This window comes from Schistocerca serialis, chromosome 5, assembly GCF_023864345.2.
Source record: "Schistocerca serialis cubense isolate TAMUIC-IGC-003099 chromosome 5, iqSchSeri2.2, whole genome shotgun sequence".
In the NCBI taxonomy this organism is placed as follows: Eukaryota; Metazoa; Arthropoda; class Insecta; order Orthoptera; family Acrididae; genus Schistocerca; species Schistocerca serialis.
The window spans coordinates 170221577-171375009 of NC_064642.1; the positions used below are offsets into that span (position 1 = coordinate 170221577).

At 42.3% G+C, this 1153433-nt stretch overlaps 1 protein-coding gene and 1 non-coding gene across 2 annotated transcripts; one reads left to right on the top strand and one right to left on the bottom strand.

Moving 5' to 3' along the window:
• Window positions 1-79985: 79985 nt before the first annotated feature.
• Window positions 79986-80062, bottom strand: Trnas-cga (transfer RNA serine (anticodon CGA)). Its single transcript has one exon. It is a non-coding gene; the product is annotated as a tRNA-Ser (tRNA).
• Window positions 80063-176990: 96928 nt separating this feature from the next.
• On the top strand, window positions 176991-705033 carry LOC126481823 (uncharacterized). The gene is made up of 7 exons (XM_050105782.1): window positions 176991-177033; window positions 180295-180666; window positions 445311-445437; window positions 526473-526657; window positions 620351-620371; window positions 660403-660506; window positions 703469-705033. The coding sequence occupies exons 1-6, from the start codon at window positions 176991-176993 to the stop codon at window positions 660483-660485; spliced, it is 831 nt and encodes a 276-aa protein (XP_049961739.1). The 3' UTR covers window positions 660486-660506; window positions 703469-705033.
• Window positions 705034-1153433: the final 448400 nt, after the last annotated feature.

Here is a 1153433-nt window from a genome sequence, read left to right on the forward strand (position 1 = left end):
AATGGGTAGCTTTGAGGGATGAAGTAGTGAAGGCAGCAGAGGATCAAGTAGGTAAAAAGACGAGGGCTAGTAGAAATCCTTGGGTAACAGAAGAAATATTGAATTTAATTGATGAAAGGAGAAAATATAAAAATGCAGTAAGTGAAACAGGCAAAAAGGAATACAAACGTCTCAAAAATGAGATCGACAGGAAGTGCAAAATGGCTAAGCAGGGATGGCTAGAGGACAAATGTAAGGATGTAGAGGCCTATCTCACTAGGGGTAAGATAGATACCGCGTACAGGAAAATTAAAGAGACCTTTGGAGATAAGAGAACGACTTGTATGAATATCAAGAGCTCAGATGGAAACCCAGTTCTAAGCAAAGAAGGGAAAGCAGAAAGGTGGAAGGAGTATATAGAGGGTCTATACAAGGGCGATGTACTTGAGGACAATATTATGGAAATGGAAGAGGATGTAGATGAAGATGAAATGGGAGATATGATACTGCGTGAAGAGTTTGACAGAGCACTGAAAGACCTGAGTCGAAACAAGGCCCCCGGAGTAGACAATATTCCATTGGAACTACTGACGGCCGGGGGAGAGCCAGTCCTGACAAAACTCTACCATCTGGTGAGCAAGATGTATGAAACAGGCGAAATACCCTCAGACTTCAAGAAGAATATAATAATTCCAATCCCAAAGAAAGCAGGTGTTGACAGATGTGAAAATTACCGAACTATCAGCTTAATAAGTCACAGCTGCAAAATACTAACACGAATTCTTTACAGACGAATGGAAAAACTAGTAGAAGCCAACCTCGGGGAAGATCAGTTTGGATTCCGTAGAAACGCTGGAACACGTGAGGCAATACTGACCTTACGACTTATCTTAGAAGAAAGATTAAGGAAAGGCAAACCTACGTTTCTAGCATTTGTAGACTTAGAGAAAGCTTTTGACAATGTTGACTGGAATACTCTCTTTCAAATTCTAAAGGTGGCAGGGGTAAAATACAGGGAGCGAAAGGCTATTTACAATTTGTACAGAAACCAGATGGCAGTTATAAGAGTCGAGGGACATGAAAGGGAAGCAGTGGTTGGGAAGGGAGTAAGACAGGGGTGTAGCCTCTCCCCGATGTTGTTCAATCTGTATATTGAGCAAGCAGTAAAGGAAACAAAAGAAAAATTCGGAGTAGGTATTAAAATTCATGGAGAAGAAATAAAAACTTTGAGGTTCGCCGATGACATTGTAATTCTGTCAGAGACAGCAAAGGACTTGGAAGAGCAGTTGAATGGAATGAACAGTGTCTTGAAAGGAGGATATAAGATGAACATCAACAAAAGCAAAACAAGGATAATGGAATGTAGTCTAATTAAGTCGGGTGATGCTGAGGGAATTAGATTTGGAAATGAGGCACTTAAAGTAGTAAAGGAGTTTTGCTATTTGGGGAGCAAAATAACTGATGATGGTCGAAGTAGAGAGGATATAAAATGTAGGCTGGCAATGGCAAGGAAAGCGTTTCTGAAGAAGAGAAATTTGTTAACATCCAGTATAGATTTAAGCGTCAGGAAGTCATTTCTGAAAGTATTCGTATGGAGTGTAGCCATGTATGGAAGTGAAACATGGACGATAACTAGTTTGGACAAGAAGAGAATAGAAGCTTTCGAAATGTGGTGCTACAGAAGAATGCTGAAGATTAGATGGGTAGATCACATAACTAATGAGGAAGTATTGAATAGGATTGGGGAGAAGAGAAGTTTGTGGCACAACTTGACCAGAAGAAGGGATCGGTTGGTAGGACATGTTCTGAGGCATCAAGGGATCACCAATTTAGTATTGGAGGGCAGCGTGGAGGGTAAAAATCGTAGAGGGAGACCAAGAGATGAATACACTAAGCAGATTCAGAAGGATGTAGGTTGCAGTAGGTACTGGGAGATGAAAAAGCTTGCACAGGATAGAGTAGCATGGAGAGCTGCATCAAACCAGTCTCAGGACTGAAGACCACAACAACAACCCTTTCATCAATTCAATTCAATATCTCTTCTGTTACCAAAGCATTTCTACTAGTCTTCGTCTTTTTTACCTACTTGATCCTCTGCTGCCTTCACTATTTCATCTCTCGAAGTTACCCATCCTTTTTTCTGTATTTCTTGCCCCCATACCTGACAATCGTTCCCTAATCCTCTCCCTGAAACTCTCTACAACCTCTGGTTCTGTCAGTTTATCCAGGTCCTATCTCCTTAAATTCCCACATTTTTGCATTTTCTTTATTTTTAATCACAGTTCATAACCAATAGATTGTTGTCAGAGTCTACATCTACTGTTGAAATGTCTTACAATTTAAAACCTGGTTCCTAAATCTCTGTCTTTCCATTTTATAAACTGGGTGAAACCTTCCAGTGTCTCCAGGCCATTTCCATGGTTCTTGAACCAAGTGTTAGCTATGATTAAGTTATACTCATGTGCAAATTTCTACCAGGTGGCTTCCTTCTTCATTTCTTACCCCCGTTCCATATTCACCTAGTACGTTTCCTTCTCTCCCTTTTATCACTATCGAATTCCAGTCACTCATGTCTTTTAATTTTCGTCTCCTTCACTATCTGAATAATTTCGTTTTATCTCATCCTATTCCTTTATTCATTATTAAATCTACTCCTGCATTACCCCTATTTGATTTTTTATCTATAACCCCGTATTCGCCTGTTCAGAAGTCTTGTTCCTCCTGCCATTGAGGCCGGCCAAAGTGGCCGTGCGGTTAAAGGCGCTGCAGTCTGGAACCGCAAGACCGCTATGGTCGCAGGTTCGAATCCTGCCTCGGGCATGGCTGTTTGTGTTGTCCTTAGGTTAGTTAGGTTTAACTAGTTCTAAGTTCTAGGGACTAATGACCTCAGAAGTTGAGTCCCATAGTGCTCAGAGCCCATTTGAACCAACCTGCCATAGAACTTCACTAATTGGCAGTATATCTAATTTTAACCTATCCATTTCCCTTTTTAAATTTTCTAACCTCCCTGCCCGATTTGGGGATTTGACATTCCACGCTCCGATCCGTAAAACCTCAGTTTTCTTTCTCCTGATATCGAGGTCCTCCTGAGCAGTCCCCGCCCGGAGATCCGAATGGGGGACTATTTTACCTCCGCAATATTTTACGCAAGAGGACGCCATCATTTAACCATTACAGAAAAGCTGCATGTCCTCGGACGAATTACGGCCGTAGTTTCCCCTTTGCATTCAGCCGTTCACAGTACCAGCACTGCAAGGCCGTCTTGATTAGTGTTACAAGGCAGATCAGTCTATCATTCAGATTGTTGTGCCTGAAACTACTGAAAAGGCTACTGCCCCTCTTCAAGAACCACACATTTGTTTGGCCTCTCTACAGATATCCCGCTTTTGTGGTTGCACCTACGGTTCGCACCAACGGCCAAAGACCGCGGTTCATGGGAGGGGGGGGGGGGGGGGGAGGGGGGGCTTTCGACAAACAGCTTTCAAATTTAAAGTTAAATCATTTGTTTTGGGTAATTTAATCACTCTTGTCATCAATGGTGCTACATAGTTTCCATGTGTTCCAAACTGGCATTTAATAAGGCAGACTGTGTCAAGCGCGGTAGTAAACACAGCTGTTTCACCCTTTAAACGGGCGGACTACGGGTCCGGTCGTCTAGTAATCATTGTCATATTGTTTGCTGTTTTGCAATCCAGCACTTCAGTTTTCTTTTGCAAAGATGAAAAGCCTATTCAACTTTAGGTTTAAGGTCAAAAGAATTTTGCAAATTTGTTCACTTTGTTAAAAAAAATTTTATGGTTAAATGCTTCGATTATCTGTAAAACACAGTACATACACACACACACACACACACACACACACACACATGTACATATATATATATATATATATATATATATATATATATATATATATATGTGTGTGTGTGTGTGTGTGTTGTTGTTGTTGAGGTCTTCAGTCCTGAGACGGGTTTGATGCAGCTCTCCATGATACTCTATCCTGTGCAAGCTTCTTCATCTCCCAGTACCTACTGCAACCTACATCCTCCTGAATCTGCTTAGTGTAATCATCTCTTGGTCTCCCTCTACGATTTTTACCCTTCACGATGCCCTCCAATACTGAATTGGTGATCCCTTGTCGCCTCAGAACAATTTTTAACGTCCAAGCTGCCCTCCAATGCTAAATTGATGACCCCTTGATACCTCAGAACATGTTCTACAACCGATCCCTTCTTGTAGTCAAGTTGTACTGCAAATTTCTCCCTAATTCTATTCAGTACCTCCTCATTAGTTATGTGAACCACCCATCTGATCTTCATCATTCATCTGTAGCACCACCATTTCGAAAGCTTCCATTCTCTTCTTGTCCAAACTATTTATCGTCCATGTTTCACTTTCATACATGGCTACACTCCATACAAATACTTTCAGGAACAGCTTCCTGACGCTTAAATCAATACTCGATGTTAACAAATTTCTCTTCTTCAGGAATACTTTCCTTGCCATTGCCAGTCTACATTTTATATCCTCACTACTTCGACCATCATCAGTTATTTTGCTCCCCAAATAGCAAAACTCCTTTACTACTTTAAGTGTCTCATTTCCTAATCTAATTCCCTCACCATCACCCGACTTAAGTCGACTACATTCCATTATCCTTGTTTTGCTTTTGTTGATGTTCATCTTATATCCTCCTTTCAAGACATTATCCATTCCGTTCAACTGCTCTTGTAAGTCCTTTGCTATCTCTGACAGAATTACAAATATCATCGGCGAACCTCAAAGCTTTTATTTCTTCTCCATGGCTTTAATACCTGCTCCAAATTTTCTTTTGTTTCCTTCACTGCTTGCTCAATATAGAGGTTGAATAACATCGAGGAGAGGCTACAACCGTGTCTCACTTCCTTCCCAACCACTGCTTCCCTTTCATGTCCCTCGACTCTTATAACTGCCATCTGGTTTCTGTACAAATTGTAAATAGCTTTTCGCTCCCTCTATTTTACCCCTCCAACCTTCAGAATTTGAAAGAGAGTATTCCAGTCAAAATTGTTAAAAGGCTTTCTCTAAGTCTACAAAAGCCAGAAATGTAGGTTTGCCTTTCCTTAATCTAGCTTCTAAGATAAGTCGTTAGGGTCAGTATTGCCTCAACGTGTTTCAATATTTCTACGGATCCAAACTGATCTTCGCGAGGTCGGCTTCTACTAGTTTTTCCATTCGTCTGTAAAGAATTCGAGTTAGTATTTTGCAGCCGTGACTTATTAAACTGATAGTTCGGTAATTTTCACATCTGTCAACGCCAGCTTTCTTTGGGATTGGAATTATTATAATCTTCTTCAAATGTGAGGGGTATATCGCCTGTCTCATACGTCTTGCTCACCAGATGGTAGAGGTTTTGTCAGGACTGGCTCTCCCAAGGCTGTCAGTAGTTCTAACTGAATGTTGTCTACTCCCGGGCCCTTGTTTCGACTCAGGTCTTTCAGTGCTCTGTCAAACTCTTCACGCAGTATTGTATCTCCTATTTCATCTTCATCTACATCCTCTTCCATTTCCACAATATTGTCCTCAAGTACATCGCCCTTGTATAGACCCTCTATATACTCCTTCCACATTTCTGCTTTCCATTCTTTGCTTAGAACTGGCTTTCCATCAAAGCTCTTGATATTCATGCAAGTGGTCTCTTTTCTCCAAAGGTCTCTTTAATTTTCCTGTAGGCGGTATCTATCTTACCCCTAGTGAGATAAGCCTCTACATCCTTACATTTGCCCTCTAGCCATCGCTGGTTAGCCAATTTGCACTTCCTGTCGATCTCATTTTTGAGACGTTTGTATTCCTATTTGCTGCTTCATTTACTGCATTTTATATTCTTCCCTTTCATCAATTCAATTCAATATCTCGTCTGTTACCCAAGGATTTCTACCAGTCTTCGTCTTTTTTACCTACTTGATCCTCTGCTGCCTTCACTATTTCATCCCTCGAAGCTACTCATCCTTTTTTCTGTATTTCTTGCCCCCATTCCTGTCATTCGTTCCCTAATCCTCTCCCTGAAACTCTCTACAACCTCTGGTTCTGCCACTTTATCCAGGTCCTATTTCCTTAAATTCCCACCTTGTTGCAGTTTCTTTTTGCAGTTATATATATATATATATATATATATATATATATATATATATATATATATATATATTGTTAAATATGTATATATTGTTAAATAAACAGGTTGTGTGAAAAGGGAGTTATATTGATGGGTCCTCCCTTCCACGATTCCCTTAATTCCAGTAAGTGCCACCTATCAGTATCTCTACACAATACATTACATATCGTATTTTCTAACAAAGTCAAACAAATGTCACGTTTATTTCCTTATTGTTACGTAATTGTATCTAGTGCAATTTATCTTGCCTTACACCAATAAATTTACCAAAATTATAATATGACAACAATAAAATGTCTGCATATATCACCAAACCAAAATTTTCTTAAGACTACTAAAATTAGTCAAGGCTACATAGGAACGCTTATAAAGAAACTTGGAAAAGTTTCCTTTGAGCTGGTTCCAAAAACCTTAACAAAACTTCTTGAAAAGCGATATTTCAACTATCGACTGTATAAACTGAGTATTTTTCACTATTGAGCAATGTCGAATAATACGTCATTTTCGCGCAGTGATTGATGTGCATAACTTCAGGACACCAAGTTGTTCAGCCGAAATCATGTGGTGGACAAACATGATAGTTTTCGATAAACATTCATGCGTGCAAATGTGATGACAACAACATGAAAGAAGTAGCAGAAACGAGAAACGCTGTCCAGTACAACTGCAGATAAATAAACTGTTATAAAACTGACCATTGTTAAAGAGGTGTACAGGGTTCTACTTTTATCTTCACAATCACAAATAGCTTTGGCTCCTGAAGCAAAATAAAAGGAAAGTATGAAGCTAGTGTTTTATGTACATAGGGGACATTAAGCATCCTTATAGACTTTATTGTGCTATCTTTGTTGAACATATGAAAGGCAGAATCCCTTTTTTAAACAACAGACTTGTTTTTGTTCGATGCTATCCTTACGGCCTGTTCGGAAATGTACCGCCGCGTACATAAATATGATGTTATTAGAAAACATTACACAATACTGGCTTCGACAGGTCCATTCCAAAGGTTTCAAATATGCTAAATCTCATGTTAGTATACTGTCAAAGCGTCTGTAGCAAGATCCCCGAGTTAATCTCAGAAATAAACAGTAGTAATTGCCGATATTGTATTAGGTACCGGAAGCTGGTGGAAACCAGACATAAACAGCAGTGCAGTTTTGAACTCGGATTGGACAATGTTTACAAAGGATAGGACTGATGCTATCGGAGGTGGTGTGTTCGTTGCAGTTAAAAAGCTGTTTAAACGCAGCTGAGATCGATACTGGGTCGGGACTGTGAAATAGTCTGGATAAAGCTGTCAATCAGACAGGGGAGTGACCATAGTGTTTAGGATGTTTTTATAGACCACCAGTATCCGCAACAAACGTCACAGATCGTTTCAGGGAATATCGTGGGGTGCAAAGGAAATAAATACTCAAAATTATCCATTAGTTGTAGGTGGAGGCTTTTAATCTGGCGTCAATTGACTGGGAAAATTTACACGTTTATCACAGGGTGCAGAAGCAAAGGACTCGTGTGAAGTTATTCTGGGAGCGCTCTCAACATACAAGACTGAGCAATTGCTTAGAAAACCAGCTCCAGATGGGAACATATTAAATATCTTGTTGACAAACACAGCTGTTCTTTTTGAGGAAGTTTCATCTAGAAGAAGGTAATTAGCGACCCATAATGTCGCAGTGGCTTTCTATGTCAATGGAAGTAGCAAAAGGAACCCAAAGAAACAGCATAGAGTTTTTCTTGTTTTGGAAAGCAAATAAATTTCACTAATGAATATATTCACAGTCAGCTCCAAGCATTCACCGCGGGACACAAATATATTGAGAATCTTTCGTCGGAATTTACAGGTATTGTGCACCACGTGCTAGAGAAATATGTGCCTAGCACAAATATAGGGGAGGGATAGGATCCACCTTGGTTCAACAAACATATTAGGAAGTTGCCCGAGAAAGCAAGAGAATTTTACACAGTCGTTTTAAACTGCCCCTGTTGACAAACAGAAATTATACGAAATGAAAGTAGCTGTCAAAAGGTCAATGAGAGATTCTTTCAACGAATTTGAAAGCAGTATTTTATCTGCAGATTCTAAAAATAGCCCCAAAAATTTCGGTCCGAGGTAAAATCTATGAACGCTACAAATAAATCAATAGCTTCTCTTGCTGACAGTACGGGTAATGTAACGAATGATGATAAACAGAAGAAAGAACTTCTAAATCTAGCTTTCAAAAAACTCGTTTGCGGTTGAGAACTGGAGCACCATTCCCCCTTCCAATTATCGAACAAATGCAAGGATGGCTGACATTGTGTTTAGTGTATCAGGTATTGTAAAACAGTTAAGATCCTTAGACGCCGAGAAGGCATCTGGCCCAGACGGTATCCCCGTAAGATTTTATGTTGACTATGCTACAAATATAGCAACATTCTTATCCATCATCTGTCACAGATCATTGGAACAGCGGAAAGTTCCACGGGAGTCGAAGAAGGCCCAGGTAATAGCAATCTATAAAAAGGGTAGAAAATCGGATGTAAATAATTACTGGTCAATTTCAATGACATCGATTTGTTGTAGAATCATGGAACGTATTTTGTGTTCGGACGTAATGACCTTTCTAGACTCTGAGAAGCTCATCTGCAAAACCAGCACGGTTTTAGGAATTTAGCTGTCATGCGAGGGACCACAGCTGGCCCTCTTTGTGCATTGATATACAACAACCTCTAGATACCGGCTCCCAGGTTGATGCCATATTTTCTCGGACTTTCGAAAGGCACTCGACTCAGTTCCACAACAGTAGCTTGCTCCAAAAAGTGCGCGCTTACTGTCCTATCCGATGACATATGGCGCTTCGATAGAAAGTTTTCTAACAGACAGAGAGCAGTAAGTCGGCCTAATGGGGTGACTTCAACAGAAGCAAGCGTATGTTCAGGTAGGCGTAATAGGTCCGCTGCTCTTTTACGATTTACATAAACGATCTAGTTGATGGTGTTCACAGCGGCATTAGACTGTTTGATGATGATTCTGTAGTCTACAGGAAAGTAGTATCACTCGAAACTTATGAACAAATCAATGAGGATTTGCAGAAAATAAATGCGTGGTGTAATGACTGGCAGTTTTCTCTCAATATTAGTAAGTGTAAACTACTGCGAATAACAAAGCGGAAATCCGCATTAATTTACGAGTATAAAATAAATGCCCCAGTCTTTGAAAGCGGTAACATCCGTCCCTGTATCTGGGGTGGTGGACCTATTGGAAATGATCTTAAAACTTGTTCAAATGGCTCTAAGCACTATGGGACTTAACGTCTGATGTCTTCCGTCCGCTAGACTAAGAACTACTTAAACCTAAATAAACTAGGGACAGTAACACACATCCATCTCCGAGGAATGATTCGAACCTGCGACCGTAGCAGCAGCGCGGTTCCAGACTGAAACGCCTAGAACCGTTCGGCCACAGCGGCCGGCGAAATGATCCCAAATGGAGGGATCATATTACACAAGTAACCGGTAAATCGAACTGTAGATTGCGGTTTATTGGTAGAATCCCGAAGCGATACAGTCCTTCAACAAAGGAAATTGCTAACAATATGTTACTTCGTCCAGTCTTAGAGTATTGTTCGTCTGTATGGGGACCCTTACCAGTAGGGTCTGATAAGAGATTGAAAAGGTCCAAAGAAGATCGGCAAGATTCGTGACTGGTACATTCAGCCATCGCGGGAGTGTTACAAATGTCGTAGAAAGTTTGCAGTGGGACACACTTGCAGATAGGACGACGCGCTAAAACGGAAGGGGCCGGTCACTAAATTCCAAAATTCGATATTCGCTGAGGATGTATAGTATATATTATTACCACCAACTTTCAAATCGCGCAATGATCACCATTAGAGCTCGTACTGAGGCGTTCAGTCGTTTTTTTCCCTCGCTCGATACGCGATTGACACAGAGGGGGGGGGGGGATATGACTTTGGCGCGAATAGTGCCCTTCCCCACGCACTGCTTGGTGGATAGCGGAGTGTATATATGTAGATGTAGACTCGCATACAGTGCTGATACCCAGGCTAACGTAAACTCGTCCAGTTGCTGAAGTTAACAATAAACAAGTGGAAAACCCAAGGAAAATGGCGCTGGGTCTTTCAGTCGAACGTCTTCAGTTAGAAATTTATGTCAGTACAATTTACACCAACGATGAGATGGTAAAAAATGCTGCTCACCTGTAGAGAACGTAAGTTAGCAAAACAGTAACTGCAATTATGTCTCATTTAGGTTATGAGTACATGTAATAACTGTAGTGTAGTATGCTAAGCTGGTTTGTTGTGCTCTGCAAAGACTGTAAAGATCCTCATTTTTGTTCATATTAATTTAAAAACAGTTCTCATTTATTATTCAGTCTAGCTGCACATTTTTAATTACGTGATATGTTTCGGTCTCTCTGGACGGTTGTCAGATCTCAGTAGTTGCGTCGTACTTGGTTGGTGGATACTATGAATCGCACTCTCTTCAAAAAAGGAGAGACTCTCCACTAAAATTTTATGTGATGGCAGTACCAGTTCTACGGTGTGAGTCAGAGACTTTGACCCTAATCCTCTGTTAACGGAAGAGGACTTAAGTGTCATAGATGCGACCTCTAAGACAAGTAGCTTGTTACAATCTCATAGATCAAAAAAATAATACTGCAATTAGAAATGAGCTGGGCATCACAGGCGTACTTCAGAAAACGTAATAACATAAAAAAAAGCGTGAACACATTCAAAGGATGATAGAGGAAAGAGTATGCAAAATAATATACAAATATACACATGAAGGGAAATGAAATGTTGGCTGTCCAAGGAGGAGATGGAAAAGTTAGTCTCAGATTACTTGAAATTGGAACAGAAAAGTGTGCCTCGACAAAAACGGTTTATGATGAATAAGTTGAATGATGTGTTTACGTGAGCATGTTTTTGAACATCTCATGAGAAGAGCAATTGGTTTACCGGATAAGCAATACAGGATGCTATTTAAAAACACAGATGGTCTAGATGTAGCAATTTAGACTTGTAATCAAGAAGACATGAGGACCGCGTTAAATTCCTGACACTGTTTAAGTTTTCAATAGAACTCAGCAACAAAGGCGCCCGAATTCTTCATACATCAGGCATCCCCGAAAAGATATAATCAGCAAAGAACAACAGCATGAGGATGCGGGAGGCAATGGAAAACATTGCAGTTGACACACACAAGTTCTATTCACAGGACATGTCGACTATTATTAAGAAACGTTTCTGATTACCTCTCCATTGGCAAAAGATTCCGGAACCCACTTGGATCTCCGGCTGGGGCTGCTAAGTGGCAGGTGAGAATGAGGGAAAGACTGTTTAACCGAAGAAAGCTTAACACTTTACGATTCGGATCGTGGAATGTGAGAAGTTGGAACCAGGTAGGGACCAAAGGAAATTGAAGAAAATGCTAAGACCACATCCAGACGCATCAGGTGTCAGTCACATGAAATGGAAAGAAGATAAGGAATTTTGAGGAGAGGAAAACAGGGAAATATTAACAACAGCAGAAAATGGTATAAGAGGAATCTTTATTAATAGGAAGGGAGGAAGACGGTGAGCTATTATGATTCAGGGATAGGGAGGCTCTAATCAGAACCAACGGCGATTAGTCAGATGTACATGCCAACGTCACAAGCAGAAGATGATGCCGATAAAATATACGAATATATTATGTGGGTGCTTCAGTAAGAGAAGGAGGTGATGATGTAGTAGTAATGGGGCACTGGAACGAGCTGTTATAAGTAAAGAAGAAAGAGCTACTGGAGTATATGGGCTTGACAGTAGGTATGAGAGAGTAGGAAGACCAATTGCGCACTGCAATATATTTCAGATGTTGTAACGGGCGTTTCTATTTGAGGGCGTTGCTGCAGCATAAATGCAACGTAGCGCGACTACAATGCGAGTATGTAACTATTGACAGGTAGTCAAGGAATTAGTGTGGCACTCGTGTCTATCCGATGCGCTGGTGGTAAATGTGGAAAAGTGAAGTACAGCTACATTACTACCAGATCGGTCCAAACAGGACGTGCTGTTATCGTTTTCTTGGCTGCCGAAGGACAATCACCAGCAGACATCCATCGTAGAATGAAGAATATGCATGGGACAGCATGTCCGTCGAAAACTTCCGTTATGAAATGGTGTGACAAGTTCCGTGCTTGTCCCGATTCGACCCAAGATCGGAGAGGCCAGGCTCATTCAACTCAAGTGGGAGACATTCGAGCACCCACCCTACAGCCTTGATCTCTTTCCATTCGGAACCCTAAAAACGCCTTGAAGGGTCGACGAGGATGTGTGGCAGGTAGTTACAGATTTCTTCACGCAGCATGACTTGGTGTTTTATCCAATGGGTGATTCCAACATGATACTTCGGTGGGATCATTACCTCAATGCTCACGGCTATTTTGCCTGATTGGTATATCGGTTCTGGACTTTCTGATCGTCCCTTACAATAGTGAATACACCAGAAAGCACAAGGAGAGGAGCTTACTTGGAAAAGACCAGAAGACACGGAAACACTCCAACACTCTTACATCATCGTCAGACAGAGATTCCGAAAGCAGACATTGTACCTTGAATCTTCAGTTTCTCCCGACAGTTAAATATTTATGTACCATGAGGGAATTCAGAGGGTGATGTTTCCAGGAACCGTCTAGATATCGACAGGCGCACATAATGTCATTTTCTAAGCACAACTGCAGAGAGAAACCCCGCCTACGAAAGTTTAAAAACTAAGTATGCAGATGATGTGTGGAAAGATAACACACACAAGCGCTAGTACCAACTGTGTGGCCGGCCGCGGTGGTCTAGCGGTTCTAGGCGCGCAGTCCGGAACCGCGCGACTGCTACGGTCGCAGGTTCGAATCCTGCCTCGGGCATGGATGCGTGTGATGTCCTTAGATTAATTAGGTTTAAGTAGTTCTAAGTTCTAGGGGACTGATGACCACAGATGTTAAGTCCCATAGTGCTCAGAGCCATTTTTGAACCAACTGTGTGTGTGTGTGTGTGTGTGTGTGTGTGTGTGTGTGTGTGTGTGCGTGTGCGTGTGTGTCTGTTATCTTTCCGCACTTTATAACACTGTATTGTGGACAACCGGTTTCGGTAGAACTATGTCGCCATCATCAGATTTTAGTACAGGTTACTATAAACATCTTCTACCAGATGCAGACAAAAGCTTTCCATGAAATCTCCAGATGCACAACATATGACATGAATGATGTGTTGGCACGTCAAAAGTAAAAGTTAAAAGTACTGTGTACACAAGTCGTCATATCATTGCATCCGTATGATTACACGTCATTCCTACTAGGGCCCCACAAGACTGTGATCGTATGGATGCGATGAGGAAGTTCTCCGCACAACCGGCTAAGAAAGGAACAAAAGGAAAACACTGATTGTAAGAAGGGATGATATGTTATGTTATGTTATGTTAACCGAGGACCTAGAAACGACGAAGAGGCTCAGTCCCTGTCGCAGCCGCAGTGGTCCGCAACCCCAAGACGACTACCGCAGTCCGCGTCACCCTTCCGCCGCCCCACACCGAACCCAGGGTTATTGTGCGGTTCGGCCCCTCGTGGACCCCCCAGGGAAAGTCTCACACCAGACGAGTGTAACCCCTATGTTTGGGTGGTAGAGTAACGGTGGTGTGCGCGTACGTGGAGAACTTGTTTGCGCAGCAATCGCCGAGGCGGAATAAGGGGAACCAGCCCGCATTCGCCAAGGCAGATGGAAAACCGCCTAAAAACCATCCACAGACTGGCCGACACACCGGTCCTCGACATAAATCCGCCGGGCGGATTCGTGTCAGGGACCGGCGCTCCTTCCTGCCCATAAAGTAAGAAGGGATAGATTGATAGGGCTTGTGTTCAGATATCATGAAATATTCACCAAGGTACTACAGGGATCTGCAGAGGATAAAAAGTTTAGGGGAACACAGAGACTGGAATATAACAAACGGATAACTGAGTTCGTAGAGTGGTAGTGCACTGAGAAATGAAGTGGTTGACACAATGGAGAAATTTGTGACGGGCCCCTGCAAACTAATCAGAAGATTGATGACTAAAAAACAAAACAAGAATTCAAAGTACTGTTGCTCTTGTCTACTAAACGAAGAAAGTTGCAAGAAAGGGAATCGTCCTAGTTTATGTCGCCCTGGTACGCAAACAATTGACTAACACATGTTTTATTTTGCCTTTGGACGACAGTTAATTAAGTTGAGCGAGATAAACGGAACACCTTTAATTGTTAATTCATGTGCCACTTCTAAATGAGAGCCGGCCACTGTGGCCGAGCGGTTCTAGGCGCTTCAGTCTGGAAACGCGCGACTGCTAAGGTCGCAGGTTCGAATGCTGCCTCAGGCATGGATGTGTGTGATGCCCTTAGGTTACTTAGGTTTAAGTAGCTCTAAGTTCTAGGGGACTGGTGACCTCAGATGTTAAGACCCATAGTGCTCAGAGCCATTTGAACCATTTGATTTTGTAAATGAGATAATAGCCGAAATCGACCAATAATGGAAGGTAAACAAATTTTACAGTCTAGAGCATAGATGTCGCACCGGTGAGTCCGTGCGTACTGACTTTTACCGTACGGTTTGCAACGGTAGGAGTTCGGGTACACGTGCTCAATATTTACAGTGTTTTAAAAGCGACACAACAAACTTTCTGGGGTTATACAATAGGCAGCCTCACTGACTGCTTGCACTGTGCGTGAACTAGACTTGCCACGCCCCCGGTGGTTTCGGTGGCCGCCTGTACAGGCCGCGGAACTTGGGCCACGTTCGCTCGCAGGCAGACGCACGAACACACGCATACGCGCTCGCAGACGCACGCCTTCGCACAGGCGGCTGCCGGCGCCTCAATAATACAGGCCGGCGTGTGGCGGCATCGATCAGCGACCACAGACCGCCCCTCTGACACGTGCCCTTGGACCTCATATCGGCTTGTTTCGCTCGCGATGTTGTGTGTGTCGCTTTCCACAGCCAGTTTTCCGGCTGCAGGCAACGGAAACGTATGCAGTATTCTTCAGCGTGCACCGAGATCTCGTAATGCAGCATTCACTAAAATAAAAGTACAGGAAAAAGCAACGAAGCAAAACTTTCACCTGCCGCTAAAATTTGTAAATACATGTCTATACAGATTTCGGCGGAATTCCTGTTTATGACCTCTAGATGTTGTAGCGGATTATGTTAGATCATTACGGAATATACTTAATTTTGGAGATTACTTGTGTTTCTTGTATTCGTTTGACCGTATCTTATGGCAACATATTCTATGGTAACTTCCCATCGAGGAAGATAGTATCTTGGATGAAATAAAGTTCCCGCAGTGGCTGTCACTATTACATAGCAGAAACCACGTAATTGTATCAAACTGATATCATTGAAGAAATTTATCATGGCTGTGGACGCCATTGCGACAAAAGTATTGGAGAAAGAAAGCTGTTTTTGCACAAAAACGTGCAGTAAAAATAGTATGGAGTGCCCACTGTAGACCCAATGTGGACAGCTCTTCAAAGAGTATTCTCGGTGACTTTCGCTGTATGTGCATTAGAGCGTCGACTGAGGAATGTTTCTGCGACTAAAGTTTCACCTTCTAATGCTAAAGATATCCTCAGAGGCTCAAACTAACATTTTTAAGTTTAAACGAACTCACCAAATCGAATTGTTTATACATAACCGCGCAACAGTCTGGTCGCGCCGTTACCCGAGCGTTGACTAACGATGTTGGTGTGTCAACTCTGTCAGTCGTATTTGGGTGAAACATACGTCCTTGGCTTGTTGTCTGTCGCAGACTCCAATGGTGAGGAAATCAGTAGTTTTGAAATCATGTTATGTACTTCGATAAGAGTAGAAACTGAAAAAAGGAATTAAAATTTGTTTCAAGGCCGGGACTTTTACAGTGTCTCCTGCTCACTATGCAATACGCTATCTACCCTGCCATTGTGGCTGACACAGTTGCCGAAACTACCCTGGTCCAACGGAATGACTAAAAAACTTCAATTCACGCCTCACTCCATCACCATTTTCCCCTTCTTAAATCGTCAGTATTACCAATGATCTCCAATACTGGAATAATACCACTGGTTTTTATGCAAAGGGGAAAATCCTGCCTGTATCTCAGGTTTACGTCATCTGTTGATCTGGCGGAATTACGTTTTTCTGGAAGCAAATTGAGTCTCAAATTCATCTTCGGTAAGGACGGAAGCTGTATTAATGAACTAAAATTTTAATACATTATTTCAGTTTCTATCCTTATCGACGATAAATTTGAGACCAAATATGTCTCCAGGAAAATGAAATTCTACATCACATCCTTCTAGCAATCGACTATCTACTACTTGTTTTTCGCAAACGTTTGCGTTTGAGGTCGTTGCTGCCTCGCGGGATTAGCCGAGCGGTCTCAGGCGCTGCGGTCATGTACTGGCCGGCTGATCCTAGCGGCGGTTCGAGTCCTCCCTCGCGCATGGGTGTGTGTGTTTGTCCTGAGGATAATTTAGGTTAAGTAGTGTGTAAGCTTATGGACTGATGACCTTAGCAGTTATGTCCCATAAGATTTCACACACATTAGAATATTTTTTGAGGTCGTTGATGCAGCGTATAAGCAACATAGCGCGACTCCGATGCGGGTATATAAGGCACGATATGTAGACAATGGATCAGCATCACATTAGTGTTTTCCCTATGTGCATGCGCTACGTTCGCAGATTCGAATCCTGCCTCGGGCATGGATGTGTGTATTGTCCTTAGGTTAGTTAGGTTTAAGTGGTTCTACGTTCTAGGGGACTGATGACCTCAACAGTTGAGTCCCATAGTGCTCAGAGCCTATGTGCATGCTATAAATGCGGAAACGTGAACTATGACGACGCTATTACCAGATGCGTCCAAAGGGAGCGCGGTGTTGTTATTCTTTTCTTTTCTTTGGTGCCGAAGGACAAAGAAAGAGAACGAAGAATTTGTATGAGACAGCATGTTTATCGAAAACCACCATTATGGAATGGTGCACCAAGTTTCGCGCTGCTGCTTCATGATAATGGACGTCCCCTTATCGCACATGTCGTAACGCGGAAGTGAGGCAAATCAAGTAGGCGACACTCAGGCGTTGGTCGCTGTGGCCGGGCGGTTTTAGGCGCTTCAGTCGGCAACTGCGCTGCTGCTACGATCGCAGGTTCGAACCTGCCTAGGCCATGGATGTGTGTGATGTCTTTAGGTTAGTTAGGTTTAAGTAGTTCTAAGTCTATGGGACTGATGACCGCAGATGTTAAGTCCCATAGTGCTTAGAGCCATTTGAACCATTTGATACGCAGGCACCAACCCTAGAGTCCTGATCTCTCCCAATGTGATTGTCGCGCCTTTGGTCCCTTAAAGAAGGCGCGAAATGGTCGAAGATTCTTGTCGGATCACAATGTGCAGTTCGTAGTTGTAGACGTTTTCAGGCAGGGGAACAAGGGTTTTTACCAATTATCTTCAGCCAGTGGGTGACAGACTCAATGCTCACGGCGATTTTGCCTGATTGGCATACCGACTATGGACTGAACCGCGTTCGAACGGAAACTTCCTCATCGCCACTTATACGTTAAGGTGTCAGTAGCCGTCCCCGACTCAACACTACTGCATTCCAAATCCCTTGTGATTGATCCTTGTCATTTCGATAATACCTTTCGGGAGTATGCTCTCTTATACTATTTCTTTTTACCGGTTAAACATCATTGTACACTATTGGTGAAATATGAAACGTAATATTTAGAGAAATTGTTTGGATTCAGTTTTGGAGAGTAAATATCTTAGACGGTTTGAACGAGATGAGATACATTGTTAAGACATCAGGAGATAACTTCCATGGTACTAGAGGGAGCTATAGAGCGTAAAAAGTAAGGGGGAACACATAGATTAAATTGTTTGGTCATCAGGCTACTGCTGCAATGTGGCCAGCCACTGTTTCCTTCCCCATGTCAATCTGTTTATCTCAGAGTGCGATTTGCATTCAACAATATTCCATTCTCTGCCTCCCTCTTTAATTTTTACCTTCTACAGATCCTTTTTGTACTACAGAAGTTATTTGCTGATATCGATATACATGACCCATTATCCATTTCCTAAGTGTTGTCACTTTTCTACACATGTTCTTCTCCTCTTCCTATTACGAGGAGGAACTCCTCATTCCACAGCTTACCCATTCACCTAGTTTTAAATATCCCTCTCTAGCGCCACATTACAAATACTTCCACTCTACTTCTACTTCGGTTTTCCAACAGTGATTCACTACCACACAATGGTGTGCGCCAGACATACATTTTATGAAACCTCTTCCTCGGGTAAAGTGCAATTTTTGATGTTGGTATACTTATTGTAGCCAGGAAAGCCCTCTGCGCTTGTGACAGTCTCTTTTTTATGCGCTTCTTGCTTCGTCCGTCATGTGTTATTGTGGTTCCAAGGCAGCAGAATTCCATGAATTTGCCGTCATTAATCTTATTTATTCTACAGCTCGTTACTTTTATCTTTCTTTGGTTTCCTCTCAAGTCATAGTGTGTTCCATGCAACGGGTCCTGTAATTCTTCCTCACTCTCGCTGCTGAGAGCAATCTCAGCAGCGAATTTTGTCACTGATATTCGGTCACACTTAATATTAACCCTACTTGCGATCCTTCTTTTTATATCTGTCATTCCCTCTTCGATGTATAGATTCAACAGTAGAGACGAAAGACTATGTAACTGGTGATTGCAACCATTGCATGCAGGGGAACAGCGACCGTAAGAAATTGAAATTGCAGAGTAGCCACAAGTCGCTACTATGAGCACTATGGGACTTAACTTCTGAGGTCATCAGCCCCCTAGAACTTAGAACTACTTAAACCTAACCAACCTAAGGACATAATACACATCCATGCCCGAGGCAGGATTCGAACCTGCTACCGTAGCTGTCGAACGGTTGCAGACTGTAGCGCCTAAAACCGCTCCGCCACTCAGGCCGGCTCACATGTTTCATTTGATTAACTCAAGCATTTTCAAAAGTGTGGAAATAAAGGGTGTTACACCACAACAAATAAATGACCCCACAATTCCTGTACATTCTAAACAGAGACCCCCACGTTACAAATATCTGGCTTTGTGCAGTGATATCGTCATTAATTTTCGGATATTGCTCATTTATATTTCAGTTTTAGAGGCACACTTTCAATTTGATTACATGTTTAGATCACTTTGGACCATCTTAAGAGTTACGTACACTACTGGCCATTAAAATTGCTACACCAAGAAGAAATGCAGATGACGAACGGGTATTCATTGGATAAATATATTATACTAGAACTGACATGTGATTACATTTTCACGCAATTCGGGTGCATAGATCTTGAGAAATCAGTACTCAGAACAACCACATCTCGCCGTAATAACGGCCTTCATACGCCTGGGCATTGAGTCAAACAGAGCTTGGATGGTGTGCACAGGTACAGCTGCGCATGCAGCTTCAACACGATAGCACAGTTTATCAAGAGTAGTGACTGGCGTATTGTGACGAGCCAGTAGCTCGGCCACAATTGACCAGACGTTTTCAGTTGGTGAGGGATCTGGGGAATGTGCTGGCCAGGGCAGCAGTCGAACATTATACTGCTGAAATGTAGGGTTTCGCAGGGATAGAATGAATGGTAGAGTCACGGGTTGTACACATCTGAAATGTAACGTCCACTGTTCAAAGTGCCGTCAATGCGAACAAGAGGTGACCGAGACGTGTAACCAATGGCACCCCATTCCATCACGCCGGGTTTACGCCAGTATGGCGATGACGAATACGCGTTTCCAATTTGTGTTCACCAGGATGTCGCCAAACACGGATGTGACCATCATGATGCTCTAAACAGAACCTGGATCCATTTGAAGAAATGACGTTTTGCCATTCGAGCACCCATGTTCGTCGTTGAGTACACCATCGCAGGCGCTCCTGTCTGTGATGCAGCGTCAATGGTAACCGTAGCCATGGTCTCCGAGCTGATAGTCCATGCTGCTGCAAACGTCGTAGAACTCTTCGTGCAGATGGTTGTTGTCTTACAAACGGCCCCATCTGTTGACTCATGGATCGAGACGTTGCTGCACGATCCGCTACAGCCATGCGGATGAGATGCCTGTCACCTCGACTGCTAGTGATGCAAGACCGTTGGGATCCAGCACGGCGTTCCGTATTACCCTCCTGAACCCACCGATTCCATAATCTGGTAGCAGTCATTGTATCTCGACCAACGCGAACAGCAATGTCGCGATTCGAAAAAACCCCAGTCGCGGTAGGCTACAATCCGACCTTTATCAAAGTCGGAAACGTGACGGTACGCATTTCTCCTCCTTACACGAGGCATCACAACAACGTTTCACCAGGCAACGCCGGTCAACTGCTGTTTGTGTATGAGAAATCGGTTGGGATCTTTCGTCATGTCAACACGTTGTAGGTGTCGCCACCGGCGCCAACCTTGTATGAATGCTCTTAAAAGCGTAACATTTTCATATCACAGCATCTTCTTCCTGTCGTTTAAAAATTTCGCCTCTGTAGCACGTCATCTTCGTGGTGTAGCAGTTCTAATGGCCAGTAGTGTAGTTGCTGACATGTGGTTCTCAAAAGAGAATAACTGTTGCTGATGCAACTAGTTAGCTCTGAAGATGATCCTGAGTGACCGAAACATGTAATCCAATTAAAAATCTGCAACTGAACTAAACAATAGAAAAGAAATATCGAAAATATCATTTCAGTTTTGACTCTCACCCGAAAAACTTGTCGTTAATGGAAGTGGAGTAAGTTTGTTGTACAGCTAATGTAAACTCTCTGGTCAAGTACATTATAAAATTAAACAGCTTGACGTTGAGGGAGTCGAAGCCCTATCGATATGTACTTTGAATGAAGCTTCCTGATGAAGGTGTATGTACTACAAACCATTGTCACGAAAAATAATTGTGTTACTATTTACTCTTAGAATCTTAACATTGCGTTACCAACTTTCCCTACTTCATCTGTGTCGGTGGCACTATACACATTCCTCATCTGCGTAATGTAAGATGTGACGTAAACTAAATTTATGAGATAATTTTCTTATAGGAATGTGTAACATATTGTATTACCACAGTTCTGAAGCCGATCACGTTGTTCAGGTGAAACAGGGCGAAGTAAAGAAACGTTAGATGTGACTTGGGCTTCTCTGTAATTTTAATTCACTGATTGATTGTCTTATACCATTTCTTTTTCGAGTCATGAGTCTTTCGACAGGTTTGATGCGGCCCGCCGCGAATTTCTCTCCTGTGGCAACCTCTTCATCTCAGAGTAGCACTTGCATCCTAAGCCCTCGATTATTTTCTCTTCCCCACCCCATGAATATTATGACTTCTGATGACTTATAATTAGGAAATGAGTGCCAATGTTCTCTGTAAAACACCACATGAATATAATGACTTCTCATGATTTGTAATTAGGAAATGAGTACCAATGTTCTCTGTAAAGCACCACATGAATATAATGACTTCTGATGATTTGTAATTAGGAAATGAGTGCCAATGTTCTCTGTAAAACACCATATGAATATTATGACTTCTGATGAACTATAATTAGGCAATGAGTGCCAATGTTCTGTGTAAAACGCCAATTTATGAACATTATTTTGTAATACTACATACATGGTACAGAAATGTTCAATAACTGGGCAATGAATGCCGCAAACTACTAATGTAATTCTCAGTGAAGACTAGTATGTGACTTAATGTCCTTCACCTTCTGGCCTAACTACCCTGAATTACTGCAATATCCGTTTATCCTGTATATCCTCTTGATCATGGAGCACTATATTTGGTTTTTGCACTAATTCTACGTTGGTGTACCTTACAAGAACGTGGTGTTGACACGACATGCTGTCCACCACCTTGAGCGATGGAGATGTTATTATGGTCCCACTGTTTGGTGTACCTAATGCACTGCTAGAATGATAACATGGAATATTACCACGACATTTCAGTGTTTTGGCTACGCTGATAAATACTTCTGGGAAAAGAACTTCAGATTGTTTCACTTGGTGTTGTGCCACAGTAGAAAGATATGGACTTTCAGTGCAGCTGCGTGCAACCTACAGTGCTATCCTAATTCTTGTAAAATAGTGAAAATCATTTTTTTGCTAATATGATTTGTATTGATGACCAATACATTTTTTGATTTACTGATATATTCTGAATTATAGTGCGTGTGCACTTTTGTCAATTTCTAACATGATTTATACTCATTGTATGTACATTTTTTTCATTTGCTGATATGTTCTGAACTACAGTAGATGTGTACTTATGTCATTTGTCAATGAGATTTGTACTCATTATGTCTATTTGTTGTGAAGACCTTGAAGAATTTTTCAGTGCATGTGCACTTATGTCATTTGTTAATATGTTTTGTACTCACATTTTGTTATTGCCTAATATGTTTTGTACTCGGTGCATGTGCACCATATTTACTTCATGTTCTATATCTGTATATTCTCTGTTTGTAAAGTTAATTAGTTAAGAAAAAATTTGTTGGTCATGGCAAGTCCAAATGACTCACCATCGCTGCCAAATTTTTGTCCCCCCCCCCCCCCCCCCCCCCCCCCCCCCCAGTGGAGGGTTATGAAACACGTATGTATTCAGTGTATTCATTAACAGCGATGGCGAGGCATGACAGAATCTCTGACCAGAGAGTTATTTATCGTTGCTAGTCTGCGCTTGACCGCGCGAGTGTTCAGTTGTGAGTTGGACTCAGTCAGTAGTTGTGTGTGAGGAGTCGGCAGAGCGAGTCGAATAGACGGTTGTACCGAACGGGCGTCGACATGGGTCTCTGGTCACAGGTATATTGTTATCGAAGGTAATGAAGCAGCATTGCGCTCAGCTAATAACATATGTTAATTGCAATTAATTTGTTCAAGAATTGGCCCAATAATAATTTTTCTACAAAGTAACCTTTTTAAAGAAAAAGATTCATTTCAAGTTAAATAATATTTCCTATGCATTCCCTTCAAGAATCAAAATTAAACATGGGCCAGCATTGCACGAAGCTGTGCCATAAAATAAGAGCAGATATAGATGCAGTTTACTGAGGTAAGAATTTTGGTTTTTGTGTTCAGGTTTAATTATTGCACAGGGCCGAAGGTCAGCGCAGCTGCCCTTATAAAATTTGTCAGGTTCATCTTAACGTTAATTTTGTGGGGACTTAACGTTTTTATTATCATTGAGTTTTATTACTGTGAGAAGCCAACATTTGGCTCTATTTGCATTTGCATTCAATTCTTTTCTTTTAAAAATACTTGTGGGGAGTTTACATTTGGGCCATTATTATTCTTTAATTTTACAAGGAGGTTACGCTTGGTTCATTTTTAATTATTCAGTTTTGTGGGAAGACAACATTTGGCTCAATTTCATTATCATTGTCTTCATATTCTTGCTGGGAGGTTACGATTTCACAAACATTGACATTTAAAATTTTGCGGGGAGGTTACAACTGTAGATCCTAGAACCTCTCGGCCACTCCGGCCGGCCTAATTATACGTCCCTCCCTAAAGCTTACCCCTATTTTTCTCAGGGTTTCGAACACCTTGCACCATTTTACATTGTCGAAAGCTTCTTCCAGGTCGACATAGCCTATGAACGTGTTTGATTTTTCTGTAATCTTGCTTCCATTATCAATCACAAAGTCAGAATTGTGTGTCTGGTGCCTTTACCTCTCCTGAAGCCAAATTGACCGTCATCTAACTCATCCTCAACTTTTTCATTCTTCTGACTGTGAAATAATTATCTCACTTGTCAGCTCTCGCGGTCTACGGAATTGTATGGATAAATAGTTTTCCGAAAGTCAGTTGGTATGTCGCCAGACTCATACATTACACGCACCAAAGTGGAGAGCCACTTTCTTGCCACTTACTGCTGGTATTTTAGAAATTCTGATGGAATGTTATGCATACCTTCTGTTTTACTTGATTGTTAGTCCTCCAAAGATCTCTAAAATCAGATTCTAATACTGGATCCCTTATCTCTTCTAAGTCCACTTCTGTTTCTTCTAACCCACCAGACAAATCTTTCCCCTCATAGAGACCTCCAGTGTATTCTTTCCACCTATCCACTGTCTTCTCTGCATTTAACTGTGGAATTCCCGTTGCACTCTTGCCTTTAATTTCACTGAAGATCATTTTGAATTTCACATGTGCTGAATCACTCCTTCTGACAATCATTTCTTTTTCGATTTCTTCACATTTTTCATGCAACCATTTCGACTTAGCTTCCCTGCACTTCCTATTTAGTATATTCCTTAGCCAGTTGTATTTCCGTATTCCTGAATTTCCCTGAACATTTTTTATTTCCTTCTTCCATCGATCAGCTAAAGTATTTCTTCTGTCACTCATGGTTTCTTCGCAGTTACCTTCTTTCTACCTACATTTTACTTTCCACCTTCTGCAATGGCCTTCTTAGAGATGTCCATTCCTCTTCAACCAAACCGCTTACGGAACTATTCCTCACTGCTGTATCTACAGCATTAGAGTATTTCAAGGATGTCTCGTCACACCTTAGTATTTCCGTATCCCACTTGCTTGTGTATTATTTCTTCCTGGCTAGTCTTTTGAACTTCAAGGTACTCTTCGCCACTACTAGATTGTAATCTGAATCTACATCCCCTTCTGTGTACATCTTACAATCCAGTATCCTATTTCGGAATCTCTGCCTGTCTATAACGAAATGTTACTGAAATCTACCCATATTACCCTGCCTTTTCCAAGTGTACCTCCTCGTTATTCTTAAACAGGGTATTCGCAATTAATAGCTGAAATTTATAACAGAACTCAATTAGTCTTCCTCCCCTCTCATTACTTCTCGCAACTCTTCTCCTGTAAACTTTTCTTCTACTACTTCCCCTACAACTGCGTTCTAGTCCCCCATGACTATCTCCGCTTGCGCACTGTATTATCCTTTCAATATCCTCATATACCAGGAGAAACAAAACTCGCTTTCTGCGGATCGGAGCGGGCAATGTCAGATCCCTTAATCGGGAAAGTACGTCAGAAAATTTTAAAAGGGAAACAGATAGATTAAATTTAGATATAATGAGAATTAGTGAAGTTCGGTGGCAGGAGAAACAAGACTTCTGGTCAGGGGAATACAGCGTTATAAATACAAAATCGAATAGGTATAATACAGGACTAGGTGTAATAGTGAATAAGAGAAATACGAACGCGGGTAAGTTACTACGAACGGCATAGTGAACGCATTATTGTAGCCAAGGTAGACACGGAGCCAACGCCTACCACAGTTGTACAGGTACATATGTCAACTAGCTTTGCAAATGACGAAGAGATTGGCGAGCTAAAAGAAATTATTCAGGTAGTGAAGGGAGTCGAAAATTTAATAGTCATGGGGGACTGGAATTCAATAGTAGGAAAAGGAAGAGAAGGAAAAGTAATAGGTGAATATGGAATGTGGGGAAGGAAAGAAAGAGGTAACCGCCTGTTAGAATTTAGCCCAAAGTGTAACTTCATCACAGCTAACAAGTTGCTTAAGAATCAGGAGAGAAGGTTGTATACTTGGAAGAGGCCTGGAGACAGTAGAAGGTTTCAGATACATTATATAATGGCAAGACAGAGAATTAGGAACCAGGTTTTAAATTGTATGGCATTCCCAGGGGCAGATGTGGACTCTGACCACAATCTATTGGTTATGAACTATAGATTAAAACTGAAGAAACTGCAAAAACTCGGGAATTTTGAGGAAATGGGATCTGGATAAACTGGAAGAACCAGAGTTTGCAGAGAGTATGAGTGTCTCATATGTTTGTAAACACTATATATCTGTCAAAAGATGCGGTGCGTGTTAGAAGTCTGTTCCGTGACTAAGCTGAAGTGCTCAGTGATACAAATTAACGTGTGCAACGACAGAAATGTGGTGAAAATGCATTCAGTGACAAATCTTAAGCCCTCAATTATGCAAGAATATGTGTGCAATTATGTGAATGCGGCGAAAACTACAAACGTTGTCTGCTGGACGAAAACTATGAAAACAAGTGCTCCAAACCGATATTTCACCATAACTAATCAGTAAAGAAACACAACACACGTTGTAATGAAAGCATGAAAGCCGTTCGACGATGAATCGTAGTGATTCGAAACCGGTAACGGTACCTTTTGAATAAAGGAACTTAAGATAAATTTGTGGCTGGTTGCTGTCTCAACACCATCAACATTTGTCTTGAAATAACAGCCACTGTCTCCAACCATGTCATCATACGACAAAATCACACTGAAGATTAGATAGGTTGATCACGTAACTAATGAAGAGGTACTTCAAAAATGGTTCAAATGGCTCTGAGCGCTATGGGACTTAACATCCGAGGTCATCAGTCCCCTAGAACTTAGAACTACTTAAAACTAGCTAACCTAAGGACATCACACACATCCATGCCCGAGGTAGGATTCGGACCTGCGACCGTAGCAGTCGCGCGGTTCCGGTCTGAAGTGCCTAGAACCGCTCAGTCACAGCGGCCGGCGAAGAGGTACTGAATAGAACTGGGAGAAGAGGGATTTGTGACACAACTTGACCAGATGAAGGAACCGGTTGGTATGACATGTTTTGAGGCATTAAGGGCTCACCAATTTAGTACTGGAGAGCAGCGTGGAGGGTAAAAGTCGTAGAGGGAGAGCAAGAGATGAATACAATAAGCAGATTCAGAATGATGTGGGTTGCAGTAGGTACTGGGAGATGAAGACGCTCGCACAGGATAGAGTAGCATGGAGAGCTGCATCAAACCAGTCTCAGGACTGAAGACCACAACAACAGTCCTCCTATACTTTCTCTGTCACTTCGTCTTCAACTTGCGACGTCGGCACGTATATCTGTAGTATCGTTGTCAGTGTTAGTTTTCTCTCGATTCTGATGAGAAGAACTCTATCACTGAACTGCTCAGAGTAACATATTCTCAGCCCTACCTTCCTATTCATAATGAATCCTACTCTCGTTATACCATTTTCTGCTGCTGTTGATATTACCCTATACTCATCCGACCAGAAATCCTTGTCTTCTTTCCATTTCAATTCACTGACCTCTCCTATACCTAGCCAGAGACTTTTCATTCCCCTTTTCAGATTTTATGTCTTTCCTACCACGTTCCAGCTACTGACATTCCACGCCCTGACTAGTAGAACGTTATGCATTCGTTGATTATTCAGTCTTTTTCTCATGGTTATCTCACCCATGGCAGCCCTTCTCTGAGATCCGAATATGGGAGTATTCCGGAATATTTTGACAATGGAGAGATCATCGTGACACTTTTCCATTTACAGCCTCCATGTCCGGTGAATATACATTATATGTCTTTAATGCAGTGGTTTCCATTGCTTTCTGCGTCATCATGCCTTTGATGCTTTCGCCTTGATGGTCAGTTCCCCACTCCAGGGACCAGAGAGTGCCCTGAACTTCCGTCTGCTGTTCCGCCCTATTTCACAAGGCCTTTGGCTGAACGACGGTGACTTCTCATGACGGAAGTCTTCGGCCGCTAATGCTGATTATTTATCAAAATTTTAGCGATTGTGGATTTCGAACCCGGGACCAAGGACGCTTTCATTACTGATCAAAGATGTTACCCCTAGACCATGGTTCCATCTTCAATTTTTTAACAGAATACTGTGTTCTTGCTTTACATTTTTCTTGTTCCTTGCTGTTGAACATATTTTATATTGCACGCCAATGCCTGTAGCTTAGACCTATTTTCCTGAGAATATCTTCCATCTTGCAATACATTGAACAAGTAATTGAGGACTTTGGGTGTAAACGCCACTTTCAGATGAAGAGGTTTGCGTTGGAAAGATGTCGTTGTTGGCTGCTTCAAACGAGAGAGAAGGCTGATGAGAAGAAAGTGCTTCACTTAACTGAAATACGTGTTGTGGAAACAGATTTCCCTCTTTTAATTTCAACACAGAGTCTAATCGTGACGGCCGACTGCCACTGCTGACCGGTTCGTGTGTGGTAGCGCGTCACGCCTCATATCGGAAAGCCGGTTCCGCATCTGGCGGAGTGGCGGAGCGCGGAACACTGCAGAGGCGGCGCGAGGGGACGTGTCGAGAAAGCAATTTGGGGAGGCTGCGGCTTCTCGGTGGCGGCGGGGACGGTGGGGGAGCAGCGGGGCGGCCGCGACGGCTTTGCGGAGGATTGCCGCCGCCGCTGCCGGCCGTCCCAGGCCGCAATACGGCCCAGATTGTGGGAACGGCGGCCAGGGGCGGCGGGCGGGCGGCGACTGCCGGTCACGCACAGGGGGCGGCCGCGAGCGCCGGCGATTTTGATGTCAACGAGTCTTCAACATTGCTGCTCGCAAATAACGTGATATTGTTGTGTTGGCAGAAGACCCAACACCGTGTTGCAACTGGAGACCGAAATGCACGCGTTTTAGCTCACGCAGGCTGGCGTGAGGAGGGAAGAACTATACTGGCGTGAGGTCTGGAACGTGATAAGAAATTAGAATTCAAAAAGCGGACGTAATTAGTTTGATACTTAACTTTAATCCATTAATGATGAACGTCGTTCTTGACGGTACATGATTCACAATATTATCTGTTAGTAACTGAATATGGCGCCTTGCTAGGTCGTAGCAAATGACGTACCTCAAGGCTATGCTAAACTGTCTTATCCGCAAATGAGAGCGTAAGTAGACAGTGAACTTATCTAGCAAAGTCGGCTGTACAACTGGGCGACTGCTAGGGAGTCTCTCTAGACTAGACCTGCCGTGTGGCGGCGCTCGGTCTGCAATCACTGATAGTGGCGACACGCGGGTCCGACGTATACTAACGGACCGTGGCCGATTTAAAGGCTACCACCTAGCAAGTGTGGTGTCTGGCGGTGACACCACAGATATGTCTGCCACATCAAACTGACAAGTTCGTTCTGAACCTGTGAAACATTTTCTTATTAACTTACGTCAGCAACTGAGCTGAACATTCATTCAGGTATACCGTAATCATCATCATCTTCACTTTCAAGAGAAACCTTCCCGTCTCCTCTACATCTCTTTTGTTACGCAACCTTCCCTTCTACAATAACCTATGAAACTTTCCCTTAGGATTTCTATCTCTTGCTTAATAATAACAAATGAAATCTTACCTTTGAAATTAATTCTCTTTCTCAATCTTCGCATACAAATTTAAATGCTGCATATTAAAAGTGATTTTCTCATATACTTACTCTGTTTTACTACACTCTATTAACTGCTGTTGGACTGTCATAATAAGTGGCTGTATTTATTACCAAAGCTGACGTTATTCTTTAATAGCCAAGCTGACGTTATTCTTTAATTAATTTGACTGAACTAACGTAATTCGTAGTTAAACTTCTTCTTGACAACAATAAAATTTTGCAGAGTTTTGCGTTGATCGTTTTTGGGATTGATTATAATCAGTATTGCTGGCAAAAATTAATTATATTCTGAATGAAATGATATTACAAACGTTCAAATAGGACTTACTTTTTATAATAATCTTACAACTAGCATTGTGCAAACATACCTTCAGTAGTCTTGAGTTTCTCAAAAAATAATTCAATAATATTAGTTCCTCTTATGATAATAGTTAGCTGATGTCTCTGTACGTCCGTTTGTAATCTCTTGTAAATCATAGTTGGTGGCTGGCAGGCACACCGCTCCTCTCAACCTCTCGCTTCAGACCTGCTATCGACTCGCTTCACATCTCGCTTACTACTGACTTCCTACGAACGCTAAAGTGCGTTCTCTCCCGCCAACAATGCTTTCTCGTGCTGACAATCCCTGCTACCATTACAAAATGTATCAATCTCTCCCACCCTTTTTAAAATTATATCAGTGTGCGTTCCCTCCTGCCAACAATACTTTGGTGCAGACATTCCCCGCTACCACAATTATTTCCAACATGACAAATATTAATTATTCTTACTTAATCCTATTAATAAAATATATTAACATCTTTCATAAATTATGGTTTGACAATAGAAATATACACGTCTTGCCCAAGTACGGATTCACGTCTTCGTGGGGCGGCCTTCTTGGCTCCTCCAAGACTTCTTTTTCCATGTGGTACGTACACTGCTTGACAATTTCTAAGGAACAACTGACGCTTGCTAAGGAAAAACCCCCAATAGCTACGAAAAAACCGACACTTGCTGTGGAACACCCATGCAATGATAGTAGGATGGAATGTGGATGCAGGAACGTGTTAACTGTGAAGCGTGTATGTATTCAGCAGTTCGTGAAGCACGGTGTTCGACGAAAGTTTTTGTGCAGCCTATTGGTGCGACATTCCGTAATATAGGGCAACATCTATGCAGGATATCATTTCACTGCTCACGATGGAGGACGAGCAACTGGACAGCTCGAAGCCGGTCAAAGTGTCACTATTGTAGCCACAGTAATGGGTGTGCTCTAAAGTGTTATCTCACAATTAAAAAAAGGCCCCTGAAGATGGAAATGCAATGCGAAAGCCTGACGGTGGTCATAAACAAACCACCACAACGCAAAAGGACCGATACGTAGCTCTAGTGGCGGAAAGGAGTAGACATCTCTCTCCTAGGCAGATCGCTGCATGCCTTGCAACCGATACTGGTACCTGCGTGTCTGCCAAAACCATTTCCCAGTGATTAAATCAGTCTGGTTTGTATACTCAGGAGCCTGTTAAATACATCCCACTTCAAGCACACCATAGTCGAGAAAGAGGTCGTTGGTGTAGGGAGCTCGATAGGTTGGGAAAAGCACCAATGACCCATGGTGATTTGCTCCGACGGATACCGCTCCACTTTGCCAAGTGATTCTGGCCACCGCGTAGTGTGGACAGAAAGGGAACACGTTACACACCACTGAAAGGTCATGAACGTCATCGCTATGGCCTACGGCTACTGCTGTGGACGGGCATTATGCACAATGGCCGAACACCGCTTGCGCGAGGTACCGTTATAGCACAACAATATTTGAGGAAGATTATTCTGCGTCAAGTCCGTCCATTTATGTTTGCGATACATCCCAACTTTCTGTTTATGGACAACAACGCACACCCACACAGGACCGCTGAAATGTCGGACAGACTGGAAAGGAAAAATGTTGATTGTATGGAATAGGCTGAGTACTCCGCGGACCTAAACCTTAGAAAACGTGCCTGGAATGCTGGTGCAAAGGACTCCTCAAGAGTCTGGTACAAAATGTACATTAATGACTGAGGAGGACGTATTCCTCACTGAGAGTCCGATATCAACCTTCACTACACCAACAATCCCCTTCCCACAGTGCGAGGTGCGGTCGCTATTGGCCACGTCAAGCATATCCCTCTCAGGCCACAAATGCTCAGTGATTCCACCTCATCCTCAGCGTCGTGTTGTGAGTCTGATCTGTGTCAAACATGAACGTATAGTCATGAATTCTTCACCATTTTCCGTTATAATTATACCACTCCACCTAGTGAGATGAATGGGGAATCTTCCTGGCAACAAAACGGGCTTCAAATGAGGGAATCCATAGACATAAGCGAGTGATAGAGGGAAGATTGTTATGCAACGAATCCTGAGCACGAGGATCTCGGTAACAGCGAAGCTGGTCGGTTCCTTGTGCTACTATCTTGAGCTGCTATGGAAACTGAAACTTCCTGGCTGATTAAAACTCTGTACCAGACCGGGACTCGAGCCTAGGACCTGCAAACTTAGAGCACTACTCCACGAAAGTCAAAGGTCCGAGGCTCGAGTTCCGGTCTGGTACATACTTACAATCTGTCAACAACTTTGAAATCATTTCAGACTCCACTATAGTGAAAATTCATATTCGACTCATGGACAGTGACTGATGGACGGTGGATCTACTAGTACTAGACAAGATGTCGTACGTTCGTGCCTCGTCACAGCGTGCGCACTCTGTAAAGGAGGATGGGCAGCGATTTGTGGGAGATCTGACGACAGAGTACAATGAACAAGTGTATCGAAGCACACCGTTCAGAGCACAACGTCCAACGTCCAACGTCTACGCGTGCCTATGATGACGTAGCGACATCATCGTTTACGTTTGTAGCTGGTATGGGATCATGGAGAGTGGACTGTGGATCATACTAACATGTCTGGTGGCATAAATCACGTTTCTTGTTACCATAGCTTGGTGATCGTGTCAGGAAAGTCATCCAGATGAATAGCTAGTCGAGGCATGCACTGCTCCACGGACGATGTCCCCGTTAGGTGCAGTATTATACTATGAGGAACATTGACATGGGGTTCTTTGAGACATGTGGTAGTAATGGAAGCCACCACGACAGCATTGGAGTACATGAACCTCACTACGGAGCACTTATGTCCCATTACGCTTGATGTATTCCCCTACAGGACTGGTATCCTCCAGTAGCATAAATTCCGTGTCATGAGAACAGAATAGTGCTAAACTCGTTTCAAGAACGTAACAGTGAACTCACGTTGATGTCTTGATCACCAAATTTGCCTGGTCTGAACTCGATACAACACGTCAGGAACACTTTCGGGAGCAAACTCCGTACCTACAGACCACCTGCCTGCATTTTGCGGGAATTGCATCACCTTTGCGTAGACAGCCTGTGCCAGATGCCTCCGGAAACCAACCAATAACTAGCCGTGTCTCACAGAATCGCTGCTGCATTGTTTTGCAAATGTGGAACAATAAATTGTTATGTTTATGGCGATAATGTTTAGGCTCATCAGTATATTTCAAGAATTGTAGTGGCAATCGCCGCTCTGACATTCTTTCGACTTTGGCCTTCCACATTTCTAGGTATTCTTCTACTATATCATATACTGGTTCCACTCTTAATTCTTTTCTACTATATTAATTTTCATCTTATCAAATTCCGTACGTTCTTTTATGTCTCTTAAGAATCTCATTTCAAGCTCTTGAACCTTCTTTATCCGTCGCCTCGTGAGGATCCTTTCAACGCTGAAATCCAATTGTTGGTTCAGAATCCACGTTTAATTGTGGGTCCACCTGTAACTCTCTACATAAATCTGTTGAAAGGTCGGAATAAACCAATGGGATACCATCTCCATTAGCAAAATAGCAGAAGAGGCAGTGTAGACGCACTGATTAGACACGTGACTCCATTTCTGAGGGCCGGCAGCTAAAATCAACTTACGCGTATCTCAGAATTTACGTTTTATTTATCTGGAGGCATTCGAAACTGTTATCACTGATGTTACAATCTTCTGAGTTGTTAGGCCACCTCATATTCCCCTGAAAATGTTGAAATAGTGATACGAGGCGGACTAACAACTCAGAAAGTTGTACCAGTAAGGTATAGGATTTTCGTGGTTTTCCCAGGTCGCTAGAGCCCTTCAGCTGCTGGGAAAGTTATTTGCAAAGGATGCTGTTGCTTTCTTTCCCCATTCTTCCCCAGTACAAGCTTTTGCTCTGACATGACTTACAAGTCTAGTCTTCCTCCCGTTCTAGCAGCAGCGTTGTGCTTTTTAAGCTAGCATACGAGTTGAGGACAGAATTATCCGTAGCTCACTTTCGAACATATACGGCACTGAAATGTATGCGTTATCGTTATTTTGTAAATTATGCAGAATTATAGAATTCAGTGTTATATTCGGTAGCTTGTAGGCGTACAGGCATGTAAAGCGTTTTGTCTGTACTGTGAGGTGCTGTTCAACCTAACCTTCTGGATTACGACCGAGCCATTGTACTCAGTATAAAAATAATTGTACTGTTAATTCAGTTAATACTACACCTGTTGAGGTGACTTTAAAATATAATATGTGAGATAGGAATTAAAACAATTACCTTGGACATAAGCGGCTAAAAATAAAAGGCTGTGTAGGAAGAAAATATTAGTCTGCATAGTTCACTTGGACTCTCCTGACCCTTAAGTTTCTGAATAAATCTAACATTTTCCAATTTCTCACAAAATGGATAGATTAAGGCGAGTGACTTTCTCTGAAATACCATATGACCAAACGCGAAACTTCCTAATATTTACCGAACAGGAATGTACCTTGACATGCAGGAGTTAGAAAATGGTGTTCACATTCATATCTACAAATGTATTCCCCAAGTTTCTGGAAAGTGCATGACAGAAAGTACATCATACTAATGCTTACCAATCATTTACCTTTCGTGTTCGCGTATGAATGGAGTGACGTCCGTACGCCAAAAACGCTCATTTCTTATTCTCATTATCTACAACACGAGTAGTCACAATTGTTGGAATGTGACTCGAACACAGGTTTCCTAAATGTATCAAATATCCTCACCAGAAGAAGAGAGAAGATACTGAGGAATGTGTTACGGTATCCAGCAAAAGTTTCTATTGAGCTTTCTCAACATGTGTAGGAAGCGTGAAGCGGACTTTCAATGTATTCTGAAGGCTAAAAGAGCCACTCACATTTTGAATAAGAAAATGCAATCTGACATTGAAATCAACGTAAAAGATTGGGTCGCCGCCAACTCTAGTTACACGACAAAAATATAAAAGGTTGCATTGAGTCCGAAAATTACAAAATTTATCCATAAGAAAAACTCACAAAAGAACAATCATTGTAAAGTCACTGATAAAGAATGGGATGTAATTATTAATATGATCCAGGAATTGTTCACGTGAATCAAATGTTGAATAAAGTAAAGAGTGCGTGAACACTGTGCATAAGTGCAACTTGCAGCAACATTCCTGGAAATAAGATGTATTCCAAAGTATTTGTCTTAAATAAAAAAGGGACACCAATTATTGGACCTGTGCACATGGAAACACTATGGATGGGCTAGTAAGGACAACTAAAAGGTAAATGGCGCAGGTAACGGTGATGTAACATCGGTACACTGGATGAGATTGGAGGCAAAATTATTTATTCCTTAAAACATTGATGTATCTATAGACTGCTGTTACCTGGTAACTAAGTACAATTGCTTGTGAAACGCTATACGTTTCACAACAGACTCGTATACCCACGTGGTTCACGGAGACACAATTTATAAGTACCGTGGCCAAATTTTAGTAACATCAAAGCAAGCAGTTGCGAATAGTTAACATTTTACAGACGACACATTTGAATAGACAAAGGATAATGACAGAGGGCCAACAAATTCTAATGTTAACCCATGTAGATGGTTTCCATCGGACATAAAGTGATGGCACAAAGAAAATTCACAAAGGAGCAAAAATTACCAAAACTTGGAAAAGATTAGAATGCATGGACACGCAGTTGCAGGCACACAAATATTCTCACTAAACCGAGGGCGCTTCAACGTATGCAACACCGTTGTGCTACGTTCATCTTACGCATCAAAGTCAAGTCACCATTAGGAATCAAACTCAAAATCTGCAAAAGCCTTGCATTCCTTGCTGGACCCAGCAAATCAATCTTTATAAGATGAAACGCGAGGCCAAAAGAAAAAAGCTCCCCTCTTGCTATGAGACAAAGCGCCACGCGGTTAAGTCAACTCACCCTTCTTCGAAGAGACTTGGCTGCAGACCCTCGGCGAACTGGAAGCAGACTGACCGTCTCACACACTCCAACGTCTCCCACGCGACCCCGTGGCTAGGAAAACCCAGAGATGAGGCTTCCGCCACCAACCTAACACCGGTAACTTTCACACAAGGGGAGCAAACCTCTTTGCCTACCTGAAAACTACAAGGGTTGGCCATTCTGTATGACTACCGCTGATTCTCTGCAGCAGACTAAACCACCGTATAGCAACATGAAACACACCACATTCATTCACTCACGCTTGCCAGAAAGTTCAGTATCATTCGGAAGGAAATAAAATGATAATGAAAGGGGACTACAGGATCCTTTCAAGTACATCATACTAATGCTTATCAATCATTTCCTGTTGTGTTCGCTTATGAATGGATGGACGTCCGTACGCCACAAAACACTCATTTCTTATTCTCATTATTTACAACACGAGTAGTCACAATTGCTGGAGTCTGACTCAAACATTGGTTTCCTAAATGTATGAAATATCCTCACCAGAAGAAGAGACAAGAAACCATGATATCTGTTACGGTATACAGAAAAACGTTTATTGAGTTATCTCAACATTTCCCCTTACATTTTCTATCGTAGCAAACGTGTATCAAGTACTGTTTCAACGTTCTCCGGACGGAATCACTAAACCACCGTTTATTATACACCCTAGTATGCTCGCCTGACGGTATACATCAGACTCCTTTTAATAAGTGGTTTCTAAGATGGATGATTTTCGTATGAGAATATCAGATTACTCCTATACGAAAAAGAACTATTGCACATGTACTCACCACGTCTGATCTATCAAGGTCAGGTCTGCAGACGTTTATCTTCAAAAGCAATATTAAGAGCCGGCAGCTGGACTCGTCACAGAATCAACAAATCTTCCGGTTCAGAGCACTCGGCTCTAGACGACGTTACCCCTGTTAGACCTTCGGACCGCGCTGGAAATTGACGGATGTTGCGACGCATACACGAAATAAACTACTTCCTTTTACTACTTTCATCATTAACAGGAATTCACTATGAGTTAACAGTGGACTGTTTGCATTCAAGTGATGTTGTTGCTCCACGTGCTTATACGTGAACTTTCTGCAACTGCTCTACCATCCACCACGGTGTTCCTTCAGACTTTGGTGTAGAAGAAGGCGACGTTTGAGCAGGAGAAGTGTACCCCACCTCTCTCTACATTATAATAGCCTTCCTGCAGTATTCGGAAATTTTACAGCTTATTTTTTGTCCGCTTCATGCAGCCTGATTAACTTGATATCCCATTAAAGTCTAAAAAGGCCGACATCTTCTTCCATTTGAATCGAAAAAGAAAGTATAGTAAACGTTTGTACTTCAAACTGTTGATTACAGAGATGCTATTCTCCAATACGTTTCTCAGGAAAACTCACGGGGTATGAAACCGATAATGAATGCTTACGTTGATATATTTGTGACATTTGGATTTTTTGATCATCTGTGATTACTTCACGCGTAGTTCTTACGACTAGGTGTAAATATGCGTGGATATTTCCACACGTTTCTTCTACTCTACGTTTTTATGCAGTGCATCATATTTCTCTGTTTACACCAGAGAAGAAATTGGAAATTTGTGGTATCTTCTATGGGACCAAACTGCTGAGGTCAGCAGTCCCTAAGCTTACACACTACTTAATATAACTTAAACTAACTTACGCTAACCACAACACACACACCCATGCCCGAGTGAGGACTCGAACCTCCGACGGGTTGAGCCGTGCGAACCGTGAGAAAGCGCCAAGACCACGCGGCTACCCCGCGCGGCAGAGAAAAATGCTTCCACTCTGGAATGGACCCCCTCATTGTGTCAGGCAACTGAATAAGTCCTGCTGTTTCGAAAGAGAGTTAAAGACATATCTACTAAACCCGTTGTCCATGGACGCACTCGTTAACCTTTTAAATAGTATCCCTATTATCGTCCGCAGCTCGTGGTCGTGTGGTGGCGTTCTCGCTTCCCACGCCCGGGTTCCCGGGTTCGATTCCCGGCGGGGTCAGGGATTTTCTCTGCCTCGTGATGACTGGATGTTGTGTGTTGTCCTTAGGTTAGTTAGATTTAATTAGTTCTAAGTTCTAGGGGACTGATGACCATAGATGTTAAGTCCCATAGTGCTGAGAACCATTCGAACCATTTTTATCCCTGTTATCAAACAAATCTTCCCCAATTTCCAAACTCTTAGCTGATCCAGTGAGCCTAAATCTCAATGCCCCAGAACTCGCTGTTTCGGAAAAAAGTCTTTATACCCCAATAAATACAGTTTTTATCTGCTACTATTACTTTTGTAATTTTTTGATTGGTTTCACCTACTAAGGACCACCTTTCTTTTCTTATTTCTTTCTTTCCCGTAGTTTTTCAGTCTTTCCCTACGTTTTTCTCTTCTTTCTTCTGTTCACCTTGCGTCTGTTTTTCTCGTTGTTTGCAACTGGAAGCCTGTTTCTCTTAACTTTTCTCTTTCTGCTGTTTCTTTCTCATTTCCATTTCTCTCAGGTCTGGTTTAAGTTATTTGATCCACGTCATTGATGTTCTGGTACTTCTGCCCAATTTTTTTCTTTTTGTAATCCTCTTTTCATCTAGCTTTCTTAGGTCTCAATAGAATACACCTTCTCTCTTCCTCACTATATCCAACATTTTATTTATTGTTTCATCAACTTAATTATTACTTCTTAATTTCCATTTCCCATTATCGTAGTTTGGTTCCAAGACTTCCTTGATTATTTTTCTTTACTTCTTTCCAGTTCACCTAATTCCTTAACTGTATTATTCAATGAAAATCATTCTGAAGTGTAAAGATTTAATATTATGACGCCAAACAAGAAATTAATGTTTTTAAGCTGCTAATATTAATCTCGTTGTTATTGGGACTACTAGTGTGCGTAGTGTCCCTGTTTGTATGTCTGTGAAGGATGATATCAAAATCCAGAGCGGCGTCGACTACTCCCACAACGTACGTACTTTCGTACACGTAGACACTGTCGTGGTGTAGAAATAGCTGCCGACTCTGATGGTCGCCTGTAAAAGTATTGAAACGTAAGAGAAAGACAACTTCTGTAGGATTTTCTCGAACTGGGATACTGCCATTCGCATTTGGTCATTCGATGATTGTGTGCGAGTGAGATCGTTTTAGCAGAGAAAACTTTTTCTATGCTCTTGACCGTGTTGTTGAAACAGGTTGTACAACAAGTATTGACCACCAAATGTTCGAAGTCCTATACAAGCTTGTCGTACATTACGGTTCGTCACAGAATCCTTTGATCAGAAACAAATACAAAGAATTTCCTTTGAAATCCACAAGACTGCATTATGGCTGTTGCTAAAATCCATATTCACGTTAAATATCGCTTGTTAATGTCAAAAGGCACAAATTATAGGATAGGGTGGCTAACAATGACTGTTTCATTGCACGTACTTCATAAATGTCTTCTTATTATCCTCTCTCAAAAGTCCCGTCCCATACCGATTTTCTTACATTACTTCGCTCGTCATGGAGCAACGATCAGTAAAGGAATAAATATTTAGCTCGTGCAGGCGAAACGTGCCACGTCGTGGTACATATTAACTTTAAACCAAAATCAATTGGAAGGTCGTTAAAGTTATAAGCTGATTGATTCACTGAGCCAAATCGCTAGTGCGGGCCAAGGGACTGTAGTGGCAGAGGCCTGTATTGAAGGTAAGAGATTCCTTGATATACAGGCTGTTTGTTGGTTGAAAATCCAGCTCCACTTCCCTTGTCTTCCTGAGTTAATTTCTGTTTTCAAAGCATTTAGTTATATTACTTCCCTTAGGTATCTAAATTTTGTAATCTTTTTTATTCATCCTTGTGTTTGTGTGCCTCCTTTGCTACTGTCACATACTGTTTTTTTTTCAGAAGATATGCACAGGCCTGCTTTTAAAGCTGTGCCTTGTAGGACATTGGTCTACATTGTTGCTTCTCCTTTAGATCTTGTTTAATTATAGTTTTCCAAACAAAGCATGCAAGCTTGAACCTATTGAGACCACGGATGGGTCATGTAAAAAATAGAAACCTGTCCCAAAATAGCAATTCGTCCAACTCTGTCAAGGTGGACTGAGGATTGATAAGAAGAAGGGTAGTGGAGGGCTTGGGGACACCAAAGGCAAGGTGGGAGTTAGCTGGGGACAGATGTTGAATTATTGGAAGAGGGGTGGGGGAGAGCGGCAGGGGAAGTGTGTAGGAAAAAATGCAGAAGTTGGGAAGGGTGGAGAACTGAGAAACTGACGGAGGGGGTAGCATGAAGGAAAAGAAGAATGAAGGGCGCGAGGGGGGAAGGGAGGATATAACAAACATAATGACATTAAAATTACATTGCTAAATTTATTACGATAGCTTTCTTTCAGTACATCATTGTCTTTCAAAGCAGATAGTTATGCTGAAACCTGTTGAATATTTTTACAAATATTAACAAAGCCTTCAAAGCTTATTACTGGGTGGAAGGGGAGGAGGGACGGAAGAGGTGGAAGAAGGAGTGGAAAGTGCAATATGGAGAACATAACATTATTCAAATACAACATGCCACTCTGTAACATTACTCCAATAAAAAACATCTGGAGATGAAATATTGTCTGCATAACGCACATATAACAGGGAAGAAATGTACACGTATTTTAGTTTGAATTAAATTGTAAAATGAATTGCAAACCTAACACCTACTGGCACCAAAGGTGGGTCACGTCTAAAGGACAGGACATCATAAATAACGAATTTTCCAAATGTGTTGGGGAGGGGGCACGTAGCGGAGGATGGATATGTGTAGGGGGGTGAGAGAGAGCACTAAGGGCAGGGAAGGGGGCAGGGAAGGGGGTAGGGAAGGGGGACAGGTGATTCGGATGTTGAATTAGTTGAGAGGAGTCTTAAAACAGGCAGAACGGAGAGGAGGCCCAAGGAAATGGAGTGAAGGTTCTACATGTATGTGTCAGAGCATGTTACTAGGAGGGGGTTGGGGAAGGGAAGGAGAGGAGAGAAGAAAAGTTAATTGAGCAATATAGAAACACATGAGAATCAAATACAACAAGAACTACATAGCATTAATATACATACGCGCTGTTTACAGAGGAACATTTTGTGCATGATCCATGTGTAATAGAAAAGAAATTTACACGTGTTTTAAATAGAAATAACGTTTTTTTATAAAATGGAATGATAAACTGGGACATCATGAATATTTTTAAATATATGAAAACGTCATTAGCCATACTACAGAGGCCTTGCGGGGGGGGGGGGTCATCGATAAAACAAATAAAGCAAGGGACCATTAGTGCAAATTACACAAGCAGATTTAGAAATTAAAAAAAACTAGGGATCGTAGGTACAATGGTGTCACTGAATAAACCAGAGACTAATGGGGTATTGGGGGGGGGGGGGGGGGGGAGGGGGGAGGGAAGAGGTGGGAAGAAAAGCGCAACAGGTTAAAAGTGACAAGTGCATGTGAAGCAAAAGTCGTTCAATGCAACTGAAGACCATGAGCTACTTAAACTCTTTCAATGTAACCTCAACTAACTGAAAATACCAGTTTCTAATAAACACCTCTGCCTCATTCAACATATGGTGGGTTTCACAAATCTTGTGTGAATGGATCTCAAATTGCTCCATGGTACATAAAAATGGACCACCTGGAGCTCACTGCAATACCTCAATACACTCGTGGATCAGACGCCATTTGTTGCCTCCTTTCGCGTACGCTGCACCAACACCCTGGCATTGTTAGCATAGCCGTGCTCCAGGTATCGTGTGTAGAAGGCCCTTCCCGTCTTTCCGATATAATACATATCGTATTCTCCACACTGTCTGTTACGAAACCCCAGATTTTTTTAGTAACTCCCTCCCTTTATATCCGACATCGTGCCTCAATCTGTCGTTTGTATTAACTTACGTTTTAAAAGCCACTTTGGTATTTACCTTTTTTAAATATTAGCTATTCTTCCACAATGCGGTCGATTGTACGTGTGGGTTACGTATTTACTATTGGTCTCCTAAGCTTTAGCTTGCTTCTTACTTTTTATAGATTTGAACATCTAACGGATGCTGCGCCCTGAATATCCTTTAGCAAATCCTACTTCAACAATTGTCTGAAGTTCCCTTTCGCTATCCTCATTTCTCATTTCATTTTCAACCACCTGTGATCAATGAGCGAGAATAAACCCATTTATAAGTCCGTGGATGGCGTGAATGGGTACTAGTTGTTTTCCTAAGAGGAAGAAAAATGGACGTCTAGCCTCGCAGTTGTAAGATCAAGATTATAATTTATTGCACTTTCTGTTCAATTGTGAAACTACTATCTGGATGAAGGCCCTAAAGGGATCATTGATATTTGCTAGTTCAGCCTCAGTCCTATAAAAAATTATCAAAATATCGTCCACATAAAGAAAATATGCTATAATTTTTGGTACCAGGGATGCGTCAGGGGCTAAAAATCCACATTCCAAATTATTTATAAATGTAATGTGGTAGGAATATTTACGTTGTTTTGTATATTATAGAAGCTATGTCTTGGTTTGTCTCGATATTTGACATCTACACCATATGACGCAAAGTCAATTAATACGGTCCTCTAGTCTGCTATCTTCAGTCTGGCATGCGAAGTCTCCAAATAACATCTTATGCAAATATCGCCTAACGGAAATTGCGTATGAGATTGCAAGTTGTTCTTGGATTGCTCACTTATATGAGCTTTCCTAAGGATATTGTAAGTACTTGTACCTAGTATGTACTTCCGTTTCCTAATGTTACTTTGACCTTTTAATTATTATATATTAGCTTTTCTAATCTGTCTTTTGTGAAAACTTTGCGACAGTTATCTAATGATGATGATGATGACTAGAAACGGGTTATTAACTTTTTAGCGATCAAATGTTTCCGTGGAGTTATTGCATGCAAATGTATCATCAGTGACTTAATAGTTACTTTAGCCTGTCCAGCCAAACCAGAGTTTCTTGCCATGCATCCATTGGTTATTATACATATTTTCATTGCACTTACAATACTTTTTCTGGTTGTCTTGTTTTTCATGCTTTGTTTTTCGTTTACTAAATGTTTTGAAACACTTCGCTGGAAGGATGGTACTAATGTTAGATTTATGGTACGAGATCTCTAGCATTTTCTATTGACTAACTGTTTCTTTCGATAGGTAGTCGAAAAATTCTGTTACCTCGAGAAAATCAAGCTCTGACCATCAAATTCTGTTGTATTATCAGACCTCTTCGTATACGTCTTCCAGTGTGTGTGTGAAATCTTATGGGACTTAAATGCTAAGGTCATCAGTCCCTAAGCTTACACACTACTTAACTTAAATTATTCTAAGGACAAACACACACACCCATGCCCGAGGGAGGACTCGAACCTCCGCTGGGATCAGCCGCATAGTCCATGACTGCAGCGCCCTAGACCGCTCGGCTAATCCTGCGCGGCCGTCCTCCAGTGAATCACATTTTTCTAACTGCGGACGACTTGGTGGAGACGTTGGTTAAAATTTATAAGCCTACATTTTAACTGTTCGAGAAACGTTCTACCTCGAAAACCACCGCGTCAGGACTCTGGAAGTATCTGCCACGCAGTTGCCTCTTCATCTGAGGAAAGTAGAAGAGCTCACATGGTGCCATGTACAAGGATATTGCTGTGTGAATGACTCCTGTGCGGAATGAGCTGTCGTGGAGCAAAAACTTGCTCTTGGCTAGATTCCTGTGATGATTCTTCTTAACAGCCACTCAAAACCGTTTCCTGTGACGGTTTGCCCCTTACGTGAATAATACGTTAGCACTACACGATGACAATCCCAGAAACACACAGAATCACTGTACCCGATGATGCTGAATATGCTGGCGAAGAATCTACACATTTCCTCTGCTCACTTTGCTCCTCTTTGTCGGCATCGTAGTGATACATGTTGTAGTCGTCCACTGTGACTGCGGAGCCGAAGAAGCCATATTGAGGGACCTCGCACAGCTAGAATATTTCCATAGCTGTATCGGTTTGGACAGCTATTTTAATAGGTGCGATCAGTTGTAAAAAATTGTGGGTACATTGAAAAATACATAAGACACTGGCAACAGTTTTCGAGTTTTGACGTCGTCTACTAGGTTACTTGTTTATTTTACTAAGCTTATAGTCCCCCCAAAACATTACTCAGTCCGTACACATACGCTTGGAGCAACTACAAAAAAAATTTGTACACCTACAACTACCTATAAGAGAAAATACTGTGGCACTCGAACACCCCAAATAATATTGAGTGTGGGGATGGGAGTAGAGGAGGACAGGCGTGACATGTAATCATTACCGTGGAACCGGGAGCAACTGCAGTCGAACTTGGCAGGAATGTGACACTATCTGGAAAAGTTTTCCTTGATCTCTCAATGACTTTATCACAAGGAAGCTGAGAAGCAGATAGAGATTCAATGCACCATCGTATCTTTGGAGTGAGAAACTGTCTCACAAAGGCGGAAGAATTAGCAAAGATGTACGGCATGAAATTTTAGAAGGAAATGGAAACAACTGCATTAAGGATACAATGTATTCACAGGGCATACACTCCTGTGAAATAATCTCATGATGACTGCTACCTTTGGGAAGAAAAATTATGAGGTATATTATTCGTCCCCTCCCTCCCACCCCCTGCCCTTCCATTAATATCCGAATGCGATTGTTCGGGAAGGTGTTGTCAGAAAGAATTTAAGAAACAGCCTAATATTATCGAATCACACTGGGGAATGTTCGAGGTTTGAATATTGACGGGGAAATAAAGAACTGAAAAAGACAGATGAGCAGGTTAGATGTGGCACTATATGGTGATGTAAATAGTAGTGACGAATAGCTATCTGATATTCCAGAGTCTAAGGAAAAATTAATATACTCTGCAGTGGGCTACTGAAAATTTAGAATAGAATCAGACGAAGTGCAATGTCTATGGCGCAATGACCAATGGCCTTAGTTAAGTAACGAGAGTAGTTCAACTAAATATCAGTGGATTGTATAAAAAACCGAAATAATAAAGGCCAGATAGGAAATTGTAGGTGCAAGGAAAGCTGAGACGAAAGAGCCATGGAGGACGCAATGCAAGCTCGACTGAATGGATGCAATAGGAAATATAAAGTGACCGATGATGTTACTAAGAAGTGCAAACAAGTTAAGTGAGAATGGATTAGAGAAACACGTAAAATACTTTACGAAATATTGATCCGTATACAGGAATAGTAAAGGTAGTTTTAAAACCGTAGACAGATGACAGAATTATATTGTCGACCTGCCAAATCACATAGTTTAAGGGAGATATTTGTCAAGTTGTGGCTCGAACTATATTTTGAGAAGGAATCTTTTTGTTTTATAATCCTTGCCACTGTGTGAAATATCACTTTATTTATTTATCTATATACATATTGATATTCAGTTTCCTTACACCATCACTGCCCCCAACTGAAATTAATTTGGTCGCCAGCCTCACTATTAAAGTTCCGTCCCGTGAGAAAAGGTAATTTCCTAAATAGCCTCGAAGACCCAGTATCTACTCACAGGATCGGCAGACTACAGTGATATTAGCTTTAGAAGATTTAAAATAATAAAGAAAATTGACGAATCCATGTTCCCGTCACTTACGTCTACCACGCAAAGACAGATTACGATGTACGCAAAAAAAAAAAAAAAAAAAAAAAAAAAAAGCTACAGCGAAGATACCTGAAGACCTTTAAACTGAAAGTTTACCTCAGGTAGTAAAGTCTCCAACCCCCCATACACTTTTAAATGTGACGATTAGCTTAAAATCAATGACATCCTAAGAAATTCCATCTTAAATGCTAATTAGAGTAACAGAAAAGTACATGACCTCTTGTCTTCTACCAAGCAGAAATCTTTCCTCCCATCCGTAGATAATACGCAGTGAGTCCCTTTCGAGACTTTACATTTTTTCTGAGAATATTATGTCTTCCTGCTTTACGCTCCCCCAGACAGAGTTCCCAGAACCTTCCTTCCTGTTGATCACAATCACCTTTCGCCGCAATCTGCACTTATTAGCTACACCTATGGTGGTCCACACCACTCTAAAACCGCTCGTTCTCCGTACATGCTCCCATACCTACCACACTTCTTGCCATCTCACTATTCTGACTTGTTGTCTCAAAAAAATCCACAAAACCTAGCTTCCATTGGTGACTTGGCTCCTGCGCATATCTGTCTGCCGCTATAGGTCCTCCTAGACATACAAGAACTTTCGACGTATCCGTCGTCCGCAAAATACAGATACTAATTTACGAAAGGAAAGCCACTTTTTTCAGTAAAGAACTCACATCCATCAGGGTTCCAAATAAAAGCCGCTACGGTTCTATAACAACCGAAACAGAAATTCTGTGGACGGGTATACTTTACTGCGTCTGGCGATCGCGTACAATACACACCCCTCTTACCATCGACCATTAGCCGGAGAGATTTTATTCTTGCTGCGGGTAAGGTTCGACGGCCGGCCATGGCAGATTTGCCCCAATGAACTTTAACCTAAGAATACCCGCCCGGTTAGCCTTGCGATCTAACGCACTGCTTTCCGGGAGGGAAGGCGAGCCGGTACCCGGCACGAATTTTCTCGTCGGATTAGTGTCGAGGTCCGGTATGCCCGCCAGCCTGTGGATGGTTGTTAAGGCGGTTTTCCATCGGCCTCGACGAATGCGGGCTGGTTCCCCTTATTCCACTTCAGTTACACTATGTCGGCGATTGCTGTGCAAACACTTTCTCCACTTAAGCGTACACCATAATTACTCTACCACGCAAACACTGAGGTTACACTCGTCAGGTGTGAGACGTCCCCAGGGGTCCACTGGGGACCGAGCTGGGTTCGGTGTGGGGCTGCAGTGGGGTGAGTGGACTGCTGTAGCCTGTTGTGGGGTCGTGAACCACTGAGGGCTACGGCGGGGCGAAGCGTCTCCGTCGTTTCTAAGTCTCCAGCTCCATGCAATTCAACCTACGACTGATAGTGAGTTAAGCACTTCGATCAAGATCCCCCCTAAATGAGCCGTCTCAACATCGTATGACAGAAATGATGAGTGCAAACATTAAGGTGCCCTTTCAGTGTAGTTGCCTAAGTCCTAGTGGTCCATTTCAATCGTATCGCAGAAAAAGAAGTGGTGAAAGGTGAGGAACCACCACAGATGAGTTTGCAGGACGCCCGATCAGCTAGGAGCAGTTTCAAGCCTATCTAATGAAGAGCCAAAGAAACTGATACACCTGCCTAAAATGGTCTAGGGCACCGTGAGCGTGCAGAGGTGCCACAACAGGTGGCATTAATGCGACTAAAGTGTGAAGTAGTGCTTGAGGGAACTGACACCATGAGTCCTGCAGTGCTGTCCATAAATCCGTAAGAGTATGAGTGGGTGCAGACCTATTCCGAATAGCACGTTGCAAGGCATCCCAGATACGAGATTTTCACTCTGCAGCGGAGTGTGCGCTGATATGAAACTTCCTGGCAGATTAAAACTGTGTGCCGGGCCGAGATTCGAACTCGGAACCTTTGCCTTTCGCGGGAAAGTGCTCTACCAACTGAGCTACCCAAGCACGACTCACGCCCCGTCCTCACAGTTTTACTTCTGCCAGTACCTCGTCCCCTACTTTCCGAACTTTACAGAAGCTCTTCGCAGAGTGAAAATCTCATTCTGGAAACATTCCCCAGGCTGTGGCTAAGCCATGTCTCCGCCATTTCCTTTCTTTCAGGAGTGCTAGTTCTGCAAGGTTCACAGAAGAGCTTCTGTAAAGTTTCGAAAGTAGGAGACGAGGTACTGGCAGAATTAGAACTGTGACGACGGGGCGTGAGTCGTGCTTGGGTAGCTCAGTTGGTAGAGCACTTTCCCGAGAAAGGCAAAGGTTCCGAGTTCGAGTCTCGGCCCGGCACAATTTTAATATGCCAGGAAGTTTCATCACATATATGTTCAATAATGTTCATGTCTGGGGAGTTTGGTGGCCAGCAGGAATGTATAAACTCAGAAGAGTGTTCCTGAAGCCACTCTATAGCAATTCTGGTCGTGTGAGGTGTCGCATTGTCCTGCTGTAATTGCCCATGTCCGTCGGGATGCACAATGGTCAAGAATAGACGCTGGTGACCAGACAGGGTACTTACGTACGTGTCCTATGTCAGTGTCGTATTTAGACGTATGAGGGATCCCATATCACTCCAACTGCAGAGCCCCCACACCATTACAGAGCCTCCAGCAGCTTGAACAGTCACCTGGTGACATGCAGGGTCCATGGAGGTTGTCTCCATACCTGTACACGTCCATCCGTTCGATACAATCTGAATGGAGACTCGTTCGACCAGGAAACATTTTTCCAGTCATGAACAGTCCAATTTCAGTGCTGATGGGCCTTGGCGAGGCGTAAAGCTTTGATCGCGCAGTCATCAAGGTAGCAAGGATCAGAAAGCCCATATCGATGATGTTTCGTTGAATGGTTCGCACGCTGACACTTGTTGATGGCCCTGGATTGAAATCTGCAGCAATTTGCGGAAGGGTGCACTTCTGTCACGTGGAACGATTCTCTTCAGTCGTCGTCGGTCCCGTTCTTGCAGGATCTTTTTGGGGCTACATTGATGTTGGAGAGTTGACGTTTTACTGATTTCCTGATATTCACGATACACTCGTGAAATGGTCGTACGGGAAAATCCCCACCTCATAGCTACCTCGCAGATGCTGTTTCCCAATACTCGTACGCCGACTATAACACACGTTTAAATTCACTTAAATCTTGATACCTGCCACTGTAGCAGCAGTTATCGATCTAACTGCGACGGACGCTTGTTGCCTTATATAGGAGTTTCCGACCGCAGCGCCTTATTCTTCCTGTTTACATACCTCTGTATTTGAAAACGCATGCCTATACCAGTTTCCTTAGCGCTTCAGTGCATAACAAAATACATATCACTTTATGAGATTAGATTAGGGTGGAACTGATAATGAAGAGAAATATGCATAACTGTGTAGCACCTATAGATACTGCAAGCATTCTCGGACAAAATGCTGTGGATAAATCTCTACTAGCGGCTGAGTTAAGGATGGGAAGTGTGTGAGTTGTAAAGTGATTGAAAACAAATGATTTCCTTTCCTAGTACGAATGAATCTTTCAGCTGTATTTATAAAGTTATTGATATATTTACTATGGACTTCAGTGTTTGTTTCAAATGGCTCTGAGCACTATGGGACTTAAATTATGAAGACATCAGTCCCCTGGAACTTAGAACTACGTAAACCTAACTAACCTAAGGACATCACACACATCCATGCCCGAGGCAGGATTCGAACCTGCGACCGTAGCGGTCGCGCGGTTCCATATTGTAGCGCCTAGAGCCGCTCGGCCGACCTGGCCGGCGGATTTCAGTGCTATAATGAACCATTTTTAGGTCCTTGAATACAGCAAAAAAATTTTGTGATACCACACAAGAAATCGAGTTTTCAGTTTTCAGGGTTCTGAAGGGGCTCAAGGATACACTTAAAAATGGGTATTCTGTAGGGCGGTCAGAAGAAGTCTTTAAACCTTTAAGAGTTTTGCAGGGTATGTTGTGCTGCGAAATACTTGCTCCGTTTCAGAGTTAATTAGCGTTGAAGTTAACCAGTCATGCCGTTGTGCATAGTAATTGAAGCTGACCGCCATAGAGGAGTCACCAAATTTGTTCTTCTTTTCATTTTCAAAAATCGAAAAAGAGAGCGGTAAAAATTTTACATGGGACAGTAGTAGGGATCGAACACGAGCCCAAAGATGAGTACTCTCGTGCACTATCATCTACACTATGAGAACAACTGACAGTATGACACTAATCGTACGCGGCGTACCGCTTGAATCTACGCGGGAAGCTACCTGATTGGCTAACTTCATCGCTAATTAATTTGAAAACGCTGCAACGTATCAAACAATTATTTGTCAGCACAACCTACACTGAACTCCCTTACAAGCTTTCTAGACTGTTTACAACGACCTTTACAGTCTCTACCGCTCAGCTTTAGAATCCAAAAGATTATTTTTGAAAGATAAATAGTAGTACTGTACACTACTTCACCTACCGCATAAGCATTTATAGCACTGTCACCATAACCGTAAAATCCTAAACAACGGCATCAAGCGAGGCAGCGTGGTGGTTAACACACTGCGCTCGAATTCGGGAGGATGGCGGTTGAAGTCCCCGTTCGGCCATCCAAACTTAGGTTTTCCATTATTTCCCTAAACCGCTCATAGCAGCTGTCTGTGTGGTTCCTTTGACAGGGTACGGCTGAACGTCTTCCCCCTTCCTTTCCCAATCTGGACTTATGGTCCGTCTCTCATGACCTCGATGTCGACAGGACGTTAAACACTAATCTTCCTTTCCAAACAACTGCGGCAGATGTAACCCGCAGCATGGGGACTGACACTCATTAAGGGAATTCTCTGGGGCGTACAATACCGCGAAGTATTTCCTGTAACTGTCGGTTGTAATGAGTCTGTTGCAGATTCGCAAATGTATAATGAGCCAAGACGTTTCCACTCGTAATACAACTATGTAGGGAAATTTCGTACCTGTCTCAAAACTGCTTTCACAACACGAGCAATTCAGGTGCAGTCGCTTGGATTTTTTTAATGACCTTTCCTCAGTAACTTTTATTTCTCGTACCCACATACGTCTTGCAAACGGAATTTAAAGAAATATAATAGGAGAACATTTTGTAAAAAGTTCTCTTTCAGTGGTTTCCTGATTTTTGTTACTGTTGTTTTCTGCAGTAATATTGTCAAGTGAATGTCAGCAATGAACATTGTATCTCCACAATGCGTATTGTCAAGTCACCGTTGTTGCATCTCAGTCGATTCGAAAACAGATATAGTCTTTTCGTACATACAGGGTGAGTCACCTAACGTTACCGCTGGATATATTTCGTAAACCACATCAAATACTGACGAACCGATTCCACAGACCGAACGTGAGGAGAGGGGCTAATGTAACTGTTTAATACAAACCATACAAAAGTGCACGGAAGTATGTTTTTTAACACAGACCTACGTTTTTTTAAATGGAACCACGTTAGTTTTGTTAGCACATCTGAACATATAAACAAATACGTAATCAGTGCCGTTTGTTGCATTGTAAAATGCTAATTACATCCGGAGATATTGTAACCTAAAGTTGACGCTTGAAACCTCCGACGTTCAGTTGCGTGTTGTAACAAACACGGGCCACGGTCGGCGAGCAGCATCTGCAGGGACATGTTTACGATGACGACCGTGTTTACGAGTGTGGCTGTAGTGCACTGTTGTGGTTTGGTCTAGCTGTCGCAGTGTCCGCATGTAGCGCTTGCTGCTATTGTTATTCTGCATTCGTCTCCGCACGCAGACCAACTGTAGTACACCACGTTACCAGACGTCTGTGATAGTGTAGTGTTGTAGAAACTGTGACCATGGTGTATTCGAACTCTGAAAAGGCGGAGATGATACTCATCTATGGCGAGTGTCGACGAAATGCAGCTGAAGCCTGCAGGTGTATGCAGAATGGTACCCGGACAGAGAGCATCCAACATGCCGCACATTGCAAAACATCTACTGCCAACTATATGCAACAGGTATGGTCGTAGCACGCAAATGGGTCCGTCACAGGCCCGTCACAAGAGAAGCGGGTGCACTTGGTGTGTTAGCTGCTGTTGCCATGAACCCACACATGAGTACATGGGACATTGCGAGAGCCGGTGGACTGAGTCAAAGTAGTGTCATGCGCATACTGCATCGTCACCGCTTTCACCCGTTTCATGTGTCGCTACATCAGCAATTACATGGTGATGACTTTAATCATCGAGTGCAATTCTGTCAATGGGCATTAACAGAGAATGCGTAGCAGTTCTATCTGTTTACCGATGAAGCGGGTTTCACAAACCACGGGGCAGTGAATCTACGGAACGTGCATTACTGGTCCGTGGACAGTCCTCGCTGGCTCAGACAGGTAGAGCGACAGCGACCGTGGACTGTAAATGTATGGTGCGGAATCATTGGCGACCACCTCATTGGTCCTCACTTCATTGCAGGGGCCCAAACAGCTGCAACATACATCGCGTTTCTACAGAATGATCTGCCAACGTTGCTCGAAAATGTCCCACTGGAAACGCGTCGACGTATATGGTATCAGCATGATGGTGCACTTGCACATTCCGCAATTAACGCTAGGCTGACCCTTGACAGCATGTTCGACGGGCGTTTCGTAGGACGTGGAGGACGCATAAATTGGCCAGCCCGTTCTCCTGATCTTACACCTCCGGACTTCTTTCTGTGGGGTACGTTAAAGGAGAATGTGTACCGTGGTGTACCTACAACCCCTGAGGATATGAAACAATGTATTGTGGCAGCCTGCGGCGACATTATACCAGATGTACTGCGGCGTGTACGACATTCATTACGCCAGAGGTTGCAATTGTGTGCAGCAAATGATGACCACCACATTGAACATCTATTGGCCTGACATGTCGGGACACACTCAATTCCACTCCGTAATTGAAAACGGAAACCACGTGTGTACGTGTACCTCACCCCTCATGGTAATGTACATGTGCGTCAGTGAAAAAGACCAATAAAAAGGTGTTAGCATGTGGACCTAATGTGCTGTTCCAGTCTCTTCTGTAGCTAAGGTCCATCACCGTTCCCTTTGGATCCCTACGTAATTCGGTGCTCTCCGATACACACGATCGAACAGCGGAGGAGTGGTACTCAAGCGTCAACTATAGGTTACAATATCTCCGGATGTAATTAACATTTTACAATGCAACAAACGGCACTGATTACGTATTTGTTTATATGTTCAGATGTGCTAACAAAACTAACGGGGTTCCATTTAAAAAAACATAGGTTTGTGTTAAAAAACATACTTCCGTGCATTTTTCTGTGGTTTGTATTAACCAGTTACAGTAGCCCCTCTCCTCACGTTCGGCCTGTGGAATAGATTCGTCAGTGTTTGATGTGGTTTACGAAATATATCCAGCGGTAATGTTAGGTGACTCACCCTGTATATGAATTTAGTAACTGAACTCGAAGGAACAGATACCACTGATGACAGTGCAGCTTCTATAGAATAAATGATAATTCATTGAAACCCTCAGCTGCCGACAGGTGTTGTTGATATACCTCGATGGGTACAGCTGAAAATGTGTGCCCTGACCGGGACTCGAACCCGGTATCTGGCTTCTGTGGCACCTCAGGAGGAATCTCAGTAACGGTTGCATCTACCTGATCAGACGACGTCAACGGAGTACGAAGACCCTGTGTAGAGGTGATACCTTCCTGGGCAACCTTGGCATATGTGACAGGGATCTGAGTGATCACCTCTGGGGACGCTTCCTCGCCGATCGGCGTCTGGATCAGGCGGCGTCGCATGCAGGCGGATCTGACGTTGCCTTCTTGTCCACAACCCACACATGTTCGGGATTTGCCGTCGTACATTACAATGGCTCGCACCCCGCCAATTGTCAGGTATGATGGTATATGTTTTTTCAGTTCAATTTTGACCTGACGCACCCCATTAAGCACATGGTAGGTCGTGAAAGTTTGCCCATTTTTCCTCTACGTAACCGATGATGTTACCGTATGGTTGTAACGCAGAGACAACTTTGTCCTTCGGCACTTCAAAAGGTAGTTCAAACACCCTAATCGTTCGTTGACCGTACTCTGCGAGTTCAAGTGTTACAGCTCCGACGTGACCATCAGAGTATTTGAACTTAAGTCCATTGGCATGTCGGCGAAAAACATCTTCACACAAGTCGGTGTTTGTTCAAAAATGGTTCAAATGGCTCTGAGCACTATAGGACTTAACATCTATGGTCATCAGTCCCCTAGAACTTAGAACTACTTAAACCTAACTAACCTAAGGACATCACACAACACCCAGTCATCCCGAGGCAGAGAAAATCCCTGACCACGCCGGGAATCGAACCCGGGTGCGGGAAGCGAGAACACTACCGCACGACCAAGAGCTGCGGACTCGGTGTTTGTCATTTTAATATAAAGGACACTACTCGTGATCGAAAAATGGATTCCGAGAACGTGGTTAGGATCCAAACGAACTTCTTCGCGTAGGAACGTTTCCACTTTATGTGCACGTGGTCTCGCACGTTCAGCCGGGAGGGAAACTTTAAGGGTCGCATGGCAGTAAGCGCTCGACATGTTGTTCACGGTGGACGGACACAAGCTTTAAAGCTACGAGGCGGAAGTAAACAACGCCGGCAGCGAAGCACTGGCCGGCGCGCCGGGCCGTCCGCACGCTGCCACGGCTGAGAGCCGACTGACCATCTGAGCCACCGAGGACACAGATGAATAGCGCCGCTGCAGAGACCCACATCCCCATAAAAAATGGAGTGGATGTGCAAATATCTATTACGTACACTACGTATGTAGATTGTGGACAGTTGGGAATGTGGGTCTCACGGGAAGCGTGCAAGGGATAAGTCCCTGCAGTGGCGTTGTTAATCTGTGTCCTCCGTGGCTCAGATGGATCAGCCGGCACGGTAGGTCAACGTGTTCGGTCAGAGAGCTGGTTGGCCTCTGTAATAAAACACTGAGTGGAAGGATCAAGAAAACGAACTTGACAGGATGTCATGTGAAGTCCGCAACGACGAAACACATCGATCAACAATAAACAAAATGCAAAAAAAAAAAAAAAAAAAAAGATGGATAGAGCGTCAGCCACATAAGCAGAAGATCGCGGGTTCGAGTCTTGGTCTGGGTACACATTTTCAGCTGTCTCCATCGAGGTATATCAACAACATCTCTCGGCAACTGAGGGTTTCAATTAATTATCAAAGTCTTTTCGAGTTGCGACGGCGTGTGATTAAGCATGTCGGGACCCCACAACGATATTTGCTGTTGCTGGTTTGGAACACACGCCAAAACATCAGTCGTAGACATTTAGTCTATAGATTCGATCAGTCAGGAATAGTAGCCGGAGGAATCGGTTGCTTGCTAGTCGAACAGTGTAATGATTTTTACGGTTGTCTTTTGGGTGAAGTGTAATAAGATTACTGAACAGTAATTCGCTAATAACGTATGTCGTACAGGATTGAAGCATTCACGAATGTTGAAGTTTTATTCGAGTCTCGTGGCTTAATTTTGTCACAATAATTTTAGGAATAATCAGTCATCAGCTGCATAAATCTATATTAATTAACTTCTGACTATTTTCGCCAAAGTAATTTACCATCCTCAGAACATCATATAATTACGCTTACATAGTAAAGCAATCGTCAAGCAAACTCTGGACGATGGAGTTCAGAGTTTGCTTGAGAAAATGCTTCCGGATGTCAAACGTATTTCCTGTCACGGCAATTAGCCGCGGAATATAGTAACTATTGATTATCATTAAATTACCGTAATAACAATATTCAAGCAAGCACAGTGACAAGGCATGTTTGAAATATGTAATAACAGACCTCGTTAAAACTCTCAAATCAGACATACAAACAAGGAGAGAGTTTTAAATATTTCTTCCGTGGAACGACATTTTCAGCTGGGCGTAGTAGCCCGATGTTAAAGTGGCTTCCGTTGAATCCAAACGTAGTGTTATAGATTTTCTTTGTCACACGATATAGATATATATGAAGTGGTGAACAGAGACAGAAAGCCCTTCTAATCATTTAAAAAGTTCTTCAACCAGATGATGCCCCAGTCAGTCATAGATTTTATAGTAATGAACAATGAACTTCGCTTTATGAATATACAGTATCCTTAATATCGTAATAAATGAAAACATATTCACCAGTCTAAATGACTTATTCCGAAAAAGGGAGCTTTTTCAGCCTATCCGTGGATGATACTGTCGTACATAGCAGACTCGTAACACCTCACAAATTTGCAAGAAGTCTTGCAGAAGATCGACATTTGGTGTGAGGACCATCAAACATCAACGACAGCACATTTAACTCATTGCGCGTAAAGGGGGAGAAATACCTTGATTGATTACAGCAGTCTATTAATAAATTCAGAACCGTAGCTTATCTGAAAGTTGTGTCCAGGGTGATTTAATTTGGTATAAAGACGTAAAATTAACCCCAGGGAAGCCAGATGGAACACTGAAATGCATTGGAAGAATCGTAAAGAAATGCATTTCAATCTAATCGATACCAGAGTACCGTTCGTCAGTTTAACACTCGTTCCAAGAGGGTTTATTGGAGCGGTCAAAACTGGCGGCAAGGAACATCTCAGTAACCTTGATAGACTGCTAGGAGATGATGCTATCGTTCCCCGTCTAGTAAAGCCACCAGAACATCAGAACGATTTCGAAAATGGTGCATACAATATAACGCCATGGCGTGAAATGCGAAGATTGTAGCTAATGAATAAAAGTTGGGAGTTGCTGCACATGAATATTTAAAAAAATTCTATTGAACTGAAGGAACACAACAAATCACATAAATTTAAAGGTTGTCGATTCAACGAAATACCTGTGTACGTATTACAGTTACGAACAAGAATTGGAACCATTGTATAGGAAAGAAAATCTAATGGGGGAAGGCGAACCAGAGACTGCACTTAGCTGTTAGAACATTTAGAAGATGCCACAAACCTACTAAAGAGGGTGTCTGCACTCCTCTTGTCTGTCCATTTCTAGAGTCTTCCTGCGCCTGATGAAAGGCCTATCAGACTGGGTTGACGGAGGGTATCTGAAAAGTTCAAAGAGGTGCAGCTCATTTTTTACGGTCGCGAAACAGAGGAGACTGACATAGGTATGATAAGCAATATGGGATGATAATCATTTTAAAAAATGCGTTTCTCATTGCTCGAGATCTCTTCAAGAAATTACAGTTTCTAACTTACCCGAATGTCAAAAGATTTTCTGGACTCCCACCCGCAGTGGCAAAAATCTCCATCGTAATAAGACAAATCAATGCTCACACGGTAGGATTTAGGTGCTAATCTTTTTCACTTGCCATTCGACTGTGGAACGCTCGACAAATTATCTATGGTTGTAGGAACCCTTTGCCAAACATCTGACTGCAATCTTCAGAGCAGTCATGCAGATCTGGATGGAGGGTTGTCCTATTTGAAGATGAGCCATGTACAGCGTCCGAAGCCCGCAGCTGAATGTGTCATACAGCGTGATTGTAGGCGTCATATGCAAGCAGTCTGTTACACACAGGTTTGTGGTCAAAATGAAAGCACACAATCGCTGCCAAGGGCTTGGATCATAGCAAATCAGAGACTAAAGAATAATTCGGGTTTCCGAGGGCAACATTTTCTATGGCGGATCTTCAGTATCGCAAAGGTAATATTTGTAGGAGCGGAAACCATAGTGGAGGTAGACCACAAATGTTCGTCGAATGCACGTCATGTCACCCTCGCAGAGGCTTGTGGAGCAAATCGACGATCGACCGTGAGTCAAATCGTCACCGGCCTAAATTCCGGATGTCAGGAACACTTTTCTAATTGGATTTTACGGAGACGAATACAACATATAGCCTTTGTAATACTTAAGTCGATATTACCTATACACATCTCGAGTAATTTCTTTGTCTGCCTTTACTTACTGTGACATCTGAGCCACTATGTTCTTTGGTGCAAATGTTTTGTTCGTATTTCACGTCAGTTTGTATCATTTTCGCTGACGTATTAAGTAATTTAAAAAGTAATATTCCGCCAGAGTACTGAAATGTTAAAAACAATAATGTAGAAGCGATTCGTGAATAAGTGAAGTAGTATTGTACTGATATAAGACCTGGAGCGAAGTATCTCCGAGACGAAACTCGCTTCACGGGAATAGAAAAGGTGGGTTTCGTGCTCGGACCTCAAGACGTGTTTGTGGCAGTTAGGTGGAGTGGATGGTTAGCATGTAAAATCAGGCAAGGAAAGCTGCTATATTGAGCAATAATGCCTCGTATGTGGAAGAAATTTCGCTAATTATTCATGGCATTTATTGGTTGGCTCTGAATCAGAAACTTCTGGTTCCAAGAAGACAACTTCCATAGTCTTTTGTGCATCAAGAGCCACGAGTACGTTTGCAACCTCTATCTTAGCCGCAGAAGATGGTCACAGCCGCCACTTTCGTCTCATGTTTACTTGCTTCATTTGCAAATAACAGCTGATTTCCATTTAAGTTTCCATTTCTGTTGAGAACCTTATGTTAAATCTAGGCCATGTTACCTAGTCAGGAACATCTTTATAGTGATGCAATATATCCGAGTGTCCTATTTAATTGAACTCTAAAACCACGCAAATCCCTTAAGTGTGCAGTTAGTTTTATTGCTGAAAACTCTCTATACATTTTCATAAGTGAAGAGCAAAGGCTCTACTAAAGTGTAGTTACAAGGAAAAGAATTGTTTTCTTTACATAGCAATACTTCTTTCAGACGATGGGTTCATTAATGCAAGCAACTGCATAAAACGGTGATCGTAATACGCGACTATTGATCACCGCAGTTTAAGGTTCAAAAATGGTTCAAATGGTTCTAAGCGCTATGGGACTTAACATCTGAGGTCGTTCCCTAGACTTAGAACAACTCAAACCTAACTAACCTACGGACATCACGCGCATCCATGCCCGAGGCAGGATTCGAACCTGCGACTGTAGTGTTTTCGCGGTTCCGGACAGAAGTGACTAGAACTGCTCGGCCACAGCGACCATTTCAGTTTAAGGGACAACTGAATGAATGCCTGCTTTTCAGTTTTGGTAAAGTGTGTTCTTTGACGTATTTGTATTTCGAAGTGTTTCCTCATTGTGCATTGCCAGAAGTGCTCTGTTATGATCTTAGTCAGATGCTGGAATCGTTTCTGAGTCATCATGCTAGAGGCTGAGTCAGGATTACAAACTTACTGCAGTACAAGTGGTGCAGCTGTCGTGCAATAGCTTTTGTGTTCTTTAAAGATTAATTGGTTGCGGCTGTTCAGGTTATAACAGATTCAGGAACTCCATGTTTCTTAAATCCGCTGCTTAATTTAATGCAAAGAAGTAAATACGACTAAAGAAAACAGACATTAAGAACATCAGTTAACATAACCATTTAAAGTTCATTTCTATGTTAGCGATTTCCAGACTTAATGTGTAAATACTCCCCATGTCCCAATCAGTTGTGTTCCTCGTTCATGTGTTATTACTGTGTAACGCACATTAGAATTCTTGCACTAAATACTATACTAATAGAAAGAGTAGTAGAACTGGGTTGAGCTGTAAGCGGTTCTTGCCCCTTGCTAAAATTATTTTTATTTTCTCTAAACAAGCTCTCAACCTTCATTGGCTCAGTAAAATTTTTTGCGCATTTAAGGCCATTTCATCTTCCAGAAGAAGAACTAGTTCAGCAAGAAATAACGAGTCAGCTGTGTAGCGGGTGAATAGAAAAAAAATTATAGAAACTACAAGATTCCCAAGAAAAAAAATGTTTCAAATGGCTCTAAGCACTATGAGACTCAACATCTGAGGTCATCAGTCCCCTAGACTTAGAACTACTTAAACCTAACTAACCTAAGGACATCACACACACCCACGTCCGTGGCAGGATTCGAACCTGCGACCGTAGCAACACCGCATTTCCGGACTGAAGCGCCTAGAACCGCTTTTTTTAACTCATTTTGTTCGTTATTGTTCGCTGTATTTATTCGAGGCGGACGTCCCATGACACCCTCTCAATTTGATCACTTTTCCGTTCACTCAGTTTTTATATTACAGAGGGCAGTGAACCCTCTGACCCAACACGCTGAGCTACCCTGACGCCAATAAGAAATGATTCAAATGGCTGTAAGCAGTATGGGACTTCACATCTGAGGTGATCATTCCCCTAGTCTTAGAACTACTTAAACCCAAGTAACCTAAGGACATCACTCACATCCAAGCCCGATGCAGGATTCGAACCTGCGACCGTAGCAGCAGTGTGGTTCAGGAACCATGGCGGCCAGTGATGCCCAAGAAATAGTGTACTAATCGCATGCTGTTACTACCGTACACGAAACATCAGTCCTGCTTTGCAGTTAAAACACTTAAATTGTTCACAAATTGTCAGTAATTTTTATCAAACACTAAAACCAGTAGGCAAAGTGACAAATTCTACTTCAGATCTTAAAAGTAAATACACCCTAAATAAGGAGTAAGTTGGTTACAGAACCACAGATGAAAGCTGAAAATGACTAGGCAAACAGGCATCTGACCAATTTAACAATATATAGAAGGAATTCTGAGACGCGACCCCAAGTCATACAGTGAGTATTGTTAATGTACAGTGTGCTGATCAGGCTGAGTTACGCACAGTACACAGAGCAGTCATCCAACCATCAGATAACAGCGCTGTCTTGCTACACACACACACACACACACACACACACACACAGACACAGACACACACACACACACACAGTGGAAAAGTCAGTCTCCAGGTTCTGCTTCGGAAACAAGCAGCCCGATAGCCCTGAAGCAAACTGCTCCCAGCCTTGCGTGTCACAAATATCCGGCCAGCGAACTCTTCCTTGTTGCTACTGTACCATCACGGCGGCACGGCGTGCAGTCAGATCCAACGGCCGTTTCCTCTCCTGGTATCTGCCCGCTGCTCGTTGCTCGCTCACTCTCGAATAACAAGACCCCACTCTGGTTTCCTCTCCTTCAGAAGGTCGTCGCAGTGGCACTCCTGTGGCCATGGACGTGGCGCCACTGAGTTTCTCGAAGCATGTACCACAAATGTGGCGCAGATTCTAAAGGTCTGCGGCTGCGTGACGTCTTGTGACTGCACAAATAAAGAAAGTATGGGTTAGTGAGAAACAGTTTATTGCAAAAACAATTTTAGTTTACAGCTGTGTTGCTCATGATAAACTACTGTTCGAATAGTCATTGCATTATGCTACTATTCGTGTCCTATTTATAAAACACAGCTTAGCACCGAGTACCTGTACAATAGTTAAATTTGATTGATGGGCAGTATAACCATTTGGCATCATTCTGCCTACTTAAGCTGGCGACCAATTTCCTTTTAGTAATTGCAGTTTACTTCATAACCAATGGAATGTTGCTTCGATTCTCGACAGTTCAGCTATTGCTCCCAATTGAACAGAAAATTTTGGATACTATTCTATTAGCACATAGTCGAGATCAAATTAAATTCCTTTCACACGAGCCACATTATCGGCAATTTGCTCTTGTAGTGTTAATGAGAAGTGTTGTACTTGTCTTTATGCGCAACAGGAGCTCTCGTGACCGGTAATGTTGGAACTTCAGCTGGTTTTTACCTTCAAATGTCTTCTGGCCACTCAGATTAAAATAAGAGATACGACTTTCGTAATATAATTTGTCTCTTACAGTCAGCCTGGCGGCCGATCCATCGCCTCGGGTAGTTGACGTTCAGCTAGTTACGGACAGATAAGTGCCAATGTGGTGGCGCTCCATCCTGCTGAAATATGAATTGTTGTGCTTCTTGTTCGAGCTGAGGGAACAGCCAATTCTCTAACATCTCCAGAGTCCAGTTACAGTAGCACCTTCGAAGAAAAAGGGACCAAAAACTTTATTGGCTGAAATGGCACAGAAAACGTTCACCTTAGGCGAGTCACGTTCATACTGATTTGTTTCCCGCGGATTCTCAGTGCCCCATATACAGACATTGTGACGGTTGACTTTCCCGTTAGTGTGGAAAGTTGCTTCATCACTAAACACAATCTTTTATACGAAAGATTCATCTGTTTCCATTTGAGCAAGGATAAAATCACAGAAATCGATTCTTTTAATCTTATCAGCTGCAGACAGTGCTTGAACCAATTTCAGACGATAAGGTTTCATAACTAACCTTTTTCGTAGGACTCTCCATACAGTTGATTGTGGAATTTGCAGCTCTCTGCTGGCTCTGCGAGTCGATTTTCCTGGGCTGCGAACAAATGCTTGCTGGATGCGTGCTACATTTTCATCACTCGTTCTCGGCCGTCCAGAACTTTTCCCTTTGCACAAACACCCATTCTCTGTAAACTGTTTATACCAACGTTTAATACACCACCTATCAGGAGGGTTAACACCATACTTCGTTCGAAATGCACGCTGAACAACTGTCGTCGATTCACTTCTGCCGTACTCAATAACACAAAAAGCTTTCTGTTGAGCGGTCGCCATCTTAACACCAACTGACGCTGACGCCTAGTCAACAGCGCCTCAAGCGAACAAATGTACAACTAATGAAACTTTATAGCTCCCTTAATTCGCCGACAGATAGTGCTTAGCTCTGCCTTTTGTCGTTGCAGAGTTTTAAATTCCTAAAGTTGTGGTATTCTTTTTGAATCACCCTGTATTGTGGTGTAGCACAGAGTACATCTACAACCACCGTTCTTCCCTGAAGTACGTCAGCACACAGCACAGCTAACGGCAACGTTACGTATAAGCTGCTTCGGGATTATAAGTAGACTTATTAGGCGTACATCCGTGTGGTGATGTGCTGGAGGAATGAGCGGTATTTATAGAGGTACCCTATGCCCCACCAAAATATATGTCGCGTTAATGTCATCGCCATTAGAGATGAACTACTAGGTCAGTTGGGGCAGCATAGAACAAGATATATGTCATGAGCTCTTTAAGTAGTTTAAATTGAAGATAACAGTCTTAATCGCAAGAAACCTTTATTTTTGAGGTTACCGGTTTCGGTCAGTTACTGACCATCTTCATACCTCATGCCATGGTGGCAGGCGGTGGCAACTGCTGGAGTTCGTAACGCCTGCTCCATTCTCTGCCACCGCCTACCATTGTGGTGTGACGTCTGCTCAGTAACTGACCGAAACTCTTAACCATAATAATAAATGTTTCTTGCGGTTGTCAAAAATTACTCTTTAAGAAGCATTCCCAAGATCCACCCCAAACATTTTAGCGGAACCGCAGATACTCTCATAGTATATTGCTTACAGTAGATTCCTAAAAAAGATTCGTATTCATTACATCATATTGGTCAGTTGAACCACACTTGGTCACGTTTCGCTGTTATTATCATGTGTCGATGGGTAACTGACGATGGTGAAGAGACGAAGCCATGATAAAATGTTGGAGAATAATGGTTTTTCGAACTACTTTAGTGATAGGTCAGCTTTCTAAAGCAGAGTCGGGGACAACATAAAACACATTTCTAGAAAACACACAATCCACATCAACATCTGCTTACATATTCTGCAAGCCACTTCACAGTTGATGGAGGAATGTGTTTCGAACCAATATTAGCAGTTTCCTGCTATATTTCATTAGCGTTTTATCGAAGGTCAGTTGTTGAGGTTCCTCGTTTGTTTGTTTGGGAATCATTATCAAATCGTTCAAATGGCTCTGAGCACTATGGGACTTAACTACTGTGGTCATGAGTCCCTTGAACTTAGAACTACTTAAACCTAACCAACCTAAGGACATCACACACATCCATGCCCGAGGCAGGATTCGAACCTGCGAACGTAGCAGTCGCGCGGTTCCGGACAGCGCGCCTAGAACCGCTAGACCACCGCGGCCGGCGGAATCATTATAACTAACAAACAGAATAAGCAGAGGTGAAGTAATAAGAAGAATTGGTCAACCAGACTGAGCCTTCAAAAAAAGAAGAAGATATTAACCTGAAAAGTAACACTCTACAAATCACGAAAAGTTTTCTGAAGGAATGTGCTTGTACTGTGGTTTCGAGGTTTGAACTCTGGGGGGAGAGGAATGATAGATGTGGTGTCACATCCTGAAAATCAGTGAAGAAATGATAGCATGAGATGAAGTGCTTAAATGAGTAGGAGAGAAATGCAGTTTTGGAATCGCCATTGTAGAAATGTATGTCAGTCTAAATCTAAGTAGTAGAGGACCTCGACTGGAGAACGTAGATCAAATCATCAATAGGTCAACAACTGCTGAAAATTTCTTGGAGGTCGTTTTTCTGTGTAGAATGTTCTTTTCAAAAATGGTTCAAATGGCTCTGAGCACTATGGGACTTAACATCTGACGTCATCAGTCCCCTAGAACTTAGAACTACTTAAACCTAACTAACCTAAGGACATCACATACATCCATGCCCGGGGCAGGATTCGAACCTGCGAACGTAGCGGTCGCGCGGTTCCAAAGTGTAGCGCCTAGAATGTTCTTTTCCTTTCAGAAAAAAAAACTGTTTGATTATTGAGCAATTAGCAAATTTCGCCCCGTTGGGTGTTGCAGCATGTCATATTTCTCTCATGAGTGTGGAGAAAAGCGTTCAATAGGGTTCTTAATAAGTTTTGCATGATCACAGTACGTACGGCCACAACTATCACAGATGAGAAATCCATGCCTAAATGTAAAACGTTACATAATCCATTAAGACTGGCTCTTTTCCCATTTTACATGTGGACTAAATATCTGTGTTATTTGTATCCATACTTACTGAGGTTGTGTGAAATTCCTGCTACGTAAGGCACCAGATGTTGCTTTTCCTCTCGCTGATGTTTGCTATGTAACATACGGCAAGCATACGAATTTTTATTGTGATGCTACCTGATAATATCCAAGGTGGTGTAACTAGCTGGCTGCGAAATAATGAAATTAAGTGTTGGTTTCAAAACGAAAAAAAAGTTATGTAAGAAAATTACTTCCTGCAATAAATTATAAAGACGTCCACTGTAAATCTGACTCGGTTTCACCTTCCTCTTTAAAACTGACTCACTCTCGACACAGCAACGCGAACCTGCTAACATATATATAATCGTCAGCCCCAAAGTCTTACTTACCAAGTGACGTGAATTTCAACTTCATCACGCCACCGGAAATTTCGCCCATGCGCATGGCGGTGGACTTTGGAAATGAATCTCGTATTCTTGTAATAAAAACAATAATAGTCATTATTACAATACAAAGGACTCTATTTAAGAAAATTCATGTAAATATTCAAATAGGGTTAGTCTGGAATAACGGACATTTTCAATAAGGAATCCTTCTTAGAAAACATTACAATTTTTTTACTTGTTTTGTTACTTTACTGATTCGAGTTTGTACACATGTAGTCACGTAAATGTCGCCATAATTATAAATACGAGAAAAACAGTTTTCAATAGCCAGTTATTTGTAATATCATTAACACTTATTTTGTGGCTTCTATTCTTAGTATTGGCAGTTAGGACCCAAGAAGAGGCCATGTGTTTCGTAAACATGTTTATTACATTCCCCACTCAATAGCTGTGTATATTGTCATTGCGTTATGGACACAGCTTATAGCATGTTCGTTTAGTAGGTTTTCTTGTTGTCACTGATTTTGACACACTTGCCACATCTTCAGCGTATGAATGCATTCAAAGAAAATTTTCCGTTCTTCCAAAACGCTTTGTTAATGCAACGTTTTCTGCTACCAGTGACTTCGCAAGTTAGGCCATCGGCATACTGACTCTCAGTATTTGGCATTTATATTACTTCATTTTGAAGCATTAACCAAAACACCATTTCAAGTGAACCTGTTATGTCGCTTAAGCTGCTGCTTATATATCTGACTGATAACTCTTTAGGTACTGTTGACGACATGATATTTATGTGTCATCAATCTTCTAACGGGTTTGATTCGGCCGCCCACGAATTTCTCTCTTGTGCCAACCTTTTCATCTCAGAATAGCACTTACAATTATTTGCTGGAAGCATTCCAATCTCTGTCTCCCTCTAGAGGTTTTACCATCTAGGCTCTCTCTAATACCATGGAATTTATTATCTGATGTCTCAACAGATGTCCTACCATCCTGTCCCTTGTTCTTGTCAATATTTTCCGTATGTTCCGTTTTTCCTCGTCGACACTGCGGAGAACCTCCTCGTTCCGTATCACTCCACCTTCTGTCGCACCACATCTCAAATGCTTCGATTCTCATCTGTTCCAGTTTCCCCACAGTCCATGTGTCACTACCGTAACCAACTGTGCTCCAAACGCACATTCTCGCAAATTTCTTCCTCAGATTAAAGTGTACGTTCAATACTAGGAGACTTCTCTTTGCCGAGGAATGTCCTTTTTACCAGTGCTAGTCTGCTGTTGATGTTCTCCTTACTCCGTCCGTCTTGGGTAATTTTGCTGCCTCGGTAGAAGAATTCCTTAACTTGATCTGGTTCGTAATAACCAATCCTGATTTTAAGTTTCTTGTTGTTCTCATTTCCGCTACTTTTTATTCCTTTCGTCTTTGTTCGATTCACTCTCAGACCATATTCTGCAGTCATTAGACTGTCCATTCCATCCAGCAGAATCTGTAATTCTTATTCACTTTCACTGAGGATAGCAGTGTCATCAGCGAATGATATCACTGATGTCCTAAACCCCAAAAATTTAATCCTACTCCATTTTTTTTTTTTTTTTTTTTTTTTTGTGTTGCATCCATTATCAACCACAACGTCAGAAACGCCTCCCTCGTGCCTTTGCCTTTCGTAGAGCCGAACCGATCGTCATATAACACATTCTCAATTTGCTTTTCCATTTTTCTGTAAATTTTTCTACTCAGTAGCTTGTATGCATGAGCTGTTAAGATGATTGTGCGATCATTCTCGCACCTGTCAGATCTTGCATTTTTCGGAATTATGTATACGCTGTTAGCCCGAACGTCAGATGGTATGTCACCAGATTTGTACATTCTACCCAAAAGCATGAATAGTTGATTTGTTGTCATTCCCCCAACGATTTTAGAAATTCTGATAGAGTATTATCTGTCCCTTCTGCCGTGTCTGATCTTAAGTCTTCCAGATCTCTTTTAAATCCTTATTCTAATAGTGGATCCCCTATCTCTTCTATAACCACTTTTATTTCTTCTTGTATCAAATCAAACAAATCTTTCCCCTAAGAGAGGTTTCAGTGTATTATTTCCACCTATCCGCATTCTCCTTTCTTTTTAGCAGTGGAATTCCCGCTGCACTCTTAATGTTACCAACCTTGCTTTTAATTTCACAGGAGGTTGTTTTGACTTCCCCATATGCTGGGTTAATCCTTTTGACTATCGTTTCTTTTTCGTTTTCTTCACATTTCTCATGCAGCCATTTCGTTTAGCTTCCCTGAAATTCCTATTTATTTCATTCCTAAGTGATTTATATTTCTGAATTCCTGAATTTCCCTGAACCTTTCTTGTATTTCTTTCTTTCATCGACTAACTGAAGTATGCCTTCTTTTATCCGTGCCTCCTTCGCAGTTGCTTTCCTATACCTAAGGTTTCTTTTCCAGCTTCGTTACTTGCCCTTTTTAGAGATGTTCATTCCTCTTCAGCTGTACTGCCTACTGAGATATTCCTCGTTGTAATATCCACAGTTTTAGAGAACTTCAAGCGTTTCTCTTTATTCTTTATTAATTCCATATCCCACTTCTATGCGCATTGACTTTTCCTGACTTTTCTCATAAACTCCAGCCTACACTTCGTCACTACTAAATTGCAATCTGAGTTTCTGTCTGCTCCTAGCTATGCCTTACAGTCCAGTATCTAATTTCGGAATCTCTGCCTATCCGTAACGTAATCTGAAATCTTCCTTTATCTCCAGGCTTTTCCAGGCACACCTCTTCTTCCTCTGATTCTTGAATAGAGTATTCGCTATTGCAAGCTGAAATTTATTGCGGAGTTCGTCTCTCTACACTCGCATTTCTAATACCTAGGCCATATTGTCCAGTAACCCTTTCTTCTACTCCTTTCCTTACAATCGCGTTCCAATCCCCCTTGACTATTAGATTATCATCTCAACTTTACGCACTGAATTACCCATTCAATATCCTGATACACTTTCTCTACTTTTTCATCTTCCATTTGCTACGTAGGCATGTATAGCTAAACTATCGACATCGGCGATGGCTTGCTGTAGAATCTGATGAGAACAACCCTACCACTGAGCTGTTCGCAGCAACTCACCCTCTGCCCTACCTTCCTATTCATAACGAATCCTGCTCCCGTTGTACCATTTTCTGCTGCTGCTGATATTACCCTATAGTCATTTGCTAAGAAAACCCTGTCGTATTTCTATTTCACTTCAATGACTACATTGTATCTGGAGTGTTCCTTATCATTTACCTTTACCGATTTTCTAGTTTCCCTATCACGTTCAAATTTCTGACATTTCACACCCCGACGCGTAGAACGTTATCCTTTCGTTGGTTGTTCACTCTTTTTCTCATGATAACCTCCCCCATTCGCGGTCATCCCCCCCACCACCGCCTACCGGAGATCTGAATTCGTGACTATTCCAGAAGATTTGCAAAAGGAGAGATCATCATGACACTTCTACAATTACAGGCCGCATGTCCTGTGGATACGCGTTACGTGTCTTTAATGCAGTGGTTTCCATTGCCTTCTGCATCCTCCTGTTGTTGGTCATGAGTGATTCTTCCTGCATGAAGTGGAGTTTCCCATTCAAAGGGCGAGAGAGTGCCATTCCTTCAACATCTTCGACACGGTCGTTGGCAGAATGAGAGTAACTTCTTGTATTTGAAATATTCAGCCACCATCACTGATGATTTTTATTCAGAATTTAAGCAGTGATATAGTTCAAACCCAGAACCAAGGTCTTTTTGATTAGTAATCTAATAACTTTAGAATCTTGTAACGTATAAATTTTGTGGTTTTGTAGTGACTGCAGTTTTGATACAGGGTTTTTCTTCTCATAATTCAGCAGTTGAGTATGAATGTAGGTTGATAGTTGCAATTTAGCAGAGTAAGGGGTGAGTCCATCTAAAACTAGAAACATGAGAAAATTGGCTGTAATTCACATTTTTAATATTTCCATAACACGTTTAAAAATGTCTGTCATAAATCAGATATCAGAACCTGGTGTATGTACAGACATTTAGAAGCCAGTTGATACATTGATGAAAAATTACCTGTGCAGTTTATTCATTCATCTGTCTATCTAGAGATAAGAGCTGACAATGATTTGTCTTCCTATTATAGTGAAAACAATTAGCTTAATTACACACACACACACACACACACACACTGTATTTTGAGGACTGGATTAGTGTGGATATAAAACTTTCCTATTTACTTTTGGATTCTCTTGTTTCTAGTGTTACCTGTAGAATACTAAATCATGTAATGGTTGAATTGAACACGAGATAATGTTAAAATATTAGCTCCTTTGAAACACGCTCCTTCTGTATAACTGCCTTACCATACACGAAATTACTCTTAATTTTTGCCAATTTAAAGAATTGGTGCTCGTTGAAGCTGCAAATCCATTGTGAGCAATATGTGAATGTTTGGCTCTACTGAGCTTTGAAGCAGATAATATGGGTATTGTTTCATAACTTTGACAGTGGAACTCTGGCTGTGTGACAAATGTATTGGATTCTCATATTTGGAAGGAGTTGATACCACGTTGGACCGTGGGAGCAACGCAACTGCTAATCTATATAACCCATATTAAGAAAGACTGTACTCTCTTCACTGTCATCAAAACACTTTGAAAGTCTTCTTTCATTTGTCCTTCATCGCTGAGGAATTAACTAATTCTCCAACTCAACATCAGTAGTTTAATTGTAATCGTGTCACAATTCAAAAGGAGCTGAAATAGTAAAGAATCAAATGCACCGACGAAAAAAATGCGACATCAAAATATAATTAGTGTAGAATAATCAAATTTCGAGAATACGGCTGTCTTGTTAATGTAGTTAAGCGATTAACATTGCAGTATCACAGGCTACTGTAGCCACGAGATACGCCATTTGCAATTGTGAAATGCTGATACATTTATAATCGGCTTAACAGCCTGAATGTTGAGTACAAGTATGCAGACGTGCATGCATTGTGTTGTACGGGTGCCGGATGTCAGTATTTGATATGGAGTTTCACCCATGTTGTACTAGGCCAGTCAGTACAGGTTAGGTTAATGCTGCTTGTGGATGACACTACAATTGTCGTCCGATGATATCCCATATGTGCTCGATTGGAGACTGAATGAGCAAGTCAAGACAACATGTCGACATTCTGCAGAGCATATTGGATGACATCAACGGTTCGTGGGTTAGCGTTGTCCAGTTGTAAATCACCCCATGGAATGTTGTTCATGGACGGCAGCACAACAGGTCGAATCACCAGACTGAGGTACAAATCTTCAGTCAGGGCACATGGCATAACCACGAGAGTACTCCTGCTGTCATATGAAATAACACGCCATACCATAGCTCTATTTATAGACCCAGTGTGTCAGCACGCAGACAGGTTTGTTGTAGGACCTCAGCAGCCCTCCTTTTAACCAACTCTATACCATCACTGGCACCAAGACAGAAACAGCTTTCACTGTGAAACACAACAGACCTCCACCCTGCCCTGCAATGAGCTCTCGCCTGACACTGCTGAAGTTGCAATTGGAGTTGTTTTGGGATCAGTGGAACGTACGCAACAGGGAGTCTGGCTCGGAGCTGCCGTTCAAGTAACGGATTTGTAACAGTTCGTTGTGTCATTGTGGTGCCAGCTTCTGCTCAAATTGCAGCTGTAGATGTAGTACGCCCAGCACCGTGATCTTCCCTCTCGGTAGTGCCACGTGGCCGTTTGGAGCACAGTCTTATTGCAACCGTACATTCTCGTTACTACCGCTGCCAGCAGTCACATACAGTGGCTACATTCCTTCCAAGCCTTTGTGCAGTATCGCACAAGGCACACCTAGCTTCTCGCAGCCGTATTACACGACCTCGTTGAAACTGAGTTAGTTGACAGTGGTGCCTTCATCGCCTTAAAGGCATTCTTGAGAAACGTCAACTCAGCAATCTCAAAGGTAACTAACGCTCACGACCCTTGTGGCCTGTATTTAAAGCAAACTGGAGATGCATACTCAAAGTGGTGCTATCATCGACACTGTTACGCGACTGATGCTAAATCTGAGTAGGCATTATCTTTCAGATGTAGAAACACGCCTACAGACTTTCGTTTGCCGCGAGGAATTAGCCGAGCTGTCTGAGGTGCTGCAGTCATGGACTGCGCGGCTGGTCCCGGCGGAGGTTCGAGTCCTCCCTCGGGCATGGGTGTGCGTGTTCGTCGTTAGGATAATTTAGGTTAAGTAGTGTGTAAGCTTAGGGACTGATGACCTTAGCAGTTAAGTCCCATAAGATTTCACACACATTTGAACAGTTTTTGACTTTCGTTTAGGTTGCACTACTTTATTCTCCGAAAATTATGTGGAAATTGGAAAGGGGTATACGAAACACATAGAAGCTTTGCCGAGAGGGGGTGTGGCCCCCTTGGATGCCTGCCTGCCGTGGGCTGTGGTAAGGATGGGAAAAACCGGACCTTTGAAACCGATACGTGTATTTTAATTCTGACTAATGGGTATTTGTTTGGTGTCGGTTATAATAGGTGATTTTTATTTTTTACTAATAACCGAATAAGAAACCGAATTATCTGTTAGCCTTATCGTCAGTGCTAGAATGTTCAGTTCTTAGAAAAACCTTTTTTAAATCAGGAGTAATTTTTATTCGTATTAATTAGGTTGGATTGAAATATTGCGTTATTATACAACATGTCTGGCAAAAACGATTAGTGCTACTTTAATAGCAACAAAAATATGACATAAGAATTTATACAGCATTGGCTGAGACAATAAAGTACCTGTTGCCGTGTGTCGTGGCCTACGGTACGCGCTTACGTGTAGTGTGCAACACTTGGCTCCCACATGATCTGTACAGCAGTTTCTTACTATATTCGCCGGATAATCGTCGTGCTGAAGAATGGCACAACCGTAATGTGTAAATAGCTTTACGAAGTGACATACAATGAAGTTCAGTGCTTCATTTTGCTTTGAAAGATTAAAGATTTTTCTGCCATTTCTATGAAACAATAAAAGGAGAAGGAAATTATAGTGACAGTAATAGAGTAAAAACTCAAGAAGAGTTCATTCATAGTATAGAATAAAGGCAGAAAGAGGCTGATCTGCTGCCTGTCTCTGCTTGGATCCCTCGAAAACGGACAAATTAACATTAAAAGTAGGCTCCTCCAACTACAATTTTCACACTTTACCACTGACTATATTTTGTAATGTCCAAGTAGTCGATAGATACCCATTTATAACATGATTTTTGAACAGAATTTCAAAAATTGAGATCGTTATTGTTGTTTTTTTTTGTAGTATTCAATCACTTATCACTTTTCGAGAAAATCAGCGAACCGTGCACGGACGAATCTTTCTATTATTTGGCTATTTAGTTTAATAGTTGTTATGGCGTAAAGTCAGCATCGACGCGTCGGTCGGGAACGAAAGAGAAGAGACGGCTGTCAGAAGAGATCAACCAATCGCACTCTCACCGAACCTCCCTCCAGGACGGCAACGCGACATCAGTGGCCCCTATGTGATGAGCACATAAACGCCCCCACCGACTGGTGACAACCCAGTTCGATAGCAGCTTTAAGGGTAGCCACCTGGATAGCAGCGTCAACGATAGAGACTTTGATGGCATATATGAAGATAATAACTGTACTCGAAAGAACAGATACCATTGATGAGCGGCAGCTTCTCTAGAATAAATGATAATTAATTGAAACCATTAGCTGCCGACCGGTGTTTCTGACATACCTTGATGGGGACAGCTGAAGATGTGTGCCCCGAACGGAACTCGAGCCCGGGATCTCTGGCTTACATGGCAGACACTCTATCCATCTGAGTCACCAAGGACACAGATGAATAGAGCGACTGCAGGGACTTATCCCTTGCACGCTTCCCGTGAGACCCACATTCCAAACTGTCCACAATCTACATACGTAATGTTCCTAATAGGTACTTTGCACATCCACTCATTACTCGCGCCTACTAATGTGACGATTCCCTTAAGAGTTTGGGAAACCTGTGCGCATTCGCACAGATGAAGGTCAATGGCCGGGTAGCCATTTAACTATACATCAAGATAGAAACTGTTCTCGAAAGAACAGATACCATTGATGACCCTGCAGCTTCTCTAGAATAAATGATAATTAACTGAAACCCTCAGCTGCCGACAGGTGTTGTGGACATACCTTGATGGGGACAGCTGAAAATGTGTGCTCCGACCAGGACTCGAGCCCGGGCTCTCCTGCTTACATGGCAGATACTCTATCCATCTGGACCATGGAGGACACAGATCAATAGCGCGACTGCAGGGACTTCTCCCTTGCACGCTTCCCGTGAGACACACATTCCCAACTGTCCACAATCTACATACATCATGTCCTAATAGACGGGAAGCGTGCAAGGAGGAAGTCCTCACAGTCGCGCTATTCACCTGTGTCCTCGGTGGTTCAGATGGATAGAGGGTCTGCCATGTAAGCAGGAGATCCTGGGCTCGAGTCCCGGGCGGAGCACACATTTCCAGGCCTGCCGGGGTGGCCGAGCTATTCTAGGCGCGACAGCCTGGAACCACGCGACCGCTACGGTGGCAGGTTCGAACCCTGCCTCGGGCATGGATGTGTGTGATGTCCTTAGGTTAGTTAGGTTGAAGTAGCTCTAAGTTCTAGGGGACTGATGACCTTAGAAGTTAAGTCCCATAGTGCTCAGAGCCATTTGAACTCACACATTTTCAGCTCTCCTCATCAACGTATGTCAACAACGCCTGTCGGCAGCTGCGGGATTCAATTAATTACGATTTACTTCGATATCAGTTCAGGAAAGACTTTTGTCAACTAGAGATCAACAATCACTGCCAAGACTCATTATTTCGTATGTCGACCTTTGCTTGTGACACATCTGCGTAAATGCCAAAGTTAGGTGTGGTAATTTTCTTATTGTAATAAAACTCTTTAGTACGACTTGTCTGACTGTTTGTCTAGCGAACCGATTATGCAGAATTCCTAGGCGCAAAGAGATTGTTGACGAGGCTGGACAAAACAGTAGTTTTATTACATGTATCTTGAAACTGAGGAAGTCAAAATGACTCAACTACTTGTTCGATTTCTACGTGTACTACCGGAAATAGTGCGAATGACACCGGAACATCTACACTACTGGCCATTAAAATTGCTGCAGCAAGAAGAAATGCAGATGACAAACGGGTATGCATTAGACAAATATATTATACTAGAACTGACATGTGATTACATTTTCACGCAATTTGGGTGCAAAGATCCTGAGAAATCAGTACCCAGAACAACCACATCTGGCCCTAATAACGGCCTTGATACGCCTGGGCATTGAGTCAAACAAAGCTTGGATGGCGTGTACAGATACAGCTGCCCCTGTAGCTTCAAGACGATACCACAGTTCATCAAGAGTAGTGACTGGCTTATTGTGACGAGCCAGTTGCTCGGCCACCATTGATCAGACGTTTTCAGTTGGTGAGAGATCTGGAGACTGTGTTGGCCAGGGCAGCAGTTGAACATTTTCTGTATCCAGAATGGCCCGCACAGGACCTGCAACATGCGATCGTGCATTATCCTACTGAAATGTAGGGTTTCGCAGGGATCGAATGAAGGGTAGAGCCGCGGGTCGTAACACATCTGAAATGTAACGTCCACTACTCAAAGAGCCGCCAATGCGAACAAGAGGTGACCGAGACGTGTAACCAGTGGCACCCCATACCATCACGTCGGGTGATACGCCAGTATGGCGATGACGAATACACGCTTCCGATGAGCACTCACCGCGATGTCGTCAAACACGGATGTGACCATCATGATGCTGTAAACAGAATCTGGATTCATCCGAAAAAATGACGTTTCGCCATTCGTGCACCCAGGTTTGTCGTTGAGTACACCATCGCAGGCAATCCTGTCTGTAATGTAGCGTCAAGGGTAACCGCAGCCATGGTCTCCGAGCTGATAGTCCATGCTGCTGCAAACGTCGTCGAACTGTTCGTGCAGATGGTTGTTGTCTTGCAAACGTCCCCATCTGTCGACTCAGGGATCGAGACATGGCTGCACGATCCGTTAGAGCCATGCGGATAAGATGCCTGTCATCTCGACTGCTAGTGATACGAGGCCGTTGGGATCCAGCACGGCGTTCCGTATTACCCTCCTGAACCCACCGATTCCATATTCTGCTAACAGTCATTGGATCTCGACTAACGCGAACAGCAATGTCGCGCATTTGATAAACCGGAATCGCGATAGGCTACAATCCGACCTTTATCAAAGTCGGATACGTGATGGTACGCATTTCTCGTCCTTACACGAGGCATCACAACAACGTTTCACCAGGCAACGCCGGTCAACTGCTGTTTGTGTATGAGAAATCGGTTGGAAACTTTCCTCACGTCAGCACGTTGTAGGTGTCGTCACCGGCGCCTACCTTGCGTGAATGCTCTGAAAAGCTAATCATTTGCGTAACACAGCATCTTCGTACTGTCGGATAAATTTGGCGTCTGTAGCACGTCATCTTCGTGGTATAGCAATTTTAATGGCCAGTAGTGTATTATTTCAAGTACTGGTTATTTTGAACGGTTTCCGTCGTCAGGTTGTGAAGTGAACCAGGTGTAACCGAAAACCGGTGGTTCCAGCGAGAACCGCCACTGCTAGGCTGTGGACGTGGTGTGGCTGGAGGAGCGCCGAGCGCGCTGCGTCGCCATGGCCCGTCGTGGAGTGTCATGTCCTGGCCCACAAGCGCCGCTGGGACATTTGTCGCGCCGCAGAGATGAGATACACATTGTGGGCAAACAGCCGGACGGGCGGGCTGATCGATGCGGCCGGCGATGGCTGGCCTGGGAGACGGCTGCCCGTGCAAAAACCGCCGCCGTCACTGTGCGCCCAACACCCCAGGGGCGCCCGCGACAAACAGGCCAGCGGGCAGCGGGCTGCGCTGCTGCCTCCAATATCTGCACTCCCCCCCCCCCTCTCTCTCTCTCTCTCTCTACTTCCCTCCCTCTCTGTCTCGCTTCATCGGACCGCATTGGGGCGCTTCGCAAACTTTCATTTAGCTGTGGAAAACAGGACAGCAAAAGCAACACAAAATTTCCTGTTCGCTATATAGAAATTTGTGACAGGTTTACCAACGAAAGTGCTACGACGTTTAATTTTCAGACCGTCATGTACAATGATGTCTAGGTCCTATGGACGCTCGAGTAAGGGAAATCTGCCATGTCCGTATTCCGAATTGTCAAATACTAAAAATTCAGTGATCTTTTCTGAAAAACTACGGTTGTATTTTGCATGTTTAATTAGCGATTACAAATCTAATGAAGCAATCACAAAAGCATTAAGCTGCGGGTGAAGAAGTTAGATATAGCGGAACCAGGGAAGACTACGAACTGTGACAGTGTGCCTGTTTCCGGTCCCATGTCGCTGTTTCGATCTTTTGAGTAGTTTGTAGGACTTGTCAGGCAAATTTAATAAACCACCTAATATGTAGAGCCATTCGAATCCTACAATACCTTGAACTTCCTCCAAATCATCAATTCACAAACAACTTCTTTCCCATTCATACAGCCGTTGGAGTTGGACGGGCGTTTAACAAAACCATACGTCATTCATCCCCATTACGGTCGGAGGAAGGCAATGGCAAACCACCTCCACTAGAACCTTGCCTAGTACGGCGGTGCAGGTCTCTCGCATCGTTCCCCTACGCTCCATCGCGGAGTATGGGACTTCATCATCATCATCATCATCATCGTCATCATCATCATCACGTCACGTCCATACTTTGTCTGGTCTATAGTGTCACAGCGAAAATACAAGAAACTTGCCATTTTAATATGATTGTTTTTATTATCATTATTTTTTGGTTTTTAAAATGGCTCTGAGCACTATGGGACTTAACATCCATGGTCATCAGTCCCCTAGACTTAGAAAAAAATGGTTCAAATGGCTCTGAGCACTATGGGACTTAACATCTGTGGTCATCAGTCCCCTAGAACTTAGAACTACTTAAACCTAACTAACCTAAGGACATCACACACATCCATGCCCGAGGCAGGATTCGAACCTGCGACCGTAGCAGTCCCGCGGTTCCGGACTGAGCGCCTAGAACCGCTAGACCACCGCGGCCGGCTAGACTTAGAACTACTTAATCCTAGCTAGCCTAAGGACATCACACAACACCCAGTCATCACGAGGCAGAGAAATTTTTGGTTTTACGGAAGGCGTAAATGAACACTTCCCCAAAGCAAAGCACTGTCATTTCATATTGTTCTACATGCCTGTTACTAATAGGCTTCCTGCTGGGCGTACAGACAGATAAGAATGACAGCATCAATCGCAGGTACGTTTATATGTGGTTAAAGGCAAGGTAATGCATGTAATAAAGGGAATGGAACCTCATGGTATCTCATTAGAAGGTTAGTGGTGAACACCTTGAGCACTTTGCAGGGTCTTTACACATAATAACAACAAGTGATATGAAATGTGACGATAAAGTCTGGAGTATGGATGGGATGGGTCTGATGGAAGGCTTCTCGCAAATTGTACACCATATGAAGGGCTTATTTCAGTAGCGGTACAAGTCCATTACCTCCAATTTTCTGTCTATAATGCTTCTGAAATTAATGAGCCAAACAAACAGAAATAAAGGTTCATCTCTAGCAAGAAATCCTATGCTTGAATATTTCTGGTATCTCAACTGCAGATTTTTCAGCGCTCAGTTAATTTTAGGACTCTGTAACAATTCCAAAGAAGAAAAGTACTGACGGGTGTATTACCAAATCATCTCTTCTGCATGTCAGATTTGTAAAATCCTGAGACTAATTATTTATGGAAGATTGGAAGAAGTGGTAGGAAGATATCCCAGCGAAGGCCAGTTTGGGTTCTGGAGAAACTCGTGGTGTCCATAAAGTCCTTCCAAGAATTCAAAATTTTATAATACAAGTTAATCAGAATTCAAATATGTGAAATTAAGTGAAAAATGGGACTTCAATATTTTCGAATGTATTTGTCCCAATCAATTTACCTCTGAAATGGCACTGTGAGTTGCACAAAGGGCCTTAAGACGCTACTCGAATTGTTGCCATGTTTACTGTGTCAGATCCTCGTCCTCTAAGGCCAACGATGTCCCGTACTTTTGTTCAATACACAATACATTTTTAAATAACCTCTTAGAAATCGAGGGAATTGATGTATAGTAATCTAGGTGGCCAGTGAAGTGGGTCGGCCCTGTCAGTCCCTCCTTAGGGAAATTTTTCATCTAAGAATTTATGTACAAGCAGTCTCCAGTGTAACTGGGCACAAACTTGCTGGAAAATCATGGTTGGTGGAAGTCTGTGTCGTTTTAATGCCGCTCATTCCACCCAAAAGTCCAGGTAAACATCTACAGTTACTGATTTCAGGTCGAAGATAAACGGGCAAATCATTACAGAATATTAGGAACCACATACTTATCTTCGGACTACCTAGCTGAAGTTCCCTAGTTCCACTGGGGTTTTCTGGAAGCACGCCATTAATCTAAACACTCAATGTGGCTTTTCTTGAGAGGTAGATCGTTCTTATAGAGCTTGGTTCACAGTATTTCAACCTTTAATAGGGCACCTCTAAATCATAGATATTACTATAAACTTTATTACTCGCTGACGGCGTAGTACAGTTCTGATGAAAGTATTGCATTAATGCCCTTTGCAATAAATTTGGGAAATTATAAAGCGATTTTATCCATTGCTGTATCGCGACAGTGTAGACACTACCACTCATCTTAGAAGATATATTAAAAAAAGGCCTACCTTCCTAGAATTTGTAGATTTAGAAGAGTTTGACTGAAATATTTTGTTTGCGATGTTGAAGTTATAACGGTTATCGCTATCAAAAACTTCTGCAGACCCCAGTATAGGACATGAAAGGAAGACTGTAATTGAGAAGTAAGCGATACAGGGCTATAATTCCTCATGTTATTCACATCGAACACTGAGAAAACTGCAAAGGAAATCAAAGAGGCACTTGAAAACAGAATTTAAGACCAGAAAACTTTGCAGTTTGCCGACGAGATTGTAATTCTGTCAGAGATAGCAATGGGCTTGGACGAAGAATTGAAGGGACTGGATACTACTTAAATGGGTCAATAAGGTGAACACCAACAAAAGTAAACAAAAGGTAATGAAGTGTATTAAACATTTAAGTCAGACGATGCAGAGAGAATTGGAGCAGATAAAGAGACGCTGAAAGTCGTAGATGAGTTTTTATATTTGAGGAGCAAAACAAACTGATATGGAAGAAAGATTGACGTTAGCAAGAAAAACATTCTAGAAAAAAGAAACTTTTTAAGGGCGGTAGGACGTCAAACGGGCCGACTTGGAGCAGGAGAGGCACCACAGGACATTTTAATTTCCACTGTCTATACTTTTACAAATAAATTCATAAAACTTTGTCAGCATGACCAGGAAGGATTCGGGATTCACACTCATAGCAATGGAAGTTCAAAAACATAACAAAATAAATTGTTTTACATGTGAAATTTCATCATTTTTTCGCTTCCTATTGGCTGCATTTGTTGCTATAGGTATATTTTTCTTCACAAGTAAGAGAGATTCATTGATGAATTTTGCACAGCATACAAACCATACTTACAGGTGTATGAAACTCCAGAATTTTCCAAACCTATTAAAAAGTGTGGTAAAAATTGAGATAATTAACTACAAAATTTGATTTTTTTCTAAACAAAAAGTTTAAAACGTAAAAGCTCATACATTTTTCCATAAATTAAATTAACACTATAAGCAAATTTAAATATTTGCTGAAAGTACTTACTTAGGTGGTAGCTTTGAAGTTGACTATAAACACTGTAGACATAAAGAGAATAGTGGCTTTCGACATATGGTCGTACAGCGCAGTTATGAAGATTAGTTTGGTAACCTTACAACGAAGAGGCATTGGATCGGTTCGTGGAGAACAGACGTTCGTGGCATATCTTCACTAAATGGGGTATTAGGTGGCTAGGACACGTCGTGAGTCATCAAAGAATAGTGACTCCAGTAATGGGGAGAAGTATAGGGGATGGAAATTGTTGGAGGGGAACAGGGCTTGTCTACAATAAATGGGTTCCAATTGATATATTATTCGACCAAAATATTATTACTGCATCTGGGAATGAGGGTGCTTCGATCAGCTCGTGCGTTTATCTGTGCGCTTGAAGCCCACTAGTGTAGGCTCTACCGCTTTAATCAACGGACAAGTTGCTCGTGGATCCATTAATACTTCCACAGCATACACAACAGTCGAAAAAATGAATGTGGCTTTTGTTTAATGTAAGGTCACCACGCATTTGCAATAACGGTCACAGGAAGGTAAGGGCAATAATATTTGGGTTGGGAAGTAGATTGCAGTAATTTTGCAAAGATGAAGAGGCTTGCTCAGGACTGAGTGACGTGGGCAACATCAAATCAGTCTTCAGACAGAAACGCCAACAGCAATAATAACAAGAAGAACACTAACAACAACAACACTAGACAGTATAAACAAACCTTTCCCAGCTCAATAAGTGATAATAGAAGAACAAACACCTAAAAGAAAACACCGTGAGGACAAGCTCTGCTCAAGTGCAAAGAAATTAACTTTAAAAGTTTTTTGGTCACAAATTGAGAAGCAACTGGAATGAAATTTTCACTCTACAGCGGAGTGTGCGCTGACATGAAACTTCCTGGAAGATTAAAACTGCGTGTCGGACCGAGACTCGAACTCGGGACCTTTGCCTTTCGCGGGCAAGTGCTCTACCGACTGAGCTACCCAAGCACGACTCACGCACCGTCCTCACAGCTTGCCGCGAAAGGCAAAGGTCCCGAGTTCGAGTCTCGGTCCGGCACACAGTTTTAATCTGCCAGGACGTTTGAGAAGCAACTGAATTACTATGAATATTGCGTTGAAAGTTCAAAGAAATCTCAGCGCGGGCGATGGTTTACGAACTTGTGTAATCGGTTTCCGTGTCTGCCTAATCATGTTGATCCGATTCGGATGCAGAATATCGTTTTTTGTTTAGCGACAGCTTTGGCCAATTAGCCATTTTTAAGCAGTAAAAATAATCACAGGCGTGTCGTTCCAATCAACCTTTCCAGCCTGTGTCAATGTCATTTAAGCTTGCGTGTTACTTAAGATCCGTATAAGGATTTGCGAGCCCAGCGCACCGTCCTATGAAACATCACTGTGTAATAAATGCTTCACAGGTCACAATTAGAGTTAAATAAATGGTGAGGAGTGGGGGGCGTGTGTATAAATGGCGTAAAATATCCTGCTGACAGCATCCCGAACCTATTGATGACGTAACGCGTTGCGTGCCAGCTACTGCACGTCATAGTGAGGGCAGTTACTGGTCACCTGTGGTGTGCAGAACACATGTGCATGGAGGTGAGGGTATGAAAGAGCGCACACCAAGACCATCTGCGATTCGAGGAATACTACCGTGAAATGTGTTTTCCAGATCGAGTACCACGAGATACTATAATGCGCGGATGAGACTAGCGTGCTGCGTAATCTTGTCTTTACGGGATAATTTCGCCTGGAGGAACTATTGCAATCAGCAATATGTCATCAGCAGATGAGGTGCTGTTCGACAGACGTGCTTACTGCTACAGCTCAGTTCAAGGTTTTCTGGTTTTAAAATTTTTATCCCCTATATTTTGTACCTTCAGAGCACTCTTTCAACTTCAACCATTTGTCTAGGTATGTCTTTGATAACCCAAACCACTCAGTTCTTCTTTTCGTCATTGCAACTGTCCTTTTTCCCGTTTTGTTATATAAGTCTCCGAATTATTTCTCAACAGTCAAACTTGTTTAGTAATTCTTACGAATTTCCTGCTTTTCCTTCTTTCTACTTTCGAAGCTCATTCTCGAAGCCTTGTACATCAAATTGAACATATGATCATATGACCGTAATAACTTCTTTGCATCGTCGTGGTTACTGCATGAATCAAAGGTCTCCACGTAGCCTTGTTTCTGCCTGTTTCGGGAAGAAACCATAATATTTTACGCTATGAGAGGTACCCTCTGCCGTGAAATTCTCGGAGAAAGTAAATGTAGATAATGTCATCATCGCTCAGTGACTCTGCCGGAAAAGTTTGAGATAAGAATTCACGGATGTGAACGTGATGCTGCGCCCCCATAACACATCCAATCTTATTCTTTTGAACAGATTATGGACACGTGTGAGCAAATTATGTGCGCCGTGAAAGCAGCTCCCATCAATCTCCGATCACATAAACACTTACCCTTCAGTTGTATTTGTTGATCTCAAATTACTATTTGCGAATGACTTTGGTACTTCCCTATGCTTCATTATCCGGAAACGCGTATCAGTCCCATGATTAGTTACGTCTTCTATACATCATTTGAACGATTCTGTCCAAATGATGTGAATGAGTCAGTTTACAGGATATGCATAATAATTACTGTTAACATTAAACAACACTTTTTTACTCCAACTCATACAAGTGTAGTTAAAAGGAAATTCTTCCTTATTTTCTCTACTACCGGCTACCAGTTTTTGAAATGGGAATTCGTTCATGCAATAGAAGGAGTTGTGCAGGAAAAAGAATTTTACGTTAGATTTAAAACATGCTTTGCTCTTTGCTACCTCTCAGACATTTTATGTTTTTGGGCAACTGATCAAAAAATTTTCTTGCTGCGTATTAAGCTGCTGTGAATGAGGAACTGAACTTGATAATCCCGCCTAATAGTATCAGTAATTTTCATTGAAATTGTTCGTGACTCGGAAAGGACAGTGGGTCATGGATTTGTGAGTCATGATTCAATCCTTACATATGTGAATGGCCTTCCACTTAACTTTCAGCAAGCAGAATTGGTACCTTTCGCACTAGTGCTATAAAAATTCCAGTAGAGATAAAGCAACATAAGAGACTGTAAATGTTTTTCAAATAATTATTATTAATTGGTTCTCAGATTAGCATATGAGCAGGAGTGAGTAAATTTTTTGGTGTCCATACTGCTGAATATTTGAAATGGAAGATGCATAGTACTGACATTCTCAGAAAATTAATTTCTGATACTTTCGCTCTTGGTATTACTGCTAATATTGGAAACAAACGATTGAATCTCCTGATATACAGACAGATCCACAAAAATGTAGACCTCTTTGATAGTTGATATCTTTGGAATCAAATGACATACCGTTGTAATTTTGCGCGGTAGTGTAGTCTATTGTTTTCTCAACAGATATTTTGGAGCATTTTATAGCAGATGACAGTGTAGTAATGAATGAAGTAAGATTGTCGTTTGAGCAACGCAAGGCGGTATTGAAGTGGTACTGGAAGTACGAAAACATGATGGAGGTACACCAGCAACGGCATAAGTCATCAGTCTTCTGACTGGTATGATTTCGCGCGCTACGAAATCCTCTCCTGTGTCAAACTCTTCATTTCAGAGTAGCACTTGCAAGTTACGTCCTCAATTATTTGCTGGATGTATTCAATCTATCACTTCCTCTATAGTTTTTACCCTCTATACCTCCCTCTATTACCGTGGAAGTCATTCCCTGATGTCTTAACAGATGTCCTATTATCCTGTCCCTTCTTCTTGTCAGTGTTTTCCACATATTCGTTTCCTCTCCGATTCTGCGCAGAATCTCCTCATTCCTTACCTTATAACTCCTCCAAATTTTCGACATTCGTCTGTAGCACCATATCTCAAATACTTCGATTCTCTTCTGTTCCGGTATTTATCGTATTGTGGATAAACTTGAAGCCGACGGTACTGTTCAGGATGTGGATAAGGAGAGGTCTGGCCGACCAAAAACATGAACGAATCCAGCTTCCAGCGCTACTGTGTTGCAACATTTTAATAGGTCACCTCAAGAATCGGTGACGCAGGCTGCGTGTGGAATCGGGGTAATCCGATCAAGCGTATGACGAATTCTGAAGACTGGAAAGTAGGAAGGAGAAATGGATTGGAGGGATGGTTATCTGGTCTGACGAGACGCAATTCAAACTGAACGGAACTCTAAACCGCCACAACTGCTTGTACTGGGCTCCTGAAAATTCTCACGTTCATGTGAACAAACATGTTAACCTACAGCGTGTTAATGTGTGGTGTGGTCTGTCATTGTGCGGTTTGTTTGGCCCATTCTTCTTTGAAGGTACCGTAACTCGTGAAGTGTATCTTCAGATGCTGCAAAGATCGAATTTTACCTGCCATCCAAGGGGTGTTTGGAATGGAAGATTTTGACCTACAAGAAGAGGCGCTCCGCCTCACTACTACTTACACTTCTTCACTTCTGCCTATGGGGAACCTTCAAAAATGAAGTTTATCAACAGAAGCCACCTACACTGAACGGACCTACAAGAAACCATCGAGGCGTCCTGTGCGGCTATCACACCGGCAACAATGACAGCCGCAGTGCGGTCAACAATTCAGCGGCATTGACGCTGTTTGGTTGCTAGTGGGGGTCACTTTGAACACATAAATTAACATCCCCCCCCCCCTCCCTGTGTAGGAATTGTAATGAAATGTCATTTTGTATCACTAATATTGTCTATCAAGGAGTGTCTACATTTTTCTGGACCTCTGTGTATTTTGCTTATCTCCACTGAATATGAAATTCTCTGGGGTTACTCATCACTTATGAAGAATTTATTGATTATACAAAAGCGTGCAGTAAGAATTATATGTGGTGTTCATCCGCGAGCGACATATAATTACGTCTTCAAGGAGTTTGGCATTTTAGCTGCATCGTCACACATACATACGCCATTGATATTCGTGTTAAAGCTCGAGAATAATGACCATGTCCACACCCATAGCACTAGAGGATAAAATGACCTTTATTGCCCATTCCAGTCTTGCTTTGGCCGTCAGTGCATACTCGATCTCTTTTTCATTGCTAGCAATTCTTATGTTGTAATGTGGTAGTGTACTGGAACTGAATAGATCGCATAAAAAATCATACAGCCGGTAAAAATTGACTTTACTTCTCAAATTGCTCACTTGACGTGTTTCGGATTTGTTTCCATCATCAGACATCTAAAAGATAAGATGAGAACAGATTTGTACATACAATAAGAAAAAAATATAGCTATCACTAACAAGGTACAAAGTGCAATACATGAAAGCCTATCCATGTACACAGAGGGTCAAAGTATACGAATGTTACTATACGTATATGTAACAGATGCTGACGAACTACTATCTGGTGTAAGGAGACGAGGGGGGGGGGGGGGGGGGGGGGAGAAAGCAACAATATAATATAGACCAGAGGGCAGGGTTACATGGTGGCACCATGGTCGTAATATGTGACGTTTCGTACGAAAAAGTATCAAACTGTTTTCTTGGATGACAAGGTTTACATATCATACTTAAAAATCATGAAAAAATCCTAAAATCCATAAAGAAAATATGCAGGTGGCGTACAAATACATAGTATATAGAAAAATGAATGGCGTCAATTATTACAAACACTGCCGTGGTTCATTGTTGACTGGTATCTGTAATCTTTACAAGGTAATTTATTCACAAAAGTCAGCATCAAATGAAATAAAAAGAGTTTATACGCTTCCAGGTGAAGGTGCTACACGAGCAGGTCACATATTTTTAGTAACAATAATTAAATTATGTCCCATGGTCAACGCGTCTGGTGAAGAATAAAAAAGTCAAAGGGTAATTCTCTGTAATGACACAGTTTAACAAAATAATTTATTGTGAGACGTGAAGGTAATAGGAGGTCATAGCGAGCAGGTAAGATATAGGGAGGTATGAGACTGATGAGGGAGAATGGGGAAGTAGGTGAAAGGGGAAATAGAAAATCCAGTTCTTCGAATACTTTTATACGGTCTACAACCTTTCTAAAACAGTACTACATTTTTGTACACGAAACGTCATATATTACGCCCATGGCGCCACCCTGTAACTCCTGCCCTCTGCGGGGGGGGGGGGGGGGCAAACTTGTCTTCCTTCCCCATGTGTCTCAGAACGATAGCTAATAGTCTGTAAACTTGCGAGTATATTACATTTATATCCATAAAGCTCGCATCCTGTGATCCTCTGTGCTCTTGGGTAAGTATACGTGTGTTGCATGTTGTACTTCATTAATTCCCATTACATTTTTTTCATATTCTACGTACAAATTGGTTCTCATCTTACTTTTGAGATAGATAATGACGGAAATAAACCCGAAACACGTCAAGCGAGAAATTTTACTAATAAAGTCATTTTTCACAGGGTGTATGTCTTTTTTTGAAGCGACGTAGTCGTCCAGTACACCACTGCATTATACACTCCTGGAAATGGAAAAAAGAACACATTGACACCGGTGTGTCAGACCCACCATACTTGCTCCGGACACTGCGAGAGGGCTGTACAAGCAATGATCACACGCACGGCACAGCGGACACACCAGGAACCGCGGTGTTGGCCGTCGAATGGCGCTAGCTGCGCAGCATTTGTGCACCGCCGCCGTCAGTGTCAGCCAGTTTGCAGTGGCATACGGAGCTCCATCGCAGTCTTGAACACTGGTAGCATGCCGCGACAGCGTGGACGTGAACCGTATGTGCAGTTGACGGACTTTGAGCGAGGGCGTATAGTGGGCATGCGGGAGGCCGGGTGGACGTACCGCCGAATTGCTCAACACGTGGGGCGTGAGGTCTCCACAGTACATCGATGTTGTCGCCAGTGATCGGCGGAAGGTGCACGTGCCCGTCGACCTGGGACCGGACCGCAGCGACGCACGGATGCACGCCAAGACCGTAGGATCCTACGCAGTGCCGTAGGGGACCGCACCGCCACTTCCCAGCAAATTAGGGACACTGTTGCTCCTGGGGTATCGGCGAGGACCATTCGCAACCGTCTCCATGAAGCTGGGCTACGGTCCCGCACACCGTTAGGCTGTCTTCCGCTCACGCCCCAACATCGTGCAGCCCGCCTCCAGTGGTGTCGCGACAGGCGTGAATGGAGGGACGAATGGAGACGTGTCGTCTTCAGCGATGAGAGTCGCTTCTGCCTTGGTGCCAATGATGGTCGTATGCGTGTTTGGCGCCGTGCAGGTGAGCGCCACAATCAGGACTGTATACGACCGAGGCACACAGGGCCAACACCCGGCATCATGGTGTGGGGAGCGATCTCCTACACTGGCCGTACACCACTGGTGATCGTCGAGGGGACACTGAATAGTGCACGGTACATCCAAACCGTCATCGAACCCATCGTTCTACCATTCCTAGACCGGCAAGGGAACTTGCTGTTCCAACAGGACAATGCACGTCCGCATGTATCCCGTGCCACCCAACGTGCTCTAGAAGGTGTAAGTCAACTACCCTGGCCAGCAAGATCTCCGGATCTGTCCCCCATTGAGCATGTTTGGGACTGGATGAAGCGTCGTCTCACGCGGTCTGCACGTCCAGCACGAACGCTGGTCCACCTGAGGCGCCAGGTGGAATTGGCATGGCAAGCCGTTCCACAGGACTACATCCAGCATCTCTACGATCGTCTCCATGGGAGAATAGCAGCCTGCATTGCTGCGAAAGGTGGATATACACTGTACTAGTGCCGACATTGTGCATGCTCTGTTGCCTGTGTCTATGTGCCTGTGGTTCTGTCAGTGTGATCATGTGATGTATCTGACCCCAGGAATGTGTCAATAAAGTTTCCCCTTCCTGGGACAATGAATTCACGGTGTTCTTATTTCAATTTCCAGGAGTGTAATATAACCATGGTTGCCTGCCTCCTACAAGATTTCAGTATCAACTATATATAAATTTTTATGACCGTAACGACGATTCCTTCCTTGTAGAGACACATCATTTCACGTCCTCTACGAAGAACACACTTGAACGGGGGATACGGCTTCAAAAGTCCAATCCACACCTGAGATGTGTATTGACTGAAGAGAACTCGTCTTCGCGTGGTCCAACGCAGAGGCGTGACGTTACGTGCTTCGAACGCAATTACCCGATGTCGGTTGTTGTCTCAAGACCATCTACGTTAAAGGGAACTATCAGTTATTCGAATAAATTGACGGCCTGTTCCTAGGTAGCCCCTTAATCTCAGTGTTAGCGAATTTTTTCAATTGAAGGTTCTAAGAGCAGGTACTTGAAACTATAAACTAAAAGCGACAATTGTCTTCTTTACGTTGACAAAACGTTAGTGTTGTGGAGACATGTCAAAGAGCATGAAAGTCGTATTCATGAAGAACTCAACAATAACTACAGAGGAGAAGGAAGATGGCTGATTACAATTTCTGAATTTGCTGAAGAACGAATGTAATAGGTTGGGCCAGACGGTGTACCGCAATACCACCCCCATAGATTGTTACCTACACAAGGCGTCAAATCAAAATTCAAAATAAGAGCTCAATGTCGTGAAAACGCTAACGGATAGAGCGAGGTGTATTTTTCAATGAAGCTATTCTGTGCAGAGTAGAGAGATATGGCTAATGTGATGCTGAAGAATGCGTATTCAGCCAGCCAACATAGGTTCTGAAAACTATGATCGTTTGAAACCCAGCACTTTCTGCTCATCCACGAGACTCATAAAGCAGAACCCAGGTAGATTCCGTCTTCCTCCACTGGTGGAAGGCATTCGATAGAGTTCTGCATAACCGCCTAATGAACGAAGCACGAGCATACGGAACATCAAAGCAACTGTGTGATTGGATTGAAGAATTTCTAGCAACCCGAATACAGAATGACATTACGAACGGAGAGACGACTTCAGGGGTAAAAGTAACTTCAGGCCCGCCTCAGCGGAGTGTTACAGGACTATTATGTTTCACAATATACACTCCAGGAAATTGAAATAAGAACACCGTGAATTCATTGTCCCAGGAAGGGGAAACTTTATTGACACATTCCTGGGGTCAGATACATCACATGATCACACTGACAGAACCACAGGCACATAGACACAGGCAACAGAGCATGCACAATGTCGGCACTAGTACAGTGTATATCCACCTTTCGCAGCAATGTACGCTGCTATTCTCCCATGGAGACGATCGTAGAGATGCTGGATGTAGTCCTGTGGAACGGCTTGCCATGCCATTTCCACCTGGCGCCTCAGTTGCACCAGCGTTCGTGCTGGACGTGCAGACCGCGTGAGACGACGCTTCATCCAGTCCCAAACATGCTCAATGGGGGACAGATCCGGAGATCTTGCTGGCCAGGGTAGTTGACTTACACCTTCTAGAGCACGTTGGGTGGCACGGGATACATGCGGATGTGCATTGTCCTGTTGGAACAGCAAGTTCCCTTGCCGGTCTAGGAATGGTAGAACGATGGGTTCGATGACGGTTTGGATGTACCGTGCACTATTCAGTGTCCCCTCGACGATCACCAGTGGTGTACGGCCAGTGTAGGAGATCGCTCCCCACACCATGATGCCGGGTGTTGGCCCTGTGTGCCTCGGTCGTATACAGTCCTGATTGTGGCGCTCACCTGCACGGCGCCAAGCACGCATAAGACCATCATTGGCACCAAGGCAGAAGCGACTCTCATCGCTGAAGACGACACATCTCCATTCGTCCCTCCATTCACGCCTTTCGCGACACCACTGGAGGCGGGCTGCACGATGTTGGGGCGTGAGCGGAAGACGGCCTAACGGTGTGCGGGACCGTAGCCCAGCTTCATGGAGACGGTTGCGAATGGTCCTCGCCGATACCCCAGGAGCAACAGTGTCCCTAATTTGCTGGGAAGTGGCGGTGCGGTCCCCTACGGCACTGCGTAGGATCCTACGGTCTTGGCGTGCATCCTTGCGTCGCTGCGGTCCGGTCCCAGGTCGACAGGCACGTGCACCTTCCGCCGACCACTGGCGACAACATCGATGTACTGTGGAGACCTCACGCCCCACGTGTTGAGCAATTCGGCGGTACGTCCACCCGGCCTCCCGCATGCCCACTATACGCCCTCGCTCAAAGTCCGTCAACTGCACATACGGTTCACGTCCACGCTGTCGCGGCATGCTACCAGTGTTAAAGACTGCGATGGAGCTCCGTATGCCACGGCAAACTGGCTGACACTGACGGCGGCGTAGCACAAATGCTGCGCAGCTAGCGCCATTCGACGGCCAACACCACGGTTCCTGGTGTGTCCGCTGTGTCGTGCGTGTGATCATTGCTTGTACAGCCCTCTCGCAGTGTCCGGAGCATTATGGTGGGTCTGACACACCGGTGTCAATGTGTTATTTTTTCCATTTCCAGGAGTGTATGTAAATGACTTCCTATATAATGTTTGAATATGCACGAGGTTTCTCGCGGTTGATGCTGTTGCATACACTGAAATCGCGAAGCTAGAAATGCTTGAAGACCTGCTGACAATCGACGCTTTGTGCAGGTAGTGACAATTAACCTTCAACATAAAAATGAAACGTGCTGCGAATACGTAGATAGTAAGATCATTTATTGTATGATTACAAAATTGCAAAACTATCACTGGAAGAAGTTACTTTTTAAAATCCACTACTGGCCATTAAAATTGCTACACCAAGAAGAAATGCAGATGATAAAAGGGTATTCATTGGAAAAATATATTATGCTAGAACTGACATTTGATTACATTTTCTCGCAATTTAGATGCACAGATCCTGAAAAATCAATACCCAGAACAACCACCTCTGGCCGTAATAACGTCCTTGATACGCCTGGCCGTCGCGAGTAGTGAGTGGCGTACTGTGAAGAGCCAGTTGCTCGGCCACCTTTGACCAGTCGTTTTCAGTTGGTGAGAGATCTGGAGAATGTGTTGGCCAGGGTAGCAGTCGAACATTTTCTGTACCCAGAAAGGCCCGTACAGGACCTGCAAAACTGCGGTCGTGCATTGTCCTGCTGAAATGTAGGGTTTCGCAGGGATCGAATGAAGGGTAGAGCCATGGGTCGTAACACATCTGAAATGTAACGTCCACTGTTCAAAGTGCTGTCAATGCGAACAAGAGGTGACCGAGACGTGTAACCAATGGCACCACATATCATCACGCCGGGTGATACGCCAGTATGGCGATGACGAATACACGCTTCCAATGTGCGTTCTCCGCGATGTCGCCAAACACGGATGCGACCATCATCATGCTGTAAACAGAACCTGGATTCATCCCAAAAAATGACGTTTTGCTATTCGTTCACCCAGGTTCGTCGTTAAGTACACCATCGCAGGCGATCCTGTCAGTAATGCAGCGTCAAGGGTGACCACAGCCATGGCCTCCGAGCTCATAGTCCACGCTGCTGCAAACATCTTCGAACTGTTAGTGCAGATGGTTGTTGTCTTGCAAATGTCCCTATCTGTTGACTCAGGGATCGAGACGTGGCTGCACGATCCGTTACAGCCATGCGGATAAAATGCCTGTCATCTCGACTGCTAGTGATACGAGGCCGCTGGGATCCAGCACGGCGTTCCGTATTACCTTCCTGAACCCACCGATTCCATATTCTGCTAACAGTCATTGAATCTCGACCAACGCGAGCGGCAATGTCGCGATACGATAAACCGGAATCGTGATAGGCTATGTTGCCCCGTTTCTGAGTTATTTAGCTTTGAAGTTGTCCAATCACATCGTCGTGCGAGGAGATTCAAGCTGCTTCCAGAGGCAGTGTCGCCAAACATGTTAATCACTCGGTTTCTTCAAACCGAAAAGACGTATCTATAACTTACCTTGCTTACAAGAATCACTTCCGAAAAAGGCGCATGGTAACTGGCAACTTACGGACGCACAGATGTCTGCTCAATTCCGCATTTTAGAGCGTGAAACTTCTTGAACATGTGTTTACAACTACCAGACTGGGTAACTTCAGTGATAAATAATTTGAAAACGGTGCGATGTATCGAATTCTTCCCTTCATTACTATTTCTCAACACGGCCCACCCTGCAACGCCTTTTCAACCTTTTCAGATTTTCTCTGAGCACCCTGTAGACGTCGGGAGAGGTCAGCATTAGGTACGATAGTCTCAAAATCAGTAGAGCGACTGATGACTTACAAAAATGTCTATTTGCAGGACATTTTATTTGCCAACGAACATAGGTTGTTATTAATCAATTGGAAATAGATTATAGAAAGTGCATGTGATGTAAATACTCTTCGAGATTCCATGAGTGACCACCGAAAGACAGTACCACAGGTTGCCGAAATGTCGAACACACAAGTCATCCATAGCTTATTAACTGGCATAAATCCACCTGATGATGTAATCCTCCGAATGCATACTGTGAAGAATAATATGTGTAAGTGGTTACAATAATTTGTATTTAGAAATGATAATCGAATCAGTCGCTGTCAATCATAGACATTTTCACAATTGTATCTTTGATTCAGTATTGATTAAATGCTTGTATTTCGAGATGTTTGTCGGCTGAGTCCATTTATTTCAAAACTATATGTATTACAGAGCCTGAGACAGTGCTGGCATTGAACATTTATGGCCTGCACTCTCCCCGTCTGTAAACACAAGCTGCGTTCTGCTACGGCGTACCCCCTGCGAGGTAGGCAACCGTGCGCGTCCGGTGGCCAGTAGCAGGCACGGGCTCTGCACAGTGGGCGGCCCGGCGCTCTGCGCGGTAACAGACGGCTGCTCGTGGCAGCGGTGCTGCTGATAGCGGGCAGGTAGCAGGTAGCAGATGGTAGCATGCAGTAGCCGGCCACTAGCCACTGCAAAGCGCCCCTTCCGTCACCACCAGGCCACCGCAGGTAATTGCTCCCCGCGGCTCGGCCAGTCCCAGTGCAGTCTGGGCTGGATCCTGGGGCATACATATTCAGTCAGAACCACTACCTCAGTGTTAACAGTAGTCCCCTTTACGTAGTAACATTCGGCACCACTTACCTCACTGTTTACATTATTCAACGCAGGTTAGCAACAGCGTTAAGGTAATACGAGGGCTATCCACAAAGTACATTACGTTTTGGAATTAAAAATAAATAAAGTATTGGAAATTTTTTTATTATATACAGATGAATGCCACACTTAAATACTACTAGTCTACATAGTTGCCATTTAAATAAAGGCACTTATCGTAGCGATGGACGAGCTTGGAAATTCCTTCGTCGTAAAATTCGGCCGCCTGCACCTTCAACCACGTGGTTACCTCTTGTTGAAGCTGTGCGTCGTCATCAAAACGCTACATAGCCAACCACTTCTTCATTACTGGGAATAAGTGGAAGTCGCTCGGTGCCAGGTCGGGACTGTACGGCGGATGAGGAAACAACTCCCACTTAAAAGATTCGAGAACTTCACGAGTGGCATTTGCCGTGTGGGCCCGGGCGTTGTCGTGAAACAGCAAGATCTTTGAGCCCAACTTTCCCCTGCGCTTGTTTTGTATTGCTCTTCTGAGGTTGTGCAGAGTTTGGCAATACCTTTGAGAGTTTATTGTAGTTTATTTCCAGGAAATCCACAAAAATCACACCTTATCTGTCCCAAAAGACAGTCGCCATCACCTTCCTTGCCGATATCGTCTGCATGCATTTCTTGGGTATTTGGGGGGAATTTGTGTGCCCCCACTGCATTGACTGCAATTTTGCCTCGCAGTTCACATGCTTAACCCATGTTTGGTCATCAGTAACGATGCGATCGAGTAATGAGTCGCCATCTTTCTCGTAAGCGTCCAAAAACGTTAACGCTGCAGCCATTCGATGATTTTTGTGAATCTCTGTCAAGATTTTCGGTATCCATGTTGCACAAATCTTCTGGTAACCAAGCTTTTCGGTAATGATTTCGTGCAACAAACTTCGTGAAATTTGCGGAAAACTCATAGAGAGTTCCGTTATTGTGAAATTATGGTTTTCACGGACCGCGGCATCGACTTTTTCGACAAGTTCGGCAGTCACTATGCTGGGTCTTCCACTTCGCTCTTCGTCGTGAACGTTAGTTCGGCCATTTTTAAATTTTATGACCCATTGACGCACTCCACTTTCAGTGATTATGTTGTCCCCATACACTTCACAAAGCTGCCGATAGATTTCTATCGGAGTAGAGTTTTTTGCAGTCAGAAACCTTGTTACAGCACGCACCTCACACGTCGCGACATTTTCAATTAACGCTGACATTTCAAACTGTCGCAGTAACTCAACGGAGTACAGCACAAACCTCTCACTAGCACGGCAGGATGCCGACTGAGTGGCGGAATGGCATGACACCAAGATGGCCGCGCTAGCCCCGCCCCAAACGGACACAAACGAAAACGTAATGTACTTTGTGGTTAGCCCTCGTACAACAATGAAGCGATTTTTGGTGCTGGAAACTTGCTGTAATGACCAGAAAACAGTGAAACGTAAACTTTCACTGCCGGAAACGTAACTCTCATTAAAATAATCCAGGCTGTTATGTTGGGGTCTGCTGACTTACTTTGATCTCTTGGTTATTTTCGGGAGTATCATCTTTTACTTTTACACCGATTACTCCCCAACTGCGGAGCACGTCCTTAAGAGGTACCGTAGTTACTATAAAGATTCTCGATCGCTACTCACTCAGGCAATATCCCGGTTCCGCGCGTTCCTGCTCGGAAGCGTTACTCACATGTTTTCCATACTCAAGCACTAATGGCTGTCGGTTGCTGCTGTCTGCTATTTCTATCACTCCATCATGGAAGACTCCCTCCTTCTGTCCGTTAAAATTATTGTGGCGTTTAATAATCTCTAACTCCTCCTGTCAGCCTTGATCAGGGTGTTATCGTATCGAATTGATCTCCTAACTGCAGGCGCCTTCTACAACAGGTGATCTATATCCCGCCTTTCTACAATTGTCCTTAAGTTTATCTAGTAATTCTTTCAGCGTTGTTCCTATATTAACCATATACTCAGATACACAGCTAAAAATTTTTTCCAGTGCTGTTCTCATGACCTACAAGAGGGGTAGTACACGAAGGTCGTATTCCACCGTTGAAGATCTTTTCCTACGCGATCAGTAACGTCTTTAATGTAGAGCCGGAAAATCTGTGATTTTTCTGGCAGCCGCGTATCACTGTGTTCTTTACGTGGTATGGTTAAGCCCTCCTACCGTGTGTATTGGAGTGTATTTTGAGTACCAGTGTCGCTTCCCGCATTTCCTGTTCCAGTCACTTACGGTTCGCCGGACGATCGATTACTGGTAAACTTCAGTTGCTCTCGAATCTCTATAATTTTATTATGATGGCCTTTTCGTAAGACATACGTAGGAGGAATTCTATAGAATTATTTCTCAGCACAATCTGTCCTGCATTATCAGAATGTTTCTGACCAGCCTGTATAATTTCTCTTCATACGATGGTATCTGTCTGCCCCATTATATTCTCCACAGCTCTTCCAAGCTCAAGGTTAACCATTCCCGAATATTGCATCAGATTGTTACTATCCAGTCCTTTCTCCTCATTTATTCGTTTCGTAATTTATCCACCCACCTAACTTTTGTTATTCCCCGTATTACTTAAATAAAGCTGAGTTCCAGCTGTAATTTAATTTCTCATTTCCATATAGATATTTCATACCAATAGCGCTACTTCATTGAAGAATTCGCTTTTGATTTCTTACTTGTTTTAGCCCCTACTCGATGAGCATTACGTTCAATTATGTTTGTCTGGCACCATTGGAGGCAAGTCTTTACTCTCCTTTCCACCATTCGTCGCCTCTTTCACCATTTCTCCGCCATATTCCTTGCTAAATATGTTTTCCATTCCTTTCAGTGGCTCTTCTTAGTGTTCTTCATATCCTCAATCGGCTTTCATAGACGACGCACGTAGATATCAAGACTGTTTTTTCTGTACCTTGTTGCTTCTTTCACTTCTGACTAAGATAGCCGTGCGAAGTGGCCGAGCGGTCTTAGGCGCAATGTCACGGATTGTGCGGCCCCTCCCGCCGGAGGTGAGGTTCGAGTCCTCTCTCGGGCATGAGTGCGTGTGTGTTGTTCTTAGCATAAATTAGTTTATATAGTGTGTAAATATAGGGACCGATGACCTCAGTAGTTTGGTCCCTTAGGAATTCAAACACAAATACCATGCACTATGCTGCTTCGGAACCGTTTTTAACCTATAGGTCCTCACACACCTGGCTGGCTAAGTCAGTTCGAAAGTTAGAGAAAGACAAGGACATGATTCTTCAAGCATCAGTACCCGTAGAGCACTGAGATGTTCAAACGACCTTTCCAGCCGAGGCGGCTTTACACCTTATTCGCAGATAGTGATATCTACTAGCAGTAGTATGAAGTTCATTTTCTGCATGATACAAGGACCAGTTTATCAGACGACCAAGAACTAAAATCTTCATAGGCTCTGTCGTCTGGCGTCACAAATGTTAATGGATCTTATGAGCGTAGCGTTGGATACTTCCTCTGAATCACTGCATTATTTCTGCGGAACATTTACACATCAACTTAAGGAAACAAAGGAAAAAGCGGGAGGTTTTGGTAGGACTGTCTACTCACTTCCGATTGCCTTTTGTTACTTTTCTAACTTCTTCCGAGTACCTCAACAATACTCTTATTATTCAAAAACTGCATGTGGCGTTTACTATTCGGCAAGAAATATTCATATAATTTTTTTCTTTCCTTTTTTGTCATCAGTCATCTGCATCTTCCCACGACTTCCTTTTATTTGAACCACATAATAACAAAAGCTTTCGATTATTTGTTCGATATTTTCCAATCTCTACTTTTCCCTACAGTTTTACAATCTGCCTATTCTTCCCGGTACCATGGAAGTTATCCCCCGATGCCTTACACAAGTCCTGTCAATTTGTGTATCCTCCTAGTCAGTTTTTCACATATTCTATTCCTTGTTAATAATGCAGATGATCTTTACGTTCCTTATATTATCGGTTCATTTACTTATCATTTTTATGTATTAAATGTATCTTTTCGATTCCCACATTTTGTTATTCGCTTCCTCAATACAATGTACTCCAGATGCACTTTCTTTTTGCTTCATTTTTCATATGGTATTTTATTTCCAAGAATCGGAATACCTTCAATTCATAAAATACGTAAACCGAAATTTTGATGTTACGTTTATCGCTAAATTACTTTCATGCTACTCCTCACAACATTCTTTCTTTCGTTTATTCTCTGTCCATTTTACGCGCTCGCTGTACTGTTACTACCGTGCAAACCTGCAAAAAGGACAGAAATATCCTTAAGAATTACATAAATAATATCATTTCTTACTGAATTTTAACCCGACTCCAGTACCTTTCATTTCCGTCATCACTTGTTCGATGCACAGATTAAACAGTAGGCGAGGTTGACTACATTCCTTCATTAAGCCCTTTTTATTCCAAACATGTGTCTCTCGGTCTCTCATTCTTACATTTACTCGTTCTTCTCGGTGCGTATATCTATTTTTCTGTGATCTGCAAATATTTTTCACCATTTTACGTCGTCAAAATCTTACTGGGGAAGACATATCCGATGAAACTGTCTTGAATTTTCGTCGATGTTATCGACATTGTCAAGCGCAACGTCCGAACTGATATCTAAGTCTTTTCTGAAGCCAAACCGACTGTCAGTTAATAATCCTCAGTTTCTTTGTTCAGTTGAGCATGAGCTGTTAATCTCCATCCATTATCGCCTCTAACTCCCAAGACTGGTTGGAGCTACGTCCCAGACGCGAACATCTCGCCCGCTGGCTTCTGGGATGTTCTCTATAGGATTGTGGTCAGGCGACCTGGGGATCTCGGAAGCACTATGCTGTCCTCCGAGGATTCCACTTTGGCGCAGTACGGGTGAGATGAGATGGTGTGGATCGGCTGCAGGGTGCTGTGGTAAAACAAATGACTGCACAAGTTTCTGCGTTGTCCACGGGTGATAGACGACGCAAAATGTATAAGATGCTTCATTTTATTCCACGTGATAATGCATCATATAAGAATACATTTCTGAAAGACGTCCTATAGGCAATCTGGATGCACCCTACTGCTTGGTTTTCGACATATTCGATCCTTGATAGTGGCTTTTACTAACGAGAACGGTGACTCCTATCCGGCAGACATTCTCCCATGCTTCGAGACTTCAAAGGAGGCATTCTTGTACCCCTAATAATCCTTGTATCGTGTGAGGTGCGGTGAGCAAACGTATTTAGCTTGTAAGTTCTCTGCCGCATTTTAGGAGATGTGGAATCAGTAATGAGGACTTTTCTCACTACTTAAGGTCAGTGTGATAATATGCTCTGGATTACAAACGTATGGTTAGTACTCCTACCAATATTAGTAGCACTTGTGTTAATCTGAGTTACCACACGTGTACTGATTCTGCTGTATTGCGTTTTCCTTATTGTATATGAGTTTTCAAAAAAGAAGAAGAAAGTCATCAAAGGTATTCCTACTCAATTTTTATTTTTTGAGTCACCAGTCTTCTGACAGGATTGATGCAGCCCAGAGTAGCACTTGCACGTTCCGTCCTTCATTAGTAGTTGGATGCTTTCCAATCACCGTCCGTCCCTGCAGTTTATGCCCTCTACAACTCCCTCTAGTACCATGGAAGTTATTCTGTAATCTCTTAACACATATCTTATTATCCTGCCCCTTCTTCTTGTCCGTGTTTTACATCTGTTCTTGTTTTCGTCAGTTGTGAGGAGTACCTTCTCATTCGTTATCTTAGAAGACCACCTAGCTTTAAATATCTTTGACTACCTTTGCGTCTCAAATTCTCTTCTGTTCCTATTATCATGCAATCTGTGATTCAATACCACAGTGTTCTGTGCTCCAAACGTACATTCTCAGAAATATCTTTCTCACATTAAGGCCGAATTTTAATACTGGTCACTCGTGTTGCCCAGAATTGCCGTCTTTGCCTGCGATTGCCTTCTTTTTATGTCGTCCTCGCTTCGTTCCTCATGTGTTATTTCGCTTCCAGGGTAATATAATTCCTTCAGTTAATCGATTCCCTGCTCGTATCCGACGGTGATTGAGACTAGTTCGAGTACCGACATGTCTCACGCCCGCGCCAGGCAGCCGCTGCGGCGAGCACGTGAGGTGACAGCGCCGTCTGACGAACGCGGGTCTCCTGCTCAATTGGTAGATGCTCCGATTATCAACTCACCGGGCCACAGTTGCCATCGCCATTGCACGGACTATCCTAGCGCGCCTCCCGACACATCCAAATCCTCAACTTATCCACACACTACTGACGTCGTGCCCCTCCCCATTGTTCTCATTACTCGCGGCCGTACGCCGATGTCCTGAAGGACAGACAACCACTATATACCGCAGCCCGGCCAAGGCGGCTAGGCTCTCGCTAGTTACTGAAACCTTATGTGGCCACTGAATAGTAGAGTTTTGTCCTTGCCAGGGTTACGTTTGCGATCTGAATTTCGTCTGGATTGTTGTATATGCATAAGACGAGTTCGCTATGCTCTAGAGTTGTGTTGGGTTATTTGTTCACATGGTTATGTCCACTGTGCTTCACCTCCGAGACAACCTTTCTGATGCCGACGGCCTTTAAGTTACCCCAAGTGCTAGTTGCATTAAACTGCATTATCCCTACGCAGAGTACGATATAAGCTCCTTGGATCCCACTGATCTCATATCTAATACACCCGATTTCCTTAGCCTTTCTACAGCCTCAATCCTTATTCTGTCCGCAGCAGACGGTTCATTCCATTCAACAGGTCCTGTAATTCTCCTCGATTTCACAGAGGATAGCTCTTCCTTGTACAGATTGAGCAGTTAGGGCTAAAGACTGCAACCCAATCTTATACCCTTTTTTATTGGAGCACTTCGTTTTTGGTCTTCCATTGCTGATGTTCCCTCTTAGGCCAACTACATATTGTACGTACCTTTCTTTTCCTATAGGTTTAGTTCTATTTTACGCAGAATTTCAAACATCTTGCACCCCGTTATCGAACGCTTCTTCTGCGTCGACAAATACAATGAAAGTTTCTTGATTCTTCATAAGCCTTGCTTTCATTCTTAACCGTCAAGTGTGAACAACCTCTCTGGTGTGTTTACTTTCTTACAGGGAAATCGATTGTTATCTAACGGGTCCTCAGTTATCTTCTCCATTCTTGTGTATATTATTCTTGTCAGCAGTCTGGATGAATGGGTTGCTAAGCTATGCAGTAGTTCTTGCGTTTATCAGCTCTTGCTATCTTTGGGATGCACAACTCATACTTTGTCACAATGTAACAGTTTTCCTGAGTGCAGCTCGTGTGAAGGAGATGTCTTAGAATTCAACCTGAAATAAACAGTTCCTCGAATCGATAGGTATTTGGCCGAGTCGGCTGCTTTAAGTTTGTATAACATACAGACCGAAAGTTGACTGTATTTGTTTTAGTACTCGTGTAAAAGGAATAAGACGTTTTATTGTTCGGTATCAACTGCCAATTTTCGCACCATGAATACATCTTGTCTAAATCATCTTTCATGCATTTCAATCTTCTGACTACTGTACTAGACGCTTAAACGACAGAATCAAGTGTTAGCAAACTAAGAGGACTGCTCAGAATGTCTGTTAATTCGTTTCTACAAATTAAGAACAGCAGAGTACCTATTATACTTTCTTGGGTAACCCTAGTAATAATTTCGGTTTCAGTAGATGTTACCACACACTGTGACCTTTACGACAGGAAATCACACTAATTAAACACAGAATAAAATGGGCTTAAAGTAGCTCGATCAGTATACCGAAGAAGCACTGACAGAACTTAAAGAAAGGTTCAGAAGTGCGATTAAAATCCAGAATGAAAGGAATCTAATGACAAAATTCGCAGACGACACTGCCACCTCCAGCTAATACGAGGCACGTCCTTGGTTTGTGTCTCACGATAGTGACTGAAAGTTCGAATAACGTCACGGTGACCTATTCAAATTCTGTGGGCTTCTTCCCGTGCTGAGAACGCCACTTGCCGCAAAGCGAGAAAATTTACATTACTTGACTACCATTAATATTACCTTCGATGAAATAGGGGCCTATAATTCTCTCCTCCAGAATCCCACACCATACATTCACCGACTACGGTGTTTGGCGGCAACTTTCCGCAGCCAACATGGATTTTCAGTTGCCCAATAATGAATATTATGCAAAGTAGCATTTCCATGGTTCGTGAATTTAGCCTCGTCTGTAAATATAAACAAATTAATAAATGTGTCATCCCTATGAATCTGAAGTTGAGCCTATCGGCAGTATTCAGTGCGACGCAAACAATCTGTGCCAATTAATTCTTGGTGGAGACTGAAATGGTAAGCATAATATTTATGGCGATGCTGAACACGACCAACACTACTCAGGCTCCTGCCAGATTCCATTGCGAACTAACACAAGGATCTCGAACCACAGTGGCACGAGTACCAATTTCCATTTCCTCATTAGTAACTTTCCTTTGCCGGATATGTTTCCGGTGCTTTAATGATCCAGTTGTTCTCAGTTTATCATACACACATTCAAATGTACGATGTGTAGGGTGAGTAAGTTGAGGATGTCTTTCAGCGTATAAGCCCCTAGCTCTCACTGAATTTCGTTGGCATTCTCCGTAAATAAGAAGCATATCGAGTTGTTCTTCGAAGGGATACATAATTCAGACTCGCTTGATTCGACGAAACTAGTTTTACCGTTCCTATTAGTGTCGTATTGCGAAACCGTCGAATGGTGTTTATATGTCAATGGCACGTTAGATGGATACGCCGTATTCGGCGAATATTTACTATTTGCACGATGTACGAGAGAGAATTTATCGCGGTATTCGAAATTGAGAGTTTTGTTAAGTTCTATAGATGTAATGATTAATCAAAAAATAAATACCGAAAACTGCAATATTATTTACTCTGTTAAATATTGTGGGCTAGCATGAGACTCTGAAATGCCACAATATAACATACGATATAACATACGTACGGACATCGGCTGTTCCGAAGTGCGCACGAAATAATATTTTATACACAGCGCACGACTCACGGTCTTCTAACAGATAGTCACGTGAGCGCTGCTATTATGGAGAGAAAACAGGGTGCTTTTACGCAAAATACAGCGATTAATTTGGTTCTCAGGAGCTACTGGTCATTTATACACCAACTTTCACAAAGAAACTGAGATATTTTTTATACTTGTTAAACGGAATATTTTTCTGTATTTACTGTTCATTATCTGCAAGGCAAAAACTGAGGAGAATCTCATCTGCCGTTAAGCGGCCAATCTTAAACATACTGAACTCATTAAGTGCGCAAACATTAATGGATGGAATTTGTCTTTACTTTACTGGGTTTGAAATTATTAAAAGATAAAAATAGAGAAGTCTCCTGCATTTACATTTAATATTACAGACTGAATTTCTAACTAAAAAATATTGTCAGCGTATTGGCCGGCCAGATGCTGCTGGGGAAAGAGAGCTCGCCGCAACACTAAGTTCCGCAATAGAGTTATTAATTACAATCAATGGTGGCTATTGTGGAAGTTGCTCACTACTTCAGTAATCAACATTTCCTAATAACAATTGGACATTTATTCTGATAACTTACAGACATACTTACTTTAAATATAAGACTGTGATACAATGGCGGCCTTCCGCTAGACGAAACGAGTAGGAACAAAAAAATGTAACCCCAAAAGTTATCTCTGTTCTTCTTCATCTACATTGCACAGTTACTATAAACAATAGGCTATTTGTAAAACGTATAGCTGTTTGTGAGCTTTACAGATAATAATCTACACTTTTTAATATTTGATATTCATCGCGCACACCGACGCAGTCTTTCAATAATTTATAGTTCACACGTCACTATTTTTGAACACACAAAAAAACTCTTTTAATTTTCCTCCAAATGTCAATTTATGTGACGTTCAGCTACAAATTGTCAGAGCATGTGCTTCGATAAGTGCCGAAGTGATACGGAATACCACTCAGTCCATGATAAGAAGATTGCAGCACTGCATTGATACCAATGGTCATCACTTCGAACACCTTCTGTATTGCATTCGTCTCGATAGCCGCTATCAGAAAATAAGTACCAGACTACAGCATCCTATTATTAAAAACAAAAAACAAAAAAACGAAGTTGACCTCCATATCTCCTACGCGACTCTACCTAGCAACAAAAACCAACGTCATAATATGGCCCCCGCTGCCTCAAGCAGTGTTTGTCCTACATACTTTTCAGCTACTATCATACTTTCGGAGTTATTCTAGGTGGCAATAGTTAGTGACTCACCCTGTGTATTTCCGCGTGGCACTGTTAGCAGGGAGGCCCAGTCCGGGGAATTGCCGCGGCCGGGTGCAAATCGTGTTTCAGGCGACTTGCGCATCGGTGATGACGAGATAATGACAACACAACACCCAGTCAACGGGCGGGAAAAATCCCCAACCCGGCCAAGAATAGAGCCCGGCCCCGTTTCAGAGTATTCGAGCTTGTCACCACACAGCTAAACAGGTGGATTCCACTCTATAAAGATGCCCGTCGATGTTTTGAATATAATACGCTCTATTGCGTTATACTGTTTGTTATCACGGTCCGCCGTCACCAACGACTCTGAACCTTACAACTACAAAATCAGGTAAGGAAAAATTCCAGTTGACCAGCAGTAAGAACTGAACTGTTTGCACTATATCTATCCATGTTCTGCTCCTGCAGTTTGTAATGGTACTTGAATTACGCAACCATTACGGCGCCTCAACTCAACCTCTCGATACCAGCAATATTCTACCGTGTTTCTGTAAAGTAGTTGACATATTTCTGAAACATTAATGTAGAGGTACTTTGATACATCGATGTGTTTATATTGCAACGATATTATTCGTATGTGTATTCTTTCTTTTATCACTATGATCTCTGACGTACTTGTAACTCTCGATTTTTGGGCGCGTAAGCGATTATTAGTTAGTTGTTAGAGAGTCGGACCTTGAAAAAGTCAAGTCTTGGACGTCATGTTGGAAAGATGCATATTGTAGTCAGCTTATAAAATGTGAACTTTAAGAGTGAGGAAGATGTTTTCAAGTATGTTTTGTATTGTGAAGTGATGTTTTGTGTGTTACGTGATACTGCAACAAAAGCAATAAAAACGAAGTGTAACTTAAATTCGGAGTGCTGATTACTTTTTTACATCACCATTGTGCTAACTTTCAAAGGTTTAATCTTCAAGAATGGTTTGTGAAACACATCTACAAAACTTTTGAATATCGCAGAATAAAACCCAGGCCTCTTTGCATCCGAGCTTGGAATCATCACACCTAGATTTTCGACGATTGAGCCATGATTTTACAACGAGACCAGCGTGGGAAACACGAAAAGATGAGTGCCTAGTTTATTCATTATTACAAGAAATGACTTTATTAACTGTGCTCTAATGACACCTGCCACATAATAACTAGGCTGTTGCCCGAAAATGCAGTATTAACCAGCGTGAGCAACACCACAGTCATTGTTAAAGTTTGACCTTTGTTGTGGTAGGGTTGTTAGAAATTGTCACTTTGATGTACCCACTTCACAACAATTAGCCTTTGGAAGAATGAAACATTAGCATTTGAAGTCAGTTACGTTTCTCTTTTTGTTTTTTAGTGTATGGGATACGTTACAGTATATCATTAGACTTCGTAGCCAAACTGCTTTAATCGTGCAAATGAATCTAGGCCATCCATTGGCTTTACCCTTTGAATGTATCGACCTGATTGGCGGGGGGTGGGGGGGGGGGGGGAGCGTTAGAGTGATTGTAATGTCATATGATGTAGAATCGCTCATTACGTAAATTATGTGGCCTGAGGCTAACGGAGCCCGATGTGTCCAAGTGTTGGAAACTGGACTGGTTGCTACGCACGCACCACGGGCCAGAGTCAGCGTCGGAGGTGGCTTCGGCGTTGAGAGCGGCGGCGCCGGCGTCGGGTGCGGCTTCAGGGGCGGCGTCGGTGCCGAGGGAGGCGTCGGCGCCGGCGTCGGCGGTGGCGTCGGCTCGGGAGTCCCTCTAATCAGCGGGAGGCGGTCGGCACGCAGAGGCGGGCGCCGCTAATTGAATTCCGGCTGCCAAGTCACGCACTCGGCCAAATAAAGAACGCCGCCGCCGACGGCCCGCTAACTGGTTTTAAAGCTGGCAGCAGCGGCCAGCGGGCGTACGGTCACGCCACCTGGCGCGCGCTTCAAAGTGACGCCGAGCCGCTGCGGCCTGCGGGCGCCGGTATTCCATTAAGCGGAACTGCAGCAGCAGCAGCCGGCGCTGTTCCGCAGAGTGGCTATATTTGCCTCTCGCGGGCACCGCCCGGTTACACTCGTCCGCGAAACGGCTCAGCCGCGCTCGTTCCATTTCAGGCGGAGGTTTTTATGGTGCGAATGTGGATTTCCGGCTCTTACACAAAGGTGCCTCCATTTTCGTTGCTAATACACAGCAAGAACCACAATCTAGGCAGCTTTTTGGAATAAGGACTACTCTATTCTTATTTCTTCCTCATTGAGCTGTATACTATCGAGTTTTCATTATGTCGCTTTGTCTGCTCTGCACAGATTTTGCAACTGATTTTAAACTAACTTCTCGATGGGCTGAAGGCTTGAAATTTTAAATATATGTGATCCACCTTGCTCCCGTAGGGTTGGGGGGTGGGGAGATATAGTAACGCCTTACACCTCGGTTGCCCCGCAGGTCAGGCATGTTGTACAGGAAGTAACGGTATGCTTTCCAGGCAATATGTGTGGAATTCTATGATGGCCACTAGGCAGCATTGTATCGCCTCTGAACTACTGGCTTCGTGATGACGCAGAGCCACACTCATCTTATCGGGAAATTAGTGCTCGTGGCCCAACCACAAAGCTAGCGGCACCACGATTCTGTCTTCAATTGTGTGTTCTATGCATTATCGTAGCATTGTCATTATACAACATTGGTTTCGTCGCAGGTTTCGCTGTGCCTTAGGTTTTTTCACTTTTGAATTACTCGTTCGCACTTCGTTATTCAGCGATGGAGTCTCCACTTCTGTTTTCCTGTTGTTGTCCTCCTGTTTACAGCTGTGTAACTGCTGTTGACGGTTTCTGGCTGGTCGCCCACTCTGCTGGTTCTTTGTGACATGAACAATTCTTGTCAGATTTCAGTCACAACAGTTTGCAACAAAAATCTTTTACGACAAAGGAAGTTTCCGGAAAAGAACTGTTACACAGATTGATATATTATTAAAAGGTACAGGTAACACTATTCTATTTCACGTATGAGAAGGCGAAAGTATTCGGAAATAAACCTGACGTCTGTATCTCTTATAAAATCATCAAAAGGGTTAAAGTCCATTGAGAAATTTCACATGCGCAGAAGACGGAAGGGCAGAAAATATTCATCTAAAGAAAAAAAAATTGAAATATATCCAGTTTTGAAATCTGGTGAAAAGTAAAAAAAATTCTCCTAAGCGCATACAGATTTCTAATCCCTTACAGATAGTTCTGAGTGTTTGTGATTGTCAGTTTTTAATACCTATGGAAATACTTGAAAAACTTGCAATGAAAAATGTGTGGTACATGCGGTGCATCTAAATCTACACATCTACGTGATTACTCTGCTATTCACAATAAATCGCTTGGCAGAGGGTTCTATGAACCACTTTCAAGCTGTCCCTCTACCGTTCCACTCTCGAACGGCACGCGAGAAAAACGAGCACTTAAATTTTTCCGTGCGAGCCCTGATTTGTCTTATTTTATCGTGATGATCATTTCTCCCTATGTGAGTGGGTGGCAACAGAATCTTTTGACGCATGCTTATTTCACATCCTAAATTTTGTCTATTGCATGCGCCCAACATTTTGGTTTTGAAGTCTTACAATTATTTTCGAGCTAGTAAAAATTCAAAATCACAATTTTTCAAAGCTGTCTGTTTGGGGCTAGTTACCTGTATCAACTGAACTCCTCCGGAACAGGCCATGAAGGCCCAACAGTACTGACCGGCCGCCGTGTCATCCTCACATCATAGGCGTCACTGGATGCGGATATGGAGGGGCATGGGGTCAGCACACCGCTCTCCCGGTCGTACGGCGTTTTCCGAGACCGGAGCCACTACGTCTCAATCAAGTAGTTCATCAGTTTGCATCACAAGGGCTGAGTGCACCCCACTTGCCAACAGCGCTCGGCAAACCGGATGGTGACCCACGCATGTGTTAGCCCAGCCTGATAGTGCTTAACTTCGGTGATCTGAAGGGTACCGGCGTTACCACTGCGGCACGCCCGTGGTCAGTTACCTGTATGGTACTTGGAGAAATTATTTTATGCTTTGTAATACGATTCAAAACGTGTTAAAATAACACTTTTTATATAAATATATTTATTTTTTTACTATCGAAACGTTCAGTAATATCGCACTGTTGCCATCTTGATACACCACCGGTATTTTAAGTTTACAGTGCAAAAGTATTGAAGATCCGGCCATAGCTTCCTCATAATCGATAGTCAATACCTGTACGTAAGCTTCTATTACTTCTGGTCTATTTTACCTGCGTAGTTACACAAAATGGACCATGCCCCGTCGTCTGTTTGTTTCTCATAAATTGTTCTGTTGTTTTGTAGTCAATCTACTGATGCCCTAAAAGGGCGAGGCGATTTTTGATGTGAAATTGTAACTAAGACTGCACTTATTTTAAAAAATTGTGTGAAAGAAATCTCTTCTACTGCTAGCTCTTTGCTTTCCATGCTTTGAGAAGTGGTAGTAAGTAACAAAGCGAGAAAAAATTGTTAGTAAACATGGGCTCTAAAATGCACCCTTTAATAGTACGAGCACTTGTTTAGTCGAAGAGATGTGTTTCACAGTACCGAAGATTAACAAGTGCTCATAGGTTGACATGCACTTTAGTGTCCAAGTTTCCTGGAAAATTTTTATCTATACCTTTGAAATTATGGGGAGCCGGGTGCAGAAGAGATTTGTTCAATAACATCGGAGATGAAGAAGTCTTAATAACTCTTAGTGTTTGCTTTTAGAGCCCATGTTTAAAAGACAATTTTGCTTCGAGTGTTCTTTCTTATCATATGCCTGAATACTGACCACTCCTTATGGGACACACTGTATAGAGAATTCATTCATATAAGAGTATGTAGCAATTCCCAGAACACATGAAAAATAAACAAAGATTCAGTAAAAAGAACAACACTGACTCAACATAAAAACAACGTGTTCGGAACAAATCCGCAGTTGTAACAATAGTTTAAATTACATTTGACTTTTGCACAACCACGGACATTGAGCGTACTGATATGAATCGGCTTTCTAACACGCCCCGCGTGTAGTATCTATACCACATACAGCCACAACAAGCCGTAATTAAGCGCTCACAACTTACGGATTAAGTGAGTTGTAGTTGACTTCACTTAATGCGCCTGTTGGCAAAATGGGTGCAGTCAGCCCTTGCGAAGCCAATTGAGGACCAACTTGACTGAAAAGTAGCGGGTCCGGTCACGAAAGCTAACAACCCCCGGAACAGCTGTGTCCTGACCACTTGCCCCTCCATATACGTACCCAGTGACGCCTGCCTGAGGATGACGTGGCTGTCGATAGGTATCGTTAGGCCTTCCGATGCCTGTCTCGACCTAGTTAAAAGCACCTTTGCATATAACATTGCGAACACAGCATCGGGATACCAACAATAACTGAAAAGCGCTTTGATTGTGCTACTAGCGATTTGCTGAAGCCGTTTCTCGCCTTCCTGCAGAGCCATGTATACATCTGAAGAAAACATCTTCTGCTCCAGCAGACTGTTGCCCAGCATCGCCGGTGCTGACCGTGTCCATCCAATATCTATGGATACGCCGACGCGATGTGGCTCTTGGCTCTTGGAAGGGGATAGAAAGCCTTAGCAGATGCATTATTTCAGAATTTTCTTCTCTTCTGCGAAATTGACAGTAACACAATATTATACGTGCATCATGTTGCCAGTTTTGTACCTCATGGTCGAGTTCTGCCCAAAAACGATCATACATAGTGTCTCCGCCGATACGATGAATATACAGGGTGGTCCATTGATAGTGACCGGGCCAAATATCTCACGAAATAAGCATCATACGAAAAACCTACAATGAACGAAACTCATCTAGCTTGAAGAGGGAAACCAGATGGCGCTATGGTTGGCCCGCAAGATGGCGCTGCCATAGGTCAAACGGATATCAACTGTTTTTTTTATATATAAACCCCCATTTTTTATTAAATATTCCTGTAGTACGTAAAGAAATATGAATGTTTTAGTTGGACCACTTTTTTCACTTTGTGATAGATGGCGCTGTAATAGTCACAAACATTTGGCTCACAATTTTAGACGAAAAGTTAGTAACAGGTAGGTTTTTAAATTAAAATGCAGAACATAGGTACGAATGAACATTTTACTTCGGTTGCTCCAATGTGATGCATGTACCTTTGTGAACTTATCACTTCTGAGAACGCATGCTGTTACAGCGTGATTACCTGTAAATACCACATTAACGCAATAAATGCTCAAAATGATTTCCGTCAACCTCAGTGCATTTCGCAATACGTGTAACGACATTCCTCTCAACAGCGATTAGCTCGTCTTCCGTAATGTTCGCACATGTATTGACAATGCGCTGACACACGTTGTTAAGCGTTGTCGGTGGATCACGATAGCAAATATCCTTCAACCTTCCCCACAGAAATAAATCCGGGGACGTCAGATCCGGTGAACGTGAGGGCCATGGTATGTATGGTGCTTCGACGACCAACCCACCTGTCATGAAATACGCTATTCAGTACCGCTTCAACTGCACGCGAGCTATGTGCCGGACATCCATCATGTTGGAAGTACATCGCCTTTCTGTCATGCAGTGAAACATCTTGTAGTAACATCGGTAGAACATTACGTAGGAACTCGGCATACATTGCACCATTTACATTGCCATCGATAAAATGGGGGCCAATTGTCCATCCTCCCATAATGTATCCTCCCATAATGCATAAAACCATACATAACCCGCCAAGGTCGCTGATGTTCCATTTGTCGCAGCCATCGTGGATTTCCGTTGCCCAATAGTGCATATTATGCCAGTTTACGTTACCTCTGTTGGTGAATGACGCTTCGTCGCTAAATAGAGAACGCCCCGTAATTTCTCTTGTGCCCAGCGGCAGAACTGTACACGACGTTCATAGTCGTCGCCATGCAGTTCCTAGTGAATAGAAATATGGTACGGGTGCAATCGATGTTGATGTAGCATTCTCAACACCACGTTTTTGAGATTCACGATTCTCGTGCAATTTGTCTGCTACTGATGTGCGGATTAGCCGCGGCAGCAGCTAATACACCTATTTCGCCATCATCACTTGTTGCAGGTCGTGGTTGACGTTCCGCATGTGGCTGAACACTTCCTGTTTCTTTAAATAACGCAATTATCAGGCGAACGGTCCGGACACTTGGATGATGTCGTCCAGGATAGCGAGCAGCATACATAGCACATTTTGATCACAATAGCCATACATCAACACGAGATCGACCTTTTCCGCGATTGGTAAACGGCCCATTTTAACACGGGTAATGTGTCACGAAGCAAATACCGTCCGCACTGGAAGAATGTTACGTGATACCATGCACTTACATGTTTGTGACTATTACAGCGCCATCTATCACAAAGCGAAAAAAGTGGTCGAACCAAAAGATTCGTATTTCTTTACGTATAACACGAATATGTAAAAAAAAATGGGGGTTCCTAATTTAAAGAAACGCGGTCGATATGCGTTTGACCTATGGCAGCGCCATCTAGCTGGCCAACCATAGCTCCGTCTAGTTTCCCCATTCAAGATTGACAAGTTTCGTCCTTTTTTAGTATTTTCGTTTGACGCTTATTTCGTGAGATATTTGGTCCGGTAACTATCAATGGACCAACCTGTATAAGCAATGACACGAAATGCGTAACATATAAGCTTTACTCGGGTGTGAAAGCGGTCACCGTTTTCCAAAATTAAGTACCTGGTTAATAAATCTCTCTAGTCCGTGAATGGATTCATAGTAAAATAAATATTTCCAGTATCGCTGTGGAACCTTATTGCCAATATGTCGCAACTCGTAAATCTAGTGCCAAGCCAAGCATATTACAAAATCGAAAGATTTTTTTGTATGTTAAAGCATAACTTTAACACAGAGGAAACGCACAGATAACAAGCAATGCCGTTTGTCTAATGTAACACCACATTATGCTAAGTTGAAACCAGATATCAGTCAAACATTGCACGTAGTTTAAGTTGAACTGAGTCCGAATGCAAATCCGGGACCCTCACATGCACGATCGAGTCAGATTAATGTGAACACCATTAAAAGCTTGAATAATCAGATTTTGCAGGACGAAATTCTGGAATGTATCGAAAGGGAGCCATGCCGACTCCAGTGACGTGGTCAGCTGTGCTACGGTTGTCGGTTGCGGATCCAAGGCGCGAAGAGTCCGATCGAGGTTGTCCCGCAGAGAAATCCAGGGAGTTTTGTGAGCAGAGGAGTGTGGTAAACTCATCCTGTTGGACGCTGAAAAGCTCACGTACACTGGGAGCCGTGTGACACGATGCATTGTCCTGCTAGCAGATGCTATCGTGCCGAGGAGTAAGTCTGCACGTAGGGGTGGACATGGTCCCGAAGGATAGATGCATACTTGTGCTGATGCATTGTCTTCCAAAGTGAAGGGAAAACCCAGGTCAGGGGAAGTCACGGAACATAACCAAGACCATAACCCTCCCTCCTGATTGCAGGGTGTTCTTACATGTCTCACGCAGTACAAGCCAACCGCCATCTGTCGGATGGAGCATAAAACATGATTCATCTGAAAAGGCTACTGTCTCTACACAGTGGACGTTCATGTGCGGCACTGATGTGCGAATTCCATACTTCGTCGCCAGTGATCAGCAGTCAGCAAGGGTGCATAAATCATGCGCCTGCTGCAGAGGTTCTTACACCGCAACGATCACTGAACGGTCGTTGAGATAATGGTTCATCTGGGCGGTCATGTTCGAAGGGAACACTCGAATAATGAACATTTGATTGTGTATACATGAAGTACATATGGGGCCTGAAGAAGGCATTATTGAGAGGCCGAAACTTGTTATCTAAATAAAATAACTTCTTGGAACATACGGCTGTTTGGCGATTTTCCTTGGTAATTGTCTCCCACTATCAGAATTGTTTCATATTTGAGCCAATGGATAATAGCTGCAAGTACACACTCGCGTGTATTTGTCTTTACTGCAAAAACAATTTTAGTAAACGGTATCAGGGCTCCCTTACAAAATTTAAACATCAGATGCTTCTGACCTCTTTTGGGTCCCACAGATTCTTCTGGCTATGAATGTCTCGTGTTTTCCCATCCAGTTGTAGATCTTTATCAATGATCAGCAGTCAGCAAGGGTGCATAAATCAGGCAACTACTGCAGAGGTTCTTACACCGCAACGTTCGCTGAACGGTCGTTGAGATAATGGTTCATCGGGGTGGTCATTTACTGAATAGTTGCACGTCTATTCACATGGAAACATCTCGGCATGCATCAAATTCAGAGACGAGCATCAGGGACCTTTAGACTGCCCACCTCGTGTGGCTATGGGAATGTGATGGAATAAATTAAAGCGCGTACAGAAGCATACACACAGCCACTTTCCTCTCAGCGATTTTGGGAATGAAATCGGCCAGGATTTCACTAATACTGCAGAGAATTACAAGGTCTCTATAATTTAAATGAAAATTGAATTCATTCTGGTAGAGTGCTGTTATCGTCTTCTACAGCTGCGTTGTTTTACAAAACTTTTCTTCTTATCTGAAGACGATTATTAAGTGAACGATGCTTGTTACCAATTGTGACATATTACTTACAAGTAACAAAGTAAAAGCAAACCGGATCGTTATAGTACTAACAATAATTATTTTTATGTTGCATGTTTTTTGTTCTACGAAAGATGGAAAGGAGAGAGGGGAAAGAAAATAACATTCTTTGATTACAGACTCTGCACAAAACTAAGTTTCTATTAATGCTCGCAACCGTGCTCCTAGTTAGACCAGGGCGTTCATCACACATTCCGCCCGTGCTGCGTACTCTGTACGGTCACTGAATAATGGTGTCTTTCAAAGTAAGTAGTCTAATTAAAAAATTCTTCAGGCAGGCGCCCCATTGTCAAACGCCATTCTTCGCCGCTGACCCGGCAGCCTGCCTGCAGAGCTGTCTGTAGCGCAAACCAGGATGCGACATTTAGTCTTCTCGCCAGGTGGTCCGCCGGCAGGAAGGCAACGCAATGTCGAAGTTCGCATTCACTGAGACGACTGTGTTGCTCCGTCGACACAGAAATTAAATGTCTCTGGGCTCGCAGGATAGAAACTTTATTCACTCGACTGCTGGCTCGAAGCTATACAGGATGTCCATGAATTACCTCTACAACTTAAAACTTTAATACCCTTAAAACAATACTAGTTATGAAGAAACTCTTTACAACATGTGGTAAGTCATAAAGCTTTTGTTCCTCATTTAAATTCATGAACTTGTCTACTTTTAGTGGCACGGATAACGCCAAGTCGGAATTCCACCTCTCTCCACGTACAGCTCACGGTGGTGTGTTCAAATGGGTTGCGAGTACGTGCCTTCAGGTCCTGTAGATCTCTAACCTTGGTCTGGTACATAAAGTCCCTTAGAAAACCCCACAGAAGGAGGTCCAGTGGTGCGAGGTCAGGGGATCATGGCTGCCATCGAATTGGACCATCTCGTCCGATCCACCTTTCCGGAAACTTTTCATCTAGGAACTGATGTACATTAGGGACCAGTGGGGTAGTGCCCCAACCTACTGGAATACCACATCAGTTTACAGGTGCTACAAATTGTGGCACAGAAAAGTCTTCTAACATGTCCAGAAAAGACTACTATTGACGGCAGATTCGATGGGTGAGAATACGCCAACGATGCAGTTATGCATCAGTCCGCAACAGACATTGTCCTTGGAACTGTCTCTTTCCATTTCTGAGTAACATGAGATTGCTGCGAATCCCATGCACGAAAGTTGTGACGGTTCAGTTTCTCGGATACATGAAACGTTATCTCTTCGGAGAAACAAATCTCTTCCAAAAACTCGTTGTTTGCTTCAGTTTTACCTAGCATATCCACCACAAAGTGGTCGAACTGAGGTCTGTCAGTAGGCTTTAATGCCTGAGCAGCAGCACCATGTAGAGATAAACCTACAAGCTCTTACGCAAGATAATTTTTGAGAACGTGTCTCTCAGGGGTACGGCGGTTTATTTAGTATTTAAAATTGAATGTACACAGTCACAACAGCAATAAACTTATTTATATAATGTTATCTGTTTCGGTCTGTTTTAGATCATCTTCAGACCCACACCATGACGGTAGATGGTAGCTGTGAATGTAACAGACGCTACACCTCCACGATCGCTAACTCTTATGCAAGACATTCTGCACTGTTGATCGTCTAGTTCCTAACTCTCTAGCCGCCGTACGCAGGGATTTTGCCGGACTCCTTGCAAACGCCTACCGCAGCTTGTCCAAGTTGGCGTCTGGAACAGATGGGCACACCGCGTCATTTTTAAGGATAACACTACCTGTTTCCATAAATGACGAATGGCAATCCCGAATAGTTGGTAGGGACGGTGGATTGCCTTCCATGCGCTGTCCGAAAATTTCGTTGGACTTGGGTATCGGATGTCGTCTGTATGAACCAGGCCACACACTGAGCTTTCTCGTCTGGCGTCCACGTTTTATTTGTTTTCAAGTTACGTTTTGCGTAGAAATTCCGTCTCCTGGAAGGTAAAAAGCTTTCTGAGTTGTCGTATCACTAGTTGAAAACAGTTTGTTAATATCTAATACAGTTTTAAAGTTATTAAGATATTAAGCTGCGAAGGTAATTTATACACACCCTGATACCGTTAAAGTTAATATTTTTAAGAATCCTTGTTATTAAATTAGTCTCCCGCCGCGTTGTTCTGTCTGTAAGTGAAGATTTATCTCAGGATTTACTATAGGCGTTTTTATACAATTTTCACTAATAGGTATACCGATTCATGATGAATGTTTATGTAGCCCATATCATGTATTTCTTTCTTCATTATCATTTATTACTTTCCTTCTTTCTTTCTCCATAATTCTTACCCTGCCCCCAAAGGCCTTGAGCCGGTGGGAAAACAGATTATTTTTCGTCTCGTAAACAAAACGTCCTCAGTTGTTATATATGTTCTAACCTTTGGCTTCAGCCGCATTTTTTGCCCTCGTTATCTCCATCTGCAACCGTGTATATTATTTTCTAATTTATTAACAGGCGTGCTGTAGTACAGGTCCTTCTTCCATTTGTCGATTACATAATTTTAGATATTCTTCTTTGACACCATACGTGAAATCTTGTATTCTTTTCCATAGTCCGTGACACAATACTATGCAACCATTGCAGACACACTTTCTCAGACAGAGGGAGGTGGCGCAGTGGTTAGCAGACTGGGCTCTCGATCGGGAGGACGACGGATGAACCTGATCTAGGTTTCCTGTGATTTCCCTATTTCGCTTCAGACAAATGTCGGGACGGTTTCTTTGAAGGGGCACAGCCAACTTCTTTCCCCATCCTTGCCTAGTCTGTTGGGACCGATGACCTCGCTGTTTGGCCCCCTCCCCCAAATCAAGCAACCATTCATACGTTCCCAGAGCTTCTCAAACTAATTTCTGTAATTTCTGACAGCAGACATCTTTTGGTGAGAAATGGTCTTTTGCCTAATCTAGTTTGCTCTTTACATTATCATTGCATTGTCAGCCACTAGCAGCTTTGTCTTCATTGTACTAGATATGCAGAAAACCAGGACGGTGATGTCACTTACACAACAATAATGAACCAACGGTTCATATTTTACGACTAACTATTCTTTAATTTCTATCATTTCATACAATTACGTCACACTGAAAGAGAAGAAACTACATTTGTCAGTAATTGTGTACGACGTAACGTGTTCGCACCTCAGTCTTCTGTAAGGAATTTGAAGGATAACGCTTCTTGTTCAGTTTGTTGCTTACTTCGCTCGGTGTCTATAAATATGTTTCATTTTTAGCATCTGTATGTCAGCATCTTCTTCTTCCGGGTGCAGTAATTGAAATTTTATCGTTCGGTTGCTTGCGTACATCTGCGCTACGGCTGCTGGAGATCCGACTGGCGGATCGGGCAGGCTAAATACGGATGCGAGTCAAGTCATTAGTGGGTTTATTTCATCACTACCTCGGCATTTCAGCGATACACTAGCCACAATGCTACCTAATAAACGTGACAGTGGGGTGATCCAATACAGATGGATAAAATGAAGAACGACAAACGCGTAAAAGAACTACACAAATAATATTTCAGCGTCCACGGAAACAAGAGTATTCCGTAACAGAGATAGACAAGACTTTACCTTTGAACAAAATCTCCTAAACTTGAAGTTTCGTCATCAGAAAGGGTGCAATGGTGAGGTATGATTGCCTTGCAGGAGACAGTCATCGCTACACAATACACACATATGTCTGCTTTGCTGTAATCGAAAGCCACTGCACATTGGCTATGGATTACTCACACTTTGCTTATTTGTTAACTTGCAGCTTCCTTGCTCAGAAGACGGGGAAGGTGAGTAACGCCGAACAATTTGACAGAAATTCTCGGCCCTCCTATAGTTCAGATGATGTGACGTAAGAGACATTCTTCCCTGATTCCAGGCAGGAAACGTTCTGGCATGGTTTCCCAAAGGGGCCGGTCGTAGGTTGCACAACGCAGTCCGCACTATGTTGTCACAAGATTTGTAACTGTCGTCAATCGAGCTAAGCTACGTATTTTTTTAACGTAATTCAATCAGTTTTGCACTTGAATCGCATCCTGTTGAAATCTTATTGTGCTTTGTGTATCGCAAACTCAGACCACTTTATGGCTTGTGTCCTTGAATGTTCTGGTTTCTGTACCTGTTTTGTCGATGATTCTAACCAGTACAATTCGATTCAAAGTCATCTCTACACGTACGAGCCTTATTTCTTCCAGTTGGTCGTATCTTTTGTGATCATTGTGATACTGATATTGCGGTTGAGCATTAGGCCTGTGATCCTAATAAAATATGAACGCAGCGTCGTATACTGTGAACACACCGCATCCCATTAGACTATTTTAAATGTTAAAATAAAGTTTTGTAACGGAAACTATTGAACATCTGAATTTAAACAGAGGTGGCCCATTTAAACGTGAGATGTGATTACATAGTTCGTTTAAATATAATGAGAAAGGGTTTCGTCGAATAGTGGAATGATACTAAAGGTCACAATACAATCCTGCTTATTACTAAGATGCATTAACTTGGTTCCAGTCGCAGAGTAGGCAAAACAGATAATTATAAAATGCACGAAGTTTCAAACGCATCGTTAAACATACACGGTAATACTCTGAGGTGGGTGGAACTGACATTGAAATAATAGGATTAGTTTGACCAATAAATCGCCAATGAGTGCTGAATTAGTCGACTGATTAGAGAGAGGACCCAGAAAATTACATATGAGGGAGACACCCCATGTCTAATTGTGTATTGAGTTCAGCTGGCTGATTGTGAATAAATTCAAAAAATCGAAACTCTAACGCAAAACAAACGACTTCGTCACGACGTATGCAAACGGTGCTCATGCATTTCATCGTTCTGAATCTCAGGTGCAGATAACGGACGCATTGGTAGCTGAGAATAACAAATGCAGCTCGGGCATCTACGATGAAGCCCTCTAGGATGAAGCAGTTGTAAGGTGAAGACTTTTCTCCCTTTGATGATCCAAGACAAAGTGTCTGTCTGCTCTCCTTATCAAAATCTTACTGGTTCTCCCAGCTCAAGATCCTCGTTGCTGTAGACCATCCGAGCTACGACCAATTAAAAATGTATAAAAATAGCCAAAGTTTCCCTTCCCCTAAAGAATCTGCGGTGATTAAACAGTAATACTTATTTCCGTCTTAGAGCGGGTCGGAAAGCAAAAATTCTATCTTTGTTGATCCATTGTCGATGCCGTACAGCGGCCGGTTAAATATTTATCAAGGAGAATCGCCAAACACCTGCACATGTTGAGAAGTTATTTTACGTAGCCAACCAGTTTCGGCATCTCAAAAGTTCCATCTTCAGGCCCTGTATGCACTACATGCATAGACAATAAGGTGTATCGATACTAGCTTATTGTAGCCTTAAGTATCTGGATATTATGAATTGTTTATTTGAATATTGTCATGTCTTCGAAGGGAACACTCGAATAATGAACATTTGATTGTGTATTCATGAAGTACATATGGGGCCTGAAGATGGCATTATTGACAGGCCGAAACTTGTTATCTAAATAAAATATCTTCTCAAAACATACGGCTGTTTGGCGATTTTCCTTGGTAATTGTCTCCCACTATCAGGATGGTTTCATATTTCAGCAGATTGATAGTAGCTGCACGTACACACTCCCGTGTCTTTGTCTTCACTACAAAAACAACTTTAGTGAACCGCATCAGGGCTCCCTTACAAAATTTAAACATCAGATGCTTCTGACATCTTTTGGGTCCAACAGATTATTCTGGCTTTGAGTGCTTCGTGTTTTTCCATCCAGTTATAGATCTTTATCTTTTTAGAAAGCGTTCTTTACATTGCTTCTCACATAAAGGTTTACGGCCTGCTGAACGCCGCCCCCTGCCCTCTGCGAAGCTATTCTCGGTACATTGGATACATTGTCAGACAGCGCCCGTCTCTTCAGTGGGTAAGTGGCTTGGATTCTGCGTTTCAGCAAGGAACAGTTTTACGACCCTCCTCAAAATGTACCCCTCAGGTCCTCCCACTCCAATAGTGAACCAGTAACCCCAGCTTACAGAGAAACATTACATATATGCTTCATGGAAATGGAATGAACTACTTATCAGATTTGCAAAAAATGGTTCAAATGGCTCTAAGCACTATGGGACGTAACATCTGAGGTCGTCAGTCCCCTAGGCTTAGAACTACGTAAACCTGGCTAACCTAAGGACATCACACACCTCCATGACCGAGGCAGGATTCGAATCTGCGACCGCAGCAGCCGCGTGGTTCCGTACTGAAGCGCCTAGAACAGCTCGGCCACCGCGGCCGGCTCAGATTTGCAATTATTGGTGTATGTTTGAGTTATATCCGTACTTTAATGGATCAATAATAATCTGAATTTATTTGGTAGTAGTACAGGCTTATTAATTAAGTTATGGAACAAGTTTTGAAAAAAAATTGTACAATAATATCATGTTATTCTGCACTGCGTATGAGCGATTGAATACTCTCAGTGTTTGGTTACATATCTCAAACTTAGTTCATATAGTTTCATACAGTCATTGAAACTGATATGTGAATACTTGTATGACCGATCAATGTGAGTCGATAGAAACTGTCCACCAGGGTCTAAATTTTGTCATATCCATCTTTAGTTGGAAGTTCTGTACGTAAAAATGCTTTTCCTGACTCAGATAATAATGCTTCGAGAGTTTCACCCTTTCTTTTTCCATTGTTTCGTCGTCTCTTTTATGTAAAACTATAATTTGTGATATATGCACACTTGTATTTCTGCGCTTTTACAGCAAGGCATTACAGCTGTCATAGACCATTGCCGATGGATACGTTTTGTAACTTCTGACTTTCAATTAATCGGTGCAAAGTTTCATTCTCATAATAAAGGGGTACGTGATGGAGTTCAAGTGAAACTGCTTTCGTGCTTGTGTGAATATAATGCGTCCTGTTTGGGATATTCTAGAGAAAGTTAGTATGTTTTATTCTAATATCTACTTATTGTCTTACGGCAATGCAGAATGGACTTTATAGGCCACTGTTGTATGCTGGCTGCAAGTGAAGATAGTTGCTCTAGCAAGTTGCCAATTTAGTGACCAGTCTTCATGATTAAGTACCCAAATGCAAACTAACCATGTCAGTGTGCTCACGTCTTAATGCACATATGGACTTTGCACATGGTCATTCAGGCATACATCTTGCCCACGGCCATTAGTGAAGTAGCAATAGTAGTAAATAAAAGAAAGGAAAGGCAGCATTATATGACTAACTACACACTGAGAGTTATTCTGAAACTGGTTGCCGATTTATTTTCTTGGAAACTGCAATAAATACAAGAAGTACAGTAACACAGTTGAACGGCGCACGATTTCAACAGCATACAGCCATTTGTCCAAATAGTCGCCATCATTCATTATCCAATTACAACGATGAAAAAGACAATGAGTGTCGTGCACATTAAAACGTTACGTACCTTAGACTAAACACACTCCACAGCTCTGTCGATAGCAACTGAGTCTGTAAAATTTAGACCACTTACTCTATTTTTCACAGACCAAAATAAAAGAAAAACCTTCACCCGTGGTCTTCGGATAGCGTCATTGGTTATCAAAATATCCTCGGACCTGGTTTCGAATCTCGTCACCCCTTGAACTGTGATTAATAAACAACATTGCGGCCGAAGACTTCCGGCATAAGAAGTCACCCTCAATCTGCCAACGGCCTTGGCAAAAACGGCGGAAGGTCCAGGGTACTTTCTTGTCCTTGGGATGGTAAACTATCCCCAAAGGCGGAAGAATCAACAATGAATAACGGCATGAGGATACTGAAGGCAATGGAAACCACTACATTCATCACACATATCATGTATCCGTGGAACATGTGTAACTGAAGTTACAGGAATAGCCCCCATTCGGGTCTCCGGGAGCGGACTGCCAAAGGGGAGATGACCATGAGAAAAGATAGAACAATCAACGAAAGGATAACGTTCTGCGAGGCGGAGAGTGGAATGTCAGACGCTTGATCGTGATAGGGAAGCTAGAAAATATGAAAAGGGGAATGCAAAGGCTCAGAGAATCGGAACAGAAAGAAGACAATGTTTTCTGGTTAATGAGTATAGGGTAAAATAAATACCAGCAGAAAATGTTGTATCGAGAGAAGGATTAGTTACTGATAGGAAGGTAGGGCACAGAGAGTGTTACTGTGAACAGATCAGTGATAGTTCTTATCCGATTCAATGGCAAACCAACGCCGACAACGATAGTTCAGGTAATCATGCATACGTTGCAAGCTGAATATGAAGAAGTAGATGATGAACGTGAGGATATTAAAAGGGTAATAGAGTACGTAAAAGGAAATTAAAGTCTGATAGGCATGGGGGGCTGGAATGCAGCTGTAGGGGAAGGAGCAGAAGAAAAGCTAAGACGTGAATAGAGGCTTGGGAAAGGAATGAGAGAAGAGAAAGACTGAGTTCTGCAAAAAAATTCAGCTAATAATAGCGAATACTCGGTTCAAAAATCAAAAGAGGAGGAGGTGGTACACTATGAGATCAAAAGTATCCGGACACCTACAAAATTATACGTTTTTCATATTAGGTTCATTGTGCTGCCAGGTAATCCATATCAGCGACCTCAGTACTCATTAGACATCTTGAGAGAGCAGAATGGGGCGATCCGCGGAACTAACGGTCTTAGAACGTGGTCAGGTGATGGGGTGTCATTTGTGGTATACGTCACACATGAATTCCAAACAGCATCAGCATCCACTGCAGGCACTGTGGCAGTTAGGCGGGATGTGAGAAAACTGGGATTTCATAGTGCAACGGCTGCTCATAAGGCACACATCACGCCAGTAAATGCCAAACGACGCCTCGCTTGGTGTAAGGAGAGTAAACATAGGACGATTGAACAGTAGAAAAACGTTGTGTGGAGCGACGGATCCCAGTACACAATGTGGCGATCCGATGGCAGGGTTTGGGTATAGCGAATGCAAGGTAACGTCATCTGCCAACGTGTGTAGTGCCAACAGTAAAATTCGGAGGCGGTAGTGTTATGGTGTGGTGGTGGTTTTCGTGGAGCAGGCTTGCACCCCTTCTTGATTTGCTTGGCACTATCAAAAAATGTGTGTGAAATCTTATGAGGCTTAACTGCTAAGGTCATCAGTTCCTAAGCTTACACATTACTTAACCTAAATTATCCTAAGGACAAACACACACACCCATGCCCGAGGGAGGACTCGAACCTCCGCCGGGACCAGCCGCACATTCCATGACAGCAGCGCCTAAGACCGCTCGGCTAATCCCGAACGGCTTGGCACTGTCACAGTACAGGCCTACACTGATGTTTTAAGTACCTTCTTGGTTCCCACTGCTGAAGAGCAATTCGAGGATAGCGATTGCATCTTTCAACATGATCGAACACTTCTTCATAATGCACGGCCTGTGGCGGAGTGGTTACACGACAGTAACATCCGTGTTACTGTCCTGCACAGAGTTATGGCCTGAATCTTAATGAACACCTTTGGGATGTTTTGGAGCGCCGACTTCGTGCTAGGCCTCACTGGCCGACTTCGATACCTCTCCTCAGTGCAGCACTCCATGAAGAATAGGCTGCCATTCCCTAAAAACCTTCTAGCACCTGACAGAACGAATGCCGCCGAGAGCATAAGCTGTCGTCAAGGGAAAGGGCGAGCCAACACCATACTGAATTACAGCATTACCGATGGAGTGCACCACGAACTTGTAAGTCATTTTCAGCCAGGTGTCCAGATACTTTTGATTATAAACTATATATTTGTAAAAGGCCGGGAAATATGGGAAGATTTCTGTTGGATACATCGTCGTCAGACAGAGATTTCGATATCAGATACTAGATTGTTAGGCGTATCAATGAGCATATATAGACTCAGATCACAATGTAGTAGTGATGAAGAGTAGGTTGGAGTTTAAGAGATTAGTGAGGTAGAATCTATAAGCAAAGAAGAGGGCTGCAGCTGTACTAAGGAATGACGAGATAAACTTGAAGTTCTCTAAGGCTATAGATACAACCATGAGAATAGCTCAGTAGGCTGTGCAGTTGAAGAGCAAAGGACATCTCTAAATAGGGAAATCACGGAAGTTGGAAAGAAAATCGTAGGTACCAAGAAGGTGTCTGGGATGAAACCAACAGAAGAAATACATCAGTTGATCGATGATAGGTGGAAGTACAAAAATGGTCCTTGAAACTCAGGAATACAGAAATACAAGCCGCTGGAGAATGAGATAAATAGGAAGTGCAGGGAAGTTAAAACTAAATAGCTACAGGAAAAATGTGAAGAAAACGAGAAAGAAATGATTGTCGGAGAGACTGACTCAGCATGTAGATAAGTCAAATCAATTTCCTTTAAATTAAGGACAAGGCTAGTAACATTAAGTGCACATCGGTAATTAAGCTCTGAAATGCAGAGAAGAGAGCGATTAGGTGCAGAGCGTATACTGAAGGCCTCCACGAGAGTGAAGATTTGTCTGACGTGGTTTAAGAAGAAATAAGACTCGATTTAGAAGAGATGGGGGATCCAGTATTAGAATCAGAATTTAAAAGAGCTTTGGAAGACTTAAGACCAAATAAGGTGGAAGGGATGGACTACGTGACTCTGGCGACATACCACCTGACATTCGAAAAAGCATCATCCACAGAACTCTGAAGTTTACCAAGGCTGAGAAGTGTGAGAGTTATCACATAATCAGCTTTACGGCTCATGCACCCAAGTTGCTTACAAGCAGAATACACGGAAGAATGGAAAATAAAATTGAGTTTGTGTTAGATGACGATCAGCTGGGCCTCAGGAACGGTAAAGGCACCATAGAAACAATTATGACGTTGCGGTTGATAGTGGAAGCAAGGCTAAAGAAAAATCACGAAACATTCATAGGATTTGTCAATATGGAAAAAGCTTTCGACAGTGTAAAACATTGCAAGAGGCTCGAAATTCTGAGAAAAATAGGGGTAAGTTATAGGAAGAGACGGGTAATATACAATATGTACAAGAGCCAGGATGGAATAATAACACTGGACGGCCAAGAACGAAGTGCTCGGATTGAAAAGGGTGTAAGATGGGGATGTAGTCTTTCGGCCCTCCTGTTGAATCTGTACATTGAGTGAAAGTGAAGGAAAATTACATATGTGTTGAATGGGACGAACCATCTAATGTGTACAGAATATGCATTAAGAGTAAATCGAAGAAAAACAAAAGTAATGAGAGGTAGCAGAAACGAGAACAGCAGGAAACCTAACATAAGGACTGACGGTCACGAAGCACATGAAGTTAAGGAATTCCACTACCTAGGCAGTAAAATAACCAGGGACGAACGGAGCAAGGAGGGTATCAAAAGCAGACAAACAGTGGGAAAGATGTTTACTGGTATCAAACATATACGTTAATTTGAGGAAGAAATTTCTGAGAATGTATACGGACTTCGGGAAAATAGGAACAGAAGAGAATCGAAGCATTTGAGATGTTGTGCTACAGACGAATGTTGAAAATGTTGTGGACTGATAAGTAAGGAATGAGGAGCTTCTGCGCAGAATCGGAGAGGAAAGGAATATGTGGAAAACACTACAACGTGAAGGGACACGACGAAAGGACATCTGTTAAGACACCAGGGAATGAGTTTCATTGTACTAGAGGGATCTGTAGAGGGCAAAAACTGTAGAGGAAGACAGAGGTTGGAATACATCCAGGAAGTAATTGAGGACGTAGGTTGCAAGTGCCACTCTGAGATGAAGAGGTTTCTCACAGGAGAGGCCGCATGAAGCCAGTCAGAAAACTGGAAAAATGAAACAGTTGAACATTTTATGATGCTAAACCAAAATTGTAAGGCGGATGCGGTAGAACAATCCAGTCATGGTTGATGATGACTATAATGGCCATAAAAGTGTTACGAGGCCTGAAGTTATTTTCTTTTCTAGTCTAACTCGAAATTCCAGATTTCAGCCTAGTCAGTGTCGTCCAACAGTGCCCAGATCCGGTAGTTGCTTTGTGTGAAGCTCCAACAAAACCGTGTGTTTACCTCCTTCCTTAAGAATTTGCATTTCGTCAGCTTCTCCATGGAGGGTGTAGCGGTGACACGTGGTGTCATTTCTGGTGAGGTTGGCGTTCAGAAAAGTGTTACTTTCAGCCGCTTGTTGATCCACCAGGTCCCGATAAATGTCCACCCGGCAGGTTTCATGGTCTTGTGTAACCTTTTGCAGGATCTCTCATACATTCAGTGGTAAACAAGGCTGCATAATATATTTCCGAAGGCGTTACAGCCGAAGTTCACTTTTGCTCACTGCACACGATTTCTTGGTACTAATCCACAAACCATGAGTTGATCGAGACCCTGCTCAAAACGGAGGATTGCAGATGTGCAGGAAGCGGCAAGTCAGAACCCAGAACATAACGTAATTCAGACGTCCAAAGTCAATGAAAACTCCTCCAGCCCTCCCCCCTCACACACACACACACACACACACACACACACACACACACACACACATATATATATATATATATATATATATATATATATATATATATATATATATATATCAGGGTAGTCCATTGATAGTGACCAGGCCAAATATCTCAAGAAATAAGCATCAAACGAAAAAACTACAAAGAACGAAACTCGTCTACATTGAAGGGGGAAACCAGATGGCGCTATGGTTGGCTCACTAGATGGCGCTAATATAGGCCACAAGGATATCAACTGCGTTTTTTTAAAATAGGAACCCCAATTTTTTATTACATATTTGTGATAGATGGCGCTGTAATAGTCACAAACGTATAACTACGTGGTATCACGTAACATTCCGACAGTGCGGACGGTATTTGCTTCGTGATACATTACCCGTGTTAAAATAGACCATTTACCAATTGCGGAAAAGGTCGATATCGTGTTGATGTATGGCTATTGTGATCAAAATCGCCAACGGGCGTGTGCTATGTATGCTGCTCGGTATCCTGGACGACATTGTCCAAGTGTCGGGAGCGTTCGCCGGATAGTTACGTTATTTAAGGAAACAGGAAGTGTTCTGCCACATATGAAACGTCAACCACGACCTGCAACAAATGATGATGCCCAAGTAGGTGTTTTAGCTGCTGTCGATGATAATCCGCACATCAGTAGCAGATAAACTGTGCGATAATCGGGAATCTCAAAAACGTCGGTGTTGAGAATGCTACATCAAAATCGACTGCACCCGCACCATATTTCTATGCACCAGGAATTGCATGGCGACGACTTTGAACGTCGTGTACAGTTCTGCCACTGGGCACAAGAGAAATTACAGGACGATGACAGATTTTTTTCACGCGTTCTATTTAGTGACGAAGCGTCGTTCACCAACAGCGGCAACGTAAACCGGCATAATATGCACTACTGGGCAACGGAAAATCCACGATGGCTGCACAAGTGGAACATCAGCGAACTTGGCGGGTTAATGAATGGTGCGGTGTTATGGGAGGAGGGATAATTGGCCCCCATTTTATCGATGGCAATCTAAATGGTGCAATGTATGCTGATTTGCTACGTAATGTTCTAACGATGTTACTACAAGATGTTTCACGGCATGACAGAATGGTTATGTACTTCCAACACAATGGATGTCCGGCACATAGCTCGTGTGCGGTTGAAGCGGTATTGAATACCATATTTCATGACAGGTGGATTGCTCATCGAAGCACCTTACCATGGCCTGCACGTTCACCGGATCTGACGTCCCTGGATTTATTTCTGTGGGGAAATTTGAAGGATATTTGCTATCGTGATCCACCGACAACGCCTGACAACATGCGTCAGCGTATTTTCAATGCATTTGCGACCATTACGGAAGGTGAACTACTCACTGTTTAGAGGAATGTCGTTACACGTACTGCCAAACGCACTGAGGTTGACGGACATCATTTTGAGCACTTATTGTATTAATGTGGTATTTACAGGTAACCACGCTGTAACATCATGCGTTCTTAGAAAATATAAGTTCACAAAGGTACATGTATCAGCTTGGAACTACCTAAATAAAATGTTCAAACGTACCTACATTCTTTATTTTAATTTAAAAAACCTACCTGATACCAACTGTTCGTCTAAAAGTGCGAGCCTTATGTTTGTGACTGTTACAGCGCCATCTGCCACAAAGCGAAAAAAGTGGTCCAACTAAAACATTCACATTTCTTTACGTACTACACGAATACGTAATAAAAAATAAGGGTTCCTATTTAAAAAGCGCAGTTGATATCCGTTTAACCTACGGCAGCGCCATCTAGCGGGCCAGCCATAGCGTCATCCGGTTTCCCCCTTCATGCTAGACAAGTTTTGTTCTCTGTAGTTTTTTCGTTTGACGCTTATTTCGTGAGATATTGGCTTTGGCCCGGTCACGTTCAATGGACCACACTGCATATATATATCTGCGTGTGTTAAATATATATATATATATATATATATATATATATATATATATATATATATATATATATATATATATATATATGTGTGTGTGTGTGTGTGTGTGTGTGTGTGTGTGTGTGTGTGTGTGTGTGTGTGAAGAGAGAGTGCTGCATGAAGGACCGTCTCTAGTATAGTTTTTCCGAAGTTGCTTCAGCCGCACTCCAAGATTATTAATAAGGTATTCGAAATAGCGACACCTTTGCCAATGCGATCAGAGAAGTAGGAAACGACATACACAAAAACGATTAGCATAATGGCGTGCAAACTATCTCGTTTACAAATAATGCCCTGTATATCGGTGATTCACTTATTTTTTCTCATTTTTTTAATCTCATTTTTACAAATATTGTGTTTCGACTGCTACCATAGTCAGTTGTCGACCTGATTCACCATAGGTTTTACTGTGCAGTATAAATTAACTTTGATTAGGAAATTATAAGTTTCAGGCTAACGACAGCTGTAATGTTGTAAATTTTACAGAAGTCATTAACCTGACAAGAGAGCATTATTAGTATAGATCTTAACAATCGTGATCTTATATTGGGAATTTTTTCTTTATTAGTAAGTGATACACTTACGCTAAGATCAAACTACGACTGACATATTCTCGAAGATACGATGTCCCATTCAGCGTACGGTATCTGCGCTGGAAACAGGGCCGCAGTAAAGCAGCTGAAGGTAACAAGAAAATGTGAGGCGCCGCAGTGATTCATGGCACAGGTGCGGAAGTTAAAAAAGTTGTGACACCCCTGCCTGGCCCACACCCAGAGCACAATGATGAATGTATGAACGCCGTACCCTAACTTTTCGCTGCCTCTCTCACTTCGACACGCTCCTTTCAGGTACAAAATAATTCGTCATTTTGTTCCCATCTTCGTTATTGCTTCATTTTAGATATCACAGACAAGTTTTTCATTACGATCTTTGTGTCTTGGCGTGTGTGCGTCTGTTTAATTATCTGTTTCTGCCGACCAGCTTACTCGAGTGCTTCCAGGCGGTTCACCATCTCTTCCTTTGACTGTTTGAAATTTTCTTAATCGATGCCGTCGGCATTCTGTGATACATGGTCTTAGTCAGATTCTAATGCAGCAAGTATGCGTAAATTCTGCGTACTTCGATTTGTATGCGGGAGGATACGGCTTCTAATATCTATCTTGAGAGGCAGAGTAAGTTTTTCCGTAACTTTCATGAACCATTTCCTGCCGATGTTGCAGCGGGCCCTTCAGTAAGGTCCACATACTTTACAGTACAACTAATGATCACGGCCGGGCGGTGTGGCCGAGCGGTTCTAGGTGCTTCAGGGTCGCAGGATCGAATCCCGCCTCTGACGTGGATGTGTGTGATGTCCTTCCCATAGTGTTCAGAACCTTTTGAATTAATGATCTTCTAGGCGCTACAGTCTGGAACCGCGCGACCGCTACGGTCGCAGGTTCGAATCCTGCCTCGGGCATGGATGTGAGTGATGTCCTTAGTTTACTTAGGTTTAAGTAGTTCTAAGTTCTAGGGGACTGCTGACCTCAGAAGTTAAGTCTCATAGTCCTCAGAGCCATTTGAACCAATTTATGATCACGATATCGGCGACATGTTGAACTCTATCCTTCCAGCACCAATGATAAGTTAATAATTCATTAGCGCTGTGATCCGTGTACAATTTTCCACCTACTTGTAGTAGGAATATTTTACTCCCACTTCTTTTCACACTTGCTGGTTATTGTAAATTTATGTATAACTTATTTTAGTCATCGCTTCAGGCTCTGCCAGTTTTAGTGCTGCAGGTTTTTCTTTCTACTGATTTTCCAGTGTATCCACCTCATTTCCATATAATTCTGTAGAGAATTTGTGGACTGGAGGTAATAAACTGAAAGTAATCAACAACGCTGTTACACCTGTATAATATGATAGCAGAAAATTGTGCTGATAAATTGGAAGGAGGCCCAAATAATATCACTGTACAGAAAGGATGTAAAGAGATGAGTGTAACACTACATAGGAAGAAGTGTGATTAGTGCTTATAGCAAACTGTATCCCAGAGGCCTTCCAAGAATAGAGGTAACAATAATAGAATACATACTTATAGGAAAACAAATTCGTTTTATACCACATAGTTCCACTGCTGACTCACTATTCCTTTTACGTGAACTTTCTGAAGTTTATTTGGAATTTTGCTGAGAAAACACTTCCCTTCCATAGATTCTGAGTACGTTTTTCATGGAATACAATGAAACACAGCTGGTACAAATGCGAAACAGTTAAATGTGATTATGAAAACTGAGTCGTGGTAGACATTCATACAATTAGCAGAACCTGTACCAGCAAATAATTTTCTGTGTTGACAATGTAGTTGATCTCCGATGTTAATTGATTTTGTGTGAATTACGCTATATAGACATGAAATGACTCATAGCTGATGTATTCACTTACTGATGTTTTTTTACATAAAAGTGTCACCTACAAAGAGCAAAGGTAAATTTCACAGTGTGGTGAATATAATAACAGTATCAGCTCATGAGACCAAACGTATCGTGAAACATCCATTGTAAACGAAATTTGTTGTGAATGATAGAAAACTGAACCAAATAAACTATGTTAATTCATAATGACTCGCCCTGTGACTGTAATGACTATATGCAGAATAAAGTGAATACCCAGAGAATTTCAAATAAATTATTATAAGTCAGTTGCTTTCCCAATATTGCTTTACGGAAGTGAGTAATTAATTTTTAGCGCGGCACACGAAAGAAATGTTCATTCAACGAGAAGAAACAAAAATTTTAAGAGTTCCAAAACGAGAAAATGGACGGAAGAATGGAAAACAAAACACTAGCAAAGAAATTATGACAAATAGTTTACAAGAAAATTAGAAGAAGACACAAGAATGAGGAAGTTTTATCATCTACATACTACAGATCCAGAATGACTAGCAACGAGGCTAAAAAAAATTTCAATCAAAACTGACAAGTAATGTTCGCTGACCAAACAATCAAATGTGGAAATTCTAATACGCAATGAATGAGAAGTGAAGATGACGAAGAAGATCCTGTGCTGAAGACGTGTGTCGTACTATTATTTCGTGTCAGTGATTATTTGATATTAAGAGCTTTCATTTGTGTGTGGATGCGTTCCTGATTAGTAGCAATCAACCTTTGACGTGTTTATTCCCCTTCTTCCATTTGTCATTACTATGACGAACTGGCGAGGATCAAGGCTGTAAACCAATACAACCTAAACAATACGTTAAATGAGTCACTATTTAATTCAGTTTTAAAATCCACAATGCATTCTGCAGATTAATTTCATTCAGGCGAAACATCGCAATGTACGATAAGTTCATTTTGTTGATTTCTGTCACAACAGTTAAGTACAAATTACATTTTAATGTTGTGAAATACTACTTGATCAAACTGATTACCTCTGAGACCAAATTTAATGAGCATATGGCAACAGATTAGCACTGAGAAAAAGATTAATCCACAATATAACGGAGTATTAAGTTCCTAAAAATTGCGTAAGAAACGTACAAAATACGCTCAGTCCCATTTCGAAAATGCTATTACAAATTAGGAAGCTATCAGAAAGCTATTAATCACATCTGTCATAGTTATTGCAGCAGTTCTGCTATTCCTTACGAAAATTCACTACACTGCTGTTTTACCGCCCTGCTCTCATTGTATCTTTTGTCACACAGCAGCCATTTACATTTTGGTTGATAAAAGGTGTAATCTTCGTATGTGCGGGTCTTCAGACACTGCAAGTGTGGACACCATACTAAAGAGCAGATACATGTTATAGCTGCTATTACTACAAAAAGTTATACTGAATTGTTCCACTTTCTCTTTTTATTGTTTAATTTGTCTGTCTTATCTCTCTTGGCTCTCCCATGCACCGTACTGTTGATCTGAGATACAAGAGGAAATTTATCCTTTGTAATTTTTTTCCATTTATAATCTATGTTTCGCAGACACTTGTCATCTTCAGGTGAATAGCAAGATCATCTTTTAATGGTTTTAAAGATAAGCTGGTTTTATATCTGAGCAAGATGAGGTATGGGCGCAATATGGAATGCTAAAAGAAATGTATATCAGGGATTAACGACGTTTTTGCCGTAATTCATACATTTGGTAGACGATAAATAGAGGTTCATCGTATTTTGTAGTAGGCGCTGTCATGTGGCAATGAATCATTTGAAGCCCGTCCTTTTTTCATAACAGTGTACTCTTTTATTAAACGTTTGGCGTTTCGGATAATCGGATTACGGCAGTGTAATCACCACAGCTAGATGGAAAGAGGTGAGCAAATATGCCAAAGCGAAGCAAGAGAATTCCCCCAGCGAACGCTTCCCACGAGAGGCAAGCGATTGCAGCTACTTAAGACCTCTATACAGGTTTCTCTCTGCCTTTTAATAATTTCTGCCTGAGAGAGGAGACCATCTCTGGAATCGACGCTACGGCAAAAATACGACTGCTACCAAATTGAGAAAAAAGATTATTTTATTTGTTTATTTATTTATTTATTTCGGGTTCTGGGGAAAGGAAATTTAAAGAGACTACACCAGCTAACAATACTGGGAAATCAGGAAAATCTGGCTGGAAAGAAGGGTTTACAAGGATAAAGAATGCATACAGAGTCAATAATAGCCATTATTGTTGCTTCAGTAGATATGTCATTAACTGTCTTTCTCTGTGTACTTGATACTGGAGCTCATACAGCTGCTGAAGTGAACTAACAAAAATGGAGAGATGAGCATATCATACTGGTACAGTTCTGCCTCAATTTATTCATGCGTTTACCATAAATACAGGAAAAGAGGAATAAAATATGATTTGATTGTTCGAACAGTTTCTCATAGACGACAGTAGGGCTTCGAAACTGTAGCTTCTACGATATTAACAAACCCAAGTGAATTGGTTTAATCGTGTTTACTGTAAGATTAATCCACAATATAACGGCGTATTAAGTTCCTAAAAGTGGGGTAAGAAACGCACAAATTACGCTCAGTCCCATGTCGAAAATGCTACTAGAAATTAGGAAGCTATTAGAAAGCTATTAATCACATCTGTCATAGGTAATGCTGCAGTTCTGTCATTCCTTACGAAAATTTGCTGTTGCTGTTGTGGTCTTCAGTACTGAGACTGGTTTGATGCAGCTCTCCATGCTACTCTATCCTGTGCAAGCTTCTTCGTCTCCCAGTACTTACTGCAACCTACATCCTTCTGAATCTGCTTAGTGTATTCATCTCTTGGTCTCCCTCTACGATTTTTACCCTCCACGCTGCCCTCCAATGCTATATTTGTGATCCCTTGATGCCTCATAACATGCCCTACCAACCAGTCCCTTCTTCTTGTCAAGTTGTGCCACAAACTCCTCTTCTCCCCTATTCTATTCAATACCTCCTCATTAGTTACGTGATCTACCCATCTAATCTTCAACATTCTTCTGTAGCACCACATTTCGAAAGATTCTATTCTCTTCTTGTCCAAACTATTTATCGTCCATGTTTCACTTCCATACATGGCTACACTCCATACTAATACTTTCAGAAACGACTTCCTGACACTTAAATCTATACTCGATGTTAGCAAATTCCTCTTCTTCAGAAACTCTTTCCTTGCCATTGCCAGTCTACGTTTTATATCCTCTCTACTTCGACCATCATCGGTTATTTTGCTCCCCAACTAGCAAAACTCCTTTACGACTTTAAGTGTCTCATTTCCTAATCTAATTCCCTCGCCATCACCCGACTTAATTCGACTACATTGCATTATCTTTGTTTTGCTTTTGTTGATGTTCATATTATATCCTCCTTTCAAGACACTGTCCATTCCGTTCAATTGCTCTTCCAAGTCCTTTGCTGTCTCTGACAGAATTACAGTGTCATCGGCGAACCTAAAAGTTTTTATTTCTTCTCCATGGATTTTAATAACGACGTCCTCCTCAGTAATCCCCGCCCGAAGATCCGAATGGGGGACTATTTGACCTCCGGAATATTTTACCCAAGAGGACGCCATCATCATTTAACCATACAGTAAAGCTCATGCCCTCGGGAAAAATTACGGCTGTAGTTTCCCCTTGCTTTCAGCCGTTCGCAGTACCAGCAGAGCAAGGCCGTTTTGGTTAGTGTTACACGGACAGATCAGTCAATCATCCAGTCTGTTGCCCCTCCAACTACTGAAAAGGCTGCTGTCCCTTTTCAGGAACCACACGTTTGTCTGGCCCCTCAACAGATACCCCTCCGTTGTGGTTGCACTTACGGTAAGGGCATCTGTATCGCTGAGGCACGCAAGCCTCCCCGCCAACGGCAAGGTCCATGGTTCATTGGTTCATTTGCTACACTGCTGTTTTACCGCCCTGCTCTCAATGTATCTATTGTCACACAGTAGCATTTACATTGCGGGTCTTCAGAAACTGCAAGTGTGGATACCATACTAAAGAGCAGATACGTGTTAATAACTGCTTTTACTACAGAAGGTTATACTGAGTTGTTCCACTTCTTCTTATTGTTTCATTTGTCCACTTTATCTCTCTTGGATCTCCCACGTAGCGTACTGTTGATCTGAGTTACCAGAGGACATGTATCCTTTGTAGTTGGTTTTCATTGATAATCTACGTTTTGCAGACACTTATCATCTTTTAATGGTTTTAAAGATAAGCTGGTTTTACAGGAACCGAACGAGATGAGGTATGGGCGCAATATGGAATGCTAAAAGAAATATATATTAAGGATTTACGATGTTTTTGCCACAATTCATCCATTTGGTACACGATAAGTTGAGGTTCATCGTATTTTGTAGTAGGCGTTGCGATGTGACAAGGAATCATTTGAAGCCCTTCCTTTTTTCGTAACGGGATACTCTTTTATTAATAGTTTGGCGTTTCCGATAATCGGATTACGGTAGTGTAATCACCACAGCTAGATGTAAAGAGGTGAGCAAATATGCCGAAGCGAAGCAAGAGCATTCCCCCAGCCACAGCCTCCTTCAAGAGAAATAATACTAGTTGTGTTAAGAGAGTATTAAATCTGGTTCTGTACTGCAAAGTTCGTATAGCAGGTTGTGTTCAGTTCATAGTTTTGACCTATTCTGTTGACTTTCAGCACTTCATTCTGGTCTTACATCTACGACAGCGTGCTGGAAAGCAATGCCTCTGAATTTTTGATCGTGAAAAATCTTAAAGCCTTTTAAATAAAACAAACGTTAATAACATAACAAATCGTTATTCTTCATGCCTATATGTTTGAAGCCCCTCTGCCAATAGAGGGCTCCGAATTGTAGAGTTTAACATGGCGGTATGTAATCGAACTTTGTCGGTGCTTGAGAAACAGAGAGCTGTAATGGAGTTTCGGATTCGAAGAGCTCGTCCACGCGTGGAGCGCACGCTCCTTGAGCATGACAATGCGAGGTCACACACGAGGGCGGCGATGTCTCCAACAATGCGACTCCTTGGATATACTGTCATCAATAGTCCTCCACATACCGTCCCGACAAGGCCCCCGTCTGATTTTCACCCTTTAACAAGACTTGAAGAACGCCTTCGAGGACTTCATTACGATAATGATGAAGCGGTGTCAGAAGTGATGTTTTGACTCCGTCAACAATGTAAAACATTTTACAGTGATGGTAACAAGTATCTGGTCTGTGGTTTGGAGAACTGTGTTCATCGCCAGGGAGAATGTGTTGAGAAATAAGTATGGAGACACGAAGAAGAAGATGTGGAATGTCAGCAATGTTTGTTTTATTTAAAAAAGTTTAAGACCTTTTACATAAAAAATTCGGAGAGATTACTTGTTATTACGTTGCATACGTACACCGCAAACCACTACAGGTTCTCTTGTGCCTGTGAGCTACACTTTCTTTGATTTTCCTAATAAAGTCGATAATACTCCTTCCCTATAAGCTACTGTAAGTGCTCGTTCGGTTTCATGTCACACTGCAGCTTTAGGCGTACTTATTTTATTGACGCCACCGATCCAGCAGCACAACTAATATATCTTATTTCTCACTGTAACACCATACTACACTGTTCTGCAAGATTTCAATATATTTAAGCCAGCAAAAAATATGCAGACATGAAGAAAATAAAGTCATTTCTTTCCTAAGACCAAATGACGCATGATAGGAGGCTTGCAATCCAAGAAACAAACGATCTAAAATGAAACAACATACACATTCCACCAGCAATAAAAATCATAGTAACTAGTCAAGGCGACTACCGCCAGTCTAAATGCATGTATTACTACGATGCAAGAAAGATACCGCTTGGTATCAGATTTCCTGACGGTTGTTGTGCAATGGGACCCTACAATCAGTTACACTTAAATTGAAATTGGTCTTATACGACGACGACTTCATGTAACTCAACACGAAAATTGGTTTGAAACAACAGTCTATATCGCAATAATATTTTGTCGATAACCGGTTTCGACTTAATGTAGAAATCATCTTCAGAAAATGAGCACCATCTAGTTTCTGCTGGTGGCTTCTCGGATGCTCACACGGGGACACGATCGTAAACTGTTGAGCGATACTATGTTGTTTGACAAGGTAAGGAGGAAAATACTACGAGAATCACTTAGGGAATTGGAAGGCCCAGCACATCTGATTACGGTAATTCAGTTATTGCATAAAAATAATGAATTAATGATCCGTACTTTAAGGAACGGGGCAGAAAGTCTTGATATCAGTCAAGTAGTTAGACAAGGCTGCCCACTGTCCCCCGCCTGTTTTAATGTTTACATTGACGATATGACTCGTAAATGGTTGATTTTATTAAATGGTGCATTAAGAAGCGATCAATTTGATTTTATGACGATGCTGGTTGCTGCTGTTCAGTTTCTAATAGGAGAAGCTGAAGAAGAGATTCAAATTGCAGTACACAAATTGATTCAAACTGCCTCTAAATACGAAATGAGAATATCAGTAGATAAAACAAAATGATAGTAGTTCAGGTACTGGCACCCCTAAGAACCAAAATTGTAATAGGTAGACACATAATTGAACAAGTAAAAGAGTTTAAATATTTTGGGAGCAGTTTTAAGTTTTCCAAGTCAGATCATATAGATCTAAAATTGGCCACCTAGAGATATTTCTGTGGAACTATACAGTGTACATTAAAAAATAAAATAGCCTGCTGTATGGTATCGAATGTTGGACCCTAATATTAGATGAATTACGACGAATCGAATAATCACAGATGAGGCTCTTTCGTTTTGTTGTGGGACATTGATTCATGGATCATAAATGAATTACCGGTATTATTCAAGGACTAAATGTTAAAGCTACAGAAAATATAATTTAAAGATACCGAGCGAACTGGAAAGACCACGTCCAACGCATGTCTAATGATAGAATAACTAAAGCGTCAATAGAATATAATCCAACCGGCAAGGGGAAGTTGAAGATACCTTAAAGAGATGGCGTGAACAAATTCTGCGGTGGAAAAGGCCAAAAGATCTCATCCCTCAAGTTGATGATGATGATGACGATGATGATGACGATGATGAAAAATACATAGGCTTCAGATCTTTCTATTGCACATGTGCTCCGACAGGATTTCCTCTTCCAGTCCAACGATGAATGAATCTGGTGTTCAGATGCCCACGGACATGAATATCAATGGCCGGTGAGGCACTACACTGTTTAAATCCCATTTCTCATGGGCTCAAAATAACATGACAACACTTCCCGAAAGAAGACCAATAGCTTGCACCCCGTTCGGCAAGCAAGCCCATATTAGTTGACCCTGTACAGTTACAGCCAACAAGTTTGTAGTAGGTTAGACGTATGAATTTTCATCACTGTAGAGTTGACTGTTGCGGGATTCTACCAGGTGAAATTGTTTTCATGTTCCCCTACGTAAGTTAGTATAAGGGACGATCAAAAGGTTTCCGTTCGAAGGTCACGCTAACCGCTTGCCTTCATGTCGGTGCTTATACGGTATAACAGCATAGGAACCGCAATGTGCTGTATTATCCTTGCAGCAATGCGCGCAAATGGAAGCTTTCTTATCTTCCCCTATAATATATCGCTGTGTTACAGGTGCAAGAATGCGCTGCGTGGTCGATTATCCATGTGGTGGCTGATTTCTTGGGCGCAGGAAATGGCGTAAAATCTATTGCTATGAGTGTTGTTGCACCAAAATCGTTTGGCGCGATTCTGTTGAACAGGTTGTCAAGTGGCTTGCCACACAGCTACCAGTGTTACACAACGTGCTTCAGTGCGTGGTTCACTGCACGTGTAACAGGCTTCTCTTCGAATCAGGTGCGCACCGGCCAGCTTTTGAATGGTCGATATCGTCCTGTTAACAGTCTTGTACCACGTGCTGCAGTACTAAGACGCGTCACGCGACGTTTCGCCATTCGATGTTCCAACGGGACTGTGTGTATTTCGATTCCATGGTATTCTTCAGTGGATTGCCTGTGACAGCGTCTTACAGTTGGCTTGTAGTCTTCTCTCTGTGACTGAGGGCACTTCCTTTTATGTACACTACTGGCCATTAAAATTGCTACACCAAGAAGAAATGCAGATGATAAACGGGTATTCATTGGACAAATATATTATAATAAAACTGACATGTAATTACATTTTCACGCAATTTGGGTGCATATCCTGAGAAAGCAGTTCCCAGAACAACCACCTTTGGCCGTATTAACGGCCTTGATACGCATGGGCATTAAGTCAAACAGAGCTTGGATCGCCTGTACAGGTACAGCTGCCCATGCAGCTTCAACCCGATACCACAGTTCATCAAGAGTAGTGACTGGCGTATTGTGACGAGCCAGTTGCTCGGACACCATTGACCAGACGTTTTCAATTGGTGAGGGATCTGGAGAATGTGCTGACCAGGGCAGCAGTCGACCATTTTCTGTATCCAGAAAGGCCCGTACAGGAGCTACAACATGCGATCGTTCATTATCCTGCTGAAATGTAGAGTTTCGCGGGGATCGAATGAAGGGTAGAGCCACGGGTCGTAACACATCTGAAATGTAACGTCCACTGTTCAAAGTGCCGTCAATGCGAACAAGAGGTGACCGAGACGTGTAACCAATGGCACCCCACACCATCACGCCGGGTGATACGCCAGTATGGCGATGACGAATACACGCCTCCAATGTGCGTTCACCGAGATGTCACCAAACACGGGTGCGACCATCACAATGCTGTAAACAGAACCTGGATTCATCCGAAAAAATGACGTTGTGCCATCCGTGCACCCAGGTTCGTCGTTGAGTACACAATCGCAGGCGCTCCTGTCTGTGATGCAGCGTTAAGAGTAACCGCAGCCACGGTCTCCGAGCTGATAGTCCATGCTGCTGCAAACGTCGTCCAATTTTCCGTGCAGATGGTTGTTGTCTTGCAAACGTCCCCATCTGTTGACTCAGGGATCGAGACGTGGCTGCACGATCCGTTACAGCCATGCGGATAAGATGCCTGTCATCTCGACTGTTAATGATACGAGGCCGTTGGGATCCACCACGGCGTTCCGTATTACCTTCCTGAACCCACCGATTCTATATTCTGCTAACAACCATTGGATTTCGACCAACCTGAGCAGAAATGTCACGATACGATAAACCGCAATCGCGATAGGCTACAATCCGACCTTCATCAAAGTCGGAAACGTGATGGTACGCATTTGTCCTCCTTACACGAGGCATCACAACAACGTTTCACCAGGCAACACCGGTCAACTGGTGTTTGGCTATGAGAAATCGGTTGGAAACTTTTCTCATGTCAGCACGTTGTAGGTGTCGCCACTGGCGCCAACCTTGTGTGAATGCTCTGGAAAGCTAATCATTTGCATATCACAGCATCTTCTTCCCGTCGATTAAATTTCGCGTCTGTATCGCGTCATCTTCGTGGTACAGCAATTTTAATGGCCAGTAGTGTAGAACTTCTGCACATCGTCAACGTCGATGCGATACGGAATTGTTTGTTGTGAAACACATACAATTGACAAACATATTACTCTTTCAAGACTAAATACTGCCATGCATATACATGATCAACCAATGAATCGTTATTTTAATTAGTTTTAGGTCTTCTATTTTCTTTGTAATTGTGATCCAAATGGTTTGAGAAATGCTTTATGTACTTTTCACTGTGACAAAAGGGCACAACTATTCCCTGAAATATGTTCACGTCAAATAAGAAATAGAAATCACAGAAAGTACTGTAAATAGAATTTACCACAGTATACAACATATAACAAAAGTAGCATGTGTAAAATATCCGGAAGGTATATACTGAAAAATTACATTGTTTCATATAACATGAGAAAAAATTCTGCTTATTGTTACAGATGTGTAGAAATCGTTCCAAATCGCGCCGAGAACCGAAGGGGACAAATGAGATCAACACTGAATGTAAAGCTACACGTTTAGACAAACACGGTATCAATAAAATAATACATAGGAGATTCAATAAAATCTTTTTGTAGGGTGTATGCGACAAGTATGGACACTAAAGGTAACCATTTATTAATAAAGGAAATCAATTTCTGACGTGAGAACGCGATCAATTTTAACTTGATCAGTAATCTAATTTGCTAAATGGTTTTTCCTGTGAACTTGATACCTAAAGGCTTCAGAAATAACTGCAACACGGCGTAAGTTGTGATAGTAGCATTTTTATTTTACCATTATCGCTTTTGAGTGGCCTAATGACTCATGATCAGATGGTACACAAGTCGAAGTGATTGTTTATGGTGTTGTGGGTATCGGTCCCAACCTTTTAAAACTAACACTTATTCTGCTACTAAATTCGTCGTTCTAGTGCCAGCTTTCGCTAGCACGCACGCCCAGATCCAGGTCCACACACACACACACACACACACACACACACACACACACACACTCAACTTCTTCAACTCTTCCGCACAGCTTAGATTTTCAGTAAGTGAAGCCTTCAACCTGGTAAACTGCGATGTACAGTTCATAATTCATATCTAATAAGCAAGAATGAACCTGATGAATGTAATTACACTACAAGAAATATCGAAAAAAGCAACATTTTAACTCTAGTTTCATAGGAATTTTAAACAACAGATATTAATTTTGTAACATTTAATTAATTTATATCCATATATATTTCAAGATCAGTGCGCAAGTTTTCAAAATTTTGCTGCCAAGATCTTTGAAAATTGGCTTAGATCACACACTTTGGTTTGTTAGCATTCACTAAAGCACATAGGAGCTGTTACCTGCGGCAAAGGTTGTATAGTGCTGCCTCATTAACGTTACTTATTGGAAATACAATATATTTCCAAAGTGATTTGTATACCAGGAGTAATCCCATGGTTTCAAACAAGTGTTATTAATGCCAGCAGTGCATACTTGTTTAGCCGGCAGCTGTGGCCGAATGGTTCTAGGCGTTTCAGTCCGCAACCACGCTGCTGCTACGGTCGCAGGTTCGAATCCTGCTTCGGACATGCATGTGTATGATGTCCTTGGGTTAATTAGGTTTAGCTTGCTCTAAGTCTAGGGGACTGATGACCTCAGACGTTAAGTCCCGTAATGCTTAGAGCCATTTGAACCATACTTGTTTTTATTTTTCCCTGTCTTGTCACAGCTACACGACGAACCCAATATCTTATAAATAATCACTAAGTATTGTGTACCATCTGATGATGAGGCACTGGATGATTTGACAGCACTAATTGTAAAATAAATGTTCTACCGACACAGAAGGTGTCTGGTTGCAGTTACTTCCGAAACCTTTGTCACAGTCACAGCGTTTTACACCAAAAACGATAAAAGTTTTAATTTCATACCTTGCTGCGGACTAATATTTAATGTACAGAGCATGAACTATTTTCATACGTTTTATGTCTGGTATCACTGATGGCATGAGTAGAAATTCATGACGTGAAATTAATAAATAAAGATACGTCATTTTTTCTTTTTTTTATGAAAGACATTGTCTTTCCGCTGTAGAGTGTAATGGTTTATTATACTACACACGATTTCAGTTTTGGCACTTACACAACTGTGGAGTGCTCAGAACGATGCCTTGCCATAAATCAAAAATATCCTGTCATTATCTTGATTTCATTTTACACAATGGCTGGATAATTTTGACTTACCCTGAGCACTGTGTTAAGTTCTTAACTGTGCCCTAAAAGCTGGAGTTTGTAACATCCATGAGAAGAGATAAATTTTAGCTAGTTTAATAAACATTAATTCAAATTCCAATCCCGTTAAAAGGAAATTTGTCCTAACAATAGAAAGTCTCTGTCAATTGTCTGCCACCACCTTAACAATTATCTCAGCAGCAAATTCAAATTACGCAACTCTGCAGACATAAATGCCGAAGGTAATGAAAGTGTGTATAAATAAATGTGCACCGGTGGTCCCGTACTCATTTTAATGAAAATAATCGGAATCAGATTGGTTCTTTAAAAACAGTGCTCATAGCACGATCCATATAACAAAGTTTTTCTTGCTGATGTGTGGAGCCGAAATTAATTACTCACGAGTCGCGAAGAATATTGCTCCAGGTAACATACGTCAAAGTTGTGCGCGGCTGATATTCGATGGTTTCAATGATCATTTGGCTGAAGATAACTGTTTCCATCATAATCAATAGTTGTATAGAATCTGTTGTATGAACTGCGATTTAGTGACACTTACACAATTTACGGAAAACACTTTAAAACAGCGTTAACTTAGCTTTCTTTAGCAGCTTGACCAAATCTTTAGCCAGGAGAAAAAATTGTTTTGTAATTACTCACTGTAATGAAATAACATTATCATTTTCATTTACAAATTAGTTAAATATCAAACCACTGAATAACACAGTGACCGCCACGAGTTATAATCATGTATTGAAATATAAAACTATATGATTATATGATTGTGTGGTGTAATGTCGGGAAGAACAGACACAATGCAGAATCCGCACCCGTCACACATTATATGTAAATTGAAGGTGGAGAGGGGAAGAAAGGGAAGGAAGAGGATCACTCCTGTCACCTGCACTGGGACATGGCGCGAAACGTCCGAAAGAACAGACACCTCTCTTTTATGTAATTTGTTAGGCCTAACTGGGCATTGGATTCACCATCATCAGTGTGGATGCGAACATACGTCTGTCCTCCAGTGGGAACCTCAGAGAGCGTCATACAAGAAATGGACAAGAACTGTAGACAGGTGGCGCGCTCGGTGGGAGTGTAGATCAGTCGGGAGGCGCACCGAGGTAGTCCATGCAGTTGCGTTAATACTGTGTGTTGGATGGCGCAGTGGTTACCGCACCTGCCTAGAAAGCAAGATATCTCGGGTTCTAATCCCGTTCCTGCGTACATTTTCTCTCGTTGCCGCTGTTTCTGCGCAATGTGCCGATGCTGCTGACACCAGTGGCTGATACAGAAAAATTTCAAGGAGGGGGCGTTAAAGATATATTGAGCTACCTTTACTTTTACCGTAGTAAAAAATAATCAAGTCACATGCAAAGTTTAAGAAAGTTTTATTTAAACTAATTATACACTTGTACAAGACAGTGCCATATTATGATATAAAAACGTCACAACTGTGTTTCTCTTCCTTAAGTGATGAATTCGAAGCTTCTATTCTTCCTGGCAAACTGGTTAATTATATCGTCAATATGACAATCAATGTCGGGGTGAGTGTTCAACAGAGCTAAGCTATTAAGTCGATCCTCTTTCATTGTCGACCTCAGCCATGTCTTTGTACGGCACAATGTTGAAAAACTTCTTCCTACTGTAGCAATAACGGCCTTGCCGCAGTGGATACACCGGTTCCCGTGAAATCACAGAAGTTAAGCGCAGTCGGGTGTGGTCGGCACTTGGATGGATCATCCATGCCGCCATGCGCTGTTGCCATTTTTCGGGGTGCATTTAGCCTCGTGATGCCAATTGAGGAGATACTCGACCGAATAGTCGCGGCTTCGGTCAAGAATACCATCATAACGACCGGGAGAGCGGTGTGCTGACCCCACGCCCCTCCTATCTGCATCATCCTCTTAGGATGACACGGCGGTCGGATTGTCCCGGCAGGCCGCTCGTGGCCTGAAGACGGAGTGCTACTGTAGCAATAGATGCAGGTAGACAAGCAAGTATTTTGTACAACGAGTACAAAGTAGGATAAACAGACCACGCCTACGTAACAGAATCACGAGCATTAAGAGAATTTATGCTCGCTTACTTGTATTGAAGAATCTCTCCCATAAGTCTTTTCCTAATCATAAACAGTGATTCTTCATCAAAGAAAGATATTTCAGTTAAGCACTGATTCAATTTATGTGCCTGATCATTACCTTCATGCTTCAGTAGTTGTGAGGGCAAATGTATGTTGCATTTTAAATGGTAAATATTTTCTTCAGCAAAACGTTCTCTCATGTCAGTCGTAACGAGGTCCAGTGTTGGAGTGAAAACAGTTCTTTTCCACTATGTCATAGCATCATCATTATCATCGCAGTTTTCCCTTTGTCTTCGTCTGCCTGTAAGATGAGGAACACTCATCTCCATGTTTAGCTCTTCCGTAACTTCCTTCGCCTCTTCAACAATATGAGCAAAGTAGCTATCACCATTACCTCTTATGCCGCCATACACCTTGAGCGTCGAATCTAATTTTGCTTTTGCCACCGCGACGTCCAAGCTAGGGTATTGTAATATTTTGATGACTGGATACGTTATGCTCATAATGTCACTCAGCGTAAACTGAGTGATAATAAACTCGTAATTAGAGAGAGCTCGAAGGATAATATTGGCTTTGGCAGCCATTGATCCCTCCAACACTGTACCTCTTTAAGAATTTTGTAAACTGGTGGGGGGCGTCACGGGAGGCAATGCGGGTGGCCCCCCATATGTATCCGCCACTGGCTGACACCTATAGTTCCTTTCCGTTTCGTTCTTCCCCTCACTACCTGCAATTTACATGTAATGAAATATAAAACGTTGCATTAAGCGGCAGATGATGTCCTTCAAACCATTAATTACGGACCTCAAGACCAGAAGCTAACGTATACGGTATTGTTTGTAAATCAGTGCGTTACGACTATTTGGAAGTTTATGAAGACTCAAAGACCAGAGGTAGCAGTGTGTTGATGAAGGAAGATCGTATTAAGATCACTGTACTGCTATTACAAACGTCTCTGTTTTTATTCACTCATATCACGCAGAGCGGATTCCAAGTTATTTCAACCAACACCCAAGAAGAACAATTGTCAGATGAAACTGAGAGCATGGTCACATTTTATTCTCTCTCTTCTAGCCTCTTCAAATACAGACTGCACTGTATTAAAATGTGATATACAGTGATGCGTTCAAGTCTTAACCTACCATTAAATTTCCTTAACCTACCTGAGTAATTCTGCCATGGATATGAGGCCTACAATTTGTAGTAGAATCCAAAGTACGTATTGTCCCTGGCGAATTTTCATGACAGAGAGCGATGAAGGCTAGGTTAAAGGCATATTACGTGGTCTGAATTATCACACGGCCGTTTTTGTTGCAGGCACGCGCTTTACAACTAAACCTCTACCCCCGACAGCCATTTGATTATGAACACCACTCTATGCAGAGACACGTTGGAAGTAGTTTTTCCCCTCCAAAAGCATTCACATGAGGCACGCCACGACTGGACTGGTTCTTATTGTCTGTCAACGCCAGCCATCCTCATTCCACAGCTACCCAGCTCTTTCAAAAATGGCTCCGAGCACTATGGGACTTAACGTCTGAGGTCATCAGTCCCCTAGAACTTCGAACTACTTAAACCTAACTAACCTAAGGACATCACACACATCCATGCCCGAGGCAGGATTCGAACCTGTGACCGTAGCGGTCGCGCGCTTCCAGACTGTAGCGCCTAGAACCCCTTGGTCAACACAGCCGTCCAGCTCTTTCATTCAACACCGATATGGCAAGGCACAGTGTACCCTACATGTATCCTTGGCTGAAGTGGCCAGACGTCCCGTATTTTACGGGGTCGTCCCTTATTTAGCTTCAGTGTCCAGTTATCCCAAGAAAACGCATACGGGACGTAGATTGTCACATTTTTCATTAACGGTTCCCTATATTTTGAAATACCTAGGTATTACAATTACGAACATCTTAAATTGGAAAGAACACATAGAAAATGTTGTGGTGAAGGCTAACCAAAGGCTGCATTTTATTGGCAGGACACTTAGAAAATGTAACAACCTACTAAGGAGACTGCCTACACTACGCTTGTCCGTCCTCTTTAAGAATACTGCTGCGCGGTGTGGGATCCTTGCCAAATAGGACTGACGGAGTACATCGAAAAAGTTCAAAGAAAGGCAGCACGTTTTGTATTATCGCGAAATATGGGAGAGAATGTCACAGAAATGATACAGGATTTGGGCTGGAAATCATTAAAAGAAATGCGTTTTTCGTTGCGACCGAATCTTCTCAGGAAATTCCAATCACCAACTTCCTCCTCCGAATGCGAAAATATTTTGTTGACACCGACCTACATAGGGCGGAACGATCACCACGATAAAATAAGAACTCGTACGGGAAGACTGTTCATTCTTTCCGCGCTATACGAGACTGGAATAATAGAGAATGAACCCTCTGCCAGGCACTTAAATGTGATTTTCAGAGTATCCATGTAGATATAGATGTAGAGGTAACGTGTGGCGTAGGAAATTGGAGAAGGAAAGTGGTCACACTCATAGAATAAAGAAAAAAACACTCTTTGATTAAATTCTACTGAGCGTAGTAAATTTTTTAAAGTTCTTTGGTTATTAATACGTAATACTATCACATGACGAGCAGTTTGTCACTTCCGCCTTATGCGTGCATTGCCTATTGCTTCAGGTCCCCTCATTTTGAAGTGTGGTTTTAGACCGTTAGACGTTCAGCTTACGTTACCTCGTATAATATATTGCAAACTTTTCACAGAAATGTCAAAGAGGAAGTGTGTATTTACTGACGTAATTAAAGCTCAATTTACATTTCTGAAAATATACAGCAAACCGAGGATTTATTTTTCATGTTGTGTAAAGGTACTTTTTCTATCGCCCGTGGACGTATATGTATGTGACAATAGTGCCATTGTAAATGATACAGAAAAGCGATTGTTGCTAAGGAAGGTTTCCTAGATTTCCATGCAAAGAGAAGTAACCATATCTTCAGCTCAATCGATTTGACTGCAGCGATCAGCTGAAAGCCGTCTGAGAAGAAATTTTACTTGCTCCAGAGCAAATTGTCCATCTATAGTAGTAAATTTGTTGGCTCTATATGCATTGTATCTTATTTGTGTAGTGGTGAAATGTGCGAAGTGCATTTCAGTTAGCTGCTGCAGAAAGAGTTTTCTCTGTTACAAATGGTTTATGGATTGATAAATAATTGATGAATAAGTTTAGCGCGCAAACTGTTAACTCACTAATTATAACTAAGTGTAATTTTCATGTCTCTTTCATAAAACTGTATTTGAAAATACCAAATTCCTGTATTATACACACTCTTCTGCAAGATAGATTTTTGAGAAACTGCCCACAGAGAAACTATCACGAAATGAGGAATAAGTAACATATGAACTGATAACGGTTATCTACCTTAGTCAAGGACCCTCTTACATTAAAATGATATATTCTGTTTCAAAGGGGCCACAGCAAAATATTTACTCGTTCAGTAATGCAAGGTATTTTGATCTTTTTTTTAGTGCGTCTCTTAACAAAAAATTACTATGATATACGCGGTTGTAGCACTGGTATTTTATAAGTGAACTATTAATGAAAAATTCCGCAAATAGGGAATTCATTTCGATTTCTAATTTTGTGTCCCTTGTCTTGATTTTGGAAACCTGGCAACTGTATCCTTAGCTGCTGTATCATTCGTCTTATCCTGATGTTTAGTGGTAACAGGGATCATGTGGATCAGGCTATAATTAAATTGTGCAGCACTTAGGTGCTTACCTCGGTCTCCCTCAGCCACAGTGGGCTCTCGCTGCGGTCGCCTTATCCGTTCAGGGCCCATTTGCGACCCCTGTTGGGGGCAGTGGTCAGCTGGCTGCACAAGTGTGGCGAAGGCCGGCCGTCGCCAATTAATTCCTGTTGCGGCCGCCCACAGTGCTGCCCTCTGTCGGCCACATCCTCTTCGGTAGGGGAATCCCCCACTACCCGGGGACCACACGGGACGCGACACAAATTAAGTGCCGGCGCCGCGTTAATTACGTTTTAATTATAAATCCAATTATTTACCGACACTGCTGCTGGTGCAATTACTCACCAGCGATGGTAGAGGAGAGGGGTTGGGGGGGGGGGGCAACCGGGAGGGGGAGAGATATTTTCGGTGTTTTCGTAGATAAGAGTTTGCAGGGGGAATCCGGTCTGCTGGCAGGAGCTTAGCGAGGTAACTTGCCTCGGGGCTGCGCCGCAGAGATTTGGCCAACTTAACTGCGACCGCGACCGCACGGTGTCACGGGGTCTGCGACTTGCTGCGGCTTAACCGCAACCGGGGTCCCTGGTGGACACATTATGCAGGACGGATGAAATCTCCTCCCGGCATACTGCTTTTGCATTAAGTGATTCTGTCAAACAGACTCATCACATGTGGGAGCATTTTCAGCTTAAGCCTCGTTTAGGGAACCCAGGTTTTTTTTATTTGGACTCATTACTGCTTTAAGAGTGGGGAACACTTTCCCCTTCTTGAAATCTCGGGAACCTTTTATTCACTGCCGGATTTCCACAAATGATTGTGGGTCTAGTAAACTGAAGATTTAGCACTGCTGAGTGCAGTGCGAATCAAGTAGCCTTAGCAAGTAGTAGATTCGTTTGGCTGTAAGGGTACTTTCGTCAAATTATACATTTTCTGATTGCTGTGGTGGTTTATCCGATGTTTTGAAGTGAAGACCGTCATGAACGTTACAGTACATTGACGAAAATATCTCCAGTCTTTTCTTTGTCACTTCCTCATGCAATCTTTCTTGAGCGCTACAGATAGAGGTATCCTATCGTCCAGCACAGTATAAACATTGCTGCATTATATCAGCCTAAAACTCTCCTTCGCCAGCCTCACTGTCTGTCAGTAGGCGCCGGCCTGGGTGACCGAGGGGTTCTAGGCGCTATAGTCTGGAACCGCGCGACCGCTACGGTCGCAGGTTCGAATCCTGCCTCGGCCATGGATGTGTGTGATGTCCTTAGATTAGTTAGGTTTAAGTAGTTCTAAGTTCTAGGATGTAGATGAAGATGAAATGGGAGATACGATACTGCGTGAAGAGTTTGACAGAGCACTGAAAGACCTGAGTCGAAACAAGGCCCCCGGAGTAGACAATATTCCATTGGAACTACTGACGGCCGTGGGAGAGCCAGTCCTGACAAAACTCTACCATCTGGTGAGCAAGATGTATGAAACAGGTGAAGTACCCTCAGACTTCAAGAAGAATATAATAATTCCAATCCCAAAGAAAGCAGGTGTTGACAGATGTGAAAATTACCGAACTATCAGCTTAATAAGTCACAGCTGCAAAATACTAACACGAATTCTTTACAGACGAATGGAAAAACTAGTAGAAGCCAACCTCGGGGAAGATCAGTTTGGATTCCGTAGAAACACTGGAACACGTGAGGCAATACTGACCTTACGACTTATCTTAGAAGAAAGATTAAGGAAAGGCAAACCTACGTTTCTAGCATTTGTAGACTTAGAGAAAGCTTTTGACAATGTTGACTGGAATACTCTCTTTCAAATTCTAAAGGTGGCAGGGGTAAAATACAGGGAGCGAAAGGCTATTTACAATTTGTACAGAAACCAGATGGCAGTTATAAGAGTCGAGGGACATGAAAGGGAAGCAGTGGTTGGGAAGGGAGTAAGACAGGGTTGTAGCCTCTCCCCGATGTTGTTCAATCTGTATATTGAGCAAGCAGTAAAGGAAACAAAAGAAAAATTCGGAGTAGGTATTAAAATTCATGGAGAAGAAATAAAAACTTTGAGGTTCGCCGATGACATTGTAATTCTGTCAGAGACAGCAAAGGACTTGGAAGAGCAGTTGAATGGAATGGACAGTGTCTTGAAAGGAGGGTATAAGATGAACATGAACAAAAGCAAAACAAGGATAATGGAATGTAGTCTAATTAAGTCGGGTGATGCTGAGGGAATTAGATTAGGAAATGAGGCACTTAAAGTAGTAAAGGAGTTTTGCTATTTGGGGAGCAAAATAACTGATGATGGTCGAAGTAGAGAGGATATAAAATGTAGGCTGGCAATGGCAAGGAAAGCGTTTCTGAAGAAGAGAAATTTGTTAACATCCAGTATTGATTTAAGTGTCAGGAAGTCATTTCTGAAAGTATTTGTATGGAGTGTAGCCATGTATGGAAGTGAAACATGGACGATAAATAGTTTGGACAAGAAGAGAATAGAAGCTTTCGAAATGTGGTGCTACAGAAGAATGCTGAAGATTAGATGGGTAGATCACATAACTAATGAGGAAGTATTGAATAGGATTGGGGAGAAGAGAAGTTTGTGGCACAACTTGACCAGAAGAAGGGATCGGTTGGTAGGACATGTTCTGAGGCATCAAGGGATCACCAATTTAGTATTGGAGGGCAGCGTGGAGGGTAAAAATCGTAGAGGGAGACCAAGAGATGAATACACTAAGCAGATTCAGAAGGATGTTGGTTGCAGTAGGTACTGGGAGATGAAAAAGCTTGCACAGGATAGAGTAGCATGGAGAGCTGCATCAAACCAGTCTCAGTACTGAAGACCACAACAACAACAACAAATTCTAGGTGACTGATGACCTTAGAAGTTAAGTCCCATTGTGCTCAGAACCAGTTTTTGTCAGCAGGCTACGATTGGTGTGTTGACAAACAAGCCTCGTCAAGGCTTGGTGTGGTGGTACCCAGTGTTATACACATAGTGACGACAGTAGAGGCTGAAAAAGTCGGGCAGCCTACACTTCGGGATTGTTCTTCCACGTATCATTCATGGGGACTAACGTACCAGTCAAAAAGAAGAAACCCTTTATGCGCTAGAAGTCAGTACAGAAACTGAAAAATTCAAAAGTTAAAAGATGCACTCGCAAGACTCTTTAAACTGCATTGGGTGCTTGACTCATTTAGACTTAGTTCCTTCAGTGCTAGGTAGTATGTCTGGCAACAGAGCAACAGACGATTAAATTAAAGTTGCCAGGTAATGCAAGAGAATACGCACGTAATTACCTGCGGTTGTAAAAATAACTAGCACTTATCATCTCATCGCTGTCTGTGGCGAGGGGAAATGTGTAATTTTTCTGTCAAGTTGAGTGCGCCAGGGAAGTGTTAGTGCTGAAAGCCAGGGCCTGTGGCAAGGATACTCTGACCTGCGCCAACTGTATTAGGCTGTCATTCCGCGCCACGGTGTGGCGGACAGCGGAAGATCAGGGGCCGAGCACTGTCTGTTGTAAAACTCTATTCAGAAAAGCAAAGGGACGATTTAGACAAGAGGAGACCTGCTAATGGAGCAGGCCACACACCACACTCCGAGGAGCTCAATTTTGCGCTAAGGTCCCGCCAAGCATTTAGTTAATCGATACATATTATACAAGCAAGTGTAGAATGTGCCTGCCGCTAAAACGATCGAGCGAGTTATATGGTGTGGTAACCCTCTATCCCGCATCCATGAAGAAGGTTCCTGTTTTAACCTGAAAGGCGTGCTTTTCAAGATATAAGGGAAGTTTCGTCCCCTAGAAATTTCTAAAACATTCGGGATTATTCGAGAGCATTCCACAACGTTTCAAAATATTCCGGAATGTTGCAGAATGATCCGGGATGTTGTGGAATGTTCGCGAATAGTCTGAAACATTCGGTAAGATTACGGAATATTCGGGAACATCCAGGAACTTCCAGATCATTGTTTAACATTCCAGAACACTCTCGAATTTGTGGAAAATTCTGCAACATTGTGGGCCATTCGAACCCTTTTTGGTATGTTCTGGAATTGGCCATAGGTGGGGCTGTCCACTGGTGGAGGTATATAAAGTAAGACCCGTTGTTGGTTCGCACGTCAGTTTCCTATCAGTGGCGAAGGGAGGAACTGACAAAGTAGTGCTGTGAGCGAATAAAAACAAACAGTGAAGTGTGAGTTGTCAGAGTTACACAATGACTGAATATAAAACGAAAATAAAGTGCGATAAGTGCGTAAAGTGTACTTATTGTATCTATTAAAAAAAAGTTGATTTGGTTTACATTTTATACGATGCCCAAACGTAAGAGACCAGCAGATCTTGCAGTTCTCAAGCAAAACGACAAAAACAAAAGGAACAGCAAAAAAACGAAATACACTCCTGGAAATGGAAAAAAGAACACATTGACACCGGTGTGTCAGACCCACCATACTTGCTCAGGACACTGCGAGAGGGCTGTACAAGCAATGATCACACGCACGGCACAGCGGACACACCAGGAACCGCGGTGTTGGCCGTCGAATGGCGCTAGCTGCGCAGCATTTGTGCACCGTCGCCGTCAGTGTCAGCCAGTTTGCCGTGGCATACGGAGCTCCATCGCAGTCTTTAACACTGGTAGCATGCCGCGACAGCGTGGACGTGAACCGTATGTGCAGTTGACGGACTTTGAGCGAGGGCGTATAGTGAGCATGCGGGAGGCCGGGTGGACTTACCGCCGAATTGCTCAACACGTGGGGCGTGAGGTCTCCACAGTACATCGATGTTGTCGCCAGTGGTCGGCGGAAGGTGCACGTGCCCGTCGACCTGGGACCGTACCGCAGCGACGCACGGATGCACGCCAAGACCGTAGGATCCTACGCAGTGCCGTAGGGGACCGCACCGCCACTTCCCAGCAAATGAGGGACACTGTTGCTCCTGGGGTATCGGCGAGGACCATTCGCAACCGTCTCCATGAAACTGGGCTACGGTCCCGCACACCGTTAGGCCGTCTTCCGCTCACGCCCCAACATCGTGCAGCCCGCCTCCAGTGGTGTCGCGACAGGCGTGAATGGAGGGACGAATGGAGACGTGTCGTCTTCAGCGATGAGAGTCGCTTCTGCCTTGGTGCCAATGATGGTCGTATGCGTGTTTGGCGCCGTGCAGGTGAGCGCCACAATCAGGACTGCATACGACCGAGGCACACAGGGCCAACACCCGGCATCATGGTGTGGGGAGCGATCTCCTACACTGGCCGTACACCACTGGTGATCGTCGAGGGGACACTGAATAGTGCACGGTACATCCAAACCGTCATCGAACCCATCGTTCTACCATTCCTAGACCGGCAAGGGAACTTGCTGTTCCAACAGGACAATGCACGTCCGCATGTATCCCGTGCCACCCAACGTGCTCTAGAAGGTGTAAGTCAACTACCCTGGCCAGCAAGATCTCCGGATCTGTCCCCCATTGAGCATGTTTGGGACTGGATGAAGTGTCGTCTCACGCGGTCTGCACGTCCAGCACGAACGCTGGTCCAACTGAGGCGCCAGGTGGAAATGGCATGGCAAGCCGTTCCACAGGACTACATCCAGCATCTCTACGATCGTCTCCATGGGAGAATAGCAGCCTGCATTGCTGCGAAAGGTGGATATACACTGTACTAGTGCCGACATTGTGCATGCCCTGTTGCCTGTGTCTATGTGCCTCTGGTTCTGTCAGTGTGATCATGTGATGTATCTGACCCCAGGAATGTGTCAATAAAGTTTCCCCTTCCTGGGACAATGAATTCACGATGTTCTTATTTCAATTTCCAGGAGTGCAGATGAAGAGTACAAAGCACGTTTAAGTTCACAACGATGGCGAACTAGCACTGTGAGATGCATAGAAACCGAAGAACAATGAAATGACAAGATTGAGGATTCAAGAATCCCTTTATTCCAACTAAAACACAATCTCATATCAACTCCCTGAGCGAAGCCGGACACCCCAGCTAGTGCCTTATATTTTTGTAGGAGCAGACGTGACTGGCTTGCCAAAATAAGAGACAAGTCGGAGAATTGAATAAGAAGTGCGCATGTGCAGGATGTCGCATTGATGGAGACACGAGAAGAGGCAAGGAGTGGGAGTAATTTTCTCGTCGATTCTCAGCCCCAGTAGTGAAATGGTTAGCGTTAGATAAATTCTATGTGGGAAGGAGGATGCTGGCTCACTACGAAAGTTCCAATTAGTTGGCGCTCACGAGAACTGCTGCCATTTGGTAATCTTTTCTTAAGCAAAAAGGGGGAAAACGAGAAGAAAGGGGACTAGAAGAAAAGAGATGATCTGGCCAGGAGCAGGAAAATAGAGTTCTTCTTCTTAGGACGGGAGAGAGAACATTTCATTCCAGGTCAGCTGCGTGGTGATCAAAGACGGTCATCCCCACTCTGATTTTCAACTAACGCTGCAGTCATTCTCTGCCTCTGATTGTGCAATGCATGGTAAGCACGTGCAGTACTGGCTAACGATGTTTTGCGCCGACCACGAAGCCCTTTGATTGTTAGCTTTTGGTATTCTAAACTCATCTATGCTATCACTATGCTCAACTCAACGTGCGCTTAGGCTAGAGAACTGATGGGAATTTGTTCTTTTAAGAGTTTGATACTTCATTCTTACAGTTAATTCAGCAGTCACTCATGGTTCACGTGCATATAGTTAATTTCTCTCCTTCTCGTCATTTCCATGCTAAATTTATCCGCCTTTGTCAAAGTATTGTTGTATTGGGAAGCTAATATGCAACCTTATGAACCTAATAGTTAATTGTCTTAACCATTCAATGTTCAAAAGAGAGATCCATGCATTTTAGTAATAAACCGGACCTTCTGTGACTTCTTCTTTCATTCTGTATCTACGAGGTGCATTCAAGTTCTAAGGCCTCCGATTTTTTTTCTAATTAACTACTCACCCGAAATCGATGAAACCGGCCTTACTTCTCGACGTAATCGCCCTGCAGACGCACACATTTTTCACAACACTGGCGCCATGATTCCATGGCAGCGGCGAAGGCTTCTTTAGGAGTCTGTTTTGGCCACTGGAAAATCGCTGAGGCAATTGCAGCACGGCTGGTGAATGTAAGGCCACGGAGAGTGTCTTTCATTGTTGGAAAAAGTCAAAAGTCACTAGGAGCCAGGTCAGGTGAGTAGGGAGCATGAGGAATCACTTCAAAGTTGTTATCACGATGAAACTGTTGCGTAACGTTAGCTCGATGTGCGGGTGTGTTGTCTTGGTGAAACAGCACACGTGCAGCCTTTCCCGGACTTTTTGTTGCAGTCAGGAAGGAATTTGTTCTTCAAAACGTTTTCGTAGGATGCACCTGTTACCGTAGTGCCCTTTGGAAAGCAATGGGTAAGGATTACGCCCTCGCTGTCCCAGAACATGGACACCATCATTTTTTCAGCACTGGCGGTTACCCGAAATTTTTTTGGTGGCGGTGAATCTGTGTGCTTCCATTGAGCTGACTGGCGCTTTGTTTCTGGATTGAAAAATGGTATCCACGTCTCATCCATTGTCACAACTGACGAAATGAAAGTCCCAATCATGCTGTCGTTGAGCATCAACATTGCTTGGCAACATGCCACACGGGCAGCCATGCGGTCGTCCGCCAGCATTCGTGGCACCCACCAGGATGACGCTTTCGCATTTTCAGGTCGTCATACAGGATTGTGTGCACAGAACCCACAGAAATGCCAACTCTGGAGGCGATCTGTTTAACAGTCATTCGGCGATCCCCCAAAACAATTCTCTCCACTTTCTCGATCATGTCTCAGACCGGCTTGTGCGAGCCCGAGGTTGTTTCGGTTTGTTGTCACTCGATGTTCTGCCTTCATTAAACTGTCGCATCCACGAACACACTTTCGACACATCCATAACTCCATCACCACATGTCTACTTCAACTGTCGATGAATTTCAATAGGTTTCACACCACGCAAATTCAGAAAACGAATGACTGCACGCTGTTCCAGTAAGGAAAACGTCGCCATATTAACTATTTGAAACAGTTCTCATTCTCGCCGATGGCGATACAATTCCATCTGCCGTGCGGTGCTGCCATCTCTGGGACGTATTGACAATGAACGCGGCCTCATTTTAAAACAGTGCGCATGTTTCTATCTCTTTCCAGTCCGGAGAAAAAAAAATCGGAGGCCTTAGAACTTGAATGCAGCTCGTAGATGAGACCATTCTCGTTATATTTTTCTGAGGTATGGTGCTCAAATTTCGCGTATGGCTGGGCCACACCTGTTTACCACCAGGTGTCTCATAGAATTACCCGTTGCGCAACTTTTGTTTGATAACTTACATTATCTTGTTAGGAGCTATCTCTTCACCGCATAGGTCACCGGGTTCAGGTGTTAACAGCAGTACAGGGGCGTAATTGAAGCTCAGTTTCATCCAACCACGATCCGCTGCCAGGTTTTCTGCTTCCTCCCAGTTCATCTACATGGACTGTAGATCCTTCGTAAAAGTTCGTTCGTTAGTTTCCAGGTGTCCTCTACATTTTAATCTACTCTTTTGCTTCTACAACAGCGCTGATTGGGGGATTCCTCCATTTTTCATTTGGAGAACGTGTCCCACGTTCTTCAGTGTTCCTTCGGCAACGATTTTGTGCAGGCTGCGTAGACCGTTTTTTCTCAGCGCCATTTGAAACGTGGTCGCAAAAACTGAACTTCAAAATTCGTCTCCTTGGTTATGAACATTGAGTTTGGGTGCTGATTGTAGACTTTATCAGTTGTTAAATGGGTTTGTGTCCATCGGTAGCGTGATGGTAATACAGCCGAAGTAATATGTCAAAAATCCGACTCATTTGCGAGATGTTACTGGTCTTTATCCAGGTTTCAGCTAGAGTAATGTAGCCTTCTTCAGAAGCATAAAATAAACTAATACATTCCAGAATAATGCACGGTCAAACATAAAAAGCGTGCCTTATTCTGGCATGCTTTAGTTTATTCTACGCTTCTGAAGAAGGCTAGATTACTCTAGCTGAAACCTGGGTAATGACCAGTAACACCTCACAACTCAGATGGATCTTCGACATATTAATTTATCACAGTTGCTGACAGGGCTGCAACATGTTAAAAATTCTTATACAGCTGAAACCTTGCGGACATAATTGTAGGGCCTAATTGCCATATTGGCGGCATTCGTTGGAGGATGCATTAAGTTACGCATTTGTGCTGCTGATGTCTATTGAATAGATATAATCCCACTTATTGTGAACATTGTATTTTTCTACTCGCCATTTCTCTTTAGTACTACAGAATTGGCTGTTCCACCCGGCTTAGTAATCATTAGTTAAAAACTTAGTGATATTTTTGCCAGAAGGATGTCCTGTGCTAAATCCAGTCACGTAAGCCCTGACTAATCATTGCAACATATTCCCATGTTGGTGTTGTCGGACACACTGATGACACTGCCCTCCTCAGTGAAAGTGTAGAAGAATTACTGGATGTGTTGAATGAAATGAAGTCTAATGAGTACAGAATCTGGACTGAGAACAAACAGAAGAAGGACGAACGTAACGAAAAGTTGCAGAAACGAGAACAGCCAGCAGTACGTATAAAGGTATCTGTGGTCAAAAGAAGTCCGCAACTATCAAACACAGATCTCAATTTGAGAAACAAATTTCAGAGAATGTACGTTTGGAGCACAGCAGTGTATGGTAATGAGATATGGACTGTGGGAAAACCAGAATAGAAGAGAATCGAAGAATTTGTGATGTGATGCTACAGAAGTGTGTGGATAATTAGGTGGGCTGATAAGGAAAAAAAAATGAGGATGTTCTCCGCAAAAGCCCGCATCTCGTGGTCGTGCGGTAGCGTTCTCGCTTCCCACGCCCGGGTCCCCGGGTTCGATTCCCGGCGGGGTCAGGGATTTTCTCTGCCTCGTGATGGCTGGGTGTTGTGTGATGTCCTTAGGTTAGTTAGGTTTAAGTAGTTCTAAGTTCTAGGGGACTGATGACCATAGATGTTAAGTCCCATAGTGCTCAGAGCCATTTGAATCTCCGCAAAATCGGCGTGCAAAGGAAGATATGGAAAATACCGACAAGAAGAACGGACATGATGATTGGACATCTGTTAAGACATGAGGGAATAACGTCGTTGGAACAAGACGGAATTGTAGAGGGCAAAAAGTATTGAGGAACACAAAGATTGGAATACATTCAGCAAACAATTGAGTAGGTTCGTTGTAAGTGCTACTCTGAGAGATGAGGTAAAGAATTCGCACTTGGGAGGAATTCGTTGCGGGCCGCATCAAAACTGTCAGAAGACTGATGATGACTCGAAAAAACAAGTGGTTTGAGAAATTTAGTTGCCTAACTTGTTATTATTCCTTGGTGTTTAACTTATCAACCCTCCAATGTCTACCAATTTCGGAACTAAAGAATGCAGATAAGAAAAAAACATCCAGAATGCAACTGGTAATTGAACTCAAGTTCTCCGCTCCGCAGTCAGATATATTGTTACTACAGCTATGACGCTTTAATTAATAGCACATGCTTAGCGGTACATAGCCGGCAATTGAAAAAGTTTCTTTCCTCGATTTGTACGAAAATATGCGTTTGCAGGCCAATTATATCCTCAATTTTCTATTATCTTCCGATCCGGTCAATTGTAAGTCGATTGCGCGTCATAACTGTAGGGGTAGTTATCCTAGAAGCAGCGGGTTGTTGAGCCGAAATATCTTAGGTTTAAATGTAGATCGTACGTAATCGACCCTCTAAATGAGCCGAACCGGTTGGCCTTGTAAGATGTCTTCCTCTTCTAACACCCAAATTAATAACCAATGTAAAACATTGTTGACTATAACTTTAAAGAACACAAAACAGTAAACTGAAACTTATAGGTTGAAATTCGGAAACTGTATGTAACAAAATCACCCTACTTACGAATGTTTCCTTTTACCAATATTGTATATCTTGAACACTTTAGCAGCAATATGAACTTTAATTTTTATGGTCCTACAAGAACACAGCGTCTCAGTGTAGTAGTGGCAATGTGAAAGCAAGTGCTCTAAATTCCGACTGTAGTGTCGCCAATGTATTCTGACCTAGAATAGATTTCGGTATTCTACTCTACAACGGTGTAAATTGCAATCGATATGTTTCATGCGAATTACTCTAATCTGAATATGACAATCTGTAAATGATACTGGCCGGCCGTAGTGGCTGTGCGGTTCTAGACGCTACAGTCTGGAACCGAGCGACCGCTGCAATCGCAGGTTCGAATCCTGCCTCGGGCATGGATGTGTGTGATGTCCTTAGGTTAGTTAGGTTTAATTAGTTCTAAGTTCTAGGCGACTGATGACCTCAGAAGATAAGTCGCATAGTGCTCAGAGCCATTTGAACCATTTTGTAAATGATACTGAATACAAAGAATGGCGGTCAATAACACTCATGTATTCCTCATCAAACTGTTATAACACGTCGGCTACCTGCAGAGTACTGAATCTGTCTCTTGTTAGAAAAATGTCACTTTTGAATTATACGCAAAATTTACGAATGGACAGTTGCCTAACATTAGTTCATTTTGGCCGTACAGCAGATTGTTACTCGCGCAACGGACAACTCCCCCTGCTCTGTTCTGTTTCACAGCGTAATATAAATACTGCACTTAATGTTCCTAAAAGAAATCACTACGCAAATGTTTGCCTTATTGTTTACTTTAAGCCTCTTCCAAATGAGACCTTTGATGCCTTTCCAAAAATGCAGTTAGCTATCCAAGCAATAGTACAAGAGTGGAAGCACAGTCGTGACAACATTTATATCAGTTGTAAGGTAAAAGATAATAGAGCTAACGGCAAACGAATAAAAAGTTTGTTTCGAATTGTAATGGTATTCAAACATTTTTAATAACTCAGAAATGAAATGCACTGAAATGGAACTATTATCTTTCCTTAGCTTCGTCAGAAACAGCGTAGACTGATTCAGATGAACACTAAGTTACGTGAAATTTATCCTTTTGCTTCTCTTATGATATACAGTTTATTGGCTATGAACTGTAGATTAAAAGTGAAGGAATTTCAGAAAGGTAAGAGATTCAGGAGAGGGGACCAGGATAACTGAAAGAACCAGAGGTTGTTGAGAGTTTCAGAGAGAGCAGCAGGGAACTATTGACCAGAACAGGGGAGAGGAATACAGCAGAGGAATGGATAGCTTTGTAGGATGAAGTAGTGAAGGCAGCACAGAATCGAATAGGCAAAAAGACAAGGCCTAGTAGAAATCCTTGGATGACACAGGAGATATTGGACTAACTGATGAAAGGAGAAAATATAAAAATGAAGCCAATGAAGCAGGTGAAAGTGAATATAAGGATCTAAAAATGGAAGCGGGAAATGGCAAAGCAGGAATACCTAGAAGACAACAGTAAAAACTGAGAAACGTGTGTCACTAGCGGGTAGGGAAATACTGCCTACAGGAAAATTAAAGAGTCCTTTGGGAGGAAGAGAAGCAACTCTATGAGCGTCAAGAGCTCAGACGGAAAACCAGAAGCAAGCAAGAAAGGAAAAGCTGAAAGGTGCGAGGAGGATACAGGGGATCTATACAATGGGAATGAACTTGAAGGCAATATTATAGGACTGGAGGAGGACGTGGATGAAGGTGACATGGGAGTTACGAAACTGCGAGAAGGATTTGAAACGACAGTGAAACGCTTAAATCCAATCAAGGCCCCGGGAGTAGTATACATTCCGTCAGAAATGCCTTGGCAGAGCCATTCATGACAAAACTCTTGCATCGGGTGCGCAAGATGTATAAGACATGCCAAATATCCTCGCACTTCAAGGAGAATGTAATAATACAATTCCAAAGGAAGCAGGTATTTACAGGTGTGAATATTACCCAACTATCAGTTTCATAAGTCACGGTTGCGAAATAGTAACACGAATTCTTTGCAGAAGAGAGGAAAAACTGGTAAAAGGCGAAATAGGGGAAATTAGTTCGGATTCCGGACAGATGTTGGAAGTTGCGAGGCAATGCTGCCCCCAAGACTTACCTTAGAAGATACGTTAAGGAAAAGCAAACCTACGTTTATAGCATTTGTACACTTACAGAAAGATGTTGACAATGTTGACTGGAATACTTTATTTCAAATTATTGAGGGAGCATGGGTAAAATACACGGAGCGAAAGGTTATTTGCAACTTATACGGAAACCAGATGGCAGTTGCAAGACTCGAGGGACATGAAAGGGAGCAGTGGTTGAGAAAGGAGTGAGAGTCGCAGCATATAGCCGATTTTATTCACTCTGTATGTTGTACAAGCAGTAAACGAAAGAAAAGAAAAATTGGGAGTAGGAACTAAATATCAGGTAGAAGAAATAAATCTTTGAGGTTTGCCAGTGACATCGTACCTCTGTCGGGGACAGCACAGGGCTTGGAAGAGCAGTTGAGTGGGGTGGACAGTGTGTTGAAATAAGGACGTAAGACGAACATCAACGAAAGCAAAACGAGGATAGTGGAATGTATTCGAATTAAATCACTTGACGCTGAAGGAATTAAATTAGGAAACGATATACTTAAAGTAGTTGATGACTTTTGCTATTTGGCCAGCAAATTAACTGGTGATGGACAAAGCAGAGAGGATACAAAATGTTGGCTGACAAAGGCAAGAAAAGCGTTTCTGAAAAAGAGAAATTTGTTATCATCGAATATAGATTTAAGTGTTTCGAAGTCTTTTCTAAAAGGATTTGTATGGGGTGTAGCCATGAATTGAAGAGAAACATAGACGATAAACGGTTTAGACAAGAACAGAAGAGAAGCTTTCGAAAGGTGGCTATACAGAAGAATGCTGAAGATTAGATGGGTAGATCACTTAACTAATGAGGAGGTACTGAACAGAACTGGGAAGAAAAGAAATTTGTAGCACATTCTGACTAAAAGATGTGAGGGATTGGTGGGACACATTCTGAGACATCAAGGGATCACCAGCTTAGTACTGGAGGGAAGCGTGAGGCGTAAAAATTGCGGAGGGAGACCAAGATAAGACTATAGTCAGTAGATTCAGGATATAAGTTGGCAGTAGTTATTCGGAGACGAAGAGACTTGCACAGGACAGAGCAGCATGGAGATCTGCAGAAAACTGGTATTCAGACTGAGGAGCACCGCAGCAAGAATGAAGTACTTTTAACTGATAGTGAAGGGTGAAGAACCGTTATTAAAATCTCCGAAGACATGACCAATAATTTGCCCCAGATAACAAAATGTAGATATTGGTGATCAAAACAAAATCTCTGCATTACAATAACAGACGGTTAGTGACTGCAGCAAGCTTTTTACTTTTCCTCTTTCCAAATGTAGAGTCACTTCGTGAAAGCACTCAAACACCATCCTATTTCCCCAGCCCCACTGAAGAGCCTCTCAAATATAAATCATGCTCTATTCATCACGTTAGTCATCTGTATACCTCACTCACCGGCCGTTAATAAGCAAATGTTCTGTGGTTTGTGTGAGCGGCCACTGTATCTTGTCCGATACACTCCCGGAGAACGACCATGCTGCTAGGTGACGATCTCAGAACAGGCGTTGGTGGATTAGTTACAAGTAACAAATGAGGATAGGTTCTCGAAGGAAAATACACCACTGTTGCTTCCGTTCAATTTCCTTCCAAAGAAATTCTGAAATTTTATTAGAAGTTTCCTGATTTTATTCTATCGATTAATGTGGAATTAAAGTGCCTATATCTCATGGTAATTGAATTTTCTTAGATACGCTGTATCTCTTTTCCATTAAGTAGTTCCAATAATATTTTGTTCGGTACTACATTATAAAAAACTGACACTGGAAAGAGCAACCTGATCAAAGAGAAGTGAAGACAAAAGGAGCAGAGTATCAATTCAACCACTGCTCCCACTGCCCAAAAGATATAAATAAGTCCTGTGCTGGTCAGAGAAGATGATTGAAAAATGGCTGAAGCTACACTGCAGTGGGTTGTTCGACCCTGAGATACGCAACATATTCTGAATGTAAGTCGTTCTTTTTCATCTCCTCGGAAAGAAATTGTTGTTCATAAAACATAACTATTTTGTATTTTTAAGGTTTTATCCTCCCCCATGAACCATGGACCTTGCCGTTGGTGGGGAGGCTTGCGTGCCTCAGCGATACAGATGGCCGTACCGTAGGTGCAACCACAACGGAGGGGTATCTGTTGAGAGGCCAGACAAACGTATGGTTCCTGAAGAGGGGCAGCAGCCTTTTCAGTAGTTGCAGGGGCAACAGTCTGGATGATTGACTGATCTGGCTTTGTAACAATAACCAAAACGGCCTTGCTGTGCTGGTACTGCGAACGGCTGAAAGCAAGGGGAAACTACAGCCATAATTTTTCCCGAGGGCATGCACCTTTACTGTATGGTTCAATGATGATGGCGTCCTCTTGGGTAAAATATTCCGGATGTAAAATAGTCCCCCATTCGGATCTCCGGGCGGGGACTACTCAAGAGGACGTAGTTATGGAGAAAGAAAACTGGCGTTTACGGATCGGAGCGTGGAATGTCAGATCCCGTAATCGAGCAGGTAGGTTAGAAAATTTAAAAAGGGAAATGGATAGGTTAAAGTTAGATATAGTGGGAATTAGTGAAGTTCGGTGGCAGGAGGAACAAGACTTTTGGTCAGGTGAGTAAAGGGTTATAAATACAAAATCGAATAGAGGTAATGCAGGAGTAGGTATAATAAGGAATAAAAAAATAGACGTGCGGGCAAGCTACTACGAACAACATAGTGAACGCATTATTGTGGCCAAGATAGACACGAAGCCCACGCCTCCTACAGTAGTACAAGTTTATATACCAACTAGCTCTGCAGATGATGAAGAAATTGATGAAATGTATGATGAGATAAAAGAAATTATTCAGGTAGTGAAGGGAGACGAAAATTTAATAGTCATGGGTGAGTGGAATTCAAGTGTAGGAAAAGGGAGAGAAGGAAACATAGTAGGTGAATATGGATATGAAAGAGGAAGCCGTCTGGTAGTATTTTGCACAGCGCATAACTTAATCATAGCTAACACTTGGTTCAAGAATCATAAAAGAAGGTTGTATACATGGATGAATCCCGGAGATACTAAAAGGTATCAGATAGATTATATAATGGTAAGACAGAGATTTAGGAACCAGGTTTTAAATTGTAAGACATTTCCAGTGGCAGATGTGGACTCTGACCACAATCTATTGGTTATGAACTGCAGATTAAAATTGAAGAAACTGCAAAAAGGTGGGAATTTAAGGAGGTGGGACCTGGATAAGCTGACTAAACCAGAGGTTGTACAGAGTTTCAGGGAGAGCATAAGGGAACAATTGACAGTAGTGGGGGAAAGAAGTACAGTAGAAGAAGAATGGGTAGCTTTGAGGGATGAAGTGGTGAAGGCAGCAGAGGATCATGTAGGTAAAAAGACGAGGGCTAGTAGAAATCCTTGGGTAACAGGTGAGATATTGAATTTAATTGATGAAAGGAGAAAATATAAAAATGCAGTAAATGAAGCAGAAAAAAAGGAATACAAAAGTCTCAAAAATGAGATCGACAGGAAGTGCAAATTGGCTAAGCAGGGATGGCTAGAGGACAAATGTAAGAATGTAGAATGTTATCTCACTAGGGGTAAGATAGATACTGCCTACAGGAAAATTAAAGAGACCTTCGGAGAAAAGAGAACCACTTGTATGAATATCAAGAGCTCAGATGGAAACCCAGTTCTAACCAAAGAAGGGAAAGCAAAAGATGGAAGGAGTATATAAAGGGTCTATACAAGGGCGATGTACTTGAGGACAATATTATTGAAATGGAAGAGAATGTAAATGAAGATGAAATGGGAGATGCGATACTGCGTGAAGAGTTTGACAGAGCATTGAAAGACCTGAGCCGAAACAAGGCCCCGGGAATAGACAACATTCCATTAGAACTACTGACGGCCTTGGGAGAGTCAGTCCTGACAAAACTCTACCCTCTGGTGAGCAAGATGTATGAGACAGGTAAAATACCCTCAGACTTCAAGAAGAATATAATAATTCCAATCCCAAAGAAAGCAGGTGTTGACAGATGTGAAAATTACCGACCTATCAGTTTAATAAGTCACGGCTGCAAAATACTAACGCGAATTCTATACATACGAATGAAAAACCTGGTAGAAGCCGACCTCGGGGAAGATCAGTTTGGATTTCGTAGAAGTATTGGAACACGTGAGGCAATACTGACCTTACGACTTATCTTAGAAGAAAGATTAAGGAAAGGCAAACCTACGTTTCTAGCAATTGTAGACTTAGAGAAAGCTTTTGACAATGTTGACTGGAATACTCTCTTCCAAATTCTAAAGGTGGCAGGGGTAAAATACAGGGAGCGAAAGGCTATTTACAATTTGTACGGAAACCAGATGGCAGTTATAAGAGTCGAGGGGCATGAAAGGGAAGCAGTGGTTGGAAAGGGAATTAGACAGGGTTGTAGCCTCTAAAAAAAATGGTTGAAATGGCTCTGAGCACTATGGGACTTAACTACTGGGGTCATTAGTCCCCTAGAACTTAGAACTACTTAAACCTAACTAACCTAAGGACATCACACAAATCCATGCCCGAGGCAGGATTCGAAGCTGCGACCATAGCGGTCACGCGGTTCCAAACTGACGCGCTTTTAACCGCACGGCCACACCGGCCGGCTTGTAGCCTCTCCCCGATGTTATTCAATCTGTATATTGAGCAAGCAGTAAAGGGAACAAAAGAAAAATTCGGAATAGGTATTAAAATCCATGGAGAAGAAATAAAAACTTTGGGGTTCGCCGATGACATTGTAGTTCTGTCAGAGACAGAAAAGGACCTGGAAGAGCAGCTGCACGGAATGGACCGTGTCTTGAAAGGAGGATATAAGATGAATATCAACAAAAGCAAAACGAGAATAATGGAACGTAAATTAAATCGGGTGTTGCTGAGGTAATTAGATTAGGAAATGAGACACTTAAAGTAGTAAAGGAGTTTTGCTATTTGGGGAGCAAAATAACTGATGATGGCCGAAGTAGAGAGGATATAAATTGTAGACTGGCAATGGCAAGGAAAGCGTTTCTGAAGATGAGAAATTTGTTAACATCGAGTATTGATTTAAGTGTCAGGATGTCGCATCTGAAAATATTTGTATGGAGTGTAGCCATGTATTGAAGTGAAACATGGACGATAAATAGTTTGGACAAGAAGAGAATAGAAGCTTTCGAAATGTGGTGCTACAGAAGAATGTTGAAGATTAGATTGGTAGGTGACGTAACTAATGAGGAGGTATTAAATAGAATAGGTGAGAAAAGGAGTTTGTGGCACAACTTGACAAGAAGAAGGGACTGGTTGGAAGGACATGTTCTGAGGCATCAAGGGATCACAAATTTAGCATTGGAGGGCAGCGTGGAGGGTAAAAATCGTAGAGGAAGACCAAGAGATGAATACACTAAGCAGATTCAGAAGGATGTAGGTTCCAGTAGGTACTGGGAGATGAAGAAACTTGCACAGGATAGGGTAGCATGGAGAGCTGCATCAAACCAGTCTCAGGACTGAAGACCACAACAACAACAACAAGGTTTTAATGTGATTTCTCGTAATTTGTGTACTTTGGAATGTGTTTAAATCCGCTCAAAAATACAGTTATCTTTCGTATTTTGCAACATGCAAGGAAGTTGTTATTACGAGGGTATAAAACAAATTAGTATTTAGTTTTAGCCATGGGATCATCTTGTTTCGCTAGAAACACATGTCGAACACGATACATGGCTTCCAAGAATGCGAAAGCATCTGAAAATATTAGTAGAACGCACTAACTAACTAACGGTTGTGCGCTTCAGTTTATCTTTCAAATATGAGTTCGGGTCCCCATAGAATAAACTCAGACTTCGGGTTAAGAAAGAATGTAGAAAGAGGACAAAACTGAAAAGATGTCGAAAGAAAAAATTTAAAACTAGCAAGTCAGTGAAAACGAATGTGGGAGGGCTGAAACTACCTAATGTGTGCATTACATGCCATGAAGAGGTTCCGCACGAAACCCATACTACTTCATTATGTACGTTGCGCGCTGTTTGACTGGATCGTAATATCAGATTGTCGGTGTCTGTTTTGGTAGGATTGCTTGTTTGCAATGAGTTGCTTTTAATGACCAGTTAGTCTTCCGTTAGTTACTATTTTTATACACTGTATGCATTAAATTATTTTATTGTATCATAGTGAAGCGTTAATAAACATCTCCGTATAGCGGTTATTTTCTTATTGTTTCTTTAGCTAGAAGTGATAACATACTTTCATAAAAAGGTTTAGAAGCGTCCCCACGTTATAAAATTTAGAATTACTGTCACAAATTTTAATGTGTTGTTCGATTGGTGATGACAAATGTTTGTCGTTGATACCTTTGTTTTGAAGATGATTGTTGTACTCCAAGAACTATTTTAAATCGGTCAGGTACATTACAAAGGAACAACAAGCTTTTGTGACGAACTTTTCTTCTGTTGTCAATATTGTATTTATACCGCATGAGCAAGCCATTTTTCAACGATTATGGGTTTGTGTTACACTTTCTGGTCTTTAAGCATCAGCTTTTGTCTTTATAAATATCCTTCCGCTATGATACTGCTTTAAATTACCACTATAAATATTTTTGTCATACCACTTTTGATCTTTGAGAAATAGTTTTAGACTCCTAAATTCAATTTAAATTTAACGAGAACTTTTACATTTTCCTTTATAGCCTAAAAGTCGGCTACTGTTAACGCTATCGCGGAGCGAGACTGGATAAATTTCTACCAAAATAGGGCTCATCTTCAGGATAAGGATCTTCTCAATACTTTTGGCAGCCAATGGCCTTATCACATTGGTAACACCGGTTATCTCCCGGTCACCGAAGCTAAGCATCGACGGACCAGGTTAGTAATTTGGTGGGCGCCGTCCTGGGAAAACGGGGTGCTGTCGGCTGAAGGACACACAAGGTGCCGAAATGGCTTCCAATTGAAAGACTTCAACCATGTCGGTGTCCCATAAACATTATTTTCTTCTTTTGGTCTGTTTTCTTTTATTAAAACATCAAGTTGTAACTGAACCATATGATACCAGCTGAGGTGAAACCTTTGTTGCTCTGTGGATCCATCTGAATTTTCGTATACCAGAGGGCTGTGTAACAAAGTGAACATTGTCCGGTCCGACTTCTGCTGTTGTCAGGTTATATAGGCTACGCAGGTACATTGAATAATTACCGTTCATTTCTGATTTCCTTCTCTGAGTTTAGTTACTTCCGACTGTACTTTATTTCTTTGCGTCGAACTCGGGGAGATCACTTCCAGAATGTATGAACTTGCTTTCCAGTGAGGCCTTAAATTTTTGCTACCTTTTTTGATTTAATGCTTAGAATTTCATAAAAAGGGGTTGGCCCAAAATATTATTTAACTGTTAAGTAAAATACCAACTATTTATCTATGCACAACGGATAACGAATGGGGGAGGGGGTTTCAAGCTACCAGGAAAGTTAGCCGATATTTGTCTAACAGACACGATCTATCTTTAATTGACTTCAGCATAATTATTCAATGATTGATTATAATTGATCAATTGGGATAACTAATCAAGATTCCTATCATTACTGATTTTGTGGCTGAAATTATTAGACTACGAATCCAAAGATTCTCTGTTACATATGCAATTTATTGTGATACGCAAGCCATGACTCTTTTAAAAACAGTCCTTTACTTATTGTCTTCTTTCGCGCTGATGTTGGCTATCTCTGACGTAGCGGTCTCGTAATTTAAAATATACACAGGAACAGGGAAGGAATATTGCATTGCTACTGTTCTTTCTGCAGCTCTCACATGACCAGCCCAGTCCTCATTCATTCTCATTCTAATGGCAATGTTCTGAATTAAATATCAACTGAGCCTCGTTACTGGCTCTATTTGATTTTGACGGGAACACGCGATGATATACCATACTTTGCGACATGGTCCTAAGCAGACAAGAATATACTTAAATTAGGCATATATAAAATTTATTACATCCTACTAAATTCTTCATATGTACGTATTTGTCCTAACATGAATTTCAACGAGGACGATCATTTTGCAGTGCCTATGCAGCCAGCACTATGTTGGAAGTCAAAGCAGTTTGCTGGAACTCACCTTAATCGATCGTTCGTGGAACATAATCAAAACATCACACGAGACACACGCAAGCCCTAGACTGAATTACCGCAACAACATCCTATGCTCATTGATTTGTGCACCCAATTCCACATAGGCAGTCGGAAATCAGTGGCACTTATACTTAATCATCCATTTGGAACGTTATCAATTTTAATACAAAATTCTCAAGTAGTAGCTATTTCAACCTAATTTAGGATGCAAGTGGTCAAGTCGCCTTGCAGAACGACACACGTGGCAGGGTGGAGACAATGAGTAGCAGATCAGTAATAAAAAAATTCACACGCAAACTGCCTTACCAGAAATCGTACTATAATCTCTACTATCTTTTGTTGTAGAGTGGCGACTACTTGGTAGTATCGACCAAGGTGGGTGAGGCCAACACTACAAATAAAATTAGTTTGATACTTGGCAAATTAATTTACGTTAATTATTAAAGGCTAGAAATTGATGACAGAATTCAAGTAAAACCAAACGTGCTGAAGGCACATCAAGATTTACTTTGTGCTACAAGACCCTGTTGCGCTCCATGCTGTTGACAAAATATAATAGTTCTAACCATTGAAGTTATTGTAAAATTACTACAAAAGACGGTCGGCACAAAACCTTGACTATAATTTTGCTGAAACAAAGCAATAACATACCTCATACTCGTCAAAGTTTGGAAACTAAATGACGGAGCCCATCACAGCTTCCGTCCACCTTCTAACCAGACGAGATTCGGAATGCCAATAAATGGAAAATGGCGGAGTGCTCCTAGCGGTCGCACTGCTCTTCCCTATGGAGAAGTGGGAGGCGGATTCTACGAATCTTCGAAGACTCTACTGCTACAGGTGCACCTTTGTCATTTCCCCCACAAGAGGCTATTGTCAGTTTACTATTTATGTTCTATTTTGTAAGCTTACAAATGGCACTATAAAAATAACAGCAGTAGGTTGAGAACAGATTCTAAGTAAAGCATGCATCTCTGTCCTACAGCTGTTCTTCAGAGGAACCCACAATCATAACAAACACTCATTCTATAATTTTTAGCAGCATAATAAGGATAAGGGAAAAATGTGAATAATGAAACAATTAAATAAATAAGCACAGTGGTGTCCATCCCTTTTCCAAAGGTTCTCTGTACCATACTACACTTTCTAGAATGACTAATGGGTCGCACAGTATCACTGTCACAGGGTACAATGTGACACAGTTATGAGGCGGAAACACTAGTTCCGCCTCAGCGCAACTTTGTCTTATTCCTGGCGTCTCAGTTAAGCTAGTTTTTACAACTCTCTAGATGGTCTCCTTTCCACTATCATTCAGTAAGCATAATGTGAACGGAACTACAGGGTTTGTTATATCTTTATTATATTAACCAGTCTCAGTCACATTTAATGTTGGTGTTGTTAACACTTTTCGGTCAGCAGGCCATCATTTTGATGAGACCACGGTGCGGCAGACACCATCTGGTATTACTTCGAATCCCGTGTCGCTACTGCCTTGAATGTTGTCTAATGATGTTCTACTAACCAAAAGCGCTAAAAGCATTAACGTTAAATAAATACAACAGAGGTTTTTTTTGCGAAAATCTCTCATTTGTGGCCAGACTAATTCGTGTTTGGCCTGTTCCCAAACGTCTGCCGATCCCGCGGTCTGATATAGCTGTTCAGTATATCTGCGATCCGTAAATTACTTGTAGCTAACTCATCCAGTTTTCCTCGAAGACGTGTCCTTTAACACTTTGACTATATACCTACTGTCGATATTCTTTCCTCTCCCGATGTGGTTTCCAATGCTAACGCTATGGTCACAGGACGGAACGGAACATTACTTTCAGCAAGAACACAGCACACTTACCCCACATAACTTGTCACAAGAGAATCAATCTCCAATGCAGCGCCTTTAAGAAAAGCGTAGGTGACCTGAAAATAATACTTGATACATATATACATAAGCTTACAGAACTGACAGAATAAAAGAAAACTATATTGGTCACTATGGTGTAAGTTTAGTACGTTTGTAGAATTTATAGTAGAACTGACAGTTTCTTTCTCTCCGTGATTAATTTCTCATCCACTAAATCAGTAAAATAAATTTAATTGTTTCGGTAGTTGAATAGTTAAATGCAGCTGTACGAATTTCATCTGTTTCTAAAGTTTAGTTTTACTTCTTGAACAAAAGACTTCTTATGGAATATTATCAGAAGGCTAAGCTATTTTGTCTATCACTGTTATCAAGTAAATCACTCACACAACAGCATCCGTAAGAAAGACTCTTATACTGACTGGGGCAGTGACAAGACAAGTACTCGAGTACAATCTGCATGTGTATTCTTATGCAATGAACACTCCTGGTGATTCACGTTAATCTTCATAGCGAGGTTTCACTAATCTTTTAGCCAATTAATGGCAACCCATTTTTCCATTTACATGACTCTCTTCGTTTCATTGGATGTTCTGTGCGTATTACAGTTTTGTTAACACAATGAAAACATCGGCCACCTTACAATGTGTGATAACGCGTTTCTTGCGGTACTGCTACCTACTTGTGGCCGCAGAAGTGTTGTCCAACTATGTTATTCGTAACCGTATTTTCAGTACGTTACAAATACCGGCTGTTATTGAACATAGCTGCTGTCATCTGGTATTGCGGTCGACAAATATTTTTGCCAAACGAAGTCTCGAAGTATGAAACATAGTTCTTAGTTTGAAGAGGAAATTTCTGAAATGGTACATATGGAGCACAGCATTGTATGGAAGGAACTAAGAAAGAGGCAGGGACAGGATCATAAATTGGGTTAAGACATCAAGGAATAACATCCATGGTACCAAAGCAAGTTGCAGATGGCAAAACATGTAGGCAAAAACAGAGATTAGAGTGCATCCAACAAACAACTGAAGACGTACGCACAGTATAAGAAATCTTGGTTTGGCGCATCAAACCAACCAGCCACAAGACTGTTGGAAAGAAAACTTATTTTCTGCAGACAATGAATGACGCTGTTATCTAAACAGAAAACAATCCAGTAGAATTCGAGTTCAGGATGATTTCTGCCGGCTGGAGTGGCCGTGCGGTTCTGGGCGCTACAGTCTGGAACCGAGCGACCGCTACGGTTGTAGGTTCGAATCCTGCCTCGGGCATGGATGTGTGTGATGTCCTTAGGTTAGTTAGGTTTAATTAGTTCTAAGTTCTAGGCGACTGATGACCTCAGAATTTGAGTGGCATAGTTATTAAGAAAAAAGAAAGAAAAAGGATGATTTCTGTATAAATCTGTGTTACAACACATGGTACATACACGTCTTCTTCCTCGAAGTAGTGAGGTTTTGCACAATACCAGACATTTCATTTCTAATCTGAGTTCCCCTACAGATAACTCACTGTCTGCTATTTTTATCATCCTTTCCTAAACCCTACTCTTCTACTACGTATTGAAAGTTACACTACAGTACATAAGGCAACAATTTATTTTTGTCCTCAGTCTTCTGATTGGTTTGATGCGGCCCACCACGAATTCCTCTCCTGTGTTAACCTCTTCATCTCAGAGTAGCACTTGCAACCTACGTCCTCAATTATTTGCTGTATTCCTGTCTATGTCTTCCTCTACAGTCTTTGCCCTCTACAGCTCCCTCTGGTGCCATGGAAGTCATTCCCTCATGTCTTAAGGGATGTCCTATCATCCTGTCCCTTCTCCTTATCATTTTTTCCACACATTCCTTTCCTCTCCGATTCTGCGCGGAACCTACTCATTCCTTACCTTACAAGTCCCCCTAATTTTCAACATTCGTCTGTAGCACCACATTCAAAATGCTTCGATTCTCTTATTTTCCGGTTTTCTACAATCCATGTTTCACTATCATACAATGCTGTACTCCTGACGTACATTCTCAGAAATTTCTTCCTCAAATTAAGGCTGATATTTGATATTAGTAGACTTCTCTTGGCCAGGAATGCCCTTTTTGCCGTTGATAGTATGCTTTTGATGTGCTACTTATTTCGTCCGTCATTCGTTTTTTACTGCCTAGATAACGGAATTCCTTGACTTCATTTACTTCGTGACCATCAATCCTGATGTTAACTTTCGCGCTGTTCTCATTTCTGTTACCTGTCATTACCTTCGTCTTTCTTCGATTTACTTTCAATCAATACTCTGTACTCATTAGACTGTTCATTCCGTTCAGCAGCTCATGTAATTCTTCTTCTCTTTCACTCAGGATAGCAATGTCATCAGCGAATCGTATCATTGATATCCTTTCACCTTGTATTTTAATTCCACTCATGAACCTTTCCTTTATTTCCATCAATGCTTCCTCGATGTACAGATTGAACATTAGGGGCGAAAGTCTACATCCTTAGCTTACACCGTTTTCAATACGAGCACTTCGTTCTTGGACGTCCACTATTATTATTCTCTCTTGGCTGTTTTACATATTGCGTATGACCCGTCTTTCCCTACAGCTACCCCTATTTTTCTCAGAATTTCGAACATCTTGCACTATTTTACATTGTCGAACGCTTTTTCCGTGTCTACAAATCCTACGAACGTGTATTGATTTTTCTTTAGTCTCGCTTTCATTATTAACCGCAATGTCAGAATTCCCTCTCTCGTACCTTTACGGCAGCTGTTTACATTTAAGGCGCGTATCGTCTTTCTCGTTCCCATCACTAACTTCAACTCCCTATCCCTCGCTTCCGCATTCAACACAGATGCTACACATAACTCAATAACTTTTTCGCGCATCGCTCATTAATATCTATACATTACAATTCTAAATTCCATATAAAATTGATGGATGCGGCGAAAGCTTTTCTATAGCCGTAAATGGTAAATAATACCTTCATAACTAGTGATATTAGTATTGAAGTCGAATATGAAATAATTTGGATGAGATTAAGTGATAAAGATGGTTAAAATATCGTAATCGCGTGTATTTATTGACCCACTGACTCTGGACCCATAGGGACGTAAAATTTCAGAAAACATTTTGTGACGTGTATGAATTTCCTGATCGCATTATGGTATTAGGGGAGACCCACCCCGAGAGGCATGTTTCTTAAGGCACTGCTTCCCGGTAGGAGAGGTGCGCCAGCCCTGGATTAACGACGAGGGTCGGTGTGCCTGTCTGCCTGGATGTGTATTTTAGACGGTTTTCCACATCCCACTAGTTGAATCCGTGCTGATACCCAAGTCTTGTCTCAGGTAAACCATTCTCAAATATTTAGAAAATTTATGCACACTGTCACATGAATAACATATACTATGTGATCGAAAGTATCTGGACACCTGGCTGAAAATGACTTAAAAGTTCGTGGTGCCCTCCATCGCTAATGCTGGAATTCAGTACGGTGTTGGCCCACCCTTAGCCTTGATGACACCTTCCACTTTCGCAGGCATACGTTCAGTCAGGTGCTGGAAGGTTTCTTTGGGAATGGCAGCCCATTCTTCACGGAGTGCTGCACTGAGGAGAGGTATTGATGTTGGTCGGTGAGGCCTGGCACGAAATCGGCGTTCGAAAACATCCCAAAAGTGTTCTGTATGATTCAGGTCAGGACTCTTTGCAGGCCAGTCCATTACAGAGACGTGAATTATGAGCAGATGCTCAATCGTGTCGAAAGACGCCATCTCCGAGTTGCTCTTCTACAGTGTGAAGCAAGAAGATGCTTCAAACATCAATGTAGGCCTGTGCTGTATAGTGCCACGCAAAAAAGAAAGAGGTGCAAGCTCCCTCCGTGAGAAACACGACCACACCATAACACCACAGCCTCCGAATTTTACTGTTGCTACTATACACGCCGGCAGATGACGTTCACCGGGCATTCGCCATACTCAAACCCTGCCATCGGATCGCTACATTGTGTACTGTGATTCGTCACTCTACATAACGTTTTTCGACCGTTCAATCGTTCAGTGTTTACGCACTTTACACCAAGCAAGGAGTCGTTTGGCATTTACCGGCGTGATGCGCGGCTTATGAGCAGCCGCTCGACCAAGAAATCCAAGTTTTCTCACCACCCGCCTAACTGTCATATACTTGCAGTGGATACTGATGCAGCTTGAAAGTCCTTTGTGATGATCTGGATAGATGCCTGCCTATTACACATTAGGAGCCTCTTTAACTGTAGGCGGTCTCTGTCAGTCAACAGACGAGGTCGGCCTGTACGCTTTTGTGCTGTACGTGACCCTTCAAGTTTCCAATTCACTATCACATCGGAAACAGTGGACCTAGGGATGTTTAAGAGTGTAGAAATCTCGCTTACAGTCGTTACACCCAGTCACCTGACTACGTTCGAAGTCCATGAGTTCTGCTCTCTCACGATGTCTAATGACTTCTGAGGTCGCTGATACGGAGTACCTGGCAGCAGGTGGCAGTACAATGCACCTAATATGAAAAACGTATCTTTTTGGGGGTGTCCAGATGCGTTTGATCACACAGTGTACTAGCAGGTATCTGGAGTGCACATACTTCATCTCTGATGGTAACGGTGTGGCGAGAGGAAGAACATCCGGCCACCCCTTGAACTAAGCGTGCCCAATCTGTTCATAACCATATAGAATCTGCCCCGATCCCGGACTAGGGCACATAAAAAGATTTACTGTTTGGAGAGTGGGAGGAAGGGTAGATTACAACTTATCAGCTACAATCTGGGATTAGGGCAAGAGGCTCGGCAGGCTACAGCCCATTAATTTCATAATTACTGTGCGGATAATTAAAAGTGATAGTTCCAGGCGGAGGTAGGGGTAATAGGGGAAACCGAACTATGTTTGCGTACAAGACAAGCAGATGCCAGATCTATAGTACTTCGTTAAGACACTGCCAAACTAAACTTTTCTTTGTTCTGCATTACTCCTTGTTTTACTATTTTGAAAGTACTGAAAACACAAATCCCGGTCTATCATGGGTTTCAACTCCAAATATACCAGAAATGATCGGCCATCCGTATCACCATAAGTCAGTTCTGCCCTCGCACAGTGTTGTGACGTGTGGGTCAGAGCCTAGATACATTTATACTCATTGATAGAACCAGTCTAATACTTTTGCTGAAACAGACTGTTGTTGATATACAACTCGTAGCACTGTTTAATACAAACTCTGTCTTTTTTCACTGTTCAGAGACTTAAGTTCACTATCATATGTAGGGACTTGCAGCTTAACTTGAAGAGCCTAACTGATTGTCTCTCTTTTGGCGCCGGACACGGTACTTTTCTCGGTACTTGCTTTGGACTAGGCGCTCACTAGAAAGTAACCTGGCGTAGAATTCCTCTCGTATCCGTGTGTCGGTCTATTTCAAGACAACACTGGACTCGCATTCTGGAGGACGACGGTTCAAACTTCCGTCCGGCCACCCAAATTTAGATTTTCCGTCATTTCCTTATATCACTCCACGCAGCTACCGGGATGGTTCCTTTGAAAGGGAATGGCCGATTTCCTTCACCATTCTTGACACAATCCGAGCCAGTGCTCCGTCTCTAATGACCTCTACGTCGACGGGACGTTAAACCCAATCATCCTTCCTTCCTTCCTTATTTCAAGGAAGGCTGCCAACGATGGCGCGGAGAACTTTTAGTGAGCTTTTTTGCTACTTCCGTCTCATTGGTGTGGTCCGCAACGCTCTAATAGGAAAGAGGATGTTTGTCGTGTCGATAGCAGCCGCCAGCCCTATGACTATCAACTGCACCACCCACAGAGCTCGAGTTTACATTGGCAGACCTGTCAAGGCTTGATCCCCAAATCGCTCCACTCTCTGTGGCTGCCTTCATCCGTATTTGCTTACGCTTGCAGCCGATTGCCATTTTAAAGTGCCCAAACCATACAAACAGGCTTTAAACTTAGCGTAGAGCAGTGAATTAGTGATAGTGAGGCCTTCTAGGCATCGCTGACAACAGTTGTCAGTAGGAATGTTAAAAAAAATAGAAAAGAAAAAAAACGTAGGAAGAGTTTCTGCTTAGTAAGTACGACAAGAAACAGATTTCATATTTCCTGAGCAACCTTCGACAGTGAAAATCCTGAGTGTGAATTGAGAAATTCAAGAGTACTGTAGATTTTGAGTAAAGCTGGTATGTACTGAAAAGGTTGTGCGAAATTAGAAACACTTTCTGTTGTTTACAAGCCGTGTTACGAAGCTGCTCCGAGAACAAGAGGCGATCGCCAGAGATTAAAACGTAGCCAAAGCTTGCACGAGATTTCGTTGCACACAGTTCAGTGCTCCCTGTCAACAGCAAATGGCGTGGCTGTGTACTAGTGTTTGTACTCCGCCGAAAATATTGCCTACAGTTCTCGAGCCCGGGCAACCACGGACTGCCCATGAAACTGACTGTATCCCAAACCGGTACAATTAAGGTTGTAAATATTTTAACTGAGAATGGCTGCCACTCGAAACGTCGTAGTACGCGAAATAAAGGCAAAATGGAAACGATGCAAGGAACCTATCTCCTTGAATAAGTTTATCATGGGTGTGGACTGCCTTGCAACAAAATCAAGATCTCTCGCGGTATAGAAATTCAACCAAAATCACTCTACGGAGGGAGGGCAGTTACACATGTGGGAAATATGTGAAGGAATTATTCCTGTTCTGTTAATAGACGCGGAAGGGAATATATGTTCCGAAGTGAGTGAAACTTCCGTTTCCTATTAGAACTGCCGAAGTGATGCACATAACTAAAGGCCTCTATACGTGACATCGACATGTTGTAGAATTTTTTAATACTTTTTATGGTCACTTACTACGACCTTTCGGGAATCCCACAACCTTCAAAACCTCCTCCGTGTAATTCAACATAATATCTGCAAACAACTATCTCGTGGAACCCATCTTACTCTGTTCATCCACGAAACCCAGAAGATGGCAGTTATTAGTTACTGGGTAACAGGTCAACACCGTCTGTGTCCTTTGACTTCAGAAAGATGCTCGATTCAATTCCGAAATGTCACCTAGTGACCAAGTACGAGTGTGTGGAAAAACGCACCAACTTTTGATTGGACTGAAGAAATACTAGCAAATATAAAACAGCATGTCCTTTTTAACGTAGATGCAGTTGTATACTGTTTAGAGAGTTCGCAACGCTAGGGACTGTTACGCAACGCAGGATGACCTGCAGAGCATCGACGCTTGGTACTTCACTCTCAATATAATGTAAAGTAAGGAACTGCACTGAATTAAAAACATCCTTTATTGTTTGATTACACGATTGTTGAACAATCATTGGAAACAGACACCTCGATTAAATGATTTTTAGTGTGTACACAGAGCTAATTAAAATTGTTTGTGGTCCACAAATCTAATCGTAAAAAGGCCAACTCCCACTCAGCGAGGAAACATCGTGTAAATCTATCCACCAACGAAGGATATACTACGATACCCTAGACCGAAATTTGTTCTTCGCATCAGTTACTCTAGTTGCGCTACTACCCGCATACTACGTACACACACTGGTTACTAAAGTTGTCTGCAGCTGGCACAGTAACCAATGGGATGGTGCCACGTGTCGTGGCTAATGTGCTGACCCGGTGCAAACGCTCCAATTTTGACACAATGATGGAGACAGCCTACATACGTACACGTGTTAGTTGTACCGCTTTTGTTTCCACCATCAACATTCATGTAAAAGGCTGACGCAGGGAAAGCAGCAGCTGCCAGTGTTACCATAATTAATTTGCACCACAAAATGACAGGCTGAAATCACCGATGACAGGTGGCGGGTTGTTTGCACGCAGCTCGTGGCTAGAGCGTAGGCGTGTTACAACACGTCGTTAAACACTGTTTTGATAACGCTCAATGGCAACGAAAATATAAAAATGTCACGAATTAATATGTTTCTGAAATGAGATACAATAAATTATTTACCTCACTTTACGGAAAAATGAACGAGACCAATAATATTTATAGCCTAACACTAAAGGTGGAATAATAAAAATCGTTAAATTCTTAAAACGACAGACGCCCTTTCCACTTACACTCCGTCGATGATTTGGAGTGACGAGAGGCGTTGTATAACTGCCTGAGGGATTATTTCCGTGGAAGATACGCATATGTAAGATGCCCAGAAAAGGAAATGATGAAGATCAAACGAAAGGTCGTCCGCAGCTATCACTTCGTTCAAAATGGCTCAGAGGACAATGGGACTTAGCTCCTGAAGTCATCAGTCCCCTAGAGCTTAGAACTACCTAAACCTAACTAACCTAAGGACATTACACACATCCATTCCCGAGGCAGGATTCGAACCTGTGAACGTAGCGGTCACACGGTTCCAGACTATAGCGCCTAGAACCGCTCGGCCATTCCGGCGGGCCTGTCAGTTTGTGCACCATTGTTTTGGGGTGCAGCATTTTAGCCCATACATGTTTCATGACGGAAGGAACGTATACGGATTGATAGCACGTGAAGACGACTAGATGTGCTTCGTAAGCACTGAGCCGAGAAGAATAATAGAAGGTAAATTTAATCCTGCGATACATGAACTTGAAGGGTGATGTCAAACTGTCAACGTGTCGTTTGCACCTCAGAAAATTACATGACTCCTGCTGAAAGTGAACCTAGAAAGAAATACGAAAATAAATTTAAACGTAACAATCAGAAGAAGTGTACAACATGCCTAGAGATATCCCTGGATGGGCATCAAAATCTGAAGCACTGTAGACGAAGCGGGCACGTAAAGTACAAACGCAATACCCAATGTTAGAATGATTGAAAACATACATATTCTCCTTAGCTATAAAACAGCTAAGTTTATATTAGCGCCAGTTGTAGGACGCGTGCAAGCATAATTGAGGTACGAATGCACCTGGAGCATTTGGGTGATTCCGTAGTCACACATACAGAGATGAAGAGATGGCAAATGAAGCCGGGAAATACTGAACAGAATTGTTTTCAAGAGTATTCAGTGAGTTAGTGAAAATGATTCGGGAAAGATGGATTGTTAGAAGTTACAGTGAATCGTGGAATCGAATCGAATCTATTATCACAGTAGAAACGCTCTACGTCTAATGAATCCAGCAGACAATGGTTGTTGATCGGGGTAGTTTACGGACAGGCCCAGCAGAGGAAAGAATTTTGTGTAGATTAGATGTACCCTCGGGATTAAACAGAGTGTACTGAATTTGCTCACAGAATCTGTAGTTATCAATAATAGTATCAGTATTTATGTTCTTTTCTTCCTTTTCCTGGCGTTTATCTCCTATTATCTTCACGGAGTTGGCGTATCCATTATAGCATTTGGCAATTTTAGTGGTAGAGGGTGGCCGGATACTCGATCCAAGAACGATTTTCGCACCTGTTTCATACTCCAGAGCTTTGGAAACAGCTTAGCAACTGTCATGACTTTTAAAAAATCACACTGAGAAAAAACTTTTTGACGTCAGTAGTGATGGCTCTTCAAAGTATCATCAGGAGTAGACGTCTCGAAATTACTGCGTAATATACTGAGGTGATAAAAGTCATGGGACACCTCCTAATATGGTGTCGGACCTCTTTTTGCCCGGTGTAGTGCTGCACCTCTGCATGATATGGATTCAACGAGTCGATGGAAGTCCCTCTACACCCGGCTATGACTGCGAAAATGTTGCCGGCTTAGGACGGTATGCGTTAACTGATCTTTCAGTTATGTTCCATAAATGTTCGATACGGTTCCTGTCGTGCGATGCAGGTGGCAAAATCTTTCTCTCGAACTGTCCAGAATGTTCGTCTAACCAGTCGCGAACAATTCCTGTCCCAGTAACAATTCTATCATTGTTTTGAAACAACAAATAAAATTAGAGCAATTGCACGCGAAAGGCAAAGGTCCCGAGTTCGAGTCTCGGTCCGGCACACAGTTTTAATCTGCCAGGATCTTTTATATCACAGCACACTCCGCTGCAGAGTGAAAATCTCATTCCGGAAACAAGTCCACAAATGGCTGTAGATGGTTTCAAAGTAGCCGCAAACAACCATTTCTAGTTGCACCAGAGGACCCAGACATTCAATGTTAACACAGCCCACACTATTATTTAGGCACCACCAGCTTCCACAGAGCTTGTTGACGGGGCAATGGCTTCATGATGTCTGCACCACAGTCGAACCCAACCATCTTTTCTTATCAACTGCAATCGGGACTCTTCCGACCAGTCACGGTTCTTCAGTCGTCTGGGATCCAACTAATACGGTCACGAGCTCTGGAAAGGCACTGCGGCTGATGTCGTGCTGTTAGCAACGGCACTTGCGCCGATCATCTGCTGCCACAGCCCATTAACGTCAACTTCCAAGCACTATCATAACGGGTAGGTTCCGGCCGGAGTGGCCGAGCGGTTCTAGGCGCTTCAGTCTGGAACCGCGCGACCGCTACGGTCGCAGGTTCGAATCCAGCCTCGGGCGTGGATGTGTGTGTCGTTCTTAGGTTAGTTAGGTTTCAGTAGTTCTAAGTTCTAGGGGACTGATGACCTCAGATGTTGAGTCCCATAGTGCTCAGAGCCATTTGAACGGGTAGGTTCATCACTTGTCTCACATTGATTTCCGTGGTAATTTTACATGGTGCTGCTTGCCTGGTAGCACTGACAGCTCCACGCTAACACCGCTTCTCTCGGTCGTTAAGTGAACGTCGTCGGCCACTGCAGTGTCCGCGGTGAGAGGTAATGTCTGAAATTTGGTATTTTCGGAACCCTCTTGACACTGTAGATCTCTGAATTTTGCATTCCTTGACGATTTTCGAAATGGAATGTCCCATGCGTCTAGCTCCAACTGCCTTTCCGCGTTCAAAGTCTGTTGAATCCCATCGCACGCCCATAATCACTATGAAAACGGTTTACCATGAATCGCTTGTGTACAAATGACAACTCATTTTTATACCTTGTTATGTGATACTATCGCCATCTGTATATGTGCGTATTGCTATCCCAAACTTTTGTCACCTCAGTGTAAATTAGACATCGTATTCTGCACAGCTGTCTGCCACTTGTCATGTAACTGTTTCGGTGCCCGCCCATCACTGCAGCTGAACCCCCTTGCTTTATCTGTGCAGGCGCAGCGGGGGTGCAGATAACCGACCTGAAGGTGCCGGCCGCAGTCCGGAACGGTTCGTCGTCGGCGGTGCTCGACTGCGAGTACTCGCTCAAGCCGGAGGACCAGGACAACAACTCAGGCCTGGTGGTCAAGTGGTTCTTCAACAACAGTCCGGAGGCCGTGTACCAGTGGATCCCCGACCAGAAGCCGCAGGACCTGGGCGCCCTCAAAGGGCGGCTCAACCTAGACTACCTGGCGTCGGACAACAAGTACACCAAGCACCGCGCCCTCAGCATCTCCAACCCCACCACAGACCTCACCGGCGACTACCGCTGCTCCGTGTCCACCTTCAAGGATGAGGACTTCATGAACAAGAAGATGGTCGTCTTCGGTAAGTGCAATTGTTCTCATTATTGTTTTCTGACAGAAATTCTAAGCTGTGACGCTTGTGTTTCTTACTGTTTACGGTGGCGCGCTATCTTGGTGCCTCAAATACCTGGTTAATATCTTCAGATTTGTTCCGTGCTCTAGGCCGACGGACAATTTAAGTGATCCAGGATATTTTCTAAGGATTAACTGACCGGGCGTAACCCTTAACAGCTATTATCTGTTAATCTGCTGCATGTTCGTGTTACACTTCCGGTCTGGGTTACTAACTAAAATGTCAAAAACATTTCCATCAAGTAATTACTACATAGCGGGTATACTTTTAGAGCGCACATTTTCGTTAAAAAGGTCAGTGTATTATAGTTTAATTTACTATTTGGTTCACTCAAACTGCACAGTCTAACTAACATTCATCATCTTTACTGACCCAACAACCTTCCGATAAGTAACCACAACAAAAAACTGTTAAGAGTCTAATGTTCAGTTAGCTTTCAGTGACTACATTTCTTTGTTTAAATGTTATACACTTCTTTATTTTCAGCAAGTTATCATCCAAGCAAATGCTGTATATTTCGTGAGCGATTTGCCTTGTGTAGGAAATGTGGACAAACGAAACTCCTAGGATAATCTTTCAAATCTGATAGTGGTGATCAAGTTCCCTTCATTCTATCTTCTACCATACCGTAACTCACTAAGATATGAGTACACTACTGAACACTTTACTAAACATCTTGAGAGTATTTATTTATTTGCTGCTATCATTTTTGAATGGCTTGCCACCTAGTTGCTACGACAGGTCGTATTTATATAACATGAAGTTGTACACGCACAGAATGTGGAACTTACTTGATATTTTTTATTAGTATTAGGGATTAACAATATTGCACTTTTAAATACTTATATTCTTAATAGTAACTAAAAATAAAGATCTTAAAATTAACGATTTGTGAACAAGTGATAGAAATTGAGGAAGACGGAAAGACGTTATGACATACTATCACTTTATGACATAATATAAATTCGCAGAAATTTTCTTAAATAACAAAAATGTTGCGTTTAACAATGATGAATAAAAGATAATAGTTAGTAGATTTGTGTTAGAGATCCCGCCACACAGCTATCTCGGTTGTGAGAGCTCAGCAAATCACACGGCCTGTCACATTCGGGACAGCGTTTAAATTGTGTCTCTAATTCTCATTTAATAATTTATATGTACAGACGTGTGTTGCATTATTCTTATATTACATCATTACATCGTTTTCGTCGAAGAAATTATTTTATCTAAGCGTAATCAATTATTATCACTTAAATTAAATTACTCAAAACGTTTCAGTTTTTAGAGTGCGTCCTTCGTGGATGAAAACCCAGCTTTCTCGTTAATCAGTTCGCGCAATCAATTCATCGTCTCCACAACGTAATTCCATGCTCTTTGTGATTGTCTGAGACAAATAGTGCCCAGTAACAGTTGTCTCCCTTCATTAATTAGGTTCTTCTTCTGCTCGACTGATCATAAGACTTTAAATAATTTCAGTACCCTGCCTGATTATGAGTTTGAAGAAAGACAAACAAACTTTAAATAACAACATATTTCCGTGTCGGAAGGAATGAAATAAAAGCATTTTTCCCTACGTAAATATTGACTCAGTTGCTAAATGTCTTCCATTTAGTGCAAGCAATAGACTTCACCACTGCACGATATCGTACACATGCACGTACGCACGGTGATTCAGTTGCTCCTACCTGTTGGTTTTATGCAACCAGAAATGCCTTCAAATACCACGCACAAAATTTTCAACTTTCATACTCTCACGCTCACTACTCGTAAATTATTAATCCTGCAGAAAACTGAATAGTCCTTTTTGTAGGAAATTTAATGTAGTTGAATTTTAACTGAGAACGTTTCCGCTAGACGCGGAGGTTTACTTCATTAAATTTCCACAAAAAGATCCTATTCGTTGTTTCTTTAGAGCTAAAAGGTTGTCCATAGAGGGCGAGAGACTATGACAGCCTGGTGTTGTGTTTGGAGGCGTTGTGGGTTACATAAAACCTAACGTTTGAGGCATCTGAGTTATCCTGTGTATTTATTTACTGTTTTAAGATTCCTTCTTCACACTCAATCTCCATTCACTTCTTCACAAAGCATGATAAGAAGAAAAAACTGTTATTGTTAATCAAAATCAGCTCGAAACGAAAACCGTTCCAAGAACCGCCATGATCTTGTTTGGTGGGCAGAACACACTCTTGATATTGTGATTTTTCAGTATTCTGCTGATATTAGCAGATAAAGATCCTGCATACTGTAGAAAGGCTACCCTCCTGGTATTTTCTTCTTGTTCTTCTCCCTCAGTATCAGGTCGTCTGGAGGGATATAGCGCTTTGCGGATGTTCCTTGTTGAGTATCCGTTGTCTGCGAACACTTGCTGTAAATGTTCTAACTCTGCTGCTAAGCTGTCTGAGTGGAACAGTATTTTGGCACGGTGAACAAGTGTTCTCAGCACCCCATTCTTCTGTACCGGATGATGGCAGCTTTCCAAGGAGCGCCAGCTTCTACGCTGTCAATGCTTCACCTCTGTGTCAACGTAGCTCCATTACTGACAAAATTGATGACTGACTTTTTGAAAACATAAGTCGATTGCAGAAAAACCGTTGGAAAAAAATACTTTCATAGAATAGCTGGGAGCTGCGTACTGAGCGGTTCGCAGTGGAACAAATTAATCGCGGTTAAGGTAGATGCCAGACTGAGATTCAATGGAAGAGTCCTCACTAAACGTATTCCATCAAGAAAGGAGGTAACTTACAAGACACTCGTTCGGCAAATACTTGACTATTGAAATAAATTATTGTAGATACGTCTTAACTTGCATAGAAAAGTACCTTCTTTTCATTTCTTGATGTTGACTAATTTCGGACATCTGTGTCCATTCTCAAACCATCCGTTCTGTAAGTGTGACTCTTTAGAGTTCTCTAATATCTTTAGAGTTCTCTAATATCCGCCCAGTGTGGTGTAACTTGTTGTCCTTAATTCGCCCATATACCGCTTTGATTACAGCAGGGAAGTTTCTGTGCACGGACTATCGCTGTATTTGTTAAAGTTTGAGCACGGATGGTTCGAAAATGGGCACAGGTGTCCAAAACAAGTCACCATCAACAAATAAAAAAATAGATACTTCTCAATACAGCTTGAGACGAGGCTACAACCATTTATTTCAATTATAATACAAGTTGCAGAACTATATCTCACACACAGCATGCTGCAAATTCGTAAAATTGACTATCTCTTGTCAGTCTGAGATCCTCACCAGACAGGCTTGATAGAGAAAATACAGAAGACGAGTAGCGCATTTCGTTGCAGGTTCATTTAGCACACTCGAGAGCGTTACGAACATGGTCGATCAAATCTACTGGCAGACTCTTCTAGAGAGGTGCTCTGCGTCTTGCTATGTTTTACTGTTAAATTTCACAGAGCGTACGTTCCTGGAAGTGTCGATCAATGTATTACTTCCTCGTACGTATGTCTCGCGAAAAAGTCATGAACATAAAATCAGAGTGCCCATACAGGGGCTTACCGGCAATCGTTCTTCACGCGAACTGTTCTCGACTGGTACAACGAAAGGGGGTGGAGTGGGAGGGGAGGGGGCAGCCATTCACAAAGTACCATCCCTTACACAGCGTGATGTAGCTTAGGGAATACGGGTGCAGATGTACATATATATAGGGCGACAATTATTGAACTACGTGAAATAAAATCGCCATAACTTTTGAACGGTTTGCATCAGGACGTTCAGAATTCACTGCTGGCCGCAGACGCTGCATGGTTTGGTTTAGCGACGAAGGCCACTTTCATTTTGATGGGTTTGTCAATAAGCAAAAATTGGCGCATTTGGGGGATTGATATTCCGCATTTCGTGATCGAGAAGTCTCTTCACCCTCAACGGGTGACTGTTTGGTGTGCAGTATCCAGTCACGGAGTAATCGCTGCGACATTCTATGATGGCACAGTAACTACTGATCTGTACGTAAAGGTTTTGGTAGATGATCCCATCCCCATTATCGAAAGTGACTCTGATTTAGACAAGATGTGGTTCATGCGAGACTGAGCTCGACCCCATCGAAGCAGAAGAGTGTTTGATGACCTGAAGTGATTGGGGACCGCATTCTGGCTCTGGGGTACCAAGAGGCCACTAGCATGGGACTCGATTGCCCACCATATTCTCCAGATCTGAGCACACGCGATCCTTTTTCGAAGGGCTATATTAAAGACAAAGTGTACAGCAGTAACCCCAAAACCATTGCTGAGCTGAAAACAGCCATTCAGGAGATCATCGACAGAGTCGATGTTCCGACACTTCAGCGGCACTTCGCTATTCGTCTACGCCACATCATGCCAATGATGGCGGGCCTATCGAACATTTCATAACCTATATCCGAATATCTGAAGTGGTGTTTACATATTCAATCAAGTGTATGCACACCGTAGTTTGTAAAGAATTTACGTTTTTTTTCATATAGTCTGTCCGCTGTAGGTGCTGATGCTGAAGGTATCCAAAATACTCGCTCACACTACTAGAAGCTGGTCTAGGATAGTCACAACTGAGAAAAGCTTTCACGAACCATATCTCTCTCTCGGCCGTAAAATATTTTTGGAAGTTTAATCAGTAAGTGTTTACAATGAAATAGACCAAATGACCACGATATTCCTATTATTTTCACCAAGTGGGAGCAGTAGGGTAACCACTATTTCAGGTGTTTTCTGTTGCTCGAATTACCGAAAAGATGAACTGACAGTAGCCCAACATCGCAGACGCTGACTTGTGCAGTGGTCTCGGATTTATTAGAAATTATTGAAGCTCGAGTTGAAAACTGAATGCACCGTATTATGGGCCTATAAAATATACGGCTATTGGAGAAAATAATTTTCCTTTTCGCGATATATTCGTCGGGCTTGTGCCACACGAAAAATTGTTGTGAGACACGGGAAGGGAAAGTTTGACCTGCGTTGTGCTTAGCGGTTAAAGTTGGAAACATAACACAGCGATATTCAGCTGTACGCGGGCGTATCTGAATGGGTTAAACACTGAGCACAAATAAAAACTCTGAAGAAAGCGTTTAAACATGGTAGGAAAACGTAGTATAACACAAAAATGTCACTGAGTGAGCTAGATTACTGCAAACACTAATTCAAACAAACAGTTGTCAGATTCTATTGCCCGACTGTTTCGCTTAGCAGCTTATGTTGTTTGATGTACGGTTACATAAACAAACGAATTTGAGAGATGCTTTGTTATCAGTTATCAGTTCCTGTCACAATTGTGTATTATGTAACTGGTCAGAGCGGAACAGGTGATGAAAGTAAGTCTCCTGTGCTCGTTTGCAGTATGTGAATTAATGAAGTGGAAATGGAGCAACGTATTTTTGAAACGTTCGAAAATACAATTTCACGTAAATGATCTTTTATTTTCAGAGCTTTAAACAATCGCGCTCATGTAGTTCTAAATAGCATTATTTTTAATACAGTATTGCAAACAGTTTTCCCCGAAAAACTGGGTAGTGGATTGCTGAAGGTCCCCCAAAAACATAGGCCCCTAAATATGTGCTATGTGAAGGAACCGCTTTTGACATTGAGAGGTTATGCGTGAGTGCCTTACGCTCTGGTAACCTCGCGTTAAGCACGTTAAACACATGGTGCAAGCGTCAGACAACTTACGAAGTAAGGGCAGGATACGTACGAGCTGAACGTTCCGAAGACGCTCACAAGGCAACAAAGTAGCCTTTTGTAGTTAACAGTCTTAATAACGTGAAGAAGATAGATATGTATGCGTTGACTCCTCAAGATGAGTACCAGTGCCTCGAAATTCGTTACAAAATAATTAAAGTTAAAATCTGATATAAGGCCAGTATCGTTCAGCCATTTTGATTGGTTGCGGTACATAAAAATTATCTGTATTTTCTCCCTTAAGACCTTGGTCGAATACGGTGCATCGCACATGTTATCAATTTTTACTGGAATCTGGATATGGAACCTTTACTGTTTGACTCCGAGAAGCGTCATTCGAAGCATTCACTTTGTATTGTAGTTTCGAATGACGGTTTTGGATCTGAGATCTCCTTAAGTCATCATGTGTTAAGTCACCACCTGCACTTTCCAAGGAGCGCCAGCTTCTACGCTGTCAATGCTTCACCTCTGTGTCAACGTAGCTCCATTACTGACAAAATTGATGACTGACTTTTTGAAAACATAGGTGATATCTCACAGGCACTTAGATCGACTCCTGTGGAAAATGCGGTTGCAAAACACCTTTGATGTTGCAGCCCATAGTTCAGGCTATAGGGCGGAACTGTAGAAAGCAATATTAGACACGTCTGTGGGATGAACTCAGCGACTACTATGAGAAAGTAGATTCTGTAAAATTACCTTCCTGTGAATTCATAGCCCGTCAAAAGACTTTGAGGCATTTGGACGACGAATTTCTTCATTGGAAATATCCTGCTATGTTTCATTTTTATATCTTCCATTCTCAGCTGGCCATGAATGATGTATGTCGATCTGTTACCGAAGACACTGTATTTAATTTTGATTTGTAAATAGCAGTCGTTAACGTATACGAGTCTTTCACTGTGCACAGCCGATAACTTGTTCCACATGTCGAGCAGTGTACCCATCGTTGCTTCTGACAGCTGAGCACACTGAACCACTGAACCACCGAAACTGGCTCCGCGAAAGACAGATGGAACAGAGTGGATGATGGAAACGTTTTGGATACGTCTGCTAAGGGCTCCCTGAGTTCTTCCAATCAACAACGAATAATTTTTCTTTTAAGTGCATCAATAGCATATTTAACGACTCAAAATTAAAACTCTGCACTTTGGAAAGAATGTGTGTCCTAAATGGTTAGTGTTAATATAATACAAATAGGTCCTAGGCTGAGAACTCTTAGATAAGGAACTAATGGTCTGATATGAATATTTGCTTTATAATTGACACAAACATCTTACAGCAACAACAATGTGACCAGTGCCAGTCTGTTGTCTGTTGAAGGCACAGGCATCTAGTATCAAAACGGACAGCCCCACTTGTTTCTACAGGGGTTTCAAGAACCAACGACTACACGAACATCATACGACAAAAACGATGAAGGTATCTCTTGTGCAAATTCACTCGGACATTAATACTGAAGTGGGTTGATGCACTGTCATTTTGAAATCACTTGCTGTATCGAAGAAGAGGTGCAGCCGACCTCGAATGAACTCCAGGCGATGTACATAACTCAAACTCTATGGCAGAACATACGGTTTTCTTAGTTTATCTTATTAAAAGACAGTTCGCACGTTAATGAGGAATTGCTGATGGTAATAACTTCAGACACGAATAGTGCGGTAGTTGACACTTACACAGCTGAACGAAGCATCAGTCAACAACACGAAGTCTAGACAGCTCGGTGCTGTAAATTGCCTGTTTAAGGCCAAAGCGACAAAATAGACGGCTTGGGGAACCAAGATGAGAGGACACCAAAGCGCAAAATTTGTGTACAATTTATATCGTAATAAGTAGCTTTAACTAACACTGGTGGAAGCGTGATATAATAAAGGTAAAAGTTCGAGCAAACGGGTGGCAGACAAGCCATTCGCAAAACAATTGCGAGAGTGTGGTTACGAGTTGCCACTGTATCAAATATTGTCCTATTTGGAACTGGAGCCCAACTGGATACTATATCGAACAAGGGGTGCAGCCGACCTCGAATGAACTCCAGGCGATGTACATAACTCAAACTCTATGGCAGAACATGATTATTTTCAACAAACCATAAGGAAGTTGGTACTTTATACTTCGTATTTGGAGCATGAGCAGGAATAGTAGGAACATCAATAAGAATACTTATTCGTGCTGAACTTGGTCAACCAGGGCTGTACGGTCCAGGCCTACTTTGACAGAAATCATTTATATAGCTTGGTGAACAACTGCAATCATAGGACGTCTCAGTTTTTACAAGTAGAGCCATGTGGCCAAAAATTACTTCTAAGTTACCTTGTTTTGTGACAAAAAGAGGCCGTATGGGAATGCTATATGAGGGGCAGTGAGTGATAGATAAGGATTTCAATACTCTGTGAGAAGTGTCTCTGCTGCATTGTGAATAGAAATTTTTCTCTCATTCCAAAGTTAATGGCTGACTTAATGTCTGCCTTTTCGTGGGATGCATAATACTAGGCTAAAATGTTGTAAGAGTTCTCCACATCGGCTAATCTAAGAAAGTGTATAATTGGTGAAGTCAAGGTCCCGGTTCTTGAGAAGTGCGGACGAGGAGGCGGACGTAACATGTTTAGCTCAAGAGTGGGAAAGTAACTCAAAATTGTTTAACAACTGCTTGCTTGGATGTGTAACAATTTGTTAACGCTATAAAGGTTTTGTGAGGAGTGAGATACTTGTCTTGCTAACAAAAATATCACTGGCCAGCATTTTGCAGAGAAGTTGCCTACGTAAACAACACGCATATCCCCTTTAAGCGCTGCTCCATCGCCAACCCTTAGAGGAAATATCGACAGTGCTCCTCGATGCCAAAAACGTACATTGCACCAAAGCATAACAGAACTAACGATTGGATAGGCTGGGAGGAAGGGCGCGTGACATTCTACTGAACAACTATTTATTACAATTGTAAATACAGCAAACATTTTTAAATCGCAACATCATTAGTAAGAGAAATAATATAATCTTGGACACTATAAACGATAATGATACTAATAATGACACACAATTTCAAACAGTTGGTTCCAATCACTTTGGGCAGTTGAACGTATAACTGAACGAGCTGGACGCCCCAACTACACTACTGGCCGTTAAAATTGCTACACCAAGAAGAAATGCAGATGATAAACGGGTATTCATTGGACAAATATATTATACTAGAACTGACATGTGATTACATTTTCACGCAATTTGGGTGCATAGATCCTGAGAAATAAGAACCCAGAACAACCATCTCTGACCGTAATAACGGCCTTGATACGCCTGGGCATTCAGTCAAACAAAGCTTGGATGGCGTGTACAGGTACAGCTGCCCATGCAGCTCCAACACGATACCACAGTTCATCAAGAGTAGTGACTGGAGTATTGTGACGAGCGAGTTGCTCGGCCACCATTGACAAGACGTTTTCAGTTGGTGAGGGATCTGGAGAATGTGCTGGCCAGGACAGCGGTCGAAAAATATCTCTATCCAGAAAGGCCCGTACAGGACCTGCAACATGCGGTCGTTCATTATCCTGCTGAAATGTACGGTTTCGCAGGGATCGAATGAAGGGTAAAGCCACGGGTTGTAACACATATGAAATCTAACGACAACTGTTCAAAGTGCTGTCAATGCGAACAAAAGGTGACTGAAACGTGTAACCAATGGCACCCTATACCATCAGGCCGGGTGATACGCCAGTACGGCGATGACGAATACACGCTTCCAATGTGCGTTCACCGGGATCTCGCCAAACACGGATGCGACCATCATGATGCTGTAAACCGAACCTGGATTCATCCGAAAAAATGACGTTTTGCCATTCGGGCACCCAGGTTCGTCGTTGAGTACACCATAGCAGGCGCTCCAGCCTGTGATGCAGCGTGAAGGGTAACCGCAGCCATGGTCTCCGAGTTGATAGTCTATGCTGCTGCACACGTTGTCGAACTGTTCGTGCAGATGGTTGTTGTCTTGCAAACGTCCCCATCTGTTGACTCAGGGATCGAGACGTGGCTGTACGATCCGTTACAGCCATGGGGATAAGATGCCCGTCATCTCGACTGCTAGTGATACGAGGTCGTTAGGATCCAGCACGGCGTTCCGTATTACCCTCCTGAACCCACCGGTTCCATATTCTGCTAACAGTCAATGGATCTCGACCAACGCGAGCAGCAATGTCGCCATACGATAAACCGCAATCGCGATAGGCTACAATCCGACATTTATCGTAGTCGGAAACGTGATGGTACGCATTTGTACTCCTTACACGAGGAATTACAGAACGTTTCACCACGAAACGCCCGTCAACTGCTGTTTGTGTATGAGAAATCGGTTGGAAACTTTCCTCATGTCAGCACGTTGTAGGTGTCGCAACCGGCGCCAACCTTGTGTGAATGCTCTGAATACCTAATCATTTGAATATCACAGCATCTGCTTCCTGTCGGTTAAATTTCGCGTCTGTAGCACGTCATCTTCGTGGTGTAGCAATTCTAATGGCCAGTAGTGTAGTACACAGATAAATGGTTTTGAGAATGAACCAGCTTAAATCACGAAAAATTTTTACACTCCATTCATGCACAAGACTGCCACAAAAGTTCTATGCGCAAGGCAGCCACACTACCTGTCTGTTTACCAAAAGAACAAATGTGCTTGCATCAAATAGCATCGGTACAACAACGAGACCCAGCTCCAGCTAAATTACATCAGCCAAGTCTTTCAGCAGCGCCCAGCAGGTTCCACTGCCAGCAGGACGTCTTTCTTAACCACTTGTAAAAATACAAAGATCAATGGCAGCGGCACGGACACCTGTACCGACCAAAATGTTAACGCGACGGTGCGGCGAGCGGCGCGCTGCAGGAAGGCGAGCCGACTAATCGACCCTCGCAGACGGACAGCTGGATCACAGGAGAAGTCGCGATGTGGCCGGCAGAGGATTGACTGCAGCAGACGGTGCCACACTCGCACCGACCGCGCCGCAGCAAGTCCCGACGAGGCGCCGCTGGAATTCAAGTCGCCGCAACTCTCGACGACTTAATGTCGGCACGTCATTGATGCGCAAGAACTGATGGACTGGTAGAGTGGAGAAGGATCATTAGTCGCTAGACAATGCGCTATACAAGATATGAAGGAGAGCACTTTGTCTGGTGACTTTGTCTGGGGACCCATTAGAGCTGATCGGTCACAGTCTGTGGCAGATCACAGTGCCCACTATGCTCCATGCGTCGTTTCAGGTGATAGTTCACTCATCCGTGACTCAGTTAGCAATATCAGACGCATGAGTAGTTTCTCGTACTTTGGGCGAATTCGGACCACTGTGGATTTATCTTCCCATGATTTACGTGTACATTCCGGTTTGGTCCCGTCCAACCACAATATGTGTCGGAATATTCACGTGTTAGATTAGTACAGTTGTATGCCAATAACTGTTAATTATCTTATTCTCTGCATTATTTGTGATCGAAAAAAACCTGTAACAGTTTGTAATTCATGAATGCCAGCAGGTAACTTCGTAGTAAACGGGTATGAACATGGATCACTGTTTCATTTCATAGCTAGATGAATATGGATGAACACGCTGTTTGTTATCTTCTGTGGAACACCCCTGTCCTGTCAGTTATCCATTGGTTATCCGACAACGCCCTTTTCATTACGTTTCTATGAGTCCATGGGGAGCTTTCTGACTATCGGCCAGTCTCACGCGGTTCATTCGCATCCACAGGCGTACGTCATTGCCTCAGCGGCTACCTCACACACAAGGAATAGTTCTTTCCACTCTCCATACGCTAATGGGACACTAAGAATAATATTTGGTACAATGGGAAGTAGCACCTCTCACGCATTTAACAGTATATGCTAGAGTGCAGATGTAGATGCAGATTTACGTATGTATCGTAATTAAGAGCGAAAACTGACACCGGTCAAAGTATATGGTAACAGAAACAAAGACTTCTGAGTAAACATGGATCCACACTCTAGCCATGTGCGAGTTAATTACGAATTTACGTTTATGAGCTTTCTCTTACTTCAGTAAGAATTATTTTCCTAGTTGGCACAAATGTGTTTGAAATGTTAGTTTTTGATTAAGTAATGCTCTAATTGGGTTCGAATTTCAGCCATGATCTGCTTAAATACTATTTTAGCACGTAACATTTTACAACGCACTGCTCACTTGCACTGTACCTGTTTGAGGACGCATTCCACGTGGCGTCTTCAAGTTCAGATGCAATACCGCGTTCATCTCTGCACTAAGTTGCAAATTCTTTCAAATACCCTCCCCACCCCATGTTCTCCACATCTCATAGAACTCAAAATTCTGCTTCCCCAGTTCCTCATTCGTCAACATTCTCATTGAGAGTGCTATGCACTTCCGTTTTGGCATAACTTCACAACAATGCAGAGCTTTAAGGGCAAGTGATCCGGAGGCAAAGGTAAAGGCTTAACCTATCCATTGTGGAAAATTTTGACGCGTTACACGTCGCCTTCCATTGGCAGCAAAATGTTTCGGTGGTGCATCAAGCAAGTACCACATACACCGACCAGGAGCTATTGGTACGATTTGTCCGTAACTGGACGGGAATAATCAAAATTATATATATATATATATATATATATATATATATATATATATATATGTGTGTGTGTGTGTGTGTGTGTGTGTGTGTGTGTGTGTGTGTGTGTGTATGTGTGTGTGTATGTGTATGTGTGTGTGTGTGTGTGTGTGTGTGTGTGTGTGTGTGCGTGTGTGTATGTGCACGCGCGTGTGTGCGTGTGGTGTCTATTTTCTGGACATGTCAGAAAGAACAGACTCAATTTTTGGACTGAGGAGACACTGCGAATTAAAACACGAAGGAATTGGAAACGTTGCCTGCAAGCAGGCATTGAATGAAATCAATCGGGAAAGTTGAAGATTTATTCCGGACCGACATTCGAACCCGGGTCTCCTGCCTACTAGATAGAGGCTCTAACCACTGAGCCATCCACATACAGTGGTCATTTCAGGTGCACGGGCTACCCTAGCACATCTCCTGTCAGATTCAAATTCTCAACTCGTTCACACACAACAAATGTAGTGCCCCTTGCCTATTATCTTTATTACTTGCGGTATTTCACCGATACCCATGCAGCTGCAATGACCACTGTATCCGGATGGCACAGTGGTCAGAGCAACTACCTAGTGAGCAGGAGAACTGGGTTCGAATCCCGATCCGGCAAGGAGTTTCAATTTTACCACTGATTTCAACCAATGCCCTGTCGCCGCCAGTCTTCGTAATTCCTTTGTGTCTTAATCGTAAAGTTTGCATTTCAAATACTTCTGCACTAAATAGGTCAGTGCCTCACAGTGAAATCACAGGCGGCTTGTAACCACACCTACGCAGTTTTTCGCAGGTCTCTCATTTGGGAGCCCATGTTACCTGATGTGTTTTCTTTTTTTAAATACTTTAACCAGTTCAGTTTGTAACTGGCCTACGTGTTAATCGACCTGAGTGCGTACAGTAAATTGCCCTAGTTAAAATTCACTTTTGTATAAGTGAACATTGACCTCTTTTATGAACAATTTAACACAAGAATCACTTACTTCGCACAGCGGTTAAATTTAGCATGAAAATGTTTCGTTCACTCTAATTATGTGGCTTCCTAATAAAAGAACTGTTATTCGACCTTGGTAAAGTTCAATATTTTTTCCCTCATACATAAAATGTGAGCAGTGAGCATGCTTGGCTCGTAATTTTCTACAAAAGAACTTGAAAGTAATGAACAATAGAAAACATTGCATGGAACTCTGTACAGTATTTGCTCCGAAGATCTCGATAGGAACTGATCTTCTGGAACCTATAAGAATCCTACGAAAAACACTGCTAGGAATCTTACGCTGACTGAATGAATGCACTGCACGTAAAACATTTTGGTCGTCCCAACGCCCACCACAGCGAACGCAGATAAGAAAAACTAGCATAGCTGAGATCAGTGAGCCAAGGCTATCATACTAAAATTTCTCGGAACTTAACACATGCGTAAAACAGTGAGAAACTGAAGTTTATAATTATAGTAGCTAACAGGCAACTTTTAAATTTTCGCTGTTAAGGGCGTTTGCAGGTCCTATGCGGTCAATATTAAATAAGCCAAGTTTCTCTACCTTTATCTCTGAAACCAATTAAAATATGCGTCTAAAAATTTTACCGATATTTTATCCTTTTTATTCATGTCTACTGAAGCATAATTAAAAGATACGATACCAAAGAATTGAGATATACTTTTTCCAAACTTTTGTCATTTTTATGGTGAATATTTGTACATCCAAGCCCCTACATTCATACCTACTCAAATCATTAACATGATTGTGCTTCAGTAGGTACAATAAGTTATAATAAAATAGATCGTGAAGTTTAACTATTACAAGCAGTTTTTGATATATACCTACATAAAGTCTAAAAAATGTCATTTCGATAAAATCACGTTTAAAGTTTAAAACGATAAAAAATTCATTTGTTTTTATATTAACACTCAAAAGCACCCAACTGCATAGACACCATCATCTTATTTGCCTCTCACCTTCGCTGAAGCTTCTCCTTTGAAGTTGACCTTGATTCTTTGATGGCGCCTCGGCAGTTTTCAACTTGTCTAATAAATCCAACGTTTTTAAAGTATGACAGCCTGGGGTGATGATACGATGGCTAGAACTCTTATTCTCCCAATACATCCCCTATTAACGTTATTAAACGTTAATACAGCACCAATAACTCCCCATTTCGGTCTGCCTAACAGCAAACATATATCGGGTGATCAAAAAGTCAGTATAAATTTGAAAACTAAATAAATCACGGAATAATGTAGATAGAGAGGTACAAATTGACACACATGCTTGGAATGGCATGGGATTTTGTTAGAACCAAAAAAATACAAACGTTCAAAAATGTCCGAAAGATGGCGCTTCATCTGATCGCAATAGCAATAATTAGCATAACAAAGTAAGACAGAGCAAAGATGATGTTCTTTACAGGAAATGCTCACTATGTTCACCATTATTCCTCAACAATAGCTGTAGTCGAGGAATAATGTTGTGAACAGCACTGTAAAACATGTCCGGAGTTATGGTGAGGCATTGGCGTCGGTTGTTGTCTTTCAGCATCCCTAGAGATGTCTGTCGATCACGATACACTTACGACTTCAGGTAACCCCAAAGCCAATAATAGCACGGACTGAGGTCTGGGGACCTGGGAGGGCAAGCATGACGAAAGTGGCGGCTGAGCACACGATTATCATCAAACGACGCGTGGAAGAGATCTTTCACGGGTCTAGCAATATGAGGTGTTTTTTTTTGTTGTTGTTCTAATAAAATCCCATGTCATTCCAAACATGTGTGTCAATTTTTACCTCTCTATCTACATTACTCCGTGGTTTATTAAGTTTTCAAATTTATACCGACTTTTTGATCATCCAGTATTTGAGCTCTCTTATCGGGGTGACATTATTGAAAGACTCATTGGGATTCTGAGTCCGCCCATGAACACACTTTCGGAGGAGGTCTGGATGACCTAGGCTCCTATAAATTCGCTTGGTGGCTTCCTTAACAGCTGTAGGACTAGAGTTCTTGTGTTCATAATAAATTTCCTTCCAGAATTTACATTATGATTCACGTCCAGGTGGACAATGTGAACGTTTCAGTTTTTTGTCAGTTGAGAGTTTGTGAACTTATGAAGGCAATACTGCTTACTTCATATAATCTAAATCACTTCCGTTTTTGTTACTTATAATCCGTTTTGATTGCAAAATGTTTTTATTCATGTGACCGGTTTCGGTTCATTCAGAACCATCTTCAGATCTTATATTTCAGTTACAGGGTCCAAATCCAGGAGCTTTCACATGCTGTGAAAGTTGCTGGATTTGGACGAGTTACTCCTGTAACTGAAATATCAGATCTGAAGATGGTTCTGAATGAACCGAAACCGGTCACATGAATAAAAACATTTTGCAATCAAGACGGATTCACATGCTGTGAAAGTTGCTGGATATGGACGGGTTACTCCTGTAACTGAAATATCAGATCTGAAGATGGTTCTGAATGAACCGAAACCGGTCATATGAATAAAAACATTTTGCAATCAAGACGGATTATAAGTAACATTATACAATCACTGATTGCTGCTTTCCCATCAGACATTATGTCCGTTTTTGCAAAACTTCCGTTATTCCTGATGGCCATTGCGTAATACTGCTGAGACTGATCTGTTTCCATGTTTTCTTAGGGACATTATAGGCTTCAAAATGGCATATAAAGAGATGCATGTCCGAAATTAAGTAGTTTCGGAGATACGCAAGTAGTGTGACAAAATTAAATGTGAGTACTTTTATAACAATAAAATACTTCTAAACTTAACACAAAGATAAGTTTTTTCAGCATTTTGTTCGGGAAGAGTGAAGAATATTGTAGAGCTTGTTGTGTAAAGTGTCAAAAATTTTGACTTTTTTTGCCTGCAAACTCCCCTTAATAACACTACACCCAGTAGGTATCAGAGTAGCCAGGTAATGATCGTCTCGCCGTCGACATAACTTTGAATTGAATGTATGTGTGTGTGTTTGGGGGGGGGGCTCCGATATGGGGGGCGGGGGGTGGCGGGAGGAAGGGGAGTAGGGATGCAGCCTTCATAAAAGAATGTGCCGGAAGCCACGTGATAGCTTGTACGGCCTGATCTCGACATCAGCGGAGCTCCCACACGCCGCCTCCCGCAGCCGAAGCCGCACGCTGGCTGCAGGTGGGCCCAGCCCTACGCCCTAGGCCCTAGGCCCTAGGTTACTCGTGGCGGCCGCTAATGGTCGCCCCGCAGGGCTCAACTTTGACAGAGGTGCGGCCCCCTCGAGGAGCCGCGGCCACGACCACGACCGCGACCGTGACCACCAGCCAAGTCTTAGCGGAACTTGCACATCCAACGGCTACACACACTTGAGAGGCAGACCCTGAGGCCTCTCGTACGAAGCGTGGAATCCTTCTACAAGGTAGCATTCCACTCGATACCTGATTTCACGGTGTGCTGTTACGTTTAGATTACGCTCACACCATTGTGTATTGCATTTCCGACACCCATTTATGCTTCAAATTACCGATGTGGAACATCTTAACGTTTGAAACTTTCTAGGCGGTTGAAAAGGAATTAGACTAGGCCCAAAAACTAAAGTTTTCCCTTATCGATTGAGCTACCCAGGCTACTTATCTACATCTACGCTCCTCAAGCTATCTGACGGTGTGTGGCGGATGGCGCTTTGTGTTCCAATTTTCCTTTTCCACTCTAGTACGATTCGCGAGAGGGCGATTGCTGGTGAACTTCGGTGTGGGATACAATCCCTCAATTTTTATCTTCATACTCTTTTCGCTAGGAGGAAGCAAAGTATTGGTTGATTCTTCTATGAATGTATGCTCCCTTTGACAGTAGTCCAGAACGTGATGCTGAGCGCCTGTCTTTTAACGTCTGTCACTGGAGTTGCCCGAGAATCTCCGTGTCGTTTTCGTACCGACTAAATGAAGCCGTAACGAAACTTGCTGCTTTTCTTTGGATCTCCTCTATTTCCTCTTTCTGTCCTCTATTGTACAGGTCCCACGAGCAGTACTCACGTTTTGGTCGAACGAGTGTTTTGTAAGTTACTTCCTTTGTTGATGGACTAAATCTGCTGAGGATTCTTCCAATGAATCTCAGTCTGGAATCTGCCTTTCTTGCGATAGATTTTATGCAGTCATTTCTGTTCAAATCGCTCTGTACCTTTACTTCTAAATTCTTTTGGAGGTAACTACTTCCAGTGATTGTACTGCGATTGTGTGATAATGCAATAAAAGGTCTCTCTCTCTCTCTCTCTCTCTCTATACTCCAAATAGGTTACATTTACGTTGAGGGTCAATTTTCATTCCCAGCACCAAGCGTCTAATATCTCCTGGTCTTCCTGCATTTCCCTACAATTTTGTAGCATCGCGACTTCTCTGTATACAACAGCATCATCCGCGAAAAGCATCATGGAAGTTCCGACGCTATCTACGAAGTCGTTTATATATATTGTGAAAAATAACGCTCCTTTAATGCAACCACTGGGAAACGCCCGAAGTTACTTTCACGTTTGTAGTCTGCTCTTCATTGAGAATGGCAAGCAGAGTTTTGTTCGCTTCAGTCCAGTCACTCAATCTCACAAATTTTCTTCCACATTGCTTGCCAACTTTTCAAACTTCACTGAAGATCTGCGTTCTTTGCGCGACTAGCAATCTGGAAAGCAGGATTTACGAAGTGGCAGAAGTGAAGGTGAAAACAGTTTGTTGTCCGACATAATCATAACAATTTCGGTGCGAAATTATTGGTTTCGGCGTCACCGGTCATCATCAAGTCATAAGGCAGACGCCGTGGCTCAATGCCGGTACTACGGAAATACCATTTTCAATGACACTGATATGGACAGTGTTGTTTCCGCAGTGATGCTGAAACATAGTCTCGTGCTGAAATTATTGTAATTATGATGGATACTGAGTTATTTTGAAAACTAGCAATCACTGGAATCTCCAGTTCGACTGAAATGTCGTTCTTTTCAAGAATTGAAGCTGTTAGCAAGAGTAGATCACCTATAGCTCGGTTGCTAAGAGAGGTGCCGAGAGAAAGTAACGTTTTAGGTTCGAAACCTACTGCGGTACGTAAGTTTAATTTGCCAGGAAATTTCAAAACAGCGCAGATTACACTTCAGGCGGAAAGAGCCATTACTGAAGTACTTTGGGACAAATTATTGACGAATTGAAGCTCATCACTACCTACCCCTCTAGTCGAAAAGGTTTTGTGACTGACAAACATTAACATAGACTGTCTCCACTTCAGGACTTCGCTTGAATGTCGGTTATGTCATTGAGTTGTTGACCCTGCATATGAATTTCTGGTATTCGTTGTAGGTTTGTATTTATGACACTAAGTCACATCCCCTGTGTTTTATTTTATTTTATTTTATCTTTATTATTTTTTTCTTTTCAGGAAAGAACCGACTGCGTGTTGCATTTCAGTCAAGTTGTGGCTTGTGTCTACGTATCGTCGTTATTGTGCGGGAGTCAAGGTGTGATAGGAAAACTTTGTACACATTTGTCATCTTTCAACAAACATTCTGAAGACTGTCTTGAACGCTTGATTTAGAAATGTTCCACCTTCACGGCTTGTAATACAACAACACTGACAGACTGTGGTTGCTCGTCTACTATTTAACTCTGATTGCTCACAGCTGACTGGCCGAATGTATATCTGTTGTTTACAGTTTTGGTTCAGGCTTCTACCGTACTTACTGTGATAACGTCGCATACACGGTGGGAGCAGGATCAGTCGCGGAATTCTTAGACGGGCGAAGTATACCTAACATGCACTCGTCTCCTATTTTCTGCCGCTTTGGAAGATATTCCAAACTGCGTTTCTGTATTGTGTAATTAGAGCCAGTAAAAAAAGCAAAAACAAAGAAATGCTCGTGAACTGTTTCATGGAAGATCCAGCGCCAACGTACACTGAAGAGCCAAACAAAATGGTACACCTGCCTAATATCGTGTAGGGTCCCCGCGAGCACGCAAAATAAGTGCCGCAACACGAAGTGCCATGGACTCGACTGATGTCTGAAATAGTGCTGGCCCTCCATGAACCCTGCAGGGTTGTTCATAAATCCGTAAGTGTACGAGGGGGTGGAAATGTCTTCTGAACAGCTTGTTGAAAGCCATCCCAGATATGCTCGATAATGTTTACTTCTTGGGAGTTTGGTGGGCAGCGTAAGTGCTTAAACTTCGAAGGCAGTTCCTGGAGCCACTCTGTAGCAATTCTGGGCGTGTGGGGTGTCCGATCGTCCTGCTGGAATTGCCCACAATGGATGTGAGTGGATGTAGGTGATTAGACAGAATGCTTACGCACGTGTCACCTGTCAGAGTCGTTTATAGACGCATCAGGGGACCCATATCTCTCCAACTCCACACGCGCCACACCATTACAGAGCCTCCACCAGCTCGCACAGTCCCATGATGACATGCAGGGTCCGTGGATTCATGAAGTTGTTTCCATACTCGTACACGTCCATCCGCTCGATACGATTTGAAACGAAACTCGTCCGACCAGGCAACGTGTTTACAGTCATCAACAGTCCATTGTCGGTGTTGATGGGCCCAGGCGAGACGTAAAGCCTTGTGTCGTGCAGTTGTCAAGGGTACAAAGTGGGCCTTCGGCTCCGAAAGACCATATCGATGACGTCTCATAGAATGGTTCGCTCTTTGACATTTATTGTTGGCCCAGCACAGAAATCTGCAGCAATTTGCGGAAATACTGCACTTCTGTCGCACTGAACGGTTGTCTACAGTCATCGTTGGTCCCGTTCTTGCAGGATCTTTTTCCGGTCGCAGCGATGTCGGAGATTTGACGGTTTGCCGGATTTCTGATATTCACGGTAAACTCGTGAAATGGTCATAATGTAAATTCCCCACTTCAGCCACCGCGTAGACGCTGTGTCCCACCGCTCGTGCGCAGTCAATAACACCGCGTTCAAACTCAAATCTTGATAATGTGCCACTGTCGCAGCAGTAACCGATCTAACAACTGTGCCACACATTTGCTATCGCATATAGGCGTTGCCGACCGCAGTGCCTCATTTTGCCTGTCTACATGCCTCTGTATTTGAATACTCATGCCTATACCATTTTATGGCGCCTCAGAGTATTACGTAGGTTTGTTCCTCACAACGCGTTAAATATTTTTAATGCCATTTGATGTGACGTTTCGATAGATTGGGTCCAGTTTAGCCTAATACGATATACTCTTTAGGTTAACAGTGAGTACTCGGACAGAGACTGCGTAGCGCTGTTGAATCTCGGTAGCAGGCGATAGACATATATTGTGGATCAGACCGTCGCGTGAGACAGGGAAATCGAGCAACAAAGACCTGCAGACTAGTATTACTGTCATGTTAAGTGCTCAGGACACATCGTTAAACCGAATATCGTATTAGACTAATTTCAAAGAACTCTTTCGAATGGACAAATAACATTCCACTTTCAGAAATATTCTGTTTCAACTGAAGGGACATTTTCTGTCTGAAAAGGGCGTCTCATGTAACACGTAACGCGTAGTATTTGTCTGAGCTGAGTCCATGAACATATCGTAAAAAAATAAACTGCCTTTTTACTGCCAACGAAACAATTGTTAGATTGAAAATGACTTACAAGAAACTGTCTTTAATCTAAGTAAAACTGCTAGAGAATACAATCTGAACATCTGCATCAAAAAGATAAAACAATGACATTTTTAGGACACTGGTCTATGCGATGTAATACTGAAACTGACAAGTGGATCATAGAGCAGGTTAATACACTTAAATATTTAGGGCACAGTACTCCACACAGGGCCAACAATAAATTACAAAATAGGTCAGGCCTACTTAACCATTCCTGTAAAGTTTTCATGCAGAACACTGGGAAAGGAAGTCCATAGAAATTACTTAAGTTCTATAAGGTTTTTGGTACACAGGCACTGCGCTCTGTGTATGAAAACAGGATCTTAAGAAGAGAAACAGAAACATTGTGAAATGAACTTCCTTAGATACGTGACTGGATCTTCTTTCATGGATAAAAAGGGAACTGATGACATTTGGGTTGAAACGAATAAGGAGAGCATAATACGAGATAATAAAACAGTTTCATTTAAGATGGAAAGAACATATAGACCTTATATCAGATGCAAGAATCACTAATGCCATAAAACAACTTGAACCAAGAAGCAAAAGATCTTTAGGAATACTAATGAACGAGGCGGAACATACTAAAAGGCCAAACCTTTGATGTAGATTATGACGACGAAGTCTGACTAACCATCTTAAAAACTGATGACATTTTATTCTTTTTTGACGGCTAGTTGTCTTCGGTCATGGTGTTTGAGATACTGAATATACGCTGATGAAACTTATAAAGGAATATGCAAGTTAGAGTCTGGAAATAAACATGGAAAAAGAAAAATATTTTATGATTGGTGACGTGGAAAAAATTTTATGATGGTAATAGAGGCAATGAAAAATGTTCGGTCACTCTAACTGAAGAAAAAGATGTATTTCCTAAAGAAATTGGAAGAATTATAACGAGGCAGCTGAACTCTGTCTTGTGGAACAGTAATATCACTAGTTAACAATTTTAAACTTTTCTTCTGCATCTGGTTTGTAAATGGGTGGATTTACCTAATTTTCGGGTGCTAAATATACTGGTAAAATCAGTTTTTCTCTATGACGTCACATTTCCTAGATACACAGCAGAATAAAAAATGGTGATAGAGAAAATTGACAGAATTATGTCCAACAAAAATACACATTCAGAACGTTTTGAATCAATACTTCTTTGTATGTATATATGGGCATGATGCCAATAAAACGTCCAAATTAGTTCAGAAGATATTTTCGCCTTTAATCGTCTTTGGTTTTTGAAAAATGCTACGACGAAGCTCTTCTTTTGTTTGCCTTTTCATCACCTTTCCTAACAATACCCCAGCAGTAGTCATTCATCATCGAATGGTTCCATGGTAAGAATGTCTCGTTGAAAGGGTTTACCACGCTTATCGCTTACGACTCCCAAATTTTCCGGTAAGAAATCAAGGTGAGAAAGTAAAATGTGAATTTTAAGCGACGTTCTTCCACCCAATGTTCTTATAGTAGTCCAACAGATCATTCGCTATGGTAACTTAGTTTTTCTCTTTTCTGTAATCCAAAAAGCCCTTCAGAATTGCTTTTAAAGAAGACCAAACAGCTAATTGGATATCTGTGAGTTTGATATCAAAGACTGGATCTTTCACAATTTTCTTATGTCTGGTCCAACAAATATATCCTCTTTCAGCTTTGCCTCACTAAATTTGGGAAACTTTTAAATGATGAAGGCTTCAGCTTCTTTATCCAGAGCTTTTACAAAGTTCCTGATAAAGGCCAGTTTGATATGAAGGGTAGGAAAAATGATTTTATCGGTCTCAACCAATGGGGTATTATTGCTCAGACTTACGTTTCCAGGAACATATGATTTCGTTATAGGACATTCCTTGACTATATAGTGTTTCTTGGTGTCACGGCTGTCCCAGATGCACAAAAAGCAGCAGTATTTCGCAAATCCAGCCTGTCAACCCGTAAGGAAAGCAACAACTTTTAAACCACAGCAAAGCTGCCATTCATGATCCTTATAATTGACTGCCTCTAGCAGCAAAGCCATGGTTTTATAAGTTTCTTTCACGTCTACTGCGTAAGTCAAAGATACCGATGGAAATGCACTGCCATTACGCAGTAGTACTGCTTTCAGGCTGTTTTTACTGGAGGCAATAAATGTCACTCCTGTGGATTATGTTGTACACCCAGTTGCGTCATCAGACCATTGACATCTCTACATGCACACATTGAATTCTGCATATCGAAATGCTGAGCGAAGGAAGCACGTCTTGATCTGAAACACGAAATTTTCGTCCCTGCAGCTAGAAGGTTCCGTGGTTGCAGTCTCGACCCCAAGTGTTCAGCTTGCTGTTTCGAAAGTTTTAGATTTCGAACCAAATCATTCAGTTCCTTTTGATTAAAGAGCTGAGGCGAATTGTCATGATATAGAGGCAGTACTCTTCTATATTTTCAATACTTTACGATTCACTTGACATGGTGTCTGGTTCCGTGGCTTTCAAGTTACAGACTGGAACAGAAAACCCCTCATCATGAAGCACAGGCAAATGCACTGAAGATACGTTTGGATACTTTATTTTATGTCTAATTTTGCTTCAATGTCCATAAATATTTGTAAGACAGAAGTGACAGTCTGAATAATGGTCATTAGGCTCACCCCACACCACTGGAACAGCGAATGGCATGGCTCGGTGTGTTCCTTTCAACCACTCGGTTAAGGTTGTAGCACAGGTGACGCAGGAAATATGAGGTGCAAAATTTTTATGTTGATCACTAACAGGGAAATTAAAATACAATTTATATGCATTCTTAATCAAATCAGTGATTGGTTTTCTATGGGCTTTTGGAGTGAATTTCGCACACATATGACAAACCTGGACGGGGTGGTTTAGACAGCAACGAGATTTACTAGTTGCCATTTTTCTTAGTGTAAGTTTTAAACACAAAAAGTTTGCACTATCTTTCACAGGAAACACTCACTGAGGATCTCTATCACACCACTGTATTACCAAACCAACCATTTACCGATGAACTTTAGATCTTGTAGCTCTCCTCTGCAAATCAAAAACAAACAATTAACCATCAAAACAGAAGAACAGCAAAAAGCGAAATACTGAATACGAAAAACAACGAACCTTTAAAAACTCAAAAATTGTACGCACAAGAATATTTTGAAAGGTGTATTCGGATTCTACACGCCAAAATACGTACTAGTTGATGCATCACACCCCAGATGTAAAATGGCTGTTGAATAGCTGTTGACTAGTGTATCAGGACAAACACTAATACGCAGTGATAATTTTCCCATTGTTGGGAGTCATGGTCATGTAGAATTATCTAGATGACAACCTGTACACCATTTGACTGTATTTTATTTCGTTTTGGAGAGCATCCCACTTTGTCTGTATAGCTATTAATAAGTGACTCATTATTATCCTATGGTATCAGACACATTGCATGCCACAGAATCCGTCGGCAACATTACATGCGATATTTGTGTCTCTATCGAAAATCATGTCAGTTCCACCAATTGAACCGGTAAATAATCCAGGTTTGATATAACAAGTTAAGTAGCGGAAATACTGTCAGCATAGGGAAAGAGATTCCTTACACATTGCTTGCGTGGTGCAGCCTAGAATATTGCTCAAGGAAGTGACACCGTACCAATTAAGAGTAATTGTGATATTAAGCGTATACGAAGAGGGTCAACTGAAACAATCACTCATTTTCTTAGCTCACAGCGAATCTACGCAGAAGTGCTGAGAAACAAGAACGCTTGAATGGTGTATATACGTCCTCGCCGAAGTAAGTATAATTCGTTATTATTATTCATACTCAATTTGTTTCTTTATTTACTGTTATCGATATTAAAGGTACCTTTTTCTCAATTTCAGTATCATATTTCATACAAAAAACTATTTAACACACACACACACACACACACACACACACACACACACACACACACACACACACACAACAAACACAGTCACTCATATAATACTGTCTTTTAGTTTAGTTCTGATATTTTATGTATCATTCCCTTTACGCTTATTTATTGCTTATCGTCAAAATTTTGATTTAAGTCACTATTACACTATAAAATATGACATATACACTTAATTTTTCATCCCATGCTCCAAGTGTAACATTTGTTCCACTGTGATAAACAGTTCTGCAGTCTCTTAAATTACAAAATTTACCGCGAGCCTGGCCTTATACTTCGAAACTCAGTTAACTACTTAAATCAATAACACAGAAAATTCAGAAACGTGTACTTCATTTATAATTATGAAGCTGTTCTACCAAGCAGTAGCAGAAGAATCAGCTAACTCGCTTGAATATTGACATAAACTAATCTGCAAAAGCTTACTTATAAAATTTTGAAAATCTGTGTTAACTAAGGGATCTAGGAATATGCTGCAGCTCTTTGCACATCTCTCCCTAGGGCCTGTGTAGACATAAATGGGTTAATTACAGCAGGTGAAGAGGCAATTAAGGAAACATTCGCCCTCCTTGTACACGTGGAACGGCAAGACATCCCATTACGTGCTACAATGCAAACTATCGTCTGCTCTTCACTTCATAGTGATTTAGACGGTATGGATGTAGATGTAAAAGCAGGTGTAGATGTAAAGCTGTTACAGTCAGTAGTTCGTTCCTCACACCAAAAGTTGCAAACTTATTTTATATATACACTTTTGAATATGACATCCGAGTGATACCAAAGTTGTTGATATATACGAGTAGGAGGTATAGTACAGAAACTTTCGATACATTGAACATTCTATGTGACAAAATGCTTTCTTATTTATTAAAATTGTTGATTATGAAACAGAAATCTGTTACTACATAAATTTGTTGTAAGAGCGGACTGTCATTGTGAATTTATACTAACAATGAATCATGAAATTTATTTTCTTCTTATAAAAATACATTACAGCATTGTGTTGTTTTTAAATGAAAGACAAAAATTATGAAGATCGTTAGTTAAATTAGTTATTCACCAAAATAAGTGTTGACTCAGGAAGAAAGGTACATTTTCGAGGGTTGATAGTATTAGTGATTTAGAACAGAAACACTTCAAACGGACATATGCCTTGTTCCGAATTATTTCAGAGACAGACCACTTTTAATGTACTTCGTTATTTATTTTTTGTTGTATTCAAACATCCTCCTTGTTTACAAGGTGCAACAATAGTGTACAGCAAGCTCAAGTGAACAATTTGATACAGGACACTTTCGGTCTATTAAGTCGGCAAACTACCTCCATCTGACCTACAAAAGCTACATAAGCAACAGGGCATGTGCGACGCTAGAGATTTTCAATGTTCTCGCGCTCTCTTCGCACAAAATATTACTCCTAGAGAAAATATGACTCGGACCTTTTATGTAGTAAATTTAAATTACTTGATTTTACATTCTGGCCCTTTTTCACTCGAGGGAGAGATTTTCGAGTTATTCAGGAAAATAAGCTCCATAGAAATCAGCATGTACGGACACTCAGTTTTAGAAAGACGCTTGCTGATCAAAATGTTTAACGAAAATAATTCCATCATCGTATTTTTGAAGCGAGTGTGATTTTTCCTTACATAATTCCTCTAATTTTCCGCTCTTGACTAATATCAACACTTGTATTTACTGGGCGCCTTATGAATTTATGGCAACGTCTTTCATTTTCTCTATGAAGTGTCGTATATCAATGTGATACAAAAAGTAAGTTATAGGCCACAGGCTAATGCCCATAAAACTAAAATCACCAATGAAACTTTCGTTAAGTTCCTTTGTCAGGATGTGTGAGCAGAAATACTCATACCCAACACCCAGAAGAAACGTATCGAAATTACAGTTACGAAATCCAAGGATACTGGGGAAAGATGTGCATATCGTCGATGTATTTACAGCGTAAGATCAACGTAAGTCCCCCATTCGGATCGCCGGGAGGGGACTGCCCAGGGAGATGTGATCTTCAGAAAGAGACTGAAAATGCCGGCCGGTGTGGCCGAGCGGTTCTAGGCGCTTCAGTTTGGAACCGCGCGACCGCTACGGTCCCAGGTTCGAATCCTGCCTCGGGCATGGATGTGTGTGATGTCCAGGTTACTTAGGTTTAAGTAGTTCTACGTTTTAGGGGACTGATGACCTCAGATGTTAAGTCCCATAGTGCTCAGAGCCATTTGAACCGTTTAGACTGAATAATGAACGATAGGATAACGTCCTACGAGTCTGGGCGTTGAAGGTCACAAGTTTAAAAGTGGTAGGGAATCTAGAAAATCTGAAAAGGGAAATGCTAAGGCTCAGTCTAGATAGTGGGGGATCAGTTAAACGAAATGTTGAGATTGGAGTAGGGTAATATCAACAGCAGCAGAAAACGGTGTAACGGTAGCAGGATTCGTTATGAACTGTTCAGTGGCGGGGATGTTCTCATCAGAATCGACAGCGAAGCATCACCGACAGGGATAGTTCAGGTGTACGTGCCGACGTCGCAAGCCGAAGATGAAGTGACAGAGAAAACATATGAAGATACTGATTGGATAATTGAGTACGTACATGGAGATGAAAACCCGATAGCCGTGGGCGATTGGAATGCAGTTGTAGGTGAACGAGTAGAAGAAAAGTTTACGGGAGAATACGGGCTTGCCTCTAGGAATCACAGAGGAGAAACGCTGGTGGAGTTGTGCAATAAATTTCAGCTAGCGATAGCAAATAGTCTGTTCAGGAATCACAAGAGGATGCGGTGTACTAGGAAAAGGCACGGAGATAAGGCAAGATTTCAGTTAGATTAGATGATAGTCAGGCGGAGATCCGAAATCAGATACTGGATTGTAAGGTGTATGCAGAAGCAGGTATAGAGTCCGATCACAATCTAGTAATAATGTAGCGTAGGCTGACGTTCAAGAGTCTGGTCAAGAAAAGTAAATGCCCAAAGAACTGGGATACAGCAGTACTAAAGAATGAGGACATACGACTGAAGTTCTCTGAGGCTACATACAGTGCGAGAGGGATTGCTCAGTAAACAGTTAAGAAGGAACTGACATCTCTAAAAAGGGCAATCACAGAATTTGGAAAGGAAAACATAGATAAGATACAAAGAAGGTAACTGCGAAAAAACCATAGGTAACACAGGGAATATTCCAGATAATCGATGAAAGAAGGAAGCACAAAAACATTCAGAGAAATTCAGGAATACAGACATACAACGCACTCAGGAATGAAATAAATAGGAAGTGCGGGGGAACCAAGGCGAAATTCCTGCAGGAAAAATGTGAAGAAATCGGAAAAAGACTGTTTGTCGGAAGGACTGATTCAGCATATAGGAAAGTCAAAACAAGCTTAGTGAAGTTACAAGTAAGGACTGTAATATCATGAGTGAAGTGGGAATCCCGTTGTTACATGCAGAGAAGAGAGCAGATACGTGGAAACTGTTCATTGAAGACATCTATGAGGGAGAAGACTTGTCTGGTGTGGTAGGAGAAGAAGCAGGATTAGATATAGGGGATCCAGTCATAGAATCAGAATTTAAAAGAGCTGTGGAAGACTTATGTTCTAAAAAGGCAGAAAGGACAGATAACATTCCATCAGAATTTCTAAAATCATTCAGCGAAGTGGTAACAAAGCGACTACTCACGTTGGTATGTAAAACGTATGACTGGTGATATACCATTTGACTTAAGGAGAAACATCATCCACTTAATTCTGACGGATGCAAGAGCCGACAAGTGCGAGAATAATCGCACAATTAGCTTAACAACTCGCCCATCCAATTTGTTGTTGTTGTGGTCTTCAGTCTTGAGACTGGCTTGATGCAGCTCTCCATGCTACTCTATCCTGTGCAAGCTTTTTCATCTCCCAGTACCTACAGCAACCTACATCCTTCTGAATCCGCTTAGTGTATTCATCTCTTGGTCTCCCTCTACGATTTTTACCCTCCACGCTGCCCTCCAATACTAAATTGGTGATCCCTTGATGCCTCAGAACATGTCCTACCAACCGATCCCTTCTTCTGGTCAAGTTGTGCCACAAACTTCTCTCCTCCCCGATCCTATTCAATACCTCCTCATTAGTTATGTTATCTACCCATCTAATCTTCAGCATTCTTCTGTAGCACCACATTTCGAAAGCTTCTATTCTCTTCTTGTCCAAACTATATATCGTCCATGTTTCACTTCCATACATGGCTACACTCCATACGAATACTTTCAGAAATGACTTCCTGACACTTAAATCAATACTGGATGTTAACAAATTTCTCTTCTTCAGAAACGCTTTCCTTGCCATTGCCAGCCTACATTTTATATCCTCTCTACTTCGACCATCATCAGTTATTTTGCTCCCCAAATAGCAAAACTCCTTTACTACTTTAAGTGCCTCATTTCCTAATCTAATTCCCTCAGCATCACCCGACTTAATTAGACTACATTCCATTATCCTTGTTTTGCTTTTGTTGATGTTCATCTTATATCCTCTTTTCAAGACACTGTCCATTCCATTCAACTGCTCTCCCAAGTCCTTTGCTGTCTCTGACAGAACTACAATGCCATCGGCGAACCTCAAAGTTTTTATTTCTTCTCCATGAATTTTAATACCTACACCGAATTTTTCTTTTGTTTCCTTTACTGCTTGCTCAATATACAGATTGAACAACATCGGGGAGAGGCTACGACCCTGTCTTACTCCCTTCCCAACCACTGCTTCCCTTTCAAGTCCCTCGACTCTTATAACTGCCATCTGGTTTCTGTACAAATTGTAAATAGCCTTTCGCTCCCTGTATTTTACCCCTGCCACCTTTAGAATTTGAAAGAGAGTATTCCAGTCAACATTGTCAAAAGCTTTCTCTAAGTCTACAAATGCTAGAAACGTAGGTTTGCCTTTCCTTAATCTTTCTTCTGAGATAAGTCGTAAGGTCAGTATTGCCTCATGTGTTCCAGTGTTTCATCCAAGTTATTGACAAGAATAATATGCAGACTGGAAAATAAAATCGAAGATCTGTTGTATGACAATCAGTTTTAATTTAGAAAAGAGAAAGGTACCAGAGAAGCAATTCTGACGTTTCCGTTGATAATGGAAGCAAGACTGAAGATAAGTCGACAGTCTCATAGGATTTTTCGACGTGGAAAAAGCGTTTGGCAATGTACAATAGTGCAAGATATTAAAAATTCTGAGAAAAGGAAACTGTAGTGAAAGGGAGGGAAATATACAATACGTACATGAACCAAGGTGGAACGATAAGAGTGGGAGACGAAGAACGAAGTGCTCGGATTAAAAAAGGGTGTAAGACAAGGATGTAGTCTTTCGCCCCTACTGTTCAAAATGAAATAAGCAATGACGGACGTAAACGATAGGTTAAGAGTGGAATTAAAATTCAGGTTGAAAGGGTATCGATGATAAGAATCGCTGATGACATTGCTGTCCTTAGCAAAAGTGATAAAGTACTACAGGATCTGCTGAATGGAATGAACGGTCTAACATGTACAGAATATAGATTCAGAGTAAATCGAAGGAAAGCGAAAGTAATGAAAAGCAGCAGAAATGAGAACAGCGAAAAACTGATTAGTGACTACTAAGTAGACTGGGTTAAGGAGTTCCGCAATCAACAAAGTAACCCATGACTGTCGGGTCAAGGAGGACATAAAAAGCACTCTAGCACTGGCAAGAACGGCGTTCCTGTCCAAGAAAAATCTACTAGTATTAAACATAGGCCTTAATTTGGGGAAGAGATATCTGAGAATGTACGTTGATGAGAGGCCTGCATTGCATGATACTGAACATGGACTGTGGGAAAACCGGAACAGAAGAGAATCGAAGCATTTGAGATGTGGTGCTTCAGACGAATGTTGAGAATTATGTGGAATGACAAGGTAAGGGATGAGAAGGTTCTGCCCAGAATCGGAGAGGAAAGGGATATATGAAAATCACTGACAAGATGAAGGGACAGGATGATAAGACGCCTGTTACGATAACTTGCATGGTACTAGAGGGAGATGTAGACGTAAGAACTGTAGAGGAAGAGGGAGAGTGGGATACACCAAGGAAATAACTGAGGACATAGATTGCACGTGGTACCCTGAGATGAAGATGTTGGCACAGGAGTTTCATGGCGAACGGCGTCAAACCAGTCAGAAGAATGATGACTCAGAATAAAACGATGTCTCAGTAAATATTGTGGCGTTGCATCCAGTCTCAGCACTGAGAGGATGACGGTAGAGGTTTCTCAAAGGTGTCACATTAGTTTAACAATCTGTAAGTGAAGCAGTTCAGTACAGTATGACATTCGCGACGTTGCGGCAACTGACACTGAGAATGACTAGTTTGTGCATAAATGGCACGCTACATTGAAGTATGTCGGCGTTTCTATAATTGTGATAAATTTATTACCTTACTGAAGCCCATCCTCGTATTGTCTCATTTTTTAATTTTTTTAATACCAGGTCAGTTTGGCAGGCGTCATTCTTCGAAAACGGTACCCGATCAAAACCGCATAATTCTCGATATAAAATATTGCGTGGAGCAGAAAGAAAGTAATCAGATTAAGAATATCAGGGGCTTCTGTCTCTTAACAGAAATTTACGAAAGAACAACAAAAGTATCGGATCGTTTATGTGACGGAAAAATCCATCCCCAAGCTCTCCTGCTATTTCCCTAGAACATACGTAAATCACAACGCAAATGGAATAAATGATTAGGAGAGAAGCTGGTGGCTTGAGTAAATGATGAAGACGACACAATAGGCAAATTTATATATCATGTAGCAACCAGATATTTAACAACAATAGAACTTAACAGCCTCTCAGGTTGAGATCCCAAAAACAAGAGATAATTTTGTAGGACGCTGACAAAATGTAGCTCTTAACTCTTCTTTCGCCTTTTCCTTATCATTCATAGCTTAAACAACTTCTTGAAGTACTGACGTCCCTAACACATTGAGGTGACCAAAGTCATGGGATAGCTCCTAATATCGCTTCGCACTTCGTTTTGCACGGTGTAGTGCAATAATTCGATGTGGGAAGGACTCAAACCAGTCGAGAACTACTGTGACCCGGCGAGATGTCGCATTGTCATCCATAAAAATTCCATCATTGTTTGGGAACATGAACAACGTTAATGGCTACAAATGGTCTTGAAGTAGCCGAACATAACCGTTTATAGACGGGTTCAGCTGGACCAGAGGACACACTTGATTCCATGTAAACACATCCCACATCATTATAGAGCCACCACCAGCCTGCACAGTGCTTTGTTGACAACTTTGGTCCACATCTTCGTAGGGTCTGCGCCGCACTCGAACCTTACCATCAGCTCTTACCAACTGAAATCGTTTTCACGTCTAGGGTCCAACCAGTATGGTCAAGAGCCCAGGAGAGGAGCTGCAAGCGATGTCGAGCTATTAGCAAAGGCACTAACGTCGGTCGTCTGCTGCCATAGCCCACTATAATTAGGCTGTTTAGGTTTTTATGTTGGTGACGCCATGTAGCGCTCTGTATCAAAATCACTGACTGTGTGGTGTGCAATCTGTGGCTGGTTGGCATTTTTGGAATATTCGTTATTGTAGTGTTGGGCAGTTGGATGTGAACAACGCGTAGTGTTGTGCAGTGGGAGGTGGCCCGCCAGCAGTGGTGGATGTGGGGAGAGATATGGCAGAATTTCGAGAGCGGACGATCTGGACGTGTGTCCATCAAAAAGAGTAAATTTGTAATACTGTACATCATGAACTGATATATATATATATATATGATGACTTCTGAATATCATTAACGTAAATACATTGTTTGTTCTCTATCAAAATCTCTTATTTGCTAACTATGCCTATCAGTAGTTTGTGCCTTCAGTAGTTACAACCTTTTATTTAGCTGACAGTATTGGCGCTCGCTGTATTGCAGTAGTTCGAGTAACGAAAATTTTTGTGGGGTAAGTGATTCATGAAAGGTATAGGTTGTTATTAGTCAAGGCCATTCTTTTGTAGGGATTATTGAGAGTCAGATTGCGTTACGCTAAAAATATTGTGTGTCTGTTTAGTGATGATCAGAATGAGTAAAGAGAGAAATGTATGAGTACGTTCAGTTCTGCTCAGCTGTTTGAAAATCAAATAACGTAAGAGGTTTATCAGCACAGTAATTCATTAATTTTTGTAAGGGGATGTTTCACCACTAACGCCAAATTTCGCCGCATCACCCTAACGAATTTTGATTTCTGCGATTATTTCACGCAGTGGTGCTCATCTGTTACCACTGACAGCTCTACGCAAACACCACTGCTCTCTATCGTTAAATGAAGATCGTCGGCCACTAAGTTCTCCCTGGTGAGCGGTAATACCTGATATCTGATGGTCTGGGCACACTCTTAAAACTGTGAATCTCCGAAAATTGACTTCCCTAATGATTTCTGAAATGTAATGTGGCATGCTTCTAGTCTCAACTGACATTTCACGTCCAGAGTCTGTTAATTCCCACTGTACGGCCATAGACACGTCGGAAACCTTTACACATAAATGACAGCTTCGTCAATGCACAGCACTTTTATACATTGTGTACACAGTACTACCCCCACCTGCATATGTGCATGTAGCTATTCCATGAATTTTGTCAGCTCAGTGAAAATTCTCTAGATAGCTTCCTTGCCTTATAAACAGATATACTTCCTCTTATTGTACATTATGACATCGTTAGTTAACTGATTTTTTATTCTCAGCCATTCGCTGTGCAATAGTTTGCAGAGTATAGAGGCAGATGTAGAACCCCTTTACGGTAGCTCTGGTACTTCACTGTACAATAATTTAAGCATCAGGCCGACATGTCACTAAATTTTCGAGGGTCTGTTGTCGCAACACAGGCGGCAGTTTCTTATTGCGCTGAGAACTACCGCGTTAGGGCCGGAGCGAGAACGGATAAGATAAATTGTTCGAGGCGGAGCCTATGGCAACGCGTGGTCGTACCGGCACGGCACACACTAGCAAAGATACACGACCGTAATTGGCCATTACGGGTAATAGGCGAATCTGAGCACGCCGCAGTGTGCTATAAATAACGCACATCTGGCGCCGAGACCTTCAAGGATTAATGAAGTGCTGGCCCGGCTGGCGGCTGCACACACAGCGTCGCCGCATCGCACACACTGCCTAGCCCGTGTAGCACATCGCATGGCGGCGCGCCGTGGCGAGGCTAAATAGACCGCTAATTACGAGGGGGGGGGGGGGAGGGGTATGTGGTGGGCCCGCGACCACCGATACTGCTGGTCGCAGTTTATGGCAATGCAACGCACACACCGTGGCGGTGCAGTATTTCTGCGTTGGGAAGATTTCGGCTCTCATGTAGAGAGGTTTAAAAAAATATGTGAAGACTTGGGGCAGCGTTGGAAATGTTCACATGATTATACGCAGTGAACCATTATATGTCTGAACTGAAAACTACAGGGTCTTTCATATACTATAGAATTTTTAAATTCAGTTGTAAAATTTTGTTTTCTAGTTTACTTCACTGTATTATTACTTTTAATATCGGCGGTCATTGCGATTACTACTTGATCAAGCAATGTTTGATGTTGCTGAGCAACAGTGATACAATGTTTTGTTAAAGGAACACACCACCATTTGACTGCTGTTTTTGTTTTTTTATGCCATTTTCAAGTATTTAATTCTGTTTCTTTAACATACATTGCACGATACAACATTTAAGTGTCCTGAAATATATGTTAAAGACGTAAAATCAAATACTAGAAAATGGCATAAAACGTCGAAAACTTGGCTGTACTTAAATATCTGGGCTGTACTTAAACAACAAAATTTGATCAAGCGTTGTTTGTCTATTTCGGGATCTCAGTTGCCACGGAAACCATTACAGAATCGGCGTGTCCTATGCAGACTTCGCGGAATCTTCGGACGTCATCATTCTCTTACAGCATCAACAGTTTAGCGGTTGATAAACAATTTCGAGGAAACCGGGTCTTTTGTAGCTCGGACGAAAGCGTACGATTCAAAATACTGCATTAGTGCACGACAGTATGGCTGCGAGCCAAGTCACTTCAACGTCGTTCTCAGCAAATGGGAATTCTGACAGTACCAGTACAAAGAATTTTGAAAAAATATCTTCATAAGCACACATACAAAACGCTGTTGACGCAATATCTTAAACCTACAGATTATCTGAAATGGAGAAATTTGCCGAGTGGATTCCCACAACACAAGAACAGGAAAACAGTACTGCAAAAAGAATAGTCAGTTACGAGGCACATTTTCGCCTGTGTGTCTTCGTTATGCGACAAAATTGCCGTATTTGGGGCACGAAAACCCTAGGGTAATCCCAGAAAGCCACATGTATCCACTGCGAACCACTATTTGGTGTGGCTTATAGGCAGCTGATGTGGCCGGCCACTTTACTTCTTTTTTTTCCTTTCTTTAAGATTTCGACGGTAATGTAACAATTAGTGGTGAGCGTTATCGTGAAATGGTCAGAAACAACTTCTGGTTTGCTCTGGATGAACTATATTCCACCAATATGCGGTTTCTGCAGGGCAGAACTAAGCGCCACACCTTCCGCTGGGCAATAACCCTATTCCATGAAAAATTCCCTCAGCCTGTCATCTCATTTCGTCGCGACTTGGAATGGCCTACCAGATTTCGTGACTTTGCTCCATGTGACTTCTTTTTATTGAATTACCTCAAGTCCAAGGTCTACGAGATCAAACCACAAAAGTAATCCAGTTTGAGGCAGGAATTCAACTTGTCATCAACCACATCAACACAGGTGACTGCAAAAAGGTCATCACGAACTTCATAGACCGAGTAAATGCCTGTCGTGACAGTGAAGGTGGACATACGCCTCATATAATTCTCCTCACTTAAATGAAAGTGTATCTCGATGGAAACAGAAAAAGAATTTTTCATTTCGATGTAATTTTCACTTAATTATTGTACTTTTTAAAATTTCGCATTACATGAAAGACGCTGTAGCTTGGCGACGGCTTATTCGCTACCTTAGACTGTAAGGTCTGCGCAGATTTCTTTTGTTTTCCTTTAATGAATTTTGATGCTAATTAATGGCACAGAACTATGCCCTTTTCGAATACTTTTGTGACCATAAATCGATTACGGTAGCTGAAACCCAGGGTTTCTGCTAATTATGCCCTTTGCATTCTTGTGGAGATATTTCCACAGAAACTTTCATCCCCTAAAACTTATTTCTTTATATGTAACTAAGAAATAAAATACGAATTTTCATGACTTATTTTTAATTTTTCTAACATAACGAAATATTTTCTTAAAACTTTTCATGTCGCATTTCACGCCCGTAGGGGCTGAATTTTCAAAAACAGTGAAACAGGTAAATTTTTAATTTCAAACCTAGAAGTCGAATACCAATTTTCATAGCTGTATCTTTAAAAAGGCTTTAGTAGTTCCTTAATAATTATTTATTTTCCAAGATATCCTCTCCCACTATTTTCCACTTTAGTGGTTGAATTTTCAAAAATGCTGAAACTCGTATTTGCTTTACTTGTGACTGAGAAACGAAATACCAATATTCGCAGTTCTACCATCAATATAACCTTAATGGCGACACATTTTCTAAAAGCCTTTCATCCACTATTTCACACCATTAGGAGTGTAATTTCGAACAATACCTTCTTAAACGATGCCTACATGATAAGATTCACACCCTTTCCAAATTTCAAGTTTTTCTTTTAGCAGTTTGGGCTGTGCGATGATGAGTCGATGCATCAGTCTAAAAAATGAAACGAATATTTTCTCATTTCTTACTGAGAACCTAGTAACGAATTTTCAAGGATTTAGTTTCAAACATGTTTTCACAATAATTACATAGAATATTTCACCCACTATCTCACTCCCTTAGGAGTTGAATTTCCAAAAAGAGTGGACTGCGTCTTTTTTATTTTTAACAGAGGAACAAAATGCAAACTTTCATAGATTTAGCTTCAAAAATACTTGCGTAATAAAAAATCACCATATGAACTTCCATCCCTCATATCACCTCCATAGGACTTAAGTTTCCGAACATAGCCAAACAAGTTATAACTGTTGTTGCGGTCTTCAGTCCATAGACTGGTTTGATGCAGTTCTCCGTGCTATTATATCCTGTGCAAGCCTTTTCATCTCCAAGTGCCTGCTGCAACCTACATTCCTCTGAATCTGCTTAGTGTATTCATCTCTTGGTCTCCCTCAACGATTTTTCCCCTCCACGCTGCCGTCCAGTTCTAAATTGGTGATCCCTTGATGCCTCAGAACATGTCCTACCAACCGATGCCTCCTTATAGTCAATTTGTGCCACAAATTCCTCTTCACCCCATTTCTGTTCAGTACTTCCTAATTACTTACGTGATCTACCCAACAAATCTTCAGCATTCTTCTGTAGCACCACATTTCGAAAGCTTCTATTCTCTTCTTATCTTCACTATTTATCGTCCATGTTTCACTTCCATATCGGTCTACATTCCATACAAATACTTTCAGAAAAGACTTCCTGAAACTTAAATCTACATTCGATGTTAGCAAATTTCTCTTCTTCAGAAGAAACGTAGGTTTGCCTTTCCTTAATCTATCTTCTAAGGCAAGTCGTAGGTTCAGTGTTGCCTCACATGTTCCAACATTTCTACGAAATCCGAACTGATCCTCCCCGAGGTCGGCTTCCATTGGTCTGTAAAGAATTCGTTTTAGTATTTGCAGCCATGACTTATTAAACTGATAGTTCGGTAATTTTCACACCTGTCACCACCTGCTTTCTTTGGCAGTGGAATTATTATATTAATTTTGAAGTCTGAAGGTATTTCATCTGTTTCAAACATCTTGCTCATCAGATGGAAGAGTTTTGTCTTCACTGGCTCTCCCAAGGCTATGAATAGCTCTAATGGAATGTTGTCTACTCCCGCGGCCTTGTTTCGGCTTACGTCATTCAGTGCTCTCTCATATTCTTCACGCAGTATTATATCTCCAATTTCATCTTCATCTACGTTCTCTTCCATTTCCATAATAATGCCCTGAAGTACATTCCCTTGTACAGACCCTGTGTATACTCCTTCCAGCTTCCTGCTTTTCCTTCTTTGCTTAGGATTGATTTTTCATCTGAGCTTTTCATATTCATACTGGTAGTTCTCTTTACTCCAAAGATCTCACTAATTTTCCTATAGGCAGTATCTGTCTTACCCCTAGTGATACATGCTTCTACATGCTGATATTTCTCCTCTATCCAGTCCTCCTTAGCCATTTTGTACTTTCTGTCGATCTCATTATTGAAACGTTTCTATTTCTTGACGCCTGCTTCATTTACTTAATTTTTATATATTTTCCTTTCTTCAATTAAATTCAATATCTCTTATGTTACCCAAGGATTTCTATTGGCCCTCGTCTTTTTACCTACTTGATCCTCTGCTGCCTAAACTCATTTCGTCTCTCAAAGCTACCCATTCTTCTTCTACTGTATCTCTTTCCCCCATTCCTGTCAATCGTTCCCTAATGCTCTCTCTGAAACTCTCTACAATCTCCGGTTGTTTCAGTTTATCCAGGTCTCATCTCCTTAAATTCTCACCTTTCCGCAGTTTCTTCAGTTTTAGTCTACAGTTCATAGCCAATAAATTGTGGTCAGAGTTTACATCCGCGCTTGAAAATGTCCTACAGTTTAAAACCTGGTTCCTAAATCCCTGTTTTACCACTATATGACCTATCTGAAACCTTCCTGTGTCTCCAGGCCTTTCCACGTATAAAACCTTCTTTCGTGATTCTTAAACTAAGTATTAACTATGATTAAGTTATGCTCTGTGCAAAATTCTATCAGGCGGCTTCCTCTTTTATTCCTTACCCACATTCCATATTCACATACTAGTTTTCCTTCTCTTCCTTTTCCTTCAATCGAATTGCAATTCACCACTTTCGTCTCCCTTCACTACCTGTAAAATTTCTTTTATCTCCTCATACATTTATTCGATCTCTTCGTTATCGGCGGAGCTAGTTGGCATATAAACTTGTACTACTGTGGTAGGCGTGGGCTTCGTGTCTCTCTTGTCTACAACAATGCGTTCACTACGCTGTTCGTAGTAGCTTCCCCGCGTTCCTATTTTTTTAAATTCATTATTAAACCTACTCCTGTTTGATTTAGTATTTATAACCCTGTATTCACCTGACCAGAAGTCTTGTTCCTCCTGCCACCGAATTTAACAAATTCCCACGACATCTAATTTTAACCTATTCATTTCCCTTTTTAAATTTTCTAACTACCTGCCCGATTAAGGGATGTGACATTCTCGGTTCCGATCCGTTGAACGCCAGTTTTCTTTCTCCTGACAACGACGAACGACGTCTTACTGAGTGGTCCCGGCCCGGAGACCCGAATGGGGCACTATTTGCCTCCGGGAAATTTTACTCAACAGGACGCCATCATCTTATAACCATACAGTAAAGCTGCGTGCCCTCAGGAAACATTATGGCTGTAGTTTCCCCTTGCTTTCAGCCGTTTGCAGTACCAGCATAGAAAGGCCGTTTTGGTTAATTTTACAAGGTCAGATCAGTCAATCATCGAGACTGTTGCCCTGCAACTACTGAAAAGGCTGTTGACCCTCTTCGGGAACCACACGTTATCTGGCCTCTCAACAGATACGCCTCCGTTGTGGTTGCACCTATGGTACGGGTATCTGTATGGCTGAGACACGCAAGCCCCCCCCCCCCCCCCCCCCAATGGCAAAGCCCACGATTCAAGAAAGCAAATATCAGTTTCCATATATGTAGCTTTAGAAATGCGTTCCTAACGAAATGTTTTCATAAAACGTTTCATACCCTATTTCACTCTCATAGCGGTTAAATTTCCAAAAACACTGAAGCGTATATCTCTTTATTTCCGAGAGAGGAACGAAATGCCAATTTTTGCAGGTCTAGCTCATAATTTGCGTTAATAGCGATGTATTTTAAGAAATGTTTCCTCCTCTATTTCTCCCCCTTAGGGCTGTAATTTTGAAAAATCCCCTTTAACTACGCCTACAGTATCAGATAAACACCCTCTGTAGATTTTAAGTTTCTACCCTTAAAGATTTCGGCTGGGTGAAGCTGAATCAGTCAGTCAGAGCACTGCCCTTTAAGTACAGGGCGATTATAATTTAAGTTAAACTCTAAAACCAGTGTAGAAATAATAACACTGGTCACAATGGCATCAAATTGCAACGGAATATTATCGGAGGAGGGGAAAACGTGTGGCAGAAGAAATAAAAAATGTTCCAATAGACGGCGCTGTAAGCATCATAATTTAATAGTGATCGACTACAAATGACAAATGAATCATACAACAACGCCTAAGGTGTACGTTAAACAAACTGTACTACTAGGTGTGCACAGGTGTACAGGACTGATTCTGTTAGTTACGTAAGCCCATCCACCACGGTAAGGTCATATCTATCACATTGGATGCGAAAAATTTGTTTTTAATTGTCCTGAGGCCAAAACCGCATAAAAAGCACCACTCACATCGGTTTTTAATTATCCTGAGGCCAAAAGCCGCATAATAAGCATGAGTCATAATCAAATCGAATTATTGGTTTCCGCGTGACTGGCGCAACACATGTTCGATATGCTGTCCACTGCTTTCTGCAACAAGTTGAAATCGAGAAACAGCATGTTCCACAAATGATCGAAGTGTTTATGGGGTTACATTCAGAATGTGTTGAACAATGCATGCTTTCAATACAGGTAAGTCTGCAATCGGAACACTGAACACAACATCTTTGAGACAGCCCCACATCCATAAGTTCATCAGGTGATGGGACGACCAAGCTGTAGGGAAATGGCGACTGATAATTCTAGCATTTGCGAAATGGCGCTTCAGCAGCTGCTTAACTGGATTTCCAATGTGCGGAGGTGTGCCATCTTGCATAAAAATGATCCCATCGGCACATCCACGCTGTTGAAGAGCTGGAATGACGTGGTTGCGCAAAAGACACTCATAGCGCTTACCAGTACCAGTACAGGTAACAGGAATGGAAGGACCTGTCTCTTCGAAAGAATATGGCCCTCTGATAGGTGATGCCGTAAACCCGTACCACACAGTGACCTTTTCAGGATGAAGTGGTACTGGTTGATTTGCGTGTGAATTTTCCGTTGTCCATATTCGATAATTCTGTGTATTGACATATCCTGTCAGATGGAAGTCGGCTTCGTCTGTCCACAAGATCTTCTACGGCCAATCATTGTCCACATCCATACGAGCAAAAAATTCTGAAGCAAAGGTCTCTCTTGCTGGCAGGTCAATAGGTGGCAACTCGTGCACACGGGTAATTTTGAATGGATGGCAAAGAAGGATGTTTCGTAAAATTCTACGCACCGTGCTCATAGGTATGTCCAGAAGTGTTCGAGCAGTTTTCCGTGCAGTACACATTCGCTGTGGCCTCTGCTTCCACTGACGTCCAATCAGTTCGTTTCCTCCCTCTAACAAGTTGCACACTGAAAGAACCCGTCTTTTCAAAATTCCGAATCATTTTTTGCAGACCCACTGCAGTCATCGGATCAACGACATTTTTCAAACCCCTCAGTGTTCGGAACTTCTGCAGAGCGACGTGTGCACAGTCATCATTCTTGTGATACTGCTTTACGAGCAGAGTGCAATCCTGTATTGAGACAATAATGGTGAACGTCGCAGACACGACAGGAGGAAATGCCGTGTACCCGGCGTGTTTATACTAATTTCAATGGGTCATGCGCCATGACAGATGTTTTCATTTACGTATTCTGTTACATACTGCGCCATCTATTGATCAATTTTCACACTACTTTTTTTCTTCTCCCATATGTTTTCCCCCTTCTCCGCTAATATTCCGTTGCAATTTGACATCATTCTGACCAGAGGTGTTATTTCTGCAGCGTTTTGAAAGTTTAACTTTAATTATAATCACCCTGTATTTTTTTCAAAAGCATACTGTATTATTAAAGAAAACAACAGAACTGAAAATAGATCCATCACACTGGGAGCACAATGTCAAAAAAGTTGAAGGACCAGTGAAGCATCATAGATGTCTGCAGCTGGTAAAGACGTGCCTGAAAGATCTATATCAAATGTGGTATGTTCAGCAATGTTTTATATCACTATAACGTAAAAATTGTACACATGAATAATTTGTTTGTTCTTGCCGTTGGCCTGGGTAAAACGATGACGGGGCAATGATACCTTTCTACAACTACCATGTTCCGACATTATGTTTTACAGCAGTAGGGCAAATGTTTATCTGTTCAGGACATGGCGCTCTTCCCTGGCGCCGTAATTTAGCATTCATTGGAAATAAAATAAGAGTAATCTATGTCACGATTACCTGCGAGTGGAATTATATAACACTGTGAAGCTTGTGTAACTACACCTATGAAGGACGAGAGCCAGAATGAATTTGTTGCTGAAAATGTTCTTGAAGGTTTAATGAAGTCTGGCCCAGCTCGAAAATTACTAGTTAGATGGTTGAATATCAATGCAGATTATCCCGCTGCAATCTGCCGCTTGGTCTAACATCATTCAACCCACAGTACGTTATTTTCTGCTAAAAACGAGAGAAAATCAATCTCATGTCAACGTACCTATAGTCGTTATGAGGTTTCCATTCATTTATAAAGAGTTTCTTCCTCTATCGGCAGAGAAAATCAGGGACTTCTCTGATACACGTAAATATTCTGATGTGGAATGCAAAGGGTTTTAAGTAAACCTATCTCCTAAGTGAACAGTTCAATTTATTTTTCTTCTGTTTTATTTTATTTTGTTTTTGTTTCTTGTCCTATATAGAACTGGATTTTCCCTTAGTTTGGAAGTGTATTATCGCAGCATGTTAATAATATATTGTGTCAATACTTCCTGTTATGTCTGCATTGTAAGAGATATTTAATATTTTTATATACAACGTAATTCCGCAATGTATTACTTTGGTGCATAAATTAGCATCGTTTCTCCGTAAGTTTAATAAACACAACAATACACATAACAGAGGATTTAGTCGTCAATAATATATTCTTCTTCACTATTTACAACAACCGCCAACACTGGGGAAACTTTTCGATTCCGTAACTGTAGAAATCACGTCGTTTTTTAGCCGAAGGACTCGTCGAGCGATGTTCGGAGCGCATTTTCATCCAGAAAGGAAGTTCCTTAAAGTTTGTTCGATGGAGCGGAAAATGTGGAAATCTGAAAGCAAAAAATCAGGTGAATAAAATGGATGTGAAATGACTTACCAACCCATCTCTTGTATAGTGCTCTTTGTGAGTCTAGCAGAATGCGGGCGAACATTATCATGGAGTAGCATCACTCCATTGAGTCTTCCTGGTCGTTGTTCTTGGACTGCGTCTGCAAGACGCCTAAGTTGTTGACAACGAATGTCTGCAGTGATGGTTACATCTCGGGGAAACAATCCCTAGTACACCACACTGTCGCTTTTCTACCAGGTGCGAACGTTATTTTTTGTGTGTGCGCACAGGTCTTTGTTTGGGGAGCTGCTACTTTGTTTGGGCTCAGCTATTCCTTTCTTTCCCTTATGCCAACATAAGGACAACATTTCTCGCACCAGTAAGGATACAGGGTAGAAATGATTGGTGTTGTTCATAAGCCAATTGATGACGAGCAAGCGGAGATGCACATACGACCTCCCGCAGATTTTTGTGATGTTGGCTTGGAGCGTGGTGTACTCATTTATCCGATTTTTGAACCTTCACCATAGTGTGCAAATGTGGTACCATGATGGAATGATCACAGTTCATCACATCTGCCAGTTCTCGTGTGCAGTGACGTGTATCATTGTGGATTAATGCGTTCGATCGATCTTCATCAAACCCCTAAGGCTTTCCTGATTGTGGAGAGTCACTAATGTCAAAACGATCCTCCTTAAAAAGAAAAGAAAAAGAAAACATTTACTTGCGGTGCTCTGTCCAGTGGCATTATCCTCATATACGGCACAAATGTTTCTGGCTGCCTCGACTGCTGTCACCCCTCTACTGAACTCAAACAGAAACTATGACCGAAAAGTTCCGATTTCTCCACTTGGAACTCCACTGTCTAGCGTCCACAACTCCACTTTTAACGACAAAATGAAGATTTATTTAAAATCAAATGGCACAGTGAACTACAAATCAAAAATGACAATCGACAAATAACTCATACCAACCGGACAACCAATATACAAAACAAAAATGCTACGAACTTACGCGTCAACCTAATAGTTTTACTGGATTATGCAACTTCCTTACACAGAAAGCTGCATAAAAAATTAGATAAATTTCTAAAACTTGTAAAATATATTAAAAACATGTTGCTGTTCTGTAATACATACTGCGTCAACTGACCATACATAATAAAACGTACAAGTAAATAGGACTAACGGAAAATAACAATTACTTATACTTCCTAAAAATTACGAAAATAAAATAGGTACACCTTGTTGGCGTTCTAGATCTACATCTACAACCACACTCCGCAAGCCACCTGACGGTGTGTGGCTGAGGGTACTTTGAGTACCTCTATCGGTTCCTCCTTCTACTTCAGTCACGTATTGTTCGTGGAAAGAAAGATTGTCAGCATGCCCCTGCGTGGGCACTAATCTCTCTGATTTTATCCTCATGGTCTCTTCGCGAGATATACGTAGGAGAGTGCAATATACTGCTTGACTCCTTGTTGAAGGTATGTTCTCGAAACTTCAACAATGCCCGTAGCGAGCTACTGAGCGTCTCTCTTGTAGAGTCTTCCACTGGAATTTGTCTATGATCTCCGTAACGATTTCACGATTACTAAATGACCCTGTAACGAAGCGCGCTGCTCTCCGTTGGATCTTCTCTATACCTTGTATCAACCCTATCTGATATGAATCCCACATCCGTGATCAGTATTCAAGCAGTGGGCGAACAAGTGTACTGTAACCTACTTCCCTTGTTATTGGACTGCATTTTCTTAGCATTCTTCCAGTGAATCTCAGTCTGGCATCTGCTTTACCGACGATTAATTTTATATGGTCATTCCATTTTAAATCACTCCTAAAGCCTACTCCCAGATAATTTAAGGAATTAACTACTTCCAATTGGTGACCTGCTATATTGTAGCTAAATGATAAAGGATCTTTCTCTCCTGTATTCGCAGCACATTACACTTGTCTACATTGAGATTCCATTGCCATTCGCTGTACCATGCGTTAATACGTTGCAGATCCTCCTGTATTTCAGTACAGTTTTCCATTGTTACAACCTCTCGATATACTACAGCATCATCCGCAAAAAGCCTCAGTGAACTTCCGATGCCATCCACAAGGTCAGTTATATATATTGTGAATAGCAACGGTTCTACCTGAAATCACTCTTATTTTGGAAGACTTCTCTCCATTGAGAATGACATGCTGCGTTCTGTTATCTAGGATCTGTTCAATCTAATCACATAAGTGGTCTGATAGTCCACATGCTCTTACTTTGTTCATTAAACGACTGTGGGGAACTGTATCAAATGCCTTGCGGAAGTCAAGAAACACCTGGGAACCCGTGTCTATGGCCCTCTGAGTCTCGTGGACGAATAGCGCGAGCTGGGTTTCATACGATCGTCTTTTTCGAAACCCATGCTGATTCCTACAGAGTAGATTTTTAGTCACCAAAAAAGTTATTATATTCGAACATAATATGTGTTCCAAAATTCTACAGCTGATCGACGTTAGAGATATAGGTCTATAGTTCTGCACATCTGTTCGACGTCCCCTCTTGAAAACGGGGATGGTCTGAGCCCTTTTCCAATCTTTTGGAACGCTACGCTCTTCCAGAAACCTACGGTACACCGCTGCAAGTAGGGGGGCAAGTTCCTTCGCGTACTCTGTGGAAAATCGAACTGGTATCCCATCAGGTCCAGAAGGGTTTCTTCTTTTGAGCGATTTAAATTGTTTTTCTATCCCGTTGGAGGGGATCATAACGCAAAAACAAAGTTTGTGAAGTTGAATTCCAGCCACGTACAGGTCTGGGATTTAACGGGGTTCTCGCGTATCGGAATGCTTCGTGAGCGTGGACTGAAACCATTTGACCTCTGGTCTGATACACTTTTAAAGTGATAATCCTCATATGTCAGGGTAGTTGACTGTTCCATGGAAACCCTCTTAAATGGTTAATTATGCCGTTTTATGCTCATAGCGTGCTTTTATCCCATGGATTTCCGTGTTCAAAAATCAAATGAAAATGAAATTAAAATAATTTGAAAGCCTGCTGAAGCACTTTATTTGAGTCATGTGATGCCTGTGAGTTCACTGGCTAGCACGCTACTCCCACTTCCGTGAAGCTCATCCACAGCGATGTCTTGTTTTCGAATATACATTTCGGAAAATCTGCTACAAATGGTCTGTAGTACCACATTGTACAAATACGTATGTAAAAGCTCCTGAAGAATTGTTTTTCAATATTCCAAAGAACGAGAAGCAGCTTAAAATATGGTTGCAACTCCGCTTATAGAGATCCAAATGAGACAGTGGTGACGAGCACGTTGTTGCTTGTAGCCCTAGAAGTAGTGTGCTGAACCTCTAATGCCATGTTTACAAGATCGAATCTCACTGACAGCATTTTTCCTTTTTCTTTCCTGTCCCTTTTTTTATTTTATTCACAATACAGTTGCGTAAGAGCTTTAAATTGTATATCATATTACTTTTTAATATCCGTTTTCATTTATTAGCTTCCTTTTTCACCTGATCAGCTTGGGATGAATCACCCGGTGGTGTTGAGAAACTGTATTTCATGCCTGATGTAGCTCTTATTCTGAAGAATCTGAGAAAGCATTTAAATATTTCCGACTCCGTTATTCTTCCCAAATAAGTCGTTGAAGGAAATAACTGGCCAGTTCCTACTATCTCCACTGAGCCTCTTGTAAAGCTATATGATTTTGACAAAGAGGCAAACTGAACATTGCTTGAAACTTACGACGAAATTTAATAAGGCCAGGTCACTACGATAAAATGAAAGCGGTCCTGCTTCAGTACTTTTAAATCACAGTTTTTCAGCAGCAGCTAAGTATGCAGTAGAAAAACAAATATTTTAACATCCTGCTGCAGTAAATTTTATAGACGTAATTTTCCGGTGGTTTAAATTAATGACCTAGAAGAACAGAAAAACTGTAATGCGTAAAGCTGTTGAAGGCAGATACGATGATGCTGTGCAGTTCCCTCTGAGCGTTATTACCGAGTCTGAAAATGTGAAATTGGGGAAAGCAGTAGCTGAAAACAGTCGTAATACTGACAATAACCACGGCAATTAACAGTCAGAGTTATCTTCTGAATGAAAAACTCATCGACTTATTGCTGTGTCTCAGTATTTCCGTCCCAGAATGCAGTTTTCACTTTTTTTTTGGTATCATAAAAATATGTATTTTTGAAAGACGAAGAGACCATAAATGCATCAAATTTCGGAAGATTTCACAGTCGTATTTTCCATTGTTACTTAAAAGTTGTAAATGCGTTTTCCATCACTAAATAACTAAACCGTTTTCAGGGAAAGTACGGAAAAACATCAATAACATCGGCTGACACTCCTATAACACGTGTAGCTTCGTCATGATCCTAGTCTGTGATGGCAACAGAGCTGCAACCAATATACAGCGTTTTTGATCACGTGACTAATTATCGAAAATTAATGATTTATTAGGTTTAAATACATAAAAGCAACAGATATTTTGTGGGAGTATTGGCCAAAAATGCTACTTCAGTGTTATAATCGCTCAGAATAACAACGTCCGCAGTTCGTGGTCTTGCGGTAGCGTTCTCGCTTCACTCGCACGGGGTTCCGGGTTCGATTCCCGGCGCGGTCAGGGATTTTATCTGCTCGAGATGACTGGGTGTTGTGTGTGTCTTTCATCATCATTTCATCATCATTGACTCGCAAGTCGCCGAAGTGGCGTCAGCTAAAAAGGACTTGCAATTTCGGCTGCCGAACACCCCCCATGGGGTCTCCTGGCCAACAATGCCGTACGATCGTTTCATAACAACAACAAACCATATCGTATTTTTAACATATAGCCTCTTGCTTATGTGAGGCGTTTCGCATTTCAGGGGAACGCTGGGTTAAGCTCTAATATTAATAAAAGAAATCAAAAAGTTAAATAAACCTACCTATGCAAAAACTATGTTGTTCAAACTATCGTTAATATGTTGATATACTCCCTCCGAAAGCTTATATGTCTAGCTAGAAGAAGTTGTAACATTCATCAATACAATCACTATTCGTACTGACCGATTAGTGCTAATCTTTCACTTTTCTCTGCCAATAGGCATTTCAAGATACTACAATGTAAGTTTTCGGAGCCGGCTTTCATATATTTGATAAAAATTGTTTTATGGGCGTTAGGCTTTGGTGTAAGAGCTTTCTGTGCCAAACATTTCCTCTATAACTACGGAAGACATACTCAGACGCTATGAAGAGATAGTTAATGACTTTTCATACTTAATCGTCTTCCAAAACAAGGCTCACTGCACTATTAACAAAAGACATAGTTAATCAATTTTCAAACTTAATCGACTGTTGCATTATTAACAACTGTGCGCATTGTATCACTTTAATGAATGCCAACGTTCAAAACTAGTCACCAGTACGAGTTACACGTAACTGTAAAAGAAATTTGAGCAAAGAATTACCCAATCTTGCTTATGACTCCGAAACAAAGTGTTGTAGCTCCATAAGTAACTGCCTGTATTTCTTACTAGAAGTTATTTTCCAGCGCTGACTGTTGAAATAAACGCTTCATTTTATTCTTTAGATACTAGTTAGTTATGCCCCTTAGACATAACAAGCTACATAACAATACAAATTGTTGTGGTTACATGTTATAAGCCGCACATCAGCATAAGAAAAAATGTAATGTGATAGCGTTCCTTATAAGAATTTCTCACAGCCATGGTGGGTGTAGGGGAAGCTATCACAGATGTGAGCTCCAGAAGTACAGTGGAAAAACTGCAAATCACATGCAGCTTTTGTACTGTCAGCGTAGGTAGCAGAAGTGGGTAAGGAACCTTCTATGCCGTAATGTTAAATTATGCTTAATATAGGACATATTTTCTCACAAACTACTGGGGCTGGAGAGAAAAAATTTTATCGTGTGTGCGTTGATATGTTTTAATAATACTAAAACCACAGTTTTTTGTCAAAATAATTACTTACAGAGATATTTTATATCTACTTCACAGCAAAGTTTTCCATCACTTTTCGCTACATTATATCCTCTAAACCTTTGTAATTCAAAACCCATTCTTTCAGTATGTACAAGAAACCAATATGACTATGTCATAAACATTTAAGGCTTCTAATTTCAATAGCAGCTGAGATAAAGTTCCTAGAAGTGAAAATTGAACTTACAGGAAACAGAGAAAGAAAATTAAAACATTCCTGATCCGTAGTTAATACCTCCCTCATAGTCTTCATAATCATCTTATAGTCTCTTTTTCCCACCCAATTGCACCTGCCTTGATTTTTTCACTAATGTCTTGAGTATATTACCTGCATGCGTTAGTCTGTGCCACTTTAAAGTCAACATAGCGCAACATATTTCGGGAACCAATATGCAAACCCAACTTTGCAGGGACCTGGCATTTAGTAATATTCTCAAGATTGTAGGTTGCCACAGCACCATACACTTCAAAAGGCAGTATATTAATACCAACAAATACTGTTTTTGGGAGGCGATACTATGTCACACTAATCAAGCACTCGTTGGTGTTCTCCGCTCTTCCATCTAGGCATCTCATCAGAAGACTTGTATCAGCCAGATCTCTGAAGTTGGCCTATTTTTTCTTTCATGATGGCTGCTGCTAGACTGCGGTGATGACTGTATTTCTCTCCGGTTATTGGTCCTCTATTATATTTGCACCAGTTCTTTCCACCGTTTGGGGGAACAACCGTGTTCCAGATGCTCATCTGTGGATGCGGCGTGGAAATAAAAAGCCCATATAGCTTTCCTCATTCCTTCAAGATTGCCTACATTTTGCCTGATTGTTAGGCCACAGCAATTCTGAATGTGGTCTATCAAGGGATCAGTCAGTCTTCCTTTCTCAACCAGGATTTTCCCATCATCTACGTTTTTCCTTCGATAATTGATTTCAATCTTCTCAAACTGTCATCCATTCTCTTCTGCACTTGTCCTACACTTTATAAATTTGCTTATATTTACGCTGTTCCATATGGTTTGATTTCCAAAACTTCTTTGAATGTTTTAAAGTCACCGTCTCCCAGATACTGGTTATAGTGAATATTATGCCACTCAGAAGAGCGATGAATTTCTTTTTCACCCAACAAACCTCCAAGTTACCATTGCTAACATATTAATTAGCAACAAAATCACCACCATGTTAATTTTTCAGCCTATCGATGCATCTACAGTACTTTGACATTATTGCGACTTCAGTAACCTTTGCAGTTTCAACACTAGTAGGTGTGACAATACCATTGCTGGAGGTGTGGCCCCTTTATTGCCACGTGCCACCAAAGGTAAAGACCGTCATCATTTTCTTTCACTGCTCCTTCCAAAGCTTCCTGCATTGACTTCCATGCTACAACTTCAACTGCAGATCCAAGTACATAGTCGTAAGTACCAAACTTTGAAGGTACACTACAAAGATTTAGAACATCCACATAGCATGTCACCTGCTTTTTTGATCTTATCAGTAGCTCGCAACGGATAGACTAACCTAATATGTACACTATGAAGTTCAGTTTTCTTGTATCCATTATTTACAGTTACCGAATTAGAGCATGGAAACTTATAGCTGTATTTACAAACACTGCATATTAAATTAAACGGGGCAGACAGGCCAACAGGCTATTCTACTTTAAGAGAAACGTTTCCTTGATATTTTCTGCAGCACACACCGTTTGCAAGAGCTTCGCGCAATGTATTCATATCAATGAGTTTAAAAACTTTCTTCCCTTCATCAAATAAATTATATTTCTATTCCAGATCCGATTTTTTTTTTTATGAGAATCACTGTTTTCTTTTGGGGTAAGTTCGTTCTGCAAATCGGAAGTAAATAGACTCACTTTCTTCAGCGATGATGAAGGAATTCTTCGCTTTGCTAGTGAATCATCGTTTCTTTTCTTTTGCCGTTACACACTCTTTTGAACACTTTTGCTCTAGCTCTAGGCGTTTCCACTGCGGAAAATGAAACAATAAATACGAAAAAACTTGACAACAACAACTTTCGTGTAGCACACTGTATGCAGACAATCCAAAGTCAAAAAATCAAAGAGTAACTTCATGAAATCAGAGACAAACAATTTCGGACAAATAGTTTATAAAGAGTCGCTGGGAAACGGAATATTTGAATTCATGTCATGTGAATCTACTGCAAAAAGTTTATGATCAGCTATGAAGGAATTGTGTTACAAAAGCGCAGTACCGAATCGCACAAATCTATAAAGATAATAGGGCCATAGTTGATATGTCATTTTAAAGGGGAAACTTGGGGGAATCTAATAATCCAATAAAACGAAAATCGATATTTCCACCCTAAATCCGATTCCGTATCCCCTTATAATGTGAACTCCAGAAGTACAGTGGAAAACCTGCAACTCATACGCGGGTTTTGCCACTGTCAGCATAGGCAGCAGATTAAAATACGTTAGCATAACTATTAAAGTGGAAATAGACATGGCGTGATAAAAGCCTTGAAATTAAAGAGGGTGCATTTCAACGGTCATGACAGCGCAACTGCGTCATAAGCTAATGCAGTCTATCAATTCCAAAACTACCGCACTTTTTGTTGTTTATCATGGAACTTTTGAGTTTTCACGGTTCCCCAACGCTCTCTAAAATCACGGAGTAGTAACAAAGTGTGTTGCGGAGCTTCTACATGAGAAGAGTTAGTGGTGTTTGCTTTATTTGGAACTACGACTCACGCCTTACCTTGTTTCAGTCGTTTTTTTATATTAAGATGTCACTGTGTTTCAAATTTTTATGGTCTCTCCGTACATTTTGGCATGATAACGACTGCATGATGGCATCGGAGAATCGAATTTGGCAGTTTTCTTATCCCAGTACGTGAACTGTTACTGCCAATTTATTCATGTTACCCTTGTCTCCTTTAATCCAGGTGTTTATCTTCTTTTAGTAGTTCCTACGCACACTTGACGCATGCGCATAAGATTTTTGTAAAGTGCCCTGGAAAAGCAATGTGCGTAAGTACTTCGTATCAGTCAATTATGCAAGCATCTTTATTGTCGGTTTGTGCACTGTGTCAACACTGTATATACGTTGCTGGCTGCACATGGAATCTGTGATTTTACGAATTAGATGAGAATCTCCCCTTTAGCGGATTATTTTCCTCCAGAATTTCAATTTCTTTTATGATGTAGTGCCGTATTTGTTTCAGTAAACAAACAAGGCGTAACATAAAAAGTGGAAGAAGTTATTCGATGTAATCCTGAACTGAATAATCTCATTTAATTGCCATATACTGAAATGGTATAAGGATACGGGCATTCGGTAGTGCCAAACTAATGTGGGTCCTGACTGAGCAGAGAGATTAAACCATTTTATTTCAGTACATTAAATTTACATCACTCACACTGGTAGCCAGAGGACCTTTATTAAAATAAAACAATTATTGCACTGTGACGCCCCTAAAGCAGAAATGTTACAAACGCACCGATCGGGGACAAAATATGGAATAATTTACACGCGCTCAATAGATTAGACCAGTTGTCAGAATTATTTTATACATAAGCAGTGCAAGATAAATTCAGAAGTGCCAACAAACGATGGCATTTAAAAAGGATTAAAATAGTTTCGAAGACACCAGCAATTAACAATGCAAAAGAATTATTTAAATACGGACATAACTGATTAGACCGCTTATCAAAAGTATTTTAAAAACACAAATAATGCAAAGTAGTTTCAGAGGCCCCAATAACATCACCCAGAACTATTCAAATGCGCACCAAAAGACAGCTCAGACCACTTATTGGGAATCATTTTGAGATACCAGCAAAGCAAAATAGTAACATTACAATCGACGGTTCACCGGCGAAGAAAGCTGAAACCGGCGTGAAAAACATGCTAAATCCGGTATTTACATTCGGCATCTGGAGCGAGACGCCGTGCCCACCAATTTACATGGGTAGAATACAGCTACGTTGTAGAGGTCTAAAACAGGAAGGCAACCAGGTTACCGCAAGTAAAACAGCATCTTAAATAAATGCGTATATTTGAAATCTTCGAAAATGTACAGTTTAAAACGTGTTTCCAATTACGACTCCTTTCCATTTATCATTCAAGAAGGCAAATGCCGAAAAGTGCCAAATTCGGGTTCAAGTCCCGGTCCGGCATAAATTTTCGCTGTCGTCATTCCATCATACAGATGATGGTTGTCCATAATAGCAAGTGCGAATACGTTTCATGTATTTCATAAAGGCTATAGTCGCCGAAGTGCCTGTTCTTTCGGACATGACTGCAAGCCCAGAGGAACACTGCGTCGTAATTTTGAACAACACAGGCTCTGCAATATCGAATTAAGTTCGTTCATTTCGTTGGCCCACTAGTATGAAATACGGCAGACGGGAGCTCACCAATAACTTCCTTTATACGAAGGTGATAACTATCACACAGACTCGCGCGTAGGTAAACTTCAGTGAAGTACATTCGTGGCGGAATTAAACGTGACTCCCCCACATCCGACGTTCTTCAACAGGTTTGGAGGTGACGACCTCCGGTTTGGAGGTGACGACTATACATATGGCTACCCACAAAATAGCCACCTCCTAACAGTAAAAGCTGCCACCTTCAAAAATCATTACACTCCACGATCCTGGGCCACCTTCACGTCTCGCTGACTACTAGCGACCCTTCCCCGTTTACTGCCCAAGTCTTTTTTCCATTCTCGGACAGGCGTGGCGTATGGCCACCGACCGGCAGCAACAGCGCGTGCTGAAGAGTTTCAAGTTTAAAGCACTGCCGCCAGCTTAATCATTACAGATCGATACAGACATATCATATATGTACTTTATACATGATGAAATTATTCGTCAAGGGCACTATAGTGCGTAACAGAACGTCAGCTGATTTCTAAAAGCAAAAGTACGGGGAAAGACAAGGTTGTAATTATAACGTCAAGAAAATCAAGCTGCGAGATGGCGCAGTGGTTAGCAAGCTTGACACGCGTTTGGGGGGACGACGGTTCAAACCCGCATCCGGCTATGATGATTTAGGTTTTCCGTGGTTTCTACATCTACATCACGTTTAAGTTCCTGGCAGAGGGTTCACCGAACCACCTTCACAATTCTGTATTATTCCAATGTCGTATAGCGCGCAGAAAGAATGAACACATATACCTTTCCATACGAGCTCTGATTTACCTTATTTTATCGTGGTGATCGTTGCTCCCTATGTTTGTCGGTGTCAAAAAAATATTTTCGTATTCGCAGGAGAAAGTTGGTGACTGGAATTTCGTGAGAAGATTCCGTCGCAACGAAACACGCCTTTCTTTTAATAGTGTCCATCCAAAATACTGTATCATTTCTGTGACACTCTCTGCCACATTTCGTGATCATACAAAACGTGCTGCATTTCTTTGAACTTTTTCGATGTCTTCCGTCAGTCCCATCTGGTAAAGATCCCACACCGCGCAACAGTATTCTAAAAGAGGACGGACAAGCGTAGTGTAGGCAGTATCGTTAGTAGTTCTTTTACATTTTCTAAGTGTCCTGCCAATAAAACGCAGTCTTTGGTTAGCCTTCCCCACAACATTTTCTGTTTATCCTTCCAGTTTAACTTGTTCGTAATTGTAATACCTAGGTATTTAGTTGAATTTACGGCTTTTAGATTAGACTGATTTATCGTGTAACCGAAGTTTAATGAATTTCTTTTAGCACTTATGTGGCTGACCTCACACTTTTCGTTATTTAGGGTCAACTGCCACTTTTCGCACCATTCAGATATCTTTTCTAAATCGTTTTGCAATTTGTTTCGATCTTCTGATGACTTTATTAGTCGCTAAACGACAGCGTCATCTGCAAACAACCTAAGACGCCTGCTCAGATTGTCTCTCAAATCGTTTATATAGATAAGGGACAGCAAAGAGTCCATAACAGTACCTTGGGGAACGCTTCAGGCAAATTCCGCGATGGTTCCTTTGATTGTCACGGCCAACTTTCTTCCCCATTCTTCCCTAATCCGTTGGGATCGATGATCTCACTGTTTGGTCCCCTTCCTCCAAACCAACCAACTAAACAACTCAAGCTGCTAGTATGACACTCTTCTACATATTTCTGTTTCACTGGGACACATACACGGACTGTGTCCACAACCTACGTGCGACGTAAACGTGCAATAACCATTAACAGGCAACAGGTGGCAGTACTAGCGGTTGAAGGTACATAAAGATCGTCTGCGGGACATAGCAAACAGTGCAGTCGTGGTCGTAATATGGAAGCAGAGCGCTTCATCTGACGTCCGAAAGGACGTTATCGTTGGCTTTTGGGCCAGCGACGGAAATATTTTCGTAACGGCTAAGTTTGTTAACCGTTCGCTAGTGGTTACCACAAGTGTCTTCTCAACAACCGTTCAAGGAACGTTGCTGCGAATGTGTGTCTATAGCAGGCAACTGGTTCACGCCCACATACTGACTGCCGTTCAGCGGCGACCAACGCTGGGCTTTGCACGCCAATTCCGCAACCGTACGTCCGCTGAGTGGCGACAGATGGTCTTTTCAGATGCTCCATCGGCATGAAAAGTCGGAAAGCAAACACCCACCAATGGTGATAGGAATGAGACCGGCTGTAAAAAGGGAAATGATTTCGTGGCATTCCCTGAAATATCTCGTGATTCTAGAAGGCGCAGAGGATTGAGACAGGTGTGTATCTATCCGTATGGACCATGTCCACCTCACATGCAATTCGTTTTTCCTCGGCATTATGTCAGCTACCAGCACGACACTGCAACGTCCCACACAACTAGCAGTGTACACGTTTTTGTACAGGAGCAACAAGATTAGTTTACAGTACACCCCTAGCCTCAGATCTAAACGCAATAGAGAATCTATTTGATCTCCTGGATCAGACTGCTCGGGCCATGGATCCGCAACCGAGAAAAATAGCGCAGCTCGCCACGGCAATGTAGTCGGCATGACTCTACCGTCGGTAGCTTCCAGAACCTCAATGACTCTCTTCCTGCACGTCTCGCACGGGGTAGACACTGCAAAAGATGGTTATTGAAGCGACTGACAGTAACTGGACGATATTTATCCCAACGATGTGTGACTATGAGTCCAAGGCTGTAGATGTTTGAAACTTCCTGTCAGATTAAAACTGTGTGCCGGACCGAGACTCGAACTCGGGACATTTGCCTTTCGCGGGGAAGTGCTCTACCAACTGAGCTACCCAAGCACGAATCACGCCCCGTCCTCATAGCTTCACTTCTGCCAGTACCTCGTCTCCTACCTTCCACACTTTACAGAAGCTCTCCTGCGAAGGTCTCTTCGGTCCGGCACACAGTTTTAATATGCCAGGAAGTTTCATATCAGCGCACACTCGGCTGCAAAGTGAAAATCACATTCTGGCTGTAGAGGTGAGGCATAATTTGATATCCCAAGAAGAAGCATGCGAGACTGTTAGCTGGCGTTTTGTCGCGGAGACTCCTGCGGTACTACGTCTTGAGAGCCTATAGTAACCTCATAAGGAGTTTTAGGTAAAATTATTTTGTGACGGTTTGTCCCTCACGAGCACACCCTGTTAGGAACACATTATACTGATTCCGACAAACTCTCAGCAACACATCGGCAGATGATTGTTGAGACTTAGCTATTGTCGGTGGTAGAGAATCTGTTTGTATTCACTGCTTGCTTTGCTCTTAGCTTCGGGGTCATAGCGACACGCCTAGCACTCGTTACTGGTGACTTTATGGCTAATGAAATCTAGATATGTCTAGCAAAGCTGTAACATTTAGGCCCCTACCTCTTCTTGTCAGTCGCGGAACCTACCGGGTGGTGACGTTTGTCACGTTCCAAATGCTGTTCAGGACGTTGCAAGCCAATGCATGACATATTTTAACTTTTCACACTATCGCCCAGAATGTCGTAGGTTGGTGTTCGAGTACCAGGGCCCCCAGTTCTCTAGCGATTCGCGGTTCATGCCACTCCCTGTTTGTTGTGGAGACTTGTTTGGCAACACTGGAACCTTACCACTGTGTCACGTAATGGTGCATTATTGCTACATACTTCCATGAACTCAGCATAGTTCCCCTTCATAAACAGAAAAGTAATAAAAGGACAACTATTCACCTTATTGATCGGCTGCAGCATTTTGTAGTGTCTCCTCTGGCAGTACGCTAAGGTACTATGGAGCGAGGACTTCATTCCGCACAGGGACTGGAGGCCTACGTGGAAACAAACTATAAATTCATTTCGTAGCTTTTTCGAGCTGATAGTTAAAAATGTATAGATATTCGTCGTATAATCGGTGAGAGGTAGTAGTGATGAGTCATCACAAAACAGACGCATGGCCTTGCTGCCGCGGCCGCACAGTGCTGGAGGTGGAGCTGCCTCGTCGGCAGGCTCCAGGGGCTGCGGCTGGCGGCTGGCCTTCCCCCAGGATTTATGCCCCGCCCTACACCACAATAAATCTACGTCTGCCTGGAAAATGCGGCTCCGGAGCTGTGGGTCTTCCGCGCAAGGGTTCTCCAAATTAACACCACTCGACGTCACGCGCGCTGTGAACGAACTACCGTCACCAGATTAGATTCTCTATACATGTGTTACTGAAGACTGCGTCACTTAGAATTCAATCCCGAACAGTAAAACGGCGAGAAAATAAGATACTGAGAAAATTTCAGCGTGGTGCTAGGAAGCGACGTTTATTTACGGACAGATAACACTTCTGCTGAGGTGACATAAGTCATTCATAGTGATATGCACATGTATAAATGGCGGTATTATCGCGTAAACAAGGTGTAAAAGGACAGTGCTTAGGCGGAGCTGTCGTTTGATCTCAATTGATTCATGTGGAAAGGTATTCGACGTCATTGTGGCCGAGCAACGGGAATTAACAGAAATAGGAATGGTAGTTGAAGCTAGATGCATGGGACATTCCATTTCGAAATCGTTGGTGAATACAGTATTTCGAGATCCACAGAGTGTGCAGAGAATGCTAAATTTCAGGCATTACCTCTCATGGTGAAAAACACATTGACCGACGGTTTTCACCTAACGACCGAGAACAGCGGCATTTGAGCTGAGTTGTCAACGCTGACAGACAAGCAAATACAGATTGAAATAACCGCAAAAATCTGTGTGAGACGTGCGACCAGCGTATGCGTTAGGACAGGCTGTGAAATTTGGTGTTAAGGAGCTGTGGCAGCAGACGACGGACGTGGTGCCTTTGCTAAGAGGACGACACCGCATGCAACACTTCTCCTGGGTTCGTGACCACATCGATGGGAGCCTATACGGCTGGAAAACCGTTGCCTTGTCTGATGTATCCCTATTGGAGTTGGTAAGAGGAGATTGTAGGGTTCGAATATGGCACAGCCCTCAGGTAATCAGGGACCAAGCTCGTCAACAAGGCACTGTACAAACTGCTGGTGGCTCTGTAATGTTGTGGGCTGAGTTTACATGGAGTGAACTGATTCCTCTGGTCAAACTGAACCTATCATTGACTGAAAAAGGTTATGTTCGGCTACTTGGAGACCATTTGCAGCCATTCATGGGCTTCATTTTTATAGAAGACAAAGCGCCATGTCACCAGGCCACAACTGTTCGCGGCTGGTTTGAAAAACATTCTGGATAGTTCGAAAGATCATTTGTCCACAAAGATCGCCCGACGTGAATCCCATCGAGCGTTTGTGGAACATAATCGAGAGGACAGTTAGTGTACTACGGTCGCAGGTTCGAATCCTGCCTCGGGCATGGATGTGTGTGATGTCCTTACGTTAGTTAGGTTTAAGTAGTTCTAAGTTCTAGGGGACTGATGACCACAGAAGTTGAGTCCCATAGTGCTCAGAGCCATTTGAACCATTTTTTAACAGTTAGTGTAAAAAATCCTGCACCAGCAACACTTTCGAAATTATGGAGAGCTATAGAGGTAGTATGACTCAATATGTCAGCTGGGATCTTCCATGCCAAGCCGAATGACTGCACTATTCCAGAAAAACTGAGGTCCGACACGACATTAGGAGGTATCTTATGACTTTTGTCACCTCGGTGTGTCAATTCAAAAGGAATTTAAAAACATGTCTCGTTAATCACCTGTGTAGCTTACCTGATTATCAACATCCAAGAATTGAAAATTTGTGTTAGCGGCACGGTGTGCACACATCTGGCTATTAAAAGTGCAGCATCATGCCAAATGCCTGCAACAATGTCAAACTGCCATGAAGCGCACTATGTTTTAATGACTACCATTTCAGTACATCCATTGTATACAAGGAAATCGGTTTTCTCATTCCGAAATCGGATTTGAATATTGTTTGTTTGTGAGAAGATAATATTGTGCCCTGTTAAGAAGCATGCGTCTGAAATCCACTTTGGCTGGATAGCGGCTTCACGATATTGTTGCTAATGTTGATTAGGATCCCACGACTGTCATATGATGAGGCATCTATGGGTTTACGGAAGCCATGCAGAACCTTAACCATCCCACGTAACTAGGGCCAGAGAGGACAGATATGCTGTTCACCTGCAGATGCACTACCTGACTGACCCCAAGTAACTAGTACCAGTGGGGACAGGTGTATTCTTGGCTCTGTCATGTAGGATCATAAAGCCATGTCACCTAGACTGAGGTAAGTTCCAGCGAGACAGATATCACCATGGACAGTGCGATGACGCCTGCAGCACCCTGGACTGTCAGCATGAGGACCATTGTTGCGCCTTCTCTTGATGCAGCAGAGAAAGGCTTGCCAACATTGGTGCGCGCAACGACAAAACTGCACACAATGGTGCACCACGTCATTATTTTAGATGAGTTACGGTCCTGCCTACAGCAGGAGCGACCAAGATACCGCCTTGTGAGGTGTGCCCTGTCTCGAGCGCTGTAGCGCGTGGCCTTGGCGCACGCTGCGCCCACCTCACGGCAAGTTCTCTGAGACAGGGAGGGGGGAAACTGTGAATGCACCACATATGAATCACAGTGCAGTGCCACTGCATACGACTGGGTTTAATATTTCACATTTCTCAAAGGCACAGATCACAAACAAAACAAATTTTCAGCATTACGTAATTGTTTTTGACACACTGAGGGCATAAGGAGGTGGCTGCGTTGTGGGTAGCCACATGTATACACGTAATTTTTGTATGGTACAGACTGTCTGAATACGGACAGACGGGGCAGATTTTCACGCTCTGGTTACCTCATCATCGTGACTTATTTAGTTTCATAACCGAAAAAAGGTATTTCACACACTTACACTGATGAAATATTGTAGCACTTTTGCAACCTTGTTAGAGTGACATATAGACACTAATTGAGGAAAACTACATAGACGTCATGAACAATTTTAATATGAAAGAATTTGTCTTTTGAATCGGGATTACTTAGCAGATCAGTTACATCTGCACACGCACTGGTGTATTTTCAACAAATGGCGAATGGAAAACATATGTAACATTGGCATTATCATGAAGACCTTTAGAAAACTATCCTTGCAGGTCTTTCAGATTCACAATAAATTCCTCAAACCTTGTATTTTATTTACCTTCAATGAGATTAGGGAACTGGACTGTGTTTATCAGAAGCTGTCCCTTCTATTGTGCCCTTTTCTTTTTAAATGCGTCCCAGTCAAATCAGAACTAAATTGTTTTACACTTTGCAATGTCTTACTGTGGACAATATACTGTGAAGTCTAATTAAAATACAAGGTCTGCAATCCGTTCCTGATGTTGTACTTTTTGTTCCTGAGCTTCTTTTCCTCCATAAATTCAATTATAGCGGGTTTTAAATCGAAAAATCATTCCAGGCATAGCGCCAGGATTAAATGAAATTACTTTGCAAAAGACACAGTGGATGGGAAAAATCGAAACACCAAAAACAATCTAGAGCAATGAAATTTCGGGAATGCGTTTGTATGGATAGAATTTGTAAACGAGTTACCCTGCAACATCACTGGCTAATGCAAGAGCGAGATAAGCCATTGCAAATGTGAAATGCTGTTACATTAATAACCGGTGGTATCGGAAGAATGTTGAATGTAAGCATGCAAACGTACATGCGTTGTGTTGCACAGGTGGCGGATGTCAGTTTGTGGGATGGAGTTCCATGCCTGTTGGACTTGATCGGCCGATACAGGGACGGTTAATGTTGGTTGCGGATGACGCTGGAGTTGTTGTCCAATGATGTCCAAGTTGTGTTCGACTGGAGACAGATCTGGTGATCGAGCACGTCAACGCGACATGCCGGCACTCTATAAAGCATGGCCAGCGGCTGTGACCGAGTGGTTCTAGGCGCTTCAGTCCGGAACCGCGCTGCTGCTGCGGTCGCAGGTTTGCATCCTGCCTCGGGCATTGATGCGTGTGATGTCCTTATGTTTGTTAGGTTTACGTAGTTCTAAGTCTAGGGGACTGATGACCTCAGATGTTAAGTCCCATAGTGCTTAGAGCAATTGGAACCATTTTTGTAAAGCGTGTTGGTCTACAACAACGGTTTGTCGGCAATAATTATCTTGTCAGAAAACACTCCCTGTTCATGAATGGCAGCGCAACAGGTCGAATCATCAGTCTGACGTACAAATTTGCAGTAGGGGTTGGGGTGACCACGAAAGTACTCTTGGTATCGCACGTGGAACATAGCTCCAGGTGTAGGTCCAGTGTGTCTAGCACGCAGACAGATTGATTGTAGGCCCTCAATTGGACTCTTCCTAACCAGCACATGGGCATCACTATCACCGAGGCAAAACATGCTTTCATCGGAAAATATGATAGACCTCGTCCCTGCCCTCCAGTGAGCTCTTATTTGACGCCAGTGAATTCGAAAATGGCGGTAGTTTGAAATCACTGAATGCACAATACAGGGCGTCTGATTCGGAGCTTTCCTTGAAGTAACCGATTCGAAACGGATCATTATGGTGCCACAAGCTGCTCAGACTGCTGCTGCAGATTCAGTACGATGCGCCAGAGCCATTCACAAACACGATGGTCATCCCTCTCCGTTACTGCTACTTGGCCGTCCGGAGCCTGGTCTTCTTTCGACCATACATTTTCGTGACCACCGCTGCCTACAATCATGTACATTGTCTGCGTTCTCGTCATGTCTATCTGAAATTTTGCAGAAAGAACATCCAGTTTGTGGTAGCCCTAACGCTCGTCGTCGTTTAAAGTCTCTGAGTTGTTGCCTTAAAGACCTTCTTGACTGACAACTCACCACGTCCAGTGCCAAAGATACTAACGTTAAAGAGTGTATTTAAGGCAAACCTCATTTTCATCCTCAGGTGACGTCACTCCTATGCGACTGGAGCGAAATTTGAATAGACCATCTTTCAGATGGGGAGACATGCCTATGAACTTACGTTTATGTCACACAGTTCCAAGATTTTCTTTCCCGTCATTTTATAATTCGTTGATAATTTATTTTCTGTCTCGCTAAACGTTCATTCCAACACAGGAAAATTACTAAGCAGGTTCATGAACATCAAGACTTTGACGGCTGCTGTATATTTTGCCTGGAGTGCGCTGCCTCATAGACGTGAGAACTCGACAGTGGGTAATGTGATGTAATGGTTGTCTAGCGTGAACTTAGTAGCCGCTAACGGTAACAAGAGTAAATGATGACTGACTGAAACCCTCAGCTGCCGACAGGTGTTGTTGATATACGTCGATGTGGACAGCTGAAAATGTGTGCCCCGACCGGGACTCAAACCCGGGATCTCCTGCTTACATGGCATACGCTCTATCCATCTTTTTTTTTTTTAATTACAGAGGGCAGTTAACCCTCTTTTTTTTCATTTTGTTCGATATAGTTCGTTGCGTTTGGTCTGGACGGACGTCATAAGATATACGTTCAGGTTGATCGTTGATTCCTTGACTCAGGTTTTTTTTATTACAGAGAGCACACAGCCCTCTGACCGACCACAATGAGCTACCGTGCCGGCACCCATCTGAGCCACCGAGGACACAGATGAATAGCGCGACTGTAGGGACTTAGCCCTTGCACGCTTCCCGTGAGACTCACATTCCCAACTGTCCACAATTCTACCGATGTAATGTACCTTATAGACATTTGCCCATTCACAATTGTGGACAGTTGGGGATGTGAGTCTCACGGGAAGCGTGCAAGGGATAAGTCCCAGCAGTCGCGCTGTTTATCTGTGTCCTCGGTGGCTCAGATGGATAGAGCGTCTGCCATGTAAGCTGGAGATCCCGGGTTCGAGTCCCAGTCAGGGCACACATTTTCAGCTGTCCACATCGAGGTATATCAACAACACCTGTCGGTAGCTGAGGGTTTCAGTCAGTCATCATTTATTACAGGGAATAGCTGCACGGTCATCTACAGTATCTGTTCTTTCGGAAACAGTTACTGTCGTCATTATATATATATATATATATATATATATATATATATACTTAACAAGAATGCCAGTGCGTTTCTCGCATTTTTCAGCTATCCTCGGCTGTCAAAGTCAGATGGCTCACCGACATGTCTTCCTTTCATTGTCTCTACAACCACTAAAGTAAATGGTACATTAATCGATGAACACTCCCTAATACTCTACACTACATTACTCGTGCAGTCTACAAACTAACTCGCAATATACACTGTACCTTAACATCCAACACAAACCATGTCCGCCAGGCACGAGGATTTGTGACTCATTAACATAATAGTGGCGCTGCCTCAGCGGCGGATAGGCAGTAATCAATCCAGACCTCCAGTCTGATATGTGTCAGTAAATGCGGTCGGTAGAAACACCCTGGAGAAGAAAGCTGCAACTAGTTCAGGGTCTGAAAGGAAATAAACAAATTAAGAATACGGAAAGTAGGTAAATTTGCAAGCTATCACTAGATGATGGATATTTTGGTGGATAAAATACTAAATAAAAGAATTATATCCTGGGAACATTTTATCAAAAGTACGCAGTCAGTGGGATACAAACATTAGGAAGTGATGAAAAATGACGCAGGAAACAAAATAAAATAATGCAATACTTACCGTACACAATATCATGACGATGAAGAAGTAGTAGAACGAAGGAAGAAGCGACAAGGTATCGAATACATTTATGATGATGGATTCAAGAAACAAGAAGATAAAAGGTATCACAGGACAGTTTGCAGGAGACTAAATGCTAGCAGAACAGTCTGAATGCAAGTGTTTTAGCACTCTGAAGTACCGGCAGAAATCACTAGTGCACATAGGGCTTAACAGACTTTGGGTCACTTGTTACGACACATGGACACATCACTAGTTACGACACATGGACACGGGACACAGGACACAGGACACAATTCCCGAATAGTGTTTAGTGGCGCAGTTGTGTTGCGGTTGGTATGCTGGTGGAGGCGACAGGTGGCAGAATCGACCCGTAGCAGAGGGTCGCGCAGAGGTCACAAAGCCAGGGCCCACCGCCACCTCTTATCGCTGGTTTGCAGCTGCTGCGTGGCAGGTATGTGGCCTCCCTATCTCCCATCCCGTGATGTCACAAAGGGGACTGTAATGCCACCCAGTCATTGTCACAAAAGGTACGCCCCTTATCTCCTTAGGGTCAGAGCAAGTGTAGCAATGTTACAAATATCAGGAAGTGTTGGATATAACCACGTACAGACTGCGAACTGAATCTCAGATTCCTTATGTTCTATCACTAACCATGGCTACGCATATTACTAGTCAGACCTAAGTTTTGCCATTGGAGTGTTTGCTTGGCTTGTTAAGTATCATTGGTTGCTGATGTGGTAAATATGAGACAACAGTATATTCTCAGAAATCTGTGGAATATTGTCTCAGAAGAGAAAAGATTTTCACGTAACTGTACGAGAGTTTGCTTAGGTGCTGAAACAGTGTATGGTAGTTTACTGGCGGTCATCAATTACCCATGAAATGAGCTATTTCGTTGTATCAGAATACAGGGTGGTCAGAAACAGTCTCAAAAGCTTGTAAGGGTATTGCAAGGTAGGATGGGCTGAGAAATAACTATTAAGAAAAAAAAACTTGATACACTGCGCCGTTTCCGATTTACTTATCATGGATTTTAGCCTATCAGCTAGTTGCACGTGCAAACTTAAGTAAATGGACGCGCTAAAGAGCGGTGGTGCACAGGCATCTGTGGCCGGTGAGTTACCACTTGTTGAAATCTCATTACCAATTAAAATTTGAGGAAACTAGGCGAAATACACGTCTGGCGACACTCTCTCTGGCAGGATACTTGAGCTTAAGCGCGCAACGACCTGACTGGCTAACTTCAGTGCTAATTACATCGGAAACAGCGCAACCTATCGAGATTTTTTCTTAACAATTATTTCTCAGATTAGCTTACTCTGCAGCACCCTTAACAACTTCTTCAGAGATCTTTCACGCAACAAATACATTGAGACAGCTTACCTCCGAAACGCCATCATCAACATCGATTTAGAGATGAAAAACAGTTCCACGGTATTTTACTAGTTTTTCTAGCGGCGCACTATATTTTTGTATTATTCCCACAATGTCCAACAAATCCTCAGCTATTTTACTTACAAATACAAACGATTCTGTTACTACATATTTCCCAGTCCGCCTAGTGTCATACCGCATGTGTCAGATCTGACCAATTTGAGTTTTGTGTGGCACACACGTATTGGAGAACAATGTATCCTGAGTACCCTAGGGCTAAATATATAGTGGAAGACTTTATAAAAATCCTTTAGGTAACAGTCGACACTTTTTTCCACCAACCCGTAATTTCGCCAGTGTTTGTGTAATGATAACGCGCTGTAATAATTATGTAGCGCATATGGAAGGCGCGCCGCATAAATATGGTAGAAAGAGTCTGTTTGCAGACTCTTAAGACAGTTACATACGGTATGAAAATAGACATTTGTTTCCGAACAGCAATTATGTGTGCTAATCTTCTGAATGTGAATATTTACTATCAAAAACAGTCTTTATCACAAATTATTTATTCCGGTGACCAGTTTGTAGCACAACTGTGCTCATCTTCTGAAGATGACCACAGTTGTGGTCGAAACCGGTCACCGGAATAGATCATTTATGATCAAGACTGTTTTTGATAGTAAATATTTGTAATAACATTGATCACTATCTGCTCCCGGTTAGCACACTGGACTCGCATTCAGGAGGATGACGGTTCAATCCCGTCTCCGGCCATCCTGATTTAGGTTTTCCGTGATTTTCCTAAGTCGCTTCAGGCAAATGCCGGGATGGTTCCTTTGAAAGGGCACGGCCGATTTCCTTCCCCATCCTTCCCTCACCCGAGCTTGCGCTCCTTCTCTAATGACCTCGTTGTCGACGGGACGTTAAACACTAATATCCTCTTCCACTATCTGCTCCCACAATGTAATCAAAAGTAATTCTGAATATGAGTTATATGTGTATTCAATATATTAAGTTTACAGCCAACCTGCTGCAAAAGTTTAACGTAAAAAACCTTAACCATATTTCGATATCACTAAGAATATTTTCTTCAAGCGCAGTTCCATAAATTACATGATATTAAAATTCTTTAGGAGTGATAATTGTATATACAGATATATTTCCAGTTTAACGTCATGTAATTTATGTGACCACCTTCTGAAAAAGATACCCTTAGTGGTAGCGAGATATCGTTAAGGTTTTTACATTAAACTTATGAATAAGATTTGCTGTAAACTTTATAAACTGAAAATTTGCTTACCGTCGCTGCTGTCAGTTATGTTTAAAATTGCGGGTTATGTGCGTCTCAATAGAAGTTTGTCCACCAAACACTGGTTGTATACTTAGTGAACAGACTGCTTTTAGCTGGTAATGAAAAGTATTTGTCGTGCCATGGTTCATTTTAAATGCGAGCATTTCAGATTACGTGTGGCCGTGATTGTTATGGACACAAATTTGAAAATACAAAGTACTCTAATAAATCGCATTTATTTATCGTCGAACCATGCCTTTGGGAGTATTTTACCTCCATCATCAATTGACTTTATATCACTTAAGAACGCGTACTTTTGTGTGACGCGTTTTGCATCATATCTGCCAGAAGATATCACCCACATATAATTGCAAGGAGAGCAGTAATTTAAATGTAAATTTATTACAGTGGTGACAGGCTCCTTTTCTAGACTGCTTACGTCCTAGACTTTCTATGAAGTGAACTAACAAGTGTACATAACATGTAAAGATTATTGTTTCCAACTGTGGTAAATATATGTAATACTCTTAAATATTATTGTTATATTAAAGTGATAATGTGGGTTGGGGAGTGAGAGAGAAAGGGAGTTTATAGAAAATTTGTGGTGGTTGTCTCACGGCCATGCTGGTAGATTATCTTCTGCGGGCTTCCTGGTACATAATAAAAGTATCCATTCAGCAGTAATAATGCTAAGTAGGTAACCGAACATACTGAAGCAGCCTTCTCGACGTTCTTGAATTTCTTACGTTCAACGCGTTTCTTATTATGGCCATTTTCGCAGAGGCTGTGTGCAAACTGAAGTAACTTGAAAGAGAAATGTCTTTTTCATGCTGCATATTGCTTTTCTTATTTTACCTCGGCACCGGGACGGGTTTCGCCTTATTTACAGGGCATGTTCACTTGGTGGCCTGAAATACTGCACGATTTTTTTCATTTGCTTACATAGGTAAAGCAGTTCATGGCAGTTTTTACAATAAAACGGAAAGATATTTACAGATCAGCGTCTAATTCATTATTTGTAAGCCAAACATATTTCTCATAAGTCATAAGTGGAAAACCCGTTGAAAGTTTGCAGTAACGCTGTTTTCGAAGGATAGCACTGTAATTGCATTTTCTGTGTACAGAATACCATTTGTTCGTGTTAGTGTTGCCAATTTTTCTAGTTTTTGCTTTCAGTTGTTTACTGTTTCTCTGTATGTGTGTTTATATATATATATATATATATATATATATATATATATATATATATATATATATATATATATATATATAGGGCCATTACAAATGATTGAAGTGACTTCATAAATTCACTGTAGCTTCATTCATTGACATATGGTCACGACACACTACAGATACGTAGAAAAACTCATAAAGTTTTGTCCGGCTGAAGCCGCACTTCAGGTTTCTGCCGCCAGAGCGCTCGAGAGCGCAGTGAGACAAAATGGCGACAGGAGCCGAGAAAGCGTATGTCGTGCTTCAAATGCACTCTCATCAGTCAGTCATAACAGTGCAACCATACTTCAGGACGAAGTTCAACAAAGATCCACCAACTGCTAACTCCATTCGGCGATGGTATGCGCAGTTTAAAGCTTCTGGATGCCTCTGTAAGGGGAAATCAACGGGTCGGCCTGCAGTAAGCGAAGAAACGGTTGAACGTGTGCGGGCAAGTTTCACGCGTAGCCCGCGGAAGTCGACGAATAAAGCAAGCAGGGAGCTAAATGTACCACAGCCGACGGTTTGGAAAATCTTACGGAAAAGGCTAAAGCAGAAGCCTTACCGTTTACAGTTGCTACAAGCCCTGACACCCGATGACAAAGTCAAACGCTTTGAATTTTCGGCGCGGTTGCAACAGCTCATGGAAGAGGATGCGTTCAGTGCGAACCTTGCTGGACTAAGGGATTCAGAATTGGATTAAAAAGTCATTATTAAAATACGTCAGTGACAAAATTCACTGATGCCACTGCTATCCTCACAGAAAGTGAGGTTTAACTATACAACCTGTTGAATAGAACACTCTGCTGAGCACAGAATGTCAGTCGAAAGTAATAGGATTAACAGAGTACATCGATAAAGTTCAAAGAAGGGTATCACTTGTGTATTATCGAGAAATGGGGCAGGGGAGTGTCATCGATATGATACAGGATTTCGGGTGGATATCAAGGCGTTCGTAGTTGCTGCGGGATCTTCTCACGGGATTTCAATCACCAATTTTCTCCTTCGAATGCGAAAATGTTTTTTTGACGCCGATGTACACGGGAAGAAACGATCACCATAATAAAATAAAGGGAAATCACAGCTCCCATGGAAAGATATAGGTGTTCGTTTTGCCACGCGCTGTTCCGAAGTGAAATAATATAGAATTATTGTGAAGCTGGTTCGTCGAACCCTCTGCCAGGCAATTAAGCCTAATTTGCAGAGTATCCACGTAGATTTGGATGACGTAAATGAGGCTTGAAGTGCCCAATAAATGCAAACAGCGTGCCATAAAGCTTTATTGGTGATAAAATGGTGACTAAAACATTGTGACCCCAGATTTCTTCCGAAGTCACTAGAACTCTTTCCATGCGTTCAGTACGTCAGTTAAAACTTCGTTTACGCCTCAGATCGAATATTACGTTCGCCATATTTTACGTGTGTATGTACGGCCAGTTTGAACATCTGGATCTCCGTAAAGGCTAATGATATCGAAAGAAATGTCAAGATTCCTCGAGATCTTCATCTTAAGAAGATATGGAAACTCTTTCGACGATCGGAATATAAATAATAGAAACGGGCATCCCCAGAGTTGGTAATCTTGGTACTCAAAAAACATGATTTTACGTGTGTATCTTGATAACGGATACAGATTTTCGGAAACGGGAATAAGGGTTTCCTAGATGAATGTCAAAGGAGTATAGAGTTTTGAGCCATTTATTATGACTAGGTATTTAGATAAGTGCGGTCCACTGCGCAATAAAGGCTAAAAACCGGCTTTGCAGTTTTCTGGATAAGTGTAATTCTGTACCTCTGGAATTCGGTAACGGATAATGATATTGAAAAAAGTGTAGAAGTTACCCGACAATATCATATTAAGAACACATGGTAAAATTTTCGATGATGTGTCGTGAATAGAAAGCGCAGAACAGCCACTTTTCGTATCGAACAATCATGGTTTTTCGGGGTTTTCCGAGGAATCACCCATGAAGGGAAGATGCTTCTATAAACAGCCTAAGAACCATCCTAGACCACACCTAATACAAAAGAACCAACCGATTTCATCAAATTTGCCTTGGCTGGAGGAAGTGTGCAATGTTTAATTTTCGACCCTTTACTGTAGCAAGTCTACAACATGTCTTTTCTTTCGATAGGCATAAAAATGGACGCTAGGCCAAGGGTTATCCAAAACATTTCATCCTCTACGTAAGTGAACAACAGAACCCAAGATATGAGCCCGCTGAAAAATCGCACTGTCTCGCGCACCTTTTTGTAACATACTGGTACCGTGCACTGTCGTGCGCAGAAAGATTTACAGATTTCTGCTGCATCTCCTGATACTGCTTTGTACGATAATTAACACGTAACTAGGAACTTGGGTGGGGCAGTTTGGGATTGGGTCACCGTCCTGGAAGGACTAGGGTCCCCACATAACTGCTTCAGCGTTCATCATCTTTAATATATAACTGGCCTTTATTAAAATCAAACGAGTTGTAAAAACAATCGACGGTAAAAGCGACTGAGCAGACTTTGCAAAAATAACTTTTAAACATCTGCCGCTAATTATGATCCATCAGCGATTAACTATACATCAGAACTACACAATTTTAAAACACACTTAACTACAGTTAGCGAAAAACACTGAGTAGTTTTGTAATTAAATTAATTTTGAACAGTTGTCATTATACATGAACCCATTTCACTCAATAGACAGCCAAGGTAAAAAATCTTAAAAACAATCAACTGTCAGTGAATAGTTAGCTACAGTTAATCAGACTTCACTGATCAGATTTTAAGGAAATGACTCATAAGCAGCTGCCATTAATTATGAATCCACTGCCATTCAGGACACATAAAAGGTACAGAATTTTAAAACTATAAAGAGTCGCTGAATAGACGGCTATGGCTAACCAAAAATCACTGAAGAGGTGTTACGCAGATTGTTGTTAAACAGCTGGTATTAATTATAAGCTGATTGTCATTCTGTAGACAACAAAATACAGAAATAGAAAGAAAAATTATCACTGAATAGGTAGTTACACGTAGTCAGAATTCACTGATCAGTTTTTAACCAAATGACTTAAATAGCTACTATTAATTATAAGTGATGATTGCATAAACCTCACCCGGTGGGCCGTGGTATTGGGGGGGGAGGGGGGGGAGGGGAATGGTAAGAGCGAGTGGTGAGGACATACACAGCAGTTACTTAACTTGGCCAGGACGGCTTCCACCTATCCACTCCTTAAGCCTGCAAGAGAGTGGACCACCTTCACTAGTGCCGAACTGGCCAAATAACCTCCAAGTCGCTAGTGTTTTTTCCAAAATATCAGTGGCACCCACGGAAAGTGCTTTGCAGGGCAGGTGATAATTGACAGCCAAAACTAGTCGCAGCCTCTTCTCCCCTCACAGGAGCCATTTGGTTCTCGCTGCTCGCTGCAAATTCATGCACTTTTCAACCACGCTCTGCTAGCATTTGACAACTGGGAGTTTGGGTGGAAGGAGGTGGGACTCGGTCAGTCTGATGGAAGGAGCAGAGTCGCCACGTAACTGCTTCAGCGTTCATCATTTTTAGTATGTACCTTGCCTTTATTAAAGTCACACGAGTTCTAGAAGCAATCATCAGTAACACTGACTGAAAGACTACAGAAAAAATGACCCTTAAACACTTGCCATTTCTCATGAAGCCGTTGTTACTCAACAGATAGCATAGGTACAGAATTTAAAAAAAATTTAACATTCACTGTATAGATACCTAAGTTAACCAAACCTCTCTGATCGGATTTTAAGCAAATGATTTTTAAATAGCTGCCTCTAATTTTGAGCCAGCAGCTGTTAACTACACACCAAAAACATTGATTTTTAAATTTTTAATACAATTAACAACGGTTAGAAAACTTCACAGAAAACAATTTTTTAACTAAATGACCTTCAAAAAGATATTTGTAACTCTTAACCCGCTGTTAGTAGGCAGCAAAAGTATAGAATTTTAAAACCAATGACAATCACTGAATTGTTAGCCACCGTCAACGAAAATTCCCTGAGCAGATTTTAACAAATGATTTTTAATCAGTGGTTATTAATAATAAACCCAATGTCATTCAGCAGACAGAAAATTACAGACTTTGAAAAACAACAGTTTCTGAATAAAGAGCTACAGTTAGCCAAAATTTACAGATCAAATTTTAAGCAAATGTTTTTCAAACAGCTGCCTTTAATTACTAGTGCACTGTCATGCAATAAACATGAAAATACAGAATTACAAAACAATTAACAGTCACCGAATAATCAGTTACAGCTAGCCACAATTCACTGACAAGATTTTGAGCAAATGACTTATAAACATCTCTACTAATTATGAATCTACGGTGAGTCAACACGCACACAAAGTACAGAAATAGAACAACAATTAAAAGTATCCAAATAGGCAGCAACAGTTAACCAAATTAACGACTTAAGCTAATGATGCTTAAACAGCTGCTGTTAATAATAAACCAAATTCCATTCAGTAGTCAGCTAAATGCAGAATTTGTTAGACATTTACCAGTCACTCAGTAAGCACCTATATTTGGCCAAAATCCACTGATCAGATTTTAAGCAAATGATTTTTAACAGTGGTTATTATTTATAACCACACTGTCACTCGGTAGACTGTTCAAGAAAGAACTTTAGAAATAATTAACAGTCACTGAATAAGCAGCTGCAGATAGCCGACATTCACGGATAATATTTTACGGAAATGACTTATAAATAGCTACCACTAATTATAAACGCACTGTCATTCAGCAAACAGAAAAATACAGAATTTTTAAATGATTAACAGTCACTAAAAGAAAAGCTACAGCGAAATAATCAGATTTTAATCGGAAGACTTACAGACAGCTGCCATTAAATATGAACCCACTTTCATTCAGTACAAACGCAATGCACAGAATTGTAAAAGCTTTAACTGTCACTGAATGGCAGCTACAGTTAATTAAAATTCATCGGACACATTTTAAGCGAATGATTTGTAAACCACCGCTGTCAATTTTGTGTGGTGGTTGCATAAACTCTTCGGGTGTGTGTGTTTGTGGGGGGGGGGGGGGGGTTAAGGAAGGGAAGAGCGATAGAGATAAGGGCATACATCTAAGTTACTTAACGTGGGCGGGTTGGGTACCATCCTTAAACTCCTTGAGCATGCAAAAGACAGCGCCGAATTCACTGGCGTAGAACTGGCCAAATAACCTTCAAGCCGCTGGTGTGTTTTCCAAAGTACGAGTATTATGCCCGCTGACGGAAACCGTTTTGCCGAGCAGGCGATAACAGAAAGCGAAAATCAGAATCGGCGTACCTCCACAGTTATCCAGACAAAGATAATAAACATGGGGCAAAATCGATAGAAGTCCGAGTCCACATGGATCCACCTCCTCCACTAAAACTCAAAGATGCTCCACCGAGGGTCGGCACCGGGGACAGAAGGTAAAGATGGGGCTATTAGCTACCCTCCTTAACCTAACATGAATTCTAAAGGTCCTCCTGTTCAGGTCTTTACGGACCAAAAATTTAACTGGTCTCAGGAATTTTAAACGTTTACAGCCAGTTTATTAGAAGGGCTTGCTCTAACCTTCTCTCCGATGTCAAACCTACGCAGAAACACACGGTCTCCGACTTCCCCCTGAACGCCTCCCGCAATTGTACCTTTGGTCCTGACGCCTATTCATGAGCTCTCTGTGGCATTTCGCTCTCTCCTTCTTATGTTAAATGGTTTGGCGACGACTCGATCAGGGAGCAGCTCTTCAGTGGTCCTAAGATTACTCTAGAGAGATTTAATCGTATAGAGACCACAGTGACCTTAATGACCTCATGCTGAGCAGTATTAAAACCAACATTTAATCATGGGACAGGAAGGTTCCAGCGTTTCAGGGACCCAGCATTAAATATTATCAACACGGCTTTCAAATTCCCATTCAAGCGCTCAGCAAACGATGAATGGGGATAGTAGGAGTAGTGGTAACATACCTAACACCATGATCAACACAAACCCTCCAAAATTCCCTACATGTAAATCCTGGAGCATTGTTATTTACTACTGTGCTCAGTGCTCCAAAGAAGGCAAAGATTTTGGTAAGATGCTGTACAGATTGGCCACTAGTGACCACACGGCTCGGCATTATCCAGCTTAAGTGGGAAAACCAGTCCATCACCACCAAGATGTAACTGTTCTCCCCATGGGTACGTTGAAGGTGTCCTACATAGTTCACAAGGAGACGGTGCGAAGTCTGTCTCACAAGTACACTCGAGAAGGACCTTGCGTCTGGAATTCGGTTTCCCTTGTTTGCATAACTAACACCCTCACACTAACCAAAGTATATCCTTTCACATAGACGGCCAAACCACATTTTGTCTAATTTAAACCAAGATGAAAATAACAAAAACCTGTGGGAACGACTAACTGAGCAAACAAATTTTGAATGTTTCGTCTTCCTTCGTCTTTTGACATATAATACAATACCGTTAATAAGAACGTACTCGTCTATGTGCTCGACATTTAAAAGTATTGTTTATGTTTTTAAAATACCAGAGTTGTCTTCCTGTCTCCCCTTGAGGTCACAAAAAGTATATATATGATGAACTTGAAAACGTAATGCGGAGATGCGGACTGTCCAACGAGCAACCTACGAGTTTTTCTGGAGTGGATCAATACCCAACTCAACTCTTGAGAAGCAGTCTCGAGCACAAATTCCCTATGCTCTAGGTTGAACTTCTCCAAGGCGAAGATAACTGCTGAATCTTCCCCCTGATACACTGAATATTTTAATTCAGCGCCAGATAAGTAACGCGATGCGAAGGTGGCGGGACACCGCTCCTCCTGGTGTTCTCGGAGGAGCACTGCCGCTATCCCAGAATTGGTGGCATCGTTCTGGACAATAAAGGGTTTGCCGAAATCCGAGAAAACTAACACAGACGTAATGTCTAATGGCATACCGCAGTCTATAGTTATACAATGTTACTTATAATGCGTCTTGATTGCAAATTGTTTATACACACGAGCGGTTTCGGTTCCTCTAGAACCATCTTCACATCTGCAATTTCCGTTATAGGAGCACTCCTGTAACCGAAATTGCAGATCTGATGATGGTTCTAGAAGAACCGAAAGCGCTCATGTGGATCAACATTTTTGCAATCAAGACGGATTATAAGTAACATTGTAACACAAGAGAGCTGCTGAGTTCAGCTTTAATTGCCTCAAAGATAGCGTGATGACTCTCCGTCCTAAGGAAGGACTCGTCTCTCCTACCGCCAACTGGGAGAAATTAGGAAGAAATTTCCTACAGAAATTCACCATTCCAGTAAGTCTGTCCATTCCGTCGTTGCTCTTATGGGAAAGGGGGATGGGGGTGAATCACGCAAGGAACGTCTCCTCTCGTGATCAGTGCTGACGCCTTGAGCCGAAACCAGGTGACCCAAAAAGGATTTACAAGGGTGAGCTAAAGTAATCTCAGAACGCTTGACAGTAAGCCCTGCCTCCTTAAGACGTAAGAAAACTTCTTCGATGTGGTCCAAATGATCTGCGAACTGGCACTGTAAACCACCACATCATCAAGATAGTTACCAAAGGATTTCACTACGGTCGCAGGTTCGAATCCTGCCTCAGGCATAGATGTGTGTGATGTCCTTAGGTTGGTTAGGTTTAAGTAGTTCGAAATTCTAGGGGACTGATGACTTCAGATGTTAAGTCCCATAGTGGTCATAGCCATTTTGAAAAGGATTTCAACGTAAGATCTCGTAAAATATGGTCCAAAAGACGAGACAACACGGCCGCAACTGTAGACAGTCAGAAACGAACCCAATTATACTCATAAATGTTCCAATCAGTAGAAAGGATAGTTACTGGTTTATAATCTTCGGTCAAGTATATTTGGTGGTAGGCGAAATAGGTGAAGCAATTGTGAAGGTCGGGCAACGGAATTGATTCAAAGACGACCTTCTAGTTGAGTGCCTTATGATCGACTGGCCTATAACCGCCACTGTTTCCTTCAGGAGCGCGAAAGGAAGGGTAGGGAGAAATCTAAGGTCTAATGGCAACATCCCGGAACTTGTTATTAATTAGCCTGATCAAAATCTTCACGGTGCCTGATGAACAAGAATATTTTCAACCAAGCGAATTTTGTGTCGAATATTACTAGTGACGCCCAATTTATTAGGAAAACGGTAAATCGAGATAACACGCTCAACAGTTGCCTAGCCTCACCAGGATTCAAATGATGAGTATCAAAATACAGGTGACCTCGAATGCACATTAATAATAGGTTGAGAGCGCCAACATGAACACAACGCTATCCTTTCATTATGGCGAAAATTGAAATAAAAGGCGCGAACTTGATATCAAGAACCGGACCGATATGCTGTATGAAATCACACCTCAGTATTAAGTTAATTCTTAGCAACGCCTGTGATGACAGGCCATGTAAAATCCAGTATGCCTAACTTGCCCCGAAACTCCCCTACCAGAGGTAACTTCCATCCATTAATGACACGCCATCTCTGAGATGGGCAGCATTGTACACAAATTCCGAAATTCGAGGAACCAATTGTAATCAAGTAGTGAAACAGAACTTGCACAATCCCAAATAGCGGATACAGGCTCATTATTCAAAAGGGCACACACATGAGGAAGCATCAGATTTCGCACTGCTCTAATGTGGCATCAGTTCTTAACAGGAAAACGGATATCTCTTCCCCCGGTGTCCTATAGCGTGAAATGTTCGGACGCGGGCACCCTTAGCCAGGCATCACCGCTCAAATGTCTACTAACACCACATCTGAAAGAGACCATAGGTTAAACCCTACTGAACGCAAAGCCCACGGTCCCTTGCAGGTTGCCCTCAGATGAATTAATTAGGCGATTGCTGGCCTCCAGTAGTTCATCAGTTATTCTTAATCTTTCGATCGCGGCAACCAAGGTATCAAATTTCAAATTACTAAATATAGAATTTAGAAACAATTAACACTCGCTTTTTAGGCAGCTATGTAGGCAGCTACAATTAACGAGAGTTCACTGACCAGATTTCAAGCAAATGATTTTTTAACAGCTGTTGTTAAATATGCACCCACTGTCATTTAGTAGACAGCAAAATAAAGAATTTTAATGAATTTTGAAAACAAGTAACAGTCGCTGAATAAGCAGGTGTAGTCAGCCAAAATTCACTGATCAGATATCAATCAAATGACTTATAAACAGCTGCTAGTAATTATTGATATATCACTGCCATTCAGTAGACAGCAAAATACAGAATTTTATAGGATTTTAAAAACAATTAAGAGTAGGCTAACTGAATAAGCAGCTGCAACTAACCAGAAGTCACTGATCGGATATTAAGTAAATAAGCTGCTGTTAATTGTGAACCCAGTCTCATTCAGGACACACAAACAATGCACAGAATTTCAAAACATCAGTCACTGCATAGGCAGGTACAGTTAACCAAAATTCACTTGTCACTTTTTAAGGAAATGGTTATTAAATAGCTGCTACTAATCATGAACCCACTGACATTCAGTAGACATCAAAATAAAGAATTAAAAAAAAGAAATTGCTGTGAGTGTGCAGTAAAGCAAAAGAGGAAGGAAAGCAGCAACTACTTGCTACTACTTAGGATGGCATTCGAGTCTTGAAATGGTAGTGCACATCTGCAAACGATTATTGCATAGCATTTTTTTCCAGAATTCTGGAACATCCAGTTAATACGGACGCAAAATCAGAAGGTATTTTATTTTGCGTTCATGTGACAACTCGGGGGTGCCACGTCACAGTTACGGAAGAAATAAGGTGGAACGATGTTTGGTCAGCGCGCTTTCTCTGCTGCAGTTCGACATACAGATTATACAGAGCTTACTAAGGCTAGCCGACAAGCAGTCACATACAAACACGCGCACACACACGCATACACACACACACACACACACACACACACACACACACACAGAATACACACAAAAGGGCGCTCACTTGCATACTGTCAGCAAAACTGAGCAAAGAATTCATTATTGAACTTAAGCTTTTATCACGTACAGGCCGACTGTGCAATGCGTACTATTTGTTGTTGCATTGGATAGTAATTGATTTAAGAAATTCATCCGCAGTAATTTTCCATTGAAGCGGATCAGCGACCAGTTAAAAGAAAAAAGTTCATTCATTGGTTGCAATTAAAATACTCAGGTTTTGCTACCAAACAAATTTAGAAATGTGCGAGTACGTGACAATAAAAACAGTTTTAGGAAGATAAACCAAATAAATTACGAGGTGCTGATGTGTTCACAAAACCAAATTCACATTAATATAATTTAGTTGCAGACGAGAAGCTACAAGTATTCGATAATGTAAGATGATCCTGCGCTACAATACAACGTTAATAAATCTAGGTAATAACAACGAGAAGCAAAAACTACCAAAGGTTTAATTTTGGTAGATTAATTATCAATTAAAAGTCGTAAATATTTAAGTTTTTTAAATGAAAAATCGCTATGAAGATGGCACAAAGGTGCAGAAAAATTTTCGAGCCTCTATGAGAAAACAGTATTTTTCAGAATAGGTGGACTTTGTATACAGTAATAATAATAAGGTAATTGTTTATTCAGGCATTTGGACACTGCTAGTGGTAACGAAAACTTACCTCTCCTGGGAGTAAGATGTGACCGTGCTGCAAACCAGGTTAGTGTCGAAGTGTGGCTTACTGAACAGTCAAAAGAACTGTGAACGTCTAGCGTGAGAGCCATCAGCGACGCCTAACAGTGCACGTGAGATATTTGTGTCGCACTTAAAGAGCTGTTTCCTTCTGTTTCTACACGTAGAAACGCCCTGTAGATTTTAATGTAGTGGTTTTCTGTCTTCTCTTTTGTCCGTTCATCATAAATGGTCGTCGCCCGTCTAACAGATGCTCAGACAGAAAATTACTACATTAGATCAACAGATTGTATCATAATTAATGACGAAAAAGAATACAGTTGAAAGTACACAAATTACGTGGTGCGTTCTATAAGTAATGCAACACTTTTTTCTCGTCGAATTGCGGTTGAAAAAAATGCGGAATTAGTTGCGGGACGTAGTCGATGATTCCCGCTGCAACCACTATAGTTTCATGAAATTCCGATACGTGGCAGCGCTATACAGAAACGGAGATGCGTTCTTAGCAGAGAGCTGTCATTGAGTTTCCTTTGGCGGAAAACTAGTGTGTAGTAGCTATTCATAGGCGCCTGCAGAATGTCAACGGAGACATCACAGTGAAAAAAAGCACGATGAGTCGTTGGGCGAGGCGTCTGTCATCATTGCAGGAAAGTCGCGCAAACCCGTCTGATCGCCATCGTGCCGGCCAGCCGCACGCAGCTGTGGAAAGTTAGGACATACTCCTTCGACGTGACCGGCGGATCACAATCAAATACCCTGCGGCATGACTGGACTTCTTTGTTGCTAACGCTGACGCACTCGACCGTCAGTTGGGGGTACTCAAAACCTTGTGCCCGCTGGATTTATCGCCGTGCAAGAGAAGATTTTAAAGAGCAACGAAGGACCATCTCTGGGGAACTGCTTGCGCATCACGAGGCGTGGTGGAAAACGATCCGATCAGAAGTTTCTCTCTCATCTACCATACAGCGCAGATCTCGCACCTTCCGAATTCATCTGTTCGGCCAAGCGAAGGATGTACTCCGAGGGAAGCAGTACGTGGATGATTAAGCGAGAGGTTTGCTACGACGTCTACCAGCAGAGTGGTACCAAGCGGCTGGCCAGAGTGGCCGAGTGGTTAAAGGCGCTACAGTCTGGAACCACACGACCGCTACGGTCGCAGGTTCGAATCCTGCCTCGGGCATGGATGTGTGTGATGTCCTTAGGTTTAAGTAGTTCTCAGTTCTAGGCGACTTATGACCACAGCAGTTGAGTCCCATAGTGCTCAGAGCCATTTGAACCATTTTTTTGGTACCAAGCGGGCATAAGGCACTGAACGGAGATTGTGATGAAAAACAGGGTTTTGTGGTCAAATAAGTTGAGAACAATATTGTCTACAGGAATACTGAATAAAACAAGCCTACTATCAGAAAAAAAATGTATTTCATAACGTATTGGTCGCCCCTCCTAGAAGCAAAAATGTCTTAGTAAACATAGTCTCTAGAACACATATCTGAGCTACGAGCACTTCTTATTTTTAGATACCGTAAAACAAATCTCGTCTAGTACATGCTCTCTGCTTTCCACATTGTGAAAAGTGGCAGTATCGACATAAAAAGAAGGAACGAGCGGTAAACATGACCTCAAAGAGCATACCTTAATAGAGATGGTTGTTCAGTTAAAGAAACATGTTTCACACTAGCAAAAATGTAGAAGTGGTAATAGCTCTTGATGAATGGACTTCAGAGCCAATGTTTACTGGGAATTTTTCTTGCTTGTCCAGTACTGCATCTGTTTACACCATTTATTATAATACACCAAGTATATGTTTCCACGTATAGCCATTTTGGCCTGATGATGAGTCATATCCTTAAATATTTGCAATATAAACTAATTTAAGGAAATGAACAAAGAACTGTGTATGTTAGTGGTCTTCCAGAAACCAATTTATAAAGGAATTTAACTGTTGCGGAAGCAAAAATTTGATTTGAAAATACGAGGGTGGTTTGATAAGTCTGGTAAAAAAGCAAGAAAAAATGTATGTTTCTTAAACAACTCACCTTAAGTCTCGACATAGTCTCTTTTGAGGAGTATATACTTGGCCCAGCGATCCTCCACCTTTGTCATCCCATCGGAAAAGTAGGCTCTGTCAAACTTTGTAAAATACTCGCTCACTGCAGCTACCACTTCCTCACTCTATGAAAATTTCCTTCCAGCAAACCAACGTTTTAAGTCTGGGAAGAGGAAGAAATCACTAGGACTATGCCGGCTGAACAGGGTGGGTGAGGAAGCAATTGAAAGTCCAAGTCGGGCACTTCTTGCATTGTTATCGCTGATGTGTCGGAGGAGCACATTTTTGCATGACAAGATTGGTCTTTTTTCATCCAAGTTTCAAATGATCCACCAATGAAGCATAAATTAGTACCAGTTTACATTCTGCCCTTTTCCAAGTAATCTATGACGATTTTTCCTTTGGAATCTCAAAAAATAGTGGCCACCATCTTGCCAACGAAATGGTCTTTTCCTTCTTCGGTGGACTTTCACCGTCCTTTATCTATTGTTCTGACTGCTTTTTTAACTCCAGCGTGTAATAATGGATACAGGCTTCGTCAAGTCATAAAGCGGCGCAAAAAATCTTGCGAATAGTGGTTAAACAACGCCAGACATAGCGTTGAAGAGTTGTGGTGGATCCGCTTTTGGTCGACTGTGGGCAATCGCTTCATCCACCTCGCTCATCGCTTCATCACAGCCAATTCTCCATGCAGGATATTATGCACTCGCTCAGTTGAGAGACCTACAGTCTTAGCAACACCATGAATCTTTACTCAGTGATCTTGGACTATGATATCATGGCTGTTGTCAAGGAATTCCTTAGTGGTGGCCTCCACTGGAAGGCAGGAGCGCACTTCTTCTTCGGTGATTAATCAAGCTGACAGTAAATGGTCCTCCATGATGGTGCAGAGTCCACGTGAATTTCGTACAAATTGATATGTGTTGCAGTCCAGCCCTTCAAATTAAAATGCTTAACAACAGTACCAAACCCAGTTTTCTCCGTTTTCAATTGCCGTCAACACACTGACGAATTCAGAAGGCTGACAAAAATGAAATATACGATCCTTGCTGTGTTCAATCCTACCAACCATAAAAGCGCAACAAAAATGTTCCATTCTTCCATCGAAAATTACCAGACTTATCAGGCCCCGAATTAAATCCGGTGATGCTGAGGGAATTAGATTAGGAAATGAGATACTTAAAGTAGTAAACGAGTTTTTCTGTTTGGGGAGCAAAAAAAATGATGATGGTCAAATAAGAGAGGATATAAAATGTAGACTGGCAAAGGCAAGGAAAGCGTTTCTGAAGAAGAGAAATCTGTTAACATCGAGTATAGATTTAAATGTCAGGAAGTCGTTTCTGATAGTATTTGTATGGAGTGTAGCCATGTATGGAAGTGAAACATGGACGATATATAGTTTAAACAAGAAGAGAATAGAAGTTTTTTAAATGTGGTGCTACAGAAAAGTGCTGCAGATTAGATGGGTAGACCACATAACTAATGAGGAGGTATTGAATGGAATTGTGGAGAAGAGAATTTTGTGGCGCAACTTAATCAGAAGAAGGGATCGGTTGGTAGGACATGTTCTGAGGCATCAAGGGATCACCAAATTAGTATTGGAGGGCAGCGTGGAGGGTAAAAATCTTAGAGGGAGACCAAGAGATGAATACACTAAGCAGATTCAGAAGGATGTAGGTTGCAGTAGGTAGTGGGAGATCAAGCAGCTTGCGCAGGATAGAGTAGAATGGAGAGCTGCATCAAACCAGTCTCTGGACTGAAGACCACAACAGCAACAATCAGGCCCCGATTCCAGGCTGTTATCAATCTCTTCAGAATAGATCATGACTGTTCAGTGGTGGAAATATTTTGTGTAAAAACGAATCGCCAATTCAGCTACAAAACCAGAAGTTCAAAAATCGTAGCGTGATATTTGTACAGCCCGCATTCTCGAGGGCGATACAGTGAATAAATGCTGCAGCAACAAAAATAAAGTGTAGACTAAAGACGAGAGTATTTCAGCAGTTGACAAGGGGAAAGCCGCGAGTAGAGCAGAAATATGGCGGCCCGGGGGGTGGATGTATGTGCCGCGCCGCGCTCTAACGAGCCACGGAAATTCGTGACGGCCAGAGTGCCAGGCGGCCGGAAGTGTGTGAGGAATGGCCGCCTGGTGGCGGCAGCGCCACCCAGCCTGGCCAGGTCGCCGGCCCCCGCCGCCCCCGCCGCCCCAACCGCCCCCGCGGGCTTGGGTCGCCGCCAGACGCGCAAACCGCACGCCTGCCCCACACCCCGCCCTGTTTTTGCAGACGCGCCGATCCGGAGAGCGTATTTTCTGGAGCGTCAGACGGGGGTCGCAGGAAACGGCCGCCACATTTCAGTGATGGACCCCTTAATGAGCGGCGCGCAGCGGCAAAACAAAAGGACGCTGCGTGTCGCAGTCCCTGCCGTCGCTGCCTTATTTGTGACGTCCGCGGACGGGCAAGTTGCAGTCGGGAAACTTTCGCACTGTCACAGTAGAGCGGAAAGAGAAACGATTATCGTTCTGGCTGCAGCCAACATATATCTGTGAATAACGAAACGAGGCCAGTAAAACTAACTCAGCCTTCTGGCTCTTCGCCAGATCGATAGTATATGCCGGCGGGATTAAGAGGGCTGCCACTCTTCGTCAAGGTCGGTTTCAGGCTTTCAGTGCTCTGCCCCCTTTAGTTTCCTAAGTAATCCTGATGAATGGGTTCGTGATACTACTCGACGGAAAAAAATATTACACCCTTTCAGAGGTGTCCAATTCCTTCAAGATTTATTGTTGCATCAGTGCATATGGAGTACATGACCTGGCTACGTTTACGGATCAATAGCACAAGAGGTTCTGCCGTACAGGCGGTTCTGGGTACCAGGTACCGACCCGTGCTAAAACAATGGGGTGTAGCCTACAAGGGCGGCTATGCAGCCGCTGACTCTGGAATCCAGTCGATCGTACCGATATCGAATACTGTCGTGGGATACGTTATGCCACGCATCCTCGACCCGTTCACGTGGTTCTGTAAGGCTTGCTGGCTCACGAGTGGCACGAGTCTCTTCTCGTCCCCTCATATCCCACACGTCCGGAGATGATTCTGGTCAGGGAATTTGCTGCACATCTTGCAGAGCGCGTTGAATTTCACGGGCAGTGTGTGGGAGAGGATTATCCTGTTGTAACAACACATCACCTTCTCGTTGCAAGAACGACAAAGGAATGGGTCTAACAACTATTTTTCTAACCCAGTTCTGTTGTCTTCCTTTCTGGCCAAGCTCTGCTCATACCAGAAATTTGGACAATATCGTTGATGACGAGTAGGCGTGGTTCCCTTGTTAGTTCTATTCGAAGTCTAGCTAGTTAGTGTCATCTCCAGAAACACCAAAGGTGAACGAGACCTGTAGATCATCGCACCCCAGATATAAGGCCATTGACAGAGCCAGTGTGTTTTGGAGAAATATACTGTAAGAGACAGAACTTACCAGGCCTTCGTATGTGCAAACGACTTTCACTTGCATGCAGGTAGAATCTTCACTAATCGCTGAAGACCACGACGCTACGTTCCATCTTCCAAGTTATCCTATGACGGCACAGGTTGAGCCGCGCTTGTCGGTAGTATGGCATAAGTGGATGACGGGCTAGGGATGTGCGTACCCGAAGTCTCACTATTAATAACCAGTTCGCAGCTCTTCCTGTTGACACGCCTGTGTTCACAAGCCCTATTATGTGGGTTGTGGTAGCTGTACGATATGCCACTGCTACCCTTACAATACGACTATTCTGGCGGCCGTCTGTACCTCGTGAACGTCCAGAACCTCGTCTACAGACGTAAGAATATTCACGTGACCACTAATACCAACATCATTGCACAGTTGATGCAGCACGTCCGACTTGCGTGGCAATTTTCCGAGACGACCATCCCGCCACGTAGAGGACCACAATTTGATCCCTATCGAACTGTCGCAGTTGGTTTTAGGGAGCACGAGTGGTCTCCGTCCTATGTTTCCCTGTTTTCTTCACACGTTTGCACCACACTGAGCCTTCAGGCTGCGTGCATTCTCTGTTAAAGGGTATACACAAATGTCGCTCTCGTAGCTATGCCAGTACGCTCTCTTTCGGTAGGCGACGTTAAGACCACTGTCAATACATCTAATATCCCCCAGGCAACCAATTAAAACTCTGGCAATGGAAAAGTCTTCGTCGACAGTACAGATAAAAAGTGGAGGCGAGTTTACGATTAAGTTACTGATTACCTGGCTCTGTGCAAATGAAGAGGGTCATTTCAAGCCTCTCTGTATCTGCACGGCAGATAATCGCATAAAGACTAGCACTGCGTTGAGACCCGCAGCCCCCACCGCCATGTCATTTCCTGATGAGGTAAGGACGCTGTCATTAGCTTTCCAGACTTGTGAGCCGGTACCAAGAACTAAAAAAAAAAAAAAAAAAAATAATAAAAAAAAATTTAAAAAAATGAACGTAATACCAAACAGCTGGAATAAACAAACGCAAGAAGAACCTAATGAAGAAGCTTTCATTGGATAATGCAAACAAACCGAAATGATAACATGTAAGGTAATGCCCTCTAATACATAAAAAAACGCAAAATGCTCTCTAAAACCTGGTATACAAATAGCGTTGAAGTCACAAAGAAAAATGTAAACACATACACCACTGATATTAGTTTACAGCACCCCAGTCATTTCCTCTAAAGTACACGACCATACCACCATAGCAAATGTGTGACATGTGTAAATAACAAACCCTAAACGCAATATCGCCAATGTAACAACGAAACTAGTCACCATTATTTCTACTAATTACAGAAAAGGTACTGGACGTAAAATAATGTTTACAACATTAGCAACACTGACCATCAATAGATAACGGCAGGATTAAAAGTAACATACATGACACATGCAGACTAACAATTGCAAAAGAAAAACTCGTGTGTGGAAAATCCTCTATCTATATGTAAAATTAGCCTATAAAATAACCAAGTAGGAATCAATCAGTAAAACTAGTAGCCATATATGTGTAACATACTCATACGGGATCATGAAGTTAGAAACGTCATATGGAAATCCAGGGCAATAAAACCAAGCACACGTACGTATTAACGTACAAGACCAAGACAAAATACTCGGAAGATTCCAGAAGACGGGGAACCCGGAAAATAACATACACACGCGTGACAAACGCCAAGCACATCCTTGTATGAACTCACTAACTGAAAAGTGTGGTACCATCTATCGCATACCCAGTCGCAATCTACTTGAAATAATATCAGATGAAAAGAGTAATTAAAGTATTAAAACACCGTACACATAAAATACGCTGCGATATCGGAACACCAGTGAAAACCAAATTGTGCGTCCAAAAGGCGCTTTTGTTTTGGGTCGTCAGTCTTCTGACTGCTTTGATGCGGCCGGCCGCGAATTCTTGCACCATTTTACATTGTCGAACGTTTTTTCCAGATCGACAGAACGTATGAATGTGTCTTTTTCATCACTACAACATTGTGATCTGTGTCTATATCTGCTCCTGGGGACGCGAGTATCTGATTTCGGAATCTCTGTCTGACAATGATCTAATCTAACTGAAATCGCAATACCCCGCCTTCTCCAAGTATAATTCCTCCTCTTGTGACTGTTGAACTGAGTATTCGCTATCACTAGCAGAAATTTCTCACACAACTCAATTAGTCTTTATCCTCCCTCATTCCCTGTCCGAAGTCCATTTTAACCTGTATCTTTCACTTCTGCTCCTTCCCCTACAACTGCATTCGAGTTCCCCATGACTATTAGATTTTCATCTTCCTTTACGTGCAGTATTACAATTTTCGGTATCCTCGTATACTTTCTCCAACTCTTCATCTTCAGCTTGCGACGTCGGCATGTGCACCTGAACTACCGTTGTCCTTGTTTGTTTGTTGTCGATTCTGATAAGAACAAACGTATCACTGTATTGTTCACAGTAACACCCCCTTTGCCCTACCTTGCTATTCATAACGAATCCTACTCCTCTTGTATTATTTTCTGCTGCTGTTGCTATTACCCTATGATCATCTGACCAGAAATCTTGTCTTCTTCCTATTTCTCTGCACTGACACCTACTATATTCTGACTGAGCTTTTGCATTTCCCATTTAAGATTTTCTAACTTTCCTACTACATTGAAACTTCTGACATTCCACGTTCCGACTCGGAGAACGTTATCCTTTCGTTGGTTATTCAGTCATTTTCTCATCATCACTTTCCTCTTGTCAGTCCCCCCTGGAGAAGAGAATGGGGGACTATTCCGGAATCTTTTGCATATGGGGAGGTTACCATGACACTTTTTCAATTACAGGCCATATGTCCTGTGGATACACGTTACGTGTGTTTAACACAGTGGTTTCCATTGTCTTCCGCATCCTCATGCCGTTGATTATTGCTGATTCTTCCGCCTTTCGGGTCAGTTCCCCACATCAAGGAGAAGAGACTACACTTAACCTCTAACAGCTCGTCCGCCCTCAACCCACTCGCAGTTGCTTATGAACAAGTTTGAGTCACATATTTTAAACAAAAAAGAAAATGGCAGCTGAAATCATTCATTATATAGCACATCAATTGCAACAAAGCGATAACCGAATACCGCACAGGCGCACACAAAGTATGTAGTAATAGGGCAAACAACGACACGCCCACACATCTTATGGATAGAAAGTGGCATACACATAATCAACCGAAGCAATAACACGAAAGTACATGCTGAAGGTTAATTGACACCATATAGTACTAGGAACCATTCACAACACGATACGTCGTGGCAGACCAACTGTACTACCACCAACGCAGAAGCGTACGAAGTTGACAGACCAACACCATGGGCCGTGACTTGGTTCAGCGCAGCAAACCAGAATGCCACAAGTGCTACACATGCTACCTATGACTCGGGAACCCCCCCCCCCCCACTCAAAACTATAGTAATAACCGCTATTGGGACAACTATAAAATACTGTAGAAGTGACAGCCGTAGACGTTATGCTAAATAGTGCAAAAAAGTACTATTCGCAACCGTAACGCCCTAAAAAAACTGCCGTCATATGTGCAAAACTGTTAAAAGTTGATGAAACAGAGAATATTACGTCATCTTTACAAACGTACCACTACTGCAGGATCAATATAGACGACCACCTGTCGAATGAGCCAATGAAATTCAGGAAAACCACTGCGTTCATACTACCAGGAAGCATGTGCAACCCCGCCAATGATCGACAATAAGCGGTGGCAAATTCAACAGCCTCGGTACCCCGTGGAAAGCAAGAATAGGCAGTGGCATCCACAAGGAACCCACATCAGCCTTACAATAAAGTAACTATAGGACAATCGAGATCGTCCTACATAATCCGCAGATAAAAATTGTGGGCGTGAAACACGCATTATACAGTGTACGTTAGATGGAAAAATGAAGTAATTCAGTGTAAAGCGGTCCTGTTACAGTGTAGCCACGCAAAATCTTTTTACAGAGAGGACGCATAACGCTGAAGGACACGCTGAAACTCCACAGCAGAAATATTAATCACAGATAACGTACAATAAAGAGATATGTACACAGCAAGCGTAAATTGCCATTAAAGTGCGAACCACGGTGACAAAGGCCAACGCAGTGTTGAACTGGAAACAGTACAACTTATCAAGCAAACTCAGTTGGTCTTTCTGTCCTGTATGATTTCACTATTTTCTTCAGAGTTATGTGTCCTCACTTTAGACAGGGTTTGCATGACATATATACCAGGTGTTCTTTACCATTAGTTACGACGTTTTCAAAAAACGACCTTGTATTATAACACAGCTGCTGGTTTCAGTTACATTATTCAAGTACTGCTCTATTTCTTTTTCTTCCTCTCTGATATACATTATGACCAGTGCTCACGAGTAAATTAAATGCTGACTGGTGACGTTGCATGGAAGACGAGCTGAGGGAAGGGGATAAGCGGAGCAGAGGCGACTGGGAAATTAAAAAAAATTGTACAGCCTTTACTTTCCACTCTCATTGCATGTACGATGGCGTGCTGAAACGTAATGCCTCTGAATTTTTTATATGATAACTCTTAAAGCTTTTTAAATAGAATAAACTTTGTTTACATTCTACGTCTTTATTCTTCATGTCTACATATTTGCAACCCTAGAGGTCTCCAAATTGTAGCGTGCAACATGGCGATATGTAACGTAACTATATCGATGCCGAGAAACCGCATACTTTAAAAGAGTTTCAAATTTTAAGAGTTAGTCTGCGCGTGGAGCACCCTCTTCTGCATGGCAGTGACAGACCACAGGGGTGCGCTGCGACATCTGGAAGAATCCAGCGCCTAGAGTTGACTCGTTTATCCTTTATTTAGTCTCGACCTCGCCCCATCTGATTTTCCTCTGCTTCCGGAACTTAAAGAACATTTAAGAGGACTTTCCGTCGATAGTGATGACGTGGTCCAAACAGAAGTGAGGGTGCGGCTCCGTCGACAAAGTTAAACATTCTAAAGCTGCGGTATCAACGAACTGTCGCTCGTTGGGAGACGTGTATTCATCCTCAGTCTGACTCTGTTGAGAAGTAAATATGTAGACATGAAGTATAAAGGTATGTTAAGCTAAAAGGGTTTGTTTAATTTAAAAATTTTTTAAGAGATCTTACATAAGAAATTTGGGAGCATTACATTGAAACACGCCCTTTTATATACAGTATGGCTAGTGTCGATTTCCCTGTATCAGCTTAGATCTACGTTGTTGCGTCAAATACCTGTCCAGTTGTACTGTGAGGTTAAGAAACGAAGATGAATTCTCTCCGCTGTACGAAGTGGGAGTTATTCAAAAGATGATATTGGCCGCAAATTGTAAAATATACTGACATAAGGGTCTTTGACATAGGGTAGATGATTACGGCCAGGGCCCTGGGAACTAGCTTCTTCAAAGCGGCAAAGCTGGCCATCTGTTCGTGTTCCACTGTCATGATCATCTAGAAAAAGCGATGTCTTCCCCAGGTAGCTGAGTGGTCAGCGCGATAGAATGTCAATCCTAAGGACCCGGGTTCGATTCCCGGATGGATCATTTTCTCCAATCAGGGACTGGGTGTTGTGTTGTCCTAATCATCACCATTTCATCCCCATCGACGTGCAAGTCGCCAAAGTGGCGTCAAATCGAAAATCTGGCACCCGGTGAACGGTCCATCCGACGGGAGGCCCTAGTCACACGACGTTTTCATTTTAGGAGACGCGGTTGGAAGACAGGGAGACCAGGAGTAGGCGACAAGATGTTGAAAGTACTCACCACATGCCACAACGTGGAGATCGGAGGCTTTACCGCTCTTTAAAGCAGAATAGACACGCCTTCTGTGCCAGATATGACAACTAAACAGTGCTGGTGGAGACATAAATGTTTCGGCGAACACCGTTTAGAGTATAAGGGGAATTCAAAAAGAAACGAACCTGAGTCTGGAATGCGCAAACCGGTGACAGGAGGGTAATATCGTGGCATGTGTTACGAGGTGTGGTTGCGACGCGAGCGTGGAAATTCACAGCCTATCGCCAAAAGGCACGGGTGCACGTCACGTGACTATACAGCAGCGTGCATTAATCTTCCAACGCTGCCAGTCGCATTGTATGCTGACGTTCTTCTTTGACCAAAACGGCCCCCTTCTGATTCACGTCCTGCAGCTCGGGACAACTGTGAATGCCCAGCGTTACTCACAAACCTTGAAAACCCTTCGCCAGGCGATCAAATCAAAATGACCATGCAGTCTCACCCTTGTGGTCATTCTGCTCCACGACAATGCAAAGCTTCAGACAGCCAACACAGTCGCAGCATTCCTGCAGAAATTCAAATGGGAGTTTCTCGGCCACCCTCCATACAGCCCGGACCTCTCTGCTTATGATTACGCCATTTTTGGTCCCCTCAAAAACGCTCTGAGGGGCAGACGATTCACCTCGGACGACTACGTCCAACTGTACGTATGGAACTGGTTTAACATCGCAGCCCCGGGAATTTTATGAGACAGCCATTCACCGCCTTGTGTCACAGTGGGACAAGTGTCTGAACAGCCAGAGTAAATACTTCTAACATACAGGTACCGGTCTCTGTAATTATTCCTCCGGCTCGCTTCTTTTTGAAGGCCCCTTATACATTGAAGACTACCACTACGTTTTCCCACATTCACCTGACTATATCAACAGTTACGACTGCAATCGGAATGAGACCAAGGAGGCTGGATCGTGGAACGGTGGCAACTCGTCACCTGCTCGGATAAATCACGTTTATTGTTACACCACCTCGATGTTAGTGACCGGATTCGCCGTATGCAGACGAACAAATGCTCGGAACATGTGGCACACTACAGATAAAGGCCTTACTGCTCTGTATGGGAGAATCACGTAGTCGTCCATGGGCACCACGACAGCTGCTGACAATGTAAACATTTCCCGATTTGCGATATAGTGGCGTAATAAATCCACAATAATTCAGGATATGTGTTTTTTTATTTTTGTTCCTTTTATGGACCATCATACTTCACATCAAGTTATTAATTACGGTCTCTGATGACCGTTTTCAGACCCAAACACAAGTTTTTGAGTATAACGAGCCAACATATGTAAATACTGCACAGTCAAATTAATAAGTAAAACAAGCTTTGTGCTGGTTATGGACATATGGTACGGCAGTAGTAAAAAGCCAAGCGAGCTCCCGTCGCGTTTATGTAAACCTTTTTGCACATAAAAATGACGAAGTTTGTTTGGCTTATTATTTTGACTGTACTCTATCCACATATAAACAATAAAGCTTGTTTGGTTTGTTGAGTTGACTGTACCATACAATATTTATATATGCTGGCTCGCTGTGATCTAAAAACTGTTTGTACTCAGATTTGAATGTGGTCATCACAGACTTAAATTAACATCTTGAATTAAAATATGGTGGTATGTAACTAAAATTAATATAAAAGCTATGTGAACATTATTATGAACTTTCTATATCCCTTCACGCATGAGGACATTCCTGACTGCTGTGGATCTTACAACGAAGTAACTTCTTCATGTCACAGACCAGAAACATACTACAACGATTTGTGGGGCATGACTGTGAACTCATTTGAAGTTTTCACTTCAAATTTGCCTCATCCGCTCCCGTTAGAACACGCCTGGGATTTGATCGGCCCCAGCACCACACCCACGAAAGGAAAACCCCAAAATTTATGGGAATTAAGTGACCTGTTCTAAATAACTGCTGAAACAGCCAAGGACTTGCCGAATCTATGCGACACAGACTGTTATGTTCCAAATGTGGACCAACATGCTACTGAGCGGGTACTCATCTTGTTTTGTCTCATCAGTGGTGAAAATGAACGACCTTACCCTAAAATCTTCTGTATTTCGGTATCTCCTTCCATTCCGTCATTGATAATTAGCACAATGTGGCCCAAATAGAGGCAGAAAATTACCTCGTGAATGTGTAACTAATACCACAATGCCAGACAACGGAAAAGATTTCATTCCATTCCATGTTCACAAACGAGTTCTACGAACATACGAATGCAATGTTAAGTTTCGTTTATTTTTTGTGAATCTGTTTTTTATTAATAGCCTCTTCTCCAGTAGCCATACCGCTCCTAAGATCAAACGATTCCTGCCTTTCTATTCTTCATTGAAAGATTGTAGTCAATGTTTTTGACACATGTAGTACTAGGCTGACTGAGCGCCGATTTTCACTTCTATTCACTCTTGCTCCCTTCGATAACATATTTAATTACATACCGTTGAAAATGTAGTGGAGCTTTTCCAAGTTATTAAAATATGAATCAAGATATTTCTTACAAGTAGTGTAACTTTCTAAAAGTCGGAGATAAGGACTGAATCTCTCCTTTCAGGTCCTCGTAGTGAGAGGAAACTAGATTAAGAATTAACGTTTCTCAAGGTCATCGCAAGTCAAGGAGACGCTTGTGTGGTGCGAAATACAGACTGTGGTTGTGCACAAGCAACCACTCTAGACTTATTTAGCAAAATGGAACTAAATTCTCGAAAGAAATAAGTTTCCAGCATCGGCTGTTATCCACTTTCATTTTATTCTAATTTTATTTTTTCGGTTCTGTAGCCATTCTCAAGTAAGTGCATACATATGAGAAAAATGTAATTAAAATACGAATCAGCCACTGGGTATTTTCACCAGAAAAATCTCAGACCAAAAAGAGAATAAAAAAAAACACAGTGTCTAAGCCTTTAACTACATATATTTGGGCTACAGTCATTTTCATGAGTAGTTCGTGGTTGTCCTGATACACAATAAAGAAATTGAAAAACGCTATGAAGGTGTAAGTAAAAATAGAAAATAGACAGTAATTGAAAACGTCACATCATACAACGGTTCACCTAATCACAAGACTTGAGGGCTGTGGCCATGGCGTACAGTACTGTCTGATGAGTAGGCACAGCCACGCTGTTTTTTGTTCGCTGGAAGCACTCATTTGTGCACAGCAACACATCATGTGAGAAAAGTCAAAGATAAACCAGTGTGGACAGGCACACGCTATATCTAAGGTACTAACATGAACGTTATGTAAAGAAGAATGAAATCATTACTTTCTCCTCATTGAGTGCTCGAGAATCGTAACTGATACAGTCAAAATATAAGTAGTAGCAATAATACCACTTTAAAAATAGACTTTTTATGTATTACACCACTTAATTCATTGTCTTGTTTTCAGATTTTGTCTCTGTTGTCTTGAAACGTCCCCTTAAAAAAATTATAAGTGACTGTGTTTAAACTGACACACAATATTTTTTAGCCCAACGCAATCTGACTTTCAAAAATCCCTACAAAGGAATGGCCCTGACTAACAATAACCTATACCTTTCATGAATCACTTACCTCACAAAAATCTTCGTTACTCGAACTACTGCAATACAGCGAGCGCCACTACTGCCAGCTAAATAATAGATCCTAACTACTGAAGGCACTAACTACTGATAGGCATAGTTAGCAAATGAAAGATTTTGATAGAGAACAAACAATGTATTTACCTTAATAGTGTTCAAAAGTCATTTTATATATATATATATATATATATATATATATACATATATATATATATATATATATATATATATATATATATATATATAATATCAGTTTATGATATCCAATATTACAAATTTTCTGTCTCTGATGGACACACGTCCAGATCATCCGCTCTCAAAACTCCGCCATCTCTCTCCCCACATCCACCACCGCTGGCGGCTCACCTCCAACTGCGCAACGCTACGCGCTGTTAACATCCAGCTGCTCAACACTACAATAGCAAACAACAATGCAAACCAGCCACAGACTGCACACAGCACAGCCAGAGATTTTCATACAGAGCGCTACGTGGCGTTACCAATAAGAAAACCTAAACCGCCTACTTACAGTCTTCCACGCACTCCCATGCTTTGTGGTCCAATGTAAGCATTGTTTTCCTTTCTTAAAAATACTCCTTCCCCAAACGAAAAATATGAATGCTGACTCTACGCCTCTCCTTCTTGTTGTATGGCAACTTTTTTTATCGCAGGTAGTTGCCCTGCAACCACCCAAAGCACGTCGTTTACGTATCTTGTTTTGCATTATCAACTAACTATATCCGACGTCGGTTCCACTACCCACATCTGCTTTTAGTTCAGTAGATTAGTTCGAACTATCGTGCTTACCGTTTCATGTTTATTACATTTTTTTAGAACATAACGTCACCAATAAGGCTAGCAATTCGCTCCAGAGGTAATTACCAAACAGTTATCATTTTTATAGTGGTCATGTAATTCTCATTATGTCTTTCACCCTCAGGCCTTTTGGGTGCTCTTATTGAGTGGTGACCAGTGTTACTGTTCTGATTCCATACAACCGACTGGCGCACACTCACAACTTGACTGTCACGATTTACTCCTGGTACGTCTACAACATGTTTATCACCCCAAATGAACCTGTGTGCTCTTTTGTTGGGGCGGCCAACATTTTGACAATATTTTTTAGCCCAACGCAATCTGACTTTCAAAAATCATATTGAGAACGGAATAATAAATTCGGAGGCGTTACATTTAAGCACATCCCCATAAGTCTCAATATAAGAGCAGTTACTAATGAGGACTGTGATCTTCAAACCAAGGAACGCGGGCACCAATAACAAAACACGATACCAAAACTACACCCAAGTCGTAACTCCTACACTTTGCAAAGGAAAGGTGCCGTGACGTGCGAAGGAGGAAGTTTTCCAAATGAGCCCAATTAGTCTTCTCCTACATAAATGCCGCTCGACTCTACTCCTCTCTCTTTGTCTCTCTCTCTATCACTATGCCAATCTTGGTATTTGTCTCTCCCTGCCGAGTCCGCAGCTCCTAGTCTAGTGGCTAGCGTTGCTGCCTCTGGATAGCGGGGTCCCGGCTTCGATTCCCGGCCTGGTTGGGGATTTTCTCTGCCGGGGACTGGGTGTTTGCGTTTCCCTAGTCATTTCATCATTATCTTGGTGATTCGTGGCAGTGGCTATGATTGGACGGTGAAAATAATTGGACTGTGAAAAGATTGGAATTTTGTAAGGGAGCTGATGACCGCGCAGTTGAGCACCCCCCAAACCAAACACCATCACCATCATCTCCCAGCTCCACCCCCCCCCCCCCCCCCCATCTTTCTCTCTCAACAAGAAAACATATCTCGCGCAGTTGAGCACCCCCCAAACCAAACACCATCACCATCATCTCCCAGCTCCACCCCCCCCCCCCCCCATCTTTCTCTCTCAACAAGAAAACATATCTGTCCTCCAGATGTTTCAGCGTTAGGGAAACTGAGTGAATTATTCGAACATCAAACCTGTTCAGAAGTTTCAGCACGCTCTGTCTTCCGCCTGTTGCGTCATCGTTATGTCCAACTAGTTTATAACTGCCGTGGGCGGTTGCATCGTTTTTCCGTTAATAAATATTCTCATTGAAAAATCATTAGACAGTTTGCTTTTACGCGTAAGGTAAATACGAGGGATTGCTGAAAATTAATGCCTCCGAAAATTTTATGTCAAAAGTCTTAAAGCTTTTTAAATAAAATAAACTATATTAACATTCTACATCTTTATGCTTTACGTATTTATTTCTCAATACAGTCATCCTGTCACTGTAGAGTTTTTGAATTTGTTGGCGAAGCCAAAATCTCACCTCTGATTGCACCACTTCTTCACTATCAGAGAGAAGTCCTCGAAGATATTCTTTAACTTTTGGAAACATATGAAAATCGGATGGAGCCAAGCCAAAACTGTATGGAGGATGGTCGACGACAGTGAACCCCAGGCGTCGAGTTGTTGCAGACTTCACAGGGCTCTTGTGTCGTCTGGCATGTGATGTTGAAGGAGAAGGTGTTCCAGGTGTAATGTGTGGGCGAGGTCTTCTGCGGTTAGAAACTCGATTACAGCACGCTGTTTCTTATGCAACGACATGGTTACGTTACACGTTAGAGTTCGGTGACTTTTCCCGTCAAAGGGTTGCAACTTGCGTCAGCAAAGTTGCAAAATCGACCGAATAATATTCATGCCATGTAACAGTTCAGACGATATTGAGAACGGAATAATAAATTCGGAGGCGTTACATTTAAGCACATCCCCATAAGTCTCAATATAAGAGCAGTTACTAATGAGGACTGTGATCTTCAAACCAAGGACCGCGGGCACCAACCGAAACCATTTCGTACATCATTCACAGCCCCATTTATTTCCGTCATGATACATGGGACAATAATATCAGGCATTTTTTATGTATTCAATGGAAGAAGAAAATATTTCGGTACCAGAAATGAGAAACCGACAGTTCCAGCAAGGTCAGTGGATATCATTGATAACGAATATACCACAGACATCTTCGATCGCGACACAGAACTGGAATATCATCTTTGTCGTGACCAACGCAGTGGGACGACTGTAAATTGTTACATCTCTGATACTGTTCAGAAGGTCTAGGTGCCTCTTTAATAAGAAAGTTTCCTGGCAGAGCAAACTGAGACTCAACTACTGGCACTGCATCATGTTCAAAACATCACAAATATTTTTGTCAAAGAAACAGCTTACAGGTTTTCTTAAAGATATTTTAGAGTTATTTGGAGGAACTCAGACTGCCTTTGACTCTGAAATCTCTTATCTATGAAATCTAGTTTTGCAATTTCTGTCGTTTGGCCGTATTCAAGTAGAGTGCAGCAAAATATTTTTGTATCAGTGCATGTAAAATTTAAAAAAAAAATAATGTGACACACAAGCATTATGCAATCTTCTCACTGGTTTGATCAGGCTCACCATGAATTCATCTCCTACGCTATGTCCTCAATTACTTGTTGAATGTGTTTGTCTTCCCCTACAGCTTTTACGTTCTACATCTCACCCTAGTGCCACGGAGATTATCCCATAAAGTCTTAACACATGTCCTATCATATCCTATTATGCTGCCCTTCTTCTTGCCAATGTTCATCATACGTCCGTTTCTTCGCCGAATCGGGGGAGAAATCCCTCGTACTTTATCTTACCAGTCCACCTTGTCAGCTACTTTTCAGCACTTTTCTGTAGCACTGCATACCGATTCTCTTCTGTTTCGATTTTTGCACTGTCCGAGATTCCCTTCCACAAAATGCTAAACTACAAACGTACATTTCCAGAAATTTCTTCGCCTAACTAAGTCCTATTTTTCATAGCTGTGGCCTTTGCATGGCCAGGAATGGCCTCTGTCGGTGCTAATCTGCCTTTTACGTCCTACTGCCTTCTTACTTTATAGATTGTTCTTCTTTCAAATTTGCAGTGTTCCACGACTTCATCTGCTTCTTGATCACCAATTTTGATGTAAGTTTCTCGTTATTCTCATTTATGCTACTTCTGGTTACCTCTGCCTTTTTCCGGTTTGCTCTCATTCCTTGTACTGTACTCATTTGACTTTTCACTCCAGTCAACAGATCATGTAATTCCCATTTACTTTACTTGAGGATACAAGTACCACCAGCGAATCTCACCACTTATATCCTTCCACCCTGAATTTCAATCCCAGAACCTTTCTTCGATTTTCATCTTTGCTTCTTCGATGTATAAATAGAACAGAAGGGCAAAAGACGACTTCACTGTCTTTCACCCTCTTTCATCTCAACCAATCTTACTTTGCCTTCGAGTCTTATTGCACCCTCCTGGTTCTTGTACATATTGTGTATTACCCATCTTTCCGTGCAGTATACTCCAATTTTTCCCAAAATTTAGAACATACTGCCCCATTTTACACTGTTGAACACATTTTCTAGGTCGACTAACCCTATGAATGTTTATTGCTTTTTCTTCAGTCCTGCTTCCATTACCAAGCCCAATGTCAGAACTGCCTCTGCCGGTTTTATATTCCCAAAGCCAGACAGAAGGTCACGTAACGCATCCTCAATATTCTTTTCCATTCGTCTCTTTGTTATAGTTGTCAGCAGCTTGGATGCATGAGATGTTAAGCTGATTGTGCTATAATTGTTGCACTTATCTGTCCTAGCTATCTCCTAGCCCTAGACCACCTGTGTATTTTTGCCAAAGTGTGATAGTAGGCCGCCAGTCTCAGGGATTCTGCTCACCAACTTGAATAGTCGTTTGGTTATCACTCCCCCCCTCCCCCAATGATTTTAGCAGTTCCAAGCCAATTTCATGTACCCCTCCTTCTTCTTTTGAGCCCAAGTCTTCCAGGCCTTTTTTAAATGCTGACTCCAATACCGGATCCCCATGCCTTCCACTCGACACTCGTTTCTTCTGTTACGTCATGAGACAAGTCCTCCACATAGAGGCCTTCACTGTATTCTTTCAGCCTAGCTTCTGGTTACATACATAAGTAAACAAAATTTTTTCTACAAGAGAATCAATCACGCATTCCATAGAAAATATGTCGTTTTTTCTAAAAACGTCGTAGTTTGTTTCAACTTTTCTATAGCCTTAGTCCTCTCCACGAACATTTCGTTTTTGATTTCTTCACATCTGCCCTTCGACCATTTCGTCTTGACTGCCCTGCACTTTCCATTTACATGCAACATACTACCGAAAATAAGGTTGAAGTTCCATGGATTTCAGTTTGCCGCTAGTTGATGACTGCAAACGTTCAGATGGTGCGCCTATGCAAAGCGACAATGATCACTACTCACTCATTACGTACTCCTCATTTACAGCTCACAGAGATATGAGGTTACAAACCTATTTTTAGTAGGACTAATTCCCTGAGGACTTCGCATGCTATCACTCGCTCATAGTGGAGTATTTTCCCAAGGCGACCGCAGTCGCCACCGTCCCACGTGTCTCAACGGTCAACGAACAAGAGTGTAATTTCTGAACGTTACAACGCAATTAGACTCTAGTCTCACATACCTTTCCTGACATAATGAAGTGTGTATTATATGGATAAAATTCAAGAAATGAAGAATTAATATTTTAGAATATTTTCCCTTTTAACTGATTAATCGCCGGTTGATAGTGTGGCAACTAGAACTTCATACTACTTTCACGACGAAAAATTTCTTTTACCAGTGCTTGCACAAAGATTGTCACCCTCAAATTGTTAATCGCAACATAATAAACCAACATATCTGCACCTACTGCGTATTACGTATTTTCTCTCTTTGTCATCTGTTCTTTAATTAACTTAATGAAGACTTTTGCAGCTGTTATGTACAATGAAATTCGATAGGGAAAGAAGAAGCAGAATGAAATGGAAAAAAACTCACTTTGCTACGGGAACGAACACATGACCCGTAGATTCCGCTCTCGGATCTTATCTTCCCGTCTGTCGCCATGTTTCCAAAATCGATGCAGTTTTAAAGGAAGATACATTCATCTCACCCGATTTTCGAGTACGTTTTCTGCTGAACGACAGTCAGCCAGACAGCAGGTACAAAAGTCTTATAACAGGGAAAGCAAGCAGAGAATGGAGTGAGGCAGGGCTGTAACTTATTCCCAATGAGTAAGTTGTGAAGAAGTTCAGCAGTAAGAATTTACAACTTTGAGGCTCGCCGCTGACATTGCAATTCCGTCAGAGACTGTAAAAAGCTTGGAAGAGTATTTGAGCGGAATTGATAGCGTCTTGGAAACAGTTTTCAAAGTAAACACCATGAAAAGAGAAACATAAATAATGAAAGGAAACAAAATTAAATCGGGCGATTTTGAAGACATTAGATTTCCAAATGAGACACTAAATGCTGTAGATGGGTTTTGCTATTTAGGCTGATAACTAAATGTCGATGGCCGAAGTAGAGGGGATTAAAATGCAGATTGGCAGCAGCAAGGAACGTAATTTTGATTAAATTAAATAGGTTAACATTGCATGTAACACCGGAAATATTTTCTGAAGTGACAAGAATGTTACTTGAATGTTGCAACCACAACACTATCTGCTTTCTTCCAGGTCTACAAATTTTATGAAAATCTTTCGATTTTCCTTCAGTCTTTCTTCCATTATCAAGTCAAACTGATCGTCATCCAACAAATCCTCAATTTGCTTTTCCTTTCTTCTGTATATCATTCTTGTTAGCGTGGATGCGTGAGTTGTTAAGCTGACTGTACGATTATTCTCGCACTTGTCGTCTCCTGCAGTCTTCGGAATTGTGTGGGTGATGTTCTGAAAGTCTGATGGTATATTTCAGGTCTCATACATCCTAACGTGAATAGTCATTTTGGTGCTACTTCCCCAAATAATTCGGACTGAATGTTATTTATTCCTTTTGCCTTATTTGATTTTAAGTCTCCCAGAGCTCTTTTAAATCTGATCCTAATACTGGATCCCTTACCTCTTCCCTGCAGACTCCAGTTTCTTCTTCTATCACGGCATCAGACAAGTCGTTCCCTCACAGAGGCCTCCAAAGCACGTTCTCTACCTATATGCTCTATCCTCTTCATTTAACAGAGAAATTCCCAATGCACTCTTAATGTTACCACCTTTGCTTTTTATTTCACAGAAGGTTGTTTTAACTTTTCTATATGCTCAGTTTGTAAAATATTCTGCAAATAGTTGAGGACGATAGCCTCAAGCGCTACTACGAAATGAAGAGCACAGGAGAGGAATTCGTGACGGGCTGCATCAAACCAGTAGGAAAACTGAAAAAAAAAAATAAAATAAAATGCTGAGTCCATCCTTCCAACGATCACCTATTTCTCGATTTCTTCACATTTTGCATGCAGTCATTTTGCCTTGACTTCCCAGTATTTCCTATTTATTTCGTTCGTAATTGACTTGTACTTATGTATCTCTGATTTCCTTGAACAACTTAGTACCGTTTTCTCTCACTGATCAGCTAAAGTTGTATCAGTTTTCCATGGTTACCTGACAACTGTCTTCCTTGTACTACGGTTTTTTTCCAGTTTCTGCAATAGCCCCTCTTAGAGATGTCGATTCCTCTTCATCTGTACTCCCTGCTGCGGTATGCATTATTGCATTATCTACAGCCATAAGGAACTTCATACGTGTCTCTTCGTTCCTTAGTACTTCCGTGTCACACTTTTCTGCACACTGCCTAGTCTCTTTAACTTCTGCCTACCCTTCATCATTAATAAACTATGATCTGAGTCTATTAGGTGCGACAATATAGTAATGAGTTGGATGTGAAAAAAATGTTGCTTACCGTTTTAGTCAAGTTTAGTGTTGTCTCCTTCAAAGTAATTCCGTTCTGATTGCACACACATTTTACAGCGCTTCTGCTATTGATGGTAACATTTCCAGATCTCATCTTCTGTAATATCCTCCAACACCCTCGTCACAGCTTTTTTGACATCTTGCGTTGTTTGAAAATGGTGTCCCCTGACCACCGTTTTGGTTCTTACAAATAGAAAAAATTCGCACGCAGTGATATCTAGTGAATAAGGTGTCTGTGGTAGTACTGAAATTTGTTTTGAGGTTAAAAATTGCTGCACTGACTGCGCAGTATGGGATGGCGCATTATCGTGATGCAGAATCAAATTATCAGCAATGTTGGCACGGACACGAAGAACTCTTTTACGAAGTCTTTCTAAAATTTCTTTGTAATAATATTCGTTAACTGTTTGTCCAGGAGGCATCCACTCTATATGAATAATTCCCTTAGGGTCAAAGAAGCACACAAGCATGCATTTCAGTTTTGACTTTGACATGCGAGATTCATTTGGTCTGGGTGATCCCTTTGAGCACCATTCGAACTTGGGCGTTTGGTCTCTGGATCGTACTGAAAAAATCAACTTTCATCACCAGTGATTTTTTTTTGGTCATCAGTCTACTGACTGGTTTGACGCGGCCCGCCACGAATTCCTTTCCTGTGCTAACCGCTTCATCTCAGAGTAGCACTTGCAACCTACGTCCTCAATTATTTGCTTGACGTATTCAAATCTCTGTCTTCCTCTACAGTTTATGCCCTCTACAGCTCCCTCTAGTACCATGGAAGTCATTCCCTCATGTCTTAGCAGATGTCCTATCATCCTGTCCCTTCTCCTTATCAGTGTTTTCCACATACTCCTTTCCTCTCCGATTCTGCGTAGAACCGCCTCATTCCTTACCTTATCAGTGCACCTAATTTTCAACATGCGTCTATAGCAACACATCTCAAATGCTTCGATTCTCTTCTGTTCCGGTTTTCCCACAGCCCATGTTTCACTACCATACAATGCTGTACTCCAGAAGCAGATCCTCAGAAATTTCTTCCTCAAATTAAGGCCGGTATTTGATATTAGTAGACTTCTCTTGGCCAGAAATGCCTTTTTTGCCATAGCGAGTCTGCTTTTGATGTCCTCCTTGCTCCGTCCGTCATTGGTTATTTTACTGCCTAGGTAGCAGAATTCCTTAACTTCATTGACTTCTTGACCATCAATCCGGTTCTCATTTCTACTACTTCTCATTACCTTCGTCATTCTCCGATTTACTCTCAAACCATACTGTGTACTCATTAGACTGTACATTCCGTACAGCAGATCATTTAATTCTTCTTCAGTTTCACTCAGGATAGAACTGTCATCAGCGAATCGTATCATTGATATCCTTTCACTTTGTATTTTAATTCCACTCCTGAACCTTTCTTTTATTTCCATCATTGCTTCCTCGATGTACAGATTGAAGAGTAGGGGCGAAAGGCTGCAGCCTTGTCTTACACCCTTCCTAATACGAGCACTTCGTTCTTGATCGTCCACTCTCATTATTCCCTCTTGGTTGTTGTACATATTGTATATGACCCGTCTCTCCCTAAAGCTTACCCTTACTTTTTTCGGAATCTCGAACAGCTTGCACCATTTTATATCGTCGAACGCTTTTTCCAGGTCGACAAATCCTATGAATGTGTCTTGATTTTTCTTTAGCCTTGCTTCCATTATTAGCCGTAACGTCAGAATTGCCTCTCTCGTCCCTTTCCTTTTCCTAAAGCCAAACTGATCGTCACCTAGCGCACTCTCAATTTTCTTTTCCATTCTTCAGTATATAATTCTTGTAAGCAGCTTCGATGCATGAGCTGTTAAGCTGATTGTGCGATAATTCTCGCACTTGTCAGCTCTTTCCGTCTTCGGAATTGTGTGGATGATGCTTTTCCGAAAGTCAGATGGTATATCGCCAGACTCATTTATTCTACACACCAACGTGAATAGTCGTTTTGTTGCCACTTCCCCCAATGATTTTAGAAATTTTGATGGAATGTTATCTATCCCTTCTGCCTTATTTGTCCGTAAGTCCTCCAAAGCTCTTTTAAATTCCGATTCCAATACTGCATCCCCTATCTCTTTTAAATCGACTCGTGTTTCTTCTTCTATCACTTCAGACAAATCTTAACCCTCATAGGGGCTTTCAACGTGTTCTTTCCACCTATCTGCTCTCTCCTCTTCATTTAACAGTGAAATTCCCGTTGGACTCTTAATGTTACCACCGTTGCTTTTAATGTCACCAAAGGTTGTTTTGACTTTCCTGAATGCTGAGTCTGTCCTTCCGACAACCATATCTTTTTCGATGTCTTCACATTTTTCCTGCAGCCATTTCGTCTTAGCTTCCCTGCACTTCCTATTTATTTCATTCCTCAGCGACTTGTATTTCTGTATTCCTGATTTTCCCGGAACCTGTTTGTACTTCCTCCTTTCATCAATCAACTGAAGTGTTTCTTCTGTTACCCGTGGTTTCTTCGCAGCTACCTTCTTTGTACCTATGTTTTCCTCCCCAACTTCCGTGATGGCCCTTTTTAGAGATGTCCATTCCTCTTCAACTGTACTGCCTACTGCGCTATTCCTTATTGCTGTATCTATAGCGTTAGAGAACTTCAAACGTATCTCGTCATTCCTTAGTACTTCCGTATCCCACTTATTTGCGTATTGATTCTTCCTGACTAATGTCTTGAACTTCAGCCTACTCTTCATCACTACTATATTGTGATCCGAGTCTATATATGCTCCTGAGTACGCCTTACAATCCAGTATCTGATTTCGGAATCTCTGTCTGACCATGATGTAATCTAATTGAAATCTTCCCGTATCTCCCGGCCTTTTCCAAGTATACCTCCTCCTCTTGTGATTCTTGAACAGGGTATTCGCTATTACTAGCTGAAACTTGTTACAGAACTCAATTAGTCTTTCTCCTCTTTCATTCCTTGTCCCAAGCCCATATTCTCCTGTAACCTTTTCTTCTACTCCTTCCCCTACAACTGTATTCCAGTCGCTCATGGCTATTAGATTTTCGTCCCCCTTTACATACTGCATTACCCTTTCAATATCCTCATACACTTTCTCTATTTGTTCATCTTTAGCTTCCGACGTCGGCATGTATACCTGAACTATCGTTGTCGGTGTTGGTCTGCTGTCGATTCTGATTAGAACAACCCGGTCACTGAACTGTTCACAGTAACACACCCTCTAACCTACCTTCGTATTCATAACGAATCCTACACCTGTTATACCATTTTCTGCTGCTGTTGATGTTATCCGATACTCATCTGACCAGAAATCCTTGTCTTCCTTCCACTTCACTTCACTGACCCCTACTGTATCTAGATTGAGCCTTTGCATTTCCCTTTTCAGATTTTCTAGTTTCCCTACCACGTTCAAGCTTCTGACATTACACCCCCCGACTCGTAGAACGTTATCCTTTCGTTGATTATTCAATCTTTTTCTCATGGTAACCTCCCCCTTGGCAGTCCCCTCCCGGAGATCCGAATGGGGGACTATTCCGGAATCTTTTGCCAATGGAGAGATCATCACGACACTTCTTCAAATACAGGCCACATATCCTGTGGATACACGTTACGTGTCTTTAATGCAGTGGTTTCCATTGCCTTCTGCATCCTCATGTCGTTGATCATTGCTGATTCTTCCGCCTTTAGGGGCAATTTCCCACCCCTAGAACAAGAGAGTGCCCTGAACCTCTATCCGCTCCTCCGCCCTCTTTGACAAGGCCGTTGGCAGAATGAGGCTGACTTCTTATGCCGGAAATCATCGGCCGCCAATGCTGATTATTTATCAAAATTTAGGCAGTGGCGGGGATCGAACCCGGGACCGAAGACGTTTTGATTATGAATCAAAGACGCTACCCCTAGACCACGGGTACAAAACCACGAATGATTGCTCAAAAATTCTGAACTGATTTCCGTTTGCTCTAACAGATCGGCTGCCACATTTTTCCGTGTTTCTCGCTGTTGTGGTGTGAGATTTTTGGGGACCATTTTTGCACAAATCTTTCTCATACCAAGATCTTCAGTTATTATTAGACGAACAGTTTCTCGATTGATGTTCAGTTCTTCCGCAATCATTTTCATGGATAATCTTCGATCAGATCGCACTAGTTCACGCACCCTGGCCGAGTTGAATCCGTCCGTGAGGATGGTAGTTCACTGCTGTCTTCATCTTCAACATTCGCTCTGCCTTCACTAAACATTTTATGCCAACGAAAACCTTGAGCTCTTGACATAACCTCCTCGCCAAAAGCCTTCTGAAGGTTACCGTAAGTTTTCGTCGCGTTTTCACCCAATTTAACGCAAAAAGAAATGGGATACCGCTGCGCAATGTTATGCGGTTCCATTTCCGTGACAAGAGATATAAACACGTGTTAACTTATTACAGCACAACTCACGACTGTGCAGTTGCATCGGTGTGCCACTTGGACTGGAAGCAGCTTATAGTCCATGGTCAAAGATATTGTGCCTACGCAAGCCTGCAGGGTTGACACATCTTGCAAAGAAAATCAGTCTCATTACTTTATCGTTGCACCTCGTATGTCCGCTCTTGGATACACCTTAAAATCCACTATTTGATTTCGGAATCTGATGTAGTCTAACTGAAAACTTTTGTACGTATCTCTCAGTTTTCTCTAAGTATCCCCCCTCCTCTTATGATTCTCGAACAGAGTATTCGCTATGCTGATATCTGCTGCAGAGCTCAATTATTCTCCCTCCTCTCCTAGTTCCTACTACCAAGTTCATATTCTCCCGCAACCCTTTCTTCTGCTCCTTTTCCTACGACCGCATTCCAGTCCCTAATGAATTTAAATTTTGACCTAACTTTACATACTGAATTACCCATTCAATATACTCATATTTTATCTCTCCATCTTCCACTTGTGACGTCGGCATGTATACCTGAACTACTGTACCCTATTTCTTTGCTGTCGATTCAAGACCAGCCCTATTAATGAACTGTTCACAGGAACTCACTCTCTGCTCTACCATCACATTGATAATGAATCCTACATTATTAAACTATTTTCTGAAACCATTTTACACTCGTCTGACCAGAAAGCCTTGTCTTCTTTCCATTTCGCTACAGTGACCACCACTACATCAAAATTAATTCTTTGAATTTCCATTTTCAGATTTTCTAGGTTTCCCACCACGTTCAAACTTGTAACATTCCACGCCCCAATTCGTAGAACGTTACTGTTTCGTTGGTTATTTAATCATTTTCTCATAGTCATCTCCGCCTTATCGGACCCCTCTCGCAGATCCGATTCGGTACTAAACTTCCTGGCAGATTAAAACTGTGTGCCCGACCGAGACTCGAACTCGGGACCTTTGCCTTTCGCGGGCAAGTGCTCTACCAACTGAGCTACCGAAGCACGACTAACGCCCGGTACCCACAGTTTTACTTCTGCCAGTACCTCGTCTCCTACCTTCCAAACTTCTCGGTCGGGCACACAGTTTAATCTGCCAGGAAGTTTCATATCAGCGCACACTCCGCTGCAGAGTGAAAATCTCATTCTCGATTCGGTACTAGTTTGGAATCTTTCGATCCATGTGGAAGGGCTTCCGATATCATTCTGGCCACACGACGATAATTAACAGACTTTTAACGCATAAAGGCAGTTGCAGGTAAAGGCATGGGACATTCCATTTCGGAAATCGTTAGGGAATTCAGTACTCCGATATCAAGAATGTGCCGAGAATAAAATATTTCAGGCGTTACCTCTTATCAAGGACAACGCAGTGGCCAATGGCATTCACCTAACGATTGTGAGCAGCGATGTTTGCGTGGAGTTGTCATTGCTAACAGACGAGCAGCACTGCTCGATATAACAGCAGAAATCAGTATGAGACGTACGACGAACGTATCCGCTAGGACAGTGCGGCAAAATTTGGCATTAATGGCCTATGGCAGCAGACGACCGATGTGAGTGCCTTTGCCAACAGCACGACATCGCCTGCAGCGTCTCTCCTGGCAACTCATGTGTTGGAACCTATACGACTGGAAGCTGTGGACTGATGAGATGAGCCCCGATTTCAACTTGTAAGAGCGAGTGTGGAGCAGACCCCACGAAGCCATGCACCTGGCAACAAAGCACTGTGCAAGCTGGTGGTGGCTCCAAAATGGTGTGGGCTGTGTTTACATGGATCGTCAACTGGAAGTGCTTAAGTTCGGTGCTTGGAGACCATTGGCAGCCACAATTGGACGTCATGTTTCAAAGTGACTGTGGATTTTTTTTTTTTTTTTTTTTGTTGAATATAGGCCGTGTCACCGGACAACATTAGTTTGCGATAGGTTTGAAGAACATTCTGGGCAATTTGGCCAGCCACACCGTCCGACATGAATACCATCCAACATTAACGCCACATAATCGAGAGTTCAGTTCGTGTACAAAATCCTACATCGGAAACACTTTCGAAGTTATGGACGGCTATAGAGGCCGTATGGTTCAACATTCCTGTAAGGTATTTCCACGGACTTGTTGAGTCTACGCCACGTAGAGTAGCTGCACTACACCGGACAAAATGAGTCCGCACCAGATATGACATTTGACACTTCAGAATATACACTACTGACCATTAAAATTGCTACACCAAGAAGAAATGCAGATGATAAACGGGTATTCATTGGACAAATATATTATACTAGAACTGACGTGTGATTACATTTTCACGCAATTTGGGTGCACAGATCCTGAGAAAGCAGTACCCAGAACAACCACCTCTGGCCGTAATAACGGCCTTGATACTCCTGGGCATTGAGTCAAACAGAGCTTGGATGGCGTGTACAGGTACAGCTGCCCATGCAGCTTCAACACGATACCACACTTCATAAGAGTAGTTACTGTCGTATTGCGACGAGCCACCATTGACCAGACGTTTTCAATTGGTGAGAGATCTGGAGAATGTGCTGGCCAGGCCAGCAGTCGAACATTTTCTGTATCCAGAAAGGCCAATACAGGACCTGCAACATGCGGTCGTGCATTATCCTGCTGGAATGTAGGGTTTCGCAGGGATCGAATGAAGGGTAGAGCCACGGGTCGTAACACATCTGAAATGTAACGTCCACAGTTTAAAGTGCCGTCAATGCGAACAAGAGGTGACCGAGACGTGTAACCAATGGCACCCCATTCCATCTTGCCTGGTGATACGCCAGTATGGCGATGACGAATACACGCTTCCAATGTGCGTTCACCGCGATGTCGCCAAACACGGATGCGACCATCATGATGCTGTAAACAGAACCTGGATTCATCCGAAAAAATGACGTTCTGCAATTCGTGCACTCAGGTTAGCCGTTGAGTACACAATCGCAGGCGCTCCTGTCTGTGATGCAGCGTCAAGGGTAACCGCAGCCATTATTTCCGAACTGATAGTCCATGTTGCTGCAAACGTCGTAGAGTTGTTCGTGCAGATGGTTGGTGTCTTGCAAACGTCCCCATCTGTTGACTCAGGGATCGAGACGTGGCTGTACGATCCATCACAGCAATGCGGATAAAACGCCTGTCATCTTGACTGCTAGTGATACGAGGCCGTTCGGATCCAGCACGGCGTTCCGTATTACCCTCCATTCTGCTAAATGCCTCGACCAACGCGAGCAGCAATGTCGCGACACGATAAACCTAAATCGCGATAGGCTATAATCCGACATTTATCAAAGTCGGAAACGTAATGGTACGCATATCTCCTCCTTACGCGAGGCATCACAACAACGTTTCACCAGGCAACGACGGTCAACTGCTGTTTGTGTATGAGAAATCGGTTGGAAAGTTTCCCCATGGCAGCACGTTGTAGGTGTCGCCACCGTCGCCAACCTTCTGTGAATGCTCTGTAAAGCTAATCATATGCGTATCACAGCATCTTATTCCTGTCTGTTAAATTTCGCGTCTGTAGCACGTCATCTTCGTGGTGTAGCAATTTTAATGTCCAGTAGTGTATTCATAAGTTCTTTTTTTGGCACTTTGAGCTCCATACTCGTAATGTTACGTTGCCTTCAGTATTATACAGAATCCCACGCCCGTAATATTTCCGGTACAACATCTTAGTGAGCACTTCCATATTATTGGCGTGGCAGTGCTGCGCATGAAAAAAGTAAGGGGGAGAGAAATTTCTCAAGTCCGAACAGAATGGCATCGCTCAAGCAGACAGAAGCGTCTACACAAGGCAGCCGCTAGTCGGTCACTGGACTGCGACATCAACATTTCTCAGTATGAATGCGAGCGAGCTCAGCGGAAAATTGTTAGACGAGTCAGAACAACATGCTTCGGTTACTCTCTTAACATTATGCAAGAAACGCTAGAGAGGACGCAGTAGCGGATATCAGGTGTCTGACAGAGGAGTTAAGGAACTGAAACAAAATGGTTAAGCAAAGTAGCAGAGTGTTAAGACCACTGGCAGCCCGTAAAGAGGAGATCGGATTTGGTCATGACGAGTGACGTCCAAAAGCAGAACCTCTCCTCGACGCCAAAATTCTCCACCTCATTAGCCTAGTCAGTCGATCAGTAGTATCGATGGCCTTGATGTCGTTTTCACACGATTCTCTGATTATTGTATGACAACATCTTGTGCATGATGTTGTACTAGTACCGGTCTTACTCCTGCCGCCTTACGAAATAACCAGTGATCAGTATTCACTGTATCAACCACCAGTGGTGGTTAGTCCAGGGGCCTAGCAACACCACTGAAACCTGGGGTACAAAATGCAGCGTCACTTGAGGCAGACTGCCTACTGAACGGGAGTGGTGTGGAGGGGGAAGGGGGGGGGGGGAGGAGGGCAGGATTAGCATTCACTATTATCTCAGACATCCGAAATCGGGGTCCATCCGATGGGACAAAATGGGCAGTAAACTGGAAGGGACAGGGTGCTACCAGAACGGGTAGTAACACACAACACACCTGTCGTGACCACCACTATCTCTGCGCAGAGCTTTCAACAGGGCGTGCCCTCCACACGTCGGACGGTATCCCGCTTGTTAGAAGTCAACGGACTGATGCCTGAGCCGACCGCTGGATTCAGCGGATCGTTAGCCGCCTTCCCAAGCAACCAGCCGCCACATAAGATACGGCAGCAAGGTGTGCACAGAGAAATAAAACAAATAATATTTTATTCTGTTTTATTGTGTGTAACGACGCACCACAACCCTGGCGAAACAGTGGAAGTCTCCAACCCGGATTTGGGCACCCCCTACAAATTTCTTTCAAGCACTGAAGGCAATTTTACGGGCATGGCACTCGGAGTGTTCAAGTGTCTATTTCATCTAACTTAATGCAGAAATAAGATGCTTGATTTCCCAGTATTTACTATCAAAACTCTCCAAAGGAGGGATGGCAAGCAGTGCCCTCTGTCCCTTTGTAACGTTCCTGGCTCTTCCAGGCGGCCAGTGACGTCGCTCAAAAGTACATCTACATCCATACTCCGCACCTGACGGTGTGTGGCGGAGGGTACCTTGAGTACCTCTATCGGTTCTCCCTTCTATTCCAGTCTCGTATTGTTCGTGGAAAGAAAGATTTTCAGTATGCCTCTGTGTGGGCTCTCTTCGCGCGATATACGTAGGAGGGAGCAATATACTGCTTGACTTCTCGGTGAAAGTATGTTCACGAAACTTCAACAAAAACCCGTACCCAGCTACTGAGCGTCTCTCTTGCAGAGTCTTCCGATGGAGTTTATCTATCATCTCCGTAACTAACGCTTTCACGATTACTAAATTATCCTGTAACGAAGCGAGCTGCTCTCCATCGGATCTTCTGTATCTCTTCTATCAACCCTATCTGGCACGGATCCCACATCGGTGAGCAGTATTCAAGCAGTGGGCGAACAAGTGTGCTGTAATCTACTTCCTTTGTTTTCGGACTGCATTTCTTAGGATTCTTCCAATGAATCTGTTTGACATTTGATTTACCGACGATTACTTTTATATGGTCATTCCATTTTAAATCTCTCCTAATGCTACTCCCAGATAATTTATGTAATTAACTGCTTCCAGTTGCTGACCTGCTATACTGTAGCTAAATGATAAAGGATCTTTCTTTCTATGTATTCGCAGCACATTAGACTTGTCTACATTGAGGAATAATACTTGTTTTGTAAATAAAACCGCTTGATTTTATACGGATTGTCTGGCATGTGGATTATAGACCGTGAGCACTCAGCTTTGTGATACTGGTTTTGTTGTCCTATCGAAAACCCAATCGTGAATTCGTAATTTGCATCCCTCGTATGACTTCGGCTGTGCGACGTAACAGTCTGCCTAAGCCCGAATATCCGAGTCACTTGTGGTAGAAATCTATTTCAGGGAGCAGTATATGATCAAGGTTTTGCCTGGAAGAAACTACTTAGGGTGAAGATACCAGTGTAGTTCAACTTACGGAACTTAGACGATGCGTCGTGACTCAAATGTGACCCTCACAGTGACTGCAGTCTCAGTACCGTGGATTCAGTGGTAGGGAGTTGTAGGGGGAGGATTACCTCTTGCAGCGTAGACGGTCGCACGGAGTGGCGTCCGCCGGCGCTACCCCAGGAGTCGCCCCCAGAACGATTAGCCGGACGAGTCGGCCGCGCTGTTTGGGAGCGGCGGCTGGAGTACACGGCAACTGCCGCTCTGTGCCCGGCGGCCGGGCCGGTTAGCCGGCCATTACAGAGACGTTTCCGGAGCGCGGCCGCCCATCGGCCCCCACCGCCCCCGCCACCTTCGCCACCCCTGCCACCATCCGCTGCAGATCGATACGCCGCCTCGGCCACACAACACGCCAGCGGCGGAGGCGGCAGCGCCGGCAGAGGGCGAAGCACAGAAATCTGAAACCCTTCCACCTCTCGCACGCTCTCCGACCGAGGTATTTCCAGCGTGCTGCCGCCTCCTGTGGCGGTCGACGCCGCAACGTCTCCCTCACCGAGACTGCTCTAAGGAGAACTGGCTTCAGTAATACGGAAGCAGGAAGAGTCACAGCGGTCAGATCACAACGGGGCGGCCCTTCGTTATTGACTTTGAAGTGGATCCTGTGCGCAGATTGAGGAGTTCTTGGAACGAGACGACATTCGGCGAATTGGTGGCAAGCCTTTTCTCCAGACGTAAATCCCATCGAGCATGGGTGAAATGCGTTGTGGAGACGTAGCTCGTTCACATGCACCAACGACCGTCCAGCAATTGTTAACCGTGCTGGAGGAGAAATAAAGCGTCCTACCCCAAGAACTTCTTACCAACCCTGAGGCTGCCACAAGTGTATGTTGCGGAGCTAACACTGCAATCCGTAGTAATTACAAATCACATTAAGAGCCATATCTCGTCTTCTCTAATTGTAGAGGACCATCATAAAACGCGGTGACTTCAGCGTAATTATTGTCTTTGAATAAAAATTTCATTTCTGTTCGTCTCATTAATTAATTCTTTCAGTTACTTCTGTTCACACTGTTGTAGTTCTATATATACTCTTAGGTTTCACAGAGCTACGTCACTTGGCAGCGACAAATCACGCGAAAGCTACTTTCGTCGTTAAGTTCTGCGCACTATAGCGGAATAGACAATATCATCCACACAATCCCAGAACACCAAGTGTGAAAGCTATCCCCCCATAGAGTTATCAAGTCTTGTATTCATATTTCTGACAAGAATAATATGCAGGACAACGGAAAAGAAAACAGAGGATATGTTAAACGCCAATCAATTAAGTTTCTTGATAATGGAAGTAGACACCTGCATAATACACTCCTGGAAATGGAAAAAAGAACACATTGACACCGGTGTGTCAGACCAACCATACTTGCTCCGGACACTGTGAGAGGGCTGAACAAGCAATGATCACACGCACGGCACAGCGGACACACCAGGAACCGCGGTGTTGGCCGTGGAATGGCGCTAGCTGCGCAGCATTTGTGCACCGCCGCCGTCAGTGTCAGCCAGTTTGCCGTGGCATACGGAGCTCCATCGCAGTCTTTAACACTGGTAGCATGCCGCGACAGCGTGGACGTGAACCGTATGTGCAGTTGACGGACTTTGAGCGAAGGCGTATAGTGGGCATGCGGGAGGCCGGGTGGACGTACCGCCGAATTGCTCAACACGTGGGGCGTGAGGTCTCCACAGTACATCGATGTTGTCGCCAGTGGTCGACGGAAGGTGCACGTGCCCGTCGACCTGGCACCGGACCGCAGCGACGCACGGATGCACGCCAAGACCGTAGGATCCTACGCAGTGCCGTAGGGGACCGCACCGCCACTTCCCAGCAAATTAGGGACACTGTTGCACCTGGGGTATCGGCGAGGACCATTCGCAACCGTCTCCATGAAGCTGGGCTACGGTCCCGCACACCGTTAGGCCGTCTTCCGCTCACGCCCCAACATCGTGCAGCCCGCCTCCAGTGGTGTCGCGACAGGCGTGAATGGAGGGACGAATGGAGACGTGTCGTCTTCAGCGATGAGAGTCGTTTCTGCCTTGGTGCCAATGATGGTCGTATGCGTGTTTGGCGCCGTGCAGGTGAGCGCCACAATCAGGACTGCATACGACCGAGGCACACAGGGCCAACACCCGGCATCATGGTGTGGGGAGCGATCTCCTACACTGGCCGTACACCACTGGTGATCGTCGAGGGGACACTGAATAGTGCACGGTACATCCAAACCGTCATCGAACCCATCGTTCTACCATTCCTAGACCGGCAAGGGAACTTGCTGTTCCAACAGGACAATGCACGTCCGCATGTATCCCGTGCCACCCAACGTGCTCTAGAAGGTGTAAGTCAACTACCCTGGCCAGAAAGATCTCCGGATCTGTCCCCCATTGAGCATGTTTGGGACCGGATGAAGCGTCGTCTCACGCGGTCTGCACGTCCATCACGAACGCTGGTCCAACTGAGGCGCCAGGTGGAAATGGCATGGCAAGCCGTTCCACAGGACTACATCCAGCATCTCTACGATCGTCTCCATGGGAGAATAGCAGCCTGCATTGCTGCGAAAGGTGGATATACACTGTACTAGTGCCGACATTGTGCATGCTCTGTTGCCTGTGTCTATGTGCCTGTGGTTCTGTCAGTGTGATCATGTGATGTATCTGACCCCAGGAATGTGTCAATAAAGTTTCCCCTTCCTGGGACAATGAATTCACGGTGTTCTTATTTCAATTTCCAGGAGTGTATTTGTCTAAAATGTATTATACAATGCAAAATGGTACAGGGTAGTTGAAATCGGGGAAAAAATAATTGTACCCTAAGGGAAAAGACGTTAATGGAAAATTTCTGCAATAACCAAGACGGACCAAGAAGTAGGAATACCGAGAACGCAGTGCTCTGATTGGTAGGTGTATAGCAGGGATGCAGTCTTTCACCCTTACTGTTCAAGCTGTACACCAAAAAAGCAGTGAAAGAAAGAATAGGAAGATTAAATAGTGGGACTAAGATCCAGAGTGAAAAGATATGAAAGACTCTTGGTTATTTTACCACCGTCTTTGAAAGTGGAGAAGAATTAAAGGAAATCTTCACTGAAATGAGCAGTCTAATGAGTACAGAATATGATCTGAGAAAAGGGTAAGGAAGATGAAAACAATGAGTAATAGAAGAAACAGGACTAGCGATAAACTTAACATCTAAATTACTGGCTGTGAAGTAGACGAAATAAAGGAATTCTGCTTGGCAGCAAAATAACAAAAAAGGCCGAAGCATGACATTAAAAGCAGATCAGCACGGGCAAAGAGGGTATACCTGGCCAAGAGAAGTCTGCTGCTATCATACATCGGTCTGAGTCTGAGGCTCCAAAATGCTATGAACAAGATTTGATATACAGTGCATTTCACAATTAGTAGGGTTATGGTTCAAAGTTTGCAACGAAAAAGGAGGGGAGGGTGGGTGCCAAATGATAAATCACTCGTGTGGCAAAATGTTCTCGAACCGGCTCCTCTGCACTTACTGCTCGTGTTGCTCCAGTCAGTCGGTCGAAAGAATGTTTCCCAGATTTTGCCTGAAACAAAACTACTAGATCTCATATCGTCGTACTGGTATGGTACGGCAACTTGGTAATGCTCTAACGAACGAAACCGGTCGTGACACAACAAGTGTCTATCAACACAGCTGTGGTGAGTCTCATTAATCAGTAGTATTACGGTCAATCAGCTGTGATCTCTTAATGAGAACTGCATACTTGTGTAACAACACTGTTGGCCGGTGTGGCCTTGCGGTTCTGTGCGCTTCAGTTTGGAACTGCGTGATCGCTACGGTCGCAGGCTCGAATCCTGCCTCGGGCCTGGATGTGTGTGATGTCCTTAGGTTAGTTAAGTTTAAGTAGCTCGGGATTCACTAGTCATGGCCTGCATCTCAGTACGTATGGGGAGTGGAGGCAAAGCTTATAGGTGACAGCGTAGTGAGTGCTAGTGGGCTCACTCATTACCAAATTCCTGTAGTAATTGGTGTTAGAGCTGCACCTTTTTTAGATTGAAGTCAGCTTGTAGCTATTTCCGCTTAAAGAAAGCCTCTCTAACAAGGAATCGCCTTTAAAGGAGGTCAGGTATCCAACTAATGAAGAGATTAGCACATATAATCAAAATACAAGAGATATCAGAGATAAAGTTAGTGAACTGCTAACAGATGTTAACTGTGACATTATTTGTATATCTGAGCATGACATAAATAATTTGTCAATTCAGAGGCTTCCTTTACCAGGATACTAATTATCTGGCTGTTTTTCATGGAGTTTATTGTGAAGTTCGAGAGTGGCCATGTTCGTAAAAAACAGTATTCCATTTGAGCCTGTAGACATACTACAGCATTGCATTGAACAGTTATTTGAATGTTGTGCAGCGGCTGCTGAAATTAGTGCACCTAAACTTCTCGTTGTTGTTATTTATAAGTCCCTAACTCTGAATTCAGAACACTTCTGCTCAAGCTATAGAGGGTCCTTCGTTCACTTTATAGGAGGTACCAAAAATTAGTTATATGTGGTTACTTCAATATTAATATTGTGTGTGATTGTGGAAGAAGAGCCGGCCGGGCTGGCCGAGTGGTTCTGGGCGCTACAGTGTGGAACCGCGCCACAGCTACGGTCGCAGTTCTAGAGGACTCATGTGTGTTACGCATTTTTCATGGCTTCGGTGATGATGATAACGTGTTCTGTCCCTTTAGCGTATCCAGCACTGCAAATTCAGCACTCAGCAGCCTTACCAGTTTTTGTCATCCTCTTCGTAGTTGCGTATGATGCATTTTCACTGATGTAGTCTATTGTTTGGTTTCTTTTCCTTCCCTGTCCCAATTTCTCTTCCTGCTCTTAATTCTCTCCAATATTTGACTTTTCCCATTCACTTTGTGCAACACAATGTTATTTTTTATGTTATCTGTACATTTCAAACCCTTAATTATTCTCCAAATTCACATCTCGAAAACCTCTATTTATTTCTTCTCCATTACAATGGCTATGTTTTGATTCCGTACAAAACATGCCAGTAATCTTACCCTTAATTGTTTATTTAATGATCGACAGAAAACACTTCATCAGCCATCTTCGTTTTTATTTTACATCTAGGTGCCTGTAGCTGTTAACTCGTTCTACAACCTCTACGCAAATTTTCACTTCTGCATTCCTTGATTGCTTTGTAAAAGCGATTGTGCTTGTCTTCTTGACATTTACTTTATTCCAGGACTCATGACCTTAGATGTTAAGTCCCATAGTGCTCAGAGTCATTTCAACCATTTTTTTGTGCAAGAAAAAGGATGTTGGAAAGTCTTCTACATTCATATGACATGATGTAGACTCTGCTTTTTTCAACCATGGTGCAGGGTAACAGTAGTACAGGCACTGACAAAATTCTTATTCATTCCTCATTACTAGATGGGCTTTCGGTCATTAAAAGGGTGAATGACATTTCAGGCGACTATGCACAAATTTTAACACTAAAAGATTTTTTTGCTCAAATAAATGTTGTATACAATTAAAAACTATGTAGAAAAGCTAATCCAATGGCAACAGAGGGTTTTTAAACTTCGTTAAGGAACAAGAGTGGCAGGATGTTTATAGCTTCGGTAAGAAGATTACAAATATAATGTTTTCCTTAACACAATTCTCGTGTTCTAAACAGGGTACTAGCAATAAAAGGCAGCCATGGTGGCTGACGAGTGGGAAAGAATATCATATAGAATAAAGTGGGAATTATATGAAAATGTTGGAAGTAGTTACAGTTGAACTACAGTTGCCCATTACAAACAGGTGCTTAAGATGTTATTAGGAAGGCAAAGAGTATGTGGTACGGAAATAGAATAGCTAATTCACAGGATAAAAATAAAACCATATGGTCAGTCATGAACAAAGTACCTTGTCAGCGGCATCCGATAAACGATATAAAATCAGTTAATAGTAAAAATATTCTGTTACTGATAAGTCAGATATATGTACAGTACTTAACGATCACTTTCTAGGGATTGCTGGTGAATTAAGTAAAAACTTAGTTTCTACAGGGAAGGGTATAACTTTTTTAGAAAATGCCTTTCTGTGACTGATGTCTGAAAACCTGCTCTGTGATACTGACAAGGGGGAGATTGAGTCAATAATTAAATCACTGAAGACTAAGGACTCTCCTACATGATGGAGTACGTAGCATAATATTATAGTACAGTGCTGCATCTGTTAGCGCTGTGCTTAACCATATTTGCAATTTTTACTTCAGGAATGGTCAGTATCCTCAGTAGTAAAGCTGCTTTGTAAAAAGGGAGGAAGGGATAATGTGGACAGTTGTGACCTATTTCTGCGCCACCAGTGTTACGTAAAGTAATTGTAAAGGCTGTATGTGTAAGGATACTTGATCATTTTATTTCACATAATTTGTTATCAAATGAACAGTTCGGGTTTTGAATTGGTTTAACAACTGAAAATGCTATATTGCCTTTCCTCTGTGAGGTACTGAGCGGATTAAACATCTTTCTTGAATTAACTGCCGGCCGAGGTGACCGAGCGGTTCTAGGCGCTACAGTCTGGAACCGCGCGATCGCTACGGTCGCAGGTTCGAATCCTGCCTCGGGCATGGGTGTGTGTGATGTCCTTAGGTTAGTTAAGTTTAAGTAGTTCTACGTTCTAGGGGACTGATGACCTTAGAAGTTAAGTCCCATAGTGCTCAGAGCCATTTGAACCATTTGATTTGACTAAGGCGTTTGATTGTGTTGATCACAAAATATTGCTCCAGAAGTTGGACCATTACAGAATACGGGGAGTGGCTCACAATTTGTTCACCTCTTACTTTAACGACGGACGGAAGAAGGTCATTACTCACAGTGTTGAGCATGGCTGTGATATGAATGGCGGATGGTTAAATGTGGGGTGCCCCAGGAATCAGTGCAAGGGCCACACCTGCTCCTTGCCCTCCAATTTTACAGGTGATTGTAAAATATTTCTGTTTGCTCATTAGTAGTAAAGGATGTTGCGTGCAATGCTGGCATTGCTTCAAATAGTGCAGTTCATGACATAAGTTCGTGGCTTGTAGGAAATAAACTAACGCTAAATCACTGTAAGACGCAGTTTTTATAGTTTCTAACACACAAGTCAACAAAACCTGACGTTTTAATTTCAGCGAATGGGCATATGATTAGTGAATCTAAGCAGTTCGGATTTCTAGGTGTTCAGATAGATAGTAAACTGTATTGGAAAGCCCACATTCAGGGCCGTGTTCAAAGATTTAATGCTGCTATTTTTACTATTCGCATGGTATCTGAAGTGAGTAGTAGTTCGACATGAAAACCAGTTTATCTTGCTTATTCTCATTCGCTGATGACGTTTGGTATTATGTTTTAGGATAACTCTTCCCATTCTCAAAGGATATTTTTGGCTCAGAAACGGGCGGTTCGGGCAATAAGTGATGTAAGTTCGGGAACTTCATATCGACCCCTGTTCTTTAGCCTGGGTATTCTGACATTGGCATCTCAGTATAAATATATTGTTTACCTTCTTTTCGCGTTACAGTCTGGGACCGAGCGAGCGCTACGGTCGCAGGTTCGAATCCTGCCTCGGGCATGGATGTGGGTGATGTCCTTAGGTTAGTTAGACTTAATTAGTTCTGAGTTCTTGGCGACTGATGACCTCAGAAGTTAAGTCGCATAGTGCTCAGAGCCATTTGAACCATTTTGAACCATTTGAACCAAACCCTCTTTTCTTGTTAACAATATCAGCATATTCTCTAAAATCAATAGCTTTCATTCAATTAATACTAGGCAGAAATCCAATCTGCATTTGGATGGCACTTCCTTGACTCTTGTGAAAAAGTTGTGCAGCATACTGCTGCAACCATTTTCAACCAGCTACAACAAGAATTCAAAAATCTTAGGGGTAATCGACACGCTTTGAAATCGAAACTGAAGAGTTTCCTTATGGTTCACTCTTTCTATTCTGTCGAGGACTTCCTTGAAAAATTAAGCTAATTACTGTATTACACTGCGGAATATATTTACATGAACTTAAGGCTTGTCTGTTTTGGGTTCATAAAGATTGTATTTTATTTGATATTACTTTTATGTTGTAATTTCATGCACTGACACGTTCCACGACCTTGGAAATTTGCTCCTCAGTTTGATCCTATGTAACAAAGTGCGTAAAACAAAAAAATAAAAATCTTTCCCTGCGTAGCTGGGAGATTAAACTATTGTTAAAAGATATAGCCACAATGAAAGAAACCATAGTTCTCTTGCCCTCGCGTCCATCCACCCGGTGGCACATCACTGATGTCAAATTGATTGACTAATTATTTAAATTGATCATTAGAGTACCTTTGAGTAATCTTTTTTCTCCAATGGGATTACATTCGCCAGGTAACCTTTATTGACACTTCTGTGACATCTGAGGGCTTTTCTCACGCTAGGTATTCATTTCCTGTAATACCAAAGTGGGTGGTAACGATCGTCAAATAACTGAATTTATCCATCGCTAATTACATTCTGTCTGTCAGGTGACTTCTCAAGCTGATGGAAGTAAGTCACTTACAATTCTGGTGTACTGCTCCCGAACTAGTACGGCTGGGACCTGCTGGTCTACTTGGGCAGTAGGATATTCAACTTACTTCTCTACCCACGGTACACCCCTGCCCCCATCCACAACACCGCCACAAGCTCTCATGCGAACAGTAGTCTCCACCACCCCGCTGCCATCTACGTCTACATCTACACCTACATCCGTACTCTGCAAGCCATCTGACGGTGTGTGGCAGAGGGTACCTTGAGTACCTCTATCGGTTCTCCCTTCTATTCCAGTCACGTATTGCTCGCGGAAAGAAAGATCATCGGTATGCCTCTGTGTGGGCTCTAATCTCTCTGATTTTATCCTCATGGTCTCTTCGCGAGATATAGGTAGGAGGGAGCAATATACTGCTGGACTCATCGGTGAAGGTATGTTCTCGAAACTTCAACAAAAGCCCGTACCGAGCTACTGAGAGTCTCTCCTGCAGTCTTCCACTGGAGTTTATCATCTCCGTAACGCTTTCGCGATTACTAAATGATCCTGTAACGAAGCGTGCTGCTCGCCATCAGATCTTCTGTATCTCTTCTATCAACACTATCTGATATGGATCCCACACCAGTGAGCAGTATTCAAGCAGTGGGCGAACGAGTGTACTGTAACCTACTTCCTTTGTTTTCAGACTGTATTTCCTTATGATTCTTCCAATGAATCTCAACCTGGCATCTGCTTTACCGACGATTAATTTTATATGGTCATTCCATTTTAAATCATTCCTAATGCCTACTCCCAGATGATATATGGAATTAACTGCTTCCAGTTCCTGACCTGCTGTATTGTACTAAATGATAAAGGATCTTGCTTTCTATGTATTCGCAGCACATTACACTTGTCTACATTGAGATTGAATTGCCATTCCCTGCACCATGCATCAATTCGTTGCAGATCCCCCTGCATTTCAATACAATTCTCTATTGTTACATCCTCTCTATATACTACAGCATCATCCGCAAAAAGTCCCAGTAAACTTCCGATGTTATCCACAAAGTCATTTATTTACACTGTGAATAACAACGGTCCTACGACACTCCCCTGCGGCACACCTAAAATCACTCTCACTTCGGAAGACTTCTCTCCACTGACATGCTGCATTCTGCTATCTAGGAACTCTTCAATCCAATCACGCAATTGGTATGGTAGTCCATATGCTCTTACTTTGTTCATTAAACGACTGTGGCGAACTGTTTCTAACGCATTGCGGAAGTCAAGAAACACAGCTTCTACCCGTGTCTATGGCCCTCTGAGTCTCGTGGACGAATAGTGCGAGCTGGGTTCAACACGATAGTCTTTTTCGAAACCCATGCTGATTCCTACAGAGTAGAGTTCTACTCTCCGGAAAAGTCATTATACTCGAACATAATACGTGTTCCAAAATTCTACAAATGATCGACGTTAGAGATATCGGTCTATAGTTCAGCACATCTGTTCGACGGCCCTTCTTGAAAACGGGGATGACCTGTGCCCTTTTCAAACTTTTGGAACGCTACGCTCTTCTAGATACTTACGGCACACCGCTGCAAGAAGGGGGGCAAGTTCCTTCGCGTACTCAGTGTAGAATCGAACTGGTTTCCCATTAGGTCCAGTGGCCTTTCCTCTTTTGAGCGATTTTAATTGTATTTCTATCCCTTTGTCATCTATTCCGATATCTATCATTTTGTCATCAGTGCGACTATCTAGAGGAGGAACTACAGTGCAGTCTTCCTCTGTGAAACAGCTTTGGAAAAAGACATTTCGTATTTCGGCTCCTAGTCTGTCATCCTCTGTTTCAGTACCATTTCGGTCACAGAGTGTCTGGACACTTTATTTTGATCCACCTACCGTTTTGACGTAAGAGCAAAATTTCTTAGGATTTCTGCCAAGTCAGTGCATAGAACCTTAGTTTCGAAATCGTTGAACGCCTCTCGCATAGCCCTTCTCACACTACATTTCGCTTAGTGTAATTTTTTTTCTGCAAGGCTTTGACTATGTTTATGTTTGCTGTGGAGTTCACTTTGCTTCCATAGCAGTTTTCTGACTCGGTTGTTATACCACGGTGGCTCTTTTCTGTCTCTTACGATCTAGCTTGACACATACTCTTGTAATGCATGTTGTACGATTTTTTTGAACTTTGTCCACTGGTCCCCAACACAATCTGTACTTAAGATAAAACTTTTGTGTTGAGCCGTCAAGTACTCTGAAATCTGCTTTCTGTCACTTTTGCTAAACAGAAAAATATTCCTACCTTTTTTTAATATTTCTATTTACGGCTGAAATCACCGATGCTTTAACCGCTTTGTGATCGCTGATTCCCTGTTCTGTGTTAACTGTTTCAAATAGTTCGGGTCTGTTTGTCACCAGTCGGTTCTCTGTTTAACTGCTCATGGTAGTTTTCAGATAATACACTTAAAAAACTTTCACATGATTCTGTGTCCCTGCCACCCGTTGTAAACGCTTGAGTGTCCTAATATATATCTGGTAAATTAAAATCTCCACCCAAACTATAACATGGTCAGGAAATGTACTCGAAATATTTTCCAAATTTTCCTTCAGGTGTTCTGCCACAACAGCTGCTGAGCCAGGGGACCTATAGACATCCAACTACATGTTTGAGCCTGCTTTAACCGTGACTTTCACCCAAATTATCTCACGTTTTGGATCTCCGTCAATTTCCTTCGATACTATTGCACTTTATATCGCTATAAACACGCCTTCCCCTTTCACTGTCAAGCCTGTCTCTGCGGTATACATTCCAATCTGAGTTTAGAATTTCATTACTGTTTACCTCTGGTTTCAGCCAACTTTCCGTTCCTAGTGCTATGTGGGCATTGTGACCGTTTATTAATGAGAGAAGTTCTGGGACCTTTCAATTCACTCTCCTGCAGTTTACTATTAAGACATTAATATTGTCATTCCTCGTTGCGTTTTGCCTACTGCTACCTTGTCGCGTCTCAGGAGGCGTCTTGTCAGGCCTGGGGAGGGAATTCTCTAACCTAAGAAACCAACATGTGTACTCCACACGTACTCCGCTACCCTTGTAGCCGCTTCCTGCGTGTAGTGCACGGCTGACCTATACAGGGGACCCTACTTTTCTCTACCCGATAGCGGAGGTCGAGAAATTTACACCTCAGATCTCCGCAGAATCTACTGAGCCTCTGATTTAAGCCTTCCACTCAGCTCCAAACCAGAGGACCGCAATCGGTTCTGGAAGCGACACTACAAATAGGTAACTCAGATTCCACCCCGCGAGCGAGTCTTTCCACCTTCACCAACTCCACCAACCGCCTGTATGAAATGAGGGTGACCTCTGAACCCAGACGGCAGGAGTCATTGGTGCCGACATGAGCAACACTTTGCAGTCGGGTGCACCCAGTGAACACTGGCCTTCTTCGTCGACCTTTCCTCTATTTCCCTAAGGGGCTCCAACACCCGCCTAACGTTGGAGCTCCCAATCACTAATAAACCCCTACCCCCTTGTGCCTGCTCGGACCTTGCTGAAGGAGTGACTACATGTCCGCTCACAGGCAGAGCGGGCGATGCCACACGGCCAGCTTCCACATTGACCCTCCGCCTCGTGCGACGCGAACGCCACTCCCCTTGGGAGGCAACCGCGCCCGGTACCCGCGAAGATGTCACGACAGCAGGTACCGTGACTGAAGTATGTAACACGTGGGGTGTACCATGCGACGCACTAGACTCCCCACTGCCGCTACACTCCGAGGCAGCAGCCTGAAGATGGCTGGCTGCAGCCATCAGCATGCTCAGCTGTTCGCGAACAGTGGCCAGCCCCTCCTGCGTCCATACACAGTAGTCACACATCCTATCCATCCTAAGAAATCAACAATTTACTGTAGAGATTTAAGTAATCAACTTTTTACTAGACTGCTAATTGACTGAAAGCATCTGATAGCTGACGAAACTGTGGTTACTAGACACTTCTTGTTGGTTATAATGAAAATAAGCACCAACTGTCTCTGGACTGTATTCAAAACAAATACGAAATCTATGGAACGCTATTACTAGTACTCGAAAATTAAAGCATCCTAAAAGCTAAAACAGAGGGAAAAAGAAGTGACAAGTAATAAAAGCACATTTAATACTTAAATTTACGTAGCTTGCTGCACACGAGATGTGAAGCAGACAGCATTTACGACGACACTGATGTATGAGCCGGCAGACTTGGGTTCCCCTCAGAATACAACGCTGTTGAAGAATTACTGTTGGCACCCCGAGAATTAGTGGCTGGACGCTTAGACAACTCAAATGGGAATTCCTGGAAGGAAGGCGACGTTCTTCTTCAGGAACGCTATTGAGAAAATTTAGAAAACCGACATTTGTAGCTGACTGTTGAAGGATTCTGCTGCCACTAAGGATCACAAAGCTAATATACGAGAAATTGGCGGTCATACAGAGGCATACAGACAATATTCTTTCCTCGCTCTGTTCGCGAGCGAAATAGAAAGGAAATAACTAGTAGTGGTACAGGGTACACGCCACCACACACCATACGATCGCTTTCGAAGTAAGCATATACACCCGTAGGTGTGAATTTGGTCTGCCTATTGAGACGTCACTCCACCCATTTATAAATCACACAAAACTCACGGAACAATGTTGTCTCTCTTTTTATCGAGAAAAGGAAAGATGGATCTGCTGCTGCTAATTGCCTTTCGGTAAAATCTTCATATTAGCTGCTATCTTTCTGATGCAGTCACTTCCCTAATCGTATCTGAGAGGTTTTAATATGTTTCCCCAGAACACCTAGAAGAAGCGGTAGAGATGACACTCTCAGCTCCTCTTCCGTCAGAGTGTCGCTTATCTGTCGTATTCTTACAAATATTCCAGTCTTCGATGTATAGCATTTGACTCCACGTGATTTCAATGAATGATAGATGTCCCACTCCACGTCCCAAACATACGTTAATTCTCTCTAAATCTCATTACGTACCGACAGCACAATACCATTAGAAGTTTATCTAGTCCTCCCCCCATCACTGACTATGTAGAGACCTGTCAGAACGAGAAAAATAACATAGTAACGTACAAGAGGAAAGTGACAACCACGCATAGTGTACGTGGACCGCAACAAAGAAATTCAGAAGCATAATACCAACAATTTATTGATAGTGGATGATTGTCTATGAACATCATTTTTCAAGTGCATTACTTTCCTTTATCGTATTCCTGTGATTACTACGCTATAAATACAAAAGTGTATGGTATCAGAGTCGTCAGTGATGGCATGGCTTTTCGTGAGACGTATATCACCTTTTTTCAGACGGATCACATCTCCATAATACGAATCTAACAGTATCACAGTATCACTCATTCAACTATTGTACATAGAGAGCCAAGTAACCAACGAATACAAGCAAAACCAAATCAATTTCATTGTTTCCTCCAGAAAGATCACTCATCATAGTACCTCTTACATCTCGATCCAAAATGTATTGAAATATCTGTAGGTGACATACCAACGGAATTTTTGGTCACTCGCCTAGTACGACGAAACATCTTAATGGGTGGATCACACCTCCTTAAAAATCCATGCAGATGAATTGGATGATACTTTAACTCACTTACTCGTCAGTTCATAGCGTTTGGATTATTCATGTAAGATGGCAACAAATTGATCTAAGTCAGACATACGCATTCTACTTCAGCCCGCTCGATGTACTTATTGCCAGGCATTTTATAGCAATTGACTCTTCTGATCACTGTGTACAGGATATTAGTACTGTTAATGTGCAATAGATTTAGCTGCGTTCAGGTCAACTACCAACCCCACCACATGTATCTGCACACGTCTGCAGACATTTCCATCACTTACGAACATTCCACATCTAAAACAAATACGTTGCAAGTGATTGTGCAGTGCATGGAGAAAGGTTCATTACACCAGTATTATCTGTCACCCATATTTCCCAGTCTCACAATCTGAGCGAGTAAAATGTTTTCTATATTTTTCCATACATATCCTAATCAACCCTATCTTTCCAGGAGAAAAATATTGTATTTCCCAGAAATTGTATTCCCGTCACATGTTCAAATGCACCAACCCATGCAGTCCAAGCAAAACGTGCTTTTGCTTCAAAGATCAGCCATATAAAAAGAATTAGTAGACAGTGATCGTGTAGTGTCGAGTGTTGAAGCGATAGTACTGTTCACCTGTATATATCATTTAATCACAAACTGGTCTACGCATGTTAATGTTGTGACAGCAGCTGACAGTGACCTCAAAGTTATAGTGGAAATTGTGAATGTGTTGTGAGGTGCGAAGTGGGGCTCATTCAAATAGAATGGGAGAAGCCATGCAGGAAACAGAGATATACATCAATGGACAGTTGATGGCTAAGTATGACGCATTCTGTATCAGCATCCTCATCTTCGGCAGTAGCCGTGCTACAGGATCGATCCTCATTGTGTCTAGGGTTGCTACATTAAAATTAATAGCTCGAGAGTCACCACAGGACATATTTCTAAAGCAACAAAGTGTTCTGATCTCACATGGTCTGCAGGAAGTGGCATGTGCAACAGTGGAGGGGGAGTACATGTGTGGTACTGGTTTGCTAACATAGCAGAAGCACAGAGATTTGCTGATGTGCTGTTCGTGATTTCGGTCACTCAGCCATTCTAAGTTAAACGAAAGTTGATTGTAGGATGATATACTTACTCCAGTTGGTTTTGAATGCAACAAATGTGGAATTCAAAGCATACAGAAAACCATTATTTGTGGAATACTGTTACAGAGTTCAAAATGACAGTCAGCGTTATTTGAGTACAATGATACTGTGTGAAGTAGACCATCAGCGGCAGATTTACGTGCCATATATCTGATTATAGATTTCATCTAAAGTTTGAAATGTAATTAGTTTCGATGAAAATACATCCATTCCAACATAGCGGTGGAGTCAGATGTCTGTTTAAATAAACATATATTGCGTGTGGTGCTCCCTCCCACCATTAATATAAGTGCTACTAGAACTACAGTATTCTATTCCATATACATGTATGGAGATCCCCTTATCATTTCAAATGCAATTTTCTTAGGAAGAGAAAAAGTACCCAGTAATCTAGCGGTGCAATGGAAGGAGATGCATGTGTCTTAATTTCCAAAAGTCCATCATGGATATTTAAGTACCATGATGCTAACTGTGGTACTCCCTCCTGCGACTAACAAATTTTCCATTATTCTGAAGTCTTCCATGTTATATACATTCGTATAGACTGCATTCTAATTTTGAAATGTAATTTGCATACAAAGACAAAAATACCCAGTAATTCTTTGGCACATTTGAATCACATGCATGAAACATAGGTCCAAAACGACTATCATGGCTTTTTAAATGCGATACTCTCTTCCAAAATTGACAGATGTCCCATTAAAACTACAATCTTCTGCTCCAGGTACATCCCAAACTAAGATCTACTTTCAAATCACTGGCAATTACACAGAATCAGACTCAAACAGTCTGTTTACATAGTTATAAGTCAGAGCTCAAAAACAAGGTTCTTTTCTGGTGGAACAATCTTCCTATCATATACCTACAGAAGCTTAAAAAGTGTTACCTGGTGAGTGTAACCTGACTGCATGAAAAAATTACTCACCACGCAAAGGCACCTTCATCAGCAACTGAATTAATCAGCCAATCAATTTTAAATCTATGGCATGCTACAGGGCAGGTGGAAGTGAGGGTGAGAGTACCACAAATATGATTTGCAACTTGGGGAGATAATAAGACATGCAGTGAGACGTTTTAATGAACTTCCAAGCTCCCACCTAGTTAGGGACAGATAACCATCATAATAAAATGAGCTGCATTATCTAGTTTATAAAGCGATACAAGGTATTAACCTGATATTTACTGCTCCTCTGTGCTGCTGCCTTAAGATACTTTCAAGGTGATGAGAGATCTGGGTACTTTAAGAAAGTGAGAAGGCGTCCGCAGCAGAGGTGTGGGCCTCTAGTCCTCTCCCAGCCAGCATGGGTGCGGCTATAGCCAGTAGAAAGTATGCAATTGTGGCAGTGCTCCCTTTGTCAGTTGACAGGAAAGCAGTTTTCTGGGGATTGATGAAAACCTCCATACGCATGTTTGGAACATTGGTTCACGCATGTGCTCACAGAAACAGGATGTAACGACTTGAGAGACAAAGAGACAGGAAATGAATATGGAGTTTCCCGATCAAAGGAATGCTACCACCTGACGCTCTGTTTGGAGGCCGAGAGATCAAGTTTCCTTGAATGGATAGGCACATCATCTTGGTCTTGAGGCTCAGGTGTTACAACAGGGTATAGCTATTGAGAGAGTGTGGAAGTGAATTCTCAGGTACTGAATATCAAAGGACGCTGGCTTCCGGTCCATGGACAGTGCTGGTTTGAGTCATGATCTGTAATTAAGAAATTGTGTGATTTTCCACCTCTGTGGCATGCAGATGACAGCTGGCACTCTGCCCAATGCCCAGCAGTGCCCACACAACAGACATGTACTGCCACACCTTTCATGGTAACACTGAAGGACATATTGAACATCAGTGTTCTAAGATTTATGATGGTTACAGTGGAGGTATGGAGAGTGATGGAGCTCTAAAATATTCCCGTTTATAATGTTAGATATATGAAGTACCTAGACGATGGGGACTCTAAATCTTTCAATAAAATTAATGAGTTCAATGTTTATGGTGACAGCTTGGTACAAAACTGGAGTTTTGTGGACATGTGCAAAACAGGATGGGTGCTAGATTGAGGAAGCTACGAAGAGACATGAAAGTAAAGTTGCTATCTGATGCAAAATCTCTGTCTGGATGAGGCAGATTGACAGAAACTGAAATGGAACTTCTTCAGAGCTATTATGGACTGGCCATTAGACGAACTGAACTTCTGAATGACGTTACAGCAATGAGAAAAGCTGTATGGGCCACCGACTTTCGTAACTTATGCACAGATAGCCACCTCGTTAACGGACTTCGCCCTAAAGGAGCAGGTTCTTGATGTGGTTACCAAAAAGCAAAGAAAGTGGTCAAATATACCATTATAAGCATTGTCTCCCTGAGCCTGTTGTGAATGAAATAAAACCAATTTTTAAAGACCTGTGTGACCCTGTTTTGCTTAGTAAACGTCTTCATGGGGGCACTCACAATACAAATGAAAGTTTCAACCATTGTATAAGGGAAAGATTAACCAAGAATACCTCTGTCGGACTAAATACATTAAACGTTGGTGTACTAGATGCTGTGATACGTTTCAATGATGGAGTGATGGGAAGGTTGGCAGCCCTGAGCAATTGAGGCAAAAAATGTGCCTCTAATATGGAAGATCAGTTGCTTACGTGTGACAGACAACGGGTGCATGAAGCTGAAAGATTCGCTCATCAAGTTACCAAAGAAGCAGGAAGTGCTAAAAGGAATGCGAAGAGGAAGCTTGAAGACGGAGAAATGCTGCAGGATGAAGACTATGCTTCAGGAATTTTCTGAGGCACAGTTTATTTGAACTGATATCTTCATTCGAAATTTCCTGCAAGTTGTAGTTTTCGGAATTCAGGTGCAAATATTTATTAAAGCTTATAAAGCATTGTTCTAATTGTTTTCTGTAGCTTGCAATAGTCCATACTTATATAGTAGACCTAAGCTTTATCGCAGAATCAACTAAATTATAGAAAAAGTAACATTTTTGTTAGGAACAAACTATAAAAATTGAAATGTAAGATGTGATATATGTTTGCCCTTGTTATATACATAGTAGGTGGAATTAAACATGTCTGGTACCTCAGCCATCATGTCATGCATCTTTGGTAAAAATATGGTCTCTTGTAACATTGGGTTAAATGGTACCTTAATCTGAGGAAACATTTTGGAAAAAAACTTGCATCAGTTTTTTCGTAATTTTTTTGAATTGCCCTAAGCACCTTCAAAAATATTCAAAATACTTCTAATTTGTTTAGAAAGTGTGCTGCATTACCTGATATCAACAAAATATCTGTAAAATATACACATTATAAAAAGTGCCTGAAAGAAACAGGTGTTGATTTTTACATAATATTGAGCCAGAAAAGTACTCTGCATCAATAAGGGAGGCGAGATAATTTGCCCTAGAATACAAGCCTGTCCTTGCATGCCGGCCGGTATGGCCGAGCGGTTATAGGCGCCTCAGTCTGGAACCGCGCGACCGCTACGGTCGCAGGTTCGAATCCTGCCTCGGGCATGTATTTGTGTGATGTCCCTAGGTTAGTTATGTTTAAGTAGTTCTAAGTTATAGGGGACTGATGACCTCAGATATTAAGTCCCATAGTGCCCAGAGCCATTTGAACCATTTGAACCTCCCCTTGACTGTAAGCAAAATGCACAAACAAAATGCATCAGTTCTGACTTTTTCCCGTTACTCATGGAGTCTAACAAAAATGTAGTATTCTTCATTCGAAAGCATGACGAACTTTTTAAATCTAAGGACGTTTGTGGTGGAAACCAAAAAACAGTGAATGAGAAAGCAACTGAGACTTCTTACGTAGTCGACTACAAGATAATACGGTGAAACCCACTCACTTACTTAAAATTTGATTGAGCCTTCGCATATGGGGATGGTAAAAGTCATGACAGGTGGATAAATTAATCTCACTTTTGAATGACACGCTGGATTAGCGCATAAGAAATTTACAAATCCTTGTAATGAGTGAATCTACTTTTGATTTAAATCATGCTGTTTTATTAAATATGGTGGTACCTATCGATGTAGATGGATTCACAGTATTGGCTCGAATAGGTATCAGCATTAAAAAGCATTACAAGAGGATCTTCTTTAAAGAAAATCTCTGCGAGCAAGTACTACAATAGTTGAAATACTTTGTCTCTTAAACTGTTTTCTTGTTGGGAATAAAATACCTTGGGTCAACTGCATACATGTCTTGGGCGATGGAGCAAACGCATCATGAATGGAGCTCTGTTGCTCATTAAAAGTATCTCCCACATCTTTTCAAGTAGCGAACGCATGTTCCATAGGCAGGCACATTCAGGAAAAGAAAATAGCGCAGTTGTAAGAATGTTCTTGATGCGGCCATCAGGATCATTGACTTCATAATATCTCTGCCACAAGAGTAAGATGATGGTATGCCATTACTGAGTGGGAAGGGAGTCTCCTCCGAGGTTGCTGGACCCCTTGGTTTAAGCCTTTCTGTCTGACCCCACTTCAGCGACTTGTGCGTCTTTGTAATGAAGATGAGACTCGAAATAACCGTTAATTCTAAACTCTGTGTCAAGGCACAGTAACGGTACATACACTTTTCACGTGCTGAAGTCAGATGGTTATCTTGAGGAGTGATAATGAACCATATTTTTCGACCGAGGAATGAGGTGCGCCCTTCATTTTCAGAAAACCATTTCGAACTTTTCGAATGGAAAGGTCGTTTATTTAGTAGAAACTAGCTGAATCAAATTACTTATTGAACCGATATTTTTACAAACGTCAACGATAATTTGACCCTTAAAAGCAAGTGAATAAATGATATTACTAATTACAAAAAGTCCGTACTTTCAAGAAAAAAGGAGAAAAAAAGCAATTGATTGATAAAGATATTCACTGCCTGAAAGATTTGAATGGAGCTATTAAACATTTTCAAAATGAACAGCAGGGTAAATATCAAAACAAATTTTGCATTACAAACCCATGCACATACCAGTTCACTGTCATTAACCATGTCAGTACAGCAATGTCAAATTTATAATTAACCAACAAGTGGTTCATCATTAAAGGAACAACTTAAATTGATGCCACTTTTGGGATTCTAGTACCGTTTGAAATATGAATATCCTCAACTGTTGCAAATACCGTGTTGGTACTTTTATTGTTTGGAGTTCCAGAAAAGTGCAAAGCAGACATGATGCCGAAACTGTGATGAGTATTGAACTGGCATCCATAAAGCCTAATATCAACTACCAGTAAATCCCTTATCCTCTAAAAAATTGAACTCTAATGAACAGAAAAGTGTCAACATTCTGACTGTTCTACAAATTACGTTAAGTATGCAAGGGCGAAAAAGTTAGGTACGGGTTTTAAATTATGTTTAAAGTTTGTTGGAAGCCACTAAATGTTCGTGTGGATTATTTGCGCTCCATTTTAAGTGACAGCAAGTTTTTGGTCCAACTAAGTGTTTATGATGTCATATCATCTGAAATATATGTTGTACAATGATACAATTTGGCATGTACATTCAGCGGTACATGTGGATACCATATGTAAAATGTGTTGCGAATAGAGTTAGTAGTAAACAAGTAATAAATTAAAACATAACGCCTGATGCTGAAGCGAAAATTTAGTAGACGGTAAACAATTTTCCTTTCAGTACTTTGTGGAGTGTGTCACCGGGAAAAAGTTTCGTATAGGTTTCAAATTATGTGTAAAGTTTTGTTGGACATGATTGAAAGTTAATTCACTCTCAAATACTGGATGAATATAGACTGGATATCTGCGCATGGAGAGTTCCGTTTCCTCAAGACGTATACACAGTTTCTAACTGTAGTACATATCTTGTTGTGTTAAACTTAAATCTAAGATCATACCTCTTAATTAGTAGATAATGACACAAGAGTAAATTTTCCCTATAATTATATGAAATACTGAAATCCCATTTTGATTGTTCCCGTTTTGGTTTTCTTGGAACTATTCCTGGGTTTGTTGTTTAGTAGCAAATATATTAGCCAAAATAATACACAGTACCACCCATCTGGTTTAAATTTAAATTTAAATCTTCCGACTGATTATGGTACTTTAAATTTTAAGCTATTTTAAGGGCCTTACGGCAAAATTTAAAATTAATTTTTGCAGCAAAAAATTATACTTAATGTTATGTTGATTTTTGCTCCTAATATACCATTTATAGAGTACCACATTAAAGGTATGTTACAGCAACCAACCGGAGGTCTCACGACAAAAGTGTACATTAAAAAGTGTTTGAACTATCGAAAAATTAAGAAGCGCTGCAGACGTCAATACCTTCAATTGGTAACAAGGATCCTGTCTGCTAAAGCCATTTGCCTGATAAAGGCACATGTTGACGCATTTGGCAACGTGTAAAATGCCAAAACACATCTTATGGGATGTAACTGAACTTTCAGATAGTCAAATACCTGACGACACTGATAACAGATTCGCTGTCATCCGTAGTATGAAAAACACGAGCTACGTCTGCATCTCATTACTGATTATGAACTGCAACTTTTAGCCTCGACCGGAGGCCGCCGGCAATTTATGAGTACAGAATGCAGCGATCAAGGTGCTATTCTATCAGACTACCGAGACCACAAGAACACCGCTGCAGTTCATTACGATAGTGAAGACAGTGTCTCCTCGAAATTAACGGTAGCCTCTGAAGTCATGCTGTTGTTTTTATCGTTGTGTTACAACTAAATTTTGAATAGGCAAAATTTTCGTTTAATTGTTTTCTGGTATGGAAGAAAGAAATAACTGAGGTGGAAGATGCACACAGTCATAAGCTTGTTCACCTAACTTCCAGAAAATGACGCCATGTGAAAAGAAAAGCCATTGCTAATAATATATTTTCGTACCGAATAATATCTACCCTTGATCAGAATCATCTAAGAATATCGCCATATAAAAAAAAATATAGTCAGTATTTCAATATTTTTACGCCGAGAAGTACATTTAAAAAGATATTGCTATATTACGGTATTTCCTTGCCGATAAAATACGTGGCGTCACATCAAGAGACTGAAATGGAGCCATCTTAATTAAGATTGAGAATATTACGGTATTTACAGATCGTAAGCGTCTACTGAAATGTACGAAACAGTGCCATCCTCAAAGATAATTGCCAATAGTATGGTATAACCAAAACATACCTAAGCTTCGCTTGAATTCCATTACATCGCACCCAGTTAAGAAAATAGCGAGTACTACATTATCTCCATATCAAGAAATATGTGAGTTTCATGTGTATTGTGTACACTGACACCATTTAAAAAAACGATGTTGCTAATATTAGAGTATTTTCCAAAAATTTTGTGTTTCTTGACATGAGCTGTGTGAATTGGCTTTATTCATCTCTCTCTCTCTCTCTCTCTCTCTCTCTCTCTCAAGCACACACACACACACACACACACACATACACACACACACACACACACACACACACACACACACACACATACACATACACACACACCTCTCAAGAATGTGTTATGCGCGCATCTCCCGACTTTATTGCGGATACTGGCTGGATGGCAAAGCGTCACAGATAACTGGTATCTCTGCGGAAGAGCTTGGTACCTCAGCGGTAGAGTGTTTGGTTTCATGGCCCAGGTGCTGGGCGACACATGAAGAAACGCACCTCTAGCTATCCTCTGCAGGCTCTTCTCCACAGAGTGAAAGAAAGCGCCGGCCTCACAGTGTTTGACACTTACACTGGATTATGACTCATGATCTTCATTAGGAATTCGTCTGCACTTTGAAAAATACCCTCATTCCCACAATCTTCTGGTAGTGGAAACAATAGAGCGATTAGCATTTCCCGATGTCAGAATGACATTCAGATCATACATACAGTTAAAGATATGAACACTAGCTTAACATTTTAATTATGTATAATATTCAGATGCTTCGTGTCGCATTGTGTAATGTTTGAGTCTCTTCTGCTAATAAACTGTCAAGTGGTGACTTTCAGCTGCTGATCCATGTGAGAAAAAACTACATTGTTTTCAATTATGGAATTTAATGTTTAGTGTAAGTATAGTGAGACCATGACAATCTGGTACTCGATAATCCGGCAGATCCTATAGTTCGGCGCACACGAAAAATTTTCTCATATTTTTAGTTCGGCGCTATTCCACCCTAACGGGAGCTGAGAAAAAGAGCGCAAAAGATTTTTAGGAGAATAAACACGAAATAAGTGCCTGGCAATGCTTCAGACGATCATTACCTGCCTTTTATATGCTTGGGAAATACCAAAACCCTAGATCACTAAGAACCGCGAGACATAAACCGATTGCTTATATGTACAGACTAATGCTTGAGTGAAAGCAAAGTTGCTCAAAGAAAGGTTCTTTTGCCATTTCATTCCAGCTGTGAAAGAAAACTTCGAAAAAATAGGACTACCTGCAAATTCTAAGGCGGCTCTCAACCTTGATAATTTCCGAGCTCACCCTCCAGAATCTGAGCTTGTGCCAGGTAAAACTTTTTGCACATATCTTTCTGCCAAGGTTACGTCAGTAATTCAACCAATGGAAAGCGGGTGCACAAAAAATTTCGAGTGATGGAACAGAGGAAAGCTGCTAAGCTCAGAGTGCAGAGATCCAACGCAGTTTTAACGTTAAAGACGCTATTTTCCCTGCTGCACTTGCTTTGATTCCTGTGAAAAATACAGCTTTGCACAGAGCCTGAAGAAAACTACGGCAGAAACTGGTTGGAAAGCCGAAATGGAAACCGATATAAATAATGCGTCGACAACTGATCGCTCTAAAATTGTACGAGTGAAAAGTTCTGCATGCGCTGTGAACTGCGGCGTTTTGCAGCAGACGAATTTGATGAATGGATCTACAAAGTCAAAAAATTAGACACTGAAGAAGAACTGACTGACGATGTGATACTTCAAAGAGGTCTGAACCCACAGGAGGCACCAGAAACTGAAAGTGACGAACAAGAAAGGCTTACAAAAAACGTCTCTTGTGCTGAGGCTCCAGAAGCCTTAACCACTTATATAAAATTTGCTGAACGTAGCAAACCATACAACACTTCTGAAATTGCAAATTTGCACATCATAAAAATAAGTTAAGCTCAATCAAAGGGACAAGTTACATTTCTGTAATGTTTCACAGAGATCGGAAGAAGATTTCAGAAAAACCATCAGTAGTAAATACCAGTCTGATAAATTTCACGCCCTCGACAATGTCAGATATCTGTGCGGTTCCTATAGACCATTAACTGTACCAAACTCTTCGTAACAATTTTTATTAATTATCTACTGCTTGATAATTTCAAATCACTGGTGGCTATTTTACTTCGTAATCAGCGTACGAAAATCATTATGTGCACTGAACGTTTCTAAAATGTTCAGTCGTAAACTGATTAAATAGAGTAACACATATTTCTACCTCTAATTGAATTTTGTTGTTAAATAAAAGTAATGTGTATTTTTATTTTTAATACTATAATCTCTCTCACCCTCTATACATTCCTTCCACCTTTCGGCTTTCCCTTCTTTGCTTAGGACTGGTCTCCCATCTAAGCTCTTGATATTCGTACAAGTGATTCTCTTTTCTCTGAAGGTCTCTTTAATTTTCCTGTAGCCGGTACCTATCTTGGTTCAAATGGCTCTGAGCTCTATGGGACTCAACTGCTGTGGTCATAAGTCCCCTAGAACTTAGAACTACTTAAACCTAACTAACCTAAGGACATCACACACATCCATGCCCGAGGCAGGATTCGAACCTGCGACCGTAGCGGTCGTGCGGTTCCAGACTGTAGCGCCTTTAACCGCTCGGCCACTCCTGCCGGCCAGTACCTATCTCAACGCTGTGATATATGCTTCTGCATCTTTACATATGTCCTCTAACCATTCCTGCTTGGCCATTTTGCACTTCCTGTCAATTCCATTTTTTAGACGTTTGCATTCCCTTTCGTCCGTTTCATTTATTGCATTTCTTAATTTTCTCCGTTCATGGACTAAATTCAATATCTCTTATGTTACCCAAGGATTTCTACTAGTCCTCGACTTTTTACCTACATGATCCTCTGCTGGCTTCACTATTTCATCTCTCAAAATACCCATTCTTCTTCTACTGCAGTCCTTTCCCCTGTTCTTATCCGTTGTTCTTTAATGCTCCCTCTGAAACCCTCCACAACCTCTGGTTCTTCCAGTTTATCCAGGGCCCACCTCCTTAAATTCCTACCTTTTCGTTGTTTCTTCAGTTTTAATCCGTAGTTCATACCAAATTAATTGTGGTCAGGGTCACAGCTGCTCCTGGAAATACCTTACATTTTAAAATCTGGTTCCAAAGTGTCTGTCTAACTATTGTATAATAAATCTAAACCTTCCGGTGTCTTCAGGTCTCTTCCATGTATACAGCCTTCTCTCATGATTCTGAAACCAGGTGCTAGCTATGATTAAATTATGGAGCAAAATTCTAACAGGCGGTTTCCTCTTTCACTCCTTTCCCCCAAGTCCATATTTTGCTTCTCTTCCTTTCCCTGCTATCGAATTCGAGTCCCCCGTCAAAATTAATTTTTCAGCTCCCTTAACTAACGGAATAATTTCTTTTATTTCACCATACACTTCCTCATTTTCCTCCGTATCTGCGGCGCTAGCTGGCGTATAAACTTGTACCATTTCGGTGCATGTGAGATTCGTATCCATCTAGGCTACAATAATGCGTTCACTGTGCTATTCATGGTAGCTTATCCGTGTTCCTATTTTTTTCTCTCATCAACATCGACATTGAACTGTTGATGACTGGAAACATGTTGTCGGGATGGACAAGTCTCGTTTAAAATTGTATCGAGCGGATAGACGTATATGGGTATGGAGACAACCTCGCTGATCCATGGACCCAGCAGGTCAGCAGGGGACTGTCATCTGGTGGAGGCTCTGTAATGGTGTGTTTCGTGTGCAGTAGGTGTGATTGGGACGCCTGAAACGTCTAGATACGACTCTGACAGGTGACACGTACCTAAGCATTCAGTCTGATCACCTACATCCATTCTTGTCCACTGTGAATTCTGAGGGGCTTGGGCAATTCCATCAAGACAATGCGACACCATGCAAGTCCTGAATTGCTAGAGAGTGGTTCCAGGAACATTGTTCTGAGTTTAAACATTTCCGCTGGCTACCAAATTCACAGACATGAATATTATTGAACATATCTGCGATGTCTTGCAACGTCGTGTTCACTAGAGGTTTCCTCTCCCTCGTACTAATACGGATTTACGGACAGCCCTGCAAGATTCCTAGTGTCGGTTCCCTGCAGTACCTATTCAGACATTAACCGAGACCATGCCACTTCGAGTTGCGGCACTTCTGCGTGCTCGCCGGGGTCCTAAACGATATTATGCAATTGTACCAGTTTCTTTGACCCTAGACAGTATATGGGCAACGAATCTTTTTGACTCTGGTGTAATTTGCTTGCAGTTGCGAAGTTTAAAAGCCTACTGAAAGGTAAAATGATAACAGAAGGCGAATACCAAAGATCTTGTTGTGTGTGGTGTGTATTAAAGTGTAAGGTACTAGTTGACTATCTCTCTATATATATCTTAAACTTGAGGTGCTTCTGACCATTGACATGTTCAAAATTTCCACGGTTTCTGTCTTGAAAGATATGATCTAGATCCTGGCCGTCACATTAGTTCAAGTCGCCTCGAACAGGCTGCTGTGTTGAAAATTTCTAGAGCAGAAACTTAATTATACATCTTGATGTGAACTGCATTTATACCTGGCGAATGTCGCAGTATCTTCCAGTGTCCTATTTTGCGTCACTTTCTCCGGTGTTGATATTTTAGGTGTGGAGAACGTGCCTGAAGATTCTGACATAGCGTATATTTTACAACTGGATCTTGAGTATCCTGATAGTATCCACGAAATTCGTTTAGAATTGACGAAACGTCCATCAATAATACCGCAATCACCCGAAAGTAACAAACCAAAGAATTTGGTCCATATATAATAAAAACTACGTATGTTATTCATTACAGATATCTGAAATAATGTTAGTATTATAAACTGTTTATTAAAAAAAGTTTCACTCAATTTTATCATTTAAAAAAGCTCCTTGAAATAAACCGTACATATAAACAAAAGTGCAAAGACAATGAGTGCAAGCAATGAATTCAAGAATATATGTTTCAGACTTATAAATAATAGTGTGTTTGGTAATGCCATGCAAAATACACAAAGTATGCGAGGCATACAACTGACATCCGAAGAAGGTAGATATGGAGTATCATCGATTACCAAACTGAATTTCCAAGGAAGTTTACATGTACCGAAAATTTAGTTGGCATTGAGTTGAACAGGCTAAATGTAATTTATGATAAATCCATTGCATTAGGAATAGATATTTTGAATATTTAAAAAGCCCTCTTCACAGAAATTTGGGATATGTACTAACCAAATTTCAGGGAGAGCATATAAAACGGTATGGCACATACACAAGTAACTTGATTTACTAAATTAAATCTTAAAATATTTGTGAGAATACCAGAAATGATTTCCATGCGTCGTTCGTGGTTTAGGTAGTCCTGAAAATAAGAGATACAGTATTTCACTGCTAAATAAAAGAAACTTGAATTAATGAAAGACGAATTAAATAGTGGGCGTTTCACGGAATTTGTCATTCTATGATCAAAAATGCATGCACTTGTGACCAAATCAGGATGCATAATTGGCAAAGCAAAAGGTGTAAAATATCTTCTGTTAATCAGTTGATAGTTTATGGTTACAGGCAATGTCCATTGGATTTTGAAGTTAAAACAACAGTACAATATCTGATTCAAGAAAAGTTCCATGCAGTTTGTAGTGTTGAACAACAGAAGCTGGGTTTCTCAGCACAGGATGATAAAAGTTTTACACTTCTTCTACATCTACATGGATATTCTGCAAATCACAGTTAAGTGATTGGCAGAGGGTTCATTCAACTACCTTCACAGTTCTCTATTATTCCAACCTCGATTAGCGCGCGGAAAGAATTAACATCTATATCTTTACGTACTAGCTCTGATTTCCCTTATTTTATCTTGGTGATCGTTCCGCCCTATGTAGGTCGGTGTCAACAAAATACACTCCTGGAAATGGAAAAAAGAACACACTCACACCGGTGTGTCAGCCCCACCATACTTGCTCCGGACACTGCGAGAGGGCTGTACAAGCAATGATCACACGCACGGCACAGCGGACACACCAGGAACCGCGGTGTTGGCCGTCGAATGGCGCTAGCTGCGCAGCATTTGTGCACCGCCGCCGTCAGTGTCAGCCAGTTTGCCGTGGCATACGGAGCTCCATCGCAGTCTTTAACACTAGTAGCATGCCGCGACAGCGTGGACGTGAACCGTATGTGCAGTTGACGGACTTTGAGCGAGGGCGTATAGTGGGCATGCGGGAGGCCGGGTGGACGTACCGCCGAATTGCTCAACACGTGGGGCGTGAGGTCTCCACAGTACATCGATGTTGTCGCCAATGGTCGGCGGAAGGTGCACGTGCCCGTCGACCTGGGACCGGACCGCAGCGACGCACGGATGCACGCCAAGACCGTAGGATCCTACGCAGTGCCGTAGGGGACCGCACCGCCACTTCCCAGCAAATTAGGGACACTGATGCTCCTGGGGTATCGGCGAGGACCATTCGCAACCGTCTCCATGAAGCTGGGCTACGGTCCCGCACACCGTTAGGCCGTCTTCCGCTCACGCCCCAACATCGTGCAGCCCGCCTCCAGTGGTGTCGCGACAGGCGTGAATGGAGGGACGAATGGAGACGTGTCGTCTTCAGCGATGAGAGTCGCTTCTGCCTTGGTGCCAATGATGGTCGTATGCGTGTTTGGCGCCGTGCAGGTGAGCGCCACAATCAGGACTGCATACGACCGAGGCACACAGGGCCAACACCCGGCATCATGGTGTGGGGAGCGATCTCCTACACTGGCCGTACACCACTGGTGATCGTCGAGGGGACACTGAATAGTGCACGGCACATCCAAACCGTCATCGAACCCATCGTTCTACCATTCCTAGACCGGCAAGGGAACTTGCTGTTCCAACAGGACAATGCACGTCCGCATGTATCCCGTGCCACCCAACGTGCTCTAGAAGGTGTAAGTCAACTACCCTGTCCAGCAAGATCTCCGGATCTGTCACCCATTGAGCATGTTTGGGACTGGATGAAGCGTCGTCTGACGCGGTCTGCACGTCTAGCACGAACGCTGGTCGAACAGAGGCGCCTGGTGGCAATGGCATGGCAAACCGTTCCACAGGACTACATCCAGCATCTCTACGATCGTCTCCATGGGAGAATAGCAGCCTGCATTGCTGCGAAAGGTGGATATACACTGTACTAGTGCCGACATTGTGCATGCTCTGTTGCCTGTGTCTATGTGCCTGTGGTTCTGTCAGTGTGATCATGTGATGTATCTGACTCCAGGAATGTGTCAATAAAGTTTCCCCTTCCTGGGACAATGAATTCACGGTGTTCCTATTTCAATTTCCAGGAGTATTTTCGCATTCGGAGGAGAAAGTTGGTGATTGGAATTTCGTGAGAAGATTCCGTCGCAGCGATAAACGCCTTTCTTTTTTAGATGTACTCCGTCAGTCCTATATGATAAAGATCCCACACCACGCAGCAGAATTCTAAAAGAGGACGGACAAGCGTAGTGTAGGCAGTCTCCTTAGCAGGTCTGTTACATTTTTTAGCTGGTGGATACGTTAGCTTGGATGATAATTACTAAATTTATTGTGTGTGTGTGTGTGTGTGTGTGTGTGTTTGTGAAAAAGTTGAAGTTGCAATTGTAATTGTAAATTGTAAGTTTAATTGTGGATTCGGATCAGTATACCCCCCCCCCCCCCACCCAAAAAAAAGAACACATTAAATGTTGTTTTTCAGCTACGTGAATTAACATACTCATACGGAAAAACTGCTTTCTGACTGGCTAGATCACAAGATCACCCAGAAAACATGTCTTAAATATCTAATTTCAAGTATCAGGAACATTCTTCGATACATCAAAAATATTGCACCTCCTCTCTTCGCGCGTTACTGCAATGCTCTACACAAACGGTTTATATATATTGTTTATATTCGGTGGCAGCACAGAAACGAGACCTGGATTCAGTTTAAAGTCTTCATATCAGTTGTCATCATTTTATCACATGCGTTAATGAACAGGAAATGGCCGTTATAATCACCCAAATCGTGAAGTAGGAATGGCAATGTATAGTGAGGCCTATAGTGTGAAAATATGAAAAATAATAAATGTGATACATAGCTGATTTTTGTATGTATGTGAGAAATGTTAAAATATTAAAAGTAATGTACCTGAAGTGAATAGCTTAGCCTGGGTTATGTTACGACTTGAACTTAACAATTCTTTTTTGTATATGTGTCAAAAATGTAAAATGCGTAAACGTTGCTCAGTGAAAACTCTGGCTGTATCTCATCATCGCTATATGCGATAATCTGTTATGAAATGTGTACGTTAATATGTACAGTTAACCAAGTATTCGTCTAACTTTTCTTCGGAGCGCAGTCTCTTTTACTATAACTTTTGTTTGGAATTTTCGTCCTGTTTCTCTGTAATATATTGTTTGTTTTTCAAAACGAGTAAGCATTACAAAAGAGAGAGAGAGAGAGAGAGAGAGAGAGAGAGAGAGAGAGATACGGAAGCTGGGAATATCAGGCATATCCCTTAGCCCCACTGCTCACATGAGAAAGTCAATCGAGTAAGGTAATATTTTCTCATACGCGTTAGTGAGCATTATATATATATATATATATATATATATATATATATATATATATATATATATATATATATGTCTGTGTGTGTGTGTGTGTGTGTGTGTGTGTGTGTGTGTGTGTGTGCGCGCGCGCGCGCTTGCTCCCTTGTCTGTGTATAAGACGAGGATATATTATAAGTTACACCATTATTGTCATTATCTTTGTGTTTTTGAGCACAGGGAAAAAAAGTCTTATCTCGTGGATACTTTTGAAATTCTGGTGTATGTATGGAAGGGAGACGAATATCGTCAATTTAAGCAATTCACATATATAAGTATATTTTTTTTTGTAGAATATAATTTTTTGAACATGGCACCAGTTTAGACAATTCAGGACAAGATTACATATTTTTCAACAATGCCAATACTGTAGTATCGGCATTAACTTTAACATGGCACCAGTTCGCTCTAATCAAGTGAAGATTGCATAATACTTGGAAACAGAGTAACATTGGCTAGTATCTTTTAACTTCGGACAGTTTTATGCAAATCAGTTGAATCTTACATACTTTTCAACAATGAAAATAGTATAGTATAGCCAATATTATTTTCAACATGGAGGCATTTAACACAATTGAGGTGAAGCTTATGTATTTATCGACATGGAAGCCCTATAGTATCTGCACTCTAAGGTCAATGAACTATTTTATATTTACGTGACAAACCCTAATTCTAGGGCTATATTTCATTTTTGACAAATGTATGTATGCCTACAATTGTAAAAACGGCGATGGTTCATTAGTCCTTACTAATGTAAAATTGCTACCTTCTGAAGAAGACAAATTTATATTTGTCGAAACCTAGGTAAAGAATTTCATGGAACCGACTTGGTTGTGAGCTCTGCAAGATCCATGAACTGTTTTATATTTGCGTGACAAACCCTAATTCTAGCGCTATATTTCATTTTTGACAAATGGATCTATGCCGACAGTTGTAAAAACGGCGATGGTACATTAGTCCTTACTAATGTAGAATTGCTAACTTCTGAAGAAGACAAATTTATATTTGTCGAAGCCTAGGTAAAGAATTTCTTTATCCATTGCAGCTGGTCGGCTGTTTATAATTTCATTACGTGAAACCGTTGCTGTTGTGCAGCTATGTTTAAAATGTAATACAGATTGTTTGGATACTTTCTAAAGTTGCGCCGTAGTGATTGCTAGCACAATTGGAATAGTTCCACCGTCTTGGAATCTTTTAATATCCCACCAACGCCATCCGGTACCTTTTTTTCCAGTTTACCGCCACCGCCACCGCCACCGCCACCTAAGATTTTTAAACTTCACGCCCCTGCCATTTTGCATGTTTGAATTTCCTGCTAGTGTCATCTTGCATTTCTGAATTTCTCGCCAGCGCCATCTTGGAATTCTCGACGTCTCTGCAGTTGACTAGTAACAGCCGCTAGATAGTTGTTAACTATACAAATTCTTGATGTGTAGGAAAGGCTTTTTACAGTAAGATAACGAAACTAGGCTTGCATGAGGAGGGAATTTTAATTAGCGTTATCCGACAGCTCAGGAGCTATTGGACGATCAATTGGTAGTGTTCGATCATGCTGATCGGAATAGTAACAGTAGTACGGAAGATTCCAAGTAAGAGTTTGAGATTCACTCTCCAAGCGTAAGACAAAAGCTTGAGGAAAATGGGGACATGAGTTCGCTGCCCCCTTCCCCCTGCCCCCGTTGACCGGGTACAGTTGCCGCAGGTGTGTGCCCCTGGCGAACGAGTGTCGGCAGCATCGAACGCTACGGTGTGCTGTGCCGCGCGGCGCGTAGCTCATGAATTATGTAAGAGCCCGGAAATTAGAAATGACACGGCGCGGAGCCCTTTCATAGCGGCGGCCTTACGTGCCGCTCGCTCGCGAAACCCAATCCCCATCGCGGCCTACTGTCGTCCGGGCCTCGCGGCGCTTCCGGATTTCTTGTCAGGTTTTGTGTTTTATAACCTCGGCAAGATCACTCCCTGCGCTGCGCATATTTGCTTGCGGTTCACTAGGGCTCCTGTTCCTCCCATACTAAGCGGGCGCGGTACGCACTGGAATTAAACGTACGCGAGAGTAGGCTTACACAGGCACGGTCAGCTTAAACATGACTTTTTCGAGTATTTGAGCGCCTCGACCCGTTGTCACATAGGTGAATATTTTGGTAACTCCAGCACGTAACCTTTACAGCATGGCGTATTTCTTGTTAATTATTGCTGTTTCGTCCGGATCCCACAGACTTCATTCAACCAGTAACTGCCTCCAGCAGACTTGTAATACCGTCGTAGGCTGCTCTGAAAATCGTAACCAAACTTACACTACTGTAGTTTCCCTAGTAGCTTTGGTCACCGCTGTACGTTTGGTGTGGTTACCGTATTTAGATCGCTTTGTCTGTATATGCAATCAGAGGCTTAGTAGATTCCGCTAGAGACCGGAAGCGGTGAACCGTCTAGATCAGGGTTTCCCAACCTTTTCAGCTGGCGGACCCCTTCTTCAGTCGAAAATCCATGGCGGACCCCTAGTAATTCAACAGCACAGTAACTTTAAATTTCAGAACGAAACCCATGGGAAATGAAAGCTTCTTACTGCAAGTGCCATGTTCCCAATGATCGTAACAACGCGGCTTTATGAGATTTTCTGCAATGGTATGAGTTTTCCCTGATTTTGCCATTCGATAACTAACCAAGGAAGAAGCTTTTAATGAATTTTCATTAATTGTTTTTGCATGAGTTTTCTTGCAATGCTGAGAAGCAGCTATTCAGCACTCTTCCTTTTGAAAAGATCGATGTCTTTAGCCTGGAAATCAGGTGGAGAACCTTCAAAATGACGGTGCAATTTAACTGGAACCATTGAACTGCTGAGAAGGACTCGCGCACAAATTACACACTGAGCTTTACCCTCCTTTGTCTCCATAAAGCCCATTTCTAAATAGCTTTCGTTGTACTTACGCTTCTTGGTATTCCACTTCCAGAGGATATTGCTACCAATGGAGTACTTGCAGCGTTTTCACATAATAAATCCGGCTGTGGAGCTTATTGCGATTGTTCTTCCTTTCGTTGTCCTCCATCCTCATTCATTTCAACTGGAAACTTCCCTTGTTGTGAAGGCGATGGAGAAACTGTACCCTTCTTCAATGATCCTGACTTCAGCCACCGATCCATGCTAGAAGTAATAAACTGGTCAAAAAACGACTTATGAAATAGGTAGTGCACTGACAAAGCAAGTTTAACATTTAATGTCGCCAGGGGCCGCAGCAAGCGCTGTGATTGGTCGACAAAGCTCGCTCGGCGCATGCGTAAAACGTTTCAGCCCGTCTAGCGCCCTGATCCGGCGCACAAACGACCCCCGTATTATTGCGAAACAGTCCATTAGAGAAGCCGCATTCTCCGGCACTAAAGTGTGTATGCGTTCTCACTTAGGAACCGCAAAGGCTGCTTGGGAATGCGACCTGAAGTAAAAGTACACATGTTTTTCACACTTTTGCGTTTGTCCCCTTTACTGTATTACTAGGATAGTTGTTACTTTTGAATGCGCAGATCACGCTTTGAATGTCAGTATTTACTTTAGATTTTATCTTGTTGACTTGTTTGCCTTCTATGGGTGCATTACCTACTCATATAATTTCGCACTATATAGAATCGTTACTTGTCGTTGATAGGAATGATTTAAGTAGATTTAATTTTTCCATAATGAAGTAGGAATGACATCCATTACATAACCACAAATTTCATTTAACTACAAATATTGCTGTTGAGGATAAACATTTTTGAAATCACTATTATTTTAAAGAACATAACTGGACACGGAATGGCCAATTCCTGGGTCATGAATTTTTACGTATGGAGATGATACTAATCGGATCGTTTATGAATCAGAGGCCGATGATTTATGACCCAAAGTGGTAAAATGTTAAAGTTATTCAACTCAGCTGCCGTTGGTGTTTTCAACATGACTTCTTCAGTTTGAAATTACTTTTCGATTCAAAACTGTCATGTAGCAAGACGTGCTGAGTGTAGCTGACCTAACATTGCTAACCTTAGCTATCTTTCTTATCTCTTTGGTTTTGTGGGGAAATATCAATACGCATGCTTATTCCTCGTTCTGCTGGTGGTAAAAATGTGGGACCGATCGAGGCGGCGCATTGATTAGCACACTGAACTCTCATTCGGGAGGACGACCGTTCAGTCCCGCGTCCGGCCATCCTGATTTAGGTTTTCCGCGATTTACATAAATCGCTCCAGGCAAATCCGGAGATGGTTCCTGTGAAAGGGCATGGCCGATTTCCTTCCCATCCTTCCCTAACTAAAACTTCTGCTCCTTCTGTAATGACCTCGTTGTCGACCTCCAAAAAGGTAGTGTCAAGTGTTATGGGTAACCCTTGGGCTAGGAACCATTTGTTTTCACAACAGAAGGATTGTCTGTATTCTTCATCGAGAAAGACGTCAAAAAACCTTTTTTCTGTGTACTAAAATCACGCCGCGGATATCGGGAAGACTATGTCCAGCGAATGGCTGTAATTTTTAGATGAATTCCTAAGATCCCGACCTCAAATAACCTTCAAAATTTCTTTCATATACGTTAAAAGCTACCCGCAAAATACATACGTAAAATCCGGTGTGAGGTAAAATATGCTGACAAGTGTCTCCTTATCATCTGGAAACGCCATGTTGTAGTACTGAAGCATAAGCAGTCTACTTTTTGCATGTAAAATCCTGTCTGAGGTGTAAAATTAACACTAAATTACTTCAGTTTCACATAAGTAAACTATCTGAATTTTATTGGCCAATACATTTCTTTTCATATGAGCTACATGCGCAGCTGCAGCAGGGGAAAGAAGGAAAACGGAAAATACTCCTACAGGAGTGCAAAAAATGTCGTTATGTTCCTGTTTATATAACAGACTGAGTCGTGGGATACCAGCTGCCTCATGCCACCTTCCTCATATCCTTCACAGATATTTCGAAAAAATTTTGTCATGTGAACATATTCGCACTTTTTTATAATGAGAGAGGAGACGACAGTAGCAATGACAAGAAGTCGGGAAAGTAATAATTTTTGGAAGACGAAGGACAGTGGTTGTATTTAGAATGATCTAAGGAGACAATGGTAGTATGAGAGGAACAGAGGGAAAAATTTGTGGTAAGTTCTATGGGACCAAACTGCTGAGGTCATCGGTCCCTAGACTTACACACTATTTAATATAACGTACGCTAAGGAAAACACACACGCCCATGCCCCCATGCCCAAGGGAGGACTCGAACCCCCGACGGGGGGGGGGGGGGGGGATGGGTCGCGAACAGTAACAGTGATAGGATAGTGCCAGGAAAAGAGTGAAGGAAACACTGCAATTTGGGAGGAAGGTGGGGGAATGTATAAAGAGAAACAGAATGTAGAATTGGCTGAGATGCAGTGATAATGAAACGAGATATGACAACGAAAACGAGGCAGAGAGTGATAGTGACAGGAAAAAGAGACAGCAGCAGTAAGAAGGAAAGAATGAGGCTATGAGTAAAAGAGAGCGAGAGAGAGAGAGAGAGAAGACACTGAGTGGTGACTGTGGTAGTAGGACAAGAGAGAGGGGACTGCGGCTGTGACACAGGAGACGATGACAAGGAGACAGAAAGAGGTAATGTAAATGCGTTGGGCTGAGTGAGTGAGTGTGAGAAGGTAACTGGGAGTAGAGGTAAATGAGAGACTTACAGCGCTGGACTGGTTGATGTTAGTGAGCTACACTTAGGGGAGCGTATGGGAGTTTGAGGTGAGTTGCTTATAAAGAAAATATCGAATATGTTCGTATGTCAAAAGTTTTGTGAAAATTTTTAGGGGTACTGAGGAAGGTAGAATGAGGTATCTGGTACCCCACGTTTCAGTCAGAGTGTCTCAAATAAACAGGAATGTATTCGCTTTTTTTGTGCTCAGATAAGGCATTTTTTCCGCCTGTGAAGAGTTGTCTTGGAGATAGATTCGATAAGTAGCTCCTGAAGTAGCGAAAAACTGAAAAACTTCTTGCGAGTTGGGAATCACACATAATTTATTTTGTGGATGGGACTCTATTCGTTAGAGAATCCAAATGTCTTTAAATGTGGAGCACTAGAGTAGCGGGACAGAGCCCTGTCACTCGTTTTGGGTTTGATACCCGCGGTCCCTGGTTAAGCACGTAAGACTCTCTCAACAAATGAGAGCGGAACCTCTGTTACAGAGGAGAGGTACGGAGCGCAGAACACGATGAAGTTCCTTCGCTGTGCGACGTGACTTATGCACGATGCAGCCATTAGTCAGGCCTTATCGGACGTTCTGAAACAGTAATAAATTCCACACAGAGGATTGTGCTCGCATTCAGTACCACAGATACGCCGAGAGCCGATGCCTTCGCTACGGAGTGTTCAAATATGGATACAGATTGGGAACGGCTGCAGCGAGCGTGCACTCTCCTATGATGGTGAAATACTGAGCTACAGCAAATGTTTACTGCTGCGGAAAATGAATATCTATTTCAGTTCAGCGTTGTATACGCAAGACAAACTTACCGAGGGTATTTACGTAACAAAGTGTTTCATGTTTACCCCGAAGCATATGTCGCCAATAATTCGAAATACGGCGCTGTAAAAACGTGGTGACTTATCATAGATTAAATTTTATTTTAACACAAGTTTTTTGTTGCACTATTTTTTATTTAGTAGTTATACAAGATACACGATGAGTATTTTTGACGCTTTGCCATTCTCATGTGTACCTTTGAAGATTTTGTAATAGATATGAGAGTGTTCCTTACGTCTATGTTGGTCTGTGTCTACATATGACGCCTTATGCTTACGTTTTACATGGTACATATGCCATCTTGGAGCATAAATGTCGGTTGTCTTTTGTTATGATACAATCACCTAATTTATATGTTTACTTTTTATCTCTGTGATTTTGTACAGTTATTTTTGAAGGCTTTTTTGACAACGGCTTCAGCGTTTCTATATGTTCATTACGGAATTCCTGTTTCGCAGAAAGTCTGTGATTACGTTTAATTTTTGAGAGATAGTATTTTTGTGGTTATTATGTAAAAGATAAGTGATCTGTTTTTTGGTGTTTATCGCGATAATTTACCCCGTTCGTTTTATAATATCTATAAAATTTTCGAGGTATTTTTCTATATTTAAAATCTGTTGGTTCGTTGAGGATGCCTTCTGAGTATTTTTCTGTGTGAGTGCAAATTTGTATTTCCTTTAGAAGATCACGCAAATAAAAATTAAACTTGTAAACAATGTGTTCATATGATAACAAGTATGCCATGTGGAAAATTTCGTAATAGCCAACGCAAAACGTAATCATAAGATACCATTGACTAATATCGACGTAAGGAACAGTCTTATACCTATTATCTTCACAGGTATAGCAGGTACAGCTGACAATGGCCTAGAGCTCGTCGTGTAACTTGTATCACTACTGGTAAATAAATAAATAAATACGCTAAACTCCGTCCGAAGAGGCCCTGACGGCCTCATAGTACCGACCGACCGCTGTGTCATCCTAGGCCCATAGGCGTCACTCGATACGGTTATGAGGGGTATCTGGGCAGTACGTCGTTCTTCCAGCCGTCATCACTTTACGAGACGGAAGCCGCGCTACTTCTTAGCCAAGTAGCTACTCAATTTGCCTCACAAGGTGTGAGAGCATCTCGGTTGCCAATAGCGCTCGTCAGACACGGAGGTCATCCACCCAAACGGTAGCCAAACGTGACAGAGCTTAACTTTGATGATCTCGAGAGAACTGGTTTTACCACAGCGGAAAGGTTGTTGACAAGTAAATAAATAGTGCAGCAAGAACTTGTACCTGAAATAAAATTTTTGCTGCTGATCTGAAGATGGTCATTATAGACCGAAACCGGTAGTCTGATGATAAAAATTTGTGACCATAGACGTGAAGTAAAAAGAAGCTTAGAATAAATACGTCGTTCTACTACCTCCAACAAGCGGAAAGCTCACTGGGGAGGAAACAATTGAATATAAACTAAATGTTTCAAAATTTAGAATCATGCCACATTCATTTTCTCATTTCGTTATCAGCATAAAGAAAAGTCGGGACTGGTTAGCCTATCAGGTGGAAGGTTTTACTGTAATATTTTCCCCTTTAAATCAACCAGCAACAATTTTTATGTCCGCCTAGTGGGAATAATATTGCAGACAAAAACACACTCTCATGTGTTGAAAAACGTTGCCCGTGAGCTGGTAAGACAACCCTAATAGTTTATTCATCTTGCTGGTGTGGTGCTGCTGTGTCCGCAGCTGAATAAACATCAGATTTCTGAATAATCTATCCAGCAGTTACTATCTTCTTACTTTAGTATGACCAATTTAAAAATACAAAATTTCAGTTCCAAATACAGACCATCACATGTTTACCGAAGCAAGGGCAGGCATGCCGGTAATGATTTATCTCTGAGTGTTCGACATACAGTTTTGGCTACGGTAAACACTTAATGATACAAAGATATATGGATATGGTTTGAAAGTGATAGTGCTTCGAGGAAGGAGTAAATACAGTGCTTATGATGGGGATTTTCTGCATATTGTACTATAAATGAACATTGTAATGATGCTTAGTATTACGAGCATTTGATTAGGTCACTTACTAATATGCTTTTCTTCACATTAACTGAAAAGAAACACTGATAAAAATGTTGTTACAAAAAGTTTATAACGCCAAACTTACAAAAGAAACACTTATAATCCATCAAAAAAAAAAAAAAAAATGCAAATAAGCAGAAAGTGTGAATGTATCTAAAGTGAATACTAACTTCAAGCTAAAGGTGAAAGGAAATGGGCGCCTTCGAATGTTAGTAATGCAGTAATGCGGTCAAACACTAGGTGTAAATTATAGCATCAAATTAGCTTCATCTAATGCTTAAAAAAGAGAAGAAAAACGGTTAAAAACATTAATTTTCGCGGCATGGATTAAAGAAATCTTTGTGGAACAATTCTGACGCATGACTGCTTATTCGCACTGAAAGCCACAAGTATCGGAGAACGGTAGCGAAGTACAGACCGTGCACATCTAGCTCGATGAAATCTCTTGTTAACTCCTCAATATTATAGTGTGGAGGACGAAGGAGAGGAGACACTCCTCGTGATGATTGAGTCTTTGTCAAATGTTATGACGTAGTAAGATGACGACAGAGTGGTGTACACTTCTTGCTGAAGGTAACGGTGTAGTAGGTTCGTTCTTCGCTTAATGATAAAAAATGTGCTGAAAGCTCCAGACCAAAAAGTGTGAACATTCTCCACAAGAAGAACACTATACTTTCGGCTAGCGAGACCCATCGTTCATGTGTTTCTCGATGTGATCATAGCCTGCCATCAATGTGTACCAGCCTGCGATGTGTGTGAACAGAATAAATGATGCCCTCCATGTTTCGAATGTCCACTGACGGTGAGTCTGCAGCAGCGGTAATCTCTGTGCTCTCTTATGTTTGGTCAAAAGTCGGTCTTTTGTACCCATCAGGGAAAATCGTACAGGTGCTCATCGGCTGTTGTGCGTCATGGCACTGATAAGTAATGTGCTTACGTGTGGGCCGATTATTCGAAGCCGCGGTACTATTTCTAATATAGTACTTTGTATTCAACACTTCACATGAAATAATTTTAAGTTTATCAAATTCTAGATAACACTATCCTATTACTTATCAAAAATATACGTAACTCTGCATTCAAGCCACAAGGACCACACATGCTGACCGACCGCCATGTGATCATTTGTCATATGACGTTATTAGGATGGCGCTACACAGGGGCCTGAGGTCAGCCTACTGCTCTCCTGACCTTTGTAGACTTTCCGGATCTTGGACCTTGCGGCCGCTGCGTCTCATGCAAGTTCAAATGGCTCTGAGCACTGTGGGACTTAACAGCTCGGGTCATCAGCCCCTAGAACTTAGAAGTCTTAAACGTAACTAGGCAGGATTCGAACCTGCAACCGTAGCGGTCGCGTGGTTCCAGACTGAAGCGTCGAGAACCGCTCGGTCACTCTGGCCGGTCTCATGCAAGTACTTCTTCAATTGGCATCACGAGGCTTAATATTCTTTACAATTCTCACAGTAATGAAAAATTTCTGGCGATACTGAGAACCGAAACCGACCCCAACGTGGCAGTTACACAAGCTGACCAAACTTTTATTGAGGCAGGTCATATTCACTACTAGCAAAGTATTGCTCGGAAATTCTTCTGTTCCTGTTCGCAATCCACGCAGTGTAATAGAATGAGCTGCGGAGGAACGTGTCTCATTTCTCATTCTTCCTAATTACACCTAGCGCCCTGCTCTTATAATCGACAGATCATTAAACCTTAATGCTCCTTCCTTTTCTCCTTGGTTTCTTTCTTTATACACTGAAGCGCCAAAGAAACTGGTATAGGCATGCGTATGCAAACACAATGTAAACAGCCAGAATACGGCGCAGCGGTCGCTTCGCGTGTATAAGACAACAAGTGTCTGGGGCAATTGTTGGATCGGTTGCTGCTCAAAAATGTTCGAATGTGTGTGAAATCTTATGAGACTTAACTGCTAAGGTCATCAGTCTCTAAGCTTACACACTACTTAACCTAAATTAACCTAAGGACAAACACACACACCCATGCCCGAGGGAGGACTCGAATCTCCGGCGGGATCAGCCCCACAGTCCATGACTGCAGCGCCTAAGACCGCTCGGCTACTGCTGCTGAAATGGCAGGTTATCAGCATATACGTGAGTTTGAACGCGATGCTATAGTCGGCGCACGAGCGATATGACACAGCATCGCCGAGGTAGCGATGAAGTCGGGATTTTCCCGTACGACCACTTCATGAGTGTACTGTGATCGGTAAAAAATCAAATTGCGACATCGCTACGGGCGGAAAAGATCCTGCGAGAACTGGACCAAAGACGACTGAAGAGAATCGTTCAGCGTGACAACGCGCAACCCTTCTGGAAATTGCTGCAGATTTCAATGCTGGGCTATCAACAAGCATCAGTGTGCGAACCATTAAACGAAATAACATTGATACGGGCTTTCGGAGCCGAAGGCCCACTTGTGTACCCTTGGTTCAAAAATGGTTCAAATGGCTCTGAGCACTATGGGACTTAACATCTGAGTTCATCAGTCCCCGAGAACTTAGAACAACTTAAACCTAACTAACCTAAGGATATCACACACACATCCATGCCTGAGGCAGGATTCGAACCTGCGACTGTAGTGATCACGCGGTTCCAGACTGAAGCGCCTAGAACCGCTCGGCCACTGCGGCCAGCTGTACCCTTGGTGACTGCACGACACAGAGCACTATGTCTGGGTTGGGCCAGTCAACACCGACATTGGGTTGTAGATTATTGGAAACATGTTGCTTGGTCGGTCGAGTGTAGTTTCAAATTGTATGGAGCGGCTGGATATGTACGAATAGGGAGACAATCTCACGAATCCACGGACTCTGCATGTCTGCAGGGGACTTTTCAAGCTGGTAGAGGCTCTGTAATGGTGTGGAGCGTGTGCAGTTGGAGTGGTACAGGACTCCAGATACCTCTAGATATGACAGGTGACACGTACGTAAGCATCCTGTCCAATCATCTGCATCCATTCATGTCCATTGTGCATCCCAACCGACGTGGGCAATTCCAGCAGGACAATGAGACAACGTAGACGTTCAGAAATGCTACAGAGTGCCTCCAGTAACACTTTTCTGTTTTTAAATACTTCCGCTGGCCACCAGACTCCCCAGACTTGGGCATTATTGATCATAGTCGGGATGCCTTGCATCGTGCTGTTGAGAAGAAATCTCCACCCCCTCGTACTCTTGCGGATTGATGGACAGCCCTGCAGAATTCATGGCGTCCTTAGTCCAGTCCGTGCCACGTCGTGTTGCGGCATTTCTGCGTGCTCGCGGGGGCCCTACACGATATTAGGCAGGCGTGCCAGATTCTTTGGCTCTACACGCCATCAGTATTCTTGTACTACCTACCCAAGGCACACATAATTTACTGAGCCATTTAAGAAATCGTCACAGCAATCCTGACTACGCTGAGTAGCCCATTTAAGTTAGGTTCAGCTAGGTTACGTTAACTCACAACCCTCGCTTAACTTAAATAGTGTGACGAGTATATGGTTAAGGAGTGCTTAGCTGGGTTTATTTGACTGACACTGTTAAGCTGAACTTTCTTTATTCAAATTTCGTAAGAACAGTTGAATGTACGTCGGAGCTTCTGAAACATCTTCTCAGTAACGAGGGTGTAACAGCATCATATGAAGTCAGATGTCATAGACTTTCGCGAATATGACCATCAGTTTATTCTGAAACCGAGGTCCATATAAGAAGCAGGAGTTTAACTGGCAGCGCCGGCAACAGTCTATCTCCTGGCGCATGCTGCAAAAGAAAGAAAGAAAAAAACAAATACGTAGCGCCGTTTCCGAGTTATTCAGCATTGAAGGTAGCCAATCAGGTCGTCTCACGCGCTAATTCAAATTTCAAATAAGCAAACAAAGTATTAATTGAAACTTCCTGGCAGATTAAAACTGTGTGCCCGACCGGGACTCGAACTCGGGACCTTTGCTTTTCGCGGGCAACTGGTAGAGCACTTGCCCGCGAAAGGCAAAGGTCCCGTGTTCGAGTCTCGGTCGGGCACACAGTTTTAATCTGCCAGGAAGTTTCATATCAGCGCACACTCCGCTGGAGAGTGAAAATCTCATTCTGGAAAGTATTAATTGGTTGTAACACCCCCTTACCCCACCCCTTCCTGGCAGGCTGCATGAATGTGAGCTTGCGACGCCCCGATTGGCAGATTTCGTACTAAATAACTCGGAAACGGACCAACATATCGAAATTTTTTCTTAACATTTATGTCTCAGTACAACGTGCGCTGCAATATCCCTACAAGCGTTTCAACCATTTTCTGACCTCACTGTACATCACAGGTTGAAAATACCCCTTCAATTGTAAAGTTCTTTTATTATCACACGACCGGTTTCGGGCTCTTCAGGTGTCGTAACTTTGTGCTATGACCCCTGATCTCCTTGTAGCTCATAGCAGGAAACACGAAGCTGGTACTTTATTATATGTAATCAAATCGACAGCCTTAAACGCGGCAACTAGCGCCAGGCAGCTCTGAGAACATAAACCGAAGTTCCAGCACACCCTCAGAGTTGCCTCTCCACAATAACGGCCACCACTGTTTTCTGCTTACAGACGTCTTAACAAATTTCACCCACACGCAACCGATATTGACTTGAATCTTTAAACATGAACACGGCAGGTTAAGTCACTCACTGTTCACCAAACTAACTAGCGCAGGCAGTTCGCTTCAACATCCCACTAGGAACGACTGAATTGAAGCCACTAACACAGGAGCAACCTAAAAGTGACTGCCTACTGCCTAGTAGCCAGGTTCGCAAAACTATTGAGGAGCACCAGAAAATTGCTTACTCGGTGCTCAGGCAAAGTAGCGTGGGGAAACGCTCTATATGAACGACATCACGTAGTATGTTTGTATCCGGATCCTGCTCCAGCTATTGCCGGGTCTGGGTGTTGACGAGTCCTCCCCATTTGGTTCGGTCCTCCCACCACTTTTCTTCCTCCACTTGCTGCCAGGTCACACCTCTCCTTTCCACAGATATTCTCACTCCCGTTTACCACCGTGTCCTTGGGTGCCCTTTAGGTCTTTCTCCATCCATCCTTAGTTCTTCCATAATTTTGGGAAGTCTCTGCCCACGGATTCTCTTAACATGCTCGTGCCATTTTAACCTCTTTTTTGATTTCTTCTCTCATTCTTTCTTGTTTAAGGTCCTTTCCAATATCTCCATTCCTTACTCTCTCCATTCTTGTTTTTCCCTTAACTGTCCTGAGAAATTTCATTTCCTCTGCTTGCAGTCTGCTCCAGTTCCTTTCTGTCATTGTCCATGTGTCTCCTCCGTATGTGACAATAGGGAAGTAAAAACCCTTATACATAAGGAGCTTTGCTTTTTCTGAAACTTCCTTATTCCAAATCAGGTGTTTTATTGTTTGGTAGAATTTGTCTCCCTTCTGTTACTTCCTATTTATTTCGTTGGTTACTCTTCCATCACTAGATATTTCACTCCCCAAATAAGGAAACTGTCTACCTCTTTGAGGGGTTCTCCACTCAAAGTAATGTTGCCGTTGATCCCTTTGTCTCTTCCAAATAGCATTATTTCTATCTCATCTATATTTATTTTTAATCCATACCTTTTCATTATTTCCTTCCACACATGAAGTTGTAACTGTACATCCACCTCTTTATCGCCCTATATCATCTGCAAAAATCATCTTTGTTTGTTTTCATTTTACTATAACTTTAGCAGCCCTATATGTTCCCGCCATCACAACATTAAAAAGTTGTTTAAGTGCTTGTCTTATTTCGAAGTATTCAGAGTTCCCCAATAGTGTTCTAATTCTACAATTGTGTCCTCTGTACATTGTCTTTATTACATTAATTTATCACAACATAAGGTTTGAATTACCTAGTAATACTACGTGAAGTATCAGTGGACATCACGTAGTCTTACTAAATAATTCACAACCTTATGTGAGCCACCCGAGCCCAGTGGGAATTACACATTTAATCACAATCACTTCAGTCCGTGGTTATATTGCTGTAGGAAACATCATTAGCAAACCCATCGTTCGAAACAAAATAACACCATCTTGTAGTAGAAATCTTCCGGCACGCACAACAAACTACTTAAGCAACAATCAAATAAGCAAGTGCCCAAAGCAACTGCGCAACGCAGAAACATCTTCAGCACGTCATACACGAATCAGGACGAACAGACGTGATGCTTGACGCGAGCGCGTATGCACTGAACCGGAGCATCGACTCAGATCCCAGTTCAACGTTTTAATAAGGACAATAGCAACCTACACAGGCCAAGGTGCAAGACAATCAACATAAAGCAACAGTCACGATTCAATTTCTCTGCTTGCTCTATTATTCAATGAAGTCACTGCAAGAACTAGGTTGTTCCACAACCGCAAGAATCCCACGGCCTATGCGACATCCGAACTGGGAAGACCTACTGATCCAATGAAGCCACCTACGGCATTCAGTACCATAAAACCGTCGTTGTTCCGCAGGAGATGCGCACCCTGTCAAACAACGCTACCAAGACACACTGGCGTACCGGCCGAAGTCGACTCCTCACTGTGGGGCACTAACGTGACAGCACAGAACCTTCCCGCGCAAGGGGACACCACACAAACGGTACCGCGCCCCATGAACGCGGCGATTCAAATTGCCGGACAGATGAAAACCCGGTACAACAACCATTCTTACTTCAGCGTATTACAAACTTATTCAACGAATGATTATAGAGGTGGTCCTAAGAGGAATGGTCATGTGTTCAGGGAATATCACAGGAACGATCATACGATGCAAAGAAGTGAACACGGCACTTCTTCATATTCGATTCTGTGAAACTAGTCTCTTTTACTGCAAACTCTTTGCCTCCCATATCTTGGTAGGAAGTAGTACGCACAAAAACAATGAGCAGTTGTCTTAAACATAGGCCCTAAAATGCATACCTTAAGAGCTGTGAGCAGTAGAAGAGCTGTGTTTCACAGTAGCGAAAATGGACATAGCCTAAGAGACCATGTTTACTGGACTATTTTTCTTATTTTGGTCCGTACTACCACTTCTCAAAATATAAAAAAAGAGAGTATGGCTAGAAGAGATGTGTTTCAAAGTATTGAAGATAATGAAATGCTTATATCTCCCAGGGCATGCATTTTAGAGCCCATGTTTGCTGGACATTTTTGCTTCAAATGATCGTTCCTCTTCTGACACACCTGTATATTCTTTTTTCGATTGGTGCTAACTGTTTTTTGTTACGAAAAAATATTTTTGGCCGCAGTAACTTTCAATGTTAAAAGTAACCGAACGACCTGAATTGCGTTCCGCCTGTTTGTCATGCAGCTCACATAACATAACTTTCTTGCACGTCCTCGAATCGTTTCAAGATTGTTGTCAAGAGATAGGTGAGAGTGTTGTACATAGAAGATAGTGTAACTAGAAACACATGATGCTCCCTGGCCCGTGTTTCAGTCTAATGATCTGCATCTACATTTGCATCTACAAGGATACTATGCAAATCACATTTAAGTGCCTGGCAGAGGGTTTATCGACCATCTATTATTCCAATGTCGTACAAAGCGCGGAAAGAACGAACACCGAAATCTTTCCGTACGAGCTCCGATTTCCTTTATTTTATCATGGGGATCGTGTCCGCCCCGGTAGCTGAGTGGTCAGCGTGACAGACTGTCAATCCTAAGGGCCCGGGTTCGATTCCCCGCTGGGTCGGAAATTTTCTCCGCTCAGGGACTGGGTGTTGTGTTGTCCTAATCTTCATCATTTCATCCCCATCGACACGCAGGTCGCCGAAGTGGCGTCAAATCGAAAGACCTGCACCAGGCGAACGGTCTACCCGATGGGAGGCCCTAGCCACACGACATTTCCATTTATGGGGATCGTTTCTCCCTATGTAGATCGCCGTCAGCAAAATATTTCGAATTCCAAGGAGAAAGTTATTGACTGGAAGTTCGTGAGAATATTCCTCCGCAATGGAAAACGACTTTGTTTTAATGATGGCATCGCAAATCCTGTATCATTTGTATAATTTCAGTGACACACTCTCCTCTATTTCGCGATAATACAAAAAGTGCTGCCCTTCTTTGAATTTTTTTCGATTTACCTTGCAGATCCTATCTGGTAAGGATCCCACACCGCGCTGCGGTATTCCAAAAGAGGACGGACAAGCGTAGTGTAGGCAGTGTCCTTAGTAGATCTGTTATATTTTCTAATTGTCCTGCCAATAAAATGCTGACATTGGTTAGCCTTCCCCACAACATTTTCTATGTGTTCCTTCCAATTTAAGATGTTCGTAATTGTAATTCCTAGTTATTTTGTTGAAGTTATGGCCTTTAGATTCCATTGGTTTATCGTGAATTCGAGGTTTAACGGATCCCTTTTAGCACTCACGTGGATGACCAAACACGCGTTTCTTTATTTACAGTCAATTACTAATTTTCGCACAATACAAATATCTTTTCTAAGTCTTTTTATAATTTATTCTGATCTTCTGATGACTTTATTAGTCGATAAATGATAGCGTCATCTGCAAACAACCGAAGGCAGATGCTCAGATGATCTCCCAAATCGTTTATACAGATAAGGGTCAGCAAAGGGCCTATAACACTACCTTGGGGAACACTAGACATAATTTCTCTCTTACTTGGTGACTTGGTGATTCAAAAGTCTGCGCACAAACTGAAGGAGCTGATAGAGGAGTTGAAATATAACAGCTTCGGGGCAGGAACTTACGCTTTTGGAAGTATTTCTGAGACAGGTAACGTCAGAAACAACAAGGGAATTCAATGCACATTCGCATTACGTTGAGCAAGAACAAGCGGTTCTCATGTAGTAGTATGCCGTACCATATGTTTCAAAATGCCTGGCACAAAAACGAAATTTTTCTTGTGCACATACCTCGGGTTCTATTGGTGAGAAAGTTAGGGTCAAGTGTTACGGATAGCCCTTGGTCTAGGGACCATTTATATACCCAGCAGAAGTATCGTGTTACCGTAATTATCATATAGTACAGGATCAAAATTTGATTATAACACACTTCATCCAGCTAAGGCAACTGGCGAATTCGGTTGGTTCTTTTTGCATTAAATGTGGTCTACCGTGCGCCTTAAGGTATTTATGACGGGGCCATTTTGATCATTAATGGTTCCTGAGAAAACCCGAAAAAAGCGTTTCCCACCAAATTTTTGCAGTTATCAGCGAATATCCAAATAAATAACCGCAGCAAACTGCTCAAATATTTACACTATATTCTCTAGGCATTTATCTAGAAGTAAGATCTTCCCGTTTTCGAGAATCATTATCAATTGTCGAGAAATGCAATAAAAAATTTGTTTTTGACTACCAAAACTGTGCTTCGTATTGCAAGATGGATATGCACAGCAAATGACTGTAATTTTTACGCTATCTTCCTAAGATCGCGAACAATCTTAAAATTTTCTTTACATTTTTATTCGGTTACAAGATTCGTAGTTTCAAATTCACGCTACGTGTATACATAAAATATGCACGTAAACTACGCTGTGAGGCGGAAACGTTGTTTATTAAGTGCCGTAGGACGGAGAAATATGCTGAAAAGTGTTTCCGTTATCATAAAAGGGGTTCTGGGAAACCCATGTTGTAGTACTGAAACACAGGCAGTGTTTTTGTGCATATAACATTCGGTCTGTGATGTAAAATTATTTTTGCTTTATTTCAGTTTCACATAAGTAAGCTATTAAAATTGTAATGACCCATATAGTTCTTTTAATATGATGACACAAGGGAACCAGCGGAAAACTAACGGAAAATGCTCCAATCTGAGTACAAAAAAGGCGAATGTGTCCCTGTTTAAAAGTATCCGACTGAAAGTTACGGTACCAGCTGCCTCTTTCTACCTTCCTTAGCAACATTAAAAATTTTCACAAAAACTTTTGGATGCGAACATATTTACGCTATTTTATGCTGAGAGAATCAGACAGTGGCAGTGGGAAAGAGACGAAAAAGTTATGGATACTGGTAGATAGTAGACTGTGATTGTGATGTGGAACGAGCGATGGAGACAACTGCAGTGTGAGAGAAAATAGGGACACAGTGCGAGTGGAACATAATTCACAGTGACAGAACAGTGCTAGGAAAACAGCGAACGAGACAGTACCAGTGGGAGAGGAATAAAGATCAAGAAGAAAATGGAAGTGGGTGATAGCCAGTGAGACAGACTTTATGACAATGGCAAGGAGGAAGAGAGACAGTGAGAAGAGACGGCTGTAGTGGGGAGGAATGAATCAGACAGTAGCTGTAAGAGAGAGCAAGAGGGAGACAATGACAGCAACAGAAGAGAATAGTGGTAGGATGGAAGAGAGACTGTGGCTTTGAGACAGGAGATAGTGACCGTTAGAGAGACGCAAGGAGGTAATGACAATGAACTGAGCTGAATGAGTGGGTGAGGACAGGCAAATGGGAGTGGATGGGTATGAGCTATTTGCGGCGATTGAGCTCGTGAGTGTGAGAGGTGAGCTGTATGTTAAAAAAAGTGCGAATGCCTTTGCATGCCAAAAGTTTTGGGAATATCCTTAGAGGTCCTGAGGAAGTAAGAATGAGGCAGCTGGTAATCTACTTTTAAATTACAGTTGTTCTAAAAGGAGCATATTTGCGTTTTTTGTGCTCAAACAGTAGCGCTTGTCCGCTGGTGTCCTGTTTACTCAACAACGTTGTACCTAGGTACTTAAGATGGTCAAAATCGCAACCACCACACTCAAAACAGGCACAATAATTTCGTGGGAAATTCTGGTGCACTCTGCTGGATACGTCACACATTTTATGAAGCTCAACATACTCTGCAAATATCCCTGCGAGAAGCGTTTCTTCGTCAGAAACTGGTTTCGTGTACTCTAAGTTATAAACATCCACCACATCCCCCTCTCCCCCCCCCCTCCCACAACTCAGGAACACACAAATCAAGAAGCATCAGATTATGGGAGGGAGGTGACAATGGAAAGTTACATATCCCAGTCGTTGGATCAGAAGGGATGTTCCAGTTGCATACCCAAGTCGCTTCCTGGCCTGACATCTCTTGCTTTTTCTTTGCATTTGTGGGGGCATATCAGACCACTCGTGTACACGACATTGTTTCCCGACGAAGAGCCACTTCTCGCCAGTACATTTGCAGCGTCTGATGAAATTCGTGTGAGGTCTGCTTACCCGGTAGAGTACGCCAGAATTTTCTTCGAAAATGTTATCTCTCTATGGTATGTGGTGGAGGCGATATTGAACAAGTTCTGTAATGTACAACATTCCTAAGCAAACTGTACACTGTCTTTCCTGAATTTAAGGATCGTGTGCATTGATTTCTTGCTGTTTCTGTCATTCCAAAGCTTTTACTGGCTCAGGTTTACTACCAAGACCTATCCCAAAGTTTTAAGCATTTCCACTCTTCTATCAGTTCCTTCAGTTTGTGCGCAACCCTGAATCACACTACATAAACCAACGTGTTAACGTTTGTAAGCGAACTGTAGTACTGATCACAGTTTTCTCAGCTGAAGAAACGCGATAAGAAAGTGGAGTACACTGGTGCGGCAAAAGGAGACTTTCAATCCGTACACACCGAATGTCTGCAGTAACTGCAAATAAAACAAGTTATCTGGGATCATATAAATAATATAAACAAATATAAAATAAATAAATGCACTCATTGAATGAAAACAATGATATTCAATTTCTAAACCAAAACTTAAATATGTTCGACTTTTTTCGTACTCAAGTGATAAGGTCCTGTAAAGTTTACACCAATGGTCACTAAAATTGCTACACCACGAAGATGACGTGCTACAGACGCCAAATTTAACCGACACGAAGAAGATGCTGTGATATCCAAAATGATTAGCTTTTCAGAGCATTCACATTAGGTTGGCCCCGGTGGCGACACCTACAACGTGCTAACATGAGGAAAGTTTCCAACCGATTTCTCATACACGTACAGCAGTTGACCGGCGTTGCCTGGTGAAACGTTGTTGTGATGCCTCGTGTAAGGAGGAGAAATACGTACCATCACGTTTCCGACTTTGATAAAGGTCGGATTGTAGCCTATCGCGATTGCAGTTTATCGTATCGCGACATTGCTACTCGCGTTGGTCGGGATCCAATGACTGTAGCAGAATATGGAATCGGTGGGTTCAGGAGGGTAATACGGAACGCCGTACTGGATCCGAATGGCCTCGTATCACTAGCAGTAGAGATGACAGGCATCTTATCCGCATGGCTGTAACGGATCGTACAGCCACGTCTCCATCCCTGAGTCAACAGATGGCGACGTTTGCAAGACAACTACCATCTGCACGAACAGTTCGACTATGTTTGCACCAGCATGGACTATCAGCTCGGAAACCATGGCTGCGGCTACCCTTGATGCTGCATCACAGACAGGAGCGCCTGCAGTGGTGTACTTAATGACGAACCTGGGTGCACGAATGGCAAAACGTCATATTTTCGGATGAATCCAGGTTCTGTTTACAGCATCATAATGGTCGCATCTGTGTTTGTCGATATCGCGGTGAGCACACATTGGAAGCGTGTATTCGTCATCGCCATACTGGGGTATCACCCGTCGTGATGGTATGGGGTGCCATAGGTTAGACGTCTCTGACACTTCTTGTTCGCTTTGACGGCACTTTGAACAGTGACGTTACAATTCACATGTGTTACGCCCCGTGGCTCTACCGTTCATTCGATCCCTGCGATACCCTACATTTCAGCAATATAATGCAACTGCATGTCGCAGGTCCTGTACGGGCAGACAGAAAATGTTCGACTGCTGCTCTGGCCAGCACATTCTCCAGATCTCTCACCAATTAAAAACGTCTGGTCAATGGTAGCCGAGCAACTGGCTCGTTACAATACGCCAGTCTCTACTCTTTATGAACTGTGGTATCGTGTTGAAGCTGCATGGGCAAGCTGTACCTGTACACGCCATCCAAGCTCTGTTTGGCTCAATGCCCAAGCAGAACAAGGCCGTTATTACGGCCAGAGATGGTTGTTCGGGGTACTGATTTCTCAGGATCTACGCACCCAAATTGCGTGAAAGTGTGATCACATGTCATTTCTAGTATAATATATTTGTCCAACGAATACCCGTTTATCGTCTACATTTCTTCTTGGTGTAGCAATTTTAACGGCGAGTAGTGTATGAGCCAGTCCGAGGCATTCCTGTGGTGGCTTTCCAGCTGTGTGTTCCACGTCCATGTTAATTTGATGGGAGAACAGATGACGATAGCAGGTTGCACCGGTGTCCGTGTCACAGCCGCAGGTGGCGCTGATTAGCGGACAGTCCGCCACGATCAATCTCCGTCTGCCCCGTGTCCTGTCCCTTTGTATCTGGAACAAGCAAATGGCGCACAAAGCTGCGTGCTTCAAGATAAACTTGCATCTACTCTACTACGAATATCTCAGGGCAGCTGTTTTGCATGTGCTTTCAAGATGGCTGAAAAATAATTGAAAATTATGTTCCCTTAGTGCTTTAAAGATATGGTCTATCACTAAGGAAAGAAGTAATTCCAGGGTGGAAGTTTCAGAGAATCATTTTTGCACATGCTCGTACAGTATACCATTTAATCTCTTAATGATCTGTTGGGGTGATGAGAAACAAATTCTAAAGAAACGTCTTATAAGAATGAGATGAAATAGAAATTAGAAATATAAGCAAATGAAAGCAACATATCTGTTTTTGAACATGACATTAATGCGTTCTGTTGGCCCAAATGATGCTTGAAAAGATTGAAAATTGCGTACGGTTACCGTTCATGAAAGTCTGAAATTTAATGCGTATGTACTCGTCTTTGTACGCGACGAAACGGGGAAACTATCACCTTTCAGTACAGATATTTCTTTGCCTCAACAAATAAACACTTCCCGCAACCCATCTAACAATAACAGCCACACTTTTATCCACACGAATTATCTGCACATCGGTTGGGAGCAGCTTAGTATCGAAGCGCTTCTTCCAGTAGGCCTAAAATTCGTGAAGCTCATGAGGTAAAACTAACATAATATTTATTTTCCTCTCCCTCCTAGTAATTACAACATGCATCCTTCCACTGTTAGACAATAAAATCTCATCAAAATATCCACGGGTATGCTGCCGGTCTATAGTGTCCAACGGGCACAATATTTCGGCGATCATACATGTCGCCATCATCAGGTGAACTGAGGGACTGAGCTGTGAACGTGCCGGCACGGAGATCCGTTCGCTATGGCTGCTCAGAGGGAACTGTTCCCTCTGAGCAGCCATAGCGTACGGATCTCCGTGCCGGCACGTTCACAGGAGCTCAGTCCGTCAGTTCACCTGACGATGGCGACATGTATGATCGCCGAAATATTGTGCCCGTTGGACACTATAGACCGGCAGCATACCCATGGATATTTTGATTATAAAATACGCCGGGAGAGACTCAAGAATCACAAGAAAATCTCAGTTTTTGAATGGTATTGACATATAATGACTATCTGCAGCCATATGTAAAAATTGAGACACCGTTATTCTAATCTGGTCGTTTGGCTCAGATTTGAAAAAAAAACTTTTGAAAACTCTTCTCAGACTACCACATCTATTCCCGAACATTTGTACTTTCAGCCGTTGACTTCGACATCGCTATATACAGGAATTTATCAATAAATTGCATGAGCTCACTTATAGTTTGTTATTTTCACACGTGAGAGGACTACATAAGTGTTATTACAAATGATTCTTAGTCCAAACTGAAACTTCATTTTTAATATCTTACATTCGGTGTTCATGTGTAGTGGAGAGTTGTGAACGTTGAAGATAGTGTACCTAGAAACTCAATATTTCCTGCTCGGTGTGTAAGTGCAGTGACCGATTTTACGATAACGCGATGGAGCGCGCTCTACAGAAACCACTAATAATTTCTGATATTTTCTACTGATTTTTCTTGGTTTAAGACACGATATTGTGTTACCAAATACTTTCACGTATACACATTTACATAACGTATAATACATTAAATATGTTTGGAAGATATCATTAATATTTCAGTTAAAATTTATATCATTTTAAAACTGGTTACACAACGTATGGACAATTGTGCACGATCTTGCACCTTGAAACAGAAGCTCTCCTACAACGCAAACTGGGATAACTGCAGATTAACTGAGGGTCTAATGTCTAAATAGTTTTACCTGCCTTGAAATAAAAACTGAAGTTAGATCTCAATAGTTCTATTTAAAAACGATTTTAACCCGAAAGTGATTTTTTACAGATCTATTTAATTTCATTAACCTACTGATCACTGGTGTGTAGTAGAGGAGTAATGTAACAGGTAGACTTAAATACAGTATTGACAAGATTTTCTCCTCTGAAACATTTTTAAATTGCAGTAGACTGTTGGTTCTTAGGTTCTTGGGGGATTTTTCGCGTTTGAAAAACCTTAATTTTCAGGAGTAAATTTCGTAATTTCAGAAAAACTGGCACGCAAAAAGTGAATGCCATAATTTAAAACTGAATAAGGAAACATATTAAACTTCTGTTCTAAAATATAATTCTCTTCCCAACTACAAGCAAGCTGTAGACCATTATCCGTATGATGTAGGTTGCTCGAGTATGTGCTTATCTTTTTCCTTTTTTCCCGGTTTAGGGAACTGTATACTTAGTTTAGGACTGCTGATGATATTTTTGATGTTATGGATTCCCGTTGCCTGACTTCTGTTTCAGTTCTGGATTTCTCACTATCATGAAATAGAAACTATACTTTTATTAGAGTACTAACAAAGGCTCAACAATTGTATTGTTTGAGAAAGCCTGTTGGTAAATGTGTTTTCAAAACAAAGGCTTACGGAAGCTTTCTAAAAACTACGTTTCAGTGACAAAACTGTAATTCTTCTTCCTGGATTCTAGTCTCATTCAAGATCTGAAAAGATCTGTTGCACTGTGTCGACCTATTAATTCAGTTTTTCCTTTGCATTTTTTTTGCTTGTTTTTCCACCAGCTAAGAACAAAGTAACAATTTTAATTCCATCCTATTTGGTCTTACCTTTTCCTCTCACATTCTACACCGAGCGAGCTGGCGCAGTGGTTAGTACATTGGACTCGCATTATGAGGACGGCGGTTCAAAAGATGCGTCCGGCCATCCTGATTTGTGTTTTCTGTGATTTCCCTAAAGCGATTGAGGCAAACGCCGGAATGGGAGGCAAATGCCGGAATGGCTCATTTAAAAGGGAATGGCCGACTTCCTTCCCTAATCCAATGAGACTAGTGTGCTTGCTGTTTGGTCTTCTCCCCCAAATCAACCAACCAAGACTTAATACTCTTGTTCCCGAAATATCTCTTTCTACATTTACGATTGTATTTTTTCAGTACATTTTAACTTCTCGGGCCCAGCTTGTTGTTTTCCTTTATCAGATTCACTTGATTTGTATTGTCATTCACCACGCGGAAAATCCGTAAAAATATGTCTTTAATTTTGTCTGTATTCTGAAATACACTAAGTGATCAAAATTATCCTTGACACCTGACTGAAAATGACTTACAAGTTTGTGGCGAGCTACATCGGTAATGCTGGAATTCAATATGGTGTTGCTCTTGATGACAGCATCCACTCTTGCAGGCATTTGTTCAATCAGGTGCTGGAAGTTCCTTGGGGAATGGTAGCCCAATTCCAAGGAGTGCTCCACTGAGGAGATGTAACGATGTCAGTCAGTGAGGCCTGGCACGAATTCGGCGTTCCAAAACATGCCAAAGTTCTATATGATTCAGATCAGGACTCTGTGTAGGCCAGCCCATTACAGGGATGTTATTGTCGTGTAACCACTCCACCACATGCTGTGCATTATGAACAGGTGCTCGATCGTGTTCAAAGATGCAATCGCCATCCCCTAATTGCTGTTAAACAGTATTAAGCCAGAAGGTGCTTAAAACATCAATGTAGGCCTGTGCTGTGATAGTGCCACCCAAAACAAAAAGGGGCGCAAGCCGCCTCAATGAAAAACACGACCACACCATAAAACCACCTCCTCCGAATATTACTTTTGGAACTTCACACGCTGGAAGATACCCGGCATTCGCCATGCCCACAACCTGCCATTGGATCGCCACATTGTGTACCGCGATTCGTCACTCCACATAACTTTTTTCCACTGTTCAATCGTCCAATGTTTAAGCTCCTTACACCAAGAGAAGCGTCGTTTGTCATTAATCAGCATGAAGTGTGGCTTTTGAGCAGCCGCTCGACCATGAAATCCAAGTTTTCTCATCTCCTGCCTAACTGTCATAGTGCTTACAGTGGATCCTGATGGAGTTTAGTATTCCTGTGTGTTGGTCCGGATAGATGTCTGCCAATTAGACATTACGACCTCTGCAACTGTCCGGGGTCTCTGTCAGTCCTCAGACGAGGTCGGCCTGTACGTTGTTGTACTGCACGTATCCCTTCACGTTTCCACTTCATTATCACATCGGTAACAATGGACCTAGGGATATTAAGAGTGTGAAAATCTCGCGTCCAGAGGTATGACAAGTGACACCCAATCACCTGACCACGTTTGAAGTGAAATCCGTGAGTTCCACGGAGCGCCCCATTCTGCTCTCACGATGTCTAATGACTACTGAGGTCGCTGATATGGAGTTTCTGGCAGTAGGTGGCAGCACAAAGCACCTAATGTGAAAAACATGTTTTTGAGGGTGTCCGGATAATTTTGATCATATACTGTAATTCATCATTGCTTAATTTCCTGGCCCTTGACCTGAAAATTGGAACTAAAATTTTTATCATCATTTTTCTTATTTATAATTTTTAATTGTTAATAATTGCAGAGTGGCACTGTGGTTACACCATCCTGTTGTAATGCTGTAATGCATTTTTTCTTCTTCTTTCTTTGCATTTCATTCGTGACAATAAATACAGTGCCTGGTAATTTTAGTAAAAACTCTGTACATTACAGAAAGGTGGTTCATAAAACCTTTTTTCTTGTCTTTGTCCTCCCTTGTGAAGTAGAATAATTGTAGCATTAGTTCTGTGTATTGTAATTTAAATCGCCTTATCTTGTTAACTGTTGTGTATGTTAATTGTAAAATAAAAATGCTTCACTAGTGGTATCAATCTTGTAGGCTCATAGACAACATACAAAAGAGAAGAACAGTCGATCGCGTACTATACTGTGATTGTGTAAGACAGTTTGTTTGTTTAAAATTGACTATACAGTGAATGAGCCAATCTAAACTTAAAGAGCTTATTGCATAGTAGCGATTAATTTTATTAAACATGAATAATACATTTGCGCTACATAGCTAACAGTTATCTCCTTTCATTACAAATATTTATGTCTCTCTTTTGAGACACAGGAATTCTGGTATTTGAGTGTAAGTCGGATTTACTCAGATCAAATTAATAGACAATTCACTGAAGTTATCTGTTTTATACACATACTAAAACTTGTATGTCTGCTTGAAAGCACACAATTTTTATCGTTACTTTCACTGTTATCCTTTGCTACACTGTTGGTGAAATCGTTGTCTATAAGGTACAGGGTGATCAAAAAGTCAGTATAAATTTGAAAACTGAATAAATCATGTAATAATGTAGATAGAGAGGTACAAATTGATACACATGCTTGGAATGACGTAGGGTTTTATTAGAATCAAAAACAATACGAAAGATCAGAAAATGTGCGACAGATGGCGCTTCATCTGATCAGAATAGCAATAATTAGCATAACAAAGTAAGACAAAGCAAAGATGTTCTTTACAGAAAATGCTCAATATGTCCTTCATTCCTAGACAATAGCTGTAGTCGAGGAATAATGTTGTGAAGAGCACTGTAAAGAATGTCCGGAGTTATGGTGAGGCATTGACGTCGGATGTTGTCTTTCAGCATCCCTAGAGATGTCGGTCGATCACGATACACTTGCGACTTCAGGTAACCCCAAAGCCAAGAATCACGCGGACTGAGGTCTGGGGACCTGGGAAGCCAAGCATGTCGAAAGTGGCGGCTGACACTCGATCATCACAAAACGACACGCGCAAGAGATCTTTCACTCGTTTAGCAATATGGGGGTGGGGCGCCATCCTGCAGAAACATTGTACGTTCCAGCAGGTGTTTATCAACCAGTCTAGGGATGATGCCATTCTGTAACATATCGGCGTACCTCTTACCCGTCACGGTAGCAGTTACCTGCTGTCCAGCGTCATCAGTTGGACATTTTGTGAACTTTTTTTTTTTTTTAGTTTTAATAAAACCCCATGTCATTCCAAGCATGTGTATCAATTTTTACCTTTATCTACATTATTCCGTAGTTTCTTAAGATTTCAAATTTAGACTGACTTTTTGATCACCCGGTATTTAAAAGTCTGCATTGAGCAGTCGTATAGCGATGAGCGAAATAAATACTGATAGAATGACCTAGTCGCATATATACGAAGAAACAGACGTAATAATAAGGACGTTTTGATCATTATATCGTACATTGTCAACATGCGTCATTTGTTACTCATATTTCTGCTTCTGCCAAGACACCATCTACCCATTTTATCGCGAATCCACCTGCAGTCGACTCTTGATTGTGAAAAGCCAGGATGTGAAACATCTGCTTGTGGTGGAGGGGTTTCAACAAGAAAACATGCAGTAATGCAATGTGTAAGATACGACGCGGAGGAAACAGAGCTGTGGATGGAAAGTGGTTTACAGCAAGCACATACTGACAGACGTATAGTAGCCAGTTGCGTACATCCTCTGACACTCTGAAGGCCTGTATCCGTAGTCGAGCATCTCCGCAAGCGCTGCAGCGCCCGGTGCTTGGCATGAGACCCAGCAAATATTTGCCGCCGGCATAAATCGATTTGTTGAGCCTAACGCTATATCACTGCTGTCTATTGACTGTGGAAACACTTGTTCGATCCGCGCCTGTTTACAGTGCTGTAGACGTGGGCTCCTGTTTACCTGCCTGCAATCGAACCGGAGGCTGAGTGTTACCAACCGACGCATGAAAAATCGGGAAACTGTGTACCGTGCGACACAGCCTCAAGGGAACTCCTACTGGAAACACTTTACAAAACGAGCGAACGGGAGCGTTTTCGCGTATCGTAAAGTGTGTAATATATGCCTGAACAGGATATCACAAATTGAAATATGAATGAAAAATATTGAATAAGTTCCATAACCATAAAGTATTTTAGTGAGCAGAAACTCCAATACATTTTGTTGCCTTGTGAGGTGAGATACATTGCTATGGAAAACCAGCATATCAATGCCCTTTATCGGAGCTCGATTTTCTCGTGGTTGACGAATAGCAAACAACAACTAAAAAATCTTGCTTTTCAAAGATACACACACATATATATTTTCGTTCCATTCCGCCAGTTTCGTCTAGTGTCTTTTGTTTCGTGAAAATGAACTTACAAAAGAACAGTTGATTCCAAAGGGAAAGATGTATTTTTTTCTCCATTTAAACGGTGTGCTGAAAATTTCTTCAGTTTTACGTTCTTTCTCTGCGAAATAAAGCTAATTATTATTCTGTAATAATAATTTTACTGGATTGAATAAAAAGAAAATTATAGTGTATCATTAGTAAAACAAGAACGCAATTCCATTGTGTTTGGATGTCAAGATTTAAAAACATGTGTCATGTGAAGGAAAATACTGTTTTTCGCTGAATAAACTGTATCTTCCCAAAAATTTCTTCAGTTCGTACCTGTCATTGCAGACTAAAGTATAAAATCTCAATGGCAGGGAGGAACTGGATCATTTTCACAAACATGCGAACGGGATCAATCCGAAGACTCAGTTTACCAAGGAGCAGGAAGCAGGCGGAAACTTTCTTGAGTGCTAGCTTTAAAGAAAGAAGATGGTAGCTTGGGCCACACGGCTCACAGAAAAATAGGTTCAAATGGCTCTAAGCACTACGAGACTTAACGTCTGAGGTCATTGGTCCCCTAGACTTAGGACTACTTAAACTTAACTAACCTAATGGCATCACACACAGCCGTACCCGAGGCAGGATTCGAATCTGCGACCGTAGCAAGCGCGGGGTTCCGGGCTGAAGCGCCTAGAACCGCTCGGCCACATCGGCCACCGGTCTACAAAAAAACCCACGCACATAGACCGTTATCTACACTAGGATTCGAACCAACAGACAGAACAAAATCGAGGCATCATAAAAACTGTGACGGATAGAGCATGGAAAATCTGAACCAGAGCTGCTTGATGCGGAATTAAAAAATCTCACCAATGCATTACTCAAGAAAGTGTATTTCTTAGCTGAGGTGAAAAGAGCGTTAATACCACCACACAGAAATCATAGTGATGCTCAAGCGCCGGTGAAATCGAAAGATTTCCTGCCATTCACTGAGGACGTGGCTGAACTAATAGGAAAACTCTTGACAAAGCGGAATGTATAGGTAATTTTCACACCCATACGGAAGATAAAAAAAATGGTTCAAATGGCTCTGAGCACTATGGGACTTAACTGCTGAGGTCATCAGTCCCCTAGAACTTAGAACTACTTAAACCTAACTAACCTAAGGACATCACACACATCCATGCCTGAGGCAGGATTCGAACCTGCGACCGTTGCGGTCGCGCGGTTCCAGACTGTAGCGCCTAGAACCGCTCGGCCAGTCCGGCCGGCGGAAGATAAAAGATCACCTTAAATAGGAGACGGATGCTTGCCAAACGCTGGAAGAAGCTGGAATTCATAGGATTCCGTGTAGTTGTGGAGAGGCGTACGGGGGTACTAAAAAAAAAAGTGTCAAAAAACTACTCGAAGAGCACAAGGGCAATTGAAGTTCAGCTGTTGTGGAACATGCTTTACAACCAGGGCACCACCTCATTCATGTTGATAGGACTCAAGTACTGGCAACCACAAGCGGATAACACGAAAGGCTATACAGAGGTCATAGAGATTGTGATACACTGCAGGAATTTCAATAGGAAGGAGAAGGGCGTGAAGTTGGATGAAATTTGGATTCCGGTGCTGAAGAAGATGTACACCAGTCTTCCATCATGGGATGAACATCGGACGACTGCAGTCGACAACGGCCAATTGCGCTCATGTATTCAAAACATGTGACGTCACGCCACTGAGTGAAAGCTCGCGGAAGCGGCATTTTGCTGTAGTCAGTAGCGAGCCAGAGTGTCAGTCGGACATTCAACGGAACTACGGCCCCACTTGAAAATGTCCTCTGCAGTTGAGGACGAAACGTCGGGTTTTAAAGTGAAATCCCTTCGACCACGGCATGATAGCCCTGAATACTTCATTAACTGTGGCAAATCCGGCCTTGAAAGTTTACATTTTACAATGAATAAACAAACATTATGAGATTATTATTTCAATTCATCTTGTAGCGTCACATCCTGTCTGTCAGTGAGGTATTCAGCGGAAAGATTTCTCAAAGGGGCGACATAATTTTTAGCTAATAAGATATGTGACTTTTCGTTACTCAGTAGGCGCGTCATGGAGGTAGTCAACGTTGATGATGGTCACACTCTGTAGTTAGCGTAACGCAGTGCAGCTCATTAAAACTTTTCTCGCATTAAGTGAAACATAGTCGCGCCGTGGAGGCAACGAACAACGATGTTGCCGAAATACTACCTGCTGACGGGTCGTGGCGGGGAGCCAGGGTAGAACTGGGGCGTAGGTTCATCTCGTCTCAATCAGCATAATGGCCTGAAGGCGTCTGAGTGACAGGAGTGGCAGCTGAGGTTTAGGCTTTCAATCAAAGTTGATGGAGCCAACAACAAGAGGTGGTGCGCCGAGGAACCGAGATCGGGGCTACACTACCGGGTGGCGCGGAGTGTCGCCGCTGTATGTGAACGCAAACAACCCGGCAGTTAAAAAAAAAATGTTCAAATTTGTGTAAAATCTTATGGGACGTAACTGCTAAGGTCATCACTCCCTAAGCTTACACACTACTTAACCTAAATTATCCTAAGGACAAACACACACACCCATGCCCGAGGGAGGACTCTAACCTCCGCCGGGATCAGCCCCACAGTCCATGACTGCAGCGTGCTAGACCGCTCGGCTAATCCCGCGTGGCGCCGGCAGTTCGATTGGTGTTTTTACACGGGCGAGAGGAAACCGAGACAAGGTTTTCGACGTTACCGGAGAAGCACTAAGAGGGTACTTTGGTCACCAGAGGTGATACTTTAATCGGGTGAATGGTGTACGTTAGTGTAAGGGGAAAAACAAAGGCTGCACACTGAGTGTGACGAATTATCAATAGTATACCACACAAAAATCCGTGTGCACAGTGTGGTGTGTCGAGGTTATTGTGTTTGCTGGCACGTTGCGTATGTGGGTGTTTTCTCAAAGTGGGAGCCATACTGATCTGCATATTACACTACTAAGATGTGAGGATAACAGATACGGCGTTGCCATTGCACAGAAAATGGAAACTGCTAAATCTAGGTAGAGAGTATTTTAGTTGATAGCAGCTTTGCTTTATTGCGTAGCCACTGACGGGAGTGGTAGTAGATAGAGATTTAGTTGAGTGGTGATGTAAGTAAGCCTTTCCAAACTGGAGGGCTGTTTTCTGGTTTCTTGCTTCTAGTACTAGAGGAAGACTTGTTCATTTGCCATTATTGTATTTGCGAACGAGAGCCATGATTTGTGAACTGTTGTGTTGTTGTTGGGAGCCCAATTTTACTATTATCGTGAGGAAGCTTGATGTAAAGTTAGAAAATCAAATCCAGATTGCCGTTGGGCCTTCATGGCCTGTTCGGGAGGAGTTTAGTTTACTTTAGTTTTAGATTGCTGCTGTAGTAGTTTAATGAGGTATCTATTGTGATGGATTCATTTCGGCTGCACTGAAAACTCAGATATTGTCCACATGTCGTCAGTGGTTGTTCTCACTCTGTACTGTCTTACAACCTGGTATAGGTTTAGGACTGTTACGGTATAAGCTATTTGGTAGTTTGCTCCTATTGCTAATGGTCCATTCTTGTAATTTTTGTAATTTATCAGATTTAGTTTCGGTCAATGACCATTATCAAGTTTAACGGGCATAAACGTTCGGAAAGTTATACCATAATTTCTTCAAACTTTTCTGCCGTGTGTGCTAGCTAAGCTTGATAATGTTCATTGATCGAAACTGATAGCGAATTGTGCAAAATATATGACAGCTGAAGGTTTCACCACGAATTTTAACAAACTGGGTTTTATACTATTACATAATATCTCTGAGATCTTCTACTCTGCGGTCCCATTCGATCACAAATAACCTAAAGGTGTTCTCATTCTGCAGAAGTAGTTTTAATCTCTTGTTCTTTTTGTACTGGTAGCTAGGAGAGCTTGGCTGTGGAAGTGGAAGGGTAGCCCACAACATAGACAGACAACAGTATTCACAATTACAAGCACCCAAGCTTTAATGATCTTCCTGCAATAAAAGCTCTTAACAAATCTCAATTAAGCAAGGACATAAACTTGGTTACAAACACATGTTAACCTTCAACCAGTGAATAACCCCAATAAAGAATTACCAATCAATAAAACGTAGATAAAGGACTGCTTTGCAAGAATGCTTAAATTAAGTAAAATCATGAAAGCTAAGTTACTAATTTTATGTTAAGCTTCAACAGGTGAATAATACCAATGAAGAATTCTCATTTAAATAAAACAGATAGGAAAAAGCCTTACCAAAATGCTTGAGTTGTGTAAAATCATGAAAAGCTGAGTTCTAACTTTTCTCACAAATTACTTAGTAATTTACAGCAAATAAACAAGTTTGATCTGTTTAAGGTAACTGCCAAGTCCAAGCGACCGAAGCCACTCAGAGCGGACGACCGCCCCAACGCTGGTCATCAACCGACATCGTCACGGCCCTGTGGCCACCGTGCTAAAACAGACTAACGTTTCGGTAAGCGACCGACAGCAACACATGAGTAACTGTGACTGAAAGTCGGCGTACGCCTTACGAAACACGGCACACCCTGAAGCGGGGGCAGGCACAGCTGACTAGCGGCCATACAATCGTGAGCCAACAAATCTCACGCCGCCCGTACTAACGCGGGAAATCATAGCGAGCGACAAGACGCCACGCGCAAAGCAGCAACCGTGCCTACCCCTCGACCACAGAATGTGCCCTGTCTCCTTGTCTACGGTAGTAGAATTTATAGCACACAAGAAACGATTTAATAATGGCATTAGTTCAACGGAAGATCAGTTAACAGTTAGGTCCAGTAAAGATTTACCAACGGATTTACCTTCAAACCAACTCCCGGACCACAGGCGTAAATTAGTAAACTTGGCATAAGTTTTCACCAGACCGATAAACAAGAAATCAGATTAAACGCAAGCCCTTCAAGACCTTGCTATCTTACTCACAGTTATCATTAACGGCGAAACATACACAACTGAATGACAAGAAATTCACCATTGAATGCAAAAAAAAAAAACACACCACAAAGGTTAAATTAAATAATATGCAGACGAGCCAGTCACTGAAGGCTCAGTTCCACAAGATTAGGACTAACCTCACTCGGCAGCAATACATTTGTGTGCGTGATAACTGGGTTGCCCAAACACGACTCCAAAACCCAAAACAACAGGTCACACGTTTGCTGTCTTGTTCTCGAATACTAGGCACCACCGGGCTAAGACAATCGCGACGAAAAAAAATATCTGAAATTACAGCTGCCTGCAGCAAAACAAATGAGTCGGGGCGCATGAACGTAAAGCACAAGCCACTGTTCCAGCCGGAGCGTAACCTTTGCAATGCACATACGGACAGAACAACACACGTGGGCGTAAAGGGAGCAGCAGATGCGTACCAAGCAAACTATACTGCGCCAAAATACGACCCACGTCAAGTCCACAAACCGAAGCACTGCTCCCGGAGCTGGTGTCTGCTCGCTGGACTGCCGCAACTCTCTGTCCCCCGGAAAGCGATGCTGACTGCCGCCTTGCTCAACGCTCCCTTCTCGGCCGTACACAACTACTCTTCTCTTGTCGCCTCAGAGTGCGGCCGCAATGCCCTTTCTCCCCTGCTGTCCGCCCCAGACTCCCGTACTCGCACTCACTCCCTCGTTAGCACCCGCTCCGACAGGAGGCGCTCGCGATCGCACATAGTGCCAACCTCAACCAGAGGAGTAATCGATAGCGTCTTGCGCTCGAGAGCCACGCCATGGCTCACTTTTGCTTCTATGAACTGATGTTGTTGTTGTTGTGGTCTTCAGTCCTGAGACTGGTTTGATGCAGCTCTCCATGCTACTCTATCCTGTGCAAGCTTTTTCATCTGCCAGTACCTACTGCAACCTACATCCTTCTGAATCTGCTTAGTGTATTCATCTCTTGGTCTCCCCCTACGATTTTTACCCTCCACGCTGCCCTCCAATGCAAAATTTGTGATCCCTTGATGCCTCAGGACATGTCCTACCAACCGATCCTTTCTTCTAGTCAAGTTGTGCCACAAACTTCTCTTCTCCCCAATCCTATTCAGTACCTTCTCATTAGTTACGTGATCTACCCACCTTATCTTCAGCATTCTTCTGTAGCACCACATTTCGAAAGCTTCTATTCTCTTCTTGTCCAAACTATTTATCGTCCATGTTTCACTTCCATACATGGCTACACTCCATACAAATACTTTCAGAAATGACTTCCTGACACTTAAATCTATACTCGATGTTAACAAATTTCTCTTCTTCAGAAACGATTTCCTTGCCATTGCCAGCCTACATTTTATGTCCTCTCTACTTCGAGCATCATCAGTTATTTTGCTCCCCAACTAGCAAAACTCCTTTACTACTTTAAGTGTCTCATTTCCTAATCTAATTCCCTCAGCATCACCCGACTTAATTAGACTACATTCCATTATCCTTGTTTTGCTTTTGTTGATGTTCATCTTATACCCTCCTTTCAAGACACTGTCCATTCCATTCCACTGCTCTTCCAAGTCCTTTGCTGTCTCTGACAGAATTACAATGTCATCGGCGAACCTCAAAGTTTTTATTTCTTCTCCATGAATTTTAATACCTACTCCGAATTTTTCTTTTGTTTCCTTTACTGCTTGCTCAATATACAGATTGAACAACATCGGGGAGAGGCTACAACCCTGTCTTACTCCCTTCCCAACCAATGCTTCCCTTTCATCTCCCTCGACTCTTATAACTGCCATCTGGTTTCTGTACAAATTGTAAATAGCCTTTCGCTCCTTGTATTTTACCCCTGCCACCTTTAGAATTTGAAAGAGAGTATTCCAGTCAACATTGTCAAAAGCTTTCTCTAAGTCTACAAATGCTAGAAACGTAGGTTTGCCTTTCCTTAATCTTTCTTCTAAGATAAGTCGTAAGGTCAGTATTGCCTCACGTGTTCCAGTGTTTCTACGGAATCCAAACTGATCTTCCCCGAGGTTGGCTTCTACTAGTTTTTCCATTCGTCTGTAAAGAATTCGTGTTAGTATTTTGCAGCTGTGACTTATTAAACTGATAGTTCGGTAATTTTCACATCTGTCAACACCTGCTTTCTTTGGGATTGGAATTATTATATTCTTCTTGAAGTCTGAGGGTATTTCGCCTGTTTCATACATCTTGCTCACCAGATGGTAGAGTTTTGTCAGGACTGGCTCTCCCACGGCCGTCAGTAGTTCCAATGGAATATTGTCTACTCCGGGGGCCTTGTTTCGACTCAGGTCTTTCAGTGCTCTGTCAAACTCTTCACGCAGTATCGTATCTCCCATTTCATCTTCATCTACATCCTCTTCCATTTCCATAATATTGTCCTCAAGTACATCGCCCTTGTATAGACCCTCTATATACTCCTTCCACCTTTCTGCTTTCCCTTCTTTGCTTAGAACTGGGTTTCCATCTGAGCTCTTGATATTCATACAAGTCGTTCTCTTATCTCCAAAGGTCTCTTTAATTTTCCTGTAGGCGGTATCTATCTTACCCCTAGTGAGATAGGCCTCTACATCCTTACATTTGTCCTCTAGCCATCCCTGCTTAGCCATTTTGCACTTCCTGTCGATCTCGTTTTTGAGACGTTTGTATTCCTTTTTGCCTGTTTCACTTACTGCATTTTTATATTTTCTCCTTTCATCAATTAAATTCAATATTTCTTCTGTTACCCAAGGATTTCTACTAGCCCTCGTCTTTTTACCTACTTGATCCTCTGCTGCCTTCACTACTTCATCCCTCAAAGCTACCCATTCTTCTTCTACTGTATTTATTTCCCCCATTCCTGTCAATTGCTCCCTTATGCTCTCCCTGAATCTCTGTACAACCTCTGGTTCTTTTAGTTTATCCAGGTCCCATCTCCTTAAATTCCCACCTTTTTGAAGTTTCTTCAGTTTTAATCTACAGGTCATAACCAATAGATTGTGGTCAGAGTCCACATCTGCCCCTGTAAATGTCTTACAATTTAAAACCTGGTTCCTAAATCTCTGTCTTACCATTATATAATCTATCTGATACCTTTTAGTATCTCCAGGGTTCTTCCATGTATACAACCTTCTTTCATGATTCTTAAACCAAGTGTTAGTTATGATTATGTTGTGCTCTGTGCAAAATTCTACCAGGCGGCTTCCTCTTTCATTTCTGTCCCCCAATCCATATTCACCTACTATGTTTCCTTCTCTCCCTTTTCCTACACTCGAATTCCAGTCACCCATGACTATTAAATTTTCGTCTCCCTTCACAATCTGAATAATTTCTTTTATTTCATCATACATTTCTTCAATTTCTTCGTCATCTGCAGAGCTAGTTGGCATATAAACTTGTACTACTGTAGTAGGCGTGGGCTTCGTATCTATCTTGGCCACAATAATGCGTTCACTATGCTGTTTGTAGTAGCTTACCCGCATTCCTATTTTCCTATTCATTATTAAACCTACTCCTGCATTACCCCTATTTTATTTTGTGTTTATAACCCTGTAGTCACCTGACCAGAAGTCTTGTTCCTCCTGCCACCGAACTTCACTAATTCCCACTATATCTAACGTTAACCTATCCATTTCCCTTTTTAAATTTTCTAACCTACCTGCCCGATTAAGGGATCTGACATTCCACGCTCCGATCCGTAGAACGCCAGTTTTCTTTCTCCTGATAATGACATCCTCTTGAGTAGTCCCCGCCCGGAGATCCGAATGGGGGACTATTTTACCTCCGGAATATTTTACCCAAGAGGACGCCATCATCATGTAATCATACAGTAAAGCTGCATGCCCTCGGGAAAAATTACGGCTGTAGTTTCCCCTTGCTTTCAGCCGTTCGCAGTACCAGCACAGCAAGGCCGTTTTGGTTATTGTTACAAGGCCAGATCAGTCAATCATCCAGACTGTTGCCCTTGCAACTACTGAAAAGGCTGCTGCCCCTCTTCAGGAACCACACGTTTGTCTGGCCTCTCAACAGATACCCCTCCGTTGTGGTTGCACCTACGGTACTGCTATCTGTATCGCTGAGGCACGCAAGCCTCCCCACCAACGGCAAGGTCCATGGTTCATTGGGGGGATATCAGGAAGTATTACTATTCGCCAATTATCAAGAAGGTGCGGCGGCGTGGTTCTTTCCGTCCCTTTTACGACGGACCTGCACCTACCAGTGAACATTGTCTCACCAGATCATCAGTAGGAAAGCCGAGTGAAACCTACTGTACTTCGACGTGAACCAGGCTGCAATTTAAGTCACTAATCTACGTTTCGGGAGAAAGTCACTCATAATCCCTTTCACTCATGTTAGCAAGTTTATGGTGTTACATTTCCCGAAAACGTAATAGCTACGAAAATACTGATTATTTTTGATTGGTAATGCTCGCCAAATATAAAGTCTGTCGGTAACAAATGCCACCGACCTGCTCAATACGTCACGCGGTGTATATGTCTTTTCTAGTCACAAAATTCACTTAAAAATTCCGAAATTTCTACACACACATCGGAATAATTATGCCGTCACTTTCCAACACTTTTGATGTATGAAACACTGCTAGATCCGGCAACTTATCGTTTCCATCGGAACTACTGCTACTACTACACACGTCCGATCTGTTTCATGGCTACACTTCGATCCTTTTCTAGAATACCCTAAGTCTTCTCTAGCAGCAGAGAAAGGCGCGCGAAGAATATTGCTTTACCATTGGTCAGTTTACTTAACAGCCAATAGCAAAACGACATTCTCCCGCGTCATTTCGCGCTTTTCATCGATAACCAATCGCAAAATAGTAAACCTCACGACTGCACTTTTTACCGACGTAATTATCTAATATGCTGAAGTTTTGTTTATGCATAAATTTATCTTCTATTGTTATTTGTACCTGAATTAACTTTCCCTTTACCATAAACGTACTTTACAAACTATTCCACAAAAATCTCCTTTTTCCATATCCATACTTCTTCGAAATGTTCCCACACTAAATCCTACAACTGGTTAAACAATTATCTTCATATTAACCTTAAACCACACTCACGCATCATTCACACTGCTAAAACACATTTATAACATTTTACATACACAAAAAGACACAATAACACTTTATGAAAATGCTAGAACAGTTTATTAAAAACATTCTATTACTTTAGTGCACTCTAGTGGTCACAATCGAAATTAAAATCACAGTTTCCGTATCCAATATTGTCCTGTATCGGCTGATACATAAGCTACGCGCGCGTCCAGTCTCGCGTCACCATCTGTCACTATCCAGCTCTGAGACACATCTCCCACTTAACCGCCTCCAAGGCAGGATCGCTATACGGCGCTACGCCTCAAAGGCCGGCAGTTGTGTAGGCGTTGGCTTACTATTACATACAAATTTAGCAAACATAAGTTTGCTAAATTTGTATGTAATAGTAAGCCAACGCCTACACAACTGCCGGCCCCAACCTCACGCCATCTAAAACCTGCGCTACATGGTATGAGGGACACGTGGTTCTCAGTGACTCGTTAGAGAGTAATTTCGTTTGAGTTCTTACTCCCAGTTACCTGTGTATATGTATTTCACAGAATCTACAGGGTGAACGTTATTGAACTATATCAAATAAAGTCAGCACAACATCTGAACAGTTTGCGGTAGGACGTTCAAACTGCACTGTTCGCCGCGGGGCATAATGGGAATTAGTATGTACGTGCATGATTTGATTTAGTGGCGAAGTTCACTTTCACTTTGATGGGTTCGTCAGTAAGAAAAATTGGCGCATCTGGGCATTTCGCAATCGAGAAGTCTCTTCATCCTCAACGGGTGACTGCGAGGTGTGCAATGTGCAGTCACGGAATAATCGGTGCGATATTCCTTGAAGGCACGGTGACGACCGATCGGTACGTGAAGGTTTCAGAAGATGGTTTCATCAACATTATCCAAAGTGACCCTGATTTCGGTAAGATATGGTTCGTGCGGAACTGAGCTCGACCTCATCGAAAGAGAAGTGTGTTTGATGTCCCGGAAGATCACTTTGGGGACCACATTCTGAGTCTGGGGTACCCAGAGGCCACTGGCATTGGGCCATATTCTGCAGATCTGAACACATGCGACTCCTTTTTGTAGGGCTACATTAAAGGCAAGGTGTACACAAATAACCCCAAAACCATTACTGAGCTGAAAGCAGCCATTCAGGAGGTCATCGACAGCTGGTCACGCAGAATTTTGCTATTCGTCTGCACCACATCATCGCCAGTGATGGCAGGCGTATCGAATATGTCGTACTCTAAATCCGAATATCTGTAATGACGTTTATGTGGTGTCACCGCCAGACACCACACTTGCTAGGTGGTAGCTTAAATCGGCCGCAGTCCATTTAGTATATGTCGGACCTGCATGTCGCCACTGTGTGATCGCAGACCGAGCACCACCACAAGGCAGGTCTCGAGATACGATATAGCACTCGCCCCAGTTGTACGACGACTTTGCTAGCGACTACACTGACGAAGCCTTTCTCTCATTTGCCGAGAGACAGTTAGAATAGCCTACAGCTAAGTCCATGGCTACGACCTAGCAAGGCGCCATTAGCCTTACATAGTTTGATAGTTATCGTATGAAATGTCTCATCAAGAATGCTGTATTCACAGCAAGGATAAATAAAAGTTAAGTATTCGAGGAGCTGCATACTTTTCTTATTAGAATTCACTACTTATCCTGTTCCAGAATTCACGCCCGTCTGCGTTAGATAGCGTGCATTTCGGCCTCCTCTATCTACAAGGTGTTGGCACATTTACCAACACATCAGTTTACATGTTGAATAAAGTGTGTGAGCGCCGTAGTTTGTAATTAATTTACGTTTTTCTCATGTATTTCAATAATTGTCACGCTGTATCTGCACGACAATATAAACGTCGTAAGCATGCGCTGCGTGGTCTGTTAGGAAAAGCACTTCTTCCATTTACTGACGTTACATGCTGTTAACAACAGTAAGCTTGCATTTATTATTGCGCCATCCTGTCTCCGGTTTTTACTTCCGGTAGTACTAGCTGTGCGTCAGCAGTGGTACACAGGTGTATGGATAGGCTTACTGATGAAGAGATGACCGATGTACAACTCTTACATGGCATCACTGAACGCAATAATAGAGCGGCAACACAACCTCGCCGTGTGCTGCTTCTGCAGCGACGGGGACTTCATCACGGTACTTCTGCATATGTGCATAGGCACTACGAGAAACCAGGTCCTTCCGTGTTAGAATTATTGCATACAATAGACTTCTTCACTGGTGTGAAGCGTTTTCGCAGAAAAAAGGTTGTTTGGGTAAGAAATCGAATTAATCATAATTACACGAGTACTCTTTAAATATCCACGGTGAATTCGGAATGAAAGTTAAAGCAATTACAGCCCTCGGTCACAAAATTTAATTCCCTTGACAAGGCTGCAACACTTCTATGAGTGCCTTCATCAGAAATTAAATTTTCAATTTGGCCTATAACATAAGTACAGATTTATGGGAAAAACTTTTTATGAAAAAGTGTAAGTACTGACTAACAGTACAAGAAAGAAACGGTGCTTACATGTCACGCATAACATAAATATCAAGCGAGAAAGGCTTTAGTCACAAAAATTTAAAAAGAATACATGGAAGGCGAGCCATTATGGTTTGCTCATACCTATAAAGCCACAGGTAGCAACAGACAGAGGCGTCCGCGTTAGCACGTGCGGGCAGATAAACATTACACCAAGAGTACCATCTAGCAGCAGTAAACATAAGTTGGCTACTTAACATTTAAAATACAGACAGCTGACTATTAAGGTGAACAGTATTTAGTACATGAACTTACAGGCAAAGTTTTATTTGACAACAGCAGACATGTTAAGTTTTTAATGGGTACAATTAAAATCAATCTTGATCACAAATTTATTTGTTCTGGTACATCTACAGCTACATCTACATGACTACTCAGCAATTCACATTTATGTGCTTGGCAGAGGGTTCATCGAACCACAATCATACTATCTCTCTGCCATTCCACTCCCGAATAGCGCGCGGGAGAAACGAACACCTAAACTTTTCTGTTCGAGCTCTGATTTCTCTTATTTTATTTTGATGATCATTCCTACCTATATAGGTTGGGCTCAACAAAATATTTTCGCATTCGGAAGAAAAAGTTGGTGACTTAAATTTCGTAAATAGATCTCGCTGCGACGAAAAACGTCTTTGCTTTAATGACTTTCATCCCAACTCGCGTATCATATCTGCCACACTCTCTCCCCTATTACGTGATAATACAAAACGAGCTGCCCTTTTTTGCACCCTTTCTATGTCCTCCGTCAATCCCACCTGGTAAGGATCCCACACCGATCAGCAATATTCTAACAGAGGACGAACGAGTGTAGTGCAAGCTGTCTCTTTAGTGGACTTGTTGCATTTCCTAAGTGTCCTGCGAATGAAAGGCATCTTCAGACCTACAAATCAAATACAAAGTCTGATCAGAGGGCTACATACATTAAAGAAAATTATATAAAACTACAAAGTTATAAACCGATGAATTACCAAAATGCTGTATGAGGAGGGGCCTCCTTCTGGTGGTAAATCACTGCTAGATAGAGCAGTGCGCGCCTTACTTATTTACTGGTTTTTTTCCTTTATTGTGATTTTCAAACCTTTACATGAAGGTACACCGGCAGTGGCCTATTTGTGTCGCTCTTCGGCTGTAGGAAGACATACATTAAGCAGGAAGACATAAAAACAAACATGCATGGAGGATAAAAAGAGGAGACATACATATTAAAATAAAGGAAGGCGTTCACGGACACACTGGTGGTATAAAAGAAGATCACAGAGTTGCACACGTGAACGTAAGAGCACTGAAGGAGAGGCAGTGATGAAATGATGGGAAGAGAAACACTAGCACAGTGGCGACGAACATCGGCGCACTAAAACATACTGTTTGCACGGAAAAGCTGGGGGCCTGCCATGCGGAAGAGGGAAGGGGAGTATATACTGGAGGCTCCGCCCGATTTTGACAGAATAATGTCACCGCTAACCAGTGGGCAAAAAGTCAAATAACAACCTAAAATATCTTCAGTAAAAGAACTACGACAAGAATGAAAAATAAAATACATGGAACTTAGCTGGTTCAACAGCTATTGTGAGATAAAATATGTAAGAATATTAAACATGTGAGATAAATAAAAATCGTTCCGAACAGTACATTGGTTGCCCTCTCTGGTCCTGTTGGAGAACCATTTAGAGGCTACTGGTTGCCATGGTAAGTATAGACGCCTTTCCAAAGATGTGGCAGCAGGCTACTCTCCAACGAGGTTGTTGTGGTATCGATAGGCGAACACTGTCACGACCGACGACGTACCATGCACAGCAGCATGTTGTTACGGAAACGATAGACGCACTACCAGAGCGCTTTCCAATGGTAACTGTTTGTTTATGTAAAAGCTCAAAAATACAATTTGAGGACTGAAAACTGATTAACAGTACAAAAATAAGCAGTACTTACGCGTCACGTATAAAATAAATACTAAGCGAAACAGCTTTAGTCGCCATTTTCAAAGTAGAATGCGTGTAAAGCAAGCCACTACGGGCTGCTCGCATATGTCGAGCTACAGGTAGCATCAGACTCTGTTATTACAGGCAAAGCGTCGCTGCTACACAAGGGCTACATTCCATCAAGCTGATAGAAAAGGAATGTTTGAAGTAAACATCAGTAGACGACGAGGTCACTAGAGACGCAGCTCACGCTTCGAATGGGGAAGGAAATCGGCAATGTCCCACCAAATATCCTAAGTGGGCCAGGAAAACCGCGTAAAACTACAGACAGCAGAATGGGTATATCAACTGAAAGAAGGAGATATAGTTTAGCTGACGGTAAGTATTCACGAGGTGTAACCGTTTCTTGACTTGATTGCGGGTATGTGGTCCACCCTAACCACAAATATAGTTGTACTTGGTCCAGTTACATTAGAAACCACGTGTCAAAAGCCCGAATAACTAAAGTGCGCGTCATTTATGACGGCGGCCGAGTTTAGGTTCGTTCTGCGCATCTGACGTCACAAAACACAGTCAGCCAATGAACAGAGAACGACGTTGCCAGATCTCGACTGCAGTGCAGAGCACAGACGAGTGCCTTCAGTTTTAGAAATGTTCAGACATAAATAAAGTAATTGAAGAAAAGCAATGTCTTCATAGCAGACTTTCATTTATAGAAAGTATGGAAAAGCATTCTTTATACCAATTGCTTCATATTCTATTAATGAATTAAATCAAACAAGGAATAAGCTTCTTAATTCAGGCGATAGCAAGGAAATGTGTTTCTATCATTCTCACAAACCGCTTTTTCGCAATAAAGAACAGCGATAATTGTTTATTTCCTATTGTACTTAGACGAAACGTGAGTAATTCATAATCATATAAACAGTGTTTGTCGTTATTTTGCGTGATATTTTAAAGTCCTCCGGAAGATATATTGAATGATGAGCTGAGTTAGCATAATGGTTAAAGTGTATGGCTGCTAAGCAAAAGGCTTTGAGTTCGAACCTTCATTGGTACTTAATATTTCCTTTATTTTAAAAACAATATCGAAGTGTCTTACTTAATGAATTTTATTCGTTTAAATGTAATTTTTTTAAATTTATAGTGGCAACTAAAATCGACCATACGGAAAGTATACGCTATGGAATTTTACCTCTGCAAACTCTTCAAAATTTCGTTCAATGGTTTACTACATCTAATGCTGCACAATAACTGCGTTGAACATCGAAACAGAATTAAGTCATTTATGGGGGTAAGGTATCAGTAGAGAAGATGTTTGAAAATCAAATTTTTGGGCCAAATAGTTTTTGTGAAATCGAATGATAAAGAGTGTCAAAGCAGTCCAAACACTGTGTGTCTGCACTGGCGAGCAGTGCAATGATGACAAAATCGCGCACATCGAGGAATGCGGGGAGCACGTCTCTGTAGCAGCGAAAGGGTTAATGCGGCCTTGGTGGCTTTACTTTATAAACTGCGTGCTTCCCCCCTAAACGTAAGTTTGCGAACTATACTATGGCGCTGCTTCTCTTGGCGCATACAACTGGCAACGCAGCAGTCTCCCGCGTCTGGGCGGGCATGCGCGAACCGCCAATATAAAAGAACTGAACTATACCTTTCGCAGCGTGTAAGTGGAAGAAGAGAGTCAGTGAGATTCTGGCAGGTATCGAAGGGCACGTGGAGCATGCCGACTCCAGCATCATGGCCAGCTGCGCTTTGTTTTACGGTTGAGGATCCACGGCGCGAACAGCCCCAATGGAGTGATCCCATAGAGTCTCAATTCAAATCTGTGAGGTTTGCTGGCCAGGGGAGTATGGTCAACTCGTCCTGCTAGGCTTTGAACCACGCATGTACACTGGGGGCTGTGTGACACATTACATTGTCCTGTTGGCAGATGCCATTGCGCCGAAGAAAAACAATACAGAGGTGGATAGGTCTCCCAAGAATAGACGGATACCTATGTTGATCCATCGTGCCTTTCAGAATGACGGTATCACACAGGGAATGGCACAAAAACATTCTCCAGACCATAACGCCCCCTCCAACGGCCTGGACCCTTCAGAGGATTGCAGGGCTGTACTTGACAAAGTCCATTAGTACGATGGAGCATTAAACATGATCCATCTGAAGAGGCCACCAGCCGACACTCAGTGGACGCCAGTTGCGTTACTGGCCAACGAATAACAGGCAGCCAGCCGTTGTCGCCGACCGGTTCTAGGCGCTTCAGTCTGCAACAGAGCGACCACTACGGTTGCAGGTTCGAATCCTCCCTCCGGCATGGATGTGTGTGATGTGCTTAGGTTAATTAGGTTTAAGTAGTTCTAAGTTCTGGGGGACTGATGACCTCAGATGTTAAGTCCCATAGTGCTCAGAGCCAATAACACTCAGTATTGGTGCATAAACCAGGCACCCGCAGTGCAAGCACATATGTAGCAACGATCGCCGAACGATCGTTGAAAAGGCTCAGTTGTTTGCCCATCGGTTCCTCTAGGCTGTCAGGTGCCCAACAGTTGCGTGTTTGTTGGCCCGCACACATCTCGGCAGCCGGCGATTACTCCTGGTATCGGCGGCCGGTGTGGCCGAGCGGTTCTAGGCCCTTCAGTCTGGTACCGCATGACCGCTACGGTCGCAGGTTCGAATCCTGCCTCGGGCATGGATGTGTGTCATGTCCTTAGGTTAGTTAGACTTAAGTAGTTCTAAGTTCTAAGGGACTGATGACCTCAGATGTTAAGTCCCATAGTGCTCAGAGCCATTTTTGAGCTCCTGTCGGTTTTAGATAGTGTTATTTTGCCATGCAGGGAATACTTTAGCCACTGCAGGACGCATACATACTAAGCAGTTACAAAAATGCTTCCGTTCTTGCCCCAAATGCCAAAGGTCGTGCCCTTTTGCACGTCAGATAAACCGCTCCGCTTCCGCATTACGAAAAACGACTGCACTGTTTTCCGTCTCCCAACGACATGCTTTATACATCGTCCAATGCTAGCGCTGACATATGCTGTCTATAAGTGGTTGTAGCACGTTAACGTCGGACATAGGCGGTGGTCACATTTATGTTACTGGGCCGTATATTTCCTTCCATGTTGAGTACCGTGGTGTTCTCGTTCTGCACAATACACGTGGTATCTCCCAGACAAAGGAACGGCGAGAGAGAGATGCAGAGCAAGCGCTAATGCACCACCATTCTCCAGACATGTTTACATACGAACTACAGTAGATAGTTCCATTTACGTGATGTCCTACTGCAACATTGTATTCAGAACGAAGCACTGGAGCACGGGGAATTTTACCCAACTTATACCTAACTGCATACTTTTCGTCTCACCCTTAAGTCCACTATGAAGCTAAAGCAGATGCCTTTTTCCTACTTGGACAACAGCTAATCGACATATTGTAATTAAATAAACTGACCCTACGAATTATTTTCTTGGTTCTAATGGTTGCCCTAAATTCAAACATACAGAGGCCTACATACATACAGTGCAAGCTAACATACTGCGGAATGAAACCAAACTCTATCGAGAAACTTCAGGTAAAAATAAACTTGTTCGTTGAACATTTTGATACTGACAGCGCTTGCTCTGCACAAATGTCTGTACAGGGAAAAAAATAAATTGTTAACTTGTGGAACTTTGTTTGGAAGAATGTAAATCCTTTTTCAGCAGTAACTTGTCATTTTCACCATTTAGTGGAACATCCAACCTGTTTCTCTACTCATATTCGTGTTTCTCGAGTCCGTAATCCCTTTTTAGTACGATAACGTACAGACACTTTACCATGAAATGAGGTTCATTTCAACTGATGTACTTCTTTAGTAAGAAGAAACAATCATGGCAGAAAAATATCATTCATTTTAAATGACCGGTTTGGCCACACTCATTAGGCCATCTTCAAATTAACTGCACTGTTTGCTGGAGCTGGAAACGTGGTGAGCAGCTGCGTGTTGTCAAGACGATAACTGGTTGCCATCTTTATCGTCTTGACAACGCGCAGCAGTTCAGCACGTCGCCAGCTTCAGCAAAAGGTGCAGTCAAACTGACGATGGCATACTGTACCCGCTGAAACCGGTCATTTTAAATAAATGATATTTTGCGGCTGTGGCTGTTTTTTCATAATTAATTATCATAAGTAATATCGCTGACGTCCCCAACCATATTGGTTAAAATCATGACGTACGTCTTCTGCAGTCTCAATTCCCTACCCAGTGTGGCAGAACGGGAAATCTTTTCAGGCAAATCGTAGATGAGGGAAGGAAAAAGGGGTTTCCTGCTTGTACTGTTTCAGATGATACTACAGTTCCAACATTTTCCTGACGTATAAATGAAAGCTACCGCAAAGCTCGGCTGGAGCTATGAAATGAGAAATAAAGAAAAGTCACTTCCAGCATTGATCTAGAGTGGGGCAGAGGTGTCCCCATTTCAGAATATTTTGGGAGAGATTATGGGTTCTGATATTTGTCACAAGACCAAAGATTCTTGTAGAAAGACTTGATCAAGGTGTTCTTATCCTTTTTCTCCAATTCTAATTACTTGAGCTGAAGTGCACATCGGACTATCTCACACACCATTGAAGAACTCGATAATGGGACGTGGAGTGCTCTCACCTGTATATTGTAGGGGATTGTAATGTCCAGCACTCGCCTTAAAACCAAGGGAATCATGAAAACTTGGGGCACAAGTATAGAATTTTTCTTTTGATTCCAAGAAAATTTAACCCAGATCATTTTGTTTAATGTCTTGGATATGAATCAGTGCCTAAAGTGAAAGTAACATATTAAATCGATGACTTTGTGTTCATGCATTTAAGTCTACCTCTTTGTTGTCAGTCATTTGCAATAAAATGTCCTCTCATTCATAAGAATTGTTAAACATTCTTCGCAAGCTTATTCCTTAATAATACCGACGCATCGTGAACTCCAAAATAGTCTCTGTAGATGGAGTAGCAAAACAGCAATGTCAAATTTCCGTGGGATGTAAACTCTGTCTTGAGGAGTAAATGGCGTACAGGAAGCCGTACCAAGAAATGTCGTAGAAAAACGCCATAAAGCGCCTTTTTCTGTTCCCCTCCCTATTCCCGCTTTCCCCTTTCGAAACAAACGTTGAGTTCGTACACTGCTGCGCCGCTAGCGGAACTTCTTGCAATGACCTGGCAGCATTCACGACGTAAGATGACGTCGAATCACAATTGTTTTTTTTTTTGAGTCGTCCATCTTCTGGCTGGTTTGATGCAGCGCGCCACGAATTCCTCTCCTGTGCCAACCTCTTCATCTCAGAGTAGCACTTGCTACCTACGTCCTCAATCATTTGCTGGAAGTATTCCAGTCACTGTCTTCCTCTACAGTTTTTGCCCTCTACAGCTCCCTCAAGTAGCATGGAAGGAATTGTCTTAACAGATGTCCTAACATCCTGTCCCTTCTCCTTGTCTGTGTCTTCCAAATATTTCTTTCATCTCCAATTCTGCGGAGAACCTCCTTATTCCTCACCATATCAGTCCTCCTCATTTTCAACATTCGTCTGTAGCACCATATCTCAAATTCTTCGATTCTCTTCTGTTCCGGTTTTCCCACAGTTCATGTTTCACTACCATACAATGCTGTGCTAAAATTAAGACCTATGTTTCATACCAGTAGACTTCTCCTGAGCAGGAGTGCTCTTTTTGCCGATGCTAGTCTGCTTTTGATGGCCTCCTCGCTCCGTCCGCCATTGGTTATTTTGTTGCCCAGGTAGCAGAGTTCCTTAACTTCATCTACTTCATGACCATCCATTCTGATGTTAAGTTTCTCGCTGTTCTCATTACTTCCGTCTTCTTTCGTCCACATCTTTACAGAAATTGCATAGTCCTTAAGCGCCATTGTGGCCGAATCGTACAATTTCAAGTTAGTTACCGAATTTGTATAGCAAGCGGTATTCGTTTGCCGGCACAAGTTTTTATCCTCAGTTTACCCCTCAAGACACCCTCTAGAAAGCCTACAGGTTTGTCCGTATCGTTTCTTTAGACCATATACATATAATTTCAGCCTCTATTTGCGTAAGCCATTGTAATTTGAGGATTCGATGTGTCACATCATGTTTTATTACGTTGAGGACGTGCTGCTACAGATCGAACGAAGAACTAATTATGTACAAGTACTAATGATCACGATAACATGCCAAGGATGTCGATTCTCTGTACATTATGGCAGCATCATACACGAACGGGCTCAGAAAGTGTCCCAGATTAGTTAATATGACGTTTGCACGACAAGAAGCTGTCGGACTAGAGCAGACGTAAGGCCGGTATCAAAGAATGGTGCTTGGGTAAATTCACTACAATCATATAATTTCACCACCGATTAGGTATAATTGGATTAAGTTCCGTTTATATGACCTTTCAAAGGATGATGTGATGCGTTTGTTTGTTCAAATATGATGGGTGTATTCGTTCACATAGTTAAACTGATTAAAGCCTTTACATACCAGGTGATCAAAAAGTCGGTATAAATTTGAAAACTGAATAAATCACGGAATAATGTGGATAGAGAGGTACAAATTCACTCTCATGCTTGGAATGACGTGGGGTTTTATTAGAACCAAAAGAAATACAAAAGTTCAAATAATGTCCGACAGATGGCGCTTCATCTGATCAGAATAGCAATAATTAGCATAACAAAGTAAGACAAAGTAAAGATGATGTTCTTTACAGAAAATGCTCAATATGTCTACCATCATTCCTCAACAATAGCTGTATTCGAGGAATAATGTTGTGAACAGCACTGTAAAGCATGTCCGGAGTTATGGTGAGGCATTGGCGTCGGATGTTGCCTTTCAGCATCCCTAGACATGTCGGTCGATCACGATACACTTGCGACTTCAGGTAATCCCAAAGCCAATAATCGCACGGACTGAGATCTGGGGACCTGGGAGGCCAAGCATGACGGAAGTGGCGGCTGAGCACACGATCATCACCAAACGACGCGCATCTGTCGGACATTTTGTGAACTTTATTTTTCGGTTCTAATAAAACCCCATGTCATTCCAAGCATGTGTGTCAATTTTTACCTCTCTATCTACATTATTCCGTGGTTTATTAAGTTTTAAATTTTATACTGACTTTTTGATCACCCGGTATTATGATCTGCCACAGACGGAATACGTTAGGTAGATCATTCACATGCAGTGTCATAATTATGTCTACAAATGAGTAAAAAATGTATTATTTTACAATTTTCTTACTCCAGAGGAAAAGTAATCTCATTGAGTAAATTATTATTTATCCCATGAAAAACGCCAACTGTTCACTTTGGAGCGTCATTCTACCACAGGGGAAGGTGCGCCTACGTAGAGTTCATATAAATGGCAGGAAGGAGCAGTCACGTTTGACGTGCACATGACTGCATATTGAATGGTGTTCTCCGTTTTGTTGAGGTATCAACAGAAACATCAATTTGTAGCATCTGCTGTGTTGAGATATGTCTATGTTGGTTTTCAACGTTAAGCATGCCATAATTGCAGTAGTTCTACGCGCGTCTGGCCATCCTGATTTAGGTTCTTCGTGATTTTCCTAAATCGCTTCAGGTAAATGTCGGAATGATTCCTGTGAAAGGGCACGGCCGACCACCTTCCCCGGCCTTCCCTAATCCGATGGGACCAATGTCCTCGATGTTTGGTTTCCTCACCAGAATCAGTAGCGTCATAAGGAGCTATACTATCGGTCAGTCGGACCAATATCGGCGCAATCCCGAAGACCGCAACCAGCTTTGACGGTGCGTGCGTTAAGCTGTAGCCTGTAAAAAGATACAGAAGAACTGAAAAGAAAGTTGAGGATGTGTTACATAACGATCAAGCTGGCTATAGGAAATGTAAAGATACCAGAGGGACATTCCTGATGTTGCCTTTGATGACAGAGGTAAGAAGTAACAAAAATCAAGACATTTTTACAAGATTAGTCGAGCCCCAAAGAGCTGTAGAATCTGGTGCAAGAGGTTAGAAATTCTGATAAAAATAGGCATAAGCCGTAGGGAATGACGGGTACTGAATAATATGTACAAGAAGCAAGAGGGAACAATACAAATGGAAGACGAAGAGAGAACTGTGCAGATTAAATAGGGCGAAAGAAAAGGATGCATTACCCACTACTGTTCAAACTATAAATCAAAGAACCATTGACGGATGTGGAATAAAGGTTCAAAACTATGACTGAAATTCAAAGTGCAAGAATATGAATAAATTGATCCACTGATGACACCGAAAACGAGGAAACATTAGAGGGTCTGCTGAGTGGAACGGTATAATGAAAACAGAGTTGGTAGTGGGAGGAAATCCAAGAAAGTGTAAAGTAATCAGGAGATTAACTACACAGTCCGCCCCGCTAGCTGAGTGGCAAGTGTGACGGATTGCCGTCCTACGGGCCCGGGTTCGATTCTCGGCTGGGTCGGGGATTTTCTCCGCTCAGGGACTGGGTGTTGTGCTGCCTTCATCCCCATCCGGCGCGCAGGTCGCCCAATGTGGCGTCGAATGTAATAAGACCTGCACCAAGGCGGCCGGACCTGCCCTGCAATGGGCTCCCGGCCAATGATGCCAAACGCTCATTTCCACTAACTGCACATTTCCCATTAAAACTGGCGATTAACATTAAAACTGACGACCACAAAATTAACGAAAGAAGGAAGAAAAATCACGAATGACTAAGCCGGGTGTATATAAGAAGCGTATCACTACAGGGAAAGTGAACATGGCGTTTCACCAGAAACCTACGAGTATTAAAAACAGGTGTTAGTTTAAGGAACAAATTTCTAATAAAGTACATCTGGGGCGTGGCAATGTATTGAAGTAAATTACTGACTTTGAGAAAATCCCATAAAGAAGAGATTCGAAGTGTCTTAGACATGGTGCTACAAAAGGTTGCGCCGGCCGATGTGGCCGTGCGGTTAAAGGCGCTTCAGTCTGGAACCGCGTGACCGCTACGGTCGCAGGTTCGAATCCTGCCTCGGGCATGGATGTGTGTGATGTCCTTAGGTTAGTTAGGTTTAATTAGTTCTAAGTTCTAGGCGACTGATGACCTCAGAAGTTAAGTCGCATAGTGCTCAGAGCCATTTGAACCATTTGAACCATTCAAAAGGTTGCTGCCAATTACGTGGACTGGTAAGGTATAAAATGAGGAATCTCTTCGGTGAAAAGTAGAGGAATTGATTATATGAAAAGTACTGACAACAAAGAAGGGTATACACTAAACAGTAGAGGGTAAAAACTGTAGCGGTGCACGAATGAAATCCAACAAGTATTAAAAGACACTGGATGAGTGTGTTAGTCAGAAGAAGAAGTTGGCACAGGAGGTGAAGTTTCGGTGAGCCTAAAAAACGTTGATGAAGAAATAAAAAGAGGGACGCATAACGTACCAACCAAAAATGAAAAAAAATCTGTGTGCCACTTCTATGCTTTCAAGCCGTCTACCTAGCGCAGCTACTGTTCGCTTCGCCAGTTGCAAGCATCACAGGTCGCTACAGAGTCAGTTTGTCACCAATCGATATGTCCGATTCCCCAATTAATGTCGACTGTCGAATGTCTACCCGTTTCATACATCCAATTACGGAGACCCGTAAAGTACACAGAGCCCCGGATGACGTTACCGGAGCAAACTGAATGCCGCGTGTAACTCGGGACCCAGGTGATTAGCTTCGACCGGACTCGACCACCATTATTACCGCCCTGTTAAAGATGAAACGCGATCCGGTTTCCCCAGCGATTTCCGATCCTCTCACTCAGTGCGACGAACGTCACATTCAAGTTTTCATGCCGTCAGGCAGGAGGGCATGTAGGCTACATTTCTAATGACCCCACTGAACTGAAACTCGTCCGATTTGTCGTGTATCGTTCCCAGTTCATGAAGATTTAACTGAAACGTGCAGTCGGCTATTCTGAATACTGTCACTGTGTCAATCTAGTTCGTTATATCCGATAAATATTCTGATGACGCAGTACCGCCACTGCGTTCTCTCAGTGTGAGACAGCACTGACAATTGAACGTTAACAGCCCCATTACAGTTTAATATGACAATGAAGCCAGTCCGTTATCTTTCTTTTGTTATTTACAGACGCAATACTCTGATTTCTTCCATAGTTTCGTCACGACGTCGTAGGGAACTTTTCGACTTTCCAGGTGTCACACAATAGGCAATCCGTTAACGTTCAGCAAAGGGCTAACTCTTTCAAAACGGATCCACAGCTTACATCGAAATTTTGTTAATATTTGCAGACAATCTGTCTCGGTTGCTTCTCCGATTGTGCTTGTTTATCGTGTAGGTAAGAACAGTTCCGTCTTCTTTAACTGAATATTTATTTAATTTTCAACCAAAATACTTCGGTTATTCATTCTCATGGTCTATAATAAAAATAAAATTATTTGTTTACATATATTATTGTTAGGAGGTAGATATTGTTTCCTGGCAGCTAATCTGGATTTTCTAGCTATTCATAAATGGATGTGATATCGTAATTCTCTTGATGTGTCCATTGGCTCTTCTGTAGGCAACTGATATGCATAGTACTGGTTTCTAACTGATATGTCACTACACATTACCGTTCCTGTTACACAGTACACATTATCTTGCTCAATTCTCTCTCGCTATCTGCAGCTCCCATCATCCCTTAGTCAACTGTATTGCCACACCTGGTAACCCGAGCGGTCTTGGGCGCCTTGCCACGGTCTGCGCGGCTTCCCCCGTCGGAGGTTCGAGTGAATCCTCCCTCGTGCATGGGTGTATGTGTAGTCCTTCGCGTAAGTTACTTTAAGTTAGATTAAGTACTTTGTAAGCTTAGGGACTGATGACCTCAGCAGTTTGGTCCCATAAGACCTTATCACAAATTTCCAAATTTTCAACTGTATTATCACACTCAGTTAAAAAAGAGACCATCCTCGGATATAAACGAAGAGCATTAATTATAGCACATGCTTCCAGTGCTGATCATTTGTATTTAGATCAAAGATACACATAGTAGTTTTTTCTGTCCTCTCTATTTGATGGTAAATACTGCACTTCCATCCTACGTTCTACTCCAGACGTATAATCCAGGAACATTTTCCTGAATTCCATAACAGTACTTGACACCAGTAGCGCACTATAATTGAAGTGAGTTACTTGTTGTTGTCGTGATCGTCAGTCAGAACACTTGTTTGACTCAGTTCTCCAAGTTACTCTTCCTGTGCCTCATCATCTTTGCATAACTACTGCAACCAAGGTACTTCTGTATCTGCTTAAAGTTTTCATCTCTTAGTTTCCCTTTACAATTTTTAATCTTAAAATTTACCATACTAAATTGATGATCCACTGATGTCTCCGAAAGTGTCCTTCTAGTTTGGTTGTGCAGTAAACTTCGTTTCTTCCTAATTCTATTTAATACCTCCTCACTCGTTACGCGGCCTGCCCGCGTAATCTTCAGCATTCTGCTATTGTACCACATTTCAAAAGCTTCTATTACCTTACTTTCTAAACTGTTCATCATCCATTTTGAACTTCCGTATATTTAAAACTAATATTACTGAAATCGATGACATGATTATCCTCCAGAAATTTGTCTTCACAATACTAAGTAGGACTTAAGCATATCGATACAGAAAGGGCCGTATAGGTGATACTAGATTTACACAAATGTAGAAATTACCAGGTTCTCCTCTTCTGAATAGCGTAATATCAAAAAGGCATAATCCTGCCTCAGATCCAGGTTTCTGCGGCGTACGGGATACCACTATTCGAAGATACTGATGACCTGTAGACTGATTTTGTTCTTTCCGTGAGGTTATCACGTCACTAATAATCACTATCTTTTTTCTCCCGTTTTTTCCCTAAGAATACCGTAAAACGACCTCTGATCTCGAAAAGGCTTCACCATACAAATTGCAACAATATTTTTAGCTGTCGGCTGCAGATGACAATGGTTTGCCAAAGTGTTACAGTGTTTATTTTGGAGCACAGTCACAATTTTCTTTTCAAATTACCAGTTACGATAAACGGCCATCTATTTATCTAAAATGAAAGACCGCCTATAGACTTAGTTCCCCCAGTGCTAGGTAGCATATCGGGCAAAATGTTTACTCCAGCGTACTCGATAATATAATGCCATCCGAGAAAATCATCCACCACCACCTTGATGCACACGTGGGACAATGTGTTGGAGGTATTCGATACTACTGGGTTGCCTCCAAACACGATTATCACGGTAGAAACAGATCGGAGATTCGCCGGTAAGCAACATCCGACGCCAGTACTGGAGAGTCCATTCTCCATGATTTGTTGCCCATCTGTAACAGAGTCCAAGGTGTTGTGGCGTATACTTAGTATTCGTCGTTGGGAATGGAGATCTGCTTCATCCAATCGTCTCCTACGAGTTTGATGCGACACATGACGCCCTGGAGCCTCTCTGAACGCCGAATTCAGTTCAAAAGCACTCAACCCACTTTTTCTGTGACTTAAAAGCCATAGATACCGATCATCTTGTGTATCTGTTATCTTGAACGTATACGGACTGTGCTTTGAAAGTCCCCAACACTACCTGTCAACTGGAACCAATTCTATGACCGGGCCACATTACTTTCGTACACACGTCGGGAAACTTCCCCTGTATACAAGCTTTCTGCAGGTAACTTTACGACCCTGACTTGGTAACTGGTCACGACTGACCTCCTCTAAATCGTCGGTAACAGTGCTTTCCTTTCAACTGAAATGCTGCAACACATTTACGTGCGGCGTTTCATCTGCAGGTTGCGCTCACACTAATTCTCAAGGGGGACCTACCAACAGTTACAGGAACAATCACAATAGCGACAAACTTGTACGAGATATTGGGATGTTTTGTGTACGCTTATCACCCAGAACATTATGATGACTTACCTAATAGCCGGTATGTTCACCTCTGGCACGGATAACAGCGGCGATGCATCTTACCATGGAAGCGGTAAGGCCTTGGTAGGTTGCTGGAGGCAGTTTGCACTACATCTGCATATCAGAAGAGTTGGGGGGCCAGCACATCAATTGAAACTCACCACTTTGTTCCTCGAACCACTCTGTCATACTCCTGCTCTTGTGAAATGGCGCATTATCTTGCTGAAAAATGCCACTGCCATCGGGAAACATGATCGTCATGAAAGTGTGTACGTGGTCTGCAACCAGTGTACGATACTCCTTGGCAGTCATGGTACCTTTCACGATCTCCACTGGACCCAAGAGTGCCCGTGTGATCGTTCCCCCGCAGCATAACGAAGCAGCCGCCAGCTTGTCTTTCTCTGGGACACGACGGGTCCCTCCCTCCCATTGGCCTGATGAAGAAGGTGTCGGATTCATCAGACTATGCTACGCTTTGCACACAGCGCCAAAGTCCAGTGCCGATGGCCGCTTATACATTTCGGTCATAGTTGCCGATGTCGGATGTCGTAGTGTTAACACTGACACATGCATGTTCGACGGCTGCGGAGGCCCATCGTCAGGAGTGTTCAGTTCACTGTGTGTTCAGACACATTTGTACTCAGACCAGCATTAAAGTCTGATGTTAGTTCCGCCACAGATCGTCCCCTGTCCTGTTATACCAGTCTGCCCAGCCTACGACGTCTAGCATCTGTAATGAGGGGTGGCCGCCCAAACCTACGATGTGTGGACGTGGATTAACCTTCGTTTCCCCACGTTTTGAAGACACTCATCACAGTACTCCGAACTAGTCGTGCCAAGCCTTCGCGCCATCACCATCTCCCCTTCATAAAACTCAGATACATGGCACGCCTTCGCCACTCTACACACGGACAGCGCGCTCACTGATACTATATGCATCCTGCGTGTGTCTGAGTAGCAGTCGTTCCTCGCCAGGTGACGCCGCTGTCGCCTGGACGGGTTTATACCGATGGTCGTAATGTTCTGGCCAATCACTGTATATATGTGTTATAAAACGTGAGTAGCGTCAGCCATTCTCAGTCTTACGTATCTCATTTTATTCCATGAATTCCATGAATCAGAGTTACAGTAATGTTTCTAGCAATCTATTTATGCTGGTTGTCAATAACTGTAACGATAATATTTGTAAGGATCAAGCCATGTGATGCGTGCCCGGTCATCAGTGGTTGCACGGAGAGTCGAAAGGGGAATAGGAAACTGTCCATCATTCGTAGCAATAAAACAATAATTTACTCATCTCCAGCAACTGGAGCTAAATGTGTAGAAACAATCAGCAACCAGTTGCTTAAAAGAAATTTAATTTCTTATCGAGTTTCAGGCACTTAGTGCCTTTCTTCAGAAGGCTCTACGGGAAAATACACCACAAATAAGTAGGAACAGGATAAGAATATAAAAATCATGGATGAAAATTAAAAAAAAAATATCTAAAGATATAAAATGGTACATACTTACAACTATTCCATTATTTGCAGGTGTCAACAATGAGATGCTTGCCCTGCCATCCACCCCCCTTCCCCCCCCCCCCCCACCTCCCGCACCCTATTTCCTCATTTCCTGCCTCCCTCACGTTTTTCTTATTATTGGTCTATTACGAATCCAGTGGCGTACAATTAACCTCTGGTATATAATTGAATTTCCTAGGTGCAGACAGTCAATTAAGTGAACCTATTAATTTCCTTAGGTAGGATATTGTCATTTGATAACAGTTGCTACTACAACTGGTTCTTTGCAGTCATATTTAGTAAGATGTAATCAGCAGGTCTCGATCAGTAAACTAGTTTCAATAGTATGCAGTAAGAGGCTACACTCGTATGATCACTAATTTACTATTTGTAGCCAGTAAATTTTTAGTAATATAGTTTGACCATACAATGATGTATTTAGCCGATCTTGGCTATATACTCACATTCAAACAGCTGCTCACAGCTTCAATTCATCCACTTTTTACGACTGGTACACATACTACAGGTAGTTAGTTAAGGTTGTAGGTAGTGACTAGCCACTTACATTATCAGATAGTTAACAATTTATTATTGCAGATACTAAAAAATATACAACCTGCAGGTGGCGATTTAGTTTTGATACAGGTGCTTACATCTGCGTAAACAGTAACCTACAATCTTGTCTTAATGCTACAGATGCTCTACTCTAAAGTTACAAGTAATGTTTACCGTCAATAAGAACGTTTAGTCTTCCTTAGTGAGGTAGTCGAACGTGTAGTAATTATTTCATACTTATTATGTGAATGACGCTAGTTATATTTATCTCATAAAGCGTAATTAGGACATGTATACAGTTTGAGCTGCCATAGCATAGTTAGCTCTGGGGTTCTGTGCAGCTACTGTGACAGATATTTACGTTGAGGGTGATGTAGTGGCATGGGAATCTGGAAAGAAAATCCGTCTTTTCCATGGTATTACAAAGTATGTTGGAAGGGTAGGAAACTAGCTGAACAGGAAGGGAGGATTAGACCCCCTAAGGCTGAACTGGATATTGCGATGGAGGAGCTGATGAGGTTAAGGAGGGAGAAGTGTAAAGACAGGTGAGAAGTGGAAGCAAGAAACTGTGACCACAGAAGGAAAACATTATCTTATAGTTTCATCATTGGCATAAACAATAGATTTGCTTTGGTACCTTAGGCAGCTAAGGAGGAGGCTCAGGTAGACGTAAGTGTACTTAATACTCAACAGACTTTCACCAGGAAACCAACTGTTTCAAATGGGTCAAATGGTTCTGAGCACTATGGGACTTAGCAGCTGTGGTCATCAGTCCCCTAGAACTTAGAACTACTTAAACCTAACTAACCAAAGGACATCACACACATCCATGCCCGAGGCAGGATTTGAACCTGCGACCGTAGCAGTCGCGCGGTTCCGGACTGCGCGCCTAGAACCGCGAGACCACCGCGGCCGGCAAACCAACTGTTTCAAAAAAAGTAGGAAGCAAGAGGAAAGTTCTGTTGTTAGGCAGTAGCCATGGAAAAGATGTGGGCCAGATCTTGGAGGAAAAATTAGGTGACGGGTACAAGGTTACAAGTGTTTTCAAGCCCAGTGCACGTCTTTGCCAAGCGATAGAGGATGTAAGATCATTGTGCAGGGGTTTTACAAGGCAGGATCATGTTGCGATAGTGGATCGAGCCGGAAACAGTATCGATAGGGATAAGGGCTACGATATTGAATGTGACCTGGTAAAAATAGCATCTGCAACGAAACATACAAATGTTGGCTTGGTTACTGCTTTCATGCGGAATGATGGGCCTCAATTGAACAGCTCTGTCAGAGGGACAATGTGGAATTAGATCAGCTGCTTCAGCGGCTGCTTTGTCCTGTTGATGCTGTTGGTAGATGGGTCTTTACAAGCCATGACCTGCGTCTCAGTAGGAAAGGGAAGGATAAACTGGCCGGGATGATAGCAAAATCGTTAGGGGGGCACTGGAAATCATGGGAGTTATTTGAGTATTTGTGAGTATATTTCAAAACAGTTTCCCTAAGAAAACAGTGAAACATTATTGTAAGAAACCATCTAAACAGTCATAGGTTACTATAGGGATAAAAATATCTTGTAAAGAGGAAAGGAAAATGTATCTTATGGTTAGAAGGAGTAATGATCCAGAAACAAGCTATTAAACAGTCGAGAAGCATGTACATTATGTCTGAGATTAGCACCTCTGATAATGAAATTAAAAAAATTTGGAATATTGTTAAAAGGGAAACAGAGCAACGGAGAGCACAGAAATACTGTATTTCTATCAAACTCAATGAAAAGTTTGTTAACGTAAAGTCAGAAGTAGAAAATAATTTTCATGTTATTTTCGAAGTCTTGCAGAGAAAATAAGACCCAGCTATTCGTTAGGAAATTCCTGCTACTCACCAGACCCACTAAGCTGCATTTCGTCTGTGCTGTAATTTATGTCGTGTTACGGTCTATCGGGACTGCCTTCCGACAGATGAAGCAATCCCGTTTGCGTTTAACAGCTGCTCCCCTTGCAGGTGCTTTCCATCCTCCCACCTCTACAATCAAATACCGGGTGCCCAACTATGCAATACGCATAGCACTCTGGTTGCTTACAATTCTTCCTTACATGTCCTTCCCCATAAAATCTATAACACTTGACTTCAGTCAGCCCGCATCTCGTGGTCGTGCGGTAGCGTTCTCGCTTCCCACGCCCGGGTTCCCGGGTTCGATTCCCGGCGGGGTCAGGGATTTTCTCTGCCTCGTGATGGCTGGGTGTTGTGTGCTGTCCTTAGGTTAGTTAGGTTTAAGTAGTTCTAAGTTCTAGGGGACTGATAACCGTAGCAGTTAAGTCCCATAGTGCTCAGAGCCATTTGAACTTGACTTCAGAAGCGAATATGCGGTGTTCCACTCTTTTCTTTGTGGCCATATCCACCTCCTCCACAACTGTTGTGATCGTAATAGCTGACTAAGTCCTCCGAGCTCTCCATCCGTACCCTCCTTGACATTTCAGGCGATATACCACGCAAAAAAAAATCCACCACTCTATTCTCTTCCTCCTGTATGAGTACCCTATTAGCTTCTGTATTCTGGATCTGTACAAGTGTCTTTTCACTTGGCTTGCGGATTCTATCCTAGAACTATTCCACAGACTCGATACGCTACATCGACAAACGTACTTAATTTCTCCCGAAAAAATCGCGGCCTGTTCTGCTTTTGGTACTGCTGACACAATCCAGTGGCCCACTCCTGGAACGTATGTGCTTTGCTCAATGCCTCGCGGTAGACAACATATGCTTTTGCATCAACAGTCAACGCATAACTGGGTTATTTCATTTGACCACCCAGGTGCTTCCGCAGCGTCCCTAACATGAAAACTGCCGCGTCCTCCGATGCCTTGCCCGAGAATGGATTAATCAGTGCAACCGCTGTCGGGTCATGTGAAACAGAAGACTCTCAGTCGAGATTTACTCTCTCATGATTCTGATAGCGACTGATCGTGAATCTCTTTACGAGCCTCTAGCTCACGATTAAGTTCGAAATTACTCTGTTTCATGCCCTCAGACTGCTCTGTTAACACTTGCCCTTGCCGAGTTAAAGCAGCAGCTGCACATGTGGCAGTAGCACGTGTTCCCACCATTTTGTGTGCTCCACTTTCATCTTAAATTGATTAATTTTATTAAAAAAAGGAGACAAAACACAAAGTCCTATTTAACCCTACAAGAAAAATGTAAACACAAATTAATTCCTCCGACCAATCATCGCCCATCTGCACCCAGTACAACAACTCGACAGATGACCAATACAGAACATACAAACAGCTGCCACAGCTCTGGTACACAACTCGTTCAAAAATGGTTCAAATGGCTCTCAGCACTATGGGACTTAACATCTAAGGTCATCAGTCCCCTAGAACTTAGAACTACTTAAACCTAACTAACCTAAGGACATCACACACATCCAAGCCCGAGGCAGGATTCGAACCTGTGACCGTAGCGGTCGGGCGGTTCCAGACTGGAACCGCTCGGCCACCCCACACAACTCGTGCCCAGATAAATTGCAAAATGAACTCCTCACTGGCACCAAATTTTAATGTCCACCATTACCTCTGAACACGGATCCAAGGGGGCCTATGGCTTCACAATAGTAACTCTGAACATCCTGTACCGCATCACACGCAACTGACTGACAAATAGAGCAAACATCAAAAATAACGTAAATAAAAAACTCGCTGCACCACACTGCGCTGAGGTACCTACGTCAAGTGCCACTTCCTCACTCACCAATCACCAAAACCTACTCTCTCTCCAAAAAGCAGAAATGGACGTGTACGAACACTTTCCGACACAACGTATTGTGTTGGAAAGCCAAACGACCACATTCTTCTTGCAACCCCCCCCCCCCCCCCCCAGCTCAGGGGTTTCAGGGGTTGTACCCATCAGAACGATCGAGAAGTATGTTTTGGAAGAAAGGGGTGACTCACGCCGAAGGGTGCAGAGAAACACCGGCAAGCGTGTCATGGACTGAATTGTATCGAAGATGCACAGCTAACCTTCCGCTGATCCTCGTGATGACGTCGCGCAGCGTACTTGCATTGGCTGCGCCGGGAACTAGGTACACGAATGACTGCTCCCTCGTGGACTCACGTAGAGCACCGAAGGGAAACAGCTGTCTGCCCGCGTTATAGTGAGCCTTAGCAGGAGAGCTCTCCACCTTGGAAGCCGCGAGTTCGCGCCCCAGCTTGCAGTCTGCCGGACGATGTCGGCCAAAGAGCGGAGGCCAGCAGCCCTCTGGCTCCTCTCGCCGTTGCAGCTCCAAGGTGCGGCGCGACCCGTCACAACAATGACGCGTTCGTGCAGCGGAGGTTCGTGGAAGTTTTAGAGGATTAGTTGGCTCCGGTATCTATCACCAGGGTCGCCGTGGTTTGACCTGCAACTCAAACAGTCGTTATCCTCTCCGGTTCTAGATGGGGACCGAATGGCGACACGATTGCCTGATTTGAGCCTTCGGACTCACTTATTTCTACATCTTTCCTATACGTGTCTCACGTAGTTCCTCTGGAGAGGACAAGTGGAGTGCTCTTTAATACTTACGTCAGGTTTCCTCAGCCCGGTTCGGCCCCTACACACAGGTCACAACGTGCTTCCATAACAGAAACATATGGGTTCTTCCCAGCACGTCAGTGCCTTGTGCTGCCCTGATTATATCACACTTGTACATAGTGCCTGCTTGTATATAGTGCTCACCTACATAGAATCGTTTGCGAAATGTCAAAATTGCCATCGTCTTCCTTCCTGCCGTTTGTATTTAAGCTCAGTACCAGTCATTCACCAGGAGAAACACCAGAAAATCACTAGAAAACTAGAAAGGTAACCAGGATATTCGAATCCATAACGCTTGTTCATCAGATTTAAAATTTCTGTCTGAAGCTGGAGATAGGTGATCGATGTACAATTCACAGTCCTGAGGCAAGATGGATTCGCAAGCCAAGTTTGCTTCCTCCAGAAATTGGATTGTGTGACAGTAATGTAGCCTTTACTACGTGAGCATACCACATCCTTCCACACTAATTCTTCCGGGCGATCCTCTTAAACTTCATCATTATTATATCACGATTTGAGTCTGGTCCTGGGTACGCCTTGCATCCATATCAAATTTCGGTACCTCTGTCTCACCATGATGTAAGCCACCTCGAACATTCCTGTATATACCTATTTCTTTAGTGATTATTGAATAAATTACTCGCTATTACCATGTGAAATATATTGCAGAACTAAATTAGTCGTGCACCACGCTCATTCCCACTTCCTAGGGTTGGGTTTTTTGGGGGTAGAGACCAAACAGCGAGGTCATCGGTCTCTGCGCATTAGGGAAAGACGGGGGAGGACGTCGGTCGTGCCCTTTCAGACGAACCATACCGGTATTTGCTTGGAGCAATTCAGGGAAATCACGGATAAGCTAAATCAGGATGCCCGTACGCGGGGTTATCGGTCGTCCTCCCGAATGCGAGTCCAGTGTGCTAACCACAGCGCCACCTCGCTCGGTCCCCACTTCCTAGTCCGTATTCCTTCTACTCCTTACTCTACAAACAGTGTTTCAATCCCCCATGATTATTAGATTGCCGTATTCCTTTACGTATTGAACTACACGTTTAATAACCTCATATACTTTCTCTATACGTTTATATTCTGCTTGCGACGTCGACACGCTATACCTAAGCTATTGTTGCGGCGTTGGTTATCTGTCGAACATGCTGAAAACAATTGTATCACTAATTTGTTCATACTGACTCACTCTCTGCCTTGCTTTCCTATTGATAACAAATCTTACTCCCGTTACATCAGTTTATGCTGATGTTGACATTACCGCGGTGTGGCAGAGCGGTTCTAGGCGCTACAGTCCGGAACCGTGCTGCTGCTACGGTCGCAGGTTCGAATCCTGCCTCGGGCATGGATGTGTGTGATGTCCGTAGGTTAGTTAGGTTTAAGTAGTTCTAAGTTCTAGGGGACTTATGACCTCTGCAGTTAAGTCCCATAGTGCTCAGAACCATTTGAACCATTTTTTGACATTACCGTATATTCGTCTGTCCGGATATCGCTCTCTTCCTTCTTTATCACTTCACTAAACCCCACTGTATCTAGATTGAGCCTTAGTATTTCCCTTTTCATACTGTCTAGATTTCCTACTGTTTTCAAACGTTTGACACTGCGTGCTCCGACTCGTAGAATATTGTCCCTTCATTGGATGTTTCATCTTTATTCAGTGTCACCTCCCTCTTGGAAGTTCCCTCAGAGAGATATCATCATGACACTATTTCGTTGTAGGCCATATGTCTTGCAGGTATACATTGGGTATCTCCAATGCAGTGGGTTCCATTACCTTCTGCAGTCTCATGTCGTTGATCATTGCTGATTATTCCGATTGTTTCGAGGAGCTTCCCATCCCAGGGACAAGTGAGTGACCTGAACCTCTATCCGCTCTTCGAGAAGGTCGTTGGCAGAGTGACTGTGACATCTTACGCCGGAAGTCTTCGGTCGTCATCGCTACGGGGTATTTGTTCTAGATTTAAGCATTAGCTGGGTTCGTCCCGAGATTCATGACACTTTGGTAACTAATCAAACACGCTACCTCTAGACCATAGGTGAGTTTTAATAATAACAAAAATAAAGATAACAATAATAATAATAGTAATTCAACTAAAACTCTTCGTTTTGTTTTAACTAAGAATAACTTGGAAAATTAGTGCCCAAAAATTGTGCTGCCTACTTGCCTTGATAGTGAACCTGTGCATTGTTCCGATATGAAATCGTAAGCTACCTAAGCAAACGTCACTTTTGCATCCAGCAAAGGGCAGGTGTTCCTGAGAAGCACGTTTCTCACATTTGGTGGAAGGCGGCCTTGCAACTTGGTCGGTTATTCTTGTCTTCAGGGCCACGGAAAAGTGGAATTACTGAGGAATAAGTACACGTTCGGTGATTTCCTTTGTGTAGATACTTTATGAGATGCTGTTCTGAGATACCCGTTGTGCTGTAGGTCTCTTTATACCATGTGTTCTAGATCGAAATTAACCCCTAGGTTTATTTAAAGAATATACCGGTTAGGCTAGCTTACATCTGTAAAACTCGTTACGTCACTGTTATATCTGCCTACCAAGTTCGAGCCTGGTTCATAATTTATACGCATGTGACAGCATGCGCTACCGACATGTTCGAAAACACCGCTCATAAAAAAAGGATTGTTTCGGGGCTCATGCCTCGGGTTGTACTGGAGAAAGAAATGTAGGTTCAAGTATTTTGAACTGCTCTTGGGCCAGCGACCGTCTTACTGTAACTACTATACACATTTCCAGCTTAGGCAAATGGAACAAATCAATTGGATCTTTTAGCGTTAGATGTAATAGACGGTGGGAATTAAAGGGCTTAAGAAGGCACCATGTAGCTAATGGGAGGCTCTTGAGAAAATCCGGAAAAAGTGTTCCTCACAATTTTTTCTTCGTCAGCAGCAAATATCCAAATAACTAACTGCTTCAAAGTGCTAAAATTTTGATGGCATATTCTCTACATGTTTATCTAGAAGGGCTATCTTCCCCTTTCCAAAATTATATATTTTTTACGAAAGACTTCTGAAAAACATGTTTTTTTTTGGTACCAAGACCGAGCCGCAGATTCCAAGACGGCTATGCACAGCAAATGGAATAATTTTTACGACGTATTTTTAAGATCTCGATCTCGAACAAACTTAAAAGTCTTTTCAGGCCTTTAGCAGTCCCGAGAGTCAAGGGTTCAAACTTACCCTGATTGTACACGTACAAACGCACCTACAATCCGGCATGAGACGAAAGCGTAGTTTATAAATTGATGAAGAGCGGAAAAATATGATGTAAAGAGTGTCCGCTATCATGAAAAGGTTTCTGCGAACCCCAAGTGGTAGTACTGAAACGCATGCAAAATTTTTGGGCATGTAAAATCCGGTCTGAGTCGTATCAATAGTTTTGAGTTATTTCAGGTTCACATAGGTAAATTATCAAAATTTTACTGACCTATGAAGATCATTTCACGTCAGTGAAAAGATGGTAACCAGTGAAACAATGTTCCTATCGCAACACACAGAAGGCCAATATGCTCCGTTTTGGAAGACTCCGACTGTAAAGTAGGGTACCAACTGCCTCATTCTACCTGTCTCATCACCTTTCAAATTTTTCCCATACTTGTAAATACATTCAGGATGTTTTGTGCTGAGAGAGGAGTTGGTGGCAGTGGGAAACATACGGAAAACAAACAAGTAATGGGAGACAGTAAATAGTGGTCGTGGTATAGAAAGATCGAAGGAGACAGTGGCATTGTGAAGAAAGGAAGGGAAACCGTGACAGTGGAACATATTTGGCAGGGACAGAACAGTGGCAGGAAAAGAGTGAACGAGACAGTGCATGTGGGAGACAAATGAAGATACGGAGAAAGCAGAAGTGAATGAGAGCCAGCGATAGTGACAGTGTCGATGACAATGACAACGAAGAAGCGAGAAACAGTGGTAGTAAGAAGAGACAGCAGTAGTGGGAAGGAATGATTGAGATAGTGGCTGTAAGGGAGAGTAAGACGGAGACAATGCCGGCGGGGGTGGTCGAGCGATTCTAGGCGCTACAGTCTGGAACCGTGCGACCGCTACCGTCGCCGATTCGAATCCTGCCTCGGGCATGAATGTGTGTGATGTCCTTAGGTTAGTTAGGTTTAAGTAGTTCTAAGTTCTAGGGGACTGATGACCTCAGAAGTTAAGTCCTATAGTTCTCAGAGCCGTTTGAGCCATTTTTGAACGGAGACAACAACAGTGAGAAAAGACAGCTGTAGTAGGACATATAATTAAGAAGACTGGCTGTGAGATAGTACACACTGGCAGAGAGACACGAAGTGATAATGACAATGTGCTGGGCTGAGTGAGTGAGTGAGCAAGAAGGAGTGGATTAAAATCAAGCTATGTACATTGCTACCTGTTCTTTGGCTGAAATTCGCACTTTACGTGATTATTTAAAAGCGCTTATCTAATATTTCTGCGGTTTATGTTTCAGTGTTTTGTAGTCGTCCAGACCCCTTTCTGGTTTCCATGGTTTCCACAAGTGTTAACTGACGGTTACGTAAACTTTATATGCGAAATGTACATTTTGCCAACACGTGTTAATTAAAAATATTTTTGTCTGTTTTTATACTCGCGTAAGTCTTACCGTGCTTTGTTCAGTTTACATGGGAGAACCATCTGAGTGAGGTCAACGCTTAGGCTATCTCAGCCTTTCTAAATTCAGCTTAAAATGAAATGTTTATTATTTATTGATATTCCTTGCATTATCTAAGCTTGTTGATTTCACATGTTAAAAGATATATATAAAATATTAGAAAACCCTTTATTTAATAAATTTTTCTATTCTGGATAAAGATTTATGTATAGGAAATGTATACACAGTTCCCAATATGCACCACCTTCGGATGTGTATTAGAATGACAACAGGGAAAACTTGTGCCGAGCAGGACTCGAACCTGAGTATCCCGTTCTACGCTAGTTGTCAACCTCAATCGCTCCAACTGTCAGTGCACTACTCCCGGCTAGACACAAAGTGCCATATGTTGCCATCACTAAATCCTGGTGACACAACCTGTACTCTACGTTAGTATTTTACCGTCCAGGAAACATATTCATTATTGAGAGTTCAAGGGCCTCGTATTGGTAAATAAATTCGAAGTTGAGCCGTGTTGCGGCTCGCGTGGGTGCCGTTGGTAGGTTGGCATCGTGTAACAGGTATAGTGCCGTCTTGTTTTCCTCTTGTGCTTACAGGCGCCACTACGGTTGCTAGCGTTGTCTGTCCGCGAGTGGCAGCTGCAGCGGTTATCGATATCTAGCACGGTGGTACTACCTTTGGAAGGACGTCAAGTGTTTCCACATAGGAGTGTGTCGGGGAGTTCGGTTGGGACGGAGCAGCTGGGAGGTTCGGCAGTGGGAGAACAGGCCGGGACTGCTGGCGGCATGCAGGCACTGCCAGATCGAGGGTCTGTGGTTGCGAGGGCCACAACCTCGTTGTCCACCGGACCCAGAACGTTTGAGTTGAGTGAACATTAACCCAGTGGTGAAACCTCCACTATTTTGAGATCACGCCGTTTGTTCGAGCGTTGTTGCTCGCAGGGTCGCTGAGACGAAGAGTAACGAGTGGAGTGTTTGGGGTTGGCGAAATTAATTAGCCATACTGGGCTTCTTATTATTAATCATTAAATTCCTTGTGTGTATTGGTGAAGTTCAACTAGCGGCATTTTTCTGCCAAATGGCCGCTAACGCCCCAGTTACATCCCCTGGAGGTTATCGTATTTTCGCGACAGTGTACCTTTCCTCGCCTTGCCGCTGCTGTCTGGTAAGGCGTGTAGTTCGACAGCCTCCTTGACTGTGGTCCGGATATGTTGTTTCTTTTGGACTGCTTTGGTCATAGTGGTCCCTTCTGCTTCTGGATGTTCTAAATACCCGATTTTCAAGACTCAGTAGTGTCCGCCGGTTCCGCCTTGCCTGGGTCATTCCATCGTTGTTTTGGTTATCAGACGTTAGGTAGATTTTGCAAGAGTGTTGGTCTGCATTTAAACTGTCACTAGTTTGACTTGCCATCCAGTTAAGTGAGTACAACTCTTGGCTGGCTGCATCATCGGTTACGAAGTTTTGCGACCTTCCCAGGCCGATCCTTGGAGCACTGTCTGAGGCCCTCTTCTCTCTTGGTTTCATCAGATTGTGATGATTGCTTAAAAAAAAAAGTTTTAATTTTGAGTTATTACTTTTGGGGCCTTCAGCCACATAGTAATTTGAATTTCTTGTCAATAAGGCATTCAGCTGTTGTTGTCGTTGTGGTCTTCAGTCCAGAGATTGGTTTGATGCAGCTCTCCATGCTACTCTATCCGGAGGAAGCTTCTTCATCTCCCAGTACCTACTGCAACCTACATCCTTCTGAATCTGCTTAGTGTATTTATCTCTTGGTCTCCCTCTACGATTTTTACCTCCACGCTGCCCTCCGGTGCTAAATTTGTGATCCCTTGATGCCTCAGAAGATGTCCTACCAACTGGTCCATTCTTCTTGTCAAGTTGCGCCACAAACTCCTCTTCTCCCCAATTCTATTCAATACCTTCATTAGTTATGTGATCTACCCATCTAATCTTCGATATTCTTCTGTAACACCACATTTCGAAAGCTTCTATTCTGTTCTAGTCTAAACTATTTATCGTTCACGTTTCTCTTCCAAACATGGCTACACCCCATACAAATACTTTCAGAAACGACTTCCCGACACTTAAATCTATACTTGATGCTAACAAATATCTCTTCTTCAGAAACGCTTTCCTTGCCATTGCCAGACTACATTTTATAACCTCTCTACTTCGACCATCATCAGCTTTTTTGCTCCCCAAATAGCAAAACTCCTTTACTACTTTAAGCGTTTCATTTCCTAATCTAATTCCCGCCGCATCACCCGGTTTAATTCGACTACATTCCATTATCCTCGTTTTGCTTTTGTTGATGTTCAACTATATCCTCCTTACAAGACACTGTCCATTCCGTTCAACTGCTCTTCCAAGTCCTTTGCTGTCTCTGACAGAATTACAATGTCATCGGCGAACCTCAAAGTTTTCATTTCTTCTCTATGGATTTGAATACCTACTCAGAATATTTCTTTTGTTTCCTACATTGCTTGCTCAATATACAGATTGAATAACATCGGGGAGAGGCTACAACCCTGTCTCACTCCCTTCCCAACCACTGCTTCCCTTTCATGCACTTCTACTCTTACAACTGCCATCTGGTTTCTGTACAAATTGTAAATAGCCTTTCGTTCCCTGTATTTTACCCCTGCCACCTTTAGAATTTGAAAGAGAGTATTCCAGTCAACATTGTCAAAAGCTTTCTCTAAGTCTACAAATGCTAGAAACGTAGGTTTGCTTTTCCTTAATCTTTCTTCTAAGATAAGTCGTAAGGTCAGTATTGCCTTATGTGTTCCAACGTTTCTACGTAATCCAAACTGATCTTCCCCGAGGTCGGCTTCTACCAGTTTTTCCAGTTGCGGTATTAGCGTGCAAATTTCTGCCATCGTCGCTGATGGACTACGCTCAGCATGAGTCCATGAACCGGGCACCAGCTGCAGAGACCCGTACGTAGCAAAGCTCGATGAACGGTCGTTGAGAAGGCACTGTTGGTAGCCCGTTGATTCATCTGGACCATCAGTTGCACAACAGTTGCATGTCCATTCGCCCATATACATCTTCACAACCGTCGCTCATCCCTGTTATCTACGGCCCATGGTGAACACAGACGCCTTGGCGCCAGTTTTGGATACAGTCGTTCAGTCGTGTACGGTTTACTTTAAAGAAGGCGGCTTAGCCGTTTCTGAAATACTTGCACCGTTGGTCGGAAAGCCAATGACATGCCATTTTGAACCTCAGGAAAAGCACTCCGATTCCGCATTACGACAGCGTCTGTACTGTTCCACGCCCCCCGCCCCCCGACACGCCTTACACAGGGTGTTACAAAAAGGTACGGCCAAACTTTCAGAAAACATTCCTCACACACAAAGAAAGAAAATATGTTATGCGGACATATGTCCGGAAACGCATACTTTCCATGTTAGAGCTCTTTTTATTACTTCTCTTCAAATCACATTAATCATGGAATGGAAACACACAGCAACAGAACGTACCAGCGTGACTTCAAACACTTTGTTACAGGAAATGTTCAAAATGTCCTCCGTTAGCGAGGATACATGCATCCACCCTCCGTCGCATGGAATCCCTGATGCGCTGATACAGCCCTGTAGAATGGCGTATTGTATCACAGCCGTCCACAATATGAGCACGAAGAGTCTCTACATTTGGTACCCGGGTTGCGTAGACAAGAGTTTTCAAATGCCCCATAAATGAAAGTCAAGAGGGTTGAGGTCAGGAGAGCGTGGAAGCCGTGGAATTGGTCCGCCTCTACCAATCCATAGGTCACCGAATCTGTTGTTGAGAAGCGTACGAACACTTCGACTGAAATGTGCAGCAGCTCCATCGTGCATGAACCACATGTTGTGTCGTACTTGTAAAGGCACATGTTCTAGCAGCACAGGTACAGTACCCCGTATGAAATCATGGCGGTGAATCGAGGAAGTACAGTACATACTGACGAAACTAAAATGAGCTCTAACATGGAAATCAAGCGTTTCCGGACACATGTCCACATAACATCTTTTCTTTATTTGTGTGTGAGGAATGTCTCCTGAAAGTTTGGCCGCACCTTTTTGTATCACTCTGTATACCTCCCACTGCTAGTAATGCCACCTGCTGTCAGTAATTATCACATGGTGACGTCGAACATAGGCGGTGATCACATTAATGTGACTGGACAGTGTGGAGCGACGACCCTGATAATTGGTGCTAGACCGGGAATGGAATCTGGATTTCCCACTTTACGCGAGCAATCGCACTAACCACTTTGGCTACCTGTGCACACACTGTTTCAGGATTGTGTCACAATGGCTATTGCAAGGTACGTTCGTGAAAATGGTATTGTGTTTTGGCAAGAGATACACAATTAAAACTGTCAAATACAGGCTTTACTCATAAATGATGATGCTCCTTTAAATCAGAAAACGTTAATAATTGCCGCTCGGGATAGGCCGAGCGGTCTGGGGCGCTGCATTTATGGACTGTGCGGCTGGTCCCGGCGGAGGTTCGAGCCCTCCCTCGGGCATGGTGTGTGTGTCTTTCCTTAGTATGATTTAGGTTAAGTAGTGAGTATGCTTACGGACTGCTGACTTTAGCAGTTAAGTCCCATAAGATTTCACACACATTTGAACATTTTTTTTAATAATGTGCACACATTTCAAACGCAGCCTTTCAGCATGAGCGTTTGTCAATGTGAAGCAAAACTGCGATCGGCACAAACTTTTTCAAGATCTCTTATCAGCAAAAAACTTCTGCTAATTATATATATATATATATATATATATATATATATATATATATATATATGTATATATATATACTCCTGGAAATTGAAATAAGAACACCGTGAATTCATTGTCCCAGGAAGGGGAAACTTTATTGACACATTCCTGGGGTCAGATACATCACATGATCACACTGACAGAACCACAGGCACATAGACACAGGCAACAGAGCATGCACAATGTCGGCACGAGTACAGTGTATATCCACCTTTCGCAGCAATGCAGGCTGCTATTCTCCCATGGAGACGATCGTAGAGATGCTGGATGTAGTCCTGTAGAACGGCTTGCCATGCCATTTCCACCTGGCGCCTCACTTGGACCAGCGTTCGTGCTGGACGTGCAGACCGCGTGAGACGACGCTTCATCCAGTCCCAAACATGCTCAATGGGGGACAGATCCGGAGATCTTGCTGTCCAGGGTAGTTGACTTACACCTTCTAGAGCACGTTGGGTGGCACGGGATACATGCGGACGTGCATTGTCCTGTTGGAACAGCAAGTTCCCTTGCCGGTCTAGGAATGGTAGAACGATGGGTTCGATGACGGTTTGGATGTACCGTGCACTATTCAGTGTCCCCTCGACGATCACCAGTGGTGTACGGCCAGTGTAGGAGATCGCTCCCCACACCATGATGCCGGGTGTTGGCCCTGTGTGCCTCGGTCGTATGCAGTCCTGATTGTGGCGCTCACCTGCACGGCGCCAAACACGCATACGACCATCATTGGCACCAAGGCAGAAGCGACTCGCATCGCTGAAGACGACACGTCTCCATTCGTCCCTCCATTCACGCCTGTCGCGACACCACTGGAGGCGGGCTGCACGATGTTGGGGCGTGAGCGGAAGACGGCCTAACGGTGTGCGGGACCGTAGCCCAGCTTCATGGAGACGGTTGCGAATGGTCCTCGCCGATACCCCAGGAGCAACAGTGTCCCTAATTTGCTGGGAAGTGGCGGTGCGGTCCCCTACGGCACTGCGTAGGATCCTACGGTCTTGGCGTGCATCCGTGCGTCGCTGCGGTCCGGTCCCAGGTCGACGGGCACGTGCACCTTCCGCCGACCACTGGCGACAACATCGATGTATTGTGGAGACCTCACGCCCCACGTGTTGAGCAATTCGGCGGTACGTCCACCCGGTCTCCCGCATGCCCACTATACGCCCTCGCTCAAAGTCCGTCGACTGCACATACGGTTCACGTCCACGCTGTCGCGGCATGCTACCAGTGTTAAAGACTGCGATGGAGCTCCGTATGCCACGGCAAACTGGCTGACACTGACGGCGGCGGTGCACAAATGCTGCGCAGCTAGCGGCATTCGACGGCCAACACCGCGGTTCCTGGTGTGTCCGCTGTGCCGTGCGTGTGATCATTGCTTGTACAGCCCTCTCGCAGTGTCCGGAGCAAGTATGGTGGGTCTGACACACCGGTGTCAATGTGTTCTTTTTTCCATTTCCAGGAGTGTATATATATATATATATATATATATATATATATATATATATATATATATATATATATATATTTGAGGTTTATGTGGATATGTGTAGGCTGTTAGACTGGGCTACTCATGCTCATCAGCTCATTGTTACAAGGAGCGCCCACCGCTGTGGCCGAGCGGTTCTAGCCGCCTCAGTCCCGAACCGTGCGACTGCTACGGCCGCAGGTTCGAATCCTACCTTGGCCACGGATGTGTGTGATGTCCTTAGGTTAGTTAGGTTTAAGCAGTTCTAAGTTATAGAGGACTGATGACCTCAGATGTTAAGTCCTGTAGTGCTCAGAGCCATATTTTGTTACAAGGAAGACCATTTACACGCTCAAAGGAACAGATTATGAACCCTCTAGACCTAACTGTGACCATAAATGTAGGTCCGTTCTTCATTTTTCGTTTTCAATTCTTTCCGTTGAGCACTGAGTGTACTCTACACTACTTTTCATTATTTACGAAATGTGGTCAGATTTAGTTATAAATTGATTCTTGGGTCAACATTATGTGAAAGAAGGGGCCCATATTCTTGGCATTTTTCTGAAGACGTTCTTTCATGTAATCCGGACATTACAACAAGCGAAGTGCAAGGATCTTGCCAGTTGTTGCTTGGAATTTAAAACCATAATTTCTGTAAGCACAAGGAACAGCAGCATGGACGGACAGCCGTCTGAGGTTGCTGAAGATGGGACATGCAGCTGGGAGTGACCAAGTGCTCGTGACGAACGTTATTAGTTTTATCTGGCGCAGCGGTGGGCACAGAATTACGAGGGAACTGTCGCGGGCAGCAATTACCGACGCCGGCACATACGAATTCATTTCCATCCGGATGCAATTGTTTATTGGCCATATCACGAAGTACGCAACCAGTTACAACGCTGACAAGTGCTCGACACTCGAACGAAATTTATCTCCCCTCGAGTTACGATCCCCTATAATTCGGCAGACAGCACGTTAATAGCGGGGAAAACTGATAACTGCAATATTCGTGTTTGACTGCAGAATCCTAAATGCAAATCCTTCTCAGACTGAGAGAGACGGGGTACCGGCTGTCCTGGAAACTTCAGTTTTATATAAATTGTACATCTTCCGTGAAATTACAGAAGAATAAATTAGTCCTCCACGTTTTTTTAGGTTTGCCCGTGCGCTGCGGTCTTTTCTTGTTTATAAACTTCCTCTTATCAGGCGAATTACATTTCTGGTGACTTCTTCTTAATTTTTTACTGTCTTTCATGTGCGGTAGGAGTCGAAGTGGGGTCTCTTATAATTCGTTTCCCACTCACCTAATCAGTTACTGCGTAAGCTCGCGACAATTTAAAATACTAATACGATGGATGCTTTCGCGATTGGTGTTTACTTCTGTTAAAATTTCGGGGTTTGGCTACATCGGATCTGAAGTTCGTACACGATGTCTAAATTTACTGGCGTTTTATTCCCTTCTGCGTGAGACTTCTTCAGACTGACTGAAGTAACAACTTCGAACTATTTGTGGAAGAACTGTTTGGGTATTTGCCTTCTGTTGACTACTTTGTAGACATGAGAGTTACCAACCTGTGTGGTCTTTCCTTTTGTGTGCTTAATGTTTCTCATTCTGTCTGTCTCTCTCTTTGTGTGTGTGTGTGTGTGTGTGTGTGTGTGTGTGTGTGTGTGTGTGTGTGTGTGTGTTTGTGTGTGTGTGTGTGTGTGTGTGTGTGTGTGTATGTGTGTGTGTGTGTGTGTGTGTGTGTATAAGGGAGAGAGCGAGAGCGAGAGGGAGGGAGCGAGAGCGAGCGAGAGCGAGAGGTAGGGGAGAGGGTGAGGTGGTGAGAGTGTTTTTCAGGTTTATATGTGCATGCCTGTGAGCAACATTTTTTTAATGGCGCTACTGGGGATTTGTAGGGTACTTACTATACTGATATTAACATTATGTTAAGACATTTGGAGTGGTGTTGTGGGTTTTAGAGGAGGGAAGTTATAGAATGTTGGATGTTTATAGCTGTGGGAAAGTGGAAAAAAGGGGCAGGCGTTGGAGATGACACAGTTGGATGTGCGGGGTGACTCAATCGTCCGTTAACTTCTATAAGTGCACTAATTCACGGACCTCAGATGTTAAGTCCCATACTGCTCAGAGCCATATGAACCCTTTTGAACGGAGGAACTGAATCACATGCTTCAAATGACATGAGGTTTCACTGAAACCAAAAACGAGTGGAAAAACCGGCCAACAGGTGGCGCTGGACGTCAATGACGCCGTATGAGAATCGTGTATAAAACGAGCTGTAGAAGGGAAGGGAGTCAGATGTGCCAGCAGTCGCGGCATGTTGACTTTACCAGAAAAAGCACTGTAAGGGGATCTTTACTATCAGAATGGAGAATGTGCTCCTGCAGCCTTTCGATCTTATCGCCATAATAAGGGCCTTCTAACAAGTAGACAATGGTCATGAAGACAATGATCATAAAGACAACGGTCATGAAGTTCAAAGCCCTGGGTTATTCGTACGATTGGCCCCTTAGTGGGCGACCGGGCACAAGCACTACTGCTGTTCGAACAGTTGAGAAAGAAAGAGAGACTTTGCCAGGTTCAACTCCACATTGTGAAGTCGCATGTCGCACCAACATTCCACAAACTAATGTTTCGAGAGCACTAAAAGCGTACATTCCAATGATGCTACCCAAAATCCAGAGTCATCATGAACTGTTAGCCAGAGATTTTTTGATGCGGAGAGCATTTGCTATGTGGGCACGTCAAAAGGTGAAGAATGATGACCATTGGCTACCTAACGTGTTGTGGACCAAGGATGCCCATTTCACACTCCGAGTGTCTGTCAACACCCACAAATGCAGAATTTTATCTACTGGGAATCCTAGAACTACCCCATAACACGACAAAAAACTCAGTGTGGTGTGAAATCACTACATGAGTTGTAATCGGACCCTGTTTTCTTCGAGGAAATGCGAGGTCCTGCTTTTCAGACTGTCAGCGTGATGGGTGCCGAGTACGCCGGTATTTTAACAGAATCGCATCATCCCTAGCCTGGCTGTTGAATAGCTGCTCGAAGGTACGACTTCCATGCAGGATGGTGATCGTTTCAATATTGCTACAAGTGTGAAAGGTCTCATGCGTACATCGTTTGGTAAGGATCGCTTGCTGAGTCGCCATTTCCGCCATGCTTGGCCTCACAGGTCCCCAGCCCTCAATCTGAATGACTATTGAGAGTGTGGTAACCTGAAGTCACAACTACACAGCGATCGGCCGATCTCATTAGGGTTGCTGAAAGACAGCATCTTACGGTAATTTCTCACCACACCTACCGATTTGCTGTACAATTCTAATCAAAATACTCTTAATGAGTGACGGCCGACATGTTCAGAATTTATTATAAAGAACATCTTCTTTGCTAAAAATCAATTCTTATGTTCATTATTGCGTTTGTTGGTCACTTTTGTCCTTTTTTTGTTTCAATAAAACCCCATATCGTTTAGAGCATATGTGGCAATTGTTACATCTCTACTTATATTACTTCGTGAAGTATTGAATTTTCAAATGTTACCGGGCTTTTGGGTGACCCTGTATGTTTTCGAGGCTACACGAAGATGATCAGGAAAGAATGAAGGGAAAGAGAATAGCGTGTCAGTATTCTGGTGCTTATTTTTTTAGAAGTTCTACTACTGTTTTCTCTAATGATGTAAAAGGTGAAACGTCTGCGAAAATTAAATACTCTTGCCTGAAGCAAGAGAAATGTTTTGAATGTATAAAACTAATAATTATATACTTACAGCGGAAAATAGCCAACAAACTTGTTTCAGATCAAACCATTCAGCGCTTTGTGGAAATTTGACTCTTTTCTAGCCTCTTATTTCTTATTTATTGATTTGCGATGTTTCACTTTCTCTTGGGCTTTCTACATTATTCTCTGGAATTACCACTTACGTATAATTACTGTTACCATAGACTATAGATAGCATAGGCTGCCCATGACGTCATTTTACTGAAACCATTTGAGTCACTTGAATCGGGGCACGAAACCGATCATATTATTACGCATTTAAAGTGCTCAATTTATGACATTTTTGTTACACATCAAATGTTAGGCTTTTTGCTAGGTACAGAAGTAAAGACCTTCACATATGCCACGATTAGTCTTGTTTTGTATCCTACAGATTAGATAAAGTGAGGAAAACCTCAGCTGTGTAAGCGAATTACTTTCAAACACTTGCATAGGTATTTCCATAAGTTGAAAGTTAGGATGGATGTTGATCCTTAGATGTAAGACTATGTGAATGACTAAGATTTTGGGACGACATATAGTTAATATCTAGCTCACTACACCAATATAATCAACGTTTTGTAATATATTACGCTTCCTATCTTGATATCGTTTCGATACTAGTACTGCATTAAGCAAAAGTCAGAGAAAATACATGCTTATTTTATGTAAATACCTGACAGTTTGCAAATAAAAGAATTTCCTTTCCTACAAAAGCTTACTAAAGCATTTGACACAAGTTCTTGTTAAATCGTCAGAAAACTAACGCAGTGTTCGAAATTGTTATTTTGCCTTCCACTCCTGTGGAAGGGGTGAACTACAAGAATTCATAGCGCAAAAATAGCATTCACTAAAGAACAGTCATTCTGTCGCTTGTTAAAAAACTGTCAACGCATTTCAACTTGTCCACATGTAAAAACCGTAACCACTGCTTTATTATGAGGAGTTTCGGAGAAAGTAGGTTAACTGCACTACTACATGTGTAAGAGTTGTAGTACACTTCACTGAATTGTCAAAATCAATGCTTGGTTTCAGCTATTAACGAGAGAAACTGTAACTGTCAGTTCCACTTCACAAGACGCGTAATGACAGGAACTCTGCTTTCTGCCCCGAGTCACGTGACTTAGATGCTGGTTTCCAGCGTTAACACTGCAGAGATAGGGTCTATGACTGTTACTCTGCTATGTGAACACTTATCGCTGCCTGGATAAATATCCCAGCCCAATATATTACCTAATAGGAACCACATATTATTAACGTCATGTCTCGTAGTTTTTTTTCCAAATATTGCTTCACACGATATTTTGATCAACACTATTGCTTCGGGTAACTGAAATATATACAAAATTTTTGAAGGATTGTTCTCTTCTTATGTGCTTGAGTGAAACTGTGTACTGTTGTAGACTGTTACTTTCTTTATGCACATAAATGTTTGGTTAAGTTTACCCTTGATGTCATTCTCGACAGAAACAATGTACGTACCACTGTTGTCGAGCTCGCAGTCACATCTTGTAATAACAGGAAAATCATGAACGTATGTAGTCATTTGTTTGTCCGTGGTACATAGCTGGCTGGATGAGTCACTACCATCAATTTGAGTTTTCAAGTTCAGAAAGAACTTTCAAACGAATGATCGCTATTTTCGACAGATCTTTGTTCATGAGTAGCCAATAATCCCGAAACTGTTTCTGTAACGAAAACGCAAGAAACAATAGTCTCTTAAATTTAAAAGGTCTTCATCGTTCTTAATGGTAACAGTTTAAAATACTTACTGGACCAATACCGCAGAGAATACAGGGGAGATCGGGTACTATCGGCGACGTAAGATTTTACGAATACACTTTTTTAAAAAAAAGTATGTATTGAAACGTTATTTACGCTCAACGATACCTAATAGAATTTTAAGAGTCGATGTCAAGACAATATACGTTAGTTGATTTTTCGTGTTCTACCATCATTTTCATTGTGGTCGTTTAAATTTTTGGCGTTCTGTACCGGACATTACGTTTGAATTCGAAAAAAAAATATCATTTTTGTTGAAAAAAGTCGTAATTTGATCGTAAATGACTAAGTGTTCGTTGCTAAAACCTGCTGCTTGCTACAAACTCGCCATTTAAGATGTTCTCAGGGTTTGGTATTCATCTCTTTTTACAATCTCATTGTACGTGTCTTCACCCGCTTTAATTTTTGCCTTGTTAAATCGAAGCTTGATTTTCAGTTTCTCTACACATTTGCGTTCAGAATTTAAGAACTTACCTTTACTCAGACGCATAACCTTGCAATTCGTATTTTTGATGAGACAGTGTACTAGTGTATTCTGTTCATAACCAACAGTTCACGGAAAACTGGTTATTTTCTGAAACAGATTCGATGGTCAGCTCTTAATTTTCTCGTCCATGCTTAAGTCTGGCACATAGTGCTTGCCTTGGAACTGAATGTTTCTCACTCGTTTCCCTGATTATCATTCGAAGAAGTCTGACTATTTATAGGGCTTGTGTTTTTTATCACATTTAGGTCTTTATTTCTCCATCTTTGTTTGTTAAAGGGGAAAATTACAGAACTTTAAAAATTATGATATATTTTTATGTGGTGAACCCGAAACTGTTTTGTCCGATGGAACCAGAACGTTAGCGGTAGGGTAGTTTAACACTATCATTGTTATTACGTGAGCTACAAGTTGTCACAGCCTGCACTGTAGAGAATAACATTACTTGTAGAAAGATGCAATAAAATTTTAATGTCATTCATAAGTCCTCCCACTTTATGGCCATTGTGCAGCAACAGTCATATATTTTCAGTAGTCTACTTTGCAAAAACAACATAAGTTTTAGTGACACGTTTCGCCTATTTTGAAACATCTTCAAAATTCATACAGTAACTGCTGGTAACGCATGAGTCGTAAGTGGTCGAAATTTTGGTGTGCATCTTCGGCGGTGGTATGCAGTTGTATTTACGGCCACACTTTCAGCCTCGGTATTCAGACATTGGCATACCAAATACTGGTATACCAATATTTGTATCAAGATCAGAAGCGTGACCCTATCTAAGCATAACTGCGTGCCTTCACCTAAGATGCACACCAGAATTTCGACTACTTATGACTGAAACGCTACCAACAGTTCCTATATGATTTCTCAATATGCCTCAAAAAGGCGAAATGCGTCAACTAAGATTATGTTGTTTCTGCACACTAGACTGTTTTTACAAACTGTTAATGTCATTTACTTGTAAGCAATACATAACACGCCAAAGTTCAGTTCGTACACCAAAAAACTCACTAGGAACAGTTAACATGTCTCCTCTCCTAAACGAACTATCGTTTTAATTAAAATTCGCCTGATATCCTAGTTCGTAGTTCTCCCTATTAGGACAAAGGGAGCAATAACTGTGATTCAGATACTGTCAGTTACTGACTCCGCCCGAGAAACTCACCACTGTTATAACAGATATGTCGTGCCTGTCAGTCACAACTATTCCGTTTAACTGTCCTTTAAAAGTCAAGGAGTTTCTCTCTCTTGCTCTACTGACGTTGGAAAGGAGCTTCCTCTACCATTTCAGTGTCGCTCATGTTGTGTCGTCGACTAATTGGAACCAAACAGTCAAATCTGTTAGGCAGACTGTATGGCTGGCTCACGCTGTACATAATGAATCAAAGTCGTACCTCTCTATACCTGAAACCGGAACAAAACTCGCCGGTGATACCAGGGCTTAGAGCGCCGCAGTGGAAGGGGTGTGGTCGAAGCCATTTGTGCTGCAAAGGAGCATCCTTTTGAGCACCTGTCCACTGGGTGGGACACCCGACCGCTAGTAATTGCACGCAGCAGTCAGCTCGCGAAAGTTGCGCGAATAACGTCCGTCCCTTTGACAGTCCGCCAATGCTCCCGCTAAAGTCTCGACCGCCGCCCCTGTGATAGAGGCGAATTCCTCGAATCAAGCAGCGCCGATTCGACGTTACTCGGGCAGCGGTGGTCACTCAGCTCGGTTGTGAGGAGATCTCGAGGGGATGGATGGGGGTGTGAGGACTGTGGCTGGACGAAAGGCCGAGGGGGAGCTATGGGGGACGGGATGGGTGGGTAGGGGTGGGTGGAAGGCGCTTGGCGGCGTCATTCGTCCGGCCGGCGGCGGCAGCGGCAGCGGCAGCGGCGGTTATTACAGCGATAATGGCTGGAGGCTGTTCACTTCTGCTGCTGCTGGTACCTGCTTTGACGTCTTCTGGTAGGCAGACTGCACCCAGCTTTTATGAGTTTCCTCTGCGGCTGTCAAAGTGGTTGCGCTCTGCCAGAGAACTGAAGCGGAGCGCACCTTAAGCTATTCAAGACGACGGCTTGCTGAGAACCGACTTTTGCAGTTTCTCAGTTGTGATAACCATCCACACAAAATATGACTCTTTGAGGGCCCGGTCTAGCTGCTTTTCTGACGAGAGAAACAATAAATAAAAAGAATATCCTCAGTGTGCATATCGTTTACTTAATGGCGACTCTCATATCCTTCCTATTCTTTAATAGATTAATAGCGTTTCGACAAAATGGAACTAATGACACCGCCTACGTACTAAATATGTATTAACCCCAAGTGTTGTGTGGAAAGGAACCTCAGTTTGGTTAAAAATGGAAATTATTTCTATATTTCTTCCTATCTTTGAATTAATTTCCTGCGCTTATAGACCACTAGTATATAGCAAGGGCTCCTTGCTGGGACTATAGTGGAGGCCTCAACGGTAGTGAAGGTGGAGAGAATAGTTCTCGGTACGGTGGAACTAGTGGAAGAGGCAACCAAAGAAAAAAAAATCCACTTGGCGTTTGTCTTGAAACAAGACGCTAAGTGGCCACCATCTGCCCACCAGTGGGGCGGCTGAAAACCGTTCCCCAGAGCTAACAACCTGGAGTAGAATCCTTAGGAGACTTGTTCCCATAAACCAACAAACGGTTCAAATGGCTCTGAGCACTATGGGACTTAACATCTATGGTCATCAGTCCCCTAGAACTTAGAACTAATTAAACCTAACTAACCTAAGGACATCACACAACACCCAGTCATCACGAGGCAGAGAAAATCCCTGACCCCGCCGGGAATCTAACCCGGGAACCCGGGCGCGGGAAGCAAGAACGCTACCGCACGACCACGAGCTGCGGACCATAAACCAACAAACAATCAACAATGGATACGCACCTTGTAAGAGATTTTACCCCAGGGACCAACCAATTTCCCATTTCTAAGGAAATTAAAAGCAGGCATTCGGATTCTTAGGGCCTACACCAATGTGCAAAGGATGAGTCGGAGCATCCTGAAACCTGCCTTAAGCAAGCAACAAATAAAATTAAACCCAAATATAAACTATTTGGCAACTTTCAACGTAAACTCACTTCTAAAAACAGGAAAACTTAAAACGTTAATAAAGTTTATAAAACAGAAAAATATAATGATAACAGCACTCCAAGAAAAAAGCTATACTGATGAACATTTATTTGATTCAGAGGGTTTCAGAATCTTCAAAGAGAAGCCGGGAAAAAGAGTAATGAAGAATGTACCCCATTTGGCACAGGATTCATTGTAAACCAAAATATATTAAACTCAATACTACAATTTAAATCTATCAATGAAAGACATGCAACATTATTCTTCAAATCAGTAAACAAACTGTATACCATTGTAAATACACATGCACTAGCAAATGAGAAAAACACAACACAACAAGAACAAATAGAATTATTTTGGCAGGAACTGTCGCATACCTTAGACCAGATTTCATCCAAAAACACAGTAATATTGCTGGGAGACTTACATGCCCAAATCACCAAACCATAGTAGGCAAAGTCCCTGCACATAAAAGAACCAATGTAAATGGAGAAATACTTATTAGTTTATGCAGAGAACATGACATAGTTCTAAAATCTACATTTTTCAACAAACTCCCTAGGAAACAAACTGCATGGGTATCCCCGAATCCAGTCTCTGGGGAGAAACAACTTGACCATGTTGCTAGAAGCACACGGTTCAAAATGGCTCTGAGCACTATGGGACTTAACATCTGAGGTCATCAGTCCCATAGAACTTAGAACTACCTAAACCTAACTAATCTAAGGACATCACACACATCCATATCCGAGGCAGGATTCGAACCTGCGACCGTAGCGGTCGCGCGGTTCCAGACTGTAGCGCCTAGAACCGCTCGGCCACTCCGGCCGGCTAAGCAGACAGTCTACATCAGAGACACTCAATGTAAAAGTTGCTAAGATTGCATATTTAGATTCAGATCACTATCTATCTACACTCCTGGAAATGGAAAAAAGAACACATTGACACCGGTGTGTCAGACCCACCATACTTGCTCCGGACACTGCGAGAGGGCTGTACAAGCAATGATCACACGCGCGGCACAGCGGACACACCAGGAACCGCGGTGTTGGCCGTCGAATGGCGCTAGCTGCGCAGCATTTGTGCACCGCCGCCGTCAGTGTCAGCCAGTTTGCCGTGGCATACGGAGCTCCATCGCAGTCTTTAACACTGGTAGCATGCCGCGACAGCGTGGACGTGAACCGTATGTGCAGTTGACGGACTTTGAGCGAGGGCGTATAGTGGGCATGCGGGAGGCCGGGTGGACGTACCGCCGAATTGCTCAACACGTGGGGCGTGAGGTCTCCACAGTACATCGATGTTGTCGCCAGTGGGAAGGTGCACGTGCCCGTCGACCTGGGACCGGACCGCAGCGTCGCACGGATGCACGCCAAGACCGTAGGATCCTACGCAGTGCCGTAGGGGACCGCACCGCCACTTCCCAGCAAATTAGGGACACTGTTGCTCCTGGGGTATCGGCGAGGACCATTCGCAACCGTCTCCATCGTGCAGCCCGCCTCCAGTGGTGTCGCGACATGCGTGAATGGAGGGACGAATGGAGACGTGTCGTCTTCAGCGATGATAGTCGCTTCTGCCTTGGTGCCAATGATGGTCGTATGCGTGTTTGGCGCCGTGCAGGTGAGCGCCACAATCAGGACTGCATACGACCGAGGCACACAGGGCCAACACCCGGCATCATGGTGTGGGGAGCGATCTCCTACACTGGCCGTACACCACTGGTGATCGTCGAGGGGACACTGAATAGTGCACGGTACATCCAAACCGTCATCGAACCCATCGTTCTACCATTCCTAGACCGGCAAGGGAACTTGCTGTTCCAACAGGACAATGCACGTCCGCATGTATCCCGTGCCACCCAACGTGCTCTAGAAGGTGTAAGTCAACTACCTTGGCCAGCAAGATCTCCGGATCTGTCCCCCATTGAGCATGTTTGGGACTGGATGAAGCGTCGTCTCACGCGGTCTGCACGTCCAGCACGAACGCTGGTCCAACTGAGGCGCCAGGTGGAAATGGCATGGCAAGCCGTTCCACAGGACTACATCCAGCATCTCTACGATCGTCTCCATGGGAGAATAGCAGCCTGCATTGCTGCGAAAGGTGGATATACACTGTACTAGTGTCGACATTGTGCATGCTCTGTTGCCTGTGTCTATGTGCCTGTGGTTCTGTCAGTGTGATCATGTGATGTATCTGACCCCAGGAATGTGTCAATAGAGTTTCCCCTTCCTGGGACAATGAATTCACGGTGTTCTTATTTCATTTTCCAGGAGTGTATCTTAAATTCAAAATTAGGCCAACGTATAAAATAAAGTGCCAATATCAACCTGAAAAGTCTGGCACTCAGAAATTAACTAAGAAAGATATTTTCAGGACACTTTTGGAAAAGAGAACACCTAAAATATGGAAACAATTTCAAGAAGACATAGTACAGACAACAGAAGAAACTACTCTCCTTACCAAAAAATGGAAACATGCCTGTTGGAACGATGAGTGTGACGAACTAATCCTGACAAGACAAGGAACTTCGAGCGTATGAAATGCAAATAAAAAAAAATAGGAACTCCCTAAAAGGAGCCCAGAAGCAAGCATCAAAAGGCCTTAAAAAGATCAAAGTAAAATGCATGAATGACCAACTAGCATCAATAGACTCCAACTTCAAACAGAATAATGCTAGGGACTTTTGCTAAACCTTCAGAAGTATCCTAAAAAATACAGTCTCCTAATCTAATTTCTACGGACGCAAAAATGCAGGAAACGAAATATAATTGCACAGAGAACTGTAGAATAATTGCCGAATACATAACTGTGATCCAACGTAAGAAAAATTTAATTTCGATATTGTAAACCCAACTCCACCGGAATCAAAGCCGTCAGCCACAGAAGAAATAAGAGAAATCATAAAACACCTTAAAAATAAGAAAACACCTGGAGAGGATAATATAGTTGCTGAACTGTGGAAGTACTCTAGTGACAACATGATACAATGTCTAACAGAAATACTCAATAGAAATCTGGACAACACACAGCTTACCACCATAATAAACATCTGCACTAATACATCCACTACATAAAAAAGGGGAGAAAACAGACTCTAGCAATTACAGGGGAATCTCCCTCTCACCAGTGACCTATAAGATCTTGTCTAAGGCGCTTTTAAAAAGAGCAGAAGAAATATTTGACAAACAACTAGGAGAGTATCAGACTGGATTCAGAAAGGGAAGATCACGTGCAGAACAAATAGTAAACTTAAAGAACATGATAGAAATGAGGAAAATCAGGAACTTAAAATATGTAATTACTTTTGTAGGTTTTAAAAAAGCCTATGCTTCAATTGACAGACATACACTGCTTTATATCTAAACCAACTGAAGTAATTAAAGCAACATCGACAAATACAAAATCGAAAGTAAAATTCTGGGGAGAGCTCTGAAAATGGTTTGAAATAAAGTCACGTGTCCGACAGGGAAATGGTCTTTCACCTCTGCTTTTCAATCGTGTGTTAGATAAGCTAGTTCGAGGATGTTGGATGGCCATCAATACTAAAGGGATTTCAACTAGGAAGAAATCTAAACAAGACCACTGTCGACTGTTTAGCCTTCGCAGATGAACTGGCATTGCTTACAGATTCGCTAAATAATGCCCAAAAACAAATAAGATGTCAGGAAAAACAAGCAGCCAAAGTAGGACTACAAATATTCATTGAAAAAACAGACTTCATGGCAAACATCTGTGATGCTCCTCAAAATATTGCAGTTGACAACAAAACAATACACGAAACAGATTCCTTTAAATACCTAGGAGAGAGGATTGCATAAAATTCAAAAGAATTGCACAAAGTGGAAAGAGTGCTTCATATGACCAAAATCGTTTACAACAAAAAATCCTTGTCCTGGAATACGAAATTAAGACACTACCAAACAGTGGCCGGATCTGAAGCTCTGTATGTAGTAGAAACATTTAAACCAACAATAAATGGAGATCTTGAGAAACTAGAGAAGGTCGAAAGAAGAATTTTAAGGAAAATACTGGGAGCTAAAAGACACGATAATGCTGAATACAGGTTAAGACCAAAGAACTATACTCGAAAACTGAAAAACTAACTGATGTTATGGGGGAGAGAAGACCACAGCTTTTTGGACATATATTGAGACTACATAAGAACAGACTAACCACGCGGATATTCACATTACTCAGTAGCTACAAATCCAAGCCCGCATGATTCATAGTGACTGAAAAGGACATGGAAACGCAGGAATTACAATAGAAACAATAGAAAACAGAACACATTTAAGAAAGGCAGTTCAAAAGGCAGAATTTCAGGAGAGAAAGAATCAACTAGACGAAAGTGGACACAAGAAGAAAGGGAACAGTCCTCTAAAAGGATGAAGGAAATTTAGAAACTAATGTGTGTGTGTGTGTGTGTGTGTGTGTGTGTGTGTGTGTGACATCTTATGAGACTTAACTGCTAAGGTCATCAGTTCCGAAACTTACACACTACTTAACCTAAATTATCCTAAGGATAAATACACACACCCATGCTCGAGGGAGGACTCGAACCTCCGCCGGGAACAGCCACACAGTCCATGACTGCAGCGCTTGAGACCGCTCAGCTAATCGCGCGCGGCCTTGGAAACTAAGGAAATCTAATACAATGAAGAGTAGCCAAAGTTGATTCACTGTACCCTCCGAATGGGTGATGCGAAAGAAGAAGAAAACTGCTATCGAACACGGAAATGTCCGCAGCTGCTAAATACGTTTGGGATATATTTTGTGATGACCTTTTCCCTCATCCCACCCCCTCGCTCAGTGCATCTCCTCCTCACCCGATATCTGCACATCTCTCCTTACGCTCACTTCTCTCCAACTTCTCCTCTTCCCTCTGTGTGTCCATCTCCTTTGTCCCTCTGTGTCTATTTCATGCCTCTTCCTTTCTGTCCATCACACCTCTCCCCCCCCCCCCCCCACCCAGTCTCTCTCTTACACTGAGCCTTCCATATTGTTGTTGCCAACAAAACCTTGATAGGTAAACTGGTATACGGCAGTCGCTGGCAAACTGCGGCTCGGAAGCCATGTGCGTCTCTTTGGTCCGTTCAGTGTGGCTCTTCAAAAACAAGAGTTGCCATTCTGTGCTAAAACAAAGGTGCAACTGATAGAAAGTACTCTAATATAACTAACCAGTTAGTCGAAAATATTAAATTGTTTTTAGCTTTATCAACAGAACTTTACCAGTCTTGCGAAAAATGACACAGTGCAAGTTGCGCTATTTGCAAGATTCTGAAGAACTTTTGGCATTATAGGCACTCAAACGTCAAACACATGGGGAGGATATAGCAAATTCTGTAGTTGAGTCCATTGAAAATGTCAATCCTAGTCCACTCAGAAGAACTCTTTCGGTTTCAACAGATGGGGTAAAAAGTGTAGCCGGCGTAAAAAACAGATTTGTCTCTTTTTGAAAGAGGAAATCAATCACAAGATAATTACTAACCACAGCATTATTTATCAAGAAGAGCTTTGTGTGTAGACGTTTCCCGAAAAAGAAATTGCGAATTCATGAAGTTGATGGTTAATATTATCAACTTCATTATAGCTAAAGCTTGTAACCACCACCAGTTTAAAAAATTCTTACCTAAAATAGAACGCTGATTTTATGTTGCATAACAGGATACGTTGTATATCAAGAAGGAAAATTTTGAAACGTTTCGCCTCCTTATTAACAAAAATCAGGGCATTTTTGCTTGGTATGTCTGTTCACCGTCCAGAAATAAAGGCTGATCACTGGATTACAAAAATCGTTTCATGATAAACGTCACATCTCATCCTAATACTCTTAATCAAATCAATGTAATCGTAGACTACAGGGGAATGGAATACTATTTCTTCTGTGTTACAAGAAGTTATTTTATTCGAAAATATGTTCTCTTTTTCTTCAACAAGCCTGTTGAAACACTGCCGAGAAAATAATTCTGATACTGACATTCACAGTTCGAAGAAACACTTTTAATTAAAAAAAAAACTGGCCAACAAATATATCAAAGTTTTCTCTGTCCTTTACAAAAATAGTCAATTTCAACCAAACTGAGGTCGATGAAGAAGAAAATGTCACTAGAAATTTTTCATTAGCGTTATATATATGTATATATATATATATATATATATATATATATATATATATATATATATATATATATATATATGGAATATCTTCCTTCGGTTTCTTACCTGTTTGATTATTCACGTGAGGGTTTCAATTTTCTTTCCTTTTCATTTATAATCCACTTCATGGGCGTCTCATATGACATTCCAACAATAGTCTGCAAGCATAGACGAGTTCTGCTTGCCCTGACGCCTTCTTTCCGTTGCTAAAACGTCTTGGTGCAAGCGCTCTCCGCGTTCGTCACTCACAGTTTTACAATTGCTTGGAAGAACGCCAAGGTGTGACTCCAAGTGAGCCCTGAGCGATATGTTGTTACAACCGATCTCTTGTTATGTTCGCAGAAGTTCATTAACACCTAAATTTTAATGGTCACGCGAAATGCGAGTGGTTTTGACTTTACTGTTTCGTTTAGTCAACAAAGGAGATTTACTGCACGTGTGTTGGGGGGATATATTTGGTGCTCAAGATTTATCTTCATCTATTTTGCGGCCGAAGTAGTGATAATATGTTCTTTTTAATAATGGAGTCAATTCACATTTCTGGAAAGCAAAAGTCACTTCATTCACACATAGCAGAAGTTATTCACACCATTAACACATTTACGTGGCACTTCAAAGTTGAATTAATCAGAAATTCAAACAAAATAAATTAGTTTCAGAAAATTTAAATTATGTCTTTTTCCGTCGTCAAAATAAAGATTTGCGATTGATTTCTTACCGACCTGTGAAAATTTAACTTCAAATACAGACGATTATTGAGAAAGAAGAGGAGATTCGTCCTCTAAGCACAACAAATTGAATTTATGCAACCACAGTTGTTTCCCTAGGAACAAAGTATGGCATACTCGGACTCATATGAATGCGTGATGTTTGCTCTTTTGGACATAACCGAAACAACAGACACCACGTAGAATCCGCAGCTGTGAAACATTAACTGTAAATTGAAGGTGATCATTGCTGTCAGTTGCAGCGGGATATTACACGGAATCAGCGGTGACGAATGAAAATGTGTACCGGACGGGGATACGAATCCGAGATCTCGTGATTACTAGGCAGGTGCGTTAACCATTGCGTCATCGCAGATACAGCGTTCTCGCAAATGTGTGGACTATATAGGCACGCTTCACGGGCGATCCATATTCCCACCGAGCGCCAACTGTCCACAGTATCCCATTTACTACTCCGAGATTCCCACAGGATGCCAGACGAATTTGTCCATCCGCATTGAAGAAGGTGGATCCATTGACTATCTAGGCATATCAATTATGTGAATTCGTGGTTTCTGTCCTTTCGGATACCACACATTCATATAACTGATATACGAAGCTGGGCAATGAATCCTCCTCCTTCAGCTGACATAAGTATTGCCTTTCATTTTATAATTAATGTTCCACAGCTGCGGATTCTACATGCCGTCTGTTCTTTTGGGCCTATCCGAAAGAACGGGCACTATGCATTCATATACTGAAGTGCCAAAGAAACTTGTATATGCATGCATATTCAAATACAGGACTATGTAAACAGGAAGAATACGGCGTTTCGGTCGCCAACGCCTATTAAGATAACACATAGCTGGCGAAGTTGTTACATCGGTTGCGATGGGAAGTAATCAAGATTTATGTGAGTTTGAACATGGGGCCGCGCGGGATTAGCCGAGCGGTCTTAGGCGCTGCAGTCATGGACTGTGCGGCTGGTACCGGCGAAGGTTCGAGTCCTCCCTCGGGCATGGATGTGTGTGTTTGTCCTTCGGATAATTTAGGTTAAGTAGTGTGTAAGATTAGGGACTGATGTCCTTAGCAATTAAGTCCCATAAGATTTCATACACATTTGAACTTCTTCTTTTAACATAGTCAGCGCACGAGCGATGGGACACAGCGTCTCCCAGGTAGTGATGAAGGGGGGATTTTCGTGCACGACCATTTCACTAGTGTACAGTAAATATCTGGAATCCGGTAAAACATTAAATCCCCGACATCGCTGGGGCCGGGAAAGATCCTACTGGAACGAGACCAACAACGACTCAAGAGAATCGACCAACTTGAGAGAAGGGCAACCCTTCCGCAAATTGCTGCAGATTTCAATGCTGAGTCATCAACAAGGTCGGCGTGTGAAGCATTCAACGAAATATCATCGATATGGGCTTTCGTAGCCTAAGACCCAATCGTGTACCCTTGATGACTTGGACGAGCGGTTGTACGCGGTTCAGTCCGGAACCGCGTGACTGCTACGGTCAAGGGTTCGAATTTTGCCTCGGGCATGGATGTGTGTGATGTCCTTAGGTTAGTTAGGTTTAAGTAGTTCTAAGTTCTAGGGGACTGATGATCGCAGATGTTAAGTCCCATAGTGTTCAGAGTCATTTGAAACTTCATGACTGCATGAGACAAAGCTTTACACCTTCCCTTGGCCCATCAACACTGACATTGGACTGCTGACAACTGGAAACATGTTGCCTGGTCGGACAAATCTCGTTTCACGTTGTACGAGGTGCATTCAAGTTCTAAGGCCTCCGATTTTTTTTCTCCGGACTGGAGAGAGATAGAAACATGCGCATTGTTTTAAAATGAGGCCGCGTTCATTGTCAATACGTCCCAGAGATGGCAGCACCGTACAGCAGATGGAATTTTACCGCTAGTGGCGAGAATGAGAACCGTTTTAAATACTTAAAATGGCGATATTTTCCTTACTTGAACAGCGTGCAACCATGCGTTTTCTGAATTTGCGTGGTGTGAAACCAATTGAAATTCATTGACAGTTGAAGGAGACATGTGGTGATGGAGTTATGGATGTGTCGAAAGTGCGTTCATGGGTGCGACAGTTTAATGAAGGCAGAACATCGTGTGACAAACCGAAACAACCTCGGGTTCGCACAAGCCGGTCTGACGACATGATCGAGAAAGTGGAGAGAATTGTTTTGGGGGATCGCCTCTAGAGTTGGCATTTCTGTGGTTTCTGTGCACACAATCCTGCATGACGACCTGAAAATGCGAAAAGTGTCATCCAGGTGGGTGCCACGAATGCTGACGGACGACCACATGGCTGCCCGTGTGGCATGTTGCCAAGCAATGTTGACGCGCAACGACAGCATGAATGGGACTTTCTTTTCGTCGGTTGTGACAATGGATGAGACGTGGATGCCATTTTTCAATCCAGAAACAAAGGCCAGTCAGCTCAATGGAAGCACACAGATTCACCGCCACCAAAAAAATTTCGGGTAACCGCCAGTGCTGAAAAAATGATGGTGTCCATGTTCTGGGACAGCGAGGGCGTAATCCTTACCCATTGCGTTCCAAAGGGCAATACGGTAACAGGTGCATCCTACGAAAATGTTTTGAAGAACAAATTCGTTCCTGCACTGAAACAAAAACGTACTGGAAAGGCTGCGCTTGTGCTGTTTCACCAAGACAACGCACCCGCACATCGAGCTAACGTTACGCAACAGTTTTTTCGTGATAACAACTTTGAAGTGATGCCTCATGCTCCCTACTCACCTGACCTGGCTCCTAGTGACTTTTGGCTTTTTCCAACAATGAAAGACACTCTCCGTGGCCGAACATTCACCAGCCGTGCTGCTATTGCCTCGGCGATTTTCCAGTGGTCAAAACAGACTCCTAAAGAAGCCTTCGCCGCTGCCATGGAATCATAGCGTCAGCGTTGTGAAAAATGTGTACGTCTGCAGGGCGATTACGTCGAGAAGTAACGCCAGTTTCATCGATTTCGGGTGAGTAGTTAATTAGAAAAAAAAATCGGAGGCATTAGAACTTGAATGCACCTCGTATTGAGTGGATGGACGTGTATGGGTATGGCTACAACACCTTGAATCCATGGACCCTGCATGTTTACATCTACATCTATACTCCGCAAGCCACCTGACGATGTGTGGTGGAGGATACTTTGAGTACCTCTATCGGTTCTCCCTTCTATTCCAGCTTCGTAATGTTCGTGGAAAGAAAGATTGTCGGTATGCCTCTGTGTGAGCTCTAAACTCTCTGATTTTATCCTCATGGTCCTTTCGCGAGGTATACATAGGAAGGAGCAATGTACTGCTTGACTCCTCTGTCATGGTATGTTTTCGAAACTTCAACAAAAGCCCGTACCGAGCTACTGAGAGTCTCTCCTGCAGAGTCTTCCACTGGAGTCTATCAATCATCTCCGTAACGCTTTCGCGATTACTAAAAGATCCTGTAACGAAGCGCGCTGCTCTCCGTTGGATTTTCTCTATCTCTTTTATCAACCCTATCTGATACGGATCCCACACTGGTGAGCAATATTCAAGCAATGGGCGAACAAGTGTACTGTAACCTACTTCCTTTGTTTTCTGATTGCATTTCCTTAGGATTCTTCCAATGAATCACAGTCTGGCATCTGCTTTACCGACGATCAACTTTACATGATCGCACCATTTTAAATCACTCCCAATGTCTACTTCCAGATAATTTGTGGAATTAACTGCTTCCAGTTGCTGACCTGCTATATTGCAGCTACATGATAAAGGATCCTTCTTTCTATGTACTCGCAGCACATTACACTTGTCAACATTGAGATTCAATTGACATTCCCTGCACCATGCGTCAATTTGTTGCAGATCCTCCTGCATTTCAGTACAATTTTCGATTGTTACAACCTCTCGATATACTACAGCAGGGGACTGTTGAATCTGGTGGGACTCTGCAATGGTTTAACCAAGACCTAAGACTTAAGTTCATTAACTTAATATTAGCGAACATTGTGGAGTGAAACAAGACGTAACGTCGAGTATTGAGAAAGACATGTCGATATGGTTTCGACATACAGAGAGGATTAACGGAAGGACATAGACGAAACAATTCTACAAGGTGAGTGGGATGGGAAAATTAGAAGGGATCGACTTCAGCGAACGTACCTCTGTTTGCTGGAGGACTTTTTAGTAAAAGCCAGATTAGAAACACACTAATTAATTTATAACAATGTACTGAACTATACAGGTTAAAGAACTTGTCTCTCAAAAGAAATTTAAATCGTTGTAATTTGCCTCTGTTGACCAAAGGTATACGGGATATGAGAAACATATTAGAGACTTGGCCTGCTGCTACATTTGTGAACATAGTAGCCTCAATGACAGTATTTAGCATAGTTTTATCTACGAACACGTTCGCTTGCTAAGTTTCGGACAGTTCAGTTTCCGTACTAGCATTCTAATTGTGGTTTGCGTACTGTAAGACCTTCGGTACACACACCATCAGATTATTTGACTTGTCGCTCTAGCGAAGTAGGCGAGTGTCAGCAATGTGGTCTTATCGTGGCGTGTTTATCTGCTGCCGTTAGGTCAGACGATAGAAATGCCACTTGCACGCTTAGAGTAGCAGATTGACGGTGACCAACTTTAAACAGAACTTGATTAATTTTCACACACGTTTATTACAATAATAATAATCATAAACCTTACTTAACTCGATTCTGGATGCTATTTACAATTGACAGTCTGAAGTTCCTTTGGTCTTGGTACGTTAATCTTATTCTCACATATCTCTGATTATTAACAAAGTGTCTATTTATTTATCTTCATGGCTATGTACAGGAATATGGTAATCTTATTAGGCGCAGACTGAAACTTGACTACAGACTAATGCAGACTGACTGATTGGAGGCCTGTACACTCATTATAATACCTCGAGCGTTCAGGTATGACTGCGCGAGCGTGATCCGCGAGGAGAAAAGGTTCTGAGTTAGCAGCAATCTCATTGGCTGCATTACATATTAATACGCAGATCGGCGGAAGCAGAATTTGGTCCGTCTCTAAGGCAGCGCCATCTCATAGTGCGGAGACAAACGAGCGCTGCGCCCACGCTGTTGTGCTTAGCGGGGAGCGCTCTAGTGGGAAAGTTGTGTACACGCTGACTACGCGGAACTATGTACACAACACTAATCATAAGCCGGTAAGCCATCAATAAGTGTTCCCTTTTTTCTGCGAGGTAGAAAACAAAACAGTACATGGTTGTGTATACAATTTTTGTTTAAAGTATGTGTAAGAAGAAAGAATAGAAATGGCTTAAATGTCCTTCTATCGTAGTTAATACTAACTTCGAAAAAGAAAAGCAAACCACACTTTTTTAAGCGCAGCATAGTACAACATTTCCTTTCTCGCTGTAGTTTTCAACCGAAGACCTGTATATTGTTGTTCAAAAAATATGTGGCTGTCCATGCGACGTTCTGAATAATACAGAAAACTATACTTATATGCTATGATTAGTAAGACATAATGTGAATAGATTACATGCATTTTCATTAAACGTTAATGGAATACAGACTGGTTTTCATCCCTATGCTATTTAGGGAGGATGTAGAAATGTAAACGACACACACATCCCACGCAAACAACTGTGTGGTGCACACTCGCTTCTCATTTTATGTCATTTCGGTTTCAGCTTTAGACGTATGCTTGAAACGTGATGCCTTTCCTTAACAATGCAAAGATTATTTGCAAAGCAGTCACTCAATTACTAGCAAGCAAGCAAAGAATATTTGTGGAAAGTAACAAGTTAATAACAGAAAGAGCACTTTATAAGAGTGCACTTCCTAACTGATGCCTACAAACTGTCAAACAGACGACTTTTTACAGTGGAAGCAACTTACTTTTAAATTCTGACCAAATCATAAGACCATTAGAGGGAATATTATATTCGTGGTTCAGTACAATTTAGAAGTTATTTCAGTATATAAATAGGAGGAGGTGAGGGAGGGGTGGGGGGAGGAAGACATTTCCTCCGTATGAGATTTTAAATTTATTTGAGACTGCCATTAAAAACAACTCACTTCCAGAATAAATTAATGTAAGTAAAATGGGGTTATTGTGACCAATTTTTCTCTACAGTCAAAGGGACATCAGCTGAAATGGTTTTATGGCTACTTTCAATTGGTCACAGAGACTATGTTGAGGTGAAGTGATTGTGTGAATGAGTACACTACTGGCCATTATAATTGCTACACCAAGAAAAAATGCAGATGATAGATGGGTATTCATCGGACATATATATTATACTAGAACTGACATGTGGTTATGTTTTCACGCAATTTGCGTGCATAGATCCTGAGAAATCAGTACCCAGAACAACCACCTCTGGCCGTAATATAGGTATTGATACGCCTGGGCATTGAGTCAAACAGAGCTTGGATGGCGTGTACAGGTACAGCTGCCCATGCAGCTTCAACACGATACCACAGTTCATCAAGAGTAGTGACTGGCGTATTGTAACGAGCCAGTTGCTTGGCCATCACTGACCAGACGTTTTCAGTTGGTGAGCCATCTGGAGAATGTGCTGGCCAGGGCAGCAGTCGAACATTTTCTGTATCCAGAAAGGTCCTTACAGGACCTGGAACTTGCGGCTGTGCATTATGCTGCTGAAATGTAGGGTTTCACAGGGATCGAATGAAGGGTAGAGCTACGGGTCGCAACACATCTGAAATTTAATGTCCACTGTTCAAAGTGCCGTCAGTGCGAACAAGAGGTGACCGAGACGTGTAACCAATGGCACCCCATACCATCACGCCGGGTGATACGCCAGTATGGCGATGACGAATACACGCTCGCAATGTGCGTTCACCGCGATGTCGCCAAACATGGATGCGACCATCATGAGGCTGTAAACAGAGCCTGGATTCATCCGAATAAATGACGTTTTGCCATTCGTGCACCTAGGTTCTTCGTTGAGTACACCATCGCAGGCGCTCCTGTCTGTGACGCTGCGTCAAGGGCAACCGTTGGCATGGTCTTCGATCTGATAGTCCATGCTGCTTCAAACGTCGTCGAGTTGTTCGTGCAGATGATTGTTGTCTTGCAAACGTCCCCATCTGTTGACTCAGGGATCGAGACGTGGCTGTACGATCCGCTACAGCCATGCGGATAAGATGCCTGTCATCTCGACTGCTAGTGATACGAGGCCGTTGGGATTGAGCACGGCGTTCCGTATTACCCTCCTGAACGCACCGATTCCATATTCTGCTAACAGTCATTGGATCTCGACCAACGCGAGCAGCAATGTCGCGATACGATAAACCGCAATTGTGATAGACTACAACCCGACCATTATCAAAGTCGGAAACGTGATGGTAAGCATTTCTTCTCCATACAGGAGGCATCACAACAACGTTTCACCTGTCAACGCCGGTTTATGTGTGAGAAATCGATTGGAAACTTTCCTCATGTCAGCACGTTGGAGATGTTGCCACCCGCGCCAACCATCGGAATGCTCTGAAAAGCTAATCATTTGCATATCACAGCATCTTCTTCCTGTCGGTTAAATTTCGCGTCTGTAGCACGTTATCTTCGTGGTGTAGCAATTTTAATGGCCAGTAGAGTATTTCCAGTTCTTTAGGATGGTCTATTATCTCGTTTTAGGGAATATTGTAATCGGAACAAAAATTGATATGCAGATGACTTATTCTCATACTGGACACCAAAGTGTAATAAATTCAGATTGTTGTGCAGGTGAAGTCGTCCCAACGTGAGTGCCAAAATGTAATGATATAAAACTGATGTGCAAATGGCAGCGGATGAGTTGAGAGAGTACAAAAAATGATTTGAGTGCCATGGCGTCAGTGTCTGCGTGAGTCCCTAGTACTCCTCTCCGTCCCCCCCCCCCCCCCTTCCGCCCATAATCTCCCCTCACCGCACCCTTTCCATCTCTCGCGGAGCCCTAAAGTCGAAAGTTTGTTGGTTTGCTCTTGGGCGTGGTTAATTTGTTAAAAGGCAATTGTTCTATTGAACTAACACCAACAAGTCTACGTCAGTTTCAGCAGGGGAAAGTAGCGCAAATGAACTAGCAACAGTGTAAGTATACGTAGACTGTGGGTTCGATTCTTGTCAAATTTATTTTTCTTAAATTTCATATGTGAGCTATAGTTTGATAAATGTGTGTGAGCTATCTGATAATCGTAGAAATGTTTGTCAAAGGAAAAATACTGTTGTTAATGACTGACTTTGGGGAGATAACTACAAGTTTCAGCAGTCGGCGTAGGAATATATTCTACATGTGTGTGATAGAACTGTCGTACGCCCTTTCAGGTAATAATAATCCCACTAAGCACGTAACAGCTCTGGCTAATAATTCTGTAATCACTGAAATAACAGCATATCCTCTCAATCCACGAATATTCATTTCTTTTCCTCCTCCCCTTCTGGACGTTTTGATTTTTCTCTCTTTTTTCTTTTTTGTCAGGCAGTGTATATATGTTTGTGTCGAACTATATGACTGCTTGGAACTGACGCTATGAATGCTAAAAGAACTGTTGGTCTACAGAGTCCACATTATGCACAGATATATACATTGAGTTGACAAAAGCCATGGGACGACGATATCCATATGTACTCATGGCGACAGAATCGCGTACACAGGGTATAAAACGGCAGTGCATTGGCATAGCAATTATTTGTACTCAGATGACATGTGAAAAAGTTAACGAAATAATTATGGCCTCACGACAGCAATTAAGAGATTTTGAACGCGTTATGTAGTTGGAACTAGATGCATGGAACGTTCCATTTCGGAAATTGTTAGAGAATTCAGTATTGTGAGGTCCACAGTGTCAAGAGCATGTCGAGAACACCAAATCTGAGACATTACCGCTCACCACGGACAACGCAGTGGCTGAGCGGCTTCACTTAACGAGAGAGAGTAACGACGTTGGCGTAGATTTGTCAGTGCAACTTTAAGAGAAGAGCTCGATGCACAGAGTTCTAATTTAGGTAGAGAAATAGACACAGTGAATACTCAAATAATAAATTGGGTGTTCATAATAGAACTTTTGGATTGTTAAATGCTAAGGTAGATTCATGAAGTAAAGACTTCAGTAATTTATGTGAAGCTATGGTAAATTTGAAGACTGAATTTGACACTTTAACTACTAACATAGAGAATTTTAAAATAGATTTGAAAGAGGAATTAACTAGTTTGTTAAGCAGTCATGTAAAGACACAGAGTAACCAATTTCAGGACTTAGCTGAAAAGTTAGAATGTGATATTGAGTATTAATTTGATAATGCATAATCTGAATTTAGTGAGAAGTTAGGATCATATCAGAATGTATGTAATGTTACATTTGATGCTGTAAAGCAAAGACTGCTTGAGAAAAGAGCAGCAATCGATGTGGGGCGTACGACGAATGTATCAGTTAGTGCAGTGTGGCAAAATGTTGCGTTAATAGGCTGTGGTAGCACACCGACTGCAGCCCCTGTACTGGGCTCGTGTCGGTTGCACTCTAGATGAATGGAAAAACATGGCCTGGTCAGATGAGTCCAGATTTCAGTAGGCAAGAGCTGATTAAAGGGTTCGAGTATGGTGCAGGCCCCTCGAAACCGTGGGCCAAAGTAGTCAATAAGGCACTGTGAAAACTGGTGGTAGCTCCATAATGGTGTACACAGTGCTTACATGGAATGGACTGAATCCTCTGGTTCAACTGAATCGATCATTGACAGGAAGTGTTTAATTTCGGATACTTTAATAGAATTTTCATCCATTCATGGATCTCATGTTCACAAACAACAATGGAATTTTTATAGATGACAATGCGCCATCTCACTGGGCCACAATTGATCGCGATTGGTTTGAAGAACTTTCAGCGCAATTCGAGCGAATGATCTGGCTATGAAGATCGCTCTACATTTATGAGGCATAACGGAGAGGTCAAATGGTTCAAATGGCTCTGAGCACTATGGGACTTAACTACTGTGGTCATCAGTCCCCTAGAACTTAGAACTACTTAAACCTAACTAACCTAAGGACATCACACACATCCATGCCCGGTGGAGAGGTCAGTTCGTGCACAAAACCCTGCACCGGTAACAGTTTCGTAATTATGGAAGGCTGTAGAGACAGCATGGCTTAATATTTCTGCAAGGGACTTCCAACCATTTGTTGATTCCATGCCATGCCGAACTACGCCATGCGAAAGGAGGTCCGACACGACGTTAGGAGGTATCGCATGACTTCTGTCACCTCAGTGAATTGTATTTTCACAAAGATACATAATGCTTATGCTAAGTTTTTATTGCTGCTGGTCACCTTAGTAAGAGAGAGAGAGAGAGGGTGTGAGAGAGAGGGTGGGTAAGGGGGGGGGGGGGTGCGGCAACTCTCAGGTAAAATTCTTCATGATGTGCTCGTCCACTTCTGCAGCGTGTTTACATTGAGTATGTTTCACTGGTCAGCCGTTACACATGATCACTTAAAGAAGTCAGTTTTACATAAAAGTGTGTTCGGCAATAGCAATGTTGGCACGGTACGTCGTCACAACTCGTAAAAGGGGTGGTTGTGCACCTTCCGTATTCCCTGCACTGGTGCTTGGAGATAAAGCCCTTGGTGGCTTCAGTTGTTTCTTCTTCCACAATGGCGGTCTTAATCTTCCAGGTAGAGCGTGGTCCGGCGTCTGGCGTGATGTTACCGCGCTATCGCTCTCGCCGACTACTGTCTGCGGTTACTATGTTGCAGAGGTGGTGACAGTATAGTATTTGGAGGCTGACAGGCAGGGAAGTGGAGTTGAACGCTTACAGATTCGAGCATTGAACCAGAAGTAACGCCCATTCGACGCGGAATGGAATTGAGTATGTCACTAAGTGATGATAACTGGAAAGAAGGCAGGGATCTGACTAAGAGTCTGAGTCGACAATAGGTTGTTCTGCCTCCGGAAGGCAAACACTGTCTCCTCCTCTCCGATTTCTCTCTGACTGCACTGCACTGGCTAATTGATCATCTCTGACTCAATACAATGACTCATCTCTCTGACTGATTCATTGCATTGACTCGTGTTAATGACTATTGCGCGGCTGCTCTTGTTTGCTAGTTCCGTTAAATCGTCCTCCACTCTGTCAACCAAGGCGCTGAGTTTCTGTCGTTTCATATTTTACTTTGGTGCATTAATTTTGCAGTCCCATCCACTGAAGTACCGACACCGTGTAACCACGCTTCCAAATTTCATATAGAATGAAAATTTTCAACGTTACGGCGGCTGACTTGTAACCTGAGAACGCCTGCATCGCTCTCAGGTGTTCTTCATTGTCAGACATCCAAGTACTGGTTGCTGGATTTCTAGTAAGTTCCACATTTCTAGGATTTACCTCAAGTGTTCACCTGCATTCGTGAACCTATCCGGATAGCTGTACTTGTTAAAGCGCCGCTTTGGGGATGTGGAGTAGCACTGGCTCCGGATTAAATCTGGCCTGCTGATTAAAGACGAGGGTCTGTCTGCCGACCTTCCACATCCCACTAGGTGAGTAACGTGTTGGTACCCGAGTCTCGCCTCAGTTACACGATACGGAAACATCTGGAGAACTCTTGTTCAGTTTCACATGGATAACACTGCACGTAGACTTTTTGGGGTACTGATGACACAGTGACCTAACGCATGGGACAGTCTAGCAGTAGCAGCGGATCCCCACACTACTAATCATGCTAAATTAAATACAAAGCTACTTTCCATATAGCTCTCGTTTTTTGGTTCGTATATTATTTCTACATCTACATCTACATTTATACTCCGCAAGCCACCCAACGGTGTGTGGAGGAGGGCACTTTACGTGCCACTGTCATTACCTCCCTCTCCTGTTCCAGTCGCGTGTGGTTCGCGGGAAGAACGACTGTCTGAAAGCCTCCGTGCGCGCTCTAATCTCTCTAATTTTACATTCGTGATCTCCTTGGGAGGTATAAGTAGGGGGAAGCAATATATTCGATACCTCATCCAGAAACGCACCCTCTCGAAACCTGGCGAGCAAGCTACACCGCGATGCAGAGCGCCTCTCTTGCAGAGTCTGCCACTTGAGTTTATTAAACATCTCCGTAACGCTATCACGGTTACCAAATAACCTAGTGACGAAACGCGCCGCTCTTCTTTGGATCTTCTCTATCTCCTCCGTCAGACCGATCTGGTACGGATCCCACACTGATGAGCAATACTCAAGTATAGGTCGAACGAGTGTTTTGTAAGCCACCTCCTTTGTTGATGGACTACATTTTCTAAGCACTCTCCCAATGAATCTCAACCTGGTACCCGCCTTACCAACAATTAATTTTATATGATCATTCCACTTCAAATCGTTCCGCACGCATACTCCCAGATATTTTACAGAAGTAACTGCTACCAGTGTTTGTTCCGCTATCATATAATCATACAATAAAGGATCGTTCTTTCTATGTATTCGCAATACATAACATTTGTCTATGTTAAGGGTCAGTTGCCATTCCCTGCACCAAGTGCCTATCCGCTGCAGATCTTCCTGCATTTCGCTACAATTTTCTAATGCTGCAACTTCTCTGTATACTACAGCATCATCCGCGAAAAGCCGCATGGAACTTCCGACACTATCTACTAGGTCATTTATATATATTGTGAAAAGCAATGGTCCCATAACACTCCCCTGTGGCACGCCAGAGGTTACTTTAACGTCTGTAGACGTCTCTCCACTGATAACAAGTTTAAGTGAGTCAATCCTTAGCAAAATCACTGTCGTTGGCTGTAAGCATAATGACGTAGCACCATCTGAATTACATAGAGATACATCCACTAGGGCAGTCAAGACTATGTTTTCAGAGGCTAGGCCACAACTGTAGATTATTAGATGTATAATTAAGAAACTGCAGGTAGCGTGCAAGACAAGATGTAATTCTGAGGCAATATTTTCCCGACCGCTGTGTTCGAAAACGACTTAGTGTCCCTACGACTATCTTCTTTCCTTACACTATTGTTTTTCGTTTCTTTATTTTATTCTCAATCAATGGTAACAGAAACGTAGTGAACTCGGGGGACAGCTAAGAAACAACACACAAGCTCTTACTTTCGCTCATTAGAGACGAACCATTATATCCCATATATATTTCAAACTAATGTCATTAATAAATGTGTGTTTTCTAAGGGTCAGTAAACAAGGCAGGGTTATCGAAGCGATCTCGCTGATGAAGGAAAGCAGAGACAAACAAAAGATCATCCTGCAGGACCAGAGTGAACTGGTGTGGCAACACGGTCCTCATACGGCAGAGTTTTCGGGGAAAAGAAGAGTATGGTCGCGTATGTGCTCCCCGCTTTCGTACCTCTGGCCCACGGCTCGCCACACCGTCATAATTATGCGAAATTCAGCTCTCGTCGGTTCATTATTTATTACCGCGCCAGAACGTGAATTATTAACCGCACATTTCGCCCCCCCCAACCCCCCCCCCCCCCAAAAAAAGGTCCAACTCACTCTTTCATTTGCACAAAACCTCACACACGTGCGAGCCTAGAATAGCATTAGATTAATAAATTATAGTGCTTCGCACACATGACGCTACTAAATTAAATTGTTAAAGTACTCATAAATATTTCAAGCTATACAACAGGGAAACCCTCAGAACGGAATACACTAGGATGGTGAATGAAAATCGTTTTATTTTACCGGCCATATAATTCTACAAAAGACCTTTGCCCAATCCAACGGATTTTTTAACAAAATTGTTACCGATGGAATTAAATTGCAAATATAAAAAAAAAATATCTGTATGTTCGGCTCTAAAAACGTCAAAGGCCAGTCTGTATTGCATGTGCACACATGCACCCATTCAAACAGCGCGGGATTATCAACGGGACGCTCATACTGCATTGAACCGGCCACCGATTTTCTGCTAGATTCCACCGTTCCTAAGAAGCAGTGTTTTTTGAACACCATTTACTAATCTACTGCAGGAGGGATAATTTTCATTTACAACAACTTAAGGCATAGTACAGCACCTATAGATGAAGTATAATAAAAACCAGAAATTTGGTTGAGCGTTCTTTATCCAGGTATCTCTACCTCACTTCCCTGTTTTACTGAACAAAAGAAGTGAACGAAAAGGAAATCTTCACACATTCCGCAGCAGCTCCTCTTCTTGTGGTGTGAGCGTGAAAAATATAACTGTATTGCATGGCTAATGCGGAACAATAATCAAAAAGTCGATCGTTTCGCTGTAGTCCAACAACATATTACTGAAAACCAATATATGATGACATACCAGAACAGCGTTTGTTAGTCATACTACCATGTCACACTACAGACAAATACGTTCAAGCTTTTATAGTAAAATGAAATCAATTAATGTTTCAGTCCTTAACCCAAGCAATAATATGGCATTTTCCACAATGCGCATTAACAAGGGGAAGGGGTTGGATGGGGGGATGTGGTGTATCTTATCTCCACCAGAAAAAAAATACTGATATTTACGAAATGTCCAGAACCTAGCAAAATATCAATTAACTTACAATAACGTGTACTTTAGACGTCATTATCACCACAACAAAAATTTGAAAAATGAAATGACTTTTATTGTTGTTGGAACGTCCCCTTTGAACAATTATACAAGACTGTGCTTAAACTGACACACAATATTTTTTGTACCACAAAGCAATCTGACTTTCAATAATCCCTACAAAATAATGGCCCTGACTAACATTAACCTATACCTCTCACAAATCAATTACCTCACAAAAATCTTCGTTACTCGAACTACTGCAATACAGCGAGCGCCACTACTGCCAGCTAAATAAAAGATTCAAACTACGGAAGGCACTATCTACTGATAGGCATAGTTATCAAATGAAAGATTTTAATAGAGAACAAACAATGTATTTACGTTAATAGTGTTGAAAAATGATAATATACATAGCAGTTCATGACATCCAGTCTTACAAGTTTCAAAACTCCGCCATTTCTCTCCCCACATCCACCACTGCTGGCGGCTCACCTCCAACTGCGCAACGCTACGCACTGTTAACATCCAGCTGCCCAACACTACAAAGGCAGATATTCCAACAACAATGCAAACCAGTCACAGACTGCACACAGCACATACAGAGCGCTACGTGGCGTTACCAATATAAAAACTTAAACAGCCTACTTACATAGCCCCCATGCCCCCCACAAAAAATTTTACAAATTGTTTTGGGCAGTGGCCAATACAGATTTGAAAAATTTTTTCGTAATTACAATAACAAAGAAATCAAATGCACACACTTATTGATACAATGTTGGTCAAAAGCTAAAATTTTCTCACAGTCCATAAAGACAGTCCTGATCGTTCATCATAGTAAAATAGCAGGGTTTTTCTCAAAGTCTGAGCAGTAGAAGAAAACGCACACGGAAGTAGTGGATTTCCATGCAGTCTTGAAGAAGTAGTGTTGTCCTTCCAACGAAAAGACAGTGCTGACTCTTGACATGCAGACAGGTAATGAGCCACAACAGAGCAAACCCACCGCAGAGTCAGTCGAAGTTTTGAAGAATATTGGTAGGTAGGTCATCACAGAGTAGACCCACTGTAGTCCTTGTAGAGATGGCCAGCAGCCATCTGCTGCTACTGTGCAAGTGCACAATCACCATCGAAGAGTCTTGTGGAGAATATAGCAAGTCCATAAACCACCACTTGTGCACTCACACAGTTTTTGGAATTGTCCTTAGAACCAGCAATGCTGTTATCCAGTCCCTTGCTGAATTATTAACACACGTGCAAACACTAACAGTCCCTACTTCTCACATATTGTCCATATACTATGACCAACAGAAACGTGTGCAGTGAAATGTAACTTACAAGTTACTTAATTTGATGAACTGGTGTCAGTTACAATTTTATAACATAAGAATACAATAACAAAGGTACAAATTCATCATTAAAAAACGTAATAGTACAGATAACATTTGTAGTAAAACAGGCTTTACAAAAGAATAGAAATAAACATGCACATTAGTGTTACAAGAGTTATGACATAAGTACATACATAAAGATCAGAATAACTTTTGAAACATCAACTTCACATATGAGCAACAAAACAGAACAGATAAATAATGTCTAAACATCTTTACAAAGTAAATAACATAGTATTAGAAAAATTCTACAACGTAACTCATATCAGCTAAACACATAAAGACAGGAAAAACATAGATATACAAGAGTACACAAACACATAGCAGAATAACACAAGAGGAAAGGGCAGGGTTTGTTTTCAGTGTAACATTTGGTACTGCAGTCCAACCTAAAACTTCATTCCATAGATCTTTCGTCTTATTTCAACATTTGTTTCCACCAAAAAAATTCTATCCAAGCATGGTTTCTGTATTTATATGTTCACATATTTCTTACCTCATTATTTATTTTCCATTATCTTACCTCATCATTTATTTCCAAGAAAATCCTACGTAAACCTGTCGTCCCTAAACCCTCCTTTTTTGCTCATATCCTCTTTCAAATTACTTTTTAGGCCAAACCATTTTCTTATAGCTTCTCAATGCATTTCTTCCAATTCATCACAACTCGTTCTCTCATATAGCCTACCCCATCTTAAGCTAACTTAAATCTACTGAGCTCAGATAAACTAAGGAATGAGGCAATGCAGCAGCACAAAACAATTAACAAAAACAGCAATGATAAAGAATACAAATGTCAAAGCAAGCAGCATAAATTAGCAAAGCAAATGCAATATTACAGCTAATATATGGCAATGTGCAGCAAACAAGAAAAATAAATCAGTAGTAAAACTAGATTAACAGAGTAATACAAAGTGAAATTTAATAACACTATGCCTGGCAAACAGCAGCAGCAAATGCAATAACTTATATCTAATCATGAAAAAGTTCAAGCAGAAAAAATATTACAGTAAAGATGGCCATGTGTAATACATATGTCACATCTTTACACTAGAGTGATGCATCACTGTAACTTGCTCTAGCAGTCAAGTTATCAAGTCACTGACAAAAATTATGTATGCAATTCCTGTGAAGTGGAAATAACTTTTTGTACTCCCTCATTTTTTTTGGAGTACATCCATCATAAACTTATTTTTTACTGGATCTGTAGGCATAAAATATTTATATTAGTACATCTAAAAAATTTTATTTTAACGAATGCTGCAGTGCAGCTAGGAACTAGATATTAAGCAAAATAGGCAAAGCAAGGCGTGAAACGTCATTCACTAGCCATATGGCATTTCATAATGCAGTAAACAATCTTTCAACTAGCAAGACAATAGACATGAAATGTTTCTCATAATTTCATTTCAGTAAATATCATAAATTAAGAACTCTACAGTGTAATCATGTTTTCAAGTTTGTGGGTGTCGTATTTACGATGCTTTCTACAAAGGAATGTCAATAGTGAGAATAGTGAGGATGATGGCCTCCCTCTTTTTTTTTTTTTTTTTTTTTTTAGCTGTTCATGACATCCAGTCTTACAAGTTTCAAAACTCCGCCATTTCTCTCCCCACATCCACCACTGCTAGCGGCTCACCTCCAACTGCGCAACGCTACGTGCTGTTAACATCCAGCTGCCCAACACTACAATGGCAGTTATTCAAACAACAATGCAAACCAGCCACAAACTGCACACAGCTCATACAGACCGCTACATGGCGTTACCAATATGAAAACTGAAACAGCCTACTTACATTGTTGCTTTTACTTCCAACATACTTTTTAAAGAGATAATGACGTGTGACACAATGAACCTCTAAATTTTGAATACAATATTCACTGGGGAAAGTGGCACACGCTACTGAGAGTTAAATTTTTTGAGTTAAGTTTAACTGAAAAATTTGGTAGAAGAATTCGTTACAAACAATAAACATTTTTCTCAAATATTTGAAATTTAGACCAACTGACCAGATAACAATTCCTGCAAAATTTGGGCATCACGTAAAGGGTGCGGCGCTTAATACGGAAAAATATCAGTTTGAATTTCCCGTCATATTGTAGTCCCTCCGGAGGTCACGATTGGCGTTCTTGAAAGCCACAGACATTCAGTTAACAGTCAGAACCTCGAAAATGGCCTAGATGTTAGGAACACGTGAGGAGTACACCCGAAACGCCGTGATTATCGAAAGTCTTCGCGCTGGGCATTCGCCCACTGGAATAGTTCAATTCTTCAGGTACCTGAGATCAACTGTTTACGATATTGCCCAAGTATAATGCTTCGGAGAAGTAAAGGGAAAGTTCAGTTAACCCGGCGAGGGAACCTCATTCGAGGAAACTCGTGTCACGAACTGAGGCAGTAATCGAAAAGGCTCAGGCGCTGATTTCGGAGGACCCGGGGTGATCTCTGAGGAAATTGGCGTCAGTATTGAATGTCAGTGAGCAACAACGCGTCGGATGGCAGAGGAGGACCTCATATGAGTCATTTAGTCCAAAACAGGCTCTCGGATAACGTTGACACGCTCAAGTCAAAGGATTCTCACCCTCGAATAGCTCGGACTTGAAACCCCTCGGCTAATATATTTGGGGCATATACGAAAAAGTTATGAATAAGACGAGGCATCCTAATGTCGCATCTTCACGCACCGCTATCGAAGCAGCATTCGCGATTACGGACAGTTCTGCTTTAAAGAGTGCGTGCGATCGCTTCCGCGCAAGACCCAAGGCAGTCATTGCGAATGAAGGGGATTATATCGAGTAAATTCACCCTTCAAACATACCACTACTTACATATAAAAGGATTTTAATTTTCATTTGTATTTTGTTTTCGTAAACTTACTTTTAAAAGGAAGTTCCATTTGCCCGGATTTAATCGCCACACCTTTCATATGCTACTCTCCTTTGTTTTTGCAGGGTTTAATACCACAGGCGGTTGAGAAGAATTCTTTAGAAAAAGAATACAAAATAAATGTTTTGTTCAGTATCTGTACAAAACTAGTAACCACTTAACCTCTGATTCTTTAGGGAACAGTTTCAGTCTTATTACATTTTAAATGCGTTAATTTATTACATTTTGACGTTAAGCATGTTAAACGTCAATGGTTGAAGAAGTAGTAACTTATGTCCCAAGATATATAGACTGTTTCTTAATTTGATTGACTTATTGTGTTAAACCTGTAACTTAACACTACATCTCTTCAAGAGTGTACCACGATAGTATTTTGAATTTTTTAATTGCTCACTACTTACTTGAAATACTCTGAATCAAATTTTCACTGTCCTTGGTTGGCAGCAGCTAGACAGGAAAGCCGCAAATGGAATTGGGCGTTTTATGGCCGTTTAGTAATACGAGCATGCAGCGTGTTACAAAATGGTACTAAGAAACTTTGAGCAGTTGTAGAGGTTACCTTGAGAAAGAAGATTAGGAAAAGAACCCGTGTCTGGAAATATCATCCAACGACGCAATCTAGCGTCTCAGTTACAGGCGCCGGCGCCTGCCGCTAGGCTATCGCTTCAGCAGCATACGTGATTTTATACGGTGAAAATACGCAGACGGAACGGCTACCAATAGCCCTAATAGCGTTCTCGACGCTAGATGGCGCCAAACGCGTCAACGGCTGGCACAACACCACTGTAGAGATTGCTAAAAGCAGTGGTGCCATAAGGAAGAAAATATACATGGTGGAAACACAGTGCTCATTCGAAGATTTTCGCGTGCTGTATTGCCGCATCATGGAGAACTTCACATCAACAAAAGTTTTGCATCACCTCGGTTCCGAGGGTTCGGGAACCAATACAGAAAATCGGAATAGCCCATCATAATACAGCGAGACCTTCAGAGGTGGTGGTCCAGACTGCTGTACACACCGGTATCTCTAATACCCAGTAACACGTCCTCTGGCAAGGGTGTATACTATCAGGAAGTTCATCAAGGCACTGTTGGTTCAAATTAGCCCACTCCTCAACGGCGATTCGGGGTACATCCCTCAGAGTGGTTGGTGGGTCTCGTCATCCATAAACACCCTCTTCAGGCATGTTCCATAGGGTTCAAATATGGAGAACCCGCTGGCCACTCTAGTCGAGCGATCTAGTTAACCTGAAGGAAGTCATTCACAAGATATGCTCAATGAGGGCGCCAATTGTCGTCCATGAACACGAATGACTCGTCAATATGTTGCCGATAGGGTTTGCACTATCGGTCGGAGGATGGCATTCACGTATCGTACAGCCATTACGGCGCCTTCTTTGACCACCAGCGACGTACGTCGGCCCCACGTGATGCAAACCCAAAACAGCAGGGAAGTTCCACCTTGCTGCACGCGCTGGACAGTGTGTCTAAGGCATTCAGCCTGACCGGGTTGCCTCTAAACACGTCTCCCACATCTTCGATGCCAATCCAGAGAGTTCCATTCGGCTTGTTCTTGGAACCATTTGTACCGTGCTGCATGGTGTCATGGTTTCAAAAATTGACCTCGCCATGGACGTCGGGAGTGAAGTTGCGCATCATGCAGCCTATTCCCACATGTAACACGACGTCCTGTGGCTACACGAAAAGCGTTATTCAACATGGTGGCGTCGCTGTCAGGGCTCCTTCCAGCCATAATCCGTAGGTAGCGGTCATCCACTGCAGCAGTAGCGCCTTGGGCGGCCTGTACGGGGAATGTAATCGACAGCTCCGGTCTCTCTGGATCTCCTACATGTTCGAACAACATCGCTTTGGTTCAGCCCGAGACGCCTGGACACTTCCCTTGTAGAGAGCTGTTCCTTGCACAAAGTAACAATGCGGGCGAGATCGAACCCTCACGTCACCCGCGAACGATGTCATCGAGGATAGTAAATTTACAGGGTGACATGGTACATGACTACGTGATTGGACCCTAAATGGTTCCTTCTCGAGTCACAGGTGTTTGCTATATGACGTTCACTCGAGAAATGCTGCCGGAATTGATTGTCGAGGTGCCACAGTCGATCGACGTATGTGGTTTCACACATTTCAGTGCAGCTGCCAGAACTCAGATCGGACAGATGTTTGGGGACTGGTGGACTGCTCGAAGTGTCATGTGACTGGCCACCTCACTCACCTAACCTCGACCGACTGGACTTTATCTTTTGAGTTCATCTGAAGACTGTGACGTATGAGACCCCAGTAGAGTCAGTGGCCAACTTAGTTGCAAGGATACATGCAGCGTTGGAAAATGTTCGCTGTATGCCCGGTATCTCTGAGTATCAGTGAATGGTAGACGGATGTCAGGCATGCTGCAACGGTGGAGAAAGGCATTTTGAACACCTTATCCAATTTTACATGATTTGTTGTAAGAGTAAAGTAAATAGTGATATACTGATATTTTTGTTTTGAAGAAACTTCCAAACTAGGAATTCCATTGTTCAGATCGCAGCTGATACATATCTTGACTACAAGATTCAGCAGAGTTATACAGCCATCTTTAGGTCAACGGATACGTCAATTATACAGTCACTACTGCGTACAATTCAGGTATCCCATGATCTGAAGATGGCAATATAACTTTTCTGAAACTAGCAATCAGGATATGTGCCAACTGCGATAAGGGCAATATAATTTCTATTCTGCCAGCTTTTATGAATTGTGACAGAGATCGCTCCCCTTCCGACAATGTCAGGTAATTGAAGTTTTTTGTTTTTTGCACACTGAATACTTTTATGTTTCCTCCTGTCTCCTCTGCCTTTATATCACCTTTCTCTTAACTTAAATAATAGCGCCGAATTCTCGGAAAATCTGCCGTTATTCATTGAACGCAGCTGCTTGCCACACTTCCAGTGGAGTAGGTGCAGATAGATGCTGTGTAAGCAGACGTTAGCCACTGTAATTTTGGCGCTGTCGGTATCTCCCTGTTGTATCATGTACGCCGAAAAACACTGGCCGTTTTACAGGGTTCTAAGACATAAGTAAACTGCGCATGGAAACCCGTGTCTGAAACCTCATCCAGGAAGGCAACAGAGCATTGAATTCATACGGTACAACGTCTGCCTACACAGTAGCTAGCTCCAACTTGTCCACTGGCATTCGTGTTTCAAATGGCTCTGAGCACTATGGGACTTAACATCTTAGGTCATCAGTCCCCTAGAACTTAGAACTAGTTAAATCTAACTAACCTAAGGACATCACATACAACCATGCCCGAGGCAGGATTCGAACCTGCGACCGTAGCGGTCACGCGGTTCCAGACTGAAGCGCCTAGAACCGCACGGCCACACCGGCCGGCTGGCATTCGTGGCAATCGGTCGCCATCACTAAATAACCTACAACACAGGTCTATTGCAAGACGTTCCGCCTCCTGTCCGTGAAAGTACAAGGTCGCGTTTGCTGCCAAAGGGGTATGTTAACGGCAGACGCCGGTGGCTATAACTTCGCCGCTTGGTAGCGTCGTTGGATGACATATCCGGACACGGGTTCCTATGCTCAATTTGTTCCTCAAGACACCCACTGCAGCCCCTCGAAGCTTTTCGGTGTAGTTGTGTAACACACTCTGACAAGGAGTATGTATATCGGTACTGTTGTTGCTAAGATTGTTGGGTAGGCGACTTTCAGAGATTGTATTATGTCCCAAAACAAAACAAAATGTACGGTAAACATAAGCTTGAAATGCCGGCCGCAGTGGCGGAGCGGTTCTAGGCACTTCAGTCCCAGACCTCGCTGCTACTACGGTCACAGGTTCGAATCCTGCCTCGGGCATGGATGTGTGTGATGTCCTTAGGTTAGTTAGTTTTAAGTAGTTCTTAGTCTAGGGGCTGATGACCTCAGATGTTAAGTCCCAGTGCTTAGAGACTTTGAACTCTGGGCTTTAAAATGAATACTTAAAGAGCTATAAGCACTTGTTAATATTCGGTACTGTGAAATACATCTCTTCTACTCCAACCTCTCTGGTTTCCATATTTTTTATGGAGGTAGTAAGGGGCCCAAAACAAGAAAGAAATGCCCCATAAATATGGGCTCTGAAATCCATACCTAGAGTACGGGCCCTTGCCTAGTAGAAGATTTGCGTTTCATGGCAGCGAAGATGACGGTAAGTCTACAATTTCATAGATTCTTAACACTAACTCCTATAATCGTTTGCTTGTCGCTTCTCTCAACGATTTCAAAAAATTCCAAAGCAATATTATCTATTACCACTTCCTCATTTAATATCAAGTGTCCCAAAACACCTTCAGACTCTAATGTTTTATTCGCCTGAGTATAAGTGTGATTCGGTGTGAAATACTTAGCGGATGACGTATCTGTTAACACGTTGCCGTCCGCGCGCCTCGTACAAATTTATTCGCTTGACGGGGGCCGGCAGCGCAAATTCGGGTTACTTGGCTTGTCGCTGGCCGTTCTTGACATTATCGAGAAATTATAAATTGTTACCTTTTACTAATCTCATCTTTGGTTCTCATAAGATCTCAACCTTGTTTCCTTACTTTCACGATATTTCGAAGATATACATACTTAAATAAATACAAAACTTGTTTGTTTCATATATTTGTTTATTTGAATTGTCTTTGGTACTTAGTATTTCTCTTTCATATGATATGCAGCAAAACAGTCTCCAAGATTTAACGCAACTCCACAAGACTAGCACATTAAGTTTGTTGTTCTTTTTTTTGTTTTTGGAACATATATGGCAGTTTCTTCGTTTTCGTTTATCGCTTCGGAAATACGTAAGCCTATTAGTTGGTACTGCTTTATGTGACCGGAAACTCTGTCAACCGAATCATGATGAGACGTATGCGATGTAGTGGCAACTTCTAAGGTATGCTCCGCGCATTCATCGAAAATAATCGTATCGTCTCTTTCGTCTGCCACGATGAAAGGGCACAAGTACTTATAAGAACAAAAAATCTTGTTGACGTGTGTAACTTATTGTTGCGTAAACAAAACACCAACAGAATGCAAAAAATACTAAAGTGCTGTCGCCGGCCACTGCGCGATATGCTCACGACACCACTGTGGTGTCTCCGGCCACTGAGCGACACCATGCAAACGACATGACTGCGGTATCGCCCTCCCTTGACAGCGTTTCGCGCACGACACCACTGTTGTGTCGCCGGACGGCAGAGTGTTAAGACTTCGTACTATACTTCAGTACAAGCGAGTTTATATAGACGTCTGTTCAGTCATGAATGCTTCCCGCAGCTAACCTGCATCATTTCCCGTGTGTCGGAATGCGCGATGTGACAGTAGGGCTACTGCCCATTAAAGTGGCGATCGCTATTTCGAGTCCTGCATCGGCCAGAAGTTTTCATCTCAAATGTGCTACTCAGCACAGCGAACGTCGAGAGTTAAAAAATTGGTTCAAATGGCTCTGAGCACTACGGAACTTAAGTTCTGAGGTCACCAGTCCGCTAGAACTTTAACGTAACTAACCTAAGGACATCACACACATCCATTCCCGAGGCAGGATTCGAACCTGCGACCGTAGCGGCCGCGCGGTTCCAGACTCAAGCTCCTAGATCCACTCGGCCACACCGGCTGGCGTCGGGAATCAGGGAGGGCAAGTAGTGCTATCGTACAAACCAGTGTTCTTACGAGTACAGAGTTCACGCACTCCACGTCTATCCCTAAACCCATAAGCTGGGAAGTACAAAAATTACACATTCAGCTTCAAGTTTGTTTGACAACACTATTCGCCCACATTCACTGTGACAACGTTTATCACAGTGTAATATGTTTGAATTTATGTTTCCTCTGAATAAATCACTGGCCGTTTTGATCCTCATGCCTCATTTATCGGTAAAAATTTAATGTAGTATGCCTGTTGCCAAGCTACGTTCGTAGGTTCTAACTTACTCTGGGATATTTCTAAGCCAAATCACGTAGACACAACAATTTTTCTGTTTCTTTGCCAGCCTTGAAGTACATTCCCGTGAGATGGAAGCTGTAAAGACCTCGCACAGTTTGTATACAGATGTATTGCTCCTAATGTCATTGAAACGTTTAATTAATGACTCATTTAACCATACCTTCAATGGTATATTTAACAGGTGCTCTTCTCTTCTTTGGGGCAAATACTTGAATCCTATTCCGTTCACATTTCTGTTCCTCAGCTCTAATTTTCACACCACAGTCTCAACCAACTTTAACATTTATTTGCACACTTCTTCACCCTTTCCATTAGCACTGCCATTTCTTTCTCCACCTAATCGTTGCGAATTCTTCATTTGTGTGGCCACACAAAACCCCATAACAGCAAACACATTCACACACACAGTTTATATCGTAGAGTGATCAATCTTACGGGTATAACACTAGAGAAGAACGAAAAATAGGTCTTAAATAAAGGTCTAAAATACAATGTTGACTCACCAGCAAATGAACAACAGATATAAGATCTCATTATAGAATGTGAATATATTCTCACTATAGAAAAAAAAAATTAAAACAGTAATTTAAACTCAGTGCTAACTAGGTAGTTAATAAAAGAAGAAATTAAAAACATAGCAACACAGATTAAAAAAGAAAACAAAAAATTCGAAAATAATTGTGATGAAACACAGCTTAAAAATCTAAAGAAAAAACTACAAGCATAAAATGTTATTATAACAAAATCAGATAAAGGTAATAGTGTTGTCCTCATGAAAACAAAAGAAACGTAGAAAAAAGGGAAGAATCCATCATCAAAAACAACATAAAAACTTAAAATCAAACCCAAATAACAGATTTCAAACACATGTTAAAAATACACTCAAAAACATAGAATATACATTTACAGAGAGAGAGAAACCATCAAGCCCCCTACATGAGATGTCAACCAAAGGTCCATAAAGAAAATTATCCAGCCTGTCCAATAGTAAATTTCAGAGCAGCTCCTACATACCTGTTATCAAAACAAATGCAGTCACAGCTCACCCAATAGTATAAACTAGTTTTGACATAACCATAATAAAAGACAATAATAAACAGACATTTGACATACACAGAAAAACCCACAAGAAGTGACATTATCTTAAATGCAACATCAAACCACCCACAGAACCAGAAACAAGCAGCAATTACATACATGTTAAACAGGCTGAACAGGATCCCCCCGAACACTTCTAATTACCAAAAAGAGTTAGCCATTAGGAAACAAACAGCATTAAAAATAGAGACAAGGAAACAATGGTAGAGAAACTAAACAATAAATAATGAGACAAATAATGAAAAAAACTTTCTCATAAAATAGGCAACATATTCAAAAACCAAGGCATAAACATTGCTTACAAAACAAACAATTCTATACAAAAGCATGTCCCAAAACTAAAATTAAAACCAGACAGATACCAACAATGTGGTATCTATCAGTTCAGTTGCAGAGACTGTGAGAAAGTGTACATTGGAATGACTGGTAGGACATTCGAAACAAGATATAAAGAACTCATCAGAGCAATTAAATACCGAACACATCATTCAACATTTGCATATCATCTAAAAAAAGAACACCATAGATCAAACAATATTGAAAACGACACGAATATCAAAAAAATCAGTAAAGACAAACACCTCCTCCCTCTCCAAGACAATTTGCACGTACAAAAAGCATTAACACAAAATAAACAGTTGCTCAATGACCGGATAAATATTGGAAACCAGAATATGTACAGAATAATTGATGAAATTATATGAAAAAGAAAAGAGCCCTTTCCATGATTCACCTCCTTCCACTCTCCCACAAACCCCCTCCCCCTCCCATTCATAGTTTCACTTAAGTTCTCGCTCCTAACCTTGTCGTCTAACTCACACTCCATCAAACTGCTGTATACTTGTGTCCACTCATCATGGTTTCACCCTCCCCTAAGAAAAATCCCTCCATCGCTATTCCTCCTCTTCTCTTATGCAGTACATAATAGACAGAAACATACTTAAATAGAATTGCACACATACAATAATCTAATTTTAAATATGTCGTTGGTCAAATACAAAGGAGTGGAAAAGTTATGTTGGCGACACTACAAAACACAAACAACAACGCATACTTGAGGTACAAAAACAAACAGAATACAGTGGTGTGCATAAAACTGTGTTGTGAAAAACATAAGAAATGCATAGTGTTGCAGAACATCTAAAAATTAGACCAAAACTATCAGTGACTAACACAGAAAAACAACGATGTGCTATTAGACAGCATTTCCCGCTGTAAGCGAGAAATCAGCAGAAAAATCACTGTAAGTACAAATCAACCTATTCTTAACGAACAGTTTTTCGATCTAATAGCAAATCAAAATCTAAATAACTTAATTGTAGCCTACTGATGATTTACCGCATTAAACCGAAACGCGTCTGGTGAAAAAATTAAGCATTTTTGTAGTTGCAACGACAGAACAAAAATACCCTCAAGAATAATCGTAATGAATTTAAGGACACTTACAATAACACGTCGTGGCTGCCGGGTAAATTCATTTTCTGGAATAACTTACCGTGCTATCTCTGCGACGTAAAAGTGCTCACTACTGTGGGTAGGAATGAGGCTGTAGGCACTCACGAGGTCAAGATAGTTTTTACTACAGCCATGTCTTCAATTCGCGTAGTCGAACAGCCCTATTATACAGGTTTCGCCGTACCTTTTTATTTATTTTTATTCTATGCGGAATGCGAACCACGAGGACATTACCATGCATTTGTCTCGTAAAAAATATGTAGTTAATTATCAATTAGTTTTCTCATTACAGTGAAAATTGGAATGTCAGAAATAATATATAAAATTCAAGAGAACTATAAGTAAGACGTGAAGTAAAAGCTAACAAAAAATATATTTAAAATACATTCTAAAAGTAAACTATTATATCATCTGCTGGAGATCACGGAATATTACTATTTAATTAGTATAAAACCAGTTACTAAAATTAACTGCAACTTCCAAATGCGGGGTGGCTAAGATTTCGGCTAACGGGATGCCTGAGCACAAGTTCTGAAGGGCTCAGCTTGGCTTCGACCTAATCTACATCTACATCATACTCCGCAAGCCACCTAATAGTGTATGACGGAGGGTACTTTCGGTACCACTACCTGATGCCTCCAACCCTGTTCCACTCACGAATAGTGCGTGGGAAGAATGATTGTCGGTAAGCCTCTGCACTGGCTCTAATTTCTCGAATTTCCTCCTCGTGCTCAACACGCGAAATGTATGTGGAGGGAAGTAACATGTTGCCTGACTCCTCCAGAAAAGTACTGTCCCTAAATTTCAATAGTAAATGCACAACGCCTCTCTTGTAACGTCTGCCAGTGGAGTTTGTTTAGCATCTTTCCCATCACCACGCCATGCTGTCTGATCGCGAAGGAGGGGGGGGGGGGGGGGGATGAGTGGAAAATTGTGAACGCGCCGCTTTTAATGGCAATGCAGTTGCATTGCATACAACGTCGTTCTATATTTAGAATTTCTCAACGATATAGCTAACAAACGAAACAAATTTTCAGTACTATTTAATTTTTCAATTATTTTGGCACATTGAAGACATAACACAATTTTTATCTGGTACAATATGTCGACATACAAACAGACGCAGACAATTTTCACAGAGATTCACAGTGAGGATGCCTCGTAACCGTGACTTACTTAATTGCATAATCGATAAAAGTCTTTCACACAAATACGTGGATCGCTATATTGTAGCACTTCTATAACCTCATTATGCTGACTTGTAAACTCTACCTCAGGAAAATACAGGCGTACAGGAGAGTTTTAGCGTAGAATGACTTGTCATTAAAACTGGAATTAACTTGCAGGTACTCAGCTACATCAGCACGTGCACACGTTCGCTTTCAACTAAAACGGTAAACGGCCTGAAAAACAGCATGGAAACGGACGTAAAATTGACACTGTCCTGAAAATCTTTGTAAAACTACCCTTCTAATTTTTTCAAGGCCGCAATGAATTTTACAGACCTCGCGTTTTCTTTAAGAGCAGTGTTTTGTTTAAAATGCATCCCTATTTAATGAGAAAGAAGTTCTCTTGCGATATCTTACTACGAGCAGTAAAGCAGACTTAAAATGCGGAGTCTGCAATCTAGTTCAGATGATCTAATTTTCGTCCCCGCACTCGTTTTCTCTTCACAAATTCAACTATAGCCAGTTTTGAATCGAAAAGTCCTTTCAGGCATGCCCCTTAACTTAACCAACGTACTTTGAAATAGTACGTGAAGTCCCGATACTCTTCGTTCAGTTCCACTGAAAACGGTTTCAACTTACACTGAAATAATGCGTGCGACTTCAGAAAGTTTATTAATCGTATGTCACATTTCTTCACGCGATCCAGACATGAAAAATTTAGCACAAAAAGCTATTTGATCTACAACACAATGAATATCATCTGTCTGCACTTTTAATTTTTTGCTGTTTCAGCGTCAACTATATCTTTAAATTCCTTTTGCATGGTATTATAATGTCATTTCATAGGAAACATGCAGTACCTGACGTTATGCGAAATGAGAAGACTCATTCCTCTCTTCTGTCACTCCCATTCATTTCAAAGGAGAGTGACGATGGATCGCTAGACTGCCTCTTTTTGTGCAAACGGCCACTGGACCTGCGAACGTCCTTCACACCATGAACAAACAGCACTGACTGCACGATTATGCAAAACTCAGAGAGCACTGTCGACCAAAAACTGCCGCACGGCAATACTCAATGAAATGTCACAGTGTTGCGGATACTTCCGAGAAGTACCGAGCAATGCCGACTGACAGGCCGGTTTTTGGCCAGCCCACGGTCCACACACGCTGCACGTTGAACGTCGTCACGCCGTGTCCACTCCTGTTCTAAATAGCTAAGGAAGACGACTTTGTTCGAGACTAAATGCATACTTGACTTGAGGAACCTTAAAGAATGATCCGAGCAGTTGTCCTAAGACATCTAAGGAAACTACAGAATAGAGAAATCTGGAAGTCCGGAAGGGATTTGAATCGCCGCTAGTCCATTTGCTTATAAGCGAACTTGTTTAGTTAGTCTCACTCAGAAAGTATTAAGTAAAAAAAATCTAGCAATAGTTATACACCGAGTAAATCGTCAAAAAAAAAGATGAAAAATTAAAAAATTAGTCAAAACTATTCATGCATTGCAACAAATAATAGAGTACTTAAAATTCCTGTCAGCTGAGTAGACGGTTCTCAGGGACTACACTTTTATTAAATCCTTCTGTAAGTATTACTGAATTGGCAGTGAATGAATGCTACGGTTATGTTCTGATGAATCAAAGAATGGATCGTTGCTCCATTTTCACAAGCGGTCAGTGTTTCTGTCCTGCTCATCTTTACGAGCACCTTCCATCAAACAGTCTTAACAAAAGGACCACGAGGGGTAGCCGCGCGATCTAGAGCGCTTTTCCACGGTTCGCGTGCGTCCTCCCGTCGGAGGTTCGAGTCCTCCCTCGGGCATGGGTATGTAAGTTGTCCTTAGCGTGAATTAGATTAAGTGGTGTGTAAGCCTAGAGATCGATGAACTCAGCAGTTTTGTCCCATAGGAACATACCACAAATTTACGAGGTTTTTTCTTAAAACAGTAAGGAAGGAACGTTAGGTTTTAACGTCCATTCAACCACCAGATAATTAGAGACGGAGAATAGTCTCAGAATGTTTCGAGGTTCGGGAAGAAAATCTGCCGTAACCTTTCAGAGGAACTGTACCTGCATTTGTCTGGACCGATTTAGGCAAATCACTGCAAACCTAAATCAGGATTAGCTGATCCGTCGATCCGTCATTGAAGTGGACGTGGTACCGTATCTGGTCATCAATATGTGGAAATACTGAACACTAACTGCTATACTTATGATATAAGACGTAATTACGCAGCTGTTTCCAAACATTAGTTTCATCTTCAGGGAATTATGCAAACTGAATAATGATATACATCCCTCGGTGCATTAGAACAGTTGCCACCTGCATACACTGGTATCGTGGATTTCTATTTACAGCATGTACGCACTCGAGCCATTTAACAACAACAGCCATAGCATTTCGTAAGGATGTTCGGACGCGATTTCGAACCGTCTTCTTCCCGAATGCGAGTCCAGTGTGCTAAACGGCGCCAACTCACTCGTTCCGCACAGTCTTATCGACTATGTTACTCCCTTCGTAATCTGTCAGGAAACTGTCAATACGGGGTGTAAGGTGTATTTCTATTGGTGACGGAAGCCGGCGTAATGAACAACATTACATCGGTATTTACGACAGTTGTGGACAAATAATTATAGGTATTACCAGTCATTGTTATAGGTTGGTTAGTACATCCAAGTACATGCGGGAATAGCAAGCCATTATGCTTATATTCCCCTGCGCATAGGGTCAGGTGCTGCAGTGTGGACGTGTGGGCGCAGAATGGTTAGTCCATACTGACAGGCATAGTCCACATAGCTGTGTTCTTACGGCTACGAAGAATACATCAGGTCATAAAGTTCTGGACGTGTTTGAGAGAAGACTATTCGAAGTAGAGAAACAACAGATCAACATACTGATGTGTGTGATTTCTCTAAGATTTGGGCAGATCTCTGTACAGAGTGTTCCTTTTGACATTGGTTTACTTCTGTGGAGAAAATCATTGCACTCTCTTGCGAAGTGTTTGAATTTTCTCGAGCGGCTGATCTTGTCTATTTACATATTAAGGTACCACATATAAAACTGTCTGTACTTATACCCGATACAACCTCTATGGCAAAGAAGGTCACCTCCTTCTTTCGTCGTACTACCGCAGAGGAGTCGAACGTACTTCACTGGTCATGAGAACACAATAATTAGTAGACGTGTTGTAACCCTCTCACACACTGCCTTTTGTCCATCTTTTCTGTTTGTAGTACTAGTAAATGGGACGTACGTGTGATGTTCATTTTCTTGACATTTCCTACTTCTTTATTATTCACAACTGTAGATCCCCAAGATACATGTTCTCTTAAGAATTTCTAAAAATTTAGTAATATCCTCTCGTTCTTGCTCAATAATAAATATGCTTACAAGGAAGAGAAAAATACTGAGCAACATCTCCAGTTTTGACACTCACTTCGTGAATCACCCTATCGTTGCTTCAGATATGACACGTGCGTCTAGTGACATGGAGGAGAACTTAGTTCTGAATGTATCTGAAATCCAAAGTTCAGTTCATCTTTATGTTACTGGATTTAACTGCATTATTAACGCAAAATGTCAGTGAATTAGAGAATAGGTTGAGAAACTGAAAACAGAACGTTACGTGGTCAACATTTCGAGAGCGTTGGTTATGATTACATAAGTTGTATGATTTACTCCTTAAGAGCCCTAGTTCACTATATGCAAGAGCACTTTGGGATACAAGTGTTTTTCACACCGCGCTCATTATCTTACCGACATAGCTGTGACTTTTTCCAGGATTTCCACCGCGCTCGTCGCGTTCTCATACCAGCCGTTTCTTGTCTCTTGCAGAGCCTGGACGAGAGCTCGACTTTCGACGAGCCAAGCCGACAGACGACTCCGTCAACGTGACGTGCGTCGCACGCTCGGTTTTTCCGGAGCCAAAACTTCACTTATTTGCGGAGAAGTCCAAGGACAGGTGAGTCTCTTCCGCTTTCACTCCTTGATCATAAATTATATTTCTGCACATGTGTACAAGGTTTAACAGAACTAGAGAGATCCTGGCCAGAAGTGACATGATACTCGGAAAAACATAACCTAGTGACTTGTGACTCGGCTCACCATAAATTTCACAACGCCATTAGTCTCCCTTAGTGTCAGTTCCGCCGTACAGGGTGCAGTACTGCCTTCATCAACTTTGTGATCATACGCCCTTTCTTTGGCGACAGTCAATAGTTTAAACTAAGAGAGGGGATTGCTATGCAGCATCTTTCCGTGAAATGCGTAACCTATGTTCTGTGTTTTAACGTATCTCAACTGACAAAATAGTTTTCTGAGTATCGTACCGCGTCTTAATGTAAAAAACTATGCTATGGTTTCTCCATCATAGTTTCGTACCATATTTCGTTGTACGATACCAGAAATTTTTAAAGTCAGCTGACTCTGGCCGCGGAAGCCTACAGAGTTATGTGATTTCAGCTGCTCTGAAGTTGTATTTTCTGAGGTGAAGGAGTGTAACAACGTTGAATTTGCATAAACATACTTGGAAAACCGTCTAAAAAGCACACACTGCCTGCAGTACCAGACCAACGGTCCATCGATTTGGAACTGCGACTAAGTGATTTGAGGATGTCAAATTAAATATCTTTCAGCCGTCAGTTTTCAATCTTGCTACATTTGGCAACCAATTTCAGCGTTTTACTACGCCATCTTCAGGACCCTGTCCGACGTGTAGGAAGAATCTACCTCGGTTGTGTTCAAAACAGGGGCCAGCAGTACTGGTATTAGTATTTATTTGCTGCACTGATGGCTTCAACCATCACCTGCCGACAGTTGGATAAACATGGGAATGTCTACCTGTAGGCAGCTGATGGCTGAAGCGATCAGTGTAAAAATGGTTCAAATGGCTCTGAGCACTATCGGACTCAACTGCTGTGGTCGTAAGTCCCCTAGAACTTAGAACTACTTAAACCCAACTAACCTAAGGACATCACACACATCCATGCCCGAGGCAGGATTCGAACCTGCGACCGTAGCGGTCGTGCGGGTCCAGACTGTAGCGCCTTTAACCGCTCGGCCACTCCGGCCGGCGCCATCAGTGTAGCAAATATATGCTAATACCAGTATTTGACATCCTGTATCGAGCAGCCCAGTCCCGCAACCATTTCTAAACAGATGGACATACAGAGAAAGTGATTTGAGGTCCATTCTATTGAATTGAGGGTGCAGGTTTTCTCTAGCTTCGCAGATCCTGAGCTCAGTCCTATTGGGTACATCATGGATACCATGAAGCGAAATACGCGAAACTTGGCCTAAACTTTGACCTAGATCCATGACTTTGGGTCACCGTTGTGCTGTCATGGACCCCGACGCTTCGGAAAGAAGGAAGGAAGGCTGGGTTTAACGCCTCGTCAACGCTGAGGTCATTAGAGGCGGGACACAGGCTCAGATGGTGTCTAGGATGGTGAAGGAAATTAGCTGTGCTCTTTCATAGGAACCATCACGGCATTTGCCGGGTGTGATATAGGGAAAGCATGGAAAACCTACACCAGGATGGCTGGACACGGCTTTGAGCTGTTGTCCTCCAGAAAGCGACTCCAGTACGGGAACCACTGCGCCACGTTGCTCGATCCGACCCCTCGGCAAGGCTCTCCGTGTATTGTGGTGCCCGCAGTAAATCGCAATGCTTCCGTCGTGAAGACGAAAACCTTTGCTACACGTCACAGATCTACTCGGTGAGGGGCAGGGAGGACAGCTGCCCAAAGCACTCCACTTGAAAAATAAATATTGTCAACCTGAATCCGCGTTCTACCCTGTAAAATAAACGGACGTAGCAGTTTAGTATTAATTCTGTTGGCAGAAGAGCCAACACCGTGTTACTAGAGGAGACCGAAGTGCACGCGTTTTAGCTCACGCAGGCTGGCGTGAGGAGGGATGAACTATCCTGACGTGAGCTCTGGAACATGACAAGGAATTAGAGTTCAGAAGGCGGACGTAATTAGTTGGATACTTAACTTTAATCCATTAATGATGAACGTCGCTCTTGACGGTACATGATTCACAATATTATCTGTTCAGGATACATAGTAACTGAATATGGCGCCTTGCTAGGTCGTAGCAAATGACGTAGCTGAAGGCCATGCTAAACTGTCGTCTCTGCAATTGAGAGCGTCTCTAGCCAGTGAACCATCGTTAGCAAAGTCGGCTGTACAACTGGGGCGAGTGCTAGGGAGTCTCTCTAGACCTGCCGTGTGGCGGCGCTCGGTCTGCAATCACTGATAGTGGCGATACGCGGGTCCGACGTATACTAACGGACAGCGGACGTTTTAAAGGCTACCTGCTAGCAAGTGTGGTGTCTGGCGGTGACACCACAGTACTAGTTTGAAGAAAGCTGGAATATGCAATGGATATTTATGAGGAAAAGTTTTGAAAATTTCGTGATATCACCAGCAGGTGTCGGCGCTAGCGCAACGAGACATCTGCATAATAATACCTAATCCCTTATAAGTAAACGGGTGACACATCAGTGCTCTGGGTAGAGATCTGTTGTGCGGACGTCTCTTTTCTTTTCCCCCTGTACTAATTTGTGTAGATGGAATAAAAATCGAAATTCCATGAATGGTTTGTCGGCCGCGGTGACCAAGCGGTTCTAGGCGCTCCAGTCCGGAACCGCGCGACTGCTACGGTCGCAGGTTCGAATCCTGCCTAGGACATGGATGTGTGTGATGTCCTTAGGTTGGTTAGGTTTAAGTAGTTCTAAGTCTAGGGGACTAATGACCTCAGATGTTAGGTCCCATAGTACACAGAGCCATTGAGCCATCAGTGGTTTAGTACTTCTCAAGAAAGGTACGAAAGCAAAAGAAATTAATGCTATCCTTCACAAGACACTGTAGGTCTCTGCTCCTTCACATCCACCTGTTACAGAGTGGGAAAACGAGTTTAAATTTGATGGGGACAGCTTAGATGATAATCCGCTTAGTGGTCGGCCAAAATGCGCCACCAATCCCGAAATTATTGCAGAACCGCACGAAATCATCCTCGAGGATCAAGCTGTAGGGATGTCATCTGAACAGCCCTATATCACGTTGTAACAGTGGAAGTGAATGCGAGAAAATTATCTGCCAGGTGGGTGCAGCGACTTTTAAAACAGGATCAGAAACGCACAAAAATGGAAATGTTTGACCCGCTTTCTGAGCAACCAATAAGATTCCTTGCACCGGTTCGTGATTAGAGAGAAAACGTCAATCAAAGTAGTGGAACAACAAAGGAAACAAAGGCAATACAGTCGGCCGGAAAGAACATGGCGTCAGCTTTCTGGGATGCGAGAGAGGCGCTGCCCAGAGGTCATCTTCCCACTGATCAAACAACTACAGGATAACACTACGGTAACCACCTGTACCAACTACAACAAAAGAGAAAAGAAGAAAGGCCATGTTTGGCAAGGAAGAAAATTATCTTTCATCAAGAGAATACATGCCCACACACATGTGTCACTGCCGTGGAAAAATTTATGAACTAAGGTACGAATTGTTGCCACATCCGCTTTATTCGCCTGATTTGGTTCCGTTAGACTTCCATTTCTTCCCAAAGCACAAAACTTTCCTCGGTGGACGGGCTTTCTTTTTAATCGAAGAACTGACAGCCGAAGTTGACCGGTGTTTTACAGCCCAAGAAGAATACAATTTTCGAGAAGGGGTCAAGACACCGGGACGTCGCTAGATCAAGTCCATTAGTGCAAAGACTAAGTGGTAAAATAAAAATAAGGCACGGAGGTAAGTCGTTTCTTTCTATCACATTTGAAGAACGTTTCAAACTAACCTCTTACTAGCGGCATACACTGATGAGCCAAAACGACGTTAGATGCCGCCTGGCGGCGTTGCGAGCAGGTGATGCGATAACAAAGTATTTAAAAGGAGCAGACACGGACGGGGTATCACCCTACCGAAGCTTTGGGCTGCAAATGGGGAAATGCGTTGAGATAAGCGGCTGTAACAAAGGACTCATTATTATTACGCCAAGTCTCCGACCGAGTATCTCGAAAAAGGAGAAGATGGTCGAATGATCACTTGCTACTGTAGTGATCATCTACCGAACGAGGTAGGACAGCGAAACTTCCGCTAGGCGCTAAATGGTGGGACGTCCACAAATCTTCACAGAACGTGTGGTTATGATGCTTCTCTTCTCTGCAAAGTAGGATAGATGGCAGTCTGTGGCCTCTCTGGCGAAATAGCACTGTGCTGGTGCAGCGGTAAGTGTTCCGGAGCACACCGTTTATCGTACATTGTTGAACACAGAGCTCTGCAGCAGACCACACCTACGTGTTGAACCAACGACATCGTCAGTTACGATTATAGTGGGCACGGAACCATCGGTATTCGACCATCGACCAGAGAAAACCTGTCAGTTCTTCGGGTGAATCATATTTTTGCTATAGTAGGTCGATCGCCGTCTCCACAGTCATCGAGGTGAACGGCGGCTCGAACGTACAGCGCGCCACTGACATAGGCTGGTGGCAGCAATATAATGCTGTGGGAGACATTCTCCTTAGCTTCCATGGGAACCGTGGTAGTAATCGAAGACACGCTGACAATTGCGAACTACCTGCATCCCTTCATGCTGGATGTCTTCCCCGAAGGAGGTGTCATCTTCCAGCAGTGTAATGTCCGTGTCTCGAAGTCAGAGCCGTGCTACAGTGGTTTGAGGAGCATTATAGTGAACTCACGTTGATGTCTCGGTGAGCCAATTCGTAGAATGTCCTATGGAACCGATCTGGGACGTAATCAGTCGTCATCAACGAGTAGGCAAATCAGCGTCCCGTTACTTACGCGAATTACATGACGTGAACGTAGACATCTAGTGCCGTATACCTCCATAATCCTACCAATAAACTGTTAGATCCCTGATACGCAGGATCAGTCATGTTTTTCGTTCCAAGCACGGACAAACAAGCTATTAAGCAGGTGGTCATAATTTTTTGGCTCTTCATGTTATATATCCAGAGAAACTAGTAACGAGATCTCCGAATTATTGCATCATTCTTCGTGAAGATAACATTAATATCCCACTTTTTCTAACTCAGTTGCTGTTCATTCAGATTTTCATACGTGTATAATTACACTGTGTCTGTTGCTCCTTAAAATGGAAAGACTCTATTACGAACATGTCTTTTAAGGCGTAAACTGGTTAAGTACGTAAATATATGCGAAAAATAAATATTTTTAATTTCAAGCTTTTCATTGTCAAATGTAAAGTTGGTTTTTTTCCTTTCTTTTAAAAAAAAGGGGTGAAGGAAAGTTGTCTTAATGCGACATATGTATTATTTCTTGAATGTCAAGTGATTTCATATTAAGGTTAGCGTTAAAGGGTACAAATTCCTGAGATTCCTAATAAGTGTGTTGTCACATTCTACAACTGAGCTGTATTCATAATGTGTGGGTCACACGTTTGGTACAACAACATTGGTTCTTTTGGTTCTTTTGCTTGCTATACGGTGATGGGGGCACCTCTGCCGGTGTGCGTATGACGCGCGGTACAGAGCTTATAGAGTGATGTAAGGCGCCGGCCGGTGTGGCAGAGCGGTTCTAGGCGCTTCAGTCTGGAACTGCGCTACCGATACGATCGCAGGTTTGAACCCTGCCTCGGGCATGGATGTGTGTGATGTCCTTAGGTTAGTTAGGTTTAAGTAGTTCTATGTTCTAGGCGACTGTTGATCTCAGATGTTAAGTCCCATAGTGGTCAGAGCCGTTTGAACCACTTAGATGTAAGGCACTGGACTCGTAACCGTAAGGCTGACTGTTCAGATCTCCATCCAGACAATTATAGGTTTCCTGTGCTTTACCGAAGTCTCTGAAGACAAATGCCGGGATAGTTCGTTTGATAAGACCAGTCCTATTTGTTTCTCCATCTTCACCCTAATTCGAAATTGATCTCTATAAGGAACAGATGAACTGCTGAGAATCGTATGGCTTATGACTGAGTTGGCGTGCTACTGAATTTTGGGTTTCTCTGATTTTGGTCACTAAGCCATAGAACTGGTGATTGAGTCAGTGTATTTAAGGAAACGTCTTCTTGACTTTCTTGTGTACTTCCAAAATCCGGGTATACAAACGTAAGCATTCATTTATCCCGATCCACTTAAAGACGTGTACTGGATGGTCATTCAAGAGTCCGTGGAATAAGGTGGGTCTCATCAGTTGGCATGTGAGATACACAGATAAGGGTGTATTTTATTCTAATGCATACTTTCTGATTTGGTTTCTTTTGAGGTGACTTTGATTCGCTGTCATTATATGAATTATTCGCGACCCTGCGATTTCAGACAAAAATTTTAGGCTGTTTTACTGCAGAAGCCCACAAAATAAGGATACCAATGACATGACATCATCTACAATACACTTCATTCTCGGCACCTTGAGCGAGCAATGCCACATTGTGAAGCAGGCGAGTACCTGTCGCCCTGTTCCATACAACAGCGTTTTTTGGGCTATTATCAAACGTATAACAAAAGTGCTGTGTACCGCGAACGATGTCTGATATAGTGAGTCGCTGGTGCGTACGCTGCTGGTGGTGGTAACGACCACCTTCAGAGACTCATCTCAAGAACAGCTGCTCCTGCTTACAACTGATAGATTTCCTTCCATGGTTCGATGGATTTTCACCCAATTTTTTTCCCTTCTTTATCTGCCGTTTTCACACTTCCTGGACTGTAGTGAGATGGAGCAAGTCGGATGTATACCAGCACACTTTCGGCCGAAAACGAAGCCTTCCGTAGCCTATGCTGAGTGCCGCTGTGTATCAGTACACCTTCTGTTTTACCACCGTGCAAAGGTCGTTCAGGTATGTTTTACGAGACTGGCTTATGCACTGCATGGTGAGTAGCATATGAGATCTCCTTTACATCACGTTTCATAGGACAAAGAATGGAAGACTTAGAACACCTACTGAAAGGACTGGAGAGCATACACCGCACTGAATATCGCTTAGTGATATACAAATCAAACAGAAAGGTTATGAAGTGCTATACAACAGAAAATAATGACTGGATTACATCAAAGCTGGGAACAATACAATAGTGCAATATGTAAAAGAAATTTCGTAACTAAAATGCGAGATATGGAGACATTAGTGCATTGCACAAGCAGGAGAGAAACTATACGTAGGCTGGCTAAGCTGAAGGGAGATTACTTCATTATAAAAGCTCCACACTTTTCAGTTAGAGGAACGAGAGAACCAACATCAGCACAACGTCATATGCTGTACAAAAGGTTAGAAGTAAAGATAAATATAATTTTTGATAACATTATTGGAAACACAGCGATCTACAGCTAAGTTAAAAAAGAGCGATCTTTATCTCAAAAATACCTTTAAAATATTTTAATTTAATGTAACCGGTTTCAGTCTAAACTATTCTCATCAGACCAAGTCTCTGAAAAGAAAATAACATTTTCCTTAGAGGCAACCAGGAAGAAAAAAGACATAAATGACAGTAATATGTGCACTAAATGTGCTTTTATTCCACGTACTATTATCACTGTTTGCTTTTCGTTCCTGATTCACGATTATTTTTATCTCAGAGTCTTTTAATGGGTTGAAGATGATCGTGAAGACTGAAAATGGTTACCATTAAAATAAAAAATTAAATTCGGAGCATTTATTGAGCTAGAAACAGCATTTGATATGGTTGACTGAAAGTCACTATTTAAAGCAATGGGTGAAGAAGGACTTGGCTGTAAGGACAGGTGAATTAGAATAGGAGTAAGACAAGAGTGACTTTTCTCACCTTACTTATATAATATGCTCATCGAGGATGCAATAGAAACAATGAATGAAAAGAGGAACGCAGATAATCGGACACTTAATTAGAGATGATTTTCATCTATGAAGTATTTTCGAAAAAGATCGTAGGGAAGAAAACTAGGAACATCCTATTTAAAAAAATATGGTAAGTGAGAGAGAGTTCTTCACACATGGAGATGAAGAAGATAGCTGAAGAAAGGAAGCCAGGGCAGCAGAGACAAGAAGGAGAGAGAAGCTAGTATCATACAGTGACTTGGAAGGGAGGAATATGTTCTTGAAAGTGTAAATCTGTAGCACAGCATTGCACAAAGCTGACTCGTAGACCCTAAGAAATCCACGGATAAAGAAGGTGGAAGCTTTTGAAATGTAGAGCTGTGCGAATGTTAAAATTTGAGTGGACAGATAAAATACGAAATCCAGAAGTACTAAACAGAATAAAACGTGGATTAACAGAGAAAGGCCGCAGGTTAACAAGACCATTTATTAATCAGTTACTTCAGACGTCTGTGCATGTCTGAAGGAATAGATTTTGTCAACGATCTGCATCTGTAAAAATACTTAGAAATTTGGTCGAAATGGTGACTAATTTTGACATCAGCTGCACTAGGAATGGAAATAGCACCTATTGGGGACATATGAAAATTTGTGCGGGCCGGTACAAATTTTCATGCTCCACCGATAGGTATGACTTTCACGCTTGACACAACTCATTCCAAAAGTAGTGGGAATTGCGATAAATTTTAGGAAGGTTACTAAGACATCATCTACAACATCCAGCAATATTGAGGTTTGAAAAAGCTGTAGAGGGGGGAAAAATAGTAGATGCAGACGGAGTGTAGAGTGTAGAAAACAGAATGTTGTAGTGTGTGTGTGGGGGGGAGGGGGAGGAGGGGGGGGGGAGGGGGAAGGAAGTAGCAACAGAGAGAGACTAGACTGTGTAGCTACTACTTTCAGCTAAGTTACATTGCCATCACATATCAGATGATCTGAAGGTGGCAATACAGCGTTGCTGAAACTAATAATCAGGATATCCATTAACTGGGATCACGGCAATAAAACTTCGATTTTGGAATATTTTTTATACTAATATAGAGATCGCTTTCCTTACGACATGGTCAGATAAATACGAAACTAATAGGGTTTCAAGAAAAGGTATTTCGGTCCATATGGTATGCATTTACACAATTAGTGCACTACTGAATGTAGTGCGAGTGTTTCAGTATGCTGCTTTAAATTTTGTAAAAGTTCCTACGAAATGAAGGCTTTCCTATCTCTATTATCGTTTTAGTATTTATCATCATTGGAACATCTGCAGGCGAGATTGCTCAGTTTGAGAATAGACCTCGTGTAGTTTTTGTATTGTAGTTTTTGTAATGTAGTTTTTGTAAAGTAGTTTTTGTAATGGTATCCATAACACCATAGACTTTCCTTTCTATTACTGGGTTTGTGTGTAACAATAAAAATGATTATCTGAAATGAGACCATTTGATACATAAACGGTGGTTTATTGAGTTTCAGCCACAAATACCCACCTAACAGCGTAAAACACATTTACTCTCCATTCCGTTGGCTCATGTAATTTATTTTCAGTAGCTACAGTTCGAGAAATTCAGTAGCACAGTCACCGAAATAAAAGTAATCTAACACGTTACATACAGTAATAATGGATGTGAGATTCTTTCACTTAGTGTAGATCATTTACTGTAGAACAGACGAGTCACGCTCAGTTTGTAATTAACTTCCACGAACAAAGTACAGTACCCAGCCCTTCATACTTGTATAGCCTGTAGTGCTGACACCCCTACTCGCAAGCAAATAAACTCCTACTGCTTGACCCAGGGTATTGCTGCCTGCTAATATACTGCAGGCAGCTTCTGTTGTAGACGCCATTCGTCAATTTGGAAATGAACAACAGAGCTTAGTGATTGAGAAATTTTATAGAAAAATTATAGAGAAGAAATATATATGGAGGAGCATAGCGTACTATGCATTTGGCTAACATCAAATCTAAATGGCCACCTAATTTAGGTATAATGCTGTTTGTTGACATGTTTGTACTGAGCTAAGACAAACTTTAATGGTGTACTTATTAAGCCAGTTTTTACACATTTATCTAAATTCTGAATAACTGTTGTTACTGATGTTGCAAATCGAATAACGTTAAAACAGGAAAGGCTACATTTAATAGGGAGGTATCACAAAAATTAATTCCACTAAGTTATCTGAAAGAAGCAATTTATTTGTTTATTAATATAGAGACACAGAGTAATAGAGAGATAATATCGTATGGATAATTTACTTGACTTTATGGCCATATATTTACGAGGAAAGTGCTTGATGAAACTGGTGGTATGGCAATGTGGGGCCGTTGAATCCTTTCAGTATTCACACACTGAAGCTGTTTCCACATGCACAGTCTGAATCATTATCTTCGGGTTACACAGATCATCATACATTTCGTTAACTGTATTGAAACCACAGTTCGAAACCTTTAGAACCTGTTCGTATTTCGTGGCTACTATATATTTACGGTTAGTAATTTAATTTCTGAAAATGAAATTAATAACATTAAACATATGCCACTATTAAAAAATAAATAAAATACTTCCTTCAAAGAAAACTTTAGCACGTGATAGATCGTTAATTTCCTGCACATCACAGCTCCAGATTCGAGGTATTTTGGCAGCGCTTTTATTTTGGTGTACTACGAAATTATTTGACAATACTGGCGTACCAAAATTTATTATAACACAGACATGGCACTAACAACAATTACAGAGTAAGACCTAAAAAGTAGTGGCGGATGTCCCTTCTTCCTACAGAAAGAACAGTTAGCGATACCAGCCTTGTTACATTTCCCTCCATACAAATAAACTGCTCTCGCAGCTCCTTTCAAACCTTTAAAGCAAAGTCTGGAGAATGTAGGAAAACGTGACCAGTGCTGACCATAGGACTTACTTTACAAAATAAGTTAAAGAAAGTCAAACTTACTTTTATAGCGTTTGTTGACTTAGATAAAACTTTTGATGATTTTGACTGGAACACATTCAGAAATTCAGAATGTGTAGGGGTGAATTCAGGGCTCATTTACAACTTGAACAGAAACTAGACAGCAGTTATAAAACTCGAAGGACATGGAAGGGAAGCCGTCGTTGAGAGGGGAGTCCTACAGGGTTGTAACCTGTCCTCCGTGCTATTCGATCTGTACATTAAGCAAGCACTAAAGGAAGCCAATGAATGGTCTGGAGAAGAAATTAAAGTTGTGGGGGAGAAATAAAAACTTTTAGATTTGCCGATGACATTACACTTCTGCCCAAGACACGAATGGACTTCGAAGGGCAAAGAGAAGGAATGTAACTACTGCATGTCTTAGAAAAGGATTAGAGGATGACCATAATTAAAACAAATATAACAAAATGTAATCAAAGTAAATCAGGCTATACTGAGAGAATTAGATGAGGAAATGAGACAGAAAAAGTGCTGGATGAGTTTTGTTGTTTGGGCAGCAAAGTAACTGAAACTAGACGAGGTACAGAGAACATAAAATGCAAACTGGCAGTAATAGGAGAAATTTGTTAACATCTATAAATTGTTGAAAAGTATTTTAAGAAAGTATTTTTTTGGAATGTAGCGATGTGAAACATGCACCATTGGAAGTTTCCTCAAGAATAGAATTCAAACATTTAAATAAGGCTCTATAGAAGAATGTCGAAGATTTGATGGATAGGATGCGTTACTAATGAAGAAGCACTGAACAGAAATGGGGAGGAAAGAAAGTTGTGGTGCAACTTGACTAGAAGAAGAGCTACATTAATGGGACACATCCTGAGATATGAAGAAATCGTCAATAAACTTTTGAGGGAGCTGTTGGGGATAATGTGGAGGTAGACCAAGGGGTGGATACAGTGAGGACGTTTGAATGAATGTAGGCTGCAGTAGTTATTCGGAAGCTTACAAACGGTAAACTAGCGAGGAGAACTGCATCATATTACCAACAACAACAACCTGACTTCAGTGTAGGTAATGAATGCAAGTAACTGAGATGCATATGAAACGTGTGTACAAAACGCTAGGTACTTTAGAACGTGACTTGTCTGCACTAACGATATAATGACATTCAAAATATGCACAGTGCTTACACACAAGCATTACGCAGCACCATAATCACGTGACCTTTAGAGACTGTCTGTTAACGCAAAAATACTATTTTACAGCTCTGAATAATCACTCCTTAGACATTCCTGCTCTAGGAGAAAAAACTATTGATATTCGTGATGACGCGATTCCACTTCAAGCAGCAACAAGTATCGAGCTCCGATGCCTTTACAGTGGGTACTAATCTTTAACTTTAAATTTCTGGTTTCTTTTATATCTTCACCTATATTAGAACTGATTGGTGGAAGGACTGACTCAGCATACAGATTACTGAAAACAACTTTCGGTGAATTTAAAAGCAATGGTAGTAATATTAAGTGTGCAAGGAGAATTACATTGTTAAATGCGGCGGAGAGAGAAGACCAACAAGAGTCGTTAGGGAAAGGCAGGGTATCCCGTATTAGAAGCAGAATTTAAAAGAACTTACGTAGACTTAAGATTGAATAAGGCAGAGCAGATAGATAACATTCCATGATAATTTCTAAAATCATAAGGGGGAAGTGTCAACAAAAAGACTATTCAAGTAAGTCAGTAGACGGTATGAGACTAGCGATATACCACTTGACGTTCGGAAAACATCACTCACTCAATTCTGAAGGTTGCAAGGTACGACAAGTGCGAGACTATTTATATTAAGTGTTCACATGTCCCAATGGAATGACATGTGTGTTTCATCACGTCGTTAAATATGATAAAAAATTGTTAGTCTGTACCCTCTCAAATTTTTTTTATAACACGTAATGAGTAGCATGGTATTTTAACCTATATTGTGATATACATTGTATAATTGCCACTATTTCTGTATTTTACTTCTTGGTTTCAGTGCAATATTTTACGTAAATTAAGAACTTTGTATCTCTGACTCCCTACGCCAGATGGCGATTACTGTGTTATAACAAACTCTATCATATTTGATGCCACGTTATTTGTATATTTTTCTTCTTTTCTAGTCCTGTAACCTGACACTTCACCTATTGATTTTTATTCTGTCACGTTTTTTTAAGTTATTTGAAAGTAGCACGCCAGCGTATGTTGGCAAGATGTGCATTTACCCCCTGTGTTTTTTGCTATGCGTTTTTAATGTACAATTTTAAAATTTAAATATTCAATTAATGATTTGCAAGTGCACTTTGGTATTTTGTGGTAATCTCTTGGCAAATAAAGAATTGTTAAGTCTTCACGTGACACACGCCACATAGAGGGCGATCCAAGACAATGTCACACCGAGGTCTGCTGTATAGGTGAATGTAAACAGCGGCTTCAGTTATTGTGATCGCTTCTCAGTTTTGGTTACTGATAACTTGATACCAGTGTCTATGAGTTTAATCTGTACACCACAGGCATGTTCTTTCCAACAGGTGGTTTATACTCAGGTGTATTCGTGGTTTTTTGTTTTCATTCACTGATCGCTATGTGAAATTTTTAACTTCGAGCACTGAAGATGATCACCATGTGATTGAAAATCGATTTTGCTATCAATAAATCATCAATATTACAGCCAACGCTGACCTTCCATTTAATTTTAATATCACATAAGCTTAACATGTTATGCATCCAAGTTACTGACAAGAGTAACAAAAGGCAGAATGGTAAAGAAAATTGAGGATGTGTTAGATGACTACTAGCTTGGTTTTAGGGAAGGTATAGGCACCAGAGAGGCAATTCTGACGTTGTAGTTGATAGTGGGGGCGAAAGTAAAAAAAATTAAGACACGTTGATATGATTTGTGACCTGAGAAAAGCGTTCAACAGAGTCAAGTGGTACAAGAAGTTCAAAATTCTGAGGAAAATAGAGGTAAGCAATAGGAGAAGGCGGGTAATATACGGTATGTACTAGGGCCCTGAGAGAACAAAAATAATGTAAGACGAATTACTTAGTGATCAGATTAAAAAGAATGTAAGACTAGGATGTAGTCTTTCACTCCTACTGCTCAATCTGTACGCAAATAAAAGAACGGCCCAAGAGGGAAAAAATTCGAGGTGAAAGGATATCAGTGAAATGTTTCCACACCGCTATCGCCAGCGAAAGTAAGAAGAATTTTAGGATCAGTTGAATTTAATGAAGAGTCTAATGAGCACAGAATACAGATTGAGAGTAAATCGAAGGAAAACGAAAGAAATAAGAAGTAGCAGAAATCAGAACAGCGTGAAACTTAACATCAGAATTTGGGATCACGAATTAGACGAAGGCAAGGAATTCTGCCACGTATGTAGCAAAACAACACATGACGGATGCAGCAAGTAGAACATAAAAAGAGTATTCCTGGCCATGGGAAGTCTCTAGCAACGAACACAGGCATTAACTTCAGAAACAAATTAATGAGAATGTACGTTTCGGGGCAGAAACTATTGTATGGCATTGAAACATGGTCTGTGGTAAAGGCGGAGCAGAACATAATTGAAGAGTTACAGATGTGGGCTACAGAAGAATATTGAAAATTAGGTGGACTAATAGGTAATGAACGAGGAAGTTCTCTGAAGAACCGGCGAGGAAATAAATTTGTGGGAAACACGTACAAGAAGTAGGGATAGGAGAGCAGTACATCTGTTACAGCGTTACGCGGTAACTTCTTTGGTACCAGATGTAGCGATATGGGGTGAAAGCTGAACAGGAAGACGGATATTGGGATCCATCCAGCAAATAATGGAGGCTTTAGGTTGCAAGTGCTACTCTGAGAAAGAGAAGTTGGCACGGGAGAGGGATTCACGGCGGGCCGCGTCAAAACAGTCAGAGGACTGATGACAAAGTACTGGCAGCTGATAACGTGTATCTTCATAGACAACGAGTTGCCACTACCACGAACAATATACTATCCCTCGAGTGTGCCTGAACCTCTTTGTGAAATGTTATCTTTTAGATAAATTGTATTTGTGCTTTTCCCTAGACCGTCGGCAGGCTCTTTAATAACGTACAGAAGATTTCTTGTTTGTTTTTAAATTCACGACTCGACACGATCTATCGTCAGTTACATGTGAGAATAAAAATTCGTAAGTAGTGTACATGTAACCAGTAGCGCTCCGCCTTGACACTTCTCCTCCATCTAACAAAATACCGATTGTCGACGTGAATACTACGTACAATAATTCACGATACAGCATTGATTTCCTGGAAGTAACTGCTAATTGTTCATTAGGAATAACGAGCAACTCAAACACACGTATCCGTCTGATTCTAAACCCGAGTAAACTACTACGAACATTGTCTGAAACCAGGGCAGGAAGACCAGCTTAATTCAACGTTAGCCCTTAGCTGGCTTAATCAACATCAATTTCCGTGCTGAAACACTACAACAAACTTAATGAGGACCTCGTAAAGGCTGATGATATCATTTCTGCTTCGGGCAAAGCTCCGAATACTCTACCTCATTAAGCTTCTAGTTTGTATAAGGATTGGAATTTCGCAATTATGTACATCATATCGCAAGCAACGAGATTTGATTCCAATGTGCAGTTGTGTAATTAGCGTTATTGTTACTGCTCTGGCGAGTTTGTTACTTACATCACTATTTTTGTTTCAAACGAACTGACCACATTACCTCTAAGCGGTGTCCCCGTCTCGCATCATATTATCTCATGGATAAATATAATTCGTCTATCAATGTTACAAAACACAACTGTTTAATATACGGTGTGGTGTAACGTTATTATGTAAACACACATACGAAGAATAGACCCTCCACGTTTCCTGCACGGTAATTGTTAATTCCTCTTCATTATGCTGGATAGTATTTAATTTTCGTTATCATTTCCGTCAGAAAGTTGTTTGCCTCTGTAAATTTATTCTGGTGATATGCTCGCTGAATAAAAGTAACGCTTGTGTGTACAATAATGAGTGCGTTTCTTGGCTCACACGTGTCAACATATTTAAATTTCCGAGGGTGTATTGGAGTTGTACGCAACTAATTGTTCATTATAAATAACGAGCAACTCATATACACCTATCCGTCTGATTCTAAATTTAGGTACTGGTCTTTATGTCCCTGACACTAATAAGTATGGAAGTTAATTAGAAGTTTTCTCGTAAATTACCAAATGAACCTTAGGCGGATATTGAAGCTGTTCGTTACTTATTGAGATATATCCTGTACTGAGATTAGCATAGAATGTTTCATGACATTAAAAATTATAATTTACAATACTGGTACAACAGTAAGCACATCCTGGATTCAATGCATGACTCAATTGCTATTCACAATTACATATTATGCTCTTACTAGAACTAAAAATTAAGAGCCACACGTTGAGAAAAACAGTATCATCGCCTGAGCACACGTTTTCAGTGTACTTACAGCTACAAAACCTTATGTTCATTTCTATATTTGCAGTGCCTAATTGTGAAGAGAAAAGTACCCTATTTTCACGAATACATTAACTATAGACAGCTGAAAGATCTGTTCTTCTGTCCCTGCATTTGAAACACAACTATTGAATACTGTTGGGCTATTTATGAGGTTCACTATGAAATGATGTTCTGTCTGGAAAATAATGTTCGTGAACGATGCAAGCCGTATTTCAAATCGCTTTCTACCGCATTTTGGTGACTGTATAGGTAATCTGACGAATACATTCCGTTTGTACATAAAATCATCTATTTGATCAAAGTGAGAAAGTCTAGTACATATCAGTTTTCGGGTGAAACGATTTCAGAGGCTGTATCGTCAAGGAGCTTACTTATTTATTTATCAGAGCTTTATAAAGTAAGCAACAACAGTTTCATGTAACAGTTTGTCAGTGTAGTTTATGTCCACTTTTGCAGCAAGGATTATCGGAGTAGTTTAAAACAGCTCCACACACTATTTTACAAAACGGTATTTGCATCATCACCGAGAGCATGAGAAAGACTTCTCTTTATCTAGTCAAAAGCAAATACTGAGATATAGCTGCAAAATTTGTTGTAAGACAGAACGTGTTGGAGGAATTTGTTGCGCGTGAAACTGAAAATTTTTCTTCAATGGGACGAGGAACAATTATGTCAGACTGACACATTTTACAACATTCGGATCCGTAGCTTATTATTAACAAGAAAAGTACGCCAAAAATGGTGATATAAAAGAAATCTCGAAAGTTTTCGAACTGGGACTCGAACTTGGGACATTTGCCTTCCCCGTCCAAGTGCTCTTCTGACAGTGCTTTTTCTTTTGCTTTTTCCTTTTCATTCCTCCATACCATCCCCACTTATACCTTCAACATTAAACTTCTCCGAATTATATAAAAAAAATATGAATCCCACTAAGTAGTGTCGGTACTTTTCCTTCCAGTTATATGTTTCCCTTTAGCAATTAAACTATTAATGAAAAGAAATAGTTATCTAATATTTTGAAGGATCAGCCTCAGTTGCGCAAATTATCTGGTTTCGGCTAAAGTAATCTAGCCTTCTTCAAAAGCATAAAATTACTATAACATGGCAGAGTAAGGCACAGTCAACATTAAAATTAAACCAACGTAGTTGCCGCAGCCAACCGACCGCGTGGTAACGAGATGCCGGGGCTGGACTTCAGTTAGTAGTTTTAATTCGAAATGGTACTATAGGATTTAATTTTAATATTGACTGTGCCTTACTCTGGCATGTTATAATAATTTTATGTTTCTGAAGAAGGCTAGATTAAATTAGTCGAAACCTAATAAAGACTAGAAAATTTGCGCAGCTGAGGCTGATCCTTCAAAATATTAGTCTTTCACAGTTGCTGACGGGGCTGCAATATGCTAAAAATTCTTAGGAATAGTGATCGTCAAAATTTCAGGAGTGTAGCCGTATAAATTCGACTACTTCTAATATTCCGGCTGCGTACCGTCCAGCCATCTTCAGGGTGAGCCGAGGTGACTGACGCTCCAGCACTTGCTCCGTCCTTTTACACCCGTGAACCGCCCCACCACGCGTGCGGCCACAGACACAAAAGGCGCCAGAGACGTTAAACGGCTGCAAAGAGGTATGGCACATGCATGGAAATAGATCTATGGCTGGTCGATCCACACGGTAATATCAGTGTATCACTGCGAGCTCCACCGTCGTGACGTCTTTGTGATTTTATTACTGAAATTGCCGGATTCCATGATTTGCCCAAGCTGAAGCCGCTATCTCTATTAATTAAATTCGTCGCCAACTGAATTTCAATTGCATCCTTCACTACTGAGTCCCAGAAAGATGAAGTCGAGGCTAAAATGTCGACGTTATCGTACACCATAGAGTGCCCAGTGTCAATACAATGCTCCTTCACCACAGATTTATTAGGTAATAAGAGTCCGGTGTACCTGCGATGCATCTTTCCTGGACAGTACGTGTCGTCTTTCCCATGTATGAACGTCCGCACTCACAGCGGATGTTGTAACCCCAGGCTTCCGAAGTACCAAGTTATCTGTAACGGAACTCAGGAGTGCTGCTGTTTTTGGTGGAGGACGAAAAATCACTTTCACTTTACGCTTACTGAGGATCCGCCCTATTTTTGACGATAGGCTTCCCACATATGGCAGAAAATTTGTCGATTTAAAACTTTCCTTGTCTTCTTCTGTATTTGTATACCCACAGTTGGTTTCACTTGTAACGCCTTACTTATCTGCTGTGGAGAGTACCCGCTGGCTTCAAAAACTCTTCTCAGGTATCCTCCAGACTGCTCTCGTCACCAATGACATGTGCTCTGCGTACTAGAGTTCTGAGTACACTCGTCGTCTGTGAAGGATGGTGGCAGCTATTTGCACGTAAATATAAATCCGTGTGGGTTGGTTTTCGATATTCTGCGTGTCCCAAAATGCCATCATCTTTGCGCTGTACCATCACATCCAAAAATGGAAGGCATCCACCTTTTCCGATTCCATTGTGAACTGAATTTGTCTGTGGATGTAATTCCGATGATATAAAAATTCTTTTAACTAGTCTTCACCATGGGGCCACACTACAAACGTGTCGTCAACGTACCTCCAAAACACTGTGGGCTTCAAACTAGCAGATTCTAGTGCCTTCTCCTCGAAGTCCTCCATAAAAAAGTTGACCACCAAATGCGAAATGCGACAAAGGACTTCCCATGGCGACACAGTCAGTCTGTTCATAAAATTCGATACTGACTAAAAAATATGTAGAGTTCAAAACATATTTAAACAAAGTTGTCACCACGGTTGACACTGAAGATGGCTGGACGGTATTCAGCTGAAATTTTAGAAGAAGTCGAATTTATACGCTGCACTCCCGAAATTTTATCGATCAGTCTTTGGGCAGCGAAAATATGAAGATGCACAAAAGAAATTGCTTTTGTGAAGTAAATGAAGTGTAGTATATATTGATAAAAGTACAGTAAATTCTTCTTGTCAGACTTACAGCTTTATCACGATGTGTAATAAATTTCACTTATTCATAGCTAAAGGTTTTTAATGTTTCTCTCCTCCATTAATATAAATAACATTCTCTAAAGGGAAAAAATTAAAAGGAAGAAAACCTAAAAATGACATCCGACCTCTTGAAAATCTGAGTTTTATACTTAAAGCTTTGGATATAATATTTTGTGGAGATGATTGTAACATTAGGAAAATGGAAACTGTAAAAGACTACTGGGTTCTTTGACGTATGTATGAATTTTAACTTCAAATTTTTGCAATTTTGAATTGCTAACCTGAAATTCCTTTTGTAGTTAGGATAGCTTTAAGTATGTATTGCAAGTGAAACACTATCATTTTACAAAGGAATTGAAAAAAGATTTCTTTAGAATACTGGGATTACCACTGATATTTTTCTCTGTTATTGGTTCTCTATGGTCCTATATAGTCTCATGTATGTATAGTTTATATTTTGTTTCCAGTTACGGACTTGCTAGTAGCCTCCATCCCTCTTCCACTAGGCGGAACCATGATATGCTAGTAAAAATATACCACGTATCACTTTAATACACGGAAAGGTTCAAAAGTCTTAATAAATCTGCTTCCAGTTCGATACATCTTCTGTTTGCTCATCAGCAATTTCCGCAATGTTGTTTTATTCATTTCTAAACGTCCATGTTTTGTGAATATCCACCCGTTCTGTGTAGCTGTGTTTGTCATACTGCAGTAATCGAAGTATGGGTTCTGCTATTGATGGGTCATATGTCCTCGCCCTGCACTAGCTGAAAGATCGTAGACTAAGGCTATGCGTCACCTCATAAATCCGATAGAAAAGTTTTTTGGTGTGTTCTTCAGGTGCAAATTCTGTATTTAAAATGTTGTGCGCTGCGCCGCTCCATTGTCTTAATTTCGGTGTTACTTTTTGTGTTGTGATTGCTTCCTTTTTGCGTTATCCCCACAGTATGGTGCTCACTAGCTTGGTGTTGGTTCTCGTAGCCCAGTTTCTCCAGACGTACCCAAGGTTCCCCTGAAAAATTTTGCCTTGTCCACAGAGCCCGTGGAGTACGTTTTTCACAAAGATCGCTCTTGATGTGCATTCGAAAGCTGCCGAGTGTAGACCTGCCCTTCCCAATCCCCCTTCTTCGTTCATTGGCAGCGTGAATCGTACTCTGATCATGCGGAAGAGCATGTCTCTCCATACGACCCCTCCTGTTCGTTTTTATCCGGGCAGTAAATTCATGTTTAATGGAATTTTATCATACTTATGACAGCGCGTAACTGTTAACGTATTAGAAGCGTAATTTTATATCAAGCTGTCTTTGCTGGAATCGTATCAACGTTCCATTTATGTTCTACAGAATATATTTTGCGTTATCGATGGGTTTCCCAACGAAACTCATCGTATCGTTTTCTATATCGGAAGCCGAGTATTCTTATTTCGTCACTTTCTCCGAAGGGATGAGTGCTTCAGTGTATGTGATTATTGTCCAGAGTAGTTTACTTTCTCTGATGTTAACGAGTGCTCGACATACTAACCCGCCAATTTCCAAAATACGGTTTCTTTGTACTACGTCAGTATTATTTATCGCTACTATGGTCAAAAAATCTACTTATGAATTGACTGCCTGAAGCTGATGTTTCAGATCTTTTTACCTTCATTTTGGCTATCCTGTGTACTAAGGATTGTAAACTAAATAAAAGACAATGGACAGCGTAATCTGACGAGTCTTTGCGCTGGAACTCCTGTTAGGTAACAGTTCACTTGGACCTTTGAAATCATTCGTGCATTTACTGGTATTTATGTTTCATTGATTCCGTTAATCTAATATCACTTCTCTCAAAATTCGTGGCTCACTTTGTCAAAGGGACGAACTACATCAACGCTGAGATAAACAGAACTTTTCTAATTCGTGTGTGCTTGTAAAATGTAGTCTCCCATTATTCTGACTACATCGGGAATGTTTCTTCATGGAACGCTACATGTCTTGTAATTTCTTGCCGTGCTCGCTGTATTTTGCACTTTTATTTTGCAGTCTGTACCAAACAATGTGATTGGACGATAAAAGGATATTGTGCTCGCTTTGAGTGTTTCGGTGCAGGTACTATTTATCGTTCCTAGATCTGTTGCCACGTATAGTTTCTGTTTTTGATCTTAGCCTTCGTGACTTCGAAAACTTCATCACTTATTATATTCCAATGAAATGATAATTAAATCAAGACCATAAGATGTCGACAGGCGTTGATATACATCAACGGCGACAGCTGAAAACGTGTGCCCCGACCGGGACCTCCTGCTTACATGGCAGACGCTCTATCCATCTACATCTACATCTATACTCCGCGAGCCACCTTACGGTGTGTGGCGGAGGGTACTTATTGTACCACTATCTGATCCCCCCTTCCCTGTTCCATTCACGAATTGTGCGTGGGAAGAACGACTGCTTGTAAGTCTCCGTATTTGCTCTAATTTCTCGGATCTTTTCGTTGTGATCATTACGCGAGATATATGTGGGCGGTAGTAATATGTTGCCCATCTCTTCCCGGAATGTACTCTCTCGTAATTTCGATAATAAACCTCTCCGTATTGCGTAACGCCTTTCTTGAAGTGTCCGCCACTGGAGCTTGTTCAGCATCTCCGTAACGCTCTCGCGCTGACTAAATGTCCCCATGACGAATCGCGCTGCTTTTCGCTGGATCATGTCTATCTCTTCTATTAATCCAACCTGGTAAGGGTCCCATACTGATGAACAATACTCAAGAATCGGACGAACAAGCGTTTTGTAAGCTACTTCTTTCGTCGATGAGTCACATTTTCTTAGAATTCTTCCTATGAATCTCAACCTGGCGCCTGCTTTTCCCACTATTTGTTTTATGTGATCATTCCACTTCAGATCGCTCCGGATAGTAACTCCTAAGTATTTTACGGTCGTTACCGCTTCCAATGATTTACCACCTATGGCATAATCGTACTGGAATGGATTTCTGCCCCTATGTATGCGCATTATATTACATTTATCTACGTTTAGGGAAAGCTGCCAGCTGTCGCACCATGCATTAATCCTCTGCAGGTCCTCCTGGAGTACGTACGAGTCTTCTGATGTTGCTACTTTCTTGTAGACAACCGTGTCATCTGCAAATAGCCTCACGGAGCTACCGATGTTGTCAACTAAGTCATTTATGTATATTGTAAACAATAAAGGTCCTATCACGCTTCCCTGCGGTACTTCCGAAATTACCTCTACATCTGCAGATTTTGAACCGTTAAGAATGACATGTTGTGTTCTTTCTTCTAGGAAATCCTGAATCCAATCACAAACCTGGTCCGATATTCCGTAAGCTCGTATTTTTTTCACTAAACGTAAGTGCGGAACCGTATCAGATGCCTTCCTGAAGTCCAGGAATACGGCATCAATCTGCTCGCCAGTTTATACGGCACTGTGAATTTCTTGGGCAAATAGGGCGAGCTGAGTTTCACATGATCTCTGTTTGCGGAATCCATGTTGGTTATGATGAAGGAGATTTGTATTATCTAAGAACGTCATAATACGAGAACACAAAACATGTTCCATTATTCTACAACACATTGACGTAAGCGAAATAGGCCTATAATTATTCGCATATGATTTATGACCATTCTTGAAAATGGGAACGACCTGCGCTTTCTTCCAGTCGCTAGGTACTTTACGTTCTTCCAGCGATCTACGATAAATTGCTGATAGAAAGGGGGCAAGTTCTTTAGCATAATCACTGTAGAATCTTAAGGGTATCTCGTCTGGTCCGGATGCTTTTCCGCTACTAAGTGATAGCAGTTGTTTTTCAATTCCGATATCGTTTATTTCAATATTTTCCATTTTGGCGTCCGTGCGACGGCTGAAGTCAGGGACCGTGTTACGATTTTCCGCAGTGAAACAGTTTCGGAACAATGAATTCAGTATTTCTGCCTTTCTTCGGTCGTCCTCTGTTTCGGTGCCATCTGAGCCACCGAGGGCACAGAGGAGAGTGCGACTGCAGGGACTTATACCTTGCAAGCTCCACATGAGACCCACATTCGCATCTTAATGTCCACACACTACATTCGTAGTGCCCCTGCCCACTACACTCATTACTCGCGGCAGACATTCGTGCCGAGTCCCGTAAGAGTTCGGGCAATGCGTGTGCATCCAGCACAGAAGAAGAAGGTCAATGGCCGATTAGCCTTAACTATACGAACATGGTATGTGTTGTTTCGGACATGTCCGAAAGAACAGATACCATCTTTATATTAAATGCCAATGTTTTTGGTAAAATTCGTTTGGGAACATATCAACGCCTGGGCTTCTGTTTGCTGACCATCTTTTGATCGTGATTTCAAATTCATCGTCTATCACTGGTTCTGTTAACGAATTTCCGTTTTTCTACCTTAAATCCCATTTACAACTGTTTAAGAATGGAGTTATTTTAGTATTTCCTATTCAGTGGTGGCTCTAAATAGCCCTGAAATTGTTTCTTCTTGCTGGAAGTTCTGGCCAATTGTTTGCCTTTGTGTGGTTACTGGCTGTAATGTTTCCGACAATTCTTCCCTTTATCCTTCTTTGTTTTCTCGCTAATTGGTAGAGAGCATTTTTCATCAGAGAGATCTGTGTGGTCCAATGGTCGAACAAAATTCTCTTTCAACCTGACTGCTTATAACTGGAAAAAAAAAAAAAATATATATATATATATATATATATATATATATATATATATATATATATATATATATATATATATATATATTTGTTTTTGAAAGTCTTCATTTCCTTTACTCTGTCATCGACGCCTTGTGTTTGCTTTTGTAATTCCCGTAAGGCACTGTAGTAAAATTCGACACCATTTTGTGCTTCCCTATGAAGCATTTAAAGACATCGTATAATATCTGACTTCGTTACATTTTCCCACTATTCACTGCGACTTCTATTAAATAGTTTCTTTATTTTGCAGTTTCAGAGTTAAACGCTGAATTTTCCTTCAACATGTTTGTCATTCCAGTTTTTAGTTTACAGTACTTACATGCGATACTAAGCTCGTTAATCTTTTGACTTTATTTACAAGAGCGTTGTGATACGTTATGCTGAGTAGTGTACATCGAAATTTTTCAAAACTTGAAACCTGTCCAGTCGGGACTGTACATTTAGGTAGGCGTATTGAGCTGTCTGGGTATTAATGTTTTCGACTTCGACTGTTGCAGCGGCAACAGTTGCTACATCTCGTAGGTGCTAATTATTTTCGAAGTGCCATTGGTATCCGTGGCTCGTAGCACACAATTTAACTTTCTCCCCCCCCCCCCCCTTCACCCCTGCAGACTGAAATATCGTTGTTAAAAGAAATATTTGCTCTGAAAATAATAATATTCTTCAGTGGACATCTTCGTTCGCAGATGAAGAAACTGACGATCGCTGTGATTAGTGTGAATATGTTCCATGAGCCTAGCAAAACTGGGAGGGATTTTGCAAGCCTCGTTTCCAGATTAACGAAAAACAATGTAGCTTTCATTGTATCCAATTACCACTATCAGCCATTTAACACTGACTATAGGATAATGATCTCGACTTCTCCAAACATTGCATTCTTCGCTATTGGCTTCTCCGTACAGACTTTGTGCTGCTGAAGTCATCCACCTATCTTCAATAAGGTAGTCGTCTCGTCTTTTCCCTTTTTGTTAGATTATACAAAATTATCCATTCGCTCGGTGACATGTCCAGACCTACCCATTTCATCTGCTGTCACAGTTAGGACTTCCACCACATTCTGCTCCCTGACGCATTTGTTTATCTACCTCTCGGTGAAATCCCCAACATACGCCTCTCCACCGCTCAACTTTCTTTTCTGTCACGCTCTAAGAGAACGTCATATCGTCAGATTCGGTCAGTCCTGGCGCAAGTTGAGCTCTGTTTCTTTCTTTGGGTTATATTCTCCTGAATGAATTCCTCTCCTGTGCCAAACTTTTCATCCCTAATTGGCACTAATCCGATCGTCCTGGATTATTTGTTAGATATAAGCAATATCTGAATTTCCTATGGTTACGTCCAGTTCCATGAAAATTATTCTCTGATATCTTAACCTACATGCTATTATCCTGTCCGTGACTCAGTGTTTTCCAAATTCCCTATTCATCGTCGATTCTACGGACGTCCTAGTCATTTATCATCTTACAGACCTCATTTTCGACGTCCTTCTGCAAAACCACGTCTCAGCCTACATTTAAAAAAAAACTTCTGCACTTTTTTTTATTTTCGTCATTTCTTTTTTTATGCACAGGATGACTAGTAGCAAAAGACTGTAGGTCTGCTTTACGCGCTTACTAATCCGAGGACTTGGTTGTTGGTCTTCCAACAGTGCTGTTTTTTGTATGTGATGTAAATTACCCGTCTGCCTAAGTGTCGGTGTTACTATTACAGACCAGACTAACTCAGTTATATATAAAATTCTTATCCTCTGTACTAGTAAAAATTTTAATTCCCCATGCAATGTGAGAACGTTCGAGTTGGGGTAAACTGGAGCACAAGCCTACTGAAAATAATCCTTCAGTTGTGGCGTATGAACTCCACAATATTATTTTAATTTTAAAAAGTCCTTATCACATTTACAAATTAAATGAAGCCGGTTCTGGCATCGTAGATTGCGTCTATCCCTCTTGGGCAACAAACCTTTATAGTTAAAATGGGTCGATTGATTGGATGAGTGACCTGTTTGCCCTATATAAGCACAAAACATGACGAAATATGATAAAAAATATGACTTAAGTCTTAAGTCTAGAGAGTCATAGACACACGATCAGCAACAGAAAAAAAATTCTGTCTTCACCTAGCAGGAGTGACACCTGTGTCCAACATATGGCAGTTATGGCATGTTTACTTTCACTCGCAAAAACGATTATTGGGCACTGACACTGGATTTTTTGTGGAGGCAAAAGGTTCAGTTTAAGGATAGGGTTGATTCTCACTGCGCGTCGTCAGCTGTATTCCTCAAATCTAGTCATCTTGGCAGCATGGACGTTGCGAAGACAGTCTTGCTTCAAGGAATTTTTAGGTTTCCCCCAACTTTTATGTCGACAGCTGGGGAAGCAAGGGTCGCAAAGGTAGTGATACCAGTTTTTATTTTTCTTTTCTTCGCCTGAATGTCTCAGCCAGGACTTACTTACTAGCATATTATTGTCCCTTGTGTACTCTGACATTCTTTCACCTGTTAGGGTTTGTGTGCACGCAAGATGCAGAAAGGTTCAAAAGAGAAAAAAAATATCATGAGAAAAAGTCTTAGAGCGTAGAATTGCTATCCAAATATAGACTATGTGATCAAAAGTATCCGGACACCCCAAGAACATACGCTTCTCATATTAGGTGCATTGTGCTGCCACCTACTGCCAGGTACTCCATATCAGCGGTCTCAGTAGTCATTAGGCGCCGTGAGGGAGCAGAATCGGGCGCTCCGAGAACTCACCGACTTCGAGTATAGTCAGGTGATTGGGTGTCACTTGTTTCATACGTCTGTAAGCGAGATTTCCACACTCCCAAACATCCGTAGGTCCACTGTTCCCAATGTGACAGCAAAGTATTAACGTGAAGGGACACGTAGAACATAAAAGCGTACAGGCCGACCTCGTCTGTTGACTGACAGAGACCGCCGACACCTGAAGAGGGTCGAAATGTGTAATAGGCAGACATCTATACAGACCATCAGACAGAAATTCCAGACTGCATCAGGATCCACTGCAAGTACTATTACAGTTAGGCGGGAGGTGAGAAAACTTGAATCTCATGGTCGAGCGGCTGCTCATAAGCCACACATCACGCCGGAAAATGACAAAAGACGCATCGCTTTGTGTAAGGGGCGTAAACGCAAGACGATTGAACATTGGAAAAACGTTGTGTGGAGTCGCGAATCACGGTACACAACGTGGCGATCCGATGGCAGGTTGTGCGTGTGGCGAAAGCCCGGTGAAAGTTATTTGCCAACGTGTGTAGCGCCAACAGTAAAATTCGGAGGCGGTGTTATGGTGTGGTCGTGTTATTCATGGAGGGGGCTTGCACCCCTTGTTGTTTTGCATGGCATTATCACAGCACTGACCTACATTGATGTTTTAAGCACCTACTTGCTTCCCGCAGTTGAAGAGCAATTCGGGGTTGGCGACTGCGTATTTTAACACGATCGAGCACCTGTTCATAACGCACGGCTTTTGGTGGAGTGGTTACACGACAATAACATCCCTGTAATCGACTGGCCTGCACAGAGTCCTGACCTGAATGCTATAGAACACCTTTTGGATGTTTTAGAACGCCAACTTCGTGCCAGGCCTCACCGACCGACATCGATACCGCTCCTCAGTTCAGCAGTCCGTGAAGAATGGGCTGCCATTCCCCAAGAATCCTTCCAGAATCTGATTGAACGTATGCCTGCCAGAGTGAAATTTGTCATCAAGGCTAAGGGTGGGCCAACACCATATGGAATTCCAACATTACCTATGGAGGGCGTCACGAACTTTAAGTCATTTTCAGGCAGATGTCCGGATACTTTTGATCACATAGTGTACCTACGACAAAATATTAGTTGCTGTTCAAAACAACATGGCATAGTTGAAAGAAGGGGACTGCTTCCCACTAGGAGAAAACTGAATTGCGCATGTATGTGTCCCTTGGCACAGTACTAATATTGGTCGTAGTTTGGTTAGGATGATATTCTCCAAATTCCCCGAGGCGTTCCTAAATATGTACCTGCAGAGCAATAACCTTGTACTGCACTTCCCTGGAGGAGTGCTGTCTAGTCAGGACACGTGCCAATACCTGTGCTGTGACGCGGCCACATATTTCCCCAGCTCATTGAACGACACTGTCGCGCCCCGGTCTGGTCCCTAGGGAGCGCCCCGTTCTCCGTGTTGTGGCACAGCCATAACTGATGGACTCTAGTTTTGTGCCGAACATAGCACACCTGAATGGTCTCATTGCCCTGCTCACAGAGCCCTTACAGTGGGCGGGTGCCCTGCTGTCAGGCCATCAGCTGTCACTCGCTTCGCCTCAGCACGTCCTGTGTGTGTCTCCCACACGTGTCTGCCACTGCGATGCTGTCTCGTGCCGTCCATTGGTCACTTCCACCAACTAGTATCTGGACAGAATTCAAATTTTGCTTCTTTATCCCTGGACGGCTATTCTAATACCTCAGTCGCTAAACAAATTTCCTGGTTAGATACACATATTTTGTATTCAGAAAGATGCGTTCATTTATACTCTGTATTTTTCGTTTTATCACCCACATTATATCACAGTGACTAGGTTACACACAATTTTCTAAATGATATTATATTTATTTAGTCAACTGCACACTTTTTCAGTATTAGCAGATTAGTAATTAGTATTGTTGTTCAAAAAAAGGTTCAATGGACTTAACTTCTGAGGTCATCAGTCCCTAGAACTACTTACACCCAACTAAACTAAGGACATCACACACATCCATGCCCGAGGCAGGATTCTAACCTGCGACCGTAGCGGTCACGCGGTTCCAGACTGTAGCGCCTAGAACCGCTCGGCCACGCCGGCCGGCTAGTATCGTTGTTATTGGTTACTTGACCATGCAGTTGTACAACCCATCTTTGATGTACATGCCACATCACTTCGGTGCTTCGCAGGTTAATACCTCTAGATAGCTACATTTTCTATAATTGTTACTTATTCAGATAGAGAGTAAGTTTGGTATTTGGCCACATAGGCCAAAAAAAAAAAAATAGTAGAGTTCTTAGAACATCTGAACTCCATCCATGAAAATATTAAATTTATCTTGGAAACAGAAAAAGATGAAAACTTCCGTTTCTCGATGTTCAGCGTAGCACCGACGGCTCGCTCACCCAAAGTGTTTACCGCAAGCCAACTCATATAGATTTATATCTACACGCCTCCAGATGTAACGATCCACTGCAAAAAAATAGCGTGCTCAGGGCACACAGTATTTCAGATGAACGAAGTCTGAATCCAGAGCTGCAACACCTGGAGTATGGGTACAACGGCCAACAGGTTTGGACGGCCATACAACGAAAAAATCCCAGGAAAGCCACGGAAGACGAAAAACCGGAAGGAGAAAAAAATTAGAAAAACCGCCAAGAATAACACTCTCATACCATTTGCTTGCAACGTATCATCCGAAATTGTCAGACTACTGCGGAAACATAAAATAAAGCCAGCGTACCGCCCTCCGGCGAAAACACGAGCATTGTTAGAGTCGGTCAAAGACGATCAGCATCTCAAGAAAGAGGGGCTGTCGAAGTCTCGTGTGAATGCGATAAAACCTACTTTGGTCAAACGATCCACACTATTGAGGATCCCTGCAAAGAACACGAGCGCCACACTCTCTTACTGCATCCCAGCAAGTCGGCAATAGGCAGAACATTGCACTGAGAATGAACGTTCAATGAATTATCACCAAACGAAATTCTTGGCCAACGCGAACATATTTTGGGACTCCATTTTTAAAGAAGCCGTTAAAATACGTTTTATGGATAATTTAATAAACCGGGAAACGGGTTTTCAACTAAGCAAGGCGTGGGAGCCGGTACTTTGGTCTGTCAAAGAAAATCGTAACATCCGCATGCGCGATGCAACGTGGACGGTGGCCGGCAGACAATGGCGGCTCTCCCTCCCGCCGCCCCATCGCCACTCGTCTACCGGCAGCCGAGCACGGTCAGGAGTCAGCGAGGCCACAACTCTGGGCCCACAGGTATGTACCGGGTGATCAAAAAGTCCGTATCAAATTGAAAACTGAATAAATCACGGAATAGTGTAGATAGAGAAATACAAATTGACACACATGCTTGGAATGACATGGTGTTTTATTAGAACAAAAAAAAAAAATTCAAAAGTTCATAAAATGTCCGACAGATGACGCTTCATCTGATCAGAATAGCAATAATTAGCATAACAAAGTAAGACAAAGCAAAGATGATGTTCTTTACAGGAAATGCTCAATACGTCCATCATCATTTCTCAACAATAGCTGTAGTAGAGGAATAATGTTGTGAACAGACTGTAAAGCTTGTTCGGAGTTATGGTGAGGCATTGGCGGATGTTCGTCATTCAGCATCCCTCGAGATGTCGGTCGATCACGATACACTTGCGACTTCAGGTAACCCCAAAGCACGGACTGAGGTCTAGGGACAAGGGTGGCCAAGCATGACAAAAGTGGCGGCTGAGCACACGATCACCACCAAACGACGCGCGCAAGAGATCTTTCACGTGTCTAGCAATATGGGGTGGAGCGCCATCCTGCAAAAACATTGTACGTTCCTGCAGGTGTTTATCAGCCAGGCTGGGGATGATGCGATTCTGTAACATATCGGCGTACCTCTCACCCGTCACGGTAGCAGTTACAAAACCAGAATCTCGCATTTCCTCGAAGAAAAAAGGCCCGATAACGGTAAATGTGGTAAATCCAACCCGTACTGTGGCTTTCTCGTCGTGCAATGGAGTTTTCACGACAGTTCTAGGATTTTAGGTAGCCCAAATTCTCCCGTTGTGGGCGTTGACAGGCCCTCGGAGCGTGAAATGAGCCTCGTGGGTCCACAACAGGTTACTCAACCAATCGTCATCTTCCGACATCTTTTGAAACGCCCACACCGCAAATGCCCTCCGCTTCACTAAATCGCCAGGTAACAAACAGTTCATGATGCCGATGGATTTTGTACGGATAGCATCGGAGGGTACGCCTGAGTGCCAACCAAACAGTACTGTATGGAATGCTGGGGCGACGTGTGACTGCCCGAGCGCTGACTTCCCCGTGCATAGACGAACCCGCCACAGTCTCCATTTCTTCCTGAACTGTCTCATCAGCATTACGCCTGGTGCTCAGTCGGCCACTACGGGGTCCATCGTCTAAACAACCCGTGGCTTCGAACTTCGAAATCATTCTCGCTATAGCTGCATTTGTCAACGGTCCTTTACCCGTTCGAATCCCATTCCTATGGCGATAGGATCGTAACACTGAACTAGCACATTCCCCATTCTGATAATACAGCTTCACCAAAAGCGCCTTTTCAATTAACGTCAACATGGTGCGACTGCTGGCGCATCTGATTCTCTCTCTCATTACAGCTCCTTTTATACACGATTGTCATGCGGAGTCACTGACGTTTGGCTGTCCAGCGCCATCTGTCGAACATTGTGTGAACTTTTTTTTGTTCTAATAAAACCCCATGTCATTCCAATCATGTGTGTCAATTTTTACCTCTCTATCTACATTATTCCGTGTTATATTAAGTTTTCAAATTTATACTGACTCTTTGATCGCCCGGTATACTGGGAGCGCAACAGCAGACCCCCAATTCCACCAGTAGCAACTGATAATCGAGGAACAGTTGTTGCCGAAGTATCGTGGACCTTCGACAATTGCATCTGACACTGCACTCGACAGCCATGGAAGCAACAAAAGATTTAATGTTATCCTACCCTATTACATCATTTCTTCTCAGCCTGAAGGCTTTGCGTCATTCTAATATGGGTTTTCTTCCATATTTGCATGAACAGTGTAACCCCACCTGTTGCATCACTTCCTCCTGTTCCATAATTTGTCTACTAATTTCAACTTCTATTTCCCAGTGGTCATGTCGAAAGGATGCTTCACTATCTCTTCGTCCTCTTTTTAATCCTACTGCTAGGTTCTCTGACTCCCCATTACAGTCTCAGACAGGTCTGCTTTAGCGCTTCTCAAATGTTTTGCTCTTGAAAGTGTATGCAGATTTCCGCGTCCTTGTGCAAAATTATTTTTCTACCTGAGTCCATCACCACGTAATATGCTTAAATGAAGTTCATCTCTATCATCACTGACATACAAAAGTTCAGCATAATTAAGAAAGTCTACTCAAGGACATTCGCTTGACACATAAACTCGAAATGTACTTGGTGGCGTACATCTGTGTTCTTTTCCGTTGAGGCACCCTTTACTTTTGTTTTATATCAACTCTGTACTGACCAGCCGTTTTCTTGCATACGTACGTGAAATATCATCAGAACTTGTCGAAACTGGCCTGCCACTGGCTAGAAAGGCTTCAAAGACTATTTATGCTTCCAGTATATTCGCTACAGGGTGTGAATTTGGCATCCAGGTAATCTCTTTCTTCTCTAATAGTACTTCTTGTAAATCTACTTGCAAAATGTGACTGACACTGTCTTTTCCGAGTTCATTCATGTGTCTCGTATTATTTATGCAATGAAATTCTCAAGTCGTTGTTGTGATGATGCCCCAAAATTGGGTATGTATGGATGGTGAAGGAAACTAAATACACTTTTTTTTTTTCACGCGGCGCGATTAGAGGAGCCATGTCTCTAATTGCGCGGCCCCTCCCGCCGGAGGTCCGAGTAGTCCCTCGGGCTTGGGTGTGTGTTCTGTCTTTAGCGTAAGTTAGTTTAAGTAGTGTGTAAGCTTAGGGACCGATGACCTTAGCAGTTTGGTCCCTTCGAAATTAACACACATTTGAACATTTGTACATGTTTTTGACGGACAGTCGTATCTTCTGAGTCGGGACGTCTGGTTACGGCAGTTTAGAAAATCGTACTTGAACATCCAACTGGAAAATAGATACTGATAAGAATTCGTTTTTAAAGCTGTTCACCAAGTGATGGATGGAAATGATAAAGAAAGAAACGAAAAGAAAGTGAAATATGGGAAACTTATTAATATCAGTACAAGGAGGACCTTTACCGCCAAGACATTTTGGACTCCCTAAGTTCCACAAAGATGTGGTGTGGTACGCCCCATTGTTAGCCATATTATAGCTCCTACACTTTAGCTGACAGACATACTGTTTATGTGGGTAAATGGCCACGGCACATACGATATTCTGTAGATTTTGTGAAATGCCTCAGAAACTTCAGGCTTAAGGACTCAGGTATCACGGGGATCTTTGATGCTGTTTCGTTATTCATGCCAGTACGTGAGTCACTATAATTCGTTGGTCAGATTATCTATTAAATGGTGAATAATATGAACAAACGGAGATAATCGGAATGGGTAGCCCACTCTCGCCAGTGATTGCGAATTTCTATATGGAAGACTTCGAGGAAGAGGCCCTGACGCCACCCAAACGGAAACCCATCTACTTTTCCCGTTATGTGGATGACATATTCGTCATCTGGACCCATGACTTCCATTTGCATCTGAAATGCTTACATCCCAACACCATATTCGCTATGGAGACCAAAGATGAAGGAAGACAACCATTCCAGGATGTCACCATTAACAGAACTGCTGATGGCGCCCTGGGCTACGGTGTGTATCGAAAGAAAAAGCGTAGTAAACTGTGTTTGCACGCAGATGGCTGCCACCACCCAGCGCTGAGGAACGGGGTACTGGAAACACTAGTGCACAGGGAGTAAACCACCTCAAAAGCAGAGTATTTGTCCCAGCACTTGGAGCACCCGATAACTTTGTTCCGGAAAAACGGAAACACAGAACGGCAGAGTAAGGTCGCACTTCGCCACCACTACAGTACAACATGTAGAGACGGAAGAAATCACGGAGAAGGAGGTAGTCGCAGTCTTTATAACGTACACCGGCGAGCCGTCCGGAAAATTCGGGCACATACTGAAAGAGCACCGCTTGAATATAGTCTTTTCCCCCACTCCCCTCCCCCCAACTACACAAAACCCGGGCATTACTGGAGCGTATCAAAGATGACGTCGGCTTGCGAAAGGCCGACGTACAACAGATTCCAAGCCAGTGTGGCAAGACGTGTATACAGGACGGACCGTGCGCACCATCGAAAAACGATGCCGAGAACACTCGACTAATGCAGCCCAACACGTAGCCGGTTATTGAACACTGACAGTGAATAATGCGATGGAATACGAACGCTCCAGGATTTTAGTGCAAACTTTCAACTACCGCAGTGTCGTAAGTGAAACCATCTAAATTAGTACCAGGGATAATCTTACCAATCGGAACTGCTACTACACTACTGGCCATTAAAATTGCCACACCACGAAGATGACGTGCTACAGACGCTAAATTTAACCAACAGGAAGGAGATGCTGTGATATGCAAATGATTAGCTTTTAAGAGCATTCGAACAAGGTTGGCGACGTTGGCGACACCTACAACGTGCTGTCATGAGGAAAGTTTCCAACCGATTTAACACACAAAAACAGCAGTTGACCGTCTTTGCCTGGTGAAACGTTGTTGTGATGCCTCCTGTAAGGAGGAGAAATGCGTACCGTTTTCGACTTTGTTAAAGGTCGGATTGTAGCCTATCGCGATTGTGGTTTATCGTATCGCGCCACTGCTGCTCTCATTGGTCGAGATCCAATGACTGTTAGCAGAATATGGAATCGGTGGGTTCAAGAGGGTAATACGGAACGCCGTGCTGGATCCCAACGGCCTCGTATCACTAGGAGTCGAGATGACAGGCATCTTATCCGCATGGCTATAACGGATCGTGCAGCCAAGTCTCGATCCCTGAGTCAATAAATGGGGATGTTTGCAAGACAATAACCATCTGCTCGAACTGTTCGACGACGTTTGCAGCAGCATGAACTATCAGCTCGGAGACCATGGCTGCGGTTACTCTTGACGCTGACAGGAGCGCCTGAGATGGTGTACTCAACGACGAACCTGGGTGCACGAATGGCAAAACGTCATTTTTTCGGATGAATCCAGGTTCTGCTTACAGCATCATGGTGGTCGCATAGGTGTCTGGCGACATCGCGGTGAACGCACATTGGAAGCGTGTAGTCTTTATCGCCATACTGGCGTATCGGCCGGCGTGATGGTATGGGGTGCCATTAGTTACTACCCGTGACTCTACCCTTCATTCGATCCCTGCGAAACCCTACATTTCAGCAGGATAATGCACGACCGCAAGTTGCAGGTCCTGTACGGGCCTTTCTGGATACAGAAAGTGTTCGACTGCAGTCCTGGCCAGCACATTCTCCAGATCTCTCACCAACTGAAATCGTCTGGTCAATGGTGGCCGAGCAACTGGCTCGTCACAACACACCAGTCACTACTCTTGATGAACTGTGGTATCGTGTTGAAGCTGCATGGGCAGCTGTACCTTTACGCGCCACCCATGCTCTGACTCAATGCCCAGGCGTATCAAGGCTGTTATTATGGCCATTGGTGGTTGTTCTGGGTACTGATTTCTCAGGATCTATACACCCAAATAGCGTGAAAATGTAATCACATGTCAGTTCTAGCATAATACATTTGTCGAATGAATTCCCGTTTATAATCTGCATTTCTTCTTGGTGTAGCAATTTTAATGGCCAGTAGTTTATAATTGCAGCAAGGCTTTGGGACATGCACTGAGTCTAATTCAGAAGACGCTCAGCAAATACAACGACCTGGCGACCAGTGTGGAGAGAGCAGCTTCATCGACGCGACGCGACTACGCGAATGCCGACTCGCGTCTTCTGGCGCTGACATTGGAGGGGATATACGAGTATGTCGGCCGCGCCCCTGAAGAGCTCAGTTCGTCAACGCTCCTTCCGATGTTGTCTTGTTTGATCGCCGAAACATTGTACCCCTTGGACACTATGAACCGGCAGTACACCCGTGGACTATTCGATCAACAAATACACCCGGAGAAAATATATACACATCATCACAAAGGCCCTATAGAATGAACCCTATAGAATGAACCCCATCTCCACCAACTAAGTTTCGGAACATATTCAGGGATATTTGCACAGTATTTTAATACAAGGGATTCATGGTAGCTAGTGGCTCATTGTCGTATAACAACGTAGCAGTTTGTTACGCAGTTATTTTTTCTGTCAAATAACATCAGCAAAGCACAAAGTAATTCAACAAAACTCAGAAGCATAAGTACTGTAATGTGGTTGCCATCTGTGGGGGAATATCTGAGGAGAATAGTGTCTTTGTGACGCTCTGCCATTACATTCACTGAACCTATACACGAGATTCATGTCACTGTTAACGTAAGACTAATACTGCTGGAGAAACAAACCCGAGAAAGAATTGTACCGTGCTGAACAAAAGCTCCAGGGTGAAGAGTGAGCTGGACGTCACTGTTGGTAGCAGGAAGTGTTGCAAGCAAATGGAAGAAGTACGTTTCCAAACAAAGCATACAGCATTTACTATCGGCATTTGTGTTGTTGTGTATATATTTTGAGACGTCAGATAGTAAAATAAGAAGTGATAAGGAATTAAAAGAAATGCAAATGTCACTGGCGAGCGTGTGTCTCTTTTAACAAAATACTCCGATGTTACCTGTGAGCAACTTCTCAGTGGATCTCCGCTTCTCCCGCATACGAATATGATAAGTTGTTATGAGGAAACACACCGTAATTTAATTCATGAGAAAAGAAGGAAAGTTTCCAGAGCGAACTTCTCACTCTGCAGTGGAGTGTGCGCTGACACTCTTCCAGGAGTGCTAGTCCTTGAAGTCTCGCAAGAGAACTTGAGTAACTTCGGAAGTTATGAGACCAGGTACTGGCGACCGCATATTAAGACTTCCAGTAAAATTGTCCTAAACTCTCTGATATGATGTTCGATTTTTAATTGCGCCATGAATTGGGATATTATTAAAAGTGAATACACCTAATTGGTGAAAATATATTGGCAACTTGTTTACGATTTACGGAATTCGATGTCCTTAGGTTAGTTAGATTTAAGTAATTCTAAGTTCTAGGGGACTGATGACCATAGATGTTAAGTCCCATAGTGCTCAGATCTATTTGAACCATTTGAAAGGAATTCGAAACACATCAGACTTCGTATTGAGTAAATAGGAACTGTGCTGACTTTTCTTTGGGGTTAGCATCACAAATAACACATCTGGTCACTTGAGAGAGGAACGAAAACTGTGTAAAAATATCGAAATAAACACGAATGAAATCAGGATTTTCCCGGAAAAAATAATCAGCTGACATGTCTATGGAAATATGTTTCCTGACGAAAGAACAGATTTATATGTCCTTTTATTAAGCATTAACGATGAAGCGGAGGGGTATTCAAAGGGGAACAGTTCCATGGTGCAAGTTCTAGAATACATCTTACAGAAACACAAGCATTCTAGGTCTAACGTTTATCCGAAATGAAAAGATTACGAAAGGCCCAAAATAAAATGTGACAGTATCACTCCATTCTGTAATACTGCTGACTTACAACAACGCGAATTTATAACACCATGCATTCCTACAGTGCAATAGGAATAAAGAATACTACGATTTCTGACAACAGTATGTTATAACTGGAAGTGGACCATCATTTAATGAAGTTCGTTGAATGAACTAGTAATCAGAATGAGTTCCACAAACGTCAAGCTTCCGAAATACATCTGAGTTGGCAATTGCCAGGATAATTCTTCGAAAACAGTCGTGCCAAAGCTACAGAAAAACTTAGACGTTGACACTACTTATATTACGGCGGCTGAAGCCATGATAGCTATAAGGCAGGGTCATATTCTGTTTCATTTGGGAATAATAAGAATGTGTCAGAAGGTGTTTGAAACCATATGTTGATGTTTATCAACATGTGACTACTGAATACACGTAATATGTAATAGAGGACGAGGAATTTTCAACCGAAACTAAAGCAATGTTCATTTTCCGTCAAGACTTAATAACACCGCAACATACTGAGGTGACAAAAGCAATGGGATACTTCCAAATATCGTGTCGGATCTTCTTTTGCCCGGCGTAGTACAGCAAGTCGACGTGGAATGGACTCTATAGCCGCCTACTATTGCGAAAGTCTAGCCGATGTCGGATTTTGTGCACGAACTCACCTCTTCATTATGTCTCATAAATGTTCATGTTTATTAAATAAATCGTGAGCAACTGGGGACCGGTGACATTGCGCATTGTCATCCATAAAAGTTTCGTCGCTTTTTTTGAGCATGCAGTCTATGAATGGCTCAGATGGTCTCCAAGAGGCCGTACATGAACTTTTCCAGTCAATGGTTGGTGCAGTAGGACCAGAGCATCTAGTCCATTCCATGTAAACTCAGGCCACACCATTATGGAGCCACCACTAGCCTCCAGAGTTTCTGGTTGGTAACGTGCGTTTCCAGTTGTCCATGGTCCAACCAATATGGTCATGAGCCCATGAGAGGCGCTACTGGCAACGTCGTGTTGTCGTTGGTCGTCTGTTGCATAGCCCATAAAGGCCAAATTTCCCCGCAGTGTCCTAACGGATACATTCATTGTACGTCACACATTGTTTCTGTGGTTTTTTCCCATGTTTGTTTCACACACTGCCGCTTGTCTGTTAGCACTGACAGCTCTACACAAACACCACTGTGTAACCTCCCTCTTACTAATTGGCCTATCCTGCTTGAGATATAACATATGACCGTGGGTGACGTGTATGCCTAATGGATTTTTTCGAATTGTATAAGGCTATCTTTCTTGAAGAAGTGATACCGATAAGTAGGAGGGAAGTGTACAACCGACCCTTCTGATGGAAAGTCTACTAAAAATATAAGTAATTAAACCGAATAGGGCTAAAATTTCGAAAATGAAAGTTATTTTGTGAATTCACTCACAAACAAGAAAGGGGTACCACTGACCATGAATCCAAAGGTTACACTAATGAACGAAAAGAAAGTAATTAATGGTGGCCAGCCCGCTAGGGCAATTTACATCCAAAATCCTGTACAATATGATGGGAAAGAAAAACATGTATTATTAAACACTGACGTGGCATCTAAATGTTGTCACGTTTTTCTTTCTTTCTTTTTGACACTAATTTTAATTGAGTATGTAATGATAAAGAAAAATGAGAACTCATTCTTACGTGATGTTTGTCACTAAATTTTGAAAAAGGCAATCGATTAATGATTTGAAAATATGCAATTAAACTTTATGTTAGTACTGAACTTCGTTACGTGAACAATGACTTTCAGTGACCTCAGCATAAAGTCATCAAAGAAATTTAGAAAAAAAGCAAGCACTTTTTACTTTGCCGTCACTTATTTTGCAAATTGGATTTCATATTATGGTCCGAACAACTGAGCCTTTTTTACTCACTTGAATAGAATTAAATACTAGAATACGTACCAAACCAAACAGCCATGTGCTCCAAGCTATATCTAAAATAAATAAAACTTTCGCACTCTTAATTTGTGCATTTCTTTAGATTTGGATTTTTCCAGTGATTGATTCTTAAAGTTAAAAATGAAATTGCTTTACTTTAGTCATATAGTGAAGCCTCTGTTGTACAACAGTTAATTGAAAGTAGACTGAGGCTAAAATTCTTAAAAGTGAAATTATTCATTAATAAACTGGTTGTAACCATTCAATTTGTTCTTTATGACGCTCGGTTAGCATATTAGGGATAAAAACAACAAGGACCCTGCTTGGTAACGATGTCTGGGGGCAATGAGGACGCAATCGCCCTGAGTTTAACTGATTATTATTGAAATAAATGTTATCAATCAAATCACATACAGTTGTGCTGCTGAGTTAGCCGTTAATACTTTTTACCAATTATTTGTCTTGCTTCAGTGCTGTGCATACGACGAAACTCGGAGCCGACGACGAAACTGTGTTTCTGGAACGGCTGCTGTTTTTGAAGACGGTAGCATATTGTGGAGCCATGGGTAATTATAGGAACGGGCAATCGTAATTAATACAGCCTCTTCCGCCCGTCCACTGTCCATACTCCTGCTACTACACTCCTGGAAATGGAAAAAAGAACACATTGACACCGGTGTGTCAGACCCACCATACTTGCTCCGGACACTGCGAGAGGGCTGTACAAGCAATGATCACACGCACGGCACAGCGGACACACCAGGAACCGCGGTGTTGGCCGTCGAATGGCGCTAGCTGCGCAGCATTTGTGCACCGCCGCCGTCAGTGTCAGCAAGTTTGCCGTGGCATACGGAGCTCCATCGCAGTCTTTAACACTGGTAGCATGCCGCGACAGCGTGGACGTGAACCGTATGTGCAGTTGATGGACTTTGAGCGAGGGCGTATAGTGGGCATACGGGAGGCCGGGTGGACGTACCGCCGAATTGCTCAACACGTGGGGCGTGAGGTCTCCACAGTACATCGATGTTGTCGCCAGTGGTCGGCGGAAGGTGCACGTGCCCGTCGACCTGGGACCGGACCGCAGCGACGCACGGATGCACGCCAAGACCGTAGGATCCTACGCAGTGCCGTAGGGGACCGCACCGCCGCTTCCCAGCAAATTAGGGACACTGTTGCTCCTGGGGTATCGGCGAGGACCATTCGCAACCGTCTCCATGAAGCTGGGCTACGGTCCCGCACACCGTTAGGCCGTCTTCCGCTCACGCCCCAACATCGTGCAGCCCGCCTCCAGTGGTGTCGCGACAGGCGTGAATGGAGGGACGAATGGAGACGTGTCGTCTTCAGCGATGAGAGTCGCTTCTGCCTTGGTGCCAATGATGGTCGTATGCGTGTTTGGCGCCGTGCAGGTGAGCGCCACAATCAGGACTGCATACGACCGAGGCACACAGCGCCAACACCCGGCATCATGGTGTGGGGAGCGATCTCCTACACTGACCGTACACCACTGGTGATCGTCGAGGGGACACTGAATAGTGCACGGTACATCCAAACCGTCATCGAACCCATCGTTCTACCATTCCTAGACCGGCAAGGGAACTTGCTGTTCCAACAGGACAATGCACGTCCGCATGTATCCCGTGCCACCCAAGGTGCTCTAGAAGGTGTAAGTCAACTACCCTGGCCAGCAAGATCTCCGGATCTGTCCCCCATTGAGCATGTTTGGGACTGGATGAAGCGTCGTCTCACGCGGTCTGCACGTCCAGCACGAACGCTGGTCCAACTGAGGCGCCAGGTGGAAATGGCATGGCAAGTCGTTCCACAGGACTACATCCAGCATCTCTACGATCGTCTCCATGGGAGAATAGCAGCCTGCATTGCTGCGAAAGGTGGATATACACTGTACTAGTGCCGACATTGTGCATGCTCTGTTGCCTGTGTCTATGTGCCTGTGGTTCTGTCAGTGTGATCATGTGATATATCTGACCCCAGGAATGTGTCAATAAAGTTTCCCCTTCCTGGGACAATGAATTCACGGTGTTCTTATTTCAATTTCCAGGAGTGTATACATCCGGTCGGCGCGCGTACATGATGCAGCCGAAAATGGTATTCTGTACTGCGAGAGCGTTAACACCACACTTCCGCACACTACAAGCGCTGGAACCCGTCTCTCCTCTCTCCGATCTCTCTGCGCAACAACTCCCAACCCAGAGATTTTACAACGCACAAGCACTGCTATTATCGTTGCTAGTCGATGTAAATAACAATTCCTTCGGCTTTTTCCCAGAGCTTATAAGGTTTACAGTAAAACACAGATAAATACAATGAAACGTCAACAGACTTCTACCGAAATGTACACATACAGTGAAGCAATGTCCTTACTTATTAAAAGAAAGCATTTAAATTACAAATATTTACATACAATTCATAAAAAAACTATATATGGGTAGCAGGTGCCACGCATCCTGCATTTTCGGTGTTACAACTGCTCTTGGTCGTTACATGAAGGTCACTGCTTTGTCTGTGGTATTGTCAGAAATTTGGTTTTCTTGGCTCACTCTTTACAGTATGGATCTCGGAATATTGAATTCTCGACGATTTTCGAAGTGGAATGCCCCAAGCGCGTCTGGCTACTATTCCTCGTTCAATGTCTGTCAATTTGCGTCGTGCGGCCATAATCACTTCGGACACGTTGCCTGGCGAATCACACACGTACCAATGACTGCTCCGCCACTACGGTGACATTTTATACCTTGTGTAGGCGATACTACCGCTATTTGTATATGTGGATATAACTATCCGATGAATTTTACCATCTCAATTTCAGTCTCAATACATATTTTTAACCACAAAAGGTAATTCTACAGCAGATTTACTGTTGACTGTTAGCTAAAGGTGTTATTTCCTTCAGGATTTGAAGGACATTCAGAAACGATGAACGACGTGAAACATTACCATAATTTACATTTCAACCAACGACAATTTTTCGTACTGAAGTCAGGAACAGCTCGTAGCCACAGATTACACAAATGTCTAGTGAATGGCTTGTTTGCGCTTCCATGTTTACTAGTGTTTTTATGCCCCCTTTGACATGTACGAGGGTAATCCCAAAAGTAACGTCTCCTATTTTTTTGTAAGTACAGAGACCATTTATTTCTACAACCGTTTATTTCTACAACGGTTTACATCAGTTTACAGCTTGAACATTTAGCTATTTTTCGACATAATCACCATATCTGTCGATGAATTTTTTGTAGCTGAAATGAAATGTCATGTGCTAGGGCCTCCCGTCGGGTAGACCGTTCGCCTGGTGCAGGTCTTTCGAGTTGACGCCACTTCGGCGACTTGCGCGTCGACGGTTATGAAATGATGATGATTAGGACAGCACAACACCCAGTCTCTGAGCAGAGAAAATCTCCGACCCAGGCGGGAATCGAACCCGGGACCTTCAGGAGCGACAGTCTGTCACGCTGACCACTCAGCTACCGGGGCCGGACGTTTTGTAGATGCTGTGGCAGTTTTTGTATGCCCATGTCATACCAGCTCGCTGCCATGCTGTTCACAAACTAATGAACCTCTTCTTCCCCGTCGTCGTCGGAGCTGAATAGCTTTCCAGCCAATCGTTCTTTTAACCTAAGGAACAGGTCCTAGTCACTGGGCGCCAAGTCAGGACTACAGGGTGGGTGGGTGATTATGCTCCACTGAAACTGTTGCAGGAGAGCCACGGTTTGCCGAGCGATATGTGGGCGAGCGTTGTCATGGAGAATGTGTACGCCCTTGCTCAACATTCCTCTTCTACGGTTCTGAATTGTGATTTGAGTTTTTACAGAGTCTCACAGTACCTTTCTGCCTTAATTGTGGTCCTAACGATTCAGCTCCGACGACGAGGTGAAAGAAGAGGTTCATAGCTTTCTGAACAGCTTGGCGGCCACTTGGTATAACATGGGCATACAAAAACTGCCACAGCATCTAAAAAACATGTGTCGACAGGAATGGTGATTATGTCGAAAAATAGCTAAATGTTCAAGCTGTAAACTGATGTTAACCATTGTAGAAATAAATAGGTCTTTGTACTTATAAGAAAATAGGAGACCTTACTTTTGGGATTACCCTCGCATATTCACCCGTGTTAGATTTCTCTGCTAATTACGATACACCGTGTATATGATGAGATTCAGAACAGCTGTATTAGATACAAAGCCTCTGAATACGGCAGGAGGGTATTTTACGGTCAGCCGTCTCACGTAGCGCCGTAAATCGCCAACGTTCCCGCGCCACTGTGCTGGCGACATTGACTGCCGAAGCAGCCGTGCAGTCCCGCCGAGCACCGTCCATCTTTTTTGGTTGCGCGTCGCTTTTGTTTGGGGCGGCGGCCCGTGACGGCCGCGCGCTGGTGGCTGTCGGACGCGCCAGCAGTCAGTCAGTCAGCCAGCCAGCCAGCCAGCCAGTCAGTCAGGCAGCGAGTCATCCGGTCACGGAGCCAGGCCGGCAGCGGCGGTGCTGCTGTAATATCCGCCCGCGCGCCGACCGCTCGCAAATTGCGCGCGCGAACCAAATGGCGCGTCAGGACAGTGACGGACGCTCCGCCGAGCTCCGGGTGGTACGCACTGCGCATGCCCGGCTCCGGGCAGCACGTCCCGAAAACAAACGTCCCGGAAGCGGGCGGCGCGTTGAATTTCCATCCCACCACTGTTGACGCTAATCGCATCGAAAAAGCGATCAAAACTGCGGTCCCCAGAACGTGTGGCAATTACTGGCCGAATGAAAGGCAAACATGGGGATCCAGGAATCCTGTTTTTCTAATAAAACTGCTTTCGGTCAAAGAGATAACCACCGTATGTACGAGCTTTCTCTCAGTCGCCGCGTATTTTTCCGAAAGTGATACAAACTATAAATAATAAAAGGGAATGGAAGCAATCGCGACACCGCTAATTCTGTGCACCCTCCAGTTCGTTTCTGTCCATAGAGACGGGATTACGAGTACAAGGTAAACATATCTCTGCTTATCAAAATATCCGCGGGTATGCTGCCGGTCTATAGTGTCCAACGGGCACAATATTTCGGCGATCATACATGTCGCCATCATCAGGTGAACTGACGGACTGAGCTCCTGCGAACGTGCCGGCACGGAGATCCGTACGCTATGGCTGCTCAGAGGGAACTGGTTTCGGTCGCGGCGGCGTCCGATTTAAATACCCTCCGCCGTCCGCGACCCGCGCCACGGTCGCGCGGTGGAACAGATTGCGACGGCGTCTGAGATGACGTCGGTGTGATGGTTCTGTCCGCCGTGGTCGTCACAACTATACGTTTGCTCGATTTACTCTTGATTAACCCGATCTCTGGTTCCCAAGCCTTGCTAAGATTATAGCCACAGTCACGGTTTATGAGGTCGTCATTGGTGCGAATTTCGATGGCCTCTCTAACAACGCTGTCCCAGTATCTCGACGTCTGTAACAGAATCCTCATGCGGTCGTACTCCATGGCGTGATTTTCCTACAAACAATGTTCAGCGACCGCCGACTTGCTCGGATACATCAGTCGAGTGTGCCTCTGGTGTTCACGGCATCGATCCTCGACGGTACGCATCGTCTGACCAATATACGACTTGCCACATTGACACGGAATCTGGTACACCCTGGCCTTCCTCAAACCCAGGTCATCTTTGGCGCTCCCCACCAGTGCACGAGTTTTATTTGGAGGACAACGGCGAAGGGAGCGCGCCGCGGGCGGAGGGTATTTAAATCGGCCGCCGCCGCGACGGAACGCAGTTCCCTCTGAGCAGCCATAGCGTACGGATCTCCGTGCCGGCACGTTCACAGGAGCTCAGTCCGTCAGTTCACCTGATGATGGCGACATGTATGATCGCCGAAATATTGTGCCCGTTGGACACTATAGACCGGCAGCACACCCGTGGATATTATGATTATCAAATACGCCGGGAGAAACTCAAGAATCACATATCTCTGCTTGGCAGCTACATATTATAATCTTAGGTGAAAATAATTCTTTATTCCTTCACATACTTCTTTCCAAGAAAAACCCTTGGATAATTTTCTTTTTAATGGGATATTCGATCACGGTATCTGTAATATCTGAAAAATATCCAGCTACGGCCTTTGTGACGATTTCGATGGCTCAAGATACATTGCAGCAAAACTTTTTTATTTATATGGATCGGTCGTCACAATTTTTTTGTGGGGGATGGTGGAGGAGGCGTTCTAGCAGTCTTCTGATTCATATGATGTTGCCCACCACGGATTTCTCTTCTCTGTCAACCTCTTCATCTGATGGTAGAACTTGCATCCAATATACTCAATTATTTATAGCTATAGTACAGTCTCTGGCTTCCTATACAATTTTTATTCTCTACAGCTCCCTCTAGTGCCATGGAAGGTATTCCCTGATGTCTTAACTCGCGTCTGTCATCGTTTTCCTTCTTCGTAACAGTGTTTCCCACGTATTTATTTCCTCGCGAAATTTGGAAGAACATCCTTGTCTTTTATATCTCTACCTAATTTTCAGTGTTCTTCTGTTGCGCTAAATTTCAAAAGCTTCGATTATCACAATGTGCTGTTTACCCACTGCTCATGATTCACTGTCATAGTATGCTGTTCACTGAGTGCACGTTCTCAGATATTCCGTCCCCAAAGTAAGCTCAGTCTTTGTTATCAGTGGCATAAGTGTCCTCCTTAGCTGTGCTTCGTACTTAAACGTTATTTTGCCTCTAATCTAAAAGAATTTGGTCACCATGTCTATCTCAAGGTTCCCAGTTTTGATGTTAACTTTATCACCAACCTCATTTCTGTTTTCGCAAGCTGCGACACTGTCGCGAATAAAGGAGTGACGCGTATATAGAATAAATTTCCTTTAATTTACGTCTATGGTCACAAACCTTTTGTTCACAGATTACCGGTTTCGGTCTATAATGCCCATCTTCAGATCTCGGTACTGATTTGCTGCTTCAGTTTACAGAGACGTTTGAGTCTGTCGTAAGCCAGACATGTAACTAGTTTCACAGGCTGCGACATTGTCGCGAATAAAACAGTGACCCGTATATAGAACAAATTTCTTTTAATTTACGTCTATGGTCACGACAACGTAGCAGCTTGTGAAACTATTGCCATGTCTGGCTCACCACAGAGTCAAAAGGCTCTGTAAACTGAAGCAGCCAAATGTTTGTGACCATAGACGTAAATTAAAGGACATTTATTCTATATTCGGGTCACTGTTTTATTCGCGACCATGTAGCGGCTTGTGAAACTAGTGTCTGGCTTATGACAGAGTCAAAAGACTGTTTCAACTGAAGCAGTAAATGTTGTGGCGTAGTAAGACAGCCACGCCACTCGGAAGTAGCCGAAAGGCACGCGTTAAACTCACGCAGGCTAGAGATAGGTCTGAAACAGGATACGTAATGAATGCTATAAAGAAAAGTACGTAGCTGCTGGAATACTTAACTTTAATCCATCCTTATTGTACATCGCTATTGACGATACAAGTGAGACTCTATAGATACTAATGGCGCCTTGCTAGGTCGTAGCCATTGACTTAGCTGAAGGCTATTCTAACTATCTGCTCTGCAAATGAGCGAGGCTGCGTCAGTGTGCATCGTCCGTACAACTGGGGCGAGTGCTAGTACGTCTCTCGAGACCTGCCGTGTGGTGGCGCTCGGTCTGCGATCACTGACAGTGGCGACACGCGGGTCCGACATGTACTAATGGACCGCGGCCGATTTAAAGCTACCACCTAGCAAGTGTGGTGTCTGGCGGTGACACCACAGTAAATCAGCACCGAGATCGGAAGATGGTCATTATAGACCGAAACTAGTAATCTGTGAACAAAGAGTTTGTGACCAAAGACGTAAATTAAAGGAAATTTACTCGTTTCTGTTACTTCTTATTACTTTCGTCTTTCTTCGGTTGACACTCAATCTATATTCTATCCTCAGTAGAGCGTTTATTCCACTCAACAGGTGCCATACTGCTAATTCCACTAAAAAGGTGTCATACTTTTTTTCTCATTTTCATTGAGCCTGTCAATGTCATCAGCTATTTTTCTTGTTGATATACTTTCACCCTGAAATTTAATTCCACTTCAGAACCTATCTGATGTGTCAGCACAGCATGGAATTCAACCTTTTACACAACGACACAAGCTCAGCACAATAGGCTGGGGGGTGGTAGGACTGGACCCAGAGACTCATGAGGCAATCACCATCGACAGTTGCACTGAACATTTATTTGGCACATTTAAACAAGTCAAATAACTAATAAAATTATCAACACATTTTTAAAATTAACACATATCTTCAAAATTTGAAGATTCATAAACCACGGTACTTACGGCCTATTACACATTTAGTGAAATGAGATAAAAATTATTAACTCAAACACTATGATCAGTCTGAACAACAATTTACTAAAATTTAACGAGAAAATGTAGTCTTTCATTACTTCAGTGATTGGTATTGTTGTTGTTGTTGTTGTGGTCTTCAGTCCTGAGACTGGTTTGATGCAGCTCTCCATGCTACTCTACCCTGTGCAAGCTTTTTCATCTCCCAGTACCTACTGCAAACTACATCCTTCTGAATCTGCTTAGTGTATTCATCTCTTGGTCTCCCTCTACGATTTTTACCCTCCACGCTGCCCTCCAATACTAAATTGGTGATCCCTTGATGCCTCAGAACATGTCCTACCAACCGATCCCGTCTTCTGGTCAAGTTGTGCCACAAACTTCTCTTCTCCCCAATCCTATTCAATACTTCCTCATTAGTTATGTGATCTACCCATCTAATCTTCAGCATTCTTCTGTAGCACCACATTTCGAAAGCTTCTATTCTCTTCTTGTCCAAACTATTTATCGTCCATGTTTCACTTCCATACATGGCTACACTCCATACGAATACTTTCAGAAATGACTTCCTGACACTTAAATCAATACTGGATGTTAACAAATTTCCCTTCTTCAGAAACGCTTTCCTTGCCATTGCCAGCCTACATTTTATATCCTCTCTACTTCGACCATCATCAGTTATTTTGCTCCCCAAATAGCAAAACTCCTTTACTACTTTAAGTGCCTCATTTCCTAATCTAATTCCCTCAGCATCACCCGACTTAATTAGACTACATTCCATTATCCTTGATTTGCTTTTGTTGATGTTCATCTTATATCCTCCTTTCAAGACACTGTCCCTTCCATTCAACTGCTCTTCCAAGTCCTTTGCTGTCACTGACAGAATTACAATGTCATCGGCGAACCTCAAAGTTTTTATTTCTTCTCCATGAATTTTAATACCTACTCCGAATTTTTCTTTTGTTTCCTTTACTGCTTGCTCAATATACAGATTGAACAACATCGGGGAGAGGCTACAACCCTGTCTTACTCCCTTCCCAACCACTGCTTCCCTTTCATGTCCCTCGACTCTTATAACTGCCATCTGGTTTCTGTACAAATTGTAAATAGCCTTTCGCTCCCTGTATTATATCCCTGTTACCTTTAGAATTTGAAAGAGAGTATTCCAGTCAACATTGTCAAAAGCTTTTTCTAAGTCTACAAATGCTAGAAACGTAGGTTTGCCTTTCCTTAATCTAAGTATTGCCTGACGTGTTCCAGTGTTTCTACGGAATCCAAACTGATCTTCCCCGAGGTTGGCTTCTACTAGTTTTTCCATTCGTCTGTAAAGAATTCGTGTTAGTATTTTGCAGCTGTGACTTATTAAACTGATAGTTCGGTAATTTTCACATCTGTCAACTCCTGCTTTCTTTGGGATTGGAATTATTAGATTCTTCTTGAAGTCTGAGGGTATTTCTCCTGTTTCATACATCTTGCTCACCAGATGGTAGAGTTTTGTCAGGACTGGCTCTCCCAAGGCCGTCAGTAGTTCCAATGGAATGTTGTCTACTCCGGGGGCCTTGTTTCGACTCAGGTCTTTCAGTGCTCTGTCAAACTCTTCACGCAGTATCATATCTCCCATTTCATCTTCATCTACATTCTCTTCCATTTCCATAATATTATCCTCAAGTACATCGCCCTTGTATAGACCCTCTATATACTCCTTCCACCTTTCTGCTTTCCCTTCTTTGCTTAGAACTGGGTTTCCATTTGAGCTCTTGATATTCATACAAGTCGTTCTCTTATCTCCAAAGGTCTCTTTAATTTTCCTGTAGGCAGTATCTATCTTACCCCTAGTGAGATAGGCCTCTACATCCTTACATTTGTCCTCTAGCCATCCCTGCTTAGCCATTTTGCACTTCCTGCCGATCTCATTTTTTAGACGTTTGTATTCCTTTTTGCCTGCTTCATTTACTGCATTTTTATATTTTCTCCTTTCATCAATTAAATTCAATATTTCTTCTGTTACCCAAGGATTTCTACTAGCCCTCGTCTTTTTACCTACTTGATCCTCTGCTGCCTTCGCTACTTCATCCCTCAAAGCTACCCATTCTACTTCTACTGTATTTCTTTCCCCCATTCCTGCCAATTGTTCCCTTATGCTCTCCCTGAAACTCTGTACAACCTGTGGTTCTTTCAGTTTATCCAGGTCCCATCTCCTTAAATCCCCACCTTTTTGCAGTTTCTTCAGTTTTAATCTACAGGTCATAACCAATAGATTGTGGTCAGAGTCCTCATCTGCCACTGGAAATGTCTTACAATTTAAAATCTGGTTCCTAAATCTCTGTCTTACCATTATATAATCTATCTGATACCTTTTAGTATCTCCAGGGTTCTTCCATGTATACAACCTTCTTTCATGATTCTTAAACCAAGTGTTAGTTATGATTATGTTGTGCTCTGTGCAAAATTCTACCAGGCGGCTTCCTCTTTCATTTCTTAGCCCCAACCCATATTCACCTACTATGTTTCCTTCTCTTCCTTTTCCTACACTCGAATTCCAGTCACCCATGACTATTAAATTTTCGTCTCCCTTCACTACCTGAATAATTTCTTTTATCTCGTCATACATTTCATATATTTCTTCATCATCTGCAGAGCTAGTTGGCATATAAACTTGTACTACTGTAGTAGGTGTGGGCTTCGTATCTATCTTGGCCACAATAATGCGTTCACTATGCTGTTTGTAGTAGCTTACCCGCATTCCTATTTTCCTATTCATTATTAAACCTACTCCTGCATTACCCCTATTTGATTTTGTGTTTATAACCCTGTAGTCACCTGACTAGAAGTCTTGTTCCTCCTGCCATCGAACTTCACTAATTCCCACTATATCTAACTTCAACCTATCCATTTCCCTTTTTAAATTTTCTAACCTACCTGCCCGATTAGGGGATCTGACATTCCACGCTCCGATCCGTAGAACGCCAGTTTACTTTCTCCTGATAACGACATCCTCTTGAGTAGTCCCCGCCCGGAGATCCGAATGGGGGACTATTTTACCTCCGGAATATTTTACCCAAGAGAACGCCATCATCATTTAATCATACAGTAAAGCTGCATGCCCTCGGGAAAAATTACGGCTGTAGCTTCCCCTTGCTTTCAGCCGTTCGCAGTACCAGCACAGCTAGGCCGTTTTGGTTATTGTTACAAGGCCAGATCAGTCAATCATCCAGACTGTTGCCCTTGCAACTACTGAAAAGGCTGCTGCCCCTCTTCAGGAACCACACGTTTGTCTGGCCTCTCAACAGATACCCCTCCGTTGTGGTTGCACCTACGGTACGGCTATCTGTATCGCTGAGGCACGCAAGCCTCCCCACCAACGTCAAGGTCCATGGTTCATGGGGGGGGGGGGGGGGGGGGGATGATTGGTATTACCAAAGCAATTTAAAAAAATGGTTCTAATGGCTTTGAGCACGATGGGACTTAACATCTTAGGTCATCAGTCCCCTAGAACTTAGAACTACTTAAACCTAACTAATCTAAAAACATCACATACATCCATGCCCGGGACAGGATTCGAACCTCAGACCGTAGCAGTCCAACGGTTCCGGACTGCAGCGCCTAGAACCGCACGGCCACCGCTGCCGGCCCAAAGCAATTAAGAGTACAGGCTACAACAAATCAGATACCATGGCACACAACCACGTTTCTTAAATGACAGGCACCCTACAATGTAGGATATAAAGTGTAAAATTTCATGTGACCAAGCAACCTCGTGGGATTCAACAAACTACACCCAGAAGCGGACGCCCGCTCACTCAGCTGTTCCCAACACAGGCTCGGCATGGACCCTGAAACGGAAGCAGCAACGCTCACGAATAGGGACGAAAAATCCCAGAACTAGACGATTCTGCCGTAAGTAACTAGAAACACAATAATTTAATGAACATCAGCTAAGCAGTACAAATCTATTATCTTATGTGCGTAAGGCCAATTATACATTAAGCCACGAGCGAACTAGATACACGGCCAGCCGGCACGCTCGAGCAAAGTTGGCGGAAAATACACAACGGCACAAGCAGGACGCAACCCAGGACCCCACACCCGCTACCAAGACAAACAGCAGACGTCCCGATAAAACGAAATCAAAATGCAAGTAACTAGCGTGCAGGCTAATGGTATATCGAATTCGCCCCCGACGCAGAACACAAAGCGCCTTATAGCAAATAGCCACACTTAAATTTGTGATTAAATCAGAATTAATTACAATATCCACATACTATCATTGAAGGAAATCTTGTACTTTCATTAATAGAATCAGTTTCAAACTATTTAAACACACAATAACAACTAACCTCTGAGTAACTCGTAAGAATTTATTAAACTACTCATTTAGAATTAGACACGTGTCTCTCAGACATACTATTACTTCAGATAGAAACCTAACAGTAATTTTATTGCAACTCACAGCAAAATATATCTAGGGCAAATTTTATCCATGTATATCTATGGCAATTGGCCAGGTTCATTCCGTCGTGTGATATAAATCCAATAACCAGGGGGCACTTAGACAAGGACCAGCCAAATTGTTTTCAAAGGCGGTTAAAAACTGACTGTAGCAATCTACAGACAGAATGTATGAGCGCTCGAGGCCCTAGTAAATGTTAATCATCATATCACATACTGCTCTCACTAAAACATTGCGTACTAAACAAGTGGAAATTAACACGTTCAAGGACAGACTCAGTAGGAACAGCAACAGCTGGCTGAGAAAATGAAGTCAACAGCATTGAACCCAGTAGTCGATTCCGGCCACAATTTACAGCACAAGCAAGGCCCTCCCCCTCTCGCTTTTTCGACGAAGCCAGCTGCCGCAGATCCCGGTGCCAGGAGACATGCAGGAAGCGAAATACATCAACGGCTTGACAGTAACGTGACTGCTCCCACGCTGGCGATATTTGCTAGTGCGTCGTCACTCGGGGAAAGAGCTCCTTTTAGATGTGCTCTTCCTGCTGCCTCGCACGGCACCTGTACTATCCGCCAGACTTCCCAAACGACGTTACTGCTAGGCGTCCCAAGGCAAAATCCTCGCTCCCCGATCGGCCCGGTAGGTGGCACCACCGCACACTCTGCACACGCCACCGGAAAGATGACCCATAAGGGCGGCGGGAATATCGCTGATCGAGCCACACGGCTCACTATCTTTCATATCATCATTGCTTCCTCTATTTAAAGAGTGAACAGGGAAAGACAGCATTTCCTTCTTACGCCCATTTCTTGCGAGCTCTTCGTTCTTGGTTTTCCATTCTTACTGTTCCTTCTTGGTTCTTATAAATGTTCCATATTTCCCGCCACATCCTACGGATTACCCTTATTTTCTTGAAATTTTCGAATGTGTTGTATCATTTTAAACTATCGAAGGCTTTTTCTAGATCAATACATGCTATGAATGTGACTTGATTTTACTTAAGGTCCTGCTTCCACTACCATGCGCAACGTCAGAACTTCCTCTCTGACTTCTCTACCTTTTCTAAAGCCAAACTCGTCGTCACCAAAGAGATCCTCATCCGTACGTTATTCTTGTCATACACTTTGATTCATTTGTTGTTAAGCTGATAATTCTAGCATTTACCTGCCATTGCCATTTTCGAGATTTTATGGATGGTTTTCTGGGTGTATGCCTCATGGTATATCTCCAGTCTGACACCTACTACAAACCAACTTGAACAATAGTTTGGTTGCTACTTCAGCGATTTTAGAAAGTCGGAAATAAAGTTGTCTATGGCTTTCGCATTTCTTGATCTCAAATTTTCCTGATTTCTGTTAAATTCTGATTCCAGTTCTGGGTCCCTTAAGTCTTCCACACTCTTCTATCAAGTCATCAGACAGTTACGTCCCCTCGTAGATGCCTTCTGTGCACGCTTTCCAAATATCCTCTCTGTCCACTGCGTTTGAGATATTCCTCTTGCACTGTTCTTGTTGATGCTTTTGCTTGAAAATTCATCGAAAGTGGTTTTGAGTTTTCATTACACCGAGTCAGTCCTTCTGTGACCATTTCTTTCTTAACTTCTTCACATTTTCCCTGCAGTTATTTTGCTTAGCCTTCCCTGCGCTTTCTATTTATTTCACTCCTAAGTCATTGTAGTTCTGTATTCCTGTCTCTTTGTATTTTCTTCTTTCATCAATCAATTGAAGAATTTCTTCTGTTACCCAAAGTTTCTTCTGTGAGTGCCCTTTTCAGAGATTTCCATTCCTCTTCAACTTAACCGGCTACTGTAGTATCCATTATCACAGTGTCTACAGCTCTAGAGAAAAGCAGTCATCATTCAGTAGTTCAGGACACCACTTCCTTCCACATGGATTCTTCTGAACGATTCTCTTAAGCTTCAACTGGATCTTCGAAACTGTTTCTGCTCCTGGAATCGTCTTAAAATTTGTTATCCCGTTTCAGATTCTCCTTCTCACCGTGATCGACCTGGAATTTTCCCGCGCCTTCTGACAGTTTCCATGCCGTTTTTTTCTTATATCCATTCTCCTCCATTCCCCCATGATTATTACATCATCTGCCTTTACACCCTTTACACGTACTATTGCACTCTTAGTGCCCTCTTATACCTTGTCTCTCTCTTAATCTTTCTTGTGATTTCGACATGAATATTTGTACAATTGTAACGGTCCAAATAGTGTATCAACTGACGTTTTCTGTTGCGTTTTCACGTTTTTCCCAGAATTTAGCACATATTGCATCATTTTACGTCGTCAATCGCTATTTACAGGTCGACGAAGTCTATGAAGAAGTCCTGATTTATTAGATCCTGCACCTATTATCATTCGTAATATCAGTGCCTCTCTGATGCCTTTGCTTTTACTTAAGCAATACTGATCGACGTGTAACGCATCCTCAGTTTTCTTTTCCATTCTTCTGTATATTATTCTCGTCAGTAACTTGGATGCGTGAGCTGTTAAGACGATTGTGCGATAATACTCGAACATGTAGGCCCTTGCAACCTTCGGAATCGTGTGAATGATGTTTTCCCGAAACTCAGATGGTGTATCACCAGTCTCATACATTCTGGTCACTAACACGAATAGTAATTTTGTTGCCACTTCCCCTAATGATTTTAGAAATTCTCATGGAATGTTATCTATCCCTTCGGTCTCATTTGTTCTTAAGTCTTCCAATACTCTTTTACATTCTGATTATGGTACTGCGTCCATTATCTCTTACGTGTCCTGATTCTCCTTCCATCACGTCATCAAGCTAGTCTTCCTCCTCACAGAGGCCTTCATTGTACTCTTTCCACAATCTACTCTGCATTTAACTGTGGACTCACCACTAAACTTTTAATGTTATGGCCGTTGCTTTTAATATGGGGAAGTAGTCAGTTAAAACTGTATAAGTTGTTAGTTGATCAGCACCTCTAGTCCAATAATCAGCGCTTCAGAGCAAAGCGTTTCGTTTGTGAGTTCCACGTTTGAATCACGATTTGTGCTGTAGTTCCTCCACTCGTATTGAGGCTGTTGCCAATGGGCATCGCTGTGGGGAGCTGGACGTGCGGATACAAGGTACATCCAGCACGTCCCTCGTGTACCACCCGCTTTGAGGATGACCCCTCACCTGCGGCCGAGTAGGAGGACTTTTCATGGTGTGGCAGGCAGCAAAAGACTTTCCAGGGAACCGATAGAAGGGCCTCCCCGATTCATCCGACAAACCGGTTTCGGGTGCTATCTGTGGCTGACGAAGACCCTGAGCCACATGCAGTCATTTTCCCTGTTCCAGAGAAATCACCTCGGATGCAAGAGCTGACAGAGGGTGGATTTACTGATACTTAGGAGCTCCAATATATGACGCATAATGGGGCCGCTTAGGGATGTGTCTGCGAAGGAGGGGAAAAAATCCTGTGTGCATACCGGGAGGAGCCACAGCTCACCTTTGGTAGCATCGTCGACTGAACAGACTGCGTGCTGAAACACCCCCGTTTAATTCATTATTGGGTTTCATGTAATTTATCGACGCCGCCAAACAGTTAATTATTATGATTATATGATCGTGTGCTTAATGGATGAAAGGCTATCGGTTTTTCTGCTGTGGTTTCGGGGGTATTTCAACCGAGTGTGGCAGTTTTGCAACTGAATAGTCGAATGAATGAATGTTTGTCTATTGTTAAGGACTACAAAGGTTGCGATGTACAAACTGTATTGTATTTTCTACGAACACACAAATTCTGAGGCAGTTGCTACCTTCGCCTTACACGTCTAATTACGGTTATATCTTTTTATTGGTTGCTGATTTTCAGTACTTCGTCACGTGCGATGATGATGGTTAACATTCACAACAATCCTCACTGCAATCCATGGTTGTTGCTGGCCGACGCTGTTAACGCGAAACACGTAATTCGGTACTTGTCACTTTCTGTTTCATATCACTCGCGAATCGGGGTATCGATGAGGGTTCACCCCACGACTATCAGGGGGACGCGCTCACACGTCATACTCCGGTGAATTTACTCGATCGCCATTCTATCCCCATCTCTCCAGCACTACCGCTCACTCGACACTCTCTAGTACTACTGCGCACTCGACACTCGTCTCACTGCCTCCTGTAGCGCTTGACAATCGACTCCTGTCTACTATCGACCTGGGCGTCGGATACTAGCATCTATGTTCGTGGGATCACGGATCCCTTACAGTACCTTTCGTAGAAAGCCGAGTGAAGGGTCTGAATCAGAGGCTGACGATTCTGCGACTGTCTAGGTTGCAGATTTCTCGATTTGCGCCTTGGGAGTGCGGCGTTTCGCGTTCCACTTAGTCTTTCTGGTGCTCAGTACACACAGGAGGTTGCTACACGGGTAGTGGGGGCTGTGTGGTATGGACTGTTTTTTTTTTTTTTTTTTTTAGGTTAGAGAGTCTCGGGAAAGTGCAGAAAGGGCTTCAGCTTCAAACTGTGCAGAACGTGCACAGAAAGAGAGGGCTAACATAGCAACAATCGCTATCGTAATTGTACACTGTTGTAGCTGTGCTGGGGAAGACTCAGAGCTCCAAGTGCTAATAGAAAGCACTGAAGCTCGAATCGTTATAGATACCGAAAGCTAGCTAAAGCTGAAGTTAAGTGCAGCTAAAAATTTTTGCAAACGACCTAACACCGTTAGAAAGGATGTAAAATACAGTTGGTGGTTGCGTTTTTGTTGCTGTTGGAAGTAGTTTATCTTGTAGCGGAACTGAAGTAGGTAGTTGGAAAGGTAGGAACCTAAGGAAATGGGACCCGCATAAACTCAAATAACCAGAGATTGTTGAGAGGCTCACAGGGAGTATTAGGCAACAGCTTACTAGAACAGGGAAAGGAGTACAATAGAAGGTGAGTGGTTAGCTGTGAGAGATAGTGAAGGCAGCAGATGTTGAGATAGGCAAAAATACACTCCTGGAAATTGAAATAAGAACACCGTGAATTCATTGTCCCAGGAAGGGGAAACTTTATTGACACATTCCTGTGGTCAGATACATCACATGATCACACTGACAGAACCACAGGCACATAGACACAGGCAACAGAGCATGCACAATGTCGGCACTAGTACAGTGTATATCCACCTTTCGCAGCAATGCAGGCTGCTATTCTCCCATGGAGACGATCGTAGAGATGCTGGATGTAGTCCTGTGGAACGGCTTGCCATGCCATTTCCACCTGGCGCCTCAGTTGGACCAGCGTTCGTGCTGGACGTGCAGACCGCGTGAGACGACGCTTCATCCAGTCCCAAACATGCTCAATGGGGGACAGATCCGGAGATCTTGCTGGCCAGGGTAGTTGACTTACACCTTCTAGAGCACGTTGGGTGGCACAGGATAGATACATGCGGACGTGCATTGTCCTGTTGGAACAGCAAGTTCCCTTGCCGGTCTAGGAATGGTAGAACGATGGGTTCGATGACGGTTTGGATGTACCGTGCACTATTCAGTGTCCCCTCGACGATCACCAGTGGTGTACGGCCAGTGTAGGAGATCGCTCCCCACACCATGATGCCGGGTATTGGCCCTGTGTGCCTCGGTCGTATGCAGTCCTGATTGTGGCGCTCACCTGCAAGGCGCCAAACACGCATACGAGCATCATTGGCACCAAGGCAGAAGCGACTCTCATCGCTGAAGACGACACGTCTCCATTCGTCCCTCCATTCACGCCTGTCGCGACACCACTGGAGGCGGGCTGCACGATGTTGGGGCGTGAGCGGAAGACGGCCTAACGGTGTGCGGAACCGTAGCCCAGCTTCATGGAGACGGTTGCGAATGGTCCTCGCCGGTACCCCAGGATCAACAAATTTGCTGGGAAGTGGCGGTGCGGTCCCCTACGGCACTGCGTAGGATCCTACGGTCTTGGCGTGCATCTGTGCGTCGCTGCGGTCCGGTCCCAGGTCGACGGGCACGTGCACCGTCCGCCGACCACTGGCGACAACATCGATGTACTGTGGAGACCTCACGCCCCACGTGTTGAGCAATTCGGCGGTACGTCCACCCGGCCTCCCGCATGCCCACTATACGCCCTCGCTCAAAGTCCGTCAACTGCACATACGGTTCACGTCCACGCTGTCGCGGCATGCTACCAGTGAAAGACTGCGATGGAGCTGCGTATGCGACGGCAAACTGGCTGACACTGACGGCGGCGGTGCACAAATGCTGCGCAGCTAGCGCCATTCGACGGCCAACACCGCGGTTCCTGGTGTGTCCGCTGTGCCGTGCGTGTGATCATTGCTTGTACAGCCCTCTCGCAGTGTCCGGAGCAAGTATGGTGGGTCTGACACACCGGTGTCAATGTGTTCTTTTTTCCATTTCCAGGAGTGTATAAAGCCAATTAGAAATCCTTGGAGATACTGAATTTAACTGATGAAACTAGAAGATACAAAAATACACCAAATAAAGCGGGCTAAAGGGAACATAAAGATCCAAAAATGAGATTCACGGGAAATGTGTAATAGCCAAGCAGGATAGGGGACAAAAATTGGGTATTTAGAAGCATATTTCACAAGGGGAATGATAGACAGGGCGTACAGGAAAATTAAAGAAGCCTTTGGGGAAAAGAGAAACAGCTGTATGAATATCAAGAGTTGAGATGGAAAACCAGTAGAGAAGCGAAAGCTGATAGTGGGATGGAGTACAAAGCGTATGATGAACTTGAAGACAGTGTTACAGAAAAGAAGAGGACATGGAGGAAGATGAGATGGGAGATTTGAAATTACGACAGGAATCTGACAGACCTCTGAAATATCTTAGTCGTAACAAGGCACCGTTAATAGACGATATTCCGTGAGAACTACCGATAGCCTTTGGAGAGCAAGCCATGACAAAATTCATCCATCTGGTGTGGAAAATGTATAAGAGAGTCGAAATAACCTCAGACTTCAATGTAATATTCTCAGTTCCAAAGAAAGCAGTTGCTGACAGGTGTGAAAATTACCGAACTATCAGTTTAATAAGTCATAGTTGCGAAATACTAACACGAATTCTTTGTAGAGGAACGGAAAAACTGGCTGAAGCCGACATCAGGGCAGATCAGTTTGGATTCCAGAGAAGTGTAGGAACACGCGAGGCAATACTGAACCCACTGTTTATCTTAGAAGACAGATGTAGGAAACGCAAACATACATTTATACCATTTGTAGACTTAGTAAAAGCTTTTCATATTGTAGAATGGAGTAGTCTCTTTGAGGGGTAAAATACAGGGAGCGAAGGGCTATTTACAACTTGCACAGAAACCAGATGATAATTATAAAAGTCGAATGGATTGAAAGGGAAGCAGTGATTGAGAAGGGAGGGAGATGAGGTTTTAGCCTATCCCGATGTTAGTCAGTCTGTACACTGAGGAACCAGTAAAGGAAACAAAAGAAAAATTTTGAATAGAAACTAAAATTCAGGGAGAAGGAATAAAAACTTGAAGTTTTACAGCTGACATTGTAATTCTGTCAGAGACAGCAAAGGACTTGGAGGAGTAGTTGAACGGAACTGACGGTGTCTTTGGAGGAGGACATAAAACGGATGTTAACAAACACAAATCAAGCATAATAGAATGTAGTCGAATTAAATAAGGTGATGCTAAGGGAATTAGATTAGGAAACGAGACACTTAACGTTGTAGACGAGTTTTGCTATTTGGGCAGCAAAGTAACTGATGATGGCCAAAGTAGTGAGGACATAAAATGCAGACTGGCATTTCTCAAGAAGAGAAATTTATTAATATGGAATCCAGATTTACGTGTCTTTCCTGGAGGTATCCGTCTGGAGTGAAGCCATGCATGGAAATGAAACACAGACGATACACAGTTGATATGGAAAAAGAACTTAAGATTTGGAATGTAATGCTACAGAAATATGTCGGAGTTCAGGTGGGTAGATCATTTAACTAATTAAGAGGTACTGAATAGAACTGGTGAGACAAGAAATTTGTGGTGCAGCTCGATCAAAAGAAGAGATCGGTTGGTAGGACACATTCTGAGACAAAGGGATTACCAGTTTTCTACTAAAGATGACTACAGTAAGGAAACTCCGAAGGATGTAGGTTTGCAATAGTTAATCGGGATGGTAGAGGCTCGCACAATAGCAACAGTTACTGTGAATTGATAACCGGAATAAATGAATAATTGGTTCCTTTCGCCCCCCTCCCCCACCCAAACTCGTACGATACAATTGTTATACAATTCAAAGAAAATTTGAATCTCATCGCAAACAGGTACTCGACTCATACAAAAATTGTTGGTGGTAGGTCAATCTGCCCTCGATCTGTTGACGAAAATATCTGTTTAAAGCTGGTGGTAGGTATCGTCTGAAATTATACTCGATGATTTCTGAGAAAATTCTTTTAAGCAACTAGTTCTGGAGAGCAATCTAAGTGATAAAGACTGCGAAAACATGTTTGGCCAGTTAGCAAAAAATAATCCTGAGCAAATAAGGAGTAAAATGACGGATGCAGGTATTAGTGACCACAAGATGATTGTAGCAAAACTGACCACCAAAACATACAAATCCACCAAATGTAAGCGCAATATATATCTGTTTAAAATAGCAAATAAGAATTCCCTTGAAGCCGTCGTTAGAGACAGCCTCCACCACTTCCGAACGAACTACGTAAATGTAGACGAGATGTGGTTTATATTCAAGTAAATAGTACCTGATAGGTTTATACAAAATAGGTTAATAACAGATGGTGTTGGTCCCCAAAAGTACACAATATAGGTCAGAATACTATAGCAGAAGCATCGAGAAAATCATGTCAAATATAAAAGAACACGAAATCTCTAAGATTGGCTATGTGTTACTGAAGCTCGAAACTTGTCACGGACTAAATGCGAGATGCTTTTAGTAGCTTTCAGAATGACATTACGTCTCTAAATCTGACTGAAAACCAAAAGAAAAAATCCAGCAGCAATACACAGTGCATTCATTGAGTGATACCAGTGGTAACGTAACCGATGACAGCACCACTGGAACGGAGTTATTAAGCACAGTTTTCTGAAGTTCCTTCACCAAAGGAGACGAAATAAATATTCCAAAATTCTATTCGAAAACAACTTTCAGCACTAGTACTTTTAAGCAGAAACTCTCGACTTAGGGAAGCAGCTTAAAGCATTTATTAAAGACATGTTTTCGAAACCAGACAGTATACCAGTAAGCTTTCTTTCAGAGTATGCTGATACAATGGCGCCATTTTTAAGCAATCATATACAACCACTAGTTTAAGAGAAGATCCTCAGCAAAAGACTGGAGAACTGCAAAAGCCACACCAATACTCAAGAAATTAAATAAGGATAATTTTCTGCATTACAGACTCATAAATCTAACGTCGACTTGCAGCAGGATATTGGAACATATCCTGTGTTCAAACTTTATAAATTACTTCGAAGGTAACGATCTATTGGCACATAGTCAGCACTGATTCCCAAAATATGGTTCTTTTTCTAGATTTCCATAATGCTTTTGACACCGTTCAGAAGAGACTTCTAATATCTTGTATTCTTATTGAGTATGGCTTCAATTTTTTGATTGGATACGTAATTTGCTCTCAGAAGGGCTACACTAAGTATTAAATGCCGAGGAAAACAAAAGATTTCCGGCGTTCCCAAAGGAAGTGTTATGGGACCTCTGTCGTTTCTAAACTACATAATTAATTTAGGAGATAATCTGAGCAGCCTTCTTAGACTGTTGGCAGGTGAGCCTGTCATTTTACCGCCTAGTAAAGTCACCAGAAGATCAAAATAAGTTGAAAAACGACGTAGACACGATATCTGAATGTGCGAAAAGTAGCAGTTGTCTATCAGTAAGGCGAAGTATGACGTCATCAACATGAGTACAAGAAGACATCCGTTAAATTTAAGTTATATCAATCATACAAATTTACAGGCTGCCAATTTGACTACATACTAGGGAATTTCAACCTCCATGAACCATGGACCTTGCCGTTGGTGGGGAGGCTTGCGTGCCTCAGCGATACAGATAGCCGTACCATAGGTGCAACCACAACGGAGGGGTATCTGTTGAGAGGCCAGACAAACGTGTGGTTCCTGAAGAGGGGCAGCAGCCTTTTCAGTAGTTGCAAGGGCAACAGTCTGGACGATTGACTGAGCTGGCCTTGTAACAATAACCAAAACGGCATTGCCGTGCCGGTACTGCGAACGGCTGAAAGCAAGGGGAAACTACAGCCGTAATTTTTCCCGAGGGCATGCAGCTTTACTGTATGATTACATGATGATGGCGTCCTCTTGGGTAAAATATTCCGGAGGTAAAATAGTCCCCCATTCGGATCTCCGGGCGGGGACTACTCAAGAGGATGTCGTTATCAGGAGAAAGAAAACTGGTGTTCTACGGATCGGAGCGTGGAATGTCAGATCCCTTAATCGGGCAGGTAGGTTAGAAAATTTAAAAAGGGAAATGGATAGGTTGAAGTTAGATATAGTGGGAATTAGTGAAGTTCGGTGGCAGGAGGAACAAGACTTCTGGTCAGGTGACTACAGGGTTATAAACACAAAATCAAATAGGGGTAATGCAGGAGTAGGTTTAATAATGAATAGGAAAATAGGAATGCGGGTAAGCTACTACAAACAGCATAGTGAACGCATTATTGTGGCCAAGATAGATACAAAGCCCACACCTACTACAGTAGTACAAGTTTATATGCCAACTAGCTCTGCAGATGACGAAGAAATTGAAGAAATGTATGATGAAATAAAAGAAATTATTCAGATTGTGAAGGGAGACGAAAATTTAATAGTCATGGGTGACTGGAATTCGAGTGTAGGAAAAGGGAGAGAAGGAAACATAGTAGGTGAATATGGATTGGGGGACAGAAATGAAAGAGGAAGCCGCCTGATAGAATTTTGCATAGAGCACAACATAATCATAACCAACACTTGGTTTAAGAATCATGAAAGAAGGTTGTATACATGGAAGAACCCTGGAGATACTAAAAGGTATCAGATAGATTATATAATGGTAAGACAGAGACTTAGGAACCAGGTTTTAAATTGTAAGACATTTCCAGGGGCAGATGTGGACTCTGACCACAATCTATTGGTTATGACCTGTAGATTAAAACTGAAGAAACTGCAAAAAGGTGGGAATTTAAGGAAATGGGACCTGGATAAACTAACAGAACCAGAGGTTGTACAGAGATTCAGGGAGAGCATAAGGGAGCAATTGACAGGAATGGGGGAAATAAATACAGTAGAAGAAGAATGGGTAGCTTTGAGGGATGAAGTAGTGAAGGCAGCAGAGGATCAAGTAGGTAAAAAGACGAGGGCTAGTAGAAATCCTTGGGTAACAGAAGAAATATTGAATTTAATTGATGAAAGGAGAAAATATAAAAATGCAGTAAGTGAAACAGGCAAAAAGGAATACAAACGTCTCAAAAATGAGATCGACAGGAAGTGCAAAATGGCTAAGCAGGGATGGCTAGAGGACAAATGTAAGGATGTAGAGGCCTATCTCACTAGGGGTAAGATAGATACCGCCTACAGGAAAATTAAAGAGACCTTTGGAGATAAGAGAACGACTTGTATGAATATCAAGAGCTCAGATGGAAACCCAGTTCTAAGCAAAGAAGGGAAAGCAGAAAGGTGGAAGGAGTATATAGAGGGTTTATACAAGGGCGATGTACTTGAGGACAATATTATGGAAATGGAAGAGGATGTAGATGAAGATGAAATGGGAGATATGATTCTGCGTGAAGAGTTTGACAGAGCACTGAAAGACCTGAGTCGAAACAAAGCCCCCGGAGTAGACAATATTCCATTGGAACTACTGACGGCCGTGGGAGAGCCAGTCCTGACAAAACTCTACCATCTGGTGAGGAAGATGTATGAGACAGGCGAAATACCCTCAGACTTCAAGAAGAATATAATAATTCCAATCCCAAAGAAAGCAGGTGTTGACAGATGTGAAAATTACCGAACTATCAGCTTAATAAGTCACAGCTGCAAAATACTAACACGAATTCTTTACAAACGAATGGAAAAACTAGTAGAAGCCAACCTCGGGGAAGATCAGTTTGCATTCCGTAGAAACACTGGAACACGTGAGGCAATACTGACCTTACGACTTATCTTAGAAGAAAGATTAAGGAAAGGCAAACCTACGTTTCTAGCATTTGTAGACTTAGAGAAAGCTTTTGACAATGTTGACTGGAATACTCTCTTTCAAATTCTAAAGGTGGCAGGGGTAAAATACAGGGAGCGAAAGGCTATTTACAATTTGTACAGAAACCAGATGGCAGTTATAAGAGTCGAGGAACATGAAAGGGAAGCAGTGGTTGGGAAGGGAGTAAGACAGGGTTGTAGCCTCTCCCCGATGTTGTTCAATCTGTATATTGAGCAAGCAGTAAAGGAAACAAAAGAAAAATTCGGAGTAGGTATTAAAATTCATGGAGTAGAAATAAAAACTTTGAGGTTCGCCGATGACATTGTAATTCTGTCAGAGACAGCAAAGGACTTGGAAGAGCAGTTGAATGGAATGGACAGTGTCTTGAAAGGAGGATATAAGATGAACATCAACAAAAGCAAAACAAGGATAATGGAATGTAGTCTAATTAAGTCGGGCGATGCTGAGGGTATTAGATTAGGAAATGAAGCACTAAAAGTAGTAAAGGAGTTTTGCTATTTGGGGAGCAAAATAACTGATGATGGTCGAAGTAGAGAGGATATAAAATGTAGGCTGGCAATGGCAAGGAAAGCGTTTCTGAAGAAGAGAAATTTGTTAACATCCAGTATTGATTTAAGTGTCAGGAAGTCATTTCTGAAAGTATTTGTATGGAGTGTAGCCATGTATGGAAGTGAAACATGGACGATAAATAGTTTGGACAAGAAGAGAATAGAAGCTTTCGAAATGTGGTGCTACAGAAGAATGCTGAAGATTAGATGGGTAGATCACATAACTAATGAGGAAGTATTGAATAGGATTGGGGAGAAGAGAAGTTTGTGGCGCAACTTGACCAGAAGAAGGGATCGGTTGGTAGGACATGTTTTGAGGCATCAAGGGATCACCAATTTAGTATTGGAGGGCAGCGTGGAGGGTAAAAATCGTAGAGGGAGACCAAGAGATGAATACACTAAGCAGATTCAGAAGGATGTAGGTTGCAGTAGGTACTGGGAGATGAAAAAGCTTGCACAGGATAGAGTAGCATGGAGAGCTGCATCAAACCAGTCTCAGTACTGAAGACCACAACAACAACAACAACTAGGGAATTACAAATACGAACAACTTTAAAGAAGGTACCACGACTAAGTTTTATTGGCAGGACAGTGAGTAGATGCAACAGGTCTACTACAGAGACTGCCTGCTCCACGCTTGTTCGTCTTCCGCTAGAGTATTGCTGCGCTGTGAGGAGTCCTTTGCAGGTACGATTGACGGAGGAAATCGAAAGATTCAAGGAAGAGCAGCTCGTTTTGTACTGTCACGAAACAAGGGGGGAGAGTGTCACGGGCATGAAAAGCGAGTTGGGATGGCATTAATGAAAACAAAGGGTGATTTTCGTTGCGGCGAGATTTTTCATGAAATGTTAGTCATATTTTCCTCTGAATGTGCAAATGTTTCACTGTTGCCAATCTACTTAGGAAGAAATGATCAACATAGCAAAATAAGTCAGATCTGGTACAGAAAGATTTAAGGTTCAATTTTCCCCACGCGGTGTTTGAATGTGAAGCGGCAGATAAATAGTCTGAGGGTGGTTCGAAGAGCTCTACGCCAGGCACTTAATTGGAAACTGAAGAGTGCTCATGTAGATATAGATGCAGATACCTTCTCCTGTCGGTGTGGAAGCTATCTGATATACTATTAATTGTCTTATTTTACCAAATACCGCGTTTTATCGATGTTTTCATCTGTTGTTGCAGTTTTCGAAAAACTCTAAAATAAACGATTGTCTGTTTACAGTAACGTAGTCCAGTTTAAGGCCACTGACATGAGCAAAATGTAATTTCTTATTGATCTGGAAGAAATTTTAATTTTCAGAAGAAAAGTGCCTGGCCATCAGAATAATAAGAAGTATTAGAAATGAAGTTACAGGGCTCAGTACGTTACCGGCGAACAGTTCGTTTCGGTCGTATTTCGTTACAAGCATTTTTTTCCCATTCACACTGAAACAAACGAAGGGTATTGATGGAAGTCCTGAACGAGAATGGTATTTAATTGTCATAAAATGTCATAAGCGCTTCAAAAAAGGTCGCTTTATGTCAGATTTTCAATGTTGTGAAAGAGAAAAAACAGAAATTACGAAGCAGCTGTAGGTAATCAAAACATGTCAGCAACTATAACTGTTTTACTAATTTAAGATAAAACACATCATCGGCAGCAAAACAAGTCATTCTGGAAGGTATTAAACATCTATCACCACTCAGTACAGCAATTTCATACATATATTCCATAATATGTTTGTCTGCCTTCTTGAAACGTAATTCCAACTGAGTTAAGAGTATTTGAAACTAAACAAAGGACTATACCTTCACTGATAATTGTTACCTTATAATATAGGAACCAGGAAGGAGGGTGATATCACACGAAACTGAAAATAAAGTTTTTAAAACTATCTTTATCTACCTATTAAGAGATTAGACAGAGACTGACGCAATTTGTGGAAGTTCAAGTTTTCGTTTAAAGTTCTTTTTCCACATCACTGTACCACGCAAATAAGAAGAGCTTGCCAGTCTGAAGTTCGATTCACGTGTCTACACTAATGCTTTTGATCACTCTCTTTCTGGTATTAAGTAGGGATTGATGTGACACACAGTAAGCTGACTTTTGAAGTATAAACGGAGATGAGTGAGAAATGGGTTATTTGAACTGGTGTAATATGCATCCTTTACCGAAGAAGGCAAAAGGAAATAAACGCAATTTTTTTTCTTTTTTTAGTCATCAGTCTTCTGACTGGTCTGGTGTGGCACGCGCCAATTCCTCTCCTATGTCAACCTCTTCATCTCAGAGTATACTTCCAACCTACGTCCATAATTATTTGTTGGATGCATTCCAATTTCTGACTTCCTCTACAGTTTTTGCCCTCTACAGCTCCTTCTTGTACCACGGAAGTCATTCCCTGATGTCTTAAGAGATGTTCTATCATCCTAGTCTTTCTCCTTGTCAGTGTTTTCCACATGCTCCTTTTCTCTCCGATTCTGTGCAGTATCTCATTCCTTACCTTATCAATCCACTTAATTTTCAACATTCGTCTGTAGCTCCACATCTCAAATGCCTCGATTCTCTTCTGTTTTGGTTTTCCCACAGTCCATGTTTCATAACTATGTAACGCTGTGCTACAAACGTACATTCTCAGAAATTTCCTCCTCAAATGAAGGCCTATATTTGCTACTAGTAGACTTACCTTGGTCAGGAATGCTCTTTCTGTCAGTGATAGTCGCTTTTCATGTCCTCCTTGCTCCGTCCGTCATAGGTTATTTCTCTGCCTAGGTAGAAGAAATCCTTCATCTACTTCGTGACCCTCAATCTTGATGTTAAGTTTCTCGCTATTCTCATCTCTGCTGCTTCTCATTACTTTAGCCTTTCTTCGATTTACTCTCAGTCCATATTCTGCACTCATTAGACTGTTCATTCCATTCAGGAGATCACGTAGTTCTTCCTCACTTTCACTCAGGATAGCAATGTCATCAGCGAATCGTATCATTGATATCCTTTCACCATGAATTTTATTTCCGCCTTTGAACCTTTCTTTTATTTGTGTCATTGCTTCTTCGATTTACAGATTAAACAGTAAGAGACAAGGACTACGTCCCTGTCTTACACCCTTTTTAATCTGAGCATTTGATTCTTAGTCATCCACTCTTATTATTCCCTCTTGTCTCTTGTACATATTGTACATTAACCGTTCCTCCCTACAGCTTTCTGATTTTTCTCAGAATTTCGAACATCTTGCATCATTTTACTCTGTCGAACGCTTTTTCCATGTCGACAAATCCTATGAATGTGAACTGATTTTTCTTTAGTCTTGCTTCCATTACCATCCGCAACGTCAGATTTGCCTCTCTGGTGCTTTTACCTTTCCTAAAGCCAAACTGATCGTCATCTAACACATCCTCAATTTTCTTTTCTATTCTTCTGTGTATTATTCTTGTCAGCAACTTAAAATCGTGAACTGTTAAACTGATTGTTCGATAGTTCTCTTAGTTGTCAGATCTTGCAGTCGTCGGAATTGTGTGGATGATACTTTTGCGAAAGTCAGATGGTATGTCACCAGACACATATATTGTCCACATCAACGTCAAAAGTAATTTTGTTGCCACCTCCACCAACGATTTTAGAAACTCTGATGGAATGTTATCTACCCCTTCTGCCTTATTTGATCTTAATTCCTCCAAAGCTGTTTTGAATGATGATTCTAATAATAGATAAACTATCTCTTCCAATTCGAGTTTTGTTTCCTCTTCTATCGCATCAAACAAATTCTCCCTCAGTTTACTCTTTCCACCTATCCGTTCTCTGCTTTGTATTTAGCAGTGGAATTCCCGTTGCCCTCTTCATGTTACCACCCTTGCTTTTAATTTCACCGATGGTTGTTTTGACTTTCCTGTATGCTGAGTCAGTCCTTCCGACAATCATTTCTTTCTCGATCTCTTCACATTTTTCGTTGAGCTATTTCGTGTTAATTTCCCCTACACTTCCTATTTATTTCATTCCTCTGTGACTCGTTTTTCTGTGTTGCTGAATTACCCTGAACATTTTTTTACTTCCCGCTTTCATCGAGCAACTGAAGGTTTCTTCCTTTTCCCCATGGTTTCTTCACAGTTACCTTCTTTGTGACTATGTTTTTCTTTCCATCTTCTACGACAGCCCTTTTTAGAGACGTCCATTCATCTTCAAGTCTACTGCGTATTGAGCTATTCTTTACTGTTGTATCTATAGCCTCAAAGAAGCCTATCTTGTCATTCCTTCGTACTTCTATACCTGACTTCTTTGAGTACTGATTCTTTCTGACTAGTTTCTTAAACGTCAGCCTGTTCTTTATCACTACTACGTTGTGATCTGAGTCTGTATCTGCTCATGCCTACGCTTACAATCCACCATCTCATTTTGGAATCTCTGCGTGACTATGTAATAATGTAACTGATATCTTCCGTGTCACCTGGCTTTTTCCAAATATACCTCCTCCTCTTGTGATTCTTCAACAGAATTTTCGTTATTACCAGCTGAAATTTCCTACAGAACTCAATTAGTCTGTTACCTCTCATTCCTTGTCCCAAGGGCATATTCTCCAGTAATCATTTCTTGTACTGCTTCCCCTACAGCTGTACTGCAGTCCCCCATGACTATCAGGTTTTCATCTCCCTTTACACACTGTATTACGCTTTCAATATACTCATGTACTTTCTCAATATCTTCATCTACCCTCATATAGTTTCTCAATCTCTTCATCTTTAAGTTGCGACGTCAGTATGCGTACCTGAACTATCGTCGGTGTTGGATTGCTGTCGATTCTGGTAAGAACAATCCTATCACTGAACCGTTCACAGCAACACTTTCTCTACCCTACCTTCCTATTCATAATGAATGCTACTGCTGTTATACCATTTTCTACTGCTGTTGATACTACCTTATACTCATGTGACCAGAAATCTGTCTTTTTTCCATTAGACTTCACTGACCGCTACTATATCTAGACTGAGCGTTTACATTTCACTCTTCAGATTTTCTAGCTTCCTTATGATGTTCGAGCTTCTGACATTCCACGCCCCGACTCGTAGAACGTTATCTTTTCGCTGGTTATTCAATCTTTTTTCCTTGCAAAAACTGTTGGGCTATTTTTGAAACATGTCAGGCACGAAAAGTGCACCCAACTAGTTTCTGTAAATCTTGAAAAAACCCGCTATAATGCGAGATGGTATTAGACATTCCCGATCCTGATATAAGACGGCGAAATAAAAGACATAGAGGTGAGTAATGTATATCATGTACAAATAACAAGAGTGGGTAATAAAAGAGGAAGACTGGGAAGAGATAGTTTCTTGTTAAAAAGGATACAACACAGGTGTACATAGTTTACCGTAGAACAAACATCGAAGGATGTGATTTAAGAGGAATGAAGCTGCAAGATGAACAGATATCAGTGCTGTTATTGAAATGCGAACTTAGTTATAGGACATCTAACTTGCAATAGTCTATGCTTCGTTGTGTGAGTCCCGCACTCAGCCAGCAGCCGTAATTCCCTCCTCAAATGTCCTTCCACAAGGGGGCCACCAAGTCATTGTAGCTCGAAATTCTTACCTCAGTATCCGCATATACGCACAATTCACTCGATCCAATGAGAGTCCGCTGCAGTTCATTTTTCTTGGAATTGCTTTCTGTGTCGGAAGATGACAGGACACGATGCACAGTACTTTGCAATTGAAGCCCAGGCTTGGGTGATGTCCTTGTGTGTGCAATCCACACAGGAGGATGATTACGACAGTGTTCTAAGATTAATTAACTACAGCAGTGCCCTTTACCATGGATTATATAAGCCGCTTCACTATTCTCGAGGTGCAGGATGGTTTTCATTTTATCTGGTACCACAGTAAAAAGGCTGTCACACAGATTGTTGAGGCTGTTAATAATAATCTGAAACCTGTAGTTAAAAATATTTATTTTAGCAGCGGATCTTAGCTGTTGTGAAATAGTGACTTTCCTTTCAAATCTCTCCCTTGGTCGGAGCACCTCCGGCCGAACTACAACCACTATTTAATACGACGCCCTGCGCTGTGGTGCCGCTTGAGCATATCGCCTTAAGGTTTAACTGGAAAATGTGAAGTTCGTGGAACTTTATTGCGCCTGACACCGGGGTTTTGGCAGCGCCAACCTGCTCTCTTTCCACAACGTTACTAGCGTACGGTATGACTGTGCCTCCAGATGAATTTGACAAGTAGCATGTCGGGACGTAAAATATCAGTAGCCTGAAGTACAGACAAACTGTTCTCAGCCTGAAATTCAAAGATTGTCGGGAAATAGCTACTCGTGATGCCGGTATGCCCTGTAGACATTTGTCTTGCATACATCACATTATTTCTTCGTACAGTTAATGTCGGTCTTTTGACTCTCACCGATGAATATTTCTTGTATTTTAGAGCGGTCAGAAAAGCACTTCATATGACACATGCTGGTACATCGAGCGCGGCTAAGAACGTTTTCATACGTGTACATAAAATGTCATCATGGAAATTTATGACGTCATAAGATGTAACTTCACGTTTCACTGCATTTTTGAATGTGAGAATGTAGCTCACGTCCAATGTTCGCAAAAAGCAATGGAACATGAAACAAGGCGACGTCAGATCGTTTTGTAAGTCGCGAACTGAAACGAGAGCATGACATATTGGGATACAGCTCTAAAAAGCGACATTGTTCTTAGGCGGTTATTAACTAGAAATTGCGTCATATGAACACATGCAAGTGAAAGGCAGTCTGACGGCAAAAATATAGAAAACACACATACTTTGGGTATGATTCAATACAGTAAATTATACATCATAGGTGGAAAGGGCAATAATTCATCTAAGTGAAAAGGCATAGACAGCTATGTGTAAAGACGGGTATTTCACGTTTCAGTCGATCATAGTCTGCGCCGATTACATTGAGATGAGAACACTGTCGTGATCTTCTTGAAAAAACAAAAGGAAGGAAACATTTCTGAAATACAAATTATGAGGGCGAATTTACTATACATTTGGCACGGAGAAAACATTCTGGAAAAAGAAACTAAAATCAATCTATGTCGATTAAAAGTTTTTGTGGATACAAAATTAGACTGCACTTGTCACTTTTTTAAGTCTTTGCTTAATGTAAACAACTTTAAGGAAGTGTTGATAATCGTTGTATATTATTGTACACTCTAAGAGCCCAGGATGGCTTGCTATGAAGGGCAACAAAACAGGGCGTAGAGTATCGTCGATGCACAGCTGTGCTGTAACAATGCCGCGAATGACAATCAAAAGGACCTTGCTATGAAAACAAATGGCCATCACTCCTGGTTGCCGGACCCTATAGAGGCTACAGTCAAGGTGGTATCCCACCACTGTCCAAGACGTCTCTCGAAAAATCTTCGCTGGTCATCCGGACTCAGTTCGAAAAGGGACTCATCACTGAAGAGGTGTTTGGGGACGATCCAGACAGTGGTGGATACCGCCTTAGGGCCCGACAGATAGGAGTAACGCTCTAGGGTGCCTTTTCATTTCATAGCAGGGCACCTTTGGTTATCATCTTCGTCCCCCTTACAGCACAGCGCTACGTCGGTCATACTCTACACACCGTTTTGTTGTCCTTCATGGCAAGCAATTCTCGGCTTTCATTTCAGCAAGATAAAGGCCATCAGCGCATGGCGAATGTTTTTACCGCTTATCTTCGTGGTTTCAAAGCCGTACATTGGCCAGAAAGTTCGCCGAAGTGCTTGGAGAGAATATTTGGAGCATTATGGCATGATCCAGTTGGATCCGATCTCAGGACATACAAAAACCCCTGTCAATCAATGCCAAGCCGAATAACTACTTGCATAAGCACCGGAGTTGGACCAAATAATTTATTGATTTACTCAATTTGTTAAGCTCTCCCTCCTGAATAAATCATCGAGTTTTTCTAAAATTATTATCATTTGTGGATTTCCATCCAGTTCGGAAAATTCCTGTGTGGAGAGTAATTTTTTTCTGTCTGAGAGTGTATTTCACACAATAAAATACTTCCTTAAAAATAAATCACTTTTGGTACAGCGCTGATTTAAAAATTTGCGGATGTACGATCGATCATGGCTGGACGTAAATTTTTAGCTCCTGACTATCGTTTCGAAGCTAAGTTGACTGGTTCAAATAAGTATAAATTTCATTGACAGGTAAAGCAGTAATGTGGTTTAAACCCGACACAGCTGCAACACGTCGGCTGTTGCCGAAAAGCCGGCCGGTGTGGCCGTGCTGTTAAAGGCGCTTGAGTCTGGAACCGCGTGACCGCTACGGTCGCTGGTTCGAATCCTGCCTCGGGCATGGATGTGTGTGATGTCCTTAGGTTAGTTAGGTTTAATTAATTCTAAGTTCTAGGCGACTGATGACCTCAGAAGTTAAGTCGCATAGTGCTCAGAGCCATTTTGCTGCCGAAAACGAATCACGGTGCGACACTTCACCTGCAGCCTTTGGTTTTGGTTCCCCTAGTGGCTTGCTACGGTACTGTGGTGCTGGAATTCGATGTCTATAAGGAATGAAAACGTGGATCTCCATGGAAAAAAAAGAAAAAAAAGGAAGAAACAAATAACGAACTTTATTCTTCGACGTAGTGGCTAAAATTTTATGACTCTCCGTCATAAATACATATTTGAAACATGTTTGACGATAAACCTTGAAATTAAAGAGCAAACTGACTCTACTTACACGACATCCACTTACCATCTATGGACGCAAGCTGCACTTGTCATTCTTGTTTCGTGACATATTTTACATCCATGAGGATTTCTGTACTGTGCAACCAAGGAGCACAAATTATACCTAACCTCCCCGAAATTTGAGGAATCTGTTTATAGTATTAGGGTAAAAATTCGGTCTCTGTGGGATCAGGTTGTACAGAGTTCAGGGTACCCGCAACTAAAGTACAGTGCATACTAATCACTGAATCGCTTGCGTATTTACAGGAGGGAGCACTCTTTTCTTTTCCACCCAACGATTTCAGATACAAAGGTATTACAGACACTGCCTGCGAATGGGCATTGATTAAATCAGTAGGGGCAGTTCCAAATTGGTGCCACTGGGATTCGAACCCGGGCCTCCTGCATACTTGGCAGATACGCTGACCACAGCGCCATCTGGACGCAGTGGTCATCGCCGCTGGACGGACTACCTTAGCACGCCTCCCTTCACACTGATATTTTCAATTTATCTCAACTTATGTAGAGGTCCTTTCCCATGATACTTGCAGCATTTCGTAAGAGTTCGAGCTTGTTGTGCATCCGCGCTGAAATGATCACTGGCCGTCCTCGTGTCTGTTCCTTCACACATGTCACAAAGAAGGGATATCACATATACAGAATGACTCCATTTTGTGGTGAAATCTTATCAGCCTTTCCACTTCCTTTTTTTCCCCAGTTATTCGTAATTTATGGCTGCCGCTTTACGCGGGCAATGAAGGGAGACGAACGTATCGGACAGCTGTAATAGCAACCACGCATTGGTCACGTAGTGGTCCAGTGATCGAAGTGCTGGGAAGCCTACATTGGTCACTAGGTGAACCTCTGTCAGAATAGGTTTGGTTGAATGTGTAATGAGTGCTCTACAGTTAACACGTAAGACCAGACTCAGACATATATTGCTAGTGGGAGGTGACTGAGATTACAGCACGACGCATATGTTGCACATGCGTCGTGCAGGTCCTGCGCATTTTTTGGCGTGCAAGTTGGCTACACGCTGCGCTGGCTGAATTCATGCGTGAGCCCTATCATCTTCAAATGGTTCAAATGGCTCTGAGCACTATGGGATCCAACATCTGAGGTCATCAGTCCCCTAGAACTTACAACTACTTGAACCTACCTAACCTAGGGACCTCATACACATTCATGCCCGAGGCAGGATTCGAACCTGCGACTGTAGCAGTCGCTCGGTTCCGGACGTAGGACCACTCGGCCACTGCGGCCGCCTCCTATGATCTTCCTCAAAAGACTTTGAAAGTTATCCGTTTAACTTTATTTTAATGAAAGTGGATCTGCAATGTTGATTGTGTTTCTAATGTAAAATTTTCTGTAGGATGCTACAGTTTGGGTTTATTATTTTGACTGGTACCAGTATCATACCTTTAGGCTGATAGTTTTTGTAACTGGTGACAAAATTCAACTGCTAGAATGCTTAGAGAAATCTAACAGCGAGAATTCTAAGAAAATTGTAGCGTGTCTGAAACTTATTTTATCCCAAAATCTGACTGTAAGCTTTGATGAAAACCTGATTACTTTGAAACTAAATTTAGTCCCTGTGAAATTTAATTAAAGAAACATGCTGTTGTTTACACTATTTGGATTACCCGAGTCGCAGTGAATAATACAGTACAAACTGTTCTCGTAGTTACAGCACGTCTCCATAACAGAGCCGCAAAATCTAACTACTGAGAAACGCAAAGGTGCAATGCGTTCTCTGAAAACATTGTTATAATTCTTAGTTCATCATTTTTTACGTCCGCCTGCTTAGCTGGGTGGTAACGTGCTCGCTTCCTTTACGAGTGGGCCCGGGTTCGATTCTCGGCTGGATTGGAGATTTTCTCCACTTGGGGACTGGGTGTTGTGTGGTCCTCATAATCATTTCATTGTCATCACCGGCGCGCAAATCGTCCACTGTTGCTTCGGCTGAAGTAAGACTTGCACGTGGCGGCCGAACTTCCCCGCATGGGGCGTCCCGCTCAACGATGCCATACGCTCATTCCATTTTATCATGTTTGATAATGGGATTAAACAAATTGAAACGTAATTGACTCTTGGGCTGTGGATAATTGCGTTCAATTAACTGAATAACAATGACATATAATTTGACTTAGTAACATCTAGTGACACTTCAATAATAATTAAGCTTTACCTGAAATCATGTAACTGTAATACAAGAATTACAAAAATTTAACTTCATAAGTATAATCTTTCCTTTAACAAAATTCCAAAATCTTATTCTTAAATCAATTTCTTTCACAATGATCAATAAATACTAACAAAAAAAAAAAAAAAAGGAAAGGAAAAAGGTTCCTGATCTTAATGTCTGACGAACCAAGAATGGTGCATTATCAAAGCGCTGCCGCAAATAAAACAAATATAAATACTAACGGTAATCCATCATTCACAAATAGTACAAACCTACCAGTGTAAAAAACAGTTGATTTTCTCTTCACAGTTCTTCTTCTATTAGTCCACAATATAATTCCCAAAAACCTCCATTGTTTGCTGCTTACTGCTACTGAACCCAAACTCAAATATTCACTTACAACAGCAAAGCTCAACTGTCTGTCTCCTCTATTCTCCTCGCGATCAACATGTAAAGCCGGCCGAAGTGGCCGTGCGGTTCTAGGCGCTGGAGTCTGGAACCGCCAGACCACTACGGTCGCAGGTTCGAATCCTGCCTCGGGCATGGATGTGTGTGATGTCCTTAGGTTAGTTAGGTTTAACTAGTTCTAAGTTCTAGGGGACTAATGACCTCAGAAGTTGAGTCCCATAGTGCTCAGAGCCATTTTTCAACATGTAAATCTAGCGCGCACCTTCGCCGAGTAAAGAGCACCTATACTAATTTCTGTGTTGCGTATCTCTCTACCGACGCTGTGCAACGTGTCTAAGCAATTCAAACCCTATGAGCACAATTCTTAACATTCAAGACAAGAAAAACTCCTACGAAAATTTACTCACACACCTTTCACTTTTACAGGAGCTATCACACAAACAAAAGATTTTTACTTGAACTGTCAGCTTAATGCTGAAGTGCCCTTCCTCTCCCTAATGGTCGTACGTATTGTGATATTCGCATTTCAGTAACACAAGTCAGAAATTGGGTAAGTTTGCAGTGAAAAATAGGAATCCCTTTGATTTTCAATTTGGTGCATATTACACCGTATGTTAAGGCATGTGATATTTATTTTTGTCTTTAGACTTTGAAGGAGCCAGCCTCGAGAAAATGGATATTATGTATCGCGTTCACTTCCGATCGCATCCACGCGAGAACGAAATATTCACAACAACTTTCATAGCTGCTAAACCGCTGCGATATCGAAAGTAGACTTTGGCAAATGGTAGAACGCAGGAAAGAGAATATTCTTCCTAATTATTGACGTACGGAAGTTCCTTATCCACGGCGGTAACAGGAGCATTAGGTTTTTTTTTGGCCCAGTAATGTCATTTTTTAAAAGTCATCAACGGCTAGCGGAAAGAGAATTTCCTAGTACGAAAATAAACGTAAATTTCTTCTCTTACGTTACTGAAAGCCGATACAAAGAGGTTTCCCGTAAATTATTGAACTCACTGGTCGCCAGTTACTTGTTTAATGACTCACTCCGTTTCAGGATTGTGTCACAATGGCTACTGAAAGCTAAGTTCGTGAAAATTATATTGTGTTTTGGCAAAAGGTACACAATTAAAACCGTTAAATACAGGCGGTACTCATAAATGATGATGCTTCTTCAAATCAGAAAAGGTTAACAATTAACAGAAATATAAATCGCCAATTCTGTAGTAATTCTAGCGGAATCACAGTAACCCATCGTATTTTTAATACTGAAGGAGTGCAATGGAAACTTACCAAAGGTTTTTTTCCAATTTTTCAACTGCGAAATATGAAAATAATGACGAGTGTCCTCTTCAGGTATAGTGACGCACATAGGACGGATAATGGTTACTCACCTGACCATGTGAGATTCACGGGTGAAAGAGTTATTACTGAGAAGAGTAAACAAGTAATCCAATCAACAAAATGGTCAGTGTACTGTCAGCAACTGAGAATAATTCTGATACTTTCGTTATAATACCGACCACAGTCTTTATTTTTGTAGACTGTTGTGTGATTAGTTTATTGGTGCTGATACTATTCATGCAGCCACTACAACACTTTATCTTATCACTATGCACCAATTAAAAAAAATTGTCATTCGTAGAGATTTCTCGACTGGTTCTAGCTTTCAGTAAAAATGCGATGTCTCACATTATATTCATATAAAGTAACCACAGTGAAACTTACATACTTTAGAACTAGTACGCTTTCTACCAGGAGCACAAAGAGGATACTGCCTTGGAAATTTCCACCTGCCATTGAATTGCGTATTGTTCTTGAGAAAATAAAACAATAACGCAATGAAAAATCAAAACAATACTGATATAAGTAACTGAAAAATATAATGTGCTAATAAAGAAGGACAGAGAGCTTAAAGGGCGAAGAACGGGTAACTATTCTGTGATAATAAGGTGTAGTGGTAAGGCAATATTTTTCTGATGGCCTATACTAGTACTGCCGATATCCACGGTGACGAAGGAGGCGTATGTGAGAGGTCTGCTTTCCCGCTCCCCGCCTCACCTCTCCCATATTGTTAGCGTGGCGTGTTGTGCGAGAAAATGCGACACAGCCACAACGCCAAGCGACCAGGCGCAGGCGGGAGTAGCACCATCACCTCGTCGTATACCAATTTGAGCGGTCCCAGTTCCACCTGTTATGGCCGGACATTCACGAAAAACGCACGCCATATAATAGATGCACCACGTTCACAATTCTGAAGATACACAAGTAAAGGTTTGTACCATGTTTTACATGAAATTAAGACATTTATTGTCAAGTTTCTTCAGCTACACTGAAGCGCCATACAAAATGGTACAGGCATGCTTATTCAAATACATAGAGGTGGAAACAGGCAGAATACGGCGCTGCGGTCAACAACGCCTATATAAGACTTCAACTGTCTGTCGCAGCTGTTAGATCGGTTACTGCTGCTACAATGGCAGGTTATCAAGATGTAAGTGGCTTTGAATGTGGTGTTATAGTCGGCGCATGAGCGATGGTATACAGCACCTCCGAGGTAGCGATGAAGTGGAGATTTTCTCATAGACCATTTCACGGGTGTACCGTGAATATCAGGAGTCCGGTAAAACATGAAGTCTGCGACATCGCTGCGGCCGAAAAAAGACCCTACAAGAGTGGGACCAACCACTTCTACGTGACAGAAGTGCAACCCTTCCGCAGACTGCTGCAGATTTCAATGCTGAGCCATCAAAAAGTGTCAGCGTGCGAACTGTTCATCGAAACATCATCCATATGGGCTTTCAGAGCCGACGTCCCACTCGTGTACCCTTGACGACTATACGACACAAAGCTTTACTCCTCGCCTGGGCCCATCAGCACCGACATTGGACCGTCGACGACTGGAAACTCGGTCGGACAAGTGTCCTTTCAAATTGTATGGAGAGGATGGACATGTACGGTCATAGAGACAACCGCATGAATCCATGGACCCTGAAAGTCAATAGGGGTTTGTTAAAGCTGGTGGAGGCCCTGTAATGGTTTGGGGCGCGAGCATTTGGACTGTTATGGGACCCCTGATAGGGGACCTGACAGGTAAGCATCCTGTCTGACAACCTGCATCCATTCATGTCCATTGTGCATCCGAACGACTTGGGCAGTTCTCGCAGGACAATGCGACATTCCACACGTCCGGAATTGCTACAGATTGGCTCCAGGAACACTCATCTGATTTTCAACGCATCTGATGGCCACCAAACTCCCCAGACATGAACATTATTGGGCGTATCTGTGATGCCTTGCAACGTGCTGTTCAGAAGAAATCTCCACCCCCTACTATTTTTATGGATTTATGGACAGCCCTGCAGGATGCATGGAGTGAGTTCCCTTCAGCACTGCTTCAGACATTAGTCGAGTCCAGCCCACATCGTGTTGCAGCACTTCTAACTGCTCACGGGGGCCAATACACGATATTAGGCAGGTGTATCATTTTCTTTGGCTCTTCACTGTATACAGTTAACTTGAAAACATAATTCTGTACCTATTTGTCGAGGGCTATTCAAAAGATGTAAACAAAATGTTCGATGTTTAATTTCATTCCTTTTGTAAGTCTCTTTCATGAGGGTTTTTGAATATATCCAACAGGAAAATCTGCCTCATATCTCATCTTACAGTAAGAATTTCTAAATTTACTCTTAAGGGAGCAGTTATTCGGCTTGTAGAAATAAGTGTACAAAATTTCCTGATTCTGGCATTCAAAGATTGTGAGAAAGAAGCACAATATCTCCAAATAACTTAATTTTCAGGAAACGCAATTGAAAGTTCAGCATAAAGTATATTATTGTGTCACCTCTTCAGAAGGCCCCAGATTCGTCTCAGGGTCCTCTTTGCCTCCTAGGCTTCTCTTCTGGGTTTCTTGTTTTCTGTCTTCTTTCCTTCATCAGGCCTTCAACCTCTTCATCTGCACAGAGGCGCTGTAAATATAATTTTCTCAAGATGCCTTGAGCGAAATTTCCTATTTTAATGCCCATTCTCTGTAATTAAATACAAGAACTGCGTCGTAAGCTGTAATTCTGAAAACTGCAGCAGATAAAAATGTTTTTTTAGGGCATCGTTTCCATGAGAGTGACTGGGTGTCGTGTGATGTCCTTAGGTTAGTTAGGTTTAAGTAGTTCTAAGTTCTAGGGGACTGATGACCATAGATGTTAAGTCCCATAGTGCTCAGAGCCATTTGAACCATTTTTTTGTTTCCATGAGAGTGATTTTAGAGATTCATTTAGATTCTAGTGTTTGCCGTGAACACACTTCTTTATAAGTTCCGTATCGATCAGAAACCTCTATGTGGGCTTGGTAACATCCAGGATACAATTTGGAAGTCTCCCCTTGTGAATGACGGGGTTATTATCCCACTGAGCCTGTACACATTTACACCAGCTAGTGTGTCATAGGCGATGAATGGGATGTTCATCCGTTGACACCATGTGGAAATGTTTATCCCCTAGTGCACTTTTCGCGTCAGTTAAAATGTCTGATAGCCCTGTCATCGGCATAAGTAGCAAAAGGCAAAGCAAAAATTGCTTTTCCACAAACAAAACAGGTCCTTTGTCATCATTTCTAAGATATGGAACAGAGTGACAGATGATAAATAAAACCAGGGATAATACATCATAGCCTTTTAGATATATTGCATGCAAGTTTGCTTGAAATTAATCCACGGAATCCTTGCTCAGCGAGCAAGTATTGAAATATTTCTTCAAAAAGTGAGCGTGGCAGGAAGGTCGAGTCACATATTTATTTTTCAGTCACTTTGGGTGTGATTTCGTCACTGAAACTTTGGGAACTCATTGTTCATTAGTTCTAGCAATAAATTAAATAAATAGAGATTGACGTTTCCTGTCAATTTCATGAACGTCCACCCTTAAGTTACAAAAATGCGTGCTGCTCTGCCCCGTCCTATGCGCTCCTCAATTGGCGTCTAGCCTAAGCCTACCTCACCGTTGCGTTCCCGCAGGTGGACGCTGCCCGACCTGGTGATCAATTCGTCGGCGACGCCTGGTGTGGGTGGCGCAGCTTACGAGGTTCGAGCCTCTGCCCACGTGGAGGATTCCAACCTCGAATCTCCCACCATATTCGGCTGTGAGATGCACATTCCGGGAACCACGTACGTCACGAGAAAGACCTTGGTCTACTACCCGGGTAAGCACAATCCTTCAAATGTAGCTTATTAGCATTTAGGTGTCTCATCGAAAATAAGTCAAACTAGCGTTACTGTATGTCTTAATGCACAGGTGCCAAAAGTTTCACACAACTTCTTTATGTATAATAAGTTTTCTCGTCACATACAGACAGTGCGGAAGCTTTCGCACCAGCTCGAAGTAACTTGGGTCTTTTACTGCTCAATCTATAGTGGCCATTCGTATCATCTTTGTGATGTTAAATATATTGCTGGCAAGAAACCAAATTAACAAGTTTTTACAGTAACATCTTAGATCTTGTCAGAATCACATGTTGTGGAGTAAGGGCGTTTAAATCCCCGGCAGGCCATACATAAACTACTGGCCATTAAAATTGCTACAGCAAGAATGAAAGAAGATGATAAACGGGTATTCATTGGACAAATATATTATACTAGAACTGACATGTGATTACATTTTCATGCAATTTGGGTGCATAGATCCTGAGAAACCCCAGTACCCAGACCGCATCTCGTGGTCGTGCGGTAGCGTTCTCGCTTCCCACGCCCGGGTTCCCGGGTTCGATTCCCGGCGGGGTCAGGGATTTTCTCTGCCTCGTGATGGCTGGGTGTTGTGTGATGTCCTTAGGTTAGTTAGGTTTAAGTAGTTCTAAGTTCTAGGGGACTGATGACCATAGATGTTAAGTCCCATAGTGCTCAGAGCCCAGTACCCAGAACAACCACCTCTGGCCGTAATAACGGCCTTGATACGCCTGCGAATTGAGTCAAACTGAGCTTGTATGGCGTGTACAACAGGTACAGCTGCCCATGCAGCTTCAACACGATACCACAGTTCATCAAGAGTAGTGACTGGCGTATTGTGACGAGCCAGGTGCTCGGCCACCATTGCCCAGACGTTTTCAGTTGGTGAGAGATCTGGATAATGTGCTGGCCAGGGCAGCAGTCGAACATTTTCTGTATCCAGAAAGGCCCGTACAGGACCTGCAACAAGCGGTCGTGCATTGTCCTGCTGAAATGTAGGGTTTCGCAGGAATCGAATGAAGGGTAGAGCCACGGGTCGTAACACATATGAAGTGTAACGTCCACTGTTGAAAGTGCCGTCAATGCGAACAAGAGGTGACTGAGACGTGTAACCAGTGGCATCCCATACCATCACGCTGGGCGATACGCCAGTATGGCGATGACGAAACACGCTTCCAATGCGCGTTCACCGCGATGTCGCCAAACACGGATGCGACCATCATGATGCTGTAAACAGAACCTGGATTCATCCGAAAAAATGACGTTTTGCCATTCGTGCACCCAGGTTTGTCGTTGAGTACACCATCGCAGGCGCTCCTGCCTGTGATGCACTGTCATGGATAACCGCAGCCATGGTCTCCGAGCTGATAGTCCATCCTCCTCCAAACGTCGTCGAACTGTTCGTGCAGATGGTTGTTGTCTTGCAAACGTCCCATCTGTTGACTCGGGGATCGAGACGTGGCTGCACGATCATCCGTTACAGCCATGCGAATAAGATGCCTGTCATCTAGACTGCTAGAGATACGAGGCCGTTGGGATCCAGCACGGCGTTCCGTATTACCCTCCTGAACCCACCGATTCCATATTCTGCTTACAGTCATTGGATCTCGACCAACCCGAACAGCTATGTCGCCATACGATAAACCGCAATCGCAATAGGCTACAACCCGACCTTTATCAAAGTCGGAAACATGATGGTACGCATTTCTCCTCCTTACGCGAGGCATCACAACAATGTTTCACCAGGCAACGCTGGTCAACTGCTGTTTGTGTATGGGAAATCGGTTGGAAACTTTCCTCGTGTCAGCACGTCGTAGGTGTCGCCACCGGCGCCAACTTTGTGTGAATGCTCTGAAAAGCTAATCATTTGTATATCACAGCATCTTCTTCCTGTCGGTTAAATTTCACGTCTGTAGCACGTCATCTTCGTGGTGTAGCAATTTTAATGGACAGTAGTGTAATTAGTTTTTTATATTATTCCGTACATTGCTGAAGGTGGATGCCGCGATAGATCGTTGGTGCGGATTTATCGTCTCGTCGTCCGTCGTCAACCGAATCATACGTGTCGTCTGTAATTACCTCATCTGAAAATAAAATCTCTCTTCTTCCCCTTGCCTCTACTTGCAGTTTATATTCTACAAACATGATATATATGTTAAGAGAGTGTGAGGGCGAGAGTAGCAAAGAAGATGTGTGTGTGTGTGTGTGTGTGTGTGTGTGTGTGTGTGGGTGGGTGGGTGGTTGGGTGGGTTGGTGGGTGGGTGTGTGGTTGAGACAGAAAGAGAGAGAAGAGGAGAGAGACAGAACCGAGGCGGGCATTGAACGACAGGGAGAAGATAAGATCGTATGCGTTTCCAGACTATAACATAATGGCTGTTTAGAGGCAGTATTCGCCAGAATGAGGTAATCATTGTACGAACAGTTCAGAACGCCGACCGCGTGAAACACCATGGTTCCGAATAAAAATTCTGGTGTAACGATTTCGAAGAGACAGTAATTATGTACAAGGTCGTACAGATTTCGTTCAAAGAGTAACGCGACAAACAACGGAAAACCGGCAAGGTATGACGAACGACAAATTCCAGGTAACAGGAACGAAATTTGACATTCCCTGTTCTCGAATAAAAACATGGTGATTCTAAAGGCAACGGCTGACTGATACTGCCTGTACGGTTTATTCCTTGAAATGTGTCTCAAATTCCTTTGAACTGTTGTCATACGGTGATAGCAGGATCGTCTACACTTTTGATAACTTGGGGAACATTAATTCTTATTTTAGCGTCACCATTCTTTTGAGAGTTTTGATGCGACCCACCACTAATTCTTCTTCTGCGCCAACCTCTTTATCTCGGAGTAGCCTTTACCCCCATATTCTTGATGACTTTTACTCTCTATGGCTTAATGTAATATTCACTAATTAATTAATTATTCACTAATGTCTTAATAAGTTCCCTGTCATGCAGTAGCTTCTAACTTATGCATCCCTATCTTACATCCTTTGTAATGCGAGACCTTCATTCTGACCTTCCAATTTGTGTATTGCATATCACCCGTCTGACCCTGTAGCTTACTTGTAGTTTTCTCAGTGCTTCACACATGTTGCAACGTTTCACACTGTCGAACGCGTTTCCTAGACAAATCCTGCGAACGAGTGTTGATTTTTCTTTAGTCTTGCTTCCATTATCGAGGGCAAGATCAGAACTGCCTCTGGTGTGCTTTTACCATTCCAAAAGCAAAACTTATCGACACGTAACATATTCACAGTTCACTTTTCTACTCTTCTGTATACAATTCTTGTGAGCAACTTGGTTGCATGATCTGTTAAGCTGATTGTGCGACAATCCTCTAACTTGTCGGCTCTTGCGATCTTTGAAATTGATGCCTTTCTGAAATTCCCAAGTCTAACATTCTACACACCAACTTGAATACCTGTTTTCTTGCCATTTCACCCAATGATTTTAGAAATTCCGATGTAATGTTATCTATCCCTTCTGCCTTATTTGATCTTATGTCTTCCAAAGCCCTTTTAAATTCTGGTTCTAAAGCTGGTTTACCTATCTCGTCCCTACCGACTGCTGCATCTTGTTCTACTTCGTCATTAGACAAGTTCCCTCAAAGAGGCCTTAAATGTACTTAAATGTATTCCCACCTCTGCGTTTAACAGTGGAATTCCCATCGCAGTGTTAATTTTACCACACTTGCTTTCAATATCAGCGAAGGTTGTTTTGACTTTTCTATATGCCGAATCAGTCCATATAACAATCACTTTCTCCGATTTCTTCACATTCTCACGCACCAGTTTCGTGTCAGTTACTCTGCACTTCTTAATTATTTCATTCTTAAGTGAAACGCATTTATGTGTTTCTGTATTCCCGAGACATTTTTGCACTTCGTTTCTTCGTCGATCAAATGAAGTATTTATTTTGTTACCTATAATTTCCTCGCTGTTAACTTCCTTGTACCAATAGTTACCTTTCCAACTTGGGTGATTGCCGTTTTTCTGACATTCATTCCTCTTCAACTGATCTGCCTACTGAGGTATTCATTACCGCAGTATGTAGAGCTTCAAAGAACTTCACACGTTTCTCTTTATTCCTTAGTACTCCCGTAGTCATCTTCTATGTGCACTGACTCTGACTGACTAGACTCTTAAACGTAAGCTTGACCTTTATCGTAACGAGCTTGTGATCTGATCTGTATCTACTCCTGAATAGCTTACAATACAACATGTGATTTCCGAATCTCTATTTTACCTTCATGTGATTCAGCTGGAATCTTCCCGTGTCTCCCGGTCATTCCCAGGACTACGTCCTTCTCTTACGATTTTTGAATGGAGCATTCGTATTACTCTATGAATTTTATCGTAGAATAGTCTTCCTCCTTTCTCATTCCTAATGCCTAAGCTAAATTCGTCTGTAAACGTAGCTTCAACTCCTTCGCCAATCGCCTGTGATTATAAGATTTTCATCCCATTTTCCTTCACATGCTGCATTACCCCTTCAGTATCTTCATATAATCCATGTCTTCATTTCCTGCTTGCGACGATGGCATGCATACCTCAACCACGTTTGTCACGTTGCTTTGCTGTCCAAATTGATGACAACAACCGTATCACTGAACGTTCACGAGAGCAGAATCTTTTCCCTTCTTCTCTGTTCATAACGAATCGTACTCCCATTACACTTCATTTTGTTGCTGATGATATTACCCTATATTCATCTGACAGAAATCTTTGTCTTCTTTCCATTTCACTTTACGGACCCTGCTATATACAGTGAGCTTTCGTATTTTCCTTCTCAGATTTTCTTGCTTTCCCTTCTACGTTCAAACTTCTGTCATTCCATGTCCCGACTTGGAGAATGTTGTCCCTTTGTTGGTTATTCAGTCATTTTTCTCATGGTGAGCTTCTCCATGGATTCACGAAGAACACTTCATTTCTTATGTTACCACTCTAGAAATTTCTCCCTTAGATTAAGTCCCTTGCTTGACACTGTGAGACTTGTTTTAGCAACGAGCGCCATCTATTGTGTCTTATGTGCTCCTCTTCCTGCTACCCTTCGCTTTCGACTAAGTAGAATTCCTTCACTTAATCTATTACATCATCCCCAGTTTTGACGTTAAGTTTATCACAAATCTGATCTCTACTACCACCATTCCTTTAGATTTTCCTTGGTTTACTTTCAGTCCACATTCTTTGCTAATTCGAGTGTTCACCCCCATCAACAGGTTCTGTAATTCTTCCTTACATTCACTAAGGTTTACCAGTGCCATTAGTGACATCACTAACAACTTTCCTGGCTAACTTTTAATGGCATTCCTGTAATTTTCTGTTATTTGGGTCATTGCTTCTTCGATGCACACTGTGGAGAGCTGGGGAGAAAACATGTATCAAGATCCTACCGCCCTTTCAAATCCGATCGCTTTTCACTTACTCTTATTCCTAACGACATTCTCATTAAAATTGTTCTTGACGTGCTCAGCATCTTCTTATAAAATACTCGTATCCACAGACAAGGTCGGTAACACACACCTGTGCGGTAGCGCTTGGCCCTAAGCTAAACCGATAAGAACCCTTGTAGTGAACGAAATTTCCATTCCCTGTATTTTGTAGGCGAGGGGAGGAGAGGTGATGGCGTAGAGTTCCTGATCACCAGAATGCATATCAATGTCTTTTGTTACATCCCAAACCTATCCACAGTGCCTCGAAAGGTGAGGACATGTGACAATGTTGATTCTCATCCGTATGTTATCCTTTGGGGACGTAAAGCCCAATGGTTACCTTCGTGCTATTCGAGAGGCGTAAGCTGTGGATCGGGACCTGGATCCATCTCTTTTCATCATCAATACGCAATACAAACATAGCATTCACCTAAACTCAACAAATATACCTAACACACAACTCTCACATACCTGCAAGAAAAGGGGCCGGTGTACACATAGGAAGAAAAGCCTTCCCGATTCTGCAGCTGAATCCGTCCCTTGTGGTTGCACAGCCAACAGTGCCGTACGCCATTACCTTATAAAATACTAAAATAAGAGACGTTCAGGACGTGTTGCTGTAGCCTTTTATTGCCTGAAACTTTTAACGGCTTGACGTGGTTATTTTATACCGGGCAACCGAAAGGTTTTAGTTTGAGGGCGTTGCTACAATGTATCTGCACTTCAGCGCGATTCCGATGATGATATACGGGGTGAATCACCTACAACTTGCGCCGCAAATATTGCGTAAATGAAAAGTTGTATTGATGCGCGGATTTCATAAAATGGACTAGTAGTCTGGGGCTCATATTTTTAGCGAATAAGCCGGCCGCTGTGGCCGAGTGGTTCTACGCGCTTCAGTACGGAGCTGCGCTGCTGCTACGGTCGCAGGAATGGATGTGTGTGATGTCCTTAGGTTAGTTAGGTTTAAGTAGTTCTAAGTCTAGAGGATGACCTCAGATGATGAGTCACATAGTGCTTAGAGCCATTTGAACCATCTGTTAGCCAATAAACAGATTGTAACAATACTTAGAAAGTGTATATTTTGTGCAAACATACACTTTTTAAATGGAACAATGCTTGTTGACGTTAAAAAACTAAAAGGAGGGTAAATTACAATGCCAGTGCTTGTTTCAAGAATCTAGTGCTAGTGATCGAATGATTTACGAGATTTCGTATGTGCAACGTTTGCGCCATTCAGCTTGCGTAGTTGCTAGGTACAATGTTTTTATGTTTGCTTACAGTGTGCTTATGAGTTCCTTAAGTGCGTTACGACTTGCTAGTCAATTATTGTGGGACAGTCCAAGCAGGAAGTCGTGAGTGGACGATGTGATTTACCAATCCTACACATTCGCCATCGACGTAGATTCAATCCCTATCACATCTGTGTCCATCAAGAGCTGCATGGAAATGATTGCGAGAATCGTGTTAGCTTGTGTACCTGAGCATTAATACAGGATACTCCAGATGTATCATGTTTAGTGATGAAGCCACATTTACCAAATATGGCCAGGTAAACGGCCGAAACATGATCCCGTTGGCCTCATCAGATGGAGTGTCAGCATCCATGCAGTGTAAACGTGTGGTGTGAACCATGAGCTTATATGCCCGTTTTTTATAGACGGAACACTGAAGATGCACAAGCATCATAGGCTCCTGGTAGACCATCTTCCACGGATGCTAGAACACCTTCCTTTACAGACTAGGAGGAAACTGCAGTACCAACATCGTAGCTGTCCGGCTGATAGTGCAAAAACTACTACAACATGTCTTCATGAATTGTTTCCAAATCGTTATACTGGCCGGTTCGTCCACTCCCCCCCCCCCCCCCCCCCTCCCGCCTTATTTGACGCTAGTTTTTTTCTGTTGGGAAAGCCGAAATACGGTGACTACGAGGACATACCAACTACACCCTAGGTATTACTGCAGTTTGCTCGCTCGGACATCTCCGCTGAAATACCAGCTTGTTTGCAGCAGTCGTTCCATACCAGACTGGAAGCGTGTATTGCCGCTTCCGGTGGTTAGTTTTGACATAACCTGTGATGGTTAGGTGCCTCGTTACTGCTCTGAATCCACATGACTACTTTATAGTCTTGTGTTGTTCTTTAGTGCGTGCTGCCACAGGTATTCTACAAGTGTTGGTATACGAACTTTTCAAAATATTATATCTCGTAAACGACTCACACTAGAATCCTGCAATAAACACCACTGAAGTTCTAAATTGCCGTACTTTTATTTTTATTTTGTCAGTAGGCGATGTTCCATTTAAAAACGTGTACATTTGCACAAATATTACGCATTCTAAATAGTATTACGATCTGCTGATTGGCTAACAGTACCAGACCTTGAATGCCAATCCATTCTGTGAAAACCGCACATCAATAGCACTTATTTCCGCAGTATCTGTAGTGTAAGTTTTGGATGAGTCACCCTGTGTAAGGATGGACTTGCAGGCAAGGGATTAGAATGGCAACACTATCCTTCCGACGCGGGTGCGGTAAATGTGGAAACTTGAACTATGGTGACATTATTACCAGATGCGTCCAACCGGGACTAACATGCTGTTCGCCTTTTCTTAGCTGCTGGAGGACAAACACCGGTAGATATCCATCGTAGAATAAAGAATTTTTATGGGGCTCCAACTTCCGTGCTGGTAGCGATTCGACACAAGACGCCAGTCCATCCGGGAGGCCAGCCACATCCATTATGGGCAACAGCCAGTGGAGACTGATGGTGCGATTAGCGCACACCAGTGCATAACCATTTGTATGCCAGCTAAGGATCTTTACATTAGATTTGGTAGCGTTCAACACGTTATCCACCATGAATTATGCTGCCGTAAAGTCTGCAGCCCGTGGATGAACCGGGTGTTGAATGTTGAACATAAACTAAACCAGATGTCTGTTTGCCTTAAGTCACTGATGCATTTCAATAATGAACGCAACACGTTCCTTGAGCACTTCCTTGCTACCAACAAAACCTTGTGCCCCCACTAAGAACAGAAGTCGAAATCGTCGATGAGGCAGTGGTATCATCCATCGTCCGCTCTTCCCGAGAAGTTCAAGAGTCAGCCATCTGCTGGAAAAGTGATGTTCACCCTGTTCCTTCAATGTCGGGTCCCATAGCGTACTGATTTTCACTACTGAGAAACTGTTTTGCTCAGCGATGTAGAAATTACGGCGCGAAGTACTCCTGAGAAAATAGCTTCTGTGGCTGCTGCAGCTTCATGATAACCTATGCCCCCCATATTAGGAATGTCTTAATGGAGAAGTTACGCGAACTCAAATAGAAGACTCCCCAGCACCCACCCTACAGTCCACATGTCTCCTTACAGGATTGTCATACCATCAGTCTCTTAAAAAAGGCCTTGAAGGTTCAACGATTCCTGCTGGATGAGTAGCAGGCAGTTACATACTTTCTTATACACCAAGACACGGTGTTTTGACCAAAGGGGTTCTTCAGCCTGGTGCGTTGGTGGGATGAGAGCCTCATGCTTGCTCACAGCGAATTTGCCTTTTTGGCTTACCACACCGATTCTGGACTGTACGATCTTCGAACTTTTTCATCTCTCTTTATAGATAAGCTAGCCGACGGCCTTGCCGCATTGGTTACACCAGTTCTCATCAGATCACCAAAGTTAAGCGCTGTCAGGCTGGGCTAGCACTTTGATGGGTCGCTGCCCGGGTCTGCCGAGCGCTGTTGACAAGTGGGGAGCACTCAGCCCTTATGAGACCAATTGAGGAGCAGCTTGATTGATTATAGCAGCACCACTCATGAAAACTGACAACAGACGGGAGAGTGGTGTGGTTGATTGGTTTGAGGGTTTGAGGAAGGAGACCAGACAGCGTGGTCATCGGTCTCATCGGATTAGGGAAGGATTGGGAAGGAAGTCGGCCGTGCCCTTTCAGAGGAACCATCCCGGCATTTGCCTGGAGTGATTTAGGGAAATCACGGAAAACCTAAATCAGGATGGCCGGACGCGGGATTGAACCGTCGTCCTCCCGAATGCGAGTCCAGTGTCTAACCACTGCGCCACCCCGCTCGGTAGAGTGGTGTGCTGCGCCTCCGTATCAACAACCGATGATGTATAATGACGAGGATGACACGGCAGCTGGTCGGTACCGCTGGGCCTTCAAGGCCTATTCGGGTGGTGTTTTTATACATAAGCTGTATACACGCATAAATACACATATATCCACACATACATTTCGTATATCACAAGTACATGAGACAAATATGTTATGAAAATTAACTGTTAGCATATCATTCACAGTGAACACATGTAGAAGTCAGCGAATAATGCTGTTTGTGTACCACATCACAATGTAATTAAGATTTTATTCGGTTTAATGTATCCTGTATGAGAATAGTTAAAGAAAGACTTAATTTTTTCAATGTGATAATCCGCATTTCAACAAAAATTTCTAACTTCAGAATCGTCTTCACCGAACTGAATTTGGGAATCGATACATAAAATTTTATAAGCCAGGTGTTTATGTTTTCATTGTATCTGAACAAATACGACGAAGTTAGAAGTAAGGCACTCATGCTCATTAATGTTCCTAGGTAGCTAACCAATATTTGCATGTTACATTTTTTATTTTACTTCTGAATTATTTTCAGTAGTGAAGATAGTAGTGGCAAACTGTATACCGAATTGCATCAGGGAACTTTTTCTTTTTTAATATTTCCCGGTGGATCGAATATTCCATCATTTCCCGTAAATTCATCCAGATTATTGCTATCTCTGGAGCCAATATTTTGGTCGACCATCTTCCAGAGGTGTGTCAGTTTTACGATTTTTAAAGTACTTCACATTGTACAAAGACATAACTGCTCGTAACAAGAGCTTCAATCACAGATAAAACTGTACGCCTCTGAGAGTAAACAGAGCAAACATGGTATCAACTAATCTACAGTGCCAGAATGAGATTTCCACTCTACAGCGGACTGTGCGCTGATATGAAACTTCCTGGCAGATTAAAACTGTGTGCCGGACCGAGAATCGAATTCGGGACCTTTGCCTTTCGCGGCAAGTGCTCTACCAACTGAGCTACCCAAGCACGACTCACGCCCCGTCCTCACAGCTTTACTTCTGCCAGTACCTCGTCTCCTTCCTTCCAAATTTTACAGAAGCTCTTCTGCGAACCTTGCAGAACTAGCACTCCTGAAAGAAAGGATATTGCGGAGACATGGCTTAGCCACAGCCTGGGGGATGTTTCCAGAATGAGATTTCCACTCTGCAGCGGAGTGTGCGCTGATATGAAACTTCCTGGCAGGTCCTGAGTTCGAGTCTCGGTCCGGCACACAGTTTTAATCTGCCAGGAAGTAATCTACAGTGTTTACAAAATATTCCGTTGTTGATTGTGTATGTTTTCCACACTGTCATCTTTGACGCATGCGCGTTTACTCCACAGTGTAGTTGCTTTAAAAATCTTACAAGCGACTCATTTTGAGAAAGTCTTGATGGTTATCAACCTGAATATCGGTATCAGAGTTAATGCACTCCAGAAAATGGATGGAATATCAGGAGACATCTATGCATATTGGGAGCGCCCTCCTACCTGTTAGCAATCTATTTGCACCGGTTTATTAACCCGTGCTGAAATAGGTAATAGACTGTTTTGCACTTCCAGTATGGCAGAGGGCCTTGAAATTAGGATTCTATGTTGATCACATCTTTTATTTTGTCCAAACGAATAATTTGGAGCTGTTTTCTTAGTTTCACGCAGAGGCCCAAGTATGGCTAGTAGAAATGTGAGCTGGATAGTATTTATTGAAACCCGAAGAGTAACGCAATACCTGAACTATAACTTCTTCCGTGGAACGAATCACAGATTCCTTCATTTCCAGCAAAGTTCATTTCCTAAACTCCGACATGACTATTATATTTTGCCGCATACCATGTAAGAGATGTTGGTCTATAACTGAAAGTGTTTGACGTGTTTCTGCTGTACAGTATGCTCGTGTTACATGCTTCATTTTGAAATAGCTCTAGTGGGCTGGGGTTCGCAGCACCTCTAGCGCTAAAACTTTGTGCAAGCAAAATGAAGCCGTCACGCAGCCGAGTAAGTCACAGGAAGAACTTGGGAACGCGAACACTGTGCTCGCTGTGTCGCCGCGGCGTGGCCCTTAATCCGCACCGCAGATGCCCGCGCGCTGTCGCAGCTGAAGTGCAGTAATTGTGGCGGCCTCCGCGCCCGAAATGGAGCGCTGTTCTGCGCCGTTCCGCGCTGTGACGGGTCGGCCGCGCCTGATGAGCCGCTTTGTGCTGCGCTAGCTCGCATTGTGGGTTGCCTCATACAGGCGCTGCACAGTGGATTCTGTTCTCCCAGTGTGGTGCAGCCGCTGTGTTCTTTAAAAAGCGGACTTCTGTGCGTCCTCTCAGGGCAACTCGTTATTGTCAACCAGTTTATCTTTACATCTCACGTACATCTACGTGGGTTCTGCACAATGCCAATGCAGACTGTAATATAGGATGGCTTAATGTAGTTGCTATATTTACTCTCAACCTAATTTATACCCTGTTCCGTCTCCTCAGGAGTACTGTTAACCATGAAAATGGTAATATAGTTTACAGTGTACCACAGTGGCTTAGAGGAAGTCCAGAGGAACAACTGAATATAGGAGACTTGTGGTCCACCAAGCTCGAATGCTAGCAGGAACTGATCTACAAAAACCACCCAAGCCAAACCTAAGCTACAGCACAAGTATAATGTGTGAGATTTTCTGTACTCTAACACACTCCGCGTGCAAAGTATTGGTCCTAGAGTGAAAATTAGTAGAACCCTTTTTGTTGGTAATTTAATGTAATTTAACTTTATAATGAAACACGTTTTTGCTGGAGGCAGCGGGTTTCGAGAAAAACAAAACTATCCTTCAAAACAGGCCCACCCCCAAATAAACTTCCCCCTTCCACCCGCACCAATAGGCAGGATTTTTAGTATATTGTTCATGGTACTTCCTCCCACCACTTTAATAAATTTGCGGCTACAGGAATTATTTCCCATTCGCCCTTTTGGGAATTCATTGACAGGGCAATCGCATCACAGTCTTAATGAGCTTATCCGTTAACATTATTAATGCAAACTTTCGCATGAGAATATTGATAGGAAAATACTTACGTAAACGTTATGCACAAACTAATTACGTTTACAGTTTCATCTAACGTAGGCCATACGAGCACAGTAGTGCCATATTAAGAATCCCAGACTAACGATTTAATTGTTAAATGTATGCTGTTGAAATACACATTGTAAGGTAAAATCTACACAAACATCAAATGTGTACAACTAAGCAGGTGGCGTAATAAAAGTCCAGTCAACGAAAACCAAAATGTTTGAACATGGAAAATGAGAAAAGGTGGATATGGGACCTGAGTCATGGAGTCACATTTTTGCACAGTGGTAGGAGTGAATGTCCTGAGCGAAATACTAAAGTCCTTACTGGTGAGGTCATCTTTGGAAATTTTTCTTGAATAACTGGAAAACCGCTGCCGCTAATCAAGAGGTATCCCAGTATAACTTTGAACTACAATAAATATCCTGCCAAAACGCTTAATTTTTTCTCAAGGAGAAGAGAATGTTCAAAATCTCGCTCAGCACGCCAGAACTGCAGCTTAGGTGTGTTTTTGAGCCCAGTCTGTAGTAGTTCCCGAACTTGATAGACCACAAGTGCCGTATATGAAATAGTCCATTTCGATATTCTATTACTACATTGTCAACAATTATCGTTTAATCACATGATATAAGCAGACTGTATCTTGTACATGAATTAAAATGTAAAGTTGAAGTTAAGTTTAGCTTGTCCACTTAGCGCTAGTTGTAAGTTGGTGCTTCCTGTGTTGCCAATAGCTGTCTCCTTGGTGCAGTTACCTTGGTTGTTCGGTTGCAGGAATCACACACCTAGATACCTTGGAGGTCTGTATTTTTTTTTTTTTTTTTGCAAACTTTCGAGAACATGCTGAAAATATTTGCCAGTTGGCTCTCACAAGCAAGGCCATATCTCAACGAGTGCTACCTCAACTATGGATCGCCTGTAAGGGGCAGACAGGTGGCTCGTTACAGCATTGGCCTCCTGCGGTCACCTTCACTTACAGTGTGTTCGCCGCCTTTTCTGTCATCTTCAGGTGGACCGAGACGCCATACAGCAACAGCACTGAATGCCGTAAGTTGTAATATTCTCCCGAAAGAACGAGGGGAGTTTAAATATTGTACCGAGAGGTGGCTAACCGATCTGAGGAGACACATCTCATCAATGTAAGCGGTGATGGAACGGATTAGTAAGTTAACGACGGTTAAATACGCCAAATGCACTAACAGCCTTAAGGAGTTGGTGCAGTAGTAAGTCTCTGTGGTTTTCTATCCTGATGGAATTCCATACATGCCATATAAAGTTACGTAGAGGTCAGGAGTTGGCAAGCTCTAGGGAAAGTGAAGGACCGTCACGGTGGTTGTTCAATTGGGACACAGGAGGCAGTGTACTTTACAAGCTGGACAACAGACGCTCGGCCAAAAGAAAACAGAAGAACGGGGCTTTGTGCAGGCGGTTGGGCAGTCACCACAACAGCGCCTCGTCGCAGACTGCTTCGGAGACGGCAATACGGCGGAACACCCAGTCTAACCTGCGTGCCGCGCGGTATAACGCTCCCTCAGCTTAACGAGGAAAACTTTCCCTGCGATCTGTGGCATTTCACAGAAACACTATTCTGAGTACGCAAAGGCGTGGACTCTGGTCTCGGATAACATCTTCACGAAGCGTACCAGAAACAGCACCAACTGTGATTTTATTGCGTTGTTGGTGGCCCACCAAGGCGATACCGAGAGAAATTTCCTTTTTTGTTTCCCGCAGTTGCGAAACGACACTGGAGGGAAAAGCAGTTTTATTTATTTATTTTTTGTACACAAGCTGAGATATATGTCCTGGGTTACATGTTTTGGACAGAAGGGTGGTTAAGGTATTGACTGGGAGAGGAGTTTTTACAAAGTCTCTGGAGGGAGAACGAAAGACATTAGAAAATTGTGTCACTGGCCGGTGTTAGTGCCAAAGAGGGTGACTGGCCAGTAATTTTAAGTGCGCGAGAAACTGTCGCCAGCAGCGGAGGGATGCATTTTTGGACATTTGCGAACTTTCGGGCATGTAGCGCAGAATAGGACATTCGCATAAGTTTGGTCTTGTAGTCTGTAACGTAATTCATTCAGGCCAGACTTCTGGACCGATTAGAAGATGGATGGACTCATAGGAGTGCATGCCTGACTGGCACAGATATAGAGCCCCCTCTAGTTATGCCTCTATGGTTCGTCACCTACCACCTCTCCTTACGTAAGATTGCATTGCAGCACCAGCATGATAAGGACGGATAGTCAAGATAACTTGTTGAGGTCTATAGAAGTGCCGAAATAATTATTGATCGCTCTGCCCCAGTAAGATGCATGTCCTCGTTTCCTGTTACCCTTACATTTCGGAAACTTAAGAGTTTGGTAACAATGACAATGAATCTTTGCAACCAAAGTACCAGCCGAGTCCTTCTCAAAACATTACCAACATTACCTATATGGCAACAGTGATGTCAGTAAGTAGTACTTACTGACATCAGTGTTGCCATATAAGTACTACTTGAATTGACACTGTTAGCAGTGACTGTTTAAATCAATACTTAATTGTCAATTCTGTGGTAAATTGTAAATTTTATTTTATTTTATTTTACACGTCTAGTTCCGAAGGGCCTTATGGAGGAGCTACTCTCCAAGGTCATGGAACGTGCCAGTATATTAAATTGTTAAATAAAAATAATAACAGATAAAACAAAATGTTTATGAACGCAAAAAAAAAAACAAGCTACAAGTTTAAGTAAACGTAATCAACAATATAACATAGGAATCAGCTTAATTTTTCAAGGAACTCCTCGAGAGTATAGAAGGAGTAATCTATTCAGTTTGGATTTGAAAGCCCGTGGATTACTGCTAAGATTTTTGAATCCTTGCGGTGGTTTATTGAAAATGGATGCAGCAGTATACTATACAACTTCATGCAAAAGACTCAATGAAGTGCGATCCAAATGCAGATTGAATTTCTGCCAAGTATTAACTGAGTGAAAGTCGCTAATTCTTGGAAATAAGCCAATATTGTTAACAAGAAACGACAGTAAAGAATATATATATTGAGAGACCAATGTCAGAATACCCAGACCAGTGAACAGTGGTCGACAAGAGTTTCACGAATTCACACTACTTATTGTCCGACCTGCCCGTTTCTGAACCAAAAATATCCTTTGAGAATGGGAAGAGCTACCCCAAAATGTAATACCATACGACATAAGCTAATGAAAATAAACAAAGTAGACCAATGTTAGTGTCGAGCGATCACTTACTTCAGGTACCGTTCGAGTAGTAAAAATGGCAGCATTAAGTCTTTGAACAATATCCTGAATGTGGACTTTCCACGACTTTTTAATATCTGCCTGAACACCTGGAAATTTTAACTGATCAGTTCCACTATTCATATGCTATTCTGTGAAATTAAAAGGCAGGGTTTTGTTGAATTCTGTGTCAGAAGCTGAAGGAACGGACTCTTACTGTGATTTAGCATTAGTTTATTTTCTACAAGCCAAGAACTTATGTCATGAACTGTGCTATTTGAAACGGAGCCAATGTTACACACAATACTCTTTACTGTCAACCTAGTGTCGTCAGTATACAGAAATATTTTATAATTACCTGTAATACTGGAGGGCATAGCATTTATATAAATAAGGAACAGGAGTGGCCCCAGCACTGATCGCATTCGGGAGGACGACGGTTCAATCCCGCGTCCGGCCAGCCTGATTTAGGTTTTCCGTGATTTCCCTAAATCGCTCCAGGCAAATGCTGGGATGTTTCCTTTGAAAGGGCACGGCCGACTTCCTTCCCCATCCTTCCCTAATCCGGTGAGACTGATGACCCGGTCTCTTCCCCCAAACAATCCAATTCCAGCACTGATCCCTGCGACACTCCCATCACAGCCATTCTCAACAGTGTGAATTATGGCCTTTTGCTGTCTGTTGTTAATGTAAGATGTGAACCAATTGTGAGCTACATCTCATATTTCATATGGTCCGAATTCTGGAGCAATATTTTGTGATCAACACAATCAAAAGCTTTAATTAAATCAAAAAAGATGCCTTGCGTTCGAAATCTCTTGTTTAATCCATCCAGTACCTCAGAGAGGAAAGAGAGTATATCATTTCCAGTTGTTAAAACAACTTCTAAATCCGATCTGTACATTTTATAACAAATCAATTACCCTTCCATACACAACAGCCTTTTCCATAAAATTTGTAAACGCTGATGGCATAGAAATAGATCTAAAATTGTCTATATTATACCTTTCTCCCTTTTTATAAAGCGGCTTTACTGCTGTAATCGCTCAGGAATCTGACCATGCTTAAAGGAAAAATTACAAATATGGCTAATAACAGGGCTAATATGTGCAGCACAGTGCTTGAATATTATGCTAGGCACTCCATCATATCCGTGAAAGTCCTTAGTCTCCACCGATTTTATTATTGACTCAGTCTCCCCTTTGACAGTATCACAGAAGATTATTTCAGACATCAGTCTCACAGGGCAATTTCTAAGAGAGTTACGTTATTCCCTGTAGAAACTAAAATTTTATTTAATTCACCAGCAACGCTGAAAAAGCTGTTGTACAGTAATTAACTGTACATATATCTGACTTACCAGTAACAGAAATATTTTTACTACGAACTGAATTTATATTGTCAACCTTGTGCTGCTGACTAGACACTTCCTTCACAACTGGCTATATGGTTGTAATTTTATCCTGCGAATTAACTATTCTATTTGCGTACCACATACTCTTTGCTTTCCTAATAACATTTTAGGTAGTCTACCTTACAGTACTGTTTGTAATGGGCTAGTGTAGCTTGTTTGTGACCACTTTTAATATTTTGATACAATTCCCATTTAATTATACATGATATTCATATCCACTAGTCAGCCAACCAGGCTGCCTCTTACTGCTAGTATCCTGTTTAGAAAGTTCTCTTGGAAAGCAACTCTCTATGAGGTTCAAATGGCTCTGAGCACAATGGGACTCAACTGCTGAGGTCATTAGTCCCCTAGAACTTAGAACTAGTTAAACCTAACTAACCTAAGGACATCACAAACATCCATGCCCGAGGCAGGATTCGAACCTGCGACCGTAGCGGTCTTGCGGTTCCAGACTGCAGCGCCTTTAACCGCACGGCCACTTCGGCCGGCCTCTCGATGAGCATGTTGTTCAAATGTGTGTGAAATCTTATGCTAAGGTCATCAGTCCCTAAGGTTACACACTACTTAACTTAAATTATCCTAAGGACAAACACACACACCCATGCCCGAGGGAGGACTCGAACCTCCTCCAGGACCAGCCGCACAGTCCGTGACTGCAGCGCCTGAGACCGCTCGGCTAATCCCGCGCGGCTCGAAGAGCATGAGAAATGTGTTAAGGAAAGCATTATATTTGTCACCTAGGTTATCGGCACTATAAACGTCCTGCCACTCTAGTTCCTTAACGAGTTTTAAAAAACTCTCTACTGCCGTTCGATTAGCTTTTGTGCATACACACATCAAAAAACGTTTTGCATCTCCTCGGTTCCGAGAGTTCCGGAACCTGTACAGAAAACTGGAATAGAGATAAAGATTAACATCATTTCTGCCTTTTTGTATTGCTCATAAAAACCACACATTGCATGTTGTACTACCATACAGCGAGACCTTCAGAGGTGGTGTACCCATCGTTACATGTAATACCCAGTACCACGTTTTCTTGCAGTGATACATGCCTATATTCTTTGTTGCATACTGTCCACGAGTTCATCAAGGCACTGTTGGTCCAGATTGCCCCACTCCTCAATGGCGATTCGGCGTAGATCCCTCAGAGTTGTTGGTGGTTCACGTCGTCCATAAACAGACCTTTTAAATCTATTCCAGGAATATTCGATAGGGTTATGTAGAACATGCTGGCCACTCTAGTCGTGCGATGACCAGAAGGAAGTCATTCACAAGATGTGCACGATAAGGTCGCAAATTGTCGACCATGATGAAGAATGCCTCGCCAATATACTTCCGGTATGGTTGCACTATCGGTCGGAGGATGGCATTCACGTATCTTATAGCCGTTACGGCGACTTCCATGACCACCAGCGTTGTTCGTCGGCACCACATAATGCCACCCCAAAACAGGACGGAACCTCCACTTTGCAGCTTACGCTGGACACTGTGTCTAATGCTGTCAGCCTGGCCTTGTTGTCTCCAAACACGTCCCCGACGATGGTCTGGTTGAAGGCATATGCGACAGTCCTCGGTGAAGAGAGCGTGATGCCATTCCTGATCGGTCCACCTGGCATGTCACTGGGCCCATCTGTACCGCGCTGCATGGTGTCGTGGTTGCAAAGATGGACATCGCCATGGACGTCGAGAGTGAAGTTGAACATCATGCAGCATATTGCGCACAGTTTGAGTCATTATAACTCAACGTCCTTGTGACAGCACGAAAAGCATTTATCAATATTGTGGCGTAGCTGTCAGGGTTCCTCCGAGCCATAATCCGTACGTAGCGGGCATCCACTGCAGTAGTAGCCCTTGGGCAGCCTGAGCAAGACATGTCATCGACAGATCCTGTCTCTCTGTATCTCCTGCATGCCAGAACAACATTTCTTTGGTTCACTCCGAGACGCCTGGACACGTCCCGTGTTGAGAGATCTTCCTGGCACAAAGTAACAATGTGGACGTGATCGAACCGCAATATTGCCCGTATAGGTATGGTTGAACTACAGACAACACGAGCCGTGTATCTCCTTCCTGGTTGAATGACTGGAACTGATCGGCTGTAGGACCCCCTCCGTCTAATAGGCGCTGCTCATGCGTGGTTGTTTACATCTTTGGACAGGTTTAGTGACATCTTTGAACAGTCAAAGGGACTGTGTCTGTGGTACAATATCCACAGTCAACGTCTATCTTCAGGAATTCTGGGAACCGGGGTGATGGAAAACTTTTTTTAATGTGTATAGTTTGTAACTACATGTAACATTTGTTGGGGTACAAAAACTTTTTAGTGTTAAAATTTGTGCATCGTGGTCTGAAATGCCATTCACCCTATTAGTAATAGAATGCCCATCCAATGAGGAAGAATAAATAAAAATATTGTCTGCGGCTGTGCTACTGTTCCCCTGCGCCCTGGTTGGAAAATACATAGTCTTCATCAAATCATATGTGTTTAGGAGATCTTCCAATATCTTTATTCTTGCACAATCACATTAAAAATTAATATTGAAGTCACCACAAATTTTTCGTACTTCCTATTATGTGAACCAAGAATGTAGCTTGAGCAGAAATGCTCTGAAGTCAGAGTTAGGAGACCTATAAACAACAACTATTAGAAATTTATTTTGACTAAATTCAACTTCCCTTGTACGACATTAAAATACCTGTTCAGTGCAGTGCCGTGATGCGTCTACGGACTCAAATGGAATACTGATTTTACGTACGTGGCAACTCCCACATTCCGCAAAGAAATCCTTGAAAAACAGCCAGCTAATCTGTAACGTGGTAAAGGAAGCCTCTGAATTGTTAAATTATTTAAGTGGTTCTCAGATATGCTGATAACGTCAGAGTCAACTTCTACAACCAGTTCACTGATTTCATCTCTCATGCCTCTTATATTTTGATGAAATATTCTAATTCCTTCTCTACTTGATAGCCTGACCTCCACTGAAGATGATTCATTTGTTAGAAGGACTTCCTTTAAGCAAGTATACCTGTCAGCTGACTTCAGTCTAGAAAAGGCGCAGTTCTACATTACACATTGTTTTTTCTTTCAAAATATTAGGTCTACAACTTTCCTTCCGCCGTTTTGCAATAGACGACAGTAACGGCAAGTGGGGTTCCGGTGGTTAGTCGTAGGTGTAATACAGTAAACTTAGGCCTCTGTAAACATTATGCCATAAAAATATTTGTCGATTTGTGATTGCATCATAAGGTTAGTCTCGATTAAGTACGTCAACTTACGTACCCAATTCTCGCCATTTGCAGGAAGTTTTAATTTTCTGCTTTAACATGAAGAAATCTGCGGCTGTGGCTCTTAAAATGCCGGGTCGGGGAACTATTAGGGAAGAACGTGCAGAGAATGTTTTCAACGCCTTAAGAACGGTGATTTTGATGTCGAAGGCCGGCATGCCGGTGGAAGACCGAACGTTTTCGTAGCTACTGAAACAGACGAAGACAGTCACAGGACATTATTATCGAAAGAAACTGATGCGTTTGATCCCAGTACTGAAACACAAACGGCCAAAATACAGCGATAGACACGTAAAGGTAATTTTGCAGCAGGTCAGTGTTCTACCCCATGCCGCAAAACACTTCAAAATATACATGGAAATGTTCGAATGAGAAGTCCTGTCCCTCACGCCGTATCCTCCATACGTTGCTCTCACTGTCTACCACCTTTTTCGATCAGTGGCATACAGTATGGCTGACCAGCACTTCCGATCATATGAACAAGTGCAAAATTGAATCGATTCATGGATCACCACAAAAGACGCCCAGTTTTTCCGCCACGGGATTCGTATGCTATCCGAAAGATGGGAGAATGTAGTGGCCAGCGATTGGCAATACTATGAATGATAATCATAGAGAAAACATCAGCTCGTCAATAAGTATTTTACCTAATCTTAGATTTAATTATGCAATTTATTTTATTTAACGTATGGCTAATACAGACATATCATGAAATTACATATACATATGTACATATTGACATACAAGAAACTTAAGTTTGTCTTTACAACTGAATATCCATTAACAAGAAACATTAATTGTGCAATAATCGATTTGAATAACTACAGATTGTATCTGCTGAGTGTGACAAGACAGCAAGAAACCAAAGAAACAAAGCTGACTGGTTTCTCTGAAAACTGCTCAGAAGAGGTACATCGGAAGTCTTCTCGTGACGGAAACGTATTAGATCTTACGGAAACAAATAGAGCTGACACCATTGTGGATGTCCACATTGATACTGATGTGATAACGCGATAGTTGTAGAAACAATGTTTGTCAAGGTGCAAAGGAATACTAAGAAAACTAGAAAGTTCAGTAAACCATATACAGTTTAATTGCAGTTATATTACAAGGTGGAACTTGAAACATGTAGCTCTAGGCGGGAGTTCATATAGGAAATGTAGCTCAACTGCAGAGAGATAGTTGAGCAAGCACTGTAAGCACACATACCTATCACAAAAGTTCATAACGTGAAAGATCCTCCACGCTGTACAGTCCCTCGAAAGAAAATTCTAAAGAAACAGCGACTATTGCACAATAAGTGTTAAAAATCAAATATATAGGCTGCAGATAGGGGGTTGCTAAATGGACATGGATTAGGACCCAAACAGCGATACTTTACAAGGTCCCGATCATACCGGTGCGGCTTATCCATGCATAGTCTGTCGAATTTTGAAAGAAAAGTGAAGGATGAAGTATTCTGTTATAATTAGAACGAATATTTTCATTTGAGATACACAATTATGTATGTAATTAGGTTTTAGCTCATGAAGCGATCCCATGATCGGACTGACCATTATTTTATTACTTCTCATTTCATATAGAGTTACTTGCAGAGACCATATATGTTTACTTTGCCTTTGCCGGAGAGCTAATGTTAGTAAAGCGTTAGTACTTCAGCAGTCTTACATATGTGATAAGTGCGACGTTTTGCAAGTACCGAAGTAGAATTTTGTAGAACAGTGGAGTAGGTTTAGGATTATACGAGTTTTTCGATTATACGTTCAGCTCTGAGGCCGCATTAATACGGACAATCGGAAGTTTTTCAATAATAAAGGCTTGACTGTCGAGATCAACTTGGAATGTCCTCAGAATAAATCATTCACTCTGTAGCGGAGTGTGGGCTGTTTTGAAACTTCTTGCCAGATTAGTAACCTTGCCTTCCGAGGACGTGATTGCTGGTTCCAGGCCTTTCCAGCACACTGTTTTGATCTGCCAGGAAGTTTACACTTTAGTGTATTTGCTGCAAATATGATTCTCTACCGAACGACTAGTATGTGGTTAACTAACTATTTCTTTCTGATAGTGAAATCGAGTTTCACAGGTTTGGCAGTGATGTATGGTTAAGCAAAATGCTGGCGAAGTTCACGATCATTATACTCCATGAACCACACAAACTGATGTACACTGAAGTGTTTTCAACGTGTCTAAATCCGTTCATAGGTCATTCTCACATAATAATCAAGGGAAAGTTTTTTTTAGCGTTACAGTGATTGCTAGACATCCCTAATTTCTCTTTAAGGACAGGAAAAGAACAGAGGCTTTTTTAACAGCACGTCACTTCTAAGCACGAAAGTTTAAAGTTGTGGATACTGCTGACGACCATCATTCTCGAAAGGTCCATTTGTAACATTATATGGTAAATGTACTGAAGCGAAAGTTTAGGGATGCCTATGTAACGTGCAGTATATCTCACTTGAAATACGTATTTGAACTGTTGTTGGAATATATTAGAATAGTTAATTATGAAGACTTGTATGTTTTTGCTCTTTTGGAATTTTCTGTGTAAACTCAGACTAAAAAAAATACCAAATGTAAAACATTAAACCACAGATTAAGCTATATTTGCAAAATTCGTATTCCGTCGTAAAAGTTACCAAAGTTTTTGCATTTTCACCACTTTGAGGCGGACGTTGAAAGTACATTTCGAGTGTGATTGCTTTAGTCGTGCGTTCGTAAGATTAAAGCTTAATTGAAATTCTCTTACTGCAATACCTCGGAACCGTGCAATAACCGTGCTCATTGAGATGCAAGGTCACGTGTGAATGTTCACCGCTTTAATCACGAACGAGCGAAATTGGCAATACATTTTAAAGCCGGTCACCGAAATTCCCCTTACTGCTTATTGAATTGTACCACGGGAAACTTATTGGACTCTTAAGTCTAAAGTGAACTTTACAATATTTGCAAAAGCATGCCTGTAAAAACTATTCACTTGTAAGCCAACTAAAACAATAATTAATTTCTTTTTAATAGAGAAATACATAGATCGTGAAATTGAATTGCTCACCTTGCTCCAAAAGATCATCACGATAAAATAAAAGAAATCAGTGCTCGCACAGAAAAATTTAAGTGCTCGTTTTTACCTCGCGCAGTTCGAAAGTGGAACGGTAGAGAGACAGCTTAAAGGTGATTTATTGAACCCTATGCCAGGCACTTTATTGTGAATAGCAGAGTAATCGCATACATGGAGATGCATATTACGTGTCGTAATATTTACCATCTGCTGTCGTTCTTTAGTTGCTTCAAAATTCATGGATGTATGTTCCTTCTTTGCAGCTAAATGACAGGTGGTTTGTTTTTTTGCCACACGCGTTTCGCTTCTTTTACTTATGAAGCATGTTCAGTGGCCTGTAACACATAACTGTTTCTTATGTGTAATAAATGCATTATACAGATGAATTTTATTTTAGTAGCAGTAGCACCTACAACCTATGTCCTCAGTAATTTGCTTGATGATTGCAATCTCAGTCTTCCTCTACAATTTTTACCGTCTGCAGCTTCCCCTAGTACCATGGAAGCTATTCCCTGATGTTTTAACAGATGTTCTGTAATCCTGTTCCGTCTTCTTATCTGTATTTTCCACAAATTCCTTTCCTTTCCGATTCTGTCTAGAACCTCCTCATTCCTTACCTTATCAGCCCACCTAATTTTCATCATTCGTCTGTAACACCACATCTCAAACGAGTCTATTCACTTCTGTTCCGGTTTTCCATACTCCTTGTTTCACTACCATACGATGCTGTGCTCCAAACGTACATTCCCAGAAAATATTTTCCTCTTTGATACTTGAATACTTGTCTTGGCGACGAATGTCTTTGTGAGAGTTAGTATGCTTTTGATGTCGTCGTTGTTCCGTCTGTCTCGGGCTATTTGGCAGTCTAGGTAGCAAAAAATGGTTCAAATGGCTCTGAGCACTATGGGACTTAACATCTGTGGTCATCAGTCCCCTAGAACTTAGAACTACTTAAACCTAACTAACCTAAGGACATCACACGCATCCATGACCGAGGCAGGATTCAAACCTGTGACCGTAGCGGTCGCGCGGTTCCAGACTGTAGCACCTAGAACCGCTCGGCCACTCCGGCCGGCTGAGACATAGGGATTACCAGCTTGGTACTTCAGGGAAGTGGGAAGTGGGGGGGGGGGGGAGTGTGTAAAATCATGGAGGTGGAGCAAAGGACGACTACAATAAGCAAATTCCGAAGGATGTAAGCTGCAATAGTTAATTGGGAAGGTACAGGCTCGCATAATAGCAAAGAAAATTTAAATCTCCTCACATAGAGGTACTCGACTCATACAATAATGGTTGATGGTAGGCCAATCTGCTCTAAATCTGTTAATGAAAATATCTGTTTAAAGCTGGTGGCAGGTAAAATAACATAGTCAGAAAATGTACTCGATAGTTTTTGCGAAAATTCTTTTGAGCAGTAAGTTTAGGAGCGCAGTCGAAATGAAAATGGCTGCGAAAACATGCTTGGCCAGTTAGCAGCAAGTAATCCTTAGCAAATACGGAGTAACAAGACGGATGCAGGTATTAGTGACCACAAGATCATTGTAGTGAAACTAACCACCAAAACGTACAAATCCACCAAATGTAAACGCAATATTTATCTATTTAAAATAGCAAATAAAAATTCCCTTGAAACCGTCGTTAGAGACAGCCTCCACTCCTCCCTAACGATATAAATGTAGACGAGGTGTGGTTTATATTCAAAGAAATAGTATCTGAGGAATGAGAGAATAGTACCTCAGGAAAGAAGGAAATCAAAGCATTTGACATATGGTGTAACAGAAGAATGTTGAAAATTAAGTGGACTGATAAGTTAAGGAATGAAGCAGTTCTTCGCAGATTCGGCGAGGAAAGAAATATATGGAAAACACTGACAAAAAACGGTTCAAATGGCTCTAAGCACTATGGGACTTAACATCTAAGGTCATCAGTCCCCTAGACATAGAACTAATTAAAACTAACTAAAACTAACCTAAAGACAACACACACATCCATGCCCAAGGCAGGATTCGAACCTGCGACCGTAGCGGTTACGCGGTTCCAGACTGAAGCGCCTAGAACCGCACGGCCACACCGGCCGGCCCTAGGTAGCAAAATCCGTAACTTCATCTGCTTTGTGACCATCAAACACGATGATACTTTCTCGCTGTTCTCATTTCTGCTACATCTCATTGCTTTTTTCTCTCTTCGATTTACTCTCAGGCTATAGTCTATAATCATCAGGCTTTTCATTCCATTCAACAGAGTTCTTGTTCACTTTCACAGAGGATAGAAATGTCATCAGTTTTCACCCTCGACTTTAATTTCACTCTTAAACCTTGAACGAGTATGAGAAACCATAACATATTACCGTACTCATAACTACTATACAGTGCATTTACTGCATACAAAACAATAAACACGTACTTCAAGCCACAGAAGATGCTTCATAAATAAAACAAGCGAAAAGCATATGAAAAAAACTGCCTTTCATTTAATTGTAAAGATGGAACATGCCTTCAGGAATATATTATGTGGTTCAGACACCGTCCAGTGAAGCGTACATTCATGTGTACAGCTGTTACCATACTCAGATATACAATATTTACTTTTTACAGTAATGTTTTGAATAAAAATGTGGAGTCCTGTGGGCATGGAGAAGCAGAACAAATCCTATTAAAAGAATGTTGCAGCAGATAACATGGTTTTCGGAATTAGAGACAACACCATCAGCGTTTGGCATTGTACGCGTTAATTCTGCGCTGCGGCTGTAGTAACGGATTTTAGTGGTCCTGTACTTTCAGCAGCAAATCTAGCTTCAAGCTTTGCAAAAAGCCTAACAAAGACCGTTATTGCTTTGCAGACAAAAATATGTCCCTTTGCGGTCAGTTTCCATCAAAAACGATCATGAAGTCCGTAAGAGTATAGTTGTCACTGTTTTCTCGTTTCTTGTTGAACCACTGCTAACAGAAGAGGACACCTGCTTAACAAGCTGCGCATATATGTCAGTCGAGTACATCGTACAACACTGTTCTGAAAACTATGTTAACCTACGTTCGTTGTTTACAGGTCAAAGGACGCGCCAGCCGAATATAGTAGTTGTAAAGTTTGTTAGGAACGATCTGCAAAGCCATAAAGGAAAAAAAAATAGCCTCCCACTTCCAAATAAATTTCGGTCTTGAATTAAGTCATTCGAAAAAACGTGTAAAAACATATTAGAATCACAGTTCCTTTCATATCAACGCAATATATGTGCCATTACAAGATATTATCGCCTGCCGCCTTTAGTATATACACTACTGGCCATTAAAATTGCTACACCAAGAAGAAATGCACATGATCAACGGGTATTCCTGTGACAAATATATTATACTAGAACTGACATGTGATTACATTTTCACGCTAATTTGGGTGTAGAGATACTGTGAAATCAGTACTCACCTCTGGCCGTAATAACGGCCTTGATACGCCTGGGCATTGAGTCAAACGGAGCTTGGATGGAGCGTACAGGTTCAGCTGCCCATGTAGCTTCAACATGATACCACAGTTCATCAAAAGTACTGACTGGCGTATTGTGACGAGCCAGTTGCTCGACCACCATTGACGAGACGTTTTCAGTTAGTGAGAGATCTGGAGAATGTGCTGGCCAGGGTAGCAGTCGAACATTTTCTGTATCCAGAAAGGTCCGTACAGGACCTACAACATGCATTCGTGCATTATCCTGCTCAAGTGTAGGATTTCGCAGGGATCGAATGAAGGGTAGAGCCACGGGTCGTAACACATCTGAAATGTAACGACCACTGTTCAAAGTGCAGTCAGTGCGAACAAGAGGTGACCGAGACTAGTAGCCAATGGCACCCCATACCATCACGCCGGTGATAACGCCAGTATGGCGATGACGAATACACGCTTCCAATGTGCGTTCACCAATGTGCGTGTATGAGAAAGCGGTTGGAATCTTTCCTCATGTCAGCACGTTGTAGGTGTCGACACCGGCGCCAGTCTTGTGTGAATGCTCTGAAAAGCTAATCATTTGCTTATCACAGCACGTTCTTCCTGTCGGTTAAATTTCACGTCTGTAGCACGATATCTTCGTGGTATAGTAATTTTAATGGCCTGTAGTGTAAGTGTTACGCTGACACTGGATCAACTGGAAACAGGGAATGAGTATTTCCCGTAACATTGAATCTACGAAAGGTGTTGCGAAACCTTTTCGTTGCATTTAAACTTGATGCACTTAACAGCTACATATACATATTTTCTTAAATTGTGCGGATTTAAAAATTTAGAATCTGTCGATGTATTTGTTGAATATGGGGTCTAGGAAACCTACTTACTCGGATCGCTAGACAAACAATTCAAACAATTGGTATCAATGAGTTTTACTACGAAATGAACAATGACAATACTTACCTTTGACAATAACACAGATGTGTCGCAAGCAAAGGGTGACAAACAAAATAAGAAATCTCTTCAGTATAACAATTGTAAGATTGAGCTACACAGAATGTACGAGAAAAGTAATGAGCTTTGGTGCTTCTGTCCTAGTTGCTAGTCTTGACGCTGCTGTAGATCTGGGCCGTGCCCAGTCGGGAGCGCTGCTTATGTTAGTTACACTTAGGCCCCGCAGCTGTAGCATTGTCATCCTGGAGAGGGTCAGTCAGTGTGCAATTGGCTGCCGTCGTGTCACAGCTCTCTCTGGTCTACAGTTCCCAACTGGCGTGCCGGCGATTGGCTTTGCACCGTAACGATAGGAATATCATAGACAAAAGAATGAGGTGTAGTTAAGGTAGTGGAGCTTGTGGCTGAATATGTACGGTCCATTCCTCTCTACATAAAACGAAAAAATCGTTATCTCTTACATCATTCCAACATTATTCAAGCTATCGGTTCACAACTACCCGAACACCCCTGCGTTATGCAGAATTGCCACCTAGATGTCAAGAGGAACGATCCCTCCATTACGAAAGGAGGTAGGGAGTATTTTGGTGTCAGTAGAGAAACAGTAAAGGCTCAATGGACTGCTCAGGTAAGCTCAGTGACTTCGAACGTTAGTTAGTTGTTGCATGTCACACGAGTAACAAGACCATTTCAACCCTTCTAAGGCAGCCCGAATCGAATGTTGATGATTCTATTGTATAGTAGAAATAGGAATGAACAACCACAGCCAAATCAAGACTAGGTAGACCATCGAGAGTTGCGGAATGTGGTTATAGAAAATCGCATTAACTCAGTGGGAGGGATGAGTCGTGAGTTCCAAGGTGCTACCAACAACCCATCTAGTGTAGTGATTGTGCGTAAGGAGTTAAAAGCAGTAGGGTACAACGGTCGAGCAGTTCTTAAAAAGCACATTTCTGTAGTCACTGTTAAGCGACGGTAGTTGAAACTAGATGGTTAACGAGTGGTTTGGATTCATGAAGCTACAACCTTTGGTAGTCAGACTGAACGGTTTGGATTTGGCAAAAGCCTGGAGGACGTAGTCTGCCATTATGTACAGTACCAACAGTGTAGTACGGAGGAGTTAGAGTTACGATATGGCTTATTCTTCGTGGTTCAGGGGTGGTCTGCTTATTGCACTCAGGGAAACGATAAATGCGCTTGTATACGAACACATTTTAAATCATTGTGTACTACGTACAATAGTGGAAGAATTCGGAGACGATGATCACAATGGCTTGCGGACAATAACGTTCCTGAAATGGCCTGACTTGCCCAAAGTCCCGGCCTGAACCCAATGGAACACCAGATCCCAGCGCCCAACACTACCGTCTTCTCTGATATCGTCTCTTGAGGTACAATGTGCGGCCATTCCTCGAGAGACATTCTGGCACCTCATTGAAAACGTCCGCAGAGGTGTTCAAGCCATCAAAAAGCCGAAGGGTTGACACACCTAATGTTAAAGTCCAGTAATAGGTGTCCGGGTACTTGTGATCAGGTAGCTTAGGTGTAAGAAACCAGGAATTTGTTGCAGAAATAGGAAATAAAAAAGAATGAGGAACAGTGACTTGAAAGAAAAATGTTAAACGTGTTTAAGAGACGTAATCAGAAATATGAGCATAAGAAATAAAATGGGACCTACATCCACATCTGCGTAGATACTCTCCAAGCCACCGTACGGTGCGTGGCGGAGGGCACCCTGCACAACTACTTGTCATCTCCTTTCCTGTTCCACTCGCAAACTGAGCGAGGGAAAGACGACCTATATGCCTCCGCATGAGCCCTAATTTCTCGTATCTTCGTGGCCCTTTGCGGCAGTAGAACCGTTCGGCTGTCAGCTTCAAATGCAGGTACTCTAAATTTTCACAGTGGAGTTTCTCGAGAAGAAAGTCGCCTTCCCTCCAGGGATTCCCATTTTAGTACCAAAAGCACCTTCGTAGCACCTACGTGTTGTTCTAATCCACCAGTAACAGATATAGTAGCCCGACCTTGAATCACTTCGATGTCTTCCTTCAGTCCGGCCTGGTACGGAACCCAGACACTCGAGTGGTACTCAAATCAGGTAGGACCACCATCTTATATGCGGTCTCCTTTACATGTAAACCACTCTTTCCTAAAATTCTCCCAAGAATTCTAAGATGATTGACTAAAATCCTAGATGACAATAGGTGTAATACACTTACGCTCAGAAAAAACTGAACACCTTGGACGACTAGAGATATTCGCTGGACATGTGCTTTAGTATGTTCTGCAGAAATGATTAGCATTTGAACCATGTCGGTTCTCGATTTCGGGGTCAACATCGATATCGAGGCGCAGCACCAACCGGTTAAGTGTGCCTGCAGTTCTCGTTTCCGCTATAAACCGAAGGTAATGAGTGTGACTTTAGCAGACATGCAGGATGCCTCGCAGACGTATGCACGCACTGTCAAATAACTGAGTCTGAAAGAGGGCTCATTATTGGCGTGAGAGAATGTGATGCATCCATCCAGGCAACTGATGCTCTTGTGGGATCATGTGGGTGTGTGCAGAATGGTTCACGGGAGACTGAAGAACATGACGAGATGGATCAGGCTGCACCACTAAGACCACCGGCCGAGAAGACCGACACCTCATCCGAATGACACTGCAAGCCATATCTGCGTTCTTCTCGGCTCTGGCGTAACAGTGGAACACATCGTACACCATCAGGGGTAATAAACAGTCCGTCGCCGTTTATTACGGCATTGGCTACGTGCGCGGCGTCCACTTCTCCACCTATCTTTGACGAATGTGCAGAAACATGGTAGTCGGCAATGGTGTTGGGGACAGAAATCGCATCAAATAGTGTTTTCGGACGTATCCAGGTTCTGTTTACTCGAGAATGATACCCGCATTCTAGTTGGCCGCAATCAAAGGGAGCGTCATCAAAGTGACCTCATTCGCACAAGACGTACAGCACCAGCACTAGGCCTTACAGTGTGGGATGGTATTGGGTACAATCACAAATAACAGTTTGTGCGTGTCCAGCGAACTGTGAGCAGTGTGACCTGCATGAATGACATCCTGCGACCCGTAGCCATACCCTTTCTGCACAACACCCCAACCGCCATTTTCCAGGTAGACTATGCACGACCTCTGCCTTCTTGGAGTCACAGGATGTCAGCCTTTTGCCCTCCAACCACCACAGATGACCCTTGGATCCAAGTGAACGCGGCATAGATGTCTGTACCACAGGACGCCCAGCGCGCCTTGTAAGCTTGGATCCATGACGCATGGAATAAGTTGTCGGGCCCATGACGGGCACATGCTGAACCGGAGTGACTGAAATGCTAATCATTTCTTCTGGACATAATAACGTACATGTGGTGCGAATATGAACGACCCTTCTGTAGTCGTTCAAGGTATTCTCTTTTTACTCAACATGAGTGTACGAGAAAAGCAGTTGACACACTGAGCAAACGTACGTCACAATAGATTCCCATAGAAGAAAAGAGGAGAAAGTGGGGTAAAAACAAAATAGCGTGACGAACTGAGAACGTGTGGAGGTAAGCGAGGTAAGTGCCAACGCGAAACAGGAAAGGGAACAATATGCAATGGACTCCAATATGTAACAAGACAATGATGGCTATTTGTCACCAACACGGCACATCAGAGTAGAAATCTGCGCCTCATTCGGCTTCGTACATAAAGGAAAACTGCCTTTTTTTTTCGCTGCAGAAATCAGGTAAGCTTTGTGAACTATTCAGTTTTCATACGCTAAATTTTAATATGAAACAAGACGGACAATATCTGGAAGCAGCTTCCGCAAGTTTAGACCGAGTAAAACTCAAGAGATCTGTTAGGCAAAGAAAAGAATCATTCTTCAAATTATTAAAGCATTCATGAGTTCGAAATGATTACACTTCTGGTTTAATTTGTGTGTCACACATAAAACATTTTTATAACCGCACACATCAGTGAATGGAGAAGAATTTTAATACCTTGCATCGCTGTATAATCTTAATGAGCGTGGTAAGTTACAGTTTATATCAGGACTGAATTGTTTGATTTTATTTTCGATAGGAGCACACGAGCCGCAATGCTGTTAACGTCTTCGAAACGAACCTTTTTACAAGTAAGGCACTAACGTTGGTTAATGTTGTCCTGGTACCTAAGCAACATTTGCTTCCTACATTTTTTTATTTTGCTTCTGGATAAAAAGTTATTTACAAACAGGGATCCAGTATTAGCACCGGAATTTAAAAGAGCTTTGGAGGACTTACGGTCAAATAAGGCAGAAGGGATAGATAACATTCCTACAGAATTTCTAAAATCATTGGGGGAAGTGGCAACAAAACGACTATTCACGTTGGTGTGTAGAATATATGAGTCTGGTGACACACCATCTGACTTTCGGAAAAGCATCATCCACACAATTCCGAAGACGGCAAGAGCTGACAAGTGCGAGAATTATCGCACAATCAGCTTAGCATCTCATGCATCGAAGCTGCTTACAACAATAATATACAGAAGAACGGAAAATAAAATTGAGAATGCGCTAGGTGACGATCAGTTTGGCTTTAGGAAAAGTAAAGGGACGAGAGAGGCAATTCTGACATTACGGCTAATAATGGAAGCAAGGCTAAAGAAAAATCAAGACACTTTCATAGGATCTGTCGACCTGGAAAATGCGTTCGACAATATAAAATGGTGCAAGCTGTTCGAGATTCTGAAAAAAGTAGGGGTAAGCTATAGGGAGAGACGGGTCATACACAATATGTACAACAACCAAGAGGGAATACTAAGAGTGGACGATCAAGAACGAAGTGCTCGTATTAAGAAGGGTGTAAGACAAGGCTGTAGCCTTTCGCCCCTACTCTTCAATCTGTACATCGAGGAAGCAATGATGGAAATAAAAGAAAGGTTCAGGAGTGGAATTAAAATACAAGGTGAATGGTTATCTATGATACGATTCGCTGATGACATTGCTATCTTGAGTGAAAGTGAAGAAGAATTAAATGGTCTGCCGAACGGAATGAACAGTCTAATGAGTACACAGTATGGTTGGAGAGTAAATCGGAGAAAGACGAAGGTAATGAGAAGTAGTAGAAATGAGAACAGCGAGAAACTTAACATCAGGATTGATGGTCACGAAGTCAATGAAGTTAACGAATTCTGCTACCTAGGCAGTATAATAACCAATGACGGACGAAGCGAGGAGGACATCAAAAGCAGACTCGCTATGGCAAAAAAGGCATTTCTGGCCAAGAGAAGTCTACTAATATCAAATACCGGCCTTAATTTGAGGAAGAAATTTCTGAGGATGTACGTCTTGAGTACAGCATTGTATGGTAGTGAAACATGGACTGTGGGAAAACCGGAACAGAAGAGAATCGAAGCATTTGAGATGTGGTACTATAGACGAATGTTGAAAATTAGGTGGACTGATAAGGTAAGGAATGAGGAGGTTCTACGCAGAATCGGAGAGGAAAGGAATATGTGGAAAACACTGATAAGGAGAAGGGACAGGATGATGGGACATCTGCAAAGACATGAGGGAATGACTTCCATGGTACTAGAGGGAGCTGTAGAAGGCAAAAACTGTAGAGGAAGACAGAGATTGGAATACGTCAAGCAAATAATTGAGGACGTAGGTTGCAAGTGCTACTCTGAGATGAAGAGGTTAGCACAGGAAAGGAATTTTTGGCGAGCCGCATCAAACCAGTCAGTAGACTGATGACCAAAAAAAAAGAAAAAAAAACATCTGGGGCAGACTGTATGTCCCTTGTAGTAGTATAACTCCTCGCTGTAAACATTCCTTAAACAAGAGCGAAGCAAATGCCTTTGATAAAGAAAGATTAGTGAGACCAAATTTAACAACAGATATTGTACCCTGTTAACGGAAGGAACAGGGATATAAACTAATCAGTGCTGTCGAAAGATATTACATTTCTTTTCTTCAAGCTGTATTTACTGGTGTTAATGTTACACGCTATCAACTTTGAAGCTTGATATTCTCATCTTCAAGCGAAGTGTTAAGACGTACGGATGGATCGAGACCTAAAAAATAAAACAAATTCAATCGAATCAGGAATTTACATGTAACAACTTTATTTGAAACTCACATAAAATGAAAAATGCCGATTATCTAAACCAAACAATGTTCTCTTGCTGAAGGGAAAAAAATGAAATATTATTTGTCTTTAGCGGCTCGTTTCACAACGACTGTGTCATAGGTGGTGTCTGTACGTAAAATAAAAAAAAGGGGATATATTACTATTTTCTGAGTGTCTTAGACTTCCGGCATACTACTGGATCTTTATTGCTGCTATTCTATTCATGATATGATAGAAGGAGAGACAGGAGTCAACCCGGAAGAGGGAAGGGATTCAGTATTAAAGTCACGATTTAAAAGCGTTTTGGACGACTGAATATGAAAGAAGGCCATGTATCGGAATTTATAAAACCATGGGGGAAGTGACAACAAAATGACTACTTACGGTCGTGTGTAAAATGTATGAGACTGGCGTTATACCATCAGACTTTCGGAGAAACGTTATCCACTTAATTCCTAAAACAGGAAAAAAAAGTGTGAGAATTATCTCACAGTCAGCTTAACAGCTAATGCATCCATGTTGCTGATAAGGATAATATACACGAGAATCGAAAAGAAAGCTGAGGGTTTATTAGATGTCGATCAATTTGGCTTTAGGAACGGTAAAAGCACCAGAGAGGTAATTCTGACGTTGCGGTTGATAACGGAGAAAGACCGAAGAAAAATAGATATGTTCATAGGCTCTGTCGACTAGGAAAAAGCTTTCGACAATGTCAAATAGTGCAAGGTGTTAAAAATTCTGAGGGAAATAGGTGTAAGCTATAGGGAAAGACGGGTAATATATATCTCCATATATTCTCGGCGCAATGACTGATCCATAAAATTTAGGGCGTGCAGAAGCAAAAAGTGGACTTCTTCTTCTAATATTTCGGCTTTTTCTAATATTTCAGCCGAAATATTAGAAGTAGTTGAATTCATGTGGCTGCACGCCCAAAATTTTATGGATTGGGTAATTGCTAATCATAACAATAAGCCTGGAAGACAAAGAACAAAGTGCTCGGATTAAAAAGGTTGTAAGACAGGTATTCAATCTTTCAACTCTACTGGTCAATCTATACATCGAAGAAGGAATGACGGAAATAAAAGAAAGGTTCAAAACTTGAGTTACAATTGAAAATGGAAGGATACCAATAATAAAATTCGCTGATGGCGTTGGTATCCACAGGGAAAGTGAAGCAGAATTACAGGGCATGTTGAATGGAATGAACAGTCTAATAAGGACAGATATGGATTGAGAGTAAACAGACGGAGGAGAAAAGTAAGTAATGAGAAGTACCAGATATTAGAACAGCCAGAAGGTTAACTTCAGAATTGGAGATCGCGTGGTAGATGACGTTAAGGAATTCTGCTACCTAGGCATCAAAATAACCTGTAATAAACGGAACAAAACTACCACTGGTAAAAACTCCATTCTGACCAAAGTAAGTCTACTAGTACTTACATAGGCCTTAAATTGAGGAAGAAATTTCTAAAATGTACGTTTTGAGCACAGCATTGTATGGTAGCGAAACGTGGACTGTGGAGAAATCAGGAAAGAAGGGAGTCCAAGCATTTGACATAAGGTGTTACAGAAGAATGTTAAAAATTAAGTGAACTGATAAGGTAAGGAATGAAGAAGTTCTTCGCAGAATCGGCGAGGAAAGAAATATATGGAAAACACTGACAATAAAACGGGATCGGATGATAGAACATCAATTAAGACCTCATGAAATAACTTCCATGGTACAAATGGGCTGCTGTAGAGGGTAAAAGTCGCAGGGGAAAACAGAGATTGGAATACAGCCAGTAAATAATTGAGGATATAGGTGGAAATTACCACTCTGAAATGAATCGTTTGCACAGGAGAGGAATTCGTGGCAGGCCGCATCAACCTAATCAGAAGACTGATGACTCCAAAAAAATGTCTATGCATGAAATGCGAGGTTGTACCCAAACGTTTATTTCCTTAAAATTTAATTTACTGCAGTAATTGTGACATTTTTTATAATAAAATCAAATTTTTCGAATTCATTTTATGCAGAGTGTCAAACAGTACTGTAGCAATGAGATACTGATTTCCATTCCATCGTAATATACATTGTAATTCAGCGTTCACGCTAATAGCAACGGTTTCTTTTCAGTTACAGTTTAATATGTAATGAAATTAATCCGCGTCGTCTTTCGGAAGCTGCTAATTAATACAGAATTTACGGTACAGTTTTTTCCCCACACGTTGTGAAAATGCCAAAAAGATGCAGAACTTAACGTACGGATTCCGATATTTCGTGTCTTTTAGGAATATGCAGACGGTACGTTTGAGAACGTCGAGGAAACAGAATAGTTTCTAGAAAGGGAAGAAGTATGAGTCGTAAACGCCTGGAACGCTATACAAGAGGTGATAGCATTATCGCAGAATGTGGGCGAGACGGAGGAAACGTGAGAAAGTATTGTTCGACTTTTGTGGGAAGAAAAGAAAGAGAAACGGCAAATTATTTTCTCGGAGTCTAAGATTCTTTTCAGACAGCGACGTGCACCAGACATAAGCTCACTTGAGGCCACGTTTGGTACAGAGGAACGTAAGAGCTAGATTTTATTACAGTATGAACAGGTGGCCCATAAATTGTAAAGGAAATCAGTAAAGGTTATGTGAAAGGGTGTTATGTATAATGAAAGTAGGACGTGAATTTAAATTTATAATTTCGGTAGTCCTCATCTTCAAGGCAGGAGACATACCTCACAATTCTTTCCGAATGTGTGTTATGTACATGATTATGACACTGTCGATAATACTGTTTTTGGAATGAAATTTTCACTCTACAGCGGAGTGTGCGCTGATATGAAACTTCCTGGCAGATTAAAACTGTGTGCCGGATCGAGACTCGAACTCGGGACCTTTGCCTTTCATGGGCAAGTGCACTTGCCCGCGAAAGGCAAAGGTCCCGAGTTCGAGTCTCGGGCCGGCACACAGTTTTTATCTGCCAGGAAGTTTTTTAATACTGTTTTTGTTTACTCAGATTGTTGTACTTCCGAGTCTTGGCTTTAGCTTCTTCTGCAGAACAATGACACCGACCTTTTCGCAGGTGGCTTAACTGAGCATTTGTCACTTCTTTGATTTTCATTTGTAGAACGCTTTCCACTGATCGAACAGTTAAGTTAGATAACCCTCTTACAATAGAATTTCTTTTTGCTACCTGTGGTCTCACTAGTTCCAACCCAGCTTGTAGAAAAGAAAATTTTTATTTGTTGTCCTTATACCAACTTGGATGTTGCTGGAAGAATATGGTGGTTGCATTGATAGCACAGATAACGATGAAAGAGCAACGTACTGATAGAGGGAATTTTCTTTGTTCCCCTATTGCAGGTGTACGTACGAAACATTTGCTCAATGGTATCAGTTCCACGTTCAGTGGAAGTACGGCATGTATTTATGTGGGTTTTATTCATCTCTCAGCATTCAGTTCCTTCATCTTGGTGCATTGTTGACAAAATCAGCGAGCTTTTACTTAATTTTGCTTTTACTATGTTCGGAGTCAAAGTAACTGGTGGTCTCATTGATGTTGGGCCTGCGAACAAGAACATTGAGAGAAACAATTCTAGATTTGATTTGGTCTTCATTATGTGTGCAATGTGCTTCCTGTTTGACTGGAGAGTTCCTACCGTAGTTATACAGTAGTCTTGGTAAACCCTTCCGCCAAATCCACCGATGTGTAGTACAGGTATGTAGTAATATTTTGACAGTATTTTGCACAGACATTGCCAGACGTTTAACGACAGCTGCTGAAATACGTTCCTCTCTGAACAAATTTTGTATTTCACCTGCTTAGGGCTCCAAATTCATGATGTATCTGTCTATTGCGCCTGACACCATTCGTATAAGGATTCCATACTTACCCTGTTTCCCCTTCAAAAATACCGTGAAGGGTCAGGGTCCTCTAAGAAAGCTAAGCATCTGATCAATGGTGAGGCAGTTGAAACATATCGGTCACTTTTTTAGACAATTCACGAATTGCTGTGAACTTGTCTGCTTATTCTCTTTGCTGGCGGTTAGTTTTTTCATCAAAGATAATGGTTCTAATGGCTTCCTCGAAACGTTGTCTTGCCATAATTCTCCTGACCAAAGATAGTGTACACTGACAGAATTGTCTTTATTGGGCACTCATAAGTGTTAGTATTCCTTTAAGGGCATACAGGTCTTTCTCATTAGTATAACTAACATTTAGACTGAACGCCTCTTCATTTGAATGTTTGACTATAAGATCCGTGCAGTCAGGTGTAAAAACTAAGATCAATGCTTCTTCAGAAAAAGGAGAAACACCAGCTGCAGTTACTCTAGCCTGGTCCCTTAATATATTGCGAGAGACCTCCTAGGTATTACGGGCTGTGTGATTAGATACCTACTTCCACACTTGTCTACAGTCACATCCTGATGGTCACTAACTGGAGCTGCTGGAGCTGCGTGATCTTCATCATCTATAATGTCCGCATCACTTTCCCGGTCTTCTCCATCCTCAAATGCCCTAAGATAGAAACTTCATCTAAAATTTCATTCAGAACTCTTTCTAAGGATGATACACGTATTTTTTTAGACAATTCAGAGCCTCGATGTGAACAGCAGGTCCATGACCATGACTGTCATCAACACTCATTCCCTCTGAAAATAGACAAATTGTTGAGAATAATAAGAGTGACAACCAACGATAAACGCAACTTCCATTTCTGTAGAGATGGGAAATAAAAAATCTTACACCCCACCCCCTGCACCACCCTTAGACGTCCGAGCGTTAAGTGAACCACAAAAACTTTCTGCAGAATGAAGAAATTCGTGAAGGTACGGGAATCAGAAGTACGCCGAGAGTATTTGATCATTTGCGAAAAAACTCAAAACTGTTGGCTGGATCTTCACCTATGACTGCACAAGAAATGCTTAGTTCCACGCTTGCGAGGTTTGGAACTTCCAGAGCATAATTCGCGGTATGGCTCTTAGTCGTTTATATTTTCCTTAGCTATCATCTACCGGTGCTGAGAAATAGTTTCACGTTCAGGAAATGAACCAATTACCTTTCTATAAAGAAATATCATCATTGGATAGTCGCGCGGAACAGCAGAAAGACTTGTAGAAAAATTCGTGATATCTGTAATGAACGGCAGTTCTGTTTAGATGTGGATAGGTAAGAAATAAGGCTTATAAAAAAAGCTAAAGAATCCGACGCTACCGATTACAAAATTGTTGGCGAACGTCTGTAGCACATCAAGTAATATAGGTAAGACAATGCTGAGAAATGATATGAAATAAAGAAGTGGATATCTATAATCTGCAATAGGAGAGATTAAAGGCGGACAATTCTTGCAGGGGTTTTGGAAATTGCAGTTCACCTCAAAGAATATAGTATACAAGACGCCAGTATAAACAGCTCTAGGGCACTACTCTACAGTTTGGTGATCTTATCAAATAGGTGGTATAACAGAAATCGAGCGATTTCGTAGATGTACAGGTGGGATGGTATCTGATCAGCGAGACACTTAGAAAGAGTAATAGGACAGACATTCTCAAATTTGTAAGGAACTACGTTACGCCAGGGACAACAAAGTAGCTTTGGGAATGTAGGTTAGCCTACCGACCTAATTGTTGAGGTTTCGCGTTGCTGTTTACTGTTGTTAACTGCAAGTTTAAGATGGACACGGCCAGTGCGTTGATAGTCGCTTGAAGAAGTATTTAAAGTGTTCAACGGTCAAGATTGTAAATTTAAAACTAGGTGTAATTCACCACACGGCTCATACCGCAGTTTTCGAGATGAATATGTATTATCTGGATATGCTATTACGAATTCTGAATCCGTGAGCGGGAAACGGAATTCGTTCGCCATCTGTCATAGTGCCAAATTACTGAATTTTGTTGCAGGCTGCAAGGGGGGCCGTCCAGTCTTTGAGTCTGCCGGAAGAGCACTCCTCAAGGCGCAAGCTTGGCCCTAAAAGAGGCATTTAAAATTCCACGCGAGCCGCCAGTCTAGCTTTTACCCCGGGCAAGGTGGCGCGGGGAAGTATGGGAGACAGAAATGAGTTTTGTGTCGGCTCTCAACCAGGGCCCCCGCCCACACCACCCCACCTCGACCACCCTCCCTCCCAAATCCCCACCCCTCCCCCGTTCTTTAGCAGCGGCTCACATCGCTTCGGCCACTTTTCATCACGTTTAGTCCCGCGGTCCACCAAGTCACAAACAAATTCCATCTCGCCCTGCGCCCCTCCCTCAGTTTTGACGACGCCGAAAGTCCGGCACCCCCACTCCGCCTATCCACACACCCACTCCATTAACAATTCAAGTTACATGCTAACGAATGCAAGCCTAAAAAATGAACCTCTCGGCAACAGCAAACTCCGACCTCCAACATTAAGCTCCTCTACGCTACTGGAACGACATGAAAAATTGGCAGATGCGGAAAGATAGAGACGGAAGAGTGTTGCCCGCCAATCTTCGCATGCAACGTTATTTATTGCTTGCGAGACAGGGAAGCGAGTCAGACCAGGATCTAACCCCCACTGCAGATTCAAGACCGTAGGTGTGCTACACTGTTCAGCCTACGTGTTATTTCAGTTAAAGAACAAGATAATTATCCCAACACTTTTTTTCCTAAAAAAGTTTGGTTATATTCAGGATTCCAGTACACCGTACTATTTCCCACTCTCTTGCTTACGAAACTCTGTTTTTCGACATAATCTCCGTTCAATGCGTCGATTTTACGCCACCTCACTGAGATGACTTGCCTGCCCGGATGGTACGATTCTACAGATCGACGTCGGAGCCATTGTCTGTCCATAACCTCCACATCATCCGTGTACTGCATCCTTCACTAACAGGTGGAAGTCGAAAGGTGCGAGATCCCGGCTTCAAGTTGCATGAGGAAGAACAGCCCAGTGAAGTTTTGTTAGCTGTTCTCGAGTGCGGAGACTTGGGTGGGGCCTTGTGGTGTCATGGAGAAGCAGACGTTCTTTTGCATCTGTCAATCACATCGAAAAAAAATGCTTGCACGTTACAACATTGCAGGAGTCACAGCTGTGTACAGCTGGGCGGCACGGCCAGAGATCTGACAGTTTGCGCTACGAAATTCCAATGATGAAAGACACCTCGCCCAACGATTAATCGTGCTTTTACACTACTAGCCATTATAATTGCTACAACAAGAAGAATTGCATATGATAAACGAATATTCATTGGACAAATATATTATGCTAGAATTGACATGTGATTACATTTTCACGCAATTTGGGTGCATACCCGGCCGAAGTGTCCGATCGGTTCTAGGCGCTACAGTCTGGAACCGCGCCACCGCTACGGTCGCCGGTTCGAATCCTGCCTCGGGCATGGATGTGTGTGATGTCCTTAGGTTGGTTAGGTTTAAGTAGTTCTACGTTCTGATGACCGCAGCAGTTAAGTCCCATAGTGCTCACAGCCATTTTCTGGGTGCATAGATCCTGAGAATTCAGTACCCACAACAGCCAACTCTGGCCCTAATAACGGCCTTGATACGCCTGGGCATTGAGTCAAACAGAGCTTGGATGGCGTTTACAGGTACAGCTGCCCATGCAGCTTCAACACGATACCACAGTTCATCAAGAGTAGTGACTGGCGTATTGTGACGTGCCAGTGGCTCAGCCACCATTGACCAGACGTTTTGAGTTGGTGAGAGATTGTGCTGGTCAGGGCAGCAGTCGAACATTTTGTGTATACAGAAAGGCCCGTACAGGACCTGCAAAATGCGGTCGTGCATTATCCTGCTGAAATGTAGGGTTTCGCAGGGATCGAATGAAGGGTAGAACCACGGGTCGTAAAACACATGAAATGTAACGTTCACTGTTCAAAGTGGCGTCAATGCGAACAAGAGGTGACCGAGACGCGTAACCAATGACACCCCATACCATCACGCCCGGTGATACGCGTATGGCGATGACGAATACACGCTTCCAATGTGCAGTCACCACGATGTCGCCAAACACGGATGTGACCATCATGATGCCGTAAACAGAACCTGGATTCATCGGAAAAAATGTCGTTTTGCCATTCGTGCACCCAGGTTCGTCGTTGAGTACACCATCACAGGCGCTCCTGTCTGTGATGCAGCGACAAGGGTAACCGCAGCCATGGTCTCCGTGCTGATAGTCCATGCTGCTGCAAACGTCGTCGACCTGTTCATGCCGATGGTTGTTGTCCTGCAAACGTCCCCATCTGTTGACTCAGGAATCGAGACATGGCTGCACGATCCGTGTGATGGTACGCATTTCTCCTCCTTAGACGAGGCATTACAACAACGTTTCATCAGGCAACGCCGGTCAACTGCTGTTTGTGTATGAGAAATAGATTGGAAATTTTCCTCATGTCAGCACGTTGTAGGTGTCGCCACCGGCGCCGACCTTGTATGAATGCTCTGAAAAGCTAATCATTTGCATATCACAGCATCTTCTTCCTGTCGGTTAAATTTCGCGTCTGTAGCACGTCATCTTCGTGGTGTAGCAATTATAATGGGCGGTAGTGTATTCACTGTCAGGTCTCCGTAGACATTCTCAAGAGCCTATGAATATCTGCGATGCTCTGGTTTTCCATCAAAAGAAATTCAATGATAGCTCTTTGCTCGGAGCCTCCTCAATTAGAGAAACCATTTTGAAGGCTACTTCTTGCGCCGACACATACAGTATCTTCATGAAATTAGAGTGGCTGATCCACAAAAAGTCTGCATTTTTTCAACTGGAATTGGCCTGAGAAAAAATGTGTTGGACTACTTGCTCCACGACCCTCGTACTAAACACGCATAAAAAAGTTTACACAGTCGATAAATGCCGTACACGACTTCCTCTCCTTAGGTTCCCTGACGACTGCGTCTACCGGAACAGCACCGAACTACAAAGTTACACAAAATGAAATTGACAAATAATTAAACAGCAGATCACGTACCTTGGGATAAACGCTAGGAAACAATTACAGCAAGAAATAGTGTACAAGAAGTTGTAAGACTGTTCACAGATGATGCGAATGTCTGTAACAAAGCAGCAACGCCAGAAGACGATATTGATTTGCCGAATGACCTGCACAAGAATGATGAATGATGCAGGCTCTTGCAGTTCATCCTGAACGTAAATAAATGTATCATATTTGGCATACACAGGAAAATAGCTCCACTACTGCACAACGTACGCCGTTGATGAAAAATTGCAGGAAACAGTATCTACCACAAAATATCTAGGAGTAACTATCCACAGCGATCTCAAGTGGAATGAACATATAAAGCAAATAGTAGGAAAAGCAGGTGGCAGGTTGAGCTTCATAGAAAGCTTAAGCAAATGTAACTCATCCCCGAAGGCGATAGTACACGATAAGCTTGTTCGACAGATTCTTGAATACTTTTCCTCTAACTGAGATCCTTACTAGATAGGACTGATAGGAAAGATAAACTAACCTCCGTCCGAACAGATCTCGGAAGTTTCCAGAATGAGATGTTCACTCTGCAGCGTAGTGTGCGCTGATATGAAACTTCCTGACAGATTAAACTGCGTGCCGGACCGAGACTCGAACTCGGGACCCTTGCCTTTGGCGGGTAAGTGCTCTACCAACTTCTTTTTTTCCCTCATTTTTTTTCGTTGTTGATCGTTGTGTTTGTTCGTTGTGGACGTCACATGACGTCCGTCCAAGTTCGTTTGTCGATCCTTTCACTCAGGGTTTTTTTTTTAAATTTTTATTACAGAGGCCAACCGGCTCTCTGACCGAACACGCTGAGCTACCGTGCCGGCAATTATGTGCCCGACCGGTATTCGATGCCAGGATCCCCTGCTTGGACCAACGGAACTACCCAAGCACAAGTCACGCCCCGTCCTCACAGCTATTCTTCTACCAGTACCTCGTCTCCTACCTTCCAAATTTCGCAGAAGCTCTTCTGCAAACCATGCAGAACTAGCACTCCTGGAAGAAAGGATACTGCGGATACATGGCTTGGCCACAGCGTAGGGGATGTTTCCAGAGGAGCTTCTGTGAAGTTTGGAAGGTAGGAGGCGAGGTACTGGCAGAATTGAAGCTGTGGAGACGAGTCGTGAGTCTTGCTTGGGTAGCTCAGTTGGTATAGCACTTGCCCGCGAAAATCAAAGGTCCCGAGTTCAAGTCGTGGTCCGTGACACAGTTTTAATCTGTCAGGAAATTCCAGACCTCGGAAGATCGTAACAGCACTCACCGACCTCCTCAGCCAATAGGCATCCCTGAATGAGCATGTGGAGGGCTGACTGGTCAGCAGACTGCTGTCTCGGCCGTTGTCACTTTTCCTGACAGTATAGATCCAAAGAAGAGCGGCGCCTTTCCTCTTGGCAGCGCTAGTGATCATCGTCCCTACCACCCACTAGCGGGTGTTCCAGCTTCCTTGATGGGTGGTAGGCGGTAGAGGTTTTCAGAACATTTACATTTGTATTTATTAAAATTTTCACTTGAAGCATTTGACAGTTGTTATTATTGCTATAATTGGCTTTAATTCTGACTTATAAATATTGTAGATTAAAGTTACTTCCCTTCTTCACCATTATTGCCGAATTGGTGGGTGGTTAGAAAATTTTACTTTTAATAAAGAGTGGGCTTTAGGCGAAAGAGGTCCATTACCTCTGCGTCGCGGGATCGTTTGGTCGGCGCGAGAGCATTGCGGAGAAGTTCAACAAACTCCAGTGGTACACATTGTAAGAGAGGCATTGTGCATTACGGAGAGATTTACTATTGTAATTTCGAGAGAGCACGTTTCGGACAACATATTACATCCTCCAACATACATGTCACGAAATGACCAGGGTGAAAAAATTCGAGAAAATAGAGCGTATACAGAGGCTTACCAACAATCATCCTTCCTATGTTCCTTTCGCGTGTGGAAAAGGGAACGGAGCATTCAGTTAGTGGTACCTGAAGCACCCTTCGCCGAACACTTTAGGTAACTTGCAAAATATGAGGTATAAGTAGTTGTTATTACCTCTGATTAGAAACATAGATCCATGAGTATTTCGATAAGACCCTGGTCTATAAAGCTATGCCCAGAATTTTGAATGTTGATTCCTGTGGATGCAACGGAAAACGCGATCTAGTAATTAAGAAAATTGTCATTGTAACGCCAACAGAAATATCCGTAATGGTAAATGAATTTGCATAGCTGTGTTCTTATCTGCAAAATGTGGTACAATGAAGCGCCAAAGAAACCGGTATAGGCGTGCGTATTCAGATACAGAGATATGTAAACAAGCAGAATACGACACTGCGGTCAGAAATGCCTATATAACAAGTGTCAGGAGCAGTTGTTAGATCGGTTACTGCTGCTACATTGGCTGGTTATCAAGATGTAGTGAGTTTCAACGTGGTGTTACAGTCAGCGCCCGAACGATGGGTAGCGATGAAGTCGGAATTTTCCCGTACGACAATTTCAGGAGTGTACTGTGAATATAAGGGATGCGGTAAAACATCAAATCTCCGACGTCGCTGTGGCCGGGGAAAGGTCCTGCAAGAACAGGGCCAGCGACGACTGAAAAAAATTGTTCGACGTGACAGAAGTGCAACACTTCCGCAGATTGCTGCACAGCCGAAGGCCCACTCGCGTACCCTCGATGATTGCACGACACAAAGCTTTACGCTTCTCCTGGGCCCGTCAAAAACAACAGTGGAGAGTTGATGGGTGGAAACATGTTGCCTTGTCGGACAAGAATCTTTTCAAATTGTATCCAGCGTATGGAAATGTGCGGGTATGGGGACAGTTTCATGAATCCATGGTCCCTGCGTGTCAATAGGGGACTGTTCAAGCTGGTGGAGGCTCTGTAATGGTGTGGAGCGTGTGCAGTTGGAGTGATATGGGACCCCTGATACGTCTAGATACCTCTCTAACAGGTGACACGTACGTAAGCATCCCGTCGGATCACTTGCATTCATTCATATCCATTTTGCATTCCGAAGGAGTTGGACAATTCCAGCAGGACAGTGCGACACCCCACACGTCCAGAATTGCTATAGAGTGGCTCCAGGAATACTCTTCTGAGTTTAAACATTTCCGCTGGGCACCAAACTCCCCAGACATGAACATTATTTAGGATGCCTTGCAACGTGCTGTTCAGAAGAGATCTACACTCCCTCGTACTCTTACGGATTTATTGACAGCTCTGCAGGGTTCATGTTGTCTCCCCTCCAGCACTATTTCAGACATTAGTCGAGTCCATGCCACGTCGTGTTGCGGCGCCTCTGTCTGCTCTCGGAGGCACTACACGACATTAGGCAGATGTACCAGTTTCTTCCGCTCTTCAGTATGTATCATCAATAGGAAGCAAAGCCTCATTAATTCTCACCCAAATAATCATATAATGCGAACATTTACAGCTTATAATAAGAAGTAGTTCTATGACAATATTCCTCGTGACTGAAGTTGCTGAACATCTACTCGAAAACATTTATCTGTGAGAAACTTCGTCACACCATTAGGTAGATGAAGTAATTCAAATGCAAAATCTTTACACACTACTGGAACGGGAGATGCTTCACTATCACGTACTACTCAGAATCCCTCCCCTTTGCCTGGACCCGTCAGCACCGACATTGGACTGTTGATGACTGGAAACATGTTGCCTCGTCTGAGGAGTCTCGTTTGAAATTGTATAGAGCGGATGGAGGTCTACTGATACGGAGACAGCATCATGAATCCCTCTGCAATGGTGTGGGGTGTGTGCAGTTGGAGTGATATGGGACCCTTGATACGTGTAGATACGAGTCTGACAGGTCACGCGCGTAAGCATCCTGTCTGATCACATCCATACACTGAATAATCTCCCACAGCAATCTGCGTTTCCCAATGTGAGGCACTCCAGAGTACCACGCCTTGTTCTCAGCATAGCAGTGCCCTTACACTACGGTCAGTACAGTGTCAAGCGTGCAACAGCTCACCCCGTTTCGAGACCTCAGCTACAGCAGTCAACATCGTCGTGTAGGACAGTGGCAATGAAAGTGTCTCATGAAACGAACTTTCGTAAATGTTGCATTTTGTACTGCGAGAGAACAGTTTGTTAATAAGTGCGTCAAGTGATGCTTTGATAGTTACTGACATTCCTAAATTATACAGGTTCAAATGGTTCAAATGGCTCTGAGCACTATGGGACTTAACATCTATGGTCATCAGTCCCCTAGAACTTAGAACTACTTAAACCTAACTAACCTAAGGACATCACACAACGCCCAGCCATCACGAGGCAGAGAAAATCCGTGACCCCGCCGGGAATCGAACCCGGGAACCCGGGCGTGGGATGCGAGAACGCTACCGCACGACCACGAGATGCGGGCAAAATTATACAGGAATCCTGTGGCAAAGAAATGTGTCAGAGTTAAATGAAGCTTTAATTCGTTTATGTAATAAAGTGAACTAATATTTCATGTGTTTTAATTTTATGAGCCTTCTCCTAGAGAACAAAAAAGCCACAGCTATGGCAGAACGGAAGAAGTTTCGTCTGGTCACAAGAGAAATAGGATTGTACAACTGAATTATTCAATTACGCACACACTGACTAATCATTGGAGATACAAAGATTTTAGCAGTTCGTGTTGACAAGACAGCTGCAATTCAGCATGTGTCTTTCTTATGTTCAGGTAGAAATGAACAGTTTAGAAGGGCAAAACAATTAAAAGGAATACTGAATACAGTGGCTACATTTTTCTCAAACTGTGGAGACAGATAACAAAACCTGCATGAGTTCTCTGTACATATAACATGAATTAAGTACGAATATACAGAGTGTTCAAAATTAGTGTCTAATAGCCGGCCAGAGTGACCGAGCGGTTCTAGGCGCTTCAGTCTGGAACCGCGCGACCGCTGCCTCCTGCCTCGGGCACGAGTGTGTGTGATGTCCTTAGGTCAGTTGGGTTTAAGTAGTTCTAAGTTCTAGGTGACTGATGACCCAAGAAGTTAAGTCCCATAGTGCTCAGAGCTACTTGAACCATTTTAGTGTCTAATACTTTGTAGGGTTGTAGTAATCAAAAAAAGAAAACTAAGTCCAGAAAATTTGGGTCTGGAAATTCATACTTTCTGAGATAAACAGGTATTTCAGGAGGTGTTCAGCGTGACGTCCGTTCATGACACTGCATCCTTCTGCCCTCCTGCTTAAGCAAACACGCATCCTTTGAAGTATACCCTGTTGTTATCGTACCTGCTGGCACGCATTGAAGACTCGACCCTGTAGTGCCCATAAGCCTAAGTCTAGGGGACTGAGGTATGGGGTATGAGCAGACAAATCCAGAGGTCCTGAAATGTCTACGTCAGATGTTCGCGCACATGGTGCGCCATCATGCATGAACCACATCTGTATTCGTTGCTGCAATGGCACAGCTTCCATCAAGGTGAGAAAGTCCAAAGAATGCGTTTCGGTTAACCTTTGTGGTAACACGAATGGCCTTATTAATCTGTCACCGTGTACAAGTACACCTGCGCATACGTTGATTGAGAATCGGTGTTGATGACCTCTTTCCTGAATTGCTTGGGGATTTACATCTACCTATACATGCTGGTTAAGGAAATGCACAACGCCATCCCCTGTGAACCCTCTCTCATCGGTAAATAAAATCTTGGATCTGAATGGTGGATCTGTGGCACACTTCTGTAACACCCATTGACAGAACCGGCGTCTGCCACAAGTGGCCTAAGGGCCAGCAACTGTTTAGAGGACGAACCCTCCACCCCCCCCCCCCACCCCTACCCCCTCTAGAGAATAATGAGGCACGCCTTCCGTTGCTAATCGTCGCACACCAGTCCTAGAGTCCTAGGGGTTTCTTCCACCGAGCGCGACACGCGCTTCAAAAAAAATGGTTCAAATGGCTCTGAGCACTATGGGACTTAACATCTATGGTCATCAGTCCCCTAGAACTTAGATCTACTTAAACCTAACTAACCTAAGGACATAACACAACACCCAGCCATCACGAGGCAGAGAAAATCCGTGACCCCGCCGGGAATCGAACCTGGGAACCCGGGCGTGGGAAGCGAGAACGCTACCGCACGACCACGAGATGCGGGCGACACGCGCTTCACCAAGTCAATTCTGCGGACTGTTTGGGGCATTCCACTGCAGTATTCCGAGGTTCAATGGTACTTGCGTCTTCAGACGCTGGAAAAGTCTGCCGAACTGTTTATCCAGTGGACACACTGCGCTGTTGGTATTTTTCAGCGTAGTGGGCATGGGCTCGCAGACAACGGGCACTTGCTAAATCATAGCAGAATATCATATCCGCCATTTCACTTGTCGAATAGCAGGCTTCCATTGCTAACAAATGATGGAAGAGAAAAAATGTAAATATGCTACACCATTTGAATGTACAAAAAGTGCAATAATAGTAAGCACATAAGTGAATCCACCTTTGGAAGAGGGTAAAACACCATGATACGTACGGTGGGTTGAGAGGACTGTACAATAAGACACATAAACACGACAAAAACTAACGTAGCCTATAACACGACTGGAACAACTCAACTGCCTGCAGACCATCTGATGGTAGGTAGAATACTGTGAGTAAGACATCACAGCACCCTGCTGCCACATTTGACGGAGTGCCACGGCAACGACTGTGATAATATTTGCAACCAAGCGTCGCACAGCCCTTCCTATAAACACGCGTCTATCTAGGAAAGTATGCGTTTCCGGGCGGGCCAATTTATTTTTCTTGTTTCGATGAGTACTACCACCTCTCAAAGTATTCGCCACTTTCTCTTGAGCACCCTGTATATTCTAGATACGTTTCCCTGAAAGATGAAAAAACCACTCATAATGCAGGAGAAATTGGTAAGACTGAGTACACAATGTAATGCATTGAACAGATATTACTCGATCCCGTAAGCCACCTTCCAGCTTACAAGAAACGAGCGACGTGAGCCTTTGTGATGCTACACACTAGAGTAACAATTCACGTTGCAACTCACTGCAAGTTCTGCAGCAGAATGGTTACGAAATAACCATACCATGCGAATATTAAATCACACAACTGAAATGACCTACACGTTGGCTATTAACTACCTTGGAATGTAATTGGAAATACCACATCCAAAATCTACAAAAATATAGAACTGCGAGGCGCCTCGCTCTGGCTCCAGATCATGCAGTGCAGTTCAATGGCCATCAAGTAAACACTGCTTCGTGTCCCCGGCAACCGCCAGCGTTTCTCGTGGGCTGAAGGCCTGAGCAGCGCACTAAATATGCAAATTCACTTAGTGGTGTTACAACCTCGTCGTAACTCAATGAACTTGCTCGACTAATCGAAGCTGACCGTTGGATATCCTTGCAGAACTTCGCAAAGATTATGTAGAGATTTTAGAAAGTAAACAAATCATGGGCAATAAGGAAAAAGCAATTTAACAAACAAATTTCAAGCTTGAGTAATTTTATGATACACTCCTGGAAATTGAAATAAGAACACCGTGAATTCATTGTCCCAGGAAGGGGAAACTTTATTGACACATTCCTGGGGTCAGATACATCACATGATTACACTGACAGAACCACAGGCACATAGACACAGGTAACAGAGCATGCACAATGTCGGCACTAGTACAGTGTATATCCACCTTTCGCAGCAATGCAGGCTGCTATTCTCCCATGGAGACGATCGTAGAGATGCTGGATGTAGTCCTGTGGAACGGCTTGCTATGCCATTTCCACCTGGCGCCTCAGTTGGACCAGCGTTCGTGCTGGACGTGCAGACCGCGTGAGACGACGCTTCATCCAGTCCCAAACATGCTCAATGGGGGACAGATCCGGAGATCTTGCTGGCCAGGGTAGTTGACTTACACCTTCTAGAGCACGTTGGGTGGCACGGGATACATGCGGACGTGCATTGTCCTGTTGGAACAGCAAGTTCCCTTGCCGGTCTAGGAATGGTAGAACGATGGGTTCGATGACGGTTTGGATGTACCGTGCACTATTCAGTGTCCCCTCGACGATCACCAGTGGTGTACGGCCAGTGTAGGAGATCGCTCCCCACACCATGATGCCGGGTGTTGGCCCTGTGTGCCTCGGTCGTATGCAGTCCTGATTGTGGCGCTCACCTGCACGGCGCCAAACACGCATACGACCATCATTGGCACCAAGGCAGAAGCGACTCTCATCGCTGAAGACGACACGTCTCCATTCGTCCCTCCATTCACGCCTGTCGCGACACCACTGGAGGCGGGCTGCACGATGTTGGGGCGTGAGCGGAAGACGGCCTAACGGTGTGCGGGACCGTAGCCCAGCTTCATGGAGACGGTTGCGAATGGTCCTCGCCGATACCCCAGGAGCAACAGTGTCCCTAATTTGCTGGGAAGTGGCGGTGCGGTCCCCTACGGCACTGCGTAGGATCCTACGGTCTTGGCGTGCATCCGTGCGTCGCTTCGGTCCGGTCCCAGGTCGACGGGCACGTGCACCTTCCGCCGACCACTGGCGACAACATCGATGTACTGTGGAGACCTCACGCCCCACGTGTTGAGCAATTCGGCGGTACGTCCACCCGGCCTCCCGCATGCCCACTATACGCCCTCGCTCAATGTCCGTCAACTGCACATACGGTTCACGTCCACGCTGTCGCGGCATGCTACCAGTGTTAAAGACTGAGATGGAGCTCCGTATGCCACGGCAAACTGGCTGACACTGACGGCGGCGGTGCACAAATGCTGCGCAGCTAGCGTCATTCGACGGCCAACACCGCGGTTCCTGGTGTGTCTGCTGTGCCGTGCGTGTGATCATTGCTTGTACAGCCCTCTCGCAGTGTCCGGAGCAAGTATGGTGGGTCTGACACACCGGTGTCAATGTGTTCTTTTTTCCATTTCCAGGAGTGTATTATTCTACCAGAGTCACAACCTTCTCCACCACAAGCAGTAGATCCGTTATGACAAAGTGTACCGGATTTTGAGAGCTGATTGATATATGTCATTCTGATTGAGGTTCTCTACATCTGGCAGCTTCTGGAATACCCTATCTAACTAGAATACCCCTGGCTTTGTCTCTCTCCTAATGTACTCCCTAGGCGCTCTAGCCATACTGATGTCCTGAAGAAATTTCTTTAGCAAGTCTCCTTCATTTCCTCACATTTCTTACAGTTCCTTGCCATTCATTCATATGAGCTCTGATTATGCAAGATTGTCAGCATTTTTCATAAAGACGCTCCTCCTTGTCCAAAGCCTTAACTTCCAGATTGTGTGTAGACTTCCTTTCCACTTCAGTACAGCCCTTTCCTTCTCATGTTTAGTGGAGAGATTCCTCCTGTGAGTTAGTTCTTCGTGTTAGGTTTGTTTGTGAGAACGTGTGATAATCTTCTAAAATGCTAGTCACGCACCAAAGCAGCGTACATGAGGCGTGCATGAATTACACACCGTAATATCTGAAATCAGAATGGTTGTGGCTCATGCTCCCGATGACGAAATGACAATTTCATGAAATGAAATCTTTCCCGCCAAAACTATCTAGGTCTTTGCAGTCTTCATTGTAGGTGACGACTTATCAACGTTAACATTAGTTCACTTAATTTGTAGGCATGTTCGGCCGCCAGTGTTTATCTTTAAACGTTACGAATACAACATTGCGTTTGAGATGCTGTCATTACACTTATCGAGACAATGTACATTCGCGGATGACTGGGAATAATTTTACAGAAGTACAGGTGGATTTCTCTTACCAAAACAAAAAAATAATTCCAAATTAACATGTGCTCCAAAGTACCGTTTCTCAGTTATTAATGAAAGAACATCATACAGAATTATAAGTTATCAAGACAGAAAATGCTACACATTAAAAAAAAAAAAAAGTCTACACAAGCATACACATTCATAATTTTCGTGGATTAAATTCAATCTAGCCCCTAAAAGTTATTTAGTATGTTGGCTGGAATTGTAGGCGACTTCTACTGATACTTCCTGCCAGATTAAAAATCGTGGGTCGTATCAGGACTCAAAACTGTAACCTTTTCTTTTGCGGTCATTGCTCTTACCGACTGAGCTATCCAAACATACGTCGTACCAGGTCGTCACACGTTTCCTCCTGGCAATACCTCTCTCCCGCTTCCCAAAATTTCACACACGCTCTCTAGCACACCATGGTGAACTAATAGTCGCGGAATAAAATATATTGTGGAGAAACAGCCACAGCCATTTTGTATTGTCTCCTGAATAAATCATTTGTTCTGAAGCGGGGTGAGTCGGAATGGAACCAGAATGTGGGCCATCACACGTACCAGGATGGCTCCTTCGAATAGGGCAATGCTCTCGGAAGGCCTGGGTTTTAGTTCCAAAACAGCACATGGTTTTAAGTTGCCAAGGAGTTTCAACACATCGCATGTTTTGATGCATGTTCCGACTGTTCTCCCATCATGTCTTGAAGATTATTTCTGCAATGAGGCTATTCAGAACACCGCAATGTTTGCGCTGCATACATGCCCCTGCAGACTGATTGATCATGTGGTCCATACTTGACAGGATTGCGGAAATTTTGAACACAACAATACTGCCAGAGGAACGACCACAACAAGCATTATAGTAGAGGTGGAAACTACAGCTTCAGTTGTAAGTAGTTTAAGCAACGAAAAATGAAGAAATCTTACAACTGAAGTGGTAAGTTTAACCTCTGCTTTTAATAACATAGTTAGATGTGCGCTGGATGAGATCTGCCGTCACTGACGTAAGAGAAGACCATTTACAAGGTCTGCATTCTCCTATGAAGGGAATTTGTTGAGCATTCATGTGCCCCTGTCACAGCGATTAACCGCAAATTACTGACGAAGCAGCAACCTCTTCTCAGTATATTTCCACGTATCTCAATAACCCTACTTCATAACGATCTCAAGTTCACGGATAATGATAGTAAACAGTTAGAATGTTACTTGTATAAGAGACCAACGTGTGATGACCTTTCTTTCAAATTGCATTATACCCTATAATTTAATTTATGTTATATAGTGAATCTGATAACCATTACAAAAGGCTACCCAACTGAAGTAGTAATTCTAATCACAAAAGCACCTAAAATATTAAATTTAATTTCAGTGAAGATAGTACTCGATTGGGTAAAAAGAGTTGCTCATCAGACTGTCTTTAATTCAGTTTTAAACTTCACCAAGCAATCCACATTACGTTTAATGTACTGTGATGAGTTGTCAAATCCATGCTTACCCCTCCATCTGTGCGTCTATGTACTGACGTTAATCCTTTGAAGAAGTTATTTTACCTCTAGTTTATATCCATGCTTCTCTCAATTTTTTTTTTTGAGAAAAGAGCAATGTATGTCATGAATGTACATACCTTTCTCTATACTGCAGCAGATGTATTTGAACTAACTGATAGTTACTGCGACAGTATACAGCCGAATGTGATTGTTTCGAGAGTGAAGATGTTGGTGAGAATGTTGTGGTGGATGAAATAACACAGGATGATATCCAAAGTGGTCTGGAACTTTATTCCGCAGTTACTGGTAAAACCATGGATGCTTCAGTAGTTGAATGCTTGTCAGTGGATGATGAGGCGTTGGTGTTCGAAGCATATACCGACGAATCTATCATCAAAGAGGTAAAGGCTAAATCGCCTGTTGAAGATTCTGTCGATGAAAGTGATGTGATAAGGGCGAATCCCCCTCCTCTGATGGAGCTAATAGGTCAGCTGGAAACGATTCAGCAAGTAGCATCTTTATTCCCCAGTGTTTCAGCGCAGCAATTGATTGCGTTAGAGGAGATAAAGACGATATACACAACAGAATCTTTAAGAAAAAAGAAACAAAGTGAAATACGTGAATTTTTCGGTACATAAAAGTAAGATATTCTACACGTGCACTATTAATAAATGAAGTGGACAAAATGTTTCACCATTTGTCTTTTAATGCTATTTTTCATCAGAAAAGTACTGCAGCAATGTACTTCTCAGCCATGAAAACGGCTCCTTGCTCCGAGTCACGATAACAAATCCTCATTACTGTATAACAATAAACCGGGTACAACAATATAATTTGCATAGTCCATGAAATTCGTTATATCGAGGTTTGACTGTATACAGAACGTAAGGAAACATCTTTCCTGACGCCGTTATAGTACACTGTGCTGTAAAAGAATGGCTAATTTGTTCAAATGTTTTTAGTTCACACCAGCAGTTTTCGCTCCTTATTCCGCAAAGGATCTATTGCACGCCAATTTGTTCCGGCAGCCGGCTTGATCTGTATGAATTACATGATCGAGGTCAAAATTTAAGGATGCGTACTTTCGTCTGTGGAATCCTTCCGCGGCTATTAATACTTCATTCATCGTTGTGCACTCCATATAACCGTCCAAATATTTGGAATTTTAACTACGAACCACAAACGGAACAAACATTTGAAGAGAGTATGCTGTAATGATTGATTTAGTAATCAAATTTTGCGGAAATGACTGTTTTTAAGTAATTTCGCATTGCACATACTATTTAATGGAGTTCCTTACAGTAAAATTGAAGAAAATAAATAACACGTGCAGTATTTGAACCAACACTACCAACATGGTAGCCTGGAACCACAGCCCCTGCATTACGCTCGATTGAGCGAAACATGAGTAACGTTACAGGGGTAAGGGGTACTTGATTTTCTGGGAAACTAGCGCCCGTTGCACGAAAAGCAACATACCTAAGACTCATCAAAATGCGTGAATAACAGATCTGATGGCCTTCTTGTGAATGGCCGTCGTGCTGCATCCATTTATGGCCTTTAATGTCTAGACTAACATTTTCAAGGAGAGGAGTGCTTGTGAAGTATGGATTGATGTTTTCATCTTTAGAGATTCCACAGCACATTTTAACGCACTCCTTCGATGATCAGCGTGACACACACACACAGAGGATTTTCGTGGCCCTGTACCACATATTATGAGGGCTTACTGCACCTTAATTTATAAATATGGATTCACAAGAGAACATAACACTTTGTAAGGCACTCAAAGTGAACGTACGCATGACCCATTCTGAAAAAGTAATTCTTCTATTGAAGTCGTTTCCATTTAGCTCTTGTGTCGGTGACGGGTTATACGGAAGAAATTTCTGACAGTGTTCTGTTTGCCGCACAGATGTAAGGCTGCTATGAGTGACTGCAGCAAATCTCGTAAGCTGACGCGAGGATCGTGGTATATTGCACCTAAAAGAAACATATATCGTCGGTTTTTATTATAGCTTCGTCCATTACTATCGCATCTTCTCAACTGTGTAGCCGTTGTTCAGCAAGTAAGAACGTAATGGCTGATGGAGCTCTTCTACAGGAAACTTCACGACATAAGCCATGGTTGTTTCATTGTCATCACGTCGGAATTTGCGGAGCTTCAGTAACAAACCAACGTATTCGTTGGATACGTCTGTCATGTTCGTTCCATGCCAGTATCCGTGGCGTAACGAATCATTGAATAACAATTTATTAAGTCAACGATCGCTGAGATATGTAAAATACAATCTGTTTAAGGTGTACGTTACGAAAAAAAAGTATTAGAAAATTCTATCGAAGTCAGCAACAGGAATATTTGCTAGCGTATATGGGAAGCAAAATTTATAAAACCCCATAAACTAATGAAATCCTTAAACAGAGAGGCAGGTAGTGCAGAACTTAATATAATCACCGAAGATCAGTGGAAACAATTTTATAAAAACTGTGGCAAATAGAAAAATCTGACTTACGTACTGGTGGCTCTCAAAGATAATTCTACTCTCCCGCTCTCGATGCTACTCATTGTAAGCAGTCTTGGGAAGCAACAAATCAACCAAGTAATATCATAATGAAAAATGGTGCGGCAGCAAATCACACGGACCTACCGTGATAAATAAAATATAATTCAGAAGCGCAGTGTCTTCCAATAAAACACATGGTACAACAACAAGGGATTGCTGTTACAGTAATGTTTGGCACCTGTAGTTAACCCGAAAGCACACAAATGACAGAGTATCAAGCAAACGTCTTTCCTTACGCGTCTTATGATACCACATATTTCATTTATGCTCATAAATTATCTTCACAATGAATCAGGCTGTATCCTTCAGAACAATTCGATATACATCAGCCCCTTCTAAAACAATCTGTCTTGTCTTTGCGTACACTGAATTTAGATACCAGTTTGAATCAGAGTTAAATAATTAATTTTGCACTATCACGCGGGATTTCTACTGCTGCAATACAACAAACATTTGCTCCCATCAACATTATCACATTACACATTGAATTTAGATTCGTTTAACTGCACTCGACTCTGTGGCCATCTTGCATACAGTAAAATACTGAAGACTTATTGGAAATTCAGACAGAGCTGAGCCATGCAAAAAATCACGTACCCTTTATGATGAAATTGCATCTTGATTGCTGCACACGGCTCTACTGTTACTCTAAAGTTCATGACAATTCCAATGAGACTTCGTATCATACAATCAATATCACAGCTGTGCGCACGCTTTTACTGGCGTATTAAATTACAGACTAACCCATCTAAATTACTCTGAGCACTATGGGACTTAACATCTGAGGCCTAAAACTTAGAACTACTTAAACCTAACTAACCTAGGGACGTAACACACATCCATGCCCGAAGCATAGTTCGAAACTGCGACCGTAGCATTCTCAATCCCGCGCGTTTCCTGATAGCAGAACGGTATTACTATGCTGAACTGTTCTAGAAGGTACTAGAAACCTATCTTTATCAGTTCAACGGGTACTCCCATCTACATCCGGCCATGTCAACCAGTGTACCTTTCCGCTTGAGATGACTCAGAGCCTTCTATACCGATCGTTCGATGTATGCCTGCACACTGCCTTCTGCATGCTCTCATTTACATTTACTTTGCTTAATAACTAAAATTTATTAATTCACATCATCTTATGTGTGCTGTGAATTACTTTGGTTTATATTCAGGTGAAGCCCTTATGTTATTATAATAATAATAATAATTATTATTATTAAACCTACTATGGAAGCCTTTAAATAAAACTGCAAAATAGAGTGGGTATACTTATACAGTACTACGTAACGTAGTTGCTACGTTACAACACTCACAGTGTTCAGCAACAAAGAGTACAGAGATTTTAGCTCTACGATCTGGCCAGCCCTCGGTAGATAACATATTATAATTTAGTCATTTGGACATAGTGAGTAGAGCTGTGGACGCTAGAAAATGGAGTGTCAGTTGGAGGTATCGGGAAGCTTCCGACGTATCCTACGGTGTGAGTTCAGTAGAAGGGTGACAGGAGCGGAGGCAGCCAGAAACATTTGCGCCATATGTGGGGATAACGCCACTGGACAGAGCACGGCAAGAAAACGGTTTTCTCGTTCCAGGGAGCGTAGTTTCGGCATTAACGACTCTCCACGTTTAGGAAGATGTTCGGAACTCAATGAAGATCGCTTAAACGCATTAATCCCCAATGATCCACGCCAGTGTACTCGGGAACTGGCAGATGTGATGAACCGTCATCATTCCATCATCGTGCGACATTTGCATGCAACGGGGTAGGTTCAAAAATCGGATATGTGAGTATCGCATGCTGTAAGCCAAAATTACAAATGTCAAATCTCTGCTTGTTCGTCATTGGCTGGTGAACAACACCGACCTTACGTATACTACATCGTTACTTGAGACGAGAAATGGTGTCTTTATGCAAACAGGAGGAGAATAAAGAAATGGTTGAGTTAAATCAAAGCAGCGTGCCTGCACAAAAGACAATTTTACGCATTAGGTGGAAAATCGAGGGTGTGATGTACTACGAATTGCTTCCCTGAAGTGTAGCCATGACTGTTGACATACGTCATACAGCATGCGTGAACAACAAGACTGCGTGCAGTGATGCTACTCCACAATAACTTCCAACAGCATTCTCCTAGACTGACAAAAAACACTATATAGGAGCTGGTTTCGGAAGTCATTCAACACCCACGTTGTTCACCTGATCTAGCGCCCTCAGATTTTCACCTTTCCGTCTCTCTATTGAACATTCTTCAAGGAACTTTCTTTCTATATGAATATGCACTCCCAACATGGTTTGACGAGTTGTTCACCTCAGAAGCACGTGATTTCTACATTCGCAGAACCAAAAACGTACCCCAGCGTTGGCAGATAGTTGCAAATAGTGAAAGAAAATATATATTTCCTTGTGTTTACTGAACTTAAGGAGCGCTTCGAAGTTATGCACCAAACCAAAGATTTCTTCTGATCAGTACCACCTAACATTGGATATACAGTACGGAAATTTTATACATAACCATTGCGTATGGCAACCGTCTACAGAATGGAACATAATCTCAACATACAAATTCGTGGCAGCAATGCTAATTACGGCACTGTGGCGCACTATGGACTTAAATTTGAGTAAGGAAACAGGAACGTATGATTAGACTCAACAGTGTAATCTAACAGCACTCATAATGGATCGATAGCCGCAAAAACTGTTTAAAATTCTAAGAAACTGTTGGCTCTTTTCGCCTATGAGCAGTCTATCATCTTATGCAACGTTTATACCGCGATTCTGGGCTCTATGGCCTTGCAAGAGCTTTTAATTTATGAAATAAAGTTCAATGTATGGCTCTGTGGCCTCATAAAAATTAACATTTTAAGAACGAGGGCTCTTAGGCCTTTAAGTGTGACTTTATTTAGGTTAAAATGAGGTGATACAAGTCATGACGTACCTCCTAATATCGTGTCGAAGCTCCTTTTCACCGACGTATGTAGCAACTTCACGTGGCATGGACTCAACAAGTCTTTGCAAGTCCCCGGCTGAAATAGTGGGTCGAACTGCCTCTTTAGCCGTCTATAATTGCGGTAGTTTTAACGGTGCAAGATTTTGTGCACGAACTGACTTCTCAATTACGTCCCATAAATGTTCGATGGGATTCATGTTGGACGATATGGTTGGGCAAATCATTCACTCGAACTGTCCAGAATGTTCCTGAAACCAATCGCGGACAATTGTGGTCCAGTGACGTGTTTGGGAGTATGAGGTCAATTAATATCAGCAAATTGTCTCAAAGTAGCCGACCATAACCATTTTCTGTTAGTGATCGGTTCAGTTGGACCAGAGGACTCATTCCATTCCATCTGAACACAGCTCACACCGGTATGAAACAGCATGCACAGTGTTTTGCTGACAACCTCAGTCCATGGCTTCTTTGGGTCTGTGCTACAGTCGAACCCTACCATGAGTTCTTACCAACTGAAATTGGGACTCCTGGGACCAGGACACGGTTTTCCAGTCGCCTAGCGTGCAACTGATACTGTCACGAGCCCAAGAGGGGTGCTGCAGGCGATGTCGCGCTGTTAGTAAAGGCACTCGCGTCGGTCGTCTGCTGCCATGGCCTATTAACGCCAGATTTCACCGCACTGTCCTAACACATAAGTCCGAAGTACGTTCCACATCGGTTTCTACGTTTATTTCAGGCAGCGTTGCTTGTCTGTTAGCACTGACAACTCTGCGTAAACGCCGCTGCTCTCGGTCGTTACGTGATGGCCGTCGGCCGTGGTGAGGGATAATACCTGAAATTCTGTATTCTCGGCACACTATTGACGGTGTGGATAACGGAATGCTGAATTCCTTAATGATTTTCGAAACAGAATGTCTCCTGCGTCTAGCTCCAACTACGATTCAGCGTTCGAAGTCTGTTGATTCGCCTCAGGTGCCATAGTAACGTCGGAAACATTTTTACATGACTACATATGAAGCTCCGCCAATGCACTGCCCTTTTATATCTTGTGTACGTGATACTAACACCATCTACCGGTGTGTATATCGCTGTCCCATGCCATCTGTCATCTCAGCGTATCACACAGGATAATTGCACAGATAATTTTATTACAAAAAAGCAAGAGCCATTACGATTAAATTCACTACGAGAGGAACTTGCATTATTGCCGACAGTCACAAGTAGTAGAAAAGTAAATAATCGTGAGTAGCATACAGTTTCGTTCAACTGTTACTTGCGAGCCCCTACAATGAACTACGGTGGTAGTAGTGGGAGTCCTTATTCTCCCTGATTCACGGGATAGGTCATCATCCCACATTCTCTTTTTCCTTTCTCTCCACTTTAAAATATTCCTTTTTAATAAAAAAATGTTTTCATTGGACCGTGCTGAAAATTACAGTGATCGAAAACGTAACATACCTTTTACGACTTAATAAAGCGTAAGATTTCTTTTTTCTAATTTAACTCATCAAAATTTAAAGTTAAACACGAACATTTCATTTTCAAACCTCTTCTGGATTCCACTTCATCCCTGTACTTATGTTACGAATTCTTTCGTGTGTGGACGCTATTATTTCTGCAATAACTCTTTAATTATTGTGGTTCAAACTTCCATCGGACGATCGTCGAAAACCCTGCGACTAGTGTATTCGAGCAACACACTCAAATGCTTTCTGATTCCTTGGACGCTCATACCCTTTCGTGACGTAGTGCGTTACAGAACTTCTCTTCAGTAAACAGTCGCACAAGTCGGTGATTTTCCGCGTCCGGCAACAAAACTTCGGCGCTCGCTGGCTACCGGTAATAGTGGCTCAGTTCATCCCGCTACTGACGTTAAACATTAATAGTAACCCGGAATGCCTCCTCATTTCGTAGATAAAACCAGTTTCTTGTAATGTGCGCTCGTTACTGCTACAGCGGTTAAATCTCCCTGAAAAGTCGTCCACATAATTGTTTCTCTCTTTTTCTTACCATCGCCCAAGGCTACGAACGTGTTTTTTACTGAAAGAATCTCTTGAGGTGCGAAATGCGTCGTCTACCTTTAGATTTTCTACTTTTAGCTATCTCAGTTCCACAACGTAATCGTAGATAATTTTTAAGCCTCAGTATGGCCCACAATATACTTAAATAAATGTATAGCTGACAAGCCTACGTTTTTGTGACCTTCACCCTTAGTTTTCAGTAACAAAAACAAATATTTGCTCATGCTTTGCTCTACCACTTTCACATACATAGCGCATCCACTCATTCGTAGCCAGCATATGTGTAAAACTGCAAGATTTTAGTCATGGCTCTCACTTTTGGAATGCTGACTCATTACTACACAGTTCACGGAAAGTCAGTAATCTGAATTTCGATATCACCACACTCAGCACGTCATGCGAAAGTTTTAAGCCGACTGGAAGAAAGTCAGAAAATTCTCCGAAGTTCCAGAAACATTGTGTATGCAAGCTTCGAATTACTTTCCGAAACACCGCTGCTTAAGCAAAACAAATTTCACCATTTTTCCTCGAACGTCTAAACAGTTCTACGTGCAACTAGAGATGAATTACGACTCCTCGAGGCGACGAGCGCACACAAATCCGTCTCTCGTGTAGAACGAGCGAACTTTCTCTATTGTGAGTGCCTGGAACATAACGCGGCCAATCAACTTCGTAGCTGTTTGCGGACAAACCCGGTAATTTGCCTCCTTGACGAATCGCCAATACGAAAATTACTTTAATCGTTTCCAAAATTGGTATTTTCCAAAAAGTAAATCAACTGAAAATAATTTTGTCGTTGTTTTAAGGACAGAAGTAAAGATTTAACTTCTGAAATTCTTACACTGGTACTTAACATTAAGCACGTCATAACGTGTATTCAACTCAGCGCTCGATTACGCAACATGATCAACACGATTGTTCATTTTAAGTAATAACGAATTTCAAGATTCTTACATCACGTACATGCTGCTTACACCCTCTCACTCACTCTGACTATACAGCACACGAAACAATAATGCCAAACACTGAAAATAATAACTACTGTTTGAAAACTGGAACGCTGCACAGCATACTGCTATAAGCAAAATAGTGATGTATTTAAAAATATATGCATATTAATGTAGCAGACCGTCACTTTTAATAGAAAGTCATAAAGTTTACGTTTTTATATAATCTTAAATGTTACCAAAAGTATTTAAAATATGGGACCGATACTTGCACAGCAGTTAATCGTTGTTCTTCTGAAAAGCTGTATCAAACGTCTTCGCTATTGCTTTACGGTGACTGACTTTATTAATTAAAAGATTGGAATGTAACTGAAACCATCTGCGAAACATACTGGCGTGCCTAGGCTAGCAACCAGCAATCGATCACAGGGACGACATTCAGGAGACAGTTTCGTCAACGTGTAAGCGAGTTCTATAAACCACTGCACGGCAGAAAGAACAAAATTACAGCTTTTCAGCCGTCACTCAATATTGCTAAGCCACAACTGGTTGATCGCCAAAAGTGTAACCCAACAGCCAAAGGGTCTCTCCGTCTATGTACGCGCTACCAGTTTATGTGCTAATTTCTGATCCTCCACAGGTTTTCTATTATTTCGCCTCAATGTTTAGACGTAGCGTACTTGTTATAGATAACAGCATCATCTACAGGATTCCTCATGAGGTTTTCGACGTGATCCACCACATCATATAGTCTACTGTCTATACCTGGTGGTTATAAAGTGCAGGCACTCGCGGAGATAGAGTGTATACTGTACTTATCGTAAGGCAGCGAAACTTGGTAGATACACTAATGCATTAACGTGGGACCGATTTACTCTGGGGAACTAATATAGTTCCAATTTTGGCCACCAGTTGTAAATCTGGCGCTGTACACTGTTTGTATGACGGTATGAGATCTACACTATCACTCGACAAGCAATAACGTGAGGGAACAGTAAGGCTATCGAGAAGAAAGACCGTGCCTTGTTAGTGAAATTGTTTTATGTGAGAGGGAGCAATTACATCGCTGTGTTGGGAAAGCATCACGAACTGGAAGGTCTGAGGAGAGGGCTGATGTCATTCAGTGGTTTAATGAAGACGACAGTGTAATTCGAAAACACTGGTGAGCTTGACGTGGAACGTCAAAGAGGAAGGCGTCTTATCCTGGTGAAAGTTGTTGACGAGTTTCCTTCTGCTGTAACTAACTATGCAGTACATGTCCCGGGTAATGCTAGTACCCGTGTGGCGTCACGTGAATTGTCCATCCCATGGTCAACAGTATGGAATGTTATGCTGTCTATATTACAGTGTACCAGTACAAGATACAGACGTTGTAGCAACTGAAACCTCATGCACCGCAACAATGTTCTGAATTTGCCCTTCGGTTTCTAGTGCAGATTGAAGTTGACGACATGTGGGTGGGCAGTATTCTGTGGAGGCACCATTTTTACCCTACAGGGTGCGGTGAATAAACAGAACTGCCGAATCTGGGGTACTTTTAAACGACATGTTGAGTACGAAGAGCCATTGCACTCGCCGTACGTCACTGAGTGGTGTGGATTTACAGGCACTCTCCATCCGTTCTCCTTCGGAGAGAATACACCTAGAGTGTCGGTCAGGTCTACCCTGACATCTGCACTTTGCCGAGACCTCATTGTACAGCACGCGATTGCTGCTTTGTAAACACAACTGTGTGGGAACCAGTGTTTTCATGCAATAAAGAGCAGCAGCACATGTCGCTCGCCCAGTGAAGGATCTGCTAAATGCAAGCCTCGCGAAAGTGTTACCTGCAGGGGTTTTCCAGATGCACGGCCTGGAGTTCACCTGATCTGTTTCCATGTGACTTTTGACTCTGAGGATATATAAAAGAACGCATTTACCAGGGACACGTTCGGTCTCTACTTGTCTGTCTGATCTGAAGGCCAGTACACAGGTGCACGCTGCAGTGAGCAAAAGTTGATCCCGTCGTTTTATGAATACTACATCTCATCTACGTCTCCGGTGCTCTCTATCTCTCTCCTGTACCAACATCTTCATCTCAGAGTAGCATTTGCAACCTTCGAATCTTCGTCCCCATATTAAAAAATGTTTGTAAGCGGCAGTTAACAATAAAATCGGCATTATGCCCTTCTCACTTGTTTGACCTTTTCTGCCCATTTTCCGTTCCTAATCCGTTACATATAGTAGCATCTCTACACGTGTTTCTTACATTTCTAGCGCCAGGTTTGCACCGATTGCTGAAAACTGAAAGTAATTTTTCTCCAGCGTAAATCGGTTTTGAATTAAAGATTAAAATATCTATCGAGTTTCGCTGCCATACTGTAATTGCAGACCACACCGGACCTCCGTGAGTAGCGGATCTGCAGTAATAAAGCTAATGGCCTATAACATTCCCTTCGGCTACCCTTGAAACTAACATCTGTTGACTCTGTCCCGTTAGGAACGACGTGTTGAAGTCTTTTTGCTAGAAAGTACTGAATCCCGTTGTAACCCTTGTCCAGTACTCACGATCAGTAAGCTCGTGTTTTGTTCACCAAACGACAGCGTGGAACTGTATCGAGTGCTTTTACGGTAGACAAGGTACACGATGTCAACCTGGGAAACTTTGTCTATGGTACTCTGGTTCCATTGGTGAACGGATCTCTAACTATGCAATCAAAGTTCATTTTTGTAGAGCAGATTTACGTTCTCTGACAATGTAATAATGCCTGAGAAGAAAACAAGTTCCTCTATCGAGGCAGATCTCCTAACGACTTCTTTCTCTGGGTTCCACTTTTGTTTGCAGACAGGCCCTCGGCTTCGTTTGAGTCTCCCGCACAGTTCTCGCAGAGTGCTCACCCTTTTTCCAATATCTCCGCCGCGCTGTAATACTACGGACCTCACTCTCATACGATACCGAAGCCGGTACGGTCTACGCGACCTCTACTTGTTCAGTGCCGACTCGAAATTCCGTGCACGTCCTCCGCTGCCGTCCTAATTTTGAATAAAATCGCGCCTTCTCTCCCGTGTGGCCCATTCCGAAAGCGCTCACTCGACGTAGCAGGAAGAAGACCCTTAATTATCATTTCCCTTATCTCTTTTGCCCCCTTTCATCCATTCTTTTCCGTTGTCGCTTCTTGCTACGGTTCCACCACTGCCAGCAAGGTTTTAATTAACCAGAGACGAAACTGTGTCCTCCGTAATTACGGCGTCGGAAGTGTTCGCCGCAGGCTCGACGAAGTATGTACAGTTTTTTCCTCCACGATTTTCCACACTCAAAGCAGGGCAGTACAAACAGAGGGCACCGTAACATGATCGAACACAGTGCTTCTCTTTTTAAACACGAAAGGAGATTTGCTCCGTTGAAAACTTTTCTGTTAATCTTTGAGTTAGTCACGCAGCGATAGGGACTACGGAGTGCCAGTGAAAATTTGAAATCTATTATTCTTGCTAATACTGTAAAGATGTGACAGTAACGAATGCAGCATACAGTTGTGTCATACCATACTGGTCGCACTTCCGTTTGTTTTACACACCGAACATCAGAGCTTCAATTTCAAGACATAAGTATAACTCAGGAAGGTTATAACAGACATGTCATGATTCCGAACAAGTGTGGAATTCACAGCGAGTCCACGTTCAGTGAAGCCCGTCCCGCTACAGACAATCCTCAAAATATGATCAATTTCTCAAAGAAAGAGATAAGATTCTCACTAAACGTTACTTTTCTTCAGGCAGATGCCAAAGTCATAAAAAAAATTCTTAAATGACAGCATTTCCGCCATCAGCTATATTCACTATTTATTTTCTGTTACTGACAAACTTCGATAGCTAGCCTGTTGAAAGTAGCACAATAACTGAAACTGTCTAATAATAGAAAACAAACAATAATTACAGTCAATGGTGGAAATGTTACTGTTTCAGATTCTCGGAAGAAATTTAAGGTTTCGCCAATCTTATTAAAAAAGAAAAAATCCTAGTATGATTCGGCAGTTATTATGCATCTTAGAGGTAATTTTGTCTACATCGAGTAGTACATTTTTCTATTTACTGTTTCATTTCCTGTTACCTGTTGCTACCATTGCCATCTCCATATCAAAGTTTAGATCGTTACGTTTCCAAAGACGCAATGAAATGCTTTCGTCATTATAGAGTCAAAAATATATACTTAATATGAAGAGCAGTACAAATACAAATAATTGTGTTGTAACTGTTAATTTGCGCACTATAATACACATCTATTTTTGACATAGTTTTTTTGTTTTCAGAAATATCAGTTTGACTATCTGTTGAAACTGGATCCCGCTGTAACTGTTAATTTGTACATCATATTACATATGTATTTTGGACATGGTTTCTGTATTTTCAGAAATACTATTTTGACTACCTGTTACGATGATTTGAAACTGGTTCCCGGCCAGAAGCTAGTCATCGGGTAAAGAAAAAAAAATGAAATTTTCAATTTCGCTGGTTTTTCGTTGTACTGATTATCAGAAATTATTGGCCTACAATTATCCCAGGATGCTGGAAGCTCTTTTGAAAATATTTTGTTGGCGGCCCCATACTTACGGGAAAGTGATCGTCGTGATAAAATAACAGAAATCACAGCTCGCATGGAACAATGTAAGAGTTCGTTTTTCCTGTGCACTGTTTGAGAGTGGAATTATAGAAAAGTAGCTTAAAGGTGGTTCGATCAACCATCTGGCAGGAACTTCATTGTGAACTGCAGAGTAGTCATGTAGATGTAAGTGTAGATGAATATCTGCACTGTAGTGGATTTGAAGTACTTTAACCAGAGTTACGCCCGTATAGATAGCAGGACGAAAGGTGGAAAGAGCTCCGACATATTCCCTTCAAAGAATTTACCGTTCATAAAGCGCGAGAAAATAGTTTCATTACTAATATTTGGAAGGTTATTGTTTTGTGGATAATGAGGTTTTTTGTGAGACAATAGCACTGGTGCCGTGGAACAGCTGCTCCGGCCTGGAGAGAGAGAACACCCCGGAGAGGAGGAAGACTGGAGGGAAGATCTGTAGGCGGAGTCGTTTAGCGGCAAAGTGCTGCCGCCCGCTGGGAGTCAGTGCGCGTTAAGGAACCCTTTTAGCAGCGAGGCAGTAGCTCGGAAAAATTCCCGAGCCCGTATTCTCTCTGGGCCGCGATCCTCGGAGGGCGAGCGCGCTAACGCCGCAAGACACTGCGAGGGCGGCCCTTAACAGCGGTAGGGACCGAGGCGCTTAGCGCTCCGCGAAATAACGAGCGAGCCGCGCCGGGCCTCGCTGCACAGTGCCAACAAATGACGGCGCGATACCAGCTATCGCACTGCGCCTGACAGCTCTCACCGCCGCAGCGTTGGCAGCCATGCGCCGCTGCCGAAAGGTGGCTCTGCATTTTGCGGGCACCGACCTGCTGACACTGTCTCGATGACCCAGCCATCCGCTAATCTCTCAACCTACTCCGTTCCCAGTTCACTGCGCGTGCAGTATTCACCAGCCAGCTACCCGAATGATTCTACAGGGTTTCCGAAAAGTCTTTCCCGGATTACATAAATTGATAACTCAGGCTAAAAGTAAGATACAAGTATGAAACTGGTGTCTAATTGTTTACAAACTATCAAAGTTTTCTTCACACATCAGTAAAATTCCACATGAGCACCGTTGGGAGCACGTAGCACATCTAGGCGATATTCAGTTTCCGTCCACACATTAGCCAACATCACTGGAGGGATCGATTCAACGATTGTGGTTATCCGTTGCCGCAGGGTTTAATGATCTGGTACACGTGTTGACGGGGATCCTTGACATAACCCCATAAAAAGAAGTCTAATGGGGTTATGTCAGGAGAGCGTGGAGGCCAAGCCGTTGGCCCATCACGACCAATCCATGGCCAAGGAAGGTCATATCGAGATAGGCACCGACGTCCAATCCCCAATGAGGAGGTGCACCGTCTTGCTGAAACAAGACATCGGTCTGATACTGAAGCAGCTGAGGAACAGCATACAGTTGCAACATGTCCAGATACACTGCAGATGTGATGGTAGCCTCAGCGAAGAAGAATGGCCCGATAATTCGATCATGCAATAGCGCGCACCAAGCATTCACCTTTGGACTGCCTCTGGTGCACTCCATGATCTCGCCAGGGGGTTGTGAACCCCAAATGCGCACATTATGGCGATTCACTACTCCACTGACAAAAAAGGTCGCTTCGTTGGAAAAGGCAATTCGTCTGAGATAACCATCATAGTCCTCAATACGTGATAGCATTTCGACCGCAAAGTCATATCGATGTGTACTGTCATTGGGCAACAAGGCCTGAACGATTTGCACTTTGTATGCACGAAACAATAAACGTTTGTGTAAAATGTCATGGAGAGAGCTTTTTGGCGCCTGTAATTCACGTGAGGCCCTGCGCACCGATTTCTTCGGAATTCGCAGGAAAGACTGCCTTACAGCTTACATCCTGTCTGCTGAGGTTCGTGGTCGACCAGACCTCGGAAGGTCAGCAGCCGACCCTGCGTTCTTGAATTTCTCATACCGGGCTTTAATGCTCTTGACATCAGGTGTATTCCTTCCAAATGTTGTCTGGAAGTGTCTCTGCACTGGGGTTGGTGATCGTGTCTCATGGTACCACAGGACACACTGTGCCTTCTCCTGATTGGTTAACATGGCTTCTTGCGCAGTGCACCTCATCCACTGCTTACGTACTGCGGACCTAAAACAGAAAAAAACTTTGATTTTTTTTTAAACAATTCGTCAGAAGTTTCATATTTGTATGTTACTTCTACCCTGAGTTATCAATTTATGTAATCAGGGAAAGACTTTTCGCACACACTGTACATTCAGCAGCTTGTTAATCAAGAGCATAGCCGCGAACGTAGATGAGGAATACGGGCGGGGCCGGTAGCTTTTTTCAGTTTAGTGGTAAGAGGAAAGGTGCATGAAACGAAACACAATTTCATACGAAATAAAAATTAAAAATAAGGAATAACTACGTTTTAACACAGAACAAACTAATGTGAAACTTTTCTACATTCCATCTCTCTGTATGTGTAATTTAGAGTGTAAGTGCACGAAACTAATTACTGAAAAAGGTGATACTGAAGCCTCGTAATGCGCAGTCGAGAGGAGAGTAGTGTGTTGCCTGACGCAACAGTAGACAGTTCTCAACATCTCAAAAATACGCCAACGTAAAACCAATAAAAATTACGCATCAAAGTACTACTAAATTTTATCTGAATGAAATATCGAAACTGCTTCAATTAAAGTCCATTGAAAATTTACGTGCCTAGCTTGGAAAAATAAAATCAGGTTGCGAGAAACGTTTCACGCACCGATGTATGACAATGTTCACTGAAATTTACATTGTATAACAAGAAAATAAGTTCCAAACTGAATGTAAGCTGAAACTTCCTGGCACATTAAAACTGTGTGCCGGACCGAGACCCGAACTGGGGACTTTTGCCTTTCGCGGGCATGTGCTCTTGCCCGCGAAAGGCAAAGGTCCCGAGTTCGAGTCTCGGTCCGGCACACAGTTTTAATCTGCCAGGAAGTTTCATATCAGCGCACACTCCGCTGCAGAGTGAAAATCTCATTCTGGAAACATCCCCCAGGCTGTGGCTAAACCATGTCTCCGCAATATCTTCCGAGGTCTGGAACTTCCTGACAGGTTAAAACTGTGTCACGGACCACGACTTGAACTCGGGACCTTTGCTTTTCGCGGGCAAGTGCTATACCAACTGAGCTACCCAAGCAAGACTCAAGACTCGTCTCCACAGCTTCAGTTCTGCCAGTACCACGCCTCCTACCTTCCAAACTTCACAGAAACTCCTCTGGAAACATCCCCTAGGCCGTGGCCAAGCCATGAATCCGCAGTATCCTTTCTTCCAGGAGTGCTAGTTCTGCAAAGTTCGCAGAAGAGCTTCTGTGAAATTTGGAAGGCAGGAGACGAGATACTGGCAGAAGTAAAGCTGTGAGGACGGGGCGTGAGTCGTACTTGGGTAGCTCAGTTGTTGATACTTTTCTTATCCCTAGGACAGCACAACTGTACATCCCCAACTGTCCACAATTCTAATTGTGGACAGTTGGGAATGTGAGTCTCACGGGAAGCGTGTAAGGGATAAGTCCCTGCAGTCGCGCTGTTCATCTGTGTCCTCGGTGGCTCAGATGGATAGAGCGTCTGCCATGTAAACAGGAGATCCCGGGTTCGAGTCCCGGTCGGGGCACACATTTTCAGCTGTCCACATCGATGTATATCAACAACACCTGTCGGCAGCTGAGGATTTCAGTTAGTTATCATTTAAAAGAAAAGAAGACATTAAACTCTTCCTTGTGCCACGCATACTTCGAGATACTAATCAACCTAAACTCATTCAACTCGTAATATTTATAATTATTTGATGTTTTTCAGAAGAAATAACTGCATTCAGGCACCTAGCACTCTGTACATGGCAAATCTATGTTGTGTGCACCTGTACAGGTTTGTGTAAAATTACGAGACTACAGATAAGCACTTGAAAATTGTACATTGCCGAAACAATAGTTAGGAATTACTGTGATCATAAAACCGCCTAGACGGAAATTAGACTTGTCTTGCAGCACACAGAGCTCGCGCTTCTGGATGCAAGAATTGTTTCGACCCATTCTGCCATGGAGTCGAGCTCAGATTGGATAACATAGGTCGGTGCCTCATACTATAATACTCAACTCTGTTACGCTTAATCATAGTGGCTGGCGAGTGGTGACACTGCAGTATCTCGGTACAGTTATGATGACGACGAACGAGTCGTCACCAGTGTTGACTGGTGGCCAATGCTAAACAGAAAAGTATAAATCACAGCAGGTTTGTCAGTAACGTCGATAAGGTGCTGGCTGCATGGTCTGGATCTGCAACGACTAAAAGAATTAGAAGTCGTTGGTAAAAAATTATATATTGTACTCAACTGGTTGTACAGAGCTCTTCTTGGCTGCATACATATAACTATAAACAGATAGCTATTGAGCCCTCACTTAAGTCATGCGTTACTAAGCGTCTTGTTAGAGGTTGCTTCCTATCAACAAAAGCTACAAGAATGGTTGCCATGCTAACAATCGGTGGTGCGTCAGACGTACGGTGTGTAAACTTTTAAGTTGGCAACCATTCCCCAGCTAAATCGGTAAATGCCGGTGAAAGTCGGGCGGCCTCGGCCAATTCGCCGTTTAAACCATGGAGGTAAGAATAAGGGGAAATGGCGCTATGTATCCCAGCCGTACTACGTTTTGAAGCCATGGGGGCGTGGCTCGCTGCCACGACACACTGACCAAAACATTGCCAGTGTGCTATAGCGCTGCGTGTATTACAGTCGCTAATTGCACCATATACGCATGCAACGTCATCAGATTGGTTGTTTCAAAGTTTTTGTTTAAAATAAAATCTCGTAAAGGCGAAATTCCGCGTTTCTTCTGATTAAAAATAGTTTTTAATGTAATATTACGAATAGCTAGCCTTCAATGTAAACGATACAATTTTGTTAATTCAGTAATAAACGTGTGTCACAAACTAAATAATAGAGACTGAAAACTAAGTTAGCTATACCCTCCCTCCAAAGCCCCATAAATACATCTTGTTTGTAATACGTACTGGGACATTTCTGTTACGTTACACTACTGGGAAACACTGTTCATTACCACCAATATTGACTGAAATACGGTACATGGAATGGCAAATGTACACAGTATCCTGTTTAGGCCTATACTTTACGCCAGTTAATGTAGTGTTAGCTTTTAATTTGTCACATGATGAAGACGAAGTGAATTACTCAACACTTCGATTATCGACGATACGTACGTATTATACTGAAACGTGAACTTGAAAACTAAGAATTTAATTCTTTGAATTAACATACCTTTTGCAAATGTTTTGGGTGTGTAGGGAAAACTGATGGTACAGCATTTTCTCGGAGCCTTTCTGTTGAAAGGGAAGTTCGGTCTATGTCCTCTTCTCGGAAATGCTGAGAACATATAGTGCTCCATTTAGACGCACGCCAATTCTTCCTCCTCACGGCATTCTCCCACAGAGCTTTCCGACTTTCATTTTTACGAAATCTAAAATCATACAGGAGAAAAACACGCTATAGTAAAGTACCGATGTAGCACACGTTCATTCACAATGAAGTTGTAAAATCACACTTAACGAGACAACTTACACATGAAACGTTATTCCCTTCGATTTCGCATCACAATCAGAACGATTCGTACATCCGAACACCACACAAGTCACCATAATAGTGCAAAATCCTTCCAAAAGCGAGCGACAAGCCTATGCACACAAGCTTACAGCAGCAATGTTTTGGTCGGATTGAGATGGCTACCCTCGGCTTCACATAGCTTCACAGCTGTGACGTCACGGCGTATCCCTCTATTCTTACCTCCATGGTTTAAACAGACGACACTAGCGCTCAAGCGTCAAACACCCGAAAGACGGTTTCCTGGGCCAGGTTGGTTAAGCTCACGTTAGGTGTGTTCCACGTGTATGCGTTTTTCTTCTTTTTTTAAAAAAAAACACACGATAAAGGAATTATCCTAATGAGACGGAGATCGGTAGACATGCATGTATAGTTAAACAAATGCTTACAATTTCAGAAAAAAACTGGGTGTTTTATTCAAGAGAAGCAGCTTCACAAATTGCACAAAATAAGCAAGTGAACAAACATTTGGTCCATGTCTTGCCCTTATACCTGCAGTTATTCGCCTTGGCATTTAAGGATAGAGTTATTGTATGTCCTGAGGGATCTCGTGTCACATCCTGTTCAGTTGGCGCTTTAGATCTTCAGAGTTCCGAGGTGGCTGGAGGTCTCTGCCCACAATGCTCCAAACCACGGTAAGGGTGCCCCGCATGAGATCCAAAACGCATCTATGAAAGTAAATAGCACCTCAGGCCATCACTCCTGTTTAGTTGGCCATAAGGTGGGCTACTATTAATTTGGTATCCCACTGCTGTGTGGGGTGTCTCCAGACCCGTCTTCGATGGTCATCGGGACCTTGAACCTCAATACCCCTCACAGCACAGCGATACGTCGACGGTATTCGACGACCCGTTTTGTTGGTCTTCATGGCAAGCCATCCTGGGCTAACATTTCAGCAAGATAACGCTCAACTGGATACGACGGGAGTTTTAAGTGCTTTCCAAACCTTAACTTGAACAGCAAGGTCACCAGGTATTTCCCAATTGGGTTCAAAATGGCTCTGAGCACTATGGGACTCAACTGCTGAGGTCATTAGTCCCCTAGAACTTAGAACTAGTTAAACCTAACTAACCTAAGGACATCACAAACATCCATGCCCGAGGCAGGATTCGAACCTGCGACCGTAGCGGTCTTGCGGTTCCAGACTGCAGCGCCTTTCCCAATTGGGGCATTATGATCGGGGCCACCTAACCGCCTCTCGACTTTGACGACCTAACGAGCCAGTTGTAGAAAATATTTCACCCTATCCCTCAGGAAGACATCCAGCTATATTATTGAATGCGAAGCCGAATAACTGCTTGCATAAGGCCAATTTGTGAAGCTCTGTCTCTTGAATAAATCATCCAGCTTTTCTGAATTGTCATGAACGTGGCCCCACTAGAGGTGATGTTGGCGCCACTGATAAGTGTACAGTTTTCCTCAAACCCGCCGGTAAACGGTATTATTGACAAGCTGCTGGTGCCTGTCGGATTAAGCAACCCGTCGAATCTGGCTGTGTTGCAGATGGGTCGACACCCCAGGATACTACAATTATGAAACTTTTCTTCCGAAATTTTTAACACAATTACATCCTTGCCGTATCCAGCCGTGTTCACTGCTTACCTTTACTTAATTTTAGATGTTTATACAGGGTCGTCAGAAAATTTGAAACGATGTGTCGTTTTCGAGTTATTTAGCATTGGAGTTAATCGATCAGGTAGTTGTGTTCACAAATTCAAGCACCTGCATACACTGAAATACCGTAATGCGCAGATATCTGTGTATCCACGAGGTACCACTTGTTCATATTCTCATTACCACTTAAAACGTACATTTTCGGAAGTGATAAATTTAAGTTGAATGAGAAAAATGTACGTTTGTGTGGTTTGAGGATACCAAACGGAGAACGAGTCTGGCGACACCCTCAGGCAAACTGCTTGAATTTGCGTGCTCGACTACTTGACTGGCTAACTTTGCTCCTAAATAAGTCGAAAAGGACGCAGCGTTTTGACTTCTTTTCTTAACATTTGTGTCTCAGTGTAATCTTTCCTGCAACAGCCTTATAAGCTTTTCAGAATGTTTGTGATCACTTTGTATAATACTTCATTTCGTCAAGATTGCTCAACGTTCACATTATCGGATTCGACAGTTTGTCATCATCTTCAGATGTGATTAAAATATCAGGTTTCTCATGATGTACAAAAAATGCAAGTTTTGCACCACAAACATCACGAAGTTGTATAAAAATGTCAATGAACTATACATCGACCATCAGATAATAAAAGAGATAAATATCAATCTGAAGACAGCAATAAATTGATGAAACCACCGATGTGAACACTATAGTTATCAAGCGACCTAGACGTAATAAATTGCTATATAAATATTTCTAAAGTCGCAAACTTTGACATTTGAGTTCATCTGTTTCTATTCGTCACACTGTTCGTATTCCTTAAATACTTCACTACAGATAGTTCGCTTTGCATCTGTAACGTCCACATGCAGCGCCGTATGGGCCTTGGAAGTCTGCGCGCAAGTGCACACCGCCACTGCCAAACGTCTTTTTCTGCTAATAAGTCGTACCTGTGGCACACAGTAGCTGTACTTTGGTGATACCTACAAGTTTCGTCTGGTTTGAAACTTCCTGGTAGATTAAAACTGTGTACCGGACCGAGACTTGAACTCATGACCCTTGCCTTTCGCGTGCAGGAGCTCTACCAACTGAGCTACCCAAGAACGACTCACGCCCCGTCCTCACAGCTTTACTTCTGCCAGTACCTCGTCTCCTACCTTCCAAAATTTACAGAAGCTCTCCTGCGAACCTTACAGAACTTGCACTCCTGAAGTAAAGGATATTGCGGAGACATGGCTTATCCACAGCCTGAGGGATGTTTCCAGAATGAGATTTTCACTCTTCAGCGGATGGTATGGGGTGCCATTGGTTACACGTCTCGGTCACTTCTTGTTCGCATTGACGGCACTTTAAGCAGATGACGTTACATTTCAGATGTGTTACGACCCGTGGCTCTACCCTTCATTCGATCCCTGTGAAACCGAACATTTCAGCAGGATAATACACGACCGCACGTTGCAGGTCCTGTACGGGCCTTTCTGGATACAGAAAATGTTCGACTGCTGCCCTGGCCAGCACATTATTCAGATCTCTGACCAATTGAAAACGTCTGATCAATGGTGGCCGAGCAACTGCCTCGTCACAATATACACCAGTCACTACTCTTGATGAACTGTGGTATCGTGTTGAAGCTGCATGGGCAGCTGTACCTGTACACGCCATCCAAGCTCTGTTTGACTCAATGCCCAGGCGTATCAAGGCCGTTATTACGGCCAGAGGTGGTTGTTCTGTGTACTGATTTCTCAGGATCTTTGCACTCAAATTGTGTGAAAATGTAATCACATGTCCGTACTAGTATAATATATTTTTCCAATGAATACCACTTTATCATCTGCGTTTTTTCTTGGTGTAGCAATTTTAATGGCCAGTAGTGTACTAACGCGAATTCTATACATACGAGTGGAAAAACTGGTAGAAGGCGACCTCGGGGAAGAGCAGTTTAGATTCCGCAGAAATGTTGGAGCACGTGAGGCAATACTGATCCTACGACTTATTTAGAAGATAGATTAAGGAAAGGCAAACCTACGTTTCTAGCATTTGTAGACCTAGAGAAATCATTTGACAATGTTGACTGAAGTACACTCTTTCAATTTCTAAAGGTAGCAGGGGTAAAATACAGGGAGTGAAAGGCTATTTACAATTTGTACAGAGACCAGATGGTAGTTATAAGAGTCGAGGGGCATTAAAGGGAAGCAGTGGTTGGGAAGGGAGAGAGACACTGTTGTAGCCTCTCCCCGATGTTATTCAATCTATATGTTGAACAAGCAATAACGGAAACAAAAGAATAATTCCGAGAAGGAATTAAAATCCATGGAGAAGAAATAAAAACTTTGAGGTTCGCCGATGACATTTTAGTTCTGTCACAGGCAGCAAAGGACATGGAAGAGCAGTTGAATGGAATGGACAGTGTCTTGAAAGGAGGGTTTAAGATGAACATCAACAAAAGCAAAACGAGGACAATGGAATGTGGTCGAATTAAACCGTGTGATGTTGTGGGAATTAGATTAGGAAATGAGTCGCTTAAAGTAGTAAAGGAGTTTTGCTATTTAGGGAGCAAAATAACTGATGGCGATCGAAGCAGGAAGGATATAAAATGTAGACTAGCAATGGCTAAGAAAGTGTTTCTGAGGAAGAGAAATTTTTTTAACGTCGAGTATAGATTTAAGTGTCAGGAAGTCGTTTCTGAAAGTATTTGTATGGAGTGTAGCCATGTATGGAAGTGAAACATGGACGATAAATAGTTTGGACAAGAAGAGAACAGAAGCTTTCGAAATGTGGTGCTACAGAAGAATGCTGAAGATTAGATGGGTAGATCACATAACTAATGCGGAAGTATTGAATAGAACTGGGGAGAAGAGGAACTTGTTGCACAACTTGATTGGAAGAAGGGATCGGTTGGTAGGACATGTTCTGACGCATCAAGGGATCACCAATTTTGTATTGAATGGCAGCGAAGGTTAAAAATCGTAGAGGGAGACCAAGAGACGAATACACTAAGCAGATTCAGAAGGATTTTGGTTGCAGTAGGTACTGGGAGATAAAGAAGCTTGCACAGGATAAAGTAGCAGGGAGAGCTGCATCAAATCAGTCTCTAGACTGAAGACCACTTCAACAATAACAACAATTGTAAACCGTCAAACACAGACACCATGTTTCATCGTTCTTCAAATCATCCCATGAAATATAAAAAAGCTGCGTTTCGTTCGCTTCTCTACCGCCTCCATCAAGTCCCTCTAAGCTCCCAGGCATTCAAGTAGGAATACCAGGTTGTGCAAAGTATTGCACTTGCTAATGGTTACGATATGTATTTTGTTCACAAAATCAATACGCAAATCTTGAACAATACAAGTTCTTCCAATAATCATTCCACGATTGCTACCTCTTTCTCAAGAGTTAGGCGGAGCAATAAGCATTCCTTGCTGAGGTAATTACTCAGAGAGAATAGGTAAACATTTAAAAAAAGAATAACACAAATTTTGCGTTTTTTAGCCTACAGAATGTAGTTGCCAGGTACAGATACAGGGAACTTTCAATCAGCAACCCACATAAAAACATAGAGATTTATACAATTTTCTGTAATAACTGTTCTGAAAAGTACAATGGGCAAACGGGGAGAGGTCTGCTTGAGCATTTCTAAATCCTCGCTAACATCTCACTTACTTGACAATCAACATTCTTTTTCAGATCTCCACAATAACATGGAGATTCTACATTCAGATAGAAATGAGATTTTCTTAAACGCACACGAGGAGATAGATATAATTAAGTCCATGAGACGTCCCCTGATAATACTGTCGACGATGAAACGGAGTTAAGGCAAAGAACTTCAGTAGCCAATTTTTACTATTTGAATTTTTGAAGCTAGGGGTCTCATGATCTAACCAGATGGTTATTAACCTATTACAGGTTTTTTTACGTTTTAATATTCATGTTTACTCCTACTACCCGCCCACATGTAGGTCATCTGACTCACTTAATGATAAACTGTTTTAATAGTTCAGAAATAAGTAGTTCACCTTAGTAACAATATAATATTATTATTACCAGATTGAGTTCCATGTAACACAGAAAGTCGAGTCTAATAGTTCCCATGGTGACCGCAACTCTTCAGCCGAGCAGCAGCGTTGCTCTCCTCTTATCTTCCGTGTTGTCCGTGTTATTTCAATTACCTTCACCGTCTCAGTAGCCGGACGGCAGCCACCGTACACCCTTCGATAACACACACCCGTGTTGTCAGCAGCTATATTGGTGACAAACACTCATGAGCATATTGGCTTTCGGTAAGTTTGACCGACGTCATAAGCTTCGTCCTTTCGGTCATTTCTGGCCCTCAAATCAGTCAAAATAATTGTCAGTAAATTTAAATACATTAATTTTCTTAATTTTTATCGTTAATATTACGTCAGTACCTTTCCTGACAGTTGTTCCACTTTACATGGGGACGGTCCCCATCTCCTTTTGATTTGAGTTACTGCTTTACTGTTTGTAAATCAAGGATCAGTTTCTGATTCCTGATTCTGTTGTTCAGTGTTTTAGACATGACATTCATCATTGATGGTTTTCATTAACTGAGGAGGGCTGAGAACTTTGCCTAGGTACGCCAACTGTTACTCTGCGGCATTCTGTAACTACTTCCATACCACATGACATAAAATTTGTATTCGTTCACTTCATTAAGATACCTCAGATAACTGCAATTCCTAGTTATCAAAGCATTAATTTAAAACAATTTGTGTACTGATATACACCAGAAGATGCGACTGAAAAGTTGCGAAACCGGGTATGCCGGTCTCTAATCGACTTAAACAAATATAGTTACAATAGACTACTAGACTTTTGATTAAGTTTTATATTTTAATAGTTTTAACACCTGTATTTGAACAACTGTTTATTGTATGAATTGCCAATCAATCCATGATGTCTTGCCACTAAGCCACCGCACACCGATTTCATTGTACTGCGCTTACGTAGTACGTACGCCCTTGAATCGTATCCAAACCCCGTAGAAACCATTCCGCTGGACACATTTATTATCACAATGTAATTTAATGTCCTGATCCCGAAGAAACCGGTGCCAAAATAACCGACGAATGCAAGGACATAACACAAGGGTACGAAGGAAAGAATACTTGCTTTGTTCACACAAGATTTGTCACAAACAAGAGAGGTACGTCAAGGAATAGATTCCGTCTTCAAAGCGGCATTCGACGCTGTATTACTAACATGTTTCTGGCTCACACAACGGTTAATAATAGTATTAACAATAAATCATATAGCCTCAGGGTGCAGTTGTCGTCTTAAAAGTCTCACGTTCAGGTTTATTTTAGTGCAGATATAATCGACTTTAGGCATAAATTTACCAGGTAGGAGCAGATTGTTAACCGCAATACCGGTAATTACATACCACATCTGCAAAACCATACAACCGACACTTTCCCATTGTAATGCACAACGAACTTGTTGTTAGCAAACGTGTAAGTACGTGGTATCACGTAACATTCCGCCAGTGCGGACGGTATTTGTTTCGTGATACATTACCCGTGTTAAAATGGACCGTTTACCAATTGCGGAAAAGGTCGATATCGTGTTAATGTATGGCTATTGTGATCAAAATGCCCAACGGGAGTGTGCTATGTATGCTGCTCGGTATCCTGGACGACATCATCCAAGTGTCAGGACCGTTCACCGGATAGTTACGTTATTTAAGGAAACAGGAAGGGTTCAGCCACATGTGAAATGTCAACCACGACCTGCAACAAATGATGATGCTCAAGTAGGTGTTTTAGCTGCTGTCGCGGCTAATCCACACAATAGTAGCAGACAAACTGCGCGAGAATCGGGAATCGCAAAAACGTCGGTTTTGAGAATGCCACATCAACATCGATTGCACCCGTACTATATTTCTATGCCGCAGAAATTGCATGGTGTACAGTTCAGGACACGAGAGAAATTACTTGACTATGAAAGATTTCTATTTAGCAACGAAGCGTCATTCACCAACAGCGGTGACGTAAACCGGCATAATATGCACTATTGTGCAACGGAAAATCCACGGTGGCTACGACAAGTGGAACATCAGCGACCTTGGCAGGTTAGTGTATGGTGCGGCATTACGGGAGGAAGGATAATTGGCCCCCATTTTACCGATGGCAATCTAAATGGTGCAATGTATACTGATTTCCTTCGTAATGTTTTACCGATGTTAGTACAAGATGTTTCACTGCATGACAAAATGGCGATGTACCTCCAACATGATGGATGTCCGGTACATAGCTCCCTTGCTGTTGAAGCGGTATTGAATGCCATATTTGATGACAGGTGGATTGGTCGTCGAAGCACCATGAAAATGCCCAACGGGCGTGTGGTATGTATGCGGCTCGGTATCCTGGACGACATCATCCCGCACGTTCACCGGATCTGACGTCCCCAGATTTCTTTCTGTGAGGAAAGTTGAAGGATATTTGCTATCGTGATCCACCGACAACTCCTGACAACATGCGTCAGTGCATTGTCAATGCATGGACGAACATTACGGAAGGCGAACTACTCGCTGTTGAGACGAATGTCGTTACACGTATTGCCAAATGCATTGAGGTTGACGGACATCATTTTGAGTATTTATTGCATTAATGTGGTATTTACAGGTAATCACGCTGTAACAGCATGCGTTCTCAGAAATGATAAGTTCACAAATGTACATGTATCACATTGGAACAACTGCAATAAAATGTTCGAACTTACCTACGTTCTGTATTTTAATTTAAAAAATCTACCTGTTACCAACTGTTTGTCTAAAATTGTGAGCCATATGTTTGTGACTATTACAGCGCCATCTATCACAAAGCGAAAAAAGTGGTCCAACTAAAACATTCATATTTCTTTACGTGCTACACGAATATGTAAGAAAAACAGGGGTTGCTATTTAAAAAAAAAGCAGTTGATATCCGTTTGACCTATGGCAGCGCCATCTAGCGGGGCAACGATAGCGCGATCTGGTTTCCCCTTCAAGCTAGACGAGTTTCGTTCCTTGCAGTTTTTTCGTTTGACGCTTATTTCGAGAGATATTTAGCCCGATATGTACAGGGTATTACAAAAAGGTACGGCCAAACTTTCAGGAAACATTTCTCACACACAAATAAAGAAAAGATGCTATGAGGACATGTGTCCGGAAACGCTTAATTTCCATGTTAGAGCTCATTTTAGTTTCGTCAGTATGTACTGTACTTCCTCGATTCACCGCCAGTTGGCCCAATTGAAGGAAGGTAATGTTGACTTCGGTGCTTGTGTTGACATGCGACTCGTTGCCCTAGAGTACTAGCATCAAGGACATCAGTACGTAGCATCAACAGGTTAGTGTTCATCACGAACGTGGTTTTGCAGTCAGTGCAATGTTTACAAATGCGGAGTTGGCAGATGCCCATTTGATGCGTGGATTAGCCGGGGGTAATAGGCGTGGCGCGGTACGTTTGTATCGAGACAGATTTCCAGAAAGAAGGTGTCCCGACAGGAAGACGTTCGAAGCAATTGTTCGGCGTCTTAGGGAGCACGGAACATTCCAGCCTATGACTCGCTACTGGGGAAGACCTAGAACGACGAGGACACCTGCAATGGACGAGGCAATTCTTCGTGCAGTTGACGATAACCTGAATGTCAGCGTCAGAGAAGTTGCTGACAGAGTTACATCAAATTTTTATATCATACAACTGCGGAATTATGTAAAGTGCTATAGATGTGCGATTTTCTCAGACTGAATTGGTAATAAAAGTTAGACAGTGTTTTTTTTTGTTCAAACATACCCTTTAAAAAAATTGCCTCTTGACATTAACAGATTAAAAATAGGACAGCGTAGAATGTCTGTGATGTTTGTTGTAGGATTCATGTGCTAGTAATTTTCGAGATATCGTATTTTGAAAATTGCCCAAGCCGACACTTGTAGAATACCTGCCGTCGCACACAAAAGCATAGTAGTATATAGATAGATATATTTCACTTAGTGATGGTTGCCCAAAACAGAATTACACTTACACTGATCAGCCAGAATGCTATGACAACCGAACTAGTCGGACACACGCACGGTCCATTTAGTATCAATGAGTGAGCTGTCCTCGTATAGAATGGGGAATGCTGTCCTCGTGTAGAATGGGGAAGGACGGCGACCTGAGTTTGGCCGAGGACAGATTGTGTTGGCCACGAGGCTCTTCACTAGCTTCTCAGAAACTGCACGACTTGTCGGGTGTTCGAGGAGTACTGTGGTGACTGTTTTAAGCAAGTAGTGAAACCGATGTGAAAGCACGTCCAGACGTCGTGGGGTTGGGCTGCGATCCCTCATTATAGAGGTCGTACGTCATCAGCTGGGCAGACTGGTAAAACAAGTAGGCGCCGAACTGTGGCGGAACTAACATCAGACTTTAATGCCGGGTGGTGTACAAATGTGTCTGAATACACGGAGCACCGAATACTCCTAACGATGTGTCTCCGCTGCCGACGATCCATGCATGTGCCAACTTTAACACTACCACATCAGCAACTACGACTAAATTGGCCACGTGACCATTGGCAATGAAAGTTGGCGCAGTGTAAGAACTTCTCATGGTCTGATGAATCTCCTGTTCCCCTCGAGGAAAAAAAATCAACTCTCTCAGAAATCAAATACCCCCAGGAACAAAGCATGCCCCAGAAATTTTATCCCTAAATATCTCTTTTAGCTCTTACATGTATGCTATGCAGATTTAATATCTTATGTAATGTTCACTATGGCTGGTGAACCCTTGTTTTTTGGTCACAGGATAAGTGACTTCAGCCTATAAATTTCTAGATAATGGTGTGACAACATCTTGCAGGTAGGGTGGCTCACTGCGCTTGGAAAGCAGGGTTAACTCGTAAAAGAAGTGCGAATACGTCAAGATGTTTTGATTAAAATGCCTTTGAAGCTACTTGATAAATCGAAAGCTAGTTCCCTTCTTTTACGTTCCTAACTCTGCTCAGAACACATTCCCCTTCGTAAGTGCTATGATAGGAGCATTTGTAATTGTGATTTCCCACTTTTACTCTATCGTAATTCTGACACTAGACCGCCACAGCCTGGCAACAGATGTAAATTCTTGATGACTCGGGCGACTCCTGTCCTTCGAACCATGTTACTTATGGTATATCATGGCAAATAATATAATTTTCGCAAAACAGTGATAACATGTATTTGTCTACTTTCCTACAAAAGTTGAACCGATTTATTCAATTTTAAACACAAGAGCGGTACGCGAAAAAACAACTGACAGAAAACCTGTTTTTTGGACGTGAAATTCGAATGAAGGTTTAAATTTTACCGTAAGAATGAATTTTTTGTCGCTACACGCTTGCAGTTCACATAAGAACGAATTTACCAGCTACATTCAGCTTGACGTTAAACCATCGTGTTTCGAGAACGGAATAATGTTATTGGATTAAGAAATTTTGTTTTGGCTTTATTCGTTTATCTCTCTTCGTGCAAATTTCGAACGGATTCGTGCAAGTTTAAAGTACAGAAGTAGCGCGCTACAAACTCCTCGCCAAAAACGGGCTTTTTCCACGTAAAGTCCCAACGAAGAAAGATTTTTTTCAAACAATTTTAATTTCTTTTAGACCAAGGTCCGATAATCTGGTAATCTGAACCATCAGTCTTTCTCCAGTGCGGAGCTATTTAAGGGGGACTGTTTTTGCACGTAAGATCCGTACAGGGATGTACGTCTTTGCCCGTAAAATCCGAACGGTGCACCTACAAATGGTGGCATTAGTTGAGCATTAATTTACTCCCAATTAACATCTTTTTCAACGGGAATTAATTGATTCGAACAATTTGCCTAGGCGTCACCTACTGTTTGTCGTTCTAACCTTGTTTAATACTCTGTGACATAGCTGCAGTAAGATACATGTTACTTGTCACGAAACTGAAGTAGATACTTCCTGTGAGTTGTTAGTATGGGCAAAGATCATTGTTAGCAACCGGAATAAAATAATGATTGGATCGTTTTACCGACCTCCCAATTCAGATGATAGAGTTCCTGATAGGTTGAAAGAAAACTTGAGTTTGATTTCAAACACGCAACAGGCTCATACGATAATAGTTGGTGATGACTTTAATTTACCCTCGATATGTTGGCGAAAATACATGTCTAATTCCGGAGGTATACATAACAAATCATCCAAAATTGTGCGAAACGCATCCTATGAAAATTATTTCGAGCAGTTAGTTCATGAGCCCACGCGATTAGTAAACGTTTGTGAAAACATACTTGACCTCTTAGCAACATATAATCCTGAGTTAATAACGAGCATTAAAACCGATTCTGGGATTAGTGAACACAGGGTTGTCATAGCGAGACTGAATATTGTAATCCCTAAATACTCGAAAAATAAGCGAAAAATATACCTACTCAAAAAAGCAGATAAAAATTCTCTTGACGCCTTCCAAATTAATAATATAAGTGTAGACCGGATGTGGCTTGAATTCAAAGAAATAGTATCGGCAGGAATTGAGAGATTTCTACCAAATTAATTAACAAACGACGGAGCTGATCCTCCTTGGTACACAAAACGGGTTAGAACACTGTTGTAGAAACAACGAAACAAAAATGCCAAATTCATACAGACGTAAAATCCCCAAGATTGGCGATCTTTTACATGAGCTCGAAATTTAGAGCGGAATTCAATGCTACATGCTTATAACAGTTTCCACAACGAAACTTTGTCTCGAAACCTGGCAGTAAATCCAAAGAGATTCTGGTCGTATGTGAAGTATGTTAGCGGCAAGAAACAATCAATGCCTTCTCTGCGCGATAGCGATGGAGATACTATCGAAGACAGTGCTGTAGAAGCCTAGTTACTAAACACAGCCTAGACGAAGTAAATATTCCAGAATTCGAATCGAGAATAGCTCCCAACATGAGTAACGTAGAAGTAAATATCCTCGAAGTAGTGAAGCAACTTAAATCACTTAATAAAAGCAAGTCTTCTGGTCCAGGCTATATACAAATTAGGTTCCTTGCGGAGCATGCGGATGCCATAGCTCCATACTTAAGAATCATATACAACCGTCCGCTAACGAAAAAATGGTTCACATGGCTCTGAGCACTATGGGACTTAACTTCTGAGGTCATCAGTCCCTAGAACTTAGAACTACTTAAACCTAACTAACCTAAGGACAGCACACACATCCATGCCCGAGGTAGGATTCGAACCTACGATCGTAGCGGTCGCGCAGTTCCAGATTGTAGCGCCTAGAACCGCTCGGGATCGACGAAAGATCCGTACCCAGAGACTGGAAAGTTGCACAGGTCACACCAATATTCAAGAAAGGTAGTAGGAGTAATCCATTACATTACAGGTCCATATCCTTAAGGTCGATATGCAACAGGATTTAGGAGCATAAATTGTGTTCTAACATTATGAATTACCTCAAAGAAAACTGTCTGTTAACACATAGTCAACATGGGTTTAGAAAACATCGTTCCTGTGAAACACAACTAGCTCTTTATTCACATGAATCTTGAGTGCTATTGACAAGGGATTTCAGATCGATTCTGTATTTATGAATTTCCGGAAAGCTTTTGACACCGTTCCACACAAGCGGCGCATAGTGAAATTGCGTGCTTATGGAATATCGTCTCAGTTATGTGACTGGATATGTAATTTCCCGTCAGAGAGATCACAGTTCGTAGTAATTGACGGAAAGTCATCGAGTAAAACAGAAGTGATTTCTGGCGTTCCCCAAGGTAGTGTTACAGGCCCATTGCTTTTCATTATCTATGTAAACGATTTGGGAGACTACCTGAGCAGCCGTCTTCGGTTGTTTGCAGATGACGCTGTCGTTTATCGACTAATAAAGTCATCAGAAGATCAAAAAAACTGCAAAACGATTTAGAAAAGATATCTGAATGGTGCTAAAAGTGGCAATTGACCCGAAATAACGAAAAGTGTAAGGTTATCCACATGAGTGCTAAAAGGAACTCGTTAAAATTCGATTACACGATAAATCAATCTAATCTAAAAGCCGTAAGTTCAATTAAATAACTCGGTATTACAATTACGAACAACTTAAATTGGAAAGAACACATAGAAAATGTCGTGTGGAAGGCTAACCAAAGACTACGTTTTATTGGCAGGACACTTAGTAAATGTAACAGATCTAAAAAGGAGACAGCCTATACTACGCTTGTCCGTCCTCTTTTAGAATGCTGCGCGGTGTGGGATCCTTACTAGATAGGACTGGCAGAGTACATCGAAAAAGTTCATAGAAAGGCAGCACGTTTTGTATTATCGCGAAGTATGGGAGAGACTGTCACAGAAATGATAAAGGATATGGGCTGAACATCATTAAATCATAGGCGTTTATCGTTGCGACGGAATCATCTCACGAAATTCCAATCGCCAACTTTCTACTCAGAATGCGAAAATATTTTGTTGACATCGACCTACATATGGAGGAATGATCACCACTATTAAGTAAGGGAAACCAGAGCTCGTACGGGAAGATATAGGTTCATTCTTTCCGCACTCTATACGAGATTGGAATAATAGAGAATTGTGAAGGTGGTTCGATGAACCCTCTGCCCGGCACTGAAACGTGATTTGCAGAGTATCCATGTAGATGTAGATGCACCTAAATGGGAGGCTGAAATGTATACCGCCCATAAGATGACACGAACAGAAGTGTTCCGCGAATTGTCAGAATAGTAACTCGGGTGTTGGGACTGTTTGTCGCATTCACATAACGCGTCCGTTACAGACTACCCTCTGCCCCAGTGTCACCGTGAAGCAGTGCAGTGCGCCGACGCTTGGTCGACTGTTGGCGGTACCATTAATTATGTAGCGCTTGGGAAGTTAGAGGACAACAGGGCGCGGTAAAGCCAAAGCTGCGCTGCATTTCCTCTGGCCACGGCAGTGTGGCTGCGAGGTTCGTTAAGCGTGCAGACGCGAGCGGCGAGCGGTCATGCGGTTCAGTCCGCTGGGTCCTCGACGGCTTGCTTGTACCAGTATTGTTCTAGAGACGGTCGCAGATGTTATCCAGTTGTCTCTCGTAGTGGCGGCAGGTTTCTATCGCCTTACGAGTTACCATAGCAACCATGGGCTACTCATGCATACTCCACTTCCTACTTCCTTTGAAAATGTACAAGCCACAAAATTCCTTGGATTGTATGTGCAACACGCTCTAACACGTAACAAGCATGCGCAATATCTGGATTGCTAATTAAATTTCATTTGCTACTGCACGAAAATTCTTTTCAAGTAGACAGAAAATAAGATGTCAAAGATAGCGTACTTTGCCCACACAAATTCGCTGCTGCGATATGTGTCATTCTCTGGGAAGAGTCATATGATCTCAAAATCAATTTTAAAACACAAAAATAAATTTAAAATCAAAGCCTCTTACAAGCTTTTGTATAGAAACCTAAATATTTTTCGAGTTCCTTGTTTGAATATTCTAGAAGTAATGTTGATCACCAGGAGAAAGTTAGATGGAAGAAAAACATTCAGCGCACAAAAAACACGCTCACAATATTGACGCAAAACGGGTTTCTATATAAAGAGCAAAGGCTTATTCTGAATTACCACACAGTATAAAGAAAAAAAAGATGAAAAAGACCATGAAAAATTTTAAATTACAGTGAAGAGCATACCCTTAAGAAAAATACTTCAACCATGTAAAGGATTTCCTAGCAATTCAATGATAAGAAATTAAATTTCAGGTAATTTAAGCTTAAACACAGTGGAAAATTGTTGAACAAAATAGAAATCATGTCTTCAGTAATATCCGACACAGGTTTTGTTTTCCTTGCAAATACACACATCAAAAAAAGTTTAGCAACACCTCGGTTCAGAGAGTTTCGGAACCTGTACAGAAAATTGTATTAGAGATCAACATAAAAACCATTTCCGCCCTTTTTATTGCTCATTGCACACATTGCATGTTGTACCACCAGACAATGAGATCTTTTGCAGTGGTGATCTAGATTGCTGTACACACCGGTATCTCTAACACCCGGTAGCACATCCTCTTGCATTGATATTGATGCATGTCGCTATTCGTCGTGGTGTACTGTCCACAAGTACATCAAGGCACTGTTGGTCCACATTGTCCCACTCCTCAACGGCGGTTCGGCGTAGATCCCTTAGAGTGGGTCGCATCGTCCATAAACAGCCCTTTTCAGTCTGTACCAGGCATGATCGATAGGGTTAACGTCAGGAGATCATGCTGGCCACTATATTCAAGCGATGTCTTTATCCTGAAGGAGGTCATTCACAATATGTGCGCGAATTGTCATCCATGAAGATGAGTGCCTTGCCAATATGCTTCCAATACGGTTGCACTATCGGTCGGAGGATGGCATTCACGTATTGTACAGCCGTTACGGCGCCTTCCATGACCACCAGCGGCGTACGTCGGCCCCACATAACGCCACCCCAAAACAGCAGGGAGCCTCCAACTTGTTGCACTCGCTGTACAGCGTGTCTAAGGCTTTCAGGCTGACCGGGTTGCCTCAAATGTCGCCAACAATTGTCTGGTTGAAGACATACGCGACACTCATCGGTGAAGAGAAGGTGACACTAATCCTGAGCAGTCCGTTCGGCATGTTGTTGGGCCCATCTCTACCGCGCTGCATGGTGTCTTGGTTGCAAAGATGGACCTCGCCAGGGACGTCGGGAGTGAAGTTGCGCATCATGCAGCCAGCTGCGCACGGTTTGAGTAGTAACACGTCGTCCTGTGGCTGCAAGAAAAGCATTCAACATGGTGGCGTTGCTTTCAGGGCACCTCCCAGCCATAATCCGTAGGTAGCGTTCATCCACTGCAGTAGCAGCTGTTGGACGGCATGAGCGAGGCATGTCATCGACAGTTCCTGTCTCTCTGTATCTCCTCCATGTCCGAACAACATCGCTTTGGTTTACTCCTAGACGCCTGGACACTTCCAAATGGTTCAAATGGCTTTGAGCACTATGGGACTTTACTGCTGAGGTCATGAGTCCCCTAGAAGTTAGAACTACTTAAACCTAACTAACCTAAGGACATCACACATATCCATGCCCGGGGCAGGATTCGAACCTGCGACTGTAACGGTCGCGCGTTTCCAGACTGAAGCGCCTAGAACTGCTCGGCCTCAGCGACCGGCAAATGACGTCATCAATCCTATGTTGAGGAAATAACGCCATTCCCCTTGACGATCTGCTCGCAAACCTTGGAGAGCGGTTGGTGGAAGCTGACGTGGTGCAACACATCTCCCTGGGCATTCCAGACATGCTCTTTGACATTCAAATCGGGAGAGTGAGCAGACCACGCCATGGGTTCAGTATATTCCGTTCCCAAGAGGACATCAACCACCTGTGCTCTACGCAGTCGTGCATTATCGTCCGTCAATTCGAAATCTGGGCCCACAGCATCTCGCAACAACCGTACGTAAGGTCCCACGACCTCGTCACGATACGTGACAGCTGTTAAACCATGCCGGTTGACCTTTAGAATTTCGTGAAGAAGTGTTCGTGTGGTTACCATACACACCAACAGCGATCCTTCTCGATATCGATCTCTTTCCACGATGTTTGGGTCCCAAAATCGAGTTCCACGTTGCCTCCGTCGAGAATCACTCCCCCGATCAAATGGGGACTCATCTTTGAAAAGAACATTGGCCCAGCGTTCGACCGTCGAGGTGGCATGCCGACGACTCCACGCTAGACGTTCCATTGTGTGAAGATGCATCAGAGGTACACAAACAGCTGGTCTCCAACAGTAAACGCCTCTCTGCCGAAGCCTTCTGTACACCGTTCGCCTCGGTGCAACACGTCTAGTGGCTGCTGCGAGGTCAGATGCCGGCTGTCACGCAGTAATAAGACGATACCATCGTGCCCTTAGATCTAAATAACGCCCCTCTGTTTCTGATGTCACAAATGGTCAGCCCTGTCCTGGTCTTCGGGATGCAATTTCGACCTCTATAAACTGTCGCCACATCCGAGAAAACAGAACGATATACATTAAGCCATCAGGCCACATTATAACCCTAAGACTATTATTGTAATTTAATATGCTTTTACCTAAATAACAGAAAACCCAGACTCCATGTTGTCACGTATACTAGACCCCAACAGAACAAAGATTCTGTTATAGGAAAAGCTCCTACTAAAATCTAGTGTAGTTTCCCAATAAAGTACGAGGGTAACTCCAAAAGAAATGCACACTATTTTTGTAAAAATACAGTTTTTATTCTGCATGTGTGAAAGTTTTACAGTGGGTAGATTCATCCTTCCCGTTTGTTTTCAAACTTAGTTCCTGTTCCCGTGAGTGGCACCGTCTCAGCATGTCTTCAAGATGGCTGCTATACTTGACGTTCGTCAGAAGCAACATGCTGTCATAGAATTCCTGTGCTGTGAAAACGAGGCAGTGGGGAACATCCACAAGAGATTGAAAAAGGTATATGGAGATGCAGCTGTCTTTCGCAGCACAGTTAGTCGGTGGGCAATCAGGTTACGTGACGAAAGCTGGCACGCCAATATTGAGGATTGTCCTTCCAGCGGCAGACCTCGTACTGCACACACTCCAGACAATGTGCAGAGAGTAAAAGAATTGGTGACTGCTGACAGACGCATCACAGTGAACGAATTGTGACGCTACGTTGGGATAGGGGAAGGAAGTGTTTGCAGAATACTGAAAGTGTTGCCGTTAAAAAAGGTGCACGGCTACATGTCAATCAAAAAACCATGGAAGCGATCAAAAAACTGGACAACACTGAAACACCCACCATACAGTCCTGACCTGGCTCCATGTGACTATCATCTCGTTGGGAAACTGAGAGACTCTCTTCAAGGAACAAGGTTTGAAGACGATGACTCCCTTGTGCACGCTGCCAAACAGTGGCTCCAACAGGTTGGTCCACAATTTTACCTTGTGGGTATACAGGCTCTGGTTTCAAGATGGCGTAAGGCAGTTGAGAGGGATGGAAATTATGTGGAGAAACGAAAACATTGTTCCTAAAGGATGTATCTACACACTGTAAAACTTTCAAACATGTAGAATAAAAGATGGATTTAAAAAAAATTGTGTGCATTTCTTTTGGAGTGTCCCTCGTACATCATGGGAGGATAGTCCTGTTAATAGGAAAGGCTAATCAATAGAGCTACCCGTTTTGCTGGATTTTACCGTGTGTTGTGTCTAATGGACAAGTAAATCAGACTATTCAGTTCTTTCCCTAGGATTTTACCCAGAAGTTAAATAGAAACGCAATATGAATAATATTATACTGAAGCTGGGACAACTCAGTTCCAGGTTTATTTAGTGGTTCAAAACATGTACTAATGGTCTCCAGCCAATCCTTGGTAATGAAAAAATGAAGTACTGGAAAAGTAGAAGTATGAATTTTGCCACCTTTCTTCCAGCTGCTTAATTTGGTTCATCAAATTAATATTACTCCACGTAAACGATATAGGTGCAGATACTGGAATTTCTTCTTGACTACTACACCTTTATACATTACGTTTATAAAAGAGAAAAAGCCTAGTAGATAAAGAAGTTAAAAAAAATTGGCCAGGGTGATCTATAGAAAAGCATTTACAATAATAAACAACCTCAGTGCTAAAATCCTTAGGTAGTGAAGCATATACTTTTTATACTGATCATTTCATTTCAAGAAACCCCTTTCTAACTGGAATTTATTTTCAAAAGCTATTATTCTATGAACAGTTCTCTGTATAGTGATTTACCAGATTGTAATAACTTGGTTACACTCTGATTGAATTTTACTTAAGCAAACACTTACTATAAAACTTTTCAATTGCTAAGAAAACACAAAAACAGTTCGAATGGTATCTCATTAAGTTAGCTTTGCACTTAGTAAGTTTGTAAAATAGGATATTCGGATTCATCAAACACTAGAAAGGAACCCTATATGGGTGTTGATTAGGATGAGATAACGGGGTGAATCACTTTCTTTAAAGTTCAAAAAAGATTATTAGACACAGTTTAAATGAACGGTTTACGCTGTACAGAATTAAATTTACTATAAAAATCTTATCTGGTGGCTGTGGGCTTGGGTATGGCGAACAATTATGGCGGCTTCGCTACCCACAGTACGGCCTGCACGTCTCTTGCTGTATGGGCTCAATTTCTCTTCTTGGCGTCAGTCAATTCTACTTGCGGTAGCTCAACAACTCCCAGCTACGCAGTAAGCCATTTTCAGTCTCCATCCGTGGCATTTTGTGCGAATATTCGGCAAAGCTTCTCCTGCTCCACAAATGTGTTGCCTTAGTTTGCTTGTCGTACTGCAGTAGATCTCACGATGCACGCATCTCGATATAAGAGCACACATCTGGCTACGGCATATACACTTAATTGGACTACAAATTCTGACAGTATTGTTAATGCTGAACACTTCCAATTGCATTCAAGTAAACGTAAAACTTGTCTAAGGCAGACAAAATTTTAACAAACGGCGGCTCCAAAGAGTGGCATTTTCAGTTCTGAAGCTATAATAGTTCCTCGTAATGATTTATTGTGGAAATCTTGTCAGAGGAACGAGTGCTAGAAGTAAACAATAGTCATTGAAATGTTAAGCCAATGACGTTAGCAATATTTCACAGTTGGCAGAGAGGAGGATGGTTTCGATATCCATAACTAAGATTTCTTATCAATTAAAACTTTGACTTATTGTTGGGAGTATCCATTACTCTACTTACTGACGTGAATCTTTTAACTATTGCACTACATAGCTCTGCATGTAAGTCTTGGTATTTCTCCACCGTCTCAGGTTCATTTAGAGTGTCAGGTTTTATACTGAAGTTAGTGGATAGTTCTTCATTTTAAATTAGAGAAAAGGAAAAAGAACTGTATAACACAAAATGTATTCGAGAAAGTTTCTTCCTGCATTATGAAGAACTACAGAAGTATTTCACTTGAGAAGGAAACGTAGGTTCTTTCAAAATGTAAAGAAATAGTTTGTAAAGACAACCAAAATATTCAGCATAATACTGAGACATTTTTGTTTGGTAATAATTCTTTTTCACACTGTTCGAACTGACCCGGTTTTCTTTATTTCATTCTGTTCATTTTGGGGCAAACATTACTGCTGACTATCTTCACGTGATGACAAATTTCTAATCTAATGAGGTTCGGTCTCTCTTTTGCAGGTCTTCTGCAGCCGCCCAACGGTGAGTCCACGAATATGTTTTGCTTTTACTATATTCTTCAAATTATCGATTGTATCAGTTCATTTTTATATTTTCAGTTATTGTTGTACAGTAACAAAAATTCTGTAATACAGTTAAATATGATTTGAATTGAGATTAAATTTAACTGTTATTACAATAAATAATTGGAAATTCCAGAGAATCAGTTTGCGCATTCGTTAGGTATATACACGAAAATTAATAGAGTTAGAGTACACATTAATACTCTGCTTATCAGTGACAGTCTAATCATCATGTGTAGCGTTTCTTGTTGCTTTCTACTAGCTCCTTATCCTGAAGAAATTGAATGAATGAATTCCTTTCTGAGCTCAATAACGTATCTTTGATCTAAACAGATAAAGTAACAAGTAGTCCTTAGCTCCGAAGGTAGCTAGAATGCTCATTATCTTCCTATGTTATTTATTATTAACATTCCAGCCTTAATACTTTACAACATAAGGCACTTTTTGGATGAGCTCTACAGTAAGTTTCAAGGCAAGTACACATAAGCAAATCACCTATTAAAACAGATTTAAATCTGTGATTACTAATACCGGCGAGTCTTTGACTGAGGTGAGACTTATAAATTAACCCAATTTGCATTCAATTAGTGACGACGAAAAGTTCTCGCCTGCAATCGGAGTTGTTCTTTAATTACAGAGATAAGGGACGCCGGGCCCTCGCGCGACTTCATCCAATCGCCGAGGCCCATCTTGAGTCAGCAATCAGCGAACTTCTTAAATCTTTCGGCAGACAATAATCCAGAAAAGAGAAGAAAACTTGGAGCGCGCGCTCTAATTGAAGTATTTCCGCCATTTCTGTCATCTAGTTTTAGAGATAACGCTTAGCCTTAATCCAGCGCTTTGAAGCCACAGGCAGAAAGGTCTTGTTACACTCTCGCTGAGACATAATGACTGTCCCCGCGAAAACAAGAGTTCTTCCGTTTGCTGTCTCTCTCTCTCTCCCTCTCTGTTTCCCCATGTTCTCTTGCTCACGCGTTCTTAATACGTAAGTAAATGTTCTCGTGGTCCAACTAAATTTCCTCTCGGCCCCAGTAATTGAGGCACTGAGGACCCAAAGCACAGATATGAAATTTTCAGGAAAATAGATATTTGCAAAAACTAATTTCTAACTAAACCATCAATCTTGCAGATATGAATCGTTCTTAACCAAGACTCAATATCCTACATTTCCTGTAAAAAATAATGCACCCACTTTGTGTTATGAAATTTTAATTAAGATTTGGGATTATTATTATTATTAAAGTTAACCCACAAAATATTCATGAGTAAGGTATCGGCAATAACGCCTTTTTGACTGTTGTGCAGTTAGTAATTATTGTGAAACTAGAATCAAAATCTAAAGAACAGATATTAAAATCACCTCACATACAATTATGACCTTCCCAATGCTTTATCGTCCTTGTTGTCAACACTGTCATTAAGCACATTCTCTGGCTTGAAGTTTGGATAATACTATCACTTCAGGCATAAAATCTAATAGCTTTGTTAAGTCTATGTTTTTTCAGTTTGATGTAGTAATAGTATTAAGTCTTGTGCCTTAAGGTTTATATGTGTCTTTTGCAGACTTATTGGACTGCTAGTTTATGCAAAGCATCTACAAACCGTGGAGCAGTGGCAAATTGTGGTCTCTGAAGGCGTGATTTGAAGAAAACGATGGCCTATCACTACTCCATTGTAGAATATGGTACTTTAAACAACAGTTCACGGAAACCTGCTGAAAATTTCATCATTGCAAAATTTCAAAAGTGTACATTGCAACCATGAACAACAGCTTTTGTTTTGGTAGGGAGGTCAATAAAACACTCTTTAAAGTTCTGAAATACCCAGCGTTCATTTTACAGACTAGAATGCTGAAACCATGGAACGTAATGCTATGGTGGAGCATTCCTTTATGATCTTCCTGCTTTTATGAAGATAGACATCTGTGCAGCCAGTGAGCGTTATTACAGCAATGACAATTTGTGCTTTGGGTCGTAATGGAAGTGAATATCAGAGAATTCCCAAATCCGAAATATCATGCCGACCCAGTGAAGACGCTGGATAAAAAGCCAGGAGAAAGTAGAATTGTCGTCAAGCCCTGTCATATCTCTACAATTTTTCACCACGGTACCCCATTTTCCCTCATTACATATTAATTATTAGTTGATGACTAGGAATATATTTTACCAGCCTCTCTGTTCTTTTAGTCAATTTGTGCAATAAATTTATTTTCTCCGCCAGATTAATTGAGTACGTTTTTTATGTAAAGATTCTTTCAAGGCTCTTTCTCCCCAAATCGACACAGTGCCACTTCTTTACTTATATGATCTACACATATAATCTTCAGCATTCTCCTGTCACCACGTATCGTAAAAACTATATCCTTCTTGCATATATTGTTCGTCTGCCTGTTTATAACGCCACTGTCATACCATAAAAAATAATTAAAAATCAAAATAAATAAAATACAGTACCTACAACTGAAATTTACGTTCAATATCAACTTCTTCCCCTTCTTCCTAAACTATCGCCGGCCGTAGTGGCCGCACGGTTCTAGGCGCTGCAGTCTGGAACCGCGAGACCGCTGCGGTCCCAGATTCGAATCCTGCCTCGGGCATGGATGTGTGTGATGTCCTTAGGTTAGTTTGGTTTAACTGGTTCTAAGTTCTAGGGGACTAATGACCTCAGAAGTTGAGTCCCATAGTGCTCAGAGCCATTTGAGCCTAAACTATCTTGCTGCTACAGTCTATGTATATTTTATATTCTCAATACTCTTCCCGCCACCAAAACTGTTCCACTAGTTACTCATTTACTAATATAATTTCCCCTGAATGGGCTGAATGATAATTCAACTACACTCCATTATTTACGTTTTATTTTTACTGGTCTTCACGTTAAAAAATGTTTTAAAGACGTAGTTCATTTCGTTTAAATGATATCCGGGTTCTTTACCATATACGACAGAATTACGAAACCTCTCTACACTTTACAGCTGCAGTTTTTATTTCTTCTCTCTAATTTCCTTTCAGTTTTTCCCCTACTGTTGGTTTACTGCTGGCTGTATATTCAGACTGAATAATATCGAAGATGTTCTACAATCCTGTCTTACTCCGTACTCGATATTTGTCTGTTTTTCATGGCTTTCGATTCCCAGGTTCGATGTCCAATTCCTGTAGAACTTGTCGAACACAATTCGCTCCCTTTGTTTTATATTAACATCAACGATTCGATTATTAGGAAATTCCTTTGCTTAACCTGTAAATACTATAAATGAAAACTTGTGTTCGAACAAGTCATTAGTGCGTCGACGAAACGCAACGCATCCCAAATGCGCATCGTATAACCCAATACTATACCAATAAAATTTGAAGACATGCATACAGCGAACGTACGTACGAATTTGAAACATGGCTGAAAGTACGAACTTCCAGCATCCTGGAGTAGCCTGGGTCAGCAACTTCTGTCAAACAATAGAACGAAAAACCAATCCAAGTTGCAAATTATTACTTTTTATTCTGGCCCAGACACATTTTCAGTTCATGATAACAAAGTCGAGTTATCTGTATGCACTGTAAACGCTTGCTGCCTAGTTTTGACATCTTTGGAAATACCATTTTCGACTTTGTTATGATGATCTGAAAATGGTTAAAATGGCTCTGAGCACACTGGGACTTAACATCTGAGGTCATTAGTCCCCTAGAAGTTAGAACTACTTAAACCTAACTAACCTAAGGACATCACACACATCCATGCCAGAGGCAGCATTCGAACCTGCGACAGTAGCGGTCGTGCGGATCCAGACTGACGCGCCTACAACCGCTCGGCCACTGAGGCCGGCTCTGAAAATGGTTCTCGGCCAGAAACTAGTTATCGAATGAATAAAAAGTAGTAAGTGGCAACTTGGAGACACTTAAAGTAGTAAAGCAGTTTTGCTATTTTGGGAGCAAAATAACTGATGATGGTCGAAGTAGAGAGGATATAAAATGTAGACTGGCAATGGGAAGGAAAGCGTTTCTGAAGAAGAGAAATTTGTTAACATCGAATATAGATTCAAATGTCGGGAAGTCATTTCTAAGTGTGGCCATGTATGGAAGTGAAACAGTCGGCCGAAGTGGCCGTGCGGTTAAAGGCGCTGCAGTCTGGAACCGCAAGACCGCTACGGTCGCAGGTTCGAATCCTGCCTCGGGCATGGATGTTTGTGATGTCCTTAGGTTAGTTAGGTTTAACTAGTTCTAAGTTCTAGGGGACTAATGACCTCAGCAGTTGAGTCCCATAGTGCTCAGAGCCATTTGAACCATTTGAAGTGAAACATGGACGATAAATAGTTTGGACCAGAAGAGAATAGAAGATTTCGAAATGTGGTGCTACAGAAGAATGCTGAGGATTAGATGGGTAGATCACATAACTAATGAGGAGGTAATGAATAGGAATGGGGAGAAGAGAAGTTTGTGGCACAACTTGACTAGAAGAAGGGATCGGTTAGTAGGACATGTTCTGAGGCATCAAGGGATCACCAATTAGGATTGGAGGGCAGCGTGGAAGGTAAAAATCGTAGAGGGAGACCAAGAGATGAATACACTGAGCAGGTTCAAAAGGATGTAGGTTGCAGTAGGTACTGGGAGATGAAGAATCTTGCACAGGATAGAGTAGCAGGGAGAGCTGCATCAAACCAGTCTCAGGACTGAAGACCACAACAACAACATTACTACCAGAAGTAGTATTCAAAATACGCCGATATTACACGGCCCAGTCACATTAATGTAACCACCTCGTGTGTTCGAAGTCCACGTTCAATAACCAATAACAGAGGGCAAGTGGCAGCACTGGCAGTGGAGGGTATATAAAGCGTGAGGATAGGGGGTTAGGCGGGGCGACTCATAAAACAGTACGGTCGCAGTCGTATTGTGAAAACGGAGCGATTTATCCGACGTCGAAAACGGAATGGATTTCAGGCTACGGCTAGAAACAGTACCGAAAAGGCCAAGTGAAAACTGCATACCACCGTAGGTAAAGTATACTGTGCATGGCAAAATGGCACAATCCGAAAGCGTAGCCGAGTCAACAGTGGTGCTCCTTGGGCCGTAGATAAGAAGGGTGAACGGCGGCTGTGGACAAATTAACGGACGCATAGACGCGCAGCTTTTGAGCAACTGACCGACCAGAGGAACCGAGAGCCTAAGAACACTGTGTCCTCTACTACCGTTCAGCGGCCGTTTCTGTGTATGGACCTTCGCAACGGGCGCCTGGTTCAAGCGCCCATGCTGACTGCTGTTCATCAGCGACGAAGGCTGCAATTCGCACGTCAGTAACACAACTGGTCGTCCACTGAGTGCCGACAGGTGGCCTTTACAAATGAATCACTTTTCATACTCCATTGGACTGAGAGCAAACACCTTGCAACAATCGTCGGATGGTTCCAGGCCGGAAGATGAAGCCTAATGGTCTGGGGAATGTTTTCGTGGCATACACTCGGTGATCCGTCATCCTGGAAGGCACAGTGGATCAACACAAATTTTCATCCATCCCCTTGTACCATGTGCACCCCAACATGCAATGTGTTTTTTCCTAGCCGCGATGGCATCTACCAGCAGAACAATGCAACATGTAACACAGATTGTGCTGTACATGCCTGGTTCGAAGAGCACCAGGATGAGATTACTGTACCGTCTGACCATCAAACTCCCCATATTTAAACCTGATCGAGAATCTGTGGGACAATCTTGATCGGCTGTTTGCGCCACGGATCCTGAACCGAGAAATCCAGTCCAGCTGGCCATAGCGCTGGTGTCGACTTGACTCGACATCCTTGTCGGTGCCTCGCACATCTCGCAGCTGTTTGCGCTGCAAAAGGTGGTTTTTCAAGCCACTGGCAGGTGGTCACATTAATGCGACTGTGTTTTTATGGTGATATCGAAGATGTCCACAAGATGTATAAGACATTCTGTTCGCCTTGTTTCCCTAAGGGGTAGAAGTCTGGGTGGAATATGTTGGCCAGCAAGATACTTCCTGAGACATATTCAACGATATTCTGCTTGACATGTGACTATCTGCTTGCCGTTGAGTTTCTTCACCCAAAAGAAGAGGTACTCCAGTAGCTGCTGTGGTGGCAGTTTGGGGATCTCATACTTTCACCCGTCAATTGACCCCAGCTGTATGTCTGAGAGAAACCCAGGATGTACACTGGTCCCACAGTATATCGTGTAAAGCAGCGAACATAAAGGTACCACATGTGTAGCATATACAGGGTGGTCCATTGATAGCGACGGGGCCAAATATCTCACGAAATAAGCATCAAACGAAAAAACTGCAAAGAACGAAACTCGTTTATCTTGAAGGGGGAAACCAGATGGCGCTACTGTTGGCCCTCTAGATGGCACTGTCATAGGTCAAACGGATATCAACTGCGTTTTTTTTTAAAATAGAAACATCCATTTCTTTATTACATATTCGTGAAGTACGTAAAGCAATATGAATGTTTAGTTGGACCACATTTTTCGCTATGTGATAGATGGTGCTGTAATAGTCACAAACGTATAAGCACTTGGTATTACGTAGCATTCCGCCAGTGCGGACGGAATTTGCTTCGTGATACATCACCCGTGTTAAAATGGACCTTTAACCAATTGCGGAACAGGTCGATATCGTGTTCATGGATGGCTATTGTGATCAATATGTACAACAGGCGTGTGCTATGTATGCTGCTCGGTATCCTGGACGACATCATCCAAGTGTCCGGACCGTTCGCCGGATAGTTCGTTATTTAAGGAAACAGGAAGTGTTCAGCCACATGTGAAACGTCAACCACGACCTGAACAAATGATGATGTCCAAGTAGGTGTTTTAGCTGCTGTCGTGGCTAATCCGCCCATCAGTAGCAGACAAATTGCGCGAGAATCGGGACTCTCAAAAACGTCGGTGTTGAGAATGCTACATCAACATCGATTACACCCGTACCATATTTCTGTGCACCAGGAATTGCATGGCGACGACATTGCGCGTCGTGTACAGTTCTGCCACTGGGCACAAGAGAAATTACGGGACCATGACAGATTTTTGCATGCGTTCTATTTAGCGACCAAGCGCCATTCACTAACAGCGGTAACCTAACCCGTCATAATATGCACTATTCGGCAAAGGAAAATCCACGACGGCTGTGACAAGTGGAACATCAGGGACCTTCGCGGGTTAATGTATGGTGCGGCATTATTGGAGGAAGGATAATTGGCCCCCATTTTATCGATGGCAATCCAAATGGTGCACTGTATGCTGATTTGCTACGTAACGTTTTACCGATGTTACAACAAGATGTTTCACTGCATGACAGAATGGCGATGTACTTCCAACACGATGGATATCCGGCACATAGCTCGCGTGCGGTTGAAGCGATATTGAATAGCATATTTAATGATAGGTGGATTGGTCGTCGAAGTACCATACCATGGCCCGCACGTTCACCGAATCTGACGTCCCTAGATTTCTTTCTGTGGGGAAAGCTAAGGATATTTGCTATCGTGATCCACGGACAACGCCTGACAATATGCCTCATCGCATTGTCAGTGCATGTGCGAACATTACGGAAGGCGAACTAGTCGCTGTTGAGAAGAATGTCGTTACACGTATTTCCAAATGAATTGAGGTTGACGAACATCATTTTGAGCATTTGCTGCATTAATGTGGTATTTACAGGTAATCACGCTGTAAGAGCATGTGTGCTCTGAAATGATAATTTCGCGAAGGTACATGTATCACAGTGGAACAATGGAAATAAAATGTTCAAACGTACCTACGTTCTGTATTTTAATTTAAAAAATCTATCTGGTACCAACTGTTCGTCTAAAATTGTGATGCATATGTTTGTGACTATTACAGCGCCATCTGTCACAAATCGAAAAATGTGGTCCAACTAAAACATTCGTTTTTATTTACGTACTACGTGAATATGTAATAAAAATTGGGGTTCCTATTTTAAAAAACGCAGTTGATGTCCGTTTGACCTATGGCCAACTAGGGTGCCATCTGGTTTCCCCCTTCACGCTAGACAAGTTTCGTTCTTTGTAGAGTTTTCGTTTGACGCTTATTTCGTGAGATATTTGGCCCGGTCACGATCAATGGACCACCCTGTCTACCACACTCGCTCATTTTGAAGCTCCGCTCACCTCTTCGTGTTACAAATACGTGAGTTTTGAAGGCAGATCAGGCATTGGCGATTGTGGCTTATTTTCGACATCGTGACTTTTTTCTTTATTCTTGGTATTGGTGAATCTCTTTCACGTCAGTGTCATTTTCTAGGATGTAACAGACACACAAACCTCATTTGGGGATCGGATTAAAATTTTAATATTCTCAAAAATGTTCCTGTAATACTGGGAAAGATACTGCGCAACAGAATTAAACGATCACTCTTTCTAATCCTCGTAATTACGGCTCAGAAGTCTGGAATTTGGTTCAAAGGTATTTACAACTTTCTTTGCAGTGGTGCAAAAGCTTGACGCCCAGCGACGTCACTCAAGGGGCTCGAGGACGCTTCAAGCAGCTGGGTGTCGACTGATGACAAGAAAAACCCAAAGCTCAGATGTTCACGTGATTTGCAAGGTGGCTTAATAGTGTAACATTGGCACTAAATTTGACCTCAGTTCTGTCGATTGCCATCGTGGACGTGCGAGACGATGGGAAGGTCGTCACACCCACTTTTACCCACATTTGACCTCTTCTTTCGATGCCTCTGCAATGGATGTCAGAACGGTGACACCAACTTAGAATTCATGTGGTGTTCTTATGGATGGCCGAGGAGGGGATATGAGGCTCACCCTAAGAAGCGACACGAAGAGGCCTCAGGGGAGGGACGAAGTGCGTCAATGAAACCACAGCTTGCCTTTGGACGATGATTGAAGCATATTTCGCGTTGGTAAACGATGGTTCTCTGTGTGATGAGCAAAAGGGCGACATTCTTTGACGCTGCTGACAGTCTCAGACTTTTCAGTCCCTCTCTAAGAACATTTTGGGGCTGCGTTCCCATTGAACGTGATCGTACCCGTTCGGAGTGCAGCACGACGGCAACTTTTGCTCTCGAGTACAGGTTCGAACCATTAGGGAGAGTCCAAGACGTTTCAAAGGAATTATAACGTGACTGGAAGCGGCAAAGGCTGCTCATGCTTTTTCAGCTCTCTAGTTTCACGGCCTCCAGTGCAGTGATCACAGAGGGATGCGATATAGACACATATGCGAATATTCGTACAACGACAAAAGGTAACTCTAAGACGCCCCAGTTTGGTAATATTTTTGGTGACACCCGCCAATGTTTATTAAGAATTTTAAAAATGCGTCTTTACAGAGGAAACCTACAAAGTCACCCTAGATTCCAGCAGTCAGGCAACTGGCATCGTAGTGGTGTCAAGTGGTTTTCTGTCTGTAGTTACCTAGGGTTACTTAGCATGTTTTCTCTATAAAGTTACATTTTAAAAATAAATGTGGGCATGTACCACCAAGGTATTGTCCAACTGGGGGTCTTAAAGGGACCTTTTGTCGTAGTATTCAGGCGTGTGTCAATCTCTCATGCCTCTGTGGTTTAAGACGATCCCTTGGACCGCTAATTAGGCGGCAATCATCACCCCAAGGAAAGGAGTTGTGTCATTGACGCCTTCTACGCCACTGTGTGAGGCATTTTTGTGTCGATTCTGAGAAATATTTTCCGCGGCCATCTATAAAGAACTGTGTGATTTCAGTGCTTGGTGTCGCCGTTATTACTTCCATCGCAGAGGCGTCGAAAGAAGGTGTCACATGTCGCTTAAGACTTGATGTGACGGCCTTCCCATAGTGTAACACGTCCGGGGTGGCGTTGGGCACAATTACGGTGAAATCGTAACCCACTTCGCACGTCACATGAACTTCTGAGCTCTAGCCTATTTTCGCATGTGTCGACACTTCTCTGATTGAAGCGCCTGGTCTGCCCCGTTAGCTGAATGGTCAGCGCGTTGGAATGACACGAACGGGGGCACTGCCACTTGGCGGCCGAAGTTCCCGCCTGGGAACTCCCGGCCACTGACGCCCCATACGCTCATTTCCATTTTCCATGTTTGAAGCGCCGTCGAGCCCTAGAGTGACGTTGCAGGGTGCAACGCTTTTTCACTTTCACAGTCGAAAGTCGTAGGCACCTCTGAGCCAAGTTTTCAAACATAAGCGTCGCAATGGGAGGACATTAAAAATTTTCCTAAAAGTGATCCTTCAATTTTGTTGCGCAATGTGAGTGTTTGTTTTACTGTATGAGTGTAAATGAGTAGCAATAAGGGAAAAGTTTCTCAAAACAATTACTAACTAATTTCACACTCAGAAATCATACCGCTTTGCGCCTGTATGATCATACACAGAAGCTGCCTCTGCTCGCGCCCGCCGCAGTCAACTTCCATTGATGTAGACGTTAGCGCCCACCGTTAGACGTGCCACACACAATCGGGAGGAGACATTGCGTTCATGGCCTTTAATGGGTTGTAACTGAGACACATCGCAGAAGATAATGGTCCTCGATTGATGATGAATGTTCACGTGAGCACAGAGTTTGCGTTCATACCGCCTTTTTGAAGTGCCAAGTGCACGAACTGGACCACAGAAGACAGCAGTGCATTAAAGGCCTGAGCGATTAAGAGGAACTGTCGGGACAGTTGATAGGAGGACGGAGCTGATGTGGAAGAAATAGGTAATCCAGCAATCCCGTCACAATTTGGCAGACAATAAATGCAAGTCAAAAAAGGATAGTCCATCCAAGTTACTGAATTTTGTAAGAGGTATACAACTGGCAGTTTATTAGACATGTTACCAAAAATTTGAGGAATGTCTGACTTCGTCAGATTTCCAGAACATTATCATCGTAACAGTACCCAAGGAATACATCTGCAAACGAATATGAATGCTGTTGGGCGATTTCTCTGGAAAGCCACGCTAGTGAAATGGTGAGCAGAATAACATGCAGAATAACACAAAAAATTAGGTCTTACTGGATGAAGATTATTTAGGTCCCGCAAAAGAAGAGAAAATTCAACGTAGAAGCAACTGCTCAAATTGTTCAAATGGCTCTGAGCACTATGGGACTTAACATCTGAAGTCATCAGTCCCCTAGAACTTAGAACTACTTAAACCTAATGAACCTACGAACATCACACACATCCATGCCCGAGGCAGGATTCCAACCTGTGACCGTAGAGGTCGCGCGGTTCCCGGCTGAAGCGCCTAGAACCGCTCTGCCACACCGGCCAACCAGAAGCAACTGCGCTTCATATTGGCGGGAAGTTTGAAGAAGGAGCTTTCAGAGGTATTTGAAACCTGGGCGACTTTGGGATGTTCATCTATGGAGTCATAAAGGTATACATACTTCAGGGTATGGTGCAGTCGTAGGATCAGCCATTTCTTAGTTTCAGTTTTCGGCAAAGATTATTGGTGGCCACCTACTTGGACCATCTGTTTCGCCACTACGTATTAATGAACACATGTAAGGCGAAGTCTTGCAGAAACTGCCTTTCTTACTCGGTAAGGTGCACTGAGCAATACGGCAATATCCTGATACATCCTGGAGCTCCAGCTCACTTCCGTATCATTGTTCATCAGCAGCTCAACATTTTCCTCAGCTGGTGGAAAGAGCTAGATAGCCTGTCCACTCGTAAACTGAATCTCCTCCCTGCCGGCGAGGAGTGCTTCGCAGCAATACAAAGTCGTACCCGAAGATGACCCACAACGAAAGTCAAAACCGGCAACCTTAATACACTTAGAAAGTTACATATACAGTGCTTTTTTCATTATAATTTCATACAGTAGTAACACTTCCGCCAACGTAACGCTTGTTCCTCTCAGTAGTCCAGTACTATATACTTCCATGTGACAGAAATTGTGGATTTGCTTTAACGGAGATTTCTAGTAGCGATACTGTACTGATAATAAAATGGTAGATGTAGCTTCGCCCTGTCCTTAAACCCATCATCCGTTAAGTATAATTCAAATCCTTACTCAAAACCAGTCAACAGAATTTTACAGTTTAGAGTAAACGCTAGAGAAAACGTTTCTTTAGAAACTTTTGCCTGATGTTTCCGCTTCATCCCACATTCTCCGAAAAGTGAGCGAGACACTGGAGCGCATCGCAGTTAATACCGCTGCAAGCTCGCCCGGCTTAGGGCGTACTTGTGCTAATGAGGAGCACGGAATTTAGCTGCGTTTTGCTCAAACACCCAAGTCCGTCCTCTAGCTGCGCGCACTGTGGATGAGCGAGTACTCCACTTACTTTCGTGCAGACTCGCCTTCCTCGTATACAAGCCGCGGGCTGTTTAGCGCTGCCGAGCCCCTTTTGAGATAATTTAACCTTCAAAGAGATGTTGCTCCCAGAGTGCGGAGTTCGGCCGACGCACATGTGCCGTGCTGAATTTAGATGCTAACTAAGACTATGTAAATTCCTTTCACGGCACGTGGCTCATTAAGTAAATTGTTGATCACAAAGCGGCACGCTGCGAAGCGATCAGAGACGTTGACTACGAGAAACTCCCGTATATGGGACGCAAGTAAGAAATGTGATGACACAGCATCTGTGCAACATTGCAACTTCTAGACAATACTTTCACATGTTTATGAATGTTATACTTTGTTAATGGAGTGCTCATTACAGATTGTAGTAGGCGACGGAGCTATGTAATAGCCTAGTCACAGAAACAGCAGGGTAAATATTTCAGTGTGTGGCAGAGGGTGCCTTCCACAATCAATTGTGTGTCCTGCGCTCGATCCCGGAACCTTGTCGACCGGAAACACTGGTCTTATCCTCTGAGCTAGCAATGTAGGAGATTTTTCATACATTCTCTTTATCACTACCTCCTCCTGCTCTTATAAGATTACCTGTGATCGGTATAGGTTCAGGTTCGATGCATAGATTTAGTCTATCAGAAAGATCACAGTCACCATTGATGCTCTGCCACTACACTCTAAAGCCGTCGGCACACGGACCGTGCATCCGAACATTGAGCGTTGAGCGTGCCGAGTTTCTGACGTCATAGCGTGGAACAGAACGTTTGGGAGTCTTTCCGAACGAGCAGAGCAGTATCTGGTATGTCAGATATTCTGAGCGTGCGTTTGAGCGTTGGCCAATCAGATGGCACAACGCCACCTACGTCACACGCACGCCGTCTCCCTTCAGTACAGACTTGTGAGGCGTCATATTGGCATTAATTTCAAGCCTATATGTATATATGCCGTTCCTGAGCACCAACAAATTAAGAATCACTGGAAAACCCATTGTTAGCTGTGTGATTCGTTCCAATAAAATAATGAGAAACATCATATTCGTGGCAAAAGAATTATTGTAACTTGCGTATTATGAGAGTAGGCTATATGAAGGCAGCGACACACTGAAGATCGACCTAAAATGCAATGTTCTCGGTACAATGTGTTGTTTCAACTACTAACATATCTACGATTAAGGTTTTCAGCAAGGGGTAACATAATGTGATTAGATTCAACGGGTGTGTTGTTGATTTAGCGTAATGAGTAGCGTCGCTGTCCTCTCATGAATAACTTAGTAGGGTGGGGGTTCGCGTCTTGACATTTCCAGATTTGTTTTTCCCTAACATTCTCGTTTTTATTAGGTTCTGATACTTTATTATTAGTTTAATATGAGTATATACCAATATAAATTCACCTTTTTTTTTGAAAGGTGACTTTGATTGGCTTAATCTACTTGTATAAAGATAGTTTGCTCCTTTTTCTTTTACGCTTCGTAATTTACATGTTGCAAAGACTCTGCTACAGGGTAGGAACAGTGATCAAGCAAACTGACCTTGGGGGTTTTACTAAAATGTGCGAATGATGAAATAATGTTCATCTTATGCGGAGAAGTATTCCAAATTTATACCACACTGTTTGTAATGTAACTTTTATAAGCCTGTGTCCTTATTAATTGGACATGGTTCTTTCCTTTCCGTGGAGGATGGAGGAAATGTGCGTTTTAATAGAGCCAACTTGGGAACTTTACGCGCACCCGTTAAGTAAAAGGTGTGATTTACGAACTAGAAACATTCCTCAACTGCCGCTGGAGTGCGTTGCGATGGCGTGTACCACGTTAGGGCCCACGTACCACATGCACAAGTCACATCGTTCCTGAGCGTTCAGCAGCACGTTGAAATTGGAGCGCTCAACGTTAACGTTCGACAGCACGGTTCGTGTGCCGACGGCTTCTAGTTTACATGACGACACTAGGTTGCAGGCAACTGCGCTACCGGCCACTGCGCATGCGCGCCGCGCTTTTTGCGTAACTCGGTGGTGAAACTAAACACTTTCGGCGTATTCCAACTTTGGCGACACTAGTTGCATGAGTTTTGAGGTTATGTGTATTCCTAGAGCGTAGACAAACTGAAATATGAAGTGGGGAACAGAGACAAATGATAGCTTTTTGGATATCTATGCTTTGCATATGTGTTTGTGGGATTTCTGTGATGCTGATTACGAAACAAGCAACATATTGCTGCCGCTGAGACCGTCATGTGCGAACAGAACAATGATAGTTTGACAATATCTGAGCTGCAGGGCAACATTTATTGAGTTAGGAGCACATATACAACTGAATTAATAAAAACACAAGCAAGTATAAATATAGCTGTGGCAAAGCTCTCGTCTACAAGACTAAAATCCCATCTTTCGAGTTGGCCGACTCTTTGTTAAGGAATATCGTTGACAGGAGGCAAGGCTATAGAAATTTAAGAAGCTGCACTGTTGCTGTTGTGGTCTTCAGTCCTGAGACTGGTTTGATGCAGCTCTCCATTCTAATCTATCCTGTGCAAGCTTCTTCATCTCCCAGGTACCTACTGCAACCTACATCCTTCTGAATCTGCTTAGTGTATTCATCCCTTGGTCTCCCTTTACGATTTTTACCCTCCACGCTGCCCTCCAATGCTAAATTGGTGATCCCTTGATGCCTCAGAACATGTCCTACCAACCGATCCCTTCTTCTAGTTATGTTGTGCCACAAAATTCTCTTCTCCCCAATCCTATTCAATACTTCCTCATCAGTTATATGATCTACCCATCCAATCTTCAGCATTCTTCTGTAGCAAAACATTTCGAAAGTTTCTATTCTCTTCTTGTCCAAACTATTTATCGTCCATGTTTCACTTCCATACATGGCTACGCTCCAAACAAATACTTTCAGAAACGACTTCCTGACACTTAAATCTATACTCGATGTTAACAAATATCTCTTCTTCAGAAACGCTTTCCTTCCCATTGCCAGTCTACATTTTATATCCTCTCTACTTCGACCATCATCAGTTATTTTGCTCCCCAAATAGCAAAACCCCTTTACTACTTTAAGTGTCTCACTTCCTAATCTAATTCCCTCAGCATCACCCGACTTAATTCGACTACATTCCATTATCCTCGTTTTGCTTTTGTTGATGTTCATTTTATATCCTCTTTTCATGACACTGTCCATTCCGTTCAACTGCTCTTCTAAATCCTTTGCTGTCTCTGATAGAATTACAATGTCATCGGCGAACCTCAAAGTTTTTATTTCTTCTCCATGGATTTTGATACCTACTCTGAATTTTTCTTTTGTTTCCTTTACTGCTTAATCAACATACTGATTGAATAACATCGGGGAGAGGCTAAAACCCTGTCTCACTCCCTTCCAAACCACTGCTTCCCTTTCATGCCCCTCGACTCTTATAACTGCCATCTGGTTTCTGTGCAAATTGTAAATAGCCTTTCGCTCCCTGTATTTTACCCCTGCCACCTTTAGAATTTGAAAGAGAGTATTCCAGTCAACATTGTTAAAAGCTTTCTCTAAGTCCACAAAAGGCTAGAAACGTAGGTTTGCCTTTCCTTAATCTAGCTTCTAAGATAAGTCGTAGGGTCAGTATTGCCTGGCGTGTTCCAATATTTCTACGGAATCCAAACTGATCTTCCCCGAGGTCAGCTACTACCAGTTTTTCCATTCGTCTGTAGGGAATACGCGTTAGTATTTTCCATCCGTGACTTATTAAACTGATTGTTCGGTAATTTTCACATCTGTCAGCACCTGCTTTCTTTGGGATCGGAATTATTATATTCTTCTTGAAGTCTGAGGGTATTTCGCCTGTCTCATACATCTTGCTCACCAGATGGTAGAGTTTTGTCAGGACTGGCTCTCCCAAGGCCGTCAGTAGTTCTAATGGAAGGTTGTCTACTCCCGGGGCCTTGTTTCGACTCAGGTCTTTCAGTGCTCTGTCAAACCCTTCACGCAGTCTCGTATCTCCCATTTCATCTTCATCTACATCCTCTTCCATTTCCATAATATTGTCCTCAATTACATTGCCCTTGTATAGGCCCTCTATATACTCCCTCCACCTTTCTGCTTTCCCTTCTTTGCTTAGAACTGGGTTTCCATCTGAGCTCTTGATATTCATACAAGTGGTTCTCTTCTCTCCAAAGGTCTCTTTAATTTTCCTGTAGGCAGTATCTATTTTACCCCTAGTGAAATAACGCTCTACATCCTTACATATGTCCTCTAACCATCCCTGCTTAGCCATTTTGCATTTCCTGTCGATCTCGTTTTTGAGACGTTTGTATTCCTTTTTGCCTGCTTCATTTACTGCATTTTTCTATTTTCTCCTTTCATCAGTTAAATTCAGTATTTCTTCTGTTACCCAAGGATTTCTATTAGCCCTCGTCTTTTTACCTACTAGGTCCTCTGCTGCCTTCACTACTTCATCTCTCAAAGCTACCCATTCTTCTTCTACTGTATTTCTTTCCCCCATTCCTGTCAATTGTCCCTTATACTCTCCCTGAAACTCTGTACAACCTCTGGTTCTTTCAGTTTATCCAGGTCCCATCTCCTTAAATTCCCGCCTTTTTGCAGTTTCTTCAGTTTTAATCTACAGTACATAACCAGTAGATTGTGGTCAGAGTCCACATCTGCTCCTGGAAATGTCTTACAATTTAAAACCTGGTTCCTAAATCTCTGTCTTACAATTATATAATCTATCTGATACCTTTTAGTATATCCAGGATTCTTCCATGTATACAACCTTCTTTTATGATTCTTGAACCAAGTGTTAGCTATGATTAACTTATGCTCTGCGCAAAATTCTACCAGGCGGCTTCCTCTTTCATTTCTTAGCCCCAATCCATATTCACCTACCACGTTTCCTTCTCTCCCTTTTCCTACTACCGAATTCCAGTCACCCATGACTATTAAATTTTTGTCTGCCTTCACTATCTGAATAATCTCTTTTATTTCATCATACATTTCTTCAATTTCTTCGTCATCTGCAGAGCTAGTTGGCATATAAACTTGTACTACTGTAGTAGGCGCGGGCTTCGTGTCTATCTTTTCCACAATAATGCGTTCACTATGCTGTTCGTAGTAGCTTACCCGCATTCCTATTTTCCTATTCATTATCAAACCTAGTCCTGCATTACCCCTATTTGATTTTGTGTTTATAACCCTGTAGTCACCTGACCAGAAGTCTTGTTCCTCCTGCCACCGAACTTCACTAATTCCCACTATATCTAACTTAAACCTATCCATTTCCCTTTTTAAATTTTCTAACCTACCAGCCCGATTAAGGGATCTGACATTCCACTCTCCGATCCGTAGAATGCCAGTTTTCTGTCTCCTGACAACGACGTCCTCTTGAGTAGTCCCCGCCCGGAGATCCGAATGGGGGACTATTTTACCTCCGGAATATTTTACCCAAGAGGACGCAATCATCATTTAATCATACAGTAAAGCTGCATGCCCTCGGGAAAAATTACGGCCGTAGTTTCCCCTTGCTTTCAGCCATTCGCAGTATCAGCACAGCAAGGCCGTTTTGGTTAGTGTTACAAGGCCAGATCAGTCAATCATCCAGACTGTTGCCCTTGCAACTACTGAAAAGGCTGCTGCCCCTCTTCAGGAACCACACGTTTGTCTGACCTCTCAACAGATACCCTTCCGTTGTGGTTGCACCTACGGTACGGCTATCTGTATCGCTGAGGCACGCAAGCCTCGCCACCAACGGCAAGGTCCAAGGTTCTTGGGGGGGAAGAAGCTGCATTCTCTATTCAATATTCGTCTATTTAAAACGTCTCTGCAGTGCTCCCCATTCACGTATGTTAGAATTTTGAAATATTGCCACGGTAAGGATCTCTCTTCAAGAGAGTAGTTTGCAAACCATTCTCTTCTTAATGCGGCCTGCTTCGAGTAATTGTTGTTGCTAATGTTAATAATTATTACTGTAAATGTTAATAATTATTGGTGTTAACGAAATAGCGTCATCAGCAACTAAAACCGTATCTTATAGCATACCGAGTGTTGTCGATTGTAATGCCCGCGATATGGTACGTTATTTCAGTTCCAGCGCCAGTGCTTCATGCATTACAGTACCTTTATACCATATCGCATAATTAACTCTTTTTAGAAGAAACGTTAACAGTTGTGGTGACATTCTAAGAAAATTAAAAGAACTCCTTGGATGTTCCGTTATAAATTATTTCAGCAAGGATGCTTAGCAACCGAGCTGAAGTGTTTCATCCAATCACGAATCGAAACACGTTCCTTATTTTTTTCTTATGCAGCGACTCCACGCAACAAGCTGTAACTCCATCACAACTCGTGCGACGTGCAGCTGCCAGAACTTTCATTTCAGACTCGATTCAGGGACCCACAAAACGAAACTGAAGTGTATACTGGTGTCGCCGTGTCTACAGTCATATATGGAACCACTTGCATGCAACTCATTCCACGCAACAAGTGGCGCAACCCAATGTTGTCGTGTAAACTAGGTTTACGACAAAAAGCGACTCGCGAGGAAGGAATTATCCGTATGGTATGGAAATCAATAGACGTAACGTAAATGTACAGACAAATTATTATAATTTCAGAAAAGGTGGATGATCTATTCAAGAGAAAGAGCTTCACAAATTCAACAAATCAAAAGCGTATTTTTCAACTCTGGCCTTTAGGTTAACAGTCATTCGGCTTGGCACTGATTGACTGAGTTGTTGGATGTCCTCCACATTTTGTCCAATTGGAACCTTAAATCGTGAAAGTGTCGAGCTGGTTGGAGGGCCCAGCTCAAAATGTTCTAAACTTTCCGACCTGTGGAGGTGTCTGGCGACTTTGATGGCCGAAGTAGCGTTTTGCAAGCACGAAACCAAGCAGTAGAAACTCTTGCCATGTGTGAAATGGCTGAAATATAACACCAGAGGAACAAAACGGGGCGTCCAAATCGTAGACGTAAACCCCTTTACTGTAAGGCTGACACGAATGACAGCATAGGAGTCGTGCTGTGAAATGGAACAGCTAAAATCAAAGCGGGTCTCATAACTGTGGACAATTCTTTTGCAGTCAGTGAAATACCAGGACACGGTGACTACCGGAGAAGTGTCTGGAGACACTCCAGACTGTGGTGGAATACCAACCTGAGAGTCGCCTGCCGTATGACCCGACGACCAGAAATAATGGAAATGAGCGCTTGGCGTCATTGGCCGGGAGGCCCCTTGCGCGGCAGGTCTTATTACATTCGACGCCACACTGGGCAACCTGCGCGCCGGATGGGGATGAAATGATGGTGAAGACAACACAATACCCAGTCCCTGAGCGGAGAAAATCTCCGACCCAGCCGGGAATCGAACGCAGGCCCGCAGGCCCATAGGACGGCAATCCGACACACTGACCACTCAGCTATCGGGGTGGACACGACTAGAAGTGATGTTCGGGGATGCCTTTTCATTTCATAGCAGAACACTTTGGTTGTCATCCGCAGCACCCTTGGAGCATAGCGATACTTCGACGATATTCTGCTCCACATTTTATTTCCCTTCATGGCAAGCCATCCTGGACACATTTCAGGAAGATAATGCCCACCCGCTCACGGCGCGAGTTTGTACTCCTTTTCTTCGTGGTTACACATTGCACCTCTTGCCCTTCAGGAACTAGAGCAACATACACAACTCCATCCGAAAGCTCAGTCGGTCAGTGCCAAATCTAGTGAGTGCTTGCATAAGGGACGGAGCTTGAACAACGCTTTATTGCCTTGCTCAATTTGTGAAGCTCTTTCTCTTGAATAAACTATCCATTTGCTCTGAAACCGTAATTTGTTTGTCTGTACAAGTAAGTCACATCTACCGATTTCCAAACCAATCGGATAATTCCATAGTTGCACACCTCTTTTTGTCTTAGAGGTTATTAATACTTGTAAACGTGTCAAAATACTATTTCGGGTTGGTGTAGTTTCTCTTTACAAACCAAGAGATCCGAAATCCACCTATTCACTGAAGTGAACACATTGAAGAAATGTGTCCGTTCTTTATTGAAAACCTATATGGTTTAAAGTCTTATCCTTTAAATATCCTGTCAAAATAAATGACGTATAATGAAGTTACTGGTTGATATGTAGAAGGCATCTTTTGGGAGGTCCATATCTTTATAGCTCACCAGCCATTTTACCTCTACAACCACTCTAATGTTTCTTACCTTGTTATTATGATCCTTCCAAAATTCATTTCATATTTCGGTTGCAGTGGTCAACAGTAGGAGCAAGGTGGCCCTCTGTAAGGGAACATCGTGGTAATACAGACACGTGCCCAATCTGTGAATGATTTCATTTCTATTGGTGTCTTGTATTAGTTCTAAGGCGTGGATTCTTAGTTTCTCAGAACGTCCGTCACAGAAACCAGAAGATCTTACGATTCTGAAATCAATCGTAGAAGGATCTGAAAAGAGTGATAAGTAATGCAGCTAAGAGAAACTAATATACTTGACATAATAAAAAAAAGGTCCTATTGCATGATCGATGGAACTAATAAACTTTCAGAATCGTTGTAGTATTATCTTGCTGACAGACATGGAAGTTTACAAAATTACTAGCGTGTCGCATTCTTCGATCTTCCGAAGTAATCCAAGCAGGTGAAGCAGTAGAACAAACATTATTCAAGAATAAACTGAGCATGTGAATTGTACTCCGTCTTTTTTATCTGCTGCTCTACACATTCACACTTTTTCCGAACAAATCTAAGTAGTTTATCTCCTATTCTTACAAAATTTCAGAGGCTAACGTTTGTAGAAAATTGCAATAGTGAGAGACACAGATGTGAAAAGGTTATAAACAGCACGTAATCCATGAGTGAATTTTTCTGGATGGGAAGCACACTCATAGTCTCCAATCAAAGTCAGTAAACATGATATCTTGGTATCAGAATGTCCTGTTAGAAACTCTTGGGGTTTTTGGCATTTAAATATCTTCAACATTTCGCAGTCCTGTCAGCAACTGCATAAATATTAATTTTAAATTTAATAATCAACAGCCTCAGTTGCACCGTTAACCTAGAATTTACCTAGGTTTCAGTCGGGATAACCCAACCTTCTTCAGAATAACAGTAGCTACCGTTTGTCCATAGTGGGCACAATCAAGCTAAAGCTACTGCTCCAGTATAACACTCGTGGCTGCCGCATCGCGGTCGCGAAATGGGGCCGAGGCAGTTTCAGATACATTTTTACAGTCTGACGATAATTTATGGATTTGTAGTTTTAGCTTGACGGTGTCCACTATGGACGAGCGGTAGTTACTGTTGTTCTGAAGAAGTTTGGATTATCCCGACGGAAACCTACGTAAATTCTAGGTAAACGGTGCAACTGGGGCTGTTGATTATTAAATTTTTAAAAAATAGGTTTTGTCATTCCTTAAATGAGCACACCGCTGGGGTAAGTCATGGCAGTGAAGTGGTGCGTATGTGCCACTCACAGTGAAAGGCGACAGAATGGAAGATAGGAGACACAGTGCTTGGAGATACCAGTAACCAGACGGTGAATAAGGTTCCCTAAACGTTGGTGAATCAAGGAGGAATATCTGACGTTTCCACAAGGAACGATGTACCACTCGCTGTAGCGTAAAATGACATACGTGCAGAAGTCGTGGAAAGACCTTAGTCGGCAGGGACTGGGGATGCAGGCCCACATGTACCAGTTTCCGCTCGAACATTGCGAATCTGACTGCAAGCATTGGCCGTTAATAATATGTACATCGTAAAATCCCACTTCTGACAGCGGCACTTGACTGTTCGTCTTTCATGGCCAAAACTACATGAAATCTGACTGGTAATTGGCTGGTGGCTTGTAACACGGTCCAACGGATCACGTGTTTAACTCATTTAAATTGATTCAGCGTACCGAGTGCACCGAAGCCTCAACCAGATTCTTACTCAGGACCGCATGGATGGTGTAGTTCAGCCCGGACGTGTTTTTTTTATGTTTTGGGGGTATTTTAAATTCCGCGAGTTAGAGCCACTCATTCACGTTACCATGAACACTAACCAGTACGCGTGTTTCAACGTTCTCAGTGGCCAAGCGTTGGCCCTAATTCTACATGTTCATGATGAGTACGCTATTGGCACTGCAGTCTTCCATCATGACAACAACCGTAACCCCCGATCTTGTATATCTTTGTAGTTTGTCGAATACTTAGGATCTCGTCACACGTCGAGTGGCCAGCTTAATCATCCGATCTGAATGGTATAAAAAATTTCTTGGACTGCTGAGCAACAAATTTTTATTCAATGTCCGTCAGTTATTTAATTTGGAATTTCCACATTTATTTAGACATAATGCGATTTAAATAGCCATAAAGGAATTCCTTTGATTTAGCTTAGAAATACGGGTCTTTTTCTAGTGTTCCATACGTCAGTAGTTAAGACTGTTACCCTTATAGCAAAGCATTGTTGTCCATCTATCTGACTTTCTGTCCAACGGTTAAGAACCCTTTTTCTCAGGGACCGGTAGAAGCACCTACTTGACACTTATGTCACAAACTAAGGTATACGGTTCATTGGCACGTCACTGCAAAATATTTAAGCTTCGAACTTAATGCAATCAAAAGAGACGGCCATCTATGCCACATATTTTGATTCTCCTAAACTCACTTATAATAACCTATACTGTACTTCCCTTTGGCCTGCAGTCACGAAATTTGGCAAGAAGCAAAATTTCACACTACAAGTAAAGAAGAAAGTTGTAATTATCTCACACGAATTTTTTTTGTCATTTGATATCCGACTGTCTGTCGCTCCGTCTGCTACTACCCGCTTCTCTCAATAACAGGTTGACGAATCAAGTCGAAATGCTAATGCCGCATATGAAGGTGTTGATTCCATTGACGCTCTATATACGTTAAGTTTCTATGTTACCGGAATCAAAATATACGACTGTTTATGTCATACCTTTTGACTCTCGCAAACTCACTCATCAAATCCTACAGGTACTTCCCGTTGCCCAAGACCATTAAATTTGCAAGAAGCAAGGTTTCACAGTACAAGTAAAGGAAAAAAATCCTGACAGTGTTAATTTGCAATTATATCATACACAAAAACATTTGTCATTTCTTATCCGATTTCTACCTTAAAATTAAAACACAGTCGAGCCTCTTTCCAGTACCAATGTAGTTAACGGAAAAAATTGTCGATAATTTCGATTTCAGGGACTGATGAACTGCCTAATATACGTAATTAAATTTACACGAAACCCTCAGAACGCGAGCCCAATTCTCATCTGCAAAATATTTTAGTCCCGCTAACATACACATAAGACGAAAAATACCAAAGAATCATTTACTATAAAAATTTGTTAATAATACGAATCCCAAAGGTGATAAATCTTTCAAATATACGAAATCACTTACACTGATTAAAATCAAGAAACAACCACTTCCCTGTATATCTCTCCTCCATGTACACTCGCCACATTCGTCAAAAATTGCTCCACAGTATTCAGGGAAGAAGTCAAAGAAGTGTGTTTTCAGAGACAAGTAACAGACAAGCTTATTACAATTACTTAGCAGTTCACGCATAACGTTATTATAATTCTGGCTCTCTTATTTCCTAAGAAATTGTAACAAACATTCTACATCTTACTGACGCATTCTTCTCATCGCCGTACAACGTTTCATCAAATTGCATTGCTCTCGGAGATACCTTCCTTGACTTTCCATTCATTTAATACTGGGTATTTTTTTTTTCCTCAGGTGCTTACAGGTTCAAATGGTTCAAATGGTTCTGAGCATTATGGGACTCAATTTCTGAGGCCATCAGTCCCCTAGAACTTAGAACTACTTAAACCTAACTAACCTAAGGACATCACACACATCAATGCCCGAGGCAGGATTCGAACCTGCAATCGTAGCGGCCGCTCGGTTCCAGACTGTAGCGCCCAGAACCTCACGGCCACCCCGGCCGGCAGGTGCTTACAGGTCTCGCCTTCGTGGTACATTTTACTTACAGATTTTTCTATGAAACAGAACTATGTGTAAAAGAAAATATAAAACCATTATTGGATTCAAGTAACGGTCGTGTAGGTATTCTTCTTGCCTAGCTGTAGGGTACTCAGTTTTGCTATTGTGAGAAGCGGAAGCCCTACCGTCTCATTCACGGGCAATACTTAATGTAATTTGATTGAATGATAGGTGAAAGTGGAACAACCTTAGCGTCATCTGTAATATGCCACTGAATTTCACTGTATATGATGGCTTGAAAGAACATATTCTGTCTGCCTAAGATTTTTTCATGCCAACCGCGCACTCATTCAAATATGGTTCAAATGGCTCTGAGCACTATGGGACTTAACTTCTGAGGTCATCAGTCCCATAGAACTTAGAACTACTTAAATCTGACTAACCTAAGGACGTCACACATATCCATGCCCGAGGCAGGATTCGAACCTGCTACCGTAGCGGTCGCGCGGTTCCAGACTGTAGCGCCTAGAAGCACTCAGCCACACCGGCCTGCGCGCAGTCATTCAGAATGGAATGAAGCTCATTAACAAACGGAGAACTACAGCTTTCAAACTGTACCAAGAACGGAAGTCTCCACTCTTCAATATTATTTCCATTAGCTTGCATTAAGCGTTTCACATTGGCCTGCGTTATAAAAAGAAAGTGGGTACTTCTTCTCTCTATTCCGATAAATTTAAACGTTTACATTTGATGATATGACATATATTCTTATAGGCGCTACACTAGAAGCACAGTTTGTTTTTTTAAAAATCCAAATTTGTAGTCAGATCACTAAAATGACTTTGTGTTACCTTGTTTGAATGTCATAAGAAACTTCAGTAAAATCCCTTGAAGTGCTAGGCTCAACAGAATTAGCTTCTTCAATTAGATAACCTATATCTTCTTCTTATGAAACTGGACGCACGACAGACGGAATATTACGGCTGGTTATTAGTAGTTCATTTTAGCTTCATTTTCCACTATAATAGCAGGAATTTTGCAGGAAAAACCGTCTATTATGTGATTTCTGAGCTCCTTGAACCTCTTTTGCCCCTAATTCAAATGTCGGAAATAGCATACAACATATGGGATCCATATTCGATTATACTGTCAAAATATCTGTGATAGTTTTTTTTCAGTAATTGCTGTATTCTATTTCTTACGAAGAATGTGTCAGTTCTCCACAGACTTAGCAAATCTTGTCCGCACTCTTAACTTAATTTTGTGGGATTTACTTTTTTTCTACACAAATTAATTACGGCTACATAATAACGGTGATTTCGAAAATCATCACACAAGCTCGTTTCAAATTCATCTCACACAAAATAGATATGTAAAACTCGCTTTAGGACAAAATATAAGGTCGAATTACGATCACTACAACCTACAGTATTAAATGAAGTAAGGTTTTAAGCTTGTGCGAAGTGAGCATTGATTAGTATTATTATTGCATTGCTTTACTCTGGCCATATATAACAAAATTGTTCAAATGTTTGTGAAATCTCATGGGACTTAAGTGCTAAGGTTATCAGTCCCTAAGCTTACACACTATTTAACCTAAATTATCCTAAGGACAAACATACAGACCCAAGCCCAAGGGAGGACTCGAGCCTCCGCCGGGACCAGCAGCCGTATATAGAACTTATACCTGTTTTGCCACTAAGTTTCATCTTCCTTTATCGATGAGAACACCTGTGAAACGAAAACCAGAGCGAATTTTCCATTTTCTTTCGTTATCATCGGGATGAACTAATAACACATGGCTGGTTTAATGCAGTTTACATTTTCACTGTTGCGCGATGCTACTTGAAATTTCGGGTGAAATATACTAACCTGTAGGTGCGCAATTTGGTAGCTCTGTCATATGTAATCCTGGCTTACTACCCTCAACGTGATATAGCATACATGAAGAAACTTGTCGACGCTCTGCTTTGTTCAACTGACGTCCTATTCAAAGCTACCCGCGGTGTTACATGATGTCTCATGGGTCTCATGGAGGTGATAAAGAATACAGTTGTTAGGTGAGCCCATGAAGCAAGTGGTTGCTAAAAGACAAAAGAAAATGATGAGCGAACGCAGACCAGCAGTATCGCAGACAGCTAGACAACTTCAATTGACGACATGTCAGGTGAACATGTACAACGTAGAAGCAGTGAACTTATTCTACGAAGAAGGCACATATCCTGTTTTGTACACACGATCCAAAACATTACGACAACCTGCTTAATAGCTCGTCTGTCCATCTTTGGAACGAAATACATCACCGATTCTGCGTATCACTGACCCGATAGTTTGTTTCGTAGGTTTGTGGAGGTATGTGGCATTAGAAATCTAGGCACAGGTCATGTAATACCCGTAAATAACTGGGCGCTGGTTTGCATACGCGGTTATAGCGCCCCATAACGATCCAGATGCGTTCTTTAGGATTTACGTTACGTCAATTTACCAGCTGAGCCATCAGCGTGAGTTAACTACGTGCTCCTAAGACCACTGTACAGCGGTTCTGGTTTCGAGATATGGAGAATTATACAGCCGAAAGGTGACATCGCCGTCGGGGAAGACATCAAGAGTGAAGGAATGCAGGTTGGTTTGCAGCTGTCGGTGTGCCTTCGATTAATACCACAGGTCCCATGAAAGCGCGTGAGAATGTCTCCGATAACATAATACTGCTCTCACCAACCTGCGTCCGTGGCGCACTGCACACTTCGAGTCGCCGTTCACCTCGATGACTGCGTCTACGGAGACGACCAACGACCTCGTGCGGCAAAAACGTTTTTCACCCAAAGAGCCAACACGTTTCCATTGATCGATGCCGGGAAATTTCCAAGAATAATTGCCTATTGAAGTCGCGGGGTCAAAACGATACATATGGAACATGATACCGTAAATCGACCATGCGACTCTGGTGGCGGGAGTTATGAGTACGTTTATAGTGGTCACTAAAGCAACGACAAAATAAGAGCATTACGAAAATACGTGTAATTACAAGACAGACGACTTACCTTACTCGTCGTCGGTGTTGTGATGTGAAAGTCCATGTGATGTGTACGCTACGGGAACAATTTCCTTTTTGCCATGGTCTGGGTAAACTCTGCCAATATCATGCGGGAATATGGGTAGAGTGTCACATGCGTTAACATTTCCCTGCAAACGCAAGTTGTGGAAACAGAGGTGCTGAAACAAGTATAGTTCTCTCTTTCTCCTGGACGCCCTTCTCTTTTAACTGAACACTTCTCAGATTTCCATAGCCGCTCGATGTTCTGCGTGTGCGCACTGGGGTCATCCGAAGACACGTACTCTATAGAGTGGTTGACAAACTCGTGGTCCAATCCTTCTGCTTTGAGTGTCTTGTAGGACTGAAACCTGTCTGTAATGATTTTACTACGAGGCAGTATGAAGTGCTTTATCAGACGTCCTAAAGTGACCTGGTCTCAGGGCAACACTCTCACAACGAATCACTTCCGGAACTCTCGTTCTATACGGCCGAACACCCAAATATGATCGATTTCGATCTTTTAAGATCGTCCTTCTGGTTCTTCCTTCTTGCTACGTGCGATTAGTCCACTTCCACAACTTTACTCGGTTTAGCGATCGGTACACTGTCGCTCGTCACTACCACATAAAACACTTCTCTGCAAAACCCGATTTCTCTGCCTCGTGATGGCTGGGTGTTGTGTGCTGTCCTTAGGTTAGTTAGGTTTAAGTAGTTCTAAGTTCTAGGGGACTGATGACCATAGATGTTAAGTCCCATACTGCTCAGAGCCATTTGAACCATTTTTGCAAAACCCGAAATACTAGCACACAGTATTAACAGGGAAGTCAGTTTCCGATGCTGTTACTTGCAAGGTGTAATCTCGAATCCAGCAAGAGAGAAGAATTACGCTGGTCTGGATGGATAATTTGGAAAAGTCGAACCACGTATTCTTCCTGATACTCGTTCGTTTTTCGCACTATCCGCAATGAAATTGTAACGGTATATCAGCATCTAAACTCTTCTTACGAAGTTTTACACACTTCGCACCACCTCAGTTTACACTGTCCCTCCTTTTCTCGGCCGGTAGTACTCCATACTGTCGACAAAAAGTCAAACAATTTTCTACGCTGGATAAGCATGGAACTATATTTTTCTCTGTGAGAGAATCCGCCTAAGAACCGTCAATAACACCAGACATCCCATTCGCTACCGACAGAAATTGTCTGGGTTTCCCTGCCAACTTACAAACAATCCACGGAGGTATGTAATTTACAACAACTAAGGGAACGACAGAAAACAAATAAAAATTACGATCACAAATAATTGATCACCAGACTCGCATGATCAATTTACAATCGCACATTCGATATGTAGGACTCTGCCACATCGATAGGCAGTCATCTTGGAAATTACCGACGGTCGAAACAAAATGGCTCTGTGCCCACTGTAAATCGTAACTGACGATGTCGTTCGGTCAACATGTGAACACGAAGGGGTGGTGTGCTGCGGAGTTCCGTGTTCAACAATATACAGTGTGTTCCGTGACACATGTGGGTGCGTCTGCATTGTGCTCATTCGGCAGACATGCCATAGGTCTTTTGTACTTTACAGAGCAGGCAAGCCTCCGAGCCGCACGTACTCTGAATAGTCGTGGACGTCCAAACATTTAGCGGCTAGTGGTAGTTTCACTGTCCTTCTCTCTCTTTCTGTAGATGCTCACGAGAGTAGAACGTGAACATTCTACCAGCTTCGCCGTTTTCCAAATGCCCGTTCAGAGGCTCTGCGTAATAATATTCTGCCCTTTGTCAAAGTCACTTATCTCAATGGGTTTCCCCATTTGTAGCCCATATCTCGCTAGGCTGATCCCCCGTCCGCGTCCGCTCCGCTTACATACTGTTGCTATCGAGTCACGTGCCCGAAACGCCATCAGGCGGCACTCAATGTCGCGAAGGGCAGTGGTCATAATGCTTTGGCTGATCAGTGTAGCGGCTCGTTGTCCTGCTGCACCACGACGTAAGAAATCCGTATAAGGAGAGTTCTACCTTAAACTCTGCTCTGAGTACCCTCGGTATAAAATATGTTGAGGAGCGAATTATCCAAAACCCTACATTTTGGTAACTGCTAGCCATGATGTCCCAGTTTCATTCCAGTCTGAGAGACGACTTTCAATTGTCCATTTCAGTATGAAAATATCGTTCAAGTGTCCAGTGCAGTCTTATCGACGACATTTCCACTGTCCATAACATAAGAGAGTTTGTGATTTCTGTGCAGTTAATACGAGGCAAACATATGCATGCAAAGAGCGTGTCACTCAACGGATGAAACTGAAAGATCCACACAGACAAGTGCACAGCCATTTCAGTGCTCCAGCGTCTATTAGACATAGCAGACGATTCCTTATGGACGTCCAACAAAGTGAGGACTATCCTATGCCGTAGTCTAACTGTGTGGTCCAGTATTTCCTGGATGTCGCGTGCTATTTACCGCCAACACTTTCGTAGCAAAATGCTATGTGGGAACTGATGTGAAGCGATAAAAAATCCGTTTCCCAGGAAACTATCATACTGCCCCCTCAATGTATTAAACTGTATGTTCGTTTTGTTTGTTTTATGATTTGGTCTGAAACTCATTTGATTCAGTCCTAGATATTTCCTAATTTTGTGGTAGTCTTTTCATCGCCGAGTAACTGTTACACTTTTTCAACAGTCTGTTAACATATTCTTGTCTTTCTCTGACCCTACTACTTTTCCTGTTCGAACTACGTTCCTTTCAGCTATAAGTTAACAATTTCTGGATGGCTTAGTAAGCGTTCGCCTAACCTGTCCATTAATCTCGTAAGGATCTCAATCATATTTCTTTCGTGTATTCATTTTAGCACATCTTCGTTTCGCACTCCTCCACATTAAATTCTTTAATAAATCCGGTACTTCATCTCCAGATGTCTGATTATTCACGTTTCACTTTGTAACCTGCCCCTTCCTAGTCGGCCTACTGTACTGTGATGTAAATGACCGTGCTTGTGTATGCCCAGTGAAATTTTACGGAGCGTAATGCTATCGTTACCGAAGAAAAATAATGCTAGGTAAAAGGAGGAAAGTGTGCAACAGACCTTTCTGAAAAGAGAATCTATTCTAAACCTAATCTAAATACTGATGATAATTTTAAAACGGATTGAATTAGGTGTGATCGCTCAAAAACCACATTCGGGGGGGGGGGGGGGGGGATGCCACGTAATATTTAATACAAAAAATACTAATTAGCCAAAAAAACGATAACTAAACGGTCGGCAGCTCACTAGGGCAACGAATATCCAGGTTCCTAAGAAAGGAAATGGCAAAGAAAATCAAGCAAATAATCACTGGCGTGGCAGCAGAAGCTTGTCACACTTTTCCACAACACAACAGTAAAAGAGACAATAAATGAATCAGAAAGAAATGAGTTTTCAGTTACTTAATCTGAAATACTAAATTTTGAAAGTAAAGTTAAATAAAGTACTCAATGTAACTGGAACTTTGTTAAGTAAAAAATGGCTTTCAGTTTCATCAGCATAACGTAATGCAAAATTTGGGAAAAGGCAAGCAATTTACTTTTAATTAGTGAAAGACTGTATTGGATTCGCTTTAAGCAAATGAGCAAATCACATTACATTAACATAAGAACAATAAAGTACGTACCAAGCTATCAAAAGTCTCTTGCCCCGCTAAATACAGAAAAAGTGAAATTGTGCTCAAATTATATTGAGCGGATGGACGTGTACGGGTATGGAGACAACCTTCTAAATCCATGAACCCAGCATGTCAGCAGGGGATTGTTCAAGCTGGTGGAGGCTCCGTAATTGTGTGAGGTGTGTGCAATATGAGTGATATGGGACGCCTGATACGTCCAGATACGACTCTGGCAGGTGACACGTACGTAAGCATTTTGTCTGATCACCAGTATTAATTCATGCCCATTGTGCATTTCGACGGACTTGGCCAATTCCAGCAGGACAATGTGACACCCCACACATTCAAAGATTGCTACAGAGTGGCTCCAGGAACACTCTTCTGAATTTACACACTTCGGCTGGCCACCAAACCCCCAGACATGAACATTATCGAGCATATCTGGGACGCCTTGCAGCTTGCTGTTCAGACGAGACTTCCACTCCCTCGTACTCTTACGGATTTATAGACCCCCCTGCAGGATTCATGGTGTGATTTCCCTCCAGCACTACTTCAGACATTAGTCGAGTTCATGCCACGTCGTGTTGCGGCACTTAAGCGTGCTCGCTGGAGCCCCATACGATGTGAGGCAGGTTTACCAGTTTTGTGGCTCTTCGGTGCACTTTCTGTAATAAAGCTTACAGATTTAGAGTTAGAAGCACGTTACCCGTTAACAATGGTATTAAACGGCGAAAAATGTTACATGGCGCAGAAGATATTTTATCTGAATTTTCAGTGTTACAATTTCCATATCATGTTGAGCTACTCATGTAGACATTTGGGAGCTATTGCGTTTCATCAGTCCTCATTTTTTAAGAAAGCTGTGTTTGTCCGTGTCAGTCTGCTTCTGATATCCTCCTTGCTTCAACCAACAGGTGTAATCGTCTTCACTGAATAGGGGTATTCTCTCAACTTTTCCGCTACTCTGTCATTCACTGTTTTAGAAGGAAGCAAGTCGCTGTTCTCCTTATCATTACTCTTTCGTCTATGCTGTATTCGTTCTTCAGTCATAATCCACCCTCATTATGCTGACCATTTATGGTGGTGGTTTTGCCATTTAGTTTAGATTCGAAATTCGAAGAAATTCTCTTTACGTTTGTAAATGTGATTCGTTATTTTCTGGGTTACTGCATAAATTGTCTTCTTCGAAGGACGCCTGAATACTTGGAGGTGTTGTATTAATTCAGAAGTCCAATTTCAGATCCATCCTCATCTTGAACCCAATAGCTTTGACCTGTTGTTGTGGTCTTCAGTCCATAAACTGGTTTGATGCAGCCGTCCATGCTACTCTATCCTGTGCAAGCTTCTTTATTCCAAATAACTACTGCAACTTACATCCTTCTGACCGAGCGAGGTGGCGCAGTGGTTAGACACTGGACTCGCATTCGGGAGGACGACTGTTCAATCCCGCGTTCGGCCATCCTGATTTAGGTTTTCCGTGATTTCCCTAAGTCACTCCAGGAAAATGCCGGGATGGTTCCTTTTAAAGGGCACGGCCGACTTCCTTTCCCTTATTCACCAAATCCAATGAGACCGATGACCTTGCTGTCTGGTCTCCATCCCCAAACAACCGAACTCAACCCATCCTTCTGAATCTGCTTAATGTATTCATGTCATGGTGTCCCTCTACTATTTTTACCCTCCACACTGCCCTACAACACTAAATTGGTGATCCCTTGATGCCTCGGAATATGTCCTACCAACTGAACCCTTCTTCTAGTCAAGTAGTGACACAAATTCCTCTTCTCTCCCATTCTGTTCAGTACCTCCTCATTAGTTACGTGATCTACCCATCTAATCTTCAGTATTTTTCTGTAGCACCACATGTCGAAAGCATCTGTTCTCTTATTGTCTAAACTAATTATCGTCTATGTTTCACTTCTATACATGGTACACTCCACACAAATACTTTCAGAAAAGACTTTCTGACACTTAAATCTATACTCGATGTTAACAAATTCCTCTTCTCCAGAAACGTTTTCCTTGCCATTCCCAGTCTACATATTATATCATCTCTGCTTCGACCTTCATCTGTTATTTTGCTCCCCCAAACAGGAAAACTCGTGTACTACTTTAAGTGTCTCATTTCCTAATCTAATTCCCGCAGCATCACCTGACTTAATTCGACTAAATTTCACTATCCTCGTTTTTCTTTTCTTGATGTTGATCTTATATCCTCCTTTCAAGACACTGTCCATTCCGTTCAACAGCTCTTCCTGGTCCTTTGCTGTCTCTGACATAATTACAATGTCATCGGCAAACCTCAAAGTTTTTATTCCTTCTCCATGGATTTTATTTCCTACTCCAAATTTCTCTTTTGTTTCATTTACTGTTTGCTCAATATACAGACAGAATAACATCGGGTATAGGCTACAACCCTGTCTCACTCCCTTCCCAACCACTGCTTCCCTCTCATGATCCACGACTCAGGTGACTGCCATCTGGTTTCTGTATAAATTGTATATAGCCTTTCGCTCCCTGTATTTGGCCCTGCCACCTATAGAATTTGAAAGAGAATATTCCATTCAACATTGCCAAAAGCCTTCAATAAGTCTACAAATGCTAGAAACGTAGGTTTTCCTTTCCTTAATCTATCTTCTAAGATAAGTCGTAGGGTCAGTATTGCCTCACGTATTCCAACATTTCTACGGAATCCAAAGTGATCCTCCACCATGTCGGATTCTACCAGTTTTTCCAATCGTCTGTAAAGAAACCCGTGTTAGTATTTTAGAGCCATGAATTATTAAACTGATAGTTCGGTAATTTTCACACATGATAAACCGTCTATGTTGGCTAAAAATTTCTTGTTTTCAATAGGGGCCAGAAATAAGTACGGTTTTGTGTCTAGTGTGTATTAGAATCATCACGGTTCAGTCACATTAATGTGACGACCATCGCTGTTCGAAGTTAAGGTGTGATAACCACGGCAGGTAGCAGCACTAGCAATGGATGGTATAAAAAGCGTGTCGGGGTACGCGGAAAACAGTGCAGTCGTTGTAGTAATGCGCGAACGCAGCTATTTATCTGGCGTCCAAAAGGGCATGATAATTGGTTAAAGTATGCCGTGCATAGGAAAATGGCAGTATCCAAAACCTGCGCCGAGGCAGGTGTGGTCCACCTTAGGCCATATGAGATAGGGGTGAACGCTTTAACTATGGTTGCAGAGACGTGTTTGGACGAGTGCAGCTGGGAGCAGCTGACCGACCGAATGAACGAAGGAGTCACCAACAGTGTCATCTCAACGATCGTTCATCGAACGATCCTGCATAATGACCTCAGCGTACGGTCTGGTTCATGCACACATGGGACTGCTGTTCGTCAACGACGAATGCTGGAATTTGCATGCCAGTACCGCAGCATCGCGTCCACTGAGTGGGCGACAGGTGGCCTTTGCAGATGAATAACTTTTTATGCTCCATCGGACAGATGGCTGCTGGCGTGTATGGCGTGAAATGTATGAAAGGTCCAGCCGATGCAGGAAGCCTCATGGTCTGGGGAATTCTTTCGTGCCATTCCGTGGGTGCTCTCGTCATTCTGGAAGGCACGATGGGTCAACACAAGTGTGCATCTACCCTAGGGAATCATGTGCACCCCTACATGCTGTTTTTCCTCGGCGCAATGACATCCACCATCATGTCACACAGCTCCCATTTTACTTATATGTGCATGGTTCAAAGGCTACAAGGATGAGTTTACCCTGTTCTGTAGGCCACTAAAGTCGCCAGCCTTAACCCCATCAAGAAATTGTGGGACTACCTGGGTCGGGCTGTTGGTGTCATCCATTCTCAACCGAGAAACCAAGGGCAGGTGGCCATGGTACTTGAGTGGTACGGCTCCACATCCCTGTCGGTAACGTCTGACAACACACTGACTCCGAAAAATGCTGCAAACGATGGTTATTCAGTCTTCTGACAGGTGGCCACTTCAATGTGACTGGACAGGGTATGAAGAGCTGAAATTTCTTTGTGCATGCTTGCTTTTCTTCTGATGATATTTTTCATCAAGTGTGTACACAAAATTTTGCTTTGTGTGTGTGTGATGTGAACACTTCACATGTGACACGGAGGTAACTAGAAAAGTATTGATTTCCATCTTTTGGTAAAATGTATGTTACGCCCTGAATTACGTATTTTGGGATCTGGTTATTCAATAAAGGTATTGAAAAACTTGAGATGAGCTAAATCAAAGCCAGAAATATGCTATGTGAAATGGTTCTGATGGTTTACAATTCCAATCTTGATGCATTCGCAACAAGATCTCTCCTGTACTGATGATACGGTTTTCGAATTTCGCGTATATTTTGTTATCTTGCCTCTCATATCCAAGAGATATAAAAGCCCATTTCCGTTCTTGTGTCAAATGGAAGATGACAGAAGTTAGATTTCTTGTAGGTTAGGGAAGTTATGCTTCTGATTTAATTGGGACCCCACCACTTGGAAGTTTGACGAATAACTTTTTTTTGTGTCTACGGAAAACGAAACGTTGTGCACAGAGCTACCACCTCTGGCAACAACAACGGCCATAAGCTGGGAGGGCATCGATTTGTACTGAGGTTGTATGACTCATGCGGGTACGTCATTCTGTCACTCTGTGTTATGTCAACTGAATGCCGCGAGTGGGAGCGTGGATATCGGAACCCAAGAGCTGACGGTTTCAATCGATGAGAGATCTCGACATCATGCTGGCCAGAGCAGCTGCCGAACGCCGTCTGTACCAGAACAGCACTTGACAGCACGGGCTACCGTGGTCTGCAGTTAACTCGTTGATGGATGCCGTCACGGACACCTCGAAGACAGGATACAATCATCGTTCTAAACTCGTCAGAAATGTTAGACTTTCAATCAAATTGTCAGAATCTGTCTATAATTATCTTGCTCGCGTATTTAAATAAATGTAGATTGACAGAATCTTCTCCTGATGCTCTACTATTTTTCGTTTCTTTAATATTTCTTGATGTTCACACTTACTGTTCCGTCCCGTTTGGTTTATCTGCGTAGATGTTACCACCCTAACGAATTCTATGCTGAAAATAACCTCTATTCATTTCTGTTATGTTTGTATCCACATATACATACATACACACACACACACACACACACACACACACACACACACACATATATATATATATATATATATATATATATATATATATATATATATGTGTGTGTGTGTGTGTGTGTGTGTGTGAGAGAGAGAGAGAGAGAGAGAGAGAGAGAGTGAGAGAGAGAGAGAGAGAGAGAGAGGGAGAGAAAGATGGTCCAAATGGCTCTGAGCACTATGGGACTTCGCATCTGAGGTCATCAATCCCCTGGATCTTATAGCTACTTAAACCTAACTAACCTAAGGGCATCACACACATCATGCCCAAGGCAGGGTTCGAACCTGCGACCGTAGCGGTCGGTCCGGATCCAGACTGAAGCGCCTAGAACCGCTCAGCCACAGCGGCCGGCCAGGGAGAGAGAGAGAGAGAGAGAGAGAAGGGGGGGGGTGGTTATACAGTGACAGTTGTAGAATGTTGAATATCAGTCTGATAGCTGTCAGAGAATTGTTGGAACTTCCGGTGCTCAGCTGATGTGAGTTTTGGGTTAAATTCTTGTGGAGAGGTTTATGGACAAGTAAGTAAGAAAGGATATGGGTGGTATTATTATTGTAATTGTAATACTATTATGGTAAAAATCCTCTGTTCTAATGTTATTCTATTATTTTGTCTGTTAGTGTAAACAATGTATTGTTTCCAATGTGTACTTGATCAGTCAACAAGAATTTCTTTTCTCTTTTGGGCTTTCTGTGTGTGGTGATTTTATTGCAAGGTTAGTAGGTGCTTTCAATGTTGATTCTAATTACTTTCATGTTTTCTTCTCTAGTGGTCGGTTTGTGATTGTGTTCTCTGAGGCGTTCTGCAAATGCGCATTGGCTTGTTCCTTACTTCCAGGCACTCAGGTGTTCTTAGTATCTGATATCAAATGTTCTGCCTATTTGTCCTACGTATCTGCCATCACAAGTGCTACACTGTAATTGATGAACATCTGCTTTCTGATATATTTCTTTGGTTTCTGTCAGTTTTGGTTTGTATTTTTTGATAGAATTCTCTGTTGTATATTCTGTGTTTATTTTCTGTTTATCGAAAAATTTGGTGATTTTGTGCGTGAGTGTACCTTTTTATTTCACTGTGTACGAACTTTAGTTTTCTCATACATTTTGCTGATTATTCTGTGTACTTGTTATGAAAGTGGGTGTTTTGCAATGTGTTCTGTTGTGATGTTGTCAATGATTCTATGCTTCCTGCTGTTATTTTATTTTTGATTTTCTTGATTAGCGACTCACAAAATAACAATCTGACAAAATCTAATCCAAAAATGATTCCAGATAAAAGTAAAAAACCCTCTGAAAAATATAGATATCACACAGGACAACACAAAAGTGAAAGCTGACATAAATTAATCCCACTGCACCTGTCCCTTCAAGACAAAGATCTACAAACCGATTCTACCTGTAAGTCCAATACTGGATTTCAGAAAGTCCCTCACATAAAAGCTTGCACGATACATGTTAAAATTAATGCCTGAAGACTTAATAGTACAAGAAGACAGAAGCATTAAACACACTACACAGCTGATTCAAGAAATAAAAGTTATAAAAATCCCAGATACTGCAATACTTATCTCTTTTAATATAGAAAGCATGCATTCGAACATCCCACTGCCAGAAACTATAGAAATCATAGACATGTACTTGAAAACATACAGTGAACTTCCTGAAGAAAGGATTAATGATACACATTAACAAAGTTCTCAATAGAACAAAGTTACTTCCAGCGCAATAATGAATTTTATTCACAAGAGGATGGATTCCCAATGGAGTCCCCAGTGGCAGGAACCTTAGCAAGTATTTCTATAAATGACAGTGAAGAGATAATTTTGACAAAAATAGTCGCAAAAGATCAAAAAATACTACATTTATTTTGATGTATGAATGACATCCTCTGCTTGAAGGATGAACTACAAACAAAAATTGAAAAATTAGATATTGATGTCAATAATGTACATAAATACGTAAAATTAACAATATACATGGAATACAACAACCATATTACCTTTCTAGATGTAACAATGAAATAGCATAACATCAGGAATATGCTTCCAATTTACCATAAAACCACAGCAACTGATGTTATCATTTCCCAATGCTCGAACCACCCACACTCATATAGGCAAGCAGCATTTCAACACATTCCATAGACTCAACACAGTGCCACTCAACGAAGAAACGTACCAGAAACAACTTGACATAATAATGCAGGTAGATCAAAGCAAAGGTTACAATAGTAACTCAGTCTCAACGCTAATCAAGAAAATTAAAAGTAAAATAAAAAGCAGAAAGCACAGAACTATTGACAACATCACAACAGAATCAAACACAGTGAAAAATACCCAGTTCCATAACAATACACAGAATAATCAGCAAAATGAAAGAAAAGACTCAAGTTGGTGTACAGTGACATACAAAGGTACACTCACACATAAAATCACCAACTTTTTCAATAGACAGGAAATAAACATAGCATATACAACAGAGAATTCTATCAAAAAATACAGCCCAAAACTGACAAAAACCAAAGAAATATATCACAAAGTAGATGTTTACCAATTACAGTGTAACACTTGTGATGGCATATACGTAGGACAAACAGGCAGAACATTTGATATCAGATACTAAGAACACCTGAGCGCCTGGAAGTAAGGAACAAGCCACTGTGTATTTACAGAACACCTCAGAGAACACAATCACAAACCGACCATTAGAGAAGAAAACATGAAAGTAATTAGAATCAACAATAAAAGTACCTAATAACCTTGCAATAAAATTCCTGTTGAATAGTCACGTCCACATTGCAAAGAATGCATTGTTTATACTAATAGATGATATAATAGAGTGACACTACAACAAAGGATTATTACCATAATAGTATTTTAATAACAATAATAATACCACTCATGTCCTTCTACTCACTTGTCAATAAACCTCTCCACATTCTCTGGCAGCTATTACATTCATATTCAACATTCTACAACTGACACTGAATAACCACCAACACCCTCACTCCACAAAAGGTAAAAAGAACATGTGTGTATACTCTGTCTCGTGCTCTCTCTCTCTGTCTGTCTCTCTCTCTCTCTCTCTCTCTCTCTCTCTCTCTTTCTCTCATACACACACACCAACAAACACACAAACAAACACAGAGATAAACATAATAGATACGAATAGGCGTCACTTTCAGCATAGACTTCATTAGATTGGCAATATGTACGTAAACAATCGAAAGAGTGTGAGACATATAGTTAACTGACTATAGTTACGTCATGAAATCACAGTTTTCGATCAAATATCTATAATTAGTGACAGAAGACTGATATTGCATCATAATAATAACGGTAAATAAGCTGAAAAATTAGAAGAAAAGAGTTCAGAACTTAAAAACATGCTTATGTGTCGTATATAGAGCTGTAGTGTGACCTCTAGCATGTGACCAGAAGAGAGGAAACACTGACGGCAACCAAACACGCGAAGAACTCTAAGTAATCGCTTATTTAGTGCAAAATGGGACCTGAACTGTATTAAAATCTACTAATAACACATATAAATACAAAATTGTGTCATTCTAGATCCCGAAGGTGGTCCTTTTAGATAAAAAACGCGAAACTCGTCTGGATGAAATAAAATACAGCGCAGCAAGGAATGGCTCTGTTTGTTTACAAAACGAATATATAATTAATTTCTTGTTTATTCACCATATCATCATAGAGTATAATAAAGTGAAATAACAGACAATGAAATAAATTTACGCAGAAGACTCGTCGAAACAAGAAAAAAAAATGGGGTTCTACATTTTACGGCATTAAAAAATAAAACCCCATAGTATCGGTGGAGGTTATTGGCAAACACATCAGTAGCATACTCTAAAGTGGAGACTGATAGGAAAGAAACTGATCTCTAAAAATTATAATAATAGTAATAATATCGTGCAAATTTTGCAGTCTGTCTCACTCTGTAGTGAAGCATCATAAATCATCGTGCCGTGTGTTGTGTTACAGGCGGCCCGGCGACCTGGCGACCGCGGCAAGTTCTCCCAAGCTCCGCCATGGCGCTGCTGCTGCTTGCGGCGACCTGCTGCTGAGGAACGGCCTAATACGCCGCGGTCAGTATTACTTGTAATGGTAGCGGCAGTTGTAGAGATTTATTTATCTTCACTTCACATAAGAATAACATAACTTGTTGAAAATATGTTTCAAAGTTATCATTTGTACATTGATACCATCAGCCGCTGGTAATTTTACCAAAACTAATGCTTACAGGCTTTCTTTCGTATCTCACCGCGAGTCACTGCACTCATTGCTCGTTTGTATGCACTATATGTCTAAGTCGGAATGTCTCTCACCCCCTATGTCTCTCCCCCTTTGCCATTTCCTGCAGATAATTTTTTTATGGAATGTGTATATCCTGCAGTTGTTCACAATCCGACATTCCATTGATGTCATTAGTCTCCTTAGACAGCTTATGTCATATATATATATATATATATATATATATATATATATATATATTTTTTTTTTTTTTTTTTTTTTTTGTGCCCACATTGCTGTTTTAAGTTCCTCGTTGATTCTGTCTGAGTAAATGTTAAGTTAGTTCAGCTCATATTTCTTGATTATGAAAGTTTCAATTACGCTACTGCTGCTACTATTCTTATTTCAATATTTCACACACATTTTGATACAATATGATGTGAACACAAAGTGTTTAATATTCATGAACACCAAGAGTTTAATATTCATTATTTTACCGATTACCCTTCTTAACAAGCACTCCTAGAGATTTCTCTATAAATTGAAATCCGAGCGGACAATTTATGTATTTTAGCTGTCCCCCTCCCATAGAAAATTGCGAAGCTAAGGATTTACAGGGTGGCGCAAAAAAGGCACAAAGAAAGTTTTTGCGTACTACAACGTAATATGGAATGATACATTCTTGTTTCCATATTTATGTTGTAGCAGACAGCATAAAATTTAATACATATGGTTTTCAAAGTTGTTTATTTCTGCAACAGATTCTTGAAATGAATTCCGTAATCACTTTGTGAACAACATCATCTTAGGCTGGAGGAACCTCTATGGAAATTTCAGTACTAGTGTCCTGGAGTGTTGCAGGAACATTTTTGAAGACTCAGTCTTTTAAAAATTCCGTCAGAAATATTACACGCATTATAACAGAGCCATTCCACATAAAGTCCAATGAAAACTAAGGTGTCTAGATCGTCGATCCGATGTTTGAATATCGAATTAAGGACATGGAAGACGTCTGCAGGATGGTACGGACGTGTTCTATCCTGTACGACTGCATGAACCAGTTGTTTCTGAGCATTCGGTAGAAATTCATTTTGCAAGACTAGTCTGTATTTATCTTCTGTGACAGATTCCACAATAGAAACGGGTCCAGTAATGCATTGTACACTGGTTGCTCACCAAAAAGTGACTTTTTTTCGATGAAGTGGAGCACCAGTAGCTTGAACGTGTGGATTCACAGAACCCTCATTCGGTGATAATGCTGCCAGACTGAAATGTGAACTGAGACTTCAGTCAGTGAGCTGCAGAACTTCAGAGCTACAATACAGCAATATCTCAAGGAGAACCATTTACATCACATGGTCAAATCGCAGTAGACAAACACCACCGTATGATACACAGGGGAATAACAAATACCTTTAAACGTTCGAAAAGGACGGAAGCTGAAGTAATGAATTAAAATTTGTGCCACAGCCGGTGCTTTTAATTCATTGTTTCAGCTTCAGTCCTTATCTAAGATAAAGTTGAGACTTATAAGTCTCCGGAAAAATCAATACCCTTAAATATGTTACTCGCAAATTACAGAACTGCAAAGGTGCTACTTTCTGACGACGTACTCTTTGCTAGTTGCTTTGTAGTTAAGCTCACTTTCACTGGATGTCAATATTCAACTGCAGAAATTGTTTGTACACATTCTCCGCAATAAGCATGTACACTCCTGGAAATGGAAAAAAGAACACATTGACACCGGTGTGTCAGACCCACCATACTTGCTCCGGACACTGCAAGAGGGCTGTACAAGCAATGATCACACGCACGGCACAGCGGACACACCAGGAACCGCGGTGTTGGCCGTCGAATGGCGCTAGCTGCGCAGCATTTGTGCACCGCCGCCGTCAGTGTCAGCCAGTTTGCCGTGGCATACGGAGCTCCATCGCAGTCTTTAACACTGGTAGCATGCCGCGACAGCGTGGACGTGAACCGTATGTGCAGTTGACGGACTTTGAGCGAGGGCGTATAGTGGGCATGCGGGAGGCCGGGTGGACGTACCGCCGAATTGCTCAACACGTGGGGCGTGAGGTCTCCACAGTACATCGATGTTGTCGCCAGTGGTCGGCGGAAGGTGCACGTGCCCGTCGACCTGGGACCGGACCGCCGCGACGCACGGATGCACGCCAAGACCGTAGGATCCTACGCAGTGCCGTAGGGGACCGCACCGCCACTTCCCAGCAAATTAGGGACACTGTTGCTCCTGGGGTATCAGCGAGGACTATTCGCAACCGTCTCCATGAAGCTGGGCTACGGTCCCGCACACCGTTAGGCCGTCTTCCGCTCACGCCCCAACATCGTGCAGCCCGCCTCCAGTGGTGTCGCGACAGGCGTGAATGGAGGGACGAATGGAGACGTGTCGTCTTCAGCGATGAGAGTCACTTCTGCCTTGGTGCCAATGATGGTCGTATGCGTGTTTGGCGCCGTGCAGGTGAGCGCCACAATGAGGACTGCATACGACCGAGGCACACAGGGCCAACACCCGGCATCATGGTGTGGGGAGCGATCTCCTACACTGGCCGTACACCACTGGTGATCGTCGAGGGGACACTGAATGGTGCACGGTACATCCAAACCGTCATCGAACCCATCGTTCTACCGTTCCTAGACCGGCAAGGGAACTTGCTGTTCCAACAGGACAATGCACGTCCGCATGTATCCCGTGCCAGCCAACGTGCTCTAGAAGGTGTAAGTCAACTACCCTGGCCAGCAAGATCTCCAGATCTGTCCCCCATTGAGCATGTTTGGGACTGGATGAAGCGTGTCTCACGCGGTCTGCACGTCCAGCACGAACGCTGGTCCAACTGAGGCGCCAGGTGGAAATGGCATGGCAAGCCGTTCCACAGGACTACATCCAGCATCTCTACGATCGTCTCCATGGGAGAATAGCAGCCTACATTGCTGCGAAAGGTGGATATACAGTGTTCTAGTGCCGACATTGTGCATGCTCTGTTGCCTGTGTCTATGTGCCTGTGGTTCTGTCAGTGTGATCATGTGATGTATCTGACCCCAGGAATGTGTCAATAAAGTTTCCCCTTCCTGGGACAATGAATTCACGGTGTTCTTATTTCAATTTCCAGGAGTGTATTTATAATCCAACAATGTTGATTTCTCTCTCTAAACTAGCACTCCCATGTTTTGTTTCTTTGCGTTCAGTAACTGTAGAGTATTGTAGTTACTCACCGGTTGTAACTATATTTATCTGTTTCTTCTGCTTTCTTTGCCAGGAGCTCTCGCATTTTTTTGTAACTAAAGTGTTTAGCGTTATCAGCCAGGAGAATATTTCCTCTTCGTGGTCGACGAACTCATTGAAATATGATGCTACCCTAAGAAAGCTCCTGTATGTACTCATTTTACATATGACAATTTCAAGTTTTTATTTATTAGCATCGAGTGCTTCAACTGCTTACACGTTCTGTTTTCCAGAGTATTAGTGAAATTATGCAGTGTACTTTCTGGCCCTTTTTACCTGTTGTTCCCAGTCCGTTTCTGTTCCTCTGTGCTGGTGTTAGGAACATAAATGCAAGACACATAAAAGCTGATTTCTCATCTTAATGTCGCATAATATGCAGCCGCTAATATAATTAATGTGTTTCAACCTTTCATTTTTCATACAGTTAATGCATATCTGCATCTACATCTACACGACTATTCGGCAGCTCACTCATAAATACTTGGCAAAGGGTTCATCGAACCAACTTCACACAGTAGCTCAACCGTTCCACTCCAGAACAGTGCGCGGAGCTCTGATTTCTATTATTTTATTACGATGATCACCTCAGCCTATGGAGGGTGGCGTAAATAAAATAGTTGTGCATTCAGAGTCTTGTAACAGTGACGGGAACGGTCGCGGGTTTGCCGCTAACACAGATGCGGCGGGACCGAAGGGGAGTGGCCTGCCAACAAAGAAGATGGACGAACGGGAAATGAAGGACAAGCACAGTGACGGACAACCTAGCAAGACAGCAAGATCAACAACAAAGTATTAAGCAATGGGGTCACAAGACAGAAACCAAAACAACGTCCACTCATAAATGGGAAGCAAGCACACGCAACATAAACACGATGTCTGTAAGCGAAATGTCAACCGACTCAGCGCGAATACCAGACTGCCTTGCGGAGTTTTTTTTTTTTTTTTCTTTATTGTGATTTCATTCCCCTGCCCCATATGGGCAGGGGAGGGCTGTCAGCGGCACAATCCGCCACTCTTCAGCCGAGTGACATAACAACTTAAAATAAGAATAAAATGTTACATACATAAGGCAAGAAAGGGGAACTTAAAACAGAATAATGGGAGAAAATGGAGGTAAAAATAGATTAACACTAGACGTTCATGGAGGACAGTTAAAAGTCACCAGAAAGTTAAAAAAACACAGTTGGCGAGTCTTAAAACTCAGAGAAGACACTGAATGGACATGCACACATTAAAAGTCGGCCACAGTAGTAAAAACACTCTGGGACAACACACTTGAAACCCACTTGGAGCACACACGACGAAGAATAAAGGTGCCAGGCGGGACCTGCCGAGGGAAAGGGCAGAGAGGATGGAAAAGGAGGGGAGAGCATGGGGCAGCAGGGGGAGCGGCGGGATGAAGAGAGGGGGGGGCATCAGTAGGTTCACGAAGAGGCAGGAGACACGTGGGGTGGGAGAGGAAGAGGGAAGACAGGGCAGAAGGGAGTGCAGAGACACTGAAAGGAGGCACAAGAGATGGAGGGGGAGTAGGAGGGGAAAGCCGCTCAGGAGGAGGGAGGGGGAGGAGAGGGAGCCCTGAGGAGGAGGCAGGAAGATGGGGTTAGAGTTGGTAGGAAGGGTAGATGTCAGGGCGAAGCTCATCATCCGGGAGGGGTAGACGGTGGAAGTTGTGTTGGGAAAGGAGATCGAGGGTGTGGAGATGAAGAGAGGGTGGAACACTACGGTAAAGACGCGGTAATGGGTTGGGGGTGGAGAGGAAGGGAGACACCAGGGGGTGAGGGGGATCAAGGTGGTGGACAATATATAGTGTGTGGAAGGTGGGGGAAGGGAACAAGGTCATAGAGTATGCACGTGGGGGACGGAAGGTGGATGCGGAAGGCGAGGCAGAGCGCAAGGCGTTCGAGGATTTGGAGGACTTTATAGAACTGGGGAGGGGCGGAAATCCAAGCGACGCTGGCATAACAGAGGATGGGGTGGATGAAGGATTTGTAGGTGTGAAGGATGGTGGAAGGATGCAGACCCCACGTCCGGCCGGACAGGAGTTTCAGGAGGCGGAGGCGGTCCTTGCGGAGTGAGAGGCAGCCGCCTAAATACACAACAGGGTATGTCGTTATTGGCCTCTGGGACCACGTGCCCCACAGTGGCGCCCTCACGTTAGACTCGGGGCTAGGAGGGCGCGCAGCCACGGTGTACGCCGTGACAGCTGCAAAGACCTCGAGTGGTCATCGAGTTCCATGCCACCTGGCGCGGATTCGAAACCGTTGGCGCTCGGTACCAGACAGAGGACGTAGCTGTTGATTGACATTTAATGAGAAGATCCCCCCGTAGCCCTTCCAACTCTCGTGTCATATCTGTGACACTTTCTTCCCGTATTTCATGTTATATGGAACTAGCTGCCCTTTTTTGAACGTTTTAGACGTCATTTATCAGTGCTATCTGATACGAATCTCATATCATGCAGCCAAACTCCAGAAGGGGACGGACATGCATAGTGTAGGCAGTCTGTTTAGTACAAATATTGCATGTTGTAAGTGTTCCGCCAATAAAATGCAGTCTCTGGGTCAGCTTCCCCATAGCATAATCTACTTGGTCATTCCAGTGACAGTTATTCGGAATGGTGCTTCCTAGGAATCTAGCTGAATATACAACCTTTAGGTTTGTATGATCTATTTAACTCATTCATTTTTCTTTCCTATTTCTCTCTTGGATGACCACACACTTTCATTATTTGGAGTCAGTTGCCTCTTTTCGCACCGTATAAATATCTTGGAACGAGTTTTGTTTTTCTGGTTATCTTACTAGACGGTGAATGCAGCATCATCTGCAAACAAGCTAAGAGGTTTGCTCAAATTGTCCCATAACTCGTATGTGTAGATTAGGAACACCAGAGGGGGTATAATATTTCTCTAGGGACAGCCAGAATCGCTTTCGTTTTCCTCAATGACGTTCTGCTACCACGAACTGTGACCTTCCTGACAGGAAACCACGAATCCAGCTGCACAATTCAGACAACAAATATCGACCTGTTACTTCAGCACACTCTGAAACGAACCTAACTAGTACATAGTCTTGACCGCAAGACTTGCCTATATTAAGCTTCTCGAGTTGTTTCGCTACACCGAGGTTATCTGCTAATAAGTTACTCATGCTAGCAGCTAATCTTGATTCGAATTCTGGAATATTTACTTCGTCTTCTTTGGTGAAGGAAGTACGGAAAATAGTATTTATTTCCGGCGCTTAAGAACCACTGTCATCCGTAGAATCATCATTGTTATAGCCCTCTGAAGAATTGATGATGTCTTGCCGCAGGTGTACTTCAGATACGACCAGAACTTATTTAGATTCTCAGCCAGATTTCGAGTCACAGTTTTATTTTCGAAACTGTGAAAAGTATCTCGGATTGAAATCCGCTCTTAGCTTCGAGCTTCTGTTAAAATCGCCAACCCTGGAGATTTTGCGTTGTTTTAAGTTTGGAACACTCTTTTCGTTGCTTCAGGAACATTTTCACTTACATGTTTTCTATACCATGGAGTGTCAGTACCATCTCTTATCAATTTATGTGGTATGTACCACTCAGTTGCCATATATATATACTATGTCATCAAAAGTATCCGGACACCTGCCTCAAAATGACTTACAAGTCCTCAGCGCCCTCCACCCGTAATGCTGGAATTCAGTATGGTGTTGGCCCACCCTTAGCCTTGACGATAGCTTCCATTCTCGTTGGCATACGTTCAATGAGGTGCTGGAAGGTTTCTTGGAGATTGGCAGCCTATTCTTCACGGAGTGCTTCACTAAGGAGAGGTATCGATGTCCGTCGGTGAGGTCTGGCACAAAGTCGGCGTTCCAAAACATCCCAAGGGTGTTCTATAGGACTCAGGCCAGGACTTTGTGCAGGCCAGTCCATTACAGGGATGTTATTCTCGTTAACCACTCCGCCACAAGCTGTGCATTATGATCAGGTGCTCCATGGTGTTGAAAGAAGCAATCACCATCCCCGAATTGCTCTTTAACAGTGGGAAGCAAGAAGATGCTTTAAACATCAATGTAGGCCTGTGGTGTGATAGTGCCACGCAAAGTACCACGGGGTGCAAGCCCTCACCAAGAAAAACACGACCACACCATAACACAACCGCCTTCGACTTTTACTGTTGGCACTACACGCGCTGGCAGATGACGTTCACCGGCCATTTGACATACCCACACCCCGCCATCGGATCGCCACATTGTGTACCGTGATTCGTCACTGAAGCATTGCTGTGAAACAGTGTATAGGTAGTGTGTTACAATCATCGTATTTATACAACATTAATCCATAAGAGTAGCTGAGCATAGTTAATACAGTAGACTGCTTCTTAAATCAAAATTATTTCTGCTTTCAAGGGAGCTGTTATATGCAAGTAGATGGTGTGGCAAGGGCTCACTGTTGTCCTCCTTGCTAGAACAAATGTTCATGAGCAAGACTAAACCACTGTAAAAACATGTCATGTATTGGTACAGATATGTCGAAGATAATCTCTGTGTGTGGAAAGATTCCATTAGGCAGCTCCAGACGTTCTTAGACAAATAAGAACCAGTGGTATACTAACATAAAGGTCAGTATGAAATTAATAGTTTACACAACGATGCTTTCTCATGGTGCATTATCTTGCCAGGACAGTAAGGCAAATTTACGTCACAGAGTAAGAGTGGGAAACCAGGCGTACGAGAACTACAGCATGGTATGAGCACTCCTTTATGCCAGTAGTTGGTCAAAACAGCTTTTTTGCTTGATTAGTGACCTGCGTAGTAAGAAAATCACGCTATTAGAGCAAACCACGCCTCTTGAAAAGTGTGTGACATTGCAGTTCATACCACCAGGAACCACTGGAAAAATTCAACCTGTGAATGTTTATTTTTTCCTTTCCTATATAACATATTATCACATTACAGCTACGCCTTAAAGGATAGCCAGTTTCTCGATAATCTCCACGACAGAGTGTTCCGCATTCGATTACATGCCATCACATTCCATCAGTTCTCTTCATCCCATTACACCAATCTGATTTTATACATATTCTTTAACAGTGGATTCCTACCCGAACTTCGGGCACGACATTTAACACTAAAGGAGCTTGCCTTCGATCTTGATGGTACGAACCTTTATGATCACTGGGGCATGCCATTATTCATTTTGTATTCATGTTACAACTTAATGTGACAACTTTTGTGACGGCTCCCAAACCCAAGGTGGTCGGCTGTACTTTTGGGGCAGCCACCACAAATTGTATAAAGCGTGGGTAGTGACCTGGACGTAGCTATGTCTGTTGGCCGAAAAATAATTAATGACAAGAATTGCGCCAGCTAGAATGAAGAGATAACTTATCTTTATTTCTGACGAAACGTGCACCAGCAATACAAGTCCAAGTAATATCCAAGAGTAATCCTTGTACTGAGCCTAGTCCAATACAGTAGCAAATATCACACTGCAATGGCTCCGCTATAAACTCCACGAAAGGCTAGCGATAGACAATCGACAATAGACTGTCCGTCTCGGTGCCAGCGCTCCTCCTCATATGCAAAAGGCAGAGAGCGCTGCGGACCCGAGCTCAGCCACGGCGCGACCTCTTCCGTCGGCGGTCACGCCCTGAGACGCCGTCGGCCGCGACAGGAACTGTGGCCAGCGATGTCACGGTCAGGGCGCGCGTGCGCTAGTTGGTTGGTTGGTTGGGTCCGTGGATACAACAACAACTTAATGGATCGCTATGAACATTTCTTGAATGCCGACGATACTCATTTTCTAAGGTACAGTACATACATTCCGTGGAAGATTGATCCTTAACCTCCCAGACATTCATTTTTTGTCGCCCTCCTGACGCGCATAATGAATCATTAGCAGCTAATATGTTTCCTGTCAAAAATGTTAACACAACACTTTCCAATGAGCGTACTAAAGACTGAACATGTGACTTCGCACTCAATGGGCTACTAGTTAGCCACAGTCTAGAGGAATTTTTCCGGAATAAATTTTCACTCTGTCGTGGTATGCACACATACTTTTAATCTGCTAGGAAGTTTTAAATCAGCACACAATCCACTGCGGAGTGACAATCCATTCTGAAAACCGAAGGGATTGTTTCCAAACTGATTCTTACACTCTGCGACGGTATTTGCGCTAGAAACTTCCTGACAGATTAACTCGGTTCTAATCGATCCCTGCACGAGTGTGACGTCACACACGCGCTTCTACTTCACGGGGAGACAGACGGCATATGGTATCGGCAGGTTCAACGCCCACCCTCCCCTCACGAAGTGGCTGTTTGGGGTGCGACGCCCAGACGGCTCAGTCTGCGGTCTCGTTAGGCCTGTAGCAGACATCGACGCCGCCACCGACGCCGACGCCGACGTGGACTGAAGCCGGCGGATAATGGGCGGCGGCTGCCACGCCCTCAAAGCGCTCTGGAGGTGTCGGCCTGACGATTTGCATAGCGGCCGCTAATGGGAACATCAAAGACGGACCGCCAGCCGGCATAATTAGCTGGAAGGCCGGCTAATCCGGACACGCCGCGCCCCCGCCGCCCCCGCCGCCCCCGCCCACTGGTCGGCCGCCACACCCTGACGCCGCTCGCAGCCGAGGGGCGCCAGCCTGCCTGCATCTCAATCACTGCCGTCTGGCCCACCCAGACCTCCCTGTGGTCGGGCTCCTCAGGGGCCGGCTGAACTCCTCCGGCAACTTCCGCGCCGTCGCAGCCACCAATGGCGGGCTCCCATTATCTCGCAGCCAGCCCAACCTCTACCGACGCCATCGAGACGCGCTCGTGATAGGAGTGTATTTCCAAATTCCGGCAAATTTGCACTGGTAATTGGCCGCGGTCTGCATTAGGGATGTGGTGTTATCGGGTTGAAAGTCAAAGTAGCTGGTTAGTGTGATGTACCTCCTTATTCACTCAACGTGAGGAGATGCGACTCGAAACGATGTTCGTTCCCGTCGGTATGACGTGGAACAGCACCTGTAACTCTCGTAAGAACACAGCTCCTCGCGTGGCTTGGAAATATTCTGTTGTCTGTCCGCAACAGTCTTCGCAGCTTGTGCGAATTAGTAAACTGCAATCGTTTATTTTTATTTTATGCCCGGTTAATTCCATGGTGAAATAAAATCTTGATACTTGATTTCATCACTACGGTCGTTTTTCACATCAAACATAGCGAATATGAAATTTTGCTGTCTGCTATTCCGTTGCTATGCCGTTGCTAAGTCCAGCTATTAACAACGGCCCGACGTAACTCCAGAGATAACTTATGTTGGAGTAAATGTTTCTTTAATACGCCGTAATACTGGTTTAAACTAATCACTCTTCACTGTCCATTATTCATGTACTCACTTTGTCACTTAAAATGTTTCAAGAGTCAATCAACTTGCATTAATACACGTTGTATTGTCCGTTAAATGAGTTAGGCGACACGTAAGATTTACCTTATCACTCAGATTTTATTGTTCTTTCTGTAATTAATTGTTTGTCCCTACAACACACGCACACCGATATGTCATTCAAGATTAACATCTGTTCAGTTCAGTAATCGTGACGCTGACGACAACTTTTGAGTAATTGGCGTACTTGTCTTTCTTCGTGTCTTCGTTTAATCGTGTCCTATTCAAGATTACGAATTGTACGAATTGTTTTTCTGTCGTTGATCCATTGCTCTCAAGGTTTGTAACTGTTCATCAGTACGAAGGCTAAGTCCGATAAACCAATATCACTCAATTGAAGTCTAACACTCGTCTTACTATACCGTCGCGTTGAGAACGGTAAAGATTAACTTTCTTCAGTTGAATGACTGAGCAATACTTCAATTTCTATCTCACAAACGGAAACAATGTAATAGCGTTTACATCCAGTCAACTGTCTCAAAAGTACTCTAGAGCGACTCAAGAGCTACTACCTAACTGAACTTTTCCATATCCGAGTTGCATTGTAGTTACATTGAATTTCCTTTTCGATGCGGCTACAACTCTCTTCCATGGTAAATGTTATCTTTGACTGAATGACTTTCGTTCATATGATTTTGAATTTATTCTATAGATGTCTGATAGAGAATCTGTAATAATTTTTCCCTTTTATCTCCCCTTTTTGTATGCTATTCTCAGTATTTGAACGATATAGGTGTTAATCAAAATATTACCAGTGTAGATTTTATCGTCAATAGGTGCCGTCACTGTCAAGATGACTCACTTCCCTGCTTTAAGTTTCCACCAAGATTGTTAACTGGGGTTTTCTGTCCTTGGAGCTTTACATTAGATAGGTTGTTACGTCATCATCACTTCTGGATGATAACAGCATGTTTTTCAGCGAAAACGTTTTGAAGATTGTTTGAGCAAGGCCATATGAAGTTAACTGAATGGATGTCCATTCCCAGAGTGAGATTTTGGGGATGATACTGCTAACAGCGAGAGGTATATTTTCTTAAGTTGCAACAAATATGATAAATGCTGTTTTGTTGATAGCTGGCATGTCGAGACCGTGGCTACATACAAAATACAGGTTGACTATTTCAATCCAGCCGCTGTTGATAATGCTATTTATTTACGTAAATAGCGCCGTGCTCGGTTTCGAACCGACAGATTCATAAACATACGAGTTTTCACATCAATATACACATTCGTTGACGTTTATATAAGTTTTTGGCTCTTTATTCCCGCTTGTGACGAAACATTCAAGAGATGGTAGTGCCCTACAGTAAACAAAACACCTATTTAAATGTAGCTATTCTTTATAACGATCGAACACAATGTAAACCATTCTTTAAGACTGAGTAGCTGTAGGTGTATTTTACTTACGCCAAAAATCTTGCGTCAGTTTCTGCGAACGATGTTGCTTTGTATTCACTCATCTACTTTCCAGTTTAAAACGTATATAACCACTACCCTTTTTGACAACAACCACGCAGTCAGTAATCAAATATAAACGCTACAATAGAATATAGCAGTGTGTTTAGTCATATATTAATACAACTGTTAATTTTAAGTTTCAACTAGCAATCATATGTTAATTTAATTTCTTCTGTCGTAATATTTATTTGTTTTTCACCACTTGTTTAGTTCCTTGTGTATACCAAAATATTTATGTTCCATTTAAGCCACATTTAGTACAAAACTGGTTGCTACATCCATTGACTTTATTTGTAATTAATGCTTATTGAATGTTAACTACGTATAATGTAACGTTTTTTCCTTGTTATTCTGTATGAACAGAGAGGAGACAAGAGTGACTGCAACAGTTACCGAGGCATTTCACTGCTAAGTGTAGTCGGAATGGCGTATGCAAGAGTCATCCTAATGTCATTACAAATCCTAGCTTCCAGAATCTGCCTAGAATATCAATGCATCTTCAGACCAGGCTGAGCAATATGGATACCGTCTTTGTCTATGACAGCTGCAAGTGAAGTGCCATGAACATCAGAGGAAACTTTGTATTGCTTTTACTGACCCCGTTGAAGCACTTGATTTACTCAGCAGAAATGGGTTTTTCAAGTTTCTACAGAAGATTACATACCCACCTAAACTACTACAAATATCTCTTTCTACCAGAAAACGCAATCAATAATCTGCTCCTACTCTACCTCGGATCTTGTATTCCCTTCTCCTGAGATTTGCCTTTGAAGTTCGTGAGGAGGGAGTATATTTACACACTAGATCCGTTGGAAATCTCAACATTGATCCCCTCAAGCCAATGACCAAAGTAAAAACAATTTTTATTCGTGAGTTATATGGAGACGATGCAGCTCTGGCAACACACAGAGAACGTGAGCTGCAGTATTTAATTAACAAATTATCACTGCTTGAAAAAAAAGTTTAGTCTTACCATCAGCCTCCAAAAGACTATGATCATGGTGCAGTGCATCAACAGCCTTCCATCTAAAAACACTGACAGCAATTCTCTCTGGAAAGTTGACCACTTTACCTACTTCGGATCGATGCAACTCAAGAGCCATCGATGTCTAAGGTGGCTGGGACATATAAGGCGCATGGATCCTGAGTGAATACCGAAGAAAAATGCTGCATCAATAATTTCAGGAGGATGTAAAGCCTGTGTGAAGTCAACATCTTCGCTCCAAGGATGTCTGCAAGAGACACCCGAGCAAGGCCAACATTAACCCAAGTCGCTGGGAAAGTACAGCTGATCACCGTGTCAAATGATGACTTCCTGTGCCGTATGGGGTCAAGCTTGCAGATGATGAAAGCAAACGAGAACAAGACAGGAAGAGGACAAGACGGAAAGGAAGAGCGGCTTGTGTTCGAAGTACCTCACGTGTCATGTACCCAAACTGCAGCATCACTGACTGCCACTCTCGACTGGGACTTTTCATCCACAGCTAACTTACGCAGACTCTGAACCAAGAAAGCTACACCCTCGTCCTTCGAGGATGGACGGATGCCACTTTCCTCGTAAATTTACTATCGTCAGTTCGATGTATATTCTGTAATATCTCTGAGAAAGAAGTTATTTGGCGCTCTTGTGTGTGTGATATCACCATCTTTGTGTACCTCGACCACGTGGCGAAAGCTTTTGTGTGTGTATGTGCGTGTTGCGTTACGCATTGTGATTATACGCAAATCGTGTAAATGCTGCACATACTGTACAATATTTCATGAATACAAACCAACATCTTGCGACAAATATACGCGGTACTTTCGGCAGCACTACCATCCCAAAAAAATTTCACCACGAGGGGCAATTAAGAGCCCAAACTTTACGTAAAGTTCAACAAATTTGCAGCTTGATGTGAACAGACATGTGAAGATGAACCTGTCGGTTCGAAATAGGCTGCGTAGATATTTCCATAAATCAACAGCGTTATCAACAGTGGTTGGTAGTTGTCTTCGTCTTTGAAAGAATCAACTAATTATGAAATAGGTTGTACTTTTGGTCAGGAATCAAAAATTATGGTAGAAAGAAAAGAAAACAATGACAAGTACGCCAGACGCCGAAACTGAAAGATATAACGAATGAAAATTTGATGTTTTTTATTTAGACACTTTAATTTCAGTAGACAAGCCACATAGCTTCTTCGTCTTTCTCTTGGCCTTTATCCCGTATCTTCACGGTGTCGTTATGTTAATATCCGTATTCGGCGTTGTTAATGGTGGAGGGTGGCCCGATACCATTCCTCCTCTCGCCATGCTACTCCAATCCAGTCATCCATACTTCCGGATGGAATGTACGTACCCCAACGGTGAACGTTTTGTAAACGTTTGCCAATCGTGTAAAACAGGTGAGACTTTGGTACCAGCCTGGTATTCACCTATTTGGATGTGGGAAGTCACGTAAAAACCACAGACAAGCTGGCCAGCACACTGGCCCTCCACATTTATTCGCCAAGTGGATTCTATCTGAGGCTGGCGGGCATTCCCGCATGCCGGAAGCTGTTTTAATGTGCGGAGTTACACGGGAAGATGACAAGGGGAGTATTGTATGTAAATCAGAAAAATTAATGCAACGCAAATTGTGCTTTTGGTGAAAGAAGACAACTGTCAGTGAACTAGATAGTTTAGGAAAGAAAAGTATCATTTTGACAAGATTTTCGTCTAAAGTATGATTCATACACAATGTGTTGCTATACCCATGTCCCTGAAAACTGGACACCACTGCTGACAGGCAGGAAACGCTTACAAGCGATAGACATATGGCTCTGGAGAAGCCTAACGAATACCAACTGGACTGTGGACTGAAACAAAATAAAATCAAGGTGTTTTGCAAAATATCGTTTAGCAGGGAAATCTCATATCAGCTATCCAAAGAAAAGGGAAAATGAATTTTTTGGACATTTATTTAGGCAATACACGTTTTTAACAAATACGTTCATTGAAAGAAATTGAGTGGTAGCCCAAAAGGAAAACATAGATCTATGAGAGGTAACAAGGTATGAAAACTGGCAGGAAATGAGGAGCACAGAACCAAGTAGAGATGAGTGGTTTCAGCGACATAGCATACAGGGCATAGATCACGTGTAAACTCGTCGGTTCTTATATTTCATAATTTCTTAGGCTTCCACGGTCAGAGTCAGATGAAAGAAAACTTTTCTGCGTATCGAACGGCGTCACAATGTAAAAACAGTTATATGAAGAAACCAACGTTTCGAACACAGTTAAAATTAGCCTTCTTCTGGAACTACTGGTCATCCCACAAGAAGGTCACCGTAACTGTGGCAGAAACGTTGGTTTCTGCCGTGTAGCTTTTTTTACACTGCAACGTGTTACGATACTCAGAAAACTTTTATGTTTAGTTACAGTTTTGCCGGAAGCTACTAAGCTATTCACTGTAAAGATATAATACAAGTACCTACGTGGAAAAAAAAAGCACGGCGGAGGTTCGAGTCCTTCCTCGGGTATGGGTGTGTGTGTTTGTCCTTAGGATAATTTAAGTAGTGTGTAAGCTTAGGGACTGATGACCTTAGCAGTTAAGTCCCATAAGATTTCACACACATCTGTACATCTGAACATCATCTGAAAAAAGCAACAATGAAATGACACTTCACTATGGGCTTGTTGACTGCATTAATCGTTAAATACAAGGTCGTACTGGAAACAGACCAATAGGTCTCACTTTATTTAAGGGTTCGCCTTGTTACACTTCTGATTCTCATCAAAGATTATTGATTTGTTGTAGCATGGCAACAACGAAGGATGATGGAGTAGCTCTTATAAAATTTTCAGGTTTCCTCCGGTCGTCATTTTAATCAGTGTTTAAAAATTTGTAAATATCCTTCTAAAGAGGTAAGAGCATCTTGTTCTCTTAGGTGATATTTGGCGCAAAGTTTGCACTTCGCTTTGTTGGGTTAGCTTTCCTGAAGCAGTTCCAGATCACACTTGTCTTACATTTCATTATAATACATTAGAGGATCAGGAGTGGGTGATAAATGAAAACTGCCACAAACACAGAGTACTGCGTAGCACATAAAATACTGCACGTGTATTTTAAAAACTTAGTACCCTAATCCTAAAACCATTTCTTGTGTGCTTCACGCTTCGAAAACCCGAATACCCCTCTCTGTTACAGAAGTTTCTTACAAAATTAGACTCGTAATCCCCATAGATGACACACGTGAGGCGATTTGTAAACAGCGGCATTCCTCGTGGGCCGAAGCATCTATGTATGCTGACAGCAATACACTTCGACCAGCCATGGAATGCCACTGGCAACATTTATTTTTCTTTTTCTTTCTTTAAAAAGAAATAAAAACGTTAGAAATTAGTTATGACTTTCGCTTCAAAGCCATTTGATCTGGGTGTCTAATTTCAGACGGAAAGTTCGACTCCTCTAAGTTTATTATCTTCGTAGTCTAGTGACATCACTTGCATAGTATTCCGAGAGTATTCGAGTTTCTCACCGTACGCTATGTAGCATACAGCGTTAGAATTCTTAGGTGATTTCGTGTACTGAAAAAATGATGGTCAATGCAAACAGTGTCGATGTGTCTATGGATAGATTTAAGTTATGAAACGGCCCATTAGCAAAATTTATACATGACTGTGCTGATAAATCTCATACGTTATTTTATTTTCAAACAGCTGAGCAGAACTGAACGTACTCAGACATATCTCACATTACTTATTCTGATCAACAGTAAACTGACATACAATATTTTTTAGCGCAACGCAGTCTGACTTTCAATAATCCCTACAAAAGAATGGCCCTGACTAACTTTAACCTATAGCTTTCACAAATCACTTACCTTACAAAAATCTTCGTTACTCTAACTACTGCAATACAGCGAGCGCCACTACTGCCAGCTAAGTAAAAGATTCAAACTACTGAAGGCACTAAATACTGATAGGCATAGTTAGCAAATGAAAGATTTTGATAGAGAACAAACAATGTATTTACCTTAATAGTGTTCAAAAGTCATAATATATATGTAGCAGTTCATGACATCCGGTCTTACAAATTTCAAAACTCCGCCATTTCTCTCCCCACATCCACCACTGCTGGCGGCTCAACTCTAACTGTGCAACGCTACGCGTTGTTAACAGCCAACAGCCCAACACTACAATAGCCAACAACAATGCAAATCAGCCACAGACTGCACACAGCACAGCCAGTGATTTTCATACAGAGCGCTACGTGGCGTTACCAATATAGAAACCTAAACAGCCTATTTACAAAGTGAGTCTGATTCGGGAACAACTGTTTTTGGCTGTAACTCTCTGAACCGACGGGCGGTAGTATCACGTACACAAGGTATAAAAGGGCAATACATTGGTGGAATGTCATTTTTATTCAGGTGATCAATGTGAAAAGGTGTCGGACATGATTATGGCCTCACAATGGGATTTAAATGAATTAACGTGGGGTGGTAGTTGGACCTAGAAGCACGGGACATTTTACTCAGGAAATCATTATGGAATTCATTATTCCGAGACCCACAATTTCAAGAGTGCGCCGAAAGTAGAAAGTTTCAGGCATTGCCTCTCACTACGGATATCGCAGTGGCCGATGGCTTTCACCTAACGACCGAGAGCAGCTGCGTACGCTTAGAGGTGTCAGTGCTAACAGACAAGCAGCACTTCGTGAAATAACCGTCAAAATCAGTGGGACGTACAACGAACTTATCCCTTAGGACAGTGCGGCATAATTTTGCGTTAATGGAGTATGGGAGCAAATGACCGACGCGAATATCTGCTAACAGCATGATATCGCCCGCAGCGCGTCTCCTCGGCTCGTGACCATATAGATTGGACCCTAAACGACTGGAAAACAGTGGCCTGGTCAGATAAGTCCGTATTTCACTTGGTAACAGCTGATGATAGGCTTCGAGTGTGGTACAGACTCCACGAAGCCATTGACCCAAGTTGTCAACGAGGTGCTGTGAAAGCTGGTGGCGGCTCCATAATGGTGTGGGCTGTGATTGCATGAACTGGAATGGGTCCTCCGGTCCAAATGAACCGACCATTAACTGTTAATCATTATGTTCGGGTACATGGAGACCATTTGCAGCCATTCATGGACTTCATGTTCCCAAACAACGATATATGTCACCGGTCCACTGCTGTTCGTGACTGGTTTGAAAACCATTCTGGTACCCAGATTGCCCGACATCAATCGCATCGAACATTTATGGCACATAATCGAGAGATCAGTCCATGCAAACAATCTGCACCTACAACACTTTCGCAATTAATGATGGTGATAGAGAGAGCATGGTTCAGTGTTTCTGTAGGGGACTTCCAACGGCTTGTTGAGTCCATGCCACATCGAGCTGCAGCGCTAGGTCGGGAAGATAAGGTCCGACACCGTATTAGGAGGTATCCCACGATTTTTGTCACTTCAGTGTAGTTACTGAAGTGAAGTCTCCCGTTGCCAGTTATTTTGTAATCTTATTCACACTTATCACTTATCTCTTAAGAGTATATGAAGTGTTTATGCAGATCGCAGCACTGTCACGTAATAAAATACAGGGGTACCATAGAAGACACATTCGTTCTCAAAGCAATGTGTTTCCCAAAGCATTACATGTACAAGAAAGACTGATGCAAGAGCAGAATGTAAACATACCGAGATGGCATTATGCTTACCAGCTGGTGTTAGGACACCAGTGCTTGACAAAATGGCAACAAAACAAAAAATGGCCTAGCAGTAGTGGACAACAAAAGATCCTGAGGAAGATTCCAGCAGAGGGGTCGCAACTTCGAACACTTTAGAGGAAACATGACGTGGCCTAACAACCCAGAAGATTTTAACTTCAGTGACAACGGCCACGAAAGCCTGCAGACTTACATAAAACAAAAGCATTATTTTATTTGTTGGAAGAAACCTTCTGTTTATCTGGACGGGTTAATCGGCACATTGTGAGATTGTGGGCCACTGAAAATTGTCACGAAATTGTGGCACTTGAACGAGATTCACCGAAAGTTAACGTTTTCTGTTCATTGTCACAGACGAAGATACTTTGAAAGGTGCCTCTTCCCTTTATAAGTGACAGTTGTGATTTTTCCAAAACTGACTCCTGATTCCGGAAATTTTATCTTCCTACAATACGGGGTAGCCCTTCATTGGAGCACCGATATTCATCGCTATCTAAACGACGAACTTTCACATTCCTGGATTGGTTGTAATGGTGAACACCAAATGAATCTGTTTCTTGCCCCCTTCCTTCCCTCCCCCCCCCTCCCCCTACGGCCACAGGATCAACTGACCTAACGCCTTGTGACGTTTCGCTTTCGGGGGCTTATTAAGGACCGAGTTTGCGTTGCCCCACTGCCAAGAAAACTGAAACAGCTCGGAGAAAGTATCAGCTCCACTGTGATGATGATTGACAGGACATTGTTTAATAATATATCCAACGAACTCGATTACCACTTGGACGTGTGTCGTGTGACCAGAGGGGCGCTCATAGCACATTTGTAGAGTACAAAACGCAAATTTGGTGAATTTACTGTTCAATTTATTCAGCAGTCATAAATTGACGGAAAAAATCGCAGCACCAAGAACGAGTTGTGCGACATAAACGAAAGTTAGGAATCGTGTTTCTACATCTGAAATATAATGTATATTCGAATTTCGTACTAGTCGCGTAAAAGTGGCACTAGTAACACCACCACGAGGATGATAATCGGGTTGCTTTAAATACATGTTGTGACTGTCGTGAGCGTTAGTTACTTTCGAGATTTCGAGATTCGGCGTGGTGAACTGATGTCAGTGAAGAATGTCTTTAAAGCAACAAAAAAACCATTATCAACTCCTCACTGAGTTTAATTGAAGTCGTGTTATAGGGTTGCAAGAAGCTGGATGTTCCTTCTGCGATACACCAGAGTGATTTGGCAGGAAGGTAGCCACTGTACATGATTACTGGTAGCGGTGGTCACGTGAGTGCACAGGTGTAAGAAGACTGGATTCCAGACACCCAGGTAGAACCACCGAGAGGAAAGACCATTGTGTTAGATTATGTCTGGCGCTTCTTAGTGAATCTGCAACAGCTACTTGAGCAGCAGTTGGCACCACAGCGGCGCAAAGAACTAATACGAACGGATTTCTTCAAGGATAGCTCGGAGACAGACGCCCTGCAGCGTGCGTCACACTGACCCCAAGATACCGCCATTTGCGACTTCAGTGAAGTCAAGCGAGAGCTCATTGGACGGCGAAATGGAGATCTGTTGTGCGAAATGGAGATCTGAAAGTTGGTTCTACCTCGGTGCCAGTGATGGTCGTATGTTGGTTAAAAGGAGATCATTTGAGGGCCTGCAACCAACCTGTCTGCAAGCTAGACAAACTGGACGTACTCTTTCGTATGACGGTAGGAGTACTGTCGTGGATGTTCCACACACCCTGACTGAAAAACTGTACGTCAGTCTGGTGATTCGACCGGTTGTGCTGACACTCATGATCGGTATTCCAGGAGGTGTTTTCCAACAGTATAACGTTCCTAGAATGAAATATTCGTTATACATTGGAGTATGCGCTGATATGAAACTTCCTGGCAGATTAAAACTCTGTGCCGCACCGAGACTAGAACTCGGGACCTTGGCCCTTCGCGGGTAAGTGCTCTACCAACTGAGCTCCCCAAGTACGACTCACGCCCCGTCCTCACAGCTATTAATTAAAAGCTGTGAGGATGGAGCGTGGGTCATGCATCGTATGACCTATGTTTTTCGTCCGTCGTCCTTCCGAGGTAACAGAATTCCATCACGTCGTCTTCTGCGTAATCCTCAATTTTGAAGAACGCCTCTAATCTACACCTTGTAGCGACTGTAGTTTCTGTCACTTGGTCGTAACGGTGTTTGACGGTGACTGTGTCTGTCATCATGTCAGCGGCGACCGAGATTAAAAGCATGAAGGATGGCTTGATACCTTTCCTCTATTAGAAAGTGAGACTGTCACTCAACTGCTGATCTTCCGTCCATGAAATACGAAAGCATTTGTCACCTTAACATACCTGCAGGTTTCTGCTACCAAGTCGGTGATAAAACTAATTAAATAAGAGACAGGGTAAAGCTATAGTGAGCGAAAGACCTTCAACGAAGTTAAAATGGAAGTATAGTGGAAATCAAATCAACATAATTCGAGATAGCAATGTCACACAATTATATTTGTCCACACATCATTTCAGAACGATTTGTTGAGCTGCCTTTTTGCTCTAAGACCCGAATTACACATGATAAACACATCAAGCAGCTCGATAAGGCAATAAAATGTACCTGGAGCAACATGCGGAAGTTGATCCTCGAAAATGAGAAATGCAGGAAAAGGACGATGCGTTTGCAGGAACTGGGCCGATGAAGCTTACTACATTACTGATGATAGACTCACCGTGCCGAAAGCGAGCGAAACATTTGGTATGACTGCCCGACAGCAGTTAACGTAACTGCTGCGAGCTCCGGACCGCCTGTCATATTACTCGAGTACTATCTGCTGCCCCAAGGGGGTGAAGCGACAGCCATGTTCTAAGCAGGCATTAACTTCGACGTTGGGGCTACTCACGAAGTGACATGTCTAGCACCTTCAAGCGATTGCAAACAGCTGAGGGCAGCATATCGTGTCTCGATGCTTTTGATAACTCGGGTGCCATCTCAAAACACCCTTCCGCGGGAGCAGGAGCGGTGCCCGTCGCCAGTACGACTATGGGAGGAGGCGCTAAGGGTTTCGATCACCTCGATCGACAGGTCATGTCGCTCGGCCGTTTGAAGTTTAGGTTGGATGACCCGTTTCGGAGCCATCTCTTCGAACATCTTACAATTGGTGTCTGTACGCGCCTGCCTGCTCTCTGGCAAAGTTCGAAAGAAAACTCGCCATCTTGAGCACACTGTAACATCATCTGAATGGTTACCTAGAAAAATGTTAGCATCCTCCAGCCTTTAATCCGCCTTGCAGGCATGACAATGGTGATGTTTGGTGGCCGGAGAAAATTAGTTTCATACTCTGATTTGATTAGCGAGCGTTTTACTTACACTGTTGACACGTTGACGTTTGGTTCCAATGTACTCGTCATCTCGTCACTGTAAAGAATCTATAATCAGATTTTCTTTATCCATTTCATTTCGCTTTCCCTCTATCTTCTCTAACACCACCTAGAGCATTCTGGGCAACTTCGCCTCCTGCTGTGTCTATCCACGAAAAATCTCTGGGTTAAAACATCATTAATTTCGTTTTTCTTTGGTTTACTCTCAGTCCATATTCGGTCTTACGACGGCATGCCGAAAAGTAATGCCTCCTAATTTCGTACATGAAAGCTCTTAAAGCTTTTAAAATAAAACAAACGTTAACAATCTAAATCTGTATACTTCAAGTATACATATTTATTTCTCAAAATAGTCATCTTGGCAACGAACACATTTCTCCCAACGAGAGACCAGTTTGTAGATACCGTCACTATAGACTGTTGGACTATTTTGACGCAGCAGCAAACTCACCCCTGCTTTTACCTCTTCATCACTATCAAGGTCAAGCTAAGTAATATTTAAGTTTTGGAAACAGATGAAATTCCAAACAGATGAAAATCGAATGAGGCCAAGTCGGGACTGTATGGGGGATTATCGATGACGGAAAACCGAAGGCGTCTGATTTTTGCAGTTGTCGCAGCCCTAGTGTGCGCTGTGGCATCATTATGCTGAAGGTGAGGGTGCTACTTGTTTCAACGAACTCTTGTTTGTATGTTTGTTTCCTGTTTTTCCCTTCAGCTTACATTTATTTTTGTGACAATTTTTGTCATCTTGCACGATATTTCGCTGTCGAACGCATGAAGAACGTATTCGACAAAATAACACGTACGCTTTGTTTTGTAACAAGCAGTCACGGGTTTAAGTCACATTATTACGAAATTATTTCAGTTCGGCTTCCTGTATCACACTATTTCTGTTTGCATTGGGATAAAATAAGTCTTTAGTAATTGATGCCGGTGACAATTTGTAACACCAACTGCTCTGTTAGGAGGAATAAATCCAAAGCGTTCAGCACCGCGAATGGAAATATCACTGACACTGGATAGCAATTCGCAATAATGTCCTGATGCTGAAAGTTAGAGCGACTGTGACTAGTACTTAAGATATCACGGAGATGTATGTGTGGTGTAAATAATGTTTAGAAATATGGTAAAACCCAATCCCAGCCTACAAACTGTTGCGCTTAAACAATTTTTAGTTGTAGCCAACCTCGACATCCCTATCCTACGAGCGGATTACCACCTACAGTGTCTCACATCTCCACTCAACAGGAAGCTGAGAAAAGGTTCACTGTTTCACAAAGAATGTTGTGGCACAACTCTTCACCCCTTATCCGTGAACTGTTGGCGATGAAAATGTCGAACACGACATTTCGTTAGATAGTAGGAAATGGACCAACTTGAGAAACATACACTTATCCAGAAAATGCCATAGTTGAGTGACTGTTGGTCTGAGTGTCATTTTTAGGTATTTTTGAAAATAATTTATCTAAATGTCGGTCTGGTTACCCATGTCTACACCTGACCACAAACAAATCGTTGCAGTAAGAATAGACGTATACCAAAGCTTACACGAGCCACTGACTGATGGCGCTCAAGGAGTTCTTCGCTTGTGGCATCTGTGGCGGCAGAATGAGCATCAGTCACAGAATTAAATTTACGTAATTATAATCGGGAATTTACGAACGAAATTAGCGAATGAATCAGTGAGTATGGACTGTCAGTGTGTTTGGGGATCTTAGATTCTCAAAAAGCTTTTGCTACTCTTTCAACAAAATCTCCACTACCGGTCACTGAAAAACATGACACTGATTCAAACTGCTTTGTTACAGGGCAAAATACGTACATAAACTCAATTTCCATTTGGATATAAACTATGAACTGAAAGAGGAAGCAGGCAAGCAGATTCTGCATCTAAATAAACATCCATATTCACACAGATACTCTAAAGCGACCGCACAGTGCGCGGCTGAGTGTACCCCGTACCATTACTAATCATTTCCTTTCCCGTTCCACTCGCAAACAGAGCAAGGGAAAAACGATTATCTACATGCCTCCGTATGAGCCCAAATTTCTCGTAACTTTTCGTCGTGGTCCTTAAGCGCAATGTATGTTGGTGGCAGTAGAATCGTTTGGCAGCCATCTTCAAGTGCCGGGCCTCCAAATTTTCTCAATGGTGTTACACGAAAAGAACGTCGCCTTCTCTCCAGGGATTCCTATCTGAGTTCCTGAAGCATCTCCGTAACACTTACATGTTGTTCAAACATTCCGGTAACAGATCTATCAGCTCTCTCTGAACTGCTTGATGCCTTCCTTCAATACGACCTGATACAGATCTCAAACACTCGGGCAATACTCAAGAAAAGGTCGTAGCAGCGTCCTGTATGCGGTCTCTTTTACAGGTCATCACTCTTTCCTAACATTTTCCCAAAAACCGAAGTCGACCGTTCGCCTTCCAAACACAGTTCTCACATGTTATAGCCATTTCATATCGCTTTGTAACGTTACGCCCAGATATCTGAACAACTTGACTGTACCAAGCACGTCACTAGTAAAACTGTGTCTTACCACTACAGGTTTCTCATCCAAATTAACTTACATTTTTCCACATTTAGAGCTAACGGTCATTCCTCACCACAATTACTCTCGGTGGTCGAAAAGCAATGATGTTGTAAGGTACCCCTTATTAGCAGATAAGAGAACAATTTACTTTATTTCCAATTTTGCTATTTCACGTACGTGAAGTGAAAGTATCAGAGCTACAGTATGTACGGAGTAAGGAGCGAGCGGATGGCTCCGACGCTGTCTACCAGAGGTGGTTGACCGTCTGGCTCTTACAGAGCTAGTGGGATGAGGTGCCAATGCATAAAACGCTAGTGACGCCAGCAAATAGTTACGTAGGGAAGGTACATTTATTCTGACGCGAATCAAGTAATTGTTATTAACAAATATTTGCTAAAAATGTTGCCCTTGGCCACGCTGACATTAGGAGCAGTTTATGGGTCATAAATACTATGTTCCAGTGATTTTACAGTGCTAGAAAACGTTGATATTAATAAATAAATGAATAACTTTGGCATGACCAAAGATGTACGATCTCATGTGAACCTACCGATGCTAGGCTCCAGCTACAGACTTTGTGCAATAGTCTGCAGTGGCCGGTAGGATGACTTTCGGTCTAATCGTGCGGTTGACCACCGTACCTTTAATAGTTAGCTTCTAATAAGTGTGAACAAGTTCATTTTACGGAGTTTCTTCAGTAAACACATCGTAAATGGCACCACTTGTAAAAATTATTCGCACAAGAAAACTTCTTCCCGCTCCATTACGTAAAACATAGACGGTAGTATTGCACTTTCGGGATCCGATGGCTCAGCTGTGGCTCTGCAAGGGGACTTAAAACTACGAGAGCATCTACACGTAACAGGTAGGAAGAATTCCTAAGCGGCGACTCACTGCGTCAGTTCAAGAACGGACAGGCTTAATTATCACAAAACTCGGCTTGGAAATAGTGTGCAGTTTTGCTGTACACCCCTTATACGCCATCTACCGACTCACCGTCTTCACTGAGATATTTCTGGAATCTAGTAGAAGTGCCGGGAGGAGGAGGGGGAGGGAGTTTCTTGCAACGCTTAGTCTGAAACTGAAAAAAAGGAAGGAAAAAGTGCCACTGGAAAGCATGTAAATTATACTCATTATTCTGAATGATGTTGTTCAATGTGTTCTAGTGGAAAATAGTACGGGTTGACAGTGGAATTACGGTGCCAATTGATCATATTTTGTATTTTGGGCAAAGAAAACCAACAAAAGGGAAGCAAAAGATATAAAGAGAAGATTAAAAATTGTATCACGTACCCTAAATAAACTAGACGTTTAGTAACTAAGTTTCTGAATTGGAAAGTGAGTTACCAGATTTGACCTAAGAGGGCGTTACGTGGAATATTTAAGTGAAAAGCATTCTGCGTTGATCAGCGAGCAATTAAATGGCGAACTTCGTCGTGGAGAACACTAGAAGAGATAGAAAACCATTCAAGTTAATAGAAGAAAAGGCTGCAGCATTTGAAGATGTAGTCGTGCCTGCAATAAAATGAAATGGAAGCTGACACTGCACGCAGCAATGCTACTGTATAGTAGATTCCCAAGCAAGAAGATAAGGCCGATATTTTGACCTAAATGCAAGGTTTTCCAACTATCAGATGATTATAATTAAAGTGCAACTACTCACAGAAGTCCAGTGATCGCTGTAACTGTCGTGTGCTAGTGAAACTTGGTACATATGCTAATGCGTCAGTTCGGAACCAATTTCCGTTGGAAAAAAAATTGTTCCACTTGTAACCACAAGATGCAAATCTGGAGCTGTACGTCGTTTACGTAACGGTATGAGATCTTGGCTGTCATTTGACAAGCCATAACATGAGTGAACAGTGTGGATATCGAGAAGAGAGACCTTGCGCCGTTATTGAAACAGTTTTATGTGAGTGGCAGCACTTAGAGAGCTGCAATGAGAGAGTATCGCCGACTACAAGGTCTAAGCAGAAGACTGATGTCATTAAATGGTATAAAGAAGACAATAATTAAATTCGAATACACTGGTGTGCTTGGCGTAGCACCTGGATAAGGGAGGCGTCCTACCTCTGTGGAAGTCATTGACGAGGTTGCCGTTGATGCAAACTGACCATGCAGTACGTGCCACGCGTTGTGTTAATGTCTGTGGGAGTGTCACGAGAATTGCCCATCACGGAGTCAACAACACAGAAAGATTAGTTGCCTGTTTCATAGTGGTACCCCTACAAGATCCAAACGATGCAGCAACTGAAATCTCACGATCCGTAATAACTTTCAGAATTTGCTCTTCGGTTTCTGCCACGGATCGAAGTTGATGACATTTTATAGGGCAACACTGTATGCAGGAACGAGCAAAATTTTACACTCTAGAACGCAGTGAATACACAGAACCGTCGGATTTGTGGTACTGTTAAATAGTGTGTTGTCCACAAAGAACCACTGCATTCGACATATGTGATTTCGTATTGTCGATTCATAAGCACATTCATTCTCGGTGCGTTCTTCTTCGAGAAGAATACACCAACAGGGCCTGACAGCTGTACAATGGCGTCTGCGCGTTATCGAAACCTCTTTGTACAGCATGTGATTCCTGCTTTGGAAGAGCGCAACCGAATGGAAGCTACTGTTTTCATGCAGAATGGGGAAACATCTCGTGTCGCTCGTCCATTGAAAGATCTGCTTAATGCAACCTTTCACGAAAGTGTTATCTCTAGAAGTTTCCCAGATACATTGCTTGCAAGATTACTTGATCTGGATCCATGTAGCCTTTTGCTCTAGGGATATCTTAAAGAACACATTTATCAGAGCCACATTCGGTCTCACCTAATCTGAAGATGAGTAGGCAGGAAAACGTTGCTCAGATTCCATGGGAATCTGCAGCTAGCAACAGTTATGTAACTGGCGGTTAATAATAAAGTCAACATCATGCCTTTCTCACTTGTTTGACCTTCCCTGGTCAGGTCCCGTTCCTAATATATTACATACGGAAATATTTATGTACGACTTCCTTGCATTCACAGCTCCAGATTTCCACCTAGCGACCAAAATTACAACTAATTTGTTTCAGCCTAAATCAGTTCCGAATTAACGCATTAACACAGCTTCTAAGCTACGCTGCCATATGTAAATTACAGCACATACTGGACATTTGTGAGGAGCTGCGCCTTAATTATAACCAGATGGTACGTGAAAATGCAGGATTAACACACACTCACTTACCTGTATACGTCAAATGGTCGTTCCTTATGAATTTCTTAATCTTATGTGGAAGGACTGGTTAGGGAAAATGTGAAGTCTATTCTATAACGAACAAAATACCATCAGGCTACCGAGCACATTTGGCTTCTTTTGGACTCTAGAAAGGCTGTCGCATGCTGCTGAAGCCGTTGTAACCTCGCCACTTCGCTCTCTAAGGCATAGTATTACTGGTCAGGGGTTTGAACGTTGATGAACTTTGGAGCTGGAGGGAGGGAGAGTAGGCAGGCACTGATGACCAGATGGAGATCTCAATTCTGGGCGACGTATCCTGGCAATCATCTGGTCTGGCTGTCGGCTACTCTGTCGCAGAATGAACGCTAATTTTCTGTGTGGAGATTCAAATGCTGAAACAGGAGCGAGTCAGAGACAGGATTACTGTCAGTCCCACAGTTTACAGGCAGCCGTAGAATCTGCTATTTAAACCTGAGAGCGCCCGCGCTGTTTCTGAGCGCGTACTCCCTCGGCTCTTACATGTAACATGTGTGTGTACATGTGTGTGTGTGTGTGTGTGTGTGTGTATTGTGGAGGTGGTGTGCTACGGGAACCTTATGTAAATACAGCGAGCTGTTACCAGTTTCTTGTTTGCAGGCAGACAAGCCTTAAGTTTAACGAGATTACTATGCATGACACTGGCATTTAAATATCGATCCCGCCTCCAGCGTCAGGTCGCCTAACGAGAAAGCGGCGCTAGCGCTGGAACAGGCACTGCATCTGCGAGCGACGCTCAGCCGTCCCTGGAGGCTGACTCGCAGAAGGTGCGCAAGGGATGGGGAAGTCCTCCTCGTGTTTCTCGGAGTCCCTGGAGTCTACAGATACAAGAGTTCATAAGGCACCACACTTCAGCCCCCAGCGGAACTACACAACTATACTCTGGAGCCCGTGTGATAGTTCGGCGTTCCACGTCAGTAAAACCTTAACGAAGGGCAGTTCGTTCTGTATTATCACGGAAGACGAGTGTAACTGATTTGATACGCGCGCTGCGGTGGTAATCATTAAAATAAAGATGTTTTTCGTAGCAGTGAGGTCTTATCACGAAAATCAATGCAAACTTTCTCGTCCGAATATGCTGATTCCTCAGGAATAAATGATCATTGTGATAAAATAAGAGAAATAAGGGCACGAACGGAGACACGTAAGTGTTCTTTTTCCCCGCGTGCTCTTCGAGAGAAGTAATATGAAGGACGTTCAGAAATGGTACAAATGGCTCTGGGCACTATGGGACATAACTTATGTGGTCATCAGTCCCCTAGAACTTAGAACTACTTTAACCTAACTAACCTAAGGACAGAACACACATCCATGCCCGAGGCAGAATTCGAACATGTGACCGTAGCGGTCGCGTGGTTCCAGACTGTAGCGCCTAGAACCACTCGGCCACTCCGGCCGGCGATGGAGGTTCGATGAACCCTGTGCCAAGTGCTTAAGTGTGATTTGCAGAGTAGTCATGTGGATGCAGATGGAGATGTTCGGAACTTGCTTCCATTTCTACAACTGATCACTGCCTAGATCTTCATCTACATATACTGCGTGATGCAGCTAACACAGGTCACTCCAATCATAATTACGAGTAATAGCGGAAAGTGGTAGAGGTGAAAGTATGTTTATGATAACAGAAGAAAACCTATCATTAAGCATGGGATCGGAAACTAAATACTTTCGATTGAGTGATACCGAGCCATATAATCTTCTTTTCTTTCCTTTTTCTTTTTTATGTTCTATTAGTTTTGTCAGTTAATTATTTTTGCTTTTTATGGTGATGTAGCCTTTGTTTTTCTAGACTGAGACTGGGAAAATTCTTGCCACATTCGCAAATCTCAGAACCGAAATCTTATTATTGAAGATTGCACGTAGTGGCAGATTATACTTTCCAGATTTTTGCTGATGGCGGCTTATCTGTCGGAATGGCGTAGTGGAGGTAACTACGTTTGTTTATTGTCTCCATCATTCAAAAAGAGAGACACAAAGGAAATGAATCCTCAGATGAGTTGTTACTACTATTACTGTTATTATTATTATTATTATTATTATTACTAATATTATTTGTAGCCTACTTAATTCTAAGTTGTATTTATTCACTGATAATAGCTTTATTTAGTTAATCTCTTTTGAGCCATCATCCTTCTGATTGCTTTCATGCGACCCTTCACGAATTCATCTCTTATTCAAACCTCTTCATTTCGGAGTAGCACTTGCACCATACGTCCTCAAAGTATTTTGAATATATCCAGTTTCTGTCATCCCACGCAGTTTCTACCGTCTACAGCTCCCTATACTACCACGGACGTTAGTCCATGATGTCTTTACATATATCCTACCATCCCACCCCTTCTTCTTTTCGGTATTTTCCTTTCTTTGAAGATTCTTCAGAGACCTTCCTCATTCCTTATGAGCCCACCTAATTTCCGACGTCTTTCTACACCACCACATCACAAGTAATTCGAATCTTTTCTTTTACTGTTTTCCACAGTCAATGAATCCCTACCATACAGCGTCGTTCTCGAAACGCTTTATATACACTCCTGGAAATGGAAAAAAGAACACATTGACACCGGTGTGTCAGACCCACCATACTTGCTCCGGACACTGCGAGAGGGCTGTACAAGCAATGACCACACGCACGGCACAGCGGACACACCAGGAACCGCGGTGTTGGCCGTCGAATGGCGCTAGCTGCGCAGCATTTGTGCACCGCCGCCGTCAGTGTCAGCCAGTTTGCCGTGGCATACGGAGCTCCATCGCAGTCTTTAACACTGGTAGCATGCCGCGACAGCGTGGACGTGAACCGTATCTGCAGTTGACGGACTTTGAGCGAGGGCGTATAGTGGGCATGCGGGAGGCCGGGTGGACGTACCGCCGAATTGCTCAACACGTGGGGCGTGAGGTCTCCACAGTACATCGATGTTGTCGCCAGTGGTCGGCGGAAGGTGCACGTGCCCGTCGACCTGGGACCGGACCGCAGCGACGCACGGATGCACGCCAAGACCGTAGGATCCTACGCAGTGCCGTAGGGGACCGCACCGCCACTTCCCAGCAAATTAGGGCACTGTTGCTCCTGGGGTATCGGCGAGGACCATTCGCAACCGTCTCCATGAAGCTGGGCTACGGTCCCGCGCACCGTTAGGCCGTCTTCCGCTCACGCCCCAACATCGTGCAGCCCGCCTCCAGTGGTGTCGCGACAGGCGTGAATGGAGGGACGAATGGAGACGTGTCGTCTTCAGCGATGAGAGTCGCTTCTGGCTTGGTGTCAATGATGGTAGTATGCGTGTTTGGCGCCGTGCAGGTGAGCGCTACAATCAGGACTGCATACGACCGAGGCACACAGGGCCAACACCCGGCATCATGGTGTGGGGAGCGATCTCCTACACTGGCCGTACACCACTGGTGATCGTCGAGGGGACACTGAATAGTGCACGGTGCATCCAAACCGTCATCGAACCCATCGTTCTACCATTCCTAGACCGGCAAGGGAACTTGCTGTTCCAACAGGACAATGCGCGTCCGCAAGTATCCCGTGCCACCCAACGTGCTCTAGAAGGTGTAAGTCAACTACCCTGGCCAGCAAGATCTCCGGATCTGTCCCCCATTGAGCATGTTTGGGACTGGATGAAGCGTCGTCTCACGCGGTCTGCACGTCCAGCACGAACGCTGGTCCAACTGAGGCGCCAGGTGGAAATGGCACGGCAAGCCGTTCCACAGGACTACATCCAGCATCTCTACGATCGTCTCCATGGGAGAATAGCAGCCTGCATTGCTGCGAAAGGTGGATATACACTGTACTAGTGCCGACATTGTGCATGCTCTGTTGCCTGTGTCTATGTGCCTGTGGTTCTGTCAGTGTGATCATGTGATGTATCTGACCCCAGGAATGTGTCAATAAAGTTTCCCCTTCCTGGGACAATGAATTCACGGTGTTCTTATTTCAATTTCCAGGAGTGTACAACCACATCACAAATAATTCAAATCTCTTCTTTTACTGTTTTCCCACAGTCCATGATTCCCTACCATACAATGCCCTTCTCCAAAGGTACAGTCTCAGAAATTTCGTTCTTACATTGAGTCCGATCTTTGATACCTGACCAAGAATGTCATCTGTTCCTGTGAGAATCTGCTTAATATGGTCTCCTTCCTTCGTCCGTCATGTGTTGTTATGCTTTTAAGGTATCAGAATCTCGTAGCTCCATCTACTTCGTATAAAGAATTTGGATTATAAGTTTCTCGCTATTCTTCTTTCAGCTACTTTTAATTACTTTTCTCTTTCCTCGGTTTATTCTCAGTCATTTTCGTTGACATGTATGCCTACGTTTCACTCTTCTCTCTTTACAATTTGGTCATTTACTCTGATTTTGGGGTTAGAAAATGCTTCTTTTAGTAATATACAAACCGTCTTGCTTTGCTATTTCGAATGCATTTTCAAAACACTAATTAAGAAACGTTTAAGGAACTTTCCTATCGTTTTCCTATGATTTAGCCCATGTGTTGGCAGTTGCTGCAGTTAGCAGATCGTCTGCCTAGGTGTTGCAGCCTGTAGTATTTGTCATTGCGGACACACAAAGAGAATACTACAGGCGGTCTTTGGTGATGTTTTTCACTACTTTCTTCCTGAAGCATTCCAGGTTCACCTGCCTGTCTGTGCTACTTGAAAGACACCCGGATCTGTCATTACACTTCAGTGTTTTGAACAGGGCAGGTCGCCAATCATTATCGAATGCCCATAACGTACTTGTCGTTCGAGTGTTCACAGTGTGCTCTGCGTCATTTTCTGCATCGTCGGTTGTTTTTCCTTTTCTGGAACCGTACTGCAGGGGGCTCATGTCAATTACCTGCCTGTGATCCCTCAGGCACAGCGGCTTGTACCATATTTTGGCTACAGAATTTACTAAACTAACCGGCTGTAAGGTTTCCGTTCACTCAGGCGTTTGTCTTCCACAATTTTTAGTACAATGGAAGGAAATAACGCACAATAATTTTATTCCCAAAAAGTTAAATAGGTAACAAATCACAAATGAATTTACATTTTTACCCACATTTGGACATCTTAACCAACGTTCTCAACACATTTCTTCCATCGTGGTACCATTTTCTATATGCCGTGTTTGTAGAAGTTCATTTGAGTGGAGTATATCCATCTGCGAACCCCTGATTTCACCTCCGTATCTGTCGCAAAGCGTATGCCGGCCAAGAATTTCTTCACGGGACCAAACAGATGCAAGTCCGACGGGGCAAGATCCGGACCGCATAGTGCATGGTGGAGCACCTTCCACATTAACTTGGCGATTTTCTCACGAACGGGAGCAGCAAGACCGTCAGAATGAATGTTGTGTCGCTTTTTACGAAGGGCGCGACGTAACCAAACTTTTAATGTAGGCTGCCGCATTGACAGTGGTTCCTTGTTCACCAATGACACATCATGCATATCCCAAAACACTGTTATAAATACTTTCCTAAAACATTGAATCAATGAATTTTCTTCGTGCTGGGAAACAAGCTCCATAGAAGCCTACTTGGTTTGGAGCGTGTAGTGTAAGCTCACAGCTCACCCTCCAGGGACGGTTGATTCCAGAAAGTCATGCCGTTCTACGGCGTAACACGCTGATGGACCCAAGCTCGTCATTATTCACTGGTCCTTTTGGTTGTCTGTCAGGTTCGTAAGCATCCAGCAAGCACTAACCCTAAGAAATTTCAACGTGTCATGAACAATATCGTACACTTCGCCCGTAGCGTAGTGAATCACTAAGGTTAACACGTCCCTTTTGGAAGAAAGCACACCACCTGGAGACTTTTCTACGGTCGATAACATCGTCCCATACAGGCTACGCAAGTTCCTCTGAATTTCAATCGTTTAATGCGCTTTGGCACATAAATATCGAATTACACTTCGCTTTTTTTCAATAATTGAAGACAGTTACATGCACGCTATTTTAGTTTCTAGGTCAGGCTTCTCTCGCTAGAGCTGTACATGAAAACAAAATACCATCTGTGGCTCAAAATTCGAACTATTTCGTAGTGAAATTTCACCATGCCAGCTGCAGTACCAGGAGAGAATGAAATTATTATGCATTACTTTCCGATCCTCCCTCGCATAGTGACATCCGAGATTTTCTAGATTCTGGGCATCCGTCTTAGCAAGACACATTCGTTTAACAACACTGTTGACTAAGGAACAATGTGGTCTACTAACTGATGCAACATTTCCTCCGTAGTTCTACCTATGGAATCACAGTTTTGTTATTCACATATTGCTCTACTAATTCCGAGCGCAGACACTCATCGTACTCTGTGTCTTCCATCGTATCGGCAACAGTGTTCTCAGTAGGTACTGTATTGATGTTTGTCGTCATCATGCCATCGGATCGTCTCAGTGTCGGTAATACTACATCTACATCTACATCTACATTGATACTCCGCAAGCCACCCAACGGTGTGTGGCGGAGGGCACTTTACGTGCCACTGTCATTACCTCCCTTTCCTGTTCCAGTCGCGTATGGTTCGCGGGAAGAACGACTGTCTGAAAGCCTCCGTGCGCGCTCTAATCTCTCTAATTTTACATTCGTGATCTCCTCGGGAAGTATAAGTAGGGGGAAGCAATATATTCGATACCTCATCCAGAAACGCACCCTCTCGAAACCTGGCGAGCAATCTACACCGCGATGCAGAGCGCCTCTCTTGCAGAGTCTGCCACTTGAGTTTATTAAACATCTCCGTAACGCTATCACGGTTACCAAATAACTCAGTGACGAAACGCGCCGCTCTTCTTTGGATCTTCTCTATCTCCTCCGTCAACCCGACCTGGTACGGATCCCACACTGATGAGCAATACTCAAGTATAGGTCGAACGAGTGTTTTGTAAGCCACCTCCTTTGTTGATGGACTACATTTTCTAAGCACTCTCCCAATGAATCTCAACCTGGTACCCGCCTTACCAACAATTAGTTTTATATGATCATTCCACTTCAAATCGTTCCGTACGCATACTCCCAGATATTTTACAGAAGTAACTGCTACCAGTGTTTGTTCCGCTATCATATAATCATACAATAAAGGATCCTTCTTTCTATGTATTCGCAATACATTACATTTGTCTATGTTAAGGGTCAGTTGCCACTCCCTGCACCAAGTGCCTATCCGCTGCAGATCTTCCTGTATTTCGCTACAATTTTCTAATGCAGCAACTTCTCTGTATACTACAGCATCATCCGCGAAAAGCCGCATGGAACTTCCGACACTATCTACTAGGTCATTTATATATATTGTGAAAAGCAATGGTCCCATAACACTCCCCTGTGGCACGCCAGAGGTTACTTTAACGTCTGTAGACGTCTCTCCATTGATAACAACATGCTGTGTTCTGTTTGCTAAAAACTCTTCAATCCAGCCACACAGCTGGTCTGATATTCCGTAGGCTCTTACTTTGTTTATCAGGCGACAGTGCGGAACTGTATCGAACGCCTTCCGGAAGTCAAGAAAAATAGCATCTACCTGGGAGCCTGTATCTAATATTTTCTGGGTCTCATGAACAAATAAGGCGAGTTGGGTCTCACACGATCGCTGTTTCCGGAATCCATGTTGATTCCCACATAGTAGATTCTGGGTTTCCAGAAATGACATGATACGCGAGCAAAAAACATGTTCTAAAATTCTACAAGAGATCGACGTAAGAGATATAGGTCTATAGTTTTGCGCATCTGCTCGACGACCCTTCTTGAAGACTGGGACTATTTGTGCTCTTTTCCAATCATTTGGAACCTTCCGTTCCTCTAGAGACTTGCGGTACACGGCTGTTAGAAGGGGGGCAAGTTCTTTCGCGTACTCTGTGTAGAATCGAATTGGTATCCCGTCAGGTCCAGTGGACTTTCCTCTATTGAGTGATTCCAGTTGCTTTTCTATTCCTTGGACACTTATTTCGATGTCAGCCATTTTTTCGTTTGTGCGAGGATTTAGAGAAGGAACTGCAGTGCGGTCTTCCTCTGTGAAACAGCTTTGGAAAAAGGTGTTTAGTATTTCAGCTTTACGCGTGTCATCCTCTGTTTCAATGCCATCATCATCCCGTAGTGTCTGGATATGCTGTTTCGAGCCACTTACTGATTTAACGTAAGACCAGAACTTCCTAGGATTTTCTGTCAAGTCGGTACATAGAATTTTACTTTCGAATTCAATGAACGCTTCACGCATAGCCCTCCTTACGCTAACTTTGACATCGTTTAGCTTCTGTTTGTCTGAGAGGTTTTGGCTGCGTTTAAACTTGGAGTGGAGCTCTCTTTGATTTCGCAGTAGTTTCCTAACTTTGTTGTTGTACCACGGTGGGTTTTTCCCGTCCCTCACAGTTTACTCGGCACGTACCTGTCTAAAACGCATTTTACGATTGCCTTGAACTTTTTCCATAAACACTCAACATTGTCAGTGTCGGAACAGAAATTTTCGTTTTGATCTGTTAGGTAGTCTGAAATCTGCCTTCTATTACTCTTGCTAAACAGATAAACCTTCCTCCCTTTTTTTATATTCCTATTAACTTCCATATTCAGGGATGCTGCAACGGCCTTATGATCACTGATTCCCTGTTCTGTACATACAGATTCGAAAAGTTCGGGTCTGTTTGTTATCAGTAGGTCCAATATGTTATCTCCACGAGTCGGTTCTCTGTTTAATTGCTCGAGGTAATTTTCGGATAGTGCACTCAGTATAATGTCACTCGATGCTCTGTCCCTACCACCCGTCCTAAACATCTGAGTGTCCCAGTCTATATCTGGTAAATTGAAATCTCCACCTAAGACTATAACATGCTGAGAAAATTTATGTGAAATGTATTCCAAATTTTCTCTCAGTTGTGTGGGTGATCGAACCTCCTTTGTTGCAAGTTTTTATGGAAAACTACGAACATGTGCTACCATTTAGTCCTTGACATAAGCCTACCTTTTTTCTAATCTTGTTTTGTTCTTTCTATTGTAGTTCGATTGCTCGACAGAAACACAGTCTTCTTTGCTTTTCTATTATTTCTGAAAGATTTTTGGTTTGTCTTCTCGACGGTCGTGCTGTGCGTCTTAAAGACTGTAGGAAGGGACAAATGGTTCAAATGGCTCTGAGCACCATGGGACTTTACATCTGAGGTCATCAGTCCCCTAGAACTTAGAACTACTTAAATCTAACTAACCTAAGGACATCACACACACATCCATGCCCGAGACAGAATTCGAACGTGCGACCATAGCAGCATCGCGGTTTCGGACTGAAGCGCCTAGAACCCCTCGGCCACAGCGGCAGGCTAGGGAGGGACAATACGGAGTTTCTAACACTTTTATCTTTCCAACATTTGTATCTCACTAACACTTTTAACTTTCTAACACTTTTAACTTTCGAACACTTTTAACTTTCGAACACTATTCTCGGTAGTAAACTGCGCCCAAAGCGAAACGTTCGCAATGGGCAGGCTGTGATGTCAGAATCAACCGAGGAACAAGATAGTCCTTCAGATATACGACGAGAAGATTGAAGGGCTCAAGACGCCCCGGACAACCAAGAACAGATGGCAAGATGAGGTGACAGACAGCAGAGTGCTGTGTATAACTGAATGGAAGAAGGCGTCGCAATACAGGGAGATGGTGAGAGCGGCATGGGATCGTCCCGTTTCGAAGAAGCCAATGGAGTGAGTGCACTGATGTTGGTATCGTCTTGTCTTGCGCCCTCTGCAACCCTCGCTCCTATTCGTTGGCTTGAACGTATGCTAAACTCTCTTTAAAAGTTCACAATTTAATTTGCGTAGCCGCGCGAGATTAGCTGAGCGGTCTAAGGCGCTGCAGTCGTGGACTGTGCGGCTGGTCCCGGTGGAAGTTCGAGTCCTCCCTCGGGCATGGGTGTGTGTGTCTTTGTCCTTAGGATAATTTAGGTTAAGTAGCGTGTAAGCTTAGGGACTGATGACATTAGCAATGAAGTCCCATAAGATTTAACTCACATTTGTACATCTTTTTTCTCGATTTGCCTAAATTCTATACGAGATCGACTGGTTATTAAGGTATTATCTGCATCTGTAACTGTGAAATAAATCAGATTATGGTCGCCTGTTGTAAGTTCGTCTCAGACCATCCAGCTTGCAGTTTGCCTGTATGAATGTATGTATGTATGTGTGTGTGTGTGTGTGTGTGTGTGTGTGTGTGTGTGTGTGTGTTGCTGCACTGCAGAATTTTGGAAAGTAGGCGTGTTGAGTCTACTACTCGTGAGATGAAGCCCAAGTTGTTGTTCTGCGCCCTGAGGGCAGATCGTTTTTGATCGATTACTCCTCTATGCAGGAATATCGATTTAGCATTTGCGTCTATTACGAAAATGTGTATGTCGAAAAGAACCAGTATTGCTGCTCTTTTCTAAGGTTCCAGTATGTCGTTGTATCCTCTGAGTGTACTGAAAATATTGATGGGTCATGTAAGTTTTTCATATGGCTATCATTATTTCTATTATGTGTAGGTCCATCTTTTCTAACCCTTTTTCCCAGTTCTAACATCATCATGAAACTGCACATCACGTTTATCTGTCCGATTTCAGTTATTTGTCTATGTTCCATTACCATTAACATAAGAGTAGATTGCATCTGAATGTTACGAGATTCTAGTGAGCAAATATTGATGGGGCTATTCTAATATGTTATTATGAACAATTCGGTCTTGTGTCATCGTATGTGTACAGATTATTGATATCGAGTGTCTCCTGGCTCCTGTTAAAGACGTCGTGAAGTAGGATCTGCAGGTCCTAATCAGGTGTCATATTGCTCTGGTTAACAAGTGTCTACGCCCCATTTTAGCAAGTCTCATTGCGTTTTCACACATTTCTAAAACAGGCAGTGAATCGTGTCTTTCTCGCGTGGTGAGATATTTCAAGAATAGCTTCTCAATAAGTGGCATTAGAAAACATTGCGAAGAATATATGTAACATTACATAATTCAATAATCGCGTCGAGACTGCACGACCAAATGACAATGGCGTAAATTTCTCTTTTGAGAGACAGCGATCGATGCAAACCAGTTGATCTGCCTTTTGTTGAAGAGTTGACGGGAGAAAACGAATAGAGTTCGGTCGTTTCATGATCGAACAATCCGCCTCAAACTCCTTGAATTTCACACCTTTAAATAATTAAACACAATAAAAATTACTTCCATGACAAGGAATGCGATTAATCTTTGAATAATTAACACGATTGTGTGTAATAAATGGCGTTAATTGCCTGCAGGCACAGCGACCAAAACTTACGTCTGATATATGAGAGTACACCTAGATGAAAGGTGCAGATGTAATTATATGGTAATTGAGGAGAAATCCCTTCATTTGTTAGCAGCAATATCAAATAGGTGTTCAACATACTTGCAGAATCTTCACCTTCAATAATATGCTTTCTGTGATAGCAGGAGAAAGGGATCTCTAATTTTCTAGCAAAATTCTTTACAGGAACTACCCACAGGATAGATTACAACTACACTTAAAAAAATAAAAAATAAAAAGTGAAATAACGCTCCAGCAGCCGGTCCGACCAGAAAACTTCTTCCATTTCTCATATCACGTCCGTCACTCTTTCTATTCTCTGAGTAGTTCCTCTTGTCATTTTTAGGTTCTCCTATAACCTGAGATTTTCATAATCTTCCCCTACTCCTTCCTGCGTGCTATCTCGCTCCATTATTGCGTGTTGTCACATCCTGCATTCGTTGCATTTTCAACTTGTTCTGAATTTGAGTGCTTGTTCCTCTGTAGGTCTTCCTTGTCCGTAGATAGACAAGCTGTTCGTTTCTTGTTTTCCTTCCTTCTTACCCACTTCTGGAAACCCCATTCCTTCTCCACATTGTAATTAGCGTTTTTATTCTCATTATCGCGCTTGACTGTACCGTCAGGTACGTTTTCCGTTCTGTGTGGCTGTCTCTTCTCGCTCTACACATCACACTGGACCAGAATCTTTTGAGTCTCCCTGCATCCCGCGTTCTCGCGAAGATGATAGGCAATTTTAGGTAGTCCTGTACAGCGGTTGAGAGGTATCGAATTGACATACTCTTTCGTATAACTGTGTCTTGCCTTTTGGATTTACTTCCAGCACGTTATGTATTGTCAGTTTTGCTAGCTTATGGTCCCTGATCCAGCCACACTCTCACGGGCTGTATAACTTTATGAAATAATTTCAAGAGGCTGCAAGAATAAAGTACGCTTGAAAATACCGGCAGCTGTGGGATAAATGCTGCTACCTTTTTAGCAGATACATTGACTAGCAGGAAATTCCCATGTCACTATGAAGCAGCTCGAAGTTGCGACAGTTACAACCCGAAGTATTGTTCTGTGAATAAAACATTCTAGCGTATTTCAAGCTTGATTCATTTCGCTGACACAGTACTTTCACGGGAACGACTTTGAAAATCTGTTACAGTTCACCGAATGGCTTCTACGAAAAGTGTTAGGTAAAAGATTTTGCTTATGGAGGAAATATCGTTTACAATCGTGAGGAAGTCAAACTTCGCCAGGCTGTACCGATGAGCTGAATACCATCCTGGATTAAAGAAGTCGGTAAACAACGACCCTGGTCTGTTAACGTGTGGAGCGGGCTTTTCTAAAACTGTACCCACATTCTTGTTGCCCGTTTCTGTTGACGACACAGCAGAGCACAAATGTGTTCAGTTAGAAGTAGATACGTTGCTGTAGTTCTTGGAAATATGCCCCTCTGCATAAGGCAAGGTACCAACATGACTGACGTCCCACTCATTCCGCATAGATAATTACAAACAGCCGGCCGCAGAGGCCGATCGGTTCTGGGCGCTCCAGTCTGGAACCACGCGACCGCTACCGTCGCAGGTTCGAATCCTGCCCCGGGCATGGATGTATCTGATGTCCTTAGGTTAGTTAGGTTTAAGTAGTTCTAAGTTCTAGGGGACTGATGACCTCTGATGTTAAGACCCATAGTTTTCAGAGCCATTTGAACCATTTAATTACAAAACATTTTAACACAACATTTGGAGATCGTTGTACCTGTCGAAATGGCCTTCAAGTTTATACGAATCACTCCACAATCTCCCTCGGAAATTAGCTTCCTGACATCAGAAGTAGATTATCATGGTCATCGAAAGCTTTCTTTCGTAAAGGACCTGACCTGATATCACGTACCACGTCTGCAGACGTATTTGGAAAACACTTACACCTATTATTACTTGGGCTTGATAACCGAATGTTTATGATTATTTCTCGAAGTGAATCTCGTTTTTGTGATATAACTTTTCAACACGTGAGGCTATCACAATTTGTCCTTTTCCATATCCTCGTAAATATATTGATTTCCTAATTATATGCGGACATTATAGGCCAGAAAGTTTCCACGTACAAGGTATGATCAAAAACTAACGGGAATTTATGTTTTTCTTAAAGAATCTTCATTCATCAACATCAACTCTGTCCCCTTCTGACTAATTCCCCTTCAGAAGCCGGCCGCGGTGGCCATGCGCTTCTAGGCGCTTCAGTCCGGAACCGCGGGACTGCTACGGTCGCAGGTTCGAATCCTGCCTCGGGCATGGATGTGTGTGATGTCCTTAGGTTAGTTATGTTTAAGTAGTTCTAATTTCTACGGGACTGATGACCTAAGATGCTAATCCCATAGTGCTCAGAGCCATTTGAACCATTTTTGAACCCCCTCAGATATAATAAAAGTGCGCCAGCGCTTTTTCCAATCTTGAAAGCACTTCTGGAACTGAATTTTCCTTATGGTGTTCAGCTCCTTTAGTGATTCTATTTTTAACTCATCTTATTGGCAAAACGACGACCTTTCATGGTTCTCTTCAGCTTCGGGAATAGAAAGAAGTCGCAGGAGCTATGTCTGGCGATTACGGTGGCTGCGGCGACATAACAGTTTTTTTTTTTTTTTTTTTTACCAAGAAACACGAACAAGCGTTAAGGTGTAAGCATTATTTGATGCCATTTTCACTAGTGGTTTCGCCAGAATTCTGGTCGTTTTCCTCGTATTCTTCATACATACGGCACATAACATCCAGGTAGTTTTCCTTATTGACGGTACGATCGTATTGTCCAATTTTAATCGAAGAAAACACTGAGAAGAACCTTCCCATGCGATCGAACTTTTTTTCGGTCTTGTCTCTTCAGGAAGTTCCCATTGGGATGACTGGCCGTTGGTTTCGACGTCATACCGATATTCCCATGTTTTGTCACCCGTTATAACCTTCTCTAGAAATTCTGGACCGTTGTCTCCATCAATTTCCTAGTGATGTAAACATGACCTCATTTCTGGTCGAAATTCAACGATTTCGCAATAAACTTTGTTGTTATAAGTATCATGCCCAAAACATCCGGAAACTGCTTGGCATGATCCAGAATCTGTATCGTCATCATAAGCAAGCTTTCTGATAGAGTCTCTTTACTTCTTACTTATTATCGTCAGTAATTGATGTGCTAGGGCGCCCAGAGCGAAAAGTTGTCTTCAACGCCCTCTCGACGCTCTTTGAACCGCTTACACCACTCGTAAACTCTTGTCTTACTGATAGTAGGTTCGTCAAAAGCCACAGTCAACATTTTTAAGCAAAATTTAATGCAAAGTCTTTGTTCTATCGCTTTAGAAAGTAATAATCCACCGAGCACTGGAAAACACGTATAACCGTTTCTACTGTCAAAAATAAACCAAACACGAAAAACAGCTGAAAATTAGAACACGTCAGGAACATGTTTACTAAAATGATAAAAAATAGTTGAAAATCACATGTATACAGCCCGAGAAATTAAAATATTTCCTTTACATTTTGTTCACACTTCTTATTTCACTTCAAAAATAAAAAATTCACTTACTCTCTTCACGTCAGTGGTGGTTACTCACAGCCTCCCATCTTGTTGCAGTTGCAGAACGCGGCCCGATAAGTGGCAGAAACGCCGTTTGGACCTTCGAGACAAGCGGTCGCCATCTCGCAACGTGCCATGGCCCGAAGACCCCGGCACCGGCGAGAAACTGCAGCTACTGGGGGCTTGCTTTTGTCTGGTAGCGGCAGCGGTGCGCTGTTTCCCAAGGGCTCTCGGCGTGGCTTGCAGACTTGCAGGCAAAAGCCTTCGAGAACGGCGCAAAAAAATGTACTCGAAACTTGATGAACAGGGTAACAGCCTTTAAAGACTGGTGGCCAAAAGAAAGGAAAAGAAGGGTGTACGGACAGATGAGCTATTTTACTTCGCCGTAACAAACTTCGTTCCATATATTGTGTTTCTGAATTAAATGTTCTCTCACATTTAATGGAAAATACATTGTATATAAATATATTCTGTTATTGGTGTGCTACGGTACGAAATGTTCAAATATTAAATGTTCACTAACCTTCATTACAAAGTAACTGATTTTTACCTAATTAATGTTTCAGCTATAATGAGTGTTGCAATTATATTAAGAGATATTTCTATACGTGAAACAGCAGTGCATATACGAGCCTACTACCTTGTTCCAAGGGTACTTCATTCAGATAACCATCTCAAAGGGAACAACGGCTCTGTGGGATCACATCTGTTATTGGAAAACTTGTTCATCATTTCTCTGGCGTGATTTACTAACTACAGTTCGAGAACACAAGTAATTAACATCCAGTACAATTTAGTTATATTGAAAATCTTACAATAGCCAAAATTATCTATCATATATCATTCGTTTCTACTCAAGTGGAATTTCCTCGACGTATTTTACGAACTGCAGTTCGACAGCACAGGTGATACACTTTCAGAACTATTCAGTATCACTGACATTCTTACAAGATCCCAAAGCCAGTACAGTACGATAGTTTTTTCTTCCTTTTCCACTCATGTGACTGTTCATAATTTACAACAAACGAACACAGTGCGCTGTTTGGATCCACGGTTTCTAACTAAATTTACATGTCCCATTAAGGCAGCACTTTGTCCATCATATTCTTTCCTCAATGAATTGAAGAATTACTTTCAGATGTGCTGTTTATTTAGAAAGAGTTTCTGAAGTATCCATTTGTGATTGCACGCCACTTAAAAACTCAACAATCAGCTTGTAAAGATCCTGGCCCTTTTTCCGATTTTCCTTTCACGTCCAGTTCACTAGGTGCACATTGTTACTCTGGATTGCGTAACTACATTCAGAAACTCTGTTGCCATGTCAAACTATTAATGAAGATAGCGGAATATGATGATGACCAAATCATCAGGCAAACACGTGGCTCACAGACTGTTGCTTGTTGTTAACATGTGTTTTCCCGAAACGTGTTTCCAAAGACTAACACAGTGAAAGACACGATTGTTCTCTATGTGTTAACTGTTTCTTATACTGTGCATTGTTGAGTTCTCCAGCTGGCCTCTTTAAGCTTAAATACTGACTTATGTACATAACTGTATAAAGGATGAACGTGTTACATTGTTGCTGATTTGTTCATAAGAAAACAAATATTGGTTGTGTTACGTTGACGGTAAAATGATTAAACATTATTGCAGAAATTATTCTTCTATCTGTGATTCTTATGCTAAATTTACTCCCTACACTGTATGAAAGAATTTGAAGTTTTTTCTGTGACTGACAAAGTAACTGCATTTGACATCTTAAAGTTAGTTCCATTGTAAGTAAATGTCTCTTGAATATTTTGTTTTAAGGAAATTCTCGTAGTAACAGAATTTTTATGCACATATGATTTTGGTTTTCAGCAGGTTTACACTCCTTGTAGCGTAATTATGTATGCAACAAGCGAACTCCAGTTTCCTGTGTTGACATACACACTTTTCGCAGATGAACTACATATGTTGATAATGGCTGTTACCAAACAAACAACAGGGTATGTAAAAGGTACGTAAATCATAGCCCCAGTGAATGAGAAGAACGATATTTGAAAGGTCCATCAAGATGAATGTAGTAAAGCCAGCAGATGTGCTATGTGCTATAACTTCGAATGCATACCGTAATCTGTATCGTCACAACCAAAATGTCCACACCCTCTCCAATTCTCTGCCGTCTCAGTTGCGTGATATATCTCAATAATGTGATGAGAGTTAATTTACAGAATGTTGACTTACTTGGTGTTTAAATAAGACTGTGTACTGACCATTTCCAGGAAAACTTACATGCAGGTAATAAAATTAGCTTTCATAAATGAATGTTAAACTGTTGAATCAACTACCTATTTACAGCGTACAGAGCACTAGAACTTGCAAGTTTAGACAGTCAAGCCTTCATCTTGAGAATAACCGTACCAGAGATTCTTATATTTTGCACTGTAAATACATGGTTAAATTGACATTTTAACTTTGATTTTACAATGACGACCTCATATCCATTGTGGATGAAATCATTGCTTTAATAACTCATGTAGGTATTAAAACTTTTCCAAGAAATAATCTACAATTACAAAGAAAGAACCATCGTCGCTTATTTGCCCTTTAATCTTTGGATTGTCTACAAGTAGGGGCTAACGCACGACTTCATCCTTCATCATGACGCCCCCACCTGTTTCCTTAGCCATGGCCCCATCCCCTACTCCTCCTCTCCTCTCCACCCATCCTCAGCCAACCGCAGCCAAATGTTTCGTTGCCATTAAAATGAAACACCCAATCAGAGCTGCTATCTTGGCATGTTCAAAAGCATCCGAACGATGTAAATTTTAAGTCATGTTCTAAGATACCGTATCCTAATAATATGACATATTTATGAGAAATACGTCGCAATACCTATAGTGTCTTTATCATGTATGAAAAATAAGTAAGCCCTACCTGAATTGCGTAGAATGGTTCGATGTTGAAAACTATCCAAACGACCTGAATTATTTATCGCAAATACGAAAAACATCTGACAATACTAGTGTAACTTACAGTATGTACACGTCAAAAAATACATAAGCTTCATCAGCAACACGCAGAGTGTATGTCATGTTATTTCATTGTCAACAATACGTAAAGTTAGTAAAAATACTGATGTAATTGCACTGTTTCAATGTCTATATCATTTATAAGCTTTATGTCGCAGTGTTATATCCACATACAAAACACGTGAAGATAATGACATTACTAGTGTCATGTCAAGGACCTCTACATCAGTACGTGTAAACACGAAAGTACCAACTCATCAGTAAATTTCATCTCTCACTCTGTGACACGCACACACACGCACACACACACACACACACACACACACACACACACACACACACATATATATATATATATATATATATATATATATATATATATATATATACATATATATATATATATTGTTGTCTTCAGTCCAGAGACTGGTTTGATGCAGCTATCCATGCTACTCTATCCTGTGCAAGCTTCTTCATCTCCCAGTACCTATTGCAACCTACATCCTTCTGAATCTGTTTAGTGTATTCATCTCTTGGTCTCCCTCTACGATTTTTACCCTCCACGCTGCCCTACGGTACTAAATTGGTGGTCCCTTGATGCCTCAGAATATGCCCTACCAATCGATCCCTTCTTCTAGTCAAGTTGTGCCACAAATTTCTCTTCTCTCCAATTCTATTTAATACCACCTCATTAGTTATGTGATCTACCATCTAATCTTCACCATTCTTCTATAGCACCACATTTCGAAAGCTTCTACTCTCATCTTGTCTAAACTATTTATCGTCCACGTTTCACTTCCATACATGGTTACACTCCATACAAATACTTTCAGAAACGACTTCCTGCCACTTAAATCAATATTCGATGTTAACAAATTTCTCTTCTTCAGAAACGCCTCTCTTGCCATTGCCAGTTACATTTTATATTCTCTCTACTTCGACCGTGATAAGTTATTTTGCTCCCCAAATAGCAAAACTCATTTACTACTTTAATCCTCTAATTTCCTAATATAGTTCCTGCAGCATCACCTGACTTTAGCAAGCTTTAAAATGAAAAAGGTAAGCAAATTGTAGTGCAAGTGTTATATTTACAGAAACAGCCGATTAATATGAATTCTGCCTAATGTTCGAAAGCATCTGATTGTGCTGGTCCACAGCGGACTTTCACAAAAACCAAAGTAAGCAGTTTTTATAGATTTAGATGTGCTGAAGACGATTATCGCTATTAAAATGATCTCCTAGTACAGTGATGCAAATCAGTTGAAACTCTATATTACTACTGTTATCACTAGGATATATATTTAAATTGAACTTCTCTGGTTCATTCGCGTCGTTTCTTTTTCTTCCTCTTGTGGGTGATGCCTGGAACATCTCTCTGTATCATCCTGCAGAAATCAGCCACGTAGCAGGAGTCCACTGTCCTGTTTGCCGCTGCTGCTTGACAGAATGTCCTGCTGGAACCACTCGTCTTGTTTATCACTAAATGCCCCACAGTTTTCTGGGAACACATCGAGGTGGGAGTAAAGGGAGAACATCTTCAGGGTCATCTTGTGGCCAGTGACTTTATCAGCATGAATGAGTTAGATCACAAAATCCCTGTAATTTTCGGCTCTCCTGCCTCCCAAGATCAATTCTGTCAAGTTACGAAAACAGTGCCACGTATGAAGCCCATCAGGGCTAAGAGTGGACTCAAGGTGTGTGTCCCTCACCAGCTGGCGTATCTCTGTGCCAATGAATACCGCCTTTGTGATCTCCTGTGTGCTGAGCCACGGAAATTTCTTACACAAACACTGAAACCTGAAATGCTGTTTGCTTTGTACAGCGTTAACAAATGCTTCCATGAGTTCCAACTTCATGCCCAATGATAAGAGGAAGCCGGCCGAAGTGGCCGTGCGGTTAACGGCGCTGCAGTCTGGAACCGCAATACCGCTATGGTCGTAGGTTCGAATCCTGCCTCGGACATGGATGTTTGTTATGTCCATAGGTTAGTTAGGTTTAACTAATTCTAAGTTCTAGGGGACTAATGACCTCAGCAGTTGAGTCCCATAGTGCTCAGAGCCATTTGAACCATTTGATAAGAGGACAACTTAGTTCGGATTCAGTAGAGGTTCATTGGCAATATTTTTTGACCCAGACACTAGGGGTGCAAAGTCTTTCTCCTGTGTGACTGTGCCGCTCACACGGGTGGCAGCAATACTTAGTGTAACCCCCCTGAAAACCCGATAGCACCGCAATAACTTTGAAGTCTCCACATACTAACCGTCATGCTTATTGTAATAAACACAATTTGAAATGGATTTTGACATGATATAACTTTCCTTACCTTTGGCAGCAATGTGGCAGGGACACATGGCCTTTCATTGTTATTATGTAACAGTACTGCCTTCAGGCTTGTTTCTGAGCTATATATAAAGACTCTCCAATCGTCTGGTTTACACGTTTACACGTAATGTTCAGGTCCTCCAACAAATCTTCAGTGTCACTTAAGAATTTATTGTCTGATGTTCCCAAAGCACAGATACACCTACTATGTCAGCTAGGAGATTCCACTGCTGCATTTATGAGGCCAACAGTTCGGCTATAAGCTTTGGAAGATCTAAATCCCTAATCAGATCACTGAGTTAACACTGTGTGATTTTCTGTGTTTGTGTAAATGACAATGTTGGTGTAAATGGAGAGTCAATATCAGTGGCAGATGATTGCACTTTTTCGAATTTGTGTTCCGGTTCAGTATTATGGTTATCATAGCTTGGTGGTGGCACACACTGGGGAACGGGAACTGGTATTCCTTCGCTAGGAGACACAGGGCAGATGACAGATGGGATGTCGGGGTTTTGAATATACTTCATCCTCTTCAAATTGACTCCTTTCCTCAGGGGTGCACCATACAAAACCAGCAGTCTGATCATGATCTGTGGGTTGGCGCCAACGAGCAAACTTCAAGGAGACGTTTTTATCATGCATCTAACCATTCGTTGCAGACGAACATGAGGTGCAACACATATGTGGAGCCCATAATTTATCTTCGTCTCTATTTCGGCACCCGAAATGCAAGGTATATGCTTGTTTCAGTGCTGTAGTCAATGGTCGCCTTCTTGAACCACAAATAACATCTGCACAAATGCAACAAAACTTATCAGGTTTGTTATTACAAGTCCGGTACATGTAATTGTGCAACTGTGAACTCACACACTTTCACAATTCATCAATTTCAACACTTAACTTCACAAACATTCTGTGCCAATCGTCACGATACTCGTTCCAATCACAAGTGAACTAACACAGCACAAGAGTACGCAGCCGTGACAAATGATAATTAAAATCGCGTCTAGTTTCTACATCCGACAATGATCACGTTACTGGATCGTGCCCATATGAGTCTTAGTGTAACGTACTGTTGTCCAGTTGCATTGGAAGCACCACCTCATACAGCTACAGTAGAGGAACCTTATTCGCCCCTATAACGTCCCGTAAGCATTACTGTAAAACATAGACACCTTATTTTCTTGTAACCCTGAACTAGGAGACAATTTTAACCCTGACATTCATATTTAGAGCATCTAAATCAAGAAAGCACAGCTACTTTCGTTTCTATAGAAAATAGAAAGTGCAAATTTGAGGACCAGTGTTATTTATAAAAATATATAAATGGTGAAATTTACTCGTTAAGCTGCGCTTGACGTCGAGCATAGAACAACTGTAGTGTCACACTCAGGTCGTGGCGCTGTGTAACACTGAAATTAATTATTTTCACACCTTAACTATCTCTATGATGGTTCTACAAAACATGATTCTTCTCAGCTGTCCGTAATGTTAATTGCACGTCAAAATTATCTCTGAAAGATACATAAAAATGTATATTTTCACGTCTAAAATACGTCAAATTGGCGACAAAACTTGCAGTGTTAAGTTCAAGTGTCTCTGTTGAAACATCGGGAACGTAGCTATGGTTATGTTTATTCACTGGAATTATATTTTATGAGACTTTACCACATAGGTCCCCAAGGAATTTTGGCTACAGTACCAGGTACCAATCTTTTCTGCTGTAGCTAAACTCCTTTTCATTTATTGAAGTTTTATAAATTCACCGACTTCAAATGTATTTTTCATATGTGATATAGTGCTACTCACTCCGGTAAGTTTACGTGTAGAAGTGCAGAGTGAAAGACTTAGAAAAAGCATTTTAACTTTTATACATTTATTAATTTAAACGATGGAAAAGGCGAACCTGGTAACATTAATAAATAAAGATTTAAATGGGAAATGTGAGACTGATGCTTTTTATTAGTGATGAGTCCTGCAGAGCTGGAGCCACACCGTATGCAGGAGGCCACGCGCTGAGTGCAGGAGGATGGTCCAGTTTATACCCAGAGGCATCAGTGACATAGCGATATCAGCAGTAACACTTATTTTTCAGGTTAAGTTTACTGAGCTGTTAAGTGCCTCAGGGTATGGGACAGCGGTAGCGTGTAAACTCTTGCACCGAAAAAGTGCTGACACCTCATCAGCTAATTGTGACATCACACCCACTGGTCACTGAATCGTGCTCATGTAATGCGCTTGTAGCAGCGTAGTGATGGGAAAGCTAGCCCCTAACAGACATTCTCTGGTGCAGTGCAGCTCATACATTAGCGCTCTCGTAGAGATCCTGTCGTGCACTCACGTAGGGAGGCCGACTGTGTGGTCCAGAATGTAAGTTATCGTGAAGACTAGGCGGTGGTCAACCACCATGGATCGACCGAGACTGCAGCAGACGTTTATGAGTTAGATAGGCAGCTGTGAGAACATCCCATGGCTGGTCGGTGCGGAGATGATATGTCCGAAAGTGCAGTCCCCACGCATTCGTATAGTTGATTCGCCTCAATAAGGAATGAATAGACCACCTTCAGTGCGGATGTACATTTACGTCCGACAATCTGCGGGAATCTAAAATTAGATAGCACTGAAGACACATACAGGAACTGTGTACAGGTAGAGTTAGGTGGGAAGTAAACTGGCCAGAGGTAGTGCACCCATCTGCGATAAACACTGTGTCCAGATGGTGCACTGCTTAACACAACTGCCTAATAAGTACGTATTTTCACTCCTCGCCAGTGATTCCAGATAAAATCTCGATGCAGCTGATAATTTCAGTTCTTACCTTTCCTTTCCTTTCCTTTCCTTTCCTTTCCTTTCGTTTCCTTTCCTTTCCTTTCCTTTCCTTTCCTTTCCTTTCCTTTCCTTTCCTTTCCTTTCCTATCCTTTCCTTTCTCCCTCCTTCACATTCAGTTTATATAATAGGTTCGATTTGGCGTTGGAAGTTCCTATACTCTCAGATGAGACTGTAGTCCATTTAATCCCCTTTGCATTGTATTGGCCAACGAAGCCAGGCCATTGAGAGCACTTCCACTTCCACGAGGTGGAAGTTCGGTCCGGACATCTCACAATTTATGCTTCTCACCAAAATACCACTATTACTAAACTCGAACTTTCCCATGTCCAGAGGTTTTTCATTCCCATAGTAACTCATGATCACAATTTTTAATCAGGGCATCTACCTGGCAAGCAGGAGATCCAGATTCGAATCCCGATCTGGCACAAATTTTCGACTGTCACCATTCATTTAAATCAGTCCCCATTAGGAGCTAATGCCATTAATACCTTTGTGATTTGACGACATCATTAACTTGCTCTTGGTGTACGGTGTGTTTCCCTGCAGATTATGTTTTATCTGCAAGAATGAGGATGAGACTTTTGAACACTCTGGTATAAAAAATATAAAAATTAAGGCTTTTGCTACTGATTTCCTTAATACCTATGTAGATGTGAAGACAATAGGTCTGAACCCAAAACCTCTCGATGACACACACACGGAGAACAGCAGCAATACTAATGACCTACATTTTACTAGTAGTTGTCTTGTATTTATTGTTATTTTCTTCTAGAGGCGACATTCGCCATCCTCGTTCCAACAAGAAAAATTACTTATGCAAACTATAACTTCGCGATCTCGAAGTATGTCATACATCACTGACTCCACGAAAATAAATATATATACTTCTCTTAGAAGAGTTGAAACTTGCAAAAAGTGTAGTCAACGAGTTTCGTTTTGCTGCTGCGTTCCCAAAAGAACTGATACATGAGTCGTTAAACAATCTGAGCCACCCAGTACTTTCCAAAGAGGTTCACAGTAACATCAAGCACTTATACGTTAATCATCAGTGAGATAATTACCCTACATCCATAGTATGATTGTTGGCTATGGTAAATATCAGAGCCTTATTAAAATACCGAAAAAATCACTTGAAAACTTTTGGAGACAGCGCCAATATATGCAAAAATGAGATGCTTTCAATGATTTTGAACATGTCGAAAAATGGAGATTCTATTGAACGTGACAGGCTACATTACTGCAGCAGCACAAAGATTATTAGATGCTCATGCAACTAGGATCTGAGCTATGCGTCCAGTAGATATGTAGTTTAAAAAACTCTATGTGTTCGTGTTGATCAGTCTTTCGTGAATGCTGTAAATTTTTTCTCGAGATCACTTCACTGAGTCTGTAAATACGAATCGTATCGTTTTGAAATTAAAACAATATCTTATGCATTTGCTCCTTACGATGTATTTAGCATTAGCCGCAAGACAGATCTATTTTCCGTTTCTAAGAGCAAATTATCCTCCAAATGATAGCTTTGAAGACTGAAAAATACAAAGTACGTAAGTACCAACAGCGTCGCCGATACTCAAAAACTACGTAATACACAGCTTCTGGCACTTTCCCTCAAAATCTATGTAAGAGAATTTGTTAAATCCACAGCACTGGATCCACAATGCGTCTACGTGCAGCACCAACAGTGAATGATTTTATTTTCTTACGTTACTCATATTTCTGCAGTTGAACTTACCACGGAAAAGAATTTTCAAAATTCTCTCTGGATGGAGTTTCCAGACCTGTCTTACTGCGATGGTTTTGATGCAACAGCACTAAATACAGACACCACGCGTGTGTTCTGACTCTCGCAGTCATTAGATGGAAGAAAGCGTTCTCGTTGATATCTTGAGCTGTAGAAACACAGGTCAAAGTCGCTGCCTGCTGATACTTTGTCAGACGCTTCGAGTGAACGGTTGCAACCCAGAGAGATTTATATTGACCACTCAGAATGAACAAGAATCTCTCTCACAGTTTGGTGCTGCACGGTGGATGAAGAAAATTATTCATTGCTTGAAAACCTTTATGTTCCGTGATATACCATCTCAAACATATAAGAAAATTTGAGATATTTGTTTTTCTCTCAATTTTGAAGCAAGCTGATACATTTTTGCAGCAAGTCGATAAGATTTCCCTTATTAAAGCACAGTGCTTTCAATTTTCAGCTATCTTGATGACACACACATTCAGTGTCTCACGTGGCATCAGGAGGGCTCACGTTCGTTCGTGGCGTCATAGCAAAAGTACTCTCATCGGATCATTAAGCCATAATTCCTAGACATGGATCGAGGGCTAAGGGGTGTTCGGAATGCCAAAGGCCTAACGTCTAACATAAAATGCCTAATGTCTACTGCGTAGCACATAATACGAAACACCTAACGCCTAGGAGTGGTGTGAATTGAGACTTCTGCTCACAGTTCTGATTCAGCATTACGTTTGCCAACACATCTCAGTTCTGCTGGGCAAAGGTTTGACGTAAAAGTCGGGTGTTCAAATCTCAATGAAATATCCGTAGAAAACTGGCGCTGCTTCTAAAAAGGAAAGATGAAGGTGAATCTGTATTGTAAAAAGTATTTAACCCTATTTCTCGTCCGCTACAGACATTGGAGCAGCAGTTCCGAAAGGAGAAGACAGACCAAGTCGAAGTTGGAGAAAAAAAATATGTTTATGAAAGCAGAAGGAGGAGATGTTGGAGGAAGAGGACAAGGAGGATGAGGAGAAAAAGGAGGAGGTGGTGGAGAAATAGGGTGGCGGTGATGTGGTGGTATTGGTGGTGGTGGTGGTGGTGCTGATTATTATTATTATTATTATTATTATTATTTCTCTCCTTCCTCAGACGTTATGTCTGGTTAAAAATGGCAAGTGACGAGGACCTTGATCAAGAGTGCTTCCTTTTAACTCTATGGTATATGTTATATTGCATTTAGGAACTTTTGGGTAATTGAACATGTATTAATAATTACAGATTTCTGTAGTTGTATATACATGTTTGGATGTAGCTGCATTGCGTTGATGTACTGGTGGATATTGTGTGGTATCACTCCTGTAGTTGATAGTATAATTGGTATAATGTCAACTTTATCCTGATGCCACATGTTCTTGACTTCCTCAGCCAGTTGGATGTATTTTTCAATTTTTTTCTCCTGTTTTCTTTTGTATATTTGTTGTATTGGGTATGGATATTTCGATTAGTTGTGTTAATTCTTCTTTTTATTGGTGAGTATGATGTGAGGTTTGTTATGTGGTGTTGTTTGATCTGTTAGAATGGTTCTGTTCCAGTATAATTTGTATTCATCATTCTCCAGTATTTTTTGTGGTGCATACTTGTATGTGGGAACGTGTTGTTCTATTAGTTTATGTGGTATGGCAAGTTCTTGATGTATTATTTTTGCTACATTGTTATGTCTTCTGGTGTAGTCTGTATTTGCTAGTATTGTACATCCGCTTGTGATGTGATCTACTGTTTCTATTTGTTGTTTGCAAAGTCTGCATTTATCTGTTTTGGTATTGGGATCTTTAATAATATGCTTGCTGTAATATCTGGTGTTTATTGTTTGATCCTGTATTGAAATCATGAATCCATCTGCCTCACTGTATATATTGCCTTTTCTTAGCCATGTGTTGGATGCATCTTGATCGATGTGTGGCTGTGTTAGATGATACAGGTGGTTGCCATGTAATGTTTTATTTTTCCAATTTACTTTCTTCGTATCTGTTGATGTTATGTGATCTAAAGAGTTGTAGAAGTGGTTATGAAATTTCAATGGTGTAGCCAATGTATTTATACGAGTGATTGCTTTGTGTATTTTGCTAGTTTCTGCTCATTCTATAAAGAATTTTCTTAAATTCTCTACCTGTCCATGATGTAGGTTTTTTATATCGATAAATCCCCATTCTCCTTCCTTTCTGCGTAATTTGAATCTTTCTGTCGCTAAATGTATGTGATGTATTCTATATGTGTGGCACTGTGATCGTGTAAGTGTATTGAGTGTTTCTAGGTCTGTGTTACTCCATTTCACTACTCCAAATGAGTAGCTCAATATTGGTATAGCGTAAGTATTTATAGCTTTTGTCTTGATTCTTGCTGTCAATTCTGTTTTCAGTATTTTTGTTAGTTTTTGTCTGTGTTTTTCTTTTAGTTCTTCTTTAATATTTGGATATTAAGTGTAGTTTTCCAATTTTTCATTACTATGTTTAGGAACTGTACCAATTTGTGATCTACTTTTTATACTTCTAATATTTGGATTAACCATGAGTAGGGTGCACCATCAAAAGCTTTTTGGTAATCAACTTACGTGTAGTGTAGCGACCTTTGTTTAGTTTGAGCTTGATGTGTCACCTCAGCATCTATTATCAGTTGCTCTTTATACCCTCGTGCTCCTTTGCAGCAGCATTTTTGTTCTTCACTTATAATTTTGTTCTGTGTTGTATGTGTCATTAATTTCTGTGTAATGACTGAAGTTAATATTTTTGTATATTGTTGGTAGGCATGTTATGGGGCGATATTTTTCTGGGTTTGCAGTGTCTGCTTAATCTCTAGGTTTCAGATAAGTTATTCCTTGTGTAAGAGTATCAGGGACTGTGTATGGGTCTGCAATGTGACTGTTAAATAATTTAGTTGGATGTGAATGTGTTGAGGTGAACTTCTTAAGCCAGAAATTTGCTATTTTATCTTTTCCAGGGGCTTTCCAACTGTGCATAGAATTAATTGCTTAGGTGACTTCATGTTGCAAAACTATCACTTCAGGCATTTGTGGTATCATCTTGTATGTGTATGTTTCTGCTTGTATCCACAGTGCATGTCTGTTAGGTTGTACCGGGTCTGACCATATGTTGCTCCAGAAGTGTTCCATGTCTGGTATGTTTGGTGGATTGTCTATTTTAGTGTGTGTGTTATATATTGTCTGGTAAAATTTCTTTTGGTTTGTGTTGAATGTTTGGTTTTGTTTCCTTCTATTTTTCAGTTTTTGGTGTCATCTAAGTCGTTTGGCCAATTCTTGTAATTTCTCCTTCTTTTCCTCTAATTGCTCTATCGCTTCTTGTTGTGAGATTTTACCTAACCTTCTTCGTTTCTTGTCTGATATTTCACTTCTTATAAATTGTGTTAGCTGTCCAATGTCTTTTCTCAGATTTTCTATTCTGATCTGTAGCCTGTGTTGCCATGCTGGTTTTGTGGGTTTCTTCTGTGTGTTGGTTGGTTCTGAACTCTGCCTAGTGTGTATATTTAGTGTAGTGAGTGCTCCTATATAAACCAGTAGTTGTACCCCTTCCATAGTTGTATTTTCATTTATTTTGTTGTGTATGATTGTGTTGATAGTTGTTATTGTTATTTCGACTTGTGGGTTATTTTGTGGTCTATGCAAGAATGGTCTAATGTCTGTATTTGTGTCTTTGTATTCTATATATGTCAGCTGAAATTTCTCTTCTCTATCTAACATGTGTGTCACTTCGTGTTCTATTTGTGCTTGTTCTGGTGGCTGTCTTAAGATTTCGTTTTCCTCTGATTGTTTAATTGATGTGTGTTTTTCTTTGTTTGTTTGCTCTGGAATGTTTGAGTCCATTATAGTATTTTCTTCTTCTTCTGATTGCACATTGTTTTGTTCCAGTATTTGTTGTACTTGTTGTTTGATGTTTCCTAATTCTGACTGGGGTATCCTGTTATTTTTGATTATTACACGGATCTGATCAGCTAGTCATTGTTCTGTTAAAAATTTTAATTCTGGGTATCTGGTAATAAATTTTGTGTGTACTTGTGATTTGTATCCAGTTGTGTTGGTTCCTAAGTTTGTAACTTGGTAATAACAGAACACGAGGTGTTGGTTAACTTCATCTGATCATCTCATCCTCTGTCTTTGTTTTCCTTCTAGAGTGGTTGAAGGAAGCATATCCTGCAAAACACCTCTATTTGGATTTAAATCATTTTCCGTTTGGCTAGCAGTGTTGTTACCATTGTGGATGGGGATAGGGTTCAAGCGTCGTCCCCGACCATGACAGCGCTTGTCCGAGGCTCCATTAGTTCTGTCTTGAACCAACTAACCACACTAAAAGGGGGTTAGCCCTATTAGTGGTTTGTGCTTTTCGTCGCCTTTTATTGTTATTATTATTATTGCTTTCATTTTTGTTATGATGGAGATGAAGAGGAGTCACAAAACAACATTATAGCACTGATATGAGATAAACTAGCAGCAACATCTTCTGTTGAAGCAACAGACAAACAAGTGATGCTTCATATGGCGTCAAATCTGAAATGATATCAAGAGTATGTGGATTAGTGATACACCAGCGATGGAGATGATTTAACGATTAACAATGAAAAATTCCAGGGAATGATAGGAATATATAATCTATTGTTCAAAATTAAAACTCCTAAAAGGAGTTACACAACACGAGATATTCAGGAAAGTGGTAAAATTCTCAAGGCTACCAGAGTTATAAATATATGCGTAACGTTGGGGCTGCATTAGACAAAATTGGTGGATCATTTTTGAGAACATATGGCATATGTAGAGGTTTGGAAGAGACTGCTATATCAGACGCTGATACAACTATGTCTAATGTTGAGTATATATAAATCTCGGCCGGTTTCGTCACAGAAGAAGAAGTATTTCAAGAAACATGCACTTCTACTCCTTATCGGATCAGTTATTCCGAAAAAAGCAGAAGTCAGACTAAGATGAAAACTTTAAAGCAATTTACGAAACCAGAGAATATAGATGTTGGAGGAGAAGAGAATGATTACGATAAAGAAGATAATGACTAAAATGGTAATGTTGATGACAGAGAAGAAATGAATGATTATGATGAGGAAGCAGATGTTCACGAGTGGAAAAATTTGTCCAACAAACTGCCGGCAGGAACGTACTGGAATAATCCGAATGAACTGATAGAGCGATTGGTCTTTTGCTAGCTTTGAAAGTCGTAAGATATAATTCACTTGATTATGTAATGTGATGTGTTGAAGAGGAACTGTGATAAGCATCAACTCTTGTTTACAATTTATGATGTCTGCCGAAAATAAAGTTAATGCCATTATTAAAAGTGTAACATAAAATATGTAACTGCTCCATAGCGGTGTTCGCACACAGGTAATGGAGACCAATGCGTTTCATTCTCGGCTTGTAGCAATATAACATGGATCGCTATTAGACATCATCAAATCTCAATCTGTAGACTATGCATTTTGCAAGCCTCAAATTGTCACGATCTGTCCAGTCGGAGAAACATGAAACTGTATCAGTAAGCATGCACAGGTATCAGCAATTGCTGACTCAGTTGGAAAGTATATACGAGACAACTAGTAGAAGAAGTAAGTCGTTGGACGGTTGCTACTGGTTCCATTGCTACTGCTGTTGTCCTCTGTATGTGCATCATAAATCTAGAAAAAAAAAGTGTAATAAATATAACTAATAACAATCTTACATTTTTCACATGCAGGTTATATGCTACTATTCAGAGGTAATTTTTTTCTCACCCATTCCTTCAAGCAGCCCCACCGAAACAAAATACATGATCATGATGAAATTCATAGCTGCGGTAGTTGTCCATCTGAAGAACTGCAAAAGACTCAAGATCTAGCTGAGTTTATGTGAAGATAACACGAGAAATTACAAAAAGAAGACAAACAGAGGCCCAATAGCAATAAAAAGAAATCGCACTGAAAACACAAGCAATAGCCGATGCATCACTCAGATAGGCCTCTAATAGTAATGGAATCACTTTCAGGGAGCTACGGAATCACTGTTGGAAAATGAAAACTGTAGCATGAACATGGTTACAGTAGGCGATAGCGGTGCTGCTTGAAGAGGAGAATACTTGCTCACACAATTTTCATTTATTTTCTATGACAACCTTGCCTTCCAGGAAGGTATGAGACACAGATGGAATACGCTACTACCAACATCAAATTTGAAATGTTTGTAAAAATTTAAAAATAATAAACAAAATACATAAAATCAATCAACATCCAGGACAACTGTTGTATATCAGCAACTTCTTTTCCTTCTTACCATAACAAATTTGAAAAGTTTATAACACTGCAACAGCATTTAGGTAGCTTGTGCATTTAAATACCAAGTTTGGTTTATTACGTATTATTCCCCAACAGAACAAGTAGTCCTGTCACGGAAAAGCCGCGTATAACACTCCTGTTCTGCTTCTGCTTGTTAAAGCAATTATGATGTAAAGCAACAGAGCAGTGTTACCCTCTAGGAAAGATTTTGTTACGTTGACCGTGCTGTATCTAACGGAAGTGGCTTATCGGAAGTGAGAGTCAGAATTACGTGTATATTTGAACTGTAACAAATAAAATTTTGCCTATCTGCACTGTTTAATGGATAAAGAAAACGGTCGCCAGCCTAAATAGGCATGAGAGTGATAAAAATTCTCGTTCAAGAAAATAGTTATTAGTAACTTTAATGGATAAACACAACCTACACTTTGTCACACAAGAGTGCAGTGAAATCTGACACAGGCAGTAATGTGATCATTTACTAAGCAAAACTTTATAAGCCTCAGTCTTAAGAAGTTTTAATTTGAAGTTGGCAACGACACATTAATAAGCAGTTTTACTAGGAACATAATCTTCAGCAAGCATCATTAACTTTAACTTGCTCTCTTGCCACATTAACTTTAACTTTCTTTTTACTATGTTCAAGAGGCATCAATTAACAAAACACTGGGTTTTAATGTTCTTTCAGTAAGGACACTCGGAAATCACTTTAGCAAACGGAGAGGAACCTGAGAGGTGTTATGATAAGGAGAAAAATCAAGGTAGGTACATAACTTCAGTTATAAATTACGTTATATTTGAGCACACTAACACATCCATTAAGCTGATCCTTCACTGTACATTACTATAGTGCTCCATTATAGTGATTGCGCAATGAAGTGGCGACTGCATGTTGGTAGGTGGAATTGCGGGTAGAATTGCTGCACTCTGTCGTTTCTTGGTGGCGATGATAGATACAAATTCCAGAATAGTTCCAGCTATTTATCCATCCATCCATCCGAGGCATTGGAAAGTGGCAGTAAAAGCCTCTCTCGGAACCAGCACAATATGCAACATTTACATGGCAGTGCACAGTTTGGTTGCTCATCCCCAACTGACTCTTGGTTCCACCTTTTCTACCTAGCCAACCACAATTTGCGCGTGCTACACAGTTCCGTTCCCGAGGGGAACCACTACACCTTTTTCATACAAAATAACTAATAATCCTAAGTGAAGGTCAGCAATTTACTTAACAGCTAACAATCATTTTAAACAAAACAGAACAGTTGCACATATTAGTATTTCTACAAAAATATTATTCACACAGAAATTACAATGATATAGAGTAAGTTTTGTTCCCTCCAAATGGGACAAAGAATTTAAATGACAGATATAGTACATTGCACAGAATCAAACGACGACATCATAGTTTTAACAAGGAAAGGAGTATACAATTTTATGTTATCGATTCAAACACATTTACAGATACTCAATGTAATAACATTAAACCAAAGCAAAAGGCAAAATAAATCAGCTGAACATTAGAGCTATGGTGTTACATTTGCCCCAAGTTTTTGTTAAAGTTTCCTGTAAGGGATACTTCAAAGAAACATCTATAACACCTAAGTGGTGTTGGCTACAGAAAAAAAAAGTTATTCCATCCAACTTCAGATGGGAAAAAAACATAAATACAAACATACTGTATATACACTAAGAAATTTCATACATTTCTTCCACAACATTTTCAAAATAAGACATTTACAGTAATTTGTATGCCCACACTGGTTTAAGGAGACTAATTTTCATCATTACACAGGATATCTTTAAGCATGTTCATTTCATACTCACACAGTTCAAATAATAGACAAACAGCACACAAAATAAGCTGCATATTATTAGAATAGGTATAGCCTTCAAAAAATATAATAATAATAAACACATATATAATAGCACAGAACATTTTAACTTAACAAAACACAAATTTGACTTTCAATATTTTCAAAGACAGTAAATATTCACAGACATACAAGCACACTGATGATCATAGTTCATTCAGCAATTAATGAAATGTTGAAAAATTCAGTTTGCGTCCACATAGGTACAAATATTTACACAAAACAGCTATAAGAACATTTTCCAACTGACTCCTTAAATACAAAAGTTACTTTTCAAGGTTTTTTCAAAATGTTTAGCATTAAAGCTGCTCTTCATTAATAGCTGTCCAAAATATTTGTTACACATAAACACACTAACATACTCAGGACTTATCTTTAATCATCACTGCTGTGTTTTTAAAGGAAGACAGTCCACTTTTTAAGTTACATTAGAAAACCTAGTCTCAAAACATCTTCACCAATTTGAATAAGATCCCATATACATTTATTATTAACTTCTCACTGACTTTAGTAAGAAGAGTCAGTCCATAACACATTGATAAAAAAAACCTAACTTACTTCACTGTTTGCCTCAGCACTAGCAGTCCATGTTACACGTTCTGCCCATTATTGGTTTGGCAGTCTTTGTATGTAAATATTTAGGCATAAAACACAATTTAGGTTAAGAACATTAAAAGACACATTTTTAAATTAATACACTGCCCCATCCTCTAGGTTTGTCAGTTCGTGATCACTTATAAATTCCTTGCCCCACATTGGCAAGTCCTTTGGTTACTGCCCACATAGCATTTTAGGTAGTCCTCATCCTCAGGACCGCAGCATTTTTATTCTTTTGTCTTGTTTTGCTGCCCAACAACATATTTTTGAGCAGTTTATTGCCATCATCTCCAGGTTTTCCCATCATTTTGTCATAGCTTTGTTAAAAATTTCATTAACGGTATAAAACATGAAACCTGTAACTTTGAAATAGTAATTAGATACTGGTAACAAAATCATTTCTTTTTAAATGACATCAGGTAACATATTCATTAATCAAGAAAAATTTAAATGTCATACTTGGGATCAAGTCAGGATTAAGAATTTCTTACTACTCCTTTGCCATTGCTTTTTCACGCACAATTACGTCATTACACACATCAAGATCAGGACAATAATTTCATACCCTATTGCAAGTGATTTCTGCCAACCCTTTTGGTGGCACTAGACACATACCTCTCACATCTATTTCACATACATTAGTCAGGTTCATCTCCTCAGTTTTTGACACACACAGTTTTTCAATATCTTAATTATCCCTATTTTCAGAAAAAAACATTTACACTCAGTCGTATTATAGTATTTATTTACCTGGTTTTCAGTATACTTACCTTTTCTCATCCATATTTCTCTTTCCAATTACTTTTCCATTACATTTTTCCTTTACAATACCCACTATACTTCCATTATTCTTGGTCATTTTCTAGCGTACCCAATTTAATTATTCATTTACTTGTCCACAAACAATACACAGTATCTTACATTATTTCTACACTTTTCAGTTTATTCTGATAGAGAAGAAGGAAAGAAGATAGTAAAAGTTGTGAATGAGAGGAAGGTTGGCAGCACAAAAAGAAACGGAAGTAGTGCTGGCAACGACTTGGGTCCCTGGTGCTCATCAGGCACCTGATAATGCAAAGAGTGTATGTCCCCTGAGGCTACCACATTTCATTCATCATTGGTTTCTGTGGACATACGACTTCAGGTCAAATATATTTCTAACTCCTAAAGGCTTCCTTGACCTTGGGTACACAAGAAAATAAGCATTTGCATGTGGAGTTCCTTGCACTTCAAAAGGCCCATTGTAAATGTATTTGAATTTAGAAATTTCGTTATTAATTTCACTAGATTTTTCATGGGTCTTCACTAAAACATAATCTCCAAGTTAAATTTAGTTTTTTTGAGGTTATTATCATGCCTTTTGGATCTAGCGGCCGCTTTCTCTTTCATTCTTGTCTTAACTAACTCTTTTTTTCTCATGCAGGTTAATTCCTACAATAGATGGGAATTGCAAGATCTCTTCAATAATACTTTTACTTTTACGATCCAACAGAATTTCTTCAGGGGTAAAGCCGGTGGTTTCATGGTATAAAGTGTTCATGGTCTTTTCAAAGTCACTTACAAATCTGCCCCAGGCCTTATGGTTATGGTGACAGTAGGTTCTGCCTAACCTTCCCAATTCACGCATATACCTTTCGACAGGGTTACCAGCCGGGTGGTAGGCCGAAATATATTTAACTTGAACATCATGTCGCTTCATACCTTCCTTCCAGATTTCTGAGATAAACTGTGGTCCATTGTCAGAAAAAACTACTTTAGATTTACCGATGATGTTAAAATACTCAGTCATCTTGCTAAAGACTGCTTTAGCAGTAGCTTTCCTGATTGGATATAATTTAATAAATATGGAGAATACTTCCAACACTACACCAATGTAAGACCAATTACCTGAGGTTTTAGGTAAAGGACAATACAAATCCACTGACAGTAATTCTAATGTGTCCTCTGGTACTGTATTCTGCATGAAACCTTGATTTACTCTATTTGTTACTTTTGCCCTCAGACATACATCACAAGATCTTATTCTATCAGTAATTTTCTTAGTAGCACCTACATTAATTGCAACCACATCAGTTAACTTTTCAATACACTTCTTGGGGCCACAATGCCCCAAGGCAAGATGAAAATAATCAATCACTTCAGTCTCAAATTGCCTAGGTCAACACACCTTCCATTCTTCAGTGCTGGCATTCTTTCTGCTATATAAAATTCCATTAAATATCTTGTAAAATCTACTGATTTGTGGGTAATTAGGGATACTAAAATTAACTTTCACTGACTTCCATATTTCATCCTCATTCTGGTGGAACCTCATGCTTTTACAAATTTGCTCAATTCTTTTCCTACCTGGAACCGCCTTAATATATCTTATATGAAATTTGCCATCATCATTACATTCCCTTGGTAAGTTGTTCATACCCTCAGGCAACCATGATAAAGCGTCAGCTACGTAATTGTCACTACCTTTAAATATACATTATCTCATAATCAGGCTGTAGTAAGTACAGGGCCCATCGACTCAACCTACCTGTAAACAGTCGACAGTTTTTCAAAAAGGTTAATGCCTTGTGGTCTGTATAAATTATAGTTTTATGTCCCCATAAATAAATCCTAAATTTCTTTAATCCCCAAATGATTGTTAAAGCCTCTTCCTCTGAAATAGTATAGTTTTTCTCATATTTAGTTAAAGCGGTAAAACCCACAAAGACCTAAAAACGCTTTCAACTGTTTCCTGTTCTTGAGAGGAGGGCACCTTTCAATAGCATTATGCTTTTCTGGGTCTTTGCCAATTCCAGATGTGGTTATTATGTGTCCTAAAAATTTAATTTCTTGTCTCACAAATTCACACTTTTTTAACTTTAAAGTCATGCCCCCTGCTTGAATAGCATTAAGGGTTTTGTTTAACAGGTCACAATGCTCCTCCAGTTGTCAGTAGCAATCAATAGGTCATCTACATATACAGTTAATCTGGCACAAAGTACTTTTCCTAACACAGAATCCAAAGCCCTAATGAAAACAGAAACAGAAGTATTTAAACCAAATGGTACGACTTTGTATTGGTAACATTTTCCTGCAAACAAAAAAGCTGTATGTTTCCTAGAATCTTTGTGTAATGGGATATGCCGATATCCAGCAGTGAGGTCTAAACTGGTTAGGTATTTAACGTTATGGAACTTTTGTAATAAATCATCTAAATTTTCAGGCCTGTCTACTTCTCTCCTGAAAATTTTATTCAGTGTCCGTGCATTAATGACTACTCTTACGTCTCCATCCTTGTTATTGACTATAATAATTGGACTATTGTATTCAATATTGCTTCTCTCTATTATCCCCCATTCCAACACTATCAATTTCAGCTTGTATTGTTTCTTTCTTAGCTATAGGTATTGGATATGGTCTGACAAAGAATGGTTCATGTTCCAGGACATCCATACGGTACTCAAAGTTATTTACAACACCTGGTTTACCAGAGAGCACTTCCTTATTATTATTCAAGATATTATATAAATCCTCTTTCTGTTCGCATGAGATCTCTTGGATAACATCAACAATTTCTCTAAAACTGTCAGCTTTTTTTATCATCCTGCAATAAATCTTTCACATGGTATATTTCATATAGTTGGGACAAACCATCATTTCCAGATTCTATTTTTAACAATATAGGTTCTACATTAACATCTTGGACCTGGTTGTCACCTTCAAATTTAATTTCTATTGTTTTGGTTCCCCTATTAATCTTAATAGTTCCACTACCACAATCTAAAATTACTTTTTCCTTGTCTAGCCAATCAATACCTAGAATCATTCCAGCACTTAGTTCAGGGACCACTAAAAATCATGTTCAAATTTTTGACTTCCTATTTCCAAGTCCATCAATACTTGTTTTTGAATGGGCTTGCTGAACCTGCCAGTATCTCCTATAATTTTTACTCCACTCACAGACATTATTACTAGTCCTGGTTTACATTAAATATGATCAAAGAAGGATTCTGATATGGCACTGATTTGGGACCCTGTGTCTAAAAGCACTTGCAGCTCGGTGTTATAAACATTTAGAGGTATAGTAGTTTGTTAAATAATTCTGTGCTCCTTTTCCTCCTGTTCTTCCCATAACAGATCCTGCTCAACCATAATGTCTTTCCAGGAAATATTACCTACTGATTTCTGTTGTATATCATGTGGCTATTTGGGTTTGTTGACCTCTACATCTTTACAGATTTTCCACAATTCACGTTTTACTATATTTATATCTGGTGTTCTTTAGGTTTCTGTAAATCTATTTCTTTCATTACACTAAGTAAAGCTTGCCCTAATATAGTGTGATCTGGCGGCTCCTTTGGTTTTGTTTCGGTTATGCATTCCGGATTTTGCTTTGGAAAAATGTCACTAATTTTCTCATACACTCTTTCAGTAAAAGTATATTCACTTTCGTTTATTCCTGAGAATTCATCCTTACTGGAGTCATCGCTACTCTCTTCCTCACCATCAGATTCACTTAAGTACTCGACTTTTGAACAATAGGGAAAGATAGTATTTTCATTTTTATCTGTATTCATATACCCTTCATCATCTGAACTATCACTGATTTCATTTCCGTCATCAGATTCGAGCAGGAAAGCAACTTTTAGACAGTGGAGCAGATTATCGCTAGATGTTTCACCCACTTCGTTTTTCGATTCATTTTCTACACAATGCACATCGTTTGGAGACTCAGGCACTTCAGCTATATCACTTTGAACGATTTCAGCCTTAACTTCATACTTAGTATAATCGTCGTATACTTCGATATCGTTCATTTCACTGTTTCCTTTACTGTTAATTTCAGATAACCGTGCGAAAATCCTACTAGACTCTTCTGCATCAGAACCACAAAACACCTTTCTATCAACAATAATTTCATCTGCACTGCCTATAATATCATGTTTACTAACATCCTTCTTTACATTACTTTTATCTATTATTAATTGTGCACACGTTTTTTGCGTGGCATATTCTAACTTCCTTTCCTCTTTATTCATCATAACCTCCCCCACATCTACGTCTTTTACCTCATACACATCATTAACAGTACAAATATTCCCTTTTTCACTCGCCTTTTCTGTGTCCCTTTGTTCATTTAATAATGTCTTTTCTCACAATTCCGATTTTGAGTTATCCTTATCACATGACATATTAACTTCGCTTTCTGTTTTACACTCGTCTATTACTGAAACTGGCCAACGGAAGTGCCCGATCCCGCCCCTTCTGTTTCTCTCTATGGCAGCCATTTTGTTTTGACCACGGCCAAGCACAAACGGTCACGTGACTTCGCACTAGGAGTGCCACCATGTATCACTCCGGGCCCGTCTTTCATAGGCGCGTCCTTAACCTTCCTGCCCTATAGTTTACATCTTACCTTCTCGAATTTATAATTTGGCATCTTTTCTTTGGGCTCAAAACCGGTTTCCGCGTGAATCCGGCCCGTAACACACGCGGTTTTCAGTTTTCCATTTCGTCTCTAGTTTGGAAATTCCGAGGCCATGTATCCTCTGCCACGCGTCGCATAATTTCCCCTACCTCTCGCACGACCTCTTTGAATCGTGTTTACATGAAATCTATCGTTTTCAGGTCGTTCATTTTGGTCATTGCTTTCTCGCGAATAATTGCTGTTATTATGGGGACGGGACTCGCGATTTCTTCGCCAGTGATCTTCATCCTCTACCCTTTCCAAGAATGCAGAAGAACTTTTGTGGGTACTCCCAACATATCGCTTAGAATCCTCAGGCAGTTTCTGCCAAAGAAGCCAAACGATCTCGGCTTCAATCCTCCTAGCCTTCAGATGTATCAGCTTTCTGTACCATGATTCGCAAAACTCTTTCATGGTTTCCCTACCTCTGACATCATACAGCCTGGCCATTAGAAACTCCCGCCACAACTGGTCTTGTTTTTGTTCTGACCAGTATTCGTCAATAAATTTTCGTTTAAAGCTTTCAAAAGACATATGGTTTGTATCCAGATTCAACCCCCACCTTTTTGCTTCTCCCGTTAATGCACTGTATACACCATTAATTTTTTCCTGATCAGATAAATATTCAGGAAAGTTCCTTTCGCAATTCTTTACAAAGTCAAGGGAATGCCATCCGTTACGCCTCTTTACAGGGTCGAATTTTTCCTCCCCTCTAATATTTTACTGAAAGGCATTCTTTCAGTAAAATGGTTAGGTCCTGTTTGTATTTTTCCTTCCGAGTCATATATTTTGCCTTGGATATGTGAAGTGTTATGGTCACACTTCTTTTTGCAAGTAACAATCTGTTTGGTTAGTGCTCTGTTTGTTTCTGTTACAGATTTTTTAATTTGTGCAAATTCTGCACTACATTGTGTTTGTATTTCGGATTTAATACCGAATATCGTTTCGTCCACTTTAGTGCTGAGTAAGGGTTCTATTTGATCTTCAATTTTAATTACTTCAGTGTCAAATCTTTCGTTAATGTCATCAATCTGTCCTTGTACATTGGCAATATTGCCATTGATGACAGTAATTTCGCTTTTGAGGTTTTTAATTTCTTACTCGCAATGTCTACTTTTACATCTACTTTCTCGATTTGTTCACTAAGATTCTGGCTTTGCGCTTGCATTTGTCAACTGATATCACTACCCAGTGCTGCAATTTGTGTTGCAAATTGCGTAGACAACATCCTTCTCAAATCAGTCACATCTGGCGTCTTTTCACTTTTGTTTTCTAACGCATTTTCGTGTGCGAGTCCTATTTCCCTTTCAGTTTTTGGTGATTCAGACACATCTCGCGATTCATTAACATAGCCACTGTCTTCCTCAACATCGCTCATATTGTCTTGCTTAGTACGCGCGACATGCATAGCTTTTTTTAATTTTTTTAATTTTAATTTTTTTTATTTGGCCTTTGAGTGTGTACTCAATGTAGCCATCGGCAACCATGCATAGCTTCTATCTGTTTACTGACATCGGCGTGGTATCGTCCGTAATTTAACTCGCGCATAGAGCCATCTGTTGGTGTGCTGCCTGAACTACTCTCGATTGCATTCTGCTCTCGCGTATCTAGATTCATTTCTAGTTTCCTGTCCATTTTAGTTGCTATTAAGTACTGATATCTTTAATTTTCAATTTAAGTTGATCTTTCACTATCCATTCTGTCAAATAATGTACAGGTTCGTGCCGCTGGACGTTTTATGTTCACTCTATGTTTGTAAAATGCTAAATACCTATAATTTTTTTCCGTTTGTAGGTGCAAATTGAACAAAGTCATGTCACGCAGCGCCACGTATAACACTACAACAGCATGTACGTAGCTTGTACTATGAAATACCAAATTTGGTTTACGTACTATGCCCCAACAGAACAAGTAGTCCTGTCACGGTCGTCACGTATAACACTACAACAGCATTTACGTAGCTTGTGCAATTAAATACCAAGTTTGGTTTATTACGTATTATTCCCCAACAGAACAAATAGTCCTGTCACGGAAAGGCCACGTATAACACTCCTCTTTGCTTCTGCTATACCATAACCTTAAAGTATGAGGCAGGTCGTGAAATAAAACTATGTTATTAAAGCAATTATGGTGTAAAGCAACAGAGCAGTGTAACCCTCTGAGAGGAATTTTGTTATGTTGACCGTGCTGTACCTAACGGAAGTGGCATATCGGAAGTGAGAGTCAGAATTACGTATATGTTTGAACAGTAACAAACAAAATTTTACCTATCTGCACTGTTTAATGGATAAAGAAAACGGTCGCCTGCCTAACTAGGCAAGAGAATGATTAACATTCTCGTTCAAGAAAATAGTTATTAGTAACTTTAATGGATAAACACAACCTACACTTTGTCACGCACGAGTGCAGTGAACTCTGACACATACATATATTTACGGTAAGATTGAAACACTTAGCAAACATGAGTATATAACGTTTCACAACTGCAGTTTTCCACTTTTACTACAGTGAGAGACAAAATTGACATATATGTAAGATACTGACTCACCTTCTGCGAGTTACAACAGGCAGTAATGTGATCATTTACTAAGCAAAACTTTATAAGCCTCAGTCTTAAGAAGTTTTAATTTGAAGTTGGCAACAACACATTAATAAGCAGTTCTACTAGGAAAATTATTTTCAGCAAACATCATTAACTTTAACTCACTCTCTTGCCACATTAACTTTAACTTTCTTTTGACTATGTTCAAGAGGCATCAATTAACAAAACACTGGGTTTTAATGTTCTTTCAGTAAGGACACTCGGAAATCACTTTAGTTCAAACGGAGAGGAACCTGAGAGGTGTTATGATAAGGAGAAAAATCAAGGTAGGTACATAAATTCAGTTATAAATTACCTTAAATTTGAGCACACTAACACATCCATTAAGCTGATCGTTCACTGTACATTACTATAGTGCTCCATTATAGTGATTGCGCAATGAAGTGGCGATTGCATGTTGGTAGGTGGAATTGCGGGTAGAATTGCTGGACTCTGTCATTTCTTGGTGGCGATGATAGATACAAATTCCAGGATAGTACCAGCTATTTATCCATCCATCCATCCGAGGCATTGGAAAGTGGCAGTAAAAGCCTCTCTCGGAACCAGCACAATATGCAACATTTACATAGCAGTGCACAGTTTGGTAGCTCATCCCCGGCTGACTCTTGGTTCCACGTTTTCTACCTAGCCAACCACAATTTGCGCGCGCTACACAGTTCCGTTCCCGAGGCGAACCACTACACCTTTTTCACACAAAATAACTAAGAATCCTAAGTGAAGGTCAGCAATTTACATAACAGCAAACAATCATTTTAAACAAAACAGAATACTTGCACATATTAGTATTTCTACAAAAAATTATTCACACAGAAATTACAATTATATAGAATAAGTTTTGTTCCCTCCAAATGGGACAAAGAATTTAAATGACAGATGTAGCACATCGCACAGAATCAAAAGACGACATAAAAGTTTGAACAAAGAAAGGTGTATACAAGTTTATGTTATCGATTCAAACACATTTACAGATACTCAATGTAATAACATTAAACCAGAGTAAAAGGCAAAATAAATCAGCAGAACATTAGAGCTACGGTGTTACAAGTTGCAATGCTTAAAAAATAAGAAATAAAATATGTAACATCAATGTGTATCCAGAATATCAATGAAAAGTCAGTCACTTGCTTTCCTTTTTGGAAACCAACAAGCAACATAAGGTATCAATTGTAAAAATATTACAATACTTGTCACACAGTCACAGTTCAACGCCTATACCACACTATTGGCACCCAACAGCTTTCCTTACAACAATTTCAACATATCTTAACAACTGTACATTACACATTTTTCCGAAGATTTTTAAACATGGCTACTAATACCAAAAAGGGTCAAAAACACACATTTGTCAGTTCAGATTCTCAACTCGCGCAGTCACCAAAACTATCAGAGAAAAAGCGTTATAAATGACCAGTCGGCAATAGCGATTTGGTCCGATTTTCCTTTGTCGCCAACACAGCGGCATCAGTCAATGTTTCTAATTACACCACAATCACTGGTCGGGCGAACACCAAACACAGTTATTAAGCCGTAGCCTCCCACACCAAGTCATGTGCTAGGAGCACGTAAAATCACAATTTCCTTGATCTGATCTCTTCACAGAGGAATTTTACAATAGTAGTAACTCAGGTTAACATGTTAACTTCACCCAATCACCAAGGACACCAAGATATGTTTAAGCTAAACTTCTTATGTACGAAGGGATAAACAACTATGAGTAGTCAGTAATTGACATGAAAAGACTATAACAGCTAGGTAACTTAACTAGCAAACTCAATAGAATAACAGCGTAACCTATTAAGACATTTGTGGACAATTTCCGTCCATCAAGTCACTACTTCAGCGCAACTGACAAGTATCTTAAAGGCTTCATTTTTGTTTTCAATGTATTGCATGGTTGCTTTTCTGATTGATGTAAAAGCAGAGGTACCGTGCAACACCAGTGGCAAGAAAGCCCTACAAGTTCAGGACTCTTGAACTATCGCAACAGACAACTTCGCCATTACACGCCGAGTTCACAAAACCCTCGGCGTCTACTAAAAAAGTTAGGACACAATTAGAAACTTAGTACCCAAGGCAGAGGGCTTACAGAGGACGCGATATATCATCCCAACGAGCAGAACACTGTCTGCAGCGATGGAAACTTTCCACTCCAACGAACTCCAACATCTTTCAGCCCTGTCCTCGGTAGTGAACTCTTACCATCACATGTCCACAGCCTGGACCCTTCACAGCCAACGTCTGTACACGTCCTCTGTTCGCCTCACGTCGTTGTGCAGGGTTCCTTTATTCCTGCCTGGACAACGACCGGAATTCCTATGATCTTCTCCTTGCCGTGCGCCGTACTCTCTCGCGTCATCCACCACTGCACCGTCTTTCGCCCCTGGAGGACAATTGCTGCTCTCCAACTGCGCGCTCTTCTCAACTGCCGTTCGCTACGGGAAGTTCAAACACCGGTGGTCGGTGTGACGCCGTAGCATCACACTCTCCTCGCCCATCCCCTTTCCTCCCTTAAACTGAGTGTCGCGGGGGGCAGGCGATGAAGCCACCTGGTGACTGCTTCCCCCCCCCCCCCCCCCCTCTTCCGAGCGGCAACTGGTCTCACCCACAGCAGGAGCCGCGACATGTAAGGAAATGACCTTACAAACGAATGAGGATACCGCTTCAAAATAAAAGTCACCATATTATTTCTGAACTTCCCATAAGGAATGCGACATGTTCGCTTCAGACAATTAAGAGAACAGTCGCAAACAACATTCGTCAGTGGCAATGTCCTTGTGGCTAAGAGGGTTCCAACTAGGATTAACTAATAGACTAAGACATAACTACATATTAACTGAAATAAAATACAATAGTTGTTGTTATTTTTGTGGTCTTCAGTCCAGAGATTGGTTTGATGCAGCTCTCCATGCTACTCTATCCTGTGCAACCTTCTTCATCTCCCAGTACCTACTGCAACCTACATCCTTCTGAATCTGCTTACTGTATTCATCTCTTGGTCTCCCTCTACGATTTTTACCCTCCACGCTCCCCTCCAGTACTAAATTAGTAATCCCTATACGCCTGAGAACATGTCCTACCAACCGATCCCTTCTTCTAGTCAAGTTGTGCCACAAACTCCTCTTCCCCCCAATTCTATTCAATACCTCCCCATTAGTTATGTGATCTACCCATCTCATCTTCAGCATTCTTCTGTAGCACCGCATTTCGAAAGCTTCTATTCTCTTCTTGTCTAAACCATTTATCGTCCATGTTTCACTTCCATACATGGCTACACTCCATACAAATACTTTCAGAAACGGCTTCCTGACACTTAAATCAATACTCGATGTTAACAAATTTCTCTTCTTCAGAAACGCTTTCCTTGCCATTGCCAGTCTATATTTTACAATCATACAGTAAAACTGCATGAACTCGGGAAAAATTACGGCTGTAGTTTCCCCTCGCTTTCCTCCGTTCGCAGTGCCACAACAGCAAGGCCGTTTTGGTTAGTGTTACAGGGACAGATCAGTCAATCATCCAGACTGTTGCCCCTGCAACTACTGAAGAGGCTGCTACCCGTCTTCACGATCCACACGTTTGTCTGGCCTCTCAACAGATAACCCTCCGTTGTGGTTGCACCTACGGTACGGCTGTCTGTACCGTTGAGGCACTCAAGCCTTCCCACCAACGGCAAAGTCCTAGGTTCATGGGGGGGTGGGGGGGGAGGGGGGGAATTACAAAACTTTTTAGACCTAACTGCTTCGTATACGGTTTGCAATATTCCAGTGTTCCTCAAGACTGGTGCCTTTCATGAACGGCTTCAGTTGAGATCAATGAAGCCTTAAAATTTGTTTAGTATTGCGATCTACCACAAGTAATCTAGCTTGTGTTAAAAATAGCCAGAATTCCCCTGGCCCCTTAAATCGCAGCATCTGTTTCCCTATTACCTTGTCCCCCACAACCTCTACTACCAAATGAAAATTCCTAAATCAAACCTGGTCGCCAGGACGAAGTGAGGCCGTCTACCTACCTGTGTTCCTTCACCCACCATAGCTCGTGGGCGATTTTTAGATTCTTCTTGGTTCTCCTCCATCTATCTCTAATCTGCGCTGCGTGGGTGCTATCCGGAAGCAAGTCATTCATATTGCAAAGGTTGGAGAGCGGACTATTCGTCTTGTAGCAGGACAAGAGGGCTGGCCGCAGTCTACTTATGCGACCTCATGTGTAGCAGTATTAAGTGCGTACGTTAACTATGGCAGCAAGGCATCCCATCTAATGTGATTATCACTTTGGACAGAGCGCAAATTGCGCTTTACCCCGTCTGCAAAGGATGGGTTCAGGTAGTACGGCCGGCCAGAGTGGCCGGGAGGCTCTAGGCGCTTTAGTCTGGAACCGCGCGACCGCAACGGTCGTAGGTTCGAATCCTGCCTCGGGCATGGATGTATCTGATGTCCTTAGGTTAGTTAGGTTTAAGTAGTTCCAAGTTCTAGAGGACTGATGACCTCAGAAGTTATGTCCCATAGTGCTCAGAGCCATTTGAACCATTTTTGAACCAGGTAGTACGGCGTGGTTGTGGTGTGCCATACTCCTGTTTCGAAACAGAAAATCTGAAACCACGCTTAAGTAAAGATAGAAGCATAATCGGTAACTATGACTCTGAATGGCCCAAAGATTCCAAAGATGTTTCATAAAGCCTTGACAGTTGTCTGTGTGGTACGGCCCGCATCGGGATCAATCAGTAAAAGGCGTAGACGCATATACGCACACCTGTGAATAGGGTTCATAGCATAGCTGGTCATTTCTGATGTCAGCAATTCCTGGCGCGGCCCAGAGAGAGGTTCACTTGACACAGACACCTTAAATGCTTGTACCATACTCTGTATTTCCTTATCCATATCCTTCCATATCAAACTTTCTCTGAACACTCCTAAATGTGCCCCCCCCCCCCCCCCCACTCACACACGCACACCACACACACTGGGGTTTTGTGGTAATATTTAAAGAAGCTAGCCATTAATTCCCTGGGGAAAACTCTCCGGTTTCTCCCTTCCCTTTAACAGAAAAATAAAACAGCCCCCCCTTCCCCCAAGGAATTTACTTCCTCAACCTGCCGAATTATATCCTTAATGTCCCTCAGATCGGTGTCGGCATCCTGCCGCCCTCACAGAGCACGAAACAGATCCGAGAATTTGAACAGTACAGCACTGCACTCTGATAGTGTAGCACTGAATAATTCTTCGGACCTCTCACGTCCTACATCTGAGCCGGTGGGAACCTCCTCATCCCTGAGCATTCCGCTTAATCTGTCAGTAACTACATTCCCGAACCACGGATATGCCTTACTTTACGTCTAAATGCAGAGATACGCACTGCCCACCAAGCCATCCGTCACATACACCTTGAGGGATCCAGGACCCAGCTCATGACCTGATTATGTGTTTCCACCAAAAAGGGGCTTTTATTCGAGGTACATGCAAAATTTCTCGGCGCCAAACAATACTGCTAGCGCATCCAGCTTATACACTGAACACTTCGCTTCGATGTCCGTAAGCGGTCTCGAGGGATAGTCGGTGGTGCGCCGGCCTCCGAGATGTTCCTGCAATGTGGCCGCCCCAGATGCAGAACAATCGGTCTGGACCAGAAGTTCTCTGTTGAAGTCTGGCATTGCGATCACGGGCGTGCCCGCTAATGCTGCCCTAGGCCCTCGCACGCCCCCTATTGTGGGAGTCCCCACTCAAAGTTCTTCCCCTTCCTTTATCTACGATCATTTCTCCTTCCTCTTATGTTCATTACAGCGGAGCTGCCATGTGGGCAAAATTACGCACAAACTTAATTTATGAAATATTTCTTCATCTCTACGAAATGGAATAGTTCCTTGACATTACTAGGAGGCCAACACGAATGGATAGTCTAAAGCCGTCGGCACACGGGCCGTGCTGTCGAACGTTAACGTTGAGCGTGCCAAGTTCAACGTGCTGCTGAACGCTCAGGAACGATGCGACTTGTGCATACGATATGTGGGCCCCAACGTGGTATACGCGATCGCAACGCACTCCAGCGGCAGTTGAGGGATGTTTCTAGTCCGTAAATCACATTGTTTACCCAACAGCCGCGCGTAAAATTCCCACATCAGCTCTATTAAAACGCACATTTCCTCCACTGTCCACGAAAAAGAAAGAACGATGTCCAATCAATAAGTCACAGGTTTATAAAAGTTCCATTATAAACAGTGCGGTAGAAATTTAGAATACTTCTCCGCATAAGATAAACATTATTTCATCATTCCCACATTTTAGTAAAACCCCTAGGTGAGTCTTATTTGATCCGTGTTCCTACCCAGTAGCAGAATCTTTGCAACATGTGAATTACGAAGCGTAAAAGAAAAAGGAGCAAAATATCTTTATACAAGTAGCGCAAGCTGTCCTGTAGATTAAGCCAATCGAACGAAGTCACCCCTCAAAAAAAGGTGAACTTATACTTACATAACATCAAATATTATAGTATATACTTATATTAAACTAATAATAAAGTATCAGAACCCAATAAAAACGCGAATGTTAGGAAAAAAATTTGGAAGTGGCAAGACGCGAACCACCGCCCCATTAAACTAAACTATAGGGGTCACTACGCTACAGCAATAACATATTCCGAACCTCTAATCATAGCATGTTAGTAACTGTAAAATACCTTAATCGTAGATACGTTACTAGTTGAAGTTTAATTGTAACAAATTGTACCAAGAATAATGCGTTTTGCGTAGATCTTCAGTGTGTCGCTGGCTTCAAATAGCCTACTCTCATAATACGCAAGTTACAATAATTCTTTTGCCACGAATATGATGTTTCTCATTATTTTATTGGAACGAAACACACAGTTAACAACGGACTTTCCAGTGATTCTCAATTTGCTGGTGCTCAGAAACGGCATATATACATATAGGCTTGAAATGAATGCCAATATGGCGCCTCACAACTCTGTACTGAAGGGAGACGGCGTGCGTGTGACGTAGGTGGCGTTGTGCCATCTCATTGGTCAACGCTGAGACGCACACTCAGAATATCTGACATGTTCGGAAAGACTCCCGAGCGTGCTATTCCACGTTATGACGTCAGAAACTCGGCACGCTCAACGCTCAACGCTCGGATGCACGGTCCGTGTGCCGACGGCTTTAATGTGCACTTGGTCAGCAGAGGCTCCCTTCTCCGAAATCAAATGTCTCAAGAAGAAGATCTCAAGCTGAGCAAAATTTGTCTTGAGTGGTTTAGCCGTAAGGCTCACCCATCTGAGACACCTAAGAACCTCCCAAATATGAATTAAATATTAGTCAAAATTTTTACTGAAAAACACGAGAGTGTCCAAATAATAATACCCTGGGTGTTTCACAAGTAATGGCCAATAAATCACCGTGGAAAATACAGGCCAAAAGTACCTAAGAAGATCCGACAAACATTGGTCTCCAAATCAACCGTTACCAAAGTATCGCATTAATTCGAGTTGAGAACCAACTGTATACGCCTCAGGATACCACTGTATTTACTTTGGTAACTCAAGGTTTGGGATCGTATATCGGTTTGTTTACGTAAGCGCAACTACTTCCCTTTCCCCCTCTGTGCACTATGCCATACTCGTCTCACAATCAGTTGCTAACATGAAGGCACAAATCACAGAGGTTACACCAATGAAGAGTACGCTGCCATGCACGTCATGTATGGCAAAGTGAAGGAGAGTGCCCTTAAGGCGGCACGATTGGATGGAGAAGGTTTTCCTCTCCACAGACAGCCCGACAGGCGTACATGTAGTCGGTTACATCAGCACCTTAGAGAAACCGATAGTTTAACACACCGTCTACGAGAAGGTCGACCCAGATCCAACACCCGATGTTGAGGAAAGGGTGTTGCTCATTGTACACGAATGTCCGAGTACATCAACAAGAATTATTGCTAGCCAAGAATGTCTCTTGCGTCATAGCAGTGTGTGACAGATTTTACACAGGCAGGTACTCTGTCCATATCATCTTCAGCGAGTGCAAGTCATCATCAATGCGGACTTGCCTCCTAGAGAGACTTTCTGCCAACATGTGCAACAACAGTGTACCCTGAATACTATGTTTCTGTGCAGTATTCTGTTAATGGATGAGGCTAGGTCTATCCGTGATGGTATTTTTAATTGCTATAACTGTCACATTTGGGCCGAAGTCAATACTAATGCAACACACGTAACACGACATCAGCAGCATTATTCATTGAAAGTGTGGCAGGGCTGTTGCAGAGTGCATCATTGGACACTCTTCCTTCTACAGAGACCAACTGGACAGCAGTACATGCGGCTTCTGGGGACTGCATTCCAGATGGACATGATGATGTCCCTACAAACCAACACCAGAACATGTGGTTCATGCATGACGGTGCTCACTCACATTTTCATTTACAACTCCACCGGCTTCTAACTCAGACTTATGGTCAACATTGGTAAGGTAGAGGAAGTATATGGCTCTGAGCACTATGGGACTTAACATCTGAATCATCAGTCACCTAGAACTTAGAACTACGTAAACCTAAATAACCAAAGGGCATCACACGCATCCAAGCCCGAGGCAGGATTCCAACCTGCGACCGTAGCGGTCGCGCGGTTCCGGACTGAAGCGCCTAGAACCGCTGTACCACAACAACCGGCCAGAGGAGGTATAAAATGCATATATGAAGCATCAGCTCTTTTTGTCTTAAACCCAAATATCTACCTGTTTCGGTCTAGGACCATCTTCACGGATGAGGGTTAAAATGGTTTAAGCCACCATATTGCATTAGTCATTACTTATAATGTGTAATGCATGCCATGAACGTAAATATATGACACAGAACTTTAAAATCAAACATACGAATACTAAATGTGCACTAAACGTATTGATTTAGACGCATGGACTACATTTCGAACACCTACTTCAGCGTTTAGAGACGTCATGTGCTCCTAGGCACTGATGAACCACAACAGAAAATGTGTTGTATCTCAACAACGGTTCATTTAAGGGCCCATGTTTATTGGAGCTTTTTAGTTACTTTTAGCATCTACTTCCCATGTGTGAAGCACTGACCAACACTTCTGTAATTTAAGCCCACTCTGTCTAGTATCTCGGTTCTAGGCGCGCAGTCCGGAACCGCGCGACTGCTACGGTCGCAGGTTCGAATCCTGCCTCGGGCATGGATGTGTGTGATGTCCTTAGGTTAGTTAGATTTAAGTAGTTCTAAGTTCTAGGGGACTGATGACCACAGTAGTTAAGTCCCATAGTGCTCAGAGTCATTTGAACCATTTGTCTAGTATCCGGGGAAGCACAGCCGCCCCAGTCGACTGTATTGAACTCGTGAAGATTCCAGTAAGTAGAAAACGCGGTCGCTGGCTTGGAAGCGTCGGTCAATGGAATTTTATAATATGCTTGGTTAAGACCGAGAGTGGTTAACACTCACGCCATGAAACCATCCGGAACAGGCATAGACATCGGGTAAAGAAATGTATTGTAGTACTAACTTCTTGTTGAGTTCTCTGTAATCAGTAACCGTCCCGACACTCCCTTCCCCTTTTGGTCCTTGCGCACCTGAAAGAAGGGGGACGCATAAGGCAACTTGGACGGACTGATTACACCTGCCTCCAGCATATTATCGATCTCTGTTTCCATTTGTCTCATCCGGGGTGCAGAATGTGGGTACGGGGGCCGTCTCACCGAGATTTTTTCAGGTAGCTCAGTTTCATATTGCTCACCGTGTACCTCCCCCAGACGATCACACAGTACTTCGCGACAGTCCCCGCACAGTGTTCTAATCCTGCTTCTTTGCTCCTGTCCCAAATGCTGCAGCACAAAAATCTTAGCCTTACCCCCTTCTCCGGCAACAAGTCGTGAACCTATTTGCTCCCAAGAATGGCCATGAAAAAGGTAAAAAGGGGCGATGTTCCCTATCGGTCCCGAAGCAAAACTTGCTGTGTCTCCAGTTGAGAACTAAGCCTACCCCGTAAGTAAAATCAGATCCGAGGATGATAGGTACACTATGATGGTGGTGGTTAGGGTTTAACGTCCCGGCGACAACGAGGTCATTAGAGACGGAGCGCAGGCTCGGGTTACGGATGGACTGGGAAGGAAATCGGCCGTGCCCTTTCAAAGGAACCATCCCGGCATTTGCCTGGTACACTATGACCTCGAGCCACTTTCATCGTTATCTTCCGAGTAAAACTCTGCTTTCTAACCTTTATCCAGCCGGTGGTCAACAAGACTATTTTATCTATGTTCGCTATCTTGTCCTCACCATACCACTCTCTTACTCAGGTGACTTACTGATTTGCTTAGTGTTATGCCAGGCCTCACCAATTAGATTGCACGAACTATCTGAGTCCAGCAGAGCGCAGTGCTACTCCTTTTTGAAGACAGACGAGACTTCGTGTCCAACAGCGGCTACGATTCAATTACAAGATTTCCTTCTCGTAGCCGTGTTTCTCCTCTGGCTTCCGAAACTACCGCCACCGCGAAGACGAGAGAATCCCTCGCTAGACGTCCCCTTTTCTGGCAATTGTAACAGCGGGCCTTGACCTCATCTTCCCTGCATTCTAGATTCCTCTCCCCCGTCACTCTTAGGTTTCCTTATCGAGACGTAAGCATGTTCTGTCTGTTTTGTCTACCTGTGTAACTGCCTCGCCCCGACTAATCAACTCATGTAGCTGCTGAAATGAAGTCGGCATGCTGCAAAAGGGGAACAGTGATCTATCATATCCATGCATACCCTGTATGATATCATCAGTTACCTCTCACTTGGTGTTCTCCAGTAGGAGAGTACGCACTGCTTCGGAAGCCTAATTACGTAGTCTTGTAACAGTTTGTTTTCCCCTTGCTCTGAGAACTATCTCCGCGCGACCAGTTCATGACGAGCGCAAGGCGACGAGAACTTATCGGCAGTCCTCCACCTAAATTCCACAAAATTAGTTTATCATGTGGTGCTTGTGGCACCAAACCTTCAAACATATCGTAAACCATGGGAGTCAACAACTGATACAAACTTTTACTAGCTGACCCCAGTCCCTCTGCCCGATTTTTCATCACCGGAAGATAGTTCAGAGTATGGTCGGTTTCCTACACTAAACTGACAACACTCCTCTATCTTGCAACAGCGTGAGCAGCGGATATGGTAATTTGGCAAACATGTTCCCTAAGCCTCCACACACCAACTGTCCCTACTTTGTTATTTAACATTCTGGCCTTGTCAGGTCAATGGCTCTGAGCTTAACTTCTGAGGTCATCAGTCGCCTAGAACTTAGAACTAATTAAACCTAACTAACCTAAGGACATCACACACATCCATGCCAGAGGCAGGATGCGAACCTGCGACCGTAGCGGTCGTTCGGCTCCAGACAGTAGCGCCCAGAACCGCACGGCCACTCCGGCCGGCTGTCAGGTAAATGCTGAACCCTTTGGAGAGTAATCTCAATCTCCTTGCCCCTCTCTAAGGACTCTTCATCTGCCGTTCGAAATCATTACACAATCACTTGACTATCTTGGATGGCAAATACAGGACGTGCTTGGATCATGGAACAGTCGGAATTGCAGTTGTAAATTGTTGTAGTTGTGCTGGGAAAGTTCCTGAGCTTCAAGCGATAATAGAAAGCACAGATACTGAAATCGTTATAGGTACAGGAAGCTGGCTAAAGCCTGAAATAAGTTCTGAAGAAATTTTTACGAAGTCTCAGACGGTGTTCAGGAAACATTGATTAGGCGGAATTGGTGGTGGAGTGTTTGTCTCTGTCAGTACTGCTTTATCTTGTAGTGAAGTCGAAGTAGGTACTCCGTGCGAATTGGCATGGGTGGAGGTTATACTTAACAGCAGACCTAAGTTAATAATTGGCTCCTTCTACCGACCCCAAGACTCCGATGATATATTTGCTGAACACTTCAGAGAAAATTTGAGTCTCGTAACAAATAAATATCCCACTCATACGGTTATAGTTGGTGGGGACTTCAACCTTCCCTCGATATGAAACTTCCTGGCAGATTAAAACTGTGTGCCCGACCGAGACTCGAACTCGGGACCTTTCCCTTTCGCGGGCAAGTGCTCTACCAACTGAGCTACCGAAGCACGACTCACGCCCGCTACTCACAGCTTTACTTCTGCCAGTACCTCGTCTCCTACCTTCCAAACTTTACAGAAGCTCTCCTGCGAACCTTGCAGAACTAGCACTCCTGAAAGAAAGGATATTGCGGAGACATGGCTTAGCCACAGCCTGGGGGATGTTTCCAGAATGAGATTATCACTCTGCAGCGGAGTGTGCGCTGATATGAAACTTCCTGGCAGATTAAAACTGTGTGCCCGGCCGAGACTCGAACTCGGGACCTTTGCCTTTCGCGGGCAAGTGCTCTACCAGAGCGCGAAAGGCAAAGGTCCCGAGCTCGAGTCTCGGCCGGGCACACAGTTTTAATCTGCCAGGAAGTTTAACATCAGCGCACACTCCGCTGCAGAGTGAAAATCTCACTCTGTTCCCTCGATATGTTTGCAAAAGTACTTGTTCAAAACCGGTGGTAGGCAGAAAACATCTTCCGAGATTGTCCTAAATGCTTTCTCCGAAAATTATTTCGAGCAGTTACTCCACGAACCCACGCGAATTGTAAATGGTTGCGAAAACACACTTGACCTCTTAGACACAAACAATCCAGAGCTAATAGAGAGCATCATGACTGATACAGGGATTAGTGATCACAAGGTCGTTCTAGCTAGGCTCAATACTGTTTCTTCCAAATCCACCAGAAACAAACGCAAAATAATTTTATTTAAAAAAGCGGATAAAGTGTCACTAGAAGCCTTCCTATGAGACAATCTCCATTCCTTCCGAACTGACTATGCAAATGTAGACGAGATGTGGCTCAAATTCAGAGATATAGTAGCAACAGCAATTGAGAGATTCATACCTCATAAATCAGTAAGAGATGGAACAGATCCCCCATGGTACACAAAACAGGTCCGCACACTGTTTCTGAGGCAATGGAAAAAGCATGCGAAGTGCAGAAGAACGCGAAATCTCTAAGATTGGCTAAAATTTACAGACGCGCGAAATTTGGCACGGGCTTCAATGCGAGATGCCTTTAATAGGTTCCACAACGAAACATTGTCTCGAAATTTGGTAGAAAATCTGAAAAAGTTCTGGTCGTATGTAAAGTACACAAGTGGCAACACGCAGTCAATACCATCGCTGCGCAGTGTCGATGGTACTATTACCGACGACTGTGCCGCTAAAGCGGAGTTATTGAACGCAGTTTTCTGAAATTCCTTCACCAGGGAAGCCGACTGGAATATTCCAGAATTTGAAACACGAACAGCTGCTAGCATGAGTTTCTTAGATGTAGATACCTTAGGGGTTGCGAAGCAACTCAAATCGCTTGATACGGGCAAGTCTTCAGTTCCAGATTGTATACTGATTAGGTTCCATTCAGATTACGCTGATACAACAGCTCCCTACTTTGCAATCGTATACAACCGCTCGCTCACCGATAGATCTGTACCTACAGACTGGAAAATTACGCAGGTCGCACCAGTGTTTAAGAAGGGTAGTAGGAGTAACTCATTGAACTACAGACCTATAACATTGACGTCGGTTTGCAGTAGGGTTTTGGAGCATATACTGCATTCAAACAATATGAATCACCTAGAAGGGAACGATCTATTGATACGTAGTCAGCATTTTTTCAGAAAACATAGTTCTTGTGCAACGCAGCTAGCTCTTTATTCGCACGAAGTAATGGCCGCTATCGACAGGGGATCTCAAGCTGATTCCGTATTTCTATATTTCCGGAAAGCATTTGACACCGTTCCTCACAAGCGACTTCTAATCAAGGTGCGGGCTTATGGGGTATCGTCTCAGTTGTGCGACTGGATTCGTGATTTCCTGTCAAGAAGGTCGCAGTTCGTAGTAATAGACGGCAAATCATCGAGTGAAACTGAAATGATATCAGGCGTTCCCCAGGGAAGCGTCCTGGGACCACTGCTGCTCCTGATCTATATGAATGACCTGGGTGACAATCTGAGCAGTTCTCTTAGGTTGTTCGCAGATGATGCTGTAATTTACCGTCTAGTAAGGTCATCCGAAGACCAGTATCAGTTGCAAAGCGATTAAGAGAAGATTGCCGTATGATGTGGCAGGTGGCAGTTGACGCTAAATAACGAAAAGTGTGAGGTGATCCACATGATTCCCAAAAGAAATCCGTTGGTATTCGATTACTCGTTAAATAGTACAATTCCCAAGGCTGTCAAGTCAACTAAGTACCTGGGTGTTAAAATTACGAACAACTTCAGTTGGAAAGACCACATAGATAATATTGTGGGGAAGGCGAGCCAAAGGTTGCGTTTCATTGGCAGGACACTTAGAAGATGCAACAAGTCCACTAAAGAGACAGCTTACACTACACTCGTTCGTCCGCTGTTAGAATATTGCTGCGCGGTGTGGGATCCTTACCGGGTGGGATTGACGGAGGACATCGAAAGGGTGCAAAAAAGGGCAGCTCGTTTTGTATTGCCACGTAATAGGGGAGAGAGTGTGGCAGATATGATGCGCGAGTTGGGGTGGAAGTCATTAAAGCAAAGACGTTTTTCGTCGCGTCGAGATCTATTTAAGAAATTTCAGTCGCCAACTTTCTCTTCCGAGTGCGAAAATATTTTCTTGAGCCCAACCTACATAGGTAGGAATGATCATCAAAATAAAACAAGAGAAATCAGAGCTCGAACAGAAAAGTTTAGGTGTTCGTTTTTCCCGCGCGCTGTTCGGGAGTGGAATGGTAGGGAGATAGTATGATTGTGGTTCGATGAACCCTCTGCGAAGCACTTAAATGTGAATTGCATAGTAGTCATGTAGATGTAGATTTGCCTTTGTGGTTCAGTGGCTTGACTTCCGGACTGCATAACTTAGGCTTAAGATTCGATCCTCGGTTGGTCCTGCGATTTTCTCTGTCTTTTACCCATAACAATGACAATTATGGCAAGTCAAATTGTACAGTATTTTGGAGTATGAGTTGGAATGTAGAGCCACCACTCACTGGTTGTATCTGTTCAGAAGTGGGAGGAAGTCAAGGACACACCACCATGTCTAGCAAAGCACTGCAATGCTGAAAGCATCCCTCAAGTTGAGCACAGCCTTACTTGATTTACAGTAACAAGTGGAACGTAAAAGTGCTTATAGGTGGACGGCCTCAGCAGTTTGATCTATAATACGCTACGCAGTCGCAATGTTAGGCAGTCAATTTAGTGAGCCAGTTGACGCTCAGTCGTGACCCATTAAGAGAGCCAGATAGACGTGATATATGTTATGCTTTTTTCTCATAACAAAGGTACTTTACTACAATTATAAAAATTATTTTCCCGCCGTTATACTTGCTTTACGCGCTACGGTCTATAAGTTCTCTTACATAGATGTCGGAGCATACTGAAAATGTGGTGCCTCATCTACTTTTATCTAATCAGTCATGCATAAAAATCTCGTTAGCAAGTTCAAAATGGTTCAAATGGCTCTGAGCACTATGGGACTTAACATCTGTGGTCATTAGTCCCCTAGAACTTAGAACTACTTAAACCTAACTAACCTAAGGACATCACACACATCCATGCCCGAGGCAGGATTCGAACCTGCGACCGTAGCAGTCGCGCGGTTGCGGACTGCGCGCCTAGATCCGCTAGACCACCGCGGCCGGCTCATTAGCAAGTATTTACGACCATCGGAGAGAGGCCGCATATCAGTTAAGGAAGTAAGGATGGCGTGCGTCGTTGTTGGAGACGAGCATTTGATATACCTAAAAATTTTATGCGTCCTTATGGAGGAAGAACTTAAACAAACAATAAAAGATCCTTTAAAAACCGGACTTGATGGGTTTATATAATACACTCTGGCAAATAAACGGGGAATGGAGAATTTTTCATCTTACAACGGATGTGAGAGATTAATTTGAAATTGCCGTAATAAATGCATGCTGTGGTTTTCAAAATAATGTGCCATAAAGAGATGACTATAAATTTGAAGACATACTGTACTTCACCCCAGAAATGGAAGTTCTCCCAAACCTCACAAGCTGTCGAAAGTCATCATGAAGTTTATTTCTGGATGCAAGGAAGGTCTGGCTGCTTCGACAGGTGGACGGACACTGAAGGCAGTCACGTAAGTTCTCCACGAGACAACCTGCTCGCAGTTGGCAGCACGGAGCCAGCTGGCTGTCGCAGAGGCACAGTACAAGGGCTACAATGCACGACTTTATGACTAGCTACGGAAGAAGTCCTGCCTGGTGCGTTGTAGCCCTGTTTCACTACCGACTGGGCCCCCTCCACCTCTCTCCGCACCTGCCAATACGTCTCCCCTTCCCGTAGTTAACATAGCGCAAGAAATCTACGTAAGCAGCTACCGATGAGAATGCAGTAAGTCGAAAAAAAACTCAATCTTCAAAACCTCTCTTAGACTGCTAACATTATCGGATATGCGTACCTCCTTAGTATAAATACATAATTCGTGGTTGTAGTGCTACAAGATAAACGAAGAAAGTAAGAACCCTGTGGTTTCTTCCGATAATATCAGAACTCTTTTAATCTGATGCTGACCGTCTAGCGTTTCTAAGGCGTTTCAGGATTGACTATGATGGAGCTTGACGCTAGAATATAGAATAATGTTTTATTCTTACAATTGTCTAAGTAATTATGTAGGGATATGAGATTAAAAAATTTCGGAAGAAACACTGGGTTTCAGTATATAAAAGAGTTCGTAATACTGCAACACACTTGCAGTCTCTGTATCGTGCAAGTGTAAAGAGAAGATTTTAAGACGTTTTTCGCCTTTCAATACCAACTGCAATTGCTGCCGCTAAGTCTTACACACAATTTAAGAACAAGTATTCCCCCTTTATTGTTGTCCATGACCAAGAGAGGCTTACAAACAACTTCAGACATATAACAGCGAAAGAAATGTCAAAGAAGTCGAGTCAGCAGATTCGAATAACATTATGACGTAAAAAGATTTTATTAGGAATGCGATATGAGAAGTGAAGTTAAGCTAGAATCACAACGAATTATTTTCCAAAAATCGCAGTACTGATGACTTCTTAATTAGTGGTGAAGAAGATTAAGAGCTGAAACTCATACATCAAAGTCATGATTACAGACGAATTCAGGAGTGCATTGCACATGCGGAACGTATTTTCTTTAGTGCCACAACGGTTAATCTCCATAAATCAAAAAAGCTTCTGATGGGATGTTGCAAGAAAAGAGTTGTTCTGAAAAGTATTTTGGAAAAAAAAGTATATTCGTTTAATGACTGATAAAGAATTGTAGCTATAAATACAATTGGAAATTTTGGAAATTTGTTGTTAGATCCTATGGGAGCAAACTGCTGAGGTCATCGGTCCCTAGGCTTACGCACTACTTAATGTAACTTAAACTAACTTACGCTAATAACAACACACGCACACCCATGCCCGTGTGAGAACCTGAACCTCCAAGGGGGGGAAGCCGCGCGAACCGTGGCAAGACGCCCGAGACCGTGCGGCTACGCCTCGCAGCCAAATGCAGTTGGATTTCAAATTTATCCACGTATTATACCTAAAAAATTTTATTCACAGATGACGAACAAGTGTTTTTATTCATGTGAGGGAATAATGTTTAGAATAATATTCGTTATTCATACATAACGAATAATAATTTATATCAGTATTCGTTATTCGCCATTCGCAGTCTCGTGCTGGGCAAAGCGTATCGTGCATGCTGACACTACAAATTCAGAGCCTGTGTGGAAGAGAGTATAGGCACATAAAATCCGCATGGTTCACGCGGCTGTGCCAGCTGCGTGTACATACGCTCCCGCAGTTGTCATTAGCATCGGTAATCTACGGATACTTCCGCCAATGTTCGCGAAGCGTATTAGCGTTCTGTATCGCACACCACAGGCGTGAGCGGGCCACGCGGATAGACCACTCGGTTGCGGGGCTCTATTTTTTTACTTAAGGTACTCCATGGACGAAATTTGATCCCAGTTAGATGGGGCCTTAATCGAAAAGTTTACATTTAAAATACGTTTGTACTATTTAGAAGATTTGACACTGAAGTTAGTGCGAGCTCATAATCAGACACTCACTGTTATGTCAGAAATGACTCATTTGTCAATTTTTTTTTATTGAAACGTTTTTACGTCTATTATCGTATATGTTATGTGCTGTAGAGAATAGAATAAAATGGCTCTCAAGGCTGATCGATAAGAAGCACAAATTGAAATACGACGAAGCCGCCAACACGCCCTACCAGTTACACACTCTATCGAAGCCAACGAACAGGACGATGCCCCGCAAGAGGTTAAGTGTCAGAAAGAGTTGGTATAGACGACATATTCGTTGAGTTTGTAAAGAATACTGGTCCCAAAACACGCCAACGAGTTGTTAATTTCTAATTCGACACAATATCAACATTTAAGTTTCTATAAATGTTTTAAAAAAAGTAAAACTATACCTGTTTCCAAACCAGGAAAGAATGTTGCACTGCCCGAAAGCTAAAGACCAACAACTCTCACGAGCGTATGCTCCTCCCCATTGTCGGAAAATGAATACACATTGAACAAGTTGGCTTTATGAGAGAGAGAAATTGCGGCGATCAAGTACTCTCCTCGACAACTAATATCAGGAATGGTTTTCACAAGAAGCTCAAGGCGGTAGCCACTTTGATCTACCTAACCTGTGCCCCCACTGTGTTCTGGAAGAAGGGTATATTACTAATACGCAATACCCTAGTACCAGTAAAGAAATTTCTCCAACTTGTGGCTGAAATACTAAGCGACAGAATTGGTAGGAAAAGAAAATTCCGAAGCCAGTAGAAAAAGCTTCCTCAGATCACATCCTGGCCTCGCATCTGTTCTACATCCAAATGTCGGATGTTCCAATGACGCTGTCCCAAAAGTTCATTTACGGAGATGATATAGCCACAGACACAGAAAGCACGAACTTAGCCCAATCGGAAGGCGCGCCCACTCAAGACCTCCAAATAAAACATTTACTTTTTAGGAAACCAGGACTTTGGACAAATTCGAATGAAAAAGAAATTCAGCCTTTCACCTGAATAAAAGACACACCCATATTCAGATTCCTAAAGAACCATCTTACAACACAATCCTCAACATAGACATGTAGGAGAAACGCTTGATCGCACATAGTCGTAAAAACAACTTCTGGAAAATATATCAATGAATATGAGAACGAAAACAAACATAAATCAAAAATTAGCGAATATCACTTGGGGTAATTACCGAGCGAGGTAGCGCAGTGGTTAGCACACTGGACTCACATTCGGGAGGACGACGCTTCGAACCCATCTCCGGCCATCCTGATTTAGGTTTTCCGTGATTTCCCTAAATTGTTTCAGGCAAATGCCGGGATGGTTCCTTTTAAAGGGCACAGCCGATGTCCTTCCCAATCCTTCCCGAACTGGAGCTTGTGCTCCGTCTCTAATGACCCCAATGTCGACGGGACGTTAAACACTAATCTTCTCCTCCTCCTCTTGGGGAAATGATGCGAACACCTTGCTTTTGTTAACTCTGCTCATAAGAATTGTGATCCCGTTTGGATAAATAGCCACCACAACGATGTTGTTGACGTCCAACGCAAACAAGCAATGAAACTGATTACGTGAACAATCAGGACAACTCCCATTCATTGGCTACCAATTACGAGCAACATAACACCGCGCCAGACCAGTCTGCCTGCTGCTCTAAAATCTCAGCTTCATAAATGCTCTAATAAACCAGCTTCACATATTCACACCGATCCTCTCCTACTTACTATCAAATGTATGGAATTAATACTGAAATCAAGATATCCCCCAGGGAAAACAATTTCGGAACTGTACTAATGACGAATGCTGGCGATCAGAGTGGAGAGAAAAAGTCAGAAACTTTCCTCTTATAAAGGACCAGAGCCTCACAGTCGCCGGTTTAGAGCAGAGTAGTAGGGTATGGAATGACCTCAACAGAAACGACACTAGACGGGGAATATGCAGTAAAACTGTGACTGTCTGAAAATCCTTCATGCGGAAAGCGTAAAGCCAAAAAAGAAAGAATCGCCTACATAGCCTTCGTATGCTCAAAACACGGTTTGAAGGGACGTTGCAAGAAAGCGTCGATCTTGCACCTGCAGCAGGGGTCTCACTGAGAACCTGTAACTTGTGTTTGTGATATATTCGTACCCACTTCTTAAATTTTTAATTTCCCTTTTTACCCATATTTTACCATGTTCTTAAAATTCCTGATCATCTGTATGTTAGTGGCTGAAAAACTGTAACCTGTGAAACTTTTAAATAAGTTTTTACTTAAACTGAAATAACTGAGAAGGTGAAACTTCTACATTTTTACATAAATTGCAGAATTCGACTGAACCTTCTTGAACTGGCGAGTGCAACTGAACTGACATGCTCTTTGCTTAATTTTTATCATATCACTGATCTACAGAATTTTCCCTGACATATACAACTCAAACTTATTCATTTATTACCCACAATATTCAAACGCAACACTATCGGAGTGCAAATAATTAACACGAAAAAATGAGTCTGAAGTACAAGAAATCCTAAGAATAACCCATATATTTCATAAATGAGTTACCTCAGAGAAAATCTTCATAACACGAACTACAGCAAATAACAGCAAGCAGCAACTAAAGCCTGCCAAATAGAAAGCTCTAACTACTAATAACCATATGGTTAGCAAAGAAAAGATTTTGTTTGAGAGCAAACAATGTATTTAGCAGATTTTTACCTCAGCATGTGACATCCAGTTACAAACATTATGTAATCGTCATTAACTCCATTTCCCAAACATTAGCAAATACATAAATCATTTTACAATCTATTTCCATCCAACAATAAACTCCATGAAGGACACACGTCCAAACCATCTGCTCATGCAAACACTACTAATCTTCAACACTGCTAACTATTAACTTCCAACTGCGAGTCCTTCCAGCCACAGAGTCTCTTAGCAGGGGCGCAGAGCGCTGTCAATGATATTAAGGCAGTCTATTGCGATTTAGCTGCCAACATAGACACATATAAACAGGCTACTTACATAACCTCCACTGCTGCTCTCAAAAAATTTTAGAAATTGTTTTGGGTAGTGGAGATTACCAGTTTGTTAAAAAATTTTATATTAACAATATCAAATATATAGGATGAACACAGTTAGTAATATACTGTTGGTCAATAAAGCAAAAATTGTTCTCTGAGTCCCTAATAACAGTCCTAATCATTCATGAGAAGAGTAGTGTATGTCAGTTTTATGCACAAATTCTGAGCCGTAAAAGGAAATGCACACATAACTAGTGGACCTCCATGCAGTCTTGAAGAAGTAGTGTTGTCCTCCCAAAGGAAACAGTGCTGATTCGTGACATGAAGATTGGTAATGGGCCACAACAGAGCTGACCCACAGCAGAGTCAGTCGAAGCCTTGAAGAATATTGGTAGAATTGGTAGGTCACCACAGAACAAACCCACAGTAGTCTTTATGGAGAATATGGTAGTACTGGGCCACCAAAGGTGCAGACCCACTGTAGTCCTTGCAGGGAGTATGGCAGTAATGGGCCCCCAAAGGTGCAGACCCACTGTATTCCATGTAGAAATTATCGTAGTAATGGGCCACCAAAAGTGCAGACCCACTGTAGTCCCTGCAGGGGTGGCCGGTAGTCATCTGTTGATACTGATCGGGTGCACAATCCAACTGAAGAGTCTTGATGACAATGCAGCAAGTGCATGAACCATCACTTGTGCACTCACTAATGTTTTGTTATTTTCAATAACAATTTTACAACATAAGAATACTATTACAAATGTAAAGAAAACACCATTACAGTGGAGAAAATAATAATACAAATAATATTTGTGGTAACGCAGGCTTTACAAAAGAATAGATATAAGCATACACATGAGAATTACAGGAATTATGACATAAGTCAATAAATGAAAAACGAGAATATCCTTAAAAACATTAACTTGACACATGACCATTCAATAAAACAGAATAAATAATGTCTGAACATCTTCGGAGAGCAAAGAATGTGGTGCGAAAACATAATAGATTTGAGGATAACAGTCCTTCTCATAATAGTTAATGCAGTTTAGTATTAGAAGAAAAAAATTCTACCAAATTTATCTTATCAGGTAAACACACAGAGATAGGAAGAACACAGGCACACAAGGGTACAGATAAATACACTGGAATAACACAAAAAGAAAGGACAGGACTGTTTTCAGTGGTAAAATTGGCTTAGCATTTTGTACTGCAATATTTGTGGTATTTTTCTCCTTTCAACAGTATACTTCATACTGATACCTCCTTTACTTTCAGCCAAAACTAATTAATTTCGAACCAAAACTTTATTTACCTCTCTTACATCAACATTTGTTCCCCCCTCCCCCAACAAAAATAAATCATATCTAAGCATGCTTTCTGCATTTTCACTTTCATATATTTCTCACCTCATCATTTGTTTACAAGAAAATCCTACCTAAACCTGTTGTCACTATACCCTCATTATGTCCATTCGTTTCCTCTTTCAAAATAATTGTTCCTCATTAAACAATACTAATTGACCAGACCATTTTCTTATAGCTTCTCAATGCATGTAATTCCATTTCATCACAACTCACTCTCTTATACGGCATACCCCCTCATAAGCTAACTGAAATAGAGTGAGCTCCGATATACAAACTAGAGAACGAGGCAATGCAGCATCACAAAACAATTAACACAAACAACCATGAAAAAATGCTAAATGGTAAAGCAAGCAGCAGCATGTTTAAATTAGCAAAGAAAACGCAACATTACAACAAATATGAGGCAATATGCAGCAAACAACAAAAATAAATCAGTGGTGAAATTGGCTTAGCACGGTAACACAAGGTAAAGTTCAGTAGGACAAAGCCTTGCAAATAGCAGCAGCAAAAGTAATAACTTGTACCTAAACATAAGAAACCACAAGCAGAAAAATTTTGCAGTATAGACACCAATGCAGATAATGGAAATGTCTATTCACATCTTAATGTCTATGACACATCTTAACACTAAAGTGATGCACCACAGCAACTTATTCTACCAAAAAATTACCAAGTCCTTCAAAATAAAACTATGTATGTAATTTCTGTCACTAATCCCTTCTCCTTCTTATTTTTTTTTCCTTTCTAAGTGCTATTGCTTTAAGAATGTGGATCATAAAATTATTAATTAATGGATCTGTTGACAGAAAGAGTTCACATTAGCATATGTATACTAAACCAATGCTGTAGGGCAGCTAGAAACCACATATTAAATAAAATTAGCAACTATGTACAATGTAATCTGCAAAGATTTTGCATCAAAATCTAATTTTCAGTATATGTTCCAAGAATGTATCCTTATAGTCTTGACGTAATCGGGCAATTAACAAGCAAAAAATATATACAAAATGAGACTGTGTTGTCTGTCCCCTATAAAAGTGAACTAGCAAAATTACTACCTTCGTAAATGCCATAGGTATTTGATTAGATAGTTAACTTCAAAACATCGCTGCAAGGTAAGTGTGGCAAAGCGTCATAGTGACTTCAAGTGATAAATTTAATGGCGAAGGCTACGTCAGAAATCAAATCTTTCTCAATAAAAGGTTTTACACAATAAATGTGGTATAATCTTTTGTTAAATTTTCTCTTTTCTTTGTACTCTAATGGTCAATTAGGAGGAAAGCAACAAAAAAATTAATGTGATGTATGTAATTACTAGACTTCTTGAGTGTTTTAAATTTACGCTTTGTGATGCAGAGCTTATAGTCAAAGTCATCGTGACGCAGAGTCGCAAATCGATCATTCTTACGTCGGTTCGATCTCAAGCCTCGGTACACCTTGCCGATTCCTTTCAAAATCTCCGAAATAGCATGTATTATTGCCTTGTGAATTTTGTGTCGTAATCGTATCTACTGTTTCCTTAAGGTTTCCCTGAATTTTTACAAATTGCGTGGCCGTACCGGTAATAGCATCTGAGAAAATTTTAGCCTGCAAAGGGTCGTGATTTTCGTGTACGATAGTCTGTAGCTCTTTTATGGCCGCTTCGTGATTCTGTAATGTGTCTTCATGTCGCAAAAAGATAGGCGGAAAACGTTCACAAATTTATGTTTATACGTCTTCAGAAACTTTCTGACATTTGGATTCGATTTCGGGTGTCTCAGCGTGTTTGTTCAAGTGGTTGTTCAATTCTATTAAATTTTTGGAGCTGTTACAATATTCGTTCCTGATATTGTTCCATTGTATCTAAGTTTTGAAGCTTCTGGTTTGTTTGTTTCTGAATTTGTTCCATTTGTTGCTGTATTCGTTTCTCATTTTGAATAAATAGCAATAACGACGCATTAGTGACTGAAACATGTTCCGTTGTGTTTTTCGTCAGTGCGTTTGCATCGGCAACATTCGTATTTTTAAAAGCAGAGTGTGTGTCTTGACCTAAATGAGAAAAGTGTAATGACACAAAACCTGAATCTACGGTATTTGCAAGATTCGGTTCTGTCATTTCGCATTCCTGAGAGGAACTGTTACCGACCAATTGATCTGTAATACTTCCCTGTTCACTGATTGCTTCCACTTCTTCCCCGTTATTTACTGCCAGGTCTATAAGCCTATGCACTATTACCAAATTATTGTCTCGAATATTCGTGAATTCATTAGTAGGTGGTGCCAACAAGCTACTTTCCTCGTCATTGTCATCTCTCACTTTGTGGTGCAGTCTAGTGTTACGCTTTTCATACTACATGGTTATCACAGTACTTCACACGATCACACACAAAAAAACAAAATTGAAAAGCAAATTAAGGAGACACACTAAAATAGCAATGGAAATAATAAATATCTAACTAATTGCAAATGCGACTGCGAAATACTCAGTGCAAATCCACATGCATGCCACAACTGCTTTGCTCATTACAATATAGTACAACAATAAGAAACTACAACAACAAAGGAAATTCCATATACAATTACTCGCTAGCAGTAAACAATAACTAATTTCTGATCATGCACTAATTATTCAAACTACAAGGAAATCAGAAGATTCGAGTGAAGTATCCTCGGCTAAGGGTCGAGAAGTGAAACTTCGAAATAACTTTTTACTTAAACTGAAATAACTGGGAAGATAAAACTTCTGCGTCTTTACTTAAATTGCTGAATTCCACTGAATCTTCTTGAACTGCTGAGTGCAATTGAACCTACAGTCTCTTTGATTAATTTTTATCATATCACTGACCCACAGAATTTTTCCTGCCAATAACAACTCAAACTTATTCATTTATTATCCACAGTATTCAAACGCAGCAAAATCTGACTGCAAATAATTAACACAAAAGAATGACCTTGAATTAGAAGAAATCCTAAGAATAACCCATATATTTCATAAATCATATATCTCACAGAAAATCTTCATGACACGAACTACAGCTAATATAGCAAGCAGCAACTACAGCCAGCTCTAACTACTAATAGGCATATGGTTAGCAAAGGAAAGATTTCGTTGCAGAGCAAACAATGTATGTAGCAGATTTTACCTTAATCATGTGACATCCAGTTCCAAACATCATATAATCCTCAATTATTCCATTTCCCAAACATTAGCAAATACATCAATCATCATTTTACAATCTATTTCCATTCAACAACAAATCTCCATGAAGGATACATGTCCAAACCGTCCGCTCGTGCAAACACTACTAATCTTCAACACTGCTAACTATTAACTTCCAGCTGCGAGTCCTTCCAGCCACAGAGTCTCTTAGCGAGGACGCAGAGCGCTGTCAGTGATATAAATGCAGTCATTAGCTATAGCGCTGCCAACATAGAAACAAGCTACTTACACCTGTCTTTGTTACAAATTTGTATTCATGATGAAAGAGAAATGCCAATGTCAACCCCATGGTGGTACTGCAATAATTCAGTAGCTACAAGTGAAAACTTTTGCCTGACCGTGACTGAAGCCCGGGTTTTCGGCTCTAAGCAAGTGGTTACATCTACGCTGAAGATATCACGAGGTGCCATCAGAGTATTTATATTACTGTTACATGTGTGGTTTCTGTTCTTTCGGACATGTAATAAACAACAGGTTCACACACATATAACAGTAATATTTGTATGCATGGTTTAACGTTAAATTTCTCGTTTTACCCTATTTTACCAGTTTTACATGATCCGTGCTCTTCTATGTGTCATTTACCTGTCATTCATGAAGCAATGTGTAATGATCATACGAAAATAAACAAGCAAATAGTCACACACGTGTCAGTTTTCACTTCGAAACACAATACAGCCTGTATGCAAATTCAGCTCTGTGAACCTGTGGTGCACATCTCAGTTTGGACAGCAACCTGCCGCTTGTGTCGCTTGGGCCTTGCCTATGCTTGCAACCCAGGAGAAACTGCTTTTGCCACCTCGGAAAACAATTGCACCTCGATACCTTCATCGTTAAAGTGACACAATAACGGGCAGCATTAAATCGTTGAGGATGTTGACGTAAACATTCTAGTTCATACATATACACTACTGGCCATTAAAATTGCTACACCGCGAAGATGACGTGCTACAGACCGACAGGAAGAAGATGCTGTGATACGGCAATGATTAGCTTTTGAGAGCATTCGGCCGCGCGGGATTAGCAGAGCGGTCTCAGGCGCTGCAGTCATGGACTGTGCGGCTGGTCCCGGCGGAGGTTCTAGTCCTCCCTTGGGCATAGGTGTGTGTGTTTGTCCTTAGGATAAATTAGGTTAAGTAGAGTGTAATCTTAGGGACTGATGACCTCAGCAGTTAAGTCCCATAAGATTTCACACACATTTGAACATTTTTTGAGAGCATTCACACAAGACCGGTGGCGGTGGCGACACCTACAACGTGCTGACATCAGGAAAGTCTCCAACCGATTTCTCATACACAAACAGCAGTTGACCGTCGTTTCCTGGTGAAACGTTGTAGGGATGCCTCGTGTAAGGAGGAGAAATGCGTACCATCACGTTTCCGACTTTGATAAAGGTCGGATTGTAGCCTATCGCGATCGAAGTTTAACGTATCGCGACATTGCTGCTCGCACTGGTCAAGATCCAATGACTGTTAGTACAATATGGAATCGGTGGGTTCAGGAGGGTAATACGGAACGCCGTGCTGGATCCCAATGGCCTCGTATCTCTAGCAGTCGAGATGACAGGCATCTTATCCGCATGGCTGTAATCGGTCGTGCAGCCACGTCTCGATCCCTGAGTCAACAGATGGGGACGTTTGCAAGACAACAACCATCTGCACGAACAGTTCGACGACGTTTTCAGCAGCACGGACTATCAGCTCGGAGACCATGACTGTGGTTACCCTTGACGCTGCATCACAGACAGTAGCGCCTGCAATGGTGTACTCAACGACGAACCTGGATGCACGAATGGCAAAACGTCATTTTTTCGGATGAATCCCGGTTCTTTTTACAGCATCATGATGGTCGCATCCGTGTTTGGCGACATTGGAAGCGTGTATTTGTCATTGTCATACTGGCGTATCGCCTGGCGTGATGGTATTGGGTCCTACTGGTTACACGTCTCGTTCACCTCTTGTTCGCATTGGCTGCACTTTGAACAGTGGACGTTACATTTCATATGTGTTACGACCCGTGGCTTTACCCTTCATTCGATCCCTGCGAAACCGTACATTTCAGCAGGATAATGCACGACCACATGTTGCAGTTCCTATACGGGCCTTTCTGGACACAGAAAATGTTCGACTGCTGTCCTGGCCAGCACATTCTCGAGATATCTCACCAATTGAAAACATCTTGTCAATGGTGGCCGAGCAACCGGCTCGTCGCAATACGCCAGTCACTACTCTTGATGAACTGTGGTATCGTGTTGAAGCTCCATGGGCAGCTGTACCTGTACGCGCCATCCAAGCTCTGTTTGACTCATTTCCCAGGCGTATCAAGGCCGTTATTACGGCCAGACGTGGTTGTTCTGGGTACTGATTTCTCAGGAACTATGCACCCAAACTGCGTGAAAATGTAATCACATGTCACTTCTAGTATAATATATTTGTCCAATGAATACCCGTTTATCATCTGCATTTCTTCTAGGTGTAGCAGTTTTAATGGCCAGTAGTGTAGTACCCTGAATGGCTCGTTCTACGAACAACACCACAATATATTACAAAAACATCCACAGCGAGAATTACGCTCTCCACACACACGCCTCACAGGGCCGCCGGTCCACTTGGTGCCTAGCATCATTTGAAAAACAAGCAAAACTGCAACTCGTCAGACCACACTACACGCATACAGTTAGCTACAGTCCTATGTCGGTGTTCTTCAGCATATTGAAGACGAGGATGTATTAGTGCCGTTGCGAGCAATGGCCTATTGCAAGGTACTAGACTCCTGATCTGCAGTGCACCTAGTTCGCCGTGCAGTGTCGCATGGAACCCGTTGACGCACATCTGCGTTTGCTTGTAGCACCAATACCTGACGGTTTTGAAACCGGTAGTGATTAACAAGAAGCGTGACACTCGTAGCCGGTCCCTGTCGATCAAAATACCTTTACAACCGTTACTCTTACGCCGTCTTACGTGTCTGCTGGTGGAATATTGTTCTTTGCGCACGTAGTGTTGCTGTACATGCTCGAACCTTACAGCTTAGATTTAGTCACGCCTTTATGTAGACCGAACTTTGATTCCAGTCGATCGACGGCCTACCTATCACTTCCCTACTATAACTAAAGTGAGTATTAGTTCGCTTGACTAACATGTGATAGTTGTATACCATCAACTACGCTACAAAGTATGTGTGCTGTTATAAGGGGAGGCTGATATTTTCTCCGTGGACCTTAAAAGCCGTTCATCGAGCACAGAGAATAAGCCGGTTGTTAAGAAATGTGACATAACTGTGACACTCCAAACTCTAAAAGCATTATAGCATTAGCCTATGTACGTTCCAAGTAATCTGCAATATTTCGTGCTCCTACTTTGCGACCGAGCGAGGTGGAGCAGTGGTTAGACACTGGACTCGCATTCGGGAGGACGACGGTTCAATCCCGCGTCCGGCCATCCTGATTTAGGTTTTCCGTGATTTCCCTAAATCGCTCCAGGCAAATGCCGGGATGGTTCCTTTCAAAGGGCACGGCCGACTTCCTTCCCCGTGCTTCCCTAATCCGATGAGACCGATGACCTCGCTGTCTGGTCTCCTTCCCCGAAACAACCAACCAACCATCCTACTTTGCGGACGAAGAACGGCATCCACCTTAACTGTTACGTCTCACTATAAGCTAACGAATTACGTCAGAGAACAATAATATACTAGAGAACACTACCGTTCATTATAAATGGGGCCACTAAGATGTGAATAACTAGAGTCGGTTTTCACCATATGGTGAATCACCTGTGAATATCACTCCTCATTAAGCCCGTGCAAATGAGAGTTCGGGGATACAATCTGTTTTCGTCCTCTAACACCTCGGTTTCAATACTGACCTTCTGTGAGGCGCTATCGTAGCGAGCGTGTTTGTCACTGCAGTGACACATTTCGAACATTTATTGCATCGCGAATTAGGCCTATAATCGCGCATGAAGGCTGTCGGGGTGACTGAGGTAGAAATTTTCTCTTGAGTGTTTAGGAAGGTTACTGCCCGATCTAAATTTGCTGACGTGAAATAATCAACATTCAAAATACACAAAAATTAATAAAGACAATCCGTTATTTGAATACTATACGTTAGTGGTCAACGAGCAACGATAGAACTATCTCGGTCGTTTCAATGAAAACACAACAAAAAAAGTTTTGTATCACCTCGGTTCCGAGAGTTCCGGAATCAACACAGAAAATTTGAATACAGGTCAACATAAACACCATTCTCGCCCTTTTTATTGCTAATGAAAACCACATATTGCATGTTGTACCACCATATAGCGAGACCTTCAGAGGTGATGGTCTAGATTGCTGTACACACTGGTACCTCCAAGCCGGCCGCGGTGGTCTAGTGGTTCTAGGCGCTCAGTCCGGAACCGCGCGACTGCTACGGTCGCAGGTTCGAATCCTGCCTCGGGCATGGATGTGTGTGATGTCCTTAGGTTAGTTAGGTTTAAGTAGTTCCAAGTTCTAGGGGACTGATGACCATAGATGTTAAGTCCCATAGTGCTCAAAGCCATTTGAACCATTTTTTTAGTACCTCTAATACCCAGTAGCACGTCCTCTTACATTGATGCATGCCTGTATTCGTCCTGGCATACTATCCACAAATTCACCAAGGCACTGTTGGTCCAGATTATCCCACTCATCATCGGCGATTCGGCACAGAACCCTCGGAGTGGCAGGTAGATCACACCGTCCATAACCAGCCCTTTTCAATCCCAGGCATTTTCGATACGGTTCATATCTGGAGAACATGCTGGCCACTCTAGTCGAGCGATGTCGTTATCCTGAAGGAAGTCATTCACAAGTTACGCACGATGGGGGCGTGCATTGCAGTCCGTGAAGACGAATTCCTCGCAAATATTCTGCCAATATGGTTGCACTGCAGGTCGGAGAATGGCATTCACATATCGTACAGCTGTTACGACGCCTTCCATGACCACCAGCGGCGTACGTCGGCCCCACATAACGTCACGCCAAAACAGCAGGGAAGCTCCACCTAGCTGTACTCGCTAGACAGTGTGTCTTAGGCGTTAAACCTGACCGGGTTGCCTCCAAACACGTCTCCGGCGATTGTCTGGTTGAAGGCATATGCAACATTCATCGGTGAAGAGAACGTGATGCCAATCCTGATCGGTACATTCGCCATGTTGTTGGGCCCATCTGTACAGCGCTGCATGCTGCAGTGGTTACAAAGCTGGACCTCGCCATGGACGTCGGGAGTGAAGTTGCGCATCATGCAGCCTATTGCGCACAGTTTGAGTCGTAGCACGACGTCCTGTGGCTCCACGAAAAGCATTATTGAACATGGTGGCGTTTCTGTCAGGGTTCCTCCGAGCCATAATCCGTAGGTAGAGGTCCTCCACTGCAGTAGTAGCCCATGGGCGGCGTGAGCGAGGCTTGTCATCGACAGTTCCTGTCTCTTTGTATCTGCTCCAAGTCCAAACAACATCACTTTGGTTCACTCCGAGACGCCTGGACACTTCCCTTGTTGAGAGCCCTTCCTGGCACGAAGCAACAATTCGGACGCGATCCAATAGCGATACTGATCGTCTAGGCATGGTTGAACTACAGACAACAAGAGCTATATACGTCCTTCCAGGTGGAATGACTGGAACTGATCGGCTGTCAGACGACTCCCGTCTAATAGGCGCTGCTCATGCATGGTTGTTTATATCTTTGGGCTGGTTTAGTGACAACTCTGAACAGTCAAAGGGACTGTGTCTGTGATATAAAATCCACATTCAACGTCTGTCTTCAGGAGTTCTGGGAACTGGGATGATGCATAAGTTCTTTTGATGGGTGTAGTTCAGTTCTTTTTTTTTTTTTTTTTGGAAGATAGATTACAACAGGATCTAGAAACACCTTCCTGAGAACAATGCTTAAAGTAACTGCTCAGTCTGCCTTCTGTAACTGCTTCCATATTGAGATCGAAGTATATGTTCTCTTCAACTGAATTCCAGTAGAAGTAAACAGTTAAAATTATTTACTTGCCATTTCCTGTGATCCTGCCAAAGGCATTGTTTCTGTATATTGTATAACTCTTCTTGAGAAACTAAAATGGTGTGGTGTTAAAGACCTTTCTCACTCATGGATGCAGTCTTATAATCACGACATAAAACAGACGATGGCGTTAGCAAGTGGCACGACAGCTTGGAAAACTAAGTTAAGATACGCCTCAGTGTTTAATTTAGTTCTTGGCCAAGTCGTATTTGTGGTTTACACAATTTTTTTTATCCAAGTCACCATCCGATACGTCCAATTGTGATCAGTATGAGCAGTGCATATCATGAGCTAGCAAGGTTTCTTCTCCACTCTAAAATTAAAAAAAAGTTGTTTGTGTTTTGAAATAATTATTCTGTCGTCAATAGTCAGTATCTAGTTTGCAAAATGAAAGATATGCAGTGTGATCAAGACCCTAAATTGTTTTCATTAGATATTACGAAATATATACTAACTTTCCTGTTCAAACAACCGCTAACATCGTTGAAAAAAAAACACACGTAGTTTTACAGAAGACATTTCTTATGTGCAAATCACAAACATGTTTCGTTCACTAAGAATAGTAGTAAAACACAACTGTTTTGTTTTCAGATACAAAGTATACTATCAGCCTGACAGCCTGGCAATGGGTAATCTAGGGGCAGGCATCTCAGTCGATATCTTCATCAGTTCGTTGGAAGTGAAATTCTTCAATAACTTTCAGCTGCTGATCTGTCCGTCCCCGGTAGCTGAGGGGTCACTGCGACAGAATGTCAGTCCTAAGGGCCCGGGTTTGATTCCCGGCTGGGTCAGGAGATTTTCTTCGCTTAGGGACTGTGTGTTGTGTGTGATAATCATTATCATTTCATACCCATCGATGCGCAAGTCGCCGAAGTGGATTCATATCGAAAGACTTGCACCCGGCGAACGGTCTACCCGACGGGAGGCCCTACCCACATGACATTCACGTTCATTTTCTGCTGCTGATGTGAATGTTTAGTTATATTCTCGGTACGTAGAATTGATTTTGATCATATAAAATGGTTCCCAGGAAGGAATTCAGTATTTGCAGAATGAAATTTTCATTCTACAGTGGAGAGTGCGCTGATATGAAAATTCCTGGCAGATTAAAACTGTGTGCCGGACCGAGACTCGAGTTTGGGATATTTACCTTCCGCGGCCAAGTGCTCTATCATCTAAGCTACCCAAACGTAATTCCCTAGCCGACAGCGCAGCCTTAATTCCGCCAGTAACTCGTCTGCTACCTTCCAAACTTCACAGAAGCTCTCCTACACACCTTACAAAACTAGCACACCTGGAAGAAAGGAGTACTGCTTCAGAAAGGTCTGTAGGAGAGCTTCTGCTAGGTTTGAATGGCAGGAGACGAGGTAATGGGGGAATTAAGGCTGTGAGGACGGGTCGTGAGTCGTGCTTGGGTAGCTCATATGGAAGAACATTTGTCCGGGTAAGGTAGAGAGGTCCGGAGTTCCATTTTCAATCCGCTACACACTTTTAACATGCCAGGAAGTTTCAATTTAGCTTTTGTTTGAAATTTTTAATAGCCTTCATGAAAAAATCAGCTTACTTGTGAATTAGAGAGTAACGGTCGTCAGCTTAATTACTTGGACTTCAGTATTGCACTTGACTACGACAGACATAATTTTGGTTTTTTAGAAAATCCATTAATGCAGGTAAAGTTGTGCCCGCTAGTTCAGTGCATTCTCATTCCCATGAAAATGCGTTTCCTATTCGGTTATTCCTCGTGAAGTTTCTGTCCTTTGTCGCCTGACAAGCTCATGGAACTGATGAATACAATAAAAACTATTGCAGTTAATAACGGCTATGATCCCTCGATGTCAACAAATTTCTCTTCTTCAGAAACGCTTTCCTTGCCATTGCCAGTCTACATTTTATATCCTCTCTACTTCGACCATCATCAGTTATTTTGCTTCCCAAATAGCAAAACTCCTTTACTACTTTAAGTGTCTCGTTTCCTAATCTAATTCCCTCAGCATCACCCGACTTAATTCGACTACATTCCATTATCCTCTTTTTCCTTTTGTTGATGTTCATCTTATATCCTCCTTTCAAGACACTGCCCATTCCGAGTCCTTTGCTGTCTCTGACAGAATTACAATGACTGGAATAGGCTCTTTCAAATTCTGCAGATGGCAGGGGTAAAATACATTGAGCGAAGGGCTAATTACAATATGTATAGAAACAAAATGGCAGTTCTAATAATCGAGGGGCACAAAAGGGAAGCAGTGGTTGAGATGGGAGTGAAACAGGGTTGTAGCCTATCCGCGATGTTATTCAATTTGTATATTGAGCAAGCAGTAACGGAAACAAAACAATTATTCGATGTACGAATTAAAATACAGGGAGAAGAAATAAAAAACTGGAGGTTTACTAATGACTTTGTAATTCTCTCAAAACAGTGAAGGACTTGGAAGAGCAGTTGAACGAAATGCAGTGTCTTGAAACAGGGATATAAGATGGACACTATCAAAAGCAAAACGAGGACAATGGGATGTAGTCGAATTAAATCAGGTGATTCTGAGGGAATCAGATTAAGAATTGGAACACTCAAAGTAATAGATGAGTTTTACTATTTTGGCAGCAAAATAACTGATGATGGTCGAAGTAGACAGGATATAAAATGTAGACTGGTGACTGCATTCTGAAGAAGAGAAATTTGTTAACACAGAGTGTAGATTTAAGTGTCGGGAGTCAGTAAGTCTATTCTGAAAGTAATAGTTTGGATTGTAGCCCCGTATGGAAGCGAAACATGGACGACAAACCGTTCAGACAGCAAGAGAATATAAGCTCAATGTGGTGTTACACAAAAACGCTCAAGATTAGATGAGTAGATCACGTAACAAATGACGAGGTACTGAAAAGAATTGGGGAGAAGAGGAACTTATGGCACCACTTGTCCAGAAGAAGGGACCGATGGGTAGGACACTTCCTGAGGCATCAAGGGATCTGCAATTTAGAACTGGAGAGCAGTGTGGAGGGTATAAATTGAACACGGTGACCAAGAGATGGAAACATTAAGCAGGTTCAGAAGGATGTAGGTTGCGGTAGATACTCGAAGCTTGCACAGGATGGAGTAGCATGGAGAGCTGCATCAAATCAGTCTTTGGACTGAAGACCACAACAACAATTAATTGTAGTTTTTTCAATTGTTTCTACTATAGTATTTCAAATGGGTACATGTCGCTGTCCGCGCCTGATCGGTGGTGTATTTGTAGGAACAGAAAAGCAACCGTACATCCGTAATTACCCAATAGAGGGAAGGCCACTAGACCTGTCGTGATACCTGTATGTTTCTACATAGAGAATGCAAATGAAATTGCCCCTCTTCTAGTAGCAGTGTACCGCAGATCTTTGGATGAGCCAAGTGTTCCTGATGAATGGAAAATAAGCACAAGTTAGTTCTGTTTTCAAAACGGTCTCCGAATACGCGCACAAAACTACCGACCTATATCTCCGACGTCGGTCATTTGTATAATTTTGGAACATGTTTTACGATCACGTGTTAAGATATTTCTGGAGGCCGAAAATCTCCTCGTAAGGAACCAACATAACTTCCGGATGGCATTAGATTCCGCACTACCACTTAATGAGCGAAATATGAGCTTAAGTGAATTATGAGCTTACGGAATATCACACAAACTGTGTGATTGGACTGATGAGTTTCTAGTAAAGAGAACACAGCATATCATTCTGAACGGAGAAAAGTCTTCAGACGTGAAGTATCTTCGGGCATGCCTCAGAGGAGTGTTATAGGACCATTACTTTTCACAATACATATAAATGACATAGTAGACAACGTCAGAGTTATCTGGAGGCCGTTGGCGGACGAAGCTGTTGTATGCAGAAAAGTCTCGGGACTAGACATTTGTAGCGAAATCCTGGAAGACCTGCCGTGATTCAGTACTTAGTGCTGAGAGTGGCCGTTGACCTTCAACATAAACAAATGTAATGTACATCGGATTTGTAAGCAGAAAGAGCCTTTATTTTATGAATAAAAAACGATAGAACAGTCACTGGAAACAGTTGCTTCCATAAGAGCCCTAGGACATGTGTAAGGAGCAATCTAAAATGGAATGATCACATAAAATTATCGCCAATAACACTGGTGACAGACTGAAATTCAATGGAAGAATTTTCAGGATGTGTAGTTCAATGGAAGAATTTTCAGGATGTGTAGTCCGTCAAATGTCTGTTCCTCTGGTGTTCAATTTACTAAGTGTAGAGTAAAGGTTTAATGACTGGTCCTGCACTTCAGTACCCTAACATGAACTTTGCATCCTGTCCTCCGGCTCTGGAGGCGACTCGGAGTTCTCATCGAACAGCAGCAGCAGCAACAACAGCAGCTCAGCATTGCCGTCGGCTACATTCGTCATCGCACAGCTACATCATCGTAAGACTGTTAATTGCCAGATATAGGAATGTAGAGGCTTTACCCAGTTATATTTCTTTCACAAAGAATGACTAACTTGAATAATAACTTGCAATAGTTAAGACTTGTAGGGCACCTGTGATGTCATTGTCTTAAGACATTATTACCAGGCATAGTCCCTTTTCCATTCCATGCCATCACCGAGTGTAGTAAGAACATGAAAACTGATTAACTATTGATTGCCAGTTTTGTGTGTTTGCTAATGACCAGTTTCAGTCTAAATTTTATGCCTAAGTTACTATTCAGTCTTGTATTGCGTAACAGAAGCTGAACTAATTTTCAGATTTCAAGTATTAACTTCATTCACTTAAAGTGACGTAAAATTTCACTGCCACAGCTAATAACTAATGATGCAGCACAAATTAGGGATGCAGATTTCATTTAGTATGTATTTAGCTTAGCGGGTGACTTCTGCTGGCTTGGTATGTATTTTATTGTTGCTATTTTAAAAGTAAAACCTATTCTTCAATTGCTCAGAGTATATTCAATTCAATCTTTCACTAACGAAGAGTAAATTGCTTCCTTTTTCTAAATTTTGCATTACGTTACACTGAGGTTACTGAAAGTTATTTTTTGCACAACAAAGTTTAAGTTAAGCCAATGATTTACTCGTATTTAACCAGTAACTTTGTTCAGCTTTACTTTCAAAATTTAGTGTTTCAATATAAGTAACTGAAAAATGAGTGCTTTCTGATTCATTTATTTTCTCTTGAACTGTTGCGCTGTGGAAAAACGTGACATCCTTCTGCTGTCACGCCAGTGATTATATGGTTGAATTTCTTTGCCATTACCTTTCTTAAGATTCTGGAGATTCATTGCCGTATCGCGCTGGCAACCGTTTAATTACCTTCTTTAGCTAATCAGTGTTTTATTTGTATCATCAGTGACTTTTGTAGTAAATATTACATGGTATTCCCTTCCCCCTACCCCCCCCCCCTTTGCGGTTCGTGAGCGATTGCACTGTATTCCACCCATTTCAAAATTTTCTTCCTACTAACAGGTGTTTATTTCCTTCGGTAACGGTAACCTCACTCACTCTAAAATTTCATTAGGCATATGCGATCATGGTCAGTTATATCGCTGTCCAGTATGAATATTCGGAAGACGGAGGTTACACGGTGCCAAATATTCTCCTGGTCTGACCTGTACATTTTTCTCCGCATGTAGCGAGGCTACATTTGAGCTTCCGACACATTCCTGCGGATGTCAGAATGATCTGCATCGGTTGGATTGGCTCATTGTCAGATCACTCCCCATGGGCTCATGGCAGTGAAATATAAGGTATCACGGACTGGATAACAAATAAGACATGGATAGCCCTATGAAACATGAGACGTGGGTGTTGCACCACACAGAGGGTAACAAACAGAATGGTCAACTAATTACGAAATGAAACAGTGGTTCCCATTGGTCTGTTTATTATGAAGTTCGCTGCTAACGTACATGAATAACAAATTATTACCGGACCTGTTCGATCAGAATAAATGTCGAGAAAAAGAAAATTAAAAAGTATTGGAATGGGACAGTACTAATCTAACAGCTGACTGTTCCGCCAAAGACTCAATGTCTTAGGTGCGTAACATAAAACCGTAAGCTACTCGTTAATGAGGGGGAGATAAATCCGCCGTGGATACGCAGTGAATAAAAACAAGAAGAATAAAAACACTACACATGCAAGCACATTACTGATAGAGTCATGCATGAGGCTTCAGTCACTTGTGAATTATTAAATTCGCGAAATGCACCAAATCCCAACAGCTTGCCTACAAACGCAAAGTAATTCTCATACCCTTTTCACTCAAGCTGCGATTTATGACCATTATGAGCACTTAGTTCCGTGGAAAAATGGAAATGAGCGTTTGGCGTAATTGGCCGGAAGGCCCCTTACGGGGCTGGTCCGGCCGCCTTGGTGCAGGTCTTATTACATTCGACGCCACATTGGGAGACCTGCGCGGCGGATGGGGATGAAATGATGATGAAGACACCACAACACCTTGTCCCTGAGCGGAGGACATCGGCGACCCAGCCGGGAATCGAACCCGGGCCTCTTAGGGCGGCAGTCCGTCACGCTGTCCATTCAGCTATCGGGGCGGACACTTAGTTCCATCGCGAGTAGCGAGTGGCGTGATCTGCTGCAGATTGCAACACGTCAACTCTCTATAAAATCTCCAGGCGAAGTGTCTTCTGTCGCATATCCCACGCCATACTGCTCTCCACATGATCCCTTGAGGACGTCCTCTCCGCCGTATCTTGAGCCGAAGTTCGTTCTTCCTATATCCTAAGCTACAGTGCATTCTCCTCTGACCCCAAGTTCTTTCTCTTCTCGACGTGTCTGTGCAGTTCCCGTGTACTAATGTAATAAGATTTGCAAAATGCTGCTCAATCGTATCTTAGTGTACAAGACAACTACTCCACATACAGCTAAAGTTTCACAACATTTACCATTTGATACACCCACGTCCTCAGTTCTTAAGCAATTTTGGGTTAGACTGCAACCCTTCAGCTAAGTTCTGTACTTGAGAATTTATATTGTGGTGAAGGAGAATTTCGTTTGCATTTTTGAGGCTACGAACACGCTGAATAAGTTTCTTAAACTTCCTGAGGGTTTCACAGATGGGTACGACAGGTCGGCACTCGGAGGATCGGACACGTTTGCGATGATGACGGACGCTTCGCCCAACGAGTCACCATGCTTTTGTTGATGGCCACGTCTCCTCAGACATTCTGCGAGTGCCTATGAATATGTGGGATTCGCAGGTTTTCCGCCAAAATAAAACGAATGACAGCCCTCTGCTTAGAACACACCTCCGTCACAGATGCCATTCTGAAGGCTACGTATAGCGCCAGCACCAATCGGAGTTCAGGAAATCAAAGTGACAGAAGTGAGAATAATCCACGATATTCCACAACATATTCCGCATTTTTTAACCGAAATTGGGTGAGAAAAAAATGAGTTGCATTACTTATTGGATGCCCCTCGTACCAAGTTTCGTTGCCGTGCGACAGTTATAGCCCATACTGGACATCTGAGTAGCTGCACTTTGGGCTTACAAAACGCTCTTTCGACCTATACCTGAATATTGCTCATCAGTGTGGGTTAGATCCAAAGAAGAGTGGCGCATTTCGTCACAGGGTTATTTGGTTAGCGTGATAGCGTTACGGAGATGTTTATCAAAACTCAAGTGGCAGACTCTGCAAGAGAGGCGCTCTGCATCGCGGTGTAGCTTGCTGTCCAGGTTCCGAGAGGGTGCGTTTCTGGATGAGGTATCGAATATATTGCTTCCCCCTATTTATACTTACCGAGGAGATCACGAATGTAAAATTGGAGAGATTCGAGCGCACACGGAGGGTTTCCGGCAGTCATTCTTCCCGCGAACCATACGCTACTGGAACAGGAAAGGGAGGTAATGACAGTGGCACGTAAAGTGCCCTCCGCCACACACCGTTGGGTGGTTTGAGGAGTATAAATGCAGATGTAGATGTTGATGTAGATGTAGATCATCTACATATCCCCATTTCTCGGACACTGACATCCTGAGCTCTCGTACTACCCTTTTTTTAGATTAACCAATGGAGAGCCCTCTTACAACTTTTTAGCTCAGAAGTTAATCACACTGCAAAAACAGTGCAAGAAAGTCAGCTCATTGCTTCGCAAAGAGATAATAATCCCTGTTCACAGTGCAGGACTGTCCCTTCTCACAGATCGCCCTGGTCCAGTGATCCCAGAAGGCGACTCTGCAGGGCAAAATAAGCTCCTTTGAAATGTGTTTTTGCCCGCTGTCAGTGCCTATAAAAACTGAGACTCTGCACAGGTGCCGGTATTTGTCATGCTACGTTGTACGATTTGTGTGAAACTAGCCCTAGACCCCATATTGCGTTGGGTGCGTTTGTGAAAAACTGCAGTTTCGTGACTCACAGACACCGGAGTCAACCGTATCAGGGTCGCCATCCAGTACCTGCCTTGAGTGGTCAGCTCGTCTCATCCCCTCGTGCTTTCCTCTGGAAATGAGGCGCGAGTCCCAGGAGGAAATCGATCCAGACACGAAGTCACTGGTCTGGGCCTTTGCTTCCAGCTTGGCTTGTCACGTACCTTGCTAAACTCTAGAGAATATAATATGCGAAAAAGTCCAGTACGAAAGAGAAGGAATTAATGGGAAAAGTAGTCAGCTTAATTGTGGCAGTCACTAACATTACTAATTACAAGCGAAAACGATTTTATTAACTGATGGGCATATAATTCAGTTAGTGATGATTTTAAATTAGTTATGAATATCACATGAGGTGTGTCAGTACAGCAGTCGATTGATGCAAATCAACAATTACTTCTTCGTTGGTAGATTCCTGATTTTCTTTTTTGTATATCTGTTTTTTCTATTGGTTCTGGAAAGTACTTTTGAACCTAATTGTCAGTTTGATGATCTAATAGAGGAACTGTTCCTCAAAATTTTAAACATTTTGTGTGCATATTTGTATTAGTATGTGACTGTATATCATCTCTCACTTTGTCTTTTTTTTTTCCTCACTCCGTGTTGTTCATACTCTTATGGCTTGTATCTTTATGAGCTACTTTTTTCTTGTGCTGGTGATAACTGTGCGTTTGCTGTTTTTTGTTTCTTGAGTTTACTGATTTGCTTTTTTACTAAGTTTGCTTTGTATCCATTATTTGTCGATATTTATATGATGGTATTCTTTTCTTTTCGGAGCGGGCCGGAGTGGCCGAGCGGTTAAAGGCGCTACAGTCTGGAACCGCACGACCGCTACGGTCGCAGGTTCGAATCCTGCCTCGGGCATGGATGTGTGTGATGTCCTTAGGTTAGTTAGGTTTAAGTAGTTCTAAGTTCTAGGGGACTTATGACCACAGCAGTTGAGTCCCATGGTGCTCAGAGCCATTTTTTCTTTTCGGTAGCTATTTGCGTCTAGTTGTACAAGATCTAATCTGTGGAGCATGTATCTTAGAACTGCTTACTTGTGACAGTTTGGTTGTTTGATGTCTCGTGTATTATTCTATCCATATTTGTAGTTTTTGCTATATGTCGAATATTTATTGGCTGTTCTGAATGTTTACGGTAACATCCAAAAATATTTAACTGTGTATTTTGCTCTTTTTCTATTGAAACATTTATCTTGTCATCGATAAAATTTATGTGTGCATGTAGTTGGTCAAATTTACTGCTTGGTTCATCTATCAGTTACAGGATGTCACTCACCTCTCTACGTTCTGATTAACATTACTTTGTGATTGACAGATTGCAGTGGTAGGGGCAGTGTTGCCAATGTGTAGACAGCCACGGTTCACAAAGCATGGCTCGTAGCTACTAAACAGGCAGCACAGTGACCATGCGGCACTCCAGAAAGAACTGCCCCTAAAACTCGACTCCTTGAAAAATCAATCATAAAGCAGTATTAGTGGCAGTATAATCCATTAGAGGATGTATGACCTACTTGACACTATTTAATTAGAAGTAATATGTTCTATATGGTTCATAAATATACTTGCTAAGGTTCCAGACACTGAGAATCCCATTAGTAATACTTCAGTTTGTAAATTTAAATCTTTACTGAACTTAAAACTGCTCTGTCCTTAGTTCTAGCAGCTTGAATGTGGGAATGTACTTTGTCTTTTAAGATTATCTTCTATAATGTTTACCGTTTCTGGCATTGGAATATTAGAATATGTGATGTGATTTGAAGTGGTTTTAGTTTTAGGACCCTAAAGGGCTAGGTCATCACCGTCCTTGAATGAAATGAACCGAGAAGAGTGTGTAGAAAACAAATTAAAAATATCAACAAGTTTTGAAACCAAACTGTATCAACAAATAAGCGTGTAAAATAAAACGTTGATATCAGGACAACCATGCAAGACTGCCTATAAAATTTGGATGGAACACAGCAGATTAGTTTTTGGAGATGTATTTCTAGAAGAAAAACCGCAAGTGCACATTAAGAGCAGCACGGAGGGAAATAAAAGTAAAGGTCATATAACACTATTGACTGATACCCCACGGGATGGGATCACCAGCCTGTTGGAAAAGGTAGTCCTCCTCCCCTTTCCTTGCAAGTATGTGAGAGATGTCTCGTATGTATTTCTAGAGTGCAGGTTAATGTAATCGAAGCGTGTATAATATAATGTTTGTGTACGTATAATATAACGTTTGGGGACTGCAAAATACTGGCAGTGAAAATTTCATCCGCCACCAGTATTTGGAAACGCCATCGCACAGTGGCGCATTAGCGACGTCGACTACGGGGCCAGGTAGCACGTTGGTATTCGAGGGAAGGAACTGACCAGATTAGAGTCTTTCCACTCGTCACATTATGGGCCTGTGTTCTGATGTACCAGGAAACATGGCAAGTTTTAAGCATGTGCTCAAGCAAACACAGTTAAAATACGAATGCTGGCAGAATCCACTTATACGGTAAGCAGATGGTGCACGTGACTTTCCTTCGTTAAGACGGACGACGTCTAAGGCTACAGGGAGGGAATAAAAACTGTCACACAATGGGTGTGCTGTTGCTCATTGATAACAGAGACTGCCACAAGTTGGGGAAATGCTGGACAAAAAGAAGAAACGTCAGTAGTAAAGGAAGGACGAGGAGGAGGAGGAGGAGGGTTTTTCTAGAAGAAATAATATGCTCAAGAAATTAACAGCAAATTAGATGGGATCCGTGCAGCGAGAGGAAACAGCAGCTGCCGCCAGGTTTGCTTCCAGAGGACGATGACGATCGTTATGTACCCAAGATAAGTCTCTCCATAAATAAACTCGGTCTGACAGAGTGTTTTCATTAATTAAGGTAGGTAAACTCTAAGGACGCATTTCTCAAGGACTTAATTAAAATTTAAATATGAGGTGAAGCGTGTGTCTCGAGAAATTGTTACGAGCGACGAGATTTCATTAAGTGACTTGATGTTTCCTTTTTCTTCCCTATAGTGAAAGAAGTAGATGGAAATGTAGTATCTCCTTTCTCACGACGCTTCCAACCACACAATTAGGTATGAAAGTGAAGTAATCGGCTACAAAGTACTTTGATATTCCATCAGTTTGACGTACTCATTTTCAGTAATTTTTAACTTCGTACTTGTGCGTTAAATTTGAAATTTACTTACATATGTTGCATCCTGAGACTATTAGCACTGATTTTATTTTCGTTATTTTTATACAAATTCTGAACCACTGAAGTACTGTTAATATTAAGAACAAAAGATAATCGTCGGTGTAAATTCTGAGCTTTTAAAGTACGCAGCATTTAAGCTTTCCAACGCTTAAGGGATGTGATAAATGAAACTTTTAGTATACAGGTAAATAAACTAGTCGCGCTATCCATATTGAATTTAAAGTGGCGAGTGTTGTGCAGAACGAAGACTGTAGAAGACCATTCTCCAAGTGATGTTATTCCTACATTTCGCTTTGGGATAATCTTTGATAGTAGTGATCGGAAGTGATAGGAGCAGGAAAAATCAATGACAGTGAAAGTTTTGTTAGGTAGTCTAATGATTATGGCGACTTCTCGCTTTTCAGGCGCTTTTGAGGTGTCGGTACATATTCAGTGATATATTTATTTATTTATTAATTTCTTATATAGCCTGAACACATTACGGACTTATGGCCCTCTCTTTTATCTAACCAGGAATGTAGAAATAATATAACACAATTTGCAATATTAATAAAAATAATAATTTGAAGTAACAAAAGTAGAATAATAATAATAGGAACTCTAATAATTTCCATAAAACAATGGGTGCATTAAGAATAATACCGATTCCTTATTACATAACAAACAAGTAACAATAATTAATATCAATAATTTATGCTGTTAATAAGAAGTAACAACTGATAACAATAATAATAGTAATAATAACAGTAACGGTAATAACGCTATTAAAACAATGGAAGCGCTATGAATGGTTGATTAGTTTAGTATTTTTGAAGCCTTGTATAGCATTACAGGAAATGCAACGGATAACGAAACAGGAGGAACTAAAAGGAAAGTGGCAATGGCTTTCAGTATGGAAGAGAATATCAAAGGAGAATCATGTAGACAAGGGAGATAGAAATGGTGGGGGAGGGAGAGTTGACGAGAGTTAGCTGCAGAAGAGATAGCTATTGTCATAGGAGGTGGGCCATTAACACCCTTTTTGAAGTTTGAAAGGATTTTAATTGGTCTAGTACCAGAATTTGACTTTACTGAGAACGAGTATTTCGGCTCTGTTGTTCAGGTAGCTGTGTGAGAGTTAAAGATAAGCAGGTAGATGTGCAAAGATTGAGAAGACGATACAGCAAAAAATCTCTAGCTTATCGGCACGTAGCCATGATAATTGTTTATGGGAAGGAGTGATACCGTCGAAACAGTATGCGATGTCCAGTTACACAAGCAATGCATATCTGTCTCACTTTGAGCGAAATTTCTTCAAGTGTGTTTTGCTGTGATAATTTCTTTTGCTTACTTCGTAGCCATATAGTGTTACAAAACTGTTATTGTGTCATAAACATTCATTGTAACAGAGCATAGCTTCAATAAATATGGGCGTAACACGCTCTAACTACTCGTGATATTAGACCAGCTCTTAACACAGTACATAACTTATGCAACATTCTTCGTCACACGTGCCAGAACGTTGACCTAAATATATAAGGGGTGTGAAGACAGCTAAAGAGAGCCAGTGTTTTCGAGTTGTAGAATCCGGTGGTAGCAGTGTTCAACATTGATATTACTCTCAAAACATAGGAGTCCAGATCGTATGTTGTACCCAAATACAACCCTAAACGACACAGTTGTGTGCAAGAATGCTGGCTGTCAGCGTGGGACTAGCATGACTTCAACAGACTAGTATGTGATCACACCAGGAGGTGTTGAACCAGGAGTCACTAAACAGTTGTAACAGAACATGCCACGGCGAGAGTTCACATGCCCAGTGGTGCCAGTATGATAGGGGGATACGGACAATGGGTGCTGATGCACTGATATACTTATCGTTACGTAGCAGAAATATTATATTAGCTGCCCAGCCAGCGCCAAGGCAGGGCAAGCCAGACCAACGCCCTGTGCCGCAATCAAAACGACATGCCGGCACAAAGCAGACATTGTGGGAAACGAAACAAACCCGGCCGATTGCCCCACCGGGTGCAGGCGAGAAACTTTAATACTAAAATCAGCAACGTGACCTAAGCGTGCAGAAGCCATCACGTCCTTGTAACAACTCAACTTCATTTCGTAAGAGAGAGTCCCAGTTTCATTTGTACACCTATCAACCTGCTGATTGACGGGAAAGAAACAAGCTGAAGCTCCGAAAATAGGAATGGTGAAGTCCACTGAGCCGGCCGAAGTGGCCGAGCGGTTTAAGGCGCTGCAGTCTGGAACCGCAAGTCCGCTACGGTCGCAGGTTCGAATCCTGCCTCGGGCATGGATGTTTGTGATGTCCTTAGGTTAGTTAGGTTTAACTAGTTCTAAGTTCTAGGGGACTAATGACCTCAGCAGTTGAGTCCCATAGTGCTCAGAGCCATTTGAAGTCCACTGATGAGGCCGGTAAAGTAGGCCATATTCGTTCATCGTTTGTCTGACATAACGTCACTGCCTCAAAACAGGAGTAATACATACTGCGTCCTAGTCTTTGTGTTCAGTCTGTGTTGTGCTGCTAGCGTTCACAGTGATGGCTTCAGCCTCCGAGACTGCTACCTGTCTGCCCACCAGGCTGTCACTTTGAGCTGCCGACCCCCAGCCACTGATGGGAATACCTTAAGGCTTCAATAATGGTGCTTAGTGCACTACACACCTCTCGCAGTATTCGGGAGACGCGCTAACAGCTGCTGCTTTGAGTGGTACCTTACGCAGCCATTGCATTTCCAGCCGTCCTTGGCCCGTCTCCACACCATGCGGAACTGCTGAGAGATCACCTGAGCACAATCCCTTCGACATCAGCGAGAGTGCTCCGGTACCTGTAATTCACAGCCTCCATCCTTGGTCGTTCTCAACTGTCCTACGGGCTATACCGGCCGCCTCCGAGATCTGCAACCCGCACGACTGCGTGATAATGTGAGTCTCATGCCTAGGGCGACACCCGCTGAAGTTCGCTTAGACAGCAGTAACAGCTTCTTTGACGCTGCACCACCACCAGCATCGGCGCAGACACATGGGAACTATGGGAACAATATTGAATAAATTCTTGCTCTTCTAATGCTGCGCCGTAAGTGCACAGCGCGCACACTGGCCTGCTCCACCACACTGCACACTCCGTCAAGCTGACAATAACAGATGACTTAGCCCGGACCACTAAAAAACCGATGTCATAAGTGACTTTGTCAGCCGCTTCCTCCGTAGCAAAATAAGTCTATAGTATCATCAATTTTACCATCTGGAGATACATCCCGAGGCAATGCAATGGGGCGAGAGAGCATTTTTTCTAAGTGTGGTCCTGTTTGTAGCCATGTTGAGGCAGAAGAATATTAGTCTGCTCTTCGAGTGTCGTTTGTGAAACTGCAGGAACCTCTACACTTATTGTTGTTTAGAGGTAATGCCAGGGAAATGAATTTAACGCCAGTGAGGAGCGAATTTTGTAAGTTATCAGGCCTTGAGCTGCCATGCACTAAGGGAGTACCGGTTACACGTGATATATGTAGAAGATTGGGACACTTGGCAGGGGACTGTTCAGAGTCACGCAGGTTTATGATCCGGCACATGAATTAATTTGCCGCATTGTTATGTGTAGTATTGTAAGTTTGTACTGTAATTTATCTATACGTGATCTACTGAATATTCTCTTTCAAAGAGCATTATCCTCGTATAACATGCCGTTATAAAATCATATTCAACTGCTGAGGAGAACTGACTGTTGGTTGGCTCTATATTGCGCTTGTGAGCGCTGTCGCGAAACAAACCTTTAAACTTAGTGAAACTCTGAATTTGTACTAATGAACATAAATGTAATTAAATCCCAAATGAAACTAATGGTGCACTCAGTGAAACTCAGTACTGAAGTACGTTATGAAAGTTGCTTAACATGAAGTGCAACGGCTGACTTCAAGTACCAAAAAAAATAAAATACTGATCAACTCGTAAGAAAATAACTGTTTAAGATGACCTTCAAAAGTTCATTGTAAGTAAATCTGCTTACTTAGCATAGTAGTTAAAAATGCTACGTACTTCAAATTCAAATGGCTCTGAGTACTATGGGACTTAATTTCTACGGTCTTCAGTCCCCTAGAATTTAGAACTACTTAAACCTAGCTAACCTAAGGACATCACACACATCCATGCCCGAGGCAGGATTCGAACCTGCGACCGTTGGGGTCGCGCGGTTCCAGACTGAAGAGCCTAGAACCGCTCGGCCACCCCTCCCGGCGACTACGTACTGTCTGCTCACAAAAATGCAAAGTGAGATCTGCCTGAAAGAAAAATAACTTAGCTCTTACTCAGAATGCTATTTTGTGTCTGGTGTACTGACGTTTTCGAAAGAACATTAAAATTAGTGAATGCACCAGCTAAAGAAACATAGTCTGCTCACTGTTAAATTTTTCTTTACTTCTCACAAACAATCTCTGGCTGCGTGTGACGTAAGGTGCAACGCATACACGACAAAATATTTAAAACTTTACTTAGATTGATGGAGGAGGGTTTTACTTTACAGTAAAGCGTTATCGAAAAGTTAAACTCTTCTTATTGCCAGAAGGACTGTACACCATTACAACATAAGTTACGGAATTCCTTCATTACAGAAATTACAGATATTTAAACAATTGCGTTATCTGTAACGTAATGTAAACAAAGAAATCAAATTAACACTAATCATGAGTATTGGCAGTTATATAAAGGACAAAGATTTCCGTCAGTTAATGATTTTAACAAACAAACACTTCATTCTTGCATGTGCTTTGGTTACCCTGAAATATTTCTCCAAGAATCTTCTCCATCCATACAGTCAAAGAAATATCTTTGTAAACAAGTTTTCATCTCCTTAATAAGGTATTCCACATAATTTCTCCCATATTTACAAATATCAGATCTCCTTCTATAAAACTCAACTGCTCGCTACTATGCCTCTAATAAGAATACCCTAATACAGCACAATTGACTGGCGACCAAGCGCACCACAGATTACATTAAACACACACACAGTCAAGAGTCTTATCCACTATTCATGCAGCGCGCACATGCATTTTTGTCTCGGTGCACTGAAGATGAAATATTTACAACTGTACTTTTTCCATAACTTTGTTTTGTAATAACCGTAGCAGTATCCGTAAAATGATAGAAACACGTGCTGCTACTGTGGGTGATATTCTGACTGCTTAAAGACAGCATGTTAAAACGAATGGGCAGGAAACGGAGACTTTCGTAAGCAAATTCAACCATTGCAAGCTTCAGAACAGCAATTACAGTCAGGGAGAGAAGAAGCTGGGATGGTGTTAAGTGCACCCTCCCAGCCTCACGATATGTTAGCAGTAAATTTAATAATGCCTTTTTCCGGAAAACAGCGTAGGATGCCACTGTGTTCATTACAGTTGTATTAGCTACGGCTGAGTTATGCATTCGGACGAATGAAACATGTTTGCATATGTTACGGTTAATGGGCGACGCTAAAGCAAATGTAATGTATCGTGAGGTACTTGGCAAGGTAGGACCATTCAAGGTGCCGGCTTTTGGTTTGTGCCAGCGTTATCGGAAGCAAATCACGTGAAATTTTCTTAGAGAGGAACTGAATAGTTTTAAGGCAGCAAACGAATAAATCAGTGGAGTCTTTTCGGATAGAATACAGAAGATTACTAGTCAAAAGTATGAGCTGACACAAAGAACATGAGCTGATTCCGTTACCTTGCATGAAGCTGAAAATAGGGCTCTAGATGTTTTATTATTGGTTACTTCCACAGATATGTCAGGCAGAGAGGGCTTCGTCTGACCTGTCCAAAACTATCAGGACGCCAAACTGTTGGAGGAAATAGATACTGTGACGAAAGGGCACAATGTCAGCGAAGCCTTCGCTTCTGTAGTTAAGTGTGACAGGTGCGGACGTAAGGGCCGTCTACAGTAGCACTTCCGCCAACCGGATTTTTATGTACGTGGATGTTGTCAAATCGGTAATAAGGCACAACTGCAGGAATAAGAATCAGGGAGTAAGAAACAAGGGAAGTGTCATGAATGAAAGTGCTAGTAAACACAGACGGGAATGTATTCGCAGTAGAATGCAACACTGTACACACGTATACAGAGACGGGAAGCTGCTTGTCAGGCATAACACGGGGCAAGGAACAATCACACTCGCTAGTCGCTAATCTGCATCTCTTAGGCAGGAAGAGACTTTGGTCTCCAAGATGAAAGTTACGTGGAGCAAGTGACAAAGACGTTAAGTCGTTAGGGACAACAACGCACGACTTTAACACTGGAGCTAGGAGTTTTTATGAATACAAGGAAGTTTTGACAAATTTTGGTGAGGGTTATTCTGCGATTTTCGGACTAGACTTTCTAGAGAACATTAGGCCAAATTGGAGCTTTTGCAGAATGTAGTGGAACTCATTATATCTCGGACCTAGGAAATGGGAACAACTGTTGAAAGTGAGGCAATGTCACAACATACGCCAGTCATGAAGGTGTTACCAACTGAAATCCGAATATGTACGCTAAAGATTGTTGTCCATTTTAATGTACCACCTGATTCAGGAAAGCTGGTTTGGAATCCTGTAAATGACTATGCACCCAAAGAAGTTATGTGTGTGTTAGAGACACTCCAAACCAACACGTTGTTTTGTACACAGAAGCGTAGCACACTTTAGTAATATAAATGCATAGTTTATGGTCCTTGTTATCTTAGACAATTTTGGTTCTGGCGTGATCAGGATCCCAAAGGGTTTGATGACTGCCATTGCAGATGTCCTAGATGAAGAAAATAGCCGCAAACAAACCCTTACTGCATCGGCATTATGTAAGAAAGCGAATCGCTAGCAAAGAACTGACTAACAAGCGATGGAAGTTCTGTTACTACGACTTTTAGATTTGTATAATACAAACGGTCCTTTACCAGCGACGCCGGCTACGTAACATCAAGCACCTCTTGCAACCCTCCTAGAGCAGAGGTTGTAATACGTCAGAACGACCAAGAGGTATGATTTGTCAGAGAGGGGTGACTCTCGCCAAAGCGTGCAGAGGAACACCGGCAAGTGTCACTGACTTTACTGCATCGAAGGCACACAGCTGATCCCAGTGAATTCGTCGTGCGGCATACACATTTGGGTCAGTGCCAAAGCTGATGATGGAATCTGCTGCATCTGCGTCAGGTCGCCCAGTCTTGCAGGCGTAGCACTCCCACTCACACCTTGGCACTTGGGTTACCTTTGGCAGTAGCCCGTGACATGAATGACTGTTCCTTCAAGTGCAACTCGGCTGTCCACTCAGGGAAGCTCGTTCAGTGACCGCAGACAGCTCTGCACGCGGGTGGTCGGGAGTTTGGGCCCCGAGCCCGCTGCTGTGGACGGCAGCTTGCAGTCCACCATTCGATGTCACCCAGAGAGTGGACGCCAAAAGCCCACTCGCTCCTCGCGCCGGTGCAGCTCCAAGGTCGGCCCACCTCACCACAGCTATGGCGCGTCCATGCAGCGGAGGTTGGTGGTGGTTTCAGCGGACCGCTTGACTGCCGATATCCATCACCAGAGGTCGTGATGTTTGGCATGGAATTTAAACAATAGTCATTCTCTCCGATTTTAGACACAGACAGAATGGTGACACAAATCTCTAATTTGAGCCTCCGTCTTCAGTTATTTATATGTCTTTTCCCCAACGCCTCTGACATAGTTCTTCTGGAGGGGACAAGTGAAGTACTCTTTAATAATTACAACGTCAGCCTTCCCCAGCCCACCTCGGCCCCTACACACAGGTGTTATAACTGCAACACACGTGATCTTCAGAGTACATCAGTGCTCTGCGCTGCCCTGATTACATATCAGTGCCGCTGGGCTATTCCATCTCGCCTGTGAGTGATGTCTTAAAACACCCTAGGAAAATCGTTTGCTAAATAGCAACATCGCCTGTACCTGCCTTCTGATACGACAACTGCTCCCTTAACTACTACTCCAACCACAGCTGAGCAAAATTTGCAGGAAATCCCCAAATTATTCATGGCGCAGCATACCTCCTCCCTTCCGAGATATTTCATCCTAAATCTTTAACATCGTGCTGCCACTTAACTACCTTAACTCTAATAATATAGATATATAGAACACTCTCCGGAATTCACCGTATAGGACCTCTGCTCATACTTCACTATTACCATGTACTTCTTATCAAACCCTTATACACTGATTAGGACCTTAAAAGTAATTGCTTCCCTGACCAATGCCGGCCAACCGTTCTACTGGTAGCCGGTGTGTTGACACTTCCACAGACTTGGTCCCCTTTCATCTTACCCAGAAACACTGCACGCAAAAGCCTGTTACAAACACGCTAGAACTAGTAGTCGATACATTCACCACTATTATTTTGTGCTCTTGTTCTTCCGGCAATGCTGTACAGGCTACCACATTTGTTCCAGGAAAACTCCCCTTTGAAGGGACTCTATTAACCTGTAAAAGGACTGCAAAAGCTTTGGACTAAATATTTCATCGAAATACGTTAAATTTTGAACGGGTGACACCCTCAGAAATCGTTCTGGCCAATTCAGCGACAATGTCAGATCAGTTGAGATTGTCAGTATAGCCGGAAAATGAAAATCCCTCCCGTCGTGCCATTATTATCATTCCGCTTACCTGAAGTTCAAGTTTTTCAACCCTATCGGTCGGCCTCCTTTATAACAATTCGATGATACAGTTTCTGGCTTGAATATGGAGAATAACCAAAGTGAACATACGCTGTGGAAGTACGGTCGGACTGGCAAAAACTCCTTCCCACTACTCGTTCTTACTTCCCCAGAAACAAACTCGCTTCACATGTCCGCATATCAGTCCGTACTTGGCCAACCGCAACAGATCACAACCTAGCCTCGTATGCGCCTTTCCAACTCTACTGGTGACATTTCCAAGTGAGCCTGCCTGCATCTCGAGACTACCAACACCTCGCGTGTTTAGTGTGGCCGAGGGATTCTAGGCGCTTCTGTCGGGAACCGAACCACCGCTACGGTCGCAGGTTCGTTTCCTGCCTCGGGCATGGTTGTGTGGATGTGTGTGATGTCCTTAGGTTTTTTTTTTTTTTGTTTGATGCGGCCCTCCACGAATTCCTTTCCTGTGATAACCTCTTCATCTCAAAGTAGCACTTGCAACCTACGTCCTCAGTTATTTGCTTGGCGTATTCCAATCTCTGTCTTCCTCTACAGTTTTTGCCCTCTACAGCTCCCTCTAGTACCATGGAAGTCATTCCCTCATGTCTTAGCAGATGTCCTATCATCCTGTCCCTACTCCTTATCAGTGTTTTCCACATATTCCTTTCCTCTCCGATTCTGCGTAGAACCTCCTCATTCCTTACCTTATAGGTCCACCTAATTTTCAACATTCGTCTATAGCACCACATCTCAAATGCTTCGATTCTCTACTGTTCCGGTTTTCCCACAGTCCATGTTTCACTACCATACAATGCAGTACTCCAGACGTACATCCTCAGAAATTTCTTCCTCAAATTAAGGCCGGTATTTGATATTAGTAGACTTCTCTTGGCCAGAAACGCCTTTTTTGCCATAGCGAGTCTGCTTTTGATGTCCTCCTTGCTCCGTCCGTCATTGGTTATTTTACTGCCTAGGTAGCAGAATTCCTTAACTTCATTGACTTCGTGACCATCAATCCTGATGTTAAGTTTCTCGCTGTTCTCATATCTACTACTTCTCATTACCTTCGTCTTTCTCCGATATACTCTCAAACCATACTGTGTACTCATTAGACCGTTCAATCTTTTTCTCATGGTAACCTCCCCTTTTTCAGGCGCCTTCCGGATATCCGAATGGGAGACTATTCCAGAATCTTTTGCCAATGGGGAGATAATCATCACACTTTTTCAATTACAGGCCACATGTTCTGTGGATACACGTTACGTGTCTTTAATTCAGTGCTTTCCATTGCCTTCTGCATCCTCATGTCGTTGATCATTGCTGATTCTTCCGCCTTTAGGGGCAATTTCCCACCCCTAGGACAAGAGAGTGCCCTGAACTTATATCCGCTCCTCCGCCCTCTTTGACAAGGCTGTTGGCAGAATGAGGCTGACTTCTTATGCCAGAAGTCTTCGGCCGCCAATGCTGATTATTTATCAAAATTTAAGCAGTGGCGGGGATCGAACCCGGGACCGAAGACGTTTTGATTATGAATCAAAGACGGTACCCCTAGACCACGGGTTAGACCTTAGGTTAGTTAGGATTAAATAGTTCTAAGTTCTAAGGGATTGATGGCCTCAGATGTTAAGTCCCATAGAGCTCAGAGCCATTTGAACCATTTTTGAACCTCGCGTGTTCTCACCTGCACCCACTTCCGTCCTTCTGAGAACGCACAATCCACAAAAAAATATCAGTAATGACGATATGAAAAACAAACAACTCCGATAAATAACAACAAATATCCCTATGGGAATAAAAATACATATTCCCTGATATACTAAACAAAAAAGACAAAACATTTCAGTTATACAGCCTACTTACGCGACCTTCATCTATGCGACACAACTTGCAACTTACATTGTTCACCAATTCCAGATTTTTTCTTTTTACCCTTTGTAACTTTCATCTCCTGTTTGGTCTTCTGATTGCCGATAAATTTGGTGTCCCCTCTATCATTTAGAGAATAATAGACGATTTTGTGGCGAACTGTTTCTTCGCGTTGACTGGTGAGGTCATTTCCGCGACCCGATTCGGTCCCTGGTGTTTTGTTAAAATTTTCCTCTTTTTCCCCTTCGACGTGTAGCGACTAGTGACCATTACCCACTGCACAGCTTGGGACTGCTGCTATTTGCCCATGTGTCTGTTCCGTTGTTCCTGGCGTTCTAGCCACTTCGTGTTTGCCTTTTGCACATTCCGTCAAACTTTCCTACTTCATCTGGCCAACTTCCTTGCCGACTCACCATCTGGACATAAGTAAGGAATCAAAACGTCAAGGGAGATTGCATTTTCGTGTCGTACACCAACTCAAATGGCAACAAGCCCGTTCCAGTCTGAACCTTCGAATTATGGCGTACCAATCGTTGTGCCTGGAACCTACGTAAGATCTTTGCAATTGTCCTGTGCATGTGTTCCATTCTCCAACTGGTCAGAGGATGAAATGTAATTGTCGCTAACTTTCATATAATCAACATGCGGCATAGTTGTTTCATTAAATTGGAGACCAAATTCGTACTGTAGTCCGTAGTTATGGTCTCAGACACCCAAAACCTTAATATTGAGCTGTTTAGTGACAGCTCAGCTACAGTACAAACCCACTGATCCACGATCTTTAACATTGCCAAAATTCGATAAAAATTATTCGTGATAGTGGAACGAGCCTATTTCCTGCAGGTGGTTTGTTAAATGACCCGAGGACATCGAACTGTCGCACCGAAAATGGACTGGACGCCTCTGGTAAAATTTTGCAACGTTATTTTCTTATTCGTAATGTTGGTCCTCTGAATGCATGGCACACAGCCCTTAGCATATTGCTCCGATTCACGCTTCATTCTCGTCCACCAAAACTGCTCTGCTACACGTCTGCACGTAGCACGTCGTCCGCCATGACAACATATGGTAGTGAGCTTTCTGCAAAACGTCCTTCCGAAAACCCTCTAGAACCACCACACGTTGTCCACTCCTCGTCGTTCTACAGAAAAAACCCTCGTGCATAGCGAAACGTGTCTGTGGTTTAAATGCCTGGCACTCCTTATCCGTTGCATGTGTCCGCTGCCACTCTTCAACGCTCTTCCTTAGCATACTTAACATCGCCAACCTGCGCTTTAACGAATCCGCCTTTGCGTGTGACCTCCCTGGCTTACAGATTACCTCATACTCGAGCGCACTAATCTTAAGTGTCCACCGAGTTAATCTGCTAGGTGGATCTTTCAAACCAAGCAACCATTTCAATGAGGCATGGTCTGTCACGACGTTATACTTCCTACCATATCGCTAGCATCAGACATAAGAATTACCATAAATATCACCAACATGTCTTTCTCCACTGTTCAGTCGTTACGCCCTGCCGTTTTTAACTGCATTGAAGCGTAGGCTACACGATGGTACCGACCATTTACCATCGGTCCCAAAACACAACCTTCTCCTTCATTTGACGCATCACCTACGAAAGCATAAACTGTCTCTCGAAATCCGGAAAAAGCAACACTGGATGTGAAAGTAATATTTCACTCAAATTTTCAAATGCCTCCTGACAATCCTGCGACCAATGGAATTTCGACCCCTTCCTCAATAGCTTGGTCGAGGGTCCGGGTATTTTGTCAAAGTCTTTCACGAACCTTATACAATAATTACAGAGGCCAAAGAACGACTGTACCTGCTTCGTATGTGGCGCTGTATCATTTGAGAGATACAGAGGCGAGCGAGTGTGCCGGGACTTACCCCAGTTCACTGCTACTAGCTCCACGTCATCATAATGCGTCTGTGTGTAACATACTAAGTATTGCGCCATAGTCTAAGGATGAAATTAAAAATTAAAGCAGCTTTTCTAAACTTTGTGAACATATGTTACAGTATATTAATGTTTAAACTGTTACATGTCAGAGTGATCAGATGAATATGTGTCCCTAAATATATTGTTTTAAGTAAAAAACATGTGGCGCTAAAAAATGAAGCTAGAAAGCCAAAAATTGTTCAGAATGAGTATATGTGTGTTGCAATCAGCTAGATGGAGAAATATTTTGGTTGAAATCGACTTTTCACGAAAAATTGAGGGCGCTAAATATTAGACTCAACAAGATGAAAATTGACATGAAGCTTCAGTTTGATATAAAAACATTAACTATGTGACCCCACTAAGCTACCTCTAAGTTTTCAAGTAATTTACTAAAAACTAAATTTTGAAGAAAAACGTGCTTATTTGCAATAGGTCAAGTATCATTTACATTAATGATAAAAAGTTCTGATTGCAGCAGTTGGTTACATCAACGAAATAATAAAGATATAACAAGTTTCAAGACTTTGATGTAAATAACAATCAATACAAGGGCTCTTAAAGTTGTAGTTCAGATGATGAGTGGGTGTTGTGTGATGTACTTAGGTTAGCTAGGTTTACGTAGTTCTAATTTCTAGGGGACTGATGACCATAGATGTTAAGTCCCATAGTGCTCAGAGCCATTTGAACCATTTGTAGTTCAGAGGACATGTTCTGCGGTCGGTTCCGTTCTAAAAATTCTAGGCGGCAAAGTTTAAATGCGGTCGAGCTAAAACTTTTTCTGTTATTAAATCCAAACTAACACCACTCATGTAAAAATTACGAAGATTGTAAACTGACACACAACAGAGTTATTAAATAGTTTGTGTCCGAGAAAGCGGCCATTTATTTGCTTCTACCTGGGCATACAGCAGATGACGGCAGATGTTACCTTCGGCCGTCCCCTGCGCCCATATCTAAATGTGTCCTGAACGGTAGTGACACAAACTTTTCATCGAGCTAGCATTCTGGCAGCGTCAGTCGAAAGTCGACCTACGCGCTGCCTCGCATGACGTCACAGCCAGTCTGCCGCTAAACGCATGATTTCGGTAGAGACAGGAAGTGAACTCTAGAGGACTGTACACCACCCAAGATCGCTTATATTTCACGGAAGTATTTGTGTGCCACCTGCAATGTTAACAAAACCGATTGGTAAGTGGTAAGATTATTTTCCACTTTTGTGGCTGACAATTGACTTTCAAAAATGGTTCAAATGGCTCTATCACTATGGGACTTAACATCTGAAGTCATCAGTCCCCTAGAACTTAGAACTACTTAAACCTAACTAACCTAAGGACATCACACACATCCATCCCCGAGGCAGGATTCGAACCTGCGACCGTAACAGTCACGTGGTTCCAGACTGAAGCGCCTAGAACCGCTCGGCCACCGAGGCTGGCAATTGACTTTCTACTTCTACATCTACATCCACACTCCGAAAGCCACCTGAGTGTGTGTGGCAGAGGATACTTTGAGTACCTCTATCGGTTATCCCTTCTATTCCAGTCTCATATTTTTCGTGGAAAGATAGATTGTCGGTATGAACCTGTGTGGGCTCTAATCTCTCTGATTTTATCCTCACTTTGATGCTTAAAAGTCAGGACGAAAGACCATTTTAATTTAAACTTACCTTAGAGGTCACCTATGAACTGCTCATAGTGATGGAGACATCATTATTATTACTGTCAGGGATATTACTACGTTTGCGCGTGTGTACTTTTACTAAATACCTTAATCAGTTAGAACTCTTAAGTTTTTATTTATAATCATAGTTCCTGATCTCACTGAGTTAATAGGTGGTAGAAGCATTCCTTTCAGTGAGCACAAGAAGAATGTGGAATTGGAGACTGGAAAGTATGGTCAGTATGTTCTATATCGTTTTCATGCTGACAGCAAACATAGCTCTCTAGCTGTGGTAAGAGATGGCGAAGATGGCGAGCAATAATTCTTATTCCACCGGCCGCCCCACAGGTTATTTGTGGCATCGGATAATTCTGAACTGCGTCTCTAAGACGAGGATCGGTCTGAACTCCACGGAGACTAGTCACATGTAGCAGACAGTTTGCCCGAGTTTGCACAAAATGGCACTTGTACACACTTAGCGTCGTACATGCCGCTTGTAGTCTACTAAAGACATCCTCCAAACGTCTCACATGCTGTGGTAAATCCTCTGAGTAGACGATAATGTATTGAGATAGACCAAACAAGTTTTTGGGTTTAAATCTCTCAGCACCCCATCTAACAACCGCCGAAAAGTGGCCGGTGCATTCTTTACTCCAAATGACATGCGTTTGTAATAATAATGTCCTTCTGGGACGGTAAACGCTGTTTCAGCATACCTTCAGGTACCACCTCCAATTGATGGTATCCGCTCCTGAGCTCTGTAGTTGTAAAGAACCGACACTGATCCAGATTATTCAAAGTTTAATTGACTTTTGGAACTGGATAAACTTCCGAGACTGTGCAGTGTTTAGAAACATGTAGTCATAGCAAAATCTGTGTTCCTGGGTCCCGTCCACTGATATCTTTGGCATGACGACAACACTGGTCCAGGGCCTATCACTCGGTTCTATGATCCACCCTGTAGTTGTTGTTCAATAAATTGTTCTACCAATGGTTACAGCTGCTTTTCTGTACAGTATGGCTTCCTTTAAATTGGTGCGCTATCTGCTGTCAGTATGTGACGTTGCATCAGCAGGCTTGCCGATAACCCTCCGTTCACGCTAAATTAATCCCTATGCCTCAACAGCAAGTTCTCCATAGCTATTCGATCACTGCTCTAAAGAGACCTACTTTCCCTTGTAATACTTCCATATCGATGGACTGCTTGTGGCTTTCCTCTAGGCTTGACCAGTCATAAGTCTATCTTCCAAGACTTCCAGAGTGGCTATTATTGCACCCTTTGACAGAGTTATCTCCCCTCTGCCAAAGTTGTCCACACTAATTGGAATCATATGCTCCCCATTAATGTCCCTCACATGTGCTAAACTCCTGCTTATAACCAATGAGAAGTATCCAATTCTTCATTGCTTAAGAGTGGTTCAACCACATAAAGTGTTTCCCTCAGCAAATCGGTATTCACTGAAACCCACACTATCTTTCTTATACCAGCTGGTATTTTATCCTGCTGATCATCCTTTACTGGAAACGTGCACAGTTTATTTGGTCTCATCCCCATGATAGGTGAACCTACTGCTGTTGTCTCAGTTGCAACTGTTACCCCTTACCACCCCCCACCCCAGTTGGAACAATGTCCCACTGAGTTTCTAACATGTGTGAGACTAGTTCTGATCTATCTTCCTACCACAGTTGTGGAAGGACGCTCTGTGAGGGTTTTAGGAATTTGGCGTTCAACTTACAGCCTGCAAAGTAGGAAGATACCATACCATGCATGTAGAGTTCAGAACAGTGCAGTGTACAGACAGTGATGTAATCAGACAATGATCTCAATGTTGGTTCCACTAAACTCCCTGTAAAGAAAACGTTATCACTAAAACGTTATCGCTAACAGAAATCCGTGCATGGGTTCATGCGTAACTATATCTTAACCAAAATTGAAAATCTTAGATTTTAGTTATCAAGGATTATTTTTTTCTAAGTATATCATCATAACATCATAATATCATACAGGACGGAAAAATATTGGTATTGGGTGTTTCCAACTGTGAAGCGAAATTCCTAACTATTCTAAGGCTCTTTAATACTAAGATGGCTGATGACCATGTCTGGGTGTCGATAAAATAGAAGCATGAGATTTTCAATCAGCAACAGAGTGTGAGCTGATATGAAACTTCCTGGCAGATTAAAACTGTATGCAAGACCGAGATTCGATCTCGGGACCTTTGCGTTTCACGGGCAAGTGCTCTAGCACTTGCCGCGAAAGGCAAAGGTCTCGAGTTCGAGTCTCGTTCCATCACACAGTTTTAATCTGCAAGGAAGTTTCAAAATACAAGCAAATTAAATACATCTGAGGCCAGAGATAGCAATTAAGTTAAAATGCACAATAAAAAGACCCACAAATTAGTGGGGTAAAGAGTAATTAGAAAGAAGTACATAATTAAAACAATTACAACTATACATTAGCTGATCAGTGTTTTTCGTTAGATCGGATATCTCGCATTTCTGCTTCAATTAAGCCCGATAATTGTGAATATGTTTAGCTACAAATCATGGTTGAATGCACAAAAAGAAAAAGAAATGATGACAGAGACAACCACTGTTCTGAGTGTCAATTGAATATCACTTGCTGGCGTAGTGCGAGCGGGCGTGTATACCTTCCGGCGGTGGCAGCAGTGGCAGCTGTCAGTGTGAGCTATGAACCTGAGAACCTATTCTAAATCCCTCTCGACTGTTCAGCCCCAGTCTGATACATTTCCTACGTCTTCAGTGAAGCTGGGACTCCTAGTTGGTTCCTAGCCAATTTAATTGGCATTGTACAAGCTATTTGACGTGATTAGTGCATACACTGTTATTCTCAAATCGCTGGCAAACACTAAGTTTCAGTGTTCGGTGTGACTCTCCGTACTAGAAGACTTTGCAGTTTAACTCCTTATGAGTTAAGATGACCCTGTGAACAGCTGTTCACATAACGATTCTCACAATCGTTCAGCATGGCGTGAGTCGCCTTGCTCAAACACTCAACGGTTTGCTGCAAGAGAAAGAGCGAATTCTTCTCTCTACATTTGCCTGCCTATACCAAAGATGGTAGCCACGCTTTTACGTTCTGGCCAACATGAGCTTTCGTACTTGTTGTAACTCCACCTACTAGAGTTTTTGTAGCCTATAACAGGCGTCATTTCTTCTGTAGGGGAGAGTTTAACTTCCACTATTAATACTGAGATAAACAGATTTTTCTTTCATGCGAGTTTTAACACAGGTGGCTACAGTGAGTCACCAATATTTTGAGTTGGGTTTCTCTGGACGTTTATCTGCCATCTCCCACCGTGATCCAGTAGAACGGATTTCCAAAGGACTTTTGTGGCTGGCAGTCTGTGCGGTAGCTCTGGTGTCTCACTGTATCCACTAGATGTCCCACTGTGTGGGGTTTGGCCTAACATTGGAACAGGCATTGCCGTCATAAAATTCTCCTTCCTTCGTAACTGTATCTCGTAGCTTGAGTCTGGGAAATTACTTGCATGCAATTACTAGTGTGAGTGTTAGTGGTTTGTATTCATGAAATGCTGGCTTGTTTATTCGCTTTGCCTATCGATAATTCGTACATTTTCATGTAACTATTTTGTGTGATATATTGATTCAAGCGAAATTGTTTCAGAAATTCAATGTAAGATATGTTATTTGTTTGACATCTTACTGTTCCCACTATGTGTTGCGAAATATCAATTCTAGCATGATCTTTGCTGAGAAACTATACCCGGAGAATTACAGAATAAGCTTTGCCTATTCATGGCAACACCTCCATACATTCGCCGAATTTAGTTTTCCTGGCCAAAAACTCCAGTACGCAATGATTCCATAATACTATCGCCAACCCCACGTAACCTATTCCGTGGTGACCCCAGTCTTGTCTTACCCGTGAGATCTATACTCACAACAGACGCATTCGGACCTGTGCCAGGCGCGAATGTGGGATGTGTGGTGTGTTTGCCTGTGTGTATGAAGCTGAACATACTTGTGTATGTGTAAGAACTCTTGCTGGCACAGGAAGTGGGCTAAATCTGACACAAACTCCTTGCCTCAAGAGGACCAACATAGGGGATTTATAATGCCCTAGGTCTAATATTAACACAAGTAATTACATGCATGTTTTAAGGCTGTGCTGTAAAGACTCCCCAGGTCGACGGGTGTGTTGTGTGGGAATGGTATCGATCGGCCTTATCGAAATGTTTTGCAGAGTATCTCACACATCAGGGACAAGATCCATTTTCCAACCCGCCTCCTCCCCTCGCCAGGTGTGTTGGTTGCCCCATAAAACAGGCATATTGTGTTGGAGTAGTATCAGCTTACTTCATCAGCCACTTTTGCATTGCCACCTACACATCATGGGAAAAACGATTTACAAGCCCTTGGTATATAGGCAGTCATGCTCGATAGGCATGTTGTGGGAGCAATACCAGCTTAACAACTTCTTCTGAAGGGGCTATGCATGCGGATAGGCATACCTGCGGAAAGGGTGGGATGGACAGAGGAGGGGAAGGACAGACAGAATGAGGGGCAAGACAGAAAGAATGGAGAGAGAGGGAGTTTCCAGGGAATAGACAGAGAGAGTGGAGATGAGAGGAAGGACAATAAGTGTAGGAGGAGGAGAAGGTAAAGGAGAATAAGAGATGTTGATGGACAGTGTGGAGGAGAATGAGAGGGCTGACATAGAGAGGAGGCAGTGGATTTGAACAGAGAGGGAGTAGCAGTATATGGACAGAATAACGTTAGAAGAGGTTGCCGTCAGAGAGATGGTGGAAGAGTTTGACAGAGAAAGTGAGAAACCGAAAGTTAGTGCACAGAACGGCCACCTTTGGCAGAACCAGTGGATGTAATCCGACTGGGCAGCGCACAGAACTCAGCTTGAATGACAGAGGCCGGCCAGGGTGGCCGTGCGGCTCTAGACGCTACAGTCTGGCACCGCGCGACCGCTACGGTCGCAGGTTCGAATCCTGCCTCGGGCATGGATGTTTGTAATGTCCTTAGGTTAGTTAGGTTTAAGTAGTTCTAAGATCTAGGGGACTGACGACCTCAGAAGTTAAGTCCCATAGTGCTCAGAGCCATTTGAACCATTTTTTTGAATGACAGACTGAGCAGCTTCAAACCTATCCCAGATTTCTACCAATCGTAGTGGCTGGCTAGTGGCGGCTTTCCAAACTTTCGGCAGCCCATGATCAGAAGTTATCAATAGTTGAGAAATCTTAAGAATGTGATGGGCAGGACAATGTTCCCTGTCCCAAATTATGTCAGAGCAGCAAGGGCGACACACGATTTTGCATTGTCATGATGACACATGATGTCACGGAGATCTCGAACATGGACACAGCCAGTTTATTTGGCACAAAATGTACCGGCCAGATTACCAGCTTTGACAGTCGAACAGGTAATGGCGCTGGGCAATGAATCACACCTCATTACATCCCATCAAGTAGTCGGCCCGTATGAAGATTACGAATGAGTTTGGCAACAGTCGTTCATTTAATAGACTCCACACAGAGGTACGTCGAATGTGATGCTGTACCGAGAAACGGTACTTACCTGAAAATATAACGTAGAGTCTATCCTGCGTGCAGCATTGTCTTAGAGAGCATTATTCTCGGTGCTGTGACCGCGTCAAATGAAGCCGCAGCAACAGTCGTTGTACACTGTCCATTCAAAAAATAAACTGAAAGTTGGTGTAAAAAGTACATAACTTCTACAAGGTTCATGCCTCTTTGTTATTTTTTGCGTTGTGCAAGACCTGTTATCATATGGCGAGGGCACACCTTTCTGACGAACGGGGGATGCTGGGAATCGGTGAAATAAGAAGGCGGCAAACTTGCAACGTGGAGCAGCTGATTGTCGTTCGATTTCTGTTACCTGGAAGGTGAAACCAATCGAAATTCACCGTCGTACGTCAGTGCGATGTGGTGAAAGTAGTGCGAGTCGAACAAGAGTGTACGACTGGGACAAATAAGTGTAAATGGAGCACAAAAAATTTTGAAGATTCGCCACCGCCAAGACGCTCCGTCTGTGCAGTCACGGAGAACAACATTCCGAGAGTTGACAAGTTGATACGGGAAACATGCGTATTACGGCGAGTGAGAGTGCAGAAACAATGAAAAATAGCGTCGGTTAAGCCCAACATATAGTACATGATGTACTGATATTCAAGAAAGTGTGTGCAAGGTGCGTTCCAATACATATCACATTAGAGTGAAAAGCAGGCGCTTGGATTTGTGCAGAGAGATCTGAAGTTCTTCTGCTTGCACAAGCCCCCCCCCCTACCGCCCTCCCCCCCCCCCCCGCCTCCCGCCTCCCCAATGCCCAGTTCTCACCCTCAATTTTTCACTTTTGTAACCCACTGAAACAAGCTGTTAGTGGTTCAATGATCGCTGATGACGAGGAAGTCGAAGCAGCTGTGCATAACTGCTTGTGAACACACCAACAAGAATTATTTGCATTTGGAATTGAGAAGATTGTCCTACGCTGTCATAAGTGCATAGAACTTGAGGGCAATTACGTTAAAAAATAAGTGGTGAATGTTGTATTCCATTCTATTAATAGATTTTTAACAAATATCCAGTGTTTAATTGAATGACCATCGTACTAACTTCCTCTAACAGGGTTTCACAGCCTATATGAATTCTTTAAACTACACTCCTGGAAATGGAAAAAAGAACACATTGACACCGGTGTGTCAGACCCACCATACTTGCTCCGGACACTGCGAGAGGGCTGTACAAGCAATGATCACACGCACGGCACAGCGGACACACCAGGAACCGCGGTGTTGGCCGTCGAATGGCGCTAGCTGCGCAGCATTTGTGCACCGCCGCCGTCAGTGTCAGCCAGTTTGCCGTGGTATACGGAGCTCCATCGCAGTCTTTAACACTGGTAGCATGCCGCGACAGCGTGGACGTGAACCATATGTGCAGTTGACGGACTTTGAGCGAGGGCGTATAGTGGGCATGCGGGAGGCCGGGTGGACGTACCGCCGAATTGCTCAACACGTGGGGCGTGAGGTCTCCACAGTACATCGATGTTGTCGCCAGTGGTCGGCGGAAGGTGCACGTGCCCGTCGACCTGGGACCGGACCGCAGCGACGCACGGATGCACGCCAAGACCGTACGATCCTACGCAGTGCCGTAGGGGACCGCACCGCCACTTCCCAGCAAATTAGGGACACTGTTGCTCCTGGGGTATCGGCGAGGACCATTCGCAACCGTCTCCATGAAGCTGGGCTACGGTCCCGCACACCGTTAGGCCGTCTTCCGCTCACGCCCCAACATCGTGCAGCCCGCCTCCAGTGGTGTCGCGACAGGCGTGAATGGAGGGACGAATGGAGACGTGTCGTCTTCAGCGATGAGAGTCGCTTCTGCCTTGGTGCCAATGATGGTCGCATGCGTGTTTGGCGCCGTGCAGGTGAGCGCCACAATCAGGACTGCATACGACCGAGGCACACAGGGCCAACACCCTGCATCATGGTGTGGGGAGCGATCTCCTACACTGGCCGTACACCACTGGTGATCGTCGAGGGGACACTGAATAGTGCACGGTACATCCAAACCGTCATCGAACCCATCGTTCTACCATTCCTAGACCGGCAAGGGAACTTGCTATTCCAACAGGACAATGCACGTCCGCATGTATCCCGTGTCACCCAACGTGCTCTAGAAGGTGTAAGTCAACTACCCTGGCCAGCAAGATCTCCGGATCTGTCCCCCATTGAGCATGTTTGGGACTGGATGAAGCGTCGTCTCACGCGGTCTGCACGTCCAGCACGAACGCTGGTCCAACTGAGGCGCCAGGTGGAAATGGCATGGCAAGCCGTTCCACAGGACTACATCCAGCATCTCTACGATCGTCTCCATGGGAGATTAGCAGCCTGCATTTCTGCGAAAGGTGGATATACACTGTACTAGTGCCGACATTGTGCATGCTCTGTTGCCTGTGTCTATGTGCCTGTGGTTCTGTCAGTGTGATCATGTGATGTATCTGACCCCAGGAATGTGTCAATAAAGTTTCCCCTTCCTGGGACAATGAATTCACGGTGTTCTTATTTCAATTTCCAGGAGTGTGTATCATTTTCTACTTTACGCTATAACTTTTTCTAATATGCTATTGCATTTCAGCTTATGTGGTACTGTTAAACATAAGACTCGATGTCAAATTACAGCACAGAAATATAATAGAGTCAACAGCCATTAACAATGGCATAACATGATATGTAGATTTGTTTTATTACAAATCTATGTTCCATTCTGCTGTCGTATACTATGAATTGCTTTGTGCCGACATTACAGCAGTGCAGATGTGAAAACACTTGTGTGCCTAGTAGACATGTGGTCACATGTTGGTAAACTGACGCAGCTGATACACCACTATATGAAAAATACTCTGATTACGGTTTTTTCTTCATCTGTCACACAGCAATTTTCAATTGGCTCTAAGCACTAAAGGACTTAACATCTGAGGTCATCAGTCCCCTCGACTTAGAACTACTTAAACCCAACCAACCTAAGGACAGTACACACATCCATGCCCGAGGCAGAATTGGAATCTGCGACCGTAGGAGCAGCGCGGTTCCGGACTGACGTGGCTAGAACCACTCGGCCACGACGGCCGGCGTCACGCAGCGGCTTGATGTGCTCGTTTTGTACTCATGTTGCAGAGCCTCATTTATCACCCTCCACCTTTTTGTATAGATGCATCAGAATTGATTTACGTGGAGTATTTGCGTTTAAAGGGGTTGTGGTCGTCTGCTGGAGAGGCCGCTGAACTTCTGCACTACATGTCCCTGGTTCAATCCCGAGTGTGAGTGGGAAATTTTCCTCGTTCCAGTTCCTCCAGGACGCCCGCAGTACCATTCAGCCTGCTATTAAACTGAGTGCTAGAGATCTTGGCCAGGGGCGAAATGGCGAACGAAAGGCAGCCCTCAACCTGCAGTCAGGCCAGAACTCGTTCACCGGTTAAGCGACACAGACTTTGCCTTCATTTAGCAGCACATAATTGGACGTTTATGCTTTTGCTGTGGTGTGTGGCACCACACAAAATAACTCGAAATAGTTCCCATACAGTATCAACATACTCGCATGCTCGCAGCGTCTACACCTATCAGAAATATTCGAAGAAAACGCCGAAGTGTGCACGCAGCAAGTCCCAAGAGGGGTGCAAGAAGGAGCGGGGAATTAATTTCCTTATCTGGCTTCTTGAGTGCCTTAATTAACGGCAGTCGCCACGCGAGAGCCCGGGGGCCGCGTGCGAGCCTCGTATTACGCGCAGTACGGGGGCGGAAGCCACCGCCCCCATGATGAGCGCAGAAGACAAATAACTGCAGCAGCTAATAACAAGGCGGCCGAGCCGAGCCGCCATACTGGAAAGCGGAGCGCAGGCAGCGCCGTGCTGCGGGGACTGCGGTAATGAGACGTGGCGTCGCTGCTGCCCGCCAGTTCACTGATGAGATTTTGTGTAATAATCAGCGGCATACAGATGGTGTCAAGTAATTTGTGCACATTTCAAATGTGTATCAACAGCATAGAAAATTCATGTTATTGTATGAATATAAGTGGTAGACACGCCAGATTTCCACTAGTATTACGACTTACTGCGCGTGTGTTACTACCTGCAGTTCCAGACCAGTTGCTCTACCACTGTTCAGACTCTTAGCTATTATTGGAATAATAGGCTTTTCGATGATGACGATGACTGTTTTACGATGCTAAGGTTCAAGATCATTGGCGCCACAGAAAGTTACTAGAGAACGCTGATAATTCCAATAGCCCTGTGTCGAACCGCCGTCGAATATGTAGAGCATTGTGCACTATCTCGTCAGGGATAATTTCGTCTCTTCCGCTTCAGCTCGCAAGTTTGTGTATTTATTTCAATAATCCTACCCAAGAATATTTGGCCCATTTTTAAGATACTCCACTGAGTTGTTCCCCGAAGAACGTCGTACTTTTCTGTTTGTGGTAGCGCTGAACGAGTGAATTTTTTTATTCAAATGCACGAGCCGAACTCAGCCCGTTGCGGTATATTACGTACGTCTTCGCCTCGTCCACCAAGCATAATTAGCCCATGTGCAAAGATAATTCGTCGGCGCAACCTTTTAGACTCACGGCAACTTCCAAATTTATTAAATATTATTAAATATTAAACATGTGACACTGTTATACCTGTTTGTCTTCAAACGTGTAGATTTCCAAAACTACTATCCTCAAAAACCAGAACGCTCGAAAACCCGATTTTATTCATCGAGTATTGGAGAACGAGAACACTTAGTGATTTGCGACATTCTTTACTCATAATATCAAAACTTTACGAAATCTTCTCACTTACACCCGCCCACATTATGATGATAGGGAAAAAGTGTTTGGCATGTTACGTTTTCGCTGTTCATTGTTGCATCAGACGTAACGTTTTAATCTATTACTTCTTGGCTAATAGCTGTATTCGTGACACATGTTGTAACCATTGTTTGCATACTCCCTTTAATGTACATGCAAAATTATATTATCAAAAATGGTTCAAATGGCTCTGAGCACTATGGGACTTAACATTTGTGGTCATAAGTCCCCTAGAACGTAAACCTAACTAACCTAAGGACATCACACACACCCATGCCCGAGGCAGGATTCGAACCTGCGACCGTAGTGGTCACGCGGTTCCAGACTGAAGCGCCTAGAACCGCACGGCCACACCGGCCGGCAAAATTATATTATCATGTGACACATAGTTCAGGATATATGACGTCATAAACATTGCTATGCGTGAAACTGCCGCGTCATTCGCAAAGATTAAATTTATTGTAACTAAATCGCTGGACCGATTTGGTTAGCGGATAGCTTGAAACCTGAGGTAGAACATAGGCAACTTTATAAGATGTGTCGTGCTAGATACTTATTGATTCTAAGAATATCGTGTGAATTAGGTAAAATATTTACTTCTTGAAAAAGCCACTTACTCTTTGACTTTTGAACTTATCATGCTTGTGAAAATGCTATTCTTGGCTGATATGTTCTCCGTGATGCGATTCAGAACAATGAACACAATCTTTATAGATTTTTCAGTGTATTTAAACCACACTCTGTACTGTTCGTTGCATGATGTACAAGGTGTATAGTATATAGCTACTATGTGGAATGTACAGTATTTGACAACTTGAGCATTTAGCGACTTGCAACAAACTATACACATAATTTCAAATCTTTAAGAAAATTTTTCTCTCTTACAACCCCACAAAATGATGAAGGGAAAAACGTTTATCGATGCTACATAGCAGTGTCTTGTAGTAAAGATGTAGTATAAGGCATTATGTTACAATTTATTACTTCTTTACAACTAACGGAGAAGGTTAAAATATGGACAGTGGTCTAAATATGGGCAAGGATGCCTGTGGGCGTAGAATGCGCTGCCACCTGGCTGTGATATATGTAAGACTGTCCCCCCACTACCTCCGCGGACGACTGTAAGCAATTGGTTGTGCGAAGGCATATTGTTTGGTTGCAATGAGATTTTGCGCGAGAAAACCTCGTTTCTGTGGACTGCACTCTATCGACAGGTATGTGCTTAACCATTTTCATTACAGTTTTACTTCGCTCTACACTCAATATGTTAAAGTATCCGTTTCCCAGTTTTCATTGTTCTGTCTCTGTTTCGTAATGACCGTTAGGATCATTTTGCAGTCACCGCAGTGTGGTCCAAATATCGGTTAGCATGGAGTGTCTAAATATGTGATGTCCCACATACGGACCAATTTATATTCCTATAATTTTAGTTGAAATCTCCTCAAGATTTGTTTTTCAGGGTGCCACGTAATAAGCCTAAATACCAAGACAAAGGCAAAAGGAAGAAGTGAGAGCAAGAGAAACAAAAAAGAAAATCCAAGGAAGAAAAAGAAAGTAGACCTATGTTCGTCTGACGAGTTATCTAATGAAGATGAGCCTACCCTAGACGACGAGGAAAGTGATTTCGAGCTTTCTGAAGACTGGACGCCTTCTGGGACAGACGTATCGTGCATATTTTGCGACAGCACGTTTTCGATCGATGCCGATGGAGAACTATGGATTCATTGTATCCAGTGCCGTGTGTGGGCGCATACTGAATGCGCAGGGATGAACAATGAAATTTACATTTGTGATTACTGCAAATAAACTTCCACTTCAAACATGTTTTTAAATATTTTTCCTTCACGTTAAAGGTAGCCCACGTTTGCACCCAAGAAAAAATCGGCGTTTTTGTACTCATTTTTTAAATAAATTATTTAAAGTAAGGCGAGTGTTTTCTAATTGTTTAACATCGAAGGACACATGTTATCGTACCACCCCAGGATTTCTTCGACGGTTTAATCATTAACAAGAAAGCGTTACTGTGTAAAAACCTTAGCTAACCGATATTTGGGCCTCCTGCTCTAACTGTATTCACGATACATTCCATAGACAGTGTTCACATATAGCACTGATACATGTGCAAAACTATATCATTGTATTTTAAGAGATATAACGTCATAAACACTGAAATACGTGAAAAACTACCATTACATTTGAACTTACTGCTTCTTTGACAATAACTCTGTTCAGAACACATTAAACACACAGTATCCTGTTATTCCGGTGAATATACTTACAAACTTATGCCACAGAGAGAGACGGAGGAGGATGAGGACAGAGAAAGGGAAGAGAAGGAGTTAGGCAGAGAGAGGAGGAGGAGATGGAGAGATTGAGGTGGAGTAGCAGATGGACAGAGAGGGGGAAAGGAGGAAATAGAGAAAGAATGTTTGGCGGTGGAGGAGGTGCACGGAGAGAAGTAGGAGAAGGAGATAGGCAGATACTGAAGGAGAAGAGATGGACAGAGAGAGGGGGAAGGAGGAGATTGACTAATAGAATTGAAATAAAAAATATACTCAGGCAGCACCGAGAACTCAACTAGTATACACTGAATGCTAACAATCTTTAGCTGCTTTTTCGCAAGAATAGAGTTACTATGCTAACTGCAGCCGAATTCCACACAACGAAGGAAGAAAGGTAGGGATTTAACATCCCGTTGACATCGAGATCTTTAGAGACGGAGCATAAGCTCGGATTGTTTCAAGGATGGAGAAGGATTGGGCCGCACCATTACAAAGGAACCATCCCAGCATTTGCCTGCTGCGACTTAGAGAAATCACACAAAAGCTAAATCTGGACGGGCCGGCGCGGATCTGAACCGTCGCCCTCCAGAATGCAAGTCCAATGTGCTGACCATTGCGCCACCTTACATCTGAATCGTCAGCGCTCGTCATTGTGAATCTATCGTCTGTGCAGGCTCTGTCCACCAAAAATACAATACACTTAAACTATAAAAACATGCCAGCACTCAGACATAACAACTATAAATGCATTTAGTCTTTACAACGAATAGCTAACCACCTAGATTTTGATCAGTGACGCGCCTCATACGCTACATCTTGCTGACACTGATTGAGTTCAAGGCATCTCACAGCATGCGCAGCTACACTGCTAGCATCTCTAGTACTCCCTCTAAAGACAAGTCTGTAGGTACAAATTCTTTCACAAACCGAACTTGTAGTTTCCTGTGAAAATCCATTCTTCCTACGACGTCCGGCGAAAAAAAGGACCCAAAAACATAAATTCCACTCAAAACACCTGTACAGTTATAATCGAGAAATTGAGCTGGTGATGACGTCACAGCCAGAGCTTCCTGGCAACAGATGGTAGCATCTGACGTTGCAGCAGTCCCTTCTGACACTAGAATGTGGGATCCGGAAGTTGACTCAAACAGTGGCCGAGGAATCCGTAGTTCGTAGGTCAGGGTGAGGTGCCACTTCATTCCCCTGGACGCGGGTTGCGAAAGTGGGTGACGACAGCAACCGTATGGCAGATCGTAAAGTGTTTAGTTACCAATTTCCAGGCTGAGAGCACTTCAAAGCAAAGACTTAGATGTGATGAAATTTACCAAATATATTTTACATCAGTGAGCATTTGGGAGTGAAATTACACTGTCTTAAAGGTGTAAATCTTTATATAAAATCAAACAACACTTAAAACCCTTTAGAAGTCTATGAAATAATTTATTTAAACTCACAGTAACACTCGACTGAAAGTCAGCTGGGTGCATCCAGTGACATTTAAATCAGTGTTAAGAACGTTTTAAGAAAATATGTACACAACAACTGCAATAATAAACTTGAAGGTGAAACTGTTACTTTGAGCAATCTGCTGGTTTGCATGCGGATTGCACCTTGCGGTAGAACCCGTGACACCCCATAAGCACACGACCAAGTAATCAAGCTTAACTAATTGTAGAACTTATACATAATAAAATCAACACACACAATATTGCTTGCCAACAAATAGCTTAATAGATACTCACCTTACTTCAGTGCGACCCAGTTTTTAGTGTAAAAAGGGACAAGTAAAAATTCCTGTTTATACGGTGATGTAACAGAGAAATACAATACGTTAACACAATTTTGCTGCATTTGCAAGAAGTAGAAAATTCTTTGCTCGCAAAACGCGCACTGCCAGGTTTAATAAAACAATCCCATTAATGGATTAAGGAGAACCAGGCTGGGCTAACTACAAAAGGAACACCCGCAAAACCTTACGCCGTCCACAACGGCTAAATTTACTGAATCTAAGGTCGTATGTCCTTATTCACTTCTCTCGACCAAGAGCCAATACAATAAACAGCAAGCATGTATTACGAAGGAAGTTTTACCATGGGAGGCTGAACCTTACCAAATAAATAATTTAAAGAGCGAGACGATAAATAGGGGGTATCGGATTCTCTCAGATTCTCGCATGTACATATGTGGTGAAGACCTTATTGGCTAAAACACTGAAGAGGACAGATAGTGGGAGCCAGATACTGCCCGTTTCTGAGTTCTAGCAGTAAAGGACTCCACTGTTTGTTAATCACATTAAAATAGAGTTTGGAATGGAGGCTACTACATTATTAGAATGCATCTGACTGCTAGGCACTTGGAGCAACCACTGTCATTGGTGATGAAAATCGTACACGAGGCTCACGCTCACAAAAAAGTACAAATTCACTTCTTGCTGGGAGCGCTCTGTGGAATACTTCGATCTGAGACTCAGCAGGGGACACTTCATCCAGGAGACGGACCTCCGGCTCTGAGGGAGAGCAGCTTTCGATGCTCTACAGATCACTACATTAGCCACCACAGCAGCGTATGAGTAGACAGCTGATCAGTTATTTGAAGAACGGTTATTAGTATTTGCACGCTCAACATGCACTCACTCAAGGCAGTAGCTAAATGCTGACTCGTTTGTTCTTTACTTCCTTCTTGATTAACGAACGGCAATCGATGTGCAGTTTCCATGAACGTAGCTGCTTTCCCAAAGTCATGATGATTCTAACCTGTTCATTTCAGACCCATTATGCGACCTTTTCCAAGGTGCTGATACTTTAATTGATTGCATTGCCAAGGATCTCTGTTATCCTGAGGGGACAGCCGCCACCCAAGGAACATTACATTCAGGGATGTCTTACTAGTGGTCCACCACAAGGTTTCTCTACCACTCACTGCGCGAAATAAAGAATCCAACAGTTAAGGGAACTTGCATCATCTGTATGTTTTGTGTTAGTATACACATGGGTACTTCATCCAAGCTTACTTATTTTGGTTTTTAGGTTCTGTCCGGTTTAGTGACTTCGCGCCCTGTGATTGGTAAAAATATTATTCTACTTAGCGCATAATTATTTAGAGGTTTTTTTGTCTGCAATATTTGAAAAACATTCATACACATAGTTTGCTAACGAGTGTGCATTGCCTGTGTTGCTCAGAAATAAGATGCAATGTTCTATCGGATATGCACGCATCCGACAAGCGGGAAATCTGGGTTCGAGTCCCGCTCTCCCACAAATTTTCATTGTCATCATTCCATTCTGCAGTTGGTGTTTGCCCATATTCGCAACTGCGAGTACTTTTAATGCACTCACAGTTCACGAATCCACGTCCAGACAAAAAAGAAGTTGCGCCCCAACCTGACCTAAGAACGGCCGATTGCTTCGCGTCTGTGGGGGGACAACTTCCAGCTCAAGCATTGACAGAGGATATCGTTAGATTGTTGGACTAACAGAAATTCATAATGAAATAAGAAAAAGTGTACTATAACTTCAAAATTAATAATACATACGTAACTTACCACATTTTAACAATCGGGGTGTCACTGGACGGATAGCGGCAAACGTGCGAAGTTTAATAGTTACACGATGAACTACTTTGTAATCAAGTTGGTTTAAGAAATCTATTGAAGTACACCACCATGTCGAGCTGGAAGCACTTTTAGAGAAGGTGATTAACAGTAATGTAAAATATAAGTATGTAAATGAGACAACAGTGGGTGATGACACCAAAACTTGAGAAGAAACAGGAAACCATCTCCTATTAGAAACACTCTGTAAATGCGTACAGTTATGAATGACATTGAAAACAGTCAATCTCGTGTACCAACTAACGTACAATTAGTCCCGATTTTCTTGTTTTCTTCAATTGTATTTTCTGTAAAACATACCGTAAATAACTAATTTTCAGAGTGCTGGTAATATGGGTTCTGATTTTGACGATTTGTGGCGTCTCGATCCAGACAGCTGGGACAGCCGCTGGGCAGGAAGTTACGAGTGATGAAGGCAGCTGGCTCTATGTTTAGTGGCTATTCAGCAGCGTTCGCTACTATCGTCTACAAAGTTCTTTGATATTAACTTTGCAGAGCTGATGTTGCGTGGTTCTTACAATAATCGAGAGTTATGCTAAGCATGGAATGGTACTGTAAGCAATAATGTTAGTCCGATTGTACGCACGGGGTTATGGAACTTCGTTGGAATTTCGACGAATTAATGGTGCAGTTTTCTTCGATGAATTTTTTGTATTCAGTGGAAATGATCGCTGGTATTTTATCATGAAACTGCTTATATGAAATCGATGCTCTAAGCTTCCTAAAGATTGATCTGATTAATGTTGCCTAAAATTAACTCTAGTTAGTACGTAAGTCGATCCAAGTATTGCCAAAATTATTTAACGTATTCCACCCAGTTAATGAACTTCACAAATTAAATAAGTAATATAGGTTGTATAGCGTCATTTGCGACTCCAATAAAAGTGTTATTGGGCCCACGATTTGCTATACTTCGAAACATCTTCTGTGGTCGCTGTAACAATTCGGTTTTTCTAACAAATGTGTTTGTGAGGATCATAAACAGTTCTCATGTCTTACATTACTGCTATTAAATAGTATTAAACTACAAAGACAACTGACGATTTTTTGCTTCCTACTTCATTCCTAATGTTGTTCCAGATGTAGGTACTTAAATTTTACTTACTGCGCTTCACTGGCACTGCATGCAATCTTAGGCTTACTCACTGTGTGGATGTATTTACACCTCGTGTAGTTAGTTTTGATGTTGCGAGATGCCTTCGTCGTTTGTTTTCTGTGGCTGTAAAAGCGTCAATCATTCCTCTGTGTGTGCGTTTCTAGTTTTCGACTAAAGTTTGTGTGTGTTTGTGTGCGAGAGACAGAGAGGGATCTGGTTTTTTGGTGGCTAGATGTACTGTTGTTTACCTACTGTATGTTCAATTAGTTTAATTAATATTTGGTAGCTGATATTTGTAGACAGAGAGAGAGAAAGAGACTTTAAGTTTTTTTGTGGCTAGATGGGATGTTGTTATTTGCCTGCTACATGTTTCATTACTTTAAATAAAATCTGAATACTGATGTTTGCTTGGTTCTTTATTATGTGTTTGTTTTCAGTGACTGCCTTTTGAATTTGGACGTTTTCTTGTAGTATTAGAAGATGTTTCTTGGTGTTGTTTCTGATTACTTTAGTATCTGTTTCTATTGCGGCTGCGGGAAAAGGTGGGATGGGGCGGGGGGGGGGGGGGGGGATGGTTTCTTGTCGGAGATGTTCTGCAAACCTTGAATGGCTGGAGCCATACTTACAAGCTCTATTGTGTCCCTTATATCTTGTCTCATGGGTCCTTTTGGTGTATCCTAAGTATAGAGGACACATGCATTACACTGGGGTTCTGAAATGTTTGTCTTTGTAAGAAGAATATATTTTCATTAACGTTTGACAGGAGTCAGTCTCCTTTGCTTAATATTTTTTAAACAGTCTCTGTGAAAGGAAGGAGAGAAGAGAAAAGATCTCATACAGCTCCTTGTGTTTAATGTAATGCAACAGCAGCTGTACTCTTTAACATCCTAGTGGGAATTCATGGACCGCCAGCGATACTGTAAAGGCCCGTCGCTAAAAGAGAGAAGAATATACGATTTTTCTCTTGTTTTTCGTGAGAGCGCGACTTCCAACACTCTCTTGTTTTGTCCTCTTCTCTTGGTTGTCGTAGCGAACAGATACGTTAGTATGTTAGAATTAAATTAACTCTTTGTTGTCTGAGAGAAATTAAAACTATTATCTATTTAGAACTATTGTAATTACTTTAAATTTACCCGCTGATAATGACTTTTGGTACTTCGAAATAATTTTCAGGCTGGAACCGGAGGAGTCAGCAAATCGTTATGAAGAGACGTAATGGCCGAATGTGCATTGCCTTCTGTCATTAGTTCGTATCGGTATTGCTCACAGCGATCAGCAGCCCTGAGATTAACCGCCAATCATTTTAATGTATCTTGCTTTAATTTCATGCAAGAGATTTTGCGAATGATTCTGCCATTCGCCTCTGAACAATGATGTCCGACACCGGCCCTGGTTTTACGAGGGTAATCCTAAAAGTAAAGTCTCCTATTTTTATAAGGACATAGACCTGTTTATTTCTACAATGGTTTACATCAGTTTACAGTTTGAATAGTTAGCTATTTTTCGACATAATCACTATATCTGTCAATGCATTTTTATAGACGCTGTGGCAGTTTTTGTATGCCCATGTCATACCAGCTCGCCGCCGTGCTTTTCAGAAACTTACGAACCACTTCTTTCACTAAATTGAACTCTCAGTTACTCGAATTAATTAATATGTCATCGTTTCTCTTTGTGTCTGAAAACGCTTTTTCCGCTAATCATCAAATGATTGTTGCCTCCCCCCCCCCCCCCTTTGCAGTTCATTACAACCATCTAGAATGAAATTTTCACTCTACAATGGAGTGTGCACTGATATAAAACTTCCTCGCAGATTAAAACTGTTTGCCGGACTGAAACACGAACCCTGGACCTTTGCCTATCGCCGGCAAGGACGCTACTGTCGGAGTTGAGCTACTAAAGCACGACTAGCGACCCGTCCCCACAGCATTACTTTAGCAAGTGTCTCATCTCCTACCTCCCAAACGGCACAGAAACGCATGCTTTCGGAGGGAAAAGTCCCGAATTCGAGTCTCTGTCCAGCGCTCAATTTTAACGTGCTCGGGAAGTTTCATTATAACGATCCTTTCAGATCTTATAATGGCCGATTGTGAATTCATCTGTGTATTGTTTCGTAATATTACATCGCGTGGTCGGTCACATCCTGCTTATCGGTTACTCTGCAACTTCTTTTAAGAATAACAGTGATGTACAGTCTCATGCTGCTAATGTTTTAGGGGAGACCCTTTTGTCTTCCAGACGCCATTTAACAAGTAAATGTTTCAGCAGCAATATGTGGACTCGGAGAGATTCAAACAATTTCCTAAACATTTCACAATTTCGTTCGCAGTGTTTATATATAAGTTTGTATACGCAACATGGTCATTTTTATCTACGTATTATAAGCTATTTACATACGTTAATAGGAGAGTTGGAACTTTAATAGTGGCAACTATTTATTTACAGCTCGTACAAAAGATATGCGTGTTTCAAAGTTTTACTGACCTTCAAATTAGTCATGAGCATTGTGTATAACCCGTTGCCAGCGATTTGAAAGTCGTAGGATACTCTTAGAAGTGCCAGTTGTGTTGACTGTTCGAGCGGCGCTGTCTATTGCCCGATGAATTTGTAACAGTTCTGAAGCGAATGCCGTGAAATGTTTCCTTCAGTTTAGATATCGAGTTGAACTCAAGAGGACTTGATTCAGGGGAGTGCAGTAGGTGGTACAGCACTTAGTAGCCCCATCTGTCAGGCAAATCAGTAACAACTTGCACTGTACGTGCATGAGCACTGTCCTCCAAAATGATGGTCAGGTCCTGCAGAAAGTGTCATCACATCTGTCTTATGCTGTTCATTATTTGAACACAACCTACGACCAGCTTTACTTGTTATTCAACCTTCAATAAAAAACTTTTTCTGGGGGGATAAAATTTCTAGGTGTGGATTATTCCTGGGTGGACGCTAATTATTTTTTGATTTATCGGCGTGGGGGTGGGGGGGGATGATTTTTTTCTCCGATGGGACCATTTCTCCCCCAGACTCGCCCCCAGTTACGTGTATCGTGAGAACTGTAAGACAAAACTGCCATAACTTTATGTGCACCTAGAAGGAGGGAGGAGTCACCTAAAATAGGAAGTATCCAAGCGTGGATCTGTATCTATAATAGGAAGTATCCGAGAGTGCAGATGCATGAATCCTAAACTTGAATGGCACATTGTGTCGTATTGGATGACGTGACGATTTCCATGTTGGATGACGTGATTCCATATGTCATGTTATACATGACATTATGTATCGTATTACTTTTATTGACGTGGTCTACTATACACTAAAGCAACAAAGAAACTGGTATAAGCATGCATATTCAAAGAGATGTAAACAGGCAGAATACGGCGCTGCGGTCGGCAACGCCGATATAGGACAACAAGTGTCTGACACAGTTGCTAGATCGGTTACTGCTGCTACAATGGCAGGTTATCAAGATGTAGGTGAGTTTGAATGTGTTGTTATAGTCGGCTCGCGAGCGATAGAACGCAGCATCTCCGAGATAGCGATGAAGTGCAGATTTTCCCGTACTACCACTTCACGAGTGTACCGTGAATATCATGAATCCGGTAAAACATCAAATCTTCGACATCGGCGAGGCCGGAAAAAGATCCTGCATAAACGGGACCATCGACGACTGAAGAGAATTGTACAACGCGACAGAAGTGCAACCCTTCCACAAATAACGGCATATTTCAGTGCTGGACCACCACTAACAAGCGTCAGCGTGCGAACCGTTCAACGAAACATCGTCCATACGGGCTTTCGGAGCCGAAGGTCTAGTTGTGTACCCTTGATGACTGCACGACACAAAGCTTTACGTTTCGCCTGGGCCTGATGTTGGGCTGTTGATGTCTGGAAAGATATTGCCTGGTCGGACGACTGTCGTTTCAAATTGTATTGAACAGATGGACATGTAAGGGGATGGAGAGATCCTCATGAATCCATGGACCCTGCATGTCAGCAGAGGAGTGTTCAAGATGATAGAGGCGCTGTAATGGTAGGGGGAGTGTGCAGTGGGAGTAATATGGGACCCCTGATATGTCTAGATACGTGTGTGGCAGGTGATATGTACGTAAGTATCCTTTCTGGTGATCTGCATCCGTTCATGTCCATTGTTCATTCCGACGGACTTCGGCAATTGCAGCAGGGCATTGCGACATCCCACACGTCCAGAATTGCTACGGAGTGGCTCCCACAACACTCTTCTGCGTTTGAACACTTCCGCTGGCAACCAGACGCCACAGACATGAACATTATTGAGAATATCTGGAATTATTGGCAATGCGCTGTTCAGAAGAGATCTCCACACCCTCGTACTCTTACGGACGTATGGACAGCCCTGCAGGATTCATGATGTCAATTACCTCCAGCACTACTTCCGACCTTAGTCGAGCCAATTCTACGTCGTGCTGCGGCACTTCTGTGTGTTCACGGTGCCCTAGATGATATTAGGTAGGTGTATGTTTGTTTGGCTCTTCAGTGGATTAGATGACTTGGGTACTAAACTGACAAGTAAAAAAGCGCGAATACGCCCCCGTGTTTTGATTTAAATGTCTTTGAAATTGCCAAATGTCTCAAAAAAAAGTTCTCTTCTTTTACATCCATAACTGTGCCCAAGAGGTACTAACCTTTCTCTCTGCACTGCGACGGAATCATATTTCATTCAGGTAAGTATTGAACTTTTAAATACTGATGAGATTGAAGAGATAAGAACGGAGGACCGAAGTGGTATGTACCACATTGTTCATCGTGGTGTCACGCTGTACGTCGATGATGGTCGCGTCTTCTACGTGAGTAGACTTGGGACCAAACAATCTTTAAAGTGTCATTTTATTAAGTAAACCCCATGAAAATTCAACAGAAGGACCTATGCTTGTAATCATTCAACACAGGTCTGCAAAATTAATTTCCCAAGAAATTGTTTGCAACAGCAGTAAGAAAACTCTCTGACAAGTTTCTTCCCTCAATGGCGTTGAGAGGCCTGTGGAAGAATGTCCAAAGAGGAATGTAATCATAAATAAGTAGAAGATTTATGATCCACTTTTATTTCACAGGCGGTCTCATCCCTGTCGTGTCACCCCGACAAGAGATATCTTTCTCATACTGCTCTGCAGATGTTTCATTCTTTCTTGTTCTTTTTTCTTTCTTTTTCTTTACTGTTACTTTGCACAAATGTATCATCTGTTGTGTTTTACGCTGGGCCGAAGAAAGGATGTAAAAATTCTGTTTACAGCAGTTCGCCATTTATCATTTCTTTCCATTACGAGTTTCAGCACAAAGAGTTGCCGAAAGAGGGACGCGCGGGCAGGGTGAGCAAGCGGACAGCAGGTTTCTGACGAGAGATGGGGGTGACGGTGGGAGAGGATGGGTGGGGGTTGACGCAGGGGGAAGGGGGGAGGGAGGGGTGGGGACAGACGTCGCGACGCCACGGTGACACTGCGCGCCGGCTGCTCGTAATGAAATTAGCGACGCCTGCGGCGGCTGCTAAGTGCTTATTAGATATTCAGTTGCTGGAGCAAGTGTATTACAGGCGCGATTTTATTTATGACGCCGTTGGCTGCAGAGGCGCCGAACGGCTGGCTGTGGCAGTTCCTGACACCGGTGGGGAACGAGCGATTGCCGTGCTCTTCTGGCGGTGCGTGCTGTTGCCAATAACGTCGCAAGTACTTTTGTGGCGACTGAGTCTGACGAGTTAATTTGTTGCGGGAGTAATTAATGTCTACGGCTCCCGCCGTGCGAACAGAGTTATCCGCTTTTCCCTAAAGACGTATTTAACCATGTGATTTTGCCTCAAGTCGGAACTCCCTTAGGCTTCCATTTTGCATAAAGGTCCCAGGGGCCTCCACTGAAAGCCGGCAGAAAAGTTACTGTTGAACAAAACTAATGCTTCCCGCGACTGTTTATTATCGTACTTCTGTGGTGCACGAAAAAAGCCAATATAAAAATTAATTACGTCTATGAGTGAATAATACAGGACGAAAGTGTAGGAGACCAATTTGTATAGAGGAACGTGTCAGTACAACAAGAAAAACGTTATAATGGTCGCGTAAATTGGAGAATGAGGAAATAAAATTTTCTGTGATTGACTTTTGCATTTGTATTAAAGATATGAGAGAGCGAAACGTCTCGTTACGTAAGTCAAAGTACCTAATTTGGCTTCAGTTAGACACTGAACTGCTAAAACTTAAAATGATTCCTCAACTGATAGTTTTCAAAGAAAGTTATTATGAAAACTCTTTATAATTTTTATTTATCTGTTCCTTCCCGGGCATAGAATACGTCATTAGCGGTACATCAATAATTGAGGGCCCGCAGGGAGTTAAAACTAAAGTGCTGAATGAACATTCACTTAGAAAAGACCTGATAGCCTGCTGTATAAAAAGCAAATTTACTTTTGGAACAAGAATTATACTTTAAGAAGATAGGATCTGTGGCTGTTGGCGTGTGATCGAATGTTCTAGTCAACGTAATGCTACCAAATTCTGATGAACTACAAGGCCAGTCTTGTTAGTATTTGTGAGTAGGATACAATGCCTAGCTCCTTCAAGTAAAATAAATTATTATCAGTGTCCAGTGCCGTTTTCATGAACCATGACACTTCGACAAATTTCTAAGTCTAGTTCGTGGTGTTGCGACGTCTACACTATCTACGACTAAATGTGGATGATACTATTTAGAAACAGCTTATAGAATATCTTACTTTGCAGAGGAAAAATGTGAAATGAAAAGAATTGTTACATGGTAGAAATGTTTTCCAGAATATACTCTGAATGATACAATGTTAACAGTGCACTAATAACAGCTCTTTTTGCCTTATTAAGTAGGGAAAAACGCTTTTCAGACCTTTAGCCTCTAACCAACCCTGTAATGGAAACTCGGTGTAACTTTTTACTAGATTTTAAAATTATAAAATTGCCATTAAGGGTGTTGCGGTCCTTATCTGAAACTGCAACAAATATTCTGGGGAAGTATGGTCTCTCCCGATGTGAAAAACTGTTAGAGGATACAACATGGTCATGCAACAAGGAACAAATTTTATATTCAGATTTAAAAATGTTGCAGTAGAGAAAAATCTTGTGCATTGCTGCATTTAATTGTGTATATGTTACATTATTATCTCACTAAGCACCAATAATCAGTAAGTGAAATTAAATTAAGAAGAATTATTAGCAAAAACCAGTTCCAAGGTAAAAACAATTTGAAATAGAAGATATTGGCGACTAACACCATGCAAGGAAAATTGTAAAGGCGATAAAGAAACTCCCTCCACTTGTAGTTATCATTTTTCTGTGGTACAGGACTTCCTTCCGTATCAAGGTGTAAGATAATGCACGACCAACGAAGTATAGCTTAACTGTCCACATGTTATGTTATCAGTTTAAGAATATACACAGTGTGAGTCACCTAACGGTACCGCTGGATATATTTCGTAAACCACATCAAATATTGACGAACCGATTCCACAGACCGAACGTGAGGAGAGGGGCTAGTGTAATTGTTTAATACAAACCATACAAAAATACACGGAAGTATGTTTTTTAACACAAACCTACGTTTTTTTAAATGGAACCACGTTGGGTTTGTTAGCACATCTGAACATATAAACAAATACGTAATCAGTGCCGTTTGTTGCATTCTAAAATGTTAATTACATCCGGAGATATTGTAACCTAAAGTTGACGCTTGAAATCTCCGACGTTCAGTTGCGTGTTGTAACAAACACGGGCCACGGTCGGCGAGCAGCATCTGCAGGGACGTGTTTACGATGACGACCGTGTTTACGAGTGTGGCTGTAGTGCACTGTAGTGGTTTGGTCTAGCTGTCGCAGTGTCCGCATGTAGCGCTTGCCGCTATTGTTATTCTGCATTCGTCTCCGCACGCAGACCAACTGTAGTACACCGTGTTACCAGACGTCTGTGATAGTGTAGTGTTGTAGGAACTGTGACCATGGTGTATTCGAACTCTGAAAAGGCGGAGATGATGCTCATCTATGGCGAGTGTCGACGAAATGCAGCTGAAGCCTGCAGGGTGTATGCAGAACGGTAAACGGACAGAGAGCATCCAACGTGCCGCACATTGCAAAACATCTACCGCCAACTGTATGCAACAGGTATGGTCGTAGCACGCAAACAGTTCCGTAACAGGCCCGTCACAGGAGAAGCGGGTGCAGTTGGTGAGTTAGCTGCTGTTGCCATGAACCCACACATGAGTACACGGGACATTGCGAGAGCCGGTGGACTGAGTCAAAGTAGTGTCATGCGCATACTGCATCGTCACCGCTTTCACCCGTTTCATGTGTCACTACATCAGCAATTACATGGTGATGACTTTAATCATCGAGTGCAATTCTGTCAATGGGCGTTGACAGAGAATGCGTTGCAATTCTACCTGTTTACCGATGAAGCGGGTTTCACAAACCACGGGGCAGTGAATCTACGGAACATGCATTACTGGTCCGTGGACAATCCTCGCTGGCTCAGACAGGTAGTGCGACAGCGACCGTGGACTGTAAATGTATGGTGCGGAATCATTAGCGACCACCTCATTGGTCCTCACTTCATTGCAGGGGCCCAAACTGCTGCAACATACATCGCGTTTCTACAGAATGATCTGCCAACGTTGCTCGAAAATGTTCCACTAGGAACGCGTCGACGTATGTGGTATCAGCATGATAGTGTACCTGCACATTCCGCAATTAACACTACGCTGACCCTTGAAAGGATGTTCGACAGGCGTTTCATAGGACGTGGAGGACGCATAAATTGGCCAGCCCGTTCTCCTGATCTTACACCTCTAGACTTCTTTCTGTGGGGTACGTTAAAGGAGAATGTGTACCGTGATGTGCCTACAACCCCAGAGGATATGAAACAACGTATTATGGCAGCCTGCGGTGATATTACACCAGAAGTACTGCGGCGTGTACGACATTCATTACGCCAGAGACTGCAATTGTGTGCAGCAAATGATGGCCGCCACATTGAACATCTACTGGCCTGACATGTCGTGACACACCCTATTCCACTCCATAACTGAAAACGGAAACCACGTGTGTACGTGTACCTCACCCCTCATGGTAATGTACATGTGCGTCAGTGAAAAAGACCAATAAAAAGGTGTTAGCATGTGGACGTAATGTGCTGTTCCAGTCTCTTCAGTACCTAAGGTCCATCACCGTTCCCTTTGGATCCCTACGTAATTCGGTGCTCTCCGATACACACGATCGAACAGCGGAGGAGTGGTACTCAAGCGTCAACTTTACGTTACAATCTCTCCGGATGTAATTAACATTTTACAATGCAACAAACGGCACTGATTACGTATTTGTTTATATGTGCAGATGTGATAACAAAACCAACGGGGTTCCATTTAAAAAAACGTAGGTTTGTGTTAAAAAAACATACTTCCGTGCATTTTTTTATGGTCTGTATTAACGAGTTACACTAGCCCCTCTCCTCACGTTCGGTCTGTGGAATCGATTCGTCAGTATTTGATGTGGTTTACGAAATATATCCAGCGGTAACGTTAGGTGACTCACCCTGTATATAGAGTTCTACTCGCCATAAACCTGTGTAACTGAAGAATTAATTGTGTCCTTAGTATAGCTTTAAAACATTACATAACATTTAAATAATTATAACTAAACTCAGCGGAACTTGCCGGAAACTACTTGTGGCGGTTTCTAGCACGCATACCTTCATGTAATTCTAAAATACAGTCTCATTATTGAAACACTGGCCAGAAAATATTATTATGGTGACAAATGTCATTAGATACGTACATACGCACACATGTCGACGTTATAGGGTAGACAAGGTATAAAAGAACAGTGCATTGGCGGAGTAGTCGTTCGTGATTCATGTGAAGGATTCCGACGTGATTGGCCGGCCGCGGTGGTCTAGCGGTTCTAGGCGCTGAGTCCGGAACCGCGCGACTGCTACGGTCGCAGGTTCGAATCCTGCCTCGGGCATGGATGTGTGTGATGTCCTTAGGTTAGTTAGGTTTAAGTAGTTCTAAGTTCTAGGGGACTGATGACCTCAGATGTTAAGTCCCATAGTGCTCACAGCCATTTGAACCATTTTTTTGATTTGGCCGCGTAAATCTCCAGACATGAAAACCATCGAACATTTATGGTACATAATCGAGACGTTACTTTATGTATAAGGTGGTGGACAACAGTTTGTCATTTATGGACGACTAGAGAGGCAGCAAGTCTCAGTATTTCTGCGGAGGACTTCCAACGACTTTTTGAGTCAATGCCACATCGAACTGCTGCACTCCACCGGCCGAAAGAAGATCCGATACAATGTTAGGAGGTACACAACTTCTGTTACCTTAGTGTACTATTGGCGTTCGATAAGTTAACGCAACACATTCCTTCACGGGAAATTTCGGTATACAAAACTCAGAATTTGTTGTGGGACATCGTGGAATATTCCTCCTTCAGCCCCAATAGTTTCTTGAAATTCCGATTGGTGGCGACAATATACGTAGCTTTCAAAATCGTATGTGTAACGGAGTTGAGTCCGATGCAGAGAACTGTCACTGAGTTCCTTTGGGTGCAAAACCAGAGCATCGCAGGTAATCGTAGGCCCTTTGAGAATGGCTACGAATACCTAGAAATGAACAAAAGCACGATGAGTTGCTGAGAAAGACGACTGTCATCATCGCAACAATGTCGCGCCAATCTAACCGATCTCGCGCGTGCCGGCTGGCCGCACAGAGTTGTGACTCCTGCATTATTTGAACGTGCGGACACTCTCATTCGATATGATGGTAAACACCTCGCTGCCCGACTGAATGTCTCTGGTGGTATCGCTGACACACTTGTCCACCTGTTGGGGAACTCAAAGGTGTGTCTACTAGGTTCATCGTCGCCTACGCACCTTCCGATTTCCAGTGTTTGGCACAATGACGGATTCACTCATTGAGAAGCAGTACAAGAATGATAGGGACGTTATTGATGCAGCAAGATGCTGGTTCCGATGGCGACCAGTATGGTGGTACCATGTGGACTTACAGGCACACCTAGTAAGATAACGTAAGGCCTACTCATGGGACAAAGATTATGTTGAAAACAAGGGTTTTGTAGCTAGAGGAGTGGGGATTAATATGGTGTATTGGTATCCTGAATAAAAACAACCTGCATTCTTATAAAAAAGTGGTGCATTATTTTTCGGACGCTCGTCGTAAAATCTAAAGTAGAGGGAGATCATTTAAGCTTGGAATAACAAAGTATCTCGAAAAATACGCACCTTACAATTTTACGCCAGTCAGCGAGATTCCAAGCCAAAGATGTGTCTATAGACGCCCTGGCCCCCGCTGGGATACCAACCTGTCTGTCGCTCGCCACATGACGTGACAACCAGGAGTGATAGTCTGCGATGCCATTTTGCTTCATTGCAGGATGCCTTTGGTTGTCATCTGCGGCACTCTTACAGTACAGTGGTATGTCGATGATATTCTACGTCCCGGTTTGTAGCCCTTCATGGTAAGCTATCCTGGGCTTACGCTCCAGCACGATAATGCTCGCCCGCACACGGCTAGAGTTTCTACTTGCCATACCATACCTTGGCCGGAAAAGTCACCAGATCTCTCCAAAACGCGGAATCTGGAGCAGTAGCGGCAAGGCCCTCCAACCACCTCGGGATTTTGACGATAACACGCCAATAGGACACAATTTGCCACAAAGTCTCGCAGGAGGACATCCAATAACTCTATCAATAATGCTAAGCTGAATAACTGCTTGCGTTAGGGTCAGAGGTGGACCAACTCGATACTAACTTACTCATTTTCTTAAGCTCTATTCTTGAATAAATGGTACAATTTCCCTGAGATTCTGATCTTTTTTTTTTTTGTCTGTACATGTACATCAGATATACCTCTTTCCGTCCCATACGGGTATTTCCTTCATGGTGTGGCCTTGATTTTACTTTAAAGCATATTTCGAAAACCACGCATCGTACGAAATACGAGTTCTAGGTTAGAAGCTAATACCAGTATCCGGCTCTGCTACAGTTGGCATCCTTCTACCAGTGCATCCGGCGTGTAGGGAGAGGGGGGAGGGAACAACTTTTTATTTTAAAATGTGGATCCTCCATTCTTATTGCGTATTCGAATCCTGTGCCAATAAATACGTACTGTTTACCAAACCACTGATTTCCATTCGTGGTAGGTGGCACTGTAATCGACAAATAGCAAATGTACACTCTTTGCAGTTAAGAACGGTCACATTTGATTCTACATTTCAATTACGTTTGCGTTCTACGGTTGATATTTATTTTAGAAATATTTTTTGGTGTTACAAATTTGATTGTACAGTACAATATGGTTAGCCGCGTTATTTTCTGGTTATAAATTAAGTTTAGAGTGGTCCAGGAAGAATGTCATGGATGTAACAGTTGTCTGTTCCGAGCGGGATGCTTGGTATCGGTGTGCCACTTGCATCGCACCATTGCGGTGCTTGATTTCGGTGAGTCCCCTTGCCTCTCAGTATTGCGGCGCTTGATTTCGGTGAGTTCCCTCGCCTCACTCCATAATGATAGTGCACAATAAATGTTCAAACTTACGATCTTCCGTTTCGATATACTTATTTATTTGTGTGTGGAATGCATGTACACGTCTTAAAAGAATGGTGGTGTACACGCAATCATTTCTGATCCGTTCTGTTAAGTGCTCTTGAGTAATTGGCACTTTTCCATACGTTGCCAGCGCAGCAGCTACAGTGGTTCGATGAAGTCATGCCCTCATGGTGGGGTTCGAGGATGGTCACCAAAATTGAACATTTCGATGGTTTGGAGACTCAGAAGTCAGTACAGTGGACCCCGTATGGGACAGCAAACTACGTTACCATACAAGTCGCTCATTTGCCAGAAATATCATTGTATAGCAAATTTATTTGTACTGTTAAAATATGCACTTTCCCATTACAGCGCCATCTACCATGAATGGAAACAGTGGTTTGGTAAACCACACGAATTTTTTGGCGTAGAACCCGGATTTGCAATAAAAATGTGGGGTTCCCATTTGAAGACACAAAGCTGATCCCACCAGCACATGAAGGTTGGTTACGAGGTGGCCATTTGTAACACAGAGAGGTCAGATGTGTTTACGTTCAGACTCGTAGGCTCTTTCTTAATTGTCACCTACAACCCCTGTGACGTTCTATAGCATGAAAGAAACAGATCTGTGATTATACAATTTCACAATAAACGCCATGTACTCGTTTGAGCGGAACGTTATTGTAACTATCTGGCTTAAAAGACTTTCAGCGCTTAACGCACTGCTCACTCCATTCGGATGGGCGGACGTTCACATTCCCGTACGCTCATTCAGACTTAATTTTTCCGTTTCCCTATACCCCATAAGAGAAATACACGATGGTTATCTTAAAAGAATATATCAGATTTTCTTTCCCATCTTGCCTCAAATACAAGCTTTTACATCGTCTGTAGCGACTTCGTCGGCGACGGGGTGTTAAAGCTTAATTTCGCTACCTTTAGTCTTTTATTAAAAAATTTCTGTTTGGTGTTTTCTTCAGAATTGCTCATCAACTTTATTTAAAGCTCTGTTTCTCCTGACTCCAAGATCATGCCTTTGGTGATTAGTAGGGCCGACTCTGAACTACAACTTCTCACATACTAGTACAAATGTTGTTCTGCGAGCGTGTGTCCTTTTGCAGGATCTAAAGCATTAATTAGGGTATAAAGTCATTTTTGTTTCTTGATCGGGTTAATTACCGTATCAAATAACAAATAAACTGTGTCTCCTCGAGCAACTGATGATATGAAACGACGAGGGTTTTGAAACTCATGCCATAGAGGTACTTCTTTCACTTGCAATGGCACTAAGGTTTCTGGATTCAAAGTAAATTGTCGTTCTCATCTGCCAAATTGTCATCTCACATCGGATGACACACGAAACTGTAGAGATTCTAGTCACATGTCGTTGATTTGCAGGTGGATCGCTTCAAGGTTCAAATGGTTCAAATGTCTCTTGGCACTATGGGACTTAACATCTGAGGTCATCAGTCCCCTCGACTTAGAACTACTTAGACCGAACTAACCTAAGGACATCACACACATCCATACCCGAGGCAGGATTAGAACCTTCGGCCGTATCAGCATCGCGGTTCCGGTCTGAAGCGCCTAGAACCGCTCCTCCACAGCGGCCGGCTCGCTTCAAGGTTTCTGGATTCAAAATAGTCGTTCCCACGCACAACGTGTCGTCTTATAACACTAACGTGCCCTGTAACACGCTACTGTTATGCTCTGAGAGGATCTAAAAATTCGACCGTGCGTTTGTGTAACTATACTTTCGAATCTTGGGAAGTTAACAGTAAAACCAAACGACTTTAACCTTAGGAGTTAACGGAAGTGGTGAAATTATAAGTGAATGAAAAAAATGATCGGCCGCCAGCCTAATTAGCCACATTAATTTGAAAATATATATGTGAGAAAATTGGATATTAGTTATTGAAGTTACTTTTATTGAGATTTCCCTTTGTATAGCAAACAGGATACTGACACAGTGCACTCTGTACTGTATGTAGCAGCAGTTACCAATAACACGCACACACACGCACACACACCAGTAAATTATGGGGAGCAAAATTGTCCCGAGCTCATACTAATGACGGCCACAATCAGCAGTATTACTTAATCAAAATAGTGAAACATCACTGCATGAAGTGCAGAACTAATTTAGGACATGAGGGGCTTCTATCTGGACTGACATGAATAACACAGATAAAGATAAATAACATCTTAAATTCACTGTTGAACCTCCTCAGCATATAGAAGTTTTCCTTAGTACCAGTACCTTAGTACCAGTTTCCTTAGTTCATTTATTTTTTGAATAGGAGAATATGATGGGGACACTTAAACTGGTATAGTTTCGCTAGCCAAGGTTCTTTGATTATTGCAAAAATAAAAACTATTTCTAAAAGCTAATCATTCACTGAAATTATTTTGCAGGGTAATAAAATGCAACACTGGGCTTAATTAACTTCAAAAGGAACTATTCATGGTGGGTACCAAAACTACATTATCTTTAAAAATGTGCTTAACTTCACTTCCCACAGTACTTCCGCAAATCGGTTCGTTAAAGATTTATATGTACTTCAATCACCTGTGAAGCAGGTATTCTTGGCAATAATAGTTACACAATCTTACATTGTAATCCTACAAAACTATATTTTATAATGAATTAAGGATACTTTAGCAAAAGCCTATCCCCGTTGAATTTTATGGTTTTAGCTTTTAAATAATTGAGGTTTTCACTTTCCTATTGATAAATGTTTAAATTTTTCTACTTGAACTTCCTACCTTAACAATTTCACTTGGAGTAGTCCATAAACAAAATATCCAAATTTTACTCTTACGTTAACTTTTGCTACTCCTTTTACTTTAGACAAAAAATCGCTTTTAAACACATAAATGCCACAATTGTTCATTTAAATCAGGACACTCGGTTTTAGTAGCACTTAGGTGAGGACCCTGCGTAGGTTCGTGAACGGGATTGAAGTTAAGGTCTCGAACACGAACTAACGTTTTATGTGTTTAGTACTGAAAAAACACGCAAATTAATTGGTCCATGTCAATATACAATCCGTAACTGAATGTATGTGAAGCAATGGCGAAGATTACTGGTAGGCGAAATGGCGGCTAACTGTACTCACGGCTCTTGATGGACGAATGCTCTATAAAATCCCTTCTTGGCGTCTGGTTTTCAATATATTAGAGTCATTCCATTATTCCGTGAATACCAAATAATAGCCAGATCCACATCGGAGGCAAATCCCTTCTAATGCAGCTTCCAATTGCCTCTCTCAGCACCGTCGAGGTGTACCGTGCTAAGACTAGCCACACACTGCGTGCCTTTCACAGAAATGAACCGCTCAGTTCGACCGCCAAACCTACCTTTTACATCGCGCCATGCCACTTTCGTTGCTGAGGGACTTCCATACAGCGTTTATTGTAACAAATACAGGTGCCCTAAGCATGAACCAGCTTTTAACAAACTTACTTCTTTCACAAATATATTCATTTTATAATAATTTAAAATATCAACATATTGTTTTGATTTTTCCATATATCACATTACAAAACTATACTTTTCTTGCCATACATCAAGGATTTCAAACAACGCTGAATGCACATTACATAAATTGCAGGTATACAGTTAATTAAAATAAACCTATTCCTTATCGATATTAGTGGTACAGTCTCACATGAGATTATACGCGAAACGGTATAAAATAGATTCCATTCACATTTTGTTGATATTGTAACCTTATGTCCGAAAACTGAATTAATGTAGCTCTCCTTGCTGGTCTATTCTGTGCAAGAACCTTCAACTATGCAGAAATATTACAAGTTGCACAACTACTGGAATCACTTGAACCTGCTTATAATACTCAAACACTTATCGTCCCCTACAATTTTAACCAACCTTCGCTTCCCTCAAATACGCAATGAGTTATTACTTGAAGCCTTAGGATGTGTCCTTTCAACCTGATACTGCGTTTATTCAAATTATGCCTTTATCTTATTTCTTCACGATTCATTTCAACACCCCTGCATTAGTTATTCAGTCTACCAAGTTAATATTCGGAATTCTTCGTGACATCAGTTGTCAAAGGTTTTTCGTTCTCTTATTGTGTATATTGTTTGTCGTCCTCCTTTCACTTCCCAATAAGGCTACGCTCCAAAGATATACTTCAGAATAGTATTCTGTGCCCTTAACATCAGTGATATTAATTTGTTTATTTTCATTCAATTCTTGCTAATATCACTAGTCTTAATTTAACGTTTACTGTTGCTATCTTCAGGTATTTTACCGCTCATCTGTCTAAACACTCCTGTTACTTTTACCATCTTATTTACTAATCCGATTGCTCCGTCATCAGTTGGCTTAATTCTGCTACATTCCGTTACTTTGGTTTTAATCTTTCATGTTCATCTTCGAGAAGTTATCGATTCCGTACGTCTGATCTTCCTAGTTCTTCGCCGTTTATGAAATGTTTAGAACTTCATCAAGAAACTCTGAAGTTAAGATTTCTTCTACGTGATTACTCTGCAGTTCACAGTCACGTGCCTGGCAGTGGGTTCATCGAACCACCCTAAAGTTATTACTCAGCCGTTGCACTGTGGAACAAACGAAAAAACGAACACTGAAATACATCCACGCGAGTTCTGCTTCCTCTTATTTTATTATGGTGATTGTTCTTCCTATGTAAGCGGAAGCAAAAAAATTCTTTAACATTCGGAAGCGAAAGTTGGTGATTGAAAATTCAAGAAAAGATCCTGCTGTAACGAAAAATGCCTTTGTTTTAATATTTGCCGTCCCAATTCACATATCATACCGGTGGAAATGTCTCATGTACTTCGCGATGATGCAAAGTAAGCTGCCTTTTTTGGAACTTTTTCGAAATTCTCCGTCAATCCTATCTGATGCTGATGCAATACCTCGCCCCAATACCCAAGAAGAGGGCGAGAAAGCTTAGTGAAGGCAGTCTCCTTAGTACACTTATTACAATTTCAGAGTGTTTTGCCAATATATTGCAGTCTTTTATTCGTTTTCTCCACAACAGTATTTACGTAACCTTTCAAGTTTAAGTTGTTAGTAACTGAAAATTTAGCTGAATTCAGTCTTTAGTTTTTGTGATGTGTCGTGTAACGGAAATTTAGCGGATTCCTTTTACAACCCATGTAGATTGGTTTCACAGTTTCCATTATTTAAAGTCATCTGCCACTTTTCGTACCACCCAGATATCTTGTCCAAATTATTTTCCAATTAGTTTTTATCACCTTCTGACTTTACAAGATGGTAAATGACAGGAAGATCTCCAAACAGTCTAAGAGGACATTCATTAGGTCGTGGGAATGAAGAGCTAGTTGCGTTTCACAGGAACGATATCTTCTGCATCCGTGATGGCTATTGGTCGATAACTTGTTTTCTTCCAGGTAATCGATAACATTTTAAAACATTATGTGTTCTGAAACCCTGTGACGAATTGAAAAACGATATATGAGTCTGTAAGCGGATTCCTGCTATTTCCTTTCTTGAATATTGGTGAGGCCTGTGCAACTTCCCAGTCTTTGGGTATGAATGTTTCGATAAGCGAGGGTTTATAGGTGATTTCTAAATGTGGAGCTATTTTAACTGCATACTCTGAAAGCTGCGTAACTGATATTCAGTCTACAAATGTTTTGTCATTGGTCCTGCTTCCGTAATATAACTTCTAAGAGACGTCGCAGAGTCTGCACTGCCTCGCATGTTCTTTCAGTTCTCCGGAATGCCAAATGATCTTCTCCCAGTTCAGCTTCTAATGGCCGTTGCATTTTCCTGTAGATACTTCGACGTAATATCTTCTCTCCGTGAGCTACTCGACAGGTGGTTTGATAATATGCCTGGCAGCAACTGCATTCTTTCGTGTCTGGATTGCTACATTCTTGTTCTTGAGATCTTTACCTATTTCATTGTTTCATATATCCTCCGTTTCACGTAATATGCTGTGAAACGATTGCATTAAGGTATACCATTCCCAGACAGAGTTGTTTATGTACCGTTTGTAAATGGCCAGGAAATCAATTAGCTTGTTTCCTAAAACCGCAGTAGAAACACTGAGACAGGAAGGATAAGAAATGGCGGCAGAAAGAGCCAACTTCTGAGGGAAGGATCGGCTTGGCAGCCAGACGGTCACTATAGCCAGGTCGTGTGGGAGGCCGTTCTGGAAGCGGAAATAAGATCTGCCGCGAAATGGAGAGCACTTTGCGAGAAAGCCGGAGCAGTCGGCGGTATTACGAGCGATGGCGAAAAAACACCCCGCATCACCACCACCACCATCGGGACAGAAAAAGATCCACGCGTGTGGTGCGTCTTCACGAGAGCGAAATGAGTATATTGGATAACTCGAGAAACCTACAAAAATTAGAATCTCATTGAGAGTGGAGATGCTGTGGTTATAAATAGCGGAACCTACATTCGAGTTTTACTGAGATAGTAATTGCAACTGCCATGACGTAGAATACGTGCAGTATTCGGTATTATATTTGCTATGAATGAGATTTATTTCGTTACTTCATATAAATGTTATAAAATATCGCCATCTATGGTGATAATGACGGTTATTTGACTTTGGGAAATGGCAGTAAGTTTCTTCCCCAAGAAGCATCTGCTGTATGCATGTTCCAGATGGCTAGAAAACGCATAAGAGCAACTGTTAAAGTCTCGTAGATGTCAAAACAGGTAGTGCAACCTATGGAAGCTGTTAACCATGGAACTTCTACAAGAAAAGCTTCAAAATGAAAACTCTGGATGACAGAGAATGTAATCTTACCTTAAAATTAAAAACGATGGAGAAACAGTTCCCGATGATTTAATTAAAGGTGTTTTCACGAAGCCCACTGAAATTCACCCATACTGTGCAGAAAAAATCACAGACGAAGACTTGTTAGAGGAGACGATGACTGAAGAGGCCCACCAGAGTCAGTTCACCATTCAATCAAATACCTTATTATGTCTCAATAATATGTTTACGCCAAATAATTCAAATCCTGACGAGATCATTTCACTTAGCCCTAAATTTCAGTCAGAATTAGAACAAAATGCACCAGTAGTAGTAGTTTTACAGTTATTTGCCAGGCTCACAATGGAGATACAGTAACTCCCAAAGTGTCAGCACCTAAACAGCACTCAGAAGTACTCACGTAGACACCAGTGTAGGATATACCCTAAACAAATTAAAGTAGCATTTATAAGAATGAAAACTGGTAAACTGCATCACAGCAGAAAAACAAGCGCATAATCATTAAAGGAAATACAAAAATTTAGAACTACTCTAAAAAAGAGGAGAGCTAGAAGTAAAAAATGACATACGAGAAAAGGTAGAAGCTGGTTTTTATAGCAAGGTGTATGGAGTAGACAGAGAAAGTTACTATCAGCGCTCATTTTGTGGCATATGAACTCACCAAGCATATATCGAAGGGGGCAGCTGTAGTGGATAAGCTGGTCGCGGTGGCCGATCACTTCTAGGCGCTTCGGTCCGGAACCGCGGGACTGCTACGGTCGCAGGTTAGAATACTGCCTCAGGCATGGATGTGTGTGATTTCCTTAGGTTAGTTAGGTTTAAGCAGTTCTAAGTTCTAGGGGACTGATGACCTCAGATGTTAAGTCCCATAGTGCTCAGAGCCAAAAGAAAGTTTCAAACCACTTTGTTGTAGTGGATAAAATTGTGACGCATGCGATAGGCAACCAAGAAACTAAATTTTCAAGCCTGTCTTTCGCAGCTGGAGTCCATTTCAATTCAGTTCTGATCTGACAAAAGTATTGGTATTTCCCTGACGAAGTATGCCTACGGCAGAAACTGAACCGTCAATAGTTTTACTAAGTCTTGATTTTTCATTGAAAAAAAAATTAATATGGAACCTTGGTATGTACCAGTACGTCTAAAAACGCATATTCTGGTAACACTGATATTGTAGCTTATGTTTAAAAGTAAGTGTAATGCTAAAACTTTTTAATGACTTTTATATAAATGTAGAAATCTGAATGATTTTAAATGGGTCTAGCTACCTGCTGTTATTACCACATACTATATTTTCATCTACATTTATACCGTCCAAGACACCATACGGTGTTTGGCTGATGGTACTGTCTTCCCCTACCCCTCTCCCTCCGTTTCTTGTATTCCGGAATGGCGAATGTTCCGCGGGGAAAACTATATTCGGTAAGCCTCAGTATAAACTCCAATTTCTCTGACTTTCTCGTTGTGTTCGTTTTGCGAGACATATGTTGTATGTTGGAGGAAGTAATACATTATCCAACTCCTCCTAGGCTTCCTTTCTCGGAATTTCAGCAGTAAGCCTCTCAGTAATACACAACGCCCCTCTCGTAGCATTTCACCACGTGAGTTTATTGAACATCTCTGTAATGCTAGCGTCGAGTAAAGGGTCCCGTGACCAAACTTGCAGGTTTTCGTAGGTCAGTATATGTTCTGAAATCCTGAGCCAAATCGACGTGAGATATAAGGTCTGTAAGCGGATTACTGCTATTTCCCTTCTTGGATATTGGTGGGACCCGTGCAACTTTCCAGTCTCTCTCTCTCTCTCTCTCTCTCTCTCTCTCCCCCCTCTCTCTCTCTCTCTCTCTCTCTCCCTCTCTCTCTTCCTCCCTCCCTCTCTCTTCTATTAATCTGACATGGGAAAAGTACCAAACTGATGACTAATATTCAAGAGACGGTCGAGCAAATGTTTACTAAGCCGTATCTGTTGTGGATGCATTACATTTCCTCATGATTATCCGGGTGAATCCCAGGATGCCATCTGATTTTCTTATAATTTGTTTTGATGAAGTCATTACACTTTAGGTCGCTCAAGATTGTTAGCTCTAGGTACTGTTCGATAGTTACTGTTTCCAGCAGTGTAATCCATTAAATGTATTCCCAGTTGCGAATCTGGACAACCATCAGCTGTGTAGTGGAATGACAACAACGAAATTTTGCGCCTGACAGGGACTCGAACCTAAATTTCTCGCTTGTCGTGAGCGGTCGCCTTACCATTTGGCCTCGCGAACGTGACTCACGGCCAGACTCAAATATCTATGTCATCAACCATGTGTCTATAACCTGTACTCTTGCATCCGTTACGTATGTTCACGTAGAGGGAGGACTTTAGCTCGAAAGTCACTTGCCCGGTGTCAAAGGATAAACACGGCATTGCAATGAATGTATTATTCCAAATTACGATGGAAGGTTCCTTCGGACATGCTTACATGCACGGAAGTTTCTGCCTGGCTGTGAGTCGTGCTCGGATAGCCAAATGGTATGGCGACCGCTTACGACAAGCGGGAAATTCAGGTTCGAGTCGCTGTCCAACACATGTTTTCACTGTCGTCATTCCATTAATACAGTTGATGGTTCTCCATATGCGCTGCGAATACTCTTCAAGTATTTCATAACAGCTGTAGTTGCCATAGTGCCTGCTTCGTAATTCTGAATAACACAGGCACTGTAGTGTCGTGTCGTAATAGTGTAATCGTACAGTAGTGCATTTCTTTGCCTGTTTGGTGTGTTTTGTTACATTTATTTACGTTTAGGTTCCACTGCCTATCGCTTCACCAGTGATCCACCCTCGGCGGGTCTTCCTGAAATTCTTTGCTATCCTCTGGCATTGTAACCTTTCTACAGGCAACAGCATCATCTTCTAACAGCTTCAGGAAACTTCTGACTTAAACACTGCATGTCCTAGCATACTTCCTACGGATAATCCTGAAATTACCCTTACATCCGTTCATCTCATTTCGTTAAGAGCGACTCAAAGGCATATATCTTCAAAAAAAATTGTACTATTAAATTAAACAAGTTCAAGGTGTTTAAACAATTTCACTTGAAGAAGTAAATTATCGTTCATCCAAACTGAGTGACATCATAAAGATGTGCCTAGTTACGTAACAATCTCAGCAGTCACCCTGGAATGCCTCGTAACAACTACCATAAATCACACAACATTTTACGATACCACGAATGGTTATTAAATACATGATCACTGAATTTAAATACCATCAGCAATTGTGGAGCTCAGCAGTTGTGGAGCCCTTGTGATGTATGTAATGAGGTTTATTTATAGTCTATCTATAAATTCGGATTACCCTAGCCTAAAGAATAAATAAGACATGCAACATAATATTATATGAAATAGTACAGAATACAGGAACACAGTATTAACAAGGTCTGCAGGGGAGTTTCTGGGGGTCTCTGAAGTGGGGCAGAGATAATGGCAGGTCTGAAGTGGTGAGCGTGGCTCGTGTGACGAGCCTAGATAGCTCATTCGGCAAGAGAGTAACGCGTGACAGACATGGTTCCCTCTTCAACATACTGTACTAATTTAATACAATTCTCGAGTATTATTCATTTGACCAGTGCGGTGGATCGAGCCAAAAAATATTGGGAAGTCTTTTATCCACGATTTCGTTTTATTCATATTACTTTTCCACCCTTCTGTAAAAGCACACACATGCATACAAACACAAAACTTTTCTATTTTTCAATTTTGATGAAACTTTAGATTTAGAATTATTTATTGTTTAGTTATTTCAGTTATGTTCCAGTTGCATAGTCAAAAGTGTCATTTACTTTGTTTATACATCTCTCTCTCATTCTTCATGTTGTTTGACGGTACTGTATGCTGTTTTATGACGACAAAAAATTGTAGTCTGGTGATGGCCCTGTACGCCGAAAAGAGGAGAGCTAAATGAATTAATATTGCAGAACATATTCATTTTCTGGTTTTTCATACACAAGAAAAGGACTGTATCTACTTAACATTAGGCATTTCATGATAAGTCAATTGCCTTAGCCCAGGACTAGCTATGTCCACATACAATTGGCATCCACAGTTAGTGGGTCATTCCTGTGAATCTATTGTCTCACTTAGATTTACTTGACAGTTTTAGAACATCTGAAAAATTTTAATGCTTTTTTCCATTATGTGTGGATAGTCGGGGGTGAGATTGGGGGAGAGAGAGTGAGATTTTATCCCATATAACTTTTTATTTATTTTCTCGTATTTTCTCTATTTTTACAACATTAATTTCTACTAATTTCATCTAGGTGATGGTAACTTCATTGTCGAGTGCACCCTCTCTCCTCCCTCCTCTCCCCCTCCACCCCCTCTTCTTCTTCTTCTCATACTGTGTAAGTATGTGGCATACGGAGTATGGTGCATCACAAACTGTGTCAACCCTGTCTAGGCCTTAACGAGCAGCAAAGCGGGCCTCTGTCTCATGTGTTGGAAGACATATGTCCATCTTCTTTTCTTTTTTTGATCCCATCGTTTCTGAAAGAGAAAAGAGATTCTGTATCTTTTCATATTTCCGTCTGTGACCTGATCATCTACCTATATATGTCAGAAGAAAGAGATCAGTACCTATACACGAGGAATGAATTATGAGAGTTGAGTGTAATATGTGAGCCTGACAGAAAACCAAATGAGATAACCAACCCCTCCGCATGCCTTAGATTTTTTTATGACGAAACCAGCCGGTTTCTTGCACTAGTTAATTACTGTACTCGAGACATGTGGGCAACAAATCAAGACCAGAAACGAAACCGCAACCAAGGTGATGGGTGGAGGTGCGTGAGCCTGCAAAACAAAGATAGAATTCGATATCATGCCATTCAGTAACTAGGGAGCTGAACAACTAAGTCCTCTATAGACGATTTTTTTTCAAGGAAACTAATGACACGACAGGTATGCTAAAATTCGATATACGTGCATGCAGATTATTAAACGCAAAGTAAATCTATATATAGTCACTGCAGCTGTATTGTATTGAACCTGTTTTTGCCATAATCAAATAATTCTAAGCCATATTAAATTAAGCGGCACTTCACTTTGAATTTTGTTCATTGATTTTAATGTTCTTAAATATACAAACAATTCTTAAATATATAAACTTACTTAATATTCTTAAATATAACGATTTTCAGAATATGTAAAAACGGTAACACTATTTCCAAAATTACACAGAAAAAAACATACAAAAAAACAACACAGAATTTCGTCTCGGCAACTTGTATTACACGGTCTTGCTGAAAAGTAATGCCTCTGAATTTTTTATATGAAAACTCCTAAGGCTTTTAAACAAAACTAATGTTATTAACGTTTATTCATCATGCCTACATATTTGCAGCCCTCTTCCGTTATAGGACTGGGAACTGTAGCATCTACAACGGGGATGTCTAACGTAACCATGTTGGTGCGTAAGAAACAGCGCTTTGTGATCGAGTTTTGAATTGGAAGAGTTCGTCCGCATATGGAGCACCCTCTCCTTAGCATCACAATACCAGACCACACACTAGCGCTGCGACATCTGCAACAACCCGACGCCTTGTGTTCACTGTCATTGATCATCCTCCATAGAGTCCCGACTTGTTCCACATCGAATTTTTATCTGTTTTCAAACATTAAAGAACAAGTTAGAGAACTTCACTTTGATAGTAATGAAGCGAAGCAAGCAGAGGTGAGGTTGTGGCTCCGAGAACGAATTCTGACATTCCACAGTGAATATACTGTAGAATCAACAAACGTGGCTCTCGTTGGCAGAAACGTGTTCGTCACCTTGATATCTATGTTGAGAAGTAAACATGTGTACACGAAGAATAAGAATGCTGAATGGTAATAAGTTTTGTTTTAATTAAAAGGCTTCAAATGTTTTCACGTAAAAAGTTCGGAGGCATTACTTTTCAGCTCGCTCGTAATACACTTCAATTTTACAGTATTTGCTTGAGGCTGTTCACTTTCCGGTGACAATGATTTATTTTATTTATGGAGAAAAATGATGAGTCGGTGCTCGATAGACAAAATTTAAGCTGTCAGGCCGATACTAACTACAGTGCCACCCACACCGATGTAGAAAGTGAACCAGTTCGTCTTTCGATACAATTAACCATACAACAGTCATTGCGATACACAAAATGATTCCGGTCTCCTTGTGATAGTGCCAATACCCAGCATCACACTACAGAAATTTATACGCTACCTCGGTGTGGCCTGCCTGAGGATGAGCATGAAAAGGCTTGAAAACTAGTTGATGGGAATGAACAAATGTTTGAAAAAGTGTCTGGTCGAGTTTTCTACATTTACATACAATGCACTACCATGTGATCTAGAACATACATAATGTATAAGTTTATTTATTAGGGTCTCTACTTATTGATTGCTCTGTAGAAGATAATCATTTAATTTCGAATACTACGGAAATCTGCTTAGCCAAGATGATGGAAAAACAGCATGAAAAGAGACCTGGAATGCAAACTAAAAATTGCTTTCACCGTGCATATATTTCGAAATGAACTTTGACACTGGTGAAACAGATTAATTCTGCTTCATTGAACATCCACCCCATTCAACCAATTTGATAGCTGCTTAAGCGAAATCCCCCGACGAATCAAAGAGAACGTTTTCAGGTGAATCAACAAATAATGTATACTTCGTTCACTTTCCCAAAGCGCCTTCCAGGTATAGAAGCAGTCATGCATAAAAATCTAGGACAAATTTAGTTGATGCAATAGGGAAATATGTCTAAAAATAAGGATGATTTTCGTATACAAAACGCAGTATCTAGCTGTTATACCGAGGACTTGTATGTTTGACATGATATACTGCAGGCAACCTTTGAGACAAATTTCCCATCTCTTCATTCATTTGCTTTTATGTGACAAAATGTTTCTTTCCAAGAAATCAACGAAATGAATGTCTATAAGACTCTTAGGGACCAGAAATGAAGAAAACTTCTCTATTTATCGTGCATTTCAAAGTTGACCATGAGCTGTAGTGTGATTAATATTCATTACCAGAAACTTCATACCCGTAAAATTAAACGTGCTAATTTCTGTGATAAATGTTTTTCTCAATAATCTATTATAAATATTTTCGCAATTACAGCATAAAAGAAGTCTGCAAATGATGAATAATTCGAGAACAGCTTCTGTACGACATTCACCGTTCATAAAAAAACCTTAACACATGAGTTTTACAAACTGTGTACATTCTATACGTGGTAAGGAATGTACCACAGCTTTACAGATTGCAACTTCAAAATTTTGGCATATACTATTGCTTCGTTTCTGCTTTTCAATTACGCTGAAGGAGGCACATTTTGCCATATCCCTAGACTAAACGGTCACCGACAACAGTCGTAGGTACTGTGACCTGTTGGAAGTCTGCCAACTCTTTTCTTTCATTCCCTTCTGCTTCTCCGTTTTCTGTTGCAGAAGTTGATTAGCCGATTAGCTAGTTGACTGCTAAATTGCACACACGCAACAAGTTTCGATTTACCAAGTGCTATTGTCTGTGAAAACGACTGTAGTTTCTCACAATTGAGGCATCCATAAAAGAATAAAACGTCTGCTTACACAAGCGTTTAGATTTCCAGCCACTCAACCACATCAAAACCTCACTTTAGGTTATAGCTATATGTAACTTCGGAGAACTGAACACGTAATATTATTCGGTCGTATAACGTACGTACGCTTACGAATTTTCTACAGCGTTATGCATACTGCAGCCAGCGATAACAAATGGCATGGCGCATGACACAATGAGAGTCCGTTTCAAATCCCACAGTGACTGCCCCTGCCAGTGATCACAGTTTTTTTTTTTTTTTTGTCAGTTTCCGAGCCACCATTTGGAAGGTAACTGCATGCAGTGTAATCTTGGCTTGTAATAAGGCCATTTCCGACTGTGGATATAAATATGCACGTCTTCAATGAGCAGAACAACACAGAAATTGGGTAGTAGCTGCCTAGAGGAGTGCAAAGTTTTAGACGTGTCTGTATTCAACCTATTTTTCTTTCAAGGGCTGGAAGCTGTCGAGTGTATCGACGACATAATGAGACAATTTGTGGAGGTTGTGAGTGGTTTCACACACGGTGAAACTACGGCTGTCCTACACCCTGCGCGTGGGTCATTGTCAAGACAGAATTTGGTGTTACGCGGTATTAGTGTGGTACGTGCTGGCAGTGACCAGTTTTTATGGGGTGTGCTTAGCATAAATGCTTTCTAGGGCTAATTTTATGTGAATTAATAAAGCCAATAAAAACTATTGTCTGTAGAAAGTACGTTAATGAACAGCGTTTAATAGTAGTGTCAAAGGGTACGACAAAGCGGGGGACGATGAAGAGACTCGCCTTTACCTATCGGTACGCTTCTATATCTACATATATACTCCGCAAGTCACACTGCGATGTGCGTCGGAGGCTACTTTGTATACGACGGTCACTTCTACCAATTCCTGTCCCAGTCGCGAGCGCTTCGGTGAAAGAACGACTGCCGGTAAGCCGCCGTGTCGGCTAGAATCTATCTGGTTTTATTTCCGCGCTCTTTTCGCGAGATATACGAAAGAGGAAGCACTATATTTGTAGAAATTCAGGAACATGCGTTCTCGGAACTTTAACATTAGACCACACCGTAATGCAGAACGCTTCTCGGAGCGACTGACGAAAGATGGTTGATCATTTCCGTGGCACTTTCCTGCCTGCTAAATGAACCTGTAAGGAAAAGTGCTGCTCCACTTTGGAACTTCTCCATGTCATCTGTCAACCCTAGCTGGTAAGGATTCCATACTGACGCGTAATTTTCAAGTACTGGTAGAACATGGGTTTTGTAAGCTACTTCCTTTGTCGATTGACTACATTTCCTGAGGATATTTCCACTGAATTTCAGTCTGGCATCTGCTTTTCCTGCGATTAGTTTTATGTGGTCGTTCCATTATACATCGTCCCAGATATTTTATGGAAGTAACTGCTTCAGTGCTTTTTTTACAATCGTATAATCATACAATAATAGGTCTTCTGTCAATATACAAGTAATGCTTTACCATTTATGTTGAGGGTCAACTGCCGGCCAAGGTGGCCGAGCGGTTCTAGGCGCTACAGTCTGGAACCGCGCCACCTCTACGGTCGCAGGCTCGAATCCTGCATCGGGCATGGATGTGTGTGATGTCCTTAGTTTAGTTAGCTTTAAGTAGTTCTTAGTTCTAGGGGACATGACCTCAGAAGTTAAGTCCCATAGTGCTCAGAGCCATTTGAACCATTTTGAGGGTCAACTGTCGCTCCTTGTACCAAGCGGCAGCCCTCTGCAGGTCTTTCTGCATTTATTCACAACTTCCTAACGTTGCGACTTCTCTGTATAAAACAGTATCATCCAGGAAAAGCCTCGTAAAACTTCTAACGTTATCTACTATGTCATTTATATACTTGTATTGTGAAAAGTATTGGACCTATAATACTCCGTTGAGCATAAGAATAGGTGTTCTGTTTCCTAGAAACTCTTCAATACAATGACACATTTGGTCCGAAGTTCCACACGCCGGTATTTTTTCCATTAGGTAGCAGTAAGTAACTGTACGGAATGATTTACGGAAGTCAAAGAACACAGGATCTACAGGGATTGAATTAAAATATGGAAAACCGGGAGAAGTGTATGCTTGAAAATAAATGTAGATACTAGCCAGACCTGCAGGTTATAGTATTATATTTGACCATAAGCGGCACCTGTCTAATGTACTCCATATGTCACAAGTGGCATTAATGGTCAGAATAGTGCTCTGTGTAACTGTGAATTCATTAACACGGGCCGGCCGGTGTGGCCGTGCGGTTCTAAGCGCGTCAGTTTGGAACCGCGTGACCGCTACTGTCGCAGGTTCGAATCCTGCCTCGGGCATGGATGTGTGTGATGTCCTTAGGTTAGTTAGGTTTAAGTAGTTCTAAGTTCTAGGGGACTGATGACCTCAGTAGTTAAGTCCCATAGCGCTCAGAGCCATTTTCATTAACACGGAACCGAGTGCATTCGAAAGTGGGCAAATTGTTGGTGCCCATATGGTGGGAGCTTTCATATCCAAGGGAGCCAAAGTGTGTGGAACCTGAATGAGCACCGTAACCAAGATTTATGTCTCAGAGAGGGAAAGCGGAAAAATATCATCCAGCAAGTCACAATGCGTTAGGTGATACTGACATACGAAGAGTATTGTGTAGAAGAAATGAGGGTAACACCTGCAAAACTCACTGCAGAACTGAATATCGCACTAGCGAACCCTATCAACACCAAAAAAACTAGTACGGAGTTCCATAAGCACGGAAATGCACGGCGATCTGTCATTCCAAAACCAGTCATCGCAGATGAAAATGCACTTAACAGGGAACGTGCTGCCGAAGCAGCAAAACCTGCACAATGCTACAATGCAAGAAAATCATTTGGTTGAATGAGTCATTTTTCGCCCTCTTTCCAACTTATGGCCGAGTTTACGTTCCAGAATGAGACGTGGAGGGGGTCTGGTGACGATTTTCAGTTATATCAAGGTATTCAGTGGGCCATATGGTTACTTTTAAATGGTCGGCCGAGGTGGCCTAGCGGTTCTAGGCCCTTCAGTCCGGAACTGCGCTGCTGCTAGGTCGCAGATTCAAATCCTACCTCGGGCATGGATGTGTGTGATGTCCTTAGGTTAGTTAGGTTTAAGTAGTTCTAAGTCTAGGGGCTGATGACCTCATATGTTAAGCCCCATAGTGGTCAGAGCCTTTTTTTTTTTTTTTTTTTACTTTTTAGAGTGGCATTATTCCTAAGTATTATGTGACCACTTTGGCTTACCAGGTCCGTTCCATGGCGCAGAGTTTATTTCCCAAGGGTGATGTTGTATTACAAGACGGCAGGTGCAATTTTAACATTATTTGCATTGAAACTTCCTGGCAGATTAAAACTGTGTGCCTGACCGAGACTCAAACTCGGGACCTTTGCCTATCGCGGGACTGGTCTTGTGAGTAGGAGCACGAATTTTTGCATATCCCTTTACCACCACAGTCACCATATCTCGATATTACTGAGGGTTTGTGGTTAATTTTAGAGAGAAAGTTGCGTAATCGTGCAAGCATTGAGCTGTATCGTTGACTGTCGATAGTCGGCTCTCTTCTGAGCGCAGAGCAACTGAGGGGAAACTTGGCGTAGCTTTCCTGGAGAGTGGGTGGAGTGTTGTGTTGGTGCCGTGGCGCGTATCTTACAAGTTATGGTGAAGTAATTGAAAATGTTTACCACACAAGTTTTGAATTTAATTTCAGTCTTCACGACACAGTATCGATGTTTATTCAAAAGCTGATGTTTACCTGTATCGTGTGTCGTGTCGGTAGAACAACAATCAACCGCGTCGTGACGGTTACAGAAAAATAATGTGGACTGGTATGTTCCTAATTGCTAGTTCTAAGAAACACATATCGTTTTAACTGGCTGAATATCACAAGCGCGGGTACTTTCTCGTTCGAACATCGTACCCGAAATTTTATTGGAGCATCCGCGTCGTGATTCGGTCACGCGCACGCTCGTGTTATAAGCTATTAAATTGTTTAGCACTATTGGAAGAATTGTACTAATTATTGACTGACAATACATCCCTTTAACAGTGATTATTTTGTGTTCTATGAACCGTGTTTTTGCATTGGATGCCATAATTTAGACAGCAACCTTATACGTCACACCGGACACGTATTCGGAGTACAAATACTGATCACGTCTACTGTGGAATAATGTTAATTGTGTACAGCGCAGCCCCACAATGTGCGAGTGTTTAACAGAATACATTGAATTCTACCAGATCAACTTGGTATTGTTGGTGTGAGTGGCACCTCTCCCTGCCAGACAATAGTTATTGCAGGACACATCACAACAGCCAGTGCAGAGAGTAGCAGATCGACCGCCACGGGAAGGACCAGGTACGTGGGTTTAGGCTTACAGTTGTTAAATATCCAGCACTGTTCGTGTGTCTAGGGAGTGTTGTACAGTCTCGTGTGTTAGAGGCTAGCTTTTATTAGAACTGCGCATCCACACCACGGTGAGGAAGTGGGATCTAGAGAAGACAAGCTCCAACAAAGAACAAATTACAGAAATTCTGTCTCGGGAGTTTCTAAACGCATTACGAGACAAAGAACCACCTGATAATGCCAACGAGTACTGGAATATGCCGAAAGAAGGAATCATTAGAGCAGGACAGCAAAATATAGGATATGTAAAAGGGAAAAGGTTAAAAAGCAATAGGTCACACAAGAAATGATTTCCAAGATGGAGGAGAGAAGATGCAAGAAAGATATACCGAAGGTCATTATTTAACCTTCGGTATATCTTTCTTGCATCTTCAGTGCTCTCTAATTAATAAGAGAAACAGAGCAGGCTCGGAAAAAATGCCTAAAAGAGGAATGTGATGAAATTGAAGAACTGGACAGGAAGGGAAGATACGACCTACGATACAACAGAGTAAAGACTATGACATGGGAACAAAACACAGCAGGAAGTGCTACTATGGAAATTTTGAGTAAAGACGAAGAGGTAGTGTACAGAGATCGTGACGAGGTCCTCCCGAGATGGGAAGAATATCTAAAAGGGCTATATGACACAAATCGCAAACCAGAAATTCTGGAACTCGAATCACACAACAGTGTAAGTGATGACGAGAAAGAACCAACCATCACAATGGAAGAAGTAAAGTCTGCCATAGCTGCAATGAAAAATGGCAAAGCGGTAGGTACAGATACGATACCGGGAGATATATTACAATACTTGAACCAAGATGGAATAAGAGAAATATTGAGATTATGTAATAAAATATATGACAGTGGTGAATGGCCTGGGGACTTTCTGTCAACAGTAATGATTCCATTACCGAAAAAACAAGGAACCAAGAAATGCAGCGAGCACAGGACAATCAGCGTCATTTCACATGCAGCCAAAATGATGTTAAGAATAATTAATAAAAGACTCGAAAAAGTTATGGAGGAGAATATTGGTGAGGAGCAGTTTGGCCTTAGACGGAATACGGGCACCAGAGATGCAATAGGGCTCCTACGAATCTTGAAAGAAAGGTTTATTGAAAAACGAAGAGACCTATAAATGTGCTTCATCGTTCTAGAAAAGGCATTTGACAATGTGGTTTGGGACAAGCTGGGGACTATAATGAGGGAAAAGAGAGTGGACTGGAAAACCAGAAGGCTTGTAAACTCTTTATATCTTAATCAAAAAGTTTCAATTAAAGTGAGAGGAGAAAGTACAAACTGGATCGGACTAGGAACAGGAGTAAAACAACGATGCTGTCTATCACCTACTCTTTTCAACCTTTGCTTGGAAAATATGATTGACCAATGCTCATTAGATGACAAAGGCGTAGAAATCGGAGGAAGGAGAGTAGGATGTTTGAGGTTTGCTGATGACATGGTCCTTCAAGCCACAAGGGAAAAAGAATTACATGATATGGTGGACACCATTGAAACTAATGGAAAACATATGGAATAAAAAGTAACACAAATAAAACAAAAGTATTGGCAGTGGAGGAAATAAAGATATAAAAATATGCTGAATGGAGAAATACTAGAACAGGTGCAAAATTTTAAGTATCTTGGAAGCAGGATAGATACCGACTGGAACACGGAGAATTTTCTGCAGCGGTCTGGACAGAGAACTCTGGAAGAGACTCATAAAATGTCTTGTACGGAGTGTTCTTCTATATGGCGCTGAAACATGGACTGTGAGGAAGAAAGACAGAGAAAGGCTAGAGGCTTTTGAGATCTGGACATGGTGGAGGATGGAAAGAATAAGTTAGATGGACAGAGTAAACACTGAAGAAAAATGGTTCAAATGGCTCTGAGCACTATGGGACTCAACTGCTGAGGTCATTAGTCCCCTGGAACTTAGAACTAGTTAAACCTAACTAACCTAAGGACATCACACACATCCATGCCCGAGGCAGGATTCGAACCTGCGACCGTAGCGGTCTCGCGGTTCCAGACTGCAGCGCCAGAACCGCGCGGCCACTTCGGCCGGCAAACACTGAAGAGATATTGAGAAGAGTGGGAGAGAAAAGACAGTTATAAGATGTAATAGAGAGAAGAAAAAGAAATTGGATTGGGCATATATTAAGAAAGAATGACGGACTGATAAAAACAGTTTTAGAAGGTTATGTAGAAGGGAAAAGGAAGCGAGGAAGGAAGAGATTCCAGGTACTGGATGACATGATGGACGGTACAACATACAGCAGCCTAAAGATGGAAGCAAAGGATCGCAGAAAATGGAGAGGCAAAGGACCTGCTAATATAGCAGATAACTGATGATGATGACGTCAACCCCCTTTCCTCCCGGGCGTGTTAGAGTCCTTATCCACCACCACGATCGTTACCTGGAGTTAGCGCTATTTTTCGGGAAGGATGGTACAAGATTCCCACGAAATCGATACTGGGCTTGTATTTATCTATTCCGAGAGGACTGGAATCTGTTTTGCATGACAACGTTCTTCGTACAGCGTATTAATCATGGTAATGAGTTGTAATTTTTGGAGTTTCGGTATTTTTGTCCAATCTGTGAGTGGGCGCTTGGTTCAGGATTTATCTCCTGCATGTCGTTCAACAGCTATTCGTCCGAGAACTGGCGACATCAGGTGAGTGAGCATTATCTCTGTTATGTGAGACCTCTCCCTTCGGCCAGCCACGGCCGAGAGATGGAGGGGTCGGGTGAGGCTTTGGGCAGCGCCTCGCCTTGCCTCGCCTCTCCTCTCCTTCCCCTCCACCTGGAGCCGGGACGTTCTGGGCTGGGAGCCGCCGGCTCAGCGCGCGTCGCGGCGGAGTGGCCTGGCGCTGTTTTTGCTGGGCGAGGGCAGCCCTGGGGGCCGGCAGTCTGTCAGGAAAAACTGAGGGGTGGCTCTCTCCGGGCCAGCAGCGCGAGATAAGGGGCTGAGGCAAGCGCCGGCGCTGCAGGCGGCGCGACGGCGGCCCGCAGGTGTGGGAGGGACGCAGCGCTCGAGCCAGGCACCGGCTGACCCTCACTGTCACTGTCAAGCGCACCCGGCGGAAAGAGAACTACGCAATCGAAGGAAATAGTCTGCTTCCGTGTCTCCGCACGAGTATGTGAGATCAGTATACACTCACGTGTGGTCTTAACCCCGCAGTACTTGCACATGAATAAATCTCTTGATGGACTCTCTTCCGAACTTCAATGCGAGATGCCTGTAACAGTTTCCACAACGAAACTTTGTCTCGAAACCCGGCAGAAAATCCAAAGAGATTCTGGTCGTATGTGAAGTACGTTAGCGGCAAGAAACAATCAATGCCTTATTTGCACGATAGTAATGGAGATACCATCGAACACAGTGCTGCCAAGGCAGAGTTTCTAAATACAGCCTTCCGAAATGCCTTCACAAAATAAGACGAAGTAAATATTCCAGAATTCGAATAGAGAACAGCTTGTGTGTGTGTGTGTGTGTGTGTGTGTGTGTGTGTGTGTGTTTGAAATCTTATGGGTCTTAACTGCTAAGGTCATCAGTCCCTAAGCTTACACATTACTTAACCTAAGTTATCCTAAGGACAAACACACACACCCATGCCCGAGGGAGGACTCGAACCTCCGTCGGGACCAGCCTAAGACCGCTCGGCTAATCACGTGCGGTAGCGGTCTCGCTTCCCGCGCCCGGGTTCCCGGGTTCGATTCCCGGTGGGATCAGGGATTTTCTCTGCCTCGTGATGACTGGGTGTTATGTGATGTCCTTAGGTTAGTTAGGTTTAAGTAGTTCTAAGTTCTAGGGGACTGATGACCATAGATGTTAAGTCCCATAGTGCTCAGAGCCAGAGCCTAATGGTTCAAATGGCTCTGAGCACTATGGGACTCAACTGCTGACGTCATTAGTCCCCTAGAACTTTGAACTAGTTAAACCTAACTAACCTAAGGACATCACAAATATCCATGCCCGAGGCAGGATTCGAACCTGCGACCGTAGCGGTCTTGCGGTTCCAGACTGCAGCGCCTTTAACCGCACGGCCACTTCGGCCGCCAGAGCCTAATCCCGTGCGGGTCGAGAACAGCTGCCAACGTGAGTAACGTAGAAGTAAATATCCTCGGAGTAGTGAAACAACTTACATCACTTAATAAAAGTAAGTCTTCTGGTCTAGACTGTATACCAATTAGGTTCCTTTCGGAGTATTCTGATGCATTAGCTCCATACTTAACCATCATATATAACCGTTCGCTCGACGAAAGATCCGTACTCAAGGACTGGAAACTTGCACAGGTCACATCAATGTTCAAGAAAGGTAGTAGGAGTATTCCACTAAATTACAGGCCCACATCGTTAACGTCGATATGTAGCAGTATTTTGGAAGATAAATTGTGTTAAAAAATAATGAATTGCCTCGAAGAAAACTATTGACACACAGCCAAGATGGGTTTAGAAAACATCGTTCCTGTGGAACACAACTAGCTCTTTATTCACATTAAGTGTTGAGTGCTATTGACAAGGGATTTCAGATCGATTCCGTATTTCTGGATTTATGGAAGGCTTTTGACATCGTACCACATAAGAGGCTCGAAGTAAACTGCGTGCTTATGGAATGTCGTCTCAGTTATGTGACTGGATTTGTGATTTCCTGTCAGAGAGGTCACAGTTCGTAATAATTGACGGAAAGTTATCGAGTAAAATAGAAGTGATTTCTGGCGTTCCCCAAGGTAGTGTTATAGGCCCTTTGCTGTTCCTTATCTATATTAACGATTTTGGAGACAATCTGAGCAGTCGTCTTAGGTTTTTTGCAGATGACGCTGTCGTTTATCGACTAATAAATTCACCAGAAGACCAAAACAAACTGCTAAACGATTTAGAAGAAATATCGGAATGGTGCGAAAAGTGGCAGTTGACCCTAAATAACGAAAAGTGTGAAGTCATCCACATTAGTGCTAAAAGGAACTCGTTAAACTTCGGATACACGATAAATCAGTCTTATCTAAAAGCCGTAAATTGAACTAAATACCTAGGTATTACAATTAAGAACAACTTAAATTGGACAGAACACATAGAAAATGTTGTAGGGAAGGCTAACCAAAGACTGTGTTTTATTGGCAGACATACTAAGGAGACTACCTAACTACGCTTGTCCGTCCTCTTTTAGAATACTGCTGGGCGGCGTGGGATCCTTACCAGGTAGGACTGACGGAATACATCGAAAAAGTTCAAAGAAAGGCGTCACGTTTTGTATTATCGTGAAATATGAGAGAGAGAGACACAGAAATGATACAGAATTTGGGCTGGACGTCATTAAAAAAGGCGTTTTTCGTTGCGACGGAATCTTGTCACCAAATTTCTCCTCTGAATGCGAAAATATTTTGTTGACACCGACCTACATAGGGAGGAACGATCACCAAGATCAAATAAGGTAAATCAGAAATGGTTCAAATGGCTCTGAGCACTATGGGACTTAGCATCTGAGGTCATCAGTCCCCTAGAACTTAGAACTATTTAAACCTAACTAATCTAAGGACATCACACACATCCAAGCCCGAAGCAGGATTCGAACCTGCGAGTATAGCAATCGCGCGGTGCCAGACTGAAGCGCCTAGAACCGAGTTCGTACGGAAAGATATACGGGGTGTTACAAAAAGGTACGGCCAAACTTCCAGGAAATATTCCTCACACACAAAGAAAGAAAATATGTTATGTGGACATGTGTCCGGAAACGCTTACTTTCCATGTTAGAGCTCATTTTATTACTTCTCTTCAAATCACTTTAATCATGGAATGGAAACACACAGCAACAGAATGTACCAGCGTGACTTCAAACACTTTGTTACAGGAAATGTTGAAAATGTCCTCCGTTAGCGAGGATACATGCATCCACCCTCCGTCGTATGTAATCCCTGATGCTCTGATGCAGCCCTGGAGAATGGCGTATTGTATCACAGCCGTCCACAATACGAGCACGAAGAGGCTCTACATTTGGTACCGGGGTTGCGTAGACAAGAGCTTTCAAATGCCCCCATAAATGAAAGTCAAGAGGGTTGAGGTCAGGAGAGCGTGGAGGCCACGGAATTGGTCCGCCTCTACCAATCCATCGGTCACCGAATTTGTTGTTGAGAAGCGTACGAACACTTCGATTGAAATGTGCAGGAGCTCCATCGTGCATGAACCACATGTTGTGTCGTACTTGTAAAGGCACATGTTCTAGCAGCACAGATAGAGTATCCCGTATGAAATCATGATAACGTGCTCCATTGAGCGTAGGTAAAAGAACATACTGACGAAACTAAAATGAGCTCTAACATGGAAATTAAGCGTTTCCGGACACATGTCCACATAACATCTGTTCTTTATTTGTGTGTGAGGAATGTTTCCTGAAAGTTTGGCCGTACCTTTTTGTAACACCCTGTAGATGTTCATTCTTTCCGCGCGCTATACGATATTGGAGTAATAGAGAATTGTGACCCTCTGCCAGGCACTTAAATGTGATTTGCAGAGTATCCATGTAGATCCATGTAGAAGAAAAAACCAAATGATTGTATTTCGTAACCAGTAATGAAACGTAATACAGTAAATAAGGACGGTTCTAACATACGCTGTCCTCCAGAACATTATGACGACTTTCCTATTAGTCGGTATGTCCACAGTGGTATGAATAACAGCAGGTACGCGTGTTGGCGTGGAAGCCATGAGCCCTTGGTAGGTCGCTGGAGGGAGTAGGGAAGACATCTGCACATACAAAAGTCACCTAATTCCCCTAAATTCCGGACACGGTGGCTACGAGCTCTGACGCCACGCTCAGTCACATTCTAGATGTATTCGATCGGGTTCAGACCAGTTCAACACATCAATTCGAACTTACCACTGTGTTCCACAAATCACTCCATCACACTCCTGGCTTCGTCACATGGCGTATCACTTTGATGAAAAATACCGTTGCCGTCGGGAAACATGATCGTTATGAAGGACTGTACGTGATCTGCAACTAGTGCACGATACTCCTTGGCCGTCATGGTGCCTTGTATGAGAACCACTGTACACATGGATGCCCACGAGAATGTTCCCCAGAGAATAATGGAGCCGCCGCCAATTTGTCTCCGTCACGCCGTACAGGCGACAAGGAGCTTTTCCCCTGGAAGACGACAGTTTCGCGCCTCCCATCGGCATGATGAAGGAGGTATCGGAATTCATCAGACAATGCAGCGCTCTACCACTGCACCAACGTCCACTGACTGTGGTCACGTGTCCATTTCAGTCACAGTTGTCTATGTCGTGGTGTTAACATTGACACATCCATGGCTCATCGGTTGCGGAGGTCCATCATTAGGAATGTTCGGTGCACTGTTTGTTCAAACAACTTGTGGTCAGACCAGCATTGAAGTCCGTTTCACCAGTCTGCCCAGCCTACAACGTCTTTCATCTTTAATGAGCGATGGCCACCCAACCCCACGACGTTTGGACGTGGTTCCGCCTTGGTTTTGCCACGTGTTGAAGACACTCACTACAGCACTCTTCGAACACCCGACGTGTAGTTCCAGAACTGCTCGTGTCGAGCCTCCAGGCCATCACGATTTGTCCTCGATCAAACTCAGAGCGCGCTCTCTCCCCTTTCTACACAAGGACAGCACGCTCGCTGATGCTGACCGTAGCAGTCACTCCTCGCCGGGTGACGCTGCTACCACCTGGACGGGTTTATATCGACAGTAGGTCCGTGGTCATAATGTTCTGGCTGATCAGTGTGTATTATACCTGTCTTGTACAATTGGGTGCATCGTACACTTGTGAGAACGGGCATTTGATAAAATGAAAACTGCAATATTTCTGGCTTAGTTAGCCATCATATTGGGCTGCAAGAAGCTGTTCCCAGAGCAGTGGAGATGCAAGAAGGATATAGATGACGAAATGTGGTGTTAGGTACCTGTGACAGATGTCAGATTCGGTACCATTCCAGTCAGAAAGACCGCCTGCACAATGCTACTGCTCTGTGATTGGCTGCTGTGTTCGGAGCAAGGGCGCCAAAACGTTGAAGTATGGTTATTATTATTAGTTTAACTACTCATTGGAATGACTTCACTTTTTAATGTAAATATCTCTCAACAGCTGACTATCAATCAGTCAGTTTAGAATTATTAGAAACAATTTAAATCAAAAACAAAAGACTGACGAAATTGCAGACGAAGCACTTCCAAAGCGTTCTGGTCACGCCTTTTCTGGTATGGCATCCCAAGTGTGTCGGGCTGTTTGTCACTCTGCATTTGGCAGTCTAGAAGAACAGAGATGTCGTCTGTCGCAGGATGTGATTGCCAGTATTCAGTATTAAAAGATTCACTCCGGTAGTCATGAGGCACAGACACGTGCCACAAATAGTGTAAAGATACATTGTCGTAAACATTGTGTTTGATCTTGTACTTTGCTGTGTCAGGAGGTGTTGTATTAAGATCATGTAGTCTTCTCGTATGGCTATATTAAAATACGCGAGTGGCATCCCAAAGAAGTGATACATTATTTCAGAACAGAACCTCGCTAAAAGTCAGTTTCAGCCTAAAGGTACAGAACCTACGACCTGGGTGCTGTTTTCTGCGCTGGGGACATCAACTTGAAGACTGCAGGTTAGTGAACTATAACAGAACCTTCGTATTCCACACAGTGCAGTGGAAACAACTACGCGCCTCACGTGTACTGCATGCACAGAACAAATGTGCTCAGTGACACGTCACCTGCAGTAATGCAGAGGAGGTAGAGGAGGATGATCTTTATTGCAATCAATTCATTCTACCTTTCGAACACTAATTGCTTATATTTGTTTTATCGGCACGAGGCCGTGATCAAAAGCATAACTCTCCACCTAACGTTTCGTCTTGTAATTCTAGAGAATCATCAGAGGCTTTATCGATTCGAAAAGCAGTTATAGTCTCAATCTCTTCCAGCCGAACGATTCATAATGTATCCATGCAACGGTCGGTTCGTGGCGTCATCCGACCGCTGTAATAATGTGTCGGGATTGGAAGATGAAACTTTAGGCACAGAATTGTGTCATGGATCACACGACCTCACGCCCATAAAACAAATATCATCAATAACACAAGTACTGGCCGCAAAAGAATGCGTTCTGTGAGTAAACAGAAGACTTACAACACTTAATTTAGTAAAATACTTTATATAACATTTTGATGATACCCTGATAAGATTTACATCATTAAAAACGAAAAATATAAGTTGGAGTGAATTTAGTAAAATATTTTATATAACATTTTGATGATACACTGATAAGATTTACATCATTAAAAACGAAAAATATAAGTTGGAGTAAATTTAAAATAATTATCTATAATACAGTACAACATTTTTCGGAGAGTTTTAGGAAGTAGTTTATTCTCTTCTTCAGACACAGGCGAATGTTACATCTACTACACATGAACCCTACTTGTCCCTTACAATTTGGTCGTTACATCAACAAATATGGTTCAAATGGCTCTGAGCACTATGGGACTTAACATCTGAGGTCATCAGTCCCCTAGAACCTAGAACTATTTAAGTCTAACTAACCTAAGGACATCAATCACATCCATGCCCGAACCAGGATTCGAACCTGCGACCGTAGCGGTCACGCGGTTCCAGACTGAAGCGCCTAGAACCGCTCGGCCACACCAGGCGGCTCGTTACATCTTCGCCTTGTGTCTGTAACCTAAGGCCAGTGAGCTATAGCATCACTTCAGGTAGACTTCGGATAGACTTATCTGGATTCGGCCTCGTTAGGCCTCGACGTTTGTTGCACACTAGTTCCGCTGGTGTACTGACTCGTTTTTGTTTTTTTTTCTAGAGTCTTTTCCCGGTTGCAGAGAGCCTCTGCTATTCTGAACCTGAACTGTAGTAGATCATTTTATTTATTACGAGGGATTTCGAAAATGTTAAAACGGATCCAGAAGATTAAATAGCAGAACAGAGCCTTTAGAGGACGCTATCTAAATCACAGAGCTCCGTAATAAATAAAAATACATTTTGAGAAGCTTCCTGGGTGTGTTTCAACTAATTCCGTACTAAAAGTCCTTTAGAAACAATGCATAGATTCAGCTTATAGAAGGTTGAAGTATAGCTCACTTAATAGGTTGCCCTACCTTAATAGGATACTTACTTGATAAGTTGGTCACACGAAGCACAGTCGTCTTCGGCCTCTCCAGTCAGTCTCTTCATCTCCTTCAGTCCACGTGTTCTTCTCAAGCTAGTCTCATCACATACATAGCTTCTTTAATTCCGTCCATCTATCTCAGCCCCTCGGTCTGTCTTCTTCCATGACCTTCCTGGTAATCTGGCCTTCTCGACGTATTGCTTGCCGATGCGACTTCACCCTCCCGTGTTTAATTACAGCCACATTGTTCAGTCACTTGTACAATTTATGGTCTTTCTCCTTTTCCCCCAGTCATATTCATCCTCCCCTGGCCCAAAAATCTGTCTCAGAGCAGCATTCTCAAATGTTGGGAGTTCTCTTTCTGCCTTTTGGATCACAGTCCAGGTCCCTGCTCCATATAGTACCACGTGGTGTGCTACTGCCCTATAGATCCTAATATTGGTGGATCTCGATAGGAACCGGCGCTTGAGCAGCTTTTGGAGTGAATACCTTGTTCCGTAGATTCAATAAACTACAATGTTTTATGCTTATCAGGTATGTGTGAACAAATCCACTTGTACCCTGGTGTGCTCACACTAGTTCGTGAAGCTCTAAGAACAAAGGATGTTTAAGAATGAGCCGTAACAACATGAACACTTGTCCTTCCTGCATTGTCAATAGACAGACATATTATAAAACAGACTGGCTTACATCTCAACATAATTTTTTTCTAGTCATTTGTTTATAGGTCATTATTTGTAATTTTTACAAATACTGCGTTATATACGAAAATGTAACAAAGATAATAACGATAGCATAAAACCAACCCTCGGTGGAGAGTACGTTATGGTTTGGCGTCTGCGAGCTGATTACGTTGACGTGATAAATTCAGTTATGATTCAGCGATTATTTCAACTGTAACCATGGACATATTGTCATACGCCAGGTCACTAACCGCTCCTCAGTAAAAGCCCTCATTTCAGATGCGCTACGTACAATAATGACGAACATATTGCCTATAGAGCAGCTGTATATCACATCGTCTGGAGTCTGTAAGAGAGCGATAGATGCTCCACGTATCATAAAAATTTCAGACAAACTAACTTAAACTGTGATGACGTAGTCGTCTAGGCAAAATCACACATTTTTGTCAACCACAGTAAATTGCGGAGCAAAATGTAGGCCAAAATACGAGTTTCCTGACCAAATTTAAGTAACAAAAGCCGTTATACTATTTGTCAGCGGCCTTTTTCACCGTCTAGATCGAATAGCGTTCCTCGCATTATAATCTGTTCATCATAAGAATAAACCTGATATAAACAAACCCAAACGGGATGATTGGTCAGAAGCTGTAGCACACGTACACTGGTGTTGTTACGTTCTTGGAAGTAGGTCCTACTATGTATTAGATATCTTATTACTGAGTTACGTTAAATGAAACTTTAAAATACGTAAATGTATTAACAGCCTTCGATGTTTTTCTTAATCACGCTTCAGCTACGCAGTTCTTATTTCAAAAATCGTGTACAGTCACAGCACCTGCAGCGTTGTGCTCTGATCGTCGCGCTGTTAATGTGCAGTATGAAAATGGCTGGGGCTGCTTTCTGTTCCGTAGTCAAACACGCGCGTGGAACACGGTAAAAAGTGCCGAGAAATAGGCTGTCCTTAATGTTCTTCATAAATTTACGGAGATAATCGGCTTTGAAGACTTCCCGACGTTTACATACTGCAATTGATTGTTGTAATTTAATTGAACGTGTAGCGCAGTCGGTAGCGTAATGGAATGTACACCCAACGCGGGTTTTCGTGCGCCGGTTCGTATCTCTCCAGTATCGTTCATTTTCTCGTTCAATTTGAAATTCCTACATCTCGTAATTATGAAACGTATCATCATTTTTTATGAATAATGCACGTCTTCTTGTTCCTAATTACGTATTGGACGCGAATTTCCTGTTTCCATTTCAAACACAAATTCTTAACTATCGATGTTTTATGAAAGACTTCATAAAAGTTTTTTAAATTAAGAAACCACAACAATTTAAATTTTTAAGTCAAGAATGAAAAACCAAATCCTCTTTATTTGAACTCTGTCCATCGTTTTATACCACAGAGATAGATAAGTATCTTAGAAACATGAAAAACAATCATTTTCACAGCATCGAGTACGTCATATAAATGCTGCTCTTTTACATTTGCTACTGTATCATTACAATATGAACCCAACAGAACTGATCTGAAGCCAAGATGTGGGATTTGGCCCGAGAAGTAACAAGACTGTTTACGCTGTCAGACATACTATAACTATCCCTTGCAGCTTTTTCACACGTAACTACCGAACGCTTGCGGGATGTAGAACGGCTCGTCGTAAGATAAGAAGAGAAAATGCTGCGCTTGGTTGGTTTCGTGGATTCTGTTGTTGATATGCTCGTTATCAACGTAGCAGGTGACACTTCCAGAACTGAAATGTATTTCTCGGATTCGGATAAGGAAGGAGCTAAGAGATTACCAGACGACTGACTGTAAGGGATACCTTCCGTGGCTTCAGTATTTAACTGTACAGTGAAATCCTTCAGTATTCTCCTACGTTACACACAGCACATGCAGAAAAGTTACCCTACGGTTAAGTCAGGAGTTTTCATCGTTCTTGTTTTTAATTACAATAGTACATTAGCTAAAACGATAACGTGTTGCGGTTTACGTCTAGTCGTCTAAGGAGCGTATTGTGGGAGATTTGCAGTGCATTATTTCATTCTGGTTTAAAGTTAAATGATATTCGAAGCTGCATTACTCCTCTGCTCATTTCTTTTTACGTGTTAACTGCAGCTGGCAACGTCACTGCAGGCTAGCTGTACCAACTGAACGGCCAGTACTGTCCAAGTTAAATGCACCGGTAAAGCTGTGGTCCCGCATTATCGCTAAGTCGATGTGTGCGTAACGCACAGCACAAAACATACCCTTATTATCGCCCTTGACAGTACGCGCGACAGTTTGGCTGCAGTCCCACGTGGAACGGAAATTCAGTGAGGTTCCAGCAAACGCGGAAGAATACATAGTGCAATGTTTACATCAGGTTTATTCTTATGATGAACGGTTTATAGTAATTACGAGAGGCATCTATTTAACTTTATGCTTTTTTTTAAAGCTAGGTACTGCAGGGCGAATCAATCTTCTCCTCAGGAAGCTTGTACAAGCATCTATTTTATTTCGGTAAGCAAGCGCAATTTTCAGATAGACAGCGTGACTGATTTCCTAGTTACTTTATTTCCTTAGAGTTTTGTGTGGGAAAGCGTGTGTCAAAATAAATTAGTTTGTCGTAGAATATCTATTTTAATGGAAACGAGAATTCCTTCATTCATGCAACAATTTATTGTTTTGCTTTGCATGTTTGGAGGAACGAACAATGGTACATTTGCAGAGTAATATTCGTTAGTAAAAACGCGGTTGGTCATTGTTATGAACCTTTTGTAAACAAGCTTATGATACTGCAATATTATTAATAATGGACTACCCCTCATTCTGAGAATTGTCAATCGCAGGTGGTTAATGCTCTCCTTTTCCAATGCAATGATCTGCTAAAACGTTGAAATACGGATTCTGTTTTAAGATATATTTTGAATAAAGTGGGAAATAACTTCAGGTTGGTCAATACGTTATTACTTCTTAGCGTCCGAAAATATCTATCTTAAATTTTTCGTCTTTAATTGTTACTGTTATCAACAACTAAGACTGTTTTGTTTTAGATAAGCGTTTCACATTCTTAATAGTTTGATGAGTTTGTGTGGCTTCGTGGATTGAGTATGTCATTAGTGTAAGCCAATCAGAATTAAGCTGTTCCTGTGCTAATATAGTGAGGTGGGCAGAGAGTACAGTAGCTCGAGATAGTCGTTTGCTAACCGGCCTACGGATAATACCATGTTAGATAGCGCCGTAAAAATAGTCTGTAAGATGAAGAGCTAGTGAGTTAATTTCGTTTAGAACGTGACTGAAGCGACTGGTATTACGAAGATTTTAATGAAAGTTTGGTGTTTCTAAATTAAACAGTTTGACAGTTGTGAGCGTGTGGACTTTCTGGTCGTAGTAACAATTCTGCGTGACATGTTTCGTGCTCTGTACGGAATACTTCGGCGAGCACTCCTTTCAAAGAAGACCACTGAGACGACCGAATATTTCACTCGCTAAGAGTGGTGGATCTGTGACTGTTAAATCGTGAAAATTAGTCAGGGCGGACTTGCAAAAATATTGGCTGCGTTTCGAGTAAAAATGTGTTGTACAGACAGTAAATTTTGAAGGATAAAGTCTACCGTATTAAATACAGACTTGATAGCCATTTCGTGTGTTTCCGTATGAATAAACAGCAGATTCAGTCTAAATTTTAAATGCTTTTTGAAAGTAGTCTGCGTCCTCCGAAAGGCCGTTTTTTTGGGTTTTTTTATTTTTTTTTTTTTTAAATATGAACTTGCAGGAACTGACTTTCAACTCGAGTAACACGGCCTCCGTGTGGTAGGTATTAGGTAGTGGTTTCATCAACGCTGCTTTATACTGCCTAGCACGTATTTGTTACTACAGAGTGAAGGGACGTCGGAGGAAGGAATATCAAGGTAGGTGGATTTTCGATAATTCAGAGAGAGGAAGAAGACGACCGACCTCGCCCCGCCGCACAGTGATAATGCAGATCAGTCAAAGACGACAAAGGACTAGAAAGATAAGATGAATGGAATAAATAGTGTGTTGAGAAAAGGTTGGAAGGTGATTAGCAACAAAACTAAAACAAGAGAATTGGGTGTGGACGATATAAATCCGATGACATTGAGGGAATCAGATGAAGATAATAGGAACTGAAAATAGTAAACAGGATATGTTATGTAGATAGCTAAGATGTGGAGAACATAGGAAATGTCGAGCTCCAGAAGCAAGGAGTTTATCTTAGAGTGATTCCAATTGTCTGTTACGAAGTGCAGTGCAAATATCCTGTGTTGGGGAGTAATTCTACTATTGCATGGTAGTTGCGTTCAAGGAAGGTAAACAAAGAGATACAGAAGTTCCACCACGTCTACAAGCGTCCGTATCGTATTATAGGTATCCAGTGTCCAAATACTGTCGAGTTGGAAGCCGTAAACATCCGCTGAACACTGATTATTTTGTGCTCCACGCACCGTGTTTTTGCACTGGATGCCATCATTCAAACCGTGCCACAACGAACACGTACTTGGAGTGCAAATACTGATCATGTCCAATGTTGAGTAATGTTAATTGTGAACAGTGCAGCCCCACAATGTGCGAGTGTTTAACCGAATACAGTGCGTTCTACCAGATCAACTTGGTATTGTTGGCGTGAGGGGCTCTTGTCCCTGGCAGACAATAGTTATTACAAGTCACGTCATAGCATGCAGTGCAGAGAGCGGCAGGTCAACCACCACGGAAAGGACCAGGTACGTGGGTTTAGGCACACGGTCGTTAAATATCCAGCCCCGTTCCTGTGCCTTGGGAGTGTTGTACAGTCTCGTGCGTTAGAGGCTAGCTTTTATTAGCGCCTGCACATCTACCCCCTTTCCTCCGGGGCGTGTTGCAATCGTTATCCACATCCACGATCGTTACCTGAACTTGGCGCTATTTCTCGGAAGAATATGCATCTACATATGTACTCCACTAGCCACCAATAGGTGTGTGGCGGAGGGCACAATTCGCGCCAAAGTCGTATTCCTCCCCCCCCCCTCCCCCCTCTGTTCCACTCGTTGATCGCGCCAGGGAAAAACGACTGTCTGAACGCCTCAGTACGAGCTCGTATTTTCCTTATCTTTTAATGGTTATTATTGCGCGAAAGTTGGTGGTAATAATATATGCTCTACATCCTCGGTGAAGAATTTAGTGAGCAGGCCCTTCTGTTTACTGCGCTATCTATCTGCAAGAGTGTCCAACTTCAAACTTTCTGTGAGATTGGTAACGCTCTCGCGATGCGATGGCTAAATGTACGAGTCACGATTCTTGCCGCTCTTCTTTGGACCTTCTCAATCTCTTGAATCAGAATCAAGAAAGGTTGTTCTGGAGAAGTGGACATAAATTTAGGTTTAAGACATTATTTTCTGAAAGTATTTATTTGTTTGGTATGCGGTCTGACATGGTAATGAATAGTGGCCGATGAACATTACAGAGATGAAAATAGCTTTAGAAAATTGGTGATAGAGAAGTAAGCTAAAGTTTATATGGAAAGGGAGGGTAAGTAATGAAGAGTTATTTAATCGAATCGAGGAAAAACTAAGTTTAGTGCACAATGTTAATAAATTAACGGATAAGTTGATATGATACATCCAAGGCACCAAAAAATAGTTTAATTCCTTGACAAAGCGAGGTAAGGAGCTAAAAGTTGTTAGTGAAATCTTGAGAATAGCAGGCTAAGTTGACCTGTGGTGTCGTAGCTATGCAGCAATGAAGAACCCCGCGCAGGATACGTTAGTGTGAAAAATTGTATTTAAAGTGTTTGGACTGAGAACTGAAACTGTTTCATGATTTTTTATTATTGCAGGATTTTGAGGTCTTCCCCTTTGTACTCGTTTTCTGTTGAAAACTGGCTAAGAAGCATGCGGCAGCAGAATGCCGGTTTCTAGATAATGAGACTGTTAGGAATTCTCCCCGTCTCTCGACACAGAAGAGTAATGGCGCCCATAACATATTGCTCGCCGTCAGACTGGGAAGAACCGCGTGGCGGGCCGGGCAGGTGGTCTGCGGCCTTATCTTTGAGAGTGGCAGCGCGCGACAGGGCCGGCGCGCGATTGATATTGATGGATATTGATGGCCGACCGTCGCCGGCCGTCGCCCGAATCCATCCTGCCCTTATATCCGGCCACCACGTTCCACGCCGCACACTCCGACGCGTACAGTTTCCGGGGGCTTCCGTCTGCAGCACCGTCACACCTCTCTTTCCATTACCTGAACCTCTGCCCCTGCTGGCCGAAGGAATAACTGAAACTCATAAATAACTATGACAGTAAGGAGATAGTTGGGACGAATGAATGCGAGATGCTGACTTACCCACAGCAAAGAAAAATATGTCGAGACTGTACTATGATAATTCTTCTGAGAAATCAACAGAGAACGGCTACAAGGGCGGTCTTCCCATTGTAAATGCGAGTCTACATCTACATCTACGTCCATACTCCGCAAGCCACCTGACGGTGTGTGACGGAGGGTATTTTAAGTACCTCTATCGGTTCTCCCTTCTATTCCAGTCTCGTATTGTACGTGGAAAGAAAGATTGTCGGTATGCCTCTGTGTGGGCTCTAATTTATCTGATTTTATCCTCATTGTCTCTTCGCGAAATACACGTAGGAGGGAGCAATATAGTGCTTGACTCCTCGGTGAAGGTATGCTCTCAAAACTTCGACAAAAGCCCGTACCGAGCTACTGAGCGTCTCTCCTGCAGTCTTCCACTGGAGTTTATCTATCACCTCCGTATTGCTTTCACGATCACTAAATGATCCTGTAACGAAGCGTGCTGCTCTCTATCGGATCTTCTCTATCTCTTCTATCTACGGTACGGATCCCACACTGCTGAGCAATATTCAAGCAGTGGGCGAACAAGTGTACTGTAACCTACTTCCTTTGTTTTCGGATTGCCTTTACTTAGGATTCTTCCAATGAATCTCAGTCTGGCATCTACTTTACGACGATCAACTTTATATGATCATTCCATTTTAAATCACTCCTAATGCCTACTGCAAGATAATTTATGGAATTAACTGCTTCCAGTTGCTGACCTGCTATATTGTAGCCAAATGATAAAGGATCTTTCTTTCTATGTATTCACAGCACATTACACTTGTCTGCATTGAGATTCATATGCCATTCCCTGCACCATGCGTCAATTCGTTGCAGATCCTCCTGCATTTCAGTACAATTTTCCATTGTTACAGCCTCTCGATATACCACAGCATCATCCGCAAAAAGCCTCAGTGAACTTCCGATGTTATCCACAAGGTCATTTATGCATATTGTGAACAGCAACGGTCCTACGACACTCCCCTGCTGCACACCTGAAATCACTCTTACTTCGGAAGACTTCTCTCCAATGAGAATGACATGCTGCGTTCTGTTATCTAGGAACTCTTCAATCCAATCACACAATTGGTCTGATAGTCCATACGCTCTTTCGTTGTTCATTAAACGACTGTGGCGAACTGTATCTAACGCTTTGCGGAAGTCAAGAAACACGGCATCTACCTGGGAACCCGTGTCTATAGCCTTCTCAGTCTCGTGGACGAATAGCGCGAGCTGGGTTTCACACGATCGTCTTTTTCGAAACCCATGCTGATTCCTACGAGGGCCTACATTGCCCGAGCTCTATCAATGAGCGTCACTTGCGACAAACTGTCAGCAGAGACACACCGTACTTATTCCATACGTAAGTATTTGACAAAGAAGTTATTCTGATCGTATTGGAACAGTGTCGGTAGAACTAAAAGGCATACATTCAAACAGTGGGCATAAGTAACCGATCTGTGTTTATTTAATCAAACGTTTTCCATACTTTTCACTATTGTTAACAGTTGCAAAGGTACCTACAGCAATATTTTACTCCCTGTTCCTTAAAATGTCGGGCAAAAGCTTCGTCTTTCATTAAATACTCTTTCTTCTTTTCTATTGAGTCAGACCCAACTGAGTTGGAAATGTGGAAGGGGGTTACCAGCTGGTAGATTTCGTTTTTTCTTAATTTTTTTAAATCGTTACGTGAACCTGGGAAAGTGTTCCTGAGGTTATATGCATTTGAGAAACCTGTTCGTTTCACGTAAATCGCAGGAAGCTGAAACTATGTCGGTTTGGAACAGTACTATTTTCAGACATTTTGTTTGAAACCAATTAAAGTCGTGCTATCGGAACTACATTTTTTAAATCCCTCATAGTTGCCAGACAAAAGCACGAACGCTGTTTTTGTGCGTAACTTAATTGTAAGGTGTGATTAAAAGAAAAACATTCACGACCCGCTTGACATTTATTTCAGTGTACAGCATGACGTGCTGCAGTATAACTCAACTGCCGTACATATAGATCAGCTTTTTCCCTTAAGTAGACCGAACTGTTTGAGATCTAGTCGACTGAAGAACGCAATAACATTCAGCCAAATATCAGGAACTGGGAGAAGAGTAGGTGGAAATATTTTGCTTGTAGGATTACTAACGGCAGCAATTGTCTCTCAAAGAAATTACTACCAACGAAACGAACACTACCATTCTCAGATTCTTCTTCTTGGCTACATTTCTTCATCAGTACGACGACCATTACTGAGATAATCAACACTACTTGAGGAAAACTATTATTTGGCGTCAGGATCACCAACTAATAGCGCATAAATATATTACGCCTGATCCTTGTAGCTACAGCACTTTTGCGCATATCAGTGATATCCCACATAGTCTACGAGTTAAAAATACGTGCTCCATACTTGTTAATCAGACGTGAGAAATCTAACTCTGGTGCTATGATATGGAGACACGGGAGGGCAAATAGCATTATACAATCCCATCAAACATATGAGTACACAAACTTCTTTGCTAACGAACCTGTGACATCATTTGTAATAAATATGGAGAAGTGGTACAGCGATTACCGGCACAGGAGAGAAATCGACGTCACATCAGTTGCGACAAACTACACGAAACTTGAAAAGTGTCTCCTGAACGAAAGCAGGTTAGATGTCTTCTCCCAACCCTAATTACTCTGGCCTTTTGAAGTGAAATAACTTCCACCTTACTCAAACAATGAGCGAATTTCCACAGTACATGTAAGGATCAGATATTGTTTACTTGTAGATCTCTCAGCCGTATGTAAAGTAGCGGTATGGCAAGAAAAGCATAATATGCTAAGGGCCACAATTACTCAAGGTTAGCTGTTTTGGTAAGCACTCTTTTTGTTCTTCTCTCAATCCTCTCTCTGTTTCCCATTGGTATTTGTTTCATTCCTGAGAGAATATCATTTGACTATTAGATTTCTAGGAAGTCCGAAGATTTTGTTTTCAGTTTCAAGTTTTATCGCCTTCCAGTGTCTATTTTTTTCATGTTCATTCATTCATTTATTTTATTAATTCTCGATTCTTTATTTTTTATGTACCAGAAGATTTTTGTGGTTACTCTTATTTCTCACATTCGTTAAGTTTTACCTTTTCAAATTTGTATTTTTGGGGTTAACGGACTTTCCTTTAGAGACTGTGTGTTGCTTCTTGGAGAGTAGTTGATATTCTTTCAACAGCAACATTTTTTTCGTATGCATTATAATTCTTGATTCTCGTTCATATTCTTTCAGCAAAAAATTTTTTTTCGACTGGTTTATTTTTCATGGTCATTCATTGTGTTTTCCCTATTCAGAGTGGAACAATGAACAGCAATATGCAATCTATAAAGTTCATAGGATCACTATTTTGACTTTAAGTTTACTGAAACTACTATGCCATTGTGAGAATCTTCAGTTTTTTGCTGGTCGCACATACACTTGTGCATTCGATGTGGAAAGAGAACTATGTGCTAACAAATATTAGATGCAGTAAAGGAGTCTTTGAAGTAAATATACTGAAAGGTAGAGGCTTAGTACGTCTTTGCTGCAGGATACTCAGTAACTACTCAAAATAGAAATTAACTAATGAAAATACAGAAGTTGAATGACAGACAATTAAAGGCTGTACCCATAAAACTGACGTCCTAGCTTTAGATAAAAAACGTGAAGTAGAGAATAAAATACGTGTAAGATTTTGGAATGATGAAATAACTAAAGCTATAGAGAAGAAGGAAAAATGATACAAAACAATTTGAAAACGTATGAAGAACGAGATAAAGTGATACATAATTCCTAAAGAAATATTGCTGATAGTATAATCAGAGAAGCCATGAACAGACTAAGCGATCAGTTTGTGAGTAATATCGGATACGCAGTTCACTGCCTGAAAAAAGAAGAGAATCAACCAGAAAACATAGTTGGATGTCAATGTAAGTTCGTACATATACACATCATGTAATTCTCAGTGACGGGTAGCAAGGACAGTAAAGTGCGTTGGTGTTGTTGCCAGGCACCTGACACTCATTGTGAGTGCTCATTTGGCTGACTGGTCGAATCAGGCAACATCCACATTTGTTGTGCATTAGCATTTGGAAGTGGTCCGATGTTGAAGAGCATAGGAAAGTGAGGGTAGGCACACTCGTTTTCAAGATTGTAGTCGACCACGTACCACAGCGACAAGAGAGGATCACTCTACAGCGCACCAAATAGGTCGAGACCCTTTCACATCTGCGCCCGTAATCAGCAGAATCTCTGATAAAATGGAAACAATAGCTTCGCCATATATCCGGAAACACACCATTAACTAATGGACACACTGTAACATTCTGTGCCATCCCAGACGTTCGTCGCATATAGCAGCAGCCAGATTAAAAATGCTTAGGCTGCTGTTAACACCATGGCACAGACGGTCGTGTCTGGAGTGGAGCCGTGGCTGGGAAGCAAGACTGTTGACGAATCGTGTTACATTATGCTTAGCAATGGGTTGAGGTTCACCACTACTCGGACGGTCTTCGTCAGCGAGTATTGTGGTGGACAGTGGAGAGGTCTCATTCTTCCTGGCGCAATGGTGTGGGAAGCCATTGGGTATGACTCCACGTCATGGCTGGTAGTTATTCAGAGAACTCTGGCCGCAAAACGGTACAACAAGGGCATCGTACGTTCTCACGTGTTACTTCTCATGCGACAGTATCATGATGCCATTTTCAACAGGACAGTGAATGTCTAGACATAGCCCATGTCTGTGTGATTTATATGCATAAGAGAGACGTACTCCTGTAGCCAGAAAGATCCTCAGATCTGCTCCCAAAAGTTACGTTCCAGTGCCATCAGCCGTGAGGATATCAAATTGCCTTAGCTGATCGGCGGTTCTTAAATATCCTTTGCAACAGCGAATTGTATCACGCCATGTCGTCTGAAGGCGAGAATGAATTACAGGATTTTCAGGTTTTCACCCGTTTTGATCATTTCATAAGACGTATGAGATCCGCTCCACCTGACACGTCATCGTCAGCGAAAAGTTTCCGACAAGACTTAGACTGCATAACATTGCTCCAACTGACTCTCCAATATGCATGCACTGCGGTAGACACAGATGAACATCGCCTGAAATACGGACCTTCCGCTGATGTGTGGCTTCTAATTCAGAAGATGCTCAACTTCTGTCTCCCAGTGCCACCTAACACGATTGAGTCCAGAATGCTCCTTAGTCTGGGTAAAATCTAGTTTTCCCAATCAATGACTCATGTGATTAACTGGATCGAAGGACTTTATATGTACTACCGTTTTCGGGACAGTCTAAACAATGTGTCTGACTTACAGGAACGACACGATCAGATGTGCTCAGACATTTGCTAATTGTAAGAAAATGTACTCCATAATTATAAATGTAATCTCTGGTAGTGGTCTCGAATCTGTAAGCAATGTGCTTTTGCACAGTGCGAGAGCTGACTGTTTTGTTTTGTCTGTTGCAATTTAAAATGAGTGCAAAATATCGGAAATGGCACTTATTTATATTTATATATTTATCAAAGATGCCTTCTTAGATCCGTAAAGAAGCTGTCTGTTTCGAACGAGCCAAACTGAGTGCTTCAAGAGGATAATGATCCAAAATACAGCAGCCATCTCTGCACAGCATGGAAATAAGGAGTGGTGCGTCCTCTATGGACTTGTCTACAATGTCTCGGGATGCTTGGTCGTATATTAAGACGAAACTTAAAGAAAAGGCAGTATATACTACTTTGATGCAGCTGTCATATGAAATGAGGAGGGTATGGAGGTCGTTACGGAGAGAATATGCAGAAAATCTCGTGAAAAACATAAAAAAACGTGCCAAGCTACAATGGATAATGGCGTCGATTGGGGAACTACTAGGGAACTGTGCAATTAGTAATAACGTGTATTTTCATGTAAACATATATTTATAACAGCGTCTTTCATTTCATACAGATAAAGACATACACTTTCTTGTGGAACTGACTACTTAAACAGTGTATTCAAGAATCCCTCCCCTCAGCTAGATAGTACTGGGTAAAATAAATTGATTCTAGTGGTCACTGCTTTGAATCTCGAAGTGGACAATTATGCATGACTTTAGTCCGGGAAGGCATACCCAAGTCCCCACCGTGGAGAGTTGGGACTAGACAGCATTTATTTTCTGATGCTTTCGAGTGATCATCGTTCATCTGTCGTACTGCTGGAAGGGTAGCCTCAATTTGACTGTGTTATGTTTTGTTTTGTTATATTTCTAGTGAAATACAACGCTGTCACAAAAAAATGTGCATAATGCCATAGTTTTGTAATAGAAGAGTGTCTGGTTGAGATAAAAAGGTGGTGCGTGCAGCAAAATTCCACACGAGGGGCCCTGGGTTCCGGGTTCGATTCCCGGCCAGTTTGAAGATTTTTCTCTACTTGGGGATGGGGTATTGAGTTGTCTTATTCATTAACCCTCATCGACATGCAAGTTGCTGGAGAGGCGTCAGCTAAATACACTTGCACCAGACGATCGGTCCAGCCGGCGGGAGGCCCTAAGTACTCAAAGTCGGTTCTGGCACACTCTGTATTTTTGCCAGATGTATCCAAGATGGCGGCGATGACGCTATCCAAGATGGCGGCGTATAGATCTGGCCACAGTGTATGATGTCATCCAAGATGGCGGTCATGACGTCATTCAAGATGGCGGATTTTGGCACGAAGTTTGAATTTTGGCAGGAAGATAGGTCAATTGAATACACCCACTAACCTAACCCCCTCCCTCAGAAAATGGAAGGAAGTACTATTCCATCAGGATAATGCAACACACCTCTACTAACTTAAGAAAAATGGAGGGAAAGAAAGCACAGTTGAGCTACCTCCACTAGCCTAAGTCATTTGACTGCAATCTCTTCCTAGAGATTGGTGGGAAGTTTAAGGAAATGGTGGGAATGAAAGGGCACCTGGGCTATTTCCACTAAACTAAGTCATCAGACCGCCATTCTTCCTAGAGAGTGGCAGGAAAAGGTCTCATCCTGCACAAGGTGGGTGGAGAGAGGAAGGAGTGTACTTTATTTATTTTGGAACAATTTATTTAGTGATGGATTTTCAGAGATAGCATATTTATCAAACCGATACAGAATACATGCTCTGACATGCTTGGGGTCACACCATACAGCCTACAGACCTGCATACCACTTGTAAGTAATCTAATACATTTATGTCGAGAGAGCCAAAGAATTCGTAAGTCGTCAAAATTACAATCCACCTAAAAGAATATGCAAACATGCTTGCTAATCATCAACTGTCGAAATCATGCACTAGTCTTTATTTAAACAATGTGAGGTACTATCACCTTCCAGTGTATTCGCCACGAGGTACAGAGTCCAACTGACCTATTACACAGTACCACCCAACTGCAGGCGCTGTCATCTGTTCCATGACATAACCCAAGATGGCTGTCTGGGGGGGGGGGGGGGGAAATGACTCAGCCTGTGCTGGGTTGCTGGAGAGAGTAGGGAAGGAGTGTACATTCCTTTGCAACATTTATTTAGGATTTTAGAGGTAGTAAATTTATCACACTGATACAAAACCAATGCTCTGATATGCTTGGGGTGATGCCACACACCCTACATATCTGTCAACTACTTTTAAATTACCGAAATAATGCACTACAGTCATACAATCAACTCTTAATTTACCGAAAGAATTTCAGCACACAACACACTGACATGCAAACTTCTCCTAAATAATGCACTTCACTGATGTGAAGACACGAAAGCAACTCGTAAACTGTCCAAATAGCACATAACACAGCCTACAGGCCTGCTCGCAAAATAATGCAACAGACACACAATCAACGTGCGCAAGCACCCCTGTCCACTGGACTGCACAGGAGGCTAGCGGCAGCCCCCATGAAGCAACGCGGCCATCAACTGCCAAACCATGCACAGGTTCCTGTTTTATCCCTCAAGCATGAGGCGGTGGCATCCCTTTCATACTTGACACCTGAGAAATTTCTAGGCGTGGTTTCTGACGCGACCGGACAGTAGCGAAGACCTATTTGCAGAGCGCAAATACTCCAATGGCATGCATGCATCGAGCCCACCTCCGGATGCAGGCCAGCATGAGCCATTGCTCTCATGCCGCTGCTGCATACAGTCACCGGATGAATGTTGGGTCTATTTTGGGTATACAGTTGAAGTTCTTCTAGTGCTATACTGACATAAAAGAACTTAAAGGCGCACTCACATCAGCCCCATACGTGAGACGCCTCTGTACAGCACTTGTGTTTACTGTTGATGATGTGATTACTGCAGATACTGATGTCACAAGATAGCATAGGGTGCATTGTTCCTAATGGGGTATGCAAGTTACATCTAGCTTTACTTATCTGCCCCAGCGTGACTGATGTCTTGCTGGAAAACCTCCACGTGGTGACTCACCATCTAAAAGGTTCTCAATGTTATACGAACGTCACATAGCTGTGTAAAATAAGAGCGAGGTCGACCTCTCGGAAATTGTATAGTGTCCTGGAAATAATTAATGGTCGCTTTTGTAGGAACTTTTATGATGTCTCGTCTTGTATGCATGGAAACTCTTGCCCTAACAGATCCTGTTTACGAAAATAGCGCGGAATACCTTCGAATGCATTATTCCTCGCGATCCTAATGTGGCAGCCCGTCCATCACGTGTTACCCCTCCTGCTTTCCACATGCGCAAACGTTCTCACCATTAAAAGCATGTGCACATTCGCGAAAACACCGTTAATCATAAAAGCATTCTTGGTGTTTGGAAAGAGAGCACTCTCTAAGCACAGACTAGGGGAAATCAGAATAATTATGCAAACAGAATTCAAAGCACTGTCTTACTGAAGAAAAAAAAATGGCCGGAATTTTTGGTATCCTGCAGCTACAGGTCTGGAGATGTCCTATTGCCACAGTGGTGGATGAGTGATGGCATCCCCACCAGAGATGGATGGTCTGCTTCAACTTGTCTTTGAACACTTGCTTTTTCAGAACTTTCTGTACATACCTTGCCTCCATCTTGTTCGTATCAGTTTGTAGACACTCCTACATCCCGGCGTTGTGAAATGCGCACATGTGTCGACGAACTTACGAGCAATCAGAGCAAAGTAAGTTATTTCTCGTTGGTAAAATGTCTAAATCAAGTTGCAATTTTAAATCCGACATTTTTACAAAGACAGGAACTTACGATTAAGTTCTGGAATTCGTTGTATTCCAACATTCCCGAAGTCCTGAGTGAGCTTACTTCTTCTGCAGTATTATGATTTGTTTGGCTTATATACCAAAGGTGTTCGTGAAATTTTCGATATTTGTCCTGTTTTAGATTTCTGATAATTAACTGTGAGAGTGACTTTTAAGGTAACTTTGTTATCGAAAGCTCTGAAGTGATTAAATATTACTACGCTTCGGCTTTTAGTCAAATGTCTAGGAACGTTCACGCTTAGAATTCGGGAGTTTGTTTTAGTTTCTTTAGGGTCAGAATCCTGCTAGGTGTATTCTTCGTCACGAAAATAAAAGAAGACCCAATTTTCTTGTATATACGACTTTGAAGTAAAAAGGCTTGAAATTTAATCTCGTCAGAGCCAGTTTCTTTAAAAGAATACACTCGTTCTTATTGTTGCAGTTTTTTTTTTAAATGTTACTACGTCTGGCCACCGGTGACTGGTCCGAAGTTGCTGCCATGAAACTAACACACATTTTCTTAGGTCATTGTGAACTTCAACATTTGTTCCTGACGTCGGCACGGCACTGCATGACAGTACGGTAGATTATTTTACAGATGAACAGACTTAGTCAACACTTCATGTAATGTAACTAAATGTAGTGGCAGCAGTGCAGTGTCTAAGTGGTCGCTAAGTGCGATACAAACGTCGATAGTGGAGAACGGCGGACTTGGAGAGATAAGCAAACGCCGTGGAGGAGATAACCAACTAGCTGTGCTGAATAACCACTAAGCACTGCTGTAATGACATCTGCGCTAGTAGCTGGACTGAGATAGGGCAACTTGCACCGAGTCTTGACGAGCAGTCGGAATTCGCTGCAAGTTCCATTGTCACTGGAATGGATAGAATTAGCTGCACGTTAGAGTGACTCTAGTGCTGATGATATTGTCAGTGCTAGTTTGCTCTAGAGCACAAGTTCCTAATTACGATTATTGGGAAACTACAACGCAAACACTGTGTTCAGCAGTTTCGTAGCAATTGCGTCCAAATTTCTCAGCATCGTACTGCTAATGAGCAAGCAGCATTTGCAGTAAATTAGGTGAGGATTATATACGTGACTCAATCTCCAAACTTTGTTATTACTTACATAATTGTTACAAATCACGTTTCAGATTCTTGTTGAATACATCACATGACATTAAATTAGGCCGGTGTTACATCTATTATCACTAAACTGTATAACGAAAGCAAATAGGAAAATTAATGTAATAAATACATCAAATCCCTAAGTAAATATTTATACCTCAATCGTAACTAGGCCTATACACTGCGAACGGGGTGTATGACGGAAAGTTGGATTCTTCCCTAGTATACGTGTTCCGGCAGCATCTTGCAAATAACTCTGGTATAGTTACAAGACTTAAGAAAGTGGGTAACAACATGTGGGCGGTAAACCTTACTGTTTAAATTTTCACAGAGAGACTTTTCAAACAATGAAATAAGGGGATCTCAAAATCATTATATGTTTCGGTTATATTAATATCGTCTCCTAATTTTAATTTTAAAAATCAACAGCCTCGGTTCCAGTACAGCACTCGTGGCTGCCGCATCGAGGTCGAGAAGGGGGGCCAAGGCAGTTTCAGATACGTTTTTACAGTCTGACGATAATTTATGGATTTGTAGTTTTAGCTTAACGATGTCTACTATGGATAAACGGTAGTTACTTTTATTCTTAAGAAGGTTTGTTTATACCGACTGAAACCTAGTTAAACCTAGATACTCTCTGCAACTGAGGCTGTTGATTTTTAAAATTAAAATTAATGTTTATACAGTTGCTGACAGGGCCACGAAATGTTGAAAATATTTAAGTATCGTCTCTCCCCAATTATTTATTGTCTAGCAATTTACGAAATGTCTTCGGATTTCGGGATCTCAATCCTTCTTGAAGACTCCATTTTGCAAACAATATTTCCAACACTTAACTGTCATCTACTTCAATCAAAAATATGGTCTGCAAAACGGATTCATTATCTTAGCTAAAAACATGAAAGCATTTCCCCAATATAATACACCCAACACTACAAAAATCCTACACTACAATTTGTTTTTGTTCGTTATTACGAGTGCTGTACGGAAAGTAAGGTCCAGTCGGGTTCAAAATCGAAATCAATGTGAAACTTCGATGGAGCTCTGAACAGATGTTTTGGGCAGAGTATATCAAATGCCCGTCGATCACGTCACATCGCTCTTTTCGGTTCTGAGAGCACAATAATCACGTAAAGATGCCTAGAAAATAGTGTGTACTGGGAAGTTGGCACAACTCTTATGACAAATGTCTAAATTCGAGCGGAGACTGTGTACAAAAGTGCATATTTGATTTTCACCGTGGTTCCCACTGAGCGATCGATCGACCCTTGCTTTCCGAATAGCCCTCGTATAAAGAAGAACACAATAAGCAGAAAAAGCATTTCTCTCATGATAATACGCTGAGATGACACAAGTCATGCGATGACGCAATGTACGTACACAGATGGCGGTAACGTTACTTACACAAGGTATAAAAGGGCAGTGAATTGGCGGAGCTATCATTTGTACCCAGCTGATCCATGTGAAAAGATTATCGACATGATTATGACCGCACGACGGTAACAGACTTTGAAGGCGAATGGTATTTGGAGATAGGCGTATGGAATACTGTATTTCGAAAATTGTTAGGAAATTCAGTATCCCGACGTCCACACTGTCAAAGGTGTGCAGAGAATACCAAATTTCAGGCATCACCTCTCACCACGGTCAGCGCAGTGGTCGGCGGCCTGTACTTTACGATCGAGAGCAGCGGCGTTTGTGTAGAGTTGTCAGTGCTAATAGACAAGCAACTACGTGAAATAACCTCAGCAATCAGTGTGAGACGTACGACGAACATATGTCAGGACAGTGCAGCGACATTTGGCACGGGCTATGGCAGCAGACGACCGACTTGAGTGCATGTGTTAACAGCACGACATCGCACTTAACGCCTCTCCTGGGCTCTTAACCACATCGGTAGGACCATAGATTAACGAAAAACCGTGGCCTGATTAGATGAGTCCCGATTTCAGTTGCTAAGAGCTGATTGTAGGGTCTGTGTGTGGCACAGACCCCACAAAGCCATGGACACCAGTTGTCAACAAGGCACTGTGTAGTTTCTGGTGGCTCCTTGATGGTGTATGCTGTGTTTATATTGAATAGACAGGGTCCTTTGGTGCATCTGAACCAACCATTGACTGTAAATGACTTGGAGATCATTTGCAACCATTCATAGACTTCATTTTTCCAGATAGCGATGGAATTTTTGTGGATGACAATGCGCCATGTCACCAGACCACGATTGTTAGCGATTGGTTAGAAGAGCATTGTCGACAGCTGGAGAGAACGATTTGTTTAGACAGATCGCCAGCCATAAATCCCATGAAAGATTTATTGGACATAACTAAGAGGTCAGTTCGTTCATAAAATCCTCCAACGACAACACTTTCAGAATTAAAGCTGGCTATAGAGAGAGAGTGTTTCTGCAGGGGACTTCCAACAACGTGTTAAGTTCATGCAGCATCGAGATGCTTCACAACACCGGGTAAAAGGGGGCTCGACACGATACTGGAAGGTATTACGTGACTTTGGTCATCACAGTGTAAGGCGTGAATGTAAAAAGCTTTGATGTTGTGGGTAAAATCTTACTACATACGTATCCGTGAACACATCAGACCATATTTAAATTATGTGTTTTTGAATCGTAAGTAAAAAGGCAGGAACCAGCGAAGACGCTGGCATCTGGTGTTTTACTAGATGCCTTTCTGTGCCCTGTAGACAGCGTGACTTGCAGATCAAAACTTAGGAAATCCTTTGTTCTTATCAATGATATAGGGTCGTCTCATGTCAAGGTTAACTTCTTGACATGTGACTTTCATCTCCCAGTTCCAGATCTGACATTGTTTAAGGATTTTAACGTGGTCCACGTTTCTTCATGAGCTGCTGCAAAACTTTCAATTGTTGCAGCGCAACCAGTGAGATGCTAGCACCTGGTGGCGAAGCACTTAAAACGTTTCTTCTTGACTTAAAAACGTGACTGGATAGGTAATATCCATGCGGCTGATGTGTCTTGGACGTTCTTTTCATTCTCTCTTTTGCCTAGTTGCTGAATCTCATCCATGACCTAAGAGCACAGTACGTCCTAGGCTGATACAGAGGAAAATTTGGCAAAAAATTTTGATTTTAAAATTCCAGCACTCACAATGTATAGTACTTTTAGTGTTTAGTATAGCACGACTTCTACGGAGAATGACACTTATCTTTTACTAAGCGTATCGTAATACTAATATAGAAACGTGCCAAATCGATTTAGTGAAACTTTCACCAGCAGGATACGAACTATGTACTTCCAGATCATGCTCCGAAGACAAATTGCAGACGGAAAATTTCGAGATGATAAAGGTAAAAAATTGAAACAGACACACACGATTCAAGAAAAGTTAATTTAAGGCATTTCGAAGTAACAGGCCTTCATCTTCTGAAATACATATACAGTAAAACGACAAAAGTCGGACAGCTCCTAACATAACGTCGAACCTCCTCTAGGTGTAGTCCACCAGCTCGAGATGGCTTGGACTCAACAAGTCGTTGGAAGTCCCCTGCAGAAATAGTGAGCCAAGCTGCCTCTTCAGCCGTTCATAATTGCGAACATGTTGCCACTGCAGGATATTGTGCACTAACTGACGTCTCTGTGAAGTGCCATAAATATTCGATGGTATCCACGTTGGCCGATCTGGGTGGCCAGATCACGCACTTGAATCTCTCGAACGTTCTTCAAACCAACTCGAACAAATGGGGCTTGGTGAGACAACGCATCGTTGTCTGGGAGCTTGAAGTCGATGAATGACTGAAAATGGTCTCCAGGTAGCCGAAAATAACCACTTCCATTCAATAATCGGTTCGGTTGGATTAGAGGAAACAGTCCATTCCATCTAAACACAGCTCACATCATCATGGAGCCACCAGACACTTTCGCAGTGTCTTATTGGAAACTTTGGTGGGGCCTGCGCCACACTCGAACCCTACCCTCAACTCTTACCAACTGAGATCGGGACTCATCTGAAGAGGCCACGGATTTTTCAGTCATCTATGGTCCAACCGATGTGGTCAAAGCCGGTCGGGGTGGCCGAGCGGTTCTAGGCGTTTCAGTCCGGAAAGGCGATGCTGCTACGGTCGCAGGTTCGAATTCTGCCTCGGGCATGGATGTGTGTGATGTCCTTAGGTTAGTTACGTTTAAGTACTTCTAAGTTCTAGGGGACTGATGACAGATGTTAAGTCCCATAGTGCATAGACCCATTTGAACCATTTTGATGTGGTCAAGAGTCTGCTGCATAGCCCATTTACGCCAAATTCCACCGCACTGTCCTAACAGACGTCTTTGACGTACTTCCAAAATTGGTTTCAGCAGATACGTCGCGCAGCGTTGTTTGTCCTTTAGCAACGACAGTGATGCTCAAACGCCTTTGCTCTCGGAAAGTGAATGCCATCGGCCACTGTGTTGTCCGTGGTAAGAGGAAATGCTTGAAATTTGGTCTTTTCTACCCACTCTTGACACTGTGGATGTTCGATGTGTCGAGCTCCGATTACGAAGTATGTTAATTCCCGTCGTGTACCACAATCACGCGAAAATCCTTCCACATGAATCACCTGAGTATAAATGACAGCTCCGCTAATGCACCAATGCAGTGACGTTTTATTCATTGTGTTCGCGATACTAGTGTCATCTCCATATGTGCGTATCGCTATCCCAGAAATGACGTTTTTGGCAAATGATAGAACGCTAAGGTTCGCGAACATCTGTTATGTGATAAGGAATCTTAACGTTTGTATTGATCGAGATATTCCTGTAACGGCATCAGACAGCACTTGAAAAAAGGCTCTGAGCACTATGCGACTTAACTTCTGAGGTCATCAGTCGCCTAGAACTTAGAGCTAATTGAACCTAACTAACCTAAGGACATAACACACATCCATGCCCGAGGCAGGATTCGAATCTGCGACCGTAGCGGTCGCTCGGTTCCAGACTGCAGCGCCTAGAACCGCACTGCCACTCCGGCCGTCCACAGCACTGGAAAAGACGTGTACAGTGATGTAACGCTTGTTAATTTTGAGAGTGAAACTCTGCGAAAAAGAATCCGCTAAATACTGAGAAATTCATGTGGAAGTCGTCCAGAATCGGCTATTGCGTTGTAAACACGCTAATTCGAGGCAACGTCGCTGTATCAAGCCTTTTGACTGTTTACTTGTCCTCATTGCAGAAGTAGCAGGAAGTGTGTCGTCCATCGACCGGTATTTTCTGCATCAACATGTCTCGTATGCAGACATATACACCAATGAGGGGAAGTAAGACACTCCGCTTTTATAAAGCGAATTTCAAAGACGTGCTGTCGAACCAATATGGTGGAATAGTGATATCCATCCCGAGCGCCGTTGTCCATCGCACCAGGAACTTCCTCTAATTATTAGGTCACTGTTTGCGAACAGGCAACTTCAGCGTCAAACAGAGAAAGCGGACATAGGCTACTACTGACAGAGCACATGACGTACGAGTAGCTGTTTCGGCTAAGATGCTTATCAGCCCGCATGGTGGCGCGAGACCTATTGCCAAGAAATGCGGGATCAGCCTGACGAGTGCCATTTGCATCTTTTATCGACATAAATTCCACTATTATCATCTGCCACTACATCAGGCACTCGGAGGATGTGATTCGAAAGCGTCGTATAGAAGTTTGTCGGTTTGTTCTGCAGCGTCTGTGAGACGATATTACGTTTTCAACACTTGTACCCTTTACCGACAACCCACGTTTATCAACAAAAGTAACGTGTGTTTACGCAATAAGCACCACTGAGCAACTGAAAACCCACACTGGTGTCGTCAGGTACTACACCAGTGACCGTGAAGCGTAAAAGTATGGTGCGGCACCACTGTACATTCCACTGTGGAACCTTACTTAATTACTTCATTACTGGTGTGTTAAACGGAAATACATGTGCACACTTTCTTACGAACGCTCTGCCTGTTCTTTCAGAAGAGGAACTACTGGATACGACAGTGTACGTTGTTCCAATACGACGACTACCCGGCTCATTCTTACAACACATAAACTGAATGAATAGCTTCCTAAGCGTTGGAGACGACGCAATTATAGCAGTGGGCATGGTACCCTGAATTAACTCTTCTTAATTTATTTAAGTGAGAACCACTGAAAGACGGAATCTTCTCGTGGATCACCGACGACGCCAGACGATATGTTGAACAGTAATTTTTTTTTACCATTAAGAAGCATTCAATCCTTTCCAGGCTAGATAGAGCAGTTTATCTATTATTATGTCGTGTAAGACACGCGAGCACGCAGAAGTGCCGTAACACGACGTGGCATGGACTCGACAAATGTCTGAAGTAATGCTGGGCGAAATTGGCACCATCAATCCTGCAGGGCTGTCCATAAATCCGGAAGAGTTCGACGGGGACGCGATCTCTTCTGGACAGCAATTTGCAAGGCATCCCAGATATGCCCAATAATGTTCATGACCGTAGAGTTTGGTGGCTATTGGAAGTGTTTAAGCTCAGAAGAATGTTCCTGGAGCCAATCTGTAGCAATTCTGGACGCGTGGGTTTTCATGCAGGAATTGCCCATGTCTTTCGAAATTTACGATGGACATGAATGGATGCAGGTGATCAGACAGGGTGCTTACGTACGTGTCAACTGTCAGAGTCGTATCTAGAAGTATCAAGGGTCCCATATCACTCAAACTGCACACGCCCACACCATTACAGACCCTCCACCAGCTTGAACAGTCCGCTACTGATATGCAGGGTCCACGGATTCATGAGGGTGTTTCCATACCCATACATGTCCATCCGCTCGACACAATTTTAAATGAGAGTCATCTGAACCAGCAACATGAAACGAATCATTAACATTCCATTGTCGATGTTGTCAAGCCCAGGCGATGAGTAAAGGTTGGTGTTGTGCAATCATCAAGAGCACACGAGCAGGCCTTTATCTCGGAAAGCCGATATCGATGATGTATCATTAAATGGTTGACACTTGTTGATGGCCCAGCGTTGAAACCTGCTGCAATTTCTTTGAACGGTTGCACCTCTGTCACATTGAACGATTAGCTTCATACGTCATTGGTCCCGTTCTTGCAGGATCTTTTTCCGGCCGCAGCGATGTTGGAGACTTGTTGTTTTACCAGATTCTGAATATTCACAGTGTAACACGTCGTGGTCTCCTGACCTTCATTGCTTACATATTCCGCCCTCACAATCATATTCTGCACATCAAGTCGCTTCATTCAGACCTGAAATCGAGAAGTTAAAGTCAATGTTGTATGAATTCATGTAAACGATATGCAAATAACAAGGGCGCACCGGGGTTGAAATACTTGAGGCTGGCGTACACACATGCATTCCAGATACGACTGTCACAGGAGCTTTTAGTTCGAGAGAGGCAGATCACACACCGGGAGGACGGTCCCTTCAGAGGTCGAGTCAACCTCGTCCACCCGTGAAGCAGACAGTGTGTGCCCGAGTGAGAGGGGGAACAACCCCGTGTTTGGTTTAAAAGCAAATTCTGCTACATTGTTTAGGAGCATCCAACCTAAGCATTCTTTACACATAGCACACAGTTTCAGAGAGTTTCACAGGGAGACAACAAACGCCAAACGCCGATACTTTAGATTTCCGGATTTGTCGCCTTAAACGAAACGTCATTCTCCCATTTTAGAAGAGCAATGCTGATTGGCAGATGATATTTCTGACGCCTTGACCTGAAGGAGTAATGGAGGAAACTGAAAGATATACCCCTTCACGTCTGGTGTGGAGCGGCGCTATTCCGTTGTCGATCTTGGAGTGAGGAACAAGTCTCTCCTCAGTACTTTACTGGGAGAACACCTCTGTACAGAGCGAATCGAAGTGCGACTCTATATTGAGTCCTTGCAATTAAGCGTTGTTCATTGTGTTGGCCGACACACTTATTGTGCGGTGTGAATGAACAGAGTTATAGTTAAACGCCTACTAGCGAACTTTTGAGTGGCATCGCTGTGGACTGGTTATCTGACCGGTGTACCACGTCAAAGTTAGAGTAGGGGCGAATAGGAATCCTTGACTTCATCAAGGCATAGGGAAAGTTTGGTTGGCGAAGGTTAATCCAGATAGAATGAGTGTTACCTTATTTGTCAGCAGCGAGCAGAGCAAACAGCAGACATCACACCTTATGGTATTGTGCACTACAGCTATTGCGAGCCGCATATTTCCTCCACAACAGTACACTTCACTGCATTTCACACACAACAGCCTCGACCGTACCTAACAACAATTAAATAGGATAATTATTCAAGTTGAGTACGAGCGCCTCTCAGCCATTCTGCCAAGTCAATAACAATTTTAAACTTTGTATAGAAATTTCATTAGCGAATCCTATCCTTGCGAGGTAACCTCACATTCCGAAAAGAACCGGAATATAGCTTGTTCAATTCATAACTAAAAGTGGAATTGTGATTTCTCAGAATTTTTGCAAAATAAATAATAATTTTCGTTAGTTTCATGTTTTTCTTACACTAACTACACTACTCCAGTGCCCAAATATCCCACTAGTTGCATAAGAAATTTAGTGAATTTTTGTGTCATATCCTTACAGCGGATGACTCCAGAAGATATTTATTGCTGAAAGTGTCTCAGGCATTTCTCTTTAGAGCGTTAGGATCGTTTGTTTGACTTCTGTAGTAGTGTGGGGGTGGAAATTGCATCTTGCAGGAGCCACAGGATAAGGGGTACATCTCAGATTAATCCGTTGCGCAGAATAACAGAATAGCAGATCAACCCCACGCTCACAACGGTACACCCGTGAAATGGTCGTACGGAAATATCTGCACTCTATCGCTACCCGACTGTAGCACCACGTTCAAACCCACTTAAATCTTGATAAGCTGCCATTGTAGCAACAGTAACCGATCTACTAACTGCGCCAAACACATGTTGTCTTACATAGAAGTTGCCGACTGCCAGTTTACGTATTTGTGTATTTCAATAAGCATGCCTATACCATTTTCTTTGGCGCTTCAGAGGTCAAGCAGTTTTTCATTTAAACCTTCCACGTTGCTGTTTACTTGTCAAAACCGAAACGTCGGTCGTTCACATTTCAGAGTGATAAACCTTGAAAAAAAAAACTATTGTGTTAACTTTCTTAGATTTGAAGAAAATATATACACGTTTTTCAAACATTAGAAAATTAATAGTGTAGCAGTTTTTTCATGCGCAGGACTGTTTATCACTATGAAGTTTATCATTTTGAAGTACGTATAAATATTTCTTCATATATAAGAGTGTTAATGAAGTAGTTTCTTTTTTTTTCGTGGATAGAGGTATCTGTGTTATGAAGTATGGACGACCCATGTTTCTACTTCTGATCTAATAAGTAATCAGCAACGAGCCCGCCCGGTTAGCCTTGCGTTTTAACGCACGCCGGCACGGTAGATGAGCGTGTTCGGTAAGAGGGATTAGCTAACCTCTGTAATAAAAAAAACTGAATAAACGGATCAGTGAACAACCTGAACGAGTGTCACTGGACGTCCGCCACGAACAAATTCAACGAACAATATAGTACAAAATGAGATAAAAAGAAAGCAATGGTTTCCTGCGGGAAGGCTTGACGGTCCCTTGCACGGATCCGCCTGACGGATTAGGTGTCAAGGTCCGGTGTGCCTGCCAGTCTGTGGATGGTTTTTAGGGCGGTTTTGCATCTGCCTCGGCGAATATGGGCTGGTTCCTCTTACAGCGCCTCTGTTACACTATGTCGGCGATTGCTGCGCGAACACTGTCTCCACCTACTCGTACACCGTAATTACTTTACCACGCAAATATTTGGGGCTACAATCGTCCGGTGTGTGACGTTCCCGGTGGGGAGGGGAGGAGGGGGGAGGAAAGGGTGTCCACTGGGTGCTGAACCGCACAATGACCCTGGGTTCGGTGTGGGGCGGCGGTGGGGTGAGTGGACTGCTGTAGCCTGTTGTGGGGTCGTTTCTAGATCCACAGTTCCATACAGTGCAATACAATATAATCAGCAACGAGGAATGTTTAAATGAAAAACTGCCTGATGAAGTCGTTGTGTCTACAAACCCTTTGAAATGAACACACATTTTAAATAGCTTTCTCAGGCCCATCTGATGCACTAGGACCTGCCATACGCCGTTGCCGACTGAGCCCGCATTGCTGTCCAGTTTTAGTACCTACCTCATAATTTTTTTGCGGAAGGTCTCAACTTCAATACCAACTTGAAAGTAAATGTCTTTCCGAGAATTGTTGTAAGCATTTGTCAAAGAAATATACGTGTTTCGGTGTCTAGGTTGTTACCTCAATTCAGAGCATTATCCATATAAAACATTACGTGCACTTTAATTGCGGAAAACATCGTTTCGACATCTGGAATCATTCACGAAATAAAAGGGATGTTACTTTCAAGTGAGTCATCTTGTGTATTTAGTGCTATTGCGATGCTTGTCGGTGACACTAGGTTTTATTTTTTGAGTTGAGTATGGCCACAGCCTCATATACAATTATCAATAAGTTCAAAAATGGAAACAGTAAGTTGCCACCCTAAATATATTTGTTGACATTTGCAATTAACCGAAAAGTGATGTTAATAATCACAACAGAACTGGAAAAATAATTGAACTTAAAGGAACAGTTATTAAATTATTGCCTTTTGAGCATTACTTATGATTTCTAAAACAATTAGGCGGAACAAGTTCAGTTAGAAGCAAATATATAATTCAGGGCAAAGACAAGAAATAGCTACTCTTGTCTACAAGACATACAGCATAGTTCAATAAAGTTAATTAACATCACACCTGTCTTGTTTAATTTGTACCAAATTACATATTGAGAACACCGTCACAGTGAATTACAGAGCATATTTTGACATGGACTTGAAGTGCATTTTATTTTCGCGTTGTGTAACGGGGACATTACACTCATACCGGTATATTTTTACTGCTGGATCAGCTGGTGATATGTTGTTTTATATGAATTTTTCTTCTGATTATCTACGTATTGTACGACTTACATGCGCGAGTTAATTTCTCATAGCTAGAGGAGGCAGGACTTTAAAAACGGAGAACAAGGGACTCAAATATGTTCCATAAATTTAAGAATAAATATGTAAATTGAACAATTTACTCGGATATTGGGTAAGCTATTATTTTCCGTTCACAGGATGATGGAGGTGAGTCGTATGTAGATGCTCCTTATAGGCGGAAAAATCTCTCTCGCCGTAGAGACGCCCTAAATGTAAAGAGTTCTCACTTTCACTACCTTAAGCTATTGTTGTTACTCATCAGTTGATAAAAGTGCTACGTGAAGTATGTAGTGCTTAACGAACCACTGTAATATAAATAATTAAGTGTTCGCAGATATTCAAGCCTTCCATGTTTATAAGTTATTCGCTTAATTTTTCCTCTAAAGTCCTTACTGGAGCGATACATAGGGGGGTTGTTTAATATCTCCTGTTAACATCACTTATTAACATCACTTATTAGTATTTCCGGAATTTTGTAAGTAGGCTTTCGAGGCATAATTTGCGTCTATCTTCTGGGCTGAGCCAGTTCAAGATTTTCAGCATTTCCGTGACAATCTCCATTGACTCAAACAAACCTGTGACCACTGGTACTACTCTACACTGTATACGACTAGTACACCATGACAGTCTTCGTATGAGTCCCACAAAAGTGAACAATAATCTAAAACAGGACGGACATGTGATTTGTAAATTTTAGATTGACTATACTCTCCCAGTATCGTTCCAAAGTCTGCCATCTACCTTACTTATGACTGAGCCTATGTAATCTGTCCATTTCATAGTCGTAAGGATTGTTACATCCAGATATTTGTATGAGAACACTGGTTGTAATTGTGAACAATTACATTACTGTACATTACCAATCCTTGCATCACTTTGAAATCTTATCCCTATAGGACGGAATACTTGTTCAGCTTTCTTAAGAGTGCAGGTAGGCTACTCCATTATAGGTACCGGCGTCATCTGTGAAAAGTGTGATGTTACCATTAAAAGCTGTATTTTTCTATGATCCGAGAAGTAAGCCGAGGGAGTTCATTATTTCTGATTTCGCTTTGTTATCCTCAGATTAAGTTCATGTGCCATCCATGAACTGGAACTAAGCTCGGTGACAGTGATAATCTTTACACTTGACAAGAATTTATTTGGGTGTTACGAGAGGTCATTCGATAAGACTCTGGTACTAAAGACACTAAAGGGTTCCCACACTGCCCTTTTGACAGTCAGTGAGTTTCATTTCTAACCAATCTATATATGGATGTAAAGTTTAGATTAATCACATTATGCAGAATTCCTGTATATCTATTTTCTAATGAGTTACGGAACAGTAGCTGTAACATTTACGAGTAGCAACAGTAACACAATCGCCGATAGCTTTTGGTGCCTTCTAATAGAACTCTAGTGATGATTGCCGTTTGAAAACAGCCGATAGCGTAATTGTTGCTGTACACATTACGCAGAATTTCTTCTTTCCTTAGAATTATCTTTACACTGACAGTAGACCATGGAGACTCCACCTATTATGAACTGTTCTACCATATACGTACCTAACCATCTAGTACACTCCTGGAAATGGAAAAAAGAACACATTGACACCGGTGTGTCAGACCCACCATACTTGCTCCGGACACTGCAAGAGGGCTGTACAAGCAATGATCACACGCACGGCACAGCGGACACACCAGGAACCGCGGTGTTGGCCGTCGAATGGCGCTAGCTGCGCAGCATTTGTGCACCGCCGCCGTCAGTGTCAGCCAGTTTGCTGTGGCATACGGAGCTCCATCGCAGTCTTTAGCACTGGTAGCATGCCGCGACAGCGTGGACGTGAACCGTATGTGCAGTTGATGGACTTTGAGCGAGGGCGTATAGTGGGCATGCGGGAGGCCGGGTGGACGTACCGCCGAATTGCTCAACACGTGGGGCGTGAGGTCTCCACAGTACATCGATGATGTCGCCAGTGGTCGGCGGAAGGTGCACGTGCCCGTCGACCTGGGACCGGATCGCAGCGACGCACGGATGCACGCCAAGACCGTAGGATCCTATGCAGTGCCGTAGGGGACCGCACCGCCACTTCCCAGCAAATTAGGGACACTGTTGCTCCTGGGGTATCGGCGAGGACCATTCGCAACCGTCTCCATGAAGCAGGGCTACGGTCCCACACACCGTTAGGCCGTCTTCCGCTCACGCCCCAACATCGTGCAGCCCGCCTCCAGTGGTGTCGCGACAGGCGTGAATGGAGGGACGAATGGAGACGTGTCGTCTTCAGCGATGAGAGTCGCTTCTGCCTTGGTGTCAATGATGGTCGTATGCGTCTTTGGCGCCGTGCAGGTGAGCGCCACAATCAGGACTGCATACGACCGAGGCACACAGGGCCAACACCCGGCATCATGGTGTGGGGAGCGATCTCCTACACTGGCCGTACACCACTGGTGATCGTCGAGGGGACACTGAATAGTGCACGGTACATCAAAACCGTCATCGAACCCATCGTTCTACCATTCCTAGACCGGCAAGAGAACTTGCTGTTCCAACAGGACAATGCACGTCCGCATGTATCCCGTGCCACCCAACGTGCTCTAGAAGGTGTAAGTCAACTACCCTGGCCAGCAAGATCTCCGGGTCTTTCCCCCATTGAGCATATTTGGGACTTGATGAAGCGTCGTCTCACGCGGTCTGCACGTCCAGCACGAACGCTGGTCCAACTGAGGCGCCAGGTGGAAATGGCATGGCAAGTCGTTCCACAGGACTACATCCAGCACCTCTACGATCGTCTCCATGGGAGAATAGCAGCCTGCATTGCTGCGAAAGGTGGATATACACTGTACTAGTGCCGACATTGTGCATGCTCTGTTGCCTGTGTCTATGTGCCTGTGGTTCTGTCAGTGTGATCATGTGATGTATCTGACCCCAGGAATGTGTCAATAAAGTTTCCCCTTCCTGGGACAATGAATTCACGGTGTTCTTATTTCAATTTCCAGGAGTGTAGATGCTTGGTACATTTGTATTCAAATTAATCATAGTTATGTCTCAAAACTTGCAACTACTCTTGCATGTTTATAGTTTGCGCTCTGATGTTGCAGAAAAATTATTAGGTGGGTGCATAAGTTCGCTGAGTTTTTGTATTGCATATTTGTATTCCGGTTCCTATGGGTTTATTTGAAGTTCATTGATCCTGTTTGAGATGTATTGTCATTTTGTCGTTGTGATATAGTGAGTGAACCTACGGACTCTAGAAAATGAGAGTGCCAAGTGGAGAAATTGGAACATAGCCAATATATTCTCCTGTTTGAATTCAGTAGAGGGGTGACAGCAGCAGAGGTAACCAGAAACATCTTGCTCCGTGTATCGGGATAGTGCCATTGGACGGAGCACTGTAAGAAAATGGTTTTCTCAATTCAAAGAGGATCGTTTTGACATTAGTGACATACCATGTTCAGTAAGATCTTCGCGGTTTGATGAAGATTGTTTGAACGCATTAATCAGCCATTATCCACGTCAGTGTATTCGAGAACTTGCAAATGTGATGAACTGTGATCATTCAACCATCTTGCGGCATTTGCATCAATGGAGAATACTAAAAAATCGGGTTTATGTGAACCGCTTGCTCTAAGCCAAAATTTAAAAATCACTGGGTGGCTATATGTGAATCTCTACTTGCTCGTCACCAATTTGCTCGTGAACGACACCGACCATTCAGATCCTGTAATCGCTACTGGTGATGAGAAATGGTGTCTCTATGCTAACATAAGGCAAATAAAGGAATGTTTCACCCCAATCGAGGCAGCAACCCTGCCTGCGTACATGGCAGACGCTTTATCCATCTGAGCCACCCAGGGCACAGAGGACAGTGCGACTGCAGGGATTTATCCCTTGCATCCTCCCCGTGAGACCCACATTCCCAACTTAACGTCCACACACTACAACCGTAGTGTTCGGACACGTCCGAAAGAACAGGTACCATCGGTAACGATGCAGTTCTCTAGAACGAAATGATAATGAAATCAAGACATGTCCGAAAGAACAGATACCATCTTCATATAGTTAAGGCTAGCCGGCCATTGACCTTTTTCTGTGGTAGTGTGAGGACATTAAGTTGGGAATGTGGGTCTCACGTAGAGCGTGCAAGGGATAAATCCCGGCAGTCGGACTCTCCTTTGTGCCCTCGGTGGCTCAGATGGATAGAGTATCTGTCATGTAAGCAGGAGATGCCGGGTTCGAGTCCAGGTCGGGACACACATTTGCAATTGTCCCCATTGGTTTATATCAACGCTTGCCGGCAACTTAGGGTCTTGATTTCATCACCATTTCATTCTAGAGAGCGGCATTGTCACCGATGGTATCTGTTCTTTCAGAAATGTCGGAAATAACAGATAACATCTTCCTATAATGCACTATGTGTTCATATGCAGAATGTGACCTGGTAAGTTTGGCGAGGATGTGGGCATCTGAAGGGACTTTTACCAATGAAAGAGTTTGTTCAGAGTTAATTAACTCACTGTATGTAGTAAAGGATGAAAACAACCAACCGATTGCAAGAAGTTTATTGCGCTGCCCTGATTTGTATACTGACTAAGGGCATCTTCCTCAGAATAAGTTATAGTTACCTGTACAAATTTTAAAAGAACGCAGGACAATAACAGACACTTCAGAAACCTTAAGCAGCACTAGAAGTATTAAAAACTGAACAAGCTTTACTTACAAACGTTCACGTTGCATTGAAGTCATCGTTTGTTAAAAAAGGACGTGGATGCAAAGTCGCCTTTTTCATTAATAAAAGTGCAGAAAAATCTAATTAACAGTTTGAAATCTTCGAATAATCGTTTGCGAAAGTCAGGGATATATAAAATAAACTGTGACACGTGTCCAGTATATTACTTAGGAGAGACCGCAGGAGTCATCAACATAAGATATAAAGAGCATTTATCAGGAGAAAAGATATTCATGGGCATAATTCTTTCCGTGTGGATCGTTTGCATATTACAGGAACCAAATGGAGAGAGGCGATGAAGTTACTGTCCTCCATAAAGAAAAGAGAAGATGTAGACTTGATATTCTTGAAGAACTTGAAATCTGTAAGAAAACGTACATTAATGATTGTCTCATTCTTAATGAAGAGCCATAATTGCGAAATAAAAGTTTCTTTACGACTATTTGCAACTTTGTGGCATACTGCCTTTATTTGGTTAAAGGTCTTTACATACAGTTCTGAAACATCGTTTTCTTCCTGTTTCAATTGTTTTTATTGTATTCCATAGCTGTTATTCATACTATGTTATTTCTTTTCCTCTTCAGTTTAATGGTTTGTGGACTGGAACGATGACTTGCATCATCTGCTGTTTTAATTGGAAGCATTTAATGTACATGTCATTTATTACCTACTTTCATCAATCTGTTTTTAAATTTTTTCTCTTGTAATAACTATTTTTATTTGTAACATGCTGTTCTCTTAATTTGGGATTCTCTATGCCATTCGTGTCCCATTGGTGGCCCACAGTGTGCGGTTTTGAGCTGCTTTTATATTCTCAGTAAGTCTTGTACTAATTAAGGTTTTAGAAATGTTTGTTAATCTCTTATGTTGATTAAAGAATTTTGTAGGTTACCATAACTTATTCTGAAGATGATACCCTTAGTCGATATCGAAACTAAGGCGGTGGAAAAAATCTGTCCAATCGATTGTGTGTTTTTATCCTTCATTAAAACTTAAATACGGTTGCTGAACATTAGCCGGGTTCAAAATCATCATAATATACGGTACACAGGACACATACGGGCGCGCTCAAGTGTGACTTTGAGCTCACTGTCCAGCTATAGCGGTCATCACTAGACTTTAAATTACTGTGTCGGAACAAAGTCTGAGAAAAGGTTTTGTTTGTAGATGGAAGTTGGTGCCAGAGCGAGCGGCTAGACTGTAAGTGACGCTCCATGGGATGCGCAGCAGTTAACACGTGATTTCTTTCCCACGTACTATTCGCTAACCTCAGTGGATGTATAGTGAGCATGTTGTTAGCATGTATGTTCCACAGGAAAAAACAACCTTGCTAAAGCGTCGATACTCGGCACAGTGGCAGCAACGAGTCACGTATCTATATTAGAGAGACGCAATGAAAGCCATGGAATAGAAAAATGCACATATACAGACGGCCGTAGTACCATGTGGGTCTTTTTGACTCACAGTAGGAAACCACCGTTTTCTTAATATTTCGGTGATGTTTTGGGTGTCGCCAGGTTGACAATGCGTACAGGAAGACTCTAAAGTGTAACCAAAGGATTACTTGGTGTCTAAAATGAATAGTGAATTGACAAATATAAATTTTCTGAGATAAATTTTTTTTTAATTTTATATTTTACGGAAGAAATATCACAATCTTTCATAAAGCGTCATTAAAACAAGTAAGTAAAACAATGAAAACAATGTTACAATGTTTTTCTTTATAAAAAATCGAAACATACTGCTTATGTGAATACTAACAGTATTTCTACTTTTACAAACAAGTAAGGTAAGTACCAAGTATTTGTGAAAGAGGCGCGCGCGTTGTTATTATGACTGTTTCACATTTTCTTTCTTGTAAGTCTCTCCGGCGACTCGAAACAGGTTCCGTTCCAAATTCCGCGTGTATCGATTTACTAAATTTTCATTTTTGTTCACTATACGATCTTCAACAAAATTTCTCTCAGCCGTGGATTCAATGTACTATGGCTTTTTAACTGTTTTCCCGGTTGATACACCATGTGCGGCAGCGCGGTTCCTTTTGTCCTGCACCTATCTGTGGACTTGCTGCAGCCGATCGCCGGTAGGAAATCCGAGCAGAAACCCACAGTACTGCAACTCGCACCAGGCTGCATGCAACGTAACTACACTCCTGGAAATTGAAATAAGAACACCGTGAATTCATTGTCCCAGGAAGGGGAAACTTTATTGACACATTCCTGGGGTCAGATACATCACATGATCACACTGACAGAACCACAGGCACATAGAAACAGGCAACAGAGCATGCACAATGTCGGCACTAGTACAGTGTATATCCACCTTTCGCAGCAATGCAGGCTGCTATTCTCCCATGGAGACGATCGTAGAGATGCTGGATGTAGTCTTGTGGAACGGCTTGCCATGCCATTTCCACCTGGCGCCTCAGTTGGACCAGCGTTCGTGCTGGACGTGCAGACCGCGTGAGACGACGCTTCATCAAGTCCCAAACATGCTCAATGGGGGACAGATCCGGAGATCTTGCTGGCCAGGGTAGTTGACTTACACCTTCTAGAGCACGTTGGGTGGCACGGGATACATGCGGACGTGCATTGTCCTGTTGGAACAGCAAGTTCCCTTGCCGGTCTAGGAATGGTAGAACGATGGGTTCGATGACGGTTTGGATGTACCGTGCACTATTCAGTGTCCCCTCGACGATCACCAGTGGTGTACGGCCAGTGTAGGAGATCGCTCCCCACACCATGATGCCGGGTGTTGGCCATGTGTGCCTCGGTCGTATGCAGTCCTGATTGTGGCGCTCACCTGCACGGCGCCAAAGACGCATACGACCATCATTGGCACCAAGGCAGAAGCGACTCTCATCGCTGAAGACGACACGTCTCCATTCGTCCCTCCATTCACGCCTGTCGCGACACCACTGGAGGCGGGCTGCACGATGTTGGGGCGTGAGCGGAAGACTTCCTAACGGTGTGCGGGACCGTAGCCCAGCTTCATGGAGACGGTTGCGAATGGTCCTCGCCGATACCCCAGGAGCAACAGTGTCCCTAATTTGCTGGGAAGTGGCGGTGCGGTCCCCTACGGCACTGCATAGGATCCTACAGTCTTGGCGTGCATCCGTGCGTCACTGCGGTCCGGTCCCAGGTCGACGGGCACGTGCACCTTCTGCCGACCACTGGCGACAACATCGATGTACTGTGGAGACCTCACGCCCCACGTGTTGAGCAATTCGGCGGTACGTCCACCCGGCCTCCCGCATGCCCACTATACGCCCTCGCTCAAAGTCCGTCAACTGCACATACGGTTCACGTCCACGCTGTCGCGGCATGCTACCAGTGTTAAAGACTGCGATGGAGCTCCGTATGCCATGGCAAACTGGCTGACACTGACGGCGGCGGTGCACAAATGCTGCGCAGCTAGCGCCATTCGACGGCCAACACCGCGGTTCCTTTTGTGTCCGCTGTGCCGTGCGTGTGATCATTGCTTGTACAGCCCTCTCGCAGTGTCCGGAGCAAGTATGGTGGGTCTGACACACCGGTGTCAATGTGTTCTTTTTTCCATTTCCAGGAGTGTATTCTAAGAATCGGGAAAAGATGTTAACTTTGAATGAAAAATGAAAATACTGGCAAAACTTCAGTATATTCTGAAGTCGATAATTACTCATTCACTGCGAAGCCCGTGCTAATCCTAACACAGTCTTGCACAAATCCCTTTAATCACGTTATAATAGTTTATGGTAACGTTCTTCCCGAAATCGTAACAGCTACCAAGCACGGACTGTTCTTAAACGAAAATGCTTGCAACACTATTATGTTTATCGGTGTCTAATGCACTCAAGTTTTCAGTCACCGATCTGCTCAATATGCCATGCGGAATCACTGTCTTTTCTCATACTCAAAATTACTTAAAATATCCGGTCTTTCTAAAAAAACACACCGGAATAAATATGCCTTCACTTCAAAACACTTTTGGAACATGTAGCACAATTAATATCGGCAGATTATAACTTCCTTCGGAGCACACGACCGTATCATTGGAAGTCTGGACTCCGACTACTTAGACTGCTGTAAGCATTCTCTATCTCCAAGAGAAAAGACGCGCAAAGAATACTCTGTTCTGATTGATCAGTATTGTTTAAGGGCAATAGAAAAACACTATTCTCCCGCGTTAGTCCGCGGTTTTCATGACTAACCAATCAAAAAATAACATACTTTCGAACCGTAGTTTTTCCAGAAATAAATATTTAACATTCTGATATTTTGTTTATACTTTACGTTATTAACTATTCTCATTTGCACTCGAGTTAGCTCTCTTTCTACCATAAACGTACTTAACATATTATGATACAAAATTCCCCGGCGTCAGCATTCACACCGTCTCAAAAATTTCTCACGCTAGTTCGGACAGCGTTTATCAGTAGAACAATGATTTGGAAATTTACTTTAGACGACATTAATGCACCATTCACGCTACTAAAAGCGTATATAAAACTGTAAAAACATAAATAATCAAAAAAGCCTTTAAGAAATAAACAGAAAAATTAACAAAAAAATTCTCTTGACCTATTTATTTAATGTATTTGTGCACTACTGTACTCTGGTGGATGAAAATTAGAACTACGTACACGTCTGACCCCGCTTCAGACCACCTGTCACTGTGCACTCATGAGTCATTCTCCCTATACACATGCTCTAGACAGGAACGATATAATGCGCCACGCCTCACTAGCCTGACATTGGCCAGATGGTGCTTTAGTAGAGGGTGGAAACAACGGGTGCGGTTAGTAGCCCTCATCGTCCACAGCAGTTACATATCATGAACGACAGGAACACATATTTATCCACAACACTTCGTGCAACAGGCATTTACGTTATCACTGTGGAATCACAAATACAGTACTTATGTAGGTAGATTTAGTAACTTAATAATGCCATTACAAGTATCAGAGATTCACTATGTCACTATTTTCTCCTGCAATTTGCAACGTCTTACAGCCAACGTTCCATTTCCTATTAAACTGAAGTTACTAAATGCAGTGCAGTATTTCCTAATCTTTTTGATAAGTTGAACAGTTTTTAATGTTCATCTCCACCATGGAATCCCTGGTTATCTTCTGCAGTATGTTTTTAATGCTATTTATTTGAACTGATTATCTGCGTTAATACTGATAGTTTTTCTAACAATAATTGTTGGCTTCAAAAGGTAATATAAAAATTACGCTTAAGTTATTGAAGTTACTAAATTTAAATAGCATTTCAAAAAAAAAATTGAATTTAAACCTTACTGGAATAATAGGTACAGTTTCTTAGTTTCCCAAGAATGTTAGGCTTTCTAGATCAAAGTTGAATTATCATGGCAGATTTGGCATCAAGTCTGATGCAGAATATACTTTCATCAGTACATAAGCTGAGAACCATATTTTGTACATTTGCAAATAGTAAATGTGGTAACATTGCATTTTGCGATAGTTGAGGGTATTCATCTTATAAACTCCACTAGACTCTTCCTATCGGCGTGAACTTAAATTTGTGTTCCAAAGATGAATCAGATGTCAGTACACTAAAGATTTTGTATTCTTTAGCTGACATGGTCAGAAACTGTGTATTGATACTATAGGTTTTTTGACACACAACGTTTTCATTTTCAATATGTTGATCACTTCGAAAATACTGATTAAAAGCCTCAACCAAACGTTTCAAGTGCAGAATTAGTGACTGTCGTACTCCAACACCTTCCTCTTCTAAAGAGCAGTCTAGTCTTGGAGCACAATTAGACTCACTGGGACTCACTCAAATTGTCCAAAATTCTGTATCTTTCTGGAGCAGCGAGGAATTTTACAGAGACCTGTTAGTACATTTATTCCTTTGCCTTAGAAGATTAAATTGATTTCATTAATATTTGTAAAACTGTCCCATAAAGACGCAAGCTGAAAAGTCAACTTCCGCCGAATAATCCAACTTTCGATTCGGAATTGTTTTCTGAAATGAAGCAAGCACTTCGGCCCTGTATAATTCCTCATGATAACCATCCGACCTCAGCACGTAAAAGAAGATACGTATGTACACATTCCCATGTCCTCACATAACATTTTGAATGAACTATTACTTTGTGGCCGATATTTTATGTAGGTAGTAATGTTGATGACCTCAACAAGACGTCGACAAGAGGCTGGTGAATTCTTATTATTCTTTTCAGCAAGTCCATATCTGTGGATCATTGAGTCACTACCAGAACAGTTTTTTCGGTTGGTTTTTAATAACCTGCGCTGTCTGATTAATTATTTCACTAATCTCGTCTGCTCCAATACCAATGCAATTGTCCATTGGTATTTTACTCATTTCAAGAAAAGAATTTAGGAAACTAGATATTTCGTCTGTTGGCATAGATTTGCATTTGCAGATCCTCCAGGAATGTTCTTTCCTGATGATACATAACGATTCTAAGTAATGCTTCTAGTCTAGCAACTTCTTTACATTCATTCATAATTATTGAAATTTACATGATCTGAAACAAAAAGTAAGTTAGTTCTTCATGTTGGTTGATAAATCTCTGACGTCTTGAGATACCACGTCAGTCGAAAATAAAAACTTAGCTATTTATTTTTCTGGTTTCACGTAACATTTTATTTTTTAATATCCAAAGCATAAGCTTTAATAGGATTATCTTTAATTGCATAGGCTTGACCATTTTGCACTATCTGATAGCTGACTAAGCAAGAAGCCCCAATTACTGTTTCATTCGCCGTTTTTGTGGTTTTAATAACAAATGTCTTCAATTTTGTAAGTTCGTCAAATTTTCGAAGGAATAATTGAAAACTTTTTTAAAATTTAAGGCAGTTTTGAACAGATTCAAAATAACGATGAATTTTTGCTGGCGCCGTATAGTTACACTCCTGGAAATTGCAATAAGAACACCGTGAATTCATTGTCCCAGGAAGGGGAAACTTTATTGACACATTCCTGGGGTCAGATACATCACATGATCACACTGACAGAACCACAGGCACATAGACACAGGCAACAGAGCATGCACAATGTCGGCACTAGTACAGTGTATATCCACCTTTCGCAGCAATGCAGGCTGCTATTCTCCCATGGAGACGATCGTAGAGATGCTGGATGTAGTCCTGTGGAACGGCTTGCCATGCCATTTCCACCTGGCGCCTCAGTTGGACCAGCGTTCGTGCTGCACTTGCAGACCGCGTGAGACGACGCTTCATCCAGTCCCAAACATGCTCAGTGGGGGGACAGATCCGGAGATCTTGCTGGCCAGGGTAGTTGACTTACACCTTCTAGAGCACGTTGGGTGGCACGGGATACATGCGGACGTGCATTGTCCTGTTGGAACAGCAAGTTCCCTTGCCGGTCTAGGAATGGTAGAACGATGGGTTCGATGACGGTTTTGATGTACCGTGCACTATTCAGTGTCCCCTCGACGATCACCAGTGGTGTACGGCCAGTGTAGGAGATCGCTCCCCACACCATGATGCCGGGTGTTGGCCCTCTGTGCCTCGGTCGTATGCAGTCCTGATTGTGGCGCTCACCTGCACGGCGCCAAACACGCATACGACCATCATTGGCACCAAGGCAGAAGCGACTCTCATCGCTGAAGACGACACGTCTCCATTCGTCCCTCCATTCACGCCTGTCGCGACACCACTGGAGGCGGGCTGCACGATGTTGGGGCGTGAGCGGAAGGCGGCCTAACGGTGTGCGGGACCGTAGCCCAGCTTCATGGAGACGGTTGCGAATGGTCCTCGCCGATACCCCAGGAGCAACAGTGTCCCTAATTTGCTGGGAAGTGGCGGTGCGGTCCCCTACGGCACTGCGCAGGATCCTACGGTCTTGGCGTGTATCCGTGCGTCGCTGCGGTCCGGTCCCAGGTCGACGGGCACGTGCACCTTCCGCCGACCACTGGCGACAACATCGATGTACTGTGGAGACCTCACGCCCCACGTGTTGAGCAATTCGGCGGTACGTCCACCCGGCCTCCCGCATGCCCACTATACGCCCTCGCTCAAAGTCCGTCAACTGCACATACGGTTCACGTCCACGCTGTCGCGGCATGCTACCAGTGTTAAAGACTGCGATGGAGCTCCGTATGCCACGGCAAACTGGCTGACACTGACGGCGGCGGTGCACAAATGCTGCGCAGCTAGCGCCATTCGACGGCCAACACCGCGGTTCCTGGTGTGTCCGCTGTGCCGTGCGTGTGATCATTGCTTGTACAGCCCTCTCGCAGTGTCCGGAGCAAGTATGGTGGGTGTGACACACCGGTGTCAATGTGTTCTTTTTTCCATTTCCAGGAGTGTATTTGGCAGAATATATTAAGGATTATCAGTGCCCATGAACCTTATATACATATAAAACTTTCATCATACTTCCTAATTTTTTTTTTGAAACTGGCATCACTTCTTCAGAGGCGATTTCATGTCACTCGAATTATTGCCATAATTGGAGATGGAAGAGGTTAGTTGTTTTTCTGTACTCATACTTCCTCAGAGACGCAATTTTTTATTGCGATTTTCTATTTACTTTCTTGAATGTTATGGAAAGAGGCACGTAAATTTCATGAACCGCGATCTCCGCCACCGAGAACACATACGATAGTGCGACTGCAGGGACTATCACTCGCACGCCTCTCGCGATACCCACATTCTCACGTTATATGTCCACACACTACATTCGTAGTCGGTCGGGGCACACATGTTCACCTGGCCCCGTTGATTTATATCAACATCCGTCAGCAGCTGAAGGTACTAATATATAATTCTAATTTCGTTCTAGACGGCTGCAGTTCATAAATGGTGTCTTCTTTCGATCATGTCCGAAAGAACAGCCACCATATCCATATAAGTATATTCCTTATTACAGGTTACACGCAGATGAAGCTCTGGTGACCAAGCCACTACGCTAGCTGTTGGCGGACTATTATCAGTACTTCTACTATCCCGCAGGTCGCATATGTCGTCATCTGATTAAAATCGCCATCTTTTCCAGGTGTACTAACTAGTTCACTTCATGGTAGGTTCCAGAAGACAAATATATTGTGCACTATGTTCCATCTTCCACTTAGACCTTATAACGATCCTATAACTTTCTTTCGTATACTCAAATATAGTTTTCCCTATACCTTAATTTTGTCGAAAGTCAATTAACGGCTAAGAAGCAGTGCGACCTTGATATGACTCTGTCTGACCTAGTGGCTCAGAGCGAAATCGCGGACAATGCACTCTTTAACTAGTCTTCACCGCGTGTTTACCTAACTGCAATTTAATTTGGCTGTCGAATTTCTTCTGAAGCGCTTAGTAGAGAATCCATTTGTTCGTTGCATTTAGCGACGAAGTGTCGGACGCACTTCACTACCGACCTTTGATGTCGGTTTTCCTCTAAACGTAGTGACGACTTCCACTACTGGAAGGAGACTGTGACTGAACACATCTTGAGAAGTTCCTCCTGGAACTTAATGCTTCTGTTTGCTATAATGGTCCCTTTCTAAAGGAACAAATTTTGAAAATTAAATGCGTTTATTCATAGTCCTTGAAGTCAGTTTCTAGTAAAGTTAAAAGTCAGATTTTGTGAACCAGAATGAAATTAATATATATAAATGACCTAGTAGATAGTGTCGGAAGTTCCATGCGGCTTTTCCCGGATGATGCTGTAGTATACAGAGAAGTTGCAGCATTAGCAAATTGTAGCGAAATGCAGGAAGATCAGCAGCGGATAGGCACTTGGTGCAGGGAGTGGCAACTGACCCTTAACATAGACAAATGTAATGTATTGCGAATACATAGAAAGAAGGAGCCTTTATTGTATGATTATATGATAGCGGAACAAACACTGGTAGCAGTTACTTCTGTAAAATATCTGGGAGTATGCGTGCGGAACGATTTGAAATGAAATAATGATATAAAATTAATTGTTGGTAAGGCGAGTGCCAGGTTGAGATTCATTGGGAGAGTTCTTAGAAAATGTAGTCTATCAACAAAGGAGGTGGCTTACAGAACACTCGTTCGACCTATACTTGAGTATTGCTCATCAGTGTGGGATCCGTACCAGGTCGGGTTGACAGAGGAGATAGAGAAGATCCAAAGAAGAGCGGCGCGTTTCGTCACAGGGTTGTTTGGTAAGCGTGATAGCGTTACGGAGATGTTTAGCAAACTCAAGTGGCAGACTCTGCAAGAGAGGCGCTCTGCATCGCGGTGTAGCTTGCTCGCCAGGTTTCGAGAGGGTGCGTTTCTGGATGGCTTATAGAATATATTGCTTCCCCCTACTTATACCTCCCGAGGAGATCATGAATCTAAAATTAGAGAGATTCGAGCGTGCACGGAGTCTTTTCGGCAGTCGTTCTTCCCGCGAATCATACGCGACTGGAACAGTAAAGGGAGGTAATGATAGTGGCATGTAAAGTGTCCTCCACCACACACCGTTGGGTGGCTTGCGGAGTATAAATATAGATGTAAATGTATAAATTAACAAGATTTTTATTGGTTTCCTTTCATAACTCTAGTCATTTCACAAGTCAGTTAAAGTTAATATTTGTCATTAAAATGAAGAAATTGTTCTCTTGAAACATATTGAAAACTTGTATTGAACAAACCACAGTTGACCATAGAACGAAAAGAATTAAGTCTGGCTGTCATTTATGTTAATGTCAATTGAAAAAGTTCGAATCTTGCCTCACTAATGGCATTGCAATTGATGATGTTGTACCACTTCTGCAAATTATTGACGTCGCTAACGCTGGACATATTCAGCGTACATGCGGCGAAGTTATGCAACCGCTGGAGACCCATAATTGATCTTGGTACTTCTTGAAACCACTACTAATACTTTCGAGAGACGATTTTCTAATGCAGAGCTTTAATAAATGTCTTACTTCCGTATTTTGTGCAGATGTTAGCAAAAATATCAGCAACTTCTGGAGCGCAACACTAAACACGTCTTTCCGCAGTCACTGCTATCCAGATACTTTCACCCGGCTCAGTCTGCCTGCGCTAAAGTGCTACCAAGTAAAAGTTGTTCCCAAGGTCATCTGTTACCTCTATTTTAACACTGTCTGACTAGTCACACATACCGTTTTCTCTTATAGAAAAGGCGCTCCTGAAACGAAAACGAGACGGACGAAAGCTCGGCCTTCTTACAAGCATAGTACATCCTTTCTATTCATGCTTCTTTTGCTGCTCTTTACAGTAATAAAATGCACTAATTTAAGGATGAGCTCAGACCAAACATTTATGAATTATTTTATCTTCTTGAATATAGAACAATAATTAATTTTACTAAATATGCACGTCGAATATAAACAACGAGCTACGTACAAGGACAATAACATGTTCTGTTATACCTGAAGTCAGGAGTTAGCAGAGATACAGATGGTTTGACAGGTTAGAGCTCAGGTTAAGGAATGTGATGATGTACTCTTTCGTGAGGGTAGTATTTTTCGGAGTGCGTGGATAGGTGCAGTAAAGGCAACGCTCAAAAACTCTGGGTCACACGCTGACCTTATTTGCAGCACGCTTTGCCATATACCCGACGTTCACCTAAGGGTGCCAGCAGCCCCTCAGACACTGGAGCATCACGGGGTTGCATAATCACAAGGCGTTGCCTTCCTGGATTGCGTCGATCACAAGAATGACATAGGGAATGACAATCGCCTCCGCCATGTCACATGTGCGTAACTGAATCGAAACTGACTCCTTCGCGCAATAGATTCGTAGGACGGTGTAAGCCAACATGTCGGCAATTCGCTCCACCGAAGCTCTCGGCCAATTCACGCGCCGGTTCTTAGCAGCCCATCAGTCAGAGGCCGGTCGGAAGCAATCGCAGCGGGACCGACGACTTTTCAGCGATATCCCGAGACCTACCTGTTGGCCAACTACGCCTAACTTTCAGCCTCCGTCGTTAGGGATTATCAGTGGCACAGTCTTCACGTCCCACTACGGTTATTCGTTGTGTGTCCCAGGCGTATGCCTGTTAGTGTCTGAGAAGTTGTATTATTTTTTATGGAGAGGAGTTTTTCCTCTGTCATTACATCTCTCCACTGTGGTCGTAATAAACCCTTGTTTTGGTTTCCCTGTGTCTTATTATTGCTTATCAATCATCTCTCCATGGGAGATGTAACACCCTTAGAGCAGCGAAGCGTAGTGCAGCCAGTTATCCTCAGTGCTGCGTCTCATCTTTATCGCATTCCAGCGTGAAATAGCTGATCATGACTTTACCGTGGCTTGGCTGTAGCGTTTGCTAATATCGTAGACGAAGGCAACCAAATTCATGATAAGTATGCAGGTACAAAGGCTGGATAATGACCTGAGAAAGTACAATAAATCAAAATAAATACTCCTTCATACAGTCATAAAACTTTGCCTCATTTGTTAAGGTAAACACTTCTCTTTCTTTACGAAAAGGCACGTTATAGGAAGAAACTATATCGTGATAGACGAAGTGATAACAGCTTAGCTATTACTGAAACAGGTGTTCCATAGCGACAGCATAGTAGTTCTTTTGCAATTCAGTGGAGGTTAATACGTAGCTGTTCTTACATGGTAAGGATATTTTTCTGGTTAAATAGGACGGGAAGCCGAAAGCAAAGTACAAATGAAACAGCAGTGTTAATGAACAAAGTTTGTTAATGAACAAGTTTGTAGATAAGAAGAGCCATGTGATGGGCTTAATAGAACCCAGGCATAAAATGAGATGGGATGCAACACAACGAATGAGTGAAGACCCACGACCATCTGCGTCACAAGGACCCCCTTGAAACTTCCATTTTATCGCTACAGCTCCCTGGAAACTTCCCTTCTGCGTGTAAGAAGATCGTCGGGGAGAGGACACCATGAGATAACTGTCAAGACTAGTGTGTATACTCCGTCTGAGATCGGATATTCATAACGACGGCAGATTAAAAATGGCCAGGACTAGAAGGTAGACGGGAGGATGTGTAGAAGCGTGGACTTGCATTAGCGAACGAATCCGTTCAGAAAAGGCGAAAGAAACAAAGTGGAGGAACAAGTTCAAGGTACGTCTGGCCACGCTGGTTATATGTACAACATAGGTGTTATAAAACGAGCCCGACAGGTAACAATACCGTGAAGAAACTCACGGTCCGCTATGAACTTGCGTAAAGAGAGAAAATAACTAAAAGTCTCAAGACTGGAGCTCCTCGTCGGTGAGAGCAATCTCCTTGGTAAAGGATGAGAAATGGTGCATCAATCAGACCCGCATTGGAAGCTGATTTGAACAAATCAGCTGTGCTAGCACCGACTAACCGTATAACTCAACAAGGGTCACAAACCTGATGAAGTGGCATAGTCACAACGCTAAGTTTACTAATTTGCGTCCCAAAATACACATTTTCTTGACGAGTATCCGACCACAAGGTCAAATTACGCAAAACGGTATAGTTGTCTGTGAGAAGTGCTAAAAAACGTCTTAGTATACGATAGAAGAATATAACAGATGAAAGAATATGAAAGACCTTGTGACTCGTAAGTTTTGAGATCTGGAGTATGCAAATGGCAAAGTGAAATTCACAGACAGAATAGTGTGATGATTCAACAAAACATGGGTTGAGGTACGAGGTTCAATTCATCGATCGAAATCCATACAGGTATTTAAAATACAAAGCATATCGATGGGGAGTCAGAAGCGGAAATATTTACAATGGTTATTTCCTTGTGATTTACAAGGTCCAACTTAAGGGGGAATGACAGCGATCACTGGTGATGAAGGAATCAGATGACCATGGTACTCCACCAACTTGACAATACGTATGATAGCAGTCCCATTAAAAATTTACAAATCAGCGTTCATCGGTGACATAAGTTCCAAATTACTGTCATGACATTGCGATTTTACGTCGCTGAAGTGCTTTTGGTATTACCTGCCGAACTCTTTGCAGGATATTTCCGTACAAAAACGATCTCCAGAAACGAATTCTGGCTGGACGGGCAGTTGCTGGAGGAAAGAGTTTATGTCTAAATTACCTGGCGGCACAAATTCTGAAAAACTGGATTAGGAAACGGCCTGCTTACAAACTCCTCTGGGTTAGAGAAGAATTAACTCTTGGTGGTAAATAACACTTTTGCACTTTATCAATACCAGAGGATGCCGTTTGGGACTGCCAACATTTCAACTTTCATCCGGCAATACTTAGAACTAATGATTTTAAAACGCCTAGTGCTGTAGGCTACCTGTATGATATCATTGTCTCAGGGAAAAATCACGAAGATCACTTTCGTAATATAGAATAGATATTTAAGATTTTAGAAGGAGTCAATTTAAAATGGAACTAAGGAAAGTGCATCCTCTTCCACCGAGAAGTCCAATACTTAGGTCACATTTGGCCAGAATAAGGCTTCAGGGGTGCATAGCAACACGCTGAACCAAAGAATCTCAAACAATTACGTGTTATTCTAGGCCAGATCACTTGCTACAGGAAATTTATTCCATATGCATCCACTATAAACAAACCGCCTCAAAAATTGTTGTGGAAAGGTACGAAATGGATCTGGAACAATGAACGCCAAAGTGAAGTTGACGAATTAAAACAGAGTTCAGTAGGCATCAAATTTCTCACCACTTAATCTGAGACTGAAATGTTAACTACTGCAGCAAATGTTTAAGGATACGGAATCAGCACAGTCTTGTCACACAGTCGACATGCTTTAGGAAGGAAAAATATATTCACATGCAAAATACTGACAACTGCTCAAAGGCACTACAGGAAAACTGAACAGGAAGCTCGTGCTGTTGTCTTTTCTGTTAAAAAGTTCTATAAATACATTTAAAGCTGAAGAATCATTCTCTTTACAGACCACAAGAAGTCGGTAGCAATATTTCCAAAATGGGATAGCATTTATAGTTTGGGCACTACTTTTGTCAAACTATGATAATGAAATACTTTGCAGGTCCACATGCAACATGCTACGAAGATTCTCAATTTTTCTTCTTCTTACGTTAGTTTCTCTAGGGATATCATATGTCAGGACACTTATAAAACTTATCTGTAAAACTCGAATTTAGTAGAAAAACTTGTGCCAAAGGATTCGCTGTTATACGTAGTCAAATAATTTGTTTAATCGCAGTGATCTTTAGAAGAAAAGTTGATCAGTCAACCCCTAATTAAATCATACTGGCGTATGAAACGTGCTACCACTGTCTACAGACGTATCTTTCAGAATCAAGAAAAGCACAAATATTGATTCCAGATGTGTGAAAACTGAAAGTGCTTCAAAAGTTACATGACTGGGACTGGGGCATCATACATACCAAACGCCATACCAGAGAGCACTGCCATTGGTGTAACATGAAGACGTAGAAGTGGTGCTGGGTAAGTACCACTTACGCCACAAATATGAGTCATCTTGTAACCTCCCCCCTCACTTATCGACCTTAATGACTGTGAAAAATTAAACCGCGTGTACCTAATGGAAATTTGGGAAAAGCAATCGTCACCGAAGTTAATCTATCGGTAAAGAGGGAGGAAAGGGTTACATCTAAATGAAAGGAAAAATGCAAATGAAACTGGTGGAAATTAATTTTGAAAAGGGGTAAAGTTAATAAAGAAAGTAAATGTGCGGCCGTTACGCTAACAATTAACTAGCGGTAATTAGATATTTGAGATTTGGGGGAAATCACGGTCGCCAGTCCTAAGGACAATTACTATAGTAACTGAAAAAGAAAGGTTATTACACATATAATTAACACTAGAAGCGTGGCAACTGAAGGTTGACACGTGTAGTGTGAAAACTGAAAGTTTGTCAGAAGTAATAAATTTCGCTACACTCTGACTTAATTTAGCAAAAGAATTAATAAAACCGGAAAATCGAAAGTTAATTTAGTGACTGAAGTTTATAGTGAGCTTTCTTTCTGAAGCACATCGAAATCCAGTAAAATACGGTTAGTCTTGGACTACCTCAACAATCATTTCAAAAGCAACTTGACTCTACGCAATTTAGAAACAAGAGATTTTACTTTGAACTTGAATTAAATGATTCTGAACTATTAACGATAGTAAAATTTAGTACGTACCAAGCTGAGCTGCAGTCACAGGTAAGCTAAAATATGCTAACAAAACTCGCACTCTAAATTTGTGCTAGTGTAACCTAAATATTGTAGCCAGCTACTGAACTTTGAAATTAAAGCAGTGAAATCTAATTATATTATTTTAATGCTGGCGTTTGAATTTCAACGACACTCGGGTTCATTTCGGAAAAGGAAGGGACCCTGCTTGGCAATGCAATTGGGACAATGAGCAACGAAGGTTCATGCTAAGTTGCTGTAATTTTGCGAGGCAAATAGAACAATTTGAAAAGCTGAGGTCTGCCATACAGTTCTGAAACTTTACGTGCTTTTGGTCTTCCTTGTTGGTTGATTGAAGGTTTGAAGCCGTCGATCGAGGAGGTGGCGACAGTCACTCATTGTCGGCCGTCGCTGTTGCAGAAGCTGGATGTTGGCGCGCCTTCTTCTCGACACGGTCACCAGGCGAAACGGGCTCTTGATGTGCGCCAGCTAATGCTTCCCGTCCGCGACACCATGTCAGAAACTATCATCGCGAGTCGAGCGCAATTACATGCTGCCAAACCCCGAAAGCGCGGCAACTCGCGGGAGCGTCACACAACACCTGCTCCACTCGCTACTCCCGCCAGACTCTCACTGCTCTGCCCGCGCTCCACGCGGCAGAGTTAACCCTACCAAAGATCCTACACACTTTGATTCTTCACACGACCTATCGATGTAATCGTTCGATAGCAGTTTTCCCTAGGCAAGACCCAGCGTAAAAATACAAATAATCTTTACACAACAAACCAATTATACATCGACATGAGTGCATAAATATATATATACAAACAGTAAAACAGTATCAATATATAAAGAGACAGAGATGTCATATCTTGAGGTAACAAAACAAGGAAAAAAAAATAATAGTACAATAGATGGAAATAGGAGGATATGCATTTCCGGCGTTACACGTGCCCCACATTGTCTGAGGATGTTCGTGTAACGTAAACAGACTCAGAAAATGTCCCAAAAAAGAAACAACGGAAATGCATATGCTCAAAACATCAACAAAATTTAGCATTCGTCTAATTAATCATAAATCAATTTTTAGACCATAATAACTGAGTGGAGACACTCCTAATCTTATTCCACTCTGTCGTCTTGCACAAAATAAAACAGGTTGACAACATATTAAAATTCATAGAAGATATAGAAAATGGTTTAGCTATTCCAAAATCGTCAAAATCCGTAACACTATCATGAAATGGAATACTATTTACAAAATTAATCAGAGTACATGGTCATAGAAACAGGTAGATCAAAATACGCAAATTAATTATTGATTACATAGAATACACATTTTATATAACCTTTTCGGAATTAATACGCTTGTCACGAGAATCTACTTAACGCTAAACAAGAAAATAATATTCAGTAGATCGAAAAAAACATAAATATTGACAGCAGAATTCTTTCACATCAGCTGTCCGGGAAGAAAAACTATTCCGCCTTTCGTACTCGCAAGTACAAAGAATGCCGAGAGCGGCACGGAGAGCCTACGGCGGCACAAGAGCCGACAGCGGCTCCGCCTCGTCAGTATTGTTGCGCCCGCCTGTGCGGCACGCTTGATCTCACTCGCCTGTCTAACGGCATTTCCAGAACGTCCGTTTCACTGAATTCATTCGGTAAAACCCACTCCCGAGTAATCTCAAGGAGTCCATTAACACTATCACAGTGGATAACTCAACACTGTCCATCATCACACGCATGTACTAGCCTGAAACTTAAAACACCGTCTAAGTACATCGGCAATGACTAGTAAAACACATATTCATGAAATCTTACAGCTAGTTACAAAATCATATTTACATTGCTTAATCTACTGTGACTCAGCTGAAAACTTAAACTAGCAGCTTGGATTTTTCAATTGATAAATATTCAGTAACTCTTAAATCATTTAATCAACATAAATTACTTATTAATTACAACTTCTTTAATGACCTCTAGGTCAGGCAAAAGCATCGCCACATGGCACATCCTTAAATCTTACACTCTATATCTATATACTGTACAAATTACCCTATCTGTGGTACTAATCAATCCTTGGTTGGTACAATTTCAGGTCTACAATGTTTCGTATACCCAATAGCTTTCCAGAGCTTGGATACTCTAAGCAATAAGCATTTGTGTGAGGTATACCAATGACTTTATATGGTCCATTATAAACAAACTTAAATTTAGAGATTTCATTGTCTATCTCGCTCGATTTCTCATGAGCTTTTACAAGTACTAAGTCTCCGATTGCAAACTTAGCAAAACGCGCTTTAGCGTCATGACGACGTATGCGAGCATCAGCTTTTAGCTTCATTACTTCTCGCAAACGAACTTTTTTCACACCAATACTAATGTCAATCCGTGGAGGGAATTTGATTACCTCTTCCACTAAACTTTTACTTCTGTCATCCAACAGGATTTCCTCTGGAGAAAATCCCGTCGATTCATGTCTCAAGGTGTTCATAATTCTCTCAAATACTGCTACATATTTGCCCCATGCCCTATGGTTGTGATGGCAGTAGGTACGGGAAAGTCGGCCTCGTCTTTGTTCGTGTGTTACGTTTGACACACCTTCTACAATACTTTCCAATTCACTTTCTACATTATTGTCAATGCCGAGATTCCTCACATTACAGTAGTTCAATTTCATACCTACGTGAATAGCATCCGGCCAGTTAACAATGTGTATAGACTGGTATTGCCTATGCACACCGTCTCCTGCCTCGTCAAAACTAACTACTATTGCTTTATCTTTTGACGTACATGTCAAAGTTTTGCTTTCGCAATTAATCACTGCACGGTACTTTAATAGCCAATCTAACCCGATAATTACTTCCGTAGTTAAGTCTGGCACGACGACAAACTCTTGTTCAAATCGTGCCCCACAAATCTCGAAGTTGACAAAAATTTGTTTCGTGACCGGTTTACTGGCCTTCCCAGTAGCACCGATAATTTTCACTCCTGTTACTGGCATAACTACGATGTCAGCTCTATCTTTCAGTAATTCAAATATTTTCCCAGATACGGCACTCAATTCTGCACCGGTGTCAATCAACACGTATAGTTGTAGGTCGTGCATATTAACAGACACTACTATCTGTCTACACTTGTCCTCGACGGTTTCTTTATTTTCCCACAGTAAATCCTCGTCTATATCCAGGTCATTCCAGAAAAAACCATCCGGCTTTGATCCCAAATCCGGTTTATCTGGCGGCTTTTTCAGCCTCTGTTCACATACAGTTTTAACTTCAACACGTCTGTCCTGAGGCTTAGTCTGTAGCGTCGCCTCCAATACCGAGACCTTTTCCTGTAACTCGTCAACAAGTGAGTGTTGCTTTGCTATCAATTCACTAATTGTCACCTTCGTTGATTCCTCTTTAATCAGATTGATCTCATCTGCCAATCTACCTGGAGACATGTGCCCAGTAGTATCTGCAATTACTTCCTCTGGATCTGCGCAACCCACACTGCTAACGTCTGACCGCATAACGTCAGCTCTAACCTCATACACGCTGTAATCTATGTGCTTTTCTACCAATCGTGTCTGGCTATCACTAAAATTCTCGTACTCTTTCTCCTTAATACTCTCGCAATGTTTAAACTGGATGTTCGCGTCGGATGGGTCGGCTACTTCTACCATTACAACTTTCGGTAAAGTCTGCCGGTTAGGGCCAGAACTTTCCGTTACTACTTCAACATTCAACTCCTGCGGGACGAAACACGACGCATCTTGCTCGTGCTCGCCATTAACATCAACTATTTCTAGTAAAGTCTGCCGGTTAGGGCCAGAACTTTCTATCACTTCACAATCACTATCTTCCTGCGGGACGAGACGCGGCAAATCCTGCCCGCGCTCCCCATAAACACTTCTCCCGTACAGGCCCCTATAATCCCTTAGTTCGTCGTATAAGCGACCGAACTGCCTTAACCAGACCTCATCCCTCTCTGCATCTCCTCGCTCGATGACGGACGTTTTATCCGACATCTGATCTTCTTTCAACACTTGCGAATCACTCTTAAACTCAATCTCCAGTTCCGCTGTGGGTATTACAGCTGCCACTTTATAATCGATTTCCGGAACACTACTTAAATTGTTCTCACTGACAGTGAATGTACTTCCTACTGCCGTGTCTACAGCTGATCTACTACTTGTGGGCGCACTCCTTTCTCCTAACACTGGCACACTCTCCCGCCGTTGATTATTCCATACGGAATTTTCATAACGACGACACCTGGGTTTTCTCCTGTTATTGGGCCGCCAAAATTTCTCCACGCCCGGTCGGCCCCTCACCGGCGCGGCTAATGGTTTCCCTGTCTCGTCCCAGCAGATACGCTCCCCGGATACTGCTGAGGCGGCTGGTCACACCCTCTGGCGTTATTACTATTCTGCGCAGCCCGTATCACGCTAGTATGATACTGGTTTCCGTCATTCCGGTTATTATTTGCATTGTACCGATTGTTATTACGGTCCGAACCATTATTGTTATTGCTGCCATGGTTGTGGTATGCATTATTCCCATGGTTATCGTTGGTGTGGTTGCTGTGGTACCCGTTGTTGTTACCACGGCCTCTACCACTGTCGCGATTATTGCGCCAATTGTCCTCGTCCTCCACTCTTTCCAGGAAATCATTTATTGTCCTGTAATTGCTTCCTACGTAGCGTTTTGTATCATCTGGAAGCTTTTTGTAGAGTTCCCAGACTATTTCGGATTCCGTGCGGCGATCACGCAAATATTCCAACTTGCGGATCCAGCCCTCACAAAACTCCTTCATCGAGCCGCGCGAATTCGCATCGAAAGGCCTCGATACGACAAATTCGCGCCAGACACTTTGCTGTTTTTGCTCTGACCAGTATTCAGCCAGAAACAAATTTTTAAACTCGTCAAAAGTCAGGTTCGTAATGTTGAGGTTTAAGCCCCAACGCTTGGCATCACCAGCCAACACATCAATAACCGCATTAATTTTTCTCTCATTAGTCCATGATCTGAGTAAAACTCTTTCACAATTTTTAATGAAATCCGTCGGGTGTATACCGCCTTTTTTCAAGGGGTCGAACCGCTCCTCTTTCGTCAACAACTCCGAACTATGTGCACAGATTGGCACATAGCTCTGTTTTTCGTCAAGTTTCTTTTCTAATTCCGACACTCTCGTAATTACTTGGCAAGTGGTTGCCGCAAGCGTTTCCACTTCCCTCTTTTCCTCTTCGCAGGTATTAGCCTGCTTCGTCACTTTAGCATCAACCTCGGACACTAAAGCCTTTAAAGTTTCCACCTTCTGTTGATCCACTTTTCTCACTAATTGAATTTGTTCCGTCACCTTATTCTCGATGATCGGAGCAACTGCGTCTCCTACACTTTTCTCGATTCTGCTAATTTCGGAATCAAAACGAGTATTTATGCTCGCAATTTCCGCCTGAACGCCTATCATTTCCTGTTTAAGATTACCGATTTCGGTATTAATCACGACAATATCGTCTTTGATTTTATCAACTTTTGTGTTAACAACTTCAACATTGTTGTTAACAACATTAATAGCTTTGTTCTGATTGTCTAGCATTCGTTCAATTTTTTCAGACTGAGCTACTTGCTTGGCAGCCTGAGCTTCTTGCTTGGCAGCCTGATGGTCTTGCTTGGCAGACAGAGCTTTAATTTCTGCCGATTGACTCTTGATTTCGTTAATCAAAACATTCAATAAATCAGTTAAATTCCCGGAAACCACCGGTTTTACTTCCGTAGCGGCTTCCTCTTTCATTGTCCCCCTGTATTCGTCATCAAGGGATTCAGATTTGATTTTCACTTCCGATTCCGAAACATTTTCTAAAGTCTGGAATTCCATTTCTGCTCTTTGTTGCGTTTCGGCGGTCGCATCTTTCATGCTAGCCGCCTGCCCCGGAACAATGGGTACCGCTGTGCGCGTTTCCCACTGTTCGACCGATTGTTCCGTATCTAAGTCTACCAAATTTTGGTAATTGTTGCCTTCACTCATTTTAATAATTTTCAATATAAATGCAAAATCTCAAATCTAATTAGGATTCCTCACACGAATATTCTCGCTGACGTATCGACCATTTCGTAACCAATACTTTGTTACGAGATTAGTACAATGCAAAATTCGTGTCCAGAACAACCTCAAATTTGAAGATTGTCCTGTCACCAGGTCGCCACGTGTAACCTCCCCCCTCACTTATCGACCTTAATGACAGTGAAAAATTAAACCGCGTGTACCTAATGGAAATTTGGGAAAAGCAATCGTCACCGAAGTTAATCTATCGGTAAAGAGGGAGGAAAGGGTTACATCTAAATGAAAGGAAAAATGCAAATGAAACTGGTGGAAATTAATTTTGAAAAGGGGTAAAGTTAATAAAGAAAGTAAATGTGCAGCCGTTACGCTAACAATTAACTAGCGGTAATTAGATATTTGAGATTTGGGGGAAATCACGGTCGCCAGTCCTAAGGACAATTACTATAGTAACTGAAAAAGAAAGGTTATTACACATATAATTAACACTAGAAGCGTGGCAACTGAAGGTTGACACGTGTAGTGTGAAAACTGAAAGTTTGTCAGAAGTAATAAATTTCGCTACACTCTGACTTAATTTAGCAAAAGAATTAATAAAACCGGAAAATCGAAAGTTAATTTAGTGACTGAAGTTTATAGTGAGCTTTCTTTCTGAAGCACATCGAAATCCAGTAAAATACGGTTAGTCTTGGACTACCTCAAGAATCATTTCAAAAGCAACTTGACTCTACGCAATTTAGAAACAAGAGATTTTACTTTGAACTTGAATTAAATGATTCTGAACTATTAACGATAGTAAAATTTAGTACGTACCAAGCTGAGCTGCAGTCACAGGTAAGCTAAAATATGCTAACAAAACTCGCACTCTAAATTTGTGCTAGTGTAACCTAAATATTGTAGCCAGCTACTGAACTTTGAAATTAAAGCAGTGAAATCTAATTATATTATTTTAATGCTGGCGTTTGAATTTCAACGACACTCGGGTTCATTTCGGAAAAGGAAGGGACCCTGCTTGGCAATGCAATTGGGACAATGAGCAACGAAGGTTCATGCTAAGTTGCTGTAATTTTGCGAGGCAAATAGAACAATTTGAAAAGCTGAGGTCTGCCATACAGTTCTGAAACTTTACGTGCTTTTGGTCTTCCTTGTTGGTTGATTGAAGGTTTGAAGCCGTCGATCGAGGAGGTGGCGACAGTCACTCATTGTCGGCCGTCGCTGTTGCAGAAGCTGGATGTTGGCGCGCCTTCTTCTCGACACGGTCACCAGGCGAAACGGGCTCTTGATGTGCGCCAGCTAATGCTTCCCGTCCGCGACACCATGTCAGAAACTATCATCGCGAGTCGAGCGCAATTACATGCTGCCAAACCCCGAAAGCGCGGCAACTCGCGGGAGCGTCACACAACACCTGCTCCACTCGCTACTCCCGCCAGACTCTCACTGCTCTGCCCGCGCTCCACGCGGCAGAGTTAACCCTACCAAAGATCCTACACACTTTGATTCTTCACACGACCTATCGATGTAATCGTTCGATAGCAGTTTTCCCTAGGCAAGACCCAGCGTAAAAATACAAATAATCTTTACACAACAAACCAATTATACATCGACATGAGTGCATAAATATATATATACAAACAGTAAAACAGTATCAATATATAAAGAGACAGAGATGTCATATCTTGAGGTAACAAAACAAGGAAAAAAAAATAATAGTACAATAGATGGAAATAGGAGGATATGCATTTCCGGCGTTACAATCTCCACTGCAGCAACTTTTTTTCTGTGCCTATAGGCTTCACAACCCTTCTATAATTTACATATAGTCTATTCTGGACCATTTTTGGGAAGCTACCGGCTGATTATCATAGATGCCTATTTTGAATTTCTGTATGTAATACAGTCGTCGTCTGTAACGTCTACGAAACCAATTCAAGCTCCGTTAAGAATTTTCTCAATCGATGGGTTGCCGGAATTCAATAGTTGCAGACAATGGCTCTCATTTTTCGTCACAATATTTCAAACATTTCCCTGCGAACAGAACGAATTATCAGATTTCAAAACCACGGCATTTTCCCCAGGGGCCAACGGAGTTGCAGAAAAATTTGAGTGAACATTAAAATTTCATACGATAAAGCTTAAACGGCCATTCTGTAAGCCACCCAAAATGATATATAATCTTCAGCAGAAATACTGCATAGAAGACCACTCCATACACTGATGACAATGTTAAAGCAACTCGTGCGTCCGCAGACTGAGCATACACAACAGTCGAGAGCAAAATTTTTCAAAGTAAGTGAACGAGTTCTCATTATCATCCAAAGTGATACAACAAGTAATAAACATAGTGTACAGAGTCCAACTACTAGTGATGCCACAGCTTGACACCGAGATCAAATGGTAACCATGGTTTCTATCCATGTTTGTGGACAGTAATGAGAACCTAATCGCTGACTTGGAGGAAGTTTCTTCTTGACCCCACAAGGGAGGGATGCTGCGTCCTCCGAAAAACACAAGAATAGCCGCACAGAGAAGAACACCCGGCTGCCTACAACTCTGGCAGCACTGAGTTAAGGCTAGCGTACAGAGAGGGTTCTGCACGACAAATACTATTTTACGCTGCCACCATACGTCACTCAAATAGTGCACAGGCGGATATCCCAAAGTCAAACGCAGATATAAGAGGATACACAGCTCCTCTCAAGTCAGTATCATCGCACAGCATCAACGATAGTATCAGCACGAACTCAAGACATCATCAGGATTGTGTCTATAGCCACCACCGATAAGAGCCACTGGACATGTTACAATGCTAGTAGTAAATATCGTGCACTGAATTCAGGACTAGCGTGTAGTTAAAGTTAAATCAGTGCAAGTGAACATTTAACATTACCAAGCACAATCTCCCTACCGAAGTATTGTAGTATTTCTTTAATAAAATATTCTAAGTTGTTGCTAATGTGTGTTGCCAAACATTTTTCTTTAGCTGTTGCTGCACACTGTGTACGAGCTGGATACCTCACAACAGGAACTTCTTTCGCCGGTAAGGCGTGCTCTTCCTGTGATTCATTTACGTTTGACAATAGTACTTTTGGTGAACACAACGTTTGCCACAAAATTACAGCCTCCCTTAAGACCAAAATGTAGACGTTCCCACTGTTGACACAATTTTGTACAGAGTCAGAGGGGGACCTGGTGAAGCTGGTGAGCATGTAAGCATCTGAAAGTATGTTTTCCAATGACAGAGTTGGTTAAAAGTTAATTAGCTCGATATACTCAGTACACACGATACGTATGAGCACACCCTGGTTGGCTGTAAGTCCATTAGCCAGTCGTGGCAGTGATGCAACACGTTAATTTAGGTGTTGGCGCAAAGTGCTGGAAAATTTCATAGGTGAGGACCCAAATAATTGCTAGTTGGAAGACAGTGCCAGAGAGAGCGTCAACCCTGCAATCGATGCTCCAGGTGGCAGTCAGCAGTTAACACGTGATTTACTTCCCAAGCTCTCTTACTGGCTACCCACAGTAGATGCATAGTGGGCATGTTGTCAGCAGATAATATTCAACAGGAACTGACAATCTTTACTAAAGCGACGAGCCTACTCGGCACGTAAGCCACAATTAATTGTACTGCACTTGAAATTTGTGGGAGGAAATTAAAATGAAAAAAATTGAGAAAAATAAAAAAAATTAAATACGAATCGCACTACGTGGCATGCACATGTCTTTATAAACCGAAGGGATTCTGGGTTTGCGTCTCAACAAGCCGACATTATCCCACCTTCCCTTGAAGCTTTATCGTCCAATTCAAGGACTGGCAAATTTAACTACAGAATTACTTGGTTCATCTTCCAACTACTAGAAGTGAAATTTAATTTAATCTTAAACTGAATGTTTTGCTACTTTTGTGTCCGGTCTACTTATTAATTCTTCCTTAGCCTCGTTTCCAGGAACCATCCTTGTACTTCTATACTGATTTTCTTTCTTATAAAATGTAATCATTCGCTGCCTCTTAGATGAATTTATAGTGACAATAGTAAGTACATGGGCATATTACAGATGAAGAGCACTTCAGTCCAGAAATAATGATGTAACATTGGAACTGTATAAGAAAATTCGAACTGAATAAGTTTTACGATGACCTTTCCATTCTCAAAAGACACCGGATTATTCTCCCATTCGGATCTCTGGGAGTGTGCTACCAGGAGGGAGGTAACCACAAGTAGAAGATGGAATAACCAAAGACGGGATAACATTCTACGAGTTGGAGCATCGAATATCAGAAATTTTAACGTATTATAAAAGCTAGAATGTCTTAAAAGGGAAAAGCAAAGACTCAGTTTAGGTAGATAGTGACCATTTCTGATCAGATGAGTATAGGGCACTGCCAACAGCAGAGAAAATGGTATGATAGGAGTAGGAATAATTATGAACAGAAAGGAGGACAGAGAGTGAGCTACTGTGAACCGTCCAGTGATAGAGTTGTTCTCATCAGATAAAACTGCAAAACCAGTGCCGACAACAATGCTTCAGGTACACATGGGAACGCCGAAAGGATAAGATATACGGGTAGAGAAATTATGTAAGGATACTGAAAGGGTAATTTAGTATGCAAAGGGAGATGAAAATCTAATAATCATGGGGGTTGGAACGCGGATAGGAGAAGCGATAAAGGAAAGGGTTACGGAAGAACATAGGCTCGTCGGAGAGAATGAGAGGGAAGATAGAATATTGCGTTCAGATGCTAATAAAAAATACTCTGAGATAAAAAAATCGGAAATTAGGTATTGGCGTACTCAACAGTAGATACACACTCAGATCACAATTCCGAAACGGCGAGGAGTGAACCAAAGCTTAAGAAAATCACCGGGAAGGATCAGTGTGGCAGGAACGTGGAGTACTGAAGTACTGAGGAATAATGAGAGATGTCTGAAGCCGCCCGTAGTGGCCGAGCGGCTGTAGGCCCTGCAGTCTGGAGCCGGGGGACTGCTACGGTCGCAGGTTCGAATCCTGCCTCGGGCATGGATGTGTGTGATGTCCTTAGGTTAGTTAGGTGTAAGTAGTTCTAACTTCTAGGCGACTGATGACCTGAGAAGTTAAGTCGCATAGTGCTCAGAGCCATTTGAACCATTAACCATTTAGATGTTTGAAGTTCGGTAAGGAACAGGATACTGTGATAAAAAATACCAGTGGAAGCAGTCCAGCTAAAGAGCAGTAGATATCTCCAAAATGAGCAAACACAGTTGTAGGACAAGAAAAAAACATAGATGCAAGGAATGTCACTGCGAAGAAAACTTGTGTAATAGAAGAAATACTTCTCTTAATCTACAAAAGAAGAACGTATAAAAACGTTCAGAGAATGACATAAATATAGCAATGTAAATTACTTAGCAATAAAGTAAATAGGAAGAGCGGAGAAACGAAGGCGTAACGTTTCCATATCAGATGTTAAGAACCCAAAAAGAAATGGTCATCCTAAGGACTGACTCATCATATAGAAACGACAAAACTAACTCCGGTGAAATTAAACTAGGATGGTAACGTTAATGCAGTGTTAATCCCTCCGTAAAACGCAGAGGAGAGAGTGGGTGTGTGGAAATAGTAACTAAAGACCTCTGTAGGAGAAGGGGGTGGAGTTCTTCTCTGATGACGTGATAGAAAAAGAAATTAGAACCTATATGACTGATATAAAGGAATCAGCATTACGTGAAAATTTCAAAGAGTTCTGGAAATATGAAGTAAGTAAGGGAGAGGGGATGACAATACTCCATCGGAATATCTGCAATCATTAGGCAAAGCGGCAACAGAACGACAATTCAGGTTGCTGTGTAGATTGTAGAAGACTGGCGACGTATTATCAAACATTCCGAAAAATATCATCTACACAATTCCGACGATAGCACGGGCAAATAACTGCTGAAATATCGCACAATCAGTTTAACATCTCATGCAGCCAAGCTGCTGACAAGAACAGTACAGTGAATTTTCCAATGTAAGACAATAATCAATGACGGAGGAAGCATGGAGAAAATAAAAAGCACAACAGAACTGGCAAACAGCTCACTCCTGGTCAAGAGAATCTTACTAATATCAAACACCAGCTTTAATTTGAGAATTTACGTTTGGAGCACAGCACTGCGCTCTTATGGTAGCGTATCATGGACCATTGGAAAACTGCAACAGAACAGAGTCGAAACATTGGAGATTTGGTGGTACCGAACAACATGGAAAATCAGGTAGACTGTTAAGGTAAGGAATGAGGAGGTTATCCACAGAATCGGCGAAGAAAGTACATACAGACAGCTATAACAAGAAGAAAGTATACTTTGAAAGGACATGTGTTAAGACATCAAAAAATAGCTTAGATGGTACTGTAGGAGAAGACAGTGACTGAAACACATCCAAGAAATAATTGAGTAGGTAGGTTGGAAGTGCTAGTCCCTGACATGAAGTGGTTAGTGCAGGAGAGGAATTTGAGGGCGGCCGCATCAAACCAGTCAGAAGTCTGACAACTCGGAATTAAAAAAAAGTATTTGGGAAACTACCAACAAAGCATGAATTATTGGAATGTGGAATAATTTGATTATATAGTACAGAGGGGAGAAATTGCTGTACTTCACTGGAAGGAAGTTGCAACAGTGATATTTGTACTAGAGTTTGTAGTACGGACACGAAACCAGACTCCTCCTCGGTTGGGTAGCAATTGAATATTTGAGAATCGGCCTAATCTAGTGGCGTCGACTACAAGGTTTGGCTTTTACTGGAGTGCCTGCCTCTGTCGTGTTACTTAGCACGGTCCAGTGACTCTGGGCTGCTGATTAATTCTAGTATCGAATTCGATGACCAACACAAGAGTAGCATGGGGGGGAGGGGGGGCAGATGTTGTCAACCGTCGGCTTTCAGGGGCGGTCAACGCGGCAACAACCTCGCTCGTCACTCGTGCGTGACCTCGCCAGTTGCTCGGTATTGGGGTAACGAGGATCTCGTGGCTCAAGCAAAGGTGCTCACGACAGAGGCTACTTCGACATACACGTAGCAGAACGGAAATACGGCAAGTGCAATAACGAACTACCTGCATTGAAAACTATGTACTGGAATTATAACAGCATGATTGATTAAAATAATGTTTCAGAGTCATAATATTTTTTTTATTTGCATTTCTTCCCATCTTGCCTGCAAACATCGTAGAACTAGAAAACAGCCCAATTTTGCTTTCATTGAGCATGCGCCTTGAAAATTTTTCCCCTTTTATTGTACTCAGTTTATGAAGTTATTCAGTGGGTTAAATAGTCCTAAAGATCGGACGTACGAGTAATACGTCACAACCGCCTCTTTGGCACCGAACGTAGCCTACAGAACTGCAAGTATCCCTTTCAGCCACTGTAGGAAATGAGAAGCAGAATTAATACGCATCAGTTCTGACGAACGTAAGTCATAGCTCTTTCTCTTATCTGCTTTAAACAACGGGCCGGCCAGAGTGGCCGAGCGGTTCCAGGTGCTTCAGTCTGGAAGCGCACGACCGCTACGGTCGCAGGTTCGAATCCTGCCTCGGGCATGGATGTGTGTGATGTCCTTAGGTTAGTTAGGTTCTTAGTTCTAGGGGACTGATGACCTCAGCAGTTAAGTCCCATACTGCTCACAGCCATTTGAACCATTTTAAACAACGAAGCAGTTCTGTTAGAAACAAGAGGGAAAGAAATAAGAAAGCAGAAAGGAATATATAATTATGATTATTCCCGTAAAGTCCCTAAGCTGTACAAGGTGAACAGTTACTTTGGTAAAAACGAACGAAATCGATGAAATATTTTCTCTAAAACAGTTCTCAAACTTCACGTTCCATCGCTCGACCTTTTTGCCTTTTTTCAGAGCTACTTATGGCTATATTTCGGAACCTTCGCCCGTAATTGACCTGTGTTAGCTTTATCTGAAACGGACATTAACTTAAATAAGGGAATGAGCGAAGGAAATGTATGTTTTGTTTTATAATTTTAGCACTCCACTGTTCATAAACTATAAAACATCAGAAAGTAAAATTATGCGATTTCATTTTCATTTCTTGTAACAGTGAACAAAGGGATCTGCAGGAAACTGCGATGACATTGGTTCGGTCACCTCATCCATCTTACATTAAATGAAACAATTTCCTGGTAGAATTGAACAACTAGTGGCTTGAAATCACTCCAGCTTGAACTATTTCGTCTTGTAAAGCCTACGTGCTGCTTCTTAACTATCATGCAACGTCTTCCTCTTCTTCCATTTTTTTAAAGTGGTTCAACAGTGGAGTGTCAGTTACGACGATACGAACGTAAGGACAGCACAACACCCAGTCTCCGAGTCTGAGCACATCTCCAACCGAGACTAGAACCGAACCTGGACCCCCTCAGTTAGCAATCCGCAGCAATGACCGCGCAGCTACTGAGGCGGAAGATCTCCTGTGTGACAGTAATGTCACAAGCGGCGCTCGAGTGCCTACGAGTGTGATGAGTCTTACGAGTGCAGTAGGAACTCGCAGCCCAACTATGCTAGACGACTACTGGCGGCGCTTTGACCCACTGCACCCCGTGGCCGCGAACATATGGCAACGCGGCGACGCTCTTACCAGCGATTCTGAAGGTTGAGAATTGATGACTTGCTCTAGCAGACTAACTGTTTCGCGCAGATACCGCAGGTGGCAAGAGTGTCAGAAATATATGAAATGGAATGCGTTGAACTTTTCCTACTTCAGAATAGTTTCTAATTTCTGTATCGGGCTACGGTATTACGGTGATGATACGCCATGGTACGCTGTTTTCTGTTGTGTACGACTTTTTAAACAACGCTAAGGAGCTACAGAGAGGTGCAGCAGCTGTCATCGTGGGAAAGTTAATAGGATCAGGAATGTTTAGGGAACAAGCAAATGCACTGCACGGAAGATTTACCTAACATGTATTTCTCCCAGTGTACGAAGACTCATTTTAAAAAATGCAGCAAGAAATAGGGTCATGCTCAATGTCAACAAGGAAGAGGGTCTTTGTACTTGTAACACCGGAAATGCAGGATGCTTGCCACCTGCTACCGATACATAATTTTTTTTTGCTGAATTGTTTGTAAATATTTGTAATTTAAAAGCTTTCTTTTAATAAGTAAGAACGTTGCTTCACTGTGTGTGTAAATTTAGGTAGAAGGATGAAAAGGTTACTGTGTGATATTTGCTACAAAAATGATTCATAATACAACGAAAACACTAATTAGCTAGAAGGGGATAATTAAACGGTCGCCAGTCCGCTAGGGTAATGAATCTGCAGAATCTTAAGAAAAGTAATGGCAACGAAATTCAAGCAAATAATCACTGGCATGGCTACAGAAGGTTGTCACATTTTTCCACAACAGAACAAGATGGTTCAAGTGGCTCTGAGCACTATGGGACTTAACATCTATGGTCATCAGTCCCCTAGAACTTAGAACTACTTAAATCTAACTAACCTAAGGACATCACACAACACCCAGTCATCACGAGGCAGAGAACACAACAGAACAGTTCACAAGAAAAATGAATTAGAAAGCAGTGAGTTTGGAGTTGCTTATTCTGAAATACTATATTTTGAAAGCAAAGTAAATGAAGTCACTGGTTAAATAAATGACTGGCTTAACCTAAACTTTGTTATGTAACAACATGACTTTCAGTAACCTCAGTGTAACGTAATGCAAAACTTAGAAAAAGGCAAGCAATTTGCGTTTAACTATTGACAGATTGAACTGAATTTACTTTAATCAAATAAGCAACTGATTTTGCTTTTAAAATAACAACAGTAAGGTACATGCCAAGCCAGCAGAAGTCACTCGCAAAGCTAAATACAGAAAAAAATGAAATTGGGCACTCTCAATTTGTGCTGTATCTTTAGTTATTAGTTTTGCCAGTGAAATATTTCACTTTAATTTAAGTGAATGAAGTTAATGCTCAAAATTGCAAATTAGTTAAGCCTCTGTTATGAAATACAAGAATGAAAATTTTAGACTGAAACTACTCATTAGCAAACAAACGAAACTGGCAGTAAATAGTTAATCATAGTTATCAGTTTTCATATATTTACGAGACTCGGTGATTGCATGGAAAGAAAAAGGACCCTGCTTGATTACAATGTCTAAGGACAAGGACAACAGAGAAGTCTACATGTTTTATTTACTGCAGGTTATTATTTAAGTTGATCATACTCTGCGAAAGAAATGCAACTGGCTATAGCCTCTGCAGTACTGTATCTGTCAGTTAACAGTCTTTCGATGTTATAGCTGTGCGGATGACGAAGAATGTAGGCCACGAGAATTCTGAGCTGCCATTGTTACTGTTGTTGCAGTTTGAGCACCTCAAGTCGTCTGCAGAGCAACGGATAATTATGGGGAAGGCGATAGATAGAATAGTAGTATCCTCCGCCTGTCCACTCATACCGTGTTCTCAGTGATCTCGGGTTAACGAATGAGGCGCGTCTACGTAGGCGCGAGCAGTGCTGCACACCGCGTCTAGGGTCAAGCGGATGTGCCAGGGGGGGGGGGGGGGGAGATAATTTTATGGGCGCTTCTCTAGTATTTGTATGTCATGGACTCGTAAGCGCCTTTGTACCTTTTGAACTTATAAGCGCACAGTGTCATCAGCCAGTACACTTGCCTGGGCAATCCCTGCTTTACAACATGTGTGGGAAATGATGTTCATTGTTAATCGTGATATGAGGATACACAGTAGTTGGTAATGGTGTGTAATGAGTAGCAGCACGATACAGGCTGAGTGGTACAGTTGTAATTGTATTCTGAGTAAATGGAGCATGTTGTTTTACTGAATAGTTATTTGATGAGCAAAGATACTGAAGCACTTTGAGAAGATTTGTGATTATTTTGATGAGTAAGCGAAAAGGATTTAATTTAAGGTAAAATTGAATTCAGATTTTGTGCTTTATTGTGGCATTTTGTAGTTACACACTCTTGGTTCAGTCATTCAGAGACTTGAGTATAGAGAAAGACAAACAGTCATGCATAACTTTCAATTTGAACTTGGGAGTAGGAATAACTGCTTATTATTTAATGTCACTTTTGAAACGATCTCGTTTGATGTTAAACACTACTTAAGCTTTTCCAATCGAGAAGTTTAAGTTTTTGTTTATTAATGTTAATGAAGGAAAGAAAGAGATAATTTTTCAATGTAGAAATTTTCTAATCAGAAAACCAATTACAGTTTATGTGATAATTTATTCCAAGTCATTGTCTGCGGTCAAAACCTATTCCAAATTATGAGTTATCATTGGTACTTATTCAGATTTGTTATAGAACCAAGTATGCCTTTTTTTAAAAAATAAAGCGAGCACGTCGCAAGAGACACATATGAGTAGTTACTTGCAGCTCAGCAAATTCGACCCACTTTCTAGACAAGAACAGGGTCACGGTGTTTCCATTGCGCAGCAGGTAAGCCAGAATTAAATATAAAATAGGGAATATTGAGATTTTTTCAGGGCCAATCTGTGTTGAATTCAGGCAGTCTTCTTGCCATTTTGAACGTTTAGAGAGACAGGGAACCAGAGAGGCACTTTTAAGTTACTTTCTCGCTGTTAGATTTCGTATCACATTTCCATAGTCGAATTTCTATGTTCAAAATTTACTAATTGCTATGCTGAAATTTTACGTAAGCTTACAGACAGCTTACATTGCCGGGAAGCAAATCAATCACATTACTTTTAGTGAGATAACTTTCAATGTTAATTAAAATAAAATTTAAGTTGCCCTTATCTCTTGTTTTACCTAATTCAGCGATAATTCCTCTGTTCTCAGCTCGGAATAAATGTTACGGCGGGTACCTGATCAAATAGTAGTAGTCGTATTCCCTAGACTTGACGTATTGTGATGACAGTGTTCGTGAGTTCACATCAGACAGTCGAATTCATGAGGGTAAAGTAATGTAATCAGTCTCTTCTGTCTCTGAATTTTTGTTTCCAGTATTCTCAGATATTGGGTACCAGGACGATGCGGTCGCTTGGAGTTTCGTAGCCTCATAAAGTTTGATACGTGCAGTTGCAGCACCTTGTATTCTCTTTACGACAGCTGTGCTGCAAAATATCATGTCTTTTCATTGTATGTCGGTGGCTCACATTGGAGCACGTGTCACAAGAAACGCTGAACTCGATAACATGATGTACATAAATTTATGGAGAGCATCGTATCTACAGGGCTGGTTTGTCGAAAATTAACGGCCACGTTGGAACTGTAAGCATCAGCTTAGGGCCAGAGACAATAAACGTCTATTATCCGTAAGCTACCTCACTTTTCTCACTCTTTACTTCTAGACACACTGAATTTTAAGTTTTTCCTGCAGGTAACACTGCAGTGCAAAATATTTTCACCTGTTGGTTAGTCTCCGCTGGTGGTCAATTCTTCCTACTGTTATTCCGTTTTCAGTTGGTAGTTAACCAAGTTGTCCAGCAACAAAAATGTGGCGTGTGTACATAATACTACGGATGAGTACTTGTAAGTTTTACGTTGGCCGTTGTATGTTGGTAACTGCACATCCTGGTGGTCCTTGCTCGGCACCTCAAGTACCCCTTGAAAACAGCACATTGGTAGTCTAAATTGGCCAACAGTTGAAAATAAACAGCGATTGCCGCCGAAGGCTGAAAATATTGTCGCTTCACTCACCTTTCGTTTTCTTCCAAATAAAATGTTTATCTGAGAATTCGTATCGTAGTTAATGACGCTGCCTGGTAGCTTTTACTGGCGAATGGTCGTATACATGCACATTCAATACGACTGATGGTACGCATATTGATAATTAGGTCGCAACAAGCGAGTCACGCGAGGTCTAGCGTGAAGAGTGTTGCAATATTATTGCTTTTTCGATGTTTGTAATTACGGTTCTGATATTCACAGCCGATTTGCGCTTTTAACGATGAGATCACGAAGTCGACTTCAATTTTGCGCCAGGGCATCACCAATAGGAACGCACGCCCGCACCTGCAGATCATGCGAAAAGCTCTATGTAGATCATTACGGCAGGGATGACGGGTCCCTCTCTGAAATTCGTCGCTATGAACGCCATCGCGGTGGCTTAGAGGGCTTCCAGCGCCGATTACCATTCGCGACACACGCATTTCGCTTTGTGCATCGCAGAAACGCGGATGTATCCCCGTTACTGCATTTCGCTTTGTGTGCCGCACTGAACGGTGACGTTGATTGAAATGTCACAGTTTGTGGTTCTGCTCTCGCGGAGCGCGGAATCCGCTTCCGTCGTCCCACAACATGAAAACGTTCGTGTATATCGCTTTTTGTTACGCTAGGAGCAAATAACAACACTTTGGAAAGAACCCGGTATGATGTACACCCAAACGGTGGCAAATAGAAAAATGCAAGAATAAAATATAAATGTGAAATGTGGAATATTGTATATACTGGTCGAGATAAATGCCGCTATCACGAGCTTTCTATCATATGTGACGTGAATTGTCAGACAGTAAAATTATTAGTATAAAAATTCAGATTTTCACCTCATGAATCATGGACATTGCTGATGTGGGTAGCACTGCATGCTTCGAGGATACAGGTACCTGTACCACATGTGTAGCAGATGTATCTGTGGAAAATCCAGACTACCCATTGATTCCTGAAAAGTGGCAACAGCGTTTTCAGTAGTTTCAGGGGTAACAGTCTTGATGACTGACTGATGTGGCCTTATAATATCAGTGAATACGACCTTGCAGTACTGGTAACGGGAACGCTGAAAGTAAGGGCAAACTGCAGCGTTCTTTCCCCCGTTAGGAATGAACATGTACTTTATAGTTCAATGATGATAGTATCCTCTTGGGTAAAATACAGTCTAATATAAAAAGAAACGACGTACCTGAATGAGCTATCCAAATTGGTCACAAATTGATATTCATACAAATACCGACGAAAAATGGAAAACTGAAAACTTTGGCGTCCGATTGATGAATGTGTGACGCTGCAGAGAAATTTCACCACGCAGGTGGCAATAATAGTAAACAGGGGACATGTCTCCGCCAGGGCATAAGGACTTTGCGAATTACATGGGACAGTAACTAAGCCCCATAGACAGGCGCGTGAATAATACAGGCAGATGTACGCATTTGAGAGATGATATGTAGTTGGAGGTAAAGAAGCCGATTGGAGTAGTCGGCGAATCGCTCGACATTTGAATAAGAACGATGCCACTATCCGACGATAATGACAGCAATGGTGAAACATTGCCGATCACTGTGTCAAGAACGAAGTGGTCGACCTGGAGAGGCGACAGAACGTGAAGACCGAGTAGACGTCAGAGAAGCACTCATAGCCCCCGTTTTGTCGTCATCATCGATTTGACGTGCAGCTGGTGCCTGACTGATCACAACGACTATTAATAACGGTTGCCAGAAAGGGAGTTGTGATCAGGGTGTCTCTAGCGGCAACTGTGTTGACCTCTGTACACCAATAAACCTGTTTGCGATGCTGTTGGGCACATTCGGCCTGGAACCTCATTGACCGAGGTGGAATTGTCTTCAATTACGAATCCCGCTTCGAACTGAGCCCCGATGACCAGCAAGTACGTATCTAAAGACGCCCCAGAGGACAGTAGGATACCAACGTGACAGCCGACTGCCATACGGCCCGAAATACGACGCATGGTGCTCTTGGGTGGTGTTCCATCTCTTAGTAAGATCCCATTGGTTTTCATTGTCGGCACTCTTTCAGCACAGGAATACGTCGACGATATTCTACGTCCCGTTTTGTTGCCTCCATGGCAAGCAATGCTGGTTCATGTTTCAGGAAGATAATGAGCAACCGCATACGGCGAGAGTTTCTACTGCTTGGTCTTCGTGTTTGCCAAACCCTATCTTGCCCAGCAAGGTCTCTGGATCTCTTCTCAACTGAGAACGTTCGAAATATTATCGTCCAACCACTCGGGACTAGGACAACCTATGGCGGTAGTTGGACAGAATATGGCACTGTATCCGTCAGCAGTACAACCAGCTACTCCTGTAAATCAGTGCTAAGCCGAACGGTGCCAGAGATGGACCAACTCGTTATTGACTTGCTCAGTTGTCAAGCTCTTTCTATTGAATAAATTATCCAATTTTTCTGAAACTGTAATCATTTGTTTGTCTGTACATTAACGTACATCTACTGATTTTCATCATTTGCGGATAACTCCTTAGCGGTGCGTCATTTTTTTTTTTATCTTTAAGTGTAATCTTGAGGTAAAATATTTCATCATTCAGATCTCCAGGTGGGGACCATTCAGAGGATGTTGACATCAGCAAAACTAAATCGGATTCTACGTGTCAGAGCGTGGAATGTTTGTTCCCTTGATTGGGTAAGTCGGTCAGAAAATTTAAAAATTGTAATGCAGAACTTGACATTAGATATAGTGGGAATTAGTGTCGTAAAGTGTCATGAAGAACAGGCTTATCAACACCAAATTAGTGAAAACGAAAATAGAAATGGGGGTAAGCTACTAATAATAGCATAGTGGATGCATTATGGGAACCATAACAGCCAAGAGCCAAACACCACCACAGTACTACAAGTTTATATATCAAATACTCCGCATATGATGAAGCGATTGAAGGAAATATCATGAGATAAGATAATTATTCAAGTAGCTAAGGGAGAAGGTAATTTAATTATGATTACGTACTGGCATTCAGAGGTACGTAAAGGGAGAGAAGGAAAAATAGTGAGAGGATATGGACTTGGGGAAAGGAGTGAAAGCCGTCTGGCGGAATGTTGCACAGAGAATCATTTAATAATACCTTAAACTTTGTTTAAGAACTGTGAGAGAAGGTTATGTACGCTGAAGAGACGTGGAGAAGTTAGAAAGTTACAGACTGATCGCACAGAATAAAGGAAAGGCAAAGATTTCAAAACTAGATTTTAAGCTGTACGACATTATCAGAGCAGATGTGGACTCTGCCAGTAATTATTGGTAATGAACCGCATATTGAAACTGAAGAAACTGAAAGTAGATAGAGAATTTAGGCAATGGGACCCGGATACTTTGGAGGAACCAGAAGCTGATGAATTTGAAGAGGAAACATTAGGCAACGCTAGGCAGAAACAGGAGAGAGGGATACAATAGATGACAAATGGGTAGCTTTCAGAGAAGAAATAGGGAAACCAACAGGGGATCACTTAGGTAAAAACACAAGGCTTAGTACAAATCCTTGGATAAGATGAAAGTCACTGCATTTAACTAAAGAATGAATAAAATATAAAAATTTAGCAAATGAAGCAGACGAAGGGTAATACAGTCATCCAAAAATTAGACTGATAGAAAGTGCAAAATGTTTAAGCATGAGTGGCTAGAGGACAGATGCAGGGCAGTAGAAGCACGTACAACTGAGGAAAAGATATATATTAACTATGGGGAAACTAAAAAGATCTTTGGAGAAAAGAGATGCAGCTGTGTGAGTATCAAGAGCTCAGTTGTTAATCTAGTAACCTGCAAAGGAGGAGAATCTGGAAGATGGAAGGAATATATAGAGGGTTTATGCAACGGAAACAAGCTTCAGACGAATATTATAGAATTCGAAGATTGGGTAGATGAAAATAATATGGGAGAAACTGCAAGAAGAATTGGACGGAGCAGAGAAAGACCTAAGTGGAAACAAAGATCCTGGATAAAACATTCTCTCAGAATTACTGAGTTCCTTGGGAGAACCAGCCACGGCAGAATTCATGTAATAATTCCAATTACAAAGAAGACAGGTGCTGTCAGCTATGCATGCTACAGGAGTTCCTATATCACTGTTTATCTGGCAGAGACGCAAAGGACATGCGGGAGCAGTTAAACGGAATGGAAGGCGTCTTGAGAATAGATTACAAGATCAGCATCGACAAAAGAAAAACGGAATAATTGGATGTATTCGAAATATATCAAACGAAACGGCAGCAACTGATCAGGAAATGAGACGCTAAAATTGGTAGATGAGTTTTAGAACTGGGCAGGTAAAGTGACTGATGGTGGTTTGAAGTAGAGAGGACATGAACTGGTTTTCGCAGGCTACGTCTAACAACGATGTTGTGTCTCCACCCATCTACTACCAATGGTTGGAGACAAAGCATCTTTGTTAGAGGTAGTCCGCGAAAACCAGTTCATAGATGTTGGCCACTAATGAATCCTGTAGAAGTTTGTGATTAGCCTCCTCGGATTCAGTTAAGACCTGAAGCTGGAGCACTGAAGCACCGAAACTGGCAGCCATAAATAAATGACATCGTAAGGACGGCTGTAGGCAATTCATTTTACGATATAACTAAAATCTGTTGGCATATTGTGCAAGCCGGGACCGAGAACTGAGAGTTCAAAGAAATTGATTTGGGTAGCACTAGAGAGAGCAGTCTCCCACACTCCCACAGACAATCTTCTTTTAGAGGGGGGGGGGGGGGGGGGAAGGGGGAACCAGAATAGAAAACCTACGTCATGCTGAATGTGATACTGATCACTCTTTAGTTATGTCCAAACCACGGTTCACACCAAAGAAGATTCACGTGGCTGAGAGCGTTTGCCGAAGAGTGAAGATCAAGCCATCCAAGATGATGCACTATATAGAAAGTTCAGAGAAGATATTGAGATGGAACTGAATCTTGAGAAATTGGTAAGTGCACAGAGCGCTGAAAATATGTGGTATCTAGCTAAAGAAAATATTATCCAAACAGCTATAAGAACATCTGGGAAGCAGGGTAGCACTCAAAAACAACTGGTTTGCTGAATGTGAAAGTTAGTTGCGCCCACATACAGACAAGAAACGCAATCCTCTTCCGCAGGTTATGAATAATCCTTAAGACCAACGAGCAATAGCCGATTGCAAGGCCTGCAAAGCAGATCTGCAAAGAGTTTCTCATTATTGTGCCAACAGATATTGGACCAGCCTTTACGAATCTATTCAGATCTGCTGAGACAAAGAAGATTACCGTGGCGTGTATCAAGGCATTATAACGGCCATTGGACCAACAGGGAGGAAGTACGCTGCAACAAAAGACGTTAATGGTGACCCAATCAGTAATAAAAACCAGCAGGTAGAAGAGGTAACATTTCTTAAGAAGCTTTGGATACTTTACCTACTTACTCTGCTACGTGTGAGCTTTATGATCCTCCTACTCTCGACGAATTAAAAGTTGCATTTAAAACTTAAAGCTAGGCAAGAGCACAGGCCGTGATAACCTACCGGCTGAAATCATCAAACTTGACTGTGTTTCACCGATATTATATAAAACCTTACTGCAGTGCTGGGAAGAAGGCATAATACCTCAAGACATGCGCGAGGCAAATGTAGTAACAATCTGTAAGGGAAAAGGTGTCAGAGGTGATTGTAACAACTATAGTGTAATATGTCTCTTGAGCACTGCTGGAGAGGTATGCGAGGATAATCGTGTAAAGACAGGGAACTTTGGCTGCTCGGATATACCCTGAGTCACAGTGCGTATTTTGAGCTGGCAGGTCCACAAGTGATGTGATATTCACATTGTGCTACCTACACGAAAATTGCCGCGAACACAGAGTGCCATTATATGTGGCTTTTGTCGATCTCAACAAAGCCTTTGAAACCGTCAGTAGAGAGGGACTCTACAACATACTGGAAAAAATTGGATGTCTACCCACTCTCTTGTCCTTAACAAGATCTTTCCATGGCAATATGCTGGGCTCTGTAATCTTCGAAGATAGTACATAGTACATCCAAACCATTCATTTTCAACTGTAGCGTAAGAGAAGGTTGTGTGTTGGCACCTACACTTTCCGGAATTTTCTTCTCGGCTCTGTTCCAAGAGGCTTTTGAGAATTGCAATATCGGGGTACACATGCATACTAGGAAAGACGGAAAGCTTTTCAACGTTAGTCTTCTGACGAGTAAGACAAAGCGATAGGAGATAATCGCTCGTAAACTCCTATATGCTGATGACGATGAAATTGTTGCAACTCAGGAGAAGAGCTAGTATCAAGATTTAGTAATGCATGCCACCTATTCTCGGTGAGTGTAAACAGCAGTAACACCGTTCAGGGTATTAATACACAGCCGAGTATCACATTACATGGAAATACTCTGCAAGTCACGGGTAACTTCTGCTATCTTGGATCCACTATAGAATGAAATCATGTCTGTTGACAAGGAGATTGATGCTCGCGTTGGAAGAGCTGCTACAACTTCTGGCGAGCTCTCTACACGTGTTTGTAAAAACAACAAACTCTCTTCGACCACAAAAATTCTCGTACATCGAACTTGCGTCCTCAGCATCCTTTTTTATGTATCTGAAACATGAACTACTTAAGCCAAACAAGAAGTCGCCTTAATGCTTTCCACATGCGGCGCCTGAGATTCATCCTAGGAGTGAAGTTGGGGGACCGGCTAACTAACGAAGCAGTACTGCCTGAAACTGCAACAGCATTTCAACTATCTTTAATCAGAGACGACTCCGTTGGTGGGACACCTCTACCGTATGACTCCTGAGAGATTACCACGTGAGGTTATGCTTGAAGAGATTTATACAGCCAAATGACACGCAGGACGTCCGGTCTTGAGGTTCAAGAACTCCTGCAAACGAGATATGGAGAGGTTTGGCATCAACAGTAACAACTGGGAGGCTCGTGCTAGCATGAGACCAGAGTGGCGCAATGATATACCGTCTGGAACGTCGATGCATGATAAAGGCAGAAAAAGCTTCGCAATGCTACCACTGCTCCTGCCTCAGCGTTTAGATATACTTGTGACAAATGCGGCAAGAGATGCCGTGCTGCCATTGGCTTGACAAGTTACATGCAAAAATGTAACTCATAACCACACAGACACTGTAAGATGTTGTGGCGAACATATATATCATAAGCAATTTTGGAGTGACTGTGATGGCGTGTGAGTGTCGAAACTGTAGCTTAAAATTTGCACGGGCTCGGCAGTGTAATTGTATCAAACGAGTGACAATATATTGAAGTTTTAACTCACAATATACCTTTCAGGTTAATTATTCAGATAAACTGATATTGGGTTAACATTTTATGCAGCTCGTAGAGATGTATAGAGGGGTTAGTATCCGTTACAGCCTTCTCTAGCAGACGAACGCTACTCATTTTCTAACGGGTCAGATGTGGGGATCGGACTGCAGACGAAGATGTCACTGAAAGGCAACTGGAACTGTTTTCTGTGGGATGGCGCCGTTCCAACTCCTAGCCGCGGCAAGATAAAAACCCCCAAAATATACGAGAACCGCATCCGGCCCGAACTAATCTTCGACACAGTGCAGAGTAAGCACGTCATTACTATGTCGGGGCACTCGTGGCCTTGCATTTTTTGGAAGAAGGCAAGGCCGCAACCAATCGGACCACACTTCATGTTCCACTCAACTACTGTCCAGTGTCAATGTTGTTTGGTCCATTGGAGACGTGTAACTTTACGTCCCGCTTCGAGCAATGGCATTTTGCGTTGTCCCAAATGGAAACGTCCATCGCATGTAGATGCCTTCGCAGTATTTGGTCGGAAAAGTGCAAGAGATGGACTTCCATTCACTGACGCCAGCAAATGTGTCCCGTTTGAAACCATTGTCAGTGACAAGGCATAATACTTTTCTTAAATTCGATCGCTTACGGCCTTTCCTCTGTCGCCGTTCTTAATCGAGTTCTACACAATTCCCTACAGATACGTCGGACAGTTCACGTTGGTTCACAACTAAATCTGACGGTTTCATTCACGTCGTGGTCGCGGGGACGTCCAAATATCATGGCTTATTTCTGCCATTCGGTCACGTGTCCAGATCGATTCTTCTTACTGCACCGATCCCACACGATCGATTGGCTCATAAATACCGTTTCGTTTTTGTGACCTATATCCACCGTGGAGGGTCTCAAGGCCTCCTGGTACCAATAACACATGATCTACAGCACTGCTAAGTGACTAGTCTGGTCATTTTAAGGGGGTAATTAGCACGAGGACATGCTGAAAAGTAATACCTCAGAATGTTTCATTCTGTTCTCAATATTGTTTGAGGTATTACATGTGATGCATATTACTCGGTCGGCTTTCCGGCTTCACTGACGCAAACTGCAACCATCTGCCATTAGGGGTGTGTGAACTATAGCGTGTAACATATTTGTGTGTTACGTAACTGTGTCGATGAGTGAGAAAAAAGCGTGCTATAATCGAGCTTCTTATATCACAAATTCGAAGATTTCGTCCACACACGAAGCACACTCTCATTCAACATGAAACTGCCAGACCACACACGAGTGCTACGACATCTGCAGTAACCCGACGCCTTGGGTTCACTGTCACGGATCATCCTCCACACAGTCCCGACTAGGCCGTCTCCTATTTTCATCTGTTTGCAAAACTTAAAGAACACCTTTGAGGACTTCACATTCATGGTGATGAAGCGGTGCAAGCAGAGGAGAGGTTGTGGCTCTGTCAAGAATGTTAAACACTCTACAGTGACGATGCGAATCAATTTGTCTCCCGTTAGGAAATGTCTTCGTCGTTAGAGAGACGATGTTGAGAAATAAATATGTTGATACGAGCAATAAAGATGTAGAATCTTAATATAGTTCTTTTGCATTGACTGGTTGTTTCGTCGGTTCTTGGTAGAGTATTTTTATACATTATGAAAGAAAACACACATAATACTGTTGTAATATCCTACATTATTTATTGTTTATTTCACAAACCTGTTTTCGGCTTTAGCGCAATCATTACGTAAAAAAGATAAGTATGTGGTGCAGTGAATAAGTAATAAATGTTGTGGAATATTGCAATAGTGTTCTGCGTGCTTTCATTAATTAAGTTTTTTCTTTAAAAAGCTTTTATGAATTTTCACATAAAAAGTTTGAGGCACTACTTTCCAGTAAGACCTCTTATTTTGCCCGTTGAGCTTACATTCCTGTACGTCCGACGAAACTGTTCCCTCTGTCGTGGCATCTTCTGTGGCTACGTGGTGAAGAATTTCATTGATGGTTATCCAACACGAGTTTTGATGAAAGGAAGATTTATTTGCCCCTTTTCTCAAATCTAAACAAAAAAACTTCATCTTTATCGAATGTAAGGAGGTTCCCCGTCATGCTAGAATTAATTTTTTCTTCAAAATTTCTAGACCAGATAATGAATAGCTACCTAAAAGATATGAAATTGTGGTCATTTGTGAGCAGGAACGCAGCGTATAAGTATTAGGAGGTAACACTGAAAAGCGATATGAAACTAGACGAGTGCGTGAAATAAGTAACAGAGATGAGAAACCCAATGAAAGGCTTATAATAGTTAGAACGTTAATAGCAACGGGCAGAGCTAATGCATAGAAAATTGCTTACAATACGATAATGCGACCAGTTGTACTGTTTCAATGTTTCTACCTCTTAAGTAGGCAAGACAACATCGAAGAAATTCTGACACGCTCGAAGATGGTAACGGGTATCCTCTCACGTTTCATATAAACTGTCTGAGCATTTTAATGGATAACATTCGAGGGAAAGCGACCTAATTCTGTTGAAACCGCGATCAGTAATTTCAGGGAACACGCGTTAGAGGGACACATGCCAATATTTCGTTGCCACCATCGTATATCTTACAGGGCGATAAGGATGACGGAGAGTCGGTTTATAGGCAGCAATTTTTCCATCCCGCAACATGGGAATGGGATGAGGTAGAAAATCACTTATACCAGTACGAAGCGCCCTCAACTAGGGACTGCATGGTGTTTCATCGGTATAGTCTTCTTGGTAAGGCTACGATTTTCTTTAGTAACGATGTGCTGTTTGCAGCCATAATTTGAATAGTCTCCTACGAAAAATGAATGTAGGACGAGGTTCTGACGCAGTCAGTGGTTTCAGATACAGACATAGCTGTACACATGCATTGTGAGGAGATGATATCTTAAATTGTACGACAGAATTTTGTCATCACTGGTCATCGTACACAAAAGAAATGCGAGTTATTACCTTGACGTAGAATAAATGGTACTCTCCAAGTGGGGCCTCGGCATCGAAGTGTCCTGAAAACCACATAGAGTGGGCCGTGAAAGCTGCGTCGTTTTGCACAAACTACATATTTTAAAAATACGTTTAACGGTTCAGATTTAATAGTATCTCTAGCATCCTGAGCTTTTATCTGCACGTGGATTTCATCTATAGTAATAAGAAAGTGGAATAGAACTATAATATACGGCCTCTCTTGTTGTTGTTGTTGTTTTATACCCAGTTCGGAGAATGATTCGACGCAATTCTGCACGCTAGTCTGTCGACGCTCTTCATCTGTGCATAACTACTGAAACTTGTCCCTACTTAAATTTGCTTACTGCAGTCTACCTGCATAGTGTTTTCCTTTATGACTATTAAGCGGTCCCTTCTTTTTCTCAAGTTGTGCCTAGAATTACTTTCTGCCCAGTACCATCTAACTTCACCATTTTCCTAGTCGACCCATATAACCCTCCGCATTCTTCTACAGCACCACATTTAAATTTCTCTTTCCCTTTATTTTTTTAAAATTTAGTTCTACAAAGTAGCCTTTAATTGTGAAAAAGGTAAATAATTTACAGAAATTTTTGGTAAAGCACTGACTGCAGTATATCTTCTAGTTTTATTTACAAATGTTCAATATGACTACCTTTTGGAACATTTCAAATGTCCCACCTGTAATCGGTTTCCTCCCAGAGCCTCTGAAGATGGTCTTGACGTATGGTGGCAGATGCTTGTGTTATCTGTTGTCCCAGCTCCTCGACGTTTCCCGAAATCGGAGCAATAAACACTTTGTTCTCAATACACTCGACACGCAGAAGTCCATTTGGAATAAGTCAGGTGGCCAGGACATTGTTCCACCAAGTCCAGTCCAATTCGGCACATTCCTACGGACATACGCGACACCTTCACGATGCAACGAGTACTCTACGGTATTGGTCGCTTATCTAGCTTGCATTTGTAGTGAATTTCTTGCCCACCTCAAAGTCCCAAGCGACCGGAAAAAACCTCAGGTAACTCCAATATATAAGAAAGGTAAAAGAATGGACCCGCAAAATTACTGACCCATATCCCTAACTTCTGTCTGTTGCCGAATCCTTTATTGAGACTAAGAAGCTTATCTCCACGAATCAGCATGGTTTTAGAAAACACCGCTCGTGCGAAACTCAGCTTGCCCTTTTCTTACATGTTATACTGAGAACTATGGATGAAGGGCAACAGGCTGATTCCACATTTCTAGAGTTCTGGAAAGCAAAGACACGGCGCCTCACTCCAGGATGTTAACAGAGGTACGAGCATGTGGACTAAGTGCACAGATATGTGACTGGCACGAAGACTTATTAGATAATAGAACCCAGTATGTTGTCCTGGATGGCAAGTGTTCATCACAGACAGGGGTATCGTCGGGAGTGCCCAGGGAAGCGTAATAGGATCGCTGTTGTCCTCTATCTACTGCACATAAATGTTTGCTGATGATGTCGTAGTGTACGGTAAGGTGTCGATGTTGAGTGACTGTAGGAAGATAGAAGAAGATTTAGACAAAACTTCCAGTTGGTGTGACGAATGGTAGTTAGTCCGAATGTGGAAAAATGTAAGTTAGCGCTGATGAATAGCAAGATCAAACCAGTCGTGTTCGGATACAGTATTAGTAGTGCACTACTAGACACAGTCAAGTAGTTTAAATATCTGGGCGTAACGTTGGAAAGCTATATGAGGTGAAACGAGCACGTGGGTGCTGCGGTTGTTGTTGTTGTGGTCTTCAGTCCAGAGACTGGTTTCAGAATATGCCCTACCAACCAATCCATTCTTCTAGTCAAGTTGTGCCACAGATGTCTGTGCTGCGGTAGGAAAGGCGAATGGTAGACTTCTGTGTACTGGGAGAATTTTAGGAAAGAGTGGTTCATCTGCAAAGTAGATCGCATATAGGACGCTGTTGCGACCTATTCTTGAGTACAGCTCGAATGTCTGGGATTCGTACCAGGTCGTATTGAAGGAAGATGTCGGAGTAATTCAGAGGAGGGCTGCTCAATTTGTTACCAGTACGTTCGAACAACACGTAAGTGTTACGGAGATGCTTCGGGAACTCAACTGGGAATCCCTGGAGGGAAGGCAACATTCTTCACGAGAGACACAATTTGAGAAAATTTAGAGAACCGACAACTGAAGCTGATTCCCGAACGATTCTATTTCCGCGAACGTGCATTGCGCGTAACTACCACGAAGATTAGACACCTGAAATCGGGGCTCATACGAAGGCATACACAAGGTCGTTTTCCCCTAGCTGTATTTGCGAGTGGAACAGGAAAGGAAATGAAAGGTCGTGGTACAGGTTACCATCCGCCACGAAACGTACGGTGCCATGCGGAGCATCTATGTAGATGTCGATGTAAATGTAGATGCAATAATGTGGTGGCGCGCCATCTCGCTTAAAAAATAAATTCTGTGCCCATACCCCGTTGTAATTGAGGCGTTGCATAATATTCAAGTATGTCCAGGCACGATCTGCCAGTTACAGAAGACTCGGTAAGAAAGAGAAGACCGTAAATTTTGTTACAGCTTACAGTACAAGAAACATTTACCTTAGGCGAGACCCGTACGTTCGATTACTTGACCTGGTTTCTGCTTACCCCATATTAGAAGATTATGTCGATTCACTTTATCGCAGGTATGGAAGGTCACTAGGTCACTGAACACAATTTTATAAAAAAAGAAATCATCTTCAGTCCGCATATTGTCAAAAATATGTACACAGAACTCAGCTCGATTCTCTTTGTCACTTTCACTTAAAGCTTGCAACAGTCCCAGTTTGTAGGATTTGAATGAAATTCGTTTGTGTAATACCATCCGTACTGAAACACTAGGTATATTAAATTCTAAACTGGCACGTTTCTTTGATTTAGCCGGTCTATAAATGTAAGACTGGTCAACGTGTACAACTGCCTTTGAGGTCATGGCTTGCGATATTTGGTCCTGAACTGTCTCTGAACTGTAGCAGCGGATCTGTATTCATAAACCATAAACAATACATTGCACGTTCTGCATCCTTGTACTCGTACTACTTCACGATGACTGTTGGAGTAAGTCATTTACACAATGTTAACTTCGGGAACGAACAACGTTGGACAGGAATTAAACTTGAAGATATGCTGCATTCAGTCTGTATCAAACATTTCCGTAATAAGTTATTTACCTATTTCACAGTTAAAAGTTACTTTTGTATAACTAATATACAAACACACTATACTCCTCATCGTCCATGTTGCATTTCCATACCAATCTACGCTCCACACAAATTCTATCACAGAAGACTTCCTAATACTTAGAGAAACTATTTTCTTGCTATTGTCAATCTTCGTTTTGTATCCCGTCTTATTACCACATAATTAGATATTTTGCTACTTCTCTTGTTTGAAGTTCACCTTAGAAAATCTTTTCAAGACCCTATAAGTCCATTTCAGTTTCTCTTGCCGTCTCTGATAGAGCTATAGTGTCACCGTTAAACTTCATTGCTTTTATTTCTTCTGCCAGAATGTTAATTACCTATCCTAATTTCGCTTGGTTTCCTTTTCTGCTAGCTCAATGTAGGGATCGACTAATATGTGAGATGACCTACAAGCCTTTCTCATTCCCTTCTCGACTTCTTTCTCATATCCTTCACTCTCATTAATCAGGTTTCTGCACAAGGATAGGCAGCCTTTCGCCTCGTGTATAGCCCATAGTTTCTTTATAGCTACCTCACATGTAGTATTGTATGCACTGAAGTTCTTGTGCGAGGTGTGGTGAATTCGGATGACATGCAAGAATCTCCCTCAGAAAGAACACAATCGGAGGGAAACTGGCGCAGTACACTAAAGCCACAATGAACGAAATCATTTTGATAGAAGATCGGGAAGTAGCTTGTTTCATAGATTGCTTTTCATGCCACCGTGTCGTTCGCCGTGTGACTACAGCAGCACCCTGTTTGCAATTTAACACCAGTGACGTGGTACAGGAGGGAAACGGGTCCCCAGATATGTGAGATGAACTAGTAGATTTCTTTCGGCCAGAAGTGCCCTTCTTGCCAGTGCTGGTCTGCTTTTGATGTCCTCCTTGCTCCATCCGTCTTTGGTTATTTAGCTGCCTAGGTAGCAGAATTCCTTAACTTCTTCTACTTCGTGGCCATCAATCCTGATGTTCAGTTTCAAGGTGTTCTCATTTCTGCTACTTCTCATTCCTTTAGTCTTTCTCTGATTTACTCTTAATCCATATTCTGTATTCATTAGACCATTCCATTCAGCAGATTATGTAACTGATCCTCACTTTCGCTCAGAATAGCAATGTTATCAGCGAATCTAACATTCATATCCTTTCACCTTGAATTTTAATTCCACTTCTGAACCTTTCTTTTATTTCCATCATTGCTTCAACGATTCACAGATTGAACGAGAGGGGAGAAACATTACATCCCTGTCTTACGTCCTATTTAATCCTAGAACTTCGTTCTTTGTCGTCCACTCACATTATTCCCTCTTGGCTCTTGTACATATTGTGTATTACACGTCTATCTCTACAGCATACAACAATTTTTCTCAGAATTTCGGACATCTTACGCCATTTTACATTGTCAAGCCCTTTTTCCAGGCCGACAATTCTATGAACGTGTCTTGTTTTTTATTTTAGCCTTGCTTGCATTATCAACCGCAACGTCAGAATTGCCTCTCTCGTGCCTTTACCTTTCCTAAAGCCAAAGTGATTATCATCTAACAAATCTTTAATTTTCTTTTAATTCTTCTATATATTATCCTTGTCAGCAACTCGGATTCATGAGCTGTTAAGCTCACTGTACAATAATTCTCGCACCTGTCAGCTCTAGCAGTCTTCGGCATTATGTGGTTGATAATTTTGCGAAAGTCAGATGGTAAGTCGCCACTTACCACAAAGATTTTAGAAATTCTGATGGAATGTTATGTATCCTTTCTGCCCTGTTTGATCTTAAGTCCCCCAAAGCCTTCTTAAATTCTGTTTGTAATATTGGATACCAAATTTCTTCAAAATCATCTTCAATTTCTTCTTCTATCCCATCAGACAAATATTCGCCCTCATACAGGTCTTCAATGTACTCTTCCCACCTATCCACTCTCTCCTCTGCACTTAAAAGTTGAATTTTCGTTGCACTCTTAATGTTACCAGCCTTGATTTTATTTTCACTGAAGGCTGTTTTCACTTTTCTGTAAGCTGAGTCAGTCCTTCCGAGAATCGTTTCTGTTCCGATTTCTTCAGAATCTTCATGCAGCCATTCTGTCTTATCTTCCCTGCACTTCCTATTTCATATTTCACTCCCCAGCGACTTGTGTATCTGTATTCGTAAACTTACCTGAATATTTTTGTACTTTTTTCTTTCATTTCTGTTTCTTCTGTTACGCATGGCGTCTTCGCAGTTACATTCTTTGTACGTATGTTTTTCTTTCCAAATTCTGTGATCTTCTGTTACCCATGGCGTCTTTGCAGTTACCTTCATTGTACCTATGTTTTTCTTACCAAATTCTGTGATTTTCCTTGTAATGTCCATTCCTCTTCAACTGTACAACATACTGGGCTCTTCCTTACTCCTGTATATAGAGCGTTAGAGACATTCAAGCGTATCTCGTCATTCCTTGATAGAGCTGTATCCCACTTCCTTAGATATTGATTCTTCCTGACTGATATCTTAAAATTCATCCTATTCATCACTACAACATTGTGATCTGAGTCTATATCTGCTCCTGGGTATGCTGTACAAACCAGTATCTGATTTCTAAACCTCTGTCTGACTACGATGCAATCTAACTAAAATCTTCTCTTATTACCCTGCTTGCTCCAGGTGTATCTCCCCTTATTGTGATACTTGAACAGAGTATTCACTATTACTAGCTGAAACTTATTAGAGAAACCAATCAGTCTTTCTACTTTCTCATTCCTAGTACCAAGACCATATTCACTTGTAACTATCTCTTCTACTTCTTCTCCTACAATTGGATTCCAGTCCCCCATGACTATTAAATTTTCATCTCGCTTTACGTACTGATTTCACCGTTCAGTGTCCTCATATACTTTGCTCACCTCTTCATCTTCAGCTTGCCACATCGGCATGTATACCAGAAGCACCGTTGTCGGTGAAGGTTTGTTGTCGATTCTGTTAAGATCAACTCTATCACTGAACTGTTCACAGTAACACACTCTGTGCCCTGCCTTCCTGTTCAGAACGAATCCTACTCCCGTTATATCATTTTCTGCTGCTGTTGATATACTCATCTGACCAGAAATCCTTGACTTCTTTCCACTTCACTTCAATGACCCCTACTCTATCTAGACTGGGCCTTTGCATTTCTCCTTTCACATTTTCTAGCTTTCCTACTACATTCAAGCCTCTGGAATTCGATGGCTCAACTCGCAGAATGTTATCCATTCGTTGATTATTCAATCTTCTTATGATGGTCACCTCCCCTTTGGCAGTCCCCTCCCGGAGATCCGAATGGGGGACCATGCCGGAATCTTTAGCCAATGGAGAGATCATCATGACACTTTTCAGTTGCAGAACAAATGGGCTGTGGATACATGTTATGTGTCTTTAATGCAGTGGTTTCCATTGCACCTGCATCCCCATATTGTTGATAATTGCTGATTGTTACGTCTTTAGGGGCCGTTTCCTACAATAAGGACAAGAGAGTATCCTGAACCTCTGTCCATTCCTCCGCCTTCTTTGATAAGACAATTGGCAGAATAATAATGACTTCTTATGCCGGAAGTCTTCAGCCACGAATGCTGATTATTAATCTAAATTTAAGCGGTGGCGGATGTGGAATCCGGGAAGGAACATGTTGTGATTACTAATCAAAGACGCTACCACAAGACGACGACCGTATAAGGTTGTTAAATTTTACAGACGGGGTCGGTGAGCTGAGATTCCAGTTAAGTTCTTTGCTTGAAGCTGGATGGAGGCAAAGGGATGCTCAGCCTCCCAGCAGGGTCTTGTATTCAGAAAGAAATAACGCGCAAGAGACTGAGACTCCCAGTCACGTAAAATAACGAAGAGAGGAACGATTTCTAAACAATACTGTGGTTCTTATTTCGAATGCCAAGCCAAAGGCAAACCAGAGACAAGTTTTCTACAGTTATTTTAGTTTGATATAACAAGAAAATACAGCGAAAACCTATGTTATGACTAACGTATACGGTAATCAGCGTCGAATATTTTGAAGTTTAATCTGTAAACTCCAATGGCTCCTATGTTTGTCAAGATTTTAATTAATTTCCAGGTACCACACACATAAAAAGCTCTTCGGGGCTCAGTTAGAAGCGGGTCTCATCACCCAAGACAGTTCTACGCCAGTCAATGAGATTCCAGGCCGAAGATATGCCTGGAAACATCCCGGACAGAGGTGATATACATACCTGACCTTCGCCCTGCATACGTGCCGGCAGCCAGGTGTGTCATTTATTTTTATAGCTGGACTCTTTGGGTTATCACCAGTGGCATCCATACAGCACAGTGGTACGTCGACGATATTCTGTGCCCCGTTTTGTTGCCGTTCATGACAGACAGTCCTGGTCTGACATTTCATCAAGATAACGCTCGCTCTAACACTGTCAGAGTTTCTACTGCCTGTCTTCGTGCTTAGCCACCTCAACCTTGGCCAGCAAGGCTGGCAGATCTCTCCCCAGTTGAGACCGTTAAGAGCATTAGGGGCAGGGCCGTTGCAACAGTTCTGTATTTTGAGGCTGTAACGCGCTAATTGGACAAAATATGGGACGATATCCCTCAGGAAGACATCTAAAACAGTATCATTCAGTGCGAAACCGAATAATTGCTTGCATAATAGCAAGATATGGACCAACGCATTACTGACTTGCTCAATTTGTGTAGGTCTTTCTCTCGAATAAATGATCAACTTCTTTTTGACATTGTAATCAATTTGTCCGTACATTTACAACACATATCCCTGTTTCCGTCCCATTCAGATAATTCCTTCGTGGTTCGTCTACTTTTTTGTCTTAGACTGTATGTTCAGAGTCACAGAATCATAAAATTCTCACACTAATAAGTAGTACTGCGGTGTGAGCCTCGTTGAGGATTACACATTGCCCATAATTAAGGAAGGTGTCCCGCTATATTTCAAAAACATGGAGCAGAGAATAGAAGCAACCACAAGCACTAGCAGGTCACGATTATAAAGAGTTTAATAAATTTCTGTTATAGTACGTGTTGTTAGAATAAAAGCCTGTAGGAGACGAGAATAACTTTGAAATAAACGTAGTGGCACGATTATACAACAAATTGAAATGTACGACCAGAGCCGTGGCACAAAATCATACAAACAACGAAACAAAATATGACAGTATCTAATATGATGGAATTATATCTGAAAAACTTGACCGTAAATTTCGAAACGAATCTCGAAATTCACCTCACGTCCAACGGGTACAGCATGTACATCGAATATTGTACACACATTAAATGAAAAACTTTTTTGTGTGTCCTAGATGCGTCGAAGAGGAAATTTTAATTTATAGGGTGATCATAATTACTGATTCAGTTTCAAAATGAAATACTCAGGATGACGTCAAATTTGAGTGTAATATTTCCAAAGGTGGGAGTACGTTACAGAAAGAAAAAAAAATTAAGGAAAATTTTATGTTTGGATTGTGCTGTAAGGGGCAGAATGCGCAAAATAAAAGACGATTGGTACACGGCTGTTCTTCAATTTGCGTCTGAGACGCTCGGCATGACTGTCCTAATGCAGGATCAAGTGTTGTCGGTAAAGCTCTTTTGCAAGAACGGTGGCAGTGCGCCGGTAGCTCTGCAGACGCTCCGTACACTCAGGGGTATGGTTCGATGTCTGCCAAAGTACGTGGAAAAAATGATTACGAAATTCGAAGAGGCAGGTTCTCTTGTGGTGTAATGTGCCGAAGGGAGAGTACCAATTGATGCGACGTCAGTAGAAGGTATAGCTACAGCACTGCATGAGGGGATGAACAGTAGTGTACAAACGCGCAGTGCACCGGGAATTGCCCGAATTTTGAACAGGCCTACGAGCACGGTGCATTAAATTCTACGAAACATCCTGACTGCTTTCCACATAAAATTATTTATGTTCTGTAGTTGCTTCACGCTGACATGCTGCCAGGAATCTCTTGCTTGTATGGAAGTGGACGATGAATGGTCATGGATCTAGCTGTGGACAGACAAGTTCGGCTCCAAGGACATGTCGATACATAGAATAGTAGAGTATGGGCAACAGAAAATCTGCTCATACACCAATCAGCACGACATCATTCTGCAAAGGCGACGGCGTGGTGCAGATTGGCAGCATCGTTTGTTACAGGGTCATATTGTTTCTGAGGAGACGAGTTGGCGGGTCCTGCTACCTGTACCGTCACTGGTAAACACCATGAGAGTCGTCCTTTGGTCACCAACGTCATTTCAACACTTCTAAAACGTGAATGTGTGGGTAGGATAATTTTTATGCAAGACGGCGCTCATCCGCACACTGCACAGAGGCACATAGGAAATGTTAGAATTAACAGCCATCATTTTCGTACAACTGATCTTAATTCGTGTGACTTCTGGTTGTAGAATTATCTGACAGATGATGTGTTTAGTGATCTGGTTACAAGTGTAGCTGAACTGAAGACACGCATTGCGCAACGCATTATAAACATGACCCCCGAGACAGTCCGATATGTTTCGGAAAATTTTGTTACTCCATTTCGACTTTTTGGCAGAAAACAGTGGAGAGCATATTAAACATATTTTGCGCCGGTCCAACGACGGTCAGAAACCGATTTCATTGTTGCTTTTATACTGGTTATTGCCTCAGGGCAGTTAATAACCTATTCCTTGTTGATTTTTATGCGGTTTTTTGCCTCATGACAATTGAAAACCATTTTTTCCCCATCCTATGTGGTACGACTTTGTCGTCGTGGATGGGCTTACCTAAGTAACAGCTCGTACGAGAATGCATTGTATAGTACGGTTGGTTTAGTGTGCACTCACGCCATATCATTCGTATTGTTACTCAACTATCATTTTTAGCAGGAGAAATTTGCGTTATGACGATTACAGCATTATCTTGTGGCAATAGTTCCGTTAATTTAATCTTTTTCGATTATGTCATCCCTTTTTTCTATAACGGTCCCTTCAAATCTGACGACATTCTGAGCAGACGCTATTTTTTCAGTCACAGTTCTTTGACACTGGAACTTTAATTATAATCGCAGTGTATAAATATGATTCAACGAAGAGTGGCATGTTTCGTCACGGAATGATTTGGAAAGTGTGAGACTGTTTCGGATATGCTCTACGAAATCCAGTGGAAGTTTGCAATACAGGCATCCTGTATCACGTAGTGGTTGAAATTCCAAGAATGTCCTTCCAAGAGGAATAGCGTAAAATATTACTTCATCCAACATGTGTCTCGCGAAAAGATCTCTACGAGCAAATCAGAGAAATCAGAAGTTCATACGGAGATTTTTAGGCAGTAGTTCTTGCTACGCAGTGTTCGCTAATGGAACAGAGAAGTGGAGAAATTATGCTAGAAGTAACCACACACTGTACGGCTGCTTGCAGTCAGTAGACGCAGAGAGGCAGGGCAGTAGCCTCGCTGCGGCAGCAGCTTCGCCGGTCTCGCTGACTCTCGTGAGCAGCACGTCACAGCCGCGGGCTGTATGGCTCTCATCACATCACGCAGCGCACAGTGGCGGCGATGGGTCGCCGTAATGGCCGGCGGGTCGCAGTTCATTTGTATTCCGTTTCCCGGCAACCGCTGCCGCCCGCCACCTCGGGGAGACCTCTGGCGGCGACTTCACGCGCAGCCGCGCCCGGGGACCGGCGCTACGGCGCTAAGGCGCTCGCTCATACATTTTTCCCTGCAGCGTCGAGGGAGGCGGGCCACGAAAAACCCCACAGCGCTGCAAGTGTTTCTTCGTAGGTGCTCTGGGCTCCCCCCGAAGTACGAGCGTTCCTACCTTGGGGCTCCGTTGCGGATGTGTTTACATTTGTAGCATCCTCACGTATTTCGCGACAAGAAAAACTGTTTTCCTGATAGTAACGTGACCTAAGTACACTGGTGGCCATCAAAGTTGCAACGCCCAGGTCTACAGTAAATACCTAAATTGCACTTACTGAGAAATTACCGTATTTTAAAAACAGTACGTGATTAAATATGTAGGTGGTTTGAAGGTGTGCAGGAAGCGAAATTTGCCGGCCGCTGTGACCGAGTGGTTCTAGGCGCTTCAGTCTGGAACCTCGCGGCCGCTACGGTCGCAAGTTCCAATCCTGCCTCGGGCATGGATGTGTGTGACGTCCTTAGGTTAGTTAGTTTTAAGTAGTTCTAAGTTCTAGGGGACTGATGACCTCAGATGTTAAGTCGCATAGTGCTCAGAGCCATTTGAAAGCGAAATTTAACCCCCTCAGTACAAAGGGAGGACCTACTTTATGCCCACTTTTTCAAAATATTGCTGTCTGGTCATGTGTCTTATATCCCAAAAATGGGATTGTTTTATTGTTTCTAAGGATTTCTTCTACCAGATTCAGTAATAGCTTTAAATTTTCCAGTAAAAGATAACCCAAACTTCATTTATAAACAGAACATGGCAAGTACCATAACCTGATATCCCAGAAACTTGGCTCAGTGGAAGAGTGCCAAAAATAAGCGAACAGTTATCCAAACTTATTCGTAGAGACTCGACCGTTCTTGAGGAAATGACTGTCACAGTTTCTGACGTAATTTAGAACTTTTTAGCGCTCGATATTCTCAGTTGAAATGATGGCACACTGATGTAGAGGTTCTCACTTTTACGTCCTGTGTTACAATCCCAATTTTATTTTAATTTGCTTTATTTACTTATTTTTCATTTATCCAGCCATGTATGTAGAAGGTTACTACACAAATGTTACTTACCAGTTCAGGAGACACAAGGGTGTTGTATTATTTGTAAAATTACACTTGGGTTTCCCGATAAGTATCTTATTTTTGCAGTATGATATATGTGTTTATTTTCTGAGATTACAATGTTTTATATTTCATCCATATGTATATTCTTATATTAATTCTTATATTTTATTGTTACGTTTATTCTTCAACAAGAGTTGGTGAGTTTCCTAGGACGATACCGATCGTAGAAGCATCCGAAACATAGAAATTGCCGAAACCACGCCTATCATGCAATGGCAGGTTTGCTACACGGTGGCATTTGTTCATACGAATCTCACTTGGAAAAGAACGTCGTTAACTGCTAAAGATTTCACTCGTTGGCAATAATTTTGTGGCAAACCGCCCATAGCGAATCAATTTGGCGAATACTTGGTCTTGCAGCTGATTACGAATCAACAAGATACGCTACAAGTATTTCATCAAATACAATTTCAAAGTATTTTATCATTCTATTTTTCTTTTTTTTTTTTTTCTTCAACTCATTCGCCAGACATACAAGTAGTAGACGAAAGAGGAAAACGTTATTTCAACGCATACTGGAAACTAGTCGTATAGTAATCTTCTATGGACAAGCATAGATAAATGCGGAACAAAAATAAAAGTAACTCTCTGGTTTCGAGCACTGAGTGGGAAAGGTTGGAACCACAACGCTAGTCACTGCACCAGCACTTTGGCTGAACAAATTTAGCTGATAAAAAGTACATAAAGTAACAATAAAACTTCGTTCGTCACATATTTTCGAGTATCTACGGGTAAGCCAAGACACGTGTTCGCTCATTTTGAATCCTCTATCACTTAGCGGAACTTCTGGAAAATCGGGTTATGGCAGTTTCTGTGTTCTCCTCTTGCCAATGTCAAATTCAGTCTCGTGTCAACGTCATATTCACAGTTTCAGGTTCAGGACCCTTCCTACACATCAATGTATCTGTCAAAAGTGTGTCGTGAACAAAAGTCAACGAGGGTTAGCGAAATTCGTAACTTTTAAGAACATTTTTGCGACTGGCGTGAAGTATCGCCACATGGTTATGGAAAATGCTTCGGTATTGCTGAGGTAGTCCTGAAAGATTATTTCAGATTCTGGACTGTACTTAAACTTCATTACCTGTTTACAAAGTGTGTTGTTAGTAAAAGTGAACGACAATGAACGAAATTTAATTTTTTTGAATTTTTTTGTGTTTGTCATAAAGTACCTTTCCCCCTGCCCCCGCCCAATACACACATACACACACACACATACACACACACACACATACAATTGGCAGTGCACATTATGAAAAGCAAGTTGGTATTTCTAGGACTAATATCAGATGTTTCTAAATAAACTGCTGGGACACATGGTGGTACACTGTGGGCTCTAATGGTCGTATCATAGCAAAACTTGGTCATATGCTAAAACTTTAATGCAGGACCGATTTACGCTGGAAAATAATTGCAAATATGGCGTTGTATAGCATCTCGTCGACGTCTCCAGTGTTCATATTCAACAAATTGTGTAAGCAGAGGTTAATGATAAAGTCAACATTTTACCTTTCTCACTTGCCTGACCTTTTCTGTCCACATCCAGTTCTTAATCCAACACATGTTAAAAAAATTCCTACACACCTTTCTTGCATTCATATCTCTAGATATGCACCTGGTGCCCAAAACTGTAACTAACAGTTTCTAGCGTAAATTGCTCCTGTAATAGCACAGTAGAATATCCACCAAGTTTTGCTGTCGTGCAGTAATTACAGCCCACTATAGATCACGATGAGTAGCTGCTCTTAACTATGATCAGCCGATACATAAAGCTGGTAATTGTGGTAGCAACAACGGCCTTAACCCAACTGAGATTCGATGACAGATCTGGGTGCAATTTTGCACGGTGCCTCAACACCATAGCAGAGTTTACCAGTCGTAGTGGCTAGCGAGTGATGGCGTACCAGTATTAAGATATTTTCAACGGGCGACCGATGTGGAGAACGTGCGGCTACGTGAACAGCCGAACATCCTCACGTCAAGGTAGTTCCTATCCCAGAATGTGCAAACATTATAAGCGTAAGTTATTCAAGAACATCCTAGAAACTATGAATATAAAATCTCTGTATGTTATAAAAATGTTTGTATTTTCACCACCTCCTAAATTATTTCGTTGATTTTAAACGTAATTGGTAAACATATACTTATTAAGAACCACTTCCCCCAAAAGGGGATTAAAGAGTGGAGTAACACAATCCGTGAGAAAACCCTCATTATATGCAACCAATATTAGACAATGAGAACACTTATCTTACAGATAATTTAAAAACTTTTGAAACTTTCTTTTCTCGTTGATACTTTCCATCAAATCACAAAAGGGAAAAAGTTTATCGCTTACTAAATTTTCGCTATTGGTACTGTAAAACTGTCGCATCAGTTATGATGTTATAATTTAGTACTTCCTTATTACTATTGCTATAAGCATCATACTTCACAGAACGCATCAACACATACCACCGAATGTACCGCAAACTTACATCGTTGTACGGCACATAGTTCAAGAGTTTTTTTTTTTTTTGAGTCATGCGTCTTCCGAATGGTTTGATGCCAACCTCTTGATTTCAGAGTAGCACTTGCACCCTCGTCTTCAATTATTTTCTGGGTGTATTCCAGTCTCTTTCTTCCTCTACAGTTTTTACCTTCTACAGCTCCCTCTAGTACCATAGGAGTCATTTCCTGATGTCTTTACAGACGTCCTATCATCCTGTCCCTTCTCCTTATCAGTGTTTTCCAGATATTCCTTTTCGTCTCCGATTTTACGCAGAACGTCCCCATTCCTTACCTTATCAACCCAATTAATTTTTAAATTTCGTCCGTAACGCCACATCTCAAAAGCTTCGATTTTCTTCTGTTCCGGTTTTCCCATAGTTCACGTTTCACTACCATACAATGCTGTGCTCCAAACGTACATTCTTAGAAATTTCTCCCTCACATTAAGGCCTATGTCTGATACTAGTAGACTTGCCTTAACCAGGAATTCCCTTTATACCAATGTTAATCTGCTTTTGATGTCCTCCTTCCTCTATCCGGCGATGATTATTTTGCTGCCGAAGTAGCAGAACTTCTTAACTTCATCACTTCGTGACCATCAATCCTGATGTTAAGTTTTTCGCTGTTCTTATTCCTGCTACTTCAAATGGTTCAAATAGCTCTGAGCACTATGGGACTTAACATCTGAGGCCATCAGTCCCCTAGAACTTAGAACTACTTGAACCTAACGAACCTTAGGACATCACACACATCCATGCCCGAGGCAGGATTCGAATCTGCGAGCGTAGTGGTGGCGCGGTTCCACACTGGAGCGCCTAGAAACGCGCGGCCATAGCAGCCGGCCATTCCTGCTACTAATCATTTGTTTCTTCTTTCTTCGATTTACTCTCAATCCATGTTCTGTACTCGTTAGACTGTTCATGCCATTCAGCATATCATGTAATTCTTCTTCACTTTCACTCATGATAGCAATGTCATCAGCGAATCGTATCCTTTCACCCAGATTTTAATTCCACTCGTGAAATTCTTTTTTATGTCTGTCATTGCCTTTTCGACGTACAGAATTAAAAGTAAGGGCGAAAGACTCTATCCCTGTCTTACACCCTTTTCAATCCTGGCACTTCGTTCTCGGTCACCGACTCTTATTATTCCGTCTTGGTTCCTGAAGCTATTATATATTACACGTCACTCACTATAACTTACACCTATTTTTCTCAGAACTTCGAACATTGAAAGGTGGCTACACTGAGCCACAGCGCCAGAGATTGCGCCAAAGAGTATTATTCAGCCGACTCCACTGGCAGTGCTTGGGGAGAACTCGTAGTAGAGAGTGCTTGTTGAGATGTGCTAGTGAAAAGTGCTTGTTGAGAACTCGTGGGAGTCAGTGCTTGTTGAGATGTGCTAGTGAAAAGTGCTTGCTGAGATGTGATACTGAAAAGTTCTTGTTGAGATGTGGTAGTAGCAAGTCGGTGTGGAGAGATTGTAATGTTTAGAGTGCTTTTCATCAATATAAACGAAGGTAAAAAAAGAAAAGTTTTCTTTTCTCTCTCATTATTTCAGCGTCCTGAATAATGCGTCATTACAGGTTCAGTCAACAAAGCATCTGGCGTGTGTTCTTGTATTAGAGTGTAATTCTGGGTTTCTTGCGCAATTATATTACTTATAATTTTTTTCTATCACGTCAGTATAAATGGTATTTGAAATTTCTTGTCTTGTTGAAGAAGAACCGTGCCAGATGTGTACATTGAGTCAAACTCCCACACACAGAACAATTACACTTGTGCTTTGGTTTCGTAGGTTTTATAGTTGCTGGGGACTTAATTAATTAATTGTGTTAACAGGAAATTTTCATTTCATTCTTTGTTGTTGTTCTATGCAGTCAGATTGCGTACTAAAACTAGTCAGGGCCAACCGTTTACGACACAGCGTAATCGGACATACAGCTACCAAAAATAAAATAAAAATGATTTTCAAATTTAATAATAATTGAGCCCCCATGCATGTGGCGACCCTGCCAGGATCGTCCCTTGGAATCTTCTGATTGTAAAAATAGTAGACTGTAGTATTGTTGTAGTAATTTGTAGTTCAGTAATTGTAGTCTATATTGCATGTGTAGATTTGGTAATTGGCATTCTTCTAATGGTATTTTTCAAAATTTATTTTTTTTGTTGTCTTGTCTACGGGTTTGATAATTTAGTGCAATTATTTCAATTGTTCGATAATCGTGTTTGAGGGATGCATATCGTGTGAATGGTATTGTTGGTGATAACGTGTTATATTCTCTGTAATTTTCGTATTGTGACGAGTTTTGTATGTTTTGTAAATGATTACGCAATCGATGAAAAAGGCGAAAATGATGAATAGTCAGAATGACGAAATTGTTGACATGGCGAACTCGCCAACACAGGACAACAGTATCATGAATAATGGTGTTGAAAACAATTTAATAAGTCGGGAAGATAGTCCGGAACCATTTCAAAATTTTTCTCAATCAGAAAATTCACAGAATACGAGATTAACGACAGAAGATATGGAGCAGTTGATGAGTGCTATATTAAATTTGGGAGCACGAATGGAAACACGGTTAGACTCACAAATAGGAACAATTAAAACAGAGACGGGAACTTTGGAAACACGGTTAGATTCACGAATAGGGACATGTTTCAAAAATATGAAAGATGAATTAAAGAAAGAAATCGGAGAAGAAGTACAACCAATTTTGAATGCTCACAATAATAGATTAATTGCAGTAGAAATCAGAGAAAAGGAACAGGATAGAGAACAGGAGGAAAGAGATCGCGTGATAGTACAGAAATTTTCAGAGTTAAATTTACAACGCGCACACGATAAGGAAGAAATATTTGAGAGAATCGAGGAATCCGTACCTAATGACAGATTAAATAACCTAACACAACAATATGAACAGTTAACTACCAAATGTGTTAATACTGAAACCCGAGTCGCGACACTTACGGAAGACGTAAATAAACAGAAAGAACAAATGGGTGATTTATCGGAAAGAGTTGAGGAGATTTCAGACAAATTGACAAGTCTTAGTTTAAATGGGGACAGAGATTCTGATGATACAGCACCATTGCCATTTGCAGAAACCGAAGAGTACCAGAACATAAATAAGCATGTTGAAAATCAGAGAAAATTTAATGAACGCGTGAAAAGGGAATTTGAGGAATTAAAAAAGCAAGTCATACAAATTGAAGGCGAAATCGTAGGAAAAGACGGCAAAAGAAATTTAGAATCACAGATACCAGAGGGGTTTGAAGAAAATAATTAGTTTCATTTACGGGATGCAACAAGAGAGCGCCAGGCGCGTGAATTTAACAATAATCGTCATTGGGACTGGGACAGACGCGGTAGGTCTTTATCGCCAGGAGGCGAAAACTTTGACTATAAACACTTTTTGACTGTTCGGAAATTTAAGATCTTTCGTAATTCTAAGAATGACATACATCCATGTTCATGGCTAGATCAATTTATGTACGCACTTCCGCCAGATTTGCCACAAAGTCACAAACTGGAAATTATGTGCGGCTATTAACGTCCTCAGGGGATTCACTACACTAAGTGAATATGTGCCGTAGCGTGCATAGGGCGCCGAGCTGTACTGGTGCTATTTCCCTCTTAGTTTTCTGCACCGCTGCCTTACTCTTTTACTATTCTTTGCATCTGTCAAAACAACTCTTCGACTATCAATCTATCTAGACAGTAGATAAACAATAACCTGATATGACTATTTTACCTAAATGCGATTTCGGAAATTACCGTTTGAACTTACTGTACCTTCTGCAGCATTCATTCGTAGCTTAAATGAAATTTTACCTGTTTATCTTCGTAACAATATTACTTCATATGTTGACGACATTCTTATTGCTAAACGTTCTTGGAGTGAGCACAACAAAATTTGGATTCATTATTACGTATTTTTGCAAGAGTTGGCAATACAGTGAACTTAGAAAAATCTGAATTTGGTCGTTCTCAGGTGAAATTTCTCGGTCACATTATTTCAATTGTGTCGTCTTTATTGTCATCAGAATCACAGAACATGGGATCAGTATCTTCATATTTTTCAAAACATTCTGAATGAACTCTGGAATTTCTTATGTCGACAAAATTAACTCATGGCAGATTGTCACGATGGGCGTTGTAACTACAGGAATTTGATTTTAGTATTGTTTACATACAGGGTTCTTCAAATATTGTTGCTGATGCTTTATCACGTGCACCTATGGGTTTCAAACAAAGTGCTGAAGAGGACTGCAAGGAAAACAATTATTGTTTGATGTATATTCAAGGTGTTGCGTTTGAGAACTTTATTTCGTCTTCGCTCCAGGACATCGCTAAGGAGCAAAATAAGGATCCAATCTCGAAGGACATTAAGGAGAAGTGGAGAAGAAAGGAAAGCGTAGCGATTAGACAGCATTATTTAGTTCGCAATGACATTCTTTTTAAACGAAAATCGGTCGACAACTCTGTTTGGTTAGTTTGTATTCCTGATGAGTGGGTTAATAAGCTGATTTGGTATACGCATTTCAGTTATGCACACTTTGGTCCCAGAAAATGTTTTCATAAATTACGGGAAAATTGCTACTTCAGTAATATGGAAAAACGTATTCGATCTGTTCTGGGCAAATGCAAATTATGTCAAAAAGCTAAGCCGCCAACAATTTCTCACAGAGCACCGTTGTTTCCTATCATTCCAGCGAAATTAAAGGAGATGGCTGCAGTCGATTTGTTCGGTCCAGTGGTTCGTTCTACTAATGGTTTTGCGTACATTTTCGTAGCAGTGGAATTGACATCAAAATATGTGTGTTTTACACCGCTACGCAAAGCAACAGCTCGTTCAGTATCTAATGCTTTCATCAAACATTTTCTTAAAGAAGTTGGTCATGTTGATAAGGTTATATCAGATAATAGATCACAGTTTCGCTCTAAAATTTGGCTTCGTACTCTACGGCGTCGTAAGATTAAACCAATTTTCATTTCACTTTTTCACCCTCAATCTAACGCTTCAGAGAGATGGATGAAGGAAATCAATAAATTGTGTCGTCTTTATTGTCATCAGAATCACAGAACATGGGATCAGTATCTTCATATTTTTCAAAACATTCTGAATGAACTCCCTAATGATTCAACTTCTTTACCGCCTATACTGATATTAAAAAACAAAACACCGACAAATCGCATATCTGAAATCGTTCCTTTTCCGCCTTCACGGAAACTGCGGCATTCTGAAGTTGTGAACATGGCTCTGCAAAATATTGCATCTGCGGCTGCTAGAAGAGAGAAATCAGCTAAGCGTCCTGGTCGTTTAAAAATTTTGTCAGTTGGTCAAAAAATGTTAATTAAGTCTCACCGTTTGTCTCACAAAGGAAAGGGCTTGTGTCGCAAACTTTTTCTGCTTTATAACGGTCCATATAGAATTCGCAAAATTATTCATGATAACACTGTTGGAGTAGAAACTCTTAAATCACGACGCTCTAAGGGAATACATCAAATATCAAACGTTAAAATATTTGTGGAATGATATACTTTTGAAAAATTTTTGTGGAATGACATACTTTTGAGACATCAACAGTTATACGTAAACATGCAGAGAATACAAGGATACCGCGCTGTGTTTTGGCGGCGGCACATACTCAAAGCAACAGGCAAGTCTGCGCGCCGCACAAGGCAGTCGTTGACCGCAAACAATTACTTCCTACGTCACGCGCCTACAGCTGATCGAGCGCTCAGTGCGAATGCACTGACAGCCGTAAACAAATACACAGTCTAATTTCTCCGACTAAATTCAGTATAAAGCTATAGTGACTTGATGAATTATGTTATTAATATTCAGTATTTTTCAGGATACGGTTCTATAAAATATTTAAGAACTTCAGGTAAATTCTGTGCGTGTCCGACGTTAAGACGACTTGCTATCGAGAAATTTTCAGGAAGAATGTAATTTTGAAGAAGAAACTAATAAACTAAAAAAGATAACTAATAATTGAGTTCATTTTTCAGGTAACATATTTCCACTTAGGTACGTACTTTAGACGTAATTTGCTGCTCGCAATTACGTGATTCATACTTTGTGCTAATTTCATGTTCTATGAATTTACTTGTGAAGCGACGTGCTTGCGTACGTTAACTGATTTTGACAATGATTATTTATGTACTGGGTTGTAACTTGTGTGTATTATGCATCGCTTGGCTGCACTGCTTTTTCACCGATGTCATATTTTTCTATTATGTACATGCTGTGCTTATTTATTTAAATTATAATTGTCAATTGATTAGTTGTGCTGATATGTATGTAAGTTATACTTTGTGATTTATCTGCTTGCGCCTTCATGTTTACTTATTAAGATTGCATATGAACATTTATTTGCTTATGCTGATATGATGCTAATGACCTGTTTATTATGTTAGATAACATATTTGCTGCCTTGCTTATGGATTGCATATTTAGACATTTCTGTTTTGTTGTCGTAACTACTCTTTAATTTGGTATATAGAAATGCTGATATACTGTGTATGAACATAGAGTTTAGGTCACATTATTGTATTAATTATAGATTGTTCGCTTGGCAGAGCCTCGTTGCAAGAATTGTGCTGCATCCACTTGTTGACATTCTGTTCTCTACTGGTATATTTACTCGCTATTGCATGTTTTGCTTACGCTCAGTGCCTTATATTTTTAAGATAAGAAAATGAACTGCTATAATTCGACGAACGACATTAGCACAAGAAACTTCATAGAAGTCACATGAGCTGAGGTGTTATGGAAGCAGTATAAATTTATGCTAATAGGAAGGAAGCTAACGGCATGACATACCATTGCTAGGTTTAGACCATTAACAATTATTACACTGCATTCTTCGTGAGCAATTGAAATAGGAAGTGACACTTGACACAAAAAATACTCCAAATGTTTGCTTCTGTTTGCCATAATTCTTGAAGTGGTGTACACACTGTGAAATATTATGATCATTCACACTCCATAATCGTACTTAATTACTGAGAGTTATTCGAACTAAGTCTGTTAGAGGTCATGTATGCATTTCTTTTGTTTATAATTCATAATGAGTAGAAGATTTGGGTCAGATGGATTACACAGAGGTTGTGTGTTGACAATGTGTCTTCGGATTGCATGGGATGATGAGGTTTGCATTAGGATTTTATCTGTACTTGTTCGAGGAGACTGACTAGAGGAAAGAGTTGTTATGGAAGTGAAATGATATTGGCGATAAGGTTTATATGTATCGACGTATTGAAAAGGTATTATTGAGGTATTATTGAGATTATGAGAAGTTGATGATTATTGGAGGTTTGGTGGACAAGAGGTAAGGTAAATGCTATTAATGATAAGGTTTATATGTATCGACGTAAGAGGTATTATTGAAGTATTGAGATTATGTGATGCTGATGATTATTGGAGTTTTGGTGGATAAGAGGTAAAGGAGGTGAGGTGCATTTTTTTTTTTTTTGTTGGTCTATATGGAACAAGGAGGATGAAGATAGCTGACTGGAACCCTAAAGTAGAAGGAAGATTGTCTACACACACTTGTTAAATCAATTGGCAGTACATTTTTTTTTTTTTTTTTTTTTTTTTTTTTTTTTTTTTTTTTTTTGTTTGGAGAGAGGAAGTATTTGCATATCTCGGCTCACTGACAGTTGTTCAGCAACAGTACATTTTGATCTGGCTTGGCAAACATTGGTCTTGGCATGATGACTATGATGTTGACTAACTATTATTGACTGTTATACATTGCTGCCACTACTACTTGATACACAAGATGAACATCAAATTTGGACAGAATTGCATTTACACAGTTGACATTATTCAATTACACAGTAGTACTTAATGTGGACGAAAGATGAGTGAGTGTGTTTTGTGTGTTTTCCTTTCCTAATCCCAAATAATTAGTCCCAACCTATCTCCTAAATATTATTTTACTTGTTTGTTGTGGCTTGCACTGACACCCATAAATATTATAGGTTTACTGATATTTGAGTATTTGTAATAGTTGATATGACAATTATCTGATATCATTTGTGTGTTTATTAGAATTTATATGTTTAGTGTGTAAAAGCATTTGTATGTGTATTCAAACTATTGTTCATGCCTGAACTGTCTGATTAGTGATGGTGAATTTTACGAACTGTTACTTGCACTTTTTCAACATAATGGGTGCCACTTGGAAATGTTTAATTTCTGCTGATGAACTGTGTGATTAGTGATAGTGAATATTATGAACTGTTACCTGCACTTGTTCAACATTGATGTGTGACACTTAGAAATGTTTAATTTCTGCTGATGAACTGCGTGATCAGTGATAGTAAATATTATGGACTGTTACTTGCACTTTTTCTACGTGATTGGTGCCACTAGGACATGTTTAATTTCTGCTTATAAACTCTGATGAACAGTGTGATCAGTGATAGTTAATATTATGGACTGCTCTCTGCACCTGTTCAACATTGCTAGGTGCCACTGATGGACTGTTTTTTTTTACTGAAATAAAGTGACTTGTTGCTGTGTGTACCTGCTCAACAATACTGGGTGCCACAGATGGAACTGCTTCTACTGAAATAATGTCACTTGTTGCTGTCTGCACCTGCTCAACATTGCTGGGTGCCACTGATGGGCTGCTTGTACTGAAATAATGTCACTTGTTGGTGCCTGCACCTCCTCAACATTACTGGGTGCCACTGATGGACTGCTTCTACTGAAATAATGTCATTTGTTGCTGTCTGCACCTGTTCAACATTGCTAGGTGCCACTGATGAACTGTTTCTACTGAAATAATGTCACTTGTTGGTGTCTGCACCTGTTCAACAATGCTAGGTGCCACTGATGGACTGCTTCTACTATAATGATGTCACTTGTTGGTATTTGCACCTGTTGACCATTGCTGGGTGCCACTGATGGACTGTTTCTACTGAATTGTTGCTGCCTGGACCTACTCAACATTGCTGGGTGCCACTGATAGACTGTTTCTACTGAATTGTTGCTGTATGCATCTGTTCAATATTACTGGGTGCCACTGATGGACTGCTTCTACTGAAAAGATGTCACCTGTTGGTGTCTGTACTTGCTCAACATTGCTGAGTGCCACTAATGGAACTGCTTCTGCTGAATGATGTCACTTGTTGGTGTTTGCACCTGTTGACCATGCTGGGTGCCACTAATGGAACTGTTTCTGCTGAGTGATGTCACTTGTTGCTGTCTGCACCTGCTCAACATTGCTGGGTGCCACTGATGGACTGCTTGTACTGAAATAATGTCACTTGTTGCTGTCTGCACCTGCTCCACATTACTGGGTGCCACTGATGGACTGCTTCTACTGAAATGATGTCATTTGTTGGTGTCTGCACCTGTTCAACAATGCTGGGTGCCACTAATGGAACTGCTTCTGCTGAGAAATGTGACTTGTTGCTGTGTGTACCTGCTCATGATTGCTAGGTGCAACTGATGGACTGCTTCTACTGAAATAATGTCACTTGTTGGTGTCTGCACTTGTTCAACATTGCTGTGTGCAACTGATGGAGCTACTTCTATGCAAATGATGTCACTTGTCGGTGTCTGCACCTACTCAACATTGCTGGGTGCCACTGTTGGAACTGTTTCTACTGAAATGATGTTACTTCTTGCTGTCTGCACCTGTTCAACATTGCTGGGTGCGACTGATGGACTGCTTCTACTGAAATAATGTCACTTGCTGGTGTCTGCACCTATTCAACATTGCTGGGTGCCACTGATGGACTGCTTCAACTGAAATGATGTCACTTGTTGGTGTCTGCACTTGTTCAACATTGCTGTGTGCAACTGATGGAGCTACTTCTATGCAAATGATGTCACTTGTCGGTGTCTGCACCTACTCAACATTGCTGGGTGCCACTGTTGGAACTGTTTCTACTGAAATGATGTTACTTCTTGCTGTCTGCACCTGTTCAACATTGCTGGGTGCGACTGATGGACTGCTTCTACTGAAATAATGTCACTTGCTGGTGTCTGCACCTATTCAACATTGCTGGGTGCCACTGATGGACTGCTTCAACTGAAATGATGTCACTTGTTGGTGTCTGCACCTGTTCAACAATGCTGAGTGTCGCTATTGGAACTGATTCTACTGGAATAACGTCACTTGTTGGTGTCTGCACTTGTTCAACACTACTGGGTGCCACAGTTAGAACTGTTTCTACTGAAATGATGTTACTTCTTGCTGTCTGCACCTACTCAACATTGCTGGGTGCCACTGATGGATTGCTTATTCTGAAATAATGTCACTTGTTGGTGTCTGCACCTGTTCAACAATGCTGTGTGCCACTGATGGACTGCTTATACTGAAAAGATGTCACCTGTTGGTGTCTGTACTTGCTCAACATTACTGTGTGCCACTGATGGACTGCTTCTGCTCAATGATGTCACTTGATGGTGTTTGCACCTGCTCAACATTACTGGGTGCCACTGATGGACTGCTTGTACTGAAAAAATGTCACTTGGTGGCGTCTGCACCTGTTCAACATTGCTGGGTGCCACTTTGGAACTGCTTCTGCTGAGAAATGTGACTTGTTGCTGTGTGTACCTCTTCAACATTGCAGGGTGCCACAGATGGAACTGCTTCTACTGAAATAATGTCACTTGTTGGTGTCTGCACCTGTTCAACATTGCTGGGTGCCACGGATGGAACTGCTTCTACTCAGATAATGTCACTTGTTGGTGTCTGCACCTGCTCAACATTACTGGGTGCCACTGATGAACTGCTTCTACTGAAATAACGTCTCTTGTTGCTGTCTGCACCTGTTCAACACTGCTAGGTGCCAAAGATGGAACTGCTTCTACTGAAATAATGTCACTTGTTGGTGTCTGCACCTACTCAACATTGCTGGGTGGCACTGATGGACTGCTTGTACTGAAATGTTGTCACTTGTTGCTGTCTGCACCTGCTCAACATTGCTAGGTGGCACAGATGGAACTGCTTCTACTGAAATAATGTCAGTTGTTGGTGTCTGCACCTGTTCAACATTGCTAGGTGCCACTGATGGACTGCTTCTACTGAAAAGATGTCACCTGTTGGTGTCTGTACTTGTTCAACATTGCTGGGTGCCACAGATGGAACTGCTTCTACTGAAATGAAGTCACTTGTTGGTGTCTGCACCTGCTCAACATTGCTGGGTGCCACAGATGGAACTGCTTGTACTGAAATAATGTCACTTGTTGCTGTCTGCACCTGCTCAACATTGCTGGATGCCACTAATGGACTGATTCTACTGGAATAACGTCACTTGTTGGAGTCTGCACCTGTTCAACAATGCTGGATGTCACTAATGGAACCGCTTCTGCTGAGAAATGTGACTTGTTGCTGTTTGCACCTGCTCAACATTACTGGGTGCCACTGATGGACTGCTTCTACTGAAATGATGTTACTTGTTGGTGTCTGCACCTGTTCAACGTTGCTGGGTGCCACTGATGGACTGTTTCTACTGAATTGTTGCTGTCTGTACTTGCTCAACATTGCTGAGTGCCACTTATGGAACTGCTTCTGCTGAATGATGTCACTTGTTGGTGTCTGCACCTGTTGACCATTGCTGGGTGCTACTGCTGGAACTATCAACTACTGGTTTTTTTAATCATTGAAAGCATTTTATGTGAACATTTGTATAAACAGATTTTTTTGTGTATTGTGTAAACTATTATGTAAAGTCACATGTATGAAAGAAGTTGTATTGCTCACTGTATTTCATATATTAGATTATTGAAAGGTCAGTGCAAAGCCAAAATTTTATCTAATTATGTGATATTTACGTATTAATATTATCTTTTATTTTTGTCTGTATTTTTGTGGACGAATTTGGTGGTATTTTCACCACCAATGCTGGCAAAAATACCATCAAATTCTGGCCCGTGGAGGAGGGGCATACGAAAGGTGGCTACACTGAGCCACAGCGCCAGAGATTGCGCCAAAGAGTATTATTCAGCCGCCTCCACTGGCAGTGCTTGGGGAGAACTCGTAGTAGAGAGTGCTTGTTGAGATGTGCTAGTGAAAAGTGCTTGTTGAGAACTCGTGGGAGTCACTGCTTGTTGAGATGTGCTAGTGAAAAGTGCTTGCTGAGATGTGATACTGAAAAGTTCTTGTTGAGATTTGGTAGTAGCAAGTCGGTGTGGAGAGATTGTAATGTTTAGAGTGCTTTTCATCAATATAAACGAAGGTAAAAAGAAAAAAAAATTCTTTTCTCTCTCATTATTTCAGCGTCCCGAATAATGCGTCATTACAGGTTCAGTCAACAAAGCATCTGGCGCGTGTTCTTGTATTAGAGTGTAATTCTGGGTTTCTTGCGCAATTATATTATTTCTAATTTTTTTCTATCACGCCAGTATAGTTGCTGGGGACTTAATTAATTAATTGTGTTAACAGGAAATTTTCATTTCATTCTTTGTTGTTGTTCTATGCAGTCAGATTGCGTACTAAAACTAGTCAGGGCCAACCGTTTACGACACAGCGTAATCGGACATACAGCTACCAAAAATAAAAAAAAAAATGATTTTCAAATTTAATAATAATTGAGCCCCCATGCAACATCTTGCAGCATTTTACTCTGTCGACCGCTTTTTCCAGGTCGTTAAATGTTATGACCGGGTCTTTGTTTTTCCTTAGTCTTGCTTTTATCACCAACCGCAGAATTGCCTCTCTGGTGTCTTTACCTTCCCTAAAGCCAAACTGACCGTCATCTAACATATTTCCATTTTTCATCTCCATTAATAACTTGCATGCATGAGCTGTTAAGATGCTTTTCGAGTTCTTGCAATCTTCTGAATTGTGTGGCTGATATTTTTCCGAAAGTTAGATGGTATGTCGCCAAGCTCATTTAACCTACACACCAACGCAAATAATCGCTTTGTTGCCACCTTCACGAATGATTTGAGAAATTCTGATGGAATATTGTCTATCCCTTCTAACTTATTTGACCTTACGTCATCCGAAGCTATCATAAATTTTTATTCTATTACTGGATACCCTAGTTCTTCTAAACTGATTTCTGTTTCGTCTTCTATCACATCCACCATATCTTCCACGTCATAAGAGGCCAGAATGTGCTCTTCCCACCTATACGCTCCCACCTCTGCATTTAACAGTTAAATTCCCTTTGCACTCTTAATGTTACCACCCTTGCTTTTAATTTCACCGAAGGTTATTTTGACTTTCCTATATGTTGAGTCAGTCCTTCCGACAATCATTCTTTTTTCGATTTCTTCACGTTTTTCACGCAGCCGTCTCATCGTAGCTTCCCTGCGACTCCTGTTGATTTCATTCCTCAGCGACTTGTATTTGTGTATTCCTGAATTTCCCTGAACACTTTTGTACTTCCTTCTTTCATCGATCAACTGAAGAATTTCTTCTGTAACCCATGGCTTCAGTTACCTTCTTTGTATCTACGTTTCTGTTTCCAACTTTAACAAATGCTCTTTTTAGAGATGCCCATTCCTCTTCAATTGTACTGCATACTGAGCTATTACTTATTGCAGTATTTACAGCCTTCGAGATTTACAAACGTATCTCGTCATTCCTTGGTACTTCCGTATCCCAATTCTTTGCAAAAAATGGCTCTGAGCACATGGGACTTAACATCTGAGATCATCAGTCCCCTAGAACTTCGAACTACATAAACCTAACTAACCTAAGGACATCACACACATCCATGACCGAGGTGGGCCTCGAACCTGCGACCGAAGCGGTCACGCGGCTCCAGACTGAAGCGCCTAGAACCGCACGGCCACACCGGCTGGCCCCACTTCTTTGCCTGACTAATCTCTATAACTTCAACCTATTCTTCATCGACTGAACGAGATGGCGCAGTGGTTAGCCCACTGGACTCGCATTCGGGAGGACGACGGTTCAATCCCGTCTCCGGCAATCCTGATTTAGGTTTTCCGTGATTTCCCTAAATCGTTTCAGGCAAATGCCGGGATGGTTCCTTTGAAAGGGCACGGCCGATGTCCTTCCCAATCCTTCCCTAACTCTAGCTTGCGCTCCGTCTCTAATGACCTCGTTGTCGACGGGACGTTAAACACTAACCACCACCACCACCTATTCTTCGTCACTGGTATATAATGACCTGAGTCTATATCTCCTCCTGGGAACGCCTTACGCCCCAGTATATGATTTAGAAACCTGGCCGCCTTTGCGGCCGAGCGGTTCTAGGCGTTTCAGTCCCCGCATAAAGTAACGGGGCATCTTAAACTTTGTGGGCGAGGTCAGTAAGACTTTGCTCGGAGCACTAGACGAAGCTGACGCCAAGTGTTTCAAGGATCAATAGAGGTCATAATAGGAGGCAGCCGCTCAGACATTCGACGGAGCAAGCGACCATAGTCAAAGCAACCTTCTGTAGTTTCAATCATACGGTAGCCTCTACAGAGAAAAATGAAGAGACTATAATGCATGGAATGAAACAATTATGCCAGGCCGGCCGGTGTGGCCGAGCGGTTCTAATCGCTTCAGTCTGGAACCTCGGGACCGCTACGGTCACAGGTTCGAGTCCTGCCTCGGACATGGATGTGTGTGATATCCTTAGGTTAGTTAGTTTTAAGTAGTTCCTAGTTCTAGGGGACTGATGATCTCAGATGCTAAGTCCCATAGTACTCAGAGCCATTTGAACCAATTAAGTCGGCACATAATAGAAGCTGAGAACAGTTCTGACCCTCTGTTGCAGAGAGCAGCAGTCTCGATCACTGTTACCAAACAGTTGATACAGCTGACGGATAGTTCAGTGAGATAGAACGAGAATACGACATGTTAATATCGGCAGTTTTCTGCTCTCAGGAACGCACTATAGAGCAGCACCTAGCTAATCCAGTGGAGATCGTTAGTTATCAAGAAATGATAAAAGACGACATCAAGAATAAACGGTTCCCCGTCGCCGTTACGGCCGACAGCAGTTAACAGTTGATTAGAATTATTGATCTGGATGTTTTCATTCTTGGTCTTAAGTTACGTGTTAATATCCCGCTAGCGAGGATAACGTATACAACCTCTATAGAATATTACCGTTACCTTCAAAAGTAGACGGAACGGGTCGTTTATTTCTACATACTGCTCCAGAAAACGAAAAACTAAACTTCGTGTCTTGTCATGGGTGTTGCCTCGTCAGAGAGGTCCACCGCATGAGCGTCTAGGGAAGTGATTCCAGTGGTGGTTTCCCGTTGCCTTCCACTGATGATGATGAAATGATTATTAGGCGACACAACACCCAGTCCCTGGGCGGAGAAAATCTCCGACCCAGCCGGGAATCGAACCCGGGACCCTTGGCGTGACAAGCCGCCGCACTGATCGGTGAGCTATCGGAGCGGACGCTCCAGAAAAAGAGCCACCTAACTGATAAAGCGAAACGTCGGTATGCGAAGTTAAGTAACGAGAAGCTACAATGTAAATGCTAGATAAGAGCCTCAGAATATGCTTTGTTCACGTATGACAATGAGACATGTGAGACGAAGCTGCTGCAGCCAGTGCGAGGGGTTCCGATGGACTGCGTGAAGAAGCTAAAACAGCTGAACGAAAGACTGCAGACACTGTTAGGTAAGAATGAGTTGCTGCTTGTTGCCCCGATGGATCAGGGAATCTGTCATGAAAGAAGACACGCACATATCGTGCTCAGAAGCAGAAGGAAGTTGAAATTTTTATACAAATTTCGTGGATATACAGCTCAAATGGTAATACAATCCGAACACATAATACTTGAGCATGAAAATAGACCGCTGCACTGTAAATAATGAGAGGAAAAATATAAGTGAATTGAAGCTTGAATTGCCAATGCAGTCCACAGTTAGGCAGCTAGATGACCTAACCCATTCAGGACATAAGCTGGATGAATTGCAAAGTGGGACTAAGTATCAGGAGAGAAGTGCCTCCATCAGTTTCTTGTTACTCTATTTCTCTTTCTGGAGTCCCTTGGTCTCTGCTGTAACGATAATAAAACTTATATATTATCTATGTAAATAGTGTAAATATTGCAGACAGTATTTTAAATTTATATTCAGAACAATGAGTGACCACCGTTTTAGGAAAATATGTGTTATAAACCCTACAGTATATCAGTATCTAGAGACAGATGTTATCAGGTGTCTCACCTACGACATCTCGTAATAATAAAGAGGTTAATTTTGATAGATCTCTTGTGCCTGCTAGATACAAGCAAAATACTGTTACAAGTGGTGTTTATCAAAACGTTAATGCAAAATCCGAGAGACAGTGAAGATTAGTAACGCTGGAAGTATGTGTGAAAACTAATGTAAAGTATTTTGTTTGTCATGTACTACCATTCTAATTATGTAATGAAGTGCAGTTCATTGCAAATTGTAGGTGAAAAAAAAAGTTCTCCATCCCACAGAAAACAATATTGTAATAATATAATGAAATGTCCCATGTTTTACATAAAATGGGTCCTTATTTCAGGTATCGGAATGTAACAATGAAATGAAGTGTGAAATGTAATGATGTTCTCTTAGAGGAAAATATGAATTCATGTAGAGGGTGGTCCATTGATAGTGACTGGGCCAAATATCTCACGAAATAAGCATCAAACGCAAAAACTACAAAGAACGAAACTCGTCTAGCTTGAAGGGGAAATACCAAGTGGTGCTATGGTTGGCCGGCTAGATGGCGCTGCCATAGGTCAAACGGATATCAACAGCGTTTTTTAAAATAGTAACCACCATTTTTTATTACATATTCATGTAGTACGTAAAGAAATATGAATGATTTAGTTGCACCACTTTTTTCGCTTTGTGATAGATGGCGCTGAAACAGTCACAAACATATGGCTCACAATTTTAGACGAACAGTTGGTAACAAGTAGGTTTTTTAAATTAAAATAAGGAACGTAGATACGTTTGAACATTTTATTTCGGTTGTTCCAATGTGATACATGTACCTTTGTGAACTTATCATTTCTGAGAACGCATGCTGTTACAGCGTGATTACCTGTAAATACCACATTAATGCAATAAATGCTCAAAATGATGTCCGTCAGCCTCAATGCATTTGGTAATACGTGTAATGACATTCCTCTTAACAGCGAGTAGTTCGACTTCCGTAATGTTCGCACATGCATTGACAGTGCGCTGACGCATGTCGTCAGGCGTTGTCGGTGGATCACGATAGCAAATATCCTTCTACTTTCCCCACAGAAAGAAATCGGGGGACGTCAGATCCGGTGAATATGCTATTCAATACCGCTTCAACCGCACGCGAGCTATGTGCCGTACCTCCATCATGTTGGAAGTACATCGCCATTCTGTCATGCAGTGAAACATCTTGTAGTAGCATCGGTAGAACACTACGTTGGAAATCAGCATACATTGCACCATTTAGATTGCCATCGACAAAATGGGGCCAATTATCCTTCCTCCCATAATGACTCACCGTACATTAACCCACCAAGGTCGCTGATGTTCCACTTGTCGCAGCCATCGTGGTTTTTCAGTTGCCCAATAGTGCATATTATGCCGGTTTACGTTACCGCTGTTGGTGAATGACGCTTCGTCGATAAATAGAACGCATAATAAATATGTGTCATCGTCCCATAATTTCTCTTGTGCCCAGTGGTACACGACGTTCAAAGTCGTCGCCATGCAATGCCGGGTGCATAGAAATATGGTAGTGGTGCAATTGATGTTGATGTTGCATTCTGAACACCGACGTTTTTGAGATTTCCGATTCTCCCGCAATTTGTCTGCTACTGATGTGCGGATTAGCCACGACAGCAGCTAAAACACCTACTTCGGCATCATCATTTCTTGCAGGTCGTGGTTTACGTTACACACGTGGCTGAACACTTCTTGTTTCCTTAAATAACATAACTATCTGGCGAACGGTCCGAACACTTGGATTGTGTCGTCCAGGATACCGAGCAGCATACATAGCACAAACCCGTTGGGCATTTTGATCACAATAGCCATACTTCAATACGATAGCGACCTTTTCCGCAATTGGTAAACTGTCCATTTTAACACGAAGTAAATACCGTCCGCACTGGCGGATTGTTACGTGATACCACGTACTTATACGTTTTCGACTATTACAGCGCCATCTGTCACAAAGCGAAAAAAGTGATCCAACGAAAACATTCATATTTCTTTACGTACTACACGAATATGTAATAAAAATGGCGGTTCCTATTTTAAAAAACGCAGTTGATATCCTTTTGAACTATGGCAGCGCCATCTAACGGGCCAACCATAACGCCATCTGGTTTCCCCCTTCAAGCTAGACGAATTTCGTTCTACGTAGTTTTTTTGTTTGTTGCTTATTTCGTGAGATATTTGGCCCGGTCACTATCAATGGACCACCCTGTAAATCTCCATTGTGGAGAACTGTAGAGCACTTATGTTATCTCTTCCAACAACTGTGGTAACACAAATACGAATGCTTCCCATTAAATGGATTCAACAAGTCAAAAACTTATTAAAAATTTGTAATCTCTGGGAACAGCGCCTACAAATTTTTCCGTAAGGGAAAGGGGGTGGGGGTGGGGGTGGGGGGGGGGGGTAGGGAGCGAGGAGTGTTACGCATTTAAAAGATGTAACGACTGAAAGGGAAAAGAACAGAAGGGAGACGAATAACTTTCCTGGAAAGAACCCACAGTACATAAGAGAGGCCACGGAGAGGGTGCTTCTTTGGGAGTTGTCCAGAAGTTTGACGTGTTCCCATGAGGCACCACTTGAGCTCACGTGGAGTTGCCGCACAGCGAGGCAGCGCGTTGGTGGTTACCACATATGGTCACACACTAGACGCCACAGGGCGGTGACCAGAAGTGCCAACGTGGAGAATACGACAAAGACTGCTGCACGGAATAAAGAAGGATGGGGCAGCTTCAGAAGAAGAGTTCTTTCCAGACAGTCGTCCAAATGGGACATCTGTGCAGGTCAGTCCTGCAGCCTTGACTAACAGAACTCGCTCTGGCTCTGTTCGTATTCACACATAGCCACATTAGCCACAGACGTCCATGATGGGGAGTTTGGACAACCATATGTTATGTAATTTCATGTAAGTCATTTATTCGTTTTTTCCTAGATGAACATTAGAGAACGTAATTCTTCAAGTCTGGCCTATTTGCTCATACATTTCCGACCGAGCTGCACAGCTCCTTCAACACATTCAGTTAGCCAGAACCACGTTATCTAGGTGAATGGACTACTGTAACATCCACGAGATAAATTTTAGCTGCAGTGCGACGAGAGGAAATTATGCCTCCAAGAGTTATAAACATTATCTATCCGACATATGAAAAAACAGTGAAATAAATGTCAATTTTTTATATGATATTTTATGATGTAATTGGACATATCGATGTGTATCATACAAAGACAATGATAATTGTAAATTCCTTTTGTGATCTGCGTTTGTCTTCCTTTGTTTTTATATTTTGTTGCTTGGCTTTTGGAGGTTTCGGACGCAAGACGCATATAAAACTGCGGTCTGTTAAGAAATTGTAATTATTTGTTAGTTATTACTTGAGAATAGAATTCATTATTATTATAAATATGTGTGAATAATTATTTGTAACTTTAATTCCTCTCTCAATAAGCATTGTCTGTCTTAATTGTTTCTTTCCGCTGCAAGGAGCGCAGACAGTGATGATAGCGATTTGTATCGCGTTTTTATCTGTGTTTCAAAGGTTTGCTTGATGAAAATTAGTCTAAATAGTTCTCAATATGAAAGTAAAGTTTAATAAGCATTTCAAATACTTATCCTGTTAAATTTGCTCTAACAATAGAAAGTCTCTATCAATTGTCTGCCGCCATCTTGACAATTACCTCAGCGGTAAATTCAAATTACGCAACTCTGCAGACATAAATGCCGATGGTAGTAAAAATGTTTAAAAATAAATGTGCACCGGTGGCCCCGAACTCATTTTAATGAAAATAATTCGAATCAGATTGCTTCTTTAAAAACAGTGCTCACAGCGCGATCCATACGACAAACTTTTCTTGCTGATGTATGGAGCCGAAATTAATTACGCAAAAGCTGCGAAGAATATTGTTTCAGGTAACATCCGTCAGTGTTGTGCGCGGCTGATATTCGGTAGTTTTAATGATCATTTTGCTGAAGATAACTGTTTCCATCAAAATCAATAGTTGTATAGAATCTGTTGTATGAACAGTTCTTTAGCAACTTGACCAAATCTGTAGCCGGGAGAAAAATTATTTAGTAATTACTCAACGTAATAAACACAGCGAACGCCACACCATCCCCAGCTTCCGTGTCATTAAGCGTCTATACCACTTGGTGGGCGCTACACGTGTCTCAAAATATAGAAAGCAAACAGCTAGCAGTACAAGAGATTTGTTTCACGTTATCACAGATGAAGAAATGTTCATATATCTTAAGATATCCGTTCCAGATCAAATATTTACTATGTTTCAGATCAGCGCACGCTCCGCTGCAGAGTGAAAATCCCATTCTGGAAACATCCCCCAGGCTGTGGCGAAGCCATGTCTCCGCAACATCCTTTCTTTCAGGAGTGCTGGTTCTGCAGGGTTCGCAGGAGAGATTCTGTAAAGTTTGGAAGGTAGAAGACGAGATACTGGCAGAAGTAAAGCTCAGCTGGTAGAGCACTTGCCCGCGAAAGGCAAAGGTCCCGAGTTCGAGTCTCGGTCCGGCACACAGTTTTAATCTGCCGGGAAGTTTCATTTACTAGATACATTTGCTTCAGATGATCATTCCCGTCATAGCCTAAATATTGACCATTCGTCCTCGGGCACCGTGTACACGGTGTCACATAGAAATACGAAAACGCAGCAAATTTTTATTACATATATTTGTTTCAATGATTTGCAATTTGGGAAATTTATGGCATGGCCTTATGGGATCAAACTGCTCAGATCATCGGTCACTAAGCTTACACACTACTTAATCTAACTTAAACTAACTTACGTTAAGGACAACAAACACACCCATGCCCGAGGAAGGACTCGAACCTCCGACGGGGGGAGCCGCGCGGGCCGTCAAGGCGCCTCAGACCGAGCGGCTACCCCGCGCGGCTGTTTGAATGATCATTCATCTCGTATCCCTAAGTAATGACCATTCCTCGTCAGGCACTCTGTACACGGTGGTTACACAAAAGTATGAAAACACGACAAAGAAAGCAAGCTTAAACATAAATGCAAATGCTAGCAAAATCTGCAAGTAGCACTGTTGTATTTCAACACGTACGGCACCTGTGCATTGCCCTGTAGTGTCAGTCAAGGTCAGGACAGACATCTGTGCTGTTGTGAGAGCATTACGTCGGAGCACAGAGTTCTAACTTGGGAAAACTGTTGGTGCTCGTATTGTGGATGCTTCCTTAACCGAGATAGTTGAAATATTTGGTGTTGCAATAGGCACCGTATAGAAGATTTATACTGCATACAGGGAAAGTGGAAAAAAATCCGCTAAACCACAACGCGGACGAAAGTGCATGTTGAGTGACCATACAGGAGCATTATTTATCAATTTCTCGCCGAACGGGAGCTGTTTTGAATGCTAACGGATTTCCTACGTCGTATTAAACATGGTCATGTGTTGTTTATTTGTGCTTCCATGTATTTGTCCACCCCATGTATATAGTGGGTGATTTATCTGCGCCTACTGCTGAGTTTTATGCAACCTGCAACGCCTTCAAACAAAACGTACACGGTTTCCATACTCTTCTGAACAGTATGCGAAAATTATTAGTCCTACAGATAAAAGTTAACAGGAGTTTTCACAAGAAATTGAATGTAGTTTAATTTTGAAATTTAATGGAGTTAAATTTTTAATTTGGATGCATTTGCGCTAGAGTCCGTAGTACTCAAACTATTCAAGAAGTACAAATGAAAGTGACCTTCAAAGGCGTTTTTCTTGAACTCAGAAACCGTGGCCTCCGGCAAAAACTTATCCCGCCACAAAATTTCACTTCACTAAATTTCCAAAGGAAAGGTAGGGTTCATTTCACTTTTTCAGTACGACTAACAGTTTTTGCATATATATATATATATATATATATATATATATATATATATATATATATATATATTGCAGATTATGTTAATTTCGTATCTCTGTACTCCCAACAGGACAACATAACATTCTGCTGACGTAATAGGAGAAAGGATGAAATTTCTTTTCATATTATAGTTTTTACCGATGTTTAATGAGACATTCATACAAAAGGTAAGTTTCTCTGAATGAAACTTCAGACTGCATAACTGTGGGATTTTGTGACTTAAAAGGTTCAGTCTTTGGGGATATATATTATTCTCCATGTACGTGAAAATAACATGAAATGAAATATATTCACATTTACAACAGTTCACCAAATACTGTTGGTTCTACATGTAGTGTTGCTAAATATTTAATGATTTACTAACGGTTACACGACACAACTTTACGATAAAATATTTTCCACTATACGTTACAAGAAGTCATAGCTTGGTCCATCATGAATTGCTACCTTCAGAATATGATGTAGTCAATCCATGTTGATGATGATGAGGTCCCAGACTACGAGGAGCGTAGGGAACGATGCGGGAGACCCGCACCGTCGTACTAGGCAAGGTCCTAGCGGAGGCGGTTTGCCATTGCCTTCCTCCGACCGTAATGGGGATGAATGATAATGATGAAGACGACACAACAACACCCAGTCATCTCGATTCAGGGAAAATCCCTGATCCCTCCGGTAATCGGGCCTGGGGCCCCGTGAGCTGGGAGCGAGAACGCTACCGTAAGATCACCAAAAAGTGATGGTCATGTTTCATTTCGAGATTAGTTTCGGTTACAACATATATACCTGTCTGGATATTTCTTGTGGATAATCTCTTAAAGTTCAAGATATCATTTTCCTCCATCAGTAAACGCTAACAGTATTAAAATTCTAATATCCACAGTAAATTCACTATTAATAAGGTATTGTGAATTCCACATATTTTCAAAATGTTAACTCCACAAATTTCTTAAAACACAACATTAACAAGGTGATGTTGTACAATGTTTCTCGTTTCGGAACATATTCAGAAATTGTCTAGTTATTACACATCTCCCCCCCCCCCCCCTCTTACTCCAGGCTCTTCTTATTATGTGTGTGATACTAGGAAACATTCATTTCAAGTAGCTCAAGGGGAATAGAATTAATTCATTCTCTACACATGTTGTCGATGGACAGTTGCTTTCTTGGCCAGCCGATTTCATGACTGCGTAGCGTATTAGGAGTAAGTAAACGTGACGTCAAACTGTCTGTAATATTAAGAGCGGTGAGCGTAGGTGTATGCTAGCTTACAGTATAATTACTATGGAGCTATTTACAGAAAATTACTCATGCATTAAGGTAAAAACAACTCTCCCAACACAATGAACGAAGTAATAAACAAGACCCAGGAATGTGCAAAGCTGCGCGAGTGTTTCGGCTTAGCTAATGTAGACAGGCTTAATGACACCATCAAAGCTCAAGGCCCCACGTAATTAAAAAGTGCTGTTTACCCCAGAAACAAAAGCAAACACGAAACTTTTACTTTACACACGAGCATGTTTTTTCCTTGATTTGCTTTCTTTAATCCTCTTCCGGTTTTATTTACTTATTTCTAAGCCATTGACTTCGTAACATCATCTGTTTCTCCTTAGCATAAAATATTTTCTGACACGATTACATTCTCTATAATTTGTTTACATTTTCCAATATGTCCCTATCACGTTCCATCTAGTACCTTCTACCACTGTTGTTCAACACCCAGTAAACTGTAACTTGCTTTGGTATTTTCGATAGATACTAATTTACTTGTTATTGTTGTATTCTACAACAAAGAATTTCAAATGCTATCCGTTTTGCATCGGTCAAACAAAGGTCCATGTTCACATATATACAGTTCCTATAAAGTTTCAAACCTTTTTCCTGAAATCCGTGTGAATATTTGAACTGCATGGTCGTCCTCAAGAAAACCATATCCTTCTCCAAAGGACCACTAAGTTCATAACAAAGGGAACTGTAGGGCATAACAGTTATATAGAGAGACCAAGGCATGAATACAGTAAACAAGTTCAAATGAACGTCCTTTGAAATACTTCTGTAGAGATGAGTCGACTTGCTCAGGATACTATAACAACAATAGCCCTCTTCACTCCTAATATAAAGTTTCCTATTCGTAATATTTCCCTCTAGATAGCACAATTCGTCCCTCTTCCGTACCAAGTTCTCCAGTTTTGATGGTTATCATGTAGTTATTCGTTTTTGTACTGCTCTTTCGCACTTTGAAATTATGTTTTTATCGTTAATTCAAAATCTGTGTGTATTGTCCGTTATCTTGACTCCTTAAGACTTCTTCTCTTACAGCTGAGTTAGTTTTCTGCCTTGCGAATTACAGAAATTTCTTCTTCTATGTGTGAGCTACTACAGAAAACAAAGCTACAGGAAATATATCAGCTGGTAACTAGTATAGACCAAGGTTAAAGGATATTTGCCAAACTGAGTGAAATTGTGTGTCAGGAACTAAACTGAACCTCAAGAACTAATCTGGACCTCAAGAATTGAATGTCAAGAACTGAATTGTCTCTCAAAGATCAAATTGTATCTGTGTAAATTGAATAAATGAAAGAGTTCTTTTTATACTTCTCTGTTGTTATTTACAAAAAACCTATCCCCTATTGCACTATGTAAGTAAAGCACGCAGCTTGTGAGAGTTGCTGGATTTTGACGGGTTACTCCTGTAACTGAAATACCAGATCTGAAGATGGTTCTCAATGAACCGAAACCGGTCATATGAATAAAAAAATTAGCAAACAAGACGGATTATAAGTAACGTTATAAATCACTGATTGCTGCTATCCCATCAGACATTATGTCAGTTTCTGCTCTGTTTATAGTGCAGCACCTGTTCACTTATACAACTCTTTGCAGAACACCAGTGAGCGGGCAGTAGTAAACCAGACAGTCAAGTAGGACTAGAGTATACGGCGCAGTGTGTTTTGGGAAATTTAGCAACGTTTCAAATTCAGTTCGTACATTTATAGATCCAGATTTGGGCAGTCTATTACGACTACTGGCGCCAGGCTCCTCGCATTCCCATGCACTGAGTAGACATTCTTCCTCTTCATCGTATGAAGCACAGAACCTTGCATATATGTCAGAAGCTAGACTGTATACATTTTCATCCCACAGCAGGTGTAAATTATTACACGGGTAGAATACGAAGTTCAGGTAGACTGTAGCATTAGTTAACCAGCAGTGATCAAATTCGATAGAATCATTTGCTATATTCCCTCTTCTACTGTTCTGAAACGCAAGTATGATCAACCTGGGAGTCTCCAGCTGAGCGGAGGTTTCAATGGAACATATTTATGTGCTGGTAGTCGGTAGCACTGGATACTCGAAAACCTCCCGTTAGTGCCACGATAACGGCAGAAGTACATCAGACTTCACAACTTTTAAAAGCTTCAAATGTTGGTCATCTGATATTATGATGTGTGGCATTTTCTTTACTATTTTATCGAGGGTGATCTCTTTCTCCTCTTGAGCTCCTTCAGTATATGACTTGTTATCCGTTGCACCCCATACCAGAATAAGTTCCTGTTCAGCATTCAGAACAATTTGCCGAATGTCTTCAAAGTACTCCATAAACAATTTTTTAGGTATACTTGAAGTAGATCTGTTGTGCTCTTCCACTGTTTTATCCACTGGCTCGTCTATGAACCATCCAGCATTTTCCGAATCCTTCAGTTCCGAGGGAGAGGCAGCGACATAAGTATTAACAGTTGGTGTTACGCCTATATTGCGAGTGCACTCAATCTATACCCCGTTATGATATCGTATGTCATGAAACAGGAGAGTTAAAGCAGTAAGTGTAAGGTCGATGCTACTGCAGCAGTACCATCCCATTTCGTAAATGACCAATCAAGGTATATGAAACTCTTGCATGGGAGGTTTAAAGCGTCACGGTACTGGATGACAATCCTAAATTCATTGTTCTTGTTAAACGTTGTTGATGCACAAGGTTTAGGCGAGAAGTATTCCTGGAGTACAATACACTCATCATATTCCACAAGGCTAGTTATATCGAACGACGTCATTGCGTGGCTTCAGATCCACTGATTTAAGACACTCGCTCTTTGTACGCGTCATTACCATGCTGTTCTGTTGTGATGTGGTGCTCTGCAAGTTGTGCACTTAGATTTTACACCTCATGCCCATCCTATTTTCACTGGCAGTATGGACCGCTGCAGTCCCTGATGGGTTGAAGCTCGCCGTTGACACGTCAGGTCCGGCAAGTTATGGGTCCCGATTTTGCCTCCAGGAGGCCACGATCGTTTGAAGGCCGCCACCGCTTCTGGGTCTCTGCACATTCAAGGTCACTGGTGGTTCCGCTTCAGATGTAGCCGTACAATGATTTCCTCACCACGAAAGTTGACAAGTTGACTATCCCGGTCCACAATATGCAGCTCCAGATAGTACAAACTCTGACCTGTTACTGAGAGGTAAATAGAGTTGCTAGCTGTGTCAACAATCTTATACCCTGTTCTCAATGATGGGAAGAATCCGTAAATTGTATGTATCAATCTGTTATTGAGATACGAGTTCGTTGCAGTGTTATACTCGACACGAATTGTCCTGACGGGGAGTATATCCACTGACTGATCGAATATGTAGAATTTATTAGGATCCTTCTACAAAACCTGTCCTTTTGTGAATATCAGTAGCTGTTCCACTTACCGTTTCTGGTTACAGTCAATCGTTGCACTCGTCTTTGTTTCAGATTTCAGTGTATTGATGTTTTCACGCAGCACTATCCCTTTTCCAGACGGTTTTAAGACTCCGTTTAAACCGCCAGTTTCGTATGCACCAGGTTCTATTCCCGCAACTTGTATTCCACCATTTATTTCCAGATGAAGTTCATTGCTAGCCTCCGTGATATTCGGAATGCTGTTTTAAGTCTCCAGTCCTGTCACCGCAATACTCCACTCTCCATTGCCGAAATCAATCGATGGAAAGTAATTCACGCATAATACTGACGATCGATCTTTTAAATTCAGAGTATACGACACTGCCTCTGAACCTCAACTGACGAGTGGATGCCTAATGCGTCTCCTTATACATATGCGTCTCTGTAAACGTTGAGAGGAACATGATGAACTGATGCCCACATAAGATGGTATTAAAATATTGGCAGAGACTAATACCGTAGCATATAAGTCTTCTGTCAGTGAAGTATCGTCCTAACTCCTTTGGCGGCTGCAAGTCTCCAAATGAACTGGAATACATGGTATATGTATTTTTCTTAATATTCGCCTCCCAGTTGATTCCTGCCGTCCCAGCCACATCTAAATTCACAAATCCACTTTCTGCGGATTTCCACATAGTATTCGGTATGTATCACGCAGAAAAACACCACGGATGCTTCGACTACCGATTTTTTTCTGACGAACTTGACCAGATGTGTATTTGTAAGCAGTGTATCCGGTAGAATAGGTATCGGGCTCTTTTCGTTTATGAGGTGACCTAGTCATTTCTTGTATGGTTTCAGGTATACTCGTTTTCCGATGACTGCAGCTTCCACCACGTGGTTAAGTCTTCTTGCTGCCTCTAGCTGCTCCTGGGAGTTCAGTGTGTTGACTGTTCTGGTAATAGCCGCAGCACTAGCAGCCAGTGAACCCATAGCTGAGAGACCTGCAAGGGCGGAAATGAGTTGTCACAACATCGAAACTAGTTGCCAATAAAACCAAAATCTAAATACAGCTGGAGGAATTTCGTCATTTTTTAAGATATATTATACTAGCTGACGTCCCAAGTCGTCTGTTTCAATTATGGATATACGAAGAATTCTAACTGATATCTTGGGGATCGGCAGAACCCTTGGTGATTTAACCGGTCCTTTACGTTCAGGGCAATTTCAGCTTCACACATCACTGTCATCATACAGTTATTTAAGCGCTCTTTCTTCTTCATCATCGTTATCTTCTTCTTCTTCAGTGCACGACTTGCAGCGTTCATAACTTGCTTGAAATTCACTCCCAAACCCAACTTCATTTTACCAAGAATGGTTTCATCAACTACAAATGCTGCAATTCGCTGTCCTATACCGGTATCATTTGTCGCACATATTGCCTTGGCTTTAGAGCCGTGGTCAAAATTTGCTGTTTTGAAGAGCGCGTAGTGTGAAGCAGTCGCCCTCCGTTCCTGGCGGTGGCACCGCTGTGGAAATCGCAGCTTTGATGTCTGGTGGGAAAGGGGAAAGGTAGCCTGTTCACGTGCATTTAAGGGGCGCTATGAGCTCGCTTGGGGTGAGTCTGGTCAGTTGGTCAGCCGGGTCAGTGTGGGGCAGTCAGTGTCTGTCTGTCATCTGCAGTGCTAGTATGTGTTAGGCCGCCAGTCTGCTCGAGTTTCTCGGGCAACGGCCATTGGCGGTTGGATCGATCGGTTGGTTGGTCGCGCACTGGGACACAAGGTGACCTCTCCGTCTTGAGCGTCGGCGCATGTGAGGTCGCCACGACAGTCCAGTGGACCGCGCCGTATAGCGAGGCGTAGTGGCTTCGCGGCCGACACGAGTGCAACAGGAGTCAACCCACGACACCGGCCTGGCCGGTGCGAGCTGCGACACCGTGAGACGCGAGATCGGCGCGTCTTCTGGCGTCCGTTGAAGCGGCTGGAAGCGGACGGTGCGGGAGAGCGTTTTGAGTGAGCTGCGCCAGGTCTTCGCCAGACATCGCAGTTTATTAGAAGTTAAGTGATTCGTGAAATGTTGTTTTATTTATGTGTTAAATTCTACTACTTTTCTTGGTCAGTCTCTCGTCCCCATCTTTCTCGTCTGTCTCTCGTCCGCATTTGTTAGGCAGTTATTGTCTGTCTGTCTGTCTGTCGGTCTGCCGTACGTTAGTAGCTGTCTCTGTCATGTTTGTCGGAGTCGGTGTTAACGAATTTATTGCTTAAGTTGTAAAGGCCCAATCCCTTAAATGTGTTTTTATCTTGCCGATCATCTTTCGAGGTGCTATATGTGTAAGGTACATTTTATGAAAAAATGCATTACATGGATTTTATTTAAATGGTCGTTTTAGTATATAAAGTTGCCACCCTTCCACCGTAAGAGTTCTTTTAAAAACAAGTTGCAGTTTCGGTGGCAAATAATTTTTGATGTTACTGTTTTGTACCATTTCCATCCCCCATACGGGGTGCATAGTTCATGTATTTGTGTGAGTTGTTAAAATTTTTAGTTTAAAGTTATCTGGTGTGTTGCAGATTTGCACCAGTGCAGTAGAGGTTGTTGTGAGCGGTCGTGACTACGGCCGTGTTAAAAGGGAGCGGCAAGGTTCTCAGCCCGAAAGCTTATACTATCAAAAAAAAATTCTTATTTCTACTTCTCAATAAATTGTAAGTAGCGTCAATCCAGCTGTTTTGTGCTGCTGGAAAACCAAATTACAGGGTGCTTTCTGGTTATAATTTTAAATCTGTTTAAAAGAAAAAAGAAAAAAAAAAGGTGGCGGGGGCATTTAGGAACAAAATTTCCAATTATTGAATAAAAAAAATGTTTTATCTTGTTTGATCAGTTACCCATTAGCAACTATTTCCACGGTCACATAGTGTGATTAAATGTGTTAATGTTCTTCTTGAATCGCTAGTAAATAAAGTAAATTCTGTAAGAAAAGGTTTTGAAAGCAAATCCACGGTTCAGCTTTGTGAGCTAAAATTCGATCTGCTGCTTGACGTCCTGGGAGACATTTATGTTTTAGGTATACAATATCGGCCTCCAAAGATGCCTCGACAAGCAGGTTACCCCCCTACCACCACACGCCGAACGTTTATGAAGCTTTTTACGTGGTCCATAGATATTATAGCCCGGGATGTGCAATTTGCCAGGAAGTTTGTGAGAGTACCACCAGCTCCTTCAATGCGTCTCCTGTCACACATATTATGCTATTATGCTGGTTGTGCCCTCTGTACCCCATAAAGTAGCAAATCATAAGCGTCAATCCAGCTGTTTTGTGTTGCAGGAAAACCAAACCATTTAACTAGTGGACTATTCCCTAGACGTCTTTTGACTCGTTCTATGAGAAACTTGTTTGGTTCTGAGCTCTTCTGCATTTCCTCTGAGTGAAAGCATCCAGAAATTTCAGTGCCGCTGCTATCCTTTAAGATGTACATTCTGGGATTTGTTCTCTGCACTTTGGAAACTATAAATGTATCATTTGATCAGTTTAAGAGATATGACGTCTCAAATCCGGTCTTTTGTTATGAGATACGTGCTAAATTACCCACATTAAATTACTGTTTACACAGATCAATCATTTTAATACGATAATACACCATACTCATGAGTCAATTATCACGAACATTGGTTGGTCTCATTTTTATTGTGCTGTGTTTGGTTCGAATATACTGTGCAATTATATCTGGAAGATATCTGTCCATATGTAAGAGCAGTGAAGATTAAAATGTATCCGCATTTGATCTTTTATTAATGTGTTCAGACGTTCCACGACACTCGCCTTCAGGTGGATGAATGTTGGGTAGTGATGTTCTCTTATACTGCTGCATCACGGTCTCGAAGTATCTATTGTGAAATTCTCCACCGTCATCCGTTTATAAGTTATCAGGGCATCGATTCATCACTGCCTGCAACAAACACTCAAGCACCTCTGTGACATTTTTCCTCGTTTTTGTTTTAACAGGTAATGCTGAGGTAAAGTTGGACTATTTATCAATACCCATTAAAATACGTTTTAAGCCATTATTCTTATGTGAATATTCCCTTACACATATAAGATCAGACTGCCAAAGGTCATCCAAACCCTTAATCATACCCGCGCAGGCACGTTTTGTTCGATGGTTTGTGTCGTTCTCGGACAACTGTCTTCATACTGTCACGCCGGAAATGCATATCCTCCTATTTCCATCTATTGTACTACAAATTTTTTCCTTATTTTGTTACCTGAAGATATGACATTTCTTTGTCTTTATATATTGCAGTTGTTTTACTGTCTGTATGTATATAGTTATGCATTTATGTCGATGTATAATTGGTTTGTTTTGTAAATACTATTTGTATTTTTACACTGGGTCTTGCCTAGGGAAAACTATGCTGTCGAACGATTACATCGATAGGTCGTGTGGAGAACCAAAGTGTTTAGGATCTTTGGTAGTGTTAACTCTGCCGCATGGAGCGTGGGCAGCGAGAGTCTGGCTGGAGTAGGGTGGTGTAGAGGTGTGTTGTGTGACGCTCCCGCGAGTTGCCGCGCTTTTGGGGTTTGGCAGCTTGTAATTGCGCTCGACTTGCTATGATAGTTTCTGACACGGTGTTGCGGACGGGAAGCATTAGCTGGTGCACACCAAGGGCCCGTTTCGCCTGGTGACAGTGTCGAGAAAAAGGCGCGCCAACATCCAGCTTCTGCAACAGCGACTGCCGACAATGAGTGACTGTCGCCACCTCCTCGACCGACGACTTCAAATCTTCAATCAACCTACAAGGAAGACTGGAACCACGTAAAGTTTTAGAACTGTATGGCAGACCTCAGCGTTTCAAACTGTTTCAAAATTACAGCAGCGTAGCATCAATCTTTGTTGCTCATTGTCCCAATTTCATTACCAAGCAGGGTCCTTCCTTTTCCGGAATGAACCCGAGTGTCGTTGTAATCCAAACGCCAGCACTAAAGTAATATCATTCCACTTCACTGTCTTAATTTCAAAGTTCAGTTAAAGTATTCATAGCTGGCTACAATATTTAGATTACACAAGCACAAATTAAGGGCGCGAGTTTTGATACCATATTTTAGCTTACCTGTGACTCCAGCTCAGCTTGGTACGTACTAAATTTTACTATTGTTAATTGTTCAGAATCATTTAATTCAAGTTCAAAGTTAAACCTCGTATTTCTAAATTACGTAGATTCAAGTAGCTTTTGAAATGATTGTTGAGGTAGCCCAAGACTAACCTTATTTTATTGACTTTAGTAGTGCTTCAGAAACAAAGTTCACTATTAATTTCAGTCACTAAATTAACTTTCAATTTTCCGGTTTTATTAATTCTTTTGGTAAATTAAGTCAGAGTGCAGCGAAATTTATTACTTCTGACAAACATTCAGTTTTCACACAACACGTGTCAACCTTCAGTTGCCACGCTTTTAGTGCTAAATATATGTGCATTAATCTTTCATTTTCAGTTATTATAGTAGTTGTCCATGGGACTGGCGACCGTAATTTTCCCCAGATCTCAAATATCTAATTAACGCCAACGACCGCACATTTGCTTTCTTTATTAACTTTACCCCTTTTCAAAATTAATTTCCACCAGTTTCATTTGCATTTTTCCTTTCATTTAGAGGTAACCCTTTCCTCCCTCTACCGACAAATTAAGTTCGGTGACGATTGCTTTTCCCAAATTTCCATTAGGTACACGCGGTTTAATTTTTCACTGTCATTAAGGTCGATAAGTGAGGGGGAGGGCACAATACTCATTCTCTCTCTCTATCTCTCTAGGCTCTGAAATTATTGAGATACCTTCATTCGAATGAGCAGTGTTGCCCACTGCAGCAGGTGCCATCAACAGTCGTGTCGATCTATTATCTGATTGAGTTATCGTAGTATATATACTAGGTAGACTGATTGCAGGGTCTTTTATGCTGAATGTCAATACCATCACCACTGCTACAGCGACCATCTAAAAATAATGATTTTATAATATATGTGTATTTCGCGCTACAATGGTTTGCTACTCTCCTTTGTAAACTGGGCGATTGTAGTATTTCACCATACATCTGGAAATCTGTGGTTGAAAATTTTACTTTTTTTGGGGGTTTTAGCAAATTGAGGCTCTGTAGACCTGGTGTTCTTTGAAATAACGTATACCCTGTCTGTATAGTTTTCTAATTTCAAGCTGTAGGCTGCGTGCCCAATATGTATAGTTATTCACAACTGACACCGAAACTTGTGTCAATCCTAGTACTGTGATGGTCAATGAAATCGGCAATAGCATCATCGTCGTCGACGTGTAATTTCGCTGAGAGTTTTATCAAAAACAGTGTTAATTAAGTGCTTGGAAAGTCGTATTCAAAACGTTTGTTATTCTTTTCCTTGCATTGACACTTTTCTCAGCATTGAAATCGATATGTAGATTCATCCAGGGAGTTATGAGAAATGATAATATGTTGTGAAATTTGCTTAGATTAAGATCATTGTTCAGGCACTTCTTTCAAGTAATGTAATGAATCATACATTCTTCTTACGATATAACATGAAAATCACCTTACTTGGAAGTCTTGGCTTCATCTGGGCATAAATTTAGGACACGGTGAAGTTCATTAACATTTTCTGTATACTTAAGACATACTTCTAAAACGAAATCCGTGTCTTCATCAATTAGTGAATTTATCACATCAAAACTGTACACAGAAAGCAAAAAAAAAAAAAAAAAAAAAATGTCAGTCTGAATGGTACTGCATCGTTTCACAGCAGAGGAGACTATTAACAGTGAAACATATACTCTCTGAAGAGAAGTATGGGTGCACATACATCTATGAGATGCGGAACTGGTCACAAGATGTCGCGATAGACGGACCTTAAAGTACAGTGAGTTACCAGTGGAATACAGTGCTGCCAGTAGAGAAGCAGTAACATAAGAATGTGTCTGTCAAGTGAGCTCAGTGACTTCGAATGCGGACTAGTCACGTGATGTCACCTGTATAATAAATCGATCTGGGATATTTCAACCCTTCTAAAGCTGCCCTGTTTGACTGTTGGTGATGTGATTGTCAAACAGAAATGGGAATGAACAGCCAGAGCTAAACTAAGAACAGACAGACCTCATTTCCTGATGGGCCGGTACCGTTGAGTATTGCGCAGGGTGGGTGTAAAAGATCACATTAAATCAGTAGAACGAATCACTCTTAAGTTTCAAAGTGCTACCAGCAGATCAGCTACCACCGCAACGAATGTTTGTCGTGAGCTAACCGCGCTGCGTAGCTGCGCCGTCAGGGGGGTCTTGTCACCATCTGCACGGCTCCCCCCCCCCCCCCCCCCCGGGCGGAGGTTCGAGTCCTCTCTCGGGCATGGGTGTGTGTGTTGTCCATAGAGTGAGTTAATTTAAGTTAGATTAAGTAGTGCGTAAGCTTAGGGCTCGACGACCCCAGCAATTTGGTCCCATATGACCTTACCACAACTTTCCAACTTTGTCATGAGCTAAGATAAATTGAGCAGCTCCTCATAAATCACATGTTTTTGTAGCCAATGCTGAATGAAACTTTAGATTGTGTGAAGACTGCCACTATTTGGCGGCAGATGACTAGGATCGAGTAGTTTGATGATTTTGTGATTAGGGTAAAGTCCCATTACTGTGGATTAGACACCGCTAAAAATGCAAGAATATGAACAATTTTACAGCAACGTGTACTGTGTACTAATATCTTACATTCAAATGCATACCACATCTTGAACGCTGTTATATTATTCATATTCTTTGACAATCGTTTCACTATTCAGCAAGACTTTGTAGACTTAAGTTGACAGTAGCTCTTCATCCAATAAAACGGGTACATCAGTTTCATAAACGTATTTCAAGAGGTCCAGGACTAAGGAATTTATTGCTAGCGCACTCGGGCAGATGTAGTTTGGATGGATTGCTCACGCGCTGCCTGCGATATGTAAGCGATAAGAGAATCTCAGACCAAAGAGCAGTGTTGGCTGCAGTAGGAACTGTGTGGCAGTAGGAGTAAGTAGTTGCTAACAGTCTGGTGTATGGAGTTGGCTGGGCCAGTGGTGGGGAGCGATGGCTGTTCCTGAACGATGTAGTACAAGGTAAAAGCAGCCTCGCGCAGATGTACTATTGTTATATCAAGTCCCATGAAACTGTTTTTTTTTTAAATCTCTTAATAAGAATCTTCCTTATAAAAATTAACTTTTGACAATCATTCATCTCAATTTAAAAAATTTACTAATTTCTCCAATCCATGGTCATCCAGATTATTATAAAGAAAAAATCAGTTGTTCTTTTTATACATGACAAATCTATCGGCCAGCACTGCACTGGGCTGTGCCAGAAAAATTTCTGATAAGAGAAGATAGATATATACGCGTCATCCGGCGACTTCATTGAGGTAAGAATTTTCAGTTTATTCAGAATGATCTTTCAGGGCCATGACGCAGCACTGCTGACGTCCAAAATTTACCAGTTAAATTGACAGTCAATTATTGAAAGTTTGTAAGTGAGTCACAATTTTATTGAGAGGTTAGCTAGATTGTATTATTGGTAGGTTACGGAATTTATCTATGGGGAGGTTACACTAAATGTGAATGTTATATATATATTGTTGTTGGGAGGTTACAGTATGGTTATGCACTTTTCGGTTCATTATTGGGAGAATATTCTCTCGGTACATTCAACTAGTCAAAATTTAAAGATAATCAGCATTTTTCTAGAAAACAATACAGAAAATTTAAGAAATTTATGAACCGCAATTTTCTGTCACAATGATTTTCTACTGAGAAGTATTTACTAACTGCTTTCCTTGTTTGTATCAATCACGTAAATGTGACCTTAACTTATTTTCACCGTTTTAATGCTTAATTTCTACCACTTATCAGCATATGTTCATAATTATAAAATGTGAATCATAATTTGTCAGATAGTGAAGCACAATATGTGCCATAAACTTAGGTAGATAATTTAACTCCTAACTATCAGTTACAGCTTCTCGAAATCGTCCTTGAAAGTGTCAATGATACCTGTGTTTTACGTTGGTTTGCTTGAAGTGGTATTTGCAGATAAGGCCAATTTCTGCCATTCGAAGTGCTACTACCTCTTAGAGAGTAATATTAATCTGCTTGTTTCGCAACAAGTAATTTTTATGCGCTAGGAAATCAGACACAGGTGTTCGCTAAATCATATCATACAGTTACCACCTCATTACAGTGGAGGTTTGAACATTTCATTCTTTAATTACATTGCATATATATGTAGTTTCCCCACACGAATTTAGTCACTAACACATGGTTGATGCCAGCATTCGATATCTGAATATGTGGCAAACAACAGCTTGTAAAATTTTATGTACTGTTCTGCATTGCTTTGAGATGTGAACAATCGATTAAATCTGCAGCAGACTTCTCTTTAGAATGAAAATGGCACAAACGACGCTCACATACTTCAAATGAATGACGATTAGTAGTCCGCTATTTGCTATGCTCAAAACGTACTTTGATGTAATAGAAATGTTAAATGTTCATGTTTTCAAGCAGTAATTTAAATTTGTTCAAATGTCCCTCGTAATTACGAGGCTTTTAAGCACACAATGGAACCACTTCAATCTTTTTTCCTTTCTCTTCATTTATCCCTCATGTAGCCATGCAGTCGTGTTCAAAGATCCGAATACCATGGACATTAGCGGATATATTTATGCGGTATTTCTCAAATTTTTCGACATGCTTCACACTCTTAAGAAATGAAATGTTTGCAAAGTTTAATATACCTGAATAAGGAACATAGACGCATGTCTCCTAGGATGATCTGCTGGGTTAAAACCTGTTATAATTTAGCACTTTAAGCAATAATTACTATTCTTTGAATTGCCATCTGTCACTGCATGTTTCTTTGCAAATTACTTTTGGTAATTTATTGTGCATTCCTGCACGAAAACTTTTATTTATATTCTCATTGACACATTGTTTCAAAATTTCTTTTAATATCCAACAAAATCACGAACTCGGAATATTCAATTATTTAAGCACGATTGTAACATCGGTTGAATAACATTCACTAATGTCATTAGGCAACGCGGTTTATTATTGTTCATGTATATTTCGCTACCACCACTCCACAAGGGAAGCAGGAATTTACTGACCGGTAAGTCACTTGTACTAATAGACCAATAGATTTCCCTCAGTCAGTTTTCGAAAACCGGAAGACAAGTATCAAGGAAGTGCGATCATAAAATCCCTCTTGATTATCCGTTAAAGAGTACCGTCATCCATACTCATCCACTTCGTAGACACAAATAGAGATGTCACGGTGTTCCAGAATTTCGTGGCTGTAAATTGTAGCTGCTATTAGCCGAATTCTTTGAACATTTCACATTACTCCGACTCATAACATGTGAACTTGACCCCATTCATTACATGACTTCAACTGTTTTAGTGTAGGATACTTCACTGAAAACTGCTTATGTAAAATTGCAACTCATTATGGACACAGAGAAACTACAATTTGTTGAGTGTGTTGCCAGACTGGTATTGTTGGCTCTTCACGTAGACATGCAGATGAAAACATTGTGTTCATGACTAATTATAATAAATATAATGATGAATCTGATATTCCACTCCTCTATGTCTACAGCTGGGCAATGATACCATACTATCCATTTACTGACTGGGCACTGCCTGTGAACAGTTTTTATATAATGATCCTATTGACTGATAAAGTCATAGATTACATTTTATAAGTATATCTTGAGTGTCCAGAAAAATCAGTAAACTTCATCCAACTTTCCATTATGCTCAGAGAAAATCATACAGCCAGCAAGCATCAACAAGCAAAAAGTTCCAAAATGCTGACTTCTCAGATTATATCTTAAAATAATCGGCGTCAATACAGAAAGTTAAAGCAGTAACAGCACAATAATATTGTTGTAAGCAAACGTCGCCAAATGCTACCGTTTCACAAAGCTCCCTGACTGAAACCGTATATAGATGTTAATGCTGACAGTGGTATTAATGCAAATAGGAAAACAGATGGTTTGTAACATGACTTCTTTAAACTAGTGGTTCACACTATTTTCAGGAAAACTATGTAGAAGATGCGAAAAATTAGGAATGTGAAGTTAGTTTCACATTGAGGCGGTATATATGCTGCTCTGGCTGCAAGACCGAATTTCATGTCATGTGACGATTTTAACGAAAATTAGATTGCTAATGAATGAAGTAGAGTTAACATTACTTTCGACAAACCTATAGCTGTATGAATGGTTATTTTTTTTTCATTCGGATTTTCGTTATGGGCGTGTGTTGGAGGAATTAGACACAAAAAATGTTAAAAGTTTTGCACACATACGATTAGCCAACTATGTCATGGAACTATATCAAAAATATATGATGTTGTTAAGAGTGATGAGCATCAGTGATTTGCAGCATCGGAAAACATCAGTAATTATCTTGATAACGTCCTACATCCAACAAAAAGAAAAACTGAAAAACTACCCAAAATTCATAGAGCGAAAGTGTGAAAAATCTCATCGTCCAAGAACTTAAGTACTGATGACTATCGAAAATGTATGTTAAATGGTGCTGATAAATCGACAGCGCAGTGTATACACTGCGTGACAAAACAATTGAAGCTCCCACAAAACAAGTCAGGTGGTAATGTAGCTTCGTTATTGTGCACACACACGTCGGATCGCAGCGGCATCCTCTGTGCCAGATAGAAATGCCACTGGTGTGCATTAGCATTGTTCGTGTTCAGTGTTGTAACCAGAGATGGTATGATATAGTGTGTGAAGAGCAACAGATGTTGACTGATCACTCAAGTACTTGGGAGACAGCTTTACCAGCAGTAAAGAGAGTTTGGATGGAGCGTCATTGTGGATCTCCATTGTGACAGCTAGATGAATTGTGCATTATCCAGATTCGTGGGGCATTGGGATGTGACAGTCGTCCAATGTTGTACTGCATGGGAATGTGAGGTTAAGCACACGCAATGTGAAGCTTCCTGTCAACCAAATTTGACCATCACCAGGGAGGATCGCCGTATTGTGCACCAATAACATCACAAAACCTCCACAACAGCGGCTGCCATCTGAAAACAACTAATGGACTGTGATGATTCATGAAATGCACATGATAACTCGGCTGTATACTAGGAAGCTCATTATTAACTAGTGGACTCTTTGCAGCATTCTGTCTCACCCTGCACCATTGGTTGCAGACAAGGAGACGCCAGAAGATGGAATTAGCATCTCAAAAGTAGACTAAAGTTGAGAGCATAATATAAACTAGTGCACGTGGAGTCGTGCCATAACCGGGAAGCATGACTACTGCGGTTCTGCAGTACCCTGGATGACCATCGTCGGCGAGTATAGCGGCGACCTGAGAAGATATCCCATTCTTGCAATGACTTAGAGAGACACAACGTGTTTTCTGGTGTCATGGTAAGGAGAGCAATCACATATGACTTTACTGAACAGCTGCTAGTGACTGAGGGGACAGTGCTGTGACGGTACAATCCCCCGTTACTAGATGAATATTTCTAGTATGCAAGGTTTGCTTTGTGGAGAGTGAGCACGCTACATGATGCGAGATTCGCGGAAGCACGTGGCGCGCTCATGAAAGATTTGCAACGTTTGGTGGGATGGTCTCCGGCAGCCACGTGGCCCGCAGCATTGGGCAGTGTTTGGTTTTCCGCGCATTACGCGAAAACTATGTAACTTACTGTGAAGAGCGATGCGGCAGTGGATTGTGGTCAGCAATATGCAACTTCTGAAAGATCGATCTTTATTTCAAGTCACGAGACGCAAAAGTTATAGTAACCTCAAAATCGGTTAATATCACGAATACTGAAAGATAAATAAAAATAGTAAATAACAACTTACAGGGATGAGTGAGCACTCACTAAAAACGTTTCGTCATAACGGATCGAGCGCCATAGTCATATGTTAAGATTCATAAATAATTAAGCCAATAAAGAGCAATAAACGAAGTTTGAGGGAAAATTGTTTATAAAATTCAATAGAATAGTCACGACTTAAAGAACGGCACTATATAATATTTTGGGTGGCATCACACTTATTTTCAACTAGTTAAGTTATGCTATACACTTAACTTGCATTAGTTTTCACTGTTTGCAAATTATTATTAACATATATCGCCCATAATTAATTAATTGTTATAGATATGAAGATTTTGAGCAGCGCAATGTGTAAATCGCTATAGATTATGTCTAAAAATGGTGCTATATGCCGTTCTGTGTTAAAACTTTGCAGCACAGATGTCAACAAACAAATTTGCGGTAAGTGGCGAAATTTTGCAAAAACTAAAACTTGATTTACGGGCAACAGAATACCCCTACAAATTAATGTAACAAACTAGATACGATGTACTTTTTAGCGCGGTTCCATTGGTGTGCTTATTTCTGTCGAGGGATGTATATATCGAAATTTGTAACCTTAACTGTTGAGACTGGTACTTAACTGACCAGGGGGTTGGACATCCGAGCCTATATAAGCGAGCCGCCATCTTGGCCAGGGGTCAGTCGTTGGGCAGTCGCTTTGGAGGGTGGGTGGCGAGCGAGCCCCACTTGAGGGTGGCCCATGTGGTCGTTTGAGAATTCTTTTTGCGCCGATTTATTTCGACGAAGAGTATTGTTTAAGAGTGCAAGTGAGCAAGCATATATTTGGTGAACTGGAAGTGCTACCATTATTTGTGTGAGTACGATTTACGAGGTACACATCGTCGTAAGTGAACGTGGCGAACTGTGATTTCGCGCCAAAACTGTTAGAACAAAAAGGACAGTGGGACTTGTGGTTCTGTTCGAATTGATTGAGTAATTTTAGTTTATAGCAGCCTACATTATTGCTATTGGTGGCTCGGAGTCAAATTATTATTAAAGTAAAACTGTAAACCGTCTCACCAGTGCTAATTTCATTGGGTGGAAGAAAAGGACAACGCCAATAAACAGTGATTGAACTGTGTCGTGAAAAACTGATTTTAGTATAATAACCACCTAATTCTTGTTCCCTAACATAAACTGTACTTATGTATGACTGAGCAATTAATTCAAAAACTATAACAAATGCGCGGGTGTGGAAGTGTACTAATGGACCAAGTGTGGGAATCGTCCCCTGAGACTTACTTGGGAGCCAAAATTTGCAATAATATTTTTTAACCAACATTTGTATATACACATTAGTGTGAACTCTCTGCAACCGCACTTCTTCTTTATTTACCGCCCCGTCGCATTGCACAACGGTATGTCACGCACTTCCTTACTCCTGATGCGTAACCTCTTATCCGACAGTGTCGTAGTGCATTTTTCAACAGGACAATGCTCGTACACACATGATGACCGTTTCCGAGATTCTGAGGTACTGCTGTGGTCAGCAGGACACACAACTCCGCCCACAGAAGATCCAGTGTGTGAACGGCTCTGACGTCTACTGAGCCCAAATTCCATTATCCAGTGTGAAGACCTATGGCATCGACTGCACATCGACCAACACAGCGATGCAAAACGGCATCGAGATGGCGCTGATCCGCGCGCCCTCGGAAGAATGGGCAGCGCCACACCTCTAGAAAGACAAGAGTTCAGCCCCTCCTGTCAACGATGATTTAATCAGCCGCCCATCGCTGGTAGGCTCCCAGTTTGGTGACTGACTTCGAGAGCATCAGCACTGAGCAATAGGAAGAGGTTACTTAGACAGCGTTCTGCGAGTAGCAATGGGAAGCACAGTACTTGCGTATAGGAGACACAAGAAGATAAGTTTCCTTTCTTTTTAGAGATAAAGTGTTCATTTAATCTTCAGTTGTTATGTACAAATCATTTAGGATTCCTGCCACCGACAATTGTGGTTTCTTTCCTTTCTCGCTTTTGCCGGTGCTGACTTCCACAGTAGCCGACACAACATCCTGAATACCAAGTACCAGTTACAACATTTGTGGGCCATCTCAGAAGAGGATACAAAAGCTTCATGACACTCTCCCCTAGCGAATCAATGCATGCAGCCACACGAGAAGGAATGCGATGTGATATTGACTCGATATTGTAATCAGTGAAATAATATGACAAGCTCTCAACCTTGTTAAGTTTCATTTCGATTTCTCCACCCCTTCTATGTGCTATCTCACGCCTTGTAATTCGATCCAAGTTACATTCAGTTTCCATTATAAAGCACTGACCTTAGGTTTTATCGGCAGAACATGACAAAAGCTTAGAAAGCTGAGCGACTTCGCTATCTGCATCCAGAGGTAATGAAGCTCTCTCCCCGATAGCCGAGTGGTCAGCGCGACGGATTCCCGTCCTACGGGCCCAGCTGGGTCGGGGATTTTCTCCGCTCAGGGACTGGGTGTTCAGTTGTCTTCATCATCATTTCATTCCCATATGTCGTGCAGGTCGCCCAATGTGGCGTCGAATGTAATAACACCCGCACCAAGGCGGCCGGACCTGCTCCGTAAAGGGCCTCCCGGCCAATGACTCAAACGCTCATTTCCATTTGTCTCTCTAGACGGCAGTGGAGTTCACCAACAAACGGTGAACTTCACAGTTTAGTACGCAAACACTTATCAGCTTTTAATATTAATGTATGACACTGATGAACTTTGTTTAATATTTTGATGGTGTTTGGGAACGCTTGTCTCCAATCTGCATGCTTGAGTGGTACATTATATCAGACAGTTCACCTCTTCAGTATTTAATTTCGTCTGAATACCATTAAGCATTATGAATATTCATTTTGGTGGTTATTGGTGCAGTGTTTTTAAATTTAGATCTGATCAAGCAACTTGGTTCTGGCTAAAAGTATTTAAATAGCTTGAATTGTTTTTAAAAGTAAATGTATTTTATAACTTTGCTTTTAGGTAAGATTAGTAATCTGCTTTCTAGAGAAAGATGATTAACATGTGATTCATTTTGCCCTAGGTGCTTTTTAAATAAGATTTTGTTTATTTATCTCTGGTAATTTGGCCAATTATTGGTAAAAGCTTATTTATTTTAGCCAGAACCAATGGTAAAATTTTTATCGAATGAGGTTCCCATAGTTGGAGAACTCCTCTAGCAACATTATTTGGTTTCTAAATTACAGCAACGCAAATGTTTCACTCTCTTTCACCAAGGGACGTTTATGTAAAGTGTTCCTTTATTTTTGAGTGTAGAAACTCTTAATACTTCATTCTAATACATTATTATAATAGCTTTTAATGTATGTTTTAGATCAATGAAGAATGTGATTCTCTCTGTATACTAATTGGTATCTTTTGGAGAAGGGAGTAAGTTTGGAGTGGTGAACTGTTACACTGTGGAACTTGTCGAAAATGTTGCACCCACGAAGGAATTATTACATTATTCGATGCTTAAACTGTACGTAATACTGTTGCTCATTTTTTTGTGGTCGTTATTTTTGTTACTCAGATCTGCAAAGTGGCTGTTTTCCCTGGAGTTCCATGGTAAAATCAAATAATGAAAAGTTGTACCTGTCTTTTTCTGAGTATGTGTGCTTACTTTCTACTACCGAATTGAATGTGTTATCTTGGAGAAATTTTAAGACTGTTCAGATGTGATCACCATATCATGGCGTCAGTTTCGAGACTAGTTTACTGCTGTGGGTACAAGAACTGGCTATTTAAAATTGATTTAACATTAAAATATTAACTGAGAATATAAGTAGTGCAACTGTAGCCTTCGTAACCTTTGTGGTATGAAAATGTAATCGTAATCTAAGCGTTCGAAACGTACGAAAGATGTGAGTGGTGTGTTACCATAGATTGCTCTACAAATCGCAGCATTTTTCTTCACATGTATACCCATCGTGTCAGTTTGAAACTACATGGCAGACAGACATAACACGGTTACGCCAGTTGCTACTTACGAGAGCGTGCTCGAAAGTAATTCCTCTCCAAGTCTTTTAAACGAAACAAATATAGTTAAAATTGTACATCTTTATTCTTCCGTCTTCATATTTATTTCTCGTCATAGTCACTCTGGCGACGAAGACATTTCTGCCAATGGGATACCAGTTTGTTGATACGGTACTTTAAAGAGGGAACAACCAACCACACCTCTGCTTGCACCGTTCTTCACCACTATCAAAATGAAGTCCCTTGAGACTTTCTATAACTTCTGGAAACAGATGAAAATCGGATGGAGGATAATCGACGACTGTGAAACCAAGGCGTTGGACTGGTGGAGACGTCGCTGCGCTCGTGAGGGGCCTGGCTTTGTCGTGCTGAAAGACAGGATGCTCCATGTGTGGACAAACTCTTGGAAAGCGAAACTCAATTACAGCACGCTCTTCCTCACAGACCAACGTGGTTACGTTACACGCTGCAATTTCGAGCCCCCTAGCGGCAGACAGCTACAAATATATAAATACGAATAATGATAGTGTAGAATGTTATAAAATTTGTTGTAGAATGTTATAAAATTTCCTTTAAGAGTTTTCACGTGAAGTAATTCGGAGGCATTACTTTTCAGCATGCCCTCAAATAAAGAGGACAACAGGAAAAATACCGCCAGCACTGGATGAGAATGACGCCTTGTCTTCTCACTCATTCTTGCCAAAGGATGCTCTCTGACTGGCTGATTCACTTTTATGGCAGTAAATTCCGGAGCTGTGATTGAGAAGTCCAAATGTGTCTAGCGCAGTTGGCTTATTTGTAAGAAAAGGTTTTTGATTAAGGAAAGTAGTGGGGGAGAGGGTAAAGTTGGTGGGGGTGTCTTTAGATGGTGGGAGGGTGACAGTTAGATATCAGAGTTAAAGGTCAAACGTCAAATTTGGTCCACAATGCCTGATGTTCTCCTGCTGTTCATGTACACGTCACACTTACAGCATCCAAGACGAGTCATGTCAACCACAACCCTACACGATTAGGTGCACCTCCCTGTTCTAATAATCGACAGCACCGTCATGACTCGAATGCACGGTAAATAGATCTGGCACTTACACAGCCATAACAATATTTATTTAAAGTGCATCAAAGATAAGCAATTGTTAATATAGCTGTAGAAGTACTTTTACCGATAAATAAAATTTATATCGTTTCTACAAGGTCCCACTGGGCTACCACACTTCGACAGAATTATCATCCTGTCATATACAGACGTTCTGTACACCTGTACACCAGACGGAGATTCTTGGAGGGCCAAAAAGAGAGGACTACACAGAGAGAGAGAGAAGGATTAAGATTAATTCGTGGTGTAAATATCACTGGACCCTTTTTACTTTTCTCAGCAACACCGCATTGCATTTTCTCCCTGAAGATTACTCCCCGTCAGTCTGGCGTTATCTCCCTCGGGACACGGTAGCCGTACGGGCGTAATTCTCGTTGTCGGAATACCACCATTCTCGTAATTCATTCCGCTGTGTACAGGGAAGTTGCAAAATTCCCCTGTGTGTCGACTGGTACCGTGCAGTTTCGCCATTTTGAAGTTCAGTGACAGCAAACCTGTGGTATTTCGTTACGCGATCGGGTCCATCAATTATTCAAATGTGTCTGCCGTTGTGATGGTTGGAATGGATTAGAGGCAACAGGGAGCGATAGAGAATGAGCTGACACTAGGGGGAATGAAAGATTGGAAAAGTTACGGCGCAGTGCTGTTCAGGCATTCAGGGGCCAAAGTGTCCCGTGCGGATCCCCGGAATGTAAACAACGTGGCCGTGGCGCAGTCAGAGGCTCTCGTTTGCAGGCGTAGTTACCGGCGGCTGGGCGGTGAGTTTGTAGAGAGTCGACTGCTCGCGGTAGGTGAGTACCCGGGCCTCTCTCCTTTGTTTTCACTTTCTCCCTTCTGAGTCTCCACCCAGACCCTCTCCACGCCGCTTCGCTTACGGTCTCCCACCCCTCCTGCCAACAAAAACAGCCGCGCTCATTCCACTTCGCGCCGCGCGCTGTATTGCAGACTGCCGTGTCTCTCTCTCACTCTCTCCCTCTCCGACTCCTTGTTCTAGGAGAACACAAAGAAAATTTATTCCGGGTCCTCCACCGAGTAAATCTGCCGCCGCGCTGCTTGAATCTTTAAGTGCCTCCGGCAGTTCTGCCGAGATCAAGTGCCATTCAAGCAGAGTACCTTGTGTGAAAATTTAAAGCTCCGAGTAGCAATGTATTCCGCCGCGGCATCGCGCGATGGCTTCGCTCCTAGTTGGAAGCCGGTTATTCATACCGACTACGCTATTTTTCCATAGCCCTCTAATAATTCAAGCCTCAATTGCCTGTAGATTGCCTTATTATGACTCTGGTAGCCTGCAGTTTATATCGGACGTAGCTATGGTTCAGCTACTTTCCTTTTATGCACTTCATTTTTATTGGAGTATCATCCCCTCTCCTTAACCTTATTCACGATAATGCAGTATTTCAGACTAAGGTGTGACTTATTTAAGAAAATGACTTTCAGTTCAAAACATTTTATCCTACGAAAATAATTTGCAGTCTCTACACTGCAGCCAATACACATTCAACAGCACTGCTTCCAAAACAACCGAAACGAAATGGAAAAACGTTCAGTTCCTACCCAAAAAGACAGCCGCCTGCCATATTCAACTAAAAATAAAGATACGAGGTTATTTCGATAAATGTGCTGGAAATCAATATAATCAAATGGTTCAAATGGCTCTGAGCGCTATGGGACTTAAGTTCTAAGGTCATCAGTCCCCTAGAACTTAGAACTACTTAAACCTAACTAACCTAAGGACATCACACACATCCATGCCCGAGGCAGGATTCGAACCTGCGACCGTAGCGGTCGCGCGGTTCCAGACTGCAGCGCCTAGAACCGTTCGGCCACCCTGACCGGCCAATATAATCGGAATCGGTAGTAGTGCTCCCTGATCGTCTACACAAAAAATAGCGAAAAATAGATTTTACAAACCAATACGGTCTCCAGTCCACTACGGACAACGGCTGCTAACCCCCTGCAGTTTACTATTACCATAATGCCTTAGAACCACAAAGTGAAAACCTCCCTGGCTGCGCGGTGTAGCCGCGTGGTCTAAGGGTGCCTTGTCACGGTCCGCGCAGCTCCTCCCGTGGGAGGTTGGCGTCCTTCCTTGGGCATGGGTGTGTCTGTTGTCCATTGCGTAAGTTAGTTTAAGTTAGATTAAGTAGTGTGTAAGCTTAGGGACCGATGACCTAAGCAGTTTGGTCCCATGAGATCTTACCACAATTTTTTTTGTAAACTTCCCTGTTTGCTGAAAATTAAGCAATTGATTTAAAGCATCACAGTTGTTACAAATTTATGGGAAAACCCAGTACTATAAGCTGTACTACAATTACTGTGACTCAAATAACACATACGAGTACATGAAAATGCAAAACGCGTTCCGATGCTGTAGCTCTTAACAACGGCTTGCACTGCCTAATGTGAACAAGGCTATTAATATAACGTATCTGAGTAACCTATAAAGAATACGACATTCAACGCGAATACTGCATTTAAAGATACAACAAGTTCAGTTAAATCATGGAGTTATTGGAAAATTTTCCTGAATAATTATTATTAGCAAACAAAAGTCATAAACTTACTTCAGTGGCAGTCATTCCTCTGTTACATTTAGACTGCTGTTCCTCACTAAATATATTAATTTTGGAGCTAGTTACGTAAGAAAGGAAGTCACTTTTATGGTGCTATTGTAAATGAATTCTGTGGATCATTTACATAATATGTATTTCTGGGCTATTTCATTACCCAAACGACGGGCGTAGTTTGAAATAGATACAGGAGGTAATTTAAAATAATAATAACACGAGGATACCATCACTTTAGCTTAACAATAATAACTGCAAAAATACCAATGGGTTATTAGCATTACAGTAACAGAAGATGCACTGGCAATGTCTATCACATGCTAAACAGTCTAGAAGACGTGCCATATAAACTGTAGAACTGTTATTGCTGAATATATATATGCATGCAGAAACCAAACGGTAGTTTTAAATTAAAATAACAACGTTCAATAAGGAGTCCCACAAAGATCTGCACTGGGACTTTTCTTATTTATTGCGTTTGTGAATGACCCGCCCAACTTATTACCACATAAATCTATAATGTATGCTGGCAACACAACTTTCATCACCTCACATAGTGACTCGAATGTTGTCAAACAAATGAACAACTCAATGATAGAAAAGGCAGCTCAGTGGTTCCAAGAAAATAGACTCATTAAACAGAAACAAAACTGAACACATCCTCGTTTCCCTTAGAGATCATAAATAATGGATCAAATGAACTCAGACATAGAGTAAAATTGTTTAGCAAAAATCTAGGCAATAAATTATGCTGGAATACCCACACAGAGGTTCTGTGCAGTAAGTTGGCAAGAGTTTTATATCTCCTTAGGAAACTTAAGGATTGTGTCACTAAGGAATGCATGGTTATGGCATAATATGCCTTCTTCCACATACATTTGCATTATGGAATTTCTTTCGGAAAGCTCTGCTGGGGCAAAAGATGTCTTCCTCAGGCAGAAAAAAACCATTAGATGTATTTTTCTTTTAACCAAATTAACTTCTTGCTCACAGTACTTTATTGAGCGCAAAATACTTACAGCCCCAGTCTTTACATGCTAATTGCACTCTTTCAAACCAAACAGAATGCCCGCATGTATGAAAGCAGGTCAGATGTGCACTCATATGGAACCATAAACGAGAACTTATTAGACATTCCTTGGACGCGTTCGAGTGAAGCATAAAATAATTTTGTACTTGCTGGCAAAAGTTTTTTAACGCTGTATGACATGGCACAAGGGAATTGCATGAGAATAAATTTAAAATGGTGGTAGAGATATGGCTGAAAGAGTACGCATTCTATAGTACATGTGAATTCATAGGTAATGAAAAAACATGATGATCTTTTATACAATGAAAAATGATGCTATATTATTATAAACATGATTGTGAACTAACAAAATTATAGCTTATGACATACAACAAAATTTATCTGTGCAAATAGTGTAACAAAACTAATTATGGATTCGTGCAAGACATGCAATATCATTACATAAATATCTATATATTTTAACCTTTTCTGTAATCATTAGTATAACCATCTGTAGAATTATGTATCTACCTTTTACATACTTTGTTTAACCAACTGTATAATTATGTAACCAATGACGATGCCTTGTACAACACAACAGTTTTCTACAGGCAAATAAATTCGACTCAATTCAATTCAGTTCAATTCAATAACACACTGGATTCCCAGGTACACTTCTGTCTCGGCGCCAGTGGCCGTCTGTCATTTTGCCTGAAAATTTTGTCGAACTGCATACGGCTTCCTGCATTCAGTCTGCCTGTGTAGAGGTGTATTCTTACATATACTCTGAACAGTTTTTAAAGTATTCAAATACTAAACACATGCTCTTTCTCTGCTTCGCATTAGACACTGCTGCTACATTCTACTCTCATTTTCTGTAACTTTTGAGATCATCAGCAAGCAAATTGGAGTCATTGTCTTAAATGCTTAACATAACATATTACGATCATTTTGAACAATGATTGATTGTAGCCTTTTATACTTTTTGTCAATCATTATAAAATCGATTGATTCTAGAAAAATAAAGAAGTTTAGCAGTCTACCCCTAGACGGTCCAAACGGCCCCTTACTACCGCCGTATCATCCTCTGCCAATGACGTCATACGATGCGGTACGGAGAGGCATATAGCCAACATATTGCTCTCCCAGTCGTTGTCGGCTTTCATGACCTTGGAACCGCTACTAATCTACTAATCGGTCTAGTAGCTCCTCAGTCGGCAAGAGTTGCACTTAGCCTCGTGGGGCCAACCTAGGTTTTCTACATTTCAAAGTCACCTCTTCATGACAAAGGACCACCAACGTCGTACTTCCAACTTCCTAAACGTTAGACACGTTAAAACGTATTGCGTTCCCCAGAGGAGACAAGTCATGTGTCTTGTCTCCTACACTCTGGTACGTAGCACAGCGAAATACAAGATGGTGTTCAACACAGTACACTTCAAAAATATGTCATTTCTTTGCGTTTCAGATTGTGCACGTTCCACTTTCATTTAGTTACAACATTAGTTTGTAATGACAGTAGAGCTTTCTTTAATGAAGAAAACTTCCATCTCTATGTGAATCTACCGCCGCAGTTTTCCATGGATTCAGCGTAATCTTACTTCCTATATAGGAGAATTGGTCTGCTTTTCCCAATGCTGCGTCGCTACTAATTTTGATGTCAATCAGATCTTCACTCTCACTTGTAATACTGAACATAGCCTTTGTTCATCGTTACGCCACGTTACCAACAAAGCATAGCGTCCAGTCCATGAAGTCATCCCTTGATGGGAATAAGAGGCCTTTTTCATCTGTGATCCTTTTCATTTATATGTTTCCGCTTTTATTCTACTGCCTAAATTTTGTTTCTACATTGCTACTTCGACGCACAAGTGAACGTTAATGGTTGTAAATTTTAAGTCACGGGCATTAGGGCGTAGTTTCTGTGAGTAGAGTTTAGTCTCCTATTAGCCGCTGTTAAACCTTTCGGAAGTGAGGTCATGGTCCAAGAAACTCTTCTTGTTCCTGACGTTTCGTCCAGGACTGCGCTGGACATCCTCAGAGGCGCCCCTCCGCTGAGTCTTGACGACTGACCGGTCGGACGTTCGAGAGCGACATAAATACTGTACAAAAGGGGGCATAGTCAAAGTAACACATGATGAGCAGAGATAATCCTTGTCAGAGATGAAACTTAGCTATCGCTTGTCGTCTTATCAAAGATAAAACTGTCTAGCGATTCTGCAGAGCTACTGTCCATATATCGCTAAGTTTCATTGCCTCCTCTTTCCTATTAAAATTATCCTGAAGTTTATAAATTTCAATGGCTTCTCTACATTGTCGTGGATAATAATTTCACGCTTACATAAAATTTATCTTTCAGAAAACTTCAATTCGTGGTTTCCTGACTGAACAGTTTCCTACTCTGCTACAGTTGATTTCTCTACTTTTCTTAGTCTCCTAATGCCGGAGTCTTCGTCAGAACCTACAGTCTGAGACCAAACTAACACAACTTAGCGAGCCAGACTCTACGTGTCAACATACACTACAGGCCATTAAAATTACTACACAAAGAACAAATGCAGATGATAAACGGGTATTCATTGGACAAATATTTGATACTAGCACTGGCATGTGATTTTCATTTTCATGCAATTTGGGTGCAGAGATCCTGAGAAATCAGTACCCAGAACAACCACCTCTGGCCGTAATAACGGCCTTGATACGCCTGGACATTGAGGCAAACAGAGCTTGGATGGCGTGTACACGTACAGCTGCCCATGCAGCTTCACAACACGATACCCCAGTTCATCAAGAGTAGTGAGTGGCGTATTGTTACCAGCCAGTTGCTCGGCCACCGTTGACCAGACGTTTTCAATTGGTGAGAGATCTGGAGACTGTGCTGGCCAGGGCAGCTGTAGAACATTTTCTGTATCCAGATTGGCCCGTGCAGGACCTGCAACATGCGGTCGTGCATTATCCTGCTGAAATGTGGGGTTTCGCAGGGATCGAATAAAGGGTAGAGTCGCGGGTCGTAGCACATCTGAAATGTGGCGTCCACTGTTCAAAGTGCTGTCAATGCCAACAAGAGGTGACCGAGACGTGTAACCATTGGTAACCATACCATCACACCGGGTGATACGCCAGTATGGTGATGACGAATACATGCTTCCAATGTGCGTTCACCGCGATGTCGCCAAACACGGATGCGACCATCATGATCCTGTAAACAGAACAAGGATTCATCCGAAAAAATGACGTTTTGCCATTCGTGCACAAAGGTTCGTCGTTGAGTACACCATCGCAGGCGCTCCTGTCTGTGATGCAGCGCCAAGCGTAACAGCAGCCATGGTCTCCGAGCTGATAGAGCGTGCTGCTGTAAACGTCGTCGAACTGTTCGTGCAGATCGTTGTTGTCTTGCAAACGTCCCCATCTGTTTGTAACCTCCCAACAGAAAAGTTCCGAAACCTCCCAACAGTAAAAAATATAATTATATGATTCACATTCAGCGTAACTTCCTACAGATAAATTCCGTAACCTTGTAACAATAAAATGTGACTTGTCTCCTAATAAAAAAATATTACTCATAGATAACCTTTCAATAACTGACTGTGTGTTTAAACTGGTAAATTTTGGACGTCAGCAGTGCTGCGTCATGGCCCTGAAAGATCATTCTGAATAAATTGAAAATTGTTACCTCAATAAGGTCTCTGGATAACGCATATATATCTGCTCCTATAAGAATTTTTCTGGCACAGCCCTGTACAATGCTGGCCGATAGATTTGTCATGTATAAAGAGAAACAACTGATTTTTGTTTACAATAATCGGGATGACCATGGATTGGAGAAATTAGTAAATTCTTTGAGATGAATGAGTGTCAAAAGTAAATTTTTATAAAAAGGATTATTATTAAGAGATTTCTTTTAACATTTACATGGGACTTGATATAACAATACTACATGAGCGCGAGGCTGCTTTTACCTTATACTACAACGCTCAGGCTCCGCCATCGCTCCCCACGTCCGGCCCAGCCAACTCGATACACACGACTGCTCGCTACTACTACTACAACTGCTACACAGTTCCTACTGCATACTACACTGCTCTCTGGTCTGAGATTCTCTTACAGCTTTACATATCGCAGGCAGCGCGTAAGCAATCCATCGAAATTACATCTGCTCGACTGCGCTAGCAACAAATTCTTTAATCATATACCTCTTACATGTTGACTCAGGAATCGAGACGTGGCTGCACAATCCGTTACAGCCATGCGGATAAGATGCCTGTCATCTCGATTTCTAGTGATAGGAAGCCGTTGGGATCCAGCACTGCGTTCCGTATTACCCTACTGAACCCACCGATTCCATATCCTGTTAACAGTCATTGGATCTCGACCAACGCGAGCAGCAATGTCGCGACACGATAAACCGCAATCGCGATAGGCTACAATCTGACCTTTATCAAAGTCGGAAACGTGATGGTACGCATTTCTCCTCCTTACACGAGGCATCACAACAACGTTTCACCAGGCAACGCCGGTCAACTGCTGTTTGTGTATGAGAAATCGGTTGGAAACTTTCCTGATGTCAGCACGTTGTAGGTGTCGCCACCGGCGCCAACCTTGTGTAAACGCTCTGAAAAGCTACTCATTTGGATATCACAGCATCTTCTTCCTGTCGGTTAAATTTCGCGTCAGTAGCAGGTCATCTTCGTGGTGTAGCAAGTTTAATGACCAGCAGTGCAACAGTTCGTCCTGCTGAGCTTGTTGGTGTTTCGCGCTGCTATCAGGATCTTTGTAGCCTCTGATGTTTCCAGCCTTAGAAGATGAAACGTTAGGCTCAGAAAGATACTTTGGCTCACATCTCGACATCTATAAAGCAAAATTCACCAAATACGCTAATATCAGCCATAAAGGCCGGGAGTGTATTACCAATAGTCTCTTAAATACTTCTTGACACGCACTTCAATATCTGGGTCTTTTATGTTTATTACTTCCAGCGCAATTTGTAGATGGAGATGACTCGTCTGTGTCTGTAAATTTTGTCTTGTGCTGACCTATTACATCCCTATGTAGCTATTATACTCCATATCCGGTTTAATCTGTTTCTCATATTGCCGTATTTGTCCGTGTCTACTGTTTCTGAATTTTGAAACTGTGATAAGAGTGAGGAGATTGCGGAGCTGCTGAGGCTCAGAACTGGAAGGTGCAGACCCTTTGGTAGTGTTCCACTGCCAGCCTCGGCTGAGGGGCCCCGAGCGCCTGTATTTCGCTGGTATCATCCGCCCCAGACTCACGCTCTCGTGCACTAGCCGGCAGGCAGCCACTGCTTCGTACGTGACGGCGCGACTCTCTCGTCCCGGCGCGCCTAGTGTGCTTGCAACCCGCCGCGCGCATCGCCACACCCGGCGGCTAGAACGCGTCGCAACTGGTGCCGCTGCTCGGCCTTAATAATGCACCCCTCCTTCTCCGTCGTCTTTGTTAGCGCTCCTTTTCGCACGCTGTTCTGCGGCAATACTGGCGAAGCACACCCTAGACGCCGTGCCGCTCTGCTCCAGTCTGGCACCGACGAGGCGGTACTGCATTCTGGGAAATTGCGTCGGCCTGCCGGGACCTGTGCAAACGCTCATCTGACTAACTCAACTTGAAATGATAAAACGCTCGAGATGCTACAAGTATAATGTAAATAATGATTTTAAATACTCTACACAATTTCGCTTGTGATTCTCCTGAACGTAATCCTAATTCAGCAGGAAAACTTTTCTTACAGTAAACTACAAACATTTTGTTTGTCAGAGGCAGCTCCATACACAGGAAATCATCAATGGGAGCAGACGGCTTCCGGTGAAAGCGTTAGTTGAGGTGATTGGCATTTGCCTTCGTCAAATACCTTTTGAACTACAGTTTACTGTAAAATAATCCCAACAATTTGCGAAAAGCTTTTGTTCTATTATCCTGCAACCTAGCAGTCATCATACGGCAGAAATTTAATGCTGCATAATCTGGCATAACTTTTCGTAAGAGGTAGTAGTTCTTAAAATGTATACTCGCGACGTATTTTGTTACTTTTATTGAGGCAGTTGGTACGCCATTATTGTGGTGAACTTCGAAAGAGACTATTTTAACGCTCTTTCATTTTTCTCCATTCATGTCCATGTTCATGTTTTCGAGTATCATCGTATTCTGTGACACACTGTTCTCTGGGTTAATTTCTTGTTCAGCTGTGTTTAATATTCTCCAAGCCCAATCCTGACTACAGATTATTTATTTTTAATAAGTAGCTCGCTTATATTTAATTAATTTTGATAAACAGTAACCTCTTTTCGTCCTTTCTCGTCCCTGAATGGTATCCATAAGCGTGATAGTAAGAGTGATAAGTTTTCAAATAAACTGTTTGTGGGACAGGAACTCATGCATAGTAGTACCAATTATCTAGCTTTCCTCCAAAGATATCTAACGAAGTAGTTACCTCTCGATCCTTAGCTTTCCCGCTTTTTACTCCGGGCAACGGGCTTGCCGCAGTGGATACACCGGTTCCCGTGAGATCACCGAAGTTAAGCGCTGTCGGGCGTGGTCAGCGCTTGGATGGGTGACCATTCAGGCCGTCATGCGCTGTTGCCATTTTCCGGGGTGCACTCAGCCTCGTGATGCCAATTGAGGAACTACTCGACCGAATAGTAGCGGCTTCGGTCACGAATACCATCATAACGGCCGGGAGAGCGGTGTGCTGAACCCACGCCCCTCCTATCCGCATCCTCCGCTGAGGATGACACGGCGGTCGGATGGTCCCGGTAGGCCACTCGTGGTCTGAAGACGGAGTGACTTTTTACTCCGACCAGCAGGCTAGAGGGCTGCCAAAACTTGGTAAAAAGCTGTACTCGGGACGTCAGCCGTTGACCAGCGCACTGTTTAGTTACCTTGGGATGTCCCATCGAGCTGTATTTCCTTATTGTCCAGAACATGGTTTGGTATGATTTCATTTCATTCAATTGCATTTAATGGTTATTTATTGTTAAGGAAATATTCAAATGTTTCAGTTACGCATTTAGATGTGTTTGTGATTTTATTTGTGGTTTAATTCCTACGCATTTACAGCGTAATAAACGAACTTAACATTGCCTGTTTTCTGATCAGACAAAGCCACTAGCCTACAACAGTTGCACTATAAAGTTCAATCTCTTCTTTTGTCTCTAAAAACAAGTCTCTCTCAATTCGTGAACATCATATCTCTTTGGGTCAAGTACTTCAAATTGAATTTTCTGGTTATAGTTAGTGATGTTAAGGGATGAATTTCTGTGTCTTACGCGTGTTGAAATCAATAGCTGTTTGCTCGATATTCGCCTTCAGCGATCTACCCATGGTTCTCATGTGTGCGTCTATTAATTCTATCGGCGATTCTGAAATCGTTCCCAAGCTTTCGTGGCAACCTTCATGTCTTGCAATGAAAGAAACTACACTACTGGCCATTAAAATTGCTACACCAAGAAGAAATGCAGATGATAAATGGGTATTCATTGGACAAATATATTATACCACAAACGACATGCGATTACATTTTCACGCAATTTGGCTGCATAGATCCGGAGAAATCAGTGCCAGAACAACCACCTCTAGCCTTAATAACGGCCTTGATACGCCTGGGCATTCAGTCGAACAGAGCTTGGATGGCGTGTACAGGTACAGCAGCCCATGCAGCTTCAACACGATACAACAGTTCATCAAGAGTAGTGACTGGCGTATTGTGATGAACCAGTTGCTCGGCCACCATTGACCAGACGTTTTAAATTGGTAAGAGATCTGGAGAATGTGTTGGTCAGAGCAGCAGTCGAACATTTTCTGTATCCAGAAAGGCCCGTGCAGGACCTTCAACATGCGGTCGTGCATTATCCTGCTGAAATGTGGTGTTTCGCAGTGATCGAATGAAGGGTAGAGCCATGGGTCGTAACATATCTGAAATGTAACGTCCACTGTTCAAAGTGCCGTCCATGCGAACAAGAGGCGACCGAGACGTGTAACCAGTCGCACCCCATATCATCACACCGGGTGACACGCCAGTATGGCGATGACTAATACACGCTTCCAATGTGCGTTCACCGCGATGTCACCAAATACAGATGCGACCATTATGATGCTGTAAACAGAACCTGGATTCATCCGAGGAAATTACGTTTTGCCATTCGTGCACCCAGGTCCGTCGTTGAATACACCATCGCAGGCGCTCCTGTTTGTGATGCAGCGTCGAGGGTAGCCTCGGCCATGGTCTCCAAGCTTATAGTCCATGCTGCTGTAAACGTCGTCGAAGTGTTCGTGGAGATGGTTGTTGCCTTGCAAACGTCCCCGTCGGTTGACTCAGGGATCGAGACGTGGCTGCACGATCCGTTAGAGCCATGCGGTTAAGATGCCTGTCATCTCGACTGCTAGTAATACAAGGCCATAGGGATCCAGCACGGCGTTTCGTATTACCCTGCTGAACCCACTGATTTCACGTTCTGCTAACAGTCATTGGATCTCGACCAACGCGAGCAGCAATGTCGCGACACGATAAACCGCAATCGCGATAGGCTACAATCAGACCTTTATCAAAGTCGGGAACGTGATGGTACGCATTTCTTCTCCTTACACGAGGCATCACAACAACGTTTAACCAGGCAACTCGACCAACGCGAGCAGCAATGTCGCGACACGATAAACCGCAATCGCGATAGGCTACAATCAGACCTTTATCAAAGTCGGAAACGTGATGGTACGCATTTCTTCTCCTTACACGATGCATCACAACAACGTTTAACCAGGCAACGTCGGTCAACTGCTGTTTGTGTATGAGAAGTCGGTTGTAAACTTTCCTCATGTCAGCACGTTGTAGGTATCGCCACCGGCGCCAACCTTGTATGAATACTCTAAAAAGCTAATCATTTACATATCCTAGCATCTTCTTCGTGTCGGCTGCATTTCGCTTCTGTAGCACGTCATCTTCGTGGTGTAGCATCTTTAATGGACAGTAGTGTAGGTCGAAGTTAAGGACTTGAACAAATAAAGAAAAAAACTCATCACCAAAAATCAAACTTGCTACCTTCATGTCGGGCACTATGGTACATAGTCTGAGGCAGAAACAGTTCCAACACTGAAAAATAATTATAGTAATGAAATTTGTGGAATACATTTGTCTAAGTAAAGTATTTAACTGATTAACGTCCAAGGCCACAAGTCAAAGTAAGCGCGATAAGTCCTGGTACATTTAATAACCGGTGTAACCACCAGACTGTTGAATGCAAGGTTGTAGAAGTGCACGCATTGTGTTGTACACGATCCGAATGTCAGTTTGTGGGACAGAGTTGCATGCCTGTTATACCTGGACGGTTTACACAGGGACGCTTTATGCAGGTTGAGAATGACGCTCGTGCTGTCATCCGATGACGTACCACATGTACTCGATTGGCGACACATCTAGTGATCGAGCAGGCCAAGGCAACAAGTCGATCCTTGATCGAGCATGTTCCTTTACAACAGTGGTACGTGGGCGAGCGTTACCCCTGGAACGCTGTTCACGAATGGCAGCATAATAGGTCTAATCACCAGAGTGACGTAAGAATTTTGCATTCAGCTTGCGTGGGATAACCACGAGAGTTCTCCTGCTGTCATACAAAGTCGCACCTACACCATAAGTCCATGTGTAGGTGAGTGCGTCTTGGCTGCAGACAGGTTGATTCTACGCGCTCACCTGGTCTCCTTCGAACCAACAATCGATCATAATTGGCAGAACCAACTTCTATCAGGAAACACAACAACCTCCATTTTGCCGTTACTAAGCTCCCGATTGACACCACTGAAGTCGCTAACGGCGGTGGTTGGGATCAGTGGAATGCACGCTTCAGGACGTCTGGCTTGGAGCTGTCTTGGGGTAGCTGGTTTCTATCGTGACACTGTGATGCCAACTGTTGCTCGAATTGCTGCTGAAGATGCATTACACTGCGCCAGAGCTATACGCCGAACAGTATGACCAACCCCCTTGATAGTGCCACGTGGCCGTCAGGAGATCGGGCTTCTTGATGTCGTACCTTCCAGTGACCACCTCTGCTAGAAATTGAGTACAGTGGCTACATTCCTACCATGTCTTTCTGCGGTATCACGTATGTAACATTCAGCTTCCCGTAGCATGTTACACAACGCTTCTAAAACTTAATGGGATGCTGATAACGGCGTCTTTGTCCCCTTAAATGCATTCTTGACTAACTTCTATTCACTACGTCCATACAAAAGAATGGCCCAGACTAACAATAACCTATACCTTTCATGAATCACTTACCTCACAAAAATCTTCGTTACTCAACTACTGCAATACAGCCAGCTCCAATAATGCCAGCTAAATAAAAGATTCTAACTGCTGAAGGCACTAACTACTGATAGGCAAAGTTAGCAAATGAAAGATTTTGACAGAGAACAAGCAATGTATTTACCTTAATAATGTTCAAAAGTGATCATATACAGATCTATCAATTCATGAAATCCATCTTTACAAATTTCTTTTTTTTGGCGGACAGACGTCCAGATCGTCCGCTTATAGTAACTTCTCAAAACTCTGGCATATTTCTCTCCACATCCACCACTGCTGGCGGCTCACCTCCAACTGCCCAAAGCTACGCGCTGTTCTCATACAACTGCCCAACACTGCAATAGCGAATATTCCAACAATGCCAACGAGCCACAGACTGCACACAGCACAGTCAGTGATTTTCACACAGAGCGCTACCTGGCGTGACCAACATAAAAACCTAAACAGCCTGCTTAAAAGGTCAAACATCCAAATGTTGTTTCGTGCAGTCTCCTTGCACATAAATATATTCAGTAACAATGAGAACCCTCTCATGAGATCTTTCTAATTTCCCATCACTTCCTCCCTTCCCCCCTCTTCCTCTCACCATCTACTAGTAGGCATTCTCATGTAAAATCATTCAGATCTATTCTGCGATAAATTAAAATATTTACGTATTTAAGAGAAGTACCTGAACAATTACAAATGTAAAAACACATAATAATAACCAAGTGATACTTAAAATTTCCGTAAGCGTTTTCATATATACCAGTGAAAAATAATTAATACTCAAAGTTAAATCGTCTTCTGTTGTAAGTTAAAAATAATAAATTGTCCACATTTTCCCAAGTCAAGTTAGATCGCCTGTCCGCATATATCTGTCCTGCTGCGCTGGACAATTGTTCACTGGGAACAATGGTAGGAGGAGCAGATAAATATTTGTGTGCAATTGGGTATGGATGAGTATATGGACTAGAACCCTATATTCATAAATGACCGCATTCCTCGAAAGCAAAGGTTCCTTTAAAACACCGCTTAGTAGATGTTCTTCGATAGAAGGATTGTGATGTTATAAAACCAAGTTGTCACCACTTGTGACAGGTAATTCAAGTGTATCTTGCTAATCCCAGAAATTTTTATCATATTTTGAGAATGCATTTTCGATATTTCCGTTTGATTGTGAACAGGAAGTTCTAGACTCATCAACATCTGCTTCCATACAAGCTATTTGACTTGACTGAGACTCATTCTGTTGTAGAAATGATAATATTTCAGTCTTCATGTTTTACGTTTCATTGCTACTCAAATACTTCGTTTTAAAACGAGGCTATATTAGAGGTGTAAAATAAATCTGAAGCATTTCTTGCATGAGAAAATCTCCTGTACGTACTTGTGTTTACTGGTGAGGGCGGCCGGCGGCGCAACACAGTGTACTACAGTTCTCTCCAAGAATGTCAAAGCTTCACGACTGTTGCAATTTAAATGTCGGGTGTCCACCCCGCATGGGCAGTTCTAACAGTTAGTGCAATTTCGGCTCTTGTTGGCAGTCTTCGGCTTCGACCAAAACTTTGGTATATTTTGGTCGATGCCGAAGGTTTGGCCGAATGTGGGATTTCTGGCCGAAGGTGGCGGAATCCGGAACCGAAGCAGAATGTTCGGTCAGACACTGCTTGCTTGCCTCAACGATACACATAGCCCCACCGCAATTGCAACCACACCGGAGGGTATCTATGGTTACTGAAGAGGTGCGGCAATCTTTTCAGTGTTTGCTGGGACAACGATCGGGACGATTGACTAACCCTACCTCTGCTTCAACTGCTAACGGCTGAAAGCAAGAAAGAATATATCCGTTACTTTTCACTAGAACATGCAGCTCTGCCGTTTGGTTGAATGATGATGGCATCCTCTTGGACAAAATAACTGGGAGATAAAATTGTTGGTAAAGCATGAAACATACAAATTCTAATAGGATTTATGCAGTTGGTGTAATAATGTATAAGAGAAGTATAATGCTGTTAAGCTACTGTCAAAAGGATAGTGAAAGTAGTGTCAGAGCCAGGACAGATACGAAACTTACACCCACTACAGTACTGCAAGTTCTTAAAGAGTCAGTTGACTCAGCAAATTACGAAAAGATGAAATCAATTATTCAGGTAAGGGAAGCGATAATAGAATTGTAACTGGTGAACTGCAAAAGAAAGAGGAAGAAAAATAATACGTAAATGTGCGCTGGAGGGAAGGAATGACAGGAAAAGCTGCCTGGTAGAATTTTATGTGGGTCATAATTTAATCACCGTTAACAACTGGTTTAAGGATCATGAAACACGGATGCATACGAGAAAGAGAGGTAGATATACTTGAAGGTTTCAGATAACTTGTGTAATGCTAAGATAGAGATTTCGAAACCAGTGTTTAAACCACAAAACAGTTATATAGGTATGTCTGGAATTTTACAATAATTTGTTGGTTATGATGATTAAAACTTAATAAATTGCAAAAACATCAGAAATTAAAGCAACAGAATTTGTATAGAATGAAAGGACCACGAAATTTGAAAGTTTCAAAGGGAAAATGATGCAACTATTGGCTGAAATGTTGTTGAGAATTGAGAAGGCAGCAGAGGATAAAATAGGTAAAACGCTAAGATTCAGTGGAAACTGAATTTAATTTACGAGTGCAGAGCCTATAAATCATAGACTTATACAAAGTGCAAACTGGCTGAGACAGAATACCTGGGAGACAAATGCAACACTGTTAAATCATTTATATCTAGGAGACATATACGGCTTTCAGGAACATTAAACAGATCTTTGAGTGATAGATACACAGCTGTATGAATATCAACAACTCGATTGAGAAGCCAGTACTAAGTAAAGAAGACAAAAGTGAAAGATGAAAGAGAAGTATACAAGGGGGAAATGAACTTCGGGACAGTTTTATACAAACAGAGGAAACTGGTGACAAGGAAATGGAACATTTGGTATTGAGACAAGACTTTCACAGAGCAATTAAAGACCCAAGCCGAAACAATACTTCTGCAGAAAACGACATTCTTTCATAATTATTGAGATTCTTGGGAAAGCTAGCGATGATTAAACTACTGCATATGGTGCGCAAAATAAAATGGAAAAAGCGAAATACCATGAACCATAGACCTTGCCGTTAGTGGGGAGGCTTGCGTGCCTCAGAGATACAGATGGCCGTACCGTAGGTGCAACCACAACGGAGGGGTATCTGTTGAGAGGCCAGACAAACGTGTGGTTCCTGAAGAGGGGCAGCAGCCTCTTCAGTAGTTGCAGGGGCAACAGTCTGGATGATTGATTGACCTGGCCTTGCAACATTAACCAAAACGGCCTTGCTGTGCTGGTACTGCGAACGGCTGAAAACAAGGGGAAACTACGGCCGTAATTTTTCCCGAGGACATGCAGCTTTACTGTATGGATAAATGATGATGGCATCCTCTTGGGTAAAATATTCCGGAGGTAAAATAGTCCCCCATTCGGATCTCCGGGCGGAGACTACTCTACAGGACGTCGTTATCAGGAAAAAGAAAACTGGCGTTGGAACGCCAGATCCCTTAACCGGGCAGGTAGACTAGAAAATTTAAAAAGGGAAATGGATAGGTTAAAGTTAGCTATAGTGGGAATTAGTGAAGTTCGGTGGCAGGAGGAACAAGACTTTCGGTCAGGTGAATACAGGGTTATAAACACAAAATAAAATAGGGGTAATGCAGGAGTAGGTTTAATAATGAATAGGAAAATAGGAATGCGGGTAAGCTACTACAAACAGCATAGTGAACGCATTATTGTGGCCAAGATAGATACGAAGCCCAAGCCTCCGAGAGTAGTACAAGTTTATATGCCAACTAGCTCTGCAGATGCAGAAATTTAATAGTCATGGGTGACTGGAATTCGAGAGCAGGAAAAGGGAGAGAAGGAAACATAGTAGGTGAATGTGGACTGGGGCTAAGAAATGAAAGAGGACACCGCCTGGTAGAGTTTTGCACAGAGCATAACTTAATCATAGCAAACACTTGGTTCAAGAATAACGAAAGAAGATTTTATACATGGAAGAATCCTGGAGATACTAGAAGGTACCAGATAGATTATATAATGGTAAGACAGAGATTTACGAACCACAATCTATTGGTTATGAACTGTAGATTAAAACTGAAGAAACTGCAAAAGGGTGGGAATTTAAGAAAATGGGACCTGGATAAACTGACTAAACCAGAGGTTGTACAGAGTTTCAGGGAGAGCATAAGGGAACAATTGACAGGAATGGGGGAAACAAGTACAGTAGAAGAAGAATGGATAGCTCTGAGGGATGAAGTAGTGAAGGCAGCAGAGGATCAAGTAAGTAAAAAAAAAGAGGGCTAGTAGAACTCCTTGGGTAACAGAAGAAATATTGAACTTAATTGACGAAAGGAGAAAATATAAAAATGCAGTAAATGAAGCAGGCAAAAAGGAATACAGACGTCTCAAAAATGAGATCGACAGGAACTGCAAAATGGCTAAGCAGGGATGGCTACAGGACAAATGTAAGGATGTAGAGGCTTGTCTCACTAGGGGTAAGGTAGATACTGTCTACAGGAAAATTAAAGAGATCTTTGGAGAAAAGAGAGCCACTTGTATGAATATCAAGAGCTCAGACGGAAATCCAGTTCTAAGCAAAGAAGGGAGAGCAGAAAGGTGGAAGGAGTATATAGAGGGTCTATACAAGGGCGATGTACATCAGGACGATACTATGAAAATGGAAGAGGATGTAGATGAAGATAAAATGGGAGATACGATACAGCGTGAAGAGTTTGACAGAGCACTGAAAGACCTGAGTCGAAACAAGGCCCCGGGAGTAGACAACATTCTATTAGAGCTACTGACGGCCTTGGGAGAGCAAGTCCTGACAAAGCTCTACCATCTGGTGAGCAAGATATATGAGACAGGCGAAATAACCTCAGACTTCAAGAAGAATATAATAATTGCAATCCCAAAGAAAGCAGGTGTTGACAGATGTGAAAATTACCGAACTATCAGTTTTATAAGTCACAGCTGCAAAATACTAGTGCGAATTCTTTACAGATGAATGGAAAAACTGGTAGAAGCCGACCTCGGGGAAGATCAGTTTGGATTCCGTAGAAATATTGGAACACGTGAGGCAATACTGACCTTACTACTTATCTTAGAAGAAAGATTAAGGAAAGGCAAACCTACGTTTCTAGCATTTGTAGACTTAGAGAAAGCTTTTGACAATGTTGACTGGAATACTCTCTTTCAACATTCTAAAGGTGGCGGGGGTAAAATTCAGGGAGCGAAAAGCTATTTACAACTTGTACAGAAACCAGATGACAGTTGTAAGAGTCGAGGGGCATGGGAGGGAAGCAACGGTTGGGAAGGGAGTGAGACAGGGTTGTAGCCTCTCCCGATGTTATTCAATCTATATACTGAGCAATCAGTAAAGGAAACAAAAGAAAAATTCGGAGTAGGTATTAACATCCATGGAGAAGAAATACAAACTTTGAGGTTCGCCGATGACATTGTAATTCTATCAGAGACAGCAAAGGATTTAGAAGAGCAGTTGAACGGAATGGACAGTGTCTTGAAAGGAGGATATAAGATGAACATCAACAAAAGCAAAACGAGGATAATGGAATGAAGTCGAATTAAGTCGGGTGATGCTGAGGGAATTAGATTAGGAAATGAGACAGTTAAAGTAGTAAAGGAGTATTGCTATTTGGGGAGCAAAATAACTGATGATGGTCGAAGTAGAGATGATATAAAATATAGACTGGCAATGGCAAGAAAAGCGTTTCTGAAGAAGAGAAGTTTGTTAACATCGAGTATAGATTTAAGTGTGAGGAAGTCGTTTCTGAAAGTATTTGTATGAAGTGTAGCCACGTATGGAAGTGAAACATGGACGATAAATAGTTTGGACAAGAAGATAATAGAAGCTTTCGAAATGTGGTACTACAGAAGAATGCTGAAGATTAGATGGGTAGATCATATAACTAATGATGAAGTATTGAATAGAATTGGGGAGAAGTGGCACAACTTGACAAAAAGAAGGGACCGGTTAGTAGTACATGTTTTGAGGCATCAAGGGATCACAAATTTAGCATTGGAGGGCAGCGTGGAGGGTAAAAATCATAGAGGGTGACCAAGAGATGAATACACTAAGCAGATTCAGAAGGATGTAGGTTGCAGTAAGTACTGGGAGATGAAGAAGCTTGCACAGGATAGGGTAGCATGGAGAGCTGCATCAAACCAGTCTCAGGACTGAAGACCACAACAACAACAACAACCTTAAGATTTCTAGAGCAGTGTAATAATTCACTTTCCACAGAAGGCTGATGCTGATAGGTGTGAATATTACAAGAGCGCTTTTTTAAAAGTCAGAGTTACAAAATCCTGTATTATTCATGGAGCAACGGAAAAACTGGTAGAAGCCGACTGTGAGGAACATAATGTAAGGTTCCAAAGACACATAGTACATGCGAGGAAGTAATTAAGTATACAAATTTTAATGAAGAAAGATAAACATACGTTTATAGAATTTATAGATTTAGAGAAATCGTTTCAGAATATGGACTAGAATAAACATTGCGAAATTCTACAGGTTTCACAGAGAAAATACAGGTAACGGAAGGTTATCCTCAACTTGTAAGAAAATCGGACTGTTGGTTAAAGAGTCTAAGAACTTTCCAGAGAAGCGGTAGGTGAGAAGCGAGTGGAAAAGGTGTGTAGACAATCCCCAAAGTCATCCAACGTGCATATTGAGGAAGCAGTAAAATAGGATGAGGAGAAACGTGGAGAGGGAACATAAGTTCAGTGAGTAAGAACGGAAACTTCGATGTTTTCCGGTAACTCTAATTCTTTCAGAAACGGCAAAGGATGAGAAGTGCTGTTTAACTGTATGAATAGTGTTGTGAAAAGAGTTTATACGACGAACAAAAAATGTAAGGCAACGGTAATAAAATTTAGGTAGCAAAGTAACACATGATGGATGAAGTAGATGGAATATCAAATTCATTCTGGCAATTACAATTAAAAACATTTAATAAAAAGAGGAAATTGTTACCATCAAATATGTATAGGGAAAACAGAAACAGTGTCACGAAATTTTAACCCTGGATGGCTGATGCGAGTAGAAACCAAAATTACTGATTTTTTGTAGGACGACAACGCACCATTTTTAAAATTCGTGAACTTGACGCCACGCACTCCAATTGGCCGTGGGATTGCCCTGTTGCTGTTCGTCGGTTGTCGGGCAGCGCTATAGTTTTAGGTTCACACATACAAACGTCCCTCGCCCCGTTACTGCCCCAACGTGATACGCACACGTGTCGAATAGGTCTTGATGTTTGTATCCACCTCACGTCAGAAGCATTAATACGTAAGCTTCGCTTCGGACCACACACACTTTATCTGCGATTTAGTCACGCATTAAGCATGGCGGCACAGTATTCGTTTGAAGAACGAGATTTGGGTTTTGTTTATGGACTAGCCGACGGTAATGCTCATGAAGCTCAACGGTTGTGTGAGGAACGGTACCCAGCAAGACGACACGCACACCTGCAAACGTTTACAGCAATTCACTGGCGACTTGGTGAAATAGGCTCGTTAGTGGGATATCATGGTGATGCTGGAAGACCTGAACATGACGGGATGCTGCATTTCAAGAGACTGTTCCCGAGCGTTTCGAGGAAACACCTACGACAAGTACTCGAGTGGTTGGACGCGAAATGGGGGCACTCGTCGGTTAGTGTGGGAGGTACTGAGGTATGACGGCCAGCATCCATTTAGTTCCCATCATGTCCAAGACCTAAATCCTGTTGCGGACTATGAACACAGGCTGTGGTTCTGCCGGTGGTTCCAGCGACGTGTTGCATGAGATTCCGACTTCCCTGCCACTGTGTTGTTTACCGACGAGTGCGTCTTCCATCGGGATGGCCTGTACAACACTCGAAACGTTCATTACTGGACAAGTGGAAATCCTCACGTCATGTACGTCCATGGACACCTGGAACGATTTCGCTCAACATCTGCGAAGTAATTGTGGGTGACTATCTGACTGAGCTGGTCTGTCTACCTCCTCGACTTACTGGGGTAAATTACCTTCACTTTTTGCAAGAAACTCTACTCGGCCTGCTGGAAGATGTTCCCCTGGACATGCGGCTACGCACGTGGTTGTAGCATGATGGGGCGCCCGCACATAACAGTCGTGTTGTGCGCGGATGTTTAAATGAATTCTTCGACGGCCGGGTAATTGGCAGAGGTTCTCGTAGGACATGACCCCCGCGATCACCAGACCTCACGTCAACGGCCTTTTTCCTATGGGGGTTCTTCAAGGTTTTAGTACACCTACCCGGACGCGAACCACCTAGATAGGAAGAGGAATTAATGGATCGCATTCAACATGCTGCAGATCACATCAGGGCAATTCCAGGAACCTTTGAAAGAGTTCGGCAAAACACCGATTGTCGTTAACAAGCTTGTGTCGCGTCAGAGGGTCGCCAGTTCGAGCACCTGCTTTAAGTAAACAATGTCCTAGCTACTTAAAAGGCCCTTTTCGGGGCCGACACAATTTGTAAGAGACTTTCTGCACGCAAACTAACAGCTGTTGACGGATTTGTTCCCGGTACGTAGTATCATGAAACTACAATGGATGTGTCGGGACACCGACGGATTTGCCCCCAGGCCCCCATAGTGGAAGGCTGCGACGCTACCACAGAGCATGCGGCCCGCCTTCGATACATCGCGATCTCCGGCAGGCAAACTAATCGCGGTCACGCATTGTCCAGAGCATCCGGCGGCAGGGCAATCCCGCGGTCAATCGGAGCTCATGGCGCCATGTTTCCGTAGTTTAAAAACTGTGCGTTGTCGACCTACACAACATAAGTAATTTTGGGTCCTACTGGCATCAATATCCAGGGTTAAAATTTAGTGACAAAATTATTCTCCACCCTGTGTTTAAGTTGTAGGACGTCCTTAATGAAGTTATTTGTCTTATGTTTAGCCCGTTTCAGAATTGTGATATAGGCGACAGGCAGTTTAGACGTGGAGAGAATAAAACTTTGGAAATTTTGTACTACGGAATAATTATGGAAATAGATGGGTAGATCAAATAACTGATGAGGAGGTACCGAATTTACTTAGGGAAAAAACAAATTTATGACACAAATACACTAAGAGTAGGTGTCCATTGATATGGTATATCCTGAAGCACCGACGAATTGCGAATTTTGTTGTGTGTGTGTGTGTGTGTGTGTGTGTGTGTGTGTGTGTGTATGTGTGTGTGTGTGTATGTATGTGTGTGTGTGCACGACGAGGGCAGAAAACAAATATTATAGATGGAGACCAAGGCTTTAATACAGGAAGCAGGTGAAATGGATGTAGATATCCTAGCACTCAGACTGCTTCTAACAAGTCGTCGGACTGAAGACCACAACCTTAACAGGATTAGGTTGACGACAAAATTTTGCGAAATAGGTTAATGTTACAACAATTCTTTCTATATTCTCCTGCTTTCATACCGTGGAAGAACATACCGTGAAAGTAAAATTTGAAATACCATTCAAAGTAATAAAAGTAACCGTGTCACTCACTGCTGGACATCTCCTCCTCACTGTTGTTTGTGCCTCCTTGTGTGACACATCGTCGTTTGGTTCCTAGCGTTAGCACTCTGTGTTCAATGGTAGCTGCGTAACCCACTGACAATGGCGGCCATAAGTTTCAAGCGTGTTCTTCGAAAGGTACAGTCATATTTGGTTTCGACAAATCCACGCATTCTGTGATGCCCGGGTTCTTCAGGCGTAAAGTCAAGTGTCGGCAGGTCAGTCGGGAACGTTGGAGCAGAGAGGGCTGTGAGACAACGTTAGCCAGTTGCACGGTGATCGACCCCTCTCCAGGATGACAACGCAACGGCAGCGCCATCTGGGTGAAGAGGACGTAAGTGATGCGCTACCTGGTCCTGGCCCAGTTCTCGGAATTCCGCAGCAACAACTTCAAGAATAGCATTAAGACTAGTCATTTCGCTTCTACTATGTAGCATTGTCTATACTGAAGAGATTTCGTTCATCGCCCTTTGCGTGTGACCCATCTGTATTTGTCAGAGTTAAGTATTGTCATTTATTTTCTGCAATAAAATTCATTAAAACCATTTGCTTGAATTGTTGTTTAGCGATCTGAGAAACAAGGTTTCCCAGGCACCCCATATTTGACAAGTAGGCAGGACACAACACAGATCTTTGGAGACTCATGACTGGCTCGTTTATACAATTCATGTAACATCTGATAAGGTTCATACTTTCTATTTTCATTTTGATAACAGCCTTTTTCATTACTTTTTTGGATGCACTACAAGTAGATAGATTGTTTTTGTGTCATGGTTCTCACTTTCCCTTCAAGCATCGTGATCGTTCTATATGCTGCTTCTTGCTAATGCGGATCTGGATTATACACTGTGTGTACGAGTTAAGGACGCAATTCAAACCTCGTTCTCTGTTAGTGGATGAACTGATTTCTCAGTGTCATCCAGATTCAACATCAGACTCATGGTCTACGTGCATATATAGCGTCTCTCAAGACTAAGGACGACAACGTTATGACGACACTGAAGGACATACTGCATGCTCTGTATCGGTTCTATGTTGGGCTGTACGAGGTACCTTTTTCTGTAGAGTCATGAGATTTGACTGTTCGAGATCTAGATCGTAGACTTACACCTGCTTATAATGCTATGTTTTAACATGATTTTCAGTGTGACGTTATCTGTGATCACCTTCTCCAAAGTCGCCGGATTTGGACAGTCTGCCAAAGAACTTCTATGTGCGTTTTTGGATTTTGTTGGGTAATATATTCACGTTGCTTTCGAACTAAGTGTTGAGAGGATTTCGTATCACACTTGTTTAAAATTGTCAAAATTATGTTAATTCATAAATAATCTGGCCAGGTACTAACTGACAGATTCAACTAAATTACCCCACGGTATTTTAATCATAAGGACTGTGGCGAGAGCGATGCATAGCTGGCTGTCCTCGTTGCTGGAGAAAATTGTTGGTGTCGATCGATTCTGATCCCGGTAACTGACTTATGACATACTTGTGGCCACTGTCACTTCTGTTTCTGGAGCTGTGTCACTTTTGGAATTTGACAAGGCATTCGACAGAATCAGCCACGGCTTCCGAAGCAGATACTGGGAGTTGCTGGGTGTGGAATTGACGCGAACAAGGTCTTGTCTAATTTGTATCAAAGCTTCAGGGCTGTCAGTGGCCAATTAACAGTCCCGATTAACATACGAAGTGGTTTTCCTCATGAAGGTTGTTGTTTGTTGTATCACTTGAGCCACTTCTTCGAAGTGTTCTGGCCATATGTAGTAAGTGTTGCTTCACGCAGTGGAGAGTGGCAAAACAGAGGCACGCCTTCGACTGAGACGTTGCGAAGTAGTCAAGCTCCGATAGCCTTGCTGACAGCAGCAGTCTACCAACAGACTGACGCAAGGACACACACAGACGAGCGCCGAGCGAAGCCTGGAGAGTACTGAGTAAGGGGAAGTGAGACAACACGCTAAGTCACGCTGCAATGTACTGTGGGAGTAATAACAGAAAGCTGCCACCTAGGGTAAAAAACGTTCTCCTGCCGGATATAAATAGTGGAGCACAGGCAGCAAGCGACAAGCCATTAGGAACCAGTTCGGATCTGAGGATGGACGTGGTCTATGTCCGAATGCTCCATCTTCGTAGGTGACGATTCCGGAAGTCTGTTCCAGCTCGCAGGAGTCATCCGTTCGCCGCCAGATATCAACTTCAGCTCTGGCGCTCGGCACGAGTTCGGTCGGCACCATGGCTGACTAACCACAGGGAGAACTTCCAGCAGAACTGTTCGCAGCGCAGTCGCAGGCGCCTCCGGAGACTGACGCCGGGACTTCGCAGCAAGTCGGCCCCACGGCGCGAGGTCCGTCCATGACGGACCTCGTAGACATCGTGACTGACGGCTTCCCAGCCGCCGCGGCAGCAGGCGTCGGCAGCTGACCTCACGGCGACGCGGCTCTGTGCGGGTACCGTACTTGGGCGCCGAGCAGCGACGAGTTCATCTCAACCACAGGGCATCATGGCTTCAGCGGAGCACTGGTGGCCAGAGGCTCCCATTGCGCGCATTGTCGGAGAATCTACACAGCACTAGCCAGGCGGAGGGATCCGTAGGGCTGGGCAGCGACGACGAGGGAGAAATTGTAAATAAAGTTCAATAAATAATTGTAAATCTCCACGCCGTCTCAGTCTTTGGTGCAGCCACTGTGTTTGCTGCTGACAAGTGGTGCAGAAGTCGTAACAAGTGGTGTCAGGCGCACCCACGCCACGACTTTGACTAGCACCATGCGGAGCAACCGAGTAACACCGAATAGGTTGAGTCCAGCAACTGCCTCCTCTCTATGTTTTCTGTGTAGTTAGACATGTCGAGGGTAACGTTACGGGATGTGAGAGTGTCATTTGGAAGGCCTACCAGCCCTGTAGACTTATTGCAGTTTCGTGGGAATGATAGTCATGCTAACTTAGTACCATCGAAATGTGTAGTGTTTCGACTAACAGGTCACGTCACTCCTTGCGATAAATTTGTACCAAGCACTTGTGATGTGTGTGGTTTCTATGGTCATGTAATGGGCCAATGTGATAATTCTAGATGGCTTGCCATTAGACGTGCTAGGAATTAACTTGCATCAGGGTAATACAATTTTAGCCGGCCGCGGTGGTCTCGCGGTTCTAGGCGGGCAGTCCGGAACCGTGCGACTGCTACGGTCGCAGGTTCGAATCCTTCCTCGGGCATGGATGTGTGTGATGTTCTTAGGTTAGTTAGGTTTAAGTAGTTCTATGTTCTAGGGGACTGATGACCACAGCAGTTGAGTCCCATAGTGCTCAGAGCCATTTGAACCATTTTTTGAATACAATTTTATCCCAGAGACAGGTGCAACCGGGACAAATGACACCGTAGACAGAGCAAGTTAAGAAACTGACTGAAGAAAATAAGTTGCAAAAGCAGCACATGCAGAGGATGGAGCAACAAAAAGGGTTGAAACGGTAGAAGAATTTTCAGACAGAATTAGGAGAACGAATGCGCACAGATATGAGTTAATGCAAGATGCTAGTGCAAATGATGTTCTATTGAAAGAAGCAGAGAATAGAGCTTTAGACGCATTTCTGCGAGGGGTCTCGTCAGATTTTTCACGCCGGATACAGGTGGCGAATACAAGTGACTTAGCAGCACCACTGCATGTAGCTACATATTTGCAGGAAGTGAATAGCGCCACTAGAGGGCGCAATGACAAGAAAATGTTTTCGTCTTCGAAAGAGTATTGCCATTGTGGGAAGCAAGGTCATTCTAAGGGACAATGTCAGGAACCTCAGTGTTTCAATTGTCATAAAATAAGGCATAAGGAACGGCAGTGTAAAGCCAAGAAACGGGTTAATGATATACAGCAGGTAAAAAACTGTTAAACGAAAAAGGTAGTGTTCCGGCCGTTTGGAGGCATTCCCAGTAAAAAGAGGTACTTCAAGAGTGCACAAAGAGGCTGATAGTAGTTTAATGCTTTGGATAAAAGATAAGTGGCGAAGAGTTTTAGTGGATACTGGAGTGCATGTATCAGTCGTCAGTGTGGACCTCGTGTGCAAGAAAGGATTGGAAGCTCCAAGACACAGATTGCGTGCAGTAGGTGATAACAAATTAGATGCATTAGGGACAGCACAGCTCAAGTTTAAGATAGGGAAGTGTGGTTCCAGGAGCAAATGGAGGTGTTGTCAACTGTGGGACAGGGATTTTCAGCGATACTTGGGTTGGACTTTCTGATTAAACTTCGCACCAAAATTGACCTTTCGAAACATGCGCTGGAACTCAATAGGAACTTGTTCTCGATGGGTACAGCCGTTGCAAATGTTTCAGAGTCACAAGGTGCACCGGTATCGATACCAACTAAACTGCGTACAAGTGCATTAAAGGTGATTTCGTGAGACAAAGTACGAACAAGTACAGGGAAGTTGATGTGGGTACCGGTGGATGTCGATGTGCCACAGCATGGGTTATTCTTGGGTTATTCTTGGTACTACCGAGTAATGAGGTTTTAGATGAAAAGCATTGCTTTATTCGTAGGAGTGTATCACGGGTAACGGACATAAATGGGCAGTTTATGGTTCCAGTGAGCACATCTGCACTTCGTGACAAGGTACATCATTTGACAGGAAATGATCGTTTGGGTATGAAAGCATTATTACTAAAGTATAAAGCATTGTTTGAAGCACAAGGTACGTTACCTGCTTCACCGATAACACAGCATCGTATTCCGACAGGGAATCACGCTCTGGTGTATCGTAAGCCATACATACTACTGAAACAATTACAACCAGTAGTAGAGCAATTAATAGAGCGACAACTGGAAGACGATATAATCCAGCACAGTAACAGTCCTTCGTCTATTAGCGTGGTCCTAGTTCCGAAGAAGACACCAGACGGTTAGAAAAAATTTCGCTTTTGTTGCGATTACAGACATTTGAATGAATGAACAGTGGCGGACGTATATCCGATTCCGAATATCACAGAAACGTTAGACAACCTAGGGCAGTGTAAATTTTTCTCCACTATGGATTTGCGAAGCGGTTATCACCAGATTGAAGTATATACGGAGGACAGGCCAAAAACAGCATTTACGACGCATTGTGGTCACTTCGAGTATAAAAGAATGCCGTTTGGACTATAAAACGTTCCAGCAACATTTCAGAGGTTGTTGGGTGGGGCCCTTCGCGGGTTGAAACCGAAAAAATGCATGGTCTATCTGGATGACATTATAGTTTTTTCAAGAGATATAAAGCAGCATGTGGAACGGTTAGAGGAGGCGTTTAAAAGATTAGAGGCAACACAGCTAACATTAAGTTTGGAAAAATGCCATTTTGCACAGGCACAAGTGAATTATCTCGGGCATGTTATCAGTCAGGACGGGGTATGGACTGATCCTCGTCTCACTTCTGCAGTATGAGATTTTCCGGTTCCGCAAACGGTTAAACAACTGCCATCGTATATTGGTCTTGCGAGCTATTATCGAAAATTCGTACAGGGGTTCGCAGAAATAGCGAGGCCACTTACTAAGTTGCTAAGAAAAGGTGTTACCTTCCAGTGGACGTCAGAGTGCGAGAAAGCATCTCAAGAGTTGAAATGGATACCGGCATCAGATCCAGTTTTGAAGTTTCCAGACTTTTCGATGGCGTTTCTACTACAATGTGACGCATCGAATGGGCAAAAAATTGATGGCAAAGAACATCCGATTGCGTTCGCGTCTCGTCAACGTAACAAGGCGGAACAAAATTACTCCACGATGGAGAAGGAATTGTTAGCAGTAATATACGGGATTTCGTACTTTCGATGTTATCTGTATGGTAGAAGGTTTAAGGTTGTGACGGATCATTCAGCTCTGAAATGGTTATTAGGTCTGAAAGACCCAGCGAATAGGCTAGTGAGATGGGCGCTGAAACTCAGTGAGTTCGATTATGAGGTACTACACAAGCCAGGTGTGAAACATGCCAATGCTGACGCACTGAGCAGGAAAGTGGTAGTATTACAAGTAACAGGGGTGACAGAAGATGAGTGGAAAAGGGCACAAGCCGTGGATAGTGATTGCCAGTTGTTCAGAAAGCAACCGCAGTTCCTGGTACTGGACGGGTTACTTTGCAGGTCGACGAAATACGGCCCCGTGCGTCGTCGTACCAGCAGCATTAAGATCTGAAGTTTTGCAGCAGGCGCGTGACCATTTTCTTTCAGGACATGGCGGAGAATAGTTATGGATAGGCGAATAGCGGAGAAGTCTTGGTGGAGGACACGACGTCAAGACGTGAATGAGTACGTCAGGAATTGTGTGCCATGCACACAGTGTGCGGACTTGAGCCATCAAAAGATTCAGCTTCAAATATTACCAGAGGCAGACAGACCTTTACAACGAGTCGGAATTGATGTATTAGGCCCATTTAATAGGAGTGCAGCAGGTAATAAGTATGTGGTAACAGTGATTGACCACTTTTGTAAGTGTTTAGTCATGGTCGCATTACCAGATCAGAAAGCAAGTACGGTGGCACAAGCTTTAGTTAATAATTGGTTACTCAGGTATGGGATACCTCAGTCCTTAATCTCGGATCAAGGTACTAATTTCACGTCTGATCTGATGAGGCAACTGTGTAAGTTACTGAAGGTAAAGAAACTATGGACTAGTCCAGTCCATCCACAAGCAAACGGACAAACGGAGAGAGTGCATCGCACGATCGCTAAGATGTTGAGTCACTATGTAAATAGTCAACACACCGATTGAGATGTGTACTTGCAATTAGTAACCAGTGCATATAGTAGTAAGGTACATACGTCGACAGGATTCTCGCCGTACGAAGTGGTGTATGGGTGGAAGATGCTGTCACCTTTTGACATGCTTTGTCCAAGGCTGGGAGCGGAGGGTGAGCATGTAAGGCAATTTGCGAAAACCATTAACGAAGTATGGCAGAGAGTTAGACGAGCTAACACGAAAGTATTGGAACGACAAGAACAGATGGGAGGTTCAACGAGGAAGTTGCCACAGTACAGACTAGGCCAATGGGTGCTATTAACTAATCCGTATGTTCCAAAAGGGAGAACCAAAAAGTTCACTAACAAGTTCCAGGGACCCTACCAGGTAGTGGAAATGACATCACCTGTCAATGTAAAATTACAATTGCCTACCCAGACAACGGTGGTTCACGTTAGTAGAGTTAAGCCGTTCCAGGGGGTAGTAGATCCATGTATATGTACATCTCCTTTAGTGGAAATGACATAACCTGTCAATGTAAAATTACAATTGCCTACCAAGACAACGGTGGTTCACGTTAGTAGAGTTAAGCCGTTCCAGGGGGTAGTAGACCCATGTATATGTACTTCTCCTTCTGGCAGAAAGCGAAAAGAAGCACCAGAAGTAGACAGTGAACCAGGTATTAAGTATAAGTTGTGTTCAAGGGATATGTAGATAGCAGTAATTATCATGAGTGTATTGTTTTTCTGCACAGACTAGGGTTATTTCAGTGGTATTAAGTGGTAGTGATGGGAGTTGTTTCCTTCTCTCTCCATTCTGTAGGTGACGCAGGATGGGGTACAAGAGGATAGTATGGGGCGTAGTCCTCTGGCAGCTGACACAAGCTGGCCAGGTACAGGATATGCCATTGCGAAGTAGGGTGTTGTTCAGAAAACAACCAGATGTGGTCCTCACAAGTCACATTTGGACACTTCGGCTGGCACTCAACATCCTGCAGGTAAGGAACTAGGTGCGGCAGCTACAGCAGGTGGTAACGAGTGTGGAAACGGTTGCATCTAAGAACGGAATATTACGGGACATGCAAGAAGAGTACGAGGCTTTGGATAGGTCATGTAAGCAAATAAGGGAACAACTGCGCCAAGTCGTGAGCCTGATTCCATCGAGGAGAAAAAGAGTAAAGAGGGGTTGGTTGAATGCAAGTGGGAAGTTGCTGAAAACAATTTTTGAGACAGCGGATAGAGACGATATTAAGGGTTTGAACAATTCTTTAACAGTTACTCGCGACAGGGGGGAAAGCATAGGGAAGTTAGTGGATATACACACAACAGGGATATGGGGCAAAGGTACGGAGTTGTTGAATGTGACAAGCGTGGTGCATGGAATGGCTGCAGGGTTACGAGCATATATAGAACAAACACAAAAATTATTGAATTCGGATCTGGAACAGGTACAAACGCCATTGGATATAGTGGAAAGGAAGCTGGAAATGGCTAAATTGCTGCGGGAACTGGTTAACAGCATTGGTGATGCTTGAGTGAGGATGGATGAATTGCAAGATGCAGGACTTCACTAATTGCGCAGGCAGGTGAGCGTGACGTTGATGTCACCAGAAAAATGCAGAAGGAGTCTGAAGCAGACAGAGGGAGAGATTCTAGAGGGGGTCGAGCACGCAGTGTCGATAATTGAAGCGAGTATGTCACTTTTTTATCATATGTCTAGGATTAAGGGAACAACGGATCTAGTTAAGACGTATATAGAGATTAGATTTCCAGTAACTAGTGTGGGGATACAGCATCACTGTTACACAGTACATTCTTATCTGGTCAGATGGGAGTGCATGGGGAAGGGTGTACAATTCAGGACACAGGACGTTTTATTAATTTCTAAGGAGGGGGATACACATGCTACTATGTCGAGTTTAGAGTTGAGTAGATGTCTAACGGAGCCAGTTTCCATTTGTCCATCATGGGTTGTTTTCACGGGCAAGTTTTTATGTGAGATCCAGTTATTTAGGGCAGAAGCAGAAACTTCAGAGTGTCGGAGAATAATGGTGAAGCCTACGCCACATTTTCAGCAAGTTGGGAGGCATTGGTTGTATTCAGTATTTGCTACGGAGAGGATATCAGCCAAGTGTTATGAGAATGGGAATTGGACAGCAACCACGGAGATGGAATTGTGGGACAGTGGTTTACTAACCAACGGGACAAATTGTGAAATAGTAGGGGATCGCTTCAGCTTACCAGCGACAGTCACGAGAGTCACCAAGGTCACAGATACTCATCTGACGTTGTACTGGCCAGATACATCATTCAGCATCGCTCCAGGTGAAAATACGACGTATATTAACAACAACATGGATGCTACACTATTGCAAACGATAGATAAACTAGTAGATTCGAAGAAAGGTCAAATTTCAATGCAGCAATTATTAAGGCATGTGGAGGAGTACGATACTAGGTGGCAACATAGCATAGTGACCATTGGTATTTCAACCAGTACTATTACCGTGTTGATTGTATTTATCGGTGTGGATTCAGCATGTTAATGCAAGACCTCTCCATGAGATTTCTGTAGAATGGATCACCAGTAGGGCGTGAGTCAGGGCAACCTGGATGTGTATAGGGAAGAAGCAGAATAGAGGATAGAACTAGAGTTAACCTATAGGGTAAATTCAGGGACAAATTTAATTTTTAGGAGGAGGCAGTGTTGTGGCCACACGCAGTGGAGAATGGCAAAACAGAGGCACGCCGGCGACCGAGGTGTTGCAAAGTAGGCAGACACAGATAGCCTTGCTGACAGCAGCAGTCTACCAACTGGCTGACGCAAGGATGCACGCAGACCGAGTGCCGAGCGAAGCCTGAAGAGTGCTGAGTAAGGGGAAGTGAGGACAGCACGCTAAGTTACTTTGCAATATACTGTGGGAGTAATGAGAAAAAGCTACCATCGAGGGTAAAACACGTTCTCCTGCCGGATATAAATAGTGGAGCGCAGGCAGCAACAGACAGAAACCATTAGGAAGCAGTTCGGATCTGAGGACGGACGTGGTCCGTGTCCGAATGTTCAATCTTCGTAGGTGACGATTCCAGAAGTCTGTTCCAGCTCGCAGGAGTCATCCATTCGCCGCCAGATGTCAACTTCAGCTCTGGAGGTCAGTCTGAGTTCAGTCGGCACCATGACTGACTAACTACAGCGAGAACTTCCAGCAGGACTGGTCGCATCGAGGTCTTGGTCACAGGCGCCGCTGGCGACTGACGCCCGGACTTCACAGCAACCCGGCGCCATGGCGCGTGGTCCGTCCATGACGGGACCTCACGGCCATCGCGACTGACGGCTACCCAGCCGCCGGTGCAGCAGGCGGCGGCAGCTGACCTCTCAGTGAGGCGGTTCCGTGTGCGTGCCGTACTGGGGCGCCGAGAGGAGACGAGTTCACCTCAACCACAGGCCATCCTGGCTTCAGATGAGCACTGGTGGCCTGAGGCTCCTGTTGCGCGCATTGTCGGAGGATCTACACAGCAGCAGCAGCGACGATGAGGGAGAAATTGTAAAGAATGTTCAATAAATAATTGTAAAACTCCACGCCGTCTCAGTCTTTGGCGCAGCCACATTGACTGTTGCTTACAAGTGGTGCAGAAGTCGCAGCTGAAGGAACGTCGCTCAATGAAGACACTGTTGGGCGATACAGTATCGGTGCGCATACGTGGATGATGTAGCGGAGTTTCTCCGTTCTCCTGCCGAGATTCCGATGCTCGAGGCTATGTTGGATGCATTTTGCATTGTATCTGGTGCCCACTTCAGTAAAGCAAATGTTAGTTGATGAAGTTACGAGGTGTTGATGATTTCGTCACTTCGAGGGCGACGGTGGCTGAAAAACACAAAACTAAGGGGTCATAATTGATCACTTTCCACTCAGAATAGCAACACTTAATTGGAAGTCAGTTATGGGGAAGAGACGAGATCCACACCTGGAACATGCTCCCTTAATCTGCTTAAAATATTTGGATCTTGAATGTTGCTGTTGTTCTGGTCTTCAGTCCTGAGACTGGTTTGATGCAGCTCTCCATGCTGCTCCATCCTGTGCTAGCCTTTTCAAAAATGGTTCAAATGGCTCTGAGCACTATGGGACTCAACTGCTGAGGTCATTAGTCCCCTAGAACTTAGAACTAGTTAAACCTAACTAACCTAAGGACATCACAAACATCCATGCCCGAGGCAGGATTCGAACCTGCGACCGTAGTGGTCTTGCGGTTCCAGACTGCAGCGCCTTTAACCGCACGGCCACTTCGGCCGGCTAGCCTTTTCACCTCCCAGTACCTACCGCAACCTACATCCTTCTGAATCTGCTTGAATATCTACAACTTTTGCATAGCTTATTATATCGCTGAGATCTTTATCCTCTCCAAGGTCATGCCAAGAAACTAAATCAGCTCTCTAATAACTTTTTATGGAAACATCATGTCTTTCGATTATGATACGAGGTGGCAGCACCTGCTTGCTCCCACGGGGGCTTGGCACAGTCCAATATTCAAAGTAAACCGTCTGTGTTATTTGCTCGTCGCAACGTGTTGACTGTCTCTCACGCAATCCACACATTATCGTCTCTGTTACTTTCGTGTCTGAGACTGGGCGGGTTTCATCCGCCTGTCGACGTCTAGCCAACGAATTTGATATTTTTGTCAGTTATTTGTGGACTGATATCCTACAGAAACAGCATCTCACAACAAAAGCTTTCGTTTATGTGCGGGGGATGGATTGGCTGTACACCTGTCGCCGCAAACGTCTTGGCAGAAGATGTGGTTAGCTTTCCTCTTCTGCCAATGACGGTTTCGTCCCCGCGATTTCAAGCGATACACAGCCGCTGTTCGCCAGTGAGTGCCTATTTCTTATTAGACTTAATGCCACGGATCAGTGCAGTCGCTGTTCCACTATAGACACGCTACAACAGAGATTTACCAGTTATGGTTATGAAGTGAACGAGCACTGGATTAGAAAACAATTAGTGTTTCTGCCTGGATCTGTAGGGACTGAATTTTCGGCTCGTGGGGAGGAGGGTTAATAATAATAGTAAATAGTAAGTAATGGGAGATATTAGAATATTGCTCGCCGTCTGTTACGAGAGCCTGGAAACTATTTCTGTGCTCAGCCAGAAAGCGATGGAGAATATACCGACCATAGTTTCAAGTCTGCAAATCCCCATTCTTGTCCAGCCCAATGAAAGAAATGTTTCTACTCTCTATATATTCAGTGGAGTCAGGAACTGTGATTATAAACGAAGATTTTGAGTTCTAATTGATAGATATATTTGATTAACTTTCACACACACAACATAGTTGTGTTCCTGACGATAAGGCTATTAATAAATGTCTCTATCCCAACCATTATTATGAGCAGTTCAGAGGCGATCTCTAAGGTAAGTTCCCATTAAAATAGTCTTTCGCCCTGACTTCTGATAATCAAAATAATTGCTCGCCACGAAAGTGGAAATTAAGTATCACCACTTTCCACGCGGATTTGTTAACATTACGGGCGGCACCTTAACAGTTACTTTCGCAAAATCTAAGCGATCCAGGACGGTGTACAGTCCTCGTGAGTTCACTTCCTATTTGTACCGAAAACTTGAGTTTAGTTGCGGTCTGGCTGTGACGTCATCGGAGGCATTACGTACTACGGTGTTTGACTAACGTGGACCGTACGCTAGCTGGACGCGAAGTGAACTGTTTTTCAGAAATGTAAACGATCCACGATGGCGTACAGTCATCGCGAGTTCACTATTATTACTGAAAATATGCGTTTAGTGACATCCTATCTCTGATGTCATCCGAGGCAGCGCATGCTCCAGCGTTCGACTGACGCGAAACATACGGTAGGTGGGTGCGAAGTGAATTCTTCCGCTCGGGCTGTATTTATATACGGGCGCAGCGGATGGCCAAGGGAACAACCGCTGTCATCCGCTCTATGCCCCCGGTAGTTGTCTCTAAGGGCCTCTTCCTCCGACACATAATTTTTTGAAACTGTTGTCTATTAATTTAGAATTTTAGTAATTTTGTATGAATGCAACTGAGATGGCTATAGTCACAGAAAAAGATTTAGCTCGCCTACATATAAACTTTGCCGTCTGGAATTATTAGCACAGAACTGACATTAGAACATGACATTTAAACTATAACTTTAAGACACCTTGTTCTGGTTGATATTAACCTCAAGGTCTTGAAACTTGTTACACCTTTATTATTTAATAGGCTTCATCACGCTGTAATCAGAACGTTTCAGCGTTAATATAACATATACTTAATCTAATAGAGACAAGGACATTTTTGTTCCAATTTTAGTTTCAGTAAATTACTCGAAAACTATTAGAGGTAGATTAATTCAGTCACGTAGTTACTATTTTTGTGTTGAATTGAAGCGTCATACAAATTTTCATATTTATAAGTCTAATATTTAGCGCCCCCAATTTTTATTAAAAGCGTGGATTCTGACCACAATATTGCTCTAATCATGGTAAAACGTGCACCTGTTAATATTGACATAAATGTGTACATTCTGACCAATTTTTGGCTCCCTAGCTTTGTTATTTAGCGCCAATTATTTTTTCTGAAAACCATGTGTTTAGGGAAAGATATTCATCTGATGAATCCGAGATTTAACAGTTTAAACATTAATATACTGAAGCATACGCTGACAAAGTTAGTAAACCCAAATTTAACTTTTAATTACATTCTTAAATTATGGTGAAATACTTGTGTCTACCCACAGACGAGTTATGGTGACGTGGTGCTAGAGGCAGTGAACTGGGGTATGTCCCGGCACTCTCGCTCGCCTCTGTGTTTCTCAAATTATTTTCCGAGAGCCAAGTCCAATACAACTGCGTGGCTGTTGGGCCACTATTTTCACTACATTGAGGATGCAGGGGCGATACCGACCCACTCGCCTTCCGACAATACATAGCCACTGCATATTGGAACTGTTTGTGCCTGCCACGGTATCGCGACTCATTCGTCAAATCGTTGAAACTTTTACTATGTTGTGAAGGCATCACTTGTGTGATTCGCATCTTGTAGTGTTCTAGTCATGGTCCCGTTTCAGATACATGGTTTCACAGTTTATTTCATTTTTGCCGAAAGTTAGTCTTGCTTTAAAAAAGATAAAAATAAACAGTTGCAGGCAACTACTGGAAAGAAGAAGAATTAATTTTTGTCGTATGTGTAAAACTGGCGGTACCTTGTAGGATTTACTTCGATTTTTGTTTCATTGCTTTTTGAACATCTTATGTGACAAGGAATAAAAAGAAAGGTAAAGCGTTTTGCTTAAAACCGAGGGGGGGAAAGACGAGTAGCGTCTTATACTAGTAATGAAAACGTTATAGGTCCCGGGTGCGAACACAGTCATTGCTGAAATTTTTAATAAAAATCAGCAGAAAATGGCGGAATAGAAGTTATTTTACGGGAAGTCTTCATCGATCTTTCAACGGCCTTGTCAAAGAGGATGGTGGGGTGGGCAGAGGCTCTGGGCACTTTCTTGCCCTCAGGGTTGGAAACTGATCCAGGGAGGTGGAAGAATCAGCAATGATCTGCGGCTATGGATCAGAAGTCAATAGAAACGAGTGCGTTAAAGGCACATAATCTGTATTTAAAGGATATGCGGCCTATAATTGAAAAGGTGTCATGGTGATCTGTCCGTTGGCGTAAGATTCCGGATTAGTGTCCCATTCGTATCTACATGAGGGAACCGACTATCAAGGAAACATGGATTCACCAGCGAAGGGATAACATTCTAGAAGTAGTAGGTTCAAATGGCTCTGAGCACTATGGGACTTAACATCTGAGTTCATCAGTCGCCTAGAACTTAGAACTACCTAAACCTAACTAACCTAAGGACATTACACATCCATGCCCGAGGCAGGATTCGAAACTGCGACCGTAGCGGTCGCGCGGTTCCAGACTGAAGTGCCTAGAACCGCTCGGCCACTCCGGCCGGCAGACGAGTAGCAAAGCTATAAAATTTGAAAAGGGACATGCAAAGGCTCACTCTAGATATAGTCGGTACCGGTGAAGATAAATTGAAAGGAGGATTTCTGGTCAGACGAATACGAGGCAACAGCAACAGCAAGAGAAAATGATGCAACGGGAGTAGGATTCGTTATTAATGGAGGTAGGGCAGAGTGAGTTTCTGTAAACAGTTCAGTGTTGACGGCTGCTGTGTCCGAGCGTTTCAGTCCGGAACCTCAATGCTGCTACGGTCGCAGGTTCGAATCCTGCCTCGGGCATGGATGTGTGTGATGTCCTTAGGTTAGTTAGGTTTAAGTAGTTCTAAGCCTAGGGGACTGATTACCTCAGATGTTAAGTCCCTTAGTGCTTGGAGCCATTTGAGCCGTTTTTGAAGGTCAGTGTTATCAGAATGGACGCCAAACCAACGCCGACAACGATAGATCAGGTATACATGCCGACGTCGCAAATACAACATGAAGAGATGGAGAAATTGGTGAGTGTACTGAACGGGTAATTCGGTATGTAAATGGAGACTAAAATCTGATTATCCTTGGGAACTGGAAAGCAGTTGTAGGGAAAGCGATAGAACAAAGCGTTGCAGCACAGTGTAGTCTAGGCAGTGGGTTCAAATGGTTCAAATGGCTCTGAGCACTATGGGACTCAACTGCTGAGGTCATTAGTCCCCTAGAACTTAGAACTAGTTAAACCTAACTAACCTAAGGACGTCACAAACATCCATGCCCGAGGCAAGATTCGAACCTGCGACCGTAGCGGTCTTGCGGTTCCAGACTGCAGCGCCTTTAACCGCACGGCCACTTCGGCCGGCTCTAGGCAGTGGGAATGAGAGAGGACGTACACTAATTTCTTGTTCTAAAGTTCAGATGGAACCAGGAAATTCTCTGTTCAAGAAACACATGAAGGAGGTATATTTGAAAAAGACTGGAGACACGGGAGGATTCTACTTTGATTACATCATGGTCGGATACAGAATACGAAATCCTATCTTGGATTGTAAGGCACATCCAGAAACAGATATAGACACAGACCACACACTGAGGTGACATGAGACAGCGATACGAACTTATCCAGGTGGTGGCAGTGTCACGTACACAAGGCATAAAGGGTCACTGCATTGTCGCAGTTGTCAACTGTACGCAGGTGATTCACATGAAAAGGTTCCGACGTCATTGTTTCCGCACGACGGGAATCAACGCAGTTTGAAAGCGGAATGGTAGTTGAAGGCAGACGCATGGGACATCCCATTTCTGAAGTCGTTAGGGAATTAAATATTCGGAGAGGCACAGTGTCAAAAGTGTGACGAGAATACCAAATTTCAGGCATTACCTCTCACCACAAACAGCGCAGCGGCCAACAGCCATCACTTGACGACCGAAAACAGAGGTGTTTGTGTAGAGATGTCAGTGCTAACAGACAAGCAAGAATGCGTGAAATAACCGCAGATATCAATATGAGATATACGACGAACGTATCCTTTAGGACATGGCAGAGAAATTTAGCGTTCATAGGTTATGGCAGCATACTGCCGACGCGAGTGCTTTTGCTGACAGCACGACATCGCCTTCGGAACCTCTTCTGGGCTCGTGACTATACAGGTTGGACCCTAGACGACTGGAGAACTGTGTACTGGTCAGGTGAGTCCAGATTTCAGTTGGTAAGAGTTGATGATAAGGTTCGAGTGTCGTGCAGACCCCAAGAAGCCATGGACCCAAACTAACAGCTAGGCTCTGTGCAGGCTGGTGGAGGCTTCATAATGGTGTGCGCTGTGTTTACGTGGAATATACCGGAACCTCTGGTCCAACTGAAACGATCACTGACAGTAATTGTTCTGCTACACGGAGACCATTTGCAGCCATACATGGACTTCATGCTCCCAGATAACGACGGAATATTTTTGGATGAAAATGCGACGTGTCATCGGGCCACAATTGTTCGCGATTTATTTGAAGAACATTCTGGACGGTTCGAGCGAATGATATGACCACCCATCGAATATTTATGGAACGCAATCGACAGTTCTGTTCGTGCAAGAAATCCTGCACTGGCAACACTTTCGGAGTTATAGACTGTTAGAGACAGCATGGCTCAATATTTCTGTAGGGGACTACCAGCGACCTGATGAGCCCATCGAGTTGCTGCACTACGCTGGGCAAAACGAGGTCCGACACGATATTAGGAGACAGCCCATGCCTTTTTCGTCCTCTGTATAATTTAGTACTCATGAAGACTAGACTGAAGTTTAAGAGAACCATGCGGAAGAATTGATATGGAAGGAAGTGAGACACTAAAGTACTGAGGAATGAATGAGTCGCGCCTGAATTTCGCTTGGAATGTGGTAACTGCGATAAAGATTATCACAATAGTCAGTTCAGTTGGAATGGGCATCTCTAAAAACGGCAATCACAGATGTTGGACGTTTAGACATAGTTACAAAGAAAGTAACTCCGAAGGAATCCTGAGTAATTGAAGAAATACTTCAGCTGGTCGATGAAAGAAGTGAGTAAAATAATGTTCAGATGTTCAGGGAAGGAAAGAAATACAGCAGTATGAGTGACTCAGGAATGAAATAAACAGTAAGTGAAGCGCAGTCGAGACGAAATAGCTGCAGTAACATCGTGACGAAATTGAAATTATCTTCTGAAGGACTGACTTAGCATACAAAAAAGACAAAATATGCGTCAGTGAAATTAAAAGAAATGGTGGTCGTAACGTTGAGACAACAAAGGGAATTCCATGCTTAAAAGCAAGGAAGGAGCGAGTAGGTGGGAAAGGTACACTGAACGCCTCTGTTGGGGGGGGGGGGGGGGGGGGGGAGTACTTGTCTGATGATTTGATAGAAGAAGAAACGATATGGAAGACACAAGACATCCATTATTAGAGTCAGAATTTAGGAGCGCTCTGGAAGACTTGAGATCAAATAAAGCATAAGGGATAGACAAAACTGAATTAGAATTTTTAAACTCATTGGAGGAAATCGCAACCACATTACTACTCAAGTTGGCGTGTGCAATTCAAGAGACTAACGATGTACCATCAAATATTCGGAAAAATATGACCCACACAACTCTGAAGACAGCCAGAGCAGAAAACTGCAAAAATTATCGCACAATCTGCTTATCTCATGCATCTAAGCTACTGACAAGAGAAAGAAAAATGGAAAAGGAAACTGAGTATTTGTTAAATGACGATCAGTCTGGCTTTAGGAAAGGTAATGGCACCAGAGACACAATTCTCACATTGTGCTTGATAATTAAAGGAATTCTGAAGAAAAATCAAGATACGTTCACAGGATTTGTAGATCTAGAGAAAGCGTTCGACATTATAAAACACCGCACGATCTTCGAACTTCTGAGAAAAATTGGAATAAGCTATGGGGAAAGACGGGTGATATACAGGGTGATTATAATTAAACTTCCACAACGCTGTAGAAATAACACCACTGGTCAGAATGACGTCAAATTGCTACAGAATATTATCGGAGAAGGAGGAAAACGTATATGTAGTAGAATACGTAAATGAAAACACCTGTCATGCGCACGACCCATTGAAGTTGGTATAAACACGCCGGGTACATGGCTTTTTCTGCATCCGCGTCTGTGACGTTCGCCATGACTGGCTCAATGAACGATCGTGCTCTGCTTGTAAAGCTGTACTATAAAAATGATGACTGTGCACACGTCGCTCTGCAGAAGTTCCGGACACTGGAGGGTTTTACAAAAGGCGTTGGTCCGATGACTGCCGTGGGTGTAGAGAAAATGATTCGGAAATTCGAAAAGACGGGTTCTTTTGGTGTGCAACCTGGTAGAGGGAGGAAACGACTTGATTCGACGTCAGTGGAAGCAGTGGCCACAGCAATGTAGGAGGAGGTGGTGTGCAAAAGTGTTGCGCACGGAGAATTGGCCAAACATTGGACATACCCGTGATCATTGTGCGTGAAATCCTAAGAAACATCCTTCTTTGCTACCCATTCAAAATTACCCATGTGCACAAGTTGCTTCCTGTTTACCTACCAGTAAGAGAGACCTTTGATTTAGGATTTCTTGCTCGCATGGAAGTGGACAATGATTTGACGTGGAAGATTTTGTAGGCAGACGATGCCCACTTCCATCTGACAGGATATGGCAATGCACAGAATTGTCGATTATGGGATACGGAGATCCACACGCATATCAACCAGTACTACTTCATGCTGAAAAGATCACTGTATGGTGCATGTTTACGGCATCATTTATCACAGGGACATATTTGTTCGAAGAAACAGGTGCTTTCCGTCCTGTTACCTGTTCCCTCACTGGTAAGCGCAATGAGTGTCTTTTGAGCAGCCACGTCATTCCATCTCCCCAACATCGAGAATGTTGGAATGGGATAATTTTTATGTAAGATGGCGCATCTCCGCACATTGCAAATCCAGTTAAGCAGCTACTAAAGCGCCATTTCGGAAACGTTAGAATTATCAGCCGCCATTTCCCTACAGCCTGGCCGTCCTGATCACCTGAACTTCATCCGTGAGACATCTGTCTGTGGGGCTGTCTGAAAGATGTGTTCAATGTTATCTGTATTAAAGGCACGAATTGCACAAAACATTCTGAACATGACCACGGAAACACTTCGATCAGATGTGGAACGTGCTGTTTCTCGATTTTAACTTCTTGCAGAAAACGGTGGACAGCATATTGAACATGTTTTGCGAAAGTCACGCGGAAATTAATAATTCAATTTGATTTATGCTTTTTATGCGGTTTTTGACCTCAGGACAATCAAAAACCGATATGAGTGATGCTTTTTGTGCGGTTTTTGACCTCAGGACAATTAAAAACCGATTTTTCACATCCGAAGTTATATGACCTCACCGTGGTGGATGGGCTTACGAAACTAACAGTATTACACCTGTACACGCATGCACATAGAGTAGTACAGTTTGTTTAACGTGGAAAGTACACCTTAGGAATTGTTGTATGATTCATTTGTCATTTGTAGTTGACCACTATTAAATTATGGTACCTACAGCGCCATCTATTGCTACATTTTGTAACTATTTATTTTTCTTTTGTCATACGTTTTCCCCCTTCTCCCACAATATTACGTTGCAATTTGATTTCATTCTGATCAGTGGTGTTATTATTACAGCAATTGGAAAGTTTAATTATAATTACCCTGCACGACAGGTAAAAGAACCAAGAAGTGATGATAAGATTGGAAAATCAAATTGTCCGTTTCAAACGATTGTAAAGACGGGGATGTACTGTTTTATATATTGAACAATGTATGCATCGAAGAAGCAATGCCCGAAATGCAAGATCAAGAACGTGATTAAAATTCAAGGTAAAGGGATATCTACGATAAGATTCGCTGAAGACATTGGTATCCCCAGTGAAAGTGAAGAAAACTTACTGGATCTGTTGAATGGAATCAACAGTGTAATGGGTACTGAATAAGGAGAGTAAAACGGAAAATTGCAAAGTAATGAGAGGTAGCAGAAACGAGAATAGCGAGAAAGTTAACATCAAGTCTGATAGTCACGAAGTAGACGAATATAAGGAATTCTCCTACGTTGGAAGCTAAGTTACCTCCGATGGACGTTGCAAAGAGGACATAAAAAGTAGTCTGGCACAAGCAAAGAGGGCGTTCCTGATCCAGAGAAATCTGCTAGTATCAAAAATAGGCCACAATTTGAGGAAGAAATTTTTGGGAATGTGCTTTTGGAGCCCAGCATTCTATGGTAGTGAATCATGGAACATGTGAAAATCGGAACTCAAGACAATAGAAGCTACCGAAAAATGTTGAAATTTAGATGGAGTGATAAGGAAAGATATTGGGAGGTTCCCGCAGAAAAGGCAAGGAAAGGAATATGTGGAAAACACTGACAAGAAGAAAGGATGAAGTGAGAGGATAAGTTTTAAAGCATCATGAATTGATTTCCATCGTACTAGAGGGGACTAAACTAAACTAAGCTCCGTCCGAACAGGCGTTGGAAGGCCCAACTGTACCGACCGGCCGCTGCGACATCCTCAGCCCGCAGGCGTCACTGGATGCAGATATGGAGGGGCACGTGGTCAGCATACCGCTATCCCGGCCGTACGTGTTTTCGAGACCGGAGCCGCTACTTCACAGTGAAGTAGCTCCTCAGATTGCCTCACAAGGACTGGGTGGACCCCGCTGGCCAACAGCGCTCGACAGACCGGATTGACACCCATCCAAGTGCTGGCCCGGCCCGAGCGCTTAACTGCGGTGATCTGACGGGAACCGGTGTTCCACTGCGGCAAGGCCGTTGGCGCTAGGGGGAATTGGAGATGGTGAAAACAGAAGTTGGGATATACCAGCGAATGATTCAGGACGTAGGGTGTAATTGCTCCTGTGAAATGAAAAGTTTGGCACAAGAGAGGAACTGGAAGCGGGCCGTATCATACCAGTTTTGAAGACTGATGGTTCAAAAAGAGAGAGAGAGAGAGAAACGGAACGCGTGTGGCGTACTCTCAGCACGCATGCAAGATGGATGCAAGCAGGATTAATCGTTTCGTCACACCAAAACACAACGGCAAGCAAATTCAGTACATATGGATTCTGATTTCATACAGAATTATACGATCGAGTACGCTGCAAACATTGCCTACGATGACTGAAAACATTCCACTCACACGTGACTGGCAAAAGGTACTGATGCCAAACGTTATGAATACAAGTGTAAAATACACTCCTGGAAATTGAAATAAGAACACCGTGAATTCATTGTCCCAGGAAGGGGAAACTTTATTGACACATTCCTGGGGTCAGATACATCACATGATCACACTGACAGAACCACAGGCACATAGACACAGGCAACAGAGCATGCACAATGTCGGCACTAGTACAGTGTATATCCACCTTTCGCAGCAATGCAGGCTGCTATTCTCCCATGGAGACGATCGTAGAGATGCTGGATGTAGTCCTGTGGAACGGCTTGCCATGCCATTTCCACCTGGCGCCTCAGTTGGACCAGCGTTCGTGCTGGACGTGCAGACCGCGTGAGACGACGCTTCATCCAGTCCCAAACATGCTCAATGGGGGACAGATCCGGAGATCTTGCTGGCCAGGGTAGTTGACTTACACCTTCTAGAGCACGTTGGGTGGCACGGGATACATGCGGACGTGCATTGTCCTGTTGGAACAGCAAGTTGCCTTGCCGGTCTAGGAATGGTAGAACGATGGGTTCGATGACGGCTTGGATGTACCGTGCACTATTCAGTGTCCCCTCGACGATCACCAGTGGTGTACGGCCAGTGTAGGAGATCGCTCCCCACACCATGATGCCGGGTGTTGGCCCTGTGTGCCTCGGTCGTATGCAGTCCTGATTGTGGCGCTCACCTGCACGGCGCCAAACACGCATACGACCATCATAGGCACCAAGGCAGAAGCGACTCTCATCGCTGAAGACGACACGTCTCCATTCGTCCCTCCATTCACGCCTGTCGCGACACCACTGGAGGCGGGCTGCACGACGTTGGGGCGTGAGCGGAAGACGGCCTAACGGTGTGTGGGACCGTAGCCCAGCTTCATGGAGACGGTTGCGAATGGTCCTCGCCGATACCCCAGGAGCAACAGTGTCCCAAATTTGCTGGGAAGTGGCGGTGCGGTCCCCTACGGCACTGCGTAGGATCCTACGGTCTTGGCGTGCATCCGTGCGTCGCTGCGGTCCGGTCCCAGGTCGACGGGCACGTGCACCTTCCGCCGACCACTGGCGACAACATCGATGTACTGTGGAGACCTCACGCCCCACGTGTTGAGCAATTCGGCGGTACGTCCACCCGGCCTCCCGCATGCCCACTATACGCCCTCGCTCAAAGTCCGTCAACTGCACATACGGTTCACGTCCACGCTGTCGCGGCATGCTACCAGTGTTAAAGACTGCGATGGAGCTCCGTATGCCACGGCAAACTGGCTGACACTGACGGCGGCGGTGCACAAATGCTGCGCAGCTAGCGCCATTCGACGGCCAACACCGCGGTTCCAGGTGTGTTCGCTGTGCCGTGCCTGTGATCATTGCTTGTACAGCCCTCTCGCAGTGTCCGGAGCAAGTATGGTGGGTCTGACACACCGGTGTCAATGTGTTCTTTTTTCCATTTCCAGGAGTGTAGTATCACCATTGTGGTATGCGCGACAAACAAGGATCTTACTTAGGATGCCGTCATTTCCTTGAGTAACAGGAACATTGAGGGTCAGCGCCTGTCATGGATAGCTATTGAAATTTGTTTGGGCGAAATGTTTGTTGAAATGAGTGCTGCCAAGTCACTGAGCAGCAATGAATAAAATCCACGCATATGACCATGACTTGTCTGATAATAGCCCTCCATCATCGTCATTTCGACGTGCGAAAATCATTTGGTCACACACAGTCAACTTCTCTGTCAGTTTCTTTTATGTTATCTCTAGAACTGGATCTTTCGTGAATTTTCTATAATTTATGGAGCACATCACAGTAATAATGTAACATCTACAATGCCGAACGTCAGAAGATATTGTGATTTGTACCGTCCGAAAATATTTTTCCACATTTCATCTGTTCCTGATTTATGTTTCCAGCTGTGGAATTTGAAGCGTTTTACTCTCTTTTTGCATTGGAATTTTTACTAAGCAATAAAATATTCAGCCCTTAGCGTACTTATTCCTTATTGTGTCTTCCACAGGTTCAGAGCAAATAACATAAATTTTCAATTAATTTTCATTTGTTGTCCTAATCAACGGAAGACTACGGCAGCATCACATGTAACTGGTGCTGAATGTTTTACGTTAGTTGTTTGTTTCCAGTTTGTCGCTGTAGCACGAAATCTCTTGAAACATATAGGCTGTTTCGTGGTTTCTAGTTTATTACTTAAGGTGCAACGCTTTGCAAGACACGTACAGGATGAATAGTACAATATGATGCTAGGACAAACCATCACTATCGCTCTCTGTAAGTGTATCCAGCTACTGCATATCACTCACGGACAGTGGGTATGTGAATGAAAATACTTCGGCAGGGCACATCCTTGTGTAATAAAACGCAAACAAAGAGTTTATTTGAGAAGCTTTGACTGTACGTAATTTTTTTCGTTATTTAAGTGTTTTTTGTATGCAAATGCAGTTTCTTGATTTAATTTTTAATAAAATAAATCCTAACTTGGTCGAGAAGGTGATTCATACCGGGTGTTTAAGCCAAAAATTTATTAATAGACAATTCTATTTTGCAGTTTGACTGTACTACAAACACAATCATTTGCTTCACGTGATCAGCTAATGTGACCTATGTCCCATTTTCAAGTAGTGTCTCACGTCCTGTCAGTTGTACACAGTGCGGGCGTATACAACGTAATTTTGGCAGCCAAATATATAATCTGTGTCGTAAAAGATTCGAACAGGAACAACGTTCAGTACTCGCCTACGATTGAAACCAGATTACAGTTCTACTGGCACATTATTGTGACCAGAGCCTACCTTCGACGTCAACGTGCAATTACCACCCGCATTCGCCAGTTGGCAGCACTAGCAGTGGAGGATATATTTATTAACCGTGGACAACAGCGCAGTCCTTGCCGTATTGCTGAAATGGAGCGGTTTATCTGACATTCAAAAGGGCATGATCATTGTCGTTCGGGCCAAGGGTACAAGAATTTCAGAAACGGCTAAGTTGGTAAGCCGTTCTCGAGCCGCCGTGGTTAAGTTATACCGTAATGACAAATTGGAACTATTCAAAATTCTTATATGGATATAGTGTCTGTTCTTTTGGACAAGTATATAGTTCTGGCAGTACCGGCCATGACATTCTTCTTCGGTGCGGATACACACATATTTCCCAAACTCTTACGGGACTTCCACGAGTAATGAGTGTGTTGGGATGGGACACTACGAATGTAATGTGTGGGCATACAAGATGACAATGTGGGTCTCGCGGCATGCGTGCGCGAGATAGTCCCTGCAGTCGCACTATCCTCCGTGCCCTCGGCGGCTCAGATGAATAGCCGGCACGGTAGCTCAGCTGAGTGAACGGATCAATGAACAACCTGAAGGAGTTTCGTCGGACGTCCGCCACGAACAAAGTCAACGAACAATATAGAACAAAATGAGATTTTAAAAAAATGATGGATTGAGCGTTTGCCATGTAAGCAGCAGATCCCGGGTTCGAGTCCCGGTCGGGGCACACATTTTCACCTGTCCCCGTTGATATATATCAACGCCCGTCAACAGCTGAAGGTATTAATATAATTCCATTTTATTCAAAATTCGGCACCGAGGCCACTGTGGTGCACCACGGACCACAGTTGGCAAAGGGTGATCGACGGCTCCGGAGATGTGTACGAAGGAGTAAACATCTAACAGCTGAGCATCTGACCGTCTAGATGAACCAAGGGGCTACCACAAGTTTCTTCTCGACGAATGTTTAGTGAACGTTGCTGCAAATTGGCCTCCATAACAGGCGCCTGTTTCATGGACGCATGCTGATTACTGTTCATCGGCGGCGAAGGCTGGAATTTGTACGCCAGTGCCGAAAATGGACGTCCACTGAGGGACGACAAGCGGCTTTTCAGATGAATCACGTCTTATGCTCCATCGAACAGATGGTCGTTAGCGTGAAAAGTGTGAAACATCCGAAACCAAACTCCCTCCTACAATCATCGGAAGAGTCCAGGCTGGAGGAGGGGGCGTTACGGTCTGGGTAATGTTCCCGTGGTTTTCCTTGGGCAGTTCAAATGGCTCTGAGCACTCTGGGACTTAACTTCTGAGGTCATCAGTCCCCTAGAACTTAGAACTACTTAAACCTAACCAACCGAAGGACATCACACACATCCATGCCCCAGGCAAGATTCCAACCTGCGACCGTAGCGGTCGCGCGGTGCCAGACTGTAGCGCCTAGAACCGCTCGGCCACCCTGGCCGGCCCTTGGGAAGTCTCGTCAATCTCGTAGCCACCGTAAATCAACACAAATTCACTTCTGTTTTTGGGAACCATGACCATCCCTACAGGTAGCTTGTTTTTCCGCGGCACGATGGCATCTATCAGCAGGACAATGCAACGTGTCACACAGCTTGCAGCATACGCGCATAGCTCTAAAAGCACGGGGCTGAGTTTACTATGCTCCCCTGACCACCAAACTCCCTAGACTTAAAACAAATTTAGAATCTCTGCAACTACCTCGATCGGGCTGTTCAGAGAATCTAGCGCAGTTATCCATGGCAGTGAAGTCGGTATGGCTGTACATCTTTCTCGGCACCTTTCAGAAACTTATTGATCCTCTTCCTGCGCGTTTCTCAGCGGTCCGCGCTGCAAAAAGTGATTATTCAGCTTTCGGTAGGTGGTTACATTAATGTGAATGGTGTAGACACTCATTGTACACTGCTCAGAACATCGCCCTCTTGGAGTCCAGTGCCACCAAGATGTCCGTACGGTATTAAAGAGTGATGACGTTAGAAATATATTTCTTGATTGAATTGAAGTCTACCGTGTCATCGGTTTTTCTTCAAAAGACAATCAGTCGAATTTATCAACTGTATAAAATAAATATTATATGATATTTACGACAGGTACCATATGAAAGCGTCTCTATAATAAATAGTGGTATAGTTATAACTCGGCGTGCTCTAAGTTGATGAATGATTGTAAGAAAACAACAAAAGTTACTCTTTTTCCGATTACAGATCTTCCACTTGTACGACGCCCGTATTTCATCAATTTATTTAAAGCATATACATGGGGACTTAACTCCAGTTTTATCATTCTTTTTTACAGTGAGAGGTACGTACGTACGCATTGTACAATAATGTGTCCAAGCTTAACCCTTAACTCACTAGAAGACTTTATTGCAAGGTGTGCTACGAGCTGTTGTCCCTGGGAGCCCTACGTTCAAATTAAGATCAAAGGCGCAACTAATTTGAAATTTCTAATTGAAGGTATATAACGTATATTTTAACAATTATTTAGGGTTGTTTTGAGACTCTTTCTTGCTTTCGTTGCAACAAATGAAACCTGATGTATTTTACCATTTACCACCCAAAACCATATAACTTTCTACGATTTTTTTAAACAGTACATATAAACGACCTGTTAGAGAATTTTTACATTCTGAAAAATTGTAGTATCTCAGAGGTAAGTAAATTGTCACATTAAATTGACGAAATTGACCTCGATAGACACAAAAAGAAGGCTGCAAAACTGACGCTCAATACTGGGAACTACATTTTCTTAGTCACCACACAGAACATATTTGATTTTAACCAAGTATTTTATTGGAGAAACTGAATTGTCACTTTCACATTTGTCCTGAAATTCTTCCTATGAATTATCTTTCGACAGCCGAATTATGATCACTGGCTATTGTAAAATAGTTGTCTTTCTCATCTATTTCTTGAACTAGATCGCTAACAAGTGGAGGCCACGACTTTGAAATCACAGATTTACTTCAAACTTTGTACACCTTTAGTAGGTCATCTAAACAAAAATATACAAGTAATAAGGGGCACTAGTCCGGCCTTCCGAGAAAATCGCAAGAGAAGTTTTACGCGTCTATTATGTAACTGATGTTTCTGTGTTCAAGTGCCCTATGTTAAGAGTTCCCGGTGGTCGAGCGGTTAGCATTCGAACTGCATAAGACCAATGTGTATGACTTGACGTTTCGACTCCCCCTCAAACCATTATATTTCTAGTAGAAGTGTAAATTCTCTGACACTCAAAAAATTTACACATAAACTATTCGTTCTTGTTACATTAGCTACGTCTCGCCACTACGCAGGTTATCTGCCAAATAGGGCCTGTTTCTGTTGAAACTCGTACGTATTCAGTACCAGCGATGGCGAGGCATGACAGAATCTCTGACCAGAGAGTTCTTTATCGTTGCTAGTCTGCGCTTGACTGCGCGAGAGTTCAGTTCAGAGTTGGACGCTGTTGTTAGTTGCACTCGGTTACTGCTAGTAGCGGGCGCGAGACAGGAGTTGTGTGTGAGGAGTCGGCGGGCGTCGACATGGGTCTCTGGTCAAGGTTCGGGACGAGGTATATTGTTAAATAAGGTAATGAAGCAGCATTGCGCACATCTGATAATGTAATGTATATTAATTGTAATTAATTTGTTCAAGAAATGCCCCAATAATAATTTTGTTTTCAAAGCAATCGTTTTTAAGAAAAGAATCATTCCAATTGAAACAATATTTCCTATGCTTTTCCTCGCAGAATCAATTTTTCAGGTTAATTATTGCACAGGGCCTAAGGTCAGCGCAGCTGCCCTTATAAAATTTATCAGGTTCATCTTAACGTTAATTTTGAGGGGACTTAACATTTTTGCACATTTTTATTATCATTGATTTTTATTACTGTGGGAAGCTAACATTTGGCACTATTTGCAATTCTATTCAATTCGTTTCATTTTTTTATTTTCACAGGGAGGTTACACTGTGTGTGCATCTCGAAGCATTGAGGAGGAAAGTAATTCCGGGTATTTTACCAGATTGCATGTATAAGGGACCCCGACAGGCATATATTTTGAGGAAAAGTTACTCCTTTCTTCATTTACTTTTCGTTAGTTATTAATATGTTTGTTCCAAATATTAAAATTAATTAAAAATAGTAAGTAACCAACATGAAATACATTAAAATTCCCTGCAAATACACTAGATTTTTTAGTTACATTACCTTTCAAATCTCATGCATTAAATAATATGACCAGTGATGGAAAAAATATAGATTAAAAAGTTATACTTGTGGCCAGTCAAAGCGTCGTCTCATTCACGTTCTTCTTACGTAGCATGGACTACGTCCGGTACCTACGCAGAGATACATCGCTTACGTAATAGACGTGTGAAATTTCTCTTGCGATTTTCTCGGAATTGTCATGGTAAAGCGTATCACTACATGTATATTACATTGTTTTCATGAGCTACTAAATGTGTACTAAGTTTGAAGTAAATCTGTGATCCCGAAGTCGTGGCCTTCCCTTGTAAGATCTTCTTCCATCCATCGCCTAACGATTTCGTCAAACTTAAGATTGTGAAAACTGAGTTTCCTGCAAACACATTTCGCACTGTACAGAACAAAGCAGGTGTCTATTTCACGAAGCGCAACGTGTCAGTAGCAGGTATCAACAACAAAGAAAGAAGGTGATAATGGAACCGTTAACAGAACATTGTAGTGCTGGCGATAAGAGCAGGATATAGGGCGTTGTAGTAGCATTCCGTCAGAACTGACCTTGAAAAGCGATTTCGAAAATTTTCGTGCTGTCTGAGAGACCACATTTCTTAAGTTACGGGTTAATATACATTTTGGAACAACAGAAGCGGTCTTGGAACAACATATCTCATCACTAAAATGGAATTTAAGATTTCTATGGTTACAAAACAGACTACGCTGAATGTATTCGCTCGCCGAGGTCATCTTCAGGCGACAGATAAGAATATCTTGCATGACTGAACTCTTCTGTAAGACAAGTTGTCGTGGATTTAGAAACCAGACCAATTGACGATTTCAAGTTACTCGGCGTAAGACAATCGTAAATACATCCACAAAATTGGCCAGCCAGTGTAAGGGAACGGCAGCCATTCCTATAATATCCAGGACTATGATTTTTAAGACCGAGCGAGGTGGCGCAGTGGTAGCACACTGGACTCACATTCGGGAGGACGACGGTTCAATCCCATCTCCAGCCATCCTGATTTAAGTTTTCCGTGATTTCCCTAAATCGTTTCAGGTAAATGCCGGGATGGTTCCTTTGAAAGGGTACGGCCGATTTCCTTCCCAATCCTTCCCTAACCCGAGCTTGCGCTGCGTCTCTAATGACCTCGTTGTCGACGGGACGTTAAACACTAACACTAACACTAACCTAACCTATGATTTTTAAGTTACTTTATGGAAGAAGTATATGACGTGTGTTGCGTGAAATCAGAAGTCAAGAACGTTCTGCTGATTCCAGGTTAGATAATTAAAACTGTCGTAAATAATATAACTCTCCCTCAAGCCAAGCGGTCAACTGACAAAATCAATATTAAGAATAAGAAAAATTTTCGTAGAGGCATAAAATAAGATACTTCGAGCCACAAATAAACACCTATATGTTTGCTATAAGCTTCAAATTAATTTATAAATGAGAACGTACAATATTTCACATTTTCTATGTGTTTGAGTACCATTTAGCTTGTGATCAGCGGAACGTTTAAGAGCATATTAGATCTTCGTCCCTTACTATCAAATCTCACGACCGAGCTGGCCATGAAACAGGCGATGAATACGTTTTTGTCAAAACTGTACATAAACAAGGATCATAACATTGAATGCAAATTGTGCTGGCCCCAGACCACGTTGAGACGGCGTAAGCTGACGAACTGTCAGAGCCACATCCCCTATGGATGTGTGGAATGACATACTGAAGGATTACTTTCTATATCATTCTTTTTACATTTACCTGAAAACTTCGTGTGGTCCAGTCACATAATCATCTACAGTAGTACCCTACAAACCCTCTGTGAAACTGTGTTGATAAGACTGACACACCACTGTTTATGGGTTTTCGCCATCTCGTACTTCGTATTCCAGCAGCTAAACACACATCGTGTTGGATTCCATTAGGAACCGCACGCTTTTGTAAACTTGACCTCGTCTGCAAAGAAACATGAAAGCACCATAACTGTGGCTCTCAGAACATTGCTAGAAGAAAGAATTTGCAAACTACTATTCACTAAAGGCCACTCGCTGGAATGGCTGTACTCTCTGTGGATGATACAGCTGATGATGCAGTTCGCGTTGGATTCTCACACCTGATGTTTCATTTGTCTTCTGAGCACGTGCTACGTGCCAACTACTGGTTGACGCCACTTTCTTTTTCATACTGGTTCTCTACCTCACACCGCACAGCCACTATATTTTATTCTAAAAAGGAATGTTTCGGTTTCTTGTAGACCCCTGAAAGCACAAGCAAAACTTTCTCTGACTTGGTTGGCGCCGCTGCCCGAACATCTTAGCGCAGCGTCATTTTGCTATTGCATCCAGTCAGTAAGAAGTACATATCTGCCAACTTTTCATCAGTAAACCTAGCCATACTGCTAACAAAGATCCAAACACATCTGAATGCTAGATGGACAATGAAGAGTATAATAGGTATTCTTGCTATGAGCATGAAGTACCGAGAGCGAAAGGTAGAAGTTCCTTTCCAAACAGGACATATGGATCATAAGGTCCAAATTTCCAATGCTGTGCAGATAATCCCAGCGTAGTACAGATACAAAGATAAGGAAGGGTAAGAAATCAAAGAAATTTAATTACTTTGTAACGAGACACCGGACGCTACGTGTTCGTTATTTCCGTATAGTGAGAAAATATGACTGAAGAAACCCTGAAAATTTGTCTGTTTATTTCTGAAAGTATTGAAAAATATTTTTAATTTTGCTTTTCGCCGACACATTTATACGTTACCTACTTCATAACAATCAGATGCATTAGAAGAGCACTGCTGTAATAGGAATTATTCATTATTTATTCTGCCCGAGCGTACCAACGTGTTTTAAGCGTAATGTTATTAAACATAATTTAGAGTGGCCCTCTTATTGCAGCGACAGGGTAATTTGCTAATTACTCGTGACATCCCTGTAATTAGATTTAAGTAAGAATTATATATTTTCAAACGGAATTATTCTTCGTGCTTTTGGTATTTTGGGTGTGTCACACAGATATGTAAAGAGTTCCGAACACATAGTCTGACAGTAATTTAATTCCTTTGTTTCCTGCTTCCTTGAAGAAATTCATCTCACCATTAAAAAAAAGTCTAACGATCTCTTTTCGTTGTATTGAACTACTTTATGTTAAAGTAATGTAAGTGAGTTATTTTTGTGTTTGTTAATCTACACATGTAGTCCACACCTTTATTTTAAGAATATGAGTATGAAGAATACATCAGTAGGTAGTTCTGATGAAGAGGCGTTGACGTCTTTTAAAAGGGCACTCACAGATGTTGGACATTTAAACTTCGGTACAACGTAGTTAACTCCGAAGAAATCTTTGGTAACAGAAGAAGTAAGAACAAAAATGATCAGGAAAAGACAGGACTATAAATCGTGTACATCTGTATGACTACTCTGCAATTCACAATTAAGTGGTTGGTAGAGGGTTCGTAGAGGCACCTTCAAGCTATTTCTCTAACGTTCCACTCTCTAACAGCGCACAGGAAAACGAACACGTAAATCTTTCCGTGGGAGCTCCGATTTTTCTTATTATATTACAGTGATTATGTCTTCCTATGTAGATGGGCATCAACAAATTTTTTTCACATTCGGAGGATAATGTTGATGACTGGAATTTCGTGAGGAGTTCCTTTCGTAACGAGAAACTCCTTTATTTAATGATTGCCACCCAACTTCACGTATCATATCCGAGACATTCTGTCACCCTTTCGCGGTAATAAGAAAATGGCTGCCCTTCTGTGGACTTTTTTCGATGTCCTCGATCAGTCCTGTCTGATATGGATCCCACATAGCGCAGCAATACAGCAAAATATGGACAAACGCCGTGCCGGCGTGTCTTTAACAGATCTGTTGCCGCTTCTAAGTGTTCCAGCAATATCGCAGTCCTTGATTCGCTGTTGTTACAAAATTATCTATGTGATCGTTCCAATTAAAGTTATTCCCAACTGAATTAAGTATTTTGTTGAATTTACAGGCTTTAGATTCGTGTTATATGTCGTGTGACCGAACTGCAGCGGATTCCTTTTATTAATCATGTAGATGACTTCACCCTTTTGATTATTTAAGGTCAATTGCCACTTTTTGCACCTTACAGATACATTGCCTAAATCATTTTGCAGTTGGGTGTGAATCGTACGATAACTTTATGCGGCCGTAAATGGTAGCATTGTCTGCTAATAATCTAAGAGGGCTCCTCAGATGGTCTCCTAAATTGTTTATGTACATTAGTAACAGCAAAGGGCCTACAACACTTCCCTGGGGAACGGCAGATATCACTTCTCCTTTACTCGATAACTATCGTCAGTTATTACGAACTGTGAGCCCCAGTCGCACATTTAAAACGATACTCCTTAAGCAAGCAGTTTGATAAGAAGTCGCTTGTGATGAACGGTGTCAAAAGCGATCTGAAACTCCAAAAATATGGAATCAGTTTGTGATCCCCTCTCCACAGTGCTCATTACTTCAAGTAAATAAAAAGCTAGCTTTCATAAAAGTGGTTCAAATGGCTCTGAGCACTATGGGACTTAACATCTGAGGTCATCAGTACCCTAGAACTTAGAACTAATTAAACCTAACTAACCTAAGGACCTCACACACATCCATTCCTGAGGCAGGATTCGAACCAGCGACCGTAGCGGTCGCGCGGTTCCAGACTGAAGCGCCTTGAACTGCTCGGCCACTGCGGCCGGCTAGCTTTCACAAGAAGGATATTTTCAGCATCCGTGCTGGACATTTGTCAATAATTCGCTATCTTTGACGTTATTCGTAATGCTCAAACACAGTAAGGGAATGAAATAAATAGGAAATGCAAGGTAGCCAAAGCGCAATGGCTCCAGGAAAACTGTAAAGAAATCGAAAAATAAATGGTCGTGTGGAGTGCTACCTCAGCATATAGAAAAGTCAAAAGTACCTTCAAAGAAATTGTAGGCCTACGCAAGGATGAACATTAAGAGCAGTATGGGAATCCCATTGTTAAACACAGAGGAGAGAGCCGGTAGGTGAGAACAGTACACTAAAAACCTCCACGAGAGGAAGTACTTGTCTGATGACATTATAAATAAGAAATTAGAGTTGCCAACGCCCATCGCAATGATCGACGGTCCCTCTCCGTCAGCACGTGGCTGGTCTTATTTAGCTGAGATTGTTCCTTCGCATATTCACATCGCAATCATGTCACTATCAGAGGATTTTTTAGAAGCGTTGAAATGTCCCTGATGGAATTTTAACCAGTTATGATTCCGTAAGAAATAGTTGTGCGCAGAGATCGTAGACGATCATAAGGAAGGAGAAGAACACAGCAAACAGTCTCAATGCCATTGGTTTTTTATTATTAGTGTATATACAGATTTCAGCTATAAAGAGGCATCTTCAGTGTAATGAAGTGAGTTTCCATTCAACAAACTCACAACAGAAGAAACGAGTTTAGTTTCCTTCTGCATGGAGACTAGTAAAGTCATATGGTGACGTACTACTGTCACTTCGTTGGTTTGTAACTCACTCAAATGCACTGATCATGGCTATTTATAGCTGAAGTCGGGATATGCAAGAATAATAAAAAAAAGAAAACAATGGGTTTGCGACCGATTGCTGCTTTCCTACCTTCCTGATGGTTTCGTCACTCAGGTGTCATCCAATGACTAGTACACGTTCGAAGTCAGTAACCCTGCTGACGACCTTTTCTGCTGTTACTGCTTACCTACTGACAATGCAGCACTCCCCTTCCCCACCCCACCCCCCCTCCTCCTTCTGTACTGGCTGACCTACCTCTAGTGGCTTACAGTGGTTAATTTCGTATTACGTAGTGGTGACCGGATGATTTTGATCATATGTTACGTATAGCATTTTCCTAACTATTCACTCGCAAGGTCAAAGACATCGAGACAAACCGTGTAAACTTTCTGTTGCCTACACGTTCTATTTCGCTTAGGAACCAACAGAATCAAAGAGATGTGAAATATTGCAAGTAACCCTAACACACACTGACCTTTAAGTTCCTTAAATACACATGTCAACGGATTGCCCTGTAAACCACAGAATGGTGCATATGGGAGGTGCCCTCCTCTATTCACTATAGAGCTATTTGCTTACACTGCCGTAATTAGGATAACTGGCAGCCGGGAAAATTTTCGATTTTACGTCTTCCCCGCCCATGCCATTCTTCGTCAATTTCTTGTTTAATCTTTACAACATGCACCCTTGCTTAAGCCCTTGTTACCATGCCACATACGAATGCATCAATAATGCGAAATCACAGTCTACTTACTTTTTGTTGATTTTTGAATATAGTACGTGTCCTGTGGAACTTCAACTACTTAATTTAAATTCATTTTTTGAGTACAGAGTGACATTTGTTAAAACTCTAGTATAGCATTTATCTAGTATGTGGCGAAACTCAAAACAAAATCTTCATAGGAAAGATACTACCATTAAGTTCCGGAGCACGAACAGTTACTGAGCAATAAGCCCTTACAAAAAGACTACGTTCATGTTGCTTCAGCTCCATTTAAATCCGAAAGCAACACCACACGTGTTCCCTAACACTTATTTCTAGACGGACAAGCTACCCACGTTTCACAGTGATAATAACCCAGAAATACCAACAGGGCATACACTGAACAGCCAAAACATTATGACGTTGGATTCCACCTGGTGACGTTGGAGGCACGTGACACGGTAACAAAAATATGAAAATTTTCACTCAGTACTAATAATAGGATTACAAAAATTTGAAACCAACAACAGCAGTACTAAAATCCAATTCATTCATTAATAAATTAAAAAGCACTTAATATAGAATATGAGGGTCATCAAGATACAAAACGAACTTCACGTAAACAGCGGCGAAATAGCTCATGCAGTTGCATCTTCTGTCACGAGCGTGGTACAGAGACAGTATACCACAGAGCTCCCGCTGCGCAGCCATACACAGAAAAATCCACGGGAGGTCCGATGACACAGCACTCCACAGCTACCTGAAAATCATTTGATACCAAAAGTGCACTATAATCCAATCCACACGCCACTGTACTGTGAACTGTATACTCTCACCACAGCATACGAACAACCCCGATAGGCAAACAACCACCAATAAAGTCTTTTCTGTGACGTGAGTTCTGTATTATTTAGAGGGACACAAGGCAGAAACAAACTATAAAGCCAATGAGTTTCCGGCAAAACATTGACAACAAGCAACATATAATGTCAATTCAAAGCAGCAAATTCGCTTCCACATGGAGCTATTTAGAAAGATTACCACATTGTAGGCCTTTGAATCACCCCATCCGTACTACAGAACAGGACCCCGCTCCCGTCTAGCACATCCCGTGAAAAGAAACATAGGCCCCTGCCATCAGGTCCGTGCTCTATGGGCGTCGTCCCTTTCTGAAGGTAGTGAGAAAAGTCTCCACAAACTTAATTACAGTAATCACTGCAGATTTCTACATCAGTCACAGAGCACCGAATACCATAGGAGCACACTTTCGGTAGTATACTATCCCAATGCAGCCCGCACTTGCTTGTTGTCCCTCCTCGGTCCTCACTGCCACCACTGTCCTCCCAGAGATGCACAACCCGCAGATCATCGACCGCCACAAACCTGTCGAAAGGCAAAGACGTACCTACCGGCACATAGTGAAGAGTGTTTTTAAGTGTGGTACTCTTTTCTTAAGTTTTTCAACAAGAAATCATCAAACCTCCAACTCCAAACGAAACAAAATATGTTATCTTGTAAGTTTTAAGGAAAATGCAGTAAGTCGTTGCTTAAAAACTAAGAATACGTTATGTCAGAGGGACATATATCTATAATTATTAATGCATGGTAAACACAAAACATAGAATTACAGGCCCGCATCTCGTGGTCGTGCGGTAGCGTTCTCGCTTCCCACGCCCGGGTTCCCGGGTTCGATTCCCGGCGGGGTCAGGGATTTTCTCTGCCTCGTGATGGCTGGGTGTTGTGTGCTGTCCTTAGGTTAGTTAGGTTTAAGTAGTTCTAAGTTCTAGGGGACTTATGACCACAGCAGTTGAGTCCCATAGTGCTCAGAGCCATAGAATTACAAAAGGCCAAAGTCGCATAAAAAGTTTCTTTTTTCACTGATAAATGCAAAACCGTAAGAAAACAAATGGTGAATGTATGATTTACAGTGACGTTGCAATGGCGTACTTCATGTAACAAAAGTTGCTCCACCTGACAGCCGGAAACAAGAGATAAGCAACTCTGTAACAGGGAGCGGTAACTGATGCCTGCAAGAGAAACTCCCCATCGCATCCAAATTACTTAGGGAGTGCCCTTGAGAGGTGGCATGAGCCCCCTCTCATATTTCTATCTTACGATTCTCCTCTCTAATTGCATGCGGTGGAAAGTTGCTATTCCTTCACACGCGGACTTCCCACGCAGCGTCTCTCGTCACCCGGGTGGTCCAGTGACAGGCGGGCTCTGCTAACTTTGAAAGGGTGTGAGGGAGTCGAGTGAATGCTTTCCAGACGCCGACGTTGTCAAAAGACATGCCCGGAGGGGCCTGAAGTAGCGGCTGGGCTAGAGGTTCCGTTACTTCGCAGAAACTTAGCGAAAACACTTTCTGGCGGGCTACCAGCGAGGCGTGGGAATGACTTGTGTACCCAGGCAGTTGTGGCGGGAAAATTCCTGCGCATTCTGCAAAATAGTAACTGTGATTGGCTTGCTCAGGGCATAGCTCCGTGATGTAGCAAAATCAGCGCAGAAATTGACGCCAAGAATCTCCATTGGTGGAATGGTAGTGCTCCGGCAATGGAGTGGAATTTTCCACCGGTTTTCGAGTTGCTGATTGGAACGTTTAACCACGGCCACTGTCGTGGGGGCGGGAGTGTTGTGTGTTCGGCCTGTACGGGTGCTCAAAGTAGTCGGCTCTCGCCTTTCGGTCGAGGACGTCGAAGCAACCAGCCATCGCCACCGATACGCCAGATCGTGTTCTGGCAGTTAAGATAACAGTTTGGTAATGTACGTCCGCAGCACCGGCAGATAGGGATTTTCCTAGGTGATAATCAGAGCTCAGCAGAGCGCGCCTGTTCGTCTTTTTCTAACTTTGTTCTGTCTTGAGTAGCAGCAATTAATATTGGGTTAGCTGTGTGTCTCTCTTAAGATTTGAGTGGCAAGGAATTGGCTCCACATACCACTTCGTCATAAACCTCACAATCTAGTTTAGGGACAACTTCACCTTCACAGTGTTTGTTTGAGTATCCAATTTGAGCCAGTTTGATGTATTATAAATGTTTCATGTGTTTTTGTTTATTATTTTGTGTTTAGTTTTAATAAATCATAATGTTATTTTGGACAGAACTTTCATTCTGTTAATCGGTAGAGCAACCCATCATTTCTCACTACGTTAATGAAACCTTCCTTTATTTAACTTATTTATCAAATTAAATTATTGCAGGTGAGAAACTCTTTTCTACTCCACTTGCAGGGTTGATTACCGTCAGTTCGCGTATAGTTTTTAATCCATGTGCAACAGCTAAAGTCGGAGTTAGAATAGGGGGGGGCTTAGAGCATCATTCACATATGTAGATTCTAGAAGAATTTAGTGTTTAATACACAGCTTGCCCCGGCACCTCGCATAAAATGGCGACCCTTAGCCTCGGATCTTTCCTGTGAATCACTGGTTAACAAACAGTATTCTTAGTAGGAACAATCAAATTTTTTTCTCTACTATTTTTATGATTAGTACACAAGTTCTTTTTCTTATAGTTCCGCGATTAGTTTTTATCAGCGGCGCATGATTACAGTTTTTGTTTTCAGTGTATATATTTTTTTGTTTGTTCATTGTTTTTTTGGTGTTTCTTTGATGTGGTGTCCGTTCCACTTCACACTTTGTTCGGTTTGTGTGCAGTTTCTGTGCATGTAATTACAGCGTTGGTACGGCGTTGTTGAAATTTTGTGTCTATGTCGAAAAATATATGGAGTAGATTATTTTTATTGTGCATTCTAGATAAAATTGTTTTTCATGAATGATCTCGAGAAGTAAGGCACGTCTATTATCGAGCGAAGTTAAAACAAAAGAGGATTGCATAATGGATAAGGGGCAGTTTGGTGACGGGGATACGTTCGGAGATGAGATGGGCACATTTTTAGCAGGACAGGACGACAGGGTCATTGATGAAGAAGGTGATTTGGACGCGATCCTAGAGCAACGTCGCCGCCGTGATTATGATAGTGAGGTAGAGAATGAAACAGAGACAGTGAAACAGGTCGAGACGGTAGCAGAAGTTTATAATCAAACGAACGAGAGCTGGCAGGGGCCAGCTCGGTCACGTCAGAGCTCTAGCGCCCAGGTGTCCAGAGTTACATCACCCATGTGTGACGAGGATCAAAATGATGGCATTAACCCAATACTGAGCTTCCTACGATCAATGAAAGAAGAAGCTGACGAACAGCGTAAGAAGAAGAAGGAAGAAGATGAGAAACAACGCAAGAAGGAGAAGGAAGAAGATGAGAAACAACGCAAGAAGGAGAAGGAAGAAGATGAGAAACAGCGTAAGAAGGACACAGAGGCAATAATTTCGCATATAGGGGAAATTCGTGGGGAATTACTAACAATAAAGAAAGAATGTGGAGAAGAAAATCAAATGTCAATGGTAGCACAAAAAGTAGCAGGCCTAGCCAAAACGGCAGCAACAGGGGCAATGAAAATCGCAGAAGTAACTTCTCAACTTGCAGGTCGCTTGCGACTTGCGACAGAAGTCCACGTAAAATCCCTAGCGTTCTCAAAAACTCAAGGTAATATTGCGGTTACGAAGATCGCGAAACGAATGAAAGAAGTAGAGAGTCGGATAGCAAAACTAGAGCGAAACGGGTACACGAGCACTGCGCGTTCGGATACCAATGATGGAGTACACAGAAATGTGTCTCCGAGAAAAAGCCCGCCGTGCTCTAGCCCAGTGACAGAGTGCAGAACTAACTAGGCACACGCAGAAACACCTAGTAATAGCTCCAGTAATTGTAGCCCACAGGAGAGTGAATTCGGAGTGCCACTTCCACTGTGATACAGATGTAGCACATCACAGTTATCAGCAAGATAGATCAGGACACTCAGCAGACGTGCAAGTATCTGAAACGAGTGACAACACCAGTGCGAGGATCGGGCAGGATTATGATCAAAATCACTTCCTATCGATACTAAAATTCCAGAAGTTCAAAGATAATGGAGGGTCGATGCATCCGAAGAGCTGGGTGATGCAGTTTACAAATTCATTACCGTCGTCATGGCCAACCCAGGCAAAATTAGAATTCATGTGTGGACACATCGAAGGCCAAGCCGCGGAAAAGATGCGGGGTGTGGCAGCGACGTGTCGGACTTACGAGGAATTTGTTGTTGCATTCCTGCAGACCTACTGGTCAAAGGAAACGCAAGACAGGATTAAAGAGGAAATAATATTTTGTCCTGAACTGGAAGTGTCTGGGCATAGGAGCGCAACCAAATTATTTGATGATTTACTCAATAAGAATTAGTTTTTAGATAGTCCATATAGCAATGGAGAAATCATCAGATTTTGCTTTTCCAAATTGCCAGTTAGGTATCAACAGACACTTGTCGGGAAGTGTGGTTCTGACATAGAAGCATTCAAGAGTCTATTGCGCGAAGTCGAGGTTGTCTTTGATAAACAAGACGCAAAGGACAGGAAGATGAGGCAAATCGCGTAATCGCACTGGTCAGTTAGGAAACCAGGGTTACGGAAGCCTAGGTTACGCTATTCAAGGTTATGGAAACCAAAGACACGGAAAGCAGAACGTCAGGGAGCAGGGTCAATCTAGACAAGGAATCTGGGATAGGAGGAATAACGAACGGCAAAGCGACCGTAATTGGAGAGAGCGAAACCAAGGACAACAGGAGAACCAGGAGATTCAAATTAGACCTGCAAATCCTAATGCACGTCAGAGGAGGGGGAGTCGGACAAGGGTTTGGTGCTAGTCCATAGGACTCCACCACACCTCTCACACAAAGAAGTTCGTGGAATAATAGTAGTTTAAGTGATGTACATAGCAGAATAGGCAAATATATGAACCTTTCTTCGGGGAACAATAATCGGTGCATTAATAGATTAAGATTGTTAAAGTATTAACACGCTGCGTTGTCTCGCGTAATAATTTACTGCTGCTAACTTTTTTTTTTGTTTATGTTCGCGATCTCCACTGTCGATGGGATAAGAGGCACTACCTTTCCATGAGCAATGTTTTAGTCCTTTCCTGTCTGGTGTCCATGTTGAGGGATAATGATGAGTGAGGAGATGTCGCACAAACGGGCGCATACAAGAACGTGCTCTTAGAAGCGTTCTGAGAAGTCGTGATACGCTCCATAGCGGCCACAACCAGTTGGTGAGACGTTCATACCAATGCTTGCAGGCACGCGTCAGTGCACTGCAAGATTGTGGTATATTGCGTGATTTCGAGGATGAACATGTGCAGTATAGTTTTTAAAGTGATGCGCCAGCATCGTTGTCTTGCAAGTCGGGGTGAACCTGTAAGCGTTTGACTCCAATGGTGCCCTAGGCCTAGACGGTAGAAATGCGGGCATAAAGCCTACCATGCCAATGTGCTGGTTGGGGATTTAGCGTGCTGCTTGTGACTGTCACAGATGAATAACCAAGGAATGATACTTGGAAATTCGTGACATACTTTGTAGCTGATGTGTGGTGGGCGACGGAATCCTCAACAGGAACCAGTCCTGGCTTGGTCATATTACATTGCCTCTGGAAAGGTGTGCTTTGATCGCGAAAACTGCATAACATAGAAAAACAAGTTGCAACTATAAATTTATTGTCTTGTATAGCCATGGCTAACCCAGTCTCTGGAGTTTCAGTGAGGCGTAGTGAGTACTCGGAGGCCATGTCGTACGGCGCGCACATCACTGTCGTCAATAGCGGCGAGCAGCGAGACATCTCAGCATAACAGGAATTATGTAAGAGTGTTCTATAAGGTAAAAAAAAAAGAAAAAAAATAATAATAGAGAGAGTACCATATACTAGGATAAATTAAACTTTAGGATTTTACAATAACTAGATCCTTAATATTGTGGCGGTTTTCTACCACAAGTGTTTGGCGCGCGCCTGTTAAGATGCTATTTTTCAGGTCACCAAACCACAGACCCGAGATGGAGGGACGACGGGCGAGCGAAAGTAGCATAGTTGCATGTTCTTTATAGCACAGTAAACCTTAGACCTGCATAACAACATAATTTCATTAAAAGACATAGAATGTAGATCGTTGGCAAATGGTAGTTAATTCTTGAGCATGTCTACTGTCGATCTATATAATTAATAGTAATATTAGTGCGGGCCCGCACATTTAATTGTTCATCCAGTATAGCGTCACACACCATGTACAGTAGTGAGATCGGTCACTACACAAATATCAAGATAGATTATTTCCATGTCTAGCTTAGATACACCAAGATTTGGTTATAGGTATAGCCATAGATTGATAACTATAAAATTAAAATAAGTGTCTGAAATGACAGACCATCAATGTATTGTTGTGTAAATTTATTACAACATAGAAGGTCATGGGAAAAAGTTAGGCATAAGATCTTTGTCAGAACTGTGCAGATGACGGGAATCGTGGCAATGCAGAGGCCAGGCAGAGCAAAAACAAGAAGTCATCGGCTACCTGCAAGGAGAGCGTCAGCGCGCCACCTGACGTGAAGGGCGCGAGAGCATCCGGTCCTACAAGCTGACAGTCACCGGGCCGTATACCTGAGGGATTAGGCGGCAGACAGCCCTCGCCGGGCCACAAGCGAAAGTGAGGCTGGCCGTTGACACTGACATGCGACCCGCACGTGACAGCCAGCTAGCTCTCCGGACGCGGTAGCCGTTTGGAGGGATTCCCTGCGGCAGACCACGTTGTCGTGACTACACGAAGAAGATAACATATGGTGTCATAACCGGCGTCTCATGTGCCTCAGGACAGAAAGGGACGCTATATACTCACCTGTTTGGGTTTATACAACTCACTAGCATTGGCCGATCTGCATACACAAAGCAGTATCGTGCCACAAACTCTAACAAATGAATTGTCTCATTTCTAACTTCTCCTCTCTATTAGAGAGCAGTTATAGCACTCGTCGCTACTAGTTCGATCCTGTATAGATGACCTCACACACTTGTGGAGTCACTCCACGTGCCATCATCCCTCGTCGAACTGCAATATTGGGAAACGTAAAGTACTGTCCAGCGAGAGAAGAGATCTAGACTAGTGATGTATCCCAACAAGTAGACCTCAGAGACAATTAATCGACGTGAGGAGAGCCTATTACAGTGTCTTCCTACTGTACTGCCGTGATCATATCCGTGGGTCTTCCTGCAATCTCAACAGAGTACTGCAGATGCTCCAGCACACCCTATTGCTGTTGCAACAACGTAGCAACAACACCCAGCGTTTAGTCCTATGTGATGTCAGTACAGTGGAATTTGTGAAGTGCTTCGAATATATCTAACAATGTGATTTAGTGCCTGATTCTCAGCACAGTCGTGAACACTGTGCAATGTGCATGCACAACTTGATGCCCCATGAACCTGTTTTTTTTCTTAAATTTCTTTCTCTAGTGTTGTTTTCGTAATGTATGTTATACCTTATATGTGTTTGTGTTTCACACTGTAATTCTTATGTAAGTGATAGAGTAGGGCGCACAAATTACTGTATTGTTCTCCACACCATGTTGTTTTTTATTTTTGCATTTTTGTATTTATTTTTGTGTGTATGCAAACAGTGTGCCTGAAGTCCCCATAAACTGAAGCAGATACCACCACTGTCATTGTGAATGGACCATCAGTTCAGGGAACATTTTGTAAAGGTTATTCTTGCTGCAGGGAGACAGAATGAATCGGAGGTTGTAATTAGATTCTGAAAACTCACAAAGAGATTGTTAACTTAAATAGTATCATGTGTGACTGAGTTCAGGTTAGTTTAAAGATACAAATTGTTGTAACTTCTTGGGCATTTCATTGCGGAGCACTCCAACTCTGATTGTAAAGAATAAACTGCTCCATATTTGGCTCACATGCCCGGGCCATATTTAGAGCGTGAAAGTCTGTGTGAATCGGTGATTGGAAGGGGCTCCCTGGGTATGGATGTGTCATGTGAGTGTTAGAGTTCCATATTAAGAAGGTGATGTTGGCTACATCATAAATAATCCTCCCTCTATGAGCTGCATTTGTCTGTTGCAGTGATTTTCTTTATAGAGTGCGACATGTGGAGTCAGTTTGCAAGATTGTTCTTGGCGATTGACTCACTACCTTGCTCCTAAGTGAGCCAACCGCTCACCAATTACAATCTAAAATGTTGTAGGGGCAATGAGAGGTGGCATGAGCCCCCTCTCATATTTCTATCTTACGATTCTCCTCTCTAATTGCATGCGGTGGAAAGTTGCTATTCCTTCACACGCGGACTTCCCACGCAGCGACTCTCGTCACCCGGGTGGTCCAGTGACAGGCGGGCTCTGCTGACTTTGAAAGGGTGTGAGGGAGTCGAGTGAATGCTTTCCAGACGCCGACGTTGTCAAAAGACACGCCCGGAGGGGCCTGAAGTAGCGGCTGGGCTAGAGGTTCCGTTACTTCGCAGAAACTTGGCGAAAACACTTTCTGGCGGGCTACCAGCGAGGCGTGGAATGACTTGTGTACCCAGGCAGTTGTGGCGGGAAAATTCCCGCGCTTTCTGCAAAATAGTAACTGTGATTGGCTTGCTCAGGGCATAGCTCCGTGACGTAGCAAAATCAGCGCAGCAATTGGCGCCAAGAATCTCCATTGGTGGAATGGTAGTGCTCCGGCAATGAATTTTCCGCCGGTTTTCGAGTTGCTGATTGGAACGTTTAACCACGGCCACTGTCGTGGGGGCGGGAATGTTGTGTGTTCGACCTGTACGGGTGCACTAAGTAGTCGGCTCTCGCCTTTCGGTCGAGGACGTCGAAGCAACCAGCCATCGCCTCCGGTACGCCAGATCGTGTTCTGGCAGTTAAGAAGACAGATTGGTAATGTATGTCCGCAGCACTGGCAGATAGGGATTTTCCTAGGTGATAATCAGAGCTCAGCAGAGCACGCCTGTTCATCTTTTTCTAACTTTGTTCTGTCCTGAGTAGCAGCAATTAATGTTGGGTTTGCTGTGTGTCTCTCTTAAGATTTGAGTAGCAAGGAATTGGCTCCACATACCACTTCGTCATAAACCTCACAATCTAGTTTAGGGACAACTTCACCTTCACAGTGTTTGTTTTAGTATCCAATTTGAGCCAATTTGATGTATTATAAATGTTTCATGTGTTTTTGTTTATTATTTTGTGTTTAGTCTTAATAAATCATATTGTTATTTTGGACAGAACTTTCATTCTGTTAATCGATAGAGCAATCCATCATTTCTCACTACGTCAATGAACCCTTCCATTATTTAACTTATGTATCAAATTAAATTATTACAGGTGCCCAACTCTTTTCTACTCCACTTGCAGGGTTGATTACAGTCAGTTCGCGTAAATTTTTTAATCCATGTTCAACAACAAAAGTCGGAGTTAGAATAGGAGGGGCTTAGAGCATCATTTACATATGTAGATTCTAGAAGAATTTAGTGTTAAATACACAGCTTGCCCCGGCACCTCGCACCCTATGTGACCCGCCACACTGCTGAATCAAGAATGGTTCAAATGGCTCTGAGCACTATGGGACATAACTTCTAAGGTCATCAGTCCCCTATAACTTAGAACTACTTAAACCTAACTAACCTAAGGACATCACACACATCCATGCCCGAGGCAGGATTCGAACCTGCGACCGTAGCTGTCACGCGGTTCCAGACTGTAGCGCCTTTAACTGCTTGTCCACCCCGGCCGGCGCAGCTGTATCATCAGCAGGTAGGGGAAGATACTCACTGAGTGGGCTGACAACAACACGACCGATTATCGATGGAATAACATTCGACTTGAGTTGAGACATACCTGTATGATGAAGCGTAAGGAGAGTAGCGTCGAATCCTTCTGCATCTTGCACGAAGAATATTTTCCGTTTCCCCACTTATATTACCTCGGAGCAGGAAAGTCCAGAGATTATTGGCTTTGTTTACTTTATGCACGATGCGTCGCTAGTTACACGTATTCTAGGTGTCGTGTAAGAGAAATACAATTAAAATTAAATAAAATTAGGAAAAGGTATTTCCCATTATTGATTTCCTCTCACCATGCCTAAAACCTTGACGGCAAAGGGGACACTGTGGCCAGGCCTCGGGTTACAACCCCTGCCAACTCTGCCCTCCCTGTCCTCGCCTCCATGCCCTCCTTTCTCAAAACAAAAGACGGTGGACCGGTTTTCTAATATCCGTCATGTTCTACATTTTTTTTCCTTCAGAAAATTACGAACTTTCCATGCGGTAATTGACGTGTCTGTAGTATTTCTGTAGTCTTGGCGTTATATTGGTTAAAGAATATGAATCACGTGGTAATAATGTATTATCGTCGCAAGTAAAAGTGATGGACAGTGAGACCAGGCCAAATCCAGTATAGACCCCCCACAGAAACGAAAGCAACAAACAACCGGGTGTGAAATATGTTACGACAGAGGAATTCAAGAATCAAAACTTCCAAAACAAAACATTAGTCATAACACGTGGTACGTGTGTAGAACAAATAGGAGGTTCCTTCCTCACACCTCGCAGTTTCAAATGGACGTTAAACCACGGCACAGACACGTCAATGACCGTCGGACATTTCATAGGTTTGTGAACAAAAATAATGGAGCACGAGGTAGATATGAACGCCGATCTCCCACTATTGCAATCCGACACTATGGCCACAGAACCATGACACCACGTCTAACCAAATTCGCTCGTTGCGTTTCTTGAGTTTTTACCGTTAAATGTTTCTATTTTCCTTCTTTTTTCTGAATTCATACACCTTCATCCTCTTTCATGCTTGATCTGTGATCAGTTTTTGACACGCTACGCACTAGCTCACCTTACTACTAAATCTGAGAGAGGTGGATGGGGCGTTTCCATTGTCAGTGCAACCGTCTCCAAGCCTCATAAAGATTCCCTTTCACGCATTTCCGGTCCCTCACGTTTTATAAATCTCCAATACTTCGATTCTCCTTCTTCCATTCTTCTTCCTTCTCCACCTCATCCTTCTCCTTCGCACTCCGTTTTCCACCTTTCTTTTGCCCTTTCTCAAGTTTCGCCGAGTGAAACCTGCGCCCGCAAGGAAGCGGCACACAGAGCACGATCCCTGTCTGACGTAGCCTAGTTACTCCACTACTTAAAAAAGTATGAGAGGTGAACCCCAAACGCACCCAGAAGTATCCAGGGATTGTTGTGGTATATTTTCTGAGTACTTTGGTGTAATGTTGCAGAGTAATAAGGTAAATGTGGTTTATTTGCTTTCTTAAATCTATTAATTTTGTTCACGTGAAAATACTTTCACAAAAATGTAAAAACCAGCAACGTGTAATTACCAAAACTTAAAACAGAAAATAATGCGACATCCGCAGATGCAAAGTTACTGTGATGTAGTTGTCATCACCGAGCCAACAATTCACCGCACGATCGTTACGTCGCTCTTTCAGTACATTCAGTGATCGCATACATGAGATACATATCGGCCAGCTCTTCGTTAGTAAACGTATCCATACCACTATATGTCACTGTTAACGTAGGGTTAATAACGCAAAAAAAACAACAAACAAACAGAACCGAACAGTATTTAATGCGTGCTTGAGAGCGAAGAGAAAATGACCATTACTGTTGTCAACGTAATGTACCGTGAGTGAATAGAACAGCTTTGTTTCCAAACGAGTCACATAGCGTATGTTGTCAACATTTGCTCTTTAGTGCTGATATTTTCGATGCAATGGAGATAAAAATATAAACCAGGCTAGGAATTCGAATGCAATTGCTCTCTGTAGCGAACCACTGGAAACCTCCGGTCACTTATAGCAAAATACTGAACAATACCTCTGAACATACAATGTAAGCTTTCACGGCCGGTATTGTCTTCACTTAAAACTTCCGGGCTGATAGGCCGTGGTCGAAGTATAAAACTCTCTCCTGACGTTTCGTCTCCGACTGCGGGAGACATCCTCGGAGGTAAAGCGGCGAACTGGTAAGAGAACTTGTCGAAGCGCTGATTATATAGGCAGTACAGAGGGCGCCACAGTCGATCACGTGGCGTCGGCTATGAGATTGTCTCTGGTAATGCCAACATTCTCGATTGAAAGTAATCGATCGTCACGCTTGCGGTACAATGCTGACATCCAAATTTTATCCAGTTTAACACCTTCGTCTTTCCTGTTAAAATTGTTACGATGTTTATCAATCTCGATAGCCTCTCTATACAAGCGTGCATAATAATGTGAGGTTTTTGATATGACGCTCGTCTCGCTGAATTTTATTTCATGATCACCTTCCTGGTAAACATGTTCCGCTTCGGCCGATCTATCCGTGTGACCCAGGCGGCTATTCCTCTTATGTTCAACAAGACGAGTGTTCACACTTCTCTTTGTGGTGCCGATGTAAACCTGTCCACAACTACAAGGAATTTTATATACTCCCGGTGTAGCCAAAGTGTCTCGTGCATCTTATGCCGACCTTAAAAATTCTTTTTTGATTGAACATCTACGGTCAACGTTCGTGAAGAATGGCTATTCTAGCAAGGATATAGATCGAGCACTTCGCTCTAGGCAGAGAATCAGGAGTAACGACGAACAACAGTCGTCCAAGGGCAAAGTTTTTCTTCCGTTCATTAGTAAGGTCACAGACCGCATTGGGAAAGTTTTAGGCAAGTATGAGGTGGAAACTATTTTCAGACCCACCAGAAAAATAAAAGAATTTTTAAGGTCGGTAAAAGATGCACGAAACACTTTGGCTACACCGGGGGTATATAAAATTCCTTGTAGTTGTGGGCAGGTTTACATCGGCACCACAAAGAGAAGTGTGAACACCCGTCTTGTTGAACATAAGAGGAATTGCCGCCTGGGTCACACGGATAAATCGGCCGTAGCGGAACATGTTTACCAGGAGGGTGATCATGAAATAAAATTCAGTGAGACGAGCGTCATATCAAAAACCTCACATTATTATGCACGCTTGTATAGAGATGCTATCGAGACTGATAAACATCGTAACAATTTTAACAGGAAAGACGAAGGTGTTGAACTGGATAAAATTTGGAAGTCAGCATTGTACCGCAAGCGTGACGATCGATTATTTTCAATCGAGAATGTTGGCATTACCAGAGACAATCTCATAGCCGACGCCACGTGATCGACTGTGGCGCCCTCTGTACTGCCTATATAATCAGCGCTTCGTCGAGTTCTCTTCGCAGTTCGCCGCTTTACCTCCGAGGATGTCTCCCGCAGTCGGAGACGAAACGTCAGGAGAGAGTTTTATACTTCGACCACGGCCTATCAGCCCAGAAGTTTTAAGTGAAGAATACCTCTGAACTATGGAAATTTAAGGTGAAGGGGGCAGAAAGGAAAGAACTGATGATATCAGTTGCATATAACGAACTAGCGGAAACGTGTGAAAATATGTGCCGGACCGAGCTCTAAATCGGGACTTCCTGTTTACTTTTTTAAAATGTCAGGAATATATTGAGTTGATGGAATTTACAGTTAACTTACATTGAAATAATGATGATAAACATGAGCTTGGCAGTCTAAATGTAGGATATTAGAATTAATTAGAAAATTGAAACGTCCCCTTTTGTACTATTTATGCATGACTGTGCTTAAACTGACACACAATATTTTTAGCGCAACGCAATCTGACTATCAAAGATCCCTGCAAAAGAATGGCCCTGACTAACATTAAACTATACCTCTCACAAATCACTTACCTCACAAAAATCTTCGCTGCTCAAGCTACTGCAATACAGCGAGCGCCACTACTGCCAGCTAAATAAAAGATTCAAACTATGGAAGGCACTAACTACTGATAGGGATAGTTAGCAAATGAAAGATATTAATAGAGAACAAACAATGTATTTACCTTAATATCATCACAAGTCATAATATATATATCAGTTCATGACAAATTACAAATCTCCGCCATCTCTCTCCCCACATTCACCACTGCTGGCGGCTCACCTCCAACTGCGCAACGCTACGCGCTGTTCACATCCAGCTGCCGCTGCCCAACACTACAATGGCAGACAACAATGCAAACTAGCCACAGACTGCACACAGCACAGCCAGTGATTTTCATATTGAGCGCTACGTAACGTTGCCAATAAGAAAACATAAACAGCCTACTTGTAACGTTGCCAATAAGAAAACATAAACAGCCTACTTACATAGAGAAAACATAAACAGCCTACTTACATAGCCCCCATGCTCCCCACAAAAAATTTTACAAATTTTTTTTGGGCAGTGGCCAATAATGATTTGATAAAATTTTTCATAATTACAATAACAAAGAAATCAAATGCACACACTTATTGATACAATGTTGGTCAAAAGCTAAAATTTTCTCACAGTCCATAAAGACAGTCCTAATCGTACATAACAGGAGAATAGCAGTGTTTTTCTCAAAGTCTGAGCAGTAAAAGAAAATGCACACAGAAGTAGTGGATTTCCATGCAGTCTTGAAGAAGTAGTGTTGTCCTTCCAACGGAAAGACAGTGCTGACTCTCGACATGCAGACAAGTATTGGTCCACAACAGAGCAAACCCACAGCAGAGTCAGTCGAAGTTTTGATAAATATTGGTAGGTAGGTCATCACAGAGCAGACCCACTGTAGTCCTGGTAGAGATTACGGTATTGGTGGGCCACCAGAGGTGCAGACCCCACTGCAGTCCTTGTAGAAATAATGGTATTGATGAATCATCAAAGATGTAGACCTACTGTAGTCCTTGTAGACACGGCCAGCAGCCATCTGTTGCGACTGTGCAGGTGCACAATCACCATCGAAGAGTCTTGCGGAGAATATAGCAAGTCCATAAACCACCCCTTGTCCACTCACAAAAAATTTGTTTGACATGTCCTTAGAACCAGCAATGCTGTTATCCAGTCCCTTGCGGAATTATTAACACATGTGCAAACACTAACAGTCCCAACTTCTCACATATTGTCCATATACTATGACCAACAGAAACGTGTGCAGTGAAATGTAACTTACAAGTTAATAATATCATGAACTGGTGACAATTACAATTTTATAACAGAAGAATACAATAACAAAGGTACAAAATACATCATTAAGGAACATAACAATACAGATAACATTTGTAGTACAGGCTTTACAAAAGAATCGAACTAACATAGACATCAGTGTTACAGGAATTATGACATGAGTACGTACATAAAAGATCAGAATAACTTTCGAAACATCAACTTCACACATAAGCATTTAAACAGAATGAATAATGTCTAATATCTTTACAAAGTAAATAACATATTGTTAATGCCAATTATATTTGATGATAACAGTATTCCTCATCATAGTGAATGTAGCTTAATATTAAAAGAGGGAAAAATTCTATGAAACTACACAGAGACAGGAAGAACACAACTACACAAGGGTACACAAACACATAGTGGGATAACACCAATAGGAAAGGACAGGGTTCGTTTTCAGTGTAACATTTGGTACTGCAGTCCAACCCAAAACTTCATTCTATAGATCTTTCGTCTTATTTCAACCTTTGCTTCCACCAAAAAAATCTTATCCAAGCATGCTTTCTGTATTCTGTTCATATTTCTTTCAAAATAATTATTTCTGATTGTACAATACTCATTTGGGCCCAAATCCTTTTTATTAAACTTCGCAATGCATTCTTTACCTATTCTCCATAGTCAGTTTCTCATATAGTCTACTCCCTCTTAAGCTAACTTAAATCTACTGAGCTCAGATGCTAAACTAAGGGACGAGGCAATGCAGCAGCACGTAAAACAATTACTATAAACAGCAATGAAAGAAATGGAAAATTGCAAAGCAAGCTACAGTATAAATTAGCAAAAGTCAAATTCAATAACACTATGCCTGGCAAACAGCAGCAACTTATACCTAAACATGACATAGCGCAAGCAGAAAAAATATTACACTAAAATGGCCATGTCTAATACCTATGTCACATCTTAACATTAGAGTGATGCATCACAATTTATTCTACAAAAGAAATTACCAAGTACTTGAAAAGAAAATTATGAATGCAGTTCCTGTGAAGGTAAATGTCGCTTTGTGCTCCCTCATTTTTTTGAAAAAAATTATTATATACTCGATCTGTAGACAGAAAATATTTATATTAGTACATCTATAAAATTTTATTTTAACCAATGCTGCAGTGCTTCTAGAAACTTGATATTAAACAAAATGTGTAAATAAATACATAAAGCAAGCCATATGGCATTTTTCTTAACTAGCAAGGCAATAGCTGTGAAATGTTTCTCATCGTTTCATTAGGCATTTCAGTAAATATCATAAATTACGAGCTCCACAGTATGCTTTCAACAAGGAGATGTCAGTAGCGCGGACAATGGCCTTCCCTTTCTTTTTTTTTTTTTTCTACCTGTGCTTCTGACGAGGCACTCACACTAACGGCTTGTTCTCCAGGCGTCTGACACACCTGGGTGCCCACGACGCATCATGTGCAGGTGGTCACTTAACTTTCGTACGGAAATATTTACGACAGCAGTTTCCACTACAGTGACAGTCATATATACAAAATTTCACAGGTCGAGAATTTACTTTGCAAATGTGTAGAAACAAAATCCTATGAATATAACAGTGTCCAAAAAAATTTTCAGTGGCATTGTGACACATTCACACATGATTCACACATTTCATAATTCTAAAGTACGTTTCTTGGTTTCCAACATCCTTTTCATAAATCAGAGTCCCTAAACACTACTCATTATTCCTTACCTCATTATACATATACATATTCGTCGACACTTCTTCAATATTTCATCATGAGAAATACGTAGCATAATAAACATTCCTCAACAACATAATACACATCGTCGTCGTAATAATAACATCATAAAACTTCAGTCAAATCTCAAAATCGTCGTAACTTCCTCCAATAATTTCTAAGCCTAAAAAGAATTCTCTGCTCATTTAAATAGTGTCATCTACCTCAAACATACTTTAAAAATCATGATCTCATACCAAATACATCATTCAAAGCTCTCATAGTATCACAATGGTTCCGAAAAATATGAACAGTTTACAAAGTACAGACAAAATACAGTTTCATAAGTGTGAAGTTATTCAACTGCGTAATTGCGTAAACATGTGTCACTGATGTAGTAAAATAAATGTTTGTCTCTCTCAGTTAAATGATCAGATAGCTGTGTAAATTGTGTGTTAGAGAAATATGGTACCGATGTGTAAAGTTGTATAAGCAAATACCATATTAGCTAGGGTTCCTTGTGGTTGCCACACACATGGTACACAAAGTAAGCATGTACCCCCCTGAGGATTAATGTAATTATACCCTCAGGTGCTACAGATTATTGCAATGGAATGAAATGTATCACGGAAAAACTTTGTATCATTGTGTTTCAAATATCTTTGAAAATAAATGTTTTTAGTACAAAATTGATCACTCAAATACGTGTCCTGTAGCGCTAAATGTGCGTCTTGTTGCAACATAATCTCTGTGGAAGTGTCGTAGTTATCGTCCTCCGAAAGCTAAGTTCTGCAGAAGTCAATGTACTGACCTCATGATAAACAAAGTGAAATGCTTTGCGTATAGATATCATACTTATTACGCTTATTGCCGTGATGAAGAAAGTACTGTGCTGTAACGTATTGTTGTGCTACAGAAAAGGCTGTCTCCTTGTAGCTATACCATAAAAGTTACTACTAAAACATGTCTTACTTTCCAGAATAATACAGAAAAACTGTGCAGATATAAAACAGAAACACCGCAAAATCAACATTGTAAATTGTCACTCATTAGTAGCGTCGTGATAAAATCGTGTAGCTGTCACATAAACTAACTATTGTCTCATCTGGTATCTCACAGAAAGTACTTTAAATCCGGAATGTATTTTCAAGTAAACCAAAATGTTGCATTAAAATCTCATTAGCAGTACCAGATATAATGTTATTTTTCTCGGAGCCAGCCGGCGCACGTGTCGTTACTGGGATTAGGAGGCCTAACTTCCACAAATTCGCCTTGCCGAGAGGGCCCAGCTCTGTTTAAAGCTCGCCAGTTCTGATGGAATTCAGGTCTGTCGTTTTGTCGGTAGTTTTGATAGTATCTTTCTTGTCGGTCACGTGGTGGAGAATTTCTCCCTGAATCGTAACTGCGCGCTGGACCGTTGCGTCTGAAGTTATTCTGTCTCCCTTGATAATAATTATTTTGGTTCCCATATTGTCTGTTTCTCTGATTGTCTCTGTGATAGTCACTACCGCGGAGAGGTGATCTTTCCCTGTAATTATTACTACTCTGCCAACGGTTGTCATACGGGTGGTGTCTGTTTTGGTCACGATATGTGTTGTGAGAATAGCCTTGTCGTGTCCAGTTATTATTTCTTTCATCGTGGAATTGTGACAGATGTGACCTGTAATTGTTGTGCTCCTGTTTCCGCGTTCCCCGATTGTCAGTGTCAATTTCCAGTTCTTGTAACAGACCCTGAAATGCTTCAATGTCATCTTTGCAGCGTCCTGCTAAAATAATATGTCGTAAATGTTCAGGCAATTTGAGTAAGCAAATGCGGATGAGTTCTGAGGGGCTGTATGGGTTTGATAGATATTGATTCTTATGCAACATGTCTTCAAAATATTTGACAAGACTGGAAAATTCAGATTGTTCAAAGTGTTTCATCATCATGATGCTATGTTTTACACGGTCTTGTGTAGCTTGAGACCAATACGCTGAGAGGAAGGCATGATAAAAATCTCCTTCACTGTGACAATCGTGAATGACCGATCGCATTCTTACACCTGGTTCATTCTCTAAGTAGCCACACATAAATTCTAACCTGTGCTCCAATGACCAATTGGGAGGGAAACAATGAGAGAATCGATGGAGCCACGCTTGTGGATGAACGTCGTTGGCAGAATTCTTAAACGTTTTCAATTTACGTGTAGTAATGAACAGCTTATAGTCAAAATCATCGTGTCTGCGAGTAGCATCTCGGTCATAGTTACGTCGTGTCGGCGGTTCCATCTCAAAATTCGGTGTACCTTGCCAATTTCTTTCATAATTACCGAAATGCCCTGTCTTATTATTTTGTGGCTTTTGCGTATTTCTAAGTTCCTCTTCCCGTGTTGGAGCGCGAGTGTCTTCTGAAATACGTAATTCTTGTATTACCTGTGTCAGCTGATCTTGTACTTCCCGGATTTCTCTTTGGTGTTGCGTATCAATTTGATTCAGATTTTGTTTCAGTTTCCTAATTTGTTCGCTCTGTTCTGTGTCATTAAAGACTACCGGTTTTGCGTCATTCAGATTATCATCTACCTTCGTAGATAAATTATTTAGCTGATCCGAAAGTTCAACCACTTTCTCTGTTAATGAACACATTTCCTCAGTGTGTTTTTCTGAACCAAGTTTCAGAGTGTCCATTTGTGTTGAAATCGAATCTACTGTGTCCTTTAAGTTATCCTGAGTTTTTGCAAGTTGCGTAACCGAATCGGTAGATGCAACTGAGTCAAATTTAGCTTGCAAGGTCTCATGATTTTCATGAACAATAATTTGCAGTTCTTTTATGGCTGCTTCGTGATTCTGTAATGCATTTTCATGCCGCGAAAAAATAGGTTGAAAATGCTCACAAATTTGTGTTTTTACGTCATTACAGACTTTTTGACATTTCGATTCAATGTTATGTAACTCAGTAGTTAAGTCTTCACGTGTTTGTTCAAGAGTTTGTTCCAATGAGTCTAACTTTTTAAGATTTTGTTCCACTGTGTCCAACTTTTTGAGATTTTGTTCCACTGTGTCTAACTTTCGAAGATTTTGTTCCATTGTGTCTAACTTTTGAAGCTTTTGCTGTGTTTGTCCCATTTGCTGTATTAATTGTAATAACAATGCACTGGTGTCTGGAACATGTTCCTCAGTGCTTTTCGGCAGTGAATTTGCACCGGCAACATTCACATTTTGACAAGCAGAAAATGTGTCTTGACTTATTTGAGAAAACGGTGAGGAACCAAAACCTGAATCTACAGTATTTGCGAGATTGTTTCCTGTCATTTCGGATTCCTGAGGCGAGCTGTTGCCGACCGATCGTTCGATAATGCGTCCCTCTTCACTAATTGTTTCACTGTCCACGCCATTGTTTGCCGCCCGCTCCATTTCCCTATGCACAGTTACCAAATTACTACTTTGAATGTCTGTTAATTCATTACTCTGCGGCGCTAACACACTGCTTTCGTCTTCACTGTCATTTCTCAGTTTACTTTGGAGCCTAGTATTACGTTTTTCACACGCCATTATTGTCACAATATTTCACACGACAACACAGAAAAGCACAATTTGAAGAGCAAAAATAAGAGAACACATTAACATAACACTGAAAAAATATCTAGTTAATTGCACGCGCTGCTGAGAAATACTTGGTGTAAAACTGCATGCATGCTACAACTGTTTTACTGTACCACAATGAAAGACTGCAACTACAAAGGAAATTCTCTCTATAATTATGCGCTAGCAATAAACAAAATCTACACTAATTACACAAACTACAAGAAAAAAATCAGAAGATTCCAGTGAGGTATCCTAGGCTAAGGGTCGACATATGAAACGTCCCCTTTTGTACTATTTATGCATGACTGTGCTTAAACTGACACACAATATTTTTAGCGCAACGCAATCTGACTATCAAAGATCCCTGCAAAAGAATGGCCCTGACTAACATTAAACTATACCTCTCACAAATCACTTACCTCACAAAAATCTTCGCTGCTCAAGCTACTGCAATACAGCGAGCGCCACTACTGCCAGCTAAATAAAAGATTCAAACTATGGAAGGCACTAACTACTGATAGGGATAGTTAGCAAATGAAAGATATTAATAGAGAACAAACAATGTATTTACCTTAATATCATCACAAGTCATAATATATATATCAGTTCATGACAAATTACAAATCTCCGCCATCTCTCTCCCAACATTCACCACTGCTGGCGGCTCACCTCCAACTGCGCAACGCTACGCGCTGTTCACATCCAGCTGCCGCTGCCCAACACTACAATGACAGACAACAATGCAAACTAGCCACAGACTGCACACAGCACAGCCAGTGATTTTCATATTGAGCGCTACGTAACGTTGCCAATAAGAAAACATAAACAGCCTACTTGTAACGTTGCCAATAAGAAAACATAAACAGCCTACTTACATAGAGAAAACATAAACAGCCTACTTACAAATGCTTAAGTATCTGAATATTCTTGCAAACAGGAAATCCTTTTTATAGAAAGCCAGTAATAATTGTCACAGCCGGCTTCAGTGTGGTGGACACAAGGTGGACAGAGATAGGATCCCGAGGACTGGCCAGAACGCCTCCCTCTCCCCTGCCCCTTAGCTGCTCCCTCACATAGTTTCATGTCCTCTTTCTTTATTTGGTGTTGTGTAAGTTTCCAAAAGTACTACCAATAGCATGAAAGAAAGAAAAACAGAGCGGTAACAGAGACGAAAAAGCAAAATCACAATTAGGACATCAACTGCTGCTGATAGAACCATCCAGTTCCCAGTCTCTGGAAAATAAGATTCAGCATGTTGGCAAAGAATTCTCGAAATAGGGGCAGTTGCAAGCAGGACCAGTACGCCGTAGATGTAAAATGGTGGAAAGCCAAATTCTCATCTCCGTCACTAGCAATGACAAAACGTACAAAAAGAGCAACCACCCAGATTACCGTATTAGTCTTTATGCTCGAGAAAAAAAGAAGCAGCCGGCCGCAAAATAACATCAGTGGAATATGCAGCTTCAACAGAGCGACTGAGGAGAGCCCACTGGTTCCTGAGCAGGGAACAGTTTGATAGATGACTACCACAAGTAAACCTAAGCTGCAGCATATCTGGGGAACCACACCTACTGCATTTATCAGATACGATATAGACGCACGTTGGTTGGTTGAAATGGCTCTAAGCACTATGGGACTTAACTTCTGATGTCATCAGTCCCCTAGACTTAGAACTACTTAAACCTAACTAACCTAAGGACATCACACACATCAATGCCCGACGCAGAATCCGAACCTGCGGACGTAGCAGCAGCGCGTTCCGGACTGAAGTGCCGAAAGCCGCTCGGCCACAGTGGCCGGCCGCACGTTGGTGGAAATCAAGTTGTTGACCACACTGTACCAGAAAGAGGCCGCTGCCATTGATATAACCGGGAGGCTAATGTTGGCCCATACAATTTTCCGGGAAATATGTGGTGATTATTGTCCAACAGGATTGAGGCATGGGATGCCTCCCAGCAGGTCAACAAAAACCTCGTCGTGAGCACCGGCCGCTACAACACGTCAGCCCTCAAATAGCTAGAGGCTAGGTAGGACTCTCCAATGTGAATCAGCTTAAAATGGAGACGACCAACATTAACAGATGGATGGATACTTGCTGGATGCACGAAGGTGAACATCCGAGACGTAGAAGTATGTACATTCTGAGTAATCGTCAAAATGCTGCGCTGAATATGTAAGACAGACGCCTTACACTGAATGTCAGAATGACCCAATCCGCTGAGAGAAAGTGGCTTCGTCACAATCTCGTATCTTAATTGGAAGATATGACGCTTCCATAAAAAGCGGCCAGACGACTGCTTCAGTTTCTTGGCCATCATAGAGGGAAGCGAGAAAGTTTTGCGATGTAATAGGCCTTGCATAACGCATACGTATCCAAAATTCTGGCCTTCTGAAGAAGGGTAAAAGAACGACGTTCACGTTCCAGAACTATCCCTTGAATCGTACCAGTAACCTAGTTCCAATTGAGAGTAGCCATTTGGAGCCGACACTCCCAGTGACAGATGACGGTCTACAGCAGTGGCCCACGTCATTACTGCTCCGTTGAAATCCCGTAAATTAATGTGTTTACTTTTTCCCTCTTTAAGTAGCGCTCACGAGACAAGGCCATAATCATCGTTGATCGCATTTAGCAGAGGTATCTCTGCACGTCGACTGAGTAAAACTATCACATCAGCGTAGGCGGGTACAGGGAGGGTCCTCCCAGAAAGTGCGTAAGCCTGAATATGGGAAGTATCCTTCCGAAGTAGCAGCTCCAGAGGAAAGACAAACAAAGACACCAGAGCGAGCTCCGCTGTGGCAATGCCCGACGGATGCGAATCGGGGGCGACAGTTGCCCATTCGCAACTACTGAAGCTGCAATGCCTGTGAACATGTTCTATAACACTCTATCAGCCTCAACAATAAAGCCGGTCAACTCCAAAATCCGAAGCAGAAAGTTATGATTTACACGCTCGAAAGCTTTATTAAAAATCCGAGAAAGCAAAGGCACAACTGGCAGAAGTAACGGCAACAACCGAAACCTCGTCACAGTTTTCGGCCACAGGAGTAAGAATAGACCGGCCAGGAGGACAATTCTGATACTCGCTGGCATCATCTGCCGACATCCTGCAATTTACCACCCTCGTCACTCTCATACAATCAAAATTTAGTATCTTGAAAGGACGAAAATCATCAACAGTATTACGACCACGATGTTTAGATATCAGTACAGTTTTCCCCACCTTAAATGGAGCGGGTACAACTGCCCGTTCAACATGGACGTAAATTGGAGGCCCAAGAGGGGCCAAAACGCACCTAAAATTCCTACGGGAGTCCATCCATACTGGCGATTTGTGAGAAGGAGACGTAACAATAATATCGTCTACATCATCTGGGAAAAAGGTAGCAAAGAATTCAGTGTTGTGCTCAAGCGTAAATGACGTACTTATCTTCTCAATAGCTGGGTCGAATCAAAATTCGGTAGACGTATCCACGTCGTAAAGATTCACGTAGTACTGATGAAAGGAGTGAAGTACGTCAGGTTGCGCTCTTAGCTGACACCCGTCTGCTGCTGTAAGAAAAGAAATGTAAGAGCGGCGACATCGATCTTGATATCGAAGCAAATGGTATAACGAAACCAATTCCTCCACCACTTGCGAAAGTGGTGTCGGTCGTACCCGCAACCCTTCCATCTGCCACCGTTTATACTGCAACAGCTTTGCTTTTATACATCGTACATCTGCAACCCGCAGTAGGGCGCGACCCGAACCTTCATTCAAGTCGCTCAAGAGAGGCTAATGAAATTCATGAGTTCTCCGTAAATCGTTCGCCCTAGCAGCACAATAAGTTATCAAAGTTTGACGGAGCTTCGCTTTAGCCAGGGAAGTCAACAATTTAAGAGCGGAACAGTACCTCCCAGAGGATCGTAGACTGTAAGCTTATTTGTCCGCCGCTGACATAGAAGATCGCAAACCTTCTTTCCATCCCGTTGGGCAAGCTGTGCAGTGACTATGGTACATGTAAAGCTTGCTGGGACAGGTTAAATGCCAGCTCCAATGAAGTCGACAGTTCGATTGTAATACTGGCTTTTAATTTTGATATTTTCCATAATTGACAGAAGTTACAAAAAAGTTAATTTTCTTTGACCATCAACACACTCCTGAGAATGGCACATCGACTAATTTGCAATTACACGCGCCAGTTACGTTGATGAATACTCGGCGCCTCGCAAAGATAACTGCAAGATCAAGAATACTATATAAGTTGTTGAGAGTGGTTAAGCGTTGGTGAAAATCTCGCTTCTGAGCGCACAAAGAGGTCTAAGCCCAGAACTCTGCATGGAACGCGCGTTGGTTCACTGCTGCGATACAGACCGTATATCTCCCTTCGAAGACGATGGCCAAGACGCCGTCTCCAAGCCCGTACCGCTCGATGGCTGAAGGCGAAGTCCTCTTTCTCCACAATTCTCCGGTCTTCTACGCGTACGAAAACGCGGCGGAAGAGTACTCAGTTTCGACCAATGTCGATCGCTCTGACATCGCCGAAATCCCTTCAACGCTATTTCTGAGATTGTACCCAATGATCGAGTAGATCATATTGCCCCCAGGCAAACGAAATGAATGTCGGACATTTACCACGCCGGACATTTGCCACGCAAAACATTTGCCACACTTGCTCCTTCGGCAGGTAGCTTGAGTAGCGACCCCTCGGGTAAGGAACGCCCCTCCTCTTACTTCTTCTGTCCGCTTTCTAACCGCCGTCTCCACATCTTACTCGATACAACCAGTACGTAAGTGACCTTCTTCGATATCTTGGAGAAATACTGAGTTTCTTTTACAAAATCGCAATATTTATAACTTTTGGGAAACGAAAGCAATACCGACGATTATGTCAGTGTGTAATTAGTTCTGGCAAGTATAAATATAGAGCCCTCTGTCTGTACGGTAGCTTCCTTTCACGCTTACTGATTGCGATAGAAACAGTCCATCGGCAGGGGAGCAACAAGAAAGGAACGATGTAAAGAGAATGCGAATGTACGCTAATCTTTTCTTTTTGATCACTACATTTGTGCCTACTTTAATTACTACAACTGCATGTCCAAAAGACAACAAGGAAAGAATAAATGTGAATGTTTGACAAGAAGAACGACATACTCCATATTAATTTACTCTCTAAAATCCGATATCCTTTGCGGCGAAACATTAGTTAATAATGTGTAGGAGGACAATGTTCAAAACATGGCTGAAAATATGTTCACTAAATACAGGTAAGAACATCTATGATTGACATGTCATCTAAAGTCGACGTACAATTTCAAAACTTTACAAGTAAGAAAATGAAGTAATACAGAATGCTAAGTTTGTAACGTACGTTGTTGTTCTACATTGTTTAGCTCTGGTATTTACAGGTTCAGAGGGAAAGCATCCTAGGTTTTTGAGGGAAAAGCCGTAATTGTAATGATCTGCACTACAACAGTAACAACAAGCACAACTTAAGGAAAAATAATATAATGTGTGTTTCAGCTCACAAGCGACATTGAAGCAGGTAGTTCCTGTGACTTAGTATGGGCAGAGTTTATATTCGACAACCGGAATAAATAACTGGCTCCTTTTACCGACCCCCGGTCTCAGATGAAACAGCTGCTGAACAGTTCAAAGAAAACTTGAGTCTCATCACAAATAGGTACGCTACTCATTCAATTATAGTTGGCAATGACTTCAATCTACCTTCCGTATGTTGACAAAAATACATTTTCGGGCTCTATTGTAGATAGAAAACAACTTCCGTAATTGTTCTAAATGCTTTTTTTTAAAATCATTTTGAACAATTAGTTCACGAGGCCATTCAAATTGTAAATGGTTACTAAAACACATTGAACTCTTAGCCACAAATAATCCTGATCATCACGACGGATACAGGGATTAGTGAACACACAGTCGTAGTGAGGCTCAATCCCGTAACAAAGAAATTCACCAAAACTAAACGCGAAATATATCTATTTATAAAAGCAGCTAAAAATTCGGTTGACATCTCTCTAAGAGACAGTCTCCAATCCCTCCAAACTCATTAAGTGAAGACCATATGTGGCTTAAGTTCAAAGAAATAGTATCAACAGCATTCGAGAGATTCATGCCAAATAAATTAATAAGAGACGGAAGTGATGCCCCATGGTACACAAAACACGACAAGAAGCTGCTGCAGGAACACCGAAAAAGTTACGTATAATTTAGACGAACGCTAAATCTCCAAGATTGGTGAAGTTTTACTGAAGCTCGAAATTTGGTGCGAATTTCAATGCTAAAGTCTCTCTAGACATGTGGCAGAAAAACCAAAGAGATTCTGGTCCTATGTTAAGTAAACCAGCGGAAAGTACAGGGTGTTTCAAAAATGACCGGTATATTTGAAACGGCAATAAAAACTAAACGAGGAACGATAGAAATACACCGTTTGTTGCAATATGCTTGGGACAACAGTACATTTTCAGGCAGACAAACCTTCGAAATTACAGTAGTTACAATTTTCAACAACAGATGGCGCTGAAAGTGATGTGAAAGATATAGAAGACAACGCAGTCCATGGGTGCGCGATTCTGTACGTCGTCTTTCTGCTGTAAGCGTGTGCTGTTCACAACGTGCAAGTGTGCTGTAGGCAACATGGTTTATTCCTTAGAACAGAGGATTTTTCTGGTGTTGGAATTCCACCGCCTACAACACAGTGTTGTTGTAACAAGACGAAGTTTTCAATGGAGGTTTAATGTAACCAAAGGACCGAAAAGCGATACAATAAAGGATCTGTTTGAAAAATTTCAACGGACTGGGAACGTGACGGATGAACGTGCTGGAAAGGTAGGGCGACTGCGTATGGCAACCACAGAGGGCAACGCGCAGCTAGTGCAGCAGGTGATCCAACAGCGGCCTCGGGTTTCCATTCGCTGTGTTGCAGCTGCGGTCCAAATGACGCCAACGTCCACGTATCGTCTCATGCGCCAGAGTTTACACCTCTATCCACACAAAATTCAAACGAGGCAACCCCTCAGCGCCGCTACCATTGCTGCACGAGAGACATTCGCTGACGATATAGTGCACAGAATTGATGACGGCGATATGCATGTGGGCAGCATTTGGTTTACTGACGAAGCTTATTTTTACCTGGACGGCTTCGTCAATAAACAGAACTGGTGCATATGGGGAACCGAAAAGCCCCATGTTGCAGTCCCATCGTCCCTCCATCCTCAAAAAGTACTGGTCTGGGCCGCCATTTCTTCCAAAGGAATCATTGGCCCATTTTTCAGATCCGAAACGATTACTGCATCACGCTATCTGGACATTCTTCGTGAATTTGTGGCGGTACAAACTGCCTTAGACGACACTGCGAACACCTCGTGGTTTATGCAATATGGTGCCCGGCCACATCGCACGGCCGACGTCTTTAATTTCCTGAATGAATATTTCGATGATCGTGTGATTGCTTTGGGCTATCCGATACAGGAGGCGGCGTGGATTGGCCTCCCTATTCGCCAGACATGAACCCCTGTGACTTCTTTCTGTGGGGACACTTGAAAGACCAGGTGTACCGCCAGAATCCAGAAACAATTGAACAGCTGAAGCAGTACATCTCATCTGCATGTGAAGCCATTCCGCCAGACACGTTGTCAAAGGTTTCGGGTAATTTCATTCAGAGACTACGCCATATTATTGCTACGCATGGTGGATATGTGGAAAATATCGTACTATAGAGTTTCCCAGACCGCAGCGCCAGCTGTTGTTGAAAATTGTAACTACTGTAATTTCGAAAGTTTGTCTGCCTGAAAAATGTACTGTTGTCCCAAGCATATTGCAACAAACGGTGTATTTCTATCGCTGCTCGTTTGGTTTTTATTGCCGTTTCAAATATACTGGTCATTTTTGAAACACCCTGTAAGTACCTTTACTGTGGGACAGTGATGAAGAGGAGCGGGAGAGGAGGGACCCAACCCGTCGGATCAGGTAAAATCGTGGCAAATGTTCGGCGTGGGAAATGCCCGCACACCAAACGAGAATCCCGCCTTCGCCACGTGCTGCCCAGCACAGGTGGCTCCGGAGGCCGGGCTCCCCCAAAGTTTTCGTATTGTCCCGCCTTTCGGTGACCGCTACCTGCTGGCCACGGCGGCCCGGATAGCTACGGCCAGCTGCAAACTTTATATTCCACAATCTCAACTTCGACACTTTTCACCAACGCTTTATGTTAGCAACTTAATCATGCAAACATGCAGGGAATACGACTCGAGAGTGCCTCATATTCATCACAATTCAGTAAAATCGTGATCTGATGCCCTAGCCAATCCCTTTATTATGAATACTACTGTTGGTAAGCTAACGTGTAAGCGCCCAAATCCTGGCACCTTACAAGACTACGCTCCCACACATTGCGTATCAGATCATCGAGAGAAGGATCTGCCACGGGGATTGGAGTAGTTTCATGCGTTGCCGATCAATTTGGAGAGTGGTGGTCAAAGCACAGTGATCAGAAAAGCAAGCAAGGATGATGTCGGCTGCAATTATGCGATCGTGGGTCCAGTCCGATAAAAAGAATCTGTTAACCCTGCTACTAGAAGTCACAGTAAAGTGCGTAAATTTAACCAACGCCGGACATTTACACTCTCAAACAAATTTCGAGTGCATCGTGTGTATCATCTCGTTTAAATGTCGACAAAAATTAAAATGTGGAGATTGATTAACAGGACGCAGAACAACAGGTAAATCCACCACCAACCAATAGAAACAGAGGACATCTACATATAAGATAAACAATCTCTTCTTTATAAAAAAGCGAAGCTTCCACTGTGTGACCAGAACCAGACGGAGGTTATACGATAAATTTCGATAAAAGAGTGTATAGCCTATTCCTCTACCAGATTAAAGAATGTCTACCTCACAAATGGGAATGCCTTCTCGAAAGAATAAGGAAGTTCCCGTTCCGCCGTCACATTAAAAACAGTGTGAAATCCAGGAAGAGGGAAACGTAAATTTTTTGCATGAACACTGTATCTGCACAGACGCAGCGAAACTAGGCGGGGCTCTGAAACCACTAGGTTAACATTTAACTTGATAAATGCATACGCCTGAGCCATCGTTCTAGGCGCTACAGTCTGGAGCCGAGCGACCGCAACGGTAGCAGGTTCGAATCCTGCCTCGGGCATGGATGTGTGTGATGTCCTTAGGTTAGTTAGGTTTAATTAGTTCTAAGTTCTAGGCGACTGATGACCTCAGAAGTTAAGTCGCATAGTGCTCAGAGCCATTTGAACCATTTGAACCTGAGCCATCAGTCAAAGGAAAAAACACAGAAATAACAACAGACAAGCATGATTATTCAACCAATCGCCCGGTACAGTGCTTTGAGGAGGCCAAAAACTAATCGGAGGGTGGAGGGCCACAACTGAATCTTAACCCGTGGTTGATTTTCACGCCGCTGCACGTTCCGGCTGTATACATTAAGTCGGATATTCGGCGTAATAGCCTCGGCAGTAGGCGGATCTTGCACTACATCGATATCAATCTGTGACTCTCCAGGGTCCGAGGCCTGCCCTACATAAGGGTCACGCTGTTAGGTATGCCGACTCCCTAATAGAGGGCAATCAGATTGAACCTCAGAGCCATCGGCCGACAGCTCTGGGGTAAAAGCTCTAGCAACGGGAGTCGAAATAAGCGGCAAATCACGATCTCCATCGCCGAGAGCAGACAGATGAACTGGAGGGCATTGCTGGATTACCGGCTGGACCTGTGGTGGAGGCTGCGAAGGAGACGACTCCGACACACACACGCTCTGGGGAGTTGCGATAGGAGCCACCCCTGCAGCAGCAGGAATACCTGATACTGCCTCCCCGAAGTCCACCTTGCCAAGTACAGGTGGTACCACGCTACTGGTAGGGGTGACAGACAAACAAGTCTCAGTGGAAGGTGGGACGGAGAAGGCACAACTAGTTCATCACAGTCTTGAGTGCGGCGACGCTTGTTATGAATCGCTCGCGCCGCCATCAATGCAGGAGCAGGAATGTGGTCAGGCTTTGTTTGCAACAGCGGCAAATCACTCCCAGTAACAGCGGGGACTGTCAGATGATCTCCAGAAACGAGATATAGACAAACGTTCGTTACTGGACGGGACAATGTAACTACCGTAAACTTACGGCGCTGTTCCAAGGAAGACCGAAAAACCAAATCTCTCCACGGGCAGCTAGTTCGGAGATGCCACTTTCGTTGCACAGAAAACACGTCCCCATCTGTCCGCTGTACCTAACGTGAATACAATAGCCACAAGTCCGCAAAAGAGACGGAACGTCCTTTTTGATTTGCTTTTCCACTGAATGCATGTCGCTATAACATCGTAACCTGTGTTGACTTGACCAACGTTCACGGCGAATACCTCTCACACGTAACCATACTGCGGCAAAACTCCCTTAAGATAAATATCCTCTGCCTCCGGGAAAGACTCACTATTTGAACGTTCAATGTCTGCATTCGCAAGCAGCATCACACTGACCGAATCATCTCTGTACCGTAAGGGAACATGAGTACCGTGCTTGAATATGAACTTGTCAACTTATAAGGGATCTGCGAATTTCACAAAGAACACAGAACACTCAGCATCAAAATAGGCGGTATGGGCTTCGTCTGAAGTAACACGAAAAGTATCAACTAACCAGTCATGGATGTCTAAAGAACGGGACTGCACGTTACGTGTCCACTTTGTAAAGACATTGCTTTCCCCGAAAGTCGATAATAATTTTTTTCTTTTGTGCATTACCTTGTCATAGTACGTACGTATAATTTATTTCAACTATTCTTTATTTGTTAATACGTCACATTGTTTCTTCATTCATTTTGATACTATTTTATTTTTATATTGTACGAATATGAATGTTCTGGTTCTATATGGTTTGTAAATTTTTGGTTAGGCTCGGAGAAGTACTGTGTCAGAGAGAGAGAGCGAACGACTATCGATAGAGAGCGTGCGAGTGGTTGTGGTACGCGGCCGGTTAGCGGGTGCAAAAACGTAAAAAGTTCGGCGTGAAAGACGGTGATACGCGGAACAACAATTAATTACAGTGCGTCCGCTGTGTTAACAGGTGAACGAGCATTATTAAGTGAACAGTAAGACCTGAAAGTATATCGAGTGTTTGCGGTGACGATTTTACAAACTGTGTGAACTTGTGACAATTAGCCATGAACCAGACACCATTGTCGTGTGGAGACACTGACTGTTAGAATTGCGTGAAAGTGGACCAAACCAAAATGTTAAGTAAAAGAACAGTGCTGTGATTTGATCAAGAAACATTTATTATAACGTCCAAACTGTTTTAAAGACGACAACGTAATTGAACTGATGTTTAACGGACTGTTGTGAAACACACATGTGAGTGTTTACCTGTAGCAACACGGTGAAAGAACTGTACGAAGTATTGGCATTAACCGGATACATATCTTAAATGCTAAAGACGTTGCATAATTCCGACTTACCCGCACCGCGTGATTAATAAACTTTTAATGATAAAACGTCGCGCGCTTAACGACAACGCGTATACTGGACTATTATTATCGCGCCAGTGCTGCCAGCTGATTCGACTACAACAGACACGTGGACCACCGCCGTAACTGGAATATTAATGAAAGAAGAGGATCCATCATTTTCTTCACCCCACGAACCAGGATTTACTTCACACATCGTCCGCGCGGACTACCGCAGACGTCATCGCACTGCCTGCAGCAAACAGTTAAGACATTAAAAAAAATTATTACGCTCTCTCTCATTTCAAAATTATAGACAATTGCTGTTAAATTAACTATTTTAAAATACTGTCACAATATCTGAAGTTTGTTTAGTTACAATAAATATTCTTTCCATTATTTCGTCTTGTGGACAGTGTTGAAAACCCGGGAATTAAAGTTCAATTAATAATTTTCTTTCAAATTTCTTCTCAGACATTTTGCTGCTCACTATAATTTTATTTTAATGTTTGTTTGTAGCTTCTTTTGAAGGGAGTACATATTTTAATTTTGTGTAGTAAAATTAGCTACCATTAAATTACGTATATTACCAGCAGATGCTGTCCGCCATTACTGCTTGAAAGGTGCAGACCTATTTTCTCATTGGCTGTCAGCTCCAAAACAAAATTACGTATTTCGTGGGCATCTAGCAGATGCACGATGTCTATGTAGGCCCCTACAATAATTTGTTTTTACTTTTGCAGGTTTACTGGAGTTATATTGACTTTGATTGTTCATTTGGCCCTGTTAAAGTGATTTATCGCATCTATAAAATACACTCCTGGAAATTGAAATAAGAACACCGTGAATTCATTGTCCCAGGAAGGGGAAACTTTATTGACACATTCCTGGGGTCAGATACATCACATGATCACACTGACAGAACCACAGGCACATAGACACAGGCAACAGAGCATGCACAATGTCGGCACTAGTACAGTGTATATCCACCTTTCGCAGCAATGCAGGCTGCTATTCTCCCATGGAGACGATCGTAGAGATGCTGGATGTAGTCCTGTGGAACGGCTTGCCATGCCATTTCCACCTGGCGCCTCAGTTGGACCAGCGTTCGTGCTGGACGTGCAGACCGCGTGAGACGACGCTTCATCCAGTCCCAAACATGCTCAATGGGGGACAGATCCGGAGATCTTGCTGGCCAGGGTAGTTGACTTACACCTTCTAGAGCACGTTGGGTGGCACGGGATACATGCGGGCGTGCATTGTCCTGTTGGAACAGCAAGTTCCCTTGCCGGTCTAGGAATGGTAGAACGATGGGTTCGATGACGGTTTGGATGTACCGTGCACTATTCAGTGTCCCCTCGACGATCACCAGTGGTGTACGGCCAGTGTAGGAGATCGCTCCCCACACCATGATGCCGGGTGTTGGCCCTGTGTGCCTCGGTCGTATGCAGTCCTGATTGTGGCGCTCACCTGCACGGCGCCAAACACGCATACGACCATCATTGGCACCAAGGCAGAAGCGACTCTCATCGCTGAAGACGACACGTCTCCATTCGTCCCTCCATTCACGCCTGTCGCGACACCACTGGAGGCGGGCTGCACGATGTTGGGGCGTGAGCGGAAGACGGCCTAACGGTGTGCGGGACCGTAGCCCAGCTTCATGGAGACGGTTGCGAATGGTCCTCGCCGATACCCCAGGAGCAACAGTGTCCCTAATTCGCTGGGAAGTGGCGGTGCGGTCCCCTACGGCACTGCGTAGGATCCTACGGTCTTGGCGTGCATCCGTGAGTCGCTGCGGTCCGGTCCCAGGTCGACGGGCACGTGCACCTTCCGCCGACCACTGGCGACAACATCGATGTACTGTGGAGACCTCACGCCCCACGTGTTGAGCAATTCGGCGGTACGTCCGCCCGGCCTCCCGCATGCCCACTATACGCCCTCGCTCAAAGTCCGTCAACTGCACATACGGTTCACGTCCACGCTGTCGCGGCATGCTACCAGTGTTAAAGACTGCGATGGAGCTCCGTATGCCACGGCAAACTGGCTGACACTGACGGCGGCGGTGCACAAATGCTGCGCAGCTAGCGCCATTCGACGGCCAACACCGCGGTTCCTGGTGTGTCCGCTGTGCCGTGCGTGTGATCATTGCTTGTACAGCCCTCTCGCAGTGTCCGGAGCAAGTATGGTGGGTCTGACACACCGGTGTCAATGTGTTCTTTTTTCCATTTCCTGGAGTGTAATTGTACTGAATTACCTAATTTATTTATTTTTACTACGTAAACATTGGCATACCATATTTAGATTAAAATTGACGTCTTATTGGTCTCACATAAAATTCTGCACGATCTGACAAAGCCTACTCAAAATTTTTTTTTTCGTCCACGACAAACAGGGGTAGTGATATTCATTGTATAGATCATGTTTTATTATTTTAAAGGGCTTTTTTTAAAGTAGAGAACCAGTCAAACGAAGAAGTCACGTTACCTTTCCGTGGAACGGTTTTGGATGCCGTGAGAAACAACAGGAGCGAACTAGTGAGACATACATAGAACGAGTGACGAGACGGAACAACGACAGTATCAGACACAAAGGCACAGACGCTTCTGAAGCAATAAACTCCCAAACGCTTGTGAGGCTGCGACGGAGCGGAGCAAATACGTAAACGATAACCCCCTCGCCCCCCCCCCCCCCCATGAACCATGGACCTTGCCGTTGGTGGGGAGGCTTGCCTGCCTCAGCGATACAGATAGCCGTACCGTAGGTACAACCACAACGGAGGGGTATCTGTTGAGAGGCCAGACAAACGTGTGGTTCCTGAAGAGGGGCAGCAGCCTTTTCAGTAGTTGCAAGGGCAACAGTCTGGATGATTGACTGCTCTGACCTTGTAACAATAACCAAAACGGCCTTGCTGTGCTGGTACTGCGAACGGCTGAAAGCAAGGGGAAACTACGGCCGTAATTTTTCCTGAGGGCATGCAGCTTTACTGTATGATTAAATGATGATGGCGTCCTCTTGGGTAAAATAGTCCCCCAATCGGATCTCCGGGCGGGGACTACTCAAGAGGATGTCCTTATCAGGAGAAAGAAAACTGGCGTTCTACGGATCGGAGCGTGGAATGTCAGATCCCTTAATCGGGCAGGTAGGTTAGAAAATTTAAAAAGGGAAATGGATAGGTTAAAGTTAGATATATTGGGAATTAGTGAAGTTCGGTGGCAGGAGGAATAAGACTTCTGGTCAGGTGACTACAGGGCTATAAACACAAAGTCAAGTATGGGTAATGCAGGTGTCGGTTTAATAATGAATAGGAAAATAGGAATGCGGGTAAGCTACTACAAACAGCATAGTGAACTCATTAGTGTGGCCAAGATAGATACGATGCCCACACCTACTACAGTAGTACAAGTTTATATGCCAACTAGCTCTGCAGATGACGAAGAAATTGAAGAAATGTAAGATGAAATGAAAGAAATTATTCAGATAGTGAAGGGATACGAAAATTTAATAGTCATGGGTGACTGGAATTCGAGTGTAGGAAAAGGGAGAGAAGGAAACGTAGTAGGTGAATATGGATTGGGGCTAAGAAATGAAAGAGGAAGCCGCCTGATAGAATTTAGCACAGAGCACAACTTAATCATAACTATCACTTGGTTTAAGAATCATGATAGAAGGTTGTATACATGGAAGAACCCTGGAGATACTAAAAGGTATCAGATAGATTTTATAATGGTAAGACAGAGATTTAGGAACCAGGTTTTAAATTGTAAGACATTTCCAGGGGCAGATGTGGACTCTGACCACAATCTATTGGTTATGACCTGTAGATTAAAACTGAAGAAACTGCGAAAAGGTGGGAATTTAAGGAGATGGGACCTGGATAAACTGAGAGAACCAGAGGTTGTACAGAGTTTCAGGGAGAACATAAGGGAACAATTGAAAGGAATGGTGGAAAGAAATACAGTAGAAGAAGAATGGGTAGCTCTGAGGGATGAAGTAGTGAAGGCAGCAGACGATCAAGTAGGTAAAAAGAAGAGGGTTAGTAGAAATTCTTGGGTAACAGAAGAAATATTGAATTTAATTGATGAAACGAGAAAATATAAAAATGCAGTAAATGAAGCAGGCAAAAAGGAATACAAACGTCTCAAAAATGAGATCGACAGGAAGTGAAAAATGGCTAAGCAGGGATGGCTAGAGGACAAAGGAATGGTGGAAAGAAATACAGCAGAAGAAGAATGGGTAGCTCTGAGGGATGAAGTAGTGAAGGCAGCAGACGATCAAGTAGAGGCTTATCTCACTAGGGGTAAGATAGATACTGCCTACAGGAAAATTAAAGAGACCTTTGGAGATAAGAGAACCTCATGTATGAACATCAAGAGCTCAGATGGAAACCCAGTTCTAAGCAAAGAAGGGAAAGCAGAAAGGTGGAAGGAGTATATAGAGGGTCTATACAAGGGCGATGCACTTGAGGACAATATTATGGAAATGGAAGAGGATGTAGATGAAGATGAAATGGGAGATACGATACTGCGTGAAGAGTTTGACAGAGCACTGAAGGACCTGAGTCGAAACAAGGCCCCCGGAGTAGACAACATTCCATTGGAACTACTGACGGCCTTGGGAGAGCCAGTCCTGACAAAACTCTACCATCTGGTGAGCAAGATATATGAAACAGGCGAAATACCCTCAGACTTCAAGAAGAATATAATAATTCCAATCCCAAAGAAAGCAGGTGTTGACAGATGTGAAAATTACCGAACAATCAGTTTAATAAGCCACAGTTGCAAAGTACTAACACGAATTCTTTACAAACGAATGGAAAAACTAGTAGAAGCCGACCTCGGGGAAGATCAGTTTGGATTCCGTAGAAATACTGGAACACGTGAGGCAATACTGACCTTACGACTTATCTTAGAAGAAAGATTAAGGAAAGGCAAACCTACGTTTCTAGCATTTGTAGACTTAGAGAAAGCTTTTGACAATGTTGACTGGAATACTCTCTTTCAAATTCTAAAGGTGGCAGGGGTAAAATACAGGGAGTGAAAGGCTATTTACAACTTGTACAGAAACTAGATGGCAGTTATAAGAGTTGAGGGACATGAAAGGGAAGCAGTGGTTGGGAAGGGAGTAAGACAGGGTTGTAGCCTCTCCCCGATGTTATTCAATCTGTATATTGAGCAAGCAGTAAAGGAAACAAAAGAAAAATTTGGAGTAGGTATTAAAATCCATGGAGAAGAAATAAAAACTTTAAGGTCTTCCGATGACAATTGTAATTCTGTCAGAGACAGCAAAGGACTTGGAAGCGCAGTTGAACGGAATGGATGGTGTCTTGAAGGGAGGATATAAGATGAACATCAACAAAAGCAAAACGAGGATAATGGAATGTAGTCGAGTTAAGTCGGGTGATGCTGAGGGTATTAGATAAGGAAATGAGACACTTAAAGTAGTAAAGGAGTTTTGCTATTTGGGGAGCAAAATAACTGATGATGGACGAAGTAGAGAGGATATAAAATGTAGACTGGCAATGGCAAGGAAAGCGTTTCTGAAGAAGAGAAATTTGTTAACATCGAGTATAGATTTAAGTGTCAGGAAGTTATTTATGAAAGTATTTGTATGGAGTGTAGCCATGTATGGAAGTGAAACATGGACGGTAAATAGTTTGGACAAGAAGAGAATAGAAGCTTTTGAAATGTGGTGCTTCAGAAGAATGCTGAAGATTAGATGGGTAGATCACATAACTAATGAGGAAGTATTGGATAGGATTGGGGAGAAGAGAAGTTTGTGGCACAACTTGACCAGAAGAATGAATCGGTTGGTAGAACATGTTCTGAGGCATCAAGGGATCACCAATTTAGTATTGGAGGGCAGCGTGGAGGGTAAATATCATAGAGGGAGACCAAGAGATGAATACACTAAGCAGATTCAGAAGGATGTAGGTTGCAGTAGGTACTGGGAGATGAAGAAGCTTGCACAGGATAGAGTAGCATGGAGAGCTGCATCAGACCAGTCTCAGGACTGAAGACCACAACAACAACAACAACCCGCTCGCTCGGCGCATAAGACAGAAGTGTTACTAGGCAGGTGCGTTAACCACTGGTAAAGCCGGACACAGCGTTTATCACAAATGCACAGAGAATCTCGACACAGTATCCGACCTATTAACTTTCCAATCTAGCGCCACCTCTTCGTTGTCCACGTCCATGTTCTCCATGGTTGCCAATTTTCGATTCTCGCTGGAGGCCGAACGATGTTGTGCATCTGCTATGGATTCATTGGCCATCGAGCCGGATCAGTTATATGAATGCAGAACCTTTAGTGCGGTATAGTAATACTGTTCGGCCCCAGCAGGAATATAAGTTAATGAGCCAATGGGTGGGAATGTGAATTGGTCGGGGAGCGAGTCGAGACAGACCGCGCATTTTCAGTCAACACTGTGTCTGCGTTGAGCAGTGATTAATTTAACGGCGTAGTAAGTACTCGTCGCCGAAGATTCCGTATAAAGTCCCGATGCAGCTGATATCATCACTTCCTTACCATTCCTTTCTGCTCCCTTCACACGGTGTGTATCTCAGCTGCGGATCCGCGCAGTGTCGGTTGTGTCGGACACGTCCGAAAGAAAAGACACCACTCATTCACATAATACACTGAAAAGCCAAAGAAACTGCCAAATGTCGTGTAAGGCCCGCGCGAGCACGCAGACGTGCCGCAACACGACGTGGCATGGATTCGAGTGATGCGTCAAGTAGTGCCGAAGAGACTGACATCATCAATCGTAACGGGTTCAAAAATGGTTCAAATGGCTCTGAGCACTATGTGACTTAACATCTATGGTCATCAGTCCCATAGAACTTAGAACTACTTAAACCTAACTAACCTAAGGACATCACACAACACCCAGTCATCACGAGGTAGAGAAAATCCCTGACCCCGCCGGGAATCGAACCCGGGCGTGGGAAATCGTAACGGGGCTGTCCAAAAATCCGTAAGAGTACGGGGGGAAGAGATCTCCTCTGAACAGCAAGATATCCCAGATATGATCAATAATGTTCAAGTCTAGGGCGTTTGGTGGCCAGCGTAATAGCGTTCCTGGAGCCACTCTGCAGCGATTCTGAACGAATGGAGTGTGCATTGTCATGCTGGCATTGCCCAAGTCCGTCGGAATGCACAATGGACATGAATCGATGCAGGTGATCAGACAGGATGCTTACGTATGTGTCAGCTGTCAGAGTCGTATCTAGACGTATCAGGTGTTCCATATCACTCTAACTACAGTCGCGCCGCAGAATGACAGATCCTCCATCAGCTTGAACAGCCCCCACAGACATGCAGGGTCCATCCGTTCAATGCAATTTGAAACGAGACTCGTCCGACCAAGAAATATGTTTCCATTCATCAATAGTCCATTGTCAGTGTTGACGGGCCCAGGTGAGGCGTAAAGGTATGTGCCGTGCAGTCATCAAGGGGACAGGGATCGGCCTTCGGCTCCGAGACCCATATCGTCGTTTTGTTGAATGGTTCGCAAGCTGACGCTTGTTGGTGGCCAGCAATGAAGTCTGCAGCAGTTTGCGGAAGGGTTGCACTTCCGTCACGTTGAACGATTCTCTTCAGTCGTCGTTGGCCCTGTTCTTTCAGGATGTTTCTCCTGGCGATGTCGGAGACTTGATGTTTTGCTGGATTCCTTATATTCACGGTTCACTTGTGAAATGGTCGTACGGGAAAATCCCCATTTCATCGCTACCTCGGAAATGCTGTGTCCCATCGCTCGTGTGCCGACTTTAATAACACATTCAAACTCACTTTAATCTTGATAATCTGCCATTGCAGCAGCAGTAACGTATCTAACAACTGCGCCAGACACTTGTTTTAGACAGGCGTTGCCGACCGCAGCGCCGTATCCTACCTGTTTACATATATCTGTGTTTGAATACGTATGCCAATATCAGTTTCTTTGGCGCTTCAGTGTATATCCGAGCAACTGTAGAAACGTTTTTGGTGTTTTTACTCAGACCATATAGGAGATATAAATTTTTCCATCCGACCAACCTATTGAAGGTGTCGGCCCGCTATATTCTGCCATGTGAGTAATCGGTCAATGTCAGGCGCCTATGATGAAGCAATGTTTCGATAGTGATTCTAGCTGCTTACACCGCGGCCGATAAGAAGGTACAGATGGGTAGAAACACGGACGGGAAAAGGAAAGGAAGGCGTTACGAGTATGAATTATTGAAGGAACGCGTTATGTGAGCGACCTGTGAGAAACTTTCATTAAGCGCAGACGAGGGAGCGGTGCTAATACAAGCTGACGGCGCGAGCAGTGGTGGGTGCGATTGCTCATTCATGAGATGCGCCGGTATCGACCTGCAGGTCGCTGCGAAGCGGTCGACCCTAGCCTTGGGCAGCTGCCTGCTGACCGCGGCTAACGAGGTGCCGGCAACGGTTCCCGCGGCTGTCAGCGGTCAGTCAGCGCAGCTGTACCCTGGGGGTCGCCGTGGCGACCAGTGTCCTGCCGACACATACGTGCCCTGCCACCCGCCGAAGCCTCCTACCCTCCTCTGCTTCAATATATGGACAAGTATAAACGTTGATTTACATTAACGAAGAAACAATTACCGTTACCTTTCCAGTCCTCTGGAAATTGACGACTAGGGATGGCGTTAGTGTTCAAACAACCGGTTTTCCAGTATATCGGTTTTCTTCCAAGCCAGTTCAACCAAACTGTTAAAATCGCTCAGAATAATCGGTTTCTCCAATAACAGCTCCAGGCTTTTTACTCCTATTAATTCCTATCACAAACACAGAAATAGAATAAAGATTTTGACTCTCTCAGTTTCAACATACACGGAATCAAAGTATTAAGTTAAATAGGCAACTGAAACAAGTCTTAGACTGTCCACCATTCACTGCTCTTCTCGAAAAGTGGTAAAATGAATGAATAGTACTACAAAAAATCGCAGGGATTTCCTTAAACTCTGCTGAAGTATCACGTTGCAGTAGCGGATTATGCCACTACTTTGGCATTTCGAATAGTCAGGGCTAGAGGGTGAAAACTGAGGCTGTAGAACTCTGATTTTCGTGTTAATTTTTCTGTTTTCAAGGTCTATGAGCAGATGAAGGCATATCATGTAGACACAGATGACAGATGAACTCCTTTTTATTTTTCCTGTGTACCATTAATGAATTACCTTTAACATAACTGCTTTCCTCTTTTATTATTTCGAAGAAATGCCAGACCAATCCTTACCCTGTCAAAGAAAATGAAGCATTGTGCTTCATTGTTACGTTATTTCGCAGAAATATTTCCAGGCAGGGTAGGTAACATTCTACAATACGACGGAGAAACTGCTGCATAGACCAGTTGGGGGCAAGTCTCACATTGCACGTACGCGCGTACCTTAAGCCACGACACATGGCAATAGGGACACTGAGGCAGCAGTGTTTTACCAGTTCTTATGCCGTGTGTTGGTTGGTCGTTTCTGTTGGCATTATTATTAAAATAGCACTGATCGATTTTCCCAGTTTCTATAATAACGCAATATTTCAAACTAATGCAAACTTTGCGAATAAAAATTACTCCTTTTGTAAAACAGGCTTATTTAAAAACGAAAAATTTTGACACTACTGCTAAGGCTAAAGGTTATTTCGATGTTTTACTCGGCTCTTAGCAAAAAAAAAAAAAAAAAAAAAACACCTGTTATAACCGAGCCCAAACAAATACCGAAAAATACTAGTTATTCAGAGCAAAAATGCCAACATCTGTTTGTTTTATTGTGTTTAGTTTTTTTTGCTGTTTTGTATGTAAGCTGGTTCCCTATTCTTAAACTTTCATGCGTGTGTGTGTGTGTGTGTGTGTGTGTGTCTTGTAATGTAAACTGAGAAATGCAAGCAGTGTGCTTACGTAAACGCTATCTCATAGAAAGAGTCGCCAAATCCATCTGAAACTGGGTAACTCTATTGCAATAAACGTTTAACAAAAATAATTGAAAAAAAGACAACTGTACACTGAAATAAGCTACCCTGCGACATTCTTTATCGTGGAGCCATGTGAACAGTGTTACGACGCGTGACGTCACAGAAAGTCTCTTTGCAATTCAGTAAACAAAACTTAACAAAGTAAAAATTGTACATAAAATTATGAACCGAACTGTGAAAGAGTAACTGTGCAAAAGGCTTCTGTAAAAGTTACCCAGCAAGTTTAAGTACCAAAACTGACTAAATAAAATGGCGAACTGTAAATGACACACACGCGACCACGTAACATTGCACGGCAAAAATAAGAATTTCTAGCAATAAATGAAATCCGAAGTCAACTTTACCTGAACTATACTAGATAATAGTTACGTAGTGCAATGCATAACTGTGAATGACTTTATCATATCCTGTCTGATGTTAAACTTTCTCTGACAAATTTTTCTGACTTACCTTGAGACAAAGGTTATTCGGTACTATTAGAAAGTAATGAATGTTAAAATACAGCGCAACAGTGAACCAGCTAAAAGAAAGAAAGCTTGCCCAAGTGCGATGCAAAGCAAAGCAATTATGCTAACAATCAAACGTTAAAGCCTGAGCAACTATGTTCTGCTAGTGCAATCTGACAACACAAGTTTAGAAAACATAACTTTCATCAGGGAATGATAATAGGAACGGAATTTACTTAATGATGTAGGAGACTCTAGCGTTCAAAAACTGTACTGTGAATCGTGAAACTCATTCATCTACAATTACTACTGTCTTCACAAAATTTAGATCTAAAAAATTGACCTTGCCTTATAATACGTTACTGGAACGGTAAGGAAGCGATGAGTTTGTAACTCTGAGTCCAAGCTATGTGAGCAGATACCTTTGTTTAACCACGTCTCGGCAATCAAAGGAACTGACTCGAATCAATAAAGAAAAAATAGTGCTAAAAATTTACCTTTCTCTTTCTCAAACTATTGATAAACCAGGCGCGAGCAAGCATTGCAGCGACATTACCTAGTATCTTCACACTTCTGAAATCAGTCGTTACAAAAGCATATTTCCTAAAGGGAACATCTTTGCGTTTGCATCTCTGTGTTCTGCTGGGTATTTCCAGACCATTCTGCAGTGTGGAAACAACCACTCTCTGTCTCCTACTTCTCATTAAATGCTACATCAGCTACCAAAGACCACGTTGCTTGTACTCAGAACCTATGTGGTGTAGCATGTCGACTGCTGAAGACTTCTGTTTGAAAAATATGTAGTAAACTGTTATGAAGCGTGGCACATTGAATAAAAAGAGAGCTCTCATTACTTCCATTGAGTACAAAAATAATCTGGAAACTTCACATTCGTTTCATCAAAACTGCAACACCAGAAAGGATGGCGGGCAATGGCATGTATTCATTATGCATACACGTTATTGCAGGAAGAGTAGATGTAAAATTTGCAGGTGATCGGGAGTACGCGGGATACAAAACGTAGTACACAGAAATTCCATCTATGGCACGAAGGACGGATTGGGCATTGAAGGGAGGAGGAAAGATTAACTACCGGGAATTCCTCCGGGTTTAGTGGCCGTGGTCGAAAAGACTCAACACAACCAGAAACACCTCCGAAGATGTCCAACGTAGCTTTGAACGAAACGTCAGGGTTAGAAGAATTCCATGGGCCACGGCCATACAACCCGGAAGAATTCTCGGCAGCTGAAACATTCGGTCGTGAAAGCCTTCATTGTAGGAAAGATTAAGTTTTATCGTCTCATCGACATCGATGTTATTACAGACGGTGCGCAAATTCGTGTTGCTTCATTGATGGGGAAGGAAACAGGCGTGCCCGTTGAACGGAACCGTCCTGGAGCGATTTAAGGAAATTGCTTACTCTTACTTTCCGTGCCTGGCAAACCGCAGTCAATTTGTGGCCTCGTCAGGCGGATTTCTCGACAGCGTTTTGCAGTTGGCATCTTCTTCCCTTGCTATAAGTAACTGAAGGTCCTTGGCTACCTGTTCTCTCCACCTTATTTTCGGTCTGCCGAAAGGTCTTCGCCTTCCGTGTTTCTTCTCGAACACTTCCCTCAGTCCTATTCCCTACTCTCTTTTATAGAATTTCCCGACCCATGTCAGCTTCATTGTCTTGGCTTCCGCAATAATATCTGGTTCACTACACACACCCCTGAGTTTCCGCAATAATATCTGGTTCACTACACACACCCCTGAGCTCCACGTTTTTTCTTCTTCGCCATTCTCCTCCCACATAAACAGTTCAAATATCTCCTGCAGAATTTTCTTTTTGAAAATCTTTATGTTTCTCTCCGAACACTTATTTGTTGTTCATATATCTGCCAATTATAGTAATACTGGTCTGATTATGGTTTCATATATCCGTGTTTTGGTTCATCTTGATAAATTTCAATGATGGTAGTGTGTTGAGGGAGTGTGATGCTCTGGATGCCGTTTTTATCCTCGCTTTTGTGTCTTGTTTCTCATCAGTTCAGTTATTTACTCCGACCTCCAGGTTTTTTAATCTCTTCTGCTTCTTTGAACACGTTGTCTTGAATCTGTATGATTTCCTACCGTTTTGTCTTGTAATTGCTTTCTACTGTCATGAATTCCGTTTCCTCTTCATTTACATTAAATCCATCTTCCTTAGATTTTTTTAATAGCTTTCTTGCGCACTTTCAGGGCATCTAAATTTTCAGAGATTAACGTTACATCATCCGTAAAGGTCAGTACATTTATTTTTATTCCTGTAATAACTGCCACTTCTGCTTCGCTTGTTACATCCAGTGCTTCTTGTATCGTTACACTGAACAAGAGTGATATCCCATCTTACATTGAATAAGAGTGACATCCCATCTCCTTGCCTGACTGCAGTTTTTATGTCAAAAGCCATGGGATACTCTTCAGTAATTTTCACTATCCCATTTGAGCATTCCAGTGTAACGTTCAGAAGATTCGTAATCTTCTTTGGTGTTGCAAACTTCAGCATTTTCTCCTGCAACTTTCCTCTATTCTATCACAGCCTTTCTTAATACCAACAGATAACATTGACATTGTTTTGTTGTGTTCCTAATTCTTTGATATGGCTTTTTTCAACACAAATCCCTGCTCAGTGATGGATCGATTCTTCATTAATCCCACTTGCCTCTCATCTGTTATCTCTTTAATACGATTCCACTATGAACTAGAGAATCTTGGAAAACACGCGGTTGGCTGTGCTAGTTAATAAGATGCCTCTATAATTTCTTCATTTTTGTTTACTGCTCTTTCTATGGATTGGTACTAAGTTTCTGTCCATTCAGATAGAATTCTTTCTTCATTCCAAATGTTGATCACGAGTTTCTGTACGTGTTTCGCACTGCGTCTCGTCGCTTGTTAAGCAGTTCATTTGTTATTCCAGCTCTCACGGTAAAGATAAATCTGAATTGCCTGACGACGATTTCAGTGGTCTTCCTCCAGCATGCGAGTAAAGTGTGCTAATCACTGCACAACATCACTCGGTTTTGGCATTGAGCAGTACTGAGCTTGGAAGAGCAATATGTATGCGTCATAATCTTCTGTTTTGCCCTTATGCCAGTCTCTCGAAATGATGGCGTGCCAGTCTCTTGGCACCCCATGACCAGGTGTTTTCAATGATCTGCTCAAGAACTTTGCAGAGCAATCGTAGGACATCCTCTTACTTTGGATTCTTCTTGTAAGGCGTCCAGAATTTATGGATCTTACATGGGCTTGGTCCATAATGACAGTACAAAACAGTATGAGATCCTCAGAAAACTGTATTATCAACAAAAAGCAATTGCAGTAATCTCATGTACCCAAAACTAACAAAAAATATCTACCAATGTAAGGACAGGGGCATGCATAACTAAGTTGAAATTAAATGCATTTTGGAGATGAACCGAGCAGGTGATTAACGGCATTGGAAAACTCTACTTAACAAGAGAATGCTGAGCTTCAGCACAGAAAGGGATAAGGCCAGAACATTACATTATTCCTTTCAACATAAGTACGTCCAGGTCCGAGGGTAAGTGGCTGCACGGCTTTAAGAGGGCTAGCGTCGACCTGGCAAGAAAAATAAAATACACCTCTTATGAGATGGCGGTTGGCTGAAGCCATACTGGGCGACACAGACGCGACATGCGACATGGTGGGGAGATCTCCATTATGTAAGACCATTTCGAGAACTAAAATTTTCTAGATCTCTTTCATCTCATGACAGACCACACAAGTGTGTGGAAAATAGCGAGGGCGTTGAGAGGTTTGCGTCTGCAAAGTGTGGATGATATGCTTCACTTATGGTGGCGACAGATAGCAAAGAGGTAGTTAATTATTACTGCTGGAGCTTTTGTGGGCAATGAAATTCTGCACGTCGCTCCAACCCTTAGCGATTGTGCAGTAGCCATTATTTCGACTAGGAAAACATTAACATTCTATGGAATGCAGGAAAGTTGAGACTGAGTGAATTCAGTCCAGGCCAGAGTAGAGAATTAGCCTTTCAGTTCAAGCACAGAGACAACGTCATTGCAGATCCCAATCGGTAAAGTGCCATTGTGCATTAGGCCACAGTAAATGTTCAGACGAGATTTCTCTCACTGCAACCTGTGTGTGCTTTGACCATTGAATATCAAAAGCTAAGATACTAACGTACCCTCACATTGACTGCATGAGATTTTTTCCATTGGTTTAAAAGGTAAATTTACTCTCCACCAACTTAGTGCACTGACCAGCTACGATACCACAGAAGTAAATTTAATAGATTAAGATTTTTATCATTCTTGCCTGAGATAACATTTTTGTTTGTAGAGATATCGATTTAATAACTACCAATTCAATATGTCCGAGAGTTAAATATTTTGTTATTGAATGTTGAAAGTAATTGAACATAATTGTTGTGTTGACCCCTGAAAGCACAGTTCATAAATTATATATAGAATGAAAAAGGGAACAGCTGCTCTGTCTTTCTAGAATAGTTCCCAAACTTTTGCTTTTAACATTCTAGATATGTGACCACCGCATTTCTAATTAATTTGCTATGGTCTGCACCTAATATTAGCTGCCTTACATTGCCAGATTCATATTTATATCGAGTGTCTGCCTAACACCCTGGGCTTGAGAAGAGAGTTCAGATGTTTTATCCATCTGCTCACATGTCTTACAAATGGCGACCCTGCCAGGATGCAATGTTACTGTATTCTAATAGTTTGAGGGTTTACTTTTGATAGGTACAAAATTCATAATCCTTCCAAATATGAAGTTGACGCAAATTGGAGGAAAAAACTGTAAATGGAAATGTGACTCAACTGTGTAGAAAGTGTAGATAGAACTGTATTCAGGTATTTCTTATTTGCTGGTGGAACACATCATTGAGCTGGGTTGTGTTGAGTTCTGTCTCAACTCCAGTAACCAAAAGGCTAGCAGAGATGAGGGAACAGATTGAATATAGGACGGTGGATGATATTTTGGGGTAGAATCAAGTCTTATGGTTAAAAAAATGGCTCTGAGCACTACAGGACATAACGTCTGAGGTCATCAGTCCCCTAGAACTTAGAACTACTTAAACCTTATTAACCTAAGGACATCACACACATCCATGCCTGAGGCAGGATTCCAACCTGCGACCGTAGCGGTCACGCGGTTCTAGACTGTAGCGCCTAGAACCACTCGGCCACCACGGCCGGCAAGTCTTGTGATTAGATGTTAACGTGTCGTCAGGTTCGAAAAATTCGCGAACGCCAGCGCTTAGAGGAACTCCCATAATGGCAGAAAATAGGAGATTAAGACAAAGGGATGTCGTGGAATATCTTGATAGGATCGAACTGGACATGCAACAGGCAGATCAGCGTGAACAACGCGAGACAGAATACACAGAAATACCAAATGAGACCGGAAATGCAACACATGATGTTCAATAAGGTCCAAAGAATGGACATGAGAATGGGGTTGCTAATGAATCAGACGCTGAGTCTGTAGATAGTGATTTACAGCATATTGAACCAAACGTAAGCATACTGAATCAGTCAGGCTTGCAATCGCATGAAAGAACGAGTGTTAGTGCTCCTACACTATGTTCGGAAGTGAACCAAACGGTTCACGAAAAACGAGATAGGAAACAGTTACATCATATGGCAACAGACGAAAATGGTGTAGATGAAAACGCCAACACATTTTAATGTTGCAGAGTTTATTACAACAATCTCAGGATTCAGAAAGGCGTATAGAAGGGCACATAACACAAGGGCATAAAGAATTAGAAGGGCGCATAACACAATGGCAAAAAGAATTAGAAAAGTGCATAACATTGGGGCAGAAAGAAACTAACAAGGAAATACAAAAAACGCGTGATACTATTCAAGAACAATTAGATCAAATACGAACTGAAGCTTAGGAATCTCAAATCACGCTTCAAACGCTCGTTTTTGGGCACAAGCAATTGAGAACAGACATTGACACTGTCCCAACAGACATGATTACGTTACGTGAAGTTACGTAACAAAGTGTTAAAAATGTTAAACAACAGGTCGAAGCTTTTGCCGTCAAAGCGACGACGAAAGCGAAACATGTTATTGCTGAAACGACGTCTCACAAAAGAACGATAGAAGCAGCATAAAAGAAATTCGATGCTCTTATTTTAAAAATACAGGAGAAAAACGAACATCAATTTCAATGGCTGAGATCGAAAGTTTTACGTTCGATCGAAAATGGAGGTGACGTAGAAAGCGTTAGTGAGGAAACGCAGACGACGACAGAATCAACTTTAGTGTCAGTAGGTACTACTGTGAATGCAGCAAAATGAACTGTTGTCGGTAATACGACAGAAAGGGTAAGCGAAATTAAATGTGACGTAAGACGGAAAGGCACATGTGGATGTCAGTCCGAAACCGCAAACCGAGAACGGGTAATTAGTCCGAACCAACGTATGACAAAACATGACGGTAGCTGTAGGGAACAGTATGGATTGCGAACACTTGTTCCAGAAAGAGTATCAGGTCATACAAGAGTGTGGTTTAGAGCAAGGTTCAGTACGTCAAGCACAAAGCGTGACCTACGCTGATCAAACCATAGAGACGCCACAAACTGTAGGACAAATGTAGATGGGTTACGACACGGTATCTAACGAGCCAGAATTGCTTACACGTCAAGATACAAAGCCGGTAGCAGGCGTTATGCACGCGTAATGCGCAACGAGATCTGCAAGTGATTCTACGGCACAAATGACACAGAGTGAACCAAGTTACACACGTTTACGTAGACAGGACAGAATTCTACTCTTCAAAACCCAGAAGGTACATCACAGAGAGAAGCGGGAGATTTTTATGATGGCCACTTTCTTATAGTGCGGAAATACCAGCACTACAAGGAAACTGCAGATATTCCCCATTCCCGCACATTTATTGAACAGTTTAAAGTAGGAATACGGACACATTGTCCATTGAAACATACACTATTGGCCATTAAAATAGCTACACCAAGAAGAAATGCAGATGATAAACGGGTATTCATTGGACAAATATATTATACTAGAACTGATATGTGATTACATTTTCACGCAATTTGGGTGCATAGATCCTGAGACATCAGTACCCAGAACAACCACCTCTGGCCGTAATAACGGCCTTGATATGCATGGGCACTGAGTCAAACAGAGCTTGGATTGGCGTGTACAGGTACAGCTGCCCATGCAGCTTCAACACGATACCACAGTTCATCAAGAGTAGTGACTGGCGTATTGTGACGAGCCAGTTGCTCGGCCACCATTGACCACACGTTTTCAATTGGTGAGAGATCTCGAGAATGTGTTGGCCAGGGTATCAATCGAACATTTTCTGTATCCAGAAAGGCCCGTACAGGAACTGCAACAAGCGGTCGCATATTATCCTACTGAAATGTAGGGTTTCGCGGGAATCGAATGAAGGGTAGAGCCACGGGTCGTAACACATCTAAAATGTAACGTCCACTGTTCAAAGTGCCGTCAGTGTGAACAAGAGGTGACCGAGACGTGTAACCAATGGCTCCCCATATCATCACGCCGGGTGATACGCCAGTATGGCGATGACGAATACACGCTTCCAATGTGCGTTCACCGCGATGTCGCCAAACACGGATGTGACCATCATGATGTTGTAAACAGAACCTGGATTCATCCGAAAAAATGGCGTTTTGCCATTCGTGCACCCAGGTTCGTCGTTGAGTACACCATCGCAGGCGCTTCTGTCTGTGATGCAGGATCAAGGGTAACCGAGCCATGGTCTCCGAGCTGGTAGTGCATGCTGCTGCAAACGTTGTCGAACTGTTCGTGCAGATGGTTGTTGTCTTGCAAACGTTCCCATCTGTTGACTCAGGGATCGAGACGTGACTGCACGATCCGTTACAGCCATGCGGATAAGATGCCTGTCAACTCGACTGCTAGTGATACGAGGCCGTTGGGATCCAGCACGGCGTTCCGTATTACCCTCCTGAACCCACCGATTCCATATTGTGCTAACAGTCATTGTCTCGACCAAAGCGAGCAGCAATGTCGCGATACGATAAACCGCAATCGCGATAGGCTACAATCCAACCTTTATCAAAGTCGGAAAGGTGATGGTACGCATTTCTCCTCCTTACACGAGGCATCACAAAAACGTTTCACCAGGCAACGCCTATCACCTGGTGTTTTTGAATGAGAAATCAGTTGGAAACTTCACTCATGTCAGCACGTTGTAGGTGCCGCCACCGGCGCCAACTTTGTGTGAATGCTATGAAAAGCTTATAATTTGCATATTACAGCATCTTCTTCCTGTCGGTTAAATTTCACGTCTCTAGCACGTCGTCTTTGTGGTGTAGCAATTTTAATGGCCAGTAGTGTAAGTTAGATTTTATTTGTGCACATATGAAGGGAAGTGTTGCTATGCCGAGGATAGCAGAAACTTGTGATTCGTATCATTCGTTTAGAGCTGCCTTTATAGCAAGATATTGGTCTCCTGAGGCTCAGATGAGAATAAAGTATTGATTATTACTAAATGTCTCATTTAAAAAGTCGCGTGAGAAAACAGCAGAGAAATACTTTGAGAATATGACTAAAAGGAACCAATGCTTAGATAACCCATACAGCGACGGAGATTTGATACAAATATGTAAGACGAAACTGCTAATGAAGTGTCAACATGCCTTGATAGGACGTGGGGACGATAGTGTAGGAACTTAAAAAGGTGTTTTGAGAGAAGTAAAATTTATGTATGAAAACGACGCTCAGAGGCGTCAAGTATACGTGGGCAAATCGTTTGCTCTTTGTATAGAGTCTTAGAAAGCCACTGTGCTTCTAAGTAAATTGTGTTTCCTTTCAAATGATGAATCTGTTGTGATTTATCTACCGATAAAAATCCTTCCGTAAAGTAACGACATGTCTTCTCTTCTTCACCGATGAAGTGGAGAAAGCCTCTCAAGCATTCGTTTATGCAAATAACATGTAGCAGCTGGATGTTGCAAAATACCAGCCCTCAAGTTAACCGGGTGACACAGCATATCCAGGTAAATGCGTCTGAGATGGGGTTCATTTGCACACAACCTGGCGACCACAGAAGGACAAGGATGGGCTATTGCCGGCCGAGCGGTTCTAGGCGCTGCAGTCTAGAACAGCGCCATCACCATGATCGCAGGTTAGAATCCTGCCTAGGGCATGGATGTGTGTGATGTCCTTTGGTTAGTTGGGTTTAAGTAGTTGTAAGTCTTAGGGGACTGATGACCTCAGAAGTTGAGTCCCATGGTGCTCAGAGCCATTTTTTGATGGGCGTCTTACTTACTCGGCCTACCTAATGGAAAGAAGCATGCCAGGGTGCAACTGCATGTAAGAGCATTTGACATTGCTCTGCAGTGAGTATTATATAATTCTTCGGGGATGCCTAAATTTTCATTTCAGTACTCAGAACACCCGCATACCCAGCACAATAACACTTCATTCCCTATGTGCTGCAGGCGAAGGAGGGTGTCCCAGACTTAATGTTGACGTTTTTGTCCACTATATAAGGCATTTAACAACCAGACAATTCCCTCTAATGTAGAATCTTCTTACAGTGGTAAAGAGTATTATACGCTCCAGTTATCTCGCAGGCAAGGAAGTTATCTCATATCAACACTTATACATTGTGTTGTGTATCTAAAATCATTTAACACCCGCTTGTAGTTTATAATGATTCGTTGGTCAACATGCAGCATTACACGCCTTTGGTCAAGTACATTTAATTGGTGACGGTGTACTGGAAGTGGTTTGTTAGTTAGTTAAGTGTTCTACAGGTCACTCGAACGATACTTTTATCGAAATGATGTGAAACGAGTCAGTTTATTGGATATGTAGACATGATTAGTGTTAACTTTAATGAACACATCATCCTTTTATTCCTCCTCATGCAGCTACAGTTAAAACCAGTTTTTTTGCTACTTACTAGATTTTAAATAAAAATTCGTCAATGGAACAGTAGGCGCTCTCCAACAGAAATGATTTTAAATTAGAATTGAAACCTGCTTTGCTACACCTCAGTCGTTTTATGTTATTGGCAAAAATATTAAAAAATAATTGTTCCCATGTATTGAACTCCTCTTTGAGCCACTCACAGCTTTATCAACTGGTAGTATAGGTCATTTGCCACTCTAGAGTTGTAGATATATACATCACTGTTCTTCTCAAATTGTGATGGATTATTTATAACGAATCTCATAAGCGAAAATATGTATTGCGAAGGAGCAGTTAAAATGCCTAGCTCCTTGAAGACGTACACACTTGACGTCCATGGTTCAACACCATATATTTTTCCTACTACTCGCTTTTTGGATTCAATATTTTGTTTCTAAGAGAAAGTTACCCAGAACATTATTCTGTACATTACTGCGTTGAAATTTGCCAAATGTGTCAGGAGGTTGATACGTCTGTTTCCAAGTGTACCAATTATACGAAGAGCAAAAGAAGCTGATCTTAATTGTTTGAGAATGTCAGTAATACGCTTCTTCCACTTCAAGTTTTCGTCAATCTGTGCACCCAAAAATCAGGAATATTCTACCAAAAAAATGGTTCAAATGGCTCTGAGCACTATGGGACTTAACATCTATGGTCATCAGTCCCCTAGAACTTAGAACTACTTAAACCTAACTAACCTAAGGACGTCACACACATCCATGCCCGAGGCAGGATTCGAACCTGCGACCGTAGCAGTCGCGCGGTTCCGGACTGAGCGCCTGAACCGCTAGACCACCGCGGCCGGCAATATTCTACCAACTTACCGACCCTTCCTCATCTGCTATTTCAGTTGTTGGTATGACTCTATCTGTTGTAGAAAACAATTTACTGAACATTTTCAAAAGTTTACAGATAGTTAATTTTTAGGAACCACTTAATAATTAAAATACCAATAGTCTTGATCCTAAGGATTTACTGAAAACTAAAAATCACATATCAGATGGTAGCTGGTTTCGATTTTATCAAAAATCATCTTCAGATCGTGTCTCTGTAACGTTAAACATTTATATTCTTTAGAGGGAAACAGGCATCAAAATTACATACTTCATCTACAGAATGAATATGAGCAGAAAGATTTAATACAATGAAATGCTTGAAACCATCAGGGGATGAACAGAGACTGAGGTGGAGCATTGGTAAGTGTCGAACTACATTATTAGTAACTGCTAAACAGTGTCAAAATTCTACGCGTCGTGAAGAAGAAGCTCTGCCAATCACGTGCTGATTCGTATAATTGAGAGACAAGAGGGCCTTGGACTAGAGGTAGCGTCTGCGACTCATAATATAAACGTCTTCGGTCCCGGGTACGAATCCCACGGCTACTTAAATGTTGATTAAAATCAGCACTGGCGGCCGAAGACTTCCAGCATTATGTCACCTCATTCTGCCAACGGCCTTGTCAAAGAGGGTGGCGGAGCGGGCAGGGACTCAGGGCACACTCTCTTCTCCTAGGGGTGGGAAGCTGCCTCTAAAGGCGGAAATATCAGCAATGATCAACAGCATGAGGATGCAGAAGGCAATGGAAATCACTGCATTAAAGATACGTAACGTGTATCCACAGGACATGTGGCCTGTAATTGAAGAAGTGTGCTTATTATCTCTCCGTTGGCAAAAGATTCTGGAATAGTCTCCCATTCGGATTTCCGGAAGGCGTCTGAAAAGGTGGAGGTTACCATGAGAAAAAGATTGAACAATCAATGAAAGAATAACGTTCTACGTCCGGAACCGCGCGACTGCTACGGTCGCAGGTTCGAATCCTACCTAGGGCATGGATGTGTGTGATGTCCTTAGGTTAGTTAGGTTTAAGTAGTTCTAAGTTCTAGGGGACTGATGACCACAGCAGTTAAGTCCCATAGTGCTCAGAGCCATTTGAACCATTTTTCAAAGTTCTACGGGTCGGGGCGTGGAATGTCAGTAACTTGAACGTGGTAGGGAAACTAAAAAATCTGAAAACTGAAATGCGAAGGCTGGGTCTAGATATAGTAGGGGTCAGTGAAGTGAAGTGGAAAGAAGACAAGGATTTATGGTCAGATTAGTAAAGGGTAATATCAACAGAAGCAGTAAATGGAATAACGAGAGTAGGATTCGTTATGAATAGGAAGGTAGGGCAGAGAGTGTGTTACTGTGGCCGCCCGAGGTGGCCGAGCGGTTCTAGGCGCTACAGTCAGGAACCGCGCGACCGCTACGGTCTCAGGTTCGAATCCTACCTAGGGCATGGATGTGTGTGATGTCCTTAGGTTCGTTAGGTGTAAGTAGTTCTAAGTTCTAGGGAACTGATGACCTCAGAAGTTAAGTCCCATAGTGCTCAGAGCCATTTGAACCATTTTTTGTGTTACTGTGAACAGTTGAGTAACAAGGCTGTTCTTATCAGAAACAAACACGGACAACGATACATGTCGTCGTCGCAAGCTGATGATGAAGAGATAGAGAAAGTCTGTGAGGATATTGAATGGATAATACAGTATGTAAAGCTGGATGAAAATCTAGTAGTCGTGGGGGACTGGAATGAAGTTGTAGGGGAAGGAGTAGAAGAAAAGGTTATAGTAGAATACGGGCTTAGGACAAGGAATGAGGGAGGAGAAAAACGATTTGGGTTCTGTGACAAGTTTCAGCAAGTAATAGAGAATACTCTGTTCAAGAATCACCGGAGGAGGAGGTATACTTGGAAAAGGCCGGGTGGGTGATACGGAAAGATTTCAGTTAGATTATATCATCGTCAGACAGCGATTCCGAAATCAGATACAGGAGTACCCAGGAGCAGATATAGACTCAGATCACAATATAGTAGTGATGAAGAGTAGGCTGAAGTTTAAGGCATTAGTCAGGAAGAATCAATACGCAAATAAGTGGGATATGGAAGTGCTAAGGAATGACGAGATACGGCTGAAGTTCTCTAAGGCTATAGATACCGCAATAAGGAATAGCTCAGAAGGCAGTAGATTTGAAGAGGAATGGACATCTCTAAAAAGGGCCATCACAGAATTTGTGAAGAAAACATAGGTATAAAGAAGGTAAGAGTGAAGAAACCATAGCTAACAGGAGAAATACTTCAATTGATCAATGAAAGGAGGAAGTACAAAAATGTTCCAGCGAACTCAGGAAATACAGTAATATAAGTCACTGAGGAATGCAATGAATGGGAAATACAGGTAAGCTAAAACGAAATGGCTGTTGGAAAAATGTGAAGACATCAAAAAAGAAATGGTTATAGGAAGGACAGACTCAGCATACAGGAAAGTAAGAACAACCTTCGGAGACGTTAAAAGCAAGGGTGGTAACATTAAGAGTGCAACGGGAATTCCACTGTTATATGCAGAGGAGCGAGCGGATAGGTCGAAAGAATACATTGAAAGCCACTATGAAGGGGAAGATTTGTCTGATATGAAAGAAGAAGAAACAGGGGTCGATTTAGAAGAGATAGGGGATCCAATATTAGAATCAGAAGTTAAAGGAGCTTCGGAGGACTTAAGATCACGTAAAGCAAAAGGGTTAGATAATATTCCATCAGAATTTCTAAAATCATTGGGCAAAGTGGCAACAAAAGGACTTTTCACGTTTGTGTGTAAAATGAATGAGTCTGGAGACATATCATCTGACTTTCGGAAAAGCATCCGCAAGACCTGACAACTGCGACGATTATCGCACAACTAGCTTAACAGCTCATGCACCCAAGTTGCTTTCAAGAATAGTATACCGAAGAATACTCTTCAAACTGTACATCGAGGAAGCATTGATAGAAATAAAAGGAAGGTTCAGGAGTGGAATTAAAAACAAGTTGATAGGATATCTATCAGTGATATGATTCGCTGATGACATTGCTACCTAAGTGAAAGTGAAGTAGAATTACATGATCTGCTGAACGGATTGAACGTTCTAATGAGTACAGAGTATGGATTGAGAGTAAATCGAAGAAAGACATAGGTAATGAGATGTAGTAGAAATGAGAACAGCGAGAAACGTAACGTCAGGATTGATGGTCACGAAGTAGATGAAGTTGAGGAATTCTGTTACCTAGGGAGTAAAATTACCAATGACGGACGGAGCAAGGAGGACATCAAAAGCAGACTAGCAATGGCAAAAAGGGAATTCCTGGTCAAGAGAAGTCTACTAATATCAAATATCGGCTTAATTGGACGAAGAAATTTCTGAGAATGTTCGTCTGGAGTACAGCATTGTAAGGTAGTGAAACATGGAGTGTGGGGAAACCGGAACAGAAGAGAATCGAAGAATTTGAGATGTGGTGCTACAGACGAATGTTACCTGATAAGGTAAGGAATGAGGAAGTTCTACGCAGAATTGGAGAGGAAAGGAATGTGTGGAAAATACTGATAAGGAGAAGGGGCAAAATGATAGGACATCTCTTAAGACATGAGGGAATGATTTCCATGGTACTAGAGGGAGCAGTAGAGGGCAAAAGCTGTAGAGGAAGACAGAGACAGGAAGACAGAGATTGGAATACATCCAGCACATAATTGAGGACGTAGGTTGGAAGTGCTACTCGGAGATGAAGACGTTAGCACAGGAGAGGAATTCGTTGCAGGCCACATCTAAGCAGTCAGAAGACTGATGACCAACGAAGAAAGACCTTAACACACTATGGTAACATACGTAAAACGTTAAACTACGATCGAGACGTAGATTAAATGCAATACTAAGGGAAAGTTAAAGTGAGCAGACCGCAGTAGTAATTATTTTACATTGGCAAAAATGATTAAGAACATATCTAAATAGCCAACAGAAATGGAAGTAATAATGATAAACCGCCACCTGCGGGCGTTGCGTGGAAGTTCAAACTGAAATATTTACTCCAGGGCAGCGACTGATGTCACTACACTTATCTTTTTCTCAATATTTAGTATTTTAATTATCTATTAGATCGCTGCTAATTTCGAACAGTGTTTTCGGACATTATTACACTTCATAACGCTTTGGAAAATTTAACTTACTAACTCTTTTGTTGCTTTATCTCTAATGGGATTTACTACAACAGCACTATCATCTGCAAAAAGTACAGTTTTGCTTCTTGAATGTTAAGTGGAAGGTCATTTACATATACACAGTATGGAGAAAAATTGCCTCACGAAATTTTAACCCTGGGTAGCTGATGCCAGTAGGAACCAATGTTATTAATGTGGTGTAGGTCGAAATCGCACAATTTTTAAACTGCGGAAACTTGCAGCCACGCGCTCCGATTAGCCGTGGGATAGCCCTGTTGCCGTTCGTCAGTTGGCTGGCAGCGCTATGGCTATCGGTTCACACATAGGAACGTCCCTCGCCCCGTCACTGCCCCAACGTGATACGCACACATGTTGAGTGGGCCTTGCTGTTTGTCCCGAGGCCAATCGGAGCGCTGTGCTGCACAACACTAGTAATTTTGGTTCTACGGGCATCAGTTATCCATGATTAAAATTTTGCGGCCCAGTTTTTCTCCAGCCTGTGTAAAGAATAGGAGTGGGCCCGAAATTGAACCCTGTGGGATTCCCTTTGCGATTTTACCACAGTCGCTAAAACTTTATACTTTTCCAACATTGTCTGAATTACTCTGCACGATGTTACGCATTCTGTTTGTCAAACACGATCCAAAACAGCTGTGTGAAAAGCCATCAGTTCCGTGAACCTTGAGTTTTCTAAAAGTTTACCATGATGTACACCACCAGAGGATTTGGAGAGATCACAAAAAATACCAGCTGGCGACATATTGTTATTTAAATCTTGTAATATTTCAGGAGTGAGTGCATAAATATCATTCTCAGTTAAACAACTTTTCTGGAAAACAAACTCTGGTATGCTAAGTAAATTGTTTCCACTTAAGTTTGCTTCTACTCTCGATTACATTACGTTTTTGAATATTTTGGGAAAAGATGTCAGTAACGAAATTTGAGGATAATTTTTTCAGTCTGACTTGCCACCTTTCGTATGAACTGGTTTAATTATTGCTTATTTTAACCTGTCTCGCCAAATTTCTTGTGCCGCTGATGTGTAAGTTGGAACAACTTCTTAGAGTTCTGTTTGAAATACCGTCACCCCACAAAAGCTTTTCGTTTTTTTTAAATTTTTATATCTATATTAACTTAGCGAAATAGGTTGCTGCTACTTCTAGTTCATTAAAATGTTGTAAAATGACATTTTTAATATATTGTCTTGAATCTTCAACTGGACCATTTAGTCCTATATTCGCTGTTACATTTAGAAAGTGGTTGGTAAAAGTACTCGCAATTTGAGAATTCTGCGAATTATGTTATGGGATCCTGTACACTGACCAGATGTGCTGTCTCCCATTTGATTATGTCCCATGTAGTTTTAATATTATTATCTGCATTACTTATTTATGTCAGGACACGCTTACTTAATGACTTTCCTTAAGATGTTACAGTATTTTTTGTAATATGCAAGTAACGTCAAATCCCGAATTGCTCTGGGCTTTACTTAAATTTCCCATGAGATTTTAGTTTCTTTGGTTATCCACGGCTTACTTCTTTTTAATGGATCAATTAGATAATGTTTTAGAAAAGAAACTTTCAATTATTGACACAGATTTACTGTGGGATAAGTTGAATTTAACATTAACAACTCCTTCTACATATATATCTTCCCATACCACCCGTATAGCTCTCTCTTAAAACACTTTATCCTTTTCTCGTTAGTAAGCCGCACTGATTTACAAGAACCTGCCTCTGAGTTTTAAAATGCCTTAGTGTTCATTTCCATTGACTGTGCATCATGATGAAACAGCCCATTAGCAACAGGGAACATTTCAATTGTTGTAGCCTGAGAACTGTCTATAAACATGTTATCAATCAGTGTCCTTCTATTTTCTTGCACACACGTTGGAAAACTGACTGCTGAAACAAAACTGAAACATTACTTCTTGATCATTTTTCCTGCCTGTCCGTATATTCTAAGAAATCTACTTTGAAATCTCGACAAGCTACTAAATGTTTCCTTTCTCACAGGTGGCTCAATAGTGTATCTACATTTCTCACAAATAGCTGAAACTTTCTTAAATGGGGTCTGTAGACTTTTAGAATTATCAGAGAAATATTGCGCAGTACCAACTCACAAGCACCAGCTTATAGTTTCTGATCGACACAAAATCTATTGATTTCAATAGTTTTGATTTTGTGTCTACGTTCTACACTCCTGGAAATGGAAAAAAGAACACATTGACACCGGTGTGTCAGACCCACCATACTTGCTCCGGACACTGCGAGAAGGCTGTACAAGCAATGATCACACGCACGGCACAGCGGACACACCAGGAACCGCGGTGTTGGCCGTCGAATGGCGCTAGCTGCGCAGCATTTGTGCACCGCCGCCGTCAGTGTCAGCCAGTTTTCCGTGGCATACGGAGCTCCATCGCAGTCTTTAACACTGGTAGCATGCCGCGACAGCGTGGACGTGAAACGTATGTGCAGTTGACGGACTTTGAGTGAGGGCGTATAGTGGGCATGCGGGAGGCCGGGTGGACGTACCGCCGAATTGCTCAACACGTGGGGCGTGAGGTCTCCACAGTACATCGATGTTGTCGCCAGTGGTCTGCGGAAGGTGCACGTGCCCGTCGACCAGGGACCGGACCGCAGCGACGCACGGATGCACGCCAAGACCGTAGGATCCTACGCAGTGCCGTAGGGGACCGCACCGCCACTTCCCAGCAAATTAGGGACACTGTTGCTCCTGGGGTTTCGGCGAGGACCATTCGCAACCGTCTCCATGAAGCTGGGCTACGGTCCCGCACACCGTTAGGCCGTCTTCCGCTCACGCCCCAACATCGTGCAGCCCGCCTCCAGTGGTGTCGCGACAGGCGTGAATGGAGGGACGAATGGAGACGTGTCGTCTTCAGCGATGAGAGTCGCTTCTGCCTTGGTGCCAATGATGGTCGTATGCGTGTTTGGCGCCGTGCAGGTGAGCGCCACAATCAGGACTGCATACGACCGAGGCACACAGGGCCAACACCCGGCATCATGGTGTGGGGAGCGATCTCCTACACTGGCCGTACACCACTGGTGATCGTCGAGGGGACACTGAATAGTGCACGGTACATCCAAACCGTCATCGAACCCATCGTTCTATCATTCCTAGACCGGCAAGGGTACTTGCTGTTCCAACAGGACAATGCACGTCCGCATGTATCCCGTGCCACCCAACGTGCTCTAGAAGGTGTAAGTCAACTACCCTGGCCAGCAAGATTTCCGGATCTGTCCCCCATTGAGCATGTTTGGGACTGGATGAAGCGTCGTCTCACGCGGTCTGCACGTCCAGCACGAACGCTGGTGCAACTGAGGCGCCAGGTGGAAATGGCATGGCAAGCCGTTCCACAAGGCTACATCCAGCATCTCTACGATCGTCTCCATGGGAGAATAGCAGCCTGCATTGCTGCGAAAGGTGGATATACACTGTACTAGTGCCAACATTGTGCATGCTCTGTTGCCTGTGTCTATGTGTCTATGTGCCTGTCAGTGTGATCATGTGGTGTATCTGACCCCAGGAGTGTGTCAATAAAGTTTCCCCTTCCTGGGACAATGAATTCACGGTGTTCTTATTTCAATTTCCAGGAGTGTGTATGGAAGAGCCCCATCTAGCATTTTTTGTTTTTTTAGTTTCCCCACTTTATTCTCCCCAATGAAACATCAACGCACAGTCCTGCTATATTTCTCCCATACCAATTAACCCACGGCAATGTATACACTTCTCACACATGAAGCTACTCTTACAATACACTAAAAAGCATTACAAAACACTTAGACTGTAATAAAGTAGTAATAAATAAAATGCAACGCACTTTAACTGTAATAAATTAGTAATCAGTAAATCATATCTTTCGGGGAGTTGTACAGCTAACTTCCAGGTGTCAAGTACAATAGCACTATCGATGTGGTTAATAAAGATGCACCAATGCAAACACTCTTGAGTCCAGAAAATAACTTTGAACTATTAGACGAATTTACGTTAAGTGTCTTTTGGGAACAACACAGCTACCAGGAAACAGGTACAAACCAATTGTATAATAGCGGCATATTGGACGTAAACGTTCATCTGGATGTCATGTTAGTGTCAGATGATAATGAAAACTCCACCGGTACCGAGAACCGAATAAAAGTTTCAGACTATGATAGTCAGAATGTTCTAGGCACCCAGTGTTATTTTGATTCAAATTTGATCATTATAAGTAGCTCAACGTTGACGGTAGCGGGATTGCGAAGATTTTCTTTGCATACTCGCGTCTCTGGTAAGTTTATTAATTTAAACAATGTAACTACTAGTTCTCATGCTCAGTTTTGTTGATTTAAGGATTATTAAGATTAATCTTAAAGCCAGTTTATGACTTTGAACCTCGGAGAGAGGATATTAACGTTAAGAGTCTTGTTGATAAAATTCTTAAGACGAGAGTTGCAGTGTACCTAATGTTCTAGTTAGTTAGCTAGTCTCTTCGGGACTTGCTCTGCTATGTACTTTATGCCCTGGAACGTATCAACAGAACGAACGCAGAAAATACACACATAAAAGGTTTCTTCATGCGGATACATACCGGCTATTTACAGATTTTCTCTATAGAAATTATTTCTATTAACGAACTGTATGGTACAACATTCAGTTTCACGCTTGTGTTTTGCTTACGTAGTGTATCAGATGAAAAACCACTCCTTACTAAAGAGGGGAAAACTGAAAGGCGGAAGGGCTACATACAGTGTCTATACAAGGGAGGTGAGCTTGGCAGTATTATGGAATTGGAAGAGGACGTAGATTAAGATGAGATGGATTATAAGACACTACGAGATGAATTAGATAGAGCAGTGAGTGGCCTAAGTCGTAACTAGGCGCAAGGAGTAGATGACATTTCATCAGAACTATTGATAGCCTTGGGAGACCCAGCCACTACAAAGCTCTTCCATTTAGTGTGCAACATGAATAAGACAGGCGAAATACCATCAGAGTGCAAGAAGAGTATAACAGTTCCCACTCAAAAGAAATCAGGTGTGGCCAGGTGTGAATACTACCGAACTTTCAGTTTAATAAGTCGTGGTTGCAAAACACTACAGTCAGTCAGGGTAACTTTTTACCAGTAAGGGTATCTTTGTACCACTTATCACTTTTATTTAGATTGGCTGCTGCTACAGCCACTTGCATTATTTTGTGTAAAAAGTAACAGTTTTATTACCTCTGTGATATCTAATTAGCATTTCTGTTGTCTTTCCAGCATTCTACAAGTTCTTAGTCTTGTGATTATCCTATAATTGCGTTGACTGTAAAGAGAGCATCTGGCGACAGTGATACCAGTTGAAGTAACTATAAAAATGTCTTGATATTTCAAAGTAAACCTCCAGTACTGAAATAACCATGATTGTTTCGTTTTTCTTCTTATTAACACCTGGTTGCCTTCTGGCGCGATCTAAATTTACCCATAGTATTACATGTAGGAAAAATTCTATATTTTTTAAAGCTGGTTAAAAGTTATGCGGAATGACACTGTAATTCTGTATCAGCTTTAAAACTGAAATTATACTTTATAGAAGACAGTTACTACAAATTTTCACTTTTCGAAGCTCTCAGTAACTGTAGACGAAAACTGTTACAATGTCTGTTGCGATGTGTCACTTATTTTGAGTCCAGTATTTTCAAACAATGCCAAAGTGTTGCAAAGGTTCGCTGATTGATTATAAACGATTTCTTTGCACAGGAATGGAAAAACTTGTAGTAGCCGACTTCTGGGAAGAACCGTCTGTATTTCGCAGAAAGTTAGAGAAGCGCGGGGCAATTCTGACCCTACGACTTATTTTAGAAAGTAGGTTAGGGATCGACAAACAGACTGTTCAGCATTTGTGGACTTATGATGATGATGTTTGGTTTGTGGTGTGCTCAACTGCTCGGTCATTAGCGCCCGTACAAAGTCCCAACTTTTGTGCAGCCCAAGTTTTACACAGTCCAATCTAGCCAATGTCACATATGATGATGACGATGAAATGATGAGGACAACTCAAACACTCAGTCCCCGGGCAGAGAAAATACCCAACCTGGGCGGGAATCGACCCCGGGACCCCGTGATCCAGAGGCAGCAACGCTAGCCACTAGACCACGAGCTGTGGATATTTGTAGACTTAGAGAAAGCTTTTGGCAGTGCTGACTGGACTACTGTCTTTGTAATTCAGAAGGTAGCAACGCTAAAATACACCGAGCGAAAGGCTGTTTACAACTTGTACGGAAACAGGACGGCAATTTTAAGAGTCGAAGGGAATGAGAGGGCAGCAGCTGCTGAGAAGGGAATGAGAAGGTTAGTAGCCTCTCCCTGATGTTATTCAATTTGTGCACTGAGCAAGCAGTAAAGCAAACCAAAGAATAATTTGGAATAGGATTTAAAGATCAGGGAGACGATGTACAAAATTTGAGGTTTGTCAGTGACACTTCAATCCGTCAGAGGCAGCAAAGGACTTGGAAGAGCAGTTAAACGAAGTGGACAGCGTCTTGTAATGAGGATATAAGATGAATATCAACAAAAGCAAAATAAGGATAAAGGAATGTAGTCGAATGCCGAGGGAATTAGATTAGGAAACCACACACTTAAAATAGTAGATGAGTTTTGTTATTTAGGACGCAAGATAACTGATGATGGCTGAAATAGAGAGGATAAGAAAATGTGGACTGGTAATGGCAAGAAAAGTGTTTGTGAAGAATAGAAATTTGTTAACATTTAGATTTGAGTGTTAGGACGTCTTTTCTGAAGGTATTACAATGGAGTGTAGCCACGTATGGAATGAAACAAGAAGGGTAAACAATTCAGGCAACAAGAGGATACAAGCCTCGGAAATATGGTGCTACTGAAGAACGCTACAGATTAGATGGGTGGATCACGTAGATATTTAGAAGGCATTGAATTGAACTAGGGAGAAGAGAACGTTGTGGCGCAACCTGGCCAGAAGAAGGGATCGTTCGATAGGCCACATTCTGAGACATCAAAGGATCAGCAAATTAGTATTCAAGGGAAGATTGGGGGTGGGGGTAAAAATCGTAGAGGGAGGCCAAAACATGAATACAGTTAGCTGATTTAGAAAGTTGTAGGTTGCTGCAGTTATCCAGAGATCATAAAGCTTGCAGAGGATAGAGCAGCATGGAGGGTTACATCAAACCAGTCTTCGAACTGAAGACCACAACAACAACAATAACGGTATCGGAAGAGATTCTGGTGTCGTTAATAATAAAATATACTTAGTGGGATTATTTAGCCACTAAGGTTTGCTATATGAATGACATATGAGGCGCATATACAAAAAATATACGATTTTGAAATTACATCTTACTTCAACCATTATGTAGTTGTACTAAACATTAATTTATTTAACAAGTGTTCGTGTTTTGGGCATCACCCATTTTCAATAAGCAACAAGCTGCGTTTTCAAACAATATCTTCGTCAAGTTATTGGAACTAAAGTATTTTCATTTGAAAACGGATAATTGAGTACATGCCTTCTGTGAGTAACAAGTACTGGCTTGGATGTAAACTAAATGTAACACGCGTTATTCATGTGATGCTTTTGATCATAAATACATGTACGAAACGAACGGGCAAACCACTTAATAGTATGACATTGCCACAACACTACACTGAAGACCTGAAAGGTAAATGTTTATCAAAATATTTCTTATAAAATCGTAATCAGTAGTAATAGAGTGCAGATGGTTTCTTTAAAATAAGGTAGAATTCAACCATGTGCTCAGTACTATGAATTGACACAACTCGAACTCCTGAACAAAGCGTTCCAGCATGTTAGATCTCCATCTGGAAGAAACATTCTCTAAATACACGTCGATGTCGGCATCTTGCTGTTAGAGAAAGCCAGATATGATTTATAGCTCCCTCTGTTTGCTTCTGCAGGTAAATTAACTGGTAGGACATTCAAACTGCAGTTACCTACGAACCGAAATTCCTTCCGTATAAACTCGTCCCCTTCGCCAGATAGACAGAGAGAGAAGGGGAGACAGGGGAAGAGAGAGAGAGAGAGAGAGAGAGAGACTTGAATATTTAAAAGGGAAAGTTATAGCTCATCTATAATGACAGAAAATTCAATTCCATGACGTCAGGAGTTATTCATGACGCCGTTACTTTGAATTTGTTCGAGACACGCAAAATTGGAATTCCGGCAGGCTGGGAGACTTGGGGCAGGCTTTCGCGGAGAGAGGTAAGCAGGTGGGGTTGGAAGTAGTGGGAGTAGTGGAGTCTGGAGGGGTATGACGAGAGGGTGGAGGAGGTTAAGGGGTGAGGGAAGCCCTGGCGGCTGGGTTGGAAACTTGGCGGCGTTATCTGATGCGGGCCGTGGGCCGCGGGCCGCTAAGTGAATTGTGCTCTGTCCGACAGTCTGTTGGCGCGCGGGCAACTTTCAATTAGAGGGCCGCTGGCCCCGCCAGAAAGATAAGCTCTGTGGCCGCAACTTATTAATAGCGAAAGTTGGCCCCCCTAGCTGGCCATCAAACCTGGCCGGCAGGCCGCGTGTATCGTAGCCATCGGTCTGACCACCACGTATCAGTCTCTTCCGCATCCACCCGATAATCTGAGGGAGACGTCTTGCGCTTTACTCTGGAACAGGCAGGGCATTGACATAAGAAAAGTTATGCAGTGTGCGCTCACTGAGCCCAAGAATACAGAGAACGTAAATTTTGAAGCTTTGAAAACCGAAGAAAAAGACGTAGGGTATTAAAAGAGAGGGAATTACAGAAGCAGAGCTAGATTTGTGATGGAAACTGGTTGTCTTCCAACAGCGGTCTGTCTTTCGATTTTTTCTGGAACAGGCAAAGCACAGACAGAAGAACTAATACTTTGCATCCGGTCAGGATCTCGAGAACGCAGAGGCAAGTGTTGAAGCAATGAACACAAAAAGTCTTGTCTGTGTTGTGTAACTCTTTACGGGTGGTTTAATTAGAAAAATTTAAACTAATATCTTACAGGGGGATTTCCTAAATCGCCATCTACTGGTGAATCGCCAAACATCCACTCTTCTGGTGTCGGTTCAAATACCTTATGCAGTTTTACGTATTTTGTCAGCTGGTTCAGCAAAAGAAAAAGGAAGTTTCTGTTGGTTCACCGTCTGCCCATTCTTCGTCTCCCTCACCATTTTCCACTTCGTTTTATTCTTCTTCTCCTCGCCCAGTATCCTTGAGTTCGTTTTTCTTTCATACATTGTTTCCTTTGGCTTCATCTTGGCTTGTCTTATTTCGAAATACCTGCCCCAATCTCTGTAGCTGTTGAGAAATCGGTTTAAATACATTTACCAGTACTGAGCCAACAGATTCAGCTTGTCTTTTTATAACAACGCCAAGTTAACTACGGATATTTCCTTAAGATTCCAACACCTGACTCTTAAGAATACTCTTCTGCCCAGCTGAATTGAGAGAGATGTCGATAATCGCAGTGCTCAGCCACAACACAACCGACTGAAAGTAAACGTGTCAATTTTTACCACTTTTCACAGTGTCTGGTGTTAAGTGTAACTGACTCTTAAATAGTGTCCTAATACCAGATGGATGTCAGCAGCTGGATCTCAGATGGTGTTCTAACACGATACAGGTGTTACTACTAGATTTTAAATAGTTCTCTATCACTGCAAGCTGACAGTGAGGACTTCAGATGCTTGATCTCGTATAGTAGTCTTTGTATCAGCAGAACCTGATGGTCAGTGCTAACTACAGAATTTTAACTCTGTAAGATAACTTAAATGTATTGTCAGATTAAGAGTCTATTAGGTTACAGAGAAATATGTATGTGTAAGCCATCTGACATATGCAGGGTGTCCCATTCAGTAGTTAGTATTTAACGTAGGTGTCTCAGCAGGAATGGTCAATATTCTGGATTATAACAAGAACGATCATTCGAAGCAGAAAACGTACGCTAAAAAGTGCATACCTTAAGGTATTACAGCCCATGTTTATTGGAAATTTTTTCCTCGTTTTGGGTCTCTTGAAATGTAGAAAGAAAAATGCTTGCAGTCGGAGATTTGTTTCACGGTACCGAAGATTATAGCTCTTAACACATGCATTTAAGAGCCCATGTTTACAACAGTGCTTGGCTTCGAACGATCGTTCCCGTCATATACCAAATTTTGACGATTGCTCCAGGGACACTCTGCATAATGCACATCTTTGATCTTGGGGTCGCTTTAATATTATGACAGAGGTATGTATGCGTACCCATCTTTCCGTATTACGCGTAAGTTGTCACACATTACGTGTTACGCATGAGTATTACGCGTTACTTGGTATGCTTTATGCATTAGACATTAGACCTTGTTGTTACTGTGTCCTGAGTAGTACTGAATATTCTAATATCGGAAGCTGACTGTGTGTGTATGTGTGTGTGTGTGTGTGTGTGTGTGTGTGTGAGTTCGAGCGCACGCGCGCGCGCACAAGCGCATAGTCGGTGGTGCGTACAGGATTATAAACCTGTAAGGTCACTTAAATTAGAAGATCACTTAAATTTGTTCTTTGTCATGCGTGGGATGTAGGGGTATATGTGCAGATATTTCTACTGATGACTGAGGACAGAGTACTGAACATTACATCAGTATATGCTTCATTTGAAGACTAATAATTATAGCCATTAGGAGCAGTATATTTTTAAGTTGGTTAGTACCTCCAAGTACACTTGGCAAGAGAAGGCAATTAGTATTTATTTTCTTCTGGACAGCAGGCCAGGTATTGAAGTACGGACATTTGAGCGCAAAATGGTTGGTATACAGAAATACAAGTCGCTGAGGAATGAAAGAAATAGGAAGTGCAGGGAAGCTAAGACGAAATGGCTGCAGGAAAAATGTGAAGACATTGAAAAAGATATGATTGTCGGAAGGACAGACTCAGCATACAGGAAAGTCAAAACAACCTTTGGTGACATTAAAAGCAACGGTGGTAACATTCAGAGCGCAACGGGAATTCCACTGTTAAATGCAAAGGAGAGAGCAGATAGGTGGAAAGAATATATTGATAGAAGAAGAAACAGGAGTCGATTTAGAAGAGATAGGGGATCCAGTATTAGAATCGGAATTTAAAAGAGCTTTGGAGGACTTACGGTCAAATAAGGCAGAAGGGATAGATAACAATCCATCAGAATTTCGAAAATCATTGGGGGAAGTGGCAACAAAACGACTATTCACGTTGGTGTGTAGAATATATGAGTCTGGCGATATACCATCTGACTTTCGGAAAAGCATCATCCACACAATTCCGAAGAGGGCAAGAGCTGACAAGTGCGAGAATTATCGCACAATCGCTTAACAGCTCATGCATCGAAGCTGCTTACAAGAATAATACACAGATGAATGGAAAAGAAAATTGAGAATGCGCTAGTTGACGATCAGTTTGGCTTTAGGAAAAGTAAAGGGACGAGAGAGGCAGTTCTGACGTTACGGCTAGTAATGGAAGCAATGCTAAAGAAAAATCAAGACACTTTCATAGGATTTGTCGACCTGGAAAAAGCGTTCGACAATATAATATGGTGCAAGCTGTTCGAGATTCTGAAAAAAGTAGGGGTAAGGTATAGGGAGAGACGAGTCATATACAATATGTACAACAACCAAGAGGTAATAACAAGAGTGGACGATCAAGAACGAAGTGCTCGTATTAAGAAGCGTGTAAGACAAGGCTGTAGCCTTTCGCCCCTACTCTTCAATCTGTACATCGAGGAAGCAATGATGGAAATAAAAGAAAGGTTCAGGAGTGGAATTAAAATACAAGGTGAAAGGATATCAATGATACGATCCGCTGATGACATTGCTATCCTGAGTGAAAGTGAGGAAGAATTAAATGATCTGCTGAACGGAATGAACAGCCTAATGAGTACACAGTATGGTTTGAGAGTAAATTGGAGAAAGTCGAAGGTAATTAGAAGTAGTAGAAATGAGAACAGCGAGAAACTTAAGATGAGGGTTGATGGTCACGAAGTCAATGAAGTTAAGGAATTCTGTTACCTAGGCAATAAAATAACCAATGACGGACGGAGCAAGAAGGACATCAAAAGCAGACTCGCTATGGCAAAAAAGGCATTTCTGGCCGAGAGAAGTCTACTAATATCAAATACCGGCCTTAATTTGAGGAAGAAATTTCTGAGGATGTACGTCTGGAGTACAGCATTGTATGGTAGTGAAACACGGACTGTGGGAAAACCGGAACAGAAGAGAATCGAAGCATTTGAGACGTGGTGCTATAGACGAATGTTGAAAATTAGGTGGACTGATAAGGTAAGGAATGAGGAGGTTCTACGCAGAATCGGAGAGGAAAGGAATGTGTGGAAAACACCGATAAGGAGAAGGGAAAGGATGATAGGACATCTGCTAAGACATGAGGGAATGACTTCCATGGTACTAGAGGGAGCTGTAGAGGGCAAAAACTGTAGAGGAAGACAGAGATTGGAATACGTCAAGCAAATAATTGAGGACGTAGGTTGCAAGTGCTACTCTGAGATGAAGAGGTTAGCACAGGAAATGAATTTTTGGCGAGCCGCATCAAACCAGTCAGTAGACCAATGACCAAAAAAAAATAAAAAAAAAATTTAAAAAAAAATGGTTGGTGTATACTGACAGCCGTCGTTCTCTTTGCGGCGCAGGTACGACCATGCAGATCCTGGATATGGAACATGAGCGTCCTCTGAAATAACTGTCTACGTGCAATGGTTGGCTTGCTACAAAACTGTTCAGTGGCGAGCTGCACTGTGCTACTGACGCTGGTGGAAATCACAGAAGATGAATGTGCACATCGCAGAATGTGGCATTTATAATTATTTGACATTAAGAGAGTTGCGTTACCTTGTGTTGCCTGTTGGATGGCCGTCACTGTGTGTTATTTCAAGAACATTCAGCAATGTCACCTGTTTCTAAGGTTCTTTTTGGTTGCTGTATACTTTGCTCGAGCCTTTTATTTAAGCCGAGGTTCTCTCACATGTAATGTGGTAGGTGATTTGAAGTGCTGCTCGATAGTTATACTGTATGTGAGTGTTAGTTATTGTTGTAATGGAGTCTGGACGTTAGGTTATTTCTTTAAATTGGTTCTTACCTTAGTCTCATGAAAACAATTTTCAAAGGTTTGGTAAAGTTCTTAAATAACGTTATCTCGTACTGTTGAAATTTTGGTACATTTTGTGGATCATTACACAAGCCCATTATAAAATAACCAAGTGATTGTACACTTTGAGAGTCACTGTATATGCTTATCTTAAAACCGTGGTTCTGTGTCTCACCTCTTGATTGGATATTCGCTTAAATGCCTGAATTTTGTGTTCTTTAATAAAAATTGGTTATTAGTGGAATGTTGTTATGCACAACTCTTGAACTAAGAGCCACGACTTTCGCTACCGTCACATTTTGGCAGTAGTGCACGGTTGTGGGTTTGGTGTGGTGTATGCGTAATTGGAACTTTGAAAGGTTAGGAAGGGGTTGAGTTAAAAAATTACTGGATTTTCTGTCTAAGTTGTTTGGTCTTTTGGATATCATTGCTCGCTAATTGCGTTTAGAACGTCTGCAGAAGACGTATCCAGTACCGCTAAACTCCGTAAAGAGGAAATTGTTTGCGAGTTATAAATCAGAGGTTGTGATGTTTCCGCGATCGTGGCCGAGTTCACACGCCAACTCAGGGAGGCATCCCATCGCGCTGTGACTCCCGCTCCCAATCTGCAGCCTGCCGAGATGAGTATCGCTGTTTCGAGTATTCAGTGTGCACCAGGGGAGAAGGTTTTGTTAGTAACCTTTCTTGAAGGAGCTGAGGCTTCAAGCTTGCAGATTAGTAGAATTACGGCACGTGTGGTGCATTATGCTAACAGCGTTCGGGATTTGCTTAATGTCACGATGGAGGATAAGTGAATTATACAGTTACGAGAGTTAGTCGACGACTTGAAAACGAGAATGCGCAAACTAATAAGTGGTACTATTGATTACAGTGTGTGTGGTGGGGGCGTGGGGGGGGGGAGGGGGGTGGCAGCTTTACTTGCATTGCCAGAGCCTGAGGAACGAATCAACCAGGTATTATGTGCCTGTTCCCCAAGTCTGTTTACTAAACTGCCAAACACTTTTGCGAGATTGCTGTTGGAAGCTAGAGATTTGTCAGTAACGGTTAATGAGGACATTGAATGGTCGCTCTATTTTTTTTCTAGTATTGCAGGATCATGGCGACATGTTTGCTTTGAGCGATGTGTTATTTTTTCAAATTTTGTTTCGAGTGGTCAAGAGGGAGTTTGAACAGGCTTTAAAGGAGATGATGTAGAACTGCTTGCCCGTTTCATGATGTAGGTGGGTAATATACAGCAACTATTTATCGGCATGTGGAGGTTACCAGTTGAAAGAGGTGAACTATTTTGGGGTTCAGGGGCATGATGAGTTACGGCAGGAATAAGTAACGAGATTGAAGGATACAATCAGTAGCATGAGTCTAGTGTGAAATTATTCGTACTACTATGAAGGTGACACGGCCCAGTGAGACGTCTAGAGTCACTCTCAGTGAACATACTAAGAATTTCAAACTGTTGTATCGATTACCTTCGGAAGTAGAGGCCGTGCGTTATGCGGATTATAGGCGAGTAGGGAGTGCAGCAAAGGGGATCAGGTGGACAAGAACAAGGACCAGGTAGTAGCTCGCGCCTGCTTGACATCAGGTGTTACAGGTGCAGATCAAGGATCACTTGCCAAGGAATTACCGCAGCCAAGGATTCAGGATATAGAACAAAGACGGAAGAGTGTCTGACAAAGAGTCCTGATTCATAAAAGGATCGTGGCGCCTACTTCAGCTGTGCCACACGTGTATGGGAGCTTTAATGTGGAACCAGCATTTTCAGTTTTGGTTTCCAAGAGGTCGCTAAGGTTACATAGCAAACTAACTGGCATGCCGTTAAATATGCTAGTTCTCTGAGCTTTCTGACAAGATAGAGTCACGTAAAGTAATGAATTCAGGAGAAATGAAATTGTTGGGGGACGTTCCCGTTAGGGTACACATTCAAAACTTTACCTGGATTATTAAAGTCAAGGTGAAGCCCAGATTTTATACCACATTTAGACCCAATTCTCAAAAGCAGGAGGGGAAAATTTTCCTTTGGGCTCGACAGTGTGCACACCTACAAGTTCTGTAAGCATCTGTCGGGAGGAAGAGGCCCCAAGCAGGCAGGAGTTGTTGGGATGGATGTAGTTGAGATGGATGGTTGTGACAATGGTCATTTATCGCCTGGACAGGGTTGTCGATTTCGACAACTGTGTGGTCAGTTTCGCGATGTTTTGTTCGATCGCTTTGGTGAAATGGAAAGGGAGGAATATAAAACAGAGCTTAATGAGAGTTCACTGGCAAAGCATCCGTTATATCGGCCCTCTCCACCTAGTATTAAGCAGGTGCTGAGAAAAGGATTGATTAGATCATCTATATAACAATACTGCTGATTAACGAGCAATGAGCAAGGAAGTTGTGCTTTAGTCAGTAGCTCTACCTGACATATACACGTATTTTGGCTGGTTTCAGAAGGCAAAGATTATTACTACACTCGATCTCATTCAGCTTATTACCAGATTCCAATAGCTAAAGAATCAAAATCTGTAACACCTTTTTGGGGCGCTTAATCTCCGCTTATGATGTAAGAGCAGGCTAAGGCCACACTAAAGCGATTCAATCCTTCCCACCCTTGAAAAATACCATAAGGATGGCTCGGTTCATTCGGATGATCAATTTTTTTATAGAAAATTTACTTCCACCCATGCACAGATTATGGCACCACGTAGTAAATTTCAGGACAAGGGGAGCAAATCCGAGTAGGGAGAGTCCCAGCAAGCAGCATTTGGGGTCATGAAGAAGGCTTTGGTGAGTGTCCCAGTGTCGACCACTCCCGACTTTAAAAGAGTTTATAGTGTAGATTGACCATCCTCGCCGGGTGTTGCTGGTGTTCTATTGCAAGAGGACGGAGGAAAGCAGTAGCCTGTTGCTTACACATCGCGTGCCCTGTCCTTGTTAAAGCCCAACTACTCCATGTGTAGGCTCCCTCTTACACACCACTCTTTGTGGTGTTTCTCCCAGCTGGAAAGTTTAAAATCTATGTTGAACATCATCTGTTCGCTTTAGAAACGGATGATCATGGTCTTAGCTGGTTTCGAGGGAGCCGTAGACGTACAGACGCATTGCATGGTGGATCTTGAGAATTACTGCGTTTCAGTTCAGAGTTCAACATACACGTGGTACTGAAGACAAGGAAGACAGCTTAAGTGGTATGTTCGAGGAGTAACAAGGTTACCTTCTAGGTGAAGGGGCCTGTGTGCCCAATGAGTGTGGTGCCGCGGGACACGTAGTTGTCCCATTTTAAGTAGGTGCCCTCTTCTCTTTAAAGATGTAGCGGAAGCAAGGACTCGGATCCGGAACTAAGTGAGCTGAGGATTGGTTGGTTGGTTGGTTGGTTTCGGGGAAGGAGACCAGACAGCGAGGTCATCGGTCTCATCGGATTAGGGAAGCTTGGTGAAGGAAGTCGGCCGTGCCCTTTCAGAGGAACCATCCCGGCATTTGCCTGGAGTGATTTAGGGAAATCACGGAAAACCTAAATCAGGATGGCCGGACGCGGGGTTGAACCGCCGTCCGCCCGAATGCGAGTGAGCTGAGGAAAATAAATCAGAAAGGGAGAAACAGTTCGGTCATATTTTATGAATTCGTTCTGCGTTGCACTGCGAGGGCAAGTCGTCGAGTTAAAACAGTTGTACCCAAGGATTTAGTACATCTGGTTTTCAAGTATTATGAAGAGCCCCTGTAGGTGGTCATTTCAGCGTCTTTAAGACGAGGATGCACAGTAGGGAGTGATTTATCAGGAAGGGCTTGGATAGGCAGGTTAGGGACTTCGTGTCGAGCATCAAGTTAGCCAGTTAGTGAGCCAGTCAGTGAGCCAGAACTGAATACTTGCTAGTTCTTGACATCGAAAGTAACAAATGAAGATGTATGTAGAATATGTCAGGCTTCCCTCTCATTCACGAGAGGGCACTGTTACACGATTGTTTGCGTGGACACTTTTACGTGTTTCTATTGGTTGATCCCTACATGTGGTACTACGCCCCACTTACCATCAAACGCCTTCATTCAATATTTGGATCCTTTGTACCAGTGGGGTCTGATAATGATCTGAACCTCGCCTCTGGTGTTTCCCGATATTTCTTTTTTGAATCTGGCGTGAATCACACCACTACAATGGCGTTCTGTCCTAATTCGTCTTTCGCTGGAGTCAACCGGAACTAGCGTGCGACCGTCATTGTCTTCCAGCACATAGATCATCTCCTGATTACTAGGCAGGTGCGTTAACCACTTCGCCATCCGGGACACAGTGTTATCGCCACTGCGCCGACTATCTCGGCACGCCTCACGGACTTCCCACACTCCCAGCGAACACGACCTATCCGAAGTCCCACTCCATTTCCTCCAGGCTCGCTACTGACAGATTCCCGCAGGAGGTTTGAGGTATACTTTCAATACTGCAACGGATGAGGCGTACAAGTAAACATCGGCAGCCCTGATGTTTGCTTTTACGCCACATTCCCCCTTATCCAATTTATGGTCGCTCAACGGCCTCCTTCCTGAAATTGATACTTCGCAAATTCTGTTAAAGTGGAAGCGCACGAAAAACAATCTGTAGCTCGCCAATGGAAAAGCCAGATCGTCGCTATAATGTTGAGAGGCGGCCGATCTGGTTATGGTCGGGGTTCACGGTTTGGATTAAGAACTTTGGTACATGAGGGAGATAATATGATGGGGAAACTCATGCCTAGATACGTATCTCCAGTGTAGGGGCTTTGCACTTCTTGACGGCATTAACCTTGCTCGTTAAAGGCATCATAATTCGTTGAGGGCAAGAATTATTAGATAATAAGTACCTATAGACTCCCCTCTCCCTCTCCCGCTACCAAACACACACACACACACACACACACACACACACACACACACACACAAACACACACATACACGCAAACTCACAAAATGCACAGACACCTTTGGAAGATTCAGAACAACCGCCAGGAACACCTTAAACGTTTCCACTGTCAGCCATCTTTCATAGCTAGTAAACAGTGACAGTGACAGCTCAGTAACACAGTGAAGAAGATGAGGAAAACAGACAACTTGAGTGAAAAATAAGGTAAATAGACACACACACACACACACACACACACACACACAAAACCTTCCACATAGAATTAATTAATTTCAGGCACAGCCATAACAGTTTCCAAATCATAATTTTTGCTTAAATAATTTGTATACATTAAGTTGCATAAGGTTGCAGATGATAAACTGTGCCGTCCGATGTGGCCGAGCGGTTCTAGGCGCTTTAGTCCGGAACTACGCTGCTGCTACTGTCCCAGGTTCGAATCCTACCTCGGGCATGGATGTGTGTGATGTCCTTAGGTTAGTTACGTTTAAGCAGTTCAAAGTCTAGGGGACCGATGACCGCAGATGTTAAGTCCCATGGTGCTTAGAGCCATTTGAACCATATGGCAAACTGTGAAAGAAATCAGTCATTGTAAAAACATAACACATCAGGAAAACCACACCATCCGGTAAAAAGGTATGGATTCATAATTTTGTGTGTTTCTTCAACAATCTGTGATTACGATTTAAAAACTAATATTGACAACTATACGAACAGTAAAGAACATTCTTCATGTTTAACAGCCATAAAATAAAAGCCGACTGATGATGCTGCAACTGCAGTGAAATATTTTTGGGATAAAAAGGAAAGTGGTGTTTTGCTAAAGGCGGACCCCATCCAAAAACGTATGTATTGTAGCTCATATATTTTATCGTATATCAATAATGGAAGTCCGTCCAGAGATTGGTGAGAGAGAGGTGTCGTTCCAGGTCCAGTCCATTGACGTTTGATGTGAAGCAGGCACTGTTCTTTGCTATGCTGGTGTAAGTGGTATGTAGTGGCAGCAGGTTGTAACCTCATCGGTAATGTATTCGTACAAGTTTCAGAGTCCTTTCCTCTTGCTGGGGATAAGGTTGTAATGGGGGTTGGTACAGGAGAGGGTCGGGGAGGGGGGGGGGGATGGGGAGGTGAGTGACGGCTCGACTCCGTCACGTACGAAAGAGATTTGAATGCCCTCCCAAACGCGCTGTCGTGGCCAGGGAGCACTGCCAAAGTAGCGTCCACGTCGACGACGCCTCACGAGAAGACGCCCTGCAGCTCTTTCTACGCTGCTGCCCTCTCCTATTCTCAAATTCATGTGTGCCAGCCGTAAAAAAGAACACGGCAGAGACAACTTGGATTGCATTGACACCTCTTTCAGGACGAACCGACCTTAGAGGAACTGGGAATCGCTAACGGATTCTGCATCCAGGATATGATGTCATGGCAAGAGACTCCTCTGTTTCTGTTCTCTATACGCCGCGTCTGACTTGCTGTAAAATTGTACAGTGGCAGGCTGCACAGGGTTACTGACGCCAAAGTTAGTTACAAAAGATGAAACTACACATTACAAACTATGGCGTTTATTATCAGTTGACTTTGACAGAGATGTGTTACCTTGAGTGAAATTTTAACTCTGCAACGGAGTGTGCGCTTCTATGAAACATCCTGGCAGATTAAAACTGTGTGCCGGACCTAGACCCGAACTCGGGATCTTTTCCTCTCGCAGGCAAGTGCTCTACCGCCTAAGCCACCCAAGTACGACTGACGACCCGTCCTCACATCTTCAATTCTGCCAGTACCTCGTTTCCTACTTTCCAAACTTCACAGAAGCACTTCTATGAACCTGCAGAACTAGCACTGTTGGAGGAAAGGATATTGCGGAGACATGGCTTCGCCACAGCCTGGGGAATGTTTCCAGAAAGACATTTTCACTCTAAAGCGGAGTGTGCGCTGATATGAAACTTCATAGCAGATTAAAACTGTTTGCTGGACCGAAACTCGAACTCGGGATCTTTGCACACAGTTTTAATCTGTGTTATCTTGTGTTGCCTCTTCGATGTGCGTCACTGTGCGTTCATTGAAGAACAGTCAGCAGTGTCCGTTTTCTAAGATTCTGTTTGGTCTCTTTATATATTTCTTGCCCATTTTATTTACGCAGAGTTTCTGTGACATCTAATGTGGGCGCTGGTTTCGAGTGATTGGTGTATTTCTTAACTTTATATTAAGTTGTATGAGAGTGTTATGCACTGCTGTTGCTTAAGGCAGTGTGTGCACATCGGATTATTTATTTCGTTCGGTTCTTTATTTGACATAATTTAATAAATTTTGAAAAAGTTGCCCAACTTCCCAGGTAATGGTATTTATGTAAATATTTGTGTAAATTATTGTACATTTTGGGGGTCATTATAAAATGCCTGAGGGATATTATTTGCATTGTTTTGAGTGACTGCACATTTTGAGGGTCATTGTGTATACTTATTGTAAAGCTGTAATCCTGTGGATCAATTCTTTATAGAGTATTCACTTTAATGCATGGGTTTTCGCATTTAATAAAAATTGGTCATTTAAGAATGTTTAACCCAATCACGAGCTCAGCGGCACCATTCTCTCTAGCGTCAAAATCAGGAATTCAGTAGCGTGTGACATTCCGGAAGCTACGCAAGGGCAAGCAGCAGCAAGCCCTTTAATTCCTTATATATTTTCATTCTCATATACTTCGGAGTCTGTGCATAAATTACAAATGGTGCGTGGGTAGCATAAAATTCATCTAATTTCTGGTACTGTATGTATGGTTAAAATGATTCGACTCAAATAATTTTTGTCTGTAAGTGCCGTTCTGAGCTGAAACCTACGCTCAAATTTTAATAAATATCAAGTGCGGCCCCCCAAGTTCACACTTCCATGGTCACCATTGGAAAAGATCTGCTATTGTCACCTCTCCCCTGATTAGTGTCTCAAGAGAATTCCACAAAAATACAACAAAAGCAACGATTTATTTTCGACTGGCTTGTTAACCATTTGTAGGTTTCAGAGAAGCGTCATAAGTGGCGTATTTTGAGTAACGTCAACAATGAACTTGTCGCCATATTAAAATCTGCTTCTTTTGCCTAAACACAGCGGAGTTCACACAATGTCACCACACTACCGTGTTGTGCTGACGCAAATGCGAAAGAATTCTGGAAAAGTGTTTCATTAAGAATTACACTCCTGGAAATTGAAATAAGAACACCGTGAATTCATTGTCCCAGGAAGGGGAAACTTTATTGACACATTCCTGGGGTCAGATACATCACATGATCACACTGACAGAACCAAAGGCACATAGACACAGGCAACAGAGCATGCACAATGTCGGCACTAGTACAGTGTATATCCACCTTTCGCAGCAATGCCGGCTGCTATTCTCCCATGGAGACGATCGTAGAGATGCTGGATGTAGTCCTGTGGAACGGCTTGCCATGCCATTTCCACCTGGCGCCTCAGTTGGACCAGCGTTCGTGCTGGACGTGCAGACCGCGTGAGACGACGCTTCATCCAGTCCCAAACATGCTCAATGGGGGACAGATCCGGAGATCTTGCTGGACAGGGTAGTTGACTTACACCTTCTAGAGCACGTTGGGTGGCACGGGATACATGCGGACGTGCATTGTCCTGTTGGAACAGCAAGTTCCCTTCCCGGTCTAGGAATGGTAGAACGATGGTTTCGATGACGGTTTGGATGTACCGTGCACTATTCAGTGTCCCCTCGACGATCACCAGTGGTGTACGGCCAGTGTAGGAGATCGCTCCCCACACCATGATGCCGGGTGTTGGCCCTGTGTGCCTCGGTCGTATGCAGTCCTGATTGTGGCGCTCACCTGCACGGCGCCAAACACGCATACGACCATCATTGGCACCAAGGCAGAAGCGACTCTCATCGCTGAAGACGACACGTCTCCATTCGTCCCTCCATTCACGCCTGTCGCGACACCACTGGAGGCGGGCTGCACGATGTTGGGGCGTGAGCGGAAGACGGCCTAACGGTGTGCGGGACCGTAGCCCAGCTTCATGGAGACGGTTGCGAATGGTCCTCGCCGAAACCCCAGGAGCAACAGTGTCCCTAATTTGCTGGGAAGTGGCGGTGCGGTCCCCTACGGCACTGCGTAGGATCCTACGGTCTTGGCGTGCATCCGTGCGTCGCTGCGGTCCGGTCGACGGGCACGTGCACCTTCCGCCGACCACTGGCGACAACATCGATGTACTGTGGAGACCTCACGCCCCACGTGTTGAGCAATTCGGCGGTACGTCCACCCGGCCTCCCGCATGCCCACTATACGCCCTCGCTCAAAGTCCGTCAACTGCACATACGGTTCACGTCCACGCTGTCGCGGCATGCTACCAGTGTTAAAGACTGCGATGGAGCTCCGTATGCCACGGCAAACTGGCTGACACTGACGGCGGCGGTGCACAAATGCTGCGCAGCTAGCGCCATTCGACGGCCAACACCGCGGTTCCTGGTGTGTCCGCTGTGCCGTGCGTGTGATCATTGCTTGTACAGCCCTCTCGCAGTGTCCGGAGCAAGTATGGTGGGTCTGACACACCGGTGTCAATGTGTTCTTTTTTCCATTTCCAGGAGTGTATTAATTGAGGAAAAGTATAGCCAACAGCTTTTAAGGAAGTACATCCGCGTTACAAAAATATACATGTAATATCTTCACTTATGTTGTTCCAAAACCCACGGCATTTCTCGTTACATCAGGTATCGAAGGCAGTTAAAAATTATATTCTTTTGTCGAAAAAAATCTGTGGTTATAGGAAAAACACGGTAGATAATGAAGCCATATGGCAAAATCCTCTCCCCTTTGCGTGCTGTCGTTTGCTTAACTCTCATTCCCATATCTCAAAATGTTTATGAAATACGACGACTGTTGTCGATATTTCATTCTATCGTTATCGCTGGCACGTGTGTGGTACATCAAATCAATCTTCCCGAGGTTGGTGACAAGTAGGGACTTCAGAGAAACTCTAAAGAAATACTGAATAAGTCACGTAAATTTCATACACAGCAACATATTATGCAATATGCATGAAACCCAAAATCACAGCCACCCATATTTTTCGTTGCAAACTTTATCGAATGTCGTGCAGTGTCTTGCTTTAACGCACGTATCACAGTAACTATGACCATTAATGAAGTGATGGGCACATCATAATGAACGCAACGTAAAAATCTGTAAGAAATCCCAAAAATTTTAACTTCTTCCCAACAGTTTCTCTATCATCGTTTGGGAAAGTGTAATGTTAATTAAAAAGTACAGAGATGCTCTAACCACTGATCTGAGACTGTTTTCTGTATGTCTTGTAAGTTTATGGGCAGTTATGGGAACATTTGCATACTATACATATTTACATAAATTTGCTTACATAGCGAAAGAATGTAACTTGAGCATTTCCCATTACGAAAAACTTAAACAAACTGCCTAGTGATTTGAAGAAATGATATCCACTGTCAAGAAGGTTTGAGAGATTGTCAGTACACATGTCAACTCGCGGTACCACTATGTTACAAAAAGCCACTCATTAAAAGGGGATTTTTCCGGGCTCAAACCTTGCATTCTATTTGAAAATAAGAAAGTATCGTCGAGTGTATTTGATAGCGCTTCGGCTAGGGACCGTTTGTGTACCCAGCGGAAGGATCATCTCCCTGTAGCTGTCCTAAAGTGTACTGTCAAATGTGGAATATTACACAATTCCTCCAGCTTATGCAAATGACGCGAATCGATCGGTTCTTTTTGCATTAGGCGTGATATACGGTACACCTTAAGTGGTTTTTGGAGGCACCACTTATTCTTGGGCGGTTCTGAGAAAACCTGGGAAAAAAAGTTTTTCAGCATTTTTTCACCGTCAACCGGGGATATATAAACAACCAACAGAAACAAATTGCTCAAATGTTGACGATATATTTTCCTTCTTTTCTCAAAGTTCTGTGTCCGTTATCGCGAAACACCCCAAAAACATGGTTTTTATGTACCAAAACTGAGCCGCACTTTAAAAAGTAGCTATGCACCGCAAATAGCTGGAACTTTAAAGATATATTCCTAAGACGTCCATCTCGAACAACCTAAAAATTTTCTTGACATCGTCATCCGTTTCCGAGATACAGAAGTTCAAAGTTATACTAATTGCACATATAAGGTACGCTCGTAAAATCCAATGCGAGATGAAAACGTGGTTTGTAAACTGATGTAATACGGAGAAATGTTCCATAAAGTATCTCCGTTATCATCGGAAGGGTTCTGGAAACCCTATGTTATAGTACTGAAGCAAACGTAAAATTTTTGTGCACTTAAATCCGGTCTGAGAGGTAAAATTAGTTTAACGTTATTTCAGTTTCACATAAGCAAACTGTCAACATTTTACTGCCGCTTAAAGTACCTTTCATGAGTGACATGCCCTGTTGTAGCAGAGGAAGAAAACGAATCAGCGAAAAAATGTTCCTACTGGGGCACAATCAAGGTGAATATGCTTCTGCTTAAAAGACTCTGACTGTAAAGTGGAATACCGAATACCACATTCTACCTTTTCAGAACCTTTAAGGAATTTCCCAAAAATGTTGGCATGCAAACGCATTTGCGCTCCTTTATGCTGATACAGAAGGAGACAGCGGCAATGGCGATGAGATGGAAAGGTACTGTGAGAGGAAGAAAGGACGTTAGTGGTAATGGGACTTTGTTGACAGTGGCAGAGGAGTGGTGGGAAAAGTGTGAAGAAGAGAGTGCCAGTGAGAGAGGAATAAAGAGGAGAAAGTGGAAGTAGGTGGAAGTAGTAATAATGAGAGCACAATATGACAACGAGGAAGAGACACAGAGAGTGAGAGAGAGAGAGAGAGAGAGAGAGAGAGAGAGAGAGAGAGAGGGTGACAATGAGAAGAGACAGTAGCACTGGGAAGGAAGGAATGAGATTGTTGTTGGAAGGGACATCAAGACAGAGACAGTGACAATGAGAAAAGAGACAGTGACAGTTATAGAGACGCAAAGGAGTGATGACAATGAGTTGGGCTGAATCAGTGAGTAAGAATGGGAAAGTCGGTATGATCGACTTAGAGGGACGGTATCGCGAGTGTGAGCGAATTACTGTTATGGCAGCTTGTGGATTGAGAGGTAAATGGATGTTGAAAAGAGCGCGAACATATTCGCGTGTCAAATTTTTTGGAAAGTTTTCATAGGTGCTCTGGAGGGAAGAATGAAGCCGCTGGTACCCCACATTTTAGTAAGTCTTTTAAGTAGGAGCATACTCCCTTTTTTATGCTGGTGAATGAAGACAGAAACTTAATGTTTGAATAGTATACTAAGTAGGGTAGCTATCAATCGCCGTCTGAACAAACCACATACTAGACTCGACAGATATCCACAGTCCCGACGTTTCCGCTCTTTCAGTTGACCTGCAGCTGTAAACGAAAATGGTTATGACTTCTTGGTGCCTCAGAAACTTCAATATTTCAGAGCTTCGTGGATACCGTTATGTAGTATAATTATGTGTTTATCTAAACTAAAATGCTCCTGTGAACTATGGTGAAGGATTTTCGTTGGCACAAGACATTCGAAATTAGCCAGGGTAAGTTGCAAATACTGGAATACTCTCTTTGAAATTATGAAGATAGCAGGGATAAAATACAAGGAGCGAAAGGCTATTTGCAATTTGTACAGAAACCAGATGGTAATCATAAGAGTCAATCGGAGCAGTGGCTGAGAAGGGAGTGAGACAGGTATGTGCCTATCCCTAATGTTATTTAATCTGTATATTGAGCAAGCAGTAAGAAAAACAAAAGAAAAATTTTGAGTAGCAATGAAAGTCCAGGGAGAAGAAATAAAAACTTCCGGTTTGCTGATGACACTGCAATTCTGTCAGAGACAGCAGAGTGTTTCGAAGAGCAGTTGAACTGGATGGACGATGAACTTCAATAGAAGCAAAACGCGGATAATGGGAGGTAGTCTAATTAAATCAGGTGATGCTAAGGGAATTAGATTAGTACATGAGACACTTAAAGTAGTAGATGAAATTTGCTATTTAGGATGCAAAATAACTGATGATGTTCGAGAAGGGACGAAATGAAATGTAGACTGGCAGTGGCAAGAAAAGCGTTTGTGACGAAGAGAAATTTATTATCGTCGAGTGTGGATTTAAGTGTCAGGAAGTCCTTTCTGAAAGTGTTTGCATGGAGTGTAGCCACGTATGGAAGTGAAATATGGACTATAAACGGTTTAGACAAGAAGAGAATAGAAGATTTTGAAAAGTGGTGCTACAGAATAATTCTGAAGATTAGTTGGGTAGATCACGTAACTAATGAGGAGGTACTGAATATAATTGGGGAGAGGAGAAATTTTTGGTACAGCCTGACTAAAAAAGGTATCGGTTGGTGCGACACATTTTCGGGCATCAAGGGATCATCAAGTTAGTACTAGGGGGATGTGTGTGTGTGGGGGGGGGGGGGGGGGGGGAGGGGAGGAGGCAAAAATCGTAGAGGGAGAGCTAGAGATGAATATAATAATCATATTCAGAGCGATGCAGCTTGGAGTAGTTACTCGGAGGTGAAGAGGCTTGCACAGGGTAGAGTAACAAAGAGAGCTAAATCAAACCAGTCATTGGACTGAAAACCACAACAGCGACAACAACTACGACAAACACAAAGTTACGAATTGCTGGGAGGAGGAAGTCAGCCTGTTAGGGCCTCAACCTATTCCACCATAATTAGCAGTGGTGGGCATTTAACAGCTTGTCTGCATTCTCAGCATATTAACTGGAAGTGTTCACACTCTTTAGAAGGAGCACTTGCACATTTCTAGAATGTATGTACGCTGAATACGGCTACTGTTTTTTCTGAGGAAAAAAAAACAGAACCGTGTTGATGTGTGCCTGTCCTGGATAATGTGTGTTGAAGATAATGGTGATACCTGGTGTCTAAACTACATCACATTCGTTGAAACGTGATTGCAGTTTGTTGTTGTTGTTGTTGTTGTGGTCTTCAGTCCTGAGACTGGTTTGATACAGCCCTCCATGCTACTCTATCCTGTGCAAGCTTCTTCATCTCCCAGTACTTACTGGAACCTAAATCCTTCTGAATCGATTGCAGTTTATGACACTCGGTGAAAAGGAGTGGCACCGAGTTGGTTAGTCGTGTAGCATCAACTCGGTGCCACTCCTTTTCATTTCTATTGCAGTTTATGACACAGAAATGAAAAGGAGTGGCACCGAGTTGATACTACACGACCAACCATCCCCGAAAGAAGCACGAGTACGCACATCTGCGATTTAGACATGATAGGTCACATTCTTCAGTTACAAAGGCATGGTGTACTCTCATTCAATTTGAGGAGATAATACAGACACACTAGCATACTACACACCTATCATGAGGCAATTCAAGAAGGATCGAATTCCAATAAGAGAGAATAACATTAGGGAAAAATTGCTTCAGGTTACATTTAAAAGCTCGCCATTTTATAACCGTAGATTCCGAGATTTCTAGCCTCATAAACAGAACCGTGTTGATGTGTGCCTCTCCTGGATAATGTATGTTGATGATAAGGGTAGCCTGATACACATTCTGTAACCTTCCACTGAGGTTGTCACTCCAATAACGGTGCTTTGGATTCCTGGTTTTGACATCTCAAGCTGTTTTTTAGAAGAAATATAGACGTCAGTAAGACATGGTGCTAAGAGGTATATGTATTAGACGCATAGATCTATAATATAGTAAAATGAAGCATTTATATGTAATACTAGGCGACTTTTTTCCCAATTAATCATAAAACTGTAGAAATTCTTCCAGTCTTCCAGTCCAAACTGTGTTACCCATAGTCCCATCAAAGATGGAAAGTTTAGAAAGAAATAATTTGTTGCGCGGTGGAAGTTCTATCAGTATAATACCAGAACGCACACGGTCCAAATTGTGGTAGCTTTTTTTCCATTACCCTATTAACCTCACACTACATACCTGGCACTGCCAAAAATAACTTAAAGAAACGTGGTTTTGATAACGAAATTCAGGCAGAAAAAACCTTAGAAGAAAGTGCTTGGCAAAGAACAGCATTCACCACTTCTACCAGGGGTGATAAGGGTGAGGCGAGGAGTATATTAAAGGCAAGAAAAGTTTGAATAACAAACTCCTAAAATAAAGGTTTTAGCAAGTGAGTGCCAGTCTTTATTGAACATCGCTTGTGCCACAGTTATACAAGACACTGGCCTGACGACTTAAAAGTTCATCCTGTAGCTTTATTGGATGGTAGAATCTTAGTGGCGTAAGATCAGTATACTACTACTTAAATGGTAATATCGGCTATTGAACGGACTCATTAATTTCCCACCAAGTAACTCCTCAACCACCCCGAATGAATATCACTTCACAATGGAAAAATGCTAAGCAGTATCAGGAGTTGAACCTGCGACTTCCATACGACAGGCAAGTTGTCAGCCCTTGCAAGGTGGTAGCTTCAAATAAGATTATAAACACAAATCCCACGTATTCTGCAAATGTGAAACAGCAGGATCTTTACAGTTGATAAAACCCTAAAGACGGATTTAGAAAGAGAGAAATAAAGGTGGTTTAAAATTTTTGGTTCGTCTTGCTGCATCTTCTCACACATGGTATAAAACGCTCATTACATATTTAAACAGCCAATTTCGTTGCAGAACTAATGTATCCAGAACGAAATTTTCGCTCAGCAGTGGAGTGTTCGCTGATATGAAACTTCCTGGCAGATTAGATCTGTGTGCCGGACTGAGACTCGAACTCGCGGCCTTTGCCATTCTCAGCAAGTGCTCTACAATCTGAGCTACCCAAGCACGTCTCACACCCTGTCCTCGCAGCTTTACTTCCGCCAGTATCAAGTTCGTTGTGACTGAAGTGAAAGTCATATTACTGTAAATGCGAATTCCCAATTTTATTTAGTTCCTTGTAATGAAAATTTCTGTGTTAGGTAACGATTAAATTACGGTTCAAGGAGCTTCTGTGGTTTACACTTTTGTTAAAAAATAAAATTAAAAAGAAATCAGAGACATTCAACGTTTCCCAATTTAGATGCACGGGAGTAAAATGTTTTAGGATTTGCCTGCAGTAATACTAATCATTATTGGACTAGGATAACAGAGGCAAGATTGGTCTTTATCTCATACGTAGCCCACTAATGTTGAATAGATGTCCGTGTGTGGGTTAGGGGAGGAGGGGACACACACATGCGTACTGTCTTGAAGCGGAAAGGAATGTAAGTGAGAAACGCGTCTGCATAATTTATTACTTCCTACTCCTACTTCCCATATCGTTACTTCTGTCACATTACGTGACAAATAAATTTTTTTTAATTTCTTCTCCTCATGTTAGGTGAGTGAAGATATCGCCATAGCCGTCACAGTGTTTGTTACGTGACCATTTCCGTCCAAACTGTCGCATACCATAATAAAACTCCATTAAATTAAAAGAGCCATCTAATCGAAATATATTCTCAGTTATAAATGAGAATAAGAGCATAGTTATAGGTAACATCACTAATTACCATACCTAATCATTAAAATTCCACATTGATTTCTCATTCTGGAGAACTGTTTAAATGTCTACTTCGGAATCCTATTCAGTACATTTTGAGAAGACGCCAGCAGAAAATGAAAGAATGCGGCAATGTCGGGACATTAGGGGAAAGCAGTCGTCTTCAAAAGAGAAGCACCAACACTATTGAGGGAGGGTGTCCATTGTGCATGCCGACAGACTTGGCCAGTTCTAGCAAGACAATGCGACACCCTACACGTCCAGAATTGCAAGAACAGTCTGCTGAGTATAAACACTTCCGCCCTGCAGGATTCATGGTGTCAATTCCCTCCAGCGCTTCTTCAGACATTAGTCGAGTCCATGGCACGTCGAGCTACGGCGCTTCCGCGAGCTCGCGGAGGCCCTACACCATATTAGGCCGGTGTATCAGTTGTTTTGACTCTTGAGCGTATTTTTAACATGCCATGTCCACAGGCGCTAAGGAGGCACGTCGCGAGCTAACAGGGATGAGCTGTGCAGTGTTGTAATGTCCTGCACCCAGCAGGAAGCCCATATTCCGGGAAATGTAAGGCACGGGACACAGCAAAAATAAAATCTGTGTAGTGGAGGTAGAAGATAGACCATACAGTTTCTCTGTGTTTCAGAGCACAGCACCTGCAACTTCCAGGCTGGTGTCCAGCTAACTGAATTGTTGTTGACTCTGCAAAGAATTAGTAAGAGCCGCAACAAGTGAATAATATAAATAAATTCTAGAGTTGGAGAACAGAATTCACTTGTGCGTATGTGGAGAAGGCATTACTGGGTGAAACGAGTAATACGACAGATACTGGATGTCAGACGCTACCTGTTTCTGAGTTCCAGCATGAAAAACTGCATGACTGGTTAATTATATCAAAATTTACTATGGAAGGGAGGTGCTGCTTTACTATATCTGATGATCAAACACGAAAGTATCGCTGACATTAGTGATACAATCATGCAAAAGGGTCACACTCAAAAAGATAGAGTAAAAATTCAGCAGTTGCTGGTAACACACTGTGGGACTACTTCGAGAGTTGTCAGAGGAGACTTCAGTAGAGAGAGGGACTTTGATACCGGGTCTCTGAGAGAGAGCATGCTTCCGTGCAGGCCAGAGGACTTATAATTTTGCTGTCGCTACCGCAGCCATACATAGGCACAGGGAACGGTAGGTATGGTGAGCAACTGCAGCATTCTCCAATCGAGTTGTAGAATGTACGTGAAGATTTCTAGTTGGCGTTAGGACTTTCACATTTTTAATTCAAGTACTTTTATTTTCAATCTAAAGCTCAACATGTACTCAATCAAGATAGTAGGTGCATGCGTGGTTCTTTCAACAGCTCTTCCTTTCCTCTCTGAATAATATTCAGCAATCGCTGCGTAACATCCTTGAATATACTTGTTTCGTCAAATGTTGTGTTCACTTAAAAATTTTCATTTCAATCTCATTAATTGATCTTTACCAAGGTGCTGATATTTTTAATTCCACTGTAATCCCTATTAGGCCTTCATGAATAAATAGTTACCTATCTTCGTGCTCTTGTGTTCTCTACAGAGAACGAAAATAAATAGGGTTTCATAGTGTCCGATGTTGCATACTGTTGTTTGATAAACTCAATATTTTATCATCTTGTGAGTTACAGCACCCATGTTTCATGTGTCTTAGGGCCATCCCTGTTTAATAAATACAAATCATTGTGTTATCCACTATGCGAGGCCTGTAATTAAATTTACATGATCCTATGATGAGCCCGCCAGATCAGCGAAGTTAAGCGTTGTCGGGCTGCCATACGCTGCTAGCAAGCGAGGTGCGCTCAGCTCTTATGGTGCCGATTTAGTAGTTCTTGCACGAAGAAGGAGAAGCCCCAGCCGCGAAAACGAGAGTGGCATGGAAAGCTGTGTGCTGACCACATGCCCCTCCAGTTTGCATCTATGGCACCTTTCGGCTGAGAATGATACTATGGTCGGTCACTACCGTTGCATCTTCCGAGACCTGTTGGGACAGGACCCATGGGAAGAGATCTGTTTATCGGTAAGGTCATACGGTACAGGTCTTTCTGACATCCACCTGGGTGTGTTGACGGCTTGTAACGTCGCAGCTATTTACACGGCTGCAGAGTTTTGCAGTAAGTTTTATTCCGTTAGGTCAAGCTGTTTTGGAAGCTGGCAATGAGGCCTCCACCCCCGGCCGTTGTGTAGTGGGCTGCTGGCGTCATAATGCCATCTGTCGTGGTGTGCGGACCGTGAAAGCTGCTCTGTGTGGAGCGTTCTAAGATCACTTATTCATCTCACATAAGAAACTAAATAACTATAATAAATATGATCTGTTTGTTTTAAAATTTGTTATGGGAACTTTTATAATTTAGAAGAACAGTGTGTAAAATTTTCATGCATATAAATTTAATAGTTTTGAAAATGTAAAAAACCTATTAAAAAGTACTTAACAGACACTTAGTAAAGTAAATTCAGATAGGAATCATGACTGTTTAAGTTTCTTTGTTATTTGAAAACAATAACAGCACTCTCAGTGCGCACAAGTTATTTTTAAGGAATTTTTATTCTAAACTTGTAATATTTTTGCTTTCGTAATGGAAATAATAGTTTAAAAATTGATATTTATATCTTGTTTTAGGGTGGGAGTAGATGAGAGTGAATGTGTGTGTGTATATGGGGACATACGTCAAATTTCAATTTTATAATGTATTACACCATCCATAACAAGCAAGTTTTACGTAACCAGGATGTCCTGAAAACGGTGAATCCCCCTAACTGGTGTATGACGTATGTCTAGGAGCGTTTCCTTTTGTAATAAGGCAGCCAGAAAGATAGTAGGAGGATGATTAGTTTTAAAGTATATTTCAAGTATAGTTTACTTTTAATTTTCGTTTCGTTTGGATTTGTGGAACCCTTTGTGAATTTTTGCTCTATGAAATGACGTCGATGCATCTGCGAATGCTGATTGGAGTAAAGCGGTTTGCGCGCGAAATTGATCATAAAAGGTTAATCTGATTGGATGATCGTTTTGATCAACCAATGAGAGAAAAGTCTTTCCCGTGTAATTTAATGAGTTATATGCTCTGTGAGTGACGGAAGTCGGGCAGTCCTGGACTCGCTGTCGGACGAGAAGGTCATGTTAAATGCGTCCGAAAAAAATATTTGTAAGATGAAGAACTGAAGGTTAAATCGCGCTCGGATTATATCGCCGTGCTGGCAGATGCAATTACGGATATTTCGGTGAAGTTTTGAGTGGTTTTGGAATGTTGGTTGCAGAAAACATCGATTGTGAAACTGTCGGCCTTTGTGCGTATTCTGCGTGGCGTGTTCCGTATGCATGTACGGAGCATTTTGGCGAGCATCTTCTTTCGAAGAATTCACTGAAAAAGACCGAATTTGAACTCGTTTTGTAACAGAGTATTGCCTGAGTGAATTTCGTAATACTTCGGGTTGGACTTCGGACATTTCTGGCAGTCTTACGTGTGCTATAAGCTGCACGAACTAGTAGTTGATGTGGTACCAACGTACATGTGGGCTTGGTGACACCATAAATGAAAAGGACCGTAATAAAACATCAGTATTTACAAACTAACATTTTCAATGAAGGGGGAAAGCACCCACTTTGCCCGTTATTAATAGAGATTTACAGGTTTATCTTGTTACTTGAGTTGCGCGGACTTCGTAATATTATGTATGGACGGTGATTCTCTCATCGTCTACATAGTACCTACGAATGCAGAGCAACGGGTGGTGAATGGACGCTATGCTGAGGTAGGTGGACATCAATAAATAAATCGCAACGAAGCGCAACAACCCCGCCCCTCCACAGGCTCAGCCGTAACATCACAAGTTGCACCAATAGTGGTTTACATATTTGTGACTGTCTTAGAAACGAAATGTCACTGTAGAGGTTGGTTGGGTTGTTGGGGAAGGAGACCAGACAGTGAGGTCATCGGTCTCATCGGATTATGGAAGGACGGGGAAGGAAGTCGGCAGTGCCCTTTGAAAGGAACCATCCCGGGATTGCCTGGAGCGATTTAGGGAAATCACAGAAAACCTAAATCAGGATGGCCGGAGGTGGGATTGAACCGTCGTCCTCCCAAATGCGAGTCCAGTGTCTAACGTCATTATGGACACTTCGATACCACCTGTTTTGAGGACAGCTCTACAACTTATTAGCAAGACTATAAGCTAATCGTTTCTGGGCTCTCTTTCTACACTACCTTTTATTTTCACAGAATGGAAGCGGAAAGAGAAAATCTTGGTGTCATTTGCTCTAGGTTCATGACGAGCTGCAAAAGCCGTGACATCTCTGGTGTTGGAAATTCCTAAATACTGCGCCACGTGAGGAATGTGACCTCACTGCCGATGTAACGAAACCACTTAATATTCTCGTCAGCGGTAAATGCCCTGCCAACGTTCTTGTTTCAAACCGTTAATCTACCTGCCACGTGATCCGAGACAGCAGCCATAATGAGACGTCAGTGTACCTTTCGTGGAGCTCGCCACATGCACGCGACGTAATAATTGCATACGTGATTACGGGCGCTAATTACCGCCAGTACAATGTGTGCGCCCGCCACTGCCTGCGTCCCGTCTCCGCGACATGTTTCATTGATACGTCACTGTCCTCCTCCACGTCTGTTAGTTGCTAACATTATGTGCCCGGCTCTACTCGATACGCAGGGTATTAAACGTGTATTTCCACGAACGCTATTCAACGCGGTTAGCTGCATTACTACAGGACTCGGTAGTGCACAGATTTACCACGCGCATCGAATTTCGTCCATGTGGCGAACGAAGTATTCTGAGTACTAATTATACATCGATCACCTGGATACAGAGCCGAAATCTGTTTCCAAAGTCAGTAAAGACTGTTTGCTGTTGTAACGTGATATGAGAGAGATAGTTAAGACTTGGATTTCATTCGATACGTGGTATTTAGTTTTGACAATTGCAGTGGTAGCTTTTTAGTGTGCTAAACCAAAATTCCTAGGTTTCATTTCTCTGACAATGTGTCGTTGCAATTCCCATGTTACCCGTTTCGGGGGGAAGGGGGGGGGCGGGGGGAGGCTACTGTTATTACCTATATATTGTGCATAAGAGTAAATAAGTAGATCTAATTAAAGCCGGCCAGTTAATCCAATCTCTCGCTGCTGTAATCACACAGGAAAAATGTGATGCTTAATCCTAAAAGTTCACTACAGTTGTGCAATGGCTTTCCTGTTTACAAACGCGGAGTATAGATGTCGTGCTCAGCTTCTTTCTGAAGGAAAAAAAGGTATAATCGGTCCCAAGTGAGTAAAATGGGGTTCCTATTCACTAAAGTTTACTTACGTTACGAGAAAAACAGTGTACCGAATTTTGATTAAAACGAATGGGCTGAAAAGTCTACAATCCGATTAATGAATGGAAAAAATTATTGACATATTATGAAAAAATTATTACTTACATTGTACTTGACATTCTGCTTAAATAGCATACGTTATTTATCTTACATTGCCCCGTAAGTTTTTCAATGCTCAGTGCTGTTTCCTTCTTAAAATTTTACAACTGAACCAGTTCTCGTGTTCATAATCCCACAGAAGACATAAAATTTCATTTGTTATCCAAAAACCACGAGAATTTTGCCATATAGAAGAGTAATTATTGTTCTTAATAGTCACATATGTGCCGCTCATTTCTTAAGGGGAGTCGGATAGTTATTTGGTTCAAAAGTTTTTATTTTTATTTTTTGCACTTCTTTTGTTACGCGTATGTTTGAGTATAAATTGATACCAAATTTATTAATTTATTTTGAGTGGTTTCCGTTTTACAAGCGTTTCAGTAAAACCCTGCAACGCACACTTTTCATGAACTCAACCTTCTTTTTACTCGTTAGTGACTACTTGTTACAGTACAGCTGTTTGAAAGCATAGTTGGTAACACTGATGAAGTACTGTTGGCAACAATGATGAAAACAGATGCCAGTTTACTTTGTTGTTTTCAGTTCTTTGTTTGTGGTGATTGAAAGTGAAGTTCGTTTACGATATTCGTATTTCAGTGTTTAGATATCAGCAAATGAGTTTGTATTATATAAAAATGACGCGAATACAAAACAATAAAAGAAAACGTGAGTTCAGTGGGGGGAGTTGTAACCAAAAACAGTATTCGCACCGTAGTGAATCTGAAATGGAAGCTCATTGTGAAGGTGAGCCTAGTCCTAGTACTAGTACTGAAGCTGCTTGTGCGTCTAAAACAAGTTCCTCATCTAAGAGGCTTACCCGTAACTTGGCTAAATATGAGATATGTGGAAAAGAAGGAGGTTGCTATGATATTGTTAATATCAACAGTTTAGGTAGCCTAGTTAGTCAAATTGCGGTGTGCGTAAAATGTAAAGGATCCCTTATCGTCTCTGCCGGAACCGGTCTACGCTCACAAGTACCGATAGTAATAAAGTGTAGCGACTGTTCTTTTGAAGTGTCCACTACTAATTCTCCATGCTTACCAGACTCTAAATAATCAGAAGTGAATGTTCGATTAGCCTACGCATTCCGATGTATTAGAAAAGGTAAAGAAGCGGCGAAAACTTTCTGCGGCGTAATGAACTTGTCTACTCCGCCAGCTTGCAAATATTACAATAAGGTGCTGCGAGATGCTGCAAAAGAGGTCTGTGATGAGAGTATTAAGGCTGCTGTTGAAGAAAGTATCAGTGAAAATGATGGCAATAGAGACTAGACAGCAATATTTGACGGGTCGTGGCAACGTAGGGGCCACACTTCACTCATTGGAATTGTAACTGCAATAGCAGAAAACACAGGCAAGGTAATTGATGTTAAAATTTTATCCAAGTATTGCAGATGCTAAAATAGAGTGACCAACGATCATGATGATGATTGCCGAGCTAACTACTCTGGAGTAGGTGGAGGAAGGGAGGTAAAAGGAGTTGTGGAAATGTTCCAAGAATATCTGCCGAAATACGGAGTACGGTACAGGTATTATTTAGGAAACGGGGACAGTGCTTCTTTCCCTAAGGTTTGTGAGGCCAAACCATATGTTCCCGACTTCTCAATTGAGAAATTGGAATGTTGCGGTCACGTCCAGAACCGGATGGGTAGTCACCTCAGTAAATTCGAACATAAACTTGGGAAAACAAAACTTTCCGACGGCAAAACCATCGGCGGTCGTGGCCGCCTTACTGGTGACTACAAATCAAATACAACTGTATTATGGCCTAGCTATAAAAAGGAAAGCTACAAAAACTCTAAAGGACATGAAGGCAGCGGTGTGGGCAGAATATTTTCATTTGACGGCTACCAACGACACATCTGGACACTGACTATGCCCCAAGGTGAGACAAGCTGGTGCAAATTCCGGAAATCCCAAGAGAAAAATGAGCCTTATGACCACAATGACCACACTCATTTCCTTTCGCTGTCATGGAACAAATAAAACCCGTATTTAGAGACTTGGCCCATCGTGACCTCTTGCGTAATTACCTACATGGTGGAACGCAAAATCCGTCAGTCGTTCAACAATGTTGTATGGTCGATGCTACCAAAAGCAGCTTCTATTTTCATGACTACATTTCAGTTGGGAGTGTACGAAGCAATTACAAGTTTCAATGAAGTAAATTTACCAATTTGTAATATTTTGGGTCATCTAGGCATATCTCCAGGCAAGAACTATGTCAAGTTTTTGAAAAAGGATGACGAACTACGGATTAAAAAAGCGGACAAAGCTGTCACAGAAATTGAGAAAAAGTGTCACCAGGCCACACAGCAAGCAAGAAGGAAGATTGAGGACCAGTTTGAAGAACTATAAGATCCAGATAGACCTTAATTGTTTAATATTCTTCATTTCCGTTGGTTGTTGATTTAAACTGAGGAAATGTGGATATCTTATTAAAGAATTATGGTATAAACTGAATTAAAGTAAAAAAAAATTGCAGTTTTTATGGCTACTTTAAAAAAAATTTAATATAAGTTTATATTATTTTTAAGACTTATCAGTTCAAAATGAAGATAAAGATATAAGGAACACAACAAAAGAAATCATGACAATATGTCAATTGGTTAGGGAGAAAGATGTTCCTTAAGTCATATAATTTAACATGGTCGACATAGAACCATCCGACTCCCTTTAAAAACTCACAGGTGGTGCTTAGGTTTTCACACTCGCACACAACTGTCACTCTCGTCGACTCCATAATCTCAAACAGTGGCAATACTATGTCCCAGATAGGCTCTCTCGCCATCCTAATCGTTTGTGACATGAAAAACAAAATAAAACCCATTTCAAATACAACTACCTCATTACCTGTCTAATTTAAAATATTTCATTTAAATATTATTCCAGTTGTGTGCTACGAGATGCTATCTGCATTTATTGTGGTAAAAAACAAAAAACACTCCTTATAAAGAAATCGGCGTGAAAGTATGTACGAGTATGTACCCAAAAAGTGTTATCTTACAAACTAACCTCCATCAAGACCTACATCAGAAACTACAGATGTGTGATTTATTTAAGTTCTCTAGCTGTATGAACTAAAGGACTTTCATTACGCAGTAACTATACTCCTTGTACATTAGACATAAACATCGAGAAAGGTGTTACATAGGAAAATTGTCTCGCAAAGGTAATACAATGAAACTCATCTCTGATATAAGACAAAGTACTGAAACCAAACTTTGAATTAATGTAATGCAGAATGCCAATGAGAACATAGGTTGCACAAGATAAGTCAAATTAGATTATTGGTTTAAAACATTCCTAATCAAATTAAAGAATTAACTACTGGTACAAGCAATACTAAAATCATGAGCCATTGGCACACTGAATGGAGAAGGGAAGAGGGGGAACAGTTTTTCAGAGAACTGCTGCTCCATACTAGGAATGAGAGAGAAGAAAGCTTCCGTAAGTTCACCAGCAAATTTAACCAATTATTAGAGAGTACGAGGTTGAAGAATCACAAAACGAAGAGTATACTTGGAAAAGGCTTGAAGACCAGGAAAATACTAGTTCTGCGACATCTTGATGAGGTAGAGTACGAAATCAGATATAAGATTTTAAGGCATAATCCAGAGCTGATATCACAATTCAGTAGGGGAGAGTGTACCTAGGAACATCTATTTTTTGATCGCTTATTCAGTGTAGTGACTGTTTTCTGATCGCTTATTTAGTCTAGTGACTGATTTTAGAGTCATTGAAGGCCTGCGCACGAGAGATAGCCATAAACAGTTTCCACCATTTTCTTCAGTTTCTGTTGCTATTTCACATAAGGTAGCGTTTTGGGGAGCATTTGAAAACATTCCGCATTCTACATATTTAAGTAATGTGTAATACATTAATACTTTTTTGCCTTATTATTAGTTCTTCAGGTGCAGAATTTTATGGTTAGTAGAACGGTACTTGTTGTTAGACCTATTTATATAATGGTTAAGCCATACTTTGTCCGTCATGCACCATTTTGCGCTGTGAATGAGAATGAAACCTTCTACCAGGGAATATGAGGTACTAGCAAATGAAATGAGTTTCTTAATGTCTCAACAAACTGAAGTGTCATGAAAATGGAAATTTTTGATGGTTTCCAATAGCTTCTATTTCAACACATATTTAACTTGTAACTGGCTTTTTTATGCTATTTTCTAGTAACGTGAGTACACTTACTAATTATTGGTATGTCGTAGAGTATTAATGTAAGAATGCCATGGCGTCATGTCACGGATTACGCGGCTCCTCCCGCTGGAGGTTCGAGTCCTTCCTCGGATGTGGGTGTGTGTGTTGTTCTTAGCATAAGTTAGTTTAAGATGGTTTAAGTGCTGTGTAAGCCTAGGGACCGATGACCACAGCAGTTTGGTCCCTTAGGAATTCACATACATTTGAACATTTGAATGTAATATTATTCACGCGATATTCCCGATTGTAATGCTTTTAAATTTCAGTCGAATATCTATTAGTAGCAGTTTTCACACAGGCGGATCAACATATGCATTAGAGAATAAGGAATGAAGTAAAATAAGCAATATTTGCTGCACTGTTCTGCAACTTTTTGTGAGGTTACTACACTTTGCTCCTTTTCCCTTCTGTTCCACACTTAAGCATCTTCCCCCCATTTTGTCGACGTTCCAAAAGATCAGACAAATTTTTTCGCTTGTTCAACAGGATTTTATGATATTGTTTAATATGAAGTGAACAGAAGTCAATAAATATAAAAAATTTATTTATGGATAGCACCAGTATTATTCCATACCGTCTGGCAACAATGTCCAATGTCGGTAACAATAGTCAAGTAACAACGGTCAACCTGCAGCTTAGTAATCAAATGATACTTAAATAATGATGCTGCAACAGTCGAAACATAATTCAGTTAGTGCTAGCGTGAATATAATGCTTGCTCTGTATAGACTGTGTATTGTCTTGTTGGCTGTGTTATTGTTTTACCAGAACTGATTTTGACGGAGCGAGGTGGCGCAGTGGTTAGCACAGTGGACTCGCATTCGGGAGGACGACGGTTCAATCCCGCGTCCGGCCATCCTGATTTAGATTTTCCGTGATATCCTTAAATCGCTCCATGCAAATGCCGGGATGGTTCCTTTGAAAGGGCACGGCCGACATCCTTCCCCATCCTTCCCTAATCTGATGAGACCTATGACCTCGCTGTCCAGTTTCCTCCCCCAAACAAGCCAAGCCAGAACTGATTTTTGACAACAGAGCACGCCGAAAGTGAAGAAGGAGACGTTGTGTGCACTTTCACAAGAATTCAATTCTCATTTTATCGAAACTGATGGCATAATTCTGCAATGTGCAGTCTGCGAAGTAAATATTGCACAGACAGGTTAATATATGCCTCTGGGGGCATGTAATGGAGTAAAATAAGCAAGAGTTTGTTGCATCTTACTGTACCTTTTTGTGAGGTTACTACATTACGCTTCTTCTTCTATTCCATGCTTAAGTATCTTTACCTCATTTTTATAGGCGTTTTTAACTGATTATAAGCAATTTTTTCTTTTCTTGAATGTAATTTTACGACTCTGTTTAATCAGAAGTCAGCAATGATCAACAAATATTTAAATGTAATCTATGGAAATAAGTAGTAGTTACCTATATCCCCAGAAACAATGGCCAATTTCAGAAACAACGGTCAACCGAAGTAATCTTGGTCAACCTGCAGCTGTGAAATCAAATAAAATTTAAACAGTGATGCTGCTGCAACTGAAACATAAATCCAGATAAAGCTGGCCTGAATTTGATGGGTCCTATCTATCGACTGTATATTTCATTGTTGGCTGTGTTAGCGTTTTACTGGAACGGTTTTTTCACAATAGACTCAAACCAAAGATTAAGAAGAGGAAGAAGCTTTGTACATTTTCAAAAGACTTGAAGACTCAGTTTATCGAAATAAGTACTGCAATCGGTGACAAACATCAAAGAACCAGAATACTCTAGAACGTCTACAACGATATACATTGAAAGAACACTGAACTTCACAGGTTGGTAACTAAGGGAACTACTCTGTACATTCCTTCAGTTCAGTGTCTGAACCGAGCGAGGTGGCGCAGTGGTTAGCACACTGGACTCGCATTCGTGAGGACGACGGTTCAATCCCGTCTCCGGCCATCCTGATTTAGGTTTTCCGTGATTTCCCTAAATCGCTTCAGGCAAATGCCGGGATGGTTCCTTTGAAAGGGCACGGCCGATTTCCTTCCCCATCCTTCCCTCACCCGAGCTTGCGCTCCGTCTCTAATGACCTCGTTGTCGACGGGACGTTAAACACTAATATCCTCCTCCTCCTTCAGTGTCTGAAAAGAGGAGGTCATAAAATGAGTTTAGTCAGGAATTCCAATCCACAATTTGAACAATCCTGCAGCCATATATTATCTTGAGAAACACCCACAAAAGTCGGTACTGAATGAGAGCACTCAGAGAAAACGTTACATACATCAAATTTTTGAGACTTTTCACAGAAAAGAGGCGGTCGGCAGCCATAAAACCGGATTCGTTTTAAATGAAGCTACTTATGAACGGGAAAGATATGATTTGACTGTGTTGGTTTTCGTTATCTGGTTAATGGGTAAAGTCTATGCTCTTCAAAACATATCAACTCTAGACAAATATCTGCACAATAATGCAATTAATCAAAGACTTTTGTACGAACCTGTGACCAGGGAGCATACACTACGAGAAAGTCAGGCGGGTGTGGTGATTGATCGAGCACGCTACATGCCTTTGGGGTTTCGAACAGTTGAAGGGCATATACTCCAACCTGAACTACGTGACATGTATTGCGTATGGACTACACCGTCTTTGCGAAAGTACCAGGGCGAATTACTGCACCGTAAATGACTTCATTTCCGCTCTCAGGAAGATTCTGTTAAATGCTCCTAGTCGTCAGGGAGGGACAGCGCTCCAGCCTCCAGTTTCCTGTCGTCATGAGGTAGAGTACGTGGATAAGATGAGCAGTTTTCTTGTTAGAAAAATTTGATAAAATCAAATACTTCATTTGTATAGCTACAAGTATTAGGCTTGTGTAATTTAGAGTTTGGAAGAAGGTGGTGAGTGGGAGGAACGGAGGAAAAGAAAAATTCAGATTAAATAATCCAGATATGGAATCCTTTGTATCTCACGGGGCGGGGTTGGGGGGGGGGGGGGGGGGGGGGAGGCTCACAAGATGTAATCCATTGGCTTCTGCAGATTAGGAGCTGAGTTTCTCCGTATATCAGTAGCTATTGAGATCAGAGCACCAGCGTCTTAGTGTCAAAAACATTGAAATGTGCGTAATCCAGTGCAACACAATCCAGTATATGGGACAAAGAAAGATTTAAGTAGCTGGAATTTGCCCAAATAAAGTTATTTCATCAGTACCTATTTGGTGCTCTCTTGTATGTATTTTCAGAACCTTTTCCTTCCCTTTTCTGACAATAATTTGCACCGTAAAATCTCTTTACTAGTGATAAGAAACACTACAGTAGTTAGTTACGATGAATAGAAGTGGATATCCCTATAAAGTGTACTCATAGCTGTCCTACATACCAACCTAGGGACAAAATGGTAACAAAGAAATTAATTCAACGGATCGACGAAAGGAAAGATTACCAAAAAGTTCAGGAATTGCTGAAATATGCTTGAAGTACTAAAATGTTCAGGAGATGAAAAGAATTACGTGCGGTACGACCCTGTTCGGAGACATGGCAGTATCAGCAATGACGACTCATCCTGTCTGGCCCCATGTGCCGTGTCATGCCACGAAAACATTGTGTATAACACATACTGACTACTTCAGTCTAGCGAATACTTATGAAATTGCCGGCCGCTGTGAGCAGTACTAGGCACTTCAGTCCGGAACCGCGCTGCTGCTACTGTCGCAAGTTCGAATTCTGCCTCGGGAATGGATGTGTGTGATGTCCTTAGGTTACTTAGCTTTACGTAGTTCTAAGTCTAGGAGACTGATGACCTGAGATGTTAAGTCCCATAGTGGTTAGAGCCATTTGAACCATTTTTGAACTTATGAAATTTTGATATTTTTATTTATCCACATGACTGATTAAAATAAATGATCTCTAGAAGGTGTCATACTCTTCCTCTCTAACTGAAACTTTAAAGATAAGCCACGAGTATACTCAGTTTTGACAAGCACCACTTCTTTACAACAGTGTCTCAGGCTGTAAAATGTGAATGATGAACCAAAAAGCTCATAGCTCCTCTACCTGCCCACACTTGTGCGAACGGTGACAAATGCAGTCAGTGGAGAGGTGTAAAATTAAGTTCGGACGTGTGTTGGCCAATGCTTCCGGTATCAAAAGACGTAATATCAGTAACAATTTTGTTGCGATAGAACTGTCAGCCTTTGAAAAATATGTTTCCGATATTGTGATAGATTCAGCTTTGTAGGACACGCTACGACATTAATATGGAAGTAAAGGATATGCAGTGACCATGCATTGTGACGTAACGTGATTCCAGCGCTGAAAACCCCTATCTCGTCTATAAGGTCGTAATGAATCACTTGAAACGTCCCCTTTGAACAATTATGCACGACTGTGCTTAACCTGACACACAATATTTTGTTAGCGCAACGCAATCTGACTTTCAAAATTCCCTACAAAATAATGGCCCTGACTAACATTAAACTATACCTTTCACAAATCACTAAATCACTTACCTCACAATAATCTTCGTTTCTCCCACTACTGCAATACAGCAAGCGCCACTACTGCCAGCTAAATAAAAGATTCAAACTACTAAAGGCACTAACTACTGATAGGGATAGTTAGCAAATGAAAGATATTAATAGAGAGCAAACAATGTATTTACCTTAATATCATCACATGCCATAATATATATATCAGTTCATGAAAAATTACAAAACTCCGCCATCTCTCTCCCCACATCCACCACTGCTGGCGGCTCACCTCCAACTGCGCAACGCTACGCGCTGTACGCATCCAGCTGCCGCTGCCCAACACTACAATGGCAGACAACAATGCAAACTAGCCACAGACTGCACACAGCACAGCCAGTGATTTTCATATTGAGCGCTACGTAACGTTGCCAATAAGAAAACATAAACAGCCTACTTACATAGCCCACATGCTCCCCACAAAAATTTTTACAAATGGTGTTGGGCACTGGCCAATACAGATTTGACAAAAATTTTTCACAATTACAGTAACAAAGATATAAAATGCACACACTTATTGATACAACGTTGGTCAAAAGCTCAAATTTTCTCACAGTCCCTAAAGACAGTCCTAATCGTACATAACAGGAGAATAGCAGTGTTTGTCTCCAAGTCTGAGCAGTAAAAGAAAATGCACACGGAAGTAGTGGATTTCCATGCAGTCTTGAAGAAGTAGTGTTGTCCTTCCAATGGAAAGACAGTGCTGACTCTTGATATGCTGACAGATAATGGGCCACAACAGAGTAAACCCACAGCAGAGTCAGTCGACGTTTTGAAGAATATTGGTAGGTAGGTCATCACAGAGCAGACCCACTGTAGTCCTGGTAGAGATTACGGTATTGGTGGGCCACCAGAGGTGCAGACCCACTGCAGTCCTTGTAGAAATAATGGTATTGATGGATCATCAAAGATGTAGACCCACTGTAGTCCTTGAAGAGATGGCCAGCAGCCATCTGTTGTGACTGTGCAGGTGCACAATCACCATTGAAGAGTCTTGCGGATAATATAGCAAGTCCATAAACCACCACTTGTGCACTCACAAAGTTTTTGAAATTGTCCTTAGAACCAGCAATGCTGTCATCCAGTCCCTTGCTGAGTTATTAACACACGTGCAAACACTAACAGTCCCTACTTCTCACATATTGTCCACATACTATGACCAACAGAAACGTGTGCAGTGAAATGTAACTAACAAGTTAATAATGTCATGAACTGGTGACAATTACAATTCTATAACATAAGAATACAATTACAAAGGTACAAAATACATCATTAAAAACATAATAATACAGATAACATTTGTAGTACAGGCTTTACAAAAGAATAGAAATAAACATATACATCAGTGGAATTATGACATGAGTACATACATAAAAGATCACAATAACTTTTGAAACATCAACTTCACACATGAGCATTAAACAGAATAAATAATGTGTAAGCATATTTATAAGGTAAATAACATATTATGAATGCCAATTATATTTGAGGATAACAGTATTCCTCATCATAGTGAATGTAGCTTAATATTAATAGAAGAAAAAATTCTATGAAACTGTACACTGAGACAGGAAGAAAACAAATACACAAGGGTACACAAACATATAGTGGGATAACACAAAAGGAAAGGGCAGGGTTTGTTGTACTGCAGTATTTTGCGAACAAAACTTTCTTTACTTCTTGGAGATCTCCCTTCATTCATCATTATTCCCAAAACTTCATTCTATAGATCTTTCGTCTTATTTCAACCTTTGCTTCCACCAAAAAATCTTATCCAAGCATGCTTTCTGTATTTATTTCACATATTTCTTACCTCATTATTTATTTCCAAGAAAATCCTACCTATACCTGCTTTCTGTACGGTTTTCGTATAGATTCTCAATGCATTTCTTCCAATTCATCGCAACTCATTCTCTTCTATAGACTACCCCCTCTTAAGCTAACTTAAATCTACTGAGCTCAGATGCTAAACTAAAGGACGAGGCAATGCAGCAGCACAAAACAATTAATACAAACAGCAATGAAAAGAATGCAAAATGGCAAAGCCAGCAGTAGTAAATCTAATTTACAGATAAAATGCAAAATTACAACTAATATGAGCCAATGTGCAGCAACATGAAAAATCAATGAGTAGTAAAATTGGCTTAGCAGAGTAATGTAATGTGAAATTTAGTAGCACTATGCCTGGCAAACAGCAACAGCAAATGCAATAACTTATATCTAAACATGACATAGCTCAAGCAGAAAAAATATTACAGTAAAAACAACAATGCAGATAAGGGAAATGTATAATCACATCTTAATGTCTAAGTAATTAAAGTGGTGCACCACAAGAAGTTATTCTACCAAAAAGTTACCAATTACTTGAAAAGAAAATTATGAATGCAGTTACTAGTTCCTTCTTATTGTTCTTTCCTTTCCAAGTGCTCCTTTTTTAAAGAATGTGGATCATAAAATAATTATTTAATAGATCTGTTGACAGAAAGTGTTCACATTAGCAAATGCATTTTATTTTATAAAAGCAATGCTGCAACACAGCTGGAAAACAGATGTCAAATGAAATAAGCAACTACGCAAACCAAAGCATAAAAACAACATTCAATAGTCATGTGACATTTCATAAGTCAGTAGCTCTCAACGCTCGTAGAAAGACACTTGTCATTATAATGGCCTCCCCTTTTTTTTTTTTTTTTTTTTTTTTTACCTGTGCCGCTGTAAGGCTAATGGCTTTTTTTCGGGCGGCTATCGCCCAGGTGGGTGCCCGCGACGCATTACGTGCAGGTGGTCACTTAACTTTCTTACGGAAATATTTACGACACCAGTTTCTGCTACCGTGGCAGTCCCACATAAAAATATTTCACAGGTCAAGAATTAGCGTTGCAAATCTGTAGAAACAAAATGCTATTGATATAACAGTGTCCAAAAAATGTTCAGTGGCATTGTGATACATTCACACATGATTCACACATGTCATAACTCTTAAAGTACGATTCTTGGTTTCCAACATCCTGTTTCACAAGTCAAGAGTCCCTACCCACTATTCATTACTCCTTACCTTATTACACATATACGTATCCATCGACACTCGTCAATATTTCGTCATTATAAATATGAAGCATAATAAACATTCCTCAACAACATAATACACATCGTCGTCGTAATAATAACATCATAACACTTCAGTCAAATCTCAAAATCGTCGTAACTTCCTCCAATAATTTCTAAGCCTAAAAAAATTCTCTGCTCATGTCAAAAGTGTCAGCTGCCTCAAACGTACCTTAAAAATCATGATCTCATACCAAATACATCATTCAAAGCTCCCATAGTATCACAATGGTTCCGAAAAATATGAACATTTCACAAAGTACCGACAAAATACAGTTTCGTAAGTGTGAAGTTATCCAACTGTATAATTGCGTAAACATGTGTCACTGATGTAGTAAAATAAATGTTTGTCTCTCTCAGTTAAATAATCAGATAGCTGTGTAATTTGTGTGTTAGAGAAATATGGTACCGATGTGTAAAGTTGTATAAGCAAATACCATATTAGCTAGGGTTCCTTGTGGTTGCCACACACATGGTACACAAAGTAAGCGTGTACCCCCCTGAGGATTTATGTAATTATACCCTCAGGTGTTACAGATTACAGCAATGAAATGAAATATATCACGGAAAACTTTCTTTGTAATTCAAAAATCTTTAAAATTAAATGTTTTAAGTATAAAATTGATCACTGAAATGCGTGTCCTGTAGCGCTAAATGTGCATCTTGTTGTAAGATAATTCTGTGGAACTGTCGTAGTTATCGTCCTCTGTAAGCAAGGTTCTGCTAAAGTCAATGTACTTACCTCATGAAACACAAAAGTGAAATGCTTTGCGTATAGATATCGTAGTTATTATGCTTATTGGCGTGATGAAGAAAGTACTGTGCTGTAACGTATTGTTGTGCTACGGAAAAGACAATCTCATTGTTGCTGTACCACAAAAGTTACTACTAAAACATGTTTTTCTTCCTAGAAGAATTCAGAAAACTGTGCAGATATAAAACAGAAACACCGCAAAAGCAACATTGTAAATTGTCACTCATTAGTAGCGTCGTGATAAAAATCGTGTAGCTGTCACATAAACTAACCTCTGTGTCATCTGGTATCTCTCAGAAAGTACTTTAAATCCGGAATGTATTTTCAAGTAAACCAAAATGTTGCATTAAAATCTCATTAGCAGTACTGGTAAATGTTCTAATCGTACAACTAACAAGCAAGAATGTACACACACAATTACACTGTGTCGTCTGTTCGCAATAACAATGCATTCGTAATTTCTGTTTAAATAATTTCTCTTGGTTCTTGGCTGGATATTTAACTTCAAACATTGTTGCGTGGTAACAGTTTCTAAAGCATACTAGTAACGTGAAGTGAAACGTTTTATGGCAAAGATAAAGTTAAAAGGCAGATTATCTGTCAATAAATGGTTTTACATGAGAAATGTGGTGTAAACCTTTACTCTTCATAGTACTCAGAGTTTGAACTTGAATGCAATTGTCAGGCGGTATACGTCGGTAAAGAATACTGGAGTTTTTCTCAAGGTTACCGTCTATGTTATTTTTCTCTGAGCCACCTGGCGCACGCGGCTGCCTGCTGTGCGAGTCATTGTCTGTCTCTTTGTTGGCGCGCGTCGTTATTGGGATTAGGAGACCTAACTTCCACAAATTCGCCTTGCCGAGAGGGCCCAGCTCTGTTAGAATCCCGCCAGTTCTGATGCAATTCAGGTCTGTCGTTACGATCACATCGTCTGTCGTCATGTCGATAACTCCTGTAGTTTCTTTCTTGTCGGTTAAGTGGTGGAGAATTTCTCCCTGAATCGTAACTGCGCGCTGGTCCGTTGCGTCTGAAGTTATTCTGTCTCCCTTGATAATGATAGTTCTGGTTGCCAAATTGTCTGTATCTATGATTGTCTCTGTCATATTCATTACTACGGAAATGTGATCTTTTTCTGTAACTATTACTCTGCCAATGGTTGTCATATGGGTGGTGTCTGTTTTGGTCACGATTTGTGTTGTGAGAATAGCCTTGTCGTGTCAAGTTATTACTTCTTTCATCGCGGAATTGCGACGGATGTGACCTGTAATTGTTGTGTTCCTGGTTTCGCGTTCCGCGATTGTCAGTGTCAATTTCTAATTCTTGTAACAGTCCCTGAAATGCTTCAATGTCGTCTTTGCAACGTCCTGCCAAAATAATATGTCGTAAATGTTCAGGCAGTTTGATTAAACAAATGCGGATGAGTTCTGAGGGGCTGTATGGGTTTGAAAGATACTGATTCTTATGCAACATGTCTTCAAAATATTTCACAAGACTGGAGAATTCAGATTGTTCGAAATGTTTCATCATTATGATGCCATGTTTTACGCGGTCTTGTGTGGCTTGAGACCAATATGCTGAGAGGAAGGCATGGTAAAATTCTCCTTCACTGTGGCAATCGTGAATTACCGATCGCATTCTTACAGCTGGTTCATTCTCCAAGTAGCCACACATAAATTCTAATCTGTGCTCCAATGACCAGTTGGGAGGAAAACAATGAGAGAATTGATGGAGCCATGCTTGTGGATGAATGTCGTTGCCAGAATTCTTAAATGTTTTGAATTTACGTGTAGTAATGAACAGCTTATAGTCAAAATCATCATGTCGTCGAATCGCATATCGGTCATTGTTAGGTCGTGTCGGCCGTTCCATCTCAAAATTCGGTGCACATTGCCAATTTCTTTCATAACTTCCGAAATGCCCTGTGTTATTATTTTGTGGCTGTTCCGTATTTCTGTGTCCCTCTTCCCGTATTGGGGCGCGAGTATCCTCTGAAATACGTAATTCTTGTATTAACTGTGTCAGCTGATCTTGTACTTCCCGGATTTCTCTTTGGTGTTGCGTATTAATCTGATTCTGATTTTGTTTGAATTTCCTAATTTGTTCGCACTCTTCAGTGTCAGTGAAGGCTACAGGTCTTGTGTCATTCAGATCATCATCTACCTTTGTAGATAAGTTAGTGACCTGATCCGAAAGTTCGGCTACTTTCTCCGATAGTGAACACATTTCCTCAGTGTGTTTTTCTGAACCAAGTTTCAGAATGTCCATTTGTGTTGAAATCGAATCTACTGTGTCCTTTAAGTTTTCCTGAGTTATTGCAAGTTGCGTAACCGAATCGGTAGATGCAACTGAGTCAATTTTAGCTTGCAAGGTGTTGTGATTTTCATGAAAAATAGTTTGCAGTTCTTTTATGGCTGCTTCATGATTCTGTAATGCATTTTCATGCCGCGAAAAAATAGGTTGGAAATGCTCACAAATTTGTGATTTTACGTCATTACAGACTTTTTGACATTTCGATTCAATGTTATGTAACTCACTAGTTAAATCTTCACGTGTTTGTTCAAGTGTGGTGTCTAACTTTTGAAGATTTTGTTCCATTGTGTCTAACTTTTTGAGATTTTGTTCCACTGTGTCTAACTGTTGCTGTGTTTGTCTCTGGTGTTGTTCCATTGTGTCTAACTTTTCAAGCTTTTGCTGTGTTTGTCTCTGATTTTGTTCAAGTGTTCTGTCTAACTTTTGTAGCTTTTGTCCCATTTGTTGCATTAACTGTAATAACAATGAACTGGTGTGTGAAACATGTTCCTCAGTGCTTTTCGGCAGTGAATTTGCACCGGCAACATTGACATTTTGACATGCAGAAAATGTGTCTTGACTTATTTGAGAAAACGGCGAGAACCCAAAACCTGAGTCTACAGTATTCGCAAAATTGTGTCCTGTCATTCCTGATTCCTGAGGCAAGCTGTTGCCGACCGATCGATCGATAATGCGTCCCTCTTCACTAATTGTTTCACTGTCCACGCCATTGTTTGCCGCCTGCTCCATTTCCCTATGAACAATTATCAAATTACTACTTTGAACATCAGTTAATTCATTACTCGGTGGCGCTAACACACTGCTTTCATTTTCACTGTCATTTCTCAGTTTACTTTGGAGCCTAGTATTACGTTTTTCACACGCCATTATTGTCACAGTATTTCACACGACAACACAGAAAAACACAATTTGAAGATCAAAAATAAGAGAACACATTAACATAGCACTGAAAATAATATTTAGTTAATTGCAAGCGCAGCTGCGAAAAACTTGCTGCAAATCTACATGCATGCCACAACTGTTTTACTGTACAACAATGAAAAACTACAACTACAAAGGAAATTCTCTCTATAATTACGCGCTAGCAATAAACAAAAGCTACACTAATTACACAAACTACAAGAAAAAATCAGAAGATTCCAGTGAGGTATCCTAGGCTAAGGGTCGACATATGAAACGTCCCCTTTAAACCATTTATACAAGACTGTGCTTAACCTGACACACAATATTTTGTTAGCGCAACGCAATCTGACTTTCAAAATTCCCTACAAAATAATGGCCCTGACTAACATTAAACTATACCTTTCACAAATCACTAAATCACTTACCTCACAATAATCTTCGTTTCTCCCACTACTGCAATACAGCAAGCGCCACTACTGCCAGCTAAATAAAAGATTCAAACTACTAAAGGCACTAACTACTGATAGGGATAGTTAGCAAATGAAAGATATTAATAGAGAGCAAACAATGTATTTACCTTAATATCATCACATGCCATAATATATATATCAGTTCATGAAAAATTACAAAACTCCGCCATCTCTCTCCCCACATCCACCACTGCTGGCGGCTCACCTCCAACTGCGCAACGCTACGCGCTGTACGCATCCAGCTGCCGCTGCCCAACACTACAATGGCAGACAACAATGCAAACTAGCCACAGACTGCACACAGCACAGCCAGTGATTTTCATATTGAGCGCTACGTAACGTTGCCAATAAGAAAACATAAACAGCCTACTTACACACTCACCTTCGTCTACAGAGTTGACCAGACAGTGGAGATACTTTTATAGATCCGCCTGTGACGACGATCCGTATGTCGAAAATATCTTTGGGGTTTTGCTCCTCTGCCATTTTTTCGTCACCTACAAAAAGTTACCAAAGTTTTTTCTTTCTCCATTAGCTTGCAAACCGCATGAAAGATCATTATCTAAGCAGATATCTAGGATGTCTTTGACTTTATTAAGGACATTTCCAAATACTCTCCGTCACACAGCATAGCGTGGCGTGAGGAGTATAGACATAGATGTACATGCTCTGATTGGTTGAGACGTATGCTTCAAACCGGACGTTAGGTTCAGAGGTCCTTAGAGTGGTTCGACTCATTTGTGTACTGTGATGTACCAAATCAGTTCTGTAAAAGTTCATTTCAATAATCCTTCTAGGTGATGCAATATTCTCTACCGATTGTGTATTTTCTGCCGTTCCTTCATTTCGAATCGGTTTTAATCAAGTATTTAGGTAATGTACCTCACAGTTTGTTCGGGATTAAAGAAGCAATCTTTTGTCGCATAGTTATGAAAATACCCCTTGTTTCTCTAAAGGAGATCTAGACTTCTGCAAGAAGTTCCCCGATATCTGCTTGTCACGTCTCCGGACAATGTCCTTCGCAGCGTCTGTCGACCTCTTCAAATATTGACATGTGACCCAGCAGCTGAGCAATTAGCGCTGTGCCATTTGTGTGGGAGAGTGACAGACAGTGCTTACAACAGGGTGCAGTCGTGAAACAAAGCCGTAGACAGATCGATTAACTTTGTCTCTGACATTCTATAGATTGCTGGGAATCGAACAGTTAGCACTTCCTACAGAAAAATAGGTATACGTACCTCCAAAGCAGTGAGTCGATTTATGTAGTTGAGAGGGCTTAAATCTAGGTACAGTGGAAGAGCAGTATACGCAGTTGGGAATACAGCAATTTTACTGTGGTATCCACCAACAAACATTCATTTGTTTTTACATATCCTGTCGTTGTACTACTTCTGATTGAGAATTCCGAAGTTTGTCTTCAAAATTAGTAGTATAATTAATCACACAACTGTCATCGAAAGTCCCAGTTGAATTACATGCTGTTTCTTACATGTAGCATTTTGGTTGTTCTTACGGTCAAAATGAAAGTTTGAAAGTTCTGACACAACTCATAAACAAAATCTATGAAACTGGAGAATGGCCTAAAGACTTTTTGGACATCCCAATGGTTACTCTTGAGAAGAAAAAGCAAGCCAAGAAGTGTAGTGATTATAGAACAATTAGTCAGATATGGCATGTGGCAAAGATCATTACAAGATTACTAAATAGACGGTTGGAAAACAAAATTGAAGAAGTGATGGGAGAAGACCAGTTTGGCTTAAGGAAAGAAGAAGGGGCCAGAGACACCATTGGCGTGATGAGGATGTCAGAGAGAGTTTTGGCCGTTAACGAAGAACATTGCTTTTTATAGACTGGCAGAATGCCTTCGACAGAGTCAGTTGGAATATATTGATGAACATCCTTTAGGAAATAGGAATCAACTGGAGAGATCGTAGACTTATAAGGAACTTGTACCTGGGACAAAGGGTAAAGGTACGACTGAACTGAGCGAGGTGGCGCAGTGGTTAGCACACTGGACTCGCATTCGGGAGGACGACGGTTCAATCCCGTCTCCAGCCATCCTGATTTAGGTTTTCCGTGATTTCCCTAAATCGTTTCAGGTAAATGCCGGGATGGTACCTTTGAAAGGGCACGGCCGATTTCCTTCCCAATCCTTCCCTAACCCGAGCTTGCGCTCCGTCTCTAATGACCTCGTTGTCGACGGGACGTTAAACACTAACCACCACCACCACCACGACTGAACTATGGAGAAACGAACAGTGTGGGAATAGGAAGTTGAGTGAGACAAGGATGTTGTCTGTCGCAAAGTATCTTTAACCTGTTTGGAGAAATGCTGGCGAGAGAAGCGCTGAAAGGATGCGGAAACTTCAAAGTAGGAGGACATCTCATCAACACCATCAAGTATTCAGACGACCTGGTAGTGCTCGCCAAAAATCAGAGACAGCTGCAACACATGATGAACAATTTGGTGGAAACGGGAAGAAAATACGGCATGGAAATCAACATCGAAAAATCGAAAGTGATGCGCATATCAAAACGTGAGAAACACTTGAAGATAAGTGTTGACAATCTGGAACTGGAAAATGTGAATCAGTTCAAGTACCTGGGAAGTTTTATCACAGAGGATGCCCACTGCACCAACGAAGTCTGAGCAAGAATCGCCATGGACAAAGCTGCTTTCAACAAGAAGAGGACTCTGTTGACCAGCAAGTTGAATTTGGCATTGAGGAAAAAACTGATAAAGTGCTACATTTGGAGTATTGCACTGTGTGGAGCAGAGACATGGACCATGAGAAAGAAGGAGAAATAATACTTAGAGAGCTTTGAAATGTGGTGCTGGA

Bases quoted from the DNA above. Each gene is read 5' to 3' on its own strand.
- LOC126481823 (XM_050105782.1), top strand. From the start codon at position 176,991: ATGACAGGTGGCGGGTTGTTTGCACGCAGCTCGTGGCTAGAGC. The intron at 177,034-180,294 runs GTAGGCGTGTTA...TTATCTGTGCAG, and splicing joins ACGCAGCTCGTGGCTAGAGC to GCGCAGCGGGGGTGCAGATA. The intron at 620,372-660,402 runs GTGAGTCCACGA...GTTGTGTTACAG, and splicing joins TCTTCTGCAGCCGCCCAACG to GCGGCCCGGCGACCTGGCGA.